The following is a 982,500-nucleotide window of genomic DNA, read 5'->3' as shown; positions in this document are numbered from 1 at the left end:
GTAACTTTCCAACCTGCAAATCAAAAGTATGCTGTTTAATTTGCAATATATTTGTTGCATGTTGCAGGACTTGCGAGTACAGATGGGCACAAACCACTGGTTCAGCGGTTCGTGCTGGTTGATTTCTAGGCTGAACAAGTGTTTGGCACCTCAAAGCCCCGCCTCCTCTGGCTGGCACCCCCTTAAAAGCTCCTCCAGGTGCTGCTTCTGAGGAGATGCCCACCAGAAGAAGCAGGGTTTTGAAGAGGCATACACTTGTTCAGCAGAGAAATGAACTGGCATATATATGCCAGTTCATTTCTCTGCTGAACAAGTGTATGCCTCTTCAAAGATATATAAAGAGCCTCGTGGCACTCTTAATTTGTGAAATTTGCATAATTTTACTTCTCCTATTTTGCTTGTGTTGTAGTTTGTAAATGCCATTAAAGGTTTCAGAACAGAACAGAGTTATATTAAGGCATGAGGAAAAAATACAAAATTGAGGTTTATATCCACGTAGCAAGCTGTGCACTGTGTACCATCCAGTAGACACTCAGGTCAAGTAGTTCAAGAAGCATGCTCAAGTTATATGTTCTATGGAGTAACAAGGACCTATCAATGAAGTAGAAAATTATCCCTGATATAAAATAAAGTCATTCTCTTTCAGTTTGAGTGGCAAATTATTCCATTTTATGGGAAGTATCATTTCTGCTCTAATATCCACCTTATCATAATGATGCTTCCTATTCAGTTGTCTGCTTTCAGAGGATACAATATGAGGCATAGAAGGTCAACTGATTTCCAAGTAGATTTTGAAGATTGCTGGTACACGTTTACTGAATTTGTATTTCTTGATTAGCTTTGTATGTGTTGAGACCCTACTACAAAAGAATTGTTTTATTTAAGAATTAGTAAAATGTAGTATTGAAGCCCTGTTAATTTTCCAGAATGATTTTTACCTCTATAAGAGAGAGGCTTTACAGTATAAGCTACTCTATGTTTGCATAAATAAAATTGTCATTGTAATAGATACCACAACATTTGTTCTGGAGCAGCAGAGTATTACATTCACAACAGAAAGAAGGGAACATACAGGATTAAGGTTATTGCATAGGTAATTGAATTTGGCCCCTCATTCTGGGTGGTACAGTATTTATTTTTTGAATATTTATTTATTTATTGGAAAAAGTCCATGTATAACCAAAGTTGTGCTGCTCAAACCTGTGCAGTTCAAGGGAGAAGTGTATTATATAATAAGGTGGGAAATTAAGCAGGTAGACAATTTTTCCTGCCTCTTTTCCAGCCCCTCTTTCTTATCCATAGACTAGCACATCATTTCTTGTGCCACGCAAGTCAAATCACTCAAAGTGGATCTTATGAACTGAAGCACTCCACAGGGCTTGCAATAACTGTCTGAGGTACACATGAAGGAACTGTTAATGCAAAAAGTTTACAGTAGTAGTTTCAACACTGGTAACAGCCCTAAACAGTTAGATGTGGAAGTAGAAGGCGCTTCATGCATCTGAAAGCTTCATACAAAGCTCTCAGCATGGCACCACGGCTGCTGCATGGACCTTTTCCCCACCTCTTGAGCTGACTGGGCCACTTACCTGTCATCGCATATCACTGGGGTTCTTCTGCACCGATGGTACATCAGTCCAGGCAGAAGCTAGGGCTGCCTGTCCCCGCCTCCTCATGCAGGTGACCACTCATTGGCTCTGCAGAGAGAATCCCCATCCCACTTCCTCAGAGGAGTGGTTGGCTGCCTGAGGAGGTAGGGACAGGCAGCCTGTGCTCCTGCCTAGTTTAGCATGCTGTCAGAGCAGAAAGACTCTTTCGATGTGTGATGACAGGTAAGTGCCCAGCCAGCCCAGTTGGTGGGGAGAAGATCTGCACAGCAGCTGTGGTACTGCACTGACAGTTTCGTATGAAGTTTTCAGGAGCACGAAGCACTCTTCTGTACTTGGAATCCCTGTGTAGACCTCAGTCCTGTGCATAGAATCATAGAATAGTGAAGTTGGAAGGGGCCTATAAGACCATCAGACCCACCCCCTGCTCAATGCAGGAATGCAAATCAAAGGATATCTGCCAGGTGGTTGTCTAAGTTTTTCTTGAATGCCTCCAGTATTGGAGTACTCACCACCTCTTGAGGTAATTGGTTCCACTGTCATACTGCTCTAACAGTTAGGAAGTTTTCCCTGACATTCAGGTGAAATCTAGTTTCGTGTAACTTGAGCCCATTGTTGCATGTCCTGGACTCAGTTTGGAGTTGACTTGATGGCACATAATCAATTATTGCTGGCTTTAATGCCGGAGTCCTGTAGGCAGTTCGTATTGTTCTGCCAACTCCTGCGACGTCGCTGGAACCACTTGTATTGGCTCTTGCCTCTCCATTGGACTATTTCAGTGACGTGGAGAGGGGGGATTTACTGCTTGGGTAACAGCCTATCCTCCATATTATTCTACCCAGGCTTCGTGCTCTGGAGAGGACACTCCAGCTTTGCATACAGTGTTGAAATAACACAGGAATTAGCAGTTACTGGTTATAAGTCTTGCTCGATTGGCGTAGAGCATGATGCCAGGGGCTACTTCTGATGGTGGGAGAGTGAAAAGGAGATCAATAACCCTGCACCATGCAACAATCAGAAGAAAACATCTGCCTTAAAGTTGGGTACCTGGAATGTTCGGACAATGACCCCTGGCTTTTCTGACAACCTGCAGGAAATAGACGACGTGCGCAAGACAGCTGTCATCGACATCGAACTAAGTAGGCTGCGGATGGACATTGTTGCCTTGCAAGAGACAAGATTGCCAGACATGGGATCTGTCAAAGAAAAAAACTTCTCATTCTTCTGGCAGGGAAAACCATTGAACGAGACCAGGGAATATGGTGTTGGCTTTGCGGTCAGAAATACTCTGCTGAGATCCATTGTTCCACCTACTGCAGGGAGTGAAAGAATCCTGTCTCTGCAGCTCCACTCATCAGCGGGACTGGTCACCCTCATCAGTGCATATGCACCAACACTGTCATCCACAACAGAAGCCAAAGACAAATTCTATGACGATTTGGCGGCTACTATCAAAAAAGTCCCTGAGAGAGAGCCGCTGTTCATTCTCAGAGACTTCAACACTAGAGTTGGTGCTGATCACAACTCTTGGCCCACCTGTCTAGGCTGTTTTGGCATTGGGAAGATGAATGAAAATGGCCAACGCTTGCTGGAGTTTTGCTGTTATTATGGTCTTTGTGTCACCAACACGTTCTTTAATACAAAGCCTCAACACAGAGTTTCCTGGAAACATCCAAGATCGAAGCATTGGCATCAGCTTGACTTGATCCTCACTAGACGTTCTAGCCTATCTAGTATTACGATCACACGCAGCTACCAGAGTGCTGATTGTGACACTGATCACTCCCTGGTGTGTAGCAGAATAAAACTGCGAACAAAGAGATTGTATCACACTAAAAAGGAAGGAGGACCACGTATAGACATCAACAAGATCCGCAATCAAAGAAAAGTGGAAGAATTTGCCCAGGCGCTTCAGGAAACTCTTCCAGGCCCGGCTAATGCAAATGCACCTGAACGATGGGAACACTTCAAGAATGCTGTTTATAACACTGCCTTGTCCACATTTGGTAAGAAGACCAAAAAAACGGCTGACTGATTCGAAGCCCATTCGGAGGAGCTGATTCCAGCCATTGAGGATAAGAAGACAGCATACAAAGCCTGTCCTAGTGAGTACAACTTGCAGGCTCTTCGAGCTGCTCGTAGACAAGTCCAACAGACTGCCAGGAGATGTTCCAACAATTATTGGCTCCAGCTCTGCTCCCAGATACAGATAGCAGCGGACACAGGTAACATCAAGGGAATGTACGACGGTATCAAGCAGGCTTTAGGTCCAATACAGAACAAATCTGCTCTCTTGAAGTCTACTACAGGCGTGATCATCCAGGACCAAGCACAGCAGATGGAACGCTGGGTGCAGCACTACTCTGAGCTATATTCTAGAGAGAATGTAGTAACGGAAGAGGCATTAAATAATATTGAGTGCCTGCCTATCTTGGAAGAGCTGGACAGTGAACCAACTTTAGCAGAAATAAAAGCGGCCTTGGATTCCCTTGCCTCTGGCAAGGCACCTGGAAAGGACAACATCCCCGTTGAGGTTTTGAAGTGTTGTAAAGAGATCATCATCACTGAGCTGTATGAAGTCTTTTGTCTTTGCTGGAGAGAAGGTGGAGTACCACAGGACATGAAGGATGCAAACATCGTCACACTGTATAAGAACAAAGGCGACGGGGTGACTGCAATAACTACCGTGGTATCTCTCTTCTCAGTGTTGTAGGGAAGCTGCTGGCCCGTATTGTGCTGAAGAGACTCCAGGTGCTTGCAGACAGAGTCTATCCAGAATCACAGTGTGGATTCCGAGCTAATAGATCCACCACCGACATGGTATTTTCCCTCAGACAGTTGCAGGAGAAATGCAGGGAACAACAACAGCCACTCTTTGTGGCCTTTATAGATCTCACAAAGGCCTTTGACTTGGTTAGCAGGGATGGACTCTTTAAAATACTTCCCAAGATTGGATGTCCACCTCAACTCCTTAATATCATCAGGTCCTTTCATGAGGAAATGAAGGGCACTGTAGTTTTTGATGGCTCAACATCAGATCCCTTTGACATCCGAAGCGGAGTAAAACAAGGCTGTGTCCTTGCGCCAACCCTGTTTGGGATCTTCTTTGCTGTCATGCTGAAGCAGGCCTTTGGAACTGCAATAGAAGGTGTCTATCTCCGGACTAGATCAGATGGAAAGCTCTTTAATCTCACTAGATTGAGAGCGAAGACCAAAGTCCAGCTGAAATGCATGCGGGACTTCCTCTTTGCTGATGATGCAGCCATTGTTGCCCACTCTGCTGAAGACCTCCAACAACTCATAAATCTCTTTAGCAAGGCCTGCCAAGACTTTGGACTAACTATCAGCCTGAAGAAAACATGTGCCAGGGCGTGGACTCACCTCCCTCTATTACTATCTCCATGCAAGAACTGGACGTTGTTCATGAATTTGTGTACCTTGGCTCAACAATCTCTGACACACTCTCCCTAGATGTCGAGCTGGATACATGCATTGGGAAAGCAGCTACCATGTTCTCTAGACTCACAAAGAGAGTATAGCTTAATAAGAAGTTGACGGCATACACCAAAATCCAGGTCTATAGAGCCTGTGTCCTGAGCACTCTCCTGTACTGCAGCGAGTCCTGGACCCTTTGTGCACGGCAGGAGAGGAAGCTGAACACCTTCCATATGCGTTGTCTCCAACGCATTTTTGGTATCACCTGGCAGGACAAAGTTCCAAATATAGTAGTCCTAGAACGAGCTGGAATTTTCAGCATGTATTCAATATTGAAACAGCGCCGTCTTCGTTGGCTTGGGCACGTCGCGAGAATGGCTGATGGTCGAATTCCAAAAGATCTCCTGTATGGAGAATTAGTGCAGGGAAGCCGCCCCCGAGGGAGACCACAGCTGCGTTACAAGGACATCTGCAAGCGGGATCTGAAGGCCTTAGGAATGGACCTCAACAGATGGGAAACCTTGACGTCTGAGCGTTCAGCCTGGAGGCAGGCGGTGCATCATGGCCTCTCCCAATTTGAAGAGACACTTGTACAGCAGACCGAGGCAAAGAGGCAGTCCCGAAACAAACAAAACCAGGGAGCTGGACAGGGGATAGATTGTATTTGTCTTCAATGTGGAAGAGATTGTCACTCTCGAATTGGCCTGCTCAGCCACACGAGACACTGTTCCAAGACCTCCATACAGAGCACGATACCATAGTCTCTCGAGACTGAAGGATGCCTACACAATAATGTTTACAAACAATAAATATTTTGTGCTCCTGAATTTTTTGCTTGTGGTTTAACTTCATCTTAATAACAGACTGTGTTGTTTAGAGCTTTTGAATTGAAGCATGTCTTTATTGAGCTGTTGGTGGAAGTTAGAAGAGATAAATTTAGAGATTTGGTTAGTTAGAAGTGTAATTGATCCACACTGTTTGTATGTACTTGCTCTGTAGCAAGGGTTATTAATCTTTCTCATATAGGCCAATATCCTATTGCTTAGTGTAGTAAATTACAATAGTGTAGGCCTATTGAATCTGTGTAGGTTTGGTGAGACAGCTGTGTAAGATATATTAAAGTAGGTCACAACTAAAGTAGACCTATTTGAATTAATGGAAGTTATTGGAAGATTCTCCAAATCCTCACCAATTCCATGGGCATTACTCTACTGTAATTTACTTTGCCAAGCAACAGGATTTTGGCCTTTGTATCCCATCAATAACTGTGTAAAAGAATTTGAATCTCACCTCTTCTGACAAGGATATGTATATGTTTAGAGCCATTCTTTTATGGCTCTCTCTATATATTCATTTACAGTTACATTGGTAAGCATAGAGAACCAGGGATTAGGAGGAAAAAGTTACTAATAGTCTGCCAGAATTTCACAGATGGATAATGTATGACAGCCAGGGTCAATAGAAGACAGAAAATGAACTAGCAAGAAGGCATGGGTATTTAGGGCTTGTGTGTACAGGTTAGATTTTCAGTACATCTAAAAATAATAAAGTTTATCTAAAAAGATCCTATTTAATAATATTCACTTATTTCTCATCTTTTTTGGGATTTACACTTTAAGGAAGGAGTTTTTTTTATTATTATTGTATATACTCAAGTATAAGCCTAGTTTTTCAGCACAATTGTTTTTGCTGAAAAAGCACCCTTCTCAGCTCATACTTGAGTCAGTGTCAAAATTGCATGTTCTCCCCTGCAGTGCGGGTGTTCTTCAGACTTGAAAAAACATACAGAAAATTCCAGAAAGTAAATAAATCAAGAAATGAGCAGAGGGGAGGGTTCTCCCAAAAAACGATGGGCAGGGGGCTCATCTACGGGCACCTACAGCCTCTGTGGGTGGTCCGATGACCCGGGTTAGGTACACTGCATTTCTGGTTCCTGGACATTCCCATCCTCCTCCTCCTCCTGCGTATTCTATGTACCCACCTTCCTCCTCCCACCTTCGTCCTTCATCTCCCTCCATCTTGTTACGCAGCAGTAGAGCAGTAGATAAGTGCAGCATCCGGTATGAGTCCTCCCTCCGCAGGCAGTGAAGTGTGTCTCGCAGCTCAGAAGGGCAGTATCTTCAAAAACATTTAACCTACTGATGCCTCAGTTAATGTAATTTTATTGGTATCTATTTTTATTTTTGAAATTTACCAGTAGCTGCTGCATTTTCCACCCTTGGCTTATTCTCAAGTCAATAAGTTTTCCCAGTTTTTGTGGTAAAATTGGGTGCCTCCGCTTATATTTGGGTCGGCTTATACTTGAGTATATACGGTAGTTACTTAAAAATGAAATAAATTTTGTGGGAAATGTCCCTTACCTACACTTTTGATGAGCTAAGTTTGTTTATATAGCACTCACAATCTAATATAGTCTAGTATATGTTCGATTGAATTTGACCCCTTCAGTAAATACTTACATGTATTGTTTTAATAGAGATTATTCTGTTTTTTTGTTTTCCTTTTGTTTGGTTATGTTAGGTTTCATCTGTTAGTGAATTTGAAGTTGTGGGCAGTGTTATTTGACTGACTTATACGAGGCAGAGGGAGAGGGAGAGGGAGAGGGGTGAAATAAGGAAAGCTTTATGGAGGAATCTGTGCAATGCAGTTTTTTTTTTGTGTGTGTGTGTGTGTGTATTTTTGCTTATTATGAATAGACTTCAGAAATTTATTCTAAACTTAGAAGAAGAAGCCTTGTTTTCTTATCATATATGTAGATGATTTTGTTATTGTTTAGTCATTAAGTCGTGTCCGACTCTTCGTGACCCCACGGACCAGAGCACGCCAGGCCCTCCTGTCTTCCACTGCCTCCCGGAGTTGGGTCAAATTCATGTTGGTAGCTTCGGTGACACTGTCCAGCTATCTCGTCCTCTGTCGTCCCCTTCTCTTGCCTTCACACTTTCCTAACATCAGAGTCTTTTCCAGGGAGTCTTCTCTTCTCATGAGATGGACAAAATATTGGAGCCTCAGCTTCAGAATCTGTCCTTCCAGTGAGCTGTGGATGATACTAAGCAGTTGAAGGATCATAACGCTTTAGTGATTTCTGAGAGTTGCCCATTATGCCAAAGATTGGTTTATGTTTTGTTTTTGTTTTGATTTTCATTTTTTTGGGAGAACCTTCCCCTCTGCTCATTTCTTGATTTATTTACTTTCTGGAATTTTCTGTATGTTTTTTCAAGAAATAGATCTACAGTGGGATTGTTTATGTGTTCTGCTCTTAGAAATTAGTTGACTGATTGCTGGATTTCGTGCACTGCTGGTGTAGCCATTCATATAACATAGCATATCTGTTTGAAGGTTGAGTTCTCCTATCCTCCGCTGATCCCAGGAGAAGGTCACGACAGTCACAGTTTGCCAGATGAATGGAAATACCTTCCTTTTCTAGCTTTGCCAGATGGTGCTCACAACTATCAAGAAGGTAAGATGTCATGGTCTCACTCGGTGCTATGTGTATTTTGTAAGTGGGCCTCATAGGCAAGGTATTTGGTGAAAAGTTACACACCCCAAGAATCTTAAAGCCAATGTTACTTTAATTGCATACTAGCAATGAAACCTTTTTAAAAAAATAATCTGTTTGTTGGGAGGAGGGGGCATAGTGTGTGGGGAGGAAACAATTAGCCATTCCTTCTCTGCCTGTGATCTTGGTAAAAATCCTCCTCCCACCTCCCTTTTGCTTCAGGAAAACACCCATTGGTGCCAGTGGTACTTTTTTTCTTAACACTAACTTGCTCCTGATTCAAAAGGGATGTTTAACTTGGCTCTCAATGTAATTGGTATATATATAATTATTGCTCCTATGACTGCTCAAATTTAGCATAGTGGAATAAATTCTATTAGATAAAAAGTACAGGCAAATTTGGTACAGGCAGTATGGCTGCATATTAACTTGTTGATGTTTACCTGTTATGGGAAACAGCTCTAAATGTCAAAGAACAAAAGTCACACTGCAACTGCTGGTAATTCTGTTACTGTGGCAACAGACCATTAGTCATTAATGATTAGCACCAGTTTTGGTAAAAGTAAGAGTACTTGTTGCAAAGCTATCATAACAACAAAACAATCAGACCTTTTTCATTGAGAACATTTACTTGTGCATAAGCGTGATTTCTTTCTTTTTGGTAGGGAAAGAGAGGCAGATTGTGTGAGACAGAGGTAATAGCCTCTTTACTGTTCTCATGAGCTCTTCAGGTCCTTATTTTGGTGGGAGAAGGGCAGAGTATGTCATACAGCCTATCCTAGGTTCCCTAAGCTAGTTACTGCCTCAGTTATGTGGAGATCACAGGTCTAAATGCATTTGCCAGAACAGATCCATTGAGTTATGGGAACATGGTAAGTTAACAATTATTCAGTGGGTCTACTGTGGAGAGGAGGTGCCATCATGTTCTTAAGCTCAGGTGCAAAATTTGTTGGTCTGGCTCTGGCTACTGTAGCACAAGAGTGGGCAAAGTGTAGTGCTCCAGATGTTGCTGTGCTACAGCTGCCATCAGCATTAGCTAGCACAACCTGTGATGAGGAATGGCAGGAGCTGCAATCAGATACCCAAGAGTACTTCACGTTGTCCACTTGTAGTATAATTCAGATGTTCCTGGGAAGCACATACTCTCTTCATGTAAATATGTTTGCCATTCAAGCTATTTGCTTGATGCTTTGTGTTAATGACACCGACATTTCTGTCCAACCTCAAGTCAACTATGAAAACCTTTTTAAATGACTGCTAAACATTATGGCCTAAAGGGACGTGGTGGCGCTGTGGGCTAAACCACAGAAGCCTGTGCTGCAGGGTCAGAAGACCAAGCAGTCGTAAGATCGAATCCACATGACGGAGTGAGCACCCGTTGCTTTGTCCCAGCTCCCGCCAACCTAGCGGTTCTAAAGCATGCAAATGCAAGTAGATCAATAGGGACCACCTCGGTGGGAAGATAACAGCGTTCCGTGTCTAAGTCGCACTGGCCATGTGACCAAAGAAGATTGTCTTTGGACAAAAAACGCTGGCTCTATGGCTTGGAAACAGGGATGAAGCACCTCCCCCTAGAGTCAAACATGACTGGACAAAAATTGTCAAGGGGAACCTTTACCTTTACCTAAACATTATGGCCAGTATCCTGCTCTGTATTTATGTGTGAGTAGAACTCCAGTTGTGGAAACTGCTGTGGCAATCTGATAAATTCTCACTTTGTGTGATCAAGCACATGGTCCGTACCTAATCAGATCACTGCAGCAGGATCCAGTAATGGAGTTATGTGCCCGTAAATATTAACAGAACACTAGTCTGTATGTTTAGAACATCGCTGAGTTTCCTAAAGGCTAGTTTGAGATGTAGGCATCATAGTTGAAGATGCCAGATATGGCCTAGCATCTTGTTTTGTACTTCTGACAGTGAAGAGTCTGACAATCTCTTAGCTAATTAGATATGTAGCTAATTGGACTCTGCCCAGTTAGCTGTGTTGTTATTATAGATTGGAACCCCAAGTTATTTAAAAAACTAATCGGTTTGCTGTCCAAAATCTGTGAGGGTAGAAAATATTGTCAGTTTGACTAGAATTAAAGTTTCACATTGGTGATAGCAGAAGACCGTAAAGTCATTTGTATAGAGGAGTCATGGGCTGGAGAGACCAAAATGACTGAAAATAGGTAGTAGACTTAGAACATGCTTGACTAAAGGGACAGAGGCAGAGTGAAGAAAAGAGTGGCTTCTGAAGAAACTTCACAGCTATATGAGGAGGATCTCTTATGTGGGGAGGAAGGCTTGTCAAGAGAGTAGCTAAAGGAAGGGGAATAAAGAAAGCTACACAAAAAATGCATGAGGACACTGTTGAAGTAATGAAGCTGGAAGAAGTCAACAGGAAAGAAGGATTAAGGCAAAACTGTGGTTGAGTCCTAATGACAGGAATAGCTACTTGTAACTGGCCAGAAGGAAATGAGGTGGGAACAAAGTGAGACAAATGCATGTTCACTTGTTATGTCTAGGACAGATTGCAGGCTGTCCACAGGGGTAGAGGAGAGTCTTCCATCATAGTGTATTTTGTTAATAACTGGTTATGAGGTGATAACCTGGAGAGAGCATAAAGGGCCAAGAAGCATTTATTGTGCTGAATTTCATGTGTTTATTCGAAATGAGTAGCTAATATTCAGGCAACAGATACTGAGTTCACTAAAATGGATGAAAGAACAGTAGCTGCAAATGGGGAAACTCTTAAGGGGGAAGAATCAGATTCTTCACTCCACTTGTTGGAGGTGTATCTCCACCACCATTACCACCACCATAGAATAATCAGTTGTTTGGGGGAAATTAATTTATTTGCCTGTGGTAGCAAAACAGGTTCAGCAAGGCCTGTTTCCTATTTCAGAACACCCATATGTGCCTATGTACTGCTGTCTATTGTTCCATGCCACAATGCTACAGCTTTTCTCAGTCTGTTTCATTAATTTGTGGTTTGTCCTTTTGAGTGGCAGCAAAAAGGGTAACACAACAGACAGATCAAACTTTGACATGATATTTTGTTAGTAAATATTGAGGTAGTCTTTTCTCTTTCAGACACTGTGTTTTTCCATTTGCCACCAAGAAGTGGAGATCGAAGCACAGTATATGGTGTTTCATGTTATAGGCAAATTGAAGCTAAGGTAATTATTTCTGGGTAATGTATACCAGGATGGTATAAATAGTTCAGTATAATCTGATGTTCCCTAGTATCATCACTTTGTATTAAATGGCTGGGAATAATGGGAGTTGCAGTGAGATAATGAAGTAACAAAAGAATTGAAAAATAAAATCAGTGGAAAAAATGTGTAACCATGTCAGGAAAATTCTAGACTTGAGTCCAAAAACATTGGATTCCTCTTCTGTTACTGTGTTTTTGTTCAAGTGTTTCCTTGTGGCAATGTTTTCTCTTTTTAAATTTTTTACTTGAATATCCTTCCTTGCCTTCTTTTTTACTTTTTCTTTTCTAAATAATACTTTTTATCTTGGATGAAGTTGTAAGCCTGCAGCCAAAGCCTGTTCCACTTTTTATTGGTACAGTGTCTAGTTGTTTATAAGTTTCCTCTTTTTATGGGAAGAACTCTAAATGAGTGTTTAGTTTTAAAAAAAATTAAAGGATGGTGAAATGTGTATTTTCTTTGTATCATCTTTCAAGGCACTAAAAGTACGGCAAGCAGACGTTACCCGAGAAACAGTACAGAAAAGTGTCTGTGTTCTAAGTCAACTGGTAAGAGACAGTAACATTCCTGCAAACAGTTTCTTTTCTAAGCTGCATGAATATAGACATCTGAAACAAAAGTATTATTTCCGAATGGCGTCTACAAGAAACAGAAAAATGTTATTGGTAAGCTCCTGAGATGAAAGCAGTTCAATGCAGTGCATTCCATAGCATGATTTTTCTGGGAAAAATAACCCTTTATGTCCAAAACGAACATAGATCCATAGCATTCCCATTGTTCAAAGCACGTTTCAGTCTTCTTTATTCTTGCAGTCTGGGAAGAATTCCATACCATTACATCACTGTACAGGTACAGGTATGGAAGTGAGATTATATAATGTCTTGCCTGACTCAGTGGTCCCAGTGAGAGTTCAGATTTAAGGAAATGAATCTTCTGGGCCTCTTGCTTACCGTTGCATTTTGGTTTAAATTTTAAATTCCTCCAAAGTGCAACGTTTCTGGAATATCTGGCAATCCCAAAATACTGCCAGGCATTTTCAATAGTCAGATTCAGCTGCCCCCCATCTGCAGTTTTAGAGGGAAGATATTATGATGTACCATATGGAAACCGATTATGCCCCTGTAGTGACAAAGAAATGGAAACTTTGTAGCATGTACTTTTCATATGCAGTTTTTACAGGGAGGACCTTACTAGACTTCTTAACCCTGTAATGAAAAATATCCCAGGCAGGACCCTGGATTGGTATCTAAAGTACCGGTATATGTTTTTCAGCTATGTCCATCTAATTTTAAACTGTTTTAATTCATTTTGAAAGGTATTTTTATCAGGTCTACAATAAAGATTGAATTTATTTATTTATTTAAAATATTTTTATTGTGCCTTTCTCCTTCATAAGAACCGGAGATGGCTTACAGTGAAAGACAATATTTGAAGTTGGAGACAATGGCTATAGAACAACAGTTAACAACATTAAAATATGATGTTTAAAAAACTATGAACAATGAATAAGGAGGCATCTTACTGAGGGAAGGCTTGCCTGAAGAGAAAGGTCTTTGCCTGGTTGCGGAAGGACAGCAAAGATGGGGCCACTCTAGCTTCCTGTGGGAGGGAGTTACAAAGTCTGGGAGAAGCAACAGAGAAGGCTCTCTCCTGTGTCCCTATCAGCCGCACCTGTGAAGATGACAAGACCAAGAGAAAGGCCTCTCCTGATTATCTTAACACCTGAGCCGGCTCATAATGAGAGATACAGTCTTTGAGAGAGCTTGGACCTAGGCCATTTAGGGCTTTCTAGGTTAAAAGCAGCACTTTAAATTGTACCCAGTAACTGACTGGCAGCCAGTGGAGCTGCTGTAACAAGGAGGTTATGTGATCCCTGTAACCAGCCCCAGTCAGCAATCTGGCTGCTGCATTTTGGACCCGTTGAAGTTTTCTGACACGTTCCATCGGCAACCCCACATAGAGAGAATTACAGTAATCCAGATGGGAAGTAACTACAGTATGTATCACAGTGGCCAGATCAGATCTCCTAAGAAAGCAACGTAGCTGGCACACTGCTTTTAATTGTGCAGATGCACTCCTGGCCACCACCAAGACCTGGGCATCCAGATTCAGGGATGAATGAATCCAGGAGCACCCTCATGCTGCACACCTGTTTTTTTCAATGGGAGTGTAATCCCATCCAGTACATGCTGTTTCCTTATTCCTTGATCTGCTGTTTGACTGACCAGGAGCACCTCTGTCTTGTCTGGATTAAGTTTCAATTTATTCACCCTCATCCAGTCCATTGCTGATACCAGGCACTAATCTAGAGCCTAAGGAGAGGTAGAGTTGAGTGTCAGCCACATATAGCAGACACTGAACCTCAAAACTCTGGATGATTGAAATGAATGTTATCATATGCATGAGCCTTGTGAACGAAATTAATGAAACAATTAATAATAATGATGTTCCATCAAGTCAGTGCTGGCTTATGATGACCATTTGTAGTGTTTTTTCAGTAAAGTGTACTCAGAATTGCTTTATTTGCATTTGCCATAATTTTACCAAAACTTTTAATAACTGTACACTACAAAAGAAACACAGGTCTGTAATTGGATAGGGACCAGTGCTCTGTTGAAGTCAGAATGGTACTGAGCAGAGAGATTGTTTGCCATAGACAGTTTTTATAAATGGATTGTTACAATGTATTTTTTTGAAGAATTTAGGGAGTAATCAGGAATGGCTGTACTACTAAGTTAAATGTTCCAGGCTGCTTTTCTTCCTTGAAGTAATAATGTGTTGTTGTTTTTCTTGCAAGCCTCTGTATGGGCTACTCCAGGCTAAACTGCAGCTCATTACACATGCCTATTTTGAAGAAAAAGACTTCTCACAAATTTCAATTCTTAAGGTAAATTTTCTTAGGACTTGGTAAAACATTACAAATAGTTGGAATATAATCAGTTAAACTAATATAAACTAATTCTGTGTAGGACACAGAGGATGGAAAATCTTCATTAATTTTTTGAAGTGAATGGAGAGGTCCTTGCAGAGAAAGAGATAGGTGCACTTACAGGCATCCAAGGTGAGGGTAGAAAGGTCGTACGTGTGCTTATGAGCAAAAAGTCCCAGGTTCAATTCCTAGCATCTCCAGGTAAGGGACAGAAAATCCTGTCTCAGATCCTAGAGAGGTGCTGCTGGCTAGTGGGTTAGATGCAGAATGCTGTGTGAACTGTATTATCCCACTAAAGAAAGAAGGCAATATTAGGACTTTTGCCCCCCTAAAAACCTCCCTGGGAGGTTAGATGCCATCCAAAAAGTGAGTGAGGTGGTGCTGTATGGTGAAAAATGGAAAGAAGGTGCATTGGGCATCGGGGAGCACTTGTTTGGTTCTGGTACTAACAGCTTCTGTTAGAGCCCCAGTGGGACTGTCACATAAATTTTCAGCAGGTGCTGTGTGGATAACTGGTCACCTAGAAATAGAGAGGTAGTACCAGGCAGAGCCTCAAGAACCACTAGAATGCCTGATGGCAGGGGAAGGGACCAGTGTGTGGATAGCAACAGCAAGGAGGCTGTTGTCACTTGTATTGTAGCCCCAAGGTGGGAGGAGAAGGAAGAGAGCACGGAGTTCCTGGGTGCAACAGGAGTGATATAGTTATCATTTCCAGACCAAAAGAGTAGGGGAAGAAGCATCCCGGATGGATTCCTATAACTATCCAGGAGACTTTAGAAATCATATCTTGAGACTGGCTGCATCTGAGCCCCAGCAGGGTAACCAAGAAGTCCAAGACTAGTTGAGATGGAGGATGATGTTTACAAGAAAGGGAGAATGCTAGAAGGGAAAGAGGGTGAAGGATATGCCCCCAAAGGTGAGTTTGAATCTGATGCCTTCGCTGATTGGGCAGAAGATTATTTATTCATTTATTTACAAGATTTTTTTAGCTGCACTATTACCAGTGGTCTATGAGCCAAAGGAGGCTGCACCATTTTACCTACTTACTTTTCAGTTCTCGTTCTGTCCCAACTTACTCACACTGCAACCCTGATTCTGTCTAGCTTATTCATGCCTTAGTACTGAATTTCTGTTACTTTACTAACTCTTTGGTCTTGAATCTGATCTTGGGGGTTAATATGTTGAGACCACCATCCCAATGGCACAACAAGGGTAACACTTGGTTTGTGTGTATGTGGATAAATACTTCTAGCACAAAAGAGAATTGTATTATGTGCATTTGTCTGTTATTCATGGAGGCTTCAAGATTCAATATATCCCTTCTCCTGGAGGGCGCAGAAAGTCTGACAAAAGATTTAGCAACAATTGCCATCCTTTCCCCACCCTCCTCATGCAGGGAGACTCTGCTTGTTCCTGCTTCCCTTTCCCAAAAGTAGGTAATGTTCCAGTTGACAAGGGACAACTCCAGGTGTATTCCAGTGTGTAGACAATACTGAGCATGATCTCACTCTTAATAAGGCACCTTTCTGTGTTTGTCAAAACATACCAGGCTCCTAATTCTTAATAATTAAATAAGTTTTGTTTCCACCCCACCCCCAAACAGTGCTCTGTTCTATTCTCCACTGCAAAAGTCTTTTCAGAGTAAGCCAGTTTTCAGACACAGTTGGTGGTATGACGCTCAAACATAAACATGTCTAAATTCCATTAATATTTGGTGCTACGTGTAAAAGTACTTCTTTAGATCCAAGCCCAAGCCCCCAGGAGTCTGTTGGGTTGGTGCTCATCTCTCCCAGTCTCTCATTTTAAAGTAAGGGCAAAACTCTTAGTAATACATTGACAGACCCTTATTATACAAAGAAGATGAAACATTTAGTTTATTTTCTTAAAATTAGCTTTATAACATGATTCTAATGCTTTGAAAATTTTGTGGTTCTCAGGAACTTTATGAGCATATGAATAGCTCACTGGGAGGAAACTCATTGGAAGGATCACAAGTTTATCTCGGTGAGTGACTTTGACTGAATGACATATAATTGCTCCATTTTCGCTTTCAAGAGCCTTGTGTATAAAGAATTATGCCAAGCCAGTGAACTTCAGTAATTCACTAATTATTATGATTATCTTTCCCTTCATTCAGATGCCTAGACAGTTGCATACCCTGAAATTTTCTTTTATGTAGGATTTTCCGGATTTCTGTTGGTTGATGGCTAGAGTTGCTCAGCTGTTTTCTCAAGATGGCATTTATTCAGAAACAATTGTTGGATTATTAAAGGTGTATTAACATGAGTAGGCCGTGAACATCGCTTTTTTTCTTTTTCTCTGTCTAATGGGAAAGGGCAACTATCATTGGTGCTTAAATTCCATATGTGTAATCCGTAAACCAAGTAAGCTGAACACTTCCCATTGCATGTAATTTTTTCTTAAAATAAAACAAAATCTTGTACTGCCAGCATATTTTCCAGATAGGAAACATCGTCTAACATCTATATCTGAAAGTCTCACAAAAAAAGAATAAGAAATGGGTTGCATTAAGATGTGCTAATTGTTTTGGTTTTCTTATTTTCAGGTCTGTCACCACGAGATCTTGTCCTTCAGTTTAGACATAAGGTATGTATATTCATGATATAGATATGAGTAGTGTAGATAGGTAACATGCTGTGTTTATACTACATCATTATGTAAAAAATAAAAATAATTTAAATGTTGCTGCAGTCTGTTTTGTAAAGTATGTATAATCTTTCCCATGGCTAAAGGCTATCCCATGCTTCCCACTTCACAGGTAGTTTCCTTCCTTCTCTATGGGAAGTGCAGATATAACGTCATCTGTGGTGGTTTAAGAGCAGCCTTCATGAGCTGACTTTAAAAATGATCAACACAGGGGCTTCTTCTCTATGCCTCCCATTTATGAGAAGTGTGGCAGGTGGCCACAGTGGACAAACCATTATCTTGAGGTGATGCCAAATTTGTGGAATGCCCTTTTGAGGGAGGTCCATCCTTGCTTACATTTTTGGTAGATACGAAAAGCTGCATCAATTCCATGTGTTTCACTCTGCTGAGACTGCTCAATTTCTAAAAAATTATTGTGCTGTGAGAGAGGTATGGATAATTTGCTTGGACTGATTCATGTCAGATAGCCAACTGAAATTTAATTCAGGCAAGGCAGAAATGCTCGTAGCTAGTAGGATCATTGATCCAGGAATAGATTATTGGGTTGATCTGGAACCCAATAACCTATATCCCTTGAAGAATCAGTCTCAGAGAACTCATATCATTCTTGGATATAGCAACTTAGTTGTGGTCAGGAGTGCCTTTGTTCAACAATTATGCTTTTACCTCAATTATGCCTATTTCTGTAAAAGGTGGATCTGACTGAGGTCACAGCATTTAATTGCTTTGAAACTATTTTACTGCAAAATGTTCTAGTATTGCTGCCTTTAAAGAGTAATCTGGAAGATTAAGCAACAGATTCTATAGTGAAGCATCCCACCATATTCAGTCCTTTGGAGCATGCACAGAACTCCTTTTTATAGAAAGAATTGCAACTTCATTGGCTATTGATCCCTTTCTAGGTTCAGTTCAAAGTGCAGACTGTTGTTCTCAGGTATTCAGAGGCTTGGGACTAATATTTTTAAAGGCTCTCTTGTTTCATTTGTTTCTGACCATCAGTGGCTGGAAGACCTTCTTGCATGACTAGGTTTCAAGAGGGAGGAGATTGACAAGAACACTAGAGAGTTCTCTATTGCAATGCCCATGTTAAAGAGCTCATCTGCCTTCAGAGGTCATCTGACTTTCTGTCAGGATTTTAACCCATTTAGTTATGCCTGGGTATTTCACTGTTAGTACTTGATATCTGCGGCTTTCAGTCTGTTCCACCATTCTGTTTCGTTGCTTCTTAGAATTTCTTATTTCTTTTAATTCTGCATGTGGTGGTGGGTGGGGTAAAAAAAGAAGCAAGGGAAAAATGTTTCTTTAAAAAAAACACACATATTGATAATTTTAAGTTTTTAGTGCTATTATAAAATGTTTATTTCTTATTGCCTTTTAGCCACACAATTTTAGCAGAAAAGCCAGTTAGAAATATAAAAAAATAAAAAAATGTTTAATTGGTTGGATCTGTATCGTGTACTTATGAAATATGAAATAAAATACTAGAAAAAAGATTGATGTGTGTACTGATTGTTGCTTTTCTTAAGATCTTATATTTTTTATTTTTAAGGTGTTGATTCTTTTTAAATTGATTCTTCTAGAGAAAAAGGTAAAATCCTTCCCCACCCCTCCCAGTGTGGCAGCAGAAAACTTGAGCTGGATTAATCAGTCATGTAATTTAATATAAAATGTATTAAGGATCTCTGTAGGTATAGTTGAGGTGCATAGCACCATGCAGGCCATTAGCTATTACCGAGGGTTCCCTATTCTGTTTGTCTTTTTACTGTTTTCATTAGCAGTACCTACCATTGCAAAGGTTGACAGAGTTTGCTAAAGGTGTGATGTGTCAATATCTACACAGAAATGCAAATGTACATAGGTGATTATAGCACAGTCTTTGGTTAGAAAACATGAAATATGCTTACAGAACAAAATAAGAGTCTGAGACAGAGAAAAGAGAATTATGCAAGCAATTATAGAAAGGGGATTGAGAAAAAGGTGCCTGCAGAATAAGAAGATAGCTGCATTTGGTTAATAAGAGTTGAGGCTTGTACTCTAGAAAGGTACTCCAGCAACTGGTAGCCTTTTCACTCGGTGTCTTTTGGCTTAGAGAGCTGTGGTAACTGTGCTTAGTTAAAAATAAATTGTAGAAAGGATCAGATGCTGCATTTTTCTTCTTTTCTTTTTCCCTTGCAGGTTCTGTTTTATACCTCTCCAGTGAATAGACTGGTGGGAACATTAATGACTGTCTTATCACTATTTCCTGGTAATTTGCAGTATGTTTATTTTTGTTAGTAAAGTTTTATAGACATTTTTCAAAGAGTTTCCAGTTGTAACATATCATATTCAACCCCCTTAACAGCCAACTTAAAATGTATCAATTACACAAACAAATATAAACAGCCAGAATGGAATTGGTATCATTACTTGATTTCACTGACTGAAATCCAGTAATAAGTCACAAAGTAGGCCCATTGAATTAATTGAACTTAGAGAGCACTGGACTCACCAAACCCCACTGATTCAGTGGAGCTACTCTATTTGTGACTTGCTCTTGGATTTCAACCACTTCGTTGAATGGAATTAAACAAATTTATAATATTGGACAAATTCGTGGAATTTAATTAGCCATAATAGCTAAGAATCTATTTTTAGATTTAGTATTGTGCTAAATAATAGGTGCTGGGGACAGTAGCTGTGAGAGGGCTATTGTTGTTATGGTCTGCTTTTATTTATTCATTTGTTTGCTTGTTTCCCCACCATACAAAACACATAGGCTGCATCAAAACACATTCAAAGCAGTAAGGTACAACAATCCATTTAAAAACCCTACTCAGGCATCCAGTCACTGACAGAAAGCCTGCTTGAAGATAAAGTCTTTGCCTGCTTGCAGAAGGACAGAAAAAATTACGCTCCTGTGGGAGGGAGTTCCAAAGTCTGGGAGCAGCAACAGAGAACGCCATCTCCCATGTATCCACTAAATGCACCTGTGAAGGTGGCGGGAATGAGAGGAAGGCTTTTCCTGATTATCTTAATGCTCGAGCAGGCTCATAAAAGGAAATGTAGTCCCAAGTTATTTAGGGCTTCATAAATTAGAACCAACACCTTGAATTGTGCCTGGAAATGGAGTGGCAGCCAGTGAATCTGCTGTAATTGGTTTATGTGATTCCCATAACAAGCCCTAGTTAGCAGTCTGGCTGCTGCATTTAAACTCACTGAAGTTCATTGACATGTTCCATAGGCAGAACCACATAAAGAGTATTACAGTAATCCAGCTGGGACGTAACTAAGGCATGTATCAGTGTGACCAGATCAAACCGCTCCAGGAATGGGTGCGGCTGGCATAACACAGTGGTGCCTTGGCTAATGAACGTAATTGGTTCCTTAACTCTGGTCGTAACTCGAAATGGTCGTAAGTCAAAGCACCATTTCCCATAGGAATGCACTGAAATGTAATTTATCCGTTCTGGCCAAGGAAAAAAATCACACAAAAAAAAACCACTGCAAGACCCATCGGAAACATGATTAATCCATTCTGGCCGAAGGGGGGGGGGGAAGAAAAGCAAACAAATCATGCAAAACCTTCAGAAATTCAAAAAGAGCAAAGCAGAAAGCAAACAAACCATTCAAGACCCACCGGGAATGCAAAAAAAGCAAAGCAGAAAGCAAACAAATTCTGCAAGACCCTTTGGAAATGAAAAAAAAAAAAGCAGAAAGCAAACAAACCATGCAAGACCCTTCGGAAATGCAAAAAAAGCAAATAAACTGCAAGACCCTTCGGAAATGCAAAAACAGCAAAGCAACCCCCCCCACACCTGTAAGACCCTTCAGAAATGGGGCAGGAAAACCAAAAAACAAACCCTGCTAGAGACCCATCAGAAATGGGGAAAAAAAACCCAAAAACAAACAAACCCTGCAAGACCCATCACAGAATAGAAATATAATCCCACCACCCAGCCCAAAACCACGCTACAAAGCCCACCCAGAATAGTTTTTAAAAAGTAAAAAGCAGCACCTTACCTTACCAGGCAGTCCGAAGCCTCCTCCAATCACACTCACTCTAACAGTTGGGGCAAAAGAGCTACAAAGAAGCAACACCACCAACAGTTAGCAACTTGAATTTGCTGCTTTTTTCTGATTGTAACTTGAAGCTCTGATCACAAGTAACAGCAAAATTTTGCAGCCGGAGCTGTTTGTAACTCGAAATGGTCGTATGTCGGGACCTTCGTAAGTTGAGGCACCACTGTAGTTTTAATTGTGCAAAGACACTCCTTTGTTGCTCTTGTTTAGTCATTTAGTAGTGTCTGACTCTTCATGACCCCATGGACCAGAGCACACCAGGCCCTCCTGTCTTCCACTGTCTCCCGGAGTTTGGTCAGATTCATGTTCGTAGCTTCAATGACAATGTCCAACCATCTCATCCTCTGTTGTCCCCTTCTCCTCTTTCCTTCACACTTTCCCAACATTAGGGTCTTTTCCAGGGAGTCTTCTCTTCTCATGAGATGGCCAAAGTATTGGAGCCTCAGCTTCAGGATTTGTCCTTCCAGTGAGCACTCAGGGTTGATTTCCTTTAGAATGGATAGGTTTGTTCTCCTTGCAGTCCAGGGGACTCTCAAGAGCCTCCTCCAGTACCACAATTCAAAAGCATCAATTCTTCGGCGCTCAGCATTCTTTATGGTCTAGCTCTCACTTCCATACATCACTACTGGAAAAACCGTAGCTTCGACTATGAGGACCTTTGTTGGCAAGGTAATGTCTCTGCTTTTAAGATGCTGTCTAGGTTTGTCATCGCTTTCTTCCCAAGAAGCAGGCGTCTTTTAATTTCATGGCTGCTGTCTCCATCTGCAATGATCATGGAGCCCAAGAAAGTGAAATCTGTCACTGCCTCCATATCGCCCCCTTCTATTTGCCAGGAGGTGATGGGACCAGTGGCCATGATCTTAGTTTTTTTTTATGTTGAGCTTCAGACCATTTTTGGCACTCTCCTCTTTCACCCTCATTAAAAGTTTCTTTAATTCCTCCTCATTTTCTGCCATCAGAGTGGTATCGTCTGCATATCTGAGGTTGTTGATATTCCTTCTGGCAGTCTTGATTCCGGCTTGGAATTCCTCCAGTCCAGACTTTCACATGATGTATTCTGCATATAAGTTAAATAAGTTGGGGACAATATACAGCCTTATCGTACTCCTTTCCCAATTTTGAACCAATCAGTTGTTCCTTATCCAGTTCTAACTGTTGCTTCCTGTCTCACGTAGAGGTTTCTCAGGAGATAGATAAGGTGATCAGGCACTCCCATTTCTTTAAGAACTTGCCATAGTTTGCTGTGGTCCACACAAAGGCTTTTGTGTAGTCAATGAAGCAGAAGTAGATGTTTTTCTGGAATTCTCTGGCTTTCTCCATAATCCAGCGCATGTTAGCAAATTTTTCTCTAGTTCCTCTGCCCCTTCGAAATCCAGTTTGTACTTCTGGGAGTACCTTGGAGGATTTTGAGCATAACATTGCTAGCATGTGAAATGAGTGCAATTGTATGGTAGTTGGAGCATTCTTTGGCACTGCCCTTCTTTGGGATTGAGATGTAGACTGATCTTTTCCAGTCCTCTGGCCACTACTGAGTTTTCCAAACTTGCTGGCATATTGAATGTAGCACCTTAACAGCATCATCTTTTAAGATTTTAAATAGTTTGACTGGAATGCCATCACCTCCACTGGGCTTGTTGTTAGCCATGCTTTCTAAGGCCCATTTGAGTTCACTCTCCAAGATGTCTGGCTCAAAGTCAGCAACCACACTATCTGCGTTGTCGGGACATCCAAATCTTTCTGGTATAATTCCTCTGTGTATTCTTGTCACCTCTTCTTGATGTCTTCTGCTTCTGTGAAGTCCCTACCACTTTTGTCCTTTATCATGTCCATCTTTGCACAAAATGTTCCTGAAATATCTCCAATTTTCTTGAACAGGTCTCTGGTTTTACTCTTTCTATTGTTTTCCTCTATTTCTTTGCACTGTTCATTTAAGAAGGCTCTCCTTGTCTCTCCTTGCTATTCTTTGGGAGTCTGCATTCAGTTTTCTGTAACTATCCCTATCTCCCTTGCATTTTGTTTCTCTTCTCTGCTATTTGTAAGGCCTCGTTGGACAGCCACTTTGCTTTCTTGCATTTCTTTGGGATGTTTTTTGTTGCTGCCTCCTGTACAATGTTATGAGCCTCCATCCATAGTTCTTCAGGCACTCTATCCAACAAATCGAGTTCCTTAAATCTGTTCTTTACTTCCACTGTGTATTCATAAGGGAATTTATTTAGATTATACCTGAGTAGCCCAGTGGTTTTTCTTACTTTCTTCAGTTTAAGCTTGAATTTTGCTATAAGAAGCTGATGATCAGAGCCACAATCAGCTCCAGGTCTTGTTTTTGCTGTCTGTATAGAGCTTCTCCATCTTTGGCTACAGAGAATATAATCAACCCGATTACAGTATTGCCCATCTGGTGATGTCCATGTGTAGAGTTGACTCTTGTGTTGTTGGAAAAGAGTGTTTGTGATGACCAGCTTGTTCTCTTGACGAAACATTTAGCCTTTGCCCTGCTTCATTTTGAACTCCAAGGCCAAACATACCTGTTGTTCCTTTTATCTCTTGACTCCCGACTTTAGTATTCCAATCCCCTAGAATGAGAAGAACATCTTTCTTTGGTGTCAGTTCTAGAAGGTGTTGTAAATCTTAAATTTCAGCCTCTTCAGCATTTGTGGTTGGTGCATAAACTTGGATTACTATGGTGTTGAAAGGTGGCCACCACCAAAACCTGGGCACCAAGGTCCGGAGATGAATTCATTGTGGAGTTAAGATGCTTAATTAAATCGATCTCTTGGTCAAGTGTAGCAGAGTGGATAAATTAAAAGTTTTTTTTTTTTAAAAATCAGATTGATTTAAATCTTGATTTAAAAATGATCTTTTAAAATTTAAATTGTGATTTAAATCGATTTGATTTAAATCAGTTTGTGTGTCTGTGAATTTCGTTGTATGGGTATACTGTGTATATACTTACAATGACAATTAATAATAATAATAATAATAATAATAATAATAATAATAATAATAATAATTATTATTATTATTATTATTATTATTATTATTATTATTATTATTATTATTATTATTATTATTATTATTATTATTATTATTATTATTATTCAGCCTGGCAGCAAAATCTTCATATGTTCAACTTCTGTTGTGTTTGGGTAACTGAGCAGAGAAACAGGATTAAGCTTACTTTCCTTTCCAAAACACGTATACATATAAATTATAAATTATTATTGGTTGTAGTTGGTTGGTTTTGCAATATATTTGTCTGTTGTATTGTTGTAAACCCACCCAGAGCAGCTAGTTTCCTAGATGGGTGGTATAAAAACCTAATACACGAGTAAACATATAAATTAATTATCTGAGTATTGAGGGTGACATGACCTGGCTTTCTACGTATAGTCTGAAGTGCTTTACCATGCTCTTCTTGGGATGCTCTGGGACCCAAATTATACAGCCTGCCTCACCTCACACAAGGCACAGTGGAGAATCAGTCTCTCCATATCTGCTCCAGCTCACTGAGTTATCTGGCCAGCTGGACATAAATATATCCTGACAAATGCAGTCAGTGGCTACACTATCTCTGTGCAATGAGCACTCATATGGAGAAGTTGTAAAAGCTTTCTGTACTCTTAATAGAACTTTCCAGCTATATTAACATTTGCTGTCTTTGCTGGGTATCAGTGATTCAGAAGAAGCAGGAATGATGGCAGAGATTTATGTGGAAACATATAGGGTCAAGAATAGCTATTCACTTTTGGTTCTCACTGAGGAAAAACACTGGCTGGAATCCTGTTACTTTGCATAGTAAAGCAGGCCTATTTGAATGAATGGAACTTATGGAAGAGTTGACTCACCAAATACCCACTGATTCAGTAAGACTACTATAGTGCAACTTATTATACTAACAGTATTTCAACCAATGTACCTTAAAAGACACTAAAAGATCACTTGTATGGGTATATTTTGAACAATGTAATTTATTCATTTAATATATATCCTACTTACCTGCTGAAAGTGGTGCTTAGAGTAGGTAATGATAATTAAATAAAAATAAATACACACTTATTAACAACAATAAAATAAGCCCACAAAACCCTGCTATCTGAAAACATTTTTTGACCTTATTTAGGCAAATATGAAGTTCCAACATTGCTTTTAGAAATATGCAATATATTGTGTCGTGCTGAGCTCATTTTCCATGCTAAGCTCAAACGTTTCTTATTTCTAGGAATGATAGAGCATGGTCTTACTGACTGTTCACAGTATCGACCAAGAAAAAGCATATCAGAAGATGCTGTCCAGCAGGAAGTCTCACCTCCTTCGGATTATTACGTTTCTCTGTCTGCTGTCACACTTTTGAATTTTAATGTTGGAATGGTTGAAGAAGGTCAGAAGTTGTCAGAAAGTCAAGAAGTACATTCTCAGAGGGCAGATATGCCTTCATTCCAGGCAGAAAACAATCACAGCGAAATGCAGGCCAGTGAGCAACATTTGAAACCTCCTGCACGCACTTCTCCAGAATCATCTGAGAGTGACTGGGAAACTTTAGATCCTAGTGTCCTAGAGGATCCAAATTTGAAAGAAGGAGAACATGAAATTACTGCAGTAGCAAGGCAGACTAAAATCCTTCCAAAGGAATCTGCAGTCTCAGAAAGCATTCCAATTACTGTACAGCCTCAACCTAATGCAGGGCATGCAGTGCTTGTTCCTGGACTTATATCTGGTTTGGAAGAGGATCAGTATGGCATGCCATTAGCTGTCTTCACCAAGGTAATAAGTTCTTATTGTAACTTGCAGATGAGCTAATATGAATTCAGGAAGTTAAGGATTGTCGCTTTGTTTCTGTTTGCTGCACAGTCTCATTTTTGGACAGTGAATGCCATGGGTCTGAGTCATAATGGCTTGAATGAGTTAGGAATATCACAACATTTATAAAGAGGTGAAATATCAAATCAAAGCACCATTTTCTGGAAGTTCAAGAATAAGTGATAGTTTTAACTTGTTGGGGCAAAAGAGAAATACAAAAATGTGAGGAGAAAGAAAAGATGTTCAGGCACATGCAGTCTTTCACCTGTCTGTATATAAGAGGCAGCTGTGATGAGAGTGATGGCAATATCCAATGTTGCGAGGCCCTTGGACAACTTGACCAGAGAAGGTGTTTTCTCCCTCAGAGGAAGCAAAGAGCAGTAGGGCAAATAAACTGTACTATTTTTAATGTTGTTTAGTTGCAAGGTTGAGCTAGGTATCAAAAGAGTATCAAAATTTCAGTGCTGGCTGTAGTTTAGAAAGGCCCATTGTGGACTGAAGGCTCAACTTAATGACTTTGTAGCTCTTCCCTATAGGAGGAATTCATTCAAAATCTTGTGAAGAATTGAATTGCCAGCATGATGGTCCAAAGGACACTAGGAGTCATGGACAAGTGAAGAGGCCTCAGAACTTGTGGCTGAATTCTTGGCTACTATGGCTAATTTGTTGTTACATGCCATCAAATTGTATTTGACTTAGAATGATCCCCAGGAAGTTTGGATTGCCAAACAGATATTTGAGTCCAGATCTCGCAAGTTCTAGAATAGCACTCTAGCCATACTGACTGTCTGCTGTGGCTAATAGCTAGTACTAACTCTATCATGAGGAAGTTAAATCCTTAAAAATCATTTGTACTATAAGATTGTGCAAGTCAGAAAATGTCAAACAATTCTTAATTATTTGATTTAAATGCTATATTTTTTCCAAAAATGAAACATGAGTTGTCCTGTTACTTTGATTGTTTTGAAGGACTAGTCAACATTAGAAGTTAGCCTTAATATTTAAACCATAAGCAACATTACTTGAAGTCGGAGACAAGTTGACAACACCTACTTTCCAGGAGAGTTGGGGTGGCATACTGATGGTTTTATGTGTCTCATAATTTCATCGCGTACCACGTGATTGCTGTGATGTTTTAAAAGCTTTTATATCCTTCAATGTTGCTGGATAACTCAGAATATCTTTTTAACTTTAATGTTAGTTATCACATACATTAATCCCATTGATTTCAAGGGATCTACTCCAGTAGGGACTGACACTGCATTTAGTCCATACTGGTCAAGCTTGTGCTTTCTTTCTATTATCCAGTGTCTGTGTGGCCTTTCAAATAAACAACAGCTGGAAGCAACCATAAGTTACTGATTCTGTATGTAATTTAAAACATCCTTTAAACTTAGTATAATTTACATGAAAGCACCTGAACAAAGAATTTTTTAAAATACTAAACATTCCTAGAAAGTGCTGGCATAATTGGTGGCACAAGAATAGAAACCCTGTAAAGTATAGGAAGCATAACCGCCTGCTCTATAATCTAGATTTTGTGATGCTCTCTAACTGAATATCCAGACAAAAAGAAGAACTATACTAAACGTGAAAAAAAATCCATGGCAACCTAAAGACTATCTTACATTTCAATGTGAAAATATTCACTTTTTCAGACATATTGAAAATAGACGTGTTGGGAGAAGTGGATATATCCACCAAAAACACTGAAAAACAAAAGGTAGTCCTTAAAGTGCCATGTTTTGTTGGTTGGTTGGATGGATGGATGTTTCTGATGCTCATTAGAACTTTGAAGTATCTTAAAATATCAGTTCCCCAGGCTCAGGTTTTTCCCCTCACAACTGGTCTCCTCCACTCTCTTTTCCAGGGGTATCTTTGTTTGCCATACATGGCACTGCAACAACACCATCTCCTTTCTGATGTAAGCATTCGCGGTTTTGTTGCGGGAGCCACCAACATCCTCTTTCGTCAGCAGAAGCATCTAAGTGATGCTATTGTAGAGGTATGACTCTTCTCTCTTTACGCGTTTGTAAAAATGGTTCCAGTTGCACTATGAATGTATTTTGAGCAGTGAGATAAGGTGCATATTAGGCACAATAAGAAGCTGATTGGAGAAGGCTCTTATAGTCTAACTAGCAGAAATGCCCAGCTTCTCAAATCCCCTAACTCCACTCTCACCTCATTCTCTTTACATGCACTTTTCTCCTTCTGGGAAGAAGTCACAGAGGGTCTCAGTGTCAGGCTGTTTCCTGTGCCTTCCACACCACTCACCCCAGGGAAATATTTCCAGGGACTCCTTATCCCTGGAAAGTCACCACACCACCAAAAATGAAAATGGCAACCACACTAGTCTCTGATGGAGGTGGAAGAGGAGGAAGTGGTGGAAGGGGCTTGCCCTGATGCTCCAAGGGGTGAGGATTCTTCTGGAATGAATGAGATACAGAAGCTGGAGGGATCTGGAAGGGAGGAAGGTGTCACGTTCCCCCATGTCCCTTGGTTGTTCCACCAAGCAAAGGCACAAGCTACGTGTCGTTCAGCTGCCACCAGTTGATTACATTAACTTTATTCACTATTAATGACAGGTCCAGACGAGGTATCATTTCAGAACCAAGTAGAAATTGTTTATTGTTACAGGTGATAACAGTCCAGTCAATCTTGTTAACTCTCCTGCTTTATTGTGGGCAGCCCTTGTGTCTACATAGCAGTTACTCTGAAACAGAGAGAAAATATAATAGTTTCTTCTCTTTTTGTCCGAACATTCACAACATATCGCCCCAACCAAGGAATGCAGTCCGTCTCATGACTCTACGGTCTATACTGCTGTTAATTACAGTACAAGGAAAAACATTTCCTTATTGTAAGGAGTGGAAGTAGTTGATAGGTGATTGCAACTACCTTATACTCGTACATACATACTTCAGCCATCTAAAACACACATATTTAATCGATAAGTCATTGCATTTCAGTCATCGCCAAATGTTGGTGTGGCAAGTTGGTTACATTTATATCTTGCCATCCTTCCAACAATCCCAAAGTAAGTCCATGGTTATCTTCCTTTATATTTTATACTTACTACTGCTCTGTGGGGGGGGGGGGGGGCAGGTCACCCAGGGTTTTTCATGGCTTAATAGGAAATAGAACCTGAATCTCCCAAGTCTGAATCTAACCACTGCACTGTATTGCACAAACTGTCAGCTTTTGCTCATAGTATTAAAAAAATGAAAAGTTCATTTAAAAATATAACTTACATCCCCCCCCCCCCGGCTGTTTTTCAACTTGTGATTATTCTGAACAGATTGAGGAAGCTCTCGTCCAAGTCCATGATCCAGATCTCAGGAAAATTTTGAATCCTACAACAGCTGACCTGAGGTTTGCAGATTTCTTGGTGAAGCATGTAACTGACAACAGGGATGATATATTCCTAGATGGCACTGGATGGGAAGGAGGAGATGAATGGATTCGAGCCCAATTTGGCTCATATCTCCATGCATTGCTTGCTGCTACTCTACAACCAGGTATGCTCTGTGATATGTTTTGTTCAAAGGTATGGGTATATTCTTCTGACAAAACATTGAACATTGAATCAGGGAGAGTCACATAAGAAGAGAGCAAACAGAGATTGGGAGTGGGATGTGGTCCAGTAAGTGCCCAGAAAGGAGCCTTGATGATATGTGAACATGAAGGGCTGCTTGTCCCCTCTTTCCCATTACCATCCTGTACATCTGTATGTTTGCTACCCAAGAAGCAAGGTATTGGCTCTTAAAATTCTGAAAATGGTTATTCATGGTTGTGTAGGACACATGTGTTGAGTGAGTAGGGGCAGTGTGTTTTAGTGCACTAGATGGATTGCATCTAACATTTGTATTATGCATCATCTTGATATATCTGACTTGTGGCAACCCAAATAGGTTTTTAAGGTATGTGAATTATTTAAGGAATGGCTTACCATAACCACCACCCCATTGAGTTTTCATGGCCAAGCCAGAATTTGAACCCAGTCTTTATTGAAAGAACATAAAAGAAGCAACAACAAAATAATAGCACAGGTCTTTCACTAGAAATGTATAATCTGATATAACTGTAATCTGAATCAGATTAGACCACACCAAAGATTGACATTGGAGGCTTGTAGAAAATACCGTATTTTTCGCTCCATAAGACGCACCTCCAAATAAGATGCACCTCATTTTTAGGAGAGGAAAACTGGAAAAAAAATATTCTGGCAAATTCATAAGGCAGTAGCAATAGATAGATGTTGTCACATCAATTACCTCAAACTTCTTGCAGTGTACAACACAGTGAGAGCTTTTGAACAATTTGTAGTTGGCAAAGTTATTCCAATAGCCACAGACAACAACACTACAATGCTTTATATCAACCACCAAGGAGGAACAAAATCCATGTCTTTCTTGCTACTAACAGTACAGTTTTGGGACTGGTGTATTCTCAAGCATGTCATTTCACAAGTCATACATGTACCAGAAGTGGAGAATCATGAAGCAGACTTCTACAGCAGGATGACACACAATGAGTGGGAATTACAGTACCATCTCAAGTTTTAACACTTATAATGAATTGTTATTGCACTGAAAGAGATGAATAAACAGATTGTTGCTGGGTAGTCAATAAGAGCTATGATGAAGAAATCACCACCAGCACAGGTGTAAGCAAACAGCAAAGCATGCCTCACTTCCACTCCCTCCCTTCCTCCCTTCCTTCCTTACAGCAATAAAGTTTTTTCTCTCTCCATCATTCAGTTCTTTACTTTGCAGCATGCAGCATGTCCACAGAAAGTGTGCTTACTTTTATCAGCTTTTTGCAGCTGATCCTCCTGTTTCCTCCACTCTCTAATCATTTTTTCAGATGAGGAGGCCCAAAATGTCTCTGCACTGTTCACTGTTTCCATACTCCTTAGCATATTTTACTACCTCTAGTTTAAAAGGAATGTTATATGCTAGCCTTTTCTGCTTTGCACTGGTAGAATGAGTTCCCATACTCTGCAACAAAAATGTGCCCCTTATTCATCACATCTACTGCCTGCTTCCTTTTACAAATATAATCTCAAAGCAGCACAGAATCATAGAATAATGGAGTTGGAAGGGGCCTATAAGGCCATCAATTCCAACCCCTGGTTCAATGCAGGAATCCAAATCAGAGCAGATCTGACAGATGGTTGTCCAATTTTAGAGACTACAATAGGATAAAATACAGTAGCTGGGAATCACAATGAAAAGATAAAATCTACCAGCAATATTGTAGAACAACAATGATTAAGAAAAACCAATAAAAACAGGGGGAGTGACACCATGCAGCTTTTGTTAACACAAAAATACTACTAAAATTTCTATTTCCAGTTGTGTGTGTGTACATGTGAAATGATATTTATGAAATATTGGGTTCTTAAACCAATTTTCAAGATTTCAAAGCTTTACTTGAACATATTCAGATCTGTGATTCAGATGTGCCCTCTGCAATTCAAATTGCCTTGCTCCTGATGAGTCCATAAAAACTGGACTCAGTTAATGTGGCAAGCTAATACACCAAATAAAACTTGTAGCCCTAGTGGTAATATATTAAGGAAAGGAGTGTTAGGTCCCTTTTTGGTTTCCCTTTTGAACTTTATTCTGCATGTGCTCAGTGCCTTTTTAATCATTCTGTGCTTCAGAATGAAATTTGGCTAACAATACACATTAGCCTCCCCCCCCCCCCGGTCTCTTAATGTTTTAAATATCTGCAAAATTACTTCTATTTAGGCCTAATTTATGATGAAGTGATGCAGCTTCCTGCAAAGCTCTGAACTACAGAGAGCTATTCTAGCAGGCTCTCAGTAGTAACTTTATCTTCCCCTCACCATTCTCAGGCCTGTTTTAACTTACTGCCAATTTTAGAAGCTTTTGTTTCTGTCCTCTCTCCCTCTCCCTCTCTCTCTCTGCTTCTCAAAATGTCTGGCTAGTCACATGGTCTAACTTCTCTGCAGAAGGTGAAGGGAAAGAGACTCCTCCTTCCTGCTTTTCTTCTCCAATAGAGAAGCCTACTGGGTGATGCAAGCAGGCAGATATGCTAATATCTGTGCACTGGAGGATTGTGGGAGGAACATCTAGCCCCTGATGGGGTTCCTGTGGGGCACCCCAAAACACTGAGTAGCTCTCCTGACCTCTTTCAGGACTGGGGCTGTGCAGCACTGTTTTGATCAGGAGGTACAGCCGGCGGTCACCATGCCTTTGGGGGATAGTGCACACAAAGGGCCAGGAGGCTTAGGGGCCATTCAAACTCAGACCTAGCAGGGGAGATACCATTGTTGTAAAAGTGGTTTTCCCAGGGTAAGGCTCATCTATTGCACTTTGGATGAGCTGACCCCTGTGATTTCCCCAAATGTGGGAAAGTCAACTGCCTAAGTGGGAGACTGTGTTTGTGGTTTCCCTTGGTCTTTCTAGAACTATCCTTTGGTCCTTGGCTATTTTCACTGCTTGCTGCCATAGGCCTGTTTGCCTTGCTGGTTTTCCAGGTGGGCTGCAGGAAGCAGATCCTGGAAAGCTAGCAGTGCAGAATGGTGAGGTCCAAACAGAAAGCAGTCTCTGCTACCAGTTCAGAGGCCTCCCAGCATGGCAGTGGGAGGCTTTTGGGTGGTGGTGGCTGAGCCCTGGGTTACTGTATTCACTCCATAAGATGCATGTACTTTCCCTCCCACCTTTTTGGAGAGAAAAAGTGCATCTTATGGAGCGAAAAATACGGTAAGTCTTGTCATTCTTACTAACATTAAAAAAATTAAAAGGAATCCGTGTGTTGAAAAAGTCATCCTGGGAATGTGGTTGTTTAAGTAATTTGAACTGATGTGTTAATTTTTGCATTTGAGCATATTCTGTTTCTCCATGCATGTAAAGATAAATTACAATTTCCGTGCCATAAATCAGAATTGATTTGATGACATGATTATTGTTCCCAGTTTGTGGCAATTTCCAAATGTGGTGCCACACATAAAAAAAATCAACTGTGTGAATTAGCAATTTGTTTTTGCCTGAAAATAGGAGAGAAGAGCTAGATCTGGTAACCTAATAATATTGCCCTGTGATTAATTCTGTTTCTGTAAAAACTCTGGACCAGAACAACTGGACTGGAGGACATGTTCACTACCTATGAAAGTATGTACTGTACCAATATTCCCACATTTCCTCCAACAGGATAAACTGACTTCTTTAATGATATAACTTAAACAGAGTGGTGTAAAATACCATCTGTGTAGATAGAATGCTCTTTAAATTTGAAAATTGTTCTGAGAGGAGCCTTGTCCAGTAGAACCTGTCATTTTACATCAGGTATGGTCATCTGCAAATTGCTGTCCCAAACAACTTTGGGACCTAATTTACAGCCATAGTGGGATTCAGTTAGTATTTTGAAGCCAGCCAATGGATATTTTCTGAGGCCAGTAGCAATGTTTCAGATTCAGTTAATTGCCTAGTGTCCTGTATTTTCACTGCTTGGAGGGAAGAAAATTGACAACCTGAAATATTTGAAACCAAGAAGTTGCTTAATTTAACAGTATTATCCCTGATTTGAGGCAAGAACTTTTATACAAATCTCTTAATTGATATAAATAATAGTATCCACAATTTAAATTGATTCCATTTGTCAATATTATAAACTAAAGGATGGCTAAGGAGGGGAGTCAATGGGGATGGAACAGAAAACAAAATATTTTGCCAGTTTTTCCAAATTTTTATTGCATTTCTAAGGAATGGGTTAGTTATCTGTGATATAAAATTATATTTTATAGGGAGAAATAAAAGTACTTTCAGTTTTTCCTGATCTTGGGAGTTTATTTCCTCTGGTAGTTATGTTGGAGATTGGGAGCCAATAAGAATATGAAATATTTGTTTTATCTGGAGTGCTACATTTAAAATTTTGGACCCCCCCCCCCGATCCTCTGTTTTCTTGATTATAGAAATTTGCTGCATGAGATATTCTTGACTTCTTGGAGATGTGAATAAAATTCATATATATAATTTGCCAGCATTTCAAATTAATTGAGTTTCAAATGAGTTTTTCATTGCCCAACTTCATATCTGTACATTATAGTTAGGAACCGGTATGTGTGATCTTGACATTGTTTCCATCAACACATACTTCAGAGTTTTTTCTAGTCTTACTCTTCTGATTTCTTGGCTGCAGTCTCCGTTTGGATTGGTGATTGAACTGAGGTATACAAAATGTTTAACCACTTCTTCCTTGTCAACATTAAAGTTATGTTATTCTTCTGTAGTCATGATTTGTCTTTTTAATATTGAACTTAACCCTTCTTTTGAACTGTCTTCTTCCCCCTTCCTCAGCAATCATTTCAAGGCATTAGTATTTTCTGCCAGCAATATGGTATCACTTGCATATCCTACGTGATGTTTTTTCCACCATTTCCCACTCTTCCTTCCTCTGAATGTTCTCCAGCTTATATATGCTCTGCATATGAAGTGAATGGATGGGTAGACAAAATGCACCCTTGGCCTTTTGCCAGATGGAAACCATTCAGTTTTTCTATATTCTGTCATAACAGTATCTCCTTGTCTACAGTATAGGTTATGCAATGAGTACAATCAAGCACACCCATTTCTTTTAGAATAATCCATAGCTTTTAATCCATATAGTCCAGTGGTTCTTAACCTTTGTTACTCAGATGCTTTTGAACTGCAACTCCCAGAAACCCCAGTCAACACAGCAGGTGGTGAAGGCTTCTGGGAGTTGCAGTCCAAAACTCCTGAGTAACCCAAGGTTAAGAACCAGTGATATAGTCAAAGGCTTTCCTTTAATCTATAAAACACAAACTGATATTTTTGTAAAATTCTTTGTATTTTCCAGTAGCCAATATATATTTGCAACATGGGCAGGAATCCAGTAGTAAGTTGTAAACTAGAGTTGGCCTGTTGAATCAGTGAGGATTTGATAAGCCAACTTCTCAGTGAGCCTATTGTAGTTGTGACTCGCTACTGGATGACAGCCATGATCTCCAGTGCCTCTAACTTTTCTGAATCCAGAACATCTGTCATTTTTCACTCCATATATTATGAAATATTTGGAATAAAAACATTGAGCATCACTTTGCTTTCATGGAAAATTAGTGCAGTGATCCTACTATTACTACAGTCTTTGGCATCTCTTTTCTTGGAGAGTAGAATTTATATTCAACATTTCTAGTCTGTGAACCATTATTTTGTTTTTTGTTTTTTTGCCCTTTTCAGGTGTTTGATAGATTTGGACTTTGTAGCTTGAACTAGGTCTGTTTTACCCTCTCTTCTCCTGGTAATATATTTCTTCCTATTGCTGTCAGAACACTTTTCACTTCACTTTTGAAAACTGCCAGTCTTATTAATAGGATTCTTTTTCAAAGGAGTCTATCATTTTTCCTGTATAGTTCTTCAGTATATTTTTTCCAACTTCTCTTTATTTTATCCTGATTAGGTGATCTATTTCTCAGTTGATCCTTCAGCTTCTCTACTCTTGGTTTGAATTCTCCTTTGTTTTCTTGGATCTTATGGAATAGACTGCCCCTAGCATACACTTTTGTTGTTGTCGTTCTGTTCTGCCCCCCCCATTAGAATGCTTCTCTTTGTTCCCACATGCAAGTTGCTGAAAAATTGTATTGTATTTAGGATTTGTCACCCTTTACTTTTGCTTCTTGTATGTCATTAACAATGTTCAGTTTTCTCAGTCACTCATCAGGACTTGTCTTTTCTTTTCACTGCAGGAAATTTCTTTGCATTATTTCCTGATTTTATTTCTAGTTTCAATTCACAGGTCTTCTGGTTTATTGTCAGTTACATAGGCTTGGTAATGCTAAGCTGTTCTTTGCATTGACTTTAAATTGAACAAGAATGTTATGTAAATTATATTTTGGCACTATGATTGTTTTAAGTACAGTATTTTTTTTTACCTTTATACTAGTCTTTTATATCAGCAGTTCATAGTCTTTACCAAATGCTGTTCCTGACCTAGTTTTTGCACACAAAAGTTCTTGCTTCAGTTCTCCATCTCTTCAAGCTATTCCCCTGCGCCTTTGTCACCTGTTTGCTTTTAAAGGATGCTGTTAATTCCTTTTGATTTTAAACTAAACTTCCTTTTCAGTCCTGTGATATTTGTTGTTTTGTTTATAGAAGTCTCATCTGATAAAACTTTTTACACATAAACAATGCATGGCAAAATTCCAATTCTGGCAATGGATTCCATGGACATTGAAGCAACTGGACATGCATTAATTCTTGTAAAAGAAAAATGAGTTGCTTCATTGAGTTTCAGTAAGGAAACATGTATATGTAAGCTTGTTACACTTGGCTCTGTACTTCTCTCCTTTTTGTTAACCCAGGCACAAAACAGGCTTAGAAACTAGTGTGACATTTCCATTCAGACTTATGCCATACAAAGAGACTGTAGCACTGAAAAGCAGCTGTAGTGCCAATGCTTGTTATGACCTATGAGTAATTAGGGGTAGAAAAATAGCAAGACAACCAGCTATAGTGAAATTCTCCCTTCTTGTTACTCTCAGTACAGTACTTCTGAGTTATATATATCTTTTTTTGCAGAACATATATTTTGTTTTAAAATGCATGCATGCAGTGTGTAAAGCATGGTAGATTCACTTAGTTTACTTGTTTTTTATTAATCAGAAAATGAAAAAATATTATCAGATTTTGGGACAGCCTTTGTAGCAGCTTGGAAAAATACACACAATTACAGAGTATGGAACAGCAATAGACATCCAGCTCTTGCAGAGGTAAATCCTAGGTAAGAAATATTATCAAATATTATTATGGAGCAGCCATAGTTTAGGGTCACTTAGTTGAAAACGTAATCGGTATTGAAAGGCTAGGCACACTTTGACAATTGCTTGGTAAATAAAATTCCTGATTGCCTAGGAAAACGCATGTAGGAAGCATACAAATCATTCATTTGGCTCAAATGATACTGGCACACAGCCAAATCCAGTGAGTTATGCAGCAGCATGATATTTGGTCAGTGATCCTTGACTGGCCGATTCTCTAGTGCTGGCCTAGTCAGGAAGCTCCTATCAATAAAATGACTTGAGAAACTGCAATTTGTGGATCACTTACATTTTAAGGGCCTTGATTGCAAAAGCAGTCTTACTATTGTTGAGATATCTTGTGAGTGGTTGGTTGGTTGGTCGGTTGGTTGAAAGTTTTTACCCTGCCTTTCTTCTTGAAAAGGACCTAAGGTATCAGGCCCAGAAATGAAACACTCCTTTTTTTAAAGACACCCTGCCCCCCCATGTCTTTCTCAGTGCTTGTTTCAGAGGGTGGGGGCCAAATCCAGTTGTTAGTGCCAATTAGATTGGATTCACTCAATCAGTGGGGCTGGTTAAGATATACATAACTCCCATTGATTCAGCGGATATACTTTAGTTGGAACTAGTAATTGGATGTAGCCAATTAGGTTTCCTTGAAGGCAAAGTACCCTCTTAATTTTCAGCTTTGTTGGGCAGGGCTCTGCCTCTCCTGCACACAACTCCACCCCCTGTACGCGCACGGGATTCCGTTACAACCAGAACCAAAGGGGCTGGGTGGAGGAGGAGGAAAGGTGTGAGGAGGCAGGCAGAGCCACACACGCAGCCATGAAACTTAGAGGGATCTTTATCTGAAGGCCATTCTGCAGTCAGAATTTAATATGGCACTCTGAATACTGGAGAATTTGCAGGTGCTTTGTGTGTGAAGTTCTGAAGTCTAATATGAATCTAAATATGACACATTCCAGAGAATTAGCTTTCAAAATAAAACAGGCCAGGCCCTTAGAGTCTAATATACCTGTGCTATGGATATTGCTTTGACCTTCATATTGGTTGGCATTTTAACGTTTTAGGTTCAGAGGCTTTCTGCCTTAAAAGATTGCTTCATTTCAAATCAGCTTAAATTGTTTGGATGTGGAGAGGCTCTTGTTTCTATTCACTACATACCATAAAGTTAGTAAAGAAGGGAACTGTCAAGCATTCTGAAATGAGCGCCTGAAAACCAATGGACTTCAGAACAGTGAGAGAAGAGGGAAGATAGACTGGAGGCAGAAGGAACAAATGGGGGAATAAATTCAAGGAAAAATTGGATGTTGCCTGGGCAAAAAAAAAAAAAAAATCGAAGGCAGATCAGTCTAAAAATTTTTGTACTCCTAAATTGGATCTTCTGAAAGCTATTCTGTGCTAAAATGTAAAATATGAAAATAAAACATGGGTTTGTTTTAATGTGGTCTGAGGAGTGGATAATGACATGTTCATGTTTTTTTTGGTATGATTGATAAAAGATCTCAAATTTTCATTTTGTTTCCTTTTCTGTTTTTCTTTCCTCCTGCCTTTCTCTGAACTACTTCTTAGTCATCCATTCCAGGGCCAGTACTCTGTTTCAGATGTAAAATTAAGATTATCACAGTAAGTACTATGCCTGAATATGCTTTAATATGTTTGTTTGCTGAGGGTTTTCTTTATTTGGGGCTTGGTATCATGGGAAGTGGAAACAGAATTACTAAACCTATGCTAAATATTTGCCATTTAAATCTAGTTTACTGGAAATGGCAGAGTTCAGCTGACCTTTCCTGTTCTTCTGCCCTTGTTTAGTTCTGTTCAGAATAGTGAACGGGGTAAGAAGATTGGAAATGCCATGGTAACTACTAGTCGGAATGTTGTACAGACAGGAAGAGCTGTAGGTAAGAATTCCTTTAACTGCAATCCACCATTTGCTGAAAACTGCATGCTTCAAACTAATTAACTATTCTAAATCCATGGTTGCTTTCAGGCAAGTTAAGAGTGTTGGTACATAGAGCAGTAGGACAGTGGAACCAATTACCTCGAGAGGTGGTGAGTGCTCCAACACTGGAGGCATTCAAGAGAAACTTAGACAAGCACCTTGCAGATATCCTTTGATTGGTATTTCTGCATCGAGCAGGGGATTGGACTTGATGGTCTTATACACCTCTTCCAACTTCACTATTCTATGATTCTAAGATTCTATATCTTCACACATGTGGACTTAAATCCTGTTGCTTTTTACACAGGCAGAAGGCAGGTGGCATAGCATCCACTCTTTTCCCGGTGGTAATTAAAGAGTCTCTACCAAGCTTCTGGAGTGTGTCCAAGCCGACAGGTGCTCTCCCCCTCCCCCCAATGAATCAGAATGCCTGGAAGTGAGTGAATGTTACGCCAGCTGCCTTTTGCCTATATAAAAAAGCAAGAAGATTTCAGCCATTTCTACCTTGTAATTGAGAAATAGCTTGAAAATAATTGAGCCAGTGATGCCTCGCAAAATGAAATTAATTCGTTCTGCGAGTCATGTCGTCTTGTGAAATTTTAGTCTTGCAAGGCGCGGTTTCCCATAGGAATGCATTGAAATTTAATTAATGCATTCCTATGAGCGAAAAACTCAGAAACAAAAAAAAGTCAGAACAAAGTCATTTACAGTACCAGATACTGTAGACTGAGCCCACTCCTCACGGTGCCTTGGTAGCCCTGGAACAGCCGGACTCTGTGTGACCAGAGCGCCGAACAGCGGAGAGACGGCAGCCATTTTGTGGTTGTCTCCGCTCCCCCCCTGCGGAGGGAAAAAGCAGGGGAAAAGGGCGGGAACTTCAAAAATGGTGCTTTTCCCCTGCCTTTTTCCATGCTGGGCAAGCCCCAGGAAGCCTCTGAAAGCGGCGCTTGCCCCAGGGGAGCCCCCCCCGTGGCCAGTGCCGCTTTCAGAGGTTCCCCGCCAGTCCTCTAATGATGCTGGAAGGACTGGCAGGGGACCTCTTAAAGCGACACTGGCCGTGTGCCCCCCCTGCCCCCGTAGCAAGCGCCGCTTTCAGAGGCTTCCTGGTGCTTGACCAGCATGGAAAAAGGCAGGGGAAAAGTGCCCTTTCCCCCTGCCTTTTTCCGTGCTTGGGAAGCCCTGGGAAGCCTCTGAGACTGAGCACCGAAGAGCTGAGAGTCGGGGGTGGGGAGCAGAGATGACCACAAAATGGCTGCCGCCTCTCAGCTGTCCGGCACTCTAGTCACACAGTCTGGCTGTTCCAAGGCCACCAAGGCACTGTGAGGAGCGGGGCTCGGTCTACAGTACCTGGTACTGTGACTTTGTTCAGACTTTTTTCCAAATTTTTTCGCCCATAGGAATGCATTAATTAAATTTCAATGCATCCTATGGGAAACCACGCCTCACAAGACGAAGTTTTTTTCCTCTTGCGAGTTACCAAAAAACTCGCAAGACGCTTTTGTCTTGCGAGGTTTTTTTTGCACGAGGCATTCGTCTTGCGAGGCACCACCGTATACGTTGAACAGAAGAGGAACAAGAAGCTTCACTGACAACAGTGTTAGTCTGCTAGTGACAGTGAGCTGAAATCAACATAGCATAGCTCCAACTCATTACTTTTCTTTCTGCTCCTACCCTCCCATCTTCCAATCCAGAGCCAGCCATGGGTGTTGAACTGACTGGTTAGGTACAAGCTATCAGGCTTGTTTTTTGTGCTGAAGTTCCTTCTTATCTTAAATGCTATAGTAGTTATTAATATAGCTCTCCCTCCCCCTTTATCATATCTGATCATTGGCCATGCTGGTGTGGCTGATGTGAATAGTAAGTAGTACAAAACTGGCTGATGTGAATAGTGGTACAAAACATGAATGACCTTGATGAGAAAATGTAACTGGAGAATGTTCTTCCTATGGAGATTTGTCACAAAATAAAAACTTCACTAGAAACATTTGTTGGCTCTTTCAGCACCCAGTTCATATTCCTTTCCTCTATTTTAAAAAAATTAACCAACATGAGTCTGATACAACATAGATAACATTTGGCTCAATACACAGTCTATTAAAATGAGATGCAAGTCCCAGTAATACCCGTACATGGCAATCCTATGTATGGGAATTACTATTATGGGAATTACTTCTGAGTCAACTTTCATATGATTGCATGATGTCTCCTCACTAACTGGAGACATCATGCATTTGCCTTTACTTAACCATTCCCCCACCCCTTCCCTAACCTTTCTCTTTAAAATACAGGTCAGTCAGTTGGAGGAGCTTTCACAAGTGCAAAATCAGCAATGTCCTCGTGGCTTTCTACTTTTACCCAGTCAACACAAAGCCTTGGAGAGTAATTGTTCTGCATTGGACGAAACCCTTACATTTATTTTGAGAATGAAACCAAGATGTCTTTTAAAATATGCACATTTCAACTAGCATGACGATGACAAATGATCTTTAAACCTGTCTCGCTGGATGTCATAGTTTGCATTAATGCCTCCTTGTCTTTAAATCTAAGTCTTCTCCTAGGACAGGCTTTATTTTCCAATGTATGCTGGTTTTGGATGGTGGTGATTTATGTAAATGTTGTATTTTAAGTCTGGTTGTCTAGACTTATTTTAATAGAGTAGAACTGAATCATGCTCCAGCTTTGAGGCAGAAAATTTGACTTTGGGGCTAACATTTCAAAACATGATATTTATATAAAATCTTTGTATATATGCATACTGTCACATACCACCCCTAGATAGAGAAGTAACTTCCTTTCATTTCAATGCAACGTATTTCCAATCTAGGGAAGTAAAGGCTTAACCGTTCAGCTTCAAAACAACTAAGGTTATAATGATGATGCAAAGGGGGTTTAAATAAGCAGCATTGCATTCTCAGTCTAATCTCCCAATGAAAGCTGAAATGTTGCTTAAACCATTTTGCACCCCCTTGTCATTTTACATCTTATAAATCTAGCTAGCATTCTGTTTTTAACGAGTAATTTAAAAGGTTATAGATAAGAGCAAAAGCTAGAACAATTTAATCATCAACTGAAATGCAAAGCTTCTTCAGTTCTTTGACTGGCTTTGTTGCTTGTTTGGAACAGTTGCCTGGAAAACATCTCAAGAAAATCAGCTGTGTTGAGCAATTTACATATTTTCCCTTTTCCATAGTATATATGTAAACTTACATTTTCTTTAGATGCCTACTGTGTGATTTGATGTTTCCTTCCACTTGGACTATATTCCCACAGTAGGTGTTGGGAGACTTTCACCAGTAAATAACTTATAACCATGCATCTACCTCTCTGGCACAGTTAAGACTCCAAGTACAAGAGTCAGCAGTGTGTTCTTTTTCTTCCTTGCTGCTGTAAACTTTTGTAATTCATTGTATGGGTTTGTAGAGATTTGAGAAGTAATTGTAATATTACTTAGATATATTGCATTAACAGTAACTGATGCTCCATGGGTCACAGGCTGTTTATCATTGATGTGGGGGCACCCTAATGGGCTTGTAACAGAAGGACACTGCTTAGAGCATCACAGAAATTAACAAAGAGAAAATAATTTCAATGCCTTGGAACTTTGAAATAGCCTCTCTCTCTCTTTTCTCCTTTTTGACTTTCGGGCCTAACTTGAAGTGACTTAAGTAGAAGAGGAATAATAGACATAATGTCAATGTAGCTTCTGTCTGCTGTACCTAGATGGCAAGTATTCTTGTAAGATTCTGCTAGTGCTGCAACTGACAGAATGTACCCCTACTAGAGAGTCCAAAAAAGTCCTGAACCTCTGGAAGGATTTTTGTACAAACATGCCATATCATATAATTTTCATATAGAGCTATCACAGAAAATGTAAGACATGTATACCTGTGTGCCTAGTGCAGACAGCTACATTGCTGAAATATACATGTTAGAAACCAGTTTTAACACACTAGAAATAGGGATGCCTACTCTTCACACTTCCTAGACTCCCACAGAGTAACCTTTTATGTATACTGTTGCACAAAAGTGATAGATGCTTTGGTGTATCCTCTTTATATAGTAATGTGTTTCCAAAGTGTTAACTGCTCTTTTCTAACTTAGCATTTGCAACAATAGAGCCAATATCTTGTACTCTTGGGAGAAAAATTATCATATTTGTTCTTTTTTGTTGCTAGTGCACTTTTCTTGTCCAGTGAATAAACTACTAAATTATAATTCAGTCCTTCAACAACAGGTGTAACCTCCATAAAAAGAAACATTTTACCTGGTAGTTTAGTCAGAATTACGATCTCTATTGCCTCTAGAGTTAAAGGATACATCATGATAGCTACTGCCATGTAGACAAGTTTTTAATAGAAATAGTTTTTTTTTCTTCATCTAACTTCCCGGTTTTCATCCTAATTTAAAGAGAGCACGTGATAATACCTACAGAGTAATAGCATTCTCTGTAATGAAAATGTGGCAGAACTCTTAGGATACAAGATGGAAAGATGCTTAAAAGTAACAGTTCGGTATCCAACAGTTTATAGTATCCACCTTTCTTGAGTAAATAGCCAGTACTTTGGATACTGTTTGAGCATGTTTGTAATTATACTTCAGGGAAAATATCTGGCATTACTTAATTATGTAAGTAATACTGTCAGTAGTTTATAAATATCTGTGCTAATAGTTACAGAGGTACATAAGACTCAGGAGCTAGCCTGAGATATATGGAACTAATTGTAATTGGCACAGTGTGGTATGTACTTTTATAGAATTGCATAACTTTAAGTATCCCAAAAGACTTATTTTAAGTTTCTACATTGACATCTGAAAATTAATGTGCTTTGATACATAGAGGAGGGCACTTATTCTTAATAGTTTTCTTTCTGTTATACCCATTAAGAATTTACTTTCAATTTTGGGCCATGTTCATAAACTTTAAGTCTAAAATGATCAGTAGAAAATTTGTTAGAAGTGGGTGCACTGTTTTAAGTATTACAGATGGAGAAGTACCGGTTAATATGCCATTGTATTATGGGATTGGCATTCACTGATGTTGAAAACAGGCTAAATGCAGCAATGAAGTGCTGCTCTTAGTATTCAGTCCTGTGTAAAAGAATTCTGCTTCAGATATTGTAGGGGTATTTCTAAAAGCTGAGATTAGAAAACAAACTCCTGCTAACTTTTAGAAATGGGTTTTAAAGGCTGGTTTTAAAAGTGTGCAGTCTACATGTGGTGCGATTATATGTGCATGTAATCTAACAATAGATTGTGAAATGTACAGTAAGACTGATCAGGTGCATTGTTACACAAGGGACAGGAATATTAAAATCAAATCACATGTAAAAGAATGCACATTAGCTCTTTGGAAAACTGGCATAATTATTAAACCCCCAATATTTGAATGAGTACCCTAGGATTTGCTCTATGAAAAATTGAATGTTTTGAATGCAACACTCTGCACAGTGTAATATCTGATGGCTATTGCAGGGATATTATGCAGTGTTAGACCTTTTTATCCTATCTATAAGTGGTTTAGGATCAAGCTGCTACCTATTTTATGAGAAGATATGTGTTCATGTTTGTACTACAGAATGATACATTTGCATAATGTACATACAAGATATTACTTTTATGTTTCTGTATATATTTGGAATGTGGACCGTATTACAAAATGAAATAGGCTAGAAATATCTTTCCCCTTCTTACCAAATGTTGAAGACATCAATTCACTCAAGGCTGGTTTTGGTGAACAACTAAAAGTTGTTACCTAATCATGGATTTTAAACTGAACACAATATATGGAGGAAAGAAGATTGCTGAGTTTAGCTACTTTTTCTTCTAATTTCACACTGCAAAGAATATGCTAATGTGTTCAAAAGACTATTAATACTTCTTCTGTATATTTTGTTCCAAGAAATAAAAGAATTCTTGTTTTGCTTCAGTGTATTTTCCTGCCAATAAGTATCTACTGCAAAAGACACAGTATGTTCTGGAGGATTGTGCATGAACTTGCATATTGCTCTAAGATTGTTCTGGGATATGGAGAAACTAGAAGTGGGATTCAGACTGGCAGCTTGCTCTAAAGACTGGTGGTAAAGGGGAGCAGTGACCTAGGAGAGCTTATTCATGGCCTAGGAAAAACACAGAAATGAAGGACAGAATAATATCTGAATGTGCCCCTTGCCTTGTATGTTATTGGCAATTTGAAAAGGTTGTTAAGAGCTACAAAACCGTGTACAGTTAAGACTTTGATACAGTACTGCAGAAAGCAGCACTGGGTTTCCTACAAGAAAACTTAATTTATGAGTATTATAGTTTGTAGCTATTATTTTTACTTTTTTCATATACTATATATGTTTATTTTATTATTTTGCTAATTTGAAAGCAACATTGTTCATCTTTTGTTCCTGATCTATTTTTTGTATCATTACATTGCCCTATTTTCATCAGCTACATTGTGAATTGCAAAAAGTGGTATAAATGCTACATTGCTAAACATTAGCTACAAATCCTAACCATTTTTTTTTCTTGTGATTAACTTCCCTAATGAGTAGTTTTAACCAGTATGGACAAAATCTAAAAGAAAGTAATCCTGGGCTGTTCTGCATTAGCAAATTAGATAGACTCTAATATTATAGGAATAGAATCATCCTCATGAAAATACAACCTGTTACTTTATATGCTGTGCCACAACGATTACTCATTTATGAAGACAGCCTGCTATTTTTACTTTATTGCTCATTCAAGACTTGTGTCTAGATGAGATGAGTTAGATTGTCAGGTAAGAGATGCAGTGGTGCCTCGCACAACGATATTAATTGGTTCCAAAAAATTCATCGCTGTGTGAAACCATCGTTCTGCGAAACACCATTTCCCATAGGAATGCATTGAAAACCGGTTAATCCGTTCCAATTGGAACGGATTGCCGTCCTTAAGTGAAAATCGCCATAGGAAACATCGTTGAGTGAAACCCGGTTCCCCAATTGAAATGCATTGAAGCCGACTCAATGCATTTCAATGGCTTTGCGAAGTCCTTTTTCGCTCCTGTAAAAGTGTCTTAAACTGTTAGAAACCTGTTTTAAATGCTTGCAATCGTTAGCCCACCTCCTGAACCCTATGCAAACTTAATTTGGTGGTGTTCTGAGTCGTCGTTAATTTTTGGTGATTTTTTGTTTTTTCTCTCATTGAAATGCATTGGACGGACAGTTCAATAGAGTTCAATGAGAGAAAAAACAAAAAATCACCAAAAATTAACGACGACTCAGAACAACACCAAATTAAGTTTGCATAGGGTTCAGGAGGTGGGCTAACGATTGCAAGCATTTAAAACAGGTTTCAAACAGTTTAAGACACTTTTACAGGAGCGAAAAAGGGACATCGTTGAGTGAAATTCCCCCATAGAGAACATCGTTAAACGATGGGGGAAATTCCTCAAAGAAACCCATCGCTGTGTGAATTCGTTGTTGTATGAAGCAATCGTTGTGCGAGGCACCACTGTAATCTCTCCTGCTGTTAAAAAAGAAGAGATATAGTCAAGAACAAGGATCGTACATTACACTTGGCCACAAATGCAATTTTTAAAAAAGAATTTGGAATGAACAAAGATGTGTCACATTTATCAAAATGAGGAAAAACTGATAAGGGAGATTCCCTATGCTTAATAAAACTGCGCAAGTTTTAACAATGATAAAATGAGGAACAGAGCAGTTCAAGAAGTTGCCTGTGATTCAAAGGGCAGGTTTCTACACACAAGAGGATCCTAACAGCATCAGTCCTCCACAAATGTGTACTGTACTTTACTGCAGCCACCTACTCCTAACAAAGGAGCAGTAGACTAAGGCAACACTTTTCAACAACTGAATGACGAGCTAGTCCTACAATGTCCACATACACAAGATCTCTACTTCTGAATGTACAGCTTCCTGCAGCTGTATGCTACTACTCCATTCATCGAAGACATTCTAAGATCTGTCCTTTTACAGTTGTGTTCAAAATTATTCAACCCCCAATGCTGTAAAGGGGTTTAGGGACTATAGTGTACATTTGGAATTGTATTCAGAATGAAATCCTACAAGGACGTTTTAAAGAACCAAATGCAACTAAAATAACATCAATTGTTTATGTAATACAGTAGTAAATGTTTCTTTTGTGGTTTCTTCATTGCCACAATTATTCAACCCCTTAAAGACTACCACTCTGAAGAAGAGAGGTTCATTCAGGTGTTTTCGATCAGGTATTGAAAACACCTGTGGATGTCACCGAGCACCAATCAAGCATAATAAGCACCAATTAGGCAGCTTTAAAATGACTGTGATACTCAGCTCCTTATAGACATTTACTGGTGTGGTTACAAACATGGTGAAGTCAAGAGAATGGTCCAGGAAGACAAGAGAAGAGGTGATTTGTCTTCACAGGAAGGGCAATGGCTATAAGAAGATTGCAAAGAAGTTAAACATACCAAGAGACACCATAGGAAGCATCATTCGCAAATTCAAGGCAAAGGGCACTGTTGAAATGCTACCTGGTCGTGGAAGAAAGAAGATGCTGACTTCGACTGCTGTGCGCTACCTAAAGCGTAGAGTGGTGAAAAGTCCCCGTGTGATTGCTGAGGAACTGAAAAAAGATTTGTCAGATGTGGGTATAGAAGTTTCAGCTCAGACAATAAGGCGCACACTGCGTAATGAAGGTCTCCATGCCAGAACCCCCTTGCTGTCTCCCAAGAATAAGAAGAGTCGACTGCAGTATGCCAAAAGTCATGTGGGCAAACCACAAAAGTTGTGGGATAGTGTTCTGTGGACTGATGAAACAAAATTAGAACTGTTTGGGCCCATGGATCAACGCTATGTTTGGAGGAGGAAGAACAAGGCATATGACGAAAAGAACACCTTGCCTACTGTGAAGCATGGCGGAGGGTCAATAATGCTTTGGGGCTGTTTTGCTTCTGCAGGTACAGGGAAGCTTCAGGGTGTACAAGGTACCATGAATTCTCTTCAGTACCAGGAGATATTGGATGAAAATGTGATGCAGTCCGTCACACATCTGAGGCTTGGGAGACGTTGGACCTTTCAACAGGACAATGATCCCAAGCATACCTCCAAGTCCACTAGAGCATGGTTGCAGAGGAAAGGCTGGAACATTTTGGAGTGGCCATCGCAGTCACCAGACTTAAATCCGATTGAGAACCTCTGGTGGGACTTAAAGAAAGCAGTTGCAGTGCGCAAGCCTAAGAATTTGACTGAACTGGAGGCTTTTGCCCATGAAGAATGGGCGAAGATACCCGTAGATCGCTGCAAGACACTTGTGTCAAGCTATGCTTCACGTTTAAAAGCTGTTATAACTGTAAAAGGATGTTGTACTAAGTACTAAGATTGAATGTCACTTGGGGGTTGAATAAAAACTAATAAGGATGTGAGCACAGAAAAGACATTTGTGGCTATTTCATTATAAACTTAAGGTTATATTTCTCTGACCTACAAGTGCCTCTTTCATGTAAATGTAAGCAAGATGACTGAATGATCAAAATCAATGTCAAAATGGCCAAAACATTCAATTTCAGTGGGGGTTGAATAATTTTGAACACAACTGTAGTTTTTTAAGTTTTTGACTTTTGGTTCAAAATTCTCAAACCTCAGTGTTTTGTAATTGCACAAGATTGCATGATAACATGACCACCTCCTTGGAATATTTCAAGGGTTAAGACATTTCCTAGCTTCAGAAAAGCAAGGGCAGATGATGTCAAAATAGTCACCCCTTCCTGTTGTTTTCCGTAATGCAAAAAAAAAGTTATGTCACATCTGCCATTCTGAGGAGATCCCAAGCTCTGTTTCACCCCAATATAAGGTAGCATGGGAGAAGCAGGTTGCCTTTGCACTTCCTGTTCTGAATTGCTATATGAATATACTAAGCCACAGTGCATTATGAGAAATCAGTTTTGAACATTATGTGACAAATGCACAGACTACCTTTGTAATCATATTAAAACAGTTTAAGAAATTATCTTGCAAAACACATAAAACAGGACTAGCAAAACTTTAATTTGTTTTTTAATAAATTAATATAATTCAAAATACAGTGCCAGAACATGATGCAGCTGAACATGCTAGTATGATCCATCATGAAGCACCTGTGCTCATGTAAGATTGGCGGTGCCCCGCTACTGCTAGTGGTTCCTGGGATTAATGCCAGAGCAGCACTAGTCAACTGCTCGCCTGCAGAATATTCCTGAACAAAATTTGTTCCCCCCTCCAAAATTTTTTTTAAAAAATCCAAACAAACAAAAAAAAGTTAAGGGGTACCTATACACAATCACACTACAGTAATGCTTGTTATTAAATTAGCAAAAAAACAAAAAACAAAACAAAACCCCAACATCTGGTAAATCCATGCTATCTCTTGGTTTACACTGGGGCAGGAGGAACATAAGCAGCAGGAAGTAATATGCATGAGCCAATATTTTTGAAACACAGAATGCGGAGCTATTTACTGATCAAAAGCTCCACACAGACCCGCACTAGGAAGGGCTGGCAATCTGTATTGCAAGCCCAGCAACATAAGTTCACACCTGGTAAACTACCAGCTGCTCGGAAGACCTGTATTCTAAATAGACAGGTATAAGTTAGTGAAAATACATGCACCTAATAATAATTATAATAATACAGCTTGACTGAGCCTGCAGTCATTTTGCCCTGCATATCACCATAAAATGGAAGATCTACCCTTCCTACCACAGGTAGATCCATGGGATTTGTTTCTTCTTTTACATGGCATTATTATACCAACACGGCTGTTGTTTATTAATGTGCAGCACATTCCGTTAGGCCACACAATCTATATAACTAGCACATACAGAGATTTCCAGAATGCACTCTGATATAACTGGAAGATACTTTGAGCAATTAACATACCGTCCTAGAAAAAGAAGCTGCTTTTGTGAATGTTTCCTGAACGAAAAGTCTTCACAGGACTAAAAATTTGGACAATAAGCAGATGCTTTAAGCTTGCAATATACATATAGATCCCATCAGCTACGAGAGGGATTGTTTCAGATTATGGAAGCATATCTGCTCATAAATTTCACTGATTTACACTTAAGAGCCACAAAATGTTAAACTGGGCATACACAGAAGTCAGCTTAAGGTTTCTGTTTTCAGCCCTGCTGTCTCAAAGAATTCTCATCATAGCCAGTCACAAGCATGCAGTCTCTGAATTCTGGGAGCTATACAGGTGGTAATGTAACCATCTCTCCATCCAGCTCAAACTCATCAGCCCCATCAGGTGGAAAAAGATATGGGGGAGGTTTCCATGGGGACTCTTCAAGGCAAGATGGATACAGCTTTCCTACAGTGCACCGAAAATCTTTCCCTAAATCCCAGAGCACCCGCTCAGATATATGCTGGCGCAAGAACCAACGATCAAGCTCCATATCATATTGGTAGGTAGCATACTTGGCTCTCTCATTCATATGGGTTTCTCGTATGAAGACACACAAGGAATTGGAGATCACAACAGCTCTGACACAGGGGTCAGAATACCGCTTGGCAGGAATATTGGCTGCCATTTGCCATTCATTTTTATTCACATCATAAACTTCCACAGTTACGGAAGACCCGTCTACAGTGCTAGTGGGGAGTCTTATACCAGAGTTGCTACCAACATGCAAGCCTCCAATATAAAATATTTTATCCCCAAAAGCAGCAGCCGAAGCAAAGCATCTACTTGTTTGTCTCATTGCCATTTCAACCCAAGCATCTGACCTGGGGAAGTAACAGTACATCAGGTTGTGTGCCATTACATAAATGCAGTTATGAACTGCAACTGCTGTATTCCATTGCCACGCACAGGGCAGTGGGCTCACCATGGTCCATTCATCTCTCTCAGTATCGTATCTTTCCACAGTCCTTCTGTTGAGCTCTCCACCTACACTGTCTCCTCCAATTGCATAGATGTGGCCTTCACAGCAAACCAGTGATGGCTTTATACGAACAAATAACATTGGACTCTTTGGAAACCATGTGTTTTGTTGGGCATCAAACCAGTAAAAGCAATTCACAGTTCGGAAGGCAACCTGTAGTTTGCTACTTTTACTGTGGTTGGTTTTTGTATTTTTCAGTGGGATTTGCCCACCTGCTATATAAATATCATTATCTGGAGTTACAAGTGTCCCAACCTTATGTAAATCAGCAGGAGGGTTGCAAAGCTTGTAAACCTTTTCAGCTTGTGGGCTGTAACATACTGAAGAATAAAGACTACCAGGGTTTTCAGCAGCAGCTTCAATGAAGATCATCATCTCTTCTTTAGTCATTCCAAGTCTTGGTTTAAAGAACTTCGGCATAGATTTATATAATCCTTGAACCACTACAGATTTATCATTTGGTGGTAAGCCTTGAAACCAAGCTCTTTGTGTAACTTCAGAAAGTGCATCAATTCTTATTTGGCTAAGAACAGATGATAAATACTGTGATCGAGATTCCGTATTGTACTCCAGCCATAACATAGCAGCTTCACGAACTGTCTCCTCCTTTTCCACATTTAAGTTGTCACTGCTTAAAATATCTATCAACAAATCATGTGAGAGTTGCATGAAAGCCTCCTGGTGGTACACAGCAGTAAACTTGTGTTCTACCATCCTTTTAGCACTTTGTTTTAATTCTTCACAACTGAAAAGATCAGCAAAGCTTAAAAGCCGTACACAATTCTCTGCATTAATTTTTTTAATTAAGTATTCTCTACATCGCTGTAATACATCTTCTACCTGGAATGAAAAAAGAAATGCAGTTAAGAATCAGTCATAGTGTTACTTACCGTATTTTTCGCTCCATAAGACGCACCTTTCCATAAGACGCACCAATTTTTTAGGAGAAGAAAACAGGAAAATATAATCTGTTTTCTTTGCTCCATAAGACGCACAGACTTTCCACCCCCGTTTTGTGGGGGAAAAGTGCGTCTTATGGTGCGAAAAATACGGTATATTAAGTCCATATCTGCAATTAATGGCAAAATAAAAACAGGCAATGGAACAATTTATCTGGAGTTGTAATAAAAGCAGCATCCTCTCAATTTATTTAACTATGTCTACTTGTGAAGGAATTGTCACAGACTGTTGGTGTCATGCTCAAATGCATTGGCTACAACAACTGGGGCATTTTGCACAAAAAAGCAGGAAAGTGGGGAGAAGGCACACAGGTTTGTCCATTAACACCAATGCAACTGAAAAGACAGTCTCTGAGTAATCAGCCAGACTTTTCTGTTATTTACTGACAAACTCACCATGCTTACAGAGGAGTATCCAACCCCTTCCTATTCTGGTTTTCTCCAAGTGAAAAGCATTGTATCTGCAGAGAAGTCTGTGTGTAGCTTGCATCATCATCATCATCATCATCATCATCAGAAGATGATGATGATGATTTAAACTGCCAAGAGAGTGAGAGTGCTTTAAGCACTATGGGGTGGTAAATAAGCAGCACACTTTGCTTTGCTTTTTTGCTTGCACATATGCATCACAAGTAAAAACCTCTTCTCTGCAGACACATCAGCCTCTGTAAGAAGAAAACAAGAGAGAGGTGTGGGGATAGGCACTCCAATCTCCTATTGATATGTTTTGATATGTTTTTATACATATCAATACCTGAACAATTCTCATTTCTTTGTAGGGGAGGGAGAGAATCTGCTAGTTTACTTGAATCTCAGTTTATGTTGTGGATACTTTTCTGGCTACTAGACAGTTGGGGTAAAAATTAAATTAATTTAACAGACAAACAAACATACAATTTCTGCCCACATAGTTGGGAACCTCAAAAAACTGCCCATACCTTTGCACCATATGATCTCTCACAAGATAGTAATCAGTGGGGGGCACATCAAGTTTGGGCTTCTTTCTGGCTTAAGGACTGAAACAGTTTTGATATTGCAAGTCACAATAGACAAGGCCATCCAGGTAGTGATGCTGAGCAAGGTTTTTCATCCTCAGCAGAGTACTGGCTAGGGACTCATTCCTTCTTTTTACTGCACTACATGTCCCTTATCATTTGTTTTGCACTTGCAATTTTAACTCACTTTAATGAAGATTGTATCTGAAGGCTCATGACCTTTGAAGTACCTAACAAAAGCAAGCTTTTTTGAAACCAGGAGTGTACTTCTAAGTAGAGTGGGTTAGAACAATGTGCTTCAGCCAATCTGTATATACATTAAACCAGAATTCAAAGAATATCAACTTCCCAAGGATGAGTCACGACCCTGATGCACTCTGCAAGTGGAAACAGATTGTAATGTGTGAACTCAGCAAAAGCTGACACTTGACTTACCTTGCCTTGCCCCCAATAAACCAGAGAAAGTTCACAAGTTTGAAGGGGGAGATACATTTATTGGCTTGCCAGGAACAAAATCAAGAAGACAGATTCTTGCCTGTTTCACAGGTCTGATAGCAGATGCATAGTTTCCCTACTCCTATTGGGCAGTATGCACAATCATGTTGCTCCTCCACCACAGCCAGCCATGATTTCTGTGGATTCCTGAATTCCATGTGGGATACATAAATGCTTAATAGCAATTTCTTTAAAACCTATCCTGGTATACTTTCCTTCTGTATCTTTACCTAGTACAAGTTGCTTTGAGAATCTCTTCCCATTGTGCAATTTAATTAAGAATGTCAAGTATTAAGAAACAATCAGATCATGGATACAACTTTACATTTTAGAAAATGAAATGTAGAACATTCGTACCTGTAAAAAGCAAGCTGTTTCATAAAGCTGTTCGACTGTTGTATCATTTATTGCCAAATTACCCGTGTATGCATAAGTTATTATTATTTGCAAAGTGGCTGCATCCACATTCCTCAGATGGATATGTGTTTGCTTGCTTTCACTCAACCCACTCATAAACATAGCCCTGAAGAATAAAAACAAAATCCATTAATTACATCCCAGCTTCCACATTAATGTTCTCAAGTCTTCCATGACAACAGGATAAAATTCAGTGCATTTAAAAACTTTCAAAAATACATTGATCCAGCAACAGCTATATTCCCTCACAATCCCTTTGAAAAAGGATAACACTTCAAGCAACTGACATTACTATGTATTTAGGTTACAATACTATTCATTACATGTGCACATAGATTTAGAGATTTGGTAAACAGAATTGCAAACTACTCAAATTACATTAATGAAGCCCAACAAATGTGATTGAAATGCTGGAACATATGAACTGTCTCATATACTTTGTTGGGTTTTCAAAATTTATGTACCCAGAACTGTTTGAACACTAATCATTATTTAATACTTCTAAAAAGTCAGAAAGACTTCAGTTCTATGTGTACAGTAGTTCCCTTGAAATCACTCGAGGAAAAGGAATACTGTATATAAATGTAACAAAAAAACAAACAAACAAATAATATAAATATCACGGCTGCACAACTGTTTGCTCTCAACCACCAAGGTTTCCCCTAACATTTAACCATCTCAAAGAAATGTAAAGCCCCCCATAAGCCTCCTTCCTACTCCTGCATAAACCTTACAAAAATAACTGGACAAGTCTGAGATCTTGTCTCCATTAGCCAGAATTACCTTTACCACCACCTCCCAAACATAACACACTGCTGGCTAAAAGAACAACAAAAAAGGTCATATGTAATAGTCAGAGTGCCACTATGCTGCAGGGGTTAAGAATGATACATCAGCTTTGGGAGAACTGGGTTCTAGTCACCACTGAGCCATGAAAACTCACTTGGTGACCTTCAACCAGTCATTTTCTCTCAGCTTGACTTACTGTACCTCTCAGAGTTGTTAGAGAGGAGCCATGTACACTTTCGTGGGCTCACCTGTAGAAAGCAAGATGTGACTAAAAACAAACTAATGAACACCACTTGCACAAGAGCCATTCTTCCATCAGTACAGCCCTGAATTAGCTGAGTTGTATTCACTTTATTACTTATGTATTTGTAACTATTATTTTAGTTCATTATTCACCTCCACTAAAGTTACTAGTAGAATCACTGTACAATGAATTGAGATATGCACATTTTGTACACATTAAATTAAGACATATTTTCCCAGAAGAAACAACACTACTTTCAGTACATACCTGAAGTAAGAGCTACAAGTAGCAAGAACCATCTTATGGCAAGGGAATTCAGTGCCCTCCACAATTAAAACAATGTCCGTTAGCAACTGCTGTTCATAGAACAACTTTAACTGCTCCAGTAAGGATACAGCATATTCTGTATTGATCTGCCTTTCTTCCTGTGTAGACATGACTGCATTCCATCAATACTTCCAGGAACAGATAAGAGAAGCCACTTTCTTTCAGCAGGAGATGTCAAGCAACCATTTCTTGAAAAACTCAGAAGAAACTACAAGAAGTATTGTTTGAAGCCTGTGCAAACTTTATTAAGACATATATTAATGATGGATCATACTGGTGAAATCAAGAATACTTTGGATGTTGACCCAATCTTAGGGTGCAATACACCAACTTGGTATCCGCCTGTTCTGAGACTTTCAAGAATGACTGCAAAGTTTCTGTTATTTCCAGTGATGCAGCACATGGGTGAATAAATGGAATTTGTGAGGTAGATTTTCTTGAACCATCTCCCAATCAATAGCTGCACTTGCAACTAGAAGAAAAGATAACTGTGTCAGTCATTTTCTCTAAGGTGAGCTCACCATAGTTCTGCCTAAAGTATCTATATACCATGTTAAACAATTACATATTTGTGTACAGTGAAAACCACTTGGAGATGCAAATATATATATATATTCATGTCACTACCCCTTCAATGTATAAAAACTATCTAAAACTAAAGGTGGCAGCATAGAGGCATTCTAAACCCACTCATGACTGTGCTGACCTAGTCTTGCCTCTGTGCTTATACTGACAAAGAGTCCATAATAATCCCAATTATGGTCCACATTTTTTCATATTTCCAGCAATATGTAGAATGATCACAAATGCTATCAGACACAGGTCATTCCATGTCAAATCAACCAGTGCATGGAACCCTGATGTCATGGATTTGGTTCATTTTTGGTACATTTGTACCTTACCATGAGATGTTTAAAATATTTTTTCCAGATTTTTTTGTTCACTCGTTTCTGAGATATTGCAAAAAAAAAAAATGCCAAAATTCACTAGCCACCATAATTTCAAATGTCATTTAATAGATACCTATGATAGCTACAGACCTGGGACAGGTATCATTTTAAAGATTAAGTATAGGGCCTTCATTTGATATATAACACGATGCAACTGTACATTTTCAGAAAATTGACACTCAAAGATACATTGTAACCAGTCAATCCAAATTTCAGGCTGGTATCTCAATGTTATCATACGAAACTTACATTTTCTTGTTGGCAGTGACAAGGATTTAAATTGACTTAGCCCTGAAAATAGACCAAAATTTCTATTAAGAACCTCTTTTTTTCTTTGCTAGCATGTTAAAATTCTTTTGTCATCTCCTGTGGGGTTAGCTGGTATGTAGCTGCAATTGGATCCAGTTTGCAAAGGATGAAGTTTCCTGCCACTGTAAGAACATCCGGTTTCCTAGGATAAGAAAATGATGTTGCTGGTCCAGCTGGATGTAAGAATGACAGCTTGACTTCACGTACTGCAGCATCCATTGAAAGAACACATCCCATCCGCCATCAAGTTCCAAAATGGATTTTTCATTGGTTGATTTGACATGGAATGACCTACACCAGATCTTACATAGATATGGAGATCTTGGGGATACAGGAGACTCAAACATTTTCCAGTGGGTTTTTTTAATACAGTAGGCAAAGGCAGAACATAATCATCATCATAATTTTAGACAGGGAGGATAAAAATCTATGATTTCTTTAAAAATCAAAATGATTTAAATCACAATTTAAATTTTAAAAATCAATTTTTAATTTAAATTATCCAAAAATCTGATTTTTAAAATTTAAATTGTGATTTCAATCAATTGAAATCAAAATCACTCTGATTATAACCCCAGAACTGAAAAAGACCTTATGGATCATCGAGTCCATCCCTTGTCAAGGAAACACAATGGGGAATCAAACTCCCAATCTCTGGCTCTGCAAGTGGACACCTAAACCACTGAGCTATCCTGCAGTTCATGAAATTATAAAATTCCTATGTTTAACTTCCACCTAAAGACAGATAAGCATTATAAGATATGCCTATAATTCCCTTTAGCTACACAGAAAGCAGAGCCACTTATAAAATGAAATAAACTAGAATTATGAAATATGAACCTTTAATAAAACTATAGCCATACTAAATATACAACATAGTAGCAGCTCACATAAAGATGAAGCATCACTCAAGGCAAACCAGAAAAGAACAATAACCAGACTGAACTCAAGTCTGTGCCAAAGGCTGCCTTGGGTCCTTTTAAGGAGAAAGGCAAGGCAAGAATATTTTAAATAAATAAATATATAAAGCCCCTTTGAAAAGCCAGGTCTTATTTATTTCCTGCATTTGTTTCTAACTATTTATAATAATTATAGACTGTTTACAGCCAAACATTTATTTCAGAAGGCTGATGCCATAACTGAGGAGGTCCTGCTTGTTCATTACATTACAGTTAGCAAGGGAACCTAACATGGACTTTTACACGTTGAATGAAATTTTTTGAAATGGCAAACACATTCATAAAGGCACCTGATGCCAAGAGGCTGAAATTAAAAGATAAGTCAGCAGCTTATTTTGGACTGAGAAACGACTAGCAACTGGGCTAACCAAATGCAGAACTGGAATAGGAAGTTCAAACATCCTCACTTCAAACTGCAGTCTGACAGCCATAATAGCTGGTGTTATAGTTTATTTTGCAGTCTCATGTACAGCTATTATAATAAGCCAATGTGAAATTTACACATCTATGAATAAAGGTAAAGGTTCTCCTTGACATTTAGTCTATCTATAAATATCTTTCATCAAGTCTGCCTTCTAAAGGGTAAGTACCTGGTTTGTGTACCAAGCAAAACTATAAAAATGTGCTGCAGCTACCTAGGCATTGAAGAGTAGTGCTGGGTAAAACAAAAAACATAGATTGGTATATCCAACTTCAGATCAGCCTATTCCTCAAAAAGTAGTATTCCCATCTGATCTTGATTAAATCTGAATTTTCATTTGAGAACCCCCACAGCTAAGCAACCATTCACAGTTCCTAGTGCTTCTCTAAGAATAGCTATGAATGAAAGATGCTGGCTGAAATCCTCTTGCAAAAATTATGCCTCTAGAAGAATAACATCATACAAACATAACCACCAGTGGGTGGAATTTTCATAATTAAATACTTCTTCTCTCCTGTGACATGTCCAACATGCGATTAATCCTGTTTGATTGTATGGAGGTTATGGGAGTCACTTTACCAAAAACTGCTATTGCCCAATTAATATAACTGGTGGTGAGATTTTTTTGTAGTTAGACTTTCTTCCATCCTGTGACTCCTGTGATTTCTATGAGTCAAACAAGCCATGGGAGAGGCAAGGGAAGTCTTTAATTACCTAAAATATCCCCCAGTCAATGATGCCATTGCCCTTCCATAAGCATAATTTAAGCAAGGAGTTTTAGGCCAGTATTGAATATGAGCATACTGATGACATCTAACCTGCAGCTGATTACACTTGACAGCTTTGTGCAGCATCTACACTGCATATGTTAAAATCACAAAGAGTTATGTGGCACCTTTAAGGCTAACAGTTTTATTACAACATCAGCTTCTGTGGACTCACTTTTTCAAATGCACCTGAGGACACTGACTGCAGGATTCACAAAAGCTCATGCTGTAATGAATCTGTTGCTGTTAAAGGTACCACATGACTCTGCTATCAGCTACCAAGCAGAAACCGCAGTTCGTGAAAACAAGAAAGAATCCAGAGGCTTCCCATAAACCACAGCCAAAACTCTTGGGAGGAAATGACAGAAAGCACTTCAACCTTTAGAAAATTCCATCTGGGAAGCATTTAACAGATATATTGGTGGCAAAAAGGCAAATGCAGAACCAGAAACAAAAGGAATTGAATTGATCAAGTGTTCCCAAACTCTTGCCCTACAAGCAATTCTACATTTTGACAGAAAGATAGATATCATCTTCTTTAAAATCTCCAAGAAAGAGGAGGCAATCCATCAGATTCTCATCCCTCCACTTCAATACAATTCTATGAATGTTGGGCAGGATTCATAATCATGAATTTAAATCACTGTACTGAGAAATAGACATTTGGACCTGTACTGCTCTGTTCTCAGGAAGGTCAAGGTTGACATAGTGAGGCAGAACTGTGTGCCCCTACATATCCTTCATGTTTTATGCTCACAATGCTAGTCTGGACACCTGCACAGGACTATGGCTCCTGTTTATAACTGCTCCTCTTATAATACAGAATTGGTATTTTGTGCCACAACATCACATTACTGATTAATGCATCACCGCTTAGCCACTAACATCCATTAATCTGTACTGTGGTGTACCCAACTAGTTATTTTACAACTGTAAACTGTACAATTGTTATTTCAAAGCCTTTACCCACTTATTTTAAATTACTCAACATGAGTACATTTGCACATTTCATATAACTGCCAAGTTAAGTGAACTCATCTTAAAAATTTAGTTCAAGCATTTCTATTCCTTCCAGTTTTGTTTCATCTACAAATCTAGTAAGTATACTATCCATTGCACTTATGTTCCAACAGAAATGTTCAAATACATCCAACAGAGTTCAAATATCTAACCATTATCAACACCAGCTGCTGCTTCTTATGGTAGCATCCATGTAATATGTAAATCTCCTAGGATAGCACACTTTTAAAAAAAGTTCAAACAGGATGACTGAGCAAGATTGAGCTCTCCTCTTTCAGTGATTCAAATCAAATGAAATCCAGTTTCTACCCAAGAAAATAGAAATGGTGATCTTACAAACCATGCATTACAATATTAAGCTATTTTTCTCTGATACACTTAATACAGACCTACACTTTAAGCATTTTTAAACTATATAGTTTGAAATGAATCACACTAGAACTTTCTGAATCTGAGATAGTATCCACAGCATCTGTAACTGTGGTGTTAACATATGACATAAATTACAGTACCTACTTAAAAAAACACAATTATTGAATGGTTAGGGTTACTTCATTAGGAACAGCATTAATACCATTTAGTCTTTCAGTTTGGCCCAAATCAAGAATTAGAAGCAATATTTTAACAGTGTCTGTTCCTAATCATCATAATCTTAGAACTGCACAGATGGAAGGGACTCTAAAGATCCCCCAACCCAGCCCCGTCAAGGAGGCACAGTGGGGAATCAAACCCCCAACTTCTAGCTCCACAGTCAGATATCTAAATCACTAAGCTATCCAGCACTTTCATACAATTATTGTGACAACTGCAACATGCCAGATGTCTAACATTTAAAGTAAGCTCTGGGTTTAAATGGCATATGACTGTGAACATCAACCCAACAGTTCAGTTTCTCACCTTGGCAACAGTATGTAATCTATCCATTGTTCTCAAACAACACACAAACTAAGAAACACATTTAGTCACTAAGTTATAACTACATAATTCCTAATGACAGGCAAGAAACACTACCTAAATAAACCACTTTAATTATAAAACTATCTGTCACAATTTCATTTCTATGGATCCTTTCCAAAAGGAGAATGAAAAATACTCCTTTCTCTCAATTTTTTGTATAAGCCATAATACCATTATTCGCCCACTAGGAGGCTACGATATCAAACCCCCTATCTGCTTTCCCTTCTGGGGGCCCGGGAACGTTTCTAATTGCCGCTCTGTAAGAATTCCTGAGGCGAACACGAATACAGTACTATTAGTATTCCATGTAGCAACATCAGGATGCTGCATCCTTAAGCAAACTGCAATGCAGACACGCTGAGGCGGGCCCCACCTGAATTTGATTCCGATCAAAGACACGCGAAAGCTTACACCAGCCTTCACCACTCACCCACGCCATGCAATCCGCGCCTCCCCCCCCCCGAAGAAATCACCTTCACCCACCCACTCTGGGACCAAGAACCGTCTGCCAGGTGTTTAACCGCAGTGTGACATTGACGGCAGGCACGGAGTCTGCGATACGATCGAGAAGGGAATTCACGATCACAGCCTGTGTTGCTTCCGTTTGCGTGGTAATTCAGATAACAAATGGCACAGGCGCACCCTGGGGGCCACCGGCGAAGCCGCCGAGAGTGACAGACTCGCATAAACCCCTCACTCCCCGGCGCAGACTCAAAGGCGCTGGCCTCCTCTCCCTTTTCCGGCCGCCCCGTTCCTGCTTCCCCCTCTGTGGGAGCCGGTGCCGAACACCTCAGGGCTCATCGACCCACTCGGCCAGCGCCAGCCAAGAAGAGCCGAGGGGTCTTCCTTCCAGCACCTACTCCCAGGCCACAGCCTGCCTCTGGGAAAAGGATGGTGGAGGAGGAAGAGGCGGAGGACAGGGAGAAATAAGCCTGGGTTCGACGGCCGTTCCCTTCTGTAGAAAAGGACAGCGGACCCTAAGAAAAGGCCTACAAGATAACTGTGGGCGGAGAAGAGAAAGAAGACCACCCCACCCCCATCCCCACCCCCACCCGCTCTCTCGCCCTGCTTCCCTCACAAACCTCCGGCCTGCGCGGCTGCCACTTCAACCCCTCACTATCCTCCGGGGCACGGAAAAGGGAAGAGGTGGGGAAAGGGCCTGCGCGGAGGGACGCACGGCGGCTGCGCGCGCCTTCCCCTCCCTTTCCGCTCGCCCCGACGTCCGTTGAGAGCCAAAGGGCGCGCGAGCGGACCCGGGCCGAGTTTGGTCCCACCCTTGCGCAGGCTCCGAGTGAGGCAGTCGAATGTAGGCGGGAAAGAAGAGGGAGGGAGGGAGAGAGAAACTTCCCGCAGAGCCAGAACCGCCTTTGGGCGCATGCGTATCCACTAGGATTCGCTCGCCCCCCCCCACACACGCAGAGAAAGCGGCCTTTTCCATCTCTGCGCATGTGTATAACCTGACGTTATGGCAATCCGAGTAATTCTTGTTTAGATAGTACAAAGAAAGGCTGATAAGCGTGGTTGTGGACCAATTTCCCGCCTCGCCCTCTGCTGGCGGCTCTTGCAACTGCTCCCGCACAATGTCTTTTCGAAGTGTTTTACGCGTACGGGAGTACTGTACGTATAACATTAGTCAGCCTCATAGGAAACCTAAATTTTCGTCCACACTGACTATTATCCACTCTGGATATAGAGAGAGACCCACTCAAGACTTCGATCAGCACCTTGCGTCGGCAATTAAACTAAAAAAGAATCAGTACTGGAAATAAAATGAAGGACTGGCTTGTTTCCCTTCTCCCCACTTCCTTTACACATGCAGAAGAACGCCAGGAAGTCCCATCTTAATTTCTTATGGAAGATATTCCAATCACAGCTAAGAAGCCATCTATAAGTCTGTTGTCTTTTGTGTGTCTACATAGGAGTAAACCTCATTGCTTTTATTGTGGCTTCCTTGCAGATGTTGAGATGCCAGACAGCCAATTTCATCCTTCTTCACTGGCTGCCAGTATAGAAAGATGGGGTTCCAGCAAATATTTTTTTTATCACAACCACCTTGTGTATTGTCATAATTAAAATATGCACCCCAAAGTGCCTCATGAAAAGCACTTGTGAGCACCCTCTGGCAATTACAGTTAACAGGGGCATGCAAAAGTGTCCCGCGGTGGCAGTCTATATCGCATACTGCACGTACCTGCTGTGAAAGTTCACTTGCTTGTGACTCAGGTGGAGGCACTTGCCATTCTTTAAAATTTGAGATGAGCTACTCTGCTTGCAAATCTAAATCAGTATGTCATGGCTCCATTGTGTAGCCATCTATTCCTCAGTATAGAGAAGCACATACACATGGCTTGTGCATTTTTCAAGACAGCAAGAAGCAAATCTGAAGATACACTCATATAGGGCTTTCAGCAGCATCCGTGCAGATGAGCCAGTCACAAGAAACCAGTTATAGTATAAGCCTCTTTTCCTCAGAGGAGTAAATTACTTGCCCTTCTATCAGAGCTGTGTTTCAATAAAATAATGTTTCTGCTTGTACCAGTCAGCCTCTTAGAAGGCAGGCTGATGGCAAGCTGGAGATTACCAAATTTCAAACAGACGAGGAAGCATTCTTTTTATAATGGAGACACAGGACATGCACTGGGGTACTTTTGATAGTTGGTCTTTTAAAACTTTCCTCCACAGGGCATCCACTCATTTTCAAACATGTATTTTCTCCTGAGACTTTTGTGCATTACTGTACCAGTAAAGTACATCGGAGACAATCCATTCAGAATTATAAATTCAAACAATGGGTCTGTTGAAAATTGAGTGATTACAGGACTGAAGCCTTTACCAATTTTCTTGTTAGTTTGTCAGCAGAAACATTCACACATATTGTCAGGCAAGAAACTCTGCTGAGCCTTGGAGATCTAGTTCTGTCTGTGAGGGTGGCCTGTAGGCCTGGCAGAGGGTGCCTCCCTCATGGACCATGAGCTGCCTTGATTTGTTAGCCTGAACTGTCAAAAGAAAAGGCTGTTTCCACTCTGCTGCAAGTAGCCACCTTTAGTCCCTGTGTGTGAAGAAAGGTGGGGTAGAAATGAAAATACAAATGCAAATAAATAAAGGAAAGAAGGAAACTTGAGAATTACAGTAATAGATAAGACTTTGCTAAGTAGTTGCAGCATGATAGCCTTGAACTGCAATGGGTACTAGCCTCCCTTTTCTGGTGATGTCTGAACTTTAAGGACTGGGGAAGCTTGACTACATGCAGCCTTATCTTATACAGAGAAAGCTGGGTCTAAACAGCCCATTGACATCAATCATCTTAGGCTCACTCAACTCTATATAGGAGATGCTGGGTGTAAGTTTTTTGTTATATTGGGAAAGGCCACATTAGTTTCAGGTGTGTAAAGAAGGGATGTTGCTTCTTAAGAAAGGTGAGGGGCATTTTCAAGTAGTTCTTTGCTGGGCTGTCTTCCTGTGCAGCAGCAGTAGCACAAATGTTTGGTGGAGGAGGGGTTGGGTCAAGACCAGCAGGGGTGGAAATGACATAGCTTTATAGAGCTTGTATTTAAGATTTGAAATAGTTTGAAGGTGGAGAAGTGTGGTTTATGGAAGGGGGTGGGAAGGAGGTGAGGGCTCAAGACAAAAGGCTCGTAATATGTGGTTGAGGCTAGCCCATTGTTAAAAGGGCTTTGTGTTAGTTTGTTCTGGATTTGGTTTATTGGGTTGTGGATTTTTTTTTACAGTCTCTTGCTTCCAGAAAAGGTATGTACATTACTATTTATTTTCAAAGTGCATTTTTCTTTTCCCCCACCTGCTTTTTATACCATTGTGAAGTTATCTTAATTTGCAATTTTTATATTAGTTCTGAACTATAGGTGCAGTTCTATATTCTACATATGGTAAGTTGTTTCATGGGAGCTCAGATACACATTTGAATTCACTGTTTCAAAAAATCCCACTGATTACTAACATTAGTGGAGTAATATAAGATTCTTCCCTTTAGCTAAGGGGGTGGTGGAATAAGTTGAGTAGAGAAGACAAAAGTGTTGCATTATATAGGGTTTTTGTTCTTTTAGAATTTATTATATTGGAAGTTATATCTGAAATATGCCTTCCATACTTATATGGAAGTTGGCCCCTTTGAATTCAGTGGTAGTGAATGCTGAGTGAAACCACAGGGGTTTAGATTACAAGGCCTCTTTAGCAGGAAAGCATTGACCTTGCTCCGTGCTGGTCTTTACATTTTGTAAACTCAAGTTGACAAAAATCCATATTGTATAAATGGCTAACCATGCATTATTGTGGTATGTCCCAAGTAGTATGGGGCAAAGTGTTGTTTATGGGTCTCTCTGACTGTATGAATACAAGGCTTGGAGAATAAAATGGCAATGCATAATGAGGCCTCAGAATATAGTTTTCCCCAAAGGCTGGTATTAGGGCCTGCCCACCAAGCAAACAGCAAGTGTGTGTCAAAGGCTGCAGTTGTCTTAATGTGGTCATTTGACTAACCAAATGAGGATGGGGGGGGAGAACACAGAATAATGTGTACCACTATAGAGTCTACAGACAATCAAGGACTTCCGCCATTCTCAGATATCCCAAAATGTCAATTTCAAATAGCTCAGCAAAGGTGTATAATGTTTTTAAGATAGTGCTTGATACCAACTGTTTTTTTGTTTCTAGCCTAAAAATGAATGCTTCCTCCGCCTCAGAAAATGGGCCTTATTCCACAAATCCAAGGCCATTCTTTTATGCACAAGCAACAGCACCACAACAGTCATTCCCTAATCCATGGCTCCTTGGCCCTATCTACAACCCATATGGCATCCCCGCAGCAGGTAAGGCCAACTAGGCATGACAGAATAAAATATTTGGGAACTAATGTTGGAAGAAGCAAATATGGTTGATGGTCTTGCTGTTATTCTCGGGGAGGATGTTTTGTTTCATGTTAGCATATTCCCTAATTCATTTTATAATTGCTTGTCTATACTTTGCTAGTGCTCTCTGTGTTTCCTATGACTGTGACACTTGTGTTGTGGCATTGGCAGATACCAGGGCACAGTATCCTGTAAGAGTTGGATGATGCTTTCTGGGGCATAATGATGATGATATGGAATGCTTCACTTACTAAAGTCCTGTATGCTATATTACCAGGAGAAAAGAAACCCATCGCAAACGGTTTTTGTTTCCTACGTGAGGTCCATTGAAATGGTTTTTCTAAGCGTACATGGCTAGCAGTTGGTCCCTTTGATGTCTATGGCTTCCTTCCAAACATGTAGGTTTAGGATCTGACTGTTGGCAGCACAATCAAGATGAGTATGATTATCAACAACAGGGTTTACCATAATATGTTGCCTTTATGCTAGATCACCTTGTATGCAACAGAAACTATACTCTCATCATAAAAATTATTCAAAAAAATCCATTACAAACGTGGGTGGTAGTGTTATGTGTCATCAAATTGCCTCAAATTATTGTGACCTTATGAATGAGCGATCTCCAAAATGTACTGTCCTCAGCAGGCCTGATCAGCTCCTGCAAGCTCAAGTCTCCCCTTCATGGATTGCTGCCTTGTCGTGGCGAAGGGGCTTGGGTAACTCAGAGAAGCTATGGGCTATGCCGTGCAGGGACACCGAAGACGGACAGGTTGTAGTGGAGAGTTCCAACTAAACACAATCCACCTGGAGTAGGAATTGCCAATGCCACTCCAGTATCTTTACGCCCCATAATCAGAAACAAAAGGCTAAAAGATAGGATGCTGAAAGATGGGCCCCTCAGGTTGAAAGGCGTCCAACATGCTACTGAGGAAGAGCGGAGGACAAGTAGCTTCTAATGAAGTGGTTGGGCCAAAGCCGAAAGGATGCTCAGCTGTGGACGTGCCTGGAAGTGAAAGGAAAGTCCAATTATGCAAAGAAAAATACTGCATAGGAACCTGGAATGTGAGATCTACGAACCTTGGGAAGCTGGATGTGGTCAAACAGGAGATGGCAAGAATAAACATCGACATCCTGGGCATCAGTGAATTAAAATGGACAGGAATGGGCGAATTCAATTCAGATGATTATCATATCTACTATTGTGGGCAAGAATCCCGTAGAAGGACTGGAGTAGCCCTCATAGTCAACAAAAGAGTGGGAAAAGCTATAATGGGATACAATCTCAAAAATTATAGAATGATGTCAATACAAATCCAAGGCAGACCTTTCAACATCACAGTAATCCAAGTTTATGCTCCAACCACCATTGCTGGGGAGACTGAAATTGAACAATTTTATGAAGATTTACAACACCTTCTAGAAGTGACACCAAAGAAAGATGTTCTTCTCATTCTAGGGGATTGGAATGCTAAAGTCGGGAGTCAAGAGATAAAAGGTACAACAGGAAAGTTTGGCTTGGGAGTTCAAAATGAAGCAGGGCAAAGGCTAATAGGGTTTTGTCAAGAGAACAAGCTGGTCATCACAAACACTCTTTTCCAACAACACAAGAGGTGACTCTGTACATGGAAATCACCAGATGGGCAATACCGAAATCAGATTGATTATATTCTCTGCAGCCAAAGATGGAGAAGCTCTATACAGTCAGCAAAAGCAAGACCTGGAGCTGATTGTGGCTCTGATCATCAGCTTCTTGTAGCAAAAATCAATCTTAAATTGAAGAAAGTAGGAAAAAACACTAGGATACTCCAGTATAATCTACACCAAATCCCTTATGAATACACAGTGGAAGTAAAGAACAGATTTAAGGAAGTCGATTTGGTCGATAGAGTGCCTGAAGAACTATGGATGGAGGCTCATAACATTGTACAGGAGGCAGCAACAAAAACATCCCAAAGAAATGCAAGAAAGCAAAGTGGCTGTCCAACGAGGCCTTACAAATAGCAGAGAAGAGAAACAAAATGCAAGGGAGATAGGGAAAGTTACAGAAAACTGAACACAGACTCCCAAAGAATAGCAAGGAGAGACAAGGAGAGCCTTCTTAAATGAACAGTGCAAAGAAATAGAGGAAAATAATAGAAAGAGTAAAACCAGAGACCTGTTCAAGAAAATTGGAGATATTTAAGGAACATTTTGTGCAAAGATGGACATGATAAAGGACAAAAATGGGAGGGACCTCACAGAAGCAGAAGACATCAAGAAGAGGTGGCAAGAATACACAGAGGAATTATATCAGAAAGATTTGGATATCCTGGACAACCCAGACAATGTAGTTGCTGACCTTGAGCCAGACATCCTGGAGAGTGAAGTCAAGTGGGCCTTAGAAAGCCTGGCTAACAACAAGGCCAGTGGAGGTGATGGCATTCCAGTTGAACTATTTAAAATCTTAAAAGATGATGCTGTTAAGGTGCTACATTCAATATGCCAGCAAGTTAGGAAAACTCAACAGTGGCCAGAGGATTGGACAAGATCAGTCTACATCCCAGTCCCAAAGAAAGGCAGTGCCAAAGAATGCTCCAACTACCGTACAATTGCACTCATTTCACACACTAGCAAGGTTATGCTCAAAATCATACAAGGTAGGCTTCAGCAATATGTGGACCGAGAACTCCCAGAAGTACAAGCTGGATTCCGAAGAGGCAGAGGAACTAGAGACCAAATTGCTAACATGCGCTGGATTATGGAGAAAGCCAGAGAGTTCCAGAAAAAAATCTACTTCTGCTTCATTGACTATGCAAAAGCCTTTGACTGTGTGGACCACAGCAAACTATGGCGAGTCCTTAAAGAAATGGGAGTGCCTCACCACCTTATCTCCTGAGAAACCTATATGTGGGACAGGAAGCAACAGTTAGAACTGGATATGGAACAACTGATTGGTTCAAAAGTGGCAAAGGAGTACCATAAGGCTGTATATTGTCCCCCAGCTTATGTAACTTATATGCAGAATACATCATGCGGAAGTCTGGACTGGAGGAATCCCAAGCCGGAATTAAGATTGGCGGAAGAAATATCAACAATCTCCGATATGCAGATGATGCCACTCTGATGGCAGAAAGTGAGGAGGAATTAAGGAACCTTGAAATGAGGGTGAAAGAGGAGAGTGCAAAAAACGGCCTGAAACTCAACATCAAAAAAACTTAAGATCATGGCCGCTGGTCCCATCACCTCCTGGGAAATAGAAGGGGGCGATATGGAGGCAGTGACAGATTTTATTTTCTTGGGCTCCATGATCACTGCAGATGGAGACAGCAGCCACGAAATTAAAAGATGCCTGCTTCTTGAGAGGAAAGCGATGACAAACCTTGACAGCATCTTAAAAAGCAGGGACATCACCTTGCCAACAAAAGTCCGAATAATCAAAGCTATGGTTTTTCCTGTTATGATGTATGGAAGTGAGAGCTGGACCATAAAGAAAGCAGACCGCCGAAGAATTGATGCCTTTGAATTGTGGTGCTGGAGGAGGCTCTTGAGAGTCCCCTGGACTGCAAGGAAAACAAACCTATCAATTCTAAAGGAAATCAACCCTGAGAGTTCACTGGAAGGACAGACCCTGAAGCTGAGGCTCCAGTACTTTGGCCATCTCATGAGAAGAGAAGATTCCTTGGAAAAGACCTTGATGTTAGGAAATTGTGAAGGCAAGAGGAAAAGGGGACGACAGAGGATGAGATGGCTGGACAGTGTCTGCGAAGCAACCAACATGAATTTGACACAACTACGGGAGGCAGTGGAAGATAGGAGGGCCTGGTGTGCTCTGGTCCATGGGGTCACCAAGAGTCGGACACGACTAAATGATGAAACTCAAGCCTGTGGCTTCTTTTGGAGATTATTTGATCTTCCTCTTTTCCTGCCTTCAACCTTTCCCAGCATTATTGTCTTCCCAGAGAATCTTGTCATCTTGTGATGTGCCCAAAGTAGTACAGCCTCAGTTTCAACATTTTTCCTTCCAGAGATAGTTCAGATTATTTGCTCCAGGATCCATGTGTTTGTCTTTTTGGAAGCCCAGAAAGTACTGGGCTCAGTACTATGTAGGAAACAAATCATTTTTGTCCTATCCAGCTTTCACACCCTACGTGGTAATTGGGAATACAACAGTGTGGATGGTCTTGGTCTCCGGAGACATATCCTTGCACTTGGTGAGCTTTTCTAATTCCTTCATCAATGCCCTTTTGTGTCTTGGTCATTCTCTGATTTCTTGACTGCAGTCTCCATTAGGATTGATGACTGAACTAAGATATACAATATATTTAACAATTTCAATTTCTTCATTTTCACCATTGAAGCTTGTCTATTGGAAATCATTCTGTTTCTCCACATTTTCTCCTAATGGTATCTTCTTGTCCACAAGACACATTAGGACAAACAAGTGCTGGGGCACACCTGTTTCTTTCAAAACAACCCATACAGTCCAAACAATCAAAGGCTTTGCTGTGGTCTGTAAAGCATGGACTGATCATCTTCTGAAATTCATTGGTGTGCTCCAGTAGCCAGCAGATATGTAATATGATTTTAACTGCCTCTTCCTTTTCAGAATTCAGGTTAAACATCAGGCATTTAATGCTGCATATAATGTAAAAGCCTTTGTTGCAACACCTTAAGTATCACTTTGATTCCATGGGAAAGAGCAGTGGTCCTACTGCACTCTTTGGCATATTCTTCTTTGGAGATTGGAATGTGTATTCAATATTTCCAGTCTGCGGATCATTGTTTTGTTTCCCATATTTGTTGGTATATTCTTGTTAGGATTTGACAGATTCAGTCTTTATAGCTTGAAATAATTATATTGGTATCCCATCTAATCACCCTTGGTGATTTATTTTTCCTGGTACTTTCAGAGCAGCTTTCACTTTACTTGGTAGATCATAGATTCTTCTTCAGAACAGTCTGTCATCCTTCTGTCTCTTCTGTATAGGTCTTCAATATACTGTTTCCACCTTCTCTTTATTTTCTCCTAATCAGATAGTGTACTTCTCTGTTGGTCATTCAACCTTCCTAACCTAGGCTTAAATTTCTCTTTGATTTCTTGGATGTTCTGGAAGAGATATTTTGTTTGTTCTCTTCTTTCACGCTGGCTGTTGTAATAGTTCTCTTTTTTGCTATGTGACGGTAACTAAAAAACTGCAGTGTTCTGACCCTGTTTTCTGTCACTTTTTGCATTTGCTTCTTGGCCTGTGCTTTACAATTTTTTTCCATCATCCATCTAAGTTTTTAATTATTTACTACAGGAATTGTTTTTCACATTCTTCCCTAATAATTTTTCTTGTTTCAAACCACAGTTGTTCTGGTTCATGGTTAATTGAGTTAATAATGCAAATCTGTTTCTTATGTGGAATTTAACCTAATCAGGAATGTTGATTGAATTATGTTTTGGCATGTGTTCTTGTACCTTGAATGAATAGTTTATTTATGGTCCTTAGACCAGTATATTCTTGTACTGTTCTTCAGTTTTACTCTAATATTGGATATTAAGTTTATGATCAGTATCAAAATCTACTTCTGGTCTTGTTTTGGCAGAGAGAATGTAGTTTCTCCATTTTCTGCTTCCAGTTATAGAGTCTGTTTGACTTCTGTATTGCCCATCTGATAGTGCCAGCATGTACAGCCACTGAAACAGTCACTTCAAACATGTATTTGCAATAAATTGATTGTTGGCTTCACAGAATTGAGTTATTCTCCTGCTTCACTTCTATCCTCTAGGTCAAATTTTCCAGCAACACTTGATTCTGCTTTGTTCCCTACTTTTCTGTTGCAGTCACCAGTGATTCCAAGCATATATTAATTTGGTGTGTGATCATTTTCCACTTGGATGCTTGCATAAAAGCTCTCAGTTTAATCTTCAGCATCAATAGTTGGAGCATAGATTTGAATGATGGTTATGTTGGTAGGTATTCCATAGAGTTTGATATCATTTGATCATACCTTGCATTACAGCTCTTTCTGCATATAATACATCTTCCCTCAATGGTAGAGCCATTCCATTTCTTCTGAGTTTCCTATTTCCAGAGTAGAATACTTTGTTTTTGTTTGATTGAATCTATTCCATTCCAGTCCACTTTAGTTCACTGACACCAGACACTGCAATGTTCATATATTCTAGTAGCCGCATTGGTTGATGCGTTTTAGTCTGTGCTGAAGCTCCTGCATCCTCAGCAATGTTAGAGTATGCAGATCAATTGTGTCTCAGTTTGCAGTGGGTGATTCTGCCGGTCATTCAATTCTACCCTGCTATGGGGGCGCTATTGTGCATTGGTCACTTCCTGCCTCTCCTCTCTTGTGTGCATTCTTCCTTGAAGGGCCTTTTCCAAGATGGACATTGCCTGAGCACATGCTATCTGATTGCTCTCTCTCCATCCACACTTGCATCTATGCCATCCAGCTTTAGGGGGTGGTTTACCCAGTTTAGAAACATTCCTCAAAGCTAAAGAAACTTGCCTAGAATATGTAAGACAAATGCCTTCTTTATTTTTCACTCAGATGCTATATTTTGACCTTTGCTACTGAAACTAAAGTCTGTAGTTAATAAACCTTTTATAATGTTATTACAAGTTAACTCTTATGTTTTTGACTCTGTACTTAATTTAGCTCATTGAGGATATTTGGTCAGAACACACAATGATATCTAACAAGCAAGGGCTCCTTACCCTTCTCTGGAGCTGCCCAGCTCCTCCATGCGGCTTGGCTCAAATGAGCCAGCCTTTTCCGTGTCCTTGGGCTTGCTAAGCTGCTGCTCCCTGGCTTCTACAGCGGCTGCTGAAGTTGCACTGAAACATTACATATAAAATAGGCTGTACATTTTCCTATGAAATATATTTAGGGCTGCCTAGACTGGTTTAAAGAGGGTTGACCGCCTAAGAATTGATGCTTTTGAATTGTGGTGCTGGAGGCAACTCTTGAGGGTCCCCTGTGTGACAAACCCAGACCTACTGGGATCTGCCACACGTTTACTAAGCTGCCACCAACCATTCCCTATAAGAAGTCACACAGACCAGGGATGGATTTTTAAACAAATAAAAGAACAAGGTTTATTTAAATACAACACACAGGGAAAATAAAATAATCAGGTGAATAAGATAAAGTAACGTGGCTTATTCTCATTCATACATGCATACAGTTTGGTTCACACAGAACCCTTAACTTGAAGCACAGACCCTGAACCTATCAGTTCTGGCGGACCAACAGACACCTGGACCTATCAGGTTGGTACTCTGACACACAGTAGTACCCTGTCTGACACACAGACTCCCACACCAGCTTCTTCTTCCCAGCTGCTGCTTCTTCACATCCCAGCGTCTCCCCTTCACCACACAGGCTTCACATATATATACAGCACAGCCCCTCCTCCTGATGTCCCGCCTTCCACTCCCCATAGGATGGAACTTTCCCTCCAAACCCATGACAGACAGGTAACATCAGTGCTGTATGTAACACCTCCCCTCTTTATAAGTTGTTTTGTAGGGGGAAAGCTAAGGTGCTTTTTCCCAAAAAACAACCTGAATCCAAAACATACAAAAACATTTATACATACCATATCATACTTACTTATACTTACATTCTAAGTTAACCATAGCAATTAGGCATTTAACCATTTACCATATACATTACATCAATTTACCTTTATTCATACAAACCAAGTTCAAAAAACAGGTACATTTAACTTTTTATCATCAAAATATATACATAGTCCATGTTTCTTTCGCCGTCTTCATTCTTCAGGTCTTCTTGACAAGGCGTCAGCAACACAGTTCACTGACCCTCTGACCACCTTCACTTCAAAGTCATAGTCCTGTAGGTTTAAAGCCCACTTCATAAGTTTGCTATTGTGGGTTTTCATTGTCTTTAACCATTGCAGTGGTGAATGGTCAGTGCACAGAACAAAATGTCTTCCCCAGATGTAAGGCTTGGCCTTCTGGATCGCGTAGACTATGGCCAAACACTCCTTCTCCACGGTTGCCAAATGTCTCTCACCTTTTTGAAGTTTCCTACTCAGGTAGGACACTGGATGCTGGTCACCATTCTCATCCTCCTGGCACAGAACTGCTCCTACCCCGCTGTTAGACGCATCGGTGTAGATGATGAACTCCCTGTCGAAGTCTGGAGCACGCAGGACTGGGTAGTTGATGAGCGCCTGCTTCAACCTCTGGAACGCCTCCTCACAGTCGCTGGTCCACGGGATGCGGTCATCAGCCGTCTTCCTCGTCAGATCGGTCAGCGGAGCCGCAATCTCGCTAAACCTCGGGATGAACTTTCTGTAGTAGCCCACCAACCCAAGAAATGATTTGACTTTTTTCTTGGTGTTGGGTCTGGGCCAATCACGAACAGCTTCTATTTTGGCCTCCAGGGGTTTTATCACTCCTCCCCCTACCATGTGACCCAAGTATTTTATTTCTGGGCTACCCAGCTGACACTTGCTCTCTTTGCAGAACCTAGGCCAAAGCACTTCCTCCCCTGGGTCAAAGTGCCTCTCTCTAGCTTTGTGGTCATCCCAAGCTTTCTTTCTGACCTTTTGAGCTTGCAGGGTCTCTGCTGCTAGCTCTAGATTTCTCTTTAGGTCAATCCTCAAGGTGTCTATGTATGTCACAACGTCTTGTGGGTCATCCTGGGTGATCTGCTCCCAATTTTGTTTGATCAAATCAAGGGGCCCTTTCACCCTTCTCCCAAATAAAAGTTCAAATGGACTGAACCCGGTACTGGCTTGTGGCACTGATTGATAAGCAAACAAAAGGGATTGCAGCTTCTGGTCCCAATTGTTTGGATTCTCTGCCAAGTAAGCCCTAATCATGCGCATTAGAGTCCCATTGAACTCCTCAGTTAACCCATTACTTTCAGGATGATAGGCAGTGGTTTCCTTGTGCTTAATTCCACAGATTTGCCATAAGCGTTTCATGAGCTTTGATGTGAACGATGCTCCCAAATCTGTGATTATTTCTGAGGCAAATCCCATCCTGGACATATACCCCACCAAGGCATCTGCCACTGTGTTAGTTTCAATGTTAGTCAAGGGAATGGCTTCAGGGTACCTTGTGGCATGGTCCACAATGGTGAGAATGAACCTGTTCCCCCTCTTTGTGGCCTTGGGCAAAGGTCCCACAATATCCACCCCTATGCATTTAAACGGAGTGTCAATCACAGGCAAAGGGCACAACTTTGCTTTGGTCCTGTCGCGGCTATTCCCCTGCCTTTGACACACATCACATTGTTTACAGAACTCCCTGATCTGCTTCCCTATGTCAGGCCAGTAAAAATTCTGTGTGATTCTCTGCTGTGTTTTGTTCACCCCTAAGTGTGCAGCAAACATGTCAGAGTGCCCCCTTTGTAAGATCATGGGGCGATACTTTTCAGGTACCACCAGCTGACTTCTGATCCCATCTCCCCCTTTTGAGATATTCCTCAGGGTTTCTCTATATAAAATCCCCTTTTTCTCCAGAAATCTCACTGGGGTTTCAGGTGTTAGCTGGGCGTCAGACACCTGTTCAAAACACTTTTGGAGAGTGGCGTCTGCCTTTTGCTCCTGTCCAAATCTGCTGTCTGTGGTTAAGGTTTCCACCACAGCTTCTGAACTCCCCTCTGCTTCCGTCTCTGGCTCATCATTACCCCCCTGAACTGTCCCCGTGGTGGCTTGTGAACGTGTAATTACTAGCACCCTTTTCACATGTTCAGCCAGGTCATTTCCCACGAGCACGGCTGCTGGCAGAGTCGATGAAATTGCTAGCCGCCAAACTCCCCTCCAGCCTTGAAAGTTGACAGGTACCTCCGCGACTGGCAGTGAGATTATCTGCCCCTCAATCCCTGCCACCTTCATGCTCTCATTCGGGATTACATACTCCCTAGGAATAATATCTGGATGGCACAGGGTCACCTGAGAACAGGTGTCCCGCAGCCCCCTATACTGACGGTCAAGTATTCCTACGTCCACCCCTGCTGTCTCAAACAACTGGGAATCTGTCCTCACCAACAGGCAGCGCCTGACTTCTACAAGAGGACCATTTTCCTCAGCCTGATCAGCAGATGCAGCCGTTCCAGACTGAGCAGCCATGGCAACAGGCTCCCTCAGTGACAATGAGCCTTGCTCTCTCTGGACACAGAACACAGCTTTTGGCTTGGTTCCACTAGAATCCTGAGGCACCATTCCTTTTAGCTGCCTTAATTTCTCACACTCTGAGATTAGATGGCCCTTTCCCTGACAGAAATAACATTTTCTGGTGTATTTTGAGTCTTTCTCATCTTGTTTTAGTTTTCCCTCCAAAATCTGAGGTCTTGGTTTCATGTCTGAGGGCTTCCCTTCACCATGGGCCCCTCCCCCTTGCTGGTTTTTCCCTGGTCCCTGAGAGTACTTGCTGTAGGTTTCTTTGGGTTTACCTACAGATTTCCCCTCACCCAAGGGCTTTCTTATTTGGGAAATAAAATCTGCGATCTCGGCTGCTTCTGCCACAGATTTTGGTTTCCTTTCCCTCACCTGGAATTTCAATTCCCCATGCAGGACTGAATAGAACTGTTCCAGTGCTATCAAGTCTTTAAGCTGCTCATAGGTCTCTGTCCCCTCCTGAGATAGCCATTTCTCAAGCAGCCTCACCAATTGGGCCCCCACTTGGGTAAAAGTCTGCTCTGGTTTTTTTGTGAGGGACCTGAATCTTTGTCTCAGCTGCTCCGCATTTATCCCATGTCTTGCAAACACCAGTTTTTTAAACTCTGCAAAATCTTTCATCAGTTCCTCAGGCATCTCGGCATAGACCTCAGCCAGGCTACCACTGATTAAAGATCGCATGATGGTCATCTTCTCAGTTTCCCTCACTGAGAAGTCCACAAACGCTCTTTCCACTAAGGAAAAGAACACCTCAGGACAATCTCCCTTGTGGTACACAGGGAATTTCTTCAGGTCAGCTTTAGACAATTGGCCTCCCTCAGAATCCCTATTGTTATTATTGTTCTGGTTCATCAGTTCCAGTTTTCTTAATTCAAACGCCATTTTCTCTCTCTCCAATGCCAATTCAAATTGTCTCTGTTTCTCCCTTTCCTCCCTTCTTTCTCTCTCTAATCTTTCCTCCATTTCCCTCACCCTCAGTTCATGCTGTTGGGCTATGAGCAATTTTCTGAGTTCTGGGTTCTGCTCTCCTGTGCTGTCACCTTGCACTGAGCCAAATTCATCCTCAGAACCTTGGTCAATCTGGGGGTCTTTCACTTCACCCATTTCTGCCACTTGGCTTCGAGTCAAGGGCATAATCCCCCCTCAGAACAAGCTGCTTTAAACAGTCAAGCCTCAAAATAAAACGACCACTTTTTTTTTCCCTTTTGCCTCAGAACCAGCTTTCCCTAGAGATTGCTGCTGTCCTTCAGCACTTAACTTGCAACAGTTGCGAGCCAGAGCCTACCCCCCTCTGCTGGGCCTCTCAGCAGGCAGGCTAAATCACTGTCACTACACAGTTTTGCCTCAGCTTTTTTCCCGCCAAAACAGGCTGCCTCAGAGCACTCTAATCTAGTCTTCCCAGTTGGCACGTTCTTCCACTAGTGCACCTCCCCGTGAGGTACACCTAGAAGATTACCTACGCGCCTCAGATTGTCCCTGACTAGACCCCCCTTGCTCTGGGCACACTTGCCAAGGCTTTGCTGGACCGCTGGACAACTGGACCAGTCGTATCCCACCCGCTGGACACCAATCAATGTGACAAACCCAGACCTACTGGGATCTGCCACACGTTTACTAAGCTGCCACCAACCATTCCCTATAAGAAGTCACACAGACCAGGGATGGATTTTTAAACAAATAAAAGAACAAGGTTTATTTAAATACAACACACAGGGAAAATAAAATAATCAGGTGAATAAGATAAAGTAACGTGGCTTATTCTCATTCATACATGCATACAGTTTGGTTCACACAGAACCCTTAACTTGAAGCACAGACCCTGAACCTATCAGTTCTGGCGGACCAACAGACACCTGGACCTATCAGGTTGGTACTCTGACACACAGTAGTACCCTGTCTGACACACAGACTCCCACACCAGCTTCTTCTTCCCAGCTGCTGCTTCTTCACATCCCAGCGTCTCCCCTTCACCACACAGGCTTCACATATATATACAGCACAGCCCCTCCTCCTGATGTCCCGCCTTCCACTCCCCATAGGATGGAACTTTCCCTCCAAACCCATGACAGACAGGTAACATCAGTGCTGTATGTAACACCCTGGACTGCGAAGAGAACAAACCTATCCATTTTGAGGGAAATTAACCCTGAGTGCTCACTGGAAGGACAGCTCCTGAAGCTGAGACGCCAATACTTTGGCCATCTCATGAGAAGAGAAGACTTCCTAGAAAAGACCCTGATGTTGGGAAAGTGTGAAGGCAAGAGGAGAAGGGGATGACAGAGGATGAGATGGTTGGACAGTGTCATCGAAACTACCAACATGAATTTGACCCAACTCCAGGAGGCAGTGGAAGACAGGACGGCCTGGCGGGCTCTAGTCCATGGGGTCAGGAAGAGTCAGACACAACTTAACGACTAAACAACAACAACAGACTGATGTGTTGGACACAGGAGCAGCCCTTTTGGGGAACAGTTATTAAACAATATCCAGTTATGAAAAGCTATTGTTTCTTATCTTGAGGGATAAACAGGGTTTATTTGTAATAGTGGTCACAAATGACTTTTCAAATTAGGCTGCTGAAGATTTAAAAGCTTGGAAAGAGGGAACAGGCGTAGTTCTCTGTGTGAAAGTGTTTTTGTACTGCTTTCAGTTAGGGCAGTACAGTGGTGCCTCGCATAACGTTTTTCTTTTAACGTTTTTTTCGCTTAACGTTTATTTTTTCAGAGTCAGATTGTGCTTCGTATAACGTTTTTCCCTATGGGCGATTTTCGCATAGCGTTTTTGGGACCATGCTTCGCTTAACGTTTTTTGTTTTAGGTCCCCTGCTTCACTTAACGATGTTTTTGTTTTCAATTTAAAAAGTGTCTTAGAAGGGTCCAAAACGGTTCTAAATGCTTGGATTCGTTAGAGGACCCCTTAAGTCATGTGCAAACCTGATTTGGCTTTGATCTGACGTTTCGTTAATTTTTTGTGAATTTTTGTTTTTTGGCCCATAGGAACCAATGGACCTGTCAAAATCTGACAGCTCCATGCTTTCCTATGGGGGAGAAAACAATTTACAAAAAATTAACGAAAGTTCAGATCAACGCCAAATCAGGTTTGCACACAACTTAGGGGGTCCTCTAACGAACCCAAGAATTTAGAACAGTTGCTGAGTCTTCATTAATTTTTTGTGAATTTTTTCTTCCCCCATAGGAAATAATGGAGCTGTCAGATTTTGACAGCTGTCAAAAGTTGGGGGAAAAAAATTCACCATTAATTAACGAAAAGTCAGATCAAAGCCAAATTAACTTTTGCATCCGTTTTAGAGGGTGCAGAAGCTAATCCAAGCATTTAAAACCATTTTTGACCCTTTTATGACACACTTAATTTTGCAAAAATTTACTTCGCAAAGCCATTGAAACGTATTGAGTCAGCTACAATACATTCCAATGGAGGATACATTGTATCGTATAACGATGTTTCCTATGGGTTTTTTCGCTTAAGGACGGCAATCCGTGCCTATTGGAACGGATTAACCGGTTTCCAATGCATCTCTATGGGAAATGGTGTTTCGCATAACGATGTTTCGCATAACGTTTTTTTTTTTGGAACCAATTAAAAACGTTATGCGAGGCACCACTGTAATACCAATTTCTGTACTGAACTCCGGAAGCACCTTTTAGTGCCATTATTTCCCTTCTGACCTAGACCTCAAGGTTCTAGTGGGGGATGGGGGAATCATAGCCTAAAAGTGTAAAATCTGTCCACCCCTGATTTATAGGATGCCATGGATGAAGTTAAGAAACCTGATGTATTTGCTATGTTAATTATAAATGCAAATATCGCACATTAAGAGACATTATGGAGTGGGTTGAGCTTTTTGTCATCAGAAGTGGATATTTTGGACTGTGGGGGGACTCTTATGAATCAGTGCCTATTTCAACTTTAATTGGGGACATGCTTTATGAGGGAGAAACAATCTTTCTTCTTCCTCTTAGGCTTAAGAAGTGGCAATCCATACTTCCCACTTTATCCTGTTCCTCTCCATGAGTACCCTGGATACCTTGTTCCACAACATCCCATGCATATGAGAGTTCACAGAAGACCTTATTTTAATGGTCATCCATCCTCGCCCATGTTTTATCAAGCTACACGGTTCAGGCATTATAGCCCTGGGAAACGAACAGAGACTAAAGAAACACAGACTGATGTTAGACAGCTTGAAAGTAAACCAAAAAAACATCAAGATCATGGTATAGAAATGAAAGGTTGTGAAGGTGCAAATATGGTCTGTGTCTCATCTGGTGGCAATAAGGGAGTTGAAAGCTCTTTAGAAGTGCACGAGAGAACTGGATCTTCTCCTGTTTCAGACAGAGACTTTACTAAGAGCCCTGCAGGCTCTGTGCAGTTCCGAGGCCTTCCCCCACCAGGGTATGCCTTTGAGAAAGAGGAGGTAAGAATAGAGTATGCTAATGGTGGTGCACCTGCCATTCAGCTATGGAAGTCCTTTAAAGAAACCATTCCTTTATATGATGTAGCAAAGAAGGATAACATTGTGCAAAGAGATGTGTTTGCTCTGAGTTCCTGTGAAGAAGTTGTGTATGCGTCTCCTGAACAAGGGCAGCTGGTGCCAAGTATTTCTTATCCGGAGGAGGAAAAGCCTCTTGAGGATGCACAAGAGAAGGAGTCTCAATGTAAAGTGAAAAAAATTGATTCAGAAAAACAGGGAATTATTAGTTATAGAGGAAGCTCACCTGTAGATGAAGCCAGCGCAACACAGCTGCCTGAACCAGCAAAACTTGACCAAACAAAGCAAGACCCTGTGATGTCCAAAAGATCTTATGGCTTGAAGAGGTCCAGTGGTTCAAGAGCTCCTCGAGATGTGTCGAACCTTGTTCGGCAAAGGGAGTTATTTCCATCTGGCATGGAGATAATTAATGATTCATATTTCCCTCAGAAGATGAAAGAAAACAGTGATGTTACCAATGAAACTTGGGCAGCTTCAGAAGCTAGTGTATGGTGTGATGAGTCAGAGAAATATATACCTTCTGAAAGCTGGCTAGCTTGTTTGGATAATATGGATACCAACCTCAACTATGATATGTATCTGTCCAGAAGAAAGCGTCCAAGTGTACTCAGTGTTACTTCTGATGAGATGTCTTCTGTAGATGAAGAAGGCTCATCAATTGACAATGTACCTACATCTTATCTTGACCCTGACTACATACTTAAGAAGGATATATGCACCTTCAAGAAAAGTACAGAGGGGTTGGGAAGAGAGAGATTTAGAAGTGGAGGCTCCCTCAATGAAGATGAGGAAGTGGTGGGGATTGAGCAGGCCAATTTGAAGAGAGGCTCACGCATCAAGGCTAACGAGCTTTCCTGTCGAAGTAGAAAGCCGGGCGTTCTTCCTAGGTTTTCTAGCAGCAGGCACCTACTCTATCCTCACAAGAAAAAGGCTTCTAGGAGTTTGTCTCCATCAGAGGTTGATGATTCTGAAGATTACTGGGTGAAGGAACCAGAAGGGGAAGGGGAAGAAGAAGAAGAAGAAGAAGAGAATGAAGAAAGAGAATATTTGGTTCCAGAAGCTGCTCTTCATGGAACCGTGAACCCTAGCAAAGGTGGGTTTCCCTACTGGAAGACTGGCCAACAAGCATTCTGGAAACTACCTAAAAATGCAGTCCCAACACACATCATTAGTTGGCCTGTTCAAGAGAAAATGAAAATGCCTGGACTGGCTGCTAAACTGAAGAAAGAACAAGAGCAGGTTGAGGAACTCTGTGATGACTACAACTTCTTCTTGAAGAGGCCTATGGCACACCAGCTAGAAATGTTTGAGCACCGAAGAAATTCACAAAAGGGTCCAGGTAAGTAATAAAGTGGAATGTACTTTGGCAAGTAAAAAACTGCAGCTGTTAACCTGGACCTTTGGTTGGGAGCACTTCCAAAGTAGCTCTCGATTTTCTCTATCACAGAAAGCCTGTCAGTGTTGGGAAGAGTAGGGGAAAACAGAGTAGCTTCTTAAAAAAATAAACATATGTGTATATAAGAACTATTCTGTGGCTGGTTACAATGCCAATCACTAAGTCCATAGTTGCTCAGATATTTCATGCTAATGGTCCTATCCCATCTTCTCTTTTTGAACATGTATTTATAATGTAATCACATTTCTTTTTTTAAAATTTAAATCAAAGGAAATATATACAAAAATACATAATACAAAAATGCAAATTTAAGTTTAAAAAGAAAACATAGTAAACACAAAAGAAAAGCAACTTAAACTGTAGAATTACAGAAACAGTGCATCCCTCCATTGGAGAGATATTAAATCATTTTTTTTCTATTTACAGAGCCCCATTTGCCTTCTAAAACTGCATTGAATCTTGTAAAGATACATAACCTTTCCCTCTTATATACTCAATAAAAATTCCCAGAATATCACGAAAATACTCTTATTTGTCAAACCCTTTTATACCTTGATATCACAAGTTAACTTACCATTAATGGTCGACTAGACCAGATGGGTGGGATATAAAACAAACAAACAAACAAACAAACAAATAAATAAATAAATTCCATTCTTCTTTATACCAATCACGTAACTGAAAATCATGCTTTACTTTCCAATTGTTTTCTATCATTAATTTTGCAACTATTAGTAATTTTTTAAATTCTTTTACAACCCAATCCAATTTTTCTCTATCAAGTATTGATATTTGAGTGCTGTTTGAGGACATATCTCTACATTTAACTTCAATATTTTATTAATTTCTTTAATATTAATTTTCACATTCCCATCACAAATGAAAACATGTACCTACATCCTGGCCACATCTCCAACATAGATTAGAATACTTATTATCCATACAATAAAATTTCACCAGTGTAAATACTCTTTGCAAACTAATTTTTTAAATGTTCTTTAATTTTTGCAGACATGCATTTTAATATTCTCTTATCCCAGATATTTTTCCATACTTCACATTTCAGTTCGATTCAGAAGTCAGCTAAAAAAAAGGCAAATGTAAAAGTTTTATCACACTACTTTGCTACTGATGTCAAATCTCCTTTTGCCTTGTTACTTGACTGTTTAGGTAATGGTCTGTCTAAATCACTCCAGGAATAAATGTGTTTTCTTTAGCAGCCTTCCCTTAGTTCCTCTCTTACTCCTTTGCTGCCACTAATCTCCAGTTGCTCCTTTGTCACCTTCACTCAAGCCCTTCACTTATTTTGTCACTTTACTCAAGCCCTTATACCACTCTCCACATAGCCAGCTGGTCAGGTATTGAACAAAGCATCATTCAACTTGAATAGAACAAATAAGATTTATTAAAATAATAATCTTAAAAGAATGTTGATTATTCTTAGGCTTTAAGTTGATTCAGCACAATCGTTCACTCTACTACCTCTCCCTCACTGAATCTCTCAAGTCATGTGCGGATGGTCATATAATTTGCTACTTAGATCATTTTTTTGTCCTGTTTGGTTTGAATAACATTTCAGTATTTACATATGTTTTGACTTAGAGCAATCCATCTTGCCTCATTTTAAAGTTGTCCCGCTTCTTTTTGGCACAGCCCTAAAGGCAACCTTTTAAAAATGTGATTCAGAGCACTCCTAATTATCCTGTTCTGTAGCCCCTGTGGATGGTTATTTTTCACCCAAATAAGAGCTGTGGGTGGTGGTGTCTGAGGTGACATTTGGTGGATTGTAGCACTGAAAGGGATAATGGAGAAACCCCCTCCTTTATTTTCATCTATTCCTTTAAAAAAAATTTAAATTATTGATGTAGTGCCATTCTAGATGAGATACAATGGTGGCATTATGTGTACCATGCTAGATAGATGCATTGCTATTTCACTATGTCACCTTATTTAACAACAGGAAAGGATAGTCACCATGGCTTGCTGAAGATGGGGAAGGAAGCAGGAAGGGAAATAATCATTAATCCAAAGAACAACAAATTGGAGTGATCCAGAGACCTGTCTGTACCCTTCTCATGGGAGAAGAAAAAAGTCAGTCAGTGTGAACAGGATTGTTTAAGATGAAATAAAATAGATCACATTAAAGATAAGACCCTTTTAAGTGTGACTCATATCTGACAAACTTCCTCTATCTAGATCTGCCCTCAGACTGTTCTCTCTCTCAGGCCCCAGATTGCAAAAAACCACCTTCTGTCTGTACACTAGACTGCTGAAAAGCCTCGCCAACACTCCCCTCCCTTAGTTTCTCCCAGCCATTCAGAACCACTATTACCAACATACCATGCTTCTCACTCACCCCCTCCCTTCAAATACTTGCCAAAACATATAAACAATATATTTAAATATAATCAGGCATCACAAAATTCCTTTCCTAACTTGCAGCTAGAAACAGTAAATGGTATAGTCTTCAACAGTGCTGCAGGAAACCTGTGTGACTGTGATCATACTTGCTATTAACTATGGATGAGGTGGAAGGGCAATCAATGAAGTGGGTAGATGTGAAGCAAGAAATTGAATGGTCTGGCATGCAAAAGAAAGGAATGCTAGCTATAGTCTATAATTTAGTAAACCTCTTGGTTGATTACTAGGGGGCAGGTTTAGGCTGTTTGTGTAACAGCAGGGCACATAGTGATTGATGTGGACCCTGCTTCTTTGTTTTGGCCAGGAAGATTACAGGAGGAAGATAGAAGGATTGCGCTTGATGAATACTGGGTAAAAAGTGGTGGACCTGATGAATACTGGACAAAAAGTGGTGCAAAGCCCAAGTTTCCTAGCTTTATGCCTGGTGGCCTCTCGCCCCCAACCAAAAGCCAAGAGAAAGGTATGGCCTTGCATATTTAAATGAAAAAAGAGGAAATTTAAATATTCATTAAATACAGCATCAACTGCTGTAGCACTTTTATTTAATATTTATTCTCCAAGGCACATAGAGCTAATTGGTAAAGCATTAGGTACTTCACACAACTTGAATTTTATACATGATGCAGGAACAAACCTGGATTTGCACATAATGTAAACTCATGAGGTAGCTGCAGCTAATTATGGTTTTCTAACTAATGATGCACTAATTTTTGAATGCATATGGTACCACAATTTTAGGCAACTAATCAGTATGCCTTGGGGTCAACTTACCTAATACCTCTTCAGTTATTCTTAAGAAATTAATTAAAGGGCTCTTCAAAGAGGCCATTTGTTCTGTCATATACCTGATTGCAGATGTTATTGATATTTTTCTTCCCATCTGTATGATATAAGGTTTGTCTCTGTTTAATGACAAAATCCATGACTCTGCATCTTTTTTGTTCCATCCTGCAGATGTGGTGGTTATTTTCAGTTTCTCCTGAGGGTCTGAAGTGCTTCCTGTGAAGTTCATTTCTGTGGCCAGAGCTTCTCTGTCAGAAGTTTTCAATTTGCAATCAGTTACCACAGAAAGATGCATTAAATAGCTCTAGAAGGGAAGCTTCATCCAGGAAATTGATTTCTAATATATTTATTAAAGGATTTCCTGGTGTGGGGGCTGTTTTGTTCTTGTTTGTTTTTTATTTTAAAAAGTGGCTTTAATTAGTGAGATTTGAATGCCAATACCAGCAAGCCCCACATTCCTTTGTGATGAACAGGGTGAAAAGGTGTGGGGTGGGTCAGTAGATCTGCACTCATCTGGAAGAGGCCATAATCACACTGATGTATAGCTATACTGTATGTGAATATATTAACAAGCTAGGTAGCAGGGAGCTCAAGCGGGTAAGAAGAGGAAAAGCTCAACTTGAACAGTTAACTCTTCTAAATTGGATTAATAAGTTTCTATATCTTGAATGCAGATATATTTGCTGTTCCTTCGGATAATTTGTATGTAGACCCACCAAAGAAGAAAAAAGGAATGGGTAAGCCTCCACACAAGCGTAGAGACACAAGATGTGATACAGAAGTTAAAGAACGGGAGAAGCCAAAAACTGCCCATCACAAGGGTAAGTGTGTTAAGGCAATGAACCTTCTAGCACTAATGAGACCACTTATTGCTTTTAGAGTCAAGCTCCATGCTATGCCTGTATTTCTGCAGTTCTTTCAGGGCAATGTCTCTGAATTTATTTCATAAAAAAACTAAGTGTGTGAATCTACTGCCAGAGGAGGACTATGCAATCTTTTTTTTAAAATAATTCAACTTCTTTAATATCTTTTCTGCAGGGCGGGAAGCAAAGAGATCCCTCTATAAAAGAAGATAATCAGAATTGTGAAAAGTACAAACATTGGTCTGTATCAGTCAGATGAATCCGTATTTCTTTTTGGTATGCAGCTCAGCAAGACCAAAATTTCACTCTAAAGATTCCTGAGTACACATCTGAGAAATATATAAAAATGTACTGGGCACTAAAAATAATGCACAGTATTGTAAATAACACAATGTTTAAAAAGGAAATAAAAGTTAGAATTGCACTGATGAAATGTCTTGTGAAGAATATGTAAGGCAGAGAATACTATTACTCAGTTATTAAACACAATAATAGACTTCAAACAAGGAATGTATTGTAGGAGCCACACATTCATCTAAGAAACACTCAATTTACATTTAGAGTTCAGCTAAGCTACCCTGCTAGATGAACATGGTTAGCTACTCCCCACATTTTTCTGCAGTGAGAAATTCAGATCCAGCAGGTTGTTTTCCTCTCAAAAGAAACCCCAAACCGCTTAGTTATAAATTGTGTATTGCTTACAACAGAATGGGCCAAAGTTATTTTGGACTAGAATCCTCAGGGTCACTAACTGGAGCCAGATACCAAATTTCGTTGTTGTTGTTTACTCGTGTCCGACTCTTCGTGACCCCAAGGACCAGAATACACCAGGCCCTCCTGTCTTCCGCTGCCTCCCAGAGTTGGGTCAAATTCATGTTGGTTGCTTCGGTGACACTGTCCAACCATCTCATCCTCTCTCGTTCCCTTCTCTTGCCTTCACACTTTCCTAATACCAGAGTATTTCCCAGGGAGTCTTCTCTTCTCATGAGATGGCCAAAGTATTGGAACCTCAGCTTCAGGATCTGTCCTTCCAGTGAGCACTCAGGGTTGATTCCTTTAGAATGGATAGATTTGCTCTCCTTGCAGTCCAGGGGACTCTCAAGAGCCTCCTCCAGCACCATAATTCAAAAGCATCAGTTCTTCGGCAGTCAGCTTTCTTTATGGTCCAGCTCTCACTTCCATACATCACTGCAGGAAAAACCATAGCTTTGACTATTCGGACTTTTTTTGGCAAGGTGATGTCTCTGCTTTTTAAGATGCTGTCGAGGTTTGTCATCGCTTTCCTCCCAAGAAGCAGGCGTCTTTTAATTTCGCTGATGCTGTCTCCATCTGCAGTGATCATGGAGCCCAAGAAAGGAAAATCTGTCACTTTCTCCATATCTTCACCTTCTATTTGCCAGAATGTGATGAGACCAGTGGCCATGATTCTTGTTTTTGTTTTTTTTTGATGTTGAGCTTCAGATCATTTTTTGCATTCTCGTCTTTCAACCTCATTTCAAAGTTCCTTAATTCCTCCTCACTTTTTGCCATCAGAGTGGTATCATCTGCATATCGGAGGTTGTTGATATTTCTTGCGCCAATTTTAATTCCGGCTTGGGATTCCTCCAGTCCAGCCTTCCGCATGATGTATTCTGCATATAAGTTAAATAAGCTGAGGAACAAAATACAGCCTTATCGTACTCCTTTCCCAATTTTGAACCAATCAGTTGTTCCATATCCAGTTCTAACTGTTGCTTCCTGTCCCACATATAGGTTTCTCAGGAGATGGATAAGGTGGTGAGGCACTCCCATTTCTTTAAAGACTCGCCATAGTTTGCTGTGGTCCACACAGTCAAAGGCTTTTGCATAGTCAATGAAGCACAAGTAGGTATTTTTCTGCACCTCTCTGGCTTTCTCCATAATCCAGCGCAGGTTAGGAATTTGGTCTCTAGTTCCTCTGCCTCTTCGGAATCCAGCTAGTACTTTTGGGAGTTCTTGGTCCACATACTGCTGAAGCCTACCTTGGAGGATTTTGAGAATAACTTTGCTAGCGTGTGAAATGAGTGCAATTGTACGGTAGTTGGAGCATTCTTCAGCACTGCCCTTCTTTGGAATTGGGATGTACACTGATGTTTTCCAATCCTCCGGCCACTGCTGAGTTTTCCAAACTTGCTCGCATATTGAGTGTTGCACCTTAATAGCGTCATCTTTTAACTGGAATGCCATCACCTCCACTGGCCTTGTTGTTAGCCAGGATTTCTAAGGCCCACTTGACTTCACTCTCCAGGATGTCTGGCTCAAGGTCAGCAACCACATTGTCTGAGTTGTCCAGGATATCCAAACCTTTCTGGTATAATTTCTCTGTGTATTCTTGCCACATCTTCTTGATGTCTTCTGCTTCTGTTAGGTCCCTCCCATTTTTGTCTTTTATCATGTTCATTTTTGCACAAAATGTTCCTTTAATATCTCCAATTTTCCTGAACAGATCTCTGGTTTTTCCTTTTCTATTATTTTCCTCTATTTCTTTGCATTGATCACTTAAGAAGGCCCTCTTCTCTTTCCTTGCTATCCTTTGGAAGTCTGCATTCAATTTTCTGTAGCTTTCCCTATCTCCCTTGCATTTTGTTTCCCTTCTCTGCTATTTGTAAGGCCTCGTTGGACAGCCACTTTGCTTCCTTGCACTTCCTTTTCTTTGGTATGGTTTTTGTTGCTGCCTCCTGTACAGTGTTACGAGCCTCTATCCAAAGTTCTTCAGGCACTCTGTCCACCAAATCTAGTTCCTTAAATCTGTTCTTCATTTCCACTGTGTATTCATAAGGGATTTGGTTTAGATTCTACCTGACTAGCCCAGTGGTTTTTCCTACTCTCTTCAGTTTAAGCTTGAATTTTGCTATGAGAAGCTGATGATCAGAGCCACAATCAGCTCAAGGTCTTGTTTTTGCTGACTGTATAGAGCTTCTCCATTTTTGGCTGCAGAGAATATAATCAATCTGATTTCGATATTGCCCATCTGGTGATGTCCATGTGTAGAATTGCCTCTTGTGTTGTTGGAAAAGAGTGTTTGTGATGACCAGCTTGTTCTCTTAACAAAACTTTATTAGCCGTTGCCCTGCTTCATTTTGAACTCCCAAGCCAAACTTTCCTGTTGTTCTTTTTATCTCTTGACTCCCGACTTTAGTATTCCAATCCCCTAGAATGAGAAGAACATCTTTCTTTGGTGTCACTTCTAGAAGGTGTTGTAAATCTTCATAAAACTGGTCAATTTCAGTATCCTCAGCACTGGTGGTTGGAGCATCAACTTGGATTACTGTGATGTTGAAAGGTCTGCCTTGGATTCGTATTGACATCATTCTGTCATTTTTGAGATTATATCCCAGTACAGCTTTTCCCACTCTTTCGTTGACTAAGGGCTACTCCATTCCTTCTACGGGATTCTTGCCGACAATAGTAGATATGATAATCATATGAATTGAATTCGCCCATTCCTATCCATTTTAGTTCACTGACGCCCAGGATGTCAATGTTTATTCTTGCCATCTCCTGTTTGACCACATCCAGCTTCCCAAGGTTCATAGATCTTACATTCCAGGTTCCTATGCAGTATTTTTCTTTGCAGTATCGGACTTTCCTTTCACTTCCAGGCATGTCCACCGCTGAGCGTCCTTTCGGCTTTGGCCCTGCCACTTCATTAGCTCTGGAGCTACTTGTACTTGTCCTCCGCTCTTCCTCAGTAACATGTTGGACACCTTCCAACCTGAGGGGCCCATCTTCCAGCGTCATATCTTTTAGCCTTTTATTTCTGTTAATGGGGTATTCTTGGCAAAGATACTGGAATGGCTTGCCAATTCCTACTCCAGGTGGATCGCGTTTAGTCAGAACTCTCCACTATGTCCTGTCCGTCTTGGGTGTCCCTGCACGGCATAGCCCATAGCTTCTCTGAATTACTCAAGCCCCTTCACCATGACAAGGCAAGCAATCCATGAAGAGATACCAAATAGCGTAATAATACTATTTGTGTGTTGTCAATCAATTCTGACTTAGAGAGATCCTTTTCAGAGTTTTCCAGGTAGAGAGTACTCAAAAGTGAATTACCATTTCCTCCTTCTCTGGGCATCCTGGGACTGTGCAGCTTGCCCATGGCCACACAGCTTGGCTTTCTCCCAGGTGGCACAGTGGGGAATCAAACTCCCAACGCCTGATTCCACAGACAGCCCATAAATAGCATCTTGTGTGTGTTTTGTGCTGTCAAGTCAGAAGCAACTTATAGCAACGCTAATAAGTGGTTTTACCAGTTCTACTCCCCCAGTGAGTTTCCATGGCCAGGTGGGGATTCAAATCCTGGTGTCCAGAATCCTCGTCTGCCACTTTATACACTATACCTCACTGGGAATCCCAAAATAGCATCTTAGATGGGTAGAAATACATGTGTAAAATAAGAATTAACAGATGCAGGGATCAGTCAAAGAATGAACTTGCTAGTCCTTCCACACATGAATCTTTGATTTCCCCCGGTATTCTTTTTCAGAACTCTGATTCAGTGGCTGGTGGTTGTGGGGACTGTCATTTTTGACTGTTGCTACTGTTAGATCAGCCTATGCCAACACACAGCATATCTTCTGCTTTGATGGACTGGATGGACACAAAGGAACTTTAGAATCTGCCCTATACCTGTTAAGTTCTTGGTCCATGTAGCCTAATTTTATCAACTCTGAGGGACAAGGGCTATCCAGGGTTTCAGGCTAGAGTATTTTCCATCCCCACCTGGAAATGCCAAGAATTGAACCTGGGATCTTCTGCATACAAACCAAAGGTGCTGCCATGTGCTATGGTAGGAGATGGAGCAAACACGTTTGGAAGCTACCAAGGTTATTGAAGACAGTCAGAAACCCTTGACAGTTTGCTAGAAAACCATCACTCATCCAAGGAACTACCAGTAAATCCATTCCACCTTCTGCCCAAACTTGGTTTGTTCTGAGAATAGACAAATCTGTATTTTTCTGTTTTTAGCAAGCTGCTTAATGATTTATTTATTAGATTCCTATCCTACCCATCTAGACCAAAGGTCTATTCTGGGCGGTTTACAAATTTAAAAACAATAAAACCAATAAGCATATGTGACGGTTGCCCCACATCACTCCTGTCACTCACAATCTGGTTCTCATTTGCATGAGCTTATGAAAGGAGTAAAGGGATGGAGTCAAAAGAGAGAGGCAGAGAGAGAGAGAGAGAGAGATAGAAGAAAGAATAGAGATAAGCTGGTCAAGATAAACAGAAGGTGGTGAAGGTGGCAGAATACATGCTATTTGAATGATTTGATCAAATGCATTGAATAAAGAACATCTGTGATTATAATTAAAGTTATTGCCTTTCAATAAATCAGTTCTGTTGGCAGCAACCTGACAAGTATCTGACTAAAGTTCATTATTCATCATGGATAAAGGAAATCCAGTGGTGGCAGTGAGTGAAAAGGGGGAACATCCCAATTGTTATCTGCTGGTGGGAAGACCTAGCGTGAGCCCTTTGGAAAAACAAGCAGAGGTTACGTGGTAAATGTCACAAGTGGTGTCCAGTGGCGGGATATGAAAAGGATTCCAGTAAAGCCAAAGTTTAAAGGGAATTTTTCTGAGTCAAGGATACCTATTAGTCAGGTCTGTAGCGAAGGAGTGGGTGACTTGCTAGAGCTTTTGTGGAAAAGCTTAATCCTATTAGGATCTGTCACATACAGCACTGATGGTACCTGTCTGTCATGGGGTTGGAGGGAAAGTTCCATCCTATGGGGAGTGGAAGGCGGGACATCAGGGGGGAGGAGCTGTACTGTATATATATGTGGAGCTTGTGTGGAGAGTAGGGAGTTGGAGTCTGTGTGTCAGACTGGGTACAACTGTGTGTCAGTTAGTACATACCTGATAGGTTCAGGTTTCTATTTAGGTAGCCAGAACTGATAGGTTCAGGGTCTGTGCGTTACCTTAAAGGGTTCAGTGGGAACCAAGCTGTTGTATGTGTGTGATTGGGGTTATGCCACGTTACATTATCCTATTTACCTGATTCTTTTATTTACCCTGTTTGTTATTTCAATAAACCTTGTTCTTTTATTTATTAAAATCCATTCCTGGTCTGTGTGACTCCTTATAGGGAATGGTTGGTGGCAGCATAAGTATAGGGTGGCATACTCCAGTAGGTCTGGGGTTGCCACATTGATTGGTGTCCAGCGTGTGGGATACGACTAGTCCAGTTGTCCAGTGGTCCAGCAAAGCCTTGGCAAGTGTGCCCAGAGCAAGGGGGGTCTAGTCAGGGAAAATCTGAGGGCGCGTAGGTAATCTTCTAGGCTTACCTCACGGGGAGGTAGGCTAGTGGAAGAACGTGCACACTCAGATTGGGGGGACTAGATTAGGGAGCTCTGAGGCAACCTGTTTTGGCGGGAAAGGGCTGAGGCAAAGCTGCGTGAAGTAACAGTGATCTAGCCTGTCTGCTGAGAGGCCTAGCAGAGGGGGTGGATTCTGCCTGGCAACAGTTGCAAGTTGGTGCTGGAGGGACAGCAGCAGTCTATAGAAGGCTGTTTCTGAGGCAAAAGGAAAAAAGTCGTCGTTTTATTTTGAGGAGTGACTTTTGAAGGCAGCCTGGTCTGGGGGGATTATGCCCTTGACTAGAAGCCAAATGGCAGAAATGGGGGAAGTGAGAGAACCACAGGGAGACCAAGGTTCTGAGGAGGAATTTGGCTCAGTGCAGGAAGAGAGCACGGGAGAACTGACCTCAGAACTCAGGAAAATGCTCCTAGCCCAACAGCATGAACTGAGGGTGAGGGAAATGGAAAAAGAAGAAAGATTAGAGAGAGAAAGAATGGAGGAAAGGGAAAGGGAGAAACAAAGACAATTTGAGTTAGAAAAAATGGCGTTTGAGCTGAAGAAGCTGGAGATGATGAGTGGAAATAGGAATAACAATAATAATGAGGGGAACCCAGGGAATGGGGAAGGCAGCCTGTCTAAAACTGACCTGAAGAAATTCCCTGTGTACCACAAGGGAGATTGCCCTGAGGTGTTCTTTTCCCTCGTGGAAAGAGCGTTTGTGGACTTCTCAGTAAGGGAAACTGAGAAGATGACCATTATGCGATCTTTAATCAGTGGCAGCCTGGCAGAAGTCTATGCAGAGATGCCAGTGGAACTGCTGAAAGACTTCGCTGAGTTTAAAAAACTGGTGTTTGCCCGACATGGGATAAATGCGGAACAGCTGAGGCAAAGATTCAGGTCACTCACAAAAAAACCAGAGCAGACTTTTACCCAAGTGGGGGCTCAACTGGTGAGGTTGCTAGAGAAATGGCTGTCTCAGGAAGGGACAGAGACCTTCCAGCAGCTCAAAGACCTGATAGCGCTGGAACAATTTTATTCAGTCCTGCATGGGGAACTAAAGTTCCATGTGAGGGAGAGGAAACCTAAATCGGTGGCAGAAGCAGCAGAGATCGCAGATTTTATTTACCAAATAAGGAAGCCCGTAGGTGCTGAGGGGAAAACTGTGGGTAAGCCCAAAGAAACCTACAGCAGGTACTCTCAGGGACCAGGGAAAAACCAGCAAGGGGGAGGGGCCCATGTTGAAGGGAAGCCCTCAGACATGAAACCACCAAGACCTCAGATTTTGGAGGGAAAACCAAAACCAGAGGAGAAAGACTCCGAGTACAGCAGAAAATGTTATTTCTGTCAAGGAAAGGGCCATCTAATCTCAGAGTGTGAGAAATTAAAGCAGCTAAAGGGAAATTTGCCTCATGATCTGAGTGGAACCAAGCCAAAAGCTGTGTTCTGTGTCCAGACAGAGCAAAGCTCCTTGCCACTGAGGGAGCCTGTTGCCATGGCTACTCAATCTGGACCAGTTACATCTGCTGATCAGGCTGGGGAAAATGGTCCTCTTGTGGAGGTCAAGCGCTGCTTGCTAGTGAGGACAGATTCGCAATTGTTTGAGACCGCAGGGGTGGACGTAGGAATACTTGACCATCAGTATAGGGGGCTAAGGGATACTTGTTCTCAGGTGACCCTGTGCCATCCAGACATTATTCCTAGGAAGTATATAATCCCAAATGAGAGCCTAAAGGTGGCAGGGATTGAGGGGCAGGTGATCTCACTGCCAGTAGCTGAGGTACCTGTGAGCTTTCAAGGCTGGAGGGGAGTTTGGCGGCTAGCGATTTCATCGACTCTGCCAGCAGCCGTGCTTGTGGGAAATGACCTGGCTGAACATGTGAAACGGGTGCTAGTGATTACACGCTCACAAGCTACCACGGGGACAGTTCAGGGGGGTACTGAAGAGCCCGAGGTTGAAGCAGATGAGGGTAGTCCCGAAGCTGTGGTAGAAACCTTAACCACAGACAGCAAATTTGGCCAAGAGCAAAAGGCAGACGCCACTCTCCGAAAGTGTTTTGAAAGGGTGACAGACACCCAGCTAACACCTGAAACCCCAGCGAGATTTCGCGAGAAAAAGGGAATTTTATATAGAGAGACCCTGATGAATATCTCAAAAGGGGGAGATGGGATCAGAAGTCAGCTAGTGGTACCTGAAAAGTATCGCCCCATGATCTTACAAAGGGGGCACTCTGACATGTTTGCTGCGCACTTAGGGGTGAACAAAACACAGCAGAGAATCACACAAAATTTTTACTGGCCTGAAATAGGGAAGCAGATCAAGGAGTTCTGTAAACAATGTGATGTGTGTCAGAGGCAGGGGAATAACCGTGACAGGACCAAAGCGAAGTTGTGCCCTTTGCCTGTGATTGACACCCCGTTCAAATGTATAGGAGTGGATATTGTGGGACCTTTGCCCAAGGCCACAAAGAGGGGGAACCGGTTCATTCTCACCATTGTGGACCATGCCACGAGGTACCCCGAAGCCATACCCTTGACTAATATTGAAACTAACACAGTGGCAGATGCCTTGGTGGGGTATATGTCCAGGATGGGATTTGCCTCAGAAATAATCACAGATTTGGGCACATCGTTTACATCAAAGCTCATGAAACGGCTATGGCAAATCTGTGGAATTAAACACAAGGAAACCACTGCCTATCACCCCGAAAGTAATGGGTTAACAGAGAAGTTCAATGGGACTCTGATGCGCATGATTAGGGCTTACTTGGCAGAGAATCCAAACAATTGGGACCAGAAGCTGCAATCCCTTTTGTTTGCTTATCGATCAGTGCCACAAGCCAGTACCGGGTTCAGTCCATTTGAACTTTTGTTTGGGAGAAAAGTAAAAGGTCCACTTGATTTAATCAAACAAAATTGGGAGCAGATCACCCAGGGTGACCCACAAGATGTTGTGACGTACATAGACACTTTAATGAATGACCTGAAGAGAAACCTAGAGCTAGCAGCAGAAAACCTGCAAGCTCAGAAGGTCAGACAGAAAACCTGGTATGACCAGAAAGCCAGGGAGAGGCACTTTAACCCAGGGGAGGAAGTGCTTTGGCTTAGGCCCTGCAAAGAGAACAAACTGCAGCTGGGTAGCCCAGAAATAAAATACTTGGGTCACATAGTAGGGGGAGGAGTGATCAAACCCCTAGAGGCCAAGATAGAAGCCGTTCATGATTGGCCCAGACCCAACACCAAGAAAAAAGTCAAATCATTTCTTGGGTTGGTGGGCTACTACAGAAAGTTCATCCTGAGGTTTAGCGAGATGGCGACTCCGCTGACCGATCTGACGCGGAAGAAGACTGATGACCGCATCCCGTGGACCAGCGACTGTGAGGAGGCGTTCCAGAGGTTGAAGCAGGCGCTCATCCATTATCCAGTGCTGCGTGCTCCTGACTTCGATCGGGAGTTCATCATCTACACCGATGCGTCTAACAGCGGGGTAGGAGCAGTTCTTTGCCAGGAGGATGAAAATGGTGACCAGCATCCAGTGTCCTACCTGAGTAGGAAACTCCAGAAAGGTGAGAGACATTTGGCAACCGTGGAAAAGGAGTGCCTGGCCATAGTATACGCGATTCAGAAGGCCAAACCTTACATCTGGGGAAGACATTTTGTTCTGTGCACTGACCACTCACCACTGCAGTGGTTAAAGACAATGAAAACCCATAATAGTAAACTTATGAGGTGGGCTTTAAACCTGCAAGATTTTGACTTTGAAGTGAAGGTGGTCAGAGGGTCAATGAACTGTGTTGCTGACGCCTTGTCAAGAAGACCCGACGAGTGAAGATGGCGAAGAAACCATGGACTATGTATATTTTGGTGACCAAAGGTTGAATGTACCTGTTAATTGAACAGGCTTGGTTTGTATTAATAAAGGTAACTTGATGTATTGCAAATATTAATGTTTAAATGCATAAATGATATGTTTGACCTAGAGTGACTAAGTATGGGATTGTGTTATAATGTATAACTGTTTTGTGTTTTGATCCTGGTTGTTTTTTTGGAGAAAAGCACTTTAGCTTTTCCCCTGCAAAACAACTTATAAAGAGGGGAGGTGTCACATACAGCACTGATGGTACCTGTCTGTCATGGGTTTGGAGGGAAAGTTCCATCCTATGGGGAGTGGAAGGCGGGACATCAGGGGGGAGGAGCTGTACTGTATATATATGTGGAGCTTGTGTGGAGAGTAGGGAGTTGGAGTCTGTGTGTCAGACTGGGTACAACTGTGTGTCAGTTAGTACATACCTGATAGGTTCAGGTTTCTATTTAGGTAGCCAGAACTGATAGGTTCAGGGTCTGTGCGTTACCTTAAAGGGTTCAGTGGGAACCAAGCTGTTGTATGTGTGTGATTGGGGTTATGCCACGTTACATTATCCTATTTACCTGATTCTTTTATTTACCCTGTTTGTTATTTCAATAAACCTTGTTCTTTTATTTATTAAAATCCATTCCTGGTCTGTGTGACTCCTTATAGGGAATGGTTGGTGGCAGCATAATTACAGGGTGGTATACTCCAGTAGGTCTGGGGTTGCCACAGGATCCAATAACTTTCAAGGGCAAACCATTAAAACAGGTCCTTGCTCCCTGTGGGGAGGCAGAGCCATTGTAAGGTTGCATTTAATCAGGCAGTGATCCAACCATGACAAGGGGCTAGTCACCATCGGAGCACACTCACTCTACTCTGTGGAGAACACAAGGTCCAGTGTGTAGCCACCCACATGGGTGGGGCCATTGACATGTTGGGAAATGTCCAAGGAGGCCATGGTGTCCAAGAACTCAAGAGCCAGACCTGAAACCTCTGCATGTATGTTGAAGTCACCTAAGACGAAAAGCCTTGGGAACCTCAACAGTGCAGTGGAAATGAATTCCACCAGCTCTGGTAAGGAAACGGCAGGGTCACGGGAAACTGGTAACCCAGCAAGATCCCTATACCATCCCTGGCCCCAACTGATACATGGAGGACCTCTAGACCCGGCGTTGACGGAGCAGAGCACCTAACAAACTCAAGGGTGTTTTTGTAGACAATGCCAACTCCCCCCCCGGCCCTCCAGTCTACCCTGGTGTTGGACTGCATAACTGTGAGGCAGGCAAAGTTCAGGGGAATGCCTCCTCCCTTGCCCATCCATGTTTCAGTTATGCATGCCAGATCTGCATCCAGAATCAGATATTGTATAATCTGGGATTTATTTGATACAGATTTACAGTAGATTTACAGTAGAGGGCAGCTCAGTTGACTACCCTGAGTCTGGCAGGAGGTCACAGTGCCAGAGCAGTGAACAGATTTCAAGCATCTGTTCACCATTCTTCTGTAACAAATGGCAACTGCACCTACACAATATCTCCCTCTGCCAGAAATCACTCTGACGTTAAAAAGATCCCTTCGGGGGGGGGGGGGGGGCAAGCCTTCCACTCCATGTCAACCAGGAAAGAAAAAGAAACACAAAAATTTAACAACCAAAGAATAGCTGATAGTAACAGGATTAACAATCAAATCAAATAACAATCAAACAAAACCATAACATAATGAACACAATAAAATCCAGATTAATCAGACATCAATAATATAAACAAATTAAACAATTAACACTAAGCTCATATAGAATTGTACAAAAAGAAAGCAATTTAAAGAAAGTTAAACAAGATAACTCCCCTCTTTTCTTTTGTTGTGCAGTTGAGTAGTAGAGCTTCCCAATCTTTGGGTAAATCAAATATTTGTAATACTGCTTTTTAATGTGCATTTCTTGAAGACAGATTAGATCTGTTTTAGTTTTTTTCAGTTTTGAAAAAAAAACGGATTCTTTTTTCTTGGTGCATTCAGGCCGTTGATGTTCACTGAGAAGATTCCAACTTCATTCTCCATCTTATTTACTTGTATTTAGGTTTTGTTGCCCTGGTGTTCCTTTTTTCTCTTTGTATTTTGTTCAGATCTTGTTCAATATCCTTTTCCCGACTTTCTTCTTCACTTAGTTCACTCTTCTGGTGTTTTCTCTCTCTGTTTTCTACTTTCTTCTTCATTTATATCTTGCCCCTGTGCTACTTCTTCAAAGAAGGTTTTTCAAGGAATTATCTTGCTTTATGGATGGAGTCAACCCTGTATTTTCTTGAGTTCCAGTTCATCAGAATCCCTTCAGGTACCAGCCATCTAAAATTCACTCCTTTCCTATTCAGTTTGGTAGTTAAAAATTGATATTGTTTCCTCCCCTCTCCTATTCTACAAGGTATCTGTTTCAATACCACGATTTCCTTTTGTCTGTATTGTGTTGGGTCTTCACTGGTCCTTCGCAATATTTCATCTCTTGTCAATCTTTTCACAAACTTTACATGTACTTCACGTGGTATTCTATTTTTCCTGACGTAACTTGAATTTAATCTATGTTTGGTCTATCTCTTTTTCCAACTTTTCTTTTCCAGTTCACAGTGCCTCTGCCAAAATGGTTGCCATAAGTTCTGGTAAGTCCTCCTGTTTGTCTTCTGGTATGTTTTGGAATCTAAGAATGTTTGAGGCTCTTTCCATCTCCATTACTGAGATGAATCTGTTAGATTTTTGTAAGCCTGGACAAGTTTGTGCTTTTCTTTTTTCAATTCATCCAATCTCTTCCCTGATTGATCTGCGTTATTTTCCAATTCTTTGTTGAGTCGTTGTAGTATTGGAGTTGCATATTCATCATGCAGATCTGTTCATTGATTTTATCCATTTTCTCTTCCAGTTTCTCTTGGTTAAGTTTGGCTTCTTCATGGTTTCTTCTTGATTCTTAATAATCGCTTCTTAATGAGGTGGGAGTAAGGGAGAGAAGGAATACAGTAAAAAGTGAGATTGAAATAATTAAAAATGATTTTTAAAAAGAGACCATGAAATATATAATCAGAAAAGGATAAAACTGAAAGCCAGTGAAGAATATGGTAAAAAGACAGAACATCAAGCAAGAAAGTTGAGAAAGAGAATACTGAACAAAAGTAAGAGGCAACACTTATCTAGGATTCTTATGTTGAATAAACAGTTATAAGATAGTGATGTTAGGTAGAGAAGAAAGTCTTAATTGAGAAAGTTGTAAAAATCAAGACGACCAATAAGTCAAGCCTTGAATGTTGCCCAGGTCAGAGAAGGATAATTTGAGGAAATTTTAGTGTTTGGGGACTAACAGAAAAATGTCTGAGGATGCTGGAAAGTGTGGTATGGATGTGAAGGGAGCTGTGATTGTGTGAAGAAAAATTTAAAGTAGAAATGTAGGGCTTGATTTCCAGACCTACCATCTGTTGCATACTGAAAGTGGTAGAGACACCTAACTTAGAGCAGTTTATGATCTTGGTCCAGCTTTGTGAATAAAGCGTACTGTTTTCATGTTAAGTCCTGTCTAAATCTATTTGGTTTGAGGACCTGTGGATTCATGTTACAAAACCTGGAAAACAAAGACAACAATTCCTTTACCTCACTGGTAGTCCTGTGTTGGTTTTCAAGCAGGAAAATAAATTGTGATGTAGGAGCCCAGCTAGACATCAGAAGTGGTGATGAGAACCCGTCTGCCTTGCTACATGGGTTCTGTCCTAGGCCTAGTGCTGCTCAACATTTTTGAAAAGTTATTTATAGATTTATTTAAAATATTTTTAAATCTCACCTTCCTCCTTAAAAAGGAGCCAGTGTGGCTTCTTCTGATTTCTTGAAAGAGGGTGTGGAGATGTTCATCAAAATTGCAAATGACTCCAAAATGGGAGGGGTACTGAATACTTTCAAGATGAAATCAGAATTCAGGCCATGTTTATCAGACTGGAAAACTGGGTTAAAAAAAAAGACTTTCGAGAGGGAAAAATATAAAGTTCACCACGAAGGCAGGAAAAATCAGAGGCACAAATGTAGGATGGCAAATATCTGGCTTTGAAGCGTACATGTGAAAGGATCTAGGGTCCTTAGTAGATCATTAGCAAAATGTGAGACAATGGTGTGATGCAGGAGGAAGAAAGTAAATGCTGTATTAGGTTGCACAACAGAAGTAATAATACTGCATTATTCTGTTTTGACCAGACTTTACCTGGACAACAGTTCTGGGCACTATGCTTTAAGAAGGATATTAAAAAGCTGGAATGTGTGTAGAGGAGGATGAGCATGGTAGTAAAAGTTCTGGAAACCAAGCCCTATGAACAATGATTAAAGAAGCTGCCAATAGGTATATTTAGTTTGTGAAAGAGAAGACCTGAGAGATAATGTTAGCTGTTTTCATGTATTTGAAACTGTCATGTGGAAGATGGAATAAGCTTGTTTTATGTGGCACTAGAAGACCCAAAGCTATGGATTAAAGTCACAAGAGAGGAGATTTCAGCAAAACAGTAGGAAATACTTTCTGACACAAAGCACTGTTCAACAATAGAATGTACTACTTCAGAAAGTGGTGGACTCTCCTTCACAGACTTTAAAAAAGAGAGAGACCAGATGATCATTTAGCAATGTGTTTCCTGCTTCATTGAGGAGCTGCTTCTGATGATCCTGGGCATCCTTTCCAGCCTAACAAAACTTATGATTCAAACACATTACATTTCATTATTTATATATTGTACATGTAATTATTTAAGTCTCTCTGAGGTAGTTGTTAAAAATATTGTAAGTAAATAAACAAATGCTAGTATGTCTCCAAGATTTGCTCAACAGGCAAATTTCTCTGTATTCCACAAAATTAAACAAAACGGCAAGTTTGCATCATCGTATTAAAAGACAGTCCAACCCTTGTTATAACTCACAGTATACACTCACGATATAATACAAGGTATAAATTACATGAAGAAAAGCAAGGGTTGATATAAAGACTGGGAAGGACCTATTCAATTTGTCCATGTTGAATAATCCAGTAGTACTGTACTAAGAACCACTTTTTTCTCACTTCTGCTGTAGGAAAACTAAAACTCTTTGCTGCCATGAATTTTAGCTCACACTGTTTTGGCTTTCTCAGGGCTACAGTTTCCATCTCTGTCAGTTACATATTTTTAAAGTGCTTGGTGTTCACCAATCTGAAATTCCCTCATTCTTGTTTCTCTAACACAGTACTCTATGCCTCCCCGACCCCCGACCCCGGGAAAATATAGAAACTCCACCAGACAGTTTTTGGCCATAAGATTATCATTACAAATGCTGCATCCTTGCTAGGTTCATATCTAACTTTAGGAGATGTTATTCAAAATTATATAGTAACAAATCAAAATATATTCCCTACAACTATGTTTTCTGACATCTAAGCAAGATTACAAAGCTACTGTTAAATGGCCATGCTTTTCTCTCAAAAGTTGTCTCTCAGATTAAAACACTGCTCTGAACACTACCCATTAAAATAATTTTCTACAAGTTAATGGAATAGATACTGAAATAGGTCAGCACTCACAGTACTATGTGTCAAGGATAATTTCCACACTGAGGCGGAACAAGGCCTATGGTAATCAGCAGCCATATTTGTCAGGTGTGTAAAATGCTGAATCATGCAGTCTAGGATGATGCAATGTCCACACTGATTGTCTGCATGTAAATGTGCATGTGTATAACTGTGTGGACCTGTGGAGAAGATGTACGGATCTCTTCTATGAATGTCATGCTGTCACGCTGCTGGTTTGTACTGCTGAACTTCTGTATATATTGTAAATACACTTGGCAAATGAAGAAGCTGTCTTTGTCTGTGTGATTCAACTGGACTGCCTGGACTGGGACAAAACTCTGCTAACTTACACCAACACAATGCTGCTGCTGCTTCCTTTCTTTTGGCAGTGAGCTAAGACTTCTCACTTCCTCTCTTCCAGCAAATGAGTTTCTAGACTGCCTGTGTTGTAAGAATAGAAGAATAAAGAAAGTCTGCCACTAAAAAAAGCAAAAAAGTTACTATACTGTATTAGGGGTTAAATCCTATGGCACATAACAGCATCTTGAAACCTGTTTTCAGGGAGTGCATATTAACAGCACATTGGGAGACAAGGAGACAATGCCCATATGTCTGCAAAGTGCACAGAATATGGCAAATATTGAGTCTTTAAATATGCTTCCCCCACCACCTGAATAGAACTCTGAATTCTAGATTTTATATCTTTAGTACATTTTATATCTTTAGATTTTATATCTTTAGCACAGATGATATTTGCCTCAAAAATTGTTTATTTCTCAATTTTCAGAAAGATTGTTTCTTAAAACCTCTTACAACTATTACCCGTCGCTGGGTATTTTTAAGACCCATTTAAAAACTTGGATGTTTAAGCAGGCTTTCCCTCCAGATAACACTTAATATTTCTTTCTTTTACTATTTTTGTCATATTGCCATCTTGAAGAATCGCTTATTGTTTATTGTCTGTTATTTATTGCTTATTGTTTACTGTATATTGTTGATATTTTTATTTGTTATATGTATATGTTTGTTGTATTCTCACATGCTTGGAAGCCGCCTAGAGTGGTCATACCGACCATATAGGCGGGGTATAAAATACACAAACAAACAAACAAACAAACAAATAAGACTATTGTAACCCAGCACAAATGTCAACATATGAGATCAACAATAGAGACCTGCATGTTAAAAACTACAATTCCCAGGATGTCTTAGAGAAAGTATGACAGCTGAACATGTTTCAAATTAGAGTTTTACGACAAAAGCCTCATGGACATAAAAATGCAGGAACTGAGTGTACTAATATTTAGAATGTGTTAAACGTCAGATGGAGCAGAGTGTTTATGCAATATATTCTATCTAAGTTGTTTGTGGTCATTTATCTTTGTGTCAAGCTGCATGCATATGATAGACATTCAAAAACTGCTTCTCTAAATTATACAGCATGTTCCTTTGAAGCAGAAAGGCAGCCAGCATTCTGCTGCCTCTGCCACGTCATTCACATTGTAAATCCCACAAGCATTTGTAAGCATCTGAGAAGTTTCCATTCCTGCAGTCAACTGTAAAAGATTATTATAAACCACTGCTAGCCATGAGCTGACAAATCACACAGGCTAAACAGTGGGATAATTCCCTGCTGACAACATTCCCATTTCTTTGTGTAGATATTATTTTGTCCCATTTCAACTGAATTATGTGAAAGACAAGTTTACAATAATTTTGTATGGTATACATGGTGACAGAATTACTAGCTCATCTCATTCACATTACTAAGCACCTGGCACCTGTGATTTATTCATTAAATTTTACTGAATTTGAAATTATTGTGTGCCTATTCCTGCTGGAGCTACCCATCGACGTGCCATGAGCTTAGACTGCTCTCTGAGGCAAACTGAGAAAAGCTGGTATGCTCTGACCCATTTCAGACAGTGTGAAAGTCAGGCTGGACTGAATGAAAATTGTAGTTCTACTGACTCATTACTCATAAAAATGAGCACATGGAACTTTTATCATCTTATGCTACACTTAGATTTTGGAAGAATGGATTAAAGATAATGTTTTTTTCTTGTACAAAATTAATTTCTGGGGTAATGAAGCTGTAACAAACTTACATTACAAAAGTTTGTTTGTTTGTTTATTGAACTTGTATCCTGCCCATCTGGATACTGTCTACTCTGGGCGGCTCACATCAAAGAGAATGAAAACAGTTAACATATAATAATTTCACAACAGTGAACAATCATTCAAGATGGAGATAAAAGATAAATCAAGTGGTGCCCAGAGGGAAGGTCTGCCGAAATAGCCAGGTTTTGAGCTGGCTTTTGAAAATACCCAGCGAAGAGGCCAAGCAGATCTTGGAGGGGAGATTATTCCAAAGACGGGGAGCCACTGCTGAGAAGGCCCGGTTTCTTGTTTATTCTTTCTGGGCCTCCCTCGGTGTTAGGCTCCTCAGCCGCCCCTCCTGGCTAGAACGAGTGATATGGGTAGATCTAGGTGGGAGGAGGCATTCCACCAGGTATTGAGGTCCTAAACCGTTTAGGGCTTTATATGTAATCATTAAGACTTTGAAATCAATGCGGAAATGAATGGACAGCCAATGCAAGGTGGCCAGGGTGGGAGAGAGATGTTGGTGTGTTCTCACCCCACTGAAAAGTCTGGCCACCGCATTCTGCACCATTTGAAGTTTCTGCACCAATCTCAAAGGTAGCCCGATGAAGAGCACGTTACAGTGGTCTAATCTCGAGATTACGAGTGCATGGATCAAAGTGGTGAGCGCCCCAACATCAAGATAGGGACGCAGCTGGGCAATTCGCCAAAGATGGAAATAGGCGGAGGGGACCACTGACGCCACCTGGGCGCCGGGTCACCATCTAATGGTGTAAGTAATGTAATAAGTGGGAAAAGTAATGTAATAAGTGGGAATTAGGTTTTACTGTACTGGTGTAATGAATAATATTTTCTAGTTACTTTTAAAAGCTACTTTTAAAGGGCATTTTAGAGGCTTTTGCAAGCTTTATGTTATCTTACATCAATTTAAAACTTTTTTAAAAATAATGTAAGAACAATAAGCATTGCTTTCCAGTACTGCTCTCCAATACTGAAGGTATTTGAGAGAAAGTTAGAGAACCATCTGTCAGATATGATCTGATTTGGATTCCTGCATTGAGCAGGAGCTTAAACTAGGTGACTTTATAAGCCCTTCCAGCTACATTATTCTGATTGTAGTAAATTATTTTTTGAACAGTACAATCAATAATTACAACAAATCAATGTACAAAAACTATTCCAAGTAGCAGGAACAAATTACTTCTTAACATAAGTTTCATCTGGCTGTTCTATAGATTTGGACTCAAAATATGACAGCTGCCAGAACTCAAATCTGGCTTTCAATTCAAAGTCTGAATCCTAGAGTATATGAAACTGGACACTAATGTGTTTAGAAAAGAAGTGTCACCTCCAGCATAGTCAGTGGCTCTATTTGGGCCATGACTCAACTGTCTACAGTTATTTGTAAAATGAGCCAGGCACCAGGAGCTGAATCAGCCGACCTGGGCCAAGGAACATGGCAGAAGTCAAACTAGCTGGTGTTAGTTGAGGGAGGGAGCAAGGAGAAATCAAGAACTAAGAAACAAGCTGGGGGCAATGGCATCAGCATTGAAGGAACATAAGGAAGCTCAGTGGAGCCAGACAGTAGACATTCTAGTATCAAAGAGCCAAACTACACATGATGGTAAATGCACATTGTCTATGTATTACTCACATATACTGATTAAGGAACATTCCAGCCCAAACAAAGGTTATTTTCTATCTCTATCTTTAGGAAAGCCCAGCAGGTAGCTTGGATGGCTGAGGCCATTCCAGAGTATGGGAATATTTCATTGCCTAAGTAAATACTTCAGAATCCTGTGTCCCTGCTTTTTTTAAAAGCAACATGTGACATAATATGTATTTTTGCTATTAGAAAGAATTATGAGCAGATTTTCATCTCAAAAGAACACAATAAAACTTTTCGAAAGGAATCATATAGCAAAATCAAACTTAAAAGGGGAAAGAACTTGTCTAATTTTTATCTATGGGTACATCTACTGCACGGACTTGTTTAACAGTCATCCTTTCTCATCTACAGTGGTGCCTCGCAAGACAAATGCCTCGCAGGATGAAAAACTCACAAGGTTTTGGCAATGAGGATGATGACTTGCAAGACAGATGTTCATATGGTCATGCTTCGCAAGACGAATGTTTTCCATTTTTTGTTCCTGCCTCATGTTTGCTGATTTTTAAATATTTTTCTATGATGTTAAAAAAAAATTAAAGTTTTTTGATTGAAATTTTTGAAATCATCTGCACAATATGTATGGCTTCAAAGAGCACTTAATAAATCCTTTGTAAACCAAATTTGACTTTGTTCTAACTTTTTTTGCCCATAGGAACACATTAATTAGATTTCAATGCATTCCTATGGGAAAATGCGTTTCGTAAGATGAATTTTTCACAAGAGAACATTAACCGCCAAATGAGTTCAATTCGTCTTGCGAGGCATCACTGTACCAGGAAAAATAAATTGAATGGAAGACTAGGAATTACAATTTGATGTTGGTGTTAATTAGATGTTGAGAATTCTGCATTGAATAAGCCATCCATAGAAGTCCATTATACTCAGACAATACCACAAGTCCTAGAGAACAGGAGTGAGTATTCAATTACTGTAATTGAAAGGCCAAATACACATACTGGAGTAATAGTATTTTTAGCATGAAACATGTTTTTCGTAGTAACTCGGAGGGAAAGGAGAAGATACACATAACTTTTCCCCTGCCCACCATTTTCTACTGTGTCTCGAGACTATGTGGATTTGGGCAAGTTGTACAGTCTCAGGGTGCCCTCAAAAGAAGGGAATGGCAAACCAGTTTTGAGAACTCTCTCTGGACAGCCCTGAAAAGAGTTGCCATGTCAGAATTGACTTGACGACAGGTGATTATTATCATTGATAGTACCTTATGTTGGAACTGGCAGCCTATGGATACAGTCCACACAGCTCCTCTGACCAGCCTGTAGCCCTATATGGCCTCCCCTCCCCACAATGTATGGCGATTATGTTTGAGAAATGCCTTTTTACTGGAATCAAGGAAAGTCCCTAGCCCAAAACCTAACTGCAATACAGAGACATGATTTATGATCATAGCTAATAAGGGGAAGGTTATGCTCCTTGCAGCAAGCCCCCCTCCCTGTATTTAGAATTATGAATCTGAAAACAAATTCACTGTTTTAATTCCTAACTTGTATTCCTTGGTCGACAAGCTGTGACAGGTCTCGTCTAGGAATGTGTACCAGCAAAAAATTACCGTATTTTTCGCTCCATAAGACGCACCTTTCCATAAGACGCATCAATTTTTTAGGAGAAGAAAACAGGAAAATATAATCTGTTTTCTTCGCTCCATAAGACGCACAGACTTTCCACCCCCGTTTTGTGGGGGGAAAGTGCGTCTTATGGTGCGAAAAATACGGTACATGTCCATAGTAATACAGGAAACATACATCTGAAGAGCTGCTTCCTCCCATATCAGCTTGTCCAGAATGTGAGATTTTCAGCTGGGGCCCTGCTGCTTGTTCCACTGCAATGAAACGGCTACCTAGCTATATGAGTACAAGCAAGATCCTGATTGTGGAATTCCCTCTTAGGGTTATCGGCTTAGTTCCATCCCAGCTGAGCTTCTGTCCATTGACCAAAACTGTACTGTAGCCCACATTGTGGAGAAATGCCGTATGACATATTTCTCACAAACAAACAAACAAACAAACAAACAAACAAACAAACAAACATAAGGAGTGGCTTAAATGAATATTGACTTCATTAACTGGGAAAGTGACTCTCCAGAGATTCAATTGGGAATATCTCCCATCTCATCTTTTAAAAATGAAAAGAATGACAGATGACAAAGAACAAGTACATATGATGAGTAATCTAGTTGTAGGGACAAAGAGAAACAAATTGTCAGAAAAAGCTGAGGTCCGAGCTGTGATATGCAATAATTATAATTACTTGGTTATAATAATTATCTTAGAACTGCAGAGCTGGAAGGGACCCAATGGATCACTGAGTCCAGACCCTGTCAAGGAGGCCCAGTGGGGAATTGAATTCCCAACCTCTGGCTCTGCAACCAGATGCTTAAGACACTGAGCTATCCATGTGCCTCATTTACATTTTTTCTTAAGAACTATTTTTATCTACAAGTAACCATATGTAGGTTTATTCATTGAAAACATGTGATTAATTCATTAACCCTTTATTTTAAGAAGAGACAGATCTGGAAATGATATCTAGGAAAAACTATTTCCTGAACCTCTGCCCCAGCTCTTTCTTCTACCATAGCAGATAACATAATTCACAACCACAGGGATTCAAAAGAAACACACACACACACACACACACACATTCCAGGAATCCAAATAACCAAAAGATGAAAGAGAAACTCTGGTTCCTGTTACCCTGGTGCAAGATGCTCAGATCTCAACTCAGATTAACATTTTTTTGCCTTCCTTGCCAAATCTAAAATTTTCCATTACAGTTGAAGAATTCTGCATCATCTAAAAGTTTACCATTTGTATAACAACAAATAGTGCTTCAGTAAATACTGCCCCCTTCTGTGATTTGCAACCGTTACTTACAGGAATAAAGACAGTAACTCTAGGAAATTATATCACGCTGAGAAAAGAAAAATAAAGACAAAAACGTTGTGGCACCTTACAGACTATTATATTTTAATGTGAGCTTTCGTGGACACGTCCACTTCGTCTGGAAATGAAATATCAGTTCCACAAGTAGAACATTCTAAATATTCATTGGCTCTTGGTGTGTGGTACGCATGCACAAGCACAGATGCGGCAGTACTTTTCCTATTGTACGGCCGTACAAAATACACGCTTTAAACCAGCGCTTGGAAACTCGTGGGCTATTCAGATTCAACTCCTCGCAACTCGGGGCAGCCCGGCTCATGTGAGTTGCAGTAAGAATAACAGCAGGAACCCTCCGTGTGGGGGGGGGGGGGAGGGCGCGCCAGGAATGCTGCCCTGGCCTGGAGGAACACGAGACTCTTCAGCCGCTGCTGGGTCGTCAACCCACCGGCGCCACGTAGCGCCGTGAAAAAAGAGCGTCCTCCCTGAGCGGAGAAAGAACGGAAGAACGTCCGACGAGCTTTATTATTCGCTGGCTCGTCTGCCTCGCTCCCTCCTGAGGGCCGTCCCGCGGCTTTTCTGTCGCGCGCTCCTTCTGACCCCGGCTCAACGGTTCAAGTTATTAAAATGCGCGCGCGCGCGCGACGTCACCCCCGTCTCGCGCTAACCGCGCTTCTGAACCCGCCGGCCTCAGGCAGCGGTCCCACCTCCTTGCAACTCTGAGGGAAGCTCGGCCTCGCCCCCTCCCCTCCCGGCCGGGCTCCTCCCCATTCCAAGCAGAGACGGGAGGGTGGGATTCGTTCGGGGCGGCCCCTTTCCGCCGCGCTCCACCCTCTCTCCACGTTTGCAGCTTTGGGAAGCCGGGATTTCTGAGGAGAACCCCTTGACCTCTCCCTCCGCTTCTTCTTTCTAGCCGCGCTCGCCCAGTCTTGCTGGCTATGGAAAGGCCAGGAATGCCGGCCGGCCGGAGGAGGCAGCGCCGTCGGTGCTGCTCGCCGCTCTTGCTCGCCTTGCTGGTGAGCTGCGTGGCTTGCCAAGCTCCGCCGGTGCCGGCCGGAGAGACCCCGTGGGATGGCAAGGACGTGTTCGTGGAGCGCAGCTATGTGCCCGAGCAGTGTCCACGCACCGTGCTCTCCGGCGACTTCGTGCGCTACCATTACCATGGCACCTTCCCCGACGGCAGCAAGTTTGACTCCAGGTAGCCCGGCTTCTTCCTCCTCGACTGGCGCGGCGCTCGCGGAGGGCAAATAGCAGAAGGGGAGGCGGACTGCAGACCAGGCTTACTCGGGAGTAATCCCCACTGCAGGCAGTGGGGCTTGCTTCCAGGTAGGTGCGCAGAGGCTTGTAGCCTCAGGGTCGCAGCTCAGTGGCAGCAAAGCACATCCTCTGCAGGGAAAGAGTCCTCGTTTTGGTCCCCTGGTGACCAAGCTGGGGGTCGGGGAAAACCCTGAGCCATAAGGCAACCATTGCCAGCCGGAGTAGGCAATGCTGGCCTGCTTGGAGTCGAGCAGAAGGCGGATCCATCAGCTCGGGATATCCAGACTTTTCCCGTTAGGCAGCGCGCGGGAAGCTGAGGGGACCCGAAGGGTGTGTTCCTCAGCACCGGCCCTGAGCTCACAACGTCGCCGTTTTGCCCTGAAAGAAAGGGCGAGCAGCTGTCCCGTCACCAGACAGTGCTGCGCACTTGGTCTTTCGTGCATGGAAAGGGGACAGGATCGATCTTGTTTTTTTTTTGCCTTAGGTAGCGACGAGTTCGGGCTGGCCTCTCTAAACTTAGGAGTTTAAAGAGGCGTTTGTGGGAATGGCTCTTTAAGGAGATGCAGAATTGACAGCTTCCTAAAATTCAAAGAGATGTCTATGGCCTCTCCAGCTGACCTCCAAAACCCGGGCTATAATGCATACCTTGGCATTTGTTAATTATAATAGTGGAGAGCTACTAATTACATGATAGGGTCTCTGGTTCACAGACCCCTGAGGGGCCACAATGTCCTCACGGGATCCATGAAGGCCTGAAGAAATGTTATCTTTTGCGGTTAAAACAGAAAGTAAAAAATGAATGAATGAAAACAAGAAAGAAAAGGAAACTTAGAACAAAACCCTTATTTCCCTGGCTTGTTTGTGTAAAACATGGCTTTTATAACCTACCACTTCCATTAAAAACAAACAAAAGTAAAAAATCAGCCATAAAAATAACTGTCTGAAAGCAAATAACTGTTTGATATTTCTGCACGTGGTGAAAACATGCAAGTGAATAATGCTGAGTGGCTGAGAGACAGTACTTGACATTTCTTGCTACTGTACAGATAGCCAGAAGCTGCAGGAAGAAAGAGTCAGTATGAGTGTGTTCAGACAAACTTCATGATCATGTTTTTTCTTTGATTTCTGCTAATGAAATCATTTGGTTATTGGGTAAATTTACTTTTTAATATTGCAGTGAATTTTGTAATCTGAGACATAAAAGAGAGGATGCTGTTGATGACGGTGCATCCTTTTCAAAGCAAAATGAAGCTTCTTTTAGTCATCTTAAAAAGTGTTGCTGTTATAGCAAGGAATATCTGTCATGAAAAACTAAATAAATATTTGATGAACTTTAGGGTTTAAAATCTTGATTTAAGTCTTGGTGATCCATGGCAACAAAAGATATTTAAAGGGGATCTGTGTAAAGAAAAGATTAAGAACCGCTGAACTACATCATTGTCCAGTGAAAAGGGCAGTAGGGGTGTTTGTCACAATAGTGGAAAGGTGTTTTCACCTTCCTCCTCGCAGTGTTCGTGCAAGTGTGTATAGGTGTTTGGATAGATGTATTATTTTGAAATCACTTTGTTTCATTGAAGTCTTGAATAGAGATGGGGATATTTGTATTTGTATACGAATATCCACGCATAGGTGGAGATAATGAGGGTCCAGCCCCATGGGGCCGGATGGACCACTCGCCAATCTGCCACTGCCACGGACACCATGATTTTTCCAATGGCTTCGTGGATCGTGATTGGCTAGCCATTCCTGGCAGGAGGTGGGAGGACAAACCTTGCTGCAAGGTTGAAGAGTGGCTCACAGATCGCAATCTGCAGAGCCATTGGAAGAATCGCGATATCCGCGGCAGCAGCGGATCAGTGAATGACTGACTGGCCCCATGGGAATGGACACTAATTATCGCCACCTGTGTGGGGATATTCGTATTCGTATACAAATAGCCCCATCTCTAGTCTTGAAGTAAAGGCCACTTAATTATGACTTGGATGCTCTGTGAATGTCCTTATGAGTTCAACAGAAAAAAATTACCTTGGTATTTTTCTTAGGTTGGCAACTAGGAGCTGTGTGATGTAGATAAGGAAGTGTCTGTTTTATCCCCTGCAAGATGATGGGCAATCTTTACAGCCACAGAAATGGTCTTATAGTATGAATATGTAGCATATTTTTATTGTTGTATGTCAGAATTCCCTTTGGCAAAATTGGAAAAGTCTTATGTATGGAATTTACATTTTTCTGGCAGTTAAATGTGTATCTTTTCCACATTGTTTTAGAAAAACAGAGTGCTGGAAAATATTTTTTAACAGTATCAGCACTACAAAAAGTATTCTCATATGACATCCAGGAGTGCTTCCCTTTGGCCATTCTGATTAGCTTCTGCATTCTGGGGGGGTGGGATTTCTCTCTGAAATATGCAATGTCAGTTTGGAACTTTAGGACTTTTTCCCTGACCACAGTTCATTTTTAGGAGGGGACTATTATTTTGTGGTGGTGGTTTTGTTTTCTGCTTGAGTGTCTAGGGCCTCAAAAACTATTTGAGTAAGAATTGCAGAGAGATCGCTCACTGAATCCTTCTGCAGTATCAGGGCATCAATCCGTATCTTGCTTTCTGGTTTTTCTTTCTTCCACATCTTCTGGAGTTATGGTTAGTTTGTCTGAATAATTTTATTCCAAGAATCCCACTTTCTGGTAGAAATACTCCAAGCAATTTGATTGGATGGAAGAAAAATAAAATAAAACACTCCAGGTAGATATGGCCTGTTATATAAGAAAAATTAGAACAAGACAGAGCACCTAAATGCAGCTGTTCAAACATCACTATCTTGGCTGTTCCAATCTGACATGACAGGTCTAATATGAGATGGATCAACTCAGCAAAGGAACAGTAACCTTTTGTTTCAAAGCCCTGAGACGTTTTAGAGGTTATTAATTTGTAGGACAGGTATACATCAGAAGCAACTTGATGGTGTAATAACAAAAGTTAAAAGCAATTATCACAAATAACACCGAAATCAACTCTTATTTTGTCATATCCATCAGTCAAATGAAAATTGTTTGACATATGTGTTGTTTATAAAATTATCGTCTAACACTTTGTATCAGTTGTACATGTGGTGCATTCAAGACAATGGCCAGAACTCTGTTGTATGTATCTCAATGTAAGTGCAGCAGTGTAAATTACAGTGGAAAATTATCTCTAATTGAGAAGTTGAGGCATGTATTCTTTGTTCTCTGACTTGGTGCACAATGAGGTGTATATGCCATGACTTCTTAATTAGGAAGAATTTGTCACTGTGATTTATGCAGCTTGACTTACAAAAGCATACATAAATAATAGCATTCCGGTCAATGGGAGGCAAACCTCTACAGAACAGCATGTGTGAAGAACTGCTTCTTTTTCACTTGAACTAGAAAAAAAATATCTGCCCTTCCATTTGTATTGTGTAGCCAGGATTTTCAAAACTGATTATATTTAAGGAAAACCTGATTCAGCAATGATCCTTACTGCCTGTGTAACCAACCACCTTCAGATTCCAGGAAATTAAGAGGGCCAGTGGTTGAAAGATGGTGAAGAAAATTATCTCTCTTGTCTTTTAACACAACCTTTTTAAATACAGTGGTGCCTCGCTTAATGAGCGCACCGTTTAACGATGAATCCGCATAGTGATGTCGCTTTAGATAGGCAAAAACTCGCATTGCGATGATCGGTAGGTGTTTTTACAACAGCTGATCGGCGGTTCCAAAATGGCCGCTGAGTGCCTAGAATGGCCAATGCAGGTGCTTTCGCGCTGCCCTTGCTTACCGAGGGCATGAAAATGGCGGCGCTATGGAGGAACTTCGCTGAACGGTGAGTTTGGGCCCCATAGGAATGCATTAAACTAAGTTTAATGCATTCCTGTTGGGTTTTTCAATCCGATTAGCGATGTTTTTGCATAGCGACATTAATCCGGAACGGATTAACGTCGCTATGCGGGGCACCACTGTACTCTTGTAAGCGTATATTTTCGTTAACTCAGAGTGTGATCTGGTGCATACCTTATCACACCAGAAAGGGTGGATTTAAATGGGTGTTATCTCCCTTACACATGGACATGGTGGCGCTGCGGGTTAAACCACAGAAGCCTCTGTGCTACAAGGTCAGAAGACCAACAATCATAAGATCGAATCCATGTGACGGAGTGAGCTCGCATTGCTTGTCCCAGCTCCTGCCAACGTAGCAGTTCAAAAGCATGTAAAAATGCGAGTAGATAAATAGGTACCACCTCATTGGGAAGGTAACCATGTTCCGTGTCTAGTCGTGCTAGCCACGTGACCATGGAAACTGTCTACGGACAAATGCTGGCTCTACGGTTTGGAAACGAGGATGAACAGCACTCCCTAGAGTTGAACACAACTGGACTAAATGTCAAGGGGAACCTTTACCTTTTAATCTCCCTTAAAGTGACCCTTTCATCTGCCAGAGAGTTATTCCATCCTGGTTTCAAGAGATAGTAGTCATATATGAATAAAAGAAACTGGTATATCCAATGAATAAGATTATGAAGGAAAACCCACTGACTTAGGATGTAATGTCTGTCTGTCTGTCTGTCTGTCTGTCTGTCTGTCTGTCTGTCTGTCTGTCTGTCTATCTATCTATCTATCTATCTATCTATCTATCTATCTATCTATCTATCTATCTATCTATCTATCCACATCTCCTTTTATTTCAATATGAAATTGCCGAACACATTTTGGTCTGAATTTTGTGACTGGGCATAGTGAAAACAAAAGAGGGAAATCAAAAAGTGGGACAACACATTACTGTTTTTACATTTATGCATTGCATTTAGAGATGGGGACGAAAATGGGGCTTCATCTTGGTTCGTGAGTTGTCAGACTTGACACATGAACCACAAATTGCACCTCAGTGGTCCGACGAACCACAAATCAATTCATCATTTGTTGAGTCATTTTTTAAGACAACCTGATTTTTCCTACCATCCTCATATTGTTCCCCACTTTATTTGACTGTAGTGAGTATGTTTGTTTTCGTAGGCAGAGTTCTATAAATTCAGGCATAATGTTTATCAGTTTTAGCCTCGGATCAGGCTCATCGTTCATTCCTTTTCTTTTTCTGAAATTGGAAGCATTGAGAAGAGCCTCTCTTAGTAGAAGCTTTTTTAAAAGCAGAAAGTTAAACTATACCTGTGCCTCCTTATGTAAACCACAGGCTTGTTATTGTGGTCAAAACAGCCTTCATCTCTTGTGTCACACAAAACACAAAAGGAAAACAAGTACTGTACAGTAGTACTTGAAGTCCAGAGGTCCCTGTCTGTTCTGCAGCCTTTCCGAAGACCATTTGAATGGAGTATATGGACTACTAGTGGTTTATAGATCACCATCTAAGAACCTCTGGATTTAAAAAAAATAATAATGGTGAATTGGTTATTCAGTAGCAATTAACCATGACAATGATCAGGGAAAGAGTAAAAAAAATTGAGTTACCAATAAAATATGTGCAAAATTTAAATTACAAATAAATCTCCAAGTAACCTATTCTCTCTCTTTAAAGCTATGACAGAGGATCCACATTCAATGTGTTTGTGGGTAAAAACCAACTTATTTCTGGAATGGACAAAGCTCTACTTGGAATGTGTGTGAATGAGAGGCGATTTGTAAAAATCCCACCCCATCTTGGTTATGGAAGTGAAGGAGTTTGTAAGTACAGTACATTTTCTGTATATACATTGTGAACCTGGAAATAATGAATCAAGACAGGTTGTTGAAAATTTGCTTATAAAAGAATGGTTGGTAAAATTAATAAAAGCTGTGATTTGGTGATTTTTGCTATATCTCTGAATCCAGAAAGCATTGAAGAAGTGGAAATGGGATCAGATTGATAGCTCTGTCCCCAGCATTTACTTGTTCTGAGCTTCTAAAGAACTACTGTGGATCACAGGTAGGGCTGCTGGACATGATACTGCTTCCTCCTGGTCTACATGTTTAATTTTCAATATGGTTTAATTGGCTGAAATAATGTCCTATCTTAAGAGGAAGCTATGCTGTTGTGTCTCTACATGAGTTCCTGCCCAGGGCTCTGCTTTCTTCCAACCAGGAGATACACCCAGCTCCAGCCACATTCCCAAATCAAAGTGGTGGTGGTGGTGTCTTTTTAACATGGATTAATTACTGTAGAAAGATTCAGAATAATTTATTTGGTACATTTTGATCCAATAAGTATTTAATTTAATATTGTTGTGGATGGAGCCTATCCAGCTTTGAATCTTAAGTATTTATTTGTGAACATTTTGAGAATCTGTGCTTTCATTCATCAGAAAAGAATAAGACTTAGCTCTTATTTTTGCAGAGAATATATAACAACAGAAAACATCCAACATGTTTCTGAATTCAGGGAAAGTTGCTATCTCTGATTTTGTTTTGTTTATCAAAAAAGTGACCTGGGTCGGTGACAGGGATAATCCAAGAAAAGTAGTTTCTGTTCACAAGTTTAAATGACAACCCCAAACTTAGTGCTGAGGGTTGGGAATAGTTTTCATTTAACTGGTAGCGCTTGCAATTAGAGAATGTGTGGTGGGTGAGCTGCTGCTGCTGGGTTGTAAATTTAAAAAGACTCAGTGTTTCTTTCAGTGCAAACTACAGAATGCTAAAGATACCATTTAGGGAAATATGTACTATTACAAGTACTTGGTGAAGAAATGGAATTGTTTCCCTTTGATATATTTTTATGTCCACAGCTGGTGTGATTCCTGCTAATTCAGTACTCCATTTTGATGTGCTTTTGGTTGACCTATGGAATTCTGAAGACCAAGTTCAGATTCAGACTTACTATAAGCCAGAGAACTGCACAAGGACTGTTCAAGTGTCTGATTTTGTAAGATACCACTATAATGGTACCTTTCTAGACGGAACACTGTTTGACTCAAGGTAAAGTTCAATACAGTATTTTTTTTCTCTTTTCATCAATATTTTATTGGGTGTGCACATATATTATGGAGGACTTTGTAATGCTGTGAATAGGTATAATTAAAATTTGTGATCTGTCTGGAAAATCAATGTGTGAGACTTTGGAGACTCATCGCCTATTAAGATAAATATTGTGTAGCAACAAGAGCGATATAATGTGATTATATCCCAACATTAATGTGTTTTTGCCTATGTGTAATTTTTAATGATTTTTGAAATATGTAATCAGACTTTAAAAACTATTAATATACCCATTATTCAAGTCTATACTCTGACTACTGGCATTGAGAAAGAAGAAACTGAAAGGTTTTACATTGGTGTCCAGGAGGAAAATGATCACATGCCGAAACAGGATGTGATGATAATCATAGGTACCTGGATATAAAAGAGAACAAAGCGTTCAGTTTTGTCTAGTTGTCAGAAATGAAGCAGGAAAACTACTCATGAATTCTCTAACCTGTTTACTGCCAAGCCCCCCAAAAAACAACAAAACAACACAAACAAAAATCTGACAACCAAAGAGACGATTATTACTAGATGGCGTGTAAAAATCAGACTACATAAATGGAGGTAGCAAATGGTGAAGTTGTATTCTCTCTCCCAAAAGAAAACTAGGAGCAGGCACTGATCATGAATTGTTAGTATTTGAAAAAAGATGAATGTGAAAACATAGTGCCAAAATATTCTTTAAATACATAACATTTTTGATTAATTCAAGTTTATATAAAAATAGATTTGTTACTAAACTCAGTTGATCATTAACCAGGAGAACTGTTTTTTTCTCTTAATAAATTTTATTAACATCCATAATATGACAATGCAAGTAAGAATTGTAGTACAATACTACCAGATTACTTACACATTCTTTCAGTAGATTGTCTTTCTTTATATATCCAGTAGTTCATATTTTAACATACTTAATTCTTTTAAAAATATTACATGCCAGCAATCCAAGTTACTTCCCATTTCACATTCTTCTTTTCCTTAGCTTTTCCATATGTCAATAATGGTTGCCAGGTTTTCATAAATTTATCCCATTTTATTTCCCCTCTATATATTTTAATTTGATTTTAATTTGATTGGTCAGCTTTTCCATCAAGACCATTTGCCAGATTCTGTCCTCAAATTTTTATACTGAAATATCTTGAGCATTTCTCCAGTTTTGTGCAGTTTCTACTCTTGCTGCACCAATAAGATGTGCAATTAGGTCTTTATTGAATAATTTTTCATTTCCATCCTTAAATATTGAAAATAACAATAAAGCTTCATTTTAAATTATGTTTTCATTCAACAGTGTTTCTATCCATTTAATTCGTCGTCATTTAGTCGTTCAGTCATGTCCGACTCTTCGTGACCCCATGGACCAGAGCACACCAGGCCCTCCTATCTTCCACTGCCTCCCGGAGTTGTGTCAAATTCATATTGGTTGCTTCGATGACACTGTCCAACCATCTCATCCTCTGTCGTCCCCTTTTCCTCTTGCCTTCACAATTTCCTAACATCAGAGTCTTTTCCAGGGAGTCTTTTCTTTTCATTAGATGGCCAAAGTATTGGAGCCTCAGCTTCAGTATCTGTCCTTCCAGTGAGCACTCAGGGTTGATTTCCTTTAGAATTTATAGGTTTGTTCTCCTTGCAGTCCAGGGGACTCTCAAGATCCTCTTCCAGCGCCACAGTTCAAAAGCATCAATTCTTCGGCAGTCAGCTTTCTTTATGGTCCAGCTCTCACTTCCATACGTCACTACAGGAAAAACCATAGCTTTGACTTGACTTTTGTTGGCAAGGTGATGTCTCTGCTTTTTAAGATGCTGTCAAAGTTTGTCATCGCTTTCCTCCCAAGAAGCAGGCGTCTTTTAATTTTGTGGCTGCTGTCTCCATCTGCAGTGATCATGGAGCCCAAGAAAGTAAAATCTGTCACTGCCTCCATATCTTCCCCTTCTGTTTGCCAGGAGGTGATGGGACCAGTGGCCATGATCTTAGTTTTTTTGATGTTGAGCTTCAGACCGTTTTTTGCACTCTCCTCTTTCACCCTCATTTTTAGGTTCCTTAAGTCCTCCTCATTTTCTGCCATCAGAGTGGTATCATCTGCATATCGGAGGTTGTTGATATTTCTTCCGGCAATCTTAATTCCGGTTTGGGATTCCTCCGGCCCAGCCTTTTGCGTGATGTATTCTGCATATAAGTTAAATAAGCTGGGGGACAATACACAGCCTTGTCATACTCCTTTCCCAATTTTGAACCAATCAGTTGTTCTATATCCAGTTCTAACTGTTGCTTCCTGTCCCACATACAGGTTTCTCAGGAGATAGATAAGGTGGTGGGGCACTCCCATTTCTTTAAGGACTTGCCATAGTTTGCTGTGATCCACACAGTCAAAGGCTTTTGCATAGTCAATGAAGCAGAAGTAGATGTTTTTCTGGAACTCTGGCTTTCTCAATAAGGGATTGGGATGTAAACTGATCTTTTCCAATCCTCTGGCCACTGTTGAGTTTTCCAAACTTGCTCACATATTGAATGTAACACCTTAACAGCATCATCTTTTAAGATTTTAAATAGTTCAACTGGAATGCCGTCACCTCCACTGGCCTTGTTGTTAGGCAAACTTTCTAAGGCCCACTTGACTTCACTCTCCAGGATGTCTGGCTCAAGGTCAGCAACCACATTATCTGGATTGTCTGGGATATCCAAATCTTTCTGGTATAATTCCTCTGTGTATTCTTGCCACCTCTTCTTGATGTCTTCTGCTTCTGTTAGGTCCCTCCCATTTTTGTCCTTTATCATGTCCATCTTTGCACAAAATGTTCCTCTAATATCTCCAATTTTCCTGGACAGATCTCTGGTTTTTTCTTTTCTATTATTTTCCTCTATTTCTAAGGCCTTGTTGGACAGCCACTTAGCTTTCTTGCATTTCTGTTTCTTTGGGATGGTTTTTGTTGCTGCCTCCTGTACAGTATTACGAGCCTCTATCCAAAGTTCTTCAGGCACTCTGTCCACCAAATCTAGTTCCTTAAATCTGTTCTTCACTTCCACTGTGTATGCATAAGGGATGTGGTTTAGATTATACCTGAGTAGCCCAGTGGTTTTTCCTACTCTCTTCAGTTTAAGCTTGAATTTTGCTATGAGAAGCTGATGATCAGAGCCACAATCAGCTCCAGGTTTTGTTTTTGCTGACTGTATAGAGCATCTCCATCTTTGGCTGCAGAGAATATAATCAATCTGATTTTGGTATTGCCCATCTGGTGATTTCCATGTATAGAGTCGCCTCTTGTGTTGTTGGAAAAGAGTGATTGTGATGACCAGCTTGTTCTCTTGACAAAACTCTATTAGCCGTTGCCCTGCTTCATTTTGAACTCCCAAGCCAAACTTTCCTGTTGTTCCTTTTATCTCTTGACTCCCGACTTTAGCATTCCAATCCCCTAGAATGAGAAGAATATCTTTCTTTGGTGTCACTTCTAGAAGGTGTTGTAAATTTTCATAAAAGTGGTCAGTTTCAGTCTCCTCAGCACTGGTGGTTGGAGCATAAACTTGGATTACTGTGATGTTGAGAGGTCTGCCTTGGATTCGTATTGACACCATTCTATCATTTTTGAGATTGTATCCCAGTACAGCTTTTCCCACTCTTTTGTTGACTATGAGGGCTACTCCATTCCTTCTACGGGATTCTTGCCCACAATAGTAGATATGATAATCATCTGAATTGAATTCGCCCATTCCTGTCCATTTTAGTTCGCTGATGCCCAGGATGTCGATGTTTATTCTTGCCATCTCCTGTTTGACCACATCCAGCTTCCCGAGGTTCATAGATCTTACATTCCAGGTTCCTATGCAGTATTTTTCTTTGCAGCATCGGACTTTCCTTTCACTTCCAGGTATGTCCACGGCTGAGCGTCCTTTCGGCTTTGGCCCAGCCACTTCATTAGCTGTGGAGCTACTTGTACTTGTCGTCCGCACTTCCTCAGTAATTACTTAATTACTTCCCGCCAATATGCTTCCACTTTGGGGCAAGAGATCCACATGTGTTCTACTATGCCTTTATTTCCATAATTTCTCCACTTATCTGAGATTTCTCCATTAATTTTGTGGGGTACCAATACCATCTGTGGACTACCTTCAAAACCATTTCTTTCACTTTGACTGATATTGATTTATATGGATATGTAGTCCATATTTCCATCCATTCTTTCTCTGATATATTGATATTCAAATTAGTTTCCCATGTTATTTTAGATCCCATACCTCTAGGAAATGCTTTCTCAACCAAATGTTTATATATTACTGAAGTTATTCCCTTCATTTCAGTGTTTTTCTATACTATATTGTTCTAGTACAGTGGGGTCTCGACTTACGAACTTAATCTGTATTGGAAGGTGGTTCTTGGGTCGAAAAGTTTGTAGGTCGAATCTGCATTTCCCATAGGAATGCATTGAAAACCATTTAATCTGTATCTGCTCTTTTCCGTCCATAGAAACTAATGGGAAGCTGCTATTTTGCCTTCTGCCACTAGAGGGGGATATTTTTTCTTTTTTCCCCTTAGGTGCAGGAAACGAGGAGGAAGGCAGGGAACAGTTTGCAAAGCACTTTAGAAATCTTTTTTTTCCAACGAAGCCAATTTTAAATCATGTTTTAAAGCATGTTGTGCTGATTTTTTCAGCACAAAGACACACAGGCAGGCTTTTTAGGTGCTGAGCAAGCCTCCCCAAGCCTCTTCAGAGCCAGCCGATCGGCTGATAGGCAGGGAGAGGAGGGTGCAGGAGCGGGAAAAGCACAAAATGGCTGCCAGGCTCCCTTCTGGTGTGGGCTTTTAGCTGTTTCCTGCTCTTTTTCCTGCTGTTTGGGGGCTACGAAGGCCTGGTAAGTGACTTTCTTTCATTTATTTTAAAGTTTCTGACCCTTTTTCCCCTCCAGAAGCCTCTAAGGGGAGGGAGGGGGCACTTTTTTCCTGTCCGTAACTCGAGGGAAGTATGTATGTCGAGTCCTTATTTCCCCTATAGGGTGGGTTCGTAAGTTGAATTTTTCGCAAGTAGGGTCGTTCGTAAGTCGAGACCCCACTGTACCGTGAGCATTCTCATAGGTCCGGAACTTTGGTATAATTGAGTTGCCAGATTTCTTACCTGTATTAATTTTAGCCATTTAGTTTTTATTTGTACGTATTTCTCTCTTGATTTAAATTTTGGATAATCCAGCATAGGGCATAGAGGGGATATAGGAGGAGCAAATAATCTCATGTATTTATGCCGTATTTTCAACATCTCACAAATGCTGCATAAGGATTTTGTACTTGCTGCTTCTTTCTAATTGGTTCCGTTGTATAAATATAAGTGTTAACTACACCTATATCCTCATCTCTTTCCATTTCAAACCATTCTGGGATTTCTTCTGTCTGTATAAACTTTATTACTTGAGTAATTTGAAAGGCTTCATAATACTTTATTAATTGTGGCATCCCTAACCCTTCCTTTATGCTTTGACCATATTTAACACTGTTTATGAACCTTAATTTTTTCCCCTTTTCTGCCAATAAACCTTTCTAGGTTGTTTTGCCATAATTTTATTTTTTAAATTTCAGGTTGTAGTGATATATTTGGATTTTTTTTAAAAATGGTAATATATGCACTTTAACTAATGCTCTTCTCCCTAACATTGATATATTCAATTTAATCCAATTTATAATTTTCCTTTTACTGATTTGTATAATTTTTTTGGTAATTTCTATATATTAATTCATTTATACTTTTTGTTATCCAAATTCCCAGATATTTGAAACTTGAATAACATAAGTCCAGATTTGACTTCTTGTTAATTTATTTTTGTTCTGCTATAGAGATATTTATACATAACAATTTGGGTTTTTGATAGTTTTTAGGCCCATATAATAACAATGTTCTTGTAATATTTGTTTTAGTGTTTCTATGCTTTTTATTGGGTTCTCCAGAAATAGAAGCATGTCATCTGCATAAAGGTTTATTTTATGTTTTCTATTTTTAAACACCAAGCCTTTAATATTTTCATTTGTGCAGCAAGTGGTTCTATTGCTATTTCAAATATAATTGGGGATAAGGGGATAGGGGGTCACCTTACTCTAAATAGAACAAATTTGTCTGATTCTATTCCGTTGATGAGTACTTTAGCCTCCATATATAATTTTCAAAGTCATTAATAAATTTTTCACCCATATTCATTTTTCTAATAATTCAAACGTATACAGTGGTGCCCCGCATAGCGACGTTAATCCGTTCCAGGATTAACATCGCTATACGGAAACATCGCTGAACGGAACAAAAAACCCCATAGGAACGAATTAAACCCTGTTTAATTCGTTCCTATGGGGCAAAAACTCACCGTTCAGCGAAGATCCTCCACAGGGCTGCCATTTTCGCTGCCTCGGTAAGCGAGGCGTGAAACGGGCGGCCATTTTGGAACCGCTTATCAGCTGGGCGGTGGGCTCTTGGGAAGGAGTGCGGGGACCTCCTCCACTCTCCTTGCCAAGCGCCGGCCGGCCTTTCCCCCCAGCTGGGCGGCGGGCTCTCGGGAAGGAGTGCGGGGACCTCCTCCACTCTCCTTGCCAAGCGCCGGCCGGCCCTTCCCCCCAGCTGGGCGGCGGGCTCTCGGGAAGGAGTGCGGGGACCTCCTCCACTCTCCTTCCCAAGCGCCTGCCGGCCTTTCCCCCCAGCTGGGCGGCGGGCTCTCGGGAAGGAGTGCGGGGACCTCCTCCACTCTCCTTCCCAAGGGCCGGCCGGCCTTTCCCCCCAGCTGGGCGGCGGGCTCAAGCGGCGCGGCGGCTGCAGGGTGGGGGGTGTCCCGAAGGCTTCCAGGCAAAGGCCTGGAAGCGTTCGGGACATCCCTACCCTGTCTCCGCCGCTGGCAGGCGCCCCGTGCCACCTACCCCAGCCGTGCTCGGATGCCTGGAAGTCCGAGAACGGGTGGGCTAGGCGGCGCGGGGCGGCGTCAAGCGGCGGCGGCGGCGGCTGCAGGGTGGGGGTTGTCCTGAAGGCTTCCAGGCCTTTGCCTGGAAGCCTTCGGGACACCCCTACCCTGTCTCCCCTGCCGGCAGCCGCCCCGCGCCACCTACCCCAGCCGTGCTCGGATGCCTGGAAGTCCGAGAACGGGTGGGGTAGGCGGCGCGGGGTGGCTTCAAGCGGCGGCGGCGGCGGCTGCAGGGTGGGGGGTGTCCCGAAGGCTTCCAGGCAAAGGTCTGGAAGCCTTCGGGACCCCCCTACCCTGCCCCCCCGCCGCTGAGAGCCTTCCGAGCTCTCAAAAGGCTTTCTCCAATGTCGGAGGGGGGCCCTTTGAGAGCTCGGAAGGCAAATGTCAGCGGTGGCTCCGGGGTCCTTCTGAGGCCACTGCCGACATTTTCCCCCAGCTGAGCGGCGGGGCTCCCGCTGAGCTGGGGGAAAATGCCCCTTCCGAAGGGGAATGCAGGCGGTGGCTTCGGAAGAGTCCTTCTGAGGCCACCGCCGGCATTTTCCCCCAGCTGAGCAGCAGGGCTTCAAAGCTCCCGCCGCTCAGCTGGGGGAAATTGGGCTATGGGGAAAAATCGCAAAGCGATTTCCCCCCATAGTCAACATCGTAATGTGATCGCAAAAGCGATCGCAAAATCTGCATCGGTATGCGGATTCATCGTTAAACGGGGCGCTCGTTAAGCGAGGCACCACTGTAACACCATTCTACACGATCAAAGGCCGTAAGTGCATCTAACCAGAGTATTGCTAATTTCCGTTCTTTATTTGCTATATTTATGACATTCAGAACTCTACGTATGGCATTCTGGCATAAACCCATATTGATCTGTTTGAATGTATTTAGTAATAAAACTATTAATTCTCTGTGCCAATATCGAAGAAAAAATCTTTTGGTCTTGGTTTTGTAATGTTATTAGTGTATATGATGAAGGGAATACTGGGTCCTTTTCTGGTTTTAATATAGTTATTATCCTAGCTGTTCTCCATGATTCTGGTATTTCTTCACCTTCCAGTATCGAATTAAAAAATGTTAACAAATGCCCTATGATGTCCTCTTCCGAAATTTTATAAAATTCTGCTGTAAACCCCTCACAACCTGGTGATTTGCCCTTTTAAATTTTTTTAATAACTGATTTTATTTCTGTTATTGCTACTGGAGAATTAAATAGCTCTTTATGATTTCCTATAATTTGGCTAACTGATAATGTATTTAGAAATTCATTAATGTTTGTATCTGGTGTTGATTTTGTCTCATACAATTTTTTATAATACTCCATAAATGTTGTTACTATTTGTTGTTGTGAGGTTACTATTGTTTCTTCCGGACCAGAAGAACTGTTGAGTGAAGCCAGGACTTTTATGAGTGAAGAATAGAAAAAAACCTAATCAAAAGAAAAGAAAAGCCTACATAGAATTTGTAATTGTTCAGGAGATATGAAAAGCAAAAGTAGAAGGGGGCAGAAACAGGGGCATAATCCTAAATGCAACTTTTCAGTGAATGACACATGGAGACAAATAACAACAAAAGAGGAAAAATAAAAGCTCTTTTCCATAAAACAGAATAGGAATGATGAAAGACTAACCAGAAAACATACCATGACCTGGATAAAATAAAGAGAAGGTAGAAATAACATACTTAAGAACTATACAGAAGTGTAAGGATGAAAGTTTCGTTTGATGAAGAACTTGCAATTTTGGAAAAGTTTAAAGCTCCTCTGAAAGCACATGTAAGAAATAAATCACCAGGCGTAGATGGCATACTCTGAAGACGTATTCCAAGCTACAGAAACAGTGTCTATCAAAAGCCTATCAAGAAATTGCTAATAAATACAGAAAATAAAATAATGGTTCACAGACTGGAAACATATTGTGTACATTCCAGTCCCTGAGAAAGGATGTCTATAGGTAAAGTAATGCATTACCATATAGGTAAAGTAAAGCTCAAGATTTTATTACAGTGACATTTACCATAAATAGAGCAAAAAATAGCTAATATTCAAGCTGAATTTTGCTCTAGCAGGTACTCAAGTGGTGGCTGAAAAGAACTGGGGGAGTATGGCTAAGTGCAGGAATGAACACAGTAGGGGGGAGTCTGTTTAATGGTCCTTTCATTTCGACAAGGTTTCATTCAGGTGCAGAAATACCTATATGTATGATTCACAGGGACCACAGAGAGGAAGAATAATTGTGTGCTATCAGTTCAGTTTTGACTTCTGGTGACCCTTTCTACGGTTTTCAAGGCATAGAATAGTCAGACATGTTTTACTATTCCCTTCTTCTGGGAGCAACCTGAGACTGGAGCTTGCCCAAGGCTACACATACTGGCTCTACTCCCTGGAAGCATAGAAGGGAAGCAGACTTCTAACCACTGGTTCCACAGCAAAAACTTTGACTGTGTGGATCACAAAAAGCCGTGGGTTCTTCTAAAACAAATGGGTGTGCCTCAACCTTTGATAGTCCTAATCCATACTCTTTATATTGGAGAAAAACTATTATTAGGATATAATATGGAGAAACAGAGTGGTATCCCACAGACATAGGAGTGAGATAAGATTATATTTTATCTTCCTGTTTGTTCAGTCTGTATGCAGATCATACCATGGATGTTCGCTTCATTTGAATCAAGCTAGATTAGATTCTGATGAAGTAACAATGAAAATTGTTGGAAGAAACATCAATAATCTAAGATATTCATATGACACCATATTGCTGGCAGAAAGCACAAATGACTTGAAGCAACTCCTGATGAAGGTGAAAGTGCAAAAGCAGGATTGCAATTGAACATTAAGAAGATAAAGATTGTGTCTAAAGAAGAGTTATATAATTTAAATGTTGACAATGAAGAAATTAGAATTAATAAAGATTTTGCATACCTTGGTTCAGTTGTCAATCCAAGTGGAGACTGTAGCCAAGAAATCAGAGAAAGACTGAAGCTCAGAAGGAGAACAATGAAGAAGCTAGAAAAGGTAATCAAAGTATAGGGATGTGTTCCTGGAAACCAATGCAAGATCATCTGCATTGTATTCCAGTTATTATGGACAAATGTGAAAACTGGACAGTGAAGAAAACCAACAGGAAAAAATATTAATTTGCAATGCAGTGTTGGAAGAAAACTTTACAGACACCAGGGACCACTAGAAAGACAAATAAGTGACTGCTGAATCAAATAAAGCCTGAATTCTTTCTAGAAGAAAAAATGTCAAAACTGAGGCTGTTGTTTCGCACTTCATGAGAAGAGAATATTCAGAGGAAAAGAAAACGTTTCTGGGAAAAGTTTAAAGTAGAAAAAAGAGAACAGTAGAAAAAAAAGAACAAATATGGGATGGATTGAGTGGGGGAAGCCATGGCCTTGAGTTAGTAAGAGCTAAGCAAGTAGGGCAATGAAAGGTAGGACATTTTGGAGGGAACTAATTCACAGAGCTGCTATACGTTGGAAATGATTTGACAGTACAGTATATAACAACAAACTGTGATCGTGCCACTTGTCATCTACCTCCCTTTTCTCTACTTTGTCCAAAAAAGAATTCATCACACCCAATTCTTCTAATAAAACCGGTTTATTGTTTAGCATGGCTTCTATGATTTTTTTGGTCTTGTTTCTCATCATCCTATGTCAACAACAAATCATAAGTCTTTACATTATTAAAACAGGGTATCTCTCCATGATAAGACAACGGGGAATAACTGTTAACTTCTTGGGTCCGTTTGGGTCTGGCACCCATCAACTCTGGAGTGTTCTCAGCCTACTTCAAGCTTGTAGATGGGACGTTGTAGTTCCCTGCAGTCCCCCATTTGTCGAGCCACGTATCTTTCTCTGTCGGGATTTGGAGGGGCTGGGCCCACGGGACTTCTCAGGAATCACTATACATTTTTGGCTTTCTCTCCTTTGTTCTTCTCTCTTCACCCATGCCCTATATTCCTTCCTTTGCTTTCCCTCCTCAGTCTCCCCCCAGTATGGTGGCTTTCTATACATTTGTCGCCTCCATTCCCTTTCGGCATATTCATGAGGTACCTTGAACTCTACCCACTCTCCTGTCCAAAGATCTTCCTGGATCAACTCTACTAGTTCTTCCTTTTTCTTTCCTTTCTCCTCTCTTCCCGAACATGCTTCTGCCTCCTCCCTTACTTCTCCCTTTTGTGTCCGATTTGTGCCCCCTTTAGCCTCTTCTTTTATTTCTAGTTTACTTAATTCCTTTTCTGTCACTCCTATCTCTTGTACTTCTTCCTTTACTTGAGAGGCAGACGGTACACTCTCCTGATCCTGGGTGAGGTGGCTTGTCACCTCACACAAACATGTAATACGAATTCAAGAGTGTCAGTACTTTGAAACAAATCTGTGTACATTGGCTCTTCTCAATCCACTGTTTTCCATTTTTTTGTCTCATTTCTAGTACTAAAATGAAATTGCAGACTATAAGTAACTTGTATTTTTTTATATCTTCAGTCACAATAGAATGCGAACTTATGACACCTATGTGGGAATTGGATGGCTAATCCCTGGTATGGACAAAGGTCTCCTTGGAATGTGTGTAGGAGAAAAGCGCATAATTATTATACCACCTTTTCTGGCATATGGAGAAAATGGCGATGGTAAATGCTAGTTTCTGTGTCCAAATTAACATAAGATACTGTACTTTGAAAGAATATGAATTCACAGTACTTTATACAGGAAGGAGCCAATCAGTCAGTTAAAAAAAAAAGCTTGATTGGGTGCTAAATGTTTGTTGTATACTTAGAGATGAAAAGTTTCATTTTATTTTGTTTACTAATTTCTCTTAATTGTTTCCCTACCTTGGAAAGTGGCAAAATTGCAAGATGATCAATTTATTTTCAAATTTCCTACACATTATCCTACAACATACCAATAATGATAAAGATTTCGGAATCATACTACACACTGTATTGGCACATTAGATGTGTGTTATTACTTGTTTGGAATGTGTGAATAGGTCTATCATTTATGATAAAATTTATCTTCTACTTTGACCTCATGGTAGTCATCTGGCCAAACAATATAATAGTAGCCATATAATAATAACATTGCAGAGAAGGAATTTACAGATTCCAGAAAGCTGTCAAGGAAGCGGTGTGACATTGTTGGAGCATATTACCAGTAGTTTGTATTAATTCATCCTAAGGATATTCCTCAGAGCAACAGCCCGAATCCTGTTGGATATGTATGCATCCAGTTGCAGAAGTTGACACAGCTAATTGATGAGGTGCTGTCATATATTGGTTGCAGACCTGACTGTGCACTCAGCGCATACGTGGCATATTTCTGGACCTTGCCAGTCTCAATTAGTTGCAGTAACTTTTGCAGCTGATGTTACGCATACATAGATATCCAGTAGGATTTTCACTGGTGAAAGTGGAAATGAAGTCATTTGTAAGCATATTTGCCTTTCTAACACTTCCTGAACCATCTTTTGCTAACCACAATTCAAGTTAATGAAGTAAACATCAAGTAATTATGTCTGTACAGTATGTGTACTTATATACATCTACAAGGTTAAAGGCAAAGCTCAAAAAGGCAGGTTATTCAAATATTTGACATTATATTGCAGAGAAGTAACGTATATCAAGAGGCTGCTGTGATTATTTTTTTATAACCTGTCAATTGGAAAATATATCTTTACTCCTGAGAAATATATATGTTATAATCCACTGAGAACAGCTGTTCCTCTTATGTCTTTTTTAGGACTACAGTGGTGCCTCGCTTAGCGATCGCTCCGTTGAGCGATGAAATTGCTTAGTGATGGGGTTTTGGCCATTGCCAGAGCGATCGCTTAGCGATGGTCTCTATGGGGAAAAATCGCTTTGCGATGATCACCTGAAAGCGATCATGGCAAAGCGACCCTTTTTGCACAGCTGATTGGCGGTTCCAAAATGGCCGCCGGAAAAACAAAATGGCTGCCCGCTGTTTTGCCTCGCTTTAGAGGCACCGAAAATGGCCGCCCCTATGGAGGATCTTTGCATAAGGTCAGGTTTTAAGCCCATAGGAACGCATTAAACACGTTTTAATGCGTTTCTGTGGGCTTTTTAAAATCGCTTAGCAAAATTTTCCCTGGAACGGATTAACGTCGCTAAGCGAGGCATCACCGTACTTTGTGGGTAGTTTATATATGGAACTGTTGTAATACTCTTACTTTGATTGCTGGATTTTATGGTGGGAATAATCATGAATCAGGACTTGTTGGCTCGTGTGTTATACTGAGATCTTGAAGGTTTCAATTGGAGGAATTAATGTTTGCGATATTGCAAGAACATTTAGTTGAATTACACTCCTCACAGAGAAGAATGGAAGTTGCACCTCCCCAACACATTTCCTAGAGTGAACTTTATTCAGTTCAATAAGATTTTTGAGTAATCATACCCAGAATTGGATTGTAGGCATAATTAAAAGTAACCTGTTTTGGAGGATGACAGTGAGTGGTATATTTTACTCTTCTTAGTCATTACATTTGCTTGAGAATTGGCAGGAGGGGAAAAAATCAACATGTTACTTTAGACAGGATTTTTATTTATTTATTTATTTATTTATTTATTTATTTATTTATATATATCTCCTGCCTACTGGTAACATGACCACTCTAGGTGGCTAGTAGGTCTACTCATATGGTGTTGAGCTGACTTGAATTTCTTTCTGAATTATTAGATTGACTAATTACATGCTGTACACCTCACAGGTAAGGAAATCCCTGGGCAGGCTTCTCTTGTCTTTGATGTGGCTCTCTTAGATCTTCATAACCCCAAAGATCGTATTACTGTGGAAAAGCAACAAGTACCTGAATCCTGTGAGCGTAAAAGCCAAGTTGGGGACTTCATCAGATATCACTATAATGGTACACTTCTGGATGGCACATTGTTTGATTCCAGGTAGCCAACTTACTAAATACATAGTTCTTTCTTTCTGTTATCCCATGTGTCCTTTTGTAGTTCACAGATAGTTTTCTCAGCACACTTCTAGAGTGATGGATATAAACATTTTAAGTAATATGTAAAGAATCCTGAGGAAGAGAGCATGATTTGCACTGAGTTACATTTGGAATCATCTTTATCTTTCCTCCACCCCTTTTTTCTGAGTTTTTATCTTTTCAAGAAGAGATTAGAAGTATAAACATCCAAATTGTGATGTCGGATGCTACTTTTAAAATGCACATCTCTGGGCAACATGTAATGTTTGTGCACTTGAACATTTTATAAATGCTACATATTTCTCTAGAGTAATTTATTATTTAATATTTTGTATTTTCCATTTGGTCTTGTTGTATTTGTGGAAAGAAAAATGTTTTAGTATAGTTAGCAAAGCAAAATCTATATATTTATATCTTTTATCACAGGATGTTACTGTGTGCTATTAAAACTTCAGATGATTTGCTTCTTATTCTTTTTACCAATAATTACTTTTGAAGTTTTTTTACTGAATGGATTAATGAGGAAGTTTGATTCCAAGTAAATAAATAAAAAAAGTACCGGTATAAGAGAGGGATGAAAAGAATCAGTATAACTGGGGTTGTTTTCTTACATGTGATCAAGCCCTAAGATGCCTTTTAAGGACATGTGTTGGTTGATGCAATAGGGTGTTTCTTTTAAAGGCATTAAAGTGATACAGATTTATTAACATGAAGTTGTTGTAACTTCCTGGAGAAATGTTAACAATGAAGCTTGAATTGTAGCTTAAATAGGCATAGTAAATTGTATGCAGGTTGTATCCATAACTGTTCTTTATCTGCTGCTGTACTACATCAGGTATAAATAAGTTGTATTCTGTAAGGCTTTCACGGCCGGGATCAGATGATTGTTGTGAGTTTTCCAGGCTATTTGGCTGTGTTCTTAAGGTTTTTCTTCCTAACGTTTTGCCAATCTCTGTGGCTGGCATCTTCAGAGGACACGAGTCAGAACTCTGTGCTCTGTTATAAATAAGTTCTTATTCCCAGTAGCCTCAGTAAAGCAAAGTCTTTTCTGTAGTTATTCTCGGAACCGAACATACGATACCTATATTGGGAAAGGTTATGTGATTGCTGGAATGGATGAAGGCTTGCTTGGTGTATGCATTGGAGAAAAAAAGAGAATAACAATCCCACCTCATCTTGGTTATGGTGAAGAGGGAAGAGGTGAGTACAGGTTTTAATTCAGCACTTATTTTCTTAACAATGTCTAGTCATTCAGTCATTAGAAATTTAAGGACTTAGGCAGTGCATGACATGAACAGTATGTTTTGTGCGTCGAGAGGGAAGTGTTTCCAAATGTCAGGCTTGTGAAGGCCAGTGCACCAGACACCTAGAAGCCAGCTGGGACTGATGGGAATCCCATAATTACTGTCAGTAGATCAAGTACCAGATCAAAAATAGGTGGGAATAGTGTGGATACCATACTGCGTATCAAGACTGTATGTTCACTCTTGTGTTTCCCCAGTGCATTGCTTTTATTTATTGGTTCTTCTTCGTGGCCTCTGTGATTCACACCCTGGGTGATCTGCGTCTGCATGGAGCCTCATTGGAAAGTTCTAGAGCTTCTGCGGTAGCAAAAAACACATTAGAATAACGCCCCTCCCCCTCGTATAAGTACCTTGGTGCCAAGGCTCCCCTTTCAGTTTCTTTCAACTACTGCGTTGAGAGCCTCATAGTTCTGGTTCTGTGAGTAAAAGAGAAAGAGAATGTATTCTTGATTCCTTCCTGTTATTAATCTTTTTTCCTTTAAACTTTTAGATCAAATTCGTTATCAGAGATTTTTTCCTTTCTGCTTCGCTTGGCCTCCGGCCACAGCACCCCTCAATCATTGTTTTTTCTCCTCAACTTATTTTCTCCTATTCATGGCCCCTTTGGGCCCGTTTAAACACTGTGTGGTCTGTGATAACAAAATACCACTCTCCGATGGCCATACCAAGTGTCTTTTTTGCTTGGGCGAGGCACACCAAATGTCCTTCTGCCAGCATTGTAAGAACTTCAAACGTGGAGTCCTCCGTTCTCACTTATCCAGATTCAAACTCCATCTTTGGGAATAATCCCTTCAACCAACCAAAATGGCCCAACCTCCTTGTAAGGCCACCTCACAAACCAAAGCAGGGAGAAGCCTCAAAACAACATCTATCGACCACACCATCCCACTCCAATGCTCCATCTGCTTCGTCTAAAACTTCAAAAACCCATAAATTGAAGTGTCAATACTAAATCCTCAATATCGAAGCCCTCCACTAAACGTCAAATGTCCACCAAAGCCTCTTTGGTTCCGGAGCCTTCTCCGCCTAAAAGACCTAAACAGCATAAATCTAAAGCTGGTCATTTCTCAGCAGCCTCAACAAACTGCTGAATAAATCTCTATTGGTTCGCCTTCTGACGATGATGGAATCCCCTCCCATCAACCCTGCTCCCAGTTACTGGAATGGGATGACAGAGTCAATTGATTAATATCTTTTCCTCCCACTCCTCAACACTCTGTTCTTTCGAGCAACCCTTCCGTAGTTGCTTCACCTGACAGGGTCGACACCGAACAGCAACTAGAGACCATATCTTATTCAGTAACATCTTATCATCCACCACAAACGTCTCAGAGATGTCAGCCCCAACAGTCCCTGGAGCCGTCTATTTCATCATGCGTGGTTCAGATCTGCGTTCAGCACTCTCACCAGGTTGCCATTTGGCCTGACCAGTGCTCGACCGGAGAAACCGCAGCCGCCAATCAGCCAGATCCTCTATCCAGCTTGGCCATACCTTCTCATGGCGGGCCTCGATCTCGACAGTTACCAGTGTCGAAATGGCCATATCACCGTGACCCACATGGACTCCAACCTGCTCCCTACCTGGCACCTAAAAGACCCAGGACGGTTGAGCAATTTTCTTCTACATGTGAGGCTTTTACAGCTCCAGCCTCCCAATATTTTCTTGCTAATCCAGATAAGGGAAATACTCCTCTTGCTCCGCATCTCCAGCGTCTATATACTCCGCTGCTTTACCAGCTCGTCAACAACCTCTGTTTTGACATCACCGAGACATAGGCTCTGATATCGATGATCCTTGATATATATCCTGGTCCATGAACACGTTCTGTCCCTTTATCATCGCACGATTTCCGTTGCCCGATAGAACCGAGCCATTGAACTTGACATCACTATGCCCAAGTTCGACACCAACATTCAACCATATCAGATGACGTCCATGGACACTCGAATGACATCTCTTGATATAAAAAATCCTCGATACTGGCAAATGCCCATGGACATGCCGCCTCCATCGACATCGAGCCACAAATTGCTAATACTCCTATCGACACCGAAGTCGATCGACAGTCCATTGACTCCCGATGCAATCCTGATTATTCTGATCATGGATCCAGACCTCAGACGCTGTCAGTATTACTTAGCTCACTGGAATCTGACCTTGTCGATGCTGACCCACCATCACCGGCGGAAGACTTCCAAACTTATGCCCAATTTATGGTCCATATGGCTAAGTCTCTCAATCTCCAAATCCATCGTTCTTCGACAGAACCGGCTGATCATCTATATGACCCAATCTCTAAAGATGCATCTACTCCAGTACACATCTTAATGCTTCCGGCTCTACTCAGCACCGCTAAATGATCCTGGACAAAACCAGCCTCTTCCCATACCATGTCTAAACGAATTGATAACCTCTACAGAGTCCATGATCCTGGAGCTCTATTTCTTCAAAAACAACCAGCACCAAACTCTGTTTTTGTCGAAGCCTCACAATCCAGATCTCAACATTGACAAACCCTCATGCCACCAAATAAAGACAGTAGAAGGATTGACTCAATGGGAAGATGGCCTTATTCATCATCAGCGTTCACCATGTGTGTCGGTAACTACCAGGGAGCCATGGGTGCATATCAACGTTTCCTTTGGGACAATATGTCAACCTTTGTTGAATCTTTAGATAAAGGTAAAGGTTACTCTTGACATGTAGTCCAGTCGTGTCTGACTCTAGGGTGCGGTGCTCATCTCCGTTTCCAAGCCATAGAGCCACCGTTTGTCCGAAGACATTTTCCGTGGTCACGTGGCCAGTGTGACTAGTCATGGAACACTGTTACCTTCCCACCGAGGTGGTACCTATTTATCTATTTGCATTTTTTACATGCTTTCAAACTGCTAGGTTGGCAGGTGCTGGGACAAGTGATGGGAGATCACTCTGTCATGTGGATTCGATCTTACAACTGCTGTCTTCTCACCTTGCAGCGGTTTAACCTGCAGTGCCACTACTGCAAATCTTTACCAGAAAGTAAAAAAACTACTTGCCCAAACCTTTCAACAAGAAGGTCCTTCTGTTGCCAAACAACAGATGCTTTCTGCTAGGCACACTGTAGACACCAAAGCAAAGTCAGTGGCCACTTCAGTAGCCTTACGATGTTTCTCTTGACTAAGGACAGGTGGCCTGACTGAGGATGCTCGTGCACGTATTGAATACCTTCCATTCGACGGGGCAGGCCTCTTTAATGCGGAAACTGATGATATTTTAGAAAAGGTGCAAAAGAAAAGAGTAGCAGGTAAACACTGGGGAGTTTATCCATCTTACCAGCAACGCCCCCAACAAAATCAGTGGAGACGACCATAAAACTCATATCAAAAATTCCAACTTCATCCTCCAAAACAAACATACACATTTCAGAAATCAAAGAAACCCCGCCAACAACCCATTACTAGGCGCAACGACCCCAAGCCCAAACATCAGGTTTGACGCTCCTATGACCGAGATTGCACACCCACCCTGCCCTCTGGAAACACCTACCTGTCTGGGAATCCATCACTACAGATGCCTGGGTACTGTCCATCATCCGCGACGGTTACCGCATCCATTTCTTCCAACTTCCTCCGGCAACACACGTCATCACTCCACCATCTCCAACCCTACAAGGGGAAATAAGAAATTTACTCCTCAGACCCCATACAACCTGTCTCACAAGACAACAAAGGTTTTTTCTCTTGCTATTTCACTGTACCCAAAAAGGATGGAGGTCTTCAACCTATCTTAGACCTATGAGAGTTAAACAAATACATCATTACCATAAAATTCCATATGGTTACCCTCAAATCCGTTCTCCCTTTACTCAGCAAAAACGACTGGTTTACTGTCGTAGATCTCTGAGATGCATACTTCCATATTTCCATACATCCTTCACACAGAAAATTCCTTAAATTTCAGCTAGGATCACAAGCTTACCAATTCAAAAGGCTTCCTTTAGGCCTTGCAACAGCTCCAAGACTCTTCACCAAGTCCATGGCACCAGTAGCTGCTTACCTCAGGTTGCAAAAAAATCTCATATTTCCATATATTGACGATTGGCTCCTTGTAGCTCATTCCCGTTGCAAAGCCCAATGAGACACTCACTTCACCCTTACCCTCCTTCGCAAGCTCGGTCCTGCTGTCAGCGAACAAAAATCAAATTTGAAACCTACAAAGATTATCCATTATATAGGCACATGCATAGATTCCACACAAGCTTGCGCCTTTCTTCATCCAGACAAGAGAAAATCTCATTGCATTCCTTCAGGTTTTCACCTCTCAGGCTATGGTACACGCCTTGACTGTGCATAGAGGCACCATGGCCTCTCTCACTTCAGTAGTGCAGCACGTACGTCTCAAGATGAGATCTCTTCAGTCGTGATTTCTCACCCTCTTCGACCCGCTAACAGACTCTCCTCACACTCTTTTAAGGGTCACCCCAGAACTTGCCTAACAACTTCAGTGGTGGCGTTTTCCTCCTAACCTATCCGTCGGCTGGCTGGCTGCCGACAACCACAACCACAAATACAGGTCACCACTGACATCAGCCTCACAAGCTGGGGAGCTCACTGCAGAGCTCTCAAAATCCACACCAAGTGGTCTTCCGTAGAGAAATCGCTTCACATCAATGAATTAGAGCTGTTTGTGGTTATAAAAGCTTGCAAAGCTTTCAAATATCTCCTTGTTGGCAAGATGGTACCAATGGCCACCGACAACACCATGGTGATGTACTATATTCTGAAACAAGGTGGCACCCACTCTCCAAGTCTCCTCTATTTAGCTGTCGACCTATGGGAGTGGTGCCTAGCACACCATATCTGCCTCATGGCTTTACACATTGCTGGCAACAACGACTTGGCCGATCTACTCAGCCGCACAGACTCTCAAGCTCAGGAATGGGAGTTAGACCAATCAGTTTTTCTTCGCCTGTGTGAATGATGGGGCAAACCAACTCTTGACCTCTTCACTTCCCATGTGAATCAGAAGTGCAAACAATACTCCTGAGCTGGCATTGGCAAACTCCCAAGGAGATGCATTCGTCGGCCAATGGCCCAAGACCCTCACTTACCTTTTTCCACCATTCCTGTTTCTCCACAAGGTTGTGGTTCACCTACAACAAGACAAACCCGATGCCATCGTTATAGCCCCTTGGTGGCCGAGGCAACCCTGGTTTCCAGACCTTCACAATCTGTCAACAGACATTCACCACCTCCCTCGCCTGATCCACCTCCTCAAGCAGAACAACGCCCAAATACTCCACCCAGACTTACCTGTTCTGCACCTGGTAGCGTGGAGGATTCCACCTCGCTAATAAACGTCCTCTGTCAATCAAAGAAGCCCTGCACTAGAAAGGCTTACTTGTATAAATGGAACAGATTCAGATCTTTCACTGAAGCTTCTTCATTGCCTTCTATCAACCCATCACTTGCTACTGTTCTACTTTTTTGCTTCATCTGAAGTTTAGCGGCCTTTCCCTCTCTTCCTTGAGAATTTACCTCTCCGCCATAGTTTCTTATCAGCCCTCTAACTGTACGGCAGCTGATTTCTTCAAGCATCTAACATTGAAACGTTTTCTTAAAGGTCTATTTCATATCTACCCAGATACCCGCCCGCCTTCCCCGCAATGGTCACTAACACTAGTACTGCAACAACTTATTAAAGCTCCTTTTGAAACTTTGGCTTCAACTGATTTATGGCTACATTAAAACAGTTTTCCTTGTCGCCATCACCTCAGCTCAATGAGGTAGTGATTTAGTGGCCTTACATCATGACTATCCTTATTTACATTTTTTTCCGGACAAAATCAAACTATCCATGGATATTTCTTTCCTCCCCAAAGTCATATGTCAATTCCATCTCTTTCAGCCGTTTATCCTTCCTTCCTTCTTCCTGTCGCCATCCACAACTGAAGAAAGAATCCTCCCTACTTTAGACGTTAGGTGAGCCCTTGCCTTTTACGTCCAGTGCACCCAACCTTTCAGGCGTTCACCTCGACTTTTCATAAGTCACAAACCACCTATTAAAGGTCATCACGTGGTGTCTCAAACTTTATCCAGATGGGTCGCTTCAACCATTCACCTCGTGTATCAGCTGGCATGCAAACCAGTCCGGATGGTGATTCACCCTCACTCCACCAGAGCAATGGCAACCTCTACAGCATTCCTACGTGGTGTACCTCTTCCAGACATCTGCACCTCTGCCACCTGGGTACAGCCGTCCACTTTCATCCAGCATTATAGACTTGCTCTCCAGCAGAAGTCTGATGTGGCCTTCGGATGTGCTGTTCTAGCCTCTACCTTGGCGTGACAACCTGCCTCTGAGTAAGACTGCTTTTTAGTCACCCAGGGTGTGAGTCACAGAGGCCACAAAGAAGAACGACAGGTTACCCACCTGTAATTGTAGTTCTTTGAGTGGACCTCTGTGATTCACACATCCCGCCTGTCCCGCCCCACTGCCAAGCCATTCTGCTTAATGTAGCGGTGGTTGACACAACTGAAAGGGGAGCCTTGGTACCAAGAGGGGAGAGGGGTCTTATGCCAATGTGTTTTTTGCTACCACAGAATCTCTAGAACTTTCCAATGAGGCTCTGCACAGACGCGGCTCACCCAGGGTGTGAATCACAGAGGTCCATACGAAGAACTGCTGTTACAGGTGGTAACCTGTCGTTCTTCCCATTAGTATGTTTTCTTCTATTATACCTCAAAGAAAAGTGATTATGAGGCTGAAAATAAAGAAAAGAAGGAATTTTGATTTTCAGTGACTAGCAGAATTAAAGCCAAGTAAGAGCACAGTTAAGTTCATCATCAGCATAATCAAGACTTTTGCTGACATATTTGTAAAATTCAATATTCAATTTTTAAATGAAGTGGATGTTTTTACCACTAAAATGACAATATGAGCCTCAATACACAACTGTTGTTTTCCTCTGCTGGTATTAGAGAAAAATAATTAAATAATATTTAGCACTGAGGACGCACAAATTTAGTTCAGGTATAAAAAATATGATGCACATGTGACACACATTTCATTTCATTGAAATAAATGCTGCAACTCTCAGTGGAAGAGTTACACAGAGCTCATGTTTGTAGCCTAAATGACACACCCCATAAATAATGAATAGGAACCAGGAAAGTAACCATTAAAAGTGTCTTTATATAACACTGACTTCAGACATGAAAAGTAAATCTAAACAGGACACACTCAAGGGAATCTTTTCTTCGATTTCTGATCTAATGGGAGGATTGATGATTTGTGCAGCTGTCCTAAAGTGCGTGTCTTGAATCCAGACATAAAATTAGAATTGCAAACAGTTTTAAATTTGTTCTGCTTTCTTTATTTCAGGTGTGTTGCATATAGGCTATTGCCCAACATTCTGTGAAACCTGAAGGCTTACATTAGCTTTCAAAGGCTCAATAAAAAGGACAATTTCATCTGGTTCAGTTGTTCTGGTTCTGCTTAATCCTTCTTCCCTGAAGCATGATAGGACTGGTGATGACAGGCAACAGTTATTTAATATCTCTTGAAATTCGTGTTTTTTTTCTGGTAATGGAAAAACATAAAATGTTTCAGAAGACCTTAAAGGTTTCTTCCACACAATTCAGCATGGATTTTGGAGATATGCTTATAGTTAATATTTTTTAGTCTATTTGAGTCTTTTGTTACAAGGATACGCGATCAGTAAGGGAGGAGTGGATGTTTCATTTTCTTGTGAATGTTCATTATTATAGGAAATATTCCAGGATCTGCTGTGTTGGTCTTTGACATTCAGGTGATAGACTTCCACAATCCTTCAGATTCTGTTGCTATTACCACCCATTACAAACCTAGCAACTGTTCAGTACTGAGCAAGAAAGGTGATTATGTGAAGTATCATTACAATGCCTCGCTCCTGGATGGTACTTTATTAGACTCAACGTAAGTATATAATCTTTTATTGAATAAGTAAAGAATTAGAGAACAATCAAAGTTGGAAAACAATTATACAAATTGGTGAATTCTGCTAACTTATTTTTATAAGTTATTTATTTTTAGTTCATATGTGCAGTAAGAATTATAATTAAGAAGTGGCTGGGCAAATAACTCAGTTCAAATGTTCCCTACACTATATCATCATACAGAATATGGGAAATAATAAAGAAAAGAAATTTGAACTCTTAATGCAGGAAGTCAAATTTTTTTTAACAAAACCTGGGAGGATGAGAGTGATCCATAAGACTGGCCTGGATATTGTGGACCCTGGTGAAATAATTCAGGAACACACACATATACCCAGGTTGGATAAACACTCACATGCTATTCCACGTTTACAGTGTTATTGAAGAAAAAATGGATAGTGGATATAAAAAACGCCACTCTTTAAATTAGTTGCAGCAGAAAAGTATAGGAGCAGTCCCCTGCTCCATACCTATAGAAAATCCCATGCTTGGGATAGGGACAAATGCCTGTCTCCGTCACTTAAGGTCTGCTCCTGTGTACACAATTGTCTCTCCGTTTCACTGCCACCAATAGTGGCAACTGTATACACATCAATTATCTTCAACTCCTCAGCCCCTTAAAAATTACACATATGGCCTCACAGATAGAAGAAGGGTGTGTGGATGGGTGTCCAGTGTCCAAACAAAGACTGTCTGAGAGGTGCCTGGAGCCTCCATATAATTCTTGTTTGGTGGGTTGGATTGTAAATTGCAGGAATGAGGTTGGCCAGATCAGGAGCTCTGCCCCCAGCACTGCTGGCTGTTTCTGATTGGTCGGCTAGCAGCTCACTTTCAGAGCATACAGGAAAATACTGAAAATAAAAAAACTGGAAGGAGGATGCAGGCACTACTCACCGTAAGCTTGATGCTAATATCAGGAAATGTTCTAGAACAGTGGTTCCCAACTTTGGGTCCCCAGATGTTATTGGACTACCAGAAGCCTTCACCAGGCCAAGGCCAGAATTTCTGGGGGTTTCCAGGAACATCTTGGATCCTGAGAACCACTGTTCTAGAAAAAATGGTTAGCAGTCAGCCTGGGAGCAAGTTTTTTTCAGAAATAAGCTATTCTAGATGAATCTCTTTTTTGTTAGGTCATGAGAACGCTGTGTATGTACACATCTTGATTTGAGCAAGGCCCCTCAAATAAGTTTTAAAAATGCGGGTTAGATGAAGATACTGTCAGATGGATTTGTAGCTAGTCGATGGGCCATAACCAGAGGGTGCTTACTGTGGGAAGCTCCTGCCCAAGGCCATTAGCTGTTATCTGTTTTCAGTGATGAGCAAACTCTCCTGGCAGAGAGCAGTGGCTTCTGATGGGTGGGGTGACCTCTCATTCTGCCTTTTAGGGCATAGGTTCAAAGACTTTCTCTGGCCAATCCTAGTGGCGATTAGGTAACCAGTATCCTATCTGAATTCTCACAACATACAATGTAACCCTTGCTAAGTTAATAAAAGAGTTCTCAGGGCGTTGCCTTTTAGGGCTCTGCTGGCGGACATCTGCGTGTAGACTTCTTTGCAACTTCTCTGTAAAGCTACTTGCTTTCCTAGTTGTCTGTGATCACCCACATCATTAGCCTTTTTTTTTGTTCTGTGATCACCTACAGCTGACCAGTGGTTTCTTGTCATTCTTGAGATAAGTAACTAGTGGGGTGCCCCAGGGTTCAGTTCTTAGCCTGGTTTTGTTCCACATCTTTATAAATATCTTAAGTAATGAAGCAGAAGAGGATGCTTACCAGATCTGGAGATGACACCAAACTGGGACAGAGAACCTAATACCTCAGAAGATGCAAGCAATATTCAAGATAGTGATGTGAGGAAATAAACTGAATTTTGGTACATGCAGATGGAATAAAATATACAAAATATGATGAGTGATATCTGTCTGGGCAGCAGTGTGCCTGTAACACATATAGGGGTCTTATTATTCCACAAGTTAACAGTGGTGCAACACACACAAATAAGTTAATCACATTTTAAGCAGAACTGACAGAAGTCCTGCTTCCACCAGCCTTGCTTGGAATTCTGTTCTGGGCATAGTTTTGGAAGAGGTAGCCGTGTTAGTCTGTGCAAGCATATCAGGCAAAATTCAAAGAAAGAAAACAAAACAAGACAAAAACATGTGCTACCTTAAAGATAAACCATTGTATTTTAATGTAAGCTTTTGTGGACCCATCCACTTTGTCAGACATTAAGAAACAGAATGAAATATATACAAAATGTCATAGCTTAAGAAATGTGTCATCAAGGTGGAATATGAATAGAGTAGTAAAGAAGATGAAAACTCTAGAATCTGCTAAGAATGCTGAGAGATCTAATGCTGAGAGATCTGAGTATGTTTAATCTGGAGGATAAATATTGGAGATCTGATATTAACAAGGATTTGAAGAGCTGCCACATAGTGATCAAATTTTTGGCTCTCAGGACATATAATGGGCTGTATGAACCCCTGCAATGCACACATACATACATTAGAGGTCCACTTCCACTTTTTATTTTGCAAGGCTGGAGGGATTGCACCTTGTTTTAACAGAATTGCCTATCTTGTAGGGCTCCAGGAATGGAAAAGACACTTCCACCCCACTCGAAATTTTGGCATGGAGTATGGAAAGAGATATGGGAGGAGTCTAAGGTCTGCTAAAACAGCCCCAAGGGAGTTATGTGTGTCCTGTGGAGCATACTTGTTTTTTACGTTGGTTTGAGATAATAGGATCCAAGCCAATGAGTTCAAATTCAAAGGGGAAATTAGGCTAAGCATTACGAAGAACTTCCTGGCAGTAAGAGCTGTTGACAGTGGAACAGACTACCTTGTAATATAGCAGATTATTTTTAGTAGTTTTTAAGCATGATAGCTTTCTACCAACACTGCTTTAGCTATGGATTTTTTGTACTGACAGGCAATGTCAGATCACTTCCTAACTGTACCACTCTATGGAATCAGCATGATAGAATAGGAATGGTGATAGGAAGGAATAATGTAGACTGTATCGTGGGGAATGTGTTGCTTCTTAGAAGTTTTGGGGTTACATTTCTTAGGAGCACTAGGAAGCACAGCCAACTATGAGGGATTATGGGAATAATAGTTCAATAAAATGTGGAGGGCATGTTTTGCGTCCATGAGACTATGCTCTTGAACTCTGAGGTCAGTTCCGTAATCAGTTTTGTATATTACCATATACTTAACTTATTTCTTGCAAAGGGCTAGTAATTATGAACTTATCCCATATAAATTGGAGGAGGATGAGGAAAAGCATCAGAAAGCTAGAATAAGTAGTATTCCATTGCTATTTTATTAGAATATCATATTTTGATTTTTTTTCCCCTCTTTTCCTTTCTTTTGGCAGATACAGCCTTGGGAAAACCTATAACATAGTTCTTGGTTCTGGACAAGTAGTCTTGGGAATGGATATAGGTCTCACAGATATGTGTGTTGGAGAGAAAAGAACAGTTGTTATTCCACCCCACTTTGGTTATGGAGAGGCTGGAGTTGGTACGTATGGAACATTTCACACCTGGTATTCAGTATCCTGAAGCTATGATATCAGTGCTCATTGACACATGCATTTATCTAACATTCCTTTGCACTGACTGCCACAGTTCAGTTTTGTGGTGCATCTTCATTTTATTATTTAAACAGACTAGTTTATCCTTGTTTGTTCTGCTCATTGGCTCAATGATACAGGATAATGAAAGAGGACTTGTGGGACTGATATTCTGTTTTTCAGAAATGTTTCATTAATTACAGTACAATAAACAGCCTTTTATCTTCAAAAATTAGACAAAAAGTCCTATTCTTAACATGAGAAATTGGCATATATTTGTGTAATGAAAACCTATGGAATGTTGAGCGTAGTCTCAAATAACAAAGCAAGATATGTGTTGAATATAAATTAGCAGATGTCTCCACTTTATGTCCAAAACACGCAAATAATCACAAAGCTTTCTATGCCTTCTAAGGGGAAAAAAAAAGAAAACTGGCTTGTTTCCTTCAGACCCATAGGCCTTATTTTTGTATGTATCTCAATGGTTGAGATGATACTTATATATTTGGTATCATTTGCACAACTTGTGTATGCTGGTAGTGGTAGAATTAGAATCTCTTGCTTCATACTAATGCTTCAGTGTTCTCACATAACAGAGGTTAACAATTATTTCTGTCAATTATTATTCCAGAAGGAGAAGTGCCAGGTAGTGCTGTACTAGTTTTTGACATTGAACTACTTGATTTGGTGTCTGGCTTACCTGAAGGATATATGTTTGTATGGCATGAGGAAGTATCTCCCAATCTCTTTAAAGAAATTGACAAGGATAACAATGGAGAGGTTCTTCTGGAAGAGGTAAAGTTTCCAAAGATTCTTTTTTAAATACAGTGGTGCCTCGACTTACGAATGTCCCTACTTACGACCATTTTGAGTTACGACTAGCTCCGGTCGCAAAATTTTGCTTCTACTTGCAACCATAGCTTCCACTTACGAACAGAAAAAGGCAGGGGGAAAAAGGCAGGAAATTCAAATTGCTAACTGCAGGTGGCGACGAGGCTGCTTCTTTGTAGCTCTTTCGCTCCAGCAGTTAGAGAGTGTGTGTCGTCATAGGCTTGGGGCTGCCTCGCTTCTGCGTGAGCGTGTGTGTGTGTTTGCAGGGAGGCTTCGGGCTGCCTGGTAAGGTAAGGTGCTGTTTTCTGCTTTTTAAAAACTGTTCTGGGTGTTTTTGCAGCGTGGTTTTGGGCTGGGGGGGATTATGTTTCTGTGCTGTGATGGGTCTTGGGGGGCTTGTTTGTTTTTTGGTTTTTTCCCCCATTTCCAATGAATCTTTGGGTTTTTTGTTGCTTTTGGGAGTGTTTTTTCCATATCTGATGGGTCTTGGGGGTTTGTTTGTTTTTTGTTTTTGTTTTTGCCCCGTTTCTGATAGGTCTTGGGGATTTGCTTTGTTTGTTTTTTGGCTTCTCCCCATTTCCGATGGGTCTTGGGGGGTTTGTTTGCTTTTTTGGGGGTTCCCCATTTCCGATGGGCCTTGGGGGGTTGGTTGCTTTTGGGGTTCCCCATTTCTTCCCTTGCTTTTTCCTTTGTTTCCTTTGCATTTCTGACCTGCCCCCTTTGTTCTCTGTGCACTTCCAGTCTACTCTGTTTGTTTTCTGTGCATTTCCAATGGGTCCTGCACGCTTGATTGCTTTTCTTTATCTCCCCCCCCCCCCCCTTTGGTCAGAAGGGATTAATCTCTTTTCCTATAAGTCTTGCAGTCATTTTAATTTTGGTGATTTTTTTTCTTTCGGCAGAACAGATTAATTGCATTTAATGTGTTCCTATGGGAAATGGTGCTTCGACTTATGACCATTTTGAGTTACATCCATCTTCTGGAACGGATTATGGTCGTAAATCGAGGCACCGCTGTATAATAATTTTGTAGCTAAACTACACAAAGGAGTAGCAGCACAGTCTCTTAGTGTATAAGTAATGTAGGGAACCTGTGACAAATTATTGTTATATGCTGATTCCAATCAGTTACAGTCCACCTATCCAGTTGTGCAGGATGATGGGTTTAGTAATTTATCGGTGTCTGAAGGGCTGTCCTTCATAGATTGAAATTTCTAAAAGCTCACATTGTTTCAGCTGCAGGGTATTTTTGACCCCAGTGAGAATTTCAGAGAATTCAGGGTATAAACAAGTCCTATGCCCAAGAGGTATTTGTGTGTGTATTCTGTTCTATCCAAATATATATACATATAAAATAGTCAGAAAATAAACAGTAGAATAAATGTAAAATAAAATCAGATCACATTAAAAAACTATATTATATCTTGGGGTGTTTTTTTGATCCCAGTGAACTCCACTGCCCCCTAATGTGGTCAACTTACTGACAAATGGGGTGTACCACTTTTGCTTTACTGTATAATACTGTGCCAAAAAATAAAATATGTTGTCTTGTGTTCCAAAACATACATTGGCAAGGATGGAAAAAATTTTTTAGCGCTAATCTAATTGCTGAGATAATTTTGCCCCAGGTATTTTTATTTTATTTTGGTTTGTAGGAAGAATACCAGTTGTATCCAGTTCAAGCACTTTATGTCTCTATAATGTTTGTCTTTTTTTCTTTTCTCTTTTTTAATCCTAGTTTACCAGCTATATCCTTGACCAGGTCAATTCTGGCAAAGGAAAACTAGCTCCTGGTTTTGATTCTGAAACAATTGTGAAAAATATGTTCACCAATCAAGACCGGAATGGAGATGGCAAGATTACCGCTGAAGAATTCAAACTGAAAGACGAAGAACTGCAGGAACATGATGAACTGTAGCATAGTTTAAATTTATATGAGATGAACTGCTGTTAGGATATGTGCACTGTAGAAGTGGTCTAAAATGTCTGAGTACAGTGGAAATGAATATCCGTGTCTCTGTATGTGTGAAATTGGCAAGAGTTATATCATAGATTTTCTGTTATAAATCATGAAGTGCCTCAGAATTAGGTTTCACGATTTTTAAATTAAATATATACACACTGCCATAATCACACAAAGTTTTCAGCTTATTTTTAGAAATGTGGGAATTTTAGGAGGGTATTGTGACCCAAAAGAGATACATATTTCCATTAAAGAAATGCATTAAATTTCCATAATGTACTCTGCTAGTGCAAGGGATTTATACTTCTTCAGTGTTTTATTTGTAGCTACATGTATAAATTACAAAAGGAAGTGCACAGAAAAATGATTACATACTTAGGCTGAAATCCTTTTGCTTAAGTGTGCCAAGTCACACTGGAGTAGGCCCACTCTGGTGAGGGTTTTGTGAGTCAACTTTAGTATCGTAAGTTGCGACTAAAGTAGGCCTATTTGAACCAATGGAACTTATGGAGTTGATTCAACAAATCCCCACTGATTAAGTGGGCCTAATATAGCGTGACTTAGTACACTAAGCAACAGGATTTCAGTCATAAATTCCATTTGACTTTGTCTTTACAGAAGTCTTATATTAATATCACAGAAAAAAGTGGAAACCTGAAACCTGAATAGATGCATAATAGCTATATATTCAGTATATGGGTAAATCTTGTCATCTACAAGCAGTTGAAAGAACTTAAAAGTGAACTTCATTTTAAATTTCAGGCACTGTTCATGTCTACAGTTTCTGAAGTTGTGGCTAGATCTTTAAAACAAGGACATAAATCAGGTGTAAAAGATGCATACCAAAAGTTTAATTTAAGAAACATAAAGCCACTAATGATATTGAACAAAGTGTCTTTCCCAGTGCAGTGAAAGGTTCTAACTTAAAATGGTGCTAGTTTTTAACTTTAAGGCATGCTTTAATTTTTTTTCCTATGGTGAGTAAAGTTTTGTGACTTTTTTTACACACTTTGTAATGCTCATAATGCCATAAAGATTTGTCAAAGGTGATGACAAGCTGGTATTTTTATTAAATAAATCTTAACAAACACAGCGTGTAAGACATGTTTGTGGATGTGTGACCAAGAATGAGTAGAAGATAAGTGTAAACAACCTTGATTGAAATTTTAGTTTTCAGAAATTAATAACACACTTTTCTCACCTTATGAGGCCCAATGCAGTTTGTAAAAAATATTTAAAATTCACAAATAATAAAAAATGTACCAATTGAACATTTCCCCTTTTTGTATCAATGTGGTAAGGGTGTGTCATAAAATATGAGACAAATTAAAGTCTCAAGAAATTAGATTCCGTTGTGAGTTTGATTCCTAGATGGTTCACCTAAGGAGGAGTGGTCAAACCTGGGACAGCAGATTAAGATACATTCACTCTCTTCAGAAATAACAGTCACCGCAACAGAACAGAATGGATAGTTCCAATGGTGACTGGGGGTGGAGAAACTCCTGGAGTGCAATTGCTGGGCAGCTACAGTATTTGAAGGTGACACTGGACGACAATATTTGATGGAGAGCACCAGGTGGCACTAAAGTGAACTTCTGTTAGTACTGCACAGGTGGGAATGGTAAATGCTGAACTTTTCTTACCTCATGAGAAAATAAAATAAGAGTGCTGGAAGATGAGATTCTCATAAAGGCAGGTGAACAACTAAGGACAAATACAAACAGTGCTCTTGCTAAGTGGCCTACGTGCATGCAGGTGAAAAGAAAGTCAAGTGCTGTACATAGAACAATACAAGTCAATACATGCAGCTGGAACATGGAATGGGCAAAGTATGACTCAAAGCAAATGAAACTGTCAAGCAAGAATTGGAACATTTAGGCTGGCATGGATGGAGGGACAGTTGGACTTTCATTTGAACCTCCAGTGTTTGACTGGGTCCTTCATAAGCTGACATCTCTCTGCTCAGATCCAAAATGAAGATCTTCCCTGGCCTGGTATTTCACCTGGCATTGGAATTGTTTTGTCTCCCTGCAATTTATCTTTCAATTTATTTTCAAATTTTATTTTTTAATTTATTTGGTATAGTGCAGTCAATTTTTTTTGGTGTGGTTCCCCCCCTCCCCCAGTTTATCATCAGAATTCAGTCCTCTTCTCTTGGGTAGGGGTATTGCATTTGGGTTTCTATTTTAGTTTATGCTTCGTGGGGATTGCTTTTGATGTGCTGGGAGTGTGGGGAGGGTATTTTGTGCTGCTTTGTTTATAATTATTTTTTCCTGCATATTATAATTGCTCAATTATAAAACTTTTAGCATTAAGTTTTGTATTATTTTTCTTATTATTACTATTATTCACAAAGGGGCCTTTTTCAAGTGGTTGGCAGTTGTTTGGTTTATATCAATTTTGTTTTTGTTGTTGGTGCAACCTGGCAGTTGATTTGGTTTATATCTATTTATTTTGTTTTTCGCGAAGGCTTTCACAGCCAGGATCTAATGGTTGGTGTGGGTTTTTTGGGCTCTTTGGCCGTGTTCTGAAGGTTGTTCTTCCTAACGTTTCGCCAGTCTCTGTGTTCTTTGATTCTGGTGTAGATGCTTCGTTTTGTGGTTCTAATATATACCTGGCCACAACTGCAAGGTATCCGATGTACTCCTGCAGTGGCGAGGGGGTCCCTTCTGTCCTTTGCTGACCGTAACATTTATTGTATTTTTGTGGTGGGCTTGAATACTCTTTGTAGGTTGTGTTTTTTCAAAAGTTTCCCCATGCGGTCCGTGAAACATTTGATGTATAAGCAGAAATACAGTACTTTATTTGTGGGTGGCTGTTTTTCTTCTTCAGTTCGGTGTTGTTTTCTTGGTTTGATGGCTCTTGTGATTTCATTTTTGGAGTAGCCATTTGCCTGTAGGGCCCAATTCAGATGGTTGAGTTCAGTGCTGAGAAAGTGAGCTTCACAGTTCCGATTTGCACGGTCTACCAGTGTTTTGATTATGCTTCATTTTTGCTGTGGGTGGTGGTTGGAGTTTTTTGTGTAGGTACTGGTCTGTGTGGGTGGGTTTTCTGTAGACCTTGTGTCCCAGTCGGAGCTCAGTTTTGCGTAGGACCATGACATCTAAGAACGGGAGTTGGTCCTCTATTTCTTTTTCCATGGTGAATTGTATATTTGGGTGGATGCTGTTGAGATGGTTGAGAAATTCTTCCAATTTTTCTTCACCCTGGCTCCAAATTGCAAAGGTGTCATCCACATATTGGAACCAGACTGTGGATGTGAGGGGTGCTGAAGCCAGGGCAAGTTTTTTGAAATGCTCCATGTAGAAGTTTGCTATAACCGGGCTGAGGGGGGAGCAAGACAATGAAGAATGCTGATAAGAAGATACCATGGACCACCAGAAAGATTAACAAGTTGGCTCTAGATCAAATCTATTCTGAACTCTCACCGGAAGTTAAAATGATTAAACTGAGGCTGTCCTATTTGAGCACATCATGGAAAGATGAGACTCTCTGGAAAAGATAATATAGTGAAAGTTAGAGGTAGCAGGAGAAGATGAAGACAAGTTATGAGAAGGTTCGATTCCATAAAGGCAATCACAAGCTTCGGTTGTTAGGGGCTGAACATGTCTATCCATAATAGGATATTTTGGAGATCACCATTAGCCACTGGATTTTTTTTAATTTTTGGCCTACAGCTCCCAAATCTGGAGGAATTCCCCCATTCAAACTTTTTGACTCATTCTTCAAAAAAATAAAAGCTCTGACATGTTTTCAAGGTCTTAAGCTATGAATTCAGATGCTAGCAGCTATTTTTGTTCTGTGGAGATGACACGGAAATGGATGGGAAGGACTAAGATGTGTGGGAGTTGCAAGGGATTATGGCTGCTGCAGTCTCTGCTGATTAAACTCTGCACAGTAAACCACTTAAAAACCTACCATATGCATAGTCCCTTGTAGCTTTCCACAGAGCATTTCCTCTGTCCTGTTTCATAACAGACTATATGTGAGGCAGACAAACACATGAAGAGCATTTTAGCACATGGTATTTATTTGTAATGGTTTATGTACCACAGCATAGTTTATAAGGTAATACTGAAATAGTACCATGTAGAGTTAGCTTTTAAAAACCTTTAGAAGGCTACTGAAAATGTCACGTGCTATTCATATTTGTCTAAATTAGAAAAAGGGACTTCAGAAATTATTCAGTTTCAAAATACAAGGCAGAAAACGTCCTTAGGCAAATACTACAATAAAGCACTCTACAAGATCCAATCCAGCATTATCTTATTGTGGATAGCATGATGTAAAATTTATTGTTCAGACTTAACTAATCTGTCTGTTATAATATAAGCAGACAGTGAACATGCCTATTTTCTAACACAAAATATTTCAGGTCAATAAAGAAATCTGCAGTATTGAACGTCAAACTTAAAAGGTGAGGTAACAAATTTTGCTTACATATTACAGCTTGAGCTTTTTCTACAAAAATCTCACTTATTTCAGAAATAATCCCTTTATTTGACATGAATAAAAACGCAGTGAGGCCTTTTTCGGTGACTCATACAACCTATATGCTGGAACTAATAAATAAAGGATGCAGTTAAAAGTAAAATGTGTTTAACAGCAGCAGAGGAATATCCAGATGATCATGTATGTATACAGTATGTTACTTTCTAAATAAAGTTACAATACTGTGAAAAACAGTATCAACAGTAATATTCTGAGACATCATAGGCTTGCATGTTACAGAATCTTTTGCAGGATTGAATTCGCTACATCCAAAGAGTCATCTTTCACCAAAACAATGTCATAGGAGTCCATATATTTTTCCAGCAGTTCTTCTACCTGGTTATAGAAATGTAAAAAAATAAAGTGATTAGAAAAAAACAAAAACTTCTGGAAACATACAATTTATACGGTCATCATTCTTTCAGCAGTACCATTTTTCTATTCCTATGTAAGTCTATGTTTGTTACAAAAGAATGTTCACCATATCTGAATACTATGGGAATGCCTTTGAATTTAGGGTAAAAGGTAAAAGTAATTCAAATTAATGTTGAGATGTGGTACAATATTGCCAACTTGAACGCAAACTGTATCATTGACTTAGACTGTTATTGTCATGTGCTGTCAAATCACCTCCAACTCATGGCAATCCTATGAATGAGCACTCTCCAAAATGTCCTGTCAGCCACCCTGCTCCGCTCTTGCAGACTGACACCCATGGCCTCTTTTAGGGAGTCAGTCCATCTCATTTTTGGCCTTCTTATTTTTCTACTGTCTTCCACTCCTCAGCATTATTGTCTCTTCCAGGGAATCCTGTCTTCTCATGATGTGCCCAAAACAAAATAGCCTAAGTTTCGATATTTTTGCCTCCATAGACAATTCAGGCTTGATTTGGTCTAGTTCTCATTGGCAATCCAGGATATCCACAAAGCTTTCTTACAGTGTCATATTTTGAACAAATCATTTTTCCTCCTGGCGGGCTTCTTAACAGTCCAGCTTTCACACCCGTACAAGGTGACTGGAAATATAAAAGTATGGATGACCTTGGCCTTGGTCTCCAACATATCCTTACATGATGATCTTTTCTAATTCCTTCATTGCTGCCTTTCCTAGTCCCAGTTTTCCAATTTTTGGATGCACTCTCCATTTGGATTATGATTGAACCAAGGTATACAAAATCTCTAAATAGATTAAATCTTTTACTTAGATTAAATTATACACAAATCCCACTTAGCGTATTTTCAAGACTCAGTCTACAATGGCTGAAATCCTCTTCCATACTGCCTAAGAATGATGATGTCTTCCGTCACAACAATTTTTAGAAATAAAAAATTTCCAAGTCCTCCTCATGCTCCCAAGGCTCTTTGTGGGATCCCTTTCATGGTAGGTAAGCTATTAAGGGCTCCAGAATGTGGGAGTGTAGGACTAAACTACTGCATTAAAGTTGCTTCAGATTCTAATCTTACCATAAGGATTATAGCCTAGGTCAATGAGAAGTATCTTTATCTTACTGTACTTAGTCTTTAGTAACTGTGGTTGGAAGTTGCAATTTCTGAAACTAACGACAGTCCATATTGACTACAATTTGTTTTGTAAAGCAAAGTGTTTCTTTCTACGTAGAAGAAGAGAAGGGAAAAGCATGCTAGCCCAAAGTCCGCTGCCACTCCTTCCTTCTTGTCCACATTGTATTGAAGAGTAATTTAGTATGATGTGGAAAAATGGCCAAAACTGATATATTTGAGGCCTTTGCAATGTTCTTCTTTGATAGCTCTTCAAGAACTTATCTAATTTCCATCACATGTGAACCACTACGTGGTGATTACACTTTGGGAATATAATGTCAAAAATATGGTGCATAATAATCTTGAAATTCTGTACCTCACAAAGGTACACATTTGTACCAGCTTTTACTTATATTTAGCTTTGAAAATGCTGCTCTAATATATGTTTACTGGTTAGATATCTGATTGGTTAGACAGTTAACACAAGATTCAGATGCTCAAGATTAAATACAGTGGTGCCTCGCTTAACGTTTGCTTCGTTTAACGTTTTTTTCGCTTAACGTTTATTTTTTCAGAGGCAGATTGTGCTTCGTATAACGTTTTTCCCTATGGGCGATTTTCGCATAGCGTTTTTGGGACCATGCTTCGCTTAACGTTTTTGGTTTTAGGTCCCCTGCTTCGCTTAACGTTTTTTTTGTTTTCAATTTAAAAAGTGTCTTAGAAGGGTCCAAAACGGTTCTAAATGCTTGGATTCGTTAGAGGACCCCTTAAGTCATGTGCAAACCTGATTTGGCTTTGATCTGACGTTTCGTTAATTTTTTGTGAATTTTTGTTTTTTGGCCCATAGGAACCAATGGACCTGTCAAAATCTGACAGCTCCATGCTTTCCTATGGCGGAGAAAACAATTTACAAAAAATTAACGAAAGTTCAGATCAAAGCCAAATCAGGTTTGCACACAACTTAGGGGGTCCTCTAACGAACCCAAGAATTTAGAACAGTTGCTGAGTCTTCATTAATTTTTTGTGAATTTTTTCTTCCCCCATAGGAAATAATGGAGCTGTCAGATTTTGACAGCTGTTAAAAGTTGGGGGAAAAAATTCACCATTAATTAACGAAAAGTCAGATCAAAGCCAAATTAACTTTTGCATCCGTTTTAGAGGGTGCAGAAGCTAATCCAAGCATTTAAAACCATTTTTGACCCTTTTATGACACACTTAATTTTGCAAAAATTGACTTCGCAAAGCCATTGAAACCTATTGAGTCAACTACAATACATTCCAATGGAGGATACATTGTATCGTTTAACGATGTTTCCTATGGGTTTTTTCGCTTAAGGACGGCAATCCGTGCCTATTGGAACGGATTAACCGGTTTCCAATGCATCTCTATGGGAAATGGTGTTTCGCATAAAGTTTTTTTCACATAAGGTTTTTTTTTTTGAACCAATTAAAAACGTTATGCGAGGCACCACTGTATTTGTTTAAAGCACTGCTGACATATGTGGCCATCTTGAGAGGGAAATAATGTGCTCAACCATTCCACCAAATAATGGACCAAATTATAATAGCCATTCCATAAAAGGTATTTCAGTCTGTTAATAAGGTACTGAAAAATACTGTACCAATGATTTTTAATCTGGCAAACAGACGAGAAAACAGCTTTACTATTGAGGACAGACAAATGAGATACAGGGGTTCAAATTTCTACCTGTGAATTATGTTGTGATTATAAAACTTGAGAAACTCCTAAAACACATGAAGGCTAACTTTAATGACTAGTTAATGTTTTAATGTATCAAAGATTTTAAGTTTATAAACTTACTTTATCATTGAGATAACCAATTTTAAGAATGTGTTCAACATTTGCCACTCCATCTGCCATAGTCAAATCTCCTTGGGAATCTCCGAGCAATATAATGTTACTATTGTCCTTTAACTGCTTGAAGTACTCTGTATTCTTCAAAGCACCATCATGTTTGTTGTAAACATGAATTAGTTCCCCTTTAAATCCTTTTAATATACCCTGTTAGATATGATAAAAGTTAGTTCCAAAACTTTGTAAGCAAATACGGAAGTGTCATTGAGTTGTCTTTATTATGTTTCTACGAAACTTAATTCTTTCAACCCATTCCGGTTATATGCAGATTATTATAATGAGAACAACAAATTATTGACAGGAAACAACAAATTGTTTTTCATAGGAATAGCATCTTTGCTCTACCAAATGTAGTCTACCTATGGAAATTAAAATGCAAAATAATTAAATCCCATTTTTCTGTTTTGATTTAAACCTGAGCAAACTCAATAGATTGTATAATGCTACATTGAATTAAAGCTTTACATTTTACACTTTTTTACTTACATTCTCATCAAAATCCATGAAATTGGAAACTACTTTGACATTGGAATGGTAGACGCCTGCTTGATGAATAACTTCTTCTAAGATGTCTCCAATTCCAGCAGAAAATATGAATACAGGAATATTATGCTCATGGAGTTTATCGAAGAAACTTTCATACCCTTCTCTGTAAAACAGGAAGGTGTTTCTAAAACACTAAAATCTGACAACATTCCATTCTGTGACTGCCAAAATAGAAATTTAACCATTTCTGTAACACTGAAAACATAGGCAAGATGCTGGCACACTTGAAATCATGACCAAAACTGAAAAAGTTGTATCAAATATATATTGGCTGAAATCCTGTTGTCTGCACATAGATGTAACAGGCCCATAGAATATGTGAGGGTTTGGTAAATCAATTCCTTCGTTAGTTCCACTGATTCAAATGGGGTTATGTTCCAGTTGTGACTTATGCTTAAGCAACAGGCTTTCGGCCACTGTGTTTTAAAGACATAATTCAAGTTTTCCCAAAAACCAATTACAATGGTGCCTTAACTTACGAACGTCCCGACATATGACCATTTCAAGTTACGACCAGCTCTGGCTGCAAAATTTTGCTTCTACTTGCGACCAGAGCTTCCACTTACGAACAGAAAAAGGCAGGGAAAAAAGGCTGGGAATTCAAATTGCTAACCGTTGGTGGCGAAGAGGCTGCTTCTTGGTAGCTCTTGCGTTTTGTTTTGCTTTTTTTGCATTTCTGAAGGGTCTTGCATGGTTTGCTTTTCTTTTCTTTCCCCCCGGCCAGAACGGATTAATCACGTTTCCGATGGGTCTCGCAGTGGGTTTTTTTTGGGGTGTGTGTGATTGCATTTCAATGCATTCCTTTGGGAAATGGTGCTTCAATTTACGACCATTTTGAGTTATGACCGGCGTTCCGGAACCAATTAAGTTCGTACGTCAAGGCACCACTATATTGCACAAATATGCTATACCTTAATAAATGTTACTCCATTCCTACAGATAAAAACAGTTAACTTTGTGAGCATCATGCAACATAAAACAAGACAAAGATAAAAAGAAAAACAGCTTCAGAAAACACAAATATGAGAAAGAAGGACTGCTGCCATTAACTGTAATGCAGTTGTGTCTGTTTTATTTGGATAAAACACAAAAACTTATCATCCAATATCCTATGCAAAATTAGGGATTTATGTTGTGGTGGTGGAATGCAAGTTGCTTTTGTTCATCCTGTGTCTTATGACAGAATGTATCTATGCCATCAGTCTTTTCTGTATTGGAGTTATAGACGCAACATGAAAACCAAGCATGTAGAAGCTCTTTATGCAGGAGCAAGGCAAGGCAAGAACTGGTCCACATTCAACAAATGGGCAAGTGATTTTAGTGCAGCTTTCCATTTCTACTATTATCAGCTATCTTTCCCTCCTAAACTCTGACATTATGCATGAGTATTAAATAACAGGAAACAGAACACTAGATGCTTACTTACTTCAACATAACATCAGACTCCCTCACAATTTCAGCAAATTTGTCCTTTTGCAATCCTTGTTCAATAAGTAAAGCATGTGATTTGTTGTACCTAAGATTAAAAATAAACAAAACATACACCTTGTTTAGGTGTATTCAGGCTGGAAATTCATTGGCCAAAATCCTTTTAGTGTTTGCATAAGATTTGTGTAACTTCTTGGATGTACAGTCAAGCATATGACTGAGATGCACCACAGCACTTCATTAGCTGCAATTAGTCAAGGTGGTTACACAAAATATATGAGAACACCAACAGGATTCTGGCCAGTACTGTATTTCTTACTCAAAGAAGGATATGTTCAGACAGACATCTGAGTCTCTTCTAATTTTGCTGGATAGAAAAAAGCCCTCTGTGCATGCCGCGGTCTTACAATCACCATGATACAGAAGATATTTGGATAAAATGAAGAAAAACAAGGCAAAACAAGACAACTCTTTAAACATGAACAGTGAAATATCTTGCAAAATAGCCTAATTTTTTAGATGTGCAATTTGACTGTCTTGTTACAAAATTATCCAGTAGAAGTAACTGTACTAATTTCATCCCATAAAGAGAGGGTTATACAGAGCACAATTCAATCTTTTCCTATAGAAACATTGCAGTGGGTTGTATTCACTTCTTTGGGGTTCACTTTTGCAAGCTGTCTCTTTTTACTTACTTAAAAATATTATTGTTGAAATCAGAATTTATTTGCATTATATGTTTATAGCAATAAATCTATATCAGCAATGAAATGAACGAATTTGAAAGCGGTTTCAATCAACACCAGCATCCGTGGCAACATGGGTTCTCCACAGTTATCAAGGCAAAGAGATCAACTTGACATGAGGCGTTACAATGAACTGGTTAACATATGTGATTGAAGTACCGTTTAATGTCACAATAAACCTTGAACATCCATGTTCCCCTCCTGCCAGTGTGGCACAGAAGCTTAGAAATCTGAGAAGCTAAGTATCTTCTGCTTCTGCTTCAGATTATTTTACTGTGTTATCCAAATTGTAATTAATCTTATTATTGGTAAACTGAAAAAAAACCACTTTCGAATAAATAACTGTCGATGAACTGGCTTGTTTTAATAAACAAACAAATAAATAAACTGTAAGTATTAGCTAGCTTAGGTTTGAACAAAATGCCAAAATCTGATTAGTGTGAAAAAGAAATGGAAGCATCCAATGTCCTCCATGCAACTGTGACTAACACATTCGCTGGGAACATACAAATCCAAGTCTTGTGGGGGATTACTGTCATAACACCAAACCAGGAATGGACAACCTTTATAGCTCCAGGGGCCACATTAGTCCACCTCTGGATCTTGGAAGTCTACATCCACTCCTGTGATTCCCCAAGAAATTTCCTCCCCTTAAAAAATTGGGCTTTTAACTGAAAAAAGCCCTCTAGTGCCCTCTAGTGGACAAATGTTTTGTAAAGAAAAATATCTGGGGTCTGTGGAAGAGCCCCAGGGACGAGGGTGTGTGCATGTGTTACTGCGTTCAGATCCCTGTTTGGCTATGGAAACTCACTGGCAAGTGTGTGCATTTAAAACTACTCCTTAAATATACTGCTTGCCTTAAATATTTTATTAGAATTGTTGTAAATTGGGTTATGGCTTGATGCCACATCGCACATACACACAGACTTTGGCAAAATGGATCCGAACATCTACAACAGACGACAAGGCAACATTTTGATATAATCCGTTTTTAAATTTGGGATTAGTGGGGTTCATTTTGCCAACTGCTGCCAGAAGAGATCTTTTCTGATCTGACAGTTCTGCTGACAGATCTTTCCAAATTGCTTGAAACCTTGGCAACTGCTGCCGGAGGGAGGGACTTGGCAAAATATTTCAGTTCAGAGGCTAAATCTTTAGCAGTTTGATAAGAATCTCTAGAACATAATGGTATGCTCAAAACAAAATTGAATAAAATGGCTGCTCTTGGTCAAGTTTAATTTTAGAATTTATTTTATTTTATGCTGCTTTTGTGGGTTTGTAATGAAAAAAAATTTGAGCTGAAAAGTAATCAGAAGTCTGGTTTGGTAACCTTGTCCATTTAATAATTTAGAAATAAACATCAGCTAACATTAACCATTTCAGAAATGGAATTGGTCACCATTCATAAACTCACCATTCAACCATGTAAGGATATTTTTCTTCAATTGTAAGGCTAGGATCAATTTCAATAGGATAATATATTTCTCTCAGTTGGAATAACTGGAAAGAAAACAGGTTGTATTTATTTTTTGTATTCCATTACCATTATAATTCCACTGCTATGTACAAATATTAAGATTAATTTGCTAACATAATACTTGTATGCTACCATGTGTAGAGGAGCCAGTTTCTGACTTTTGTAGGTCAGGCAACAGTTTGCACATGAGGAGGACTACCTCCCCTGATGCTCAGAGGCTAAAGCCTTCAAATCAAAATGAAGCAGTAACAACATGCCAGATACTTTTCAATGAAGGACTTTAGTTTTCTACCTCAAAGGTCAAATTCATATAATAATAATAAGTATAAGAAAAAAGCAACCTAGAGCAATGACAGAAATTGAGGATTAGCAGACATTGTGGTCATAAACTATTTTGGATTGGTGCAAATTTTATCACATATCAGATATAGAACTATAGATATAAATATACATTCAGAAAAGAAATGGACTCATGGGAAAGAAATTCAAAGTACATTCTGTGCCAGTTCTTAATGAAACCAACCAGTTTGATGCTAACACCTTCAGAAACTAACCAAACACATCAGCAGTAATTAATGGGCAAAAAAAGAAAGTTACCAGTTTTAAAATTACCTTCTTGCGACTTTCATCTGTTATGAGTTTACAGTTGTCAATGATGTCTGAAAAACAAGAAATTAAATTTCTTATCTCAGTTTAACAAGAGCCAGCATAGTGTAGTGGACAGAACGTTAGACAATACTCAAGCCTGGGTTCAAATTGTCATTTGGCCATGAATAGCACTGCGACATGTATGACAAAAGTAAAACACACTTTGAACTTCTCATTTAAAAACCCTGGCTAGCGTTGAAAGAACAACTTGATGGCATACAACAATGATGTAAGACCATAATCACTTTAACCATTTTAACTTAAAACATTAGTTTTGAGTAAGTTAAAATGAGTAAGTTAAAATATATTATCAAACATTAGTTTTGAGTAAGTTACTGGCTAAGAAGGTATTTGAAAAGTAAATATTTAAGTACAAAAATCTCAGAATTGCACATATTTAGGCATGTGGCAGTAATGTCAAGCAATTTTATTGCACTTACTCCAGATATGAAACTGATTGTTCTTCACACACACACAAAAATCATTCGAATTTTGAATCCCCACAGATAAATCTGGAATAATACTGTGTCAATAAATAATGAACATTTGGTGGCACAGTATAACAGGTCAAAGATCAGGCAAGAAATAAACTGGAAAGCCAAACATTAGGAAACAGAGAGGAAGTCAAGAGGAACTTCCTGTATTCAAGTACCATGTACTGCCTTTCTAATCTGTGATCTAAATCTAATCTGGAAGTTGAGTCATGGCAACTGGACTTCTTTCTTGTTAGGTTGAAATGTTTCCATACTCATCCCAGTAGCTTCTTCAGACCGAATAAGCTACTTGAATGAGTATCGAGAAACATTTCAACTTAACAAGAAAGAAGTCCAGTTGCCATGACTCACCTTCCAGATTAACCTCACCTGGATGACTGACAATCTTCATAGCTATAAATCTAAATTGAATAGTCACTTAAAACTAATCTACTATAATTATCAGAGCAATCCTACATGTCTTCTCCCAAATAGAGTGGTGCCCCGCATAGCGACGATAATCTGTGCAGCCAAAATCATCGCTATATGGATTCGTCGCTATGCGAAATAAAAACGCCCATAGGAATGCATTAAAACCCGTTTAATGTGTTCCTATGGGCAAAAAACTCAACTTAATGCGAAAATCCTCCATACGGCCGCCATTTTTGCTGCCTGGTAAGCGAGGAATGGGCGCGAAAACACAGTGGGCGGGCATTTTTTGAGCTGGTGGCCATTTTGGAACCACCGATCAGCTGTTGTTAAAACATTGTTAAGCAAAAATCGGTAAGCGAAACGCTTACCGATCATCGCAAAGCGATATTTTCCCATTAGAAACATCATTATGCGATCGAAAAAACGATCACAAAAAATACGTCGCTATGTGGATTCATCGTTAAGCGAGGTGCCCGTTAAGCAAGGCACCACTGTACTTCCTTTTCAGTTGCGGTATTGTCTCCAGAGGGATTGTAACATTAATCTTGATAAAATTAAACTTCCATACAAACATATAAACAATAAAAAATACTCACTATGGCTTGTTGGACACCTTTTGCCATTATAAGAAAATCTACTTAATGTCATATCAAAGTCTGTAATTATCTAAAAAAGAGGAAGAAACAAGTTATAAATGATGTCTACAACGTTAAACCAAATTCCTACACTTGAAACATGCAACAAATCAATAAGATATTATCAGATAGCTGTATCTGCATAAATTACTACAGCTAAAATCCAAATGTAAATTGGAATAAAAATAAGTCCACGGAATTAGCAGGGATTTGGCAACACTTATGTAAATTCCAATAATTCAATAGGTCTTCAGTAGTTGTAACATGCTACTGGATTTCAGCCTATACAGGTACAGAGAAACCTATGTGAATTGTGGGATTATATGCTAACCACTCCACCTCTGGCACAGCCAATCAACTATGTTTTTGATTAACAGGAGAACAGTGTTAAATTTCAATCTGGGACAAATATATGTTTATTAAAATAATCCAACTTCAAGGCAGGCTGATAAAATCAGTCTGTTTTAGTGAAGCATTGTAAAGATGAATCAAGATTTAACTTAATATGTAATCACTTATGATAGTTAGGGAAGAACAAAAACAAAACTTTCCAAACCTGTCCTTGCCGCTAAGATTTAGTTACACTGAAATAAAACTAGTATCATTTATTTTAAAACAATTATTGGAAAGGACACAACTAGCTGAGGTGTGGTAATTCCTGGTGGCTAAAAGAGGTGTAAAACTGATGAGAAAAGGAGAAGATTTCAGAAGTTTTTCATGTATAGATTTGTATATGCTTTCCTGCTCTAAAAGAGATGGGACACTGAGGTCTGTGGGCAGCAAGAAGGGAGTTCCCTCTGCCTTGAGGACTTTCTTGCTTTTTGTGAAGCCACTAGAACAGCCACTGACCCAAATCCTCTTTGTTTGTTTGTTTCTGTGTGCACAATGGCCCATTGTGTATGTAGCCATCTTTTTCACCTATTAGACAGGTATTCACCACTCTTGGCACAGGCATAAGCCCTCTCATTTTCAAAAGGGCAAACTCTAGCTTTCATAACTGCAAACTGGGGATTACTAAAACTCCCTCACACAGACAAGCTACACACTGGAATTACTAATAGGATTCTACTCACTGTCAATTTAATTACTGAATATTAAACAATTTAGCATTTATCATTATTGTATAAATACTATGACTCGGGGGACCTTGCTTATATCTTCAGATTTTGCCAATGCAGTTGGCATTGTTACATGATGTTGGAATTTCTACAAATACGTTTTGCATTTTACCTGAAGTTTGGCAGCTCCTCCCTTGATGAGGCCACAGATAATTTCTTCCACCCTCTCAGGGTCCTTGATATGGACAGGTTTCTTCTGGAATTCTGGCATCTAGGAAAAGTGAAACAAGAGGTGGCTTTAAGTTCACAGAAAGTGATCATTAGTGTGCTGTAAAAGGCAGGACGAAAAGCGAGGAGCTCAGTCCAAACTAGAGTAGGCCTAATGAATATATGGGACATAGTTTAGGGTTAAAACAAAAAGGTCAATTCATTCAATGTGTCGACTTTAGTTGGGAAAGTAAACAGATCTGCCCAATGAGTGCCTTAAAATAAAATCAACTCAGACCCACAGGCTAAAAGAAAAGCACTGAATTTTGAAGAATGGGATTATATTAATAAAATTTCCACAAAAATTCTTACTGACAAATCTTTCTCAATGGCTGAAATGCTGTTAATATGCTAATGAAAGTCACAACTACAGTAGGCCCATTTGAATCAATGGAACTTATGGAAGAATTGATTCAACAAATTCCCACTGATTCAATGGGCCCTCTCTTGTACAACTTAACTGCGCTCAGCAGCAGGATTTCAGCCATTAGCAAGGAGTGCAACATCACTCATGCTGTTTAAATGTAATTTTACACAAACTGAATATATGGAGTATTACCATGGCTTTTGAAAACTATCCCTAAGAGATATTTACAATCATTGCTAAAAGAGAAGTTAGAACCAGTTTCAGCTTTGATTTGTTATGACTGAACACAAGTCTCCACATTCACCCACAGGACTCTGCTCAAAGGTCCTGTGGGAATCAAAGGACACAGATATTCTAACAAACCATGAGATTTTGAAAGAAGGAGGCACATAATACAGATGCTGCAAAATGTGAAGGTCAAGGATACAAAGAACTCAGAAACTAGAAGTTATGGGCAAGGTTTCATGGAAAAGATGGAGAGGTTACTTACCTGTAACCATAGTTCTTCGAGTGGTCCTATGTGAATCCACACAAATGGGTCTTACTGCCCCTGCGCAGGACTTCTTGGAATATTCTAGAGCTTTAAAAGATGTGATTAGTAGGACACTGCCCCGTGGTGTGCATGCTCCGTCCACCAGTAATACCTCAGTTTCGAAAATGTCTGCCGCTGTCAAGACTCTGACCGAAACAAAGGTCAGACACTTAAGTGACGGACAGAGGGGAGGATAGGTGGGATGTGTGGATTCACAGAGGACCACTTGAAGAACTATGGTTACAGGTAAGTAACTTCTCTTCTTTGTGGCCTCTGTGAATGCACACAAATGGGTGACTAGCAAGCCCACTTACCGGAAAGAGAGCCATCACACCAGCAATGAAGTCAGCACAGCCCTTCCGAAACTTGCTTCTTTCTTGGCCCTGACGCCCAGGCGGTAATGTGTCACAAAAGCTGAGGGAGTTGACCAAGTGGCCGCTTGACAGATGTCAGGGACTTCAATGCCACACAGCCAGGCAATGGAGGTGGCCATTGCTCTTGTAGAGTGCACTTTTAGCACATCTGGTGAAGCTTTGCCTGCCAAGTCATAAGCCAAAGTAATGACAGAGACAATCCACCCCGAGACTGTCTGTGAAGAGGCTGGAGAACCTTTCTGTGGGCCATGGAAGCACACAGAGTCTGGGAGAAGGGCGAAAATCTTTAGTCCTGGGAAACATAAAATGCTAAGGTGCAACGAACATTGAGGGGTGCAGCATGAGCTCAACATCAGAAGAAGGAGATGGAAACGTTGGAAGAATCAAAGGTTGATTAACATGGAAATCTGAAATCACTTTAGGGAGGAAGGTGAAGTTTGGGTACAAGACAACTTTGTCTGAATAAAACTGAATATAAAGAATGTCAACCTGAAGGACATTAAGCTCGCTTGCTTGACGTGCAGAAGTTATAGCTACAAGAAAAATAGTTCTCAGAGAGAGAAGTTTGAGATGTATCGAGGCCATGGGTTTGAAAGAAGGTCGAGCGAGAGCACAGAGAACAACTTGGAGGGACCACTGAGGGACTGGAGGTCGCACAGGTGGGCCAATGTTCCACAAGCCTCTAAGAAACATTTTGAGAGTTGGGTGGGAAAATAGACGAGAGGCCTTGGATCCAGTAGGCTGATAGGATACTATTGCAGAAATACAAACTTTCAATGTGGAGTGGGCCAAACCTTGATCAAACAGGTGATGAAGAAACAAGAGGAGGGTATCAAGCTGATAAACCTCTTGATGCAACAAATCTAGAGAAAACATTCCACATAGGAATACAACAATTTAGTAGAGGCGCTCCTAGCTTTGTCCAGTACCTCAACTAAGATGGGGGGATTCTCCATGCCATGAGGTGTAAAGATTTCAGGTTGGGATGACAAACATGGTCATCGTTCTGAGTCAGCAGGTGTGGCTGAAGAGGCTGTCTCAGGAATTTGGCTGCCATGGCCCTGAGAGGAGTAAACCAGGGTTGTTGAGGCCACCATGGTGCTATTAAGATTGCTTGCAGCTGGCAGAGCTTGACTATTGTCTGCTTGATAAGAAGAATGGGGGGGAAGGTAGAGAAAGACATCGCCCAAGTCTACCATGAAGGTGTTGCTTAGTAAGTTCACGCTGCGTCTCGCTCAAGAGCAGTAGTTGCTGCATTTCGAGTTGGTCTGGGTGGCAAAAACGACAAGATTTGGTGTTCCCCATTGGTTGCAGAGATGGTGGAAGGTAGAGTCATAGAGAACCCACTTGTGGGTTTGGGTGGTCAGATGGCTCAGTCAGCAACTGCGTTGTCCTCTGTAGATATATGAATGACCGCAGGGAAGACGTGCGGTCGTAGCACCATTCCCATAGCTGGATCGCAAGGTATAGAAGAGCCAGTGAGTGAGTACTCCCTTGTTTGTTTATATAATACAGAGTGGTCATATTGTCTGTGGTAACATGGACTCCGCGACTAGCCATGAAGAGATGGAAAGCTTGTAAAGCCTTGATGACTGCCAGCGTTTCTAGGTGGTTGACATGCAGTACCTTTTCTGAGTTAGATCATACAGCATGAATTTTGTGATCGTCACAGTGTGTGCCCCATCCTATTGGGCTGGCATCTGTCGTGATCTGTATTGTCAGTTGAAGAGGTTGAAAAGAATGGCACACAAGGAGGTGCAGGACGAAGGTCCACCAAGTGAGTTGGTGAGCTAACTCCAGAGTGACAAGAAGACGTTTTGAAGGATGATCTAACAGGGGGTCAAACAGGAACAGGAACCAGGCCTGCAAAGATTGCATCTTGAGTCTCGCATGTTGGAGCGCAGAAGTGGTCGAGGCCATCAAGCCTAGGAAATGTTGTGTGTGCTGAGCAAAAACCATGGCACGAGGTTGGAAACGGCGAATAGCTCTCTTCAGTTTGGAGATCTGTTCATGAGGGAGAAAAACTCTGGTCTTGATCGAATTGAGATATGCCCCAATGTAATTTATGATCTGCGATGGTTTGAGATGAGACTTATTGAAATTGACTTGCAAACTGAGTTCTTCCAGAGTCTGAAGAACAAAGGCAAAGTCCCTTCGGGCTGCTACTATCAACCAATCATCTATATACAGAAAGACTGTGATATTGTGCAGACAAAGATAGGCAGCCACAGGAACCGTACACTTTGTGAAAGTTCTTGGAGCGGTGGACAGCCCGAAGGGGAGGGCACAGAATTGGTAAGCCCTGTCCATGAAGAGGAAACGAAGGTATTTGAAATGATGTTCGTGAATGGAGATATGGAAATATGCATCTTGTAGGTCTGCAACCACAAACCAATTGTCTGCAGAAAGCAGTGGGATAACGGATTCCAGGGTGAACATGTGAAAGCGCTTCAGATGGATGTAGGTGTTCAGAAGTCACAGGTCCAGGATCGGTCAAAGGCCTCAATTGCGTTTAGGGACAGTAAAGTACCAAGAATAGAAACCGTTTAGAACATCTTGGGAAGGTACTCGTTGGACAGCGTATTTCTGGATGAGAAGAAAAAGTTCGTCCTCTAGGGCAGGTAAGCCGCATGTCAGAGATAGCTGAGTGGAGGTCGGTCAGTGAATTTTAGCAGGTAGCCATGTCGTATGATAGACAGTACCCAAGAGACCTTGGTGACAATGGATCACTTGTCAGGAAAGGGAGCCAGATGGGGATGATGGGGACAGTCAGGGAACAGATTCGGAGGGATCAAGTCAAAGATATTGTTTATTCTTCCTCGCAGGTTGATGGAAAGATTGTCTATGCTGCTGAGCTGGTGACTGAGAGCGGAAAGAAGGAGCAGCTGAGGAAGATGGAAGATTGGACCTCTCTGGAGCTGGAGTAAAAGTAAGAAGGTGGGGGGGGAGACGAAAGAAAAATAACTCACAGGGAAATGTCCATAAATGGAAGTCCATAAATGAAAAACTAATCAGGTCCCTAATCCAGGAATCGAAAATGTAAGGTAGTCCGTAAGATCAGATAACCGTAAGATCAGAAAGTCAGAAAATCACTCTAGTAATCGCTACAGAAGTCCGGTTTCAGTGGTAGCTAAAAGGAACTGAGGTATTATGGGCGGGCGGAGCATGCATGCCACAGGGCAATGTCCTACTAATCACGTCTTTTAAAGCTCTAGAATATTCAGAGAAGTCCTGCGCAGGGGCACTAAAACCTATTTGTGTGCATTCACAGAGGCCATGAAGAAGAATGTGCAGTACATACAAACTCTTCACTTGCAAAGCAGTAACTCACCTGGAAGGAGAGACTGACCAAAGATTAACTTAGTTCAGTTTGCACAAAGTAGCTACCCCATTATTTTCTCTGTCTTGCAACTTGAGTAGTAGCATTCCTTTTGGATTAGATATTACTCAGTGAATACCAAAGAAATAAAGACAACATCCTTTCAGGAAGGATAACAAGTGACACACTGGTCCTATAATGAACCCAACGTACTATTATCTCTTAATTCTAAATATGTGCATAGTTACATATATAAGTTATAGGTAGCTATGATCTAGCTATATGTTGTTGGCAAAGCTGCTAAGGAATCTTGGGTGAGGCAAACTTGGCACGCTCTTCTCATCTCTGGTGTTTCCAGAAGAACTCAAAAAAGAAGTTCACTGGCATATACTCGACACAGTTTGCAGCTCCATGGATGGCTTTCAATAGGTTGAAAATACAAAGAAGGGCCACAAGCAAGTTTTGACAAAAGTACAAGAAAATAATCTAAGACTGATTTATCTGGTTGAACTGAAACAGATACAGTGGTGCCTCACAGAACGAGCGCCCCGTAGAGTGATGAATTCGCTCTACGGTGACGCTTTTGCGATCGCTAATGCGATCGCAGAGCGATGCCCCCAATGGATGAAAATCGCAGAGCGAAGGTTGGTAAGCGGTTCGCTTACCGACCTTCGCTTTGCGACCCGCCGATCAGCTGTTCTGCGGCTTCAAAATGGCCGTCAGAACAGCCGAAAGGGTGGGGTGCAGCGTTTTCGCGCCCTTGGTAAGCAAGGGGAGGACATGAAAACGCTGCTGGAACAGCCGAAATGGCTGCACGCAGTGTTTTCGCGCCCTTCCCTCGCTTACCAAGGGCGCGAAAATGCTGCGGCCGGCCATTTCGGCTGTTCCGGCGGCCATTTTGAAGCCGTGGAACAGCTGATCGCAGCCATTTTCGCGCCCTCGTTCAGCGAGGGGAGGGTGCGAAAATGGCCACTGGCCATAGAGGGACATCGCTGCACGGTGAGTAAATCAGCCGATTGGAACGCATTAAACTAAGTTTAATGCATTCCAATGGCTTTTTTCTTTCCATACAGCGATGTTTCACACAGCGAGGGTTAATCCGGAACGGATTAACCTTGCTGTGCGAGGCACCACTGTATTTAATATCATTTGAAAAATATGAGGGGTGCTATTATTTATTTAGATTCTAACCTAAGCCACCTATGCATGAGCATTTAACAGACTGCAGCAGCAGAGACCCCCAGGGAGGTCTCCCATGGTGGCGGGCAAGCCCTGGGAGACCTCCCAGGGGTCCCCCATCACCGTGATCAGCGCCTTCAGGCTTTCCTGGGGAGTAGACTGGGCCTACCAGGGGAAGCCCTCAGGGGGATTAATTTCGGATTAATTCCAACTCAGGACAATGATAAGTAAGGACCCATGGCAGGAGATCCTAACAAGAAAATAAGTCCAAGAAGGGTGCGAGTTTCTAAAACAGGAAATTCCACATGTACAGCTACAAACAATTCTAACAAGAAAAAAAGGTAGTAGAGAGCAAAAAAAGCCAGTGTGGCTTCACAAAAAGCTCAGAGAACCTAAAAACAAAAATAGACACATAAAGAAAGTGGAAGGAAGTCCAGCCGCAAAGGAAGAGTACAATCAACCCCTCGATTTACGAACTTAATCCGTTCCGGAAGGATGTTCGTCAGTCGATAAGTTCGTAAGTCAAAGGAAAATTGCCTATAGAAATGCATTGAAAACCAATTAATCAATTCCGGCTGTTTTTGTTTCTTTGGTCTAGGGGCGGTTTGTAGACCGAGGCAATGCAAACCACCAGCCGGGGGGAGCGGGGGGGGGGAGAAGAGAGGCTGAAGAATTAGGATGGAAAAACTAATCACACCCACTTCTATGTTGTGTAGTCAACAAAAAACAATGCAAAACTGACTAGGAACTCTGGAGCATTTCCCAAATTATTTGTCAATATTGCAACTCCTCCCTGTAAATTGTATCAAAGTTTAGTTGCCAGAAGTATATTCTCAAAGTGAGGTATCCATATTTGAAGGGATCATCAATTAATAATGAATGATGTCTCAGAAATATGACTACTGTACTTCGGTTGCATTAAAGTCTGTAGAAGTAATCACTTAAAAATAGTAGGTAACATAAATCTGCAATTAATAATAATAATGTGAAACCAAAAATAGTACTGTACATATGCTTTGTGAAAAAATGTTTTGCATGGTGGTCACTTTTTGCTTTATTAGTTTAGGGTGCATGATCACACCCAAGAAATATCTGTATATTAGCATAAAGTTATCTCAGCCAGATGTCTGGCTCAGCTTTAGGTAGCTATTTAAAGTCCTCATATAACCGAAGACCTCTGTGTATGCTGAAATAACTCAGTTTTCTTACATCTACTCTTAACTAGCTTTAATTCTGTATACAATTTTGCTCATCTCAGAAATACCTGAGGGCAAATGTTAATTCTCAGTATCTTTTTTAAGAACCTGTAGACTGAAGTAGCAGATCTATGCACTACTGCAGCATTGACAGGGGATCATGTTTTTCAAGACTATGGACATTTGTACAAATACCTTTTTAGCAATATAACCGGATATGCATTTTGATGAACATTAGCAGAAAGTATAACGCTAAGTCTGATTATCTTAAAGGTAAAAGATTGACAACTAGTTATATAGTAAACTTGAAAAAGACTTTCAGGGAAGGACAAACTACAGAGCAGTGTATTTATAAACATTTAGCCATGTAAGTCTATACTTCTGATATATATAAAGTTCTCACTTGCTTTGCCAAGTCTTTGGACTGTTGATCAAAGCTTTTTAAGGTGAAGACCTCTTTTAAAGCCCTCTGAAAAGTAATTTAACCTTTATTATACATGAAATCTTATTTTTGTTTCTGGTAAAATCTCTTGTGAGGTGATAGTTGACTACTACTTTTCTTTCTTTCTGAGGGATATGAATCATTAATAATAATGGTGTGTTGTCAAGTCTATTCTGACTTATGGCGACACTTTCCATAGCTTTCTAGGTACAGAATACTCAGAAGTGGTTTATCCTTCCCTTTTTCTGGGACTGTGGAGTTTACCCATGGCTTACACACATTGGCTCCTCCCCTAGGAGGTACAGAGTAGAATTGAACTCCCAGTCTCTGGTTATGCAACCAGATACCTAAACCACTCAGACACCTAGTCTGCTATGAATGATTATACTCATAAATAAATTACAGTAAAACTGAAGAAAATTAGGCAAGGATTAAGTGTATCAGGTAAGAATGAACTGAGGGGCATGGTGGGGCTGTGGATTAAACTGCAGAAGCCTCTCTTCTGCAAGGTCAGAAGATCAGCAGTTGTAAAATCGAATCCACGCAATGGAGTGAGCTCCCATTGCTTGTCCCAGCTCCTGCCCACCTAGCAGTTTGAAGGCATGCAAATGTGAGTAGATAAATAGGTACCACCTCGGTGGGAAGGTAACGGCGTTCTGTGTCTAGTCACGCTGGCCACGCGACCATGGAAACTGTCTTTGGACAAACGCTGGCTCTACGGCTTTGAGATGGGGATGAGCACCGCCCCCTAGAGTCAGACACGACTGGACTAAATGTCAAGGGAAACTTTTACCTTTACCTAAGAATGAACTGATACCCAATATGATGTAAAGTCACAGACGAGAACTCAGGAAATCTGGGTTTGAATCCATGCTCAGCTATGGATACTCACTGGGGGTTGGTACTTGTAAAATTACTCCTTAATTATCTTGAAAGACCCATTTGATGTCACATAATATACGAGAATGAGTTGTATTTATGGTGCGTGTAATATAAATATAACAAAATGATTTCAAATATTTTCAGAATTTGTTGTATAGGTCTAGAGCTCTGAGCTACCTTTCTGTTGCATAGAATGCGGCTGAGCAAGATTGTGTTCCCAACTCTGCTGTAATGTATTCTCTCCTGCTTACATTAGCTGTCTGATGCTCTATCTGCACTGTAGTTGCAGCTTGGAACAGGACAGGGCTATAATGCAACAAAACTATACACACCTTCTTGCGACTAAGCCCACTTTATTCAATGGTATATATTTGCATGTACTGTATATATTTATTAAAACTAGAAGCAAAGTCCCAAAAGTGGTTATACTTTAAATCTATAAGCAACTCTAATCTAAAGGCAACCTGAGAATATGAGTTACTTTGCTGTACAGTTGCAGTATGAATGTTCTGCAGTAATTGTAACACTTATTTCTCGGATTAAAATAGAGGGCACATTTTATGCTAATTACAATAGCACCTTTACCAGGCTAAAATACACCTGACTACCAGAACTCTGAAAGTAAATGTATACAAATGAGAGGATGAAGTCAATTAATATTGGAACATTTCAGTTGGATTTCAAAGGCATTAGCCATACGGAATTTATATTCATTTATTGGTTCTATAATAATAGCTTTTTAAAGTCATGTATTTTTTCCTAAAATGTGAAAACTGTCATTCCATTTGCATTAACCTCTGTTATTCTCAGGCTACTGATGAATGAACACACAGATATACTTCTTACTTTGCAATAACTAAATTCTTCCCAACTGATAGCGTGAGATCCAATAATTGTTTGTTATATGTTATATATTTGTTATAAATATATAACAAATAATAAGATCAAATAACCTTAAAATATTTTTAAAAGAACAAGCCTATGTAAGAGTCTTGCTTCAAACAGGTTTTAATGTCACAAAGCTCCTAAACTTCCAATTGTGTTGATCTTTGGATTGGCAACACTTACAAAAATGTAATACAATTATGGGCCAAAGTCTGAATGGGTATTAATTTTGGATAATGGATTTGTCAAATTTTCTTTTGCGCTTTCTTATAAAAAAAGGGAGAGTACCTGTGCGCTGAGCTCACAGCACTCTTTCTTCTTCTGGTCTTGATTCTTTCCTACTGCAACAGCACAGGTGACAAGAAGACTCCAGAGATGCAGAGCTTGCATATAGGCTGCCAACAAAAACCAAGCAAAGTGCTTAGGAAATGGTCTGCTACATGAGCCAGTCTTCAGTATCTGTCTGTATAAGTGTGGTATAGAGATATTTGAAAAGCTTCTGTTTGTCTGAGTATAAGCAGTTTTTAATAAATAACTGGACTGACCTACAAATCCATGCCTTTTCCTTTTAAATCATATTTTTAAACAGTAGCAGAGCAATCTGTGCATATTCATTCCAAAATACCTTGAACTGTGCTCAACAGAGCTTAATTCCACAGATGTGTGCATAAGACTGCAACCTAATGATACAATCTTAGGCAATATAAACAAGGAATGAACACTGCTGAATACAGCAGAATTTATCTCAGTCAAAAAGCACAGGATTGCACTGTATGCTTAAAAACAGCAGCTAACAATCAGTATAAAACAAAATACCACAAAGCTGGTAACAGTGGCGTGGAAGTTATAACTTACCGATGAGGCTCCCTGAAGCAGCACCAGCAGCAAAAAGAAAATTCTTCCTGCTAAGTGAACACTAATATAGCAGCACAAGGTGCTGAGGGTGTTTCCAAAATCAGCCTGACTAATCCCTAGGCAAAAAACCTCTGAGCCCTGTGATGCACGTCAGGAAGGAATAGCTCAACAATCTAGCCTGTCATATACAGAGGATCAGCCTCCTAAAGACCAAAACAGCTCTGGCTGGAACTACTACAACATGAGGGAGACACAAGCAAAATAAAATCCTGCTTTCAAAACTAATCCTCTGGACAGTTTTTAACTTGTTGTTGAGGCTTATGTGTGCTAACAATTACCGCGTTGCCCTTTTATTATGCCAAAGCTTGCCAAATATCCACAATACATAAGAAATAAATCATAGTAAGCACTTTGAGCAACTCTTAATTCCAATCATAGACTTGGTCAGTTGGGGAAAAAGAAGCATTTATTTTATTACTTTGTTTGTTTTATTTATAGGCTATCTTTCTCCTGATAGGTATTTAGAGTATACTCTAGATGAAAACAGTTTAACTGACAAGTCAGAGAGATGAACAGAAGGGAGGAAAACTACTTTGAACAGCGGTTTCTAGAGATGTGCCACCTGAATTTTTTGAATGTCAGACGCATACTTCCAGACACCTAAATATTGCTCCCCTGAAAAAAGGCCTACCTGGAAAGCTTCATACTTAGTTTCATGGCCTAGCTTTCTGCTTAAACGTATAGACTAAAAAGAAGCTATCATTCTTCGGATCAAATTATGAGAAGATAAGAATCACTTGAAAAATCAATAATGATGGGGAAATTGGAAGGCAGTATGAAAATAGGAAGAGTTAGCATGAGATCTACTGATTCAATGAAGTCCGCCACCTTTAATCTGTAACCCCCGAGAACAGCTTCTAATAATAGAAGTTTTTGGAGGTCATAAATTCATAGGAATACCAAAACTCAAAAGCAACTTGATGGTACATAACATAATACATGCTAACATAACAATAATTTAGTAACTGTTAGATATTGTCCTCTTAACTTGAGATATATGCTAAACAGAAATGTAGAATTAACACAGTCAAGTTTGTTTTTCTAGTTTCTGTAATAATTATTCTATTATGCGATTTGCTGTTATTCTTATTTCAGATGCTGAGATATCAACAGCATACTTATGGAATATTTATGCTACTTCTTACATATTGACACAATATAATGTACTGTATAGTATTTGGAGATATAGTTTTAATGTAATTTCACACTGGCAATTATTCCAAGATTTTTCAAAAACAGGAAGAGACATAAAATGTTTCAACACTGATAAGATTATTCTATGTTATATACACAATGTATGAGACTTAATACTGTGCTATTTTAATATTGCAATTTACCTATTTGTATATATCCTATTTTGTCATCTCAATAACTTGACATCTGCGCCATACACATGAATTACACCTTCTATATTTGTAGCTAGGGGATATTTGCTTAGTTGACATAGTCAAATTTTTATATTGTATATATGGGCATACAATATTTATAGAGTGTGATTTTGCATAAGGAAGTAACTTAACAGGCTACAATGAATATAATCAGCTTTTTGCTAAATTTTATATTCTTCTACATATGTAAGTGTCCACTATTTGGTATGGATTGAATTTTTCATTTTTGAAAGAAGGTTTAGTGAACAGAATGCTTATGTAATGTAGCAACACGGTCACATTATTTTTTAAAGCAGTACATCACATAAGGTTGATGTGTATCACATAAGGCTTTTGTATCATGTGAGGTCTATGGAAATTCAGCTATCTGCTTCAGGAGAAATGAGGGGCATATAAAAATTGTAGGACAAAATCAGAGATGTCTCTAACAAAAGTACTATTTCACAAGTTTGAGAATATATACTAAGAGTATTTCAGTTCTTAAACTTAAGACAGAGCACTCTTGGCAACATTGAAAATATGTTTCAACAGACCACAAGATAAAGCCTGAAAAGATACAGTATTTAATATTGAACAGCATATTGAAAAGTATCTATTAGTACAGTACTCTAATGCTTACTAAAATTTTGAAGGAGTGAATCAATGCCAGATTAAATCTTGTCAGTTAAAAGGTATGTTACTAAACCTAAATGTAAAAAGCTCAACAGGTGCCACAAAATTTCAGTGTACTTCAGAAACAGACATCATCATGAGTTAAATATTAAAACATTTAAAAGGTGATTACTTCATGACTTTTTTCATATTACTTCATAAAGGGACGTGGTGGAACCTTTACCTTTACTTCATGACTAGATCAATACAAAGGGCCTCTTCAAATTTTTTCCACAGCACAGTAGAGTATTCTAACAACTGAGTCCCAATTCTGGAGAAAGATGTCATACAAATACAACAAAGATATATCCAGTAATCAATCAATCAATGGAAAAAACAAAACATTTCTCTCTTATGATGTGATACATACTGGAAGCTAACCCAATTTTTTTGTCAGTGTCTTTGTGGCTTCAAACAACAGGGCTGAGAGACTGGCAGCTCAGAGTCTACGGAAGTATTTGCTCCTGAAACTGGCAAGCAATATGATGCCTGCGCTTAACAAGCATAACATACCTACCAGGAGTTTGGTTTCTGCTTTCCTTAGTAAACATAGCATTATCTTCTGCCTGCTGCACTTGGAACTCTCTCATGACCTCACCATTACTTTGGAGTCTGAAAACAACTCAAGTCAAGCTCTGGATTCAGACTTCAAGAATTCTGGATTGGAGAACTCATATTTCTGGCCCAGATTTATGGCATGGAATCCTAGCCTGACCCTGACCAATTTCCAACCTCTATTGAAAGACTTAATTAGTTGCTTGGCTCAAGCCATTGCTCAATATGAATCTAACACAAAGATCAACTTGACCTCTGGAAAAATCCACATTTTCAAATTGCTTGCTGAAAACATATAAGGCTAGAAAGAGTATTTATTTTTCCACAGGATTAAAAACAGACTTTTCTGCTGAGTACTGAAATACATTTTTAAATTCACAATCCAAGAAAACATACAAATAAAGTCAATGGAAAAAGTTTTACTACAGTATTATCTTTAGGTCATCTTTTAAATTCTGTTTAATTCTGTAGAGTCTATTGTCCAGTATCAGAAAGGCTGATATGTGCCTAGGGCAACTGTAGAGTATGGAAGAATTTACTACTACAGGGCAGTTAGTTTATGATCTACAGGGCAGTTTGTTTATTAGGGTAAATGAACAGCAAGTGTTATTAAGAATAAAATAACCCAGCACATATAAAGTCAAGCTCTCCGAAAAGAATCAACATGGTTTGTTTCTGTCAAAGTAAATGCTGTTCCACTATTTGTTTCTGAAGGGTCAATAAACTTGGGGCCAGGAGCCATGCCACAGTCATTGTTTACATGGACTTCAAAAGTCTTTTTCTGAGTAACCCTAATAGTTATGGGATGAGTTTTCTTATGGACTGAAAGAACAGGACGTAAAGATAGCAAATGGTTACTTCTTAAAATGACAGTATGTGAATGGCAGGGTCTGTCAGGGATTTGTACTGGGATTTGTCCTTTTCCTCTTGTTCATAAATGATCTGGAATTAGCGTGAGCACTGAAATGGCCATGTTTGTTGATGATTCCAAATTATTTAGGTGGCAGTATTTAAGATGGCTATGCATCATTTTCAGTATTATACGCTGCCGCAGCAACAACAACAACAACATGCTGTCAAATCAATTCGTACTTATGATTACCCTTTCCAAGGTTTTCTAGATATAAAGTGCTCAGAAGCAGTTCTTCTGGGGCTGTGCAGCTGGTTCTTCTCCCAGGAGGGATAGTGGGAAATTGAACTCCTAACTTTTGACTCTGCAGCCAGATACCTAACTCTCTGACCTATCTAGTATTTTAGCTACTGGAGAGTATAAGACTAAACCACTGAGCTATGAGCCTCTAACCAAAGGATGCAATTGCACTCATATCTGCTAATGGGCTGTCCACAGGTAAACAACTGGCCACTGTGTGAACATAATGCTGGACTAAGCTTTGATCTAATCCAGCATGGTTCTTTTATTAGACTCTCTTAAGTCCTGTCAAAATCCTAGTATGAGGGGGGGAAATAGCATCATTTAACCAATGCAGTTTAGCAGAAACAGAAGAGTATTTTAAAAAAGAAGTATTTAAAAAAATACTTAAAATACGAATCATGTAACTCAGGATTTAGAAATAAAAATTTTCAGAGCCAAACATAACAGCAGAATTTACTTATTTTACAGTCTGATTTCCTTATATTTGAAAACAGTATCAAGGTTGTCTATATTTTTGGAATAATAATTAAGGCATTCTACAGATCAACTCAGTTTTTAATTTAGAACAATTTATTATGTAATGTACTCGTAAGGCCAGATGATTTTATGAAGCAAGTGGTGTGGGGGAAGAAAGTAGTTTTAATTTGAAATCACAATGTTGTAATTTTGAAAGCCGCACTAACTCTCACACTTGTGCCCTCTACTGTATAAAGCAAGAAGGACATGAGGTGGGAGGGTGAATACTGTATATGTGTGCATGCTAAAAGCTGCAAATAAACCAGTGCTTAGAAAGGACCTTTTAGAAGTGATGGTTTGGGTGTTATTTGTTACTTTTTCAAAGTGATGCCTTGGTTAGTACTTTAGAATATCCAAGGCATTAGAAACACATTAACAACATGCTGATTTTTAGTTACATCATTACAATATTTCCAAAAATAAACTTATATTTACTAGTTACTAAGTTTATCAATTATTGGCTGAAATCCTGTTGCTTAGCATAGTAAGTTCGAAATAGGAGTACACCCACCAAATCAATTAGGAATCTGAAGAGGCCTAGTTAATACAGACTCTCTCTCTCTCTCCATATACAGTGGTGCCTCGCTTGACGATGTTAATCCATTCCAGCGGAATTGTTTTAAGCAAAATCGTCGTCAAACAAATTTTAAAAACCCATTGAAATGCACTGAAAACCCTTCAATGTGTTCCAATGGGCTAAATACCTCATGGTAAAGCGAAGATCCTCCATAGGGCGGCCATTTTCCGGTGCCTGTATAGCGAGGAATCTGTCCTAAAGCACAGTGGGGAGCCATTTTGCACAGCAGGTGGCCATTTTAGAGCAGGGAGCCGATCATCGTGAAGCGAATTTTTCCTATTAGAACATCATTTTGCGATCGCAAAAACCTCATTGTCAAGCAGTTTCGTCATTTAACGAGGTAATCGTTAAGCGAGGCACCTCTGTATTGCGAGAAGAGAGTTCAAGCGGCACATAGCTCTGCAGGAGAATGTAGAGTCGTCCCATGTTGGAGAATATGGAAATTCCCTGCTCCCATTTTCAACCCAATGAGGACACATCCTGGTGTGGGAGGGAACTGTGGCTCCTTAAGAGGCTGGGCATTTTTGATTTGTTTTATTTTTGCTGGAGACATTCAAAATAAAGGCATTCAAAATACAAGACGACGATTTTCGCAGAACAAATTAAAATTGTTTTGCGAGGCACCAATGTACAAGCTTCATGACCCCACAGGCACACAAGTAATAAGGCAACATAAGTCTGAGCATATATTTATTTAGTATTTGTACGTATTGTTACGTAGAAATTAAAGTGAACAAGTGCCTAGTTTAAATTTGTTAACATAAATTGCAAGGCTATAGTCCGGTCATGCTGACTGGTAAAATTTTTGACTGACTGGTGAGACATTCTAAAATTTTTCAAGCCCTGTATATATGTCTTAGCCTAACTGTAGCCATCATGCTGCTTTTGTTGCTGCATTATTAGGTTTCTGCTTACTAGACATAAACATAAAAGAGAAATGCCGTCTGCATTCCGTTTCTTGTAAGTAACTGGTCTAATGAAGAGTTTGTCCTTGAACTGATAAGAGATTTCGGTGTGTAACATGGAACCCAGGAAGGATGAATTATGGCCCGTTGCCTAGGCACCTGTAGCATTCCTTTCCCCCTCCTTCTCCACACCCTTTTGCCTCCCTCCTTTCAGGTTGAACTTACAACATGTGTACTCTATAATAAGGGGGGGGGCACTTCTTCTCTGCATGTGAAGTTTGCACTTATTTGCTTGCTTTCAGCTGAAAATAAACAAATATCTACTGGATCTCTCTTTCTCTTGCTGATTGATAAATGTGTTAGAGACAGAGAAAACCCAGGAATTAGTCCTGTGCCCTTCGTTTATTAGTTTTCGTACCCTTTAAATTGTTAGGTCAACTCCTTTGGACTTTACACAGATTCAACAGGCATGCTATATTAAGCAACAGGATTATAGCCACAAACTATTTACCATATTGGCTTTACTACTTATCTGATGATATTTCCCTGTTTTCTTTATCTGGAAAAGATCTAATAACCAAGAGAAGGAAATCTTAAGATAAATACCTGCTGAATTTTGGGCAAGTAAAAGAAGTTCAGAGGCATAAAATTAATGCAGAAACAAATGTTATCTTTAAAAATGGGGGCTTTGTATTCGTCCACCAGCATAGATGGCCAGCCCAATTAACACCCACCCCTAGAACCCGCTGGACCACTTACCGCTTGGCGCGCTTGGCCAATGTCATCTTCAGCATCCCAATTGTGGCAATAACCCGGCTGCTGCAACCATACCTCCTTGCTCACCCAGCCACTCCAGCCAGGGGGCAGAAGGAGGGGTCTCCCTGCTCAGTGGCGGAACAGCCAATGAGCAGGGAGGCAGGCCTGCAACAGCTGGGCTACTGCCGTGGCTGGGGTGCTGAAGATGACACCAGCCACACACGTCACATGGGAAGTGGTGCAGCAGGTTCCGGGGGTGGGTGCTAATTGGGCTGGTCACCTGTACCGATGGGCTTCATAGTTGTATACAACTATGAAGCCCCCATCTCTATCTTTACTAAATCAACAAGCCCTTTTATTCAATGTAAATGAAATTAATTCATACACCTTGAATTATTCCTAGAATTGTGTATTATTTCAAGAAATAGTGAAGTGTTTGCAAAGAATGCTCACTTTTTACAAATGTAAGAATATATATTAATATTTAAAGTAGACATTACCATGTCCAGTCTAATTTTTTTGTTTATGTAAAATATAAAATTATTTTTGTTAAACAGTGAATAGTCAAGAGTGGAAAATATTAGCATAAATACACTTTCTATAAAGAATCTGGTATCATATGTAAGAATTCCAGAACAAAATATTTTTGTGGTGAAATAGTATAAACAAACAGACAGTCAAAATGCAGTCTTCAAGTCTAGAGTTTCAGTGAGAGTGCAAATGACTGCCCATTTGGAAAACTCATCAGACACAAAAATAAGTATTAGTATACTAGGGACCTATTTCAGCAAGCAAAATGACCTTTCCCACCAGTGACTCAAATTCCAACTATTAGTCAGCACATTAGTGGAAACTATTGAGAATCCAAACAGAATCAGTTTACAAAGAAACTAGGACGGGTCAAAGGCTGCCATTAGCCCTCCAACAGCCGTGGTATTCCCAAGCTTTCTAAGTTTGCAGTCCTAAACATATTACTAGGAAGCAGGTGGGGCTTGCTTCCAGGCAAACATGTTCAGGAACAGTTTGTCACAAATTATTTCTTTCGAAACTAACACCAAATTACTAAATGGCCAGACTAAACTTCATTTCTTAAAATAACAGACAAGTTGACCCGTCTTTGAATGCTGATAAATCCAATCTTGAACAAAGAAATACCAACAGACTTTGTACATACTTAAGAACAGAACAAATATGTTTCATGCATTCAAGGCTTTCCTTTTTCCATGCTGACTGGAACAAGGTTCATAACAATTTAACCCAAACCTCTTTGCCGATTAGGAATTTCAAAGACAAGGAAAATAGTGGAAAATATTGGCACAAAAAAACTTTGGAACTCTTGCTAGAGGTTATTAATTTAATTTTACATTTCTTGTATTTATCTCCTGTTGTTCCGAATTATTTTTTAATATTGATTTGAAGGAAATATTTGGAATCAACAGTGTTATGCTGATGATTTACCACTGATGAAATCTTATAACTTAATTTTTTGTTAAATTAATATGAATTGAGTACAATTTTAAACTGTACTGTATTGATATTATTGTTCTATGCCTTTTTTTTGGTTAGCCACTTAATGGCATTTTACATTTTGAAATGAAGGTAAACAATATTTTCTTACTATATATTTTCTCTGCCATATTGCCAAACCCACAAGTGCAATGGGAAGTTTGAAAACTGACTTCTTATGTTAGCCTTCTGGAATTTAACCATGATATTGGCCAAAATCCGAGTAATTATGTTTGCATAGGGTGATGATGTCACTGGCTGGGAAAATTGCTTAAAGAATTCATGCTTCAATCCTGTGGGTAGCTCCATAGGACTGACTGTGGGCAAGTTGAGCAAATCGTGGAATTGGAGCAGGAACTTTTAAACTACCAACAATTTCTTCTATTGATGTAATCACCTTTATGGCAGTCTAATTTGCTCAACAGGATTTTGGTCATTGCTTTCTAACATTTTCCTAATTCCAACTGTGATACTGTTTTTGTACTTATTAGCTGTTAAGATTTTACTGATGTGGCTGGAGGCTATTTTTCAAATTACCTTGTACAATTTTGACTGCCTATGTCAGTGGTCTCAAACTCAATTTCATCTTGGGCCACATCGGCATTATGGTTGCCCTCAAAGGGCTGGTTGTATCTATAAGACTATATAAATGTATCTACTCTTTATCATATTAAATATAATCTTCATTTGATTATTACTGATTTTAGTAATAACACAAGTAATAACTAGCTCTGAAAGTAAATGTCTATGATCAATGTCTAGAAATAATGGCTATGGTTGACTGAGTAAGCGCCTGCATATTGTATACTGCACAGTAGCAGGCAACACTGCAATGGCCACATGAAACAGCCTGGTGGATCGGATTCGGCCTGTGGGTCTTGAGTTTGACATGTGGCCTATGTGCTATGGATTAATCATAAAAATCTAAAGCACAGCTTAGTGCACATCTCTTCACTGTTCAGAACTACACTATCCTGTTCATTATGAACAGGTCATTTTCTTCTATCCATACTATTACAGGCAGCAGCCGCTGAACACTCTTTGAGGCATTCTAACACTCACACAAATGTTTCAATTTGTTTAAGAAATCTATTGTAATATCTTCTTCAGCTTTTCCTATTAAAAGCTTTTTAAAACCAGATTTATGATGATATAAGTAAAGCAATGAAACGTATCAGTTTGCTTCACAGACCAAGAAGCAGGAGCGAAAGAGGTACAGCTAACTATAAATCTCAACTTCCCCCTCCCTAAATCTGTAATCTTATCACACCTTGCAATATTTAAGTTCAACCATGGTCTCATGAGATATATCAGCTAGCAAACCAAAGGTACAGATATCATTACTCCCTTAGGCACCAGTGCTCTGAAATTCTGGGGCAGTGATTACAGATTAAATGAAATGTGGTAAATTATTTCTACACCATGATGCGTATGTTTGTACTGTATCTGAAATACAAAACCATGATTAACGCAAGATAGTCTGGCATGATATCTGAACTCAGAAGTACATTCCACTGGAACTGTTACTGTCATTGTAAGATCACTAACTATTCTTATTTGACATAGTATGCAGTTTTACTACTACAGTACTTAATATCCTACTACTACTTAATAATATGAAAGTATGTAATTATGAACCTTACAAAGGAAGTCCAAATTCTTTCTCAAGTATTAGGACACTGTTCCTTGCTTATGTCACTTTATTCTTCATCTTTTACTGTGACATCACTGTTTCTATAGGACCTAGTATACAAATTTATACTGTAATAGGAAATAGACTTCAGATGCAAATGTGAAATATGCTAGCAAGTGAATTTTGATTTATAGCAACACTAGTAGGGTTTCTAAAATATGTGAAAACTTTCAGGAACGGTTTTACTAGTGCCAATCCCCCTGCAAGTTTCTATGGCCAGCAGGGATTTGCTCAGGTGTACTGAGTTCTTGTATGACACTCTGTTCATGACATTACACTGGTTCTCTCAGATGTATATACAAAGAGGTAAATCAAATATATATGCTACTATTAATTATTCTACTTTGGACCGCGACAGAAATTGGTATCTTCAGAATTTAAATAGTACAAGGAAGGCTCTGGCATGGAAAATGGCTGAAGACTTAACTAAATGGACAAACTGTTATAGTGCCTTTACTAATAAGAGCGAGTTGGTTCTGGGCTCCTTGTACACTCACATATTTATCTAGAGGTACTGTGGTGGTGGTGGTATGGTGTGCCATCAAGTCACTTCCAACGTATTTACAGTATTTATCATTTGAATTTAATTTCCCACTAAGGCACTCTTGCTAAGAAAGCACCCATGTTGTTCTGGCCTGAGGTAGTTTTCCATATGGCATCACCACTAGCCTATGAAGAAATGGGAAGGGATTCTTGGATATAACTGTGCAGATTAGCTAAGATATCCACAATTATACACCAAATAGGTTATTCCCCAGCCTACCTCTATTATTAAAATATGATATGACACTGACATCCAGACCTCTATAACATCTGTAATTAGTTGCCACTCTAATAGGATATACAAAGGCTTTTCCTTGCCTTTTGGAAAGGTGCCCTGTATTTGTCCCTCATTAGGTCACATGAGCTGAGACAACAGTTAACTAAATACAGATTAAACTCATTGCAGTTGAAAGAGATTCAGGGATGTTACATGGACCAATGTGGTACAAGCAGATGCTCTATGATAGAGGAAATGATACATTTTCTAACAGAGCCTCACTCTTAACTGAAAGCAGAACATGAGTGGCAGGAAAAAGTTAACAGTGACAGTGGGCTACCCCTTACATCTTACCAAATACATCTGTTCCTTGACCTGCATAAGTGTGAACAAAACCATCCGCCTCAATTCACACGCCTAAACAACTAAACAACAAAAAAAGTTCTCTGCGGAGCTCAAATAAACATTGCTTTAATCAGATTTGCGTTCACAGTTTAGAAATAACTTTCACATGCATTTTCCAGTCTGGTGATCCCACCCCCTATCCCACGACAAAATGAAACGTTCACATCCCTCTTCGTAGCTGTCCCAGGCACTGGTCGCTACGTGCTCTTAAGCGGGGACCAATTTACAACGAGCCTCCCAAGATAAATCATTCAGGGGACGACGTTACTAGTTTCACTCCAATTCGTAAATTTCTATGGCCGACCCGCAATCCGAACCCAAGTTTCCCGAGTCCTCGTCCAGCCCTCTACCCCTGACACCACACTGCCGGCTCGCAGCCCCCCCCCCCGTTCAGGCGCGCCCAATCGCAGACACTGCGAGTCGACTCGCTTTCGACCACACAGCCCCCGAGTCCCGAGAAGGCGCGCCTACCATCTCTATGATCTTGGTCTTCCGGCCCGTCTTCTTCTTGACGGTGAAGATGTACTGGGCCAGGACCACCCCTCCGACGAGGGCGCACACGCTGGCGCTGGCCACCGCTCCCATCTTCGCAACAGCACTCTTGTCCATGCCGGCGGGCACGCGCCTCGGGGGCGGCGGCGGCGGGGGCGCGCAAGAGGAGCCGAGGCCAAGTTCGGCCAGATTTCGGAAGCGGACGAGGCGGAGCTCTTCCTCCCCCGAGGGACCGGCCTCTCTCGCCGGCTCTCCCCACCACCCTCTCGCCGTCAGAAAGGAAGCGCCGGGGCTCCCGCTCCTACCGCCTCAGCCCTTCCCTCCCGCCCATCTCCCGCGAGGCGACGCGTAGCGCCAACCGCCGCCCAACCAGCCGAACCGCGGCTGTTCCGAAAACCCCCGACCTCGCTCGCTCGCTCTCGGACGAACAAGGACGGGCCTTAGGTAGGGAGCGGCTGGTCAAGTGGGAGGGAGAAACCACTCTAACCAGCCGTGAGTGGAGGTGGTCCGCCCCTTTTAGAAAACCCCCCATCACCACCCCTTCTTTAGGCAGCCTGTATACATTCAGCAGAAGCGAACCTGCTTTCCAATGCGGGGAGGAACATCTCAAAAATAACCCCACCAATGAGAAAAGGATGACCTTTAACTGCACTGACACTCCGCTGCCAATCCTGTGAAAAATAGTACAACCCAATCCGCTGCGAGTTTACCGACGCTTACCTTTTTTTACCAAGACTACAACTCCCAGGATGCGCCGCGTGGACTAAACTGCCGCCTCCTTCCCGAAGCGTCCCGGGTTGAGAACGGAAGAGGGCGGAGCCGACGCTGGCTTTTGGGGCGCCATGACAACGGGAGCAAAAATGGCGGCGAGGGCAAGCGCGAGCATGTTGCCCGTCGCTTTCGTTCGCCCTTGTAGCCCATAGACGGAAAGGACTGTTTTAGGTACCTTCTCCGAGAAGGCGTCCTATAGTGTTTGTTCTGGTCTCTGCTGTTTTATCTTCCCTCGTGGGCTCTCTGCAGCGGTGTCGCCGAAGGAGGGCGCTTTTGCCAGGGACCCGCACGCCTTGCCTCGGTGCCTAGCAGATCGCCCCATCCCTCGAAGCCCGTGTGCAGCAGAGGAGAGGTTGGCAGGAGGCTGTTTTCTTCGCGGTCTCCGCGCACCCTCAAGCTTTGTTGAACGGGCTGCTGCAGGTTGGGCGAGGAGACCGGCACAGGGGAGAAATAAAACGCTTTATCTGTTCCTGAGGGGAGCTGGGTGAGTAGAGTGGGGAGCGCGGTCGCGTGCGTTGGCCAGTGAAAAGTAGGCGCGGTGCCACATTGTAGACGTCGACCGCTGGGCGCGGAGGGGGGCAGGTGTTCCGTCAAGTTAGCTCCCTCAATTTTAGTGGGGTTTAATCCCAAAGAAAGTGGTAACACGGGTGCAGGCTTGTAGTCCGATCCTGTGAATTTCTGGCCAGTGAAAAGTACCAGCTTGGTTAACTGTGTTTACATGTAACAGTGCACAGAGTTGCCATCGTAGCTTTGCCGCTCTGTGCCTGTTTAGTGGGCAGAAGTCCCGCTGGGTTCGGTGGCAATTTGCAGCAAAACATGTTCACACACACGCTTCTGCTGTGAGGATAAGCAAGTACACTGAGAACAAGTGTTTTTTATGGATTACATTAGTGTACTCACCTGTTCCCTTTTTATTTTCAAAATCAATATGTAACTCATTGTTGTGAAGAATTTTACTTGGAATTTCTTAACAGTTTGAAGAAGCTTCTATCTTAAATTGCCAGTTAAGTAGATTCTGTAAAGATTATTTGTCTAAAGAAATATATTGTGATTTGAATGAAAATATTGCAACAGAATCCTGAGAGAAATCACCCTGGAAGTCCTTTTTGCTGTGCAAGTACTGATGAAGAGTGCACTTGTGTATGTAGAGTGTGTGCTTAAAATATTTGCATTAGCATAGATAAGACAAGGATTATTGAATCTTCTCTTTGCCATGTTCCAGATAGCAGCAGGCAGGTATTAGAGCGACTGATTTGGGTCATGCTGGATTGAGGTCCTTAGCTTGTATCACAAGGGCAACTTCAAGATGATTACAGTAGTGAATTGGATATCTGTCTGTTGATTATTGTGTTTCTCCATTGTTTAGGGCGATTGACAGGAATAAGAATTATGTGCCAGTTGTTGTTTATATATTACGAATGGTAACTGCACAGTAAAAATCAGTTATGCCCTCTTCCATGACATTCTGTCACATTTTCCTAAATATAGTTTGCCTGTTTGTAAACCTTAAGATTCCCCCAAAGTTTTTAGATATCTCTGTCTTGTGTGATGGTGGTGATTTTTTGTTACATGGGCGATGGTACTCACACTATGAACACAGGAAACGGGAGGAATAAAGATCATACCATCAGTGTGAAGAGAACTAAATAGCTCAGTACAGAAGGAGAAAGCACATTTGTAAGATATGGCTTGTAGATATACAGTATCTTTCTAACTGCTTCCCTTTATGACATGTCCAGTCATATGCCAAAGAGCTCTCTGAATGTTCAGAAACAGGTTTTCAAAAGATGTGATGTATTGCAGTACGGAGTGTAAGACCCCTTGCATAAACAGAACTCTGCACATGACCCTTTGGATCCTGACTTGCAGACTAATATTTGAAAAATATAGTTCCTTGTGCTTTGCAGAACACTGGAGTAGGTTGATGAGAGTGGTTGTTTTGCTGGTCCCACTGAGAGAGGAAAATGGGTTATAGATTAACTGACACAATTACAGTGGCCACTCATGGTCCATTGGTACTACAGCATCCCTCCCTTACATTTGATAAATACAGATGTGGCCATATTTGTTTTGTTCATGCTTTAGGGATAGAAATAATAATATCTTTAGGTTTTTTTTTTGCTGGCATATGTTTGTCATATGTGTTGCTTTGTTTTTGTTTTTAAAGAGCTTGGGCCAATTAGGATTAACACTAAAGCATTCATGCTGATGATTCATTGCCTTTAATCTTATTGAAATATCTATAAGGCTTTTATAATTTGCTGTGACTACTTGTTGCTATTTGATGAGATTCCAGGATGGGTCTTGGGCATGTGCTGGTCAGGTGCCCAGTTGTGTGACTGAGAGGTGCTCCAGCACCTCCTCAATTAGCCACAATTAGCCATAGCAAGTTACTCAAATCAATTTGATATTTAAATTCTCTGAAGTTTTGAAAAGTGGTTTCTGCCATGGCCTGGAGTGGGAACTCCTAATGTTGCATGGACTGACAGTGCTAGATTGCCCTCTTGTTTTCTACCTCTATGTTACGGTAGCAGCAGCTGCATTTCATTTTGAATTCTGTAAGGCTTCGGTGTCCATCTAGTACATCATTGTACAATCTATTTATTCAAGGAAAAGAGCACTATGAAGGCTGAGCAAGATGAGCAGCCACTACCATTATTTAGAAGAGTGTTTAGAATTGAGATACAGGTACTCTTATCTAGGCTATATTGCATGGATGTTAATTCCAATTTCTATTTAAGTTTTACATCTGTCATTTCCCCCCATTAGGGAAGAAAGAGAATGTCTTTATTTAAAACCAGAGAGTGGTGGTCTACAGTAGTTGGCAACAAAGAAGAATTTGATCAGGGATGCTTATGTGTTTCAAATGTTGACAACAGCTGCAGTGCACAAGGTAAATGGAAGTGTTTAAATTTGAAGTTTGATTATTCTTATTGTATAACATTCCTTTCAGCCCATGGGTCAAATGGCATTTAATTAGGTAAATGCTGTAATTTCAAGTACTGTATATTTAGTGGGGAGAATAGCCTAATGAGGTTGGAGAGATTTTATTTTGAGTAAACATGTGCAACTTGGCTGTGTCTTATTTCTGTTCAGAAGTAACGCCAACTGAGTTCAGTGGAAGTTACTTTCCGGTAAGTGTGCTTCTGACTGCATTCTTAGAGCTTCATCTTATATAGATATGGCAGAACAGCATGGGATAACTTGCTTAAGCTTCACTTTAATTTCTCAATATATTTTTTTCAGATAAAATAATTGTGGGCAGTTATATGGGATTTCTTAGAATCTATAATCCCCATCCTATAAAGCCTGGAGATGCTATGCAAGCTGAAGATTTGCTCTTGGAAGTGCAATTAAGTGAGCCAGTACTGCAAGTGGAAGTAGGAAAATTTGTTTCGTAAGTAAATGATCAGTGTTGTTGTAAATGATCATGCTAATTAGGAGACTTGGGTTGAGCGTGCTTATTGCTGCAGCCAGCTTGCTTCCCTAAAGACATATCAGATGTATCTTATGAAATGTCTTGAGTTTTATTATACCAATTATGTATGTATGAATCTACAAATGCTGGTAGTTCATTCCTTGAAACCGCTCTAAAATTGTATGTTTCTGATGTGAATTTAGGTAAGATAAATACTATAAAAATGATGTGTGAGGAATAGCATAAATGTTTTTAGCTTTTATCAGGGTTATCCACAAATTCTTTTACTGAAATCCTTCCTGTGTCATCCCTGGGTACCATGGGATGCTGCCACCCTTCATGTTTGCAGTGGAGAATAAGTTATCCATACATTATTTGTTTCCAAGGTAGAGCTGGCTTCTGCCAGAGTGGGAGCCTGATTCTACAGAGTGTCCCAGTGCATCCATTTCCCCCCCTCAAAACATGAAATGCTAGAGGAAGGAATATCATTCTAAAGAGAGTGAAAAGCTGTGTATCTTTTATCTGAGAGCAGAGTAAGCTCCTGCTGGAGTGGGAGCCTGATTCTACTGCGGCTCTCTCAGCACATCTGTTTCCCCCCCACAAAATATGAAATGCTGGAGGAAAGAATATCTGAGGAGAGTAACAACCTGTTTATCTTTTATCCCCAGCAGAATTGTAGGGAAAAGTGCAAAGTTAAGGTTACCCTCCTTCCAATGAGTTTGAGGAACTTCACTGGGCTTGGAGGGAAGTTTTCACTTTGATACTTTTCCAACTATTGAGCAAGTACAGTGGTGCCTCGCTTAACGAGTGCACCGTTTTACGACGAATCCGCATAGCGACACGTTTTTTGCGATCGCTAATGTGATCGCATTGCGATGTTTCAGATAGGGAAAACATCGCATTGCGATGATCGGTAAGCGTTACAAACAGCTGATCGGCGGTTCCAAAATGGTTGCCGGGTCAACAAAATGGCCGCCCACAGCGTTTTCGCGCCCTGCCCTCGCTTACCGCGAAAATGGCGGCCGGATGGAGGATTCCCCGCATAGTGGTGAGTTTTTCCTCAATAGGAATGCATTAAACGGAGTTTAATGCGTTCCTTTTTGTCCCCCCCCCCCCGCATAGCGACGAATCCGGATAGCGACGTTAATCCTGGAATGGATTAACATTGCTATGCGGGGCACCACTGTATCACTGAGATAGGAGTGAAGTTAATGCCTCTTTTCTACCCAACAATCTGTGCAGAATTGTTGGAGGAAGGCTCTAGTTTCACTCTTATTCCAATTGTATTGTTTGATATTGCTGAGATGGGAGCAAAACTAACATTTTCACTTCCCCTGTGTGTGTTTCTGAGACCATGTAAGGCTGTGGCTGGTTTCCTTGGCTACCAGAAGTTGCCCACTCTCTCTTACATTATCAGGTTGATCTTCAGTTTAGACATAAATATAAGCTTGTGGACTTCCACATTCTTGGAAGATCACACACTGATCTAATCTCCCATTTTATTTAATAATTGTTTGCCATAATGGTTGATGAACATCTTTAGTATACAAAAGCAAATTGTGGTAGTGAAGCAAACAAAACTAAAAGTGTTACTGCAGCTTCTGCTCTCTGCATTTACTTGCTCCTGTTTGCTGACCCTTTAAAATTTTCTTTGCAACTATTTTCCTTCATTCTGTCATGAAGAAGCATATGGGTCTTTAATCTTTTCATGATTCTCCAAACTGTGGTGGCTAAACCAAGTAAAAAACTGAACATTTAAAATTGCCATGGATAGACTTGTGTTTGTAAGGGTGCTTAAATATTAAGATAGTTCTTGATAAATTCTGAAGTAATTACACTGCAGCTAATGTAGATGAAATTGCAAGCTTTTGATTTTTTTTCTTACAAACAAAACATTGCATGTTTGTGAGAGTTCTCAATGTGTAACTACATGTTTGGTAGAATGATGAAAACATATACAGTGGAACCTCTACTTAAGAACATCCCTAAATACGAACATTTCAACTTACAAACAGCTCTGTTTGCAAAATTTTGCTTCTACTTGCGAACGGAGCTTCAACGTATGAATGAAAAAAACATGGGGGAGGCAGGGAAAGTGCGAAATTTGAACTTTCAGTTAACCGTTGGCTAGCGAAGAGGTTGCTTTTCTGCTACCTCGCTCGTCCAAACGGTTAGAGAGTGGATAGGGAGAAAGTCTTCAGACTGCCTGGTACTGCCTGGTATTGCCTGGTACTGCTTGGTACTGTACTGTACGGACTGTGTGTTTTGGGCTTTTTTTTTAAAAAGAGAGAGACTGCCTGTTCTGGGTGAGTACACTGTATTTACTGTTTTTACTTTTTGCAGCTTGGTGGGGGGTAGGTAGGGCTAGGTGCGGGATTTCTGTGCTCTGATGGGTCTTGCAGTGTAGATTTTAGTTTTAAAATGTGTGTGGTTAAAATGTGGCTCTAAAGTCTGTTTTAAAGTCAGAAAATATTCTGTGAGTGGCTCTGGTGGTTGTAGATGCAGGCAGGCAGGCTTTAAAATGGAGTTTAGACTCAAGTCCCCCCTCCCCCGTCTCTTTTTGTGATGAGGAGTTCTGTGCTGGAATAATGGTTGCTGATTGTTGGTGCAAGCAGGCTTTAAAATGGAGTTTAGACTCAAGTCTCTACCCCACCCCCTCTCTTGTTTAGACTCCACAGTCTTTTTTCTTAAAATGAGAAAATATTCTGTGAGGGGCTGTGCTGGCTGTTGATGCAGGCAGACTGTAAAATGCAGTTTAGATTCTCTTTTTGTGATGAGGAGTTCTGTGTTGGAATAATGCTTGCTGGATTCTGTGGCTTTTTAAAAGGTGTTCTGCCTTTTTTTTTTTAACGTAAAAGGTGCTTGAATTTCTTTAAAAGGTGCTTGCTTTTAAAGGTGGTGTGTTTGTGTTGTGTGTTCCCTCCCCCTCCCTCCTTTCCTGCCCTTTTTTTGACCTAAGTTCATCTTAGGTCAAATTTTCACCCTAATGGTAGAGGACGGATTAACGGGCTTCGCATTAATTCCTATGGGAACTAATGCTTCAACTTATGAACGGCGGCTCTGCATAAGAACCAAAAACAGCCAGAACGGATTAATTGGTTTTCAGTGTATTCCTATGGGAAATTTTGCTTCTACTTACGAACGTTTCAACTAACGAACATCTTCTGGGACAGATTTAGTTCGCAAGTAGAGGTTCCACTGTATGTCTTCATTTATGTATCCTCTTTTTCCTTGTGACAGGAGAATTGCTTTTCATATACTTCATATAAGAGTATATGAGATTATGTACACCTCATGTTTGCAAAAACATACCTTTGGAAGAGCTTTAAAGGCTTAGAAACACTTATAAACTTAAAGTGTCATATGTTTGTAAGCTTGTTCAGTGACATGTTCTTATCAAAGTTAAATACATTAGAAGTATCACTACCTTATTTGTTTTATAGTGATGCATTCTCATATTTTATTTCCTTGTTCTTTCTTGGCAGTGGTACAGAACTACTTCATTTGGCTGTATTGCACTCCAAAAAACTATGTGTATATGCTGTCTCAGGTAACTTAAAAATCTTCTGATGCATTTTGTCTTTTTTCACATGAATAAAATATAGTACATTTTGCTATAGATACATTGATCGGAAGTCAGTTTAGATGCTATAAAACTTTAAGTAATATTCAAATGATTCTTGCCCCCCTTACTACTGCTTCTATCCCAGTGTTATTGAAAAATGACTTTCAAATATTTGAAACAAATAGCACTACTTTTAAAGAAGCATTTGGTTTACCTTTTCTGTGCCTGAAAAGACGTTTCAAATGCTATTAATTTACAGTACCTTGGAAAACATTTTGGTAGGCCATTTTTGCTAATTTATTTATTTGATTTATACGCTGCCTATCTGGACTATCAGTCCACTCTAAGTAACAATAATGTTGTTATACTGTTGTGTTTTTATACCAGTGTAACATGGTTAGTTTAAACCTAAGCTGTTAATTGCTGCAAATTAAGCAATTAATTTAGCATTTGCTGTTAGGCTCTGAGTAGTGTGATTTGGCATGCTAGAGTAAATCCCTATGTTAATTTTGTAACTTGCAGCAATTTGCCACAGAGATGTATGCTATTTGTATTATGACAGTGGCTCTAACTGATAGGATTATGGCCATTTTCTTATAATAATAAAAAGTGTAGGATACTATTATTCATTCATTTATACTACAGCATAGGTCAGGGAACAGGGATAAATTACCCCAAATTGGGTAAAAGTGAAAATCCTGGGGGTAATGAGCAGAGTGCTACCCCCTCCCTCCCTCCCTCTGCAGCCAAAGCTTCAAATTGTAAGCCACCTCTCCCTGTTACTTCCTTCCTTCTAGATCAGAGATAAGCCTCCCTAATTGGTTACAGCTGGAGATTAGCTCCAGGCAATCAATCAATCGAGGCTTCTGAATAACTGCTTCCCCTGGAAATGACTGCAAACAAGCAGGAGGATAGAGAGGATCAAGGAGCAAGCAAGGGAAAGGAGGGAAGAAAGGTGCGAGAGACCGAGGACTTCATCAAGCTTATTTAAATGTACAAAATGGAGGGAGGGAGGAAATGGATGGTGGGTGGGTGGGTGGATGGATATGTGTGTGCGTGTGTGTGTGTGTGTGAGAGAGAGAGTGACAGAGACTGGCTCAAAACTGTGAAAATGAACAGGCAGACAAGCAAAAGAAATTGAATTAAGGCAGGGGGAAGGGTGGCTTTTTAAGGTGCTGTTTGGGTTTATCATTGCTTTCCTTCCAAGAAGCAGGCATCTTTTAATTTCGTGGCTGCTGTCACCCTCTGCAGTGATCATGGAGCCCAAGAAAGTAAAATCTGTCATTGCCTCCATATCTTCCCCTTCTATTTGCCAGCAGGTGATGGGACCAGTGGCCATGATCTTAGTTTTTTTGATGTTGAGCTGCAGACCATTTTTTGCACTCTACTCTTTCACCCTCATTAAGAGCTTCTTTAAGTCCTCCTCGCTTTCTGCCATGCTTTTGCGTAATCAATGAAGCAGAAGTAGATGTTTTTCTGGAACTCTCTGGCTGTCTCCATAATCCAGTGCATATTAGCAATTTGGTCTCTAGTTCCTCTGCCCCTTCGAAATCCAGCTTGTACTTCTGGGAGTTCTCGGTCCCCATACTGCTGAAGCCTACCTTGTAGGATTTTGAGCATAACCTTGCTAGCGTGTGAAATGAGTGCTATTGTATGGTAGTTAGAGCTTTCTTTTGTACTTCCCTTCTTTGGGATTGGGATGTACACTGATCTTTTCCAATCCTCTGGCCACTGCTGAGTTTTCCATTGATGATGATAAAAAAAAAGCACACTGGACCTTTGATATTGGGTTGTGGCACCAGGATGGGTGACATGGCTTTTAGCCCGGTTTGTTCCTTTTTGCACACCACACATAGAATGATTAAAGTGGTAGGGAAAGCCCCCTCCCCAATTTTGCATTGGCTGTCTCTAACAAGCATGTCATTGCTAGCACCATTCTGGCAGCCACTGATGATGATTAAATCGTCTGGGAGCTAGCAAAAAATTAATGCAACTTGCTAGGCACGTTGGACACCTTACTACTCCCTATACCACACCATGGCTGGAGTGCATTGTGTTCCAGCAAAAATAGTGCACATCTTTATCAAATTTGGTGCATCCTGCTAGTTCGGTACACAGCCTGTCTAGATTCAGTAATATTTGTAATTCAAATAATGTATGATTTCCTTCCTTTCGAATCAAGGGGGTAATGTCAGCGTATATAAATTTTTTTGGGGGGGGTAAAAGGTAAAAAAGTTCCCTGACCCCTGTACTACAGGAACCTAGTGGATATTAAACTGGGGACTCAAAAGATTAGAAAGTTCAGTTCCCTGATTTGAATGTGAAAGAAACTTGTAGCTAGTCAGGTAAAGGATAGAAAAGCAAATTCTTATGTAACAATGAAGAATTAAGTAATATATTGATAATGTTCTAGGCTGAAACTGGTTGAAATAAGTTTAAAAAGGCAAATTGTTCTGATAATGGAGGATGGGAACACGGGGCAATGGCATATTTGAAACCTGGAATAGTTTTATCCCACAAGCTGGATATAAGCCAAGAGTGCAATGCGGCTGCAAAAAGTGCAAATGCTGTTTTAGTTGTGTTAACAGAAGTATAGTCTCAAAATCTCACTGAACAATCTCTTAGGCCTAATCCTGAGCATTGTGCCCACTTTTAGACATTGCACGTTAAGAAGGGTGAAGCAAATTGGAACAGGCTCTGAGGAGGGCAACAAGTGTGATCAAGGGACTGGAAACCAAGCCCTATGAGGGAAAACTGAAAGATCTGGGCATGTTTAGCTTTGAGAAAAGTCTGAGGGGAGATAGGATAGCACTCTTCAAATACTTGAAAGGTTGTCATACAGAGGAGGGATAGCATCTGTTCTCAGTCATTCCAGAGTGCAGGGCTTGTAATAATGGCCCAAGTTATAAGAAGCCACATTTCAGCTGAACATCAAGAACAACTGGGAACATCTGATCCTCCAAATGTTGTTCAATTGGAATCTCATCATTCTGTGTCATTGGCTATAATATCAGGACTGTTAAGTGTCTGTTGTCTAGCATCTGAAGGTCATACATTCTCATTTTCTGCTCTAGAGAAATCTTTCCCAATATATTATTAAGAATGTGGTGGTGATTGTTAGTTTACATTTAATCATCTGAATTTTCTACTTTGAGTGCTCTCTTGCTCTGTCATCCGCGTTTTTTGCTCAGTACAGTTGTGTCACATGTACAAACACAAACAAATCTCATTCTTTGATAAGAATGAAATGGGAAGGAGTTCTGTAGTTGTAAGACAGATAGCAGCAGACTGTGAATGTTTGTGCTTTAAACGCTTTGCGTGCAGCATTTGGAAAGGATCCCTATGGCCAACTGAAATATTCTGTTGTTGTACAAGTCAATGAGGCCATCAATACAGTTGATAGCTCATGGAAGTCTTTAGAATAATAATATGGGACACTCCTCTGAGACTGCATCATGTCCTAATTCAGGGATGGGGATTAGGATATGATACTACACTTTGTGAAAGCTGTTGGCATGTTAAAAATTAACTTGGAGAGCAAAAGTAGACTGATGAAGTTATTGATGAAACTTTATCTCCATCTGCAGCGGGGATGGGTAATTGTGGGCCTCCAGATGTTAGACTCTAGTTCACCTTAGTTTCTGCCATCATGTCCAGTGGTCATATGTGATCAGAGTAGGATTCCGACAATAACTGGAGGGCTACAGGTTGCCCATTCTCAATCTACAGGGAGACTTTCATATACGTATGGACATACAGTATGGACTTTTTTCATCTCTGTTGTGATAGATAAGAATAGAGGATCTTTGATTCTACACAAGTTTTGAATTTCAGCTCCCAGAAACTCTCACAAACATGGCAAATGTGTGATTATAAGAGTTGTGGACTGAAATATTTGCACTGACAAAGATTCTATACCTCTGGTGGAAATGGTGCAGTCCCACAATTCTGTCTAAATTCAGTCTTGGCATTGATGTGTCTCTGTCTCCCTGTCTGTCTCTCTCTCTGTATAACGGTGGGATCTTGATCCCTACAATCTTAGGTGCAGTGTAGTTACAGCATGGCTTGTTAAATATATTTTGTACAGAAAGAAGAAAATGCAACAAGTTTAATGTCTTCCTTCCTTTATTTAATAGAAATTATCAAATGCCTTCTATCCTTCCTGTATTTTATAGGAAGCTTGGGAAACATTGAACATGGTAATCAGTATCAGCTGAAACGTATGTATGAACACAATCTTCAGAGAACAGCTTACAACATGACTTATGGGCCATTTGGAGGTATAAAAGGTAAATTCAAAATTTTGCTTGGGATTTTTTATGTTATTTGTAAAACTGGTATGATAAATACAGATTTCCCTGTTTTGATTACCAATGGAGCCATAGAGAGACATATGGCTGGTTGCTGAGGTGCAATCAAGGAATTTTGTGGTGAAAGAATTGCATGATGAGGCCAGTGGTCTGGTACAGGGATAGAACAAAACACTAGTATCTGGTGATAATATGGTTCCCTTTCTAGAGGTGGAAAGGGTTGAGTGTGGAACTAAATGATTGGGAGGTGGCTGGTATGCCCCTAAAAATTAAGCAGACTGAGAGATTCAGTAAATTACCCCACAGGGAATATAAGGCCTGGAATGTCCATGATCTATGTTTGGAGAGGTTGGATTGTCTACATTTCCAAAATACTTAAGACTAGTATGTACCGTGTCTCATGAAAATGCGAGTGTATATAATTCCACCCCCAAGATATCCTTCTTTTTTAAAAATAATAATAGTGGTATGGTAAAATACATTGGTTGAAATCCTGTTGTACATAACAAGAAGCTGCAGAAATGGTAGAAAAATCATGACAGGATAGATGTACTATGCGCAAATCAGTTCTGCAGGCAGTGTGAACCACACAATCGATTAATTGTAGCAGGTAAGAATGAACTGAGGGACGTGGTGGCGCTGCGGGTTAAACCACAGAAGCCTCTCTGCTGCAAGGTCAGAAGACCAGCAGTCATAAGTTCGAATCCACGTGATGGAGTGAGCTCCCGTCGCTTGTCCCAGCTCCTGCCAACCTAGCAGTTTGAAAGCATGTAAAAAATGCGAGTAGATAAATAGGTACCACTTTGGTGGGAAGGTAACGTTGTTCCGTGTCTAGTCGCGCTGGCCACGTGACCGTGGAAACTGTCTACGGACAAACGCTGAATCTATGGCTTGGAAACGGGGATGAGCACCGCCCCCTAGAGTCAGACACAACTGGAATAATGTCAAGGGGAACCTTTACCTTTTACCTAAGAATGAATTGATACCCAGTACGATGTAAAGTCACAGACTAGAACTCAGGAAAGCTGGGTTTGAATCCATGCTCAGCTATGGATGCGATATTCTGGCATCCCTTATGAAAAAAGATTGTGCCCTTGTAAGGATAGAAAAATTGAAACTATGAAGCATGTCCTTTTTGAGTGCAATTTTTACAGAAAAGAGTGTATAAAATTCCTTAAGCCCATAATGGATGTCTTCCCAGGTAGGACTCTGATTTGGCATACAAAATATTTATTAAGTGACACAAACAAGATGACCACCGAATCAGTGGCTTCCTTTCTGCCCAAAGAATATGAAAAACAATCCTGACCTCTACCTAAACCCATAATTTAAAAAAAAAAACATTGTATGGGTAATCTATTTTACCAATTTTTACTGTTTTAGCTGTTTTCAACTGTTTTAATAGCTTCCATTTATTTTAAATATTACATGTATGTATTTTAATGGGCCAGAGACCGCAAAATAAAGATTGATTGATTGTATATAATATTATTATAAGAAAACAACATATGTGTACTCTATTATATCACTTTATACTGTTTTTACTGTATTGAAATGTTTTAATTGCTACCACTTGTTTTAAATATGTATGTATTTTAATGGGTCGGAGACCATAAAATAAAGATTGTTGTTGTCGTCTATATAAAATTATACTGATCTTGGCTTAAACTTAAAATACATGTAGTAGAATTTTGGTGCAATTTATTCATGTGTATTCTCACTGAATTTTTCCTTGCTAGTGTTGGAAACAGAAGTGAAAATTAGCTGATCATCTTTTTGAGAATATAAAATGATGTGTAAGACTTACATTGCCAAGGCAAAGGAAAGAAAAGAAAACATTGGGCTGAATCTTAAAAGTCATATCATGATTGGGTTGAATTGTTTCTTTATTGCATTGGCTAAATTTGATCATGTCTGGAAAGTGAATGACAAAATCTTTGTTTTGCATTATTGTATAATCTTACTGTTTTATGGGAACAACATATCCCTTTTATTTTGATTTTAACTAATTTTTTTGAGTTTATAAGGTAATGCATTTTGTGACTCTGCATATGGAAACAGTACATTGTTCCTTATGTATTAATGAATGTATGCACCAGAGGGCACTCATGCATTTCTTTCACCAGAGAAGAAATCAACAAAAAATTATCACACTATCGTGTTTTGACCACAAGTTACAAATAAATATAAGCCTAAGAAAGTTGACATTTCATTGTAAACAATGCCATCATCAAATACCACAGAGAGTTAGGCCCCTAAATGGAAAAGTAACATATTTTAAAAGTACTATTTACCAGTAGATGTTAGTTGTGTCAGCATTTATAAATGAGGACGTAACATAAATGCTTAGAACAGAAAATGTGTAAACAGAATTTCATAACACAAGATGCATCACATATTATTTTTTTAGAGTTGAAATTGTATAGCCATATCAGATGCTAACTTTCCCAGTGTTGGCCCTCATCAAGTTGCTTGCATGAGCAGCAGCATATCAGAAAAAGAGAGGTTCCAGCTTGTGTTTTATGAGCAAGCAAGTATCCTGGAAATCCTTGGTTCTTGCTTGTATGTATAATGTATATGTACTAGAACCTTTCTTCTCTTCAGATTGATAGCTGGTTGAACAAAGTGGTGATGGGGGAGAGAGTGGCTGGTTCTTTCTGTCCATGTTGACAAGTCCTGAAGAATTAATAACTGAATAGGGCTTATGTCATGTGAAGTTGCTCATATCATAAAACAGGAATGGGCAGAGTGCAAGCCTCCAGATGTTGTTGGACTACAATTCCAGTTAGCCCTTTGCAGTATAGCCAGAGGTGATGAGTGCTGGGAGTTGCAACCTAATGACACTGGAGCCAGCCCCTATTTTAAATTGCTAAACAGTAACACCTGTCTGGTAAGGATGGACAGCACAGTGAAGTTTGCTTGTTTGTTTATTTAAACTATTTATAAACTGTTTCTCTACCCACCAGCATCTTCAAAGTGAGACATTTATTTATTTATTTATTCATTCATTTATTTATTTATTTATTTATTTATTTATTTATTTATTTACTTATTTATTCCATTTTTACCCTGCCCATCTAGATTCGGAAATCTACTCTGGGCAGCTTACATAATATAAAGATAAAACCAATATTAAATAACTTTGATCATAAGAGCAGAAAGGTTAATAAAGAAGACAGGATCCAAGATGGGATAAAGAAGCTATATAATGGGAGAGGGGAAGGTCTGCTGGAAGAACCAAGTCTTCAACTCATTTTTAAAAATTCCCAGCGAGGGTGCCAGTTGAATCTCAATAAAATCACAATTTTAAAAAAATTAACAGAAACAGAACTTTGTTAAAAAGAGACTAAAAACCATTTTAAAAGCCGAATAATTGACAGAATGACTAAATTCTCATTGCCTTTTGGGAATTTTTCTCCTATACTGTGGTAGTGCTTTTGGAAGCATAACATTGTTTTGCTGGTATATATGTCTCCTAAGGATGGGTGTTTATCTGAGGATGTGAAAAATGGGGATCTCTTTTTTTGCACACTGAAGCATTGTTGGGTGTTGAGGCTCAGATCTCATTTCTTCTCCCCAGTTTGTCTTGTTGCTAGCTGCACCCATTGCTGCAGCCAGTTTTTGAATGGATGTCTCCCATGTTAAAAATGCCATAATATACAGAAATGAAATTAAATGAAAATAAGATAAAAAATTAAAATGCTAATGAGACTCACAGTCCCAATACTTGCATGGTTCACAACCTTGTTCCCAGAATCCTTCATCTAACATGGTCCTTGACTATGCTACCTGGAGTATTCTGTAGTTTTAAAAGAGGCTGTCATGTTAGTCTATGCTGGCATGTCAGAATTTTTTTTAAAAAAAGACAATGATGCTGTGCCACCTTAAAGACTAACTTATATTTTAATGTGAGCTTTCATGGAAAAATCCATTTCTTCAGACATGAGAGTGGGATTCTATGGTAAATATATATCTCTCTGTGTGCTCACTACCATTCACAAAGAAACACCAAAAAAAGTAACGGAGAATCCCAGAAGCTGACTTCTTTTGTCAGTAGTCATCTACCTCTTACCCAACACAAAACAACTGTCATGGCTTTTTCTCAACAAGTTCTCTAGGTGTTTATTTCTTGGGGCCCAAGCAATCTGAGTATGTGGAAGAAATCGTCTCTTTGAATATGGATACCTGAGTTGTCATCAGACATTGTGATGAAACTTGTGCTTCTGGTGACTAATTCACAGTGCCTCATTTATGAAAGCCAGAGTTTCTCAACCTAGGGATTGTGACCCCCAAGGGGGTCTCAAAGTATTTTCTGGGGGGTCATGGGTCACCATATATGTAAAGGTTCCCCTTGACATTTAGTCCAGTTGTGTCTGACTCTAGGGAGTGGTGCTCATCCCCGTTTCCAAGCCATAGATTCAGCGTTTGTCCGAAGACAGTTTTGGTGGTCACGTGGCCAGCCTGACTAGACATGGAACACTGTTAACTTCCCACTGAGGTGCACCTATTTATCCACATTTTTACATGCTTTCGAACTGCTAGGTTGGCAGGAGCTGAGACAAGCGACGGGAGCTCACTCCATTATGTGGATTCGATCTTACAACTGCAGGGCTTCTGACCTTGCAGCACAGAAGCTCCTGCGGTTTAACCCGCAGCGCCGCCACGTCCTGTACCATATATGTAGGCTTTGTTAAATAATTTCTTCCTTGACCTTTCAGAGCAGGATATTAAAGTTAGTGTTTATGTGTATGTATGAGAAACAGGCTGTCTGGGGGAGAAAGAAGCCTCTACTTTCCAAGAAAGGATGTCTTTACCCCATTAAAAATGCCTTTTTATGCAAATGTGATGGGGGCTGCAGTATATTTTGCTATTATTAAAGGGGGTCACAAGTTGAAAAAATTTGGGAACTAGTGATCAAGGTGATCAACAGGGTTTGAAAAATTTTAGAATGTCTCACCAGTCAGTCAAAAATTTTACCAGTCAGCATGACCAGACTATAGCCTTACAATTTATATTCACATTTAAACTAGGCATTTGTTCACTTTTATTTCTACATAACAGTGCATAAAAACCCAAAATAAATTGTATTACATACACGGTATTCGCCTATGTCGTCTTAGTAGAAAATGCACTGCTGTCAGAGGTATTGCACTTGTATCCTTGAACATGCCTGGTAGTTTTAGCACTGAAGTACCATTTATCGATAGCTTTAGTAGGGTTAAATTGTGGTAGTGGAGGTCCATTTAGATTCACCATCATAAGGTCATTTAAGGTTTCAGTCTCTTAAACACGATATGAGTTTATTTTTGATCAGATTCATTTGGCTGAAACCCCTTTCACAGCTAACCATAGAAACTGGTAGAACAGAGGCAATTTTAAGGAGCTTCAGAAGAACAGGAAACTTACCCCCATGGTGGTTTATTGCCTTTCCCAGTAAATCCACTGATAACAGACCTTTTGCACATATTTTGAATTAATACCATTCATCTGGGGCTTTCTCAATTACAGTATGTCTTCTTTGCCGTGTTGCAAAGGGTCTTTGTAATGAGATACAAGTATGGTTATTTCCTTTTAACCAAAATTTTCCAAGGACATTTCTGGCCATGTGAAAGTATCAAATATTGACATAGATGTTAATATGCCATCTGTAGCAGTTGCTTTATTACCTGCATCCCTGTGGGGTCATGAAGCTTGTATTTTGAATGCCTTTATTTTGAATGTCTCCAGCAAAAATAAAACTGAAAGCAAAAGGGCTTTGCCTCTTAAGGAGCCACGGTTTCCTCCCATCCCAGGATGTCCTTGTTCAGTTGAAATTGAGAGCAGGGAATCTTCATATTCTCCAATATGGGACTATTCTACATTCTCCTGTAGAGCTATATCTCTATGTGCCGCTTGAATTCTCTTCTTGTGAGAAGTGGGCAGTTTTCCTTTTGCAATGGGAGAGGGGAGGACTGCAGGATTAGAGAGAGAGAGAGAGACAGGCAGAGGGGAAGGAGGGAGGGAGGGAGCTGTGATTTGTCGAGCAGCATTTTTCACTTGTCAAAGATGAGTGGAGTAGTGCATTTTTCAAGCCCAATCATATGTTTGACCTCGCTTTTAATTTGACCATTTGACTAAAGTTGGTTAACTTTTGCCTCAGACTTCAGTTTCTGGATTCTATGGGTTTAGATCATTGGTTCCCAATGTTGGGTAACCCAGATGGTCTTGAACTGCAATTCCCAGAAACCGTCACTACCGGCTGTGCTGGCTGGGGGTTCTGGGAGTTGCAGTCCAAGAGTACCTGGGTTATCCAGGGTTAGGAACCCACTGGTTTGCAGAATAGAGGTCTTCTTTCCTTCTCCATGGAGACCCATATGTTTCTCAGCTGACCACTGATAGCTGCTGATTCATAGCTGCTGCTAGTGTTTTCATTCTTGAATCTAAAATCCTCCCAATGTGTCAAACACAACATGAAGATTTGTAAACTCTCGTATTAAAGAAGAGACTAGGAAAATAACTGACATTATTGGCTACTTCATGAGTTTTGCTGTTGACCAGCAAATGGTAATTTAGGAAGAGAGATATAAGGTTAATTGGGCATAGATTCACTGTACAAAAATCACAATCAGACACCCTGATGCAGGCCACTTCCCCTCCCTTCCAAAGGATCATGTAAAGCTCACATAGGTTTCCTTTGGTAAAGACCCACAGTGCCCATAACATAGAACAATTTTAAACCAGAGGATTTTGCAAACATTTACACTTTTCCTTTAGCCTTCTCTAAATTTAGATGTGCTATGCCCAGTGTTGTGCCTAAAAGAACATTTGAGATGAATACTGCATGAAAGAAAGCCAGCGTGTTATAATAGAAAGGATGTTGTACTTAGACCCATGTGGCCATGGTGACTCACTGACATGCTGTTTGAACATCTCTCATACCTCAGAAACCCTGTTAGAGCTGCCATACACTAGAAGGAACTTTATGTCACATAACAACAACAATACAACTATAGGAAAGGAATCTGCAACTTTCATCTGAATACTGATGCCTAGGAGTACAGTGGTGCCTCACACAACGATGTTAATTGGTTCCAAAAAAATTAACGTTGTGTGAAACATCGTTCTGTGAAACACCATTTCCCATAGGAATGCATTGAAAACCGGTTAATCCGTTCCAATTGGAACGGATTGCCATCGCTGAGTGAAAATCCCCATAGGAAACATCGCTGTGTGAAACAATGTTTCCTCCATTGGAATGTATTGAAGCCGACTCAATACATTTCAATGGCTTTGCGAAGTCCTTTTTCGCTCCTGTAAAAGTGTCTTACAATGTTTGGAAGCCGTTTTAAATGCTTGCAATGGTTAGCCCACCTCCTGAAACCTATGCAAAGTGATTTTGGTGTTGTCCTGACACTTCGTTAATTTATGGTAATTTTTTGTTTTTCCCCCTCATTGAAATGCATGGAGTTCAATGAGGGGGAAAAACAAAAAATCACCACAAATTAACGAAGTGTCAGAACAACACCAAAATCAGTTTGCATAGGTTTCAGGAGGTGGGCTAACCATTGCAAGCATTTAAAAGAGCTTCCAAACATTGTAAGACACTTTTACAGGAACGAAAAAGAGACATCGTTGTGTGAAAATCCCCCATAGGAAACATCGCTGTGTGAGGCGGCAAATTTAACAGAAAAAGGCATCGTTGTGTGAATTCATCGTTGTGTGAGGCACCCGTTGTGTGAGGCACCACTGTAATGGGTTTCATGGGCTGAAAGCAGCTGAAATTCAGGTTACTCCTTAACGGGATAATAACCCAATTCTTTCCAGTTAAAAAATCAGGTACCTGAATGAACAGATTGTAACTGAAAACCATGGTTCTTCTAGGCATTCAGGTGTCCCAAGCAGTAAAATACCTAGATAAGGTGTCAAAGAAGTGATTTGACATTCGTGTTTTATTTGCGAGAACTAGTTGATTTTCTAGCTTTTTAAAAACAAGTTTAACTTAAAACACACCCACCATTCCAGTGGAAGAGATCACCTGGAAGTGTAGGCTGCAGCATCACATAAACTTGGAAATAAATCCCATTTAATTCAGTACTCTTTCTGAGTACAGTAGGTTGAAACAGGATTACAGTGCAAGTGTGTTTGACGCTTATATAGGGTCACCAAAGAATACTGTTGGGTTCAGGACCATCCAGAATGTTTCTGGATACTGTATTGGCATGTGATTCTGCCTATCAGCATACTCAGAAGCAAGTCCCTCTTGCTCCAAAGTAAGTACCAGGGACTACTCTTTAGTTTATAGGACTTCAGGCTAAGTTTATATCTCGGGACTAAGTCCTGAGGAGGAGAGACTTGTTGTACTAAATGATACATATTTAAAAATATGCAGACACTTGGTCCTTCTAAATACCAAAGAAGGAAGAGGTAGTGTTTGGGAATAGGATGTGCTTCTGACTGCAGCAGCCTCAAGACACCCTGAGGTTTTCTCTCTCTTTTTCTTTCTCTATCTGTGGCTACTCCCCACCACTACCCCCACCCCCATGGCTGGTCTGTAACTGTCTCAGTGCTGCTTCTGACCTGTAACTCCTCTCTCTTTCTTCCGCTCTTATCTCTCATTTTCTCTAGCTGTTCCTCCTCTCTTTGCCTCGTTCTCTCTTTTCTGTTGCTTCTCTTCTCTCTTTCTTGCTGCTTTCACCCCCTCCTCTCTTTGATTCCTCTCTGCCTCTCCACCTTCCTGTGAACATAAGAACATAAGAAGAGCCCTGCAGGATCAGACCAAGAACAGATTTAAGGAACTAGATTTGGTGGACAGAGTGCCTGAAGAACTGTGGATGGAGGCTCGTAACATTGTACAGGAGGCAGCAATAAAAACCATCCCAAAGAAAAGGAAATGCAAGAAAGCAAAGTGGCTGTCCAACGAGGCCTTACAAATAGCAGAGAACAGAAGGGAAACAAAATGCAAGGGAGATAGGGAAAGTTACAGAAAACTGAACACAGACTTCCAAAGAATAGCAAGGAGAGACAAGAGCCTTCTTAAACGAACAGAGGAAAATATTAGAGAGGGAAAAACCAGAGATCTGTTCAAGAAAATTGGAGCTATTAAAGGAATCTTTTGTGCAAAGATGGACATGATAAAGGACAAAAATGGTAAGGACCGTACAGAAGCAGAAGACATCAATAAGAGGTGTCAAGAATACACAGAGGACTTATACCAGAAAGATCTGGATGTCTTGGACAACCCAGATAGTGTGGTTGCTGACCCAGACATCCTGGAGAGTGAAGTCAAGTGGGCCTTAGAAAGCATGGCTAACAACAAGACCAGTGGAGGTGATGGCATTCTAGTTGAAATATTTAAAATCTTAAAACATGATGCTGTTAAGGTGCTATATATACTCCAGTGGTTCTTAACCTTTGTTACTCAGATGCTTTTGAACTGCAACTCCCAGAAACCCCAGTCAGCACAGCTGGTGGTGAAGGCTTCTGGGAGTTGCAGTCCCAAACTCCTGAGTAACCCAAGGTTAAGAACCAGTGCTATACTCAATATGCCAGGAAGTTTAGAAAACACAGCAGTGGCCAGAGGATGGAAAAGATCAGTCTACATGCCAATCCCAAAGAAGAGCAGTGCCAAAGAATGCTCCAACTACCGTACAATTGCACTCATCTCACACGCTAGCAAGGTTATGCTCAAAATCCTACAAGGTAGGCTTCAGCAATATGTGGACCGAGAACTCCCAGAAGTACAAGCGGGATTCCGAAGGGGCAGAGGAACTCGAGACCAAATTGCTAACATGCGCTGGATTATGGAGAAAGCCAGAGAGTTCCAGAAAAAACATCTACTTCTGCTTCATTGACTACACAAAATCCTTTGACTGTATCGACCACAACAACCTAGGGCAAGTTCTTAAAGAAATGGGAGTGCCTGACCACCTTATCTATCTCCTGAGAAATCTCTATCTACGACAGGAAGCAACAGTTAGAACTGGATATGGAACAACTGATAGGTTCAAAATTGGGAAAGGAGTACGACAAGACTGTATATTGTCTGAAGCTCAACATCAAAAAAACTAAGATCATGGCCACTGATCCCATCACCTCCTGGCAAATAGAAGGGGAAGATACAGAGGCAGTGACAGATTTTACTTTCTAGGGCTCCATGATCACTGTAGATGGTGACAGCAGCCACGAAATTAAAAGACACCTGCTTCTTGGGAGGAAAACGATGACAAATCTAGCCAGCATCTTACAAAGCAGAGACATCACCTTGCCAACAAAGGTCCACATAGTCAATGCTATGGTTTTTCCAGTAGTGATGTGTGGAAGTTAGAGCTGGACCATAAAGAAGTTTGACCGCCGAAGAATTGATGCTTTTGAATTGTGGTGCTGGAGGAGACTCTTGATAGTCCCCTGGATGCAAGGAGAACAAACCTTTCAATTCTAAAGGAAATCAACTCTGAGTGCTCACTGGAAGGACAGATCCTGAAGCTGAGGCTCCAATACTTCGGCTATCTCATGAGAAGAGAAGACTCCCTGGAAAAGACCCTGATGTTGGGAAAGTGTGAAGGGAAGAGGAGAAGGGGACAACAGAGAATGAGATGGTTGGACAGTGTCACCGAAACTACCAACATGAATTTGACCAAACTCCGGGAGGCAGTGGAAGACAGGAGGGCCTGGCGTGCTCTGGTTCATGGGGTCACGAAGAGTCGGACATGACTTAACCACTAAACAACAAAACAAGAACAGTCCTTATCTACTGTCTTCCCTAGAAGTAAGCACCATTCACCTCTAGTATTCAGACTCGAGTATTTAATTTCTTTAAATGCAGGCAAGATGTTTATGCAGTTGTTTCAGTAAGCATGTGCTGTAAAAGATGATACTAAAACAAGCATTTTAAAGGCTGCGTGTGTTCTAAACGACAGGATGGAACAACTTAAAGTAAAAACAACAACAGTGGGCAGCATTTTGTTTTCAAGAAGAAATGATAGGAATTTGCTAAATTCCTTTAAAAAGTAGCAAAACAAGAGTGGGGGTCTTTCTTTTAAAAAGAAGAACAAGCACCTTAAAAGTACTTGTATAAACTTGGTACATACTGTCTACCACCACTGTCCTAATTATGGTCTGAATTCAGGAACCTGTTTGAAAAAAGAGGATCTGATGAAAAATTATAACTTTTTGTTTGAATTACCTTCTTTTATTAAGTAATGGCTTAATAGGATGCTATATTGATTGGTTATCATTGATCGGTCACAATATCAGTGTGCAGTCTTCTGCTTTTCTAATGTGAGGAGAATAATTTTGGAAGTAATGAGTATTCTATACCAGTGAGCAGCTTTTTTGAGAAGACTCACCATAATTACTTAAATTTGTGTTGAGCTGCAAATTACCACATGTATTAAACTATTCATAATATGATGAACTTCTGGGTTTTCATAGTAAAGTATCTGCAGAAAGCTAAAGTGGATAAAATGATTATGTGACTAAATATTCTTGGGTGATGCAAAATACCAGCTTCTGTTTTAGGAGTGTGAGCAAGAGATGGGCAGTGTGCCATCCTCCCCGAAAGAACAAGTCAAAGTAAATGAGGGATGCGTCGTCGGAGAATTGATAAACCTGGATGATATAGAAGGAGGGAACAATAAAGCCATAGAAGTGTTCTTTGCAGAAGGCAGACAGGAGGGGGAGAAGGAGGAGCTAAAGTCTTGGAGGTGGGATGATAAAAAAGAGGAGGAAAGGAGGAGGTGCAGGCAGTTGGATCTGAAGGATGAAGGGGCGCAGACAATAGAAACAGGAGCAGAGAGGGATCAAATTGCTAAGCTGGTGAAAGATTTCCCCAACCTTATGAGTGGAGGAGGATTGCTGCCAGATCCACCTGACGCAGTTAAGAAAGATAAGTGTGGAGCAGGAGGGAAATGGAATTTGGGGACAGTTCAATCTTTCAAGTGTTTGGAGACAAAAGGGACTCCATGTGGTTTCCACCCATATCTCCCGCGGTTGGAGGGGCAACAGGGCAAACACCCATGTTGCGGGACAACCTGCGCAGTGTTGAGTGCACCCATACAGAACCCAGTGGTCAACTTTACCCCTGGAGCAAAGAAAGTTTGAAAGATACTAAAGAAGAGAAAAATGTAAAAGGAAAACTTTATCATGTGTTAACTGATGTTGAGTTGATGGATCCCTTCGGTTTGGGGATAGTTGATGTTAATCGTAATAAAGAACCGTTTTTTGTATCTTCTGCGTCATCTCCATCCATTCTTCCCGCCAAAACCCTGGCCCGCCCCCACTTACAAAAGAACCCAATCACAAGGAGTTAAATCAGAATCCCAAGCATGGGCAGAGCTAGATATCTCAGTTCTTAATATTCACAGAATCTGCCCCTTAACATTGAATGTGATTGCAGCATAAGTGTAGGGTGCCTTTCCTCACCATCCTGTGAAAGAGGATGGACTGATTTTTCTTTATTTCAGAAAATGACTCTTAAATGGTGTGCTATTTTTATAGTGCTTCCAAAAAAATCTAACACAAGTAGCAAGGTAAGAATCATAAGAATTCTTATGTTATTTTAAAATATAAAACTGCTTCCCGAATGACACATCTGTTTTATGTTAATCCATGGATCCAGCAAAACAAAAGAGATTGGAAATAATTGTATTTTTAAACAGTAGAAATCCTTTACAGGGAAAAAATTACATGGGGGAAGAAAGCTATAGAAAAGTTAACTTTTCTTAGCCAAATGTCTGAATCCATTTTACTTTTATTGTAGTTCAGCCTGAAGGCAAAGTAAGTTTCAGACTTAAAACAAAGAAGGTGCTATAAGGAAGAATTCTTTTTAATATCAAAGTACTACACATGTAAAAACCATGCAGTCTTGTTATGGGAAACTTATAAGAGAAGTAGACTGCATTTTTCTTTTCCACAATTTTGCAAAGGTATTTTTTAAAATTATGTGATGGTCAGAAAAGGATGATCAGCTAAGCTATATGTTCCAAGGCTAAGTGATCTTTTTGCTTTTATTCAGATAAAACAGTGATATAAACTTGAACTTCAATGTTTAGGCTGTGTCTCTTTTAGTCAAAGCATTTCACCTTTAATTTAATGGCTTAAAGATATTGTGCTCATTAAGTTGTAATGAGAATCATTATTAGTTATATAAATGTATTTTAGAATTGAGCATTTTCTGTTTTTCCCACTCTGCATGGAAGAGATGGAGGTTAGAAGCTTCTTCTTTTTTTTGTTATATAACACAACAATGGCTTTCCAATTTCTTTAAAATGGAGACTTTGAATTTATTTTCTGGGTTGATGGAGAGAGAAAAGTACAGTGGTACCTCGACTTAAAAACTTAATCTGTTTCGGAAGATGGTCGTAACTTGAAATGGTTGTAAGTTGAAGCACCATTTCCCATATGAATGCATTGAAATACAATTAATCTCGCCGAAGAAAAGAATCACCAACCCTCCCCCCCAAAAAAACAAACCCCACTGCAAGGCCCATCGAAAACGCAATTAATCCGTTCTGGCCAAAGGGGGGGGGGGAGAAGCAAGCAAAGCATGCAAGACCCATTGGAAATACAAAAAAGCAAAGCAGAAAGCAAGCAAAGCGTGCAAGACCCATTGGAAATACAAAAAAGCAAAGCAAAAAGCAAGCAAAGCATGCAAGACTCTTCAGAAATGCAAAAAAGGAAAGGAGAAAGCAAGCAAAGTGTGCAAGACCCATCGTAAATGGGGAAAATGCAAAGGAGAAAGCAAGCAAAGCTTGCAAGACCCATTGGACATGCAAAAAAAGCAAAGCAAAAAGCAAGCAAAGCATGCAAGACCCTTCGGAAATGCAAAAAAAGCAAAGCAGAAAGCAAACCAAGCATGCAACACCCATTGGAAATGGGGAAACCCCCCAAAAAGCAACCAAACTCTGCAAGACCCATCAGAAATGGGGAAAAAACCCAAAAAGCTAACAAACCCCGCAAGACCCATCAAAAATGGGGAAAAAACCCAAAAAGCTAACAACCCCCCAAGACCCATTGGAAATGGGAAAAAGCCCCCAAAAAACAAACAAACCTGCAGGACCCATCACAGCATAGAAACATAATCCCACCACCTAGCCCAAAACCACATTGCAAAACCCACCCAGAACAGTTTTTAAAAAGCAGAAAGCAGCACCTGACCTTACCAGGCAGTCCCAAGCCTCCTCCAATTGCACACTCTCTAACTGCTGAGGCAAAAGAGTTACAAAGAAGGAGCCTCTTCGTCACCAATGGTTAGTACATTTGGATTCCCCGCCTTTTTTCCTTGCCTTTTTTTGATCGTAACTTGATGCTCCAGCCGCAAGTTGGAGCAAAATTTTGCATCTGGAGCTGGTCATAGCTCGAAATGGTTGTAAGTTGGGACATTCGTAAGTTGAGGTACCACTGTATGTTGGTTTAAGGTGGATTCTCAGAACGTAATATATCATTTGGTGTATATAAATGTGCCAAAGTTAAATTAATTAAAACTTTAGCCTCTTGTGAGTTTGTTAAAAGCCAAAATTGCTATAAAATGCAACAAATTAATTTTTGGGGTAAAACTGTAGTTTTAGATGTAGCAGAATTGTGTGAATTTTCAAAGGTTTTGCTAAATTTTATTGTAGTTCATTTGTTTTCATTCATCTACAAATATACACACTGTACATCTATGAGTATGTGAAAAATATCAGTTCTATTAGTATCTAGCACTGTATATTTTGTTGCCTTTTTGTCTGGTTTACAGGATGGGAATCCAGTGTTTTGCTCACTTCAATCCAGATATAAGAGTAGAGTGATGCCTTTATTGACCCACTAAAATCAATTTATCTCAGCCCACAGCAAAAACAAACAAACAAAAATCCTTTTGTGTTTTGGAAGCAGGCAATGATGCTTGAGATGGCACCCCCCCCATGTCTGCAACCTAATTCTGAACTTACCTCATGCTGGCAGACCTGGCACAGATGCCTGCCATGAATTTTGCATTTTGTTTAATTTTTTTTATGATATGATATGAGAATGATATTAGATATGAGAACTGTTGAATATCTTACCCGTCAGAAACTCCCATCCACCATGGACTCCCTTCTTTTTGAGTATTTCTGACCATGGAATCTCATCCAATATTTTCTTAAACTTATTGATGTCATCTTTCTTGAAGTCAAGAGAGGGTGTTATACTACTCTCAGCTTTCCATTTTTCTTATAAGAACACATCTCAGGAGGACATTTGACTCCCTACTTTAGCATTCCAGTCCCCTATAATGAGAAGAACCTCTTTTTTTGGTGTCAGTTCTAGAAAGTGTTGTAAGTGTTCATAGAATTGGTTGATTTCAGCCTCTTCAGCATTGGTGGTTAGTGCATAAACTTGGATTATTGTGATTTTGAAAGGTCTGCCTTGGATTTGTATTCAAATCATTCTGTCATTTTTAAGATTGTATCCCAGTACAGCTTTTCCCACTCTTTTGTTGACTATCAGGGCTACTCCATTCCTTCTACGGGATGCCCACAATAGTAGATATGATAATCGTCTGGATTTAATTTGCCCATTCTCGTCCATTTTAGTTCACTGACGCCCAAGATGTCAATGTTTATTCTTGCCATCTCCTGTTTGACCACATCCAGCTTACCAAGGTTCATAGATCTTACATTCCAGGTTCCTATGCAGTATTTTTCTTTGCAACATTGGACTTTCCTTTCACTTCCAGGCACGTCTGCAGCTGAGTGCCCTTTCGACTTTGGCCTAACCACTTCATTAGCTCTGGCACTACTTGTACTTGTCCTCTGCTCTTCCTCAGTAGTATCTTGGACACCTTCTGACCTGAGGGGCTCATCTTCCAGCATCATATATTTTAACCTTTTGTTTCTGTCCATGGAGTTTGGCTTGCCAGTTCCTGCTCCAGGTGGATCACATTTAGTTAGAACTCTCCACTATGACCTGTCTGTCTTAGCATGCACTTGAATTAACACAAGAAATCACAAACATCCAGGTAGTTGTTTATTTCACTGCTGCAGTCTTCAGGGCTGAAAAATGAATCTATATTAAGCAACACAGTGCTTACGCACACTCCTAAAATATTTCTTTTTCTAAATGCTTCCACCATAATTCAGAATTAAAATCTGGAACTTCAATATTTGATGAAATCCAATATTGTGGAAGTACAATATGATTTCCCCATCCCTCCCCCCACCCCATAAGGCAATCCTGCACCAATAGGTCACTCAATCCTTTAAAACAGATGCTGAGGATACAAAGTCTTAGGTGTCCCTGCACGGCATAGCCCATAGCTTCTCTGAATTACTGAAGGCCCTTCACCATGACGAGGCAGCAATCCATGAAGGGGAAACAAACCAGTATAAACCCCCCCAAATTACTGTGCTTCAGCTAACATATGAGAACTGGTGAATAAGTAATAAGAATCAAAATAGCAGAGTCAGTATTAGGATTCAGTATGAGTTTTTAAATGGTTCTGATCCAGCTAGGAAAGAGTGGAAAAAGAAATGATTTTGCAGCTTCTTCTCATCTCACTGTTATGAGTTGCTTCCCAGCACTTATTCATTTTGTCCGAATGCCCGAAGGTTAGCCCATTTGAAGAATACAGTGGTGCCCCGCATAGCGAGGTTAATCCGTTCCGGATTAACCATTGCTATTCGGAAACATCGCTCAACGGAATAGAAAAATTCCAATGGGCCCCAAACTCACCGTTCAGCGATGTTCCTCCATAGCGCAGGCATTTTCGCGCCCTCGGTAAGCGAGGGCAGGGCGCGAAACGCTGCGCATGGCCATTTTGAGTCTTTCGACGGCCATTTTGGAACCGCCGATCAGCTGTTCCCCCGACATCGCAATGCGAAGATTGGTGAGTGAAACCCTTACTGATCGTCGCAAAGCAATTTTTGCCCATTGGAACCATCGGTATGCGATCGCATTAGCGATCCCAAAAAACGGATCGCTATGTGAATTCGTTGTTAAACGGTGCGCTCGTTATGCGAGGCACAGCTGTATAATTCTCAGCTTCTTCAGGGTTATTAAAATGAAGCAGTTGAGAACAAGGTCTAATACAGAAGATAGCTGGAAAGTTCACAAAGTGCTCAATGGTTTTCCCGTGTGCCAGTTTATGGTTGATGGTGAATGCCTTTTGCTGCTGGACCACGCGTTCAGTTTAATCTGGAAATATCAGACCAATGCTGTCCTTGCCCCCAAAACAAAGCCTTCTTTTCCCTCGCACGTCGCAGTAAAAACTCTTTAACAGAAAAACTCAGGAATCTTATGAGGAATGGAAGAGGTTTCGTGAGATCCCTGCGAAAAATGAGTCGCTACACGGTGACCTCTATCTAAATTGTAGTCATCTGGCAATACTAAAACAGTTCATAAAAAAGACTTCAGTAAATTTTATTGGTTGATCTTGCTCACTATTATCTGGAACATTATTGCTTACCTCTAGAATTTTTACCAGATTGAATCCGCAAAATCTCAGAATGTCAGAAAAACTAGTGGAAATCAAGCAATTTATTTTTTAATGCAGTGGTGCCTCGACATATGAACGCCCCTATCTATGAATATTTCGATTTACGAACAGCTCAGCGCAAAATTTTGCTTCGACTTGCGAGCGGAGCTTCAACATAAGAACAGAAAAAGGTAGGGGGAAAAGGCGGGAAATTCAAACCGTTGGTGGCGAAGAGGCTGCTTCTTTGTAGCTGTTTCTCCCCAACGGTTACAGCAGGGGGTCAGGGAACTTTTTTACTCCTGTGGCGCAGGAGAAGGAAGGAGAGGTGGGGGCTGCTCCACATCGCCGCCGGGCGCAGGAAGCCGGTGCACTCTCTGCCCATCCCTGGTGTGGGTCTACTCATGAGAAAAGCCTGCTAAAGCTGTGGGTCTACTCATGAGTAAGGGCCACCAAAGGCACTGGGCTGGGGTCCACAGGTCAGAGGGGTTCCTCCATGCACGTGGCGTGCAGCGGCGGCGCAGGAGGAGGAAGGAAAAGTGGGGCGCGGGAAGCTGGTGTGCTCCCTGCTCATCCCTGGCATGAGTCTACTCATGAATAAAGCCTGCTGAAGGCACGGGTCTATTCATGAGTAAGGGGCACCGCTGCCCCCTTGGCTGCCCTGTGCCGCTGGCCGGGGCCTGTCGCTGGCTACTATTCGCCACGGAGTGAGTGCCATTGGAGGAGGCTATGGTCTGCCTGGTAAGGTTCCACTTTTTGCTTTTTAGAAACTTCTGGTTGGGTTTTCAGGGTGGGTTTTGGCTGAGGGGGGTTATGTTTCTGTGCTGTGTTGTTTGTTTTTGATTTTATTTTTTTTTGCAGTCTTCGGGGCTTGCTCTGTTTATTTTTTGGTTGTTATTTTTTTAAAGCTCCAGCGCCTTCCAGTGGGGCTTTCTGTGTGCTTTTTTTGGGTAGTTTTTTTTTTTTGAAATGCTGGAATGGATTAATTCCGTTCCCATGCATTTCAGTGGGAAATGGTGCTTTGACTTATGAGCATTTCGACCTACGAACACCATTCCAGAATGGATTAAGTTCGTGAGTCGAGGCACCACTGTGTTTTGGACTAGGTAAAGACTTGCTTAAGAATTCTAAAGTCTGACTCTAGATTTCAAGAGTCTATTATTTACCTCTAAGAATATATATGTATACATGTATGGAGGTACATGTTAATTGATGTTATAAAAAATAAAGTCTTAATTGAACAGAAGCCACATACCCTATTTTATCAGATAAAAAACATATTGAAAGAGACTCATAATTCTAAAACCAACTGTTTAAAAAGGCTTTAATATTTTTGAATGTTAAGCTTGTAATTCTGTTAAAATGATTGAATTAAGTAAAAGAAAGCATTTATTCATTGTCTTAAACTGTTAACGCCTTATATTTCCTAGGAAAATGTACTGAGTTCTAAAGCAATAGGAAATTATTAAAACTACTGGCACTTGGAAATATGAAACTAAGTTCAGAATAATACAGATTAAATGTGCTGTGATCGAAACAATCAAATTTAAGTGGTTACTGGAAATTATAGTGAGAGGTTTAAAGAGGTGGAATCTTAGAGATATTTTGTGTTTATCACAGTGATAGAAAAAAAAATTAAATGCGGAAATGATGTTTTGTCTGCCTCTTTCCACCCACTCCATGCGATAATGCAGTATGATTGTTATTGGACTATATTTCTATACTTCAGTTTCTTTGGGGAAAAATATCTAATGATTTTTTATGTATTCCAGTGTGGAAAGATCCATTTTCATTGGTTAACTACCTTCCTTTAGATGTCATGATTAATGTGCTGTTTCATTCTATTTCATGTTTAATAAGGGAAACAGAATTCTTTTCAAAAGTTACTGAAATCCTTTTAATATGCTGATTTATGATTTTGTTAACTCAAACTGTTAGCTCTTTTTTATTAAACCTCTTGGTATAATAGAAATGTGTTTTTGATCAACAGGGAATGGATGAAAAAGCCTTTTGCACTTTGAGATACTGCATCACTTATTAAGAGATACAGCATTTTTATTTCAAAAAGATTGTTTTATTTGAATGAGAAAAATGTGATGTATGTGTTGAGATTTGCTTGAAACTCTATCTCATTTCTTGTCATAATGGCATACTTGCAGAGTCTGCAACTACAGTATGATTTCCCATTGTGCCAGAAGAATATTGGTTCATACATTAGGATTCCTGAGAATTAATTAATGAATAAATAAAAGTTGCCTAAAATATTTCTAAAGTGTATGTGCCTTTTAATGTAAGATATTTGATTTTAAATAATGTAAGTTGAACACTTCTGCATTTCTTCATTAGTATGTTCTCTTCTTTGTGTGATTGTTCAGTCCCAGTAGCAGTGCTTGCTTTCCCTCTCTACCTCCCTTGGCAGCTGCCCACTCAAAGGCAGTTCTTCAGAAATTCCTGCCCCACCTCCTTGTCTGAGTGGGCAGCTGCCAGAGGAGGCAGAGGAGGGAAGCACACACACCTGCTGGAACTAGATGATTGCTTGAAGAGAAGAGCAGTGCACACGCCAGCTGGTGAGTGGGGGAGCTGGCCAGGGTGGGTGGGGGAAGGGAATACATAGCGCCTGTGGTGCCATTCTGACATACCGGCAGGAACTGGCAAAAACCTTGGTGCCACAAACTGGCACAAACTGGTATAAACCATCTCTAGTTCTGAACTCCCCTGGCCGGGATTGTGGTACGCCTTAGTCTGATAAGGCCTAGACTTTGGGGCCTGTTCCTGTGGAAACAGCACATGACTTCTCATTTTGTGCTTTAACTAAGCCAATATCCGAACTTAAGTGTTATGTGGCATCAAGTCTGAACCACCTTATAGCGATCCTAATAGGAATTTCAAGGTGAGATATTTAAGGAGTGGTTTTTCCAGTTTCAAACCTCCAGTGAGCTTCCATGGCCGAGTGGTGATTGAGTCTTTGCCCATCACTCTATCTGCTACTCCACGCTAGGTATCCTAAATATAGGTGACTAAAACAATTTATTTTTCCTCCTTTACTGCTGCCTCCACTTGGCATTTTCCCTCTTTGTTGGCTACTCTCTATTGAATGGCACATTGTAAGATAATTAGATGTTGAATTTGCCAACTTGTATTGTGCAAACTGCACATTGATGGTGTTAACAATAATATATTATGTTTTAAGAATTTTTAATGGAAAGGAAAGTTGTTAGATAAAGAAACTTCTGGTCTCAGCAAATAGAGCATAAACAATTGTTCAACTCTTACATAATTTAAGAAAATAAATAAAACTAAAATAATTTTAAAGCAAATGATATAGGCTAACCAGAAATAAACCCCATTCTGTGTGTAATCAGTATCAAGATTAAAAGTCTTTTGGAGGTCTTACATAGGCAGTTTTACGCAGATCATTAAACTACTTGAAACACACTTAAAATACTGGAAATAAAATTATTTTTTTTAAAACTTCTGAAGAAAAGCCATAAATCAGAGGAAGACCACAAATAGCCTCGTAATAAAGGACTATGGTTGCAACAAACAGAATGTAAAAGTTTCTTCCCTAGAACATCCATTCTCAATGGGGTTCATATGGCTGGTACATCTGAAGGGAGGCATATACTGCAAACAATTGTTCACACCTTATAAAATTCGTTATGTGACTTATACAATCCTGATTTGGCCTGCATTTCTTTCATATTGTGTTTATTGCTATGCCCCCCCCCCAAAATTGAGAATGACTGCCCTCGAAGGTTTACTTCTCTCTGTGGAACAAATCTGAATTTTCATTCTATTGGTGTGTTCAGATGAGTACTCAGAAGTTTCGCACTATGTTTGTTCAACAGACACAATTGCAGATTTACACATACAAGTCTCAGTAACAATTCAGACCTTCCTTTCTGTGTTAAAATAGCTTATATATACACCACTCTGCTTCCTTTTTATTTAGGTCGAGATTTGATCTGTATACAATCTGTGGATGGAATGCTAATGTTGTTTGAACAGGAAAGCTATTCATTTGGCCGTTTCTTACCTGGCTTTCTTCTACCTGGTCCACTGACATACAGTTCTCGAACAGATTCCTTCATTACTGTTTCTTCCTCTTGGCAGGTTGAGAGCTACAAGTACGTATGATGTGAAATATGTAAGAAATTATTTTCTATCTGTTCTTTACCTTCTTTTGCGTAAAGAACTTGGACTTTACTTTTTAAAAGTAATTAGTTACAGTTTCAAGGCCTCAAACCTAGTTAATTGCAGTCTTTATTCCACTTGTAAAGCACAAGCATGTATTATTCCTTCTCATTTGTTTAATAAGGTTGCATTTCTGTTACCTGTATAGGTCACACTTATACACACACAAACTGTAATGTAGTTATTGGAAAGCAGAACTATAGGTAACTATTTGCAACTAGTTACTTCAAGCTCTGCTAACATCAAATAAAGATAGATTTTATCTGAAATGAAGATCACTATACTAATTTGATCAAAAGTATATTTAACTAAGTATCTTATTTCCATTAAGGGACACATTTTGATAATAATAATAAAAATCAACAGAATTGCACCTCATTTTCTTTGTTCTGTTTCTGAATGTTAGAAAGCCACTTTAAACATTACAGATTTCTTATGCATAAATTTGTATGTAGGGCAAAACGTGAAAATACATGTAAATCTGTGACCCATCAGTGACATACATATGCTATGCAAATAACACAGCAGAGGGTCTTCTCTGTAGGGGTGACCTAATTATGGAGACCTAATTGGCTCTGAAATTCAGCATCAAGTTAGTTTTTGAGGCCCAGTGATTGTAGTTTCAGTAGATTGTGTATTGCTATTTAAGTGTGTTTTCAAATATCTGACACTATTTTATTGCATGTATCATGTGCTGAGGTACTTGAATATAGATTATGATCTACCATAAACATTCAAATGTTCACCTATTGAAACAAAAGTTATTGACTATCAGTTTTCATATATGAAGGGGGATATATGTTCAAAACCTATTTTCACCCCTTGTTAAATTTCAACCTGCCAGTTCAATGCATATTATTTAATCTCATAATAGAATTAAAGCCTGCATTAAAAAGTAAAGCAATTTTCCCATGCATTCTTATATAAATCTTTACTCATTAAAATATTCAGTGATAAAGAGATTGTGCGTGCATGTCTGTGGTTTTGTTTTATTTTGAAATAATAGGTACCAAGTGCTTGCATTTGCAAAAGATGCTGAGACACAAGAAAAGGAGGAACAAAAGCTTGGGTCTGGAAAAAGGCTTGTGGTAACTTTTATTTCATATAAATAATCTGTGAGAATACATTGATATTACAGAACCTTCTGAGTTAATGTCAAGAGTCCAATTTCCTTAATCAGTAGTCTTGTATGCATTTGCCTGGGAGTAAGTCCATTGTCTTTCAAAGTGGGACCTAATGGGACCTGCTTCAGCCTAGGTGTTCATAGAATTGCTCTGTCAATATGGTTCTTTAATCACTGTCTCTACTCCAACTGAGAAGCTTGTGTTTGGTTTTCCAAAAATATTGTTGCATTATGTATGAGAATAGGGAGCATCCATGTGTTTAAATATGAAGGAATTGTTAAAGAAGCTTATATCAAACATCAAATGCTCTTCTATTTGTGGAAAGTAAGCAAAAGTCTCGCTTAACATTATTGGTACCAAGATTGTATCTTTGTTGATTTTCTACCATTTTTATGCAAGTTCATTCTTTGTTTGCCATTTGTCACCATGATGAAAAATTGCCTTTCATGAATTGGTTTTAAGAATGGACACTAGAGAAACTTATAAAGCAACTAGAAACAAAAATTGTCCAAAAATGATATGATGTCTGCAGTAATGCTATTAAAATCCAGTATAGGGAAGATGAAGTGACACCTTGTGAGATGGGTCACTTTGTTGTTATACTCCACTTTACAACTGTCATACTGTAAGAAAGCTGTTGGTTAGATACAGATGGAGTTAACTGTAGTTAGTAGGGATGGAATTTGGACTTTTTGGGACTACGGATCCCAGAGTTCTTATTCGTGGCCTCTGTGATTCACACCCTGGGTGATCTGCGCCTGCGCGGAGCCTCATCGGAAAGTTCTAGAGCTTCTGCAGTAGCAAAAAACACACTAGAATAAGGTCCCTCTCCCCTCATATAAGTACCTTGGCGCCAAGGCTCCCCTTTCAGTTTCTTTCAACTGCTGCGTTGAGAGCCTCATAGTTCTGATTCTGTGAGTAAAAGAGAAAGAGAGTTTATTCTTGATTCCTTCCTGTTTTTAATCTTTTTTCCTTTAAACTTTTAGATCAAATTCATTATCCTCAGAGATTTTTTTCTTTCCGCTTCGCACGGCCTCTGGCCACAGCAGCACCTCCTCACCCGGTCATCATTTTTTCTCCTCAACTTATTTTCTCCTATTCATGGCCCCTTTGGGCCCGTTTAAACACTGTGTGGTCTGTGATAACAAAATACCACTCTCCGATGGCCACGCCAAGTGTCGTTTTTGTTTGGGAGAGGCACACCAGATGTGCTCCTGCCACCATTGTAAGAACTTCAAGAGCAGAGTCCTCCATTCTCGCTTATCCAGATTCAAACTCCGTCTTTGGCAACAATCCCTTCAGCCAACCAAAATGGCCCAACCTCCTTTTAAAGCCACCTCATGAACCAAAGCAATGGAGAAGTCTCTTTCTGAAGCCTCAAAACAACCGCACCATCCCATTCCGATGCTCCATCCACATCATCTAAAACTTCAAAAACCATAAGCGCTTGTTACCTAAATCCTTAATATTTAGGTATTGAAGCCTTTAGCTTAAAGTGATTCACAGCTACTTACCTTTAAAACAGTTTTCCTTGTCGCCATCACCTCAGCTTGTCAAGGCAGTGATTTAGCGGCCTTATGTCATGACTATCCTTATTTACAGTTCTTTCCAGACAAAGTCAAACTATCCATGGATATTTCTTTCCTCCCAAAGTCGTATCTCAGTTCCATCTGTCTCAGCCATTTATCCTTCCTTCCTTCTTCCCATCACCATCCACAACGCAAGAAAGACTCTTCCATACTTTAGACATTAGGTGAGGCCTTGCCTTTTATGTTGAAGGCACCCAACCTTTCAGGTGTTCACCTCGACTTCACAAGTCACCAACCACCTACTAGATGTTGCCAGATGGCATCTTAAACTATATCTAGATGAGTTGCTTCAACCATTCACCTTATATATAAGCTGGCACACAAACCCATCCCGAAGGTGATTCGCCCTCACTCCACCAGAGCAGTGGCAACCTCTACGGCATTCTTACATGGCGTACCTCTTCCAGACATCTGTGCCTCTGCCACATGGGCACAGCTGTCCACTTCTATCCATCCACTCTTAGTATAGACTTGATCTCCAGCAGAAGTCTGATGCCGCCCTCGGACATGCTGTTCTAGCCTCTGTGTTGGCGTGACACCCTGCCTCTGGGCAAGACAGCTTTTTAGTCACCCAAGGTGTGATTCACAGAGGCCACGAAGAACGACAGGTTACCCACCTGTAATTGCAGTTCAAGTGGACCTCTGTGATTCACACATGCCGCCCATCCTCCCCATTGTCACGGCATTCTGCTTAATTTAGCGGCGGTTGACACAACTGAAAGGGGAGCCTTGGCGTCAAGGTACTTATACGAGGGGGGAGGGGCTTTATTCTAATGTGGGGTTTTTTTTGCTACTGTAGAAGCTCTAGAACTGTCTGACGAGGCTCCGCGCAGGCATGGATCATCTAGATTGTGAATCACAGAGGTCATTCGAAGAACTTCAATTACAGGTGGGTAATTTGTCGTTCCCTGGGATGTCTCCCTGTTAGACAGCTGGATATAACTGACCTAGGAGAAATGCCTAAACTTGGCTTTGAAGCCTAACTCTACCTAGGCTTCCTTTACTGCCCGATAATAGCTGGTAGCTTCATTTTCAAACAGGAAGCAATGCAGAGCTGGTCCTCAGAACCTTCCAGTTCAGACCTTTCTCCCAGGTGATTCATATTTAGGTGGTTGTCTGTCAGGTAAAATGGAGAATTATGGGATTTGTAATACAAAAAAATACAAAAAATCTCATCTATAGTACTTAGGTGCTGTTGGGCTAGATCTACTGTTATTTCTGACCTCACAACTGGAAATTTACTTTCCCTCTTCTCCCTTGCATCCCATTGCTCACATATCAAATCTCTAGAGAGTCCCTCAGCTCACCAGAACAGATTTGAATGAGTAGCAAGTGATTTGAGGATGGAGGGAATGGGAATCTGATCTGCCAACGGTGTCTGTTTCACCGAGAGAAAGACATTGTAAGGATATAACCAATTTAAAATAAAACCACTGTTAAGATAAAACCAATTTATTTTCAATGTAACTTAGTTAATTAGTCTAGCTGTAACTATATAATATGAAATTAACTAGGAGAGTTTTTATGGACCTTTCACATTTTTTGAAAAAGAAAGTATGCTATACTATGCAAAAGAAAACAGATTTTGTCTCAATTTTGTCAGGGGTTTTGTGCTGAAAAAATTATTTTGTTTCAAGTAGAATAAATCTGTTAATGTTTTCTAAACTATATTTCACTCTCTTGTACATTCACTTCATCTCCTTTCTTAAGGTGGATTGGGTTTTAAATATTGGAGAGCAAGCTCTGGATATATGTGTTGTTTCAGTCAATCAACTTCTCTCCAGTGTATTTGTGCTTGGAGAGAGAAATTTCTTTTGCCTCAAGGATAATGGACAAATTCGGTTTATAAAAAAGCTTGAACGCAGCCCAAGTTGTTTTCTTCCATATTCAGGTTTGTAAACATAAGCAGTTTCTTGTTAAAACCAGTTTTTAGTTGGTACTAACTAACTACAGTAGTTTCTATCCAAACCAACTGTTTGTAATTATTGCTTGTTTGTTATGCTATTGCCAACTTCCTGTTGAAATTTGATTGCGTTAGTTTTAAGTAATGGACAGTTCATTATATGATTAGGAATAGATTTATAAATTTTTTAATCTGAACTTTTAGAGTTGATATTTTTCCAAATGCATGTGTGACTAAAGCATTGAGATGGTTAGATATACAGTAGCTTAATTAAACCATCCTAAATGAGGTGGGGCTCCTTTATTAGTGTCTGTACTGGTCTAGTTCCAATTTCTAAAAATGTTTGAAGAATGTAAGTTTGAGTTTAATAACTGTATAGCAAGTTAAACAGTGCAGTCATGTAAAGGGACATTCTCAGTAGTTAGCCTTGAGTTGTGGAATTCTTTTTTGCATGAGAATTATCAAAACAGAAGATATCATCTTCATAAACAGCAGGGCAGCCTTGTAAATAAGGTTACTAACTTTTATATGGGAAAGTTGCTTTTTAAGCAGGGCTTCTGCTCTGTGATCTGGTAGAGGATGAATATGTTGGTCAAGCTCAATCTGCCAGCCCCCAACATTTTCATACCAGTTATGGAGCAAGTCTTTTTATTTTTGGTAGTGTAGAAGCTGCGGAGGGATTAATTGATCCTGTTCTAATCTACCAAACTGTTAACTCATCTGTAGTATTTCCACTCAATTAAAATAATGAGATGTACTTAAATAAAAAGGTGCTGCAGATTGTTCTTGTTTTAGCTTTGTTTTGGTATAAAAGACAGTTTTATTATAAAGTTTCATTTTAGTGTTTTAACGTGGCATTTGACAGATATGTAAACACTTGGCACAAGGGTGAGACTACTAATCTTTACTACAAAATTGTATTCTGATTTGTCTGTATTTGGTTTATTTTGTTGCTGCCTGCTATGACATTCACTAATATTTTAATAGCTGCTTCTCACTAGTAGTTTCAACAGCATTCTCATATTTTGCTCTTAATGAGCATAATAGTTTTATATCTTAAGAAGTCTTAATTATATCAAGAAATGAGAATAAGAATAGCTTCTAAATTATCTTTACATGTATTATAGTGTCTGGGACTATAGTAAACACACTAATTGGAAACCATGACAGCATCCTACATGTTTATCAAGATGTAACTCTAAAGTGGGCAGCCCAGCTTCCCCATGTTCCTGTTGCAGTAAAAGTGGGAAGATTACAGTAAGTAGCTCTGGTATAAATTTAGTTTAAATTGTTTTTGTTTTTCTACAAGATAATTTGACTGATTTTAATTTACTGTATATACTCGAGTAAAAGCCTAGTTTTTCAGCACAATTTTTTTTGCTGAAAAAGCATCCTCTCGGCTTATACTCGAGTCAGTGGCAAAATTACATGTTCTCCCCTGCAGTGCGGGTGTTCTCCGGACTCCTCTGCTCATCTACGGGCTCCTGCAGCCTCTGTGGGTGGTCCGGTGACCTGGGTTAAGTACACTGCATTTCTGCTTCCAGGACACTCCCATCCTCCTCCTCCTGCATATTCTACGTACCCACCTTCCTCCTTCCACCTTCCTCCTCCATCCTCTATCTCCCTCCATCTTGTTATGCAGCAGTAGATAAGCACAGCATCAGGTATGAGTCCTCCCTCCTCAGGCAGTGAAGTTTGTCTTGTAGCTCAGAAGGGCAGTGTAACAGGCAGCCCTGACCTCACCTGTCCGTCACAGCTGGGCAGTGAATCATCAGCCAATGGGGTGACGGAGGGTGGGGCTGAAGAGGGAGGAGCTGGAAGAAAAAAAGGGGTGTGAAGAGAGTGAGAGATCAGATCTAGAGGTGAGAGAGAAAGAGCTTGTTTAGAGGCCTGTGTGCCTAAGTCGTCAGTGAGGGAAAGTCTGTGATTGATTAAATAAGAAACAGTGATTGACATCGTGATTAGCTACTTGTGATTTACATATTTTATTTTGTTATTTCAATAAACCTGTTTTGTTTTGAAGGAAACCTTTGTCCTTCTTAAATAGTCATTATAATTGGTGGCAGCGAGTGTGAAGTGGTGTGGTGGGCATTCTGAGAGGCTTGAGTTGGCAGTGACATCAGAGTGGCCTGCTATGTCACAGGCAGTATCTTCAAAAACATTTAACTTACTGGTGCCTCAATTAATGTAATTTTATTGGTATCTGTTTTTATTTTTGAAATTTACCAGTAGCTGCTGCATTTTTCACCCTCGGCTTATACTCAAGTCAATTAGTTTTCCCAGTTTTTTGTGGTAAAATTGGGTGCCTTGGCTTATATTTGGATCAGCTAATACTTGAGTACTGTATATGCGGAATCTGTCCGTGACTGACAGTGTGCAACTGTACTGCTTTTGGATTCTTATAAAAGTTCCCATGCTTAAAAATCTATATTTTAAATTAAAATCTAATTACAAAAATATTAAAGGCTGGAAATACAGAGTCCAGTGAATATTCTTTTTCAAGAGTAAACCTTAGCTGAAATCTGCAATTAAGGGCAGTGGAGAGAGATCTCTTGAACTCTCACAACTGTGGTAAAAAATGGAGATCAGGCAGTCCAAACACTTTTTATATATATATAAACCTCTCCACAACATATTCCCATCTCCATTTTCTTCTGGGTTCTTCAGTAGAAGAATGAAGCTACAAGAAGTTTGCTTAGCAGACAGGGTCTGAGCGGTCCCTGACTCCAGATAAGCTGTGCATTCTTTGTCTCTGTCGACTGACTAATCAGGCACTCAGACTTTTACCAGAGTCAGGCAAGTTACTGTATTACTGTTCGTGGCTGCATAAATGATGTCCATTTTTGACCTTGGCATGGATTTGGATTCATAAGCATCATGCTTTAGAACAGAGGTCCTCAACCTTTTTCATACTGCGGACCAGCTGAGCCTCTGAGGGAGGTGGGCCAGCCCCTCATGCTTGCGCTTTCTGATGCATGCACAAAGTGGTTGGGGAGCGCGCGTGCCAAAGGCGCTCACAGACATTCCCCCACCACTTCACACGTGCAGGAGCCCCTGCCCCCCCGCGCCCACCTGCCCCCTGCATGCGGGCACTTGAAGGGATGAGGTAGCGTGTGGCAGCGGCAGAAGCCTGGAAGTCTGAGCATGGCCGGGGCCCTCCCTCCGGCCGCTTGCCTCCCGACGAGCTCCAACGAGGCTGGAGGCAGCGCTCCTCCCCGCCCTCTATGGCAGGAAATTCAAATGGTGAGGAGCATCGATCGATGCGGCCGCCCCAGCGAGCAGCCGCTGGTGTTGGCTCTGAAGCTGGAGGCACCAGCAGTGGTGCTTTAGTTCAAGCCAAAGAGAACAGCAAATCCGTTACCACCCCATTGATCTTCATTTTGGTACTGAAGAAATAAGCAAAGAAAAGTGGGGGAAGAAGCTGTTTAGGACAGATATCTGAGAGCATGCCCTTAAGGAAAGAAAAGACAATGTAGAGTGACAAGCACATGGGGGGGGTTTGCTGTAATTCTGTAGGGAAAACTACAAATTCATGGCAGCTTCAGAAGGAAGGATGGCAAGCTGAACAATTGTGGGTGTTTAGATGATAAATGGAGGGGGGTGTCGAGGTGCGTGGGAAATGCTGGAAGACGACGGGGAGGAGGAGGAGATGAGGTTCAAAGTCCACTGGGAAGAAGGGGGTGAAGAGAAATGGGAAGAAAACCTATAGATGTAAAGGCAAGAAGGGAATTAAACGATATGAGAATAATTCCGAACTCCCTCCTCAGCTTGGACATCATGGAAACTTTCACCAAGGTTTGGAAGGAAAAAAATGGAACAACAACAAATATAAAAGACATGGAACATGAGGGTAGAATGGGGCCTTCAGGCTTCCTCCCCTCGTCCCCACGGCTCTAGGCGTGGCTTTGAGCCCACTCATCTCCCCCAGTCACCCCCACTGAGAGAGAGAGAGACATATGCTCTCCATTCCTTCCCAGCGCCACCGTTGCAAGAGTTGTGGAGAGTGGATTCCTAGAGAGCCCCTTTGCCTCCATTCACCATATTTTGCCTGCCGCCAGTGCTGACGACAACAACAACTCTTCCCTCCTGTCAAGTGGGGCCCCGTTCCCCACCCTCCTGACATTGCGTTGACAGAGTCTGCCCTTCGCACAGCCTGGCACTGCCTTGCCTCGCACCTGGGTCCTGGTGCCCCCTTCATGAGGAGGGCCCCAGGAAGGCTGATGGGTTGAGGAGAAAAGGAGGGAAGGAGGGCTGCTGAGGGCAGTGAGGAGCGTCCACCCCAGCCTCATTGGAGCCCGCCGGGAGGTGAGCAGCCGGAGCACCCGGCCATGCTCAGCCTCCCACCTCTGGGCCACCCCTGTTGCCACTGCCGCCATGCTGTGAAGACAGACCTCCCACCCCCACACTCACTCCCCTCCCCACAGTTGCTTTGCGCATGCGGGTGCATGAATGAAGGGGTGAAGGAGCGCACACGCCGGTGTTGGCACACGCATGTGTGCGCAAAGCAGCTGTGGGGAGGGGAGTGTGTGCGGGGTGACGGGAGGTCTGTCTTCGCAGCCTGGTCCGGCTCAGGCCAGGTACTGGCACCGGGCCGTGGACCAGGGGTTGACGACCTCTGCTTTAGAAGGCTCATTAACACGTCAGGCCTTTGAGAAGCATTGGAACCAGCCAAACCCACAGGTTTCTTCATGACATTGGCCAAAATCCTGTTGCTTAGCATAGCAAATCACACTAGAGTAGGCCCACTGAATCAACTTAACTCACTATATCCGCTTTGATTCAGTGGGCCTACTGTTGCATGATTTCTTCAGGGTGTCTGTGAGTCACACATGTGGGTGTGTCTCTGTTAAATTTATAAATAAAATTAGAGTATTCCACCTTCAGTGTGTATGCAACTGTGTCTAGTGATTACCCTTCAGTTCCTTTGGAGCATTTGTTGCAGCCCACTTCATCTATTTTACATTGAATAGCCATTGTCATTGACTTTTTCTGTAATTCACCCTCAGAATAAACACCAACAGATAGGATCTGGCCTTAACACATTTTATGGTCCTGGTTAAGTGTGTCATATGTGCCAAAAAATCCCCCTCACTGAGGGACATTCTAAGTGTTTTTACTGTCTTGGAGAGAGGCAGAAGATTCAGAATTATCAGTTTTGTCACAAATTAAGTTTACTGCTGGGAAAAGTTGCTGCACGCAGCAGGATTCTTACCTTTGCATTCTGTAAGACACTCTCCAGACCAGTCACCACCAAAACACAAGATGACCAGAGGTCAGGGGAAGCTGAGATGGTGCAGATATCACCACTTGATACTGGTAAGACATGGTCAACTTCAAGGGTGCCATTATCACCGAAGACTAACTTTTTAAGATTGACATTGGCACTGAAATCATCCTCTTCAGATTTGAAGAAGAGGAAGAAACCTCCTAATCCTATTGTTAGTATGGCAAAGAAATCAAAACAGAAGCACAAACTTAAGTCATCCAGAGAACAGTCTCGGACGCAAAAAACCTAAAGGATATCCACCAGCTCTCTCTCCTAGTGTGCAGTTAAAGAACAAGAAGATTTGGTGTGCTTTAAGTCAGCTTTTGAGGAGGAATCTTGTGGGATCCCAACTTCCTCTTTAACAGTTAGCCATTTTCTCGAATGGAGTCAGTTTACACAACACATCCTAAATTATCTTTTCCCCACTATGAATAATCCTACAACCTGAGGACTCTTTTGGGTGCCAAAAGTGATTTCATCAGTTATTTTCAGAATTGGTCTCCATGGTATGGGAAAAAAGCACACTTCATTGGAAAAGTCTCTGAAATACCCAGTACCAACAAGAGGTCATGCTAGATTCAATGTGCCCACCACCATACTATTATGGTGCAATGCCCCATTTTTATCCAGGGCCAGAATGACATTTTCTCTCAGCCTCCTTTGACTGTTTGAGGGTGCAGAAAGGAAAGTTCCCTGCCTCTATGCTGCCTTATTGTTATGAGAGCCTGACATTGAGATTACTGGAGCAAAGGCACAGATGCCCCTTGGAGCGGGGCAGTTGACATTGAGGTCACCAGCACATTGAGGTCACCAGGGAATAAGATCTGACTTTGAAGTTGGCAGTTGGTGATAAGAAGAGACCTGCTGGATCAGACCAAGGGCCCATCTAGTCCAACTTCCTGTATCTCACAGTGGCCCCAGGAATAAGTGTTTAGTTTTGAGATCATCACCTGTTGAGAAGCTCCACATGATGCCATAGTCCCCTGTATGCTATGTATCTTGCAAAAATCTCAGAAAGCTGGCTACTCAGTCTATGATAAACTGACCTATGGCCAGTGAGATACCTTGATATCAAGAGCTTCAGCACCAGCAGACAGAGAATGTTTGGTTTCTCTATCTTTGTCTGCTGCTGAATTTGGTGCACAATCAGCCTCACATAAATATAGCTGCTGCCACACATCTCAGTCTCTCTTTATGGTCTCAGTCACCCAGGAAGACCCAGTGCTGACATCAGGCAAGTCAATCCCAAGGCTGCTCTTCAGCATTTGAATTGAGGGGGCTGAATAAGGCAAATCAAACTCCCTGTCTCCAGGACTGATCTTCAGAATCTGAGTTTTGAAAGAGCCTAAAAACCATGATTCAACAAGACGTGCCACAGCTCGTGAAGACACTGCCCAAGGTCACGCTAAACATCGTTCACACTGGCTTCAACACCCAACACAAAAGCCAAATCACTCATCAAAACCAGGAGGATCCACTGCAACAGAAGTACTTACAAAAGATTATTCTGGAGCTGGGAAGCATCCGGGTCCTTAAGGCTCTCTGTGGAACAGGAACACACAGTGGTTGGGGAGGATGCTCACTCTCCTACTGCTCCTATTTCTTGAAGAACCACAGTTACAGGTAAGGTGACTTTCTTGACTCTGGTAAAGTCATAGGTACCTTAGGTACAATTCTTCAGTATCATGACTTGCTTGGTCCATGGCCCAATGTTTCATTTGGATAAGAAGTCTTGGGCCTTTAGCAGTCAAGGAACTAAATTTTTCCTTATGTTAGCCTATGCCCTTCTCTGATCAGCCATGTACAAACAATGCAAAGTCAACCTTGACTTTCCTTGTGTTGCTGTTACTCTGTCTTTGTGGTTTGCAAACTCGAAATGTTTTTGACTTTGGGACAGTAATTTACTGCTTTGAACCAACTTGCTTATTGCTAGAGTTGGCTCTTGATGTATTGTAGCTAAGATTCCCTAAGGCATGTGTGTGCGACTTCACCTTCCCCTGTAGAGTGATTGTGTTCACCCCCTTTGGTTCTTGTTGCAGTGGAACCTGTGCATGGAGAGTGCGGAGCTGCACATGCACGCAGGGGCAAAGTTGAGATAGAGAGGCAAAGGTGGAAATTAGATGGTATGTTGATTGCATCCTTGGCTGCTCTTTTAGATTACCCTTTTCTGACTGGAACTGAATTGCTTGTGTAATAGTTTTTACCATGGAGTGAACTACACCAAACCGGCGGATTGTGAACTACTGCCTATAAACCTCCTAGATGTATTCACCAAACTGTATGCAAGATACCTTTCAGACAAACTAGAAAACTAGATGGACTTTCCATTTTTTAGATGCTTTCTATAAGTGTAGTGCTACAATTTTCAGTGGTCAGTTTGAAGCTTTGACAATTCTAGTTGGTTTCTCCAAAGCTGCCCATCAGACATATAAGTACAAACAACTCTGTTTTCAGAGGGGTCCCAGTAGTTACAGTATATCTCTCAGGTGCTTATAGTGATGAACATCATATGAATGAAGAAAACTGTATGTTCTGATCCATTTGGCACATGTATTGTGTGTATTTTATGGGAATACAAAATTAACTTTCTAAATGAGGTGGATACCTGCCCATCTCCTACCCCTTAGGAACAGGCTCAGTATATAGATTGGCCATATCTTTTCCAAACTATAGATCTTGAGGTAGTGCTATGTTTGGATTCTGTATATGTGTTTTTCTACATTTGCAGCAGTTTTCAGAGAGATAGGTGTGTTAATCTGTTTCAGCATGTAGGGGGGGAAAGCAGCGCAAATAACCAAAATCTTGTGGCATCTTCATGATTCCACTGCAGTTTTGGTTTTTGTGTCTTAGAAGCCATTTGCGACTGCATGGATTATAATCCATACAAAGTCACAATCCAGTTAGTCTGTTGGTGCTATAAAGGTGCTATAAAACTGTGTGTTAAATGCCTTAAATTTTGTTTTAAATACCCCAGTTCTTCACCGTTGCCTCTGTGAATGCACACAACTGGGTTAAACTGCGCCTGTGCAGGACTCCTTGGATTCTTCTAGAGCTTTTAGAGAAAAAGTTTAGTGGCAAGTTACCCCTACAGTGCATGCTCCACCCGCCTGAACTCTCAGTTCCATTTTTTCCGCCGTAGCGACAGGAACTTCTCGCACTAGAGCGCTCTATTTTTTCTAACTACTAGGCTTTATTTGACCACAGACTGTCTGACTACAGTTTTTTGGCTTATTCCTTGAATTATTGTTACCCCTCAGCTTAGATTTGGACTGGTTGATTATTCCCTTTCCCGGTTTCCCACCCTTTTATCATGGATTTTCTCCTTAACTCGACTACGGACCGCTTGGACTTTGCCTTTGGTTTATGGACTGCACTACTGATTTGCCACTGTTTTTTTTTCATATTTTCTATTCTGCTAGCCTCTCTTTAATCGCTGGACCTGTAAGTTACGATTTTTCTTACATATTTTCCCCCACTTTATGTCCCCTTCAGGCCCCTTCAGAAGGTGCGCCTCATGTACCCATAAACTCCCTTTTTCGGACGGCCAGGAGCGCTGCCTATTTTGTTTGGGGGAGGGTCATCAACCCCACTCTTGCGGGCACTGTGAGAACTTGACGAAGCCTGCCCTTAAGGCTAGACAACAGAGGCTGAAACTTTATTTGTGGGACAGAGGACGGAGTCCATTCTAGTTCGGCTTCTGCCCATTACAGCCCTGTTCCGCTTGGACGGGCATTGAATATTTGCCCTTCACCCTCTATATCTTTGGGGCGAGACTCCCCACCCCATAAGAAAACATCGAAAAGGAAGCACATCTCTCCTGATCGACGTCAACATTCTTGTTGAGAAGTCGTGAACTTGCTCTTCTCGACGTCGATCGAAATCTTCCACTGACAACCCCATCTATGTAACGGTGGACCGAAAATGCTGTCGACGTCGATGATGAGAGGACGAATACTCATCAGACTCCCTCTCCGACTATGAAAGGAATCATAAGCATAAGAAAATCCGCTATGTCTATGCCTCGACGTCGTCCTCCTCATCTGCTTCCCCTCCAAGGCGTCAATATCAAAAATCTCCCGACACCGAGATTGTGGTTTACAGAAAGTCTAGGCACCACGATGTTGATAAAAAGTCTTGCAAACACCCAAGCGCTTCCCTTCCAACTCAAACTACTATAAACATAAGAACACTGCACAAACAACTCAACAGCCTGCGAAAATTACAGCTCACGCACAAAAAACTCAAGCACCTCCATCCCTTCCTCCTTCTGAGCAGGATGACATACTTTCACCTCTGCCTTCAGATCAGGAGGAAGATGTATATTCTGAACATCTTGAAGAAACTCCTGTAGATGGCAGTACACCAGAATCGGATGCTGGAGACTGGCACCCCTCGTCAACTTCTGAGGATTTTTCATCATATGCTCAGATGTTCTCCAGAATGGCCAAGTCTCTTAAGTTAGAAGCCAAACAACCTCCTCAACCAAAGGAAGACCTTATCTTTGGGGACATTCTACAGGACAGATCTGCACCACTTAGTCTATTGTTCATTCCAGCTCTTATGGAGCTGGTCAAGGAATCTTGATTAAGATGGAAAGAATAATTCCTCCTTGAGTTTGGAAGAGAGAGGGACACCTTCCAAAACTCTAGTTTTAAGAGCTTCCTGAATCATACAAGTAATTAACACAGATTATGACATACATAAATTACATTTATCTTTATTCTGAGCAACTCTTTTGTTTTCTTGAGTACAGAATTCTTTAGTATAGAATTGGTTACTGTAATAATCATACAAGGATTCAAGTCTGCAAGGTTTTGTTCTCCGTATAATTTTTTTAAAAATTTTAATTTTGTGGTCTTAACCGACTAGATAGGCGGGATATAAATAAAATAAATAAATAAATAATCTTAATTTTGTGTGTGTGTATGTGTGTGTGTGTTGATAACCTTTATTTATTAATAGTTCTTCATGCACCTTTGAGAGAAAGGAGACTTAATGGGATATCTTTATTTAACCTTTCTGCTGAACTTCAGATTGCTCAGAGGTTCAAAAGACACTGGGATAGCTGGTTTTGAGAATAATTCCTGCTTCAGGTGGATAGGCTTAATTATCTTAGAAGATAAAATATTAATATTTCCATGTTATTGTCTTTTTCATTCTTGGGAGCTGACATGTAGGAAGAATTAAGCTGTCAGTTGTATTTTTATGAAATTTTGTAAGCATTTTACTTGTTAGTAAAAGCATTGTACTGCCCTTCATGGAAGAAAAATTTTGCTGAAATATGTTTTAACAAAACCACAGACCTACCTGTACTTTCAGAACAAGTCCACTGTTCCTTATTATTAGGAGATGACAAGTTCTTCCTTCCAAATAATGACTATGATTTTAGTTTCTAAAAAGTGCCCTGCACATGCAGTCCTAGATGGTGAGTTAGATAAGGGAACTTAATGCACTGTATTGTGTAATATTCAGCTAACAGTGTGCATATGGAGACCTGTTTTTGCATGCATTCCAAGTGCCCATAGTGGGGCTGTGTTACAGATTGGAAGACCAGCAGCTATTGAACTATTAAACACTAGCAAATGTATCTGGTTCTGCTTGATTTGGAGATCTCACCCTACTTTGATGCTTTCTATCCTCCACCACCCTAACGTTCTCTCCCCCAATGTGGCTTTGTTTTTCTGCCACCCAGGTAGCCCAGTATTCAGCCTATGTTGAAAACCTGTGCATCCCTCCCTTATTTCAGTGCCAACTGTGTGCCGTCTCACCCACCCAATTATTTCTTCTTTCTTGCTGGTACTTATTCCATTTCTTCTAAATTAAAAGAAACATCTAGTAAATAGCTGTGACGTCCCTCTTTCATGTCACAATGGTCAGGACACTCTCTCATTCACACTTTATTTACGCTGCCACCAACCACTCCTTCATAAGACTCTTCAGACAAATGTATGATTTTAAAAATAAAAACTTGTATTTTATTGATAACAACAGAAGGAATGGTAAATCACTTTATCAACTAAAATAAAAAGGCAATCAGTAATAATAAAGTATCCCCTCATACACACTATCACTCAGACCTTAACTCTTCATAACTCTCAACTCTAACTTTCCATAACTCTTGACTCCCTCACATCATTCACTCCCACCCCTTATATACACAGCTCCACCTCCTGGAGTCCCACCTCCTGCTCTGCTATAGGCAGATGGGTTCCAGCATAACCATGATAGGCAGATGACGTCATTGCAGCCGTCACAATAGCTATGATCAGATATTACCAAAAGTTAAAGTTCAATGCTTCTGGAAGTGAAAGATTGATATTGATGTAACTAAGGCCTGATGGGGATTGGTGGCACTTTCATTAGGCAACAAAGGTTAAACAGAAAGGTAGAGGCTCCCCCCCTCCATTTTCAGACATTTTCATTGTGTTCGTATAGAGACCCTGTTAGAAATAAAGTCTTTTTCAGCAGAAGAGCACATTATAAAATTTCTCTTTCATTTTTCATCTTTAGTTTGACCAGCCATGGCTGCAGTAGCCATTTGAACTGAAAGGATGGCAGAAAAAGAATAAAAGATACACCAAACCCCCACTTTACATACTTTTTGGATATAGTTCAACCATATAATTCCAACCTGTCTCATTAGTAAAATGCAAGGGTTTTTTAAAAACCAACTGTTATTAAAAGCATTTATAACTTCTTAATCTTCAGGTGTGGCTTATGTAATCCCAGGCACATTTACTTTAACACAATTCTCACTGTGCTTTAGGAGGCTTCTTCTGATGTATATAACTATAGCCAGAAGCCGTGTGTGAAACATTTGAGTTAAAGCCTGTCTGTTTTCATAAACGAACTACAATGGCAAAAATATGTCTTCTAAATTCAAACATTATGAGTATGGTACAGTATGTATGTATGTATGCATGCATGCATTCATTCATTCATTCATTCATTCATTCATTCATTCATTCATTCATTCATTCATTCATTCATTCATTCAACTTCTGTACTGCCCCATCAGTGAGAACACTCTCTGGACGGTTCACAACTCATCAGAACATAATTACAGACATACAAACAACACCAGAAAATGCAGTAAATACAGTGGTGCCCCGCATAGCGACCGTTGAGCGAAGATCCTCCATAGCGCCGCCATTTTCGCCGCCTCGGTAAGCGAGGGCAGCACGCGAAAATGCTTGCGGCGGCCATTTTGGTTACCCGGTGGCCATTTTGGAACCGCAGATCAGCTGTTCTAAAAACATCGCAATGCGAAGATCGGTAAGCGAAACGCTTACCGATCACCGCAATGCGATGTTTTCCCTATCTAAACATCACAATGCGATCACATTAGTGATCGCAAAAAATAGATCGCTATGCAGATTCGTCGTTAAATGGTGTGCTCGTTATGCGAGGCACCACTGTACCATAAAAATCCCGTCTCTAGCTGAATTGATAAAACCTGAATTTAAATATATTAAACAAATTTAAAACAAATTTGAACACCCCAGATCAGTTAGTTAATATACTAGTAAAAGGCAGCTTTATACAGTTGGTTTTTAATTAGCTTACTGAAAACTGAGTGGAGTGGACCCTGAAGAACCTATGTGGAATGCCTATTCCAGAGGGATGGAGCCACAATTGAGAAAGCACAGTTCGAGGCACTAGCTCTTTTGGTCTCTTTAGGTGTCACAATTTTTAGTATCAAGGACTGGAAGGAGCAGGTGGGACGATTAGCTATTTTATAGTATGTTGTATTGTGTAGAACAGTAATCACTGGTGTAGAAGATACAAGGAATGTGGTACAAGAGCAGAAGGGAGAACTCCTGATTACTAACCCAAACATGCAGTTTGGTACTCTGGATCTTCATCAAGTCCTTCAGATGTTTTGGTGTATTGCTCCATTCGCCATGCAAGTGGAGGCTCTTGGAAGTTGTAGACCATAATATTCAAAAGACAAAAATTTCCCCACTTCTGGTGAAAAGATATGAACTACCTGCATATTTTAGTCATCCAGGCAGGTATTAGAAAATGAAACCAAAAATTTCTATGCTCATTTTTTGCGGTTTTATGTTCTTTTTTGTTTTTTTTTTAATATGTTAGCTTCTTTGTTTAATTAATAAGGTCTGTTCTGATTTGGGTGGATTAGGAAAATCACATTTCAGTCCAGGTAAAAACCTCGGTTTTTCACTGAAAAGTATGTGGAAGGAGTAAGAATATGCAAATCTGGCAGAGTTGTGTGGTGGTAGGCTAGTTGAATCTCTCCTTCATAATACTTCACAGTCCTACTTTATGGTTCATTAAGTCACTGACAGAGGTGCGGCGTTACCAGACTACGCCAGGGGGCGCTATGGTGAAATGAACTGCTCAGAGATGAAACCAAACAGACACTGTTGTAGTGTTGATAGAATTATTTACATTAAAGTTCATATATACAGGTATAAATACAACTTCTCTTGGTCTTTACACAGTCCTGGTCTTTCACAGTAGTTCTTCAGTTTGCAATAGTAAATTTACAGGTTCAGTATCCAAAGATTGTTACCAATATAAATAGTCCAGCATCCACGAAGTCTTCTCCTCTCACCACGGAGATAGTCTTCCTCCAGGATCTTCCTCTTGCAATGTAGCAAGTCTTCATCCAGCGATGCAGCATAAATTTCTTTCACAATCAAATAAACAGCTCTCAACTATACAACCACCAACTACCCAACAACCCAACAACTTGTGTCTGCTAGCTTGGCTAGCTTTATTCTTGGTTGCTCCAATCAACTTGGTTGTCCCACAGCTGTCTCAATTAACCCAGCTGTGTTACTTTGGTACATGTTGCTCACTAAATTCTGATTCTGTTATAACTTATCTACTGAATTGCAATGAACAATTCCTAAGGTTGATTTGAGACCTGTCAATCTCCTCCAATTGTTTAGAGCAATTCTGTTACATATCTGCTTACATTGTACATTGCTTCTAGCATAGAGTTCTTTTTACATTCATATATATATTATATCATTCTCAACATTTCACAAGCTTTGTCATGTTTAGTTGGCCCCAATACTTTAGTCAAACAATCAGCTTTATTATTTTCTGTTCCACAGTATACTAGTTCTATTAACCCATTTTCTATGCTTTGCTTAACATTTTGGTACCTGATATCCGTGTGTTTTGATCTGCTCCTTACATTTGGTGAGTTTGCCATCTGTATGACAGCTTGATTATCTTCAAACACTTTAATTTGTGATTTTATATTTACTCCCAGATCTTGTGCCAATTGTTTATAGAAAATTAAATCTGTACATAATTCAGATAATGCTGCATATTCAGATTCGGCAGAAGACAATGATATAAATTTCTGTCTAGCTGTCTTCCAGCTTATCAAACTTCCTCCCAAATGCACTGTCACGCCTGATGTTGATCTTCTGGTCATTAAATCACTCCCATAATTAGCATCGGCATAAGCAGTAATAGAAAGTTCTCCCTCTGGTTCTAAATTTAGCTTTTTATTTTGTGCCTCCTTTAAATACCTTAGTACTCTTTTTGCTGATTGTCAGTGCCTTTCATTCGGTTTGCTCACATTCCTTGATAATAAGTTTACAGCTATAGATATATCTGGCCTTGACCATCTACTCAAATATAGTAAGCTGCCTATCAGTGATCTATATATATCAATATCACATTCTGGACCATTAATATGTTCTTTCTCAAACTCAATGTTCATAGGAGTTGCTGCCCCTTTACAATCTTCCATCTTGTATTGTTTTAGGAGTTTTAATATTTTGCTCTTTTGAGCTATTTTAAATCCTCTCTCACTTCTTTCTATTTCTACTCCTAAGTAGTTACTTATTTCTCCTAAATCTCTTAATTTGTAGTGTCTCTTTAACATTTGAATTGTTTCTTCAGCTTCTTTCTTATCCTTGGTAAATATGGCTAAATCGTCAACAAATACTAATATTATAGCTTGTGTTTTCTCATTTATGAATAAACAAGGGTCTGCCTTTCCTTGCACAAAACCATTATCTTTTAAAGTTTTGGTTAAGTGTTGGTTCCATTCATGGCCACTTTCCCTCAGACCATATAAGCTCTTTTTTAATATCCAGCATTTACCTTCATTTTCAGTGCCTGGTGGTATTTCCATATAAATTGTGTGTTTCAGGTCAGCATATAAATAGGCTGTTTCTATGTCAACATGCCTGGTCATGAGATTATGTTTGGCTGCATAGGTTAAAACAAATCTCAATGTCTCTGGTTTTAGAGCCGGTGCAAAAACTTGATCATAGTCGTTTGATGTTTGAGCATACCCCTTTGCCACTAGCCTTGCTCTATACCTTATATTACCATTGGCATCCACCTTCCTTTTAAATACCCATCTGGATCCAATTACTTTTGATTTTTCAGGCAGTTTCACCTCCTCATAAACTTTCAGTTGTTTTAATGAATTTAACTCTTTCTCCATTGCCTCTTTCCATTTTATTTGTTCCTTTTCAGGCATATTGCATATGTCATCATATGTCTCTGGCTCAGCTACATTGAGACAGTAATAGGTCTCAGGCTTGTACCTGTCTGGAGTTCTTCTCTCTCTGCTAGACCTCCTAGGTAATTCCCTGTCCTCCTCAAGAGTTTCCCTCTCTTCTGAGTTGGATGGAATTTCTTTATCAGATTGCATTTCCACAGGTTCTATTTCTCTTTTTATTTCCTGCTCTGTTTGAGAGTCACTATCATCTCCACTATCCTCACTATTCCTTTCAGACAATTTAATTATTGTTTCTGGGGGTTTACATATTTTGTCCCAGTTACTGTGCTCGTTAAATGAAGCACTGCTACTTATGACAAGTTTGTTGGTATTTGGCAATCCAAACCTAAATGCTCTCCTATTTTGTTGGTATCCAAGGAAATACATCAATCTGGCTTTCTTCTCTCCCTTTCTCCTTATTTCTTTTGGGATGTGAACCCATGCAGGAGATCCAAAAACATGTAAAAATTTTAAATTTGGTTTTCTCCCAGTCCAAATTGTGTAAGGTATGTTGTCTATTCCACTGTGCCAAAGAATATTAATATAAAAATTTGCGCACAGTATAGCTGCACCCCAATATTTCTCAGACAGTTTACTCCCCCTAATCATTGCCTCAGCCATGTTCTGCAAAGTTTGGCCCCTTCTTTCAATAAAGGCATTCTGAGTAGGTGTATAGGGAGCGGCTCTCCTGTGAGTAATACCATTTTTTCTTAATATTGCTTGAAATTTGGCATTGGTAAACTCCGTTCCATTGTCAGTTTGTACTATCTTAACCTTTTTTCCTGTTTTGCGCTCTACAAATTTGAGCCATTTCTCAAACTCTACATGTACTGTACTTTTATCTTTCATGAGATAGCAGTATCCAAACCTGGACTTTTGGTCTTGGATAGAGAGAATGTATCTAGCTCCTCCTAATGATGCACTTTTGGGTCCTATTACATCAATTGACACCAATCTAATATATTTTTCACTTGTACATCACTATGTTTCATTATAGGAGCTTTCTTACTCTTGGCTAATTGACATGCTTGACAATTTACATATTCATTACATTGCTTTAAATTAACTCCTACTGAGTTTTCAATTGTTTTTCTAAGTGTTTTGTAGTTTGCATGTCCTAGTCTTTGATGCCATAAATGAATACAATCTTTGTGTATACATTTGTTCTCATAGACATTGTTAGCCCTAGTACAGTTTAGTCTATATAAATTATTTCTAACATAGCAATTCAATTTTTCATTGTTCTTGCTAGTTATTATACATTTATCCTCATAGAAAGTGCTGATAAACCCATTCTTTGCTAATGAACTCACAGAAAGTAAATTATGCTTCAATTTTGGAACATGTAAAACATCTATTGGTTTAGCTATATAAGGCAATTTAACTTTACCTCTTCCCAGTATTTTAGCACTAATACCATCTGCTAAGCATACTTGTTGGTTGGATACAGGTTGGTAGTTAAATATTAGCTTTTTGTTCTTACACATGCTGGCAGTTGCTCCAGAGTCAACAATCCACTCTTCTTCCTGTTCAGAGTTATAAATTTCCTCAGTTATGTTTAGTGTTTCTCTCTTACGTCTTGTTTGTTTTTCTTTTACTTTCTTAAATTTACAATCTTTTATCAGATGTTTTCTTGAGCCACAGGAAAAACAGCGTTTTCCAGAATGAATGTTTGCAGCTGTGTCCACCTCCTCCTCACTTTCTTTCAGCTTATCACGGTGATTAGTGAGTTTGGAGTCTCGGAGTTGTTTGTTATCTTTCCTCTTTTGCTCTTCTTCCAAAAGTTTGCTCGTTATATTAATTACTGTTAGCTCTGCTTGAGGAAGAATTTCCAAATTGGTCACCAGCTGATCATATGACTCATCTAATGAAGACAGAATAATAAATGCTTCCTGTATTTCTGTAAATGTGATGTTCTTTTCTCTTAAGTCCATCAGCATTGACTTCATTTACCTCTAAATGTTGAAGCATACTCCCTCCAGCTTGCAGTCTAGTTCGAAAAAGTTTTCTGGCAATTTGTATCCGGCTTCCAACATTATCTCTTACAAAGAGTCTCCTTAAATCCTCCCATGCCTGCTTTGCTGAGTTTTGGCCTCTCAGGTGGATAAGAAGACGGTCTTCTAGAGTTAACCCAATAATCGCCAGTGCTTTAAAATTTAGTGCTCTTTTTTCTTCATCTAGCACTGCTGGGGGATTTTCTACTATGTCCCACAATGCTTCCTTTTGTAATAGCAATTGAACCTTCTGCTGCCAAGTTGAATAATTCTCCCCATTCAACTTTTTTATGCACAGTCCAGCCATAGACATTTTGTTGGCCATTTTTACCACAGACTGTAGCCACACTACTTGTCTCTCTCTCTCTGGTCAGCAGTTTCTTCAATAGCTTCTTAAATTTATACCTGGATGCAGTCTGGTGCGCTGTCTGGGCCCATAACCAATTTACAGAGGTGCGGCGTTACCAGACTACGCCAGGGGGCGCTATGGTGAAATGAACTGCTCAGAGATGAAACCAAACAGACACTGTTGTAGTGTTGATAGAATTATTTACATTAAAGTTCATATATACAGGTATAAATACAACTTCTCTTGGTCTTTACACAGTCCTGGTCTTTCACAGTAGTTCTTCAGTTTGCAATAGTAAATTTACAGGTTCAGTATCCAAAGATTGTTACCAATATAAATAGTCCAGCATCCACGAAGTCTTCTCCTCTCACCACGGAGATAGTCTTCCTCCAGGATCTTCCTCTTGCAATGTAGCAAGTCTTCATCCAGCGATGCAGCATAAATTTCTTTCACAATCAAATAAACAGCTCTCAACTATACAACCACCAACTACCCAACAACCCAACAACTTGTGTCTGCTAGCTTGGCTAGCTTTATTCTTGGTTGCTCCAATCAACTTGGTTGTCCCACAGCTGTCTCAATTAACCCAGCTGTGTTACTTTGGTACATGTTGCTCACTAAATTCTGATTCTGTTATAACTTATCTACTGAATTGCAATGAACAATTCCTAAGGTTGATTTGAGACCTGTCAGTCACTGAGGGTTGGAAGTGGGGTTTCATCGTGGTGTGACTGGTTGGGTTTTGGGAGAGCTCCTGAAACTGACTAGGACCCCTTGGTTTCAAGGCCTCCGATGCACGGGGCAAATGATGGTCTGCTAGGAAAAATGGTGTCTGAAGCAGCAGAAGTGACAGGAAGGGGAGAGAAATGGATGGAAACTGCTCCCCCCCAAAGTCTTTTTGGAAGCCATGGTGGGCAAAGAACTGGGAACACTCCTTGCAGAGAATGGAGGAGTACAGAAGGATTTTAAGGACTTTAAGTAAGTCAGGATATGTGTTTTATATAAAACCCTTATGGACCCAAAAAAACACAGAGAAGAAATCTGGGCTTAATGAGTTAATGAAAGCAGATTAGATCCTGTAACCCTTCCGGGTGTGATAGAGCAAGCTTTCCCCCCTCCCTCAGCCTTGATTGGGGAAGGAAGAAGAGAAAGAGGGAGGAGGGGAAAAAGTTATTTGATGAATGAACTGTTTTAATCAAAGGTAAAGAGTTGTTCCTGAAAAATAGTTTAATTATAAACTGTCTAATTACAATGCTGATGGAAGAAACTAGAATTGGAAAATATAACTTTCGAATTTTGGAACTTAAGGAGAGCCATACATTGTGTAACATCACCGGAACGTAGGCACCTTTGTTTCTTTTGTTTCCTTTGGCACTGTAGTGGAGGCGACCCTCCCTCCTGTAGCCCAGAGCAGCTTTGATTGGAGGACCTACCCCTAACTACTGAGGCTGGAGAGAAAAGATTGAACTGCTGATGTTACTTGCTTCAAGGCATTATTTGTTATCTTAAACACCCATTGTTTTGACCGGCATCTGTGAGAACATATTGATGAGAGAGAGAGAGAGAGAGAGAGAGAGAGAGAGAGAGCGCTGCTGACCTATGTTTTGGATGATCTAGGACTAGGTAAGTAGTGCTGTTTGAATGAAAGGTGGGGCAGCAGTGACGCCTGCTGGAAAGAAACCAGATAGCATATTTAAGAAATCTGGAAGATGACAGTGAAGGAGGGAAAGGAAAGGGACTGGAGAGGCTCACCTGTGCAGGAACAAAATCTGAAATTATTAGAGCAAGAGATACTTAAGGATTGGAAACAGAACATTCAAAATATGTTATACACAGGATCACAGCAGGTACAAGGAGGAATGACTCATCTATCTGAACAAATTAAAGATCTAGGGTCGCAAATGACTGATATCAAACACCAAATTATAAAAAACAAAAAACAAATAACCAAAATACAAGAAACCTCAAGAAAAACAGAAAAAATGGAGATCATGAATGCAGAGCTGGTAGTGATGCAACATGAAAGAAAACAAGATGAAAGCAACTTGCTAAAGTTATAAATTGAGAGAGCCAACCTCATACTCAGATTCCAGAATCTTTCAGAACAAAAAGGTGAAGACACAGTGCAATTGGTAACTAACTTTTTAGCCCCACTTATGGAGATGCAACCAGAAGAAGTACAGCAAAATATAGATACAACATGAACAATTAATGCAGCATACACCAGAAATAATCAACTCCCCAGAGAAATTCACATTAAATTAACGAGAATGGTACTTTGAGAAAAAGTTCTAAGAAATATGCAAGATAAAAGATCCACTATAAAAGGAAAAGAAATTAAGATTTTGAATCATATTCCTTGGCAAATAAGACAGAAAAGGAGACATGACACAGAGTTGACAGATTTCGTGATAAGAAATTCATTTACATATACATCAAGGTATCTAATTCCAATTCCAGGTGAAGAGATATTCTGTTAATTCAACAATGAAGGCAGAAGACTTTATGAAAAAAAAAGGGAGAAATGGCTGGGCAAGAAAGAAGAGAAAAAGACAGATGAGAAAGAGGAAGAGGAGCAATCAAGTGGATCATTAGGACCAAATTCAGAAGGAAGTTCAGAATTTCAGCTAAAAAACCAAATGGAAAGCACGTCATGGGAAAAAAGAGGATCTAAGAAGAGGAAAGAAAACCTAATAACAAAGATGGATAAAATGAGCCTCCAAGAAAGAAAAGAATAGAGTAACATCAGACGTAAAAAAAATTACGAACAAATATAGAAAATAAAAATTGGACACTGTCTTTCAAAATGTATAGTATGAAAATCAAGAACTGCTTTATGAAACGTTTTTTAACAAGTGTTGGAAATATAAAGTACAGGAGAGTACTTTCAACCATATTGGGTGGACAGGTAGGGAGGCAGAAAATTGGAGATTATTGCAGATTAATATATGAAATGTTGAAAAAATGTATTTTGTGAGATATGTCCCCTGACCCTTGCCTTACACAGTCCAGCACCAGGGCAGACTGGAGGGGTGGGGGGAGCTGGCGAACTTTGTCTCTGCGGTACTGTTGGAGTCCCCGGTGACTTCAACATCCATGCGGAGGCAGGGGTTTCCAGTCCAGCTCTTGAGTTCTTGGAAACCATGGCTTCCTTGGACATGCCCCAACATGTCAACGGTCCCACACATGTGGGCGGCCATATGCTAGACCTGGTATTTTCCACCGAGCGGAGCGATCGTGGTCTGATGGTGACTGACCTGGTGTCAGTCCCCTTGTCATGGTCAGATCATCACCTAATAAAATGTAACCTCTCAGTGCCACTCCCTCCCTGCAGGGAGCAGGGACCTATTTTGATGGTCTACCCTCAAGATTACTGGATTCATTACAATTCCAGGATACCATGAGAGGGATTCCAGCTGATCTCTCTGGCACTCCTGTCAAAGCTCTGGTTGATGGCTGGATTGCCACCACAACTAGGGCCATAGACACGATCGCTCCTGAATCCCCTCTCTGTCGCAGAGCTTGGCCAGGGGCCTCGTATAATCAGGAACTACGAGCTATGAAGTGAAATAGGAGACGGCTAGAGTGCACTTGGAGAGACAAACCATTACTTGGCTAAGGTGAAGGCTGCTAGACGATCACATTTCGCTGTCTGGATAAGCGAAGCTTCAAATCAGCAGGCAGAACTTTTCCGTATAGTTCGCGATCTATCCGGAATTGGTCTGGGTGATGGGCCTCCCGCTAATATCTCACCTGACCAGTTTGCAGCATTTAAAAAATCTAAAGTGGAGACCATCCACCAGGATCTCTCTCATTTTTTAAATATAGTGGATTGAGCAGAGATGTCCAGCATTCCGCCTTGCTCGATGAAACTCGAACTCTTTCAGCCTGTGATGCCAGATTTAGTGGACAAAGCGCTTGATCGCTGTCGGGCCACCACCTCCTCCCTTGACCCTTGCCCGGCCTGACTAATCAAAGCAGCCAGGCCTATAACAACTGGCCGCCTTGCTTTGGCTTCCCATTCGTTTCCGCATCCACTTCAAAGTATTAATGATGACTTATAAAGTCCTAAACGGCATAGGACCTCGATACATGCAGAATGCCTTCTCACACCCAGATCTACCCGAGTCACTCATTCTAGCCAAGAAAGACGGCTGAGGGGCCTAACGCCGAGAGAGGCCTGGAAAGAAAGAACAAGAAACTGGGCCTTCTCAGCATTGGCCCCTAGACTATGGAACACCTTGGCATCGGAAATCACCATGGCACCCTCGCTGGGTGTTTTTAAGAGTCATTTAAAGACTTGGCTCTTTAGGCAGGCCTTCCCTCCAGTCAACATGTGATTCTTTTCTTCTTTAGCTTTCCTTTTTCTCCATCTTGAACTTCTAAATTTGTTGATTTAATTATGTGGTTGTTTTATGATGATTATTTTTTATGATGGTTTATAACTGTAAGCCGCCCTGAGTAGACTCTGTGTAGAGAGGCGGGGTAGAAATCAAATAATAAATAAATAAATAAATAAATAAATAAATAAATAAATAAATAAATAAATAAACAAACAAACAAACAAACAAACAAACAAATATCATTTAACCTGGGGTTGTGTTAATTGACTATCATGTCTGAGATTGTAGATAAAGAAATGAAATATTTGATAATACACATAATTACTGTAGCTATAATATGGGAAACACTGGAAGAAAACAGAAACACAGTTATCTTTAAAAGTCTGCAAAATATTGAATTATTTTATAGTTGGACTTGAAATATGGACTGGAAAGCACAGATAAAAAAGAATGTACAGGTACAATCAGGGAATGAAGAGATTAATAACTATAGTAATTCTGGTAAAAGTTGTTAAGTTCTTTTTTGTTCTTTTTAATTCTAGTAGAAATGTATAAATGGATGTAAAAGTACCTTTGCACCCTCTGGAGTTTTACCCTTCCCCTACCCTAAAGCATAACAAAGTGGATTCTAATGATGTGTCTTGGGGAGAGAGGTTATAGAGAGAGAACTACAGCCATCTGCCTCACCTCTAATTGCACAGCCAGTTGAAATAAAGCAAGGTGATCAAAAGGGAGTATATGTTCTGTAAATCTCAGGGTCCTAAGTTGTACAGTCCTAAATGACTAAGGATTAGCTTATTGAATTGGATACAAAGATGAACTAGTAACAAGTGAAGCACTTTAAGACTGATGATATAAGTTCCCAAGAAGTTTTTCCTGATGAATTGTTAACAGTTCCATTCTGTTCCAATGACTTTTCCTTGCTGTCTCCAAAGCCAGCTCTCCATTTAATGCATTGCTGCAGTCTAGATAGAAGTAGTTACTGCATGAGATGAAGTAATTGATGTAGAGTTTGCACTCTGCATTAATATTTAAATACAAGGTCAACAATATGTTAGCTTTTGAGCAGCTTGGAGTTCTTAAGGGCTGAACTTTCCCCACCAGCCAGTGTGTTAAGTATGATAACAAATGGAAAGCAGCACTGTACCCAGGTCTCTGCTGTATTCTTAGAGATATGTGCAGCATAGCGAAAATCAAATAAGTGGGAGAGTAGGAATAAACATAACAAAAACATTAAAAGTTTATTTGAATTTAGTATGAAGAATGTGGGAATAAAAAAGTGGGTGGAGTTATACATAAAGAAGTATTGCACATTCAGTCTTCCTCATCGAGAGAGAGAGAGGAATACTCTGGCCTTTATTTCAGGCCATGTGTTACTCCTCCTTATAGGTGACATCACCACAACTGTTAAAGCATCACCATATAAAAATAGCAAAACTCCCATATAAAAAGGGAAAATTAATATTTATTGCACAATTTTATAGAAAAAAGATGGTAGGATTCAAATTTTCCTTTCTGCAATGGTGCATGTGTAATAGAAGTTCTGCCAGTTGTTGCACACATTGAGGACTGAGTGACTATATACATTTACTGTTTTCTAAGAATACTCCGTGTTTCAGAACATGAGAAGTTTTAACCCAATGTTTTGTAACACTTTTTCTAAATTAAATTCTGTATTAAAAAGATGTCAGAAAATCAGTTGCATCATACTTAAGTTCTATGTCTGTTCAGCTCCATTTGATAGATAAAGTTTTGCAAGATGTTCTCTTTTTATGTAACTCAACTAGATTATCATGCTTTGAGAATCTGTACAGGATTCACATGTGTTATGAAAAGTTTTATGGAAGCCTGAAAATCACTAAAATAACTTTTTTCTTTTTAATTGGACGATGGTCTTTCAAATGAACTACATAGCTGTTGGCTAGCTTTTCTCTTCAGTTCCCCCCCCCACTGTATGTCTTACACTTTATATTCAGAGGTGTCAGAATTTTATCATAATCCTTCTTTCAGACTAACTGATTAATTCTTGACATGTTTACTCAAATGTAATTTCCATGGAGTTGAACTGTGAATTAGTACAAGGGCTAATGTAGCTTAAAACATTGGCTGAAATCCTGTTGCTTAGCGTAGTGAATCACAGCCAGAATAGGCCTATTGAATCCATGGGACTGATGGAGGAGTTGGCTGGATAGTTTAGTGGTTTAGGTATGAGAGAGATGCACTAATAAATAGATAAATAAATCCCCATTGACTTAATAGGCCTACTTTCATAGTGAGATAATGCTAAGCAACAGGATTTCAGTCACTGCGTTACAGTAGAGGTCATCAACCCCTGGTCTGTGACCCGGTGCTGGTCCGTGGCCTGAGCCAGACCGGGCTGCGGAGACAGACCTCCCGCCACCACCACATGCACTTCCCTCTCTCTACAACTGCTTTGTGCACTTGCGCCAGCGCTGGCATGACTGCTCCCGCACCCCTTCACGCAGGCACCTGAGCGCCTGCACGGAGAGGTGGGTGTGCACACACTGGGGTGTGCAGGTGCTCCTGAGCATGCACGAAGGGGTGAGGGAGCACTCATGTAGGTGCTGGCGTGCGCACGCACTCCCCCACCGCTTTGCACATGCGCCTGAATACACACTTGAGCACAGGGGGGGGTGCCCTGCCTTCCTCAGAGGCTCAGCCAGTCCGCGGTCCCAAAAAGATTGGGGACCGCTGTGTTACAGTGTTGTTTCCTCATTACCATATTTTAGTGAAAATGCAAAAATTGCAAATAAAATGGGAAACTGAAAACATAAGTATTAAAAAGTAAAGTAGTAGAAACCAAAATTAAAAAAAAAATCTGTGTAGTGTTCTGTAATGTGTTGTGTATGGTTTTAAAGAACTTTCTTCTGTTGGAGCATTGGTTTGGATCTTTCAGACTTCTTACAACTTTATATACAACATTCATATTTAATGTCACTTTTAGTGAGTGTTTCCTGATCTTAAGGTTTTGACAAGCATTTTAGATAACAAACCCTTCGGGGAACATTCAGTAATACTTGTCTTTCAGACTTTAACTTCTGTTTAAATTAGGGACTCTAGGACAGGGGTCAGGGAAATTTTTTACCTTTTACCCTCCCCTCCCCAATTTATAAATGCTGACATTACCCCCTTGATTTGAAAGGAAGGAAATCATACATTATTTGAATTCAAAATATTAATGAATTTACACAGGCTGTGTACCGAACTAACAGGATGTACCAAATTTAATAAAGATGTGCACTATTTTTGCTGTAACACATTGCACTTCAGCCATGGGGTGGTATAAAGAGTAGTAAGGTGTCCAACGTGCCTAGCAAGTTGCATTACATTTTTGCTAGCTTGCAGAGGATTTAATCATCATCAAGGGCTGCCAGAGTGGTGCTAGCAATGATATGCTTGCTAGAAACAGACAATGCAGAGTTGGGGGGGCTTTCCCTACCACTTTCATCATTCTGTGTGTGGTGTGCAAAAAGGAACAAACCAGGCTAAAGGTCATGTCACCCACCCTGGTGCCACAGCCCAATATCAAAGGACCAGTGTGCTATTTTTTTAATCATCATCAATGGAAAGCCAGAGAGTTCCAGAAAAACATCTGCTTCATTGACTACGCAAAAGCCTTTGACTGTGTTGACTGCAACAAACTATGGCAAGTTCTTAAAGAAATGGGAGTGCCTGACCACCTTATCTATCTTCTGAGAAATCTATATGTTGGACAGGAAGCAACAGTTAGAACTGGATATGGAACAACTGATTGGTTCAAAATTGGGAAAGGAGTACGAGAAGGCTGTATATTGTCCCCCTGCTTATTTAACTTATATGCAGAATACATCATGCAAAAGGCAGGACTGGAAGAATCCCAAACCGGAATAAAGATTGCTGGAATAAATATCAACAACCTCCGATATGCAGATGATACCACTCTGATGGCAGAAAGTGAGGAGGAATTAAAGAATCTGTTAATGAGGGTGAAAGAGAAGAGTGCAAAAAATGGTCTGGAGCTCAACATCAAAAAAAACCCTAAGATCATGGTAACTGATCCCATCACCTCCTGGCAAATAGAAGGGGCAGATATGGAGGCAGTGACAGATTTTCCTTTCTTGGGCTCCATGATCACTGCAGATGGTGACAGCAGCCACGAAATTAAGACACCTGCTTCTTGGGTGGAAAGCGATGGCAAACCTATTATGACTTGTCAGAAAGATAAGTAAAGCAAATTAAGTGTGAGCTTTCACTAGAAGCTAAAAGAAACAAAGGATACTGTACTACAGTGGCATCATAAGAAGACAAGCTCACTGGAAAAGGCAGCAATTCAGAAAAAAGTGCAATGCAGTAGGAAAAGAGGAAGACTGCACATGAGATGGATTGACTCAATAAAGAAACCCACAGTCTTTTGTTTGGTGCTGCAGTCAAAGTAGGACCAGGAGCAGAAAGACTGGTATTCAGATTTTGGGAATAAACTATGATACTCTTCTCTGCTTTGAGGATGAGAAATAGAGAAACGTGATTGCTACACACTTCAGACTTCTGCTGTTTTCGTTAAACGGAGCGCCCGTCTTGCGAGGCACCACTGTATATTTAAACAAGCTGATGAAGGCACTCCTCCCTCTCTCGCACCTTCTTTCCCTCCTTAACTGGAGTTTTCCCTCCTGCTTGCAGTCACTTCTAGCGGAAGCAGTCATTCACAAGCCAGATTGAATGCCCGGGGCTGTTCTACAGCTGTAACTAATCAAGCTGCCTTATCTCCAATGTCTAAAAAAACAGGATTTACAAGTGCTGCAACCAAGGAAGGAGGGGGAGGTGGCTTCCAGTTTGATGTTCAGCTGCAGGGGGTCGGAGGGGGGTAGTGCTCTGCTCATTACCTCCAGAATTTTCATTTTTGCCCCATTTGTTATGTTGTCAAGACTAAAAATAATTGAAATATTTGAGAGGGACATATATGAGATGAAAGTTTAAACATTGGAATTGTGGCTAAAAGAAGCAACTTTTACAATAGCAATTTACTGAATATCTGTTAGTGGTCACTACAGATCAATTAAATAACCCCTTTTTAATTGTTCATAATTTTTAAATATCGTGTTTTAACTATGCCAACCGCCATTTTATACTCATTGTTTTCAACTTTAAATATTATCTTCCATTGTTGTAAGATGCCTTGGGCCCTTTTCAAGGAGAAAGGTGGGGCAAAAATAAAATAAATAAATAAATAAATAAATAAATAAATAAATAAATAAATTTACAAACCCATGTTTCCTATAGACATGGTACTACATTGAATTTAAATGGGTGCGATTAGGTATGTGAAACCAAACGTCAGGTTGAATGTTGCCTTCTGCTTCAGCAGGGCTTATCTTTTTCTTAGAAAGGTAAAAGTATTGTCTTGTTTATTCTGCAGTCTTATCAATAATTTCCTAGTACAGTGGTACCCTGCGTGACGACGATAATCTGTCCCGTGAAAATCGCTGTTTAGTGAAATCGTCGTCATGTGAAAACCCTTTTCCCATTGGAATGCATTGAAACCCGGTTTAATGCGTTCCAGTGGGGAAAATACCTCGTCGTCCAGCAAAAATTGCCCATAGGGAAGCCATTTTGCGAGCACCGATCAGCTGTAGAAATGTCTGCCCTGCAAAGCATGGGTCTGGAAAACACAAGGCAGCCATTTTGCGAAGCCGAAAAAAACGTCTTGCAAACAAAAGGTTTGCGAAGCACGGACCTAATCGACGTCCAGCGAAAATCCCCCATTGGAATGACTGTTTTGCGAATTGCTATAGTGATCGCAAAAAGTCATCTTTATGCGGATTCCTCATTTAGTGCGGTCATCATTTAGCGAGGTACCACTGTACTGAAAAACCTTTTCAATTTTGTTTTAATTTGGCCTCGTATGTGAAATGAATGTGATTTATGTAAATAGCTTATGCTGTAGAATTTAAGATTGTTATAATTTGAAGTTATTTTTGATGTTATATTCTGTAGATGTATTAAGTCCTTAAGACTTCGTTTATTATAGCCATTTCATTATTAAAATTCCAATGCTTACTATAGATAATTTTTAGAAAAAAGAGTATTACATATAACCTTGCTTACATAAAAAGAATAATTCCTCTAGACACTTGACATCTGGGGCAAAAAGATGATATTGAAAAGGAGATAATTATTTGTGCATAATAGACCATCTGTATACAGAATCCTGAAAGGGATTGTTAGCTATAAAAAACACAGATACCATCACACACTGGGTACCAAGAACACAGATATCAGATTTGAAATTACAAAAAACAGGTAGGAGCTGCAAGAATACAGTGGTGCCTCGCTTAACGGGCGCCCCGTTTAATGACGAATCCGCATAATGATGCAGATTTTGCGATCACAAAAGCGATCGCATTGCGATGTTCCCTATGGGGAAAAATCGCTTTGCGATTTTTCCCCATAGGCCCCATTAGGGCTCCCCCATGCTCCTTCCGAAGCGACCGCCGGTCAGCTGGCCGAAAAAGCCGGCGGGCGCTTGGGAAGGAGCACGGGGGAGCCCTCCCCCACGCTGCTTCCAAAGTGCTCAAGCCGGCAGGCACTTGGGAAGGAGTGCAGGGGAGCCCTCCCCCATGTTCCTTCCGAAGCGACCGCCGGTCAGCTGGGCGAAAATGCCGGCGTGGGGTTTTGGGAGGACCGCGGGGGAGCCCTTCCCCGCGGCCCTCCCAAAGGCCCCATTTTCGCACAGCTGATCGGCGGTTCCAAAATGGCTGCCGGCACCAATTCCTCGCTTACCGAGGCGGCAAAAATGGCGGCCCTGCTTGGGGGTGAGTTTACCCCCCATAGGAACACGTTTAATGCGTCCCTATGGGTTTTTTGCCCTGCATAGCGAGGAATCCGGATAGCAACGTTTTTCCTGGAACGGATTAACGCCGCTATGTGGGGCACCACTGTATTATGGATTTTCCTGTATAGATACAAACTGGCTTGGTTGGGTACTTAGAATATTTTTCATCTGTGTGTTTCTAAGTATGCTAAGATTTTACTTTTTAAAGGGAGATGCCTTTCTAGAGCCTTATATAGCCATGTGGTCCAGTGCTTAAACTGCAGTACTGCAGTGAAAACTCTGCTTATGACCTTCATTTGATCTCAGTAGATTAAGGTAATTGGCTCAAGGTTGATCAGCCTTCCATCCTTCTAAGTTTGCTAAATTTGCATAGTCAGCTCACTGGTGAGCAGGCGGGGGCAATGTGTAGTCTGCATAATTGAATTATAAATCATCCAGAGAGTGCTGTAAGCACAGTGGGGTGGTATATAAGCACTATGGGGCAGTATATAAGAGTAGATCTAAGATTGTGTCAAAGTATTAGATTATGTCCATATAAAAATCATTTAGGACTGCTATAATTCTTTCTTTACTAAAATAAGGTGATAGCTGTTCTTTTGAACTTGAATCCCTTAGCAGAGATGTTTACAGATTCTAGTTATATCAGTGAGATAAGTGGTTTTTGAAAACAAAAACAGAGATAAAATGAAGTGGTGAGGAAATGCATTCATCAATTTGAGAGGTTAAAGATGATTTTCAGGGGACGGAGCCACGGGTAGCGAGAACAGAGAATTCCTAGGGCTCTGGGAACCCCTGGGTTTTACTCCAAGTCAGCGGACCCCCCAGGGGAAGATGCGGGAAGTTTTCCTCAGGAGAGTGGACTTGCAGCAAGTAGGGCTGGAAACTGCCAAAGTTCAGACGGCAATCTGCCTTCGGAAGAGTTTTTCCTTCCTATCAAGCAACTGACTTGTGAAGGTCGCCATTATGGTGAGTAGCTGCCAGGAGAGAGGGGAGGTATGAAGATTTGTGATCTGACTGCATCAACAGAGATTAAATGGACTACTTTCTAGCTTCAGCAAGTAATAGATTAGACTATTTTTGGAGGCTGATATCAAGGAAAATAGACTAATCTCAGATACATGTGTACAAAAAGGAGGACAAAGGAAGATATATTGGAGGGGCTCTGTGCACGGGGTGGGGTAGGGGGCATGTCACTTTTGGAATTAGGTATTGGGGAGAATAGCTCTTTGATCATGGGGCAATACCATAACCATTCAACCTACCCAGTCTTGAAAGGTCAAGACTGGGAAAGTTACATTTTTTGGACTAAATAACTCAGAATCCACTGGCCACTGTGTTTTCGTGTTTTTAAAAATGTTTAAAAATAAAAACAAAACAAAATAAATGTACATATACACTTGCTGGGCTCCCAGGACCAATGGAGACAATCTATTCCTTCGTTTAATGGAGACCCCTCCCCCTTGTTTTATTTATTGATTTTTTAAATTTTAATAAAAGCATAATAAAGTGAAATAAAAGGTTTAAAAAGTTGTGTGACAGATTTGAAACACTTTATAAAAACCAGGAAAAAAAACAGAAGGTGTGGATTTTTCTCAGCTTGAGAAATGCAAAGGGTGGAGAAAATGGATTCTCTCTCTCACACACACACACACACACACACACACACACACACACACACACACACACACACACACACACACACACACACACACACACACACACACACACAAAGCCATTTTCTCCACCCTTTGCAATTTCTCAAGCTGAGAGAAATCCGCTTGTGTGTGTGTGTATGTTGCAGCTGCCACAAGCATAGGCGATAACTGCATTTGCTCCTGGACCTGGAAACACACTCTGCACATGCCCCAGGGTTGGGGGTGTCAGGGCAGAAGGGGGGATAAAAGTGTCTCCTGTTCCCCGGCTTTACGAGGAAGGAGGGACAGGACCGGCCCCTATTTCCCTGGCTTTGAACCACCACCACCCCAAACCCCAGAACACCCTCCCCTCCTGCAGGCAAGCCAGTGCACACTCACTTCACTCCTGTCCAGGTTTCCACCCATCCATCTCTCTCGCTCCTTCCTGCCTTATACAGCTCTGGGCAGGAGCAGCCATCCACAAGCCGGGGATTGATTGCCCTAAACAATCAAGCCACCTTATCTCCCTCCGACCTCTCTGCAAGAATGGGAGGATTTACAAGTGCCGGAACCAAGGAAGTAACAGGGAGAGGTTCAGCTGCAGGGGGTAGGGGAGAGGGAGGGGTGGGGTGAGATACAAAAGCCGGACATTTTGAAGTTTTTTAGTCTTGCCTGCCAGACGGAGGACATGCTCCTTAAAAGTAGGACATGTCCTCCTTTTGCCAGACGTCTGGCAACCCTATCTCAAAGCGGCTTAGAACTTTAGTAACCCTGAAACACTGGAAATTGTTACTGCGTCACATTTGAGAGGAACTGGAAAACGAAACTAGCTCGAGACTTCAATGGAGACTTCCCTCTCTCAACCCCTGTTGATTTTGAAGATTGTAAAGTATGATACACTGAAATATAATTTGATAGATGGACATGCAGGAGAAAGAATCTATAAAAATTACTATAAATTTAGGATGTTAGTCAAAGAACTAAATATTTGAAATAGGGATATGAAATATATGCATAGATACATATGGATATAGTATGGTTTAGTATGGGAATAGGGTATAAGGTCTGTTGTAGTCAGAATCATATAATGGATAAGGTTGAATGTGAAATACCTCCCCACCTATATGTTTTGTTTATTTTATATGTCTTTGATTGTCTCATAAATTTTGTTTGTTTTGTATATATGTGTGTGTTATATAAATAAATAAAGTACCTAAAAAAAGATGATTTTCAGAAGTAAATTGAAGACTGATTAGACATGAAAATAAGATCCAGTAAATACAAATATAGTAAGTACTCCATTGTTGCTACCCGATGAGAATAAAAATTAATGAAATCTATTGCCCCTGAAGCAAAATAAAAATGATTGTCTGTGAAATGAAAAATGTTATTCTCGATGCTTAACCTAGCTGTCCTAGTGAGGTGAGCTGTTTGGATTTGATTGGATTACAAGTTATGTTTTAAGACAATAATCATCTTTCTTAAGTAGCAAGATATTTTTTTGTATTGAGACAATCTTTGCTTGATAAGCTAGGTAAAAATGATGTTTTCCTATGGTATCCAAGTGGCTGGAAGAGTTGTTAGTAACCTTTGTGCTTCACTAGCAGGATAACAACTGCAGTTTATTTAGTTTTATAACTTCACAAGCAACTTAATGTAAACAGAAGTATGGGAATGTTAGTGGGAATGAGATTGTAGGAAAATGGGTCCCTGGTTATTTTGGTTGATGAGAGACATATAAGAATGCCTCAGGTGGAGAATGAAGAGAGAAAGGAAAAGGCAAGATGTTATGTGCTGGTAAGCACAAAATTCCATCTAGAGTCAGAGAGATTATTGATACAGATACGTATTACAGTATTTGGTAATAATTGCCTATGATTGTGTGGTTTTTTTTACATATTCAGGTTGCTAGAATTTTATGCTTTTTACATGTTCCTTTTGGGAATTTATACTTTTGCAATCCTAACTCTTTCAGTAAAAGAGGCCTAAAAATAAATGAATGAGTTCTGTGCTACTGAATTTACCTGTTTAAAAGCATAATTTGTGAAAATATCTAGAAGACTATAGAAGATGTTACAGGTGCAAATAAATTACTGTATCAGGGTTACACAACTTATAAACAAAATTGTCGAGCTGTGGATGAATCTGCACCAATCACATTGTTCCTTAGGGGTCTGTTCATTAGGTTGTACGAAGACATGACTTTTAGGACTCAATCAGATAACTGTGTGGCTTGCCCAAAGCTTACACATGTTGGCTCTTCCACTGGGAGACATAGAAAGGAATGAGACTTCCATTCCTTAACTCTAGAGCCAAATAGTCTTAACTCAGTGAGATATCCAGCCAGCTCCCAATAGCTATCTGTTCTCAAGTTGGGAGCTCCCCCCGTGACCCATTTGTTCAAAGGAAAGAAAAAACCAAGCTTAGTATCTGGTTTATTGAAAGTCATCCTGGTTAAACAGGGTATTAAAATTGTGATGTGGTTTGAGTGTACTAGTTTAATTTAATGCAGAACACCTCTCTCTCTTTTTGATTAATTTCTTCCTCTTTGGTGATCCTTGTTCTCCCTGTTCTCCTTTCTGGTGGCATGTTTGTGACTATTCTATTATATAAGATCCAGGAAAATCCGAGAATATTGATTCAGAAGAGAATAGGAAGGGGAAAAACTTTAAAAATAAAATGGACATTTGAGTCTCACAAAATAAAACAGAGTAAAAATAATAATTTTATAAACCTACCAAAGCTGAACCTACAAAAGTTTAATTGTTCATGAGCCAAGCATCTCTAGCCGCATAAGTCTGGCTCAGACAAATAGCTGGAAACAACTGCAGAAACTGAAGGAAAGACATGTTCGAAGTAAGAAACTTCTTCTCTTAAATGAATGGCAACATGCAACCTGGAATCCCAAGAAAATTAAATATTTGCTAGCAAAAATCAAAACAAAGCAAAAAGGAAGCAAAATGGAGAAGTGGGCTATTGCATGGAGTCCATGGAATTGCTCTGGGAATAACAAGTGTTTTGACCTTTCCTAAGACATGCCCTAAAACAAAATGGACATGAAATTCTATTTCAAAATACCGCAATACTGGACAACACCAGCAATCATTACGTCAGACTGCACAGGGAAGCCATTGAAATCCACAAGCACCAGCAGAACTTCAACAAAAAAGAGGAAAGTTAGAAACTCAACAAAACTTGGCTCCCTGCTCTCAAAAATACAGCGTGCAAAAGGTCAACGAACTCTACCCAGCCACAAGGACCGGCGATCCCTACACACAAAAGACCAGTTAATGACATCCATCAACCACAGTGACAGATAATCTCTCCTTATCACAACAATACACCCACAACAAGACACACTAATCACCCATCTACAGAAAGAGACAAAAGCCTATCTCACAGCCATGAATACTCCACTCCCAAGCCCCACTACACCAGAGCACAGAGTGCTGTCCTCTGAAGATGCCGGCCACAGAGACTGGCAAAACATTAGGAAGAACAACCTTCAGAACCACGGCCAAAGAGCAGAAAAAAACCACAACAAACATTAGATCCCGGCTGTGAAAGCCTTCACGAATACATTATTTTGACCTTCTTATGCTGTATGTTGTTCAGTGGTTTTGCCACAGCTTAATAAGCACAGTCTTTTAACATGCATCATATACTTTGGGCAGCAGGAACTTTCTGCTCCCAAGGAAAGACAGCTCTGTTTGTAAAGATTTTATTTCTATTGCACAAATACCCACAAAAAGGAACTTGAATGATGGTGTATAATTATTCTGAATGTGTTTCTTTCAAACAAACAAACAAAAATTGGTAACTATAATGGCAATTGATACATCTGACCATTTTAGATAACTGGTTTTAAAAACTATTATTTTTATTGTTATAAACCATGTTGATTGCCATCTTAATTTTAAAAAAATGAAGTATAAATAATTTAAACTGCAGTTGGATGTTCTTGTTACTGATAACCAATGTGAGATTAACACAGAACTTTGAAAAATATACTGAAGTGCCTTAGCTGCTTACCTCTGAACTCTTTATTAAAATATGATCAAAGGCATAGGAACTGTAAAACTGCCTGTACACTTGAAAAAGGTTTTCAGCCTTTGGTACCTTGCCATAAACCTTTGCAATAGGGAGAACTAATTTTTAAAATAAACAACAGCAGGTCATATAACTGGATGTTGTGATAGATACATATATAAATACAGTGGTGCCTCGCTTAACGGGCACTCCGTTTAGCGACAAAACTGCATAGCGACGAAGATTTTGCAATCACAAAAGTGACCGCATTGCAATGTTTTAAATGGGTTTTTTTCGCTTTGCGATGATTGGTTCCCTGTTTCACTTACCGATCATTGCAAAGCGATGATTTTTTAACAGCTGATAGGCAGCTCCAAAATGGCCGCCGGATTAAAAAAAAATGGCCACCCGCTGTGTTTTCGCATGGATTCCTCGCTTAAGAGGCAGCGAAAATGGCCGCCGTATGGAGGATCTTCGCTTTAAGGTCAGTTTTTTTCCCCACAGGAACGCATTAAACAGGTTTTAATGCGTTTCTATGGGCTTTTTAAAATCGCATAGCGACGAAATCACTTAGCAGCCATTTTTGCTGCACAGATTAACATCGCTATGCGAGGCAACACTGTATATCACAAGTAGATCATATGTATTTATATTATCTTAAAACTGACAAGAAGGAAAGAATAAAGTGTTGGGTAAAATGATTCTAATTTGAGAGAAATCTGTATTTGAAATTGTACTTGGTGCATATGCTTCTAATTTAACAAATCTCTCCTCTAAGCCACTAATTAAATTTTGAAGTAAGTCCTGATATCATTTTCCTGCTCTGGAAAGCACAGTTCATGAAATATTGCTTCCAAACACTATCCAGTAATGTCTGTGGGTCTTTCACAGCATGACTACTTAGGTGGGTTGCACCCTTGGTTAAATTATACTGTGGCTTAAAAATTAATGGAAAATATTACACATCATTTGTACATACATTGTAGTTCTAAATTTTCATCTTATTTAGACAATCTAGCTATGAATTTGACCTTGTTAAAAGCTTTGGCATCCATTTAATTTAACACAGCAGGCATTTCATAAGTACGAATTAATGTTTTTGGCTCTCCTTTGGTTCAGGCAGTGTAATAAAAGTAGTTTATAATATATTAGGGTGTTGGTAGGGATTTTGAAATGGTGCTGAGCTATTCTTGGGAAGATTTTTATAATTATAAAAAGAAAAAATATGAGGTATTGTACATATACTTTTTAAAATTCAGCGAGGATGATACCATTTTTGGTAGGATATTAGTGACGGAGGGGATTTGTACAGAAAAACTGCCAAAGGGAAAGCCATACATTAGGTGGGGGGGATTGGTGGTTGGTTTTCCTAACTTCTTTTCCTGAAAGGCTGCTGTATTACACAGCCAAGTAGCTTGCAGTATTAAAGGGTTTTTCTCAGCACTCTTCTCTATCAAAATCAATATTCTCAGTTACTGTATGCACTGTGAGAAAGAAAATAATAGATAAAAATATTGCCTTTCCTGTTCCATGGCAAACAAAGGCATTTATATGGAGAAAACTTTTAAATACACTGACTAGTATGACAGCTGTGAGCAAAATTGGCAGGGTTCTGCAAATGTATTGCAGTAATAAAGAAAAGGACTGAGAGAAATGCCAATTATCATGTGTAATATATAACTTGGCTCATTGCTCTCAGTAGCTTAATTTCAAACAAAGGTGATAGTTGAGTTAATTGGGAATATGCACAAGATAACTTTGTGTTACTATAGAATGTGGCACAAACATGAGTGTTCCAGGCTCTGTAAAAGCCTGAAGGACTGTTCTGCCAAGGCACTGGCAGCTTGAAGGTGCAGATTAGTAGTTGTTGCAGTGTGGAAATTGCAGACATGATAGGGAAGCATTTGAGTTGTGGGAATTGCAGCTTGGGGAAAGACTAAAAGGAAAAAAAAAATTATTCCTACTGTACCCTGAAGCATGCACAATATATATCTGTGGTTCTGCAGCTGTAATCTTGCAGGATATTCTGAGGCACAGGCAAAGTTGGCATGAGCAAAAATGGCATTTAGATTTTAAGAAAGTATCTGGCTTAGTTTCCAGGTCGTAATATGGATGTTTTTGCTGCTCAATAGTTAAGGTGGGTAACTTCATAGTATATGGCTGTAAAGGTTATCTACTTTTGTTTCCCAGCTGCTGAAATGAACAAAGAATAAAAGCAGTAGTCTCAATGCCTTATTCAGTGACCCTGGGGTTGACTTGCAGGAGTTCATACAGTCTTACTTATGCATCAAGAAACTTTCAGGATTTGGGAATATGGTCTGCATTGTTGAAATATGCAATCAGCTCCTCAGTCTTGACATTACAGGTGGCAGTTTTCCCCACAGACAGTTCTCCAGTGGATTGGGGTGGAGATGATGAGGTGGAGGGAGATGCCCTAGATGCTGCAGGTACAGCCCTGACAGGACTCTTACATAAGGAGGGGCCATTCAGCATGAAGGAGGACCTTTGGGCTGACACAGTAAACTGGGAGACAGTGAGGCTAAAGAGGTGAAGCTGAGAGAAGGGCCCTCCAGGGAAGGCTGGGAAGTAGTCCATAAGCGTGATCATGAGATAGGTCAGTGGATAGAACTGACGCTGCATCCATAGGAAGCCACCTGAGCACACCGTGACAGCTGAGGCACACTACCTGGAAAATAAGCAAAGGGCCCCGCACTGTGTAACCGTAGGAACCAGGAGTGTCCACCCCAGATTGAGTCTTTCACCCTGCCACCCAGCCTTACAGAAACATGCACAAAAGCTTCACTGCCTTCTGGCCACCATTCTGTACCCCTGAGAGTACTAACCAGGTACACCTGGACTTCTGTCATGCCACAGCCACGAACTACCAAGCTTGCAGGTCCAGGGAAGCCACTGCTGGGTTGAATGGGCTGCCAGGAGAAGGAGTCTATGCAGTCTGACTACAGGGACAGCTATCAGTATGCATCCAGCACCCTTATTGTGGCACCTGCTACCTGGCCCACCTGTGTGGCATGTTAGACCTCATCAAGGAGAAAGGACTCGAAACCACCTTTTAAGACTGTTTCCTTCTCTTGGTCTTATGAGTGTATGGTACTCTCAAGTACCTTATTGGTGCTGAGTTAAGCCTGGCCCATTGTCCTTAACGTTACCTTGTTCTGTGAAATAAAGTTTTGGTTCTACAACAGCTTATGTCATCATGGAGGGGGAGCAGGGCTCCCGCTCACAATTACGAATATCTGATAATCTAAACATGATGTGCCTGGGAAATTTTTCGATAGTGGTGGGTGTTTGTCCGAAAGCAGGAAATGTGGTTGCCTGCTGAGAGATTTAGGTTATAGTTTTGCTACCTGTTTTCCTGGGAGAATTGTTCAGTCATAGACATTCATCAAAGGCAAAAGATCATCCAGAGATGCCACAAATCTATGTGAAGTTGCTATTGATGATCTCAACTGATGGATATCAGATATCCATTTAAGAGGTAATTCTGTCATTGTTCTCCCAAGTCTAATAGTATAGTGGTATGTCTAACAATATCATTCTACATCGTATAATGTATGCAATCCTCATAGCCCTGAATTGGCCCTGACAACCCTGGTTCACTCACCTGACATCGATTTCCACAGACTGGGTCCGTCTTCCTCTAATCCCGGGTCTTCTGACTCTCAGCCATCCAAACCTGACCTCTCTCAATCTTACAGCATGGAAGATATCCCCGAGGTGATGGTGGTCTTATAAGAATTTTCTTCTTCTTCGTGGTCTCTGTTTGGCCTTGGAGTTCAAAACAAAGCAGGGCAAAGGCTAATAGAGTTTTGTCAAGAGAACAAGCTGGTCACCACAAACACTCTTTTCCAACAACACAAGAGGCGACTCTACACATGAACATCACCAGATGGGCAATACCGTAATCAGATTGATTATAATCTCTGCAGCCAAAGATGGAGAAGTTCTATACAGTCAGCAAAAAAAGACCTGGAGCTGATTGTGGCTCTGATCATCAGCTTCTCATAGCAAAATTCAAGCTTAAACTGAAGAGAGTAGGAAAAACCACTGAGCTAATCAGGTATAATCTAAACCAAATCCCTTATGAATACACAGTAGAACTGAAGAACAGATTCAAGGAACTAGATTTGGTGGACAGAGTGCCTGAATAACTATGGATGGAGGTTCGTAACATTGTACAGGAGGCAGCAACAAAAACCATCCCAAAGAAACGGAAATGCAAGAAAGCCAAGTGGCTATCCAACGAGACCTTACAAATAGCAGGGAAGAGAAGGGAAACAAAATGCAAGGGAGATAGGGAAAGCTACAGAAAATTGAATGCAGACCTCCAAAGAATAGCAAGGAGAGACAAGAGGGCCTTCTTAAATGAACAATGCAAAGAAATAGAGGAAAATAATAGAAAAGGAAAAACCAGAGATCTGTTCAGGAAAACTGGAGATATTAAAGGAACATTTTGTGCAAAGATGGACATGATAAAGGACAAAAATGGGAGGGACCTAACAGAAGCAGAAGATATCAAGAAGAGGTGTCAAGAATACACAGAGGAATTATACCAGAAAGATCTGGATGTCCCGGACAACCCAGATAGTGTAGTTGCTGACCTCTCCAGACATCCTGGAGAGCGAAATCAAGTGGGCCTTAGAAAGCATGGCCAGTGGAGGTGATGGCATTTCAGTGGAACTATTTAAAATCTTAAAAGATGACGCTGTTAAGTGCTACATTTAATATGTCCGCAAGTTTGGAAAACTCAGCAGTGGCCAGAGAACTGGAAAAGATCAGTCTACATCCCAATCCCAAAGAAGGGCAGTGCCAAAGAATGCTCCAACTACCATATAATTGCACTTATTTCACATGCTAGCAAGGTTATGCTCAAAATCCTACAAGGTAGGCTTCAGCAGTATTCACTTATACTTTGAAGCACATGGAGCCACATATATGGAGGGGAGATTGCTAGTCTTACTCTTTCATTCCTTTTCATATGGAAAAGAGATGTTCTGTAGATGAAAAATTTGCTGTACCTAGGTCCCCTGTTCACATGAAGATGAACCTTGTTTTGGGTGGTTCTAACTTATATAGACAGGCTACTCAGGAACTAAAGCTCTGCCCTTATAGATAGCCACATTTCCATGTGAGTGCAGACATTCAAGACATAAATCTGTTTAACTGTGCAGAATTAGCACTATTCTGTGAAAAAGAAAGTACAGCTTCTTTGAATTATGTGGTTTTACATATCAATAAAAAAACTCTGGTCCTTAGCAGCTCTTAGGTAAATACAACCTCAAATGAACAACAGCACATGGCATATTACACTGTGGCATGATTTATTTTACAAAAATAAAGCCAAAATGGAGAAGCGAAAGAAGCACAGGCCATGTATCACCTATTTTGCATTTGGATTTTATTTTATTTGGACCACATGGCTACCTTTTACTTCAATGAAATTATGAGGATTCCAAGAAAAAGCTGCTCCTACCCCCCCTATACCAACAATAAGACACATGGACTTTCAATATCAGCAGAACAGGACTGCAACCACTAGGTAATATCATTTTGACTTTAATCTGACCCCAGTTGGCAAAACCTAGTGAATTTACTAAATTGTCATTCTAATTCTCAGATGGAGGACTCAGGTTTTCTGTGTCACCCCTCCCCTCTTGGCCAAGCAGAAACATATCTGTTTTGAACAAAGGCCAAATGGTGTGGTAAATGGTATGGATATGCCTGTGCTTCTTTCTTTGGAGAACTGGTTTGGTTACACTCATTCCACAGCTGCCTAAGTTATAACCATAAAACACCAACCAGACTCTTGACTTCCATCTAAGAGACAAGCCTGGCGAAACCCATCTTGCCAAGAATTGCTGGACTTAACATCTAAGAGCAACTTTCCTGGCAAAATACATCTTGCCTTGTACATTTAAACTTTAATTTTTGGACATTAAGTTCTTCACAGTGGTACAAACCTGATGAAGTGGTCTTTTAACCCAGGAAAGCTCATTTATTGTATGATGATTTTTAGTGGTCTGTAAAGGTATCATCTATTTTTGCATTTGGATTTTGTTTTAAAGGTGTTAAAGATGTTCTTTGGAGAGATACTAAGCAGTGAGTGGGTGGATGCTCATTTCAGGTTAGAGTTCTTAACTGGAAGCTTTTCTTAGGTTCCAGTTAGGTACAAACGTACATAAAGTTTGCATTAATTACCATGGCTAGTTGCAGCTATTTAACGAAATGTTGGAGCATGCATTGATCCCATGCCTGTCATATACCTGACTGTGAACTGAAATATACCCTTGTACCTCCTTAAGTTAGCTGCAATTAGCCACGGACCAAGTGACAAAAAGCAGGCAGGAATTTTGCTCTGTTTAGAACATTTTGTGCAAGTGAACTTATTAAATCCCTGGTAAATAATGCTCTAGGGAAAGACAGCTTTGGAAGGGGCAGTTTTTATGGAAGAAGGACTGGGGAAGAAGGACTAATCTTTCACTTACCCACAATTGCTGTTGCTACTTCGCCTGTCCCCTATTTCTTCTTCCTCAAGGGTTCTTATTATACATTCAGCTTCACATGCTACTTCAAGTATGTGTTTTTGCAACAAGTCACAGAAGATATTTTAGCAATTTTGTTCTTGCATTCATTTCAGTTATGGAGAATGTATTGTGTTGATGTATTGTGTTGATTGTAATAGTCAAGGTTGTCTGCAGACATAATTGAGGAGGACAGCCCTTTAAACCTATGGATTGTTGACCTGACTGTACTTTTTATACTGTTGTATTATTATTGTGTCTGTCGAATGTATATATAAAACTTCTAGAAACAGCATCATCATGAAATGAGAACTAAGCTGCCTGCTTGTCCAGTCAATTCTCCTCAAGAACAAGGCAAGTGATCCTAGTGTTGCAGTTGGAACCTTCCATGGATCTTGTTGTTCCCAGCAATGGCTTTTTCTTTGCAGTTGGAGAGTGTTCTTTTGTTTAACGTAACTGAGTACATTTAAAGAAATTTAGAATTCTTTTGCTTCCTTCTGCAACACCCATGGTAGTAGGTGACCTAAATTTCATCAGCTAGAAAAATATAATGGTTTGATCCAAAATAAGTTGCTCTTAGAACTGTCCTTTTTTAACATAGAGTAGGCTTGGAAGGCTTGCAATGTTGAGCCATAAAGGCAAGTGGAGATTGTTATTGATATATCATCTCCCAATAGAGACCCATGAAGTCTTATCGTTCTTCGTAGTGGCCTCTGTGAATGCACACAATTAGGTTTCTTCTGCACCTGCGCAGGATGTTCAGAAGATTCTAGAGCTTAAAAAGAGCAACAATTTAGTCCCCCCCCCCACGGTGCGAGTGCCGCCTCCTCAGCTTTCCCCTCAGTTCCTTTTTCCCCGCCATTGGGTTAGGATGTGAGGAATGTGAGGAACAGTAGATATTTGAGGAAAGTGAATATACTAATTTTTCTTAACTTTTCTTAATTTTCTATCATTTTTCAACCTTTAATTGTTATTAGTTGTCCCCCTAGCGATTAGAATCCTCATTTTTTGTTCTTTTCACTTCTCCCCGGGGTTTTTCCCCCTTTTTCTTTACTTATCTCTTCTTTGTTTTAAGCCCCTCGGGGCTTTAAGAAGTGTTCCATTTGCCTCCGCAAGATCCCGCTAATGGACGGACATGATAAATGTCTTTTTTGCCTGGGGGAATCTCATCAAACCCAGTCGTGCGCCGCGTGCAGAAGCCTCTCTAAGCCAGCAATTAAGTTGAGGCTACAGTGCCTGAGATCCTTCTTGTACAAGAAGTCCTTGAATCCTGCCATGGAGGTGCAGACCCTTCCCTCGTCCATCCCTCCAAGACCGGAAGCTACCAAAGCCGTTTCACGCCCGACTATTGAATCTCTATAATCTCATGACATCAATACTTACCAAACCGGAAGACTCTCATAAATCTTCTAAACCAGTCCCAGCCAAGAATCAGGCACAGCCCGACAACACTCTGAAGAAAAGGACAAGGATAAATCTAAGAAACAAAAGAAAATTACCAAGCTGACCATCGTACCCCCTCCTCCACCCCTGCTGCCTGTGGAGGATACAGAGAGGAGCGTGCAATATCTTCAGCCCAAGCACTCCTTGATGTACTCGGTATGTCTCCAAGCTCAGGCTGATCTGAGGCTGATGTACCTTTCAGCCTGGCCATGTCCCATCTTAGCCCTCGATCCTCAGGGCGGGCAGACATTGACATTGAGTCTGATCAGGAGTCCACACAATGTGCTCCAGGAAGAAGAACGGAGAAGTGTAGACATACCTCTCCATACCAACCTCTCAGGCATCCCGAAGGGCCATCGCATAATGGCTATCACTACTTCGACTGATATCATCCATGCCCATACTGTGGCTATGAATACAGGGGACCCAGCTATCCCCCACCAGTTTGGTACTCTCTCATGGCTCCCCAGCCCGGAACTCCTCGACACCGAGTGGATACCCCTACATATCCAGTCTGATGTCCTCGAAAACAGACAGTGTCAACAGATATCACCATACCAGCAAAACATGCTAAATACTACAACAGGACAAATCACCACTGCCCAGCTTAAGCCTTATCCTGGCGCTACTCCAACTTGTAAAGGAGTCATGGGACAAGCCTCCCTCTGTGCTGCAGATTCCACGCAGAGTGGAACATCATTACAAAACTCATGGTACAGAAGTGGACTTTCTAGCCAATTTCATAGTAGTCGAATCCACACAGTATAGATCCTGCACCAGGTCTGTTATGACCCCAATGAATAGAGAGAGATGCAAAATTGACTCACCGGGAAGGAAACTGTACTCCCTAGCAGCACTACTAATTAGAATCTCCAATTACCAGGCGGTCATGGGTGCTTATCAAAGATATTTATGGGACAAAATACTCCCTACATTACAAGCAGCACCAGAACAAACGAAGTTGGAACTGATAAACATATACATTGAGGCTACGACTCTGGCAAAACAACGAAGAGTAGCCGCGAAGCACACTGCTGACACGGCATCAAAAACCTTGACAACCTCAAAAGCTGTCTGGAGACATGCCTGGCTTAGGTCAGCCAACATTGTCGACAATACCAAGGCTAAGACAGAAGATCTCCCCTTCAATGCCGTGGGGCTCTTCAATGCCAAAACCGATGACATGATGGAAAACATCCATAAAATGAGGAAAACGGCGAAGTCCTATGTGCTGTATCAACCAAATTGATACCAAAAGTCTCCCTATAAGAAGCCTTTTATCAACAGCATCATCAATACCAGCCGTTTCGTTCCAGTAAGCAGCAGTCACAAGAAAGACCATACCAACCGACACAATCCAACACTCTACAATTCAGGCAACAACAATACCAGAGCAGCAGACAGCCCTTTCGTAAACAGCAGCGATAGGGTAAGCAGTATCCCTAATCATTCCTATAGCCCCACGAGGCTTTCCCCGTTCCTGCCGGAATGGCAGAAGATAACAACTGACAAATGAGAAGGGTTGCCTTATAGAATTCTCTGAAACTGTTCCACCGAACTATATCAAGAGCAGCTCTTTCTCAGTAGCACTACGAGAGGAAATAATAACGCTCCTCCACAAAGGTGCTATTGTCAGTCCCATCCTCAGATTAGGATGAAGGGCTCCTTTTTTGCTATTTTGCGGTCCCCAAGAAAGATGGGAATATCTGACCCATCATGGACCTGAGAGACCTTAACAAATTTGTACGCTATAGAAAATTCTGTATGTTATCCCTTGACATCATTATCTCTCTTTTATCCCAGGAAAACTGGTTCATGGCCATCAACTTGAAGGATGTGTATTTCCACATAACAATACACCCCCTGCTCATCAAAAATTCCTCAGATTTCGATTCCAATATGTGACATACCATTTTTCAGCTCTCCCCTTTGGGCTATCAATGGCCCCCAGGACGTTCACAAAATGTATTGTTCTGGTTGTGGCACACCTTCGAATCAGGGGGGTGACAGTCTTCCCCTACATTGATGACTGGCTCCTAGTGGCCCATTCATATTACAGCACCATCAGGACTACGAAAATTACCCTGGACACTCTGCACAGACTAGGCTTAGAAATAAATCACCATCTCAGGTCATCAATTACATAGGAGCAAAACTGAATTCCGTGGAGGCGAAGGTGTTCCTACACCTTCAAAGAATCTTGAAGATACAAGGTGCGGTTGATCTATTCCGACCTTAAAGAACCGTCATGGCCCACAAGGCACAACACCTACTGGGCCTCATGGCAGCCACAACCATAGTCGTCCTCCACACCAGGCTCAAAATGCGGCCGCTTCAAGCATGGTTTCTTCACCAATTCGATCCCATGAACAACAACTCGTCAAAATGTCTACTCATAACACTGGAATTGGTGGACCAACTTACCTGATGGACATCCATCTAGAACCTGTCAGCAGGCAGACCGTTCAAACCACCTCATCTGTCGATACAGGTGACCACAGACACGAGCCCCTCTGGATGGGGAGCTCACTGTCAAGAACCCCAGATACACGGCCTGTGGACAAAAATAGAAAGAGCGCTCCATATAAATCAGCTAGAGATGCTGGCCATTATAAAGGTGTTTCGTGCCTTTCTACCGCGCATCGAAGGGAAAGCGGTCCTACTTGTGACGGACAACACTACAGCCATGCATTACATCAACAGACAAGGAGAGACACGCTCCTTACCCCTTCTTCACTTGACTATGGAACTTTGGGAATGGTGCCGTCTTTACTACATTTTCCCGCAAGCTATCCACATATCGACAGATGACAACAGTTTGGTGGACCGCCTGAGCAGACTGACCATACGAGTGCACAAATGGTCACTATATGATCGGATCTTCCAAGACATCTGCTGCAGGTGGGATCAGCCAATGCTGGACCTCTTCACAACTTGACACAATGCCAAGTGACCCAGATACTGCTCAAGGGCAGGCATGGACACCTGGTCTCTCGGAGAAGCCTTCATAACAGATTGGTCGAGGCAACTCACCTATATTTTCCCACCTATACCCATGCTCCAGAGGACAATCATCAGGATAATTCAGTACTAAAAGGACGCTATACTGATCGCTCCATGATGGCCCCGACAAACGTGGTTTACCCACCTCAGAAGGATATCAAAAGAAGTGTTTCACTTACTGTCAATACCCATTCTTCTGTCCTAGAACGATAGAGCCATTCTCCACCCAGATGTGCAATCACTGAATCTGACTGCGTGGAGGATAACCCTGAGTTCCGTAGAGTCCTAGATCAGGCACAGGAACTGTCCACTGTGAGACTCTATGAAAATAAATTGTAATCATTCCTCAAATTTGCACAATCCAAGGGGCTAAGTCTGGTTCCTGCCTCCCTCAGAACAGTATTTACCTTTGTCCTGCACCTGTTTAACCTTGGACTTGCACAATCTACTATCAAGGTCTACATATTGGCCATAGCCGCCCACCAACCACCTGATTCTCGGTCCACTAAGCTTTTCTCTCACTCAACTCTCAAGAGATTTATGAAAGGTCTGCAGAACATCAGGCTGCCATCGCAGCAAATTGTTCCCCAATGGTCACTTCAGTTAGTTCTTGAGGTGTTAACTAAGCCTCCATTCGCACCTATGGTCACGTGCAATGAAAAACTATTCTCCTTGAAGACGTCCTTTCTGGTCGCGATCACTTCCGTGAAGACAGCCAGTGAGCTAGCTGCCCTGAAGTCTGATCCCCCATACCTTCAACTTCATTCTGATAAAGTAACCTTGTAGTTCGATGTCTCCTTTTTTCCAAAAGTAGTATCGGATTTCCATCTCAACCAACCAATAGTACTTCCGACATTGTTTCCCTCTCCATCTAACACGGTCGAGTGCAAGCTTCACACTTTGGATGCAAAAAAGGCTCTAGCCTTCTACTTGGATAGAACAAACCACTTCAGGCTATCACCTAGATTGTGCATATGTTATCAGGGAGCTAACAAGAGGCGCTTCTGCTTCTGCTCAATCGATATCAAGGTGGATAGTTCAAACCATACAGATGGCATACCAACTCTCAGACAAACAGATCCCGGACCACTTGAAAGCACATTCTACCCAAGCAGTTTCAACGTTGACTGCTCTGCATCATGGAATACAGATACAGAGTATCTGTAGAACAGCAACTTGGTCCAGTCCACTGACATTCGCAAAGCACTATCGCCTCAATGTCAGAGCGAAGAACGATGCCACATTTGGAAGGGTGATACTGTCATCTCTGCTGCAGTGACGACCCTCCATCTGGTAAGTTAGCTTGTCAATCACCCAATTGTGTGCATTCACAGAGGCCACTACAAAGAAAGACAGGTTACCTACCTGTAACCATGGTTCTTCTAGTGGACCTCTGTGAAATCACACATCCCTCCCTTCCTCCCCTCTGTCCGTCACGTTGCCTTTTTAGATACCTGTTATACTTAGTAACGGCGGACTACAGGGAACTGAGGGGAAGACTGAGGAGGCGGAGCTCGCGCCTGGGGGGAACTAAATTGTTACTCTTTTTAAGCTCTAGAATTTTCCGAACATCCTGTGCAGGAACAGAAGAAACCCAATTGTGTGAATTCACAGAGGTCCACTAGAAGAACCATTGTTAAAGGTAGGTAACCTGTCTATTTCTTACTACACTGAGAGGGCTTCAAGTAGCTAGAATTGGCTATCCTTTTAAGATCTTGGCCTTATTGTTGAACTGTGAAATCAACAATAACACAATTGCTTCTGAACATGACACTGGTCCTGGGGAGCCTCAGTGTGAATGTTTCTGCAGGGTTTTGTGTAATGAGACAATTTAAAGTGTGTTTGGTATAAGAAGTTTTGAGCATGACCAAACACACACAAAGGCATGTAAGTGTGCCTTCTATATGGTAGTGAAGGTAGCAGAAAAAGCATCATTTTGAAATTTCAATTTATGTGCCTGTATTCTTCTTTAATAGGTTGTCACCCAAGCTACAGAATAGTCATACTTATATCCTTGTGCATAAGCCTGTGGCTAAAGATTTAATTCCATTTGTCTAACAAAGTAGGTGGTAATACCTATATAAAAGCTCACACTATCAGTGTTTAGGTTGTCACAATACTGTTGTTAGATGGAGTAATTACAAAAGTACTTCCATTTGGGGTAGGATGCTTGTGAATGTATTTGTTTTCTTGCATCATACGAATTCTCAAGAAAGCGTAAGTGAAGGCCTGAATATGTTGTTGGACTACAACAACAGCATTCCTCATGACTGGCTTTGCTGATCATGAATTGCATGCCAGCAACATCTGGTGGGTACTTTGCCAACTCTGGCCTCAATCCACTTCAGCATATGTTAGCCTCAATTTTCCTGATATAGGATCTTTATTTAGAGAGGGACAAAGGCTGCAACTATTTTGCTTTTGTGTTGCTAAGCAGTTTTCAATTCCCCTGAACACTGTATTAATGGCCAGCTCTATGAATTGTAATAATTGTAATATTTTATTATTTTGTTGTTGCTCTTTTTCATCAACTGTTATTTCCATGCTATTTACCACTGTAAACTGCTTTGAGTTTCTTTCTCCTTTGGAAACTGAAGGTCAATATTAAAGTTTCTTCTGTAAATAAATAATGAAATAAAAATAACCCCATTGTGATCTATTGGAACCAGTAAGATTCCACGCCCCATTAATTTCTGTGGGTCTATTTTAATTACACTTGGGTAGACTTGTCAATATATTTCTGTACAAAGAACTTTGGAAAAAATTGTTTGGAAGAACTTCAGCAGAAACAAAGGATTGATACACTAGAACATTATTCCTCTTTTTGTTTTGTACAGAGATCTGAAAGGTGTGATAGTCACATTGAATGATAGTGGCCATCTACAATGCTCTTACCTTGGTACAGATCCTTCTTTATTTCAAGCTCCTAAAGTTGAAGCAAGGGATATAAATTATGAAGAATATGATTCAGAAATGAATAAACTTCAGAAAATCATCAAAGAAGCCAAGAAATTTAAAGGTATATTTTATTTTTATTTTCACTGTATCAGTTGGCGCTGTCATTTATATTAACTACCGACTATACAATTTAAACAGAGATCTTAATTATTCTCTGAAGAGCACAGATTGGTATGTTATTTGGAGGCAAATATATCAAAATTTCTCAATAATGCTTATTATTTAAATTTATTCAAAGAAGAAGTATAATAATAATTGTGTGATATCAAGTCAATTCTGACTTGTTCAAACATCAGACTTCCTGACCTGACACTATGTCACACAGGCTTTTAAAAATCTATTCACTCAGTATATCTAAGTCATGTTGGAACTAACAAATTTTTAGGTAAACAATTTTTTGTAATTTTTTGCATATTACTTGAAATAGTTAATGGAATACATACAGTGCAGTTTATTGTTACAGTCCTTAGACCAATCACACAGGGAGAAAAAGATAGACCTTGACAGTTTCCAAAATTCTAAATACTTTGTAAAAACATTTGGCATTAAAAGACAATTTAAAATCTAGTACCTAGTAAGATTGTACACTATACTATGTATTTATTCTATGTACTTATTTTTGTATAATCGGGTTGACAACTGCATAATAAAACTTACTTACTTACTAGTGTCTAGTTACCATGGAATTTCCAAGAACTGAGTATCGCCATACAAAATCTGGCTACTTGATAAGTGATCTTGGAGTCTATATCAGAAAGAAGAAACTTGAGTCTAATTTTTTCTGAATGGCCAGGAATTGTTTTGGTCAGTGGGGTGATGATCTCGTAATGCAGGCAGGTGAATAACATGTGCTCTCTTAGGGGACAGGTACAAAGCCTTTCAGCAAAAAGAATATTCTTGTACTTCCCTTCAGGTACAGTGGAAGGGAGGGCCAAGCACTTTGCCAAGGTGAATGCTCTTCTAAACCCTTTTACTTCCAGAGATGTTAAATAGTTTGGTGCTTCCCCAAAGTTTTTGATATAGTCCTCACTTTAGTATTTTGTATGCTAGAAAGGTCAGTTTGTTCTATATCCTCAATTCTGTACTTTAATAGTTTTTTTACCTGATCTATTCCATAAGATTAGAGAGCCTGATAGGAAAGGCCAATTTTGAACAAGTAGCTTTGGATAGAAATGGAATATATAAGTATAAGACATTGGCCCAAATCCTCTTCTATAGCTGTGAAAGTGGCATAATCTATAGAGGCAAATTGCCCCAAGTAAAGAATTGTATAAATATTATCAGTTGGATGCTGTCTCATAACTCAGTATGCAACAGATAATTCAATTCTTTAAAAAAAACACCAGGCAGGTTTATGAATGTAGGATATTGTGTTTCTTTACCCATGATTCAGAAAGCCAAGAAACTGACCGATATTGTTGCAAAATACAGTGGTGCCTCGCATAGCGATGTTAATTAGTTCCAAAAAAAATAACGCTATGTGAAACCATCGCTATGCGAAACACCATTTCCCATAGGAATGCATTGGAAACCGGTTAATCCGTTCCGATTGGAACGGATTGCCGTCATTAAGCGAAAAAACCCATAGGAAACATCGCTAAGCGAAACAATGTATCCTCCATTGGAATGTATTGAAGCTGACTCAATACATTTTAATGGCTTTGCGAAGTCAATTTTTGCAATTTTAAATGTGTCATACAAGGGTCAAAAATGGTTTTAAATGCTTGGATTAGCTTCTGCACCCTCTAAAACGGATGCAAAAGTTAATTTGGCTTTGATCTGACTTTTCATTAATTTATGGTGAATTTTTTCCCCCCAACTTTTGACAGCTGTCAAAATCTGACAGCTCCATTATTTCCTATGGGGGAAGAAAAAATTCACAAAAAATTAATGAAGACTCAGCAACTGTTCTAAATTCTTGGGTTCGTTAGAGGACCCCCTAAGTTGTGTGCAAACCTGATTTGGCTTTGATCTGAACTTTCGTTAATTTTTTGTAAATTGTTTACTCCCCCATAGGAAAGCATGGAGCTGTCAGATTTTGGTTCCTATGGGCCAAAAAAAAAAATTCACAAAAAATTAACGAAAAGTCAGATCAAAGCCAAATCAGGTTTGCACATGACTTAAGGGGTCCTCTAACGAATCCAAGCATTTAGAACCGTTTTTGACCCTTCTAAGACACTTTTGTAATTGGAAAAAAAACATCGTTAAGTGAAGCAGGGGACCTAAAATCGCATTCGTTATGCGAAGCATGGTCCCAAACTTCGCTAAGCGAAAATCGCCCATAGGAAACATCGTTATATTATTTTCTAAAAAAAACACATCGTTATATGCGAATTCATCGCTAAACGAGGCAATCGTTAAGCGAGGCACCACTGTATCTGCCCATGTTGCCAGCAAGAAAAGAACAACAGCCCTAGCAGTTGCTTTGTGTTTGGGTGAGTCAGGATGTGAGGCTGAGGAGCCTGACCCCGAGGGAGGCCTGAAAGGAAAAAAGAAGAAATCGGGCCTTCTCGGCGGTGGCTCCTCGCCTCTGGAACAACTTGCCTCCAGAGATTCGTGAGGCCCCGTCGCTGGGCATTTTTAAGACCCATCTAAAAACGTGGATGTTTAAGCAGGCCTTCCCTCCAGATAACACTTAATCTTTCTTTCTTTATCTGTTCTTTGATATTTTTGCCATCTTGAAGAATTTGCTTATTGTTTATTTCTTACTGTTTATTGTTTATTGTTTAATGTCTATTTTTGTCTATTTTTATTTTTTGTTATATGTATATGTTATTATATTTTTATCTGTCTGGAAGCTGCCTAGAGTGGTCGCTTTGACCAGATAGGCGGGAAATAAATAAATAAATAAATAAATAAATAAATAAATAATAAAATAAAATAAAATAAAATAAAATAAAATAAAATAAAATAAAATAAAATAAAGTGCTTAACTGATGAAAAAAGGAGTCAGCTTCTGGGATATTCTCTTGAGTGGTGTCAGATTGTGAATGGCAGTGGTGTTGGGAGACTCCTGTTCAACACCTTGATCATTAGGCTGTGGAGTGTCCCAGGGTTCCATGATACTATTTCATATATATGTGAAAAACCTAAAAGAGGCTATCCAGAATTTTGTGGTCTGGTACCACTAATGAGCCGATGATAGCCAACTCCATCTGCTTTTTAAGTTTTTCCAAAAGGCCCTTTTCTCAGTCTCTCAGACCATAGTGTGTGGGTACCCCACCCCCAATGTCACGGTAAAATCTACAAGGAATCAAATATGGGGATGTATAATCTCGAGGCTAAAAGGAAGGTATCTCAAAATGTCAAATGCAGGGGAGTGGTATCAAGAGATAGATATCTAATTGACTCGTGCGCTCCCAGAGGCATCTGGTGGGGCCACTGTGAATACAAGAAGCTGGACTAGATGGGCCTGTGGTCTGATCCAGCAGGGCTCTTGTTATGTTTTTAAATGTAATTTTGCCTTCGGGCCTCTTTTAATCCTGAGTTAGTCTTTTTTAGAAACTGGAAATGACAAGCCTGTTTCTGACTAATCACTGGTCATGTGTTGCATTTAAACAGCAAATGGTTCTCCCAAGATTTTTATGAAAGTGTACCAGATTTTAAAATTACACTTCAGGAATTTCAAGGTTACTCGTAACACTTACTAAAAAATAAATTAAATTAGTATTCAATAATAATAAATATACAGTATCAAAATACGGCTAGAAATTTGTTTCAGAATTATGCATCATTTTCCAACACTCAATAAACTATCACTAACTTCATAAATTACTTGGTGGTTTCCTGTTCCTTACCCCCCTTTTTTCTTTATCTATTCTTTAACAAGTTTACAATTAAGGAATTGTATATATGTGAGAGGGATTGCTATGTCTCTGCCTGTTTTTCTTTTGATGTATTGAAATAGTCAACTAAATTTACTAATTCCCTGTTTCTTGCAGACATTGTGCCTAAATCTGGAAAAAATGAAGATTTTGTACTTGTTGTGAATGTCTTGCCTGATCTGGACTCAGTATCTGTACGTACACTTGGAAATTACTCTAAATCCAGTGTCATTGTAGCATAATAGGATATTCTTTCCCTTCCTGTTCTCTACAGCCCTCCAAACCATCTGAAAAGCTGCTCCTGAATTTGCGAACCCACGAGAAATCACCCTGGACACCTTCCCACCCCCAGAAAAAAAACCATACATTATTAACCTTTGGAGTTTTATTTGTGGGGGGAAATGACAATGGCTATAAAACGGCCACTGCTTGAATTGGCTGCAGCAGAATATTATTGGGTATAGCATAAGGAGCAGATTCCTGCATCAGATGACCTGCCTAGCAGCTGATGCCTCCCATCCCAATGCATTGTTTGGTAACCATGGCATTTGGTGAGCAAAGTGGATATGACCCCCCCCCCAAAAAAAAAACCTGTGGGGAACTCTGGCAGTTCTCCCAAGTGCAAATCCACTAGGGTCGGGAGAGACACCTAGTTCAAACTGTGCAGAACTGTGGAGGCTTTGCTAAGCCAGGCATGTTCTAATCCCCTTGTGGTGGGGAATCCCTTGCCTGCGATAAGGCCAACTGCCTGTCTCCCTCACTGAGGATCTGCTCCTATGCATCAAATTGCCAGTAAAGGGGGTGCCTGTTACCCCACCCACCTTCTGCCAAATTATTGCTGCTGCATCCACTCCAAGAAGCCTCCCCTAATATCCTTCAACCATACCTCATGATCAGAGTCTGAAAGATGCACCCTATCATCCCTGTAAGCCCCAAATTTGTGTGGACAATGTCCCAATGATGAATCTGCAAGCTACCACCCTTCTTGACATTATGGCCTGTTGCTCAGGTCACCTTCTGGCATGCCAAATCTACCCTCCTAGGATTCACTGCTCCCCGCCAAACCTGCCTCAGACCATGTCAATGTTGTATTGAGCAATCCTAGCTGAAGTCGTGCCAGGTCCTCTTACATAGGTGCTATTAGATCAAGCTTCTTATATGCTAGGTGATATAATTTTCACCTACCTGGATCAAGACCACATGGGGGCAATAAGTGTTGTAAGTAAATCTTCATTGTAAGCATCAGTGCCTCACTGTGTGCCATTTTGGAATCAATGCCTTCCATTTTTTTCCTGGCTTGTTTGGTAGAACCCTAAGTCATTGGACAGAAAGGACTCGGCATAGCTAGCTGCTGTGTCTGAGTTTCCTTCTTTTTCCTTGGTGTCATCTTTATCTAATGAGAAAAACATGGCAAAGCTACCCTGTAGCCCAGTGGTTCTTAACCTTGGGTGACTCAGGTGTTTTTGGACTGCAGCTCCCAGAAGCCTTCAGCATCAGCTGTGCTGGCTGGGGTTTCTGGGAGTTGCAGTTCAAAAACATCTGAGTCACCCAAGGTTAAGAACCACTGCTGTAGACGATGTAAGAATGCTATGCAATATGTATTTCTTTTTATAATATTTATTTATTCATTTATTTATTTCATTTTTATATATTTATTTCATCTAGCCAAGGGTCACTTTAGGTGGTTTACAGCAACACAGCAGCAGCATAATTAAAATACATTTATGTAAATAAACATTTTAAATGATGGAATTGATCAGATTAAACCTAGATAATATGTAATTCTTATGTATTTGATGGGGCAGATACTGATTTGCCACCCTCACCTATATGCTCTACTCATATGACACCTCTTAATGAGCTGCCTAGAAAGCCATAGTACCAACTTGGCACTTAAAAAACCAGCCTCCAAATGGTTCCATCTGTATATAAGGAACCTGAATAGTTACAGGGTGGCTGTGTGGCATATATTATAATCCCATGGCCCGTTTATATTGCATTCCCCCCCCCAGTCCCTTGTTTCCCTCCTGTAGGCCTCAGATTCACCATGAATATTCTTATGGAGGGTCTCTCAAACCTCCATAGCAGAGATTTGGAGGAATGGGGAACTGCAGGGAAAAGAGTGAACAATGAAAAACTGGTGCTGTATTTCCTTACTGTAGTGTGATAATCCAATTTTTTTTGGAGAACCACTTTATACAACTCTAGAAACAGTTTTTTTTTTTGGTAAATTTAAGATTCAGAAGTGGCATTATTACATTCACAGTGTGTTGAGAATACAAGAAAAGTTGGTGGCAGCTGATGAAAGGCATAGTAGCCAAGAGAGAACAGAAGGAAGAGCTGGAGGCAAAAGGCAGAATTCATTTTGCATAGAATAAGTTGTGGCTAGATCATGTACACAAATTCAAACACAAGCAGACACATTCACATACAGGCTGGCAGGTATTGTATTCTACAACCTGCCACAAAATTAAAAACGTTTCTTCCTCCTGTTGGTGCCTTCTGTGCTTGGTTTTAAAGCTGGGCTTATGCAGTCATATTCATTATTTCATTTTCTCCTCTATCCCGAACACTCATCCATTCATGGAAAACATGAGGCTTCCCTGAAGAACCAGTTCTTACTGGTTCTTACAGTTACTGTCCTTTCACTAATCCTATCCCAGCCATTTTTTTGCTCCCCCCCCAATATCCCATCACAGCCACCACAGTGGCTGCTTTCTGCCCTTTTATTCTGCCCCAGCTCCTTATCTCAAGACCTTCTCCCCAAACCCCATGATCAGAAGAGTGTGCCCCAGTGCAAAACATCGAGAGAGATGTTCTCTTCTTTCAAAAGAAATAAAAGAAATAAACTTATAAATGGGAAACAAATATAATTGCAAATTTCTGTATAACTTCAGAAAGAAACCAATGAATAAATATTATCACTCAAGGCAAAAACTATTTTCCCTCCTGCCAAAAAGGAAAAGAATAGGAAGAGAAGGAGAAAAAAAAATGCGAGTAATATTTATCTAGGGAACTACATCTCTATTCATGTTTTTCTATGAGTTTCGTTTAGTCGTGTCCTACTCTTCGTGACCCTATGGACCAGAGCACGCCAGGCCCTCCTATCTTCCCCTGCGTCCCGGAGTTGTGTCAAATTCATGTTGGTTGCTTCGATGACACTGTCCAACCATCTCATCCTCTGTCATCCCCTTCTCCTCTTGCCGTCATACTTTCCTAACATCAAGGTCTTTTCCAAGGAGTCTTTTCTTCTCATGAGATGGCCAAAGTACTGGAGCCTCAGCTTCAGGATCAGTCCTTCCAGTGAGCACTCAGGGATGATTTCCTTTAGAATTGATAGGTTTGTTCTCCTTGCAGTCCAGGGGAGTCTGAAGAGCCTCCTCCAGCACCACAATTTATAGGCATCAATTCTTCGGCAGTCAGCTTTCTTTATGGTCCAGCTCTCACTTCCATACATCACTACAGGGAAAACCATAGCTTTGACTATGCAGACTTTTGTTGGCAAGGTGATTTTTAAGAGGTTTGTCATCGCTTTCCTCCCAAGAAGCAGGCGTCTTTTAATTTTGTGACTGCTGTCACCATCTGCAGTCATGGAGCCCAAGAAAGTAAAATCTGTCACTGCCTCCATATCTTCCCCTTTGATTTCCCAGGAGGTGATGGGACCAGTGGCCATGATCTTAGTGTTTTTGATGTTGAGTTTCAAACTGTTTTTTGCACTCTCCTCTTTCACCCTCATTACAAGGTTCTTTAATTACTCCTCACTTTCTGCCATTAGAGTGGTATCATCTGCATATCGGAGGTTGTTGATATTTCTTCTAGCAATCTTAATTCCAGCTTGGGATTCCTCCAGTCCAGCCTTCCGCATGATGTATTCTGCATATAAGTTAAATAAGCCGGGGGGGGGGGCAATATACAGCCTTGTCGTACTCCTTTCCCAATTTTGAACCAATCAGTTGTTCCATATCCAGTTCTAACTGTTGCTTCCTGTCCCACGTATAGGTTTCTCAGGAGATGGATAAGGTGGTCAGGCACTCCCATTTCTTTAAGGACTTGCCATAGTTTGTTGTGGTCCGCACAGTCAAAGGCTTTTGCATAGTCAATGAAGCAGAAGTAGATGTTTTTCTGGAACTCTCTGGCTTTCTCCATGATCCAGCGCATGTTAGCAATTTGGTTTCTAGTTCCTCTGCCCCTTCGGAATCCAGCTTGTATTTCTGGGAGTTCTCAGTCCACATACTGCTGAAGCCTACCTTGGAGGATTTTGAGCATAACTTTGCTAGCGTGTGAAATGAGTGCAATTGTACGGTAGTTGGAGCATTCTTTGCCACTGCCCTTCTTTGGGATTGGGATATAAACTGATCTTTTCCAGTCCTCTGGCCAAACTTGCTGGCATATTGAATGTAGCACCTTAACAGCACCATCTTTTAAGATTTTAAATAGTTCAACTGAATGGCCTCGCTTCCAGTGGCCTTGTTGTTAGCCAGGCTTTCTGAGGCCCACTTGACTTCACTCTCCAGGATGTCTGGCTCAACTACATGGTCAGCAACTACATTGTCTGGGTAGTTCGGGGAATCCAAATCTTTCTGATATAATTCCTCTGTGTATTCTTGCCACCTCTTCTTGATGTCTTGTGCTTCTGTTAGGTCCCTCCCATTTTTGTCCTTTATCATGTCCATCTTTGCACAAAATATTCCTCTACTATCTCCAATTTTCCTGAACAGATCTCTGGTTCTTCCTTTTCTGTTATTTTCCTCTATTTCTTTGCATTGTTCATTTAAGAAGGCCCTCTTGTCTCTCCTTGCTATTCTTTGGAAGTCTGCATTCAATTTTCTGTACCTTTTCCTCTCTCCCTTGCATTTTGTTTCCCTTCTCCTCTCTGCTATTTGCAAGGCCTCGTTGGACAGCCACTTTGCTTTCTTGCATTTCCTTTTCTTTGGGATGGTTACGAGCCTCTATCCAAAGTTCTTCAGGCACTCTGTCCACCAAATCTAGTTCCTTGAATCTGTTCTTCACTTCCACTGTGTATTCAGAAGGGATTTGGTTTAGATTATACCTCACTAGCCCAGTAGTTTTTCCTACTCTCTTCAGTTTAAGCTTGAATTTTGCTATGAGAAGCTGATGATCAGAGCCACAGTCAGCTCCAGGTCTTGTTTTTGCTGACTGTATAGAGCTTCTCCATCTTTGGCTGCAGAGAATATAATCAATCTGATTTCGATATTGCCCATCTGGTGATTTCCATGTATAGAGTCGCCTCTTGTGTTGTTGGAAAAGAGTGTTTGTGATGACCAGCTTGTTCTCTTGACAAAACTCTATTAGCCTTTGCCCTGCTTCATTCTGAACTCCAAGGCTAAACGTCCCTATTGTTCCTTTAATCTCTTGACTCCCGACTTTAGCATTCCAGTCCCCTAGAATGAGAAGAACGTCTTTCTTTGGTGTCAGTTCTAGAAGGTGTTGTAAATCTTCATAAAATTGTTCAATTTCAGTCTCCTCAGCACTGGTGGTTGATGCATAAACTTGGATTATTGTGATGTTGAAAGGTCTGCCTTGGATTCGTATTGACATCATTCTATCATTTTTGAGATTATATGCCATTACAGCTTTTCCCACTCTTTTGTTGACTATGAGGGCTACTCCATTCCTTCTACGGGATTCTTGCCCACAATAGTAGATATGATAATCATCTGAGTTGAATTTGCCCATCCCTGCCCTTTTTAGTTCACTGATGCCCAGGATGTCGATGTTTATTCTACCCATCTCCTGTTTGACCACCTCTAGATTCCCAAGGTTTATAGATCTTACATTCCAGGGTCCTATGCATTATTTTTCTTTGCACCATCGGAGTTTCCTTTCACTCCTAGGCACGTCCACAGCTGAGTGTCCTTTCGGCTTTGGCCCAACCACTTCATTAGCTCTGGAGCTGCTTGTACTTGTCCTCCGCTCTTCCTCAGTAGCATGTTGGACGCATTCCAACCTGAGGGGCCCATCTTCCAGTGTCATATCTTATAGCCTTTTGTTTCTGATCATGGGGTATTCTTGGCAAAGATACTGGAGTGGCTTGCCAATTACTACTCCAGGTGGATTGCGTTTAGTCGGAACTCTCCACTGTAACCTGTCCGTCTTGGGTGGCCCTGCACGGCATAGCCCATAGCTTCTCTGAGTTACTCAAGCCCCTTCGCCACGACAAGGCAGCAATCCATGAAGGGGTTTTCTGTGAGTAAACTTCACCAAACATTGAAAATTATTCCCGAATTTATAGGCATAAGATAGCATAGGAATTAATCTTATTTATTAAAAAATACTTTGTACTGCCTTTGTCTGCCCAGATCCAATCAAGTCCATTAGTAAAGGCAAGGTCTACTTCTAGTAGCCACTCTTTCCCTCAAGGAGTGAAAATGGGGCGTGAAAAAGGAATCAAGGAGATCTGCTTGCCCAGTCTCAAGCCCTGAATCAAATTTATGCCACAAGTCTGCACCTGAATGAAACAAATAATCAAACCATGCTTTTGCATTGTCATGTGTTTTTACTTCTTTACTCAGATAGATACAGTGCATGCACTTAGACTTATACTGTACTGGAAATGGCTAATTCATGTCTGTGTGCATGTTGCAAACAGTAAAGAAGAAGCAGTCTTTAGGGAAATATGATTATCACCTGTTCTTTTTCACTGTTACTGCTCTAGAGGTAGAAGGGTGACCATTGCTACCTAAACTAGGCATGGGAAATTGTTCTGTCTTGTGGAGAAGTCTGTGGGTACTCTGTCCCAAACTACTGTGTTTAGGAACACCCTAACATGATGCTTCAGGGACTGGGATCCATCTTTAATCACACCAATGTGCAATCAGGAACAAATACTATCAGGAGCATTCTCTGTGTGACACTTGTGAACAAGAGGCTTACTGTCTTTGATACTGCAGCTGGTATATATAACCACACTGGTGGCCTTAAACTAAGTTTGAACACTAACCTTCATGGATTTGCAAGGTGTTTTAAAGCTAGAAAGTTGTCTGTTACAATGAATTTCATGGTTTAGCAGTGTCTGAGTGAAGAATACTTTTGTCTATCTATGATTCTTATAAAATTATTGAAAACTTAAAATCATTTTCTGTCTTCTTTTAATGGATATATTAAACAGTTTTTTTAATAAAATCCACATCATTTTTGTGCATCGTAATCTTTGTTTCATTACTTCAAATTCTGCTGTCTCATATTAAACATACTGTTGTATTTCTTTTCAGCAAGCCATTGACAGTGAAGTAAGAGGAGATGTAGTTCCTTCAGTAACAATTAAGGTATACCTTGTTCTGAATACAACACAGAGTGTAAGACTCGAAAGTACAGTGGTGCCCCGCATAGCGACGATAATCCGTGCAGCAAAAATCGTCACTATACAGATTCGTCGCTATGCGAAATAAAAAAAGCCCATAGGAATGCATTAAAACCCGTTTAATGTGTTCCTATGGGCAAAAAAACTCACCTTAATGCGAAAATCCTCCATACGGCCACCATTTTTGCTGCCCGGTAAGCGAGGACTCTGGGCAAAAACACAGCGGGTGGCCATTTTATTTACCCGGCGGCCATTTTGGAACCGCCGCTCAGCTGTTGGAAAATCATCACTATGTGAAAATCGGTAAGAGAAACAGCTTACCGATCATCGCAAAGCGATATTTTCCCATTAAAAACATCGCAATGTGATTGCTTTTGCGATCGCAAAAAAATCGTCAGTATGCGGATTCGTCGTTAAACGGGGCACCCGTTAAGCGAGGCACCACTGTACTGGCAGTTATGACATAGCTTTATTATCCACTTTCTAAAACGTATGTGAATGGAACTTACTTAAATATAATAATCTTCAAAGAGGCACCTGTTTAAGCATGTATAAAAAATTAAACAGTAATTAAAAAGGAGAGTATTATGCTGTCTTAAGAAACTAAACAGACATCATGTGCTCTATATATCTGTGATCTAACTATTATATGTAATGTGTCTGAGACAGTGAATTGCTATTAAATTGCTATAGTTCTCTGTGTACCACATGTACCAGTTTTGTTCCTATATTAGGACCTCATTCAGGAGCCTAACAAGTTGAGTGATAAGAAGAAATCTGCACTCATCTGTCAAAGTGTGCATGTCCCCAGTGTATTTTCCTGCTATTCACACTCATTTCTTTCTCAGCTGCCAAATTGAACATTTTTTAAGCACTTCATACATATTTTTCTTTAGGAAGAAAGCTGTGCTGAGTGCCAAATACATTGTTTCTGCCTCTCCTGCTTCTTTCTTGCATCTCTCGTAAACATTCTTCCTTTCTTTTTCTCTGTTTTAGTCTTGGAGTTTATGACCACATTGTGTAAAAGTGTCTGATGAGACAGTAAATCGCTTCCCTTGGACAAATAATCCCTTAGCCTTTTGTGTTTAAATGAGGATCAGAAAGTTGACTTCTACAAATTGTGTCATGTATTAACCAAGGAGGCAAGGTGTAATTTGGTCACTGCATTTGTAAGCTGTCTTGGAGAGAAGGCACTTGAGGAAGTGGTGCCAGCAACAAAGACTCTTTATTCATAATTTGTCACTTGGATTGAGGACATATCTATCCTACAGCAGAAGAATACAAGATAATCTAAGTTGTCAGTTGGCCTTCTTAAATTTATTTATTTATTTATCTCCCATCCATTCCTATTTTTCCTGCTGCCTTCTCAGCTTCTCCACTATTTCTACTGGAATTGCTGCGTTACTGACACATTCATTACTAATTACTGAGACTGTCTTGGCAGAACCTACCAAAGAGGAAAACTATGAAGTCAAGGTATAGATTGGATACTTCCCCTTCCATTTATGGCCCTATGTGCTTCTTCATGGCCTCTGTGAATCACACTATGGGTGAGCCGCGCATGCACAGAGCCTCGTCAGAATATTCTAGCGCTTCTGCAGTAGCAAAAAGATACATTAGTGCAGGCCTCTCCCCGCTGGTATATATAACTTGGCACCAAGGCTCTCCCTTCAGTTTCCTTTCAACCGCCACGTTGAAAGCCTTGATCGTTGCTTCTGTGAGTCTTTTTCTGAAAGCAAAAGAAAGTTACTTATTATTTTAAAATTTTCTTTCTTTACCAATCTTCCTCCGCCTTCTCCTCCTCCTCCGCCTCCTCCTCCTTTTCTTCTTTTTCTTCTTATTCTTGTTCTTCTTGTTCTTGTTCTTCTTGTTCTTGTTCTTCTTGTTCTTGTTCTTCTTGTTCTTCTTGTTCTTGTTCTTGTTCTTCTTCTTCTTCTTCTTCTTCTTCTTCTTCTTATTATTATTATTATTATTATTATCATCATCATCATCATCATCATCAAAACAAGTACACTCCGGCCTTAGGGCCGGAGTGCCCCCCCTTTCTTTCTCCCGGTTCTCAGTTCATGGCCTCTTCAGGCCCATTTAAACACTGCATTTTTGTTGTTGTTTAGTCATTAAGTCGTGTCTGACTCTTCATCACCCCATGGACCAGAGCACCCCAGGCCCTCCTGTCTCCCACTGCCTCCCGGAGTTTGGTCAGATTCATGTTGGTTGCTTCGATGACACTGTCCAACCATCTCATCCTCTGTCGTCCCCTTCTCCTCTTGCCTACACTCTTTCCCAACATCAGGGGCTTTTCCAGGGAGTCTTCCCTTCTCATTAGATGGCCAAAGTATTGAAGCCTCAGCTTCAGGATCTGTCCTTCCAGTGAGCACTCAGGGTTGATTACCCTGTGTCAGCATACCTCAGGCTTCACAAAATTCACATCTTTCGGTACATTGAGGATTGGCTTCTCATAGCACACTCGTGTCACAAAGCACAGCGAAACATACGCTTCATCTCTCCTCCAAGATCTCAGCCTTGCAGTAAACCTGTAAAAATCCAAATTAAAGCCTACAGGACTTATCTCTTATATAGGAGCAATTATAGACTCCAAACATGCTCAAGCGTTTCTTCCAACAGACAGACGTCTCAATTTAACTTCTTTACTCCATGCCTTTACTCCTCACGTGCTTGTATCTGCGTTAACAGTCCAACGTGTTTTAGGCACTATGGCCTCGATGACCGCTGTAGTTCAGCATATTCACCTCAAAATGAGATCACTTCAAGCATGGTGCCTGGCCTTATTCAACCCATTGACAGACCCACGCATACCCTGCTGCGAGTCACTCCAGAACTTGCCTCCCAGCTTTCATGGTGATACTCCACTCAAAACCTGATGATGAGATGACCTTTTCAACAACCCCGTCCACAAATCCAGGTCACCACAGATGGCAGCCTCACCAGCTGGGGTGCCCACTGCCGATCACTACAAATCCATGCCCAGTGGTCGCGAAGAGAAAGGTTGCTCCATATCAATGAGCTAGAACTCTTAGCAGTAATAAAAGCCCACAAGGCTTTCAAGAACCATCAAAATGGTCCAAATAGCCTCAGACAACGCCACCACAATGTATTATATTCTCAAAAAGGGAGCACTCACTCTGGCACAGTGGTTAAACCGCTGTACTGCAGCCAAAACTGTGCTCACGACCTGGGGTTCAATCCCAGGTAGCGGCTCAAGGTTGACTCAGCCTTCTATCCTTCCGAGGTCGGTAAAATGAGTACCCAGCTTGCTGGGGGGCAATGTGTAGCCTGCATAATTAACTTGTAAACCGCCCAGAGAGTGCTTGAAGCCCTATGGGGTGGTATATAAGCAGCACGCTTTGCTTTGCTATATCTTGCTGTTGACCTGTGGGAATGGTGCCTCTCCCATCACATTTATCTCATGGCAATACATATAGCCGGTTAGAACAACAATCTGGCAGATTTGCTCAGTCGCAAAGAATCTCAAGCCAACAAATGGGAACTAGATCAGTATGTTTCTCTCTCCCTGTGCACACACTGGGGCACACCCATGTTACTGCTCCCACGCAGGAGTCGGCAAGAACTTCTGCAGCAACGCATGTCGGCTGTTGGCCCAAATCACTCACTTACCTTTTTCCACTGTTCTCACTCCTCCACAAGGTTGCAGTCCGCCTTCAGTAGGACAGGCCAATGCTATCATGATAGCTCCGTGGTGGCAGTGACAGCCATGGTTCTCGATTCTCCACTGGCTGTCGTACAACATTTATCACCTGCCGTGCCTGCCTTACCTGCTTACATAAATCAAAAATCAAATTCTCCATCAAGATCTCTCTGCTCTTCATCTTGCAGCATGGAGAATTCTGTGTCCCTGACGAATGTCTTTCATTATGCGAAGAAACCCTCAACTAGGAAAGCCTACATGTATAAAAGGAAAAAATTCCTATCTTTCACTGCAGCATCGTCACTACCTTCAACCAACACTTCTCTTACCACTGGCCTTTGTTTTCTATTGCAACTAAAAACTAAGAACCTTTCTCTTTTGTCCCTCAAAGTCTATCTTTCGGAAATTGTGGCTTATCAGCCACCAGCCTCTCCGACAGCTATGTTAGTCCTTCAGCAGCTTTCAAGGTTGAGCCCCTTGCCTCAACAAACCTCAGATTACTTACCTTTCAGGTGGTGTTCCTTGTAGCTATCGCATCAGCTCGCTGTGCTAGTGAACTAGCAGCCTTGAGGTCTGATTACCCTTATCTTCAGTTTTACCCAGATAAAGTCAAACTCTTTGTAGAGATTTCTTTCCTGCCCAAGGTTGTCTCCCACTTTCACCTATCCCAAACTTTGGTTTTTGCATCCTTTTTTCCATCTCTGTAATCCTCAAGAAAGGATTCTCCATACAGTGGATGTACGACAGGCTCAGGCTTTCTATATAGCCCACACTCAATCCTTCAGATGCTCAACTAGACTTTTTGTCATTTACCAACTTCGTGCCAAGGGTCTCCCAAGTTACCTCACAGAAAATATCCAAGTGGGTTGTGTCTACCATCCAGTGTGCTTATGAGCTCACTCAAGTTCCAGCGCCACAGAGTATCCACCCTCATTCCACCAGGGTGTTGGCGACATCTACAGCGTTTCTCCAAGGGGTCCCCCTCGCTGATATCTGCGCCTCTGCCACATGGCCACTGCCGTTCGTGTTTTATCAATCACTATCAATTGAACATTTGGCAGAAATCTGATGCTGCTTTTGGTTGTGCTGTATTATCATCTACCTTGGTGTGACACCCTCCTCCGAGTAAGGTAGCTTGTTAATCACCCATAGTGTGATTCACAGAAGCCACGAATAAGAACAGCAGGTTACCTAACTGTAACTGTAGTTCTTTGAGTGGATCTCTGTGATTCCCACATCCCACTGTCACACCCTTTTCTTTACGCAGCGGTTGACCTAACTGAAGGGAGAGCCTCGACACCAAGATACATATACCAGGGGAAGGGGTCTGCACTAATGTATCTTTTTGCTACTGCAAAGCTCTAGAATATTCCAATGAGGCTCCACGCATGCGTGGATCACCCATAGTGTGAATCACAGAGGTCCACTCAAAGAACTACAATTACAGGTAGGTAATCTGTCATTTTACCAGATCCTTCCTCTATCCGTGTCAATACCAATGTCATTGCCTCCTCTTCTTTCTCCTTTGCTGGCTCTCACTTCCTGCTTTAGATAGGCTTTTTCAGCCTTGGATCTGCCAGGTTTAAGGTGCATGAGAGTGGCTGCTTCAAAGATAAATCTAAGCAAAAATATGAGAGCCTCCATTGTAAAGAGCTATTGCTATGTGACAATGTGCACAGCACTCAGTTTGGAGCTTATGTTTTTCAGTACTGCAATTAGATCTATTTACTGTTGCTTTCTTATTTTTGCTATCAGTTCTGTGTGTTTTTGGTTTCTTGAAGATATCTTTGGTAGCTGTTTCTGCCCTCCACACTGCCTGTGCACATACTTCCCTATTTTCATATAGTTGGTGAAATCATTTACCAAATGACTTTCAAGACGGTTTAAGAGTGCATTTGGTTGTACACTTTTGACTTTGGTTTTGGACTGCCTGCCACTAGTGAGTAAGCTTGCTAGTCACTATTTATCTGAAACACAAAGAAAACAGTGAAGAACAAATTGCCTTTAACTGGGATTCCTCAAGTGTCATCTGTACATTCATGCAAGCCATCCTCCATTTCCACTTTGGTGATGTTACTATTTCAGTTTCAGGACACTTTGATTTTTCTTGCTTGATTTCAAGGCACTTACGTAGGTGTCTGAAGTGGAACTGATGGGACTATGCCCTGGGAACAGCAAACACTGACAGGGTGCAGATATGCTACCTCCTGATTGGTCAGCTTTCAGAAGTTCTTTAATGTGGGCTTGTGCCGGTGCAAAACCCGTATGTGTGAATGCTCAACTGATCATTCAAAGAAGCTCATAAAGATTACAGATAAGCAACTTGATCTGCAGTCTCTTAAATGTTTTATGTAAGTGTGATAGTGATGATGGAATTAAGAGAACCCTAAATTTAATTAAAGAAGCTAAGACAAAAAAATTATATATAAACTTGTGTTTTCACTGCAGTGGAACTGAATGGTAGTTAGTGAATCACATACAATAATTTTAAAAATTGTTTTTATGAAGTTTGCATCATTCTAGGGGAGATACTGAAATAATAATTTGTTAAAATTACTAAATAAACAGTTTAAAGCTGCTTATTTTGTGTTTCTTGTATTCTGTTCAACTGCTCTTTTTCCTATAAATATCTTTCTGTTTTTTTCTATCTGAAGGTTACAGTGAAGAGCAAACTGGTGACATATACAAAATTATCAATACATGTTGAACCTCCTTTAGCACTGACCCAAAACAAATTTGTCTTGGAATTAGGTAATACAGTATTTCTATTTCAATCTAAAGTAATTTTTGTTTTCTCTGTATGGCAGAAGACCAATAGTTTTTAAAGCAAATGTTCAAAAGTATTTGTAAGTTAATATATGTTGCACTCTGTTCTTAGGAAGTGGGTATGTTTGGAGATTTAACTTTTTGGTTCACCTTTCCCCCTTTCTTTTAAAGAATGAATAGCCTGTGTAGAGAAGCAGCTTATTAAGGAAAATGAATAGCTCTTCTCATGTTGCTGCTACAAAACTGAATTCCTGAGGCAATACAAATTCAGATTTTATATATGCCCAAAGTAGTAATATTACCAGTTTTGGAAACAACTAAAAGAGAAGAGTTTTTATAAAAATAGCTAAAGTGGCTATGCCATTCAAGCATACATATTTATAAACTTATTTAAGAGGACCAGTATGGCAGACTGGGTAGAATCTTGGGCTGGTATGTGAGAGATGGAGGTTTAAGTCTCTCCAGTGCCATGGCACTCACTGGATAACCATGGTCCTTGAGATGTCTGACCTTTTAAAGAACTCTTTCTTTTGACCTTCTGTTTTCTGTGTCTGTCTTTACAGAGTCGTCTGAATCTAAAACAGTTACACTGTCAGCCTTTTTAAAAGGAAACAGTTCCCCAGCAGATCTGGAAGGTAGTGCTGTAGCATCATATAGTATCTCAACAGGTAAATATTGTAAAAGTATGAGTAAACAAGGAACACTATTTTTATTTTAAAGTAATTTGAGTTCTTAATTGAATTTGTTTTCTTTGATTTCAAGATAGATCACTCAGTAGCATTGTTTTTTCATGTGTTTGTTGTAGCAGTTGGAATAGCTTCTTAATACTCCTGAAGGATCAAGGCATCTCTTAGGATTAGAAGTTAATTATGCTGTTACCAGTTTCATTCCTTTGTCTCTGGTGAACCTGTCAAGTACTATGTTCATCAGTACTGTGATTCACTTCTCTGTAGAACTAGAGACGGCTAGATTGTTAGCTAGTCTAATTACTACCTCAGTATTTTCCATCTGGGGACTGTTAATTTAGTATATTCTGGATATAAATGATTCCTCAGGTATGACTGAAGTCAGTTGGTTATGCTTTTGCTAATTTCATTAGCTGTGTTACAGCCAAGGGGGAGTTCCGTTTATAATGAGATAAAATCAATCAAATTGATTTTTAAAGGAATAATAATAAAAAAGATTATATAATAGCAAATAGAATTTCCCCACACTCAAGAAACATTATTTTTCAGTTGTTCATACAGCCAGCCACCATACAGCTAGTTGTTACAAGCCCTTAAAGCACGATGGGGAACGTGTGATTCTCCATGTGGTTTTAGACTCCAACCCTTATCAGTTCTAGTCAAGTGTGATTGAGTTCTTCTGAAATTGATGACGGTTCCTTCATTTTGGCGGGAATGAGAGACAGAGACGGTTTGAACTGTTCAACAACCTTAACTTTATTATCTTCAGCCTCTGGGTTAACAAGATTAAACCAATCAAAACAGCTTAATTCTGGAATCATTCTATAACTCAATATCTTTTACTCTGGTGTAAATATTCCGCTCCTCACATTGAGGAGTGCTCATAGTCGGTCATCAGCCTCATTGGGGTACTCCTCACAACACACACTGTCCGACAGCACAGGTGCCTTGCCCAATCCCCCTCCGGGGGTGGGGTGTTGCAGGTGGGACTGGGATGGATCATTTTCCTCCCTCCACTTTGATTGTGGGGTTAAACCATGACCACCCATTCGAGTGGCTTCACCACCCTCCCATCACCTCCAGGAGAGGCAGGGTCCGGTAGTAATCGTCCTCCTGTATTGAGATTTGGAAATTCTCTCAACAGATTACAGACCTTGTTAGCTGGTTCGTCCACACCATCTGTTTGCACCACACTGTCTCTCCTGTTTCTCTCTTTCATCCCAGTTTCCACTCTAAATTCCCACGCTTCTCCTCCCTCCTTTATAACCTCTTCCCATAATATCAGATCTTGATCCTCCCCTTTGTCTTCCTCCTTGTCTTCTGCTAAGCATATCTGTATCGCCTCCCCCCCACTCACTTCGTCTTCCTCTATCTTTATGAGTTCCCCCTCTACAGATCCGAATGTCTCCTCTTGTCTATCCTCTGCCGAGGAGGGCACACTAGCCTTCTGTCCTTCACACCAAGCTAATTAGGTGTTTACTCTCAGTTATCTGTTATATGTTTCTTTTCTCCCCTTTCTTTTATTTCACTGGTTTTATGATAGATTTCAGTCTATCATAAGGTGAGCACAGGCTGTACTGAAACAAAATAATAATTACAGGAAGTTCTATTTTCATTAAGCAAACATAGCTTCCAATACTTCAGAAATACTTTGTGTCCACTATGAGTGCTCATTAACCCAAGAATTTTAAGATTATATCATCAAATACTGATGTTGTGAATGATCATCGTCCTTAGTCTGATTTCAATTTAATTGTTTGAGACTATACTTACTATGTTCATGATGTTGGATATCATTGCCAATTTACTTTCTTAAGATACCACTCAATGCGTGTTTTGAAGTCAACATGATTTTGTGAAAGCAAATTCTTTAATCCATTCTGAGTCTTTAAAGTACCCGAAGAACCTTTCCTGATGGCATAAATAACTGAAAAACGTAACTGTATTTCTGTTTTCTTTCATTGTACGCATGGTAGAAATACTTGCTAATGTGTAATCTTTTACAAAGTAACATTGAAGAAGTATGATAAATTGTTAACCCCTATCGTTTTAGTTTGCAGAGTTTTAATAGTGCATTAGGGTAGCTGCTGTAGGCTGTCTACAGTGGTGACCAAATGGATTATTGAGTGTGAAGCTGCCATTCACTCCTTTATATAAAAGAAAGGGAAAGAGGTTTATTTGAAGACATCTACTTTGGTGATCATGTTCTTTCGGAAAGCAGAAAGCAGTTTACTAATAAGAGCTAAGAAACACAAATAAAAATTACTAGATGTAAAATACTGTTGCTGAACTACATCTTCTATCATTTCTGACCATTGATCACACTGACTGAAGTTTGTGGGAGTTAGAATCTGTAGCCACATGGAATCACAGCCACATGATCCCCACTCCTGGCTTGTGAATGATTCCTTTATATTTTGCGGCCACATAACTGATATTTGAATATGCTTTATGTTATAATGTTTCTTTTCTTCTTTAGAGAAGATATTTAAGGAGTGGCCTTACGAGTTCCACTCTCCCAAGTGAGTTTTTATGGCCAAGTGGGGATTTGAACACTGGTATCCAGAGTCCTAGTCTATCACTCTACCCACTGCATCACACTGGGTGTCCATGCTACCTAAAGTCCCTAAATTAAAATGCTGTTTGATTGTTTGAACAAATCTTTCCTCATTATTTGTTTTATTTGAAACTAAGAATGGGGAACCCAGACTTCCAACAAAGGAAAGTTCACCCATGTTGTATGAACTTACCCTTTACTGCTAGAACACAGAATATCTGCATTATCTAGAACAGTGATGCCCAACCATTTTACCCTGTGGATCAGCTGGGGAAGATGGGGCCTCCCCCCACGCTTGTGAACATGCACAAAGAAATAGGAGGATGCTCGTGTGCCTGCACAAAGGAGCGGGAGGGTGCTCGTGCAGGCGCGCATGCTTATATGCATGCGCGAAGGGCAGTGTGGCGCTCCAGGACACTCATGCGCATGTGCGAAGGGGTGGGGGAGTGTGTGCAGGGATGGGGGAAGGTCTGTCTCCGTGGCCCAGTCTGGCTCAGGTCGCGGACTGGCACTGGCCCGTGGATCGGGGGTTGGGGACCTCTGATCTAGAATACCAGCTTGCACTGAAAGAAGCTCTGGCTGGGGCAGTGTAAAAGGAACAGCCCCAAAATACCTGGAAGAAGGTTTGGTGGATGTTTGTTCTTGTACTAAGGAGTAGTGGCTAGGATTTTAGGCATAACAAGGTGTGAAAAGGTGCCTAAGGGATGCCTGCAACAGCCTGAGAAGTGTGTGATGCAGTTAGTATAAAATTGGTGGAAAAGTCAGTGCCTCCTTGGGCTAGAATGCCACATTTTCTCCTTATAAGTTATTCCTTTATATTTTGTGGCCACAGCACAAATATTTTAATATATGTTATGTCACAATGTAACTAATTTTTGAATATGCTTTATGTTACAATATTCCTTCTTTAGAGAGAAATTATTTTAATGTCTGGATTTTTGGAGTGAAACTGTTGCATATACAGTATATTTATTTACTTAAAGTTCTTCCTGCAACTAGTTCTCTATCTGAATCAGGGATGGGCCCCTTCAAAATCCCCCTTTTTAATTTTTTTTTTCTTTAAAAAAAGGGGAATCATTTCTTTCCTGCCACCACATCTTGTTCAGCACCAAAAACGAATTTTTGAAAAGCAGGAAGTGATCTTCTAGTTTCCTTAGGAGTTTAGGAATGGGTGGGAATCAGGACAGCCTGAAGCCCCTCTGTGACCTTTCAGCCTGATTGAAATAGAACCAAAAGTGCATTTAAAATACCAGTTTGGACGATAGTTACTGTCAGCAGGATTATAATTTTAAAGATATGCTGTGCAAGGCAAAAAGGATGAAGTTGGGGAGAAGGAAAACAAAAAATAAGCTCAGGTGTCAGATAGTTTTCATCATTGCCGTCTATGGTGGAATCAGTTTATCACTGATGAATCAGCTGCTAGTTAGGTGATAACTGGCAGCTGATTTGTCTGCAGTGGTTATGGGATAGTTCTATATCTCTTCTCTCCTGCAGTTCTGCAGTATGTAACGGCTCCCGACTAACTGACAGTTTGGTGTATTTGGGTGTAATTTGTATCTAAATTATAGTGTATTTACATTAATAATATATACTATTATATACATTCTCTTTCAGGTGCTCCAAGAATTTCCCAATGCAGATTTCGACTACCCTTACAGTTAGTTTGCTTTCCAACTCAACCTTCAAAAACAGCAAGCCAGAAGCTAACTGTTGATACCAACAAGCCTCCAGTCAGCCTTGTTGCTCTTTTTCCAGGCAAGAATTCAATGAATTTCGTTAGAATTGTATTAAATATTTCTTAGGGCTTTTTGTTGTTGCCAGACTGAAAGCTTATATTTTGAAAATGGAAATATTCTAGTTGACACTTAGGATAGGTTTGTAGAATGTGGAGCTTGAACTTAAATAGCAGTAATTTTGCCCTTTTATTTTGCCTTTTTATTGTATTTTAAATGCTGTAAGCCGCCCAGAGACCTTCAGGTAGTGTGGGCGGCATATAAGTTAAATAAATAAAAATAAATAATTGGGGGTAACTATAACACTGTAGTTTATTGGACTGGTGAAAATGAAAGTTGGAGCCAGTTCCAAGTCTGTGGCACTGGAGGAGGAAGGGGGGAGAATAGGTGGGGGAGGGGAGATTAGAATAATAAATGTGAAAGAGGAAGTGTGTATTGTGTGTGCAAGGGAAAAGGGGGCAAAAGGGAAAGAAAATAGAAAAGGCAAAGCAGCCGCCACAGCATCCCATGCACTCAATGCTTGTGCCACCTTCACCACATGGGGAGGGCCAGCAAGTGAGGAGTGACTATGAGAGAGCTCCCGACAAATTGACTGAGTGCTTGCCTGCACATGCGCACTTGGTGCCTTTGCCACCTTCACTGTGGGGGGCACCAGTGAGTGAGGAGAGCTGTGGGAAAGCTTTTGACGGACTGCTTATTTGCCTGCCTGCTTGTGCATGCACTTGTGTATGTGTGGACGGCATATGTTAAATAAATTTTAAAAATATGTATTTCTGTTTGGCACAGTGTGTGTGAAAGGGAGCTGAGTTAATAGAAAGAACCAGAGGGGGCCACTTTGTCCCAGCCAAAGAACAACTGAGTGATTGGTTTTCTGAGAGCATAGTGAAAAGTGTGTTTTCATTAAACAGTGATAAACAGCACAGTGTTAAGCAGGATATTACTATATCTTCATAATTTCCTTTACAATGTCCATGCACTGTTGGAGTTTTTGCAACCTCGCATGTTGCCTCTAGTAAGAGTGACTGGCAGGTATCTTTCTGAGATAATGATCAATCTATCCTACACTAACAAAGATAATGATAATGAAAAGTCGACTTGATATCACAACATGAACAAACAGATTGGATGACAGTACATTTTGTGTTGTCCTTCCCCCTTTCCCCCCCATATCCCCCTCTACCTTCTGTACGCCTTACCTTATCCCTAGTTGTTAAAAACAAACAAACAAACAAACAAAAGAAATACAATTTCGAAATCTACTCAAGGAAAGAAATTGGTGAAAAAAGGAAAAGAATTTAATGGCTTGAAGCACATTCCGTGGAAAATACAACAAAGCAGAAAAAATGAACACCTGACAAGCTATTTTAGACAAAATGCGATAAAATATAGGTGGCTAACTCAAGTAGGACTTACTTTCCAATTGCAGACCCAAAGATACTTAATAAACTCCTCAAAGCAAGCAGGGGAATTTTTAGAGAATAGAGGGAAAGAACTGGAAAGAAAAGAGAAGAAAGAGAAACAGCTAGAGGAGGGGGAGAGGAAAAAAGGGGAAGTTCTGAAACGGAGGAGTCAGAACCAGAAGAAACAGATTCAGAAATAGAAGAGGAGGAAGAAGAAATAGAAACCAAATCAAAGATCCAGACTAGAGGCACTAAGAAAAGAGAGGGGAAAACAGATAGTAAAACTAAGTCCAATTCTCACAACCATCATTAATGGAAAAGAAGAAACTCTTAAGATACAGAGATTTGTTAAAAGTGGACTTAAGTATGAAATCAAGGAAAGAATTAGAAGAACAAGATATAGTAGTTGATTGGTGGACAAAAACGCAAATAGATTCAAGGTACACGAGAGATAAAACAATAAGCTTTTGTAAGGAACAATTAGATAAGGTACACTCCTAGAATTGATCGAAAGGAGTTGAGCCTCCTCAGCAGTGTGCCCTTTCTTATGGCATAGGTCTCCCCTGTACATGCATCAAGCCCTGTCCTTTTGCTCTTTTAAGAGGTTGCTAAAGACTGAGTTGTTTAAGGAAGGATTCAAAGATATTTTTCCTTGAGGTATCAGCAGGATGCAGCTGTACTTCATGCGACCACTATCACTAGTTGCTTTTATTGTTGTCTTTAGGTTTTCTAATTTAATTCTTGTGTGGGTGTCTTTTTAAAAAAAATTAATTGTACTGTTAGGAATTTGTAGGTGTGGGTGTGACGATATATCATCATGTCCATTGTTAACTGGCCCAAGTAGTGCTTTGCACTAAGTTGTGTGGTATACAATTTGAATGAATGAATGAATGAATGAATGAATAAAAAATTAAAATAAAATAAATATTGGAGTCTTAAAATCTAATCCATTGAATTGAGTAAGTTTAAGAAGACCTTTATAGCCACTGCCATATAGGTGTAAAATGAACATGCATATGGATGTCTGATAGTGAATATTACAGAGTATCCAGGGACATGCAGTGGTGCGCAGTTCAGTCCAGACTTAGTCCTGCTTAGAGTAGATGTATTGAAATAATAAATAACTTGTGTGCATTAATTTTCAGTAGGAGTATCTTAACCATGACAAAGTCTGGATCCAGTTCATAGTTGTAAGAATCAGTATATAGGGACAGCCCCTTTCTATATTGCTGTATAGTATGGGGCAATCTTCAAATGATAATAGAGCTATGGTTGCAAAGTTTGTTAGCAGGGTAGACAAACTGTGTAGTTTATGTCTTTTCTCTCTTGTAGACTTTGCTGATCAGACTGATGAAGATCAACTAAATGCCTTAGGATTTCAGTTATTAGCTGGGTCTAAAGTCACTTTACTTGCTTCAAAAACATCTCGTGAGTACCCTGATCTACTGAGATTTTTCACATAGTATTGATACTACTATATATACTTACAGTGCAACACTTGGGATCTACACTTCATTTTTCAGGACGTGTCTCAAAGATTTGTATTCAATTTATATTTCTGTTAATTCAATAGTAAGATTTTTCAAATGTTGCTGTCTTCCAAGTAAATAATTACAGGACCAGAGCATACAACATCAATTATTTGCTAACTGTAAGAAAGGGACCAAAAACCTTAATTCTCAAATTCTTTTCAAAATTCGGTATGCATATGGAGTTCAGTTCTCCATTGTGCATCCCAGAAGAGCCAGCCTGTGTGGCCTTGTACAAGCTGCACAGTTCCAGGAAATTTCCAGATGCAGGGAATAAACCATTTCTGAATATTCTCTGCCTAGAAAATCCTGAAAGTCAGGATAAATCAATTAACAGCACACAATTATTATATCAATGTGGTATACTCCAGCTGCATGACATACATTTGGAACATGTGTGAATCAAGGTAAACTGAAAACCATAAAGCAAGAAATGGAACATTTAAACATTTCAGTGTTTAGTGTGAGTGAAATAAAGTGGACTGGAGTGGGACATTTCCAATCAGACAATGACAAAGTGTTTTATTCAGGAAATGACAAAATCAGAGGAAATGGAGTGGTTCTAATACAGAAGCAAGACGTTGCACAGGCAGTTAGGAGATATTATGCAATATCTGATTGAAAATATCAATCAAACTTTATGGAAAACCTATCAATATAACCATTATTAAAGTCTATGCTTCCACTACAGTTGCTGAAGAAGTCATAAGTTTTTATTCAAGGACTCAAGAGAAAATTGATCACACACCAAAACAAGACATGTTTATAATCATAAATAGGGAGAAGATTTCTGACTTTTTTTCTGCAACATATATGGTATATGAACTTATAAGTAGGTTTCAACATGTTTATGTAATCTGGCGAAGATTATGTTGGTTTTATTTTGTCTAGAAAGTCATATTTTGACCTTCTTAAAGTGTTACGTCATATTTCTGTAATAAAGTTTATATTTTGGTAATATTTTGGTCATTAGCAACCCTCCTGATGAGCCAGCAAATGACGTGAGGGAGACAGATAGTCATGAGGCTGCCTGACTCATCTGCGGCAGCTGGGGGAAAGGTAAAGGTTCCCCTTGATATTTAGTCCAGTCATGTCTGACTCTAGGGCGCGATGCTCATCCCCACCTCCAAGTCATAGAGCCAGTGTTTGTCCGTAGACAGTTTCCGTGGTCACGTGGCCAGCGCGACTAGACACGGAACGCTGTTACCTTCCCACCAAGGTGGCACCTATTTATCTAGTTGTATTTTTACATGCTTTTGAACTGCTAGGTTTGCAGGAGCTGGGACAAGCGATGGGAGCTCACTCCGTGGATTCGATCTTACAACTGCTGGTCTTCTGACCTTGCAGCCCAGAGGCTTCTGCGGTTTAACCCTCAGCACCACCACGTCCCTCCTAGCTGGGGAAAGGTGTGTCATTTCAGTAAATGAAACAAATGATATAAATGGAAAAATATGTAATTGATGATGTTCTTGGCACTTTAAAGTGTGACAAGCCTGGTGTAGTATTTTTTTCTAACATGAGAAGCTCTACAAAAATTGAACAATTCCACTATTGCTATGCTCTTCAATGGTTCTATGGAACTACTTTGGCTGGATGGTGTAAAAAAGGGGAAATGCCATCCTCGTTGTAACAGATGCTCCTCCATACATGTTTAAGGCAGCCAAGGGACTTAAACCTCTTTATCAAAAAATGATCTACAAGATATCACATGCCTTGCACATGGTTTACACAGAATGGCCAAAGAGATTGGAAGCACCTATTCTGATGTAGATAAGATGATTTCAGATAGGAAAAAAATTGTTAGTTAAAGTTGCATTTTGAGTACAAAAGTTCAAAGAAATTGATCCTACTTTTCCTCTCCCTACCCAATCTGTTGTGATGTATTGGGGGACTTGGCTGGATGTGGCTATGTATTATTCAACAAATTATGATTCCTTGTAGCAGATAGTTAAAAACCTGACTGTTGTGCATCTTCCTCCATCAAGATTGTCCAAGATTCCTTTTCTGAAACCTTGGCTGGAAACTTGGCATATATAAACTCTAACTTCAGTGGATTATCAAGAGCAGTCACCTGCCTTGAAACTGTAGGAATGGAACTGAACATTGTGAAGCAAGCTGAGAGGGATTTAAAGTGAGCAAAGAGAAAAGTGGCTGAAAAAATTATTAATAAATTGCAAAGAGTGCTGCGGTCTAATCTGGATCATCAAACACTATCATTCTAAATACATTTGAAGCAAAATTTGATGACTTTGAGACAGAATTTTCTGCGTATGAGTTGGCTATTTTCACATTTGTTCCTATAACCTCTTGTGATGTCAGAGTTTCTTCAAATTCAAGAACATGCTGATAGACAACAGAAGGTGTTCTGAGTTTGACAACCTCAAGATGCAAGTGATCATCCAGTGCAATTCTGCTGTTGACAAAAACTAATTCAGGATAATCAATTTACTCTCAAAATGTTCATTTGATTCCTTCAGTACTAGCACTTCCGGACTGGAAATGAAGAAAAAGAAACTTTTTATTCTTCTATGTGGCCTCTGTGAATCCACACAACTGGGTATAAACTGTGCTTGCGCTGGATCTTTGGAATATTCTAGAGCTGAAAGAGAGAAACATACTAGTACGTTCCCCCTAATATACATGCTCTGCCCGCCTACAGCCTCAGTTCCATTTTTGCCACCGTCGTGTTTGGAACCTCCTCTAGAGCTCACTTCTTTCTTGTGTAAATTGGCTAGACTTTGGATTGTTTTGACTTTGATTATCTCTATGACTTTGTACGTTGCTTCGGTTTATTTGTGGCTATTTGGTTTGACCTCGGACTGTTTCACCTTGGCTTGCCTGCTCCCTTCCGGACCGTTTATTAGCTTCCCGCCCTTTTTCTACGCGGATGGATTTCTTCCCTAAAGACTTTGGACTGACTGTCATTGTTCCCTTTGAAGTGCTGATTTGGATTTGTTCATAAGTCTTTTCACCCCTCATACCCTTGGTTCTCTGGTTTACGGCCGCATCAGGACTCTGGCACCCCGTCCTTACCTTCCTTACTTTCAAGCTCTCCTTACCTTCCTTACTTTCAAGCTCTCCTCCGACAAAATCCTCTAAAAAGGCTGTGAAAAAACCTTCAGTTTTTCTTCTAAGCACTCTTCTGCTGACAACCTAAAAAAGAAAACTTTGACTGATAAATTCAATAAGAGCAAAAAGGATAATCAAATCCTTCTAAAGACAGACTTCGGGATATTCCCCCGGTCTCAGCGTCTGTGCCTTGTCCTATAGTAGAGGAAATGCCTGGGGATTTGCCTGGTCATGATTATGCCTCCAAGGGAGAGCTCTCCACTCGACACCATGCAATGCAGGCTTCAACGTCAATACCAAGCCTGCCCCAGTCTCCAGACCACACTCAGGTTGATAATGTATCCAGCCATGATTCTGCCCATTGAAGCCCTGTCTCAACCGGGCGGGCATTCATTGTGAGATGGTCCAGTTCAGAAGAATCTGTGCCTCAAGCCTCCCCCAGGAAAAAGACTACTAAAAGGAAGCACGTTTCTTCCTCTCGGCGTCGAACATCACACTGAGAGGTCATTGTTCTGCCTTGAAGGTCTTGACACCGAGCCTCCTCCGAAGACGATGAACCCATATACATCGAGGTTGAAAGAAAATCTAAGTGCTGTCTGGATCATGATGACTCTGACACCGAATACGAAATCAAAGATCTTAATAAATGTAAAAAGGTTAAATATGTTTATGCCTCTTCTTCTGTGTCACCTTCGCCACTGAGGCATCAACATCGACATGACTATGACATCGAAGACTCAATGCCTAAGGCTTCTCAACATCAATCTTCTGTTCGACACCAAACGTCCGGTACACCCTTGGTGTCAAAGAAACCTGCACCTACTGACAAACCTACTGTTCAGTCCTCCTGACAGTACTGTATCTCAGACCCAACACTCACTGTAAGAAACTTCTGGGTCTTCAAAGAGACGCCATCTATCGCCCTCACCACCCATCTCGCCAGTAAGAGAAACCTCTGAGTCCTCCAATTCTGACCAGGATGAGGAACCTTTGTCAGATGCTTCTGAAGAAGCACCCCCAAACATAAATACACCTGATTCAGATGTGGGAGATTTGCGCCCACCCTCCCCTTCTCAGGACTTTACATCCTACTCTCAGATGATCACTCGCATGGCCAAATCGCTTCAGCTTGACGTGGAACAGCCACCACCTCCTACACATGACCTTGTATTTGGAGATATTGACCAAGGCAAATTCCATCCTCTTAGCTTAGCATTTATTCCTGCCATCATGGAAATCATTAAGGACACTTGGAGCTTACCCACTAACGCTATGCAAATCTCTAGAAGGATGGAGGGACATTACAGAGCACATGGCAATGACACCTTATTCTTATCTAAACATCCAGCTCTCAATTCAATTATAGTCCAGACAAACATTTTCAAAACTGGTGCCAAAGCTAGAGTAACACCTCTGAACCGTGAGGGTAGAAAGCTAGATGTCTTAGGACGGCGAATGTACTCCTTTGCATCCTTTCTATTGCATGTTTCAAATCACCAGGCCGCCTTAGGGGCCTATCAAAGACAACTATGGGCCAAGGTCTTACCCACCCTTCAAATGGCTCCTGAAAAGACTAAAATTTCTTTGATTAACACTCATACTGAGGCTTTAAACGTTGCCAGACATCAGACTTTGGCTGCTCGCCATGCTGCTGAGGTGGCATCTAAATCATTAACATCTGCAATATTGCTTAGGAGGCACACGTGGCTGAGATCTTCTGGAATTGCAGAAGATGCTAAATCCTGCATAGAAAAATTGCCTTTTGACTGAAATGGCTTATTTAATGAAAAAACTGATGAAATTATGGAATTTTTTCATAAAATAAAGAAAACGGCTCAATCTTATACTATACAACAACAATCTAAATTTCAAAAGTTTCAGGGCAGGAGACAGTTTGGCTAAAATCAGTACCTATATCAACAACAATATCACCAAACTTACCGTTCCTACAGACCTCTGACTCAGGGACGCCCTTCTCAGTCTGCCTCTACCAACCTATCTTTTAGGACACCATCTACTTCTCAGCGTTGTCAATCCTTCCGCCAACCTACAAGAAAATGTAAACAATATCTTTGACTTCATAACGAAACACGCTATAGAATTAAAAATATTTTCATTCCCTCAAATTGGAAATTATGTTCTTCCTCATCCTAGATTAGCCCCTTACCTGAAAAACTGGAGACCCATCACCAAAGATGCATGGGTGCTGTCCATAATCCAATTCGGCTATCGTCTGGAGTTCATTCATCTTCCTCCTGTGAGTCAATTACAAGTTACCCCTTTCACACTAACACTACGGGAAGAAATCTCATCTCTATTGGAAAAGCAGGCAACTCGAAAAGTACCTCCCCATGACGTATACAGAGGTTTTTACTCCCGCTATTTCGTAGTACCCAAAAAGGACAGAGGCCTCTAGCCTATTCTCAACCTCCGCTTCTAAATACTTACATTCGATCAAGATACTATCAAATGGTCACTTTAGAATCCATCATTCACCTCTTAAAAAGAAAAGATTGGTTTGTCGTTATAGACTTAAAGGACGCTTATTTTCATATCTCTATTCACCCACGTTATCAAAAATACCTTCATTTTTTCTTCATAGATACACCCTATCAATTTTGTGCCCTTCTTTTCAGATTGTCCACTGCCCTAAGAACATTTACCAAGTGCATGACTCCGATAGCCACTTACCTTAGGCTTCACGAAATCGTTATATTTCCATATGTGGCAATTTATCTTGTTGCCCCTATTTATTTGGCCCTCACAGGGGATCACGCTCTTTCCATTCACACTGCCACCAGGTATTCTTCTAATACCAATTACATTATACACATGTGCTGACAAAACTAAGAGTTATTGAACTTAGTAATCAGAGGTTTAATTAAGTATTCTTTTATTGTTAAACAAATCATAAAGGTAAATCACATAAGATCACTTAAGAACTGTATCAGGTTTTAACACGGATTGAATTACAGTGGTGCCTCGCTTAACGAGCACACCATATAACGACAAATCCGCATAGCGATCCCTTTTTCGGGATCGCTAATGCGGAGGCATAGCGTCGGTCGCTATGGCAAAAACTCGCATAGTGACGATCGGTAAGCGTTTCGCTTACCGATCTTCGCTTTGCGATGCCCGCGGATCAGCTATTCGGGGGTTACAAAATGGCCACCAGAAGCCCCGAAAGGGCCGCGCGCAGCGTTTTTGCGCCCTCCCCTCGCTTACCGAGGGCGCGAAAATGGCTGCCGCTATGGAGGAAACTTCGCTGAACGGTAAGTTTAGGGCCCATTGGAATGCATTAAACGATGTTTAATGCGTTCCAATGGGTTTTTACGTTCCGTTTAGCGATGTTTTCACATAGCGAGGGTTAATCTGGAACGGATTAACCTCGCTATGCGAGGCACCACTGTATATATATTATGTATGCTATCACTTTTATTCCAACTACAATGTACTTTCAATCAATATCTGGTAGTACTAGTAACTTCATTCTTGCTTGTTCAATATCTTTTTTTCTCAATTCCCTCTCCTAACACTCCCAGCTCAAATCACTAATCCTCTCCTTCTCTCTCCTAAACCCTAACTGCCATTCCCCATCTCCAACTGTCTCTCTAACTGTCCAACTGTCTTTCTGACTCTGCCCCTCCTGCTCTATCCTTGGCTCCTCCCCCTGAGCTTCTGTGATGGACAGCCAGGAATGATATCAGCTTTTGGCATTTCGCTACAACATACATGGACGATTGGCTAATACCTGCCACAAAACTCCATAGGACACCGATTTTATTCTCCAGACCCTAACAGCACTCAGTCTACAAATCAACAGAGATAAATCCCACCTCCAACCAACCCAAGTCATAGATTACATAGGGACCCATCTAGACTCTGTCAGAGCAAGGGTCTTTCTTCCACCCAGCCGGTTCAGAAAGATAAAGAAAGCTATCAGACCTCTTCAGCCATATGAAAAAATATCTGCTCATCACACTCAAGATCTCCTAGGTCTGATGGCCTCCACTACGTCTGCCCTTGCTCACGCCAGACTAAAGATGAGGTCTCTTCAGGCCTGGTATCTCTGTCATTTCGACACCATGACAGATCATCCATTCAAGAATCTACTAATCACTCCTGTGTTGGCAAAGCAGTTAAAATGGTGGACATCCAACACAAATCTTCTAATGGGACACCCCTTTCGTCCCTTATGGCTGACGATACAGGTGACAACCGATGCGAGTCCAACAGGATGGGGAGTTCACTGCAGCCCACACAAGGTTCATGCCTTGTGGTCCAGAAGAGAAAGATTACTACATATCAGTCACCTAGAGATGGGGGCTATCATCAAAGCGTTCTGAGCCTTCCGCCCTCTTCTGGAGGGCTGGGGTGTCCAAATTGTGACCAACAACACCACTATTGTATTTTACATCAACAAACAGGGAGGTACCCACTCAATGTCCCTTCTGTACCTGACAGTGCACCTATGGGAATAGAGTTATGTTCATCACATTTTTCCTATGGCTGTCCACATCTCTACGAACGACAATGCGATAGCAGACACACTGAGCTGACTGGAAATTCAGACCCACGAATGGCAGCTGGATGATGCTGTCTTCATGAAAATCTGCAAAAGATGGGGGATTCCGAAAGTGGACATGTTCGCCACTCATATCAACACCAAATGCGACATGTTCTGCTCACGAGCAGGAATATATGAGTCGTCACTAGGGGATGCATTCATGGTAGAGTGGATTAACTCTCTACATGTTTCACCCCGTCCCTCTGATTCAAAGAACTCTGATCAAAATCCATCAAGTCTTTGCAGATGTGATCGTGATCACGCCATGGTGGCCACGTCAACAATGGTTTTCCACTCTCAAATTAATGGTGTCAGATTTCTTCCAGCTTCCAAGGATCCCAGATCTCCTAACACAGAATGCAGGCAGGATTTGCCATCCAGACGTAGGCTCCCTGCATCTTGTAGCATGGCGTATTCACCCATGATCACAGAAGTTCTGGAGAAGGCCAGGAAATCATCTACAAAACTTCTATATAAATACAAATGGAACAGTTTCCTAAAATGTACATGATCAAGAAACATATGCCCTGTACCAGTTTCTATTGACACTCTTCTGTCCTATCTACAGGGTGTTTTTTTTTTAACCCAAATTTGGCTTTCTTGGCCCTCAAAGTCTATATCTCGGTCATAATTTCCTACCAGCCTTTAGGCTCTGAAGCCTCTCAGTTATTCTCTCATCCCACTCTGAAGATGTTCTTTAAAGGCTTACATCGTATTCGTCCACCTACCCACCCTCTTCCTCCTCAATCGTCCTTGAGTGGTTTGTTACATGCTCTTTCACTGGCACCATTTGAACCTATGGCTTCATCTGATCTAAGGCTTTTATCTCTCAAGACTTTGTTTTTCGTTGCAATTACTTCTGCTGGACGAGCCAGTGAGCTTGCTGCACTTAGAGTTGACGCTCCTTTCCTTCAATTTTATCTAGACAAGGTGATTTTGTACCCGGGTATTTCATTCCTTCCGAAAGTTGTTTCATCGTTTCATGTTAATCAACTGTTAGTTCTTCCAGCTTTGTTCCCTAATCCTTCTTCAGATGTTGAGCGCATGCTCCACTTCTTAGATGTTCAACGTGTGTTGCCGTTCTATACTTCTCGAACTATATCCATAAATTATCCATTTAGTTCTGAAAGTATTTTTCAGATGTGCCTTAATTTTTTGCCTTGTATATCAAACAAGGGAAATGATTTAATTTAAATGTAAGTTATATTTCTACATTCCAGCATTATGAAAACAGATAAATTTAAATCAAAACTTTTTCACTATTAAATATCTTAAATTTATATTCTACTGTAGATATTTTACATTTTTCATAAACTTTGTTGTTTCATGGATTACATCAATTAAATTATTATTTTTATCCTTACTTGCTACTAAAATTGCTACAATTTTGAAAATACTAACATAGCTTTGTTCCAATGTGATTAATTTTAGCTAAGGAGTTGTTTTGTTCAAAAGTCAGTCAGTGTGCTGGAAGTATATCTATAAATAATGAATATAATTTGGGTGTTAATATTAACAGATGCTTTTCTGCTTTTAAAAGGACATGTTTTTAAATAAAACCTGCCCATTTTTGTTGTGCACTCCAAATAAAATTTGTCATTATCTCATCAGTGAAGTGCATTTTCTGGGAATTAAGCCAGTAAAAATGTTATCCGATCTTAGATTACTAATCTTATGAAATTGTTTATTAAGCAATGTTCTGAATCCCCGATTTTTTAAACTTGGCCAAACTTCTAACAAGTAGAACATTATTATGTTAAAAAGTTTTTTTCTGTCCCCACCTTCTTTCCTTCACAACCATGCTTTTGAATACAGTATATCAAATGAATACGTCTAAGTACATTTTTTTAAAAAGTATCTTGAAGCCATCATTGTTCCATAGTTTGCCTTTTCAGTGGCCATTCTGATTAAAGAAAGATATGTTTGTTACCTGAAAAAGCCATATAATTGATTTCCAAGCATAATATAAAATGCATAATGCCACTGGATGATCAATATGAAAATGGTTTGGGGCTTGGATAGATTTTGGAATATGATTACATTATTACCAAAGATTTGCTATCAGCCACCTATTAGCTTTTATGGATAGATCCATTCTTTCTTGGTGACCATATGGAATAGTATTTGAATATGATGATTAGGAAAGATAGACATGAAGTTTTCTAAAACTCTCCTCTTCCAGTGAAATGTTTGAGAAGGACATTTAAAACAAAAAGTTGAAAATTACAGGGACATTAATTTCATAGCTGTGGTAAATATACAGAAAGTTTCCCCAAATCCTAGGTTTTAAATTTTAGTCTTTTTGAAGAAGAGGGCAGCGGGTGCAGCTTTGGAAGCCAGGGAAGCAGAAAGCCGCTCTGTGCCCCCTGCCAGCTTTCTGAGCCGCTCCGCACCTGCTGCCAGCTTTCAGCTTCCCGAGCTGAAAGGGATAGAAGTCAGGGGGCACCGGGGACGGGAGACAGGGCAGCAGAGGGGTTTTTGAAGCTCGGGAAGCCGAAAGTCGGCAGTGGGCGCAGAGCGGCTTTCTGCTTCCCTGGCTTCCAAAGCTGTCCACACAGGGACAGAAGGCAGAGGGCACCAGGGATGGGAGACAGAGGGCAGCGGGTGCAGCTTTGGAAGCCCGAGATTTTTTTTCTTTGCCTGGAACGGATTAAATGGTTTTCAATGCATTCCTGTGGGAAATGGATCCTCGACCTACGGACTTTTCAACCTGCGGCCACCGTTCCAATATGGATTAATTCCATAAGTCGAGGGTCCACTGTGTTATTCTATTGTTTATGTGATGTTATGATGATGATGATGCATTTCTCCCAACAAGGGACCCAAAGCGGCTCACAACATTAAAATTCACACAATTTAAAAACACAATAAGTTAAATATTAAAAGGTAAATTAAACAATGTATGATTTAAAATACAATTTAAAAATTAAAAAGATGAAAACATAAAATGACCATGCAGAATGTGGCAGCCAGACTTCTCAGTGGGATGAGAAAATATCATCATATTTCCCCCCACTCTGGCTACCTTGCATTGGCTGCCCGTTCATTTCCACTTTGGTTTCAAAGTGTTAACGATGACATGTAAAGCCCTAATCAGTTTAGGACCTAGATATCTAGCAGAACGCCTCCTCCCACCTAGATCTACCTGAACCACTCATTCTAGCCAGGAAGGGCGGCTGAGGGGTCGAACGCCGAGGGAGGCCCGGAGGGAAAGAACAAGAAACTGGACCTTCTTGGCAGTGGCCCCTCACCTTTGGAACAGTCTGCCCCCAGAGATCTGTCTGGCTCCCTCGCTGGGTCTTTTTAAGAGCCAACGTAAGACCTGGCTCTTTAGGCAGGCTTTCCCTCCTGTCATCACTTGATTATTTTTATTCTTCATCGTGGCCTCTGTGAATGCACACATATGGGTATTGTCCATGCCTGCATTGACGATCTTGGAAGATTCTAGAGCTAAAAGTAACAATTTTCTGGTGTGATCCTCCATGAGGTATATGCTCCTCCCACCCTTACCTGCAATCGATGTTAACAGACACGTTCCAACTCCCTCTGCTCCCCTGTCTCCTGATGCTGAACGACGGGATGGTCTACCACCCAGACCTCTCACCCCTTCACTTGATAGCTTGGAGGGTAATCCCGACCTCCAGTCAGTCATAGATCAGGCTCGAAAGCCGTCTACCAGATGCATATATGAGAATAAATGGAAGTCTTTTCTTAGATACACGAAAGACAACAACTACCTGCCATACCACTTTCCATTAGAACTTTGCTCACTTACTTTCTCTATCGCTTCAATTTTGGCTTGTTGATCCCCACTCTCAGAGTTTACATTGCAGCGATCGTCACACACCAACCTGATGATTCCCCCTCTGCAAGACTTTTTTCTCATCCAGCTGTGAAAAAGTTTCTCAAAAGACTTATTAATACTCATTCCCCACCACAACGTATTACTCCTCAATGGTCATTACAAACCGTTCTCAATGCGCTGATGTGCCCGCCCTTCGAACCCATGGCCACATCCGACCTTAAACTACTTACCTTGAAAACAGCCTTCTTGGTAGCTGTCACTTTAGCCAAAAGAACCAGTGAACTCGCCACCCTCCAGTCAGATCCTCCCTTCATTCAATTCCATCCTGAGAAAGTGACTCTGCATTTTGCTGTTTCCTTTCTTCCAAAGATTGCTACTGATTTCCATAGGAACCAAACAATCATTCTACCCTCCTTTTTCAAATCTCTATCTTCTCCTGTAGAAACCATGTTCCACAAAATTGACGTTCGGCGTTCATTGGCTTTTTATTTGGATAGAACCAAGAATTTCAGAACCACAAACAGATTGTTTGTCTGTTTCTATGGACCCAACAAGGGAAGCCCAGCAGTTTCACAATCTGTCTCCGGATGGATAGTGCAAGCTATATCCCCTGCTTACCAATTGTCAGGGAAACCACCACCTGACCAGCTGAAAGGACATTCCACCAGAGGTTTTTCTACGTCAATTGCCTTCCAGTGTGGCACAGACATTCCAGATATCTGCCATGCTGCAACCTGGTCCACTCCGTCCATGTTTGTCAAGCACTACCTGCTAGATGTCAGGGCGCACACAGATGCCGGATTCGGTAGAGCTGCCTTAGCTTCATTTCTACTGTTGCATCCCACCTACCGGTAAGTGAAGCTTGCTAGTAACCCATAGGTGTGCATGCACAGAGGCCACAATGAAGAAAAGAAGGTTACTTACCTGTAACCATAGTTCTTCGAGTGGTTCTTGAATTCACACTACCCACCCATCCTCCCCTCTGTCCGTCATGGCACTTTAATATTTTAATAATTCCATAACGTTTGCCCAGCGGACATATCCTAGGAACTGAGAAGAGAGGTGACTGGGAGGATCTGTATTATGTAGACTTGTGATACCAAAAGCTCCTATCTTACTGAAATTTTTATTTTTGTTTCAAAAAATATTTTTCAACCAGATACGAAAAAAATAAAACTGTAGAAAAAAATTGGAAAATTATATAGTAGGGAATGGAAGAACTGTCACTAGTGTAAAAAATATTGTAAAATAGTGTAAAATATTGGACTGTCATGAAAGGGGGATTGGCTATACCACATTAGGTTAAATTTTATAAAGCTTTATAAATAGCCGATGCTGTTAAATTTGTACAAATTAATAAGAACCTTGGATGGACTCAGATAAAGGGAATAGGAATACTTGTGCTGTTACCCCCTATTTATACATATCATAATTGCCAAGAAATAGGGTTAAAATATAGAACCCTTTAACAAGTGAATCGATTTCTATATGGGTCCTGCCATCTCTTCATTATGTCTTTTTTTTTGCAGCATCCTAATTTGAAATTTCAAGATAAAGATGTACAATTTAAGTACTAGAAAGAAACTGGAGATAAGAGAAAAGTTAACTTCAGCAAGATGGTTTAAAGAAAAAAGAATTATTGAAATAAAAATCTATTTGGCAGAAATGAATTCAGAGAAAATTTTTTACAACTGAATTGCATAATACCTCAGGTTCTATTAGAGCACTTACAATATGAGAGAACTATTTCATGGAAGATAATTTTAATAAAACAGAGGATTAATATCAATAATTTATAAAAACATTTATAAACAAATTTTAATATTATATCAGAAGAATCTTGGACAAAGATTATGGACTGCACAAACTTATAAATTAGTATTGGCCAATTGAAGCGAGATGTATTAAAAACAGTTCGTAGATGTTTCATTCTTCATCGTGGTCTTCTGTGAATGCACACAACAAGGGTTAATCAGCGCCAGCGATGATCTCCTCGGAACGTTCTAGAGCTTAAATAAAAGAAACAAAGTTGTAGGTCATTCCTACTGCGCATGCTCCTCCCACCCCCTCCTCAGTTCCATTTCTCCGCCGGACGAACTGGTTCTCTTCGGCTAGAGCTCTGTTATTTCACTTACTATTCTCTGGTTTTTTTGGCTTTTTTGACCCTTGGCAAGGCAATTCGGCTATTCTACTCTCTCCTGTCCTGACTTGGCTCGGTTTGTGGACTTTGAACTCTGGTTTTCCCTCGTTTGGCGAGCTCGGGTTTTTCCCGCCCTTTTCAACGGTCTCCGTTGCAGGGCGTTGGTGCGTTTTCAGCTTATGTCCCCCTCCGGTCCCTTTAGCCGGTGCATAAGCTGTGATAGAAAGCTCCCCTTCCAGGACCGGCACGAAAAGTGTCTTTTTTGTCTCGCGGAATCCCATTCTCCCCAGGATTGCAGGCATTGTAGGGCTTTTACTAAGCCAGCCCTCCGTGCTCGCCAGCAGCGCTTAAAATTTCATCTCTGGAGCGCTGCGTTGGCTGCCTCAGAGCCGTCCCTTATGGAGCTTCCCGGTGCGGCAGTTTCCCCGTCCACCTCAAGTAATCTGCCTCAACCTCCTGCCTCTAAGGCTTCTAAGAGGGCTACAGACAAACCTGATAAAAATTCATCCAAGGAGCCGTCCTCTTCTAAGTCTGCGAAGAATAAGCCTGTAAAGCAGACAAAAAAGAGAGCTGTTAAGCGCTTGGGAACGATAGAGGAGTTACCTTCTGTCTCGCCCTCCCTACGTTCCCCTGCATTGGAGGAGCCTTCACAAGACAAGGAGTCCTTGTTTGGGGTATCCGCTTCTCTACCCCCAGGACAGTCTGAGCCACCCAGGATCCCGGGAACCGCTTCCCCAACACCTATTCGGCTTGCTGCAGCCACCGCAAGCTTGGTGTCTCCGCCCAACAGCCCTGAGTCTATTGGGCGGGCGTCTTCGGCTCACTCCTCCACTTCGGCTTCCTCGACACCGCCGCCGCCGCCGCGGAAGAGGTCTCGCAAAACTAAACATATTTCCAAGCGACGGCATCGATCACCCCTTCGCCATTCTCGGCGCCGACGTCACTCGTCAGATGACTCGTCTTTGTCATCCTCCCTGCCGAGGAAGCATCGACGTCGACACCGACGGCGCTACACCTCCTCTTCGCCCTCGACTTCGCAGGACAGGCGTCGACGCCGAAGGAGGGCAAAATACATCTATGTTTCTTCCTCCTCGTCTTCATCTCCACCAAGGAAGCACCGACGTCGTCACCACTTCGACGTCGAGGAGCTTTCGCGACCTGCTCTGCTTACCGACCACCCCAGGGGTGTTACTGCCCCTGTTTCATCTGTGACGTCTGTCGCCGCCGACCCTCAGCGTCTTTCTACAGCGGATTTCCGACCTGAGCTTCGAGCTCGCAAAAAAGGACATTCTCCCTTATCAGAAGAAGGGGCTCCCTTTTCGGACAGTTTCTCTGATTCTGAGGAGGAACCTCCTCCTCCAGAGGACAAGGAGGATTTGCCAGTGGGTGACACTGTGGGTTCCGACACGGGTGACCCCCATGCATCCTCTCCGTCGGAAGACTTCTCATCTTACTCACAGATGCTCGCACGAATGGCCAAGGTCCTTAAACTACAAATGGACACACCAGCTCCTCCAGAGGAGGACCTCATTTTTGGAGATATTAATAGTGAACGGTCTCCTCCTCCCACTCTGTCTTACCTTTCTGTTCTTACTACTATCATCAAGGATTTTTGGGATCAACCTTCTACGACGCCTGCACTATCTCGGCGCACTGAGAATCTTTATCGTGTGTCTGGGGAGGATTCCAAGTTTCTCCTGAAACATCCTATACCCAATTCCTTGATTGTTGAGACTAGTTGCACCAGACCAACAGGGAAGTCGCACGTTACCCCCACTAATAAGGAGGGGAAAAAGCTTGAGGTTCTTGGCAGGAAGATTTATTCTCTGATCGCTTTTATTCTCAGAGTGGCGAATTACCAAACTGCTCTGGGAGCTTATCAGAAGCAATTATGGCTAAAAACTTTGCCGGGTTTGCGGTTAATACCTGAGGATATCAGACAAGATTTTCTCAATACCTACGAGGAAGCACAGACTGTTTCAAAGTATCTTCGTATAGCTACTAGACATTCTGTAGAAGCTGCAGCTAGAATTTTAATGTCGGCTGTTACTCTCCGTAGGCACGCCTGGCTGCGAGCTGCCAATATTCTGGATGATGTCAAGGTGAAAGTTGAAAATTTGCCATTTGACGCCTCTGGTCTTTTTAATGAAAAGACCGACTCCCACTTGGAGGAATTACACAAGGCAAAAAAGACTGCCAAATCTTACTATATTCAGCCTCAACCGAAGTTTAACAGGTACCAATGGAAGAAACCTTACAGCCAATATGGACAAGGCTCTCAGTTCAAACAGTTTAAGCCTCAGTCGCAGGCTAGGTCTTCCAATACTGCTTCTTCTTCTAATACTTACCGCTCTCAGCATTCCCAGCGCCGTCAGGGATTCAAACAACCTGTCAAGAAATCAAAACAGTACCTTTGACCCAGTCATCTCAGCTCCGCTTTATCATACAACAAGGCTTTCTCCGTATCTAAAAAATTGGTCCGTTATTACAAACGATTCTTGGGTACTAAACATTGTTCAGTACGGATATCTCATGGAGTTTCTCGACTACCCTCCTCTAGGGCAGGTTCTTCCTACACCATCCGACCCTGCTCTAGAGGAGGAAGTTCATTCCCTTCTTCTGAAAGGAGCCATTCAAAGGGTACCAGCAAGAGACGTCAGGAACGGCTTTTATTCAAAGTATTTTGCCGTTCCCAAGAAAGACGGCGGCATCAGACCGATTTTGGACTTACGACTGCTCAATACTTACCTCTGTCCACGAAAATTCCGGATGGTCACTCTGGAACAAATAATTCACCTCTTAACAAAGGGCAATTGGTTTCTTGTCATAGACCTAAAGGACGCTTACTTTCATATTACGATTCACCCTCAACATCGGAAGTACCTCAGGTTTCTGTTTCAGGATGCCATTTACCAATTTCTTGCCCTCCCGTTTGGCTTGGCTACGGCTCCCAGAACTTTCACAAAATGCATGTCTCCAGTCGCGGCTTACCTTCGTCTCAACGGGGTCCAGGTGTTCCCGTACATAGACGATTGGTTAGTGGTCTCCAAGTCCAGACGTCAGGCCCTGCAAGACAAAGCATTCGTCCTTCATGTTCTACGCAATCTAGGACTCACAGTCAACTTAAGAAAGTCGCATCTTACTCCATCTCAGGTCATAAGTTACATCGGAGCAAGGCTCGATGCGAGGAAGGGGCGCGTCTTTCTTCCAGCAGAAAGACGTCGAAAGATACGCAAGGCAATAAGGAAATTTCGCCCAGGGACAACCGTGTCAGCAAGACACGCCCAACATCTGCTCGGCCTCATGGCGTCAACAACACCAGGGTTGGCCCATGCCCGACTAAAACTCAGATCCCTTCAGGTCTGGCTCCTGTCCCTGTTCAATCCGGAGACAGATCATCCACACAAGAGGCTTCTAGTCACTCAGGAGCTTGCCTCACAGCTCAAGTGGTGGACCTACCCTCCACACCTGAAAATAGGGAGACCCTTTCGGCAGCTTCAACTCACTGTACAGGTGACCACAGATGCGAGCCCGGTGGGTTGGGGTGCGCATTGTGGCCACCACAGGATTCATGCATTGTGGAATTCAGAGGAGCGGTCACTTCACATCAATCATTTGGAGGTCCTTGCCATCCTCAAAGCACTCAAGACGTTCTTGCCCCTAGTACACGGCCGTGGTGTTCAGATAGCCACGGACAACACCACGGCCATGTACTATGTGAACAAGCAAGGCGGAACACGTTCGAAGTCCCTGCTGTTACTTGCGGTGATGCTATGGGAATGGTGCTACAAACACCATGTTTTTCCAGTGGCTGTGCATATTGCAACGGAGGACAACACGATAGCAGACGAATTGAGTCGCCGCGTGGCGCAGACACACGAGTGGCAACTCGACGACAACGTATTCCAGTTCCTGTGTCGCCGCTGGGGCACCCCGGTCATCGATGTCTTTGCTACCACTCACAACAAGAAGTGTCTTCTTTATGCATCCAGAGCCGGACGGGGAGTCGGGTCCTCCGGGGATGCTTTCATGATAAGGTGGACCATGGGTTTAGTTTACCTGTTCCCGCCGTTTCCGTTAGTTCAGAGGACCTTACTCAAGATCCAGTACGACGGAGCGGACGCCATCCTTGTAGCACCCTTCTGGCCCCGCCAGCCATGGTTCCACAGGTTGATGTCGATGTCCCACGAGGCGGTCCGGCTCCCTCTTCATCCTCATCTTTTGACACAGGATGCGGGCAAGATACTTCACCCGGACTTAGAAACCCTTCACCTAACTGCGTGGAGGATATCCCGCAGATAAGGGAAGTTCTAGTCATGTCCAAAAAACCATCCACCACGAAACTGTATAGTTACAAATGGAAAGGTTTTTTGAAATTCACAGCTTCTAGAGGACTCGTTGCTTCTCCAGTCAGCTTGTCTACGTTGCTCCTTTTTCTTCGTTATCTTTTCGACTTTAACCTTTCTGTTTCTACTTTGAAGGTTTATATAGCGGCGATTGTTTCCTTTCAGCCGCCTGGTTCGTCGGCTTCTCGTCTGTTCTCACATCCGACTGTTAAGAACTTTTTAAAAGGTGTAGTGAATCTTCGGCCTCCAACTAAGTTGCCTGTACCTCAGTGGTCCCTGCAATTAGTGCTGCATGCCCTCATGAGACCTCCCTTTGAGCCAATGGCTACATGTGACTTAAAACTTTTATCTCTCAAATCCCTTTTTCTAGTGGCCATTACGTCTGCCCGCAGGGCTGGTGAATTGGCGGCGCTTCGGGTGGATCAACCCTATCTTCAATTTTTTAAGGAGAAAGTTGTTCTGCATACGGATGTCTCCTTTCTTCCTAAGGTTGTTTCTCAGTTCCATCTGAATCAACCCTTGATTTTACCTACCTTGTTTCCGAATCCGTCTGATGATACTGAGCGCATGCTTCATATGTTGGACGTTAGAAGAGCCCTTGCCTTTTATGTTTCTCGGACAAAGCAATTCCGTTTATCCACTAGGCTTTTCCTGTGTTACTTTGGTTCAAAAAAGGGGCTACCAGCTTCACCGTCCACCTTGTCCAGGTGGCTAGTCTCCACAATCTCACTAGCCTATCAGCTTACGCACCAGACTCCTCCCGATGGACTTCGAGCTCATTCTACGAGGGCAGTGGCCTCATCTACCGCTCTGCTGCGTGGCATTGATGTCCCGGATATTTGCCGCACTGCCACGTGGTCTAACGTCTCTACGTTTGTTGCCCATTACAGACTGGACTTGAGAGCTCGGAAAGAGGCGTCCTTCGGGAAAGCAGTATTAACATCTGTACTCCAGTGACGTCCCTCCGCCTGGTGAGTAGCTAGCTAGTCACCCTTGTTGTGTGCATTCACAGAAGACCACGATGAAGAAAGACGGGCTACTTACCTGTAACCATGGTTCTTCAAGTGGTCATTCTGTGAATTCACACAATCCCACCCTGCCTCCCCACTATCCGTCACTGGCATTTACAGTATTGCTCTGCTCAGTGTACTGAGGTTCTAGTGGCGGATAAATGGAACTGAGGAGGGGGTGGGAGGAGCATGCGCAGTAGGAATGACCTACAACTTTGTTTCTTTTATTTAAGCTCTAGAACGTTCCGAGGAGATCATCGCTGGCGCTGATTAACCCTTGTTGTGTGAATTCACAGAATGACCACTTGAAGAACCATGGTTACAGGTAAGTAACCCGTCTTTTCTCCCTATAAAACCTTATGAAATTAATAAGGCAATACCAGACAGATGTTGGAGAAACTGCTTTTAAAGGATCATAGGAACATAGGTTCTTCTTTGTGGCCTCTGTGAATCACACCCTGGAAGATCTGTGCCTGTGCGGAGCCTCATGGGAACGTTCTAGAGCTTCTGCGGTAGCAAAAATATATTAGAATAAGGCCCCTCCCCCCTCGTATAAGTACCTTGGTGCCAAGGCTTCCCTTTCAGTTTCTTTCAACCGCCACGTTGAGAGCCTCATAGTTCTGGTTCTCTGAGTAAAAGAGAAAGAGAGTTTATTCTTGATTCCTTCCTGTTATCAATTTTTTTTCCTTTAAACTTTTAGCTCAAATTCATTATCATCAGAGATATTTTCCTTTCTACTTTGCTCAGCATCTGGCCGCAGCACCCCCCCCCCCCATCATCGTTTTTTCTCCTCAACTTATTTTCTCCTATTCATGGCCCCTTTGGGCCCGTTTAAACACTGCGTGGTCTGTGATAACAAAATACCACTCTCCGATGGCCACGCCAAGTGACTTTTTTGCTTGGGAGAGGCACACCAGATGTCCTCCTGCCAGCATTGTAAGAACTTCAAGTGCAGAGTCCTCCATTCTCTCTTATCCAGATTAAAACTCTGTCTTTGGGAACAATCCCTTCAACCAACCAAAATGGTCCAACCTCCTTTTAAGGCCACCTCACAAACCAAAGCAATGGAGAAGGCTCTTTCTGAAGCCTCAAAATAACGTCCATCGACCACACCATCCCATTCTGACACCCCATCTACTTCATCTGAAACTTTAAAAACCCATAAATTGCAATGCTCAATATCGAAATCCTTGATATCGAAGCCCTCCACTAAACGTCAAATGTCCACCGAAGCCTCTTCAGTTCCGGAGCCCTCTTCGCCTAAAAGATCTAAAGAGCATAAATGTAAAGCTGCAGTCATCCCTCAGCAGCCTCAACAAACCACCGACTCAATCTCTATTGGTTCGCCTTCTGACGATGACGGAATCCCCCTCATCAACCCTATTCCCAATCACCGGAATGGGATGACAAAGTTGATTGATTAACATCTTCTCCTCCCAGTCCTCAACACTCTGTTCTATCGAGCAACCCTTCCGCAGTTGCTTCACCTGACAGGGTCGGCTCCGAACAATGACTAGAGACCATACTTTGTTTGGTAACATCTCATCGTCCACCATGACTGCCTCAGAGACATCGGCCCCAACAGTCCCTGGAGCCGTCTATTTCATCATGCGTGGCTCAGACCCATGTTCAGTACTCTCACTGAGAGTTGCCATTTGCCTCAACTAGTACTCGACCAGACAAACCGCAACCGCCAATCAGCCAGTTGCTCTATCCAGCTCAGCCATACCTTCTCATGGTGGGCCTCAATCTTGACAGCCATTGGTTTCGAAACGGCCATATCACCATGACCCACATGGACTCCAACCTGCTTCCTACCTGGCACCTAAAAGACCCAGGACGGTCAAGCAATTTTCTTCTAAGCACAAGGCATTTACAGCTCCAGCCTCCCGATATTTTCCCGCTAATCCAGATGAGGGAAATCATTCCTCTCGCTTGGCATCTCCAGCGTCTATATACTCCACTGCTTTACCAGCTCAACTACCTCCGTTTCGACATCACCAAGACACAGGCTCTGGTATCAATGATCCTCAATATCCATCCTGGTCCATCGACACTCGTACTGTCCCTCTATCGATGCACAATTTCCATTGCCCAATAGAACCAAACCAGCGAACTCAGCATCACTATGACCCCGAGTTCAACACAGAAGTTCAACCATATCAAATGATGTCCATGGACACTTGGATGACATCTCTCAGTATCAAAATCCTTAACACTGGCAAATGCTCATGTATATGCTGACTGTATTGACATCAAGCCACAACTGTCAATACTATGACACTTCACCTATCGACACCGAAGTTGATCGACAATCTGTCGACTCCCAATATGATCCCAATTATTCTGATCACGGATCCAGGCCTCAGACAATGTCAGTATTACTTACTTCACCAGAATCCAGCCTTGTCGATGCCGACCCACCATCAGTGGCAGAAGACTTCCAAACTTACGCCCAACTTATGATCCATATGGCTAAGTCTCTCAATTTCCAAATCCACCGTCCTTCAACAGAACCGGCCTACCGTCTATATGACCCTATCTCTAAAGATACAACTACTCGACTACAGATCTTGATGCTTTGTCTCTACTCAGCACCGCTCAACGATCCTGGACAAAACCAGCCTCTTCCCATACCATGTCTAAATGAATCGGTAACCTCTATGGAGTTCATGATCGTGGAGCTCTATTTCTTCAGAAACAACCAGCTCCAAACTCTATTTTTGTCAAAGCCTCACAATCCAGATCTCAATATTGACAAACCCTCATATCACCAAATAAAGACAGTAGAAGGATTGACTCAGTGGGAAGATGGCCTTATTCATCAGCAGTGTTCACCATGCATGTCGCTAACTACCAGAGAGCCAGGGTGCATATCAATGTTTCATTTGGGACAATATGTCAATCTGTGTTGAATTTTTACCAGAAGATAAAAAAGTACTTGCCCATACCTTTCAACAAGGAAGGTCTTTCAATTGCCAAACAACAGATGCTTCCTGCTAGGCACACGGTAGATGCCACAGCAAAGTCAATGGCCACTTCAGTAGCCTTATGATGTTTCTCTTGGCTAAGGACAGCTGGCCTGACTGAGGATGCCCACGCATGTATCAAAGACCTTCCATTTGATGGTGCAGGCCTCTTTAATGCTGAAACTGATGATATTTTGGAAAACGTGCAAAAGAAAAGATCAGCAGCTAGACGTTGGGGTGTTTATCCATCTTACCAACAATGCCCCCAACAAAATCAATGGAGACAACCATACAACTCATATAAAAAATTCCAACGTGATCTCCAAAACAAGCATCTTATACATCCTATTTCAGAAATCAAAGAAATATACCCCGCCAATAACCCATTACTAGGCGCAACAACCACAAGCCCAAATATCAGGTTTGGCGCTCCCATGACCAAGTTCGCACACCACTCCACCCATCCTGCCCTCTGGAAACACCTACCTGTCTGGGAATCCATCACTACAATGCCTGGGTACTGTCCATCATCCGCGACGGCTACTGCATCTGTTTCTTCCAACTTCCTCCAGCAACACACGTCATCACTCCACCATCTCCAACCCTACAAGAGGAAATAAAAAGTTTAGTCCTAAAAGATGCCATACAACCCATCCCACAACACAACAAAGATTTTTTCTCCTGCTATTTCACCGTACCCAAAAAGGATGGGGGTCTTCGCCCTATCTTAGACCTATGAAAGTTAAACAAATACAACAGTGCCACAAAGTATGGTTACCCTCAAATCAGTTCTCCCGTTACTCCACAAAAATGACTGGTTCACTGTCATAGGTCTCAAAGATGCATGCTTCCATATTTCCATACATCCCTCACACAGAAAATTCCTTCAATTTCAAGCCTACCAATTCAAAAGACTTCCTTTCAGACTTGCAACAGCTCCAGGAGTATTCACCAAGTCTATGGCACCAGTAGCTGCTTACCTCAGGTTGCAAAAAATTCTCATATTTCCATGTATCAATGATTGGCTCCTTGCAGTTCATTCCTGTTGCAAGGCCCGATGAGACACTCAGTTCACCCTTATCCTCCTTCACTATCTCAGGCTCGCTGTCAATGAAGAAAAATCAGAATTGAAACCTATAAAGATTATTAATTATAAAGGCGCATGCATAGATTTCACACAAGCTCATGCTTTCCTTCCTCCAGACAAGAGAGAAAATCTCATCAGATTACTTGAAGTTTTCACCTCTCATGCTACGGTACCGCCTTGACTGTGCAACGTGTATTAGGCACCATGGCCACCATGACTTCAGTAGTGCAGCATACAAGTCTCAAGATGAGATCTTTTCAGTCATGGTTTCTTGCCTTTTTCGACTCGCTCACAGACCCTCCTCACACTCTTTTAAGGGTCACCCTAGAACTCGCCGCCCAACTTAAATGGAACAGATTCAAATCTTTCTCTGAAGCTTCTTTATTGCCTTCTATCAACCTATCACTTGCTACTGTTCTACATTTTTTGCTTCATCTCAAGTCTAGCAGCCTTTCCCTCTCTTCCTTGAGAGTTTACCTCTCCACCATAGTTTTTTATCAGCCCCCTAACTCTCCGGCAGCTCATTTCTTCAAGCATCCAAGATTGAAACATTTTCTTAAAGGTCTATCTCATATCTACCCAGATACTCACCTGCCTTCCCTGCAATGGTCACTAACACTAGTACTGCACAACTTACTAAAGGTCCTTTCAAGCCTTTAACTTCAACTGATTTATGGCTACATTAAAACAGTTTTCCTCATCGCCATCACCTCAGCTCAACAAGCTATTGATTTAGTGGCCTTACATCACGACTATCCTTACACTGGTGCCTCGCTAGATGATGATAATCCGTTCCACTGAAATCGCTGTTTAGCAAAATCATTGTCTAGCAAAAGGCATTTCCCCATTGGAATACATTGAAACCTGTTTAATGCATCCCAATGGGGAAGAATAGTCGTTGTCTAGCGAAGATTGGCCATAGGAAAGCCGCTTTGCGAACCACCTATCAGCTGTTTAAATCGCTGTCTTGTGAAGCTTAGGTCCCAAAAACACTTGTTTTGTGAGCGCGGCGGGAGCTGTCAAAATTGTTGTCTAGCGAAAATCAGTTTGCAAAGCAGGGACCAAACATTGTCCAGCGAAATTCCCCCATAGGAATCACTGTTTTGCGAATTGCTATAGCGATCGCAAAAAGTCAGCGTCTAGCGAAAAAACTGTCATGCGGGGTAACTGTCTAGCGAGGCACCACTGTATTTACATTTTTTTTCCAGACAAATTCAAACTATCCATGGATATTTCTTTCCTCCCGAAAGTAGTATCTCAATTCCATCTCTCTCAGCCATTTTTTCTTCCTTCCTTCTTCCCATCACCATCCACAACTCAAGAAAGCATCCTCCATACTTTAGATGTTAGGCGAGCCCTTGCCTTTTATGTCCAACGCACCCAACCTTTCAGGCGTTCACCTTGAGTTTTCATAAGTCACCAACCACCTATTAAAGGTCATCACGTGGTGTCTCAAACTATATCCAGATGGGTCGCTTCAACCATTCACCTCACATATCAGCTGGCATGCAAACCAGTCCCAAAGTTGATTCACCCTCACTCCACCAGAGCAGTGGAGACCTCTACGGCATTCTTACACAGCATACCTCTTCCAGACATCTGTGCCTTTACCACCTGGGCACAGCCGTCCACTTTCATCCAGCATTATAGACTTGATCTCTGGCAGAAGTCTGATGTGGCCTTTGGAAGTGCTTTTCTAGTCTCTACCTTGGCGTGACACCCTTCCTCTGGGTAAGACAGCTTTTTAGTCACCCAGGGTTGATTCTCAGAGGCCATGAAGAAGAACGACAGGTTACCCACCTGTAATTGTAGTTCTTTGAGTGGACCTCTGTGATTCACACATCCCGCCTGTCCTCCCCACTGCCACGCCATTCTGCTTAATGTAGCGGCATTTGACACAAGTGAAAAGGGGAGCCTTGGCACCAAGGTACTTATACGAGGGGGGAGGGGCCTTATTCTAATGTTTTTTTCTTAATGCAGAAGCTCTAGAACTGTCTGTGCGCAGGCACAGATCATCCATGGTGTGAATCACAGAGGTGCACTCGAAGAACTACAATTACAGGTGGGTAACCTGTCAATCTCCCGTTTGATTGTCCGATTATTGGGGAAGTTAACACAGCCAGAAATAATCCCTAATGAAACTTTACTATTCTCATTATTCACTGGAGATAATGAGAATTTATCTGATAAAGAGTTTGTGGTGATCTTTGTAAGGGCTGTGATAACTGAAATTGCCCAAACTTGGAAAAATAATCAAGAACTTTCATTTTGAATATATTTGGATAGGATGTGAGCATAGCATTGGTGGGGAAAATGACTGTGTTAGACTACTTAGAGGAGAGATAAGAATATAATTTCATTAAAAGTTGTCACCATTTGTAGGTTATTGGTCTGGAGTTAAATAGTGAGGACAGCATTTTGAGATGTTGGGTGGAGTACTAGTCTGCTGTCTTTTAAGCTTGATAGAATGCATGTGTTAGTGGATTATAGGAATGGATTGTATTACTGACTGTTGTGTTTGTACTTTAATAGGTATTGGGTTATAAGTTTTGTATTATTATCACTATAACCGTTTTTGTTGTGTTCGTGCTTTAATGGGTATTGGGTTATACATTTTATATCATAATCCCTATAATGCTTTTTGTTATTTCCAAGGATTGTCAATAAATGTGTACAAATTTCAAAAAAGAAAGAAAGAAAAGAAAAGAAAAATTAGCACAGTTATGATAGTGGATGCTTCCATGGACTAGAAGTCATGTGATGCTTGAAATGTTACTATCCTCAAGTTGTATGCATATACAGTAGTAACTCGGTTTGTGAACGCCTCAGTTTACGTAATTTTTGGTTTATGAACCGAAATCCATAAGAAATAAAGCCCTGGTTTATGTTGTTTTTCTTTTTTCTTTTTGCACTACGAAAGGGTTTTCCCAGGGCGCATTGCGCCTATAGTGCCACCCCTTTCATAGTGCAGTTGGCATTTCCGTTTGCAAAATTTCTGTGCTATTCACATGGCTGCAGAGGGAAAAAATGTAAGTGGTGTGTTCAAAGGCTGATGAAATATAAAAATGCAGACTGAAATGAATAAGTTAAAGCTTAAAAGTATCTAAAATAAGGTCTTTGAACGTTCTCAACAGCAGTAATGGCACAATCACCATAGCCATGCCTTTAACGTGTCTAGATTTTTCTTCTAAATAATTACAACCCCTCTTCTCCCCACAGAGTTAAGAACAATTTTATTTATATTTTAACAGTTTTTTAAAAAAAATAAAGTAATAAACATTAAACTTATTGTATCCTTCTAATTTCAGGTCTGCTCCCTCACAGTTGGTTGCCATTATTTTACAATTTTTAAAGTAATCTTTGTTTCCTTGTCCTCCTAATCATGAACTAATAAGAAAGCAACTTATGCTGAAGATTAATTAGGCAACATCCTTCCACCAATTATCATTTTAATGTTATTCTCTATCAATGCATTCTGTTTTCTTTTCTTTGAGTATTTTTGGTGATAGGGATTCACAGCTGTTATGCCCATCATGATATTGGTTTATCACCTATTGTTAACTTTTTAAAAAAGATTTAAGACATGCAAATAAGTAATGTAGGTATAACTTCATTACTTGTTTTTTTACACTTTCTAAGAATTTGTGTATTTTAGAAGTGATGCTAAGGGCAGCCTTGAGTTTCTCTTTGCATATACATGACCTGACGAAAACCATACAGTAAATGCGTTATTATGAGCTTCTTAATATTCTCGATGTAGCAGAAGCAAAATGTAGTGTTAGGTCTTTAGAGTACCTGTAGTTACTATTTAATTCCATCCAGGTGTTGTCTGTATGTAGAATAAATTGTGAAGAGCACATTAATAAGTTATGAGCAGATACTAATCGTACCAAAATACAAATGCAGCTGAGTAGAAATTGCACATATGAGTTACTCAGTAGAAAGGAAAATTTCAACATTATTAGTGTTTCAGCTACTAATCTTGGTTTTGCTTTAATTTTGAAGAGCGTTACAGAATTCAGAGTGACAGATTAGAAGACCTTTGGCTGGTTACAAAAGAACTCACTCTTCGTCTTGAAGAACATTTTAGAAAACAAAATTGCAAAGACTTTGCATGTACATTTTCTGGCCCAATCCCATTACAAGAATATTTTGAAATAATTGATCAACATTTTGAGGTATACATATCAATATTTGTGGTTTTGTAATTGTGTTTGTACTTGAATTTGTTCAGTTGGTATTTTGAGTTGTTTTGAGTTGTTTTCATAATAGTTTGTATTATATCATTATGCTTATATGGTATATGGGAGCACTGTTTTTGTGAATTAAAGCCTACACTTGTGACCATAAGGACTTACTCCATGGGAAAATAATCAAAATCCACAAATGGGGAATAGTTTTATTAATAGTAGCCAGAGTTCCACAAAAATTCAAGCCCTAGAGTTTTTCAAATATTAAGTAGACTCACAGTGGCTGTTTATCTGGGCCTCACAAAATGCTGTAATGATCCTCTCACTTTTCTCCATGTTATGAAGGAATACCCTGTACGGGTCAGCAAAAAGAACAATAGCTCTAACCCAGTTCTGCATAGGGTTTCTCAATTAGTTCACTGCTTAATTTGCCATGCTTACTCTAATGATCTTTGGCAAACTAAAGATGTATATGTTAAGATTTCTCAAAAATCTTTTTCAGGAAGTGTTTTGAATTTCCAGTGGTAAAATAATTTTACACAGCAGTTTAGTTTAGTAAGTCACACTAGAGTAGGCCCATTGAATCAGTGGGAATTTGGTGAGCAAACTTGTCTATAAGTTCCATTGATTCAATGAACCTACTCTAATTGTGGTTTCTGGATTTCAGTAAGTAGCAACTACCATAGGCCCATTTGAATTAATGGAAAGTATCGAGGAGCTGACTTGAGGTGCAGATTCAGTGGGCCCACTCCAGTGGGAACTTGCAGAACAGAACAAGCTTTATTGTTTAAAACCATAGATCATCACAATATCAACAGCAACACAAAACTGCACTTACTCTGTATATCTATATGTAAATTCAAAATGACATAGTGGGATTGACTGTACAAAGTACAGTGGGGTCTTGACTTAAGAACGGCTCGAGTTAAGAACATTTTGACTTAAGAACCGCTCTCATAGGAAAATATTGACTTGACTTACATACTTAGATTTGAGTTAAGAACTGAAAAAAACCCTCGTGGGAGGCAGGGAAAGTGCAAAATGTGAACTTTCAGTTAACTGTTGGCCAGTGAAAAGGGTGCCTGTCTGCTTCCTCACTCCTCCCAGCATTTAGAGAGTGGATTGGGAGACAGTTTTCAGACTGCCTAGTACTGTACTGCCTGGACTGTATTTTCCCTGCGTTCCCTGAACCTTTCTTGACCTAAGAAAAAAAAAGAAACAAAATATTCCCCCTCTAGTGGTCGAAGGCGGAATAGCAGCTTCCCATTAGTTTCTATGGACGGAAAAGACCAGATACGGATCAAATGGTTTTCAATGCATTCCTATGGGAAATGCAAATTTGACTTGAGAACTTTTTGACTTGAGAACTGCCTTCCAATACGGATTAAGTTCTCAAGTCAAGATCCCACTGTAATATGATATGAATCCATATGAATTTTTGTATTGGAGTGATGGCTGACATATAGTTACAACTGCAGTTCCATGCCATATTTATCTGGAGGTAAATTCTATGCAATTCAATTATGTTTACTTTAGATTATAAATATATAGGATTATAAGGTAAGATGTGTTTTAAATCTTATCTAGCTATGAACACAGAACTTTGTCATTCAAGATAGAGCACAACACATTAAATTGTGATCCCGTACATGTCTACTCAGAAATAGATCCAGTTGAGTAAAGTGAGGCTTAGGTAAAGGTAAAGGTTCCCCTTGACATTTAGTCCAGTCGTGTCTGACTCTAGGGTGCGGTGCTCATCCCCGTTTCCAAGCCATAGAGCCTGCATTTGTCTGAAGACAGTTTCCGTGGTCACATGGCCAGTGCGACTAGACACGGGATGCCGTTACCTTCCCACCAAGGTGATACCTATTTATCTACTTGCATTTACATGCTTTCAAACTGGTAGGTTGGCAGGAGCTGGGACAAATGACGGGAGCTCACTCTGTCGCATGGATTCGATTTTACGACTGCTGGTCTTCTGACCCTGTAGCACAGAAGCTTCTGTGGTTTAACCCGCAGCACATTAATAGGTATACAATTGCAGCTGTAATGTTCTAAAAAGTAGCAACTCATTTCTTGTTTAGTGCAGATTTCATACATTTGGCATACATGCTGCAGAATTAGTACAGTGGTGCCTCGCTTAACGTGCCTCATTAAATGACGAAACCGCTTGACAATGAAGTTTTTGTGATTGCTTTTGCAATCGCAAAATGACGTTCCTATGGGGAAAATTCACTTAATGATCAGTTCCCTGCTTCGGGAACCGATTTTTCGCTAAACGATTTAGAAACAGCTGATCGGCGGTTCTAAAATGGCCACCCGCTGTGCAAAATGGCTCCCCACTGTGTTTTCAGAACGGACTCCCCCATCGCTGGACGGTGAGTTTTCAGCCCATTGGAACGCATTGAACCGGTTTCAGTGCATTTCAATGGGCTTTTTCGTTTTGCAAGACGATGTTTTTGTAAGACAGCGATTTTCATGGAACGAATTAACATCGTCTTGCGAGGCACCACTGTACATTGAAATACTGTGTCATGATGACTTACATGGGGGAAAATATGGGAAATACTATAGGTGTTAAAGCCTATAGGTGGGTTCATTCATTTTTCCCATTGATCACAAGACACAAAAGGAAATATGAATCAGCCTGGAGTCCCATACCCCCAGTCAATAGTTTTTCCTCCCCACCAGAGACCCTTCTACTTTTTAAAAAGTTGGATCCTTTCACTTTGATTCAGAGTGTGTGATCTCTTGTAATGATGCAGAAAGAAAAGACCAACAAAGCATATATATGAAGTGGTGCTTTGACAAGGCTCTTTCCCCCTTGTCTCTTGCCTCAGGAGGGAGGATGAGGTGAGAGCCCGCACACAGAAACACATACACAAATAGCAACAGCACTCACTTTTCCCTGCAAAGTCTCTTTTTCAGGACCCTGTTTAACAGCTCCCCCTGGGTAGTGAGAGCTTCTATTAATTAATTAATCAGTCAATTAATTTCACAGTTTAATGAGCTCTCCTGCCACCTGCAATATAAGGTGAGGAAATGGTCGAAGGAAAAGCCTTTTTAATGTAGTTCTTTGGAGCCAGGCCACCTGCAGGTGCTTCAGATACAAATGCAATACCAAGACTCTTCCTGAAAGACCTGGATGCCCACTTAGAGAAACCCAAATCCCCCTGTGCAAAATCCCCCTGTGCAACTTCACAATAAGAGAACGCAAATGAATTCACATTTCCCTTGCTGTGTATTTGCAACTTCAGCTTCACCTCCAGCGCCAAAACTCAAGGCAAGATTCTCAAACATTGTTTTAGATACCTTTGACTGTCAACATTTATTTTCAATGTTGATAGTAGCTGGCACTATTTTAGTATGTTAATAGATCTCTTGATGAGTGTGAAATTACCAGTTTTCAAATTGGTCACAGAACTGAATTAATGCACTAAAGTTTTCAAAAATATGATTGTTGTCTCCCTGTTTATTATAAATATGTAATCTTTTTCCATTCCAAAATAACTTAAATCTTTCTTTTAAAAAACTTCTGAATTACAGTTGCGCTTGAATGGTGTAAAATATGAACAACTGTTGTCTGAAAGGGCCATACAATTTAGAGCTATTGAACGACGTCTCCTGGCTCGGTTTAAAGATAGAACACCAGCTCCTCTTCAACATCTGGACACCTTGTTAGAAGGAACTTACAGACAGGTCAGTATAGTTGAGTAATAAGCTTGTCCCTTTTAATGTTTCCCTCTGTGCTAAACACACAGTTTTAAAATACACAAGCTTTACTTTCCTGGTTACATTTAACCACCAAGAGACCGTGGAACAGTAATTTGTTTAACTTAATATTCTCTGCAATTTAATATAAGATCTGCAGTGGTTTCTGTTTGATCTTAAAATACAGAATTGCTTCTCAGAGATTTTGCAGACATTGACAGTGCATCATTCTTTCCAAACTGGAATAGTTATGTGAAAATATGTTATAGCTCAGGATTTGTGTAAACACTTATGGTATACTGTAAACTGGTGGAATAGTTTAACTAATGTAACATCCACAACAAAATAATCTCAGACTAGCAGTCTCCTTTTGCCAGTGAATTTACATATTTCGAAGTAATAGTAATAGTATTTTGTAGCAAAGAATGTAGAGTTTGACTTTATACCATGTATAGACCAATATTAAGAATATAAGAACAGCTCTGGTGGATCAGAGTGAAACTCAGTCGAGATTTCCACAGTGGACAACCAGAAGCTTCAGGGAAGCAGGGCCTGACAGTAGTATCGTTCTTGTTGTTCCCCATCAGATAGTATTCAGTGATATACTGCTGACACTGGACATTCAGCTTTATGACCTTGATGGTCTTTTGTGTCCTTCATTTGAGTAATTAGGGAACAGATTCTAATTAGACAAGCCTTAAGGTGACACTAGATATGACAGTGCATTCTCGTGTGAAAGTAAAAGTCCCAATTTGTTTTGATATAATATTTTTGAGTAATGGGATTCTATAGTGCTATTCTTTGGGGGGGGACTTTTCTAGGATGCTCATCTGTGTTTATCAATAGTATCATTGTACCTTTGCTTCTCAATGCCTCTTTGGAGTTAAAGCACTAGGTAGTGCTGAAACAGTCTCTGGAACAATTTACCTGCAGAGATCCACCTGGTCCTCTCACTGAGGGCCTTTAAGGTTATTCTGAAGACATGGCTATACAGGAAGGCCTTCCCTACAGCCATCACCTAGCCTATTTTTCTTTTTTCATCCTGGATTCTGCTGTTAATTTGGGTTGTATCTTTAGTTCATTTATACCTTCTTAGTTTATTTTTTAAATTTTGTGTAAACCGCCCAGAGTAGACACATTCTAGATGGGTGGTATATAAGTTTAATAAATAAAATAATAAATCGTGTGCTGCTAGACCTCCCACATCTGACACTTTGGCCAAGGGCTCAGCTTCATTCATTTTGTTGCATCTGCTTGGAGAAAGGAACTAACCACTCACTGCAATCATTCCCAAGAGGTCTTAGAAAGTACAAATGGGGAGTTAAACTGATTTGTTTTATCTCCTCCTAAATGAAATATTTAGGGGAACAATCTACTCTAGAGTTCCCAGGAGTTTCTCGGAGCCTAGCTGTGAATCATCATGACGAGCCTCCTGATCATCCCCTCAATGGAAAGAAATCTATACTCTGCCATCAATCAGAGATCACATGGGGGAATCCCCCACCCTTTTTTATGATGAAAATGAGCTAGGGGTCCTTTATGGAGTGTGACACTTGTTAGATTAATGTTTCCTTTCTTTAGTTCAGAAGATAATCTTTTTCTGTTGATCTTGTTGCTAATGTAGAATCCTAATGAATTTACATGCCTACTGATGTATTAGCCATGTCTTAATTGGTCCATATGAGCAGTGCCATTCCCATCAAATGTCAGGGTGGCAGGAAAACTCTCTTCAGTCTGTATACCCATGAGCTCCAGACTGGAAGACTGAAGCAACTCAGTTTTGAACTCTTAAATGAGTAGTACAGCACTGTTCCTACAGTACTGACTAGAGATGGGGCTATTTGTGTTCATATACAAATATGAATACCCCCTCACTGGTGGACATAATGAGAGTCCAGCCCCATGGGGCTGGACAGTCCACTCACTGATTCACCATGGGTGTGGGCACCACAAAGCCTTCCGATGGCTCCAGAGATTGCATTCGGTGAGCCACTCTCCGACCTAACAGAGAGGCTTGTTGTTCTGCCTCCTGCCAGGAGTGGCAAGCCGAATACAATCTCCGGAGCCATTGGAAGGCGCTGTGGCACCTGCAGTAGTGGTAGATCGGTGAGTGGACTGTCCGGCTGGACCATCATTATGTCCACCTGTTCAGGGGTATGTAGAATCTTTGTTTTGTGACAAGGAGGCTGAACAGGTTCTTCATTGAGCTTCGATCCATTAAGTATTTGAGAAAATACCTTTGAATTGGCATATCAGTTTTTATATGATAATACTGAAAAGATTGCCGGCGTTCTTCAGTCTCAAGAGACTATGGTAACGTGCTCTGAATAGAGGTCCTGGAACAGCATCTAGTGTGGCTGAGAAGGTCAATTTGAGAGTGACAATCCCTTCCACACTGAAGAAAAATATAATCTGTCCCCTGTCCGGCTTCCTGATTTTGCTGGTTTCGGGACTGCCTCTTGGCCTGCTGGACAAGTGTCTCTTCAAATTGGGAGAGGCCATGCTGCACCGCCTGCCTCCAGGCTGAATGCTCAGATGTCAAGGTTTCCCATCTGTTGAGGTCCATTCCTAAGGCCTTCAGATCCTGCTTGCAATTATCCTTGTATTGCAGCTGTGGTTTCCCCCTGGGGCACTTTCCCTGCACTAATCCTCCATACAGGAGGTGTTTTGGAATCCGACCGACAGCCATTCTCATGACATTCCCAAGGCAATGTAGACATCACTGTTTCAGTAATGTATACATGCTAAACATTCCAGCTTGTTCCAGGACTACTCTATTTGGAACTTTGTCCTGCCAGGTGGTACCAAAAATGTGTAGGAGACAATGCATATGAAACGTGTTCAACGTTTTCTCCTGCCATGCACAAAGGGTCCAGGACTCACTGCGCTACAGGACTGTACTCAGGAAACACGCTCTATAGACCTGGATCTTGGTATATGCTGTCAGCTTCTTATTAAGCCATACTCTTTGTGAGTCTAGAGAACATGGTAGCTGCTTTGCCAATGCGTTTATTCAGCTCGACATCTAGCGAGAGTGTGTCAAAAATCGTTGAGCCAAGTACACAGAATCATGAACAACCTCCAATTCTAGTGTGGAGATGGTAATAGAGGGAAGTAAGTCCACGCCCGGACCCATAACTTGTGTTTTCTTCAGGCTGATTGTTAATCCAAAATCTTGGCAGGCCTTGCTAAAATGATTCATAAGTTGTTGGAGGTCTTCGGCAGAATGGGCAACAACAGCTGCATCATCGGCGAAGAGGAAGTCCCGCATGCATTTCAGCTGGACTTTGGTCTTCGCTCTCAATCTAGAGAAATTAAAGAACTTTCCATCTGTTCTAGTCAGGAGATAGACACCTTCTGTTGCGGTTACGAAAGCGTGCTTCAGCATGACAGCAAAAAAGATCCCAAACAGAGTTGGCACGAGGACACAGCCCTGTTTCACTCCACTTCGAATGTCAGAGGGAGCTGATGTTGAGTAATCAAGGATCTGATGATGTTAAGAAGCCGAGGTGGACATCCAATCTTAGGAAGTATTTTTAAAAGGCTGTCCCTTCTAACCACAAATAAAAGGCCCTTGTAAGATCTATGAAGGCCACAAAGAGTGGCTGTTGTTCCCTGAATTTCTCCTGCAACTGTCTGAGGGAAAATACCATGTCGATGGTGGATCTATTAGCTCTAAATCCACACTGAAAAGATTATGGTCAATGAATAGCAAATTAGTTTTTATTGACCAAGTGCAATGATCCAAGAGAGCTATGTAACTTTTTTAAAATCAAGGCTTTTGCTTTTTACTACTATTCCATGCAAACATGTTTAGAATTAGCTGTCTGTTATCTGTCAAGAAATCTTGAGTGTAGAGCTTAGAAGAATTATTTTTAAAAGTAGCATATTATTCATTAATTTATACAAGTAGCTCACTCCTCATTAGTTGGTACTCATGAACTGAACTGAACAAGTTCATTGCCAGAATCGTGTTTGCAGAGGAGTGCTGTATAAGGCTGATGATATAATTAGCTGTGGTGATTTCTTTTAAATAAATAAATAAATTCTCATTATTTCCAAGGTTCCCATGGGATCCTTTCAGTGTTGGGAACTGTTGGGGGCCACAGGATGGGGATACGTCTTTAATTCTTTGAAACAGCTGCTGTTAGTAAAGTCACAAGTCAAATTGTGGCAACAGATTTTGGAAATTAAAGACTTCCCCTCGGCCTGCCGCCCCTTCACAACTTCACCATAATGAAAATAAGCCCATGAGATCCTCAAATTCTGTGGAAGATGAGGAATCAGAAATGCTTTATTTCCCCCCCCAAAAAAAAACAACCATTGTGAGTGATGACATGAAAGAGGATTTCAGCAGCTAACATCCCACTACCATTGTAAATTTTTTAGTTTGTTTACAGTACACCAAAATTGACCAAAAAGAATAGATATAAGCATGAATCTTCAAAGCATTCAGGGAATCTCTCTCTCTTTTTCTTTAAATTCTGAACTAATTGATAACTAGGTTGTATAAGTGTGCATCTGGGTTTCTGTGTGAATTTGGAAGTAAGAACTTTCAGCTGGTATTTGTTCTTTAGATGAAAAGTTTATTTATGATTAATTTTGACTGTTGCTGTAGATTTATTTGAACATTTTCTTATATTGAGGAAAATTCTTGTTGAAGTAATAGTATGCAGGTATTTTATTATTATTAAATGTGTATACTTCCCTGTTGCCTAAGTTGTCAATAGTAGAATTGTTCTACTCATTCACAGAAATCCTGAAATATTCTATTTACATTACTTGTAGGAAACCACAATCAAATTCTATCTTCTTTCCTGTCAGAAGTTCCTGAAAGTATCTTAAAATCCATGTATCTTCAGTTGCTCTATTCACATGATGAATGAGGCTATTTTTTTTTTCAAGCAATAATTGCACCTGAAAGTTTCAGCCTAGAAAATGACTTTATTTGGTTTTCTTTTGGATATGCCATAGTATTTGCATCATAAGTAGGATGGATCTACCTACTTCCTTTTAATAAGAGCCAAGGGATGATGCTCCCCTTATCAATGATATGTATTGTTCATTAAAAAAGCAAGAGAGATGTTCTCTGTGCTGCTAGTTTAATCACTTCTTGAAGAACAAATTGAATGTAATTGAGAAACATTTTGGTAAGATGGTTACAGAATGAAATAATTTAAGTGGTAATTTGATTTAAACAGTTATTTGAAGCAGTCATTTGTTTTTCTCCAGTTTTCTATCATTGAATCATTTTTGAAATAATTTTCAAATGGTCAACTTTTTCAGTAGCACTATTTTTAGATTAACATAGTTATAGTCATTGCTGCAACAGGGTGCTTCTAAATGTTTGCTGAATATTTGTTATATTTATTATACAGTACTTTCCAAGGATAACTATGACCAAAATATGTTAAAAGAAATTCATTTTTTAAAGGGAATGTTCAATGAAATTTGGAGTACACATTTCTTGTGGAGATGGTACAGGTACATCCAGCAGAGTGCAGCAGGACACAGCAAATGCTGCTGATTTTTATGGCTTAATCTAAATACCTGAAACTTACTTAAGCAAGAAACTCAGATGCAAAGAATGTATGATCTATTGGGTAGAAAGACACTGCAGAAAGCAGTGTCAAAACAGAGTCATTCAAAGAAAAACAGGTTGCTTCCGTTTCTCAGGCACAGTTTTTCAAATGTTCCTCATTTTCATTAGCATTACATTTTTTAGGAGATTAAGACTTATTGCTTAGTACATTGACAGCTTTACCAAATTAGGGATGGCAAACCTCCAGTGCACAAAATGTATTAGTTCTAGGTGGTCTCCCCAATCTTGGCTGCGGAAGCCCTGGTGGAGGTCCTTTTCCCTCTCTGAATTCCCACCTACATTGTACTGTTCAAAGAGCAAAGCAAAGCAAAGCGTGCTGCTTATATACCGCCCCATAGTGCTTCAAGCACTCTTGGGGCAGTTTACAAGTTAATTACGCAGGCTACACATTGCCCCCCACCCCAGCGAGCTGGGTACTCATTTTACCGACCTCGGAAGAATAGAAGGCTGAATCAACCTGGGAGCAAAGGATTTATTCCTTTGCTCCATTTGCAAGAGGCAGTCTGACTTAAAAAAAGGTCAGAAGACCCAAATTAAAAATACAGTTGGTTTAGTAACTTCTGCCAAAATGCTATGAACAATCAGACAAACATATGGAGAGCCATATGCCAGCAGTCAGAATGACCCTGCCTACTCTGGAGTGGCATTGAGTTCCTAACATGTCTAGAACCTATTTAGGTCTTGCACAGAAAGCCTGCAATCCTTCAACTAGATTGAATTATTCCATCATTTCAGTCAGAGGACACTGTTTTATAGGTACTTTTGTCCTTCTGCTCTTCTCAGTTGTTACACCAACTGACTATGTTGATGCTACCACTCTTTTCTTGGAAAGCGTTGAAGCTGTAGATGGTAACAAACAACAGATCCTGGTATTGTTAACTAGGAAGAACTCCAGGAACATGGCTGGACATAAAAGAAAATATTTTTTTCAAGGTGTGAAACTGGCAGCAGCATTTTTCCCTCCAGAAAGATTTTATTAGTGCATCAGAGATTTTGCTCCATCCAGTTAAGCAGGAAAATTAGTGCTTTAGCTGTTACAGCATCTCCATTAGTGAGCCTGACCAAAAATAAAAGGTGTATAAATTAATCAAGATAAAACCCATGAGAAAAGAGTATAAAATTGTGTAGCAGTAATAAGAGGATTATTTATAAATTATGATTTTCTTTATTCCTTTCACATAAGACATATATGGATTTTATGGATAGATATTCAGATTATTTAGTCAGTTAAGTCCAGCATTTTAGATAAAATAAGAATGTGGTTTCCCATGAAGGTGTGATACTGTTGGGAGTTTTTTTTTATAACTGCTCTAGGCATCAGGTAAATATGTTAATATAGTGGCTTGTGAAAATATTCTGGATTTGTAGATGCATACTTCTAGGCTTTTAGTGGTCATTGTAAGTCCATGTTAAAAATGTTTTTGGAATGTAACCCACCCATTCCTTTGCAAGTTGTTTCTTAAGAATATATCATAAAAACTAATGCATTAAGCATAGAAATTGAAATACTGCAAGGCATGATACACTTATTAATTAGCCATCCACTCTGCCCTGAAGCTGGGAATTGTGCATCATTTATGTATTGGGTTGTGCTCTTGAAGAAAAGTATTTGTCATATTAATCATCAAACACATCCTTTGAAATAAGTAGCCATGCTCTAAGGGTATTGTGTAGCTTGCATGCATGTGTATATATGTGTGAGTGTGCATACATGTATGTATTGCTGTATAAATTTCTTCTAGGTTTTTAATCAAAGAAGCAAACCCAATATTAACATGACAACAAACAATCAGGAAATGCAAATACATGGGTCTTTCAAACTAGATATGATTATTAAGATGTATTCACATCTGATTTTTAAAAAATGCAAATAGACTCTGTAGGAATGGGTGATGATAATTATTAGAGTTTTAACAAGTATTGAGGAGAAATGTAAATAATTCCCTGTCCTCCTGTGGAGGATTGGTGTCCATGGATGATTTCCTTCCAATGCTAATAATAGCTTCAGCAGATGAATTTACTTCAGGAACACAGTATAGCAGGCAAAGGAAAAGCTAAGGGAAACAAAGTTTAATTTTATATGCTGTATGTGACATGGTGAAAAGAATTTTGGACTATGGTGTCTGAATTAATAATAAAATACTAATATTTTGAGTTTTTTAAATAGCTGTCATCAGCTGCAAAGAATTTCTGGGGGAATTAAAAGCTTCCTATTCATCCTTCATGTTGCAGAAATCTTTGGTAGGTGTGAAACAAAGCAGAAAAATCTTTACTATCAGAAAATCACTGGCATCAGTCCTGGCACCTAGACGTGAACCTGGTACAGTGATTTGTGGACATTAAAGAGTTTCTTCCCCAAATTCTCAGCTCCCAAAGGCATTTCTAGGCGCCCTTAAACAGGGGATGAAGAATAGGAAGCATTTAATTCCCTTGAAATGGCTGTGGTGGTGAGAAGACTTCACAATTTAAAAGAAGTTATCCATGGATCCATACCCATCCTAGGGGCAGAAAGGCAGCTATTCCTCCCCATGGACCATAATCTTTAGATTTCTTATATATTTATTTTTCCCTTTTAAAATCAGCTATTGAAGAAAATGAGACATGAGGCAAAAAGTGCACCTGTTATTTTGTCCATATATTTTATAAGGAACTAGCTTGCTCCGAACAGCTAGAACTGGATATGGAACAGTTAGAACTGGATATGGAACAACTGATTGGTTCAAAATTGGGAAAGGAGTACGACAAGGCTGTATATTGTCCCCCCCGGCTTATTTAACTTATATGCAGAATACATCATGCGGAAGGCTGGACTGGAGGAATCCCAAGCCGGAATTAAGATTGCTGGAAGAAATATCAACAACCTCCGATATGCAGATGATACCACTCTGATGGCAGAAAGTGAGGAGGAATTAAAGAACCTTGTAATGAGGGTGAAAGAGGAGAGTGCAAACTCAACATCAAAAAAACTAAGATCATGGCCACTGGTCCCATCACCTCCTGGGAAATTGAAGGGGAAGATATGGAGGCAGTGACAGATTTTACTTTCTTGGACTCCATGATCACTGCAGATGGAGACAGCAGCCCCGAAATTAAAAGATGCCTGCTTCTTGGGAGGAAAGCGATGACAAACCTTGACAGCATCTTAAAAAGCAGGGACATCACCTTGCCAACAAAAGTCCGAATAGTCAAAGCTATGGTTCTTCCTGTCGTGATGTATGGAAGTGAGAGCTGGATCATAAAGAAAGCAGACCACCGAAGAATTGATGCATTTGAATTGTGGTGCTGGAGGAGGCTCTTTGTCAGCTTTCTTAGTGGAAAATCACGGTTTAGCAGAGTATTTGGCGGTTCAGGCAGTCCAGGAATAACTCACACGCAGTCCAGCAGCATTTCTTTCAGCAAAGTGTGTTTACATCAATATATACAGCAGTCTGATAGCATAACTGGTAGATGTGATCTTCAAGCAGATGAAGATATACCTAACTGTACAGCCATACATATATACATACACAGGACCAATCAGGTTACACATTACCTCATCACATTACCTCATCCCATTACTTCATCTCCGGGTTGCATCAGCCCTGGGTTACATCATCTCTGCTGAGTCATCCTGACTCAGTTTCAGCACACCTGATTGTTATGACTTCTTATTAAACCACTTCATTATGTTCAGGCCTGCAATTTTCCTTGACACTCTTGAGAGTCCCCTGGACTGCAAGGAGAACTAACCTATCAATTCTAAAGGAAATCAACCCTGAGTGCTCACTGGAAGGACAGATCCTGAAGCTGAGGCTCCAGTACTTTGGCCATCTGATGAGAAGAGAAGACTCCTTGGAAAAGACCTTGATGTTAGGCAAGTGTGAGGGCAAGAGGAGAAGGGGACGACAGAGGATGAGATGGCTGGACAGTGTCATCGAAGCAACCAAGATGAATTTGACACAACTACGGGAAGCAGTGGAAGATAGGAGGGCCTGGCATGCTCTGGTCCATGGGGTCACAAAGAGTCAGACACGACTAAACAACTAAACGACGAACGATCTTGCTCCGATAACTTTGCAGTACTTTTAGCCAAAGAATTAAAGTCATAGCAATGGCTGACATTTCCTGACCATTTTATATTCTTTTTTTGGGGGGTGGGAAATAATTGTTACATGTTATCAAATTGCTTTCAATGTATAATGACTCTAACATGATTTTAAGGTCCATGAAATGTTGAAGCAGAAGTTCATAATTGCCACCAACCAGTGCATTTCCATGACTCAGTGGGAATTTAAACTCATATCTCTTGCATCCTGGTTCAGTATTATCAACGATATTATACTGGCTGTCCATTAGGAAGTGATCACTGCTCCTTTTTTTGAAAATCAGAACAGGAAATACGAGAACTGATAAATCTGATATTATTTTGAATTGCACATTTTCATGAATTTTTTAACCTTTAAAAATACTATTCATGAAGATAAAATCCATAATTATTATATTCATATTGTAGGCAAGGATATGGCTAAGAGAGAGTGAGTTAGAAAGCCCTGCAAAGTAGCCCCTTGATATTACAGCCATTTAATTATGGAGAGGATCAACCATTATCAACCTTTTTTTGGGCACAGCCATAAACATGATATAAATGAAATATAGGCCAAATCAGGATTGTTTAAGTCACATAAGAAACCTTTTTAAATGGTGTGCAAATAATTGTTTGCAGTCTGTGGCCCCTTTCAAATGTACCAGGGCCTCCCATGCGACCATACAGCCCCTGTTGAGGATGGCTGCTCTGGAAATGTCTTCCAGTGTTATTTAGCATTATTTCCCTTTTTTTTAAGGGGGCTTAGAGAAATGTAAGGTTGGGACTATGAAATTGATTGCAATGCAGTGTATTTAAAAATAGAGGTGTTGGCGTGGGGCCAACTCCAGAGGCTTTATATGGCTATTGCCTCTCCAAAAGCTTGAAGTCAGATTGGATATGAAGCTCGTAAGAGCACTCTGTTTGGGAAAAAACAAACCTTGGAGCTAAAGCCAACAAGTTACACAGAGCCTCTTATCTAGCGACTTCAAATCCTCCCCTTCATTAGCAAAGATGCAGACATAAGAAAAAGCATGGAGAGAGTTCTGATAGAACTTATATCGTAATATATTAGGTGTGGTTAGACATAAATACATGGCAACATATATATTGGCATAGACTTCTCAGAACAACATTATATTCACATTCAAGTAAAGCAAATGACTACCAGACTCACAACTGAGTGGCAAAATGGTGCTCTCATACACTTGATTCTATACTGAGAGCAGCTTTATCACTGCACACGTGGCAGCTAAACATGTTTAACAAACATTACCTAAGCTTGTCCCATCTGTATGCTGTCAGTCATCCATTGGCTTGCCGTTACAGGAATGACTTTGCATTCTTTGTTGTTGTTTAGTTGTTAAGTCATGTCCGACTCTTCGTGATCCCATGGACCAGAGCACACCAGGCCCTCTTGTCTTCCACTGCCTCCCGGCAGTGCATTCTTTACTACAGTATTATTTATTTTATTTTATTTTATTTTATTTATTTTATTTATATCCTGCCTAACTGGTCGGGTCAGGACCACCCCTTGTTCACTTAAAGGAACAAATCCTTACACTCCTCCTTAAATTTATATATTGTAGAAACCCATCTGGTTACATACATATACATGTTTTTCGAATGTCAACGGTTTAGTGAAAATATCAGACACATTATTTTTCACTTCAGCAATATTGTAGTTGCACCAATTGACTTTCAACAGCATCTTTCACATTGCAAAACCTTGTGCCAATGTGCTTTTTACCCTGCATTCAATAGCTGAATGTATGCTGCGTTATCATAAAACACTTTTACAGGTGAATCAATTATTACATTTACATCTTTCAATAATTGTTTAAACCATGTAACTTTGTTGCACATCTCACTTAAGGCAACATACTCTGCTTCTGCAGTACTTGTTGCAACTATGGTTTGCTTTTTTAGATTTCCATCTTACCAAAGATGTATCTAAAAAATTGCTAACCCTGAAATTGATTTCCTATCAACTTCACTAGTTGCCCAGTCAGAATCTGAGAAACAGATTCTAGACTGTCACCTACTTTTAACAGTAGTTTTTTCTCTTTGGTACCCTTTAAATACCTTAGTACCCTCTTCACTCCATTCCAGTGAACCCTTGAGCCACCAACCTTGTCTTGTACTACTGGGTATTGTCTGGCATTGTCTTTAACTTATATACCCATCTGCAGCCAACCATATTTTCACCTTTAGGCAACTTAACCGGTGAAAATACATTAAGTTCCTTTCATGAACTGTATTCAGCAACCACGGCCTCTTTCCACTTTTGTTGCTGTGCTGTTGGTAAATTTAACATTTGCTCATAAGTCTCTTGTTCACTCACAACTAGATTAACATTAGTTACTTCAAATCTCTGAGGTGGAACTCCAAAATTTGATATTTGAGAATGTCTAGGAACTACTGTCTCTGTACTTTGTTCCTCTGTCTCACTACAAGTTCCATGCTCCTCCTCAGCTTCTACTGCACTTAAGTTCTCCTCTTTAACTTGTCTATGACCCTGTTGGTCATCAGATGTTGGCAAAAATACTTAATTGTTTGTGTGAATATGAGACCAGTTCTCATTTTCACAGAAGTTCGCTGATCTACTGATTGTACCTTTTCCAGACTGGTCACAGAATCTATAGCTTTTACATCCAGTTTGGTAACCAATAAATATCAGCTTTTTTGCCTTAGGAGCATTTTTCTTTCGTGAACCTTTGGGTATATTCACCGATGCATGACAGCCAAAAGTTTTTATGTGGTTTAATGTTGGCTGTCTGCCATGTAACAGAAAGTATGGGGTATTTTGAATAACAGAGTTCTAAATTCTGTTCAGTACGTAATTTGCACATTGTGAAGCTGTATCCCAAAAAACTCTAGACATTTTTGCATCAGTCAATATTGAATTCATTACTATCTGCAATACGCCTCCTTTCCTTTCTGCTACACTATTTTCCTGAGGGACTTGAACATTAGCAATTCTGTGGTGTATTCCTTTTTTCTTTAGCCGCTCTCTAAATTGCTTGCTCATGAACTCTCCCCCACGATCTGTCTGAATACTGGCTACATTGGTTTCAAATCTTTGCTCAATCATAGCCACCCATTCCTTAAACTTTTGGAATGCTTCACTCTTATGTTTCAAAATGAAAACATAAGTATATATGGAGAAATCATCTGTAATTGTTAAACATAATCTATTTCCTCCAAGTGACTCCTGAAATGGACCCATGATGTCCATATGAACAAAACTAAAGCATTTTCCACGTATTCTGTTGCTTTTCTTGCTTACATCATGTCTTTTTGATTTAGAAGCCTTACAAACATTGCAATCTAAATACTAGTCACAACACTTTAAATTTAAATTACTCACACATTTTGGGTCTTCTTTAACACATCAAAACTTACATGTCTTAAATTTCTGTATAGACTATGTATGCGTTTAAAATGTGGCATAACATTACTTAACACATTTGTAGAACATTTCATCTCTTTTGTTACATTCAAAACATAGAGATTTTCCTTTAAATGCTCTGTAGCAACTGGGACGTTTGCCTTTTCTATCTTGCAGACTCCTCCAAACTTAACAGAAAAGCCTTCTCTGTCTAAGCATGCTACACTTATTATATTATGGCTAATCTTTGGCACATACAAAACATTTTTCAAAGTTTTCTTCAGGCTTTTTGCATACACATTGCCTGCCCCACAAACTTCAATGTTTTTTTTCCATCTGATACACTTATTTATTTATTTATTTATTTATTTATTTATTTATTGGACTTATATACCGCCCCATAGCGCTACAAGCACTCTCCGGGCGGTTTACAATTTAATTATACAGGCTACACATTGCCCCCCCAGCAAGCTGGGTACTCATTTTACCGACCTCGGAAGGATGGAAGGCTGAGTCAACCTTGAGCCGGCTACCTGGGATTTGAACCCCAGGTTGTGAGCACAGTTTTAGCTGCAGTACAGCGTTTTAACCACTGCGCCACGAGGCTTAGCAGAATGAGTTCACTCTGTGAACCATGTTTTCTGCCTACAAACATGCTGTGTTGCCCCAGAATTGATTAGCCAGATAGATGTTTGTATTTTTAGTGGGGGACTTCTAGTGGGTGGGGAGTGTTTGGGGAATGTTATGTGTGTGCATGTGTCTGGTCTCTGGGTGTCTGTGAATTTCGTTGTATGGGTATACTGTGTATCTACTTACAATGACAATAAATTATATTATTATTATTATTATTATTATTATTATTATTATTATTATTATTATTATTATTATTATTATTATTATTATTATTATTATTATTATTATTATTATTATTATTATTATAGGGTCATTAGCATTAATTACTGACACATAGTTTGTTTTAGGCTCTGAAGTCCTGTTTACTTTCCCACTGTCCTTGGGATTATCTTCACTTCGACGTAAACAGTTCTCAGCCAAATGTTTTTCACTGCCACAATGGAAACATTTCTTCTTCTTTACAGCCAGGACTTCCCCCGTCTGCGTAGACTTGGCACAGACACTTACTCAGCCTCATGTCTCCTCTTCTCCTCCTCCAATAGCAGTCCTGATAAATATGCCACCATCAGACTTGCTTCTGGCATACTTTACAGACTTATCACCAGCGTCTCCAACTCTCATCAAGCCCACTCAGCATGACGTAGCAGTTATGGGCATCTGTGAAATCCATATCACGTTCCTGCAACTGGAGAAATAACTCAGAAAATTCCTGGAGATAATTAGTTATGCTTTGCTCGGGGAGTAGCCTCTTTCTATACAGCTTACGTGCAATCATCATTTTAGATCCAGCTGTCTGTCTTGCATAGATGGCTCTTAAAGCTTCCCAGATCTCTTTGCTTGAAACTTTTCCTCTCACATAATTGAGCTGCAAATCATCCAGGCACAGAACTATTGAAGACAATGCTCTCTCATCTTTAGCTACATCTTCTTCATCTAATTGAGCTGGAGGGTTCTCCATCTAGAACAATTGCGATTATCACTTTCATTTTTAAAAGTTTACAGTGGGGTCTCGACTTACGAACTTAATCCGTATTGGAAGGTGTTTCTTAGGTCGAAGAGTTCGTAGGTCGAATCTGCATTTCCCATAGGAATGCATTGAAAACCATTTAATCTGTATCTGCTCTTTTCGGTCCATAGAAACTAATGGGAAGCTGCTATTCCACCTTCTGCCACTAGAGGGGGATATTTTTTCTTTTTTTCCCTTAGGTTCAGGAAACGAGGAAGAAGGCAGGGAACAGTTTGCAAAGCACTTTAGAAATCTTTTTTTTCAACGAAGCCAATTTTAAATCATGTTTTAAAGCATGTTGTGCTGATTTTTTCAGCACAAAGACACACAGGCAGGCTTTTTAGGTGCTGAACAAGCCTCCCCAAGCCTCTTCAGAGCCAGCCCATCAGCTGATAGGCGGGGAGAGGAGGGTGCAGGAGCGGGGGGGGGGGAAGCGCAAAATGTCTGCCAGGCTCCCTTCTTGGTGTCGGCTTTTAGCTGTTTCCTGCTCTTTTTCCTGCTGTTTGGGGGCTACCAAGGCCTGGTAAGTGACTTTCTTTTATTTATTTTTAGGTTTCTGACCCTTTTTTCCCCTCCAGAAGCCTCTAAGGGGAGGGAGGGGGGACTTTTTTTCCTGTTCATAACTCGAGGGAAGTACGTATGTCGAGTCCTTATTTCCCATATAGGGCGGGTTCGTAAGTTGAATTGTTTGCAAGTAGGGTTGTTCGTAAGTCGAGACCCCACAGTGTATGGCTGCAGTGGTAACACACCAGTCTGAAATTCACCCATTTTCACAACTTTTCAAAGATCTAACTATAGAAAGATTCCTAAATGGTTAAAAAAATTACTCAGATGTATGGCCTCCACAGGAAGCTTGGTCTCTTTCCACAACTGATGAGGCCTCCCTTTGAACCTATGGCATCAGCGTATCTCAGATTACAATATTTAAAACAGCATTTTTAGCTCTCATTACTTCAGCTTGAAGTAATAAGAGGTGTGATCTACTGTACATTCATTTCATATATGAAAAACTATATACTGATATATTGTTCTTACTAAAGATAGTTTCCTCTTTTCGTATGTCACTACCTACTACCAGCTTTTTATCCATTGCCACAAACTGATCTAGAAAAAGGTTGCATACATTATATGTAAAGGGGGTATTGGCCTTTTATATTAATTTAGAAAGATAGCAAGGCTCTTTGTCTGTTATCAGTTACCTCATAAAGGTGGCCTAGTTCCTTGTCAGCGATTTTCAAAATGGGTGGGTGAAGTAATTAAACTAGCCTGTGAATTTCCGAAAACAACTTTGCCATCAAATATGAAAGGCCACTCAATGGGAGCACTGTCCTCAACAACAGCATCCATGAGAGAGGTTGACATTCAAGATACAGTATATGTAAAACAACTATATGGTCCTAACCTCTAACATTTGTAAGCTATTATAGAATAGAATTGAGAGCTCAAAAGGATGCTTTTTTGGGTAGGAAATATTGTCCTCTATTTTGGCTTGACATCTCACATCCTAAATTTCAGCTTATTAGTAGCACATTTGTGTGAACCATAGAAATCACAACGAAGGAGGACAGGTTATTCACATGTAACTTGGTTCTCTGAGTCATTGTGTATGTATTCATACAACCCACATACCATCTCGCTGTTGTCTTGCCAATTTTATTAAATGCTTCTTGCAACAGTCAATTAAATGGAGCATGCACAGTAGAAGCTAGGTAAAGTTACTTTTGAGGCCAAAAGCGCTGAAAGGTTCCATGATAGCATCCGTGCAGGCGCAGGACCCGTTTGTGTGAATACAGAGATGACCACACAAAGTACCACAGTTACAGATGAGTAATCTGCCTCTTTTTTCTGATTATATTAGGTTTCCAATGGGCTTGTTACATATAAATCCTTATATTTGGAATTATTGAAACATTTGTATATTTCATCATTTTAATGCAGACTAGGCTTTGGCACAAAATGAATAGCATTTCCCTGGCTGAAATTCTGTTCCACAGTTATGTAAGTGGCATAACTTTCAGATGTAAATAGCAGGAGGTTAAGAAATCTCTGTACTCATCTGTTGCATGCTGAGTTGCATGACTCTATGTGCAAGAGATAATGTCTATGGAGATTTCTTAACTTATGGCAGTTCATTTCCAAAAGCTGTGTTGTTTGCATACCTGCATAAGATTTCAGCAGTTTCAGATTGCATACCAAAATTGGAGGAAATGCTTTTGATGATGCAAATTCTGTTCGTCTTTTTAGTTCATAATTCTCAGACTGGAATGTTTTCTGCATTATGTGTTGACATATTTATTTATTTTTTGATAGTTAAGAAAGCACTTTTCTTGCTCCATATAAATGTCCATGACATCAGTAATGTATGAATTGGGCTGTGCATGCTGTGAGTTAATAACTTGTCTTATTCATTTGTAGCTTTTTGGGGTGTGTTTGTATTAAGTAAGCAGGTGGCAGTGTTTGTCTCTCTGGAAAATCTGAATACTGTCTCTGTTTCCTCTTCTCTGTTTTCACACACTGCTTTAAACATCTTAGATAAGTAATTAGAAACTAAAGGTTGTAGTTAATTGTCCAGAACATAGGATTGGAATGCCAATCCTGGCATAACCCAAGTGATTTACACTAAATTTGGCATTGAGCATTAGAGGCTGAAGTCACTTCTAATGACATGTCCCTGTTCGTAAACAGGTGTTTGCCCAAGGGGAACGCACTAGCATTACTTTGCAAGTGTTATGGAAGAGTGATTCAGTGGAATATGTGAGCATTTCTAACCCCCCCCTTCCCAAATATATTATGTCAAACCTTTTAGCACTTAAAGATCAGTATGGTGTTGCTTGCAGGAATGGAAGAGATTGATTCCAAAGAAGATAGCACCTTTGTATCAATTAGATTTGTCAATGAATAGTGATTGGCAGTCCTTTGGATATTCTTAATTAAATTGTTCTCTGATCCAGAGCTTTGTTAAGGATGTCAAGTTAGTATTTTATTGTTAGTTTCTGTGGAGAATCAGCCATGCTTAAACACTGAAATAAATGAATGTTACTGGGATTACAGTTGTGAAATTAGTTTATTACAACTATAATTATATTACTCTGAAAAAATAACAATAGATGATACTTCTAAATAATTTTTTTCATCTTGTATAAAATCACATAATCAAATCAGTTTTGGAGGAACAAATGGTTTGTTTGGCTTCCCCATTCCAGTTTACTATTCCTGTACTCAAAACAGCTATGTATATGGAAAGAAACAGTATAACCAATGTGATGCAAATCACTAGTTCTTGACAAGTATTTTTTTTTAAGTTTTGAAAACCAGTAACTTATCTTTAATTTCTTCCCTAAAATTAAAATGTGGTTATTAGTAAGAAACCTTCATGGCCAACAGCTTGATATTTCCTCTTTTACTTCGATTCCCAAAATCAGTAGAGCTAGGATATTTACATTGTTTCACACGTGTGAATGTGCTGTTCTAATTGGACTTTTGCTTAGATACTACTATAACAGTTGTTAAACAACAGAGGTTCAGTTGATTTTGTGCTGACCTTTGGCAGTCATGTTGGTGAAAATTTAAACAGTCAAATGCACCAGGTGAATAAAAACTAAGCAGCTGATTTAGCAGATTATTTGAAGGTCCTGACTCAATATGGAAAATAATCTGTCTTTGAAAGTGTCCTCTTAAATAGTTTTGCAATCTGTGTGTAAATTTCAGGAAGACTTAAAAAAAATAGTGATACCTTAAACAAGAGTTGTCCTTCGGTTGTTGCCATGTGCTGTCAAGATGTCTCTGACTTAACAGTGATTTATGAATGAGTTACCTCCAAAATATTTTGTCATTAACAGTCTTGTTCAACTTTTGCAAACTCAAGGCCGTGGTTTCCTTTGCTGAGTCAATCCCATCTCACATTTGGCCTCTCTTTCCTTACTACCTTCAACTCTTCCTAGAAATTCCTAGAAATTCTAACAGTTGCTTTTCCAGCAAGTTGTGTCTTCTCATGATTTGCCAAAAATGCAACAGCCTCAGGTTCATCGTTTTTGCTTTTAGAGCAGTCTCAGGCTTGATACCTCTCTGTCATTGTGGCAGTCCAGGGTATTTGCAAAGCTCTTCCACTGCACCATATTTCAAACAAATCTATCTTTTCCCTGACAGCTTTCTTCACTGTCCAGCTTTCACATCCCTATGTAGTAATGAGGAATATAATACTGTAGGCGATCCTGACCTTAGTCTTCAGTGACACTTCTTTAAACTTGACAGTCTTTTCTAGTTCCTTCATAGCTATAAGTCTAAAGTCTTCTTCTGATTTCTTGACTGCAGTTTCCATTTGGATTGATGATTGAACCAAGGTGTACATACACTTTAACAATTCTTCTTCATGGTCCTCTATAAATTACACACATGGGTTCTTGCAACTGCACATAAGAAATACAGAACATTTCAGAGCGAAAGCCTTTAGACCATTGCTTCTCCCAATATACAATGTAAATACTTGGGTATCTTCCCTCAGTCTCTTTTTCTCTATCATAGTAGCAACTTTCTAGAAGTTCTATGGAGTGTCAACATTACTTAAAGATTTTCCCTTTTTTGAGAAAAAAATTATTCTCTTTTTTCACTTTCCATGTTGTTTAGAGCTGGCTGGATAGCTCAGTGATTTAGGCATGTGGCTGCAGACCCAGAGGTTGGGAGTTTGATTCCCTTTTGTGCTTCTGAGAATACAGCAGCCTGTGAGACCTGGGGCAAGCTGTACATTACCAGGGTGCCCCCAAAAGAAGGTATTGGTAAACCCCTTCTGAGCATTCTCTAACTGGAGAACCCTGAAAAGGGTCACCATATGTCAGAATAGACTTGATAGCTCATTATGATTATGTTCTTCTTGTTCTGAAACCCCCCTCCCAGAAAAAAAGGATTAGTAGTCGCTTAGTTTTTGTTTCCCTTTCATCTGCCTCCCATAATTTCTTTTAATGGACACTCAGGAGTTTTTCTCACTTTGTATATAGTTTCAGCTTCAATAATGAAATACTATATCGCGTGTGTCAAGAATCAGTACTTGAATATATTTTCCATGGCCTCAGATAGATGGGCACAGAAAGTGTTTCGATTGCCTTGGAGAAGGGCATTTGGTTAACAAATGTTTGGTTTGTAAGAGTTTTACTAGAGTGGCCTTAAGAAAGTGTCAGTTGAGGTTGAACTCCTACCTGTGGGAGAAATCACTTTAAGCTGAAGATTCACTATCTTAAAAAGTCTACAAAGCAGAATACATTAAACACCTAGGCAATCAAAAGACTGTTCTAAAGAACCAAAAAACAAAATATTGTTCTGTGGAGGTTTCAAGAGACAAATAGATATTGGAGCTTCTTATTTGTGTCCCTGGGGATATGAATAGAAATGCAGCACCACAGGTGCCACGGAGATCCATTTCTTCCTCCTAGAACCATTCCAGAACACTCACTGCTCTTCACATGATGCACACCGCCATCATCGGTAACATTAAGTCAATTGTGGAAGTAGCCTGCTTCCCTGCTTCCCTATCCTGCTGATTGCTCTGGTGAGGAGGCAGGATGATGAGTCTGCTCACTCAGCTGCTGGTCAGCACTGCAGGGATGCAAGGAAGCACCAGTCATCATCTTCCACAATTGGTACAATGTTACTATTGACAGCCATGCATGCCACCCAAAGTCCATTGAATGGACCAGGGTAGTTCTGGGGGGAGGGTCCAAAGGACCCGGCCACCTGTAGTGGTGATATTCATATTTGTCTCCCCCAATGAATATCCCATCTCTAGAGACAAATAAACTTTGTTAATTTCAGCACTGTCAGACAATATTGTGCTGTCAGCATCAATTATACCTATGACACTCCATATTTGGAATTTTTTTAAAAAAAGTTACATTGCATTTTGTCATTTCCTTGTTTTGTAAGGTTGTTTTCAGTTTTCAACCAATTTCAACCAATTCTATTACCAGCATTTTACTTTCCTCTATAAATGGATGTACAGAAAGTGCTCCACACACTAGATGTAAAGTGATCATTGGCTTTTTATACTTCTTGTACACAAGAATTTAGAACAACATCTAGGGATGTTGTCTGTTAGCAAGGATTTTTAAAAAAATGGTTGTTGTGCTTTTGCACTTCATTCTTTCATCTTCATTAGGAATTGTTTCAAGGCACTGCTACTTTCTGCCAATATCCAATATAGCTATCTATGTGATAGGGAGATAAAATATAGTGTTGCATGACACTTCTGCTTATAGGAAACCATTGTTTTTCTATATTCTGTTGTAACAGTCACTTTCTTGTCCACAATATAAGTCATGCATTAGGACAGTCAAGTATTGAGCCACATCTGTTTCATTTGGAATAATCCATAGTTTTTTAATGATCTAAACAGTGAAAGGCTTTGCTGTAGTTTATAAAGCACAGACTGCTTCTGAAATTCTTAGGTATATTCTAGTTTGTATTACGTACTGTCAAGTCGGAACTGACTTGTAATGACCTTAATAGAGCTTGCAAGGTAAGTGAGATTTTTAAGAAATGGCTTTATCAGTCCCACACTTCCGTGAGTTTCCATGGCTGAGCAGGGATTTGAACTCAGACCTCCTGAGTCCTAATCCATCATTCTATTCAGTACATCACACTGGGATTTGCAATACAGTCTCTAGTGCTTCTTCCTTTTCAGAATCCAGTGTGAGCAACAGGCATTTCTTGTTCCACTTAGGTAAAAGTCTTTGTTGCAACTCCCTGAGATTAATGTGGGAAATTGCCAGAACAGTGTGCTGAAATTTTTATTTATTTATTTATTTATTTATTTATTTATTTATTTATTTATTTATTTATTTATTGGACTTATATACCGCCCCATAGCGCTACAAGCACTCTCCGGGCGGTTTAAAATTTTTAATTATACAGGCTACACATTGCCCCCCCAGCAAGCTGGGTACTCATTTTACCGACCTCGGAAGGATGGAAGGCTGAGTCAACCTTGAGCCGGCTACCTGGGATTTGAACCCCAGGTCGTGAGCACAGTTTTAGCTGCAGTACAGTACTGCGAAACCAGATATTTCACCAGGTAAGAATGCAAAAAGACCATTCCAGTAGTCAAGAGATATGAAGAGTTTTTGTGGATGACTGAAGAAGTACAATTATTAATTGTAGATGAGGTGTAAAAGTAAAAGGTGACTGAAATAGGGTCAGAATCCTGAGTGCAACAAGAATATTCCTACAAATTTTGGGAACAAAACAATGACCAACAGACTGGAAATCTTCAATATATGCTCATTCCACTTCCCAGGAAAGGAGATAGCAAAGAATGCAGTAGCTATAGAACCATTTCATTACTATCCCATGCAAGGGAAGCGATTCTCTAGGTGCCGTAACAATTTATTTTATTTATTAAACTTATATACCGCCCATCTAGAACGTGTCTACTCTGGGTGGTTTAGACAAAATTTAAAAAATAAACTAAGAATGTATAAATGATCTAAAGATACAACCCAAATTAACAGCAAAATCCAAGAAGAAAAAAGAAAAAAAGAAAAGAAAAATAGGCTAGGTGATGGTTGTAGGGAAGGCCTTCCTGTATAGCCATGTCTTCAGATTGATCTTAAAGTCCCTCAGCGAAAGGACAGGTGGATCTCTGCAGGTAAATTGTTCCAGAGACTGTTTCAGCACTACATGGTGCTTTAACTCCAAAGAGGCATTGAGAAGCAAAGGTACAATGATACTATTAATGAACACAGGTGAACATCCTAAAAAAGTCCCCCCTCCCCAAAGAATAGCACTATAGAATCCCATTACTCAAAAATATTATATCAAAACAAATTGGGACTTTTACTTTCACACGAGAATGCACTGTCATATCTAGTGTCACCTTAAGGCTTGTCTAATTAGAATCTGTTCCCTAATTACACAAATAAAGGACACAAAAGACCATCAAGGTCATAAAGCTGAATGTCCAGTGTCAGCAGTATATCACTGAATACTATCTGATGGGGAACAACAAGAACGATGCTAATGTCAGGCCCTGCTTCCCTGAAACTTCTGGTTGTTCACTGTGGAAATCTCGACTGAGTTTCACTCTGATCCACCAGAGCTGTTCTTATATTCTTAATATTGGTCTATACATGGTATAAAGTCAAACTCTACATTCTTTGCTACAAAATACTATTACTATTACTTCAAAATATGTAAATTCACTGGCAAAAGGAGACTGCTAGTCTGAGATTATTTTGTCGTGGATGTTACATGACTTTTTCCCTGTACAGAGTGAGGAAGTTTTCAGTTAGGCTAGAGAGAATTCTCACCATATTTATGGAAGAAGGGTTTGATAAGATGCTTAAATTTTCATGCAAAAATAAGAATTGAGTTCTCCTTTCAACATTTCATTTTCATGTTACTTTTCCTATGATAAACAGATAGTAATCCTAGAGAGGAACTACGAATGTACAAAGGAAATGCCGGAGTTTACCGTATTTTTTGCTCCATAAGACGCACCTCTCCATAAGACGCACCAAATTTTTAGGAGAAGAAAACAGGAAAAAATAATCTGTTTTCTTGTAAAAATTGGTGAGCCTTATGGAGAGGTCCATCTTATGGAACACACCCTAGGACCCTTTGGAGGCTCACCTTGCCCCCCCCCGGGGGTCAGAGGGGGCAAAATCGCCACCTTCTGGGACTCTTCTGAATCTTCCCAAGCCTCAAAAGAGTCCCAGAAGGTGGCGATTTTGACCCCTCTGACCCGGCCGGGGGGGAAGGGTGAGCCTCTAAAGGGTCATAGGGTGTGTTCCAGGACCCTTTGAGACTCACCCTGCCCCCCGGGGTCAGAGGGGGCAAAATCGTGAGCTTCTGGGACTCTTCTGAGGCTTCCCAAGCCTCAAAAGACTCCCAGAAACTGGCGATTTCGCCGGAGCTGGATCCGTGCAGGGGAAGGGGGAGCGTGGCAAGGGTCCTGGAAGGCTCCCTCAGACCCTTGCAAGGCTCCCCCACCCCCCACCCCCATGGGGCCAGCGGGGGCAAAAACGCCAGCTTCTAGGACTTTTCTGAGGCTTCAAAGGCTCAGAAAAGGTCCTAGAAGCTGGTGATTTCGCTCATGCTGGACCCGTGGGGGGTGAGGGAGCCTCGCAAGGGTCCTGGAAGGCTCCCCCACTCCCACCATGGGGCCAGCGGGGGCAAAATCGCCAGCTTCTAAGACCTTTTATGAGCCTTAAAAGGCTCAGAAAAGGTCCTAGAAGCTGGTGATTTTGCCCATGCTGGACCCGTGGGGGGCGGGGGGAGCCTCGCAAGGGTCCTGGAAGGCTCCCTCGGACTCTTGCAAGGCTCCCCCCCATGGGGCGGGTGTGTGTGAAATCGGCAGCTTCTAGGACCTTTTCTGAGTCTTAAAAGGCTCAGAAAAGGTCCTAGAAGCTGGCGATTTTGCCCATGCTGGACCCGTGGGGGTGGTGGGAGCCTCGCAAGTGTCCTGGAAGGCTTCCTCAGACCCTTGCAAGGCTCCCCCCACTTCCCCACAGGACGTGGGTGTGTGAAATTGCCAGCTTCTAGGACCTTTTCTGAGGCTTAAAAGACTCAGAAAAGGTCCTAGAAGCTGGCGATTTTGCCCATGCTGGACCCGTGGGGGGTGGTGGGAGCCTCGCAAGGGTCCTGGAAGGCTCCCTCGGACCCTTGCAAGGCTCCCCCCACCCCCCCACAGGGCGGGGGGGGTGTGAAATCGCCAGTTTCTGGGAGTCTTTTGAGGTTTCCCAGAAACTGGCGATTTTGCTGGCGCTGGACCCGTGGGGGAATGGGAGGAGTGTCGCAGGGGTCTGAGTGAGCCTTCCAGGACCCATGCGATGCTCCCCCCACCTGGAAGCTGGCGATTTCACCCGCGCTGGCCCCGTGGGGGGTGGGGGGAGCGTCGCAAAGGTCCTGGAAGGCTCACCCGGACCCTTGCGACGCTTCCTCCCAGGGGGCCAGCGGGGACGAAATTGCTGCCTTTGCTCCATAAGAGCATTTTTTGGGGGGAAAGTGCGTCTTAAGGAGCAAAAAATACGGTACCATTGTTGCTAACAAAAAAACATTAACATGAAATGACTAGTACTATCTATAAGTCTATCAGTGTGAACTCCTAGAGAATTATCTCAGAGTGCAATGCTCCTTTTTGGAATAATGTTTAAGAAGCCAAAATAAGTTTACTAAACATGGATCAATTTTTGCTTCATTGTACAGAAGTATGATTGCAATGTTAGCATTTTCAAGGAGATTAGATGTATGTAAAGGAACTGGGCCCAGTCCACAAAAACATATTCCAAGACCACCTTAGAACTGCAGAGCTGGAAGGGACCCTATGGATCATCAAATGCCACACAATTCATTTTCTTGTAATATCAAGACACTATCTCTTAAACCTTTTGGGGGAAGGGATATCTTCATCACTTTAAATGGGCTTTTTTCTTCTGCAGATTAGTTTGCATGCAGTTTATGAGGACAATTGGTATTAAACACCCCAAATGTATACTAGATTAAAAGATTGGTCATGAAAGAAAGGGGCAGTGTTAAGGCAACTTTTTCTCCTACATTTTTGTGCACAAGGTATCAGTATCACATGTGAAACTATATTTAAAGAAACAATGTTGTTCTTAACCTTCATTGCAGAATAATTTCTGTAAAAAATCAGTTTAGTTTACTAGGAAGGAAAATATGTGCTCAGTGTATATTCCAGTAGCAACTTAAATACTACGTAGCCATCTTATGCTTCATTCTATTTGTTTAGTAATCATTTCCATAAGTCAAGTAATCAGGAATTTTAATAAGAAATCTGATACCAGTCTAGGAAGTGAAGTCAGTGGTCTTTGATGTTAGGTAATAAAACACTTATTATTTTAGCTCTTTTTGTTTTGAAACTCCCATTAAATTACTCATAGTGTGTTCATATTTCCATGTGCACTGTTTTCAGAATCTCTTCCCTGACCCCAATGCTCTCTCTGTCAGTGAATATATATTTAGTGTATCCAATGACTTTATTAGTAAGAGTACTGTAATGTAAGTTATGCACAGACATCTGCAGTGAGAAAAACAATAAGCCACATGAAAATCTTTTTAAGAAAAAATCGATAGAAAATTAACTATTTTTGAATTACCTTGATTCTTTTGGATATGGACCTAAAGTGAAATAGAACATGAACACAGTGTTATGTAGGAGCATATGAAGTCCTAATGCAACAGCTTCAGTAACCATTTGGAGCATTTAGTATGCAAGCACAAAACTTAATTTGTTTCAATGAAACAAACGAACCCATTTGTTTCAATTAAATGCCATTACATAAAGTGAGAGGACTCATTTAGAAATCATGTGTTTTGTTTTTAGTTTTTCTTTTGTTTGTGTTTTAGCAGTAGCAAGTGTTAATTATCATTTCATGTATAAAGCACAAGCTCTTAAATTGGTTTTCTCAGTGTATCTGCACTAAGTACTTTTGGGTTGGGATTAGAGTTTCTTCACAAGACCATTACAAATGGGTGTGGAGGAACTGAAGATATAACTGTGTGTATGCACTGAAAGATGTAAGGATATTTTGTAGGAGTAAATTTAGATACAGGTGTGGTTTTGCTTTGTTAAAATTTCTCTTTGTAGATTATAATGAACTGAAAGCAGTGCCAGTCAGAGTAGAAATACAACATACATATAAAACAGAACAAAAATACACAGGGAAGTGACCTGCTGATCCCTCCTTTACTTAAGTTGATTAGTTAGTGTTGTGGTGTCTTCAAATTACACTTGATTTGTTAAAAAACTCAGTTCTCTATGAGAATCTTTCCTTTGAAGTCACATAGCTTCACCTTAAATCTTGTGTGTTTTTAAAATAACAGGATGATTTGGAAGAGGTTAATATTGAGTTGTCACTTCACAAAACCTGTTGTTGCTCAAGTAGTGGCCTTTTAAAAACTGTATTCCTTTACATGACAAATTGTATTAACATTACATTCGCCATATAGTAGTTTTCTCCTGTCTTTAGAGCTTTGTTGGGCTCTAACAACCATCTTAAACCAAGTTTTAGATAGTTTTCGTTTATTCTCACTGACATAAATCTTTGAAACCCTCATTGTCCATATCTTCCTCCATTCTTCCTCATTTATTCTTTTTCCAGTATCTTGTTCCCATACTATTATCAATCCTTCTTTCTCACTTTCTTCTTCCTCTAGATCAAGAAGTAAATAAATTTTTACTCACAGTACCTTTTACTGAATCAGTCATCCAAATGTCTTCATATGACAATAAAAATTGTTCATACTTTGTACGTTCTCTACATTTGTTACATTTCTTTACCCATTCATTAGTCCATCTTTCTAATTGTATGTAATTTAACCATAAAATATTCTTATTCTGAAGAGTTTGTTTCATTTGATCTATCGTTCTCATTTTGCACAACCAATCTTTCAGTCTAATCACTTTTTTTTCTTTAAATAAATCCACATACACTTTCATATTAACAGGGAAATTCTCTTGGACATAAATTCTTTCTATATTTATACCATATATTTAACATTGTCTTTTAAAATGGATTATTAATTTCATTTATTTTATATTTCTTAACCATACCAAATAAATATTTTTCAATATCTACCTGTAATTCTAATGATTCAATTTTCCACCAAATTAACCTTTCTGGATTATATATAATTTCCCCAATAAACTTCATCTGGTTAGCCAAATAATAATTTGTTTATATTTGGTAAACCTATATCCCCTTTTTTGCTGTTTTATACCAATGCTTTTTATTTATTCTAGGTCTCATCCTTTCATTACAATACATGTTGATCATTCTTTGCCAAAATTTCAAATCTTCCTCTGTTAACTGTATTGGTAACATTCTAAATAAAAAGTTATTTTTTCATAAATTTTTCATTTTTATCAATGCAATCCTTCCAAACCAAGAAAGTTTACAATTATTATATTCCTGCAATGTTTTTAATTACATCCTTTAGTTTATTATAGTTATATTCCTTCATTTTTTGAATACAGCAGTGCCCCGCATGACAATGATAATTCGTTCTGTGAAAATCGCTGTTTAGCAAAATCATTGTCGTGCGAAAACTGTTTCCCCATTGGAATGCATTGAAACCCATTTAATGCATTCCAGTGGGGAATGCGAAGACCACCCATAGGGCAGCCATTTTGCGAAGTGCTGATCAGCTGTAAAAATGGCTGTCCTAAGCATTGGTTTCAAAAACATAGGGAAGCCATTTTGCAAAGCCGCCAATCAGCTGTAAAAATAGTTGTTTTGCAAAAAAACAGTCCGCGAAGCACGGACCAAATCATCGTCAAGCGAAAATTGCCCATTGGAATCACTGTTTTGCGAATCGCTATAGCGATCGCAAAACCTCATCGTCATGCAGATTTGTCGTTTTGCGAGGTCATCGTCTAGTGAGGTACCACTTTATCTTTTGCTAAATCTATACCTAAATATTTAATTAATTTACATATCTTAAAATCATGTTTCTCAACAAACTTTTCCTGTTCTGCTTTATTATGATTAAACAACATTATTTCAGATTTTTGCCAATTTTCACATAATCCAGTTATTTTTCCAAATTTTTCCAAATGAATTTTAATTTTATCTATACATTCTAACGGATTTTTCACTGTCAATAAGGAATCATCAGCAAATAAATTTATCTTTATTTTATTCTTTTCCCCCATACCTTCAATTGAACTGTCATTTCTTATTACAATTGCTAGCATTTCAATAATCAAACAAAGCAGAACTGGAGAAAGAGGGCAACCTTGTCTAGTACCTTGGCCTAGGGCTATTTGTTCTGTCATCCCATCATTAACTATTACTACAGAGGTATTCTCCACATACAATTGGTCTATTATCCCCCTAAATTTCTTTCCAAAACCCGAACCCTTTAATTAAATCTTTAATGTTGGCCATTCCACACAATCAAATGCCTTGAATATATCTAATTATAAAATACCTGCCTTTGAGTTATCTTTTTCTATATTATATATATAATATTCAAGACCCTCCTAGTTAAATTCTCCATTTGTCTGCCATTTAACAACCCATTCTGATCCTCTTTAAAGTATTTTGTAATAAACGTACTCATTGTATTCACAAGTATTGCAGTAAACATCTTTGCATCTTGATTTAATAATGAGATAGGTCTATATGAGCTTGAGTCTGTTAAATCTTTATTGGGCTTTGGAATAAGAGTTATTAATGAATGCTTCCAAGAATCTGGTATTCTCTCTCCTTCCAGTATCTCATTGTAGAGCATTTTTAACTTAGGGATCAATATTGATTTAAAAGTTTTAATTTTTAAATAATCCCTATAATCTCTTCCTCTTTTATCTCTTTATCTAAGTCTTTTTTATTATTCTTTGATAGTTTACTCTTTATTGTACATTTTCTTTAATATATTCTGTATCTTCTTGCGATGCACTGTTACCTTCATATAAATTTTGATAGAATTCCTGTAGTATCTTTAATTTTTCTTTCATTAAGCTAAAATTCTTTCCTGTTTTATCTCTAATCACTCCGATTATGTTTTTGACCTTTTAGTTTGAACTACTCTAGCAAGAAGCTTTGAATTTTTATTACTATATTAAAAAAAATTCCTCTTAGCATATATCAAGTCCCTCTGGACCTTTTCTAACTCTGCACTTTCTAATTCTTTTCTTTTTGCTTGAATCTCCAACAATTTTTATTATCTCTATCTCTAAAATATTTACTTTCTAAATTCTTTAATGATTCTTCTAATTTTTTGATATTTTCTCTCTCTTTTTTTAGTCTACAGGATTATTTTATTGCAATTCCTCTCATAATTGCTCTCATAGTGTCCCATAACACTCGTATTGTATTACCACCTGCTTCATTAATTAACCATATTTCCAGCCATTCTTTCTTAAATCTATCCACAACCTCTGTATACTGAAAATATTGGAGTCTATTCTCCATCTCCTAGCTTCTCTAAAGTCCTTCTTTACTTTCATCTCCATCACCATCAGTGTGTGATCGGTTATTTTTGTCACATCAATATTCATGTCTACTACTTTTGAAATTAAATTTTGCTATATGAACATAAAATCTATTCTAGAATGACTATTATGTACAGAAGAATATGTAAACCTTCTTTCATCCCCCTTCAGTTAGCTCCATAAATCTTTTAAATCTGTAATATTTAACATCTTACTCAAGATGGTACCTCTTTTATTCATCTTTTTTACATACAGATTTATCCTTCACCTTATCCAGAACCATATTGAAATCTCCTGCCATAATCACATATCCTTTCCTAACCTTCTCCATCTCTTTAATCACAGTTTTATAAAATTCACCTTGATTCGTATTTGGTGCAGACACATTTACTAATGTATAATATTCTTCTCCCATTTGACCCTGAATTATCAAATATTTGCCATTGCTGTCTTTCATTACTGCTTTTACCACAAAGTCACAATGTTTAGATATTAATATTGCTACCCTGCTAGATTTAGAGGTCCCAGATGTTTTTTCATAAATGTGAATATTTTGTAATTTCAGTTCATTAACTCCGTCCTTTAATTGATGTGTCTCTTGTAGATAAATAATATCAACTTTACTTTTCTTCAATAGTAATTATATCTTCCTTCTCTTTATTACAGACCCTAGGCCTTTCACATTTAAAGTCACTACCCTTATGTTTTTCCCCATATAGGTTCCATATTCTATCTCTTATTTGGTCCCTTTGCGTATCTCACACAACATAAGCAAAACCAAAAACATCTTTAAAATTTCACCTACAAATAATTTCCTATCCCTAAGTCCCTTCGCTACATACAAACTGTTTTCCTCCCTCCCATTTCTCCATGTCTCACTAGAGTTTCATGCAGGCTCTGGGAGGGAGGGAGATGCCAGCCACACCAGTTTGGACCCCAGCCAAATCCCCATCCCTATTTCACCCCACCTCATATAACTATCTCTCTCTATATAACTATAAACTTCTCTTCTTCTTTCTACTGCCCCAACCCAAATAAACAATCCAAAACAATAATACAAAAACCCCAAACAAAGCCCAAACCCGAAAAAGAGAATAACAATAACAATAACAACAATCATAATCATAATTATAATAAAAAGGAGCTACAAAGAACCTCCATATTGAAAGAGAATGATTAAAAAAACCAAAAAACCCATATTAAAAAAAGAAGGAAGATAATACTCTGATAGTTGCAAAAAGTGACCAATATAGCTACCTAGAAAACAAAACAAAAAATTATTAAGGTAGTATCTTGTTCTGCATTGAAGGAAAAAAAAGAAAAGAAAAAAAGGATCAAAATCCACTAGGGAAAAAAGAAGAAGGGGGGAGGGGAAGGAGACAGCCTTCAAACACCCGATAACGTCCAATTGTCTCTTCCAGTCAAAATATCTTCTTTCAAACTACCAGTCTTTTCAGATCGACTTGCTTGTTCCTTGACTCTCCTTGACTCTCGTCTTCTTGCCAGAGCCCCCACACCATCATCAGACTCTTGTCGTCTTCAAAAGAGTAGATTTTATGTAAGATTCCATCTTTTTTTAAAAAAAAAAACAGGATGGCCCCAGTTGTATCTCTTGCCATTCTTGGTTAAAAATGAATTGGTGGGTTTCATCGTTCTCCTCCACTGTATGGTTTCACACTTAAATCCTGGTAAATCTGAACTGAATTCAATCCATAAACTAGCAGCTCTGGCTTTTCATTAATTACCTTAAGAAACTGTTCTTTCTTGACATAGTTAAAAAATTTCACTATTATGGGTCTTGATTTCTTTCTTCTAGGATCTCCAACAAAATGTATTCTCTCAATATCCTCCTCAGCCAAATGTTGGGAATTCATGATAGAGTTAATCCAGTCTACCAGTTTGAGTTTCAGATCAATTTGTTTCTTGTGTTCAAAATTCATTATTCTGATATTATTGTGTCTTGAATTATCTTCCAGATAGATGATTTCCCCCCCTCAATTTATCTACCTTCTGATGTTGCTTTTTCTCTTCACCTTGAAAATCTTCCAATTGTTGTATCCTGCCCTCTGTTTTACCTAGGCTTGTCTTAATATCTGCCATTTCTCCCTGGATTTTTTGTATATCCTTTCCCATCTCTTGGTTCCCTTTTATTAAAATGTCCATTTTAGAGAGAACTTGTCGCAGTTGTCCCTCCACCCCTTTTACAGAAGTAGCTAGCTCTGAAAAAATTTTTCCATGCTGACTCCAGTAGAGCTGCTCAATGCGGTAGCGCCTCCCTCTTCTGTTCCAGCAACTTCCTGAGTTTTCTCTCTAGGAGCTTTGTTAGGAGCTTTGTTAGGAAGGGGCTGTTCCTCCTCCACTTTTTTTAAAGGGGTAAGACGCTCGAGACTGCAATCTGATGGTTTATGTTATTGTTCACGAACCCAGATCTTAACTTTCTTATATCTACGTTTCCTCATATGCAGAGCAGAAATTTATAGCACAAAAAGCCAAGCCGTCTTTCACAGTTCTCTGCCTCTCGACAGTCTCTCCAGCAGTCTCCCCGGGCAAAAGCACATTCTACAGATAAACAACAAAAATTTTACAGTTTAGAAGGCACTTCTATCTTTGCCTGATGCCTTCATATGAAGTTTAAGCACATTTTACACACATTTCAGACAGGGAAAAGGGTATTTATCACCTTTTTACATTCCACGGTGAAGAGATAAAAATTCAGCTGCACATTGCCATCCTGGCGGAAGTGACGTCTGTCTTTTTATTTATTATTTACATTTTTAAAAACATACAATTAGCAAAGCATAATAAACTGATATAATAAAAAGTTTACATTGACAATTAGATTAGATTAGATTAAATTAAAATTGGACAATGGCAATAGATGTTAAATGTATACACTCAGAAGACTATTGAAATGATATAGTTTGGAAAGCTTACCAAAATAGGAAGGTTTTCAGGGATTTCTTAAAATTTTCCCAGGAAAGGGCCAGGTGACTTTCTGGTGGCAGTTCATTCCATAGTAGAGGAGCAACTACAGAGAAGATCTGGTTTCTTCTTTTCTCCTTCTGGGTCTCTCTAGGGTTGGCATCCTCAGCCACCCAGCCTAGGATGCATGGGTAGGATGGGCAGTCTCTCTTGGAAGGAGATATTCTACCATGTACTGAGGTCCCAAATCTTTAAGCACTTTGAACCGGATATGGAAACACACCACTAACCAGTGCAAAGTGGCCAGTTTTGGGGAAATATGCTGGTATTTATTAATGCCCTTAACTAGCCTGGTCACTGCATTCTGGACCTGTTGAAGTTTCCGGATCATTCTCAAGAGCAGCCCCACATAGAGTGCATTGCAATAATTTATTCTTGAGACTACCAAGGCATAGACCAGTTTGATGAGAGACCCACCGTCAAGATAGGGATACAGCTATACCATCTGCCTAAGATGGAAATGGGCTGACCACACCACAGATGCTACCTAGGATTCCATTGATAGCTCTGGGACCAGAAGGATCCCCAAGCTGCAAACTTCATCCTTAGTGAAGAGAAAAGTGAGGGAGTCCCCCCAATATACAAACTGCAAAACCCCCCATTCATAGAGCTGTATAGCCATGGATAGGGAACTTTATGATTCCTGTCATAACTGGGACAAATCTTAATACCAATGGTATATAGGAGATACCTGGCCCTTTGTCCTTAGAGACAGCAGACACAAAGTTACACCAGTAGTATTGTCACTACCTCATCTGTCCCCTCTAAAGATGCCTTCATTATAGTAAATCCAGTTTACTGTCAAGAGCAACCTCAGCACTGTATCCTTTCTATTGAAGGCACGGGGACAGATAATCAGTCACTTTACTTACATTAGAATTGTTTCCATCATTGGCTGTCACTGTTCTCCTACTGGGATCAGCTCTTGATCATTACAGCCACTTCTGAGTGTCTTGGATCGTGGTCCTTCCACCTTGATTCTGATCTTGACCCAACCCAATCTTCACGTATCCCAGCTGAAGTTGCCCAATAAGTGTACTACTCAGATCATACTAGCTATGAGTCCCATTCAGCCTCTTCCTCTTCAGCTGTGGTATCCAAGGGCTCCCCCTGCCCAGACATGGTACTGACTCAGAGCAAATCTACCCAATGGCATATTTCTTTAGACTAGATATTATATAGCCTTCACCCCCAGTGAAACCCCTTATCCTTTGATTGGTTCTGCTAATGTGGTGATGACAACCACTTTGCTTCCTGCACTTCTACAATTGAACAAAGACTATTTTTGTGAAACTATTACCTCTGCCCTCAAATTTCAGGCACCTGCAGAACATATGGGAGACCCAGACCTAATTCTATAATATTGGAAACAGTACCATGCTTTTCCATTCCAAAGTTTTATAGTATGCCTTGGCCCATCAAAGGACACCTTCATGGAGCTTTAGCTATCTTAAAACACTTTAGAGATATAAATGTGTAGAACTGTTTACAGGAAACTTCACAGGGCACTTATAGCTTTCAAAGAAGCCATATAAGCCCCACACAGATTAGACTTAGGTAGGAAAAAAGGAAAGAGGGGTGAAGATCAGTTTTCATGGATGGAAAAACTTGCAGTAAAATGGGCAACCTTGTTTCTATTACAAGATAAATTGAGTGTTATTTCTTATGTACTTCAGAAAGGAACATTGTTTTACACTCATTAGTACAGCAAATGTTAACAAGTAGTTCATTACTTCTAGGCTCTGGTTCTCCATTCACCTGCATCAGGTTATGCCATTACTGGGTCAGCACAAATATGGTTGGAAATCTCACTTCACTCTTTGGATGTCCTAAGTCTCTGATCCTTTGTCTGGAACATTTTGTTGCCTTCCATAGAATGGAGCAGTTATCTGATTGTTACCAGACTCCTAGAAAGTCTAGAAGGTGCCATCCCAATACTTGGTGAAGTGGGTGATCAAAACCATTCCTTCATGTTATTTCTAGAATTGCTATTGTGAGCAATTTCTATATCCACTTTCCTCCATTGAATGCCTGTCCCAAAGATATGTTGGATAGTGACATGATACTAGTTAATTGTATTAATGCAGTACTGTTGAATTGATGTCTGTGCTAGGTATGATACCACTTTGACACAAGAATACTTTTCTTGTCAGCTTGAAACAACTTTTTTCCATCAGTAAGTTTGTTGCATGCCCCTGTATGTGATGCAAAGAGACTACAGTAGATAATTGTGATTATTTTAGTGATAATTTATGCATTCACGCAACCTTCCTTCCATCTCTGTACAGGTGTCCCTTTCCTGCCCTTGGTACTGACTAGATGCATAATCATAGCAGTGATCTTAGAACTGAGAAGGAAGGCACTAGAACACCATAGTCATATATAGCTAGGGAGGAATAGATATGGGGTAGCTGTAAGAAAATTTTCTCTAGAACATTCAAAATAATTCTTTACATAATGTTATTACTTTTGCTTTCCAGACACCTGTATATAGTTTTACTCATCCTGTGAATACACGTGGGATCTTTGAATGTTGTCAGTGATGTATCTAGACAGATTAGTCCCAGGAGATGGATTAACACCAAGCTGTTTCTCAAGAAGGGTTTTACTGAACACACAGGAAAGAAGCTAAAAGTAATAGCAATTTTTAGAAAAACAAATTTTATTAGGAATAATTTATCTCTTAGATGCCAGTGCCTGATCCATACTAAGCATCTGAAATAAAATATTGTTAATAAAATATTGCTTCATATCCCAAGTTTTAGTTACAAAGGAAAAATGGTTTAAATGGGTAAACTTGATATAAGAGCAGAACGTGTGGTGTTCCTAAATGTAGAACACGGTTATGTGGCTGGTGTGGACTATAGATGGGCATGAACCATGGTTCAGCCCAGTTCGGCACCATGCCCATACAGGTGTTCCACGAGCTCTGCACGCCTCCCTCCCCCACCTCCTCTGAGCAATCACCCACTCACCAGCAGCAGTGCACCGCCTCCTCCAGGTGATTGCGCACTTACCAGCCACAGCACCGGCTTCCCTTCCCTGCCTCCTTGATTGATTTGATGATCAGCAGAGGAAGGAAGCATGCTGCTGCCAAGGAGGCAGAGGAGGGAAGCATGCTCTTGTTGGTGAATGGGTGACCACATGGAAGAGGCAGAGGAGGGCAGCACACGGCACCCACGGAACACCTATGCAGGTGCGGAACCAAACCAAACTGCAGTTCATGCTCATCTCTAGTGTGAACTGTAAGTAGCTGGATTCTAAACCAAGGAAGTAATGAAGGGTTGGCTTGTTCAGGGACTTCTGAGTCAAGAAGAGGAATAAATAAGCATGAAGGGAAATTGGGGAAGAGAAGGAAGCTCAAAATACAGCTGGGCAGGGAAGTTGTGCCAACCCTTATAAGTGCTTGAAGTCTGCTAAAAACAGGTACACAACCATGTTTGTGAATGCCCATATGAACCACACTTACAAGGAAGGAACCTCTTTATTCTCATTGCTAAGAATTAACCACCAGTCTTCACATCCATTTACTACTTCTTGTTTGAAATTGAATATCATGGATATTTCTGAAAATGAAAATATTGTGCCAGAATCATACATTCTCAATAAGGTGTGCTATCCTTGAATCAGTAGGAAAAAATATTCTCTGGGAAAATGTGAAAGGTAAAGAAGATAGCATTGCTCTTTTGGAACAGTAATCCAGACATGTGACATAAAAGCTTGTTTCTCTCTACAGTTGTCCATCAGTTTTGCCAGAATTTAGCACAGAGATCACTTCCCAAAATGTATATAAAATTATTATCATGGATTACCAGTGTGTTGATGAACAGACTCTTATTTTCAAAATGGCATTTATTTATTTATTTATTTATTTATTTATTTATTTATTTATTTATTTATTTATTTATTTATTTATTTATTTATTCATTCATTCATTCATTCATTCATTCATTCATTCATTCATTCATTCATTCATTTAGCTTATATGCCACCCACTCTACCCAAAGGTCTCAGGGCGGCTTACAACAATTGAAATACAATAAAAGATAAAACAATTAAAATAGATACTCTAAATTTTATGTTATGTCTGCTTATATATTCAGTATGAGTCTACTTTATGTTTTTTCATGTTTTCAATTATATTCTCAGCCCATTCCTTATGACAATATGGAAACAATCCCCCTTTTATCTACGACTACCCTGCATACCATATACATTTAGTTTTTGCTATTAAATTGTATGTTACAAATACAAGGAAAGGAACACTATATCTAAGCAAAAAGGTAGCTGGGACAAAGTTAGTGCTAAACATAAGCAATTCAATTTTTTTCTTTTGAATGTAGTACTAATTGCAAGTGTTTGAATGCAGTGTTCTATGTTTAATGGGAAAGGAAATAAAGTGCATGTACTGTACTCTATAATCTGTGCTATTTCTAAGATATCTTTATGAGTTGTTCATTTACAGACAGTGTAGGAAATTTGATGAGGGGAAAAAGAGGTTTAAACTGTGGGGACTCCATACAGGAAGTACTGTAAATACTTCAGAACAATAATTAAAGACTAAAATCAACTGTAGACAGAGTAAAAATATTCACCAAACATGTCTGTTCCTAAAATATCTGTTAGTCTTGGTATTCATTCAACATGTGTCTTGAGAAGATTTTGAAATTGAACAGAAGGTAGCAACATGTTGCTACTTCAAATAGATCTATATGCAAATCTTTTATTAGGTTCATGAAAAACTTCAGTCCCAATCAATTATCATTTTTGTTTTACACTATTGTTTGTTTTATTATTTGTTTGGGTGTTTGCCTTTAGCTTGTTCATTGCCCAGCATAGTGCATATACATTGATGAGGTGGCACAGAAGTAAGCAAATAAACATTTTTCAGAGCATTACTTTAATGTATTGGTGGAGATTACTGTTGATAAATCAATATTTTATAGGGGTTGCATATTGATATTTCTTCCACCAATTTTTACACCTCCTTCTCTGAATCTAATTCAGCTTTCCTTATGATATATTTTGTGTATGAACTAAACAGACAGCGAGATAAAATACACTATTTAATGTCACATTTGCCTGTGGGACCCTGGTATGTCACTGGCCATTGTCTGTGAAAAATCCTCCACCGGTGTCACTTCGAACTATTGGTGCTGCCAAGCAACTGCTCTGCTTTGATTTTTAAAATACAGGAACATGAACCAAAGATGGTTGTTGTGTGTTTTTCGGGCTCTTTGGCCGTGTTCTGAAGGTTGTTCTTCCTAACGTTTCACCAGTCTCTATGGCCGGCATCTTCAGAGGACAGCAGAGCACAGAGTGCTGTCCTCTGAAGATGCTGGCCACAGAGACTGGCGAAACACTAGGAAGAACAACCTTCAGAACATGGCCAAAGAGCCCGAAAAACCCCCAACAACCATTAGATCCCGGCCGTGAAAGCCTTTGCGAATACAATGAACCAAAGACCTAAAAATAAGATTAGAGGCACTTTCTTATTCATTTCTTCAGTAGGTAGTGCTTATGTATGTACAGTATAACATATCTTCTTTTATAATTGAATGCTCAGACAAATGTGCTTATGTGTGTGATTGTTATGAATCCATATCAATGCAGATTTCATCACTAATCTGTCTTTGAGAAGCGGATTTTCTTCCATTTTTTTCATAATCAAATTGAACCCCTCTTTCCTATTCAAACACTTGATTGCTCCTTAGATTTTTCTCTTCCTTGCTGTTGTTTCTCTTTTGCATCACTTTTGCTTCCTATAGAGCTGTCTGTACTCCTGCTGTTTCATGTATGCTGACTTTTTTTAAAGAAAAGAAAAGCCGTTAGGTATTTGTACAAAATTCAAACATAAAGATGGGATAATACCTTTATGATACTACTAAAATGTCACAAACATAAGCTAACTTTTGAGCCCACTTGGGTCTTCATTAGGCTGGTCACTACAGAGCTGTGAATGGTGCAGGGGAAAAAATTCCGAAAATCATGGCCAGATATCCTGGCCAGGTTCCTATGTTAAAAGTAAACATGGACTTTTTTGAGAAGTGCCTCTTTACCTGGCTTGTGCAGAGCGATGACCTGATCATACAGTAAATGTCCATGTTTTCTCAATAGTATTCTAGAGATGGAAAAGTACTGGTGGGCACCCACTTGGAGGCAGCAGCCTGGCTTCCCTGCCCTGCTTTCTTCAGGCACGGCCCCTGAGTGGGCACCTGCTGGAGGAAGTGGGGCTTTAAAGCACCAAACACCTGTTCAGCCATTAACAAACTAGCAGAAACCACCAAACCAGCATTTCAAAGGGGGTCGCTCAGCACAGGTTCAACCCCACTAGTGTGAAGGCATGGAAGACTCAAAACAACAAATGTCTACAGTTATTTTAGGTACACCTATGCATACATAATGTATAAACCAATATGTAGGTATAGATGTATCTAGAATAACTGAAAATATCCCAATTAGGGGTTTTATGTAAAATAAACTGAAATGTTAACCTTGTTTATGAGTAAATGCTACACTGTGGAAATTACTCCATGGAAGTTTACACTCACACAGGGATAAATATCACAGGTAGCATATAATTGCTAGCTGTGTGTCGCGGTATATTGCCTTATATTCTAAGAATAAATCTGAGAATGCCTTGTACATCATAAGTAATATAAACTTTGCAAATTCCTTTTTATGTTGATTGAGCTAATAGATTACTCACACTGCCATATGGATTTTAAATCCTGTCTCATTCACAAGAAGATTGCATAACTAGTGTATTATTTTGTAAAGCAAAGTTCACCAGGTTCTTCTAAAGAAAGCTAAAAGTTAGCCAAATGTAATGTTAGTGTTGCGTTCTCAGGAGTGGTAAAAGAATATCTAACAGGCATTTGTAATTTTTGCAGGTAATAGCTCTAGCAGATGCAGCAGAAGAAAATCAAGCCAGTATGTTCCAGGCATTCACAAAGTTAAAAAGTGCAACCCAGCTGGTAATTCTGCTAATCAGCTTGTGGCAGAAATTGAGTGCTGACCAAGTTGCTATTCTGGAATCTGCATTTTTACCATTAACACAGGATAATCAAGAGCTGGTAAGAATCTGCTTCATTTACTTAAAATCTGGAAAAACGTTAAATGAGTTCCAGCATGTTCTGTGAGAAGTAGTGATTTTTTTTTTCAGAGAATCCTTTTAGGTATGAGACAGGCATTTCAAATGTTTTGCTGATCTGTACTTAATATTATCCTCTTTTGGCCATTTCAGCTGTAATTTCTCCTTGGATTGACTTTATGTGTATCAGGATGTTCCTGCTATTAAGGAAAGAGCAGCATGCTGCTTCAGGCACCAGATATGGGACAATACACAAGGGCCACTCATTTTCAGTTATTTTTGTTGAGAGGGAGGGGGCACAATTTGTATCCCCCCCCCGAGAAATAGAATACCATGTCCAGTTCTGATGTGCTTGTAAAATCATTTCCTAATAAATACAAATATCCACAGTTTATGTCTGGGTGTAATGGAAATTAATTATTTCTGCTAACCTGAGAGAATATAGAAAGAAAATGTCTTTCATTTTCCACTAAGCAAGTGCCATCCTGGCCATTCTAACAGGATACGTGTTAGACAGAAAGGCAATTTGCAGGTAGGGTGGGGTATAGAGAAAAATTGCTAAGGTAGAGAGAAGAAGAAAGGTACCACAGAGGGAAGGAAACAGGCACAAGATTGTTAATTTACAATTTGAAAAAAATCTACCTGTAATTCAAGTGGATTGTCAAGAATTTGGTTGCCAGCAGGTATTTAAAAGGTGTATTGTCAAATACTATGTTCTAAGAAAAAGACAATGTCAGGAAGATGAAGTTGCTGTGTTCCAGGAAGAGAATGGCACTAAAAGGAGGTGGCAAACTTAAATTTATTATTATGGTAACCATAGGTGAGCAACGTTAAATATACAAGATTAAAATACAATAGCTAAGCATATAATATTTACAGTCAAAACAAATAAAAGTTGTGGTTGAGTGTGTGAATTCCTAATCTAGTCAGTGCAGTGATTTAGTCATCTGTTTTCTTACTATACATGCCACTGCACAAAATTTTGCAATTGTGGTTCTAAAGGTTGAAAGGCTATAACCTTTCCTTGAGGAATCAGAGAGAAATTTAAAATTTGTCATATCTACGTACCTAGATAATGTTTTAGAATTGGAGACATAAGTAGATTACAGAAATCTTTATAAAATGTTCAGTAGACTAGGGCATATTCCACAGTTTCTATCATGCCTAGTTGGCCGGGAAAAAATGTTGGTTGTAAGGGATGTGTGAATGTCTTCCCTCTATACAGGCTGAAGGCAAAGTAATGAAATGGGCCAGGGAGAAAAACTCTCTGGTGTCTGTTGTTGTTGAGTGCCGTCAAGTCAGAACCAACTATAAAGACCCCACATAAGGCTTTCAAGATAAGTGAGATATTGACCAGTTCCACTCCCCAAGAGTTTCTGTGGCTAAGTGAGGAGTTGAACCCTGGTCTCCAGAGTCCTAGCCTGTTATTCTACCCACTATACCAGAGGTTGTCAACCCCCGGTCCGCAGCCCAGTGCCAGTCTGTGGCCTGAGCCAGACCGGGCTGCGGAGACAGACCTCCCACCCCCTTGCATGCACTCCCCTCCCTGCAGCTGCTTTGTGCACGTGTATGCCAGCACTGGCGTGAGTGCTCCCCCACCCCTTCACACATGCACGGGTGCATGCATGAAGGTGTGGGCAGGTGCATGGACGGGCGCTTCTGCGCATGTGCGAACGGGTGGGGGAGTGCACATGGTGCTGCTGTACTCCCCCACCACTTTGCAAATGCACCCGAGAGTGTGCACACATGCACCCAAGAGACCATGTGCGTGGGTGCGTGCCCCGCCTTCCTCAGAGGCTCAGACGGTCCACAGTCCCAAAAAGGCTGGGGACAGCTGCACTACACCACATCTTTAAAGGATTTCCCTGTGTTCTCTGACATCTTCCAAGTGATTGTACCAAACAAAAAGTGTGTACACCAACAGGCAGCAGTGCCTAGGTATTAGAAAATACAGTGGTGCCTCGACTTATGACCATAATCCATTCCAGAAGATAGATGTAAATCGAAGCACCATTTCCCATAGGAATGTATTGAAATATGATTAATCCGTTCCGGCCAAAGGAAAAAAAATCACCAAAAAAAATCACTCCAAGACTCATTGGAAACGGCGATTAATCCCCTCTGGCTGAAGGGGGGGAGAAGAAAAGCAATCAAGCATGCAAGAACCATCGGAAATGCACAGAAAACAAATGGAGCAGATCGGAAATGCACAGAGAACAAAGGGACCAGGTCAGAAATGCAAAGAAAATGAAGGAAAAAGCAAGGGAAGCATGCAAGACCCATCAGAAATGGGGAACCCCAAAATCAACCAAACCCCCCAAGACCCATCAGAAAAGGGGGGAACCCCAAAATCAACCAACCCCCCCAAGACCCATCAGAAATAGGGAAAAAAACCCAAAAAGCAACCAAACCCCTAAGACCCATCAGAAATGGGGGGGGGAGCCAACAAACAAACAAATCCCCAAAGACCCATCAGAAATGGGAAAAAAACCCAAAAATAACCAAACCCCCCCAAGACCCATCGGAAATGGGAAGGAAACCCCCAGAATCAACAAAAAAACCAAGACCCATCAGAAATGGGGGGAAATGCCAAAAAACAAACAAACAAAAAAACTCAAGACCCATCAGAAATGGGGGGGAAAACCCAAAAAAGCAACCAACCACCCCCAAGAACCATCCGAAATGGGGAAGAACCCAACAAACAAACAACCCCCCAAGACCCATCACGGCACAGAAACATAAACCCCCCAGCCCAAAACCATGCTGCACCTAAAACAGTATTTAGAAATAAAAAACAGCACCTTACCTTACCTAACTGGCAGCCAGAAGCCTCCCTGCAAATACACACACACACACAGTCACTCAGAAGCAGAAGCGAGGCAGTCCCAAGCCTCCGACTACGACGCAACACTCTCTAACTGCTGGGGCGACAGAGCTACAAAGAAGCAGCCTTGTCGCCACCTATAGTTAGCAATTGAATTTCCCGCCTTTTTTCCTTGCCTTTTTCTGTTTGAATGTTGAAGCTGTGGTCGCAAGTAGAAGCAAAATTTTGCAGTCGAGGCACCACTGTAACTATAATGTGCATACTGATTGAATCCTGAACAGTAAGAATGCCAAGAGCAGCAAACTGCAGCATGGCATACCTAGTACTGTGAACAGTGTGTGCCATTCTCTCTGATTTAAAGGGGACTTCAGGGAATGGAAAGTTGACTTGAAGGAAGATAGGTTTTTTTGCAGGTCTAGGTTCCAGGCTTGAGCAGTATGGATTGACAGTGTCCCCTGCATGAGAGAACGTTCTCTCATTGGGCACACTAGTTGGTGGGCAAGCCTACTGCCACCTTGGCCAGATGTTTCCAGACTTCTTCTCAGCCTGATAAGACAAGGGATTGGTCTTTTTTGGCTTGCAGGGCTCCTGCATATTCACCTCTACCTCTGCCTGTGCCATGTTCTTCCTCTTGGGTGGTGTCTCTGGAGGACAGGCCCCTGGCATGCCTGTCAAGACAGTGTTCCAGGTAGCTTGCCCTGTTATTGCAGGGGTGAGGGATGTAGACTCTAAAAATTCAACTGCTGGTTTGGGGTACTGTGAACATTGTTAATTTCTTCCTGCTCTTTGTGACCTCTCAGTGTTAGCTGGACTATTTTCACTAGGTGGTGCTGCATGTGATGGAAAGTTGGCTAGCATTGCCTCTCTTGTTGCTGCTTAATATTCATTGCCCACTGTTTAATCTGAGGGTTCAAGAGGGTTGCTGGAAAGTACTCCTTCTTTCACAAGGAGGCAAATCTGTACTGGAGCAGGTCCTTGAGCTTGCAGGCCGGGACCACCACCTCACCTTGGAAAAAATGCTGCTCTCCTCCTGTGGAATCCCTCATACACCTAGACTGTCCCTTCATTATGCCCTCCATCATGCCAATCAAGTCCTAGAACACTGGAATCACCTAAAATAAGGATGGCTGTATCCCCACTAAACAGCTGTGCTGCACTCACAACACTTCAGAGGACGTAGCCCACTTGATCCATAATGCCCCACTCTTCTTTGCCCCGAGGGGCAGCCACACCTATGGAAGCCTCCAGTGCCAAATCATAGAGTGCCCTTGGCTGCTCCAGCACTCTTTCAAGGAGTTAGAAAGTGGAGTTCCATCAAACTGCCATATCCTAGATTAGGTGATGAAGTGCCAATCCCAATTTTTCTTGCCTCGGCTGCAACAGCTCACTGCCCTAGACAGACACTGTGCCTTGCCTCCTTTCTGGCTCATTTAATTATATTAGCTATGCATGTGTTTTCCACACACTTCAAAGCACCCCAAACTACTAAAATTATAGTATGGCTATACACCAGACCCCTTTCATCTTCCCAGCCTGCAGTGTCGCCACTATGTTTGCCCCATTGTCTGTGATAAACAGACCTTGCTTTTCTGTAGTGAGACTCCATCGCTGTAACAGAGGCTCTGGAATGTTATGAGCTGTCTGACTCGCCTCCATCATAGCCACATTCAGTAGGGGCCATCTGTATCCTGCCCTTGTGTGTTGCCCCATGCCTGATGCCTCTACCTCCCACCAATGTCCGGTCAGGTAGAGATAGGCATGTTCTGCACCTGAATGCTCCAGATGTTACTTGGAATATGTACCACCTGTGCCCTGGCCATCTTCTGCTGTACCACTTGCCTGACACTTCAATAGAAATCTGGCACTATCCTGTGGCTAAGGATCATTTCGGATTGCAATTGGTAATCAGGTGCCAGTTCTGCTGCAAACTTATGGAAAGCAGCATTCGCCACTAAAGAGAATAAATTGGTCATCTAGGACTGTAATCTCCTCTAGGCAACAAATAATCCTGGCATTTTTACATTTGCAGAAGGTCTTTTCCTGCACCTCTTGCGAGCTCCTCCAGTGCATGCACTCAGCCATGCAAGCATCTTGCAAACTGTTGACAGTGCTTCCAGATTACCGTATTTGCCGGCGTAGAAGATGATTTTTTGGCCCTGAAAAAATATTGCCTCCAAGTGGGGGGGGGTCGTCTTATACGCCGAGTGCACTTCCAGCAAACCCTCCCTCTCTCCCAGCGAAGTCACTTACCTGGTAGTAAGACCGAGTAGACCTAGCCCGCTCTTCCTTGGTAGCCTGGGAACAGCTGACTCTAGCGCCGAACAGCTGACTGTCGGGAACCAGCAGAGAGGCGGCAGCCATTTTGAGATGTGACCACATGGCTACTGCCTCTCAAAATGGCTGCTGCCTCTCCAAAATGGCTGCCACCTCTCTGCTGGTTCCCGACAGTCAGCTGTTCGGCGCTGATGCTGTCCTTCTTCCAGCAAACTCTCGCTCTCTCCCAGCGAAAGGAACCAAAAGCGGCAAAACGAACTCTCCCCATGATGCAGCCAAAGCAGAGTCACGCATGCGGAAGAGAGGGTAGTCTTATATGGCAAGTATATAGCAAACTCTACATTTTGAGTGGAAATGTTTGGGGGTTGTCTTATACGCCCAGTCGCCTTATATGCCGGCAAATACGGTATTAACTTCTTGGGCGCTCTAGCTGTTGACTGCATATCCCTAACAGGGATTCCTAACCTGTCATCACTACTAGTTCTAGCAACTGGTGGGGCAAATGCAGCCAGAGGGGTGGGGTAGTTTCAGAGTCACATGCTTCTGAAATACTACCCACATCAGATGCAAGTGTACTTGAGGGGGATTCCCCCCCATGATGCTTTGCACAGGAGATATTTGCTGGGAATAGGGGCTAACAATGAACACTTCCTTGAATATGATGGAGCTGCATGGTATGGATCTGAAGGCAATGTCTGGTGCTCTTCATAGATCTCTTTCCAAAACACAAAAGTAGCACTGCTGCTGCCCATGCTGACAATATCAGTCTGTGTTCTGTTGCTGTCCTTGTCCTGGCACATCAGCTCTTTGTTTGGGAGAAATGTCCCTTCACCATATTTTTTTTGCCCCTTGCCCTGGCTGCTCTGGCTGATTGCACAAAAACATCACTGGCATACTTTGAGGTTCACTCATAGCTGTTCCACTCATCTCTACCATCTCCTTGGCAGACACACACACACACACACACACACACACACACACACACACACACACACACACACACACACACACACACACACACACACACACACACACACACACACACACACACACACACACACACACACACACACTCACTCACTCACTCACTCACTCACTCACTCACTGTACTGCTGCCTTCTGCTCTTTCAAAGTATCTATGCTGAATAAGGCAGCTGGGTGACAGATTTCGTTTGCGGGGGGGGGGGGAGACTCATTACAGTAGTTGCAGGTTGTCTTTTTCCTCTCTCTTTTCCTTTCCTCGCAGTATAGACTGCTGCCTTTCTCAAATGCCAACATCTACTACATCCATGATTCATCCTGCCTCCACACTCTTCCCCATGAAAAACAGCATCTTATTCTGCTACAGCAGGACACAAACCCTTCCAGGAAGCCTGACCCATGTGATGAGCCATGCAGTCTTTTCCTTGGTATTAAGTGCACATGAGAATAATATGTGTGTACTGAGTAAAGACTGAGCTGGTTGAATAGCTCAGTGAGATAATGCACCTGGGACTGAACATTTTCTTGAACCCTCATTATTTGACAAGGACTTTGTCTGCTTTTTAAAAATGATGCACGTTATTCAATTTATCAGCTGATGTTCAATTTATCAGTTGCAGTAGATCAGCTATAGGAAGAGGGTCTAGAACAGGGGTCCCCAACCCCTGGTCCATGGCCCGGTGCCGGTCCATGGGCTTCCCAGGACTGGGCCATGGAGATGGATCTCCAGCCCCCCACCTGCACGCATGGTGAGTGAGTTGTGCTTGTGGGGGTGTCGTGCTCATGGGGGTGTGTGTCTCACTTGTGTGGGGGGTGTTGACACACCCATCCACAAGTGTGACACACCCACCCACAAGGGCAGGTGTGCCCCTGCCTCCCTGCACACAGAGCCTACACCCCCAACCAGTCCACTGTTCCAAAAAGGTTGGGCCCCCCGGCTTAGAACATGTTCATGTAGACTCTGAGATGCTGATTGTGTTTGTAACAGAAAAATGTGTTTGATAGGAAAGATAAGTTTACTTAGTTAAAGTGAAGGGTTCTAAAGATGCATTCAAGATAAGATAGTTTTGATCTAATGAGTGCTTGGCATCTGGACTGAGAGATGACTCAACCTCTGAATCACTGTCGTTATTAATAATTTATTTGTTTTTAAGATAGAGAGATAAAAAATCTCTCTTAGTACTAACAGATATAAATTATGATTGGTAGGTGCTCCTACTCCAAAATGTCTATGAGAACTTGATCATAAAATATATTTTTTCACAGTTTGTAATATATAAATTATGAGGCCATGATGGCTTTTTTTGCTTCACTTCTGTAGTCAGATTTTTCTTACATTTATTTTCAGTAAAGGTCACATGTTTTATGTGGATAGAGTAAAGATCAGTAATATGGTTTTGTATTTAAATTTGAGATCATTTAGGCAAGGTTAATGGCTAATAAATATTTATACTTCACTTGTATCTTTTGAAAAATAATGTGTCAAGACACATTGTTTAATAGGGAATCATTATTTATTTTCAAAATAATAGGCTGTACTTAGAAGTCCCCAAACTAATTCATCCACAGTGGAATAAAATATGAACACAAGTACTTTTTTTCCTAGCAGAGCAAAGATAAGTATAGGGCCTACTCTAGTGTATCTTACTATGTTAAGCGATAGAATTTCAACCCAGATGAATTTCAGCCACAATTTTTTCATAGAAACAAAGACAAATGTCATATAATATTTTGACCTTCCCATTTTGTAACAGTAGTTAAGAAATCAGAGAATGCTATATCCGCAGTGATGAGTGAGAAAAATGTGAACTCATCTCTCCCATTTCCCATCTGCATTAACTGTTCTGTAACACTAATATTGGCACCTCTTTACACAATACAGTCCTCTACATTTTCACTGGATTCAGTCTGATTTATTCCTAGCTAGGTAGGTGTGTAATATTGCAGGCCCAGCAGTTAGAATGTGTATGGTGTTACTGTTGTAAATTCTAGTTTTAAAGGATTTCTCTTCCAGGATTTTTTATACCATTCCTTGTGTGTGTATGAACCAGCTTCATTTTCAGTAATCTTCCTACATCTAATTATGCAAGCTTCTGTTATGAAACCATATGCCAAAATATCAAGAGGTTCATGCCAAAATAAGCCAGTTAACCTCCATCACGGAGATTCTTATGCTCTTGGATTGACATTTTCCCTTAGAAATAGAAAATAGGACTCAAAAACAGCAAGGATAGAACTGTTAAAAATGGTAACCTTGGTGTGTGGGTTTTGTACACACTGCTTGTTTTTCTGTGTTAAAAGCAGTTGAATCTCAGTACAGAGTAAGTGACCCAATGGTCTAAGCGAGAAGTGTGTAGATTTTGCCCTCCAGTGCCTTTTTCCACATTGAGAGCTTTTTCTGCATGAGAAAAATGAGTGTAGAGAAGACTTTGCATCCTCTCCATTAAGAAAAGATGATTGCTAAAGGGTGTGTATGGGTGCATATCTGTGGTGTTTGTGATTAAATTTGCAAGCTCCCTGACTAGCAGTGTTATGGATCCTTGACAGAGTCCCTGCTTGTTAAAGTATAATAATTAGGCTTTTCTTTCTGTTATCATTTGTCAACAGCAGGAATGTTAATTAAAATCCCCTCCCATTTGTTGACTGTGTATGTACTGTACAGTATTTAAGTATGTAAGTATAATCTTCCCAAATCTGAATGGCTGTAGCTCTGAATTTTGGTCAGGTTCAAGCCTAGTTGTCCTTTTGGTCTAGAGGCTGCATGTTCCACACTGGAGGAGACTGCAGGGTGTGGCTGCAGTGTGGCCAGGGCAAGTAGCCTAGTGGAGCACTGCCATGGATATCACTATGGAAAGGACCATCCTACTGCCTTGGCTACCTCAAAAGCTGCTGTCCTGGTATGCAGGAAGACAGGATGGGGAAGTTCGCTTGCTTGGTAGACCCAGAAGAGGGAACCCAGATGCTCATTCACTTGCAGGAACTGAACCAAGAAGTGTGTCACTTCCCTAATGGAGAGATGCATCTTTCACGTAGTTCACAAGAGCCAGTGAACTATGTGAAAAAAAATGAGTGGGATTTGCTTAGGCTGGGTGTTACAGCGTAATACTAGCCATGAGAATATCTAAATAGTCTAGCATGGAGAGAAGAAGAGAGCCCTGAATAACCTCTTCTAGGAGCAGAGTGTGTGCATTTTGGAACAACTGTGGTTGCTTGCCCACCGTATCGCACAGGTTAGTTCCCACTGTTAAGTGGGAAGGAAGGAGGAGAGCCATGTAGATGTCCTCTATAAATTGGTTTCTTTTGGTCACCTAAACACAATCTTATCCACTGTGGTAAGCTGCAGTACATTTCGAAACCTGAGGTCACTGAATGCTGGGAAGGAACTTATTGTCAAAAGAGAAAGGGTGGAATGGGGGACAGAGAGCATTGTAATATGTAGAGTCCATTAATACTTCTATGCTTTGATTCAGAGAACTGATTGTGCAGATTTGCCCAGTGCCACTAGGTACAAGCCAGGGAACATGATTTTGTTCATTAGAAGATGATAATTGAATAAAGTAACAGGCCAAAATCCGGTTGGCATAAAGTTATTGTGCTAGTCACTGCTGTGTACTACAGTAACAGTCACTGCTGCTCCCTCTGTTATACCTGGTAGGTACTCTTTTAGACCCACACACATGTTTGTTAGCTGTCTCTTTAGCATCAAATATTAGACTCTAACCTTGTAGGTTCAAAAATGGCCTGAATTTTGTGTCAAGTAGCCAATTAAAGAGAAGTACCCGTTGTATGGTGGGTTTAGGTGTGGCAGGATGGAAGTTCCGCCTGAAAAGTTATTTTATCAGAAAATCTGGGAAATAAAAGCTATCAAATCTATTTGTAAGAGTTAAAAAGTTCAAATGAAAGTGTGATTTCCCCTTATTGTACATTTCTTTCTTTCAAATGTTCCTATCTCTTACTCTGATTTCATGTAAATATTTACTTAAATATCTTTCCAGTACATTTCATGGTAATTATTGATTAAAGTTTCATCTTTAGATTTTTATTTTAAACTTGTGCTAGTATATTCTTTATCTGATGGTAAAAAGCAAGTTTGTTTTCTAAATAATTTTACATTCAGACTTTCCTCCTTGTTTTTTCAGGGCTGGGAAGAAAGTGTGGATGCTTCTGTCTCTCATTTGTTGAAAACCTGTTTGTCCAAAAGTTCTAAGGATCATGCACTGACACTTTCCAACCAGTTGTATATTCCTAAAGATACTAATAGACTGAAGAAACACATAACTCTGCTCTATGACAGACTGGCCAAAGGTGGTCGTATGTCTCTAAATATGGATCTTGACTCTCAGCAGAGCATGATTCTGCCAGGTAAGCTATTTGATACATATTTGCCTGCACCCCATTCAGAAATAAAGGAATGTAACTCTGGTTAGGTTTGCAGTTTAAGTTTCCTATTAAAATGGTGATAGTTAAGAGAAATGACTTTCCTTTCCCCCTCAAAAATTCCAGTGTAACCACTGAATAAATATGCTAGTGTAATTTTGATGCCAAATATTTTTAGAATAGTACGTATTTCTTTGCTGTAGCGTTAAATATGATCCATTATGTTTTTCTTCTAACCAATAAAAAGTGGATTAGAGAATAAAACCATTTTGAGCTAACGTTTGTCTAAACTCAATCATTGCTTGCCATTTTTTCAAGAACATAAATAGACTAATACAGGAGTTAATGTACGCCAGATGACCATTTTGTGCTGCATTCAAGTTAACCACTAAGTTCAGCTGAAAGGCACACAGAGATACGAGTTGCTACTTTGTGAACTTCTGTATATGCATTGAGGGTTTCGAGCACCTTATAATGAGATCCCAGAAATGTGATTAAACTGTTTGTGCGTAAGGAGAGCTGTTACAAAGAAACTGTTCATGCAATTCTTCTTTTGTATCCTCCTAGACTTCTTGATTGTTTCCTTTGCGTAAGGAGAGCTGTTACAAAGAAACTGTTCATGCAATTCTTCTTTTGTATCCTCCTAGACTTCTTGATTGTTTCCTTTGTCCAATTTAGCAAGTGAAAACATCTACTAGGAACTTGTGTTGGAAGGGTGGTTCACAGCTTCATTTGCACATGTTGATGGAACTTCACTAATGTAAGACATCTGGGCAATCTCTTCTGAAGACAGCGTAGGGAGAAGTCTTCCTCACTAGTCCCATGAGGCCTCATCAAGTTTTGACACTGTGGTCCCTAACAGTTAATTTTGTTTCGTTGAACATTGATTTGGGTTAGCATGCCTGATTTTCAGTGGAGGTTGTGTATTCTACTCTTTTTTTTCAGAGCAGATTCCAAAATTAGTCCTAAGAAGCAAGTGTACAGGAATGGTGTACAGGTACACCCAGATCTTGTGGATGATAATTTTTCCTCTTTTTTTATTAAACACTATCTAAAATAGATACAGTAGCTTTAAACACAAAATTATAGTACTGTGAAAGAAAAAAATAGGAAAAAAAGGGGGAGCAAAGAAAAACAAAAACAAAACAGTAAGTCTGTACACAGGTGTCTGTGAAAAATTTCCAAATATTAAAAAAATCTATTCATGTGTAGTTGCTGTCTGTGTACCATATACAGTATTCATATGTTGATTGTGTTGTAAGGTCTTGTCTCCACTAGAATATTGGTGGTGGGCATCTATTTTTCCAATGTTGCAAAATCTTTTTTTTTTGGCAATTGTGTGGGCTTATGGAGTCCATCTATGCTGGGCAGTGGTCAGTCTCCACAAAGCAGGTATATGCATTAGGACCCCCTTATCCATGGGATCAATATCTTCTGATTCACTTATCCAAGGTCTGAAAATATTAAAAATATTAAAAGAAAAGTCTCCAAAATATTTTTAACTGTGAAGTTACCAGAACTGGCCACAAGAGGGAAGCAGAGACCATGCTATGTATAGAATTCAATACTATAGTAGCATTAATTGTAATCTGCATTTTTCAGCATCCGCATGGTGGCTCGGAACCAATTCTCCCATGGATATGGAGGCTCTACTGTACAGTAGTTTACAGAAGCTTCAACAAAGATCAAATATTGGTCCAGTACAAAATTAATGGGGTCACGAAGGGTCGGACATGACTTAACGACTAAACAACAACAACACAAAATTAATGCAAGTAATAACTATTCAAAATCAGCTTTTAACTAATAACATACAATTAAGAAATGCATCCAGAGAATCATAGCACCAGCATTTTGATTATTTGCTCTGCGGGCTAAACCACAGAAGCCTGTGCTGCAGGGTCAGAAGACCAGCAGTCGTAAGATCGAATCCACGCGATGGAGTGAGCTCCCGTCGCTTTGTCCCAGCTCCTCGCGAACCTAGCAGTTCGAAAGCATGCAAATGCGAGTAGATAAATAGGTACCACCTCGGTGGGAAGGTAAAACGGCGTTCCCTAGCCACACTGGCCACGTGACAACAGAAACTGTCTTCGGACAAGCACTGGCTCTACGGCTTGAAAACGGGATGAGCACTGCCCTCTAGAGTTGGACACGACTGGACTAAAAACGTCAAGAGGAACCTTTACCTTTACCTTCCTAAAAAGATCTTGTGGTGTCTAATATATATTAAACATTATCTTGTTGGATGAGTCATTGCTTGATATCTGTAGATAGCTCTATTACACTGGTAGGTAGTGTCTTCCATTGATTATGTAAAATAACACAATGTAAAATAACATGATCATTTCGCTGTTCCATTCATCTTTGAGACCTTGTGTATTGAATATATTAAATGAGAGTAAATAGTTATAAAGAAATAATGTAGGTATCTTTTCTTGGACTGAAACAGTAAGTATCTCCAAAAGTGCAGTAGACTTTGAAGTACTCAGTGCTGCTGAACCACATTTAGATATCAATATGAACAAAGATATTAGGATTTTGTCTAATGGACGTCGGAAAGTCGTTCCACGTACAAATCAAATATAAAGTATATATTTTTCTGCAGTGTGGCTGATAATGCTCAATAACTGTAACAGGATTGCAGAATATGTGGCAGTTCAGATGTTGCTATACTCCAATTCCCACCAGCCCCACTTGGACATTGTTGAAGGATGCTGGAGTAGTAGTTCATCACCATTTTGGATGGCCACAGGTTTCTAACCACCATTTACTTAAAGCCACAGGGGGAAATCATCTCAAACTCTAGAGTGCTGTGGTACATCTTCCTCTGTTACCAGCTAAGGAACTAGGAGGCTCAAAGTGAAGCCATACAGGAAAAAAAGCAGTATTGGTGGGGAATTGTGATGAACATGGTTTTATTAGTTTGCCCTTTAGAGATCGAATAACAGTTACCTTCTTGAGCCAGATGCATATTGAAGAAGGTGCTTCTTGACCTGATGCATGTTTTTGGTAAACAAAGGATAACTTTGGCAGGAGTACTTTTCTTATCAATTACTCTTGGCAAAATAGATTTATCCCTCCTATGAAACAATATTTTTAAATCAAGGATTATCTGTTCTTGTCTATGTTGGGCTTTCCTTAAGACTGTGTAGAAGCTGGTGATGAGTGGGAGGTAAGAGCATACGGAATAAATTATGCAATTGCTACTCTGACTACCAGATGTCTTTAGATTCAAATCAGGTTGTTGGTATGGGCTACTGATGGACTAGTATCTGCATATTTTAAAAGTGTTCTTCGTATGTTCCTTCTTCAATGAAGAATAAATGGGGAGGTTTTGTTCCACATCTTTGGTATTAGGGAAGGAGATCACTTGCATCTGGGGACCATCTTTGCAGCCACTGCTATGCATTTTTCACAAATTTCATACCATTTCATTGGTTTTAAATAGTGCAGGTCAACTATCTTTTGCATTAATCTTTTGATTTTGTGCTGATTATATACCGTATTTTTCGCACCATAAGACGCACTTTTTTCCCAAAAAAAACATTGGGGGAAAAGTATATGCGTCTTATGGAGCGAAATTCCCAGATTATTTTTTCCTGTTTTCTTTGCCTAAAAATTTGGTGCGTCTTATGGAGAGGTGCGTCTTATGGAGCGAAAAATACGGTATTTAACATATATTACTGGGTTCAGCTTCTATCAGTTTAGGGCCCAATTTAATCTTCGTGTCATATGTTGGCTGATTATTAAATTAAATCTAATAAAAAATAAAAAAATATAAATAAATACTCTGTTCCATCACGTCTGGTAAATTGCTAGTTTTACTGGCTTTTAGCAGTTCAACACCAAATATAAAAATGTAATGTAATACTTCGAATAGGGTCTCAGGGCTATTGCAATAGATGAGCAGAACTGCACATTCACCTAATATATACATATCTCAGATGTGCATGTACTTTCGCCATTGAGAAGCAAAAATATTACACTTGCATGCACACACGCACATATACACACACACACATTTAATAGGCTTTTAATCTTTGGGCAGCTCTAGAAGACATGGCAAATATAAACAAGTTTAGACATTGATTAAGTTGCTATATAGTCATTTATTTTCTACATAATGCTTTAAGGGTTGTGACCCTGTGGGTCACTCATCGTAGTGGTAGGACTTGGTTAATGTTATTCTTTCGCTGTTTTGCCTGTATCATGCACTGTGTTTTCCTAGCATGCTGCAGTTATTCCTGTAAAATGAAATATTTCATTTCTCAGATGACTGGAATGCTAAGATAAACTATCCTGGACATAGCTAACAGCAATCTATAAATAATGCAACACAATACAAGGGCCAGGATCTAGAAGAACCATGGAACTAGCTTTATGAGCCAAAGAATTTTTTTTCAGTGTTTACTCCACTGAAAGCTCCGTTTCTTTCTGTAGCTGACAGTAAGCTGCTTTTGGAACTAGAGGTAGATTTAAAAACAACTTGTGATTCAGCATAGAGGACGTCAGTGTTAAAAGTTAATAAAAGTGCTAAATATTTCATCAATCTGATATCTCTTTACATGAGTCAAGGCAGCTACTTAATTTTTAATTTATTTCATCTAGAACTTAGATGTTTCCTCAGGTTAACTGAGTTTGGGTAATGTGGATATTGGTTTTAAAGTTATACATATGTAGAACTGTATAAATTAATAGTAGTAGTGAATGAAATGTTATGGAGTGCAAAAGGAAATTTCCATTTCAGTTTTTGCTAAATTCCATTCAGTTTTCTTAGTCATGCTGTGGGTAGTCTTCAAAGTGTGCTTTACAGCTGCAGTTCATGAAACTTTGATGGCTAGTGTTAGTGTAATTATTGAGAGGTAAAATATGATCAGAAGGTTTCTTTATGAATGTGATGATAAAGATCAGCAAGTCATATCAATATGTATTTTATATTGTGTTGTCTTTGGCAGCATCTTAAACAGATGGCTTAGGAAGGATGTAAAGGGGTTTGCAGAACTCCGCCAATCCTTAGTATAGGTCAGGGCCATAGAACTCCACAGAAACATGGTTTAGACCACCCTGATGACTCCTAGTGGGTGGGCAAATCTTTTTTTGTAAAGGTAAAGTATAGTGAATGAATTCTAAGCTTTCTTAGTGGTATATTTTTCTTATTTTCTTTTTGCACATTGTGAAATCCATGTAGTATATGGCAGTTTCTAGATCTATTAATCTTATAGCTGCTTTTTACACATTCATACCTGAGGAGATTTCTCACTTCTGAGGCTATTTGAAGGGAACTTACTCAAGTGTGTATTACAGTTTTCAGCTTGCTGAATCCAAATGTTAAATGTGACTAAAAACTTGTTGAAGGATGTGTTTGTGACCAGTGCCCATGCCTAATTTCTCTGGTGCAATACAGATTCATAACATTTATCGACTTTTAATGGAATACCTTGTTTGTTCACCCATGATTCATTATGCTTTTGAAATTTTCTTTATTAATTGTTGCCTATAATTCTTGCACCTCCTAAAACAGTGGGATATCCCAATATGTAATATTGTCCAATGACAATTTTATTTGCACTTTCTCACAATTTCCATATTTTTAGATTTTAATTAGAGGTAATTTAATATTTTGAAAATTCTCTTCTAGAATTTGAAATTTAGATTGTTGAAAGGCAAAGATATGCGATACCTTTAATAGACTACTAAAAATCAGAAACAAATGCTACCTTTTGACCTCTACATTTCATCAGAGTGGGTACTACTTATTGGTTGACAATGCAGAAAAATAGAAAATACAGGAATTCCAAAAATCATAGCTAGATATTTATGTTTGACCATTTAAAAATAATGATTTTCAAAACGAGGGCTGTAAAGGCAAGCCAGGAGTATTGGCTTTAAATTCCATATCTGGCACTGCTGACTGAATTGTCCTGAACTCACTAGAGAGAAGGCTTCCACCCACATAACTCCCCCTCTCCATTGTCTTACATTGAAACAAAGGGCTCTTCTTTCACCTGGTTATTGGGATGGCACAGAAAGGTGGCAAACCACTTATCAGAGACTGCGGTAAATTTTAGTTTATTCAGTTGATGAGCCAATTAAAGTCAAATTAATAGTATTATCTGGTGGTTGAGGATGGTATTGTTCCTCCTCAGTTGACAGTTTTGCTTGCTTTTGTTGGACTAACATAAAGAAGTCATTCTTCTCTATATTATATGTTTGAAAACTTCCATATGAAGTCATTTCATTGATTTGTTAGTACAGAATAGTTTACAAGAGAGGGTTTAATTGAAACAGCTCAGAAGCTAGTTGAATATAGTAATATTTGCAAATGCATGTTGATTCTTATCTTGAAAGAACATCTTACTTAGAAACTGACCTACTCCATTGTCAGTTTTACACATTTTTACACAGTTTCAGGTATCTTGGTCAATAAGGAAGAAAGGACTTTGGTATTTGGATAGTAGTTTTATGCATTATATAACATTATTACTTTCCAAAATGCTTTGCAATCTTATTTTCTCTTTAAATAGCCTTGTTAGGTAGGTCAGTACTATTGTCCTTTGATAACATGGGATTTGCAGCTAACCAGTACTCACTGCATCCAGTTATTTAGTCAATTTATAGAACACTCCTCCCATTTATGAAAAAAAAAATCAGGGTTAGTTGTTGTAGGTTTTTCAGGCTGTCTGGCCATGTTCTTGAGGTTTTTCTTCCTAATGTTTCGCCAGTCTCTGTGACTGGCATCTTCAGAGGACAGGAGTCAGAACTCTGTGCTCTGGTGCAGTTTTGTGGGATAGCTGAGTATAGCTGTGGGCTCAGTTTTTTGTCTTTTTCAGGAGATTGGGTGACTATGGTGGGAGAGATGGTCTGTCACTGATTAATGGGTGTCATTAGCTGGTCTTTTGTGTGCAGTGATCACTGGTCCTTGTGGCTGGGTAGAGTTTGTTGACTTTTTGCAGGCTGTGTTTTTCAGTGCTGGGAGCTTGGCTTTGTTGAGTTTTAGATAAGTCTATCACAACAATACACCCACAACAAAAAACACGCTGATCACCATAATCACCCAATCTCCTGCAAAGGACGAAAAGCTGAGCCCACAGCTATAAATATTTAGCTATCCCACAAAACTGCACCAGAGCACAGACAATAATATATTCTCCTCATTTGAAATATAAGGCACAGCAATTTCCCATCTGGGTAGCATAATCATGCAGGGAACGACTTGATGAAGAAAGATGTCTTTAACAGATACCAGAACTGCCCAGTTGCCATTTCCCAGCTATCAAGGGATTTATTCAACAAAGTGCCTGAGGTGGTCTTTATTTAGTCTCTCATTTTCATTCTCCCTGCAAACGGCTCTTTCACACACACACATTCACTCACATAAAGTGTGAGATTCAGCAGAAAGGGAACAGATATAAAGCCCTAAACCTTTGCCTGTTGTAAGGCGGCAAGCTAGAGTAGGATAGCTGCTATATCTGTTTTTGTATTTTACCAGACACTCAGTTGTATAACCAGAAATAATTAACTATAGGTTTTGTGAATCTCAGTAGAAAGTTATTTTGCCCCTTTAATGAACTTTCTTCTTGAGGTTACATTGTTCCCGAAGCTTCAGCGTGGTATTAAAAAGCTTGACTTCAATTTTCAGAAGGCACTACCCCCAAAATATCTCCCCCATAAACTGTAATGAAATGGGTGGAAGTTTGGTAAGATGTTGGCAAATGGAGCTTTCAACTCATAGCATTTGCTTTGAGGATTTGTAAAAGTACTTTAGTTTGAAAGGGCAGATACTAAAACTCAGAAATGGAAAGATGATGCAAAAACTCTTGGGAGGTGTCTTGTTTCTTGTTAAAGTAATTGCAACCCTCATTTGAGATTTTCTTCTGTTACATATTAAGTGCAGCATTGGTAGAGGTCATTGTTGCTTTTAATACTGTCAACATGTGGTGAGCACCAAACACTTCATTATATTAGAACATATGGTTCTTGCTTCCAAGCAGCTTACAGAGTAACTTTATGTTTGGCTAGTGAGGATAACAGAATGATAAGGAGCAGTTTGGAATTTGGTGGTATAGAAGAGAGAATTGGTGCAAAATTAATATTGACTCAAACTGAATATAGCTGGTGACCTGGAAGGCTTGATAAAACAGGCAAGGTGGAGATTGTTTGTTTCATTGTAATGCCATTTTTATGTCTGAAGAACTCAGAATGGCATACCTTGTATTCGAAAAAAGCCTTAACATATAACAAGCAAAACAATTAAATAATTAAATGGTTCATATATATGGTAAATACATAAATAAAAAACGACAACAACCAAAAGCCCAGGAAGCAATTTAATCTTATATACATTGCCCTGAAATGCTTTACAATGTAAGGGGTAGAATAGCAGTTTAATAACATTCGGAGGCCACTGAAAGTCACTATTTTAGAACAGAACCATTACAAATCAAGAATATTGAGGGATATATTTTCATCACAACTACGTGGCCCATCTCTCATCACAATGCTCAAAGGTAAAAATTGTTAATATTTCCTATATTAACATACATGGCTTCTTTAATATCTTCTTTTACTTTTATATACTCTCCCCTCCTCCTTGAGTTTTTAACAGTCTTCAATCCCCCACCTCTTCTCTCTCCGCTTTTGGTCATGCCTGTCAACTGCTTTCTGTCTCCTGGAAGAATGTTTACAACCTAACACCAAATATATTATTTATTTAATTTATTTTAAATATTTCTATCCCTCTTTTCTCCCCAAAAAGTCACAAGGCAGTTAATAAACCTCTGCATGTGAGGTGTAATCATATACCCAAGACTCTTAGAACCAATGAATATTTTGTATGTTTTGCTTGTGTAATTGGTATTTCATCCAGCATTTCATTTTTCCCATATGTCTGACGAAGTGGAATTGTCCACAAAAACTCACATTAAAATATAATACTTAGTCTGTAAGATTCCACATGGTTTTGTCTTTGTTTTAATTTGCTTTTGTTTTGTTTCTTTGGATTTAGTCTGATCTGATGAAATAATTCCACCTTAAATCCCCTCTAGAATCCTGGCAGGGATATCATACCCATGAGGATTCAGGAAGAGAATTCCAAAGCATAGGGCCATCAACATGATAAGACTTTTTCCCCTGACGTATTCAAGCTGAACAATTTTCATAGTTGGTACCTTTAGATGGGCAGCTCTGGAGGACATCAGTTGGCACAAGGGCTCATATAGTATGTGATTACACTAGATTGATTCTCTTCCCACGTCTTAGGGCAAGCATGCAGTACAGGAGAACAGGAGAATGAGCTAGAAATGATTTTATAGTGATTCAGTTATTCTTTATAGTACCATTTGTAAGCTACTTCCACTCAGCAGTGAAGATGCTTTAAAAAGTAACAAAAATGTAAAAAGAAAACATACAGAAACACCCTGGAACTGTAACCTAGTCATAAAAAATAGATGTATAGCCACAACAAATTAAGAACAACACCAAGAAATAAGAAAAGTATACAAACTAACATGTGATAATTTAAAAAAGCAAAACAATCAAAGGCTTTTTGGAAAAAAAAGTCTTAAAATTTTGATATTCTGTAAGCCGCCCAGAGTGGTAGAATATACCAGATGGGCGGGATATAAACCGAACAAATAAAATAAAATAAATAATAAAATGCTAAGAAAACACAAAGAAAGAGGGAAATTTCCAGGAGTAAGTGCTTCCATATACAAGATGGTGCCCTAGAGTTCTTGTCATGTGTGGCTATGTAAGAGGTCTTAACAGGAAGGTCCTAAATAAATTGCCACAGTATGGTGAAATTAGTTTCTGTTAACATGATACAGTTTTTTTACTATTAGTATCAGTCGTATCATAATTTAAACATATATAGAAATAATACATTAATGCAATGGCTTTCCTTCCACCACAGAAAGGAACAATTGATCTTCAAGGCTGGACAGACAAGGGATAGCCAAGGCACTCTAAAGACCTATTTCAGTGTGAGTGTCATGGCAAATAGATTTCCAAAGGAAGGAAGGAAGCTTGCCTTGAATACGTTTAAGTGATGTGTGTGGGTGAATGAAACAGCTGTGACAGTTCAGTTTTGCTCCTCTGTTATGCCTTGTGCATATAGTCTACTCTTTTGTAGCTAATGCTGTCCTGTTTCTGGTTAACAGATTTTGCAGCATTTAATGGATTTGCACGCAGGCTTTATTTATCTCATAGGTTTTATGGTTAAAAACTAATTATATCCCATTTATAATTATATTCCCTTGGTTAAGAGATTGAAAAGGATAACAAAAGAATAAGCATGATGTATAGTGAAAGAAAACTATCTTGTTAAGTTGCTATTGCATCTGTCAGGCACTAGGCAGTGAAAGAACACAAGCATTAAAAAGACAATGGCATCAGCATTTTTAAAAGATAAATAATTTAAAAAGGAACATTCATGCATAATTGAACTTTTAAAATCCTGTTGGATGCTTTGGGCTCACTGGTTGTTTAGAGTGTAAAGTTTAGCTAGTAGCTTTACATTTCAGGCCCCCTCTTTAAGTACAATTTGGATCAACACATTAGTGTTTTGAATCCATCTATTGGTTATTTGCATTGAAACCATTAAATGTTAATGATTTTAAAGTACAGATAATCACAAATTATTCATAATGTTGATGCCAATGATGGGTAAAATTAATGGACAAATACTGTTTTCACTGATTACTGTATTTATCACTGTAGTTTATTTTCTGTAGCCATATGTAGCCGAGTGTTATCCTTTTGCACCTGGTGCACAAACTAATTCCTTAAAGCAACAGGAAAAGTATGTTTATAGAGAAGAAAATACATACATCTGCTCTGTTTTCTAGAATGACTGGTTATAGTAGCAAGGACTAATGTAAAGGCTATAAACAATTGTTTTCCAGTATTTTTCTGCTTTATCAACTGAAACTGATGTAGTATTTTAATTTTCAAAAATATGTCCTGTATTTGAAGTTGAGGAACCACTAATGAGACTTAAAGCAGTAGATACAAAAGTTGAAATCCTGAAATAGTGACTCCTTTCTTAAAGTTCTTTGTAGAATCGGGGTAACTCGATGCTTCTGTGGGAAAGATGGGGGAAAAGAGGGTGAAAATAGGATGTTTATGTGTGCTTGTGTGCATGTCTGTTTCTGTCAAAGCTTCAATATTGTAAAACCTGGAATACAGTAAATAACTAAGGGAAGCCTGCTTATGTGCAACTTTTTTCAAGTTCATTGATCATATTTAAAATCAGTAAGATTACAATACTATGTTGAGTCATCAGATGACAGACACCATCTTCCTCATGAGTTACAGTGCTTCTCAGAAGGAAGAGAGTTTCTCAGCCTTATCACACAAGAAGCCTTGAAATATACAGCACAGTCTTGCAGTTGTTTTTAGATGAGGTCTTGGTGGACTAGGTTGTTTAAACTGTTCCACTGCTCGAAAAATACTGATTCTAACCCAGTTACTTATGAACACTACTTTTCTGTGACTCCCAAATAATGTATGTATTTTCTGGGTTGGGGGGGCTCCCCAAGGTTGCTAAGCTGTTGTCTGTTCTTCAGTGTATAGCACACTCTCCTGGATATGACTTAGCTGTTTCTGAGAGAAGCTGCTACCCATTCGTCCTCTTTCTCATAGAGATAGAGAGCTAACTTCAAAGGCTTTTTTAAGCCAATCCTAATTGGTGTTATGTAATCAGTACCCTATCTGAATTCTGTCAACTATCTGTATACTATCAACAATCTGTAAGGTTAATAGAAGGGAGTCCTTCTGGGGGCGTTGCCCTAAGTAGGCATCGAGGACTCTGCTGGCAGACATCTCTGTGTGTGACTGACTTCTTTAACTTCTCTCTCTAAGACTAATTGCTTTCTTAATTATCTGGTGATCACTTAAACTATCAGCCTTCTCATTTCATGACCACTACATATACGGATCACATTGTCTGTTGCAGATAATGTGTCTTTAGATTCTAAAATCAATGGGAAATAGAGAAAACATTAGTGTGCATGGTGTAGTAAGTTACACAAGATTGGAACTGTCTTAACAGGTACTATGCTAAAAGTCACGTATACAGTATCTGCTAGTTTCTAAGTTTGAAAAGTATATTGGTACCTGCTTTCTGTCCTGTTTTTTGGGCTGCCTTGTTTATTTTGCAGTCATTGTGTGACTAGGTTTATTGGCATTGAGTTGAAATGAGTTCCCTGTAGAATTCAGCCAGCCTGTTTCAGTATTTAGAGGAAGAACTGGTTGTATCATAACTAGAGGGGGGTATTTGTATCGTATACGAATATTCCCGCACAGGTGGAAATAACAAGGGTCTGGCCCCATGGGGCTGGACTGTCCACTCACATTTTCACCACTGCTGCCAGCTCCATGGAAGCTTCCTATCATGCTGTTCTCCGCAATGGATTAGCAACTCTCCAACCTGGCAGAGAGGCTTGTCATCCTGCCTCCTGTCAGGACTGGGTAATGGATTGCAGACAACGGTGCGATAGGAAGCCTCCGTGGAGCCGGCAGCAGCGGCGAAATTGTGAGTTTTGTTATTTCCACCTGTTCGGGGATATTCGTATACGAATGCGAATACCCGCATTCTAATCATAACTATTGTTTATGTAGTCTGTTTATTCCTAGGGAATGTGATATACATTTCCGACTATCAACCTAATCATTAAAATGCTCTGGGACATAGAAGGAGATTCCCAGAAGAGTGGAAAAGCATTACAACCACACTTGGATGTGCCCTAGGCAATGGTATGCAGCCATCCAATTCTTCACTTCCAGAAGCATTGCGTTGTAAACTTGCTGATGAACAAAATATTATTTTTATCTCTTTATTGATTTAAAATAATGTACACCACCTTTCTCTTTAAAAAAGACTCAAGGCATCACTAGACAATTTTACAAAATTTAAAAAACAATATTTAAAATTAAAAACAATAAACATACAAATGCTAAAAAGGATCATATAATTGCCACACTAAAAGATGATAAAAAAAGCAATACCTAAACCATACTCAAAGCAGTTAGGCAGAACCATCCATTTAAAACCCCACTCAGGCAGCCTGTCATTAAAGGAGAGTTTGCCTGAAGAGAAAGGTCTTTGACTGCTTGTGGCAGGACAGCAAAGATGAGGCCAGCCTGGCTTCCTGTGGGAGGGAGTTCCAAAGTCTGGGAGCAGCAACAGAGAAGGCCCTCAATTATGACCCTACCAAACAGACCTGTGAAAGTGGTGAGATTGAAAGAAATATCTCTCATGATTATCTTAACACCCAGGCAGGCTCATAGATATGATCCTTGAAATAGCTTAGACCCAAGCCATTTAGGGCTTTATAGGTTAGAACCAGCATTGAATCCAGGAGTATCCTGTCCAGCATAGGCTGCATCCTTATTTCTTAATCTGCTTTTTACAGACAAGGAGCATCTCTGCTTTGTCTGAATTAAGTTTTAGTTTATTCACCCTCATCCACTCCATTACTTACATCAGACACTGATCTAGAGCCGAAAGAGCTTCCTCAGATTTTGAACACAATTTTCCTTGAAAAGAGTGCTATTGAAGTGGCCCATTTCTGATCAAGGGTGGTCTGATTGATTTTAGTTTTATCTTTGTTTCATGTGTATCCATGATTTTGAATTGTGCAACGCTCTGATACAAGTAAAAAATATTAAAATGCTGGGCTGTTGCTGAAACAAAAACATGTTGCTGTCCTTGTGTGGCAGTTAATCCCTATTTGTGTAGTCCCCAGAAGATTCCCTAGCTATTAGTGTTATCACAGCCCTGAAAAATCTTGTTCACCTGATGTAGGGTCTGTCAGACATTGACTGCCACTCTGGGCAGGGACATGGTGATGCTGTGGGTTAAGCCGCAGAAGCCTCTGTGCTGCAAGGTCAGAAGACCAGTAGTTGTAAGGTCAAATCCACGTGACGGAGTGAGCTCCTGTCGCTTGTCCCACCTCCTGCCAACCTAGCAGCTCGAAAGCATGTAAAAATGCAAGTAGATCAATAGGTGCCACCTCAGTGGGAAGGTAACGGCGTTCCGTGTCTATTCGCGCTGGCCACGTGACCACAGAAGCTGTCTTCGGACAAATATTGGCTCTATGGCTTGGAAATGGAGATGAGCACCGCGGCCTAGAGTCGGACACGACTGGACTAAATGTCAAGGGGAACCATTACCTTTACCTACCTGGGCAGTTTGCAATACTTTTGGAGGCAAATTGCTGTAATAATTAACCATGGCCCACTGAGTCATTCAACTCAGTAAGGAACAGATATATATGTTTACAGTTGTCCCTTACATTAAAGCAGCTTGGCTCAAAATATTGTGCCATTTATGTTATGCTGGTGTAACTAGGCAAAAGGATTTGGGCTGTCATTGGTTCATTTTCATTTAGCTGTTATAGCCATTATCCAAAACAACTAAAATAACAGGGTCTGTGCAAATACTAGTTGCATAGAACAGATATAATGTTCCAGCAGATGGGGACAGCTACCATCGGATATTCAAGATGCAATAAAAGCAGCAGATAAAAAGACGGATTTAAAGTGCCTTGTATAATTGGCTCTGTTAGGCAAAATAATTTCTATGCAGAAATCCACAGTTTTATGTAAGAGTACAAACAAAAAGACTGCTGAAGCATTAGGCCTCATATCCTTCCTTGTGGAGGAAAATGCCTTCATAAGTCTTTTCAGCTTAGCTATATAGTAAAAGATTTGTCAGTTGACACATTTTTATTGTCTATCAAGTGAGCCTTGCTTATGTACAACAAAAAGTGAGGAAGCAACTACATGGGACACTTTATATATGCAAAGGTTGATTATAGGGTTTTGCCTGTTATCTCATACCTTGAAAACAAACTGAGATATTGGTTTGTGGGTTTTTCGGGCTCTTTGGCTGTGTTCTGAAGGTTGTTCTTCCTAATGTTTCTCCAGTCTCTGTAGCTGGCATCTTCAGAGGATAGGAGTAGCACTCTGTGCTCTGGTGCAGTTTGTTTGGGAGTTGAGTATTTATAGCTGTGGGATCAGCTTTTGTCCTTTTCAGGAGATGGGTGATTATGGTGATCAGTGTGTTTTTGTTGTGAGTGTATTGTTTTGATAAGGAGGAGAGATTATCTGTCACTGTGATTGCTGGTGTCGTTAATTGGTCTTTTGTGTGTAGTGATCACTGGTCCTTGTGGCTGGGTAGAGTTTGTTGACCTTTTGCAGGCTGTATTTTTCAGTCATGCGAGCCAAGCTTTGTTGAGTTTTAAACTTTCTTCTTTTTCGTTGAAGCTCTGCTGGTGTTTGTGGATTTCAATGGCTTCCCTGTGCAGTCTAACATAATGATTGCTGATGTTATCCAGTGTTTCAGTATTTGGAAATAGAATTTCATGTCTAGCTTGTTTTAGGGCATGTTCAGCTACTGCAGATTTTTTTGGTTGTTTTAGTCTTCAGTGTCTCTCATTTTCTTTGATTCTGGTGTGGATGCTTCGTTTTGTGGTTTCAATATATACCTGGCCACAACTGCAAGATATCCGGTATACTCCTGCAGTGGTGAGGGGGTCCCTTCTGTCCTTTGCTCACCGTAACATTTGTTGTATTTTTGTGGTGGGCTTGAATACTGTTTGTAGGTTGTGTTTTTTCAAAAATTTCCCCATGTGGTCCGTGACCCCTTTGATGCATGGCAGAAATACTTTATTTGTGGGTGGCTGTTTTCCTTCTTCAGTTTGGTGTTTTCTTAGTTTGATGACTCTTGTGATTTCATTTTTGGAGTAGCCATTTGCTTGTAGGGCCCAATTCAGATGGTTGAGTTTGGCACGGAGAAATTGAGCTTCACAGTTCTGATTTGCACAGTCTACTGTTGTTTTGATTATGCCTCTTTTTTGCTGTGGGTGGTGGTTGGAGTTTTTGTGTAGATACCGGTCTGTGTGTGTGGGTTTTCTGTAGACCTTATGTCCCAGTTGGAGGTCAGTATTACGTACGGCCATGACATCTAAGAATGGGAGCTGGCCCTCCAGTTCTTTTTCCATGGTGAATTGTATATTTGGGTGGATGCTGTTGTGATGGTTTAGAAATTCTTCCATTTTTTCTTCACCGTGGTTCCAAGCCCGGTTATAACAAACTTCTACACGGAGCATTTCAAAAAACAGGCCCTGGCTTCGGCACCCTTTGCACCCACAGTCTGGTTCCAACATGCGGATGACACCTTCACAATCTGGATCCACGGTGAAGAAAAAATGGAAGAATTTCTAAACCATTTCTAAATCCAGACAAGATGGTAAACTGTTAATGGGTGGTTCTTTCTTTGACTGTCAGATGTCTACCTGTTTGAGAGTTTGACAGACATCCTACTTTTTGTAGCTCTGGGAAAGCAACAAAACTGATTTTGTGAAATCACTGAGAACCATTTAATGTTGTTGTTGGCCTTTATTTTAGCTGATGGATAACAAGTAGTGCAGGACATTTGCAGTTGACATTTCTCAGTTTTATTCTCAGCAGTGGTCACATGTCCATTTCTTTTAAATATACTTGTTGGAGTTCAAGGAATTTACATAGTAGTTTAAGATGCAAAATTGGAAGGGTATGTCAAATATAAAGCTTGCTAGACACTCTAGTCGTTTCGTTTTTGTTTCATTTTATTATTATACGGTCATAGTCCGGAAAATACAAAGATAAAAACGTTATACAAGATACAGTGATGCCCTGCATAGCGACGATAATCCATTCCGGAAAAATCGTTGCTATGTGGATTTGTCGCTGTGCAAAATAAAAAAGCCCATAGGAATGCATTAAAACCCGTTTAATGCGTTCCTATGGACAAAACCTCACCGTTATGCGAAAATCCTCCATACGGCCGCCATTTTCGCTGGCCGGTAAGCGAGGAAAGGGCACGAAAACACAGCAGGCAGCCATTTTTTTACCCGGTGGCCATTTCGGTACTGCCGATCAGCTGTTAGGAAAACATCGCTATGCGGAAATCGGTAAGTGAAACAGCTTACCGATCATCGCAAAGCGATTTTTTCCTATCTAAATCATCACAATGCGATCGCTTTTGCGATAGCAAAAACCTAATCGCTATGTGGATTCGTCATTAAACGGGGCACCAGTTAAGCGAGGCACCACTGTATACAGAATAAGTAAGTTGTTAGAACATATCAGCAGTATAAAACTTGAGTCATGTGGTTGTCTTAATATAACATTTTACAAATTCTTAAAACTGAGTATAAAAACTTAGCCCCCGACTGTGTTATTAATTGGTTCTCTCCGGACAGCAGAAACTTCAAGTAGTCTGTGGGAGGTATACTAGTACATTTATACAATATTGGGTAGAGGTAATGGATATGTTCAGACCTATATAAACTACATTCTAGAATGGTGTCTGCCAAGGAGTCAACTGTTTGTTTCCCACAGGGGCATATCCTTTCTCCATAAGGAAGGTTATTAAAGCGCCCTTTTAACAAGGCTGAGGGAAAGCAATTAAACCTAGCCCTTGAGAAGACAAAGCGATACCTTGGTGCTGTGATTCAATATAGATAATTTGCTAACTTGGGAAAGTTAAAATTTAAACCAAAGTACATTGGTGAGCTGGTCCTGTCTGCACATGCTAGTGAATACTGGAGATCTATGTCTTTAATGTGTTGTACAAGCATTGACTTGGTACTATCATAAGGCTGACTCAGAAAGAAGTCCATAGAGAAGCCTAAAAGATGTAATTTGTCAGTAAATCCCTTATGCCGTGAGCTGGCAAAGACATCTTTTTGTAAATAGTATAAATACCAGCTGGTTGTGGGAGCATATACCACCTTCAACCAGAATGGGAATGCATACAACCAAGCTTGACATTCCAACGATTGAAGGCCAGCCTCCAAATGCAAGGCAGCTGAAGAAGCACATCTTGGCATGGCGAATAGGAGTTGCAGCGAATTTGACAGGACACTTTCAACTGAGAGAATGAAACCATTCATCCAAATCGCAATACCATACAGGAGCTGAGCAAGAATTTTGTACTTAACTATCTGTAGAGCAGCAGGGATGTACTGCCCACCCTCAACATAGTGGTATCGTCTAAGAACTTTGCTTGTATTGTTAGCCACCTGCACTGCTGCTTGTCTATGGTGAGACCAGGAGAGGGTATGTGAGAAGACAGTTCCCAAGTATTTAAGTGTTTTAACTTGCTATATATGCTGGCCCTCAATAACTCATTCTTTAACTTTACTATGCCTAGAGAAAACCATTATTTTGGTTTTCTCAAAGTTAATTGTTAATAGGTTGTTCCTGCAGTAACTCATAAATGCACATAGAATTCGTTTAAGACCAACTTCCGATAGTGACATGATAACTGTGTCATCTGCATAGAGTAGTAAGGGCACATTGATTTTAGCCAGTTTTTTGGGGGGGTGAAATTCAGGTGTTGTGCAGCTTTTTAGGGAGGTCATTTAGGTACAGATTAAATAATGTAGGCGCCAGAATACAACCTTGGCGAACCACTCTTTCTGCCTGAATGGGGTTTGATAGATTCCCATCGACTCCACATCTCACCCTAATTGTGGTCTGTTGGTAGAGGCTTCTGAGAAGATATAATAGCCTCTTATCAATCAAGGAAGAGTCACTCTAGTCTCATTCTGTGGTTGAAATCCATTAGTAAGTTGCAGTTTAAGTAGGCCCATGATTTGGTGAGTCAGCTCCTCCCTAAGTTCCACTGTTGTAACTAACTAATGGATTTCAACCTATATATCTCTGGACTGCATCAAAAGCTACATATTTCCTGAACCTATGGAGTGGTATAACATGTTCTTTGTTTTTATGGACCTTGTGTTAGGAAGAAAGGTATATTGCTATGTTGCCCTGAGAAAGTTGGAATAAAGCCCACAGGGAGTATTGGTTTAAGTAAGAGTACATGAACTAATCTTGAACACTTTGAAAATAACCTAAAAACACCCCAGCAGATCAGCTGGCATTTACTTTGTCTTTTCTGTCTGTGCTTTTGCTGATTTTCTATCATCACATATGATATAGTGTTAGTTCTTTTGCCTTAAAATAAAGATTACTCCAGTGTCTGAAATGCAGTATTGTACATTATTAAATAAGGAAAATATATTTGTCAGTAAAATATATTTAAAATGGATTATTATTGGGAAACAACTATTTTTGGAGCTTTCATTGGAACATTTGTGGTCTTTGGGGGACCTCTCAGCTTGGTGACCAACACGTTTATCATCTGAAACACCTCATTATGAACTGTATTCTGGCATAATAGTCAGTTTTGTTATAAACTGGGGGGGAAAGAGCGTGTTAATCTTGTTCGCTAGGAAAAAATGAAGTTGGAGCCACCATCTCATTCTGTCTTTCAGGTCAGTCTGTTGATCTGAATCAAACAATGCATTGTTAAGATGTCAGTTCTCTGTTTCTAGTACAAAAAATGCTGTATTTGCTTAAGACAGGTGAAAACTGCTTACAGACAAAGGTTATGGAAATTTTAGTGAGGCAGGTGCTTAGAAGAAACATTCAAACATTCTTTGCCAGTCAAGTGTACCATCTGATAAACTGATGTAGCTTCTGTTGAAGTCATTTGAGTCAGATATGATAATTTGTTCTTTTTCGTGGTCTCTGTGTCTCATACAGTTGGGTTTCTGTGCCTGCACAGAGCTTTTATTGGAATAGTCTAGAGCTCAGCAATTTGTATGAAAACCCCACACTACTCTGCCAATTGCCATGTATGTGTAGCACGCTTCAGTTCAAGCATCTCAGTTCCATTTTGTCCACTGCCAGAGCAACAGCATTTCAGAACAGTTTTCTGAGTGTTTCCCCTACTTTCCTTTTATGCTTCTTCCTTCTTTTATTAATCTTTTTTTTACTCAATTTTTCTGTCTTCCATTGTCTTTTGTTTTCCTTTCCCCCCCATTCTAGTGGGAGGTGCCAAAAGGAGGTTCATTCTTATTTCAGCAGCCTAAACCAAACTTTATTATTGCTGAGGTGTGTCCCAAACCTAAGGGAGAAAGAAAAGCATTGTGTGGAAAGTAGAAGCTGTCTATTCTGGGAAGGAGGCTAAGGTGTCCTAGGCATCCATATGAACAACTGGAAGCATATCAGCAATTTCTATGGGAGACGTTTGGAATGCATTACTCCTGGAATATCACAAAGCCATGACTTTGTCTTTTCACAAGGAAGCATGCAGACAGGCAGGTAGTCACATTAATTTGCCCACTGCATGGCTGGCTGTGCCTTGACAATTATTTCTGGAACAGTCACTTCATAAGCATTCTTGGATCGGTGCTGCTAACATTTCCAAGGATTCAAGAACCAGGATAGAAGACCTTCCCTTTGATATTGAATGGCTTTTCAGCTCTTTAGACTGACAACCTTATGGTGTATCTGATGAAAATCTGAACCACAGTGAAGATGGAGACTGATTTGCAGCCTCCCACTCACTGCATCTCTAAGTCATAATGGAGGGTAATGGAGGTTCCTTATTGAAGACCAGTGACTCCTGTGAAGTCTTCTTCCCAGAATGCCTTCAAGATACATTCATACAAGTAGTCTAAATCATACACCTCCTCTACTATCTATCTACCTGGCAAAGCACTGCCTGTGATTCCATCTCTCCTTGTCTGCACTCCCATGCTTCCCCCTCACCAATTATAGAATACATCTCAATACATCTCAAGGGACACTGAGCTCCTGCTACCCTAATTGCACCATGGTGGCTTTGCCAACCTTGGTTTATGATTTCTGCATCTCATCAACAGTTCTTGTTACCAACATCCAGACCAGACCTTTCTTTTGCAATCCAGAGGTTGGATCTTGTAGCCAGACCTTCCTTTCCAGCATCTCACTGCTTGGGAGATATGGCACCCTTCTCTTTTACACCCAAGATCTCAGCCAGGAAGACATCCACTCAGTGTTCTTTTAAGAAAAATAGAAGGCCTTCTGTGATTATGCTCACAGCAGTGCCTCTCCATACTCTTGCAACATTTTTGTGTCTTGCACTTCCTTCTTCCAGAGAACGGAGATTGCTCTTTTCTTCTGTGAGAGTCTACTTGGCGTTTATATTAGCTTAACAAGCTAGATCACTGTACTCAACTTTGCTTTTTGTTGATCCTTTTGTAAAGAAGTTTCTAAAGGGCCTCAGAAATACTGTGCTGGATGTGTGGTCATCTGTTCCTACATGATCCCAGTTATTCACCCAGTTCATTCACAGCTAATATGCCAGCCTTTTGAACCAATGGCATCTTGTTATCTTCAACTTCTCTCATGGAAGATATCATTCATTGCAGTCATAACCTCTGTGAAAAGGGCATTGGAGTGGTGCATCTTACATTCTAATTCTCCCTGCTCGATTTTCTGTGCAGACACTTTCTTCTCCATTTCACCTCCATCAGTATCGTGTTCTACTCCCCCTTTGCCTATAACCCTATGTCCTTCCTCAGATGTGCTCAGCACACTTTGGATAGCCAATGGGCATTGCCTTCAGCTTACTGAGAAGTGTTATATTTAATCAGTCCCCTAGCCTTTACTTTTGTTATGCTTGTCATCAGCAGAGTTTGCCTGTTTCCCCCCAGGGACTGACTTATCAAATGTATTGCCTTAGCTTATCAGATGGCTCATTTTCCCTCCCTAGTTGGTGTAAAGAGCCATTCTACATGACTACTTTGGACATTGGCCATGTGGTCCCAATTATCAGTGTTCCTTCACCATTACCATCATGGCAGTCATGCCTGTGCTGATGTTGCATTTGGAAAATAAGTCTTATCTATTTTGGAATGACATCATTCTCCTGCAGTAAAATAGCTTATTAGTCTCCCTTTTGTTTGAGTGACAAAGGTCCTGAAGAAGAACAGGTTCCTCACCTCTAACTGTGGTTCTTTGAGTGGTCATCTGTAAAGTCACACCCCTCTCCCTGCTCCCTTTTTATTTTCTCTTCTAGCTGTGATCCTTATAGGATGACAGACTGGAACTGAGAGGCTTGAACTGAGGTGAACCACACATATTTGGTACAGGGTGAGGACAGGGTTCTCACCCAAATTTCCCAGCTCTGGTGTGTCACAAAGGAGGTCTATGTAGGTGTAGAAACCCATTTGTGTGAATTTGCAGATAACCACTTGAAGAACTACAGTTACAAATAAACAGTTTGTCAATTTATAGGTAAGAGGTGTTCTTTAGCGTCCGATATTTAAAAAAAGGCAAAAGACTGCCATTGTTCTTTGCTTTCCGGTTGTACAATTTGTGTGATTTTACAAGTGAGATACATTCTGATTCAATTTGATAACAAAAAGAGAAGCTCTCATGACAGCTGTTGTGAATTGTCACTTATTCTCATAGTTGTTTTTCCACATAGAATTGTCATAAACTGTGTCTTGTGTTTCCTGGCAATTTTACACTTCTGCTGCTAATGGGCAAAATCCTGTTGGTGGCATAAACCAGATCCAGGCACTGGAAATAATTAAGTCACTTGAAAGCTTCCTATCCCCCCATTTCAGGTTCTGAGGCTCCCCAGGGCTCTCTTTTGCCCGGGGGAAGCCTTTGGGAGACTTGGGATGGGAGGGAGCCTTTAAGAGTCAGAACTCATTTCTGGATTGCTGCTGGGGGTCCCAACCCCAGGGGCAGCAATACAGCAGCATTGTTTGACTTTTAAAGGGTTGTCCTCATCCTGAGTCTCCCAAAGGCTTCCCCAGATATAAAAACCTGCTGTGTCCATTCAGCTCAGAACCTGAAATGGAGGGAGGGGGGAATAGGCAGCTTTCAATTAAATTAAATAAATTATTTCCAGTACCCAAATCTAGTTTATGCTGGTGCAACTACGCCGACATTTTGCTCATTAATTTTGCCTCTTTGTATGTTTGTGTATGTATCTGCAGTAAGTGTTATACAACATTGAGTCCTTTAAAATTTATGTTGTAATAAAGCAACGGTCTTTATATACATTTTCATGGAAGTTAGAAAATCAATGTCTAAATCTTTACTGCCGAAAGTAAAGATGTTCCAGTATATGGGAGAGAACAGACCAGTATAATATTTGGAGATCTATAATGTAATCGAGTTTCTGATGCTAAAACACAATTTGACACTTGGATAGTACCTGCTTCAAGACTGCTCTGAGCTGCTTTAAGACGTAGGCTATTGAAATAAATTCAGTGTAACACGACACAGAACTGTGGTATTCTCAAATGAAACCTGTCTATTGTTCTTTTAAGGGCCACTCTCAGCAGGGTTAAAAGCTTGTAAGTCAACAGGTTTGCTTTATTTTAAATCCACTTTTGTTTGTATTTTTTCTCTGGTCTGAGTTGATATGCTTTCATGTTTTAACTGTGCTTTCCTAAGAGTATGATTTTTACTGTTTTCTGCCACATGTATACTTATTTGCCCAGAGGTTCTCAATAATTCAGGACAAGAGAATTTGGCAATCTAAAAGAAATTGAGGTTCATATTATTCATTATTTTGCTCGCCAACTTCAATTGTTCTGTAGTAATATTTCATGAATATAAAATATAGAAAATAATCCTTGATTCTTCTTGCAAAGTTTGGTTTTGATTACAGTATTGCTGTTGAATGCCTGCCAACAAAAATTGTCTCATGCTTTGTACTCTTGATATCTCCTACAACATAGCTTGCATTCAGAATGCAAACTGGAGGAGGAAGTGGTAAGGAGAGGAAGAAGAACATATTCTGTAGTTGCACCTTGGGCAACCTCTTAAACAAGCTGGATTTGATTGAACAGAAAAATAATATTAGCATTTAAGCCAATTATTAAAGGAGGGAGAGGTAACTGTCCTCTTTTGGACACTTGGGAGGAAAATGCAGGATTCTGGAGGTGTAGGGGTGCGTGGGTGAGTGTGTATGTCTGGGTATGTTTCCCCTTCCAAGTAAGCCTCCGTCACCTCATGCAGCATTGTTCTGAAATATCTTTGTTCCTTCAGATAAGACTTGTTTGGGTGGTGCTGATTGAAGGCTTTGCACATTGCGAGATAATCTCAGACAAATTCAACATTGATCCTTATTGCCCTAAATAGAGTTAATTGGGGCTCAGACCACATGGTTATCTTTAACAGCTGCTATATGATGGCACTAAGCATCCATCGCCTTGGTACTTCAGATTTTAAAATACATCATTAAAAAGACGTATGGAAAAAAAGTAGTTTAGAAGATAAAAGTCTGTAATAAGAAAGCACATTCTTTGGAGGTGGATTTAAATTTATACAACATTATACATAGATCTGCCTCAAACTTGTTGAGTTATTGCCATAACAGCTCTCTCTCTCTCTTTGGAAAATACTAAAGTGGGTTTTGTGCTTATTACTAGCTAAGGGAAAACTAATCCTTTCCAAATTTTGCATAGAAAGAAAAATAGTCCCCCACCTCTGATCAGAATGTAGTGTATGCCTGTTTGGTGTGTTGCAGTATTTGAGAAAAGAATAGAATCATATGCTTTGGTTTTAATTTTATTCAGGTTGAATAGTTTGGTGTGTTTTTTGTGCAGTTTTTTGTTTGTTTTTGTTTTGTTTTTTGGAGAAAGCGGCTTCTGAGAAGCAATGGAAAAGGTAGCTTATGAAAAGCAAGAAGAAATATATTCCCAGCTCATACTTTACTGACTTTCCAATGGATGTTTGTTGTACTGATAGTGTGTCTCTAAAGAAAACAGATGTTATATCTATTATTCAGTGATTTGTTTCCCAATGTCATTCCTATGAGTTGCACACCACATGTGTTCAACCTCAGCTTGGAATTCAGGCCAAATGACTTGAAGATTTTATTTAACTGCTGCAGTGTCTTGCATATGAAGGAATGTTCAAAGCATAGCAAATTCAAAGAAAGATTTGCATACAAAAATAGTTGTGTGTGATATAACAACCTGCTGTGTCCATTATTTTTCCATGATTTCCAGCAATAAGAATGTGAAATGTATTAAAATGCATAGTAAACTTCTTTCAACAGTAGATTCCTTCTGTTAAGGACTATCTTTACTTATTAATGTACTAATCTAAGAAACCGCTGATGTCCTCTCACGTTTTAATTTTTTTAAAAAAACTTCTGATGGGAAGCTAAGTCCAGTTCTTAGTCCCAGTTGCAATAATCCTATTGAATAAATGAAACTTACATAAGTTTGGACTTAACAAATCCCATTCATTCATTGAGCCTACTCTAAGTGGAAAAACAGTTTGATTTAGTCCAGTGTATTCTTTTATATAATGGTTGGCTGCATTGTGCTGGCTGTGTTGTAGCACTGATTATTATTTATTCTTACTCTGCGTTTCTGTCCGTAAATGACCACGAGGGCCATATATCTAACTTTTAGAAATATAGACAATACTATATAGCTAAGAAAGCCAATTTCTAAATAATATTAATAAAATAACAGCAAAAGGGCTTGAAATAGCAGCAGTAGTAAGTTTGGGGCAACCAAGAGTTTCAGTTATTGTTCTTATCAAAGACTTGACAGAATGGTATAAAGTTACCCGCTCCAACAATCCGTGGTGCTAAGGACAGGGAGATCTCTCTGAAGAAATAAGACTGCAGTAATGAGGTCAGCTTCAAAGCGTTTTCCAGCATAGATAGAACCACCATCCTGGACACCTCCATTTAATAGCCTCAAAAGGTTACATAACATTTACTGATAGCCAATCAGGCATTGAGTACATACTGCCATTTACTAACAGCCAATCAAGCGTCGAGTACATTCTGCCTGGTAACAATCTGGTACGTGCCTGCCAGCATAGCCTAAAATGGCGGGCAGTTGTCCCAGTGTCTCCCCCATATGCTTACATAAAGTCTTGACTCAGATGTCTGAAAGCAAGAAGAGAAACTTTTTTGAACCTGTTTTGCTCATGTCTGGTTACCGCCAGCAGAAACACACTACAGTGGTGCCTCACACGACGATGTTAATTGGTTCCAAAAAAATCAACGTTGTGTGAAACATCGTTCTGTGAAACACCATTTCCCATAGGAATGAATTGAAAACCGGTTAATCCGTTCTAATTGGAACTGATTGCCGTCTTTAAGTGAAAAAACCCATAGGAAACATCGTTGAGTGAAACAATGTTTCCTCCATTGGAATGTATTGAAGCCGACTCAATACATTTCAATGGCTTTGCGAAGTCCTTTTTCGCTCCTGTAAAAGTGCCTTACAGTGTTTGGAACAGGTTTTAAATGCTTGCAATCGTTAGCCCACCTCCTGAACCCTATGCAAACTTAATTTGATGTTGTTCTGAGTCGTCCTTAATTTTTAGTGATTTTTTGAATTTTCTCTCATTGGAATGCATTGGACGGAAAGTTCAATACATTCCAATGAGAGAAAATTCATAAAATCACTAAAAATTAAGGACGACTCAGAACAACATCGAATTAAGTTTGCATAGGGTTCAGGAGGTGGGCTAATGATTGCAAGCATTTAAAACCTGTTCCAAACATTGTAAGACCCTTAAAAATGAGCGAAAACAGAAGAGCTTCAAAAGCACTGAAGCCGGCTTCAGTGCTTTTGAAGTCTTTTCCGATGTCCCTTTTCGCTCATTTTTAAGTGTCTTACAATGTTTGGAACAGGTTTTAAATGCTTGCAATCGTTAGCCCACCTCCTGAACCCTATACAAACTTAATTTGGTGTTGTTCTGAGTCATCCTTAATTTTTGGTGATTTTTTGTTTTCCCTATTTAAATGCATTGAATTGTCCATTCAATTGATTTAAATGGGGAAAATAAAAAAATCACCAAAAATTAATGAAGACTCAGAATAAAACCAAATTAAGTTTGCACATGTTTCACAAGGTGCACTATGGAATCCAAGCATTTAAAACAGGTTTCAAACATTTTAAGACACTTTTAAATGAGCAAAAAGGGACATCGTTAAGTGAAATTCCCCCATAGAGAACATCGTTAAACGATGGGGGAAATTCCTCAAAAAAACCCATCGCTGTGTGAATTCATCGTTGTATGAAGCAATCGTAGCGCGAGGCACCACTGTACTTCTCTCAGATGGTGATAGAACAGGACTACTGTTGTGGTCTTAAATTGTAAGTAGCTTCTTAGAAGAGGTAGCAGCACATCGTGTGTTCAAATTGTAATCATTTCAAACATTACAGATTAAAAAACAGCATTTCAATTTGTCTTGGAATAAACCTGGCACAAATAAATATGGTATTGTATAATTCAAGGAATTGGTTCCTCCTATCAGCACTTCTATCACACTCTGCCCCAACAGGCAATTTCAAATGCTTTTCAAAAGCAATCCCATTTATGGCATATTGTCATAACATAATCACAATGTAACTACAGTGGTGCCCCGTATAGCGAGGTTAATCCGTTCCGGATTAACCCTCGCTATACGGAATCATCGCTAAACGGGTAGGGGAAAGGTATTGGAATGCATTAAACTTCGTTTAATGCGTTCCAATACCTTCGTTACTTACCCGTTCAGCGAGGATTCCAGGTGCCGGCAGCCATTTTCGCACCTTCGCTAAGCGGGGGCAGGGCGCGAAAACGGCTGCCGGCAGCCATTTCCGGGCTTCCGGCGGCCATTTTGGAACCGCCGATCAGCTGTTCGGCGGCTCCAAAATGGCCGCCGCAATACCTGATCTTCGCAATGCGGGTTTTCCCCATTGCGAAGATCGGGTATGTTTCCGTATAGCGATCCCGAAAAAGGGATCGCTATACGGAAACATCGCTATATGGTGCACTCGTTAAGCGAGGCACCACTGTATGGCACATGATCAGGGAGCACCTGCTAGCAATTTAGTTGGGCAGCAGCACCCTTGAATTTAGGGCCAGAGGATTACATTATTTCTATTGATGAAATAGTCGGCATATTCAGATTATATTTTATTGTACTGATATGAACAAATTTATCTCCTGGGCAGAGGCAAGCAAAATGTGATCTGCAGGCCACATACAGCCTGCAGGAGCCTAAATGTGAGCTTCCAGCAATCCCCTCATTTTTAATTTTATATATGCTCTTCTAAGTTATGCAGGAAGCAATTTTGTCATATTTTGCATCTCCCAGAAATCCTGCCCCCTGATTTTGTACATTTTTTAAAAATCTGGCTATAGGCGGGTGGGAGGGGCCTTCTTCTGTTTTAAAAAAATACTGTTGCAATGCTATCTATGCTAAGAATGAAAATATTTCCAGTTACATTTCTTCATTCTTTTGTGGGTTGATTCCCCCCCATGTCCTTCTCTGTCTGTAGTAACATTGCATTGCATATGAATTGTATTTCTTTCATTCATTCTTGTTAATGGTTTTCGTTTCAAGTAACCCATGCACAGAAAGAGAACATAAATTGAAACCGCATTGTTTTGATTTTTCTTTGCAATGGTTCACATAAGCAAGCATTTGCAGTGTTGTAAAGGCACTTTTGTTTCTATCCATGGAGTTCTGTCCAACACCACAAGAGACGACGCTACACATGGACATCACCAGATGGGCAATACCAGAATCAGATTGATTATGTTCTTTGCAGCCAAAGATGGAGAAGCTGTATACAGTCAGCAAAAACATGACCTGGAGCTGATTGTGGCTCTAATCATCAGCTTTTTATAGCAAAACTGAAGCTTAATCTGAAGAAAGTAGGAAAAACCACTGGGCCAGTCAGGTATAATCTAAACCAAATCCCTTATGAATACACAGTGGAAGTGAAGAACAGATTTAAGGAACTCTATTTGGTGGAGGGAGTGCCTGAAGAACTTTGGATAGAGGCTCGTAACATTGTACAGGAGGCAGCAACAAAAAACATCCCAAAGAAAAGGAAATGCAAGAAAGCAAAGTGGCTGTCCAACAAGGCCTTATACAAATAGCAGAGAAAAGAAGGGAAACAAAATGCAAGGGAGATAGGGAAAGTTACAGAAAATTGAATGCAGACTTCCACAGAATAGCAAGGAGAGACAAGAGGGCCTTCTTAAATGAACAATGCAAAGATATAGAGGAAAATATTAGAAAGGAAAAAAACAGAGATCTGTTCAAGAAAATAAGAGGTATTAGAGAATACACAGAGGAATTATACCAGAAAAATCTGGATGTCCCAGACAACCCAGATAATGTGGTTGCTGACCTGGAGCCAGACATCCTGGAAAGTGAAGTCAAATGGGCCTTAGAAAGCATGGCTAACAACAAGGCCAGTGGAGGTGATGGCATTCCACTTGAACTATTTAAAATCTTAAAAGATGACACTGCTACATTCAATATGCCAGCAAGTTTGGAAAACTCAACAGTGGCCAGAGGACTGGAAAAGGTCAGTCTACATCCCAATTCCAAAGAAGGGCAGTGCCAAAGAATGCTCCAACTACTGTACAATTGCACTCATTTCACATACTAGCAAAATCCTACAAGGTAGGCTTCAGCAGTATGTGGACCGAGAAGTCCCAGAAGTGCAAGCTGGATTTGGAAGGGGCAGAGGAACTAGAGAGCAAATTGCTAACATGCACTGGATTATGGAGAAAGCCAGAGAGTTCCAGAAAAAAATCTACTTCTTCTTCATTGACTACGCAAAAGCCTTTGACTGTGTGGACCACAGCAAACTATGGCAAGTTCTTAAAGAAATGGGAGTGCCTGACCACCTTATCCATTTCCTGAGAAATCTATATGTGGGACAGGAAGCAACAGTGAGAACTGGATATGGAGCAACTGATTGGTTCAAAATTGGGAAAGGAGTACGACAAGGCTGTATGTTGTCGGCCTGCTTATTTAACTTATAGGCAGAATACATCATGCTGTTTTTTTAAATTTAAGTATTTATTTAAGGACAGGGTAGGGAATACAAAAAGTAGTGGGGAATAGGGAAGAGTGGGGGGAAAAGGTTAGGGGGATAGGAGAACACAGAGTATACCATCATCCAATCAATTCATATTACAGTAACAATCAACTTTTTACTTTTTCACAGTTTGATTACCCTCCTGCTTTCATCTTAGCATTTAATTTTAGTTTATTTCTATGTTACTCCAACACTATCTGGTAACTGCAGCCATTTATACAATACATCCCATCGTTCAGTTTCCTTTTGAATTGAACAGTCTTTCAGCCCATCTGACAGAATATCCATTTTTGTCACTTCCCATATTTTCACAATAAGATTCTCTTGTTTCAGTGTTTCTTTCTTGAGATTTTTAACATAATGCTTTTTAATTTTGAAAGCTGCATAGGTCACTGGATAACTCTCTATCCCATCTATGTTACCTGGTGTCATGCCCAATAAAGACGGTTCTAAAGTTTGTGCAGCTTCATTTAAGTTTTGTTTGGCATCTAATGTCCCCTCTTTCGTCACTTTCATCAGATCTTCTATTTTGCTAAGATCTTCATGTACTTGCTAAAACCCTGTTATTATTATCTTTTGCATAGTAATCTGCCATTCCTTTTCTATTTCTTGTACCACTGTTCCAAAACTTTGGGATTGAACAGACCAAGACTCCATTTGTTGTCTTAAACTTTTGGAGGCCATCTCAGGCTTACCAATGAATGGGGTTTGTATAAATAATACTTAACCACAATGATCGCCCCTTATATATCCTTCAACAATTTCCACAATTTTATCAACAATCCAAACCCCTAGTCATAAACCTCCCCTTAGATCTCCCTCCAGTCTTTATCCAGATATCATAATATAAAAATCAACTTTTAACCCAGCAAATTCAAAATCAAATAGAACCGTCGCACAATTATTTCTTCTTCTCCAGAGTTTAGCAAGCTTCTGTTATCAGTCTCACATGCAGTCCAGCAAACAAAACAACAATCACAGAGTCTCAAACTGTCCAATAGTTGTCCTTGAAGCCCATCTTATGATCTTTCCATTAACCTCTTGATGCTCCTCAGTCCAGTCGACCATGTCAGCTCCTTCTTTCTTCTCCAGAAAACAACCAGATTCTGTTATTAACAATTCACAGAGTCCAGGAAAAGGCAAAGAGAAGTATGTCCCAGCCAAACTGCATTCATGAAACTCAAGTCTCTTAAATCCTGTCCGATGGCATTAGAACCGTCTGGGATTCTTTTCCAGAAACATAAGATTTATTTTTCTGTCTCACTGTCTCGGCTTTGAATTCAGCCTGCTATATTAAGAGTTCACTTGGGGAGGAAAGTTAGTTTCGCTTTTGAGGCAGACTGATAAGATAGGCTTGTCGCTGCTTTTCTTCTTTCAGCCAAATATTTTAATTCTTATTTTCAGCTTAATGGGGCTGTTTCATAAATCAAAGGCTTCAGCTTACTTATTTGTTAAATATTTTAAGCTTATATTGGTTGTTCTCCTCTCCCCAATAAAGGGTTACTCACGGTTCCATGCCAAATATGGTGCCCGCTCCGATCCGTGCTAGGTGATTTCTTCAGAGGGAAGAAGTCCGGGTTTGCATTCCTTTCTTCTCCTTCTGCAGCTCACCATCTGCTTCAGAGAGACTTCTCCTAGACTCTCCTTCGATTCCCCTTTCAAAAAGGGGATCCCGGACCGGACGGTTCCAGTTTTTCCAGAGAGAGCTCTTCTCTGGAGCTACTGGCAGCACCGCAACAAAGCCCCGTCGGCAAAATACATCATGCGAAAGGCAGGACTGGAGGAATCCCAAGCCAGAATTAAGATTGCTGGAAGAAATATCAACAAACTCAGATATGCAGATGCTACTTCTCTGATGGCAGAAAGTGAGGAGGAATTAAAGAACCTCTTAATGAGGATGAAAGAGGAGAGTGCAAAAATGGTCTGAAGCTCAGCATCAAAAAAACTAAGATCATGGCCACTGGTCCCCTCACCTCCTGGCAAATAGAAGGGGAAGATATGGAGGCAGTTACAGATTTTACTTTCTTGGGTTCCATGATCACTGCAGATGGTGACAGCAGCCACGAAATTAAAGATGCCTGCTTCTTGGGAGGAAAGCAATGACAAACCTAGACAGCATCTTAAAAGGCAAAGACATCACCTTGCCGACAAAGGTCTGCAAAGTCAAAGCTATGATTTTTCTAGTAGTAATGTATGGAAGTGAGAGCAGGACCATAAAGAAGACTGACTGCCGAAGAATTGATGCTTTTGAATTGTGGTGCTGGAAGAGACTCTTGAGAGTCCCCTGGACTGCAAGGAGAACAAACCTATCCATTTTGCAGGAAATCAACCCTGAGTGCTCACTGGAAGGACAGATCTTGAAGCTGAGGCTCCAGTGCTTTGGCCATCTCATGAGAAGAGAAGACTCCCTGGAAAAGACCTTGATGTTAGGAAAGTGTGAAGGCAAGAGAAGAAGGGGACATCAGAGGATGAGATGGCTGGACAGTGTCATCAAAGCTACCAACATGAATTTGACCCAACTCCGGGAAGCAGTGGAAGACAGGAGTGCCTGGCATACTTTGGTCCATGGGGTCATGAAGAGTCAGACACAACTAAGCAACTAAACAACAACATGCACGTGACTGAAGATTTTTTTTAAGCATCTCTTGGTAGCCTCAATTTATTCTCAGATTTTTGGCTTCCTAATATCATCCCTGCATTTCTTTACTACTTCTAAATAATTTACTCTTCCTATAGGTGTCCTTTTTTTGGTTTTCATGATTTCTATGAACTTTGTCTGAAGCCACATTGGCCTTTTTAGCTGTCTTCCACTTTTTTTTCTTGTTGGAATTTTTTGTAGTTGTTCCTTTAGAATTTCATTTTTAAGAAACCCCCACCCATCTTGGACTCCTTTTTCTTGTTAGGATCTCCTGCCATTGGACCTTCTGAGTTTATTAAAAACAGCTTTTCTAAAATTTGTATTCGCGAATTTGTATTCTCAAATTCACTGTGCATGTGTGACTACACTCTGCTTTTGCTTCCTTTAAAATCCAGAATTCAAGTTCCCCTTACTGCCATTTCATCCACCATGTCATCCCTATTGGTTGGATTCAAGCCAAGGATAGCTAATCCTCCAGTTTCTTCCTTGTTGTTCTAGGATAAAATTATCCACAGTACAAGCTGTCTTCTTCAACAAGATGGTTGTACTGTATGCTCGGAAAATCGATTGATTGTTCATCCGAAGAGTTACCAGTCCAGGCTCAAAGTTTGCCCTTCTATATTTCTTTCCTCGGTGACTTCTCCCTCAAAATCTGTTTCCAGGAAATCCAGGTGCTATGACAGCTCCTGGGGAAGCTATTCTCAGTGTCAAACTAGCCAAGGAACCCTGCCTTCTAAAAGCAATACAATCTCTGCTGATGTAGGTTATCTGTTTGCTACAACATATGCTTTTCCCCAGTTATTTTTCTTTCTAGTCTTTTCTGTTCTCTGATTTGTACTGGATGGTAAACATGGGCTTAATATGCATGTTTGATTGCTCAGGGTCAATGTCACAATCCAGATAGCTTGCTTGATTCCCCCAGGAGTTCTACAGAGCTACATATCCCTCCCTTGGCAATCAGAAGCCTGTTGTTCGTCACAGCTGGCATTTATCGCAGTTAAAGGCTAATCCCAGCATAAAATCAGTAATCACAGATAATCGTAAAAGTGTTCATCTGGGTATCAAGATATAAGAGAAGACCAGAAACTGGGCCTTATTGGCGGTTGCTCCCCATCTCTAGCATAATCTCTCACCTGAAATATGCTTGGCCCCTTCACTGGGAATTCTCAAGAGATATTTGAAAACTTGGCTGTTCAGACAGGCTTTCCCAGATATCACATTGTCAGAGCACAGAGTTGCTGTCAGCATTTAGGTTCTCTGTTTCGCCACCCTGTCTTATTGTTTTCATGTTGTCTTTTTTGTTTCTCTTTTTCTTAGTTTAAGCTGTCTAATTTGATTTTTGTACTGTTTTCATGTTGTGATTTTATTTAAAGTATTATTTGTTGTTTTATGATATTGTAAACTGCCCAGAGGGGCCTTGTAGCCAGATGAGTGGTATGGAAATTGGAAAAATAAATATTTTTTTCACAATAATTCCAGGCAACATCAGCTTGCCCATCTACCAAGCTTTATTTATTTACACTATTTCTAGGTTCCATATGCAGTACATTACTTCAGAGTTGTTGTAACATTTAAAGGTCTTACAGCCAGGTAAAAGATGTAAGTGAAAAACATGAAAACTAAACTTAAGCCATAAGCATATACAGTGGACCCTCAACTTACGAAGGTCCTTACTTACGGAAATTTTGAGGTGTGAAAAGCTCCGGCTGCAAAATTTTAGTTCTGCTTGCGGCTGGAGCTTCGACCTATGAAAGGCAGGGGGAAAGGGCGGGAAACTCAAAGCAGCCCCCACTGCCCTCTTGTTTCCTGTCCCCGGTGTCCTCTGCCTCCTGTGGATAGCAGGCAGAGGCCACTGGGGACAGGAGACAGAGGACAGCAGGTGCAGCTTTCGAATCTTTCGGCTTGCAATCTGAAAGCCGCTCCACGCCCACTGCCAGCTTTCAGGGCTTAGAAAGCCGCACCCACTGCCCTCTTCTCTCCTGTCCCTGTGGACAGTGGGGGCAGTGAGGACAGAAGGCAGAGGACAGTGGGGACAGAAGGCAGAGGGCAGCGGGTGCAGCTTTGGAAGCCTATGATTTTTTTCTTTGGCTGGAACAGATTAAATGGTTTTCAATGCATTCCTATGGGAAATGGACCCTTGACATAACAGAATTTTCGACCTGTGGCCACAGTTTATTTGTTTGTTTATTCTATTTCTACCCCGCCCCTCTAGACAGCGTCTACTCGGGGTGGCTGTTCCAATGCAGATTAATGTTCCAATGCAGATTAATTCCGTCAGTTGAGGGTCCACTGTAAGTAAAAAATGTAGGAGCATCTCTTTTAGAATAAAAATGAAAAATGAAAGCAATTCAGGTTACATTATAAAAATGCAAAAGTGTAATAGCCCATAATGTCAGAGAATATATCTCTAAGTGGTAAAATTATTAAAAGGTTAAAAAAGCACTATGGTAAGGCTTACATTAAAAGCATGGAAAAATATTAGAATTGGTAACAGTAATATATACCGTATTTTTTGCTCCATAAGACGCACTTTTTCTCTCCCAAAAAGAGGGAGGGAAAGTGCCTGCGTCTTATGGAAGGAATACTGCAAAACAGCACTCCCCGGTTCTCAGTGGGGGATGGTGGGGGGAGACTCGGAAGGGTCCGAGAGTGCCTTCCAGGACCCTTTGGAGGCTCCTCCCACCCCTGCGGGGCCAGCGGAGGTGAAATCGCCAGGTTCCAGAACCCTTCTGAGGTGGGGTGGCAGTGGAATATAGTTGGTTGCCGAGCACACGGGGCATTTAACAGGAAGCCCAGTTTCCGTTTTTAAAGCAACCAGAGCTTGCAGGCAGGGCGATTGAGAAGGCAGCGTAAACCTCCACGCCGCTCCTTCCCAGGCAGAGAATGAGCCACCTTCTCTTCCTGCCCAAGTTTCATTCCATAGTTGCTGCCGCCGCCTTCCCGGGGGACCCCTGCCTTCTGCAGTATTCGAGAGGGAGCGCCCAGGTTGGCCTCATTTGCAGCCTTTTGAAAGGTTCGTGGGGAAAAATAAAATAAAACCCAAACTCTTTGGGATGTGCATCTCCCCATTTGAGGACTAGCTGCCCTTCATATCCTGCCTAGTCCCAATACAGCATAGGGCAATTCTCCACCCCCACCCTCCGCTGCCCGGAGCCAATTCCCAGCAGCAGCGGCAACTGGGTAAAAGGGTGTGTGGTTTGGCCAGCCCCAGGAATGTGTTGAAAGCTCCAGCTGCTGCCTTATGCACTTGCTCAGCGGCGGAATTAGAGTGGCTGCCTGTCCCTCTCGCCCATGCACGGTCATTTTAGACGGGATGAGGTGAGGAGTGGTGGAGGGGAGCAGAGAGAGTGAGTGTGTGTGGGCACGCGCGAGCAAGAGCAAGAGCAAGAGCAAGAGCGAGTGAGAGTGAGCGAGCAAGCAAGTGAGCGAGAGCAAGAGCGAGTGAGTGCACGCGAGAGAGAGCGAGCAAGAGAGAGAGAGAGAGAGAGAGAGAGACTGACTGACTGACTGACTTCTGGGGACATCTTTTTGCCCCTCCCAGAAAACCAGTTGGAAACGGATCCACATTCAAACAGCTGGAAGAGCTAAAACGGGGAAGCACAAACCACAATGTGACTCTTCTTTTTTAGCAGGGAAATGGTTTTAATTTGAAACTGTTTCCAGCCCCGGGTTGCTCTGATTGAACGGTTTCTTGCAGGCTTTAAAAAAACATTCAGTCTTATTAATGAGTGAAAAGACCTCAAACAAAGCAGTGTTTCTACCTGAGTGCCCTTCCCACGTGAGAGAAATATATTTTTGAATTGATTAGTATGTCTGGATCAGTGCAGTGAGGTGGTGGTGGTGGTGAGAAACGGGGGAATTATCCAGTACTTGAGCCACTTTGGTTTCAGTGTTTTTTCCCCCACCCCCACCCCCAATAAATGTTTGTGTCATCAAAGCAGGCTTTGTTGGGGTTATAAGGGTCCAAGAGTGCCTTCCAGGACCCTGTTGGACTGTGGGAATCCTTATCAAACGAACAATATAAAAGGATGTCTTCCACAGTTGCTACCATGCCAGATTGGTAAGGGCAAAAATGTTAGTCTTAAGGGGTACATACACATCTTTTTAAAGGAAAGGTGCATATGGCACAGCATTGAAGGCTGATGGCACAGCATTGAAATGGGCCAGGGTAATAGCTCTCTGATGTCCAATGAGTTCTAAATTACAAAGATAATCTTCTGGGATGAAAACCTTCTTGTGATTTTGCTGTGAGTAATGTGGAATCCACACTCTGCTGAGCTGGAGGACTGTGTCCCAGATCTGTTTTCTAATAGTGCCTTTAGCTTTCAGAAATCCCAGATGTAGAAGGCCAGAGGAGGAGACCCCTGAATACTGTTAAAACACAGGACAACTCCACCATCTGCAATGATAAAGTGGGCTTCTTATTCTGTCGTGCAAATTCAACTATTAATCTTGACTGGATCTATGATCCAATTATTATAAGATGGCTGTTGATTCATCAGGATATTGCTTGGGAAGATTTTCTGTGACTTCATCCCAAGGCTTGCTTTGCCGGCTGACGGATATCAAGCTTTGTTGTTTAGTCATTTAGTCGTGCCCGACTCTTCGTGACCTCATGGACCAGAGCACGCCAGGCTCTTTTATATTCCACCGCCTCCCGGAGTTGTGTCAAATTCATTCTGGTGGCTCACATCTGATCTGTTGATCATAATAAAGTATTCACCCATTCTGGTGGCTTTGATGACATTCCCAGCCATCTCATCCTCTGTCGTCCCCTTCTCCTCTTGCCTTCACATTTTCCTAACATCAAGGTCTTTTCCAAGGAGTCTTCTCTTCCCATGAGATGGCCAAAGTATTGGAGCCTCAGCTTCAGGATATGTTCTTTCAGTGAGCACTCAGGGTTGATTTCCTTTAGAATGGATAGGTTTATTCTCCTTGCAGTCCAGGGGACTCTCAAGAGCCGCCTCCAGCACCACAGTTCAAAAGCATCAATTCTTTGGTGGTCAGCTTTCTTTATGGTCCAGCTCTCACTTCCGTACATCACTACAGGGAAAACCATAGCTTTGACTAGGGGGACTTTTGTTGGCAAGGTATTGGCTTTTTAGGATGCTGTCAAGGTTAGTCATCACTTTCCTCCTAAGAAGCAGGCGTCTTTTAATTTCGTGGCTGCTGTCTCCATCTGCAGTGATCATGGGGCCCAAGAAAGTAAAATCTTTCACTGCCTCCATATCTTCCCCTTCTATTTGCCAGGAGGTGATAGGACCAGTGGCCATGATCTTAGTTTTTTTGATATTGAGCTTCAGACCATTTTTTTCACTCTCCTCTATCACCATCATTACAAGGTTCCTTAATTCAGTTCTAGAAGGTGTTGTAAGTCTTCATAAAATTGGTCAGTTTCAGTCTCCTCAGCATTGGTGGTTGGTGCATAAACTTGGATTACTGTGATGTTGAAAGGTCTGCCTTGGATTCGTATTGACATCATTCTATCATTTTTGAGATTATATCCCATTACAGCTTTTCCCACTCTTTTGTTGACTATGATGGCTACTCCATTCCTTCTGCGGGATTCTTGCCCACAATAGTAGATATGATAATCATCTGAATTGAATTCACCCATTCCTGTCCATTTTAGTTCACTGACGCCCAGGATGTCAATGTTTATTCTACCCATCTCCTGTTTGACCACATCCAGCTTCCCAAGGTTCATAGATCTTACATTCCAGGTTCCTATGCAGTATTTTTCTTTGTAGCATCAGACTTTCCTTTCACTTCCAGGCACGTCCAAAGCTGAGCATCCTTTCAGCTTTGGCCCAACCACTTCATTAGCTCTGGAGCTACTTGTACTTGTCCTCCGTTCTTCCTCAGTAGCATGTTGGACGCCTTTCAACCTGAGGGTCCCATCTTCCAGCGTCATATCTTTTAGCGTTTTTTTTCTGTTCATGGGGTTTTCTTGGCAAAGATACTGGAGTGGCATTGCCAGTTCCTACTTCAGGTGAATTGCGTTTAGTCACTCTCGGACCCTTCTGAGGCTCCCCCACCCGCACCCTGCGGGCCCAGTCAGCCAAAATTGGCAAAATATTTTTTCCTGTTTTCCTCCCCTAAAAATGAGGTGCGTCTTATGGAGAGGTGCGTCTTATGGAGCGAAAAATACGGTATATGGCATGGACTTGTGATGAATGTTTATTTATTAATTCATAACTGTGTATGCCCTATCATCATATTGATAACTCGTCTCAATTGTTTTCATTTCCTCTTTTGTTTTACTAAGTTTTTTCAACTTGTAGGAATTTCTACATGTTCTTCTCTAATACAATTCTCCATTGACTCAGATCCCATTCTGTTTTCTAAAGTTGACAAAACTGTTTTCATAATATTCATTATTTTTACTGTCTTTTAACTTTAGGAAAATAATAACTTCATTTTTGGTACTTAAGTATCATGTAGTGTCACATTTCCCAGGGTTTAAATACTAATACTTTTTTTAATATTAAGCTGTTGAATTCTTATTCACCTGTTAAGTATTTCCTTTCCTGACTTGTTTATGAAGTAATGACCTTTTATGTGTTTTGTCTATTAACTGAAAATTCCAAGCTGTCTTTTATAGTGACATATTTTTTTCTTTCCTCTTAGCTTTCCCAGTATGTTAACCATTTATACCTAAAGTATTTTTTTCAAAATTTGACAGTCACATTTCTGAGGAAATTGCATTGTTGTGCAGGGAGGAGGTAATGAGCTTATCCCAAAGAAGCGACTGCTTCCTTATCTTCAGAGTTCTTGTCTGAGGAATTATAAAGGCTAGTAAGAGCTCCCTTCTGATACTGTGATTACACATAAACATGACAGTAAACCTCATTACATAAGTGCCAAAGTTCAAAGCTCTTCTGGATATTACTCTAAAATAGTAAATTTGTCTTCTATGTTTGTTTGCTACTGCAGGCGTTACAAATCTCCTTTTTGGATTTTCTGCCAGAGTTAACATTATTCCTAAGAAGTACATCAGAATGAAATCTAATGTCCTTAGATGAAGAAAATGTGTTCATTCTGCCTGAAAATAGTGTGTCCCTTCTTTACACTGTACCACCTTGTGCTTTTTCACAGACTGTTAAAATGTAGTGTATTTTCTTAAACTTGTGGAATCTTACATATTTGAGAATCTTGCTGTTCACTAAGAAGTGCAATAAATAAATTCTCATCCTTGCTTTAAGGAAAATTAAAATAACACCAGGCATACAGGTTTAAAGAAACAAGTAGAGATATTATCCATCTTCAAATTAAATTAAATCAGTAATATTAACCTTACAAGGGCTTAATTTGATTTTTTTTAAAATTGGCATTGATGTTTCAATTTATATTTCAGGCGAATGAACAGTTTGATTGTAAAGTCAAATATAATTTGGAAGAGAGATGTTCTTGTCTTTCTGTTGTTTGATTCACAGACACATTGGAGGAAATATATAAATTTACATAAATTATATATTTGTTTCTCTAACAATATTACCTGTGTGAATCCCACTTTATATATGAGCAGAAGCAGGACATTTTATTCTTTAAAAATAAATGAAATGATGAAATATAGTCTTGAATAAAATATACATGTCATTTTGAACTATCTTCTCAAAAAATATCTATGCCAGGTAGCCAGTGTTGTACTATAATATATCTTCCTATGAATTGCTTTCCAAGGTTATATTTTAGTGACTGACAAATATTTATAAGCAAAAAAGAATGATTACTGTTTTCACATATTTTTTATTTTCAACTTCAGCCTTCATTTCCCATCATTTTATATTCTGTTTATAAGGAATCAAGAGAAACATTGATGTTTCCATAAAAGCTTATACAGTATATTTGCGAAGGCTTTCATGGCCGGGATCTAATGGTTGTTGTGGGTTTTTCGGGCTCTTTGGCCGTGTTCTGAAGGTTGTTCTTCCTAACGTTTCGCCAGTCTCTGTGACCGGCATCTTCAGAGTGCTGTCCTCTGAAGAGCCCGAAAAACCCACAACAACCGCTTATACAGTACTTTGAAACTATTTCGTAAGAAAAGCATTTGTGAATGGACTCCTCTCCTAGTTCTTGGTTATATCTGCAATCATAACTGTAAAGTCTTGCCCCAAGGAGCCAGTTTTTTTTTCAGAAATGTTGGGACTTCATTTAACTTTCAAAATTAGAAATTGAGAGACAGTCAACTTTATGACTGAGCTTGTTTCTCCTTATGTTGGGGAGTGCTTTATTGTTGTAGTTCATACTACTTTTTAAAGGATATTAAAAACATTGTGTTAAATGTGTGCAGTAAAGTTGTCACATATCTCTTTCTTGATCGTTTTCTTTAAATTAATGTATTTTTTCCAAGGTAAGCACAATGTGCTGTTGAACACAGTGAGTGAAAATAAACAAAGCAGTTCTAATTTCCTTCAGTGAATAACGTTCGCAATTGCTTGGCTATAATTTTATGTCTATTATAAGCTATCAAACAGTTTTGCTGACCACAGCTCGCTGACTCAATTTATCACAACTGATAAAGGATCTGTAGTGTCAAACAAGAATTTAACTACACAGAAAAGGGGAAGAGAATGGGGTCATAACATAATAACATATCTTGATGCTCTCCTTCCTTCCCAACCCTTAATGGGAAAATTCATTTTATGAATCGCTGTTTACAGACTTACATCTGGAGAACTTTTCAACTTGAATTTTTTCCAGAGTTTTGGATTTATCTTCCAGTCGCCTCCTCTTCCAAAATATCTTAGCCTTATTCTTCAAATAATTTGTTTAAATAGTTAACATCAGATCCAACTAATTTTGCTTTATCTAGCAGTCCTTTTGGTAGAAAATCTTTCTCTATAGTTGACTTGTTATATTCTGAATCACTGCATGGTCATATAAAACATGTATAAGAAATAAAGTAGTATACCGATTGATTTAGATTGAAATAGTTGTTCCTGAAAGCTGAAACTACAGAATGTCTTACCCTTTTAGTATTGAACTAAATATAAAGCCCAACTTAAATCAGTTCTCAGGTGTGCACAAATCAAACTGATGTAGCATTCCATGTGGCTGTTATTCCAAATGGATTCTACGTGTTGGTACAGTGGTGCCTCACATAGCGAGGTTAATCCGTTCCGGATTAACCTTCGCTATGTGAAAACTTCGTTAAACGGAAAGCAAAAAGCCATTGGAACGCATTAAACTTAGTTTAATGCGTTCCAATGGCTTCCGTACTCACCGTTCAGCGAAGTTCCTCCATACCGCCGCCATTTTCGCGCCCTCGGTAAGCGGGGCGCGAAACTGGCAGCCATTTTGGAACCGCCGATCAGCTGGGAGGCGGGCTCTTTCAAGGAGCGAGCCACCTCCTTCCTCTACAAGAGCCCGCTGCCCAGCTGGGTAGAAACGCCAGTCGGCTCTTGCTAAGGAGGGAGGTGGAGGTCCTTGCTCTCCTTAGCAAGAGCCTTTCTACCCAGCTGGGAGGTGGGCTCTTGCAAGGATGGAGCCACCTCCCTCCTCTACAAGAGCCCGCTGCCCAGCTGGGTAGAAACGCCGGTGGGCTCTTGCTAAGGAGGGAGGTGGAGGTCCTTGCTCTCCTTAGCAAGAGCCTTTCTACCCAGCTGGGAGGCGGGCTCTTGCAAGGAGGGAGCCACCTCCCTCCTCTACAAGAGCCCGCTGCCCAGCTGGGTAGAAACGCCGGTCGGCTCTTGCTAAGGAGGGAGGTGGAGGTCCTTGCTCTCCTTAGCAAGAGCCTTTCTACCCAGCTGGGAGGCGGGCTCTTGCAAGGAGGGAGCCACCTCCATCGGCTCTTGCTAAGGAGAGCGGGGACCTCCACCTCCCTCTTTCGCAAGAGCCAGCCGGCGTTTCTACCCATCCTGGGCTTGGATCCGCCCCGTGCTCGGCTGAGCGCAGGGCGGATCCAAGCGGCGGCAGCGGCAGGGTGGGGGGGTGTCCGGACCCCCCTACCCTGCCCCAGCCGCCGGGAGCCAACCCGCGCCGCCTATCCCAGTCATGCTAGCATGACTGGGATAGGCAGCGCGGGGCGATTTCAAGCGGCGGCGGCGGCAGGTTGTGTGTGTTCCAGACCGCTTCCAGTGCTTTGCCTGGAAGCTTTCTGGATCCACCCTACCCTGCCCCCGCCGCCGCTGAGAGCCTTCCGAGCTCTCAAAGGGGTTCTCTCCAATGTCGGAGGGGGGCCCTTTGAGAGCTGAGAAGGCAAAATGTCGGCAGTCGGGCGGTGGCTTCGGGGTCCTTCCGAGGCTGCCGCCCACTGCCGACATTTTCCCCCAGCTGAGCGGCGGGAGCGGTCCTTCAGAGGCTCCCCCCGGTCAGATGGGGGAAAATGGTTGCCTATGGGGAAAAATCGCAAAGCGAGTTTTCCCCATAGGCAACATCGTAATGCGATCGCAAAAGCGATCGCAAAATCCGCAACGGTATGCGGATTAATCGTTAAACGGTGCACTCGTTAAGCGAGGCACCACTGTATATTGAAGTACAGATCTGGGCTCTGGATTCATAACAAATTAATAGAGCCCTGGTGTAAAGGCAGTGATGTGTGCAGTGCTGGACATTTAAAATATCTATATTCATTGTTTTTCATGTTGGAGTACTATAGAAGACAGGCATTCTGTATTTTTTGAGCTGACAGTGACGTCCTCACAGAGGGTCTGTGAAGGCTTGGAGAAATGTTATGATATTTTGCAGGGAGGGAGGGAGGGAGGGAGGAAGGAAGGAAGGAAGGAAGGAAGGAAGGAAGGAAATGTCGAACAAAATCTTAATTTCCCTTACTTGTTTGTGTAGAACTTGGATTTTTTGACCTACCGCCTCCATTAAAAACAAACGTAAAAATCCGTTATGGAAATAACTTTGATAGGAAATAACTGATAGTTCTGCACATGGTAAGAATATGCAAGTCAACGACCCTGAATGGCTGAGAGACAGCATATGGCATTTTTGCTACTGCGCACACAGAAGCCACGGGAAGAGAGAGTTGGGGTCAGTGTCAGTGTGAGTGAATGTTCAGATGGACTTCGTGATCATGTTTCTTTGATTTCTGCTAATAAAATAATTTGGTTATTGTTGAGTAAAATGCCTTTTCAATGTTATCACAATGAATATCATAACACTGCATTTTGGCTGAGCCTCAGAATGGATCGCTGGCTGAATCTAAAACATCCAAGAACTGATGCTGTTGATGAGGGTGCATCCTGTTCAAAGCAAAATGAAGCTTCTTTAAAAGTGTTGCCATTATAGCAAGGAACATCTGTCGATGAGACCCTTCATGAGAAACTTTAAATAAATATTTTATATACTTGAGTTAAGTCTTGGTGATTCATGGCAACAAAAGATATTTAAAGGGGTGTGTGGTAAAGAAAAGGTTAAGAACCACTGGTGTTTTTGAACTGCAACTCCCAGAAACCCCAGCCAGCAGAGCTGATGGTGAAGGCTTCTGGGAGTTGCAGTGCAAAAACATCTGAGTAACGAAGGTTAAGAACCACTAGTCTAAACAGTTCTTCATAATGGCTTCTGCTGTAATCCTGTAGTTCTTCATCGTGGCCTCTGTGAATGCACACATATGGGTCTTGTCTGCGCCTGTGCTGGCGATCTCGGAAGATTCTAGAGCTAAAAGTAACAATTTTATGGTGTGATCTCCCATGAAGCAATGCTCCTCCCACCCACCGTTCCCCTCAGTTCCATTTTCCACCATGCTGAAAAGTTCTATGGAAGAGAGAAAGCGATATTTGGCCCTTTTTTTCTGGTGCTAATAAGCAATTACTTCTTTCAATTATCTTCTCAATGATTTCTTTCCTGTTTTGATCTCCCGTGACTTATTACCTCTCTGATCAACCTTACAGTTATCCAGATTTTCCCCCTTCCTTCTCCTCCCTGTTACTTTCAACTGTCCCTCTCCTCCTTTCCCTCCCTTTATGGTCTCTTCGGCTCTTTTCAAGCACTGTCAGCTGCAATAGTAAAATCCCATCTACCGACGGCCACAATAAGTGTTTATTTTGTCTGAGTGAGGAACCCACTCCTGCGCAGCTTGTAAAAGCTTTGCCAAACCCATGCTAAAACACAAGCTGCAAAGATTTAGATTGCACCTTTGGGAAGCAGCCATGAATCCTGCTGCCATTGCTCCAGGCAAGGAAACAGCTCCTCCACGGCAAGTGTTATCCGCCACCTCGGGGCATTCTGCTCCTTCGCCCTGCTCCAAGGAAGGCTCCGATACATCCAGGGCTTCCAAATCTGAAGCTACGAAGCATCACAAACAATCTAAGAAAAAGAAAGAAAAACCTGTGACCAAAAAGTAAAAAAAAAGTTAAATCTGTTTGTCTGGATCCACCTGGAGAATGTCCACCCTCTCCGATTTTGGAAGAATCATCTATGGAGGCTCCAGGTTCTTAAGTGGAAAGGGATGAGGTGCATATTCCATCAGCACAAGCTCCATCCCTGCCTGGTAGCTTCTCTCCTTCCACTGACCACATCGGGACTGAGTTTCCATCCAGTCCGGCCATTGCCCATTTGAGCCTGACTTCAGGGCGGGCTTTTGACACCAAGCCATACGAACATGAAACTCCTCCTCGGTCTCCAAAGAAACGTAAGGAGAAGAGGAAGTATGTCCAGTCACCAGCTCCAATATCTCAATTTGGTCAGTGTTACCAATTTCCATTCTTTCCAGCCTACCAACAACTGGCTTTTCAACAACTTGGCATGGACATTTTTTTCCTTTTGTTAAACAGTTTCAAATGGAAGCGTATCATGGCTTCTCTCTGTCATGTTAGCAACAGAGATATTGCTCAAGAGTGGCGTTTGTATGCTCAGTCTGTCCATCTGTTTGGGGATGATATGCCGACGACAAGTACACGTGGGTACCCAAACTGGTGTGTAAGGCTTGCCAGAACAGGGAGGTGAATTGGGAACCACGATCGGAAATTAAGTGTGTCAAAAGCCCTTGTAGACGGAAAACATGGTGAAGGTAGAGCTAGGCTATTTCAGGAGCTGTGGGAGGCTTGGAACATGGGACAAATTGAGCCATCTTGGTGAACAGGTTCACTATTACTAGAACACAGGTATACCCTTGTGATCGTGGGAGATCCGTGATAAAGTCTAGGGATACTGTGTCCCAAGGGCCGGCTGGTATGGGTAATGGTTGTAGCAGTCCTGGAGGTTTGGCTGGTACGTCCTTGGCTCGACGACAGACCTCGCAGAAATCAACATAACGGGCAACATCAGCTTGGACCTGGGGCCACCAGAATTCCCATGTGAGTAAGTGCAAAGTTTTGTACCGACCAAAGTGTCCTGCAGGAGGGGAATCATGGGCCAGATAGAGCAGGTTGGTTTGGAGGGGCCCTGGAGGAACGTACAGCTGTCCACGGTGTAATAGGAGAGCCTGGTGGTTAGTAAAGTCTCTGGCAGGGCCCTTTTGGAGTTCCTGCAAGCGTTGATTGGCCCAGGGATCCTGAGCTTGGCTGGCTCGAATTTCTTCAGCTAGGAACGAACGAGTTGTAGTGGCTGCAAAAACTGAAAGGAATAGGATATGTGTAATCAGAGACTCTTCAGAGGTTGGAACAGCGTATTCCAGTTTGCAGGACAAAGCATTGGCTTTCCGATTCTGAGTATGCAGTATGTAGGTAATGTGGATGTCAAACCAGGAGAAAAAGAGACACCACCGGCTCTGGCGTTGATTAAGGCGTTGGGCTGTCTGCAAGTGCTCCAGATTCCGGTGGTCCATCAAAACATGGACAGGATGACGGGCCCTGGAGGCATTTCAACCAACATCAAAAGCGGTTTTGATGGCCAAGAGTTCCCGCTCCCAGATGGTGTAGTTGCATTCTGGGGGTGTGAGCTGCCTGGAGTAGAAAGGGCAGGGCAGGGCTGCAGTGGCTGTGAGGGGTCCTCCCGCTGGGACAGTATTGGACCCAGGGCGACACTGGAGGCATCCGTTTCCATAATGAATGGTAGTTGGGGATCTGGATAGCGCAGAGTGGGCTTGGTGGTAAAGTGGGTTTTTAGTGTCGTGAAGGCATGGTCTGCCCCTGGAGTCCAAAGAAACGGCTCTTTGGGCTGGAGGAGTTGGGTCAGCGGCGTGGTTATGTCCGTGTAGGCTGGTATGAACTGGCGGTAATAATTCGAGAAGCCAAGAAACCACTGTACATCCTTACGGTTCCGGGGTTTCTGCCAGGTCAGAACCAACTCTATTTTCTTTGGCTCCATCTGGATCCCTTGGGGAGATACAATGTGACCTAGGAACTCGACTTCTTGCCAGTTGAATTCACACTTCTCCAACTTGGCGTAGAGTCGGTGGTCTTGTAATTGTAAGACCTGACGAATGTGTTCCGTGTGCCAAGTGGGGTCTCAGGAGTAAATCAAAATGTCATCCAGGTAGATGATCACAAAGCGATCAAGCAAGTCCCGAAAGATGACGTTCATGAACCGCTGGAACACCGCCGGAGGTTTGGTTAAAACGAAAAGCATGACCAGGTATTCATGCTGGCCATAACAATTTCTGAAAGCCATCTTCCACTCATCACCAGCACGGATTTGCACCAAATTATAGGCGCCAAGGAGGTCCAACTTGATATAAATACGTACTCCCTTAAGGCGATCCAGAAGTTCGCCGATCAATGGCAGAGGGTAGTGGTCTCGAATGGTTATTTTATTCAAGGCCTGGTAATCATTGCAGGGGCGGAGCTCTCCACCCTTCTTCTTAACAAAGATAACGGGTGCAGACAGGGTCGACGTGAACAGCCGGATGAATCCCTGTTTCAGGTTTTTATCAAGAAAGGCCTGCAAGGGCGTGAGTTCTGGTTCAGACATGGGATAGATCCGCACCACAGGAGGGGGTGCCGCAGGCACCACATTGATAGCACAATCATAGGGTCGGTGTGGGGGTAGCTGGTCAGCACCCTTCTCCTCAAAGACATCAACAAAGTCCTTGTATTCCAAGGGTATCATGGGACTATCTGTTGACTCTGCTGCAGCCGAGGTAGCCGGTGGACCCAGATGCGGACATGGGTCCCTGAAACGCAACTCCCCTTGTGTCCAGTCCATTAGGAGGTTATGTGTTCGGAGCCAGGAAAGTCCCAAAATAAGTGGGAAATGGTATGCGTGCAACGTTGAATTGTAGTTGCTCCTGATGGTGTTGGATCTGGAGAATGACCAGATGGGTTTCCTGGGTCACTGGGCCGGAGTGGAGGAGACGCCCGTCTATGAACTCAACTAGGATCAGGGTCTCTTTATCCTGTACAGGGATCCGGTGCTGTTTCACAAAGGCCGTGTCAATGAAACAGTGGTCGGCTCCAGAATCGACCATGGCATAAACAAACAACGTCCATCCGGCAAGCAAAGTTTCACTGGTACAAGAAATGGACCCGGGATGTTAACATAGGGTTCAGGGGACACAGCTAAGTGCCCCACGTCTGAGGGTCCTTTCACACATAGGGCAAATCTTATACTGATGGTGGTAGCGTGAAGCTGGGGTTACGCCGCTTAACCAAGCAGCCAGAAGTGAAGTGTCCTGCTCCCCCACAGTACAGGCAGAGATTCTGGGAGCGGCGTCGTATTATTTCCTCAGAGGTGTGTGGCTGAGCAGCCCCTAACTGCATGGGCTCAGAATCCTCTTGTCTAGTGTTGGTGGGTGTCAAGGGTGGCTGCAAGGGATGGGAACCACCCTGTGCTAGGCTTCGGATTCCAGGTGGACATCAATGTGAAGGCATAGAGTGATTAGTTCTTACAGCGTATTGGGTCGATCTACACATGCCAGCTCATCCAGGATCCCATCAGCCAATCCCTCCATATATTGATCCATAAGAGCTGCCTCATTCCAGAGTAAGTATTGAGCCAAGAGTCTGAACTTAGTGGAATAGTGGGAGACTGAACCCTTACCCTGTTTCAGGGCCCAAATCTTCCTATTAGCAGTAGCAGCTTGCAAGGGATTAGCAAAAGCTGCTATGTTCCAGAAAGCCCTGGTAATTGGTTAATGGGGTGAAGGAGCAAGGAGTAGAGGAGTAGCCCATTTAGCTGCCTGTCTCTTGAGAAGCCTGACTATGAAGCATACCTTGGTTTTGTCTTTGGGAAAGTCTTTGGCACGCAGTTCAATATACAGTTTACACTATGCCAGGAATGCTGGAAACTCCTCCACCTTTCCTTCAAACTTTTCAGGAGGAAGCACAGGGCGCTTGACCTGGGAAACAGCATTGGCTTGGGATTGCAGTTGTTGCTGCTGAAGCTGTGCCACTGCTTGAGTAAGAAACTGCACTTGAGTAAGCACAGCAGTCAGCAGATCCGAGCCTTCACCTGCTTCTCCCTCCATCTTGTGGGGGGAGCGTGGAAGTAGAAGCAATCTGTCACATTCCCGGGGGTTTCAAGAGCAAAGTCCGATAAACCAGTCCTATGTCAGAAGTTCAGAGAATGCAGAGTCAATATCCAAATACAGTGGGGTCTTGACTTAAGAACGGCTCGAGTTAAGAACATTTTGACTTAAGAACCACTCTCAAAAGAAAATATTGACTTGACTTACATACTTAGATTTGAGTTAAGAACTGAAAAAAAAAACCACGTGGGAGGCAGGGAAAGTGCAAAAATTGAACTTTCAGTTAACTGTTGGCCAGTGAAAAGGGTGCCTGTCTGCTTCCTCACTCCTCCCAGCGTTTAGAGAGTGGATTGGGAGACAGTCTTCAGACTGCCTGGTACTGTACTGCCTGGACTATATTTTCCCTGCCTTCCCTGAACCTTTCTTGACCTAAGAAAAAAAGAAACAAAATATCCCCCTCTAGTGGTCGAAGGCAGAATAGCAGCTTCCCATTAGTTTCTATGGACGGAAAAGAGCAGATACGGATCAAATGGTTTTCAGTGCATTCCTATGGGAAATGCAGATTTGACCTGAGAACTTTTTGACTTGAGAACCGCCTTCCAATACGGATTAAGTTCTCAAGTCAAGACCCCACTGTACCAAAGCCAATCACAAACCGTAATCCGAGGTCAGGGTCCAAAGCCAAATCACACAACGTAGTCCAGGGTCAGAGTCCAAAGCCAAGGGTCCAATGAAAAAGGTTCACAGTAATCAGGAGCGTGGATGCAAGCCAGAGGTTTGACTTGTTGCTTCCATGGACTTCCAGCCATCTGAGAGCTGCTTATATAGTAAAAACAGTCATTGAACTGTTGGAAGCCTTTTCATCCTGTCAGAACTCAGGGCTAGTTGATCGGATGTTTCTCCGGGCAGCCTTCAGGCGATCCTCTGATCTTTTCGTCATAAGTCTTCCCTGAAGCCTGGCCCTCACCCTACTGGGGGAGGAGAATCTGGGAGCGATTCAGCTGTTTGTGTTTTTAATCGCTCAGCATTCTCGTCAGCTACAGTTAACCCCTCAGGTTCCGGATCTTCGGCTGAACTGATGACACTCTCAAACGACCCCAGCAAAACGGTCCCATCACGAATCTCCATCACACCGCTCATAAGTTCCACCCTCAACACTGACATTGAAGCCTATGGAACTCCTTTCAACATCGACATCAATCTCAACATTGAAGAAATGCCATTCTCACTCCACAAGTGTGCAGCCACTGAAGCAACCTAAACATTCTTTAAAGGATCAGCATGTTACACCAACTTCAGCATCTCAACCTGTACCATCTAAAATACACACATCTCAAACTATTTCCCGCTCAGATAATGACTCTTCACCTGCTCCATCGGCCTCAGATCAGGACACTGATGCAGAATCATCGCCACAATGTCATGCCAACATCCCTACTCCTGAATCTGATCCTATTGACACATGCCCGTCCTCCCCATCAAAGGACTTTACTTCATATTCCAATCTGGTCTCTCGCCTGGCTGCTGCACTCAAGCTCGAGGTTGAAGAACCCCCTGAAGCAGATACCATCTTCGATGACATCCATAGTGAGAAATCACAGCCTCTGAGCCTGGCTTTTATACCTGTCATGAAACAAATAATTTGAGATGCCTGGGATATACCACCTTCACATTTGTGAATGTCCAGATGTACAGACAATATGTATAGAACCCACGGTTCTGACATGGCGTTCCTACCCAAGCACCCTACCCTGAACTCCATCACAGTCGAATCCAATTTACTCAAATCAAGAGGTAAATCATCGATCTCACCAACTAACAAAGAGGGGAGAAAACTTGATGTCATGGCTAGAAGAATCTACTTTTACAGTTTTTTCTGCTCAGAACAACTAACTACCAGGCAGCGATGGGCGCCTACCAGTGACATCTCTGGGCAAAAATCCTGCCCATCCTTGAGTCTGCACCGGAATTCATCAAAACAGACCTCATGAATGCCCATGCGGAAGCCACCTCCTTGGCAAAGCAACAGAAGATCGCTGCCCGACATGCTGCTGAAGCCGTTTCTAAATCCCTAGTGTCTTCTATAGTCATTTGTAGACACGCTTGGCTCATCTCTTAATGACAATGCCAAACACAGAATAGAGGAGCTTCCTTTTGATGGCATCAATCAAAAAACAGATGATACCATGGAGAATCACCATGGAGAATCTTCACAAAATTTGTAAAACAGCCAAGACTTATATGAACCAATCATTCTTTCGTTCCTACAAGCCACTATATAGAACCTCCCAATTTTATCAACAACCTTTCCAACCATTCCAACAATTTCAATCATACCAACCTTTTGGACACCAACAATGCGATAGACCTCTCTTGACACCAGGACCGTTGACTTCACCCACCCGTGTTCGAAACCACCAACAACACTGCCAACCTCTACCAAAGGCACAAGGGAAGGGTAAGGGCTATTGATGCTATTGATACCCCTATCCATGTCCCTCTAACTCTCTATGGTCCAGTTTTCCCAAGATTGCGACCTTTTCTCCCATTCTGGAAACACATCACAAACAACAAGTGGGTTCTTAACATTGTTTCATCAGGTTATTGTATTGAGTTTGATTCCCTTCCTCCTTTGGGCAATCAAGTTTACTCCATACTCTGACACCCTTCAAGAGGAAATTTCCACTTTACTTAACAAGCAAGCCGTTATTTCGGTTCTAATTAGTGACTCTCCTTGTGGTTTCTACTCCAAATACTTCACAGTAATGAAAAAAGACAGAGGCCTCCGTCCAATCCTTGATCTCAGGGATCTGAATACCCGACCTCGAAAGTTTCGAATGCTCACACTTGACACTGTTATTCCCCTTCTTTCACAGGGAGATTGGTTCATCCTGATCGACCTCAAGGACACCTATTTTCTCATATCCAGCCAGCCCACAACAAGTACCTCCGTTTCCAACAACTCAGCTTATCAATTCTGCTCCCTCCCATTTGGACTCTCAATGGCCCCAAGAACGTTTACAAAGTGCATGGCACCGATTGCGGCTTTCCTCTGCCTCCAGGGTATCCACATCTACCCTTATATTGACGATTGTTTCATCGTAGCACACTCTTGTCACAACATCATAAGAGCCACCCGCATTACCCTACACACTCTTCAAAACCTCGGTCTCCAAGTCAGTCATTCCAAATCGGATCTGGAACCTTCCCAAATGACTACCTTCATTGGAGCCCGACTCGACTCCATACAAGCCAGAGCATTCATTCCGCAAGAAAGAATCATAAAACTAAAGTATGCAATAGCATTGTTTTGACCTCTAGCTTTGATCACAGCTCGCCACACCCAACATCTTCTGGGACTCATGTCCTCGACAACTTCAGTCATCTAACATGCAAGACTCAAACTGAGATCTCTTCAAGCGTGGTTCCTTGCACAATTCGATCCGTAAACAGACAACCAATTCAAACGACTGCAAGTAACACCAGAACTCTTGTATGAACTCACCTGGTGGACCACAAGATCCAATCTGCTTGTCGGCCATCCGTTTCGTCCTCTTCAACTGACAGTACAAATCACCATGGATGCCAGTCCCTCCGGATGGTGTGTTCATTGCCTCCAATACAAAGTTCATGGACTCTGGATGAAATGGGAATCGACACCACACATAAATCATCTGGAACTTATGGCAATCATAAAAGCCTTCCATGCTTTCCTACCACTTATTCGAGGCCGTGTACTCCAACTGGCAACAGACAACACCACTGCCGTCTTTTACGTCAATAAACAGGGTGGCACCCACTCCTCCTCCCACCTCTACCTAGCAGTCGACCTCTGGGAATGGTGCGACCAACACCATATTTTTCCAACTGCGGTGCACATCTCTACAGGGGAGAACTATCTAGCAGACCATCTGAGTCGCCTCGCATCGAGATCACATGAGTGGTCCATTAGGACTTTGAACTTCCACCCCGTCTGCCACCGGTGGGGAACACCAGATATCAATGTCTTTGCCTCGAGATTGAACGCAAAATGCACGACTTACTGTACTCGAGCTCTAACAGATGCCAGTTCTATAGGAGACGCGTTCATGGTCAATTGTTCGAGGGAACTTCTTTATCTGTTTCCCCTGATTCCACTAATACAATGAACTGTGATTTGAATCCATCACTTACACTCCGATGCAATCTTGATAGCTCCTTGGTGGCCGAAACAACCATGATTCCCTTACCTGTGATCAATCTCAACGGACATACTTCGACTCCCTCTGCTCCCCGATCTTTTGACTTCAGATGACGGGATGGTCTACCACCCAGACCTATTGTCCTTTCACTTGATGGCTTGGAGGATACTCCCGACCTTCGATCAGTCATAGATCGAGCTTGAAAGCCATCCACTAGACTCCTGTACGAAAACAAGTGGAAGTCCTTCCTTAAATACACGAAGGACAACAACTTACCTGCTATACCTGTTTCCATCAAAACTTTACTCACTTACCTTCTTCATCTCTTCAATTTGGGCTTATCTCTCCCAACTCTCAGAGTTTACATTGCAGCAATCATCGCACAGCAACCTGATGACTCCCCTTCTGCAAGACTCTTTTCTCATCCAGCTGTAAAAAAGTTTCTCAAAGGACTTAATAACACCCGCCCCTCACCTCAACGTATTGCCCATTAATGGTCACTCCAAATTGTTCTGAATGCAATTATGTGCCCTCCATTCGAACCCATGGCCACATCCGACCTCAAACTACTTACCTTGAAAACAGCATTTTTGGCACCTGTCACTTCAGCGAAGAGAGCCAGTGAGCACGCTGCCTTTAGGTCGGACCCCCCCCCCATTCAATTTCATCCTGACAAGGTGACTCTGTACAGTACTTTGATGTCTCTTTTCTCCCAAAGATTGTAACTGATTTCCATAGAAACCAACCAATCATTCTGCCCTCCTTTTTCAAATCTCCATCATCTTTTCTAGAACACATGCTCCACAAAATTGATGTTCGACATTTCCTGGCGTTCTATTTGAATAGAACTAAGGACTTCTGGATTACCAACAGATTGTTTATCTGTTTCTATGGACCCAACAAGGGAAATCAGCATCTTTTCAATCTATTTTCAGATGGATAGTGCAAGCTATATCCCTTGCTTACCAACTGTCAGGGAAACCATCACCTGACCAGCTCAAGGATCATTCCACCAGAGCACTTTCCACCTCAGTTGCCTTCCAACGTGGCACAGACATTCCAGATATCTGCCATGCTGCAACCTGGTCCACTCCTTCAATCTTTGTCAAGCAGTACCGGCTAGATGTCAGAGCACACACTGATGCTGGTTTTGGCAGAGCTGTATTAGCTTCCTTCCTACTGTGACATCCCACCTGCTGGCAAGTGAAGCTTGCTAGTCACCCATATGTGTGCATTCACAGAGGCCACAATGAAGAAAAGAAGGTTACTTACCTGTAACCATAGTTCTTCGAGTGGTCTTCCGTGAATTCACACTACCCACCCATCCTCCCCTCTGTCTGTCATGGTGCCTTAATAATTCCATAACTTTAGCCCGGGGGATATATCCTAGAAATTGATGGGAATGGTGGATGGGAGGAGCATTGCCTCATGGGAGATCACACCATAAAATGGTTACTTTTAGCTCTAGAATCTTCCCAGATCATCAGCCCTGGTGCAGACAAGACCCATATGTGTGAATTCACAGAGGACCACTGGAAGAACTATGGTTACAAGTAAGTACAGTGGTGCCCCGCTTCGTTTAATGCGTTCCTATGGCTCCCAAACTCACAGTTCAGTGAAGTTCCTCCATAGCGCCGCCATTTTCGCGCCCTCGGTAAGCAAGGGCAGGGCGTGAAAACACTTGCGGTGGCCATTTTGGGCACCCGGCGGCCATTTTGGAACCGTCGATCAGCTGTTTAAAAAAAATCGCAATGCGAAGATCGGTAAGTGAAACGCTTACCGATCATCGCAATGCGATGTTTTGCCTATTCAGAACATCGCAATGCGAACGCATTAGCGATCTAAAAACTAGATCGCTATGTGGATTCGTCGTTAAACGGTGCACTCGTTAAGCGAGGCACCACTGTAACCTTTTTTCGTGCTCAGGGCAGTATCAGAGATCAAGGTATATCGAGATCTTTAGAAGAGTCTATGTACCAGCATTATGAAACATGTAATATGCATCTGTGAATCAAAGGGACTTCTCTTTGATCACTCTCTAACTTCAAAATTCAATATTGAATGTCAGGACTTTTGTAGTGCTGCCAATAAATTCTGTTTACCATTGTTTTTCCCTATTCCTCCTAAAATGGGTAAACCTGCTGCCTACCTTTCCGTGCTCAAATGCTCCCAAAAACGTAGGGCCTTTTCTTTGGCCAGATGCAATGTTGTGCCTTTTGTTGTTTAGTCATTAAGTCATGTCCAACTCTTCGTGAACCCATGGACCAGAGCACGCCAGACCCTCCTGTCTTCCACTGTCTTCCCGAGTTTGGTCAAATTCATGTTGGTCGCTTCGATGAGACTGTCCATCCATCTCGTCCTCTGTCGGCCCCTTCTCCTCTTGCCTTCACCCTTTCCCAACTTCAGGGTCTTTTCCAGGGAGTCTTCTCTTCTCATGAGATGGCCAAAGTATTGGAGCCTCAGCTTCAGGATCTGTCCTTCCAGTGATCACTCAGGGTTGATTTCCTTCAGAATGGATAGGTTTGATCTCCTTGCAATCCGGGGGATTCTCAAGAGTCTCCTCCAGCACTACAGTTCAAAAGCATAAATTTTAACTCTGTTTAAGTCAATAAAGAGTGCTCAAGGACCTCAAGGGGCTGTTGTCCATGAAACCATGCTGGAGGAGCCTTTTCAGGTGCCCTTGCCCCCTGATTGATTGATTGATTGATTGATTGATTGATTGATTGATTGATTGATTGATTGATTGATATACCGCCCATCTGGTAGCCAGGGCCACTCTGAGCGGTTTAAAACAAATACTGTAGACAAGAGGGAGCAGCAGGGTGCATAGATGAATAAATTTCAGTAAGCATGTGCATCTGCTGTATATACATCTGAATACTACAAAGTATTTGATTAGAATAACTTTCTTTAATACATGTGTCTTAATAAGTATGATTTGTGCAACATTTTTGACAAGGTCTTTTTAATCAGAAGCAGGACTATATAAGAAGGTACCATGGAGATGATGAGTTGCAGGATAACAAATCCTGTATCCACTACAGTGGGGTCTTGACTTAAGAACGGCTCGAGTTAAGAACATTTTGACTTAAGAACCGCTCTCATAGGAAAATACTGACTTGACTTAAGTCAGGGGTGTCAAACTCAAATTCATCGGGGGCCGCATCAGCAGTTTGGTCCCCATCAAAGGGCCGGTTGTATCTGTACTGATGGCCTTGCAAGGACCCCATCCGACTTGGTGGGGAAAGGAAGGAAGAGAAAGTGTGTGTGTGTGTGTGTGTGTGTGTGTGTGTGTGTGTGTGTGTGTGTGTGTGTGTGTGTGTGTGTGTGTGTGTGTGAAGGAAGAGAAAGTGCCTGTGTGTGTGTGTGTGTGTGAGAAAGAGAGATACAGGAAGAGAACGTGTGTGTGTGTTTGTGTGTGTGTGAAGGAAGAGAAAGTGCCGGGGTCTCTGTGTGTGTGTGTGTTTCTGTGTGAGAGAGAGATACAGGAAGGAAGAGAACGTGTGTGTGTGTCTGTTTGTGTGTGTGTGTGTGTGAAGGAAAAGAAAGTGCCGGGTTCTGTGTGTGAGAGAAAGAGAGAGAGAGAGACAGAGAGAGTTACAGGAAGGAAGAGAATGCGTATGTGTGTGTGAAGGAAGGGGAAGTGCCGGGGTCTGTGTGTGTGTGTGTGTGTGTGTGTGTGTGTGTGTGTGTGTGTGAGAGAGAGAGAGAGAGAGAGAGAGAGAGAGAGAGAGAGAGAGTTATTTAGTATATGCAACTCTGCTTGGATCTTGCAAAAAAAACCGCATTCTTCAATCCTTTCAAATGCTCAGGCATTGCAATCGAGCAAGAGAGAGAACGGAACGTCAGGGAAGGGAAGGGAAGGGAAGCGAGCAACCAGCCAGCCCTCCCTCCCTTCTCTCCGCAGCTGGGTCGAACGGCCACCTCCGACGTTACCCAACCGGGCCGGCGCATCGCTCCGCGTTCCCTCTTCTCTCCCTCTCCTCAGGGCCGCGCTGGCCGCTGCCTCCTGCGTCCCCCCAGCATCTCCTCCCTCCGCCTCGGAGCCCGGCCAGGAACTCCCACCGCTCCCCTTCCCTTCCCTTCCCCTCGGGGCGACAGAGGCGGCGTGGAGCCCCCTCCTCGCGCGGCCTTGGGAACGGCTCTCGCCTCAGGCCGAGAGCGAGCGAGGAACAGGCACGGGAGGGAGGGAGGGAGGGGGAGCGGGGGGTGGAGGGAGAGGAAAGGAGTGACAGCGCCACAGCCAATCGGAAGGAGGACGTAGCCTTGTTAACTTGAGCCATTTTTTCAATGAATTTACTCCGTGCAGGCACAGAGTAAATTCATTGAAAAAAAAGGGGGGGGAGGCTGCAAGGCTGGCGGCGGCTCCGGGGGTCATCAGTCGAGGTCTGGGGGGCCGGATTTGGCCCGCGGGCCTTGCTTTTGACACCTGTGACTTAAGTACTTAGATTTGAGTTAAGAACTGAAAAAAAAACACGTGGGAGGCAGGGAAAGTGCAAAATGTGAACTTTCAGTTAACTGTTGGCCAGTGAAAAGGGTGCCTGTCTGCTTCCTCACTCCTCCCAGCGTTTAGAGAGTGGATTGGGAGACAGTCATCGGACTGCCTGGTACTGTACTGCCTGGACTGTATTTTCCCTGCCTTCCCTGAACCTTTCTTGACCTAAGAAAAAAAGAAACAAAATATCCCCCTCTAGTGGTCGAAGGTGGAATAGCAGCTTCCCATTAGTTTCTATGGACGGAAAAGAGCAGATACGGATCAAATGGTTTTCAATGCATTCCTATGGGAAATGCAGATTTGACTTGACAACGTTTTGACTTGAGAACCGCCTTCCAATACGGATTAAGTTCTCAAGTCAAGACCCCACTGTACTTCAAACTAGTTATGTTCCCATGTTTCTTTCCTTGCATTCTGTGTTTTACTTATATAAAACAGCTGAATATCTGCATTTTGCACTCTTATATGGGTACCAAAGAATAAACTAGCATGAAGGGCATGTGTATACAATTTGATACATATATCTTTAAATATACTCAGAAATGATGTACTGAATCCTGAATTTCAGTCTTGTATGACTGCACATGTATACTCTCTCAATCTCTCATGCACACTTGTGTTTTTTTCACACAATGTATGTACTGTACATATATGTATTGTTTAAAGAACAAGTGATGGAACACATAATGTAATTGGAAGCAATCTGTGGATTTATATTTATTTATTTATTTAAAATACATTACCACACTTTTCTCCTTAAAAAGGATCCAATGAAAGACAGTATTTAAAGCTGAAAATAATGAGTATGCAATGTAGTTTACATCATTAGATCATATTTAAAGCTAAGAACAATATATAAAAAGGCAGCTTACATATGATTCCTACTAGCATTTAAGTTTATTAAGGCACTAGTGATAAACTGCTTCATCAAATAAATAAAAGGAAAATGAATATGTATGGCTAGGATTCCATTTGTTGAATAGGGAGCCCATGGCATGATGGGCCTATACTTTGGAATCATCTGTGATTGGCCTGATATGATCATGGTGAGCACTGAGGCATTTATTTTGAATTATCCCAATTTGAGACCAGCTCCTATATTAATCAATAGAGAAAAATCAAGCAATGTACTTGGGTGAACCAGTTCCTGGGCTATAAATTATTTTAAGGACAAGTACCCTCTCTCTTTTCTCACTGTCTCTCAAAATCTGGAGCCGGAGTCCCAGAGGCAGTTTGTGTCGTTCTGGCAACTTCTGCGACATCGCTGGAACCAGTTGTATTGGCTCTTGCCTTTCCATTGGATTATTTGAGCGATGTGGAAAGGGGGGATAAGGTGCTTGGGTAACAGCCTATCCTCCATATTATTTTACCCAGGCTTCGTGCTCTGGAGAGGACAATCCAGTTTCGCATACAGCACATTACCATAGTCTCTTGAGACTGAAGGATGCCTATGAACTGCTATCAGAGGATACCTTATGAGCTTTATTTTAAAAAGCTGTGTTAAATCAATGAGAAGGATGGAAGGGAATTAGAAGAACTTTAAAGTTTATATTCGTGCCTTATAGAGGAATTAAACTGATGTCTAGAAAAAGAGCTGAATGTAGTTGTGTTGTGATGGTAAGAAACAGTTGAATGATAATGTTTTACTGTCATTTTCAAATCTCTTCACACTGGTACTGTTATGTTTTTCAAGTAGTAAACACATTAATTGCATATCTATATAGGGGAAGTAAGACAATGGAAGAAATAACTTTTGCTTTTAATATTGCTGCTTTTTGATAGTGTCTGTTGATAAGTATATCCTTACACACCTTTGACATCAAAACCAACATCAGGATGTCTCACTTCCTTCCAGCCAATTGCTGGAGGTGCCATAGGGCAAAGTGACATTTTTTAACAATGATTATATTACCTTCAGTAGGAAGATCGTGCTGATGCCTAATGAAATGGTTTGGTATAAAATGTATTAATTTTCAAGGTTATATAACCTTTGGGATTTCAGTTTTCAAAACAAACTTTCAGAGTTTTTGCATATACACAGAAACCTAATACATACTAATGGGCTACGTGACATTTTGAACATAACTTCAGTGTTACAAAATACCTTTTAAAGGACATGATTCTCTCATGTTTTATTATGTCCATAGCATCTTTAACTTGGATTTTATCTGAGAAACTAGATTTCCATTCAGAACAAACTGAGAAAAATAGTTTTCTTATGTTTCTTAAAATTACTTCCTTTCACATAAGAAGGGAGGGATGTGGGTCCAGCAGATTTTGTTGATAATATATCATCTAGGAATGCATTATGTACATGTAATTGTCAGCTAAATGTAACAACTTTATTAGATTACAACTCAAATATCTTATAATCTTGTTTGGCTATAGCATACATCAAACAGCAAGATTCAACTTACATTTTAATAAAGATTTCTTTCTTTTTTTCTTTATTTGAATATATTTTATATATGAGCTCCTTCCAGTATATGTATTGATTCTTCGATTTCTTTAAGAAGAAATTCACCATATGCATACAGCTCTCCAAGCTATACCTTAGTACTGCTTTCCATTTTCTTTTGTGAAATGCACTGTTCTCCTAAAAGTATATCATTTCTTTTTATCTTCCAGCATCTATTAAAAGAGCTGCTTTCATATTATACCACATGTAACTGTATAAGTCATTGTATCTTAGGAAATGAGTCCTCTTATGATAACCAGGAAAGAACTTGTTCAAGGGTTTCCCCCTTGGTATTATAAAGTTAACAGATGCAATATCCAGTGCTTTCACCACATAATTCACTTCTGTAACATACACTTCCATACTGGACTGAGCATACACTGTATCTGGATATGACATATACATCAGACTGTAGATAATATTTTCATTACTAAATGTTTTCAAATAGCAAAAAATAAACTATGCATAAAAAACTAATACAGATAACAAAATTTCAGTGATTTTTTTTCTTTTTTCTGGCATTCTGATTTTCAAAGTGTAGGAATCTGATATGTGATTGAATATTAGTCATTTGATCCCCAAACTGAAATCTGGAATAATGCAGCTCACGAACTAGTTTGCAGTCTTAGTTGTGCACCCAGACTTTTTGCAGTTGTGTCTGATGCTGTCTGCAGATAGTTTGCACTTACGCTTCCTGTGGTCAGAGGGTGTCAGGGTTCTACAATATTTAGAAAAACCATTAGGAAAGTGCTGTTTTTAACCTGCTTGATCAACTATTGAGGAACAGTTTGTTTTTTCGATGCTTTATGAAGTATTATAGATTTGGTTATGATTATGTATTATTTTTATACTGTTATGTTGCTTCAGTTACAAATATCTGATTTGCAATGTAGGCGGCTGCACTACCATACCAGAATCTGACCTTGAGGAAAGGCTACCCTCACAAGACTCTACAGCAAGGTTTACCAATCACAAGCATCTCACTAAACACACTGAATCTGGTAAGAAGGGAGAAAATAATAATGTATGCATTGATAGTTTTGGAATAGCTAAAGGTTGACTTCAAAGTATTTGTGTTCTGTTGTTGGTTCAGGCATTCCCTGTCAGCTCTAGCAATTTTCCTTCATTGTTTCCACAAAGTATTGGGTAGGATGTACTCAGACAGAGCCCTGCTATCTCCATGTTTTTCAGGGCTAAGAGAAACCCTTTGCTTCTTGTCATTGCTCAGATACTTGGAGAAAGCAGGTGAACAGTCAGAGTTGAAGGAAGAGGAGGAACAGGGCCAGGGAGTGATCAGTCAGCCAGCTGTTGAAATATAAGTTCAGTATGTCTGCTGGATTGTTCAGTGGTTTAGTTATCTGGCTGCAGAGCTAGAGGTTGGCAATTCAGCTCCTCACTATGCCTCCTACAAGTAGAACCAGCCTATATGTCCTTGGGCAAGCTGCACATTCCCAGGGCAACCCCAGAAGGAGAGAGCAGTAAACCACTTCTGAGTATTCTCTACCTAGAAAACCCTGAAAAGCATGCTATAAATCAGAATTGACTAGACAGCACATGATTAATATTTAGCTGGCTGGATAATTCAGTGGTTTAGGTATCTGACTGCAGAACAAGAGGTTGGGAGTTCAATTCTCCACTGTGCTTCCCAGCAGAAGATCCAGTTTGTGTGGCCGTGGGCAAGCTGCACAGTTCCAAGGCACCCCCAAGAAGAAGGGAATGTTAAAGCACTTTTGAATATTCTGTACCTAGAAAACCCTGGAAAGGGCTGCAGTAAGTCAGAATTGACTTGATAGCATGCAGTTATTATTATTATGTCTGCATTGGTGCTGCCCCCAGTACTGACCCCTCACAAAGATATGCCAAAGAATACTACAGGTGTTGTGCCAACTGGATGCAGGGTAAATTCAAAACAATCATTCTGACAAGTATTTTTGAATTTTATGACAAGAAGAAGTGAATGTGGATGAAGATGAGGATAATAAAATGTGATATTTTTCTTTATTGAGACTTACAAAAGCTGATGTGTGTTTGTGATAAATGTATTAGCAGTAGTGTTTAGAAATGAAAAATATTATGTTGATAACACAATGTCTGAAAAGACTGTGTCTTTTGGGAATGTTGCAGCTCTGCTATATTAAATCCAAAAAGTATACTTGTACTAACCTACTATAATGTTTAAGAAAATCACCCATTACAATTTTCATGTTATTTTCTGAGTCACAGCTTTCATCCTTCTATTCATTTAAAAACCCCACATCTCCTCTATCTGTTATGAGTCACATCTTTGTCTGTGATTTATTTTAAGTGCACACGTTGGATATCAGTATTATCTTAATAGTACTAATATAAAACTAAGTGTTGTATTTGAAAGTTAGAGGAAATAAGTACGTTGGCAGTTTTGGGTTGTACATAATTGCAGAACTGACGTTTCCTCAAACAACAGAGAGTCAGAAAACTTAGCACCTTAGATACTAACATGTTTACTATTCTTGAGTTAAAAGCTGCTCCAACATATGATTGGAATGTTACATTGAATTTCAAATATGTATACACGCATGGTTTAGATAAAGTATAAATTGTGTCACACAGAAAATGAAATGCAGAGGTATTTACCTTATTAGAGATAGCCTTTCACAAAACAGGTAGTAACACAGAGATCATTCCATCAGTGAACTGATTAACATAGAGTCATAGAATCTTAGAATAATTGACTTGGAAGGGGCCTATAAGGCTATCGAGTCCAGCCTCCTGCTCAATACCCTATTTATATTTACTACTTTTTGTTTCCTACTGACCGTATTGTTTTTGTCTTACCCTGGCAACCATATATAACTTGTAATTCAGCACAAAACTTTATGCATCTGATAAGGTGGACTGCAAGTTAAAAATTAGATTCAGAAAAGAAGGAACTTCATTTAAATAGCAACAGACTATTTCTGAATTTGTCTCTGATTAATTCTTCAATCAGTACATTGGAAATGGAAGATAATCTTGTCAAGCCTCAGCATTGGTTTAGCTATGTGCTGCTTAGGAGAAGCATCTAGGCTGATTTTAAGGAGTCTAAACAAAGCTCTGGGAAGGTATCCATTTCCAAAAGGTTGCCTGGATAACTGTGTGTACAGGATGTAAGTATTATTAAAAATATGAGTAGTAGGGGTGTTAACCTCTGAGAAATACAAACACAAAGATTATCTTGCAGCTAGTCCCAGCTAGCAAGTATAAGTGGTTTGTCACAGTACATGTAAGACACTGAAGAGAAGTGTAAGATATATTGCAAATTAGTAATTAAAGCAACTTCTCTTTGTTACAAAGAAAAAACATTTTCAGCCTCCCCCCTCCACAAATGGTTTGGGGCCTGGACATTTGAGGAAATGACTCTTTTTATGTATACTTGCCCTGTCCTTAATACCTTGAAAGGACAGACCTCTCTGTGTTGCAACATGGAGAACAATCCCCTATGCCAGTGGTCCCCAACCCTTTTGAGACCACGGACTGGATGAGCCTCTGAGGAAGGTGGGGGCCCCTGTAGGTACGCATGAGTGTGGATGCGCTCTTGGGCGCATGTGCGAAGCAGTGGGGGAGCACCCACCTGCACGCCCGCCAGCCCACCCACCACTTCACGCAGGTGCACGGGTACTCAGGTGCATGCACAAAGTGGTGGGGAGCGCCCACGTGCCAGCGTGAGCGCTCCGCCACCCCTTTGCGCATGCACAGCGGCGCCTGCACAACCACCTGTGCACCCACCCACCTCTTCATGCGGGCACTCAGGCACTCAGACACACGCGTGAAGGGGTGAGGGAGCGCTCATGCCAGCGCTGGCACCTGCACACATGCGCAAAGCAACTGTGGGGAGAGGAGTGTGTGCGGGGAGGGCAGGAGGTCTATCTTTGTGGCCCTGTCTGGCTCAGGCCATGGACTGGCACCGGGCCGCAGACCGGGAGTTGACGACCTCTGCCCTGTGCGAAGATATGGGACTCTAGCACCTCATTTATGGTAGAGGCTCGACTCACACCAGCACTGATCTCATTTCTGTGCCAGGTTAAAACATGGTCATTTATCACAGCCTTTGTGGAGTAAGGATCATAGTCTTAATAAGCTGTAGGGGCTTCCTTATTGTTGTTGATCTTAACATTTTATGTAGTTTTTAATATTTTTAAGTAGCTTTAATTTTTTTTTAAATAATGCATTGTTTGTTCTCCCAGAAAGGGATTTTTTAAATAGCATATTTATACATCAGTGTGTGCACACATACTATAAAATAAAATATCAACTATAAATTAAACAAGAAATACAGCTTCTTTAGCAGCACAAAATAAAAACAAAATAACTAACAGAGCTAGTGAGTTGGGGAACAAATTAACGAAAACTGGGTTCATCCAAATGAAGCATTTGTTCCGATGTGCTAGTTGGTGCCACTCGGTGCCACAATTATTCCTGAAAAATTATTCATTTGCTTTCTTTGAGAAATTATCGTGTTTTTAAAGGAATGGTTCAGAAATAGTACACAAAACCTGAAGAGATACTTCTAAAATGATCTTAAATGCAGGGGGTTATTTTATTTTAGATTACTGCTATCACCCGGGTAGGTGGGGCTCTTTAGCCTGGGAAGGCAGCCCATCTAGGAGAAGGAAAACTCTGATTCCAAACCTCCACTGCCTTGGGGCTATATCCACTGATGAAAAAGGCTTGAGGAGTTAACCTTGAGGCAAAATCCGGACCCGGAGTCCCAGAGGCAGTTTGTGTCGTTCTGGCAACTCCTGCGGCATCGCTGGAACCAGTTGTATTGGCTCTTGCCTTTCCATTGGACTATTTCAGCAATGTGGAGATGGGGGGATAAGCTGCTTAAGTAACAGCCTATCTTTCATATTATTTTACCCAGGCTTCGTGCTCTGGAGAGGACAATCCAGCTTTGCATACAGCGTTGAAGTCCTCCATACAGAGCACATTACCATAGTCTCTCGAGACTGAAGGATGCCTATGAACTGCTATCAGTAATGGGTTCCAATAGGAACCATTTCCAGTGGAGGCTCACTCCACTATTAATCAACTTTGGAAATCTTTGGAAGTCTTTCAAAGCATTTTTTCCCCCGAACACATTGAGGAAAAATGATCTTCCATGGGGGCACTGTTGGAATAGCAGTAACACTGAAAGCTTCTAATCCAAGAAGCTCATGCTGCCTGAACTCTGGCTCCAGTACAAAATGAAACATATACCTACAGAGTTGGCTTTGGAAAGGTGGAAAGCTAGGTATTTTGACATTTGTTGTCAGTGTTAGTACCAATTTAAGCGTTGAGTTGTCCGTATGATGGAAAAAAGGGTTGTAACATAAGCACATTATCAAGTACAGACATGGGAATAAATGCTCCATCTGGATGAGACAATTTAAGGCATACTGAAAATGGGCAGTGTTCATCAGATGTAATAGAAAGACAATACAGTCGTGCCTCACTTTATGATTGCCCCGCATTACAAGAAAACCGCATTACGACGATCTTTTTGCGATCGCAATTGTGATTGCAAAACGATGGTCTAAATGGGGTTTTTTCGCTTTGCGATGATCAGTTCTCTGGTTCCGGAACCGATTCTTTGTAAAATGATGATTTTAAAACAGTTGATTGGCGGTTTCAAAATGGCCACTGGGTAAACAAAATGGCTCCCCACTGTTTTCTGGGACGGATTCCTCACAAGACAGGCAGTGAAAACGGCTGCCCTATGTAGGATCTTTGCTGGATGGTGAGTTTTGACCCCCATTGGAACGCATTGAAGGGGTTTCAGTGCATTTCAATGGGTTTTTTTCCCGCTTTACAATGTTTTCGCTTAATGGCGATTTTCCTGGAACGGATTATCGCCCTTAAGCGAGGCACCACTGTACAGTGGTGCCTTGCACAGCGAGGTTAATCCGTCCCGGATTAACCCTCGCTGTGTGAAACATCGCTGAGCGGTAAGAAAAAAGCCATTGGAATGCATTAAACTCACCGTTCAGCGAAGTTTTTCAATGTCCGGCAGCCATTTTCGTGCCCTCCCCTTGCTTAACGAGGGTGCAAAAACGCTGTGTGTGGCCATTTCGGCTGTTCTGGTGGCCATTTTGTTGCCGCGGAACAGCTGATCGGCGGGTCGCAAAGCGAAGGTCGGTAAGCGAACCGCTTACCGACCTTCGCTCTGCGATTTTCGCCCATTGGGGCAGTCGCTCTGCGATCGCATTAGCGATCGAAAAAGCGTCACCATAGAGCGAATTCATCGCTCTACGGTGTGCTCGTTCTGCGAGGCACCACTGTATATAAATTTCTTTGAAGATGGAAATTAAGTTTTAAAGCCCTGTTTGATGTCCCCATCAACCATATCTCTTGAAGGTGGTGCAATATGAGTAAAGACTCATTTGTAGATCTATTTACAAAACCTTAGAAGTTAGGCAATTTATTATTCCCTACAACAGGCTTTATTTTTATATGTAACCAGCATTGAGGGTAGGATACAAATTGATGGTTTGCCCTTCTACATGTACAATGGAGATGGGAAATGTTGTAAGGATGCAACAAGGCTGTAAAATTGTCAGCAAGTTCTTTGCATTTCAAAATTCACTTCTTTGGTAGATTTTGAAATACGTAAGTGTGAGCCAGTGATTTTTCTAAATTGGCCTCAATGTGAACTATTATTCTTTCCTTCTTCCTGTTTAGTATGATTTTTCAGTTTGGTGGTACCTATTGTGCTATACAGTGGTGCCCCGCTATACGCTTACCCCGCATGACGTCGAAATCTCTTAACAATGATATTTTTGCAATCTGTATTGCAATCGCAAAACGATGGTTCCTATGGGGGAAATCCGCATTACATTGATTAGGAGCCTGCTTCGCAAACCATTTGTTCGCTATACGATGATTTTTCCAGCTCCGCAAAATGGCTTCCCTCCCTTCTCAAAATGGCTGCTTTCCAGAGGGAAGCTTCGCATTACAGCGATTTTGAACAGCTGACCAGCGGTTCTCTATGGGCAATCTTCACTGGATGATGAGGTATTTCCCCTATTGGAACGCACTGACTGGTTTTCAATGCATTCCAATGGTTTTTTTCTGCTTGACAACGATATCGCTTAACAGCGATTTTCCTGGAATGGATTATCGTCATCAAGCGGGGCACCACTGTATAAAGAACCTTGAACATTGATTTCATGTTAATTGCTCTTGCAGTTATAGCTTTGATTTAAAACATCCTGTTATCCATTCCATCTATTTCTAAATTACTTTTATTACTTCTTTATTTATTATTTTAAAGAAATAAGTTAGACAATTAAATGTTCTCATTTAGGTGAGCACCTACTCATGTAGATGCTACAGCTTTGAACTTTGCATTGGATGTTTCAGTGGAAGAGTAGAGAAAATTTACCTTAACTGAAATATTTATTGTTTGGTCACCCTGGCGGTTTATTCATACTGAAAGAAAGTCATGAAGTATGTGGGCCTACTTCTTCTTTAATGTCTTGACAACAACCAATACCATCTAGCATTGTATCCTTCTAGACCACTTTTATGTCCCCATCAGTGTGACATTAATGTAATGGTGATAAAGAAGAGGGATATCTTCTTTATCACCACCACAAAGTAAGGCTTTTACTGGTGTCAGGTCAGGTTCACACTTGGTTTTGTGCCATCTGTGCTCTGTTTTGTTGTACCTGAATACCAAGAACTCTATTTTCTGCAAACATAAAAACAAATATGTTGCTACAATTTCACTAAGAATGCTCAGGAAGTATTGCAGCCACAGCCCAAGTCATTTTGGTGTTCTGAACAAAGACCTCAGCTTTCATAGGAGCCTTGGCTAGATAATTCCCCATAGTTGTCGAAAATATTCTGGATCCTTCAAATCACAGGTAATCTTAGAGTCTGATTTGATAAGGTAATGATTCATCCATGACAGGGGAACTATTGTTGATTCCCCTGCACCAAATCATCTCATGCCTCCATCAGAATATGACATTCAACATATTTTGTGTCTGTTAGCACTTGAGTTTGCTCCTTGTTTTTCAGAAGAGCCAACCCAGTCCAAGTAAGGCAGCATTGACTTAGTAGTGCATAAACACTGGGACATTACAGACAGATTTGAGAAAATACAGTATGGTTCTTCTTTCCTGAGAGTTTTGCTAATTCACTAGTCCCTAAAATCATTTGACTTAGTATGTCAGTTCTTATGCTAAAAAATTGATTTAAAGCAGCAGGATTAATATCCATAAGTACTAGACCACTTCAGCTGATTATTTGGGAGGATAATTTTAATCTGTGGAGGTGCAGGTTGAAGGTACATGAGCATTTAAAAAAAAAAAATTAAAAAAGGAAAAATGAAATCTAAAAGGTTATTTTGAACAATTAATTCATTTAATAATCTGTAAATTGCTTTATATTTTCTCCAACATCTAAAAAAGTCATACTGAAGTTTATGGTAATAACTAGGTGAATTTTAATGCATTTGATTAATCTGTTATAAGGCAGACAATTAATCAGCAATGAAGTCTTCAATCAGTTAATGGCCTGAGTAACACAAGAAATGTATGCAGGGTTATTTAGCTTGAAGCTTCATTATGAAGTTATCAGTCATTTAATTTTTCTAGTAAGTTTCTACTAAGACATAACTCAGGAACTTTTAACTTTGCAACACTGAACTGGGTGTTCTATACAGCTTTGTTTTGCAGAGCTCAAAGGATATCATTGTTCCTTTTTCTTGCTATTTCCTGTAGTTGACTAGCATTCAAAATGGCATTTTAAAATGAAATTTGGCAGCTTTTGAGTTCATAAGATAGATATGGAAAATAGAATTAAATTGTATTTAAAGACTTATGAACTCCAGATTTGGACTAAACTTTAACATGCCATACTTTTGTCCCAAATAGCGTGCTTTTGTTTCATTTAATAGCTTGTGCGCGACCCTCTTATATTTTAAAAAAAGAACAGCTTCATGACATTATATGAAGCTGTTTGCCATTTTTGAAATAGCACAAGGAAAATTTAAATTACAGTTTTAATACATAAAGGTATATAACTCAGCTCTTTCCAAAACCAAACTCTTCAATATTCAGACCACCACATGAGAAATATAAGGAAAAACAAATATTTCTTTCTTTATTTCTTTACTGCTATAGTTTGGTCATGTCGAGCCATTTTAGGCACTATAGCTAGTGAAAACCTAGATTTGCATTTGCTAACAGTCAGAATATCCAAGTATCTAATACAGTGGTGCCTCGACTTATGGAATTAATCTGTATTGGAACTGTAGTCGTAGGTTGAAATTTCCGTAAGTCAAAGCACCATTTCGCATAGGAATGCATTGAAAACCATTTAATCCATTCCGGCCGAAGGAAAAAATACCCCCCCCAAATAAAAATAAAACACTGCAAGCCCCTGGGCCTGCAAAAAATCAAAACAAATCTAAAAACATAATCCCACCAGCCCAATCCCACCCTGCAAAAACCACCCAAAACAGTTAAAAGTTAAAAGCAGCATCTTACGTCGACTGCTTTTCCCGGCCCTGGCTCCAAAGCTGCCATGACCGCCGGCGCCTGGAGGCCTGAGCCTGGCTGGGGTGCTTCAGCCACTTGCCCCCGGCTGCGGTCGCCCAGCGCCAGGAGCTCGAGCTTGCCAGGTTTCATCGGCTGCTTGCCTCCCGGCTCACCTCCCGCTTGCTCCATGCCACCCTCCATGGGCCCATGGCAGGAAATTCAAATGGTGGAGGGTGGTGCAGAGCGAGCGGGAAGCGAGCCAGGGCGAGCAGCCGAAGCACCCCGGCCAGCTCAAGCTTCCCAGCGCTGGGCGACTGCTACCTCTGTCGCCCGCGCCGCCAGAGCACCCAGCAGGGTCAAGCCTCCTGGCTCTGGGCCGCCCCCATTGCATCCCTTTCCCTAATGAAGCAGCCTCTTCGCCACCAACATTTAGTTGTAAAATTAAATTTCTCACCCTTTCCCCCTGCCTTTTTCCTTTTCTAAGTGGAAGCTCCGGCTGCAAGTAGAAGCAAAATTTTGCGGCCAGAGCTTTCCATAACTCGAAATTTTCGTAAGTGGGGACATCTGGTTATAAGGATTTAATGCATAATTGCTAAAGTAATCTTGAGATTTAAAATTATGTCTCTCATGTCTTGATAAAGTGATCAATATGTGCACATTTTTGGTCAAATGAAATGTATTACAATAGAAGGACCTAATATGCATATTAGTCCCTAAGATTAGTCCCACTTTGGAAGTGTACATGTCAATTCAAATTGCCCATATAGGACACTAGGTTTCTGGAAGCATTCTGAAAACATTGATGTCAATATATAAATAAGAGAAATATTTAGTTATGCTATGGATGATTTGTCCATGAAAATTCCTTTAAAGCTTTTCAGAATCCAGTTTTCTTCCTATGGACTGGAGAAGAGGGGAGTCTGTACAAGACTCCCACATCTCAATTGACCACTGCCACCATCCTTATTTGGTACAAACTGAGTAGCTTGCATATGAGAAGGAATATGGAAAGAAAGCACAGATCTGATATATTTAAAATATATATTGGAATATAAAGTGAGATTCAAACCACTACTGAACTTATTTCTCACACAGGGAGAGGCAATTTTCTAGAACAACTGATCCAATAACAGCAAACCACTCATGCAACTAAGGAATTTCTGATTAGGATCAGATTATCAAAGGAACAAATGTAGAGGTTCCACTGGGCACATGGATGTAGTTGTCTTTTGGAGATGTGCTGAAAGGTGTCAAGGTCCCAAACTGTTAAGACCAGCACCTTGAATTTGGGCACAGAAACTACCAAGAAGCCAATGAGGTGGGCCCGAGTTGGGATAATATGATCAAATTTACTTACCCCAAAATCAGCTTCGCCACCATGTTTTGAACCTGTTGAGGTTTCCATAGCATCTTCAAGAGCAGCCCCATGTAAAGAGCATTACAGTAATCTATTCTTGAGATTACCAACACACATGCCAGTGTTGTTAAAGATTCCCTGTCAAAAAAGGGGCAGAATTGGGCAATCAATTGAAGCTGGAAAAAAGCATTGTGGTTACAACACAAAACATTCTAGGAGATCTCATCAGAACAGCAGAAGTGATTCCACAAAATCCTTAGGAATGACAGAGAAATACGGCAAAAATATCTGGCTGAACACTATAGTTACTGCTTTAACCTAATCCAGCTGCTTGAAGTCCTAGCTGCACAGTGGTCATCTGATTATCACCAGATGTAAGCTAGAAGTTGTTTTACCTTTTAATATGGTAGACGCATGGCAATGAACTGACAGATACTAGTACCATTTCTCTTAGGTGTTGACATCTTAATTGCTAATCTGAAGAGTGGTCTATGTCCTTCCCAATAATAGAATGTATTCTGTCAAATTCAAAATGCTTTATTTTTTCCTTGTGCCACAGTTATTATTTTTCTTCATATACAGTGTAATCCATCCCAGCTGAAAGGGGAAAAGAAAAGCAAACAAACCATGCAAGACCCTTCAGAAATGCAAAAAAAGCAAAGCAGAAAGCAAACAAACCATGCAAGACCCTTCGGAAATGCAAAAAAAGCAAAGCAGAAAGCAAACAAACCCTGCAAGACCCATCAGAAATGGGGGGGGCTAAACCTAAAAAGCAAACAAACCCCACAAGACCCATCAGAATTGGGGAGAACCAAAAGGCAAACAAACCTCACAAGACCCATTGGAAATGGGGGAAAAAACACCAAAAAACAAACAAAAAACCTCTGCAAGACGCATCGCAGCATAGAAACATAAGCCCACCACCCAGCCCAAAACCGTGCTGCAAAACCCACCCAGAACAGTTTCAGAAAGCAGCACCTCACCTTACCAGGCAGTTCGAAGCCTCCTCTGATCGCACTCACTCTAACTGTTGGGGCAAAAGAGCTACAAAGAAGCAGCCTCTTCGCCTAACAATAGTTAGCAATTTGACTTCCCCGCCTTTTCCCCCCTGCCTTTTTCTGTTCGTAACCGGAAGCTCCGGCCACAAGTCGAAGCTAAATTTTGCAGCCGGAGCTGGTCATAATTAGAAATGGTTGTAAGTCGGGACGGTCGTAAGTCAAGGCACCACTGTAGATACAGAGGCTAAATCTAATCAGATGGGGTCTGAATTACTCTAGACTGAATGGGAATGTGGTCTCAAATGCTGAACTGGTCTACCTATACACAATTGGGCAAGCCATGCATAGCAAGACATCTCTTTCCTGAACAAGCTTTATTTCAAACCTCACATAAAAATACTAAACAAGAAAAACTAAACTAAATCTAAAGAAGTGATTCTGCTTGTAGAAGAGAGAGCATGATGAAAGTTGTAGGACCTAGTGTTTTTAATACTGGCTAAATTCTATGTACAGGCTGGAATGACAGCCTGCATTTTCTAGTCTAAGTACAAGTGATCACGTCCCTTCCACTCACCATGCTTTACAATTAACTGTAGCAGCCACAGTTACTTAGAAGATAACAGCATTATTTTTAACTTTCAAAAAGTATACAAAATCCTCCTGATTAACATTTTGTTCAGGATTGAAATAATTGTGCTAATAGGTCCATACACCCACAAAGTTTGGATTTACTTTTCAGTTTAAAATCTCACTATACAATTTGAATTTAAATTGGCCTTTGCATCCTAACCATTCTGCATTTCCATACCACTGTTGTTGGAATGGTGGGTATATTCAGAGATTTTTTCTGTGTTTTTTCCATCAATCAAAATATAAATGCAAAATATGAGATGGCATTTATACACAGCCAATTCCTGTTAAGCTCATCTCCATAGATGCCAACTATGAGGTGGTCTGATATGCACTCTAGTGATAAAATGAACTTTCCTGCATGAAATATTAGCCCTCTTGTATACATTTCCTCCATACTATGTTCAATTATCTTAATGCATGCTGTAAATGACACTGATTCATGAGCTTAGTGTGGGCAGACGTTCAAAGACCTACACCAGGAAAATATCTGAATACAAAAACCCAGTTGACTCGATAATTAATTAACTTCACCATCCTGCTTCATAGCTCTTGACAGAAATTAGGGGTTTGGCTGAAGGGAAAGGTTTTCTTTCTCTTTCTGCTCTTCACTTTAGATAGGTTGGGTGACTGCATGTGTTAGGACTTGCTATAAGACTATTCAAAGTATTCATGTATTTATGGAACTTCTGGCTTGAAGGATGAGTATTTATATTTGGGGAGGGACAAGTAATTTAATCACAAATCCCAAAAGTAAGAGATGTAAGCCTCAATTAGATTTTCTTTTTAATTTGGTTTGTAGATTAATTTGGCTCAGTTGGATCACATCTGCCATTTTAAAACTGTACAATAGATAAAAGGGAAATGGGGTAGGGGGAATGTTACAAATATACATACCATAGGCCTCTTTCATATTTTTCTTTATTTCAGATATCCTTTGAACAGAAATGGCCTGCAATAGCTGTTCATATGTAAATCTTGCAGAGTGGTTTAGACATTTTCTCTTCTTTGGAAAATAATTTTCAAAGGCAGCTTTGCCTGTTTTGGTAGTAAGGGAGGATTTGAAAGTAATATTTGTGCATAAACATAATTGCACTATTTTTGTCTGTGTGAAGAAAACCCACATGCTGTTTTTATTCATTAGCAAAGCAACTTGAGAGATGTATGTACGTGTAAATATATTACTCAGATGGCAAAAAAAGGTGAACTGTGTGACTGATGAAATCCTAGATATGCATGCTTACATGGCATACACTAACAAGATTTAGGTGGTCATGAGGAGGATGGTTTCGCTCTCATTCCCACTGAGTTTGTTGGCACAACTATAGCTTCAACAGACAAGAAAGATGCAAGGATTCAGAGTCACCTGCTGCTATTCTGTCTCCATCGTCAGATGCTCTGACAAGTAGTCTCCCAGTTTCACATACCTAATCAAGGTGTTGGGAAATGATGATAAGGATTTTATTTAGTTTTTATAAATAAAAGAGAGGTTTTTATTGTGTGCTAGATTTTAGTAGTATAAATTGGGATGTGGTGGCGCTGTGGGTTAAACCACAGAAGCCTCTGTGCTGCAAGGTCAGAAGACCAGCAGTCGTAAGATCGAATCCACGCGACCAAGTGAGCTCCCATCGCTTGTCTCCTGCCAACCTAGCAGTTCCAAAGCATGTAAATGCGAGTAGATAAATAGGTACCACCATGGTGGGAAGGTAACATGTTCCATGTCTAGTTGCGCTGGCCATGTGACCACAGAAACTGTCTATGGACAAACGCTGGCTCTACGGCTTGGAGACAGGGATGAGCACCGCACCCTAGAGTCAGACATGATTGGACTAAATGTCAAGGGAAACCTTTACCATTACAGTACCTAGTTTTAGTATCTGATTCTTCATTTGTATTTTATGCTCTTAATGAATTGTATACCACATGCAGAATGTAGGTTATTGCAATAAATTTAGTGTCATTCTTGTAGAGTACACTTTTCAAAGAAGCTCAGTTTTCCATACCATTTCCATCTTTCTGCTGTGTTGTTAAAACATGAGTTTTCTATAGAGCACTTGATGGGGATCCTGCTATTGTTTGGAAATTGTTAACTTTCTCCTGAGAGATGTTAGCTCCCTTGGAGGTCTATTTCAAGAACTGGAAGGTATGTAAAGGTGTGATTAAATAAAAGACCATAATTTGTGTTTATACCTGATTATTACTGAATTGCCTTACTACATAAAAGTATTGAATAACTTGGGAATAGGGAAAATAGCTTACTGAAGACATTTAGTTCACTTTGCTAACTTTTTTTACAGACTCAGGGAATAATTTTTCTATTTTGCCAGACTTTTAACCTTGGATACGTTTTATTTTTGCAATGACTGTTGCCATTTACGTGTCAGCTTTTGTTCTATTGATTATTTGTGTTTTATGACCTATTGTAAATCACTGTGGATTTTGTTTCATCTTGGAAATTTTTAGTCAAACAGCAGTATAATAAAATATTGTATGGAGTTAACAATCTTTCTGCAGTTTCATCCATGTTTCATAAGGAAGACCTGTGAAAGTGCACTAGTTGACTTGTGGATGATTCAATAAATTTCTTATAGCACCTCTGATATTGTTTCTTAGTTGTTATTTGCATAGATAATTATTATTATACTTTCACTAATGAAGAAAATGTTTAAGCATAAAATATGTCAAAACTCTTCACTTACTAATACATATGTACTTGCTAAATTTGTAAATGTAATTCTATTATTTCTGAAGTCAGATTTACATTACTATCAGAATAATCTGACATGCACAAAGTAGGATAGTTTAATAATTCTGGCTTTTATGAGAGTTCTGGCATGATTTAATCCAGAACCCATGTATTTGTTCTTTTGATAGTCCATGGTATTTATAAAGCTCTCCGCTAACACCACATTATGAATGAATTTATTATTTTTTGTCAGCTTTCTTCACTGTCCATATTTCAGCTCCATGCTTAGTAATCAGGGATAATATAAGTGATCTTTTCGTGGTTCTTCGTGGCCTCTATGAATCACACCCTGGATGATCTGTGCCTGCGCGGAGCCTCCCCACCTGTATAAGTACATTGGCGCCAAGTGTCCCCTTTCAGTTTCTTTCAGTTGAAAGAAACTGAAAGCCTCATAATTCTGCTTCTGTGAGTAAAAGAGAAGAGAGCTTATTTTTGATTCCTTCCTGATATCAATCTTTTTCTATTGAACTGTTAGATCAAATTCATTATCATCAGATATTTTTCTTTTTCCCCTTGCTCGGCCTCCAGCCGCAGCAGCCTCCCCTTCAATCATCAGTTTTTCTCCTCAATTATTTCTCCTATTCATGGCCCCTTTGGGCCCATTTAAGCACTGCGTTGTCTGTGATAATAAGATCCCACTTTCTGATGGACACTCTAAGTGCCTTTTATTTATTTATTTATTTATTTATTTATTGGACTTATATACCGCCCCATAGCGCTACAAGCACTCTCCGGGCAGTTTACAATTTTTACTTATACAGGCTACACATTGCCCCCCCCCCAGCAAGCTGGGTACTCATTTTACCGACCTCGGAAGGATGGAAGGCTGTTTGGGAGAACAACAACAAACTTCGTCCTGTACCGATTGCAAAAATTTTAAGCACGGAGTTCTTTGATCTTGCCTCTCGAAGCTAAAACGTCAACTTTGAAAACAATCCTTACAACCAGTTCAAATGGCCTAACCTCCATGTAGGGCCACTTCCCAAATTAAAGTAATGGAAAAAGCCATTACTGAATCATCGAAACAACATCCATCGGCTACACCAGCTCATTCCAATTCTCCATCTACATCGTCTAAGACCTTGAAGACACACAAATCGAAACCCTCGATACTGAAGTCCTCGACTTTGAAAACGACTTCTAAACGTCAGAGATCTACTGAAACTGCTCCAGCTCCGTAGCCTGTTCCTCCTAAACAAGCTAAACAGTCTAAGCCTACGGACATCCCACCACAACCACAACAACTCTCTGAATCAATTTCAGTTGGATCTCCCTCAGATGATGACAGACTTCCGTCCCATCAACCCTGTTCTCAGTTTCCAGGATGGGATGATAGAGTCGACCGACTAACGTCCTCTCCTCCCAGTCCACAACCTTCCGTTTCTTCCAGCAATCCTTTGGTTATTCCATCGCCCGAGGATTCCCATCCCAAATGGCATGACACCATTCCATATTCGATGCCCTCAGATTGCCCACCAATCCCTAACCAGAACCGTCAACATCAACAACTCGACAGCTTGCTTTATCACGTGTGGTTCAAACCCATGCTTAGCATGTGCATCAGGTTGTCATTTGCCCTGACCAGTGCTCTGCTCAACAAACTGCATTGACTAGTCGACCAGACGTTTTACCAAGTTCGATAATACCATCTAGTAGTTGGCTTGCCTCTTGACAACCATCAGTGTCAAAACAGCCATATCACCAAGAGGTACCTATATCTCAACCTGCTCCCCGCTTGATATTGAAAAAACCTTGAACTGTCAAGCAGATTTCATCCACATGTGAGGCTTTTGCAGCTCCTACTGCAATAGATGATGGAAATCATTCTTCATGCTCGGCATCGCCAGCATCCATTTATTCTACTGCTATGCCATCGCATCAGCAACCTCTGTTTTGACATCACAGAGACACAGGCTCTGATATCGACAATCCTTGATATCCATCCTGCTCCATGGACACCTGCTCCATTCTATTACATCAACACAGTTCCCATCCGGTAAATCCAATTCATCAACCCTGGCACCATTACAACACCGAGCTCGACACCAAGGTCCATCTCTACCAGTTGAGGTCCGGCGATGCTCAACCACCATCTTTAGATGTTGACAATCCTGAACATCGACAGATGTCCATGGACATGCCGCCTCCAGCTGACAAATAGACTCCATGGGTAGATGGCTTTACTTTTCCGCAGTCTTCACCATGTGAGTCGCTAATTATCAAAGAGCCATGGGAGCTTATCAACGCTTCCTCTGGGACAACATGACCACCTTTATTGAATCCCTGCCAGAGGATAAAAAGATACTAGCACAAACCTTCCAATGAGAAGGTCTCTCCGTTGCTAAACAATAGATACTTTCCACCCGCCACACTGTATACGCTACAGCCAAGTCCATGGCCACTTCAGTAGTCCTACGCCTTTTTTCCTTGCTGAGAACAGCCAGCTTAGCCAAAGATGCTCAGGCACGTATCAAAGTCCTCCACTTCAATGGAGCAAGTCTTTTCCATGCTGAAATTGATGATATACTAGAGAATGTACAAAAGAAACATTCAGCAGCCAGAGGTTGGGGAGTTTACCAGCAATGTCCTCAGCAGAATAAATGAAACCGACCTAATAACTCGTACCAGAGATTCCAACGAGACCCTCCACGACAAACCTCTTACAATCCATACTTCAGAAACCAAAGAGCCAAAACCCGGTAACAGCCTGCCGCTAGTTGGCATGACCAGAAACCCAAACACCATGTTTGACATTTCTTTGACCAAGATCGTCACCCACCCCACCAACCCTGCCCTCTGGAAACACTTACCTGCATGGGAATCCATCACCACAGATTCCTGGGTACTCTCCATCATCAGAACGGCTACCGCATCCACTTCTTGGAACTTCCTCCGACAGCACACGTCATTACTCCTCCGTCACAACCCCTGCAAGAAGAAATAACTAATTTACTTCTCAAAGATGCCAGATAAGCCGTCTATCAAAACAACACTGGGTTTTTCTCTCGCTATTTCACCGTCCCCAAGAAAGATGGGGGTCTTCGCCCTATTCTAGATTTAAGATTATTAAACAACTACATCGTCACCACAAAATTCCACATGGTTACTCTAGAATCAGTTCTTCCCTTACTTCGAGAAAATGAATACTGTTTGTAGGTTGTGTTTTTTTCAAGTTTTCCCATACCGGTCCATGACATTTTTGAAAAACACAACCTACAAATAGTATTCAAGCCCACCACAAAAAATTTTCTTAGCTGTGGGAAGGTCAGGCAGTTTCTTCCACTTCTCTAGCACAGCTATGGCTGCGTTCTTCCTTGAGATCTTATTGCTTATGTTCCTGCTCACCAACAAATTCACCCACAGGTGCTTTTGTTGTGAAGTTCTCCATATGTGGGGGACCACTATCATGGGTCACCTCCGAATTCACAGGCATGTTTCAAGTGTTATCTCAAACACTTGGTTTATTTTAGATGCATTGAGATTTTCATCATCTGGTTCTATTTCTTTAATATTTGGTTTTTTAGGTAGGGGTTTGCATCGCAAGGTTTTAAGGGCTTTTGCAACTGTGTTGCAACTAGCAACTAGACTACTCAGCCCTCCAGTTCTTCTGCAACAAATCCACAGGTTCTGACCCTGCTAACTGCTATTCACCCCCCCATGGGTCTCAGCCTCACCACTTTGTCCTCAGGACAGAATGCTCTCTCCTGGGCTTCATAAAAGCCTTCCTCCTTTCCATGAGTATCCCCCAATCTTGGCTCTGTTACTTCTAAGGACCTCTCCCTATATTTTACAGGAACAATTAGCTGTTTGAAATGTTCATCTGCACTCCTATGAGGTGTTAATAAAACTTCTGTATATAACAAGTGTTTATCAACGCTGAACTTCTCTGGGTATTCAGGAGATAATGGGAAGGGAGATTCTTTGGCTTTCTCTAAACATGGACTCAGTGTGGTATCTTCCTTCGGTTCTAAAATAAAGTATTGTTAGAATTTTTCGATATGACCACCTCAGCCATTTCTACTGTCTCAGGGTTTTCCTCTAAACTGGGGCATCATTCAGGATTTTTAGGGGTCAGTGGAATTTCCTTAACTTATGCAAAGCATTTATTTAAGATAGGGTCTTCCTTTTGCTCTTTGATGAAAGATAGATTCTTAGGGTTTCTCATAGTAACCAGATCAGCTATTTCTCTCTCTTCTCTTATTTCAGGAAGATTTCCTTCGTTTCCCTCAGTGGCTACAAATTGCCTTCCCTGACAGCGAGTTGTCACAAAAACACTCTACACATGCTCAGCTAAATCCAGGCGTATTAAACATGGAGCAGGAATTTGATCGGATATGGCCACCTTCCGAACCCCTGACCATTCCTTATATCTCATTGGTATTTTTGCCATGGGCAGCACCACTATTTCAGAACCAATGCCTTTAATATAAATATTTTCATGGTCTAACATATTTTCCTTAGGGACTATATCAGGGTGACATACTGTAACTTGTGAACAAGAATCTTTGAGTGCTAGATACTTATTATTAACATAGATAACATCTCCTGAGCTATGTAGAAGATTCTGATTACTTTCTATCAGAAAGCACTGAACAGCCCTGGTCACATGGGGGATTTTGGCTCTCTGACCCTTCTGTTACTTGTGTTGCTATGGCAACAGCTAATTATTTTTAGACTAGCATATCAAGCTCTATCTGAAACCCAAATATAAAAGTGTCAGCAACCACAGTCTTTGTGGGTGTTGAATCATGCTCTGCATTAGGGTGGAATGTTGCAGCTATATTGGCTCAAAGCATCTGAGCTTGTGAGAAATGTACCTAAACTCTACCGTTGTCTAACACTTTGATTTTCTGTTTGTCTTCTTGTTTGTTTTGTTGTTTTGCTGTTGTAGTATGTTTCAGAAGTTATAAAACGTGTATTGTTAGAATTTCATTTCAGATACCTATTAAATTATATTTGCAATAGTCTCTTTGGCTTTAGTGAGAACAGATACTGGGAGTAGTAGACAGAAAAGTCTACGATCAGTGAAAAACAACATTATGTTTATTCAGAGCTCTCCCCCCGCACAACATCCTGTGCTAAAATTTTAAGCTTCCCCTTCTCTAGTTTATATTGCTTATTACAGAGGAAGTATAACATAGCCAAAACACGATTTGATGGTTTGATGATTTTTCCTCTTTCCATAAGCAACTCATTCAAATTTTTACTACTTTATACACACAACGTCTTTGACATTTATATTACCCTGGTTAGATGCTGTATGATAAGGCTAGTAAATTTACTATTCATGTTCAAATTAACACCCTGTAAGTTAAATAAATATCAATTCAACTAAATTAACACTTGATTGGTAAGAATCCACTGGGGAACATTTATATTTGCCCTGACTGTGTGCTGCTACATTTAATACTCTGCCCAAGGTGTATTAGTCGCGGGGGAATGTACAATAGAGAATGCTGTTGCACTCATAGTGAGCTTCTCCTTGGCAACTGATTGGCCAGTATGCAAACAGAATGTGGATTTGACAGGCCTTTGCTGTGATTCAGCATGCCTCTTCCATTACCTTCTCATTAATCTATAAGTGAAGGAAGGAGTCATTACTTACTAGTAGCAGAGGAGAGTGAATATCCATTTGCTGACAGGAGTGGGTGTGAGACTGTAATGCTTCATTAATGCTGATGTAATGGACCTCTTTCTATACTCTTTCTCTATCCATTCACATATTGTCTTTTATTTTCTACTTCCTAGGTACTCTATGTATTTTCTATCCATCTGTCAATATGTATAGCAATTAAATTGAATACATCTATTTCCATATTCTGTTTTCTTTCCCCTTCTCATTTCATGCTTATCTGACTTCTGTATAAAATGTCTTCCTTCTTTAACCTCAACTCTTATATTTTTATTCTCATTGGTCTGTTTCTGAACCTGCCTTTGAAAATATCCATTAATATCTATCTATGCAATATCAGGTATTAGAGAAGGGGGAAAGACTGTGTGCACAGTTATTAAAGACAGATCCTGAAGCTAAGGCTCCAATACTTTGGACATCTCATGAGAAGAGAAGACTCCCTGGAAAAGGCCCTGATGTTGGGAAAGTGTGAGGGCAAGAGGAGAATGGGATGACAGAGGATGATATGGTTGGACAGTGTCATCGAAGCTAGCAACATGAATTTGACCCAGCTCTGGGAGGCAGTGGAAAACAGGAGGGCCTGGTGTGCTCTGGTCCATGGGGTCACGAAGAATTGGATATGGCTAAACCATGGTAGTTCATAATATTTCATCTCTCTTCCCTTCAAAGAGAATATTCTCAATCATTCTCTATATATTACACTAATTAAAAATCAACTCCTAACATTGTACATTGTATCTTTGATCTCTCTCTCTCTCTCTCTCTCTCACACACACACACACACACACTCACACACACACACACACACACACACACACACACACACACATTAACAATATAACCATCACCCATGTCTTATAAATCAGTTGGTATCTGAAGGTGTGCCACCCTTTGAAGAAACGGTTAGATACTACCCCAGGTAGAGAATTTCATGGCTGTTCTCCAGAAGCGCCATTTGTAAGTAAGCCTACAGCCCTAAGAATACATCAGTTCAGTTTTATAATATTTTAAAGTGTTACTAGTAGAACACCAACAATCATTGTGGTGTCTGAAGAATTAATTGGATTTTGATCCATGAATGTTTGCACTGAAATAAAACCATTTGTCTTTAAATTTCTGCAGTATTTTGCCTTTTCTTTTCTTTTGCCAAAATGCCAAGACATACTTAACATGGTGGCTACTTTGGAAATCCTTGTGAAAAAATTAATAAATTGTGAAATATTACAGAAGGTAGATTATTTTAAAAGTTCAAGAAAAGCAACGCCTTAGAAGTTCTTTTTCCCTATGTCACCAGGATACTCACAAAATTAACGTTGATTAAGTCAATAGTTTAATTATAAAGGGAGAATACTGAAGGGAGTGCAAGAGGATTTTGAGCTATGTTTAATCTCACAGCTCCAAACATTACCCTTTTTCAGACATACAAAATGAACACGGGTTCATTTTCGTATACAGCGGGCCCTCTACATACGAACGGCCCTAGTTACGAACGTTTCAAGTTACGAACCCAATCTCATAGAAAGCAACAGGCCCTACTTACGAACATGTGCCCAAGTTACGAACCTGATCCATAGAAACAGTGGGCCCTACTTACGAACTTGTGGGTCGAGTTACGAACAAAAAAAAACTGGTGAGGGAAGCGGGAAAAGAGCAAAATTTAAATGTTCAGTTAACCGTTGGCCAGCGAAGAGCGTGGTTGTCTGCTTCCTCGCTCTTCCCAGCATTTACAGAGTGGATAGAGAGATAGTCTTCAGACTGCCTGGTACTGGTACAGTGCTGTACGGATAGTACAGTACAGTATTCTAAATTTTTTGGCATTTAAAAATTTTTTGGATTTTTTATTTTTGACATTCTTTTTTTAAGCAGAGAGACTGCCTGTTCTGGGTGAGTACACTACAGTATGTTTTACTTTACTGTACAGGGTTTTTTGCAGCTCGTTGGTGGGAGGGTAGGGCTAGGAGGGGTTCTGAGCTCTGATGGGTCTTGCTGGGTAGATTTTACAGTTTTAAAATGGCTGCATACTTGCTGGAATCTTTCCTTGCTGTGTGTGTCTCTGGGTGTGTGTGTGTGTGTGTTCTGAATCTGTCTGGTTAAAATGTGGACCCAGAGGGCATTTTTGCAATGGAGGCATGGGTCTTGCTGAGTAAATTTTACAGTTTTAAAATGGCTGCATGCTTGCAGGAATCTTTCCTTGCTCTCTCTCTCTCTGTCTGTGTATGTGTGTGTTCTGAACCTGTCTGGTTAAAATGTGGACCCAGAGGGCATTTTTGCAATGGAGGCATAGGTCTTGCTGAGTAGATTTTACAGTTTTAAAATGGCGGCATGCTTGCTGGAATCTTTCCTTGCTGTGTGTGTCTCTGGGTGTGTGTGTGTGTTCTGAATCTGTCTGGTTAAAATGTGGACCCATGTCTCTCCTTGTGCTGAGGAATTCTGTTGGGATGAAAGCTTGCTTGCAAGCAGGGTAAAAATGTAGTTCAGAGCCATGTCTCTCTTTGTGCTGAGGGGTGTTTTTTTACGGTGTTCTGTTGTCTGAAAGGTGCTTGTTCTCTCACTAATTTGCTGTCCCTTCCCCCCCCCCACCCCAAAAGGTGCTTGTCTTGGCTGAAAATGTGCTTTTTAAGGTGTTCTGTTGAAAAGGTTTCTGTTCCCTCCTTCCCTCCCTCTTTTCTTTTCTTTTTTTAAAACCTAAGTCATCTTAGGTTAAAAGGGAAAAAAAGAAAAGATTCTGCCCCTAGTGGTAGGAACGGATTAACCGGCTTTGCATTATTTCCTATGGGAACTAATGATTCTAGTTACAAACCGCTGCTCGATTTAAGAACCAGAAACAGCCGGAATGGATTAAATGGTTTTTAATGCATTCCTATGAGAAATGCTGATTCGACTTACAAACTTATGAACTTAATACGTTCCTTCCGGAACGGATTAAGTTCGTAAGTAGAGGGCCCACTGTATACTGTGATTAATTTAGGAACCACAATGTTGAACTATGTAGTAGGTAGTTTAGGAACATATTGTGTCTACTATACATACCCTGGACCTCCATGCCACAGTGGATTCCTTGCATAGACCCTCCATGTTTAGCTTCCTATATCTGCAAGACATATCCTAGGAAACACAAGTACAGTGGTGCCTCGCTTAACGGGTGCCCCGTTTAACGAGGAATTCACTTAACGAAGAAGATTTTGCGATCGCTTTTGCGATCGCATAACGTTGTTTCCTATGGGGAAAAATCGCTTTGCAATTTTTCCCCATAGGCTCCATTTCCCCCAGCTGACAGGAGGGGCTTCTTCCGAATCTCCCGCCAGTCGGCTGGGGGAAAAAGTCGGAGGGCGTTCGGCAGGAGGGGAAAGGACCCTTCCTTTCCCCTCCTGGCCGATTGCCGGCCAGAGAAGCCCCTGCGCACTTGGCAGGAGGGGAAAGGAGGCTTCCTTTCCCCTCCTGGCCAATCGCGGGCACAGACGCCCCTGCGCGCTCGGCAGGAGGGGAAAGGACCCTTCCTTTCCCCTCCTGGCCGATTGCCGGCCAGAGAAGCCCCTGCGCGCTCGGCAGGAGGGGAAAGGAGGCTTCCTTTCTCCTCCTGGCCGATCGCTGGCACAGACGCCCCTGCGCGCTCGGCAGGAGGGGAAAGGAGGCTTCTTTTCCCCTCCTGGCCGATCGCGATCGCCGGCCAGAAGGGCGTTCGGCAGGAGGGGAAAGGAGGCTTCCTTTCCCCTCCTGGCCGATCGCCGGCCAGAGAAGCCCCTGCGCGCTCGGCAGGAGGGGAAAGGAGGCTTCTTTTCCCCTCCTGGCCGATCGCCGGCCGGTCAGCCGGCTGAAGAAGCAGCGGTGAGCTGGGGAGGAGGGCGTGGGAGCCTTCCCCCGCCCTCCTGCCCTAGCGCCGGCCCCATTTTCGGCCAGCGGCCAGCTGATCGGTGGCCGCAGCCATTTTCGCGCCCTGCCCTCGCTTACCGAAGGCGCGAAAATGGCTGCCATTATGAGGAAACATCGCTTTACGGTGAGTGTAGAAGCCATTGGAACGCATTAAACGATGTTTAATGCGTTCCAATGGCATTTTCCTATCCGTATAGCGATGTTTTCTCATAGCGATGGTTAATCCGGAACGGATTAACATCGCTATACGGGGCACCACTGTACACATAATACAGTACTGGCAATATGGGACCTGTAAATGTCAGGAGGTCAAGGCATGACTCTCATCCATGTAGCCATTTTGAATGCCTCTACGGGGATAATAATTTACTGCTAAACCAAGAGGCTTTTAGAGTGAGTAATGAAATCTAGGACACATTTTTCCTTCAGTAAGCACCTAGATCTTAGAATCATGCAGGAAGATAAATACATGTCTTGTTTATCCTTCACGGTCAAATTATAAGACATTCACTTTAACAGACCTTTTCTTATGTTGTTCTTTTCATGTGCTGTAGAGTCACTTCTGATTTATGGCAACTCTAACAGTGTTTTCAAGGTTTGTGAAATCATCATTGTCTTCGAAGAATTGAAGGGGACTCTGTGGTTAATCAAGTTCAGCCCCTGTCAGGGAGGGACAGTGGGGAATTGAATTCTCAACCTCTGGCTCTACAGCCAATTACCTAAACTATTGAGCTATGGAGCAGGTCATGTTCAAGGGGTGGTCTACTGTTGCCACCTTCCATTATAGATTTTCATGGCCAAGCAGAGGTTAGAACCCAGGTCTGCTGAGTCCTAGTTCAAAACCCTATCTACCACACACATATCCCTTATACTAGAGCTTGCATCCTATTTATTTTTATAGCACCTTTTATCTTATTTATTATCGTATACGAATACCCCCATCTCTATTCATGAATTTAGCTTGTGAAGTATTCAGTGCAAAGTATTACTTGATGATGATCTTATTTCAATTTCTTAGTCTTATATAAATAGAAAACCATAAGAGAGAATAGAAAGATTGCAATAAGAAGCTAAACATGGAAGTATGTAATGCTACAACACTTTATCATTGCAACCTGATGGAGTCAGGCCTGATTTCATTTCCATCTCCAACATATCTTTTTCTTGGCAACACCTTTGAAAAAGAGGGAAGTTAGTTTCATTTGAGACACACTGAATTGTAGCTATCTTTCAGAAGCAGTATAAGTTTTTTTTTAAAAGAACTCTTTAATGTTTCGTGTGGTGAAGTTAGGTACTATGGAAGCATTTCAGTTTGTTTATATATATTCTACACAAACAAACTTAAAATTAGTTTGGATTTCTCTGTGTTTCATATATTTTAAAATTCCGATAACCACTCTGAGCCTTAAAGGTGGGCTGGGTTATACAAATAAATAAGGTAAGTAAAACCACTTAAGAACTACTACTACAGAAGATAGAGTGCATTAAGGCAAATAGACACAATTAGACAATCTATTTTGTGCAGGTTGGTTGATTTTATAAGGCACTGGCATATTTATATTGCTTTTAAATTTTAGACAGAAGGTAATGTGGTAATTAATCAATAATTTTTTGATAGATTTAATGGGAAAGGGAAGAAAAGTGCATTAAGGAACAACCTGTAGTGCACAACTTCTATAATAAAAAACCATAACTGCACTTTCATCCTAGTAACTTAAAAGATTTACAAAGGTGGCTAGACAACATGATAGACTAAGTAGGAATGTGGTGGTGGTAGACCTGAAGTTTAAAGAGCTTATTTAGTCCAAGTCAGTGGTAAATCATAACTCAGTAACCAAACCTTACTCTTCCATTTCACATAGAGAAAGATTATCTGTCTTTCAAAATCTCACTCCTTTAAAACAGAAGAGACAATTATATACCTTAAACAAAAGCCATTCTATTTGTGATGAATGTGGTATTGTGTATTCTTCCTTATTTGTTTGGGACTAGACACAGCAACCTTTTTTCATGAGTTTCAAGATGTTATAAGGTGGTGTGATGCACAGATAAATTGACCAGCCTTCTAAAGGCATCTTAGTTAATCACATTGTGGCAAAGCCACAACTAGTCAGGTGGATGAAGCAAATTTAAAATCGGGGCACTGACAGTACAACTGCCTGATAGATTTAGCTAGGAGAGAATCCAAGTGGTCTTAGCTTAGAGAGCTTTGGTCAGGTAGGGCTCACCTCAGTATTTTCCTTATGCTGGGGAAATGGACCTAGAAAGAGGTAGAAATGCTTTTGAAAATGTTAGTAGAATCAAATATCTATTCCAGGAAGGACTGACAGTGTAGTGAACAATTAATGGGTTGAAATCATGTGTAGTGTTCATGTTGAACTATTAAACCCAAATTCCTCATGAGATAAAGTAACGAATAAGCTTCATTCCTCATCGTGTTCTGAAAATACAGTTTAGTTCACTTTAGCCTCAATTTATATTTATACACGGGTCAGAGAATGAATGGATTAAGGAGCCCTATAAATATTAAAGGTTATCATCACCTCTGCCTTAAATGTTACACTGTTAACATTGTAAATTATACAGGGACTGTGCATAGTTTGTATCACTTATGGTCTTAGCCCTGTTATCAGCCTCCCATATTCAGTAAGGGAATATTACAGATAGGATATTACTATATATTTAGGAAGGGGGTTGTGCTACAAGTTCTTACTAGGTTTGCACAAATATATCTGTTGTCATTCTGAGAGGCCAAAGATGAGTAGCACAGTTTGAGGCAGGCACTGGTCAGACAGTCAAAAAGAGCTAAAAACCAATAAAGTAATCTAAAGCAAGAAAAATGTCACTTTATAAAGGAAGCAGCCAAAGGACTTGATTTTCCAGAGCCAGAGGAATATAGCAGTTCATCATATGCATCCTTCAGTCTCGAGAGACTATGGTAATGTGCTCTGTATGGAGGACTTGTACGCTGTATGCGAAGCTGGATTGTCCTCTCCAGAGTACGAAGCCTGGGTAAAATAAAATGGAGGATAGGCTGTTACCCAAGCAGCTTATCCCCCCTCTCCACATCACTCAAATAATCCAATGGAAAGGCAAGAGCCAATACAACTGGTTCCAGCGATGTCGCAGGAGTTGCCAGAACGACACAAACTGCCTCTGGGACTCCGGCTCTGGATTTTGCCTCGAGGTTAACTCCTGAAGCCTTTCCATCAGTCGATATAGCCACAAGGCAGTGGAGGTTTGGAATCAGAGTTTTCCTTCTCCTAGATGGGCTGCCTTCCCAGGCTAACGAGCCCCACCTACCCGGGTGATAGCAGTAATCTAAAATAAAATAACCCCCTGCATTTAAGATCATTTTAGAAGTATCTCTTCAGGTTTTGTGCACTATTTCTGAACCATTCTTTTAAAAACACGATAATTTCTCAAAGAAAATCAAATGAATAATTTTTCAGGAATAATTGTGGCACCGAGTGGCACCAACTAGCACATCGGAACAAATGCTTCATTTGGATGAACCCAGTTTTTGATAATTTGTTCCCTAACTCACTGGCTCTGTTAGTTATTTTGTTTTTGTTTTATGCTGCTAAAGAAGCTGTATTTCTTGTTTAATTTATAGTTGATATTTTATTTTATAGTATGTGTGTACACACTGATGTATAAATATACTATTTCAAAATCCCTTTCTGGGAGAAAAACTTGACTTGTTTAAAATATTTTATTATTTATTTATATTTTTACGACTTTGCATTCTACATCTTAAGCTGTCAGGTGGAGTACAACAATAAAACAATAGATAGCATAGCGGTCAGATTCTGAAAGGGAGCAACACAACAGAAGAAAATAGGATCTGGTAAGACTAGGCTACAGCAGTGGTTCTTAACCTTAGGTTATTCAGTGTTTTTGGACTGCAACTCCCAGAAGCCTTCACCACCAGCTGTGCTGGCTGGGGTTTCTGGGAATTGCAGTTCAAAAATACCTGAGTAACCCAACGTTAAGAACCACTAGGCTACAGCAGAATTACTGCAGCTGATGTGATGTTCTAACTGAGGAGTGAGCCTTGTGGGCACTGTGGAAGACTAGGAGTACTCCTCTTGGGTTTTAAATCATCTGGTGCAACTAGACTGATATCTCATAGCCTTTATCATAGTGGCACTCTGTTGTGAGGACAGCAAGGATCAGGCTGGCAAGTATCTTCACTGGTGAACTGCCCCAGTAGCTGAGTGTTGAGTACCACTTTCTGTTTGCTACTCAGTTCATCCATTTTGAACCCACTGACACTGTATGTGTTTGATGGAATTTGGTTACAGTACTCCATTGGAAGGTGGCAAGTGCAGCCTGGAGAATTATGACTGAATAGTACATGCAGAAGAAAATCTCTTGATCAAATTCATAAGGCAGCTTTTCATTTTCACTTGGCTTGTGATTATTCATAAACTTGAGCTCAGCCCATGTAAGAAGTTCACCGTGTAGCTCACTAGTTAAATTTAAATATTCATAAAGTACTGGTCTGTTTTAAAGTGAGGAGAAGGCTTAAAGTAGACTATTATAGCAACCAAAATTTTGCTGTGTAAAAATATAATAATATTTAAATTAGAAATGATTGAGTGTGATATACTTGGTATGAATAGTTTCAGTTTTGTCTAGTGTTTTCATTATATGAGCACATCATACCAGCATTTGCCTAGTCTCTTAACACTTATATTCACTTCCCATTGCAAATTTAAAAATGAATTAAAATCTTTCCAGCAAGTAGGCTTTTATTTTTTATTTTTTAGACTCATTCTCCTGGAGTATTTAGATTTTAGTTACGTGAAATTAAAAGGACTTGCTTCGCTCCAGTGACTGTTCTGGATGACCCAACATAACAAGAACTTAGGACTGCTAAGATCAGTTCTGTTACACCAGGAGAATAGCTAACCAGGTTTCACAATCTAAGTCCAGTAATTGGAGTCATTTCACATCCAAGTTGCTGTTCCAGAGAAAGCATGTATAAGCAGAAGTAAACCTGAAAGCTACCTTAAACAACTGCTAGCACATTATGCTAAGCTCCCATTAGTTTCAGTACAGCTTGTGGTGAATGCCCCCCAGTATGAACATTTGAAATATCATAAATTCTGTTAATTCTTGCATGGTCATATTCAAATATCAAATAAAGGAAGTGAGGAAGGAATTTTCAGTTTAACAGTAGAAATAGAAAGGTTAGATTAAAGATGAAAATAGAAGGTAGCAAACATGTGAATCGGATAAAATAAGAGAAGATGAAACAATGGCTACACAAGGTTCAAGCACTAAACAAATTATGTACATTTTAAGCCAATATATCTTTTGACCCTTGACTAGAAAAAAAGGTAGGCAAGACCCAGGCCAACAGCAACTTGGGTCAAGCCCAAGTTATTCTGATTTTATCCCCATTCTCTTTCTAATCACAATAATTATAGAACCTTAGCAGAGGGCAGACCCCAGATATGTAACTGCACAAATGAAGAAACAGGATAGCACAGAAGGTAACATGCATATTATAAAGCAGAGGGGAAAGTGATGTTTCATCTGGTTGTTTTGGGTTTTTTGGGCTCTTTGGCCGTGTTCTGAAGGTTGTTCTTCCTAACGTTTCGCCAGTCTCTGTGGCCGGCATCTTCAGAGGACAGGAGTCAGAACTCTCTCTGTGCTCTGCACTTAAAACTGCTTAAGTGTAGACAGCACAGTGTGCAACCCGTTAGCTACCAAGCTTAATGCCACATATCAGTCGTGTCAGTTGCACAGCAAAGGATTTGGTAAACTATTAGATCTAGCTGTCTGCTGAAACTGGAAATCTGAAGCAGAAAGGAAACGTCATCCAACAAGGGCAATATCTATAGCTGATGTACTGAATTTAATCAGCGAGGTCCTAAGTTGGATAGGTCTAATTTTATTCAAATAGCAGATGTACGATAAAGCTACCTTGGAAAGGCAGCTTGCAAAATAAATACCTAAATACTCTTCTGTGATCTTGCTTCTTCTATGCTGGTATCTAACTGTGTTTTGATCCTACCAACTTAAGGTGAGCAATGTCATTCATCCCTTTGACATGAAGCTAAGTGAACTGAATCTAACAGCAGGTTGCTGGGACAAGTTACAGTCATAACTGTGCCTGATTCACCATTGAGTCTGATACATGTTATAAATCTAAATATTGGTCCTTCTGTGTTGTCTTGTGTTCTGCATTGTCTTATGTTTCACAACCAGTTTGTTGCAGAAGAGATTTGAAACAGTATAATGAAACTTTCTTCTGCTTGTTGACCTTCAGTCTTATAGTCCCCAACCTTATAGACTTCATTACTATCTTTATGACTGTGGATGTGGAGTAGTCCACCACGACTAGATAGGCGGGATATAAATTAAATAAATAAATATAAATAAATAAATGTGGCAGCTCTAAAACAGTAATGCCATGTTGCATCCCAACCAGTCCCACACATTCTTCAGCCAATAAGTTCTTCTCCCTCCTGCACTTTATTTCCAGATTACTTTACCTTGAATGGCTGGCTGTAACAACCTGTAAATTTTGTTCCTCATTATGTGACAAAAGGAGTCTAGCTTCCTGTGTTTTGCATGTTTTATGATTTCTTGGTCTTTATACATTTCTCTTTATGCTTCTTTGTTAGTTACTGTCTTGATCCAAGAAATTATTAATACCTTGCAATAAAGCTTCATTTCAAATGTTCTTTCTTTTTTATAGTTGTGTCCACAATTCCATTCCCTGGAGTAATAAGTATGCATATTACCATATAATGTGTATTCTCCAGATCAAGTATTGTAATATTACATTCTTCACCTTAAGGAAGCTTTTTCAAATAATCTGTCCTCTCATTTATATTATGTGGCTGTGATCCCACTCTTTACTCAGCCAAAGTCCAGCAGGCCAACAGGTGCTTCACAGTCCCCTTGATTCTTTAATTGTGTTCTTCAGGCTGCCTGCTTTTCCTGACTGTTATGAACCTGTCTTTCTTAACATTTATTTTTAGACCATGTTCATTCCATACTTCATGGATTTTACTGAGCAACCTTTACCCCCCCAAAAAAATTCAATGTTGTCAGCCAGTACACATCTTCGTCGTCGTTTAGTCGTTTAGTCGTGTCCGACTCTTCGTGACCCCATGGACCAGAGCACGCCAGGCCCTTCTATCTTCCACTGCCTCCCGGAGTTGTGTCAAATTCATGTTGGTTGCTTCACAGATACTGTCCAGCCATCTCATCCTCGGTCGTCCCCTTCTCCTCTTGCCGTCACACTTTCCTAACATCAAGGTTTTTTCCAAGGAGTCTTCTCTTCTCATGAGATGACCAAAGTACTGGAGCCTCAGCTTCAGGATCTGTCCTTCCAGTGAGCACTCAGGGTTGATTTCCTTTAGAACTGATAGGTTTGTTCTCCTTGCAGTCCAGGGGATTCTCAAGAGTCTCCTCCAGCACCACAATTCAAAGGCATCAATTCTTCGGCGGTCTGCTTTCTTTATGGTCCAGCTCTCACTTCCATACATCACGACAGGAAAAACCATAGCTCTGACTATTCGGACTTTTGTTGGCAATGTGATGTCTCTGCTTTTTAAGATGCTGTCAAGATTTGTCATCGCTTTCCTCCCAAGACGAAGGCGTCTTTTAATTTCGGGGCTGCTGTCTCCATCTGCAGTGATCATGGAGCCCAGGAAAATAAAATCTGTCACTGCCTCCATGTCTTCTCCTTCTATTTCCCAGGAGGTGATGGTACCAGTGGCCAACAACACATCTTATGTTGTTGATAATCTCTGTTGGCAGTAATATTATCATTTGAATCACCAAGTGCTTCCTTGAAGCACTTTTCCTCCTTTTCCTGCTTTCTCATAGTCTTTCTCCCTCTCTCCCCTTTCTCTCTTTCTCTTGGTTCATTATTTCTACTTTTCCCCTTTACTATGTTTTCATTCCTTCATCCTTTTTCTCTGCATCTTGGAAACTGTCAAAACATTAAACTCTCTGACCCAATAACTGACAGTCACAGATGGAAACTAAAACTATTTGTAAAGAGCATAGGGCAACTGAACCATTTCTGATATGTGGTATCATAAATTAAATTGTTCTCATAAATTATGTGCTTCTTGAAGACCCATAAAGCATTCGCATGTGAGTTTGTGCACTTCTGTAAAAACACAGGGTAGGGTCTACTTTAATTAATATACTTCATTTTTTAAAAAATTTTCAAAATAAAAATAAATACAAAAATACAAAATACTATACAATGTAACCACCATGCACCCCATACCCACAGGGCCCCTTGGAACAATACTTTTAATACGAACTTCCTTTCCAAAATTGTATTGATTGTTTTTAGAAGCTTTCCCCTTTCCTTTCACTAATACAAATTCAACAAATCTACCCCAAATAGCATAAAAAAATTTTGAACTTATTTCCCCTCTTTTCATCCTAAGTTCAGTAGTCAATTTATTGTTTAATGCAATGTCCCATACTTCATTATATCAATCTTCTAATTTAATATTATTTTTATCTTTCCAGAATCTAGCTATTAATATTCTAGCACTTGTCATAAAATTTGAAATCAATTCCTTTGAACAATAATCAAGTTCTATCTTGTCAAAAATTGACAGCAAAGCAATTTTAGAATTGAATTCAGTATCTTTTCCAAATATATCACATATTTCCTTAAAAATCAGTTTCCAAAATTTCTGAATCCATTTACACTCCCACCACATATGATAATATGTGCCAATTTCTTCGTCACATTTCCAACAAGCCTTAGAATAGCCTGAATTTATTATATTCAATTTCACTGCAGTCATATACCACCTTAAACTAATTTTAATTTTTTCCTTTATTCTTACCAACATTAATCTTAAAACTCTCATCCTCCAAATTTTTATCCAATCCTCTATTTTAATTTCTGTCTTTAAATCATTTTCTCAAATTGATTTCAAACCTTCTGTTTCTGTCTCTTTTTCTTCTTGTTCCAAAATTAGGTTATACATTCTACTTACTACTCCCTTCATCAGATCATCTTTCTTCATGTCTTCATGTGATGATAGAAATTGTTCGTACTTAGTACATTCTCTACATTTGCTATTAGTTTTCAACCATTCATTTGTCCAACTATCTAACTGGATATAATTATACCATGCTAATTTATTAGTTTGAAGTTTAACTATGATCCTTCGATCTCATTTTAACCATTCAATCCTTCAATCTGGCAACTTTTTTGTCCTTAAACATATCAGCTAAACCCTTCATGTTTATTATAATTAAACATTATTTATGGTTTTTGTCAGTTAATAGTTAATCCTGTTATTTCCCAAAAATTTTCTAAATGATTTTTAGAAAAACTTTCTAATTGGTTTTTAATGGTCAATAATGAGTCATCAGCAAATAAACTAATCTGTATTGTATCATTTTTTCCTAATACTTTAATTAATTCATAATTTCTTATTGCATTAGCTAACAGTTCTAGAACCATACAAACCAATATTGGTGAAAGTGGACAGCCTTGTCTTGTACCTCGACCTAGTAATTCATATACTTCAGAAAAATCATTTCCCAGAGGAAATCATAATGCACAAAAATAATAGAAACAAATAGCTCATCGTCTTTCAAGTTCAGAAACAAGAAACAAGTGTTTCTTGCTCTCATGTGTACATTGAAGATAAAGAAAGACAATGCAATAGACTACTTTTCACTTGAGCTATGTGAGTGTATTTCTTGAAGAGCCCAGTTGGCACAATAATCAGTTTCATTGCTTGACATGAAAGCAATGACTATGCATATGGTTCCTTGACTGCTATAAGCTAGTCAATTCTTTCATGTATGTAGAATCTTTTTAGAAAAATAATAATCTTGTATTTGACAAGTGAACTAACAGACCCTAGAGAACTATTTGGAGAATAGAGCCAATTTCATGGTTCTCTTAATGATCAACTGGAAATTATAGTGGGAAGATCTCACTTAGTTTAAGTCACTGATCTGTCACTGACCTATCTTTTATTTTACATGTGAGGACACAATGACTAGCTCAGTGAGTTAGGTTTCTGGCTGCAGAGCCAGAGACTGCAAGTTCAGTTCCCTACTGTGCATTCCACAAGAGGCAACCTGTGTAGCCTTCAGCTTTCTCTAATTTGCTATATGAGCAATGTGATGCTCAAGGTGTTGCAACAAAGGTTTTTACCTTATATAGAGCTAGAAATGCCTGCTGTTCAAGCTGGATTCCAAAATGGAAGAGGTACTCGAGATCACATTGCAAATATTTGCTAGCTATTGCACTAAAGAATTTCAGAAAAAATCTAAAGCCTAAACTTTATACACTGCAGCAAATCTTTTGACTGTGTGGATCATGAGAAGCTATGGACTGTTCTGAAAGAAAAGGGTGTGCCTCCGCACTTGATTATCTTGATGTGTAGTAATTACATTGTATTGTGTACAAGAAGCTACTGTTAGAATCTGGAGAGACAGAATAATTTCCTATAGGCAAAGGTGTCAGACAACGGTGTATTTATCTTTCCATCTGTTCAGTTTGAACACAGAACATATACTGAAAGCTGGATTAGATTCAGATGGAGGAATGAAAATTAATGGAAAAAACATCAATAATTTCAGATATGCAGATGGCATAATCTTACTGGAGGAAAGCAGCAATGGCTTGAAACAATTTTTAGTGAAACTGGAAGAAGAAAGTGCCAAAATAGGATTGCAGCTGAACATTAAGAAAACAAAAATCATGACTACAGAAGAACTTCAAAACTTTAATGTTGGCAATGAAGAAATTGAAACCATTGACGATTTTTTTATACCTTAGTTCAGTCATCAATTCAAATGGAGACTGCAGCCAAGGAATTAGAGGAAGACTGAGACTCAGAAGGCCAACAATGAAGGAATTAGAAAAGATAACCAAGTGTAAGGGTGTGTTGTTGGTGACCAAGACCAAAACCATCAGTACTATTGTATTGCCCATTACTATGTATGTGTGAACGTTGAACAGTGAACAAAATTGTGAGGGGAAAAATGTTTTGTTTGAAATACAGTGATGGAGAAGAGCTTTGCAAATACCCTGGACTTCCAGAAAGATGAACAAGTGGATCTTAGACCAAATCAAGCCTGAACTTTCTCTGGAGGCAAAAATGTTGAAGCTGTTGTCCTACATCATGAGAAGCCCGGATTCTTTGGAAAAGACAATAATTTTGGGAAAGGTGGCAAGAAGCAGGAGAAGAGGAAGGCCAAATACAAGATGGGCTGACTCCAGAAAGGAAGCCACCACCTTGAATTTGCAAGAGTTAAGCAGGGCTATTCAGAACAAGACAATTTGGATATCACTTATTCTCCATACTTTGGAGCATGTAACAACAAGAAGTCAGAATTGACGTGAGAACAGTTGTTATTATTATTACAGAATGGGCAGGAAGAGATTGAAGTGGAAGTCTCTTTATTGTGTTCTCTGTGCCTCCAAAATGTTGACTCAGCCTTCTGTCCTTCCGAGGTCATTAAAATGAGTACCCAGCTCGCGGGGGGGGGGCAATGTGTAGCCTGCATAATTGTAAATCGCCCAGAGAGTGCTTGAGGCGGTATATAAGCAGCACACTTTGCTTTTGCTTTTTAATCTGGGAACAAGAGCCCTGTGGCATAGTTGTTAAACTGTACTATTGCAGTAAGCCACTGCTCATTACCTGAGTTCGATTGTGATGGATTTAGGTAGTCAGCACAGAGTTGACTCAGCCTTGCATCTTTCTAAGGTCAGTAAAATGAGTAGCCAGATTGTTGAGGGGGTGGGGAGTTGTTGTTTGCATAATTATGTTGTAAACCACCCAGAGAGTGCTTTAGCATTGTGGAGCATTATCTAAGACGAAACTACCAGCAAACAAACAAAAATGTTAATACATTTATAGTTGCGTAATGATGCAAACAGATATATATTTTCTTAGAAATATATGTACTCTGTCATTTCTCAAAGTATTTTATTATTTTTTCTTTAAACCTATTTATTTTTCATTAAAATACACACTTTCAAAGATATATTGTACAGAAGGAGGGAGGTTGCAATTAGAAGATCCTTAAAACTGCAATCTTACATATGTGTAACTGAGACTAAGCCACACTGGATATATCAGGACTACATTTAATTAGACATGCATAGGATTACACTGTTTAAACTATAGAAACTCTATGTTTATGTAAACCGCTGAATTAGGTGGTTATTTTATTTTTTTTGCTCTGTGTTACCTGGTTTTTGTTTAAAAGAAGTCAGAGGACAAATGTGAATCGTTCAAGTCAGTCTTTACAATGTTTTCTATCTAGCCCTTAAACATTTGTTGGAAAATATGAAATCAGAGCTCTTTAATTATAGTAAAACTTAGATCCTCCCTGCTTTGCCCTGCTCCTTCTTTCACAGAAATAGATTTATGTTCCTCAGGAATCTTAATTTGCATTTTAGGATGTGTTTCAGATATTGGAACAGAAACTGCATGAGTGCATATGAAGTGTCATTAGAGAAGAACTGAACTTGTGCAGAGTTTATTCTCACTATTTCAGTAATGGGATTTTTAAAAATAATACTAAATTAAATAATGGACAAGATGCCACTATTTTATCCTGTCATCTGGGAGATATCCACCTAGTGCAAATGGTACCTAATAGCACCTAACAACTTATAATATTGGCTGTTAAAGTTTCCATAAACTTTATATGAATGTGCACTTTTGTGGATCAAGTCTACTTTCTCAGATTTGATCCACCAAAGCTCACATTAAAATATAGCAGTGAGTCTTTAAGGTGTCACAACATTTCTGTCTCTTGGTTGTTATTGTTGTTTTTTGTTTGATATGCTTGCACAGAAGAACACAGCTACTTCTTTGAAATGTAACTTTTATGATGCTCTCATTTCAAACTTAGTCTTCCTTTTCTTTGCCAGTATCATGTTCAATTTTATACACATACAGAGGTGTGCTCATAAAGGTACCACTCAACATCATTTAAAGCAGATTATGATAATTTTGAAACCTAAGACTTAATGTGTAAGAACAGACCTGTGATCACTCGCTCTTCCTGAAAAGACCTCTTTCCTGATGTGTGATAGAATTTTATTTTTTAGATGTTCAGATGCATTTGTAGTTATTTGTATTGTAGTAAGAAAATGATTTCACATACCATAGCAGAGCTACATCCTGGTATTGTTACCTGTTAACACCCTCGTATTTTGCATTAGATGGCACTATGAATCCACCCTAACCCAGTTAAGTATTCATAATCAGTTAAAGCTTTAATGTTATATCCATTTACCAGGTGTAAGCTCCACTGATCTCAGTAGAACTTTCTTCAGAGTAGCATAGTCCTCTCACTTTAAGCTCCACTCTATCCATAAAAATAAAATGTAAAAGTGAGGGGCCAACCTCCCTTTTAATCACCCAGATGTGAGCACAGCAGTTGATAGAGGTATATTTGCACATATATTCTCAAAATTTCTGGGAGGGTGGGTAGGGGATAAAAATGTACTCTATTCCACCATCCCCACACATGCATCAAACATACAAGATCAAGAGGAATGATTGTTAAAATATGTGCTTCACAGGGAGATGGTTGATGGTGTTACACAGAAAGGGATGGTTGCTGCTGAGCCTGAGTTCAAAGAAGGAATCCACAAGGACACAGATTGTACTTTTGGAGATCTAATCTCTCCTTTGTGGGAGAAAACCTTCTAAAGAAAACTTTCAAATCACCTAGCCCTGACCCACTGACACATTCTGAGTCATTTTTCTCACTCATTCAGTGATTCCCCCCACGCACTAAAGCCAGCTCTAGAAGTGGAGCATGACTTTCTCCTCTTCTCTCTTCTGAGGAGCGAACTGCTTAAGAAGTAGAGGTTAACATATCTAATGGTTGTTGTTGGTTTTTCGGGCTCTTTGGCCGTGTTCTGAAGGTTGTTCTTCCTAATGTCTCGCCAGTCTCTGTGGCCGGCATCTTCAGAGGACAGGACTAGCACTCTGTGTTCTGGTGCAGTTTGTTTGGGAGTTGAGTATTTATAGCTGTTGGATCAGCTTTTGTCCTTTTCAGGAGATGGGTGATGATGGTGATCATTGTGTTTTTGCTGTGGGTATATTGTTGTTATAAGGGGGAGAGATTATCTGTCACTGTGATTGCTGGGTGTTGTTAGCTGGTCTTTTGTGTGTAGTGATCACCGGTCCTTGTGGCTGGGTAGAGTTCATTGACCTTTTGCAGGCTGTATTTTTCAGTCCTGCGAGCCAAGCTTTGTTGAGTTTTAGACTTTCTTCTTTTTTGTTGAAGCTCTGCTGGTGTTTGTGGATTTCAATGGCTTCCCTGTGCAGTCTAATGTAATGATTGCTGGTGTTGTCCAGTATTTCAGTATTTGGAAATAGAATCTCATGTCCAGCTTGTTTTAGGGCATGTTCAGCTACTGCCAATTTTTCTGGTTGTTTTAGTCCGCAGTGTCTCTCATGTTCTTTGATTCTGGTGTGGATGCTTTGTTTTGTGGTTCCAGTATCTGCCTGCAATATCTGCTTGCAAAATTTGCTCCTCCAACTCTGTTAACCTCAGCAAAGAGATTATGTGGGGCAGTGGAGGCTGCAGCAAGGGGAGGTTTGTGTTCCTCAGACAGCTTCTCAGGTCTGCCTTCAGTGTGATGCGGGTAACATAAACAAGTTTAAATTCCAGCTTACCTTGGAATCAATTGAAGTTTCTGCCCATCTATAAACAGTTAATATGTAGTCTCTATGCTACCTAAACCTGGCTGTGGTTGCTGAGAGTTGCAGTTCAGTAACATTTGGAAGATTACAAGTTGATCTAAAGTGAATAGGATGAGAAGGGTTGCACATGAGAAGTCAGATAAAATATTATAAGCAAAACATCCTGCATCAGTTTGAAGAACAGTTGACGGTAAAGGTGTCAGGTGGGATGTCATATTGGATAAGATCCTATACACACTACTGAAAATCACTGTCAATGATGAAATCATCATCATCTTAGATCTGCAGAACTGGAAGGTACACTATGGATAATGATAGTGCCACAAGTAATGAAGTTTAGAAGTAGTATATTTAATTAATTCAAATAGTTTTCAAGACAGAGTTCAAATTACAGGAAAGATGAAACAACACTTCATTCTAGCAGACCAAAACTATAAAGTCTGGGGTTTTTCCCCCTCTTCCTATTCAAAGTCTTCTGTACTGTGATACAAATATACTGTCAGCAGAATGCCTGATACCAAGAAGCTGGTGTTGCTTTTATAAATGGCTACAATACACCACCTGGAAGTTTATTTATAGTTGAAGTAAATTATTCTCAGTAATAATTTATAGAGATCAAACATTTAGTACTCTGCAGTTTACCCATAAATGTGTTCTATTATAATGGCACTATCTTTCACTTTAAAAATAGCATTGGTATGAAGTATACTTAAAACACATCACTGAAATTTATTGATTTACAATAAAAGATTATCCCTAACACTGTAATGTGTTAGGTCACCTTTGCCTTCCTTCACTGTGATCCAAATTGTTGTCTGCAATTCCCTGCATGAAGCCGTATGTCTTTACTGAACTAGTTAATGTCTGTCAGGTTTATGTCTAGGATAAATTCCTAAATATTCTGGCTTGTAAAATAATTTTGGATTGAAATTAAAGTGAAGCAAGTAGCCACAAGATTTGAGTTATGTTGTGGGCATATAAATCCCACTGAAAATGGCAAATCATATTAGAATCTAGCAGCATACAAAGTTTAAAATCTTAAAAATCGTGTTCAGGGATTATGTATCTTAACAGTATTTTGATGTATATTTGTGGGTGAAAGTCACAAGACACAGACATTATCTGTATATCCCACTGTTCCTTTACAAAATCCACAAACAATGTTCAGAGCAGGCACAGGTGAGCTGAGAGCTGCTTAGGTACAGCAATATAGCAGTAGCCTAAAGAACTCCTAGGAATTAACAGGCTGTCCCACCATGTCATCTGGCAGCCCTTCGTGAGTAGGGATGTATGTGACTTAGACCCCTAGAAACAGATGCTGACAGTTGGTATCAGCAGGGTGGGCTAGAGGCTAAGCTTGATCCATATTTTAAAGCCTGGAGGACAAAGATAGTTTGCATATTTCTGAGGAACAAAGAGCTGTTCCATTTTCACAGAATGAAAGGAAAACGGAGTTCATGATATACAGTATAGAGTATTATTGGCAGGATGGCAAAAGCAGTTGACATTTTCTTTATCTCCAGTGAACTGAAGAAATTCTGGTGGGTAAATGTGCCTAGGATAAGAGCACAGAGGAGGTTATCAAACTGTACGGGTTACTGAGATGATAATAAGTTGCTGGAGGCAGCAACCCTGCAGTGAATGCTTATTCAATTCTTGCTATTTGTGTCACCAAGCTTTCTGACAAACCTTGCACAAAGAGGGGAAATGGGAGAGGAAAGGAGCTAGCAACTGTATGTCGGTTTTGGTTGTTTTTAGATTTGCTGACTAAAGCAGGTTAATAGATTAAATTCAGTGGCAGCACAGAAGGTTAAAAGGTGATTGGGTGCCGGAGTGTTTGTATGATTGCCAGTTTGTCTGCCAGAGCTGAACAATTAGCAGGTCTGTGCTACAATCTTTTAATTGTCAGTTATGCTTCTAGACATGGACAAAGGAAACATTGACTCTTAGGCAAAACTGTACAGCATTACTGCATTATCTGAGTTCTGTTCAGACAGTTTTTATATGATGAGAATATGCTGTCATTCTTCAAGAGCTTTACCACGCTATAAAATAATGACTACAAAATGTCTGATGTTACTAATTTTCAAAGAAATCTGAAATAAGCACAATTAGTCATAATAATCAGTGATTTTCCTACCCTCTATAAATTAAATACTTAGCTTTGTTTTGTTTATTTGTTTGTTTGGTTGGTTCCTCACACGCTGCAATCATATCTGACCCTGCGACTATAAACCTTGGATGCCTTGCTACTCATGGACGCCCTGCAAAATAAAGCCCCAGATTGAACATGAAACTAAGCATGGCAGAATGGTACATATCTGCCACTTATGTGTGAAAACCTATTCCTTTCTGAAAAAGCAAGTTATGTATTTTAATATTTAAATATTACATTTACTTCACAAAATAAAACAAGAAGAATGTATTGGCAGAAGGAATCAGAGGGAAATCCTCAGTTACAGTTATGTTAATTTGTCATTCTCATTTTACACTTTCTAGTGCTGTTGATTATATCTCACAACTTACAATTTGTGGGTTGCATGTGGCCTCTAGAACCATTTTGTGTTCATCCCTCCCCCAGTCCTTCTGTTGTTATTTTTATTTAAATGTGTTTGGGTTTGGGAGGTGGGAATTGCTAAAAAAGATTCCTTGGAATCAAGAGAGGTGGGAGGCTTTTCCCCTCTTATTTAGAGAGACCTTCAGTAATCCTGGAAGGCACCCTACACTTTATAAGCAGCACACTTTTTTGTTTTAGAAACTTTTTAAGGAACAGCCACTAGATAGCGCACAGGGGGGCTTTTTTTGCAAACTCCTCCCTTTTTTACCTAAAAAAAGTAAAAGGTACCATCTTTTTAGTTAAGAAAAATTCATTATAGCACCCTAAATAAACAAACAAACAAACAAACAAACAAACAAACAAATAAATAAATAAATAAATAAATAAGTGTGAACATTAACAACTTCATACACACCCCTTCCCCTTTAGCTACACACCATTGGGTTGTTAGCTACGCTGGAAAATGGCCCTCAGCCTCTCTGAGATTGCTTGTCTCTCTTTAGAGTTGATAACGCAGTCACTGTGAAACATTATTATAACATGAGCGCATTTGATTACCTGCAATGAATTATGTTTATAATAAGGCTTTGCCCAATATCTTTAGTCTGCAAAATGGAGCTGAAATGAAAACATATGTTGTTTCTACAACTGTACACTTCTGACTTTCTGACATAATTTATCTATGCTTATAGAGGTATAGAAGGTGGTTAAGGAGAGTTACATACATAACAAGGTTCTATAATTATAGCTGTAATGAAAATTCCATGGCTTATAGTAATGATACTGTATTACTTGCCTTGAACCCTCACATCTATAATCTTCTTAATAATGTCTATAATTATGCTAAATTTTAAACTGGTCTGACAAAAAGGGTCACAGGTGCAGCAAGTTAAAAAGGTTGGCAACAGATACTAGATACATTGTTTCAAACTAATATATTCTATTCAGGTTTATTGAGGAAATCAAACCAGTCCTTCATTGGTTGAGTGAAATTTTTAAACTGAAACATTATTTAGATTTTTGTGCCAGAGGAAATAGCAGAGGTGTTTCCTGCATCCTTGGTTTTATTCTGAAACTAGAACGCTATTAGTACCCCAGTGTTTTCAGAGAGATTGCATACCTATTGATTTGTGTTTGAAACATTGTCACGAATAGGCATGTGTGAAATGTAACCTGTTAGCAATCATAATTTTTGACATTGCACAACAGTTGCCGGATAGCGGCCTTGATTTCTGATTTCCTCTCTTTGTGGCACTTCAACTAACATGAGATACTTTCAACCATCATGAGATACCCTCAACCTTATATTTGAACTGACCTGTCACTGTTGGTTATGCTTGACCTGGAATTTTGTAGATTACTGGTTTTTAGTGTTTTGCCCTTAAAGCAAAGCAAAGCAACGTGTGCTACTTATATATCTCTCCATAGTGCTTCAGGCACTCTCTGGGCGGTTTACAAATTTATGCAGGCTACACATTGCCCCCCCCCCAGTGAACTGGGTACTCATTTTACCGACCTCGGAAGGATAGAAGGCTGAGACAACCTTGAGCCGGCTACCTGGGATTGAACCCTGGGTCGTGAGCACAGTTTTAGCTGTAGTACAGCAGTTTAACCACTGCGCCACAAGGCTGTTGTATGCATGGATGTTGTGGTGCACTGGAGGCTCCTTACATGGTTTGTATTTTTAGACATCTGGAAAGTCTACTTCAGATTGTTGATATTTTGGTTGTCACAATAAAGATTAGGATATCAGACTATTCTACCAGGATGCAATGATATTCCTTCCAAAAAAATTTGTTTGGGGATGAAATATAAAATGTTTTTTTTATAAATTTTAACGTGCTTCAGTGTTACTGTTTGGTTTTGAACTTTTCTGAAATTAAAAGAAATTACAACACATCTCTAAGAGTCAAGATTAGTTCACTAACGAGCTTTCAGCAGCAAGTATGTGACTGAAATAGGTGGTTGCATTTATTTACATACAGCTTTGTGTTATAAATGCTAACTCGAACTGAACCGTATAATGTGCTTAATCTTTTGCAGATGTAATGGTCACTGAAGTATTTGTATAAACCACTTCTGTTGGCATTCTCTGAACTTCCTTTAGTGTAGATGCTATTTTAGTTAACAATTCCAGCTTTAACCAGATCAGCTTGTGCCAGAGTATGCATCTATGACATATGTTTTCTCAGAAACCCCACACAATTGCAAATTTCTCCAGCTTGCACTACCACTTTGTACCTAATTAGAGTAGACATGGCACTAAAGAGAAACCACAAACACAGCAGTGTGCCCCAATAGATATTAATACAGTTCAGGATCTTAACAAAGTGAACAATTGCCCAAATAATGATTTCCTGCTGTGGATCTTTTATGCTTTGTTTGTTAAATCCTATTTTCCTTTCCACTTTCCTGTTGACTACAGCAGAAGTGAATTTTGTTGAATGTTCATACCGGGTCAGCAAAATTCTTCACCTTTTTATAAATGATGTTAACTCATTGAATGCTGCCTGTTTAAATAGCTTTGATCCAAATGGAAAATGAAGGAATTAATGAAATTATGAAACAGTGAGGTACATAATTGCTAATGCAGTTCATAATGCTATAGAGGTTGCACTCTACCAAGTTTATTTCGTGTCTTGTTCCTAATAATTTGCTGAAATTAGTGATCCTCACTTTTTGGCTATTTTCAGGCTAGTCTTCCCATCTAGATTTAGCAGTAGGATATAATCAGTGACATGCTATTTAGAACCTTTCATATTTAAACATTATATTTAAAAATAAATGGATGAAAGAGATTATTCTCTTGGTGTGAAATGCATACTTCATTGAAGGAAATGTCAGTATATTTCCCCATTATATTTTTACTGTTATTGGGTATTTGAAAATAGTTTTCCATGAATTAGTTGCATATGGAGCCTGCTTATCAACATACTTATCAGTGTTGGACAAACATAGCATTTGTATGTTTTCACTAACAATAAAGCCTTTTTAGCATTGCTGTTCATAGTTAAGTCTTCTATGTCTTGATGTTTTCGGTTTCATGTTATGTATAAAATGCTGATAGGGTTGTTCAGTATTACCTTGGAAAATTAAAGTTGGTGGAATTCCACACCTCCTGGAGTTGTGGGGGAGGGAAGGAGGCTGCTTCTCCAGGACTAGGTGAATGGAGCTACTGCTAAACTTGCTGTCTAAGCTCTTATCTGAATGTTTTTGCATTATTTTGCAGAGAGTGTCCCTGTGTGCAAACATGTGGATGATTTTTTTTCCTTCTTAAGCTGCTTTCTTGGGGGAGAGAGAGAGAGAGAGAGAGAGAGAGAGAGAGAGAGAGAGAGAGACTCCCTCTCTGCCAACTGATGAAAACTCAAGTCCAAGTCATTAAAAAAAACAGGCGAGTCAAGTCTGAGTCGAGTCACTGGTGTGACTTAAGTGACTTGAAAGCAAGCTGCCCAGAGTAGTCGATTGACTAGATGGGTGGGGTATAAATGCAATAAGTAAGTAAGTAAGTAAGTAAGTAAGTAAGTAAGTAAGCAAGCAAGCAAGCAAGCAAGCAAGCAAGCAAGCAAGCAAGCAAGCAAGCAAGCAAGCAAGCAAGCAAGCAAGCAAGCAAGCAAGCAAGCAAGCAAGCAAACAAGCAAGCAAGCAAGCAAGTAAGCAAGTAAGCAAGTAAGTAAGTAAGTCACACAACTTGAGTCACCATCTCTGGGAATTAGCTACATTTCCTAATGATAACCAGGCTAGCAATAGCTCTTTACCAGAAATCTGCCATGTAGACTTCTCTGCAGGTAATTAGCATGACACATGAAGAACAGCTTTATCAGCGAAAGGGCATCTACTGTCAATGGAGTCTTTCCATGACAGTTAGAATCCTGATGTGCCAGGGATCTTGTTCACACAGAGAGTTCCCACAGATAGCAGAGAAAATTTCAGACCTGTCCCTAGAGTGCAACAGAACTTGAGACGAAGGGGGTGATTCAACATGTTTAATTAATGACTGAATAAGGCATGTGTGGAGCATGGCTTTATCACATGAGCAACATGTTTTGAAGAGAAAAGATAAACCAAGCACTTCCTTTTCTGTTTGGTGACACTTCTTTGATAAACTCAACAATGACAGTGATGACCTATGATACTCCAAAAATTTCCTCTGGGTTGTTCTGTCTGAAAACAACCAGTCTGAACTGAAAGTACTAGTGCAATTTCCTTTGGAATTAAATTGGCTTTAAAAAGAGGAGGGGAGAGAGCATCTGTGTTAAATTCCAGATGCAAGGTTATGATCTGCATGGAAGGGTTTTAACCTTTTCCTAATCCAGATCCCTTCCTCCAATTCCCAGTGGGACCAAAATGTTTGTTGTAGCCCTATTATACTCTGACCAGAATACCAATTTGCATTTTTAAAATCAGGCAAAACCCTATTCTGTAGTTATGCTGGCAAAAGGAAAATGGCATAACTTGCAGTGGCTAATTGGCTCCTATTCAATGGGCCTTACTTGGCTTCCTCAGTGTGCACTAGTTGGTGCCTTGGCGTATGACCAGATATCCAAGTAGGGGCTTGTTAATTAGTGTCAGTTATCCACTATGAGTACAGTAACACTAAGTCCCTTCCACTGGTGTAAATGCAAAACAGGATTTTGGCCATTCACTTTAAAAAATAAAGTTGCTAATTGCTTGAATGGCATCAGATTTAATTTGATCTTCCAAAACAGCTTTTTAAAAAGTGTAAAAATTGTTTTAAACTCTTTTAAACTGTTTAATTTTTAAAAAAATCAAAATGAGCAACAGTCTTTAACATTATAATTACATGGATTAATATTTATATGTATTTGTAACTTTTTGTTTTCATCCATACAGAATATTTTCCCTTGATTTGTAAAATAATAAATATTTACAACATATCAATTTAAGTATGATAAAGGGCCATTTCCCACCTCATAGCATTTTCATAGTGTATCTGAAAGGGGGAGATGCCAATATGAAAGGATTTTCAAATTTGCAGATTAATGTAAGAGTAGTTCTGTTCTTCATTGAAAATGAACTGTAATACTGTATTTAATGAGTGAAAAGCCTTTAGAGGCATCTGCATCCAATACTTTGTGTGTATATTTGTGACTGAGTGAGTGATAGTATTCCATGCCAGGATAGGGGGAGGGTCTTTCATCTGTCCAGGTTGTATTGAATGGAAGAAAGATTTGCGAGAGACAACAATGAAAGGGAATTGATTGTGTAACAGAAGAAAGACCAAAACTAAGCCTCCAAAAATTGCTTCCAATGTGGTATTAGTGTGCATTGAATTGAAAAAACAACTGGAATATTTTCCATAGTCTCCAAAATCCTTTGAAAGGTAAAGCAACATATGGCCAGACAAAGCTGAAGGCCTAGATGAAAAATGTTGCCAGCTGTATTGACCACTAATAGTTTCCTGAACCAACTGAAGATGGTGTGTTAGAGAGACAATGTTAATTTGTTTTTATTTAATGTATAACAATAATTCCATGGCTTCATCCTTCAGAAGCAAATAACATGGAATTAAAAGTTGGTTTTGTTCTTGGGATCTCAGAGAAAGGATTTCTTCCATTTTATACAAGGTCACACTCAGTACACATGAATGGAATACTGCTCGAATACTCTTTTCAGCTTTGCTCAATATGCCAACTGTGCCTTCTCTTAGAAGACAGGGATTTAGTAGCTGTTGTATTTTCCTAAGTAACTTTTTTGTTTGATTATTGCAATGTCCTTTATGTAGAAGCTGTACTCAAAGATCGTTTGAAAGTTACAGCTGGATACAAAGCAGTGCTGTGGGATTCTGAGTGTCTAATGATACAGCATATGTTATATTTCTCCTGAAGTATTTTCAGAGCCGCCCCCCCCCCCCAATTTATGTCCAGGTTCAGTTGAAGACCATTGTTTTGATTTTAAAGCCTAAAATGGTATGTATGGTAGGTATCTGAAAGAATATCTCACCTGTAAACCTTAAAGTTCTTTTGGCTTACAACTTCCCCTTTACTGTGAGGCCATTTTTTTAAAAAAATTTCTGCTTTCTCTGACTTCTGCTCTGTGTTAATTGCCTCCCAGAAATTTGAAAGTTGTAGTTAAATGTTATTAACCATTATTGCTCTGAGGCCCCTAAAGTTGTTAGTTACTGTTAAAGCTGCAATTTGAAAAAGTAACCTTATTTTTCTATGAAAAATAATTTGTAGTTACTTTTAGACACTGGCTTGAAGTACAAAAAAACCCTCTCCTCTTGGCTTTTCTTTGTAACCTTAACATCCAAAATGGAGGACAAAGCATATCATGAACCACCTCTTAAACTGTATATTCTTTCTCCGCCATCTAGGGCAGCTAACCCGTGTAATTATAAAAGTAATTTTATAGGCTACAGTTACAATAAAGATATTATACCTTGTCAAGTTGTAACAAGCATAATGTAGTTGTATTTTTGTTATGGAAGAATCAGCTCATTGCATCTAGTTGCTTGTAATTAGTTACTTCAGAATTCTCTTGTTTCTAATTCCTAATTGTCTTACCTCCTTCAGTTTTTCACTTCTTTAACTCCTACCTCTTACTCATTCTATAACATGTTGTGCATAGTACAATTTAGATATCCTTCTTTATCTTCTTATTTTCTTGTTCCACTCTCTACAGTCTGTGGTTTTCACTTGCCAGCCTTTCCTGTCCTCAACTCTTGATTTGTTCATCTGACAGTTCACCCAACTCTGCAACCTACTTTTCTTCTTCGTGGCCTCTGTGAATGCACACATATGGGTCTTGTCTGCGTCTGCACTGACGTTCTCAAAAGATTCTAGAGCTAAAAGTAACGATTTTATGGTATGATCCCCCATGAAGTACATGCTCCTCCCACTCACCATTCCCCTCAGTTCCTTTTTTTCCGCCATGCTGAAAGGTTCCTCGGAAAGATAGAGCAACTTGTGAGCTACGATTATTGCTTATTTCCCTTGATTTTTTCAACTTGACTGAATTCTTCCTCTTTTAATCGTTTAATCTCCGATCCCCTGTGAGTTGCTTCGTTTTTCTCTCTCTCCCAATTTGGACTCTCCCCCCTGGACTCTTTGACCATTTTTTCCTTCCCTTTCTCCCCCGCCTCTTTATGGCCTCTTCGGCTCCTTTTAAAAGGTGTGTGGGCTGCAATAGCAAGGTACCGTACTCTGGCGGTCATGATAAATGCCTTTTTTGCCTGGGCGAGCAACATCAGACCCAGACCTGTGCAGCCTGTAAAAAACTTACCAAACCCGCACTTAAACAAAGTCTACAGAGACTTAGGTCTCACCTTTGGGAAGCTGCAATGAATCCAGCAACTTCTGCTCCTTCCACAATTCAATCGCCTGAGTGATCGGTAGAGCAACAAACTCCATCCGTATCTGCTCCCAGCCCAATGACACCCTCTCTTCATTCTAAGGAGGGTTCTACCAAGTAAAAGACATCCTCTAAACCCAGGTCAACATCACAGGCAAGTCGGTGTCAGGAAACAACTACAAATAGAAAAGAAAAATCGATTGTTAAGAAATCTAAGAAAGCTAAGATTGTTCCCCCTGATCCTCCTAGAGATGAACTCCCATCTCCCATCTTGGAGGAGTCATCAAGAGAGACGATGGAATCAAATTTGGAAATAGGGTGAGGTGCATATTCCATCTACACAGGCTCCGGCACCGTCTGGTAGCCCTCCCCTTTCAACAGGCCATTTGGGGACTGAGCTTCCGTCCAGTTCAGCCATGGCCCATTCGAGCTCTATATCAGGGCGGGCGACAGATAGTGAGCCTTCGGAGCCGAACACTCTCCGCAGTCGCCTAGAAAAAGAAAGGAGAAAAGGAAAGATACTCAGATGCCGACCGACATGCCTCAACTCGGGCAGACTGGCATGCCTCAACTCAGGCAATACTTCCAGCTTTCCAACAATTCAGCATGGAAATTGTCTTTCCCTTTTTGATACCGTTCCAAATGGAACAATATTAGAACTTCTTCAACACCTTCAATCCAAATCACCTCCATCCAAGAAGCATCGATCCCATAAAACTATTGCTGTTTCCACGTTGACATCGACATTTTCCAAAAAGCGGCCAACACCATCTTCTCATGGAGGATTATGTGCAATGGCTACTCTCAGATAATACCCCTTACATCACAAGACAAGTGGCCAAATTCTGTGCTGCAGCAATGGTTGTTCGTAAACAGATGTTTGGGTAGGTGATTTTAGATGGATAATTGTTTTTAATATAACACTGCCTGAAGTTTTACCAACATTAAGGACATATGATGTTATTAATTGGAAAGAAGGGGTTGTTTTATCATGTTTTAATGGATCTTTATTACTCTGCTCGACTTTTCTAAACAAGTATTATATGTATCTATTTTATACTGAATTGATTTTACTGGTCTTTGACCGTAATAAAGTATACCTACCTACCATCTTCTCATGTCGAACAACCCAAGCATGCAAAGCACTCAGTTAAAGATAAGCAAACCTTACTGCCACGTCAAGCCATGCGAGCTCACCTACAGAAACTCATCAAGCATCTCGCACATTGCAATTTCCTTTACAGCCACAGCCTTCAATACAGGATGATACCGAGTCCTCATCTCCCTCATCTGATTCTGAGCCCAACATCAATATGGATTCTTCAGAAGAGTCACCAGCCAATATTCCAATTCCATCTCCTGATGCCATCGACAATCACCCAGCCTCACCGTCAGAGGTTTTTTCCTCATATGCCAATCTTATATCTCATATGGCTGTTGCATTACAACTTCCAGTACAAGAGCTTCCTTCACCAGAAACTGACCTCATATTTGAATACATCAATAGAGAAAGATCACAACCTCTTACTCTGGCTTTTATGCCTTCCATGCCAAATCACATAAAGGATGTTTGGGACAAACCACCTATAAACTTACAGATTTCCAGACGTACAGAAAATATGTACTGAACACATGGTCCCAATATTGAAATTTTGGCTAAACATCCTGATGTTTAATTCCATCATTGTGGAATCTAATCTATCGAAATCTAGAGGCAGATCTTCGGTTTCACCAACCAACAAGGTCGGCAGAAAGATCGATGTCATGGCATGCAGGATTTACTCATTGCAATCATTCCTTCTTCGGGTCTCCAACTATCAGGCACCAATGGGCACCTACCCATGGTCTAAGATCTTACCAGTTTTAGAGTCCGCTCCTGAATCTATTAAGTCGGAGCTCATCAATACCCACAATGAAACCACATCTCTGGCAAAACAACAAAGAATTGCTGGACATGCCGCAGAAGCAGCTTCAAAGACTTTGGCGTCATCCATCTCCATCCACAGACATGCCTGGTCGAGATCCACTGGCTTGAATGATGATGCTAAAGCCAGAATTGAAGAGCTCATCTTTGATGGCTCTGGCCTTTTCAATCAAAAGATGGATGTGGCAATAGAGACTCTCCATAAAATGAGAAAGACAGCTAAATCATATTCAAATTTGCAGTCCTTTTGTTCCTATACAAACAAACACAATACTATCAGCAACCATCTCAATATTACCAATGCTACCAACCGTATAGACAATTTCGACCACAACAACCAGACAGATCTTTCTCGGTCCAGGGACTTTCGACATCGTCCTCTCGTCCACAGAACCAACAACAACAACATCAACCTTTCTGTAAACCATAAAAGAATGGTAAGACCTACCAGCACTACTAAAACCTGCGTTTTTCCTCCAATCAGCCTCCCCCTCCCCATTTCAAACAAGATGTAATGGTTACTGGTGTTGTCCAGTATTTCAGTATTTTGAAATAGAATTTCATGTCCAGTTTGTTTTTAGGGCATGTTCAGCTACTGCAGATTTTTCTGGTGGTTTTAGTTACGGTCAGCAAAGGACAGAAGGGACCCCCTCACCACTGCAGGAGTATACCGGATACCTTGCAGTTGTGGCCAGGTATATATTGGAACCACAAAACGAAGCACCGAAGAACATGAGAGACACTGCAGACTAAAACAACTAGAAAAATCTGCAATAGCTGAACATGCCCTAAAACAAACAGGACATGAAATTCTATTTCAAATTACTGAAATACTGGACAACACCAGCAACCATTATGTCATACTGCACAGGGAAGCCATTGAAATCCATAAGCACCAGCAGAACTTCAACAAAAAAGAGGAAAGTGTGAAGCTCAACAAAACTTGGCTCCCAGCTCTCAAAAATACAGAGTGCAAAAGGTCAATGAACTCCACCCAGCCACAAGGACCGGGGATCAGAACACACAAAAGACCAGCTAATGACACCCATCAACCACAGTGACAGATATTCTCTTCTTCTTAGCACAACAGTACACCCACAACAAGACACACTAATCACCCATCTACAGAAAAAGACAAAAGCCTATCTCAAATCTATAAATACTGCACTCCCAAGCCAACTACACCAGAGCACAGAGTGCTGTCCTCTGAAGATGCCGGCCACAGAGACTGGCGAAACGTTAGGAAGAACAACCTTCAGGACATGGCCAAAGAGCCCGAAAAACCCACACCAATCATCCAGATAAAATCACCCTTTATGCTGATGTTTCTTTCCTCCCCAAGGTTATTTCTGACTTTCATCTTAAGCAGCCCATCATCTTACCTACCTTATTTCCATCACCAACCACTGACCTGGAATGCTCTCTTCACCTCCTAGATGTTAGAAGAGAGTTGGCTTTCTGTGTTTCAAGGACTACTCCTTTCCGTAAATCCAAATGACTTTTTGTTTCCCGGCACTTACCACACAGGGGATCCCTTGTTTTTTCACAAACCATCTCTAAATGGATTCTGGCAACTATACACCTTGCATATCATTTAGCCAAGAATGCTCTTCCTGTTGGAATTAAGGCTCATTCTACAATGGCAGTGGCTACCTCCACGGCTTTCCTCAGAGGCGTTTCTGTCCCTGATATCTGCAGGGCCACCAGGTGGTCCACACCATCCACCTTTGTCTCTCATTACCATTTGGACTTCCAGGCAAAGTCGGACACAGTCTTTGGACGAGAGGTTCTGTCAGCTGTTCTTCCGTGATGTCCCTCCTCAAGACAGGCAAGCTTGTTAATCACCCATTAGTGTGCATTCACAGAGACCACAAAGAAGAAAGACAGGTTATTTACCATAACTCTGGTTCTTTGAGTGGTCATCTGTGAATTCACACTTCCCACCCATCCTCCCCTCTGTCCCTTCACATCAGTTAATTTTCTGCAGCAGCGGGCTTTGTGGGAACTGAGGCACTTGCCTGGATAGGCGGACCACATGTACTTGGGGGCAGCCCTAGGAAACAAGTGTTGAGCTCCAGAAGATTCCGGAAAGCTCTGCACAGATGCAGATAAACCCATTAGTGTGAATTTATTTATTTATTTATTTATTTATTTATTTATTTATTTATTTATTTAATTAATTTATATTCCGCCCACTCTACCCAAAGGTAGAACCCACTCGAAGAACCAGAGTTACGGTAAATAACCTCTCTTTTTTAAAAAACTGAGAACTGTTTTGCAAAATATTAAAAAATGCAAATACTAACAGGTAGTCAATTTTGGGTTTGTTTAGTTTTCCAGAAGGATGAAATGAATGAATGTGAAACAAATGCATCTCTTCCCCATCTCTATGAACTGTACGTATTCTTTGGCCCAAATGTTATTATTTCAACAGTGCTCTTAAGGATGAGCACATCGGAAACAACCTTTTCTTCCAATTCAATGGACTTGGTTCACTTTATTAATCACGGAAACAAAAGGCTTTTATAGTAGCAAATCAGAGTATATTCTGGAAGCTTCTAAATATTATCACATAAGAATATAATTTTGAAGGCTTTTCTAAATCAGAAGTTATGACAGATATTCATCCAGAGGGCAAAGGAAACTAAGTTGCTTCCTTGTTCTTTGAAACTGAATCCGGAAATCATTTTATAGTGATACAACAAAAATAACCTTCATTTCTGTTTTTACTTGAAGTTAATATTTCAAGCTCTAATTACTCTTCTGTAATTAGCATCAGGGCACATTAAAGGGCTTACTACAGGCCTTTAAAGATTAACACATGTTGTGCCAGCAGAAGCTAGAAGTGATCATTTGTGTTCAATCCATTTATGAAACTTGCATTTGAACCCAGCTGGCACATGTATCTCTGACTAATTTTCTCCCTGAGGCAAGCACATCAGTACACACCCTCTCTGTGCCACTGTTGTCCATTTATATTATCAAGAAAATGACTTCTCCTGAATGACTTCTGCTCTTTTTGGCTAAAGCAACAGTTCATCTGTAACTATGTCCCAGAAACATTGGGTCTGATTCTTATTAAGAGCCACCATGAGCCACTAGAATGTCGTAATCTAGTTCCAGTCACATCTTCTTTAAACTTGTTCAGGATTATTATTATATTCTGCTAGTTTCATCCATTTTGTCTTCAATTCCTGCTCATCTTCTCATAGTAGTCTATCTCTAGGTTTTTAATTGTAGGAAGGCTCTTGTCACCTTTGACACACTTGTAGAAAAAGCACTCTTTGTCCTTAGTGAGAGAAATGACAGAGAATTCTTTGCTATTTTGTGGCATAATAAGAAGTTGGAGCCAGCAGACTTCACTTCCTAGGCAGAATTACTACTATCTGACCTTCTTTTGAACTTGAATTTAGGAGCTGCCACTCCCCAATTATTTGCTGCTGCAGAATGGAAGAGTCGACTGATGAATAAAAAGCAGTTCTCCTGAGTGCTGAAGTAAGGTTTTGACAAGTCTCAAGTACATCAAAGATAGGAAGAACAGGCTGTCACCATTTAGGGAGCACTCTTATTATCACATTATGTCAGATGATGGGCAAAGTTTAGCTACTGAAAACAAGCTCTTTCTTTTACAAGCTGAAAAAAAGTGATAAAGGAAAATACAATGTCTTGAAAAATCTTGGCTATACTACATCTTCTTCAGGCTTCAGTAATATTTCTTTTTCAGAAACAAAAGCAGATCGTGAAGGATGTAGAAATAATTGTGTTTGCCATAGCCAGATTCACTAAACTAAGGTGTTAAACCTCTTACCAATTCCACAACAGTACTAAAACAGGACGTTTGGAGAATTTTCCCACCCTGATAATTTTCTTATGGTTTGCGTGCTGAGGAGTTGTATTAAACATGCATAACCAAGCGGTTCCGTTCATACCAATTTCAAATGTTTTAAAATTCCAAAGCTATTTAGTGGTTCAAAAAGATTAACCTAGGCCTTTGATTTATCTTTTGATCAAAAGCCCTTTTCATTTATACGAGAAGTAAGAAATATATCTGATGTTGAAAAATTGTGAGGGCAAGAAGAAAAGGGGATGACAGAGGATGAGATGGGTGGACAGTGTCATTGAAGCTACCAACATGAATTTGACCAAACTCTGGGAGGCAGTGAAAGACAGGAGGGCCTGGCATGCTCTGGTCCATAGGGTCACGAAGAGTTGGACATGACTAAATGACTAAACAACAAAATTAAATATATAATTTGGCAAATTTGGGATTTGCAGTACAAAAACCTTCCTTTAAAAACTTTGCAATTTTGGCATAGGTTTTGAAGGGATACAACATTTGAGGGTTTGTAGCTGACAAGTTGAGTGCTCACTGGAAGGACAGATCCTGAAGCTGAGGCTTCAATACTTTGGCCATCTCATGAGAAGAGAAATCTCCCTGGAAAAGACCCTGATGTTGGGAGAGAGTGAAGGCAAGAAGAGAAGGGGACAACAGAGGACGAGATGGTTGAAAGTGTCATCAAAGCTACCAGCATGAATTTGACCCAACTCCGGGAGGCAGTGGAAGACAGGAGGGCCTGGCGTGCTCTGGTCCATGGGGTCACGAAGAGTCGGACATGACTTAACAACTAAACAACAACAGCTGACAAGTTGATTCAAAGGTTCTCTGTATTGTGGGAAATAATGGGATCCACATGTAATCATTGCTGAACATGGCCCATGTGTAAAAGCCATTTTATTCATACAGTTTACAGCAGCCTAAAAACAGATGGAATAGCCTGAAGATCTGTAGTGTAGTAGCCATTAGGAGACTGAAGGCAAAACAAATATGATGCCAACACAGCTATTCAGTGTATTACAATTACTATATTTTTAACAGGTAGTTAGCTGCTGCAGTAGAGCCCAGAGGGCATCTTGAATGTGGTGCCCAAATACTTTTTCCCCAGCAAGCTTTATTAAAATATGCCACTTTAAATGCTCCACCTGATTACCTTTGTTTTAATTTATATAGTCTATTTTATGTTATGTGATCGATCTTAATTTGTATGTGATGCTTGGTTCATGTTTTTATTATTGTACACTGCCCAGAGTGACCATTTGCCTTGATGGGCAGTCTAGAAGTGCAAAACCAAACAAACAAACAGGGCTAATAAAATATCAGGGAAAGGCTGTATCTCAGTGGTCAGGCAGATACTTTGCATGAAGACGATTCCATATTTAATGCCCAATCTGGGAAAGGTCTGTGTCTGAAACATTGGAGCCATTGCTAGTCAGATAATGCTGAGTAACATTTGCCAGTGATCTGAATCAGTAGATAGAAGCTTCTTATCTTCCTCAGTTGCACTGGTAGCCTGGTAATCCAGCTCCATCAGTAAGTAAAGATCATTTTCCTTTAAACGGAGTCTGTCATCTATATCATTTAGGCCTCAGGGAATCCACCACGCTGGATGTTAATGCCACACTTGAATTTTGTAATGTGATTGTGCATTGTATTAAATAGTATTTCACTGTAGCATTGCATAATGGTGGGAGCTTTTAGCCTGGCATTTCTTTCACTGAGAGGAGAAACTGGATCATTAGGATCAGGAAATACCCCTAAATGCAACAAATACATACATTTTAATTTATTTTTATTCCATCTTAACCACTATCCTCTTTGTCCACACTACTTTCAAAACCTTTTGTTGCTCAAGTAGTTGGTCTTTTTCTTAACTGCACAAGAATGTATCCCCTACCTCCTTGTGCAGTCTTAAAATTCCACTCACTGGATGGAAAAATATCAGTTCCTTTTAAGAATGAACGTTCATTGTGGTGCATGTGTTTTGTAACTTAGCAAAGCACACATAAACAATATGTGTTACAGTGCATTTTTCCTAGGAGCAGGTATACTTGGTGTTATTAAGAGGATGCTGAAAAGTCATTCCATGGCTTGTAAATGTCCAAGATGATTATTAGCAATAATCAACTTTGTAGACTATTTAAAAAAAGATTTAAAGTGGATAAAATCCTTAGTTCTTTGATAAATCAATATTATCAATCTGTGTTGCTCATGCGCAATCTGGACCCAGTTTGCTGGGACAGTACTGAATAAATCTCTTTGAAGTGAACTTCTTATTTATAACTTTAGCGCCTTACGTATATCCATACCCTGAAACCTATTTGTTTGTCAAGCTAGAGGTATTGCAGCCATTTCTTATTTGTAGCTGTATTTTGGTATACATTAGAGATGTAGCCCTGTGAATTCTATGGGATCCCTTATAGAGCAAAGAGTCACCTTTTAGTTGTAGTGGATTATAATATTTTAGCATGTGATGGCATTTTTCACCTATCTGCCACTAACACATGAGACAAATCAGAGATAGACCCATAGGTCACTGGGAAGAAGGATATCTCAGTTTCCATCTTATTTTTCTTAAACTCCTGTGGCTGTTCTTTGTGCTGCGAAAAAACTCTCTCATGTGCCTGGCAACCTCTGTAATAAATTTTAAAAAAAAGAAAGAGAGACCTGTTTGTTTCTTTCCCTACTATTATTCAGTTTATATTTTCTGGGTATGTAGCAATGGAACTTTTCATATGAAAGATTCCTCTGAGAAAGTCAAGGATTTTTTTTCACAGCTGTTTCTTTAAACTGCCAATACAGTGTATTTTAAAGTGTTGCCTTCAGAATGACTACAGTCTGGACACTGGGGAGCCATTCACACATTCCTTCTTGTGTGCATGTTGCATGTCCAGCTTGGAGTTCATGATGCCAAAAAGCAATGTAATTCTGACTATGCTTCTGTCCAGCTGACTCAAATGCTCAAAATCTAGGTTGTACTGTATTTGTCTGTGGATCATTTGACCAGTCTATCACATTATAATTCCATGGCATTGTAGAAAGCTAACACAAAGTGGCAGAAGATTCTCAGAACTAAGAATTTAATAAGAGGTGCACATTTAAGCTTCACACAGGAAGCATTATGAACTGCAACAAAATTTTGTTTAGAGTGAGAGTGTCCAATGTTTGTTCTGTAGCTCCTGGGTAAGGCTTTCAGTAAATGTAGATTTGTGTAAAATAATTCTCAGTGTATTTAATGAAGTATTATTAAAGTACTCCACATCTGACCTCTCTTATTCTCCACATATTGTTTATCCAAATTCCATACTATAATAATAAGGAATATATGGAGACATCCTCTTCATTTTCTGACTAAAGCATCCTTCAGATCTTTAAACCTAGAAAACTAGCAGAATGTTATAGTTTCTTCATCTTTTGTGGATTATATTTTGGTTCTAACCACTCTTTTTTCTGATTGATAACATATTTCCATGTTATATCCCATACAGAAATGAGTGGTAGACACTCATTTTTCTTCTTGACAATATGGCTGTTTTCTTTTGATATCACACTTCTATTTTTAGTATTGCACCTTTGCATTGCACTAATGGGGCAGTATATAAATCAATCATCAAACAACAAACAAATCAAATACATAAGGTCTTTATTTGTGCCTTTTTGCCAAGTGGACAAAAAAGTCTAGTTAACTCATTAAAACAAAATATTCAATTTCCAAAATATTGCTCAACTGGACCTGACAAATAAAAATTACATAAATGTTGATAGGATTCTGCTGCAGATCTGCTGGTTGTAAATTCTGATGCTGCCAGAGCCTATATTTCATTTCAGCTCTTCCACATTACTAGTGATGTGCTATTCAGGGAATCAGGTGGGTGGCTAGGGAGGCAATGCTGTCATGTTTACTTGGAGTAGAGGTTAAAGTACGAGAAGGGTACATCAGTTTCTCCTTTTTTGAATGAGGAGCACAGTCTCTTTTTGGATTTGAGACAGCACAGTTGTGCAGATTGTGCCTTGTCTTGTTCTTCATGGTATTTTGGAATTTATTCCTTTGAACCTGGAGTGTGAAATAGTTCACCCACAGCCCCACAATAGTCTTAGACAAAGCTTTGTAGAAAATGTGTCCATGACAGAAACCTCAAATGGAAAAAAGCAGAATTTATTATCCAGATACATGCATATTCACCTTGTCATCAGTAATTTTAGAGAGGTTTCCGAGGTCACTCATAGTGAGAGTGTGGCTGCCCAACCCTGCCTTAATCTGGAGGAGAACTTCCATGAGCCAACAGGCAATTCAGATGAATGCTCTTTGTTCTCATCAAATTATAATGCTTTTGCAGATTTTACAAGATCTAAGCACCAAAGAAATACACTGGAAAATATACTGCATGGTCAGAGTGTTTGTTTGTTTTCAACATTAAGGGCCACATCTCTCCAGTCTTAATTCCCTCTTCAGGATACTGCAACATTTTAGGGACTAAGAACTGTAATTCCTCTCCTCCATTTTCTTCTTCTACAGTATGTCAACAACTGACAGCCTCATAATTATGGACCCTCTAGTCTAGATGATGTCGCTGGACTGCAATTCTCATCACTTCAATTCTCATCACCCTAGCCAACATATTTGAGAGGGAGAGCACAACAGTTTGTTCTCCATCTGTGCTATAGGTCCTGAAATTAACAACCAAAATTGCATGTCAGCCTGATATAGGTTTTTTAAAAGTATTTTGATTTACTTTAATGGACAAACATACTTCTGTGTATCTAGATTTTCCCGGAGCATGCAGGAACATTATTTGGAAGCATATTGTTTCATTTCCAAAATGCACAGGCATGAGGTTACACCGGTAATGTTTAAAGAGGGAGTAAATAATGGTGGTTGGTGGAGACTTTTGTCAGCAGAATGGGATGGAACAGGTAGAAGGAACTTGGAGTAGATGGAGCTGTGGGGTGATGCAGGTAGTTTATCAGGGAAATTGAAGCTTGTAACACTCAAGCTTTGGGGAACCACTAGCCAGCAGTGCTTCTCAGGTAAAGGCTTCAGTCTAATGAGAGAAATTTCATTATGATTCACTGAAATGTGAAAAATGAAGAACCTGCTGCTTGACAATTTCATCTTATCACTTCACAGCTACTTTTTCATTGTCAGCCATGTTTTGGAGGTTCTCCCATCCTGTATAAAAGAGTGTATTATGTTCACACAGATAGAACAACTGTTCTCTGTTGCTTTATAGTAAAAGCCTTGCAATTTTCCTTATGTAACAAGGGAAAGAAAAAGTGGGAGGTGAAAGCTTTGACGCCAGGCAGACATTATATATATATGGCTTTCTTTTGACTGGTCAAAAAGATAAGTGGGTTGAATAGAGACAAGTGTTGTTTCTCTATAAATTGTGTGCCAGCAGGTTTATCACTAAGCGCTGTAGATTATGTTGAGTGCAGTAATCAGGAGGAAGAAAGGGAGGCTAAAATAACAGAGTGGTAGGACTATTTTGATTCTACAATCAGGCCCTCCTTGACTTTCGCCCTCTGGGTGGAAAGTGTTTATGTTACAAAATAGCATGAAGGTAGTCCCCAGATACTAGTGGCAGCTTTACTTCTTACTTTTATTTATCGAGATGTTTTCAGTTGCCCGGGTTGTGTTTTTTTTTTTTTTTTTTAAATGAACCATGGTTGTTGCCATCACTTCTAGTCTGGAACCAAGGATGAGAATTAATGAGCTACAGCCAGTGTCAGTTTAGATGGCTTCTCAATTAATAGGCAAATTCCAGAGACATTGTCTCCCCTTAATAAATAAAGCAGTGTTTGGGAGTGTTTATAGGGACACTAAATCAATCCGCACAATTTGCCTCAATACATATTGTTTCCATAACAGAGGTGGATGGAAATGTTATATTTTGAAAGCATAAATCATGCCTTTGTAGTTTAAAATTCCCTCAGAACTCTTATCAGCCTAGAATTAAGGATGCTTGACTAGTGATCCAGTAGTAGATCAATGATGTGAAATACTGTGAGCAAATATATATATGGTTATTAGAACAGATATAAAACATCCCAAGTGCACATACCTCATTTTCTTTGCTGTCTATTGGAAAGGGCTCTATCTCTATCTCTGGCAGTCTCTTTTGGTACTTGAACTTGAGCATATACCAGTCCAGACTTCCTACATAAAAAACAACTAGTTTGTTCCACCTCCCTACTGTGGAATTCTGCAGTCAAGCAACAATTCTTGTCTCATTTAACATTCCATGTACCTTCAGTTTGATTCAATCAACACTGCAGACTCATATTTTCCTTACTCTACCTTTTGCTTCTTTTGTAGCCTATTGCCCATTGATGCTTGGAAGCATATTTCTTTGTTACAAAAAATGCTACCTGTAATGCTTCACTTTTTGAAGCACAACAATGTTATTTTTTGCACAGTAGCATGCCTACTTATAACTTCATGGAAGTTTGGGGGATTGTTCTATTTTATAGATCTTGGTCCAAGGTCAGCTGTTAGTGAAGAGATACTAGTGAAGGCAGGTGAGTGGTAAAAGTAATAGTGTTCCTACTCTCATCTTAGGTGGCAGTAGAACTTGGTCTACCAGTAGAGCTAGTTATGAATACAGTGGTGCCCCGCATTATGACGACCCCACTGCATGATGAAATTGCTGCACAACGACTGCACAATGATGGTTCCAATTATGATGATTAGTTCCCTGCTTCAGGAACCGTTTTTTTGCTGGACAACGATCTTTACAGCTGATCGTCGGGTTTTCAAAATGGCGTCTCGCTGTTTTCCGACCCTTGTTTTGGAAGACAGCGATTAAAAACAGCTGATCGGTGCTCACAAAATGGCCGCCCTATGGAGGATCTGCGCTGGACAACTAGGTAATCTTCCCATTGGAACACATTAACCGGTTTTCAATGCATTCCAATGGGGATTTTTTTCCCTGCATGACGATGATTTCGCTTAACAGCGATTTTCCTGGAACGGATTATCGTTGTCATGCGGGGCACCAATGTATTAGAGAAAAAAGACATGTAATACCACTGCCACTATTGAAATAACAAGTTATGTGTTCAATTTGTGCCTTGCGCAAATGGATTTTCCTTTACACACATCATGTTGCACCACAGGTCATTTGAAAATGCATTTAGTCTATAGATGAGAAAATAATTATGATCATAATTGACAGAGCTGCCCAAACAACAGTATAGCATAATATCATAACTGTAACTTTAGTAACTGTAACTTTACCAACATGGATTTGACCAAACTCTGGGAAGCAGTGGAAGACAGGAGGACCTGGCATGCTCTGGTCCATGGGGTCGTGAAGAGTCGGACACGAGTTAACGACTTAACAACAACAGACTTTAGTAAATGGACAAAAACTCTTTTGGGTACAAGAGAAGTTCTCATCTTTTGTTTCCTTTGGAAAGTTCTGTTTTTAAATCCTTGTTTTGAATATGGGAAAAATCACAGTGGCTGCCTCATGCCTCCCTTGCCACTCATTTGGAACCACCAGTACCGGGGCAGAACTTGAAACACTTTTGCAGAGTCTGAGGATTATTACTTCAGCATTTATTGGAAAGGTGCAGTGTTAATTTCCTTCCAGTGTAGAGACAGTGATAGAGTCAGATTTACAACACACAAACACACACACACACACACACACACACACACACACACACACACACACACACACACACACACAAACAAATAATACAATCACAATACATTATTTGCCTTTTAAATTCAAATTTAAATATTTTAAATTTGAATTACTAGAGAAAACATTTGATTTTTTTAATAATAATGCTGCTATCCTCGAAGGGAAATACAGGAATGTACCTCATGCAGAAAGGCTTTGCTCCTGTTTGCTGGGGTGGTAGAAACTATGCAACACATGTTTTTAATCTGTCCCCACTATGAGATTGCGCATAATCAGATTATTTTTCCACTGATTAAAAAAAATCCCAGGTCATGCAGAGGAAAGTAGACTCCAGTTTCTACTCTCAGATAAAGACCCTAAGATTACATATCACTTGCAAGTTTCTACATGTTGATACTTAGATTCCAGAAATCAAAGTGTAGATAAATTTTAGATGTGTAGATTTTAAATGGTTTTAAATTGTGGAATATAAATGGATTTAAATTATAAGATTTTAAATGGATTTTAAACTAAGTCGTAATTCTATTATGTTTTTATGCTGGAAAGGTTGAAACTGTAATTGTTTTTGTTTAATTGGTCTAAGGATTGTAATAAAAATATGTATGTACATATGTAACAATGCACAAAAATATTTCTTGTCAAGTTATTTAGTTTCAAAATGTTGTCTAGTCAGTGTTTCTCCTTAGCACAAGGAGAAAGATTAATCTGAATCAGCCCAGTAACAGGCTGCACAAACTGAATTTAAAAGTACATCTGTTGGAGTGAGCCTGGAATGGACAGAAGTCTCTCATGCTGTCACAACTGCCCTCGTGCCAGCACAACCCCTGTGTGCTGCTCATCACAGAACTGCTAGCACAACTGGGTTTGCTGGCACAATTGCAGTGCTGAGATTTAGTGGTAGAAAAGCCAAAAAAAAAAAAAAAGTGGGAGGCAAAGAAGGCAGGGCAGAGGAGGAGCTGATTTAAGGCCAGATCCAAACCCCTCTTAACCCAAACTCATGGTCACTGTGCCAGCAGAAAGTCGGCCAGGGTAAGGATCATTCTATGTAATTTAAAATATCCTAGGCTGGTTGGGGTTTGGATTCTGTACAGCCTCAGCTGCTTTAGTGTTCACTCAGTCAGCCATCTTGCCTAGTTAGGATTCTGCCCCAAATCACATAATAGATTATGGCTATTTGTTTTTGTAGACTCTGTACCTTTCAGATTCAACCTACATTGCTCAGATACTTCTTTTCTCTGCCACAGTGATGCAGACATTGGGCTTTTCTCCATGTTTGACTATTGCATTATTGCAATTAAATTTTAAATTTGTTTTGGATTTGTTGATGATCCCATCATGATTCAGAAGTAATTCTTACCTCATCCTTTTGTGCCTTTGTGTCCATATACTATGCAGCTGGTCACTTAGTGACAAGCCAGTGATGGCTTTATATCACACACAAAGCTATGGGAATTCTTTGTCCTCTCCCTCAGGAGGACTTGTCTTCAGGGTGCATAGGTGGAGCCAAATGGTGGGAAGCATAAATACATCACAAAGAAACAGTGATTAAGTTCTATTGTGTTGATTTATATATATCTCATAGCTTCAGTGTTAGCTCTTCATATGTATTATTTTAAAGGTTTCAATTTTAGTTAATCACACAAGCCTTAGAGCTACTAAAAGGTTCATTCAAGAATGTAGGATATAGGAAGTAGGAATGGTGGCATTACAAACTTGACCTTGAAGCAGATTATAGGAGCTGTTGATTTGCAACTGAAAAGCATACATTTAAATGCAAGTTAAAAAGAAATCATTCATGGTATATGATTACCTGTTCAGATGTGGATAAGGAGATTTAATTTAGAAATATTATGCTTTTATTGTCAACATCTTCAACACTGCTACAGAGTGATGAAATAGTTAGGATTCTTGCTGCCTGCACAGGAATATTTCATAGCTGCAAAGTAAATAGTAAATGGGGAGGAAAGGAAGTGGGTTTTTAAGCTCCATTTAAAATAAATTCCACTGTTTATTCCTATTAATACTACAGCAATTCAGTAGTATGTCTGTATAACTGTGTTATAGCTCATGTAGAATATCATGCTGAAGATATAGTATTGAAATTCAATAACTGTTTGAGGTTTGGCATTTTCAAAGGTGGCATATTTAGTTCAGAGGGACAAATAATCATCTAAATGTATTCTGATCCTCAAACCTCTCCTGTAGCACAACTACCATTGCTTAAGTAATAAATGCCTTTAGGAAATCATGATCTTAAAACTAGCAAATGCAAAGATTTCTCAGTACTGTATTAGGTTTCATCTGTGGCACTAATCACAAAGATTTATAATCATCTAATATTAAAACTCACATTACAATGCAGTAGCTGAAATCCTATTGCTTAATGTAGTAAGTCACAACTAGAGTAGGCCCATTGAATCAATGGAACTTATGGAAGAGTTGCCTCACCAAATTGTCAGCCATTCAATGGCCCTACGCTAGATGCAACTTACCATGCTAAGCAACTCTGTTTCAGATAGTTTTTCATATTTTACTTCATTTGCATGCAGAAGATGTTTCTCGCCTTCTCAGATACCCTTTCACTCACTGAGTGGCCTTAACAATTAATAGGCAATAGGATTTTTATATATCATGAGTGCTGAAGCCTATACAGGCAGAGAAAGGATCTCAGTGAGTTATTTTTTTCAGGTGGTACTGTTAGGGTAATTTCTGGTTAAAGCTGGGCCCAAATGATGATGAGAATTCACATTAGCAATTTTAGAAATCAGAAATGTCCACAGCTGGAAAGGAAAGAGTATTGACAGTAGTTCATTGCTTTATACACCCTTCACCTAAAGGGGGCATTTGCAAAATCTTTTTTCTTCATCTTGAAAGTTAATTCCTACTTAAGACATACTATAAACAAAACAGGGGGGATACCATGTTCTGATATTTACTGAAATTGGGTATTTTGTATATCGTGGAGAGAAAGGTTTACATATAAATCGCTAGATTAATGCGTTTGCACCAGGAAATCAATAAACTGCAAATGCCAACCTCGACTGAGAATGAAACACCTATAAACACAGTATATAACACATTTTTACATAGCTGACCTATTGAACATTTACACATGTTTTTGATTGATGTGGGATTGTTCCTTCCAAGTAGATTCCAGTTCATATTTTAAATTCAATTTAAATGGAACAGACACCTAAAAAGCCTTAACAAGCATAGGTGACCTTTGAGTAGAATTGTACAAGAAAACGACTGTGTGTAGCCATGTTTTCAAATGTGTGCTTAGATCTCATTTGTGGAACAAATAAAGAAATCTACAGAGCCCTTCTGTTTTATGAAACAAGAGGCTTGAAAAAAAATCTAAAAGGGGAGTGTGTTTAAAACAAATAAATAAAAATCTACAGCATAAATGCCAGACGTAATGAAAACATTGGCACTAGTCTAAGATGTATATAAGTGATGCGTATAATAGCCTGGCTGTTCCACAGTTTGTGCTGCTAAGGGACATAACTACAATCTATGGGAGACTGGTAATCAGAAGCCATTGTTTTTATTGGAAACAGGAAATATTAACTCTTGATGTGTCAGAGAAACATGTCTGTACTATACCAGCCCAAATATGTGTCACCACTGCTATAGTGATGAACATCAGGTACTTAGTTTGAAAGATTTTTACAACATGCAGAAAGAACTCCAGAGGTTATAGGGTTTTTAAAAAAGAAACAGCACGTGGCATTCTAAATAAGCTGTTGAAATATGATGGTTTATTTTTTAGGAGAAAAAAAATGCTGCTTGTACTGTATCAATTACTCATGTTTGCTATAGACTCAACCAGCCATTTTCCTATTGCCATTGTCTGTATTAACATATTAATTTTCATTTTCCCTTCCTCCAAGGGGTTGAAGGAGTGCATATGTGTTGCATGTCTACTTTAACCAGCACAAAAATTCTGTGAGAGATAAGTAAGGCACAGAAAGGGTATGTGACTGTCCTGAGATTACCCACTGACTTTCATGCTTCATCATGGTACAGTATGCATCCCATACGTTGGCAAATTGCATTACAGCATTCTTGCTTTGTTTTGTTTTCAATACAAATGTTTCTCTAACTTCAAACTCTTTGAGATCGCAAGGTAGCTTAAATTTCAAACTTTCAATGGCTCCATTAGCTTCCAACAGGTATTATCACATGATGTTTTCGAAAGCAAGTACATCATGTAATACACTTGCCTCCAGTTCCTTGAACTTGGGAAGCTTTTTTTCTTTTTCACTCTGCTTTTAAATAATCCACATATAATGGCAGAAATAAGTTTTAATATCATTTTAGCCAAATATTTCCTTCGCTAAACTGTTATGTTCAGATTTTTTACATTGAAAGGAAATGTCAGTTATAAGATGCATCACTCTGGTATGGGGTGAAGAGCTGTTGGCCTAAATCTGAGTGGGTCTAGGTAATCTAAAAATGCAAATAAAAACAATAACCACAAGCAGCCCACTTTTGGAGGAAAGTTTACATCCATTTAAAATCCACAATTTAAAACCATTTAAAATTTACACATCTAAAAATCAAGAGCAGAAGGCCTTGGGGGTTGTTATGTCCCTTTAGCCATGTATATATAGACAGGATGTAAACCCAGGCTTCAACTTTTAGGAGACCTGTCTCCAATCATATCCTTGCATTTGAGACATATTTGGGGACCTGAAGGATGGTTCTTAAGAATTTAGATTGTACCCATTCTTGGTGTGCAAAAGGTGAACTAGATGGCCCCAAAAACAAACGATATAGCAGTTGTGCAAGTGTCTTAGCCTTATTGAGTTTAAGAGCTGCAGGAACAAAGAATCCGCCCTGAGAGCTGTGAAACTTTGCTATACAGGTACTAATTGTGGTCCTTACTCCTTGATCAGCTGCATGCTTACTGTGTTGAACAGCCTGTGGCTTGTAAAATTACCCCTAAGTATTTGAAGTTATTAATTTGCTCAATAAAGTGACCCTTAATTGACCAAACCCTTGTCTTTGGTTTGTGCCCAAAGGCAACTATCTTGGTTTATTGTTAGAAAGTCAGTTTCACAATATAAGGGGAGTTTCTGCAAAGCTCTCCTTAGGCCAACAGGAGTTCTAGAGAGGATCACGGTGTCATCAGCATACAGAAGTGTTGATAAAGGTCTATTAGCAAGTCTGGGAGGGTGGTGTTCAGGCTTATTGAGCGAGCTAGGTATGTTATTTATATAAAAATAGTTGTAGCAACAAAACATCCAGTAGGTCTTTGCAGGTAAATTAGCATGGCAAAAAGGGTATTAGCTGGATCTAATGCATGCCTCTGCAAGTCATCCATTTGATATCTAATAATTAATAAAATCCAAAATATGCAGTTGCATATTTTTCATCCCCAAAGACTAGCCAGACTTCCTTTAGCTGACCTGGTGCAAAAACTGAGAGAGAGAAACAAGAACTTTAGTATGGGAGAAAAGGTATGAGATTTATAAGTAGTTGAGATTTATAAATCTGGAGGTAAACCTAAGGCTCCTGCCTCCATTCTCACACCAGTTCTAAAGGAATGAGATGCAAAGTTGCCTGGTGGAAAACCAGCCTGATCAGTTGCAGTCCAGAGGACCCCTGCAAATTGGTATTGAGTCAGTGGTGCCCTTTGGCATGTACCAACATAGGTGCTTCTTCCTGTGGGCAATAAGCCAAAAAGGCCCCAGCTGCCTGGATAGGATAAGGGCTGCCCTCCCTCTGCGGTATTCACCACACATTAGAACACTGCAGTACCACCATCTTCTCATCATCTCTGTTCCATCACCCACCAAGGTCCTCACTCACAGTATGTTATTAAGATGGTTAGTCAGGTGCCACCCCCTATCCAGGTAAGAAGCTTGTACCACACCCATAAATATTGTGTGTCCAGCTAACCGGTTGCTAAACATTCTCTCAGCCTTAGCCTTCTTGGCCTTATTTTTTGCCCCTTCCCTTCCCCACATAGTTCTCCCTCCCTTTCTGATGTAAGCAGTGTGAAGGCATTCACATTATATCCATCAAGGTTCTCTAATTTTACAAGGGAGGTAAATGCTAAGAAGGTCCTCACTGTGAAAGATGAGTGCTTCCTAAGGGGCTGCAACCTTTCCTATGCCTCCCCAGGAACCTCTGATAGTGAGGTGAGTCCATGGAATGCCCATTGCAGAAGCACTTGAACATGAACTGCCTCCCACAAGTAGTCCCCAGAATCTCTGTGCACCTGAGGACTCGCCCAAGGTGCTTTCTGACAAAGATGAATTTGAGTTCCTGTTGGAGCTCCTCCACTTCTGATTGGATCTCTGCCTCCGCTTCTTCCTCCTTTACCTTTGCTATGGGCTGGTGGTGCTGTGCTCACTGTCTGCAGAAGGATCTCCATCTGCTGCTGCAACTTGACCAGGGCCAGGTTCCACCAATGTAGTCTGTGCTGTCCCCACTGGTGTGTTCTGTGAGTGATCCCGTCTGCTCCATAAGTTGTACTATGGCTTGGGAGATGTTCTGCAGGACTGCCTGCTGATCCCCTGCCTTAGAGGAAGGTTGAGGTGGAGCTGTAGTGGCTGTCTTCTTTTTCCCTGACTCTGTGTGCAGGGCAGATTGATTTCTGCAGGGTGTGTATATTCCTTTCTTCTTGGGTAGCATTTTCCCTTACTGCTGAGGCAAGCTGCCTGTGCCCAAGAGGCTTCCTCCTCCCCTTCTGGCCTCTGAGCCTGTCACATACCTTCAGCCACCTTCACTGCCTCCCCATCAAGCTGCTGTAGCCTTGCCTCTCATTGATCCACCACCATAGCTTCTTGCTGTTGCCCCTTGCCACCATTACTGTTACTGCTGCCTCCGGAGTCTCTGCTGCTCTGTTACTTCTTGCCACCTGCCTGTTGCTGCCTCACTTCCAGGTCTCCCATTTGCTGCTGCTTGAGGTCCTCTTTGCTCACCAGTGCACTTTCAAGGCTGGCAAGCTGTAAACATAAGCAAAGGAGGCAGACCAGAAAGAAAACTGTGTCCCTCTGGTCCACCTGCCCAGAGAGACACTTGTGCTGTGCTGTGACCAGCCAATGGGAGGCAGCCAAACACAGCAACCAGGTTCCCATCCCACCATGTGTCCTGAGCTGCTTCTCCAGATACAACTGGGTGACCTGGTAAGTCAGGGTCCCCCTATTGAGTAATATGCCAAACATGTAAAAAAGTAAACTTGTTAGAATTTCCAAATACAATGGTGCATAATATATTGAAAAATAGAAGGAGTTGAGTGGTTCCCCAGTATCTGATACTTAACTGAGATGTGAGCATGTGTCTGTGACAGTCATAAAATGTTTTCCTTTGGGGAAGGAAGATAAGCCCACAGATGGATTGGAAAGCATAAGGATACTATTCCTATGGGTAGGTGATAATATTGCTATTGTAGCTGCCCTAAGACTAAGAAAAGAGGGGAAGGTTGGTAAGATGTAGAAGATATGAATGATATTTGGGCTTGTCCTTTAAGTCAAAATGTGACAGTCCAGATTGCTGTAGAAATACAGTAAAAATGAGTTGCCAACTAGAGATCTACGCATTTCCGCATTGCCTAATCTTCTCAAGGTATAAAAATTAGTAATGTCATAGTGGCTGAAAAGCAGCAGCAAGTTGCAACTAGAATACATGCTAAACATTCTTAAATCATTTGTATAATTTGTAGCATGTTGCATCCTTAAATATTTTTCAGTAGGGCAAAAAGTGTAGGATTGGATGTTAGTTTTGTTGAAATCAGAAGGGTTAAATGATGTTTTTCTTTATGCACAATATCTAGTGCTATTACAGAACAGTAGTGCATAGATTTTTGTTCAAAGGGTCTCAATTTAAAATTCAGGATATGGGAAACAGGAAGGGGTAGGGAAGGAAATGGTAGCAGGGATAAACAGGAAAATACTACCAGTGATTTGAGTTGTCTATATGTAAATTTATGTACTGGATTATGCTACAATCCTAAAATCACTCACTAAGTCACAAGGTACATTTAGCCTAATGAGATTTACTTCTAAGTAGCTATGTTTAAAATAGCATCATACATTGTTAAGGTCAAGCATGGATATCAGGTAAAGCCTAAATATTCTGGCTTAACTGGTTTGTGGATATGTCCATTAAAACAGTGAAAAAAAGTGCTTACACTGGCATAGCACCCCCATCCCATTAGTGGGACTATGCCAGTATAAGCTGTCAGTGAATAACTGCCTTAAATTAATAGACCTGATTAACAACTATGTGAAAAATCAAAGGCTAACTGTTACTTTGTGGGCTTCACACTTGACTGGTCTCCTTCCCCATCAGTCTCAAAGAACAAGAGGTAAAATAGGGCGGCCTAGACATGACTCATCACTTACCCTACAATGTAGCCAAAGGACACATGAAAAATAAACATAGCAGACATGAGACTAAGAACAGCATGAAGCAGTATCACAAATGTACCACAGAGACTTATTTTTCAGAGATTTTGCACATGAGTCTGTTCTGCTGTATCTGAGTGGCTCCACAGAGACTGATTTGCTCCAGCATGTGTTTCCTAACTCTAAACAATGGTGTAGTACTTATTGCAAACTTATTTTTAATTCTCAAATGTTCCATAAGTTAAAGCTGCCTGCAGATTTCCATTTTAACATTGTTATAATGTAATTCTGACTCACAGCACATGCTATAACAGAAGAAAAATTGTAACTGTGTAGTTAAAGCCCTTTCACATGTGTATGTGGCCTAATGAATACATTTCCCAGGTATCATAAATGTTCTATTATTGACAACAAAGTATAGTGGAGTGTTTAACTGAGAGTGGCATTTAAGCCATAGTCATATGACAGCTGAGAGTGGTAGAACAACGTTGGAGCTTAGTTCTCATGTTTAGCTTTGATGTGATAACGTCACCACAATATGGGTTCTATCTGTCGTATTTGTACAGGGGATATTTTTCTGACTGTGCTCTATCTTGGCAAATTAAGATTACCCAGTTTCAAAGAAAAATTAAATATTTCCTTCTGCACAACATAGTAGATTTCCATCTGTGCCTAGAGAATAGAACATGTCCGTATCACACCAACTCAAGGCTATAGCTTTCTTTATTGAGTCAATCCATCTCATATTTGATCTGCCTCTTTTCCTGCTGCCTTCATTTCTTCCCAGCATTATTGCCCTTTCCAGTGGGTTTTTTCCTCTCATGATATGTACAGAATAAGATAGTTTGAGTTCAATAATTGATTTCTCATTATATGTCCAAAGTATGCTAACTTTGGTTTCATTTAGTTTTGCTTCTGGAGGTTCGAACTTTATATGATCTATCACCCATGTGTTGACCTTTCTGGTGGTCTATAGTATCCATAAAATTCTCCTCCAGCACAATATTTTGAATTAATCATTTTCCCCCTATCAGCTTTCTTCACTGTCTAGCTTTCACATCTGTACCTAGTAATTGGGAATATGATTGTGTGGTTGATTTTGGTTTTGGTCTCTAGTGACATAGTCTTATACTTGAGGATCTTTTTCAGTTACTGCCAGTGCTTCCTCATAAGAAACAAAATTAATGCACTAGTTGTACAAATGCCTAAAGAAAGATGGGCTGCAAATGTAAACAGTTCCCATTATTTATTGTTGACTAAAATGAGAGCTACAGAATTTGTGAACTACCCCCATTTAAACTTGTTTATCTATGGAAAATAAAACAAGTAGCATTACAGTGGTGCCTCGCATAACGAGCGCACCGTATAACGAAGAATTCGCATAGCGATCCCTTCTCTGGGATCGCTAATGCGAAGGCATCGTGTCGGTCCCTATGGGAAAAACTTGCTTACCGAAGACGGGCCGACGGGTGCCAGGAAGGAGCCGCCGCCGCCGCCGCCGCCGCCGCCGCGAGAGTGATGCGGGGACACGCTGGCCGGGAAGGAAGGAAGGCGGCGAGGCAGGCAGATGAAGGCAGGGAAGCCGCGCGCTCGCTCGCGCGTCCTTCCCCCCCCACTTTCCCTCTTCCTCCTCGTCCTCCTGACACCCCCGGGAGGGAAGGAAGGCGGCAAGGCAGGCAGGCGAAGGCAGGGAAGCCTGCCGGTCGCTCGCTCGCGCGTCCTCCCCCCCCCCACTTTCCCTCTTCCTCCTTGTCCTCCTGACGCCCCCAGGAAGGAAGGAAGGCGGCAAGGCAGGCAGGCGAAGGCAGGGAAGCCTGCCGGTCGCTCGCTCGCGCGTCCTCCCCCCCCCCCACTTTCCCTCTTCCTCCTCATCCTTCTCCTGACGCCCCCGGGGAAGGAAGGAAGGCGGCAAGGCAGGCAGGCGAAGGCAGGGAAGCCTGCCGGTCGCTCGCTCGCGCGTCCTCCCCCCCCCACTTTCCCTCTTCCTCCTTGTCCTCCTGACGCCCCCAGGAAGGAAGGAAGGCGGCAAGGCAGGCATGCGAAGGCAGGGAAGCCTGCCGGTCGCTCGCTCGCGCGTCCTCCCCCCCCCACTTTCCCTCTTCCTCCTTGTCCTCCTGACGCCCCCAGGAAGGAAGGAAGGCGGCGAGGCAGGCAGGCGAAGGCAGGGAAGCCGCGCGCTCGCACATCCTCCTCCCCACATTCCCTCTTTTCCTCTTGCCGCCGCCCCCCAAGCCTCCCACTGAGTCCGGCGATCAGCTGTTCGGCGGTTGTAAAATGGCCGACGGACGCTAGCGCAGTGTTTTCGCGCCCTCCCCTCGCTTACCGAGGGCGCGAAAATGGCTGCTGCTATGGAGGAAACTTCGCTGAACGGTAAGTTTAGGGCCCATTGGAACGCATTAAACATCGTTTAATGCGTTTCAATGGGCTTTTACGTTCCGTTTAGCGACGATTTCACATAGCGAAGGTTAATCCGGAACGGATTAACCTCGCTATGCGGGGCACCACTGTATTTGTCTCAACACTGCAAACAGGACAATGGAGAAACAAGGGCAGTTAGAAAATGTATTTTATTTAGAGGAAATCTGATTGGTCATTTGGAAGACATGAGTTTGCAAACTTTATTTTTAGAGCTAATCAAATTCAGTTACATTTCAAGGTTAAAAAACAAAAAGATATAAGGAATGAAAAGTGTCAGCTTCCTGCAATGATTTCAGCAATATCCTTATAAAGTTGTAGTTTTGGAGGAGGTATCCATGTTAGTCTGTACAAGCATGTCCAGAAAAGTTTATATTAAAATATAATAGTCTTTAAGGTGCCACATGTTTTAGTCTGGTTTTGTGTCTTTGGATTTTGCCATATCCCTATAAAGATCATTGATATTACAGTGCCTAGGTTCTAAGGATATGTGGTCTTTTCCTGGAGTCTCTATGTCCTGTGAGATTATGGAATGTTTACTGATTTGCTATATTTAGAAGTACAGTGGTGCCTCGTATAACGAGTGCACCGTTGAACGATGAATCCGCATTGCGATGCGGATTTCCCCATCGCTAATGCGAGGGCATGCTCGCATTACGATGGGGGAACAGCTGTTCAGCGGTTCCAAAATGGCCGCCGGAACACAAAAAATGGGTGCTGGTACACCCAAGATGTCCGCCGGGACTCTCAAAATGGCCGCCGGTGCAACCAAGATGGCCACCAGAACACAAAAATGGCCGCCGGTACACCCAAGATGGCCGCCGGAACACAAAAATGGGTGCCGGTACACCCAAGATGGCTGCCGGAACAAGGGAAAACATCGGAGAACGGTGAGTTTTGGGCCCATTTGGAACGCATTAAACTTTGTTTAATGAGTTCCAATGGGTTTTTTGGATCCGTTTTACGATGCTTTCCCATGGCGAAGGTTAATCCGGAATGGATTAACCTCGCTATGCGGGGCACCACTGTACTGGCATTATGCTTCTAATACCCACATTTATCTCTCTCCTCTCTTTTAAGGCGCTCAACGCAGTTTAGATGAGTTTATACAGTGTTATCCTCAGAACAACCACATGCACTAGACTAAGAGACAGTGACATGTCCAAGCCAATCTTTTGAGATTCACAGCTAAACTGGGATTTTGATATAATTCTTCTTGGTTCAAGTCCAGCACCCTTCCAAACTAAGCTCTATACTACACAATATATTACTAAGTGTAAAAATACTAAGCTTCTTTTTTGTGGCCTCTGTGAATGCACACATATGGGTCTTGTCTGCGCCTGCGCTGACATTCTCGGAAGATTCTAGAGCTAAAAGTAACGATTTTATGGTGTGATTCCCCCATGAGGTACATGTTCCTCCCACCCAACACTCCTCTCAATTCCTTTTTTCCACTGAGCTATATGGTTCTCTGGAAAGACTGAGCTAGCCTTTAACTCTCTTTTGAGACTATTTACACTTCAACAATGCTGTATACCAATTCTGTTCCCTTCCCTTTGGACTGCTGACGGCCCCAAGAACCTTCACAAAGTGTATAGCACCAGTCGCAGCCTTCCTACACCTTCAGAGCATAAACATCTACCCCTACATCGACGACTGGTTCATTGTCTCGACATCATACCTTGATGCCATAGCAGCAAGAGATACCACCCTCCATACACTTCAAAGATTCAGGCTCGACATCAACCTCGCAAAGTCTCATCTGCAACCATGCCAAATAGTCTCCTTCATTGGGGCCAGACTCAACTCACTGCAATCCCGAGCGTTCTTCCCACAAGAAAGGATTTTTAAAATACACAAAGCAATTGCACCCTTTCAACCTCAAGGGAAGGTGGCTGACCACCATGCACAACATCTTCTCAGGCTCATGGCCTCAATGACGTCAGTAATACAGCATGCAAGGCTCAAGGTGAGAGCAGTTCAGGCTTGGCTCCTGTCTCTCTTCGATCCCATAGCAGACCCACCATCAGTGAAACTGACTGTTACCCAAGACCTAGCAGATCAACTCCAATGGTGGACTTACCTCCAAAACCTTCTGATTGGACGACCTTTCTCCCCTCTTCAACCAATGGTTCAGGTTACAACCGATGCCAGCCCTTCAGGGTGGGGAGCACACTGCCTTTGTCAAAAGGTCCATGGCCTGTGGTCAAAACGAAAACAAACCCTTCACATCAACCACTTAGAACTGTTAGTGATCATCAGAGCATTCCATGCCTTCCTTCCTCTCATCAAGGGCCAGGTCATGCAACTTGCAGCAGACAACACGACAACGCTATATTATGTCAAGAAGCAGGGAGGCACCCATTCCCCCTCCCTTTTGTACCTGGCTGTCGACTGATGGGAGTGGTGTTATCAAAACCACATCTACCCCATAGCAGTACATTTCGATGGAAGACAACTTCATGGCAGATCATCTCAGCCACCTACCCTCAGGGACACACAAATGGTTCCTGAACGACGCCATATTCTGTCAACTCTGTCTCCGTTGAGGCACGCAAACTATCGACCTCTTCGCAACAAGAACAAACAGCAAGTGCACAATCTTTTGCTCCCGAGCTGGAGCAGACACCAGTTGCATAGGAGATGTGTTCATGGTGGACTGGTCCAGGGACTTCCTATTCCTATTCCCTCTGATACCACTCATTCAAAGGGTGATCATTTGGCTCTGACAATCCAGAGCGAATGCAATCTTCATAGCTCCAAAGTGGCCCAGACAACCATTGTTTACTCACCTGACATCAATGTCGACAGACTCGTTCTGTCTTCCTCTACTGCCGAATCTCTTAACACTCAACCAAGGGATGATCCACCATCCAGATCTGACATCCTTGAGTCTCACAGCCTGTAGGATACTCCCACATTGCAGGCTATTTTAGACCAAGCCCATAAACCATTAAGCCCTATACGTAAATAAATGGAAATTGTTCATCAAATATACAACAGAAAACAACTTACTTGCCGTTCCTGTTTCCTTGAAGACTTTACTTTCCTTCCTTCTCCATCTCTTTGATTTAGGATTGTCTTTCTCCACCTTAAAGGTATATACAGTATATCTGCCATTGTTGCCCATCAACCAGACAACTCTCCCTCTGCGAGGTTGTTTTCCCACCCTGCGGTTAAGAAATTCCTTAAAGGACTCACCAACATCCGTCCTGCACTTCGACGTATTGTACATCAATGGTCCCTCCAGCTGGTCCTCAGTGCATTAACGCATCCACCGTTCAATCCCATGTCATCTTTGAACCTGAAATTACTTACCTTCAAAACAGTATTCCTCGTTGCTGTCACCTCTGCCAAATGAGTTAGTGAACTTGCTGCTCTTCGAACCGACCCACCTTTCACCCAGCTTCACCCTGATAAGGTGACTTTATACTTTGATGTTTCCTTTTTACCTAAAGTTGTGTCTGATTTCCACATCAATCAACCCATTGTATTACCATCTTTCTTTAAGTCCCCAGCATCTCCATTAAAGTACATGCTCCACACCATTGATGTAAGAGGAGCTCTTGCTTTCTATTGAGACAGGACAAAAGGCCTCAGAAAGACTAATAAACTGTTGTTTGCTTTCATGGCCCTCATAAGGGCACCCCTGCTTCTTCCCAATCTATTTCAAGGTGGATAGTTCAAACTATTTATCTATCCTACCAAATACCAGGGAAAACACCTCCCAAACATCTGACAGCTCATTCCACCAGAGCTCTGTTCACTTCGGTTGCCTTCCATCGTGGAACTGAGATCCCTGATATATGTCGTGCTGCAACATGGTCCACACTGTCGACCTTTGTGAAGCATTACCGACTAGATGTCAGAGCACGACGTGATGCTTCTTTCAGCAGAACTGTGCTGACCTCTCCAACCTAACATCCCACCTACCAATAAGTGAAGCTTGCTAGTCACCCACATGTGTGCATTCACAGAGGCCACGAAGAAGAAAAAGAGGTTACCTATCTGTAACCATAGTTCTTCAAGTGGTCCTCTGTGAATTCACACTACCCACCCATCCTCCCCTCAGTCCGTCATGGGTGTTTTAATTTCATCATTACATAAATCCTTACCCGGCAGACAAATTTTGGAAACTGAGAGGAGTGGTGGGTGGGATTTACCTCGTGGGGGAATCACACCATAAAATTACTTTTAGCTCTAGAATCTTCTGAGAACGTCAGCGCAGGTGCAGACAAGACCCATATGTGTGAATTCACAGAGGACCACTCGAAGAACTATAGTTACAAGAAGGTAATCTCTTTATTTTTCTTGTTACAAATATTAAGGAAAGCATATTGAAAAGTAATTATAATTTTATTTTGATTTTACAATAAAATTATAAATTTATCAGAAACATTTGGTCAAATCCTTTGACCAATTGCACGGTATCTGGTTTATATAACACTTTTCCTACTATGTCTTCCAAAACAACTTCCCTTCAAGCAGTCTACCTTAGGTATACTAAAAGCGAATTACTGATGCTGTCTGAAACATTAAAATGCTGTGCTTGCAGAATCAAGAGAATAATCCATTCTTAAACATTCAACGGCTTCCCTCCTTAAGATTTTTTAAAGCTAAAAGTTCAAAAGTCTATAATCCTCTGGATATAGACTTCTTAAATTAAAAAGTGAACCTTTGTATTAAAATGACAGTGGCTAGCATGAAAAGTGAGCAATGACCTTGGCAACTATAGAACATTTGTTAATACTGTTTATTATCGTAGTGCTTATGGTATGTTGTTATAAACCTTCAACGAATAATATTTTTCTGTAAGTTATACCACACAACAAGGTGTGCATTATAACATGATGTAAATGACTGTGTGACCTGTCTGCTGTGAGAGGCAGGATTCTTATGTTCTCTCACACTGTGTTTTTACATTTTTTAATTTTTAAAAACAGGGCACATTTTATCTTTTTATTAACAAAAAATATGTATTAGCACTTTGCCATGCATTCATCCTAGGTTACAGAGAAAAAAAATAGGTAGCAGAACTAATAGATCAGTTTTTACCCCCAAAAATACGCTTTAAAGATTTCAAAGTTAGATTTTTTAAAAGTGATATGCAGAAAATAAACAATTTATTCTTCTAAACCTATATGTGTCTGCTGGTAAATGTAGATGTCTAAAATTTGGGAACCACACACCATAGGAAACTGTTGTTCATTATGTCCATTTCTATAGAAAACAATAGTTGAATTGATACCACTTTGAAAAATACACAGAATACTTAAAATAATAAGGCTGAAATCCTGTTGCCATAACTTATGCCATGTAAGGCTGATGACATCATCATCATCGGTCACTTTTTTCAGAAATTAAACGTTTCTTACTTTTCTCCTACAGGCTGATAAGTGGAATCCCTTTCATCAAGAGAAAACAGGCCAGCAGACATTGTAACCCCTCCACAAAAGTTTAAAACTTGTTGAAAATAGAAATTGGGAGACTGAAAAGTTCCTTTATATTCTCTAGGAGTATAAAAACTCTTTTTTGCCATGTTTTGAGAAGCCCTTAACACTTCTGCCTCCCCACACACAGTTTTGCTAATGTTTCAAAATTCTGTCCATAGAGGGCCGAGGGGCTTTTTCAGTTTCCATTTTTTGAAGGAAATAAAAAGGTGTCATGGTTGCAGGAGGGTGTGTAGGCCTCCATGATTTTGAGATGGCAGTGTGCAGCCTTAGTTGTCTGCAGATTGCCCACCCCAAATTGAGATAGAAATATGTGAAAGAATATGAATGGAATAGGGCAAACGTAACCGGAAGACAAAAGAGCCGATCATTAGTATCATATTTATTCGTTTTTGTTCAAATTGGAACAAATCCTGCACAATTGTTGACATGATCCATTTTTTCATGTTGCAGATGGCCATTAACATATTGCCACAATATGTAACCAATATACAACAGGTCATCTGAGATCTGTTTTCTTTTCACTCTAAATTGTAGGAAAGCAAAATTATTTACATATTACTTCATTTTATGTTCATTAGTTGCCTTTCCAATAAAAATTGCCAAGGCAATATGCAAAGTTAATCTAAACCTGCTGGATATGTCTTTTCTTTATATTGATGTAATCATTTATTTTGTTAGAATTGCTTCTATGTAAGTTGACCATGTTGTGTTTCATAAAGGTAGTTCTGGGCCCCAATACAAACATGCCTAAGTCATCAACTAGGAAAAAGCTAAGGACAGAGCACTGGAAGTCAGTGGAGTTACACTTGGTAATCCAAGATGAGGATCTTGTCTGAAGCCAAGCATGAAAGACCCTTCCTTTTCACAAAGTTTGCTTTCATTGAGACTTAATAGAAACATAGCACTGGATATATTACATTTGCCTGCCAGTCAATTATTGAAGTTGGCATTCACTATAGTTGTCCATGGAATACGTAAAATCTTGGCTAATACTGGTAGTATTTGACCCAAAACTTAACTGAATAGATCTGTGAACATGGTTTGGCATCAAAATGGTAGCAGGAGATTGGCATGTTAAACTTTTCTATTTTAAATAGAGTATAGCTCAACCCACTATATAGTATAGTATATATTGCTAAACTGTAAGATATACAACGAAGCACTGCTCTCTGTTGAATGGAATGTAGCTTCAGGATTTATACTCCCCTGCCCCCTGCAGTGACAAATTCCCATTTTAAAATATTTCCCCCCTTTATTGATAAACTGCTGTTTGTTTCACTTCATTAAGCTAGTCTAGACTCTAGGCTTTAGTCAGTTGGTCTCCTGAGTTTGGATATTGTAACAGGTCTTCACCACTCACTCAATTCATATTTGCTAGCTACGCTCATGTGGGGTGTGTGCGCACATGTATATGATGAATTGCTTTTAAAATGAAAGCATTCAGTTCTTAATCTGAATAATTCCTTTTTTTAAATTCAAGAAACCATTTGATAAAATGATGTGCCAATTCAGTATAAATAACTTTTACCACAAGAATAAAGGAAACTGTAATTCCACAGGCAGTTGCTTTATATAGTTCATCTGTTTGCATTTATGAATGATGATAATTGAAAAAAGAGAATCTGTAGGAGTGGGCAGTGATGTAATGCTACTTCTGTTCAATTGTGGTGAAATAAACCATGACTACTTCATTCACTAATAATGATAATACTGCCAGAAAAGGCTTTGATGATAGTGATAATGCTGATTATTAAAGTGTTTTTGCAGTTACTATTTTTAACAATAGATGTTTACAAGCATCCTGAACAGATGGGGAAGGGGGAGCTGTTTTTTTCTTTTTAAAAGCCTTGCCTGTATAATTCCAGAGATTATAAACAATTGCTTCTCTTCAAATAGCTAAGTATTTCATATTGTTATTGAGCTACAGTATTTATTTGTTAATATAACATTAAAGTCAATGCAGCCATCATAAGAACTGTCAAGAATGATTAATCATCAATAATAATAATGCGTAAATAAAATAGTACACTTTCCTTCATGGAAAAGAATGATGTCTTCCCACACATCCACACAGGGCTTCTATCTTTGTAAGTCCTGAGTTACTATATTAATAATAGGTTGTTCTTTTATGAAAAAAAGCATTGATCCCCTATCTCAACACTACAACCTGAAATTTAAGAGTGTTTTTTCCCTCTTAACTATGCATTAGTATTCTTAGTGGTCTGATGTAGTAGCCAGGAGTATCCACCTCTGTACTGTAGCTAGTTCATAAGCATCTGCGTCTTCATAGTTCCTTGCCTCCTTTACTTCTGGCCTAAGTTTAATGTCTCCTCCCAGTTCTCCTGGTACTTTTTGCCGAGACAATTTCAACATTTAGGGTAGCCCATTCCTCTAGGGAATTTATCCTGCCAACATTTAGGAGTGGTCTGTTACAAGGGCTCAAGACGGAATATGAGTCAATAACATGATGCCACAGAAAATATTTTAAAAGTTACTAGAAAGGATAGAGGGCCATTGTTCACTACAATCCAGTTACTGTGCATAAGACAAGAAATGTTATAATGGTCTTTGGCTCTTGAATGGAAGTTTTTTGTTAAATGTCAGGCAAATAACATTAATTTAGCAACAGAATGGGTTTTAATACTTTTACTGGAAGTATCAAGGCAGTAAAGAATTGTCCATTGGTACTGGTTGAGCCATAATTTTTTTTCTGCCTCAGCTGAAAAGGAGATAATTTTATGATGTCAGCTGAAATGTTGAGGTGGGGCTGTGTGGATGAAGGCATGGAGTTAGACAAAGAAGGATTGTCTTGGTTTTCTCTGGATAATGAACACAACCTGGAATCTGGATGTTATTCTGAGGGGGTAGAAGGTAGTCCTCAGATGTCGTGCTAATGTCAGCATTCCTCTTAAGTCCTCAGTCTCTAGTCCACAGTTAGCAGAGCTTCAGAACTACTTTTAAAAGTAACTTGCTGTGTAACTCATTGCAGAACAGCCTGACTAACTTGTTCTCTAAATGTATGCCAAAGCACCTGCTCTCGAACTAGCATTTAAAAATGAGTATATCTTGCCCATCATCTAAGATGTTTAAGAGACTGTACATGGTATACTTTACCTGCTTTTTTTCTTGCCACAGTAGACGTCCTAGTCTAAGGTGAGAGTTTCCAACATCTTCTGATATTGAGGTCTTCTTCACATTAGCCGGAAACTCTAACCAAGAAATGGGAAACTTGTGCCCCTCCAGAGATTGCTGGACTTTCATTTCAATCATCCCTCACCATTGCCTATGATGTTTGGAACTGAAATCTGATAGTATCTGGAAACCCCCCACAAGTTCTCTACCCCTGATCTGACCACTTTACCATACTGAGCAAAGGAAAGAAAGTCATGTGTTGTAGATTTAGAACCTGTAACCTCTGATCTGAAGAGGATTGGTTGAAAGCAATGGTACCAAACTATAATGTATCGTATTTCATCTTTTTAAAATGAACTATGTTATGATTGACTTTGTTTTAAAGTCCATTTTGTCACATTCAGAAGTAAAAGCGTTGGCTGAAACAGGCAATTGAGCCACCTTCCCACTGAAGTAGTAAATTTCACCACAATTATGTTCTGCTTTTGAACATTTGAAATAATTGAATTGCAGTTCAGCTGAGCTTCACTCTTAGGAGGAACTGGAAGAAGGGCATTACCCTTTTTTCATCCAGTACTCTGATGTAGTTACACTATGATGTGCTTTTGTTGGACCCATTATATCTGAAATTTCATTATCATATCAGTGGTTTTAAGCACATGGAGAGTAATTACTGAATCAGCCAGTAGGAATATACCAGATACAAATAGGGTTATATTTCTTCCCAAGCATGGAATTTAAAAAAAAAGATCTTTAGGGGCAAAGGTTACACTGTACTTGGGTATGCTTGATTCTTGAAGTACTTCGTTTGATATGAGAAATTCATTTCTCTTGAATGTTTGTAGGGATAATCTTAACATAAACCTCCTTTTAGTTGGTAAAATACAATATTGCTATAGCACAGAGTGGTTCGAGCAATTTTTAATCAACAAAACTGACTGTGTTACAAGATTTGAGTTCAAATGTTCAGGAGCAGCACTGACTGTAATGGTATAACTGGAAAAAAAACAAGCCAACGTTTGTGGTGAAGTTGGAACCTCAATGCCAAAGCACAACATATAATTGAGTTTAATGTTTTCCATATGTATCAACAAAAACAGCCCCCGCTGCCATGAGAGATGAAAGCTTCCCTTTCTGTTATATTTTTATTTTCTATATAATTCCAAGCTCTTTACAGTTTTGTAGGCTTTCTACCAAAACATGTCAGAATGTAGGGGAGACGAGCTGTCATTCTCATCCCAACCTTCTTTTCTAACAGAAGAATTTTGTATTAAAGATGAATGCAGAGGAGAACCATTTCCTTTTTGTTAACTGTGAGCTGTCCACATTGAAATGAAACAATTCTTGTGTTTGTTTGTTGATTGAGCTGAATGTTACTTCGCAGAAAGTGTAGTTTCACTCTGAGCAGACTATCTAAAATAGATTTGGGGACATATTAAATGTACTTCTTTGGTTAAAACTTTCAATTTTTCTTACTTTCTCACTACTTGCTGTGAACACAGCATACGAATATATAATCACATCACAGTGTGTGAAAAAAGCTTCCAGTCCGTTGACTCGGACACAGAGCAGGCTTCAGTGAAATGATAAGATGTGCATTAGTAATGGTTATATATCATTCCCAGATGAGAAGTTGCAGTAGTGTTTAATGCCCAGGTCATCACATTGCTGGTGCCAACAGACTTCTGTGCCTCCTTGCACTGACAACCTAATAAAGAATATATGGAACAAGTACCATATTTTTCCGTTTACAACATGACCCAAAGTATAAGACGAACCCCCTCAAATTTAAAAAAGCAGGGATCAAAGTGACTGCCGATTTTCCTTGCTTTTTGAGAAGGTTAGCAAAAGGAAAGCTTGGTTTACCAAAAAAAGGAAGGGGAGCAATTCCTGCTTTTCCTTTGCTAAGGAGGCAGGAAGAGGCATTCCAGCGCGTGTCTCCCACTGCCTCCACCACGGGGGGGGGGGGGGGGACAAGGCAGTGCTGATTGGGCAGGCGAGGGGGGAGCCAGCAGTCGGAGGTGCTGGGGTGTGTGTAAATGCTCCTTCGACTATGCCTCCTGCTGTCTCCGCCCCTGGAGGGGATGGAGGGGAGGAGGCAGAGGCTGAGCTGAGCCCCTCAGTCTCACTGGAGGTGGTGATCGGGCGGGGGGGGGAGGCAGGCATCAAGAGGTGCCAGAGTGTGTGTGAATCCTCCTTCGCTTCCATCTCTGCCTCCTCCTGCTGCTGCTGCTGCTGCCTCGGCCACGGAGGGGAGGGGACAAGCCTTGAGCTCTGAAAGAGGCAATTGGGCGACAGCGGCGGCAGCAAGAGGCGCCCGAGCAGGAGCACGCGACTGCTTCCTTCCATTTATAAGACGACCCTCAATTTTTCCTCTGATTATTTTAGGAAAAAGTGTCGTCTTGTACACGGTAAAATACAGTAATTATCCAACTTTCAGGATAGCGTCCAGTCTGGGGCTACTGTAAGTCCAGCTCCATACGTTTCAGTAAACCACTGCTGTACTGGCTTCTGTTCATTATACGGTATACAGAAATGGTCACATGACCTTTCTACCAGTTGCCCGCCTTAGTAAATCAGTGTTCTGCTGGATGATTGTTGAGACTTGGTGGTGACAGAGCAGAGTGGAAACTTCCCAGGTCTTAGCTTTTGTTATCTAACATAAAAAGGAATCAATGTAGAAATTCAGCTGTCTTTCCTTGCCTATTCTGCATTGCTTCTTTGGTTGTAGCTGTTAGATAACAGTGTTTTGCCTTGTGTCACCTGCTGGTTAGGGGCTCTGAAGTTCTGCTCAAATCTTACTTACGTTTGCATGCCAGTTGCTGGAACTGGAAGGGAATTTTGCCATGCCATGCTGCCAGAATGACAAGATAGGACAAGTGTGTAGGTTAACCTTCTCAGCCAGCTCTAAATGTTATTTAAATTTTTCATCTTGAAAGGGTTGCTAGAATGTTCTACAGTTGACTAAAAGCAAGGCATTCCCTCCCCTCAGTTTTACAAAATGAGAGGATATGACAAAGAAGAGAAAAAGGCTATAAAGGAAATAAGGACTCAAGTGTGTTAGCCCCCAACACTTAATATATTAACTCATATATTAATTTAAGACATAATGCTATGTGATTCTCAGAGTGGTGAGATGTGATGGGAATAGTCTGTTTGCTGCCTGAAAATAGGGTTCCTTGGGCTTTGAGAAATAACCAGATTGGTGGGGCCATTGCATTTTTGGATCTTGCTAGAATCCACAAGATTTTTTAGCACCTACCACTGCGGGTGAGGCATAGGTGGGCCCAGATGGCCTCAGTGCCTCTCTTGAGATAACCTGGCTGTTCTACCTCATGGTTGGAACTAATGGCTTCTGTTAGAGGAAAAGAGGGTCCTAGGTCAAATAATATCAAGTAATAAAAAGAGTGGCAAGAGGAAAGAGCAGATCTTTCCTGTCTGCCACACTTTATCTACTTCACAGCATAGTTGAAATTGAGAAGCTTCTGTGGAGTTTGCCATAGTCTGACATTGTTGGTTGACTCTTTTGTTTATGTTGGAAGAGCCACTTACAGCATAGGACAGGAGCTGTATTTTGGAATCAGATGAGGCCCTGAAGCCACTGTAGAGCCACTGCAGGTATTACCTGACAGTCATGCACCAGATTGCAGGATCTAGTCGCATAGTCAGAATCATGCTCCTTTATCCAGGATTACCCAGAGACTGAAATGAGCAGTAGATCCAGTTTGTGGTCCCCATCATCTTTACAATATGCTGAAATTATTGTGTGTTCTCCATTCATCTATATTTTTGTGTCTTCCATTCATTCGCCTCCTTTAGTTGTCTTCACTGTGGACATTAAACAATGCCCAGTGTGATTACACGGCCACAGCTGAATCAGAGTGATTCAGCTTTGCTGTGATTTGATTCATTGTCTGTATTATAGTTGAATTTGCAGTGAGTGATCATGCAGGTCCTCCGGTGTTCCCACAGTCCTGAACATCACATCCCCCAACTGCCTGCATCATCAAAACACCACCCACTGACACACACCCTCTTTTTACAATAATGAATCAACCATTTGCACAGGGAAAGGTCTGCTTGAATTGTTCTGGCTTGAAAAAATCAGAGGCAACCAGAAACAAACAAAAATATGTGCTGGGAGCAAAAAGGGCTGAACTGGTCCAAATTGTCCTCTGTGTCATGCATCAAAAAATAATTTAAATTCATCTGTTTTATAAGCAGAGCAATTCCTGCAGTAGTTGACCATGTAGTCACAACTTTAGTTAGATCCAGAGTTAATGTTTAGTAGTGTATAGCCCCTGAAATTAATAATAATCTTAGAACTGCAGAGCTGGAAGGGACCCTATGGATCATTGAGTGCAGCCCCTGTCAGGGAGTCACAGTGAGAAACTGAACTTCCATCCTCTGGACCTGTAGCCAGATGTTTGGACCACTGAGCTAAATGAGATGAGTAGATTGTGATTATTGCAAGTCTCATTGGGTCTGCCCCCAATGAGTTAATGCAGTAAAATCTCTATAGGTTGGGGCTGGACAACTGTTCCTCTCAATAAGTTTTTGGTCTCCAAATTGAGCCCTAGCTGGCATAACCAATTCTGATGGATTATGAGAGTCATAAACTAGTGACATCTGGCCATAGTTGTACAACTCTGTTAGAGCTGCTGAAGGTAATTTACTGAAATAAGATCCATGTATGAATGAAGCAAGCAGTTCTTTGACTTTTGTGTGTGTGTCAAAAATATTTCCGGAATCTGCTTTGTATGCCATTTGTATATCTACGTGCAGGAGAAATTGTCATTTATTAGAGAGAGATCAAAATGGTGGTACACTAGAATTTAAGCCTGAACCTGTTATGTTTTTGTAATGTGCCTTCTTCCATGTGCTACTGGTAAAAGCTTTTAAACTATGTATTTTATTCTGAGTTTATAAGTGAAGCAACATTTGAAAATGTATATTAATCTTTTTAACTACTAGCTGTCATCTCAGGTTTCAAGAAAATCAGTCTATTGTTTGTACAGCACTGCAGCACATAGTGTTTTGAGGAATGTGTGCTGCTTCTTTTTCATTCGCTTTGAAAATGGCAGCATTTCAAGCCTGGGAATGCTGTTCAAGCTAATAGTGCTATGATAATTATACTGTCCACCATCTGTCTGCCTTTCTCCTGAACTGAGACAGGATACTTGCGCTCTCTTCAAAGGCTCTTTTTCAGCCCTGTCAGTTGGCAACACAGAAATGAGTGCAAAGCAGTAGACTACTCCCAGTTCTGAAGAGACTTAGTGTAGATTTCCTTCATCAGTTATATAACAAGTTTCATTATTCCTGTGTAATAACAAGACTATATCTCTGCTTAGTATTCTTGTTGACAGAATAGTCAGATCTGACCTTCCAGTGGTACAGAATCAAGCTGGTTCTTGAAGCATCTTAACCAGCTGTTAAAAGGCAAGATTATGTTGGGACGAGCTAATTTGCTTTGATGGGGTGGGGTTTATGATCTTCTACACATCACTTGTGTTCTACACAAAGGACAATAAGCAGTTTTTAGCATGTATGAGCTACTATTGAATCTTTCAAGCCAGGCAAATTATGCATTATCTAGGGCCTCACTGGTGGTGGTGCAGAAAGCTATCACATATCTTCCATTAACTGCCCTGGTGTAAATATCATTGCATGGCGTTCCATCAGTTTTAAACATACCATGTTTTCATAATTCTGTTTCAGCAATTTTTATTTGAGAAGACATATATTGTTTTTCAATTTATCTGTAGAATATAGCCGCCAAATTTTCAGGTTTCTATCTTTCAAGGACCAGTAGTAAAAATGTTTTCCCAGAAGTGCCAGAATACTTTTCCCTCAAAGGTTCAGAAGATAATTAAAAACACATGCTGTACCTAATTTACATACCACTGCTTAGCGTGCTATATCTTTTACTAGTAGCACATGGAAGAAGGTACATTGCACTAAGCACTGTGCTGTGTTTTAAAACTGGATACTGCAAAGGCATATGCTTTGGAATGTTGATGGACCAGTCGAGGTACTGAAGGCCACATCTCATTCTGAACAAGTTAGATAAGGGAGAAAAGTTTAAATAACCAAACAGTTATCTAAAGATCATTCAGGAAATTTCACTTCCATATTCCACTTTGAGTTTCTGTTGCTTACACAAACACGTGGTGAAAATATGTGTGTTTAGCATGCTGTACAGGATACTTCAGTTATATGCTTGAAAGTACACATTCTTTAAGAATTAGCTATAAGTGAAGCCTTGAAATGAAATGTCAGAAGAGAAGGGTGAAAGTCCAACAAAAGGAGTACAATTCTTGAAACCACTAGGCTTAACAGTTAAATTATAACTCTTAGGGTACTCAGGCTTAAACAGATTCTAAAATGTTTCTACCCTGTTGTTCACATCCACTAGTCATCCCAGTGAAGTGCATAGTTAAGACTCTCAGATCAGGCTCTGAAGAGCTACTTAGACTCATGAAAGAGACTTGTGCTGGATCAGTGGAATTTCTGACACCATTCAAGTTGTGAATAGATTCCAATGTACATTGTTTCGAACAGGTATGTTGGCTTATACTTTGTAGGAATATGCAAATTACACTGTATAATAACTAAACACATGATTGGGGAGTTAGACATTCAAGAAATCTGTTCAAGTGGTGGGAGTGGGGAAGAGCACAATAGCAACCACCATTCCCTGTAATTCTGTTTTAAATGATGGCCCAGTGTTTCTTCCTAATATATCCTGTCTTTTCTACAAATGTTCAGTCAGCCACAGAGGCACAGGAAAGTGAAAGACATGCCAGATGAACGAAAGAGACAGTACATACCAGGGCGTGGGCCCTAAGACATAGCGCATAACCACTGCTTCAATAACATCTGTGTTCAACTCCTAAAATTCCAACTAAGCAGAACATTCTGTGCCCTGTTCACAAGAGCCATTTACTCCTTGTTTTTTATTTGTGTGACAATTACACTTGCCAGACAATGGAACTATTTTAACAGATGATATTTTGCTGTAGAATATCATAGCCTCACATATTACTAGCATTTTTCCTTAATCTGATCACAGCACTCTTAGATCTGTTCTTGACTTTTCCTTCACATGGACTGTAATAGACTTAGGGAGCAACTAGGCAGGTATTTGTCCCTTTGTTTTTCCCATGTTTCTCACTATTCCTTTCAATATTTGTCTCCTCAGTTACACAGTATTAGCACTACTGATCATGAGTAGATATGATCGTTTGGCAAAAAATGTGCATTATGTTTTGTTCAGCCAGCAGAGCGGGTAGTTTTTGTAGTATTTCTAGTCTTATTATTTTGTCTTGCCTTTGGATTATGTGAACACCTTTATTGGTTCTTTGGCGCAGTTGCTGGGCATGTCCGTATGATACCACTGGCAAGAGACCGAATGGGTGTGATGTGGAAGTCAACCCTCTTCCTTTTGTCTGCCTTCTGCTCCTTACACTGGTAAGGGGTACAACTGAAATGCAGCTTGTAAATTATATTTTTGAAATTAATTTTTCTCCTAGTTTAGCTCTATAGCAAAACTGATACAGGACTAATTTAAATGCTTTCAATGTCTCACCAGTTCAGTGCTGGTTCACTGGCTAAACATTTAAAAAAGAAGAGATTTGGATGACTGTGAAAGGAATAGGGAAAAGGGTGGTAATAATGGCAGAGAAGGGTGAGGGAGAAGAGGGGGCTATATGACATGTGAACACTTGAAACACATGCTCCTGGGATGATTAAACATTTCTGTGTGAAACTGTGATTTAAATGCCAGGGCTCGGTATAAAGACATCTGCATCAACCCAGGACAAACCTCTGTTTTCTTAAGTGAGAACTACTCTAAAAGAAGATGGTTTGGTTTGATTCTGTTCCTAGATGCATTTGGAGCTGACATTGTGGCTGCCATGGATGCACTCACAACTGGAAGCAGGATCTTGGGCTCTGGATATTGAGGCCAATGAGTGTTCTGTCAGACTCATTTGTAGTCTGAAGAAACTCATGGACTTTTTTTTACACGTAAGAAGAACCCTGCCAGATGAAACAGTCTCATCTAGTCTAGCATCCTGTTTCTCCATAATCCCAACCACGGTCCTTTTGCACTGGAAGCAAGAAAAGAAAGCAGTAGTCCTCTCCTACTGTTGCTTCCCAGCCACTGATAATCAGTCATACTGATAAAGCTTGGAAAAGTTATTGGGGGGGGGGGTTTGGGGGATTATAGTTGTTAGAATCCCTCAGGCAGTGAGGTTATAGCTATGGTGGCCTAGAGAAGTGTGAGGGGGTTGCTGGCATGTGCCCCTAGTAAATCGTCTGGCCCCGGCACATAGGTAGCAGGCAGCTAGGAAAAGTCTGAGTTGCCTCAGGATTAGGCCAACTGGGGAGAAACCTTGCAGCTTCAGGAAAGGCAACATCCTGATGAGAGATAGCTGGAGGAACCAGAATCAAGGGGAATAAAATAGCAGAACTGGGAAGGAAAGGGTTACCACCTCTCTTGGAAGAAGAGGACATGTGGGAGGATGCTAGAAGTTGCCTACCCTCATCAGGTTTATTGATTGTATTTAATTATTTTAAACAATCTGGATGGGGACTCACAAACAGATGGGGATTTCAGTATCAGCATGATTATTTTGGAAAAATCTGTCAACAAAGACCATAAATGGCTTCACCAGCAGTTCTTATCACATCAAGCCAATTACCTGCACTTAAACTTTCTTCAAGGCATCATGTAGCTTCTCATTGCACCAACGTGAAAACATCTAACATTTGAAAGAGCTTGGAGGGCTCCTTGACTTTACATGAGGGAAGAAAAATACATGTAGAAAAACATAAAAAATGATTGCAGTGCAATCTCCTTTTCAGAGTTTTAATAACTGATTTAGAACAAAAACAGCAGCAAAGATAGAAATCTGGAACATATAGACCAGAATCCTTTTGGATTTTTCAGTGTATGGATGCAAAGACATGGAAGTACATTCCAAAGGTAAGCATTCCTGCTCTTGAGGAGTGATTCCACCAAAATAGGCTCCATCAGCATCCATGCCATAGTTTTTCAGAATGTTGTTAGATTTGTTTGCCTCTCCCATTTTCTAGACATGTGCAGAACATACATCCTCCAGTTCATTTTATTATTGCTTTGTGTTTGGAGTTGTCAAGTTCAAGAAACACTATTTGAGATAATATATATCTTCTGGCAGACTGACAGTCTTCCCGATCTCATACATGTCTTTAGAAAAATAGGAGCAGCTGAATTTGCTGTGTGTTGGGGAACTCGTGAACCCTCACAGTGTATAGTTGTCAGAAAACAATGTGTTCTATTTTTCCTGAGTTCATATTTTCCACATTTTGATTTTGCCAGACTTTTGACTTCTGTAATGTCTTGTGATGCTGAATTTCCTGCTCCCATTAAGTGTTGTGTGAAAAATAGTTTCCTTTGATCAGTTTTGAATTTGCTACCTTATACATTTATTGAAAATTCTAAATGTTGCCAGTTTCACAACACAAGAATGTCTGTTCTCTGTATTCTGTCTCTTTATGCCTTTCGTTATATACATTTTTAATGGGGGAAAGAGTGTTGCAGGAGAAAAGGAGCACTCTCTGTCCTTGAACAGAGCTTTAAGTACAACTGTATCTTGTTTTAGCTATTTGCTTTTACATTTTATTCTACTTCAAGGTGAAATCAGGAAAGAATCTGCAAATTTCAGAAACTCACAAAATAAGATAATTGAAGCATAGAAGGGTTATGCGGTGGGTGAAGACCAATGTAGATGTTTATCCAAATATGCTTCACGAAGCTGAAAATGTTAATAGTGCTCTGGATTTCTATAGCACCTTTCATCTGAAAACCCGAAGTACTTTAAAGAAATTAATTTAATTAAGTTTTGTAGCACTCCCATGAGTGAAGTAATGTTTAAACAAGGATCACTTCAGCCAGCATTGAAATGTAGCCACCCTTAGGGAAGAATGTGGTAACTATTCAGAAGCACATAGCAATGCTATACAACAATTTTAAAAGATAAAGAAGAGAAGAATTGGTATCCTACAGGGGTGAAATAGGTGTGTAGCCTTAAACTGCCATCTCTGGAATTTCCACAAGACAATAAGGACAATGCTTCTCCTTAATTGTCAACTGTCATAGAACCTTGCCACTTAAATGAGTAGATAGAAGGACTTCAAACAGTACAAAAGATGGCCATCCCAGTGTCACTGCCTTTGATGTATAACTCCTGGGCTCGCTTACATTAATAGCAAAAATTAGGATGTTCCTTGGAAATTCTTATGTTTTGCTGGAATTGAGACCAGATGGGTTTTATTGCCAAGAGATGACTTCCACACTGCTTGTTTTAGTACAAGCAGAAAAGTTTTTATGGATATTCTTCATGTGAGGATATTCCTCTCAAGAAGCAAACAGAACTTTTAGCAAATCTTTTCCATTCATAGTTTCAATTGTCAGTGTAGTAGCAAAATTCTCTCAGTTTACTTTGCTGGCCTTATGGAAGTGATATTTCTCAAAGGAGGAAAGTTTCTTAGTGTACTGAGATTTTATAGGCTATGGTTATGAGATAATTCATTATCTTAACTCTTAACTATTGTCTAAACCTTTGAGAAGACAAAACTAAATTTTGGAGGGGCACATCTCTCTCCTGTTCAGTCAAAGTGTACTTGCTCAAAAATTCTGGGGGCTAGTGGTCCCCAGGCCAATTTTTATGACACATTTGCTGCACTGAGATCTATGCATGTCTATCCCGTCTTTGATCTGTTGCCTTGTACACATTAGAAGGTTCCAGCTGAAATATCTATGATCATTTGCTTTAGCTACTTTTGGTGTTCTCAGATTTAATATGGCCTGTGGTAACTCAATACAGCAATAGTCTGAAACTCCTCCTCAGTACTATTTGGGCTTTTTAATGTGTGACTGAGTGAGATTTATGTTTGCAGCTACCAGTGCATTGTTTTGAAGACTGACTGACATCATTCCTGTAGACCACTGCAAATACAGACTCCTTCAGAAGCAGGCTTTGCTGATTAAACATGTTTAATTCTTGACAAAATAACTATAATTAGTGAAACATATAGAACCAATTAAGGAGCACCTCTGTCTTGTCTGGATTAAGTTTCAATTTATTCACCCTCATCCAGTCTGTTACTGATACCAGGCACTGATCTAGAGCCAAAGTAGCTTCCTTGAATTTAGGTGGCAGGGAGAGATAGAGTTGGGTGTCATCTTCATACTGGTGGCACCAAACTCCAAAACTGTGGATGATCACTCCTAGTGGTTTCATGTGGCTGTTAAATAATATTGGAGATGAAAGAGAGCCCTAAGGGACTCCACAGATCATCAGCCAAAGATTTGAACAGGAGTCCCCCAGCACCACCTTCTGAGTTCTGTCCTCCAGGAAGGACTGGAGCCACTGTAAAAACAGGGCCCCCAAGTCCCATTCCAGAGAAACAGGACAGAATACTGTTGTCGATAGTATCAAAAGCAAATAGGGATGCAGCTGTTACTGGATGGTATTACACTCCCATTGAAAAAGCAGGTGCCCAGCTTGGGGGTGCTCCTGGATTCATCACTGAACCTGGATGCCCAGGCCTTGGTGGTGGCCAGAAGTGCATTTGCACAATTAGAACTAGTGCGCCAGCTACATCCATTTCTGAAGAGATCTGATCTGGCCACTGTGGTACATGCCTTAGTTACTTTCCAGCTGGTTGACTGTGATGCGCTCTATGTGGCTGGATTACTGTAATAGAAAATGTCAGGAAGCTTCAGCGGGTCCAAAATGCAGCAGCCAGATTGCTGACTGGGGCTTGTTATAGGGATCACATAACCCCCCTGTTACAGCAGCTCCACTGGCTGCCGATCAGTTACCAGGTACAATTTAAAGTGCTGGTTTTAACCTATAAAGCCCTAAATGGCCTGGGTCCCTCAAAGACTGTATCTCCCATTATGAGCCAGCTCAGATCTTAAGATCATCAGGAGAGGCCTTTCTCTCAGTCCCAGCACCTTCACAGGTGTGTCTGATGGGACACAGGAGAGGGCCTTCTCTGTTGCTGCTCCCAGACTTTGGAACTCGCTCCCACAGAAAGCTAGACTGGCCCCATCTTTGCTATCTTTCTGTAAACAAAGACCTTTCTCTTCAGGCAAGCCTTCCCTCAGTAATCACTACCTGTGTGTGGTTTTTAATAGATTGTTATGCATTACTGTTTTGACTGGATTTTTAGTACTATCTGTGTTCTCTGTTTTTAGGTTTTCCATTTCTTAGAGTGACATTTTTAAAAATGTTTGTATACTTAATGATTTTTGCCTTAATATTGCTTATTAATTGATGTAAGATGCCTCCTTATTCATTGTTCATAATTTTTAAATATTGTCTTTCCATGATGTTAACCACCGTCATATACTCATTGTTTTCAACTTTAAATACTGTCTTTCATTGTTATAAGCTGCTTTGGGTTCTTTTCAAGGAAAAACATGGGGTAAAATATTTTAAATAAATTTTATGAAATTCATGTTTTAGTTATGCTGTACAAATTCTTCCCTCCATTCCCCCACCTTCTCTCTGCCCCCCCCCCCAGTGTAGTTCATATGGTTTAGAATGCATTATCTGGTTTGATAGGAGAGAAGCTCATACACCTTTTATTTCACTGTTGTCAGCTCTGCCACCAAGTCTGACCAGTATCTCTGGGGCACTAGAATCACTATTTGCAGTTGCTTATCATTTAAAATCTGGGTGGGAAACGTCTTATTCAGTCATTATGTTTCCTAAGATTTTTCTTACTACTTCAAACTCAGGAATCCTATGCTGTAATGGCAGATTTCCCCCCAAATTCTGATCTTTATATAAACAAATCAGCACAGTCTGTGAACAAGGGGGGAAATGTTAGCAGACATCTGTGCAAAAATAGAACAAAAATCTTATTAGGAAAAATCACCCACCCACCCACCCCAAAAATTGATGAGACCATGGCCATAAAATGATTAGTGTTTATTTTGAACGGTGTGGTAAACTGAGAAAGGATTATTAAAAGTGGAGTGTCCTAAAAAGAGAGAGTCATGTTTGACTAGCTTGAACTATGAACAGGATTACTCCACACTCGGCATCATGTTGCAGGCCCCAGTACCCTTCTTTGTTAAAAGGCTTTTAAGATTTACTCTGTGAAACAACAAAGCATGCACTTCATTGCATTTATATATTCCTGCTAGGGAATGCTAAATGATGTGTTAATCTCATACCCACCAGTGTCACATCCAGGTTAGTCTGACAATGCTTTCCTCAAGGTCAGGTACTGAAATTTATGGCTGACTAGGAATTTGATCCTGTTTTTCTTGAATGAGAGTCTGTCTTTTGACTATTGTGACATAGGGACTCTTGCTAGAAATATGAAACCTTAATAACACTAATTGTAACTTCAAAGACAATTGATCACAATGGAAAGTTCCAAATTTTACTGTGGGAAAAGAACATCATATTGGCCAGAATCCTCTTGGTGTCCACAAAAGATTTGCATAATTTGCTGCAGCTAATTGCAGCAAATTGACAAGATACTCAGTCATGCACATGCTGTGGCACCCGGTTATGTAACTGAGATGCACCCCAGCTCTTAATCAATTAGTCACAATTAGCTATAGCAATTTACAGGAACTTTGTGCAAGCAGCAGTTATAAAGTACTTCTGCTCTCAAGGCTGGTCACTGTAAAGGATAGCTACTTCATCACATGTGATAAAAGGACAGTCGTCAGATTATGAGGTATTGAGTCAGAACAGAAGAGGCACTTCTGTCAGCTTGCCATGTTCTTCTATGATATTCTTACCATTCAAGTTGCTTAAAGTTCTTCATAAATGCCCGTAGGTCAAGACACATACAGCCTCATCCTAGATATCCTGCTGTGAAGATGAATTTCCTACTGGCATAGCACAGAAGAACATACCACTCCAGTTGATACTGGACTCTTAGGGGAATGGGTTAAAGTGGTGAGGAGTTCTGCCCTCCAGTCAGAGAATGAGACAAGACTACCTCCTATCCCAGGGAGTGCCCACAGCTGAAGAAAAAGAGTGGCCTTCACAGTGAGTGCTCACCTGGAGGGAAAGGCTCCTAATGAGTCAAGACCAGCCAGTAAGATTTATAGCTCAGTAGAAACTTTAGCCTCTCTTACCAAAATCATGAAATGTCTTCCTTAAAAAGATTTTTTTGCTTGAATTATTCCAGCTTATAGGTGGGTAGGGCCTGAGAGCTCAAGTTTATTAACTTCAGCTTTATGTAAGCCTTACATATTGGCCAAATGTCTGCTGCCCTGTGAATATGTTCCAAAGTAGGTAAAAATATTGCCTTTACTTTCCTTGGAATATACCTCCTGCAAGTCTTGTCAGGCTTGTTAGGTGAGCAAGCAGCAAAAAGAAAGAATTAGAAGAAAAGAAGACTAGCCAGTCCAATGAGGTAAAAGCAATCCAAAGAGACAGGAAAATATACATAACTCCGTAATGCTGAACTAGCACTATCCCAGTTTGAAAGAAATAAAAGATAAAACAAATGTTAAAAATAACACTCATCATGCTTGACCTTGGACTGCCTTCCTTTGTCTTTGGATTGCTTTTACCTAATTGGACTAGCTAGTCTTCTAATATATATATAGCAGATTGGACTGCAAGTGTTCCATAGTGCACATTGAGGGCCAGAGTCCAATGACATAGGTGTGAAGTTGTCAGTTCTCTTCTGCACTTGCAAAGGACTACAACAGCGCAACCACCCACCCCCCATTTTCTTAGGTTCACTTTGGTTCTGCCAATTCCAGTCCATAGCCTTTAACTAGATTTCAAATCAAGACACCTATGTTAACATTTAAAGCCCTAAACAGCTTATGCCCTTGCTACTTGTCTGAGTGCCTCTCCCTCAGAACAACCACCCATCTCACCCACACCTCACATACTGGGATGTTACTGGTGGCCACCTCGAGGGAGGCCCGGAAATCAACAACTCAAAGGTCTTCTCTGCGGTGGCCTCATGATTATGGAACTCTCTCTCAACTGAGGAGCAACTGGCCCCTTCCTTCCTTGGCTTCATAAAACAATTCAAAACTTGGCTAACACAGGCCTTTCATAGCCTCAGTCCAGAAACACCCACCCACACCCACACATATATAATTTGTTATTTTAGATTTAGAGATTGAGTTTTCTTTGTATGATGTTTTTATCAGATTATTTCTGTAGTTCCATTATATGTTCACAATATGATATTGTAAGCCATCTAGAGTAGTGGGCTAGCCACTAGATAAGTGGAATAAATGAGTGAATGAATTTCTCTGGGGTTCCACCCATTTCAAGAGGTATTTCTCTCTTTTTACATTGTAGTCCTGGCATTATCTGATGTTCTTTTAATGTTTACAGATGTGTGAGGTTTCCCATGTGGTCCCTGCTTGTTTCCCCAAACAAAGGTCTCACGCTATGTCATCCCACCAGCAGATACCAATTGTGACGTTCTCTCTTTTCCTCGCTGCCACCAGTGGATTTGCTTTATCCACAATATATAAAGAACTTTAGTCAGACACTTGTCTGGTTACTGTCAACAGAACTTATTTATTGAAGTGTATTAAATTAAATCAGAATCACAGATGTTCTTTATTCAGTGCATACAATAAATTCTTTAAAATATCGTATATCTTGCCACATAACCAATCACCACTTGCTCTATTTCTTTTGACCAGCTTATCTCTATTAGTATCTGTTCTCACAATCTCCCTGACTATTTCTCTCTCTCTCTCTCTGCAAATTCTCTATCTCTCCCTTCCATCTTTTCTGCCAAACCTTCTTATATCCGCTGACTCTGCCCCTCCACTCCTCTCATAGGCTCATGCAAATGAAATTCTGAATATGATTGACAAGAGTGATGAGGGGCAATCGTCACATCTCTCCCCCCTAAGATAAGATTCTTTCGTGGGGGAAACCTTATAGTTTACCCTTATGAACAAAGAAATATGCAGGGAACGACTCATCCAAAACATCCTCACAATACTATGCTAACTAATAAATCATGTACTATATGCTACAATTTAACACAATATATTTATCATATACAGTACTTACACATATCTTATATTAGATTTCTCTCAATTACTACGTTTAGCAGATCAAATTTATTACTTTAAGCATTTAAAACAATCAATACAATTATAAACATTTGCATTAATTACATTAATACAGTTCACATTACTTTTACATTTATACCACTACTTACCATTATTTCATCAAGACATTGCAGTTTAATTACATTTCAAAACTAGTGCACACACAGAATATTTCTTACAACATTACACTTTTTCCCATCCATCTGTTAGTCCTCTGGTCTTCTAGACCATGTTCTGGGTTCCCTTCACATTGCAAATTTCAAAGTCAGAGTCTTGCAAGAGTAGGGCCCACCTCATCAGTTTGTTGTTGTTGGATTGAATAGTCCTTAGCCACAAAAGTGAGGGATGGTCAGGGCATAGTAAAAATGTCTTCTTCAGATATATGGTCTCAGTTTTTGCAATGCCCAGACTATGGCTAGGCACTCCCGCTCAATTGTGGATAAATGCCTTTCGCCCACCTGCAGTTTCTTGCTGATGTATGTCACAGGATGATGCTTTCCGTCATCATCAGCTTGGCTCAGCACGGCTCCCAGCCTGATGTTGGATGCATCCGTGAAGATTATAAACTCCCTCTGGAAGTCTGGGGCTCTCAGGACTGGATCAGTAGTCAACGCTGTCTTCAATTTGTTAAAGGCTTCCTCACAGTCAGCCGTCCATTGGATTTTCGCAGCTTGTATTTTGTGGGTTAGATTAGACATAGGGGTGGCTATCTCACTGAAGTTAGGCACAAAGGGACGATAGCAGCTGGCTAACCCTAGAAAAGCTCTTTTTTTCTTGGATGTTGGCTTGGGCCAATTGTTAATAGCCTCTATTTTTGATTCAAAGGGTTTGGTTACACCTCCACCTACTACGTGGTCTAAATATTTTAATTCTGAGCTCCCCAGTTGGCATTTACTTGATTTAACTGTTAACCCAGCCTCACGTAATCTCTGTAGTACTGTTTCAAGGTGGATTTTGTGCTCTTCCCAGGTCTGGCTATAAATCCCTATATCGTTCATGTACGCTACTGTGAACTCTCTAAACCCCTGTAAGGTTTTGTCCATGAGTCTTTGAAAGGTCACTGGAGCATTTTTTAAATCCGAAACTCATGAGACGGAATTCAAACAAGCCTAGGGGGCTACAGAAAGTGTTTTTTTCTTGATCATTGGGGTCTGGGCCCACTTGCCAGAACCCCTTAGTCAGGTCGAAACTTGAAATATATTGACTCTTCCTATAGTTTCTATCAGGTCGTCTAACCGAGCATTGGGTAAACATCTGTTTTAGTGATGTGATTTAATTTTCTGTGGTCTATGCAGAAGCGGATGTTTCCATCTGGCATATCTACCAGCACCATTGGGGCTGCCCAAGGGCTAGAGAAAGGAATGATAATTTTTGCCTTCAGCATCTCATCTAGCTCCCCACGAACCTTGGCAACATATGACCCCGTTACCCAATAAGGAGTGACAGCTATGGGGTGTGGATCCCCGATATCTATTTTATGCACTACATCCTTGGCCATGTCAGGCTTATTAGAAAAATAAATAGAATAAATAGAATAAAAAATAAAAAATAAATAGAATAAATAAATAAAATAGTTGTTAGTATTTTAGCAGCAAGGCTCTTGCTTCTTCTTGTTGCTGTGGTGACAGGGTAAGGCTAATTCTAACTTCCTCGGGGTTGTACTGGGGTTCACCCCTTCCTTCCCGATACTGTAATTCAGCTTCTTCATTGGGCATTTCCTTGATGGCATACAAAACAAAGTTTTCCTTCCTGTAATATGGTTTAATCATATTTACGTGCACAACCCTTCTGCCTTCTTCTCCCTCCTCCTGAAGTACATAATTCACATCACTCGTTTTAGAGATCACCATGCTAATTGAAGTTTATTTCCTTTAATGGGTCTCAGCATTAACACTTCATCTCCAGGATTAAATACTCTTTCCCTGGCCCTCTTGTTGTACCAGTGTCTTTGCTTTCCCTGATTGCTCTAAGTTCTCTGCTGCTATCTCCAGAGACTGTTGCAAGGAGTTCCTCAGTTCATCAAAGTATTGGACAACTGACTCAGGATCACCCTCTCTATGTTGATTCCTTTTCTTCAGTCACAGACCAAGATCCAGAGGGGTATGTATTTAGACTATTTTGACACCCTGGGTGATGCCCCAGACTACTACCTAACATTTTTTAAATTTGGAAAGAAGCGTGGTGATTTAATATTAGAGCTCTTTAAACCCATGCTGCTATTAATTATATGCCTGGAATTGCTTCACTCTCTCCATACTTACCTGATTAGTTACTTTTGCAGAATAGGGGGCCTCTTGTAGTTTTTGTAATGGCTGTATATTTATTGTAAAGGGGGTGGACAGTTGCTTTGCTTTTGTTCCATCCAAATCAATTCTCCTTAAGCAGCTGCACATCCTTGCATTTCTCTAAGTTTGTTTGACTCTTGCAGAGTCAAAAATGCATCCCTTTCCTCTCTAATGAGATTCAAAACCCTCTCTCTGCTTTACACTGCTAGGAGCATGACCAGCATTCCAGGTACTTAGAATATCAGCTCACCATCATTGCCAGTTGAAGAAACAGGTACTAAAATAAATCCCCTAGGAAGTTCATTCCCACTGATGCCTATTTTTTTCCTTTTAATAAGTCCTTGTGCTGCTGTTTAAAAGCCCCCCTGCAAAGCATTTAGAAAGGTGATTTCAACACCCAGCTTATAAGAGAGGCCAGTGATGGGAGCTATTTGGTTAACCATTACACTAGTGGGGGCATTCTTTTGTCCTCTCCTCATTTCTCCACCAACATTCGCCTGTGGAAAACACATGCAAAATCACACATCATATAGTTATGGGGAGGGGGGGAAGGAGGTATGTAAAAATGGCTGCATGAGTGCACTACTCTGAGTTGCTTTGTTAGTAACATGTCCTGGGTGGTTTTTTTCTTTTTTGTACTACTGCAACATGACGTCACGACTTTAGCATGCTGTCTGCAAGAGCCTTCTCACTGGATCTTGCCTATTTACATGTCAAATCATCAGATCAAGTTGCAAATAAGTACTTTAATCTTTCTCAAGCAATAAGATGTGCATATGCTTTGGGAGGGGGGGGAATGTATAGTTCCATCAAAAAATGAAAATGTGCTCTGCAGTACAGATACTGTCTGTTTTCAGTTCTAAAAGCACAGAAATCTAGCACTGCTAAATAGCCAAGAAGGCCTTAGTGTTTGCAGTACATTTGGAACTAGACAACACATAATTTAACTCATTTTCGTAGCATGAGTAAAGAGACACCATGGAAGCACAGAGACTTCATTATTTCTCAGAAAACAGCAGTTTACTGGTGAAACAGATAGAAACATTTGGACTAAAACCCACCTGCTTTCAATCTGCTTTAATAAACACTGCATATACAGTACAAATATCTCAAAGAAAAATGTCCCTGCCTCATATTACATGTAGGTGAAATACTCAAATGGTTTTTACTTTTTCACCTATTGTATTTGTATGCACAGAGAAGCTTTAGCCTAGAAAAAAAAGGGGAAATGAATAAATTATATGATGAGACCATTCTTTGAATAAAGTAAACCAGACTGAAGTGTTTTATCTTTGAAAGCCAACTAGTATTGGTTCTCATGATCCTCGAGATGTACTTTAGGTCAGTCGCAGGGGAAATGTTCTAAACATAATGTTAGCATATGGTTAGTGAATGCATGCATACAGATATCTCAGCTCATTTTCTTAACACTTCATTTGCAGTATTTGTGCACAAGAAATTCACAAGGTGTACCAAAGAAGAAACATCACACAATTCCATAACCACTTTTCAGGCACTCAAGCCATGTGTCTGGAGAAAAAAATTGCAATTAGCAATTGGTAAAGCATAGTATCAGTAGCATATACTAATAGTATCAGATTATATCTGTGGAAATTGACTTGATCTGTGAAAGCTCACATTAAAATATAGCAGTTAGTCTTTAAGGTTCCACAAGACTTTTGTCTCTTATTTTTTTTGTTTTTTGTCTTTTATGCTTGTACAAACTAATACAGCAGACTCTTTGAAAATTACAACTATGAAAGGCACTTGTTGTAACTTTCTAATCTCTATGGAAGTTAGCTATCTAATTTCTCAGGACTTGAGCAATACGGAGCTCAGGAGTTGAGCCTCCTATTGGAAGACTATAATGTGGGATGCATGTGCAGGGAATTGAACACCTTCAGGTTAGAGTAATTTCAGGAGAAGTCCATTTGAGTTAAATATTATTCTCTTGGTGATACAAGCTAAGCCTCATAGAAGAAAAGAGGGTTTGTGATGAGGTTTGGCTTTTCCAGGAAAAAAAAGAGCTTTGATATTTAATTGTGATGAAAACAGCTAACAAGCCAGAAGCCAAGGTTAATAAAATTTTTGGAATTATTGTGAATGTTTAAGCCCCAGTTGGAATTATTGCTATTACTGCGTTAAATCAGAATCCTTGAAATGTCAAGTGCTGCTCTGACTGATTAACTCAAGTGGTTATGAATGAGAAGACTTTTGATGATTTGTCAGAATGTGATTTCACGCATAAAGATAGGTGGTTGTGGCCAGCACAGGCAGACATTGCTTCAGATGCTGTTGCAGGTAGAGAACAGCAGTTTAATAAATATATGCATCATTTTCAGAATCTGGCAGATCTGAGTTTAGATTGGATATCTCTCATGTGTCTTGGCAGGTTTGTATATTGTCCTGTCCACAGAGTAAGCTTCATTAATAGCTGAAGTAACACCTAATGGTGAGGCCCATTCAGTAAACTATGGGCAACTACTGGCTCATGGTTTAGGTTCACTCATAGATTATTGTACTTTCTATTCTGAGCCTTGATGCCAACTCATGTCAAAATTTGAACACATGCCAATCTTTTAGATTAGCCAGGCTAATAAGATAAAAGATTTCTCTGTTTCAAGTATATGAGAGATTCTAATTTTTCTTGAATATGTTCAAAAGTGTCTTAGTGAGCATCTTTGTGCTATCTGTAGCAGTTATTTTAGCTAAAAATAAAAAAAAAAGATATTAGCCACCACTGAAGGCCATCTGTAGACTGTAGCCCTTAGAAAGATTATTGCTGACTTCACTTGCTTTCCTCGATCGTAAAATGTTAGTGATAGATAGGTAGATTTCTAATAATAATCTGTCTAAAGTTGGTAGTGGTGTCTTTTAGAAGGCAGTGCGAAGGAAGGAAGGGAGGGAGAGAGAGAGAAAAAAAGAAAGAAAGAAAGAAAGAAAGAAAGAAAGAAAGAAAGAAAGAAAGAAAGAAAGAAAGAAAGAAAGAAAGAAAGAAAGAAAGAAAGAAAGAAAGAAAGAAAGAAACCGAAGTGAAGTTTGGGGCTATCCAACATGGCAGGCTTTAATTCCTCACTAAAGGAAGTAATTCAGGATTTTCCATATTCTTCTTGTTGACACATCTGTTTACACCTGTGTATAGTACTTAATGTTACTCACAAATACAGTACATAAGCTGATACATGCCTTTAGAGGTGTATTAGAAAATTTGAAAAACTGGGTCTTAAGTGCAACATGAGGCAAAAGGCCTGGTTTTTGTAATACATAAAACAATGTTTTCAGCTTGATTTAAACATCTTGTAGCAGGTTGCTGTCTAAATTCAGTGGCAAATAGGAAAACCTATTGAAAGCAAGCTAACACTTGTTTTAAATGGCTTGAAGTGGTTTGTTGTCAAATTTGTTTACTTGCTTTAGACATTATTTGTGTGCTGCCACTGAATTTAGGAGCAGCAGGGATAGAAGTAGCCCACTGTGGGTCTCAGATTGACTAAATTGGTTCCTGGGAACATTCTTTTGAGATGTATAGTAAAGATGGCAAGACTTCTCCAGTGACAATATATGCTCCTATTGTGTAATAGAACATTTCTCAGACTTGAACTTACCTCTCTCCTCCCTTTGGTTCATAGTCCTCCAGCTTCCAAACTCTATCTCTTATCTCTTATATTCCTCCTCCCCTTATTCCTAGATTTCCTCCCAGCTGCACTTTTCTCTTTTCTTTAAGCACATTCCAGCACCATTGGTCTTTTCACAAAGTCTTTCCTTCTCAGTCCAGCCAGATTTGCTGTTTCCTTCTGCTATCCTGTTGGGCACTGTAGCTTCAGATTGGGAGTTGTGTCCAGGAAGAAGAAGCCAGACCCCACTGAATGGGATGAGCATATCACTCATCACTAAGCCCCTATGCTCCCTAACTTTCAGTTTAAACTGAAGCTACTTCTTAAAATCCATTAATTAGAGTGACAGTTGCAAAGCATCCAGTAATTAGTTCCTATTTCTATTACAATTTTGAAAAATAATTTTTGCTTAGCCATATCTTGTAATTAAAGTAAATACTTTGCAGTTATATTTCAAACATTACCTGAATGCTTGAAACAGCTGGCTGATGGCATTAATATGGGAGATCAACCACCCTGTTGACTCAACACCCACAATAAAGCACAAGATGGTTATGTGGCATCAGATACAAAAGTGATATTTATCTTTCAGTGTTTAATGAGCTCATATCTCTGTAACTAAAATGTTATCATGGTTAAATTGCAACAGGAGAAAAGTTATGTCTCATTCGGAACTTACAGTCATAATCATAATATACTTGTTAAATATTCAAATACTTTTGTTATTTGGAAGAGGAATTAATTAGAAAAAACTGGTAACTTGTAATCAGTAACCTCCAAACTCTAGTTATCATCACTGACCAGTAGTTGATTGTTACACCTCCCTTAGGAATTATAAAAGGAGATTTTTAATATTATTTTGAAATTATTCCATATTAGACAAAACAGCAGTGTCTCCATGTTCAGTTGCTTCTAGCTGAGAGGGACAGCCTATATTGCATGAGAATAGCAACAGGAGGGAAACCTTTGCTATGTTTTCATACAGTATTTATCTTTGAGGTTGGACATCATCAAATCTGTCTCCATATAATATAACTATGGACCTTTCTTCTGAAATGTTGTCTGGAAAAATTCTAGTGAAGTTTTTTCTGTTCTGTGTGAACGTTGTTGTAAAAAGACTCCTGCAGAGAATGTCTTGAAATGCCTTGTGTAAAACCAGAGGGTCCTTTGAGAACAGTTTGGAGAGTTCAGAAAAGCAGTTCCCAGGGAAAGAAACACTTTAAACAGCACAATTCTGTAGGCAGCCAGTATATGACACGGTTATTTATTGCTTAGTTCCAAGTATGCAATCAAGTTTTATATAAAGCTTTTTTAATTAAATGATTCGACCTTTGAAAATATATTTATTAACAAATAGAACATGCATTTTCAGGTTTATTTTATTTTTAAAAAAGTTAAAAATGGTATTTGCATTATTTATCCAAGTTTGATTATGACTGTTGATCCAGAAGTTTATTTTGCTACTGTTCATTTCACGTTGAGGCTGTGATGCAAGAACCTTATACAGGTATTTATTTTTGACATACACAAAGACATCAACTTCATTGGAGAACCACTTACTATGCATAAAATTAAGGATACAATGAATATTTTTTTTAAAATTGTCATTTCCTGAAAGGAAAATTAGGGCTATGGCAAATTATCTCCGTTTCAGGTTTCTGGATAAAAGAAATGTTTTCAGGAAGGCTGAATATTTTATCAAAAAAGTTTACATTCATATTAGTTCCTACAACTACAGGGACTGGTCTTTGCTGTTTTCAGTGTCATTTTCCTCTTTGCTCAGAGATTATTTACTATGTGATCCCAATTCATGAATGTAATTATTTGGCTACATTATGAAGTGAAGCTGGAGTGAGTAATATAGTGCTTTCTGCCGGAGTGACATGGTGGCCATTTCAGCATTTTTTCAGGTATTTTCAGTATTTCTTCTCCCTAGCTCACAGCCACTATTCCCCAATTTCCAAGTACTTTCCAAAGATGCCATCTGAGTTATCATTCCTTAACAGATCAGTGGCCACTGGAAATGAGTTCATCCTGTTCTCAGTTTTGAGCTGAAGGACCTTAGCTGAGAGGTTTTAGTGCACTGCTTTATTTGTCTTATAGGTGATCCTATCTAAACAGAAAACTGAGACTAAACTATACTTTTGCAGCTCCAAGTCATGATATATACAGTTGTGTTCAAAATTATTCAACCCCCAATGCTGTAAAGGGGTTTAGGGACTATAGTGTACATTTGGAATTGTATTCAGAATGAAATCCTACAAGGACATTTTAAAGAACCAAATGCAACTAAAATAACATCAATTGTTTATGTAATACAGTAGTAAATGTTTCTTTTGTGGTTTCTTCATTGCCACAATTATTCAACCCCTTAAAGACTACCACTCTGAAGAAGAGAGGTTCATTCAGGTGTTTTCGATCAGGTATTGAAAACATCTGTGGATGTCACCGAGCACCAATCAAGCATAATAAGCACCAATTAGGCAGCTTTAAAATGACTGTGATACTCAGCTCCTTCTAGACATTTACTGGTGTGGTTACAAACATGGTGAAGTCAAGAGAATGGTCCAGGAAGACAAGAGAAGAGGTGATTTGTCTTCACAGGAAGGGCAATGGCTATAAGAAGATTGCAAAGAAGTTAAACATACCAAGAGACACCATAGGAAGCATCATTCACAAATTCAAGGCAAAGGGCACTGTTGAAATGCTACCTGGTCGTGGAAGAAAGAAGATGCTGACTTCGACTGCTGTGCGCTACCTAAAGCGTAGAGTGGTGAAAAGTCCCCGTGTGACTGCTGAGGAACTGAAAAAAGATTTGTCAGATGTGGGTGTTACATACAGCACTGATGTTACCTGTCTGTCATGGGTTTGGAGGGAAAGTTCCATCCTATGGGGAGTGGAAGGCGGGACATCAGGAGGAGGGGCTGTACTGTATATATATGTGGAGCTTGTGTGGAGAAGTTGAGAAGTTGGAGAAGAGCTGAGAGAAGAAGCTTGAGTGGGAGTCTGTGTGTCAGACAGGGTACTACGGTGTGTCAGTCAGTATCAACCTGATAGGTTCAGGTGTCTGTATGGTTAGCCAGAACTGATAGGTTCAGGGTCTGTGCTTCAAGTTAAGTGTTCTGTGTGAACCAAACTGTGTGTATGTATGATTGAGACTAAGCCACGTTACTGTATCTTATTCACTTGATCATTTTATTTTCCCTGTGTGTTATTTGAATAAACCTTATTCCTTTATTTGTTAAAAATCCATTCCTGGTCTGTGTGACTCCTTACAGGGAATGGTTGGTGGCAGCTTAGTGAAACTGTGGCATATCCCAGTAGGTCCGGGTTTGTCACATTGATTGGTGTCCAGCGTGTGGGATACGACTGGTCCAGTTGTCCAGTGGTCCAGCAAAGCCTTGGCAAGTGTGCCCAGAGCAAGGGGGGTCTAGTCAGGGACAATCTGAGGGCGCGTAGGTAATCTTCTAGGCGTACCTCACGGGGAGGTGCGCTAGTGGAAGAACGTGCCAACTGGGGACTAGATTAGGGAGCTCTGAGGCAACCGGTTTTGGCGGGAAAAAAGCTGAGGCAAAACTGTGTGAAATAGCAGTGATCTAGCTTGTCTGCTGAGAGGCCTAGCAGAGGGGGGTTGGACTCCGGCTGGCTACAGTTGCAAGTTAGTGCTGAAGAACAGCAGCAATCTATAGAAGGCAAAAGAGGGGGGAAAAAAGTGGTCGCTTTATTTTGAGGCTTGACTTTTGAAAGCAGCCTGTTCTGGGGGGGGATTATGCCCTTGACTCGAAGCCAAATGGCAGAAATGGGTGAAGTGAAAGACCCCCAGGTTGACCAAGGTTCTGAGGATGAATTTGGCTCAGTGCAGGGTGACAGCACGGGAGAACAGAACCCAGAACTCAGGAAAATGCTCATAGCCCAACAGCATGAACTGAGGGTGAGGGAAATGGAGGAAAGATTAGAGAGAGAAAAAATGGAGGAAAGGGAAAGAGAGAAACAAAGGCAATTTGAATTAGAGAGAGAGAGAATGGAAAGAGCAGAAAGATTGGAGAGAGAGAAAATGGCGTTTGAGTTAAGAAAATTGGAACTGATGAATCAGAACAATAATAACAATAGAGATTCTGAGGGAGGCCAATTGTCTAAAACTGACCTGAAGAAATTCCCTGTATACCACAAGGGAGATTGCCCTGAGGTGTTCTTTTCCCTAGTGGAAAGAGCGTTTGTGGACTTCTCAGTAAGGGAAACTGAGAAGATGACCATCATGCGATCTTTAATCAGTGGCAGCCTGGCAGAAGTCTATGCAGAGATGCCAGAGGAACTGATGAAAGATTTTGCAGAGTTTAAAAAACTGGTGTTTGCCAGACATGGGATAAATGCGGAACAGCTGAGGCAAAGATTCAGGTCACTCACCAAGAAACCAGAGCAGACTTTTACCCAAGTGGGGGCCCAACTGGTGAGGCTGCTAGAGAAATGGCTATCTCAGGAGGGAACAGAGACCTACCAGCAGCTCAAAGACCTGATAGCGCTGGAACAGTTCTATTCAGTCCTGCATGGGGAACTGAAGTTCCAGGTGAGGGAAAGGAAACCGAAATCTGTGGCAGAAGCAGCCGAGATCGCAGATTTTATTTCCCAAATAAGAAAGCCCTTGGGTGAGGGGAAATCGATGGGGAAACCTAAAGAAACCTACAGCAAGTACTCTCAGGGACCAGGGAAAAACCAGCAAGGGGGAGGGGCCCATGGTGAAGGGAAGCCCTCAGACATGAAACCAAGACCTCAGATTTTGGAGGGAAAACCAAAACAAGATGAGAAGGACTCAAAATATAGCAGAAAATGTTATTTCTGTCAGTGAAAGGGCCATCTAATCTCAGAGTGTGAGAAATTAAAGCAGCTAAAAGGAATTGTGCCTCAGGATTTGAGTGGAACCAAGCCAAAAGCTGTGTTCTGTGTCCAGAAAGAGCAAAGCTCCTTGTCACTGAGGGAGCCTGTTGCCATGGCTACTCAATCTGGAACAGTGACATCTGCTGATCAGGCTGAGGAAAATGGTCCTCTTGTGGAGGTCAGGCGCTGCTTACTTGTGAGAACAGATTCTCAGTTGTTTGAAACAGCAGGGGTGGACGTAGGAATACTTGACCATCAGTATCGGGGGTTAAGGGATACTTGTTCCCAGGTGACCCTGTGCCATCTAGATATTATTCCTAGGGAGTATATAATCCCGAATGAGAGCATAAAGGTGGCAGGGATTGAGGGACAGGTGATCTCGCTGCCAGTAGCTGAGGTACCTATGAACTTTCAAGGCTGGAGGGGAGTTTGGCGGCTAGCGATTTCATCGACTCTGCCAGCAGCCGTGCTCGTGGGAAATGACCTGGCTGAACATGTGAAACGGGTGCTAGTGATTACACGCTCACAAGCCACCACGGGGACAGTTCAGGGGGGTAATGATGAGCCCGAGACGGAAGCAGGTGAAGGGAGTTCCGAAGCTGTGGTGGAAACCTTAACCACAGACAGCCGATTTGGCCAAGAGCAAAAGGCAGACGCCACTCTCCAAAAATGTTTTGAACAGGTGACAGACGCCCAGCTAACACCTGAAACCCCAGTGAGATTTCGAGAGAAAAAGGGAATTTTATATAGAGAGACCCTGAGGAATATCTCAAAAGGGGGAGATGGGATCAGAAGTCAGCTAGTAGTACCTGAAAAGTATCGCCCCATGATCTTACAAAGGGGGCACTCTGACATGTTTGCTGCGCACTTAGGGGTGAACAAAACACAGCAGAGAATCACACAGAATTTTTACTGGCCTGAAATAGGGAAGCAGATCAAAGAATTCTGTAAACAATGTGATGTGTGTCAAAGGCAGGGGAATAGCCGCGACAGGACCAAAGCAAAGTTGTGCCCTTTGCCTGTGATTGACACTCCGTTCAAATGCATAGGGGTGGATATTGTGGGACCTTTGCCCAAGGCCACAAAGAGGGGGAACAGGTTCATTCTCACCATTGTGGACCATGCCACGAGGTACCCTGAAGCCATACCCTTGACTAACATTGAAACTAACACAATGGCAGATGCCTTGGTGGGGTATATGTCCAGGATGGGATTTGCCTCAGAAATAATCACAGATTTGGGTGCATCGTTCACATCGAAGCTCATGAAACGGTTATGGCAAATCTGTGGAATTAAACACAAGGAAACCACTGCCTATCACCCTGAAAGTAATGGGTTAACGGAGAAGTTCAATGGGACTCTAATGCGCATGATTAGGGCTTACTTGGCAGAGAATCCAAACAATTGGGACCAGAAGCTGCAATCCCTTTTGTTTGCTTATCGATCAGTGCCACAAGCCAGTACCGGGTTCAGTCCGTTTGAACTTTTATTTGGGAGAAGGGTGAAAGGGCCCCTTGATTTGATCAAACAAAATTGGGAGCAGATCACCCAGGATGACCCACAAGACGTTGTGACATACATAGACACCTTGATGAATGACCTAAAGAGAAACCTAGAGCTAGCAGCAGAAAACCTGCAAGCTCAGAAGGTCAGACAGAAAACATGGTATGACCACAAAGCTAGAGAGAGGCACTTTAACTCAGGGGAGGAAGTGCTGTGGCCTAGGCCCTGCAAAGAGGTCAAACTGCAGCTGGGTAGCCCAGAGATAAAATACTTGGCTCACATAGTAGGGGGAGGAGTGATAAAACCCCTATAGGCTAAGATAGAAGCAGTTCGTGATTGGCCCAGACCCAATACCAAGAAAAAGGTCAAATCATTTCTTGGGTTGGTGGGCTACTACAGAAAGTTCATCCCGAGGTTTAGTGAGATTGCAGCTCCGCTGACCGATCTGACGCGGAAGAAGACTGATGACCGCATCCCGTGGACCAGCGACTGTGAGGAGGCGTTCCAGAGGTTGAAGGAGGCCCTCATCAACTATCCAGTGCTGCGTGCTCCAGACTTCGACCGGGAGTTCATCATCTACACCGATGCGTCTAACAGCGGGGTAGGAGCAGTTCTTTGCCAGGAGGATGAAAATGGTGACCAGCATCCAGTGTCCTACCTGAGTAGGAAACTCCAGAAAGGTGAGAGACATCTGGCAACCGTGGAAAAGGAGTGCCTGGCCATAGTCTACGCGATCCAGAAGGCCAAGCCTTACATCTGGGGAAGACATTTTATTCTGTGCACCGACCATTCACCACTGCAATGGTTAAAGACAATGAAAACCCACAATAGTAAACTTATGAGGTGGGCTTTAAACCTGCAAGACTATGACTTTGAAGTGAAGGTGGTCAGAGGGTCAGTGAACTGTGTTGCTGATGCCTTGTCAAGAAGACCTGAAGAATGAAGACGGCGAAAGAAACATGGACTATGTATATATTTTGGTGACCAAAGGTTAAATGTACCTGTTTTTTTTGAACTTGGTTTGTATGAATAAAGGTAACTTGATGTATTGTAAATGTTATTGTTTAAATGCCTAATTGATATGGTTAACTTAGAGTGTAAGTATAAGTAAGTATGGTATTGTATGTTATTGTATAAATGTTTTTGTATGTTTTGGATCCAGGTTGTTTTTTGATGAAAAGCACCTTAGCTTTCCCCCTACAAAACAACTTATAAAGAGGGGAGGTGTTACATACAGCACTGATGTTACCTGTCTGTCATGGGTTTGGAGGGAAAGTTCCATCCTATGGGGAGTGGAAGGCGGGACATCAGGAGGAGGGGCTGTACTGTATATATATGTGGAGCTTGTGTGGAGAAGTTGAGAAGTTGGAGAAGAGCTGAAAGAAGAAGCTTGAGTGGGAGTCTGTGTGTCAGACAGGGTACTACGGTGTGTCAGTCAGTACCAACCTGATAGGTTCAGGTGTCTGTATGGTTAGCCAGAACTGATAGGTTCAGGGTCTGTGCTTCAAGTTAAGTGTTCTGTGTGAACCAAACTGTGTGTATGTATGATTGAGACTAAGCCACGTTACTGTATCTTATTCACTTGATCATTTTATTTTCCCTGTGTGTTATTTGAATAAACCTTATTCCTTTATTTGTTAAAAATCCATTCCTGGTCTGTGTGACTCCTTACAGGGAATGGTTGGTGGCAGCTTAGTGAAACTGTGGCATATCCCAGTAGGTCCGGGTTTGTCACATTGGGTATAGAAGTTTCAGCTCAGACAATAAGGCGCACACTGCGTAATGAAGGTCTCCATGCCAGAACCCCCAGGCGCACCCCCTTGCTGTCTCCCAAGAATAAGAAGAGTCGACTGCAGTATGCCAAAAGTCATGTGGGCAAACCACAAAAGTTGTGGGATAGTGTTCTGTGGACTGATGAAACAAAATTAGAACTGTTTGGGCCCATGGATCAACGCTATGTTTGGAGGAGGAAGAACAAGGCATATGACGAAAAGAACACCTTGCCTACTGTGAAGCATGGCGGAGGGTCAATAATGCTTTGGGGCTGTTTTGCTTCTGCAGGTACAGGGAAGCTTCAGCGTGTACAAGGTACCATGAATTCTCTTCAGTACCAGGAGATATTGGATGAAAATGTGATGCAGTCCGTCACACACCTGAGGCTTGGGAGACGTTGGACCTTTCAACAGGACAATGATCCCAAGCTTACCTCCAAGTCCACTAGAGCATGGTTGCAGAGGAAAGGCTGGAACATTTTGGAGTGGCCATCGCAGTCACCAGACTTAAATCCGATTGAGAACCTCTGGTGGGACTTAAAGAAAGCAGTTGCAGTGCACAAGCCTAAGAATTTGACTGAACTGGAGGCTTTTGCCCATGAAGAATGGGCGAAGATACCCGTAGATCGCTGCAAGACACTTGTGTCAAGCTATGCTTCACGTTTAAAAGCTGTTATAACTGTAAAAGGATGTTGTACTAAGTACTAAGATTGAATGTCACTTGGGGGTTGAATAAAAACTAATAATGATGTGAGCACAGAAAAGACATTTGTGGTTATTTCATTATAAATTTAAGGTTATATTTCTCTGACCTACAAGTGCCTCTTTCATGTAAATGTAAGCAAGATGACTGAATGATCAAAATCAATGTCAAAATGGCCAAAACATTCAATTTCAGTGGGGGTTGAATAATTTTGAACACAACTGTATAGTGCTAAATATATGTGTACTTGATTCTCCACTGGAAGTGCAATGCAAAATAACATGGGATATTATAGTTCAGTAAATTATGTTCTACAGAACTCTATATAACTTAATCTGCTTCTAAGTTCTTATTTGCATATGTAAATATATGCAGAAATATGAAGGACTTTTTATACTGCTAAGTACAATAAGGCATCTTTGTATCTGTATCATTTGAGACAACAGCTTTACCAGTTTAAAATAATTAGTTTGTTTGAATTATATAAGTTGCTATTTCATAAAATTTCCAAACTGCCCTCAAGCTACAGTCACAGTTAGCTATTTCATAAATCTCAAGAAACCTATTCATTCACCTGGGATTAAGGCTTCTGTAACAACTGAGCTTATTTCTCACCAGATCATGTAAACTGATAAAAGTTTTACTGTTCCCAAACATGCTACATTTACTGAAGTTTTTACAGTTTCCTTTGCCCATTAGAAAATCATACTACACTTTAAAATATTACTTTCATCTCTTCCCAAGACTTTTTTGCTGCCTCTTTGACTTCAGCTAATGCTTTACTAAGCCAGTCATCAGACAATGATTAAAATATGTATCTGATAGAGACATGAAACTCAATTGTCTAAAATATGTTTAGGATCTTCTGCCCTCCGAGATCTTAGTTACTTGCTCACATTTTTGTTTCATCTCACAACTAACTGCATGTCAGAAATTCGAACATTGTAGCATGGGCTGACTTTTTCACTGAAGAAGTTAAATCACACACTTTTAGATATGAGTCAGTAGCTCAATTGGGGCCTTGGTGAGACTGGACCCACAATCAAAACCAGAATTGGATGCGGACCGGTTGACAACCTCTGCCCTGTGCGAAGATATGGGGCTCTAGCACCTCATTTATGGTAGCGGCTCAACTCACACCAGCACTGATCTCATTTCTGTGCCGGGTTAAAACATGGTCATTTATCAAGGCCTTCGTGGAGTAATGATCATAGTCTTAATAGGCTGTAGGAGCTTCCTTGTTGTTGTTGATCTTAATATTTTATGTAGTTTTAAATATTTTTAAGTGGCTTTAAATGTTTTTAAAATAATGCATTGTTTTATATTGTTTTATTGTTGTACTCCACCTGACAGCCTAGGATGTAGAATGCAATGTCGTAAAAAAATAAATAATAAAATATTTTAAACAAGTCAAGTTTTTCTCCCAGAAAGGGATTTTTAAATAGCATATTTATACATCAGTGTGTGCACACATACTATAAAATAAAATATCAACTATAAATGAAACAAGAAATACAACTTCTTTAGCAGCACAAAACAAAAACAAAATAACTAACAGAGCTAGTAGTTGGTGGACAAATTGACGAAAACTGGGTTCATCCAAATGAAGCATTTGTTCCGATGTGCTAGTTGGTGCCACTCGGTGCCACACTTATTCCTAAAAAATTATTCCTTTGCTTTTCTTTGAGAAATTATTACGTTTTTAAAGGAATGGCTCAGAAATAGTGCACAAAACCTGAAGAAATACTTCTACAGTGGTGCCTCGCACAACGATTGCTTCATACAACGATGAATTCACACAGCGATGGGTTTTTTTGAGGAATTTCCCCCATCGTTTAACGATGTTCTCTATGGGGGAATTTCACTTAACGATGTCCCTTTTTGCTTATTTAAAAGTGTCTTAAAATGTTTGAAACCTGTTTTAAATGCTTGGATTCCATAGTGCACCTTGTGAAACATGTGCAAACTTAATTTGGTTTTGTTCTGAGTCTTCATTAATTTTTGATGATTTTTTTATTTTCCCCATTTAAATCAATTGAATGGACAGTTCAATTCATTTAAATAGGGAAAACAAAAAATCACCAAAAATTAAGGACGACTCAGAACAACACCAAATTAAGTTTGCATAGGGTTCAGGAGGTGGGCTAACAATTGCAAGCATTTAAAACCTGTTCCAAACATTGTAAGACACTTAAAAATGAGCAAAAAGGGACATCGGAAAAGACTTCAAAAGCACTGAAGCCGGCTTCAGTGCTTTTGAAGCTCTTCCGTTTGCGCTCATTTTTAAGGGTCTTACAATGTTTGGAACAGGTTTTAAATGCTTGCAATTGTTAGCCCACCTCCTGAACCCTATGCAAACTTAATTTGGTGTTGTTCTGAGTCGTCCTTAATTTTTGGTGATTTTTTGAATTTTCTCTCAATGGAATGCATTGGACGGAAAGTTCAATACATTCCAATGAGAGAAAATTCAAAAAATCACTAAAAATTAAGGACGACTCTGAACAACATCAAATTAAGTTTGCATAGGTTTCAGGAGGTGGACTAACCATTGCAATCATTTAAAACAGTGTCCAAACATTGTAAGACACTTTTACAGGAGCGAAAAAGGACTTCGCAAAGGCATTGAAATGTATTGAGTCGGCTTCAATACATTCCAATATAGGAAACATTGTTTCACTCAACGATGTTTCCTATGGGGATTTTCACTGAACGATGGCAATCTGTTCCAATTGGAACGGATTAACCAGTTTTCAATTCATTCCTATGGGAAATGGTGTTTCACAGAACGATGTTTCACACAACGTTGATTTTTTTGGAACCAATTAACATCGTTGTGTGAGGCACCAGTGTATTTTATTTTAGATTACTGCTATCACCCAGGTAGGTGGGGCTCATTAGCCTGGGAAGGCAGCCCATCTAGGAGAAGGAAAACTCCGATTCCAAACCTCCACTGCCTTATGGCTATATCCACTGATGGAAAAGGCTTTAGGAGTTAACCTCAAGGCAAAATCCGGAGCCGGAGTCCCAGAGGCAGTTTGTGTCGTTCTGGCTCTTGCCTTTCCATTGAACTATTTCAGCGATGTGGAGAGGGGGGATTTGCTGCTTGGGTAACAGCCTATCCTCCATATTATTTTACCCAGGCTTCGTGCTCTGGAGAGGACAATCCAGCTTTGCATACAGCATCCAAGTCCTCCATACAGAGCATGTTACCATAGTCTCTCGAGACTGAAGGATGCCTATAAACAGGTGTGTTTGTTTGTTTGTTTGTTTGCACTAGAACAATATGCTGTAGGGGTTTTAGAACAGAACCATACTTTTGGTGCCCCCAGAATCTACTATCTTATAATTCAAGGCATCTGCAGTCAAAAAGCCAGATTTTAGCAGAAAACCATCCTTCTTTTTTCTATCCCGCCACCAAAATTTGGCACCATGCTTTAGGACTGTAGAAATATGGAGCTGCAAAAATTGTGGGTTTTTAATGGTCCTTGGTTAGTGTTTTGTCCACCCATAATGTAGCCATATCTGCTTCCTGACCCATAAGCCACGAAATCGGCAGAGTTCTGTATTACACTGACAAGAGATTCATACTGTCTTACCTAGAAATTACTCAAATACATTTTAAACATTGACATGATATATCATGGGAACTAGAAAACATATTTCACTAGTAGATGCAATAAATACTGGCTCATATTTGTACTGAGAAGTCTAATTATAATTTCAATAATCACCATCGTGGTTAGCAGATCCACATGCTCTCCATCTTTGCCACCACCACAGTCCTCTTCTCCCCATTCTGTGAGGTCAATGTTGCAGTTTCATTCGGGAAGCCACTGCAGAAGCATCCATAGTTGTTAGAAGGGCCTAAGTGCAGGCATCTGAGATTAGTTGTCTTCACCCAAGATCAGTTTCATAGCTCCAAGAATCCTAGGACTGCTCAGTAAGTTCCCACTGAAGTCAGGGAGACTTCAATTGGTTGTAACTGTACATTCATATTAATTTCAGCGCACTAAGTATGATTAACTTAACCTGGATCCAACACACAAGCTAAATTAGGGACTATCAGAAATAAATACTAACAGAAATACATTCTGTGTGTGAAGATCAGTAGTGCAGAATGTTTGGCAGCGCTGCTGAATCTACCAAAGATTTTGAGTTTTCCAGTAGTGTTACTCCACCCACTCATCCCAGTCCCAAATATTTGCAGTAGAAATCAGCACACAGGTGGTTGAAGAGAGGGCATTCTCAGTTTGTAGATTTCCTGTCAAAGAGAGATGTGCCTCCTTCTTACAGTGATGCATTTTAGGCTCCCAGGAAAATTATTTTCCAGTCTTTTAACATTTGATATGTTTTTCAGTTGTTACTGCGTTTGTTTCTAACACTGCTTTGATAAGTTACTGATTTTAGTAATTGTTTATATGTTTTATGTGTATGCTGTTATTGCCTCAAGCAATAAGATAGTTCTTAAATTGTTTTTAAATTTGTAAACCGCCCAGAGTAGACCTTTGGTCTAGATGGGTGGGATAAAAATCCAATAAATAAATAAATTAATTCTTTTTTGGCTGTCAGGGAGCACAGAAATTCCTAAAAGAAATTTAAAAGGAAAGAAGATTCTAAATATGAGGAGAAAAAAGATATGTTGAATAGTTTTACCTTAGAAAGGTTTTACACTCAGACTGTTGAAATATGCTTTGTATATTTATGTTGTGTTCAGACAAGTGCCAACTTTTTCTTCACGGCAGAACTTGCTGGGAATCATCCTTTTATGTGTATACGCAAGCCAGCTATGGGATGGACATTATTATTAATTATTATTCTTTTTGGAACCACAAATACTATTAACACAAAATTGCAGCTCCTCCCAGTCAGCCCCACCTATCCAGTGGGAATTAATAAGGTTGCTCAATCAGCGGAAAATTTGAGGACACATACCACACCCATATTTTGGCTGGTGAAGAAAGGAAGACCTCGGGTTCCTGTTGTTCCTGAGGTCTTTGCAGCCCACTTTCAAGTCTGAGACTTACTACTCTAGAAAAGTCAAACGCCTCACCTGCATGGTGAACTGTTTGTTTCTAAGCAGTAGGTTATCCCCAAATTAACATATGATAAAATGTATGGGAAAGTGCCTTGGAAAAAATATTTCCTATTATTCTGATGTGATTATTCTGTTCTTTGTTTGGAAGCCAAGAGTGAATCTTATCAAAAGATTACTTGTGGAAATAAAAGCCTCAAAGTCTACGTGTACACACACACACACTTGTTACACTGCAAATTAAAAACAAAAGATAAAATTGGGTTGGAAAATATTACATCAAAATAATTTCCCCTGGCTTTTGGTTTGAAGCACATTTTAATCCAAATCCCTCAATGCTTTTTCTTCTCAATGACATCGAATCACGAAATGTTCTTGTGTATATATTGTTTCTAGAGAAATTTGTGGAAACCTTGAATATGATTTTATTATTGGTGCTATAACAGTTCCCTGTGTTGAAAGCAGAAGCAGCATATGGAAAGGCAGGACCATGCCTCAGCAGACACTGATGGTCCTATGACTCAGCACTTAACATATCTGCAGTTCTTCAGGACTTACAAGACCATGCATATTGAAGCTAGGATGGATCCCAAAAGGCATATATATGCAGGAAAAATTTGCCAACTTCTGTTTTTGGTAACAAGTGTCTTGAATCAAGGAATGCTGTTCTGAAGGGTCACACAATCTTATGTAATAGCTTTATGGGCTATGCAGAAATGGATGGGATTATCACCAGGAGAGAGGAGAAGCTGTGATATACATACATCACAGTTCACCTTTTGAATCACAAATTAAACAACCCAGTTTCTCTAGGGGCACCCTTGTTAGTCAGTTGCAGCAAAACAACATATGGTCCTGAGGCACTTGAGACTAACAGATGTATTATAACAAGAGCTTTTGTGGACACACAGCCTGCTCAAGTGCATTTTAAAGGCAGAAATGCCTTAGTACACTTTGTTTATTTCACAGATTATTTTCTGTATCACTCTGAATAATTAGCACCCCTTGTGACCACCATGAGTTTTAGTACATTTTATTAATTGATATATTTCTTTACTTCTCAGTTGTTTCTGACATTATGCACACTAGAAGCTGAAACTTGGAAAAACATAACAGCACTACTAGGCATTTGTGCATCCCTGTTTAGCAATCTGCTTTATGGGCCCAACTTCTTTTCCCAATCCAACCTGATAGGTCTTTTTCCTTGTAGAAAATAGAGGATTCCCACAACCTATTCATGCATTATACAACCCAGTGATGTGAACACATTTACAAGTAAACAACCAGCCCGAGTCCTTCTGTTGTAGCATTTTTCATAGTTTCAGCATGAGGTATGAAGAGGAGAGGTTCCTGTTCATGTGTAGGCTGTATGCACAGACAAACCCCTGAAATATCATGGTTCTTTTTTGGATTTAGAGACTATATGAGCACAACCATCCTTTTGCTGAAGCCAAACAGAATTTGAGATTGGGAGGCATTCCCCTTTAAGCCTGGCCATTTTATTGGCTTGTATAAAGCCCGACAAGGGCTTCTGTTAACTTGTATTGAAACCAACCCCCAAATGATAACATTTTGCAGGACCATTCACAGGCTATTCATTGTTATGAGCAAAGGAACTGTTATATTTTCAGGGGTAGGAAGCTTGCACTGAAAAGAGGGGGCTCAAACTAACTTCCTCATCTTCATTTATTTTGTTGCCATTGAATTTCCCACCCCTCCATACATTTCTTGAGTGGATGCCACTTGATGATTCAACATACTTCCATGAGCATTATTGTGGAGCTCACCAAAGTTGCTAGTAGGAACATTTCTGTTTCTTTGGCCATAGCAGAATTAAGTCTTTGTAAAAGAAGAAAAAAAAAGGAAGAACCCAGAATTATTATGAAGTATGCCCTTATCACACAAAGAGAGACACTGAAAATTGAACAATATTCTCCCCAAAGTCAGATAATTTGTTATACGCAAAATTAATGCTCTGCCAACAATTTTCCCAATGCAATTTAGGGCCATTCTCATTAAATCTGACAGAAACAAATTAATTTCAGGAGTGGAGAAATTTCAGAGTAATTCTTATAGATGGGGTCCTACTTTCTTCTGCTTACCTTTGTTGTTAGGTGACTGGGGCCTGTGTACACATGTTTTGCCATTCTTTGTATGGCAGACAGCCATTGCCCACAGTTCCCTGGAAAGATGTCATAAGGTAAATCTTCCATGGAAATGTATTCAAATCAGGAATAATTGGCAACCAAGAAGGCTGCAGAGAAAAAAATGAATTCAAGACTCTTGGCCACCTTGCAATGATACATTAAACTCAAAAATATATTGAAAATAAATTCTAAAGGCCTGCAACACACACAGGGATGGGTTATCTCTTTCATCGAGGAGTACAACTTTTAGGAAATTAGAAGACTGGTTATTACATAGCATCAAAAGGAATTGTGGAGGAAGCAAAATGTTGGCCATGCCATCGATACAGTTAATATTGCTGCCACTTGCTGCGAAAAAGAACAAAGCTGTGCTGAAAACAGTGCTACTGTTCTCTTTCCCTTGGAGAAATTCAGGGAAAGTGGCTCACCAATTGTTGCTCCCAATCTTAGGATGAAGAATTCTGGAAGGAAATCTGTGCACACCTGTGTCTACAACTGCTTTGCCTGGTTTCTCTCTCCAACTTGAAGTCAAAAGCAGGGAGGACACAAAACACAAAATTGTGGGTGGAATAAAGAGCCCTTGCTATTTTGGGATGCCAGGGCTGCTACTATTATGTTGATAAACATAATACAGTGCGGGAAGTCTCTCAGTGCACTCATTTCATGACAATGCTTCTGGGATCAAGAGTCCTACTTAAAATGTACAAAAGCTATCACTATTGATGTTTGCCTATCAAAATATGGACTTGATGTAGCCTGAATCCAAAATGTATTTCTCCAAGATGAAGCACAGCTACAGTGTGACATCTTTAATCCTTATTTCATTGGCAATAAAGGCCTTTGCAGTGCTTACAACTGGAGTCATTACAAGAATAATAGATATGTGCAGTTTGGAAGTGTTTTGAGAGAGGTAGCCATGTTAGCCTGTTTCAGTAACTGCAAGAAGAAAAAAACTTGTGACAGTTTAAGAGTAACAAATTTATTTGAATGTAAACTTTTGTGAGTTACAGTCCACTTCTTCAGATACTTCAGAGGATCAAAAGTGAAGAAATGGATTTTAATCCATGAAAACTCACAGTGAAATACTGTACATGTTAGTCTTTAATCTGCCACACTATCATTTTGTTATTGGTTTTGTTGGAGTTGGAAATTTCCCTCTTTTTACTACAGTTCATGGACGCTCCCAGCTGGCATGACCAATTTTTGGCAATTTCAAATGTTAGTTGGGAGATTCTGAGAGTTATTCCATATTCTGCTTATTGACTCTTAAACAGGGTTCAATAAAAAGGAGTCTAACATTCCCCTTCTTTTGCCCTTCCCTTCTATAGGAGTAGTGCAGAAAGTCTACTGCTTGGGGTCTTGTGTGTATTTGTGGCCATTTATTTCTGTTGAGAGTGCTAATCAGATCTGATCTGCACACACAAATTGAACCCATGCATTCCACAACAGCAATGAACTGGGAAGCTGTTATGGGCAGAGGAATACTATGAGAGTGTTGGAACTCCTGCACCCGGAACAGATTGCTTACTTAGGCATATGCCTCTAGCACCAGCTGTATCAAATTATAAATCCAGATATCCAAAGAAGAAATCATGATAATCTATGGGTATGTTTTGTAAGGACCAATACTTATCAACTTTGTACTCATGCTCTGTTAATTCAGCCGTTGTATTCTTGCATATTTTATCTGGTGGATATGTAGAGAAAACATCCATTCTATATGTGAATTGCAGCATTTATAGGGACTTATCCCACAGACATCTTTTCTTTTATAGTCTATGGTGCTCATATAAGAGAAATAGATACCATTACAGTGAGTTAACAGGATTATTAGTAGCTCAGCTCAAGCTGTGAAAGGTTACTTAGATGAGTGGAATGGTATGTAGGCTTTAATAAGAAGGCCCTAAGTTTTCAGCTGTGATGGATGAACTACAGTCAGTCAACCAACATGAATGGAAAGCTGTTGTAATTCACATCAATTGAAGAGGTGTTGGCTGTTCTTGTAGGCAGATGCTGGGTGACTGCCCTTGCAAAGAGCAGTGGTATAAAAATGTTGGAAAAATTTGCCCTTAAGGTAATTCTCCCCTGTAGTTTTCTCTGTGAGAGTAGCTGCTTGCCTCAGAGAGACAAAGAAGATTTAGGAGGCCAATCTGATATGCTTCTTTGGTTAAGTAACCTACCCTGAACAATAGTAATTCACTTAATAGTGTCAATTCTTCTTTTGAAGAGTGTGGGAAATAATGTTTAGATTTAATAAATACTTCCATCTTAGCATTTCTGTGTCAGTTAAGAGACTACAAAAATGAGATGTTGCTTGCTATGCATTTTATTTATTTGTAGAAAAATGTGTGCCCCACCTTTGTGTGTCTGTATACCACTCAATGTGGCTAACAGCAGTTAAGATCAATCTAACATCATTTAATAATAACAACCACATGCTGTCTGTTGTTCTAAATGTGTTTGATATTGATTTTATTTATCATTTTAATATAATGCTTTTAAAATTCTTTTTAAATATTTGTATACTTACTGGTTATAGCTTTTAAATACTATTTTTAATTATATGAGCTGCCTTAAGTTCTTTTAAGGAAAAAGGTGGGATAAAATATTTTAAATAAATAAATAAGTTGATTCTGACTTACAGTGGCCCTTTCCAGGGTTTTCAAAGTATAGAATCATCAGAAACAGTTTACCAACTTCTTCTCTTGCTTCTTGTTTGACTCACTGAGCTATCTCCCCAGACGAAACACAATATACAAAACAGAAAAATAGATAATATATGTAATATATTACATAAAACTCAAAAGGCAAATGTATGCCTAAAGAAAGATCTTCACCATATGATCATAGTCTAAGATAGTGTCCATCTTCCCTCTTGGGGCAAGGAATTTCCAAAGTTTACATGAAGCCAGAGGAGGGATTTTGTGTCTGGTTGCAGACAGACTGATAAGAGAGGAGGCAATTTTGTGGACCTACACAATTCAGGACTTCAAAGATCATCACTTTAAGGACTTCGAATTGTGCTTTGAAACAAATTAGTAACCACTGAAGATCTGAAAGGATAGCTGTGATATAGCCTTGTTTTTATATGACTGTCCACCCGTGTTTTCACAGCTATATTCTGGACCAAACTCTTCAAAGGTAGCCCCATTTTGAAAGCATTATAGTCATCTAGTTTACAGGTGACTATGAAATGTATTACCATGGACAGGTCTCACTTTTTCAAAAATGCCACATTGGGCACACTGCCTAAGCTGAGCAGAGGCACACCTTGGTACAAAGTCATCACATGATCATGCAGATACACAGCCAGATCCTTGTCCTTTAAGGGGAGTGGTGTTATTTGCTCCTGCCCTGCAAATCTGGATAATAATTTACAGTGGGTTTCTAAATACAGTTTAGGACATTACCTTCTTTAGCTAGTGTAAAGCCTTACAGTAATCTTTTATGCAGGTTTCTTCTAGAATAGTATGCCTTAAGGGATCATACCTTCCATTATTGATGTAGATGGAATAAGGGTGCAGGACAAAGATGAGCACAGGCAGGGCCATGAGGTTGTTAGTTGGTATCTCATACTTTGGTGCTCGTCCACTGCACGTCCAATTGCTTTAGTTCATCGTGCCTGGCTGTTGACTTTGAAGATGAATATTCTGAGTCTTCAAATAATAGTAGATAGGAAGAAGCTGAAAAAACCTCTTAAGAAATCTTTGCTTAGCATCTCTTCTGTAAAGTGAATACAGAAAACATACAATCACCTAATCCAGTGAATGCCTATGGAATTCTGTATAAACAATGGTGGTATATATAAGTTTCCTTTGTGTTTGAGGATTAAAAAGTGCATTCCAGTAGCTTTAGGTTGATCTGTAGGAAGATGAAACCTTCCTTTAAAGAAAATGGTATCTTCTTTTGTATGGTTGTGATTATTATCTCTGCAGTATTTATTTAGAAATGTTTTCAAGATGATATCCTATCCTTATTATGCATTTGCATTTTTGAGATGGCATATGCAATTAAAATAATTCAATTCAATTTAAAAGAACAGTGCATTAAGAAGACTATTTCAAAATGTATGCTTGGCAATCCTCTTTCCTTCAATAGCACTTCATACTTCACCAAGGTCACTCTATAAATTGAGACCAGAGATTATGAGTGATTCTCACAGGCAAATCTGGAACTTTTTGGTTTGACTGAAGATATAGAAGCCTTTTCTTCCAGATCCATGCTTTATTTCCCTGGATCACATTAGTACCCAGCTGAAACACCAGTTCTCATATGACCTTGTAATGCTGGTTTTGTTAGGAGTGTTATTTTCTTTATATTTTCTTTTTTTCCTTCTCTTTTTAGTGGAAGCCATAGATTTATGAACTTGCACCAGGACTGCTCTGCTGTCCCCAAATGCTATTTTTGTTCATTTCCTAATGTTTCTGCAAAATTTATTTTGGCATGTCTTCATGGGAGAAAGATTACATGCAAAGATGAAGGAAGTTCTGTCTTTCCTCTGAAAGTTTTGTGGTGGTGGTGACGTAATTTTGAAGAATATAAACAATAGACATATTCTTAGTTAATCATGATTATGATAGTATAATGGAGGTTTAAGAATGCCAGGAAAACAGCTAACCTGTTAAGAAGATAGTTAATATATTTTTTCGCAATGTTGAGTTTGTATCCTGTAAATCCTGTGAGGGCATGAGTAATTTTATATGGAGCATGGAGGTATACTGATTTACCAGCTGTGCAGGAAACACTGAAATGTGGTTGTGTTTGTTGGTTTTTCCATGGGGCTAAGAGGAGAAAAATAAAACTAGTACCCCATTTATACAAGTTTTCTTGTCTCAGTAGAACTGATTATTACTGCCCCAGAAGACTTCCATGGGGCAATTGTGCCTTCCCCCAGCCTGTTGTCTTGTGGAACCAGATATCTGATCTTCTTGTCATGGAGAGTTTCATATCAACAAAATCTTGGATTAACATGAAAACTAATCACATGGTGAAGAGAATCCATGTGGCAAGTTTTTGTAGCTGTTATAATCAGTATGTAGATTATCCTTAAGCAGAAGTTGCCTTCCACAAAGGTAGAAAAATATACAGTATAGTTGAAGTGTAGACCAGTATTAGCAGCTCTTGTTGAAAAATAAGAGTCCCAGTGGTGGAGCTAGTTATAATTACCAGCAGTACCCTTGCATCTGGCCATTTAGGATCTTGTGCACCTGAGTGGAGTTGGTGTATATTGGATTTGACACTTGTAGATCATCAGGTGTATTTATTTAATTTTATAACAAAGATTATATTGTTACCCCACTGGATGCAATGTATGTTTAAAATATACACAAATACATAAGTAAAAGAGGCCACTTCCAATAAATTGTGTATCCCAAACAATTGATTTTGGGATTTTGTACCAATTCTTCCCCCATACATCTGGCCAGTTTTAAAACTATTTTTGTGTTTTCTTGATTTTCCTGATTGGTTGTTTGTACTTCTTCTCTATTTATTATAATCTCTACTTTTAATTAACCTGCTGCTTGACTCCCTCTTCTTGGTCATTAATGAAGTCATTAAAACAGACAGGCTGTATGGTGATCCTTGAAGCACCTCAGTGTGTGCTACCAGCACAGAACAAAAGAAGGTCCATGCAAAGCTGACCTTTGTCAATCCAGCGCAGCTCCACACAGTTCTTTTAATTGTCTTCTGGAAAGCAGACACTTCACGGCCCCTAAGGGAAATAATGCTCTTGCTGAGATTTCATTGCTTTGGTCTTTTGTGTCATCACAGTGTTTTTCCATTGAGCTGCTGCTCTCTATTTGCCTTTAGGGAGCTTTGCGTCTCTGGCTTTGGATGTCTGATAAAGTTTGTTCAACCTCTTAACAGCTTGTTAACAGCACATCCCACCATTTTCTCAGGTACCCAGGTTCTTAAGAATAAAAACCTAGATAGAAGAAAATTAAAAGTTGAATTGAACTATTCACCATTTATAGCTTCCAGCTTATCTCTTAGAAGCAGGTCTGTTCCTCCTCTCTGCAGTGTCAACATACCTAAAGGAGAACTTATTCTAGAGGTAATTGTAAAAAAAACCATCCCCACCCCCCCATGGCTTGTTATAGACAGTTCCCTGAAAGTGTGTGCTATAAAGCAATGGCACTTACAGCTTTTCAAATAATCTTAAGAACTACCCTTGTCCATTGTTTTCTATCTTTTGACATTAGGTATATTTAGTCAAATTTGTTGGAAAACGGATTGAACATGTTGAAGTACTTCTGTAATTTTCGGAATAGTGGACTAGCAGGAAATTAGATCACTGGAAAGCGTTGGCTTTGGTGATACACAGGACTTTGGCAAATGATAGAACTGCAAGGCATTAAGACCAAGGCTGCTAGATATAACCACATTTAGTCATAATCTTCCTCCTTTCTTTCTCTTCCTCTCTAGATTTGCAACAGGATGAATTACAGGAAGCAGAAAAGCCATGAAAAGCACAAGAGAACCCTCAAGAGGATTTTAAAAATCTGTGCATTTACAATTCAGCAGGAACAATTTATTTTCTGCAATGAACACAGTCAACCTCAAGAAGGAAGCCCACTAAGAATACAAAATACTGCCAGTTTCATCCAGGCACTTGGCTTTCAAGCTATGAATGCTTTACATGCTTTTTGATAGTCAAATTGTGGACCACTTAGCAGATGAAAGGAGTAAGCAGCCTCATACAAATGCCCATTTATAATTTTTGTATGTAAATAATAATAATTGAAAGACTTGGGAAACACACACTTATTTTTGCATATATCTATCTAATGATAAAGCCTTTTTTGCCCACGTGTTACATTTCTGATAAAAGTAGCTATTTCCTTTTCTCCCACAGCTTGCTGGGCTATGTGACTTACCATTAAAAAGTCAGTAATTGTTTTACCACCCCACTTTCAATGTATGCATTTGATCTTGGGTTATATTATACAAGTAAAAACTTGTCTCCTGAGAGTAAAATGTGCAACAACTTTTGTGCATTAAAAAATAGTGCAGGGACAGTAAACCTGAACATTGTTATGTGTTGGTCTCTTCCAGGTTGCTTACATTATACTCCTTTTAGTTTGTCTAACTTAATACCAATTTTTTGGAACTTCTGAAGCTCTATTGTTGAGGCCTTCATTTAAAATGAAATTATTTTAATGATAATTTCTATCTCACATTGTTGAAGAAAAATAGACAATTTGATGTATAGCTGAAGCTGCATAGATTGCAAAGAAGGGTTTATCTGTATAAATGTGTGCTGCAGGTTTACCAAATATGCTATGACTCTGGGCAGTTTGTGGCCTTCTAAATAATGTTGGTGTGCAGCTAATAGCAATTGCCTGAATAGACAATAATGAGGAATGATGGGAGTTGTAGTCCTAACACATTTAGAAGACCACAGTTGTCCACAACAGTCTAAACTTCCAGCGGTCAATCCTAAAATGTTAATATTTGGGTCTGAAATGGCAGGTTTTGTTGAAACTTGGTTTGTAGAAGTTGCAGAATGAACATACCAGCATTTGGCTTTAAAGTTTAAGGCTTTCATATGATAATGCACACCAGAATAAAGTATGTGAAAGCACTAACAAAATCAAGATGAAAATAATTCAGAAATGTGCACCACTGTCTGAAAATAACTCAGGCCTGGTTCCAATACTACATGCTTCAATTAAAGCATATTCTTTTCTTTTTATTTTGCTCTCATCACCGCACCATATCAAATTACTAAATTGCTGCTTATTTGGCAATACATGCAAGATGATTTTCTAGCCGTCACCTCTGTTCTTTTGGTAGAGACATAATTTTATCAAATACCTGTATCACTTAGTGCTTTGTATTGGCTGTTCTAGCAAATAGTCAAAAACCCATGGATTGACAAACCAGGGAAATGCAAAGGAAAGTAATTATAGGTGGGCCACCACAGCTAGTACTGCAATAGAAGGTATTTTTGTATTTTACCACACAGGTAAAATAAACATTTGTCTGAATATGTTTCATAGTCTAATTCCATGCTGGTTTTGTACTGTTTTTTTAAAAGTTTACCATCTCCTGTTTACTCCATAACTAATTTATACTGATTTATTGATTAATTGGACAAAAATAAAGGTCATTCTTCTTCTGACCAATAATTTTAAATTTTTCTGCAAAATAAGTACAATCTGATTTCATTTCTTCTAATGAAATTTTTGTTTCTTTGTAACTCACTTCAGTATCATAGATTCAAACATTTCCTAAAATAAATATGCCATTAAAAATATCTGATCCAACTTTAATTCATAAAGAGATGTCACTTGGCCCATCCCACAGTGAACAGATCTTGTTGACAGGTCCTGCATGTTATGGGCAGAATTATTTACTTTTATGTCTGCTCATTTTGGGTTTTTTTGTTGTTGTTGTGATTTAATTTTGTAATGTAAACATACTTTGATTGAAAAATATGCCTGGTGTCAATATTCATTCTTTAGACCAAAGAACAGTTGCTACAATATTACAATTTCTCACTCACGTTTCCCCTCGTAAAATTAGGCATGATGCTAATCTTCGCGAAGGCTTTCACGGCCAGGATCTAATGGTTGTTGTGGGTTTTTCGGGCTCTTTGGCCATGTTCTGAAGGTTGTTCTTCCTAATGTTTCACCAGTCTCTGTGGCCGGCATCTTCAGAGGACAGCACAACCATGATGCTAATCTGTTGCTTTCTCCACAGAGTTCTCTAAAACCTAGAATTTAAAAGAAATATCTTTGTGGGGCTGTGGAGGTTGATGAGATTATTTCAGCCTCAGTTCTGTCATCTTTTCAGTACATCAGCTACTTTCAATATGTTACTGTTGTTCCCCAGTATCTACTTCTTGATTGTGTTTAGTTATATTAATGTTAGGTAAAATCTCTTTGCTGCTAATGATGATGATAGCCATCTACAGGAGTAGTGCTGTAGAAGGAAATCTGCCCAGCTTCCTTCTAACTTCAATTTGTGTCAGCATCCCCACCCCGAGTTTCTTATGTTGCTTTGCTTAGTCTCTGGTTTGATCACCTTTAGGTGTCTGTTTCTTGTTCATAGGAGTCTTTGAAGTAGCCTCTTAAAGAAGGCTGGAATGGATCTGGCAGCAACTGATACATGTTTGCCTAGCATAAATTGGTGAAATATTGTAACCTTTTGAGGTTCAAGTTGTAATTTACAGTTGCCTGTGGATTTTATTCTGATGTAGCAGAATGGTTTGAATGGTAACATCAACCTATTTTAGGCAAGTTTTTATTTGTGGGCCTTACCTACGTTTGTAATGGCTTCTTTGTCCTCTTCCTGCTTCTCAGTCATTCCCCCCCCCCCCGGATTTGTGGCCTACAGTATTATTTAATGATGAAGACCTCACTAAGAGAGTGAATGAATTGGATGCAGATTTTATGTTCTTTTCTAGGTTTTTTCCCTCTGCATTTTTCTTCCAGAGAAGGTTAAAACTATCTCAAAATGCAAATAGTCCTGCTGTGTATTGAAGGGATACACATATGCGTGTGTCTCTCTGTGTGTGTGTCTCCCTTTCAAGGACCACTGAATGTTCATGGGGAACTAATCAATTCCCTGGGCTTTTCAGCTTAAACATTAAACACAGTTCTAAATCCCTCTTTTGTGGTCTGTCACAGTTCTCTGGCAGATAACTTTGATTAAATGGACAGTTTTGTAATTCTTTATCGTTGCATGTGATGGCCCCTTTGCGGTTAAAGTTATTTAAAAATAATAGTGGTATTTGATTTCTTCTTAAACAACTTCTCTGGAATTTTAAATGTCATTGTTTCCACATAATTTAAATCGGTATCTTACAGAAGAACCAGTAAAAAGCTGGATGAATAATCAAAACCATTGCTCCTACACTGACTGCTATTGAGGAAGGGACAGGTGGATTTAGGTAAGGGAAGATGGCCAGTTCCCACTAATATGGCAAATTTGATTGTATGGTTTTTCACTCTGTAACTGAATGTTCCTTCCATACAAAAGATACCCTGAATTTATAACCACTGGAGTAGGAACCTGTGTTCCAACTTAGCTTCTACTTGATATCTGGTGTGTTTTTTAAGAGGAATGGCATATGTTTTGCTAGGTAGTTAATTTGTTTCTTCAGGCATCCTCTGAATTGGGAACATTTCTGGAAAAAACACACACCACCTACTTCTTACTGTAAGAGTCAGAGAGGTATTTTACCCACCCTCCCATTACTAGAGATGGGGGTATTCGTATTCGTATATGAATACAAATATCCCTGCACAGCTGAACTTAATGAGGGGCTGGCCCCTGCAGCTGGCCCATCCACTCACATGTCCAATGGTGGCAGCAGCCTCGCCTATGCTCCCGATTGCTCCAGGAGCTCCACTCTTTTCCTGCTCAACTAGCAGTTCAGCAACCAGGCAGGGAGACTCATCCTCCTGCCCACTGCCTGGAGTGGCCAGGCGAGCAGGAAGAGAGCGGAACTCCGGGAGCGACTGGAAGGATGAGCAAGGCTGCTGCTGCTGTTGCACACAGGAATGGGTGGGCCAGCCACAGAGGCCAGCCTGTTGTGGCCATTGTTTATCTAAATATCTAAATATATTTGATACTGGGTTTTTTAAAAAACTTAAACTCCATTAAATCAGACTCACAAGCCCAGCCTTCCTCAGCTGGTGCCCTAAATTGTTTCTGGGGTATTGTTGTCATTGCCCCCACTAGAATAACGAATGGCCAGGAGTTGTAGTCCATCTGGACACTGCTTGGAAAGACTGCTCTAGGGATTCAAACAAAGAGAAGGTACTTTTTAAGTAGCATAAAATGTGTTTATTATAAAAGAGGGTAAAAAGACAGCTCAGAAATTCTAAAAGTTTTAAACACCTTCGTAATGTCTCAAAGTCTAACTACCAGCCCCCATTATCTTCAAGCACATGTACTCTGCAGGCCCGAAGAGCGAATGAAGCAAACTCCAAGTGAATATCCTGTAGTCACAAACCTCAGTGGATGGTTGCAGCAAAACTTGAATCAGAAAGTAAAACATCATGCTCAAGCTATCCATCCATTAATGATTGAAGGATGCCTATACTAGACTAAAGGTTGTCCTTTCCCTTTTGATGTTGATAAATCAGTGTTGGGATACTAGTGAAAAACTGTAAATCCTACCTAAGCCAAGTAATGGACTTTTATAGAAAAGAAAAGCAACACACATTAGGACAGCATATCAGAAAATAACAAATAATTTCCTGGAAAATCCTGATCAGGGGACAGACTGTAATGGCCACCTGCATTTTGTGTGACAAATACAGAGTACTAATAGAAAAAAATAATTTTGCTGATTCCTCAATGCTGAGTTTTGGATTTTTTTTTTAAAGGAAGCCAGAATGGCAAACAGGACTATATATGCTCAGTTTCTTAAAAATATTTCATACTTCTTCGTAGTGGTCTCTGTGAATGCACACAAATGGGTTATCCTGTGCCTGCGCAGGAACGTCCAGAAGATTCTAGAGCTTAAGAAAGAAGAGTCAATTCGCTCCCCCCGTGGGGTATAAGCCCCGCCTCCTCCATCATCCGCAAGGACTACCACAGTTTGGCCACTCTTGTTATGCTTCGTTCCAACTGTATCCGTACCAAGGCTACGCCTATCAGTCGGAGCCTCAGGCACAAGTACCGTGGCACCATACCGTGGCTCCCTCTATCCCGTGTCAGCCACATACTTTACAGGATTTTTCTACACTTCAACCACTATCCCGTAGAGGACAATTTCCTCTGGTACCTATAGCGCTTCCCAAGCGCGCTAGGTACAGTGGCGGACACTCTTTGGTTCGAGCTATGATGCTCTACTCTGGTCCTGATGCCCACGATACAGTACCTTCTCCCAGTCCTCCCATTCGGACGTGGATATGGTACCAGAAGACACAGTACCGAGGCGTTCTCCTTCGATCGCCTCACAGTCATCTAATCCATCTACGGTGTCCAGCGACTCTGACGCCCCTGATACTGCCGCGCAAGGCTCGTCATCTCAGCCCTCGTCAGAGGACTTCTCATCCTCTGCACAGCTTGTTATGCGGTTGGCGAAAACTTTGCAGCTCGATGCACATATGCCTCAACAAGAACGGGACCTTGTCTCCCATGATATGGAGCAGGATAGAACCTCTCCTCCTAGTCTCAGTCTCATTCCTGCTCTGTTTGAGCTGGTAAAATCTTCTTGGGACAAACCTCCTACACTGGTACAGGTGCCACACAAGCTTGAGCACCACTATAAGACTCATGGCTCGGACTCTGACTTTCTGGCCAAGTATCCTGCACCCAATTCTATTGTGGCTGAATCTACTCGGTACAAATCCCGTACCAAGATCACCAGTTACAACTGTTGACAAAGATGGAAAGAAATCAGTCACCTTTGTGAAAAAGCTGCATTTGTTTGCCGCAATGTTGACCAAAAGTGCTAACTACCAGGCCGCCATGGGCGCCTATCAGAAACACTTGTGGGACAAGATAGCTCCAGTACTGCAATCACTGCCTGACCCCGCAAGAGCAGAAGCCCTCAACATTTATGAAAAGGCTAACACTCTTACCAGGAAACAGCGATTTGCTGCGAAACACACAGCTGACGTAGCTTCTATATCCAGGCTGACTGCCATTGCTGTTAGACGCCACACCTGGCTTAGAACAGCCAACGTCCTTGAAGACACCATAACTGAGGTTGAGGAACCTCCCTTTGATGCTGCAGGACTGTTCAACTCTGAAGCTGATGAGACTATGGACAATATCCATAAGATGTGAAAGACAGTGAAATCTTACATACCATACCAACCATATAGGTACCACAATTCTGCCTGCAAAAAGCCACAGTACCAATCATCTACTCAGTACCAGCCCTTTCGATACAGTAAGCAACAGCAGGACCACACTTACCAAGTTCAGCACCATAGGGGTAAGCTATTCTCATGAATCTCCCTCCTATATAAGATTATTTCCATCCCCCCCCCCAAAAAAATCACTATTGATAAGTGGGTCCTTAGTATCATTCAACACGGGTGTAGGATAGAATTTTTCCGCATCCCTCCACCAAATTCAGTCAGGCCTACTCTTTTTTCCAAGCCGCTGCATTTGGAAATCTCATCCCTGTTATCTAAAGACGCCATAATCCAAATTCCATCTGACAGTACCGATGGATTTTTTCACACTACTTTGCAGTCCCCAAGAACGATAGGGGTGTAAGGTCCATCATGGACTTAAGAGACCTCAACCGGTACATACTTCACCCATCTCATCAAAACTCCTCCGGTTCCGTTCCACCACGATACCTTCCAATTCACTGCCTTACCGTTTGGGCTCTCAACGGCCCACAGGACATATACAAAATGCATGGCACCAGTCGTTCCGTACCTCCAAACCCAAAGGATGAACATTTTTTTCCTTACATCGACGACTGGCTTCTGGTGGCCCGATCCTACCACGGAGTGCTCTTGGCCACGAGATTCACCCTGTCCACCAAAATAATAATAATAATAATAATAATAATAATAATAATAATAATAATAATAATAATAATAATAATAATAATAATAATAATAATGGTAAAGGTTCCCCTTGACAATTTTTGTCCAGTCGTGTTCAACTCTAGGGGGCGGTGCTCATCCCCGTTTCGAAGCCATAGAGCCAGCGTTTTGTCCGAAGACAATCTTCCGTGGTCACATGGCCAGTGCGACTTAGACACGGAACGCTGTTACCTTCCCACCAAGGTGGTCCCTATTTATATACTTGCATTTGCATGCTTTCGAACCGCTAGGTTGGCGGGAGCTGGGACGGGCGCTCACTCCGTCACGTGGATTCAATCTTACAACTGCTGGTCTTCTGACCCTGCAGCACAGGCTTTGCGGTTTAGCCCGCAGCGCCACCACGTCCCTTAATAATAATAATAATAAGGACTAAAAATCAATGCAAAAAATCCAATCTCATACCTTCTCAGGTAGCCTCCTTCATAGGAGCAACCTTGGACTCTGTTCGCACAAAGGACTGCGAAAGATCAAAGCAGCCGTGCGCAAGCTCAAACCGTGTGCCATACTTACAGCACACTACATCCAATGGCACCCACTACCGCGGTGGTACTGTATGCCAGACTTGAACTCAGACCCTTACAGTCTTGGTTCATCATCCAGTTCAATCCTGTGACAGACCCGCAGTCCAAGAGGTTGGGAATTCCTCCTCACGTCGCACGGTATCTCGCCCGGTGGTCCAGCTCCGACAACCTGTCATGGGGAAGACCGCTCCACTCCCCTCACCTGTCTATACAGGTCGTCACCAATGCAAGCCCCTCAGGTTCGGGCGCGCACTGCCAGAACCTCCGTGCTCACGGTCTTTGGACCCCAACCCAAAGGACCTTGCATATCAATCAGCTACAACTGCTAGCCGTCATGAAGGTCTTCCTCCCTTGCATCCAAGGCCATGCGGTGCAACTGGTAATGGACAATACCATAGTGATGCACTACATCAACAGGCAAGGTGGAACGCGATCAGCGCGTCTCCTCCAGCTGACCATCAAGTTTTTTGAAATGGTGTCGCTCCCACGACGTTTCCCCGCAGGCGATCCACATCGCCTCCAAGGACAATTCTCTGGCGGACCACCTGAGCGGGCTCCCTACCAGGATGCACAAGTGGGAATTGAACCAGACGGTTTTTCGTGATATCTGCACATGATGGGGACAACCTACACTGGACCTTTGTGTTCCATCGCCACACCAGGTGTGTCCGATACTGTTCCAGGGCGGGCATGCACGCTGCCTCCCTGGGAGATGCCTTCCTCTTACTTTGTCTGGGGAATTAACGTACCTGTTCCCTCCAATACCGCTGCTTCTCAGGACTGTGACCAGGATAATGCGGTACGGTGCAGATGCAATTCTTATCGCCCCTTGGTGGCTGAGGCAACCGTGGTTCGCTCACCTATAAGAAATATCACAAGAAGTTTACCATCTACCTCAGATACCGTCCCTCTTGTCACAGAACGATGGGGCCCTCCTCCATCCCGATGTTCGGTCCCTTCGCCTGACGGCGTGGAGGATAACCCCCGCTTCTGCAAGGTGCTAGGCCATGCACGAAAGCCCTCTACTGCGCGCTTATATGAAGGCAAAGGGTAAGCATTTACCAAGTTTGCCCAATCTAAAGGCATGACCACAGTACCAGCTTCTCTACACATGGTACTTACCCTTTTTGCTGTTCCTCTTCAATATGGAACTTCCTCACTCCACGCTTAAAGTTTACATTTCAGCGGTTGTAGCACACCAGCCTCCTCGTTCATACTCTGCGAGGCTCTTTTTTCCCGACCCTACACTTAAAAGATTTTTAAAGGGTCTCCAAAATATACGACCACTCTCCTAAACCATTGCACCTCAGTGGTCCCTTCCACTGGTCTGAGAGGCCATTACTAAACCTCTATTTGAACCAATGGCTATGTGCTCTGAAAAACTTCTCTCCTTGAAGACAGCATTCCTAGTAGCCATTACTTCAACCAGACGAGCAAGCAAGATTGCTGCCCTAAGGTTGGACCCTCTGTACCTACAGATGCACCCAGATAAAGTTACCTTATACATGGACATTTCCTTCCTCCCAAAAGTGGTGTCAGAATTCCATGTCAATCAGCCCATTGTGCTTCCAACCTTTTTCCCCGTCTCCAGCCACACCAAACTACATTCCCTCAACGTTAGAAGGGCCCTTGCCTTCTATCTACACCGCACCAAGTCCATTCGACGCTCTCCACGTCTCTTTTTGTGTTACCATTGACCACGCAAAGGTGCTCCTGCTTCTTCTCAATCAGTATCACTGTGGATTGTTCAGCTCATTCACCTGGCTTACCAGCTGGCCAAGAAACCTCTTCCAGAGGGCTTAAAGGCGCATTCCACCAGAGCAGTTTCCACCTCGACAGCCCTATTCAAAGGTGTCCAATTGCAGAACATTTACAAAGCAGCCACCTGGGCTACCCTCTTGACGTTTGCCAGACACTACCGAGTGGACGTCAGAGCCAAAACTGATGTGGCATTTGGACGGGCGAAACTGTCATCTATGATACCGTGACGGCCCTCCTGCCGGTGAGTACAGCTTGCTATTCACCCATTTGTGTGCATTCATGGAGACCACTACGAAGAAAGTTAGGTTACTTACCTGTAACTTTGGTTCTTCTAGTGGTGCTCTGTGAATTCACACATCCCTCCCTTCCTCCCCTCTATCCGTCACGGTGCCGTTCTATGATACTATGCTTATCTAACTTACGGTAACGGCGGATTAGGGAACTGAAAGGAAGATGGAGGAGGTGGGGTTTATATACCCCACGGGGGGGCCTAATTGACTCTTTTTTCTTAAGCTCTAGAATCTTCCGGACGTTCCTGCGCAGGCACAGGATAACCCATTTGTGTGAATTCACAGAGTACCACTAGAAGAACCAAAGTTACAGGTAAGTAACCTAACTTTTGTTTTATATAGTGCTAATGCACCACTTGTGTGGTATTCATTCACAGGCCTGCACAATCTGTTGCTTCCAGGTGACATGTAGCATACCAATTATATACTATGGATGTACTTGATTAAAGCAATGTTTTGTGGCTGCAGGTAGGCTGAAAAACATAGTCAAGCACATAAACTGTGTGCTGCACCCACACTGTGCAATCCTGAGTTATAATCCTGGGACTGCTGGATAGCTCAGTGGTTTAGATATCTAGCTGTGGAGCCAGAGACTGGGTGTTTGATTCCCTACTGTTCCTCCTTGACAGGGACTGGACCTGGTGATCCATAGATTCTTCAGCGTGGACTCTGTGAATTCACACAACTGGGTAGCTGCGCAGAGATCCTCAGAAACTTCTAGAGTTTAGGGGGGGGAAGAGACTGATGAGACGTTACCCCTATTGTGCATGCCCCGCCCGCCTAAATCCCCAGTTCCATTTTTGCCGCCCTTGCGACAGGAACCTCGAACTAGAGCTCTACAATATTTTTATTCAGGATTTTCGGTTTTTCGGACTTGGCTAGACTTTGACTACTCTTTTGCATTTCGGATACTGGCACTTTGAGATCGTTACCCCTTGGACTGACTTTGGACTCCCTGACTACGGTTACTGTTTTTCCCGTCCCTTACCCGGACTGACTCCTTGGCATTCACGACGTGTTGGATTTCTTCCCCGACAACTCTAGGCTGTGAGATCTCTTAAGATTTCCACCACTTTATGTCCCCGTCAGGACCCTTTAGAAGTTGTACAACGTGCCCTAGAAAATTGCCTTTCTCTGATGGACACGAGCACTTTGCCTCGGTGAATCTCATTTAACTCGCTCGTGTCGGCATTGCAGAAATCTTACAAAGCCTGCCCTCAAAGCTCGACAACAAAGGCTGCGGCTGTATCTCTGGGACAGGGCACTTGCAGCAGTTTGGTCAGGCAGTATGGAATTGGGCTCTATCCCCCCCCCAAAACACCCCACATTGAGGGAACTACCACCCCACACCGCCCTTGCAGGCGCCCAAGGCCCCAGCGAAACCGAAGAAGAAACTTGCTTCCAAAGCAGGGAAGAAACCACCACCCCCGCTAAGGCTGCTCTGACGCAAGGGGAGGGCTCCAAGAAAAATAAATCGCAGGCTCCGGACAAGCTAGTCTCTGCGAAGGAGGGGCATTGGGACATTCCACCGGTCTCAGCCTCACTACCATCCCCATTTTTAGAAGACTCTTCACGGGACCGCGATTACCACTCTGACGCAGTGGACCCCCTCCCGCATAGGCAGCCGGTGGTGTTACCAGCCTTTCCAAGCCCTCCCCCTTTGCCTTGCCAGCTAGAGGATGGAATCTGTTCTAGTGTGGCTCCTGCCCTTTTCGACCCTGCATTAGCCGGGCAGGCGTTCGCTCCTTCTCCTTCACCATCGGCTTCCTCTGGGTGCGCCTCCCAGTTTGGGGATATAGTACAGGATAAGTCAGCGCCGCTCAGTCTGGCTTTTATTCCGGCCCTTATGGACTTAGTTAAAGAGTCATGGTCTCTTCCGCCCAATTCCACCCAGATCACGAGACGGTTGGAGACACTCTACCGTACCCATGGTGAAGATGCTGAGTTTTTATTGAAACACCCAACTCCCAACTCCATTATTGTCCAGTCCAACATCTTGAGATCTACTGCCCGTTCTAAGGTGACGCCTTCAAACAGAGAAGGGCACAAGCTGGATGTTCTTGGCCAGAAGCTCTATTCGTTTGCAGCTTTTCTCCTCAGAGTAGCAAACTATCAGGCAGCGATGGGCGCATATCAGAAACAGCTGTGGACAAGGGTCTTACCTGCACTGGAAGAAGCCCCTGTTGGGATTAGGTCTATGCTCATTAATACATATACAGAGGCCCTTACAGTGGCCAAACATCAGCGTCTGGCGTCCAGACATGCAGCAGATGTGGCTTTAAAATCTATGATCTCATCAGTGGGGTTAAGAAGACATGCTTGGTTGCGCTCCTTAGGAATAACAGAGGAAGCCAAATCTCACATTGAAGAATTGCCCTTTGATGCTAAGGGACTCTTTAATGAGAAAACAGACGATAAAATGGAAAACCTTTACAAAATCAAGAAGACTGCGAAGTCGTACACCATCCAGCAGCAACCAAAGTACCAGAAATACCTGTGGCGCTGACCATACGGCCAACAGCATTACCAGTCCACTTCATCTAATCAGACTTACCGTCCCTACAGACAAGAAGGTACCCCCAGGTCATCTCAGTCATCCTCTACAACTGCTTCTTTCCGTCCTCAAACCACATCTCATCGCAGATCGTCATACCGTCCACCTGCAAAAAAGTCAAAGTAGTATCTTTGACTCAAGCCCTTCAGCTTTCATTCGGCTAGCCCCCTTCCAAATTGGCAATCCATAACAAACGACACGTGGGTACTAAGTATAATACAGTTCGGCTATCGTTTAGAATTCCTAGAACTTCCTCCCTTGGGTCACATCCAATACACTTCATACTCACCAGCCCTAGAAGAAGAGATCACATCACTCCTTCAGAAAGGCGCCATACAAAGAGAACCATCACACGCAGTTCCGAGAGGCTTTTACTCCCGGTACTTTGTAGTGACGAAGAAGGACGGAGGGATCAGACCCATTTTAGATCTCAGGGACTTGAACGCCTACCTCCATCCACGATGTTTCCGTATGGTGACCCTAGAGGCAATCATCCATCTATTACATCAAGGGGACTGGTTCACTGTAGTAGATCTTCAAGACGCTTATTTTCACATTTCCATTCACCAACAATACAGAAAATACCTCCGTTTTTTCTTCACAAACTCTGCTTTTCAATTCTGCGCTCTCCCCTTTGGTCTTTCCACGGCTCCGCACACTTTCACAAAGTGCATGGCACCGGTGGCAGCATACCTTCGACTCAATGGCACAGCTGTTTATCTTTATATAGACGATTGGCTCATCGTCTCCACCTCCCAACACAAGGCTCTTCGCGACACAGAATTTGTCTTGCACACGCTTCGACATCTGGGACTTCAGATCAGCCGGAAAAAATCTCAACTAGTACCTACACAGCTGATAGATTACATAGGGGCACAGCTGGACTCCACCAAAGCCAGAGTTTCCCTCACACCGGACTGCATCACGAAACTACACAACACTGTGCGTGTGTTCCAAAATCATCACACAGTCTCAGCATGGCAGGCCCAACACCTGCTCGGCTTGACGGCGTCTACCACTGCAGCGCTACCCCATGCACTCCTAAAGATGCGATCCCTCCAGTCGTGGTTCCTCGCTGTTTTCGACCCAATGAGGGACAGCGCACACAAACATCTTCTGGTCGCGAAAGATCTGGCAAACCAACTCAACTGGTGGGTTTCCCTACCACATCTGATAGGGCAACCCTTTCGACCCCTACAGCTGTCTGTTCAGGTCACCACAGACGCGAGTCCGATGGGCTGGGGAGCCCATTGCGAAGGTCACACCGTGCATGCCCTTTGGTCCTCGAAAGAACGTCATCTTCATATAGATCTTCTCGAGATGTGGGCCGTCATAAAAGCATTCCGTGCCTTTAGGAGAATGGTGCAGGGTTGTGGTGTCCAGGTAGTCACGGACAACACCACAACCATGTACTATATAAACAAACAGGGTGGCACCAGGTCCATGCCACTACTCTACCTAGCAGTGGTCCTTTGGGAGTGGTGCTACAAACATCATGTTTTTCCCATCGCCATACACATATCAACAGAAGAGAATGACCTGGCAGACTGGTTGAGTCGGCTACCCAAACAGATTCGTCTTTCAACTTTAGTTTTGGAATTGGGTACCCATCTCCCTTCTACCCTTGCTTGGTCCACCACATTTAAATATTGGCTTCGTTTACATTTAAACTCTAAGCCCAATTCCTTACTACACGATCTACTCAGAGACAATTTCCTTTCCAAGTGGCTGAAGTTGATTGAGATTAAACTTCAATCCCTTGATTTGAATCTAGAATCCCTAAATGATTTAGGAATTCAACAGGCCCATGCTCTTATTAAATCTAAACTCTGGCAGCATGAGTTTGAGGTTCTTGCAGCCAAACTGAATCCTACCTGTTCCCCGCTTTCTTTTGGTCTTTTCCCTTCACTTGGTTATCATCCAAATTATTTTTCCTCACTTATCAACCCCAGGTTAAGAAGAGCATTTATGTTAGCCCGATTTAACATTTTTCCCTCAGCGAACCATACCGGTCGATTTGCAAATATTCCTAAAGAGGATCGATTATGCCTGTTCTGCCATTTGGTTCCGGATACACTTGACCATATATTGTTTTTCTGCTCAGTTCATTTTTCCATTCGTAAGGCACTACTAGAACCCTGGTTATCTTCCCTGCCGAACACCCCTGAGATTTTTCTGAATGATTCTTCCTCCCGTATCACTGAAGCTGTCGCTATTTTTCTGCTTGAGATTCTTAAATTAACTTCCAAATTATAACCCGTTGTGTTTATTGTTAGTAATCCCAGCTGTATTTATGCCAATAAAGGTTTGGAGAAAGAAAGAAAGACTCACGAATGTTAATTGGACACGTCCACCTTTCACACGGTTTGTCACAGGTGGGGAACTCCAGCAATAGATGTCTTCGCCACGTCGCTCAACAAGAAATGCAACAGATTCTGCTCCCACGCAGGACGCGGCCTCATCATTTACTGCATCTCTTTCCACCTTTTCCTCTGGTACAAAGGACTCTTGTCAAAATCGCCCAGGACAGAGCCAATGCCATACTGAGAGCACCATGGTGGCCCAGGCAACCTTGGTTTACAACCCTCAGAGCCATGAGTGTGGACTTTCTAATGCTACCATCAATCCCACATCTTCTATCTCTGGATGCAGGGTAAGTTCTCCACCTGGATCTAACATCCCTGCATCTGACAGCGTGGAGAATTCGCCACTAATACATGAGGTCCTCAGTCAGGCTAGGAAGCCGTCCACAACACTTCACTACTCTTATAAATGGGAGAACTTCCTACGATTCGCAGACGCAAGAGGTTTGCAAGCCAGACCAGTAGCGCTTCATACTTTATGGCTTTATCTGCGTCATCTCTTCGATCAAGGTCTATCGCTTTCTACCCTCAAAGTATATTTATCTGCGATAGTGTCCTTCCAGCCTAGAGAATCGGAGTTAGCATGACTCTTTTCATACCCAACTGTCAAGGCATTTCTCAGATCGCCTCTCCCGCAATGGTCTCTTCAACTGGTACTAAAAGCCCTCACAAAGCCACCATTTGAACTGATGGCTACCACAGACATTAAGCTACTATCATTTAAGACGCTTTTCTTGGTTGCCATCACTTTGGCCAGAAGGGCTAGTGAACTGCAGCACTGCGGCATGATAGCCCCTATCTTCAATTTTTCAGGGATAAGGTGGTCCTGTACCCAGACTTGACCTTTCTTCCTAAAGTAGTCTCAAGTTTTCACTTGAATCAGCCAATTTCTTTACCTACACTGTTCCCTGATCCGTCTTCTGAGATGGAGTGCACATTGCACACCCTAGATGTTAGAAGAGCACTGGCGTTTTATACCACCTGTACCAAGGATTTTCAGGATTCCCCTAGGTTACTCCTCTGCTTCTTTGGTCCACGGAAAGGCTCTGCAGTGACTTCATCTACATTTTCGAGATGGATAGTGTTGACCACTGGCCTTTCATATCAGCTACAGGGCAGGGAACCCCCTCAAGGCCTCAGAGCACACTCCACCAGAGCTGTGGCAACATCTACGGCACTACTGCATGGAGTAGACATCCCAGAGATTTGCAAAGCTGCAACTTGGTCCACCATGTCAACCTTTATAACTCATTATAGGTTGGACCTTTGGGCCAAGAACGATGCTACTTTTGGGAGAGCGGTGCTAACGTCTGTATTAGAGTGATGACCCTCCATCTGGTAAGCGAGCTAGTCAGTCACTCAGTTGTGTGAATTCACAGAGTCCACGCTGAAGAAAGACAGGTTACTTACCTGTAACGATAGTTCAAGTGGTACTCTGTGAATTCACACATACCCGCCCTGCCTCCCCATTATCCGTCACTCTTTCACTGCTGCTTTGCAGAGTACATTGCTGGTGGATAAATGGAACTGGGGATTTAGGTGGGCGGGGCATGCGCAATAGAGGTAATGTCTCATCAATCTCTTTTTCCCCCTAAGCTCTAGAAGTTTCCGAGGATCTCTGCACAGGCGCAGCTACCCAGTTGTGTGAATTCACAGAGTACCACTTGAAGAACTATCATTACAGGTAAGTAATCTGTCTGTTCCTTCCAGCTCTGCAGTTCCAAGATTATTATAATGTGAGTGGGCATAGCACAAAAAAACAAAAACAAAAAAAACAAACTTTGATAAATATTATCGTAGAAGAGCCCTGTAATGTACAGTATTTCTAAAGGGAGAAAGGAGATAAGGGTTAGTAACAGGTGATGCCGTCCTGTCCCTCCAGCACTGCCTGGGGGCCGTACAGCAGTGGATGGAGGAGAACGGGCTGAGGCTGAACCCAGACAAGACGGAAGTTCTGAGGGTGGGTGGCCCTGTGGATGGTGGCTCGGGAAATTCCCTCATGTTTGGGGGGGGTGGCCCTGGCCGCGAAGAGTGGGGTCCGCAGCCTGGGGGTACATCTGGACCCGATGCTCACCATGGAAACGCAGGTGGCATCGGTAGTCCATACCGCCTTTTTCCATCTTTGGCGGACTGCCCGGCTGCGACCTTACCTAGACACAGGGGCGCTCACTACCTTAGTACTTGCGCTCGTAATTTCTAGATTAGACTACTGTAACGCGCTCTACGTGGGGCTTCCTCTGAAGCTGATGCGGAAACTTCAAGTGGTGCAGAATGCGGCGGCCAGACTCCTTACTGGAGTGAGAAAATACCAACATATCTCTCCTACTCTGGCCATGCTGCACTGGCTGCCCATCCGTTTCCGCATTGACTTTAAAGTGTTAATGCTTACATATAAAGCCCTAAACGGTTTAGGACCTCGATAGTTGGTGGAACGCTTACTCCCAACTAGTTCTACCTGTGTCACCCACGCGAGCCAGGAGGTGAGGCTGAGGAGCCTGACACTGAGGGAGGCCCGGAAAGAAAGAACTAGAAACCGGGCTTTCTCGGCGGTGGCTCCTCTTCTCTGGAATAACCTACCTCCGGAGATTCGCACTGCACCCTCGCTGGGTACTTTTAAGAACCAACTAAAAACATGGATGTATAGGCAGGCCTTCCCTTCCAGTTAATTCCTGTCCTCTTTCCTTTTTTTCTCTTTATTTGATTTATTTTTATTTTTCCCATCTTATAGAATCATTTAATTAATTAATTGTTATAATTTTTTTAAGAACTTGTTATCCTTATGTTGTAAGCCGCCTAGAGTGGTCGAAATGACTAGATAGGCGGGGTATAAATACAATAAATAAAATAAAATAAAATAAATAAATTCTGCATAGGAAAAATGTCTTGTACCTACTGATACAATGTAACAATCTATTATACTAGTCACTTTAACAGACCTGAAACATTTGAAATAGAGTGATCAGAACCATGTAAGATATTCTTATTTGCATTTTAAAAGAATGCATAACTGAATTCCTCAAACATAATATTAGTCACATATTCCTTATGTCATTTATTACTGCCAAAACTAGAAAACCTGAAGCCAAATGGAAAAAATGTCCATGTGCAAATTATAATAAAAGCCAGTTTGCTAATTTTGAAGGGCCAGATGCGTAGATGTCAATGCCCTGATTGTTGGAGCCAATGAATATAATATTGCTAGCTAAATCAAGTGTGTTACTCCACAGCAGTATTAAGTCAGCCTCATGGCTGTTAAGGAGGTTACACTCTCTTAGGTGTAAATTCAGTTTTCTTACATAGTCCTATTTACATTTTAGTAACAAATCAGAATATACTGTAAACATTTTTTCAACAAGCAAACTTTAAATAGAGTAGATGTTACTTCTTCAACTTATTTAAAATATTATTATATTTTTATGAGATGCTTGAACCAAAATAAACCTTTGTCAGATCTATTATGATACATTGATACATTGTGCACATAACATTGTAAGTCCCTGTCCAATCCATCAGTAATGATAATTTGATTTTTCTGAATTGACTCTAGACTTGAAATCAATGCTTTGACTTAATCATTACTAACTTAAATCCTGTGTACTCTATGACATACTCATATGACAACTCCCAGCCTTCACCACCACCACCTCTTCTAGCCAGGATTTCTGGGAGTTGAAGTCCAAGAACATCTGGAGGCCCAAGGTTGGGGACTACTGCTCTATGTAACACTAGACTGGTTTCAACCCTCTTTTTTCATTTATTCTAAAATATTTTCTAGCATGCATCCTTTAACCAAAATGACCTGTGTGATTTTCTTTATTAATTTGCTGATGACTAAGGCTGTGATCCACAATACAGTTAAATACATACAGTTGCATATAAATTTGCTGAATGTTTCTTAATAGCACTAAGAGTCTATTCCACCAGCCAGTGTAAACTAAAGCACTTAGATATTATCTGGGTTGTAGAGTGAGTTGAAGGGAAGTTTAAGAGCTACTATATAGCATTACATGATTTGTGGATTGTGCTGTAATGACAATTTGGTTGTTTGCCCTTCCATTTTAGGATAGTGCACCGAAATATATTATTTCCTTTGTGGATCAGAATAGGAATCGTTATATTGACCACAATATTAGACTATATTGAAAATTGCACATAATTTTGGCTATTCAATTATATTTTACTATCCAAATAACATTAGTCAAAGAGTAGTAAATGTTTTCTAAGTGACTTCCGTGACATAAGCTTTGTTATCAGTGTCTTTTATGGTTCTGTATTAGATGATGCTTTGTGTTCTTGCTACTATATCTGAAAAATAATTTACTGCCACAGACCAAAGTGTATTGAGTGGAGATAACTTTCATGTTAAATCTGAAATAGATAAATACCAATATTTATGTACTGTATTGAATAAAATGCTTTCTTTGTTGAAAGAGTGCTTTTTAAACAGTGTTTAACAATGTCCTTCATTTTCACAGAAAGCTAACGAGATGGAATTTCGCGTTAGCATCATGGTGCCTTTGATTTTAAGGCATTGCCTGCTCCCACAAAGTATACATGTAGAGATCTTTCCAAAGAAAAAACTACTTCTTCTCCAGGTCTTTTCTTTAATTAAGCCTTATATTTGACAATGCAAATATGCATCACCTATTTAGATCACCAGTTAGAACTCTCAACTCACACATTAGATTAGATTAGCTAGTGTCAGGATCATGGTGGGGATGCTATTGTCTCTTACTTGTTAATAAGGTTATTGTTATCCATTGTTAACACAGATATGTTGTTTCTTCTTGCTCATTTTTATGGTGGGGTAAAGCCAAGATGACGTGCAAGAGCTGTTCACTAAAACATTACATTTAATTTCTTATAGCCTGAACAATCTATGACTCCAAATACCTTTTACAATGTTTATGAGTGAGATGATTTGGTCACTGGCAGCCCAAACTATTTTGCCATCTCAAATGGGAGTAGAAATGCCACAGTGGCTCCTATCTTTGCAGCACCTCCTCACTTGTCCACTACCACCTATTTCTGTTCCCACTTCCATTACCTTCTGGGTCTTTCAAAGGTGGCAACCTAGTCCTGCTAGCTCTGGGTAAATATGTGCTTGTTGGATTTACCAGCTAGTGCTTCTTTACATTGAGTCTCCAGCTTGCTTCTACATCTCCCTCATGAGAGCTACAAAAACTCTTGGGCTACCTATAGGTTTGAAAGACTATTTCTATTGGGTCATATCATGTCACATCAGCATTTGCATATATAATTACCACAATAAAACAGAATTTTGGGTATTTCATTTCAAGAGTTTTTTGTTTCTACAAGTGAGACATTGCTGTACCACATTGTTCTGAGCCTGGAACCTTACTTTCAAAAATATTAGTTTTAATTATGGCCCACGAGCCTGAAAAAGTAGTTGGTTAGTTTTATTATCAAAGTTTTAAAATGTAACAATTTCACCATTTCTTAAAAGTACAGTGGTGCCTCGCTTAGTGACGTTAATCTGTTCCGGAAAAAATGTCGCTAAGCAATTTTTAAAAGCCCATAGAAACACATTAAAATGTGTTTAATGCGTTCCTATGAGCTTAAAAACTTACCTTTAAGCGAAAATCCTCCATAGCGCCACCATTTTTGCTGCCTCTTAAGCGAGGCAAAACAGCAGGTGGCCATTTTGTTTTTCCGGCAGCCATTTTTAAACCGCTGATCAGCTGGCTGAAAATGGGGGCTTTGCGATGATTGCTTCCCTGTGATCATCGCAAAGCGAATTTTCCCCATAGGGACCATCGCTAAGCGATCACTTTTGCGATGGCAAAAAGTCCATCGCTAAGCGATTTCGTCGCTCAACGGAGCGATCGCTAAGCGAGGCACCACTGTAATTAAATACAGCCTGAACATTACAGCCTATATAAAATAATATTCCCTTGTCCACCTTGTTGCCTCTGGACCCACAAGCAAAGGAAAAGGCACTAGCATGAGTCAGCACTTCAACCCTCTGATGTTGCTCCTTCTCCTTTAGTGAGGCCACACACCATAATTAAGAAATTATTATTACACCACAATAGGACAGAATTCCATATTAATTTGTATTTGAAATGTAATGTACTTATGTCATTGCTATTTGTGAAAGGAATTAATTATAAAGGACATTAGTCTATTGCTAGTCCCAAGTAATAAATTCATTGGATCACTTGCTGAATCGTACATCAGCACCTGAGTAAGTCTCATTGAGTTAATGGGTCTACTCTAGTTGGGACAAAGTAATAAGATACCAGTCAAGTACCTCTGTTATTTTTACACAGTGATTTCTAATCTCTGGGCTTGCTTGATTGCATTATCCAATTGAACATTCTGTGCTTTGAAATACACATCCCTAAACTCTTTGCTGCTTGCAAATGAAAACATGGCAAAACCACATGTGAATTCTGGGGTGCCTTATAACCTTTATAAACAGAATTATCTGCTGCAAGGGAAGTAGTAAGAAATGACTTCTTTTTGTCAGTAGTCATTTCAGATAATGTGTTCTTACACTTCTAAATTTGAAGACTGCAAACCCAGACTAAGAACACATCTGCCCTTCTTTCATAATTGTTGCATGTTAATGTTTGTGGAAAGCCTCCATGATGGTTCCTGCTAGCCACATTAAGCCAGAGCAAAATCTCCATTGTTTTTTTTAAAAAAATATGAAACATATGGTATGAAATACGAATGCTAGGATTTTTTTTAAAAAGTCTGCTTTGCTGATTTCCCCTGTGCTTACTATTTTTTTAAAGTGTGGCCAAGAGATCATAGCATAGCTATCTAGTGCTGTTTTTATTAGGGTTCAATGTAAAAACAAGTGGTTTAATTAGTTGTGGGACTGAAGCAAAACAAAGTTAAATGATTTGACCTGATATCTTCTGGCAGTCTGTCTTGGCCACCATATCTTAACATCTGCTCTGGGTGAGAGAATAAAAGATATGCAGAATAATAAACATGCTGAGAAGGTATGTCCAGTCTTTCTACCACTTATTAAATAGCATTGTATTTCCCAGATGAATGTTAAGTTGTGGGAACCTAAAAGGACTCTGTAACAAGCTAGTAATCACTCACAGACTGAAACGTTCTTGAAGCCTGAATGTTTCTCTTCCTATTAAAGGCCTATACTTAGATTTTGAATGTTTAGGTTTTTTTAAAAATTCTCACTGTACTTTAAAAATGGGAGGACAAGGAAAATGTGAGGTGGTTTTAGAAGTGTCTCAGAAGTATTTAGTGATGCCTAAGCAACTGATATCAGAAAGTTCTGTTATTTAGGTGGTCACATTGACGTTACTGCAGCATTCAGGGTTCGTCCTACCTTTAGGGTGAGAGAGGCAGCACCTCGGACAGCAGATGTTGCTGGGGCGGGGAGCCAGGGGGACAGAGGTCAAAGCAGTGCACCACGTGGTCTGGTTTCTGTTCATAAGCAACTCTGTTGCACTTGTGTGTGTGTGTGTGTGTGTAGGGGGGAATACCACCCCACTGCCAGAGCTGAACACTGTCAATAGGCATGGAGCCTGTAAACAGAATGAGGTGAGTGCTGTCATTCTTTCTCATTAGGCAGCAAAATATATTGGGCTCAATCTGATTCTCTGATCAATAAGGCCACCTGTTTTGTTTCAAACCTATGAGGTTTAAACCATTTTCTACAAGCATTATGTTGCCATAGGTTGTCACACCTGTAAAAACCACTACTAGACTCTCAAATCATTAGACTGAGTCCGGAATCAGACAAAGCTATAATGTGGAAACCTGGTTTGTTCCAGACCTTGGAATGTTACTTTTAAAAAGTAACTAGCTGTAGTAAATGTTCCAGATCACTATAACATTTATAATTATAGCTCCAATTTCATAGCTGGCATGTTTCTAAATAGTAACTATAAAATTACTACTTTAGTAATTATTATAATTATTAGTTACTTTTAAAAAGGTAAATACAGCAACCCTATGGTATGAAACACACTGTCTGGATGTATGGATCTCCTAAATTTGATATTTTTTTAAAGGTACATAAATAACAATAACAGTCAGGTTAACAATCTTTAGGTATCCTTAGTAGATATTTCTCCTCCCATCCCCTGAGTTATTACTGTCAGCACCCTTGCCTGGATGAGAAATAAATGCTGCTTTGATGTCACGGGAAGAGGAATGGGGCCTGTGTAAAACAAACTAGAAGTATAGTTCTTGTATATTTGGGAGATGCTCAGTAATATTCATGTTAATAAGCATCTTCAGAAGTGGGTCTTCAGGTAAAGTTAATTCAATTAAACTAAGAGGGAAACATCCAATAATTAATAGTGAAAGTGCCCAGGCTGTATTTCAAGTATAAACAAAATTAATCGCTAGAAACACAAAAGGAATTAACAAGGATTCTTTCCCTTATCATTACTTGGGGTGGAAATAGTAAGGATCCATAAGTAACCCAGAGCAACCAGCTTTCCTCAGATAAGCTGGAGGAGACTCTAGAGCTACCTGAGCTGAAGGCCTCCTACAGGCACAGAATTAGTAGTGATAAAAGGAATGTACAATAGAAGAATGGTTTATTAGGTTTTTGTTTGTTTGTTTGTTTGTTTTGCTATTGAGGTCAGGAGATGGTTGTCAGAATGTTACTGCCAGCATTGGCCCGGCATACAGGTAGTCAGTTCTATCATGAAGGCTCATTCTATTATTACCATCTCCATGGCCAGGGAGTGCCTGTCTGTCTACTACGATAATGAATTTTATACAAATGCAAAGATGAAGTATTTTGATATTTTAATATTGATTTCCCCCCTGCATATTTATTATTCACTCTTACATGTAGATGCCTCTCGAAAATACCATATTTGGGCTGGATCCACCAGCAGACAAGACAGTTTTTCCACAAACTACATAGAGGACCTAATGACCAGGTAATAATGTCTCCACCTAGCCCTAATTCTTTTAGTCTATTCCTGTAGCTAAAATTTAATTTCTAATTTTGCTATGCATAGATGGTGGCTGCATTTTTACTAAAGCTTACAAAGGAATCTATGTTTTGCCCATGGTGAATGCAGATTCATGTTGCCGTGATCATTGTCCTTGAAGAGAATTGCTTTCCTGGGGTGGGAGAATGGGGGCTTTACCAGAGCCTACGTGATATCTGTATGCCTGACTGACCCATAAAGCCACACTTCCTAGTCTGGGACTTTGTTCGCAGTTCTCCAAGAGGGTTCCTTAAATGTGAAAAGGAGACCTCAAGCCCCCCTAAGGCTGGATGGAGAGGGGCTGATACCAGAAGTATCAATCAGAAGCATACTAACAATGACTAAACACAAGCAAGATTCACTGGTATTGCTATAAGCTCTCCTAGGAGATAGTAAGACTATGCAATTGATTCCATGCACACTTACTTGGGGGTAAGCAACATTTAATTTGAACATATGGAGGGGACTCCTAGGCAGGCATTGTAGAGTATTCATAATCAAAGTTGACTGAATGGGGAATGTCACGCAATTTAGAGTTCCTTGACACTGCCCTTAAACATGATGATAGCTTTTGTGATGGCTGACTGGAAATTTCAGGTCACAGCAGAAAGCACTCCATCCTGCCCCCAGCTTTGGTGACACAGGAAACACCAAGTCTGAGATATTTCATCTTAAAGTACAATTTCACTGAGCCACCAGAGAGAGCCTCTAGCATCCATTTATATTATGAGTGTTACAGCCCAACTGAAGGAAAGAGGTCTACTGCAACATTGTCACTTAGATTTATCATTGAGTGAGCAGCATCCACAAACTATGGGGGTTGCAGCAATCTGCATACACTCGAGCTGATGTGTCTCAATAATTTCATGATTTTGGACTCACATGACATTGTGCTTGTCTATACTTCTGTTTGATCAGACCCTCATATAGCTAATTTGGCATTCTTTTTTGTTTTGACACATCATTTAGAAACACACAGATTTTTTTAAATTCAGCAGATGTTTTGATGTAAGTATATAAGACCAGCCATATTAGATCAGAAGAAGAGGCCATCTAGTCAAATATTCTCTTTATTTGATTGCCAGGTTGTTGCCTCCAGGAAACCCTTCAGCAGGACAACTTTAGCCTCTGTCTTGCATTCCTTATCAAGTGATATGCAGAACCATAATATATCTAATGCTGGCAATGATACATCACCATCCCAATTAATAGCCATTGATGGCCCTGACAACCAGGGATCTAATCCTCTTTTAAAGCTGTCTGAGTTGATAGCTGTGATTACATCTTGTGTCAAGGAATTCTGCAGTTTAACTATGCACTTTATGAAGAACTACTCCTTTTATCTTTCCCAATTTCTCCCACCATTCAGCTTCAGTGGATGACACAGGGGTCTAGTATGAGAGGGGAAGAAAAGCTTCTTCTTTACTTTCTCCATACCATGCATCATTTTATACATTTTCATCGTGTCTCCTCTTTCTCACTCCCCCCCTCCCCATAAATATTGCAAACTTATCACAAGGGAGTTGCTCTAGACCACTGGTTCTTAACCTCGAGTTACTCAGGAGTTTTGGACTGCAACTCCCAGAAGCCTTCACCACCAACTGTGCTGGCTGGGGTTTCTGGGAGTTGCAGTTCAAAAACATCCGAGTAACAAAGGTTAAGAACCACTGCTCTAGACCAGCCATTTTAAATGGAGGCCATGTGCTCCCTGGGGGGGGGGGCTTGGCACATTTGAAGGGGGGCACAGACTGATTTTTTTCCTATTCTGTTTTCTATTCATCTGTTTATGTTTTATCTTTGTTTGACAGGACACCTTGGAACCTGAGAAACTCCTAAAATGAAAATGTAAAAAAAGAGATGAAAATGGCTGTTCTACACCCTTGATTATTTTGGTTGCCCTGTTCTACACCCCCTTCAGCTCTATTCCATATCTTTTTGGTACAATGACCAGTACAGTGGTGCCTCGCACAACGAGTGCCTCACACAACGATAAATTCACACAACGATGGCTTTTTCTGAAAAATTTGCCGCCTCACACAACGATGTTTCCTATGGGGAATTTTCGCACAACGATTTTGGGACCGTGCTTCACAGAACGATTGCATTTTGGGTCCCCTGTTTCACTTAACGATGTTTTCAAAAAAGAGCTGGAAATGTGGCTGTTTGGCAATGCTAATTTGTTCTTCTAACTGCCTGTACCCAGGATGCATTGCACCTGTGCAGGGAAGGGATAAAAAACCTTCCCCATGCATCCTGGGTTTACTTTCCCACATGCAGTTCAAAGGTTGGCTTTGCCTCTTGCTCTGTCTTGTGGGTGCTTTCTGTGCTGGAGAACTTTCAAAGGTAAGCTTGCATTTCTTCTCCTGGGTGGGTGGTGGGTTTTACAGTGTATCTGTACTGTACTGTATTGCAAAACTCTGATGATTTTTGCAAGGGGGAATTTGGGTCTGTCTGGCTTTGGTTATGGGGTTTTTTTTCATTGGGGAAATTGCAGGGTTTTTTTTTTTTTTTGGCTGGGGGTTTCTGTGGATTTGTGTGGGATTTGAATGCCGAAGTTCAAACCTGATTTTAATTTTTTTCCTGCATGCTGCTTCTTGGTTGGGGGGGGGTTATGCTTTGTATGTGTGGAATTCTGCAAGGAAATGGTTGCTGTTCTCTTGTGGCCATGCCTGCCTCTGGGATTTGGATGCCCAAGTTCAAATCTGATTTTAAAAAAATTTTAATTGCTGCCATGCTGCTTCTTGGTTGGGGGGGTCTATGCATCTCAATGGGGCAGAATTTTTTTAACCAAAAATTAATGAAGACTCAGAAACTGTTTTAAATGCTTGGACTCGTTAGTGCAGCTTGTGAAACCTTTGCAAACTTAATCTGGCTTTGTTCTGAGTCTTCGTTAATTTTTGGTGATTTTTTTTTCTCCCCCATTGAGATGCCTTGAAGCCTACTCAATGCATTTGAATGGTGGATACATTGTTTCACACAACGATGTTTCCTATGGGGATTTTTGCTTAAGGACGGTAATCCGTTCCAGTTGGAACGGATTATCCGGTTTTCAATGCATCTCTATGGGAAATGGTGTTTCACAGAACGATGTTTTCACAGAATGTTTTTTTTTTTTTGAACCAATTAACATCGTTGTGTGAGGCACCACTGTATTCTAGATGTGCACTATGGATTTATATAACGGAATCATATTATATTGGCAGATTTTGTTTAATTATTTATTCATTTTCTAACTAGTGCTCAACACACTATTTGGCTTTTTATTGCAGCCACATACTGGGTAGATTGATACTTTCATCAAACTCCCTGCTGTAATGCCTTTCTGAGTCTGTTGTTGCCAGCTTAGATCTCCTCAGTGTATATATGAAATTGGGATTTGTTCCCCCCCCCATTATGCATCATTTTGTTTACACTGAATGTTTCCATCTTAATGTCCATATTCCCTGTATGCCACCAAATATGGAAAACTAAACAATGGCTCACAGACTTGAAACACTCAATATATATTCCAATCCCTATGAAAGGAGATGCCAAGGAATGCAGTAACTATAGGACCATTGCTTTAATTCCCATGCAAGCAAAGTGATGTTCAAGGTGTTGCAACAAAGGCTTTTACTTTATATAGCGAGAAGTGCTTGATACTGAAGCTGGATTTCAAAAAGAAAGAGGCACTTGAAATCACATTGCAAGTATCTGTTAGTTACTGGAGCACACCAAAGAGTTTCAGAAGAAGTTCAGTCTATGTGTTATAGACTATAGCAAACCCTTTGACTTTATTGTAGATCATGAGAAACTGTGGGTTGTTCTGAAAGAACTGGTTCTTCATCGTGGTCTTCTGTGAATGCACACAAAGGGTTAATACCAGCGCCAGCGTTGGGCCTCTCGGAACGTTTTCTAGCTGCAAGAGAAAAGTAACAATGTTTAGGACTACCCCTACTGCGCACGCCCAGCCTAACCGTCCCTCAGTTCCATTTTTCCGCCTAGCGGTTTGGAGCCTCTCGTCTTAGCTGCGTTTATTGCTGCGTTATTGCGATCTATCTGATTTTTGGCTTTGACCTTTGCTTCGCTCACGGACTACCCTAGCGCTTTTTCCCTTCAACTTGACGACCCGGTGTATATTCTGGCTTACTCGGACTGTGTTTGGACTGCTCTGCCTTATCCTTGGACTTGTCGTTTCGGTTTCCTTACTACCCTATGTCCCCTTCAGGGCCGTTCAGCAGGTGTGTGGTGTGCGACCGCAAAATCCCCCATCAAGACGGCCACGATACTTGCCTGTATTGTTTGGGCGAGTCGCACAATCCCAAAGCTTGCCCACACTGCAAAGCCTTCACTAAGGCCGCTCTCAAGGCTCGCCAACAGCGCCTTAAACTTCATCTGTGGGAGTCAACGTTGTCTTCCACGGCGCCCTCTGAGGGGGAAATGGCTTCCACTTCTCGAGCAGCTCCTGTTCACTCAGTCGTCTCCAAAGTTTCCAAAATGTCGAAGAAATCCGCGTCGTCGAAATCGGCCGCTCCTGCTTCACCCGAGCCTCCGGCTCCGAAAGCTAAGCCGTCGAAATCGTCCAAAGCTAAGGCGGCCGCCCAGCTTAAAATGACATCTATTCCACTTTCTCCGAGCTCGGGTTCCATCCCATCGCCAATTCTTGAGGAGTTGTCGAGGCGCTTCGGGGCCTCGGCCGAGGCACCCGCACCTCCTCCTGCTCGACGTACTGAAGTGATACCGCCTTCGGGAAGGTCTTCCCCGACGCCGAGCCAGTTAGTCGCCGTCACTACTGGCCTCGCTTCTGCCCCACATAGCCCTTTTCCTGCGGGCCAGGGGTCGCCTCCCGTGTCGATCTCGTCCGTACACTCGGACTCGAGATCTCCTCGAGAGAAGATACCTCGATCACCTGTGCGCTCGAGGTCTAAATCTCCTCGAGGCAAACGTTCTCGCACGGAGAAGCATGGCTCCCCGAGTCGGTCCCCGTCCTCCGGCCGCTCGAGGTCGAAGTCTCCTCGACAGAAACGATCGAAGAAGAGGCATCGAGCTTCCACTCAGTCCGACTCTAGCGATCGCTCGGACTCGAAATCCTCTAAGCGTAAACGCTCTAAGAAGAAGCACCATTCTCATCGACGTCGTACCAAGCACCGACGTCGGTCCTCTTCTTCCCGTTCGGCGGATTCCGACCGCCCTAAGCGTCGTAAGCACCATCGACGTCGACGCGGCCGTTCGCGGTCTCCTCCTTCGTCGTCGACATCCGCCTCTCGAGACCGGTACCGCAAAAAGATCCGGTACATATATGTCTCTTCTTCTTCGGAGTCGACCCGACCTCGACGCCGACGCCGGGCCATTCGAGCCAAAGACCACCCTCTTCCGGTACCGGTTGCCCCTCCACCGCAACCGGCCCCTCCCACCTCGGCACCGACCGTGGTCCCCGTTCGACCCCCGACAACGCAGGTCGACGTCGAGAAGCCCCCTCCAAGGAAGAAGAGGGACGTCTTCTCCTCTGATCCAGATGAGGTGTCCACGGAGCGGTCTTCTGACTCCGATCAGGAGCCACCCCCACCCTTACCACCGCATGATTTACCTCCGGGTGATCTGGTGCTTTCCGATACTGGCGATACTCACGCTCCTTCTCCATCTGAGGATTTTTCTTCTTACTCTCAGATGATGTCCAGGCTTGCCAAGACGCTTAAATTGGACTTGAATCTCCCTTCCCCTCCGGGAGAGGACTTGTTCTTTGGAGACATAAAACGAGACAGTACCGCTCCCCCCAGTATAGCCTTTGTGCCTGTAGTTATGGAGGCCATCAAGGAATTCTGGGCTCAGCCTGCGGCTACACCTAATGTCCCTCGTCGCACAGAACACTTCTACAAGATTCATGGGGCCGATACTCATTTTCTGCTCAAGCATCCCATTCCAAACTCACTCATTGTTGAAACAAGCTGTTCAAGGCCTTCGGCCAAGGCTCATGTTACTCCAGTCGACAAGGAGGGTAAAAAGCTGGAACTCATCGGCAGGAAAATCTACTCCCTTGTCACCTTGCTACTTCGAGTCATAAATTATCAAACTGTTTTGGGAGCTTATCACAAACAATTGTGGCTCAAACTTTTGCCTGGGTTGAAAATGATACCTGAAGACACCAGGCAAGCTTTTCTTAACTCATATGAGGAAGCTCAGACGGTATCCAAGTATGAACGTCTTTCCATCAGACATGCAGCAGAAATCTCTGCCAGAGTCCTCATGTCTGCCATCTCTATCCGGCGCCATGCTTGGCTCCGTTCTGCGGACATAATGGAGGACGTCAAATCAAAAGTTGAAAGCCTCGCCTTCGACGCTACCGGGCTGTTCAACGAAAAGACCGACTCCCATTTGGAGGACCTTCATAAGGCTAAGAGAACTGCTAAGTCTTATTCTGTTCAGACTCAATCTAGACAGCGACGCCCTCAATGGCGTAAATCTTATGGACAGTATCAATCTTCCCAACAATACCGTCCTTACAAACACCTTCCTCAGCAGCGCTCTGGCCAGTCCTCTTCTTCTGTCCAGGGCTATCAGGGATACCGCCCTCGTCCGCCCCATCGCCGCCAACCTTTTAAGCCACCTGGCAGAAAACAAAAACAGTATCTTTGACTTTCGGCCCCCCGTTTTCACCCACTCACCACCTACCACCCGCCTTCAACCGTTTCTTCACAACTGGTCTGTCATCACAAACGACACTTGGGCTCTAAAAATTATTCAGCACGGTTACCAGCTGGAGTTTATAAGATCTCCTCCGCTAGGTTTCATAACTCATTCTCCCTTCGACTCCTCGCTAGAGGAAGAAATATCATCTCTCTTAGAAAAAGAGGCCATCTCTACAGTACCACCTCACGACGTACAATGCGGGTTTTACTCCCGCTACTTCGCCGTCTCAAAAAGCGGAGGAGGCATAAGACCCATCCTCGATCTAAGACTCCTCAATACTTACCTGCGACCCAGACGGTTTCGGATGCTTACCTTAGAGTCCATCATGCACTTGCTGAAAAAGAGCAACTGGTTCGTCCTTATAGATCTAAAGGACGCATACTTTCACGTCACTATTCACCCCGACCACCGCAGGTTCCTTCGGTTCATCTTTCAGGACACGGTCTACGAATTCCAGGCCCTGCCATTCGGTCTGTCCACAGCTCCCCGGACCTTCACCAAGGTTATGGCTCCGGTGGCGGCTTACCTTCGTCTCAGGGGCATTCACGTTTACCCTTACCTGGACGATTGGCTCGTAGTCTCCACCTCGAGAAGGCAATCCCTGAAAGACACAAGATTCATTCTGTATCTTCTTTCCAATCTCGGTCTCACTGTCAACAATCAGAAATCCCGGCTCATTCCCTCCAAGACAGTTCAATACATAGGGGTCTGCTTGGACGCTGTAAAGGGTCGAGTCTTTCTTCCCCCGGAAAGAATACACAAGATTCGACGAGCCATCAGGAAATTTTTCCCCGGTGCTCGGGTGACAGCCCACCATGCCCAGCACCTCCTCGGCCTGATGTCTTCTACGACGCCGGCGCTAGCGCACGCTCGCCTCAAACTCCGGTCGCTCCAATCTTGGTTTCTCACCCTTTTCGACCCCATGATCGACAGTCAAAGGAAACGCCTTCGTGTCACCCCGGAGCTCACCAGACAACTCCAGTGGTGGATGTACACACCCCATCTCACGGTTGGCCGGCCCTTTCGTCCACTCCGTCTCACCGTTCAAGTTACAACGGACGCCAGTCCGTCCGGCTGGGGGGCGCACTGCGGGCGCCGCACCATTCACGCCCTCTGGACGCCTCAAGAAGCCATGTTCCACATCAATTACCTGGAACTGCTGGCGGTTATCAAGGCCTTCAAGTCCTTCCTCCCTCTCCTCCGCGGCCGCGGAGTTCAGCTAGTGACGGACAACACTACCACAATGCACTATGTCAACAAGCAGGGAGGAACCCGCTCTCATTCACTCCTGTATCTCTCCATCCTCCTTTGGGAATGGTGTTACCGTCATCATATCTACCCGGTGGCCATCCATGTAGCCACGGAGGACAACACACTTGCCGACACTCTGAGCAGGCTTCACTATCAGACTCACGAATGGGAGTTGAACCCTCTGGTCTTCCAGGACCTTTGCAACCAGTGGGGGACCCCAGTGCTGGACGTGTTCGCATCCCCTCACAACGCAAAATGCTCCCGCTATGCCTCCCGGGCAGGTCTCGGTCACCACTCGCTCGGCGACGCATTCATGATTCCATGGAACCAGGGTCTCTTGTACATGTTTCCACCGATCCCGTTAATACAGAGATCCTTGATCAAACTCCGACGCTCGATGACTCCGGCCATCTTCATCGCACCCTTTTGGCCTCGCCAAGTGTGGTTTCCCACTCTAGTCAGCATGGCTGTGGACTCAGTAACCCTTCCAATGTGGCCAGACCTACTGACCCAGGAAGCAGGCAAAGTCCTTCACCCCGACCTCGACACGCTCCATCTGACGGCGTGGAGGATCGTCCAGAAATTCAGGAGGTCTTGACCAATGCCATCAAACCCTCCACGTCTCGCTTGTATGCCTACAAATGGAACAGCTTTCTGAAATTTACCCAGCAGAGGGATCTCACCTCCTCACCTGTGTCTCTTTCCACACTTCTGCAGTATCTCCGTTACCTGTTTGATTTCCACCTGTCTATCTCTACTATCAAGGTGTACCTGGCTGCGGTTGTCTTCTTTCAGCCCAGAGCTTCTCCCTCATCCCGCTTTTTCTCCCATCCTACCGTCAGGATGTTTTTGAGGGGTCTCTCTAACCTCCGACCTCCCGTTCGTCCTCCACTCCCTCAGTGGTCCCTCCATTTGGTTCTGCATGCCCTATCCAGACCCCCATTTGAACCTATGGCTACCTGTGACCTCAAAATGCTCTCTTTAAAAACGCTATTCCTAGTGGCTATCACCTCTGCTCGTCGAGCTAGCGAGTTGGCAGCTCTCCGCCATGACCAACCTTTTCTTCAGTTCTTTAAGGACAAGGTTATGCTTTACCTGGACGTCTCCTTTCTTCCTAAGGTGGTCTCCGACTTCCACGTCAACCAGCCACTTATTCTGCCGACTTTGTTTCCGTCTCCGACGACTGATGTTGAACGCATGCTCCACATGCTCGATGTTCGACGGTCCTTAGCTTTTTACGTATCCAGGACCAAAGACTTTCGCCTGGCCAACAGACTCTTCCTTTGCCACTTTGGCCCTAAGAAGGGTTGCCCGGCCTCGCCGTCCACGCTCTCTCGGTGGCTCGTGTCTACCATCGCCCTTGCCTACGAGCTCAACCACAGAGATCCTCCACAGGGACTTAAAGCCCATTCCACCCGGGCTGTTGCCTCCTCCACTGCCTTACTTCGTGGCGTCGACCTGCCCGACATCTGCCGGTCCGCTACGTGGTCTAATGCCTCTACCTTCATAACCCACTACAGATTGGACGTGAGGGCAAAAGAGGAGACCAAATTCGGGAGGGCAGTGCTAGCATCGGCTCTTCAGTGACAGCCCACCATCCGGTTAGTAAGCGTGCTAATCACCCTTTGTGTGCATTCACAGAAGACCACGATGAAGAAAGAAAGGTTACTTACCTGTAACGATGGTTCTTCAAGTGGTCATTCTGTGAATTCACACAATCCCGCCCGGCCTCCCCTCTGTCTGTCTGTCACTGGCATCTCTCTGACTCGAGGGCCTATGGCGGACAAATGGAACTGAGGGACGGTTAGGCTGGGCGTGCGCAGTAGGGGTAGTCCTAAACATTGTTACTTTTCTCTTGCAGCTAGAAAACGTTCCGAGAGGCCCAACGCTGGCGCTGGTATTAACCCTTTGTGTGAATTCACAGAATGACCACTTGAAGAACCATCGTTACAGGTAAGTAACCTTTCTTTCTCCTTCGTGTCCTCTGTGAATACACACTAATGGGTTAATCTGCACCTGAGCAAAGCACTCTTCATAATGTCCACAGCTTTAAGTACTTAGTGCTGGGACCTCCCCTACACCTGGCTATATAACTCCGCCCCTGGCCCAGTGCTTCAGGTTTTTTTCTGATTGCTGCTGCAGCAGCAGCTTCGTTTGGAACTTCGCAAGTAGAAATAATTCTTTCTTTTTTTCTTGCCTTTTCCCTTGACCTCCCCTTGTTCTTTACTTGCTGTTTCTTTTGCCTGGGGGATTAAGTACTAGCCAGCATTAGCTGTTCTTTGTTGAGGCTTTACAAAGCCGGTGTTTTAGCCCTCAGAGCTTTTCTCTTAAAGAAATGATATCTCTTTTACCTTCTTTATAAAGCTACTCCCAGGCTGGAGAGCAACAGCTTTCTGTCTGTTTGCAATTTCCTCTCCTAGCAGGATAGAAGAGGACAGCTTCTCAGCTTGCCCTTGGCAGAAGACTGGGCACCCTGCAACTCTGGCTGTCTTCCTCGCCTGTCGGTGATTCTCCCGACCAAGCTACAACCTCTCCAGAGTCTGGTATAGAACAGGCCTCTTGTTTCAAGGGGCTCGTTCTTACAGCTGTGTTGCAGTGAGCTGGGCCTCTGCGGCCTTAGGACTGCCCTGGAAGAAGAAGGGCCTCCGTAGCTCCTGCTCCCCACTTGTCAGTGGGGTACAGCCTCTTCAGAGGTTGGCACAGAACAGCCCACTTGTTTCAAGGGGCTTGTTCATACAGCTGTTTTGACCCCGTACGAGTTAGGGCTCTGTTGCCCTGTCCCTAGGAGAAGAAGGGCCTCCTGCAGCACCAGTCACCTTCCCTGCCTGCCAGTGATTCTCCTGACATGGGAAGAGCCTCTGTGTGTGACTGCTGCACACCAACCCTCCTTCGTGCACCTGCTCATGTAGCAGCGACCTCCAGAGGGAGCTGCACGCTGAGACTGTAGATGTGCTGACGACATATGGTAAGGCTTGAGTTTCCCTCTGGGGATACAATGGGCCCCCTTCAGCTCCCGCGGCTAGCCCTACGTGTCAGCGCTTTGCCTGACTGGGGTGGTTTGGCGTGAAATGGCCCTCATTTATCAAGGGGCTTGTTCACGCAGCTGCTATTTCCAAAATCAGTTAGGTGTCGAGGCAAAGGCTTTCTGTCAGCATTTGACAGCCCTAGTTTTGCCTTTGAAAGGGGGGGCTGCAACTCCCACCACTAGCCCTGTTAGTTGGTGATATTCTTGCCTGGAGTAGCACCTGTTGGTGGCTGTTAATTTGGCACAAAACAACCCTCTTTATCAATGGGCTGGTTCACAAAGTAGCCTGCGGCCCTGTCTCAACTTCCAATGCCCACATAGGCTCATAGGAAAAGGACTCACAGGAGTCCACCCAAGAACCCTGCTGCTGTAAGGTAGGCCTGGGTAATTTTCCTTACGTAGGTCCTATCACGCTGACAAGGTTGCGTAGGGCCAGTCCCTTTTATTAGGTATAGGAGCTATGAGCTCTTTGCCGCCACCACCATCCCGCTCTACCTGGCATCGCTCTGAGCCATGGGCTATGGAGTGCTTTGTGCCTCCACATATGCTTCACAGGTGTAGTGCTCCCTCAAACTCAGCTCTGGCAGCACAATGTTCGCAGCTTCGACCGAACCTGCGGTTAACCCATTCGGCCTTCTCCGTTCTACAACTATTGAGCCTGTGCTTGGTCAGGCTCATGCTAGGGCTTTCCTTATTCAGGATTGGGACTCACATGAGTCACAGGGGGTGGGGGTGGAAGATTTTCCAACCAGTCTTCCTACACTCCTCTTGGTTGTCACAGATGTTCACACTCCTTTACTGTTAACAAAGGGGAAGTTCTTTGGTTGGTGTTATTTGTTTTTGGCCGCCGTGTAGCCACTTACTCCTCTGCCATGGGGGCTTATCGCCACTTATGGAGTTTGGTGCTACCCACCCTGCAAGTAGCTCCTGTGCACCCTTACAGCTCAGGCCTTCCACATCACTTGGAGGCACTGTTGCAGGTGCGTCACGAGCGCACTGCTGCTCGATACGCCTTAAAACCAGCATCTAAGCAACTGATGGGTTAGGACCTTCCGTATTGTTGGTGTACAGCTTTTTAGTCAGAAAACGGTTGTTATTCTTGATAACCTGCTCAGGCTCTAGAAGGTGACACAGTCATTTATGCTGTAGCAACTGCAAGAGCCTGGAGATGTTCCCATCAACCTACGGCATTCTGGGAACGTTAAAGGCCTCAACCAGCCACCACCCCTAGACATGTGGGCAGGCAGTGCCCTGACCAGCAGAACTGCAGGTAGGACTGCTAAACTGAGCGGTCTCTTTACTTCTCAATTGTTGACCAGTCAGTCCATTTGATTCCTTGGTACTTTCTATCATAGCTACCAGCTTTGCCACTATCTTCGCTATACCCCTGTCACAGGCACCTCAGTGGTTTCTCCAGTTAATTCTTTGGCAACCCTCAAAGCTGCCTTTCTTCTGGCAGTATCCCTAGCTTGCAGGGCTGGAGGATTGGCTACACTCCTTTCTGCAAAGTACCCCTACGGCCAAGCCTTATCTTGCCTACGGTATTTTTTGTCTTCCATTTGAACCAGCCAGCTGTCCTTCCTGGTTTCTTTCCCGCACCATCTTTGCTACTTGAGACAGCTCTGCACGCTCTAGACATGCAGTGCGCTCTGTCATATTATGTGCATTGCACACCCACTTTTTGGGCCTCACAATGTCTCTCTCTGTCACCTTTGCTGGCTCTCCTTCAGAGCACCGGCTTCCTCTTGGACCATCTGCCTTTCCTATGATTTGGCAGGGACTCTTCTTCCAAAATCAGTGAGAGCTCACTCTACTAGAGTTGTGGCATTCTCAGTGGCCTTTCTCTGTCATGTGGATGTCACAGATGTCTGCTGCACTGCCACGTGTGCCACTTCATCTCGCCCTACCGCCTGGTTGCCCAGCCTAAGGTTTAGGCTACAGTAGGGTGAGCTGTCCTGGCTTCTGCACTTTTGTGATGTCCCTCCTCCTGGTTGGTCAGCTTGCTAGTCACCCATTAGTGTGTATTCACAGAGGACACGAAGGAGAAAAGAGGTTACCTATCTGTAACGCTGGTTCTTTGAGTAGTCCTCTGTGAATTCACACGTCCCGCCCTCCTCTCCACTGTCCGTCACGTGTGCCACGGCATATTGGGCGGCAGTGGTTGGTTCTTTAAGAACTGAAGCACTGGACTGGGGATGGAGTTATATAGACAGGTATAGGGGAGGTCCCAGCACTAAGTGCTTAAAGCTGTGGACGTTACCGAAGACTGCTCTGCTCAGGTGCAGATTAACCCATTAGTGTGAATTCACAGAGGACTACGCAAAGAACCAGAGTTACAGGTAGGTAACCTCTTGTTTCAGCACTTGATTGTCCTGATACATAACTTGTATTGTGCACAAGAAGCTAGCATTAGAACAGAATAGAGAGAGACAGAAGAATTTCCTATAGGCAAAGGTGTGAAACAAAGGTGAACACTGTTCCCTTATTTGTTCAGTCTGTACACAGAAATTCTAATAAAGAAAGCGGGACTAAATTCAGACAAAGGAGTAGTGAAAATATGCAGATGACACCACCTTATTGACAGAAAGCAGCAATGACTTGAAATGACGGTTAGGGAAAGTGAAAGAAGAAAATGCCAAAGCAGGACCAGTTGAATGTTGAGAAGACAAAAATCATGACTACAGAAGAACAGCCTAACTTTAACATTGACAATGAACAAATTGAAATAGTTAGCGATTTTGTGTCTAATCATCAATCCAAATGGAGGCTGCAAGCAAGAAATCAGAAGACTGCGACTTGGAAGGACAGCAATGAAGGAACTAGTAAGGATGTGCCATTGGACACCAAAACCAAGGTAATCTATACTATTGTATTTCTAATCACATGTATGGGTGTGAAAGCTGGACACTTAAGGAAGCTGACAGAAAAAATTATTTGTTTGAAATCTGGTGCTGGAGGAGAGCTCTGCAGGGACACCCAGGATTCCCAGAAATATGAACAAGTGGGTCTTAGATCAAATCAAGCTTGAACTATCTCTTGAGGCAAAAATGCTGCTGTCCTACTTTGGGCACATCATGAGAAGGCAGGATTTTCTGGAAAAAAATAATAACGCTAAGAAAAATGGAAAGCAACAAGAAAAGAGGAAGACCAAGCATGCAGTAGTCTGTGGTATCCCTTAAAGATACCACAGCCTTGAGTTTACAGGAACTGAGCAGGGCTGTTAAGGACAGGACATTTTGGTCACTCATTCATAGTATTACCATAAGCTGGAGGCAACATGATGGCACATAACTACAACAACAGACTCCCTGTTGGAAAAGACCCTTTTTCACAACTAGTTTTTGTTCTTAATCCAAAAGATTTTTTTGTACAAACCAAAGCATATATGTATATTTTAAGAACATTTCCCTCATCACCTCTATTATCCTAACCATCATCATAATCAAAACCAGTGCCACATTACATAACTATGGACCATGGGCCAGATTCTCGAGGAGGACCTCTTTTATGCAGATGTATTTTCAGAACTTGGAAGATTTACTTTTAAAGCTACAACTCCTCGTCTCAGCCAGCATGGCAGTCTCCAAGCTCCAGATGCTAACACTTTTCCAAATTCTGCTTTTCCAAGCTCTGGACATTGTTATAGAAAACTGCACTGGTACAGTTATTGGTCCTGGTCAAAATGGAGTTCTCTCATCAGGAAATTAAAAAAATAAATAAAATTAAGCTCTCCAACTATTCTGCACCCTTTCTATGAATTATTTCCATGGAGTTTGAGACCACTAGATGCCTTGGGACCCGTTTGAGAATGTGAGTGGGGGAGGGGGAGGAAAATCCTTATCCCTAGCACTGCCATGAGGCAACTATGCTCCAGTTTAAGATTCAACTGGCTTTTTTTCCAGATGAATTTTGACTTAGAGGAAAGTCAACTTTAATGAAACAAGACTGCTGATTAGAGAAAGACTGCACATGAATCCAAGTACATGAATATTTAACTTTGTTATTGTTTGGGTAAGGTAAAGGTTAGATTCAGTGGTAGCATCTTTTTAAAGGATCCTCCAGGCCCTCTTAGAGACCAACATTTCAAGTCTCTCTGCTTGATATATGTTCTGATTGTACATACTCATGAAGCCCAAACTTCACAGGAAAGGACTGTGCAGATGACTCATTCAATAAAAATCAGCTGGCCATCAGATGAGTACTGTGTGGTAACTGACACACTAATCTGGCAATCTGTAGGTATGTCAAGATGTGTGGAACATTCCAAGGATGGGCCACAAAGGAAGCATAAGAAGGCATGACATCCTGCCTTTTCTAATCATTTACACATGTCCCAATGGCTAATTGGGTATCGATTGCTGATGGCCATGCACAGAGTCCCAGGGAGGATCTGTTTTGATTCCTTCTCCATCTTTTCCTGATGCCACTGCATCAGCTGGATAAAAATTGGCAAGTTTGCAGAGGTGTGATGGGAGAGAAACTCTGGCACGTAAGGATGTTGGATCTGCCTCCTGCCAGTTATGCAGAGACTGTGGGTGTCCACAGTGAATTATTTTCCAGTGACAACAGCTGGTACCCAGATTCTCCTAGAATGATTCCAAGAACTCCCACCACTGTGTGACATTTTCCCTTTGCCTGGGACAGGCCATGGTTTGAAGCTAATCACAACATCAGGCATACTTTCAGTTCAAGGCACAGACCTTTTATAAACTCTCCCAATAAGGTGATTAGGCCAGCAAAACAGCAGAATTTGACCTGCTGAAGCCTTCTCTTCTCCCTTCATCCCTGTATGTTGTCCTGGTGCCTTCGCTTCTTATTGCCTCTCCCCAGAAACTCACAATCTTTCTCCTTCACTGTGGCTAAGTGCCATTAGCAAAACAAAAATTATTAGTGTCAGTTTATGTTTATGTATAATCTGGCTTCTCTTCAGGTTATATTTATGTGTATGATAACCATATATGCAACATTTTACAGAGTAACAAAATTAAATTTCAAAAAATTGTGGGAAGAGGTTCAAGTTTCTGCCTTCCCCAGTTGCTCTGAAGAAAAGTGTGGATGTGGGGTATAAAGAGCCGTTTAAGTCACAAAGGTTCTGAGGGTGATGCAAGGGAGGCATTTGAAGCAGAGGGAGAGAGTTCCATCCACAGTGGGTGCCAAATGGAAAGGACAGGAAAAAAAATACATACAGAAGCAAACATTGGTCCTCTGCTTTTTGGACATGTGTACGTATTGTCAGAATTTGATACTCTGTTAACTGGTAGATTTTTAAAGGCATCAAGAATGCCAAATATGGGATTGCTATCTTCTACTTTTAATGTATTTGGCTATGGCGGCTCATGGTCTTCCTCCCCAAATTCCAGGCAAATCTGACTTTCTGTTTGAGCAATTAGGAGATCTGTTATTGCTGGCTACTGGTCCCCTTAGCTTTGTTCCCTACTCTGAATTTGTCTTGTCCTGTCCTTCACTGCAAAGAAGTCAGGCCTGAGTTTCCTGTGCTGTGTGGAATATTTTCCGCCAACTACTGCATACTAATATGTTGTCAGTCTTTCTCAGTCATAGTGTCTCGAGGATGAGGAGAAATATTGCAAGAATTTAATATGTGTAATGTATAATTTTTAAAAAATTTCTAGGTGCTGTCTAATCAATAAAAAATTACCGTAGGGTATGTTCTACACCTACGCTATTACTCTAATGACCAGGAGAACTGCAGTACTCACATTTTAATTATGTGCATTTTAGTATTTGAATGTTTTTGAAAATACTAACTTTTCACTTTGGCAATACTGTAAAAAACACCTTGGGGGGGGGGGGAGAGAAAGAGAGAATATAGATGGGAACAACTTACTGATGCAACTCATCCAGCATCAAGCAAATGATGTTTCTAAGACCTCCATTAAAAATTGAGGGAGGAAGAAGCAAGGTAATGGATTTATGTTTGCTAAATATGTCTTGCAAGTACTTTAACATTTCAGTTGACATTGAAAAAGGTTGGTGGCACTTGCTAGTCCTATATGCTGTCTTTAGCTCATTTGCAAGATCACAAATCCTCTGTGAGATATGGGGCAATTTAAACATGTGAATGTTAATCAGTAAATCTTGCCATCCCCTCCCCTTTAATTGGATTGTTCATGTGGTTAGAATTTTGCTTTTCAGTATTATAGAGTTGTGGCCAAGCCACAGTATGGAGAATCTTTGCACAATCCTTTTACACCACTTTATTAGCTTTTTTTGGGGGGGGGGAGTTATTGATGATGTCTGACATTAGGAGCATGGCAGCGTCCTCTGATGTCACTGAGTGACAGGGTGAGGGTCAATCCTGGCATCCCAACTTGTTTACCCACCTCTGACCTAACTCCTTTCCATTTCTTTTATGATCACACAGGTCTTCAATCATTCAAAGCCCTAGAAGCAAGGAGGAACAGTACATGACAGCTTGGCATCCTTCTCAGAATTTGTGCCTTAGGAATATAGAAAATTGCCTTATATACAGACCCTTGGTACATATAGCCTTGTATTGCCCACTCAGACTGGCAGAAGTTTTCCAGGGTTTCCTTGATAGCTTCTAAAATTGGAGGATACTGGACATGTTCAGGATGTTGTTTTGTAGTTTAAGAGGAATGTGGTCCCTGATTACATCCTTATTTATTTAAAGGCACACCAGAAGATTTTGACAATTTGAATCTGGATTAATACTCATCTTCTTTATGCTGACATCAGCTTTTTTCATGAAAAGTACTTCCCTAAAAGAGTGGCCTGAAAACCCACTGCACGTTAACATGTATGTAACTTGTATGTGAATTTTTCATATCAATAATAAAAAATCTGCACATCAAATCATCATGGACAGTACTACTACATTTCAACCATTTACATAACATTAAATCCCAGGAGCAAATGGATCCTGGTAGGAATTGTATAACACATGGAACAAGCTTGAATGGGGGGAAAGTGGTATTTTCAGGAGTCAAATATTGTCTGTGGTTTGGATTAAAGGGATTTCCACTGTAACTTTCTGCTACAAACTGAACAGAGGATTTTAAATCCAGAGCTCCTGAAGGAAATGACTGGGGACGGACTAGGTGAGCTCAGTTCTATTAAAGTCTTTTTTATTGGTCCCACCAAATCAAATGTTGAAAGGGCCTGCTAATGTCTGAGGATTGATTCATGTAACCACTTTGACATGGTGACGCTTTCCATGAGTTGCCTTTTTTTAAAAAAAAATAAATAAAGTGGTGGCCAGTCTCATCAATACTATGATTCATATTAAGGTTTTGGCTAGTTATCTTCCTCTTTGGTCATGCATGCTGGTGGGAAACTCTTATTTTGGGCCACATATGGCATGATGGAATTGAACACACTCCACAAACACATTCAGTCTCTTGAAAGAAGGTTCCTGCAGATGTGATATAACACCAATCATGGTTGTTATTGCTAACATACCCTTGCTTCTGGCATAGGGTGTTCCAGGCTGTGCTGGTCCCCAGCTTGGAAGGAAAGCCTTACAGTTGAGATCATGACACAATGCAAACACCTACAGCTTTCCAGTCTGAAAACATGGTGCAGGATATTGATTTATTCGGTTGCTGCTTTTCTCAGTCCCCTCTTGAAGTACAGAGACATGGTTGGCCTAGGTGGCAGGCAAACATATTGTCAGAGCCAAGAACCAACATGAACAGAGTGCCAAATCATCCTGCTCCTCAGATTTTGGGTGGTGGTACTGGAAGTCTGATGGGTAAGAGCCAGAACTAGTTTCCACCCATGGTGCCAGAATGTCTTATGGCCAGTCTTGTGCTAAAACCCTGCTGGCTCTTTGAAGTATAGTTTGCCCTTTCACAAAAACAGTGGGTCATTTTCTGACTGTTTTACACAGACTGTTTCTCTGTCTGGTTTCTGTAAGGTTGGACTTTAGATTTGGATTTTGCTCTCTATACGGCATTCATCTCAAGCTTGATCAGAACAGGGATGTTATAAAAGAATAATGTTCACCACAACGGAATAACACCACAAGAACCAAAAAATCATTCCTATGGATGTCAGAAAATGTAACTAAAAGATCCAAAAGCATTATGGGACATTTAGAGTATAGGCTTTTTAGTGGGAGAAAATAATAAAAGTAGCAGTAACAGAGTGTAGGGAATTGTATAATGTCCCTCCCCCCTTTCTTACTGTTCCTAGCTACATTTTTTAAAGAGGTGGCTCCAAGCAAAAATAGATGGAACAATGTTATCGGCATAAATGCAGTTAAGATTCATTTCTTAAGTGAATGACAGACATGGTGAATATTGTGTATCATCTGGACAGTAATGAGTAGGAAGGCTGGCTTTTTAACCTGCCTCACCATGGGAACTGCTACAGCATCACAAGTGAATCCTTTATTGGCATCGGTCGAACTTCTCCTTCCCAATGTTGTTCAAAATCTGCTACAATTTTGTTTTATCTTTTAAACAATGCGTGTTAATTGAATTTGTGCCCATATTTCGCTCAGCCCTCAGAGTTCATTACATTTGTGACATTTACTTTTACAGTATTAGCATTCCCCTCCTAAAAGACCTGGAATCTTTGAATCTTTTCATTGGAAATCCATCTGAACCAATCATTTTTTATTTCCATGTGTACTGTAAAGAATGCTCGTTTGAGCATGGAGAGTTTGACTCTACATGGAACCTCCATGGACATAGTTTTCCTCTGAAACACAGCTTGCAAGTAATGATTTAAAGTACCATATTTTCCATGTATAAGATGTCCCATTTATAAGACACCCCCCTTTTCTAACCCAAAATTTCTTTCATTGCAAGAAAGTGGAGGGGGAAGGCAGGGGTCAAAGCACTTTGATTCCTGCTTTTCCCCTCCACTTTCTTGAGAGGAAAGTACTTTCCCCCTCCACTTTTCTTGCAAAAAGCTGCTTTTCTCCCTAAACTTTTTGCAACAAATGTTTTGTTGCAAAAAGTGTAGGGGGAAAGCAGCTTTTTGCAATGAAAGTGGAGAGGGAAAGCAGGAATCGCTTTTTCCCTCAACTTCCTTTGCAAAATGTGGAGGGGTAAAACAGGGATCAAAGCGCTTTGATCCCCCCCTTACTCCCATGTATAAAACAACCCTCAATTTTTTTTCTAATTATTTTAGGAAAAAGTGTCATTTTATACATGGAAATATACAGTAGCTCATAAGAATGGTCTTGCTCAACCAGACAAAAGCACTAGTTACTTTTTGGATAATGTAGATGCAATAAAGATACATTTTAGAAGTAAAGTAAAAAGTAGGTGCAAAGTTACTCCATTGGTCTGACAAGTAATTTTTTCAGGTTACTTCCAAATACAATTTTATCAAGTTCTTTTAAAGTTCTCTTGTTCTTTTATAAATCCTATGATTTAAAAAACAGAAAACAGAAAGGAACAGAAAAGTAATGAGCAATACAAGCGATGCATCATGCTACTTTTTCAGTACTACAACAAAAAACAATGGGCAACAAGTATTGGGAATAAATTACATTTTAAAAAGTAATGTTTTGTGCTAATTAAACCCTCCATAAGCAGCTGTTGGTTGCTATTAGAAGCATAATGACTGATGTGCTTTGGTGTGATTGAGCAAGACCATTCTTATGACCCAGGGAGTTTTTTTTTTTTTTTACATTTCTGGCTGGGTGCTCCTGCTACAAGGCAGGGCAGAAGGTAGACTGCAATTTGCTACTAAATAGGAATTGATGACATTTTTGTTTCAGTTAGATGTTGATACAAATGTACCTGCATCCTCTAATTTAATCATATTTAGGATAAAAAGAAGTCAAATCTTTCAGTAATCAAATGTGAGAGAAACTGAGGCAGATTGACTCTTAAGGGGTTGAAGACTAGCTTAATTCTTAGAAGTCTGAGTTTGAATACCTGTGTGTGCGATCCTATTAGTCCTAAATTACTATTATAGCTGCAATCACTTATCTCTGGGGATGCTAATCATATTTTGCATTTATGTGATCATAATATATATATATTTTATTAATTTTTTATTTTATACAAAAAATACACAAAAGAACTCATACATAACAACAAAAATACAAAAAATGTACAAGTAATAGTGCTTATTATAAACTAAATTCTAATGTGCACCCCATACCTACGGGACTCTATTTACTATAATAATTTTTTTTTCTTACAGATTACCTCTCCAAAATTGTATTGAGTATTCTTTAGAGGCTTTCCCCCTTCCTTTCACTAACACAAATTCCACAAATTTACCCCAAATATCATAGAAATTGTTACAACTTATTTCCCCTCTTTTTATTTTAAGTTCCATAGTCAATTTCTCATTTAATGCAATGTCCCATACTTCACAATACCAGTCTTCAATTTTAATATCATTCTTGTCTTTCCAAAATCTAGCTATTAATATTCTAGTACCTGTCATAAAATTAGTGATTAATTCTTTCGAGTGATGGTCCAGATCTGTATTATCAAAAATTGACAATAAAGCAATTTTGGCATTAAAATCAATATCTTTACCAAATATATCACACATTTCCTTAAAAATCAATTCCCAGAATTTCTTAACCACTTTACATTCCCACCACATATGAAAATACGTACCAATTTCCTCATCACATTTCCAACATGCTTTCGGATATGTTGGATTTATTATATTCAATTTTACAGGAGTCAAATACCACCTTAGACAGATTTTAAAATTTTTTTCCTTTATTCTTGTTGACATTAATCTTAACACTCTCATCCTCCACATTTTTGTCCAATCCTCTATTTTAATTTCTGTTTTTAAATCATTTTCCCAAATTAATTTTAAACCTTCTATTCCCCATTCTTTTTCTTCTTGTTCCAAAATTATATTATATATTTTACTTACTATTCCTTTCAAAATTGTATCTTGCATATCTTCATGTGATGACAGAAATTGTTCGTACTTAGTAAGTTCTCTACATTTACCATTAGTTTTCAACCAATCCTTTGTCCAGGTGTCTAACTGAATAAGATTATACCATGATAGTTTATTAGATTGCAGTTTAGACATAATTAACTCCTTCGATCTCATGTTACCCATCCAGTCCTTCAATCTTGCAACCCTTTTATTCTTAAATAGTTCTACTAAATCCTTTAAATTTGTAGGAAAGTTTTCTGTCTCAGTCACTAGTTTTAATGGTGAAGTTAAGGGACAAAACTTCTCTTTATATTTATTCCAAATAATTAACAGGTTTCTTAAAAGGGGTTTTTTAATCTGATTTATTGAACTTCTCTTTAGTATATTAAACAAGTATCCTTCAGCATTTCTGTTTATTTCTGAAGATTCCATCTCCCACCAAATTAATTTTTCTTTATGGAATATAATATCTCCAATAACTCTTAATTGATTTGCTATATAATAATTTTTAACATTGGGCATACCTAAACCTCCTTTTTTTGAGCCTTATACCAATATCTTTTATTTATTCTAGATTTTTTACCTTGATTACAAAATCCGTTAATTAATCCCTGCCAATATTTAAAATCCTCTTCTTCTAATCGATTAGAAGAAGAGGATTTTAAATATGTGATCATAATATAAAATGGTCCTCTCCATTCTTGTACTGTACTATCAAATCTAGAAACAGGAAAAGGGGGAGGTAAATTGTTTCAGTTTGTTTCCAAATAATTAATCAAAATCCACAAATTTATTGAAGCAAAAGTAACAAAATTTCCAATCTGTACTGATAATTACTGTTGATTTGTAGCAAATTAGAATGTTTCTGATTCCCGTTTTTGGAAAAAACGGTTCCACAACCAACAACACAAGGCTTTGCTCTATTTCTAAATTAGGCTGTTAGAATTTCTATCCTATTGCAGTTCACACATAGTACTTCTATGCAAGTAATTCAGGTTTTGGGAAGGTCACTTTTCTGACTACAACTCCCACAATCTCTGATGGTCAGTCCAGCTGAAGAATTCTGGGCATTGTATTCCAAAAAGTAAAATCTCCAAGTTCTGAACCTGGAGTGTGGATCCCAAGGTTCAGGAGGTTATTGTGTCACTATCTGGCTCTACTTTGGAAAGTACTGGATCCTCAAAAGTGCAAAGCAGATTTCACAAGCCTGAATCCAAGATCTGTGTGAGTCTTTTCCAGTGTGCTGATTCCTACTCTAACACACATGCTGGAAGAGCCTTATACCTTTTTCCTTCAGCATGGTGTACACATTGTGAAAAGCTAGCCATCTGAATGTCAACGCTTCCTGTGCTAGATACTCTCTGCCATGAGGGTTGGACCAGGGTGGGCTCAAGAACCATGTAAAAGTTTTTCATTCCCTGTGGTAGGAGCCCTTCAGATGTGCCCTAAGCTAATCCTGTCCCTGATGGCTTCTTATGGTCAGCTTCAAGAAGAAAGAAAGAATGTTTCCTTTGAAAACTTACCACAAAGATGCAAGTTACAGCTGGCCACCTAAACTAGGGTGGAGTGATAGGGGGAGATCATTTTACAATTGTGCTAACTTTGTATCTGGAAACTAATTGCAGAGATATAATCTCCGTAATGCACTCTTTATTTGATTTCTTGCCCAAGTTCACAAACAAGATAAAAATAAATGCATCTAGTACACAAAGAAAATAGGTCTGGAGAATAAATCAAAGGAACAATTTTACTCATCTAGGCAGAACCCATTAACACATTTAGAATAATAACACAGAGCTGTAGCAGGGACTAGGTGGGAGTCAGGCAGTTGAGCTAATCTGCCTTGAGGCTGAAGATTTGCAACACTGCCATCTATAGGCAGTTTCAGTGCATAATAGCAAGGCTTCCTGTAAAAGTGCAGATTATGTGTGTGCATGAGTGCATATGTCTTTTGTTTTGCCAGATTTGTTAACCTCTCTTACTCATTCAATTGCTCACTTACTGAGGCTTCACCCATATTGTCTTATTCTGTTAAAAACTGATTGGCTCAGAGTTGGAAAAAGAAATATAACTAACCACTTGATGTAAATAAAATATAGATGCAAGAGATGAAATTTATGTAAAATATGTAAAATAAGAGCCCAGCAGAAACTTGCAATAGAGCTCCTGAAATTGGAGTACTTCATCTTGCCTGTAAGAATGAAACCTGCATCTGTCTAGAGCGAAAAACATGGTGGAGATGTGCATAAACCCCACTACCTATGTTCCCACCAATCTAAGATGTACTGTAAGGCATGTTTAATGCAAAGATTTCCAGTACAGTCAGTAAGCCTTTCAGCGCTTCTGTGACTGGCAGTTCTGCTTCATCAGAGTTACTGAACACAAAAGTGCTATAAACATATTCAGCTGAATATGCTAAGTTTCTGCTATAGACCTTCACATTCAGCACATGAAGGTCTGAGTGACTTCCAAGTGAAGTAAGGGTATGGAAAGGAGGGCAAAGAGACAAAGCTTTCATCTGTACCACTGTTCCCAACATCCTTTTAGCTCTAGCACGACACCTGAATAGGACTAATGTACAACAGATTGGCTGGATGTTCAGAATTTAAGGTGATCCTTGAAGTGTTAGCAGAGGCTAAAAAGCTAATTATTTTATAACAACTTTGGCTAATCTACTAGCTTTTAACCCTATCAGGCCCAAATGATATTAGCATTTACCCACAATTTTAACAGCTTTGATTGTTTTAGTTGAATTTTTTTACCTGGGACTGTAATTAGCACCGAAGGAAGGAAAGTGCCTGAGCCATAGTCACAGGAGAAGGGGAGACGATAATGGAAACAAATGTAGTGCAGCATATGTATGTCTCTTTTGCTGTAAATTTTCTGATTGTAGTATGAAACTGCCACTGCCGCCTTGGAGCAGCTAAAAAACAGAGATAAACAACCATAGAATGCAAGGTGGGGGTGGGCAAAAGGGAGAGGATGAAACTGCCTTTACAGAGATGAACATATAGTGGGGAAAGAGAAGGAATCAGAGGAGAGCCAAGAGCTTCAGATGGGTCTTCGCCTTGCTGTTTTTGCTGGGTTTCACACTGTTCCATTTGATGTTTATTCTATTGGCGACTCAACATTAATGCTAACCACAAGTAGATCTGTTCTTCTGGTATAAGTATGTGGTATATATTATTCAGCTAACAGGCTTTCTGTGTGAGAGAGCGAGAGAGTACACGCTTGTGTAGCATTTCCACTCACATTATTTTGTCTCTCTTTTTTGCTTATGTGATTGTCTATATCAGTCCTTTAGACAATTGCTGGGCATGTTCAGATGACTTTGCATAGACTGAGACACAATGTGGAAGTCAACACTGCTCTTTTTGTCTGCCTTTGCTTGAACTGGGAAGGACCACTACAACAATGCAACTTGTAAATAGTACTTTTTTTCCTCCTGCAATAATGAAACTGATAAAGGGCTAATTTAAATGCTGATAATCTGTCATCAATTCAGCACTGTTTCACTTGCTAAAATAGAGAGAGAGAGAGAGAGAGAGAGAAGGGATTTGAATGCCAGGAAAAGGGGAAAGTTAGATAGTGGTGATAATCGCAGAGAAGAGTGCAGGAGAAGGTGATCAGTGTGATGTATGAAACCTGAAACCCACCTTCCTGAGATAATTACATATTTCTGTGTGAACCACAACAGTGATTTAAAAGCCAGGGTGCTGAATAGGAAATCCACATCAGCCAGGGACAAATGTCTGTATGATCATTTCCTCAGTCAGAAAAACAAGGATGGAAGGATTTGACAAAGGCACTCCAGCAAATATGGAAAACAAAACAATGGCCCACAGACTGGAAATGCTTAATATACATTCCGATCCCCAATAAAGGAGATGCCAAGGAATGCAGTAACTATAGAACCATTGCTTTAATTTCTCATGCAAGCAAATTGACGTTCAAGATGTTGCAAGCAAAGTGATGTTCAAAGTGTTGCAACAAAGGTTTTTACTTTATATGGAGCGAGAAGTGCCTGATACTGAAGCTGGAAAAAGAAAGATGCACTTGAGATCACTTTGCAAATATCTGTTAGCTACTGGAGCGCACCAAAGAATTTCAGAAGACGACCAGTCAATGTTTTATAGACTACAGGAAACCCTTTGACTTTGCTGTAGATCATGAGAAACTTTGGGTTGTTCTCAAAGAAATGGATATGCATCAGCACTTGATTGTCCTGATGTGTAACTTGTATAGTGGACAAGAAGCTAGCATTAGGACAGAATTTAGAGAGACAAAATGTTTTCCTATAGGCAAAGGTGTCAAACAAGTGTGCACATTATCCCCCTATTTGTTCAATCTGCAAGCAGAACATATCACACAGAAAGCTGGACTAAATTCAGAGGAGGAGAGAGAGAACTGGTGGAAGAAACAACAGTAAGATGACACCATCTTACTGGCAGAAAGCAGCATGACTTGAAAGGACTTTTAGTGAAAGTGGAACAGCCAAAGCGGGAGTGCAGTTTAACTTAAGGAAGATCAAAATCATGACTACAGAAGAACTATACAACTTTCACATTGACAATGAAGAAATTGAAATTATTAGAGATTTTGTATACCTTTGCTCAATCATCAATCCAAATGGAGAGTGCAAGAAATCAGAAGACTCAGGAAGACATCAATAAAGGAACTGGGAAAAATAATCAAGTGCAAGAATGTGTCACTGTACACTAAGACCAAGATTATCCATACTATCGTATTTTGAATCACACATATGGGTCTGAAAGCTGGACAGCAAAAAAAGCTGTCAAGAAGTTGGACTATAAATCCTATCATTCACAGCTAGCAAATGAATTGTGGTTCTTGTAGTTCAAGTCATCTGGGAAGTGCCAACTGGGGAAGCCAAAGTGAACCAGAAAGAGAACCAATTTGAAAATGCAAACCACAAAATGCCACTAGGAGGAAACAATCTACCAGTGTTGACCTATGCCATTGCCTCTAGGAGTTTCTTTAAAACTAGCTAATGACAGAGGTGTTATCCTTTCCAAATCAACCCACTCATGTAATGGCAATCACAGCGGTCACCTTCAGGGCTACCCTTAAAAAGTATACAATAATTGAACAGGATGCTACTGCCTTAAAGTTAAACTTAAAGAATTTAAAATGTTCACCCAGTAATGTACAACCAAAGTAAAATTGGTTTCATGTTTCTCTAACTAAAATCTTAACTAATTCAACCTTTTATACTAACATTCCAAGCTTTCTGTGTTACCAAGGTCACCACAGTGCCATCTGTTCTCATCTTCCACAGTGGAACATTGGATGGGATGAAATAATGTCCTGGTGCCAAAGTGATTAGTTGAAAACCCTCATGGAACAGTGAAGTGGCACTAGATGATTTCCTTGGGGTAAAAATTATGCTTTTGTCTATCCTAATTTTCAGGAACATACAGTATTTATACGAAAACCAATTTTTTCTAATCTGTGTAGATTTTCAAGTCCATTTTTAAAAAACGAAACAGAACATTAAATGCCTTTCACTGTGGGATTCCTAAAATATCACTCCCAACTCTTACCTATTCTGTATTATGAGTTTTCAAATCCAGGCCAAATGAAGAAGTATGGGCCCCAATTAATGTATTTGATTTTAATAAATATAAAGCTGTAAAGTAATTTAGCATTAAAAAGATAGGTGCTCTCCATGCCCTTATCTGTGGCTTTCATTAACTTATCTAATCTATGGAGAAATACAGACTTTTAGTCTGTCCAGGAATTTTCCAGACAAAGAATTGCACCTTACTTGGGCTGCTCAACATGTGACTTTGTTAATTCTTACCCTTATCAGCCCCACCAGCTGTTCAAGGACAACTCTAAATGTCTAGCTTCCACAAACATTTTCTATGGCTGTGAGAAGTTCTGTTTACAACAAATAAGTCACAAAACAAAATACAAATATGCCCAGATAGTTGTGTTTATTTTGTCTGTGGCCAGTTTAACAGGCATCAGTCATCACTGCTGTCGTCAATCCTGTCAGCATTTCCTATTTGTCTGGAATGTATGTGGGATGTGAACAGTGCAAATATCCATTGTTTGCTTATGAAAGTGATTTTAATTTTATTTAAATTAAAATATTTTTTTCAGCTTTCAGATTCCAGGATTACTTTTGCAAATGGGTATGCATGTGGTATTTTCCCTTTCCTTGTCCTTAAAGGTTCCAATTTTAGAAAGGAAATATAATGACAAATCATTTCTCAAATGAACAGTTAATTGCCTGGTTTGTGTTCCAAGGAAAAATAACTAAGGCAATCTAAGTGTTCAATGATGAGACATACCCACATATTACTTGTACATTAAACATAGCATTCCTAAAAATATAGAGTGTTCTGTGTATTTAACAAATAGCTGGCTTTATTAAAATGTGCCTGAATTAACCAAGCAAACCCCACATATTTGCCTCAAAAAGACAAAATGAAGAAACATGTTAACAAGAATGTTATTCTGATGCTAATGATATCATTGATTTCTTAAAGGACACATCATTGTGTTTTTGTATTTTGTATTTAACATATTTACAGCTGGCTTTCTCTTCTTTGTCATTTCTGAAAGTAAATGGTTTCTCAATTAATGAAATTAAAGTTTTACTACTTTCCTTTCTGCTGAAAAATAGGTAGCAAATTTTTCAACTTGAAAGAGATCAAGATCATTGAACTGCTGGATAGCTCAGTGGTTTATATATGGGTGAGAGTTCAAACCCACACTGTGCCTCCTTGACAGGGGCTGGACTCAGTGATCCACTGGGTCCCTTCCAGCTCTGCAGTTCTAAGACTGACTGACTTACTAACTGACTGAGTGAGTGATTTATAATAGAATTTGTACTGAATGTGTATTGCAGGTCCCATTTTCTATGTTAACATTTAGGGAAAATTTAAAGCCAAACACTAACATGTTCAATTACAGAACCTTTATTGGAATACAGTACAAGAGAGTGAAATACGATAAAACGTTAGAAAAACCAAAACCAACCAACCAACCAACCAAACAATATATATGGCATATATGCCAGGGGATACCCAGAACACCAGCATGTTCACACATCTCAAAAACATGTCTCTGAATTGGAGACATACACAATCTTTCTTGGCACAAATGATTATATACTCATGTACCACACCAAGCTGTATTATACTCTAAGGATGTAATAATCTAAGGAGGGATTAGCTTATAAATATATAAAAAAGCGTCCAAAATAATTGAATTAAACCAAATTCTACCTTTTGTGCTTATGGAAAAATAGAAAGGTTACTTACCTGTAACCATGGCTCTTCTAGTGGAGCTCTGTGAATTCACACAAGTTGGCTTCTTTTGCACCTGCGCAGGACGTTTCGGAAGTTTCTAGAGCTTCAAAAAGATTTGACAATGAGATACCCCCCCCGAGTGCAAGCTCCACCCCTCCAATCTTCCCCTCAGTCCACAGAAGAGGTGAGTCTTGAGTGGGAGGAAGGTGGGCTCTCAGGCCATGAGCTGGGGGTGACATGGAGAGGGCATGGCCAGGAGGAGGAAGGGTGTGACTGTCAGAAATGGGCAGGGATTCCTTGTCAGTTTTGGAGGAAAAGGCCTTTTTTGGTGTCTGGGGCTAAATCTATCTATCTGTCTGTCTATCAAAATTTCTATACCACACCATCTAGTATAGTGGTTCCCAACCTTGGGCATCCCAGGAGTTCTTGGGCTGCAATTCCCAGAAGCCTTTAATTAGTTACACTAGTATCTCCGAGATGTTCTTACCTGAAGAATTGAAGAAATGAAGAAAAATGTTCTTGTTACAGCAGAGACAACTGTAAAATGTGGAATAGATGTTAAAAATGAAATGAAACAAAATTGTGAACATTATTGCTCTTCCCTTTCCCATACTCTGGTAAGAGAAGAGAAGATTTATAAATCATATATTTAAAAATGTCTATTACATGCAACAATATGTTGGCCAAATCCTGTTAATTAGTGTAGTAAGTAACATTAGAGTAGGACCATTGAATCAGTGGGAATTTAGTGAATCAACTCCTGTATGTTCCATTGATTCAAATGGGCCTACTCCTGCTGCAACTTATTTTAGCATAAGTCATAGTTAGAACAGGCCCATTGAATCAATGGAAGGTACAGAGGAGTTGACTCACCAAATCCCCACTGATTCAATGGGCCAACTCTAGTGCAAATTACTACAGTAAGGAACAGGTTTTTGGCCATTGCCTTCCATTTCTATTTATAAATATATTTTCTGTAATTGGTTTCATCAATTGTTGCTTGTTAAACATGACCATACAACATTAAAAAATAACTCTTACATCTTCTAGAAGCATTGTGCTCTCTAGGAATATGAAATGCTTTCCCTTTGCTGTAAATAACGGGATCAAGCAGTGAATGGCTGTTACCTTCATATTCTGTTGCAAACTTTTAAGAAGCAATTGATTGAGTAGATGGACCCTTGCCAGAACTTGGAAAAGTTACTTTTTGGGATGACAAGTCCCAGATCCCCCATCAGTATGGCTACTAGCAATGTTGGCTCCTGGATTCAGGGAGCCTCTGTCCAAAAATTCATTTTTCTAAGCTCCAACCCTTACCATGATATAGCAGGAATGTTCTTATGTTCGGAAGTCCAAATTATATGGACTCTCATGTACAGCCATTTGCTCAACTGATAAAACTGGTACTATTTGCCCTCATTATTATTACTTTTTTCTGCTCTCTTTTATTTCCCAAATTACTATTACCCTGTTCAGCAAGTGTGTGTGTGTGTGTGTGTGTGTGTGTGTGTGTGTGAGAGAGAGAGAGAGACTTCCATATGCTAGTCAGCTGTGCCAGGTACAGAAGTGTATCTGATATATGTTTGGGGGGGAGGAACCAGATTAAAAGGCAGAGTAATGCATGCATTATGCCTTTGTGTTAACGTACAAAGATATTTGTACAGAAGCCATTGTTAATTTATAAGTGAGCCTTATGTTTCAGTCTTCTGCTGTTCTCAGGGCTATGACTAATGTAAATTAGCAACTATGGGGGCTTCAGAAAGTACTCAAGAATCAACAGGTGCAGGCAGATTTCCAGATCAAGAGCATGGCAAAGGCAAAAGGTGAAACCAGGTGCAAGCAATTGTGACCCTTCAGATATTGCTGGACTGTAACTCCCATTACTTGGACCCAGCAGAGGCAATGATGAATGATCACAGGACTCTACTACAACATCTAGAGAAGCACAAGCTGCCTACCCTTATGTGAAAGTCTCCGTCTTTAACACTAGGGTTTCTATATGGATCATGTCACTTAAAAAAACTATATGTTGCTGTTATGTGTAGTCAAGTTGCATCTAACTTACAGCAACTCTAACAGTGTTTTCAAGCTAAGGTGAGTTACTTAAAGACTGGTTTTAACATTGCCACCGTCATTGCCACTCCAGTAAGTTTCCATGGCCAACACTTTCTCCACTACACTACACTAGCTCTTAATTATCATATGCTTTAAAGAAAAAAAAATATTGAGGGGTAGTATCAAAGGTGGACTTGAGATTGGTAAAGGCTTGGGATTGATTCACTATGTATTTCTGCATCCCATGTGATAGTTTCTCAACCTTTTTTGAGCCATAACTCCCACTATAGTTGTATAAAAAGGCATTTTTAGTGGGGTAAAGAAAGCATTAACAATAGGTTTTTCAGAATACAATTAATGTGTTAGCCGTATTTGCATCTGGGCAACCAATTTCAAAATTTGTGGCTGAGTGTTAAAGCCACTCATTCCCACCCTCCACAGTCCCTGAATGGGCTCTGGGAAGTGGAGGTAATGAGGGTGGCTTACAATTGCGTTTTACTGGGGGAAGATGAATTCTCCCTTAGGAAAGGAACCATTGCCCCTCCCTTCAAGTGGTTGTTCCACCACCACCTCCTCCTCAGTCATCCTCCCTATGATGGTGGTGGTGGTGGCTTGCAGCTGAGGGGAAGAGGGGGCAAAGTAAGTTGCTTCAGCAATGGCAGCCTTTTCTTCCTTCCTCACAATTTCTCTGCCACTACCTCCTTGCCTCTCCACCCCTACTGCAGACAGCCTGATCCCTCCCCATCTCAGCCCCCTGCCTGAGCCAGTCAGCAGAGCTAAGGAAGAGCTTCTGCCACTACCACTGGAGGAGAGTGTGCCGCCAGGGAGACCTGGAATCCCAGGAGCTCCACAATGGGAAGCAAATAGAGCTTTGCTTGGGGGGGGGGAGCAAGTGAGGGAGGGGAGGGGAGGGGTGGGGTGTGTGCAGAAAGGAACTGGGAAGGGGGAATGCAAGTCAAGGATGATATACCCCTTTCCTCCAAAAACCACAGCAACCCTCTAGAGAACACTTTGTGACTCCCTTGGGGTTTACAACCCACAGGTCGGGAACCCACGTGATCGAAGATAACAGGAATCAAGAGTGGAACTAGATGAAATTCCTAAGCCAGGATATTGCTGGTTATAGCCTTCTAGCCTACAGTCTTCTAGTTTAACTAGCAGGTGTTACTACTTTTGTCAGAAATATGAAAAGTCACATTTTAAAAATACATTTACAGCTTTCTAGCCAACTAGTGGTAGGTACCTAAGGATGGAGACATTTGATTTTGTCTGATTATTTCTTGTTTCAGCTGAAATGCAACAGAGGTCAGTAGGGACTTTAATATTTGTGTTTCCATGAGAAATTTGATGGTTACTTTCCCCTTTAGTTCTGTCTCTAATAATGCTGATCTATTTGCATAGCTAAGAATGGATGAACGGAGAATGGCTGCTTGAAATAAGCTTTTCAAGAGATGGGGAAAAATCAATTACTGCCTAAATTTGCATAAATAAAACCTGCCTATTGACCTAAACAGAATATATGGAAACAGCGCAGCATTGGCAGGAGGTGGGATACAGTAAATGTGATTTATTGGAAATATCAGTGGTGGTAACATTTTTACAATGTATCATTGGAACCACAGATCTTCTTTTCCTTTACTGCATTTTATTAACCATTCTCACACTGTAAAGAAGTGCAAAGTATCTGACTAACTTTCCAAAAAAGCTTCATTCTATATTGATAAGTTTACAGTCTGGTTTCAGATTTATATAATCCAAAAAGCAACTTGCTTATATAACACACTAACAGAAACATTCAAATGTGATAATCATGCACAGAGACAGCTTCCTCATTGTGAAATAATACACATGAAACAGTTTAAGTTTTCATAATTAAGAGCGTATTTCAGTTAGAGAAAGTGCTTCAGTTTCACTGCTAAAGCTATTTTGTACAACTGTCACCATCACAGTAAAAATCACAACTAAGGAGGAGCAAGCTGGAACTCCTAAGTACATAGTTTTATGGGATATTGCAGATACTGTGATGTAAATATCAGCAAAAAACCAAACCAAAATAAAAATCTCAAAGTCTGAATGCTGAACATTTACTTAACTTTATTAGGCAATGCATGATTGAGCTGCATTTTATCAGATAACAATTTTCACCCTAATTTCTTAATATTATGACATTACCTCCTTGTTTTTGCTTCTATTGGTGGGATGGTACAAGCCCTGATATATCAGCAGGACTCGTTTGAAATGTAAATTTTCAAAGAACAGAACATGGGAAATCTTGAGAGTAAGAAAAAATATTCTGCCAGAAAAATTGTCTCCTTTCTTACTGACTGATTTGATGCCATTTATATATCACAAGCTAATGCTTTCTCACAGTGCTTTATATACTCAAAACCCAGAAACAATTGAAACACACACAATAAAACATTCAATGGTTAATAACACTCAAATTATTGTGTTCTACTTGTTCCTTTAACAGTTATTTAATTTGCAGCAAAGTGTGTGAGAAAACTGAATGTGGCATTAATTAAATTAACAAAGAAACCTTAAACTTTGTCTAATTACACAGTAGATAAAATGTAGTCAGGAACTTACAGAGCAGATTGAGCTACAAATGACCACCCCTTATTTGCTAGTTTAGCTCAACTAGCACTTATTGTTTTGATACATTCACTCAGAGACTTTGGTAATGAGGAATAATACAATGTTTCAGTTTACTTACAGTTCTTCATAGATGAAAAACAATAATCATATTTTGTAAACTGTTAACTTGTTGACTAGCTTCATTATTGACTAACTGATTGGTTACATAGCTGGCAAAATGCTTCACTCGGTCTTCAGACTCCATTGCTAACACTGACAGAATCCTGATAGAAAAAAAGATAGGGAAAAAATCTGAGTTAGAGAGGGAACTATTGGCTGCTACCAGTCCAGAAAAGTCCCTCCCATCTGAAAACTCCTTAAAGGCATCATACAGTATGAAGGTTACTTGAAAAAGATGTATAAGGCTGAACTCTGCCTGGAAACAACTCTTTCTGAACTAAAGATCCTCCCACAATTCTACAGTCTCTGGTATGTAGGACTCCCTCAGATTTAGACGATGCTTTCTTGGATTTTCTAGGTACAGAGTACTAAGAAGTGGAACCTTTCTTCTTATCGTACTCTCCCATTCTAGACTTACTATAACAGTCACTTGATTAAACAAATCTTTGCTGATTAATTGCATGACTTGATTAAACGTGGATACATTTACATGTACTAATATAACTACCAATTCTAAAATAAGAGCCGTATTTTCTGAGCTTAAAGTTTCAAATTATGTACGGCTCATAGCAGGTACCTTAAAAGACTATGTGAAAATGCTGCTTTTAATTTGGTTGCTGGTGCTTGGCAAAATTTATGCCTTATTCTTCTGAAGCAAGGACACATTTTAGCCAATTAAACTGTTTTTTTAAAGACACTATCTAAATACTATTGAAACACTATTCCTTATAAGTTCCAGGACTAACCCCAACTGTTGGATGCACACCTTAACATGGTAAAGGGATTTAAGTGTGTCAGAGCAATACTGTCAGGAGGCTTGACTTCATTAGCATGTCCAGACTTCTAACAGTAACTCAAGGTAAAACAGGCAAAGTTGAAACAACCGACTAAAGGTATATCCATCCTCTTCAGGAATAAATGGCCACATCAGCAGAAGAGAATTGATAGTTCTTCTTTGTGGCCTCTGTGAGTCACACTCTGGGTGAGCCGCGCCTGCACAGAGCCTCATCAGAAGATTCTAGAGCTTCTGCGGTAGCAATGAACACATTAGAATATGCCCCTACCCACCCCTATAAGTACCTTGGCGCCAAGCATCCCCGTTGAGTTTCTTTCAACTGCCACATTGAGAGCCTCATAATTCTGTTTCTGTGAGTAAAAGAGAAAGAGAGCTTATTCTTGATTCCTTCCTGTTATCAATCTTTTATTTGTAAACTATTAAACTCATTTTCATCATAGATTTTTTTCCTTTCCCCTCACTTGGCTTCCAGCTACAGCACCCTCCCCTTCAATCATTGTTCCCCCCCCCTCAATTATTTCTCCTATTCATGGTCCCTTTGGGCCCGTTTAAGCACTGTGTTGTCTGTGATAATATCCCACTTTCCAACGGACACACTAAGTGCCTTTTCTGTTTGGGAGAACAACATTGTGACGATTGCCCCATGTCACTCCTGTCACTCACAGTCTGGATCTCATTTGCATGAGCCTATGAGAGGAGTGGAGGGGAGGAGTCAGCGGATATAAGAAGGTTTGACAGAAGAGATGAGGGAGAGATAGAGAATTTGCAGAGAAAGAGATAGGGAGATTGTGAGAACAGATACTAATAGAGATAAGATGGTCAAGATTAATAGGTAGAGCAGGTGGTGATTAGTTATGTGGCAAGATATATGATATTTTAATTATCTGATTGTATGCATTGAATAAAGAATGCAGTGAACAGCCCTGACCTCACCTGCCCATCACTGCGGAACCTTCACACAGGAGCCAATGAGAGAACGGAAGGTGGAGCCAGAGGGGAGGGGAAAGGATAAAAAGACTGGGAGAGAGGGTCTGGGGAGAGACTGTGTGTGGCTTAAGAGTAGTGAAGAGTGAATTAGAGAACTATAAGAGTGGAAATTGAAGCAGATATTTAAAAAAGTTAAGAAGAAATATTCTAATTCTAATAGATTCAATATAAGTGATTTGCAGCCAGTAATTTATTCTATGAGTCCTTACTGATTATCATCTTCCCTTGTTAAATAAAAGATTTATGTTTTTGGCATCACACGTGTCCCAACATTTAATTGATATTAAAGCATTAATATCTGGTGGCAGCGAAGAGAAAGGAAGAGCGAGAACCTTGCGAAGACCAGGGTATTAGGGACTTCAGAGGTGATTGCGACACAGAGCATATGATTCTGATTAAAGTGAATACACTTCAATAAATAAGTTCTGTTGGCAGTAACCAGACAAGTGACTGACTACAGTGGACCCTCGACTTACAGACGGCTCGACTTACAGACTTTTCGAGTTACAGACTTCTCTGGCTGCAAAATTTAGATTCGACTTGCAGCCAGAGAATCGACTTACAGACCAGAAAAAAACCAAAATGGAATAAAAATAGAATAAAAACCACTGGTTATGGGATTAATCGGTTTTCAGTGCATTGTAGGTCAATGGAGATTCGACTTACAGACTTTTCGACTTGCAGCCACCATTCCAATACAGATTAATTCCTTAAGTAGAGGGTCCACTGTATATATATTGTGGATAAAAGAAAATCCACTGGTGGCAGTGAAGAAAAGAGAAAATGTCACAATTGGTATCTGCAGGTGGGATGACATAGCATGAGCCCTTTGTTTGGGGAAACAAACAAGGGCCACGTGGTAAACATCACAAACACCATATTTCCTCCTATACCGATTGCAAAAATTTTAAGTGCGGAGTTCTTCGATCTCGCCTCTTGAGACTAAAACTCTGACTTTGGGAACAATCCTTACAACCAGTTCAAATGGCCCAAACTCCCTGCAGGGCCACTTCCCAAACCAAAGTAATGGAAAAAGCCGTTACTGATTCATCAAAACAACATCTATCGGCTACACCATCCCTTTCTGATTCTCCATCTGCATCGTCTATGTCGACCTCGAAGACACACAAATCAAAACCCTTGATACTGAAGTCCTCAACTTTGAAAACAACTTCTAAATGTCAAAGACCTACTGAAACTGCTCCGGCTCTGGAACCTGTTCCTCCTAAATAAGCTAAACAGTCTAAGCCTACAGACATCCCACCACAACCACAACAACTCTCTGAATCAATTTCGGTCAGATCTCCCTCAGATGATGACAGACTTCCATCCCATCAACCCTGTTCTCAGTCTCCAGAATGGGATGATAGAGTCGACCGACTAACGTCCTCTCCTCCCAGTCCACAACCTTCCATTTCTTCCAGCAATCCTTCGGTTATTCCATCGCCTGAGGATTCGCATCCCGAACGGCTTGACACCGTTCCATATTCAATGCTCTTGGATCACCCACCAATCCCTAATCAGAACCGTCAACATCAACAAACTCGACAGCTCACTTCATCGCGTGTGGTTCAAACCCATGCTCAGCATGCGCATTGGGTTGCCATTTGGTCCGACCAGTGCTCTGCTCGATAAACTTAGGCAAAGGATCATCATCATCATCCTAGATTCTAATTTACATTTATATGTTCTTGTGTGTGTCTATTTACAATTTACAATTTACACACACATATCTGCATATGTGTTGTCCCCCCCAGCTCTGGCCACTCAACACCACCATCCCTCCCAGTTCATCCTTCTTCCCTATTTATGCTCAAGGTACAGAAAAGGGTCTAACCTATTCATTTTCAAGAAAATAAAAAAGGAAGGGAGAAAAATATAATGGCAGAATACATGTTTTAAATGTCAAATGTGAGGTCATGTTGTTTTCCAAATCATCTGATCAATAGGGGAGGGAGCAGATTGGGACATGCATAGTCTGATGCCCTGGATGCATGTCCTTAAAATATATTAATGAAGTGGGGGAGGCCTATTCCTAATTTTCAGGTAAAGGTTCCCCTTGACATTTTTAGTCCAGTCGTGTCCGACTCTAGGGGGTGGTGCTCATCCCATTTTTCAAGCCGTAGAGCCAGCACTTGTCCAAAGACAGTTTCTGTTGTCACGTGGCCAGCATGACTAAGGAACACCGTTTTACTTTCCCACTGAGGTGGTACCTATTTATCTACTCGCATTTACATGCTTTCGAACTGCTAGGTTGGCGAGGAGCTGGAACAAAGCAACGGGAGCTCACTCCGTTGCATGAATTCGATCTTACGACTGCTGCCCTTCTGACCCTGCAGCACAGGCTTCTGCGGTTTAGCCCGCAGTGCTAACACGTCCCTTGGTTCCCCCCATACATTTATGTACATTAAAAAGAAAAGAAAATAAAGGGGAGGGAAGGCGAGGGGAAGAAAAAATTAAAGTGGTTATTCTGACTTCCACTCCAGGATAAAAAAAAGTGGAAAATGACAATCATTTTTTAGAAATCAAAAAGGGACTGACCCCTGTTTTAAAAAAAGGGGGAAAAAACAAGAGCCCAGCCTTCAGAGAACAGGAATGTGTTCCGATCTGCTCTGTGATGGATGGAGACCAGCTTAATATCTTCAAAATGGGAGGGACGGTTGATTTAAGTCTTAAAAAACCACATCAGGCGGGGAAAGGGTTACATAAAATGAAGGCAGGCTTGGTTCCAAGTTACTTATACAATGAACACATATTCTAATGTGTTCATTGCTAATGCAGAAGCTCTAGAATCTTCCGATGAGGTTCCGCGCAGGTGCGGATCAAACAGGGTGTGAATCATAGAGGTCCACCCGAAGAACTACAATTACAGGTGGGCAACCTCTCATTCCAAAGGTGCTGGGAGTTGAGACATTCATGAATGGCTACTGCTAGAAGGCAGTAGCAAAATATAATGCTGGCAAGGGATTTTTCACAGACAATACCCTGTTTCCCCCCCAAATAAGACCTAATCTGAAAATAAGCCCTAGTATGTGAGATGTGGTGGTGCTGTGGGTTAAACCGCAGAAGCCTCTGTACTGAAAGATTGGAAGACCAGCAGTCGTAAGATCGAATCCACATGATGGAGTGAGCTCCCATCACTTTTCCCAGCTCCTGGCAATTCAAAAGCACGTAAAAATGCAAGTATATAAATAGGTACTGTCGCGATCGCCTCTGAAGTCCCTATTCCTCTGGCTTTCACAAGGTTGTTGCTCTTCCTTCTTCGCTGTCACCAGATATTAATGTTTTAATATCAATTAAGTGTTGATAAGTGTCAAAAAATAAGTCTTTTATTTAACAAGGGAAGATAATAATCATTATCTTCAATCTACACTCTTACAGTTCTCTAACTCACTCTTCATTACTTTTAAGCCACACACTGTCTCTCTCAGACTCTCTCCACCAGTCTTTTATCTTGCTCCTTTCCCCCGGCTCCACCTTCTGTTCTCTCATTGGCTCCTGCGTCAATGTTCTGCGGTGACAGGTAGGTGAGGTCAGGGCTGTTCACTACAGGTACCACCACAGTGGGAAGGTAACGGCGTTCCGTGGCTAGTCACGCTGGCCATGTGACCACAGAAACTGTCTTCGGACAAATGCTAGCTCTATGGCTTGGAAACAGGGATGAGCACCGCCCCCTATAGTTGGACATGACTGGACTAAATGTCAAGGGGAACCTTTACCTTTACCTATGATTTTTCGGGATGCTTGTAATATAAGTCCTAACCAAAAAATAAGCCCCAGTTTTAAGTTAAAACCAAAAGATGTTTGTTTACTGATGTGTAGTTGCAAAAAGCAGGTGTGATGCTATATAACATATCTGGGACATGGGATCTGAATCATATGAACCAAAGTAAATGCAAACATAAAGCATTAAATACTGCAATACTGGGTGAGATCAAACTAAATTGCATTGAAATAGGACATTTTCAGTTGTATAAATCTACCTGCTGCCATTATATTCTTAATATGTTTTTTAAATGCTTACTTTTAAATTTCTTTTTATATGATGATTTCAATATTTCCATATTTAATAATTTTAATATTTCTTAGATGTTGTAATAATTATTGTCCTTTTAATTATCTGAAAGGCACCTTGAGTTCCATTGATAGGAGAAAGGTGGTACAAAAGTGCAGCAAACAAACAAACAAAATGTTTTACATTGGATATAACAAACCTAGAAGAAACTATGTTGCTCCAATAGTGAAGCAATAGATGGCAGAAGAAGTTAGGAGGTATAATAAAAATCTGGCCAAGTAATATGAACCAGACTTCATGGAAAGCCCATAAACTTAACCATCATTCTGGTCTACACTCCGAGCTACAGATGCTGAAGAAGGCAAAATTGTAAGCTTATGCAAGTGTTCAGAAGGAAATTGACTATATACCAGAATGGATGGGCTGATAGGTATGTTGCCAGGAAGACAGATATTGGAAATGAAGCAGAATCAGAAAATTGTGGAGAAATTGGTCTATAAGTCAGAAATAAAGTTTGAGAGTGACTCATATAATTATGTGAAACCAACAATTGGTTTATTGAAAATACATGCTTCAGGCAATTGAACAGATGATTTTACACACAGAGGTGAATAAAGTAATAATACAGTATTACCAGAAGCAGAAGACTTCTATTCTATCTGCAAAAAACAAAACTAGGAGTTGATTGCAGTATAGACTGTATCAAAAACAGAGTAGAACACTAAAATTTTCATAATGCCAAAAGCAATTTAAACAACATTTCTGAGAAATTTTAAAACTTTGTAATGAACAGATTTACATTACTAAACTGAACTTACCATGAACCAGAAGAACAGTGGAATGAAAGCAGAAACATTATAAAAGAAGAATGCAACAGAACTATTTTTGGCCAAAATAAAAATCTTGACAGATGAATGAAGAAACTTAAAATTGTTAACAACAGACAAGAAGGAACAGCAAATGTTGATAGAAGCAGGTCTAGAATCCTAAATGCAATGTTTCAGACACTTGCATGCAAGGATAAAGATAATTATTATAATAATCATTGCCGCTGTCCCCTCAAAAAAAGAATAAAAGATCTCTTCTGTGTGATCCCACAGATCTAATACAGTATCTGATCAGGACAAAAGACCAATATAATATCTGATCAAAACAAAATATAAAGAAGCTGGAAAAAGTGTATTGAACAGCTAGCTACCTGTACAGGGGTGACAAATTCCTTCAATTTTTTTTTGAATCTTTAAATAAAAAAGTGATTTTTATGACATGATCTGAAAGCTGCTCTGAAAGCAACTGGAAGAAACAAATCACAAGTAGATGAGATACCAATAGGGTTATTTCAAGTGACAGAGACTATCAAAATCTTAACAAACTATGTCAATAAATATGGAAAACAAAGGAACACAGGGGCACTGTTACTGCTGATTATAGTGTGCAGATTTGAAAGCTGGGCAATCAAGGAAGTACTAAAAAAATTCAAAGTGTGGCATTGGAAGAATGCTTTGCTGATCCTGTGGATGCTAGAAAGACAAGTAAATAGGCTCTAGATCAAAGCCTCCATCCTTACTAAGCAAAGACAACTGAATGATGGCTATCATACTTTGCCCCTCAGACATTTCATGAGAAGACAACATTCCCTGGAAAAAGCCATACTGCTGGAGAAGATTACTTAGGGGAAAAAAAGGTGAGAGAAACTTGACATGTCCTGAGGAGAGTTGTTAATGACAAGACCTTTTGGCGGTCATTAATTCATAGAATCACCTTGAGTCAAAAATGACTTGATTGTAGGGCTATGGTCTGGCAGCATTTACATCCTGTGTCTTCCTCCATCACCACTAGCACCACTATTACTGGCAAAGGCAAGCAGGTCTGTTATGAGGGTCAGATAAATGCACTTTTAAACATGTGAACAGGCCCAGCTTTACCATTTGGCAACGTGAGGCAGTTTCCTCAGGCAGCAGATATTAAGAAGCGGGGCCAAAGTGTGCGGGGAGTGAGTTGAGCGCCATATAGGCTCATCTGCAGTCTCTAAACTAGACGGCTGTCCAGTGGGGTGAACGTGCCTAATCCCAGGGTCGGGGAGCGAACCCTCCTTCCGACCACCTATGCCTACAGCTGCCATGGAAGCTTAGAGGCCAGCTTCCAGTGTCGAGAATACGAAAGGCAAGCGTCATCTTGTTCTTTGCCTCAGGTAGCAAAATGTCTTGAGCAAACGAAGGAGAGCTCTTTCCTTCATCTCTCACCTCACTTTTGCTTTCTCCCTCCCGCAATGCCGTTAGGGAGCCAGGGCCTCACAGGAGCGGGTCTCTTTCTCTCTTTCTCTCTGCAAAGGCAGCGAGTTGACGCCGTCTCTTTTTCGCGTTACTTTCCCCCTCACAGAAAATCCAGCGACAACAACTAGCAGCTTTCAGACCCGACTGGGTCCCGGTAGGCAAAGGGCACCGACCCCAGGCGCCTTGCGCGCCTCCCTACGTGTGTGCTGAGCCGGTGGAGGGCACGAGGGGGTCGGCGGTAGCGCCACCAGCAGCGACCGACTCCTCTCACGGTGCGAGGCGGAGGCGCCGCCGCCGCGCCACCCGGCCCGGCCCGGCCCCGCCCCGCCGGGCGTCTCCCCCCCCTCCCCCGTCACCTCGCCGCCCACCCATATCCCGCTCAGGAGGGGCCGCCGGGTGGGCAGGAGAGCGCCTCAAAGCTCGCTCAGCACGCGGAGGAATAGGAGCACGAGGAGCCCTCCCATCTCCTCGTCCCTCCGCCCCGGACTCCCTCCCTGCCTGCCTGCCTGCTTGCCTCCTCTGCATCCCCGGCAGCAACTTCCCTGCCGGGCTCTTCTCCTCCTTACTCCTCCTTCACGCGCCGCCAAGCCCTCTCTCGCTCCGTCTGCCTCCCTCCCTCCCTCCTTCCCTTTGCCGCCGCTGCCGCCGCCACTGCGGCCGCCAGAGAGCAAGCCTGAGAGCGCCGAGCTCCGTAGAACGATGCTCTGGCTCCTGAGCTGCTTCCGAGGAGCTCGGGCTCAGCCGCTCCTCTCGCCCGGGCTAACCTTTGCCGCCTGGCTCTGGTTGCACCACCTGGGACCTCCCATGGCCCTGGCTTCCTCCTTCCTGACAGGTAAGGATGTCCGTCTTGGGAGGCGGGAGAAGGGAGTCGCACGCGCTCAGCCGGCCAGCCCCCCGGGCGCAGCTCGCGCCCCGGAGACACGCCGAAAGGGGATGCTCGCATCTGTGTGCGGCACCGAGTTTTAGTGCAAAAGGCAAGTGTCAGGATGCGTGTATGGAAGCATGCACACCGCAGCAGTTCGGGGCGTCATTCTTGACGGAAGAGTTCTGTGCATGCAAGGGTCACTTTACCGGCTTCGGAGCGGGGTGGGGGGAGATGGGAAGGGAAGCCCTCACTACGGTTCCCCCCCCCCCGCAGTCTCTTTCCATTCTGAAAGCACGCGGATATCATACAGATAGGATCACGGGCCTGGCAGCCAGGATTGGCTGCGATTCCCTTTTAAGTGTGAAAGCTGGGTTTGGTGCCAAGGAACGCCTGGCCCCTGTCTTGGAGCCTCATGATGCATTCTGAGGATAGTTGCCTGTAGACGGAACACCTAGATCAGTAATGTTGGGAAGTGTATGAGAACAACTGAGATTTCCCCCCCCCCTCTGATCCAGTACTAAAATGATAATAAGGAATCATTAGTAATTTCGTCTGGTATCATTGACAGCAGTGGGTTTACAGGTGTGGATTTGGTTTAATGCTGGCACTTAATATCAAATCGTTGTCAAAAAGAGGCACATGATTGTAGCATATCTGTTACATGGTTTCCAAACAAGTGAAGGGCCGAAGCTGTCTTCCCTCCCCCATTTCTGATGGACCTGATGCATAAAGAAATCATTTGTAGATACAGTATTCAAGAAGTTTTGGAACTCAGAAAATTATACCAGCATAGGACAATATGGGGGTCACCAAGAGAGGTTCCCTCAGTTGACTTGTTTTTTCTTTTTTCTTTTTGGAAAATTGATGCTACTATTAGTCTATAGTTTTTGAGCTTTTAATACATTGGTGGACTGTTGATCTGACCCATCAAAAGCAGCAATAGAATTTTTCCCCATTCATTTCCATAGAGAGACTGTGTGCTCATCAACATTGTCTAAAATTCATTTAAATGCATGAGACTCCCAAGGTGTTTGAAAGGATGAGGAACACCCCTCTTCTAAGACTCATGTATGGCATTTATAATGAATACTAAATGCAATTATTAACTATCAAATCCCATTATTTCTACTTCTCATGGTTTCAGTTGAATATTTTTGAGAGGGCAATTAGGTGACAATATGAAGAGTACTTTTGAAAGATTTTTGAATGTTTGGTATGTTTAGTCTGATGAAAAAGGGATAAATACTTATTCTAAAGCTGGTCCTATTCATTTAAATGGAGCTTACTTCTGCATAAGTCCTTTGTCCATCTAAAGAAACCAAGCTGCTTGAATGAGTAGTGAAATGTTTCAACCTAATAAGAAAGAAGTCCGCTTGCCATAACGCAACTTCCAGATAACCTCACCTGGATGACTGAGAATCTTCACAGATACTTCTGCATAAGTGTGCTGAAGTCCTGCACATAGCTAGTTTAATTCCAAATTCAGTGTTGAAGGTGACCAGTGAATGGACAAAGTGAGAGAGGGAAAGTATTAATTTTAAAAATTCCTCTACAGGCTCTGTTGCAAAATGTGAAAAGGAAGGAGAAGTTCTACAGATCCCTTTTATCACAGACAATCCTTGCATAATGTGCATTTGCCTGGTAAGTGTGAATTCCATTGATAAGATCAAACAAGAATGTCTGGTGTAATCAAATATTGCTTATCTTTTTTCTTTTGTGCAACCGGAGGTTATCTTGCTTCAGTATGGGATACAAACATTTCCAGGCTGTAATCTTGGAATCATATCCTTGACTTTTAGCTTAGACACAAATCTTTCAGCTGACTTTGTTCATGACATTGTGTGGTTACCTGACATTTTGTTTACAGGATGTGTGTTGTTTGTGACTGAGGCTGCCTCTGTTCCCCCCACCAGCCCCCTCTAATGTCCCTGGTGCTGAAGCATTGCTAAATGTTCTTTATGAAAGTGGAGGTCACCCTTATGGCAAAACAGAAAGAAGAAACTGACACTTAGTTTGAACCTTTGCTCATTCCATCCCAAGCTCTAACAAATGGTATCAGAGATAAAACAGATCACTAAGGCAACATGAGCCAGGCAGGGTTGGGTTTTTTTTTCTTTCTTTTGGATGAGGGTTTTTGGTTTAGAAGTCCTAGGTCTGCTTTCATAATGTAATATGGTCTACTTTCAGGTGCTACTTTCTTGGCTAGACATATTGTAATAAAAATACAATACCAGCACACATGATACTTTTAGCAGAAAACTGTACTTGGAGGATGACACTGGCTGTTGTTTGTTTGGGCAGTTCAGATTCCATTTTAGTTAACAATGACCCTTGTTTGGATTCCACAGCAAAGGGGCTGCCCCTTATTCTAACAGTGTATCTCAGTTTCACAGTAGGAACAACTGGCACACCTGACTTTGAGAACTCCAGAAAAGATATAACTCATATTCAGAAAACTATTTCAAAAGTTTTTTTTTAATGTTTAGCACAGAAGTCATATGGGAACTACAGTAGGAATCACTGTATTCATAGACTGGAAAATAAAGCAGAGCATTGGATCTTGCAAAATGTCTTTTTGGCTATAACACAATGATTTTCCACTTGTTGGATCTGAAATGGAGACAGGTGTTCTGGGCCACTGCTTCAACAACTCTTAGATTTCAGTTATTAAGATATTCTGCTCTCAGGGCAGGCAGGTGTGTTTAGGCACTGTTGAAAAATCCACAAAAACCTATGGACCAAAGCTACTGATAATAAATTTAGAGGAGGAAGAGAGAAGTGGAAACAAAAACAAGGATGGATACGGACGTTAGGTAGATATAAGAAATGGCCTAGGGCTTCAGTTACCCTAAAGATGTCTGTAACCAGCTGTTTGTGTGTGTCATTTGTTTTTGTTTTTAATATATCATAGACATTAGACATAGTTCTTGTCTTTTACCAGTTCAAGTCTCAGCTAGGGCTCTAGTTTTGCTTTTCATAAAAAATGGTGTTGAAGGACTGTCATTGTTAATACAGTGCCACGTTCTTCATGTTTGTTGCAAACTTCAAAGAACAGCTCTTTTCTCTCATTATTGTTTTGTTGTTTGGTTCTCTATTACAAGAATTTCTGTCACCTTTTCACTTAAAAAGAGTCAGTCTGCATATAAGTGATCCACAAGTAAATGCTGTGTTTTTGTGTGTGGGTCTGTGCATTGCTGGTTTTGGACCATTCCCACAGCTTTGCTATCTAACACACATTTACAGCCCCCACCACCACTATGTTTGAATTAGAGTTTGGATAATACACTTCAGCTGCCTGCCCCTCAATATCTTAGTCTATCCAGGGTTAGTTCCAGTCTGAAGAGATTGCATGTTGGATCCTACAGTACAGCACCTTGGCCTTCCCACTTTTCCATTTCAAATAATTAAACAGGTATAGATAGGTGGAATATGGGCATACAAAGATCATACTGGCTGGATTCTGAGAGTTGTGCCAAAGAATTTGGTTTGGCATTCAGTTGCCATCATTCTAGATGTAGCTGTGGTTTTGAGTAACTGTTTTAGAGGCCTCCCTATACCTTTGTCCTTCTGTCTTTTTCACCTCATTTCCTGGTAGGGAAAATCCTCTGATATTATGCTGGGGACTAATATGTGAGAGAAGGTAGTAGAATGGTATGGTGGGGGAGGGGGGAGAAAAAGAAGTCCCAGTCCCATAAATTGGCTGGTCTTTCCCCCCCACCCCCCGGCTGAATTCTGGGACTAGGAGTTGTCATACATCAAAAGATAGAGCAACTCTATTAACTGTCTTCCTTCTTTCCTTCCTTTTCTGCAAACAAACCCAGGTCTCCTGAATCCTAGTCAATCAGTCTATCCAGTATACCACACTGGGTATGTCATACAAGTTCTAGTTAATATTTTATCTTAATATGTCATGTATACAGAATTGTAAAAGTTTCCACTAAAGGGACAGATCTGATTGTAATGAATTAGTACATAGGCACACTAGAGTTTATGCAAAGGACATTTACATGTATAAACCTTAAATCACATTTGAGCTCTTTTGCACTATTTATGTTCACATCTGATCCATGTTCATACAGAAGGGAAAGTAGAGGAGAGGCATTTTGCAGTGTGAATGAGCCTTCTGCTGATATAAAAACAATAGCCTGTCCCCTGTGTCCCACAGCAGAACATGCTAGTGCAGTAAGTTATAATTCAGCACAATGCAAACAAGTGGATGTAGCTCTTAAAGAATCATGCAGGATTGTTACTGGCTGCCTGAAACTTACTCCACTTGAAAAAGTCTATTATTTGGAAGGCATCCCCCCTCTGGAGATATGTTGAGAGATGCTAGCAAATGATGGATGAAATAAGGTAATACAGTACCTAACCCATCTACGTCATGGACACTAACCTTCTAGAGTCTATATGATGACTAAAATAGAGGGAAAGTTTTCTGCACACATCCCAGTCTCTAAATATCAAACCATAAGACGCTAGGCTGTATCTGTGGAGGGTGAAAATAAGATACTCTGCAGAATGTATGAATGTTGAAAAATGTCTCCCATCAGGACAAGATCCTGGCTGGACCATCTGGAAGTCACTTAAGAGACTTCGAAATGAATTAGGAAGATAAAAGAATAATCAAGAAAAATGGGGCTCCTTGAATACAGGACAGATTTTATGTGAATTTGGAAAAATTCAATCAACGCAACATTTATATGCATGCAATTTATGCCCCCCCAGTGTGTACAAAAGAAGATCTAGCAGATGGCCAAGATAATGCTATTGAAGTAGTCCATTTCTGGTCAAAAATAGTCTAATCATCTGAACATTTTATATTTGTTTGAATATTATCTACATTCCATATACAGTACATCCATAATTTTAAATTGTGCAACACTGATACAAAGAAAGAAAGAAAGAAAGAAAGAAAGAAAGAAAATTGGTTTTAAACTACATCATACAGAAATTGAAGCAGGAACTGCTTGAATTCCCCTTTGTTGAAACACCTTTAATCTTACTACCAGCTTTTAAGATTATTTCCACTTCCAGTTTCATGGCCTTATTGACTCAGATTGGAACGTACTTGTACTGCAAGCTACCTTCTAAAAATGTTACAGATAAACATTGTGGATATTAACAATCACTTCTGTATGAATGTCGATGAGGGCAGTTATTTGTACTTGAATAGTGCCTTCCACCCTTATAAATACTGATGAATGGAGTTTTACACAAAATCTGTGCAACCTTAGGTACAGTGAAGTATGTGGAATGATTTGCATGAATGTCTTGGGGGAATACAAAGTAGGGAATACAGCCTTAGGCTATTATCCTCTCAAACAAGGAGAACATATATACAAAAGCCCATTGAAATGCATTGAAAACCGGTTCAATGCGTTCCAATGGGCAAAATACCATAGCGTCCAGCGAAGATCCTCCATAGGGCAGCCATTTTCTGATGCCTGTGCAGTGAAAAATCCGTCCTGAACACAGTGGGGAGCCATTTTGGACAGCCGGTGGCCATTTTGAAAACCCGGCGATCAGCTTTTTTGAATGTTGTAATATGAAGAATCGGTTCCCGAAGCAGGGAACTGGTCATCGTAAAGCGGATTTTGCACATTAAAACACCATTTTGGGATTGCAATAGCGATCATCGTGAAGCGGATTCGTCATCAAGCGGGGTAATTGTTAAGCGGGGCACCACTGTATATAGTCACTTTACTCTTGCAAGTCAGGCATGTGGTTGTGGGTCTGTGACCACAGCCATAATCCATCCTTTCTCTGAGTAGAAAACAATGACATTAAGCATGTGTATAAGAATCATGTTCTAACACCAACAAATTCCGTTCTTCACATTCACTAGGAACATCTGAAAGTGGCCTTCTTCATTTATTCAGTGAGATATTTGTGAACAGTTCATTCACCAAGAGATCTGAAGCAAGCAGCAGGCTTGTCCTGGAACTTTAAAACAGCAGTACACAAATATTTCTGACCTTGAAACCTCATCTACCATTGAGTGGCAGTCCTGGGGCAGCACAAGTACACCCACACTCCCCCTCACCCTCCTGGTTGTGAGTGAAAGTACTGTAGTAGAGTTCTCTTGGTTGTGCACACATACTTTAAAATAGGAATTTTCAAGAGCAGCGTCCTTTTCAGCTATGCCCCTTTTCTTTATAATGGTGTGTAGTAGGCTGGTGGTTACATTGCCTGGGGCTTCTGCCACATGATCACCTTTTCCTTCCTATTTAAAATAGGTTTTAGCCTCACAGGAGGCATGCTGTAGCATCAGTATCACATGGAAAGTCTCTACATGGCTTGCTTCCAAAACATGCAAATCATGCAATTCAGCTCATTATTCAGAGCAGATGCTGTAAAGCTACTTATCTGGTGTCACAGTTCAATCATCCAAAGAGGGAAGGGAGTGGTAGAACTTTCAGAGTCTTGCTGTTCCTTCTGTTATTTCTCAGGTCTCAATTGCCTTTTTTAAAGGTCTGGGCCAATGGCCACTTTTGCTCATTCTTGTTGGTGTGGTAGCAGAAGGCATATCTGGGGAAACTCCCAAATGGACTTGCAAGGAATTAAATGAGCATTCAAACATTGCTCACATGAGGCAAGAAGGCATTCACTAAGAAGCTTATCTTCACCTCATACATTCACTTAGTTGGGCAGTGCTCCATGGTTCAAATAGACCCAGCTCCACTGGATTTAACTTTGCTGGAATGGTTATGTGAACTTCCAGCCTTTTCCTGCTCATATCCTCTTCTTTGCTGAGCTTTGTTCAGATAGTCTTGAACCCACTTCATCTTAAGCTCTCATCTCACTCCTGCCTTCCTCTAACTTTAGATGCTGTACTCCTGTTTCTACACTACACACAGTGCAGATCTTAACAAATCACTGTGATTATTTCACTTAAATTGGCATTCTGCTGGTGTCTGTACCAAACTAATTTGGCTATCAGCTTTGAGCCACAGGCCTACTTATTGTTGGCTTGAATATGTTTTCTATTTTCTCTTCACTTATACTGTTGGTTGCTGGAAACTGTTTCTGGTCATGTTCAGTGTGATCTCACAAAGCAACAGGGTACTGGATTCCTATGGAGAGAGATGATTATGTATCTGAGTTTTATTTGTAAACTGCCCAATGTATGTATGTATGTATGTATGTATGTATGTATGTATGTATGTATGTATGTATGTATGTATGTATGTATGTATGTATGTATGTATGTATGTATGTATGTATGTATGTATGTATGTATGTATGTATGAATCAATCAATCAATCAATCAATCAATCAATCAATCAATCAATCAATCAATCAATCAATCAATTTTCCCCACCAGAATATTGCTTGCCTTCACAGCTGTGTGGGAAAGATGCACTCAATTTGTCCCACTCCCATGTTTCTTGTGAGTGCATATGGATTTGTAACGAGGAACAGAAGGTCTTATACCACTGTAGGTGGACATGAAAGAGATACGATTATAATTTCAAGGATGTGGTCTATCCCATTGTAGACTCTTTTACATTGTTTAAGCTATAACAGAAATACTGTGCAAAGTTACATGCATAAACGGTGAGCTCCAGATTAGCCTGACCAGAAAACCTTGGAAAGTAAGTCAAATTTTTGAAACAAAGCTATTACTGTTTGAAGTTCTGTTTGTCTTATAAGAAAAAATTCAGTTGATATGCAGGATGACTGTTATAACACTTTTAATTTCATAAGGCTTAACTGTTTTCAATTGTTTTCATAGTTGATTTTTTAATCTTAATGTATGCTTAATTTTTTTCTATTGTGATATTTATTTAGTGATTTTGAATTTATTATTTTATCTGTTGTGAGCTGCCTTGGGTCCCCTATGGGAAGAAAGGGAGTATACTGAATGAATGAATGAATGAATGAATGAATGAATGAATGAATGAATGAATGAATGAATGAATGAATGAATGAATGAATGTAAGAGCTGGCACTGAATTAGGTATCTGGTTGCAGAGCCAGAGGCTGACTGTTGGATTCCCCATGGCTCCTTCTGCAAGAAGAGCCAGCCTGTGTCGCCTTAGGCAAGCTGTACAGTCCCAGGATGCCCCTAGAAGAAGGGAATAATAAATCATTTCTGGAAAGGTTCGTCATAAGAGTTAACTTGATGACATATTATTATTATTATTATTATTATTATTATTATTATTATTATTATTATTATTATTATTATTATTATTATTATTATTATTATTATTATCATCATCATCATCATCATCATCATCATCATCATCATCATCATCATCATCATCATCATCATCATCATCATCATCATTGTTTATTAATACCCCAAATCCTGTTCCTTAGTATAGTAAGTCACATTAGCATGGGCCTGTTTAATGAATGGGGGGTTGGTGAGTCAATTTCTCTATAAATTCCATTGATTGAATGATAAAGTAAGTCACAGTTAAAGTAGACCTATTTGAATCAATGAAACCTGCAATTTGCTAATACAATTTACGGTATTAAAAAAACAAGTTTTGAGCTATTGTTAAATTACTAGAAAATAAATAACTACAGTGGACCCTCTACTTAAGGAATTAATCCGTATTGGAATGGTGGCTGCAAGTCGAAAAGTCTGTAGGTCGAATCTCCATTGACCTACAATGCATTGAAAACCGATTAATCCCATAACCAGCAGTTTTTATTCTATTTTTGTTCCATTTTGGGTTTTTTCTGGTCTGTAAGTCGATTCTCCGGCTGCAAGTCGAATCTAAATTTTGCAGCCAGAGGAGTCTGTAACTCGAAAAGTCTGTAAGTCGAGCCTTCTGTAAGTCGAGGGTCCACTGTATAGTTACAGTGGGGTCTTGACTTAAGAACGGCTTGAGTTAAGAACATTTTGACTTAAGAACCGCTCTCATAGAAAAATATTGACTTGACTTAAGTACTTAGATTTGAGTTAAGAACTTAAAAAAACCACGTGGGAGGCAGGGAAAGTGCAAAATTTGAACTTTCAGTTAACTGTTGGCCAGTGAAAAGGGTGCCTGTCTGCTTCCTCACTCCTCCTAGCGTTTAGAGAGTGGATTGGGAGACAGTCTTCAGACTGCCTGGTACTGTACTGCCTGGACTGTATTTTCCCTGCTTTCCCTGAACCTTTCTTGACCTAAGAAAAAAAGAAACAAAATACCCCCCTCTAGTGGTCGAAGGCGGAATAGCAGCTTCCCATTAGTTTTTATGGACGGAAAAGAGCAGATACGGATCAAATGGTTTTCAATGCATTCCTATGGGAAATGCAGATTTGACCTGAGAACTTTTTGACTTGAGAACCGCCTTCCAATACGGATTAAGTTCTCAAGTCAAGACCCCACTGTATTTATTTGCAACAAACTGTGGATGCGATGGTGGGGGATACATATGAAGGTTTGTGTGTATTCTTAAATGCATATTTATCACTTTATGATTTTAATATGAAATAATGACTTGCATGTGTGAATGGATCCTCATGAAGGAAACATTAAGATGGTTTCATATTAACACATCACAACAGGATCCAGCATACTACAGTACAATAAACGGTTGTAGTTAGCTATGTTTATCTCTGACTGAAAATAGCTCATGCTGGATATTATAGCATTCCATGTAAAACATGTCTTGCTTGAGCGTTATCTTAAAAACACATAAAATTGCTACAGTATGTAGCGGAAAGAAGTGAAATGAGATATCATGTATAATTACAGGATTAAAGAACTTGAGAACTGTCCACAAAACCAACCTAGTCTGAATTAAATTTTTTTAGTTTTTAAATGTTGGGATATGATTATGTGAGGGCTACAGCTTGGGTGGTGGTGGGAAGAACCATATAATTTTATCCCATATGTCATTGTCTACATAAAACTGGAGCATCTTACCAGATGGAAGCTGACATCCAGGAATAACCTTTCCATAAGCTGTTTTTGGACTTCAGTTTTTTTAAAACAAAATCGGTGACAAATTGAGTGTGTCTTTTAAATTGGATGGGAAATGTTTGAATTCAGTTCCACTAGGTGAGTGGCAGTTTCTTCTTCCACAAAGGTTTACATTGGCACAAAAAGGTTTGCTTAGCAAACCCCTCCCCCAATCTGTTGAAAAAGTCTAATGGTACATTTCAGATAAGATTTAATTAAGGCTTTTGCCACTACAGTTGGCACAGAGGTTCATATGAATAAATCAACTAATAGAGAGGCAGACATGCAGGGATGAAGCAGGCAATGTACTGGTTCCACCACCTCCTTTTGGTGGTTAAGTTAAATGCAAGAAGCCAAGAAAGAGCAGAAGACTTTTTATATTTCTAAGTTAGAGGAAGTCCCTAACTGGTTTCGTGATGCTTAAGCTTATTTCTCACTGAGACGATAAACCTGGATTGGGCTTGTGTCCTTTCAAGTCATTGCAAATGGTGCTCAGCTGATTGAAACAAAGTAAATACAGCCTCCTACACAGAAAAGTAGATATTAGTGAGAATATTATATGGAGGGATTTTTTTAAAAAATGGACGTGTTGTATAATTTGAAGGCACACCTGTGCAGTCTGGATTAGTTTAGCCCAGGCACAGATTTATTATCTCAATAAGAACTGGGACTTTAGTCAATTTCCAGAAGTAGGAGATCTGCCATGTGTATCAAACATCCTAACCATTATCTTGGAGAAGCAACTATAAATCTCAGAAGGCCAGTTGTTTCATAGAATGATTACTGGTGTTCTCTTAATTCTTCTACAAAAGCTGCTTTTCACTGTTTTCAGACTTCCAGGTATTCAAATTAGTTTTTATTTCAGGCTTGCTTGTTTGTTTTTCACATTTTTGTAGTACCTTAGAAAAGCACACACGAAGTAACTGTTGATGAAAGCCAGAGAACCTTGACAGATGACATCCATACCGATTTCCACTCCGTCCACCCCCACAGCTTTGAGCCTGCCAAGTGTACCTGAACAGCGGTAATTGTAGTTCCCAACCTTTTATCACCTAAATGGAGAACAGAAGGAAACCCATGTGAGCCAGAAAGTGTAACCTGGCATTGGAAACATGAGAGAAATTGGAAGACAGGCAGTCAGGAAACGAGAAACCAGAGCTTTGCTTGGCATAGGTTTTATTCAGCATGAAACATCATTCTGTAGTTTATATTTCCATTTCTATATCCAAATGTGCCATGTAGAATTTAACCTTGTAATTATAAAACTGATGTGAAATTCACTATTACAAGAATTTATTCCCCTTAGCTTTAGAGAACTAAGAGATATTATGAAGGGGACATTGCATTCCTCACATTTGGTATCATTTTTTGAAACTAAAACAACAACCCTGCCTTCCAAAAATTCCCTGTTATGTTTATATATTTGCATTGTCTAAATATTTCTAACACAGATAGCAGACACCTTTTCCATAAACTCAGCTTGCGAGTGATGCCCACTCAGGTCTGAAAGCAAGTGTTTGGCATATGTCTTTGGTGAAAATGGTAGCGTCTTAGTACATCAGGATTCAATTTTTGTTGTGTCAAGGTATAATATGGCCCAGATGAAATTCTGTGGAATAGTGAATATTAAAAGGGAGTCAATAAACAGTACTTTCATACCTATTTTATTCAATATACTTTCAAGAGTCGACATACTTCTTCCAAAAGAACCTAATCAAATTGAATCTCCTATCAATTTAAATGCCTTCATTACTGTAAAGAATAATCAATTTTCTTTTCCTTGCTCCTACACAGTAGTCATCAGTAGTGTTCATTTGCCTTATACTAAAGGTTTTGGTCAGATTTTGGGAACTGCATCTTAGAACAGAAACATGATCATATTGGAGTCCTTTTAAATATCTTCAAGACATTACAAAATGTACATGATACAGAAACCATGTTCAGGACATTTAAGTATCTGAAGAACGTTTTGTGTTGTAAAGCACAAAGGACTTCCAGGATAATCTATGCTCTGTGGGATGTTCCCCCGGGGCCCTAGGATATACCCTTTCATATCACTGATAAAGAGTTATGACTTCAGAGTTCTGGATGTCATGAAATAGGTGATGCCTACGAATCTGAAAATGTTGTTTCATAGGTTATTTTTTGCAGCAAGGTAACAATTTCACATGGTGCATGTTAGAGCAAGCTCCTGATTCTAACCTCCAAAAAGCTACACCCTTTTTGATCTTGTATGGATCCAATATTTAGCCCCTCAGTTGTCCATGGGTGGCAGTTTAGAACTGAGACATCTGCTTCTGATTCAAATTTAAAAGAAGAATATGGTCTCATCAGAACTTTTGAGCCCCCCCCCATAGTCCTGTGTACAGGACTGGGTAACACTCAGGATAAGAGAGCACACTCACTTTTCATCAGATTATTATGGAGATTACTGTAAGGAATGTACTTGTTTAAAATTGCAGATGCCACAGAGTTTCTCTGCCCACAGTTTCTCTCCCATGCACTTCAATATAAGTGGCGGTTTGTTGCCTAAGGTGATGCTTTTGTAGAACATGTGTAATGACAAGCACACTCCATAACCTGAGAATGCTTTTAGATATTGGCCAAGGTACAGTTTAGCTTGATCCCAAGAAGCCTTTTCACATAGGAGCTCCCAGCTTGTGCACAAAAATAAGTGTGGAGGTCTGGTGTGAAGCGACTGTGGGGAATGGCCCTGGTCATCCAAAAGGATTTTGCTTTGCCATAAAGGCGAAGCTCTGATTATTGTGATGCATAAGGACAATAGATCTTTATAGTATGTGAGGAATCTGCCCTTTTAATTGTGACCTAGTCATATTGTGTCTGCCACAGTAAGAAGTAATGCAGTGTACTGTATGGATGCTTGAATTGCTTACTGATAGTTACAACTTTCTGCCAATCAGAGTTATTCAACTGATGTGAAGCATCACCTAAAACAAACTGGAGTTGTAGAAAATACATTCCAGAAATCTGAATACAAAAGTGCATAGTTAAAGATGAATAAAGAATTAAAATTGCAAAAGGTATCTACAACATAACTAAAAAATATATGGGAAAATGTAATGTAGTTTGCAAATGTTTGTGGAATGTTTCCGCTTTATACATAAAATGGTATGTGCTAGGGAAGGAAATGTGTGTGTGTGTGTGTGTGTGTGTGTGTGTGTGTGTGTGTGTATTGGTTCATTGTTGTTAAAGGGAAGGTTCATTATCAAAATTCAGTTTTAAAGGCATATTGTTACCTGTGCATACTCCTTTATAAGCTTTCAAGTTTCTTCGACTGAGTTGCTAATAGACTTTGTAAACATTATGATCTTGTAATTCAGTTGCAGGATATATGGTGTTCTGCTGGGGCTGCTATATAAATACAGTAATTTTTCCTAAAAAAGAGATGAGGGATGCTCTTATTTTTAGTTCTCCATAATGTTTTAATATTTAATTTTTGATGTGGATGTTTGAATTCATGGTTAAACTTTAAAGGCCGTTATAAAAATAATAACTTGGTATGAAATGTTTTGCTTGTCAAGACCATTGACACTGCCATTGTTCTGGTGTTTTTATTGTAATTAAAATAGTAAGTCTGTCCTTTAACACTCAGTGGTTTTACTTTTCACTAGCCTTTTGTTGCCTTAAGAACATAAGAGCTCGGATGTATCAGCTGCAGGTCCATCTAGTTAACCAAATAACTTGCCAGCTACCTCCCCTGCCCCCAGGAACAAGAGAACCCTCAAACTATGCAGCCTCAGACCTCTTCCCTAAAAAGTCCTCCAGAGGTCCCCCACCATCGTGGAGTTAAGGGCATGGAAGAGGGCTGCCACCTGGTGGGGACACTGAAAATTACCTTGGAAATGTAAGCCCCTGTGCATCATTGGATCTCGTGCTGTTGATGCCTTGCTGAGCTGTAGTCATAGTTACATAGGTGGGTATCTGCTTCCTAAGTATCAGGAAATAAAATTTTATGTAATTGTGAAATATATTTGGGTTAAAGTTTTGAAATTTGAAATTAAGTTGAAATCTGGATTTTGCCGTGTAGGCAGTAACTATGGAGCTCGGGAAGCAACTTCATACTGAATTAAACTATTGGTCCTTTTAGCTCAGTGTTGTCCAAATAAAGGGAAGGAACTGCTTTCAGCCTAAGTTCAACATCCGTTTTAGTGAAGTTGACTGTGTTCAAGTGGTAAGCTATGCCAAAAGCAAAAGGGTGATACCAAAAACACTGGTATGTTTTAATGTAAAGCTCTTGCTGCTAATAACGAAGGCCCAAAGAGAGTCATTTCAACCTTGAATGCAAATGGAAACGGCAGTAAAAATATCCAGAAAGCCACCAAACAATGGGAAGAGGTATTGCTACATGGAAAAGTCCCTAGGGCTTGATCTGGGAGCCCAGGAGGGGCAAATTTCTCCCAGAGCCTGGCGTTCCTGACCCCTGGTCTAACCTGATAGGTCCCAGTTCTCCAAGGTTTCTCTGACCTGGTCTGGAGGCCCTGGGATCAAACCTGTTGTATGCCAAGCACGTGCAGCTCCTCCTGCACCTATGCCTCAGCCAGCCACCTGATTGCATTGCATAAGATTCCACAAATCTGGGAAAACTTATCTTGATTGTTTAGTCATTTCAGGGCAGTTTGGAAAACCTTTATAACGAGAGATTTCCAGAAGAATAGGATTGTAGCAGTTAAAAATTACAGCTGACTTCCCCCTCCCACCCCTAGAACACCGTGGAGACTGAGCAAGAGGATTAGTGACAGGGAATTATAAATGTTTAATGTCAGCCAGCAGCAGTCTGTACATGAGCAGTGTAGTCATCTTTTTTCCCCACTTAGTCTCGAAACTTCCCAAAAGTCCTTGCTCTTACACATTCCATTTAAATCCAGACCTGGAATTGTACACTTCTGTTCAAATGAATGTGGCATTTCAAACAGAAAAAACATCTGTAGCTGGCTTTCTTCCTGTGCAGATTTTTTCAGGCATGCATAATCCCATTTCCTGGCATTTGAGGAAGATTAGTTGGATTAACAAGATACTAACTGCTGTCACTACCTATGGAAAAGTAACCTCCCTGCAAGGATTGTAGTAGCACTTGATCTATCCCACCACTTTTATAGCCATTGTGAGGTGTATCTACAGGGGCCAATTCTGAAGCCGGTTGTGTTTCACGTCCCACAGCACCCTATCTAAACTTGTAAGAATTGCTGGTGGTCGAGGCCACCAGATGTTTTTTGCAGTGTCCCACTGGTGACCAGAGGTCACTTTGTCAAAATGACAGATGAATTTTACATGTAGTCTTTTCATTCTGTCGCTTCATGGGTGATATCGGCCCCTGCTTACTTGTTAAAAGCAGGTATTTTTGTTATATCCAGCAGAGCCAGTCAGAGGAAGAAAGAGAATTAGGAAAGCACACAGTCTGGTTTGAATTGCTTTTGGTTAACAAGATAATAAACTCTGCTGTTTCTTTTGTTTTGTGTGTTTGAATGCAGAGGGAGAAATGGGTTGCTTTCTCAAAGTGATTCTGGCCTTGTAGTATTAAGAGTTATCTGAAACGTACTGTTATTCTTTCAGACATAATGCAAGGCATCAATTCTCATAGGTAAAACTGTTCTGGGTAACAACACTGTTTAGTTGGATTACTGTTCACTGAACAGTGGATGCGTGGTATGAGAACTGCATCTCTGAAGAATCAATTTTGCATCTTCTGCTTCCAGACAGTACCTGAAAAAGTACATTTTCAAATCATGTTTGTATCATCATAAACAAAAGCCACTGTGAGGCAGCTGGAAACTTAACTGTTGGTACCAAACCAGCTCCTTCTCCATTGGCGCTTCCATTATAGGAAGACTAGCACTCACGGGCCTGATTCCTAGTGGATACACTTGTTATAAAGCAGGGGCAGTAACCTGTGGCTCTCCAGACGTTGATGAATAATTGTTCCCACCATTTCCTGTTGCTGACCATGGTGGCTGGGATTTGGAACAGCTGTGCAATCCGGTTTCCCATGCATTAATTCAACATAGTTTTCCACCCATGTGTAAAAGATAATTGTGAAACTATGTACTTCAAATCCATGTGGGTAAGGATTTCATTTTATATTTTTATTTTTGTTTCATCCCTCTTCTGACCTCTGTCCATTTAACAGCTGTGCACTTCAGATTTTTAGGTACTCTAGGGCAAAATGCTATAAGTGGGTCAGTGGCCACTATTAATGGCTCTCTCCCTCTCTGCTGGCTGGATAGCTTCGTGAGTTAGGTATTTGGCTGCAGAGCCAAAAGTTGGGAGTTTGATTTCCCTGCCTTGCCTCCCAGTAGGGGAGCTTTTTGCATAATCTCTGTTTGTGAGTGATGCCAAGTCAGATCTAAAGCAAGTATTTGGCATATGTCTTTGGTGAAAATGGCAATGTCTTGTTTCTTTTCCCATCCAGTCCGCACCACAGTCCCGAATAGTAAAGCAAGGTGGAGAGAGGGCTGCTGCTCTTCCTTACTTTTACCATTTTGATAAGGTAAGGTGACAGAGGAGAAGTAATAGGGCCAGAAGGCTCTAGGAAGAGGAAGTCCCAGTTTGCATGTGGGCTTTGGCATGCCCTTCAAATATGGTGTTCACTTTGCATTTAACTTTACAGCATTTGATTTTTCACCAGAAAAAGGAAGAACACCAATTCAGTGGAAGTCAGTGTTCAAAGCAATTGTGCCTTTTCTGACTTTCTTGATCATGTTAATTTTTGGCTCTTAAGAGTGTCAATTGGAATGAAGTAAAATGAAAATGGAATGGAATGTTTTTACTACAAAATTTAAGGATGGCAAGTACTCATTGAGAAGGCATAGAATTATTAGCAAATTGAATAACTATAAGAGTTACTAACAATTATTTAGAGTCAGGGCTTTATTGTGGCATAGTATATCCCTCACAGGTCTTCCCAGTTAGAGCTGTTTAATGAAACATAATGGTAGTTATGGTTGACTTGAGTAGCTAGGTTACATGTGACCCACCTTTCTAAAGCAGGGGTCCCCAACCCCCACGCCGTGGCCTGGTATCGGTCTGTAGCCTTGGAAGGACTGAGCCACTGGGACGGATGAGGGGTGAGCAGCAAGCGAACCTCTGCCTCCTGTCAGAGTGCTCCTATTAGGTTCTAAGCCAGTGCTGATCAAACAGGAGGCAGAGCTTCAGATGCAGCTCACCTCCTGTTCCTGCTCATCATTTCCTTTATGAGCTCGATTCAAAACTATCCTTCAACAACCTACTGCATAACAAGCACCCTCCCCTCGCCAGTCCTTGGGAGAATGATCTTCAACTAAACCGGTCCCTGGTGTCAAAAAGGTTGGGGAGCACTGGTCTAAGGACTACCTGTCTCATTTTGAACTATCTGAATTTTTAAGAGAAACCCTTTTGAGAATACAAACAGATGCAGAGACCTGCTTGAAAGGCACGTGTGTGAGGGTTTTTTTTTTCTCTCTCTGGCTCCTAAACAGGGAAGGAATTTCCATCTGAACAGACATCCATTTCACCCTCACTGCCTTTAGGAAGGGTGTGAAGACACGTCTTTCTAAATAGGCGTTATGATGTTGTTTGATTTGTTCTGATGGCTGTAATGGTTTGCAGGCATAACATCTCCAACTCATGAGCAGCTTTGTTGGAGGAAAGCAATTGGCGATCTTACAACTGTGCTGCAAATTAAACCTATTAATAGTTTTTATGGTTGGGTTGGGTTTTGTCTGATTTTAATTATTTTATGGAGTGATTTGTTTTTACTTGTTCCTATTATGTTTTTTGATTATTCTAACCCCCTTGACTGTTACTTAGTAGAGGAAAGGAAGGATAGAAGTTTAATTGTTATTATTAAGAGTTATAATACTGACATAGACAAGCAGTACAAATTGAAGCAATCACAATGTATGCACAAAGGTTCTCCTGATATACGTAGAAAAGGATATAGAGAAAACTTTGGTCATGTGAGAATATTGGTATGTGTGGAAGTTTATACTTCAGAGCTGAAAGTAAAGTCCAGTACTGCACTACACAATTGGAACATGAATGTTGGGAACATGAATAAAGGTACAGTATCAGAAAGCTGAGTCATGGCAACTGGACTTTTTTCTTGTTAGGTTGAAACGTTTCGCTACTCCTCCAAGTAGCTTCTTCATTCTGAGGAGAGTTGGTAGGAGACCCCTGATATATCCCCCACATTGGTTTCACTTCCCCTGGTCTGAATAGGCTCATTAGAAGGACAAAGGACTGGGTGTGAGGGATAATTCCACTTCTCCAGTCCTTCTCCACCCATTGTCATAGGTTGTTAATGGTAATTAACAATGGTCTTTGCCCTGACTCAATTTCCAGATAAGCTCACCTGGATGACTGAGAATCTTCACAGATGAATCAAGGAGGACTGGAAAATATAAAGCAAGAAACAGAATATTTAAATATTGCAGTGCGTGGAGTCAGTGAACTAAAGTGGATTGGAATGGGACATTTTCAGTCAGACAACTACAAAGTGTTTTACTCAGGAAATGACAAACTCAGAAGAAATGGAGTAGCTCTGAGGACAAGATGTAGCACAGGAATACAATAAAGAGTTGCTTTTCACAGTTTTCAGACTTCTAGGTACAGTGGACCCTCTACTTAAGGAATTAATCCGTATTGGAATGGTGGCTGCAAGTTGAAAAGTCTGTAAGTTGAATCTCCATTGACCTACAATGCACTGAAAACTGATTAATCCCTTAACCAGTGGTTTTTATTCTATTTTTATTACATTTTGTTTTTTTTCTGGTCTGTAAGTTGATTCTCTGGCTGCAAGTCGAATCTAAATTTTGCAGCCAGAGAAGTCTGTAACTCGAAAAGTCTGTAAGTCGAGCCGTCTGTAAGTCGAGGGTCCACTGCATTCATATTAGTTTTAATTTCTGCCTTGCTTGTTTTTCACATTTTTGTAGTATCTTAGAAAAGCACACACAAAGTAACTGTTGATAAAAGCCAGAGAACCTTGACAGATGTCAAGATCAAGAAGAAGTAAGTAAAAGAAAGGGAATAGTTAGTATAATTTATAAAATTTTAGTACATTCAGGATTTTATTAATCAACAATGAAAAACCAGTGACAGGACGACTTTGAGGAAGAGCTTAAAGGAAAGGAGTGGAATAAGATATGGATAGAAAGAATAATGAAGAATATGTCTATAAGGGTGAAAGAAAATTGTTATAAGGTAGCATGGATATGGTATTTAACTCCAGTAAAATGGAATATATTAAATAAAAATATATCATCTCAATGCTGGAGATACAAAGAGGAAAAAGGGACTTATATGCATATATGGTGGATGTGTGAAATAGGAAAAAATGGGCACTGGTTTTTAAAGAAATTAGAAAAAATATTGGATGTGATATTCAGATATTGCTAATTAATACCCTCCTGAACATAATTAAGAACGATCATTTGAAAAACAATCAGAAAGAGGTAGTTGTTATAATGGTTATGGTAGCAGGATTAATATTTGCAAAGAATTAGAAAAGCAACAGACAAATTATTCTTGAAGACTGGTATTAAAAAAATGTGGAGCTTAGCAATTAATGATCAGTTAACATGTGAAATGAAAATAAGAGGAATGGTAAAGTCCAACGATTTCAAAGATGTATGGAATTTATATTTGGAATATGTCTTTTCAAAGGAGAAAGGCTATATGCCAGGAGAAGAATCAATGTATTTTTGGAGATTAATGGGGTGAAAAGTGGTACAAATTGATATTATTGGTAACCTAGTCCCAAGGCTGAAGGTGGCATGGGTGGGAAATGTTTAATGTGTATTGCATGTAGTAACACTGAGTTTGAATTTTAGTTTCATTTTTGTTATTTGTAATATCCTTTTTATTAATTATATTTAAAGATGTAGCACAGGCATTTAGGGACTATAATACAAAATCTGACTGAATAACATCAGTCAGACTTCTGATAAGACCTATTAACATAACCTCATTTAAGTCTATGCTCCTGCTACAGATGCTGATAAAATGAAACTGAAAGCCTCTAGGAGTAAACTAATCATACACCAAAACATGTTTATAATCATAAGTGATTGGATCTCAAAAATAGGAAACAAAGCAGAGCCAAATAGTGTTGGAAAGTTTAGTTTAGGGATCAGAAACAATGCAGGAGAATGACTTGGAGAATTCTGTGAAGCCAACAATCTGTTATTGCGAATACATGGTTCAAGCAACCAAACCAATTTGTCAAAATCTCAATAAGAATATAAGAAGAGATATGGAAAACAAAACAATGAACCAAAGACTGGAAATGTTCAATATACATCTCTATCCCCAAGAAAAGAGATGCCAAGGAATGCAGTAACTATAGGGCTATTGCTCTATTGTTCTGGCATTTCCTCTCCTGAGTTCCTGATCAATCTATTTTGCTTGTTTTTCACTACTTTGTAAATAATTGGAGGGGAACATTTAAATAATCTCTTGAGCTGGTTCAGCAATTTGTCCATATTGGGCGAACCCATGGTGGAGGCATGGTGAAGGGCTGGAACGGCTTTAGAAACTCTGAATCCACAACCTTCACTGCTTTTTCTGCACTGTGCACCCACTCCACTCCCCTTCCCCCAGCTTCAGTGTTGAGGGTGAAAACATCTGAAGGGAGGGTGTAATGGAAAATTTGGAACTGTAGGTGCTCAGTCTCTATAACTGCTACGGTCTGTTCCAAAATGCAGCTCAAAGTAGCTGATTTAAGAGCAAACCAGGCGAAGTTCCTGGACAAACCCACTTCCTTCCCAGCTACTGAGAGGATTGCTGGTTAGCCGTGAAGGAACGTGAAAACCTGAGTGAGGTGGCAGATGATGTCATAGTCCCTGGTAGTTAGAAAGCTCTAAAATCATCCACCATCTTAGAACTGCAGAGCTGGAGGGGACCCTATGGACCATCAAGTCCAGTCCCCTCAAGGGAATCACAATGAGGAATCAAACTCCCAATCTCTCCTAGACCACTGAGCTAGCCTGGCAAACCATGCCACTACATCATGATCTGTCAGGGAAGGGAAATATAGGAGAGGTTTGTCTTCAACATTGGAGGGGCCTGTCCAGCCTGTCCCATGGCTCCCTGAATGTTGTGTTATGGACAATGGGACTACACTCTGAAGAAATGTAATAGGTTTGCAGTGCTTGACCTGCAAGAGGTTTTGCTTTATCTGATAGCCTCGCACTTGAAAAAAATCAAACCGTATTCACTGTAATTGCCAACAGTATTGATTAGAATATTTTAGGAAAGAAATAAGGTGCTTTTGATGTTTTAGATGAAAATCATCAGGACCAAAGTGGAATGCAAAAGTGATAGATCTGCCCGAAAAGGTTCAGGAAATTAGGTCAAACTTAAAAGTTCTAGTATATTGCCTTTAAAGATAGCTTTGGCAGGCTCATATCTATCTTGGGTTTTTCAGGAAAACTGACATACCACATTTACAGCTTTGTTTATAAAGCTCTGCCACAGTTTTTTACTCGCTTTCATAACATTTGCTACTCCATAGCACAGGCAAGATCACAGAAGAAAATCAAACCGGGGTCAGCCCTTATTCTGGTTGCTAGTATATTAAAGCAGCCATGTCTGTAGGCCTTTTGTTTAGATAATTTTGTAATAGAAAACAGATTGCTGCTACTTTCTTTGGGCTGCTATCTTTATTTTGCTGCTGCTTTTCAGGTTGTTTAGATAGATTTGCACAATGCATGCAAAATCAATGAAATAATTTCATTGGCCTGTTTTTCTTTATCTATATTGTCTATTATTTATCTATGTGTATGTATTATTTCATTCTTGCTACAACATTTTAATACTGTATTTCAAGATCAGGCAAGGAGAAAAGAAACAGAAGATGTGCAAAGGAGAATAACATCTGAAACAAAAATGGCAACCCCCCCTTATTTTAAAACCATAGATAGCATTTTTTAAAAGTGGGGGAAAATGTTCCCTGTTGCTTCTTCTGGCATTTGTCATACTCTTAAGAATACAGTATCATGAGAAAATTGTAGTTTTGCTGAGGTATTAGGGCTATATATCTCTGAATATTGTTTCTTTAAAGGATATGAGTAGTAAAAGACATGATTCTGGCCAGACGAATCAGCAGGGGATTTTGCTTTCTTTCTTTCTTTTTCTTTAATCTAACTCTGTTTTTGTGTTATACAGAAGTGAATTTCTTCATGGGATATGACTTGTTGCAAAATAAGCTGGGAGGCCCAGTGGGCTTTGTAAACCTTTTGAAAATGAACAGCTTCAAGGGCTGCTTTGTTCAGAATTTTCAGTGTAGGCTCCCGCCACAAGGAAGCCCAAGAAGGTAATATTTGTCATGACCCAGCTCTCCAGTGTAAACACTGTTAAAGAACAGATCTTTGGTATGTGCAAGAAATACAGGAAAAAGGAGATTGAGAGAACATCACAATCAAGACAACTTCAACGGGCACAAGGACAGGAAGAAAAGATTATCATTAGGGAGCCAGTAGTGTAAAATTCTACCCTTTCCCCCTGAAAATAAGACCTAACCTGAAAATAAGCCCTAGTATGATTTTTCAGGATGTTCGAAATATCATCCCTACCCCAAAAATAAGCCCTAGTTAAGTGAAACCCCGCCCTCCACCATTGTGCAGGATTGTGCAGCAACCAGAAGATGACATGACTGTAAAATAAAACATCCCCTGAAAATAAGCTCTAATGCGTTTTTGGAGCAAAAATTAATATAAGGCCCTGTCTTCTTTTCGAGGAGATGCGGTAGTAAAATATTCAAAGTAGCTCCTCGGTTTTCTTTCATTGGTAAAATATTGCCACAGTTGAGACATTTTAGAATGTATTTTAGAAGATAGCTGTAGGGACTTGAAATACCTTTTGTGAAAGTACAGAGACCAAGAACTGTGTGATACTTCAGTGATCCTGGCCCCTTCTAGTACCCATTTCATTGAGTGGGGCTTTTATGCATGATTGGTGTTCCTCAGTGCTACCAGAAAATCAGGTAATGTTTCTGGCTGAGAATGTGGAAAATTTCCACCTGCACAAAGCAGTAGTGCAAATATAAAATTAGCCAATTGCAGCATGTACATTAAGACGTGGGTTTGAATGTGGACTATGTTCAAGAAAGCAATCCGTTTTGTTTTTATAATCACCATTGTTTGTATCAGAAGCAATCCAGCAGTGCTTCTGGAGTGGATGGATCAGCAAACAGGGTCTTGTTACTGCCCAGAGGATGCCTGAATGTATTCATAGTCCTCACATTCATGGTGTGTGTGTGTGTGTGTGTGTGTGTGTGTGTGTGCGTGCGTGCGTGCGTGCGCACTCCTTCTGTGTCCCCCTTTTATAATGCTACATAACTACAGTTAGAGTGTACACACATCTGATTATTTGGATACTTCATTAGAGTTTGTAAATTTGTTTTATTTTAAAGGAGAGCCCCTGGGCAGTTTTATGCTACAATCTAGCCCTCATCTTGGAAAACCTTGGAAAGACTGAATACTGTCAAGGATATCTTTGATCAGATTCTTTGGGAATAACATAAAATTTCTCTCTCTCTCTCTCTCTCTCTCTCTCTCTGTCTCTGTCTCTCTCTGTGTGTATGTGTGTGTGCGTACACACACACACGTGTGTATTACTGTAACATCTTGGTCCAGGGAAAGAGTATTTTTCTCAGTTGCTAGCTCTTAGAAAGTATTTCTCCCTTGAGGAATCAAGAATAACCCCAAAAGTATTAGTACTGTTACTTTTAAAAACTGTTGAAACAATGGCTTCTCTAATAGATAGCTAACAAAACTGTGTAACTGTGTATCTTCAATGGAAAAAATAGAAGGTGAATGTGGTTTGTTGGGAACTAACTCAGGATTTAGTGGTGATAGCTGCCAGCAGAACATCTATGGGAGCAGCAGCAAGAATGCTGGAGAGAGGGCCTGGAGAACTGGGAGAAGCCAAACTCCAGAAATACACAAACAGCACTGTAGCAGATGGTGTGACTGTTATCGGCACCATCTGGGTGATAGCACTGGCAATAAGCATTACCTTCTGTGCTCAAAAAAGCTTTTGAATGTGTCTTTTTTTTGGTACATCAGAGAGTTTGTGCATATCTGGGTACACCTGCTCTACATGTACTCATAGACAACTATGCTTCTCAGAAACACTGCTTAAGCCTTTCCTTTCACTATAGGAGACATGGAGAAATTTGCCCTTAGAAAAACAGAGCAAAGTAGATTGGTCTTTCCTGCAAAGAAGCTCCTTGCATTTCCATTATCTGTGTAGAGGTGTTTTTGCTGCAAGCCCTTGAACCTGAAAAGCCTGTGATCCATGATTTTCTATATGGTTGACTGGCATAGCACCCCATCTCAGGGTGTGCTGCCAATCAGCTACACACTGGTATCACCAGAAGTCCAGAAAGGCTATAATCCAGAGGGCTATAAGGAAAAGATTATCTTTGTCTACACCACTTCTTGTCATCTTTTGGTAAATCCCAGCACTCACTGCTATTTCCCTGACCACTTGTACATGTATACAGAGAGGGAGTCAGCCCCAATGCCAGTTGCACTCAGAACCATATTGATTAGGTTCATAAACCTTAATGGGATTGCTGGACTACAGTGTGTTCTGACAAGATTATGTGACTGCGATTTCCTCCAAGTTGTCTCAGTTGCTGATTTGCTCCAGGCTGTAAACTAAGGGGTGGGAAGGGTGGGGATGGTAAGGAGCAGGAATGGAACAGTTGCTTGAGTGTTGGAGACTGGTTGCTGTCACTCTCTTCTCAGTTACATAAAGCGTACATTTAGAGAAAAGGACTGACTGTAGCTTGGGCAGTGACAAGAGCGGCAAGGCAGTGCTCATGTTAACTAGTAAGGTACTCTACAGGGTGGGACTGGAACCAGTTTAATTTGTGACAGATAACACATCACAGCATGTGCTGTGGTAGCATTTGTTTTAGTTTAAGATTTGTCTGTCTGGAGAAGCGTGTATGTCTTATTGAATAGACACAAATTCACAGAAATAGAGTTCAACTGCCAAACCGGTTAAAAGTGACAGTTTAATGCAGTGGTCTCTTGTCTCCTCAGAATATTTTATTTGAACAAGGACGTGTATGTGTGCACGAACTTGTACGTTCACTTCTCCATGCACTCATTCTACAGTACTTGAGCAGTACCCTGCTGACAAGAAAACTCAGATGTGCAACTGAGCACAGGAGAAAATTTGTTTAAGCATCAGTCACACCACAGGAAGTGATCATTTGGTCTTCAGGGATTGGTGTGAAGTGTTTATACAACTCAGTGGTAGGATGAAAATTTGTAATGAAATGTAAAGTCTTTTGTGTAAGCTCAGACCTTTGCTTTTATTGGTGTCTCCTTTGGGTCAAAGTCAAATGTCAAAGGGAGCAATTGATATTGGCAGAGATCCTTTGTAGGCTGGTCTGTAACTCCAGCCACCTTTATGTACAGTATTACCAAAAGTGCCTTGTTGTTTTGGGCACTGTGGTTCTTTCACCCTGCAAGATTCAGTCCTTATTTTGACACTGATCCACAAATGCTCTCAAGTTAATTTCAGCTGAGGTGGACATTTGGAAGTTGATATATGTTGGGAATCAAAATTCCTTGACAGTTATATCTGTGCATATGTTCTGGGGTAGAGAGCTATATGGCAGTAGGGTTCCAGTATCATGGCAAAGTGGGATCCCCAGTATAAGGAGTTTCAGAAGAACAGCACTGTAGCAAATAATAATAATAATAATAATAATAATAATAATAATAATAATAATAATAATAATAATAATAATAATAATAATAATAATAATAATAATAATAATAATAATAATAATAATAAACCTGTTTCTCTTCATCACCTAATATCCCTTTGGGTAGTTACAGTGCTTGAAATCAGACAGTTTTGTTTCTGGACATGCCCAATAAGGAAAAGGGTATAGTGTAAGTAGAGATGTATGGATTCATTTTCACTATATGTTTTAGGCTGTTAACAAGGTGGGATATGGCTGCTTTTAGAATGAAGAAATTATCTCAAAGACTTTTTAGTACAGAAACATTCACTTCCTATTTAGACATAAGGCATTTGTTTTTGTATAATCACATATATAACTATTTGTCCTAGAAAAGAAAAGCAGCTTGGATAATACACCTCTGCCACATGGGCCACTATACTGGTTCTGCTAGGCTTCAAGAAAGGATGTAAAAAACAACTGGTGTAATTAGTAAGGAACAGAAGGAACAGACGTCTGAAGTATGGAGATGGCAAAACCGGGAGGCCCTTCCACTGAAGAAAAAGGGAAGGCTGTGAGGACTGGGAGGCAATGTATCTTGAATGCGGGCGATCATGGTGTGTCACATGGCCATAAATGGATAAATTTAGTAGGAAGTAAAAAATAGGGCAGGAGTGGAGACAGTTACTTGACTTCAGAGGAAAAGAGTGCTGCAGAACTTTATAGTGTTATCTATAAATAACTGAAAGAAATTCCCTTTGAGTGGAGAAGGAGGAAGCTGAATAGAGGCTAAGCAGTTATTAAGGACCCTGGGGCTACCGTAGATTAGTTACAGATAGAACTCTCAGATTCAGACATGCAGTGTTCCACTCCAGACTGTTTGAAACAACTTGCCTGTGCTCTAAGCTCTCTTCTTGACTTCTTTTATCAGTGAACTCCATGTTGACAACTCATACATAAGGCACAGTTTTGCAAGGCACCAGAGAACTGGAGAGAGCAGATGGATTGTGCTGTGTTAGATAAGGAAATCCCTTATGAACTCAGTGGGGTGTTTTATTGGAGGGGGTAGAGGTGAATCTTTTCCTCTGGGTACAGAAAGCTAGTGGATCTTTCTGAGCAAGTATATTAAAGTGGGTCAATTGGAATGTAGGGGAATCTAGTCCTGGAAGTGAAAGATTGGTAATGGAAACATGAAATAGATTGGGTCAAATAGTCATGCTAGGAAAGCAATAGGAGAAAGCAGAGCAAAGCCAGTTATCCTCAGAGCTAAGAGGCATTGAAGCAAGGATGCCCATGCACAAAGAATGAACAACTGGCTTCCAAATTCGAGAATTATTACATGAAACAAAATAGGAACAAAGAGATCTATGATTCATAAACTAGAGCTAAAATGGGTCAAAACAAAAGGATAACAAATGAATGGCTAGAATGCTTGCATAGCTTTCCCGTCTCTTGATTAATTTACATCTGGGCTAGAGCAGTATGATCCTCCAAAATACACCATTATAATTGCTCCTTTACTAGTTTAGGAGGTGTGGTACATTACAGGACTGGATGAAAATTCCTGCTAAAGTTCTTCATTGCCCATTTCCAGTAAACCTACATGGGTCAGTCAGTTGGCTGGCATTGTGACAATTAGGCAGATGTTTGTTTTGAGTTCCTATACCCTTCCCTGGCCTTTGTTACTGTCTCTGAGTCAACAGAAAAGAGATTCCTGCCCATGTAAGCAAGAACCCTGGAAAATCATGGTAGTTTGCTCTTGTTGAGAGCAGCAACAGATCCCCTGTGAAGAAAGTCATGATGGTCCCTTCAAAACATGTTGGGGAGGACTGAGTAAATAACCCCTGAACAGGGCCACAGTTGCAGGGAGCAACTTCTTGGCTTTGAGGTGTATGGCTACCAAGCTTCTTATGATATTACTGGTGGCTGTCTGTGCTGCTCCCTCTGAAACCAGGATGCATGTTTGAGTCATGAATGGTGCAGTGAAATACTGAACAATACATATGCTGAGTGAGTAATGATATTTGAAGCTCCTCTATAATAGCAGGGGGCCTAATGGTATACAAATGTATATGTATAACCCCAGGTTTGTACAAAATATTTATATGTGCAGTGTGTGTGGCAAACCTGATGATTGTTCCCATGCCCTTGCAAGTGTAGAGTTGAATACTCTGGGACCCTGTGTTATCCCACACTATATGGTCTTCATTGCAATCCAGACTTGTGAGGAAAGATTTAAAAAAAGCTAGATTACATATTTTCCATATTAATTGACGTGGCACAGGAGAAATATTTTTAAAACTGAGTGATACTGGAAATACAATACAGAACTGTTGAAAACACGTTTAAACAAAGAAAAAGGAAGAACTGAGGGGAAAAGAAACATAAAGTAAACAGAATGTAACACTGGAAGTGAAATTAGCATCTAGAGGATTTGCATCTGCACTAGCTGTACAGTCTGTTTCCCTTCTGCACCTGATCATCAGACTTTGGGCTTAAAACATAAGTCAGGTTTTTCTAAAATGATTCCCATATTCCCAAAACAAAGCATAGCTCCTGTTCCAAGCCCCACGTGTGTGTTGTAGAAAGCAATTCTTTCTTTCTTTCTTTCTTTCTTTCTTTCTTTCTTTCTTTCTTTCTTTCTTTCTTTCTTTCTTTCTTTCTTTCTTTCTTTCTTTCTTTCTTTCTTTCCTTCTTTCTTTCCTTCCTTCTTTCTTTCCTTCTTTCTTTCCTTCCTTCTTTCCTTCCTTCCTTCCTTCCTTCTTTCTTTCTTTCTTTCTTTCTTTCTTTCTTTCTTTCTTTCTTTCTTTCTTTCTTTCTTTCTTTCTTTCTTTCTTTCTTTCTTTCTTTCTTTCTTTCTTTCTTTCTTTCTTTCTTTCAGCTGAGAAGCAATAGGGCATCCTGCACAAATTTTGGCAGCTGACCTGAAATTGTGGTTTGGAACAGGTCCCATTCAGGCCTCTGCCAAACATTTTAGATTTTTTAAAAAAACTTTTCTTTTCATGTTGGCATTTTATTTTACTGTACCATATGAGTTAAGGGTTTTCGTCCTGATATGATTTGTCATTATAATGGTTTTTTATACACAGAGCTGCTTGATAGTAGTTAAAATATAGACCATGTTTTGTAGATGAATAAGTTATTGGTAAAGTGGGATTCCAGAATAGAAATCACTTTTCTTGTGAATGGCTTTACATAAATGTTATTCTCCCAGAAAAGGGAATGTCAGTTTGCAAAAAGGACTTCTGAGCAAGTGATTAGATAGCTGTTGATCACTGCATGTACTATATATGATTGTTGATTTCTGTCTCTTTCATTTGGCCTTGCATAACTAAGAATGGTGACAGAAAGTGAAGCTTTCTATAAAAGCAAGCTTAGATCTTAGAAACTCCCCTTAAGTTCTGGGTCTGCAGTTGGTAAGATTGGTAAAAGAAAGGCAAAGAACTGCCTTGCTGTAAGAGACAACAGTCGGAAGAACTAAGCAACTAACTTAGAATTTAACCCACTAATATTTAGGCGTTTATAACTTCATTTTGTATAAAAATGTGCACCAACTACAACATTTTTATGACCCCTGATTTGGAAGACAGTCCAACATGGGTTGAACTAACTGATTTGTCTGATTGAAACGAGATTAGACTTCTGTCTTGGAAATCCTGTTCAGGACCCTATTGACCATCATGAGACACCAACAAATGGTTATGGTTTCTTTCCCCTTTGTTAGAACTGGATAACATTTTGCAGGCACAGTAGCCCATTCCAAGGGAACTGTGCCTACCAAAATATGTATAAAGAGGTTCAGGGCATCCTGCAGTAAAACTATTTCAATTTTTTAAAAAGGAAAAAGAAATTGCAACAATCTTCTTATTTCTTAATACAATTGTAATATGTAAATTAATACCCAAGGAATTTCTGATGCCAGTCCCTCTGAAGTTAATTGAAGCTATGTACATAGAGCTACTGAATATTAGAAAAACATCTTTTTATTTTACTGTGAACATTGTAAGAATATACGTATCAAAAGATTCTCTTAGTGCAGCACTGGGTGGAAAAACAGGGTGTTATTTGCATCTAACACTTGTGGTCTTTCCCTGTGTTTTCACAGGAATATTCAGTTTTAAAAACCCAGATGTGAATCTATAAACCATCTGTTTAAAATAACTGTTGTGCATGGCTGTAATTAAATTTTATTTATTATGAATCCTGGGATCCTATTATGGATTTTGCTTCACTGCTAAGTTTATGATTTATAAAATGGTTTAAGTATTTATGAGCAATATGTCTCTTCTGTACTTCCTTGCTGATGCCAAAAGTACATCGCCATAGTCTTTTAACAAAAGAAGGAGAAAATCCTGTCCTTCTTGCCTTATAAAAAATTGGCTTCTGAATGTTGCAGACTGAGAGGGTTTTTTGTTCTTTGGAGCAGTACTATCAGTGTATCTGTGAGCTTTCAACAGCTTCTGAAACACATTGTTGACAATACATATGGAGATTTGGCAGTACAGACCTTTCTTTATTTTTGTCCCTTTTGTTTCAAGTCAATGGCTCCATTAAAAAGCATAGCTGGGAGAAGTATTGAAATGTTGTGCTTTATGGTTAGAGGTGCAAATGATTGGGAAGAAGTAGAATTGCTGGTTAGAGCTAGTTTGACCTAATTGCTCTTCTCCCCCCTTCCCCTTCTGTACACTCCAAACATAGGCAAGGATAATATGGTTTGGCAGGGGCTAAGAATGGCTTCAGTAGTTGAAGATATGCAGATTACACCATCTCACTGGCAGAAAACACCAGTAATGAAAAAACTTTTAGTAGAAGTGAAAGAAGAATGTGCCAAAAGAGGATTTCAATTGAACATTAAGAAGACCACAGTCATGACTACGGAAGAACTACACAACTTTAACATCAACAGTGAAGAAATTGAAATAGAGATTTTGTATACTACATCGATCATCATTCCAAATGGAGACTGCAGCCAAGAAATCAGAAGAAGACTGAGATTCAGAGGGGCAGCAATGAAGGAACTAGAAAATATCATCCAGTGTAAGGATGTGTCACTGGAGATAAAGAGCAAAATCATCCACACACTTGGTTTTTTGGGGGTGGTGGTGGTGGTGGTAAAATTTTATTTAGAATATATCATTACAAAACAGACAAAGTGAAAACACTAACCTATCAATCACTACAAGACCAGGTAGATGAACAACAAAAGATAAAAGAAATAACCCACTACTAACTAAAACAATCCCTCCCCCCTTTTTGGGTCAGAGACTCCAACATCATTTGGATCTTGGATTTCTCCAATTGGTTTCCAGTGAGAACTAAGTACATAAAAAACCAAGTTTTGCTGTACACTTGTATCTTTTTCTGGGCCCAAAAATATATTAATTTCCAGCTTTGTTTTACATAGTTTTCTGAAAGTGTGTCTAGTTCTGCTATATTCCATAACTTCTTTAACAGCTCCTCTATCGTTGGTGTTTCTTCACTTTTCCATTTTTGGGGCCAGTGTAGCCTGACTGCTGTGAGTATGCATATTAGACAATATTTTATTTTCTCATCAATAATTTCTGGCATAATATTCAATAATGCTATTTCAGGTTTAATCTCTAATTTTTGTTGAGTAATTTCCTTTACTGTTTCCCACACCTGTGACCCACACACTTGTATTTCTGATCAACCTCTATAGGTGTGAGAGCTGGACAGTTAAGAAAGCTGACAGGACAAAAAAAATTGTTTGAAAAGTGGTGCTGGAGGAGAGCTTTGAGGATACCCAGGAATGTCTGAAAGATGAACAAGTGGGCCCTATATCAAATCAAGCTTGAACTATCTCTGAAGGCAAAATTGTGGAAACTGTAGCTGTCCCACTTTGGGTACATCATGAGAAGGAAGGGTTCTCTGGAAAAGACAACAATGCTGGGAAAGGTGGAAAGCAGTAGGAAAAGAGGAAGATCAAATATTAGATGGACTGATTCCCTAAAGGAACCACAGACTTGAGTCTATAAGACATGAACAGGGCTATTGAGGATGGGACAGTTTGGAGATCGCTCATTCATAGGGTCACCGTGAGTCAGAGGCAACTTGACAGCACATAAGAACAAGGGTGACTTTGGGTATTTGGACTAAACCCACTCTCAGAGAAACTGTTGTTTGATGAAGTTTTATGTCCTTAGTTTTACAATCCATCCAGGGCCTTGGAGGCTTGCATTTTGCATCATTGGGGCTACCCTAGATGAAACAATGATTTACCAACCCTGCTTAAGCTGAAGGGCAGAGAAGAGAGGGGTGAGTGGAATAATATTGAGAGAAATCTCCTTTCCCTCCACATCAAGTTTTACTGTTCATGACATTTCTGAAGATATAGTCTACATGGCCTGAATCATGTCAGACCATGACACTTTTCAAAGGATATTCTGGAATAGTTTAAAGTGTTGCATCTAGCTGGAGTAGAAAGTAGGCACAACTCCAAATTTTTAGTGGAACTACACATGCTTGTTTTAAGAGATGAATATTCAGTACATCTTTTGAAGTACAGAATGGGTAATGCAATATCTTCCTCAAGCCAGCTGTGTGTTGGCAGAAAATCATGTAAGTGTTCAACCTGTATAGACTACTTCATCAGGCAGGCTAGAAAGAGATAGAGGGTTTTGCATTTTAGTTATGCTTAATTAAATTTGGAGCTTTGGCAAGACGTTTTGGATAGTCAGAGACAGTAAAATAGTACATTTTATTGGTGTAATGTGTATGTTTTTGAGATATACAGGATTTCTCCTTATACCTGATACTGTATTCAGTAGCTACAGGCCACTATCAGTTGGAAGCAACCAAAATCTGCACCTGTATTCTAGAAGAAAAAACTGCATTGGTTGGTTGGGATGGAGGTGGGAGGAGTGAGGTAAGATCTAGGTAAGAGTGGATGGGTAATTAAGATGAGGCTTGGGCTGGGCCAGGAATAGGTTTGGAAAAGATTTGTGTTGTGTGAGAAAGTTAAGGAGAGGGAAGAAAGGAGAACAATGCATACAGACGAAGTAGAATAATGAGAAAGAGGAGGCAAAGGATTAGGAGTTTTTACACTTTCAAGGCTGCCAACTCCGACTCCAGCAGCTTTATGGGGCTGGGAGGGAGTCCACCTATTGACGGGGACGGCGCAATGCAGTCACGCAGCCCCCCTGTCCCCTCCCCTCCCCTCCCACTCCTTCCTTCCCTCTCTCCCCCTCTACTGTTGTGACGTGCCCCGGCCACATTCCGGCTGCAAGTGCCGGCAGTGTAACTTGAAATTTGGAATTTCTTTTAAAATAACAAATTGCACTGGGCCGCATTATGAGCTGACCTGGGCCTCTTGCGGCCCTCGGGCCGCAGGTTGGACAAGCCTGCTGTAGCGGAATGCAAAAAGGTGACGTCATTCCTGCCTGTCCATCACAGCAGCTAAGGGGGAGGAGCCAAGGATAGAGCAGGAGGGGTGGAGTTAGAGTGACAGTTAGGGGGTTGAAGAGAGACAGTTAGAGAGATAGAAAGAGTCAGGGACCAGAAGATGAAGAGAGAGTGTTAGGGTTTAGGAATTGATCTAAGGGGGTTAGGAGAGGAAATTGAAAAGTTTGAAACATATTGAACAAGCAAGAATGAATGTATAAACACTATCTGAGGGATATTGATTTAAAGCATACAACAATTCTGAATAAAAGTGATTGACTACATGATCTAATATACTTTTAACACCTGAAACAGTTATATTGTGATTTTCCTTTTGATTTGTTCAATAATAAAAGAATACTTAATTTAAAACCCCTGCTTCCTAAGTTATATGACCCTTTGGGGTGGCAGCTCCTGTGTGGGACATGAAGTGGTATTAGGAGAATATCTGGTGGCAGCAAAAAGGGCGTGTGTTCCTTTGTGGGGCCCAAACAAATAGAGGGGCCACAAAGGGTTGATCGCCACAGTGATAAAGACAACGTTTGTCATTGTTTTACATACAGAAGCCAGTTGGGCTCAAAATTATGTTACATTGACATGAGTGATAGGATGACATCCTCTACACATGAGCCAGCAGGTTTGTTCCAAGGCTACAAGACAAGCTGCATAGCCATCACACTTGTATATTTTGCAGGTAAGGTTGAGGACCTCAGAAGGAAGAATTTTGGGGAGGGAAATAGTGTGTCACTTTATCAAATGGTAGCACTGGTGCTGAATGATTTCCAATGTACAGTTGTTGAGAATTCTATGTCCTTCCTGTGAGGTAGTATCTCAGTTTCTTGTTTCTCTGAGCATAAAAGGAATTATACATTCAAAACTGGGCAAAGTTAAATGCATATGTATTCTCGAAGACTTTCACGGCCAGGATCTGATGGTTGTTGGGGGTTTTTCGGGCTCTTTGACTGTATTCTGAAGGTTGTTCTTCCTGACATTTCGCCAGTCTCTGTGGCTGGCATCTTCAGAGGACTGGAGTACGAACTCAGTCCACACAAAATGTCAGGAAGAACAACCTTCAGAACATGGCCAAACAGCCCGAAAAACCCACAACAACCATTAAATGCATATCTTTAGGTTAGCTTGTAGTTACCATGCAGAATGTGATTCTACTCTCATCCTTAACACCTCTTGGATGCTGACTGTATTACCACTGGTGCTGGAAGATGCTTCACTCTCCCTTACATCTCTTGCCAGTTTGTGAGCTTAAGTGAAGGATTCTTACTTCTTCTTTAGAGATAACTATACTAGAGAAGAGAAGAAGCCATGTAGTCCTTATAACTGGGGGGAAAGGAGTATTTGTGGAACTTTATTCCTATTTGTGTTTTCCTCAGGAATTGTGATGAGGCGAGTTTTTTTCAATTCTCAATTCTCAAGGCTAAGAACTGTGGATTTGGGCTCCATTATAGCATATAAAGGATGGTGCAGCAAACAGAGTAATGAACTAGGACTCTGGAGAACAGGATCAAATCCCCGCTGAGCCCTAGAAGCTCATGGGGAACTGGTAAAACTACTCCTTACATATCTCACTTACCTTGAGAGCCTTATTAGGACCGCTGTAAATTGGTTCCAACTTAATGGCATAGAACACATAGCATGTAAACATGTTTTAAAATATCACACTCAAGATTATCTCATTAGATTGCATATATTTGGGTGAGAAGTAGCTACATTTGTATAATTTTTGTTTCTTTGTAATTTTGTACAATGCTGTAAATAAACATCTTGAATGAAACACATTCACTTTCATTTGTTTCTTACGCATCAAAAATGTCCACTCCTTGCCTGCTTTTAGAACAAAAGACTGTAGTCACTGGTGAAGAACACACACACAGTACTCTAGTTGTTCTGTTCAGAAGTAGCTATGGATGAATCCATGCTTAGTATGTTTAATCAAGAATAGCACTACAATTGGGTAGGAATTATGTCCCTGCAACTACTTAATGTCAAAACTGCTTCAGGACAAAGCTATTTTTGGAGTGATGTTCAGAGTATTCAGTATTGTGCACCCAATGGAAGCGGTACTCTACAAGTGACCTAAGACAGATTAGAACCGTATTCAGCCGTATATCCCTCACATGTGAGGGGAAGAATAGGACCATACTTGCTGGCCTTCTTTCCCAGTTTTGCCCTCACTTCCCCCACCATCCACATACTGGGGAGGAGGTCTGGAGAAAGAGAGCTTGCCTTTCACATACAGGTTTCTTTGTTTTGTTTTTAAGGAATGTATTAATATTTACCCTACAGCAAATATATCTTGTGACAATACATAATACGTATAACAAATCTGAAAAAATATCTATGTAGTAAATAAAACAGCACAGCACAGTAATACAAAGAACTGAAATGAAGAAACAGGTAAAAATAGGCATTTACATTTAAAACTTCAAAAATAAAACATATAAAATTCAATAAGATGAAAACAAGCCTAAAATGAAACTTTCAGTTTCTGTGACTGGGAGAGAGAATGACGCATCAGGCTTATAAACAGGAGGAATGAAGAAATGAAATTAGGAGCCCCTGTCCTTTTAAAGTTTGATTGATAAACATCATTGCTTGTTATAGGTCCCTCTTTATGTTAACATCTGGTTTCAGGTACTTAACCTATATTGCCTTTCTTCTGTGAAGATTTAGCTCATTAGCCAGCACAGATATCTTAAATGAAAACTGAGAGATGTCATAGAATTAAAATAAAAGGGGTGAGTCATGTGGCCACTACAAAAAGCATTGTAATGGAAGAGAGCAACAAAAATATATATCACATTAAAGCCTGTGAGCACGACAGAGCCATTTGTTTAGCTCTGAAATGATGTGCCAGGTGGAACCCTGGAGAGGGCTTGCTGTCCAAGGTATTTTCGGATCAGTAGTGCCCCAAAGGAAGTTTCCCTGCCTCTGAGTAGTCCATAAATGGAAGAGAGTTGCTGTTGAAAGAGCCAGTTCTCAGCTAGTTACCTTTTTATACCTTAGTGTTGATTTGAGGCTTAGATCATGCATGGTTCTAAATCCTACTGGGAACCTATATGTGTAGAATCATTCCCCCCTTTTAAACCTTCACATCCTATTACTCAGCAGGGCAGCCAGGCCATGTGGGATGTGGTGGTAAAGCTGATGTCAGCAAAGGCAGACGATGCAGGAACTCAAGCATTCGAGGATGAATGGTTGAGTTTATGGCCATGGCATGAGCGCTGCTCGTGTGTGTGCGTGTGTGTGTGTGTGTGTTGTGTGTGTGTGTGTGTGTGTGTGTGTGTGTGTGTGTGTGTGTGTGAGAGAGAGAGAGAGAGAGAGAGAGAGAGAGAGAGAGAGAGAGACTTCTTTAGCTCTTTGTAGTGTTCAGTTCTAGCCTGGCATAGTTCACACAGTGTTGTAGCTTGATGATTCCGTGCTTAAATTAATTGGAGGTTTGTCAGTTTATCATGCAGAGAAAGCAGAAAACCTAGGTTTGATTTGGTCCTTCATTTTATGAAGTTTTCAATTTGGAATAATTTTATTGAAATATAATTTGATGTAGTCCAATAAGAAACTAGAAGTAATCCGTAATTGCCTAGATACAGGAGTTAACCTAACAAGGGTTTAACAGTGTGCTCTTGGTGATGCAAAGGCACTTTCAGGCTGTACCCTGTGTCTGAGGACTATATCCACATGATACTGAAATTGCTGAGTCCATAGCTCCCAGTTTTGATATAGTTTCCTGTGTGTCTGATCCTGAAAGTGTGGTTAAATGTTGTATCTGTTGCAAAATTCCTGAACCTTGTAAGTGTACTGAATATACTGCTCCATGATTTTCGGAAAATGTACAAACTATGGTGCAATAAGTTAGCCTTTTGATTTATCTTTTTTTTAATGCTCGCTATGGTAATCAGATCAAGAAGCACCCATTGTGAATTATGATATATGACTTAGGGAACATAGGGTTGAAATATGACTTAGGGAACATAGGGTTGAAGAAGCAGATCAGCTATCTGTGTTTGAGACCACACAAGGATTATCTTCCTTATCTGACCAGAGATACTGTAGTTCCTTATCTTGAACCACAACAGGATGCTAATCCTTTTCTCTGGAATTTCCCTATCTTGCTCACACTCTTTCTTACAGAACAAACTGTTGGTTTTGCAGTGTTTTCTGTGTTTTAATCCCACCCCCACCCCATTTGATTTGTGGCGATTTCTGGCTTGTAAAATGCATATAGAGTTCCACCCTGTCCATTGTGAAAAAACAAAGCAAGAGCTTTCAGGAGTTCCGTATCTTTAAAAAAGCACTGCTTCACTGTCAAAAAAGAAAAAGAGAGAGAGAGAGTTACTTTTAGTTAAAGATGTCTGCTCCTTATGGGAACAGAAATTAACATGAGCATTTCATAGAGAGGAGAAATTATAAATTTACTTCCCAACATAATTTAATAGGAAGCAAAGTGGAGTGAATTACAAAGCAATAATATTTATTTTAAAATGGGCAATGTTCTCTGCCATGCATGGGTGGAAGATCTCTGGTACTCCAGATTTTCTTGGACCACAGATCCTATAATCCTTTATCATTGGCACAGAGGCTGGGGATTCTGGAAGTAATAGTCCAAAACATCTGAAGTCCCAACAGTTTGCCACCCCTACCATTTTCTTGTGTCTAGGTGTCATGAATGGATTTTTATTATGAAGAAGAGAACTGAGAATTAATGTAATGATCTATTAAATGTGATGCAGAGTCTCTATTTTAATTCTTCTTCCAATTAGTTTTGCTGGAAGAGAAGACCCTGCATCCTGAGTACAGTATTGCTAATGACCAGTCAGATGGTCTGTATGCTAAACATGCATGCCAAAGGTATTTGTCATATTTTATGGGAGGGGTAGAGATGATTTTTTGAAATAGGTTGATGATTTAGTTTTAGCCATTAAAAAGGCAATAACCACAACTGCACAAATACTGATTTTCTGCAGTACAAACTGAACGTCCACAAGATTGGACTTCTGAAGCTTGCTGTGAATCTTTTTGCACATGATATTTTTTACCTCTCTGTCCCATTCCCCTTTTTGAAATGGTGCACTGTTGCTTTCTGCTGTCATATCAGAGAAGCTGAAATTGACTCTGACATTACTTAGCAGTCTTTTTCAGAATATGCTGTGTCTGCACTGAGCCAATTCATAAATGCAGAGAAGCTGTAAAGATGAGCAACTGTCCATATAACCCCGATTTATGATTCCGCGTTTGCAACTCTATAGTAGAGTAAAACAGCCAGAAGAACAAATGAGTGAATCATTTTGACAACAGAACTTATTCTGACAGCAGCTGATCTTCTGCTTGAGAACTCAAATTCTTGCTGCTCATACTTTATAGTCACTGCTGTTGAAATAATTGCAGATTTGGCCTGGTAAGATGGCAATGAATAATGTTTTATAATAAAACAGGCATGAACTGCAGAAGGAACAAGAAAGAGTTTGATAGTTGGAAAGGTGTTTTTCTTTCTTTCAAAAAACCCAAGAGGCTCATATATAGTGAAAACATTGAAGTATCTCTCAGAAGTACCTTGGTCTAGGTCACAGGAAACAAAGAAAAGGTTAAAAGGCTCTTCATTACTTTTATGATTCACATTCTTCTTCCTCCTTTGATTCTCCCTCTTCCTTGCCCTTCTAATTATGCCACATGATCTCCTAAGGTGGACAGTGGCATCTGGGCTTCTGTGTCATGTAATGGACTAAACCAGTAATTATAGGTGGTGCTTGCTGAAGAGTGCAATCCTGTATGCTGTTTTTAAGAAAGGAATTTCCAGCAGTAAAATTTTATTTCTAAAAGCAAATGATGCAAAGCTAGTTTGGGACACAGTGATGAGAGAGGCTTAAAAGTCTGAAGATACTATTGACCTTCTTCTTCTTCTTGCTATAAGTTTGTAGATTTGCAGCTGTCTCTTGCCCTTTTCTCTGGCTTCTGTTTACGGAAAGCAAGCTGAATCACACAAGGAATTGCTGTGCGATAACCTGGTTTTAAGTTTAGATTTACACTGAGGAAAATTACAGAGCACTTAAATAGAAGGGGCACAGTTCAAATAAGATACAACACATTTAGGTTTGTGAATGGCCTGGTTAGGATGCAGTGCTAAGACATAGCTTGGTGTTATGAAACTGAACTACGCCAAGTCTCAGATTTGCACAAGTCCCCTTCATCTTGGGCACAGCAGAGAGATGGTGGAAACATTTATATCCATTTTATATTAACTGCCATTCTCTATGTTTTCTGAACTCAAACAAATCGTGATTAATCTTAACTATGCTGAAAGAACACAACTTCAAACAATAGTTTATAGTGCTAGCTTCTTTTAACTAACATAGTTAAGATAAATGATGGTTTAGAGTTCAGACAACATCCTAAGGTACAGTTAATTGAAAATGAAGTGGAAACTATCTGATGTCCTAATGGCTGTTTCAGAAGGGGGGGAATGTGATGTGTATTCTTATACAGTGGTGCCTCAACTTACAAACATTCCTACTTACGACCATTTTGAGTTACAACCAGCTTCGGCTGCAAAATTTGGCTTCTACTTGTGACCGGGGCTTCTACTTATGAACAGAAAAAGGCAGGGGAAAAAGGTGGGAAATTCAAATTTCCAACTGTAGGTGGCAACGAGGCTGCTTCTTTGTAGCTCTTTCACCCCAGCAGTTAGAGAATGTGCGTCGGAAGAGGCTTGGGACTTCCTCGCTTCTGCTTCTGAGTGAGCGTATGTGTGTGTGTTTGCAGGGAGGCTTTGGGCTGCCTGGTAAGGTAAGGTGCTGTTTTCTGCTTTTTAAAAACTGTTCTGGGTGTTTTGGCAGTGTGGTTTTGGGCTGGGGGGTTACGTTTCTGTGTTGTGATGGGTCTTAGGGGGTTTGGTTGCTTTTGGGTTTTTCTCCCCCATTTCCAATGGTTCTTGGGGGTTTGTTTGTTTTTTGGCTTCCACCCCATTTCCGATGGTTCTTGGGGGGTTTGGTTGCTTTTTGGTTTTTTCAGCATTTCCAAAGGGTCCTGCATACTTCCCTTGCTTTTTCCTTTGCTTTCTTTGCATTTCTGACCTGCCCCCTTTGTTCTCTGTGCATTTCCAATCTGCTCTGTTTGTGTTCTGTGCATTTCCAATGGGTCTTGCATGCTGAATTACTTTTCTCCCCCCCCCCCTTTGCCTGGAAGGGATTACTGTATTTTTCTGTCTATAAGATGATACTTTTTCCTAAAACCATTACCCTAAAAATTAAGGGGCGTCTTTTACATAGAAGTAAGCTGAGATAGCTGAAGAGAGAACAAAATGGCACGTACCTTGCCTCCCTAAACAGTCTTGCTTCAGCACGAGATTTAGTTTCCTGCAGTCAAGAGACTTAGCTTCTTCCAATCACAAGCCTTATGGAACTGATGTCAGCTGACCCTGAACAAACCAATTGGAACACACCTTGGAGGCGGAGCCTGCAGGCTCAAGATTCAACTGAGACAAAATGTCTGAAGTTCTGAGCTCAGAGGCTGAATCCTCAAACATAAGTTTTCTTAAATTTGGGGTTTGAGGTGGCATCTTATAAATGGGGGCATGTTATAAATGGAAAAATACAGTAATCACATTTCCAATGAGTCTTGCAGTGATTTATTTGGTGATTTTTTTTCCTTTGGCCAGAATGGATTAATTGCATTTCAGTGCATTCCTATGCAAAATGGTGCTTCGAGTTACGACCATTTCAAATTATGTCCATCTTCTGGAACGGATTATGGTCGTAAATTGAGGCACCACTGTAGAGTTAAATCCTGGTTTAGGATTACAAAAAGGGAGTGGTTAACAAATGTTTATTTTGTTACTGTTGAAATCAGTGGATAGAGAATTTGTGGCCTTCCAAATGCTGTTCGACTGCATTTGCCAGGATTCCTCATCATGCACTATGCTGACTGGAGGTGATGAGAGTTGCAACTTGACAACTGTAAGGGACAACTGTAGGGCCATACATTACTATGAGCTGAGTTATACAATTTTTATCCCACCGTTCAGCATTGTTTGGTTTTCCTTGGTTAGTAATTGTGCATGCAGATATGCATTTGCATGTACTTTAAATGCAGTTCATTGAATCCATCTCAGTCTTTATTTTGGTTGAAAATTTAGACTTTCATTATTTTTTTAAACCCTAACTAATATGCAGACCTGTTGAACATTCATGGCTAAATATTTTTGTTCACACAAGGAAGTCCTGGAGCAGGTATCCTAAAAGTTCCTGCTTCAGTTTACACAAATATTATCATTTCTATAGTATACAGTACTAGAAAGTAACATTAGCATGAAACGAGTCACATGTTTCCTTTGGCGTAACTTTATCTAGGTTCAGTCTCCTTTCAAAAGTTGCCACTGCTCCCCCTTTCTGCTCAATTTTTCATCTTTCCTTGGCTGCATATGTGTCACAAGGGAGAAACTGTGTCTGTTTGTATGAAGATCTAATAATGCCCTCTCTGTACGTATTCCAAATATCTCTTGTCAAACGGAGGGAAACTTTCCAAATCTGACTTCATAGTGTGCTTTCTGATACTAGATTTCTTTTTCTGTCTTCCCTCCCTCCCAGAACAAGGAAGTGACTTGCAAGCGAGAGAAGTGTCCAGTACTTTCAAAGGAGTGTGCTCTAGTCGTAAAGCAGAGAGGAACCTGCTGTGAACGCTGCAAAGGTGTAGTGGTCTTTATTCTTCTCTTGACGTTTAAGAACAATGTTATTGCATGAGGGTTTGAGAGAAGGAATATCAAAGCGATAGTTTGCCTACATCAGGGGTCAGGGAACTTTTTTACCTTTTACCCCCCAAAAAATTTATATACGCTGACATTACCCCCTTGATTCGAAAGGAAGGAAATCATACATTATTTGAATTAAAAATATTATTGAATCTACACAGGCTGTGTACCGAACTAGCAGGATGCACCAAATTTGATAAAGATGTGCACTATTTTTGCTGGAACACATTGCACTCCAGCCATGGTGTGGTATAGGGAGTCGTAAGGTGTCAAACGTGCCTAGCAAGTTGCAATAAATTTTTGCTAGCTTGCAGAGGATCATTAGTGGCTGCTAGAGTGGTGCTAGCAATGACATGCTTGCTAGAGACAGCCAACGCAGAATTGGGGGTGGGGGGTTCCCTACCACTTTAATCATTCTGTGTGTGGTGTGCAAAAAGGAACAAACCAGGCTAAAGGTCATGTCACCCACCCTGGTGCCACAGCCCAATATCAAAGGACCAGTGTGCTTTTTTTATCATCATCAATGGAAAACTTAGCAGTGGTCAGAGGATTGGAAAAGATCAGTCTACATCCCAGTCCCAAAGAAGGGCAGTGCCAAAGAATGCTCTAACTACCATACAATTGCACTTATTTCACACGCTCGTGAAGTTATGCTCAAAATCCTAAAAGGTAGGCTTCAGCAGTACATGGACCGAGAACTCCCACAAGTACAAGCTGGATTTCGAAGGGGCAGAGGAACTAGAGACCAAATTGCTAACATGCGCTGGATTATGGAGAAAGCCAGAGAGTTCCAGAAAAAAAAATCTACTTCTGCTTCATTGACTATGCAAAAGCATGGCAGAAAGTGAGGAGGAATTAAAGAACCTCTTAATGAGGGTGAAAGAGGAGAGTGCAAAAAATGGTCTGAAGCTCAACATCAAAAAAAGGAAGATCATGGCCACTGGTCCCATCACCTCCTGGCAAATAGAAGGGGAAGAAATGGAGGCAGTGACAGATTTCACTTTCTTGGGCTCCATGATCACTGCAGATGGAGACAGCAGCCGCGAAATTCAAAGATGCCTGCCTCTTGAGAGGAAAGCAATGATAAACCTTGACAGCACCTTAAAAAGCCACCCTTTTCCCCCCACCTTAATTCAGTTTCTCTTTTGCTTGCTTGCCTGTTCATTTTCAGTTCTGAGTAGTCTCTCTCTCTCTCTCTCTGTCACACACACACACACACACACACATCCACCCTCCCTCCCTCCCTCCCTTTTGTACATTTAAATGAGCTTGATGAAGTCCTTGGTGTCTCGCACCTTTCTTTCTTCCCTCCTTCCCTTGGTTGCTCCTTTCCCTCCTGCTGCTTCTTTGCAGTCACTTCCGGAGGAAGCAGTCATTCAGAAGCCCCGGATTGGCTGATTGCCCGGGCTAATCCCCAGCTGCAACCAATTAGGGAAGCTTATCTCCCCGATCTCTGAACAAACGCAACATTTAGAAGTGCCCTGCTGCAACGAAGGAAGTAACAGGGCGAGGTGGTTTACAATTAAGGCTTTGGCTGCAAAGGGTGGGGGTGGGAGGGAAGGGGGTTGCAGCCTGCTCATTACCCCCAGGATTTTCTCTTTTACCCCATTTGGGGTAATTTTCCCCTGTTCTCCGACCTATGGCCTACATACTAAGGCTGTGACTACATAGTCACATAATGCAGGATTTACTGTGGGTGTAAAATGGATGAAATTGCATTTTACTTACTGATCACATGACACAAACACCAATTTGAATCAGTCCAGTCCTTTTTTGCTCCCACCCTAGCATGTTTTCCACTGTGTGTTGGGAGCCCTGCATTGGGGGCTTCTCCTTTTTTGAAGTGGGAGTGATGGGATCAGTTGCTTTGTTCTTAAAAAGGATGAAGTAATCACTGTGGGTGGTGTTCTAGTGATATGTTTAAGTTGGGTGTTCTGTTTTGGCCAGCAAGGACATGCACCCTCATGATGTTTCTCCCTAGTTGTCCCAAAGTATTTTCAATTTTTTAAAAAACAAACTACTGAGTTTTGTGCTAGATTACCTTATCACTATATTGATATATTAGTTTAGCATGAGATCACCTCTGCACTGACAAAAAAAGAAGATAACATTTGATATGAAATAGAAACAACTCTGATGAACTGTAGCAGACCACTGTGTTTTTGCTGTATATGTGCATGTGTTTGTACATCATGGATAATTTTATAAACTGAGGGGGCAGTGTGGATACCAGTGCCCCAACAACTGCAGTATACGTGTGATCACCTAATCCAAGCTGAAGCATAAAAAAGGCTGCAAATCAAGCCGCAGCAGTGTTGTTACAGTGTGGTTGCAGCCTGAGAGAGACATACATGCAGCCAAAGTCTATAAAGCCTCTCCAGCAGGACTCATTCATTTATCTCTCTTTTAACTAATAAGTTTAAAAATGGAGCACAAAATATTGAATGAGTACTTGCTTATTTTTCCAATGGTGTAAAATATGTCCTTGGATCTTATATGTGGCATTGCTGTTACTGGTCTGTTTACAATATGCTTTGTCTTTCATATAGCAAGGGTCTCCAAACTTTTCAGTATGAGGGCCACATCATATATTTTATACATTTTTGAGGGCCGAAGGGGGGACAGTTTTATAATGAATGAATAAGTTTTATTTGGATCAACAAAACTTGTACTTGTATACTAAAATATTAATGGGAATGATGGAACGCTTTGTTTAATTTCAAAAGATTGCCAAACTGAGGTTTCAAGTTTGAGGAGCCAATTATTAGACTGGACTGTAGATGCTCATCAGATAAACTTGCTCAATAGTTGAACTTCACATACTTCATTCTTGAAAAGGTTTGTTCACACAGGTCACACATCTTTGAGGTCAGCCAACGGAAGAGGGTTCTACTTATGGAAAGACACTTCTGTCAAATCCTAATCCATTACATCTATTGCATCTTTTGAACTGGAACTGCATTACAACCAAGCAATCATATTATACATGTTTATTTATTCATTTACTCTATATTATTTGATTTATATGGCACCCTGTTAATACATGCACTACTCTGAATGGTTTATGAGTCAAAAATTGCAAGTTTCAAAGACCCTAGATGACAATACATATAATATGGCAATTTAAAAGAGATAGAGAAATCAAAAAAAGAAAAAAAAGATTTTTTTTATATTAACAGCAACTGGAACTCAATCGTTAAATTGTCCTATCAGTTTCAATAAGAATGATGTCCCATTAACATTAACTGACTGGAGTTGAGGTACTAAATTCAAATTTAGTTTCTACTAGAATAAACCTTATGAAATGAATAGAACTTAATAGTCAACACTAATTTTTCAATAAATAAGTCTACTGGAAATAAAATTGTATTTAGGCAAATGGATCTGGTATAGGGCCACTACTTTGGTGTTAGTAACAATAACAGTGTGTGATTGTATTCAGATTTACTTTTAAGATCATTTTAAAAAGAGCAAATTTCTAATTAAATACTTTTTAAAAATATGATCTAATTTTCTTAAATTCTATATCTTAAAATGTTTTTAAATGATCAGAATTTATCCATCCTTCCTTACTGCAAGTGCCTCAAACCCAACAAATCATTTCCCACCACTCCCCACTCCCCTTTCTGCCTAAATAACAGTTGTGAGACCATATATCCAGCCTCACTTTCTTGCCCTGTCTAAAATCTTTTCTTTTCAGGGCTCTGAAATACATCTGTTCACCAGCTCAAACAAAGAGGACGACATTTGATAACATCCATGGTACTAGGATGGGAAGCGATACAAAGGGAAGGGAAGGGAGACAGGAAATAATTGACCAAGGATATATTGCAAGCAAAACCACTGCTTTGAGGAGACAAATGAAATTTAATTGTATTAATTCAGATGAAGGAGGACTGAAATTGATGGAAGAAATATCAATAATTTAAGATATTCAGATGACGCTATATTGCAGTTACAAAGCATCAGTGACTTGAAATAACTTTAAATAAGAAGGTGCAAAAGCAAGACTACAGTTGATTATTAAGAAGACAAAAACAAAGTCTACTATACAGTGTAGAGTATTTCTATATCCACGTTTTCCAGGATGAGGGGCCTTGAAACCTATTCCCCGCAGATACTATGGTCCTACTGATTTTTATCTATCACTGTCTGCCCTTTGGGGTTTTCATTTTGGTTGTAAAAACAGGATGAAGACATTGCAATGTGGGAAAAAATGACATAGAATATCTCATATCCATTTTCTGACTGGCCATTTCCCCCCTCACACTTCTAGTCTGCTTCTATAAGCTTTTGAAAACTTCACAGCATAGTCACCCCAAAAGGCATTTCTCTGCTTAAATAAACCTGGACCCATGATAGCCAATTTCCCCCCCTCCCACTCATTGTAATTAAACGGCCATTGTTCTAAACGTTAATGAGGCATTAAAATCAGGCTACCAAAAGTCCCAAAGGCTTCTGTGAGAGGGTTGAAGCCAGACCCGGTTGGGCAATCCAGCTCCCTTTCCCTTCCCTCTCCAGGATAGCTGCTTGCCTTCCACCTCACATTTTCCATGAGAGCCCTCCTCCCACCCATTTCCATCCAACAGCTGTTTGTTTCTGTTGAGGGCATGTGGAGGCACCGTGCGTGCCCCCCCCCCCAGTATGTGCCTTTCTGGCCATTCATTGGAGGCCCTCTTGCAGCCATTCAGGCAAATCACCTGTGGCCATGAGAGAGGGGGTGTGGATGTTTGCCTTCAACCATGCAGCCTGGTGATATCAAGCTGAAGAACTGCAAATTGGTAGGATGCCATCCTACAACTTAACCATGGTCTGTTTATTATACTTAAGACAATCCTACAGAAACATGTTCCGGCAGTTTGAGTCTATAGAGCATATATAGTTATAATTACAAATTAGCTGTCAGAAATGGCTTCACAATGAGACGACTTCTGTATTGCTATCTATCTTATGTAATGTAGATAGATTAATCTATAGGCAGATAGAAAGATAAATGACATGACATGACAAGGCAGGCAGGCAAGCAGGCAGACAGATGTGGTCCCAAACCTGTTGTTGATGGAGTGCTGCTCCCACTATTCTCAGTTATGGGTCACTATGACTAGGGACAATAGGCTGATTTCGTAGTCCAGCAGCTGCAGACTCAAGGTTGAGAACAATTAGTCTATAGGTGCTCCTAATCAAGGACATTAAATTTGAGTCTTGTGGATTTCCATGTTTCAGTATTTGGGAACATGGAACTGAAGTGTGGGGACTTTCAGTATGATGGCATTGTGTTGGAAGTAATCATAGGAAATCAGCACTAAAATGGCATATTTTCTGTGTAGGGTTTATTGGAAAGGGCATGAAGCTGCACGTAATTTGGCAGTTTCCTGCACAGAGCAACAGCTGGAGGGGGAGAAGCTGTCCCACTGCAGTTGATTTTTTTCGTCATTCTTGTCAGAAGGCATATGTGTGGTACAGCTACATAGTACCACTTTGTGCTGCCATCATATAGTCACTTGCAGGGTTGGGATGCTGTGCTCACTGATTTGCATTCCTTGCAGAGCGAACACTTTTCTTTTACTACTCATGTTGCTACTGCCTTCTCATTGGGGAGAGGAAATGGCTATAGCCTTAGCCGTGGTCTCCCTTCATAGCCAGGGCAGTTGAGGGGACGGACCCTAGCACACTGCTGCCACTTCTTTCCCTACCAGTTGGGCAGGGGGGAGAATGGGATGGCTGCAGTTTCTCCTCTTCATGTAATGTACAGGAGCACCACCACTACCATGGCATGATGCTGGGATCTCTGTTGCTGGCATAGAGCTGTTGGAGAATTTGGACCAGTTTTGCTGAAGAATGCTCATTTCCTTTAGATAAGCCTGCAATTGTAATTGATGGCCAGTGCTGCTGTGTTAAGGTTATATTTCTCTGACCTACAAGTGCCTCTTTCATGTAAATGTAAGCAAGATGACTGAATGATCAAAATCAATGTCAAAATGGCCAAAACATTCAATTTCAGTGGGGGTTGAATAATTTTGAACACAACTGTAAGATTCCCTTTTTGCTAAAGACCAGCAACAACGTTTAGCAGAGCTTTATTTGGGAAGATCATTAATTCATATTTTAAAAACATATTATAGCAGCAGCCGGGTAGGTGGGGCTCGTCAGCCATGGAAGGCAGCCCATCTACGTAGGAGAAGGAAAACTCCGATTTCAAACCTCCACTGCCTTGTGGCTATATCCATTCATGGAAAAGGCTTCAGGAGTTAACCTCAAGGCAAAATCCGGAGCTGGAGTCCCGAAGGCAGCATGTGTCGTTCTGCCAACTCCTGCGACATTGCTGGAACCAGTTGTATTGGCTCTTGCCTTTCCATTGGATCATTTCAGCAATGTGGAGAGGGGGGATCTGCTGCTTGGGTAACAGCCTATCCTCCATATTACCTTAACCGGGCTTCATGCTCTGGAGAGGACACTCCTCGATTCAGAGCATGTTACCATAGTCTCTTGAGACTGAAGGATGCCTATGCTATGCTATGCTGCTGTGTTGCTAGGTTTGCTCTTAATTGCTGCAAGAGTCAGAGCGAGAGTCAGTGTCACCATTGCCAGCAAATTATATCATGATTCATTATCAATGGTGGGGGAATATATATTATTATTTGTAGAATGGCATTCCTGGCTCTATGGAATATCTGAGAGTAAATAACAGTCAACTGACAACTGCCATATTACAGCTGTGCAAGAGTGCGGTGATGATATTGTGTGGCAGAGCATATCATCATTCAACTATGCAATTCTAAAAATGGGGGCAGCTAAAACAAACAATGATCACTTTTAAACTAGGCTCCAGTTCAGCACCAAATTTGGCACTATTGCAGCAACCAAGCTGCTCTTGCTCTGTGTCAAACTTGGGGAGGTCTGGACAAATGGTTTTCACGTTGTTATTATTATTATTTTTAAATAAAGCTGCTTCCCCCATGCAAAAATAAGCAACCTTAAACATCCCCAGATTTAAAATAGAACAAATACAGTAAATTGAAAAGATCTATATTGCTTATCATGAAAAAAATGGTTGGCCACACCATCCTAACTGTTCTTAGTTCTGCCTTTCCCAAGAAACTGTATCATGTATTCATCTTTTGGGATCCCCTAGCGCTGGGTAGTTCTATGTGAAGGAAGTTTCTCGTGGAATTTGTGACTGGTGTACGTATACTTAAACTTCCATTTTAAAGTGCCAGGAAATTCGATTAGTAAAAAAACCACTGGTGTATGAATGTGAAATATTGTGCTTCTCTATCCACAATTCAGAACATCACGAAATGGCCTGATAGTGATGAACAATATCATGCTCACATTTCCAGAAGGAAAAAGAATGCCAAATTTTACATAGCCAAAGGCAGCCTGAATGTTGACAATACCGATGTCAGGAATCAAGATGGTGTACAGGATACCCTTTTGTGCTCACTAGCATTCACAAAGAGACATCAAGGAGGAAAAAAACCCAGAACCTGACTCCTTTTTTAATCAGTTAACTGTGAATCGTCCAAACACAAAGCAATCATCAGGGCTTTTTTTTCAACAAGTTTTCTTGTGGAAAAGAAATATTGGAAAATATTGATTATTATCATCAAGAGCTGTGGTGAAACCTCTGCTTTGGGAGGCAGGGCAATTTACAGGGGTTTATTAATCCAGGTGGTTTATTGGTCACACTCTTGAGTGAACTGGCCCTTGAGCTGTGCAGATGGGCATGGAGAAAGGTGGTTTTGATGTCATATTTGGATCTTGGATTTTGCAGATTCCGATAATGGAGGTGTTTCCTCTTTCTTCTCACCTCCACTAGGGACCTTCCTTTTCTTTGATGAAGAATGATACCAGCTGAACTTGATCTTTGCTGCTGTTCTTGTTTTTGAATCTGTATGTTGCCAATGTTTCAAACACAAGGTGACAATTCATAAATTCTTGTATTAAGGAGGCAGGAAGAATAATTGAGAGTATTTGAAGTTCCATTCATCTGGATGTAGAGTAGCAACTCAGTAAATACAGAAAGCAGGGGCACATTTGTGTCAGTGGATGTCAGGAACATCTAGGAAACTCACTATGCTAAGCAACAGGATTTCAGCCATTAAACCTTTTTCAAAAATAACTATATTTTACCGATATATATATAAAATATACACTCACAGTAACAGCAATGACCAAAAAAATTCTACAAATTTACATAGATAGTAGATATTCTAGTTCTATATGAAAATGCATTTCAGAAGAAAATGCCCACGTTCTATGGCCTCTTTTTCATTCATTTACTTCAGACCTATAGATATTATTCTAAACGGCCAATTAATGGAGAAGCAAGTTATAGAAAACATTAATGTTGTTATTCTGTTCAACCTGCCAATAAACTTGTTCTTAACAGGCACCACTCTGTATTAAATCACTATATTGCTGTATTGTAATCTGGCATACTTCGTTATATTTGTAAAACTGTTAACGGGTAGCTGAAAAGTGCTCCAGACATGAATAAAGTAACCTAAGGAGAGGGTGCATTAAGATGTATTATGGGGAGCTCTGGTAGTACAGTATTGGGGGGGGGAACCTTGAAAGGTTAGGAAAACAGAATATGCTATAATTCTGACAGATGGGCTGGGTATGTATTTTTTTTTTCCTGGATGCATAAAAGCATTTGAGGGATGATCTGTTTATGCTTTTTTTCCGACATGCACATTGACAGAAATCACACTTTTATGGATCCAGACTGCTAAACCAACCTGAGAGAACAAAATTACGTAAAATGCGGCTTATAAAACAAAGACATATATGTGCAGCATCCACCACCTCTTTTCTTAGTGACAGTTAACTTAAGTTGTGTACATTTAAAATATGCACAGGGCATTTGTTTTAATTATACTGTCTCATGGGCTACTCTCTCAGTTGTTGATCATTTGTTGATTAGGTCTGGATCCACTTAGCTGTTGCAGCCTGTGGCACTGGGTGCTTACAGGTCATTCACTCGATACTGATTACATTTTAAAGAGTAAATATGTCATTGGAGAATTAGATGGTATATTACTAAACTGTACTTTGTCTTTTAAGCTCAATAGCCAGTATCCTATTTGGAGTCTATTCATTGTGTAAGCATTTTCTGGCTTGGGCAGACACCCTGCCATCTAGCTAATCTTTCATTCCGTGCAAGACCTGTCATGCGACAGTGAGCCTGTTAGTGCAGGGAGATCACTAACGTGCTTGCCCTTTTGAAATCACATGATGCAATGGGATCCTGGCCATAAACTATTTCATTTATTTTTTAAAAAATAGATATATCTTGCTTTTCTTATGCAATCTGAATGACTTCATTATATTACAGATTTTGTATTCTGCAAGTGTTTCTACATGGTTATCTATTCCCTTTCTTCAGTGCAGACACAAAGGGTGTATTCCTCCAGATGTTGTCAGTCTACAGCTCCTATTGTGCATCACCATTTGCCATGCTGGCTACAGCTGATAGGAACTGCAGTCCAACAACATCTGGAGGACCACATGTTGCTCCTCCCTGATCTAGGTTTTGCTTTCATGCCTTTGAGATGATTGCTGAAAACTGCCAAAGGCATCTCATAATTATGGCAGTGTGTCAAGCCTAGGAAGGAAAGGAATTCTGAAGGAATTCATTCGATGGATTCAGAGAACCTCACATACCTAGAACAATTACAGTGTGGGAGGCTTTGTGTGAGCTGTAAAATCTCGCCAGTGACTAAGAACAGCAGCTATGCTTACCAAAATAATCCAAATCAACTGCGTTTCTGAAATTGCTATGCAAAGAGTGTCATTTTAATTGGATAAGATTTGGAATCTATTTAGATCTTTTGGACATAGCATGTGAAAGAAATTAAAGTTGTAGTTTGGTTAGTCATCTTAGAGTTTCTCCATTGTCTTGCTTGAAAACTTTCTTAAGGGTGACTTTGACCATAAAGTAGGTCCACTGAAACCCAATACACAAACAGCCTGCATTGTAGCAAGGACGTATTCAGCTGAGATTGGGTTTGGGAATTGCTTTTACTGTCAGTACTCAAACCTCATGCTAGAAAACACTAAATAACAATTTTAAAAGAGTTCCTTAAGCATGTGGAGCAGGGGATTTGTTCTCCATGGGTGCAAGTTTGCCACATTTGGAGAATTCAACCCTCCCCGCACCATTTAAAATAGGATTAAAAACATTATTTTGGCCACTATAAGTCACAAAGCTGATTGTCAGCTTTTTTTAAAAAAATGACCCAATTTTTCTTTTAAAAAGCTAGTGAGTTGGGGTTTATGGGATCATATGTAACCCCTGCTTCTCTAGATATTGCCCACCTTTAAGGTTCCCTCTAAGGGGCACACTGCATGTGTGACTCTGCCATCCTCTGCTCAGGGCTCCTCCTCCTCCACACACCCACAGCGATAATTTTCATCCCCTTTGGTTCTGGTCACGACAGAAGCACAGGCAGGTGTGGTAGTTTGGAATCATGTGTGCATAGGGGCAAAGTCGCATGCACAAGGGGCATGAAAATTGGAGTGAACATTGCCCACTTTGATGTGAATAGTGAAATATTTCTAGTGATAGTGTTTTATTTACAACCTTGCATGCTGTCTCTAGTTTGTGTTGGAAGAGACTTTACTGGGTTAGTATCTACCAAGCACTAACCAATCATTTTTTCTAGTTTTTTAATTCCGAAAGAGCCCTAGTCTCCTATTGTTCTCTTACATCAGTTCGTTGCAGTTGTTTTGTTGTTGATCTGTTCAGTTGATCGCTGGTATAAGTATGTGCAATAAAAAAGCAGTTTTTAATATCAAGGAACTGTAAGTCAAGAAATGTTTTTTATTATTTCTTCTACAAATGTCTCAGAGTGAGTTAATAAGACTTTAAGTGTCAGTTAATGAGAAAGGAGTATACTCTAGGGAACTCATACTGTAGCTCAGTGGTTGGGGGACAGGGGTAAATTACCCCAAATGGGGTAAAAGGGAAAATCCTGGGGGTAAGGAGCAGAGCGTTACCCCCACCCCGACCCTCTGCAGCCAAATTTTCTTGGTTGCAGCAGGGCACTTGTAAATCCTCCTTTCTTTCAGAGATTGGAGATAAGCCTGCTTGATTGGTTACAGCTGTGGAATAGCCCCGGGCCATCAAACAATGGGGGGGCTTCTGAATGACTGCTTCCTCTGGAGATGACTGCAAACAAGCAGGAGGAGGGAAAGGATCAAGTTAACGAGGGAAGGAGGGAAGGAAGGTGTAAGAAACCAAGGGCTTCATCAAGCTTATTTAAATGTATATAGAAAATGTATGGAGAAAATGGAGGGAAGGAGGGAGGGTGGGTGGAGTTGTGTGTGTGTGTGTGTGTGTGTGTGTGTATGTGTGTGTGTGTGTGTGTGTGTGTGTGTGAGTGAGTGAGTGAGAGAGACTGACTCAAAACTATGAAAAAGAACAGCCAAGCAAAACAGAAGGCTTGAATTAAGGCAGTAGGAAGGGTGGCTTTTTAAGATGCAGTCTAAGTTTTTCATTGCTTTCCTCCCAAGAAGCAGGCATCTTTGAATTTTGTGGCTACGGTCACCATCTGCAGTGATCATGGAGCCCAAGAAAGTAAAATTTGTCACTGCCTCCATATTTTCCCCTTCTGTTTGCCAGGAGGTGATGGGACCAGTGGCCATGATCTTGGTTTATTTTTGTTTTTTGTTTTTGATATTGAGCTTCAGACAATTTTTTGTGCTCTTCTCTTTCACCCTCATTAAGAGGTTCTTTAATTCCTCCTCACTTTCTGTCATGCTTTTGCGTAGTCAATGAAGCAGAAGTAGATGTTTTTCTGGAACTCTCTGGCTTTCTCCATAATCCAGCGCATGTTAGCAACTTGGTCTCTAGTTCCTCTGCCCCTTCAAAATCCAGCTTGCACTTCTGGGAGTTCTCGATCCACATCCTGCTGAAGCCTGCCTTGGAGGATTTCGAACATAACCTTGCTAGCGTGTGAAATGAGTGCAATTGTACGGTAGTTGGAGCATTCTTTGGTACTGCCCTTCTTTAGGACTGGGATGTAGACTGATCTTTTCCAGTCCTCTGGCCACTGCTGAGTTTTCCATTGATGATGATAAAAAAAGTGTGCTGGTCCTTTGATGTTGGGCTGTGGCACCAGGGTGAGTGACATGACTTTTAGCCTGGTTTGTTCCTTTTTGCACATCACACACAGAATGATTAAAGTGGTAGGAAAAGCCCCGCCCCCCAAACTCTGCGTTGGCTGTCTCTACCAAGCATGTCATTGCTAGCACCACTCTGGGAGCCATTGATGATGATTAAATCCTCTGCGAGCTAGCAAAAATTTAATGCAACTTGTTAGGCACATTGGACACCTTGCTAGTCCCTATACTACCCTTTGGCTTGTGTGCAATGTGTTCTAGCAAAAATAGTGCACATCTTTATTAAATTTGTGCATCCTGATAGTTCGGTACATAGCCTGGCAGCCATTGATACTGATGATATATCCTGCTAGTTTGGTACACAGTCTGTGTAGATTCAATAAGATTTTAAATTCAAATAATGTATGATTTCCTTCCTTTCAAATCAAGGGGATAATGTCAGCGTATATAAATTTTTTGGGGGGTAAAAGGTAAAAAAGTTCCCTTACCCCTGTTGTAGCTATTGTCCTCTGTGGGTCTCTTTACATCTACTGTGTATCAAAAGGCATTTTTCAAGAAATTCAAAAGTGGCCAGGCATGGCCAGCCTTAAAATAAATATTATTTTGGCTGAAGACTGCTTTTGGTGCTCCCATCAGTTTAGTAGGGTGGCCAGAGTGTTCTTCTGGTGGTTGTAGTGTTTAAAATGCTCAGTGAATTTACCTAAAAACAAAGTTCTCTCCTACTGAATTTTATAATGTCCATTAAACAAATTGCATGAAACAGGAAATGGAGAGAAGGCAATCTAAAGGTAAGTGCTGGACACTTGCTTCTGCAACGAGGTTCACTACTGAAGTCGGTAACAATTTATAGATCTTGGGAAGAGAAAGCTTAGTTCTCATGAACCAAGAAGGTTTTTTAAAAAATATACATTTGTGGAAGTGTGGAATGCTTTCTCAGCCCAGGGCAAATTCCATGGTATTGATTAGGTCTAGAATGGCGATAGAGTTAGAAATTGGATTAATGTACTTATCTGGTATGTGGTGACCCCAATGAGGATTCCAGTCGTCTCCTGCCACAAGAGTGTGGCTAATCTACTGACAGTAAAAGTATGCCTGTTCTGCTTCTCTGCATTGAGATGCACCAAAAAAACAAAACAAAACAAAACAAAAACAAAAACAAAAGCAGCACTGCAGGTTTTCCATTCAAATGTGTTACATTCTGTGGTATTTGGGGTGGGGGTGGGCTCTCCAATGGCATATTGTAGTACATTTGATAAGATGCTACTGTATTTTGTCTTAGCTCATTTTTGTTTGTTTGGTTGTAAAAACAGTAACAACAAAAACTCTATGTGGCGATTTTCTGAAACCTGGGAACGGTGTTTGCAACTGAGTTACAATACTGCAGTCCACCCCACACACATTGCATTTCTGGTATTATGTGAATTGTACCACAAAATATGCCCCTATTGCACAAGAGCAAGTACTTTAATGAGAGATCTTAAAACAGTAATAAACGAACATCTGTGCTTTACATCTGTGATTTACCAACTAAAAAATCAATAAATCTGTTGCATTGGCAGCATGCGTCTGAGTTACATATATTTGATACAGTGTGGAATAGACCCACTGGTGGCAGCGTAAAAAGAGTAAACACATCCAGAGGGTGGATGTGAGTGTTTGGGGAGAACAAACAAGGGACATTGAGTGGATGTGACAAAGTTCTTAAGTACATTAAGAACTGTATATCATTATACAGTTCTTAATGCACTTTGAAACATGCTTTTATACCTTCTTGTACATACAGTTGTAGCAGTAGGGAAAACATGCCTTTTCCCATCCCACATTTATTCGATATAGTTAATCAAAACATATGAGATCACAGATTGTTATAGAAATGGATTTGGCAGCCTTTCCTTATTTAGTTGGACAGAGATATGTCATTTTAATTTTGGATCTGTCTCCATCTATAACAATATATATTTGCTTTCTGAATAATAGTTTGTTATTAGTGGATTGGAGATGGATAAGGTACATTTATGATAACTGTGAGCCATACTCTGTTCTTGTTTCCAAAGTACATCTTCCATTGATACCAATATTAGTATGGAGCAAAGATCATTCTCAAGAACCACAAAAACATGGACTTGGATGTCGTCTCCAATTATGTAGTCTAATTCTCTCTTGTTTGGCAAGACTTTCTAGATCAGGGAACCCAGCCTTTCTGCAGGGACAAGCGTTATATTTTTTTGTTGTTGATATATTGGAGCTTTTTTCCTGCACTCTCCATATGACTGCATTCAACTTACAGTTGTTTTCTAAATACCCAGAAAACCTAAGTCAATTTAATACCGCAAACTTCAAATGCTTTGTTAGTTATTCCCTCTTTACAGAGGAGAGCTAGTTAGAAGGGATGTCAAAACATCCTAGTCCAGCTCGCTGCTGGTGGATGAAATCTTTTATTGTATCATCCTTGATAGGTGGCCATCCAGTTTCTGCTTAGAGATATGTGGCAAAGGAAAGCCCACCATCTTCTGGGGCAGTCTATTCCACTGTCACATAGGGAAATAGCTTGTACTATTAGGAAATCCTTGATGTTCATTTGAAACCTGTGTTCTTGTCATTTAAACCCATTCGTTCAGGTCATACTCTGGAGCAACAGACTAAACATTTTCTCCATCTATGTGAGAGCCCTTCAGATTTTTGAAGATGGCTATAACATAGCTGCTTATCTCTTCTGCCGACTAAATGTATCTGACTTTTTCAACCGCTCTTCATAAGACCTGGCCTTCAAATTAGTATTGTTTTAGTATTAGTATTCAGTTTATTCGTAAACTACCATACTTTAATAACAGTTGAAATGGTGTAAAACAATATATATTCTGATATTTGTTATAATTCAAGTTACAAATTGTTTTACACCTTTTCAGCTGTTATTAATGAATGGTAGTTTATATATGTGTGTGTGTGAGATTATTATGATGTTTACTATGAATGGTGTGGTATAAAAAATCAAAGTTCTTTTGCATTTCTCAAAAGGCCTTTTTTGAGTTAGTAGAAAGTCTTCTACTAATAATCACAGATGTATTCCAAATCTGAATTTTCGTGCTAATGGGTCCGTTTAAGGTGAAAGGTAGGGTAAATATATATATATATTTTTACCCCACCTTTCTCATATACATATATTAAACAATTTTTTTTACCCCACCTTTCTCATATACATATATTAATGCATGTTCCTAGTTGAATAGGGCCCTTTTCTAAATTTCTCTTTCTGGATTTGTGCAGTTATGCAAAATGTATTTAAATCTGAACACACCTGCTGGGTGACTTGGCATCTGTGTAATGTAATCTTGATTCTCTTGAACTCTTTGAACTTTATTTATTTATTTATTTATTTATTTATTTATTTATTTATTTATTTATTTATTTATTTACTTACTTACTTACTTAATTACTTACTTACTTACTTACTTACCATTAAGAAAACACATTTTAATATGAATTCAAAGTTTCATTTGAGAGGGTGCGCCCAATTTGAATATTTCTTCTGGGGCAAAAGAGAATTTAGTGTTCCGGAACATCTTGTACTCTAGTCTAATTCACTATACTTGCACCTTCTGCATCCTCTTTCTGCTGTCACTAAAGCTTTTATCTGATTTTTTTTTCTTTGGGCATAGTGAAAGGAGCAAAGGAACTTTATTGCTGACTCAATATGAGAAGGTTCACTGTCTAAATACTATATTCTATTTTTCACCACTGGTCCCTTTCTAAGCGGGACCAGCAGTGGTGAAGTACTCATCCCCTCTGTCTTGTTGAAAAGGATCCCAAGGGAATCTTGGAACCTGAGATAATGGAAATAGGTCATTTTTAATTAAGGATAAAAGGATATGGCTAAGGACATCATTGTCTTTACACATGTGGAGATGATTATGATGTTTGCTTTGAATGGTGTTTTTCAGAAAAATCTACTTATTCTTTGTACCCACAGAAACTTTTTTTTTAAATGGAGAAAGTACAAGAGGAAAATAAAAAGGAATCCTTTGCTGTAGGAAATATGGGTTATAGAACTACAGTATGTTACCATAAGGTTTGCTTCCTAGGAGCATGGAAAATGACTTGTACATAAAATTCTTGCAAACTACAAAACGTAGGCATGTTCAACTATTTCTTTTGTGCTGTTATAGAGAGACATTGCCAAAAATGTAAAAGAACATCCTTTATCATAAAATGTGAGGGGGAAGACCCTTTTTCCTCTTATATAAGCCCCATCCTACATCTACATGCATATGTGTACATTTGGACTCCACTGATTTTGTGGGGGCTTCTGTCACGTTTATGAGTTGGGCAGTCTCACCTGGCGGCTAATCCAAAATTAATTCTTTTTAGGGTACTTCTGTTAAAATTAATGGACTACTGAGTCTCACTTATTTCATTTGACCTACTCTTGGCCATGTAAATATTAGATTAGCACATAGCCACCAGCTGTTGCATCTGACTACTTGGTTTTACATAGTTGCAGAGTCAGGAAAACATTGCTCCCTGCAGCATCTGCTAAAACAACAGTTTTGTATTAAGATAAATTCTAGGCAAGAGGGGAGTCTCCAAAATACACTAACTACATGACATTTTCTTTACCGTTATTGTTAAAAAGTACTAGGAAAAATAGGATTTTTAACCTTCAATAAGGTGCCTTTCAATTGTGTAAAGTTGGAGTAAATGCAAAGGTGATTTTGTTGTTGTTGTTTAGTTGATAAGTCATGTCTGACTCTTCATGACCCCATGGACCAGAGCACTCCAGGTCCTCCTGTCTTCCACTGCCTCTCGGAATTTGGTCAGATTCATGTTGGTCAGATTCATTTCGTCATCAGCTTCGATGACACTGTCCAACCATCTCGTCCTCGGTCGTCCCCTTCTCCTCTTGCCTTCATACTTTCCCAGCATCAGGGCCTTTTCCAGGGAGTCCTCTCTTCTCATGAGATGGCCAAAGTATTGGAGCCTCAGCTTCAGGATCTGTTCTTCCAGTGAGCACTCAGGGTTGATTTCCTTTAGAATTGATAGGTTTGTTCTCCAGGGGACTCTCAAGAGCCTCCTCCAGCACCACAATTCAAAGGCATCAATTCTTCGGCAGTCAGCTTTCTTTATGGTCCAGTTCTCACTTCCGTACATTACTACAGGAAAAACCATAGCTTTGACTATTCGGACTTTTGTTGGCAAGGTGATGTCTCAGCTTTTTAAGATGCTGTCAAGGTTTGTCATCGCTTTCCTCCCAAGAAGCAGGCGTCTTTTAATTTTGTGGCTGCTGTCTCCATCTGCAGTGATCATGGAGCCCAAGAAAGTAAAATCTGTCACTGCCTCCATATCTTCCCCTTCTATTTCCCAGGAGGTGATGGGATCAGTGGCCATGATCTTAGTTTTTTTTTATGTTGAGCTTCAGACCAGTTTTTGTGCTCTCCTCTTTCACCCTTATAATTCCTCCTCACTTTCTGCCATCAGTGTGGTGTTATCTGCATATCTGAGGTTGTTGATATTTCTTCCGGCAGTCTTAATTCCGGTTTGGGATTCCTCTTTGTTAATTTGTATTCCCTTGGGATACAAATTAACAAAGCACAGTTGAAATCAAAGTGGTTTGGACCTCCACACTTTTTAGTAAAACATTGAAAATGAAACTTGTGGTTCCTTCTCTGGCTTGATTTAATCCAGAAATGTTCTCCTCTTTAGCTGGATGATACGAGATAGATAGTATGAATGGTCTTAAAGGCGTGATGGTGTAATGAACAGGATGGAAAGCAATGCTTTCACAGATATCTCTGAATGTGAGGAATTCAGTAATTGCTACTTTCTGAGCCAAATGTGCTCTGTGTTCAGTCATGTAGCAGGTGGAATTCTACCTGGCTGAGTAAACTTGCCAAAGTGGGAGACATTTACCACCCAGCCAATTTTCTGAAGAATCTTGCACACTGTTATAGCCTGATTAAATTATTTAAGATGGTGCTTCTTTGCGGTCTGCAACTTCTTGGGGAGTGGGGGAAGCAGACCTGGGAGACAGAATATGTGATGTGGACAAATGCATAAGAATGTTTTTGTTGTTTTCTTAGGTAGTTCCTTTTGTTTTAGTAACAGCAGGTTGCTAAACAAAAAGGTACTGATCTATTTTTTGTTTTCTTTTGTCAAACTGCCCATTATCTAGTCACTAGAAAGGGTTCTGTAATATTAAAGCTCATCCATTGGTATCCTGTGGATCGTTGTTTCTTATATCTGTAATGGTTTGCTATTTACCAATCAGCGTGCTTCCTGTTGTATTTGCAGATCCATAGGGGTGAGAAACGTGCTTTATTTTTAAATGATGACCTTTTAAAAAAAAACAATTGCGTTCTTAGTATCAGATGCAAAGGGATATGCACATGGAACTGTAGAAACTTAAGGGAGGTGGTATGTTTAGCAGACCTGTGTGGTTGCTGTCATAAAAAGAGCTGCTAGACATATTTCTGGTTTTCCACTAGGTTGCAGTTTTGAAGGAAATTCATATAACAGCTCAGTGTCATGGCAGACCCCAGACAAGCCTTGTATCATGCACCAATGCCAGGTAAGGAATAGAATTAATGTATTTCAAAAAGAATGTATTTTTGGTACAGTATTTATAAATCTTAAGAAAGGAAGAAATGCTATTGTGTATTGATTTATATGGTGAAATTGATTGTGGGTTGAGATTTAAATGAGGAATTTAGAGGTACGTGAAGAATGGAAGGCAACAATGGAATAAGGGCAGCTCTATACTGTATATGTTGTTTTGCTCAGACTTTGCCTCTGAAAATAATAAGAGTATAAAAATCTCCCTGAGGAAACATCCAGAACCTTATGCAAAAGCACTTTTAGGCCAAGAAATGGATTCAAGATGTCAAAAGTAGTGTTCTGAAAACCCTAAAATATTTATATTAAATATGAAAAAAACTTTAGGCTTCGCAAATATTATAGGATATGGCTCAGTGCTATGTATCTACAATACTTTGGGACCAAAGAGGCCAAATGCTAAATCTTTATATTCTCAAAGGCTTTTACAGAACACAGAGTTTTAACTCCTGCCCTCTGAAGATGCCGGCCACAGAGAGTGGTGAAACGTTAGGAAGAAAAACCTTTAGAACACAGCCAAACAGCCTGAAAAACCTACAACAGCTAAATCTTTACTTGTTGAATCTTTTACTCTGAATACATATTTTGAAATATACAGATGTGTACGAGTAAGACATATTCTGAATGCACAAACTTCATTAGATTCAGATAGAATCTTAACCGCATATATGAGGCCAAGAGGTTGAAACTCTCTATTCAGGTAAGATGAGGGGTAGGTAGCCTTGGACTGTGCTGATCAGCTTGTTCTGGATCGCAACACAGTGCCCTTGAACAATGAAGGTCAGAATTTGAAAATCTTGTCAGAGGGCCAAAGTTTTCTGTGGGAAGAATTAACTTCTAACATCTCAGATCAGAGGGCCAGAGTGATCCATTACTTTAGATAATTAGCCTGGACATGGTTATCTAGATTCAGGTAACAGCCTAGTTGAATTGCTTCATTAAATATGGCAGTTTTTGAGATGGTTCAGAATGCAACATCTAGATAGATTATCAGATTGAATATATAGTGCCAATTTAAAAACAGATGGTCTGGCTTTTGAACCACTGGAGAAAATTCAAAGTGTTGAATTGATCTGTATTGTGATCTGGTACCTCATGAAGTAGAGACGTGGTGGCGCTGTGGGCTAAACCGCAGAAGCGTGTGCTGCAGGGTCAGAAGACCAGCAGTTGTAAGTTCAAATCCACACGACGGAATGAGCACCCGTCGCCTGTCCCAGCTCCCGCCAACCTAGTGGTTCGAAAGCATGCAAATGCGAGTAGATAAATAGGGACCACCTCGGTGGGAAGGTAAACAGCGTTCCGTGTCTAAATCACACTGGCCATGTGACCATGGAAAGATTGTCTTCGGACAAACGCTGGCTCTATGGCTTGAAGAGTGGGATGAGCGCCGCCCCCTAGAGTCGGACACAACTGGACAAAATTGTCAAGGGGAACCTTTACCTTTACCTTTACCTCATGAAGTATTAAAACCTGCTGCAGAGACCCTTTCTTAGGTCTCACTGTCAGTACATGAGAGGTAGTCGGTGACAGCTGAAGAGCCCTTGTTGTGGTGCTGACTTAGTTGTGGTGCTCTTTCTGAAGGGAGACCCACCTGCTGCCAAATCATTCCTTTAACAGCAATTTATTTCTGGCCTTTTACAGCCTTGCTTGTCTAACCCTACTTTCATCTGACATGTTGCCTTTCTGCTTTGAAAGAATTTGTTGAACCCTCTTATTGCTGCTGCTGTTTTGCTTTTATATTGGTAGCTACTCTTAGAAATTTTTTATAGAGAAACAGGATATTAACTATCCTAAATAATTTTTAAAAAATACATTGAAGCCTAAGCACCATGTTACAGTAAATCATCTTAGTGAGGCACTGCCACAGTACAAAAGTGCACATTTAATTTCTGCATTGCAACATCTGTGGCAGCTTTCTCCTATCCTGACTATCAATTTCTTGTGAGTTTTCATGCATTTTCCTATGTTGTCATGGGCTAATACTCATGGACAAGAAAAATCCACAGTAGTGTGACATCACAATATTAATAAATTGCCCTAGGCATTATGGAGGGGCAGGGAAGAGTTAAATATGTAGAGGTCAATGAAATGCATTGTGGCTGATAAAAATGCACAGTTCTGGTTTTCATATATTTGTCTGTTTCAGTAGCAGAAGTAGTAGGTTCTGCTACTTCCATTTAAAGCTCGTATCTGGAAATTTTTAAGACTTCTCTACTTTCTTTTCCTCTGTGCCTAGGAATGCAAACAGATCCATCAAAACCCAGAAACCTGTGCACAGAGACCCTGTCACCCCCACCCCAACCCTAGGTATTTATCAGGATTTTGGCTTCTGGAGCAGAGTATAGGAAGTGATCATTTACTAGACTCCTATCAGTTGAAACATCAGAGATAAGCAGGTTGTATTCTGCAGGATGAGAACCGTTTATCTTTTTTTCATAAGCTCCTGTCTTCTAAGGATCTAAGCTGGAAGGAATGTTTTTATCATGGGTCTTGCCATCAAAGCAAAATGGCCAATTATTTTCACGTTTCCTGTTTGCTAAGGACTTCCGATAACATTTTCATTGTTCTTTCTCTTCTCTCTCTCTTTCTCTGTCTCAAGAGGTTTTATTTGTTTTTTAGGTAGATCTTTCAGGTACAGATTGGAAGGCTCCAGTACTCCTGAAATGGAAACAGAATCTTTGCTTTATTATTTACTGTAATTATGGACCATAGTCTGATGATATTAATTACACACACTTCAGTACAGGTGTGCATGCATGCACACATGCACGTACACGCGCGCGCGCGCGCGCGCACACACACACACACACATAAACAAATTCAAACAATTCATTTATCTTGCTCTCTTTGGCCTGTACAGGGTGGTTTACTTTTATTTTTGAATTGCTAATAACTGTTTGTTGTTCCCTCTGACAGGAAGGAGTGATAACTGAAGCTGAGATTCAGTGCATTGTTCATTGTAAAAATCCTTCAAAGCAGCCAGGAATATGTTGTCCCACATGTCCAGGTGAGAGTTCAAAGACACAGTGCAATATAAATGTAAAATATATGAAAATAGGTGGGTCTGGCTTTTGTATTTTAATTGTTAAGGTACAATATAATGAATGGGAACTTTTTGGGGGTGGCAGAAGAATAAACAAATTGAAAGACTGTATTGGCCAAGGGTTTTGGAGATGATGGGATATGTAGTGGAGGATATTGAGTTGTGGAATAATATTGTAAAGAATATTTTGTATCTGTCCCTACTGATCTTCATCCACCCCCTTTCCAGATCTCCAGTTTCAGGTCGTTCTGATAGTTTTTTGTTTGTTTGTTTGAAATTCCACTTGATTATATATTTAACTCCTTAACTTATATTGGGTACTTAAGCTTCTCATACTTCCTGTTCATTCTCGAATACAAATCACCAGTGAATATACTGAATGATACAAGAACCAGTAACATTATTCCATACACAGGCAACTTGTGACCAAGCAGTAGGGCATGCCCCTTGAAATTTGAGATGAGGTGACCTCACCCTTAGTCCATGAGCAACGTATGACTCCATGTATTATTATCTCTGTCTTCATGTGGCTCATCTGAATACTTTGCTAACTTATAGTAATTTATCTTGGATTGGTATGAACATGTGTGGGAGTGTATCGTGGGAGATTCAATCAGAATTCTGGCAGAAGACCAGGTATATTTTGTTCTACTCCCTTTACCTGCTAATCCCTTTAGGGTAGTCTCGCATTCCACTGATCCCTTTCACTTTATATGTCAAAGAGATTTTGTTTGATTGTCACTGAACATAGGATGCTGCCTTCTGCCAAGTCAGAGCTGGGTGTAGATGAAATAGTCTGTTTTGAGTCCAGGTTCATTTGACATATGTTGAGCCATATAATTCTTTACACCAGATTGCTGCATCGTTCTCATTTTTTAAACAAAAAGCCTTAAAATGAACATTAATTTCTGAATGCTATCTGTTCTAATGGAGGCCTTGTTGTGCATGCCTCTTCTTAACATATGCCTTTTTTGGGGGCATAATTCTGTCTCAGAATGGTACCACAAAATTCAGAGAAATGTGCAATCTGACAGACAACTGTGTTCTAGTCTGCAGATTTGACCAGTCAGTGCTTTTGCTTAAAATCACAGACTGAATTATACCCGTACTGTATTCTGGAAGGCTTTCATGGGTGGGATCCAATGGTTGTTGTAGGTTTTTTGGGCTGTTTGGCCGTCTTCTAAAAGTTTTTCTTCCTAATGTTACGCCAGTCTCTGTGGCTGGCATCTTCATTTCTAATTCCTGTCCTCTGAAGATGCCAGCCACAGAGACTGGTGAAATGTTAGGAAGAAAAACCTTCAGAACAGGGCCAAACAGCTTGAAAAAACTACAACAACCATAAATTATACTTATTAATTATTAATTTTATTGTTTGCTCTACTTTCTCTCAGGAATGGAAATGAATACAACTCTAGGCTGCTTTTTCAGTCTTTTCTTTTCTCCACCTTTTGCCATCCTTTTCTCTATCATGGGGGCATCACTTTGTCATATATGTAACTGAAGGAAAGTTAGCATCAATAGTCCATGTTTTTCTTTATCATGAGCAATCTCTACCTCATTTTCTCATGGTTTGGGGCACGCATAGATTTTTTCAGTATTCACAACGACTCTTCATTGGTTTCTTCATACTGCAGTTAACACAATACTGTGACTCTGGAACTCCCTCCCACAGGAGGCCAGGCTGCCCCTATCTTTCCACAAGTGGACAAAGACCTTTCTCTTCAGACAGGCTTTCCTTTAGTGACTGGTTGCCTGAGCAGGGTTTTTAAATGGGGTGTCGTGCCTCATTGCTTGAATCTGGTTTTGGTGTTGATTTTTTTTACCATTTTAGTATGATATTTGTTTGACTGTCCATATTTGTATACCTACTGATTTTAGCTTTTAAATACTGTCTTTTAATGATATTAGCCACTTTGGGCTCCTTATAAGGAGAAAGGTCAGGTAAAACTATTTTAAATAAAGCAAGCAAACAAACAAACATAAATTATTCAGGGGTGTCCTACTGGAATTACAGTTGAGATTATGCCTGTTTGTTAAAACCCAAATTCCTGAGATTTAGAATGTATTAAGAAAAACTCTCTGCTTAATGCATTTTAATTAAATTCTTCAACTTTTGTGGCTATGAAGATAACCCCGAAGGCTTATAAATTAGAAGATGATTAATGTGAATTCACATATATGCTCATATTATTTTAAATAATGATTTTATCTGATCTTATGGCTTTCAGAGCTTAGGTAACATTTTTCTTCCGTGGTATTTGTTATTTCAATTGTATTATAATAAAGATTGCAAACACTTCCAGAGTAAGACATACTTTAAAAATGTCTGCTTCTCTCCATCCAGGTTGTATGTTTGAAGGTAGACATTACTATGAAGGTGAGGAATTTCAGCCTGAAGGAAACAAATGCATCACATGTGCTTGTATTGTAAGTGTTCTGCATTGTACCACTACCCATGGTTTTAAAAAAGGCATTATTATAAATTATTATTAGTGTTGATACAATATTGAAAAGAAAGACAGGAACCTCAGATTCTGGGAGTAAAAATCACTGTTGCACAGTTTTGTCCTTTTTGTTTAGTACAAATGTTACTTTGAAAACTGAACACTGGATCTGGTGGTCCAAATTGTTGGTTTAGAAGTTGTTTCTTTCTGACATAGAGATAACCTGTTTTCCATCCAGAAGATTGTCCATGGAGAACTGCGTTCACTAGTCACTGAATCCCAAGCCTAAAGGGTGGAGTAACATGGATAAACAAATCATAGAGAGAAAGCAGGCTGAATGTTCACAATGATTAAACCCTTCACTTGAGTCAAATGTGGCAACTTTCACTTTATTTAGTATATTGTACTGGGAAGAGAGCAGTATATTTGTGAATGAGAAAATACGTTATTAGATATACCTGTACTTTAAATATCTCATATGTAAGTTTGATTCTCACATCAGCCATAGACTGTATTAAAATATTTGCTTTCTATATAAGCTTTCAATTGTGAGGATTGGTTCTCATAGAAGAAGTGGTTGAGAGGCACTATGGTATCTGCTTCTGCTACAAATATTATTATACCACTGTGTTGACATGTAAGCTAGCCAAATTCCATGTTAGTCTTATTTAAAGAAAAACAACAACAAAAAACACACAAAAAACCCCAAGTGTGCTGCTTATATACCGCCCCAAATTGCTAAAAGCTCTCTCTGGGTACTTTACAATTTAATTATGCAGGCTACACATTGCCCCTCCTTCCTGAGCTGGGTACTCTCTTTACCAGCCTTGGAAAGATGGAAGGTAGAGTCAGCCTTGAACTAACTACTGTACCTGCGCTCAGGATCAAACTCAGGTTGTGAGCAGAGTTTTCATTGCAGTACTGCAGTTTAACCACTGTGCCACAAGGCTCTTGTAAATTCAATGAAATAAATTAGACTAGTTAGTCACAGATAACTTAAGTCCCCTTGATTTCAATTGGTTTACTCCATGCTAGAAATTTTATCTATGGATAGTATTACCTGGGTGATAGTTCCTGTGCATAAAGTAAGCAGAAAATGGTTTTACAGGGTTATATGCTCAGCTACTATCATATGCCTATTTACTGAGTTAGACCCCCCCCCCCCAATACGGTGGGACATTGTGAGCAGGTCAGCAGCATAGGTATCTCTAGTTGTGGGCTGTCTAGCTCCAGCCCAGGGCTCGAGGAGCGCCGGACCCAGTATTGGTCCAGCAGAAATGAATCCCATGACTTTGGAAGGAGAACCTAACCAAGAAGAATGCCATGTGTGGGACAGTGATATCCAAACAGAGGCCCTGCCTGTGGAAACCAGGACAGAAACCCCAGGAGAGAAAGAGTGATCCCTAGGGAAAATGGGGAATGTCTGACCCACAGGGAGTAGGGGATATAAAGGAAGCAGTGGAGGTGGCAGGGGGGAGCTGCTAGAACTGGGAAGCCAGAAACCTAAGAGCAAGGGATCCAAACTGGGTCCCTCAAACTTGAAACTGTAGGGGAAAAGGAAGATGAGGACCCTTACCATCTGGAGGACCCTTACCAGACTGAGGAGGATCTAGAGGAAGACTCCAGCAAGGGTTTTGGTGCAGATGAAGGCATCTTATGAGGAGGATGAGAGGCATCAAAATCCTCACCTCTACCTCACCCTTATTGCTGGTGTGAGAGAAACCCCAACAAAGAACAGCAGCACTTACAAAGAAGTGGAACTGGGGAAAACCGTATCCACCCAGCTCCCGTGCTAGAGAAATGCTAGCAAGAATATAAGTGCCCAGATGGAGGAGGGTGAGGCCGAGAATCAGCCTGTGGCCAGAGCCAGACATGGAGGCAATGATAGGCCTTGCCCATATTGCGGGCATATTACCCTTTACTTCAACGGGCCTTGAGGTTTCGGTCAATGTGCTGTACTACTCAGAGCCAAAGCAGACTTTCACCTTTTTCAGTGGTGTCAGCTAGAGCTGTGGAGAGAACAGATTCAGGACTAGTGCCTTCAACTAACCCTGAAGTCAAGTTGACCAAGGACAATTGTTTGTTTGTGCCCCTTCTCTCAGTTGGAATGAACCCTGTTTTGTTAGAAGTTCCTGTTGTCATGTCTATGGACTGGGGAATGGAGGATGGACCGCCCCCTGACTAGGCCAGGGCCGGCTGGGTTCACATACATACTTTTGAGTAGATAGATATGAGGTTGCACTGCTAACTTAGGGGACAAGCTTAGCTATAACATGCCCCACAACAAAATCTTAACAATGAATAAACATTTTAAATTATTTTGCCAATAGAAGAATTTGGAAGAATAGTTTTATTTTAATTTTAAATAAAACAAAATTCAACAAAACCCCAGTTCTACCCTTTAATTATTGTGATGGATTAAGATCATTAAGGTTGGTGAAAGATATGAATTATTTCATAGATATGGAAACACTTGTTGATTTATTACATTATTACAATGTCCCTGCTTTTTTACGTGGTCTTTCGTGAGTTTGTTATACAGCAGTAATGCACACTTCCTGACAGTCCTTAGATGTTGCCTATCTCAAGGTTTCATGGTTAGAAAGTCCCAGGTTAATGTGACATCCCAAGTGGACGGAATCAAGGGAGGTGGTAAGTTTGCAAATAGCTATCACCTATGACCTTAGGAATAAGGGATTAATAGTTTAAGTGATTTGATTTACTATAAGGCACCCCCTTAGGTAGCCCATATCTTGCAGTGTAGTGCAGAAGTCTTAATTTTCTGACTCCTTAAATTTACCTTCATTGTATCAGACGTCTTCAGAAAGATCATCCCTGACTGATAACTAGCATAAATTAAAAGAAAGCACAGCGTGTAACACCTTTCTGTTGGCAGTTCTGCACACGACACAGGCATGTTATATAATTTATAAGATCTGCCCCCTCAATGGTTTCATTGAATCATTCAGCACAAATAGATTCAGATCAAATCAGATCTGTAGATGCTTTTGCCTGGGGTGAAGTTGGCTGGATCTCCTCTCCAGCACTGTCTTAACTTCATCAAAGGACATGTTGAGTAATATGATTAGTAAATTGCCAGCATTTCCTTCCCCACCCTTTCCACTTCTACCCAAATAAAGCCAACACTCTCAGGATCAGGTGCTTGTCGGGTGGAAACAAAACTGGCAAGCTAGAGAGCTATGAAGTCTTCCTCCTTCAAGCCATAGTTGTCTTCACTTCTGTTTTCTTCACTCCACCTGTTTCTTCTCCTTTAAATTATGAGAATTAAGCTTCTTACCAGTGCAATTTAGATCTCAAATGAACTTGGAATCATGGTAAAGAAGCCAGCTGTAGGTTCTCGCACGTGTTTTATGTGGTTCCCCCCTTTTATTCTTAAAAAGAAGGTGAGGAGTTGTAGCAGGATATCTCTTTTCAGAAAAGCAGGGCAGATACCTTGTCTCAGATAACTATATAGTCACGAGATAGCATGAGAACTGGCTTGTGAGTAATAGGCTGCAACATGTGAGGACTTCACTAGGTGATAGGTATTTTCCCCCACCCCTAATTAGATGTCCACTGTGATATTCTAGCTGTTCTGCATGACTCCTGAAAGTAATAAACTGTGGTTGTGGAGGAGGTGGAAGAGGAAGAGAGGAGAAGAGGAAGTCCAAATAAACATTTCTGCAAGGATCTTGATCTTGCCCCTCTCCTTTCAGTTTTGGCGATAGAATAATAGATGGAAAAACACAAGATAGTTGTGTTCAACTATAAATTTCTTTCCAAGGAATATCTGACTGTTAATGCCTGGAATAGCATAGCAGCATACTTAGAATAAACTAGAACAACTGAACTAAACAAAATGAGTTCATTTTAATACAGGCATGCAGCTTGCTTCTTGCCTGCTGACTTGGAGCCAGAAATGGAAAAGGCTCCCATTTTGGTCTGCTCCAGACAGGATGGCCACTGGTAATTCTGGCCAAGGTGTTCCAGGAGTCATAGCTCAAAAACACAACATTCCCCACCATTGTTTGGCCCAAGAAGTTATAGATTAGCCTAGGATTAAAACCTTTCATGCCATCCACCTCCCTGTGCTGTCACAACATCATTCTGTATCAAGGTATAGTTCATGCTGAGATGCACTATTGGATAATTTAGTTAATTACATTTATCGTTAACAGAGTATCAGATACAAACAACAATTCCATACAGAAAGCATGAGAGAATAGCTTAAGTCTAAGTAGCCCACCCCTTTTCACAGTGATTAACATTTAATGTGTTAAAAACCACTCTGGAAGCATCTTAAGTGAAAAAAGGATATCTTTACTTACAGTTGCTGTTTATAGTTATAGTCAGTAGAAAAAATTAAAAAATTGAGTCTCCACACATGGGAGAGATCACGTCATGCTTCCTGCATGCTTGGAAGTCAGGAAAGGAGAGAAAGACTAACAAAGTAAATGGGAAGCAAACAAACAGGAAGAGGGGGCAAGCCAGGTGGGGGAGGGAAGAGAACTTTACCAATAGTTTAGTGGGAAAGGAAAATTCCTTTAGGTCCTAAAAGCTCCCCTCCATTAATATCTAGTGTTAAAAAGCATGCAAGATTATTATTATCTCAACATTTGCAACCAGTAGTGCCTTGTGTTGCTGTTTACTAGTCGTGGAAGCACAACGTCATGTGATGGCGATGCATGCACAGTTTCAGAACTGCAGAAAGCTGCCTTATTTTGAGTAAGTCTAACAGTCAATCTTGTTCACTATTATCTGAGCTGAACAGCAGTGTCTTTCCTAGCCCTACCTGGATATGTCAGAAATAGAACATTGGGTTTACTGTATGCACAGCTGCTGTTCTGCTGACAAACTGAAACCATCCATTTTTCTTTCTGTCTTTTGGCTTTGGCTGCGCTTTAGTAGTATGAGGCTTGAAAACAGAGAAGTTCACCTTTGTTGATCTTCCGGTTCCAGTGCTAAACATTTTGAGAAAGGTATAGCTAGTCTCAAACTGGGGATCTCAGTATGCTAGGAAGACCCTTTCATGACTGAATATGGTGGGAGATGTCTGCACGTTTGAGATTGCTTTAAGCTAAAGTCAATTCTGTCCCTTTGGTCTGTTTTGTGAAATAAATATATCCTTGAATGAATTTGCTTCTTCCCTTTGTCAGGTTGCCTAAAAGTATGATATAACCCCTAGGCTTCAGTGTCCCAGTGTTCTTGGTTTGCCTTTCAGATCCAATGTTCTTGACAACCATCAGTTGCTAGCTAAAGTAGCTTTGTTGAAACTGCATGAAAGTTTCTTTGCTGAAATAATTGTTCTTACAAAGCTCAAGGCTTTGCTATAGAGCTTACCTTTGTAAAATGCCTGGTTCTGACTGCTTTTGCCACAACAGAGATCTACAACACAGCCTTTTCCGGGTCTGATCTCCCAACAACCACAGGAGTTTTTCCATCCTGAACTCAAGGTTCAGGAATAATCCAAAGTGATATCTAGAAAGGGATCTGCCCAGTGAATTAATATTTGATCGTAAGCACATCCTCTTTTTTGGTGAATGACCAGTAAAAAACCTGAGACCAATAAGTGTACTTGGGGTCTGTCTTCTTTCTTTTTCAACCCTCACACTTCTTCAGCTTTCCAGGATCTTTGTCAAGAAGTAACAGGCCGCAGCAATGCCATCCAACATCTTTGTAGTACCCCTAGATCACCACCACTTCCGCAAAAAGGGAAAAGGGAGAATCTAGACAGCCATACAATAAACCATGAGTGTGTTTCTGTTACAGTGACACTGCCACTGGCCATGCTGGCTGTGGGATGATGATGATGATGATGATGATGATGATGATTATAATGATAATGATAATGATGATGATGATGATAATGATAATAATAATAATAATAATAATAATAATAATAATAATAATAATAATAATAATAATAATAATAATAATAATAATAATAATAATAATAATAATAATAATAATAATAATAATAATAATAATAATAATAATAATAGTGATCTCTGGCAGACAGTAGCCTCCATGCTTCATGTGCACTTAAGGACAAACTGCTGCAAAAATGTGTTTGCTCAGCTCCTTTCCCCCTCTTTCCTCTCATTCTTTCTCCTATAAATCTTTATACCCCATTCATTTAATCCCACTCATGTAGCTCCTCAGAAACAGTCACCCAGTGTGTTCAGCCATGTGCCTGCTTTACGCAAGTGTGGCCTAGCTCCTCATGCTGCACAATCATCATTTTATAGAGAAGGAGTATGCTTTGGGAGCTCAGTTCTCCATGTTGTGTCTGGAATATTGGTTTTTCTTTTTTGTTCTGTACCTTTTATGGCTGGGATAGGCTGTTTTTTTGTGTTGCTGACAGGTTTATTGACTCACTGTTAGAATTCATGAAATTTTATAATAATATACCTATTGCAAATAAGCAACTATTTCCAAAGTAACAGTTGGGTGTATTTTGATACTTGTCTAAGTATATACTGTACCTTCCTGCTGTGAAGTATATACCTTCTAGCTGTACGTATAGGTTGTTAAAATAATTAGGGAGGTGTAGGAAATGTAGCTCTGAAAATGAAAGTGCTTTAAAAAATGAAGCTTGAACAGCAGTTTACTAAGAGTCATTGCAAAACAATGAGTCAACTCTCCAGCCAAGCAAGGTCACTGTACCATAACATTCCTGATAGTTTTAAAATGTGTTTTACGATGATAACAAAGCATAAACAAAAGAGAGAATTGAAAATGTATTGAAATACAGTAGGGACCCTATATCCACTGGATCAATATCCACTGATTCACTTATCCACAGTCTGAAAATACTGTATTAAAATATTAAAAGAAAGAAAATTTAAATATATATATTTTTGCAGGTTTTATCAGAACAGGCAGCCAGAAACTGTGCTATGAATTCTTGTTCTCTTCTGGATTTTTACTTCTTTCACAACAGTGATTCCCACATTTTTTTCAACCCCTTTTCCTCCCCAATCCTGGTGACTCAGCCCCTTTGCCTGCTGTGGGAAGTAGATGGAGGGATGTGCGGCTGGCCTGAGCCACCACTCATGAGGGTGGCAACCTCTGGTTCTGTGTTTCCCTCTCTGATCCTGGATGTAGGGCACCCTTCCTTTGCACATGGCTCATCTTCCTCCCCCGGTTCTAGCTGTTTCTGTCCCACTGAACTGGATCTTCAGTCACAGGCAGGCAAGCAGGTGGGACCCCTCCTCTGCCGTTGCTACCTCAGGGCTGCTTCCAGGCTGCAGTACCTTGCAAGGATGCAAATCCAGAAAGGGCAGCTCTCATCCCTTCTTACCCTCACCCCTGAGGGCTTGGCTCCTGAACCCACTTCAGGAATTAGGTGAAGTGTGGAGCTGGCCCGGGCCACCTCTATGAGAGCAGTGACGGTGGTGGTGGCAGTGGTGGGGGTGTTAGCTTGGAACCAATCCCCCACAGATATGGGTGTCCTACTGTGAGTAGAACAAATCTATGCTGCAATGTGTGAATATGACTAGAGATGGTATTTGAAGGTCTTATAACTTACATTGTGATTATAATACTTTAGTGTTACAGTACCTTGGTGGACCAGATTCTTACAAGTCTTGATTCCTCCTGAATGTACAAATTTTTAGTCACAAAATTGGTTGCCCCTAAGCTGTCCCCAAACCTAGATAGTCTGGATCGCCATGGTGACAGGCCCCCTGGGTTGAAGCTGCTGTTGCTAAATGCCAGATCTGTAAATGGAAAAAACAACAGCCATCTGGGATGTGATCCTGGATGATCAGGCCAATCTGGCCTGCATTACAGAGGCTTGGTTGGGTGAGGTGGGGGGTCGATCTCATCCAGCTTTGTCCACCAGAGTTTTCTGTGCAGCAGCAGGCAGGACACAAGGTCAGGGAGGTGGAGTTGCAGTGGTCTGTCGTGATTCTTTCCCCCTTACAAGGTGCCACATCCCCCAGTTTGCTGGGTTTGATGGTGTGTAGTGGGAGTACAGGACAGTGGGATTCTGTTGGTGTACCGTCTACCCTGTTGCTCAGTCTCCCTGCCTGAGCTTGTTGATCTGGTCTTGGGGGGACTTCAGCATCCATGCCAAGGCAGCTTCATCAGGAGTGGCTCAGGACTTCATGTCCTCCATGACAACTATGAGTCTGTTCCAAATGGTATCTGCCCCCACTCATGCTGCAGGGCACACTTTGGACCTGGTTTTCTGTACTGGGGTAGATATTGGTGATCTGGGTGTGGAGAAACTCTCTGTTGTTCAGTTGTCATAGACAGTTCATCATCTGTTGGGGTTTAGACTTACTGGAACTCGCAGTCTCTGCAGGGTTGGGGGAGCAATTAAAATGTTCCACCCCAGGAGACTGATGGATCCAAATGGTTTCCTGATAGCTCTTGGGGAGTTTCCTGTTGCTTCAGCAGGCAATTCTGTTGAAGCCCTGGTTGACCTCTGGAATGGGGAAATGGCCAGGACAGTTGACACGATCGTTCCTAAGTGTTCCCTCTCATGAGGTAGAGCCAAACTAGCCCATTGGTTTATTGGGGAGCTGGTGGTGATGAAATGAATGGGATGGAGATTGACCATGGTTGAAAACAGAGTGAATTTGACAGAACATGGTCTAGAGTTCATTCACTAGAAGACCTATTCCATGGCAGTGGTGACAGCAAAGAAGTCATTGTCGCTGTCAACATTGTGTCTGCACAGAATCACTTAGTACCATTCTTTGCTGCAGTGGAGCTCTTCCAAGTGGCCTTTCATATCATGGTCCACAGGAAGCTAGTGTTGATCACTCAATAGCTGGCTGTGAAAAATTTGCAAAAATACTTGGATCTGCTCTGATTTGGATGCTGTAGTTAATACAGGTCCTGTAGATGTAACTGTGGTTCCTGCGTGTCCAGTGTCGATGGATAGGTTTCAGTTGTTGCAGCCTGATGATGTTGACAAGACCCTTGGAGAAGTGAAGGCTACTATTTGTCTGCTGGGCACTTGCCCTTCTTGGCTTATAAAAGCTGCCCAGTGTGCTTAATGGAGGCAGTAATAAGTCCAATTCTCAAAAAGCCCTCCTTGGACCCCACAGTACTGGATAATTCCTGGAGAGAACCCAGAGGGTGGTGCTGGGGTGACTCTTCTTCAACATGCTGGCCATTGGCGTGTGGTGTCCCTCAGGGATCTGGTTTGTCCCTTAGGCTATTTAACATCTACATGAAACCATTGGGAGAGGTCATCTGGAGTTTTGAGGTTCGGTGTCATCAGTATGCTGATGACACCCAACACTATCTCTCCTTTCCATCTAAATCCAAGGAAGCTTCTAAATCAGTGTCTGGTGTCAGTAATGAACTGTAGGAAGTAAAATAAACTGAAACTTAATCTGAAACTTAATTCTGGAATTAACTCTTTTGGGATAAATGCCAGCTGTGACAAACACAAGCTTCTGATTTTTCTCTAGAGATATATAAAGTTATTCAGGGCTCTTGTTCAGGTACCAGAATCCCTCACCTGACAATAACCATCTCCCTGAGAACTAAAACCAGTGTGAGTGTAATTTGCTGCCATAAATCTGATATGATCTGCTACTACCAAAGTTGGAAGAGCCCTTGTGTACATATGTATTATAGATGGGCATGAATAGCTGATTCAGCGGTTCAGTGCAGTTCATTCCTTTTCGCTCACTTGCTATCACCGCCCTACCTCACCTCCTCCAGGTGCTGCTGCTGAATGGGCGCCTGCTGGAGGGGTTGTTCATCTGGGAAATGAATCACATTGAACTGCCAAACTAGTGATTCGTGCCCATCTCTAAAATGTATCAGAATATGTATACTGTAATATTTATAAGGTATCTCAGCAGGACAGTTGTTAATGCATACACAGTATACACACTTATACTTTGACGTTGTGACAGTCCTGCTCATAAGTAATTATAACTTTAAAAATACTATTTAAGTGTTTCTTTGTAATTTAACTCAAAAAGAAAAGAAAAGTTTTAATAGAAATTTATGTTCTTTCTTTTCTGTGGTGACTAGCTTGATTACTTAAGGGTAATGGGTTGGTGGCATTATTATGTTCATGCAACAAGGCTTACATGAGTGGATTACCTCCTTCCAGTCATCTACACAGTATAGATACCACACAGAAGATTGGGGACCCTGCTTAATCAGATGCACTGTGATGAAGGGACAAGGATTGGCCTTCATCTTCTGTGCAATGGGTCCTTTTTGTCCATTATAAAAAGGTCTTGTATCCAATCCAATATATTTTTCCATAATGTTTTAGTCCCCCCTTTAATCTACCTGTTATATTTATTGTGGTCATTTTTATTTTGTTTTATAGTAACATAGAATCTAAATTAACTCCTTCCTATTAATATGGAATCTAAATTAACTTCCACAAGACACAGCGCCTTTTCAGACATACTATGTTGTTTCCTTGTTCTGCCTGCTGTACTTGTTGTTGCAGGTTTTTTCATAGGAAAAACATGTTTTCCAGCTAGATGCTTTTCTTCGATAGGTCTTGAGTTCTTCCCCATATTTTTCTTACTGTTTGTTTGTTTGTTTGTTTACAGGAGATTTTTGTCTGAGAGCTTTGCATTTAACAATTATTTATGTCTAGGTAAAGGTAAAGGTTCCCTTTGACATTTAGTCCAGTTGTGTCCGACTCTAGGGTGCGGTGCTCATCCCCGTCTCCAAACCGTAGAGCCAGTGTTTGTTCGAAGACAGTTTCTGTGGTCACGTGGCCAGCATGACTAGACATGGAACGCCGTTACCTTCCCACCATGGTGGTCCCTATTTATCTACTCACATTTACATGCTTTCAAACTACTAGGTTGGCAGGAGCTGGGACAAGCAACGGGAGCTCACTCTGTTGCATGGATTTGATCTTATGACTGCTTGGTCTTCTGACCTTGCATCACAGAGGCCTCTGCGGTTTAATCTGCAGTGTCACCAAGTCTCACTGATTTATGTCTAGTACAAAGAAATTGTATCTGTACTTGACGATTTACCTGTGAATATTATCTCTACCTCAGAGTTAATTCTCTGCTCTACTAGTACTACTCTGCTAATCTCAGCATTCTGAGTGAAATAATAATCTTGGAGAAGGAATACTTGAATTTATTCATAAGTAGGAGAGATGGCTGTTCCATCATGCATTTGCTGCTACAAGTATGGGAACATTCCCTATTCAAAGTGATTCACGTATCAGCCTTTGTTTGTTCAGAGTCAACACTTCTAATGAGTCAGCTTCTGCTCAGTGGAAGCTAGATGTAGATGACTTTATTGCACTCAGTTTTAGTATCTACATGCTGGATAGCAGAACCCGATTCTTAATATGTCCATCTCTTACTGCATCATTCTTCCTTGACTCAGAGATTTAAAACATTCTCTGTACCATTAACGCTTACATCCTTGAGAAAGCTAGTCCTTTGACTAGGGCTTGCCAGGATAACTTCAAAATGTGTAGTATCCTTCTTCTTTCATGTATTGAGTTTCAGTCAGTGTATAGTCTTTAAATAGCTAGATCTCTCTGGGGAGGTACTTTTCTGTATTAAAGAAGGGCAAGGTTATGGGGATCATTTAGTGAAGGCCAGCTGTCCTTCTGTAACTCAGACATCCAGGACTAATGTTGCTGCAATTTTTGCTCTGATGAGACTAATGCAGAAACCTTGTCTCATTCTCCTCACTTTACCTCAAAGTGCTCACTCTAAGTGACATTAATCAGATGTTATTCTTCAGAAACCACATTTACCAAAGCATGAGTAGGAGCCTGCCTGGCCATACAGAGAGAAGGGGTGTTGGAACACTTGGCCATCACAAGTGCTTTCTTACAACCTATATTAAATAGTCTGATTCCAGTTATCTTGCTGATCCCCCTCCCTTTTGATGTAACCGTTTAAAAAAATAGAAAAGGCAGGCTTGGCAAGATAGTGTTTCTTGTGTGAGGTTGGTAACCATGGCAAACTTTATTATTAAACAAGAGTATTCTAAACCCATAACCAGGCCTTTTAATTGCAGAGTCTCCCACATACCCATGTTACCAAGACTATAATCTTTGTAAGTACTGGCATGTGAGGTATTTAGAGATATGAGGTTCTGCCGCACTGCGAAAAGAGCTATTGAGCAGGGCTATTGAAGTAACTTCAGAGGAGGACCATTCGACTTCTAGTATCCAGCTGGGAGCAAGGAAGAAGGCACACAAAAAATGGATCTGTGAAGTGGTGAGAAGATGAAGTTAGATTTCTAGGTTGTTTTGGTGGCTGAATTGTGTGCTCATCACTTTTAAGTCTTCCAAGAAGACTGCAAGGAAGCAGATACTGAAATAAACTATTCTTCGGAATAACTGTGTACTGTACTTTCTTTCCTACTGTCTTAGCTGGTTAAAATAGAAATAAGTTGAAATAAATAAGTTACGTATCACACATCCCACATTCCCTCCAAAAACCTCTCCATAATAAACTCTATGTGTGTGTGTGTGTGTGTGTGTGTGTGTGTGTGTGTGTGTGTGTATTGTTACATATATATCCTGTCTTTTTGTCTAGTGAGCTCAAGGAGATGTTCATGGCTCTCCTTAGCTCCATGTTTATCCTCCAGGAAGCCTGTGAAGTGGATCAAGCTGAAAGTGTGTTTGTCTGGCCCATGGTCACCCAATAGAATTGGGATCTAAAATCTGGATTTTCTGAGTCCCGGTTCAAAACTTTAACCACTATACTACAGTGGTTCTCAGAGCTGGCTAGGTTGGATTGAAAATCAGGGCACACAGAAAACTGAAACACTTTCAGTCATGGACAAATATCCTTATTGCTGCAAGGGGAAAGCAACAAGTGAACCAGATGCAAACAAAACAAAACAAAACAAACCCCTGCACCCATCCTTCATCAATTTAAATTAATGTATAAACACAGCTTGTAAACATTGGTTGTCTGAAACCTAACCATATGTCAGGTAGGCTGTGAATAACAGACAGAATATTAAGCAAGCAGTTGTGGGGGAGGAAAACAGAGATCAGAAATAGAAACAACTCAGTCTTCCAGAGTGTGTTACTCAACTTCTTTTCTGCTAATGTAGAAAATTGGGGGTATATTTTGGGGGACATCCATGATATGTTTGCCAGGTTGAGACTGAAAAAAATTGTCAGTGGTGGATTTATAACACAGCTCTCTCTTTATAGTAAATGAAGACTGTACAGCTGATTTTCCTGATCTTCCACCTTCCTAGAAATTTGGAAAAGGATTGTGGAGAATTTTAAGATTAAAAAAATGGGAAAGAATGCCTTCAGGGTACACCATTTAACCCTTGGAACTGTAGAGGCTATAACACATAATGCTGCACAATGGGCAGGGAGAAAAGACACTACACCTCATTCTGACACATATTTCTCATGGATCTGATATAGCTCTTCCAAAAGAATTGTTAAACAAGACCAGTGCTGCTAATTTTTTTATATTTTGATTGATATCAGGCCCAGATTGCTGGAAGACATGCAGTCTATGGAGCATCTGGTCTTGCAATAGCTATTAGTTTTTAGTTTTCTATGATGCCCAGTAGATTCATAAACATTTGTTGGCCAGAATCCTATTACTTATGCCAACTGGCATAAGTTGATTGATGTAAATCTCAGCTATGAATTTTTGCAATTTAGGAAGTGACAAAGGGGTTTGCGGTCAGATATCAGTCTAGTGACCAGGTGTGTGACAAGAAGGTGTCTTATAAATAAAATTATTTATTTTATTTATTATAAATAAATAAATAAATAGTGTCTACACTGATGTCTTGACTTGCGGCAATTTGGCACTGATATTTATGCCAAAACTTTTACACCAGTATACGTTTTCAGTAAGATTCCAGCCACTGTTGTTGTTGCACTTGCTGATACACAAAATCTGTAGACTGTAAGTAAGTGAGTGAGTAAATGAATAAATAAGTAAACAAACAAATGGTATATTTTGAAAAATATTTTTATAACCGGAAGAAATAATACTAATATGAGTCCTCCCTTCCTCCACTTTCATTGTTGATTGCTTTGACTACTTAGTTTTTAGCTACAATCACATAACGACGCTTTGGCTGAAATCCTGTTTTGTAATCTTGCCTGTAGAGGGGTGGTAACATCACCAGCTGGGAGTGATTTTTTTATTATTAAATCTTTCTTCTTCTGTCTTATGGCTCCTCTAATCTCTAATCCATTTTGGGATCTCTTTCATTGTTGGGTGGAAGAATGAACTCTTTAATTACTGAAGATCACTGCTGCCAGATGACATTGTTACTCATTTGCAAATATAAGTTATGCAACAAGATTTCAGCCTTTTTTTTCGTAAGTGGCATCTCAAAGCATAGATTGGCCTGTGAGTCTGCTTGTGAATATGAATCTGACAATTTCTTTGCGAATTCCACTGTTGTTTTATTGTTCACCTTTCTCCAAAGGGAAAACTACTACTAAGCAATACTGCATAAAAGCCCCTTTACTGAGAAATTCCATGGTGGCTTGCAAAGCTTTAAAAGTAACTTTGCCAAGTTCTGGTTGGTATCTGGATCTGTTGTTTTTTGCAAAATGAACAAAGAGCCTCATGGCACTCTAGATTTATTGTGGTATTAGCTTTAGAGGATCTGGTTAAGTGGGTTCTGGCCTTCACTAACCTTCTAGGTTTCAAGGTGCCCAAGACTCATAATCTCACTTGCGGAGACTCTGTCTGTTTCTCAATCATCTTGTCATGATTTTGGATTACCTATTTCAGACAGATGAACCAACTCTTCTTCTATGCTCTTTAGAACTCAGTATTTAGTTCTATTATTAATGTGGTTATAAGTGTGGGGAAAATTCCTTTATCTTTAAAATGAGTCTTTGGACAAGGATAAAATCTTTTTTGTATTTTATTTTAGGTTACAGTTGATATAAAATAGACCATTAGAAGAGATATTTTAAATTTAAATATTGACATGAAAGGGAGTGAACATGTTTAATTAGAATGTCATACCAACAGATGTCTGTGCTTGCAGGCAATGGAAATTTTTATGACATGCTTTGTTTGTATTTTAAAATGTTGTATTGACAAAACATGTAATGGCTCTTAGATGGAAAATTACTTGGTTTAATGTACTAGTAGATTATTTGGTAAAAAAAATAAATAGACTTGCATGTCACAAAAACTATAGTTTTTTTAAAAAATGAAGGCATATTATTTATGTTGATTGAAAGAAAAAGTGCATTTAATTTTTGATAAATGATAGTCAGCTAGCAAAAAGAACAACTAAATTGGTGAGAATTCTAGGTATTCATTGTGAATAATCCCATGTGGTTTGAAGAACTGTACGTCAGTGGTCCCCAACCTTGGGCCTCCAGATGTTCTTGGACTACAACTCCCAGATGCCTTCACCATCACCTCTGCAGGCCAGGATTTCTGGGAGTTGAAGTCTGGAGGCCCAAGGTTGGGGACCACTGCTCTACATGTCAGGAAATGCCTTCTTGCTGAAATATTGCCCATGTTGGGATTGGATTTCACATGGTGGCTTGTCACTTCATGACTACAATATCTCACAGTGACCTGTGTGAGCGGGTGAGACATTGCAGGTAGAATTCTCTTTTCTCCCAATTTTGCCTGAACCCAGTATTTTTTTTTAACAGTTACTTTGTGCATAATCTTGTGGAACAAACAAACATCTCAAAAAGGAGATGCCCAGGAATAGAAAAGGTACTCTATACAATTTCTGTTGTCTGATGTGGTTAGTAGAAATAGAAATGCATTAAAAAGTGAGTTAGTAAATTCATTTGTACTTTAGTAGAAATGGAAATAGAAGGCATTCCTGAGTTTAAAACAAAACAAAAATAATTTTCTCTATTCTGCCATTAGACCTGATGGGAGCCAACTGTTTCACCTAATTAAAATTGGTGTAGAAGGAAGGCTTTGGGCTTGTGTCCTAACCTATAGGGTATTTCTAAGCATGACTGTGGGAGTATTTTTTTTAAATACCACATATTGCCCTACTTACCACCCAACCCCTGGTCTATGTGTTGGTGGCAATAAGTAACAAAGGTAGACACATCACTATTCTTTTGCAACATTTGCTTCCCAGGATCCTTTTGTATCCTCCCCCCTCCCCAGATTGTATACAAACTAGGGGAAATTTACTAAACACACATAATGATGTTGAAAGTTGACAAGCACCAGTTCATAAAACCTTCCTAATTAACAAGCTAGAATTGATTGCTTCCACTGACAAGGAAAGACTTAAGTTTACATAGTACAAACCATAAATGTGGGCCATTAATAGGCTGCCCCTGATGAGAACCTACATTTTTATTGGCTTGGGGCTTTGCCGGAGTTCATAAATGTTTGCTTGAATAGACACCTCAGAAAATGTTGAAAAATGTTGTTTCCCAGGCACCAAGAGGTACAAAAGACTGAGGACAAAAACATAGCCTCTGGAAGCCACTTGAAAATAGATGAATAATAACCCCTGATGACCATAAGGGAATGAAACCATTGCACATTACTGCAGACATGTCCAGAGAGTGCAGTGGATTTATGTTCAGCTGCTGAAGCACTTTTTATAAATTGCTTTCAAATGGAATGTGTGTGGTATCTCATGGGGCCACTTGTTTGAAAAATTGATTTAGGTCTAGAAGATTCCCACAACATGTAGTAGGAAGCAGTAAAAGCAACATCTTGTCAGTGATTAGAGCCTTTGTTTGTGAAACATTTTATGATGAATCTAGGATCCTTCTGGCTTGCAGACTGCAGCTCTGAATATTTTTTCCAGGGACAGGTCACATGGGAAGGCAAAGTGCATGGTGAAATATAGGCTGCACCTTCTGTATTTCATTGCCACTTACCACCATATGTTAGTGGCCATAATATTTACCACATTTGCCACACAGTGAGAGAAAGCTATTTTAGCACATAGCACACTTTTAGCACTGCTTTGGGGAAAGATGGGAAGACATATTCTAAAAGCATATCCAAACATGATGTATTTGCACTATGAAGAGCAAGTGCAGAGATAATTGGCAAATGTCCGCACAATAAGCACAGCAGCTGCAAGGATAGATATTCCATATGGAAGCCCTGTGGGCACATAATCTAATGATCTGCCCCTCCACAATAGTTTTGGACTCTTCATGCACTCCCATGGGGCGCCAGTAACACAAGCATAATTGTGGCAGAAAAACATACATGCTTGAGGGCAGTCTTTTTAGACTGAGATAATACACTGCTGTGTAGTGCTCACTTCACATACTCCTAATTCACTTCTAATTTAGTAGCAAGTTAAGCGAGAGACTGATGCAAAGGGAGGGCAATTCCTAAACCAATATTGCAGAAATCTGCAGTATGCTCATTTTAAGGACATTTACTGGCTACCTCTGAATTTGCTTTTCGTTATTGGAAATCTGTCATTTTAGGAGATAAGGTATAGTGTGAAGATGGATTAATGTAAGGCAGGGGTGCCTTGTTCCCCAATTCACCATCTGGCAGATGCTCAGGGGATACTTAGAGAACTCTCCCTGCCCCCAAATTTCAGCTTTGTTATTGAGTCACCACCACAACACTGCTCTGGCACAGTGCATCCTTCTCTACTCTGTTTTCTTATGACTGATGTTGAGAACAATATGTGTTCTCAACAAATGGGTACCTCATCCTGAAATGTTTGAGTATGGTGTCCCATGATGTGGCCATTAGTCAATGTGTCTGATTTGCATCTCAAACCCATAATGTGTGATTTATAGCAGGAGCAAGGGACATGTGGATCTTCAGACATTGTTGGGCTGCAGCCTGATCAGCCTTAGGTCTGAAATGCTCAGCTCAAAAATATCTGGAGAGCCACACTCTCCCTCCTCCAATTTGGAGGAGCAGACATTCACTGATTTGTATGAAGAGTAAAAGGATGTTCTGATCACTTTGGGGATCTCTGAAAAGTCTAGTAAGAGGCCACAGCAGAATATAACACATGTCCCTTGCACCTTGCTCGTGCAGATTAAAATGTGAAATGGTGTCAACTGCAGTATATTCTGTTTACCTCATTAACAGCTGTGGTTCTCTCTGTTGGAGAAATCTGAAATGTATTTTCCCCTGTTTTCATGCAGAGAGAATTGCTAATCTGACCCCACCCTGTGGAAAAGGAAAAATGATCAGTCTAGGGGTCTTCTTGGTTAAAGGGAAAAAAACCTACTTAATGTTCATAAGCTTTGTTCTTTTAGATAGAGAGGGGGGAGAGGGAGGGGGAGAGAGAGAGAGAGAGAGAGAGAGAGAGAGAGAGAGAGAGGAACTTTATCTCCATACATCTATCTTTGGAGAGCACAAATGGGAAGAGAGAGGAAAGGCAGCCAACAAAGGAAGCAACAAGAAGGAAGGAGCAGTTTCACAGACTCAGAGGGTGAGGAAAAAAAGTTAGTTTAATGGCAGATACACAGCTTTGTCCCCATAGACCCACACTGTTAAAGGAGAAGCATGCAAGATTGTATTGTGTGAATTCACTTCATTTTGAGGTTAACAGATATCCACAGAGGCAATATCTTTTGCATATTTATCAGGGCAAAGAAATTTGTCTTACTATTGTGCCGACCCTATGTCTGATCCTATTTCTTTGACTTTATGATTACACAATGATAATGAAGGAGAGAGATCGTCTCCATGATATAGGGGAAGACAGTTTAGTTTTTTCAACCTTTGCTTAATATATTGCAATTATTTTCCTTGCTTTGGAGAACCATCTTCAAGGGAATGACCTCTTGTCTGCCTTCTTGCATTCTGATCACACCCATTTGGATTGGTTTGATCCCTTTTTGTTTCCATTATCATATTATTCCAGTACCAATGTTAGGTCTTGTTTTGTGATGTTACACTTTCATGATTGTTGATAAATCCCATCTTAGCTGTATCTGAGTTGGTGGGTCAAGACTTAACTGACAAGTGTTGATTCTTTCCCCATTAAATGACTGTTAAGGGTACACATCTGCCCTGTCCGCCTGGTGCCCTTCCAGTGTGCCGGACTGCAGTTCCCATGATCCCTAGTCAGCACACCTGTGCTGGCTGACTCTGACAGGATTGAGGGATACTCAAAGCATGTAAAGCTTAAGACACAGCTAGACAAGGTGATATAGTCCTAGGCAATGATGTCATGTTGTATGTGTATAGCTAACTGGGTAGCTTGTTTCACAGAGAGACTAGACTAAAACATGCATATTGGAACTCCCCCTCCCCTCCCTTTTGCTTGTTTGTTCAGGTTTCAGGAAAAGCAGCATTGAGAGGGAATAATTTGGAGGGTGGCAGAGCTAGTAAGTTTGTGCATGTAATCCCTCCTCATCTGTCAGCTTTTCAGATCAATTATTTCCTTGAACATCACAAGTCCTTTTGGGATTTCAGATTCATATTTATCCCTGCTTTGAACCCCACTGTAATAGAAAGGGCTTGGGAACAGTGTAGAGTATTGACACTGCAGAAGCTACAAGTAGGGGAAGAACGGAAGGCCTTTTCTCACTGTGGCTCTACTCCAGACGGAGATGTAGCTTTTCCTCTTGAAGTAATTTTTCTATTATGTATATAGATGCTTACTGTGTAGTGAGTCCATCTAGTTTATTTTACTTTCCATCAAACTACTTAAACATTTATTTCTGTATTTTTCATCAGTTTCAAATTATATCTGTTGTCATTTTTGTGTTACCGTTGTCCATCCATGTTGTTTTCTTTTGACAGTTGGCTGTTACCTAGTTTCCTAACATCAGTGTAGTGATAACAGTCAGCAAAATTTAAGTAGGCACTTGGCAATTATATCTCTTTTTCCCACTGTAATTTGAAATATGTACTGTAAGTGGTATCCATATGGTTAGCAAGGACAGGTTGATACTCATTCAGAGGCTACAAAAATACAGTAACTTGCAGATTCCTCGGTGATACAGACCAGGACATTGTGTTGTGATCTGTGTCTCATTGGCAGCTGATCAAGTTAAGGATCCCTGGCTACAGAGCCAAGAATGGGAAAACTAAAGCTATGTAGATTTCCTGCTGCTGGATGACGGCTTGTGTGTTTCCTCAAGATGACTAAAGTTTTGCAGATTCAAATACCACCAGTGAAACTGCTTGGAAATAAGATAGACATCAGGCTTTATATTTAAAAGTTCTTTTTGGTAAATTTTTGCATAGCAAATGCATTTAAAGAAAGTTCCTCACCTGTTTCAGCCAGGATTATTTGCATGAAAAAGTAGCACCAGCTGTGCCGTGCAGTAATACATAATCAAAATGTAATTTTCACCTCTATCCTCTGCAATTGGAGACTGGAAAAATATCATTCAATTCTGCAGTAAATCAGTCCTGTGAAAGATCCACATTATAACACCGTGTGCTGGTGAAATAATTGTTTCATTTGATTTGGAGTTTTCTTTATATGCTATTAAATGTACTGAATAATTGCAACTGAAAATATTCCAAAGTCAGTTGAAAATGTACGAATACAAAATAATTAATAAGTAACATTTTGGGATCCAGGATGGAATCTTAGTTTCACTAAATATGACAAGCAGTGGAGGAAATCTTCTTGAGTAGGTGTAGATATGGTGGCCTGGAAATCAGACATGGATAAAATGCAGTTGAAAATCAAAGTGAGGTCAACATCTAACATTGGGAGAACAGGCAGAGGGGTTGAATATTATGATCAAATTCATTTCTGAAAGCTTGGTCACTTCAGAGCTAAAGAAATGTTGAGCTTCCTGACAGTCTTGCAATTCTGAAAAGGTGGTGACTAAAATCAGCTTTGTGTTAGCATGTCAAGTTACCATGCTCTTGCAACATATTAAAGGAACCTAACTGTCCACCTGGGAGTGGATCTGAAGGCACCTCTGTCCGAGTGCCAGTCATTCTACAGGAAGAAGGGAAAAGAAGCCCTGAAGGATGGACGGATGTAAGACAGAGATTAGAAGTAGTGGAAGCCACTACAACAAAAGAGGAAGAGAGGAAGAGAACTGACAGCAAAGAAAGATGATATTCTCATTATAGGGGACTGGAATGCTAAAGTAGGGGGAGTCGAGAGATAAAAGGAACAACAGGTAAGTTTGGCCTTGGAGTTCAAAACGAAGCAGGGCAAAGGCTAATAGAGTTTTGTCCAGAGAACAAGCTGGTCATCACAAACATTCTTTTCCGACAACACAAGAGGTGACTCTACACATGGACATCACCAGATGGGCAATACCGAAATCAGATTGATTATATTCTCTGCAGCCAAAGTTGGAGAAGCTCTATACAGTCAGCAAAAACAAGACCTGGAGCTGATTGTGGCTCTGATCATCAGCTTCTTATAGCAAAACTCAAGCTTAAACTAAAGAAAGTAGGAAAAACCACTGGGCTAGTCAGGTATAATCTAAACCAAATCCCCTATGAATACACAGTAGAGGTGAAGAACAGATTTAAGGAACTTGATTTGGTGGACAGAGTGCCTGAAGAACTATGGATGGAGGCTCGTAAGATTGTGCAAGAGGCAGCAACAAAAACCATCCCAAAGAAAAGGAAATGCAAGAAAGCAAAGTGGCTGTCCAACGAGGCCTTACACATAGCAGAGAGGAGAAGGGAAACAAAATGCAAGGGAGATAGGGGAAGTTACAGAAAATGGAATACAGACTTCCAAAGAATAGCAAGGAGAGACAAGAGGGCCTTCTAAAATGAACAGTGCAAAGAAATAGTGGAAAATAACAGAAAGGGAAAAACCAGAGATCTGTTCAAGAAAACTGGAGATGTTAAACGAACATTTCGTTCAAAGATAGACATGATAAAGGACAAAAATGGGAGGGACCTAAGAGAAGCAGAAGATATCAAGAAGAGGTGGCAAGAATACACAGAGGAATTATACCAGAAAGATCTGTATGTCCTGGACAACCCAGATAGTGTGGTTGCTGACCTTGATCTAGACATCCTGGAGAGTGAAGTTAAGTGGGCCTTAGAAAGCATGGCTAACAACAAGGCCAGTGGGGGTGATGGCATTCCAGTTAAAAGATGACGCAATTAAGGTGCAACACTCAATATGCGAGCAAGTTTGGAAAACTCAGCAGTGGCCGGAGGATTGGAAAAGATCAGTCTACATCCCAATCCCAAAGAAGGGCAGTGCCAAAGAACGCTCCAACTACCGTACAATTGCACTCATTTCACACACTAGCAAGGTTATGCTCAAAATCCTACAAGGTAGGCTTCAGCAATATGTGGACGGAGAACTCCCAGAAGTACAGTCTGGATTTCGAAAGGGCACAGGAACTAGAGACCAAATTGCTAACATGCGCTGGATTATGGAGAAACCAGAGAGTTCCAGAAAAACATCTACTTCTGCTTCATTGACTACACAAAAGCCTTTGACTGTGTGGATCACAGCAAACTATGGAAAATCCTTAAAGAAGTGGGAGTGCCTGACCACCTTATCTATCTGCTGAGAAATCTATATGTAGTACAGGAAGCAACAGTGAGAACTGGATATGGAACAACTGATTGGTTCAAAATTGGGAAAGGAGTACGAGAAGGCTGTGTATTGTCTCCCTGCTTATTTAACTTATATGCAGAATACATCATGCGAAAGGCAGGACTGGATGATTCCCAAGCTGGAATTAAGATTGTCGGAAGAAATATCAATAACCTCCAATATGCAGATGATACCACTCTGATGGCAGAAAATGAGGAGGAATTAAGGAACCTCTTAATGAGGGTGAAAGAAGAGAGTGCAAAAAATGGTCTGAAGCTCATCATCAAAAAAACTAAGATCATGGCCACTGGTCCCATCACCTCCTGGCCAATAGAAGGGGAAGACATGGATGCAGTGACAGATTTTACTTTCTTGGGCTTCATGATCACTGCAGATGGTGACAGCAGCCACAAAATTAAAAGGCACCTGTTTCTTGGGAGGAAAGCGATGACAAACCTAGACAACATCTTAAAAAGCAGAGACATCACCTTGCCAAAAAAGGTCCGCTATGGTTTTTCCAGTAGCAATGTATGGAAGTGAGAGCTAGACCATAAAGAAGGCTGACTGCCGAAGAATTGATGATTTTAAATTGTGGTGCTGGAGGAGACTCTTCAGAGCCCCCTGGACTGCAAGAACAAGCCTATCCATTTTGAAGGAAATCAACCCCGAGTGCTCACTGGAAGGACAGATCCTGAAGCTGAGGCTCCAATACTTTGGCCATCTCATGAGAAGAGAAATCTCCCTGGAAAAGACCCTGATATTGGGAGAGAATGAAGGCAAGAGGAGAAGGGGACGACAGAGGATGAAATGGTTGGACAGTGTCATCGAAGCTATGAACATGAATCTGACCTAACTCTGGGAGGCAGTGGAAGATAAGAGGGCCTGGAGTGCTCTGGACCATGGGGTCATGAAGAGTCGGACACGACTTAACAACTAAAGAATAAACGAGGACAAAGCTTGAAATATCCAGTGTGGTGTAGTGCACTGGTTCTTAACCTTGGGTTACTCAGGAGTTTTGGACTGCAACTCCCAGAAGCCTTCACCACCAGCTGTGCTGACTGGGGTTTCTGTGAGTTGCAGTTCAAAAGCATCCGAGTAACAAAGGTTAAGAACCACTGGTGTAGTGGATAGAGTTAGATGGACTCAAAAGGCCTGGGTTTCAATCCACACTCTGTCATGGAAACTCACAGGGTGTATGGAATTGGTAAAGTCACTTCTTAAATATCTCATTTACCTTTAAAGCCCTGTTCGGGTCACTATATGTGGTTCTAAACTGATAGCTCATAGCAACATACACAGTTTGGTGTTAGGTGATTGCCAGAAAACAAGGAAACCGCCTAGAGTGGTCCTAATCCGACCAGATAGGCAGGATATAAAATAAACAAACAAACAAACAAACAAACAAACAAACAAACAAACAGTACTTATATTTTTCTTGGAGTGCTTGATAAAGCCAATAGCAGTGTTTGTCATGTTTTGTGTATCGGTTCCTCCCTACCCCCTTGGGCAGAAATACTTGACTTGAGTGCTTTTTTTAACAGCATCATCTTCCATTTTTTCCTTATCCAGAAGATGGGAGGAGGGCTTTCAGGACAGTTAAAAGGATGTGCTTAGTGGTTACTTATTTGTTGCAGGGGGAATCCAGATGCTTATTCTCAAGTTAACATTTCTGTTTCTTTCCCACATAGCGTATTCTGTCCATCTCTGAGTATATCTTCACCAGCTGACAGAATGAATGACAACATTTCTTATTAGATGTTGCATCTCAGCTTGCTTTATAATTGTTTTTAACACCATAACTCACTAACATTTCACAAACTATGCATTATTGTATGTATATCATTCATAGCTATACAGTATTTCATTGTTTTGTGATAAAAACTTACTGTATAACAGTTGTTCTGGAAACAAAGTCTCTGGTTGGGCAAAATCTTTATCGGATCACTAAAAAGGTTTTAAAGAAGGCAAGCTTTGGAGTTCTCCAGAAGTTTTCATTGGACAAAGCTGCTGTAAAATGTGGGGCTCAAATTGTCTGGGAAAGTCACTTTTGTCAAATTTGCCATTGTTTGCCAGCTGAAAATAAGAACATTTGTTTTTATATGAAAAATCCTGACTTGGTGCTTTGCTGTATTCTGGCAGCACAGCATAAAGCCAAGCCGAGTCAGTCCAAAGGGACAATCATAATTTAAAAAAAGCTTTTCTGTTCCCTTCACCAGGACCAAAACTGCTATTGACATAGCAGCACAGTGTCACAGTTAGACCTGAGGTAGAATGGGATATTGGCTAGTGTCCATCTATCTAGTACCTGTCACAAACTGCAGCTGGGTGCCAGGAAGACTAGATATAAAAGGCAAATCAGGTGGAGTAATTTGTGTGGCAACCATTATTGCTGGGAGCAGAATCATGAGAGGATTACTCAAAGCTGATGGGTTGTGTGTGTTTGTGTGTGTGTGTAACATTTCTACACCGCACCATCTAGTGGCATACCAGTACTCTGGATATATATATATCCGTGTGTGTGTGTGTGTGTGTGTGTGTGTGTGTGTGTGTGTGTGTCTGTCTGTCTGTCTGTCTGTCTGTGTCTGTGTGTGTGTACACACTTGACTTTATGAAGTTACTACAGTATTATAATTAAAGACTAACAGTTTTATTACAGTGTGAAATATCATGGATGAAAATCCACTTAATAATCACACCATTTTCTCCAATATGGATATAAGACAAATGTCTCACTTGACAGACTCTTGACCTCTGTTCAATAATAATCTCTTAGTATTCCTGTGACAAACAAGTCCACCTGACTTTAAGATTATTACCCTACCCAGAATTGCTAATTGATGTAATTAACAGCTTGATTCTTGCATTAATGAACCATTGTCACTTTGTCTATTGTCTGCATCCTCACCTGGCCAGGAGGGCATGTATAAACGTAAAGGACATGTATTTGCACTCCTGTGACTGGGGAAGTGGATTTTGATCCATGAAAGCTCCAGCTGAAATAAAGCAGTTAGTATTAAAGTGCTACACTTAATTTTTTCCTTCTGCCAGCATGTTGAGACACAGTTACTTCTTCAGAAACAATCATTTACAGTATCCTTTAAATCTAGTTCCTACATAATTTCAAAATCTACATATGCTAGGAGTGCAACCAGATGCACTGGTTTATAAAATTGCATGAACTGACTCTATAATTAGTTGCTATTTACACTTTTTGTTGTCTAGATTCTTAAGTATGAGATCAGAAAAGCTAATCCTCTTTTAGCCAAATAGGTATATTTTAAAAATATGCTGGAAAATGGCACTGCAAATGTTGGTGTATTTTGAGAAAGACACATGTTTTATTTCCTGAATATGATACAAGACTAAAGCCCATACAACATAAGTTTTGGAACAGAGGCTGAAAAACTGGGGACTGAGTTTAGAGTATTGTCTATAACCTTCTCATTTTCTGACACCACCTAGTGGTTTTCATAGAAAGCTACCTGGTTCTCAAGGGAATAGTAGGTATTATTTTACCTGTGCCAAAATTAAAAGTTAACACGGAAGACCTAAGAATTAAAACAGATAACAAAATGGAGACCATGCTCACTGGAAATATAAGGATTTTAAAACTGAGCAAGCAAATTTACTGCCTTAAAGTGTGCTGAGTACCAGTCCTATCAAATCTCCTCTTATGGTTGAGGGTGGAAAATAAAAAATGTGTTGGGATAATCTGGGATCACTGAAATAAAGCCTCAGAACTGTATAAAAAGCAACCATTTTGTGTTCTGAGAGTAATGTGAGGTACACATTTATTACCTTTCATTCTTATTTTAAGAGCAGATGTAAGTAAATGCTGTAAACAATTCATAGCCAATTTAAATGCAAGTTTAGGCTTTGAGTCATCCAGTGTTCCTTGCTTGTACTGAGAGTGAATTTAGAAGAAAACACATGAGGAAGGAGGTATTCTGCATTTTATTGTTTTAAAGGATTCCTGTGCCCCTATATTAAATAGCCAGACACTTTCTCCTATTACAATATTGTTTTGTAATCATTGTGCATGACTCCCAAATTTGGTGCTTCATTTTTTGTTGCTGTTGTTGCTGTGTATAGTTAATGATTTTATTACTCATTTAATGAATATATATATATATATATATATATATATATATATATATATATATATATATATATATATATATATATATATATATATATATATATATATATATATATATATATATATATATATATATATATATATCCAAAAGGATTTTATGGATTTTGTCCTCATTTCTTCCTAGAGCCTTATTAAAACCAAAAGCAAAAGGAACTTAGATGCTTTTGGAATGTTAGTGAATTGCTTTCTGTATATGGCTCGCATGGCAGTGTGTTTTATTGTTGTTGTGTTTCAGCAGTGGTTTGAAAAACGTATTGTAAACGAGAGAGTGAATCGCATTTTGCCCTTTAACAGTGTTCAAAGGCTCAGAAGGAAGGGCTAGAGTGCTGTCTAATGTCTCTTGCACTTTGGGGTAGCTTCTAATAGTGCATTTCCAGTGCTCCTGGGATACACAGAGAGGCTTGGTTCTGATGTCACTCCCAACATGATGTCCATGTCACTTAGCTTTGAGTTACAGCTCTTCATAAGGTTGTTATATGCTCTGTTTCTTGTCAAGTGTAGCTTATTCCCACTTTGAGATCTTTTTCTGTCTGTATATTCGGTTTGTATCTTGTCTGCTCTCCGAGGAGATCAGCAGGATGTAAAGATACACAGACTCTTGTGAGCTATATAGTTACTTGCCCACAGTCACCCCATGGTTGAACAGAGATTTCAACCCCTGCTTATCCTGCCCAAAAGTGTCAGCCGTTATCACCCTGCATCTCAAAAGCTCTAAAGGTTCCTGGTGTGCTTCTTTCCAAGCATGATCCAAAACATTGTAGGGTTGCAGGATAAGTACATAAGCAGACTCCAAATTGAGTTGTAAATATATAGGAAGAGATGCAATGACAGGAGGAATTTTATCTGTTGAAAACATCACACCTCAGTCCTTGAAAAGTGAACAGATTAAGACTTTCTGGACAAGCAAATCATTATTGTCACAACCAACTCATGCACCAGAGTGAATTTATATAATGCCTGGTATACAAGAGGACTTAACAATATGGATCTGCCAAGGCATGTATAGAGCTAAGATGTGTGGGTTCTTTGATTAATATTGTCATTCATTTGATCTGGAGCCTGCTTTATCCCAGAGTGGGACCAAAGTTGGCTCAGAACAAGATTAAAACAGCTACATATTAAAAACAAGTACAAGGAAAAACATAGAACAGGCTATCGTGTTAAAATGCAATTAAATTAACTATAATATAAAAACATAATAAGATTAAAAGCAATTTAAAAACACATTTTAAAAAAGTAGCACAGCATAAGTAAATTAAAAGCTTTCCCCCTAAACTAAGCAGGCAGTTGCTGAAAGCCTGCTGCAACAGCGAAGTCTTGGGCTGCTAGTAGAAGGACCAAAAAAAAGAAGAACAAAAAAGAAAAAAAAAAGGGGGGGGAGGCCTGGTCTGGCCTCTCTTGGAAAGGGAGTGGAAGTAAATAAAACAATAACGAAAAAGGCCTTCTTTTGTATAAATATATGTACTGATATATTTACAATGTATTTATTAACTATGATACATTTATTCATATATTCAATATGTATATCTTTATATCATGACATATTTAATATAAACTTACTCTCCTTTTTATAATTTGTTACATATTTTCTCTAATTCATTTTTTTCATTTCTCCCCATCTATTAATAGGAATCCAGTTGGCAAATTTAGGCTTAGTGAAATGGTATAAATCCTGGTGGCAACTTGCTGCTAATTCACAAAGTGTTGGTTTTGTTCCTGGCCATATGCCTGATGTGTATGCAAGGATAAATCAGCGGTTGGATTCTGGCCATTGCACGTTTTATTTCTCACTCTGTCATTTTAAAATAGTAATCCTAAATACTGGAGCTCATATGCTTCCTACTTACAATATTGTCTGAAATATTACTTTGGACTAATCTTTTTGTGGTTTAGGCAGGATCCTGCCTATGATTATGTCACACAGTGTTTGCTAAATGGATAAGAAGAATTTTTGATTCAGTCAGGAGTTACATTTCTATCAGATGTCTGAAAACCCAACTTTCATTCTCCTAAAATTTCATTTTCTTGAATTCTTTTAAACAGTGCATACATGTCTCCTCACTCCCAGATAAGCCAGGATAGGGCTGCAGCCATATTTTCTGACATTTCCTGAGTGTCGGGGAAAGCAATATGCATCATACTGCTGTTTCATGAGAAGAAAGTTAATTGGATCAGTAGAATACCATTTATTTATCAATTGTTTAAGATATTTATCTGCCACATTTCAGATGAACCTCATGGAGCATACTATTCAAAAACAATGAAGATATGAACTTCAGTAGAAATAACTTTTTAAAGCAAACCTCTCCACCCACAGGGTGAGATGGGACAACTGGCTTTGTGGTGGCTTTTAGGGAGAGGAAGCAGCCATCTCAGCAACGGTATGGTGGACAGCTCCCTGTGTTTTTCTGATTTTTCTCTCTTTCATATCAAGATGCTCCTTAGATAGTCTAGTAGCAATGGCTAGGAATGGGAGAGGAAACCTCAGCTTCAGTACTGGGAGCTAAATGATCTTTATTCAGACTAATATATATTTTGATTTGTATTTTTTTATTAGTTGCATAGAACTGTATCTTTGTCTAAATACTCATTTTAAAGAAAAAATTAGATGCTTCTGAGTAGAGGGAAAGGATTAGCAACTTTTTCCTTTAGTTGTGTGTAGATTTAGTTTTTTATGCATAAAGTCCTGATGTATAATGCGTACAGAGAGATTTGATATGGTAGTAGAATGCTAAAGCCCCTGCAGAATTTTTTTTTCACCTGTGGGTGATATCCTATTTCTTTCTTAGTTGTTCCAATGTGGCCAGGGCAGTGTCTTTGAAAAGTGCTTTAACATGTTTTTTGCTTTGGTCCTAGCAGGAATTATTGGCCTGGCAGGAAGAAAGTTAACTGATCTCAGATGGTATTCAGTATCTATGAATTAAATTGTGACTAAAGTGGCATATTCTATGTATAGTCTGAGATAAGGTATAGGTACAATTAATGCATTTCTTTCTAAAAGCATGATAAGCCACTGAGAGGAAAGGCAGTGATAAGAAGTCTTTAAAATGGAGAAAAAGAAAAGAAAAAGATACATTTCTGTGTTTAATAAATCTTCGTGAAATCTTACTTACATGAAGAAGAGCCATATGACTTTCTTTTGTTATGTCCTTGGACTGCTAGCACTTTTTTGGGCAGGGGTGATAAAATAAGCACCTCGCCAGCTGCATTTGTACATGAGCTCACCTTCCACAGGGACTCTCCTCTCCTAGCCTTTCCAAAAACATATATATGCAATGTCTGTTCCACAATTCCCTTTCTTTCTTTGTGTTCTGCCCTGCTGAAGGAATGAAAATTTCCCCAGTGCTTTAGATATTATCCTTCTCCTCTTTTGAAGATCTTAGGAAACTGGAAAGAAAGCCAGCCTGAGAATGGAAAAGTATAATGGAGATTTGATGTGGTAGGGCTAATCTTTTTAATTTTCCCATAGAATATTAATCACTCTGCAGTGCTTTCTTACAAGTGTAGTCCTCATAAATATAATAACCCAAAACAATTCCTTTTGAGAGATTCATTTAAAATTATGAATTTGCATTATATGAGTAAGGATAACATCTTTTATCATGGAAGAATATTTTGGTTATGTTTATTTGTTGCAGCTCATCCTACCAAAGAACCGGTGAACAAAGTAACAACATAGATGTAATGTAATATTTAATTTGTTCAATGAATAGAAGATGGTTACTTTAGATGCTGTTGTGATTGCAAAATCTTTTTAAATAGAAATTTTTTGGGGACATGTACTTAGTTGTACAGAAGGTCTTAGCTTGAGTTTTCGGCATCTTCATTTAAAAAGGACAGAGTCATGCACAATGAGGAAGATCCCTACCTGAGACCCTGGACAGCTACTGCCAGTCAGAGTAGATCCTGCTGTGTTAAAGAAATGTCTCAATGAAAATAATAAATAAGCTTCCTATTTTCATAAATCAGTATTCCACTTTGTCTAATTCCAAGAGAAGCTGTTCCTCTTCCAGAAATATTGTTGTCTAGTGAGGAAAAGGCTACAGTAGAAAATCACCGGTTTGGGATTTAAAATCATGACTGCAAAGTATAAATGCTGAGTCCATTTGTGTGTTTTCCTCATGTGATGACTATAGTTCCATATTCTATGGATACTAGTATGTGTTTGGTCGGTTTTGTCTAGGCACGCAGAGGGCCTGAATTGAGTGGCTTTCTTTTGCACTTAAGTCTTAACTCTCATGGGCCCCACTGGTTAATACTGGGCTCTTTAATATCCTGTGAATCTTGTGATTTTTATAATTCCTGAGTATATACTGAAGGACCATTTCTTATATGGTTCTCTGGCCCTAAAAATAGCTACACATCTGCTCCTTCATTATGTATAATTTAAGAGAGTTGCTTTGGGAAAATACTTCTTTTTAAGAATCTGAAAATGAATGCATATGGGATATATTTTTTTGAAAGCCTTTTACCTGAAAGGTGTTTTTTTTTTTTTTTACTGGCATCTTAATGAATGAGGCCATTTTCTCTCCATTGCTTCCTTCCCTCATTCTCATACAAATCTATTTTGGGGGTGAGGAGAACATGAAGAAAGAAGAGAGGAAGTAGCTATAGTTTCAAAACTGATTTCATTGGAATAGCACCTGAATTTATCCCTAACATGTCTGTGAAATGACTCAAGACTCTTCAAGAGAGTTCCCTACATTACAAAATTTCCTGTTAGAGGTTTTATTTTAACAAGGTTTCATTGTCCCCATCTAGTAGGTCTTTATATTTTAGCTTGAAAATTAAGTCAAATTTCATGAGCTTTACACTGTAGTTTGGCGGAAGAAAGAAAAAAGCAACTAGTACAGAAAGAGTACTTAAGAATATTCTTGACTTTATTATGAGGTAGAATGGTTTTTGTAAGACTTGCCAGGATAAAATATAAAACCCTCTAGAATTCATCTCACAGGAAAGAAGAGGAGGGAATGTTCAGGATCTCACAGGGAAATGAAACTCTTGAGGAAAACTGTTTAAATTTTGCTTAAAGGAAAATCCATCAGTAGTTTAGGCATGTGTGGAACATCAAATTAGAAATTTCAAAAATTCTTTTGATATCTCTTGAAATACCTCAGAAGATTCCTCTAAAGAAGAATCCCCAAATTTACTTTAAATTTCACAATAACATTACAGTCTTTTCCCTAAATTGGACACAATAGATGGAATGTAGCAAACCCAGGACAATGAAATCCTCTTCCAACCAATAATCTGTTGTTGTTGTTGTTGTTGTTGTTGTTGTTGTTGTTGTTGTTGTTGTTGTTGTTGTTGTTGTTGTTGTTGTTGTTGTTCATTTTCATCAGCCAATCATCTGTTTGATGGAGCAAAGAAAAAGTAGCTATGAACAGAGGTGCTCTCCCACATTTGGACAAATGGCAGAGACATGAAGGCAGGATGTTCTAGAGCTGGGGTCTCCAACTGACTGGTCCCGGTCCATGGCGTTGGAAGGAATGGGCTGCTGGGACAGATAAGTGGTAAGCAGGAGGTGAGCAGCAAGCGAAGCACCACCTCCTGTCAATGTGCTCCTATTAGGTTCTAATGCCACTGCTGATCTGACAGGAGGCAGAGCTTCACTCCCTGCTCCCCTCCTCCTGCTGCTAGGTCAGCTGTGCCTGTGGCATTAGAATCGAATAGGAGCCTGCGCTCCTATTAGGTTCTAAGCTGCTGCTGATCTGACACGAGGCAGAGCTTCAATTGCAGCTCACCTCCTGCTCCTGCTCATCATTTCCTTTATGAGCTCGACTCAAAGCAATCATCCAACAACCTACTGCATAGCAAGTACTCCACCCCATGGTCCTTGGGAGAATGGTCTTCAACTAAACCAGTCCATAGTATCAAAAAGGTTGGGGACTACTGGTCTAGAGGATAAACAAGGTGAATGAAGATACTGTACCATTGAAAATGGCTCTAGTTGCTTAATCTCATCTCTGTTCATGTGAGACAGTCCCCTTGAAAACAGCATTAGTCAAGCATTATGTTTGCTTCAAAATGGGGATGATTAATGCAATTTAGTTGCGTTAAAATGTTTCCCTTACTATAGTAAAAAAAAGTGGGAACCTCATAGAAGAAACGAGCATAACTCTTCATTGCCCCATGTAGACTATGGCAGACCTGCTGAAAACAGCCTTTATTTGTGCATAAGTCTAGAATGCTAAGCATAATTGTTCAGTGGTTTTAGAGGAAAATATTCAGGAATCAGTATCAGTCATTTATACCAGCATTTTTAGATTCTTTCTAGGAAACATGCTGCTCTCTTTGCCATTGAAAAATGAGGTGTGATTCTGTAAGGCTTGGTTGAAAAAGAACAGATGTGGACATCTCTAAAGTTAATTTTTTCCTTTAAAAACACATCTGTCATCAGCTTCCACTTAGAAAAGCAGTGAAGCACATATCTAAATAAACATGGCCCTTGGCTGTGCCTTTTGTATAGCAGCAGCTATTATTTTTCATTGTGAGGGGAAGGAGATATTTTTCTGTTAACTAGTAGTCTATAGTTATGGTTTGGTCAGAGAGCTGCTCTTCACTTTTAAAAGTAATTTCAGATGGCATCTTCTTGTATTGTGGAAAGATTGGATGGCACCACAGCATTAGAATTAGTGTAAAGCCAGCTGATAAACCCTACTCGAGGAAATGAGCCTCTCCTCCTTTCTAGCTTTTTAACCCTTTTTTGAGAGATGCATTTGTTCTCTCTAGTTTCATAGGTGGTTAACTACTAGCATAGATGGTGATTTGTGGATTATCTACCTAATATTTCCTCACTCTACACGGTGACAGATAAAGCTCTAGATCCTTGGAATGAATCATCTCAGTGTTGACTTGGAGTGAAGGCAACAGAAGAGGGAAAAGGAGGGAAGAGGGAACAGAAAGGGGTAAGACAGGAGAGATGAATGAGAGATGTAGAGTAACATGAGATAAATAAAAGCAAACACAGCATCTTTATACTGGGATTGGACCCAATTTAGTTAGTTACATTCAAGTCCTGTTGAAATAATTCTGTAAGTTAACCATAATTAACTTAAGTCTCACTGGTTTCCTTAAGAACTACCTCATCCAACCCACAGATCCAACTGATTTGTTTTGAATGTGGGAATAAAAATTTGTTTTAGGAGCTTAAATTGTGATAGGAGAGTGGCAAGAACTGATAGGAAAATAACCAGCTTTACATCTGTTATTTTTTGCTAAATATTGGTCACTTAAACCTGTGTGAAGAGCTGCTAGGTTTCCTCCTGGATAGACTTCCTATTGTTTAAGAACATGGAGGCTGAAAAAGATAGAAAAGAAGGGTTATCATTCACATCCATATAACAAGGGTAAAGGGAGGTTGTAACAAGCAGCATGTTAATGATTCTTCATGTTCAGGTCTATGATATCTAGGAGGACAGAGATAATCTGTTGTAGATAAATTATCGGTGAACACTGATAATATTCAGTATTCTCCAAACTAAGCCAGCTATGTATTAATTTGGTGTTAAAAAAGAGAGACATCTTTCAATCACAGACAATGCTGGCCAGTATGGGAATATTACATAATTCTTGTTATAGTTCTTGGGAACAAGAAGAGTAGTAGGCAGAGGAGGGAATATATAATATCAAATCACTGTTGAGGAACTCTTCCCTGAAACTTGTCACCAAATTACCTTCCTTGCTTGTTTACCTATGAAAGATTCTTTGAAGACTGGTAGTGGAAACCACACCAACCTCCATTTGGAGTGAATGAGCTTCCTATAACTTCAGTGTCCAGTGGCCTTTGTTAATGGAACATTATGTTCCAGCAGTCTCATGTGTGGTGCACTAGTCTCCCTATGGAGCGCTTAGCACTCGGTCAGTGAGTTTGACAGGCTACTTACCTACCACCTTTATGCTGGGGAAAGTCCCAAGACCTCAGCAGTGCATAGTATAAGACTTTTGAACCAGTCTAATCTCAAAAGAACTCTTTACTTTTACCAAGTACTGTGCAAATACAGACACATGGGCTTTGTGATTCCTTAGAACTCACAACAGCTCAGTTAGGTAGGACTCTTAAAGATAGCTAGTTTGTAGTCCTCTCCATCTCCTGGATTTAGCCAGACCCTGCTGTTCAAGAGATCAGACCTTTTGTAAGAATTTTTATAATTAATTTTTATTAGAAAAATAGAGTTTCATAGAATCAGTTTATATTGCTCAAGCTTTAGCATAAAGAACATATTCAAAGATAATTACAGTTAAATAAAATAACTAATTCCCATAAAAATAATAAACACTACTAAGCTGGGCTAAGGTGGGCTACTTACATCCTCTCTCAATTAAGTTCCTTTCTCTCCCATCATTATGGAATCGAATCTCAGAACAGAATTGAATCTCTCTCTCCTTCTCACATAACCTATCATCCATTTTCTACATTCTCTAACTCCTCCTTTCTTCTTGACAATTTCTGGCTTTTAACCAATTAGCTTCAAGGGTCTGTAACACCTTCCTCCTCCCTTGATTCCCATGAAAATCCAGGTGTTTTATCTCTTCTCCAAATAGCTCAGAATGTTGAGTCTTCCACGGGCCCCTTGATTCAACCTTCAGCTCTATCTCAAACCATGCTGTACCGGAAAAACACTCTCATGGCACTTAGAAAAACACATTCCAATATCTCTCAAATCGTCTTCACACAGAACCTGTCTGACTCCATCTTACATTTCTCTGACTACATATCCTATCATCATGAAATCATGTATTCATAGCTTTTATTATCACATTGATTTAGGATTATGCTTACACAGCAATGATTTGTTATAACTGACTTTGTCAGTCATGTCTTCCTATTATTGTGATCTTAAAAGAAGTTAAGGTCAAATCTCAAGTCTAAGTAATTCAGTAATAATTGGTTTACTGAATCTGGAGAAGAATAGTTTCAGATTAACCAGTCATATAGCCATGTAAGAATTCTGGATTTTCTCTGTTGTATACGTAGGTCTAATGCACATTCTGTGAAGCTGGATGCATAGCAGATATATCACATTTGATACTTAGCAATCTAAATGTGTGGTTAGTTAAAAAAAGTATGTGAAGACTATTTTCTGCTAATATTTTTAGGTTTACAAAGTTTCCTGCATATCTTCTCAGACATTTACTGAATAAGCATGCCTGATAATGAATCAGGTAAAATATTTCCAATCTTCCATTTCTGTGTGTTTCGAAGAACAAGCAGGATTTCCTGTTAAGGGTGCTCTTTGATAGCTGTAGTGAAGGAAGTGGCATGTGTGAAGTCCTGTATTTCCGGAGATTAAGTCGATGATAAGAATGGAATGCAAATGTTCTTTAAGTGGAAATGTGTGTGCTGCATGTGCTTATGTGCATCAAGAGCTTATTACAGACAGTAATTTAGAAATAACATGCTTTTATAATGCACAGTTCCAGTGGAAAAGCAGAATAATGGCAAAAGAAAAAGAGTATACCACTGAAAAATCTATTGTGGAGAGGACTGCCTGAGATTTAGATGTTGTAGGTTAAGGCAATAAAATGCGGTTAAGTTAGAGAGAGTACCATGGGCACATTTGAAAATGTATCTGAACCCTTTGTCCTTTAGCCACTCTGAGAGCTCATTCCAGCTAGAGCAAACAGTCACCTGCTCCAGTTAGTTCCAGTTAGTTCTTTAACGTGGTTCTCTATGAATCCACACTGATGGGTTAAACAGCGCCTGCGCTGGTTCCTCTCGGAATTTTCCAGAGCTATGAGGGAAAAGATACAATGTTTGAGTTGCCCTGCACTGCGCAAGTGCAGCCCGCCAAAAATCCCCAGTTCCATTTATCCGCCCGCGGAGTTGGAACCTCTCGGTTAGAGCTCTTGAGATTTTACTCTCCTTTCGCTATTTTCGGATTTTTTGGACTTGACCTGGCTTGCCTATCGTCTATCCGCATCTCCGTTGCCCTGAATTCGGACCGGCTGACCTTCCCTTGCCTCTGGCGTGCTTCTTGCAAGTACTTTCACTTCCCGCTTGATCCTGATTGAGGCCTATTACCTCCTGCTGAGGCGCCACGCGCCAGCAGGATTTCTTCAATTACTGACTTTCTCTACCGTTCGTTCACCGCTTGGCTTATGTCAGCGAAAAAGGGACCTTTCCGCCGCTGTTCTGCTTGCTCCGGGAAGCTCCCCTTCCAGGACCATCATTCCCTCTGTCTTTTCTGTCTGGGCGAGACCCATTCGCCCACCACTTGCAAGCATTGCAGGGAATTCACCAAGGCGACCCTAAAATCTCGTCAGCAACGCCTCAAGTATTTTCTCTGGAACCGTACTCTCTCAGCTTCACAACCGTCAGATATGGAATCCGTTCAGTCGGTCTCCACCGTTCGTTCATCGGTCACTTTGGTCTCCTCTTCCCCTCCTTCGACATCCAAGGAGGTGTCCACGAAGGTTTCCAAAGCGAAATCTAAGAAATTGCCTACTGGAAAGAAGTCTTCCTCTGATGTTCCTTCTTCTTCAACTTCGGCACCGACAAAGAAGAAGGGTCCGTCCAAGGCGGCGTCGAAGGCTAAGGCGAAGACCAAGGAGATTACCCTGGTCGTCCCACCTGTCTCGGCTTCGGTCCCTTCTCCATTTCTTGAGGACTCTTCTCGGGACCGAGACTCGGTCTCCGACTTAGGCGCCCCCATTCCACCTCGCCAACCGCCTCCGGTGGATTTGGGAAAATCGCCTACGGTTAGCCAGCTCGACAAGCTCGTTGCCGGCGCCGAAAGCATGCCGCTCAGCCCAATACTTACCGGGCGTACCACCCGATCTCCTTCACTCCTTTCGGAGTCGGGTCGATCGGCATCTTCTCCCCCCCCACGGGGTCGACCTACCAAGCCAGTCGAAGATCCAGTCCCTCGGCGTCCAGCTTCACACTCTGCCGACGACGAACCATTGCCGAAAAAACCCCGTCATCGACGCAGGCACCGTCGAGGCCACCGACGCCGAAGGGACTCCTCACCGTCCGACTCAGAATACAGTCGGGGTCGGAAGAGGTCCCACCGGAGACGGCGAAGAAGGGATTCTTCTACCGAGTCCTCTTCTACCTCAAGAGATAGGAGACATAGGAGAAAGAGATCTAAGTACTCCTATTCCTCATCCTCTCGGTCACGTTCTCCGCGTCGAACCCCGTCCCCGAATAGACCTTCGGAAACGGGCTCCGGTAAGCCTACGGCGCCGACGGATGCCCCGACTGCACCGCCTGTCGCGCCACCTCGACGACCTGCAGAGGAGTGTCCTCCGGCCCCGAAAAAGACACCTTCGGGGCCGAAAGTACCTCGTCCTCCATCCTCTCCATACCACTCAGAGGAAGAGCATCCCGGAGAGGAATCTTCCGGTGCGGAAGACGACACCGAGTCGGAGGTGTCCTTGGAAGTTCCGATCCCGGGGGAACCTTTGCCCCCAGAGGCAGCGAACTTAAAGCCATCCTCTCCTTCGGAAGATTTTTCTTCCTACACCCAAATGGTTGGCCGCATGGCGCAGGCTTTGAAGCTTGCAATTGAACAGTCCCCAAGAAGAGAAGAAAATCTCATCTTCGGGGATATCGAGGCCGAGCGAACGCATCCAGTCAGTTTGTCTTTCATACCTGAACTGATGGATCTTATTAAGGAATTCTGGGACCACCCGGCCAATGCTACCTCGATTTCGAAAAGAACCGAGAATCTCTATAGGATCCATGGTGACAACACCTCTTTCCTGGTCATGCATCCTGCACCCAACTCTTTAATAGTGGAGTCTAGCTCCACTAAGACTCCTGCAAAAGGTCATCCTACCCCAACCAACAAGGAGGGCAGGAAGTTAGAGATTCTGGCACGTCGAATGTACTCTATGACCACATTTACCCTGCGTGCAGTGAATTATTTAGTGGCTATGGGTGCCTACCAAAAACAACTTTGGTCCAGGGTTCTTCCAGCCCTTCAAATGGCTCCAGACGACATTAGACAGCTCTGTCTGGATACTCATGCGGAAGCTCTCACGGTATCTAAATACCAACGACTAGCCGCCCGCCATGTAGCAGAGGCCACGTCCAAGAATTTTGCTTCCCTTATCACTCTGAGAAGGCATGCTTGGCTGCGCTCAGCCAACATTGTTGAGGACATTAAGACTAGAGTAGAAAATCTACCTTTTGATGCCACAGGCCTCTTCAGCCAGAATACTGATGAGAACCTGGAAAACTTACATAAAAGTAAGAAAACAGCCAAATCCTATTCTGTCCAACCTCCACCTAGACAATCCAAACCTCAGTGGCGTCCAAAGTACACCACCCAGTCTTACCAACAGCCTTCCACCAGTACTTACCGTCCTTATGGAGGCAATTCTTCCCAACGTCCACCTCAAGCCTCTTCCTCTTCATCTGCTGCTTTCAGACCCCAACCGTCCCGTAAGAGGCAGTCCTTCAAAGCACCTGGAAGAAAACAGAAACAGTACCTTTGACTCCCTGGCCATTCCACCGTCACCCTCCCACACCACCCGCCTCTCTCCTTACCTTCACAACTGGACTCTCATCACCAACGACATCTGGGTTCTCAACATTATCACCTCCGGTTACCGCCTGGAGTTTATAAGGTTGCCTCCTCTAGGACAGGTCAACCCTACATCATTCGATCCAATCCTAGAGGAGGAAATCCTGACTCTCCTTCAGAAAGGGGCCATCCAGAAGGTGTCATCAGAGGATGTCCTCGACGGTTTTTACTCCCGATACTTTCTGGTACCAAAGAAGGACGGGGGACTCCGTCCCATCCTCGATCTGAGAAGCCTCAACAAGTTTCTCAAACCACGCAAGTTCAAGATGGTGACTTTAGAGTCCATTCTCCATCTTCTGAGGCAAGGAGACTGGTTTGTGGTCCTGGATCTAAAAGACGCATATTTCCATGTCACCATACACAAGAGCCACAGGAAATATCTGCGTCTACTCTTCAACAACACCATTTTTCAGTTTCTGGCCTTACCCTTCGGCCTTTCCACAGCACCCAGGACTTTCACCAAGTGCATGGCTCCCGTGGCAGCATACCTGCGCCTCCAGGGGATCCAGGTGTTTCCCTACATCGACGACTGGCTGATTGTCTCGACCTCAAAACATCAGGCCTTAGAGGACACTCAGTATGTTCTCCAGACGTTACAATCACTAGGTCTTACCGTGAATCACGAAAAGTCCAAGCTGAACCCATCTCAGGTGGTGGACTACATCGGAGCGAGGCTAGACTCAGTGCACGCTCGGATGTTCATGCCTCCAGAACGCATCCGAAAGTTACACAAAGCCATCAGGAAATTCAGGCCAAGGACAAGAGTAAAAGCAAGCCTTGCGCAACATCTGCTAGGCCTCATGGCTTCTACAACGGCGACCTTGTCCCATGCTCGCCTCAAGATGCGTTCACTTCAAATCTGGCTGCTGTCCCTCTTCGATCCACTCCTCGACAGTCCAAACAAGCTTCTTACTGTCACCCCGGAGCTGGCACAACAGCTTCAGTGGTGGACTTTCCCACCTCACCTCTTGGTGGGACGTCCCTTCCGTCCTCTTCATTTGACAACTCAAGTCACTACGGACGCGAGTCCACTCGGATGGGGCGCCCATTGCCAGGGGCATCAGATCAACGCCCTGTGGTCCCCTCAGGAGAAGGGCTTGCACATCAACCACCTGGAGCTGCTAGCCATCATAAAGGCTTTGAGGTCCTTCCTACCTTTAGTGAGAGGCAGGGCGATTCAGCTCGTCACAGACAACACCACAGCGATGTTTTATGTGAACAAGCAGGGAGGAACAAGATCAAAGTCCCTTTTGTTCCTGTCAATACATCTCTGGGAGTGGTGCTACCAGGAGCAAATCTACCCGGTAGCCATCCACATAGCCACCACAGACAACATCGTTGCAGACGAGCTCAGTCGCCGTCCCACTCAAAGTCACGAATGGGAACTGGACTCAGAGATCTTTCAGGAACTCTGCCACAGGTGGGGAACTCCGACAATCGACATGTTCGCCAAGCACTCCAACAAGAAGTGTCTCCGCTACGCGTCCAGGGCAGGACGGGGCCCAGGATCATTGGGAGATGCTTTCATGATCCCTTGGCACAAGGGCCTTCTCTACCTGTTTCCTCCCATTCCATTGGTTCAGAGGTCAGTAGTCAGAGCCCTCCAGTTGCAAGCAGAAGCAATCTTGATTGCACCTTGGTGGCCCAGACAACCTTGGTTCTCTCTACTTCTGCAGACAGCAATCGACAAGATCAAGCTTCCTCTCATTCCTCACCTAATAACTCAGGACTCGGGGTCGATCTTCCATCCCGACCTCGACTCCCTCCAATTGACAGCGTGGAGGATATCCCGTCAATAATGGAAGTTCTTGACAAGGCAAGAAAGCCTTCTACCATTCGCCTCTATCAACACAAGTGGCAAGGCTTTCTCAAATTCGCTGCGGAGCGGGGTTTACAAGCATCTCCCGTCTCTTTATCTACATTGCTACTGTATCTCAGACACCTATTCGATCTTGGTTTATCTAAGTCTACCTTAAAGGTATACACCTCAGCCATTGTAACTTTCCAACCCAAGGGATCTCAATCCTCCAGATGGTTTTCCCATCCAACGGTGAAAGCTTTCTTCAGAGGTCTGACCAACATGAGACCCCCTGTGCGAAGACCATTACCTCAGTGGTCTTTACAGACAGTACTACACTCACTGGTTCGTCCCCCCTTTGAGCCAATGGCTACCTGTGACCTGAAGTTTTTGTCCCTCAAAACTTTGTTTCTTGTGGCCATCACTTCTGCCCGTAGGGCTAGTGAATTGGCGGCTCTCCGGGCTGATTCCCCTTACCTCCAATTTTTCAAGGACAAGGTGGTGTTACACCCAGATATTTCTTTCCTCCCCAAGGTGGTCTCAGACTTTCATGTCAACCAACCTCTGTTGCTGCCTACTCTTTTTTCCGAACCCTCTTTGGATGTTGAACGCACACTCCACTGTTTAGACGTTCGTCGTGCGTTGTCCTTTTATATCTCAAGGACCAAGGACTTCAGGAAAGTCCAGAGACTGTTCTTGTGTTACTATGGCCAACGTAAAGGGACTGCTGCTTCGACGTCGACCCTGTCCAGATGGTTGGTTTCCACCATTTCGTTGGCCTATGAGTTGCAGCACAAACCTCTCCCTGAAAACCTGCGTGCTCATTCCACACGAGCTGTTGCTACATCCACGGCCCTGCTGCGTGGGGTAGACATCCCCGATATATGTAGAGCAGCTACCTGGTCCAGTGTATCCACATTCATCAAGCACTACAGACTGGACCTCAGGGCCAAGAATGAGACCAGATTCGGGAGGGCTATCCTTACATCACTGCTGCAGTGACGGCCCACCATCCTGTAAGTAGCTTGGTAGTCACCCATCAGTGTGGATTCATAGAGAACCACGTTAAAGAAGAACAGGTTACTTACCTGTAAACATGGTTCTTTAAGTGGATTCTCTATGAATACACACGACCCGCCCAACCTCCCCACCTGTCCGTCACTGTTGATTGAGTTCCAACTCTCTCTATGTGCGGGCACATGGAACTGGGGATTTTTGGCGGGCTGCATTTGCGCAGTGCAGGGCAACTCAAACATTGTATCTTTTCCCTCATAGCTCTGGAAAATTCCGAGAGGAACCAGCGCAGGCGCTGTTTAACCCATCAGTGTGTATTCATAGAGAATCCACTTAAAGAACCATGTTTACAGGTAAGTAACCTGTTCTTTTCCCCCAGAAAACTGAAGACTGTTAAAAACTGACAGCCAAGCGGTGGATCATAGGCCCACATTTCACTATGGCATTGTGTGAAGTGAGTCATGAGTGAGTTCAGTGTATGCATATGCTGAGCAAACATCAGACAGATTGGCAACCATTATTATGAATTAAAATGTAGGCCTGGGGAGTGCTCTTGTTCAAGCTATCTAGTCATACCTTCTTTCGTCCCATCCCACTTCTCTTGTGGTTTTCTGGTTTTGTCCCATCATTCATTCAGTATTCTATACCCACTGAACATGCTTAGTCTTCTCTGAGCTGGCTTTGACACAACTTGTTTTTCTCCTAACGTTTTAAAAATATTTCCATATGTTGTCTTTATATTGCTGATAACTTCCCTCTTTTGTGTGAATGCTGCCATCTTGGCTATATAATGATCCACATTCAGTAAGTTTACAGCCAGACCAAATAATGTCCTAGATTGTTCCCTGCCTGTTTGTATCAATTTTCCACATTCTGTTCTTAGAATGGTAAAATAATGTTAGATTATGACTTGAGGTAGTTCCTTAATATTTAACTTACGGGAATAGCAACTTCTTAAAAAGATGGACCACATTCTGGAAATGAAACAAACAGTATGGTTAGAAATAGATTTGCATTCCATGATTTGTGTTAAGTGCAGATTGTGTTGGGGGAGGCTTGGGGACTGAGAAAGGGAGCTGCCTCACCCAGACGTTCAGGGGATATGCCCTCATTTGAGATGATGCTGGTAAGAGGAAAGCAGAGTTATGGTTGTTGCTGTATTTTTAGAAGTTGTTGTACCATGGAGTCGGTTTCAGCAGCAGACAGAATGAACAATGAAAGCATACAAACGTCTGCAGCTCATGGTTCCTCTGACATATATTTGGTCTGTTTTTGTACTATGATTAGCAAAAAACATGATGTGGAGTGATATCTAAATTGAGCTTATCTTATCAAGTACTGCACTGAAGTAATTATAATAAAATAATATGATTATTTATTCATTGTATAAAACGTTATCAGTAGGAAGCAAAATATTTTAGAGGTTTAACTGTTTGCTTTACTAAGGGGAAATTCTTTGTCATCATTATGATACACTTTGGCTATAAGCCTGATGTACTGAAGTGTATTTTTGTGTTCTCAGGAAGCTAGAATAGATCACAAATAGCAGCATTGATTTGGGCCTTGGCATCCTATACTTCTGTGTGTTTGCCAGTGTCTGAGAAGGATGTCTGTAATTCAGTGGCTTCTCTTTGATCTAAATTACTAGCTGATGGACAGTACAAAAACTTACTGCAGCTGGAAGCAACCACAAACAGCTTAATTCCAAAAAGGGAACAATCACATAATTACTCTGGGTTCTAAAGTTCCCAAATGTTGTTACATGACCAATTTCCTTGTAGAATTGTATCAAATGTAAGCATAGCTATTCCATGAAGTCTAGTGTTATAGTGTGGTGCCTCGCAAGACAAATGCCTCACAGGACAAAAACTCGCAAGACAAATGGTTTTGGCAAGGGTGTGTGTGTGTTTGATGACTCGCAAGACAAATGTTCCTATGGCCGTCCTTCGCAAGACAAATGTTTTCCGTTTTTTGTTCCTGCCTCATGTTTGCTGATTTTTAAATGTTTTTCTATGACGTTAAAAAAGTTAGTTGTTTGAATGAAAATTTTAAAATCATCTGCACAATATGTATGGCTTTAAAGAGCACTTAACAAACCCTTTGTAAACCAAATTTGAGTTTGTTCTGACCTTTTTTGCCCATAGGAACGCATTAATTAGATTTCAATGCATTCCTATGGGAAAACGCGTTTCGCAAGACGAATTTTTCACAAGACAACATTAAGTGTGGAATGAATTAAATTCGTCTTGTGAGACATCACTGTAATCTGTCACATTACCATATGCCTTATTGTATTTTCTTTTTAATTAACTATCTCGTGTGTGTTTAGTCGTTTAGTCGTGTCCGACTCTTCGTGACCCCATGGACCAGAGCACGCCAGGCCCTCCTGTCTTCTACTGCCTCCCGGAGTTGTGTCAGGTTCATGTTGGTTGCTTCGCAGACACTGTCCAGCCATCTCATCCTCGGTCGTCCCCTTCTCCTCTTGCCATCACACCTTCCTAACATCAAGGTTTTTTCCAAGGACTCTTTTCTTCTCATGAGATGGCCAAAGTACTGGAGCCTCAGCTTCAGGATCTGTCCTTCAAGTGAGCATTCAGGGTTGATTTCCTTTAGAACTGATAGGTTTGTTCTCCTTGCAGTCCAGGGGATTCTCAAGAGCCTCCTCCAGCACCACAATTCAAAGGCATCAATTCTTCGGCGGTCTGCTTTCTTTATGGTCCAGCTCTCACTTCCATACATCATGACAGGAAAAACCATAGCTTTGACTATTCGGACTTTTGCTTTTCAAGATGCTGTCAAGATTTGTCATCGCTTTCCTCCCAAGAAGAAGGCGCCTTTTAATTTCAGGGCTGCTGTCTCCATCTGCAGTGATCATGGAGCCCAGGAAGATAAAATTTGACACTGCCTCCATATCTTCCCCTTCTATTTCCCAGGAGGTGATGGGACCAGTGGCCATGATCTTAGTTTTTTTGATGTTGAGTTTCAGACCGTTTTTTGCACTCTCCTCTTTCACTCTCATTACAAGGTTCTTTAATTCCTCCTCACTTTCTGCCATCAAAGTGGTATCATCTGCATATCGGAGGTTGTTGATATTTCTTCCGGCAATCTTAATTCCGGCTTGGATTTCTTCCAGTCCAGCCTTCCGCATGATGTATTCTGCATATAAGTTAAATAAGCTGGGGGACAATATACAGCCTTGCCGTACTCCTTTCCCAATTTTGAACCACTCAGTTGTTCCATGACCAGTTCTAACTGTTGCTTCCTGTCCCACATATAGGTTTCTCAGGAGACAGATAAAGTGGTCAGGCACTCCCATTTCTTTAAGAACTTGCCATAGTTTTCTGTGGTCCACACAGTCAAAGGCTTTCGCATAGTCAATGAAGCAGAAGTAGATATTTTTCTTGAACTCTCTGGCTTTCTCCATAATCCAGCGCAAGTTAGCAATTTGGTCTCGAGTTCCTCTGCCTCTTTGGAATCCAGCTTGTACTTCTGGGAGTTCTCGGTCCACATACTGCTGAAGCCTACCTTGTAGGATTTTGAGCATAACCTTGCTAGCGTGTGAAATGAGTGCAATTGTACGGTAGTTGTAGCATTCTTTGGCACTGCCTTTCTTTGGGATTGGGATGTAGACTGATCTTTTCCAATCCTCTGGCCACTGTTGAGTTTTCCAAACTTGCTGGCATATTGAATGTAGCACCTTAACAGCATCATCTTTCAAGATTTTAAATAGTTCAACTGGAATGCCATCACCTCCACTGGCCTTGTTGTTAGCCAGGCTTTCTAAGGCCCACTTGACTTCGCTCTCCAGGATGTCTGGCTCAAGGTCAGCAACTACATTGTCTGGGTTGTCCGGGATAGCCAAATCTTTCTGATATAATTCCTCTGTGTATTCTTGCCACCTCTTCTTGACGTCTTCTGCTTCTGTTAGGTCCCTCCCATTTTTGTCTTTTATCATGTTCATCTTTGCGCAAAATGTTCTTCTAATATGTCCAATTTTCCTGAACAGATCTCTGGTCTTTCCTTTTCTGTTATCTTCCTCTATTTCTTTGCATTGTTCATTTAAGAAGGCCCTCTTGTCTCTCCTTGCTATTCTTTGGAAGTCTGCATTCAAGTTTCTGTAACTTTCCCTATCTCCCTTGCATTTTGCTTCCCTTCTCCTCTCTGCTATTTCTAAGGCCTCGTTGGACAGCCACTTTGCTTTCTTGCATTTCCTTTTCTTTGGGATGGTTTTCGTTGCTGCCTCCTGGACAATGTTACGAGCCTCTATCCAAAGTTCTTCAGGCACTCTGTCCACCAAATCTAGTTCCTTAAATCTGTTCTTTACTTCCACTGTGTATTCATAAGGGATTTGGTTTAGATTATACCTGAGTGGCCCAGTGGTTTTTCCTAATCTCTTCAGTCTAAGCTTGAATTTTGCTATGAGAAGCTGATGATCAGAACCGCAGTCAGCTCCAGGTCTTGTTTTTGCTGACTGTATAGAGCTTCTCCATCTTTGGCTGCAGAGAATATAATCAATCTGATTTCGATATTGCCCATCTGGTGATTTCCATGTATAGAGTCGCCTCTTGTGTTGTTGGAAAAGAGTGTTTGTGATGACCAGCTTATTCTCTTGAGAAAACTCTATTAGCCTTTGTCCTGCTTCGTTCTGAACTCCAAGGCCAAACTTCCCTGTTGTTCCTTTTATCTCTTGGCTCCCTACTTTAGCATTCCAGTCCCCTAGAATGAGAAGAACATCTTTCTTTGGTGTCAGTTCTAGAAGGTGTTGTAAATCTTCGTAGAATTGTTCAATTTCAGTCTCCTCAGCAATGTTGGTTGGTGCATAAACTAGGATTATTGTGATGTTGAATGGTCTGCCTTGGATTCGTATTGACATCATTCTATCATTTTTGAGATTGTATCCCATTACAGCTTTTCCCACTCTTTTGTTGACTATAAGGGCTACTCCATTCCTTCTACGGGATTCTTGCCCACAATAGTAGATATGATAATCATCTGAGCTGAATTCGCCCATTCCTGTTCATTTTAGTTCACTGATGCCCAGGATGTCGATGTTTATTCTTGCCATCTCCTGTTTGACCACCTCCAGCTTCCCAACGTTCATAGATCTTACATTCCAGGTTCCTATGCAGTATTTTTCTTTGCAGCATTGGATTTTCCTTTCACTTCCAGGCACGTCCACAGCTGAGCGTCCTTTCGGCTTTGGCCCAACCACTTCATTAGCTCTGGAGCTACTTGTACTTGTCCTCCACTCTTCCTCAGTAGCATGTTGGACGCCTTCCGACCTGAGGGGCCCATCTTCCAGCGTCATATCTTTTAGCCTTTTGTTTCTGATCATGGGGCGTTCTTGGCAAAGATACTGGAGTGGCTTGCCATTTCCTACTCCAGGTGGATTGCGTTTAGTCGGAACTCTCCACTATGTCCTGTCCGTCTTGGGTGTCCCTGCACGGCATAGCCCATAGCTTCTCTGAGTTACTCAAGCCCCTTCGCCACGACAAGGCAGCAATCCATGAAGGAGAATTAACTATCTCACCTGCTGCTTATTATTTTATTTTAATGTATTTTAATGACTTATAGTTGATAAATAAATACTTCCTTGACTACCACTGTCACATTACCAATGTGTCAAATTTCAGCACTTCTATACTTGATGTAGATCTGGCAAGAAATACAGATGTGAAAAAGAAAGTACACCCTCTTTTAATTCTATGGTTTCACATATCAGGACATAATAAAAATCATCTGGTCCTTAGTAAGTCTGAAAATTAGGTAAATACAATCTCAAATGAACAGCAACCCATGACATATTACATGTGTCATTATTTATTTTACAGAAATAAAGCCAGAATGGAGAAACCATGTGTGAAAAATCATGGTTACCCCTTGGAGACCACGTGGGCTTACGCTACTCCATAGCTCCCTGCCACCCAGGGGCATGGCCAGGCTTCTGGTCTTCAGGTTATGCCAGGCCATCCCTTAAGGGGTTTCCCCTGACCCACTGGCCATTCTCTGATCACCTGAATCCACCCCAATTCACCAAAAAGTTATGACAGAGGAAAACAAGATTACCCCCAAGTCATCCTGAAAACTGTACCAATTACCCAAACTCTCTAATGACACCATACAACATTATGCAAAGTTTGAAAAGTGGACAGTCAGGAGGGAAAGGCTGCTGAGCAACTGAATGGGCCAAGCAGCCATGCTCACCCTGCCTTATGTTAGGAGAGTGAATTGGAGTGAAATTTCTTCCACTCAGATCCACCATCCTACAGGCTTCCCTCCCTCTGAATGTGATCCACCAATAGCCTTACACTGAAGTGATCTCACTCAATGGCCGCTCTGCCTGCTTCCCCAGTGTCAGCCATATAAAACCACCATGTTGGCAGACCAGTTGCACAGCTGATGCTGGATTGGGCTTCCACTCTGGCTGTAACCTGAGATCTCTAGGTAAGTCTGGGTCCCAGCTATATTATTTATTGTACCTTATTTACATTTCTTCCTCTTTCAGGATTACATTAAATACTTGTACTCTTGTGAAAAAGATGTAGAATTCAACAAATATAACTTATAATTGTCCTTATAAATTTCTGATTTAATGTAAAAATATACTTCACTTCCTTGTACATAACTCTTAAAAGAACTGGAGGTTTTTCCAACTGCATCCAGTAGCTTATTGTTATTATCTGTATCCTTTAGTTAACAGTACTTTACGTTTTGAGGAAGGAGCCTTCCATGAAAGAAAGAATAAGCATGCCCTGTTTCCAAAGCCATGGGTTTAAATTCTCTCATGCTGCACCTGCATGTTCTTGCAAAATATCTGTTCCTTGAGTTGCCTGAATGGAAGAAAGTAATTTCATCATCTCTCAATTGACTCGTAATTCAGAGTAGCAGTTTCAGAACACAGTATGCTTTGAATCCCTGGATGCTACGTTGAAGAGATTATGAGACTAGGCCTAAAGCTGTATTCACTCAGGATGTTCCATTGCCCCCCCTGTGGCAAGTGTTGGGGTGGTGAATAGAAGAGCCATTCTTTTTGGGCAGTTTGGTGCCTAAAAATGTTATCACTGTACACATGCAGTAAAGCTAGTGCATTAATTGCTTTGTGCCAGTGTTAAAATGGAACTGTACACTCTCAATACATCAAATTTTCCTCCTGTGTTCACTATCTGGAGAAGCTGGCTTTATAATACTTGGCTCTCAAGAGAGTTTCTAGAGGCATACTGCATACATGTGGTTGAGGACAACACATAATTCTTTCATTTATACTGGATGTAGGAGTGCAGAGTTTACCGCTGGCTGTTTCTGCTGCATTAAATTATGAACTGCACAGGAAATTTGGATAGATGATCTGGGACAAGGTTGTCCCCCTTCTCAAGCAGGTATTGACCCCATTCCTTTTTGGACACTGAAGATCAAGATGTGTACTTCTTTTTGTTCATTCATGCTTGTATTTCTCCCACCCTTCATCAGTTTATTTTCTTCTTCGGAGAAGAATGAATAGCATGATACCAGAACACAATATTGTTTGGGGCTTATATCTCCCTAGAGGTAGTTTTTTAAAAACTCCTTTTGTATGCACAGCACACAGCAAATGAACTGTGTTCCCTGACCAGGGCCTCTTTCTGCTATAGATATGTTCATAATATTTCATTTAACAGGCTGGGTTGGCCAAAACAATATTACTCTCACAGTTTGACCTTCACCTTCTCTCTTTGACTCCCAAGAATTTTCTGCTATATTGTACCACTTTACTTCAAGCCTAGCCCTTTACTTGGAAAACATCTTTCTCTAAATCTGGTCCCATTATTCTCTGATTTTTCTTCTACTATACTATTTCTCTGTGTGTGTGTTCTGTGCTGTCATGTTGGAACCGACTAATAGTGACCCTAATAGGGCTTTCAAGGCAAGTAAGATATTACCAGTTCCACTCCACCAGTGAGTTTCCATGGCCAAGTGAACCCTGTTTTTGAACCCTGTTTTCCAGAGTCCTAGATAGTCACTCTATCCACACTGGGAATCTACAGATATCTAGCCAAGTGTAATTAATTGGTCTGAGGGGGCGGGGCTTTGGCTTTAAATTAGTGCCTGCAGAAGCTCTAAGCCCCTTTCCTGAAGAGGAAGCAGCTACTGGAGAACAGTGGTACAATAAAATAATATTTAAATCAGGAACTAGTTAAATGCTGCCCGCACCTTCATTTAAGTGAAGGAACTGGATAACATTGAAACATCAGCCCAAAGGGAGATTAAAAGGTACCTGAATTAAGCAATTAAAATTATTATTAACATTAAAATTATTTCCAAACAAAGCTCCCTCTAATTTTCAGCTCCACTAAGCAGGGCTATAGCCCTTGCACGCGCAACTTCGCCTCTGTGGGCATGCAATTCCCCCCAATGCATTCCGTTATGACCTGAACCAAATGAGCTAAAAACGATCACTGTTGGTGCACAGAGGAGGATGAAGGCTGTGCGGAGGGGAGCAGAATCATTCATACATAGGCACACACCTTAAAGGGAACATTGCTTCCAAATAAAAATATGCTAAGGGACAGTTTAAACTAAATTAAAGAGGTTACAAAATACCTCTACCCAGAAAGTAAATTAATTAATGAGAAGTCACCACTAAAAAAGGCAGTAACTTATGAATTATCTGAAAGTTGAGTCATGGCAACTGGACTTATTAGGTTGAAATGTTTCCTACTTATCCAAGTAGCTTCTTATTGATTGATTGATTGATTGATTTGATTTGATTTGTATCCCGCCCATCTGGTCTATACAAGCACTCTAGCCAGCTTAAGTTTGAGGAGAGTAGGTAGGAGATCCCTGATATATCCTCCATGTTGGTTCCACTTCCCCCTGGGTGTGAATAGGCTCATTAGAAGGACAAAGGACTGGGGGTGAGGGATAAGCCCACTTCTGCAGTGCTTCTTCACCTATTGTCATGGGTCACTGATGGTAGTTAACAGTGGTCTTTCTGGTGGGTGGAGTCCTAATCTTTCTGGGGATGGATGAAAGGGCAGCATGATATGGTGGTGCCTCGCTTGACGAGGATAATTCATTCCGTTGAAATCGCTGTTAAGTGAAATCCTCGTCAAGCGAAATGAAAAAGCCCATAGAAATGCATTGAAAACCGGTTCAATGAGTTCTAATGGGCTAAATACCTCAGGGTCCAGCGAAGATCCTCCATAGGGGCGGCCATTTTTGGTGCCTGTAAAGCAAGGAATCCATCCTAAAGCACAGCGGGGAGCCATTTTGCACAGCGGGTGGCCATTTTAGAGCCGCCAATCAGCTGTTTTAGAATCCTTATCTAGTGAAAAATCGGTTCCCGAAGCAGGGAATGGATCATCGTCAAGCGAAATTTCCCTATCTAAACATTGTTTTGCGATCGCTATTGCTACCTTAAAAAAAAGTCCCGGTCTTCACAACCTTCTTGTGCCAGGAAGATGGGGGAAGCCTGATAGACAAAGGGACTAATATAAAAGGGTTATATTCATTGCTTTGTATTGTCAGGGTCTCTGGACCTCAAGAATATGAAACAACAAATATCTGGTGAATCAGCAATATTCTTTTAATATTATGATTCATTTTTATATTCGTCCCCATGTCTAGTCTTGAGCCATTGCCCCTCCTGTGCTGGGCCATTTTAGTGTTTAGTCTTCTGTTTAGTGACTGTTTGATTTCTCCAATGTAGAGCTCCAAACACTCCTCTTTGCATTGGACCACATATAGTATATAGCTCCTGTTGTATCCAGTCTTTTGAGTGGATGAGTCCCTGCCTTAGTGTTTTTGTGGGTGCTTACCATGGAAACCCAGGTGGCGTCCATGGTCCATTCCACCTACTTTCATCTATGGCGGATAGCCCAGCTGTGACCATATCTTGATGGGGGCCCCCCTCACTACTCTAGTCCATGCGCTTGTAATCTCGAGATTAGGCCATTGTAATGCACTCTACATGGGGCTGCCTTTGAGATTGTTGCGGAAACTTCAGGTGGTCCAGAATGCGGCAGCCAGGCTTCTTAGTGGGGTGAGAAAATATCAGCATATCTCACCCACTCTGGCTGCCTTGCACTGGTTGCCCATCCATTTCCGCATTGATTTCAAAGTGGTAACGATGACGTACAAAGCCCTAAACGGTTTGGGGCCTCGATATTTGGCAGATCGTCTTCTTCCACCTAGCTCTACCCGAATCACCCGACATAGCCAGCAGGGACGGTTGAGGGGCCTAACGCTGAGAGAGGCCCGGAAGGAAAAAAACAAGAAACCGGGCCTTCTTGGCAGTGGCCCCTCGGCTATGGAACTCCCTTCCAACTGAAACTGGACTGGCACCCTCGCTGGGTGTTTTTAAAAGCCATTTGAAAACTTGGCTCTTCAGGCAGGCCTTTCCTCCAGTCAACTAGCTGATCCCTATCTCTCTTGTTTGAGTTATGCCATCTTGGTAATATGCTGTTTAGAAATAAGTGTTAAAATGGTGTTCTAGATGATTTTTATATTGTTTATATTGCTGTGCTTTTATTCATGTAAGCCGCCCCGAGTAGACATTGTCTAGAGCAGTGGTCCCCAACCTTTTAAATGCCAGGGACCAGTTTTGTTGAAGACAATTCTTCCAAGGACCAGAAGGGGTAGGGTCAAGTCAAGGGGGGGTGTCTGCTGGAAACAGGATCTCTCTGAGTCATTTAAGTTCTTCCTCAGGACTTTCTCCTGCCTTTTTCATTGGGATCATCATCATCATCTTAGAACTGTAGAGCTGGAAGGGACCTTATGGGAACATCCAGTCCAGCCCCTGCCAAGGAGGCACAAGTGGGGAATTGAACTCCCAACCTGCAGCTCTGCAGCTCAACACCTAAACTACTGAGCTCTCCAACACCTCATGCCTTCCCCATGTTGTCTTACTTTTACGTTACAAGTATAGCAGGACTGTGGCTTCAGTCAGGTGACAGGAAGTGCAAGACAAAGGGACTCATACATCTCCTCCATAGGCAGCATAAAAGTTTCCTTCCTGGAGCGCAATAGTCCTGGAAATTGAGGGGAAGAGCTGGAGGAGCCCCGGTGAGCATGGTGGGGGCTGGGATGGACGGGGAAAGAAAGACCAAAGGAGGAAGGCGGGATTGAGCGGAGAGATTTTTTGGTGCCAGGCCAGCCTGTCCTCCAGCCCTAGAGAAGCCAAAGACTACAGTGGAATGGGCTCTATGGTAGAAGGTGGTGTAGGAATGCACATTGCTTCCTGCGCCAGCAACTAAGGAGTTAAACGCACTGAGTTGGGCTTCCTAGAAGGGAAGGGGGAAAGAACCGTGTCATTCCTCGAAAAGAATGCCTTCCTGTTCCTTTTTTTGGCCTCCTGAGGAAACCGGGGGTTGGCTCTTTTTAGGGCCTGCCCTTGTTTTCTGGGGAGCTAGGGACTGCGCACCCACCCACCCAAACCCCACCACCATTGCCCCTGGGGGTGAGTCCATCCTAATGCTTTACAGCTGCGGTCCTCTGCTGGCGTGCGGCAGGCAGTATGGGTGTGTGGAGGGAGGGGGTTACGCAGGGGCGCACCTGTGTTGGAAGGGGGCGTGGAGGCGGTGGTGCTGGCACTCTAGAGATCGTAGGCATGCCAGCCCAACTGCAGCCCAGAGCGCACCAAAGCTGGCAATGTGGCCGCTGCCCTTGCTGCCACCGCCGCTGGCCGGGCAAGATGGCACAAGCCAGCACAGGGTCCTTCCCCACTGTGGCTCCTCCAGCGTGAGGTGGAGGCTCTAGGCTGGCCTCCCGAAGTCTGAGCCCCATCCGCGTTACACCACACTGCATCCCGCGTCCTGCACCCGGCTGCCCATCTGGCTGACGATCGCTGGGTGCATGTGCGCTTTGTGTGCCGGGGCGACCGTCACCATGTGTGCACCACTACTGCCACCGCCACCTGCTTTGATGGGGCTGGGGAGTCAGAGCGAGAGTATTCGGGAGAGTCCTTGGGGCCCAAGGAGGAAGGGAGGTCCGAGGCACTTGCTCACGGACGGCCATCACCCCTGTCGGCTGCCTGCCCATGGTTTATCCTCGAAGTGGCCGCCCGACACCTGTTGGCTTGCTCAGCTTCCTTCTGATCACCTTGGGCGTATATAAAGGAAGGTGAATGGCGGGAGCCAGCCAGCCAGCCGAGAAGGGGTCATGAGGTGCAGCGCGAGCGCGACACGCTCCTCCGCAAGAGCAGCACGCCCTTCCGGGGGGGTCAGAGATCTGTGTCCGCGGCCCAGTTCCAGGAAGCCCACGGACCGGCACAGGGCCGCGGACCGGGGGTTGTTGACCACTGGTCTAGAGGGTTGAGGTATTAAGTCTAATTATAAATAAATTAAATAAAATTTCGTATTCTTAAAAGCTGGTACACTTTTGTATAGTTTTTTTTTCCAGTTGACCTAATAAAGATATAATCTCTGTAAGGATTTTGGAATTTGACATGCATCAGCATGTCTATCCCTGCTTCTGTTTGCCACTTGTCTGAGTTTAGATATGTCACTAAACTGTACCCTGTTGAAACTGGAAGTAAAAGCTTCCCGTTTCCTTAGATACACCCTGGGGGAGGGCAGGAGGCTCATAGACTTGCTCACGTAAAGTCTATATAATTATTCCTACCCTATGTCTAAACTGCAGGAGCTGGGGGAAGAGCTAACTTTAAAAAAAGAGAGTTGTAGATACCTAAATATATCAAACAAGTTGTCATATAATAAAAATATATAATATTGGATTTCCATGTAACAATATTAAAGTAAATCCATAGCAGACCTGATTGGTGCTGGTGTGTATGTGTAGAAGTGTTTCTCCATTCTTGCCATCTGGAAGCATTGTAAAGCCTAGAGTCAGAACTACTGTTTTTCAGAATTCTACTGTTGATCCTTTTAAATGTCAGAGGAATTTCACATTTCCTTTCATTTTCCAGCAGGGACTGGTTCACAGTTTCTCCATGATTCCCCTTCAGATTTCAGTGAAGCCAAGTGTAATTCTCTCAGAACTCTTTCTGTCTGTCTGTCTGTCTATCTTTGTGTTTGTGGAATTCGACCTTGTTGCCCCTATTTATTTTGTCCCTCACAAAGGCTCACACCCTTTTCTCTTCTAGCTGCCACCAGGTATTATCCTCCTAATACCGATTATGTCGATGATACATGTGTGCTGCCAAAGCTAAGGTTTATTGAATTTAGGAATCAGAGGTTTGAGTAACAAATATTCGTTTATTGTCAAGTAAATCACAAAGGTAAATCACATATGAACTGTATCAGGTATTACCAAGGATTTGATTATGTATGGGGTTGCAAGTACTTTTATTCCAAACTACTATATACTTTTAATCAATATCTGTCTTATAGTGCTTATAAGTTAATTCCTGCTTGTTCAATATATTTTAACCTTCTCAATACTCTCTAACTCTCTCAGCTCAATTCACTAACCCTCTTCTTCTCTCTCCTAAACCCTAACTGCCATTTCACATCCCCAAATGTCTCTCTGACTCTGCCCCTCCTGCCTTATCTTAGGCTCCTCCCTCTTAAGCTTCTGTGATGGACAGGCAGGAATGACGTCACCTGTTGGCATTTTGCCACAGTGCCCCCCCTCTCTCAGAACTCTCTTTAGAAAAAGATAGCTAACCTTTCTGAAGCACTACTGTCTACTGCAGTATTGGGTGAATGTATAATGCTAGTAGACTGATGGCGCTTCTGAGCAAAGCTCAAAGAAAAAAAATACTTTGTTGCCCTGGATGTACCGTTTCCCCAAAAATAAGACCTAACCTGAAAATAAGCACTAGTATGATTTTTCAGGATGCTCACAAGATAAGCCTTATCCCCAAAATATGCCCCAGTTAAGTGAAACCCTGCCTTCCACCAGGAACTCATTGTGCAGCAACCAGGACTGATTCCGTCTCATCTGTGCGGGCCAGCAGGATCCATACTTTCCCTTTCCCTTTTCCACCTCAACAAGTAATTGCGTTCCCAAAACAAGACAGAAACCATCCGGTCCTGTGGTAGAAAGGGGTTGAGGCCAGTTCACACTGGGGTCCTTAACACCAACATCGCCACTTCCACTCCCCCCTCCCTGGAGGGAGTCACAAGAAATTCAGGCCAGAATGTGGGGTTTGAAGAGTTGTGACGATGTTCAAGAATAAGATGACATGACTGTATTTGAAGAAATGTAGATTGTTGTACATGAAAAAATAAAACATCCCCTGAAAACAACCCCTAATGCATTTTTGAAGCAAAAATTAATATAAGACCCAGTCTTATTTTCAGAGATTTACTGATCAACAAGGAGACGAGTAAACATGTGCAGGCTTCTTGGGACAGGCAACTGAGGAAACACATATTCAGTGACTATGTTGAAATCTCCTCCTGCAGAAAGTTAGAGTATCTGAGAGAAAGCTAATGCCTTGAAGACTGCTGTTCTTCGTGCAGTGAAGAGTGCATCCAACAAATGACATCCTGTTTTTATTCTGACATTATTCTAGCCTTGTTTACTCATCTATTCAAATAGGCATGGACACATAATAGACACAGGTGATGAGGGGCTATGCCTATTCCTCTCATTATGATTTGAATAGAGCTGATGCATTGGGGAACCTATATGTGCAATGAAGGATACTTAGAAATAAATAGTTTCAGATTGTGCTCACATGCATAAATTCTATGCATATTGTCCATTTAAATGTGTAGAGGTTAGGGTTGCAGCCAATGAATGTGTCTTGAATTATCTTTCTCTTTAGATCAATCTTATATCCAAATGTGCTACAGTCGTGCATATATTTGACCAGAGATGAGTTATAGGAAGTGCTTTTTCATCATCCTGAGTGCAGCTTAGTTTGGAACTCTTCAACTATCATTGAATATTTGTTTAGTAATTTATGAAAGATGCAAGGCTGTGTATACACTAACATTCTGCAGGAGCACAGAATGGCATATTTGATGCAGAATTCAGTTTCCTGAAAATCTTGTATTTCAAGCTTTCCTTTCCAAAGTGAGTTCCTAATGCTCAGACATTTGATCTACCTGCTGAAAACTCCAGAGGTTACATAGATAATTTAAGATTTCATGTGGTTATCCGAGTGATTTTATTGCTGTGCTTCTGTGCAAGAGTAGAAACACAACAAATTATGCCAAATTGTGAATAAAGGTTGTGTATAGTTTTTGTATGTGGATATTTCAGATTTAGTGCAAAGTTTGCAGAGTACACACAAGATATGCGCTGCCTATCAAGAAGTGTGCTGCATGCTTCCTAAATGTTAATGCTAGCATTTTAAAGTACAGTACATCTGGAAAGCTGGCGTGCTCTCATCCATGGGGTCATGAAGAGTTGGACACGACTTAACGACTAAACAACAACAACAACATCTGGAGATGTATTGCATCTTTCTCTTTTTGCCAGAAGCATGCATGTGCTTTCTAATCGCTCCTGTTTTCTTTTAGGGTGGCAGGACACAGTGCATACAAGAAGTGTGCCCCATTCTTTCATGTCCCCAGCATCTCAGTCACACTCCACCTGGAAAGTGCTGCCCAAAATGTTTAGGTGGGTGATTGTTTTCAATGAATATATTGCATGTTTGATATTAATTTCTCAATAATTTGTGGAACCTTTTTTGAAGTTTCATAGTGTGTACTGTGTTGCATTGTCAAATATAAGCTATAGATGGAAAGGATTTTAAAAGGGAATACTGTTAATAAATATAAAATATAGAAAATAGTATATATTACATTATTGCAGTTTTTGTTATTGTTGTTATTGTAATAATTCATATGTTTGATGTTGTGAAGTTGTGAGAAATACCACACATTTTGAAAAATAAACATGGAATGCCTTTTTGAATGACACTATGAGAATAATGCTTTTGAGACCCTGAGATATTTTGTTATATGAGTGTGACTCTAGAGTAGCGGTTCCCAGCCTTGGGTCCCCAGATGTTCTTTGACTACAACTCTCAGGAATACTAGCCAGAGCAGCTAGTGGTGAAGGATTCTGGGAGTTTTAGTCCAAGAAGATCTGAGGACCTGAGGTTGGGAACCACTGATCTAGAGGGTGTTTGGTTTTTCTTTAAAAACTGATGATCTTCTCTAAGACTGCCAATAGAATGGGTGTAACTCTTTGCCTAGAGCCATGTGGATGAACTCTCTGTACCAAGCAAAACAGTTGGGATGTTTCTTTGGGCTTCTAGATTTCTTTCCCACTTGAAAATTTAATCTGTCAAATTCCTCCATGTGCACAAGCATTCCCCCTGCCCCTAATTTGCAGGCATGCTATTTAGTGCTATGAATCCAAGTAATACTTTCAGAATCAATCATTCAGCCTCTTTTGGGGGTGAAGAAGTCCGGATGTCAGGTTAGGATCTAACAAATCCACTCCATCTTTGAATTCAACTCCTACTCACAAGAGTGGATCTTGAGGGGAAAATGTGGCCCATTTACAGCTTGATAAATTATTTATTGGTCATGAAATCCTAAATAAATTCCCCATGTCTTAAAAATATACTTCTTGAAATCATCAGAAGCTCTTATTTACTTGCAGTTGCTGATTATTATCTACAGCATTTATATATTGTGTAAATATTCAAAGAAAACTTCTTCCTTGTGCAGTTACATAATTTCCCACCTCATTACAAGACAACATATATTCCTATCTTACAAGGAAACATTTCTAATCATTGTTTTTTCTATGAATAATCTTGTGTTACACCCAATAACAGAGCTAAGAATGGATTTTCATAACATTCTTTATATTGTCCTGATTGACATGGTATTTGATGAATCTCCTTCCAATGAGTACTGTAGTTATCTCCTTGTTTATGACAGCTTTTATTGCCATCTTTATGGACAAAAAGAATCACAACATATAAATGGTCAGAAACATTATTTATCTCATTTAAAAACTTATTCTTACTGACAAAGAAATCAGTATCCAAGAAATCATGGATTTATTGACACAAGCAGTTTAATTCTGAACATAGTTATGTCTGGACTTCTATGTTTTCCTAGAGAACCATGGCACTTTTCTGTGCTTTGAAAAATTTGCACAGCATAACATTTGATCATTTATGCCCCAGGATGAAGTCAAAACTCACTGATTAGTAAAATCTATTATGTATGAAGTGTGTAAAATCAGAGCATGAAAACTGAATGGCAGAAATTATTTAGGTTCCCCAACTGCCCAGTGCTGACATTATTATAGATGCAATTTTCAGAAAGTAAGTCTTGCTTCTTAAAGATGTACCAAAATTGCTTCTGAAAAAACACATTTGATGAAAACCACTCTGGAAGATTTTGTATTCCTTCTGTTGTTTAGATGGAGCCAAATGAACATACAAATAACTTTTTAGGGCTGGGAATCTAGCCATGTGCTGTTTGAAAGGTGCACACTTTTTGTTATTGCAAAGTCCAGCTGCCATATTGCTAGAGATCTGGAGGTCTGTCTCTTGGATTCAGTGGTACATCTGCTTTCTTGCTTCTCCATATACCTGCAATCTAAATGGTGTGACATAAGTGGCTTTGCGGAGGATATGACTGAGCAAGAGGCTTTGTTAGTGAACAAACTAGATACGTAAGTCATTTATGGTTTCCAGCCCTCCCAGACCAATATAATGTGTCTTCATGCAATGTACAGCAGTGCAAAGGTTGTGATGCCCCACATGGGAATTCTGAACATCTTGAACTGATTTTCACAGGATAGTCTTGGTGTTGACTGGGATTTTTCATATCCTGCAAGACTTGGCTGGCATGTCATAAAAGTTATACTGAATTATCTTCTGGGCTGGTGCACATCATCACTTAGTGATTATTGCTTTCTAACTCAAAACATTACATCAAGGAGATTGTTCTGCAGGATGTACTGAGCCATTTGAAAGTTGTGTGCTTGTAAGAATTTGCTTTATCAGTGCAGGTGGAGATTATTTGAATGCTTGTTCACAGCAGATGAGATTTGTTAAAGACACACTGTGTCTAGATGGGAGTGTCCCAATATATGATAACTAAACTATTCACAGGACCTCTTTTTATATCAGATACAAAGGTATGTACTTATTTGTTCGCTTATACTGGTATGCCAGTAAGTAAAATGTATGCATTGCTGCAGTATGTGTAAAGCAAGCATGTAATAACTGTAAATTGTATGCATTATTTGTTTACATATAAAAGCTCAAACATTCCTGCAATTGCTGTGATTCTCATAAAGAGCTCTGCACAGGCAAGGTATGCCTCCTGTCTCTTCACAGTTCAGTATTCTAAATCAGCAAAGCACCATGACACTGAGTAGTATGGAGAGTCTCTGCTCCTGACAAGCTCTAAGTTGTTAATCAGAGTTCCCAGAATGTATGATATTGGCCAGAATACTGCTAGATCTTTATGTGTGTGAAAGATTAATTATGAAAGGTGACTAATTGGGGTGCTGGTCTTAATGTCTGATTGTATGCCCAGTCATGCAACTGGGAAAACCCCCAACATGTTCTCAATTCCACAATAAGCCATGGCAACTCCACAATTTCTTTTGCATGTTCATAAGTACCTGATGGGATTTTGGCTGAAGTTCGTGTTAGCAGATTTTTCAGTTTTTAGACCTTGTCTTACTCCTTACACCTCTTTGTGTGTATTAAGTAAGTACATCAAATAACTTCGTAAAATCATCAGAATTACATTTTCCTAGCTCTGCCACTTCTTTTCTTCTGTTTCATCTGCCCAGTTTCATATTGCTGAGAGAGAAAGAGATTCTGAAATGCCTGTCTGCCTTTATCAACTGGCTTTTATTAAATGTTGGCTCTGATAACTGGATCAGCAATCAGGAAAAAGGAAGTACTTTTTCACAAATTGGCGAATCAACTTATGGAATTCACTGCCAAAATATGTGGTGACAGCAACCAACAGCTTATAGGGCTTTAGAGGGGAAGTGGAAAAATGCCTTGAAGATAAGGCCGCCAGTGACTATGAGTTTCGTCAGGAGAAAATAGCCTACAAATGATACTGAATAAATAAGTAAATAAAAATTCTGCTACCTCAAGACCAACATTCCCTCTAATTTTTCAGAGTGATACATGGGGGCTCCACCCGATGAACACAGGGTTCTGGCCACAACCAGAAGCAAAAGGGTGGAAACACTGGCTCAGCTGCAGACACCCAATGCGATGCTGCACACTCGTGTTCCTGTGTGGCTTAGAGGGAATGTTGCTCAAGACTCAGAGGTAGTTGACAATTCCTGGGTAACAGCAGTGAGAGAGGGTTACTACCCTCATGCAGAGTTTGCGGGGCGGGGGGGGGGAACTTTTCAATTACAAATATAACTATAGTGGCTGGAGCATTTTGTAGTCCAAAAAAAATGACAATTCCAAATTCTGCATGTAGGAATCTCTGGGTGGATGAGTTATGCTGGGAAGTAGAGTGCTAGATTACAAGAGCCTTTGGTCTAAACCACTGGTTCTTAACCTTGGGTTACTCAGGAGTTTTGGACTGCAACTCCCAGAAGCCTTCACCACCAACTGTGCTGACTGGGGTTTCTGGGAGTTGCAGTTCAAAAACATCCGAGTAACAAAGGTTAAGAACCACTGGTCTAAACAGAGCTTTTTTTTTTTCCTTCTGAAAACCACTGTGGGAGATATTTGCCCTCCTCCTTTGTTCACTCTGGAGGCTTTTCCAGCTTGCAGCCCATTCTCCATTCCTGTGTAAGGGAGCAAGTGCATCTCCTGGGCTTAGATGGGGCAGTGAGAAGGGAGGAAAGGTGGAAAGCAGGGCTGTGTGTTTTTTCTTCCATAATTTGGGGAGAACAGGTTCTCAGGTGGCAATTAAACATCTCTCCACTTTGCTTCACAGATTTCTAGAGACAATATATACATTTATATCTAAACTTCTACATCATTTGGTGGTGGAATATGCCCTTGTGGGCAACCTGTGGATCATCTTGACCTATCAGGCTTTATTATTACTGTGATTTTATGCCTTAGAAGTCACTAGAACAAACAAGCAAAAAAGCCATAATAATTATACCTAAGTAACCATTCACCCTAGAATTATACAATTCCATTCACCTTTTATGTATAGTCTTCCAAGTTATATGCATTTCTTCATTAGTTTGAAATTGTATGTTCAGGAACAATATCGTTATACAGTATAGTGTAACAATGTGTTCTAGAAATCTTCAGGAACCTCAGTGTGGTATTTGTTAGCACTGATGTAACTGCAGTGATACTGCCCTCTTAGACAAGTCACTGCTTCATACTTATTTCCCAAAACTGCAGAATGGAAGTAAACTACATCACCATGTTGCTGTAAGGATATACCAGTGTGTTTCAGCATTGTCATGGCAATAATTGACAGCAGTGGTGGAGAATGTGAGGACAATAATCATAAGGAACTACAGGAGAATTTGTGACAGCTTCAAAACTGTGGAAGACAGTCTTCATGAAAAAAGACTGGGTTCTAAAGAGAAGGATGGTTCACCCAAAGGGGTCGTAGGCTGCCACTTGTCTAAACCACTGATTTTCTTGTTTAGAAAGTATCTCATAAAAGAGAACTGGGAGGAAACTGTGTGCGACTCTGCAGGACAGCTACCCACTGGAGTTGCTGGAACAGGACTAAATGGATCTCTCATCTGACTCAGCAATCATAGGTCCATAAACTGCTTGAGAATTCCTCAGCGGATTACCCATATCATTTTATCATTCAGTGAGCACAATCTTGTTAGCATAACCCAGATTGGGTGAAGAAAATATTTAATTTCAATTAATGGAAAGCTTCATTTCCCCCCTTTTCGGGTTCTGAAGCTCCTTGGTACTCCCTTTCACTCTTGGGCAACCTTTTGGAGCCTCAGGAGCAGGTGAGGAGCCTCTGAAAGTAAAAAAAAAATCATCACTGGATCAATGCTGGCAGTCCTAATTCCAGTGGCAGCAATGAGGAAGCAATTGTTTATTAAGGGCTCCCTCACCCCCATGTCCCAAAGCTCCCAAAGGCTTTCCTAGAACAAAAGTGAGCATTAGGTAACCTCCGAACCTGGAAGAAGAGTTGGAGGAGAAAGCTTTCCATTAGTTTAGAGGTTCTTCTTCGTGGGCTGTGTGAATCACACCCTGGGTGATTCACGCCTGCCCGGAGCCTCATCGGAAGATTCTAGAACTTCTGCAGTAGCAATAAACGTGGTAGAATATGCCCCTCCCCACCTGTATAAGTACCTTGACACCAAGCATCCCCTTTCAGTTTCTTTCAACCACCGTGTTGAGAGCCTCATAATTGTGCTTCTGTGAGTAAAAGAGAGAGTTTATTCTTGATTCCTTCCTGTTACCAATCATTTTCTTTTAAACTATTAGATAAAACTCATTATCATCAGAGATTTTTTTTCTTTTCCCTTGTTTGGCCTCTGGCCGCAGCACCCCCTCCTTTCAATCATTGTTTTTTCTCCTCAATTATTTCTCCTATTCATGGCCCCTTTGGGCCCATTTAAGCACTGTGTTGTCTGTGATAATAACATCCCACTTTCCGACAGACATGCTAAGTGCCTTTTCTGTTTGGGAGAACAACAACAAACTTCCTCCTGTACCCATTGCAAAAATTTTAAGCTTGGAGTTCTTTGATCTTGCCTCTCAAAGCTAAAACTCCGACTTTGGGAACAATCCTTACAACCAGTTCAAATGGTCCAACCTCCCTGTAAGGGCCACTTCCCAAACCAAAGTGATGAAAAAAGCCGCTACTGAATCATCGAAACAACGTCCATCGGCTACACCAGCTCTTTCCGATTCTCCATCTGCATCGTTTAAGATCTCAAAGACACACAAATCAAAGTCCTCAATACCAAAGTCCTTGACATCAAAAACAACTTCTAAACATCAGAGACCTACTGAAGCTGTTCCAGCTCCATAGTCAGCTCCTCCTAAATGAGCTAAACAGTCTAAGCCTACAGACATCCCAGCACAACCACAACAACTCTCTGAATCAATTTCAATCGGATCTCCCTCAGATGATGACAGACTTCCATCCCATCAACCCTGTTCTCAGTCTCCAGAATGGGATGATAGAGTCGACCGACTAACATCCTTTCCTCCCAGTCCACAACGTTCTATTCCTTCCAGAATCCTTCGGTTATTCCATTGCCCGAGGACCCCCATCCCGAATAGCTCGACATCGTTCCATATTCGATGCCCTCAGATCGTCCACCAACCCCCAGCCAGAACCATTGACATCAACAATCTCGACAGCTCACTTCATTGCATGTGGTTCAAACTCATGCTCAGCACGCGCATTGGGTTGCCATTTGCCCTGACCAGTGCTCTGCTCGACAAACTCCACCGACTAGTTGACCAGGTGTTTTACCCAGTTCGATAATACCATCTAGCAGTCAGCTTACCTCTTGACAACCATCAGTGTCAAAGTGGCCACATCACTGAGATGTTGCTATACTTCAACCTACTCCCCACTTGGTATCGAAAAAACCTTGAACGGTTGAGCAGATTTCATCCACACATGAGGCTTTGCAGCCCCAGCCTCCCAATACTTTCCTACTACAATAGATGACGGAAACCACTCTTCATGCCCGGCACTGCCAGCTTCCATTTATTCTACAGCTATGCCATTGCATGAGCAACCTCCGTTTTGACATCACAGAGACACAAGCTCTGATATTGACGATCCTCAATATTCATCCTGGTCCATGGACAGGGACCATTCCGTTACATCAACACAGTTCCAGTCCTCCAGTAAATTCAAGTCATTGAGCCCTACAACACCATGCTCGACACCGAGGTCCATCCCTACCAATCGAGGTCTGTCGATGCTCAACCACTATCTTTCAATGTCGACGATTCTCAACATCAACAGATGTCCATGGACATGCCGCCTTCATCTTTTTCAACTCATAACTGGCAATACTATAAAGCTCAGCCTATCAACACCAAAGTCGATCGACAGTCCGTCAACTCCAGATGAGACCTCGATGGCTCTGACCGTGGATCTCGGTCGCGGACTCCATCAGTATTACTTACCTTTCCAGAGTCGGACATTGTCTATACCAACCCACTGTCACCAGCAGAGGATTTCCAGACCTATGCCCAACTTATGATTCACATGGCTAAATCCCTTGATCTGCAAATCCACTGACCATTGACAGAACCAGCCAATCATCTATATGATCTAATCTGTAAAAATACAACCGCTCCGGATACATATCAATGTTGCCATCTCTCCTTAGTACTGCACAGAGATCCTGGACAAAACCAGCTTCCTCCCATACCATGTCTAAACAGATTGATAACCTCTATAGAATCCATGACCCAGGAGCCATTTTCCTCCAGAAATGCCCAGCTCCAAATTCTATTTTTGTCGAAGCTTCTCAATCGAGATCTCGACACCAACAGTCACTTATATGACCAAAGAAGGACAGCCAACGAATAGACTCCATGGGTAGATGGCTTTACTCTTCTGCAGCCTTCATCATGTGAATTGCTAATTATCAAGGAGCCATGGGAGTTTACCAATTCTTCCTCTGGGACATGTCCACCTTTATTGAATTTCTGCCAGAGGACAAAAAGATACTAGCTCAAACCGTCCAACAAGAAGGTCTCTCCGTTGCTAAACAACAGATGGTTTCCACCCGCCACACTGTAGATGCTACAGCCAAGTCTATGGCCACTTCAGTAGCCCTACGCCATTTTTCCTGGCTCAAAATTGAAATAATTGAAATAATATCAGCTGTGGGTCCTGATGGCAATTTTTTAGAGTATATATTTTAATTGCATTTTAATTGTTTTGTCTTTTTATTGTATGGTATGTGACTCACAGGGTCCACTTGAAGAACTACAATTAAAGGTGGGTAACCTGCCATTTCTGGCACCTGATCTGGGTTACACCAGTGCAAAGTTATGCAACAGGATTTTTCTCTCTGTCTTTCATAGGTGTCTATTAATGCTTCAAGTCACTACAGTGTATTAAAGGGGGCAGGTGGAAAGGATCTATTAAAAAAATTAAACAGAATGATGCAGTCAGCAGTGGTCTGCTTTTTTTCTTTTTCTTTTTGACAGTAAACACAGTTTAACATTGTTGGGAACACAGCTTCCTTTCAATCACCTACTGTTTCTCTTCTTATTATGTATATCTAGGACAGAGGAAAGTGTTTGATCTTCCATCTGGAAGCTGCCTCTTTCACAGTGATGTTTATGACAATGGAGCCTCCTTTGTGTACGACAACTGTACTAAATGTACCTGCAGGGTGAGTCAATAACAACTTGTCTCCTTGTCATTTTCATGATTCAGAAACTGAAATGGTTGCTTCCGCTGGTTTGCATCATACCTCATAGTTAAGGAAACAGTGCCTTTGCAGGAGTGAGAAACTATGCTTTGAAGTTGGAGCTGCAGCACATTGCTGTTGGACATTTGCATGTCTCCATTTGCATAGAGCTTTTCTATGTTGCCATTGTCTCCCCTTTCTCAGCCAGCCATAAGTTTTTAAATTCAGAAATATGCAACCACAGTTCCACCAGTGACTGTGTGTCTCCAGTGGCAACAGAGGTGGAGACAGAGTCCCTGTTATGCTCCCTTCTTATTTTGTCCACTCTGCTGCTTCTTCACCCATGAAGTCATGTGCTACACTCAGGTGTTACTTCACTTCCTCTCACACATTATCCATTTAATCTCCTTCCATCCCTGCCTCCCTCGCAACCTCTCTCTTTCTCTGTTACATAGCCACTTGTAGCAGAAACATCATGTCTCTTTTGCATGCCTTATGTCTTCCATGAACATAAAGTGCCTTACTGAGTGTCCTCTAAAATCTTTGACTCAATACCTGGTAGCAGTGGATTGGCTGAAGAACCCAAGCAATACCAAAGCTGGTAATAATAATGGGTTGGTCTCTTTTGCCATCACAGTGGTGCTCCACTGGCAGAGGAACATCAGTTGTATATGACAGAACAAACATAAAGAGTGTGAAGTGGATGTATCAGGGCATTTTCCCCCACCTTTCTAGTGAGATTTTGACCAACCAACCTGTGAAATATAGGGTAGAAAGCAAATAAACAAATTGGTGGTTAAGAATGGAACTTTTGGGTTAACCCAAATGAAAAAAAAAACATAGAAGAGACACTTTTTTTCAGTACAGTGGACCCTCTACTTACGGAATTAATCCGTATTGGAATGGTGGCTGCAAGTCAAAAAGTCTGTAGGTCGAATCTCCATTGACCTCCAATGCATTGAAAACCGATTAATCCCATAACTGGCGGTTTTTATTCTATTTTTGTTCCATTTTGGTTTTTTTCTGGTCTGTAGGTCGAATCTCTGGCTGCAAGTCGAATCAAAATTTTGCAGCCAGAGAAGTCTGTAACTCGAAAAGTCTGTAAGTCGAGGGTCCAGTGTATTAGATTCTTTTGGTAGGTTTCAATAGAGAGCTTCTGCTGTTCAGTGCTTTACATTTTCTGAATGAGAGAGAGTCTGAAATAATCAGATTTTTATCAGATTTCTTCCATTGGATTTCTTCTTTTGGACCTATTTACGTATGTAAAGTTGACTTATACTATTCCAACAAATAGCCTTTCTGCCTGTCATACTTCTCCTCACTGCCGCTGTCACCACACACCTCTTGGCCCTGCAAGCCCCAGTTGTTGCCTTCTCCTTTCACCTCACTGTCACCACCATTCTGTCAGATCTGCTCTTCACCCTCTGCTTCCCTGCCACCACCACTACTACACACCTCTTGACCCCACTAGTCATGGCCCTTCACTGCCTTCTTATGCCCCCCCCCCGGCTGACTCGGTGTGCCTTATGGCCCCACCTGCCCCACGCTTTCCCTTCCCTCATCTAGCCTTGCTGCTTGTGCTAAGTTCTTTGAGATGAGTACCAGAACTCCAAATAGGGAAACTTTTACTGGAAGAATCTAAAAAAGTTGGGTACTTTCAGTTTTACTGAAAGGGCTGGTACCCAAATGACCTGAAAACTAATGAGGCACCCCCCCACCAAAAAAATTAAATGATGAAATCCAAATTTTTTCCCTGTGTACAACTCTATGTATGGCAAAGAAGACAAACAAACCTGGCCTATGCTCAGATCTGAAAGGAAATGATTGTAAAACATGGTGTATGTAAGGGTAATATAAAAACACTCTTTGAAATACAGTATTATTTTATTCAAATCCTCTGCAGTAACAGGAAAATGCTCTATGGAACGTTATTTCATTTGAATCCTTTGTGAAAGTCCAGTATATGTTGACAAAGCCAAGTTGTATGAATTGGCAACCACCAAGCGCAGGGCGGGCCACTTTACCCTGCCGCTGTGGGATGAGTCCCCTTTGTTTGGGTAGAAACTGCCAGTAACTGAGCGCATCCAATAGCTGCTAAGTGGAGTGACGATTACTGTCATCACCCACCTGGAATCTCTTCTGTCCTTCTTTCTATGCAGGATTCTACTGTGGTGTGTAAAAGGAAGTGCTCACCACCTAGAGACTGCCTCAGAGCTAAAGGGCAGTGCTGCAAGGATTGCATCTCCTACATGTCCCCTGAGGAAACAAGAGTGTGCAAGTTTGGGAACAAGCTCTTCTGGGTAAATGTCCACACAAGCTGTACTGTAGTACTTCCACGTATTACCATGCATTTCAAGCTGTGATTTTATTTCTTAGCCAGAAATGATTCAGAGAGGGCCCCTCACCCCACATAAGGCATGTGGATACAACGTGGTTGTATTGGGCAGTCTGACAGCCTTGTAGGATGACTCTCTGTAGGCAAACAACCAAGCTGCTGACCCTTTCTGTAATGTGCATAGGAAAATGTGATTCATGTGCTCCAGCAGATTTCTGATAGCCAAGGACAAGGTATTTCTCTGTGGTCTCCAGATGACAACTCAGCCAAAAGGGAACCCCTCCTCCCACCCCCACCCCCACACAAGCCAATAGGAGCTTAATTAGCTTTTCTGGATACAATTCAGTACGCACTTGTAAGTACAGACAGTGCTTCATGGATTGGGAAGCCGTGTGGTCATAATCCCCTCCTGCCCTCCTCCCACACAAGGTCATTGGGGATTCCCTCCAAAACACTTCCCATATTATTGGGAGCTTGTTTGTTTTTTCAAGTGGCGCAGGGTTTCTCCCCCCCCCTTCTGCAGCTCTCAGTTGGAAGTGTTTTCTGTTCACTGTATGGACCATCTGTGTGCTGAGAGATCCTGGGATCAGATGAAAAGTTAAACCCCTTGTGCACACGGTATTTTTCCAGCCAACGCTCTTTCCATTAATTTGCATTTTTCCTTTGCACAAAGCTGCAGTATTATGCGCCTCCTGAAAATCTTGTTTACAATAAATTAAAAGTGACCAGTCTTTATTTACTTAGCACTCAAACACATAAGAAGCCTTACACATCCAATCAATTGTCTTCTCCTTTACTCTGCCTGTGTATGTGTGTATGGGTGTTCATGTGCTTAGTATGAGAAACAGAGAGACACATTCACTGTCATTTTGTGTTGATGAAATGCAAAGAACTACTTTAGGTGCATTCAGGATCTTGCCATTTTGAAACACTCCTGTGTTTCAGAGCTTGTGATGAGCTGGGGCTGCTGATTAAGAGATACATATTTGAAACACTCTCTGCCCCACAGAATAGATCAGACATCTTTGGATCCAGGCAATTATTCCACAGAACAGCACAACACAATGATAATTTTTAAAAATTGGCTTTGAGTCATGATTTTGACCATCTTCTTCCAGATGTTTACAAGAAACTAGGCAAGGACTATGTGTCCCATCATCATCATCATTATTTTCTAAAGCTGCCACTGTAAGTCTTCTTACTGGGGGGAACCTCATGAAGTATAGTGGGACTTATTTCTTTCTCAATAAACATGCAAAGGATTCAAACCACTTCACTCTTAGTTGTCATCTCTCCCACCTGATCACATTGGTCCTTAAGCTGTTTACTGTGTTTTGTGGAAGATACCATTTTTTCCTTATTTTTTCCTCTTTAAAACTTGCTTATCCCTGTTCAGGCCTGCTGTTGATTAATGTTACCAGATGTGTGCTGATGGTTTTGAGATCTTTTGCCATTTTTTAAACACCAGAATGAGAATTAGAGTCCCCATATGAAATTACGCTGGGAGTTTGGGAGGGTCACTTTTAATTTAACATTTCCCAGTGTCTTCCTATCTACCAGTATCTTTGAATCATCTTTATGCTGAAGGATATTTGCATCTATCAAAATGCTGCCCTGTTCTCCAACATACAGATAGTAGCAGTTTTGCACTATCAGAGAGAAAAGTTGTGTGTCAATTTATTTACTCTTTCCCTCCCTCTCTTTCTCTCCCAAGATGTTTGTTTGTGTGTTTTTTAGACTCTGCCATTTAACTGCTTGATTGTACCACTGAAAATCTCCTTTATTACTATACTGTGACCCCTAGACCTAGTCACTATCTTTGTTCCTTGTATTATAAAAAAAGTTATGTAGGGAGCCAGAAGTAGCTGCACCATGAGGACAGATAAGGCAGCCACTTGTGGTAAAAAGCAGACATTGGTCCGGATCCAATTGTTGTTTGCGTAAGGTTTGCACAACAGGTCACAGCTGTTTGGGGCTAATTAACAAGGTGTTGGAGTGCATCTCCTTTGCATAGTCTGGTGTACAACCAAGATGTGTCCTGGCGCCTTCTCAGTTACTTGCAATTGGGTGTACCAGTTTGCACAGACCTTACGAAAATACCAATAGGCTTCTGGTGGATGTCTGCTTCCTACCACTTATTCACAGGTGTGTCGCTTTTGGGGTCTAAGGCAGAAAACTGTAGTGGAAACCTACTCCCCTTTTAATTCACAAGAACTGCAATCCTCTGAGGTTGTTCTCCAGGTCACTTACTCAGTGTTCCACCTTATGATGGATTTCAGAGGAGAGGTTTTCAGTGGAGTTTGATCAGAGTTGATACCCAAGACTGAGTCAACCACAGGTGGCTCTCTTGTCTTTCCTCATGGTGCAGCTATTTCTGGCTCTTTACCTTTTTTAATGTGAAAAAGTTGTACAATCAAGGAGTTAAATGATTAAAAATAATAAGTAACAGTGCAATGGTTTAAATCCTATACAGTGGTGCCTCGACTTACAAACGTCTCTACTTATGAACATTTCGAGTTACGACCAGCTCTGGCCGCAAAATTTGGCTTCTACTTGCAACCGGAGCTTCCACTTACGAACAGAAAAAGGCAGGGAAAAAAGGCAGGAAATTCAAATTGCTAACTATAGGTGGCAACGAAGCTGCTTCTTTGTAGCTCTCTTGCCCCAGCAGTTAGAGCGTGTTTGTGCTGGAGGAGGCTTGGGACTGCCTCGCTTCTGCTTCTGAGCAAACGTGTGTGTGTTTGCAGCAAGGCTTTGGGCTGCCTGGTAAGGTAAGGTGCTGTTTAAAAAACTATTCTGAGCGTTTTTGCAGTGTGGCTTTGAGCTGGGGGAGTTATGTTTCTGTGCTGTGATGGGTCTTGGGTGGATTTGTTGGTTTTTTTCCCCCCAACCCCCCATTTCCAATGATCTTGGGGAGTTTTGTTGCTTTTTGGAGTGTTTCCCCCCATTTCTGATGGGTCTTGGGGGGTTTGGTTGCTTTTTGGCTCCCCCCCCATTTCCAACGGGTCTTGGTTGCTTTTGGGTTTCCCCCCCATTTCCAATGGGTCTTCGGGGGGTTGATTGTTTTTTGGCTCCCCCCTATTCCCGATGGGTCTTGAGGGGTTTGGTTGCTTTTGAGGGTTCCCCCCATTTCCAATGGGTCCTGCATGCTTCCCTTGCTTTTTCCTTTGTTTTCTTTGCATTTCCGACCTGCTCCCTTTGTTTTCTGTGCATTCCCAATCTGCTTCATTTGTTTTCTGTGCATTTCCAATGGGTCTTGCACGCTTTTCTCCTCCCCCCCCCCGGCCAGAAAAGATGAATCATGTTTCCAATGAGTCTTGCAGTGATTTTTTTTTTGGGGGGGTGATTTTTTTTATTTCGCCGGAACAGATTAATTGCATTTCAATGCATTCCTATGGGAAATGGTGCTTCAATTTATGACCATTTTGAGTTACGTCCATGTTCTGGAACAGATTATGGTCGTAAGTCAAGGCACCACTGTAGATGTTTGTGAAGAAAGAAAGAAGTCCTATTATGCTACATGGGGCTTCTTCCCCCACAAGCAAATTTAGTCTTCGAAAATAATAGTGGTGGGTCACACAGTAAGTACACTTGATGGTGCAATTGAGGTATGCCTCATCACCTTATCAATTAGCCACAAGTAGCTGTGACTCACTGCACAAACTTTACACAGATACAATTAGGATTCTGGCCAATGCCTCTAAACTTCTGGGGTGAATAACTGTGACCCTCTAGATTTTTTAAATTTTGCCTACAAGTCTCCCATCAGCCCTAGACAGCAAGGCAAATGGGGTAGAATCATGGCAGCTGTAGTCCAAATAAGTATGTAGGCTAAGACACTCTTTTTAGTCTAGAACAAGAAAGTTTACAAGCATTTGTTATATCCTGAAACCTTTCCCTGAAATATCTGTTGCATTCTATAGTGCACAGATCCGTAATACTCTGCTCCCATGTTGTTAATGCTTTATTACTATCTGTTCCACTTTCATTTCACTCCAATATATCAAAAGCTTCCATATGGTGTGTATAAAAGAATTAGTTTGGACTACTGTTGGATTACAGAGTAACTGAGGAACATCACTTGGTATGTGCAGTCTGTAAGGAAGTGAGTAAAAGCATTAGTAAAGCAGTGCTTTGGAGTCATAGAACCTTTTAAAGGGTGTGATGGTGGGTACAATCAAATATAGCTGTACCTACTAGAATTTAGCTAATTTTGATTCTGTATCCATTCTAAACATTTTCAGATGTTCAGTAGATCAGATGTCTGCCTTAGTACTGTAAGTAATAAAAAACTGAATTTACTATTAAGTATATTCCTGGATTAAAGCAAAGTGATGCCACATCTGGGAATAAATTTGCTGTGTCTTGACATCTTAATCAAATACTTTCACGTGCAGTAATTTAAACATGCCAATCACAGTGGCTGTATTGAGTCAGATTTTTCTAATTATATCATCCAAAATGAGACAATCATGATACTCAGCAATTGCAACTTGAATGTTTTTCAGTACAATACACAACTAATTAGGATACATGATAAAAAAAGAGAACTCTAATGTATCTTTGTTCAATATGGAATAATAGCCCTTTGTCTGGAAGGACCAGAATGAAAAATGGTAAGTTTCCATCCTTAATCCATCTGGGTGGAGATGGACACCTCAAAGCTGATTTAGACTAAACAATGACATAACTCCAACAGGGAGAAAGGTTTTTTTTTCCTTGTATAACAGGATGATGCATTACTGGAACAGCTTCTTTCTGCTATCCCAGCTAACGGCTGTATTATGGTCTCCTCCCTGCAGGATGGAGAAATGTGGTCCTCTGTCAACTGCACCATTTGTGCTTGTGTGAAAGGCAAGACACAATGTCACAAGAAGCAGTGCATTCCAGTCAGCAGCTGCCCTCCTGTGAGTCTAACAAGAAGTGTATACTTTTTTCTTTCTTTCTCCTGTTCATAAACTGATGGGGCTTTTCAGGAGAAATCTTGGTAGGTGCAGTGCATGCAGGTTTCAGGAAAAGGAGAATCTCAGTGAGACTCCAGGTCTGTGATGAGCTAGAACAGGAGTATCTCAATATGTCTTCTAGTTCTGCTTTCCATTAAGCACTTCATTCCAGCCCTGTAACTTTTCCAGTCCCATTTTTGCATCAAGTTATGGATGTGGTGGCGCTGTGGGCTAAACCGCAGAAGCCTGTGCTGCAAGGTCAGAAGACCAAGCAGTCGTAAGATCGAATCCACCCGGCGGGGTGAGTGCCCGTCGCTTGTCCCAGCTCCCGCCAACCTAGTGGTTCGAAAGCATGCAAATGCAAGTAGATAAATAGGGACCACCTTGGTGGGAAAGTAACAGCGTTCCGTGTCTAAGTCACACTGGCCATGTGACCACAGAAGCTTGTCTTCGGACAAACGCTGGCTCTATGGCTTGGAAACGGGGATGAGCACCGCCCCCTAAAGTCGAACACGACTGGACAAAAATTGTCAAGGGGAACCTTTACCTATGGTTTTCTTCTTCGTCTTCTCTGCTTGATTTCTTTCTTGTGCTTGCTGTCATGTTATGGTCAGCTCTTCCATTTAGACAGGATGACGCAGCTCCCTCAGGCAGTAGATTTGAGGTATGATGAAAACTCACCCAATTGTTAGGTACTAAATTTATCATTATTGTATTTTTATTAGCAGAGACAGCAAGAGGCACTTGTGCTATTTGCTGCCTCTTGCCCCAAAATATCTTGTTTAGACATGAGTATAATGGATTCCATCTTGAGTGGGGGCAGGAGATATTTGCTGCTTCACCTGAGGCATGCATTGTGCCATAAGCCCACCAATTTACTTAGTAAGTCTTTGTAAAAACTTTGGCATGAAGAGTACTTCCAAATGATGCTCTGCCTCATTCACAGAATTTAAAAGAGGTCCAGATCATGTGGTCTCCCATTTGTAACTGTTTCCCACTACAGCTTCTCTGGCCTCTCTCCCCACCCCCACCCCATTGCAAAACATTGCTAAGAAGGGAAAGGCTATGTAGCTTCTGGTAACAGTGGAGGAAAAGAGTCATGAACAGATGTATGTTGTCTTAATTATTGGCTAAATCATACATGCCAAAGTACTGTTGCATTTCTTAAAGACTAATGTCTTTCAATTTGTGCTTGGTGTGCATTTCCACGGAGAGTGTAAAATTACTGGATCTTTTGTACACAACTGCTATGCTTAATCTACTTTACATCTGCGTGAATGAAATTTCTACTCCCTTTTTTTCTAAGCTCAAGGGAAGTGACAATTTATATAAAATAATATATACATAACAATATAAAAATATAAACATTGTTAATTCCTCCACTCCACTAATTTCCGCTCTTTTAGAGATACCATAGTTGCAGAACTCACAGGTCTACGTTACAGGCTTTTTCCAACATATGAAGATGTACAAAAATGAACCTGATTTATACACATCTGTGCAGAACAAGTTGTAGTTGCTATCATGTGGGTGAATAAGGTTCTATGTTGAGGAAACTAAAAGAAAAAGAGAAAATAATAGATCTGAGTAGAGATGGGCATGAACTGGGGAAGAGGTGGCTTGTGGGGGTTTGTGGTTCATTGCTATTAATAAACTTTGAACTTTCTGATGAAATGATGTGTGATTTGGGACTCCTTGGGATGGTAGAACAGCTCCCACATGGGTTACAGATGCCAGACTCACAGTGAATCTTCAGATGACTTGTCTCCTGTTTGAAGAGTACTTTCCTGGGGGGGGGGATCTGCTTTGGGGGCCTATAACCTGGACATCTCAAATCCACTCTTCACCAAACCTAGAGGGTGTGGGGAAGAGAGCCAGCCAAGAGTCATTTCAGGTGTAGCAAAGAATGGATTTGGGATATCTGAGTTATAGTGTACAGTACATATGAATCACCAATGCCTATAATAATTTGGTATTTTGTTTAATTCTGGGGAGGCATGTTTCCCTAAAGCGCCCTGAAATGAACCACAAACAGCCTGTTTCATAGGTGTTTTTTTTTTTCTTTGTGGTTTGTTTTGTGCCTATCTCTATATCTGAGTATGGACTTATCATTCAGTTAGTTCAAAAATAGAGTAATGAAATCATATTGGATTAGGATTTGGGATCCCTTTAGAAACTTCACATAAACACTTTTCTGGTGTTCTGCCTTACAAGAATTGTGAAAGTATAGTATTATGCATCCCTTATGTGGATTTTTATTATATTGCAGGACCCATCGTCCTAAAGTTAATACATTCTATTTGGTGCTCAAGAAAGAAGGGTGTGGTTTAACAAAAAAATAAATAAAATAACCAGGCTGTTTCACAGTATATCCGTGGGAGTTCTTTAAAATCATGCACCATAAAAGCATCCTGTCATCAGCCAGAGTGTATTCTACTCATCTGAAACAGCCTCGTATTACTTCTCCACAAAAATAACTTCCTGTTGACTTTGAGTTGAGACTGCTTAAGTAATCTAATACTGGTCTTCATGGGGGTGGAATGAAGCTATAACATTACATTTGAATGCATTAGGTACTGAAAAACAAGTAAGAGGTTGTTTATATAAGAAATGTATTAACATTCTATTAATCTATTTGATGTTAATGAAAAATGCACAAGATATGTCCCAGTGATAATATCTAGTGTTCTAGGTTGTCTGTGCTTTGTTGCCAAGCCAGCATGGTCCTACTGAAATACCAGCATTTTTTTTTAAAAAAAATTAGCAGTTAGCAGTTTGTGATTGCTACAGACACTCAGTGGTAGCTGAGCGTATGTGTCTCAGGTTACTTTCCTTTGATAATAGTAAGTCTGATAGTTCTGTTGTTGTGCAGTGTTAGGAAGGGGATAACAAAATGCTGCAGTAAGAGCTGTAGCTATTCCATTCTCTTTTGCTCTTTTTTCACCAACTATTAAATAGCTACCATTCTGCACTCACTGAGCCTGCTCAGTCTTCATTGAACTGTTTTGACCCCACCCCTCAAACATACTTTGTTCTTTTGAAAGCCTTTCCTCTGTAGGTTGATGCATCAGGGAATACTTGGCTAATTTTTACCACTCATGCATGGATGGTGCCATTTTAGCTACATAAGGATTGGTGCTCATGTAGCATTACATTCCTGTTTTTTTGTATTATGATGCTGTATCCAGGGTATTAACTTTGATGCTAACAAGTTTTTTAGAGTGATTAGTGACACGTAGACCTTGATGCCCCCCCCCAGCCATGTTCTCTGAGAAGGACCAGATCAGATGCTTTCCATACAGAAGTTTCCTGGTGCAGTTCAGTAAGGACTGAAAACAATTCCTGTCTGAAACCTTAGCTAGCTGCTGTCAATCTTTACAAGCAATATTGGTCTAAATGGACAATTGTTTTGATAGAATAAAAGGCAGTTTGTTTGTTTGTTTGTTTGTTTGTTTGTTTATTTATTTATTTATTTATTTATTTATTTATTTATTTATTTAATATCCCGCCTATCTAGTCAATTAAGACCACTCTAGGCGGCTATGTCTCTGTAGTAAGATTGCTAATTAAAATGGGACCCAGAGATCTCTTGCTCATAGATTGGACACTTCCTGTGATTCAGTCTTGCTTTTGTGCTGACATCACAGGGTTTGCTGACATTGAGCAACTTTCCAGAGATACAATCTTAATCATACCGGCAAAGAAATAAGGTGCAGGGCCCCAGTGGAAGCTACCTCCCACAGGCATGCAGTTAGTAGTTGTGTGTGTGGTTTGCAGAAGTCTAGCAGTAGGTTGGCCCTTATGAATTGGCCCTCCCCCCAAAAAAGGAGATGCATCACTGAAAAGTAGCAAACAGGGGCACATATTGGTATCAAATTTCTATATTTTGACTCAAATGTAGTAATGCAAGTTTAAGAATTGCTACTATAATTTAATTAAAAATACATCTCAGCACAGTGGGGAATACTGTGCTACTCCTGTGTGCCTAATCAGTAGGCTTTCCAGAGGGCACCTAGTGGACAGGCAGTTTGAAAGCTCTTCCTCTTGGTTTTTTTTTGCACCAGTCAGCCCTCCAGATGCAGAATATCTTCAAAGACAGGGCTTAGCATTGGACTGTAGAATTTATGGCCATCCTACCGTCAGGTCTAGAGTATTATATATCTGTTGTGGCTTCTTCTCAGATGGATTTGTGGAGATTCTTATTAGGTATGAAGGCAAGTAGGTATAAGACAAGTAGGTATAATGGTCTACATTATATGTGCCAATAACAGCCTCTGGTGCCTAAAGACACCTGGTACCCACTTGGAAATTTGAGCCATGATACCCATTTTCTAAATCCGTCTTGCACTCCCAGTCTTTTTCACCAAATGTCTGATATATATAAGTCTGGGAAAAACCCATCAAAATCCAATGCGTAGGTCTCTGTACTTAGTAGCACTTCTAGATGCAGTTTGTTTGAAAGAGCAATCTTTTGCAAGATTTGTTATGTGGATACATTTTAAACCTCTGAAGTGAGTTTCAAATATATTCACATGGTGTTGTCCATGCCTAGCACAGGCAGTATTACATTTTTAAACACATCTGCTAATCCTACAAGTAAACAAACAAATTAAAAAAAACCCAGAAAAAGAATAGACAGTGGCTGGTCATAGTCCAGTGCCAAACAGGCACAAAACAACAGCAGCTGCTTATATTGCACAATAGAACACAGAAAAAAGGTTCTAATTAGTTTTGTCTTTTAAATGAAATAAGAAAAGAGAAGAGAAGAAACGGGGGAAAATTGGACATAAAACTAGCATTCTTATAGAAGGTGGGGAAAAGATTCTACATCATTCATAGGTTTTCAGTTTATGTGGTTTTCCTATAAATATTCATGGACAAAAAGTGGAATTGCATCTCATAGACCACTCCTAAGGGAGCCCTCACTGCTAATAAACTCTAACAGCACATGTTAGTAATAATGGCCCTTCTTATTCTACAAGACAAAAACAAAATCCCATGCCAGCATGGTGGCTCAAGTAAGCAGCCTTAGCAGGTTGGCTTGCAAACCCAGGTTTTGCTTGAATTCCTGCCACTTCCAGCTTAGATGTTTGCTGCAGCCCTTTTATACAAAGACAGAGCTAAGGCTATCCAGTACAGGGAAGCAGCATTCAGTTCTCCTCTCCATACTAGTGTAGTTTAAGTTTGCCTAATTAAGACCTTTCTCTGTGGGTGTGGCATTAGGCAGGTTGCAGGAGGAAGTGGACTGTAGAATTCTCCTTAACATGGAATGAAAGTAGTTTATTACAAAGCTGCTTTATAATGAAAAAAGCAATGTTTTGTCATGTCAAAGTTGCTTGTTAGGCACAATATTTATATCACTTTTTTCTATTTCTTCTTCCTTTTGTGGAGCTCAGGGTGGTGTCGGTTACGTGTCTATCCTTTTAAACTCACAGCTGCCTTTGATGCGTGTTACATTGAAGAGTGTGAGTAGCACAAGATCAGCTAAAATTTAGGAGTTTGGGGGAATCTCCTTTCTCAACCTGGGGCCCTATTAGCAGGATAGATAACAGGGAGCTGAACAACTAGGTGCACCTGATATAAAACAGCCTGCTGTTTTCACGGTGGGATTAACTGTCCTGCTGAGGCTATCTGAATTTTCCCACAAAAAGGGACAAATAGATGCTAAAACTAAAAGTTTATCTAGATGAGACATTTGCTGTCCCCTCTCCCTTGTGCTGATTGGCACCACTTGGTGCTAAATGGTGCCAAGATTCTTACTGGTGTTTCTGCCCATACGCATTCCTAAACTCACTCTTCCCTTTCCTTCCCTATAAAATAAATAAATCAGCATCTTTCCATAGAATGGATAAAAATTAGCTATTTTTAAAGAAAGAAAAGAAAGAAAACTCTGAATACCACATTTCTTAACTTTCAATCACTGGTTTTGCCAGAATTTCTAACAAAGGCTTGGCCTCTACACCATACTAAATAAAGAACTGAACCTTTTCTTTATTTGAAATGCAGAAGTAATTTATAAATTCACATGAGATTAAAATGGTGTTTGACTATCCACTGAGCCAAGAACACTGGAAAATTTCTTCCATTCTCAAGACATATACTGAACTTTCTATTTACTGTATAATAGCTTCCTAAAGGAACTAGGTTCTTTTTCCTTGGTGGATTAGAGTCAAAAACATCATTTAAAAAGAATCATTATATGCAAATTAGATAGGACTTGGCTGTGGGCCATTTACACAGCTGCCTCACACACCCACATGTGAAACTAAATGAGCCACTTAACTCTACTGACAAGTTTTACAAAGACTTCAATCACTCATTTAACCGAAGACTTTGATAGCTGCATGTGTATTAATGAAGATAACTTTTCTATAAGTAGCTGTTCCTCAAATGCTGGTGCTTATTAGAAATATAACTGGATTGTCCACCTTTCAGTTGCAATCCTACACATGTTAAATTTATTTTTTATTATGTGAGAAAATTGTTTGTTTTTACAGACATAATTAACTTTTATGCCAATAAAGGTTGTTGTTGTTGTTGTGTGTGACATAATTAACTGGAAATACCACATTTTTTAAAAAGGAAAATTAAAAAGTACTTCCAAGGAAAGACGATGAAACATATAAACTCAATGCAAAGTTGAGTCACATGTTCAAATGCTGAAAGAGTTATGAGCTCCTCAAACCATTGAGTCATGTAAGGTGGGCATTATCTTTCCAGTGCAGTAACATACATATTTTAGGCAGTAAAAGGATACAGAAAATAAATTTCTATCAACCAGAAATAAGTTTCCAAGCTGCAGAAAAGTAATTCAAAATCACAAGGAAATCTCTCAGTTCAGAGATTTTACCAAAATGAAATTAATATATTGAATAATATGAATTCAAAAGGGAAGTGGAACTTTATATAACCCCATCATGTGTTTAATGTCTGGAAAAAATTGCAGCCCCAGGAGTTAGCCAACATAATCAGACCTTTATTAAATTGTCATTATGGAGTCTGTAACATATGGAACATAATTTTAGTTGTACAAATTGTAGCTTAAGATCCGTAGATAAAGTGTTATAGAAGTGAAAGCTACCATGTACTGATGATATAAAATAAGTTATCTGATTCTTCGATCAAAGTCCTGTTGCATAAATTGCATCAATGTAAAGGAGACAATGTTGGCAGGGGGAGATAGGCGGGGAACAACAACAACAACAACAACAACAATAATAATAGCTCCCTCTTCAATCTTGGTGCTTGCATGTCTCATGCACAATCAGTCTAACTGTACATGCAAGTCATGTAAGCCCCAAGATCAATTATTGACAACCTCTCCCTGCCCATAATGTTATCTGGCAGGGGAAACAGCTGGCAATTAATTAACCAGAGACCTCAAACAAGAAGATTTCGCATAATCCAGAATCAGGAATTCATTGTATGTATCAAATTCCAGTGATTACCAAACGTTGATAGCTACATAAATTAGATTCACAATCAACCTCAGGTTATCTTCTCCCTGCCAATACTTAATACATCACACCAGGTCTACATCTTAGCATCAACATCTTTGAGCATGATTGATCTATGATTTGCCAGGTTGCAGTAATGTAATCCTCATATAATGAAGCAATCCAAGATCTGGGCTCACAAACCTCCATATACAAACCATGTAATTTTGAAATAATAAGATCTGCAAAAGCTTTATAGCATTCTATGGAAACCCATCTGGTAATCTCCTCCATATGCAGAGTTATAACAGACACTGCAGTTGTGAATGATCTAAATATGAAAAATGAAGATAGTCTACTTTCTCTTTGTATTGTATTAATCGTTTGCCTTTCTATATATCATACCTGCTTTTGCTCTCCAAAAAAGGAGCAACTCGGACTGGAACACAAAATATTGAAAAGTATATGAACATTTGTGAATTGTCATTGCTAGTTGGGCAGTGTATTACTATTTTAAATAAATAAATAATTTTTTTTCAATGACAAACTACAGTTTACTCCTGCCTCTAGATTCTGAAAATTAAGTTTGTTGTTCAAATGGGATTTAGACAAAAGTATTATATTTGCTGGCAATATAAAAACAATGGGCATGTTTTTTTCTTATTTTTATTGACCAGGTATTGGATTTGGTGAGTATTAATTCAGCTGATTCAATTTTTATAACTTATTGATACTTTCATGTGTATGAAGCTGGAGAAGTGTACTTCTAAACTCCTATGCGTTTGGGTCCCCCCCCCCCCCAATTATTCTGTGTTTATGAAATGTAATCATTGCTCCACATAACTTTGCCCCATTGAACATCATTTATGTTTATCCCATTTAGGGAAAGATCCTCAACCGAAAAGGATGTTGTCCCATTTGCACTGAAAGTGAGTAAGTTAATTCTTCATTTTTCTACTCAGTAGTTTGTCAGGGAAATTTAATATGAATTGTCGTGATGTCCTCCCCTTTCGTTTTAGTTAAGAAAGGAAACATTTGTTGGAGGATTGAGTTTATTCACTAATGCTTAATAATGCATATTTCACACTAGAAGCTTGATAATTTTATCATTCCTTGTTTATGTTCAAACTATTTTCCAAATAGTAAAAAAAAAAGACATACCTTACAAGAGGTTTAACCTTACAAGAGGTTTATAACTGAAGGTCCATTATCCTCTGATATCTCCACCAGCCCATTCTGCATTAATCCTGAGAAGTCTTGTGTTGTTGGAGGGCTTTGAATCAAAATATCTTTATAGTTATGAGGCCATAAAAGCATAATAATTTCCAATTACATTGCTCTGTTTTTGTTTTTGTTTCTGTCCTAACAGAAGCAGGATTTCCCCATTCTGTTTTAATTTGTGTAAATGAGCTGATGTGGTTACTAAAAGCATTTAGAACTGAAAACTGGCTAGTCCAAACTGATGGTTGAAAAGTTTGTCAGCTAAAATGTGTCTGGCCTTTAATTTTAAATTAATGAGCTATTGTAGGTGATCACGGAACAAAGGAAGGCTAATGATGTGAGTGATCACAGAAGGAGAGGAAGGCAATTAACTTTAGAGAAAGTACAAAGAAGTCTGAGCCAGCGGAGCTTAAAAGCAACGCCTTGAGAACTCTTTTTATTAACTTAGCAGGATTACACAGAATGTTGTGAGAATTCAGATAGGATACTACTACCCAATCGCCACTAGGATTGGCCGGAGAAAGTCTTCAAACTTCTGATCTAACTCTAAGGGAAAAGGCAGAATGAGAGGTCACCCTGCCTGTTGGGAGCTGCTGCTTCTCTACCAGGAGTGTTTGTTCTCACTGTAACAGATAACAACTAATGGCCTTGGGCAGGAGCTTCCCACAAGCTATGGCCCTGGAAATTCTAGTTCCATCTAATTCAGCAGCTGGCAAATTAGACTATCTCAGCCCCGCATCTGCAACATGGGTATAATGGTACTATGTTATGGAGGGTGTTGTAAAAACTGCTGTGGAAATGAATGTGAAGAACACCCAACATTTAAAGAAAATGATGCATTCCAAATATATTATTACATTTAGAGCATTTTTTTTACCTCTTGGGCTATATGGATGTCATTACTGTTTACTGTGTAAATATTTGCTGTTATTTTGCTATTGTCCTTCTTGGTGTGTTATATAAATATCAATATTGCATTGCTGTTACTTTTATTCCCAAGGTTTGTTATGGGAATTGAACTATCTTCTATTATGGGTAAGGCCAATTTCTGTGCTGATAAAATGAGAAAATAGTAGCATCAAGAACTGCATTGTTTTTCTGCTGTCCCATGTTTACTATACTTTTCTTTCATTTTCATATGCTTCCCTGTTACAGTAACATTAACTCCTTTTACTGTCACTGTAACAGGAGATCTCAGCACATAGCTCTGTGCAAAACTCATGGAAGACAATAAGTTACTTTGGTGCCATGTCTCACTTTATGTTTCTTGTATTGTACTCATGCTGGAGTTAAAATATACATACACAAGAATGAGCACTTTGTTGGCCTATTTCTGAGCAGGATTGCTGGTTGTATATACCTTTAAAGGCGATTCCTTTAACAACCTGGGCAACCTGCTTGCTGCCTTCATACCATCTGGATCCAACTCCGGTACTGCAAACCATCAGTAGAGCTGGGAACCACTTAGCTCCCGCTAGAGAACTGCAGCTGCAACCAATCTGCTGTAGCCATACTGATATCCCTTAAACCTTGCCCCCAGCCCCCCAAAAAACTGTTCCCCATCTGCTGAAAAGAGATACATCCATTTAAAGGAAACACCCAGGTCTTTAATCCAGCTGCCGCAACATGACACTGCTGACTGCCCTAGTCACCTTTTGTTTCCTTGTGATATCCACCTTCAGTGAATCCCTGGCGACTCACCTGCCTCTTGAGGAGGCCCCAACCACATAACCTGGATGGTGGTATAACAGCTATCGATCAGTTCCAGGTGTACCTTAATGGAAAAAGTTATGTCTAGTCTTTTGGTTGCTGACAAATTATTTCCCTCTAGCTGGAAAGGAACAATGTCTGGAGGTCCTGATTGCTTGAGCTGAGCTGGGCCAAGGGTTTGGCATGAGCTGCAGCCAGTGCCAGACCCTTAGCCCAGAGGGAAACCAGGTATTCTAGCACTACCACCTCTGTTGTTTGCAGGAAGGCAGTGCATCCCTTGAGTTTGAGGAAGGACAAGAAAGATCCCAGAGCAGCACTATATGCCCTAAGAGTGGAAGGGGTGACTGAGTTATATACTTCATGGGTTATATCCTGCTTCCAAGACTCTAGTGTTCTTCTGGAAATGGGTCTGGAGTGATGAGTGAATCAGAGGAACCTGTCATCTTGGAAATGAGATAGAACATCCACCATGCTGTTATCCATGACTGGAATGAACTTGGCTGAGAAAGTTATGTTGGCTGACAAACGGATGAGGACTAGTTGCCAAATGGAGTGCATCACCCATTCAGACCTAGAGGACTGCCAGTTCACTATCCTAACTATCTCTTGGTTGCTGCCCCAGAACCTAACCTTCTTGTTCTTGAACTTGTCCTGCCACAATGATGCTGCCAATGCCACAATCAGAAATAACTCTGGGAAGGTCAAGTCCTGCAGGATGCCCTGTCCTACCCACTCCCATGGCCATCTCTGTGCACATCACTGCCCTTCAAAGTAAGCCCCAAAGCCAAAACCCTTGGCTGCATCTGAGAGGATCTGAAAAGCCTGTACCAGTTTCCCATAATTGCTACGTAATAGTTATCCTGTTAAATTCTGCCAGGAAGGCTAGTCAAACCAGCAGGTCTTTTTTCATGCCTCTTGTAATCCTGATGGGGTGAGGAGACTCCCACCACTACCCTGCAAGCCTGATGCAAAATGCCTGACCTGGAGCCACTAGCCGCTAGACAAATTTGAGGTGATGCAGCACTACCTGCAACTCTCTCAGAATGCATTTCTTGTGGGTCATTATGGCCACTATGAAGTCTTGGAGGGTAGCCAGCTTCTCTCAGCATTATTGCATCAGTAGTCCATCGGACTAGATAGGCGGGATATAAATTAAATAAATAAATAAATAAATAAATCAGTAACCACTGCTCCATGAGGCTCCTAGTTCCAGAAAGGTCCTCATTGTCCATCAAGAATGGGGTGAATCTCTCCTTGGGGGCTGACATTGTTCCCACACCTCCCTGAGTTGCTCTTGGGGTATGGTATGCTTGCAAGTGGCACAGTGGGGAAACCCTAGGGCATATGCTGCCTCCCCCCAATAATCCCCTAATGTGCCATGCACAGTCTCTTCTGGGGTAGACTTGCCTGAGGTGCTGCCCATCCATAATGATTCACAGTGCCTGCAGGAGCTCTTTTTCCTGTTTGAAGCATGCCTTCACTTTCTGTTCCTCCTGTGGGTCCAGTGCTCTGGACTGAGACTGCCGGATTCACTGGTTGCAATCAGCTCCCTGTCTGCTGAACCTGACTGGATGTTCCCAGCCGGTCCCACTGGGCAAAGCTGCAATATCCCCAGAGCTGCTGTGTTCTGCAGTGACCCCAGCTGCTCATTTATGTGGACCAAGGTCCAAGAATTGTTTTGGAGTACTGACTGCTGACCCTCAGCCTACATAGAAAACAGGACTCTCCTCCTGCATGCATGCAGGCCCCAAGACTTCCTCTGTTGGTGCACTTGGCTCATTCAAGGAAAGAACATGAACTCAGCTGCTTTGCCCTGTTTACTCCTTTTTTTTCTTACGGAGCATGGTGTGGCGCTTGCCCTTGTGGCCCCTGTTTTATCTCGCTCTCACAAAGGCTCACGCTCCTTCCTCCTTCCCACGCTGCCACCAGATGTTATTTCTTTGACCTCAGTTAAGTACTGGACACTTATGCTGCCAAACACAATCAGTTTATTGAACTGGGTGAGGTTAATATTCAGTTGGGAATTGCAGTATAAATCACAGGAAGCCATTTATTATATATTAAACAAGGTCTGGTTCATTCAAATCACTCTTTTAACTCTCCCTATCTATCTATGACTCTCCTGGTCCAGTTCCGAAGCCTCTAGCTCTCTAACCCTTTTTTCCAGCCTCCTTCTCTCCTTCTTCCCAACCCCTCAAACTCTCCCTCTAGCCCCGTCTTCCAGTCTCTCTATTGGCTCTCCCGTCAAGATTCAGCAGTGACGGACAGGTGATGTCTGGGCTATCCGCTACACATGGGAATTGCTCTGTGAAAACCCCCATATATTATTAAGTCAGCTTGAAATGAATTCAGTTTAGCACTGGGTGGCAGTCTTCTTCTGCAGCTGAATATATAGGCAGGTGGGCTATATACACAATGGTGTAGTGTATTAGATGAGGGGGTCCAATATGTATGGGTCCAGTACCCCTTAGAAGCACACCCCTGTTGTGCAAATTTTTTCCTGGGTTAGTCAAGCTATACCATTCTATCAGAATGTTTGAGCCCCACAGATTTCATCTCTTTTGGTGAAAAATGTGCACCCATAGGAATATGTGCCAATATACTTCAAGCGATTTTGATCCGGGGATAGCAGAATGAAGGGGTCCAATCTGCTCCCCAGAGGACTCTTTGGCAACAGCTACCTGGGCCCTCTAAGTGGTTTAGCTTGGTGGAAACATTTTGGCATGAAGAAATAAAATAGTTAGGGAGGGGGGGGGAAACACCAAAAAAGAATTCCTAAAGAAACCTTATTGTTGTTTTTGTTATTTACTGGAGGGAATTAAAACTTATCTGATAAAGAGTTGGTGGTGATCCTCACAAGAGCAGTGAGAACTGAAATTGTTTGCCCTTGGTAGAACATTCAGTGAATATCCTTCCAAAGATACCTAGATAGGATATGGACAGTAGTCCTAATGGAGAAAGCGACCACACAGGTTAGACTCCTTAGAGGAAAAGTAGAAAGTAAATAACTTTACTAAAATTTGGCATCCCTTGTTGATCAAGCTCTGAATTAAACAGTGAGAAGAATACTCTGGGAAGTTGGCTAGATTGAATACCAGTCTGCCAGCTTTAAAACTGAACACAAACTTTATTTAATAGGCTATGGAAAAGGACTGAAATATTGGTAGAAGTAAGGTTATTGACATCTATAAGATTAAATGATGGTATATAATTGTATAAGTATTAGGTTTTGTATATGAGTTATGTTGTTTTGTTATCCTTAAGGATTGTCAATATAAACAAACAAACAAAAAAGAAGAAAATTAAAAAAGTGATTTAGCTCAGAGAGAGGGAGCTGGCTCATGTGGGTCCCAGCTGCTTAATCTTACTGTCTGTGGGTTTGATTCAGTTTAGGGGCAGAGCTGGCTCGCAAGGGGTCCCAGCTGCTCCCCAGGTGCCTCAGTCTCTCCCTCTATGGGCTCAGTCTATTTCGGGGCAAGCTGGCCCACATTGGTCCCAGCTATCTCCAGATCCCTTTGTCTCATCCACCTTGAATTTGCTACTGCCATGCTGTTCAACACCTTGGCATGTCACTGGAGCCCTCTGTGGCATGATGTGCCCCACATGCCGCCGCCACCATCACGACTGTTGCAGTTGTCGTTCTCTTTGCTCACAAAGCCGGCAAGATGCGAACTGGACAGAGCTGTCTCCTCACTCTGTTTTTATGTCAGGCAGGTGGACCGGATTGAAGCTCACTGCTTTCCAGCCCACATGCTTGCAGTTCTAAGTTGAAATTTTCCTGCTGCCAGTGAAAGCTGGCTGGGAGAATCCCTTCCTTGTTATCCAATGGGAAGCAAGCAGGGAAGGGGGCCATCCATTGCATCCTCTGGCATTCCCAGTGTCCCAGAACAGCTGCTTGGGAGCTGCCATGGTGGCTCCAGCCCCCTCCATGCCCCACCATCAGCCTCAGGACTGCCACTCCAGAAACAACTGGGGATCCCCAGGTGAGCCTGGGACCCTCTTTGCTGTTCTTAAAAACCAGCCCTGCAAAAAGTAGAATTAGATGGCCACTTAAAAACCTTTAAAGAAATAGCCAAAATCATCTTGCCTAGTTATGATGCTATAGTGCAGATACTGTAACTTTTGGAGGGAAATTGTCTCAAATTGAGAAATCACCACAGATATTATTGCAAGTTCAGTTATGCAACTCAGTAAGCAGTAGATAATGTCTACATTGATGCCTTAACTGGAGGCAGTTTGTGCCCACTAATTACACAATTTGCATTACCCTGGAGTAATGTCACAAGAGGGTTTTGGCCTATGTGTATCAAATGAGCAATGTGTTTTTCTTATCCTTGGTGAGGCACACAAGAATTTTGTACCTCTTGTGACATTACTGTGCATGAGCAGTTAGAAAAGGTGAGTGGAAAACTGGATCATTGTGGATGGAGGAGCCTCTAGATTTCATGAGCCAGAGTTCTAAATGATCGTGCTTTGGAGGGCAAGTTAATGCATGTGAATAAATCACAAAGTTTGGCCCTCAGTCAGTTTATTGCAGCTGAAGGTGTCAGCTGACTTCATTGGGAAGTAGTTGTGTTTCATCCTGTGTGAAGATATACAAAAATTGTTGCAGTGTCTGATTTGCCATGGCCCATTCACATATACAAGTTGCTACTTGATATTTCAATCATCAAGTGACAAAAATGCATTTCTGAACATTTTCTGACTGAGATGTTTTCTTGTGCGGTTGCTCCCAGCCCAGGTTGTTAATCATGCCAGAGGCTTTATGCCTAGCCTACCAAGTCACTTGTCAGCACCAGTCCCTCAGTTGCATAGCCACCATTGCCAGATGGTTAACAAGTACTTTCCTTTCTCAAAAAAGACAATCTTTGACAACCAGCCCAGACACTGAAGAAATAGTCTGGAGTTAGGAGTCAATAATTCTGTCTTCTTGGATTGGGATTTGATGTTTCAAAATATTCCTGGGGAAATGAATAAGACCCAGGTTCATTTGCAAAGGTGTGAATGTATATTATTGGAAAGGGCAATAATCTCCTTTCTCCAAAGAAAGCAAGGGCTAAATCTCTCCAAGAGTGATTTATAAAGTAGCATGGAGGTACACTTTAAAACATGGTGAAAACACAGTATGGTGTCTGAGAAATCTACTGGAATACAGAAGATGCATGGAAGAGAAGGTTTAAAGAAGAAACAACCTATAAACATTTAAATAAGAATTACTTGGATGCCATCCTGGAAATAGGCTATGATGGATGTTGCCTGAGTTGTAGCAGATGAATACTTTAAAAAAAATATTCATCCTGCTATCTTTCCCAGCACAGCTAATCCATTAAGTAGCCTTAGATTAAAGTTGCAGAATACTGGCCAGACAATGAAAGAAACTTTACTGGATGATTTTCCATATACTTGTAGCATTCTTGTGCTGTGGGGAAATTATTTATAAATTCAAAGACAGTGAGATTAAACCAGGAGGATGGAGTTGCACTTTCTGCATTACAAAGCACTAAAATCCATTTGGCACCACTATATGAGTGTAAATAGCAATGATGAGATCAGCCCATGACATTACTTTTTAATTTAATTGACTGTTCCTATCCACCCCGACCCCCCAGATTCCAATGCTCCCTAGGGATTCCTTTTTGGCCTTGGGATGCCTTTAGGATCCACAGGATGGGGGAGGGAGAAAGCCTTTAATGTCAGAAAATTGCTATATGGTCACCACCAGCAGTCCCAATTCCACTGCCAGCAACCTGGCAGCAGTTTTCCAAAATTAAAAGTTCCTCCATCCATACCAAGGTTCCTAAAGACTTCTCTAAGTAAATAACAAAAAACCCCTATGGAGTCTTGGAACAATAGGAATCGTTCAGTTAAATTAAAGAGTAACATCACAGGCTGATGACGTCATCTAGATAGTTAGCCAACAGGATTCAGCCACTGTGTTTTAAATTTAGTGCTTTGTAATCTTGGTTATCTTAAAAACAGTTACGCTCAATTGCTGTATAAAGTTCTCTTCTGTATTATATAAATAAGAACCCTTAAAAGTGGGAATTCAGCAGCAATGTGTTTTTACCAGAAAGTGTTGTATGAATCAACAATAATATAGTAATTGGTTCTAAGTGGTTTCATTAGGGGTAGATGTGCAGGTGTGGAAAGAGACTCATCTGAGGCAAATAAAATTGTCCACCTTGTATCCTTTTGTTGATGCCAACTGAAATCAATATGAGCCTTTTATAATGACATCAGAAGGACTAGGAACACAATAGCTGCCTTCCCCAGTGCAATTTAGGACTGTGAAAATGATAGATACTCTTCTGCCCATTGCATTATCACAGGCCAGGTTTGATTGAGTGCTAATAAGAGAGTGTGCCAAAGTAAAAATGAATTTCCAGAATGATGGGTTGCATCCCACTGTAGAAGCCCTGTTGTTGAGTCACCTTGTTTCTAATCTGAGATATTGGAAATACCAGCATGTAAGGTATTAAATAGTTGTGAACCATACAGATCATTAATACATTGTTAAATAGGGATGTGCATGCATATAGGGATTCTGGTCCAATCACCAATCTAGGCTAGTCTACGTGAGAATTTAAAGATCTAATGTACAAGTACTTTAAATACATGATAGCTGTCTCTAAATGCTTGTGTATTCAGACTGATATGTGTATGATGTGTGAAGCTATTCTTAGTATATACACTCTGATACTGCAAAAAAAATAAATAGCAAGATAGATTAATGTTGTTCAGTGTTTATAAGAGCATGTTGTTTCCCCGTTCTTTACAATGGCAAGTTTAAGTCAATTCCATTTTGCATTTTATATAGTTTCAAATTAAAGCTTGTCCTGATTTGATTTAAGAATCAGCTGCTTGTGTTCATGTTCAACCCTAATTCTCATTTTGGCTAGCTATGTCCTGGGTTTGATTTCTGGCTTTTTAAAAACCAAGCCTTTTGAGTTATGTATGTGAGAACAATTTACTCTTCCTCCTGGTTTTTTAATGTCATATTTTCACTTAGAAAACATCCAAATCCTTCTTACTTATGGCTTATATAATATTTTCCTTGGCTGCTGTAAATTAACTATAAGCCCTGCCTCAGGAATTTGATATATCTGGATGCTTTGGATTTAACTTGCCCATTAGGGTATGTTAGCTCTTCTTTTCCATGATAGGGGACTTGGTGGCACTGCGGGTTAAATCACAAAGCCTCTGGGCTGCAAGGTTGAAAGATCAGCAGTTCGAATCCATGCGACGGAGTGAGCTACCATCGTTTGTCCCAGCTCCTGCCAATCTAGCTGTTCGAAAGCATGTAGATAAATAGATATCACCAAAATGGGAAGGTAACAGCGTTCCATGTCTAGTCGCGCTGACCACATGAAATAAAATGACCACGGAAACTGTCTACAGACAATTGCTGGCTTTATGGCTTGGAAATGGGGATGAGCACTGCCCTCTAGAGTCAGACACGACTGGACAATTTGTCAAGGGCAACCTTTTCCATGATGCTTTTTGTACAGATTGTGTTGATCTTGAATTTTAGAGATTCACACTTGCAAGATGGTCAATTATGTCTATAGGTCCTTTCCACTTTTTACATTGTGATATGTGGTTATTAGATAACATGAAAACATGTTAGCTTTGAAGTAAATCTATGTTGACTGGGATTTACTGTCAAGTTAATTTGCACAAGTTGGTGTTTTAACCAAAAATAGTTTTCCTCCCTTTTCTTTGACTAAGGGGCAAAAGGAAGGCAGTTCTTCCATAGTAAACCGCTCAAGATTGGTGTTTCAAAAGCAGTTTTCAACACATTGTGGGAAATTTAATTTCCAGGTGGAAAGGGGATAGGAAAGACAAAAAGAAACTCTTTACTTAGTTTTCTAAAAGTCCATTTCAATGCTTGACTCTTTGAAGTAAATTCCAAATAGCTCAGCAGGGCTTACTCTTAAAGTAAATGTGCATCCAGGTTAAACCTGCAGCATGCAGCTCATAGATTCTACTTTCCCAGGTAGCCTGCCAGAGTATCTCCTCTAGTGTATGGTACTGTACCATACCATGACAGCTGTGTTTTGACAGACCAGCTAAGGTCCATTAATTTATTCCATGGCAGCAGAATCAGGTCCTTTTTGGTTTAATCTCAAAAGGGAATGGCACCAAGCCCTGCTTCTCTAAGTGTACCTCCGAGTTTCCAAATCTGCGCTTGTCTTACCACATAGTGTATTTTTAGGGATATGCTGAAAATGCATAATGTATAAAATGACCATAAATGCTTGAAAAACCCTTATATTCATGTAACCTTTCAAAATATAAAATTTGGTCTTGATGGTGTTTTTGTTTCTCACTCATCCACAGAGCCTGGAGTTTGCACTGTATTTGGAGACCCTCACTACAACACTTTTGATGGACGGACATTTAACTTTCAGGGAACATGTCAGTATGTTTTGACAAAAGACTGCTCCTCCCCTACCTCACCCTTCCAGGTGCTGGTGAAGAATGATGCTCGGCGAACTCGCTCTTTTTCCTGGACAAAATCTGTAGACCTTCTGCTAGGCAGTAGCACCATCAGCCTACATCAGCACCTCACTGTAAAGCTGAATGGGACACGGATATCCCTACCATACGAAACACTGCACTTCCACATCGACTTGGAAGGGTATCTGTTGAAAGTGACAACTAAAGCAGGTGTGGCTACAATGAGTGCCTTGTTACCTTCCTTAGTCCATAAGTATGATACATGGATGCTTTGTTAGGAGCTTTTAAATGTGAGGAAATGGTTGGTTGGTTGGTTGGTTGGCTGGTTGGCTGGTTGGCTGGTTGGCTGGTTTATTGGATGATCAACTGTAAAGAACTGTACCCACCTTTCCAGTATGGAGTAGAACCCAAGGCACATGACAACCTCAAAATATATGTATAGTAGTAAACAATTAAAATAAAAAGGAGACAGCACAGCAAATAATCAAAATTTAAAAATTTGCACCATAGTCCAAAAGTGAAGACTAAAAATTAAAATAAAATTGAGAAGTGTTTAAGAGAAAATGGTGGGCTGGAAAAACAAGAAGGGAAGGGAGATTAAAATAGTTGTGGAGAGGACAGAAAAAATATTAGTTGTTCCTGCCTTCTCCTTTTTCATTTTAATGCTGTTTGTTTGTTTGTTTGTTTGTTTATACCCCGTCTATCTGGTCATATTGACCACTCTATCACTTGTGCACTGTAGCACAAGAGTTTAAAATTGGGGGGGGGGGAGATTCTAGAAAGCACTGCAGGGAAAATGTGAAAGCTTGAGCACTGTGAGCAGGTAAAGCAAGCTAAGAAGAGAGGGAGGAGAGAGTGAAGTTGGTGAGGAGAGGGCAGAAAAGAAGGCACCAGCTGTTCCTGCTTTATCGTTTTCACACTATGTGGCAAAATGCAAAATGAAAATGACTTAAAATTAGAAAGCATTGCATTGAAAACATGGTTTGTGAATGGTGGGTGTTAAACAAGTTGGGAAGGAAAGACAGAGTAATGTAAACAGAGAGAGAGAAGAGAAGACAGTCAAAAGAAAATGACAATCTGTGTTGAACTTGGAAGTTCGCTCCTAGGAAACAACTGTGGAAGTGCACGTGCAGGCAGTATGACCCGGTGCATCCAGTACCAATGTGTAGATGCCAGTGTCTGGCTGCTATGCTTAAATCTACAATTAAAAAATATGATGCAGAAAAGCCCCACAATAACCAAGGGCAATACCACAGTGGGCATAAGCCCAGAGTGTACATCTTCTACGCAATTACAGTGGTTTGTTTCCACTTTAATTGCAATGGCTCCATCCTCTGGAATGCTAAGATCTAAGAGCTATTTAGAATCCTCTGCTGTGGTTCAGGCGATCACACTAGAGCACAGAATGTTATGTCCCCATCAAACCCATCCTAGCATTCCATAGTAGAATCAATGGCTGTTCCTGGAATAGGGAACTACAACTAGAGTCACTCATTAAATCAGTGGGGATTCATGTTGAAACTACATTACCAATAAAAATTGTTTCATGTGACACAAGCCCTGCTGCAGTTTAAATCAGTACCCAATATTTCGTGTTTTAATCTGCAGTATGGCTTCCTTGGTGATCTGCTGGGGCAAGATAACTCTTCCTTCTCTACGAGGCTTGGTTGTCCAGCAGGCATCTGAATGATGGTGGTGACAGCCAGGGAGCATGTTGGCATCAATAGTGGCAGTGACAGGGGTCATTGATAGGTGGGGAAACCTGGAGCTGCTGCTGCCAACTTGCTCTTTGGCTGCTACTGACATCCTACTGGTTGCTTGACAGGCATGCCCCACAGAGAAAAAAGGGCTCCCTTGCTCTGGCCAGCCGCAAAGGAAGGGCACCAAATCAGTGGAACATATGAAGGAGCTAACTCACCAAGGCAGAAACTATAAATTTGCTATAACCTGCAGCAAACATTTCTACCTTGGTGAATTAACTCCTCCAAAAATGTCACAGATTCAGTGGGCCTACTCTAGTAGCAACTTAGCACAGTTTAGCACAACTTAACACAGCCAAAGCATTATAACTGTGTGGTGTAGATACATCCTTAGGTACATAGTTAAAACAAACATAGGCTAAGCCAGCTGTACCTTATGTTGCTTTGCCCTGGAAGACAGAAGCAACATTCAGAAAGATCTTGATAGGAGTGAGCACTGGGCTGGAAACAACAGAATGAATTTTAACAGGGATGAATGCAAAGTTCTACATCTATAGAAAAAAACCCTCAAATGCACAGTTACAAGGTGGGGGATACTTTTTAGAAGGATGTTGGAATTGTTGTAGATCACAAACTGAATATGAGCCAACAGTGTGATGTAGCTTCAGAAAAGGAAAATGGTATTTTAGGATGCATTAACAGAGGTATAGTCTCCAAATCCTCTGAAGTACTAATTCTTCTCTATACGACACTAGTTATGACTCATCTTGACTACTATGTCTAGTACTGGACACTGCACTTTATGAAGGAAGCCAGCAAACTGGAACAAGTTCAGAGGAGAGGAACAAGGATGATAAGGGGACTGGAAACCAAGCCCAACGAAAAAAGGCTGAAAGAAATGGGCATGTTTAGTTTTGAGAAAAGAAGACTGAGGAGGGATATATCACTGTTCAAATACTGAAAGGCTGTCATACAGAGGAAAGGCAGGATCTGTTCCTGATCATCATAGAGGGCAGGACACATAGCAATGGGTTCAAGTTACAGGGAGCCAGATTTCAGTTGAATATCAGGAAAAATGTCGTAACTATTAAAGCAGTATGGCAATGGAACCAGTTACCTCAGGAGGTGGTGAGTGCTCCAACTCTAGAGATGTTGAAGGGAAAATTGGGCACCCATCTGTCAGAGATTCTTTGATTTGGATTCTGCCATTGAACAGGAGGTTGGACTTGATGACATTGAACTCCAATTTTCTATGGTTCTGTGAGTCTGCCTGAGTCTGTAGTGTATACTAGGGGTTAAAAACACCTGACATTATTCAGTGACTGCGCATTTCAGAGGACAGCTAGTAGTAGAAATTTGTAATCAAGGTGTGTCTTATAATATTGTTACATTTTTTTAAAATGTCATTGAAAATACCTTTTGGAGGGGACTGTTGCTGCATGGAGATTTTTAATCTGCACTCTAGACCGGCATCCTTAGCTGGATCTCTTCTTAATCTAACAAAAAACTAATTCTTCTAGTTACTATCCCCAATATTATTAGAACAGCAAAACTGTGCATATAAGTATAGATAGGCACGGAGAGTTTAATCCTATGGCTACATTCGTTAAAGGAATAAAAATAAGAAATCAGAGCATTTCCCATTCAAAGCATGCAAGATCGCTACATACTGGATTATTTGCTTTTCTTAAAAACTAGGCTGAAATCCAGGGACTAAATACAGTTAACATACAGGGGGAGGGTGAGCACTTGTGAACTGTTATATTTAAGACTTTTTTTCATGCACTATCAGGAAGAATGAGCAGAGTATATCATTTATTTCTTCCTTACACAATAGATGTTCATCCCATTACTCCTAAGGAAGTTAACCAATTGGTGTCTTACAAGAGTGCCAGAGGCAGGGTTTGGATGAAAGCAATCAGGAAAGCATTGTGCAAAACCAGTCAGGGAGGTCTCTACTTCCCATTAAATATAACTTCAATAACTAGAAAAAACAGAATTGCTATTTGATGCCATGCTGCCTGGTAGCAAAGCGTATTAGCTATTGAATGCTAGTAATACTGGGGTTCAGGGATTATTCAAGTAACAGATAATGGATAACAGAGAGAAATGATGTCTGGAAACTATACAGATGTACTAAATGGAGTCTAGACCCTGATAAAATGGCAAGAATTCTGTCAAGCAAGCTCAGGATTATCATCAGAGCTGTGAACACCTTCTGAAGAATCCCGTGGCTTCTGAGAGCAGGGTTTGAAAAGTGCTGATCTAAACTATAGATATAGTACAATCAGAGATCAGGGACAAGTAAGCACTGTGCCAGAACTGCTTGTAGAACAAGGAATAAGTGTAGTAAAACATGTCCAACTCAAACAAATCTAATAAAAGAAAAGAAATCCAGAAGGCTTTTGCAGGCTCACTAGCCAACTTGTTCTGCATGAAAATCCCCTGTAGACCCAAAATCTGATGTGCTGTTAGACCCCAAGTGTAAAAGAAGAGCTGTTTGCTGTTCCTCCCTGAAGTGCGGTGGTGTTGTGTAACATCTGTCTGGGTTCGTTTTCTGACTAAATGAATTGCTTCTGTGTTTGGATTCAGTCTTTTGTGTACATATGTGTCTTGCATCATTCAAATCTGTAATGTGATTTAATAGGGAAATTGAGACCATCTGGTAGCTACTTTAAATAAAACAGGTAAATGGGAGAGCAGAAGAATCTGAAATTGCCCAGTCCCAGAAATTGTAACAGCAATCAAGATGCTTGATATGACTTCAGTTAGGTTTTTTTTTAAATAGAGCAATCCATGGGTGTCAAACTGAAATAAGTTGGAACTTGGAGAATCAAATCCCCACTGACCAGATGTGTAGAACATCTGCTCATAAACAATACTTCTAGGTGACTTTTCCATGCAGTAGTCTGAAAAGCCTGTATGAAGGCAAATCTTGTGAAAGCTGCACTTTACACACTATAGAGTTGCAGCAGTTGCCCAGTATTACTTGAAGTTCTGTGGCTTTGCCTGTGGAATCCTGGGAGTTGTAGTTGGAGAGGCATTAAGGACTCCCTCCTGAAAGTAAGAAGAACACACTAGTGCTTTGTAGTAGATAACTCTGTTTTTCTTGCTAAACTGTAATTTTTAGGATATTGTAAGGTGAAGCTATGACAGTTAAAATGGTGTTGAACTGCTATAACTATGTTATAGTTATACAGTGGTGCCTCACTTAACAAAGATAATCCGTTCCAGCGAAATCGCTGTAGATCGAAATCCTCGTTAAGCGAAATAAAAAATCCCATTGAAATGCGTTGAAAACCCGTTCAATGCGTTCCAATGGGCTGAATAACTCACAGTCCAGCGAAGATCCTCCATAGGGGCAGCCATTTTCGGTGCCTGTAAAGTAAGGAATCCGTCCAAAAACACAGCGGAGAGCCATTTTACCCAGTGGGTGGCCATTTTGAAGCCACCGATCAGCTGTTTTAAAAATGTCGTCTAGTGAAAAATCGGTTCCCGAAGCAGGGAACCAATCATCGGGAAGCGAATTTTGCCTATGAAAACATCCTTTTGCGGTCACAAAAGCGATCGCAAAACAGTCATCGTATAGCGGTTTCGACGTTTAACGAGGCAATCGTTAAACGAGGCACCACTGTACTTATAGTTATGATACACTCCATGGTCAAAATCCAGTAGTTAGTTCCAACTAGAGAAAAAAACATTGCATCAGTGGAACTTTGGTGTCTGAAGTAGACCAATGGATAAGTAAAAACTCAGTATTAATCCATTGATTCATTGGTTCCAACAGATACTTTGATTTAGGCCCATGGTGTTTAAATACCCTGACCTTCTTTCTCAAGGTGTAGGCTGTAGATAACCTACCAGATACATGTACCTGTGGGTAAGTATCCTGGCTTCCTGCATTATAAAACAAACTTGGTATGCTAATTCAAAAGGAGTTCCTATACTTACAAATGAACAGATCAAGATCAGTAAGGAAAAAAACACAACCTACAAACAGTATTCAAGCCCACCACAAAAGTACAACAAATGTTACGGTCAGCAAAGGACAAAAGGAACCCCCCTCACCATTGCAGGAGTATACTGGATACCTTGCAGTTGTGGCCAGGTATATATTGGAACCACAAAATGCAGCATCCACACCAGAATCAAAGAACATGAGAGACACTGCAGATTAAAACAACCAGAAAAATTGGCAGTAGCTAAACATGCCCTAAAACAAGGTGGACATTAAATTCTTTTTCAAAATACTGAAGTGCTGGACAACACCAGCAATCATTATGTTAGACTGCATAGGGAAGCCATTGAAATTCACAAACACCAGCAGAGCTTCAACAAAAAAGAAGAAAGTTTAAAACTCAACAAAACCTGGCTCCCAGTACTGAAAAATACAGCCTGCAAAAGGTCAACAAACTCTACCCAGCTACAAGGACCGGTGATCACTGTGTACAAAAGGCCAGCTAACGACACCCATCAATCACAGTGACAGATGATCGCTCCCTCTTATCACAACAATACACCCACAACAAAAAACACGCTGATCACCACAATCACCCATCACCCAGCTATAAATACTCAACTATCCAAAGAAACTGCGCCAGATCACAGACAGAGTTCTGACTCCTGTGCTGTGAAGATGCCGGCCACAGAGACTGGTGAAAAGTTAGGAAGAACAACCTTCAGAACATGGCCAAAGAGCCCGAAAAACCGACAACAACCACCAGATCCCAGCTATGAAAGCCTTCAAGAATACATCAGTAACAAAGATTACTTTAAATACAAAGAGATCAATTAAGGCATTTTATTTGGAGCTTTGCTGGTACATTAACATGATAGTAAATTACATTACAGTGATGTATATGCTGCAGATTTTCTAAAGATAACAAAGGGATTTTGTTGAATCTTACAGCAGTAGCTTTAGCTTTTGACTTATGTAAAGGCATTGTTTTCTCAGCCTTGGAGGGTATAGTGTGGCGTATCTGGCTATGTTGGAGACCCAGTCAAAACAGTTTGACTAGGAAATGTGGGAGAATAGTCTAGATGTTCATTGCAGATTTGGATCAAGAAAACTTAAAAACCATTGGTGAGCCTGTTTTGCAGGGAGTATGCGGCAAGCAAAGCATGGATGAGGGCTGTTAGGGAGTAGGTAGATGTGACTGCTCTTGTTTTTCCTGACATCTACGTCTTTGTACCTTTGTGCTTTCCCCTTTAGTGTCTGCCCCTGCTGAGTTGACCAAAGAGGTCAGAAAGGGTGCCCTACTCTCACAGGCTTGAATGCAAGTATTTATTTATTATTTATTTATTTTATTAGAATTATATCCCACCCATCTAGACTGGGTCTGCTCTGGGCGGCAAGGATAGCAGGATGCTATTTGTGATTGCTGGCATTGCTTTACCAGGGCTGTCAATTATGTTGTTTGTTAAGCTCAAGTGAATGTGAATGGAGCTCCCTTTCAGACCTCTTTGTTTAAGACATTGAGATTGGAGACTGAAGGGGTAGATTGGGAAGGTACAGAGATATAGGGTTTGGGGCCAATAACTGGCCTTGTTACTTATAATAAATAACAACAACAACAACAACAACAACAACAACAACAACAACAACAACAATAATGATAATAATGATAATGATAATGATAATGATAATAATAATCTTAGAACTGCAGAGCTGGAAGGGCCGCTATGGATCATCAAGTCCAGTTGCTGTCAAGGAGGCATAGTGGGGAATCAAACTCCCAACTCCTGGCTCCACAGCCACATACCTAAACCACTGAGTTATAACCCTTACATGATGGGGCATAAGACTAACAGGTTAATGGGTAAAACTCTTACTCGATCATCTCTCTGGTCCCATTCTCAAGTGTATGTCACTCCCTGGTTCTGATATGGCTGGTCCATTAAAACTGACGATCAGATGCTGATTTTCTCAGATGCTGTACAGTGGGGTCTTGACTTGAGAACTTAATCCGTATTGGAAGGCGGTTCTCAAGTCAAAAAGTTCTCAAGTCAAATCTGCATTTCCCATAGGAATGCATTGAAAACCATTTGATCCGTATCTGCTCTTTTCCATCCATAGAAACTAATGGGAAGCTGCTATTCCGCCTTCGGCCACTAGAGGGGGATATTTTGTTTCTTTTTTTCTTAGGTCAAGAAAGGTACAAGGAAGGCAGGGAAAATACAGTCCAGGCAGTACCAGGCAGTCTGAAGACTGTCTCCCAATCCACTCTCTAAACGCTGGGAGGAGTGAGGAAGCAGACAGGCACCCTTTTCACTGGCCAACAGTTAACTGAAAGTTCAAATTTTGCACTTTCCCTGGCTCCCACGTGGGTTTTTTTTCAGTTCTTAACTCAAATCTAAGTATGTTAAGTCAAGTCAATATTTTCCTATGAGAGTGGTTCTTAAGTCAAAATGTTCTTAACTCAAGCCGTTCTTAAGTCAAGACCCCACTGTAATACAAATAGAGACCTCAGATAGAAATGGATCTGCTGTCTCGTTTCCTTTATTGTTTTTGTTTTTGTTTTGTCTGTTAGAACTTTCAAAATTGTTAATTGCTTTGGATATTTTGTAGAAAATGGAAGTGTATATTTTCAAAATGAGATATGAATAGCTGATTCTGTCACCATTGCATCTTCCCTGATTTCTCCCCCCCCCCCCCGTCATTCTTTGTGTGGATGTAGTACGCACTCAGCTTGGAATCCCAATGCACAAGAGCAGCTGGGAGCAGGGGCATGAAAGCAGGGAGAAGCTGGCAGATAAAAGAAGGTTTAAGCATTTCAGTGCTTCTCCCCTCCAGATCATTCACATGCCTAAGTGCCCCAAGTCCTAGTTTCCAAACACTAGGTCTTCAACTGAATATCCATGCTGCTTTGGCCTGCCCATCAAAGGGTGGGTTTGGATGCATATTTCCTGCTGAACCAAGAACTCAGACACCTGTTCCCTTCTCCTCAGCTCTGTGCTGGTCCATCAGAGTTGGAATACAATCTGTACAGTGCACATAACAGAAGCATTATTCATAAACTGTAATTAAAAACATATTGAGTGTTTCTTTTCATTGCCAGCTGAATTATGAAATTCTGCTGAAAATTCCTGAGAACCACAGTGGATGCTATAAATTGACTAAAATATGATTCCCTTGTTATTCTGTTTGTCTGTTCTCTCAACTCTGCAAACTTCAATAAGCATCTTTGTCCTTGTTTGGCAGTGAGAGGACCAACAATGGGTCACTCAACAGTGAATAATGGTGGCCTATTATAGCACAGATAATTTAGCCATTAAGCAAAAGGGGTGCATGTTCTTCACCCTGAATGTATATGTAACATTGTGATTCTGAGACTGGCTCCACAACAGCACAAAGGTTAAATTACACTGTAGAAAAAGCACTGACATTGCTGTGTCACAAAGACAATATGGTAGCGTTGGTATAAAGTTTCATCAGCCTCCTCAGACAATGTGCAGTGCACAGATCCAAAGGTTAAGCTGAAAGACTGTCATTAAAGCTACATTATATTGAGATTATGTTCCCTCTGTCCATGGGTTGTCTATTCCTACTGGCACAAGCATTATAGGATTTTTGGCAGAGTTGTAATAGTGTCAGGTCAGAAAGTCTGATACCTGAACACCTCCCTAAGAGCTCTGTAGACTTCTCTATACTGGTAGGAAGAACCAGAAGCCTACTTGCCATATCTGGCATATCCCTCTGTTGTTACTGTTACATGGTGACCCTCATCTGTCCTTCTCAGCTCTTGTAAACTAAAGTCCATGGCTTTAGGGAGTTGATCATTTTTTCTTCTTCGTCTTCCTCTTTTTTTTCCTGCTGCCTTCAGTCTTTTCTAGCATTATTGTCTTTTCCAGAAAGTCATGATTTCTCATGATATGCCCAGAGTAGAACAGCCATACTTTTATTGTTTTTGTCTCCAGAGATAGTTCAGGCTTGATTTCCTTTAGGACCCACTTGTTTGTCTTTCTGGCAGTCTAGGTTATCTGCAACGCTCTCCTCCGGCACTGTTTTTTTCCCTATCAGCTTTCTTAACTGTACAGCTTTTACACCGATACATCGTGATCAGAAACACAAGCCTGGATGATCTTGGTTTTAGTTTCCAGTGACACATCCTTGCACTTAATTATCTTTTGTAATTTCTTGGTTGATGCCATTCTGAGTCTTAGTCTTCTGATGTTTTGGCTGCAGTTTTGGCTCCCTTCAGATTCATGATTGAACCAAGTTATACAAAATCTTTCACTATTTCAGTTTCTTCATTGTCAACATTAAAGTTGTATGGTTCTTCTGTAGCTACACTTTTTGTGTTCTTAGTGTTCAACTGCAGTCCTGCTGTGGAATTTTATTTTTCACTTTCACAAAAAGGTTTTCAAGTCATTGCTGCTTTCTGCCAATAAGATGGTATAATCTGCATATCTTAAATCACTGGTTCTTAACCTTGGGTTACTCAGGAGTTTTGGACTGCAACTCCCAGAAGCCTTCACCCCCAGCTGTGCTGACTGAGGTTTCTGGGAGTTGCAGTTCAAAAGCATCCGAGTAACAAAGGTTAAGAACCACTGTCTTAAATTATTGGTATTTCTTCCACCAATTTTCTCTCCTCCTACATCTGAATCTTGTCTGGCTTTCTGCATGATATGCAGATTGAACAGCTAAGAGGATAAAATGCACCCTTGTCTGACACCTTTGCCTGTAGGAACTCATCCTGTCTCCCCATATTCTGTCCTAATGCTAGCTTCTTGTCCACAATACAGGTTATACATCAGGATGATTAAGTGCTGAGGCACACCTGTTTCTTTCACAACAATCAATAGCTTTTCATGGGACACCAAGAGTAGGAAGCACTTTACCTTGAGGCTCTCTTGGGGCCCAACACTGCTTGCCTCATTCTCTATTGCCATAGCTGAAATGGCAGTGGTGTCAGGAGCCTCATTCTCATCACACTTGCCTTTGAGATGTACACAAAGAACTTACTCCCAAGTAAATAGGAGAACCTGGGCAGGTACACTGTCACCCTTGAGAAGTTCTGTGAGGCCCTCAAGAGCTGAGTCGGGCCCATCACTCAAGGGGAAGCTGCTGCTGCTTTTGCTGGAGGAGGACAACGAGAGGGAGCAGCTGCTGCCACCATTGCTAAAAACCAGACCAGGAACAAGGAGACCAGAAAAAGTGAGAAAGGTGCTCCCAAGGTTGCCTTCTTCTGAGCAGCAGCAGCCAGAGGCGAGGAGCAGGCAGTAAGCAGCAGGATGGGCCCAGGGGGAGCCCTCTGAGCAGAGCACCATGAAGGAGTTGGGCAGCTGTGGAGGAGGAGAAGGACCCTCATCAATGCACAGGAGCAATGCTGCAGATTAATAGTCGTTCACTCTCTTCAAGGCAGCTATTGGCAGCAGTGGCAGCTGAAGGTGAAACTGATAGAGGAGGCAGTGGTGGTGACACTGTGAAGTACTAACGTTTGTTAGTACTTCACAGAAGATGGCAACAGTAAACCCCTGCCAATTTTCATTATCATGAAAACCCTATGATGACACAATCCAAAATGAAACAAGAGATAGTGCTGGTGGATGAGACTCCCAGGTCAGAAAGCACTCAATCAACTACTGAGGAAGAGCAAAGGACAAGTCCAAATAGTTTTGTTGCTAATTACACAACTAGATTAAAGCTGAAGGGACATCTAATGGCTGACATACATGGAAATGAAATGAAAGTCAGATGCTGCACAAAACCTAACATCGGAACATGGAACATGAGAAGTATGAATCAAGGTAAACTGGAAACCACAAAATAAGAAATGGAATGTCTAAGCTTTGCAGTGCTTGATGTTAGTGAACTAGAATAGGGTATTTTCCGTCAGACTACAAAGAGAATTATTACAATTACCAGTGCAAATGGATAGAGTAGAAGAAGAACAACAACAACAAAAAGGAAAAACAAGAGATCTCTTCCAGAAAATCTGAAAAATAAAGGGAAATTTAAACCTCATTTAGAAATGCTGAATGACCAAAAGGGAAGCATACTATCTGATCAAGAGAAAATAGAGAAGATGGAAACAGTACACTAAAGATCTATACAGAAAAGATCACAGGGTAACAGATTCCTTTGAAGAGGAAGCCTGTGATAAACAACCTGAAGTTTTAGAAAGTGAAGTGGAAAGTACTTAGGAAGCACTAGGAAGAAATAAATCACGTGGAACACCAACAGAACTAATTCAAGCCACAGAGACTGAATCTGTCAAAATCCTAACAAGAATATGCCAGCAAATATGGAACACCAAATAATGATCCACAGACTGGCAACAATTCAAAATATATTCCAAACCCCAAGAAAGGAGATACCAAGGATTAACTTGCAGTAACTATAGGACCATTGTTTTAATTTCTCATGCAGGTAAAGTGATGTACAAGGTATTGCAACAAAGGCTTTTTCCTGATAGGAAGCAAGAAATGTCTCTTGTTCAAGCTGGATTTTGAAAAGGAAGAGGCACTCAGGATCAGGTTACAAATATCCACTGGCTACCAGAGTGCATCCAAGAATTTCAGATCAGTCTATGCTTTGTAGACTATAGCAAAGCCATTGACTGTGTAGATCATGAGAAACTATGCGTTCTGAAAGAAAATTCATCTTGAAAAAGGGTTAATTCCAGAATGAAAGCAGATAACAATTTACAATCATATTAAAATTTGTCTGGGTATCAAAGTAACATTTTTTTACTATAGGGTTCACTAAAGTAGAAAACTCAATTGACTAAACATAGATGTTCAAAGAACAGGCAGACCTAATAAAAATTTAATAGACTTTCATGTTCTTAGAAAAATGAATGGGTTTGTATGCAGGGCTACTTAATTACTCTGCAGTCCTGATCCTGCCAACAGCAATCCAGCAGTAATTTTTTACTACAGAAGTCTCTTCCCACACTCTGCCCACATCTCAAGGCTCCAAAGGCATTCCTACAGCATAAGGGAGCCATACAAAGCCTTGGAACTTAAAAGTGTGAGATAGGAAGCTTTCAGTTAACTTAAATTAATTATTTGTGGCACTGAATCCTGTTTATGCTGGCATCACTTTACACATCAGGATTTTGCCCAGTGGGTATAATCCATGTTAAAAGTAGTGAGAACAGAATACAGGAATTGGTCAAATATCCAACGGTTGCATCTTGTTTGAAAGTTGCTGGAATTTGGCCCTAAGTGTTTCTTCAGTATTTGTGGGTTGTGGGTTTTTTTTTCTGTGAATGAAAACATCCAAAACAATCACTGGCATCTCCCAGTACATTCAAGTCGGTGTGTATTCTACATGCAGCATATTGTCCTTTGCTCCAGGCTTAGAGGATGAGCCATGAGTTGGTTAAACGTCTTAAAACAACAATGAGCAAACAAAGGATTAAGAATGGAAAGGGTAGGTGGTGGGAAAAATTTGTAAAGGCAATAAATGAATGTTTCTATTCTGTATGTCTCCAGATGGGGTAGATGTTGCACCATTTGGCTTCAGATTAGACCTATCAGACCTATTATATATTCATATCATGGATTGCTGCCTTGTCGTGGCGAAAGGGCTTGAGTAACTCAGAGAAGCTGTGGGCTATGCCGTGCAGGGACACCCAAGACGGACAGGTCATAGTGGAGAGTCCCGACTAAACGCAATCCACCTGGAGTAGGAATTGGCAATGTCACTCCAGTATCTTTGCCAAGAACACCCCATGATCAGAAACAAAAGGCTAAAAGATATGACACTGGAAGATGGGCCCCTCAGGTCGAAAGGTGTCCAACATGCTACTGAGGAAGAGCGGAGGACAAGTACAAGTAGCTCCAGAGCTAATGAAGTGGTTGGGCCAAAGCTGAAAGGATGCTCAGCTGTGGACATGCCTGGAAGTGAAAGGAAAGTCCAAGGCTGCAAAGAAAAATATTGTGTAGGAACCTGGAATGTAACATCTATGAACATTGGGAAGCTAGATGTGGTCAAACAGGAGATGGCAAGAATAAACATCTAAACTAAAATGGACAGGGATGGGCGAATTCAACTCAGATGATTATCATATCTACCATTGTGGGGAAGAATCCCGTAGAAGGAATGGAGTAGCCCTCATAATCAACAAAAGAGTGGGAAATGCTGTAAGGGGATATATTCTCAAAAATGATAGCATGATGTCAATATGAATCCAAGGCAGACCTTTCAACATCAGAGTAATCCAAATTTATGCACCAACCACCAATGCTGAGGATACTGAAACTGAACAATTTTATGAAGATTTTCAACACCTTCTAGAACTGACACGAAAGAAAGGTGTTCTTCTCATTCTAGGGGATTGGAATGCTAAAGAAGGGAGTCAAGAAATAAAAGGAAAAACAGGGAAGTTTGGCCTTGGAGTTCAAAAGGAAGCAGGGCAAAGGCTAATAGAGTTTTGTCAAGAGAACAAGCTGGTCATCACAAACACTCTTTTCCAACAACACAAGAGGCGGCTCTACACATGGACATCACCAGATGAGCAATACCGAAATCGGATTGATTATGTTCTCTGCAGCCAAAGATGGAGAAGCTCTATTGTGGGAAAAATCCCGAGAGCTGATTGTGAATCTGATCATCAATTTCTTATAGCAAAATTCAAGCTTAAGAGAGTAGGAAAAACCACTGGGGTAGTCAGGTATAATCTAAACCAAATTCCTTATGAATACACAGTGGAAATGAAGAACAGATTTAAGGAACTCGATATGGTGGACAGAGTGCCTGAAGAACTTTGGATAGAGGCTCGTAGGATTGTACAGGAGGTAGCAACAAAAACCATCCCAAAGAAAAGGAAATACAAGAAAGCAAAGGGGCTGTCCAACAAGATCTTACAAATAGCAGAGAAGAGAAGGGAAACAAAATCCAAAGGAGATAGAGAAAGTTACAGAAAATTGAATGCAGACTTCCAAAGAATTGCAAGGAAAGACAAGAGGGCCTTCTTAAATGAACAATGCAAAGAAATAGAGGAAAATAATAGAAAAGGAAAAACCAGAGATCTGTTCAGGAAAATTGGAGATATTAGAGGAACGTTTTGTGCAAAGATGGACATGATAAAGGACAAAAATGGGAGGGACCTAAATAAATAAATAAATAAATAAATAAATAAATAAATAAATAAATAAATAAATAAATAAATAAATAAATAAATAAATAAATAAATAAATAAATAAATATCAAGAAGAGGTGGCAAGAATACACAGAGGAATTATATCAGAAAGATTTGGATATCCTGGACAACCCAGATAATGTGGTTGCTGACCTTGATCTAGATATCCTGGAGAGTGAAGTCAAGTGGGCCTTAGAAAGCATGGCTAACAACAAGGCCAGTAGAGGTGATGGCATTCCAGTTGAACTATTTAGAATCTTAAAAGATGATGCTGTTAAGGTGCTACATTCAATATGCCAGCAAGTTTGGAAAACTCAACAGTGGTCAGAGGACTGGAAAAGATCAGTCTACATCCCAGTCCCAAAGAAGGGCAGTGTCAAAGAATGCTCCAACTACCGTACAATTGCACTCATTTCACATGCTAGCACGGTTATGCTCAAAATCCTCCCAGGTAGGCTTCAGCAGTATGTGGACCAAGAACTCCCAGAAGTACAAGCTGGATTCCAAAGGGGCAGAGGAACTCGAGACCAAATTGCTAACTTGCGCTGGATTATGGAGAAAGCCAGAGAGTTTCAGAAAAATATCTACTTCTGCTTCATTGACTACGCAAAAGCCTTTGACTGTGTGGACCACAGCAAACTATGACAAGTCCTTAAGGAAATGGAAGTGCCTGACCACCTTATCTATCTCCTGAGAAACCTATACGTGGGACAGGAAGCAACAGTTAGAACTGGATATGGAACAACTGATTGGTTCGAAATTGGGAAAGGAGTACGACAAGGCTGTATATTGTCCCCCTGCTTATTTAACTAATATGCAGAATACATCATACAAAAGGCTGGACTGGAAGAATCCCTAGCCGGAATTAAGATTGTTGGAAGAAATATCAACAACCTCTGATATGCAGATGAGGAGGAATTAAAGAACTTCGTAATGAGGGTGAAAGAGGAGAATGAAAAAAAATGGTCTAAAGCTCAACATCAAGAAAACTAAGATCATGGCCACTGGTCCCATCACCTCCTGGCAAATACAAGGGGAAGATATGGAGGCAGTGACAGATTTTACTTTCTTGGGTTCCATGATCACTGCAGATGGAGACAGCAGCCACGAAATTAAAAGACGCCTGCTTCTTGGGAGGAAAACGATGACAAACCTTGACAGCATCTTAAAAAGGTGAGACATCACCTTGCCAACAAAATCCGAATAGTCAAAGCTATGGTTTTTCCTGTAGTAATGTATGGAAGTGAGAGCTGGACCATAAAGAAAGCTGACCGCCGAAGAATTGATGCCTTTGAATTGTGGTGCTGGAAGAGGCTCTTGAGAGTCCCCTGGACTGCAAGGAGAACAAACCTATCAATTCTAAAGGAAATCAACCCTGAGTGCTCACTGGAAGGACAGATCCTGAAGCTGAGGCTCCAATACTTTGGCCGTCTCATGAGAAGAAAAGACTCATTGGAAAAGACCTTGATGTTGGAAAATGTGGAGGCAAGAGGAGAAGGGGATGACAGAGAGTGAGATGGTTGGACAGTGTCATCAAAGCAACCAAGATGAATTTGACACAACTCCGGGAGGCAGTGGAAGACAGGAGGGCCTGGTGTACTCTGGTCCATGGGGTCACGAAGAGTCAGACACGACTAAATGACGAATGATATATTGATTTCCATCCAAAAGAATGGAGAATGCATACATTCATTTTTTTTTAAAAGGAAGCACAAAATTTTATACCCATATTTTATATCCAATCACCTGCCTGGAACTATATTTTAAGCCTTATTCCATAGAATAAACTTCACTTTTGGAATTTTAATTGTTATTTAAATAAATAAATGAAAATGTTTTTACACAGAACTATAGATAGAAATTGTATGTTATATAGTGCAATTAGGAAAAAAAATACTTCCACATTTATTGAAATCCTGAGTAATAGTGCTTCTAGTTGAATCACTTCATTATTATCCAAAATAATAGGCTGTGAAAGAGAAACATATAGCATTGTGTTGGGACTCAAAGGAAAGGATCTTGGTTTAATGCTATTTATTTTAAAAGTACTCCTGAATGCATATACTGTAACTTTAATCCAAATGTAGAAACAATATTGTGTAAAAGCCAATTCTGTGGCCAATTCAAACTAACTAATTTTTGAAAAAGATTTCAGTTGTTATCTACATTGAATATCCATAGTCAACTCCATAGAATATTTTGTTAAACAGAGCTTGAGATAAATAATGTTTCAGTGTGATTTCGAACTAGAACTTTGAACACCAATGCAACTTTAAATGGGAGGTGAAGTAGTTATGCCACACTTTTCAGCTGGTACTTTTCTCTTACAGTTTACATCCTCTAGAAACTGTGGACTGAGTCCAGTTGGTAGTTCCCACTAGAGTAGACCCCTGAATTCATGGGACTCATCCAAATGATGTCTGAATTTCCATTCATGTAGATGTTCAGTTTGGGTCTACTGTAGTGGGACTACCTTTTGGATTTCTACCAGTGTGAGTAGAAATAGTTTGAAACCCCTAATGGAAATCCTGGGGCTAATGACAGACAGCTGTTAACAACTTCAGGAGCTTTCTTGGCCACCAGTGATGTAAGAATGCTACACGCCTGCTTGTGTTTCGATCCATTGCTTACTAAACTTTATGACCTGCTCTTTTTACCACAACTCCTTGAATTCTTTCAGCACACCCAACATCCTGTGTTTAGCCTGGTTGCCAGGTTCAGTAGAATGAGAGAGTATGTCTTACAAATAAGTGCATTAGTTCAAAGTGTAGATAAGGGACCACACATTGCAGTCCTCACCTATCTTAAAAACTCTCTGTAAATAGGAAGTCAAAGACAACAAGCCAAGGATTTGCTCCAGGACCTTTTCCCACAATGTGCTTATAAAGCACAAATACCTATTATTTGAAGGGAGTTTTCTGCATGCAGGAATTATCAAGTGAAACCTTTCCTTTTCTATGTGAAGCAGCATGGTCAATACTGCCACACTGCATGGACATATCCAATCTAAGATGAAGCCCTGCCTGGAACTATTTAGGACACTGCAGAAGATGAGATTCCTCAGCACGTGGCACTACACAAAGTTAAGTAGGGAAATGCCATCTACACTGAACTATATGCAACTTTGATGGTGGCAAGTCAGAAACGGTGTCACGACTATGCTTTCTCCTTTTGAGCACCTGTTTTCTCTTTGTTCACCTCCTGTCTCATCTGTTGTGCATAGGAGCTTGGAAATAACTAGCTGCAGATAATTAGTTGTTTTTAATTAATTCTTTTTCCTAATAAATGAAGCTGTTACATTAGATCACAACTGCAGCTGTATGTGGGAGGACCCAAGTCATTGTGTAGTGTAAGTGTAGTCTTTTAGCTACCTGTGTAGTGCCAGAGGCCTTCCTAAATGGTGGCGATAAATTATCTCCGAGTTTAAGTGCTTGTTTCTGCTTCCACCTCATGATCCCTGGTGAGTGCTGAGGTGACAAGGAGAAGGCCAACGTGTTTGGTACCAAGGGCTTGTAGCATTCAGCTGTTTAACAAGTAAATAAAAACTATTTTAGTTACTTATGGGATAGAACAGAAGTTAAGAGTTAGCCTTTTAAAAATGTATCTACAGTGGAGATGAACTACTGTACTTCGGAATCAAAATTAATACTTACTTTTACCAAGTAGCTTTCTAGGCTTTAAAAAAGCAACGATTCAGCTGTAGAGCAAATACTGTGCAGGCATTAAGTCCCAGGTTCCGGCCCTGTCATTTCTAGTCAAAAAGAGCTAACCTTTAAAATTTGAAAGGCCTTTCTCCCCTGAACCTGGAGATCTGCTGCCAACAGCAGCTGCCAGCAGTAGGATAGACAACCCAGTGGTCTGACTCAACATGTGAAATAGCATCATGTATTCACTGCTGAAATTGAGCTCCTCTTCTTGTCTTCTTTACTAGGACTGGAAATTTCTTGGGATGGAGACAGTTTTGTTGAAGTCATGGCTGCACCACATCTTAAGGGCAAGCTATGTGGTCTGTGTGGCAACTACAATGGACACAAGAGAGATGACTTAATTGGAGGTGATGGACATTTTAAGTTTGATGTGGATGACTTTGCAGAATCCTGGCGAATGGAATCAAATGAATTCTGTACGCGTCCTCCAAAGAAACAGTTTCCTGAGCTGTGCCAAGGAACAGTGAGGATAAAACTTCGTGCCCATCGGGAATGCCAGAAACTCAAAGCATGGGATTTTCAGACTTGCCACTCAACTGTAGACTACACTATGTTTTATCGGTAAGTGAAACCTTTGGATGAACCTTGCAGAAATGAGCAAAAATGGCTGAGCAGGAATAAGCTGAAGAGGATAAAGGATGAGGTAATATAAGGTTTGTTTGTATGTCTGAGCCTATTTTTCAAAGGAAAAGACTTACCAAATAGCTCACATGCAACAGTTAGAAGACTTCCCTTACAGTCTGAAAAAGAAGAAAAAAATGGGGAGGGAAGATGAGAAAAGCAAACAAGGTCAGTAGTAATTTTTCTAATTATCAGTTCTAGGTGAGGAGGAGTCCTACGAAATTAATGTTCCACCAGAGCTGTTGTAATGACACCTGAAAAGAGAAGGGCATGAAACAAACCACGAAGCATGGAACAAACAAACAAACAAACAAACAAAACAAAAAAAGACCCTCATGAATCAGGCCATTATGAGGTTTGTTTCAGGGTGCTTTGGGGAAACATGCCTGCCCAGAATGAAATGAAACACTGAACTATTATTGGTGTGGGGAATTTGTACGCATTGTTTTGGGGTGTATTGCCCCTGGCCAGACAGCCTGGCAGCACTGTATCAGGCAATACATACTGGGCTGTGTACCTAGAGAAAACTATATGTAGGATTGATTGTCAGGTCAGGCAGACAAGCACGGTGCTCCAAGTCCACTCTCTGGTTATAGCTGGTAATGGGAGCCATAACCTGAGCACCTCAGCTGGGGCTTTCACTTTTGCAGCAGCCCATGTGAGAAGAAGATGCTTAGCTAGCTAGTCTGTTCGTCCTTTCCATCCTTTCCCCACATCTGCCTCTTTCTGTTCCCTCTCCAGTCCATCTCATAATGATCAACATCCTGTCTCAAGTTCCCTTGCATGAACCACTCATTAAATTGTCCCCAAGCCAGCTGCTAAAGAGCACTTGGGGGGGGGGGTAGAACTCAGACATCCCAAATGCAATCTTTGCCAAACTGGGAGGGGGTGGGGAGGAACATCAGCTGGAGATTGCTCCATGTTTGGCCTCTCTAACTTGCTTGAGAGCCATTCTACTGCCCCCTGGAGGTTTTGAATAGCCCAAACCATGAAATGGTTCATTTCATCATAAGGTTCATGGTTTGTGGATAATGATGAACCACAAACCATCATGAACTGCCGTTTTCTCAGTTCATGCACATCTCTTGTTGTTGTTTAGTCGTTAAGTCATGTCCAACTCTTCGTGATCCCATGGACCAGAGTACACCAGGCCCTCCTGTCTCCCACTGCCTCCCAGAGTTTGGTCACATTCATGTTGGTAGCTTCGATGACACTGTCCAACCATCTCAACATCTGTCATCCCCTTCTCCTCTTGCCTTCACTCTTTCCCAACATCAGGGTCTTTTCCAGGGAGTCTTCCCTTCTCATGAGATGACCAAAGTATTGGATCCTCAGCTTCAGAATCTGTCCTTTCAGTGAGCACTCAGAATTTATTTCATTCAGAATGGATAGGTTTGTTCTCCTTGCAAATCATGGCAATATTGATGTACCTCTGACCTGAACGCAAAAGGGCAGCTCTTTCTGTTCTAGCATCAGATACATGCTACCAACAGGGCATCAGCGTTTACAAAATCCCAAATATCTAATATAACTTACCTGTTCCTTTTACCTTTCATATTAGGTTGGTGTAGCTGGCAGATATATGGTTGCCATGTAAAGTGCAATTTGACTGCAAGTGTACATTAGTGCACTTTATGATGTTGAGAGGCAATTGTAGGAACCATATACTTATTACATCCTAAGAACTTTCTCTTTTAAAAAGCCTTCGCTAAAGCTGCTTGCAAACATAGCACCAAAAACTTGGGAGCTACTTTTATTTGGTGTGAGTAGGAAAGCTGAAATAGGTACCATGCCTGTGTTGGTGATACAGCCAACTCCACAAGTCTTTCCCACACAACTGATATTTTATTCGACTGAAGAGTTTGACATTTGGGAAGAAAAGATCCACATCATCAGTCCCATTCATATGGTCATATTGTTACGCAAAGCCACATGTTACTACAGTGTGGCATTGTGCTACACAGAAGCAATCCATAAGCTGCGGGCTGCACTAACAGAGATTGAGAGCTAGGCTATATTGCTTCAGTATAATTTTATTAAGTGCTCAGAAAAACTAATATTATAATGAATTACACACTGGACCTGAAGTTCTGACCATAGAGAACTGCAGTCTAAACAGGAAAGAAGGTTTCATATGATATTCACAGTATTTTCATTTCCTCTATGGTGTTAGATCAAGAATGAATATTAGACACAGGTATCTAAAGCAGATCTGTTGCCTATTTCAGCAACAGCTCAATTTTAACTCTACTATTTTTCACAGATAAGTGATGAAAACTGAAAATGCACACCAGGCGTTTAGAAATCAGACTTCATTTCATCAAACACTGCATCTGTTCTTTTATTTTGTATCTGGGATTTCCCTCTACTTCCTCTTTTTAAAGTTTCTTGTGATTAATTTGGTGCTATAAACTGTTTGACACTGTGAAGAAAAATGATTTATTTCTTGGCACGGGGCAGGCAAAACGATGTGCAAAGGTTTCTGCAGGTAGTATTTTCTATTCATGGGTTATGTGTTTGAAGAACGGTGTCTGTGTCTTCTGAAGATGAGGTGTTATGCAGTACTTCAAAGGACATGCACGCTACAGCTCTAAATGCTCTTCTGGGAAATTGAAGAATAGAGGAGAAGTCCTTCTGGATCTGACCAGAGGTCCATCTAGTCCAGCTTTCTGTTTCCAGCAGTTGGGAGCCACATGCCCAAGGAATATCACAGGCAAAATATGCTGGTGTCAGCCCTCTCATCTTGTTTTGTCCCACTTGTGACATCCCAGGGCTTACTGCTTTTGAATCTATGAGTCTGGGGTTTTCCATAAGTGTCATATCGAATGAGAGCTCAGCAGACTTACTTTTTTGACTACAGGTTCCATATTTCTCCAGCCAGCATGATTCTTGGCCCCATCAATTGGAGGACTTTCTTAATTGTAGTCGTAGAATCATAGAATAATAGAGTTAGAAGGGGCCTGTAAGGCCATCGAGTCCAAACCCCTGCTCAATGTAACTTTATGTTTACAGACTGTGCATCTAGTAACTTTGTTAGAATGCTTGCCTAAGAGTTGGTTCCTAATCTTGTCAGGCATACACGTGTCCCATTGAAACCAGTGGGCTGTTGAGATAGTCTTGAACAGCTCAGGTCCCACTGATCACAACGAGTCAACTTATGATTCAGTTTTCATCCCTATGAATTTGTCTACTTCTGTTTTTAAATATTTAAGCTAGCAATTCAGCAGGTGTTTGTTTGGCATCCTGGCTCAAACCTGGGCTTGCTGATTATAATGAAATCATATATTTTACCACATGTGTAGGTGAAAAGCAAACCCCAGCCTCAGGAAATGTTCATCTTGACTTGATGACCAATGCTTTCCTCATCTTGACTGAACATGGTTGTAGGAACTGCCCAATACTGTGATGCTCCTCTGTCCCAAGGCTTAGCGTTAGGATACCTTCTGCGATTCCTCATTTGTGAGACTACTTATTTCTTCCACCCCTACTTTCCCTTCTGCTATACTTTCAGAAAATATCCTATTCTAATGTGAAGGACTCACAGTAGGAATGGGTGGATGGGTGGGGGGGTGGTTCTTTTGCAGGAAATTATAGTGGTTGTAGGAGGGAAAGTCCTCATTGCCTCATCGCAGCCATGGATAAACTTGCCCTTTACTTCTTCAATTGTGCCTGTTACACCAAACACATTTCCCTTGCTGTTCTCCAATGGCCTGGTCTACCTATGACAGGCTGACAGGCCAGTCTTGGAAGTCTGGAAGAAGGGGCATACAGTCTAAATTTGGTGCCCTGGGTCAGAACCATGGTTGCCCTGTCCTACTTATGTCCTTACCTCCTGTACAGGGTAACCAGTTAAAAGGCTCAGACTTTTATGGGAATGGAGCAATGCACAGGGCACTCTCTATGGTTAGGAAACCACACCAGTGCCACTGGATCTAGTTCAGGTCTTTCTGTAAGGCGATGTTTGTCGTCACAGCACCTTACTGGAACTTCACAAGGCCAGTCCATTTCATTAAAATCATATTCAAATGAGACAGAACTGACTTGCTTGAGAATGCATATGAAAGGGACATAAACCATATTAAGACTGTTCTGTTTGTCCAAATTTGCAGTGCAGCAGGGACATGATAGTTGCGTTTTTCCATCAGCACAGTTCTGACAGACATGCTGGTTTTGCACATGAGTATACCTGGCAACCAAGGAAGTGATGTTCAAACTTCTCTACATTTTTGTTTTGGTGCCATCACAAGCAAAGGGCAGATGAACAAGACTGAACTTTTTAAATTTCAGATGCATTTCAAAAAATATTATCTCATACAGCCACAGAAAAGATTAGCTAGAGATTGAAAATGATTTTGTTTGTGAAACATTACTAAAATTTCAGATTTGGTTTCATTCTGGGCTTGACCAAGCTGGCTTAGAAGAGGGGATCTGCCTACCAGTGGATTCTGAATTGCTAACCTTTATGGATGTGTGTAGTGTATGCTGTGTTGTACAAAAATGAGGAGCTACATATGTTAGTCTCTGAAGGGAGAATGATTTTATAGAGTTAATATAGTAAAACGCACACATACACACACAGTTCAAAGGCATACCATAGTTTATAGGATTTTTTGCGGGTCTGTTGCTTTCTTTCCATTCCATTGTTTTCCATTAGAAACCTGTGCAGAAGAATTTGAGACTTGTGCCATTTTTTGGTCTCCTTATCAACACTCCTTTTCTTTTTGCTACAATGATCTGTTAGAGATCTACTTTCCATAAGAATTCTAAGAAGTGTAACTGGGGAAGATCATTACAAATTAATATCTGTTCTTCTCAAATACCAAAAAAGGCAACCAAGCAAACATTTCACACATCTGATGACAGTATATTGCCAGGGAAATTTCTATGATGACATCTTAGTATCAACTTTAAGATTTTTCCTTCCTTCTCTATTTAGGAATGCAAACAATGCTGTAAGACTGTGTGGCATCTGCCCAGGTCATGAATATTAATGTGATATCTGCATAGACTAATGGGAGTGCTGGAGGGGCGGGGTCATGAGATATAAGAGACTCAGCAGGAGGGGGAGTTGAGTTTTAGGAAGACTGAGGAGTTTGGTGTGTTTTGGAGATTGGCTGGGAGAATGGTGGTTGAGAGTGAATGAAAGAGGATGTTTGTTTAGGAGTTAACAACATTGCTTGTTCTGTCAACATTTGTAACAATAAACAATTTCTGTTTGGTTCTTTTGAAATGACACATTGCCTGAAGCTCTGTGATTGGTGATAGACTATGTTGATGCAATCAACTGGTGGCAGCTGAAAGACATAGCATGAGCTCTTCGTTTGGTGAAACAAGCAGGGACCATGTGGGAACATGACAGACTGTTATTTGGGTTACATTTTATACATGGAGAGTTAACGTTTTGAGTGACAAAGTGATAGGCAGACCGTTTGAAAAGTGCGGAAGGATCAATGATGCCACATAAAGGCGAGGCACAGTTTCCAGTTTCTTTTCCGACTATGACCAATGATAATATAATGTCATCTATTCGTCTTGCATTTCCCTTACTTTGAAACCACCATCCCATTCAGCAAACATGTTCCTGTTTATTTGATTGATTGTGAGCTAGTAAGTGACAACTGAATTCAGCCCATGCTTTGATAATCGCATGACCTTTTGGACATATTTTTTTTGAAAAGAGGGTTGATGTTATTATATATTCATCACTTGTTATGCAAAAGCCAGTGGAATCAAATGCTCCTTGTTGTCTAGCTACTGAAAACATTTGAACACTTTTGGTCTGGGAGCTAGCATTGGCATCTGTAATCTTCTGGTAATTCCATAATCCAAGGGATCCAAGACACAATGTTTCAAATGCTCACCAGTTTTTCCAGCCATCTTCTCCCTAACATACCATGTTTTCCCAAAAATAAGACAAGGTCCTATATTAATTTTTGCTCCAAAAATGCATTAGGGCTTATTTTCAGGGGATGTTTTATTTTAAATTCATGTCATCTTCTTCTGGTTGCTGCACAATGGTGGAGGGTGGGGTTTTACTTAACTAGGGCTTCTTTTTGGGGTAGGTCTTATACAGTATTATGAGCATCCTGAAAAATCATACTAGGGCTTATTTTCAGGTTAGGTCTTATTTTCGGAGAAACAGGTTAGCTCTTTGTGTTTCACAGAAAGAGAACTGCAACAAGCTCTAGAAGGAACACAAAATCTGGTAGCACGTCATCAGTAATCCAAAAGTTTCTCACCTAACTAACCTATTTTCTGTGTGTAATATTTTTTCATTTGCATTTTAGCAATTCCTCTTTTTAAATGTGTGCATTGTTTTATATATGCTTTGTATCTCCAAAATATCCTGTAAACTTCTCAAATGTGTGAATTCTTGAGGCTAGGCTAATTTCTTCTTGCAACAATTTATGGAAGATGTGAAAATGTTACTTTTAGAAAGATTGTTTAATGGAACAAAAATTTTCATTGCTGGATATATTGCTGTGTAATCCTTTGCCACTGGGGAGTATGTGTGAAAAACACTTCCACATAGGTGAGACACTTCCATGGAGTATGCCCAACTTTTGCCATTCACTAGGAGGATGTTGATTGGGCAGGAAAGGGCTCAACCACATAGTTGCAGCTTGCCATAGTTTTGTCCATATCCCAGTAGTCTATAGGAAAGTTTAACTCTTGGCTGGATTTGCGGGAATGAAGTCAGGATTATTTTCTTATTCAGAATTCTAGAATAAGCTGTTGTCAATTAAATAATCAGTTCCACGAATGACTGGTGGACTGACTGGTGGACTGATAATTTGTTGAACATCATTGATAAAATCAAACCATTGTTATTTCATCAGCCTCTGTAAAGCAGAAGCTTTCAGAGGAACCCTAAGTGTTTTATTAAACACAAACCTGGTGACTCCATATTCGAACACTGAACTTGATTATTATCAGTATTTTACAGTGTAACTGCAACATTCAAATAAATGAGTCAGCATCAGCTATAAAGTTAAGGAAATTGGTTGAGTCCTTATGTTTAACAAAGTCTGTTGCTAAGAGGTCTTAGTAACAATGTTCTATTTATTTAAAATCAATCACAGCAAGAGCACATTAATTACAGTTATTAAATGGTATGTTCTTTGGCATAGAAAAAAGTCACGAACCTAATTTTTCTTAAGTTTTGTTTCTTTTTAATCATGCTCATCCCATCATTTAAAAAGCTAAACCTAGTAGACAAATTGGTAGTTGGTATGTTGTAATGGAATCAGTTCATGAAACACATTCGGTATGAAGTAAATGCAATTAATGTGTCCATGTATTCGCGAAGGCTTGCGCGGCCGGGATCTAATGGTTGTTGTGGGTTTTTCAGGCTCTTTGGCTGTGTTCTGAAGATTGTTCTTCCTAGCGTTTCACCAGTCTCTGGCTGTCCTCTGAAGATGCCGGCCACAGATACTGGCAAAACGTTAGGAAGAACAACCTTCAGAACACGGCCAAAGAGCCCGAAAAACCCACAACAACCAATTAATGTATCTGTTTTATATATTCCAGCTTACCAAGAGGAACTCTGTTTAAAAACAGAACCCCCCCTGGAAGCATAGCTAACATTTACAGTAAATATTCATACAATAATTTTTCACATCTAACAACATTCAAACTAAATAAAGGATGAAAATCTGTAGTATGTCAAATGCTTTAAAAGGATCAGAATAATATAGGACGCCTGCCACCACTTTCCTATTTACACCTCAGCCATAAGCCTAACTGAGAAATGGCATACCCATCCAAAATCTACTGTTATGTCCTCAAAGACCAATCAATTCTGCACGTAACTCCTATTGTATCCAGTGGGGCTTCCTCCAGAAAAAAAAAATCCTCTATACTGCTCACACAGGCTATTATGTGTTATTTTGTTCAAGACTATTTCATGGTATTATTTTTAGTAAGTTTGGGCACAATCCCAAATTACTGTAATCATCCAGAAATGTCATTTAGGCTTAGGATTTTTATATCTGCCTGTTACGGAGAATGTTTAAGGAACATAATCAGAGCTTCGTGCAAATTCATATTTGATTGGTGAGGCATTAGGCACACTACAGAAGACTATGTACATCTATCTGTTTATTAGAGTACCTCAGGAACCCTGCATGGGTAGGTCAGACCCCCTCCCCCCAGTTTTTATGTTTGTGGCTATTGCAGCTGTAAAACATTGAACTATGCCAGAGACTATGCAGCTGTTTTCTTTCCCATTGAGGCAATGGGACTGGGGGGGGGGGAGAGAGGGGGGGTAGGGTGGGTGGGACATTAGCTGCCAGACAGTCATCACTCACCTTGGACTCTCAGTGGCTTCCTTCCAGTCCAAGAATGGTGTGCTTTCCCTGTGACCTACTTTATGTTTTCCCTCTGTGGAAAGCGAATGATTTTTGTTGCAGTTTAAGAACAGAGACTTGATAGGGAAACTGGATGAAGAAGCATACTATTTTGTAATTAGAACTTAGAAATTCCTCTTGGTTGACAAAGATGGCATGTCAGGAATGCTTTTTTTTTTTTGGTTTTTCCTAATTACACAACGGTATCATGCTTCTATATTAAGTAGATGTGGTTTCCCTAACAGAAACACAGACTGCTTTTCTTTCTGTAGTTATTCTCATGCATGTCTGTGTATGTTATTTTTATCTAGCAGAAACACCAAAATTTTAGTTCATTACTTCAGTCAATGAAATCTGAGCCCCTCCCTGTCTGAGGGATGTGTCTCAGATTCACAGGATAATTACTGAAAACCTCAGAAATACTTGATTTCAAACCATAGAATCAAAAGCATTGCATGCCACATTTTGGGATGAGGAGAGGACTATCTGTGATTAAGAGTGCAATGATATGCATTTCTACTCAGAATTTTAAAAAGAAGCACCATAACTTTCAGTGGGGTAGTGAATTGATAAATACTGATACACCAGCAATATGATTTACCAAAACAAAGTTAAAAAGCATTTCCCCAAACCATTTTTCTTCAAATATCAGGGTTAGGGTTGGAATTTTTGGTAGAATCATTGTTTGTCTATACTCATCTTCCCAATGTAAGAACATTGAAAAAATGTGTTTGATGTTTTAGGCCCTTACCAGATGTTACACTAATTCCATTTCTAAAAAGACTGTTCCCCCCTAGAAAGGTATAATTGTGATGGTGTAATTGTGAAAACATTAAAAACATTTGTGTCCTGAGGGTTATCTCCAGAGTAAAACCAAACACTTCCTTTGCTTGTTTAATTCTGGGAAATACATGTAATAAAGCAGAACACATTGTGAGAAATTGGAGTGAGGAAAATGCATTTCTCTAAATACTGTATATGTTTGGCCCACAATGGGTTATGCTAGCTTTCATATTCACAAGGCTGGGCTAGGAATTCTTTCACCAAAATTAATGGATTTGGAGACTGAAGAACTAAACACAGTAAAAAGAAGGGTGCATCTATATGACGGGTTTCAAGTCAGCCCAGTTTCTGAGTATAGGGAATAAACAGTATTACAAACTAGACATAGGAATATAGGTGGATTTGCCAGAGAGGTTCTTTAGCCTCAAATAAATATTAGGTATGTCTGCTTCTGTAGTAGACAATCTATAGGGCTGAAAGATTGCTTTCTTTGTTTTCTCATTTAAGTTTTACAACCAAGTACAGCTGAAGTACCATTTGGGAAATGAATTTATATGAATTCCTCTTACTGGAAATGTTTATACTGTCTTCTTGAGAAATCGCATGAGTGTCCTGATAAAGTAAAACAAGTTTCAAATCTTTTCAAGTTGGAAGAAAGTGGAAGGGAGCAGAGTACCTTTGCAGGAGAACAATAGGATACCATTCCCCCCGGAGAAGATTAGAAAAATGTCTGCCATCTATTAATGCAGTTGTATTTATTTTGAAGACAGATATATCCTCTAGAAGTACTGCTATAGAAAAGAGTCAAATGGTATTTTTGACAAAACATAATTTATCAGCAGTAACAGTGTATAGAGGTACAAAAATATTTCTTCAATTTTTTTCTTTAATTCCCCTGAGTCAAACTTAAACATTATGATTTTTAAAAAGTTTTTTAAGTTTCTGGTAACCTCAGACTGATCTATTTTGGTTGTGTTATTTCATTACTAGATTGGTCAAGGTCTGGCATTTCACTTTCAGAGTGATGTTTGCTATGTGATGCAAACACAGCACTCATCATCACAGTATATACCTTTAAAATTACTGAGGGGAAAGCCCTTCTTGCCCCACTAGGCACAGACCTGAGAATACAATTTACAAAAGAAATTAAAAGCCCACTGCACATTCAAAAGTTTTGTGCCCTATTTCCCTTTTGATCATCTTGCTAGAAAGACAGTGGAGCTCAATGGTCTTCCTACTCGCAACCTAAACTGCTCATGACCACTTGCCTTGATGCAAGCTTTCTTGGCTGCAATGGGGAGGAGATCTCATGGCACTGCCTCTCGGGCTTGTCTACACAGGCTGATTTGGAGCAGGGTTGGAATGGGCTAAATAAGGTAACTTGAGGTCAAATAGCGGTCTGGTATGCTGTTTGGTGCAGCCCTTTCATCCTAATGACATATGCACCTCAAGTGACCCAATTTGGTCTGACTCCTATAAGAGAAAAAGAAAAGAAAAAAAAATCTCCATCCTTGCTCTCTCCTATCTACTTTTACAGTATTAGGAATTTTTCAAAATTTCTTTAGTTTGTCTGAATGATGTAATGGATTGGTGCTGTCCTAATACATTTTTAAAAAACATAAAACAAAACAATTTTATTTCCTCTATCATTCTATGAAGCAGAGGAAGTGTTTAATTTCCCAATATCATGAAGTGGCTAAGCTGTCTTCTTAAGCAACTTAATAATATGGGAAACTGAAAGAGGAAGTCAAACTGACAGCTGCAAGCTTGCTTTGGCCTGTTTCCAGTATTCACACATACTGGAAACAAGTCAAATTGAGCAATCATACTTGCACCAAAAAAAGTAATAGCCTCAGATAGGGACCCAGAAAGGTGTGGCTAGGAATGCTCTGGGGATGAACTGGGTTGCCCCAGCAATTATATCATGTTATTGCCAGAAAAAGGAGCAAAGCAGAGAATCCCTGCAGCAGACAAAACAGTGGGACAAATGGCCATCTGATCTTACCCTTAGATGTTGTTTCAACAGCCTGGGATTTTTTGACATTCTTCTGAACAATGAGATGATTTACCCCTCCATGCATACATATCTGACCAGAAATATGAGGAACACAGGAATAAGTATAATTTGCATTATTTGTGTGAGCTAATGAACTTCTTTGTTAATTACAGCTGGTGATTTTTTAATTACAAAAAGAAAACATTCTGGTTTTCTATTGTCAGACCCATGGGAAATTCATTTTCTGATGTTACTTTCATTTCCGCTTCTCTGCATCATAAGAACTTTTAAAAGATTTCCATAGAGGAGGAGAAAAATAAATGAGCATGTGGCATCTTTGTATGGGCTAGCCATATTGCACTAAAGAAGTCCATGTTGCATCCTCAAAGTAAGCACAGAAGTAAATTATCAATACAAGCTGGTGAGAAATGTCATTGTGATTCAGGAAAAAGGGGGAAATAGCCAGGGAAAACCAAGAATGATCCTTAACCTTCAAGCCACATCTGTAGTATAAAGGTAAAGGTTCCCCTTGACATTTAGTCCAGTCATGTCCAACTCTAGGGCGCAGTGCTCATCCCTTTCTCCAAGCCATAGAGCCAGTGTTTGTCCGTATACAGTTTCCGTGGTCACGTGGCCAGCGCGACTAGACACGGAACGCCGTTACCTTCCCACTGTGGTGGTACCTATTTATCTACTCACATTTACATGCTTTTGAACTGCTAGGTTGGCAGGAGCTGGGACAAGTGACAGGAGCTCACTCCGTCGCATGGATTCAATCTAATGACTGCTGGTCTTCTGACCCTGAAGCACAGAGGCTTCTGTGGTTTAACCCGCAGCGCCACGGCATCCCTATCTGTAGTATACATGTGGATAAAAATTCTATAATCAAAATGATTAGAAAAATGAAAATGCACCATGAATAGGATCCATTTTTTCATGTACATATATTTTTACAATTAGTGTCCTGTTTATATTACATAACTGTACAAATCTATATTGTGAAAATTAATCTAGATTCATTTCTCTTAAGAAACCTATCTCTTTTTAAACAGAGCTGCTTTTAATTTTAAGTTATTTCAGCCGCTGAATTTTGTATGTCAGCTCTCAAGTGTTGCATAGAGTTTATAAAGACAGGGAGTGTTTAGGATAGGAATTGAATATTTATACAGTTCTTTAAAAAAACCTGTAGAAGAGACCAGCCACCATGGTGAAGGAGGCATGACTTATAAAGGTCATTTGAAAAGTTTGACTGTTATTGGCCAGGAACTGTTAATTAATTTATACAAGAATTACAGAAGGGGAATTTAGAAGTGTTGTGTTGTTTCTAAAAATCCCACATACTACCATGCATAACTATCTAAAAATTGAATAGGACACACAAGAATCCCAAAAGCATCTGTGGCTAGCATTATAGCCTGCTTCTACATCAGTGGCCTCTAACACTAATAAATAAATAATGGATTTTCTACACTGCAGTTGATTTTCTGCACTATTTCAGATACTGCTTTTTCTCCCACTAACTTCCATTATCACTGTGGATTTGATATAGTGGTGGAAAGAACTACATCTCATTATTTTGAGCTATCATCCAGGTGAGAAAGGGTGAAGTTATCCTGAAAAAAAAATCAGTGATTTGCTTATTATTAAGATTATATTCATTCACATGTTAAAAATAAAGTGTGTGTGTGTGTATGTTCTACTGAAAGTATAGACTTCCTCTCCATTTCTAAGGCAGTTCTTTCATCCTCCTGTATACAATATGTAACACACTGAGGTGAGAACTCTGCTGAATGGTATGAGCTGTGATACCTTAAAAGTAATGAGGTCTCTAAAATTCAATCAGAGACTAGATACATACAGTTATGGTCCTTAAATCCATAGTTGCTGCAATGTTTAAGAATGCCAGCTTAACTGATATATTATTTAAGCAGTATGGCTACCGTGTAACATCCTATATTGTGATTAATTCTACCTTCTTTGCTGCCTTTGAGTGGATGGCTATGGAAGTGGATGGCTATGGATACAATGGAAGACTTAAGTACCACATTTTTTTCAACTGTATGGATGGACCCGGTACAACTAGAGCTATCATGCAGTGAGCTACCATTCCATGTTATGGGAATGTATGTAATTGACTATCAATATTGTTCACATGAAATGACATAATTAGAAAGTGCAATATAAAGGTCCTGCAGTCCAATTCTCTAAGTGCACAAGAAAAGCATGGCAACAGCTGATATCTTGTAGTGGGTTAAAAATGTTAGATTTGAACTGGGGGTACCTACAGGGGGATCTAAGTAGGGTTCAGTCCCTACTTAGACATGAAATCACTGAGTGATGTTGGACTTACCCTCACATGATTGTTGGGAAGATAAAGATGGGAAGGAACACTAAGTACACCACTTTTTAGACAATCATTGCTGTATCTATCTCAAAACTCAACTGAACTGAAATCAAACTATCCTTCCTACCTTACCAAGTGCCAAATCAATCATTTGAGCCATTCTTTTTAGTATAACCTGTAAAACCTACTCCCCCACTCCCTTTCTCATAACAGTGGAATTCAATTAATCTGCTTCTGCCTTAAGATAGGTCCATTCCTACAGCCCCTTAATAAAGTTATAAACATGAAAAATGAGTGAAAACTGTTGGGAGTTGTTATGTAAAACAGACACTTCAATTTAGTCTGAGAAAACCCTGGTTTTTCAGAAATAGTAGATAAATTTAATTTTTTTTCTTTCAGCCAATGGTTTTCTACTCTTTAGGAAGATTGCCTTTTTGGTCTTTAAGGGATTTAGTTTCCTTTTGTTCATTTAACCAGAAAGCTTTTGCATTAGTAAGAAAGAGCTGATCTCACTTTCTCTGCAGACTGTGAAATTTCCTAGAAGAAAGTACATTTTTAAAGAATACTAAAAACCAAAGACCATCCTATGCATAAAGTTAATTTAACTTCAGCATAGTTCATAGCAAAGGCTATGTGGTTGTAATTCATGTTCATGAAGGTAGTCCTGAGTTACCAGCTAAAGGATTGTGCTAGATCTTGAAAATGTATTGCCCAGGAAAAATCTATTCGTGTATCCATACTTTCTGGACATGATCTCTTGAGACTAAGGTTGTCATGCAGATTTTCAATGAAAATTAGTTATATGCTGCGCATAACACAGGATTATATTGCACGATGCAGTTACAGATTCACAAGCTTATTCTTCTGAGGAGCTATCAGTAAAACAGAATCTCATACAGCAATGGAGACATATTGATTTTATAAATTTCCTGCAGCTAGACTCTTTTGTATTATTCTCAGGCAAAAAACAGTAGGCTGATTTCCTCCCTTCTCTCCCATTTGTACAAATGGTGTGTCTCCTGAGTGATGCTGTATACTGCAGATGTGGAGTGTGTTTCCCATAGAGCTGAGGGCTGCTGTCTGAATCAAAGAAAGCCATTGAATCAAGCCCACAGTTCTTAGTTTAGATTTGCCTCTTAAGTGTTCTCTTACTTGTCCATACTGATGTCAGCCTTAAGCCCTGTTCTATTACAGCAGATGTTATGCTATAATGCATATTACAGTCTGTGTTCCTGAACAGGACTGGAAGACGACTTGCCATATTGCCTGCAACTGTGGGCTTTTGTGTTTATACCCTTCCCATGTAAGTAACAGGCAACTCTTTTACAGGCTCCTCATTCAAGAATGTCCTTAATTCATTGTTTAAGATTCTCTTCTTATGTACTGAATCTCTCTCTCTCTCTCTCTCTCTCTGTCGTGCTTGTAAAGGCTCTTCCACCTAAAGACTGAATAATGTATCTTTTCCTTCCTGCTCCCTGTCCTCTGGGCTTTTTGTCAAGGTTTCCTCAAGTTGGAATAATTGCCCTCTAGATTATAAGAGTTGACAAGCTTCTCGACATTGAGAAAGATGCCATCTTAATCTCTTTGCTTTTCCTGGGGTGCACACTGATAACTGGTATATAATTCTAAGGCAATGGCCTTTTGTATAACATTTATGGGTACAGCAGGGATGACCTACAACCAAGATGGAGCCTAAAGGCAAATAGATTACACTGAATGGTTAAAAGTTTTTCCAGATGCAAAGGAAATAGAGAGATTGAAATCTTCCTTTATCCTTTATAATGGGAGCCAAGCTGGTATTAAACAATTACTGGTTTCTGTTTTGTGGTCCATATGAAGATTTACTGACTTGAGAGCAAATATTGACTGAGAAGGAAAAACCCAAGTTTGCTATTTGTCCCAAGGCACTATAAATTCAAATGTTAACTGAAAGCAGAAGTTTGTGTGTTAGAGACATTTTACTGCAATCTGTTTACAGTATGGCTAATGGTTCCTCCAATAATCCAAACCACCCCAAAGCTTCCTATAGTGAACTACATAGCACAAGCTTCAAAGGGGGGGGGGGAAGATGGGATGCCACACCCTAATTGTGCATGAATTCCATATGTTGCTAAAGAATCACATCCGCCAATCCTTCATTTCATGATGCAGTGATACCAGACTATTTCATGTTAGTCAGTGCCTTTTAAAACCCAAATAATATATTCTATATAGGGCGACACAAATATTTTGTAACATGTAAGCTGTTGTAACTATATTTACATGGCGGTATATAGATCTGGTGTAGTTAAATTACACAAACTCTTTTCAGACTGTCATGAAAATGTTGGGGAAGGGAAGCTGGTGCTATCCCCAGCCCAAAACAAAAATAAACTTTAATGGCCTACATGAACCTACAGTATAGATCTATAGCTTTATGTGGGTAGAGTTCTCACATAATATGAAACTTGTATTTTCAGCATTCTCAACAAACAGATCCGTGCAAGGATAGTGTGTTAAATGCATTGTTTCTCTTCAGATATAAAGATAAACGTATGTAGGTCAGCCCCTCCCCATGCTACCTGTTCAGTTGTTTGTGTCTGTTCTTTGCTGTCAAGTTGGAACTGATTTATAGTGATCCTAATGGGGCTTTCAAGGTAAGTGAGATATTTAAGGAATGATTTTACCAGTTCCCGACACACACCCCAGTGAGTTTCCATAGCCAATTCGGGATTCAAACCCTGTTCTCCAGAGTCCTAGTCAGTCACTCTATCCACTACACCAGTGGTCCCCAACCTTGGGCCTCCAGATGTTCTTAGACTATCACTCCCAGAAGCCTTCACCACCACCTCTGCTGGCCAGGATTTCTGGGAGTTCAAGTCCAAGAACATCTGGAGGCCCAAGGTTGGGAACCACTGGTCTACACCACACTGGGAATCCCCCTGTTCAGTTAGCTGTATTTAATGTTTGAAAAGATGTATGGTGGCTCTGTTATCTGTGTACCTCTAGGAGTTAGAGATGGAAATCACATGTCTTGCATAGTTATGTGCAATTATTTTCCTTATCATGAGTGTGAGATATTTTTCTGTTTCTCTCAGCAATAGAAGACCAGAACATTCTTACTCAAACACAAATTAAGTGAAATTGAATAAATAATGCATAGTGCAGAAAATGACAATGGCTGCTGCTTTGTCATATAGACTTTTAAGAAGCAGAGGTCTTGGATGATCTGTCTGCATGTTTTTTAACTGCCACTTGTTCTGTATCTAGTATATTTTTATACAGTGGTGCCCCTCATGACGACGATAATCCGTTTCCCTTAAATCGCTGTTAAGCGAAATCGTTGTCATGCGGAAAACAATTCCCCATTGGAATGCATTGAAACCCATTTAATGCGTTCCAACGGGGAAATTACCTCGTCATCCAGCGAAGATCGCCCATAGGGGAAGCCATTTTCCAAGTGCCAATCAGCTGTAAAAATGGCTGCCCTGCGAAGCATGGGTCCAGAAAAGACAGGGCAGCCATTTTGTGTAGCCAGAAAAATCATTGTCTTGCAAACAAATAGTTCGTGAAGCACAGACCTAATCATCGTGAAGCGAAAATCCCCCATTGAAATTACTGTTTTGCAAATCGCTATAGCGATCGCAAAAAGTCATTGTCCTGTGGATTCATCGTTTATCGGGGTCATTGTCATTCGGGGCACCACTGTACTTTGCTTCTCCAAGGAAACTAGTTTTGCACAGAAAATGTTCAAAGAACAAAGACAAGAGATGCTTACGTGGGGGGGAGTATTCTTAGCTGTTGGTGAGGAAACTCATGAGCCTTGAAAATTCATTGTAGATGTGTCTCGTTGAAGCAGCCTAATCAATAGCCCCATTCAGACATTTTATAGAGGGGTCAGAGTAAAGATGTGAGGGGCCGAAGGTGGTAACGCTGCCTGCTTTTGTCCTATGTCTTTGTGTGTCTAAAACTAAAATTAAATCAGAACAGGAAAACTGTGTTTCTCTGTTTAACACCTCCATGATTTTTTAAAAAAAGGGTTTTGATTGTGAGGAGATGCTCCACAGACAGCAATATGTTTCTTCTTGAGATTTAACTCTGCATACTTGGAGATCTTAGACAGAGGGTGGGACTAGCACTTTTCTTCCCTCACATGTTTACTGTAATCTGTGTAGAACATGTTAAAGAAGAAAAATATTGAGCAAGTATTCTTTGTATCCCGCTAGCAGTGAATATTTAGATTCACCTCTGTGATGGAATATATGCAATATGGATGGTTATGCATATGAAATTCGAAGAGTGTATCGATTAGTCATTAGCCCCAAACTTTAAAGATGAAGGAGGCATTCCAGAAAAAGTGAGGGTTAGTCAATCAGTACAATACTACATATATTTCACTCATAAGCATAGGAATCCAAACATATGTGGTAAGCACGTCTGTGTCTGATAACATGCCTAGGCATCACTGGAATAAATATGTATTACATTTCAAAAGTGAAAGAGTAATAAATGAAGAATGTATCATAATACTGGTAGGACAGCTGTGAGAACACCTTGTACAGAAATGCATTCCTTTAAAGTATTTTACTGACGCAGCAACCAAAATGATTCCATACTGGAAAAGAGATACACAGAAGGTAACTGTGTTTCCCAGCAAACCAAGATTTAAAAGAATGCATATTAGCAGTGTTCTGAAGTAGAATAATGCATGAAGGCAAAATGACTGTGGTTACTGAGTGTCTGTGTCATAGATACATACATAAATGTCTTGATTGAATACCTCAGCAAAAACTGTGTACTAATAGGTTTCTTTGTGTATACAGTGGTGCCTCGCATGACGACGTTAATTCATTCCAAAAAAATCGCTGTCGAACGAAAACGTTGTCATGTGATTTTAAAAACCCATAGAAACGCATTAAAATCCAATTAATGCGTTCCTAGGGGCTTAAAACTCACTGTCCAGTGAAGATTCTCCATAGCACAGCAATTTTCACTGCCTGTGCAGCGAGGAATCCGTGCCAGAAAACAGCGGGCAGCCGTGTTTTTCACCCGGCGGCCATTTTGAAACCGCCCATCAGCTGTCTGAAAATCATTGCTTTGCGATAATCGGTTAGCGAAACGGGACTGATCATCGCAAAACGAACATATTTTCTCATAGGGAACATTGCTTTGCGATCGCTTTTGCGATCGCAAAATCTTTGTCGTGATGCAATTTCGTCGTCAGACAGAGTGCTCGTAATGTGAGGCACCACTGTATATTATCAAAATACTGTACTGTAAAAGTCTGCTTAGTGATGATCACCATGATACCTTGCAAAGTTTGCTCTATTATGGCCCATTTTATTCTGAATAATGAAGACGCTGTCTTTTGAGTAGATGCAACAGTGAATTCATGTCACTCCCATTGCTTCCTTTTTCCATACAGGTGTGAGGCCCACAGGTCAGTAAATGTGGGACACGTTTATTGATCTGTGGGCTTCTCACAGGGAAAGTTTTCTCCTAGCCTGGCTCTTTTCCAAAGTGAATTGTTTGCTTTCCTGGAACAAAGCGAACAATGTCAAACACTAAATTACCTAGAAGACTAGTCAAGCAGAATATAGAACCACAGCCACTGAAATTGTGACTGACTGTATTCTGCTTGGATCCACCTGAATACAGTACTGTTTAATTGCCAGAATTGGCCTTCCCCAACATGCTAGCTTGCTGCCTTCAAACACAGTGGTATATGACCTATTGCCATTGTAAAAACAACACAGAGGTGCCAATTTGATTGGCTTCCGTACATGAAATGCTACAGTCCAGTGCCCCATCTAGTCCTTTGCTTCACGCAGCAAAGTGTCTTGGGCAGACGTGTTCATTGATCTTAAGATTGTATCCTTTTTATCTGTGTGCTTTAGCCAGCAGTGCACTACAGTGGTGCAGAGATGGACAGAAAATAGCACCTTAATGCTACTTGGAGAAGCCAGCAGTGGCTGGTATTTCTATTTCTACTTCATTTTCAATATAGAGGGGTTTGTTTTGAAGAAATAGGTCAGTCATAATAAGTGACAGAGGCAGGAGGGAGAGATTTTCATATCAGACCTCAAATTTTGCCTAAAATGCAGAATACTGAGATTGAATAAGGGCAGCATGAACAGAGAGAAAAACACCTGGACTTGACATGGAATCATGTTTCTAATTTACTTCCAACACAGCATCTATATTTGAAAGTTGGTTTCATGATAATCTCCTCCAGGACTTCAACTGAAGCACTGCATATACTTCTGGCAGAAAAGGCAGAAAAGGACTGATTTAAAGCATGTTCTCATGGCTGCATTTTCAGCAGATCTTGGCCAGTTTTCCAAAAGACTGGCACTTAGAGTCAGGCCTTTAAAAAGGGCAATGTATATGCTGAAACCAAAATTTCACCTTGAAAAGCTGCAAAGCTTTGCGTATTCAACATGCTCATTGTCAATATATTTGTTCTGCACAAAGAAGCAATGTTGAAAGGATTATAAGATATTTAATTATAGGTGCAGTTAGGTATACAGTATCTTAATTTTAAACCAAAAGGCAAAACCTTTCTATTTTTCTTTAAAAATGGGGTCTCTAAACTGAAGATCTGACTAATGACATTAATGATGGATTTAGCAATTACATGATTGCAGCACATGGGAAAGGCAACTTTATAGCCCTCTGATATCTATTTCCCCTTTAAATAATCAGTATAGGGAACAATAGTCCCATGTTTTCTCCATGGAAGTTTTCCCTATAGTGCTAATAATGACATAGGCCAGTGGTTCCCAGCCTTGGGTAATCCAGGTGTTCTTGGACTGCAGTTCCCAGAAGCCTTCACCACCAGCTGTGCTGGCTGGGGTTTCTGGGAATTGCAGTCCAACAGCATCTAGGTTACCCAAGGTGGGGAACCACTGACATAGGGGAATGTTGTTTAATGAACACATAGCTGAGGACAAAAGGCTTAAGCAGACTTTGCTACATGTCATGGTCTCAGTGACTAACTGTGACACTATTTCATGGAAAACATCAGTATATAGTATCTTGGTCAATACCCAGTACAATTATGGGATCAGGTACTTCTTCAGCCTTGGGTCCTATTTGTTGCTAGGCATGGCCAAGATACTTCCTTTTTTTATCTTGGAACTTAAAGATGAAAATATGGACTCCAAATTTAATAATGAAATATTTTTATAAATATTACTTACTGAAATTTTCAGAGTTAACTAGTGGGCTTGTGATGCAAGCAGCTGAAAATGGACACATCAGTGGATTTCCAAGTTATCCTTATATCTTTCCTATCTTATTTCCACATTACTTTGCAATATTTTCTTTGTTTAGAAAGCCACACCAAAAATCAGTATAAATATTTGCACACAACTATTTAAACAGATATATTTTTGAACATATTTTCTCATAAAATACACACTTCTAAATGTATTCTCTTAAAATATGCATTTCTAGATATATTTTACTCTGAAGTATGCATTTTATATGCATTTGATCTTTTTTTTTGAGCCACAGCTGTAGAAGAGGGAAGCAAAAGTGCAAATAATAACTGCATTCTGATCCACACATTGATATAAGAATTACATATTAGGTGGATTAATATGTAATCATATTAAGGCATCATCATGATTTGTGCTTCCTGGCTTCCCTCCTTGTAGTCAGCAGCAGGGGCAGGGAAATGCTCAGTATAATGGCTTCATGGCATGCATTGCCACATCTAAAACTCAGTCAACATATGAAGAAGAGAGGGGAAAAGACTCTGAGATATGGCAGCAGCTCCCTGCTGAAACCCCAAAGGAGTTTATGCCTCTGAAATGTGTTTCACCAATAAGCCCATGCTCACTTGCTGCACCACCAGAATGCTTTAAAGTATGACCTTAAGTGCAAACATTTACATCCAGGATGCCATGACCTGTGTTAACAAGCATAGCACGCAAGCATTTTACTTCTTACTTTTTAGGTCTTCAGATTTCTTCTAGCAGAGGTTTTTATGCATTCACGAGCATGACAAAGCTTACAACTAGGGCCCTGTTAGATTAAGCTCTTGAAGCAGTGCCCTGGATCTGAACTTTACATCATGGTTTCCATTGGCTGCCCCACTTATATCCATGTGGAATTCTCCATTGGCTCGACACACCGTTTTTTGCTTAGTCTCCTTTGCCCATCTAATTGGCAATAGGCAGAAAGCAACTTGTGTGTGGAGCAGTAAGTTTGCTCTTTGGAATGCTGTTTGCTGGCAAAGTGTTCATACTGATCTTCTGTTGGGTTTTCAGCTGCTGGGAATTTTTGAGGGAGAGAGTTAGAGGGGGATGTTTACACAGGTTAATTTTTCTTTTTTCTTTTTGCTTCCTGTTCAGTTTGATTACTGCTGCGCAGAAGGTTAGCTCCAGGCTGCTGAGCCTCTGAGGGTTGTGAAAGGGATGTAAAGACAAGAACAACAGCTGGACGCCTGCTCTGGAAATCACAAATAGTAACTTGTTTGTCACTTTCCAGATCCCTGGTGTATGTTTCCTGACTGTTTGTGATACAAGGATGAGCCAACAAAATGAGTTTTGAGTGTAACACTTTGAGCTTTGCTCAAGAGTCTCCACTTACTGTGTCCAGAAGATCTTCTGATGACATTTAGGGGCGAAGTCCACTGCATATGCCAACGGTGTTGGACGTGTACTTAGGATTTATAGCACTGTCCAAATGTTCTGCAGTAGACACTACCCTGGAGATAAGCCTGAGAATGTGAGTGACAGGAAAGCACAGGAAAATTGGACTGATTTAATAGAGTGTTGTCTTACGATCCTTGCAATATTAAAGTAAAATAAAGCTCTTTTGTTTATACCATTGATAACCTCTCCCCATACTGTATATTGTGGTGAATATCCACATTTTTTGATTGATGGCCATTAATGTCTAAATGTTAATTCCTATTGAGGTCAATTTGTCAACAACTCCCAGAGTCTTCTCCTGGAGTTGGGCTTGTCTGGGATTGTCAACACTCACATGAATACATGTCAACATTTATCACAGTCCGGACACCCATTGTAACACCCATAATTTCTGTCTTCTGTAATCAGAGACATTATCCTCAGGTGCTTGCAGACTTTTCATGGCCAGCATAAAATGATGAGCTCAAAAACCAGTACCTGTAACCATGAAAACATTTCCCTTTCTTTGGAGAATGTAGGATCAGTACTTGCAAGCAAAACACAAGATAGAGCGGGAATCATCCTCTTTTTATTTGGGAAGGGAGATTTATTTGGGTTGCTTTGTGTCATGTACCATTCCACATCTAGCATGTCAGGTGTCAAGCTTGCAGCTCCTTGCCTTTGCAGCCTCAAATTCACTTTCCTTCACAGGCATATATTTGTTTTTGTGGTGTGAAGTACTGTAGGGATGCTGATCCTCACGGTCAGTCACGAGTCATGCCAATTGTTTTTTCATCCTGTGAGAAGGCAAGCTACTTCCTGAGGCACCCATGAGAGTTCTCACATTGCCAAGGATTATTTTAATACAGATGTAAAGGGACAATTGCAGCTATGGTAAACAGTAATCGCTGCTGCTTTGATTGCATGAACTTTGAGAAATTAAATGGATTGGGTTGTCTCATTTTGAATAACCTCCCAGTTTTCTGTGCCGTGTGTGTGTGTGTGTGTGTGTGTGTGTGTGTGTGTGTGTGTGTGTGTGTGTGTGAGAGAGAGAGAGAGAGAGAGAGAGAGAGAGAGAGAGAGAGAGAGAGAGAGAGCATGCTTTGTATCTAAAAGAGAAAGGATACTGGATATACTAAGGCAAGGAATCTAGCAGGGCTTGAAAACTCTTTGTTGAGGTGTCTTGTAGTGTCAGGACCACCTGAATGAACACAAGGCAAAAAGCTTTCAGGCCCTTTAAAAATGTGAAATGCTGCAGACCTGATATATTCAGGAAGTATCTTCCCAATATCAGATACAGAGCTCTTTATTTGTTCTGATTGGTTAGTGAGACTCTTTCCCACAATCTTTCCCTCTAGGATATCAGATCTCTAGGGCACATGACAGAGCTCTCTCTTTGGTGATGCTCACACTGTAGAAATAGCCTCTTAAGATACTTGATTTGTGACCGGTTGTTGTGTAATTCACTCTTATGTTTGAAGAAGTGGACTTGTCACATTAAGATCTAGCAGTTAGTCTTTAAGGTGCCATAGCAGTGTTGTCTTCTTTGTTTTGTTTTGTTTTGTTTGTTTTTGCCTGAGGTGCTAGCACAGACTAACATGACTACTTCTTCTAAAACTCCAGTTTTGGCATTTTTGCCTCTTTTCTTCACTGTCCAGCTTTCACATCCATCCATAGTAGTTGGAAATACAAGATTGTGGGTGATCTTGGCCTTGGCTTCCATGACACATCCTTACACTTGATGATCTTTTCTAGTTCTTTCATATCTGCTCTTCCATCAGTCTTATTAGAATGTCTTACCTGCAGTCTCCATTTGGATTGATGATTGAACCAAGGCATACAAAAATTTTCACAAGTTTTTGTTTCTTCATTGTCCACATTAAAGTCATGTAACTCTTTTGTAATCATGGTTTTTGTCTTCTTAATGTTCAGCTGCAGCCCTGATTTTGAGATTTCTTCTTTCACCTTCTTCGGGAGTTGTTTCTAGTCACGACTGTTTTCTGCCAGCAATATGGCACCATCTCCCTATCTTTAATTATTGATGTTTCTTGCATCAATTTTCATTTCACTTCATCTGTATCTAATCCACCTTTCCATATGTTCTCCATATTGATTGAACAGGTAGAGAGATAAAATGCACTCTTGTTTGAGACCTTTGTCTACAGGAAACCATTCTGTTTCTCCATATTCCATCCTAACCATTGCTTCTTGTCCACAGTACAGGTTACACTTCAATAGAGTGGTGCCTTGACTTATGAACGGCTTGACCTACGAACATTTTGAGTTCACAAAATTTTGCTTTGACTTGCGAATGGAGCTTTGATTTATTAGTACTTTTAAAAGGCGTTAGATATCTGTGTGCAACTTCTGTATTTGCAATATAGGATTGAGGTAGGAACTCCTATTATGTATAGAAGGCGCATGTTGCTTATAACAGCAACATTGCTATTATTCACTTTAGCCAAATATAATTTGCTTCTCATCCACCCTGAATGACTTCTGTTCTCTGAATATATTGCTTTGTTTCCTGTCCTAAAAACTGTATTGTCGTGTGCTGAAAACAGGTGCTGTGGTTTAACCCAGAGGCAGCTGACTTTCTGGTGGTCTTTGAAGTATTCTTCCCACTGTGCTTTCCATCACATGGATGTTATGTGGCATAATTAATTTGGGACAAGATCTGTGACCTTCAAATGAAAGGCATAACGGATAGTCTGATATTATAAATGTAGCAAAGTTGGTGGTCTGTACAGATGTCCTTGTAGAGCTATCTGACCTTCCACAGATATTCCCATAAGTGTGTATGTGTACCTTTTTTCCATTTGCGTTTATGATACCCAAGTCCTATTTTTAACATTCTTTTTTTGTTTCTGGATGTTTAATCTCACATAGGAGAAGCAATGAAAGCATTCCTGCACTAGCGATGTTTCCACACCTTTTTTATTTAGATTGTGGACGCCGCATAGACTCAGACTTCCCTCCTCAATGGCAAACCCCTTACCACAAACAACTGCATCAGCAGATGTTTTCAATGTCTCTTTCTACTTTTGTGTTCCATTTCCTCTTGTGGTTTTCATTCCCACAGTGACTGACTCTTCCTCTCCTGAATGGACCATGTGGCATGTCATCTTTGCAATCCCCTGGCAAATGTGAGGCCAGTCAGTCCAGATGGCTCCAGGATCTGTGGCTTCCTGATTATTCTTGTTCCTGTTACTGATACTTAGGTTTCTGGGGCTGAGCTCTCTAAGATAGACCTTGTTTCTGGTCTACACTGTCATCAGTCATGTTTTTCCCCCTCCTTTCAGCAGCACAGTGTGTGTTCAACCCTGTCCTGAAAATATCTTCATGCCAACTCTACCCTAGATCAGGCTTCTGTGCTGATGAAGCAAAACTTTTTAAATTTTACATATATTTCACTTATTTATTTATTTATTTAATTTATACCCTGCCCATTTAGACAATGTCTACTCTGGGCAGCTTACAATAAAATAGCATAAAAGCAATTAAAACAACAATTTAAGCAGCAATAATGATATTATTCAAGATGGGAAGAAGCAGCTCAACTTGGTTACCATGTTTTAAATTTTTCTTGTATTCCACTTAATTTTTCTGATGTTTTCAAAATGGGTTGCAAAACATAAAACAATTTTTAAAATTACCTACAAAATTGTAAAAACATTATTTGAAATACACCATCTCAACTGGAAGAAAAATAACACACATTAATACAATAGGAGTATTGTGTATACCGTATTTTTCGCACCATAAGACACACTTTTTCCCCACAAAACAGGGGGGTGGAAAGTCTGTGCGTCTTATGGAGCGAAGAAAACAGATTATATTTTCCTGTTTTCTTCTCCTAAAAATTGGTGCGTCTTATGGAAAGGTGCATCTTATGGAGCGAAAAATACGGTACTTTTGATGGACTGGCAGAACCAAAATTGGGAAAAGTAGCCCTGCTAGCTGGGGATTTATGGGAGATGTCATCGAAAAAAGTAGCTCAGTTCTGGGAGGAACAGAGTCTATATCCATCTTAATGACATATCTATTAGTGCAGTTGCATGTCTAATTGGACCATAATTCATTTTCACACTGAGTCTTCTGGTCTTCTCCACTTCGCTGTTTTTGATAGTTGCTATTTGACATTTAAGCTTTATTTTCCCCTCCAATATAATTAGCAAGTAATTTGGAATTTTTGTTGCCAAATTTGAAAGTTTTGCCTAGCATATTGTAATTGTTTTGACATTCCATTTATCTCTAATGTTTGAAACTAAGACTTTTTACAAGCTAAGTCTTGCAACTGTTCAAAATTTCCCTTCATCTTATGTAGAGTTTCCAGAGATCTTATCTCAAAAAGAAGTTGATTTCTAGTAGATTGTGATATTCTTTTTAAGTGGCAAGACTAAGCAATACAATATACACCATGCTACAGCCTTCAGAGCATCCCATAGTATAGTAATAGTCACTTCTGGTGCATTGTATACTTCAATGTATTTCCCTATTTTCTTTTTTAATGTTTCTGTAGCTTCTTTTCTGCATAGTAAAGCTGGGTTCGGTGACCACAAGAAGGTCTTAGGTCTTGGTCCAAAAAGATGAAATGTTGCTTACAGTAGCATGTGACTGGATGTTCTTAGGGATCCAATTTTTGCTGACTTGAGATATATTTTCCATGCATTGGAGACCAGTATATAATCTATCCCTGAGTAGGATTTATGATGTTTCTAAAAGTGTTTTTGGACTATACATGGACTTCACTGTTAATTTAACATTGTCAATTATTTAACATTGTCCCTTTACAAAGAAGAACTTGCCATTTGGGTCTTTTAAATCTCCTTCATGATGGAAATGTATTCATACAGAAAAGGTGATCAGTACCTCACATGATTTTGAAGAACTTTCAGCTGAATGGCATGAGCTTAATCTAGTTCATACTATAAGGGGGAATGGGTGCTCTTTGTGATGGTTTCTTACATCATTAATATGTCATGTCCTCGTGTTTTATTACATTATGGATTTGTCTTCATTTCATTGGGGATCTCATCCCATTGACATTAAAAGATACCAATTTCAGATCTGGCATCCTGATTTAAAATAGGAAGTTTCCTTGAGTTTTCCTGAGAATGGCTGTAATTTGGATGCCATTAAAAAATCACCAGAAGTCCAGATACTGATGAAGGCAAAAATATGACATGCAACATGTATCATTGAAAAAAACAATTTGTAGCACAGTTTGTGAAACAGGCATTTATGTAGGAAGTTTCAGGCTGTCATTCAAAGGACAACAGCAATGAGGGCTAAATTTGGGATGATGTAGAGAGGATAACAATATTCTTTTTATACACTTCCAGCAACACCAATTAACCTTGATAGATCATTATATGCAAAATACTCAAAAGAGAACAGAGTCAGAAATCAAAAGAATTCTGATTATATAAAAAGACCTGAGACAGAAGTAACAATCAGGTATCTTACTGCCATGTGGAGTGGACATAATTGTGTCTGGCTTGTCTTTTTCCTTGCCACTCCACAAGAGATAGCAGCAATGATCCAAGGGATTCATTTCCTAGCAAGGTGGGGATTTTTCCAGGAGGGATAATATGCAAAGGTGAATTGAGAATTGTTCTTTTTACATCATGCTTAATAATTAGTTTTATTGGATCTCTTGCAAATCTGACAACCATATCTCCAGGCTTTGTTTCCCCTTATTGAAAATGGAAACATAAGAATAAAATCCGTCTTTGAAATAAGCAGTTCAGGACACAACTCAGTATACAGCTGGAGGTTTAAGGTAATCAAGTCAGAAATGGTTTCCAAGAGGAGCTGTCCTTGAGCAAAAAATAAAAAAAAGAAAAAAGAAAAGAAAAGAAAAAAGAAAAAAAGAAAAGATTAAAAAGGATTAGAGGCACAGATCCTCACAGATCCACATTACAGTGGCGCCTTGCTAGACAGTTAGCCTGCACAACAGTTTTTTCGCTAGACATTGACTTTTTGCAATCGCTATAGTGATTCACAAAACAGTGATTCCTATGGCGGAATTTCGCTGGACAATGTTTGGTCCCTGCTTCGCAAACTGATTTTCGCTAGATGACGATTTTGACAGCTCCCTCTGTGCTCGCAAAACAGGTGTTTTGGGGACCTAAGCTTCGCAAGACAGTGATTTAAACAGCTGATCGGCAGTTCACAAAACGGCTTTCCTATGGCTGATCTTCGCTAGACAATGATGATTCTTCCCCATTGGAATGCATTAAACAGGTTTCAATGCATTCCAATGGGGAAATGCTTTTCACTAGACAATGATTTCGCTAAACAGTGATTTCAGTGGAACGGATTATCATCATCTACCGAGGCACCAATGTATTTTTATGTAGGATCCTCCCCAAACCACTCTCAGCCATAGGCACCATCTCTGCTCACAGTTTGGACAGTGGCTTGGGGATGATCCCATGTTAAAATCATGTGAATTCATGAGGATTCATGCTTTGATCATTGTTTTTGCACTACTGCAAAGCCATGCATCCTTCATTTCTGTGCTGTATTCTGTGGGTACAAATAGGACTTATGAATATCCCATGCTAAAATCATGTGGACTCTTGATCATTCATGTTTGGATCCTTCTTTCTCTCCCTCTCCTCATCACAGATGCAGTGGCAAGTGGCCAATCTGAGGGCAGGGCAGGCAGGTGCAGAACAAAGCCTCAAATGCAGAGGTTTTCACAAGAGGATCCACACATCATGTGACTACCATGTGACTTCTAAATCAATTGTGAGGCAAATATAAATGTAAGCAAGCCCTCAGTCCTATAATCCTTTCCCTCTCAAACTGGGCCATCTCCCTTTGTTTTCTAGGAACTCAATTTGGGCTTGCAGATCTCCCATGCAGCCTGTCAGATTTTAATAGACTATTGGTGCTCAATCCCCAAAGCCTAATTAGCAGTGTTTGCTAGCCCTATTGTTTTATCTAACAAATCTCTAAACTCTTATTGACTAAGAGTAGCAGCTCATTCTTGCTGGAATTGTTTTGGTTGTTCAACTGCTTCATACATTGGATCAAAGTCATCTTGAGGCCCTTTGTCACATTCCCGGGGGTTTCAACAGCAGAGTCCGTTAAGCCAGTCCAATGTCAGAAGTTCAGAGAATGCAGAGCCGATGACAAAATGCCAAAGCCAAATCACAAACCATAATCCGAAGTCAGGGTCAAAAACCAAATCACACAACGTAGTCCAAGGTCAGAGTCCAAAGCCAAGGGTCCAGAGAACAAGGTTCAAGGTAGTCAGGAGTGTGGATGCGAGCCAGAGATTTGACTTGTTGCTTCCACAAGCTTGCCAGTGTCTGGGTGCAGATTTTATAGCAACAGCAGCCATCTAAACACCTCATCCTGCTAATATTCAGGGCTGGTTGACCTGATGTTCCTATGGGATGCATTCATGCGGGCTTCGGATATCTGTGTCATGAGTCCTTGCTGAAGCTTGTCTCTTACTCTGGCTACTGGGGGAAGAGAATCTGGTAGTGATTCAGTTGCCTGTGATTCTGATTGCCTAGCATTCTCCTCAGCTGTAATTAACCCCTCAGATTCCAGATCTTCTTCGGCAGAACTCATGACACCCTTTCACTGATTTCTCTCCCATGATAGGACAGTCAGCCCTACCAACTAGGTCTCTCATTTGCAAGCATTTTTTTCTCCAAAATGGATCTAATGAAGCTTCTTTGATGCCTGACTCATATCTTAAATAGCTACTAACTGTTAGAAGTTTCAATCATTCCCCTTTCTTACTTTAATTGTAACATTTTTGGTGGAGAGTCTCAAGAGATCAGGCAAAAGCAGCCATTTTCTCTGTGTCATCATAGCACTCCCTTATATTTTTTAAAAATATTTTTTACAACCAGAATACCTTTGCAAGCACAAATCCTTGTTTGGCCAGAAAGGAGTTAAAAATTCAGTTGAGTCTCAATTGGCAGTTTCAAAAGTTCAGATTGCCCCAGACCTGGAGCTAATTTCCCTTTGAAAACTTGTGTCAGGAGCCTAGTCTGAGAAATCCTGAGACAAAGCACTCAGGGCTGGGACAAACATAACTGCTTTGTGTGTTTGTAATGCAGAAATACTTTGAATATGCCTTAAAATTTGTATGCATATTCCCTGGAGATATAGGGCAAAATATCTCCCTTTCTGGAGTACTGTCACTTGATTACTTTTTAAAAAGCAAACCTGTTTTTTTTAACTTCTTCCATAATAGATGTGAACCTTTTTCCTCCCTCCCACATCCATATGATACATTGTACTATCTGCCTGGCATGCCTGTACCACGCATGCTCAGTCTTATGAAAAAGTGGTGCTTTTTTTCCTTTTCAAAGGCCTCCTTTGAGGATAAATATTTCAGTCTCTGCAGTCTGGATCCTTTTCAAAAAAATTTTAAAAAGTGAATGGGGCCAACCATGCTCTTTCAAGATAAGCAAAATTGGTCTTTTCAATTTACCGGTTACTTTAAACCTGAGGATATTTAGGGTTGCCTATTTCTGAATGGAGGGGTAAAACAGTTCTACTTAAAAAAAACATAACTTGAAACCTCTTTGTCCAAACTTCCACAGATTTAGCACAGGGCAAGAGCAGACTGTCTGCTACAATGGTACCAAATTTGGTGCTAAATCAAAGCCCTGTTTAAATGTCTGATTCCCCAGGTTTGTATCTTTGAGGAAATCACAAACTCAGCTTCAGAATGTGAGCTATGAGTAAAACAAGTGTCTTTACTAACATAATATAATACAGACAGCCTGGAGAGAAAGAAGGAATGTAAGCATTTTACTGCAAACAATAAAATATTTAATAGTAAAACTTGACAAAATATATCAGACAAATTCAACAATTCATCATATATTATGTTTAATGATTCTTCTGTTTTCTGCTTTTAAATGTAAATGTGCCTAGGGACTGTAATACAGATATTAGTTTCCAGAAAGCTAATCTCATTCTTTATTTGGGCTTTGAAGCCCTGAGTATGTTTAGGCCCCTAGGAGCATTTAGTCCACAAATGACTAATCATTCTTGCTCTTTGGTACCTCATGGTCACAGAAAAAATGGGGAAGCCCAAATTACTCCAGAATGAACTGCTCCTTGTGCTGTCATTGTGTGGCGGTTCCTTCTTTTCCACTATAATAGATTTAACTATTTAAAAAAATGAAGAAAAAAGTTATAGGAAAATTTGGGAGAGCTACAAACGGAAGATGATGTCATCTGTTCTAGACCCCATATGAAATTGTCTGACAGAGCCAGGGTAACTTCTCATTCTGTGAGTACCCATTCCTTTTCAAAGCTTATGCAATGAGCTTTTTGTTTCACCCGTGTAATACTGGATCATAGCTGTAATGTTTTTCCCCATGGAGGAATATCTATGCAGCATTTTAAAAAGTGATAATCATGTTGGAAAACTAACTTTACATATGGCAGGATAGAGAATTGATTCCCCCAGTCCCCGCTTATTTCTAGCCTGTTAATATTTTCTGTTTTCTATTTTTCACTGTGAATGTCCCTCTGTGGAATATAACTCCTGTATAACCCTAACCCTGTCCTTCATTGCTTGTACCTTGTACTTAAGTTGTTGCCTCTTGTTAATACTGTACTGTAATCAGTCCATCTGTTGTTTTTTTCACAAAACAGTGGTGTTAGAGGAGTGAACTCTCTGAAGACATGGTACTAGTTCCATTTAGAACAACATTATTCATCTTGTTTTGAAATTCTTTAGATATTTTTGCCAGAGCACAATCTGTAAACAAAGGGATGAGGTACATAGAAGGCGGTGGTTGCCACTGGGCATTGTGAAGCATAGAAGATTCTGGCCTCTTTACGTTGCCCATGTTCATATCTTGCCAGGCACCTCCAGTGGGCAACTTAACACCTTTGGATTGTACTATTGATGGCCGCACATGGATAGTTACCAGCCATGCACCCATGTGTTCTGACCCAGGTTCTTCTCTGTATTTGCTGCCATCTTCTCATTCAAGTCTTGTTATTCTGTATTTTTCAGTACAGGAGAAAGCCACATGATACAGAAACCAACCCTTTTAAACTGGTAGGCTCCTTTTCATCCTCCCAGAAATCTGGAGGCAGTCTGGAAACATTACAGTCCTTGCAGGAAAACTGAGGTGTGAACTCTGTGAAACTGCACAGCAAGAGAGCTTTCTCCTTCCTTTATATTGTTTGATCAAAACAAGAGGCCCATTCCTGATCAATTCTCACCTCGCTACAAGAGCCAAAGGTCTTTTTCAGTGTTATGCAGCCCCCTAAAGGAAGAATTGTTCTAAGCCATCATGCCAGAGAGGGTGTTGTAGAGAGTTTAAGAATGCAAAGACTTCTGAGTTAGTGAGAGTGTTTATTATTACACTGCAGGACCTCCTAGGAAATATATACAGTGAATCATCATCAGAAGCTGAAGATAACTTTGCTGGAGTTTACTATCCCTGCACCAGGCCCTCATTTTGTATTTCATTGGTCATGATGTATTTTAGTTGAGCAGTTCCAGGTTCTCTACTGATACCTTTGTTTTAAACCAAAGTGATAGGATGAGAGAGACATATTTGTATGTACAAAATATACTTTCCCTTTAAAAAATGCTGTGAAGCCAAATATAACTATCTTCCTCTGCAGTTTTTTGTGATTCACAGCAGGGTCTCTCTTCCTCCAGCCCCCGCTTCCTAACAAAGCCGTGTGAGCCAAGAAACAAAAACCATTTGGGCCTCCATAGCTGTAACTACAGCATAACAAAGCAGATTGCAGTCTTCTAGACATTCTTCTTCTCCCCCCCCCCCCGACTGGAAAATGGACAAACAGAACCACTGTTCTACCTAGGAACTGACCTACATGTTTGTGTGTCTTGTGTGTATGTGTGTGGTTTTGAATTATCAAGGGGGTGAGAGGTAAGCTGTCTTCCTCAGAGTACATGATATATGATATCTTATATATCGTGTAGGGGAATAGAGAATGAAAATTTTGTAAGATTAAACAATAATTACATGCCATCAGGTAGAATATGACTTGTGGTGCCCCATGAAGTATAAAGTACTCAGAACTAGTTTATTGGTTCCTCCTTCTGGTGGCACTGGGATTGTGCAGCTTGTTCAAGACTGTACAACTGTCAAGGCATGTAACCACATCAGTTATACACAATCCAGGTGATTTCATCTGGCTCCTCTCCCAAGTGACACAGTGAGGCTTTAAACTCCTGGCTACTGGTGTCATAAGCAGGTGCTCCAACCCACTGAATTGCTAGTCTTTATAAGATTAGACATAGGCCTTTAATTACCTTGTATAGTGAATTAAAGTTAATTAAAGTTAAAAGATATAATTAACTAAAGTATACAGCTGTGACTACACAGCTAGGGAAATGTGAATTAACTCACTTTCTCTCATTGCAGAATCCAAAATAAGCAGCCTCACAAGCAGGAGAGGGAAGAAGCCTTCTACAATAGGACTCCTGTATCTGCAGGATCAGTATCCATCGCTTCACTTGCCTGTGGTCTGAAAATATTAAAAATATTAAAAGAAAAAACTAGAAATAAGTATTTGCATGATGTATTTATTAGGACTGGCCATGAAAGGGAACTAGAGACCATGCTATGTAGGAGTCCCTGGGCAAGAGGGGGAGAAAGCCACTTTAGAAGCAAAAAAGGGCTGGACAGATTCAATTCAGCCTTTGTGTCATGCAAGCAGGAAAAAGTTGCTCTGAATTCATCCATTTTTAAGGGAGGAAATCTCAAGATATTTGATGTTACAGTTGAGCTCAAGTATACATCCTTCGTGGTTTCTTGCTTGTAATTAGAGATGGGGGCTTCATATTTGTATATGAATATAAAGCCACCCGGCACAGCTGGTCTTCCTGATTGCCTTCCACGCCCAGACCCTGCCAGACCACTTACCGTGCACCGCGCAGTGCGCATGGCCAGTGTCTTCCTCTGTGCCCCAATCGCAGCAGTAGCTTGGCTGCCACAACCCCACCTCTCTGCTTACCAACACACTCCGCAGCTGAGCAGGGAAACTTGTCCCCCTGCCCCCTTGCCAGAGTGGCTGGGTGAGCAGGGAGGCAGGGCGGTGGCAGCCAAGCTACTGCCATCATTGCGCTTGGCTGGTGTCATCCAAAGAGGATTACACCAGCCAAACGCATCACACACTGTGCGATAAGTGGTCCAATGGAGTCTGGGTATGGGAGATAATCAGGCTGGCCACCTGTGCCGGGGGGTGTATTAATACACAACTATGAAGCCCCCACCTCTATTTGTAATATGCTGGTACTAGCTATCTTGAGTGCCTCTGAGTATTCTTCAATTGTTTTATGTTTAATCACTAATTCCCCCCAAGACATCCGCTTGTTAGGTTATTCTCATGATCCAACTGATGCTTACTCGGCCTCCCACAGTAGTGCATCCATCAGAGGCTAGGTTCGCAAGGTTACCTGTAGCTTATCAGAGGTCTAACATTTGCATGTCTCCTGTGGAGGCAGGGATCTTGCTGTTGTCGTCGTCATCATCATCATCATCATCATCATCATCATCATCATCATTAGGAGTATATTTTTGTGGGTGATGATGTGGAATAATTGCATATTAGCAGTTTTTTCTCTTTATTTTTCTGAAAACTCTTCTTTCTCCCTGTTTTTGTCTTATATGTTCTCTCTCCTCCTCTCTTTGCCCCCTCTTCTTTATTTTCTGCATCTCTTTCACAGCTTTTATTTTTCCTTTTCCTACCATCCGTGCCTAAATGTGTTTTGACAGCATAGATCTGGTCTAGTTATGCTTTACAAGCTATATGTTCTCCATGCTTTTGTGGGTGGGTTGCTGGGCAGGGACACAATGAACTGCATGAACATTGGCTACAGGCTGTAGTCAGACCATGAGCTCCTACTCTAGGCCTAATGCTTCCTCAAAGCTGAGTCTATAGTTTGCCCATTACTATAATTGATGTTTTCCAATATGACTTTCATTGGTATCTTTTAGATTCCAGGAGGATTACATTAAATTTGTAGTTGACATGTACATTAATGTTTCAATGTCAACTCAAACTGCAAATAACATACTTGACTAGCAATCAGTTTGGAAGAGTGCCATGTGGAGATTTCTGAGGATGCAGAAGGTGCAGAGAGTTTGAGTGCAAAATAGAGCATGTGAATTCACTAGAAGTTGGAGATTCTCTGTGCATATAGGTCTGTACAGGAGTGGCTTCTGTGGGATGTAGCTCATCATGGTGTAGCTTTGTGTGTATTTAACTTATGTACATATAAGCACAGCCATTAAAAAAATACAGAAGTAGTTTATCTCTGAACCCACTGTGGAACCATATGCCCTGTATTTCTTTCTCTTGACCATCTTCCAGCCCAGGCTAGGATAGAAATGACTATTCTAATCCTTGCACCTGGTCACTACAGTCTGTGGGATTTCCTAGGGAGAGCAAAAAAACCTGTAAAAATAAATCAAGGATTTCTCCTTTGACTCCTGAGTGCTATAAAGATTAGGAAATGGATACTCTTACTTTACAGTGGTGGAGGGTTTTTTCTTCGTTTGTTTTTTCATTTTCTGCTTTGTTTTTGTTTTTCATATGAGAGAAGAAAAGGACATTCTGCATAGTGTCTTGAGACTCTGACTCTCACTCAGATGCAAAGACATTGTATAGGAAGGATGGTGAAGTCATGTGCATTGATTTCATAGAAGAGCTCGTGCCTTTCCTGGCAACTCTCTCCTCCCTTCATGGTCTTTTTGTCCCCCTGGCCTTGTAAAGCAAGCCTTGGGTAATAGATGGTAAACTGGTGAGGTACACTGGAATCCTGTCAGTGGAAGATGAGTCATTGGTTGTTCTGGGTTTTTCGGGCTGCTTGGCCGTGTTCTGAAAGTTGTTCTTCCTGACGTTTCGCCAGTCTCTGTGGCTGGCATCTTCAGAGGACAGCACTCTGTGAGTCACTTAGATTCATGATCTCCTGGTAAAGTATACTCCCCAAGGCAAAGGGATACCTTAAGAGTCAACCTGTATATTGCATTAATTGCATAATATGCTTTCTTGGAAAGTGAAATAGCTGGCGGGGATATGAACAAGTCCATGAATGGGTCTCCATAAGCCAGAATTGGCTTGATGACAAAGGATCATTATTATTAACATAGAGGAAAATATGAAAAGTCCATCTGAACACTGGAGACCACTCCCCACATGCAGCAGTTATGTTTTTCAGAAACAATACTTCAGTGTGGTTGCTTTCTGCTTCTTTCAGTTGCCTAACTTGTTACATGTCAGAAAAAGAGCATGTCAATTCTCGTTCATGCATGACAGCAGCCTGCCTTTGAGCACATGGAGCAATGCACAAGTGGAGGCACCCTTTGCCTGCCTTAGTACCTCACCATAAAAAAAATTACTATTCCCAGGCTGCTCATGTGGTTTGTGCTGCAGTGGCTGCACGTACAGTTCTCCTGTGGAATCTCCTGGTGTGCAAACTACAAGGGCTGAGGGCAATGATCGCATGAGAACCTGCCTTTAGTTGGGGGGTTTAAAAATAGAGTCGCTCAGAAAAAATACTACCACAAATGGTGTCAAATGCAGTTTACTTTTTAATGAATAGAGTGTTGGTACAAAGAGGATATGATATTTCCTCCCATGATAAGCAGTACAAGAAAGATAAAAAAAAATGGTTGGAAATGACATGACAGTATACACAATATTTAAATTGTCAATTTTTCAGTGCATGCCATGAATGACCCTTCAGAAAGCTTTAAGGCTACAGTCCTAACTTACGAAGAAGCCAACCAAGTCCATTGGACTTAGTGGGACAGATGCTAAGGAAGCCCTTATAGGCTTGTGCTGCGCAAAGTTTTTCAAGCACCATGGTTTCGTTTCAGTATGGTTATTTTTAAAACTTTGGCTTAAGAATGCCTTACTGTAATTTAGCCTAGTTTGGCTTGACATGAAACAAATTTGAGATTACAATTAAGATAGAAGCTGAAACAACCTACTCTTAGTTCACAAAAATAAGATGATCCATACAGGGGCATGCACTGATTTAATCAAATCATTAAAATGCTTCATGTTTGCATGCAGAAAATACCTTATTCCCCTTCAAAGTTTATATTATAGATTTTTAAAAAAGCTTTCAAAATAGCCTTCTAAAAATTAGTTTCAGATGGGAAGAATAATTGAATTATGTCAAATCCTGTATGTACTGCAAAAGTAGCTTCAAATTACTATGAAGGGAGAGTACTGAAAACTCTGCTCAAAGAACACCATTGCTTTGCAGACAGTGTTGGTTTTGCTGCCTAAGTGACAACAAGCATGTGTATGCAATTTAATATACGTGGAAAAATAGCAATATATTTAAATGAATAACATATTGTACTTGTCACATGCACCCCAGGTGTTTGCGATAACCACCATTATTTCACCCTGAGGGTGGGAAATGTACTTTAGTAGACTTTTATTTATTTATTAAACATTGTCATTATTGAGTGGGTGCATAAGCTTAGAGATTGTTGCTGTTGATTTTCCTAGTCACATGGCATTTGTTGCAAGGAGCACTGTATACCTATCCCATGTTTTATGTCTGATATAGGGAACACTTAGCTCTTCAGATGTTCTGGACATTTAGCTTTTAGGAGCTCCAGCCAGCATTGCTGAAAGTGAAGGATTATGGAAATTGAATAAAATGCTGCAGCGGAATCCAGATAATGTTAACTGCATGTGCCTTTAAATCAAGAGAAAAAAGTATATTTAATAGACATGCCATTTCTATTGGTTTCAATAGGCCTGGCAGGATGGCTAAGTGGTTTAGGTATCTTGCTGTGGAGCCAAAGGTTAGGAGTTTGATTTCCTACTGTGCCTCCAGGGAGAAAAGGCAGCCTGTGTGGCCTTGGGGAAGCTGCACAGTCCCAGGATAGAGGAAGAGAATAGTAAAAGACTTCTGAGTATTGTCTACCTAGAAAACCCTGGAGAGGATCACCATAAGTCAGAATTGACTTGATGGCACACAATTACGATTATTAAATACAGTGGACCCTCGACTTACAGACGGCTCGACTTACAGACTTTTCGAGTTACAGACTTCTCTGGCTGCAAAATTTAGATTCGACTTGCAGCCAGAGAATCAACCTACAGACCAGAAAAAACCCAAAATGGAACAAAAATAGAATAAAAACCGCTGGTTATGGGATTAATAGGTTTTCAATGCATTGTAGGTCAATGGAGATTCAACCTACAGACTTTTCGACTTGCAGCCACTGTTCCAATACGGATTAATTCCTTAAGTAGAGGGTCCACTGTATACATGGTTTTCTCCCATTTGTATTTCTTAATTTTATTTCTTTCCAGTTTTTTCTGTTCTGCTCTTTAGCTGAAAAGATTTACGAAATTGTCTACAAATGAGTAAATTCTTTCTTCCCTTCGCCAATATAATAATTATGTCTGTAAATGGTGCTCATTTTAATCAGTCCTTTGAAAGAAGACCTTCTAGTGCAGGGGTCTCAAACTCAATTTACCTGGGGGCCGCTGGAGGTAGAGGCTGGGTGAGGCTGGGCTGCATCAGGTTTTCCACAAGAAAAGCTTTGTTAAAAAAATTCCAATCTTCAAAAATCTCTTTATTTTTATTTTTAAATATAAAATAAGATGAAAAAATAAACACATTAAGAATTAATAATAAAATAAATAAATCTATCAGTAATAGATGATGATGATGATGATGATGATGATGATAATAATAATAATAATAAAAAATAAATAAATAAATAAATAAATAAATAAATAAATAAATAAATAAATAAATAAATAAATAAATAAATAAATAAATAAATTATAATTAATAATAATGGAGAATCAGTGCAGGGAAATCACCCCAGACTGAAGGATGCCTAATCAACAACAACAACAACAACAACAACAACAACAACAACAACAACAACAACAACAATAATTATTTAGTGAGTGACTATATGTGGTTTCTTCAGTCTTCTATATCTGCTGTATTCAGATTCAAATGTCTGTATTAACAGTTCTTTAATCATTAATCTTCTTCTAAACATGAATTGTCCTGAACATGAATGGAACATTGAAGAACATGAACTGTTCTTCTGCATATGGCTTCTCTTGCCTGCTCCTTGCTGCTAGAAACCTGGCAGCGCTTCCTCTTGCATAGCCAAGCCACATTTGGCTTGAGGGAGGAAACAGTTGAGACCCTCAGTATGGCTTGAAGATGATCATAAGTCTGGACCTGTACTTGGACTTATTGAAGTTCAAAGTGGAGAAGAGCTTTTCCCACAACTATGTGCTCCCAAAAAGGCACATGGTCTGCTTGAACATTCGGGAAAGCTCAGGGAAGCTGGAGGTCAATTCTCTCAAAAATTGCCCAAGCTTGTCTGCTTTTACACTCACCTCCCTGAACTTTGCTTTGAGTTCAGAGTTGCACTGCAGGTCAATGCGCTCCATTTGAAGCACAGGAGGGACATCTTGCACATCAAAGGAGAAGGGGTCCGCAAAAAATTGAAATGTGGCTTTGTGTGTCTTGAAGTCTGCAAATCTGTGATCGAATTCCTCCTGTAGCTTCAAAATGGCATCAAAATACAATCAACTCTCTAACCACGTAGCTAGCTTCAACTGCTGCATTATTCTCTTTGGTTGCTTTCTTGAAGAAATCTTGTTGCCTCAGTAGACATGTTTTAAGATTGGCAACCCGGTTGGCTCTCATCTCCCTGGTATTTTGCATACTCCTCAGCGTGTCTAGTTGTGTAATTATGTTTCAAATTGTATTCCTTGTGCACCACAACTTTCTCTGTGCAAATAAGACACGTCGGGGTGCCCCTGTGCTCAACAAAGAACTATTGCATTTTCCACTTTTCCTGAAATTGTCTCATCACCAACCTTTCTCTTCACTGCAGGCTTTGAAAAAGTTATGTTTGAGACTGTGTAATATATATAGAATTCCACTTAACGTCACTGTCACATTGAAGTTTCAATCAAGCGTTTAGCCGACGCACAGCGAACGTCTCAATGCATGGAGAATGTCATTTCCGCTTCTTTTTCTTGTAACCGCAGCTTTGTTTTTACACTCAGTAGCTTTGTTTTTACACTCAGTGTTTATGTCTTTCAAGAAAAGATGTGTTGATGACAGAATTGGCCCAGTCTGTTGTTATTGGCCTGGCAGCTTTTAAAAGCCAGGCAGGGCATGGATCTAGAGAGGCTGCGTAGGGCCTTCTGTGATCTAGCACATTATCGACCTCAGATGATGAAATAGGCTGAAACTGATGTAATATAACCAGACAAGCTGGTTCAGTGGACATCTCAACCCGATCTACTGCCAAAATATGGTGGTCTAGGTCCCAGCAAATGACCTCCACTTTGTTTTTAAAAAATGCTGCAAACTGGTCGCAGGTGAGACTACTTTACTGTTTGATTTACATCTACAGAAGTATGCAATTGGATTATGGCCACTGTGTAGATGGGGCTGCAACTCACTTCATGGGTCTTAGTTATTGGGTGAACAAAGTCAATACCTTTTGGTTTGTTGTCTGACAAAAACTGTTGAATGTTGACATACTGGAATGAAACAGTCAAAGAATAGACTATTTTGTATTTGAAATGCTAATAAGGCCTGTGGAACAAGAAAAGAAAAATACATATACATGTACAATGAGCACAGATTAAAACTTTATCTATATATTCAGGGTATAACATTCTGTGTTTCCAGGATGACCCACAGCATATTCTCAAGCAGACAGGAAATGTGTAAATCACACATCCTAATACACAATTGAGCTATCACCATAAATTATGTGAGAAGGAAAGGGGAACAATTGTTTGCTGTTAAAGGCCCCTTCCCTGTGTCTGAAGCCTTTTGGAGGCTTCACTAATCCAGCTCTGTGTTACAATTTTTGTAGATGCAAACAGTCTCTCCTGTGCTTTCTTTGCAGTGAGCATAACCATGCAGAAGTAAAACTAAACAGAACTCATTCACTTAGATTGTGGATGATTGGTAGGCCCAAACTTAGTTTCCAGTAGTTATGCTGAAATCACTGAGACTGCTTACATCAGCAAGGCTAACATATGTGCAAAGTACACAACTATTGGTCTGTTTTCTGAGAGACATTAAGGCATGTGCTTTGCATTCTTAACTCTGTTCCAAACACTCTTAATGAGTCCCTTCTGGTGTACACTGGGAGAATTTATTTCTAGTCTTATTTTCCAAATATGCCTGGTATGAGCTTGAAACCCAAATATAAGCTGCACGAAAACTCTACTGTCTGCGGAGACTTCTTCAGTATTTAGAGAAGAACCATAACTTCAAGCCCTTGAAGCAAAACAGTTGTGGCAGTTCATGGAACAGTACACAGCTAGGAGTTAATTCAAGACTACCTACAGATTAGGCAATGCTTGATTCATCAAAGCTTGAACTGCCAACCTAGCTATACATCCCATATCTTTCAATGACTTGGTTCCACTGCATACTGTCATGGTTGCTGACAGACCATCCATTGTCAGATGGTTGGCTTGATAATTAATAGTCCTCGATGAGTGACTGGTTTTTCATCTAGTGCTGGGTCCAGATATCCCCTTTTCCTCTTCCCCCATTGTTGGGTGAGAAACATTTGTATGTGTGTGCAGCTACTTCAGAAAGTGTATTTTGAGGGACAGAAGTTGAAAATACACCATTGGTCTGCTTGGACTCTCATAGATGTACTGTTCCATATTTAATTCAATATAACAGACCACAAACAACACTATATTGCAATGTAGGATTGTACTTTAGATCACTGGTTCTTAACCTTTGTTTCACAGATGTTTTTGGACTGCAACTCCCAGAAGTCTTCACCATCAGCTCTGCTGGCTGAGGTGTCTGGGAGTTGCAGTTCAAAAACACCTGAGTAACAAAGGTTAAGAACCACTGCTTTAGATCATCTTGAGGAAAAACTGGAGGCTGATTATGAAGGCTGCCATTTTCTGTCCATTTCATTGCTAAGAATGATGCTACTTCACAGTATAGTTTCACCCCATCAGTAGAATGGAGAAAGAAATGCAGTGGCCAGCAAGAAGCAGGAAATAGAGGAAAAGAACACCATCACTGCTGTTGCAAAAGTAGACTCTGAATTTGCCCTTGCACCAATTGGCCACTCGTCAATCATTTTGCTTATTATGCAAATGTTTGATCCATGATTTGTTTTATCAATGGGAAATAATTATATAAGATATTTTTATAACAGCAGTTAATTGACATCTGGCTTTTAGGATTGTGAAGGAGGAGTGTGTGAGAGTGAGCCATCCGTGGTGATAGAGGCTATAGAAGGAGGAGAGGATAAGGGAAATGAGGAAGAGACGGTGGCTAAAGAAGTGACAGTTACAAAGGAGGCTCAGGAAATTTAATTAGAGGAGAAGGCGGGAAAGGTAGAGATTTGTTTGGTAGAGAAGGACGCAAGAGGAAGGAAGGTGGAGCAAGAGGTGACAGTGTGGGAGGAGGACGTAAGTGAGGAAGGGGTGCTTTGGTTCATTTTGGTTCTGGAGGAGTACGAGAGAAAGAGAGAGGAGGCATGGAGGAGGGAAGGTGAATATGTGAAGACTCAAGGACTACTGAGAGATTTCCCCAATCTAAACGTGGGAAGACTGTTACCTGAGCCAAGGCAAAAGGAAGAAAAGCCAGTACAGGTTCTGACCAAAGAGTGGACCATGATCGTAGCACTGCGTGAGTTTGAACTACAAAGAGAGACTGAAATAGCCCACAACCGTTTCTATGACAAGCCGGACGAGTGCGGTTGGGTGAGGCATTCATGTTTTGTGACAATTTGCCCCCTGAGGAGTACTCCTCCCTGGAGACCAATGTACTGGGAAAGGCGTGGGGGAATTCCCCATTGAGTCCGTGGGAATATGGGAAAAGTTTTGGTTTGTCTAGTTATGGCCTGTTGCCCGAATTGAGAGTCTTTGATCCCATGAATAATGTGCTGGAGGAGAGTAGTGGTAATAAAAGTGACAGTTTAAAGGTTATTAAAACGTCTCCAGTTTTATTTCCTGCCGAAAATGAGGAGTTGCCCAAAGACAATACTGAACCCAATCACAAGGATGTAATGCTGGACAGAATTCAGAGATTATTTCCAGTTATGCATCAGAGTTAACAGCATTAAATGCAACATATTGCATTTCAGGATACTAAGGGAATAACAACAGTCTTCTTTATACAGTAAGCCTTAATGGTAGCCTGGGTTTTGTGGATGTATTTATTTATTTGGTATAAGAAGCTTATATTGATGTAAATAAAGCAGGTATAACATGAAAACATCTCCAGTGTGTTCTCATCTAAAAGAACAAAGACTAAAACCTATTAAATATTTCCATGGCAACAGCCCCATTGCAGTATCCCCCTGCAAAGAAGAAGAAGAAGGAACCAGGTGTCTATGACAATGCATGCATCTCCAGAAACTCTGTTCACATTATTTCATTCTCAAAAGGAAAAAAGGAAGAAGAATGGGAGGGATTAAAGGGACATCCTATGTTTTAGGCATCCCCATGGATACCCTGGCATGTATGCCTCTGCCCTATCACAGTTGTGATGATAGAACCAGTTCACTTGTTTGTTTGTTTGTTTCTAACATAAACACTGGAGTTTGGGGCCTCTAATCACTGAATTAAAAATGAAGTAGTGTGTCACTGGGCCAAATCAGGATGCAGGAGCTGTGCAAAGAAGTAAGTGGAATAGGTATTCCTGTTGCTATGTACCATCCCCATCTCTCTTTTCTTCTGTCCTTTGGCTCTCTTCCACCACAAGTCATAATAACAACGCCTACATAGATCTCTGCAAAGAGACACTGACTAAAAGCAAGCTAGATCACTCAGTTCCTTTATGTTTGTATATTGATTACATGACTGAAACATGGTCACTAAGTGAAAATGCTGCTGTTTAATAAACATGTGATTCTGGTGGCTAGCTCAAGTTTATGCTTTTGATATATATATAACTCCCGCCACTGGACCAAAGGCCAAAAAAGAAGAGGGGGGGGGATTACTTCTTTTGTTTTGTTTTTCTGGGCGTCTTTGCAGTGATGGAAGGTTATCTACTTATGAGTAGTGATCTCTCCTGTGTGGAATGTTTTAATAGTCGTTTAAGAGAGTTGGGCACAATACTTTAAAAAGCAAGTAGACAGAACAGTATCATAGGTCATGATGGTGCATTATACTTTGTAGCCAGTACATTAATCTGTGAAATACAAAGTACTGTAATGAAATTCAAATCTGCTTGAAAACTATATCACCTAATGCAGAAAACCTGCTCTGTCATATTTAGACATTGTGTGAAGACATTAACCAATAGTAACCTGCGCTTCCAATGATGATAGCTTTTCCTGAGAAATACAGGACAATGAAGCCAAAATAGATGCTTTGCTTATTTTTAGAAGAGGTGCTCCTATAAATGATAAAAGATGTATGTTTGTCATAGCATACTACTTCCCTCACCTTCATATGTTTGAAAGTCTGATTGCTAAGGCAATGTCTCTAAGAAAACCCCATTATGAGAGGTAAAGTTGGTGAATCACAGGGAATATAAATTCCCCTTCATGCTTAGTTTTATCCAATTCTATATTAACTGATGGCATGGAAGGCATAATTCTTGCCATGGTTTCCAAGGTTCAAGGCTGCATTCTGGCTTCAGTTAAGTTCTGATGATTATCAAATCTGAGGGTTAGATTTATATGCTGCATTAAATACATAGCTTTCGGCTAGATTTTATGCATTTCCACAATTGTTCTGTGATCCTTTATATGTGAGAAGAAGAATAATAGGGAAGAAGACAGCTGGGGGTAAAGTTTGTCAATGCATGGTGAGGCTCATCTAGATTGAATTCTCGCAGACTTAAATCAGATTTTTTTAAAAAAAGAATTAAATTTAACTGCCTACTATCCATATTCTCTAATGTATAATTTAATCCTTAGTCATTCAGCCAACTTGAGTGAAACCTCGGCTGTTAAATCCAGAAAAGGTGTCCCTTGCTATTTCCTTCTTTGAAGACACCAGGTAACACACAGTGAGAAGCACCCGCTTCAAGCAAGAGGTAGCAACAAATTGGAATACTGTTTCATTTGTTACATTATTGTATTTATAGATTTTTCTCTTCTTTGGCCAAATAACACGCCTGGATTACATAATATGTACCTTAATTGGGTAGATCAGGAAGAGTGTTGTTGGTTGTTCTACCTCTGGTATCTCTAACTGAGCATGAGCTGTTCTCTTCTGCAGATCTCTTTAATTTCTATTTTAAAAATAAACTTCTCAGTGGATCATGGATTCTTCTAAAGATATTTATTTTCTATTTCTATTTTTATTTCCTTTCTCCCAGTGACAGGAGATTGGAAATGCTTAGGAATTCTTAGGAATGGAAGTAGAGGAGCCGGGCCCTAAGCAGTTTAACATTGTCTTTCCTTTCAGTCCAAATGTTGGACTAAAAACACACACACATATATGATTTGCTTACCATGTGGCTTCTTACACGGTAAGTGGATCACAAGGGGAGAGTCTACCAGGAACTTCATCAGGATAGCATTATGAGGAAATAAGTGGGATTTTTTATTGCTTTCAAAACTATGGTTACAGATTTAAGGAGGATTGTAAGTCTAGGTCTTTGAGGTGGGTATTATGATCACATAGTTTTGAAAGTTTTATTTTGTGTGGCTTTAGAAAAAATACCAGGAGATTTCATTGTTCATTTTATGTTGATATTGTGGTGCAATAATGGTTAAGGCTATAAAATATGAATTTGGCTTGAAGTTCCTTTTCACATAATGGCTTAAAAAGACACATAAATGTTTGCTGGCACTTTGTCTATTTTTTTTTAAGCCTTTATATTTTTAACAGGGGACACGGAAAGATGTTCACAACACAGCTCTGCATAAAATGTTAAAGGTTTATGCTGACCTACATTTATTGGAAGTCGCATACAAAACAGCACATTATGTCTTGAGTGGAAGGTTTGAACTGTAACACTGCAATATTCAGAATACCTTCTACGTATTATTGTTGAATTGATAAAATGAGAGAATACAAAGCATCTTGCAGATTATCCTCACTAACTGACAGTATTTTTTAAAGTACAGCTGTTGCAGCAGGGAGTTCTTTTCACAGGTACAACTGGGCAGCCCTGCCTTCTTATTAGGATACTCATTACACACATGTGCACACCGGTTTCTCTGTTCTCCCCCCACAATGGTCAGTCAGCTCATATGCTCTTAATCTCCACTAAGATGCTTTGAGTGTCCGTCCCTTATCCCCTCTTAAGTATGCTTTGTATTTCTGCAACTGTATGACTGCACCAAGCCTACGGATATGTCATTGTTCCACTAATGGTGCCATTTTGGCTGTGTAAAGATTGGCACTCAGAAGTTTAGAATGTGTGTGTCAAATGATGTTAGCCTATATGACTGAAATTTAATAAAATTAATATGTCAACACTTTTATGTAAATAGAAATCTATACAGCATAGTCCCCTGTAGTTGCAATTTTATCTTTTAGTACTGTACATCAGTTACCTACAGTACCTCTCATCACAGTCTCCCCTTGCAATTTCCTGCTGCAGGAATTTATTGTTGTAAATCATGCAGGGGATCTACATTAGTAAAGCAGGCACCCTCTTGCAGATGTTCATCCACTAACATGTAGAAAGCAACTAGTGGGAGGGAGTAAATGTTCTGCTGCTGTCCACACATACTGTATGTGATTAGAACTGTAAGGTGGTAGTTGGGGTTTTAGTAGGCATAATGGCAGAAATCCCAGATTATTTCCTTACTGCTTTGTTGGTGTACTGTGTAAGCTATGTATGGCAGCTAGTGATTTCCTACCTCCTTTCCATTTCTTTTCAAGCAACAGAGGATCTTGCAGAAATGATAGATGGGCATCAGCTGTCTGCCAAGCTCCCTTCCTCTTTTCTTTCCAGGAGAAAAATATATCAATGTTCGGGGGGGGGGGGAGAGACCTGTTTATGGAAGCCTAGGGCAGCATTGGGATGGGGAGGAAAGAGGAAGAGCCAGAGAGTGAGGGAAAAGAAGCGTTTGCTGATAGAATGTTGTTCTTATTATTGTAATACCTTTACATGCAAAGAATGTATCCCATTTTCAAAATTTAAATGCAATACATAGTTTTAAAATAACAGCAGCAACAAGAATACAATTTACAAATAAAGACAAACAGCATTTTCATTTTAAATATTGTTTTAAAAAGCTGGCCCCTTAATGCCTGTTTAGAGGTAGATAGTAAGAAAGCCAGACACATTTCTAGTGAGGAGAAATTCCACACAGGATTGAGACCACCATTGAAAAAGCACCATCTCTTCTATTTTCCACCTTAATAGACCTATGAGCAGGGCCTTCACAGGAATTATACGGAACAAAAATTGCATGGAGCAAGACCAGAGAAGGGCACTAGGAAGGCCAGAGTCTTGCTGTTGTTCAAACAGAGAATTTGGACTGAGTTGAAGGTATTTATACCCAGATCAGGTCAGGAGACATTTGTGTGATATAGAAAGAACCCTGTCTGAACTCTCACTAGAAGCCAAAATGACTAAACTGAGGCTACCGTACTTTGTAAATCACGACAAGACAAGTCTCACTGGGAAAGACAATAATGTTATGAAACACTGAAGGCGTGAGATGAATTAACTCAATAAAGGAAGTCAGGGCCTTTGTTCTGCCAGACTTAAGTGGGGCTGATAATGACATGACTTTCAGAGGTCATTAATTCATAAAGTCTCCGTGAGACAAAAATGACTTCACAATATATAAGAAGAGAAAAACATAATACCAAATCTGAGAGCACTGAATTGTGGCTATGGCAGCATCCTGTTTGGCTACTAAATAGAGTTTGGATATTATCTCTGATAAATTAGAAGAGGCAAGCACTAAAAGCTGGATCAATTCTCTCTGGCAAATGGAATTTCCACAACCATTGTGTAGGTTGCTAGAGTTGGCAAATGAGACCTACCTGTTTCAACAGGTATGTTTTCAAATTCAAAAACACCAACCACTCAGGCCTCCCACCTTGTCCAGCTGATGCTGCTTTTAATTGGAGCGTATTGTTCAAATTATTTGAAAGAGGATTGCTGTAGATGCACCAGCCTAGTAAAATCTTACACTTTGGGGACTTCTACTTTTTTATATCTAAACAATGTACTGTATTTCTTTTATCTAGAATCCCTGTTACTTCTTATTGATGTAATGTTCTGGCTTTACTTTATCCTACATCAGGTTGTGTTGTGAGATGAAACACATTGAATATCCAGTGCTTTCCCACTTAGAGTGAGTGACTTGAAGCTCTTGTTTACTCTGAAGTGAAAAGAATTGCAGATGTTTGAGAAAAGACATCCAACATCTGTCTTTTCAATATTGCAGTACAATGTGTAAAGGGAGCAGTAACAGCAAAAGCAGGCCTCATTTTTAAAAAGTGTATTGGGGAGGCTATACAAAGGAAAGGGCTTGCTCTTTGGTTAACCCTCTTGTAGGACTTGGGCACTTTCCGTAGCTTAATGTGAAAAAGGTCTGTGGTCAAAGAAGTGCCCCCATGTGGTTTGCTTTGAAAACATGGGGGAAATGTGGGCTGCCTCATACAAAGACATGTCCCACAGATTATGGATGCCCCTGATTTTCATGGGGCATTCACTTTTCAACAGACGAAGAACACTTCTTCATAAAATGAGACTCTCTTGTATCCACATGTGGATGTGGGGCAATCAGCACAAACATCCCATGAGATCCACTCCAACTCAAAGACTCAACATATAGGAAAAGCAGCTGGAGCAAGCAGAACTCGGAAAGCCATGTTGAAAACATTACTATTTGCTCCAGCCACCCTACCTCCACATGTTATTTACAGTTGTGTTACTGTTTGTTGAATTCAAAGGAATTCAAATGGTTGTTTCTGTATAACTTTTAAAGGGGAAAAAACCCTGAATGCCCCAAGTAGCTGGCTTGTGCTCTGTCTACCCAACCTGTTGTCACTTGAACACCACAAGAGAGTAGAAGGTAGCAGTGTGAGCCAGCGTGTGAACCATGAAGTATTCTTCCATCACCATTTAATGAGGCCACACTTGAAGTATAAAAGGAACTAAATGTTATGATTAGCAACAAAAAGGGAGGAAAGTTGCCATTAATTTACAATTTAATACAAATATAGGTTTCCCTTCAGTACTGTAAGGTAAAAGTAAAGCTTCCCCTTGACATTTAGTCCAGTCGTGTCCAACTCTAGGGTGCAGTGCTCATCCCCATCTCCAAGCCATAGAGCCAGCGTTTGTCCATATACAGTTTCCGTGGTCACATAGCCAGCGCGACTAGACACGGAACGCCGTTACCTTCCCACCGTGGTGGTACCTATTTATCTACTCGCATTTACATGCTTTCAAACGGCTAGGTTGGCAGGAGTTGCGACAAGTGATGGGAGCTCACTCTGTCGCATGGATTCGATCTTACGACTGCTGGTCTTCTGACCTTGCAGCACAGAGGCTTCTGCAGTTTAGCACACAGCGCCACAAGTGTCAAACTACAAATAGGTGTCTAATAATTGCTGAGCTCTGAGGAGAAGGAGGTTTGCATAGGAAAATGGCAGGAAAGGGAGAGAGAAAACAACCTTAGTCCCTCTCTTCCTCACCCCCCAGTGCTCTACCACCTGCTTTGAAGTCTGAAAGGAAATAAAGATTGGGAATCTGACAATGCCTCCAGGTTATCTACATCCAGGTTTTATAGTGAGCAATAATAATTACATGCCATCAAGTTGATTCCAAATCATGATAATCCTTCCCAGAGTGCTCATGGCATAATGTACTCTTTCCCTACTTCTAGGGGTGCCTGGGACTGTTCAGCTTGCCCAAATCTACACAGGGTGGTTCTGCTTCCGGAAGGCACTGTGAGGAATTAAACTCCCAGTCTCTGCCTCTGCAACTTACTCAGTCAGATTGATCAAATGATATGTCCTACGTTTTGCACATTTTGCAAATACTGAAAAGGAAAAAGAAAACCCTAACAATACAGGAACAATAGTTTTAGGACGAATCCTCACCAACAATTTCCGTGTTTCAAACAGACTTCAAATATATTTTGTTTTTGTTTTTTTACTTGTAATGAACCGACTCAATGCTACTACCTTAGGCACATGGTAATACGTAGTAGCATGATTTATCTACTTCTCTTGTATTCATGTGGAGAATTCACATCAGTATTACACAAAAATGTACCAAGTATCTAGTGAGTTGAGTCATGGACTTGAGTTATATGGTAGAAATATTTTCATTAGAAGATAAGAGACTTCTGCATGTCTGAATAACTTTACATGGATGTATCACAGAATGTTTCTTGGCTCCTGTGAATACATTTTTGCTTCAAAGAGCTGTCTCAGATGCAACTGATTCACTACATGGACATCATTTCTATGTACAGAATGAAAAATGCAAGGAAATGCAATTTGAATCCTAATATGTGGCAAACTGACATAAACACTCATTTGGCTTTACATCCATGTTTTAGAAAGTCATGGCTTCTCATCTTTGTTGTTGTTGTTTAGTCATTATGTCATATCTGGCTCTTTGTGACCCCATGGACCAGAGCACACCAGGCCCTCCTGTCTTCCACTGCATCCCAGAGTTGGGTCAAATTCATGTTGGTAGCTTCGATGACACTGTCCAAACATCTTGTCCTCTGTCATCCCCTTCTCCTCTTGCCTTTGCACTTTCCTAACATCAGGGTCTTTTCCAGGAAGTCTTCTCTTCTCATGAGATGGCCAAAGTATTGGAGCCTCAGCTTCAGGATCTGTCCTTCCAGTGAGCACTCAGGTTTGATTTCCCTCAAAATGGATAGGTTTGTTCTCTTTGCAGTCAAGAGTCTTCTCCAGCACCACAATTTAAAAGCATAAATTCTTCGGCGGTCAGCCTTCTTTATGGTCCAGCTCTCACTTCCATACATTGCTACTGGAAAAACCATAGCCTCGACTATGTGGACTTTTGTTGGCAAGGTAATGTCTCTGCCTTTTAAGATGCTGTCGAGGTTTGTCATTGCTTTCCTCCCAAGAAGCAGGCATCTTTTAATTTCATGGCTACTGTCACCATCTGCAGTGATCATGGAGCCCAAGAAAGTAAAATCTGTCACTGCCTCCTTATCTTCCCCTTCTATTTGTCAGGAGGTGAGGGGACCAGTGGCCATGATCTTGGTTTTTTTGATGTTGAGCTTCAGACCGTTTTTTGCACTCTCCTCTTTCACCCTCATTAAGAGGTTCTTTAATTCCTCCTCACTTTCTGCCATCAAATACTCATCTTTACATGCACCCCCAATAGATGTAGGACTCATGTCACACTTCACCTGGCTGGCATTTTCCCCCTATATCAAATTGTTCTCATGATGCTTTCTGAAGGATACAAGGCAATTAACGCAACCCTAAGATGGAGATCCCTTATTCATGGGATTGCCATAAGTTGGAGATGACTTGATGGAATGCAAAAACAACAAAGATGTATTGGGGAAAATATCATGATCTGACATTTTGCATATTGAACACTAGAGGGAACCAATGCCTGCATGTTTTCTTCATATTACATCAGCTTCCTCCACCTATTACTACCTTTGAAACCTACATCTTTTGAAACTGCATGAAACTAATTTTGAAATGGGTTTTAAGCAGAGAAACCTGGCTTACACATACAATAATGAATTTTGAGACTAAATCTTTTTTCTGCACCATATACACAAACCTCTCATGCCCAGTATGATGAATGCTAGTTTCTGTGAATGAATTTTTTGTAATCTAATAAAGATATCATTTGTCCTCACCTTTGGATTGTGTACAAGGACTGCACAGCTTTCATCTTAATATTACTTAAAGCTTTTCTTTCCAAAATATTGTTTAAAAGTACCTCTACTTCATCTATTTGAAGTAAACTTCACCTACTTCTGCTACTTCTGCTACTTCTTCACCTACTTCACCTACTTCTGCTATTTCATGTAACCTCTTTATCTGTAGTACCACCCCTAGTTTCACCTTTAATTGACATTTAATAATACATTGGTGCCTCGCAAGACAAATGCCTCGCAGGACGAAAACTCGCAAAACAAATGGTTTTGGCAATGGGGTTGATGACTCGCAAGACAAATGTTCCTATGGTCATGCTTCACAAGACAAATATTTTCCGTTTTTTGTTCCTACCTCATGTTTGCTGATTTTTAAATGTTTTTCTATGATGTTTAAAAAGTTAAAGTTTTTTGATTGAAATTTTTAAAGTCATTTGCACAATATGTATGGCTTTAAAGAGCACTTAGTAAACCCTTTGTAAACCAAATTTGACTTTGTTCTGACTTTTTTTGCTCATAGGAACGCATTAATTAGATTTCTTATAGGAAAACGTGTTTCGCAAGATGAATTTTTCGCAAGACAACATTAACTGCGGAATGAATTAAATTCATCTTGCAAGGCTGTACTGTAGTGTAAAGAAGCAATCTGGTGCTGTTCAATAATTGCTTTATGGCCGTACTGAGCTATGCAGTTTTCAGTATGCAGACACAGTATAGTTCTTGCTCAGAGGCTTTTCTTTATAATGACATAAAGAATTTTTACAAGAGGACTGTAAAACAAACATAGTCCTAATTACTGCATGTAACCAATGAATATTTAGAATGTGAAATTGATATTTCATCTACATTTCATTCCATTTCATTCTATCTCTTAATGTCTGATGAAGTGGATATGTCCACAAAAGCTTACAGTAAAATATAATGGTTAATCATTAAGATGCCACATGCTTTTGTCTTTTTTTGGATTTTTGTGTGTGTGTGTTTTCATGGATTTTGCCTGATATTGGTGGGTTATGTTACTGATGAATCATTTCAACAACTACTTCACTAGAGGTTTGTCTATCTTCTATCATTTTGTATATCAAAGTGAACAATGGTCAAAAAAAATTTATCAGCACAATGCAAACAGTGGATCTATTGATAATGAATTGGTGCAAGTTATAAAGGCAAACATTATTTGTTGTGTGCTAAGTCACATGATTCAGATGGCAACAGATAATGTCTGTGCTGATGTCTTAAACTTGTGACAGTTCACCTCCAAAGGTTACACCATTTGCGATGCTTGCGGGTGTAAGTGATAACTAATACATCAGTTTTGTAGTTTAATTGTTTTTTAAAGTATAATTGATTGTGTTTTTAATTCCAGTTTTTTTTAAATATCGTGAGCCATCTTGAGTTCCTTATTGAGAGAAAGGCAGCTTACAAATAAGACAAATAACTAAATGAAATAATAATAGGATTTTGGCCAGTGTGTTATTTGGATGAAGAATTATTTGTATAAAATCATGTTTGGTGAATTACATAAATTTACTCTTTATTGTTGTCAAAAAATAAATACCTTGCAGACTTTGTATAAGATTATTGTTGCCCTCACTAATTGCTCAGGAAGGAGAGGACACTTATGCTAATATTTTACAGCCAAATAAGATGCCATTAAAAATTGGGTAACTCATGGCCCTCCAGATGTTGATGGACCCAAGTCCTATCATCCTTCCCCAGTCACTGTGGTGGATAGAGCTAAAAGTACAGTCCAACATTTGGGGCACAAACTTTATTTTTTTGGCCCTGTGGGCTGTATCTGATGTTGAAGAGGCAAAAGTTCCGCAGCTAGAAAGGGAAAGTGTATGGATATGTTCCATATTTCCCAAGTATGGAGGTGGGCAAGGCTAACTTCTTAAGCAGTCCTTTTGGGTAGCCGTAAACCTGCTGTGTGACATAATTCAGGCAGTAGTGTAGCAGAAATGTAAATGCAATAGCTTGGATCCCAAGTTGTTGTGCAGATTATTTGAGATTGGTTTCCACCCATCCATGTATATCCCCTCCACCAATATACAGTGGGGTCTTGACTTGAGAACTTAATCCGTATTGGAAGGCGGTTCTCAAGTAAAAAAGTCTGTAAGTCAAGTCTCCATTGACCTACAGTGCATTGAAAACCGATTAATCCTGTAACAGGCCGTTTTTGTTCCATTTTGGTTTTTTTCTGGTCTGTAAGTCAAATCTCAGTCTGCAAGTCAAACCTAAATTTTGTGGCCAGAGAAGTCTGTAACTCAAAAAGTCTGTAAGTCAAGCCGTCTGTAAGTCAAGGGTACACTGTATGCCAAAGGTCCCTCACAAAGGATTTACACAGAGCACAAAGATCTGAAGAAGGAAGGGGAATTGAGGATCCAAGCCAAGACGACCAGTTTTCACCATCTGCAAAAGCAAGATTCTAATTCCCTCAGTTCACTGCTCTCCATGTCTACTATTGTGTTTTCTGCAGGTCCTGCATAACAGACATGTGTGAGTGCCCTGGTCATAAAAACTGCTACTGTGAGTCCTTCTTAGCCTATGCCAGAGCTTGTGAGAGGGAAGGCCTGAAAGTCCACTGGAAACCTCAACAAAACTGTGCTGGTAAGTACATTATACTGAACTTCTTCATAGCAATGGTAGATGGTTGAGTTACAGAGACTACATGAAATCTGGAACACTTTTGCTCCCTCCTTTTCCATTTCAAATCACAATTTTTCCACTGTTCCTTCATAGTACATGGCAACACAGTTTCGTGGTTTAAAACGCTGGCTTTGAAGGGCGAAGTGGTGGGCAGGGAATGGGTTAAGGACCCCTCCCACAGCTGCTTTTCTTTAGCCGAAAATAGCCCTTTGGCATATGTACGTCATGCAGTCCTATCCTGAATGCATGATCCAGCAGTTAGCTTTATTGCAGTATTGTAGTGCCAGCAAGAGAAAGAAAGAGAACAAGGATCAATAAATAGTTACCAGGTGCTGAAATCCAGTGGCCAGCCGGTTTGCATTCTGCTCTTTGGAGAGAGCACAGGAAGCATGTCTGACAAGTAAAATTCCAGCAACTTTGTACTAACAAGCCAATTGTAAAACTCTGCTGTCAGATACCTATTTCACTTGTCTAACTCCGCATGGTGCAGTGGTTAGTGGAAGAATCACAGTGCTCTAGTGCAGAAATAGGCCAGCTGATTACTAACATTTCCTGCCCTGTTTTGAGCTTATGTGAAAGCACAGCTGTAACATCTGCCTTCAGAGGAAGGAGGGAAAGCAGGCATGGGGTGGGGGGGAGAGAACCAGTGGAAGCAATACACAGCTGATCCCCATCTATTTTGCTCATTGATTGAAGGAGCCCTGCCATCTCCTAATTATTTAAGCCCAAGAGCTTGCAAATAAGCAGGGAGGAGAGGAACAGTCTGGTTCTACTCTGAAAAAATTTGGTGGTGGTTGGAATGGACTCATCTCTGCCTGGATTTTTCTGTGCAAACTGTGTGCAAAGAGACCCAGAAAAAAGTCTCCCTAGGTCTCTGTTGTAGTGAGGATGGTGGTGATGATAGCCAAAGCTTGATACAAATAATTAGTTGATGCAACTAATTTCTTTTTAATAGATACATACTGTGTTATGTTACAATTGCACCTGAAGGAACTATAACCTCATATTTTGCAAACTAGTTAAATTAGCCTGTTTTTCCTTCTAAAAACTAGAGACTGGCAAATTAAGGTGTTTAACAGCTAGTGGCCAATTGCAAAATTGAAAAAAGCAGATTAAATACAAAATACAGAAAGAAGGGGAAACATGTTCTGTGACGAGCATATATCTTTCATCACCTGAGAAAGTACTAGTAACTAAATATGAGCTGAGTATCTTCTCAAGTTTTGTCATCCTCACATTTTAGTTAATTTTCATAATTATCGAGATATGGCCTCAATGGTAGCAGAAGAATATTGCATGGTCTATCTATCTATCTATCGATCTATCTATCTATCGATCTATCGATCGATCGATCGATCTATCTATCTATCGATCGATCGATCGATCGATCGATCGATCTATCTATCTATCTATCTATCTATCTATCTATCTATCTATCTATCTATCTATCTATCTATCTATCTATCTATCTATCTATCTATCTATCTATCTATCTATCTATCTATCGATCGATCGATCGATCGATCGATCGATCTGTCTATCTATCTATCTATCTATCTATCTATCTATCTATCTATCTATCTATCTATCTATCTATCTATCTATCTATCTATCTATCTATCTATCTATCTATTTGATTTGTATCCCGCTCATCTGAGCGGCTGGTTGAAGTGTTGGTTTATATTGTGCCTTGTGCTGCTGAATTCACATAGTTTTTAAAGTTTAAGATACCAAACATGATTGTTTTCATTATTGATAGATTAATTACAAAATGCCACTTTCCAACTGGGGTTGTGCCCTAGGCACTTACAGAAAAGACTTGATGGTTATTAGAGGAGATGAGAACGAGGATATTATTTGCTGCTGCCTACATTATAACCACGAAGCACACATTGTGACACAATGTTTGATAGCATTCTCTTATATGGGTGGTACATTAGCTGATAAGGGTCAATCATTGAGCTAATAATAGTTGGTTAGTTGCCCTAAAAGTTATGATCTTTCTTTATAATGAAGAGGAACAATACAAGGAAAGTAGTCCAATCATGAGCTCAGTGTCAGATATCATTAATGTGATTTATATTTCTTTCTAACTCTGGTTCCATTTTTCTCAGTTATTGACCTTTGCCTTTATTAGCAAAGCACTGGAAGGTGGATTGAATAAACTAAAGGAACAACAACATGGCCACTTTTATCTCAGGCCAGGTAGCAGCCTAAGATAAAAGTCCCATGGAACTGCACCAACATGCACAAGTGTGCTCAGAGGGAAAAGTGCTCAGGGGTCCTACGCTGTTAATTTATTACTTAGGAGGGTGGGATTCAAATTTAGAACTTTGTGCTTAAAACTGAGCTAACACTAGGGCTTTCAACATGGATACATACTGTGTAAATAAATATTAGTGGAATTTTTAAAAAGCCAAATGACTGCCAGTCAGTGGAATGGAAAACATCTATTAGTGAGAGATTACAAACCTCCTGGAGAAATGTGTTTAAAGCTTACTTTTGTACATAATTTCTTTGTTGCTATAAAACATTTTTAAACCTAGTATATTGCAGCATTACCATTTAGAAACATAAACTCTAGATAAGAAAAAGAGGGAAGGGTCTATTTGGGATGAGCCGTACTTGAAACGTGAAATGGCAAAAGATAAAAGCAGAAGAATACAAAGCTCAATGCTTCTTGTTTCCTAATTTTCTCCATCTCATTGTTAAACTTTTATTATAAACAAAGGGAGGGAAGTTAGGGAATTGGGCCGGGGAGAGAAAGAGTGAGGCGAGAAGGAAATTAAAATGCATGTAGGTGGGTTTCTGCTGCAAACTTTATTGACTAACTCTTTCTAGTGAATGGCTATGGGAACATGCTGCAGACCAGCTATCCAAAAGGAAACTGAGGGGTAGCATGCCTTTTGCCAAGGGAGTGCTGTTGAAAATGGCTTCCTCGTGATGAGTAATGAGTAATTCCTACTTTAACATTTAGGAATACTTATCAGTTGAGTCACCACTTCACTGCCACTGATGAGGATTGTGGGGTAAGAATGTAAAGCCTGGCAATCTGGTAGACCCCCAAACTATACTATAGTTAAAAAGATTAATAACAAAGCAAAATGTTCGGGTCTGTAATTTGAGGACAAGCATTCTCCAATTAGTAAGATGGAACTACTTAAGGTAGAATGTCTATATGTGTATAGTACAAACACAGGATTCAAGGCCAGAGTTGAATGGTAGCTTTGATAACACTGTCCAACCATCTCGTCCTCTGTCGTCGCCTTCTCCTCTTGCCTTCACTTTTTCCCAACATCAGGGTCTTTTCCAGGAAGTCTTCTCCTCTCATGAGATGGCCAAAGTATTGGAACCTCAGGTTCAGGATCTGTCCTTCCAGTGAGCACTCAGGGTTGATTTCCTTAAGAATGCATAGGTTTGTTCTCCTTGCAGTCCAGGGGACTCTCAAGAGCCTCCTCCAGAACCACAATTCAAAAGCATCCATTCTTTGGCGGTCAGCCTTCTTTATGGTCCAGCTCTCACTTCCACACATTGCTACTGGAAAAAAACATAGCTGGTGATGTCCCTGCTTTTTAAGATGCTGTCTAAGTTTCCCATTGCTTTCCTCCCAAGAAGAAGGCATCTTTTAATTTCGTGGCTACTGTCACCATTTGCAGTGATCATGGAGCCCAAGAAAGTAAAATCTGTCACTGCCTCCATATCTCATATCATTGCTTTTATAAAGAACCAGTTGACCGCTTTTATTGAGTATAACGTTGTAAGAAGTTTTGACTAAAAATGCAAGCCTGATTAGAAAGGTGGTTGGAGTTACTGGGATTATAGTGACTGATTCCTATTGGACCCAATCAGTTCAACAGGACTTTCCGCCACTGGAGAACAAGAAAATACTGGCTTCAATATCTAGTGTATAATATCTGAAAAATAATGTTATTTGTAGTTAAAGAACAAAGCATCAACCATTGTTCAAGATAAATCTGGCATGATCTGCATGGCCCCATTGCTAAGGATTTTCCACAAGCCCCAAGAAATGCCATAGACTCTTGGAATTTCTAACTAAGACTTCTTTAGAGTCTGGATGCATTTGCAGAGCCAGCATTGGGCCTATTTAGTATACATGTTGTCTTGAAAGAGACAACATGCCTGATTTCCCTTTGGGAAGCGGAGTATGGAATGACAAACTATTTTTTAATTAATGCCCTAATAATGTTAATTTAACAAAGTTAAATGTATTCAGTTTTAAATATTAATAGCTATGAACTAATGTCTAAGTTTTTCATTTTTGAGCCGTATAGTCCATGCTCAGCAGGAGAACAGAGCTGCATTGGATGTACTTCTAGCTCTGATATGGGTCAAGTATGGGAGAGTCAACTCCAGTTCTTCATATGCAATTTCAAATGCACAAATTCTATGAGTAAAGACATCAATCTTTATTACAAGTTCAGTCCACAGGATCCAAGCCAGTGATCTCAGAGAGCATCTTTGATCTATATTCATTCTCTGTATTCTGTTTGTAATTAATCAATGCCTCATGTAGGAAAGTAATAAAAAGCAACTTGAAAATGTGCCAGAGCAAGAAGATGGATGAATATAATTTGTCACCTGCTGTAACATTTTCAGTGTTACACTGATTTTGTTCCAAAATCCTGGTAGGTGAAAACTGCTGACCTAAAATTTAGATCTAATTCTGTCTGCTGTAGTTGAGCCAAAATAATTTGGCTGCAGTACAGCAGAAGCGTCTCTGTTAGTGTAACTTTATATTTTCCTTTAATACTTCAGTATCCCACTGATAAGACATAACAGCACTGAGGTGCCATACATTTGCAAGCTACAGGATGGGGTACAATTAGTCATGCTTGCAACACACCTGTTGAAATTAAAAGGATTTAATGTGGTTACGAAACAACCAGCTGGATATGTAAAATCTATGTGTACGTTTCACAGAGTAACACTCAGTTTTCTTTGAACTATCTTCCAGCAACCCAATGCAAGCATGGTGCGGTTTATGATACCTGTGGTCCCGGATGTGTAAAAACCTGCGACAACTGGAATGAGATTGGGCCCTGTAATAAGCCATGTATTGCAGGATGCCACTGTCCTGCAAACTTGGTTCACCACAAGGGAAGATGCATCAAACCTATTCAGTGTCCACAGCGGTGACATTTGACATCATTCTGAAGGACTTTGAAACTGGTATCTCTGGTACCTTTGCAAAACTCACAACCAATGGACTGCACTCTTGGCAGACTTTGCAATGCGTTCTCATAAAGGGTGGATACGTGTGTGCCTATATATTTATATGTGTACATGGAAATATATATTACTACAAGCATGTATGCAGGTCTGGGTTCATACATGATACATGTGTGCATTTATAGGAATCATGTCACAGTCAACGTTCCCTCTAATTTTCAGTCCCGCTGGGTGGGGCTCTGCCCCTTGTGCATGCAAGTGACTCTGCCCCTCATGGAGTTCTGTTGCAACCAGAACCAAAGGGGCTGAAAATGATTGCTGTGGGTGCACAGGGGAAGAGGAGCCCTGCCCGGAGGGGGACAGAGTTGCCCATGCCTGCGCACACTTTAGAGGGAACCTGGGTGTCAGTGTATGCCAGGAAAAAAAAGAGATGTAAGGAGTTCAGTTGCTGAATTCATGACATTGCAGGATGAAGGAAATAGTAGAAGGATTTGTTATCTGACAACACAGCACTGTATGATTGCCTGACATGATGAAACTTTAGACCAAATCCTGAACCCAACATACTCCTGAAGATCATCCTTCATTTCTATGACTTCAGCTCAATAGATGAAATGTATACAAGCCCCTCTCCCGTTACCCATTACACCACTTTCTCATCCAGGTAAGTGAAGAAGGGAACTCTCTCTCTCTCTCTCTCTCTCTCTCTCTCTCTCAATCTTCTCTCTTTCATTTTGTTCTCCTCTCCCTTCCTCTCTCTAATTTTTCCCAAATGCACATGAACATGTATGTACACACACGTATGATACTAGGCATCATTTATATAAACCATAGAAGGATGAATTATTATATGTATATATTTTTTGCTATAAAGTTTATGTATTAGTATTTCTATGATCTAAACATGCAAGCCATTTGAGTCCTTTATGTAAATACATCAAGTGTTTGATGGCATGAAAACCTCACAAGATGACTTTCTGAATCTATAACCTTTTAGTTTCCATGGAAATGTCCATAGAACTACAGATCTTGTGTGTCCTGATAAGGTTACATTTAGGTTCAGATTTCTGAATGCATGGGGAAAATGTTGTGTCTGTGTTTAATATTTGTCCAGGGATATATCCTTCTCAGAACAGCTTCAGGTGATTGTGAAGAGCACCTTAGTAGCACAAAGGAAGTTGAGCATCATATTTTATGAATTGCCTACTTCTTCAAAAGCAACAGCATGGATGCTACTACAGTGGTACCTTGATTTACGAACGTCTCCACTTGCGAACGATTTGAGTTATGAACGGCTCCGTTCGCAAAAAGTTACTTCAACTTGTGAATGGAGCCTTGACTTACGAACAACCCCTCCCCCCCAAAAAACCCTTTCTTGCCCTTTTTTTGACCTAAGTTCATCTTAGGTCAAAAGAAGAAAATTTTAAAAAATTCTCCCCCTATTGGTAGAGTACGGATTAACCAGCTTTGCATTAGTTCCTATGGGAATTAATGCCTCTACCCACGAACAGCACATACGGATGAAAAACACTAGGTATGGATTAAATGGTTTTAAATGCATTCCTATGGAAAAGTTTGCCTCAGCTTACAAACTTTTTGATGTATGGACGCTGTTCCAATACGGATTAAATTCATAAGTCGAGGTACCACTGTATTGTGCACAGCAAGAGAAAGGTTCAAATGAACCCACCCATGTGAGCAGGGACCAAGGTTATGGTTGCCAACAACAGAACTGGCACCCTCCTGGGAAAGGAGCTGTAATCACTTTGGAAAGATATATGCAGCAGCCCTCACTCACATGGCTGGATTATATAAATGTTTTCGCAACCATTAGGAATCTACCTAAAGACAAAGGAAGTGGTCCAATAGGCAGGGTAGTTTTTAAAGATTATAATTGTACATCCACTTTATTGGCAGTAAGCGCAGTTGAACTCAATGGGACGGACTTGTCCAAAGAAATGTATAAGATTGTACTGAAAAAGTGTGTATTTCTAAAACTAAATTCAGATTAAAGAAACATGCAGGCCACAGTTTTACACACATTACAAGATTCCAAAGCCTACTGAAGGCAAAGGTCTTTAGGGGGTTGAACTGTACAACTTGTTTCAAATCATGGTCTGGCACGGTATGCATGGATAAGCTCACGCTTCAGAATTGTATGTCTCCCCCCCCCACCATCTCCTTGCGTACTTCAATGTCTAGATTTACTTCCACATTTTAGCAAATCACAGTTTCCAATTTAATCTAAACTGGAGAAGCTGTGGTTTGGTCAGGCAGGATCTTGGCCATATTTTGTTGTTAAGTTTTAACTAGTTAGATGTTGGGTTGTTGCCTTCATGTTGGGATGAAACCAAAGATTCACTGACTCCATTTGTAAAATGGCTTCCCTATGTGTGGGCAACCAAGGCTGTCTTCACAGAAACTCTCAGAAGTACTGAAGATATTTTATATGTCCCTAACGAATATCAAAAAGAAGAAAGAATTAGGAAAAGGCTGTGTGGTTCTGGATTACACAAATGGAAAAGTAAAGTGATAACTTTATTGAACCAGTTTTTAAAAATGACACAAATTGCAAACTTTTGTGGGTAAAATCCCACTTCCTCAGGCTGTGCATCACCCCTTCATGGACAGTGCAAAAAAAAAAAAAAAAAAAAAAAAAAAAAAAAAAAAGGTCAGAGTCCGCAAAATTTATGGCAGATATCTATTCTGAGTCTGATTGTGTGAGGTGAATTTAGACTTAGGTTGTAAAATCAGCCAGGAGGTGTGACTCCAAGCATCCTCCCTTGTAGCATGGTTGGAATTATCCATCCCAAACTCCAAACAAAGGGTTTCTATTTATTCTGTGACTGCCCACACACACCAGCCCATTGCTCTATGTAAAAAGAAGAAAGTTTATTTAGAGCAGCAAATACTCAAAACCCGTTTCCTTATTGCCAAGTGGGTCAAAGGGAGAAGGACCCTGAAAATCTCACCATTCAAACTCAAATGATATCTTGAATGGGCACTGCTTCTAGCAAACCTTTGCAATGCAGTACCATTTTGCTGTCCAATATGCTGGCAGAAGGAGAGAGAAAAAGCAATTCTGCTTGAGCCATTGCCTTTTCAACCTTTTGATGTTCCTTCTTGGACTGCTCCTCAGACAAGGCCTGAGAGATATGGCCAGCAAAGTGTATGTACAAATATAGAAAAAGATTTCAGACTGTTCCCATGATCCCCTTCAACTGTTTGCCACAAATGTGTTTGCACCATTTTCTGCTAGCTGAAATGAGATGATGTGCTTGAATACTCACTTCCATTTTTTTTTATGTATATGGGTTTTAAGGGCAACAATGAACTGTACAGGTTGAATAACACAAGGAAAAAAAAGTCTTGTTTATTTAATTATTTAAGTGCATCTACCTGTATGTTATGTTTAATATGCACTGAAAATAAATATTAAAGAATTAAGAATAGTAGTCTCATCGCTAGTTATTTTTATTAAACAAAAAATCCAAAATAAAGTGTAGCATTTGAGTTTGCAAAAAATCTAATATCATAATTTTTGAGAATATTTTTGCTTTCAAGAAGCCATTTTCTAAAATTTGACCTTTAATTTTGAAACTGAGCAAAGGCTACCGAAAGTAGGATAAAAATTGTTTCATGACTTAGAACTCATTCATGGGCTACCAGTAGTCCACCTCACTGCAGAAAAGTTGGATGAAATAATTCTGGATAATGAGGAACAGCAGGTATGCAGTTAAAGGTCCCTTCTAGCTTGGAATCCCTGTGTCCTTCCTTTTCAGATGTCACATTATACTAGCCAATCAATTACATGACTATTGACTTCAAGCAGAGCCACACAAAGTCTTTTGACATTTTACAAGATTGGAATAATTACAAAAAGCAGAAGCAGCTTTAAGTCTATTTTAAGCCTTTCTAACTACTCACCGTATAAATTTTTCATGTGCATCATCCATTGAAAAATCCTGCAGAGTCTTTGTGGAGATCTTCTCCTGGAGCTGGCCTGGGGCTATTTATAAACATCTTATGAATTTCCCTGTTCCCTCCCTTCCTATCAGTTAAGTTGCAAGTAAGCAGCTTCCCATAAGTGGGGGCAGAGGATCACCACCATTCCTGTGCTGCTGCCACCAAAATTTTTGCAACTTTGGTAAAGGGCAGTGCTAGAACATCCTATGGTCCCTGCACATTGTCTTCTAGACCAGTGGTCCCCAACCTTGGGCCTCCAGATGTTCTTGGACTTCAACTCCCAGAAATCCTAGCCAGCAGAGGTCATGGTGAAGACTTCTGGGAGTTGTAGTCCAAGAATATCTGGAGGCCCAAGATTGGGGACCACTGTTCTAGACTGTCTTTTCAGAGGAGGAGGAGGAAGAAAAGGAGTTTTCCTTTTACTGCACTGCCAAAATTCATGGCTGCTTTTCATGGTTAGTGGAAACAGTGGAAAATGCAGTCAGTAAAAACAGCCTAAAACATGCAGCCCATGTTTATTTGCTGCCTCTATTTGATTTAATATCTGGTTTCTTTTGTGAGTTGTAATATTTTAAGACAACTGTGATGTTCTTTGTTCTTCTGGATCATTATTCTAGAATTTCTATTTCAGAGCTTCAAATGTCTAATAATTCTTACCACAAATTAAAATCTATTCTCTTTTGGCAAAAGAAACTGCAAATTGACTTTTGAGGCAGCTGCCTCAAAAGATTGTTAAGGAGGCTTTATGGTGAACCATAGAAATGTGGAATTGCTGAGACGAAATGACTCTTATGCCTTTCCTGGATTACAGGATGGATTCAAGTTGATTTTTCTGGGTATATGCTCCTTTTAAAAAATAAACATCCATTGACCTCGCACACCATGATGGTGCAAGAGTTTTGTGTCTGGTTCTACCCACTGTGACTTCACTAAATGCTTTGTACCTAGTAATGAAAGATCTATATGGTGGATGCCTCTGTGGGAATACTGAATTTACTAAGGAACTCGCCTGCTCTCTTTCCTAGAGAACTTTTTGGGAAGGACTAGAAATTCATAGAGAGTTTGGCCCATGTGAATTTGAATGCAAAACTGAACTGATCCACAGCTGGATTACTGTGTGGCCTGGAACGTCATTTTCCTTCTGAGGAAGTGGACTTGTCCATGAAAGCCCACATCAAAATATAGCAGTTAGGTATTAAGGTGCCATAATGTTTTGGTCATCTTAATTTTTTAAATTATTTTTCTTTTGTTTTTGCCATTATCCTTCAGAGCCTGCATTTCTCTGAGTAAGTCTAGGCTCAAACAATAGCTTTGAAATATTTACCCTGGACAAAATTCATTTTGAAACTCTTTTTCTGAAATTAGAAATTGTGGCAAAATTCACTGTATTTTCAAAGATATTTAAATAGCAACAGTGTGCATAATAGAACACTTATTTTCGATTAATGTGAAATAAATACATTTAGGAATGAATACATGAGAAAGTGGCACAGGAAGAAAATGGAAGAATCCTACAGCAAAAAAAGAAAACAAAAGAAAGAAAAAGAAAGAAGGATGGAAGGAAGAAGGAGGGAGGGAGGGAGGAGAGAGAGAGAGAGAGAAGGAAAGAAAGAAAGAAAGAAAAGGAGTCAGGGGGAGGAGGGTCTGCTTTGTTACACCTTTCATGAGAAGTTCAGCTTCTTTGGTATACCTGTCCGCTCTTCAGTTCTTTGGACTGAAATAATACTCCCTTGGTATTTTCAATACCCCTATTTATGATGTCATTTCTTTGAGCAGCCTAAAGAAGTTCTTTCATCTATTTCTAGTAAGGTACTCATAGCACAAATAATACTCCAGGTATCTCTTGTGCCTCCTTTTAGTTAGTGCATTTTTTAAATACCTTGTCGTTTTAAAACCTGCATTTCTAGCAGGTTTTAAAAGGACAAGGTATTCTACTGCTGCTGCTGCTGCTGTTCCCTTGCATAGTGGGAGTCAGTAACCAAAGGAGGAAAATAAGGCAGAATATCTACAAAAGAAATAGTCATTTCAAACAGCCCAGAAATGTGAGGGTTTTTAATCTTTCTCCCAAACAGAGCTGCACTTCAGAGAAATGGGATCATCTTCATAGCCCCTCCAGTTACTTTGCACCCACGGGACAGGCTTTTCTTCTAAAGGCTGTGATAGGAAAGGTGAGCTGCTTCTCAGTTGTGTTTGTTGATTGTGAACAAGTCATGCCAAATTTTAATCTTTTTAACTGTGGTGAAGATCCACTTGCCCATCTCTGTCATTTAACTAAAAATGGAAACTTCTTTTAAAAGGCAAGGCACAATCCGGAGAGTGCTGTGCTGTGCTCATGCATCTCTTGGTCCTGAGGTAGTTTTCTTTGTTTTTTTTCTTCCTCTGCAGATCTCCTCTGTGCATATATCTTGTTTGTAAAAAAAAAAATTGTTTGCAAAATGTCTTTTACAGATCCAAATAGTATATTGGCCGACCACTGCATCCATTTTTAAAAAGTCAGAAGGTATGGTATTTCTCACAAATACTGTATCTGGCCTTTGTCTCCACTTTGCCGTTCAAATCCTGGTGTTTTGGGAAGCACAGACACTTCCTGATGATGAAAAATTGAGGTCGATATTCTGAATTCAGTCAGAGACATGTCAGTATCTTAGGCAGATCTGATGGCTATTAAAATTACATCTAATTCTGATTCCTGTTACCAGTGTTTTCATTACATCGGCTGATAATGAGGATTTCCTTTTTGAACCTCAATGGTTGAGCTCAGTCTGAACCATTTATAAGGAAATTATATACAGTATTTTGTATCATACAGTGAGTATTATGTGTACCAATCTATAGCATTCTTGATTTTATTTTATTTAGATGTCAGGAACATTTTTTTCCTCTTTGGAATGCAGGCAATTGAAAAAAAAGGGAGGAATTACATGTTTTTTAATTAAAGAAATAATGTTGCATTGATTTCCATGGGAAAACTATATAATGCAGCATGACTAAAAGTCTTGCTTTTAGTCTGACTGCAATCTTCTTACTTCATTTTTGGAAGGACAACCCAGGCTGTTACATTTTTCAGTCTTATGATGTATGCCAACAACATTTTTCATTATGGGCAACAAGTGTCTTCAGTTTTCAAAGCCAGCCAGTACATTCGCAGTAAGTTGCATGTGCTAGCTATTGACAACATACTAGTATTTGTTGCAGTCTGGGGAGCAAGTGGCTCTCCAAATGTTAGTCGACCCTCATCTAGCCTTGGTATTGGCAATGAAGGCTGGTGGGTATTATAATCCCAGAGCATCTGGAAGGCTACACATTCTTGACTCCTGGATATTTCCTCTTAGTCATGTTGTATATGGTACCTTATTCCAGATTTTAAATAAGTGGTGACCCAAAGCTAACTGACTAGGCAAGGACAAGAGATCATGCTAGCTGTCAACATTTTATTCAAATGAAGTAATGAATCTGATCAGGGAACCTTCTGTACATGTGGAGGGTCTCAGAGCAATTCAGAACTGAATTTTCAGGGTTTGAATTTAAGCAAAGATCCTCTTGCCGATGAGAGACTCTCTGCTTTAGACTTTGTTGCTTTTACATAAGCTAAGTGAAGAAGGATGGCATATTCCCCTTCTGTTGTTCAAGTGAACTTTTATTTTGAACAGCAAGTTGAACTTTAGAACCATTCACTTTAGTGGTGGCTTTTTATCTCTTTGAATCTGGCTGGTTGGTTTTCAGCTGAAGAAAGGTGGTACTTTGCAGTGACATCAATGGACTGTAAAGTTCCAAGTCTCAGAACAGAAATGTAGCTCAGAAACAATTCTGACATATTTCAGAATAAAAATATTCTGAATAGCTACTTTTCAAAAGAAACAAAACTACAGATACACACATAGTTGAAAATCTTTTCTCTTCCACGGTTAAATTCAAGATCGTATTGGCAGATGGAAAAACACTATAGCATATTGAGACTGAAAATCATTTAGAAAGTAAAGCTAGGAAAGACTGTTTTAACTTTCAAAAACAAAAATAGGCAGATGCAATCATAAAAATTGAATAAATGGATTATAGCAATAATTTAATTCCATTGTGGTTTGCCACACAACTATATTTCTGTTGCCAGTTATTAACCACACCGGCTAAGTTCCTATTTGGAATGTACATTGGTGTAAATGTAATTGTGTGAACCATGGCAGCAAATTGCTGTTAATTAACATGCTGCTACTTGCATTCTTTGTCATGGACCAAATTACATGCCTGATTAGGGTGATCAGGGATCAGGGAAGTGAGCAGCAACTCATTAATTAGCGGTTATTTGCTGCTGTTATTTACAGAGTTACACTTACACCAGTGTAAAGAGAGTTCTAGCTTGTGTAGTGTTAACATTTGTTAACAAAAAACCTTGCTGTGAGTTTTGTAGACAAATCTGAAAAAAATCTGAAAAATTAAAAGTATTTATGATTTGCCTTCATTTATCTAAAAACTGAAAAGATTTTTGGGACAGTGTGGTTTTGGATTGCAAACTCTCTAAATAAAAATTTAAAAGTATTGTGTATAAGACAGCCTTTCTGCAAAACTTTCTCACTGCTACAGCATCTGGATTAAACAAAGAACAATATTTTCTTTTTGATGTAAAAGTGGTGGAAAAGTATTTCCATGTAGTACTTTCATTTTGTTGTCAAACTTAGGCGTTTGGTCAATAAATTCCTACATTTTGCTCTCTCACTGGAAATAATATTTCATTCAGATGATGTCAAAACTTCCTCCGAATCTTTATGCCATCTGAACATAAATTATACATTGCTGGTTGAAGGAATGTTGGCTTAAATTTGTTTTTAGCTTCATTTCATAGTAAAGAATGCATTTCTGAAGCTGAAAATGTACTATATATTTGTTTTACATATATGCATCTGTTACTATTTTTTAAAAAATTGTTGTTCTTCATATCAGTCCCATCTTGTTTCACTCTTAAGTTTCCTATTTATGTTGAAATAATAGGTGGACAACTTTTTTAAAAAATGTAACATTTTATAAAGCAGTGTATGTTTGAATGTCTTTGTCTCTGAAGATTGTTTCTCAGTGAAAATGCATATAATTTCCCCCCATCTGAATTCCATTTTCCATTTCATTCATGTACTTATAGAAGACTTTAACCATTCTATTTCTTGTCCATTTCTAGGCCATTCTGTGTCTTCCATTGATGCAAAGCAATAGGTACACAACATTTTGTAAATGTCTGTTTGGAATCTTAACAAAAGAATTCATTAATGTGTGGGTGGTTTAATCTCTCTGCAAAAGAATCCAAAGTGCTACTCTGAATAGAATACAGGTATGTCCTCCATCCTGGTGGCCAGAATTTGACTGAGGAGTTATGGAGAAACTAGGAAGTAGGCTGACTTTTGAGGCACCTGCATGCTGATGTCACTGAAAGAGAAGAGGTTTCTGTCCGGGAATAGTCTTAATAATTCTTTGGCAGGCAAGGATCATGTGTGACTCATCCTTTCTCAGCTATGGCAGCGTTACCGGGAATGTTGCAGGGCAAAGGCACACTTCTTGTAGGCAGCATAAAGCAGGAGGATGGCACGCAGCATTTGGCGGCACATGGCCATCGCTAGGCGCACTTGTGGTTCCTGGAGCCCACGTGGTCTGTGCTGCTGCCGGCCGATGACTTGGCAGAAGGCGGAGCGCTCTGAAACCCTCAGGGTACCAGTCCAGTGCGGAGGCTGTGCTGTCACGAGATGCCCAAAGATGGAGTCAAGTCCTGTAAGCCTCACAGCTTGAGGCTTGTGCACAGCTCCAGTGCAACCCTTGGTCTCTCCAGCAGGTGGTGGTTTGGCTCCAGGCTTTGTAGGGGGCACCAGCCCTTGGTTGAGCCCCTGGAAGCCAAGCTGCACCTCGAGGTCTGTTACAGTAGCTGGGCTGTGCCCACCTCGAAAAGGGTGTTTAGTGGTGCTGGGCTTGGGCACGGCACCCCGCAGCCATTGCAAGGACTCATCCAGGGGGGACCAGGGGGCCCAAAGCTGGTACCCATTGGCCATGGTCAGCACTGCCCTGCCACAGCCACCTTGCTCTCCTCAGGCTCCTGTTGCATCTTTGCTTAGCTTGGTGCCCTTGGCAACCCATTATGAGCACACATTCTCCCTGGAACACCGAGGCAGAGGCAGTGTTCTACAAGCTCCTCCTCCTTGCTCTCAGAGGATGGCTTGTCCTGAAAGAATAAAATGTTTCCCAATGTGTGTTTACATCCAGATGTTGTCTCCTGTGAGAAGAAGGGCTCCTCTCATTGATGGAAGCCTTTTGTTCCAGGGGTCTGTGTGGATGAAGATTTTAAAACAAGCTATAAAAAGAGTATTGTTTAGTTGCCTTTGAAGTATAAGCCGCAGTTGATGCATTTGTGCAGTTTGCTACTACCATTTCCAAAAGACTCGGACCTAAATTCACTTGTTATTCATAGCCAGAGTACACCTATTGGCCAGAATTGTATCAGTTAGTGCCAGTGTCATAAGTAAAATAGTACAAAGTGCAGCAGCAAATTGGTGCCAGTTGCTGTTCGTATCTTTTACTGCATTCCTACCTGGCACGTGAAGAGGGATACAAGTGGAAACTTGTTAGCTAGTGGCAATTTGCTGTGACAATTTATGCCCGTGTACTTACACTAGTAAAATAGAAGGGGAAGATATGGAGGCAGTGGCAGATTTTACTTTCTTGGGCTCCATGATCACTGCAGATGGAGACAGCAGCCAAGAAATTAAAAGATACCTGCTTCTTGGGAGGAAAGCGACGACAAACCTAGACAGCATCATAAAAAGCAGAGACATCACCTTGCCAACAAATGTCTGCATAGTCAAAGCTATGTTTTTTTTCCAGTAGGGATGTATGGAAGTGAAAGCTGGACCATAAAGATGGCTGACCACCGAAGAACAGATGCTTTTGAATTGTGGTGCTGGAGGTGACTCTTGAGAGTTCCCTGCAAGGAAAACAAACCTGTCCATTCTGAAGGAAATGAACCCTAAGTTCTCACTGGAAGGACAGATCCTGAAGCTGAGGCTCCAGTACTTTGGCCATCTCATGAGAAGTAAAGACTTTCTGGAAAAGATCCTGATGTTGGGAAAAAGTGAAGGCAAGAGGAGTAATGGACAACAGAGGACGAGAAAGTTGGACAGTGTCATTGAAACTACCAACATGAATTTAACCCAGCTCTGGAAGGGAGTGGAAGACAGGAGGGCCTGGCGTGCTCTGGTCCATGGGGTCACGAAGAGTTGGAAATGACTTAACGACTAAACAATAACAACTTACAGTAGTGAAAGCCAACAGGATTCTGGCCACAGAATCCACTGCATTTATGTAAGAGCTGACTAGTAGGTTCCCACTGATTCAAAGGGTCTACTCTAGTTCAGACTAATAATTGATTTTCTGCCTTCATTTTTGAAGCCTGTTGAAAGCTGAGTTTATTTGAAAGCTATAAACTACAAATTCATCAACTACAATGTACCGTACTTTGCAGATGCTATAAATGAAACCATATGTAATAGCTCAAGCTCTACAAGGATCTTATCTCCTGTATGGCCCTAAACCAGGGGTCTCAAACGCAATTTACCTGGGGGCCGCTGGAGGCAGAATCTGGGTGAGGCTGGGCCGCATCAGGTTTTCCACAAGAAAAGCTTTGTTTAAAAAAATTCCAATCTTCAAAAATCTCTTTATTTTTATTTTTAAACACAAAATAAGATGAAAAAAAATAAACAAATTAATAATTAATAATAAAATAAATAAATTTATCAGTGATGATGATGATGATGATGATGATGATGGTGAAGCGATTTCATTGTGAAGCGGGGTTTTCAATGCATTTCAATGGTTTTTTTTTCTTTCGCTTGACAACGATATCACTTAACAGCGATTTTAACTCAACGGATTATTGTCATCAAGCGGGGCACCACTGTATATATAATTCCACTTGGTGTCACTGTCACATTGAAGTTTCAATCAAGCGTTTAGCCAATGTATGGCAAAAGTATCAATGCATGGAGAAAGTCATTTCTGCTTCTTTTTCTTATAACCGCAGCATGGCGATTGGCAGAAAAAAAGCCCGGTAGCTTTGTTTTTACACCCAGTATTCATGTCTTTCATGATGACATGAACACCATGGCATTTGTAGATGGTAGAAAGTACCGAGACAGCGAACGCAAAAATGAGAACTGCTCACGGACTGTTATCCACCATGCTGTTGTTACAGGAAAAAGAAGTGGAAATGACATCGTGCTATTATTGATGTCACTTGTTTTGACTACATTTACATCATATAGAAATACGTATATGTAATGTTCATTGTGTGAGGCAGTGCAAATAGCGCATTTCAAATAAAAAAACAATGGCCCACAAATAACGGTGCAAGCGTATAATTGGTCCGGTTTACCGGGGACTCTTATGGCTGATGAACAGGTGTCGCTATGTGACTGCACACTACATTAGGCTGCATTGATTTCCTTACTTTTCTTTTATCCTGCCACATACACATCACTTCGATTTATTTTGTCAGAGAGAATGAGAGACCTCATATTAACTCTCTAAGTGCCATTGATGTGTGTGCGTGCGTGCATGTGTGTGTGTGCGCATGCATGTGCGTGTGCGTACATTTATATATACAGATAATGTCCCACTGGGCAGCAACTTAAAAAAACTTTTTTTGAATTGTTGTGAACAATTCTGTGTGTGCCCAATAGAAACGAGGCACAAACTGTCTGTGTGTGCCCAATAGAAACGAGGCAGCCAGCCAGGCATGGAAGAAAACACTCCATGGCAACACTGCTGTAACTTTCACTCATTGAGAAATGTATCTCTGCTCACATTAAGCCTGGCCAATGTCCTGCCCCAGAGAGCCATATACCCCACCGTGATTGGTAGGTTCGTTCAGTGTAAAGTGCCATACATATCAAACTTGCAAGCCACACTAACATTAAACTTTCATATTAAGGTGGGGCCCAGAAACAATCATCCGTGAGTTTGAGACCCCTGCCCTAAACTTACAAGACGATATTTGTTGATAAAAAGCATTTCCACTATTCACTTTTAGTTACTGCACTTGGTATATTTCTGAGACTTGGACACAGGAATACAAGTCACTGCAGTACCAGACAAGGAAGAAAATGCAGTAGTAGTAGCTGCTCTTTTACAAATAGTGCAGGATTGGTGGATTCCAAATGCCATAGTAATAAGGTAGACAAAAGCTGGTGTTCTTTGTATTACTCAGAATCCCACCACCATTCCTATGTGGTCCAAGTTCTGCATTTATTGCCCCACCTTTCAGTTCACCTGCTACATATAACCCGATAGATATTTATGTATGTGCTGTGCTTCTCCTAGTATATGCATTTCTACACACATAGTTTTTATGTGTGTGTATTGTATTTTTAAGTGTTGTATTTTTAAGTATTTCTCATTTTTACTTGTGCACATTTACTTATAATTTGAAAATTTTGGAATTTGAAAATAAAACCAAAAGATCTGATACTCAAGGTTTCTTCTAACAGTGGGAAGCTGTGTAACTTTTTCCCCACCAAAATGGTCTTGCAGATGACAAAGTGGACAATTTCATTTTAAAAATCTAGGTAAAGCAGATTCCTTTCCCTCCCTTACAGAGGTGATGATCATATAAACTGCTGCAGAAAAGCTGTGGGATCAGCTTTAGACAGAAAAACAGTTTATTTCCTGCAAAAGCTGAAATAGAGCGTGGCTGGAGAAAAACACTAGGTCATAACTGTTGCAAATTATATCTAGCTTCATCATGATACTGATTTTCAGCTTTACATTGAAGTGCTAATATTTGCTCCAAATATAATGTCCAAAATGGTGCTATAGATAGGGATGTGAGGAAATCTCTGAGATTCCGGCTGAGATTGGCCGCCGTGCCAAGGTCAAACACCATGTCAGGGATTCTTCAACCTACTTGAGAGATCTCAGCTGTGCCATGAAACCAAGTTGCCAATTGTACTTTTGCCATCATGATTGTCACAATTTGCACAATATATTATTTGCATAAGTGCATCTGTTGCGTTTTTACATTTGTGAAGCTAATTGTTATATGTGCCATTAAGTCACTCCTAAGTGGGCGATCCCATGAATGACCAATCTCCAAAATGTCCTGTCTCCCAACAAGCCTCTGCTCAGCTCTTGTAGACTCAAGCCTGTGGCTTCCTTTAGGGAATCAATCCATCTCGTATTTAGTCTTCCACTGTTCTTGCTGCCTTCAAGCTTTTCCAACATTATTGTCTTTTCCAGAGAACCTTGCCTTCTCATTATATACCCAAAGTAGGAAGCAACATTTTTGCCTGTAAAGATAGTTCAGGCTCAGTTTTATCTAGGACCTGTTTGTTAGTCTTTCTGGCAGTCTGGGGTATTGCCCTTCGGGGTCCTAGTCTTCTTCTGATTTCTTGGCTGCAGTCCCCATTTGGATTGTGATCGAACCAAGGTATACAAAACCTCTAAGTACATCAATTTCTTCATTGTCAGTGTTACAGCTTTCCCTGCAGGAGACCATTCTGTCTCTTTTTATTATGTCCTAATGGTGGCTTTTTGCCCAGAATACAAGTTACACATGAGGACAAGCTAAGGGCACACACAAAGACATACTGGTTACGGTAATTACAAAGACACCCTGGCACTACTTTTACTTGTTCATATAGCAAAGCCATCATTCATGCATTCCCCAAATCAAGCATTTAATAGAAATATGCAAGAAATCTGTTGTGAAAATGAACAGTTTTTCTCTTGTGTTGAGGAAAGGTGGGAGAAAATGATGTATTCTCATTTACTGTGTGAAGTTGGGTCAATCCTCCATGCAATGTTTGATACAACCATTGGAGAATGAATCCTGCTTCAGCTGACACATTCAAATTAGATGCTCTGAAATTCTCCCTGAGTGTTTGAATTTTTTAAAAAAGTTTCTGAATACTTTACTATTTTGACTACCCAAATCATTTGTGAGAGCTAGTAATCCTAGAAGGTCTTGCTGAGTTTCATGAAGGTACACACTTCCTAATATGTAGGAAATGAGCCAGCATTGCTTTCTTGTAAACACTTGGTAGTCCACAGGTGGAATGGAGCAGTCAAGGGAATATTTTGATATATAATCAGAAATTCCAATATGATACAAGAGGAAAATCAGTCCCTTATATCAGTAAATCAGCCTTTCCCACCTGTTGTGCTGGCCAGGGTTTCTGTGAGTTGTGGACCAAGAATTCCTGGGTTACCCAAGGTTGAGAACCACTGCCTTATGTCTACACAAAATATAAAGGAAATCAACATTTGGCATTTGAAGAAGGATCACAGGGGGCTTGAGGCCTCAAAATCTATTTCTTCAGAGATTTGCTGATTTCATGGTGCTCACAAAATACAGCAGATGGGTCCTGTCCAACTTAATGAAAGGATTAGGACTCACTGCCTTAACAAGAACATATGTCTATTCACAATAGCGACGAGATGTATTTATTGGCAGATTATTAACTCTGCAGTTTTAAGGAATGTGTGACCTGTGCCCTTTAATATTGTATGGAAGCTTTCAAGGAATAAAAACTGATCCACATTCTTTTTATCAGTCAAAAGCATCCAAGCACAAAGCTGGAGAATTTTTTTCATTTGGTTGCTAGTGGGAAATGTTTGTTTTCTTTCTGTTCAAATAGAGAATATATATTCTCTCTCTCTCTTCACACACACACACACACACACAGAGAGAGAGAGAGAGAGAGAGAGAATATATACTATACATACATATATATATATTTTCTACATATCTATATATCTATATCTATATATCTATCTATCTATATATATTCTACATATCTATATATCTCTCTATATATTCTATATTCTATTGATTGATTGATTGATTGATTGATTGATTGATTGATTGATTGATTGATTGATTGATTGATTGATTGGATTTCTATCCTGCCCATATAGACCAAAAGTCTACTCTGGGCAGTTTACAAATTTTAAAAACAATAAAACCAAAAAACTTATATTATAGATCCAAGGTGGTGAAAGTATAAGAAATTAAGATAGGGCAGGACGGAAAGCCTGCAGAAAAAGCCAGGTTTTAAGTTTATTCCTGAATACACCCGGAGCAGGCAGACTTCCACTGGCAAGTTGTTCCAAAGTCAAGGGGCCACTGCCGAGAAGGACTGGTTCCTCGTTCTTTCCTTCTCAACCTCCCTTGGCATTAGGCCCATCAGCTGCCCAGCCTGACTGGAACGAGTGTCTCTGGCAGAACTGGGTGGGAGAAGGTGCTCTGCCAGATATTGAGGTCCTAAACCGTTTAGGGCTTTATATGTAATTATAATAACTTTGAAATCAATGCGGAAATGAATGGGCAGCCAATGCAAGGTGGCCAGCGTGGGGGAAATATCTTGGTACATTTTCACCCCTGTAAGAAGTCTGGCCGTCACATTCTGTACCATCTGAAGTTTCTGCATCAGTCTCAAAGGCAGCCCCATGTAGAGCGCATTACAGCAGTCTAATTTTGAGACTACGAGCACATAATCAGTCCATTCACCTGCATCCATTGCTGAACAGTCCCCAGGCAGTACTCAAGGGACGAAACAGCATCCACTGTTGTTGGAAAAAAGGAGATGTAAAACTGAGTATCATCAGTGTACTGATGACACGAAGCCCCACATCCCCTGATGACCCCTCCCAGCAGCCTCATATAAATGTTAAATAGCATTGAAGAGATAATCAAGCCCTGCGGAATCCCACAATTGAGGCTCCATGGGGCTGAGAAACTCTCTCCAATCTGCACTCTCTGGGACGGTCTTCCAAGAAGGAATGGAGCCAGGCAAGAGCCTGGCCATCGATTCCCAATTTGGAGAGCCTCCCCAGGAGAATACTGTTGTCAACGGTATCAAAGGCGGCTGAGATGTTGAGGAGGACCAGCAGAGACACACACACACATATATAAAACACATATGTTCTGATGGCAGAAAGTGAGGAGGAATTAAAGAACCTCTTGATGAGGTTGAAAGAGGAGAGTGCAAAAAGGGGTCTGAAGCTCAACATAAAAAAAAACCCCAAGATCATGGCCACTGGCTCCATCACCTCCTGGCAAATAGAAGGGGAAGAGATGGAGGCAGTGACAGATTTTACTTTCTTGGGCTCCATGATCACTGCAGATGGGGACAGCAGCTATGAAATTAAAGACACTTGCTTCTTGGGAGGAAAGCGATGACAAACCTAGACAGCATCTTAAAAATCAGAGACATCACCATGCCAACAAACATCCGCATAGTCAAAGCTATGGTTTTTCCAGCAGCGATGTATGAAAGTGAGAGCTGGACCATAAAGAAGGCTGACTGCTGAAAAATGGATGCTTTTGAATTTTCTTGCTGGAGGAGAGTCTTGAGAGTCCCCTGGACTGCAAGGAGCACAAACCTATCCATTTTGAAGGAAAGCAATGCTGAGTGCTCACTGGAAGGGCGGATAACATATAATATATGTGTTTGTTGGTGTTTAGTCGTTAAGTGGTGTCCACCTCTTCATGACCCCCATGGACCACAGTACGCCAGGCCCTCCTGTCTTCCATTGCCTCTCAGTCACATATATACCTCTCAGATTCATCTAGCACAAAATATTCTCTTCTTGAAGCAGTGTCCTTTATAAGGCTGGACTGCCAACTGCTTATTTAGGATGTAATAACATGGCCATTCAGCCTGCTGTATGGACCGCTGTAGGAACAGGTTGGTTTGCTCCTTTTGACAGTGATCACACTACACAACCTCTGGATCAAACCAAATTGTACCCAGAGCATTCCTACTCACACCTTTCTGTTCTCTGTTAAGTCTTTCTACTTTTTGTGTGAGAGTATGATCTCTCTTGTTTGATACTGTATGTTTCTAGCGAGTGTGATCACTGGAAATGAGCCAAAAGTGATCTTTCCTCATATCTGTTGATATCTTGAGTGGCTGAAGAAGAGAGGCACCTCATGATATTGCCAAATAAACCATTTCCATGGCTCTGTGGGGCAGCCAAGAAAGTGGAGAGGAGGGGGAGTGAGTACTGGGCAGCAAATATGTGCTGCATCCCTTTAAAGAAAAAATAGTATGCAAGAGATAATGTCTATGGTGACTTCTTAACTTGTGGCAATTCAGTTGCAGACGTTAAAGCATTTATTCAACTATTAGCTTGAGATGTTTCACTACTCATCCAAGTAGTTTTTTCAGTCTGAGGAGAGTTGGTAGGAGATCCCTGATACAGTGGTGCCTCGACTTATATATTTGGAACGGTGGCCATAAGTCAAAAAGTTTGTTAAGTCAAAGCACCATTTCCTATAGGAATGCACTGAAAACCGATGAATCCATTCCAGCAAAAGAAAAAAAACATAAATAAATAAATAAATAAATAAATAAATAAATAAATAAATAAATAAATAAATAAATAAATAAATAAATAAATAAATAAATAAATAAATAAATAAATAAAAACACTGCAAGTCCCAAGTAGACCAATGCCAGGGATGGGCAGGCTGGCTTCCCGCACCTGGTGGCAATCTGCAGCTGCCCCCCCACCTCTCCTTCCTCCTCCTGCTTGGCAGAAGTAAAAAAGTTCCCTGACCCCCTGCTCTAACTGTTGGGGCAAAAGAGCTACAAAGAAGCAGCCTTTTTGCCACCAAGGGTTTGAATTTCCCACCTTTTTCCCCTGCCTTTTTCTGTTCTTAAGTCAAAGCTCCGGCTGCAAGTCAAAGGAAAATTTTGCGGCCGGAGCTGTTCGTAAGTCAAATTGTTTGTAGGTCAGGGTGTTCATAAGTCAAGGTACCACTGTGTATCCTCCACATTGGTTTCACTTCTCCCTGGTCTGAATAGGCTCATTAGATGGACAATGGACAAGGGGTGAGTCAAAATCCTACCTCTGCAGTCCTTCTCCACTCATTGACATGGGTCCTTACCAGTGCTCTTTCTGGTGGGTGTGGTCCTGATCTTTGTGGGAAACGGATGAAAGAGCAGCATGATAAATAGGAGACAGATTAAGGCCTCCACCCCTGATGAGAGGGATTTTCTATAAGCGCATGTACGACCTCCCTGACCCCATGACTCAACTTCCAGATAACCTTACATGGATGACTGAGAATCTTCACAACTATGCAAGATGATATTGGGCATTTTTAAAATCTGCATTGTTAGCTCTCTTGGACCCTAATTCTGGGAGAAAGATGGTAGAAGTTGTAGTAGTATTGACATGTGGAATAGCAAACGTTGAATGTTAATAATTTCTGAGTTCTCCATTTATTTTGTTTTCAATGATGATCTCTGTAATCTGAGAAAAGTTTCTAATCTAAAAAATGCATGTCTTGTTCCTGTAAAATATTAGCCTCTCGTATTCTACTCAGTCTACTAGTCTTTTTAAGTTTTCCCCTTCTTATCTGATAAGTACAGTGTATGTCTGAGAAACACCTGTTTCTGCCTTTTTTAGCTCTCGCAGATGAATGTTCCTTTAACAATGACGCTGCAGTCAGCATTGTTGATTCCTGGAGGCAGAATTATGTCTTCCTGCTCCCCAGGACTGTATTTCAGACAATAAAGCCTGCGAATTTGTAGATTAGTGTATCAAACATCAGAAGTGTAGCAAAGTGTGTGAACAAAATACAAAAAGTGTTCCTGTTACAAAAGCTGGAAGCTCAATAAAGATAGCAAAAGCACTGCTAATATTGATCCATTTGAAGCATTCATAGCTTTTTCTATTCTATATGAGATCAGAAAGATTGATCTGCACAAATGGGACTACAGCCAGTTAGTTCCTGGTTTTAAAAAATACAATAGTGCTTGCTTCATAGCTAGTGAGATGCAGGAAAGCAGCATATAGAAGCATGCATTCAGACTGTATAAATGAAAAATTATCAAATTGTTGCCATATTTTCTTAATTCAAAACTCTTTTTTGTTGTTAAAAGGTCCTAAAGCATCATTATCCCTACAGAGTGAGATCAATGTGCCTGGATGAGAAACTAAAGTCGGTCAGAACCATTCAAGCAGTGTGAAATTGACTCAAAAAAGGTGGAAATAATGAATTCCCCACTGTACATACTAGAAGAAATGTGGTGCTTTGATGAATCTAAACCAGCAGAATCTTTTGTCATCCAGGTATGTGTGCACGGCCAAATGAACCTCTGTGGGTGTGATTCAATGAGCTCATACAGCTAATATAGTTTAGTGCTGTTTCCCAATCATTGCTGAAAGTTCTCTGCTCCCCATAGCCGACAGTAGGATTTGATTGTTCCATACACTTTGCAGCTAGAGTTAGGGCCGACTCTGGTGCAGGTTCAGGAACCTTCATCTAAGAATTATCCTGAAAAAAAAATCTCTGCACCCTTTGTTGCCAGTAATCTCTGCCAGATGTAGATTTCCAGGCAGATGTAGCACTCACACTTCAATAGAATCTGGGGCACTGGGAGGATTATGTGTTTTTTGGGGGGAGGTCACTAAAATGTGCAATGAATCTAAGAATCGCTTGCATTGTGAAATTAGCCTCCGGTCATAGAGACATTTTTATATAGGGTAGATACTTATACTTTCAGTACTATATGACTTGTGAAGACAGAGATCACATTTCCACCAAGTTGCAAGGGAAGAGAAAGAGCTGGAATGTGGTGGGAATAAAATAACCAAGCCTCAATTTTAGCGAATTTGGCCCCATAATTCAGTTCAATTCAATTTATTGTCATTGAACGTATATACACCATATACACATACAATGAAATTCACAAAGAACACTCAGAGATCAGACCAAACACACACACACCCTCATAACAAACCCTAAATCTCAGAACCCTTTAAGGGAAGTGACATTCCCTATAACTGCTGCTCCATTTTCACATGCTAAAAGAGCAGTCCCAACAAGAGAGTTTGCAGATTTGCGAGACTGATATGCACATATTTCTCTAAAGTGCAAAACATAAAATGGTGATAATTGTTTCACAGAAGGAACATTCAGGGGGGCGCTTGTGTCTTTCTGAGCAACCGCCCTGTTGTTCTGTGCTTTCAAGGTGGGTGGGGAAGAAAAGCACGTGTTGCCTCTGAGTTGCACTGGAGGAAATATCTCTTGTAGAGGAGTCAGAATCCTCGACAGGTTTTCTCAATCAGAAAGGAGGGGTTAGTGAAATTTCTTCAGATTCCACCTTGCAAAGGGCAGGTCCTTGTCCTTACCAGGAGCAAGTGTTGTGACAGATGTTGTCACTGCTGGAGGCCTCTGAGCAAGTGAACATATATATAATGTCAATCAGGCCTCTCTTTCTCTATTAGTTACCTAAATGCAATAAATTCTGTTAAAGATTGGTAGGATTTAAAAGCCAGCCTGTGTTTACAGATAATGATTCCTTCCCTCTTGTTTGGACAGTAGGAGAGCACTTAAGAAACAGTAGTATGTAAGAAATCATAGCTGTTCCCTTCTCATCTCTTTGTCACCTGGCAACAGTGTGTAGAAGCCTAATTTGAGCACAGTTGATGCATATCTGTAAAATGTCATTTCATACGGCTATGATACCCTTGCCTATTCCTCCAGTCTTGTGAATAACACTGTATGTTGGTGGAAGGCTACTGATCTCACATTTTCTGGCTGTTATTTCTCCTGGTTGTCTTTCTTTTCTTGGCAGAAAATTCAATACCAGTAGAAGACAGCAAATTCCCCACAGTGGATTATATTCTTCCATAGTTATTGTCCTCATGTTCACACCATACACAGTACACAGAATGGTTCACACCATTCCAGCTGTGGGGAGCTCATAGATCAGGATGAAGCTACTTTCTAAAGGACTTGTCAAAACCTGAAAATATCAGTGGGATATTGCATTTCTGTGTCCATGATTCAATACCAGAAAATAGCTTAATATTGCTGTGCAATTTTGTGCTCACATTACCAGCAGGGAAAAGGATGTGAAGCTTTTCTTAGCAAAGAGCAGTCTTGAATGTTGACTACGCCAACGTCAGCATTCAAGACAGTCTACAGTAATACTTCCCAACTTTGAGTCTCGAGATGTTCTTGGACTTAAACCCTAGACACCTTCACCCCTAGCTGCGCTAGCCAGGATTTCTGGGAGTTGTAGTCCAAGAATATCTGTGGACCCAAAGCTGGTAAGCACTGATCCCAACCCTTGTGAGATACCCTCTTGTGCTTACTAGCATTCACAAAAAACATCAAGCAAGGAAAAATCTGAGAACCTGGCTCCTTTTTTAATCAGTTAACCATCTGTGACCCAAACACAAAACAAATGCTGCAATTGCTGGCAAGGCATTGCCTTTGGCCGGCGCAATTGACCCTTGCTATCCACGCGGGATAGAGCGAGGCTGCGTTTAAATCTCACGAGACTCTGTGAGGGGCGGGAAAGCCCTGGGTATTTAAGTGGCTTTCCCTCTCGCACTGCCCTCTTCCTTTTTCGTGCTGTCAGAAGGAGAGGATCGAGCTGCCTGGCTCATCTTTTCACTGCATCAGCTGTTCCTGACGGACGGGTTTGGAGCTTCGTGATAGGCTTACTTCTTGACTGTCCATTGTTTAATTCAGTTGATTTATGGTTGATTCAAGCTTGCTTAAATAAGTGTTCTTTTTTAAAAAAAGAATCATTTTGTTTAGGGTGCAGTGGCGGCGGGTGGGGCAGGAAAGGCAATTTTGCTTTTAAACAGCCCAGAGTCTAAATGGTCTTTGGGGAAGGTGAGGAGGATTCTTGTGGACGGATCTAAGACAGACGTTTCGTAAAGGCAATAATAAAAGGAAAAAAGAAGTAGGAGGGGAATAGAAGGAAAGAGCACAGGGGGGCTTATTGGGTGTCCTTTAACATGTCACTGCTAGTTTGGGGCTTGATTGTTTTGGTTACTTATGTCTTATGGTGTTCTTTCTCCCCTGGACCATTTTCAGTCCGTTAGTATTTAGGCTTGGGCTCCCATGCCTGTAATTTTGCCTTTGTGCCATTTTATTCTTGTACCATCTCGTTTTCTGGCGCCATTGTGGGTTTAATATTTTGTGTGTAAATTTAATGGCTGTGAGCCTCTTGCACTGGTAGGCAAGGTTTGCCTAATGTTTAAAGTGCTACCATAAAACTAAAATAATAACAATAAATAATTAAATATTGGAAGGTGTGAAGGACAGGAGGACAAGAGTGCACTGTCTCCTCCAGAAGGCAAGAACGCTAAAAGGGAGGGAGATGAGAGGGAAATGGCAAAGGAGAAGGAAGATCAGGAAAGGGTTAAAATAGAACTGTGCCTGTCAGAAGAGGGGAAGGAGAAAGGGGAGGAGCAATGGATAGATGTACGGGAGGACATAAAAACTGGAACAAGAAAGAGAGAGAGGAGAAGAAGCAGGAGGATGTTAGTAACTTTCTTAAGGACTTCCCCAATTTGAAGGTTGGTGGCCTATTGCCAGAATCAGTATCGGGGAGAGAAGCAGTTACCATTAAAGAAACCACAGAATGGGCAGTAGTGGTGTACCTGAGGGGACGCGGTCCCTGGAAGAAGGTGGTACGGCCGGATTCCACCTTCAACAAGCCACCCCCAGATGGGGATTTGGCTTGCCATCCGTGCTGCAGCACTATATACGCAACATGGAGCGCACCTCTGAGAAGACCCAACGACAAGGAGAGATTTGGACCACCACCCCAGTTCTGAGGAGAGACTCTGGTTATGACAATTACGATAGAATAGATGGACAGTTAAACAATTGGGACTCGTTCATTCCCACAGAAGTTGCTATTGATACACCGTTGTTGAATTTGAATAAAAATTGTTATGGTTTGAACAACTTGACTCCGCCTGTTTCCGCACCAAAATCAGGACTGCCTAAAACTCCTAATGAATCTTTTGACAGAAGGACGATCTGATCTGATTAGAATTGATTACAAGTGTTGAGTAGGAGAAGTAAAGGAAATTAAGAAGGACTAGATAAGTAAGTCAAAATAATAATAGTAACAATAATAACTAAATAATAAAGAATAAATAACTCCTAATTAGATATATATTAAAACATTGATAGAAATAATAAGAATATTACTTTAGGCTAAATTGTTTTTGGCTAATTGATAATTACGTAGTTCTTGTTTCATTATTATTTAGTGTATGAGCGTTAATTACTGCTACAACTAAATAGCCAATTTCTTGAACATATATTTCAGTTGACTGGTTTTAAAAGTGAAATTTAACAGCAATTAGTGGATTATAAATTGATTATATTTAACATTATTTAAAGTTACCAAGAGTGTGTTGTGCAGTTTATATTAGGAACAGCTGTTTGTTTTGCTACTGGTTTATTAACACCTGGTAGGTATAGATTTGCACACTTCATCTGGGGCTGCCTGCTGAATAGCTCAGTGGTTTAGGTCTATGGCTGTGCATTCAGGCCTGGATTTGTGAGTAATGAGTAACTGGGTTTTGTGGTGACTTTTCTTGCCATTGTTTTTACCAGTACCAGATATGGCCTCAAAATTAAATTAATTATAATAGCATTTACTATCAATTAATATATACTCTGTGCTCTGGTGAATGCCGTGCTGTCTTCTGAAGATGTTGGCCACAGAGACTGGCAAAACGTTAGGAAGAACAACTTTCAGAACACAGCCAAAGAGCCCAAAAAACCCATAACAACCATTAGATCCTGGCTGTGAAACCCTTCACGAATACATTTACAGAATAGTTAGACGTAGGTGGTGTTCGGGCACCTGGCCTGATGTATGGCATCAGGACGGCAACACGAGAGTTCTAACTTTGTGGAATTTTCCAATTGTTGGGGACTTCCAGCTTTGGGCTGACGAATGGTTAATCCAGTTGTCCATTTCTGGTCTGACACCTTGGCGGTTTTTTATATTGTGAGCAACCTTACATTGCAATCAGAGTGGGTAATGAGATTGGATAGGGCCTTTACATTGCAATTTAATATTGGTGCAGGCCAGCTACATTCCAGGCATTGACAACAGAATAGCGGATGCGCTATTGTGCAAACAGATGGAACTGTTCAGGGAGCTACCACCTGCAGTGGAAGGCAGGAGGGCCTGGCATGCTCTGGTCCATGGGGTCACAAAGAGTCGGACATGACTTAACGACTAAGCAACAACAACAAAGTATGGGAGGGGGTATAAAACAAACCCACCATCCATGGTTGTGAAGATTCCTTTACTGTCATCTCTGCTACACAGAGTTTGCTAGACTTTTAGAGGATTAACTGAAGATGTGATTGTACAGGCAACAAGTGTGAAACAATGGTGTAGTGATAAACACTGGAGTTGTCATAACTGTATGTATACACACATGCGCACACCAAAGAGCAGGACTATAATACACCAATATCCAAAGTATTAGGATCTGTGTGGTGCAAGACTGAATGATTATCTGGGATTAAATATGATTAATCTCTGTGGTGCTTATGTATGACCGCATAGGTTCAGTTTATATAAAACGCTGATTTAGCAAAATAATCTTTGATCAGATGAAGTGCAATCTTAGTTTTAACTGGAAGTGCAGATATTTTAAAAAGTATTACAATTTATTTGGCCCTCAGACTGATGACTCCATAACAAATATTTTGAATGAACAATCTGGTGATGGTTTCATTTATGATATTTTACCAAACTGGCCAGGTTTGCATAACAGCCTTGTAGAGTCTCACTCTTGCCTAGACATGTATGTGCATGCTGGAAACTGTTTTAACTGGAAAACTTGTCAGGGCAAGGACAAGTAGTGGTTAAGAAGAGTGGGGAAGAAGAAATAGCCTCAGGCGTCTAAAGGGGAGACAAGCCTCCAAGAGGAAATGGTAGCAATATAGATTTAAACAACTGCGATCAAAATTACATTTGAGACAGGAATACTCTAGTCAAAGAGTCATCTCACAGGATAGCCCTCCTGTAGGGCGGCCAGATTAATTAAATTGCCTTCTCTTGTCTTTATGGTAGAAGAATTGTCTTGAGGTCTGGGAAAGCAAGCATCCAAGAATGGTCTGCCCATCTTCATCCTGTTTAGAAAATGGTGCATTAAGTCCATTGTCCATGGATTAGTGAGATAATGATCAAGGCAGAACAGTACACATGATTAAAAAGGGGCCAGATCACTGGTCAGCCTAATGAGAAACCATATAAAAGACATATAGTAGCCATATTAGAGTTCAAGTTCCATTCCGGGAAATGTTCTGGCATGAATCTTCTTTCTGTATCTATCTTTGCCTGAACCTTCCAGCTGTTGCCAGATGGAATTCCAACACTTCACAGCTCCAAGACAGTTTACCAAGACTAAGGAGTTCACTTACCTATCTTCTGGGAGTATTTTCCCCACACATTGGTGGTGGCCCAACTGACCTCTGCTTTCCTGTGTGTAGGTCATTTAGGGAAAGATTCTTCCCTTGAACCCTCTCAGCCATGACAGTTTGCTTCTTTTCAGCCTGTATTTCCTCATATTAGCTATATATTTCATTGTGAATCTGTGCTATATTTAGTTCAATAAAATTCCCCTTATGATTAGCTCTGTGTATGATATACTAAGCCCAGTCTGTGTCAAGACACACTGTTGCTACAGTTCAGAGACCTTTATGGGCATGTCTCCAACCATATGTGAGTTCATGCATACCTGGTAACACATATTAAAATGAAGGATTTCAACATTTTGCAAAGTATTATCTAAGTGCTTCGGCAGACAGTGTTCTCACTCCACAGGAAATTTGACACTGCCCAGCTTCACACTGGCCAGCTTTGCTGATGTCACTGATCTGTCATACCCTCATGGCAGCCTTGGGAATCAGTTCTGAGTACATAAGTGTCGGATATAAAAATTTATTCCTACAGGATTTCACTAAGAGAGTTCATGCCAGAAAAAACTGGCACATCCCTGCTTTCTTTTGAAATAAAGGTTTTAGAGGTAAGTAAGACAGAACAGGCTATCTTATACGTATTTCATATTTCCATCTTTCACTAAAAAAACTAAAACCGAAAAGTTCATATTAAAAACAACTGGGCTGAAAACAGTCCATGGCATCTCCCCCTCTGAAGTGTTGGTATGATTAATTCCATTGTAGACAAATTGTCCAAAGAATTTTTTACTGAACCTTCCTAGCTACAGTTCCACAATTCATAATTTTACAGCACTTTCTAAAGCTTTCCTCCTTATCTAAGAGTTTGACTAGACAGTCAAATTAGCCCAGCTTGGATCATGCTGGATTGTGGTGTGTTATTTGAGGTGGTATTTGCATCCACATGTAAGAATTAACTGTACACTGTACCTCAAGTGACTTTACTGGGTCCTTCTTTCCCTTTAAAGGGTAAAAAGCAGAAAATTTTAAAACAGGAAAATTCCCCTGCTTGTTCCCTGCTCTCTCCTCTTCTGTGCTTAGTTTCAGTTGCTTCACAATCTCATGAAATTGAAAGCCTCCTCCTGCTTCCCCAATGGCATATTGCATCATTGCTGCCTCACAAGGGCTTAGAAAAAACAAAAAAAACAAAAAAACAAATTTGCTTTTTTAAATATATGTTTATTTTCAAAACTCTTAAGGGTAGGGTAAGGAATACAGAAGGTAAAGGGGGCGGGAGGGGTGGAAAAAGGGTTTTGAGGATAAGAGAACATCAAATATATAACCATTCAATCTTTTCATATTAAGTATATAAATATATAATCTGTTGATATTCCAATAAGAGCTCATCTTTCTACTTCTTTTTTTAACTATTTGATTACCCCCTAGTTTTCAACTTGTAATTATATTATAGCTTAAATCTAAGTTATTCCAACACCATCAGAACACCAAGACCAGTTGTAAGATACATCCCCTCTTTCACCCTCCTTTTGTCTTAGAAATACATTTGACAGGCCTAACATAGTATACATTCCGTTCACTTCTCCCATTTTCTCAATGTGCTTCTTTCGTTTCTGTGACTCTGTTTTCTTCCATATTTTGAAAGGGAAAACAACATCCAGAGCATCAGTTCGATTTTTAACCTCAGTTTTTCTAGCTGCTGTAGCTACATAGCTTACTGGAAGACACATCATCCCCTTTATATTATCTGGTATTGCCCTCAGTACAGACAGTTCTGGCATTTCTTTTAACTGTGGTTTAACCTCTGCTACTTTCTCTTCCTTAGAATCTTTGATTAAGTGTTCGATCTGATTAAGATGCTCATTTATCTGCTTAAATCCTGTCAACAATGTCATTTGAAAAGTAACTTGCCACTCTTTATCTGACCAAGTATCTGACCATTGATCTCTAGTTTTCCCAGGGAGCAGTTTCATCTTTCCAGTATATATGATCTGTATATATAACACCCTTTAGTTTCCACTATTTTATCAACAAACCAAACCCTCACCTGGTACTTCTTCTCCCCTTTACCCAGATATTATAATGTATAAATCAACCTCTGGTCCAATATATTAAATTACAACTATGGCAATATTGTCAGAAAATAACAGGGAAACTCGAACAAGAAATCAGATACAGGAAATGAGTCTCTCAGATGCTTTTATATTCCGTCCGGCTCTGGCTCCTGTCCAGGTTTTGTGAGCTGCTCAATTTAGTCCTTTCTCTCGCTGTTGATTTCCAGCCTGTTTCTGTTTCTTTTTTTCTTTTTTGCTTCCCAGAATTTATATCCTCCTTCACCCAGCAAGGCTCTGTTATCAGAGTAACATTTATCAAAGTCCTCCGTCTGTTCAGTTCAGAAATCGCTCTCAGTTCACAGTCTGTTTTCTTTTTTTTAACTTCCAAAGGCTTATTCCTCCTTCCCCAGAAAAGGGGGCCCAGCTCAGTTTTTTAATCAGAGTCCCACACAGTCTAAGAATAGAAGAGGGAAAAAAGGTCCAATGTGTGCAGCTTTCACCAAGTTTTAGTCCTTTAAAGCCTGTCCAGTGTTAATTTCTCCGGGATTTTTTTTTTATAAAGGCATGTGCTATTTCTGTCTGACTGTTCCCTCAGTTCGGCCTTAAATCAGCTTGCTGAATGTAGATCTAGTTTCCTTTCATTTTTGAAGCACGAGCTGACATGCTAAGTACGCCGCTTCTATCTCTTTTCGGTCATAAATTTTCACACTCACTTGTTCTTCATTTTAATGGGCTTTTTCATAGAACAGGGGCCTCCACTTACTTTGTTGTTGTATATTTTCACCGTGCTTCTTGTTCTCTTATCCTTGGCGATGGAGCTGTCCTAGCTGGTTGCCAAAAATGGCTTCCCATCTTCGGTCTGTGCTTGTGTCAATTTTCAGAAGGAAGAAAAATCGAGTTGCTGCCCAATCTTCTACCTTTTGTGGCTCACCATCTGCTCCAGAGAGGTCTCTCCTGACCTCCCCATCGACTTCCCCATTTCTGGGGCAATCGCAGGCCGAGTGGTTCCAACTTCCCTGGGAGCTATTCCCAGCAGCTGCTGGCTTCACCACAACGAAGCTTCTCCCCCCAAAAAACAAATTTGCTTTTGTTCTCTCAGCCCCCCACCAGGGAGTAGGAGGTAGCTTTCAATTTCCCAAGATTGTGAAGATGGCATAAACAACAGGACAGTATAACCCATCAGCTTTCACAAAAGCAGAGCAGTCCTACCTGCACTAACACACACACACACACACACACACACACACACACACACACACACACAAGCCCCTGACACGGAACTAAAAAAGTGCAGGTAGGCATGGATCAAGAATGGGCTGGTTAGCAATGGGCCATATGTCATGTGGTCATGGAGAAAATAAGTTAACCAGTCCATCCTCAGATTGGACCAAACTACAGGGCAAATCCACATCTAGTCGTACTCTAAAGCACAGCATTGAATTCCAGTTGAGGAATGGTAAAAGAGTAATTTTTCCCAGTAGGGCACAGATGATCTGCTACATTTCTGATGAGGCACTTCCTTGAGGCTATTTGTTGGTTCAAAAACATTGAATCATTGAATGGTTTCTATCAAAATGAGCCAAGCTCTTTGATTTGAAGTGCTCACCATGGTAAGTAGTATGCATGAATCAAAGAGGATTATTTTTCTGAATCACGTTCCAAGAGACATTTTCAGAAATTAGTTGTTTTTTCATCTGTGTGCAGGTATCCCAAAATTATTATTAAATACAGAGAATGCATAGTTAAGACTATATGACCATCCCATACTAGCTGAAATCCTATTGCTTAGTGTAGTAAGCTGCTCTAAAAGTAGACCCATTGAAAGTGGGGCTTCAATGTGCTTGTTCTAGTTGTGACATACTGTGCAACACTGAAGTAAGACTCAGCTACAGTAGTAGTTGATTCAAACTACATTTGAATCAATGGAACTTATGGAGGGGTTGAGTCACCATACACACACCACAGAATGCTTATCAGTTTAGAAATTTTAAAAAGTCCACCAAAGCACAAAAGAATGTGCAGAAGTATATACGATTGTCAATTTAAAAAAAATCTCTTGCTTGGAAAAAGGCTGCTAGGATGTACAGAATTTTGAACTTTATGGATATAGGAAGAATGCACATCACTAAACAGTCACATATGCCTTACTTGACATATAGAAGCTTACCTCCCATAGGAAAATGGAATTGTACTGACTAATGCAGAACGCATGACACTGTGAACTCCAAGAAAACTGAGAGGTAAAGAATTTTTTTAATGACTAAAAGGAGGGAGCAGGTGAACAAAAAGAATGCTTATGAATGCATTGGGTATTTTCTGCCATCTCTACCCTCATCAGAACATTGATAACTTATGTGGTTCCCATGACCTAGAATGATGCCGTTCATCTTTGAAACACTGATCAATATCCTGCAGATTTAGTGTGGAGAGCAGTGGTGGACTTTTCGGAGTTTGTCTTTAGCATATTATGACTGCATTTTGAAGGTATTCAAAGCTTGCAAAAATTTGCATAAGCAGCATCATAAGATCAAAACAGGCATTATGCATATATCTATCTGATCTGCCCTATAGCCCAGGGAAGCTCTCCTTCAAAGAGTCTACGTCCGGCAGCAAAAGGAGTGTGTGTACATTTAAATAAAGAAATACACTTACATTTCGAGGGAGGATCCTTCCCTCTACAATACCCATGTCTAAACAGCTTGTCTTTCAGGGGAGCTGGAATACTGCCTATACGAATTGGGGAACATACAGAAAATTACCAGCATTCCCCAGCCAGCATGGCCAGCATGGAATATAGTTCAAGATCTTCTTGCAATACGTTCCAGAGATGTGATTAGCTGTCTCACCAAATGTCATTGGGGAGGAGAACCCAGATCCTGCAAGCTTGTTCATGTTCTTCTGTTTCTACTCAATTTAGCACTCTCTACCGTCAACACTCTTCACTGCATCTACTAAAATAAAAGAGAAAAGGAAGTGACAAAAGGAGCAGAGAGGAGTGGAGATCAGAATGAGGAAATAAGCAAGGATAGCAATAGGACCAGTTGAGGGAAGAAATTAATAGAAGGACAAATTACCATACAGAGAAAGGTGAGGCGGCTTAAAATGATGGGGAATGCATTTTTCCTTATTTATCACAAATCTAAAATCAAAACTGGTTTATAATAATAAAGTTGTAAAACACAGGTAAGTATATCAGTTAATTTCCATCCAATAATGGGCAACCTCAAGAACAATTGAGGGCAGCTAGCATCAAGTCTTGCATGCCATATGATGAGGGGCATGGTGTACACTGACATAGGTCACTTGCAAAGAAATGTGTCAGTGTGAAAACCTCCTTTTCTTACATTCAGCCTGGTCCCGTCAAGTTCAATCAACAGCCTATTAAGTAATTTCCAAGTAAGCTGGTTCTCTGTGTGACTGGAGGCTAGATTTTCCTGGGGTTCCACTCATTTAGAACAGTCAGTAGTTCTTTCTTTCTGTATTATAGTCCTGGCATTCTATGCTGTTTCTTCAAGATTCATAGGTATTCTGAAGAAACTATTTCCTTGATGTTAATCTTGGAGAACAGCATGGTAGCTGAAGACTGGATATACATTTGAGTTTTTCACTATTCACTGCTGTATCTCTCCATATGTCACTGGACACAGTGACTTCCAAATAATTGATTTTATCAACAGGGGTTGGCTTCAGGCATCCAGTAATGATTCTACAGCTTTCACTGAGTGCTATATGTACTTGTCTTGCATGGGCTGAACTATGCCACATCAGACTGGCATACAGTATTTGCGTGCAGAGTAGCATAGGGACAAGGCTGTAGTTCTAGTGTTTGTGGCTGTGTGTTCCAAACAGTTCCCCATAGCTTGATTGATTGATTGATTGATTGATTGATTGATTTGATTTGTATCCCACCCATCTGGTCTATACGACCACTCTAGGCGGCTTCCAATATAACATAGACAACTAATAAAATAACACAAATATACATTGTTACTCGTAGATTCATTTAATGTGTAGCCTGTATAATTAAATTGTAAACCGCCCAGTGAGTGCTTGTAGCGCTATGGGGCGGTATATAAGTCCATATATATATATGGACTTATATACCGTCCCATAGTGCTACAAGCACTCTCTGGGCGGTTTACAATTTAATTATACAGGCTACACATTAAATGAATCTACGAGTAACAATGTACATACCAATGTTTCTCCTTGAAGAGACCTTTTGTTTTTGTAATTTGGCAGTGTTTCTTATAGGACAACATATGAGCCAAATTAATGGCTAGATATTTGGGGTGAAACAATGATCTAACTGGATGTTCTTCCAAGTAACCTGAAGTTACTGAGATGCCTGCTTCTTTTCCTAGGTGAAAGGCACATATTTGAGTTTTAGCAGAGTTAGGTTTAATTTCATTTCTATTATCATATGAACCAAAGGTCTTCTAATGTATCTATTAAAAGATCTTGAACCCTCTGAAAACTGTCCAACTAAGCAGCAACTGATTGTCACCTTAAATAAAAATTTGGGTGCCTGGAATAAGTGGTTGTTCCTTGGTGCAGTTGTTAAACAAAAATAGGACCCTGGGGTGAACCATTTTTTGAAGGTTCCATCGACTTCATTTTCTCTGAAAATTAGCAAAAAAACCCCTGTGATTTTGCAAAAGGATTGCTATTATTTTAGTTAGTTTGTAGTTTTTGGTTAGACGGTTATACTGGATGATCAGAAGTGCCATAAATTGAATGCCTTAGGAATTTAGATTAAAGTAACCTTTATGACCTGATGGCTTGTAATCTTGCCAGAGAGTGTTTGCACTAATAGGGTGGTAGAAAAGTTGAAATAAGAAATATATAAATAAATAAGACCTAAGATTTGCTGAGTGGAGGACTGAATATTAAAACAAACGAAAATAAAGAAATGTAGGCAGTAGCATTTTAAACAGATTGAGAAGCAAGATTAAGAAATCATTTATGTGTCTTTTGAAATAATACATTACAGTACTCAAACTGTGAAATGGATGAATGCTTGTACTGGAAACATAATGATTTTTCAGATTTGTGGACTTTAGGAATGAGGAACAATTCCTTCTGCTGCCAGAAGGAATTGGTGAATTCCTTCACCAGCTGTTGAAGTGATGCACGACGCGGAGACAAAAACGTGGCTATGATGCGTAAATCACAAAGTTGAATCTGTAAGCAATGATGGTTAGAAGGAGAAGATACTTCCTAAGTTATTAAAAGCCACATTCTTGTTTCATCTCAAAAAAGCATGGAGATGGTCCATCCTTGATCTTGGATCCCTATTATATGCTCTCTATGATAACATCATAAGGCAATATGCAGACCCCTTCCTCAGCTAGCGGAAAGATTACAGGTCAGTGGTGGAACACAACTTCTGCTAGCTGGAGAGGTCTGTGACACTACCTTACTGGAAATGCAAAGTATCTTACGGCACAGTTTTGGAGTGACCCAAAACATTACATACTCCTTGTGTAAATAAAACTCCTTGTGGTAAATAATATTATTTCATGCCATTGGTATGACAAGACATAAGACAGAACTGATGGTATTTAATATTTTCATAAATCACTTATCCACTGACCCAGGTATAAATGGATACCAAGACAGATTCTGTTTTATTTTTAAAATATAGTGAGGGATGATATTTGGTGGCTACTGTGCATATTTTATTGATCCAAATATCAATGAGAGAATTTCAAGGGCTAAATTACTCATTGAACAGCCAATCCCTTTCAGAAAGGCTATTTATTTTTATTAATATTTTTTTAAAAAAACATGACTAGGTTCTTCTAGAACCTTTCCTCAGCCTGAGAAAAATGCAGAGTTTAGAGCTTCCTGACAAAACATCTCTTAGCTAAAACCTAACTGACTCCTTCCAAAGGCAACTTCTGTCTGGCTTCATTCCTATCTATATTTTAATTGTATTTTAATTGTTCTGTATCTTTATTGTATTTTAAATGTTGTAAGCCACCCAGAGACCTTTGGGTAGTGTGGGCGGCATATAAATTAAATAAATAAATAATAAACTCTAGCTTGCCTTTTTAACAGCCAAGCCCTCCGTGGCTTTTTCATTAATCAAACCCTTACTTGGCTTTTTGTAAATCCAGTCCTCTCGGAATGCCTTGCTATCCAAGCCTGATATCTAAAACATATCTGACAGTTAAACAGTTAGATCCAGTATTCTAAACATCTCTCCCCTACCTGAATGACTGTGACTTTACCATGATGTAGTTAGCTTTCCCCCTCCACAGATTGCTGCCTTGTCGTGACAAAGAGGCTTGAGTAATTCAGAGAAGCTATGGGCTATGCCATGCAGGGACACCCAAGATGGACAGGTCATAGTGGAGACGTCTGACTAAACGTGATCCACCTCGAGTAGGAACTGGCAAGCCACTCCAGTATCTTTGCCAAGAAAACTCCATGGACAGAAACAAAAGGCTAAAAGATATGACGCTGGAAGATGAGCCTCTCAGGTTGGAAGGTGTCCAACATGCTACCGAGGAAGAGCGAAGGACAAGTACAAGAATCTCCAGAGCTAATGAAGTGGTTGGGCCAAAGCCGAAAGGATGCTGAGCTGCGGACGTCCGTGGAAGTGAAAGGAAGTTCCGATGCTGCAAAGAAAAATACTGCATAGGAACCTGGAATGTAAGATCTACGAACCTTGGTAAGCTGGATGTGGTCAAACATGAGATGGCAGGAATAAACATTGACATCCTGGGCATCAGTGAACTAAAATGGACGGGAATGGGCAAACTCAATTCAGACGATTATCATATCTACTATTGTGGGCAAGAATCCCATAGAAGAAATAGAGTAGCCCTCATAGTCAACAGAAGAGTGCGAAAAGCTGTACTGGGATACAATCTCAAAAATGATAGAATTATTTCTATACGAATCCAAGGCAGACCTTACAACATCAAAGTAATCCAAGTGTATGCACCAATCACTGGTGTTGAAGAGGCTGAAATTGACCAATGAACAGTGAAAAGATACAGAGGAAAATAATAGAAAGGGAAAAACCAGAGATCTGTTCATGAAAATTGGAGATATTAAAGGAACATTTTGTGCAGAGAGGGACAGGATAAGGGACAAAAATGGGAGGGACCTAACAGAAGCAGAAGACATTAAGAAGAGGTGGCAAGAATACACAGAGGAATTATACCAGAAAGATGTGGATGTCCCGGACTACTCAGATAGTATGATTGCTGATCTTGAGCCAGACATCCTGAAGAGTGAAGTAAAATGGGCCTTAGAAAGCATGGCTAACAACAAGGCCAGTGGAGGCGATGGCATTCCAGTCTAACTATTTAAAATCTTAAAAGATGATGCTGTTAAGGTGCTACACTCAATATGCCAGCAAGTTTGGAAAACTCAGCAGTGGCCAGAGGACTGGAAAAGATCACATTACATCCCAATCCCAAAGAAGGGCAGTGCCAAAGAATGCTCCAACTACCGTACAATTGCACTCATTTCACACACTAGCACGGTTATGCTCAAAATCCTCCCAGGTAGGCTTCAGCAGTATGTGGACCAAGAACTCCCAGAAGTACAAGCTGGATTTCGAAGGGACAGAGAAGCTAGAGACCAAATTGCTAGCATATGCTGGAGTATGAAGAAAGCCAGAGAGTTCCAGAAAAAATCTACTTCTGCTTCATTGACTATGCAAAAGCCTTTGACTGTGTGGACCACAGCACACTATGGCAAGTTCTTAAGGAAATGGGAGTGCCTGACCACCTTATCCATCTCCTGAGAAATCTATATGTGGGACAGGTAGCAACAGCTAGAACTGGATATAGAACAACCAATTTGTTTAAAATTGGGAAAGGAGTACAACAAGGCTGTATATTGTCTACCTGCTTATTTATATGCAGAATACATCATGCAAAAGGCAGGACTGGGGGAATCCCAATTAAGATTGCCAGAAGAAATATTAACCACCTCAGATATGCAGATGATACCACTCTGATGGCAGAAAGTGAGGAGGAATTAAGGAACCTCCTAATGAGGGTGAAAGAGGAGAGAGCAAAAAATGGTCTGAAGCTCAACATAAAAAAACCTCCCTAAAATCATGGCCACTGGTCCCATCACCTCCTGGCAAATAGAAGGGGAAGATATGGAGGCAGTGACAGATTTTCTTTTCTTGGGCTCCATGATCATTGCAGATGGGGACAGCAACCATGAAATTAAAAGACACCTCCTTCTTGGGAGGAAAGCACTGATAAACCCAGACAGAATCTTAAAGAGCACTGACATTACCTTGCTGACAAAGGTCTGCGTAGTCAAAGCTATGATTTTTCCAGTAGTGATGTATGGAAGTGAGAGCTGGAACATAAAGAAGGCCAACCGCCGAACAATTTATGCCTTTGAATTGTGGTGCTGGAGGAGACTCTTGAGAGTCCCCTGGACTGCAAGGAGAACAAACCTATCCATTTTGAAGGTAATTAACCCTGAGTGCTCACTGGAAGGCCAGAACCTGAAGCTGAGGCTCCAATACTTTGGCCATCTCATAAGAAAAGAAATCTCCCTGGAAAAGACCCTGATGTTGGGAAAAAGTGAAGACAAGAGCAGAAGGGAATGACAGAGGATGAGTTGGTTGGACAGTATCATGGAAACTACCAACATGAATTTGACTCAACTCTCTGGGAGGCAGTGGAAGACAGGAGGACCTGGCATGCTCTGGTCCATGGGGTCATGAAGATTCAGACATGACTTAACGACTAAACAACAAGGTTAGCTTTCAGACACCCCACTCCGCTTGAGTTAAGCTGCAATCCTCCCATCAGATCCTTCCCAGCAACATATATTTTTGAGCTATCTCTGTCAAAATGCAAAATGTTTGGGGGAATATGATATACTTCAAACAGACCATTGAAACCCACTTATAAGGATCAATAAGCATTGTTGGATTCTAACTGGCACCATTGCTGTTTGTACTGTCATGATCAACTACTTCATCTCAAAAGTGGCTGCTGCTCCATCATCCACTGTATTGTTAGTCAGAGTGAGGCAACTGCTTGGTCATTTCTCTCTGCTGGAAGACCAAAGAATTGTTTCCAGGCTGAGGCCCCTTTCAAATGTGCCAGGGCCTCCCAGGGGGCCATATAGCCCTCATTGAAAAGGGCTGGTCCAGCTGGCTTTTGCACATGGAAAGGAAGGTGGTGGTTGTGGCATCTGTTCCTTCACCTCAGGCAGCAGAACACCTTGAGTTGTTGGTTGTGAAGCTGCCTGCTCCTACTGCAACCATGCCATTCATCCAGGTTTTATGGTATTGTAAGAGACGAACAGGCTTATGTTTATTTTGTTTTATATTGCTCAGTAGAACACCCTTATAATTTTATCTGGCTACAGTATTACACTTTGCATCCTGAAAAAAAAATTGTTATCAAGACTAGGATGTGGTATTTGCATGATAGAACATTGTAACAAATAAGAATCTGTCTGGCATTGACCCATAGAATCTGGGAAGGATAACTGTCAGATAAAGCAAGTGGCAGTTGGTTTGTCTGTTTGTCAGTTAGGTTGTCAGTTGTCTGTTAGGCAGGATGTCAGTTAGATACTCTGAAAATCATGTTAATTAGAGATGTATATAAGAAGGAGAAACTAAAGATAATATACCAATATAAATAAGTCAAGCATTAGCCTATGTATAAAGTACCAACTGTCAAAGGACTGTTTATTCTGTTCTACATGTTATACAGCAAAAGTTCTTTGTTTTTAAACCAAGACTAATCATTTATTTTTAATTATTGGCACACACACAAAAGAGAGAATCCAATTTTATTCTGTATGTTTTTTTATGTAATGCTTTAAACAGCTGTGCACAAACTCTCACACACATTTTTAACACTTTCAAGCGTAAGAACAATCACAACACAAGACGCAGCATTCTCCATTCTGTCCTTTCCCCACTCCATTTGTGGGACTTGTTAGAAGATGAGCAATTATCCATTACCATGCACATTCTTAAATGCAAGTTAGACATTTTTATTTATATAGATATTTGTCTTCGGGTTGTTTGTTTGTATGGTGTTTTAAACTGAATTGCTATTCCCATTGATTTATTGTAATAGAATGATTTATTGCTGATATTTTATTAGTATATTTATTGAATCTACTGATATGTGTATGTTTAATGTCTGTAAGTAGCTCTAATGCTCCAGTTTTGGAGAAAGGGCATCATTCAAACACTATGAATGCATCAATGAAATACTTTAAAAAGTCGTAATTAATTCCATAATCTTAATTGATTTGATGCTTACAATGAGTTTCTGCTATCTTTTGTGATAGAGTTGACTTCATTTTGTTTAATGAAACATGAGATGGCACCTGATTTGTGGCTATTAGGTTTGTAAAATATCATGCCACCATTTCTAAGGAGAGTTTCGTCTCAATAGCACCATTGTTGTCTTTGAGAAGACAATTACAGAAGCTACAGTGTTATAATTTATCTGGAGGTAAACAGCCTAAGCATAAACCAGGGTTGGAGAAAAGACCATTGAATAAAGATACTGTCAGCAATTTATTTGGAAACTGATGCTAATCTATAACTGAAAAAATGTTTTAAAGGAATTGTAAATGACCTGTTTCTTCTGCAGGAAACATCTGTCTTGTCATGACATGTCATATATCACATGTCTCTCCAAGAATTTTAGATATTTCATGTCCTTATGGATCAATAAAAATCTTGACTGTATTGTTTGCTAAAATCATGGACAGGTCAGCTGTATCAGCTCATCATCCTTTTCTAGAGCTTGGACATTTCCTTTTTAAAAAGTCATAACTTCTGGACCTTTCTACTAGCTTTGCTACAAAGCAGATCTCCTGAACTGTAGTCCAAAAATCATTTTCTGAGCTCTGCATATCTCTTCACCTTCTTGAAATTGTTTTTGTCTCACCCCTCTGAAAAAGAAACATAATTATGGAATAGGCAGTGCTTGATACTCAAAATATTATGTCCAGATAGGAGCACCATGGCTTACAAAATTCCTTGCTGGAACATGTCCAGGGGAGCATAACCAAGACCCATGAACAATAATTAAGGGAGTTCAATATTTTCAACATAGAGAAGACTGAAAGCTGATATGATAGTCATTGCCAGATATCTGAAAGGTTCATGTAAATTGGCATACTCTTGCATTCTGCTGCTATGAAGATAGGATCCAAACCAATGGATTTAAATTACAACAAAGGAAAAGCTAACTAAATAATACAAAGAACCTCTGATGGTAAGAACTGCTTAGGAATACAATGAATTATTTCAGAAGGACTTCTGACAGGATGGACTACATGATCCTTGGATCCCTGTGGGTTAACAGAATTCTTGCATGAATCTATGATGATGTTGTTATGGCAGCCATATGAATAAACAACCTCCAAAAGATCCTATCATAAACAGCTCAGCTTAGCTCTTGCAAACTGCATTCCTCTATTTCATGCCTTTCTTTATTCAGTTAATCCGTGTCATATTTGTTCTTCCACTTTCCTGCTGCCTTCAAGTTTTATCTATCTATCTATCTATCTATCTATCTATCTATCTATCTATCTATCTATCTATCTATCTATCTATCTATCTATCTATCTATCTATCTATCTATCTATCTATCTATCTATCTATCTGTCTGTCTGTCTGTCTGTCTGTCTGTCTGTCTGTCTGTCTGTCTGTCTATTTATTTATTTATTTATTTATTTATTTATTTATTTATTTATTTATTTATTTATTTATTTATTTATTTATTTATTTATTTATTTATTTATATCCTGCCCATCTGGTGTATTGTACCACTCTGGGCAGCTTACAACATAACATCGATACATTAAAATAATGCAAGAACATTACGATACAATGAATAAAAGATGCAGTGCAAAAATATAGTAAATAACAAATAGCAGAAAAGAGAAGAGAATCAAGTGTTGACAGGAGGGAAGGCCTGGATGTACATCTAAGTCTTTAATTGGCTTTTAAAAGTACCCAGCGTGGGGGCCTCACGAATCTCCGGAGGAAGGCTATTCCAGAGGCGAGGAGCCACTGCCGAGAAGGCCCGGTTTCGAGTCTTTTCCCTCCTGGCCTCCCTCAGTGTCAGGCTCATCAGCCTCACCTCCTGACTTGCGCGGGTGATCCAGGTAGATCTTGGTGGGAGCAGGCATTCCGCCAAGTATCGAGGTCCTAAACCATTTAGGGCCTTATAGGTAAGCATCAAAACTTTGAAGTCAATGCGGATACAGATGGGCAGCCAGTGCAGCATGGCCAGAACAGGAGAAATATGCTGGTGTTTTCTCACTCCAGTAAGGAGTCTAGCCACTGCGTTCTGCACCACTTGAAGTTTCCGCATCAGCCTCAAAGGCAGCCCCACGTAGAGTGCATTACAGTGGTCTAATATTGAGATTACGAGCGCATGTACCAAGGTAGTGAGCACCCCCGTGTCGAGGTAGGGTCGCAGCCGGGCAATCCGCCAAAGATGGAAGAAGGCAGTACGACTACTGATGCCACCTGGGTTTCCATGGTGAGCATCAGGTCCAGATGTACCCCCAAGCTGTGAACCTCACTCTTTGCAGCCAGGGTCACCCCACCCAAATGTGAGAGAGTCACCCATGCCGCCAACCCCAGGGGTGCCCACCCTCAGAACTTCCGTCTTGTCCAGATTCAGCCTCAGCCCATTTTCCTGCATCCACTGCAATACAGCCCCCAGACAGCGCTGGAGGGACAGGACGGCATCACCTGCAGTTGGTGAAAAGGAGATGTAGAGCTGGATGTCATCAGCATATTGATGACACGAGACTCCACACCCCTTGATGACCCCACCCAGCGGCCTCATATAGATGTTAAACAGCATTGGGGAGACAATTGACCCCTGTGGGACCCCACAATTGAGATTCCACAGAGCTGAAACATTCTCCCCAAGCTGTACTCACTGGGGTCAGTCCTCCAAGAAGGAACGGAGCCAGGCAAGCACCAGGCCACCAATTCCCAGCTCAGAGAGCCTCCCCAGGAGGATACTGTGGTCGACAGTATCGAAGGGCGCCGAGATGTTGAGGAGGACCAACAGAGACATTTTGCCCCTGTCAGCCTCCCTCAACAGGTCATCATACAGGGTGACCAATGCCGTCTCTATACCTTGGCGTGGCCTGAAGCCCAACTGGAATGGATCCAGGCCATCTGTTTCAACCAAGTGGGCCTGAAGCTGGTCAGCGACCACCCTCTCGACCACTTTGCTAATGAAAGAAACATCGGCAATGGGCCAATAATTGCCAATTTCGTCCCCCGCCATATTAAGTTTCTTTCTTATGGGCCTAATGAGTGTCTCCTTGAGGGCAGGTGGAAACCTGCCCTGAAGGAAAGACCCATTAATTATTGCTGTGGCCCATTCTGTTGTTTTTGGCTTGGCTGCTTTGATTAGCCAGGCCGGGCAAGGGTCAAGAGAGGAGGTGGTGGCTCGACAGCGGTCAAGCACCTTGTCTACTTTCCCACCACTATTGTCTTTTCCAGTGTCCTTCTCTTCCCATAAGGTACCCAAAGTATGACAGCTTGTTTTACCATTTTTGTTTCTAGGGAGTGCTCAGACTTGATTTGACCTACTTATTTGTCTTTCTGGTAATCCATGATACCACAAAGTTCTCCTCCAGCACTTTATTTTAAACACATTTTCCCCCTGTTGGCTTTCCTCACTGACCGGTTTTTACATCCATACATAGTAACTGAGAAAAGTGTGAATTGTCTTAGTCTTGGTCTTCAGTTACACATTCTTCCACCCTGATGACCTTTTCTATTTCTTTCACTGCTGCTCTTTCAAGTCTTAGTCTTCCTCTAATTTCCTAGCTGCTGTGTCAATTTGGATTGATGACTGAAGGTATATAAAATCTAATCCAGCTTTCTATATATGGATTTGGCTACAGGCAGTTTCTTGACTTGTCCTTCAGATGAACCAAAGAATATACTGTGTTTTTTCTTCTTCTTTCTTTTTGAGATGCAGCACCTCAGTAATAGTCTACCAGCCTTGTGGTGCTGTGGTTAAACTTCAGTACTGCAACTAAAACTGCTCTCGACCCAGGTTCAATCCCAAGTAGCTGGCTCAAGGTTGACTCAGCCTTCCCTTATTTTGAGTTTGGTAAATTGAATGCCCAGCTCACTGGTGGTGGTGGTGGGCCAATGTGTAGCCTGCATAATTAAAATGTAAACCACCCATAGAGTGTTTTAAATGCTATGGGACAGTACATACGCAACATGTTTTGCTTTTTTGCTTTTTACCAGTCTAAAAAAACAAAAACTAAAACACCTCCCCTGGCTCTCCACGAAGGAGCAGAGGAAGTTTTGAATTTGCCAGTGTGCTGAAGTAGCTTGCTTATTAAGCCACTTCATGATATTGGAAGGGGCCAGACCAAATAGGATCCCTTGACTTCCAAAATGTCATCTGGATGTAAAGTTTGCATCAAATGGCATATCGCACCTCCACCCAACCCCAAACAACTCTACCATGTTTCCCCAAAAATGACAGGAGCTTATCTTAATTTTTCCTCAAAAAACGCATTAGGGCTTATTTTCTGGGAATGTTTAATTTTTTTTCATGTACAACACTCTACATTTATTCACTTACAGTCATGTAATCTTCTTCTGGTTGCTCCACAATGGTAGAGGGCAGTGTTTCACTTTACTGGGGTAGGGCTTATATTATGAACATCTTGTAAAATCATACTAGGGCTTATTTACAGGTTAGGTCTTATTTTTGGGGAAACAGGGTATTTAGTCCACACCAGCCCACTAGAAAAAAGCCAGTGTAGATGAGCCCTTAGGTCCTGTTAGATCCAAATGCAGTAAATAAATGGAAAAGCGCAAGGGATAGCTGCACTAATTGCAACAGAAATTGTAAGAATAAATAGGAAGAAGAAAAAAGAGACAAGAGATTTATATTTAGTCCTTGTTCTCACCTCCCTTTTTCTCTCTCAACACTTTTCCTTCTTCACATAGCACAGTGGGTATCTGAATTCTTTTCTTGTTTAGTCGTTAAGTCGTGTCCGACTCTTCGTGACCCCATGGACCAGAACATGCCAGGCCCTCCAGTCTTCCACTGCCTCCCAGAGTTGGGTCAAATGCATGTTGGTAGCTTTGATGACACTGTCCAACCATCTTGTCCTCTGTCATCCTCTTCTCCTCTTGCCTTCACACTTTCCGATCTTCAGGGTCTTTTCCAGGGAGTCTTCTCTTCTCATGAGAATTCTATTCTTATCTGAATTTTATTACCTTTCGAATCCTTTGTATGCCTAGGCTTTTCTGGAGACATGCAGAGATAGCTAAATATCCATTATGTTGTTGTATCCTGCTATTATGGGAAACATCCACAGTTTCTTTAATATTCTTCACTGAAATATTATTATTGCAATGTCCCTATCTACTCCTTTAAGAATAAATTTGCTGCATTAAATATCTGCAAATGTATTTGTTTACCACCTCATCTGTTCTTGTTGGCTGAATCCAACTAAGAAGCCTTGTGTTTAAGGCTTTTTCCCTTCATAGAATCATAGAACCTTAGAGCTGGAAGGGACCCTGAGGCTCACAGAATCCGATTTCCCAATGGAGTAGGAATGCTCCACAATGTTGATGTGAAACAGCATGGTTGATTACCAAACATGAAGTGTGTATATGCTGAAGCTTGTCTCATGGGTTAGCTAAATCTCCACACCTTTATCAGTCTGTTGTACTAAGTTCCAAAAGGAAGGGAATATACTGCCCATTTCTTTAATGCAACTTTATAAGTAAGACATGACATGAATCATGGCAAATGCAGCCCCAAGGGGCAAATTAAGGTCCACTTTGAAAGGTGTGTTTTGACACAGATGGCAAAACAGAGGTTCTGCCCTGGACAAAGAGTGTTTGTTTGCCAGGCTTGCCCATTAAAGCATGAACTGCCTCTATAGCATAAAATATTTATTGGGACTTAGGGCTGTCTTCAGCTGTTTCCCATCTTTGGAAACACAGCAGAGGGCCTTTTTTTCATTTCATTTCTTTTTGCTTCTCTCGTCATATTTTGCTTGGTTTTCCACTCCTGGCTTTGCTTCTGAAGAACTACTTTACAGTCTGTTTTAATTGTGCTTCCTTTCTTTAACACTTGTTTGACTGTGGGTTTCAGTTCCGTTTGACTAGGAGCTTTCTTTCTTTCTTTCTTTCTTTCTTTCTTTCTTTCTTTCTTTCTTTCTTTCTTTCTTTCTTTCTTTCTTTCTTTCTTTCTTTAGCTTTCTGTTAATGCTAAAATCAATTCTGCATTCAAGAGCTCCCTTTTTGGAGTGATGTGTTTCTGTTTTGATTATAGTGACAGCAGCGTAGTAGCACAGGCACATTCTGCACTAAAAGATCACCATCATTTAGAATCAACACAGTGGCATGTAATTATTATTGGAGGGAAAGTTGGTGAAATCCCTGGAACTTAGTGAAGCCTGGCAGAAATCCCAGTGATCACCATGTGCCTAATCCAAGTATGACTATATCTGGATTGAACTCATTGATTGGAGATAGCAGACATCTGGTGCTACAGATGCTGCTTGATTACAACTCTCCTCATCCCTTACCACTGGCAATAATTGCTAGGTTAATGAGAGCCGCAATCCAATATTCTCCATACCTGTTGTAAAATATGGTGACTCTTGTCTGGTCCCTGAAAGAGTAATCTTCCTCAGATACTATGGTTACTATTCAGCTTCCGGTGCAGCCTCTAACCAACAAGGTACACATTAAGATATTAACTAGTGTTATTTAGAATCTCTACCCAGGAGTGGCTTGATTCCTTTTGCTGGTTTTTAATACAGTCCCAGTGGTGTACTGAATGCATTTTACTTACATTTCAGATACAATTACTGTATAGAGCAGTGGTGTCCAACCTTGGCCCTCCAGATGTTCTTAGACTACAGCTCCCAGAAGCCTTCACCATCACCTCTGCTGGCCAGGATTTCTGGGAGTTCAAGTCCAGGAACATCTGGAGGGCCAAGGTTGGACACCACTGGTATAGAGGAAGGAAAGGAAATGGAAACAGTGGTGAGTAGGGAAACAACAGAGATAGTTTCAGTTCCCTGCATTAGGTTAAGTTACAGTTATGCATGGGAATGAGAGGGTTAAGCCAAAAGTCTCATGGGAACAATGTTCTCAGGGTGCAGTAGGAGGGCAAAAGAGAGGTGGCAGTGTGAAAATGTTCCACACATATAGCATCATGTGGTACTTTCTTAAAAGAAAATGAAACTTGACATTTGGGCAGTGACACAGTTAACCATGGTTTTGAAAAAAACTTAAATCCTCTTGCCTGTGTGTAATATGTGAGATTACCTGAGAAAACTTGATGTTGCTTTTATAGCAGGAGTGAGGGATGTGCGGCACTTTTACATGTGGCTGACTGCAACTCTTAGCCAGCATGGCTGCTGCTGAAGAATATTGTAAATTGCTGTCCAGCTGCATCTGGAAGGCCACACATTCATCCTCCCTGTTATATAGTACAGTCCTAATTCAGCAGTAAAATTATACAAACTAATAGTAGAGAAGAATGGGTTCCCGTCCCCAGAAGTAGACATCCAAATCAAAAGATACCTCCAACCAAGTCTTCGTAACCACGTGTGCATCAACCTATGGATTGACATGTCTATGTGCATTGACATTAGCAGGCTATCTTCATAGAAACCTGATGCCTCCAACAGCTCTCTTGCATCATTTGAATGGATTGAGACATATTTATTTATTTAAAACATTTTTATCCCACCTTTCTCCTTAAAAGGGAATCAAGGCAACTTACATCATTAAAATATTTAAAGCTAAAAAACAATAAGTATACAGCTACTAAAAAGGATCAAATAAATCCCACACTAAAAGACAGTGAATAAATGCAACACCAAAAATGCATTCAAAGCAGTAAGACACAACGATCCCTTTAAAACCCCCACTCAGGTAACCAGTCAGTGAGGGAAAGGTTTCCTGAAGAGAAAGGTCTTTGCCTTCTTGTGGAAGGACAACACAGATGGGGTCAATTTGGCCTCTTGTGAGAAGGATTTCCAAAGTCTGGGAGCATCAACAAAGAACGCCCTCTTCCATGTGTCCCCCAACACACTTGTGAAGGTGATGGGATCAAGAGAAAGGTCTCTCCTGATGATCTTAACAGCTGGGCAGGCTCATAACGGGACATGGTGGCGCTGCGGGCTAAACCACAGAAGCCTGAGCTGCAGGGTCAGAAGACCAGCAGTCGTAAGATCGAATCCACACGACGGAGTGAGCTCCCGTTGCTTTGTCCCAGCTCCTTAACCAACCTAGCAATTTGAAAGCATGTAAATGCAAGTAGATATAGTAAATAGGTACCATCTTGGTGGGAAGGTAAAACGGCATTCCTTAGTCACACTGGCCACATGGCAATGGAAACTGTCTTCGGACAAGCGCTGGCTCTACGGCTTGAAAAACAGGATGAGCACTGCCTCCTATAGTCGGACACGACTGGACTAAAAACGTCAAGGGGAACTTTTACCTTTTTAGGTTCATAAAGGGAGACATGGTTCATAAGATAGCTTGGACCCAAGATGTTTAGGGCTTTATTGGTTAGAACCAGCACTTTGAATTTTGTCTGAAAATAGATTGGCAGCCAGCGGAACCTCTGAAATTCGGGGAGGGGGGACCAGCACCAATTAGCAATCTGACAGCTGTGTTTTGGACCTATAGAAATTTCTGAGCACTTTCCCATGTAGAGCATGTTATAGTAGTCCAGCCATGATGTAACTAAGGCACGTGTTCACCCTGGCCAGATCAGACCTCTCCAGGAACGGCATAGCTGGTGTACCAGTTTTAACTGTGCAAAGGTACTCCTGGCCACCACCAAAACCTGGGCATCCAGGCCCAGAGACAATTGAGGACTACCTCCAAGCTGCCTACTTGTGTTTTCAGAGAGAGTATAACCCCATCCAGGACAGGCTGCATCTCTGTTCCTTGATCTGCCTTTCAACTGGCCAGGAGCACCTCTTTCTTGTCTGGATTAAATTTCAGTTTATTCACCCTCATCCAGTCCATGACTGACATCAGAGACTTATCTAGAGTTGAATATGGTTAACTGAACGTGGTTAAAGTTCACACTACTTTTTTAAAGGAGAAAAGCATGGCTTTTCAAGTAGACTGAACAGAAAACAAGAATGACAATTTCCCTGCAGGGTTGAAAATGAGAAAAGGGGCAAAACTGGAAGCGCTCTGAGTGGAACAGAAGAAGCTAAAACGTGTTAATTACTGAATGGTGATATTGATTCCCTCCTGTGCAGCCCAGGACATAAAAAGAAAGAATGGCAGTATTTTATCAACGCTCCTTGAGAAAAGGCACTCTTTTAAGTGCATCTAAATTGTTGTCTTTGAAAAATCAACAACATTCAGATTAGGAGAGAGGATATCAAAGTTAGACAGTGTGTTTTGTGAGAGACTTGATTACTTCTCTGGGGCATGAACCTCTCAAATAAAGTGTATGGTTGTGCATACTGAGTCAGTTACATTGCTACAGTTAACATGCAACATAACCCTCAACCCCAAACCACCACCATTTCTCTTTAAAATACCTTCCTAATCCACAACTTGGGGTGCCATTGAGCCTATGGGATGCATTATGGAGACAGAGTTCTGTCCTTGGAGGAGGGGGGGGAACTAAACCTCAGAAGCTTTCTCTGTGGAAGCATTTAAAATTCCACAGCCAGACCTTCTCTTGTTTTGGAACTTTGCTAGCAAAGCAGTCTATCGGTGTATCTGGAGGGGCTGAGGATCTGCAAGACATCCAAACCTCCCATATTCCTGGAATAGGGGAAAGACTAGACCAGCCGTGGAGTTAAAAAAATAAAGATGTTCCAGTAAGACCTATTGTGCTGAGTTGGCTGATTTCTGAGAAGACATGTGCATGTTTGCATGATCATGACCCATCAGAGAAATTATCCCATGAAGACAAATCTGACACACCAGAACCCTGTTTCCTTCTCACATGGGTATGTATTTAGGGAGAGGAGTGGAGCTTCCAGCAGGTTGGATTCTGTCTCTCATCCCAGACTGGGCCCCATGGATAGAGGTCCCTGCTGGTATACTAGGGATGCTGGCATCCTATGGGAGCAAGGGCAGTGTAGGTATCATCCCATTGATAGACACTCTCTTCTGTTCGAGATATAAGTCTATTGCTTATCTACAGTCTTTCATTTTCAGGCTCAGTAATTACATTCCCTAAAATTATGATAAAATTCTAACCATGTTTCTTAAGCAAGAACATTATTATTTCATAATCAAGAAGCTAATGGGGCATATCCTGGATGAATATCATGAAGACTGCAGTGCAGATTAATGTTCAGAAGGACAGTAATATAAAAAATGAACTACAATGGAAAATTTTAATCATCCCCACGGTGAAAAAAAAATGTTTTTGCTTCCAACATTTAAAAAAAAAGTCATAGCAAATTATATTCCATAGAGAAAATATAGTCTGATTAGAAGCACATGTAGCTAGAGCCCCCAAAAAACAAATTAATGAGTGAACTCCCAGCTGAAGAGATGACTAAATAAACACACACAGAATCTTTGTGGAATCTGCAGTCCTTGAAAGAATTCTACTATAAAAGCAGGCTGTGCTTTTGAAATAATAGTCATGACCACACAAAACCATTGTGGGCACGATGCTCAATCTGTGCTGCTGGTTCCATTCTGAAAGAAATCAAATTAAACTGAAACATTTCTCTGGAACTGGGACGGGTTTAATTGACTTCTGTGGAAAAGGGCCTCTGGATACCACTTCATATATGACACTTACCTAATTGCTTTCTATCCCTTTAAGATATAAATAGAATCCCATGGGATGAATTCAATTGATAGCTCCAGCTAGAGGAGGCTTGTTCAATCATAGGGACCTACATAAGTGTTACCTCATCAAAGCCCATTTTGTTCAATGTGTCCATTGAACTTCATACTCCAATTGGGACTAATGATTGAATTTAGCCCCAAGCTGACCTGTATATTCAGTATATAGCTATGTTCAAATGGCACCTAAACATTCTCCACTATACTTGTGAGCAAAGAAATAGGTTGGGGGTGGAATTCTACCAGAATTTTCCAGGGGACAAAGAAACTTTCCAGCAGTTTCTCAGCTGTGGGATTCACCATTAGCAGCACTATGGAACTAGGTTTTTCTGCTTTTTTTGTTTTCTTTTGTTTTTGCACTACCATGAAAATGGCAACCAAGGCAACTACCTTGACACCCTGGTCATCCTTCTGCTTTCCCCATGGTGTGTTCTGCCTAATGACCTTGCAGGGCATTGTAATATTGAGGAGGCAGCTATCAAAAAAAAAAATGGAAAAAAACTTCTGGAAATAATTCTGTATCATGGCTTTCTCTTTCGAGGAGTACAGAAAAGAACATTTCCAAGAAAAATGCCTTCTGAGAAATTTTGATTCAGTACTAGCTGCCATTATTCAAGACTCCACACTTTCCTGAGGGCCTCACAAATTTTACATTTTATAAGGGTCATTGTTAGCCTTTGCCATGACTACAGATGATGCCTATAATTCTGCTCACTCCCTAGATGCCGTGTAAGAGGCATGAGGGAGGGCCATGTTGTGTCTTGAGGCAAAAGATGATGTGACTATTGTGTGATAACTTGTCCTCTAATATTTCCAAAACTCTTTTCCCTATTAAAGAAGCTTTGATTTGTCAGCTTCATCTTCAGGGTCCTTTAGACTGTCTCTTGGTGGAAATTTTTAACTTCAGTTAACATTAAAAATGGGTCCAAAGCACTACATTTTTTTTAGTTCTCATGTTTTTCATTTCCTCTCTCTTCAGCCCTCTGCTGCTTCCCTGGCTGCTTCCCCTTTCTGGTTTGAAAAGTTTCTGTGGGAGACATTCTCTTACAACAACTTTTGCTGGGCTTTAACTGAAGTGCACGAGACTGCTGGCTACACAGAGGCTGCACAATGACAGACAGAGCTTTTACATACATATTCAGCCTCCATATAAGAAATAGAGTGGTGCCTCGCTTTACGATCGCTCCGTTTAATTACGAAATCGCATTATGATGAACTTTTTGCGATCGCAAAAGCGATCGCTTTACGATGTTTCCTATGGGGGAATTTTGCTTTGTGATGATCGATTCCCTGCTTTGGGAACCGATTCTTCACAAAACGATGATTTTCGGACAGCTGATCAGCAGTTTCAAAATGGCCACCGGGTAAACAAAATGGCCCCCTGCTGTTTTCTGGGACGGATTCCTCGCTGCACAGGCAGCGAAAATGGCCGCCCTATGGAGGATCTTTGCTGGACAGTGAGTTTCCAGCCCATCAGAACACATTAAACTGGTTTTTATGCGTTTCTATGGGCTTTTTAATTTCGCTTTATGACATTTTCGTTCTACAGCGATTTCGCTAGAACGAATTAACATCGTAATGCGAGGCACCACTGTATAGGCACAAGAATCCTGAATCTAACTCAGCAGAATTTCTCAAATATTTGGAATTTCTTCTCAAAATGAATTTCTCATCTTTCATATTAAAAGAGAGTAGTCAGATTTCTCATGGAAGAAATGTTAGCTATAACCCTAGGGTGTGATCACATAGGTTTATAGGTTACAATCTGGACCACTTGTGTGGTCTGGTGTGAACTATTTCTTGATGACCACATGATGTACAGGGAATAGCGCTCCCAGTCCAACCCTGCTCTGTGCCCAAGCTGGATATTTTTGGTCTAACAGTAAAACTACTACTTTTTTGGGCTTCGGCTGGAAGAATCATCTTAAGGCAAAGCAACTCTTTCCGGTGTGGTCATATGCTCACCTTTCCCACTCTCTTATTGTACCTCTAGTTCAGTTGACTTCCTATAGAGAAGAGTAACACCCACCACCCACCCCACACACACATCCTTTGTCCATTTAACAAGCCTATTCTGACCAGGGGGAAGTGAAACCAACATGGAGGATGGATATATCAGGGGTCTCCTACCAACTCTTCTCAGACTGAAGAAGCTACTTGGATGACTAGTGAAACATTTCAGCCTAGTAAGAAAGAAGTCTTACTGGTGTTCTCACTCATATGTTGTTGTTTAGTCATTAAGTCGTGCCCAACTCTTCGTGACCCCATGGATTAGAGCACACCAGGCCCTCCTGTCTTCCACTGCCTCCCAGAGTTTGGTCACATTCACTTTGGTAGCTTCGGTGACACTGTCCACTGTCGTACCCTTCTCCTCACTCGTATACATTAGTATATAAAAACTTTTTCCCAATATAAACTGGGTTTTAGCTTTTGGGAAAACTCTATGAGGACAGAGAGAAGGCGTCAGCCACATGATGGAGTCTTCAGCTCCTCAATCAAGGGAAACTTTGTTGTCACAGACTTCCTCGGGATTAGGGTGAAAGAATTTGAAGAAAGAGTCCATAGGGTAGAAAGTTAAGATTACCCAGAATTCTTTAGTTACAGAAATAGAGATGGATGGGGGAGGCAATATGTGAAACAGATTTTTCTACATTCCACTGAATACATCTGTTCTTTTATAATAGCTTCTCGGCCTTTTGCCTAAGATCAAATGTAGTGTCTATTATATATAACTGCAGCATTTGTCGTTGTTAATGCTTAACAACTGTGCTTAGGATGTAATTGGGAGAGCAGAAACTCTTTCCTCTATTTCAGGCTTTAAAATAAATGTTCAGAGAGGAAGGAAGTTTGTAAGAGAAAAATTAACTACAGTATTAGGCCTAGTGTCACCAGTTTTATAGATTTATTTGAAAAATCCATATAAACTTTTAGTTTCAAGCATGTTCTGTAGAAAGTAAATGGTACATAAAGCTCCAGGAACAGATGGGTTACATTCCACCACTGGGAGAAGGAGCCAGGAAATCTATAGGGGTGGTAGTACAATTACCATTTCACTTGAAAACATTTCCCCAAATGTGACAGATAAAGGAACAGGAAAGGTAACTGGAAACTGGAGATTCCTGATTTTCTCAGTGGCACAAGTCTGCAACTTTTAAATCCATTGTGATTCCTTAAAGAACGGGATTCAGTGTTCCATTTCAATACTGAGTAAAGGCATGGGGGGGCAGAGTTACCCCTCCTCCCTTTAAATGTATAACACTTGCTTGTTTCTTTTAAAAATCTACTTTTTGCTTGCTGTAGAAAAGTAACGTTGCATTATTTGACAAAAGTCATTACTTGAAATCAATGTTATTTAAAGACAAACAGAAATTTTAAAAATTCCCCAAATGTTCAAAAAGTAAAATTTGGAATGAGTGTGTCCCAAGTTTAGCATTGCCTGGGATCCTTTTGGTGTTTGTGTACAGTTTGTGTAACTTACCAGATTGCATTGCAGATAACTGATGAGGTGGCATGGTGCCTCTTTTTGTACAATTGGGTCCAATGGCATCTTGTCAGTTAGCCATAAAATGTAATGCAAATCGAATGTAAACATCAGTAGGATTCTGGCCATTGTGATACACTGACCAAAATCCTGTTGCTTTAAATAGTAAATTGCACTAGTCGATCCATTGAATCAAATGGAATTTGGTGAGCAAGCTCTTCTCAACTTCTGTTGATTGAAATGGGCCTACTGTACATAAGAACATAAGAAGAGCCCTGCTGGATCTGGTCAAGGGCCCGTCTAGTCCAGCTTCCTGTATCTCACAGTGGCCTCACCAGATGCCTTTGGGAGCACATGAGACAACTAGATACCTGTCTACTGGAACTGTGACTTACTATAGCATAGTAAGTTTTAGTTAGAGTAGGTCCATTAGAATCAGTTTAACTTATGGAGGAGCTGACCCACTAAATGCCCACTAATTCAATGGATCTACATTAGTGCAATTTACTAAGGTAAGCAAATTGTCACATTATTGCCCCCCAAGTGTGGAGCATCTTACTTCCACACTATCAGAGAGAGTCCACCATTGCTGCCTGTCACAGTGCCATCACCACTGCTCTTTACATGTGGAGGATCAATTTCTCAACAGAGCAGCTTGTGTCCTCAGAGGATCCCCTTCTGATTTGTACCCTACTGTTCCACTGTTCTCTCCTCTTGAAAAGGACTCCTTCCATGTGTGGAAGGTGATTGAAGTGGCAACAGAAAGGGTGGGGCTAGAGTACTGGTAAGTCTAATTAATAGGAAATAGGGGGGGGGAGTCATAGCCCAGTAGCAGAATCACAAGTGCCATCCCTGGCATCTCCAGCAGGGAAATAATCCTCTCTGAACTGTTGGAGAGGCATAACCAATCCATATAGATAGTACTGGCCTAGATGTTTTTGTTGGATGAGGCTTTGAAGCAAAGTTACCAGCCTGTGATGCACACTCTTGGCTTCTTTGGCCCATCCATTGACCACGATTGGTTGATTGGTTGGTTGGTTGGTTGGTTGGTTGGTCGGTCAGTCAGTCGGTCGATTGATTGATTGATTTTGTTTGTTTGTTTGTTTATCCTGCTTTTCTCCTTAAAATGAATGAAGTCCCTGAGAGTCTGGTTGTTCATACAACCAGAAACCCAGCTTCTTTCAATGCTGCCTCTAAAACACTACATGACTGCTAGTAGTATGTTTATGGTGATTCTTATTTCCAGGAAATTCAGTGTGCACAACATCGGAGTTTATGCTATTGTCATGGGTGTTGTCAAATGGCTTAACATGATAAGGTTCTGTTACAAGATTTACCAAATGCTGAAGAGCCAGAGTGTCAGGGTTCATCATCATCATCTCAGAACTACAGGGCTGGAAGGGACCCTATGGGTCATTGAGTCCAACCCCTGTCAAGGAAGAACAATGGGGAATCAAATTCCCAACCTCTGGCTCTGCAGCCAGATGACTAAACCACTGAGCTATCATCATCATCATCATCATCATTGCAAAATACTATAATACCAAAGCTTAGACCACAACATCAACAATTTAGGGTGCCTCAACACTCCTTTGTTCTCTTTTTCTTGCAATAGGCAATCATAGCTACACTTCTAAAATTCCCATTATTTATTTTTTTATTGATTTATTGAACTTCTATGATGTCTTTCTCTCAATGACAATATTCTAGGCAGTTCACAGATCATTAAGCAACATAAGAATTAAAAGAAAATACAAGAAAAACCTGGGAAGATTTCATATACTGCTTCAGAATCTCATGTTTTCCACCTTCTTTCAATGAACCTGCTACCTAGGGGATTCTTATTTGCGGTCCCTGATTGCAGGTTTGAGAGACATAGATGCAAGCTGGCTTACACAGCAGTCCTGAATGGGGCTGCTAGAGAACTACTGCTTCCTACTGGCTGGAGCAGAAGGTGAGGGGGCATCTATATATCCCCACTCCACCAAAACATCCTAGTTGGGTGTTTGTACCTGCTACTGGTGGCAGGACTGGTGACATAATTACCCATGGCAGAACAGCATCAGTACAGCAAAAGCCACTGCCAAGGTGGAACCTTTTTTATATAAGTGGTACCCCTCTCCACTGCTGACATCTGCTATCAGGGCAGTAGCATGCCATCCTAACTCCCTCTAGCTATCAATGTGGAGGAGCAGATGTCAGGATTGCAGTCTTCCTTTAAAAAATGTACTGAATAAACTGTAAGCCCAAAGTACTGTCTGAAAACACATATAATGCAAGCCTTGTTCAGGGCTTCTTTGAGGATGGAATGTATGATAGCTGAAGTCCTGTTGCTTTTTTACACAGCTGGAAGGTAAACGGAATAACACTCACTCACTTCTAGCCAGAAATTAAATAGACAAGCATGTACCAAGCCAGCGGGTATGCACCTCCAAGAAGCAAAGTGCCAGTTCTTCAATTGCCAGCTAGAAGAGTTGTGTTATTTGCCTTCCAGCTGTGTAGCTGTGCAACAGGATTTCAGCCAATGTCTCGATGGAGGAAAGTCTTGGGGTTGCCTTCAACCTTCATGGTTCTAGTACTGTATTTAACTTGCAGGGAGACAAAAGTTAGGCTTCTTCCTATATGTACAATTCAGTTCTTCCATCCTTCTAAGACAGAAATTGTCTAAATATAATGGCCTAGCTGTACAGATGCAGAACATGGGAAGGTGGATTTTTGCTTTTTGTTTGCTTGTTTGTTTTGGAGTACAGCTGCCAGAATCTAGCAGCTAATATGGCCCCAGTCTATGCTAGCTGAGGGCATCTGGGAGTTGTAGTCCAAAACCCCCTAATGTTCCAGATGCTGCTCTGTGGAAATCCTAACAAAGCTAATTTGAATAACCAATGGTGAGTTTGAACGCTGAAGCTAAGCAAGTTCTGAAGAGATCTTCCTGGGACACTGACTAGGAACCATGTGCCACAAAGAAGATTTCATAATGTGAATTTCATGCACTTACAAATAAAATTATCATCAGCATCATATGGTAGTTTTCTGCCCATAAGTACTTCACATTATAATTGTGGTACATCATTCCATTCAAATTTAGATATTATATATTGATCAAACACACTGACTAGGAAGATGACAGAAAATGTTGAATTACTCAGACAAAACTTCCCCAACCTCGACTTCTTGACTCACTGGATTATATCTCACAGCATTCCAACCCAGCACAGGTTACAGCATTCCAATCCAACATATTTAGGTGTCAGGCCAAAAAAAGGCTCATTTAAGAGATTGTGACAAATATATAGAAAAAGCACAGGTTGTTTTTGCTGCAGGGTTATATTTGCACTATTGAAAGAAATGGGACTTATGTCTGCATAGGCATGTATTGGATTGCACTCTGAATTACTTATCCAGAAGATTACTCTTATCATTTTAATGACATTTTATTTTCAGTCTGTCTTAAACACAAATAATAAAGCACAATCCCCATCTTCGAACACTTCCCTTCCACCCCAACCCTAATTTCACAAATTGCTCTACCAATTTTCCTCTGTGACTGTTTCTGATCAATAACGTTTCCCAGGAGATTAGCAGGAGTCTTCGTCTCGTTTATATAGATTTCATAGATCACTAGTGGTGATTCTTTCCTGCATTCCTGCACTCCTAAGTAGAAAAGCACAATTCATTGTTCTTTTTTTGACATGCCTTGGGAGAAGCTGGAATCTGATTATGCTTCAGTGAATTATTGAGCATGATGGGTTCTTGATGCTAGATAGCACAGACTTGAGATTGTGTCCCTGTTGGTTAATTTTTTATAGGAGAACAGAAGGATGTGAGAGGCAAATTCTTTTCCTTCTTTGGAGAAAGACTTGCCACTTTTTTCCTCCCAACATAAGTGTGTCTAAGAAAATCAAGATTCTTTTCATTAACATCTCATAATTAGACAAAATTGCTTAATTTCTTTAACATACTGGAAAAATTAGACCAATCGCTGAAAGCAGAAAAACAATGACAAAAATAATTATAGATATGAAAGTAGCAATATAATAAGAAAATCATTATAGCATCTGATTAGTTTCAGCCAGCATTGAGCTACATGGATTCAATTATGTCATGGCCCATTGGGTCTTTTATCTTGAGCCCGGAAAAACTATTTTTGAACTATAATATTTGTAGAACTCCCAAGCCAGGCTTTCCAAACTCTGCTTTTGTCACATCAAAAATCACCAAAAAAATTTCAAAGCTTGGATGTGAATATACAGGAATGCTAAACATGCCAAGAACTTCTTCATCACACCCCTTCCAGTGCTTATTTTTTTAAAAAACAATGGGATCTGTGTGGCTGTAATATTCTATCCATTTAGGATTTTGAACATAATTTATTTTAATGAAAGATAGAGAACACAGGTCCGAAACACAGACCTGCTTCTTGTCTTTTAACAATCTGCCCAAGTGCCCTTTTCAATAAATTAACCTTATCAATGTTTGAGTTACAGAAATTCAAACTTTTTGTTCCTTTTCCCCCCCAAATATTCAGGTAGGATAAATGTTATGTCCTTCCAAGATACATTGGACTTACAGTGACTCGAATAGAGTTATCAAAGTATGGGAGAGATTTAAGGAGTAGTTTTATCAGTGCCACACACACATCTGTGAGTTTCCATGGCCAAGGAAGGATTTAAACCCGGGTCTCCCCACATTCTAGCCACTACCCAACACTGATTCACATTCAACCAGCAGCTATAGAATATTCAAACTGTGTGAGACAGGCATGTTTCCCTCCCAGCAATGCACCAGGAGGGGCCAAGATTAAAATCCTCTGCTTCTTCTTAGAGAAATTGTGACATGTCATGCTACTGGTAGTGTTAGAATTCATGCAAAGGATGGGCAAGTCAAGAAGACAAACAAAACATCAAACCCGGGAAGTAAGACATGATTTTTATTTTTTAAATGATGTTCTAATATCTTTACTGAACTTGTTAAACTGGGGTGATGGGATTTGTTCTTCAAGCTACTGATTCACCTTGGGCTGAACCGTTATGAAAGACAACCTCTAAAACCCCCTCATCTGAACTCTCTTTGGGTTATAAACCAAGATGTGGCAGCCCAAGAGGAAGGCACTAAAAAGAAGGGAAAAACTATTTTCCTCCAGGGCCAATTTCCCAGTTCCAGTTCAGACTCTTGCACTGCCAGGTGAAACATGGGTATTGTTTTCAGCATAGCATGACATGGAGCCAATGGAAAGATAAATTGCTTTGTCAGGTTTAATAGCTGATGCCTGTGTAAGTTGCATCCATCCAGATATTTCTGAGCTGCACCACTGATTCTGTGGATGAACCTCACCTACTTTCTGAATTGTTGCAGCCCTGAAACAGATTGATCTGAGTCTAACTTACTCATATGCCCTGTGGACCCTGGATAGCTGGCATCATGGTTGCCTTCTCTATTGGCTTTGAAGCTGGACTTGCAAGGTAAAGAAAACCTAAAGTAAGAGATGGACTTTCATGGAGGAGGAAAGGAGATACAGTATGTGAAGACTTACTGCTTTTTAAGATATAAAGAAAACGTTGCTCTTCTGTAAATTACCACTTTTATTTCATGTGAAACGGTGACTGACTTACACATCACAACACCTGTTTTATACAAAATGAACCAGTCTGTACAGCATAGCTCCTGTTTAATGGAAAACTGCATTAATTTGCACACCTCGCCTCCTCTTCCATGCAAAGCCTTGCCAATTTGCACAATACACTTTTGTAGGGTTTTGTTCCATGTAAAGCCTTCCAACTGGCTCCCCACAGTTCCTGTTCTGTTTAAAACCTTGCCAGTTTGAACACCATAACTCCTGTTCCATTTAAACCTTGCCAAACTGCACACCGCTGGGTGCGTTCCAAGGAAAGCCTTCCTACTTTGCATTTGTATAGCCTTTCCAGTCTGTATGCTAAATTTCTGCTCTGTGAAAAAGTTGTTAGTTTGCATAGTATAGCTCCTGTTCCATGAAAAGCCCTTTCCATTTGTATGCTAGACTGACTGTTCCATGGAAGCCTCATGAGCCTGTGTAACAGGACTGTTTAGTTCAGCTCAGTGGGTGGGGAAATTTTAATGGCAGGAGGACACCCCCACTGACATCCCTGTGGACAGGCCACCTTCCCTTCTCCATGAGATTGGGGAATTTGCCATCCCCAATCTGGGGATGGCAAATTCTGGTAGCCTGAGGTGACTTGCTGTGGCAAAAATGGACGCCTGTGGAATCTAGAGACAGAGAATCTAAAACCCAGGTGTCAGGAACCCAGATAAGGGTTCTGGGAGATGAAGTGCCACCAGAGAACCCAGGTGAGGTAGAAGTTGCCCTGTAGTGACAAGAGGCAGAGAGCCCCTGGGGATATAAGAGGTATTGGAGGTGGAAGAGGGAAGATTGGCAGAAGAACAGGAGGAAAAGTGGATCAAGGCATATATAGACAGGGGTCCTTTTGTCGGATATGGTAATGGAGGAGCTGGAGGAGGAAGTGGCCTTGGGGAGACACTTTAGAAGAACCTCGGGGGGGGGATACCACATTGCAACAGGTGCCCCAGAAGAACTAGAACATGATTGTGGGTCCAGTACAGGGATCAAGTTCAGCCCAGTAAACCCACAGCCACCTAGTTGTAGTGCTGGAGGAGGAAGAGGCAGCAGGAGCACCAATACCTGACCAAGGTGTTGGGCTATGGCAAGATTCCAGCCATTATGGGGTTAATGTGATTGTCTTAACTGAAGTGGTCCTCACCTGGAAGTGTGACCTACTTTAGAGCCAATAAGTCTCTCTCTCTCTCCTTGGTAAGGCTCTACAAAAGGGGTTAATTGTTTTTACCTAATTATAGAGACCTGTTCCATATTGATGTATAACTACAGAGTGAGGTGGAGACTATGTGTTTTTGCTATGGACATTGCTTGAGCAGGCATCACCCTTCTTGCTTTTATTATTTTGGTATATTTTGTTATGTAGTTTTAGCAGTTTGCTATTTTACTAGGAATGGCCTGTTTACCCTTTCTTGAATCTTAGGCCCTGGTCACACAAGGGAAATGTTTTCTAGTTCTTCCAATACTTTCCATAGCTCTGTTGTACTGACTCGTGGTCACATGGTTTATATCCCAGAGCGAACATCCCTAAAGAACTGTTAGCAGTACAGATTAATTCTCTCCCCCCCCCCCATTTCACACAGCTTTCCTCCTTCCTTGTTCACCCATGGCTATAGTTTTTTTGTTCCTGTTACAACTGAACTCTTTGGGGGGACAGACACATGCATGGGAAGTGGAAATCAGAGGGAACATTGATCGGGAAGGGGTTTCTTTTTAGAAAAATGTCCCTCTGTTGCACTGGCTGCTCCTGCAGAAATGCACTACACACAATGGACTTGGTATAGCCCCGCAGCAATACTGATAATCACACTCCCTCATGATATTGGCATACCAACGTTTCAATGTATCTTCTCACAGGAAAGAAAAAAATTATTATTTGCCAGGAATATAATAGTGGCACCCCCATGACATTTTTACCAACATATCAATGTATAAGCCCCCCCCCAAAAGCACCTGGCTTTGATTATGAAAAGAAGTGGGGCAGATCATGCACACAGGCAATCCCAGTAAGGAAAGCGGGGAAAACGTCGCGGTCTTGACTCTGTTGTGTGACCAGAAAAAAAAATTAACTGGTGGATAACTATATAACATTTCTCTCATGTGACCAGGGACTTAGATAAAGATTACTACCTATTACTTCACTTTTGTCTCCATGCCTTCAGTTATTCCCACACGACGGAGGGCAGTCTGCCAGCCAGAGCTGGGACTGTCACCGTTGCCCTCAGTGTGGGCATAAAACCACTCGAGGGGTGGTACATCACGGAGCATCCCATGAAGGGCTTCCAGGGGAGTACCAGTGAGACTGTACCAGTGAGGTATTGCAGGATGTTCAGACTCTATAAAGCACGGGTCCCCAACCCCCAGTGCATGGACTGGTCCCAGTCCATGGCCTTGCCAGGAGACAAATCTCCTGCCCCCCTGCACGTGCAGAACATGCATGCCCCTCCCACACATGCATGGATGCATACCTGCCCCTCTCACACATGCACAGATGCACGCATGCCCCCTCCCATGCACGCACGGATGGACACACCCCTCTCCCATGCTCCCCCACCCGCATACTAAACTGGTCCGTGGAGGCAAAAAGGTTGGGAACCACTGCTATAAAGGATCTGAGAGAAGGGAAGGGAACTGCCGCACAGGAGGTTTCTACCTATGTGTTTCCCCCTTCCCAACTGAAATAAACTCTGTTGGTATTGAACTACCTTTGTTGTCATCTATAGTGTCAGGGGTGCTTATGCTGATGTCTCCAGGGCTGGTGAAGTTCACACTTAGGAAGTGGCCAAGGTTCAAAATTTCAGTTTAGAAAGACAGAGAAACAGAGCGCTGGAGAGGGCAGAAGCTGTTATTTCCCCTGATTCCCCTGCTATTACCTCACCTTGGTTTAGGTCAGGTAATACTGTAAAAAGTCAATGTGCTTCTGCAAGAGGGGCATAAGGAAGGTGAATCCATGTGTACTGTGAGCCAGATATAAGAAATCTGGGAGTGTTAAAACACTCTTGCACCAGCAAGCATGAGATTTGACCATACACAGACTCAAGAGAGAACAAGCACTGTTTATTTCGAGTGGTCACTCGGGTCCCCCAGACAAGAGGGACCCCGCTCAAACAATGCAAAGAGCTTTTAAGACTTCTAACCACAAGGAAATAAAGATACAGAAAATATCTATTGGCAGACAATTAGGTCAGGGGGTTTGACTACAGGGTCTCTACCTATAGGATTTCAAGAGGGGCTGGTAATTCTAAGTATTCCCTTGAGCAGGTCCCCCGCCCTGGGTCCTTCTAACTTGATAGCAAGCCGTTACCTATTCTCAACAGGAAACTGAACAAACAGGATATCTGTGGTCGGCCGATGTAAACCACAGGTTCAGCTAGCTGGGGCTGCAAACCGTTACTTGGTAAGTACCAGGCTTGCACATGGAAGGAACCTGACAATAACAGGATATTGGTGGTTGCTGCAAAGAACAGGTGTCCAACTGACACAGAGAAAGATAAGCAAATTCATATATGTGTTATATATCTGGTAGTTTCTCAGAAGAATTGGGGCCTGGGGTCTCTGTGAAGCATCCTACAATCATTACTATCAGCTCACAGTACTGTAGTGATATTATGTCCTGTAGTTGTATCTGAATTTGTATTTTATTTTAGTACTCAAACACAGTCCATCTGGCATTGCTTTCTTTGTGTTGTGGACCTTCTGCCTTGGGCAATAAAGTTATCCAGGATTTTGTTCCTTTTTGATTGAAAGAGACATCAGCATAGTTTATTCTCCCTAAAAGTAATGTCTGCTCTGGTGCAGCGGTTGATTGGAACTCAAGAACATACATTCTGCAGCACCCAGTTTGTGCTGTGCTTCTATTATAATTGTTGTTATATATTGAAGGAGTCAAATGAACACATTTATATAAAAGAATAATTTAGCCTGACTGCAGTGATCTTGCCTCTGTAATTTGCTGTGCTACATGAATGTGTAACCTATTATATCAGATTTTTGCTTAGTAGACAGAAATAGACGAAGGAGAAAAGCCACATGCATTCCTTTGCTTGCATGTAACTAGTTTTAATTGAGAATTTGTCCGTGATTACTGATAAGAGCTAGGTTCCTCCTGCTAAGATGGGAGAGAAGAGTTATTGCCAATAGCCTAGGCACCAGCAACCCCCCCCTTCTCCCCTCCTTCTCCACACCCCTTGCCTCCCTCTTTTTTTTTCATCTAAACTTATAAAGTGTATATTCTGTTAAGTGCCTTTATGCCTCTCCTCTGCTTTTTCTGGTGGACAGAGATGAGTCCACTGACTTTTACTTCTTTTCTGCTGGAAATAATCTATATATAAAAATTTCCAGCTGAAAGGAAGTAAAGGTCACTGGACTCATCTCTGCATATATCAGATCTTGTTGTCCCAAGTGAAGTTGGAAGGGGCCTACAAGGCCATTGTTACTCCAAGAGCTTGGTATCTCAGCTTATTCAATTAAGCCAAGTCTCAAGCTATAATAATAACCGGACAGTTTCTTGGAAGAAAGGCCAACAGGTTTATTCAAATAAAACAAGTGTGCAACTGGATGCCCAGCAGGTTGGGGACTCCAAGATCAAGAGAGTTTGTGCAGGTGAGAAGGCCAGTGTGCCGTCCTCTACTGAGCAGAAGCCGGAGGGAAGTCAAGGCTGCGTAGAAGGCGTACTAGTGGAGATAGATCAGGAGGGAGAGGAATGGAAGGGGTCATTGGAGGTGTGTCTGGCTGATGAGAAAGGGGAGGAACTGGACTTGATTGTCTGGGAGAATGTTATAAAACAGGGGGAAAGCGCATGAAGTTTCAGAATTGTAACGGGCGGAGAGAAGCCCAAGAGAAGAGACCGAGCAGTGCAGACTGAGCTGACCTATGGGCCAGTAGAATTGCACGGACTGCTGAACCTCCAGCTCGGGGAGGACTGTTAACAAATCCCAAGGACTGCCGTGCGAGGGTAGAAGACCTAGAACCCATAGAATGGACTGTGGTTGTATACCCACGCAACCAGCGTGGGGGGAGGAGGGTGATCCGTCCCAGTCCCTCTTTACTCCATCAACAGCACAAGGGGGACTGGGTGAGACACCCATATTGTGGGACAGTCTGTGCTGTGAGGAGCACCCTGCTGAGGCCAATGACGGATCAAGAGCAGTTTGGTCCAGCCCCTCTATAAGGAGTGACCTGAGAACGCCTAATGTAAAAGTAAGAAGTTATAGAATTTTGCCTGAGTTAAGTTTAATGGACCCATTCGAGACTGTTGAGTTGAACTTGTTTAATAATAAAAAGAAAAATATTAAGAATACAGAACTGCCTCCGACTATCCTTCCCGTGCAAACTCAGGGGCTGCCCCCAGCAGAAGATGAACCCAATCACAGAGTTAAAGTTTTTATACAGTTCTAAAAAAGAAACAAAGGTATGGAGCAGTTCATTGGTCCTTGAGGAATATATGCATTGGTTACAATTTCTCACATCTCAGCAAAGCAGTTACCCATGCACAGAGCAGCTTATCTCTAAGGAATGTTGAGTTTTCTTTACAAAGAACTTCATCATCATCATCATCATCATCATCATCATCATCATCTTCTTCTTCTTCTTCTTCTTCTTCTTCTTCTTCTTCTTCTTCTTCTTCTTCTTCTTCTTCGGCATTTGCTGCCTTCTTACACCATCAAATCCACCCCTGCTCAATGCTGGAATATATTCACATAGTTCTAAAGTTCTTTGTGTTTGCAATGCTAATATAAAGAATATAGTCCCAGAAAACCCAGAAAGTGGCACACTTGCATGTGGCAGCTTCTGTTCTGTCCAAAGTCTTGACAAGTTAGAGCACAGTGCCTGTTTCCTGAACAACTTTAGCAAATTGCAAACTTTGCAACAATAGAGCTCCTGTTCCATACAAAGTATTTTCATTTTTCTCTCCTTATTTCTCAGTGCATGCAAAACTTTTACCAGTTTGCCCATGACACTCTTGTTCCATGCAGAAATCAGAACTGGCAAACTCCAGTTCCATGCAAAACCATTATGGTTTGTTCACCACAGCTTTTGTTCCATGTGGAATCTTTATACTGCAGCTACTGTTTAATGAAAAACGAGAGCCAACTGTATGCCACATTTCCAGTTCTATGCAAAGAGGATCTATGCAGCTCCCATTCCAAGAAAGATCTTGCTGATCTGCAAACTGCATCTCCTGTTCCATGCAAATCCCATGTAAAATTAGTCCAGTTTGCACACTTCAATTTCAATTCCATTGAATACTGTCCTGCATTGCAAACCAGAACTCCTCTTCCATGCAAGCATCTTCCATGTTGCATATCATATTTCCTGAACAGTTTGCATCAACATCAACTCCCATTCATGGAAAACTGTCAGATTGCTTATCATGGGTCCTATTCCATGCAACAGCCTTCTGGTTTGCACACTACAGCCCCTGTTCTGAGGCAGCCATTGCCAATCAGTACACCAGAGTTCTTATTCCGTGCAAAACCTTTTCAGTTTGGACACAACGGTTGTTAAATGCAAGCCTTTACCAGATGGCACATTACAAAGCCTACTGTATCCAGTTTGCATATTCCAGCTCCTCTTCTGTGCAAAACCTTACCAAATTGAACAACACACTTTGGGTTCCTTGCAAAGCCATTGGAGTTTGCAACCTTGCCAGCGTGCACAGTAGAACTCCTGTTCCATGGAAAACCTTGGCAGCATGAACACTACTGCTCCTGTTTCATATAGAAGCAAGACTTCTTTGAACTCTTTTTCCATGCAAAATTGCAGCTTGTAACACACTCTAGTTCCTATTTGATCAACAGTATCAGTCTGTACTCCATAGCTCCTGTTTCATGTGTAGCCTTTTGAGTTTTCACATCCCTGCTCTTGCCCCATAAGAAACCTTACCACATGGCACAATACAATTACTGTGCCATGAAAAGTATTTTCACTTTGCTCAGCAGAGTTCCTGATCAACATTTTTACCCTGCAAGTCTGTACTCCTGATAGCTCCTAGATTGGACACTTCAGTTGCCCCTCTGTTCTCAACAAGATTGTCAGTCTGTATTCTATGGCTCCTATGTCACAAAGAAACTGGGGAGCTTGCCTTATCATGGTTCCACTCAGACCCTTGCCATTTTGCATATCACATTTGCAGTTTAAATTTGACATCACCTGTATTGTGTAAATCTCTTCACTTCAACACTGAAAAACCAGACCTATCCAAACACTCTCTCTTTCGTGCAATATACTGCCAGTCTACAAACCCTGCTTCACACAAACTGATCCTGTTTATATCCATTTTTGCTTGCATTTCACACGTCGTCGTTTAGTCATTTAGTTGTGTCCGACTCTTCGTGACCCCATGGACCAGAGCATGCCAGGCCCTCCTGTCTTCCACTGCCTCCCGGAGTCGGGTCAAATTCATTCTGGTAGCTTCGATGACATTGTCCAACGATCTCATCCTCTGTCCTCCCCTTCTCCTCTTGCCTTCACACTTTCCTAACATCAAGGTCTTTTCCAAGGAGTCTTCTCCTCTCATGAGATGGCCAAAGTATTGGAGCCTAATGAGTGTCTCCTGGAGAGACCCATTGTTACAGTAACGGTGATGTCATCTGCCCATCATTGCTATGGTTGTTTGTCATCTGCCAATAGCGTGACGGGAGGTGGGACATAAGAGGGTGGAGCTAGGGTATTTAAGGGGGAGTGAATGAGGTGTGAGTCAGATAGGGACTTGATAGGGTCTGGTTAGGGACTTAGGGAGTTAGGGCTTGTACATGTTGTGTAGTACTGTGCTATATAGAGAGAGTGAAGGTCTGAGAGAGAGAATGTGTGCGGGTACTTTATTATACTGATTGCCTTTTATTTTAATTATTATAGTGATTTACCATTCCTTTTGTTATTATCAATAAACATAAGTTTTTATTTTAAAAATCATACTTTTGTCTGAAGAGTTTTATGAGTGAATTGTTGGTGGCAGCGTGAATAAAGTGAGGGTGTGAGAGTGACGTGGCAGCTCCTTTGTGACGTGAGAGGAGGCTGTCACACCCAGTAATTATTGCCGTGGCCCATTTGGTTGTTGTAGGCCTGGTTGCTTTGATTAGCTAGGCTGGGCAAGGGAGGAGGAGGAGGCACGGCAGTGATCAAGCGCTTTGTCCACCATATCTGATGTCACAGGCTGAAAGAGAACGAGTCTCATCAGGCAAGGCAGAGCGCTGGACATCTCTGCTCGATCTATTGTGTTCAAAAAAGGAGAGCGCTCCCGGTGGATGGCCTCCACTTTAGATGTAAAAATGTTGCAAAATGCTCCCTTTTTCCAGGACTCTTCTCATGAGATGGCCAAAGTATTGGAGTCCCATCTTCAGGATCTATCCTTCCAGTGAGCACTCAGGGTTGATTTCCTTTAGAATTGATAGGTTTGTTTTCCTTGCAGTCCAGGGGACTCTCAAGAGCCTCCTCCAGCACCACAATTCAAAAGCATCAATTCTTCGGCAGTCAGTTAGTTGGAACACCCTTGCTCCATGTAGTGTTTTGAATCTCCACATTACAGTTCCTCCCCCATTTACCACCTTGCAGGTTGAACACCTCTTTGACTTAAAATCTTGCAGATTGCACTAGTTCCATTCCAAGTAATGCATACCATTACTTCTGCTCCAAGTGGATCCCGTCCAATCTGTATGCCAAACTCCTCTTCCATGCAAAACCTTACTGGCCCGCATAGCACGGCTCATGTTCCATGAAACGTTTCATTGGTTTGTGCACCAGAGCACCCGTTCTATGGAAGGACTTATGAGTCTGCACATGGCAGCTTCTGTTCTGTACATAAACCTTACCAGTTTGTACTGCATAGGAACCTGGAATGTAAGATCTACGAATCTTGGTAAGCTGATGTGGTCAAACAGGAGATGGCAAGAATAAATATTGACATCCTGGGCATCAGCGAACTAAAATGGACAGGAATGGGTGAATTCAATTCAGACGATTATCATATCAACTTTTGTGGGCAAGAATCCCGTAGAAGAAATGGAGTAGCCCTCAAAGTCAACAAGAGAGTGGGAAAAGCTGTACTGGGATACAATCTCAAAAATGATAGAATGATTTCAATACGAATCCAAGGCAGACCTTTCAACATCACAGTAATCCAAGTTTATGCACCAACAACTGATGCTGAAGAGGCTGAAATGGACCAATTCTATGAAGACTTACAACACCTTCTAGAACTGACACCAGAGAAAGATGTTCTTATTATAGGGGACTGGAATGCTAAAGTAGAGAGTCAAATGTCCTCCTGAGATTTGTACTTTCAAGAAAATGGAAAGCTGAGAGTAGTATTACCCTCTCTGGACTACAAGAAAGATGATTTCAATAAGAAAATATCAATATTAATTAAGAAAATATTAAGAAAATATTGGATGAGATTCCATGGTCAGAAATACTCAAAAAGAACCTTGCTCTTTGTGGTAAGAGTCACCCCCCCCAAAGGAGAGGTAGTTTCCCAGACCACTGATGTCTGGGACACCCACCCAAAGGACCTCCATCTTGCCCGGATTCAGCCTCAGTCCATTCACCTGCATCCATTGCTGAACAGCCCCCAGGCAGCGCTCAAGGGACGAAACAGCATCCATTGTTGTTGGAAAAAAGGAGATGTAGAGTTGAATATCATCAGTGTACTGATGACACGGAGCCCCATATCCCCTGATGACCCCTCCCAGCAGCCTCATATAGATGTTAAACAGCATTGGAGAGATCATCAAGCCCTGCAGAACCCCACAATTGAGGCTCCACGGGGCCGAGAAACTCTCTCCAATCTGCACTCTCTCGGGACAGTCCTCCAAGAAGGATCGGAGCCAGGCAAGAGCCAGGCCACCGATTCCCAACTCGGAATATTGGTGGCACCTTACAGACTAGCATATTTATTTAAAATGTGAACCTTTATGAAGTACAATCCACTCCCACACAGGTATTAGAGTTAGAACACAGGCTAGATGTAAAGTCTGGTTCAGCCACATCCCACCTGTTTCATGCAAGACCTTGTCAGATTGCACACCACAGTTCCTGCTATATGAAGATTTTGAGCAGTTTCCACGACCAGTGAAAATGGTGCTTTGCCCTCCCAAATCCAAAGTGCACTGTAAGAAGTCAATCATATTATTTTGATACCAAAGGCATGTTGATGTTCATCATATTTACATCCCACCTTTCCATTAATACGACTCAAAACAACTCGTAACATATCAAATAACAATAACTACCAATTCAGAACAACAGAGACAATTACAAATAAACAGAACCCCAGTACAGAAAGATGTAAATAAATAAATATGATAACATTGAATTACATAGAATTTACCTAGGAAAGGGGGTAAAGGCTATTGCGATATGCCACCAAGTCGTTTCTGATTTATGGTAAGACTGAATTAAGGGACACAATTTTGGTGACTTATGCATGTATTAAATTAAATTAAATAACTCATAGTGGCAAATTGCTACTAACTAACAAGGCACAGGTTGTGTTAAGAGGTGCATACCTAGAATCAAACAGTGTCCTGGCCAATAACCTTCAAACGGGCTAATTGTTAACAGCTGTGAACACAGTTCCTGTATCTCAAAGCTTTTACTGTATCAGTTTGTCTCTTTTGTCTTCTTCTGTTCTTGCTGTTTTCCACTTTGTTTAGCTTTCTTTCATTTTTTGTAACTCATTTTTATAAAGCCTTTTTTCACTCCAGTGGGCTGTTTAATGATTCTTAAAGCTAAACCCCTTCTCCAGCAGTGCTTTCAAGAACCTGAAAAGTCATAGCTATCTGTACAGCACAATAGCATGAATATTTATATTCTATTATATTATATTAATATTTTCTGTACCATGAAGTGGTGATGATTCAATATCTTTATCTGGTCTATTGTGATTTTCTAAAAGCTCACTTATTCCTTTCACTGGCATTGCCTAGGAATGACTTGTGCCAAATTGCTGTGTATTGTGTGATTTGTCAGGAAACCTCTGTGATGGTTTTCCCCTGATCTTTCATTTTCCTTGCAAGGTGACTTGTTATCTGTTAGAGTAAGAGATGGAGTTGAGATGGTGGTTAAAGGTGTGTATGAAGAGATGTGGTTTGTTTCTTGGACAAACAGGAATTTGATTGTTCACAAACCCAAAGAAAGAAAGAAAGAAAGAAAGAAAGAAAGAAAGAAAGAAAGAAAGAAAGAAAGAAAGAAAGAAAGTGTGTCGTTCAGCTCTGCTCTCATCTGTCCGTCACAGCTGGGCAGGGGAACCTCAGCCAATGAGAGGACGGAGGGTGGTGCAGAAGTGGGAGGAGCTGGGTTATATAAGGTGTGTGTGAGGAGTTTGGAGGGATCAGAGTTAGAGAAATGAGTGATTAGAGAGACTGATAGTGAGTGAGAAAGTGCCTGTCAGTGAGGGAAAAGTCTGTGTGAGCTAGTGTCTGAGAAACAGTGATTGTCAACGTAATTTTATAACAGTGATTCACCCTTTTTATTTTGTGTAATCAATAAACACTTTTATTTTGTTTGAAAGAAACCCTTGTCCTTTTGATTATAAGGACAGGTTGGTGGCAGCAAATTTTTGAAGAGAAGTAGTGGGCACTCTTATAGGCCTGGATGGGTAAGGGCTTGAGAGTGGCCTGCTACAGAAAGAAAGAAAGAAAGAAAGAAAGAAAGAAAGAAAGAAAGAAAGAAAGAAAGAAAGAAAGAAAGAAAGAAAGAAAGAAAGAAGTATTAATGAGTGATACCTCATTAAGTTGAAAGCAAATTTTGATGCCATTTCCCTTCATTAATCCACAACCAACTAACAAAGCTCTACTGTATCAAGTTGTCCTTTTCAATCTCTGGGAAGAGCAGAAGCTATTATCATCACCCATTTACCTTAATCATTCTTGCAAGTCTGCCTCCTCCCACCTGGAAGGGCAATGAGGGATAGCAGTACAGTGGTGCCTCGCTTAACGAGCGCACCGTATAACGATGAATTCGCATAGCAAATTTCGCTTACCGATCTTCGCATTGCGACATCAGGGGATCAGCTGTTCGGCGGTTCCAAAATGGCCACTGGATGACCCAAAATGGCCACGCGCAGCGTTTTCGCACCCTGCCCTCGCTTACCGAGGGCGCAAAAATGGCTGCCGCTATGGGGGAACATCGCTGAATGGTGAGTTTTGTGCCCATTTGAAATGCATTAAACATAAAGACCAATGACAGTAAGCAGATGAGATGGGGTTTGCTTCTACAGGACTTTGATTTGTTCGAAATCATGGAGGATGGGTGAAGTACCAGATGGGTTTCCCCGTTCCGTTTAGAGATGTTTCCCCATAGCGAAGGTTAATCCAGAACGGATTAACCTCGCTATGCAGGGCACCACTGTATTGTAAGAAAAAATATTGTTGTCTCTTGGAATGCCTTCTATGACCTCACAGGGAGACTGACCAAGAGTTACTCCAATACTTACTTACCTTAGAAGTTTCTTTTCAGGGATAGAATTGTTCTAAATGGGAGCACAGGGGGCAATTGCCTGGGCCTCACAATTGAAGGAAAACTGCACATGGAGGTGACTACATCAATTTTGCTACATTTGTGCATATTTTGCACTTAAAAATGAATTTCAAATAATTGTCTTTTAAATTATTATTTTAAATTTTTCACTATGTATTTAAAATTCCAGCATTTGGAATTGGTGGTCAAGGACAAGTTGACAGGCATGAAGGTTTCTGAGGAATCAAAAGAGGAGGCATGATGCCAACAATTTTGGAAACCTCTCTGCAGAGATGTGTGATTGATCAGAGATTTTTGCACATCGTAGTTTGAAGATAATTGGCTGTGGAAGCCTACTGAAGTTTTCCCAAAGATTATCATAGCTCTCTGCCTTTATCTAACTTCACCACTTTCAAATTGTAAAGGAGAAAGAATATCCTTTCAAATTAGACTTTGTTAAGCTTAGGTTACAGCCCATAACGGTGCAGTCAAGACCATTGTCATTATCTGTTCTATCCACAGAACAGACTTTTTTAAAAATTAAAATATCTTTTGGTAACCTCACCCAGAATTTGCTGTCAGGAAAAGAAAGATGGGATAGCTTCTTAGATTTTGGAACTGTCATCAAAAATGATAATTTTTCCAAGTTTTGGTTTATGAAAGGAAATAAATACCTTGCTTTATGAAAGGGAGAAAGTAACTTACTACAGTGGTGCCTCGCATAGCGAGATTAATCCGTTCCGGATTAACCTTCGCTATGCTGAAGCATAGCTGAACGGGAAAGGGATTTCCATTGGAACGCATTAAACATCGTTTAATGCGTTCCAAATGGGCCAAATACTCACCGTTCAGTGATGCTTCAGGATGGCCGGCAGCCATTTTCGCGCCCTCGCTTCGCTTAACGAGGGCGCAAAAATGCTGCGCGCGGCCATTTTGGCCGCCGAACAGCTGATTGTCGGGGTTTGTTTTGCGAAGATCGGTAAGCGAAACGCTTACCGGTCTTCGCAAAGTGAATTTTGCCCCATTAAAAAAACGTTGAGCGATCGCATTAGCGATCCGAAAAAACGGATCGCTATGCGATTTCATCGTTATACGGTGCGCTCGTTAAGTGAGGCACCACTGTACTTTAAATGAGTTCAAACCCCCAGGGCCGGATGAACTGCATCCAGGGATATTGAAGGGACCGTCTGAAGAGATCAGAGAACCACTGTCTATTATTTGCTCGAAATCATGGAGGATGGGTGAAGTACCAGATGATTGGAGGAGAGCTAACAATCTTCAGAAAGGTCAAAAAGTAGGAACCAATCAGCCTGACATCAATCCCAGGGAAAATTCTGGAGCAGATTATGAAGCAGTAACTGCAAGCACCTTGAAAACAATGAAGCAATAAGTAGAAGCCAACATGGATTTGTCAAGAACAAATCCTGCCAAATCCTTCATTTTTTTGATTGGGTAACCTCCCTGGTAGCTGGTGGAAATGCTGTAGATGTAACGTTTAGCAAAGCCTTTGACAAAGTGCCCCATGATATTCTGATTTGCAAACTAACAAGGTGTGGGCTGGATAGAACAAGTGTCAGGTGGATACAAAGTTTGTTTACAGAATCATGTCAATGACTCCTATTCAACCTGGGAGAAGGTACTCCACTGCTCAGACCTGTGCCTGGTGCTCTTCAACATTTTTATTAATGACTTGGATGAGAGAGTGCCAGGAATACTTACCAAATTTTCAGATGACACAAAATTGGGTGGAATGGCTAATACCTTGGAAGATAGGAACAAAATTCAAAAAGTTCTTGATAGGCTTGAGCACTATCAAGCTGAAAATAACAGAGTGGAATTTTACAGGGTATGTGCAAAGATCTACAACTACCCGGGGGGGGGGGGAATCCAGACGCACAATTACAAGATGAGGGGTACTTGGCTCAGAAATACTAGAAGTCAAAAGGATCTTAGAATTATTGTAGATCATAAGCTGAATATGAGCTGAATATGAGCCAATAGTGTGATGTAGACGTTGTCTAGAGGGGCGGGGTAAAAATCAAATAAATAAATAAATAAATAAATAAATAAATAAATAAATAAATAAATAAATAAATAAATATGTGCTACAAAAAAAGCCAAATTATAGATTTTAGTGTGCATTAAGGGAAGTATAGTCTCCAAATCCCATTAGGTACTAGTCCCTCTCTATTCAGCACTGATTAGGCCTCATCTAGAATACTGTTTCCTGTTCTGGACACCATAGTTTAAGAAGGATGCCAACAGCCTGGAGCAAGTCCAGAGGAGAGCAACGAGGATGATCAGGGAAATGGGGGAATAGCGCAGTGAGGAAAGACTGAAAGAACTGGGAATGTTTAGCTTTGAGAAAAGAAGATTGAGGAGAGTTGATAGCACATTCCAAATACTGGGAAGGTAGTCATACAGAGGAGGGACACAATCTCTTCTTAATCATCCCAGAGTGCATGATTCATAATAATAGGCTCAAGCTAGAGGAAGCCAGATTTGGGATGAATATCAAGAAAAACATCTTTACTGTAAGAGCAGTGTGAGAAAGGAACCTACCTCAGAAAGTGATGAGTGCTCCAATGCTGGAGCCTTTCCAGATAAAATTGAACAAGCATCTCTCAGATATGCTTTGATTTGAATTCCTGCATTGAGCAGGGGTTGGACCTAATGGTCTTATGTGGTCCTTCCAACTCAATAATTATGATTCTATTCTATGATTCTAGGTCCCATAGTGGGATCCATGTACATACATCCATACAACAACAACAAAATCTTGGCTGCATCTGATTTTAGGAAGCACTTACATGGTGACCAATGAGGAAACCTGTCGAAATTTAGCTCAAAATTACTTTAACATGCCGCCCTTTACATCAATATTAACAAACTAGTTTCTGCTGTTTACCTCTTGCCACAAGCAGTACTTATCTGAAGGTAAGTTATTTAAATGCCCATTCAAGACCAAGTGCAGGGGCAATGGCTCACAATAGTTGCTCTTGGGGTAATCTGTTTTCTCGCTAGCTAGAGGGCTGCAGACAAGTTCAGAGGGAACTGGGGAGTTTGGAGATGTGTGAAGGAATCTTTCGGCTCACAGAGCCATGGCCTTCATCCCATGTCTGTGGGCAACTCTCTAGCAGCAAATCCTAAAGTGTTCCTCTCAGCTCCAGATGTGAAGACAGGTTGTTTTTGGTTTTACTTACATCACATAAAAACTTTTGACATATTTAAATAAGCAGATTAAATATTTACAGACGAAATAAGGCAGGAAGCACATATATTCCAAGAAACAAGCGAACATATGAATATTAGATAACCCTTGGAAAAAACAGAATGAGAAAAATCAAACCCATGAACTATAACACATCTTTTGAAGAACACTTCAGAGTTGCTGAAATACATAATACATAATATTACTATGTATCTCCAAAGGTCATTATAACCTACATAATTATACAATCATCCATCTTCCTGTCTCTAGGAACTAAGAAACCTCCAGGCACCTTTCTGGCTCTTCTCTTCCTTCTAGAAGTTCTTTGTCGTTCACCCCAACTGCCCAGGGTGACTGGAGCCCATTGTGGCTGGCTGAGTGGAAGGCACAGCAGACATTGATAGATGGAGCCACAGATGACTAGCTGCTACTCCCTGGTACTGCTTCACTCCTCTCTTTTCCCCTACATCTTACATTTACAGAGAGTGTGATGGATCCAAGGGTTCAGCAGGAAGCTTGTGATCCTTGAGAGATCCAGGGGACAGAAGCGTGATCTTCTCTCCCCCTCTGATATTGGAGAGACCACCAATCTCATTGAAGAAGATGTGTATTGGCTCCTTGCCCTTCTGGAAGTTTCACTGCACCCCTTACCAATCTGATGTCAGAGCTCTGACACTGGGGAAGGGGGCAATATTGGAATGGATTAGTAAGGAGTTTCCAAGCATGCTGCCAGAGTCTTGGGCCCACAGAATCTAGCCTTCCTTGTCCGGAGACATGGCTCCAAAAAGTTGGGGGAGGGGGAGAGAAGGTACAGAAGTACTGGAATAATTCTTCTCCCATTGCTCCATTTCTTGCAATGGGAGGGGAAAATAATATAAAAGGAAATTAAAAATGCTTCTCTAAATGTTCCCTTTTGATGGTGCAACTCCAGGATAGTCCTGGAAGATAAGTGTAACCAATAAAAACCAGTTGTTTTTCTTGCTGTGAATACTTGTGATTTCCTTATGAATAATACATATTGTGAAGGATTTTTAAAAAGGAAACATATATATTTCATTTGACTCCACATCTATGGCCTTATCCTTTTGTATCTGAAGCAGGAGATTCTCCCACTCTTTTGACTCAGTTCAGATGTCCTTCAGGCACTCTATAATCAATTGTGTAAGTGAGAATTTATCACAAGCAGCTAAAGTGTCCTCTTCAACTTCCTGCAGTGCATTGTTCTCAGTTATGCATTGGCACTGATTGTCCCTTTATATTTAAATCAACAAAGCTGTATGAATGGCTTGTGAATAAGGTGCTCCTAGTAACAAGAAGCTGATGAATGTTACTTTGAAGAAAACTTTTAAACTACCACATAATAATTCAATTCTTTTTTTAAAAAACACCAGCCAGTTTATGAATGTAGGATACTGTGCTTCTCTATCCATGATTCAAAACATCATGAAATAGCCAATATTGCTGTGCAATAACATTCCCACATTGCCAGCAAGAAAAAGGATGCCAAACTTTACATACTGAAGGGCAGTTTGAATGCTGAAAACACCTCTGGCAGTAGTCAGGATGGTTTACAGCAGTGGTCAGGGAACAGGGGTAAATTACCCCAATTGAGGTAAAAATGAAAATCCTGGGGGTTATGAGGACAGTTGTGGCACTGTGACCATCCTCATTACCCCCAGGCATTTTATTTCTGACAATAATGTGTGTAGGTGGGCATTCCATAGCAGGGAGACCGAGCCCCTGCGAGGAAATGCACAGGGCACCCACCTGCCCTCCTCGCCTCCAAAGTGGGGGGAGGGCAGTGGACTGGGCGAGCTGGACTCTTTGCCCAGTGGAGCCCTGGCTGGGGCTCTCCTTCCTGCCCATGCCTGCCCACCTGGTGCGCTGGTGAGGAGGTCCCCTTCCCACCCCACCTCACCTGAGCTCATGGCCAGTGGACCTGCTGGCCCTGCAGCGCCTACCTCCCCTCACCAAGGATGCGCTTTCCCAGCGGTGTGGTGGCTCCAGACTGGCTGCTTGGGCGACAGCCGCAGGTCCCGGGCGAGCGCAGAGGCGGGTGGGGTCGGCCGCGGATGGCGAGAGCGGAGGGGCTGTGCTGGGAGGGGGCAGGGTAATGTTGGCGTATATAAATTTTTTTGGGGGGGGGGTAAAAGATAAAAAAGTTCCCTGATCCCTGGTCTACAGGATATTCTCTTGTGACACCACCATTTCCCGTGAGACAATAAGCAAGGGAAAATCCCAGAATCTGTATCAGTCAACTGTTTCTCACTCAAACACAAAGCAATTGTCAGAGCTGTTTTTCAAGATGTTCTCTAGATATCTAGTGCTTTGGGGACACAAAGTAATCAAAGTAATTTAAAGACTAGAAGAAATATCTTTCAGATTGTGTGCACTCGAATACATGTCTGTGCAGCTGGAAGGTATTAGATTATAAATATCTGTGGAATTTACATGAATTTGAAATGTTTCTGCCCAAGGCAACCCAGTACACAGCACTCCCAACCATCTATATTGATAAAGAAATCTTAGCCCTATTCCTTCAGGGTCAATCTTCTTTTATGCTCCAAAGTGAAGATTTTGAGAGAAAGCTAAAGGAAATGTATGGATGCTTGTTGCAGAATCTCATTTTAAATTACTTTCAGGGGTGTTCAGTGTAAGTTATTACGAAATGATGCCTACTGGGGATTTACTTAAATCTTCGAGAGGGAAGTGAAATGGCTTGAATTAGGGCATCTGACTGGCTGTGTTTCTTGGACTGGAAAAATCTTACGTTAAATCAATTTTAAACGTCCACCACCTTACTATATTTGCTGTTCTACACCAAGATGAATAGAGCAAGAAATATTGTAAATTATTATCTTGGATTCCTCCTTAGTACCAGAGCTTATGAATCACCACCTTGTGTTCCAAACATTGGCAGCAAGATCAGCCGCAAAGATCAAGTTTAGCTGGTACCATCAGCAACTTTACAGTACAACACTTCTGGAAGTGAAGAATTGGTTGGCTGCATATTGTTGCCCAGGGGATGCCCAAGTGTACTTACAACGCTATTGTACTCTTTTGGAAGGCTCCTTCTATGTCTGCAAATGCACGGCAGAGTATGCTAGTACTATATGGTGTAAATAGGCACATGCCAAACAATGTACATACGTAATAATAAGCTTTGAGGAAGAAGCTGTTGTCTCATGTTTTGCTTCTCTGAGAGGACCTTGGAGGCTGCTTCTATCCCTGCTTTGCTCAGCATACCCCAATACTTCCTTGACATTATCTAACTACTGTACTTTTAACTACTGTTTCTCTTTCCACCCACCCTCTCACAAGTTGTTGTTGAGTTCCCACTGGAAGAGAGGAGTTACAACCCAGTCTCTTCCCTCATCTTCTCTGAGTGCCAAATTCCTACTTGCTGTGGCTGCATGCTAATTGTGCAGGATGCTGATTAAAGTGTTAATGAGGCTCAGAGCAGTCTCCATACTCCTGCTTCTGTTTTTACTATTTCTGCTGGTGGGACTCCAACTCCCAAGCACATCCACCTACTCACTGAGCATGGGCAGTGGCCGTGCTTCTGGGGGGGGGGAGTGTTGGGGAACTGCAGTCCAGAACAGTAAAATATCTGTCCTCTCTAAAAATGAGGAAGTAACCTGGAATAGCTTGTGCATGTATGTACATGTGCATACAAACATATACAAATGAGATTAGTACCTCACTATATTGCTTGTTAAACTATTTATTCAAATATTTTGAAGAGGATTGTCTTCCTAGTGATCTCTCACAGTTTTCTAATCTCTGCATACTCTAGCCTCATTAATGTGGTCTCATTTCTCATCTCAATCTTTTCCACAGATCCCCATCATATGCCCTTCCATATATTCTGTCTGAATGCTTCCACTCCATGCTGTCTTCAGATTCTCTTCTATGTTCATCCGCTTGGCAGGTCTTGGTGCTGCTTCTGATGTTCTCCACAGAAATATTTTTCTCTGCTCTTACAATGCTTTGTTTATATAAGTAGCAAAGCACTTTTCCAGTATCTAATGAAGACTTCAGCCTTTGAACAAAGAAAATATCTAAGTTTGTGGCCTCATCACATCCATGTGGCATTATTTATTTCATCCAACCTACTTTCAGTCCAATGAGATATTCTTGTGTTTATGATAATACAACACCTGGAAAAGAATGACAAAGTTCATGACCCAAGAGTTCTTACTCAGTCATTTCATCAGATTAACCAGGGCTCAATGATCGGTAACACGCTTTTCTTTTGTAGTAGCAAATGTCTAATCACTGAACTGGACTCTCAAAAGGTACAGAATGATCAACATATATATATATATATTAAAATGCTAGGGGAAATTGTTGTCAGTCATTTTAGATGGTCAAATAGGTCCCTGCGTAATGTGCAATGGTAGCACTCAAATGCAAATAAGAGACATTGTGAGCCAAATATCAGAGCAAAAAACACTTATTCACTGTGGTAACAATTGATATTTGGAATAATTTGCTCACAGAGATAAATGATAACATTTAACCATATGTTATTTTTCAGCAGCTATTCTGTGGGAGGAATACTGTGAGAGAGGGAGGGAAATTGGCAGATACTATATTAAAGCCTGGTCCATTATCCTCAGGACTGATTCTAACAATAGGTAGAGTGGTGCATCTGCCTCAGGTAACAGATGGTTGGAGGGAGCAACAGAAGCCCTGCTCCACCTTTTCTTCCTCTTCATTCCCTTCTACTAGAGAACAGCACTATATAGGGCACCTACTAATTTTAGCTTCATATGAGGCTCTGAGGAATGGTGGAGGATCCTGTTCCTTTGCTGGTGTTGAAGTGTGATACAGTTGTATTTTTATCTTTATTGTTTTGACCACTTTGGTAATCGAATTTCCACCAATTTAAAACATAAGTACAAATAATAGTATATACACACAAGCATGGTGCCAGCTGAAGAAACACAATGCTAGCAGATTAAAAAGTACAAATACAAATATGTACATTCTCCAAAATGCTGGGTTAAAAGCAAAATACAAAAAAGATTAAAATGTACACATAATTTCAGTTTTAAAAGCCAAGTCATTTCATGTGGGTTTTCAGGTGAGGTATGAGGTATTCCCATGACATAAAAGTTTATTATAGCCACTTGCCATTAAAACCATGAACATATACATATGTTATCACAACAATACACCCACAACAAAAAACACGCTGATCACCATAATCACCCAGTCTTCTGAAAAAAATAAAAATCTGATCCCACAGCTATAAATTCTCACCTATCTCACAAATGAAGTTCTGACTCCTATCCTCTGAAGATGCCAGCAACAGAGACTGGTGAGATGTTAGGAAGAAAAACTTCAAGAACATGGCCAGACAGCCCAAAAAACCTACAACAACCAGCCTTCGAGAATACATATACAGTGGTACCTCGCTTAACGATTTTAATTGGTGCAAAAAAAACCCCATCGCTATGGGAAAACATTGCTAAGCGAAACACGGTTTCCCATAGAAATGCATTGAAAACTGGATAATCCGTTCCAAGGGGAACGGATTGCCGTCCTTAAGCGAAAATCGCCATAGGAAACATCGCTAAGCGAAACGCAGTTCCCCAATTGAAATGCATTGAAACCTATTCAATGCATTTCAATGGGGGGGGAATTACAACAAATTCAAAAAGAGTCAGAACAAAGTCAAATTAGTTTAACAAAGGGTTTATTAAGTGCACTTATGATTTCAAGCATTCTAAACCTTTTAAAAACATTTGTAAACATTTAAAAGACAGCTAACACTAGGCTGTCAAAACCATCAAATGAAAGAGGGGGACCAAAACTGTCATCGCTATGTGAAGCAAGGTCCCAAACATCACTATGCAAAAATTGCCCATAGGAAACATCGTTAAACGGAGCGCAAGTTCGCTCCGGAAAACTAATTGTTAAGCGATTACATCGTTAAATGAAGCAATCGCTAAGCGAGGCACCACTGTACAGTAAAAGGCACAATAAAATGATATAACAATAGTTAAAAGATAAAAAGTTATATTACAAACTCAAAAAAGCCAAATAGACAAAATAATAATGGACTTCTATACTAATCTTTATAAAGTGCGAGTAATCGATGAGAAGAGGATAAGGGACTATTTGGACAGAGCAAATCTCCCCAAACTACCAGAGGAAACAAAAAAGATGATGAATGCCGAAATAACAATGATGGAAATTATGGAAAGTACTGTATAAATAAACAACAAAAAAAGAGAAAACTCCTGAACCAAATAGACTCCCTGCTGAATACTACAAAATATTCCAAGAAGAAATGGTGGAACCATTAAAAATGTATGTAACCAAGCACTAAAAGAAGCAATCATTCCGAAAACCTGGCCAGAAACAAATATTACGTTAATACCCAAGGAAGGAACAGACCTGAGGCAAATAAGGAATTATAGATATGTAGATTACAAAATATTTGCATCTGTTATGGCGGAAAGACTGAAAAAAATATTTAATGCAATTCATGCATGAAGATTAAAATGGCTTCCTCCCAAAATGACAATTAAAGAATAATATAAGAATAACAATAGATCTTCTGGAATACTATGAACATCCAGAAAAACAAATGGCTCTCTTATTTTTGGATGCTCAAAAAGCCTTTGATAACTTAAATTGGGAATTTATGAAGATACAACTGGAGGTGATGGACTTTGGACAAAACTTTCTAAATATGATAAAAGCAATTTATACAAAACAAACAGCAAAAGTAATTGTAAATGGAGAAGGAACAGACAAAACTGAGATTGCTAAAGGAACATGACAAGGATGCCCATTTTCCCCATTGTTGTTTATTCTTTCATTGGAAATACTGAATAGAGAAGTTAGAAAGAATGAAGAAATACAAGGAAAAAAGATTAAAGATAAAATCTGTAAACTCCAAGCATTTGCAAATGATCTGGTCTTTATTCTAGAGAACCCAATAGAAACAGCTCCAATTTTACTCCAACAAATTAAGGAATATGGCGAGGTAGCTGGACTAGAAATGAATCAAGGAAAAAAATTTTAACCGAAAGCTTAACCCAAAAACAAAAGACCCAATTTATATCAAACACAGAAATCCAAATAACAAAGAAAGTAAAGTATTTAGGAATTAATTTGACCACTTGATGTTCCTCATTGAAAGAAGATAATGATGGGAAACTTCTTGAGCAAATTAAACAAGAATTGGCAAGATGGGAGAAATTACAATTATCTTTTTTAGGTGAAATTACAACGATGAAAATGAACATTCTTCCAAAAGTAATTTTCCTCTTCCAGAATTTACCAATTAAACTAGAGCAGAAATTCTTCAGAGTTAAACACTTTTGTTGCAAAATTTATATGGCAAAAGAAGAAGCCCAGAATCAAATGTAAATTATTACAAGATGCAAGCTAGCACTTTAACTTGGATTAAGGAATGAATAAAATTAAAAAACAAGAGAATATTATATTTAGAAGGACATGACTTCCAAGCAGGCTGGCATGTCTTTTTATGGTATGGAAGAACTAAAGCCCATAAATATTTTGAAAGAAATATAATAAGGAATTCTTTGTTAAAAGTCTGGGGAAAAATTAAATGTAAAACTCCTAGATGGATCTCATCCATGGAAGCATTCACTCACCCAAACTCAACTAGAGAGCCAAGGACTGACTTTTTCATGCTGGCCCCAATTGCAACTACAATCAATCTATAATCAAGACAAACAAACACAAGGATTCTATAAAGAGCATACAATTCTTGATACAATATTACTAACTACAGAAAAACAACAAATTCAAAAAGTATATAAATTTTTATTGCAATGGGACACTTCTGTAGGCACTTCTTTCTATCTGTGCCATCTAAGGAAGGAATACTAGTTTTTGTGAGCCTTTCTTGGATCTGCTCATAAATTTTACACTCTAAGATGATATGACTCAGTGTCTCTATAGTCCCCTCACCCCATACACACAACCAACTCTTGTAGGGGGCATTGTTGTATCTTCCCAGCAACACTGCAGATGGCAACAAGTCCATGTGCAATAACATAAAGGCCCTTCTGGTTTCAGGAGACTCTAAATAATTTAAGTATGGAATTGGTAGCAATCTATTCAAGGTGTTTATTTTAATAAATCCTTTGGTCTTGTTTATATCATGTTGTCTTTCTATATCTAAGATCCTTCGCTTAATCAAATTTTTGCCTTTCAATATACAGTCAGTTTCTATACATACAATGAAGAAGATCTTGTACATTAAAATGTCTTGGGATGGTTTTGATTATCTCTTCCCAAGGAACCAGAGGTCTTATATGTATGTGTTATGTTATGTGCATGTAAAGATTATTAATATTCCTGAAAGTGTGTGTGTGCTTGTCCAGAAATATCTCGAAATCAGTAGGAACTGAAAATTTTGTGCAGGTACTACTGAGTTTGCAAAATAAATAACTGTCTGGCTTATCTATGGATCTGTTCCCCTTGAACGGCCTTTGCAGGTTGGTTTGTCCAAAAGTTCTCAGAAACCAGTAAGAGTTAGAAGCATAAAATTTTGGATGTTACTGATTTCCAGAGTGAAAGAACTAGATTGGTTACATTTCAGAGCCCCATTGTTTGTTTCATTACCCCAAAATATCTCTGAAATGGTAAGGCAGAAACTCTATTCAGGCATCTTTTAATCCAGAAGCTTGAACATGCTTAAAATAATAGAATAATTGAGTTGGAAGAAGGGACCCTTAAGACCATCAAGTGCAATCCCATGCTCAGTGCGGGAATCCAAATCAATGCAGATCTGATAGATGTTTCTCCAATTTTCTTTTGAATGCCTAAATCTGGCTTCCTGTAACTTGAGCTCATTATTAAGTGTCCTGCCCTTTGGATAAACGAGAACAGATCCTGCCCCTCCTCTGTATGACTACCTTTCAGATATTTTAAATATGCTATCATATCTTCCCTAAGTCTCCTTTTCTCTAAACTAAATGTGCCCATTTTTTTCAGACATTCATCATACAGCTTGCTTTCCAGTTCTCTGACCATCTTGTTGCTCTCATCTGAACTTGTTCCAATTTGTTAGCTTGCTTCTTGAAGTGTGGTGTCCAGAACTGGACACAGTACTCTAGATGAGGTGCTGAATAGAGGGGAACTAGTACCTCATGGGATTTGGAGACTATACTTAATGCATCCTAAATCTCATCTGGCTTTTTTGCAGTCACATCACACTGTTGGCTCATATTCAGCTTGTGATCTATAACAATTCCAAAATCCTTCTTATTTATAGTATTTCTGAGCCAAGTACCCTCCATCTTATAACTGTGCATTTGGTTTCTTACCCTGAGGTGAAGAACTTTCCACTTACTCCATTACATTTCATTCTGTTCTTTTCAGTCCAGTGCCCAAGCCTATCATCAAGATCTTTTTGAATTTTGTTCCTGTCTTCCAAGTTATTAGCTGTTCCACAACATTTAGTGCCATCCACCAATTTGAAAAGTACTCCTGGCACTCCTTCATCCAAGTCATTAATAAAAATTAGAGGAGCTCTTTCCCCTCTGTTGTCCCTTTGTACACTTATAGCTGAGTTTAAAGAGGAAACATTCTTCCTTGTGTTTCAGCTTTCCACATAAGCAAGAATCCTAGAAAATCTGGTTTGTGAACCTCAAGTAAATTAATGAAGAGCTCATTCTAATTCTCCAGTAGCAATTAACTCAGGGTGTGCATTGTCTCCAGAGAAATGTGCAAAAACAGACCAAAGCAGGGGTATTTATGGGGAAGCCAGGAGTTGAGGCAAAGAGCTGCTGGTCACACATGGGGCAGAACAAAAGCCACACATATACTTTGTATTAAATCTGGACTTTACACCTCACAATTAGAAGTGAAAAAGAAAAAAATACAGAAGATGAAAGAGCATAAGCTCCTTGCCTTAGAAGTGAACCTTCTTTGCCTCTCCTTGCAAAGTTTTATGGCTACAGCACCATTAATTTCAGGAACAAGAAGAGTGAGGAGTGGCAAGAAAGAAGACAGTGAGTGTCAAGAAGAGCAGGTTTCTCACATTGTCCCTTTGGTTGGGAGCTTTCTCCTGGTGGCTGCAAGGAGGTAGAAAAGTGGGGAGTCGGGCAGGGTAGGATAAAGAAAACAGAGCCTCCATTTCTGTAGACTGCAGCTGCTGCCCTCCTGGTTTGCTCACACCATTCAATCTATGACCTGGCCTTGGCACCAGCATTTCTTCATTCACAGGAATGGAGATCCAGAAACACAAATACTATCAAAGACCTGGCCAAGGATTGGCTTGAGTGTCTTCAAAAATGGCCATGGGAGTGGCCCCGATATGTGTGCCCTTTATGTGAACATAGAACAGGTGGGAGGGGGGGCTCTGAAAATCCTTAGCATTAACTTTCCTTTGCAATGCCATGGCTGAAAATGTGTTTAAGGAGAGTGTATGCATATGTGTATACGGGGGCATGGGTATGAAATCACTCCTATCAGCCTCCTTGTGTTGACTACTTCTGTGTAGACAGACTCATGAGCCTGATGAATTTGTGAAGACTGGGGATAAGGAGAGCAGATGTGATCTCATTTTTTCATCCATGTATTTAGTTTAAAACATTTAACACACATATATAAGTTGTGTCTTTGTTCTGCATTCTTTCTGCTCTTCACCATAAACCATCAACTTGGTAGCCTAGATTTTTAGGTCTGTGAGGGTGGCTGAATTAAATGTGGCTGTGTCAGTGACGGTTGCCATGATATTGCAGGGGGAGGGCAGTCGAGGGTAAGGCTACAGAGGTGTGGGCAAGTTGGGGACTATGGCTGGTGTTCTTTTTTCTTTCCTTTTTCTTCTCTTTTCTTACTTATTTAAAATATATCAAGGTGTTTAAGAAGAAATTGTGCTAAAATGAGTCAATATGCCATTTGCCCACCTTCAGTTATGGCATGTTTGGGGAAACCCACCTGAAAATGTAAACAAAAGAAGTACCAAAAAGGAAGCAGTCCCCATCCTACACCATCAAATAACCAAATGGGGACTGAGCATGTTCCAGGATCACCTAGGCAGGAACTCCATGTTTGCAGGTAAACCACAGTGAGCTTTTCACTGCAGGTTACTTGCAAACCAGAATAAAATCGCTTGAGACATATGTCTGTTCTAATGTGTGCATTTCAAGGAGTTGGTTGGCAGTGGTGGTGGAAGCCAAGGCCATTAAAGACATTGCTGCCGGTGCCACCATTGCTACCACTGAACTCCTGGCCACTGCTGTCCATCCACTCACCAGACAGGCTCTCTCACCTGACTGACTGGTAGATGTTGGAGGTGGTGGCAGCCAAGGAGCATGTTGGCACAGTACCAACAGTGCTGGTGGGATGTCTCAGGCTATCGAAGATGCTGCTGCCACTGCTGCCGCTGCTGCACTCCAAATCAATGCCATCTTGCCACCTGCCAGAAAAGCCAAGATGACCACAAAGGAAGTCCTACTGCAGTTTAAAATGGCACTTGTTGGGTGCTGTTATAAACTGAGTAAGGCTTGTATTGTGTGAAGTGATGACAGTCACTTTGCATACCACCTTCTATTTTCCAGGTCTGTAGTTGCAGCCCAGGGTTCTCAGAGGCTTAGTACCAGTTGCAAAAGACAAATGGAAAATTGCAGAGCTTGGAAAAATTACCTTTATTAATATTACTATTATTATTTTTTGGACCACCACCCCAAGAAGAAGCCAGCCAGCATGACCTATCTTCCCAGGTTCTGGGTGTTATAGTCCAGATGTAGTGCTCCTGGTATTGGGCAAGAGATTCGCTTTATGAGAATTTCCCTCAAGCTCTGTTTGTATCAAAATGGAAACTAAATGTTATTTCTTAATTATAGTACTGTACATGTTTTATTTCCCTTGCTTTTCTTGCTAGCCTTATATGTTCTAGCTTCAATGGCCTTTGTTTTACCTCCCCTGAAGGAATAATATTCTGTATTGTATGTGTGTGTGTGAGAGAGAGAAGATGAGGAAAAGAGAATGTACGTCCCAACAAACTGTCAGACTGTTTACCTCTGGAGGGGAGCTTTTGCTGTAACAAACAGATATCATTCTCCTTAGGAAACTATAATCTTCACCATACCCAGTGTAAATAGACGTCAAGTCTCCACTTCTGAAAATAGCAGGGGTGTTCAGAATAAAACACAAGGTCTATTGCTAAAACCTTAAAAGGTTTAATGGAAGTATTATTACACTTGTAATGTTTGCAGATGTGAGGAAAGAACATTCATTGCAAGCGTGCCATTGAAGCTGATTCATCGATATAACACGCTGTGCTCCCTAGCAATTACTCCTTGTTTTCATGACCCCAATATCCACCCAGGATTAAAAAACAAAAACAAACTATGTATAGAGAATATGATGTATTAACTTAATTGGGAGACTTGTTTCAGATTACAGAACCCATGCCAGGCCACTTCCAATCGTACTGATAACACTTGCTATAGTTCTAAGGACATATTTTTAAAAGCTAAAGCACTGCTCCTAAAACACAGAGTTTTAGCTGTATAATCCAACAGTGGGTATATAAAATCTCAAAGCAATAAGCAGTAGTGTATTTCCCCTTTTATTGTAGCAATAATATCTAATTGTTGGGATATTTGCATATATTAGTTTAAATCACCATATGCAGATTTGATGCAACAATGCCCTTCTTTTTTGTGAAGAATGTCCTTTCCAGTGTTCCTTCTCCTCCATGGCTTTCTTTTTGGTGATGTTTGTCCTCCTTTTTTGTGTACTTCTTGTGTACACATCTCATATAATAGGCCTGACAAGATTGTGAGACAATGTGGGCTTCCCATAGTACTTCCTAAACAGATATTCTGTGGGCAGGACACGTGCCAATTACTTCCCTCTGCATCTGTGAGTTCTGGTGCCAGTGGGGAGAAGATGGACCTCTAGGCATCCAAACAACCACAAGCATTTAGTCCAGTTGTGTCCAACTCTCGGGGACGGTGCTCATCCCTGTTTTCCAAGCCATAGAGCCAGCGTTTGTCCGAAGATAGTTTACATGGTCATGTGGCCAGCACGACTAGACATGGAACGCTGTTACCTTCCCACTGTGGTGGTACTTATTTACCTACTTGCATTTTTACATGCTTTCAAACTGCTAGGTTGGCGAGGAGCTGGGAGAAAGCGATGGGAGCTCACTCCGTCACATGGATTAGATCTTACGACTGCTGGACTTCCACCCTTGCAGCACAAAGGCTTCTGCGGTTTAACCTACAGCGCCACCACATCCCTTTTTTGTGTGTGAGTACACAGTCTGAAAATTCAGGGGGCATTTTTATTTTAGTATCTCATGGCAAAAGCCATGACATTGTAACAAAATTCTCTCTCTTTCTCTCTCAAAAGATGCCAACACAAACCTACACAAAAAGTTTGGTGTCTCCAGATTTCAGAGCCTGTATTCCATCTTCTGAGTTTGAGACCATTGCTCTGTTGTTTTATACCTAAACCACAGTTTGGGTGATAATGAATAAAAGACTTTTTAAAATTTTGATAATTTATTTCTCATGCTTCTCTTTACACAAATGCGCTGAAGGTTAATGGAGAGCGGAAACTGCTTGCATGTCCCAGAACTGATAGCCTTTCCTTAAGGAATACAAGCTACATTTTACTGAACATCATGATTGTACTGTTAGGAATGTGTTGTAGTTTTGCTCAATCCTGTGGATTTAGAGGGAAAATCCAAAGCAAAGAACTTGCCAAGTTCAAACCCAAAACCCTGTGGGACTTGTGACACAAGGGCAGCCAGTGTGGCAGGAGTGCTTGGGGGAAAATAAGTAAAGAATTCTAGGGTTGGCACAGTCTATCACACACACACACACAAGGGTCACGTTGGGAAAACAAGACAGCTTCAGCTTTAATGTATCAACCCATTAACTGCTGCTATTTACACCCTCCTTTAGTGTCACTGTCACCAAAATACTAATGGCAGAGCAACAAGGACTGCACCCCTGAGCGTTCTGCACCTGTAAGGGCAGAATTCCTTCTAGTCTGCACATTTGCTCTCCACAGACTAGGAGTATATCTACACTGCATAGCTGTAGTAGTTTGATTCCATTTGAACTGCCACGGATCCATCCTACAGAACGCTGTGCTGTAGTTCAGCTGTGGGCCAAAGAGCTCTTGGGCAGAGAATTCCATGTCTCTTCCCAAGCTACAAATCCCTGCATTCCTTAAGATGAACCCATGGCAGCTAAAGTAGAATCAAACTGCTATAACTTTGGTGTTGATAAATTCTGACAGAGCTAAAGTAGAATCAAACTGCTATAACTTTGGTGTTGATAAATTCTAACAGAGGCATTAACTGTATCCTGTGGTCCCAAAGATACCATCCCAGAAATCTCTTTTGGGTTGCAGCCTGAGGGCTTGTCCAGACAGGGCTTGTCATTTGGAGCAGGCTGGAGCAGGTGAAATAAGGTTGCTTAAGGTAATGTAGAGCTCTGGTATTGCATTTGGATGCACACACAGATTGCAATCCTTGCTTCCAAGTGTCATCCACACCTCAGGCAACCCTACTTAGTCTGCCTTCCTGTTGCAAACAAAAACAAAATAAATTCCTTTTCTTGCCCTCTCCTCCTTCGGCCTGTTTCTGCAAAGAACCTTTACATTTTCTGTTATTTTTTTTCTAAGTGATACAGTGCAACAGCACTGTCATAATAGACTTTTTAAAAAATTGTATCCTTCCTCTGCCTGTCCAAGGAAGAACAGAGGAAGTGTTTAATTTTTCAACATTGTGAAGTGGCTAAGCTGTCTTCTTAAGCCACTTTAAAATATTGGAAAATTTAAACAGGAAGGCAAATTTAAAGCTACAAGCTCCACATTCGTTTGTTTTCACCAGCTGGACATGCTGGAAGTTAACCTTAATGAAATTATCCTACCTGCACAAAAAAGTAGTAGCCCCTGACAGGGGCCAGAAAAGTATGGGTAAGAATGCTCTGGAGACGACCTGGTTCACTCTAGCAACAACAATCATCATCATCATCTTAGAACTGCAGAGCTGGAAGGGAACCTATGGATCATCGAGTCCAGTGCCTATCAAGGAGACACAGTGGGGAATCAGTCTCCCAACTGCTACCTAAACCATTGAGCTATCCAGCCAGTAAAATTACAGTGGTGCCTCGCTAGACAATGATAATCCGTTCCACTGAAATCGCTGTTTAGCGAAATCATTGTCTAGCGAAAAGCATTTCCCCATTGGAATGCATTGAAACCTGTTTAATGCGTTCCAATCGGGAAGAATCGTCGTTGTCTAGCGAAGATCGGCCATAGGAAAACCGCTTTGCGAACCTCCGATCAGCTGTTTAAATCACTGTCTTGCGAAGCTTAGGTCCCGAAAACACCCATTTTGCGAGCGCGGAGGGAGCTGTCAAAATCGTCGTCTAGGGAAAATCGGTTTGTGAAGCAGGGACCAAACATTGTCCAGCGAAATTCCCCCATAGGAATCACTGTTTTGCGAATTGCTATAGCAATCAGAAAAAGCCAATGTCTAGCAAAAAAAGGTCATGCGGGGTAACTGTCTAGCGAGGCACCACTGTATCTGGTTTCTAGAAAAAGGAGCAAGCCAGTCCATCCCTGCAGTGAACTGAATAGTGGGACAAATGCACATCTGATCAAACCCTCTTTTTCAAGTATATGGAGGGGGAGCAGAAAATAATCATTTCTCACTCAATAAAACAAGTAACAACAAATGTTATTCTTCTGTTTGGTCTACAAGAGACTGAGGCTGTAATCCTATGTGTGTAAACCAGAGTTGGAGGGTGCTGGGCTACAGTTCCCATGATCCGCTACCCATCATATACACTAGTCAAATGATGGCTGGCGGATTATGAGAACTGTAGCCCCTCCCAAAGGATGGTTGGAGGATTCTGAGAGCTGTATTTTTAAAAAGATAACATTTCCAGATGTCAGAAGTTGGGAAGGTGGCTTTTTCAGGTTGCATGTATTTCGCCTCTCCCACTGTAGCCACTTGTGCAAGCCTGGACTGTTGATGCAGCTGCAGGAGACACCCATTTATCTTTAGGTTCTTCTCACGTGTAGCCTTGTATGATTGCAGCTCCGGGTTTTGTCTTATTAGATCTTAGGAACAGTTACCGGTATTTCCCCACTGCATCATGATAGAGGGTTGATCTGACTTTCTCTGCTTCCATGTGGTTTTCTTCCTTTAACCACTGAAAACTGTATTGATTACAGATCTCCTTTTTGGATTGCTCAAGGCCAAACCAGGTATCAAAACCAGCTAGCTCCCCTCTTCCAGATTCCTGTCTTACAATTGAATAAGCCTGAGTTCAATTATTTAACTGAACATAGACATATTTACTTAATTTCTCTTGCCTCGCTCACTTTGGGAAATCATTAGGGCCAGGATCCAATTCACATAAATTACTCTCACAATGAGTTGTAGGCATAGCTCAAGCACTCTGAATTTTTCTCAGTCAAACAAGGAAACTTTCACTACTTTTTTGCGCAAATGGATGTTGAGGTAACACAGCAGTAATTTCTGTTTCCACAGGGAAAAACACAGAAATTGTGGAGTTTTATTTGCAACCCTGCATGCTGTCAATAGCTTGTGTGACTGGGAGGAAGTTTTCTTGGCTGGGGTGATTGCCTGTCCAGCATTAACCTTCCTTCTAGCCTTTGATTCAAAGAAAGCTTTGCCAAGGGCTCTTTCCCTCTCTTTCCTGGGTTGGTGGCAATTGTTTGTTTGCTGTCGCTCCATTTAGTTGGTTGCTAAGTATGTGTACAGCAAAGAAAGCTATATACTGTACACAAGTTTGCAATTTCAAGCATCTGTAAGAAATCGGATTTTAAAAAGTTATTTCTCCTACAAATGTCTCTGAGTGAGTTATTGAAACAAAGTGTTAATTAATGAGAAAGAGGTGGACTGTGGAGAAAGTGTAACTATTCTCCTCTGTTGTTCTCTGAACTTCTACTGTGTAGGAAAAGGGATTTTTACCAGAAATTCAAAACTCTGCAGCAGAAATACAGTGTGACCGTGCTAGTGGAGGGTTCACCTTTGCTAGCACTCAGTGGTCTCCCAGAAAATAGAGTTCTACATAATTTGGACTCAAGCACCTATGAGACAAGCTTCCAGTTTAGATCTAGAAATCCCTCCTTCTTTTATCTACCAGCAGCGGAAGAGTGGAAAGGGTAGAAATGTCTTCAGCCTAATCTGACAATGAGCATCACTATATTGCCGCAACTCCTGTCAGCGCTAACTGACGTGTCCAGTGGTGAGCAATGCTGGGACATTAAAGTTCTTACTGAAGACCTTTGGAGGGCACAGGGTTAGGGAAGGCTTCACTAGCATCTTTTGGATCAAATAATATTAAGTAAAAATTGTGCCCAGCTGGAGCATAGATGGCTCAGCTTCCAGGGCCATGAACAGGCAATAATAATTGCAAGAATGATAAACGGCTCTCCTGAACCCAAAAAGTTTGATGTTAAATGTTTAGCTCAGACTTAGTTTAACTATTATTCCCTTTATTGTGTCCAAGAATGCTACTTATTCTTTTTGTAATGTGTGCTGCAGCTTTTTAAAAAAAATCTTCCTCAGTTATTTTTCTTCAGTCAAGAATTTATACAACAAAAACCAAAAGTGATTTCCCTTGTGCATCTCACAGTTGTAGCAAAATTATAGAACCTTTTTTTTTCCTACTGCAGAGATATTCAGAGATTGGACATCATGTGGAAACACCACATTTCCACCAGGCCTTGTTCAAACTGAGGAAAAAGATTCAGTTGGCTAGGATGCAGGACACGAAGGAACAAAAGAGCTGAAAGATGGTCAATTTGTTTCTGCTGCTCTGTTCATCTTGATAAACAAGTCTGTTTGACTGTGATGGTAAGTAGGGTACAACTCATTAATGCATTAAATGTAAAACATAACTGTTGAGAGCAATTACCTCTTCACCAGCTGCTCTTGTTATTAGAGTAAATCAATAGCTCCACCTGCTGACAGTTAAAGGTATTGTTAACGAAGCTCAGCATAAGGATGAAGTAGTGTTGATGAAGCTCGGCAAACGTCTTCATAAATCCAGTGGAAAGGGCATGAGAATATAAAAATCTGAATACAAAAGAAAGAAAAATGGGCAGGTTTGGACACCTAAGCAAAGGGCTGTGGCTACTTATTTCCTGAAAGTCTATGAATCCCCTTACATTCATCCTCTTCATAGGGTCCATAGCTACTATATTTTGAATCTGTCCTATGGAGGTAGTTGGGAACTTGATCAGTTTATTTTTTAAAAATAGGAACTAACTGTCATTCATATATTCAGTGAAAATAACCAGACATTTCAAATAATCATGAGAGAAAGCAAAAAGGATTTGTCCCTGTCTAGCCAGCAGATTGCAAAATCTGTAGAGTGGATGCAAGTCAAGCCCTCAAAAATGGGTCTATCCTAGAAACAGGTTGACTATCCTTGCATAATTGTCAGCATTAAGGAATGAAAATGCTGGAGAAAATATATGCTTCCATTTCCCCTGGACTCCTGCATTGGCTTGAAAATCTTTGGGTATGTGTTCCTGTGTTGGAGATCTAGCTTTGAAAACATGTCTACATTCTCACTAGGCCTTAGGGCAGCCTTCTCCACTGGGATCTTCAGATAATAGCTTTAAAAAGCTCATTATCTACATAGGAGTAAAGCCATAAAGGCAAGACTTTAGGCTGCCTGATACACCCTAAAGTATTTTTGATGGAATACATCAGCCAAAATCCACCTAATTTACACTCAGTGGCATAATTAGCAATTAGACATTACATTCTACATACATTATACATAAATACATTGTCAGATGACCATAAGGTAAGAAAGAGGCTGCACTACAGCTAATGGTTACATTAACGCCTTCGCTCTCCAATGAGAGTTATGCCAAATAGTTAAACTGTATGTGTGGTTCACATACTTGATATTCTGGATGCATCCTCATGCATCTCATGAAGTGGGTTATGGCCCATGGAAGTAAACTAAAATAAACCTGTTAGTTTCCCAGAGACCACAGGGCTCTTCACCAGTTTTGCTGTAACAATGTGGTTATTGGAAGTTATAGTATTTTAAGATCTGATTTTCTTTTTCTTCTGAAAGTCTTCAATTTGCTTCAGTAGCCAACATATCCCTTCATGGATTGCTGCCTTGTCGTGGCAAAGGGGCTTGAGTAACTCAGAAAAGCTATGGGCTATGCCGTGCAGGGACACCCAAGACGGACAGGACATAGTGGAGAGTTCCGACTAAATGCAATCCACCTGGAGTAGGAACTGGCAATGCCACTCCAGTATCTTTGCCAAGAATGCCCCATGATCAGAAACAAAAGGCTAAAAGATATGACGCTGGAAGATGGGACCCTCAGGTCGGAAGGCGTCCAACATGCTACTGAGGAAGAGCGGAGGACAAGTACAAGTAGCTCCAGAGCTAACGAAGTGGTTGAGCCAAAGCCGAAAGGACGCTCAGCTGTGGACGCGCCTGGAAGTGAAAGGAAAATCCAATGCTGCAAAGAAAAATACTGCATAGGAACCTGGAATGTAAGATCTATGAACCTTGGTAAGCTGGAGGTGGTCAAACAAGAGATGGCAAGAATAAACATCGACATCCTGGGCATCAGTGAACTAAGATGGATGGGAATGGGCGAATTCAGCTCAGATGATTACCATGTCTACTATTGTGGGCAAGAATCCCGTAGAAGGAATGGAGTGGCCCTCATAGTCAACAAAAGAGTGGGAAAAGCTGTAATGGGATACAATCTCAAAAATGATAGAATGATGTCAATACGAATCCAAGGCAGACCTTTCAACATCACAATAATCCAACTTTATGCACCAACCACCACTTCTGAGGAGACTGAAATTGAACAATTTTATGAAGATTTACAACACCTTCTAGAACTGACACCAAAGAAAGATGTTCTTCTCATTCTAGGGGACTGGAATGCTAAAGTAGGGAGCCAAGAGATAAAAGGAACAACAGGGAAGTTTGGCCTTGGAGTTCAAAATGAAGCAGGACAAAGGCTAATAGAGTTTTGTCAAGAGAATAAGCTGGTCATCACAAACACTCTTTTCCAACAACACAAGAGGCGACTCTATACATGGAAATCACCAGATGGGCAATATCGAAATCAGATTGATTATATTCTCTGCAGCCAAAGATGGAGAAGCTCTATACAGTCAGCAAAAACAAGACCTGGAGCTGACTGCGGCTCTGATCATCAGCTTCTCATAGCAAAATTCAAGCTTAGACTGAAGAGAGTAGGAAAAACCACTGGGCCACTCAGGTATAATTTAAACCAAATCCCCTATGAGTACACAGTGGAAGTAAAGTACAGATTTAAGGAATTAGATTTGGTGGACAGAGTGCCTGAAGAACTTTGGATAGAGGCTCGTAACATTGTCCAGGAGGCAGCAACAAAAACCATCCCAAAGAAAAGGAAATGCAAGAAAGCAAAATGGCTGTCCAACGAAGCCTTAGAAATAGCAGAGAGGAGAAGGGAAGCAAAATGCAAGGGAGATAGGGAAAGTTACAGAAGGTTGAATGCAGACTTCCAAAGAATAGCAAGGAGAGACAAGAGGGCCTTCTTAAATGAACAATGCAAAGAAATAGAGAAAAATAACAGAAAAGGAAAAACCAGAGATCTGTTCAGGAAAATTGGAGATATTAGAGGAACATTTCGCGCAAAGATGGACATGATAAAGGACAAAAGTGGGAGGGACCTCACAGAAGTAGAAGACATCAAGAAGAGGTGGCAAGAATACACAGAGGAATTATATCAGAAAGATTTGGATATCCCGGACAACCCAGACAATGTAGTTGCTGACCTTGAGCCAGACATCCTGGAGAGTGAAGTCAAGTGGGCCTTAGAAAGCCTGGCTAACAACAAGGCCAGTGGAGGTGATGGCATTCCAGTTGAACTATTTAAAATCTTGAAAGATGATGCTGTTAAGGTGCTACATTCAATATGCCAGCAAGTTTGGAAAACCCAACAGTGGCCAGAGGAATGGAAAACATCAGTCTACATCCCAATCCCAAAGAAAGGCAGTGCCAAAGAATGCTCCAACTACCGCACAATTGCAATCATTTCACACGCTAGCAAGGTTATGCTCAAAATCCTGCAAGGTAGGCTTCAGCAGTATGTGGACCGAGAACTCCCAGAAGTACAAGCTGGATTCCGAAGAGGCAGAGGCACTCGAGACCAAGTTGCTAACTTGCGCTGGATTATGGAGAAAGCCAGAGAGTTCCAGAAAAATATCTACTTCTGCTTCATTGACTATGCAAAAGCCTTTGACTGTGTGGACCACAACAAACTATGGCAAGTTCTTAAAGAAATGGGAGTGCCCGACCACCTTATCTATCTCCTGAGAAACCTATATGTGGGACAGGAAGCAACAGTTAGAACTGGATATGGAACAACTGATTGGTTCAAAATTGGGAAAGGAGTATGACAAGGCTGTATATTGTCCCCCAGCTTATTCAATTTATATGCAGAATACATCATGCGGAAGGCTGGACTGGAGGAATCCCAAGCCGGAATTAAGATTGCCGGAAGAAATATCAACAACCTCCGATATGCAGATGACACCACTCTGATGGCAGAAAGTGAGGAGGAATTAAAGAACTTTGTAATGAGGGTGAAAGAGGAGAGTGCAAAAAACGGTCTGAAACTCAACATCAAAAAAACTAAGATCATGGTCACTGGTCCCATCACCTCCTGGGAAATAGAAGGGGAAGATATGGAGGCAGTGACAGATTTTATTTTCTTGGGCTCCATGATCACTGCAGATGGAGACAGCAGCCACGAAATTAAAAGACGCCTGCTTCTTGGGAGGAAAGCGATGACAAATCTTGACAGCATCTTGAAAAGCAGAGACATCACCTTGCCAACAAAAGTCCGAATAGTCAAAGCTATGGTTTTTCCTGTCGTGATGTATGGAAGTGAGAGCTGGACCATAAAGAAAGCAGACCACCGAAGAATTGATGCCTTTGAATTGTGGTGCTGGAGGAGACTCTTGAGAATCCCCTGGACTGCAAGGAGAACAAACCTATCAATTCTAAAGGAAATCAACCCCGAGTGCTCACTGAAAGGACAGATCCTGAAGCTGAGGCTCCAGTACTTTGGCCATCTAATGAGAAGAGAAGACTCCCTGGAAAAGACCCTGATGTTGGGAAAGTGTGATGGCAAGAGGAGAAGGGGACAACCGAGGATGAGATGGCTGGACAGTGTCTGCGAAGCAACTAACATGAATCTGACACAACTCCGGGAGGCAGTGGAGGATAGGAGGGCCTGGCGTGCTCTGGTCCATGGGGTCACGAAGAGTCAGACACGACTAAACGACTAAACGACGACGACGAGCCAATATATATTTGCAACATTATCTATAATGCCTTTCCTGTTTCTAAATCAGCTTGAACATCTGGCAATTTGTCACTTCACCTGTGGTTAAATTCGTTATTGTAAAGTCTTGAGCATTGCTGTGGTTGCATAGGAAATTAATGTAACTGTCCTATGATTACTGCATTCTTTGAGTGTTTCTAGGACCAATGCGTTGTTGTCTATATTTGTTAGCACATTCTTTTTTTACAGTTTTGATAGATTCAGCCAGAGGCTTGAAATAGGTTTACTGATGTCCCAGTCACTCCTGGTACATCCAACTGCTTGGAGGGTAGTTTCCACTTCACCTTCTAAAGTTTGTTTGTTTGTTTGTTTAATATAAACACTAACTAGGGTGCTGTTCAGATTCTTCAGCAAAGATCTTCTTTAAAGAAATCTATGGACATTATATCTCTTCAGTATATTATTTCCATTTTCTCTCTATTTTATCTTAATCAGATACTATATTCCCTTTTTGATCCTTAATACTGATCTACATTTTCCTTCATTTTGTTGCACCTTATGGAAAAGGTTGTTGTTTTTTCTTTTTCTGTTATTTTCTCTTTCTTTGCAATCATTGTTAGGTGTACATTGCTGGAAACTTGCTGATACAATTCCTACTTTACTTCTGTCAGCTTTTACTTTTGCTTCTTAGAATTGCTAACAGCTTTAAGAGTCTATTCAGTCATTTATTAATTTGTTCTATCATTTTGACTACTGAATTCTTTCATTATGACATCTCTGGTTTTAATATATACGGTACCTCTTTCATTCCATAATCAAGCAGAAGATTCTTGATATGATCTTTAAATTCTTCAGGAATGTTATTTAAATTATATTTTGGTAGAATGATTGATTCAGTACTTCTCTTCCAATTTACTCTAATTTCTGATATTAGCAATTCAAGATCTAAATCACAATCCCTTCCTGGGGGTATACATAGAGAACAGAGCTTCTTCATATTCTGCTTTCAAGTGTATAGCCTGTTTCATTTCTGTATTAGCCTTTCTGTGCCATCTATGCATAGAATCATCTGGTTGATTGCCTGAAACACTTATTTGCTATAAACAAATTGTTGGCATTATAGAATTCAATGACCTACTCTTCTTCATTTTGAGATCCTCAACCATGTTCATCAAAGTTGTTTGATTCTCCTTTATTTTCTCTTTCCCATTCCAATCATCCATGATTATCAGCACAATCTGTTTTGCTTCAGTTTGGGTTACTCTGACAAACTTTCCATAAGGTCTGGTTTATATTGTTCAGTCAGTCTTATATCCAGTACCTGCTTGTGCTATAATTTACCCCACACTGTTTCTTCTGAGTTTGTCGTTTCTATTTAGGGCAATTTGTGGCCATCTGGGAGCCAAAGTCTAGTTCTTGTTGGATTGCAACTCCCATCAGCCTTCTCCAGCATAGCCAGTGCTGAGGGATCATGAGACATATTGGCCCCAAAATATATGGAAAGCGAAGAATTACAGAACCAAAATGGCAACATGCAAACATAAGGGGGAGAAAACAGATTCAAGAAAATTAAGAGTTTTGTAGAGCACCTCCCCCCCCCCCAATAATACTTTAGGAGAACTTTTAGGGAGAAAAAAACTCTAAGGTGGTGAGACTCAAACAACATAATAAGAGCTGAGGATGTACAGTGACTCTGGAGTGGCGACTGATCCTGGAAAGGGGAAAAGGCCAACTGAAAACCTGGCTATTTAGGCAAGCCTTCCCTCCAGTCACTTCTTGATTTAATTTGTTCCTCCATCTTGAGTCCTTGTCTTTAGAGGCATTACTTTGTTCCTATATTTTAAATTGTTTATTTTATATGTTGTTAGCCGCCCAGAATAGTCAGTTGACTAAATGGGCGGGTATGAATTCAATAAATAAATAAATAAAATAAAAGGAAAATCAGGGAAAAAGCAAATAAAATAAAGTATCCAGGATGAGACGAATCTTAAACAGGAGTCCTACATATGGTAATGTTTTATTCTAGGTTCCATCTCTGAATTACTTACTACTTAATTTGTCAGTGGACATTGTAAAAAGTATTTTTCTTGTCCAGAACTCCCCAAATCCTACAGCCATTGACCATTATAGTATTATGGGAGTTGTAGTCTCTAGACGTAACTTTCCCAAAATCTGATGAGCTCATATCCTCCCCAAAGTTTGGAGCATTGTATTTTAAAAGAAATTTCTTCTGTTCTTCATTATTTGATAGCAGCCAGGACATAATCATTATTGCTACAGTCACACAAGTAATTGATTATGTATTCTTCCTAGCATGTCATTGGTACAACAAGCCAGAAAACCACTAGAAATGCTCTAGTAAACAATTCTAACATTGTACTTTGGAAATATCTCTAAAACTACAAAAGCAAAGAATATTTCCCTTGCCACTTCAGATTTGTAAAAGAATGGCACCCTCACATCCTCTCAAATGTTTCTGAATATCCTTAAAATGGCCTTGAGAAGCAATATCTGAAAAAAATTAGATGTTAGTCATTGTTTATTTATGTTTCATTCATTCATTTTATATACTGCTGTCTTAGTGCAGGCACTATAGCTAGGTGGTTTACATATAATTAAAACTTACAATTTTCAGTACCACACAATAACCAAATATGTAATATATTCAAAAACAATATGCTGATATGGCAGAGAATAATTACTGTATAACCCTAAATATAAATAACCTTCTAATAAGCTTTTAACAATTCCTTCTTTACTGTCTTTTTATAAATAAGGAGGGAAGGAACCTGGTATATATCTGTCAGCATTTAGTTCGAGACATGAGGGGCCACAATCAAAAAGGCATAGTTCCTTTTATTCACCCTTTTCGGCCTCTCTCTGTATAGCAGCTTTTAACAACATAGATTGAAAGGAATGGTTGGGACAGACCGCTGATTTATGGGAAAGGCATTCTGATAAGTTTCAAGGTCATAAACCATTAAGGGTTTTATAGGTCATAACCAGCACCTTGAATTGAGCACAGAAACTAACACGGAGTCAATGAAGCCAAGACTAGGGATATATGGTTGAATTTACTAGTCCTGTTAATCAGCCTGGCTGCTGCATTTTAAACCTGCTAAAGTTTCCATACTGTTTTCAAGGGTAGCTCTACATATATAGAGAGCATTATAGTAGTTCAGTTTTGAGATTACCAGTGCATGAACTAGTGTTGCTAGGCATTTCTTAGCTACGTTGGGGCACAGCTGGGAAATCAACTGAAATTAATAGAAGGCGTTCTTGGCCACAACAGATATTTGCGACTCCATAGAGAGTGTTGGGTCCAAGAGTATCCCCAGGCTGTGGAGTCGGTCCTTCAGAAGGAGTGTAACCCCATCAAAGCCAGGTAAATTTCCCGCTAACCAGGTTGCAAACTATGGGAGCTTTCTGCATCTGCTCTCTAGCCATCTTCATAATTCCTTCAGCACTCTCAACTCTTCCATAAACTATGGGGAGGATCAGGCTCAATATTGGAGATCTATTGCTTGGGTCACCTCTAAATACTAGTGGGATATCTGAGATTCAACAGGAGTGCCCACCAAATCATCTGGAAAACCACTGAGGACATTCTAAAAACCAGTTGGATCCAGCAGTCTTTGGGGGCAGACCATTCTAATAAAGGGGTACTGCTGTACAAATCACTCAGCAGGTGATTAGCTGACCATAGCAAATTGCAAGACTCAATATCTGCCACCTTCAGATCATCTTCTCTCTGCCCAGACATGTACAGCAGGTCCAAAGTATCTCCTGTCATGGGTAGGATCAGTAACATATTGGGACAGGCCATTGGACACCACAGAATTCATGATCTCCAAGGCTCCCCTAGCAACCTGTGTCTCTATGTGAATGTTAAAATCCCCCAGCACACCAGAAACATAGTCCGTCAGTCCTGGTAGGGACAGTGTCTGGTTGTGTGATGAATGGAACATCAACACAATTCCCACTCTGCTCTGCTAGTCCAACTTGAGATGAAGGCTTTCTAAGCCTGGGCATGAATGGGCAAAGATCCTGCTGAAATTAATAGAATTTCTACAGACTATGATGAAACTCCTTCCCTGCCCCTCTGATCTACCATTATATCTAACCGAAGCTGCCAATAATCATTGCCTCAAATGCAACTTTATACCTACCAATTCTTTTTTCCACAAATATACTTGTGTCTAGTTATTTAGAAGCTATGCTCCTACCAATCTTGGCACAATCAGCCATGCATGATAGCTAATTCAGGATTTAGTAAATCAAGAAGTGATAGATTATCAACCACAGGTACTTGAAGACATAATTTACACTGAACTCTAAGACCTCTAAGAGTAAGTCTTCATTGATCCTTGTTTCTTGCTACAAGCTGAAGAAATAATGAAATGCTCACTGAAGATAGCACAACACTATTCTAATAAAAGGCTTTGCTTACCCTGTTAGCTATTTGGTCCAGAGACCAACCAGATTAGTAGCCTCCTCGCCCACATCACTCAGTCCTAAGCCATCTAGAACTGCTCCCAGGGCATTGCTAACACTATTAGTTTGGGACCGGAGATCATCAAGACATGCAAGGGAAAGTTGCTATTAAATGTGACTCAACTCTCCTGAACTTGTTGTTACCTCCCATCTTGTTTCTCAGTGACTCTTTTGTGGCTGTAGTCTTGTTGATTCTTACAGGGTTCATTAAGAGGAGTGATATTACCTGGTTTCAATGCCCATTTCTACATATGGAGGATGTAAACATCTGTGATTGTGCTTGTTCCCTTATGACTGTAAGCCAAACACAAAAGCAGATTGACCAAACACTTTTACTTTACCGGTGCTCCATTTGCAAATCAAATAGCATCACATGATAGGAAGTATTACTATACATTATTCTCCAGCCTTGCCTTTGATATGTTAAAGAAAGCGATGCTATTGAAGATGGAATTCTAAAGAATGACAGAAGCAATATTTTGGTAGAAAAACCAGTGATTAACTATTGTTGTTATTTAACAAGCCTTGAGAACCTCACAAAAGGCAGACAGTTCTGAGTCACAGAGGCATGAAGTATACTCTGATGTTAAAGAATAAGAAGGAACATTCAATACATAGACTATGCAACTCTTTTGAAATGTTGTGCAAATGAAGAATATGACTAATCTTGCTATATACTGGCCAGAAAATTCTCTTAAGAGGAAGAAAAATCCGCATAAATTTAAGGCAAAAAATGTGGTTGAGGAAAGCTGTCCCCACAAAACTAAGGAAATCCAAACCATAGATCAATCCCATCCTCTCTAAAAACATGGTCACATTAATGCACCTTTCTTTTATATTAACTTTTACCCCTGTAATTACAATGGGTAAGCTCCACTGTTTGATTCTTTAAAGAGAAATGTTTTCTGTTTTATTGGGGCTAAACACATGAAATTCAGCGGCCAGAATCCTCTTGGAGATTTGCACTGCAGTAATTGCATAAACCCCAGTGCCAATTACTGCTGTCATGCCTTGCTAGGTTGTATCCTCTTTGAAGGAGGAAGAAGATCTGTATCAGCAAAAGGAAACCAGAGCATAGGGTGTCTCAGCTGGCAGCATCCTCTTAGCATCTCAGGAGAGGAGGGAAGAGGTGAGCCTTGCCAGGAAGGACTTGGAGGATGAAGGGAGCCTGGGAGAAACACTGTCTGTTTCTTCAAGAGAGCATTGGCAACTTTGGGTATTGGAATAGAAAAAGAGGCAGCATTTTCAAAGTTGAACAAGCATCTGGTAACTAACTGAAAACATAGACTGGGAGGGCATAATGACAGCTATAAATTCTGCTTTTTCAGTCTTTTCCAGTGGGTTCAGTTTTTACCCTATAGTTACCATTTGGGTAAAAATAGAAATAGAGACTTCAAGCTTTCAGAATGTAGCAGGACTGAGAGATACAACTGCAGCATCAAAGAGGAATAGCTATGATCTTGCAAAAATAAAATAAAATAAAAATTGATAAAAAGAAAGAACAAAAAAACATTTTCCCCAACATTAGTTTCTGTGGGAGGGATAACATGGAAACCTCTCAGCAACTATTGTATAATATCTCTAACACATCTGCTCTGTTTAGGCACCTGCTTGTCCCAGCTTCTGCCAACCTAGCAGTTTGAAAGCATGTGAATGTGGGTAGATAAATAGGTACCACCATGGTGGGAAGGTAACGGCATTCTGTGCCTAGTCGCATTGGCCACATGACCACGGAAACTGTCTACGGACAAACTCTGGCTCTATGGCTTGGAGACGGAGATGAGCACTGCATCCTAGAATCGGACATGACTGGACTAAATGTCAAGGGGAACCTTTACCTTTACCTTACCTGGATATGTGATTATGACTATAAGTGGGTGGGATTGCATATGCTAGCTATGCCACCTACAATGACTTCAATAGCTGTGGGATTCTGGGAATTGTAGTCTAAAATGTAACTCTTCCAAGCTCTGCTAAGAATTGTAAGTGCTTCATGACCCAATGTGGGCTGCCCTGGAGAGCAAAACAGAAAATTTTGGTGGAGATCATTTGTCATCCATAGGCAGCTCAACCCCTGTGATTTTTGGATGTGGTGACCACTTGTTTGGTCCATAGGCCACTCCTGGTTTCATCCCTACTGATCCTTAGAAGTGATCCCACTCTCTCTCTGATAGGTACTAGGCATTAGATAATTAAGGCTGAATTAAGAAATTTTCCATGAGGACACACAAGGATTGTACTAGTGTTTAACCAGTTTTTAAAAAATATGTCTGCTCAAAACTTCCTGTGGTCAAATTATTATGAAACTGGAAAATCCCATAAACATAACCTCCCCTCTGATGGTAAGTATATAATAATAATATATCGAAGAACAATTTGTTGCATTTTTATAATACCCCAGTTCAGCACCTTGATATAGCTATCTAGTGGTAAAGCCAGCCCAACAATGGAACAGACTATTCTCAAGTCTTCCTTCTGCCGCCTCTTTTGCAATGCAAACTCATCTCATTTGCACTGTTGAGATTTTGCTCCCTGTCGTTTCACTGACAGAGACTTAATGACATTTTGGATTTCCATTCTCAAAGGCATAATCTTTCATAGATGGCAATCTTTCTGCTTCAGAAGTCAGAGAAAGCAAAGATGAGCAATTAATCCATATTTTATATGGGAATACTTCTCCAGGTCAATCTGCAAACTCCAGTCCATAGCTAAAATGAACTATTTAGAATTAATTCAGTTAAGTTACTGTGCAAGCGTTTATAGTGATTTTGTTTTGTTTATAATGATCTTAGACCTTAGCTGGGAGGGACCCTATAGATCATCAATTCCAGCACCTTTCGAGGAGGCATAATAGGGAAACACCCAACCTCTGGCTCTGCAGCCAGATACCTAAATGACTAAGCTATCCAGCAGTTCAGAGGGTTTTAAATTAGATAGATAAAGATCAATTAGTTAGTTAATTGTGCCATCAAGTCAGAACTTATTTATCGTAACCCTAATATGGCTTTCAAGGTTAGTGAGATATTTTAGAAGCGCTTTTGTCACTTCTACACCCCCAGTGAGTTTCCATGGTCAAGTGAGGATTTGAACACTGGTCTCCATAGTTCATCACCTATCCTCTACACCACACTGGGTCCCCAAAGATCAATTATTGGATTAACAGATTACAGTTCTCCCTACGTGTCATTTATTATCTTCATGAATTAGTAGTGTCTTGTTTAACTGGTTCCTAGGGTGGCCAAGTGACATACTTGATGAAGGACCTCCATTTAAATGCTATCAAGACCAAATCTGGTGGAAAGGTAAAGAATGTGTTCAGTCTGTGCACAGAACATATCATATAGAACGTTGGACTACATCCAGATGGAGGAGGAGTGAAAATTAGTGGAAAAACATCAATAATTTAAGATATGCAGGTGACACCATTTTATTGGTGGAAAGCAGCAATGATTTGAAATAACTGTTAGTGAAAATGAAAGAAGTCAAAGCAGGACTGCAACTGAACATCGAGACCAAAATCATGGTCACAGAAGAATTCCCCTTTTTTTTACATTGACAATGAAGAAATGGAAATAGTTAGAGATTTTGTATACCTTGGTTCAATCATCAATCCAATTGGAGACTGAAGGATGTGTCACCTGATACCAACATGATCCACACTCATGTAATTCTGATCACAATATATGGATGTAAAAGCTGGAGAATTAATAAAGCTGACAGGGAAAAAAATTGATTTGTTTGAAATGTGGTGCTGGAGGAGAGCTTTGCGGATACCCTGGACTGGCAGAAAAATGAACAAGTAGGTCCTATATTGAATCAAGTTTGAACTATCTTTGCAGGCAAAAATGTTGAAACTGAGGCTGTCCTACTTTGGGGAACATCATGAGAAATCAAGATTCTCTGAAAAAGACAATCATGCTGAGAAGGGTGGAAGGCAGCAAGGAAAGAGGAAGACTAAATATGAGATGGATTGACTCCTGAAAGGAAGCCATCAACTAGAGTTTGCAAAAGCTGAGCAGGCTGTCGAGGACAGGACATTTTGGAGATTGCTTATTCATAGAGTCGCCATAAATCAAAGGCAACTTGATGCCACATAACAAATCTTAGGGGCCAAGTCAATGTCTTCTAAGTGCGATTGACCACTATTTAAGTTTTTTTTTTTAAGGTTCTGATTATTGGCTGTCAATCCTTAAACGACTGGATTACTATTTATTTTAGAATGCTGAGTGAACAAAATGTTTTCTTCAGTAAGCATACACATTTCTGGAACAAAAATACAGACAGAAAGTTGTCTCTGAATAAATACATAGCTTTAGAATAAGTAGTTGTAGTGACTGGTAATTAAGTTACTCAACTGAAGAGCACTGAGTCAAACTAGACCACAGACATCCTGTAGCCAGCACAGCCAATGCTGAAGGATGCTGGAAGTTGCAGTCCAAGAAGTCTGGAGAGCTATATTTGCCCTCCTCCATTAAATGTCAGCTCTTCCTTCCTTCCTTCCTTCCTTCCTTCCTTCCTTCCTTCCTTCCTTCCTTCCTTCCTTCCTAGTAAGCCGTACAAAAGAACTGGTCTATATGAAGGGCAAGGGGCTATAAGATATTGTCCCCTGTCATGATCCCAAACAAGCAACCCAAGCCTGCACTTTTCATTGCTGCAAAGTGACTTTTCTTTTTCAATAAAATCTTTGAGGGGGCAACAAAAATTGCAGATGAGGGTGGAGAAGGCAAAGATTGAGAGCTGTACTGACCTCTGCATAAGGATATGTAGCAGTGTCATGTGCCTACTCTAGAGTTGTTAGCTGTGCCTATAAAGCATCAGCTGAACTTTTCTTGTCCAGTTCTGCATATACAATTGTGGTGTCGTCATCATCAGCAAATCACTCCTGATTAAAGGCTTCCTTTGATGATTTTAGGGTACACACCACTTTGTCACATTGTGTACGAGATCTGTGGCTCCGCAAATTGCCTTCAACCAGCAGTGATTTCCTGCTGATTATGGCATCTTTACTGTTGTGCACACAGAGCTGCACAACAAGATTTCAGCCAGTATCTAACTTTTCTCCTTAGCTACGATTTCAGCTGAAGTTTTTTGTTATGAAGAAAAGCAGAATATACTGTTTCAGCTGTTCTCTAAGTATCATTATTGAAGTCTGTTAGAGGAGTAACACCTCGACTAATAAAAATGTATTTCAACTGAATCGACTGAGAATGTTTTGTCCCTGAATGCAGAACAGTTTCATAATGGAGGTATTAGGAGGCATGAATGATATCATTAGATGAGGAGTCATGTCAAATTATCCCCTCCAAACCCTAGCAGCTTCAGCCTGCTTTCTAAACGCTAATCTCCTTTCTGCCTTTGCAGGTTGGAGTTGCAAATTAGCCCATTTTGACTTAAAACACAGATCAAACAATCCTCCCCTCATTAATGGCACTTTACCAAATGGGTGTTGAGGAGTTCACTTGAGTTAATGGCCAGTGGTACTCACCTGCAACACTCTTCACAACCACATCTGTGGGAGGGGGGAATTGCATTGGGTGAGGAGCCAACACCCAGTTTCCTGGTGCAGTGGCAAATTTATGAGACCCGGCACTGAGGGCCGGAAGTAAAGCTCTCGTGTGGCCAATGATCCCAGCTGTGTAAGATCTCAGACTAAGAAAATATGCATGCAAACTGTCATGGAACACAAGAATCATGTCTTGCGTGATTTGAAAGGCTGCTGGTCCGTGTCAGTCTGGGCTCATACATTGTGCCAGCCTCTTGAGGACAACCAACAGTGTCATCTGCCTACCTACCCACTGCAGCAGAAAGATTTCCTCAGCCAGATGAGGATTGCTTTTCTGAGGACTGGAAAATAATTTTTAACATTAGAAGTCTTAACATGCATGATTTTTGCCTTTCCTGGGGGCACCTCCTCCATCCAGTGGTAGTATTGGTCTTATGTGTTAGCCTGAGAATTGTCTATGTGGATATCTGTTGTATACCTTGCTATAACCTAGAGGTTAAGAAGACAAGGGGGGGAAGAGGAGAAGCCCAAAATATGGCAAGGAGGTAATGCCAAAGAGAGCACTTGGTGTAATTGGTGACTAATATTTTTTGCGGATGGTGTGTGTGCCTTCCACATAGGAATGAAAAATAGTTTTTGAAATCCTAGCAGTCAAGAATAAACTAAAAAGAGACAGGTGTATTCTTTTGCCTCGGTTTGGACTGTTTTACATATGGAATGTTGGGCCTATAGAAAATGTTGGCCAGAGACACTTAGAAATGCATGCGTGAACTTGAGCCAAATAGCAAAACTGTATTAAAATGAGTTAAATACATTCCTTTAGGTGGCGATTATTTCTGACTAGCTATCAAGGGCATGTATGAAAAAGAAACACTGGATTAGTCCAAGAAGAAAGGACATCTTTATATTATGTTAACTCTTCTGCACATCACACTAGAATGTGGAACAGCTCATTAATTTTAAATAATAATAATAATAATAATAATAATAATAATAATAATAATAATAATAATAATAATAATAATAATAATAATAATAATAATAATAATAATAATAATAATAATAATAATAATAATAATAATAAATCATCCCCCCCCTCCATGGACACAGGCATTGTTGAGGCGGAGGGCCTTGTGTGCTTCAGTGAGGTTGAGAGCTACACTGACAACAATGTCACTATCTTCAGGGTCCCAAGCCAGACAAATCTCAGCTGAGAAGCCAGACCAACAGTGCCCACCAACCATCAATTATGATGAGAGGAAATAAACAGAAATCCATTCCTGATCGGTCGTCACCTGGGTCAACAAAGATTGTGTCAGATGCTATAGCCCCATGGCATCTGGTGACAAATAAGCTACAGAGCTCGGCAGGCGCTGTTGAGGAACCAGGACAGGCTGCTGCAAAGCTACTGGAAAAATGTAAATGCAAAACTTGGACTCTCACTGAACATTGAGAAATTATGAAATGCTATTATGAGGCAAACCCAACAACCTGTGATTTTCAAAAAAAGAATGATAGAAACTTGGAAAAGGAAACACCCAAATAGTGATATAACTGAACAATTAATGGACCAGAGAAGGTTTATCTTCTGGAGTAAAACATTTTCAGAACTGGAATTGAAAGAACTAGATAAGGTAGCAAAAGAAAAATCAACACAGAACCAAAACCATAGTATGGAAGACAAATGGAGGGTTGAGGTAGACACAATTGTGGAATAACTTGTATCAATACAGGAACTTACATTACAACCCAGAAATTATGAGTTGACAGAACAGCAGACATCACTAAGGGGAAAAGTAGAAACACAGAAAGACAAAGGCTCCCCATTTTGCACCTATTACAAAGGAAACCAGTAAAAGATCTACTATGCAAATACAGTAATTAGAACAATCCCAACCAATGTGCTAAAGGAAATAAACCAGCTCATGTTTAGAACAGCTATCATAATAACCATGGAACTCGGTTAAAAGCTGAAAAAAACCATAGAAAACCCCTGGCACTCCAAAATGGAAAATTCAGCTGGAAAACAAATAAACAAATTACATGCAGATATTAGCAACTTTAAACATTTGGAAGATTCAGAACTTTAAAAAGAAAAAAGAAAACCCAGACTGCAAAATATATGACATTGAAAAGAAAGCAACTGTTGAAATTGTGGAATAATTAAAAATAATGGATAAGCGCTAAAGCAAAGAAAATAGAAAGATATAATGGACACTTGAAAGAATAAAAAAAAACCACCCGATTTCCAAATAACCAATGATTATCCTATAAATCACTAGGAGAAAGTGCAGAGAAAAAGAAATTAGGCCCATGTAAAGATGATGCTGTAAAATTTTAGGAAAAATTGGGAAAGCCCATCCAGACATAAAAAATGCTTCATGGATTAAAGATATTTGTAATGAAACTCAAGTAAACATTTGGATAATATTGTAACAACATCTCCAGTTGTGTTGCATGTGTTTTGTCTGAAGCATTTAACAAGTCTCCATCAATGTATAGCAGCAATCACTTATTTTGAAATTCTACAGTGGAGATTGAATGCTAACAAGTTGCACATTTCTGATAATAAAAAAATCATCAAAAGGGCAATGAACTCAGTAATTACCAGCCAATTACATGCCTTCCAAAAATATTCAAACTCCTCACAAGAGGACTTGCACAATCAATATATAACTACTTAACTGAAAACTCACTATACCCAACTGAACAGAAAGGGATCTTTAAAAAGTCAAGAGGCACAAAAGATCAGCTGCTCATTGATAAAAGGATACTGAAGAATGCAAAAAGACGAAAAACAAACCTTAACATCGCCTGGAAAGACTATAAAAAGGCATTTGACTCATTGCCACACAAGTGGATTAACATCTGCCTAAAAATTTTGGGATTAGCAAAAATATTCAGACATTCCCCAAGAAAAACATGGAAAAATATTTTAATTGCCTGTGGCGAATAAACTGGGAAAGTTAGCAACAAAAGAGGGATATTTCAAGGGTATTCTTTGTCACCATTCCTGTTTAACATCTCATTTATCCTCATGTCAATAATATTAAATAAAAATGGATTGGCCTACCATATTTCAGAACAAACAGGAAAAATCAAAAATACATGGATGACCTAAAACTATATGGAAAAAGTTCCACTGAGATAGAAGCATTGCTAAACATGGTGTGAATATTTAGTGCAGATATTCAAATGAAATTTGTATTTGACAAATGTTCAGTTCCATATGTACAATGTGGCAAGATCCAAAAAGTAGATGGAATAGAACTTAAAAATGGCAATATTATACAGGTAAAATCACTAATAAGTGATGAAAGTTCTAAATACATTGGAATACCAGAAGCAGATAACATCATGCACACAAAAGTTAAAGAACTGACAGAACAGGAATACATCAAAAGACTGCAGAAAATCTTAAACTCAAAATTAAATGGTGGAAATACAATCAAAGCCATAATCACATGGGCAATCCCAGTAATTAGAGACTCAGCTAGAATAATAGATTGGATGCAAAATGAATTAGAAGTGTATCAAAAAACACAAAAACTAATAAATATGGATAACACACTACATTTAAAAAGTGATGTGGACAGATCATTTTTACCATGAAAAATCTGAGGCCATGGATTACTGAAAACACAGCAGGTATTAGAGGAGGGAAAAAGAAGCCCAAATGATTGCACTGGAACAAATAGAGAAAAATTACTTAAGGTGGTAAAAATGGGAAATATTCTGAAAACAACAGAAACAAAGGCTGATTTTTTTAAAAAAATAAACAGATGAAAAAATAAACCACTACATGGACAACACCTGAGAACTACTGATGGAAAGCATTATAATAATTCAACATGGGCATGACTAAAACTGGGGACCATTAAGAAAGAAATCAAAGGCTTGATTTTGGCTGCACAAGAACAAGCACTCCAAAGCAATGGGATGAAAGCTAACATTCAAGGAATTAGTGCTAACAGCAAATGTTGACTCTGCCAAGAAAAAGATGAAACTGTGTAACACCTCATCTGCAAAGGTCTAAAGACTTAACAAATTATTGACATGATGGTGTGGCAAAATTAGTGCACAGGTCATTATGCAAAAAATATAACTTGCCAGCTTCGAAAAACCCATGGGAACATCAGGTAGAGAAAGTGTCAGAAAATACCTTGAACATTACACATCAGACACAGTAGTAATAGAATGAAGAAGTATCTGGATCATTGACATAGCAATTCCAGGACATGCCAGAGCTAAAAATAAAGAATTGTAAAAACTAACAAAACACAGAGATGTGGCAATCTACACATCTTGCTTGGGGATGAAACATACATATTTCAGTGGTCCCCAAGTCATCAGAGCTTTGGGAACAATATCAAGAAATTTCAGACAGTACTATAAGCAGTTGCAGATCTCAGAAATAACACCATCAGAGCTACAAAAAATGTCAATAGTAGGAACAGCACAGATACTGTGCTGATATTTAACAGATATTTAGGTTTTGGGTAAGACGCATGTGTTATATAATACCAATTAATGTTTTATAATTTTGCTTGACTGTGCCTGGTAATTTTGAATAATAATAATACAAAATAGGACTGAAATTACAATATTATAATATCATTATAAAGTAATGACAATTTTAAATACCTTGGCATATCAGAAGCCGATCTCCTGCATACAAAAGTCATTGATTGATTGGGCTTAAATAATTAGGAAAAAAGGCCACTCCAGTAATACATCCAGCTGGATAATAGATTGGACCCAAAATTAATTTTTAAAATTGGATTGAAAAACTCAGAAATTAATGAACGTGCATCATATACTACTGTTTCCAGTCAACCCCACAGAAACAATTGCATCTGTTCAGACCCTCAGGATAGAGACTCCAAACTGAAGGAGCTACAAAATGCATTCCTCAGACTTAAATACCCGTCCTATGTGATTAAGGAACAAATCAACAATGCAAGACAGATGCCAAGAAGTAAGCTACTGTAGGACAGATCCAGAAGAGAAAATGACTGAACACCACTAGTTGTCAAATTTAGTCCACACCTGAGACCACTCACAGTTATCATAAGTGAGCGCCAACCTGCTCGTGCAAGAATACTTCACTCTCCCAGTTCTTTGGTGGCATATCCTTGCTTGCAGACAATCCCCAGTCATAAGCAACTATTGACAATGGACTACACAACATTGACACAGAGATGTGGACTAAACCCTGCCATAAATCCAGATGTCAGATAACATCACAGATACCAATGTTATTTATGCCATCTTTTGCCAACAATGCTCCTTTCCACTCTACACAGGATAAATGTAACAATCTCTACACAAAATAATTAATGGACACAAATTGGACACCAGGAATGGCAATACACAGAAAACCATTTCACATCATTTTAATTTACCAGGATACTGCACAAGATCTAAAATGGCCATTCTTCAAAAAGTCATGAATCCAGAGAGACAACTAAGATAAAACATATACACATGCTGGACACACTTCTCAATGGACTCAATATTAGTCAACGCTTCTTAGGGCAGCAACAAATTAAAAAAAAACTGTGATGATTTTACTGTACTGTATCTCCCAGATATATTTTATCCTTAATAGATCCATCTTAAAAGCTTCAAAGATAACCAGAGAGTCATAACGAGAGATGGGCACAAACCACAGGTTTGGCAGTTTATGCCCATCTCTAGTCTTAACTTATTACCATGTTGTTCTTGTCATCATCTATATTGCTCTGTATTTTGAGGCCATGTATATTTGTCATATTATATGTCTGAGGAAGTAAATTTGATACATGAAAACTCACATTAGAATATAATATTTATTTATTTATTTATTTATTTATTTATTTATTTATTTATTTATTTATTTATTTTATTTTATTTTATTTTATTTTATTTTATTTTATTTTATTTTATTTTATTTCTATCCTGCCTATCTGGCCATACTAGACCACTCTAGGCGGCTTACAATCGGAGCAACAATAAAATTATTAAAAACATTACAAATAGACAGAAATAGAAATCAAAGAACATAAAAGAAAAATCGTCAGGGATTATCTGTTGGGAAAGCCTGCCTATACATCAGTGTTTTCAGTTGTTTCTTAAAACAGTCTTTAAGGTTCCACAACATTTTTCTTTTTTTATTTGTACAGTACTTTGATTTTTATTTTGTTTTTCCTGTAGCACAACATCCAAAAAGTGATGTTGACAGATTATATTTATGTGGAGGTTGAGGTTACTACAAATACAACAAACAGGTAATAGTAGAAGAAAAAAAAGAAACTTAAATGTATTTATTAATAGGAGTAGAGAAAAATTACTTAAATGCTTGAAAATGGAAAACATCTTGAAAATAATAGAAATGAAAGTTGAAAATATGAAGCAACATTTTGAAGATAAATAGCTGGAAAAATAAACTACGGCATGGACGTTAATCGGAAAAAAAATGATGGGAAAGCATAAGAATAACAGCTTTTGCATGTCTAAAGCTAAGGACCATTGGGAAAGAAATCAAAGGCTTGATATTTGCTACACAAGAAGAAGCACTCTCTAAACGAATACCATGGATGTTAAAATCCAAGGAATTGGTGTAAACAGCAAATGTCGACTATGCCAAGAAAAAGATGCAACTGTATCACACCTCATCTGTGAATGTTCAAAAAATTGTGCAGATAGACTACAGAACTAGACAAGATAAAGTTACAAAATTAATACACTGATCACTATGTAAAAAATATAATCTGCCACAGACCAAGAATCCATAGGAACATCAGGTAGAGAAGGTGTCAGAAAACAACAACAAGTTAAGATCTTGTTGGAGTTTCGGATTCAAACAAGCGGACACCTTGAGCATAGGTGGTACCATGCCACAGTGCTGGTACCATGCTGACTCAAGGTCTCTTATCAACAGTGCTGACTCAAGGTGTCTTATCAACTGCAGATGCTAAAGAAAAACATCTGGACAGCTGCTTCTGTTGGCAAAAACTAGATCTGGGAGGGGGAGCTTTCATGGAGGGGGAAATTTCCAGCCTGGATAGTTTTTGCTTGGAGGCTTTGAAGACTGAATGCTCTCTAGCCAGCGGTGGAGCAGTGAAGCTACTTGTGCTATTGCTGTGCTCCTCTTAAGGTGCACGTGGCTACATTCACTCTTTGTCATAAGAAGCCTCAGAGCAGTTCAGAAGGGAGCGAGAAAGCCATGCAAAGCAGCGTTACAACAGCCAGCAGCACGAGCCGCGTCTTGAATGGAAGCACCAAGACTCTGGATTCTACTTGGGTTACTTGCACAGAAACTGGGACTTTTACGGTAGTGCTGGAGGAAGAGGAATGGGAATCCTTTTATTATTCCTTCAAGGTAGGTAACAGAGGGCTTTCTTGCTCTAATCCACCTTCCCTCCCTCCCCAGCAACTTGGCAAGCGAACAAAGCCCACTGGTTAGGTTTGATTTTGAAAGCCGATTGTCTTTGAGTTAGCAGCTGGTTTTCCCCACCCCATCCATTGATGAATACCGATTTATTTCAGCAGGGATCCCTAGGCAATCACTTCCGAAATGCATTTCAGTACCAGCATTTGAGAGAAAACAACAGGTTTCCATAGAAAATAGCAATGTAATTTTCGTAAGTCCTGAAGATGTTAGATAAACAGTGGTGTTCTGGGTGTTGTTGTTTGTTAAATAATAAGTAGCTTTGGAAGCTATTGTTTAATTGATTTTTCTAGTGTAGTACATTTTCTTGGACTAAAATGTAGCTTGTCTTATCCTTTATATGATTGTCTTGATCTTTGTTTTTTGGGGGGGAGGGGGTGTAAGTTTTTATTTGTTTGTATATATTTCTCATTTTATTCTCTTTTGATCTTGCATTTTTCTAATCTTTCCACACCAACCATATACTGTAGATATAAGTTTGCCAATTTACAATCATGCTTCATGCATTTGATAAAGTGGATGTTGATCTTTGAAAAAATATTGTTTCTACTTGGGTTTTAATTATATATTTTATTTTATTACTTTAATTTTTCCTGCCACAAAACTTTGTCATTGTTTTTCCTAATGTTACTCTGCACAGCTGCCTCCCCCAACTTAGAACCATCTACATAGAGAATTTCCAGGAGAGGTAGCCATGTTAGCCAGTTGCTAGAAAATGACAAAGTGTCTTTTATCTAACAAGTTTTACCTAGCATATGCCTTCATGGATCCCAAGGTATAAAACTATAACTCTTATTGTGCCTGGTCAGAACAGCAGGATGGCAACTGGGGATGATGGGGCTTTGTAACTCAAACTGGATGCCTCCAGCAGTGGAAAAGTGTCTGCTATATTGATGAAGCTTTAGAAATCACCACTTCATCACATCCATTGTCACAAGTGGCTTGGAAGGCAACATTGATTTCTCTGAGAATAATCCCAACTGAATGAAAGGCAATTTGCTTTTGAGCAGGGATACAGAAAATTGTGTGAATAGCTACACCATGTATAGCAGAGTTGGTTTGATGGAAGGAAAGTGCTGCCTTCTTTGCCTTTCTGCAAGCTCAGTTAGTTGATCTAAGTCTCCGAAGTTCTAATCCTTTAGATGCTATACGTGTGAATACAGACAATTCAGTTCAGCCTTTTTAATGGGAATAGTGTCACTCATTGAATCCCACTAGTTATTATATGGTGGTGAAAAAGCCATGAAGTAAATATTAAGGAACATCTCTAGTTTAGATAAGATAATGATGGAACTGCTGCCTATCAAGAATATCTTTAAGTATTTGTGCAGGAGTAGGCGATACCTTTATTAGGTCACTAAAAACAATAAAACTATCAATCCGCTTTTATGGGTCAAGTCCACTTCTTCAGGCCATGCACTCATAATCTGTGGATAGTATAGACAATTATAAATACTGTAAGAGTCCCAAAAAATTCATGGCGGGTGGTCTGCTTCTTGGAGGTGAATTAGTATGTGCGTCACAACAGTAACAGAAAGCAGACAGCTTATTTTGATCACAGATAATAGCTGGAACATGTATTTCACTCCCGTGTGAAAATAGCATGTGGATGTCAAAAATAATCATGTAAACTAGAAGAGTAAGACTCAGAAGGAAAGCAATGAAGGAATTAGAAAAGATCATGAAGTGCAAGGATACATCACTGGCGACTACAGCCAAGATCATCCACACTGCTGTATTCTGATCACTAAGTATGGATGTGAAAGCTGGACAGTCAAGGAAGCTGACAGGAAAAAATATTAATTTGTTAGAAATGCAGTGCTTGAGAAGAGCTTTGCGGATACCCTGGTTTGCCAAAGAGGCAGACACATGGGTCCTAGATCAAATCAAACCTTAACTATCTCTGGAGGCAAAAATGTTGAAACTGGGTCTGTCCTACTTTGAGCATATCACAAGAAGACAGGATTCTCTGGAAAAGATAATAATGCTGGGAAAGGTGGAAGGCATTGGGAAAAGAGGAAGACCGAATATGAGATGGACTGAGTCCCTACAGGAACCCACAGCCTTGAGTTTAAAAGAGCTGAGCAGGGTTGTTGTGGACAGGACATTTTGGCGATCCCTTGTTCATCAGTTGGAGGCAACTTGATGACATGAAACAAGAGCAATTAAGTCCCCCAAAGCTGCTACTTAGGTGTTTGCCGTAGGCAGCAGACTGCTACAGGTAAAAAATGCAGAACTCTTGTCTTATTACTGTTACTATCCAGGCGAATCCTGCTTTTGAGAGCTGCTCTGTCACATTACACAGTTCTGGACTGGGAGGCATCCAGCCCCCTTCCATTGGTGGTGATGGTGCCCTTACACACTCACCTGCATGGTGCTTGTAGAAGGAAGAGACAGGAGGCTTGGCACAGCATAGCAACCATATTTTGTAGGAGCTGGCTTTTTTCTTTTCTCTCCCCCCCCCCCCACTGAACTTTCAAATTATTCTTCCCCTTCCAAGATTCTAGGTATCCCCTTGGATCAGGAGGGATGTCCAGAAAAATTGGCTGTGCCTTGGTTTCGGGCAGTTTCACAGGATCACATGCCTTCATACTTCCTTCTCCAGCATCAGGGTACAGGAAAATGTGCGGAGGCACTGTCTCCTCTGGCTGCCTTCCTCTCCACAGATGGGCAACATTGAGACAGTGAGGTGAATAAAGGCAGTACTCTGTTTCCTGCCTGAAGTGGCAAGGAGAGCTTAGACCACCCCTCATTTTAGGCATATGGAGAGTCAGTGTGTTCCAATGGTGAGAGTACTGGACTAGAAGTGAGGTAGTGCTGCCAAGCAGCTGCTGACTTATAGCAATCCTAGTACTGTATGGACTTTGGCATAGGTAAGATGTTCATTGCCATCCTGCAGTCAATTTCCATGGCCAAACAGGGATTTCAACTTAGGCCTTTTGAGTCCTAATCCAGCATTACATCCACTATACCACACTGGCTCTTATTAAGACTG

General features: G+C 40.5%; 10 protein-coding genes, 1 long non-coding RNA gene and 1 pseudogene across 28 annotated transcripts in view; 8 read left to right on the top strand and 4 right to left on the bottom strand.

The window, feature by feature from the left end:
• Positions 1–44,844, top strand: part of AVL9 (AVL9 cell migration associated) — a 46,458-nt gene extending 1,614 nt beyond the window's left edge. Inside the window, exons 2-16 of the mRNA XM_073003792.2 lie at positions 8,379–8,499; positions 11,617–11,702; positions 12,215–12,286; positions 14,536–14,625; positions 16,605–16,671; positions 17,234–17,274; positions 18,884–18,922; positions 19,510–19,579; positions 25,613–26,154; positions 28,061–28,195; positions 29,489–29,708; positions 36,840–36,957; positions 38,549–38,602; positions 38,789–38,877; positions 41,207–44,844. Of these exons, the coding sequence (XP_072859893.2) occupies positions 8,379–8,499; positions 11,617–11,702; positions 12,215–12,286; positions 14,536–14,625; positions 16,605–16,671; positions 17,234–17,274; positions 18,884–18,922; positions 19,510–19,579; positions 25,613–26,154; positions 28,061–28,195; positions 29,489–29,708; positions 36,840–36,957; positions 38,549–38,602; positions 38,789–38,877; positions 41,207–41,301 (1,839 nt within the window). The 3' untranslated portion in view covers positions 41,302–44,844. The remainder of the gene's footprint in view (positions 1–8,378; positions 8,500–11,616; positions 11,703–12,214; positions 12,287–14,535; positions 14,626–16,604; positions 16,672–17,233; positions 17,275–18,883; positions 18,923–19,509; positions 19,580–25,612; positions 26,155–28,060; positions 28,196–29,488; positions 29,709–36,839; positions 36,958–38,548; positions 38,603–38,788; positions 38,878–41,206) is intronic.
• Positions 32,463–32,615, top strand: LOC140701532 (U1 spliceosomal RNA; annotated as a pseudogene).
• A 4,085-nt stretch (positions 44,845–48,929) lies between the features above and the next one.
• KBTBD2 (kelch repeat and BTB domain containing 2) lies at positions 48,930–61,744 on the bottom strand. 5 transcript variants are annotated; one of them, XM_073003794.2, is made up of 5 exons: positions 61,506–61,743; positions 56,240–56,441; positions 54,981–55,512; positions 53,621–53,786; positions 48,930–51,654 (listed from the first exon to the last, which is right to left on the bottom strand). In XM_073003794.2, exons 3-5 carry the CDS (start codon positions 55,148–55,150, stop codon positions 50,119–50,121), a joined length of 1,872 nt encoding a protein of 623 aa, XP_072859895.1. In that variant the 5' UTR covers positions 55,151–55,512; positions 56,240–56,441; positions 61,506–61,743; the 3' UTR covers positions 48,930–50,118. The 5 variants fall into 5 exon arrangements, with proteins under 5 accessions (XP_072859895.1, XP_020666918.1, XP_078233616.1 ...); XM_020811259.3 differs by lacking the exon at positions 56,240–56,441; XM_078377490.1 differs by lacking the exons at positions 56,240–56,441; positions 61,506–61,743 and adding an exon at positions 60,364–61,440.
• A 1,795-nt stretch (positions 61,745–63,539) lies between these two features.
• Positions 63,540–85,826, top strand: LOC110088756 (uncharacterized). Of its 3 annotated transcripts, none has more exons than XM_073003790.2 (6): positions 63,540–63,805; positions 65,092–65,246; positions 79,401–81,269; positions 84,052–84,207; positions 85,205–85,351; positions 85,569–85,826. In XM_073003790.2, the coding sequence occupies exons 2-6, from the start codon at positions 65,099–65,101 to the stop codon at positions 85,604–85,606; spliced, it is 2,358 nt and encodes a 785-aa protein (XP_072859891.2). In that variant the 5' UTR covers positions 63,540–63,805; positions 65,092–65,098; the 3' UTR covers positions 85,607–85,826. The 3 variants fall into 3 exon arrangements, with proteins under 3 accessions (XP_072859891.2, XP_020666915.3, XP_020666914.3); XM_020811256.3 differs by having other exon boundaries at positions 63,541–63,839; XM_020811255.3 differs by lacking the exon at positions 63,540–63,805 and adding an exon at positions 63,861–64,170.
• Positions 85,827–108,489: 22,663 nt separating this feature from the next.
• FKBP9 (FKBP prolyl isomerase 9) lies at positions 108,490–146,582 on the top strand. Its single transcript, XM_020811263.3, has 10 exons — positions 108,490–108,975; positions 114,580–114,725; positions 115,763–115,952; positions 127,392–127,537; positions 129,634–129,823; positions 130,916–131,061; positions 138,915–139,101; positions 142,502–142,647; positions 143,331–143,494; positions 145,266–146,582. Exons 1-10 carry the CDS (start codon positions 108,716–108,718, stop codon positions 145,443–145,445), a joined length of 1,755 nt encoding a protein of 584 aa, XP_020666922.1. The 5' UTR covers positions 108,490–108,715; the 3' UTR covers positions 145,446–146,582.
• A 2,920-nt stretch (positions 146,583–149,502) lies between these two features.
• On the bottom strand, positions 149,503–183,294 carry NT5C3A (5'-nucleotidase, cytosolic IIIA). Of its 5 annotated transcripts, none has more exons than XM_078377492.1 (10): positions 183,235–183,294; positions 170,531–170,637; positions 160,972–161,070; positions 159,703–159,772; positions 158,166–158,212; positions 157,491–157,576; positions 155,329–155,418; positions 153,843–154,005; positions 153,303–153,503; positions 149,503–150,317 (listed from the first exon to the last, which is right to left on the bottom strand). In XM_078377492.1, exons 2-10 carry the CDS (start codon positions 170,630–170,632, stop codon positions 150,216–150,218), a joined length of 960 nt encoding a protein of 319 aa, XP_078233618.1. In that variant the 5' UTR covers positions 170,633–170,637; positions 183,235–183,294; the 3' UTR covers positions 149,503–150,215. The 5 variants fall into 5 exon arrangements, with proteins under 5 accessions (XP_078233618.1, XP_020666925.2, XP_078233619.1 ...); XM_020811266.3 differs by lacking the exon at positions 183,235–183,294 and adding an exon at positions 182,494–182,636; XM_078377493.1 differs by lacking the exon at positions 183,235–183,294 and adding an exon at positions 182,250–182,393.
• On the top strand, positions 183,224–564,525 carry BBS9 (Bardet-Biedl syndrome 9). 5 transcript variants are annotated; one of them, XM_073003799.2, is made up of 22 exons: positions 183,224–183,769; positions 186,055–186,178; positions 186,532–186,682; positions 190,189–190,253; positions 194,444–194,557; positions 215,938–216,112; positions 217,186–217,267; positions 220,603–220,783; positions 221,923–222,052; positions 269,560–269,741; positions 273,622–273,698; positions 280,737–280,790; positions 287,147–287,243; positions 287,822–287,926; positions 292,116–292,256; positions 294,967–295,062; positions 322,162–322,334; positions 325,893–326,045; positions 365,566–365,748; positions 375,984–376,206; positions 436,880–436,987; positions 562,511–564,525. In XM_073003799.2, the coding sequence occupies exons 2-22, from the start codon at positions 186,067–186,069 to the stop codon at positions 562,549–562,551; spliced, it is 2,643 nt and encodes an 880-aa protein (XP_072859900.1). In that variant the 5' UTR covers positions 183,224–183,769; positions 186,055–186,066; the 3' UTR covers positions 562,552–564,525. The 5 variants fall into 5 exon arrangements, with proteins under 5 accessions (XP_072859900.1, XP_072859901.1, XP_072859902.1 ...); XM_073003800.2 differs by lacking the exon at positions 562,511–564,525 and adding an exon at positions 447,408–447,577; XM_073003802.2 differs by lacking the exon at positions 183,224–183,769 and adding an exon at positions 191,066–191,223 and having other exon boundaries at positions 186,092–186,178.
• LOC140708343 (uncharacterized) lies at positions 554,955–628,362 on the bottom strand. Its single transcript, XR_013537376.1, has 13 exons — positions 627,995–628,362; positions 621,034–621,099; positions 619,913–620,057; positions 615,629–615,678; positions 615,154–615,244; positions 574,743–574,848; positions 568,630–570,997; positions 564,594–564,803; positions 561,728–562,010; positions 559,574–559,807; positions 558,727–558,813; positions 556,040–556,191; positions 554,955–555,776 (listed from the first exon to the last, which is right to left on the bottom strand). It is a non-coding gene; the product is annotated as an uncharacterized LOC140708343 (long non-coding RNA).
• Positions 628,363–628,397: 35 nt separating this feature from the next.
• BMPER (BMP binding endothelial regulator) lies at positions 628,398–869,357 on the top strand. 3 transcript variants are annotated; one of them, XM_020788156.3, is made up of 15 exons: positions 628,398–628,856; positions 630,445–630,530; positions 670,487–670,586; positions 689,256–689,338; positions 692,299–692,389; positions 694,770–694,852; positions 752,185–752,284; positions 760,830–760,939; positions 763,117–763,257; positions 768,095–768,199; positions 776,555–776,600; positions 786,943–787,272; positions 805,785–806,121; positions 860,548–860,678; positions 865,693–869,357. In XM_020788156.3, the coding sequence occupies exons 1-15, from the start codon at positions 628,724–628,726 to the stop codon at positions 865,872–865,874; spliced, it is 2,058 nt and encodes a 685-aa protein (XP_020643815.3). In that variant the 5' UTR covers positions 628,398–628,723; the 3' UTR covers positions 865,875–869,357. The 3 variants fall into 3 exon arrangements, with proteins under 3 accessions (XP_020643815.3, XP_072859898.2, XP_072859899.2); XM_073003797.2 differs by lacking the exons at positions 860,548–860,678; positions 865,693–869,357 and adding an exon at positions 808,445–829,369; XM_073003798.2 differs by lacking the exons at positions 628,398–628,856; positions 630,445–630,530; positions 670,487–670,586 and adding an exon at positions 688,616–688,894.
• LOC144583550 (uncharacterized) lies at positions 731,086–737,227 on the top strand. The gene is made up of 2 exons (XM_078377489.1): positions 731,086–736,776; positions 737,036–737,227. Exon 1 carries the CDS (start codon positions 731,531–731,533, stop codon positions 733,871–733,873), a length of 2,343 nt encoding a protein of 780 aa, XP_078233615.1. The 5' UTR covers positions 731,086–731,530; the 3' UTR covers positions 733,874–736,776; positions 737,036–737,227.
• Positions 869,358–875,377: 6,020 nt separating the features above from the next.
• Positions 875,378–875,896, bottom strand: LOC110076185 (FANCD2 opposite strand protein). The gene has a single exon (XM_073003789.2). It carries the CDS (start codon positions 875,894–875,896, stop codon positions 875,378–875,380), a length of 519 nt encoding a protein of 172 aa, XP_072859890.1.
• Positions 875,897–970,344: 94,448 nt separating this feature from the next.
• NPSR1 (neuropeptide S receptor 1) overlaps positions 970,345–982,500 on the top strand; it is a 115,898-nt gene continuing 103,742 nt past the window's right edge. For both annotated transcript variants that reach the window (XM_078377488.1, XM_073003788.2), the window contains exon 1: positions 970,345–979,436. In XM_078377488.1, coding sequence (XP_078233614.1) covers positions 979,281–979,436 — 156 coding nt within the window. In that variant the 5' untranslated portion in view covers positions 970,345–979,280. The remainder of the gene's footprint in view (positions 979,437–982,500) is intronic.

The sequence above is a fragment of the Pogona vitticeps genome, chromosome 6 (genome assembly GCF_051106095.1).
Source record: "Pogona vitticeps strain Pit_001003342236 chromosome 6, PviZW2.1, whole genome shotgun sequence".
NCBI classification, from domain to species: domain Eukaryota; kingdom Metazoa; phylum Chordata; class Lepidosauria; order Squamata; family Agamidae; genus Pogona; species Pogona vitticeps.
This window is presented reverse-complemented; position numbering and strand designations above follow the sequence as displayed.

Excerpts from the sequence above, each read along its gene's own strand:
- FKBP9 (XM_020811263.3), top strand. The coding sequence starts at position 108,716 with ATGGAAAGGCCAGGAATGCCGGCCGGCCGGAGGAGGCAGCGCCGTCGG. Across the intron at positions 114,726-115,762 it reads TTATGGAAGTGAAGGAGTTT|CTGGTGTGATTCCTGCTAAT; the intron begins GTAAGTACAGTA and ends TTATGTCCACAG. Across the intron at positions 129,824-130,915 it reads GGCACATTGTTTGATTCCAG|TTATTCTCGGAACCGAACAT; the intron begins GTAGCCAACTTA and ends TCTTTTCTGTAG.
- NT5C3A (XM_020811269.3), bottom strand. The coding sequence starts at position 182,631 with ATGGACAAGAGTGCTGTTGCGAAGATGGGAGCGGTGGCCAGCGCCAGC. Across the intron at positions 159,773-160,971 it reads GAGGAGCTGCCAAACTTCAG|ATAATTACAGACTTTGATAT; the intron begins GTAAAATGCAAA and ends CCTCTTTTTTAG. Across the intron at positions 150,318-153,302 it reads TTGGTTATCTCAATGATAAA|GTAGAAGAACTGCTGGAAAA; the intron begins GTAAGTTTATAA and ends TTCTATAACCAG.
- KBTBD2 (XM_073003794.2), bottom strand. The coding sequence starts at position 55,150 with ATGTCTACACAGGAAGAAAGGCAGATCAATACAGAATATGCTGTATCC. Across the intron at positions 53,787-54,980 it reads ACTTGTAGCTCTTACTTCAG|GGCTATGTTTATGAGTGGGT; the intron begins GTATGTACTGAA and ends TTTATTCTTCAG. Across the intron at positions 51,655-53,620 it reads AAACAGCTTGCTTTTTACAG|GTAGAAGATGTATTACAGCG; the intron begins GTACGAATGTTC and ends TTTTCATTCCAG.
- LOC110076185 (XM_073003789.2), bottom strand. The coding sequence starts at position 875,896 with ATGGCCAATGGGTACCAGCTTTGGGCCCCCTGGTCCCCCCTGGATGAG.
- LOC110088756 (XM_073003790.2), top strand. The coding sequence starts at position 65,099 with ATGAATGCTTCCTCCGCCTCAGAAAATGGGCCTTATTCCACAAATCCA. Across the intron at positions 81,270-84,051 it reads AAATTCACAAAAGGGTCCAG|GAAGATTACAGGAGGAAGAT; the intron begins GTAAGTAATAAA and ends TGTTTTGGCCAG. Across the intron at positions 84,208-85,204 it reads AACCAAAAGCCAAGAGAAAG|ATATATTTGCTGTTCCTTCG; the intron begins GTATGGCCTTGC and ends TCTTGAATGCAG.
- LOC144583550 (XM_078377489.1), top strand. The coding sequence starts at position 731,531 with ATGTCAGCGAAAAAGGGACCTTTCCGCCGCTGTTCTGCTTGCTCCGGG.
- BBS9 (XM_073003799.2), top strand. The coding sequence starts at position 186,067 with ATGTCTTTATTTAAAACCAGAGAGTGGTGGTCTACAGTAGTTGGCAAC. Across the intron at positions 216,113-217,185 it reads TGGCAGGTTGAGAGCTACAA|GTACCAAGTGCTTGCATTTG; the intron begins GTACGTATGATG and ends TTGAAATAATAG. Across the intron at positions 273,699-280,736 it reads CTGATCTGGACTCAGTATCT|CAAGCCATTGACAGTGAAGT; the intron begins GTACGTACACTT and ends ATTTCTTTTCAG.
- BMPER (XM_020788156.3), top strand. The coding sequence starts at position 628,724 with ATGCTCTGGCTCCTGAGCTGCTTCCGAGGAGCTCGGGCTCAGCCGCTC. Across the intron at positions 630,531-670,486 it reads GCATAATGTGCATTTGCCTG|AACAAGGAAGTGACTTGCAA; the intron begins GTAAGTGTGAAT and ends CCTCCCTCCCAG. Across the intron at positions 760,940-763,116 it reads GTACTAAATGTACCTGCAGG|GATTCTACTGTGGTGTGTAA; the intron begins GTGAGTCAATAA and ends CTTTCTATGCAG.